The sequence below is a fragment of the Pan paniscus genome, chromosome 19 (assembly GCF_029289425.2).
Source record: "Pan paniscus chromosome 19, NHGRI_mPanPan1-v2.0_pri, whole genome shotgun sequence".
Lineage (NCBI taxonomy): Eukaryota > Metazoa > Chordata > Mammalia > Primates > Hominidae > Pan > Pan paniscus.
The window spans coordinates 10,652,109-11,600,066 of record NC_073268.2 but is presented as its reverse complement, the minus strand read 5'-3'; the positions used below and the strand labels follow the sequence as shown (position 1 = coordinate 11,600,066).

Here is a 947,958-nt window from a genome sequence, read left to right as displayed (position 1 = left end):
CCCAAGGGAGGGATGAGCCCATGGGAGGGATGAGCACATGGGAGGGATGAGCGCATGGGAGGGATGAGCCCAAGGGAGGGATGAGCCCATGGGAGGGATGAGCGCATGGGAGGGATGAGCCCAAGGGAGGGATGAGCCCATGGGAGGGATGAGCGCATGGGAGGGATGAGCCCATGGGAGGGATGAGCCCAAGGGAGGGATGAGCCCATGGGAGGGATGAGCGCATGGGAGGGATGAGCCCAAGGGAGGGATGAGCACATGGGAGGGATGAGCGCATGGGAGGGATGAGCCCATGGGAGGGATGAGCGCTTGGGAGGGATGAGCCCATGGGAGGGATGAGCCCATGGGAGGGATGAGCGCATGGGAGGGATGAGCGCATGGGAGGTGTTAGCACATGGGAGGGATGAGCGCAAGGGAGGGATGAGCACAAGGGAGGGATGAGCGCATGGGAGGGATGAGCGCAAGGGAGGGATGAGCGCATGGGAGGGATGAGCGCATGGGAGGTGTTAGCACATGGGAGGGATGAGCGCAAGGGAGGGATGAGCGCAAGGGAGGGATGAGCGCATGGGAGGGATGAGCGCAAGGGAGGGATGAGGGCATGGGAGGGATGAGCCCATGGGAGGGATGAGGGCATGGGAGGGATGAGCCCATGGGAGGGATGAGCGCATGGGAGGGATGAGCCCATGGGAGGGATGAGCGCATGGGAGGGATGAGCCCATGGGAGGGATGAGCGCATGGGAGGGATGAGCCCATGGGAGGGATGAGCGCATGGGAGGGATGAGCGCAAGGGAGGGATGAGCCCAAGGGAGGGATGAGCGCATGGGAGGGATGAGCCCAAGGGAGGGATGAGCCCATGGGAGGGATGAGCGCATGGGAGGGATGAGCGCATGGGAGGGATGAGCCCAAGGGAGGGATGAGCCCATGGGAGGGATGAGCGCATGGGAGGGATGAGCCCAAGGGAGGGATGAGCGCATGGGAGGGATGAGCGCATGGGAGGGATGAGCCCATGGGAGGGATGAGCGCTTGGGAGGGATGAGCCCATGGGAGGGATGAGCCCATGGGAGGGATGAGCGCATGGGAGGGATGAGCGCATGGGAGGTGTTAGCACTTGGGAGGGATGAGCGCAAGGGAGGGATGAGCGCATGGGAGGGATGAGCGCAAGGGAGGGATGAGCGCATGGGAGGGATGAGCGCATGGGAGGTGTTAGCGCATGGGAGGGATGAGCGCAAGGGAGGGATGAGCGCAAGGGAGGGATGAGCGCATGGGAGGGATGAGCGCATGGGAGGGATGAGGGCATGGGAGGGATGAGCCCATGGGAGGGATGAGCCCATGGGAGGGATGAGCGCAAGGGAGGGATGAGCGCAAGGGAGGGATGAGCGCATGGGAGGGATGAGGGCATGGGAGGGATGAGCCCATGGGAGGGATGAGCCCATGGGAGGGATGAGCGCATGGGAGGGATGAGCGCATGGGAGGGATGAGGGCATGGGAGGGATGAGCCCATGGGAGGGATGAGCCCATGGGAGGGATGAGGGCATGGGAGGGATGAGCGCATGGGAGGTGTTAGCGCATGGGAGGGATGAGCGCAAGGGAGGGATGAGCGCAAGGGAGGGATGAGCGCATGGGAGGGATGAGCGCAAGGGAGGGATGAGCGCATGGGAGGGATGAGCGCATGGGAGGGATGAGGGCATGGGAGGGATGAGCCCATGGGAGGGATGAGCGCATGGGAGGGATGAGCGCATGGGAGGGATGAACGCATGGGAGGGATGAGCACAAGGGAGGGATGAGCGCAAGGGAGGGATGAGCGCAAGGGAGGGATGAGCGCAAGGGAGGGATGAGGGCATGGGAGGGATGAGCGCATGGGAGGGATGAGGGCATGGGAGGGATGAGCGCATGGGAGGGATGAGCCCATGGGAGGGATGAGCCCATGGGAGGGATGAGCGCATGGGAGGGATGAGCGCATGGGAGGGATGAGCGCATGGGAGGTGTTAGCACATGGGAGGGATGAGCGCAAGGGAGGGATGAGCGCAAGGGAGGGATGAGCGCATGGGAGGGATGAGCGCAAGGGAGGGATGAGCCCAAGGGAGGGATGAGCGCATGGGAGGTGTTAGCACATGGGAGGGATGAGCGCAAGGGAGGGATGAGCGCATGGGAGGGATGAGCGCATGGGAGGTGTTAGCACATGGGAGGGATGAGCGCAAGGGTGGGATGAGCGCATGGGAGGGATGAGCGCATGGGAGGGATGAGGGCATGGGAGGGATGAGCCCATGGGAGGGATGAGCCCATGGGAGGGATGAGCGCATGGGAGGGATGAGCGCTTGGGAGGGATGTGCCCATGGGAGGGATGAGCCCATGGGAGGGATGAGCGCATGGGAGGGATGAGCGCATGGGAGGTGTTAGCACATGGGAGGGATGAGCGCAAGGGAGGGATGAGCGCATGGGAGGGATGAGCGCATGGGAGGGATGAGCGCAAGGGAGGGATGAGCGCATGGGAGGGATGAGCGCATGGGAGTGATGAGCGCAAGGGAGGGATGAGCGCAAGGGAGGGATGAGCGCAAGGGAGGGGTGAGGGCATGGGAGGGATGAGCGCATGGGAGGGATGAGGGCATGGGAGGTGTTAGCACATAGGAGGCATCAGAATCAGAGAAGATTCAGTAGATAAAGCTTATGACACACAGCCAGTACTCCCTTACCAAGGACCTGTGATGAAGGACACCTTTATTTAAATGGATGATGATTCACTTTGAGAATGGAAGTGTAAACAGAGAGGCCGGGTGCGGTGGCTCACGCCTGTAATCCCAGCACTTAGGGAGGCCGAGGCGGGTGGATCACCTGAGGTCAGGAGTTGGAGACCAGCCTGGACAACATGGTGAAACCTCGTCTCTACTAAAAATACAAAAAATTAGCTGGGCATCATGGCACAAGACTGTAATCCCAGCTACTCAGGGGGCTGGGGCAGGAGAATCGCTTGAACCCAGGAGGCGGAGGTGGCAGTGAGCCGAGATCACACCACTCCACTCCAGCCTTGGCGACAGAGCGAGACTCCATATCAAATAAATAAATAAATAAATAAATAAATAAATAAATAAGTGTGGATTGGCTCATGATGCTTCCCTGAGTGAGAGGTAGCCACATCCCTTTGGAAGTGGTTGGACCCAGGGGCCATCCCAGGGCTTGGGGATGAGGTCAGTTTGCTTACAGGAAGCTGCTACTTCCTGTTTCTAAGAATACAGATCAAATGGCATTTCCCTTAAGAATCTCCCAGCCACCCAGGAGGGACTTGTCTGCTGAGGCCACGGGCCCTTTCCCAGCCCCTTCGTCGTCCGAGAGGCTGAGTCTCTGGGTTGCTGTGCACTCAGCGCACACCCTGGGCCATAAGCCGCCTCCCACAGCCGCCACAGCTGTGGATGCTACTTGGCACTTGGGGCTGGCCTGGGACCAGGCACTCGGTGACTCCTTCGCTCCTCTCTGGAATTCACCGCAGCTCATACAGAGCTGGGCTCCACTTGGTACCCCTAGAGGGAGGTCCCTGACCCAGCATGCTCCCTGCCAGCAGCGGTGGCCGTCTGCGCTCCTGCCTGCCCGGCACCTCTTCTTCCAATGTCTGCATCTTGACTGTCTTTTGGGGAGCCCTCCTCCCCCGACCTCCTGCAGTGACTTCAGACCACATGACTCCATGTAACCAACTGGAGCATTGCAGGGATTGGTCCAGAAATGGGAACAGAACCCATATCCCGTGAGAGCCCATTAGGAGGCTCAAATCAAAGGATTTTTTTGTTTGTTTGTTTTTGAGACGGAGTTTCACTCTTCAGGCTGGAGTGCAATGGCGTGATCTCGGCTCACTGCAACCTGCACCTCCCCAGTTCAAACAATTCTCCTGCCTCAGCCTCCCAAGTTGCTGAGATTACAGGCATGCACCACCACGCCTGGCTAATTTTGTATTTGTAGTAGAGACGGGGTTTCACCATGTTGGCCAGGCTGGTCTCGAACTTCTGACCTCAGGTGATCTGCCCACCTCAGCCTCCCAAAGTGTGGGGATTACAGGCATGAGCCACTGTGCCCGGCCTCAAATCAAATGCTTTTGATTAAACCATTGGCAAAGAGAATCTCCTGGTGGGGGGGAACTCAAGTGGGATGTTGGGTGTGGCCGCTGGCAGCCATGTTACCATCATGAGGAGAGAATGCTCCTGAAAACAGAGCCACCACAGAGGAAACAGATCTCAGCTCACTGCAGCCTCAACCTCCCAGGCTCAAGTGATCCTTCCACCCCAGCCTTCTGAGTAACTGGGACTACAGGCATGCGCCACCATGCCTGGCTAATTTTTGTCTTTTTTGTAGAGATGGGGGTCTTACTATGTTGCCCAAGCTGGTCTCGAACTCCTGGGCTCAAGCAATCCTCCTGCCTCAGACTCCCAAAGTGCTAGGATTACAGGCAGGAACCACTGCACCCAGCTGAGAGGTGAATTCTTAAAGATGTCACTTGTGAGCCCTTGATCCTGCCTTTCCTGAAGCCATCCATCCCCTGGACTTTTCAGTGAAATGAGCCGACGATTTTCCCCTTGTGCTTCAGCCCATTTGAATCAGGCTTCTGCCCCCTTGCAATGGAAAGAGACCCAGTCGGGTCTTTCATCCACCACGTCAAGCTCAGCCTCTGCTGGACCTGAAGGGGCTTCTTCTTCTCTGGCAGATCCCAGGAGGGTGGTCAGCTTCCTACTGGCCTCCCCGACTCACCCCTCACATAGGCCTTCAGTAAACACAAAGGGCCGAGGGTGAACCAGGAGAGCTGCTGGCGGCCTGTGGGTGGAGGCTGGGTGGAGGCATGGAGGCTGGAAGCAGGGGAGGGGCTGTGGCCCCAGGGGTCCTGGCGTTCCCAGCAGCCCTTGAGGAGGCCAGAGGTGCAGCGGGAGGGTGGGGGGGGGGATTTCTGAGGCCCTAGAGTGAGTGGACTCAAAGGGCTGGTGAGACCCTCCTTGTGCAGCCCCAGCTATATTAATAGGGTCACTAAGGCCAGAGAGGGCAAGGAATGGCCAGGGCTCCGCAGCTGGAAAGGCAGGCTCTGTCTACCCAGGAGGCTCCGTGTGCGGCTGTCTCGGCCACAGCAGCTCCCTGATTCTCTGGAGAAGGTTTCCCCTGGGCAGAAGGGTCCCTCTAAAACAGTGTGAACCACCACAGGCCTCTCGTGAGCCGCCGCGCCCGGCCTGTCTATTTCTTTTATGGAGAGGGAGATCCTTTCCTATCCCGAGCCGCAGCCCGCGGCCGGGGCATCTGGGGTCCAGGTTGCTCCTCCACTGTGGGCGCTGCTTGAACTGGTGCCAGGTCCCGGTGTCACCGTAGGTGAGCAAGGTGTGGCCGCCGCAGCAGCACCCCTGACCCGTGTGGTCCCTATGCTGTGGCTTTTCCCTGGGTGTTTACTGTAGAAAATGTCATCGCACAAGTGTGTGTTGTTTTCACTCGCCCTCACTGGCCTCCTTCCTGAAGCACTCCCTGTCTCTTCAGTGCTGAGTCTTCTCCTCTCTCCTTCTCCCCGCATGTCACCTTGGGAAGCCCCTCAGCCTCCCCGGACCTCATCTCCCACCTGCACAAGGTGGAGGTTGGAGGAGGTGACTCAGAGGCCCTTTCCAGGTCAAACACCCTGGGGTCTACCTTTGTGTCATTCACAGGGGGAGGGGCAGAGCCACACTCTCTCTCCTGACAGCTCTCCAGGGTGACGGATTGGGCGATTCCTCTCTCTGTCTCCCGAGATGTCTGATGCATTGCACACTGGGTCCATTAGCACCTCACACACAGGGCGAGACGGCTCAAGGCCCTCCCATTCCTCATCCGCGCTCTCAGGTGCCTTTCCGTGCATGAGCGCAGAGCTACATCACCGGCGCTTAGGACCCCGGAGCGATGCGTTTTTCACCAACAGGCCCTGGGCTCAGTGCTGAGCGCCTCGGCCCCGCAAAGCCACACAACACCAGGGGAGGCAGAGTCCGGCTTTATTCCCGTTGCTCAGGTAGGCAAACGCAGAGCAGGGCCTGTGCTCCTCACTTCCGCCTCTAAACAGCTCTACCTCCTTGAAACAAAACAAAACAAAACACAAGTATGGAATATTTGCAACCCAGGAAGCTAAAAAGAAAGGCTTAGGGGCCAAGAATGTGTTCCTTTCAGTGAGTTCCATCCTTGACTGTAAGTTCCATTCCTGCCCCATCTCCACTGACATTTTTTTTTTTTTAAACGACAGGTTCTCACTCTGTCACCCAGGCTGGAGTGCGGTGGCGTGATCTTGGCTCCCTGAAACCTCTGCCTCCCGGGTTCAAGCAATTCTCCTGCCTCAGACTCCTGAGTAGCTGGGATTACAGACACCCACCACCACACCCGGCTAATTTTTGTGTTTTTAGTACAGACAGGGTTTCACCATGTTGGCCAGGCTGGTCTTGAACTCCTGACCTCAGGTGATCCGCCTGCCTCGGCCTCCCAAAATGCTGGGATTCCAGGCATAAGCCACGGTACCTGACCTCCACTGACATTTCATATGAACGCTGCCAGCTCCTGAGACGTCCTCTCCCTCCCAAGCCTGTGTTAACTCTGGGCTAGAACATTGAATGAAGTCACAGGAGGGTTCCTTGTAGCAAACGGTGTTTGTTCATAAATGAAGACTAATTAATCACTGAGGCTGTAAGTGAGCTGTGTTTCTCCCTTTTCCTTTCTTTGTTCTCAGTGAGAAACCTCTGGCGTGTGGTCAGCCTCTCCATCTGCCAGCTCTCCTTCAGCTGCTCCATCCAGTGGGGGTAATGAGCATCTCTGGCAATTCTGATTCAAACACGACACCAAGCTCTGTTCCTTCCACCACTCCAGAGTCGCAGCATGAGGCCCGGGAATGCGCAGAATTACCCTTGAAAGCTCCAGGAAGAGGTAAGGGCACGATGCCGGCACCTGCCAGTTGCACCAGCCTCGCTGGGCCTGGGAGGTTTTGGTTTCCCCAGTGGATCCTACACCCAAAGCCGTCTCTACCCTCCGAGGTCCTGAGGGATGAAGGGACAGTGGAACCATGACTCCATCACACCCACCCACGGAGGGAGACGGCAGGTGGAGTCACCCACCCCTCAGACTCTTCTCTTCTCGCTTCTTCTCTACCTACTGAGCATAGAGATAAAGGCAACTATGCTGAGACCTCTCTGTGATGCCACAGCTGGCATTTAGTGAGCATTTCCCATGTGCCAAGCATGGTGCTGAGGGCCTATCGCACTCCGGTGAATTCAGCTGGAAGGAGCAGACCACCCAGAACCCAATTGCTTTGAATAGTAAAGGCTTTTTTTTTTTTTTTTGAGATGGAGTCTCACTCTGTCACCTGGGCTGGAGTACAGTGGCGCGATCTCAGCTCACTGCAACCTCCACCTCCCAGGTTCAAGCGATTCTCCTGCCTCTGCCTCCTGAGTAGCTGGGATTACAGGTGCCTGCCACTATACCCAGCTAATTTTTTGTATTTTTAGTAGAGATGGGGTTTCACCATGTTGGCCAGGCTGGTCTCGAACTCCTCACCTCATGATTCACCTGCCTCTTCCTCCCAAAGTGCTGGGATGACAGGCATGAGCCACCATGCCCAGCCAATAAAGGCTTTTAAGATCATCTCTTGGCCGGGCACAGGAGCTCATGCCTGTAATCACAGCACTTTGGGAGGCTGAGGCAGGAGGACTGCTAGAGGCCAGGAGGTGTAGGTTGCAGTGAGCCAAGATTGTGCCACTGTACTGCAGCCTGGGAGACAGAGCGAGACCCTGTATCAAAATTAGAAAAATAAATAAATAAAAATAAATAAATAAAGATAATCTCTCAGAACAAGAAGTCTGGGAGTTAGTAATCTCGGGCTATTCTGCAGCTCAGCAATGCCCCCATCTTCCTGCTCCGCCGTCCTCATTGTTGGGTTTTACATCCTCAAGATGGAGGCCTCATGGACACAAAACAGCTGCTGCAATTCCAGCATCATAAGCACATCACAGGCAGGGAGTAGGGAAAGCAAAGGCTTCCTCCTCTGTATTTTATTCAGGAAGCTCAGCAGACTTCCTCTTATAACTCATTGGCCAGAGGTGGGTCACATGACCACCCTTAGCTGCCAGGGATGCTGGGAAAGCCAGTATCCAGCAAAGAGAAGGGCATCGCTGTCAATGGCTTACCCCACTCATGATTCATGCACCGGGCCTGGCACTTTTGCTACCTAGAGCAAATTCAGGCTTCCATTAGCAAAAGGGCTGTCATCTCTGTTGGGCAGCCAGCTACCGCTGCCATGTATCTTCTCAAACTCACAAAGCCCACTGAGGTGGGGCCTATTATTCTTTCCATTTTACAGATGATGAAACTGAGACTCACAGATACTTTGTAACTTGCCCAAGATCACACAGCTCATAACTGGCAAGGATCTCATCCCAGATCTGTCCCCATAGAGAGTGCTCTTAGCTACCTACCACACATGACTAGGTACCTGCTGCTTATATACCACCCCAGACTGTGAACCTCTTGAGGGAAGAGAGGTTCTTCCCTCTCTTCATCTTCATCATTATCTTCAGCTTTGCACTTCAGCAGTGCCTTGCAATTGACAGAAGCCCTGCTGAATTGATTTAAACACATAACCATTTGGTTCTGATGCTCACTGTTTTGTAATATGCTTTAAAACCAAGAGTTTAAACTTGCCAACACTGCCTTTAAAAATACGCCTCTTTTCTTTTGCATTGTTTTCCACTTACCCATGCTGGGTTCCTGAAGTCCTGGGCATAATTCCAATGTAAATATCACCAATGATGGAAATTTGGGGAAGGAGAGGAGGGTGAAAGACCAATTGAGGCCCTGGAGTGTGTCAGTTCCTCATTAACAGTGGAACCATGGAAAAATCTTTGTTCCCGCCTGTTGGCTTCTTGCCTCCAGGATCTGGGTGGGTAGTGCCTTTGGCTAGCTTCCTGCTCAGGTCACAGACAGTCTGATCAGAGCGGGAGTGTCCTGGGGAACAGAGGCCCGAAACAGGCTGGGTCCCTGGAAGTGGATGCAAGAAAAAGGTGGGCACTGTGAGAATCAGCAGCCCAGTGGGCCCATGCTGGCCACTGTATGTCCACTTTCTTTTTTTTTTAATTGAAGACGGAGTCTTGCTCTGTCACCAGGCTGGAGTGCAGTGGCATGATCTTGTCTCACTGCAACCTCCGCCTCCTGGGTTCAAGCGATTCTCCTGCCTCAGCCTCCCGAGTAGCTGGGATTACAGGCGCCCACCACCATGACTGGCTAATATTTATTGTATTTTTTAGTAGAGACAAGGGTTCACCATGTTGGCCAGGCTGGTCTCGAACTCCTGACCTCAGGTGATCCGCCCGCCTCGGCCTCCCAAAGTGCTGGGATTACAGGTGTGAGCCACAGTACCCGGCCCCTATGTCTGCCATCTCAGGTGGCACTCATAATGACCCTGTAGGACTGGGACCACTGTGCTTCCCACTTCACAGTGAGAAAACTGAGGTTCAGAGAGGTGGAGCCGCTCCTCTAGGGTCACGCAGTAGAGCTAAGACTGAAGCCAACGGACTTCTCAGGTGGAGTCCTTAACCTAGCCGAGGGTGACTGGCAGGTACCTCGGGGACCTTGGAGAGGGTACTGAGGGCATGTTGGGGGCCAAAGAGGCTCCAGGCCCATCTTCAGGACTGTCTAACTCAGTGCTCGGGAGCAGGGGCTTTGAGTTAGAACTTGCACTGCCTGGCGACCAGGGACAAAAACTCCAGCCCTCTTTCTGTCCAGCACAGAGGTTACGAGCCTGGGCTCTGGGGCCACATGACCTGCAGGAAATCTCTGCTGTCCCATATACTGGTCGTGTGGGCCTTGTTTCATTGGGTGTAATAGCACCACTCTGAGGCTGCTTCTGAGGATGAAGCAATGCACTTAGCCCCATGCCTCCATCAGCCAGGAGGCAGTTTGTGTGAACCACGGTTACTTGACACCCTCACAGTGGAGAGGGCTGCGAGGGCCAAGGGCAGACCCTCTCCTGGTCCCATCCTTCCCTCGGCCCCAGCAGCTGCCTTTGGAAGTGCTGCTTTTGGGGTGGGCTGACCCAGGAGGGCGTGGGCTGATTTGGGTATGCAAATGAGGGGATGTGGGTCCAGGGAATTAAAGACACGTGGACGCCAACTTGCAAATTTGAACATTTTCCTGGAGTCTGGTTTATGCAAGCCAGGGGATGGAGCCTAACTGAAGCTCCCTCCCACCCTGAGCCCCCACTGTGTCCAGACAGCAGCTCGAGGCCCAGCAACTCCCAGCACCCAACAGCCACTCTGGGAATGACCATGCTCACCTGCCCTGCAAATCCCCTGGGTCCACTGGGCCTGCGCTGGGTGTGCCGTAAGTTATGGCTTCAGGGAGGCAGCGTAGAGAGGTAGAGGGCATGCCAAGGTCACCCACAGGCCCAGCTATGGATCCGAGAGCCCCACCTGTGCGTCTGCCGCAGCGGTTGGCTGCAACCCAGGCGTCAGGTGGTTTGGACATAGTGCCCAGCCCTGCCACGCTGGGGATCTGGGTGTCGCTGCCAACTTCCCCCACCTCTCTGGGCTCCCGGGCCCCATCTGAGGACCTGGAAAGAACCCAGAGCGCTTAGGCCTGACCTGGCAGACGCCGGGCCTAGGCTCTGGGCCACAATGACAGGATATCCCCAGGGAGCTGGGCTGGCTGCCCACGCAGGGAACACCAGGGCGGAGACCTGGCGCTGCTGAACGAGAAGACCCAGAAAGGCATCCAGGAGGGAAAGTCGGAACAGCTGAGCCTCAGGGGTCAAGAACAGTCCAGGGTTGTTATGGAAACCAGGACTACAGGCAGTGGGGGCAGGGAACGCTGTGCACCTACAAATAGAGCCTGAGAGCCAAGGCCAGGGCCCCGGTCTCCTGCCGCTTTATCCTCGAGGCCAGGGACCCTGCGACCTCCAGACGCTGTCCCACCCCCACTTCACAGCGACCCTGCATTCAGAGGGGAAGGGGTGTTCCCAGACTCCCACAGCTAGGGTGGTGCCCGGGAGAACCCAGCCCGGCGTGAGGACTTGCCCAGCCACCCTAACCCAGCCCCAGGCCTGGGAGCACCCCCTGAGGTGAAGCAGCAGCCCCACCCCCAAGCCCTTGCACACAGGAGTCAGGCTGGTCCTCCAGGTTCAGGGCCTGACGACTTGCCCTCAGGCACCCCCAAGCCAACAGCCTCTTCCCCATACCAGGGAGCAAGTCCCAGGTCTCAAAACGCCTTTTCCAGTTGTGCCTTAAGGCTTGCAAGCTCGGTGGGGTGTAACAGTTTACAAGGCAAATAGGGATTTTGTGTCTTATGCACTAACAACCCACTTCCAGCTGAGGCCGTGCAGGCAGACTGGTCAGGCTTGGGCTGGGACAGCTGGAGCCCTCTCCCCTGCCAGACACAGCCTCTGGCCTCACTGCCAAGGTGCTGGTAGGTGCAACACAAGACTGGCACTATGTATTTGTGCCGGACATTGTGGCAGGGAAGGAGGTAGCACAGAGCCAGGGAGAGCCTAACCCACTGTGTGGCATCGGCAAATCCCAGCCCCTCTCTGAGACTTAAACCCCTGTCCGTGGCCAGGCACAGTGGCTCACGGCTGTCAACTCAGCACTTTGGGAGGCCGAGGCGGGTGGATCACCTGAGGTCAGGAGTTCGAGACCAGCCTGGCCAACATGGTGAAACCCCATCTCTACTAAAAATACAAAAATTGGCCAGGCGCAGTGGCTCACGCCTGTAATCCCAGAACTTTGGGAGGCCGAGGCGGGTGGATCACAAGGTCAGGAGATTGAGACCATCCTGGCTAACACGGTGAAACCCCATCTCTACTAAAAATACAAAAAATTAGCCGGGCGTGGTGGCAGTCACCTATAGTCCCAGCTACTTGGGAGGCTGAGGCAGGAGAATGGCGTGAACCCGGGAGGCGGAGCTTGCAGTGAGCCGAGATCGCGCCACTGCACTCCAGCGTGGGCGACAGAGTGAGACTCTGTCTCAAAAAAAAAAAAAAAAAATACAAAAATTAGCCAAGCATGGTGGTGGGTGCCTGTAATCCCAGCTATTCAGGAGGTTGAAGCAGGAGAATTGCTTGAACCTAGGAAGCAGAGGTTGCAGTGAGCCGAAATTGCACCACTGCACTCCAGCCCAGGCAACAGAGCAAAACTCCGTCTCAAAAACAAAACAAAACAAAACAACAAAAACACACACACACACAAAAACCCCTGCCCATACAATGGGGTGCCGCCTGATGTATCTCATGAGGAGGATGGCGCACACTTATGGATGTGGGTATGTTCATCCCTTCTTTCACTTTCTAGTATTTGCACCCTGCTTCTTTTTCTTGTCTTATTGCATTGGCTAGAACCGCCTTCCTTTAACCAATCAATGTCTTTGAGAGTCCAGTAAATGCCAGACTGGGTGCCACGAACTGAGATGCAGCGGTGTGTGCCACAGACACCACGGCTTCCACCCTAGGACATCCCCACCCTAGAGAGCAACTTTACAATGACCTTCGTGCACTGGGCTGGACTGTAGAGACCTCACGATGACTCAGATACAGCGCCTATTCTGGACAGACACACAGTGTGGGTGCTGTGGATGACACTTAGGAGCACACAAGCCGATGGCTGCTCAGGAGGCACAGGCCACTGGCTCCTGAGAGATCCAGGGGGACTTCTTGGAGAAGGCAGCATTGAAGCCGGGCTTTGAAGAATGCTGAGGGTTTAGACATGTATAGATGAGAAGAAGAAGTTTCCCAGGATGGGTAACAACAGACATGGAAAAGGGCTGGGAGCAGTACAGAGCAAAACAGGTCAATGGGAGGGACTCTAAAGTGCTGGGAGTGGATGTGGGAGCAGGAGCGTGAGATGAGGCTGGCGAGATGGCCTTCAGGCCAAGCTGCGGAATTGATCTGAACTAGGTGACAGAGGGAGTCACTGAAGGCACGTGAGCAGGAGGGTAGCAGCAGGGCTGCCTGGGGAGGGGTGGGAGCAGCAGAGGGAGAAGGCAGGCCCCGAAGGAGCAGGCCAACCCTCACACGGTTGGCCCCCTCTTCCTGAGGTCCAGGGGTGTCTCCGTCTGCCACTGGGAGGGAGAGGACAGCTTCCTCTCCTTGGTCTGGTTGGGGAGATAACGGGGAGAGGACAGGAAGTTGCCTCAAGGAGCGCAGGAGTGAGCTGCCTGGCCCCGGGTCCCCAGCCCCGCTCTGTGCAGGATGTTCCTGTAGAGGTGGAGGCAAGAGGGCAGGAGGCGGATCCCCTTGGGCCAAAATGCAACAGTGCAGGTGTCCTGGGCTGGCTGGGGGCCCTGGGTGCCTGCTCGGTCCTGCTGACCACACATCCCCACTTCCCTGGGCCCCAGAAGACCAGAGTGTGCTCCACTCCCAGAAACAGGCTCCAGAGTGTTCCCACCTAACTCAGTCATTCAACAAACACCCCCGACACCTCCTGGGAGCAGCATCGAGTTTGGTGAGGTGGCTGCCAGAGAGGGGAGCAAGGCAGACAGTGAACACCCAGAGGACCAGGTGCAGGGTACTCAGCGGGTCGACCAGGAGGGAGTGGGAGGGAGCCCTATTGGCCTCAGGGATTGAGGGGCTTACAGTCCTTTAGGATGAGTAGGAATTAGCCAGCTGAGAGATGGAGAGGTGTTACGAGCAGACAGAAGGGCATGGGCAAAGACCCAGAGCTAGAAATTTCCTACTGTGTGCAGGAGCTGGATGTGTCTCAGTGTGGCCCCTACTGTGTGCAGGGGCTGGATGTGTCTCAGTGTGGACCCCCCTGCTATGTGCAGGGGCTGGATGTGTCTCAGTGTGGACCCCCTACTGTGTGCAGGAGCTGGATGTGGCTCAGTGTGGCCCCTACTGTGCGCAGGGGCTGGATGTGTCTCAGTGTGGACACCCCTACTGTGTGCAGGAGCTGGATGTGTCTCAGTGTGCCCCCTACCTACTGTGTGCAGGAGCTGGATGTGGCTCAGTGTGGCCCCTACTGTGCGCAGGGGCTGGATGTGTCTCAGTGTGGACACCCCTACTGTGTGCAGGAGCTGGATGTGTCTCAGTGTGCCCCCTACCTACTGTGTGCAGGAGCTGGATGTGTCTCAGTGTGGCCTCTACTGTGTGCAGGAGCTGGATGTGTCTCAGTGTGGCCCCTACTGTGTGCAGGGGCTGGATGTGTCTCAGTGTGGACCCCCTACTGTGTGCAGGAGCTGGATATGGCTCAGTATGGCCCCTACTGTGTGCAGGAGCAGGATATGTCTCAGTGAGGACCCCCTACTGTGTGCAGGGGCTGGATGTGTCTCAGTGAGGACCCCCTACTGTGTGCAGGGGCTGGATGTGTCTCAGTGTGCCCCCTACCTACTATGTGCAAGAGTGGGATGTGTCTCAGTGTGGACCCCCTACTGTGTGCAGGGGCTGGATGTGTCTCAGTTTGGACCCCTACTGTATGCAGGAGCTGGATATGTCTCAGTGTGGACCCCCTACTGTATGCAGGGGCTGGATGTGTCTCAGTGTACCCCCTACCTACTATGTGCAAGAGTGGGATGTGTCTCAGTGTGGACCCCCTACTGTGTGCTGGGGCTGGATGTGTCTCAGTATGGACCCCCTACTGTGTGCAGGGGCTGGATGTGTGTCAGTGTGGACCCCCTACTGTGTGCTGGGGCTGGATGTGTCTCAGTATGGACGCCCTACTGTGTGAAGGAGCTGGATGTGTCTCAGTGTGGCCCCCTACCTACTGTGTGCAGAAGCTGGATGTGGCTCAGTGTGCCCCCTACCTACTGTGTGCAGAAGCTGGATGTGTCTCAGTGTGCCCCCTACCTACTGTGTGCAGGAGCTGGATGTGGCTCAGTGTGGCCTCTACTGTGTGCAGGAGCTGGATGTGTCTCAGTGTGGCCCCTACTGTGTGCAGGGGCTGGATGTGTCTCAGTGTGGACCCCCTACTGTGTGCAGGGGCTGGATGTGTCTCAGTGTGCCCCCTACCTACTGTGTGCAGGAGCTGGATGTGGCTCAGTGTGGCCTCTACTGTGTGCAGGAGCTGGATGTGTCTCAGTGTGGCCGCTACAGTGTGCAGGAGCTGGATGTGTCTCAGTGTGGCCCCTACTGTGTGCAGGGGCTGGATGTGTCTCAGTGTGGACCCCCTGCTATGTGCAGGGGCTGGATGTGTCTCAGTGTGGACCCCCTACTCTGTGCAGGAGCTGGATGTGTCTCATTGTGGCCCCTACTGTGTGCAGGGGCTGGATGTGTCTCAGTGTGGACACCCCTACTGTGTGCAGGAGCTGGATGTGTCTCAGTGTGCCCCCTACCTACTGTGTGCAGGAGCTGGATGTGTCTCAGTGTGGCCCCCCTACTGTGTGCAGGGGCTGGATGTGTCTCAGTGTGGACCCCCTACTGTATGCAGGAGCTGGATATGTCTCAGTGTGGACCCCCTACTGTATGCAGGGGCTGGATGTGTCTCAGTGTGCCCCCTACCTACTATGTGCAAGAGCGGGATGTGTCTCAGTGTGGACCCCCTACTGTGTGCAGGGGCTGGATGTGTGTCAGTGTGGACCCCCTACTGTGTGCAGGGGCTGGATGTGTCTCAGTGTGGACCCCCTACTGTGTGCAGGAGCTGGATGTGTCTCAGTGTGGCCCCCCTACTGTGTGCAGGAGCTGGATGTGTCTCAGTGTGGCCCCCTACCTACTGTGTGCAGAAGCTGGATGTGGCTCAGTGTGCCCCCTACCTACTGTATGCAGGAGCTGGATGTGGCTCAGTGTGCCCCCTACCTACTGTGTACAGAAGCTGGATGTGGCTCAGTGTGGCCTCTACTGTGTACAGAAGCTGGATGTGGCTCAGTGTGCCCCCTACTGTGTGCAGGGGCTGGATGTGTCTCAGTGTGGCCCCCCTACTGTGTGCAGGGGCTGGATATGGCTCAGTGTGGGTCTCATGGGAGGCAGGAAGTGGTGAGGGTGGGGTCGGGACCTGGAGGGAAAGTCTTGAGGGCTGGATGGTGGCTGCGAGGGCAGAGCTGATGAGGTGGCAGGGTGGGAGTCTCGAGGCTCCTAGGAGGACCCATCATAGAGCACAGAGAGCGGCTGGAGGAGCCAGGTGTGAGGTGGCTCCAGGCCAGGGGCGTCTAGGCCCAGGAGGATGGATGGGGGTGCATCAGAGACTCACACAGGGGTCCCGAAGCCCAAAAGACGACAACAAAAGAACTTGGGGTGGGGGCAAGACAATGGGGGGTGTCGCCCAACCTGAACAGCTGGGAGCCAAGGTCCTCCCCTGCCCCTCCCCTGAGGGAAGGCTGTCAAATAGGGAGCGGGGGTGGGGGCTTAAAACAGCAGACCCGATGCTCAGATGACATCAGATAAGACGAACAAACAGGTGACTCAGCAGCAGGTCTTTAGCACACCTGGGACACCTGCTCACCAGGCCCAGGTGACCCCAAAGAAGAGGAAGGTGAGGTTCCCAAGCCTGCAAGGCTGTTTGCATTTTGACTCAAACCAATTTACAAACCAAAGTGGGGCAGCAGCAGGGCAACCCCGCCACTGTTTTCTGTTCTCTCTGCGGGAAGACGCTGCCCCCGCCACTTCCCCTTCACCACTGACATGACGGTCAGGGGGCTCAGGCCCAGAGGCGGGCAGGCACCTCCAAGACATCACAGCCAGGTCAAGCTTGCAGAGTCTGTTCCCTGAGCCTGGGACACCGTTCCCTCCCCTGTGCCTTCAGATTTCAGAAGTATCCCTTCCTCCAGAAAGCCTCCCGATCTCCCTGACTGGGTGACATCCGCCCTCCACCGCCTGTCATATTCTCAAGGCAGCTCTGACCACACTGCGATCTGTTGCTGCGTGTGGTTTTCTGGGATGAACGGCTTGCTTCTTTCTCAGGTGTGGCCATGGGGAGAACAAGGACCATCTCTCCAGGGTCTGGTGCCATGCCTGGGGCATGCTGGGTCCTTGAAATTTTTCTTTTTTCTTTTCTCTTTTTTTTTTTAGAGATGGGGTCTTGCTCTGTCACCCAGGGTGGAGTGCACTGGCACAATCATGGTTCACAGCCTTGGCCTCCTGGGCTCAAGCAGTCCTCTCACCTCAGCCTCCTGAGTAGCTGAGACCACAGGCTACCATACCCAGCTAATTTTTAAAATTGTTTTGTAGAGATGGGGGTCTCCTATGTTGCCCAGCGTGGTCTCAAACTCCTGGCCTCAAGCGATCTTCCCACCTTGGCCTCCCAAAGTGCTGGAATTACAGGTGCGGGCCACCACACCCAACTGATAATTTTGTTTTTTTTTTCTTTTGAGATGGAGTTTTGCTCTTGTCACCCAGGCTAGAGTGCAATAGGGTGATCTTGGCTCACTGCAACCTCCTCCTCCCAGGTTCCAGCGATTCTCCTCCCTCAGCCTCCCAAGTAGCTGAGATTACAGGTGCCCGCCACCAAGCCCGACTAATTTTTGTATTTTCAGTAGAGACGGGGTTTCGCCATGTTGGCCAGGATGGCGTCAAACTCCTGACCTCAGGTGATCCGCGTGCCTCGGCCTCCCGAAGTGCTGGGATTACAGGCGTGAGCTACCGTGCCCAACCAAGAAATATTTTTGAATGAATTAAGCTAGGATAACAAGGGGGCAGAGCCCAGGCCTCCTGCCCCTCCCTGCTGCCCCCCAGCCCTCCCAAACTCCAGCCTGGAACTATCTCCTGAACAGTGGCTCAAACTCTTCATTTTTCTGGAGCAAGACCCTTCCTCAGGGCAGGGTTAGAACCCCCTGAGGCCAGGCTGCCCTAAGGTCAGTCCCTGGCTTTTGAGGAGACTGTCCTGGTCCTAGCCCAGCAGAGGACCCAGCAGTCAAAGGACCCAGAGGACCCAGACTCATTTGTGTGTTGAGGAAAGCCATCAACCCACAAAGAGCAGCACATGCCTGGGCCGGGGGTTCCCGCCGAAGCTCTGCCTCAGCCTCCCTGGCTCCATGTCCCTGCTTGAGTCCTTCCCTTTCCCTGGGCCTCAGTTTCCCCTTGTGTACAAGCAGGAGTTAGGCCTTCATCTCTGGGGGCCTCCGCAGGGGTCTCATTCAGAGTCAACCAAGCGTGCAGGGAAGAGAGTGAATACACAGGGTTGGAGAAGCCAGTGAAATGAGTTTCCAAATTTTAGGGAGAGGAGCCGGAAGAGCAATCTAGGCCAGAGGAACTGCATGAACCAAGGGGTGACGCTAGGATGTGCAAGGCCAGTGGATCTGGAAGAGACAGGTTTGCCTTGGCTAGGGGCCCGTGGCTAAAGGGCTTGCTGGGCTGAAGAGTCGAGACTCGATCCTGCCAGTACTAGGGAGCTAAGGCAGGTTCTTGAGGAGAGGAATGAAGTAATGAAAGCACCATCTCGGTGAAGCAATCTTGCTGTACCAGAAGTAAGTCTGGAGACAGGAAGGCCAGGAAGCGGGCTGTTGGAAAGGTATAGCTTGAGAGAGAAGAGGGGCCTGAGTTCAGGCAGTGACAGAAAGGCAGGCTCAAGGGGATGGAGCATGTAGGACATCCTTCTCTGCCCAGCGAAAGCTGCACTGACCTAGTGTTTTGGGACAGACCCCGACAGGCAGGCTGGGGATTGCTTAGGAGCCTGTGCTTTGGAGTCAGATCAGGTTTTAATCCCAGCTGAACGCCCCTGGGCAAGTCCCCGAGGCTCTGTGAGCCTCTCAGGCTTTTATCTGTAAAATGGAAAGAGGACTGGCTACATAATTTGCGGAGCCCAGTGCAAAATGAAAATGAGGACCCTTAGTTTAAAAAACAGAGGGGCCAGGTGCAGTGGCTCCTGTCTGTAATCCCAGCACTTTCTTTGAGAGGCTGAGGTGGGAGGATCCTGGGAGCCCACGAGTTTGAGACTGGCCTAGGCAACAAAGTGAGACCCTGCCTCTACAAAAAAGTTTAAAAAATAATTAGCCAGGCACGGTGGTGCGCACCTACAGGCCCAGCTACTGTGGAGGCTGAAGCGAGAGGATGGCTTGAGCCCAGCATTTGGAAGTTGCAGTGAACCATGATTGCACCACTGCATTCCTGCTGGGCAACAGAGTGAGACCCCATCTCAAAAGAATTTAAAAAATAAAATAAAATGAAAAACAGGGGAAAGAGTCTCATTAAAGGCACTAAAATATAAAACTTTTCCTTTCTCATGCAGTCTCGCTCAACTTGTCATGGTGCTTTTGAAAAATCTACACTTTAATTTTCTTTTTCTTTTTTTTTGAGACAGAGTCTCACTTTGTCGCCCAGGCTGGAGTGCAGTGGCATGATCTCGGCTTATTGCGACCTCCACCTCCCGGATTCAAGCAATTCGCAATTCTCCTGCCTCAGCCTCCCTAGTAGCTGGGACTACAGGCATGCGCCACCACACCAGGCTAATTTTGTATATTTTTGGTAGAGATGGGGTTTCACCATGTTGGCCAGGCTGGTCTCGAACTCCTGACCTGAGGTGATCCACCTGCCTTGGCCTCCCAAAGTTCTGGGATTACAGGCGAGAGTCACGGCACCCAGCCTACAAATTCATTTTCTAAGAAAAGAAGAATTAAAAATTTTAATAATTTGCATGAAATTTTTTCATTTATCTTTACTTTGTGCAATGCCCATTTTAAATGCAAAATGAAGAGCATTTAACTCATATGTGTAATCGCTAAAATGACCAAGTTTTGGCGTGTAGCTTGTACATGCACATACATTTTGTTCTGACCAGAACAGGAAAATGCTGTACAACATGGACTCGGCTGTTTCCATTTCACTTGTCAATATGAATACACTCCTCCAACACCCTCTGCCTTTGCTTTACTGATGAGTAAAGAAGGGCTGAAAAGAAAAGGAACTGTGGGTTGCCTTATCTTTTCCTTTCCTTCTGTGTCATCATGTTGAATGCGAGTGGTTGTTGAACGCAGGGAAGTAATGTGAGTAAGAAATGATATGATAGGGACCCCTGACCTTTCGTGTTTCTCAGAACACTACTGTCCTCTTTCTGCATGAAGCAAATTCGGGTTCAAATGGAAAGCAGGGCCTCTCGGCTGTCAGCACCCCACTTACTCAGTCGCAGACATAACACATTCACCCTAGACTTGATTCGAGTCCACTCAACTCCCACCCACCATGAGTCCACCAGAATTGTGTGCTCACGAGCACAGTGAGCACTTTACGGGAAAGAGATGGCATATTAAACGGGCCTCTTTGGCTCACGGCATGCTCCGTTTTCCCAACGGGCTTCACTTACAAAGCACAAGTTCGAAGAGAAAATTACTATATTAAGAATTTCAAAGGGCCAGGCACGGTGGCTCACTCCTGTAATCCCAGCACTTTGGGAGGCTGAGACAGGCAGATCACCTGAGGTTGGGGGTTCGAAACCAGGCTCACCAACATGGAGAAACCCCGTCTCTACTAAAAATTCAAAAATTAGCCCAGTGTGGTGGCGGGCACCTGTAATCCTAGCTACTCGGGAGGCTGAGGGAGGAGAATCGCTTGAACCCAGGAGGCAGAGGTTGCAGTGAGCCGAGATCACGGCCACTGCACTCCAGCCTGGGCGACAGAGCGAGACTCTGTCTCAAAAAAAAAAAAAAAAAAAAAAAGAATTTCAAGATGGCGGTTGGAGAGCATTAAACCAAGTGGGAGGCCGGGCATGGTGGTGCATTCCCATGGTCCCAGCCACTCAGGAGGCAGAGGCAAGAGGAGCATTTGATTCCAGGAGTTGGAATCCAGCCTGGGCAACATAGCGAGACCCCCATCTCTAAAAACAGCCACAACAAAAATCAAGCAGACGGTCCTTCTGACAACTGGTGACCTGTGCATGTTGCATGTGTGACTGCGCAGGTTGCCTGCCCATGAAGCCAGCTCTGAATGGGGATAATAAAATCCTCCTCCAGGGTTACTGTGAGGGTTAAATGGGAGTAATTTGTGAAACAAGCTTAGCATATGGTGAATGTTCAAGTCAGTGGCTCTAATCACAGATATTTCCCTACATGGCTTAGAGGCCCCTCCCCTGGGGAGGCCTGAAGGAAATCAGGGTGCTGGGGCATGACCCTGACTCCCGCTCCATGGTCCTTTCAGCCATGGCTCTCCCCTTTAATCTCTTCTCCATACCAGCTTCTATGGGGGACTTTTCTAGCAGGCAAACCTGGCCCCATCTCTCCATTGCTTAAAAACCCTTCAGTACAAAACCCGGGACATAACATAGACAATCGAGGTTCTCAGTGTCCTAGCCCTCTCTCTAATCTACCCTCCTGGTCCTTACACTCCTGCTCCTTATGATCCAGCCACACTAAGGGATCAAATCACTATCCCTGACTTATGGCTGAGATTTCTCACCTTCAACTCAGGCTGTTTTTTTCTGCGGGCAGCACCCTCTTCTCCATGTGTCTAAATATTTGCAGAAAAGCTGGGCGTGGTGGCTTACACCTGTAATCCCAGCACTTTGGGAGCCTGAGGCAGCTGGATGAGTAGAGAAGGACTGAAAATAAAAGGAACTGTGGGTTGCCTTATCTTCACCATGCCTGGCCAACACGGTGAAACCCCATCTGTACTAAAAATACAAAAATTAGTGAGACCAGCCTGGCCAACATGGTGAAACCCCGTCTCTACTAAAAATACAAAAATTAGCTGGGCATGGGGGCAGGTGCCTGTAATCCCAACTACTTGGGAGGCTGAGGCAGGAGAATCACTTGAACCCCGAAGGCAGAGGTTGCAGTGAACCAAGATCGTGCCACTGCACTCCAGCCTGGGCGACAGAGCGAGACTCAGTCTCAAAAATAATAAAAAATAAAAATAATAAATAAATAAATAATTCCAGGGAAGACCTCTGTTTCCTCATGCCCACCCGGGCCCCCTCAGGTGAGGCGGGTAGATATACTTCTGCTAGATAGGTGGTATGTTCTGCCACCTTCTGTCTGGTGGAGGAGGTGGCAAAAGCCGTGTCTAGGTGCCAGGCATGGAGTTCTTTGTTCCTGGCAGCTGGGAGGTGGAGAATGTAGACCTGCCCTTTGGACAGCCTGCTGTGACCATGTCACTCTGGCCACCAGCTGTGTGTCTGTCCAGGTACAAAAAGGGAGCATGGCGGGGAGGGACGCGAGCCTGGGGCAGGCAGCTGGAGCGTGAAATGACTGCATGTGATTCTGTGGGAGCTGGGGGGGGCACCCAGAAGTTGTGACGGGGGCAGCCGAGCAGGGGGGCATGCTGACAGGTGTGTGAGCCTGCCAGGTGAGGGCCCCGGTTGCTGGCAACTGTTTGTCCTGCCATGGCGGTTTGAAGGTAGGGTGCGGTGGGCTGGAGAAAAGGAACATAGGCCTGGCTGCCAGAGCAAACAGTCAGGCCTTCTGGCCCTACCTTCTAGCAAATACCAACTCACAGCTGAGGGTGCGGTGGAGTGGGAGAGGCTGGGGTTAAGGTCCCTGGGGCCAGCAGAGGAGAAGTCAGACCTCAAGATGTGTGTGTTGGGTGGAGCAGGGGTTTCCCAGCGGCTTGAACGCCTAGGGCTCCCGATCTCTGGGAAATAGGGCTCTAGTGGGGAGCTGTGAGGCTCTGTCCCCAGTCAAGTCCTGGCTAACATTTTTCCTGGCAACTTAGGGATACAGTTGGGATTTTGTGGACTATAGCAGTGGGGGAGAAAGGAATAGGGTGGAAATATCTGGGGATATCGGACTTGAGATCTAAAATGTCAGGCTGAGCGGGATGCAGTGGCTTATACCTGTAATCCCAACATTTTGGGAGGCCGAAGTGGGTCGATCGCTTGAGTCCAGGAGTTTCAGACCAGCCTGAGCAACACTGGGAAACCCTGTCTCTACAAAAAAAAAAAAAAAAAAAAAAAAAAAAAAAAAACCTGGGCGTGGTGGCTCACGCCTATAATCCCAGCTACTTGGGAGGCTGAGGTGGGAGGATCGCCTGAGCCCGGGAGGCAGAGGTTGCAGTGAGCCGCGATCATGCCACTGCACTCCAGCCTCGGCGACAGAGCCAGATCCTGTCTCAAAAAAATAATAATGGGGCTGGGCGTGGTGGCTCATGCCTGTAATACCAGCACTTTGGGAGGCTGAGGTGGGTGGATCACCTGAGGTCAGGAGTTCAAGACCAGCCTGGCCAACATGGCGAAACCCTGTCTCTACAAAAAAAAAACAAAAAACAAAAAATAGCTGGGTGTGGTGGCGGGCGCCTGTAATCCCAGCTACTCGGGATGCTGAGGCAGGAGAATCTCTTGGACCTGAGAGGTGGAGGTTGCAGTGAGCTGAGATGTCGCCTTGCCACTGCACTCCGCCTGGGCAACAGAGTGAGACTACGACTCCAAGAAATTTAAAAAAAAAGAAAGAAAAAAAAGGAAAATAATAATAATAATAATGAAATCAATAAATAAAATACCAGGCTGGGAGGAGCCACAACCAGAAAACCAGCATTCCTCTAGCTCCACAGCACCAGGCTGAGACGCAGCTGATATCAGGGAATCCATCTGGATCACCCATCAAAAGCCCCAAAGCACCTTTCGGTCCAGCCAGTCCTCAGGGAGTGTCTTTGCTCAGGGAGGCACCGAGAGGCGGAGAGGAGGAGGAGCCCAGTCCTGTCCCAGGAGGAAGAGCACAGAAGCTGGGGGTGTGCATGATCTGGATAGGGGTCAGCAGCTCCAGGCCAGGCTGGAAGTTGAGGCTCTCAGGAGGGGGTGAGGGGCTGTGTTGTTGGGGCAGGGCGCAGGCAGGGCGCAGCTGGAGCTATCTGGGAAAGCTTCCTGGCTGCGGAGGCACAGAAGGGGTTTGGGGTTTGAACAGCCAGCTGTGCGGGCTCAATCCTGGCATCTCTGACCCTGTGCAGCCTTGGTGGATGGCAGAGACTGAGGCTCTAGAAGGCAGAGCCCAGCTCGTGGTGGGAGGCAGATAAGGGCTGGGGTGAGGCTGTCTGGGTCTCTCAAGCTGGAGGGAGCGGCAATCAGGTTGTTCTCTTAGCTCCTCCTTTTGGCGGGGCGAGTGGTTTCTGCCTTCCTGCGACTTCCTCCTCTGACCCGCTGCCACTTCTCCTGGCCCTCCTGGGGCGGGTGGAGCTCGGGATCGCTGAGGCGGAGGCTCATCCATCTCTCCCCTCCCTGGGCCAGGGTCAGTCCCCTGGGAGCCCTGGGCAGAGACCCCCACCCCACCCTCTCGGGCCTCTCTGGAGAGCCCCACCTTTGCTCCCTGGTTACATTTCCTGCTGGGGTGACGGTGTGAGTCTAGGGTAACGAGCCTGGTTTTCTGAACTTTCTTATGCACCGGCTCCTTGTTAAAGGTTCTGGTTATGTGAGGAATAACCCCTCGCCGGTGGGCATTGGAAAAGAATAAAGAAAGCAGAAACACCAAATAAGGAGAACATCCAGCACTTTCCTCTAGAGAAGAACCGCTTATTCAGAGGCTTTCGGGTTCCCTCTGGAGTCACTTCGCAGAATTCGAGCTGGGAAGCAGGACGCCCCGGGCCCAGGAGAGCCCAGAGGAGGCGACGCGCAGCCCACAGCCGGGTGCTGCGCAGACCGCCCCAGCTCTCGGCCAGATCCCACCCCTAGCAGCTCCGCGGACCGGGACTGAGGACCCCCGGGCCACGCGCCCCCGGCTCCCGACAGGCCCAGCACGCGCCCCGCCGGCGGTCTCAGTTTCCCCTCTGCAGAATGGGCGGGGGACCCAGGCGGTGCGCCCCGGGGCGCGGAGGGCGGCCGGAAGGGGTGTGATGGGGGGCGGGCCCCGCGCCGCCCCGCCCCGGGGAGGGAGTCCCGGGCGCAGCATCCTGGCGCGGGCCGGGGCCGCCGCCGCCACTGCCGTCGGGGAAGGTCCCAGCACGGACATGGCCTCGCGCGGCGCCCGCCCGGGCCCGAGTCCCCCTCGCCCCGCTTTGTAGCCCCCCGGCGGAGAGGCGGCCTCGACGGTGCGGACGGCGCAGACGGCCGGGCGGGCGGCATGGAGGCGGCGCACCTGCTCCCGGCCGCCGACGTGCTGCGCCACTTCTCGGTGACAGCCGAGGGCGGCCTGAGCCCGGCGCAGGTGACCGGCGCGCGGGAGCGCTACGGCCCCAACGGTGAGCGCGCGGGCCGGGCCGGGGAGCGGGGGCCGCGCGCGCCGCAGTCTCAGTTTCCCCTCCTGCCTCCCCACCCGGCTCTGGGCGGGCAGGAAGCGAGGGCTCCAGAAACCTCTTCGGATGCTCCTGGGGCACCCGGCGGGGCTGCGCGGCCACCTTCGCCGGCGCGGGGGCTGGGGGCTGGGGGCTGGGAGCGGGTTCCAGCTGGGGAGACCGGACGCCTGGCACCCTCTGCGCGGTCCTCCCGGACTTCCCACCTCCACTCCGGCCCCGTCCACCCTGGAAGCGTTATTCCACCCCATCCTGGACCGTATTCCACCCCAACGCCGCGCCGCTCCCGCTGGCATCGTGCAGGTGCAGCGCAGACACCGGCGGGCGAGGGACGGCCGGAGACTCAGGCTCGGCCTCCCAGCTGGCCTCAGGGTCTCCCCTGAGGGCTCCAGAAAACGCCCAGGAAGGTGCCGCTTATCAGCTAGCAGCCTTGGGGCCCCCACCCCCACCCCAGGTCTTCCTCTTTCTGCAACCCGAAGCGGATGTGGCTGGCGGAGTCGGTGGGGGCTTTGAACTGCTGAGGCGGGAGACCCACCTTCCTGGGGTGGCGGAGTCAAGGCCTCAGGGAACTGCCAGGGAGGCCTTTCCCATCCCTGGGGAGGGAGGGAGGGAGGCTTCACGCCTTGCTGTTCGGGTGGAGGGGTATCATTTCATCCTCACCTCCTTCAAAGGAGTGTGGGATTCTTGCTCCTGCCAAAAGGCACATTGAGTGCCACCGGGTACTGTCCAGATGTGGCCTGGCACCTTGGAGGTCTCATGAGGGTGGAAAATACAGAGGTGCCCTCCCCACATCCCTTCCAGGCAGGACCTGCCACCCCCTTGCTCATGCCCGCAGCATCGGGCAGAGTGTGAGGGATCCCAGGAGAAATACCCTCACCATCTCCAGAGGGCAGCCTGGGTCTGCATCCTTTGGGGACTTGGAGCCTTGCCCTTTTGGGGTTCCCAGCCAGCCAGAGGGGAAGGTATTCTAGCCCTGGGATCCTACTACTCAGGGCTAGCTTGAAAATTAGGAAGAGGTGTCAGAAAAGGACTTTTGGGTTTTGTATTGGTTTATGAAAACCACCTCTTATATAAATATTATCTTTCTGGAGCAGAAATCCTTTTTCAAAAAAATTAGTTGCTATATTTAGTTGAGCTGTGGGAGGAACTGGGGAGATAAATATTATTTAATATCCCCCATTAGTGACTTGGCAGGGAGGTTGTGCTTTGCTGCAGGAGAGCTGGGCAGCATGGGCTGCCTCTGACCCTGGGGTGGGCTGGGGGCGAGGGCCGGCGCAGGCAGGTCTGCGGTCCCACTGCCTCTTTTGTGCTGCTATAGCCTCCAGCTTGGGAATCCTGATTCCCGAGGGAAACTGGAGACGCAGCCCTTGGCCTGTCCCTGGAATCACACAAATACTGCTTCTGTATGACCCTAGCCAAGGTCTGTCTTCATTCTGATATCATGTCTTCATTGGTCCAGCGGAGGAGGAACTGACTGGGAGGGAGGGAGCCCCAGCCTTCCCCACCTGTTATTTGGTTAGATGAGATCCTTGGGGTGCCCTGGCCACCGCACACCTGTGTGAACCAATGGGGAAGGCTGTGGGCTTGGCGTGGTGTGTAGGTCCACAGAGGGTGGATGTGTGTTGGGGTGTGATGGGAAAAGTTGGGGAGGGATATTGCTGGGCTCCCCTGGATCCTCTGGGCATTGATAGTATTAATAATAAAAGCTGATGTTCACTGAGCACTTACTATGTGCCAGGTTCTATTCTCAGCATTTTTCATCTGTTGTCTCATTTCTTCCCCAAAACAACTCCATAAGGGAAGGACTGTTGTCATCCCCATTTTATACAGCAGGAAACGGAGGCACCCAGAGGTTAAACCACTTGCCCGAGGTCACATAGTAGGTGGTGGAGCTGGCACTGGTTACCTGCTCCTCTCTGGGCCTCAGTTTCCCCATCTGTACAAGACAGTCACAGGTTCTGCAGGATGCAGAACGCTGGTGTGGACGCCTGTGCTAGGAGTTTGGGTCAGCCGGCAGTAGCTTTTTCAGCTTTGCCTCCAGCCTCCTCGGGTCCCTAGAGGGCTCTTCTCTCAGATCACTGATTGGGGCTGGGGGCATTCCAGGGCTCTAGAAGTCATTAGGTGAGCGGAGGGGAGCCAGCCGTTCCTTCCTGCCTCAGGCTTGCCATGGCTTGAGGAGGAGGTGCAGATGTCCCTAACACAGCCGCTGGGGTGGGGCTGATGAGGCTTTGAACCCTAGCCCTGCCCTTCATAGCTGTGCGATGCTGGACCAGCCTCTTTGCCTCTCTGTGCCTCGGTTTCTTCACCATAAGCGAGGCTGCCATAGAACCCATCTCCCAGGGTTGTTTGTGAGTCTTTAGTGAGGTCACAGACACCAAGTCATCCTTCCTTGTCACAGAAGAGGCTGGGGCGGGCTCCTGGCCACAAGCTGGGTGGCAGGGTGGGTCAGGCCTGAGGGCAGAAGGGACACCCCAGAGACGTGTGTTCTCCCCACCCCAGGAGTCTGTGCACCTGCAAGGTCGTTATTGTTGGAAACCACAAGGAAGTCATTTGCTTAAGTCCTGAAGCTTGCAAATTCTGCCAGGGGAGGGAGGCAGCGGCTGGGCATCCCACCCCCACCTTCCCACCCTCCTCCCTCACTGCACACAGACACTTCAGAGCTGGGGAGCCTCAGCAGCGCAGTCAGTGAGCACGCTAGCCAGGTACCCCCTCCACTCACACATAAAACCCCATCCGCCCTAACCCCCAACAGGGAGTGAGTGGGGAGGCTCCTGGCCCCAGCACCTCCTGTGAGCCCACCTTTGCAGGTGCCAGAGGTACCCAGAGTTCAGCTTCCTTGGGGGGCTTTTACTTGTACATCTTTTTTATTTTTGAATAAAAATGTGCACAGTGCAACATTCAAGGGGTTCAAAAGGTATACAGTAAATTCTCCGCCCCGTCCCCAGCCACCCATTCCCAGTCCTCCCAATATCTTGTGTCTTCTTCCCAAGACAGTCCATGCATATACACATCTGGAGCTGTGATCTTGTGATCTTTTCCCACACGGAAGCAGGAGGAGGATAAGTGCTCTTTGTCCCTGCTTTGACCTTGACGGTCATTCTTGGAGCCGGTGCCAGGAGGAGCACGGTGGGGCTTCCTAGTGGCTGCGTGGGATTTTGGCGTGCGGCTTTTCTCTGACTTCTGGTGGACGCTTGTGTTGTTGGCAGCCTCTGCTATGACACGCAGTATTGCAGAGTATCCTTGTTGCCACATCATGTCACGCACTTGTGAATATCACTGAAGGACGCATTCCTGGGGGTGGAACTGTGAGGTCTAAGTGGGTGTCTATTTTCAGTGTCGTCAGCTGTCACTAAACTTCTCTGTGCAGTGGTGCCGACTGAGCGGCTCGTTCTCCGCTGCCTCGCCAGCACAGGGTGGGATCAGACGGTTTGATCTGTGCCAGTCAGGTGGAAGAGTCCTCTCGTAGGTTTGCTTGGCATCTTTCTGTTTAAAGTCACATTGGGTGTCTTTTCATATGTTAAGGAGCCACCAAATGGGCTGCCCATCTCCTCTGCTGGACTGGAGCCAAGGCAAGAGACCTGGCTGTGTTGGGCATGTCCTTTCTGTAGCTAAAGTCCCTGGAGACCCCAGTGACCTGAGAGTCGGGCAGATCCCAGGAGGTCTTCTGGGGTGGTCTCTGTTCAAGGGAGCTGGCAGGCCGGGCAGAAGCCTGCCCTCCCGGGCCACGCGCAGCCCATGTGCAGTGAGTGCCTTGGCCCCAGGGCTGCCAGGTGGGATGAGTGGTCCAGATTTAGACTCCTGCCAGCGGCGTCTTGGCTCTGGCCCTATTTGATGCCCTCAAATAAGTTCCAGGCCGTAGCTGGTGCTGAAACTCGGGCGACCCATATGTGTAGCCCACGGAAACCAGGCCAAGAGGAACGGAGTGTGTCAGGAAGAGGGGGCCATCTGAGTGGCCCTGCTTGCTGGGTGGCATTGGGCAGACTTGGCCCTCCCTGGACCTGCTGCTCCTCAGGATAGCAGGGATGGGACCCTGGCATCCCCTAAGGGCCTTGCGGGATCTGAGAGGGTGTGGTTTGCCCGCAGCCCTTTGGAAGCTCAATGTCTTTCAGGCTTCACCCTAGTTTTCACTCCCACTGGCCCCTGCTGGGCAGCCGAAGCCCCCCAGGAGCAGCATCAGGCCTGCCCAGCTGGGCCCCCTCACCCTCTTGCACCCTAAGGCAGGGCCTGTATTTTCCCATAGCACAGTCGGACGAAGAGATGTTGAGCAAACCCTTCATCTCCAGCTCCGGATAAGCCAGGGGTGCTGCAGGCCCCTCTGCAGAGCGGAGAGCTACTTCCAAGGCCCTGCAGTAGCCCCCGCAGAGCAAGGTCAGGTGTCCACTCTAGGTGGACCCCGGAGACACAGGCAGGGCCAGGTGGGCTGGGCGGGCCTTGCCCAGCCAGGGCCTCTTCCTGACTCTGCAAGTGACGATTTAATTGCTCTGTAAATTTACCTTTGAGGAAGACCTGGGTGAGTGCTTGCCTCTCCCGGCTGGAACTGACATTTAGAAGCTGAAATACCAGTTTCCAATGAAGGAAGGAGTAGAGGGGGGATGAGGGGAGCAGGTGGTGTGGAGCCTGGGGGCAGCCCAGGGGCATCGCCTACCCCACTTCTCCCTGGCTCTGGACTGTGGGCTCAGGGCCCTGGCCCACACCACGGAGCAACAGAGTAAACAATGACTGTAAGGACTCAGCATAAACACAGGGATGACTCAGCCCCGCCCCACCCTGGAAGTGTTCCAGTGTGGTGGGGGGACCCTAATACTGACGACTGGTCAGAGAAGGGCACAGCGATGAGGTAGGGGAGGGGCTTTCAGAGAAGGCTTCCTGGAAAGGGGGTTTAGATGAGGAGATAGGATTTTGCTGCGCACAGAAGGAATGGCACAAGCAAAATGCTGGAGGAGGAAGGCCGGGCGTGGCGGCTGGCATCTTGGCATCTCGGCACCTTGGGAGGCCGAGGTGGGTGGATCACTTGAGGTCAGGAGTTCGAAACCAGCCTGGCCAACATGGCGAAACCTCATCTCTACTAAAAAATAAAAATAAAAAATTAGCCAGGCATGGTGGCAGGCGCCTGTAATCCCAGCTATTTGGGAGGCTGAGGCAGGAGAATCGCTTGAACCCAGGAGGCAGAGGTTGCAGTGAACCAAGATCGCACCACCACACTCCAGCCTGGGCAACAGAATGAGACTCCATCTGAAAAAAAAATATATATATATGTATATATTTTATATATATATTATATATATATTATATATATTTTATATATATTATATATATATTTTATATATATATATAAATGAGGAGAAGGTTTTGCAAAACGGGATTATCAACACATCACGCTGGACCCCATAATTTTGTACAATTATGATTTGTCAGTTACAAATACACTAAAAAGCAGGGGTGGCAATCCTGAGGCTTGGCTAACAGAGGGACAGATGTGCATTCGGGATACAGACATGATCCTAGAAGGGCAGGTGGGGACAGATCCAGGAAGGCCCTGAAGCCCGTGCTAAAGTTGGTCTTTATTCTGTAGGCCAAGGACAGCCACCGAAGCTCTGTGAACAGGACAGAGGCAGGGTCAGTCATCCGTCACATATGTTTACTGAGCACCTGCTATGCTCCAGGAGCTGCTCTGGGTGCTGGAGACGCTGCGCTTAACAAAGTCCTGCTGCCCTAGAGCTTATATTCTAGCAAGTGATTCTGGCTGGAGCGTGTTCACTGTGTGCTACGTATTCCAAGTGCTTTATGCATGCCGTTCAATCTTCCAGCATCCCTGTGAGGTACTTACATTTATCACCCTCTTTTTGCAGATGGAGAAACAGACACAGGGGATTAGGTAACTGGCCTGTGGCCACAGAAGTACCGTGAGATAGAGCAGGATTTGAACTTGAGCCCTCTGGACCAGATTCCTTGCTCTAAGCCACGAAGCTTCTCTGATCACCTCCCTCTTTTCCCAGGACTGCAGGCTGACTCCCAGGCCTGCACGCTGGGCCTCCGTGAACACAGGCCCTCTTAGTCTGGCAACATGAGCCTGGCAGGGGTCACCGTGGCGGAGGCTCAGATAAGAATAGTGGCCAGCCCCACTGTGGCTCTCAGAGAGAGCGGCACCTCCTGGTCCTGTCTCTGCCCCCTGCAGCCCAGAGGATGGCACTGAGAGTGGGCAGAGCCAGGGCACTCTCTCATCTAACAGATAGGACATCTGGCACTGCCAGAGGCCCAAGGCCGCCATTTCAAGGGGAACTGTCTCAGCCCCCAACATGCAACCTGGGAGAGAGCAAGGAAGGAGGCAGCATCTTCCAGGAATGCCTGGAGTGGGGGATCTCCCAGCCCTGGGCTCCCTCCATCACCCTGGGGCTCATTCACGCGAGGGGAGAGTTGGGTCCTTCAGGGTTGCCTTTAGAAGTGGACCAGGCCTGAGCAGGCACAGCCTCGTAAACCCCTAAAACACCATCAGTGAGGCCAGCAGGGCCTTTGGGACAGGAGGATTTGGGCTGTGGGCTCTCTACAGAGGGGCACACCGACTGAAGGGATGGGGACATCCAGCCCAACAGTCAGGACATGGGACACCAAGGGTTTTCAGATGAGCTTGGGTGAGCGGTAAAGAGAGTGGAGGAGGGAAGGCAGGACAGCCTAAGGGTTAGCACCGGAGGCCCACAGCAGGGGGTCGAGAACCAGACTGCCTGAGCTCAAAACCCTTCCCTGTCTCCCCCGCTGTGTGACGGTGAACTAGTCACTCAACCTCTCTGTTGTGTACTCTGTAAAATGGGCATAACAATGGCATCCTCCTTCCCAGCTTGTTTGAGGATCATGAGAATAAGGCACACAAGGAGTTAGCAGGGTGTCTGGCACACACCACCAGCTGCTGCTGCTATGACCTCCGCTAAGCACCTCACGTGCTCGGTCCCCAGCGTCTTCCCATTTGTTCTCTGGAGATAATGCGGTAAGGCACCTGGTACATTGCTTGGCAGGTGCTTGGTAAATGTGACTCTTAACAGTAATGATGATGACGATCATCACAGCAGGCCTTCAAGGTGGGTGTGGGTACCCCACCTCCCAAATGAGGCTCAAGGCCCCACAAGGAGCCGGCTGTGTGGGCAGGACCAGAGCTGTGCTCAGCGGCAGGTCAGGCCTCCCCAGGTGGGCGGGGTGAGAGGGGAGCTTTGCGGAGGAAGCCAGGTCAGGGCGGAGGGGGCTATCAGTCAGGTTCAGCTTGGATACTGCAGCAATCGCCTCCGAATCTCTCTTGGCACCTTAAAGGACCAGAGACTCATTTCTCACTCCTGCTGAGTGCTGGCAGCAGGCCGGTCCCCGGGGGCTCTGTGCCTTCCTCATTCTGTGACTCAGGTCGATGGAGCAGACACCATCTCACAGGCTGCTGGCTGCTGTAGGAGAGAGTGTCAAAGAGCTCCAGCCGCTTGGCTGTTTACATTTAAATGCATGAAAATTAAAGTAAAATTCGAAATTAGTCACAGTCCAGGGGCTCGCCAGCTGCATGTGGCTAGTGGCTGCGGTCCTGGCCAGCACAGACGGAGGATACTTCTGCTCTCACAGAACATTCTACTGGACAGTGACCTCCTAGAAAGTCCCCCACCAAAAGTCAATGCTCCAACCTGGCACAAATACACATCCTTCTTCTCAAAACTCACACGGGGGCCGGGAAGTGCCCTCCTACTATGTGCCCACAAGGTGGGGGAGAACCAGAAATATTTGGGGAACAACATAATGAGCACCAAAGACTGGATCCTGGGTCAGGGTGGGTCAGAGAGCAGAAGGGGAGATGATCCAGGTGGACAGGTAGAGAAAAGAGAACTGAGCCGGGCACGGTGGCTCACACTTCTAATCCCAGCACTTTGGGAGGCCGAGGTGGGTGGATCACCTGAGGTCAGGAGTTCGAGACCAGCCTGGCCAACATGGTGAAACCACGCCTCTACTGAAAATACAAAAATTAGCTGGGCGTGGTGGCAGGCACCAGTAATTCCAGCTACCCAGGAGGCTGAGGCAGGAGAATCGCTTGAACCTGGGAGGCGGAGGTTGAAGTGAGCCAAGATCACGCCACTGCGCTCCAGCCTGGGCGACAGAGCAAGACTCCATCTCAAAAAAAATAAAATAAAATAAAATAAGAGAAAGGAGAACTTGAGAGACCAGCCGGGGCAGGCAGGAGGCATCGTGGGGACCTTTGTGGGGAAGTCCAGGACTGGAGCTGGCACGTGTACCCCACGACACGCTTCCCAAACCCAGGCCTCGCCCTTGCCCAGAATAAAGAAAGGTGAGGGTTACAGGCACCCCCCGGGTAGAGCCCAGCACAAGCCCACCCATGCACACCATGAGGTTAGCGCTGTCCTGATTCGAGGCTGGGGCATGGCTGGGGTGACCTCGAAAGCACACTGCTCCATTGGAGAATTGGCCCAGAAACCAGGCCTGGCCCTCCCCCCGCCTTTCCTGTTCGCCTCAGCTAAATAGATCAGAAGGAAAAAGTCTGTTTGATTTTAATCTCGACGCAGGACACTGGAGATTACATTTTCCACGGAAAATGTCAGCCACTGCCGAAAATAGGACTTTGGAGAAAATGCTAGAAAGTGTATTTTTAGGCTATATATTTTCCTCCTGGATTCCTGCAGTCCAGTGGGCTGCTTGATACTCCCCAGGGTTCAGCTGCCAGGTGCAGACCCCAAAGCTTCCAAACAGGTGGTCCAGGGAGAGGGCTCCAGTAGGAAAAAAAAATGCCTGTAGGGCCAAAAACAGGTGGACCAATGCAAGGACCTGTTTCCAGTGTCAGGAAGGAGGAGGTGGAAGAGAGCCAGCCAGGGCCGGGGCCTCAGATTCCGCATGGCTAACGAGCTTCGGGGAGATGCCACAGATGTCCGGAGACTGTCCTTTGCGTGGCAAGGGACAAGAGGAGGCAGGGCTCAGTTAGACTGCGGCCTGGGAAGGGGGAGCTTCTCCAAGCCCACCCTGCAGAGCCCGGCTCCCGCCCCTCTCATCCCCACACAGACCCACTCACTCACTGTGTGGCCTTGCCCAAGCCACACAGCCACCCTGATCCTCCGTGCCCGGGTCTGTGAAGCAGGGCAGGAACTCCCCGCCGCCTGCCTGCCCTTTAGGCTGTAGGAATGATTCAACCACTTCAGGGGCCCGAGGCACCTCTGCCTGATACAAAAGGTGCTTCAGGAAATGTTGGAGATAAAAATCAGCACCTAGGCCTGGGCGGTGGCTCACGCCTGTAATCCCAGCACTTTGGGAGGCCGAGGCGGGCAGATCACAAGGTCAGGAGTTCGAGACCACCCTGGCCAACATAGTGAAACCCCATTTCTACTAAAAATACAAAAATCAGCCGGGCGTGGTGCCGCGTGCCTGTAATCCCAGCTACTCGGGAGGCTAAGGCAGGAGAATCGCTTGAACCCGGGAGGTGGAGGTTGCAGTGAGCCAAGATTGCGCCACTGCACTCTGGCCTGGGCGACAGAGCGAGACTCTCTTAAAAAAAAAAAAAAATCAGCCCCTCAAGTGAGGTGGGTGCTGTTAGAGTTTGGAAACAGTGTTCTTCACCATGTTGTGTGGGGGGCGACTGGGTATGTGGGGCGGGGCTGGGGGGTCTTCACTGAGCTCGATGGAGTGCAGGGCCTGGGGGGGACTGCACCATGGGAGGGATCCTCACTGCGGGGTGCTGGCTGCTGGGGTCCTGTCCAGGGGAGCCCCGCTGTGCGGTGGGGCCCAGCAGGCCGGCCCAGCTGCAGACCTTGTCCAGCTGGTCCCAGGGGAGCAGGGATGTTAGAGGCCGGGTGAGCGGAAGGCGCCTGAGCTGGTGTTCTCCATTTGAGGGAGGGGCTGCCTTGCTGTGGGGGTGGCAGAGACTCAACAGGACTCTGCGGCCGTCTAAGGAAGGGCTATGCGGGGAGCCGTGAGAACAGCCCACTCTCCGTGTGACCTGGGTGGGAGAAGTGTCTGTTTTCTAGGCCTCAGTTTCCCTTCTGTGAATTGGGGCAGGGAGGGGCTGGACTGGAGGGGCTGGAAGGACCCTCTTGGCTCCGTACTCATCCCACGATGAGCCAAGTCACCCTAGATCTTCCTCAGTCTGAGTGGGGGGAAGGTAGAGGGGTGGAAGCATTTGGGCTCAAACCATTTATCCTGTGGCCTCAGAGAGCCCTGGGGATACATCCAGTCCGTGGTGGGGGTCTGGGCGGGCACGGTGGGGAGGCACTGCCAGACTCCCCCGAGGCCCCTGCGTGACCCACTCCTCTCTTGTCTCCTCATGGCTCCCGTGGCTGCCTGGATCCTGCAGAGCTCCCGAGTGAGGAAGGTGAGGCTGGCACCGGCAGGGACCTCTCGGCTGTGGGCAGCATCCCTGGGTCGTTCTCTGTCAGGTCATGACTTCCTTCTCCCCGCTGAGTAAGGCCTTGCTGAGCTCCCCAGGATCACCCACCTGAGCCTCTCAGCGACCTGGGTTCTCCCTCTTCTGAGTGCAGAGAGGGAATGGGCCGGGAGGTCTCCGGGGCCATCCCAGCTCTGAGTGGGCAGGGTCAGTGGTGGGGGCCCAGCCTCACGCATGACCCCCGTTCCCAGGGAAGTCCCTGTGGGAGCTGGTGCTGGAACAGTTTGAGGACCTCCTGGTGCGCATCCTGCTGCTGGCTGCCCTTGTCTCCTTTGTAAGTAGGGCCCTGCCAGCTATCCCGTGGTAGTGGGGAGCCCTGGAGGGAGAGCCAGGCTGGGCAGTGCTCCGAGGTCCTGGAGCCTGGGCCTGTCCTCCATACCCTGGGCCTGCGCCCTGGCCTTCCCTGGCCCTGCCCTGCTCAGACTTCAGCTTCCCTTGCCTGAACCCTCATGGCCCCTACACTGGGTCCCCGGCTCCCACCTGACCCCTCCAATCCATCTTATCCTCTGGCTCTCAGCGAGTTCCCCAACTCACATCTGCCCCCCGCCCCGCCCTGCTGTAGCCTAGGGTTTCTCTGCCTCAGCCCTACTGATAGTTTAGACCAGATCATCCTTTGTCAGGGTTGGGGTGGGGGCTTTCCACTGTAGGATGTTCAGCAGCATACCTGGACTCTACCCACAAGATGCCAGTAGCACCTCCCAGGGATGACCATCAAAAATGTCTTTAGACAGCCGGGCCTGACAGCTCATGATTGAAATCCCAGCACTGTGGGAGGCCAAGGCAATAAAATCGCTTGAGCCCAGGAGTTTGAGACCAGCATGGGCAACATAGGGAGACCCTGTCTCTACAAAAAATACAAAAACATTAGCCGAGTGTGGTGGTGCAGGCCTATAGTCCCAGCCACTCTGGAGGCTGAGGCAGGAGAATTGCTTGGGCCCAGGAGGACGGAGCTGCAGTGAGCCGTGATCACACCACTGCATTCCAGCCTGGGCAACAAAGCAAGACCCTGTCTCAAAAAAATTAAAAATGTCTTCGGACATTGCCAAATGCCCCTGGGGGGCACCTTGCCCCTGGCTGAGTGCTGCTGCCGGAGCCCCTTCCGTGGATCCCATTGTCCCCCACATGGACTTTGGGGTCTGAACCTCTTGCAGCCTCCTCTTGGCTGCTGCTTCTCCTTGCTCTTCCTCCATTCCCACTGATGCTCCCCTGGCTAATGGGCTTTGGATGCGTGCATCAGAATCACCTGGGCTTGGCTGGGCACAGTGGCGCATGACTGTAATCCTAGCACTTTGGCAGGCCGAGGCGGGTGAGCTCAGGAGTTCAGCCTGGGCAACGTGGTAAAACCCCGTCTCTACTAAAATACAAAAAATTAGCCAGGCGTGGTGGTGCACGCCTGTAATCCCATCTACCCGGGAGGCTGAGGCATGAGAATTGCTTGAACCTGGGAGGCAAAGGTTGCAGTGAGCCAAGATCCAGCCACTGCACTCCAGCCTGGGCAACAGAGCAAGACTCTGTCTCAAAAGAATCCATAGGCTTGCTGACACACAGGTGACTGGGCCCCACCCCAGAATTTACGACTCAGGAGGTCTGGGAGGGACCCCAAGATCAACATTTCTTACAAGTTCCCAGCCGCTGCTGCTGCTGGTCTGGGGACCATACTGAGATGCTCTGCTCCAGGCAGACAGTAAGGCCTCGGTGGGCAGCCATCCAACTGCCCCACAGCCTTGAAGGTTGGCCTGGGTGGGGTGGTCACTCCTGTGGGGTGGGCACCCTGTGCCAAGGCCTTCTCGGAGGAGTGGCCCTCTCCAAGCCAAGAGCTCCCCAGTGCTATCTCCCCAAAGCAGGGAAGCAAGCAGGAGATCCGGGGTGCCAAGGAAAAGGAGAGCAGATCTCGGCCCGCAGCAGGGCCTGAGCTCACCAGCTGTGATCCTGCAGGTCCTGGCCTGGTTCGAGGAGGGCGAGGAGACCACGACCGCCTTCATGGAGCCCCTGGTCATCATGCTGATCCTCGTGGCCAACGCCATTGTGGGCGTGTGGCAGGTGGGAGGCACTGGGGGTGGGACCGGGCGGGGGGTTCTCCCAGCCACTAGGAGTGCCCTCCACCTGGTGCTGGCGTCCTGCAGACTCTCCTGCTTCCACCTCCATCCCAGGCCCCAGAGGAGTCACTCCAAGGGGGTGGTCTGCGGGGGGCAGCAGGGACAGACTGCCTGCCGGCCTTCTATTCTGCAGGAACGCAACGCCGAGAGTGCCATCGAGGCCCTGAAGGAGTATGAGCCTGAGATGGGCAAGGTGATCCGCTCGGACCGCAAGGGCGTGCAGAGGATCCGTGCCCGGGACATCGTCCCAGGAGACATTGTAGAAGTGGCAGGTATGCTGGGGCCTCCTCCTTTTATTTTATTTTATTTATTTATTTTATTTATTTATTTATTTATTTATTTATTTATTTATTTTTTGAGACGGAGTCCTGCTCTGTTGCCCAGACTGGAGTGCAGTGGCGCAATCTCGGCTCACTGCAACCTCCTGCCTCCCAGGTTCAAGCAATCCTCCTGTCTCAGCCTTCTGTAGGGGCCTCCTCCTTTTATTATGTGGGCCTGGGAGCCCCATCCCTCTCTGTGCCTCCGTCATTCCAGCTGTATATACAGAGGGAGTGGCTGTCGGATCCCTCCAAAGCCCTTTGGCCAAAACCCCGTTGGACAGATGAGACTGTGGGCCAGAGGGGCAGGGGTCCACCAGAGCGATCACAGCTCAGGCACCCGACGCCCAGCCCCAGCCTTGGGTCCTGGGAACCCTTCTGGCTTTTCCCAGCTGGTGGTGCCCGAAGCCACCCTCAGCCAAGCCATTCTCCCCGCACAGTGGGGGACAAAGTGCCTGCTGACCTCCGCCTCATCGAGATCAAGTCCACCACGCTGCGAGTGGACCAGTCCATCCTGACGGGTGAGGCCCCCCCAGGAGGCCGGGACCTAGTGGGCCAGGACTGAGGGATGGGCGTGTCTTCATGTGGGGCTTCTCATCTCTGATTCCCTGACCAGGTGAATCTGTGTCCGTGACCAAGCACACAGAGGCCATCCCAGACCCCAGAGCTGTGAACCAGGACAAGAAGAACATGCTGTTTTCTGTAAGTCAAATGTCTGGGGCCTTTGCCCAGACAATGATAAAAATAACAACATTAGGATTATGATCACGCCTGTAATCCCAGCACTTTGGGAGGCTGAGGTGGGTGGATCACCTGAGGTCAGGAGTTCGAGACCAGCCTGGCCAACATGGTGAAACCCCGTCTCTACTAAAAATACAAAAAGATCAGCTGGGGGTGGTGGCGTGTGCCTGTAATCCCAGCAACTTGGGAGGCTGAGGCAGGAGAGTCACTTGAACCCGGGAGGCGGAGGTTGCGGTGAGCCAAGATCGCGCCACTGCACTCCAGCCTGGGTGACGAGATCAAAACTCTGTCTCAAAAAAAAAAAAAAAAAATTATTATTTTTTCTGGCCCTGTTGCCCATGCTGGAGTGCAGTGGTACAATCTCGGGTCACTGCAACCCCCGCCCCCCAGGTTCAAGCTACTCTTGTGCCTCAGCTTCCTAAGTAGCTGGGACTACAGGCACCTGCCACCACACCCAGCTAATTTTTGTATTTTTAGTAGCAACAAGGTTTCACCATGTTCACCAGGCTGGTCTCGAACTCCTGACCTCAAGTGATCCGCCCACCTTGGCCTCCCAAAGTGCTAGGATTATAGGCATGAGCCACTGCACCTGGTCCAACATTAAGGTTAATCAGCTAAAGTCCTACGGGGAAGAACCTCATCGATTCTTGACAATACATGCAAATTTATAGTAATAATAATAGCTTGTGTTTACTGGGGACTGTGTGCCTGGCACTGTTCTAAGCTCTTTACACATACTAGTTTATTTAATCCTTAACACCAAATCTTTGAAATAAGTACTCTTGTTATGCTTGTTATCTATATTTTCCAGCAAGGAAAGAAACAAGCACAGAGAGATTAAGTAAGTTTCCCAAGGTCAAACAGCCAATGAGTGGCACAGCTGGGACGAACTCAGACATCCTGGATTTCTGCTGGGAGACCCTGCCTTCCCCTGGAGAAGGGCAGAGCCTCCCTATAATCACTTAATAGAAATGCTCTAGAGGAAGGAGGCCAAAATGGTGGAGGATGGTGGGGGATAGTCCATTCTCCGACAGGAAAACTGACCCACAAGGCATGATGCCCGGTCTACCTGGCTCTTCTCAGGGATAGCGATGGGTTCAGCTTTGGCGGGAGAGACCTGCCTCTGTGGCCTCAGAGAAAGCTAGCAAGTGATACTCACAGCTGCCCCGCAATAGCCTGAGGCCAGCAAGGAGCGTTTAGGGGCACAAGGAAGGGTCAGGCCAGTCAGACAATGGCCCAGGCCACCAAGTTATCAGGGGATAGAAAACTTCCTGGAAGGGAAGAGGGATGAAGAAAGTGAAACTCACCCAGAACTCCTTTTTTTTTTTTTTTTTTTTTTTTTTTTTTGAGACAGAGTCTCACTCTGTCGCCCAGGCTGGAGTGCAGTGGCACAATCTCAGCTCACTGCAACTTCCGCCTCCCGAGTTCAAGCGATTCTCCTGCCTCAGCCTCCCAAGCAGGTGGGATTACAAGCATACACCACCATGCCCAGCTAATTTTTGTATTTTACTAGAGACAGGGTTTCACCATGTTGGCCAGGCTGGTCCCAAACTCCTGACCTCAGGTGATCCGCCTGCCTCGGCCTCCCAAAGTGCTGGGATTACAGGCGTGAGCCACCCCGCCTGGTCCAGAACTCTTCTTGAGAGGGGCCTACCTAGCTGCATAGAAGCCTTGGACAGGATGCCTTGGGGTGGGGAGGGAAGCTCTGAGAGCCGTTGCTCCAGGATCAGCAGCTGTCGCTAAGAAGCTTTGGAGGGGCCGGGCATGGTAGCTCATGCCTGTAATCCCAGCACTTTGGGAGGCCAAAGCAGGAGGATCATTTGAGCTCAGGAGTTTGAGACCAGCCTGAGCAACATAGAGAGACCTCATTTCTACTAAAATTCAAAATTAAACAAAACAATTTTCTAAAGTAATAATAAAAAGAAGCTTTGGAGGAAGGTTGTCTGGCTGGGCCCTGCATGTTGGGGGCTGGAGCTACGTTGCTTAAGACAGAAGAGAGGCTGGGGCCTGCCTTCTCGCCAGCCCCAACAGCATATGCATTTGAAGGGGCACCAAGTTCTTAGCCTCCTCAGAAAAACTATCTTGGGCCTGTGTTGGACCACTTTACAGAAGAGGACACCAAGTCACAAGGCTAGCTGTCCCTTATGCTAGGAATTGGGGATTTTACTGGAGCCTTGGAAATGGATGAGCTGAGGCTCAGGTTTTCTGGATTTTTCAGTAAATATTAATGGACTGTTTATTGGGTTCGTAGTCAGCTATGCTCCTGTGTGGCTATAGTGATTGTTTACGAAATCACATTTTGTGGGGTTGATGGTTGTGCTGCGCTGGTTGATTATATCATCAATATCAGCCCCCGTGCCTCCTCTGTGCCCGACCCCGTGCTAGGCACTGGGGATACGGCGATGAACCCAAACCCTGCCTTCCTAGAGCTGACACTCTCATGGGAAGGCAGCAGGGACCCAGTGCATACATAGCTACAGGAGTCTGGAAGCACTAGCAACAGGGAGAAAAGGAAAGCCGGGTAGAAGGATAAGTGCCTTATTCCGGCCTGAAGGAGTCAGGGGTCCTGGGCCCCTGGTTGGCTGCTGAGCAGCTTTTTCCTTGTCCCTCCCTTGGCCAGGGCACCAATATCACATCGGGCAAAGCGGTGGGTGTGGCCGTGGCCACCGGCCTGCACACGGAGCTGGGCAAGATCCGGAGCCAGATGGCGGCAGTCGAGCCCGAGCGGACGCCGCTGCAGCGCAAGCTGGACGAGTTTGGACGGCAGCTGTCCCACGCCATCTCTGTGATCTGCGTGGCCGTGTGGGTCATCAACATCGGCCACTTCGCCGACCCGGCCCACGGTGGCTCCTGGCTGCGCGGCGCTGTCTACTACTTCAAGATCGCCGTGGCCCTGGCGGTGGCGGCCATCCCCGAGGGCCTCCCGGCTGTCATCACTACATGCCTGGCACTGGGCACGCGGCGCATGGCACGCAAGAACGCCATCGTGCGAAGCCTGCCGTCCGTGGAGACCCTGGGCTGCACCTCAGTCATCTGCTCCGACAAGACGGGCACGCTCACCACCAATCAGATGTCTGTCTGCCGGGTGAGTGACGGCCAGCTTGGTGTTGCTGTGCGTTGCAGAGCAGGCTGGGCTCCCTCTCTGGGTCTCTCCCCCACCTCCTTTTCAGTGAGGGATGGAGGAGAGAATCTGTGGGCTGTCCCTTGGCCCAGAGCAGGTCCAGGTTTTCACAAGATGACAGGGAGGCTATAGCAAAGCATGCCTGGGTAGCCACATGTCACTGAGGCCTGTGTGTCACTGTGGGGCCCTGGCCAGGTTGCTGACAGTCTGTTAACCTCAGTCTCCTCATTGGAAGCCTGGCTGTGTGAGCCCTGCTAGGTAAACGTAAAGGACACAGGAGAGGCTCAAGTTCAGCCTCGGCATAGGAGCCAAGCTGGGCCTGGATCCGTGTTCCATCCTGCCCCATCATGACTCTGTGCAGTCGACACCTGTCACCAGATAAGCCAGCTCCGGTAACCTGGGAAGGGCCAGGGCAGGAATTATTCATTCCCTGCACTTCATCCCGCATCCTGGGCTCACTGCCCACACGGCCAAGGGATTCTGGCTGAGACTTCAGCAGGCCCATGGGGCAGAAGGCTCCTCCTGACCCAGCAGATGGGTGGGTGGGGAGATGGTGAAGGCTATGGGTTCCCCACCCTTCCCAGGTCCCCAGTGCCTCTCTGTCACCCCTGCTTCCACATCTGCCCACTGGGCTTGGAAACCCAGGCTCTGTATTCTGAGACCCTAAGGCCTTCTGGGAGCCCATCAAAGGCTGCTTTAGGGGAGGGGTGCTACCGAGCTTTACTGTCCTGCTAAAAGCCCTCATAGGATTTTATTTAAACAGAGTGTTTCTTGACTAATAGCGATTTTTTTTTTTTGAGGCAGAGTCTCATTCTGTTTGTTGTCTAGGCTGAAGTGCAGTGGCATGATCTGAGCTCACTGCAACCTCTGCCTCCCAGGTTCAAGCAATTCTCCTGCCTCAGCCTCCCAGGTAGCTGGGACTACAGACAGGCATGCACCACCAAACCCAGCTAATTTTTGTATTTTAGTGGAGACGGGGTTTCACCATGTTGGCCAGGCTGGTCTATAACTCCTGACCTCAAGTGATCCACCCGCCTTGGCCTCCCAAAGTGCAGGGATTACAGCCCTCAGCCACTGTGCCCGGCCCTAATAAATTTTTTTTTTTTTTTTTTTTTTGAGATGGAGTCTCACTCTGTTGCCAGGCTGGAGTGCAGTGGCACGATCTTGGCTGCAACCTCCACCTTCTGGGTTCAAGCGATTCTCTTGCTTCAGCCACCCGAGTAGCTAGGACTACAGGCGCGTGCCACCACACCCAGCTAGTTTTTGTAGTTTTAGTAGAGATGGGGTTTCACCATGTTAGCCAGGATGGTCTCAATCAAGCTTGACCTCGTGATCCACCCGCCTCGGCCTCCCAAAGTGCTGGGATTACAGGCGTGAGCCACTGGGCCCAGCTAATAATAAAGAGTTTTAAAGTGCAGTGTGGGGAAGTTGTAGGGGCCTTACGTGCTGGATGCTGGGCTGTGCTTGCTGGGTGACTGCCCCCAGGAGTAGGGAGGAGAGCGGGAAGGAAGGGACACTTATGCGTCTACTGGGCGCTGGGCTGGCCATTTGCTTGAGAATGTGCGGTGAGGCCATGTCCACGAAGCAAGAACTGTCTCCCCAGCAGAGCTGGCTGAACAGACAAAGAAATAGGCACGCTGGGCCAGGTAAGCCTCCTGTTCCTGAGGTGCACAGGTGGGGGCTGAGTGACCCAGCAGGCCCTGTGGCAGGGGCTCACTCTCTGGGGACATCTCTGGGCTAGAGGGGTCTGTGCCCCAGAGAGGCGTGTGGGTTTCCTCCCTTGAAGGCCAGGAACTCATTTCCTTGAAGGCAAAGGAGGGGGCGGTTCCCATGTTACTAGTGGAGAAACTGAGGCTCAGCTACTTGGCCAGGGATCGCACAGTGAGATGGGCAAGGACCCAGGCTTTCTGCCTAGCTTAGGGCTCCCTCAAGCTGGCAACTGCCCCCAGAGCACTGAAGAATCTGCCATAAATCCCTCAGAAGTCCAGGACATTTGGACAAACCGGAGCCGGACACATCTGGCAGAGCAGACGGTCCCTGCCTCAGCCTGGACCCTGCGTTCTATTTCCCTCCTGGTGGGCACGGACGGCCAGGCCGGTTTGGCCCTCCGTCGGGCAGGGGGCCTGCAGGCCCCCCACCCTGGGGTCGACTGGCCGCCCAGGGAGGAGGGAGGCGACCCCGCCCGCCTAAGCACGCCCCTGCGCTCCCCAGATGTTCGTGGTAGCCGAGGCCGATGCGGGCTCCAGCCTTTTGCACGAGTTCACCATCTCGGGTACCACGTATACCCCCGAGGGCGAAGTGTGAGTGCGGGGCCAGGGGACGCGCGGGCGGGCGGCCTGGGGGCGGGGCCACGCGTGGCGGCGCCGAGGTGTGTCCGTGGGAGGCCCCTGGGGGCGGGCCAGGAGGCGGAGCCTCTCCCGGGGCGGGGCCAGGAGGCGGAGCCCCCTCCTGGGGGCGGGGCCAAGAGGCGGACCCCTCTCGGGGGCGGAGCCGAGGTCCTCCTGGTGACTGCCCTGGCTTCGCAGGCGGCAGGGGGATCAGCCTGTGCGCTGCGGCCAGTTCGACGGGCTGGTGGAGCTGGCGACCATCTGCGCCCTGTGCAACGACTCGGCGCTGGACTACAACGAGGTGGGCCCCACCCCCTTTCATGACCTCCCTAGTATCCAGGCGACCAGGACAGACCCTTTTCCCAGCCTCAAAGCTCCCAGGGTGGGCAGCCCTTGCTCCCTGGAAGTGCCACACCCAGGGAGCATGGTTACCCCTGCACACCCCTCTCTGCCGCCCCTCCCTTTCCGCAGACAGGCTTCAGAACCCTCCCCCTGGGGCTCTTGGTCTGTGGGAGACTGCCATGGAAGGGGCTGAAGGGCTGGGGAAACCTATGGGGGGAAGAGATTTGGGGAACAGGACCAAGAAAATGTTTAAAGCAGAAGACACAGCCCACAAAAGGCCCACATTCAGTTAAAGTCTCCTGCGACTTAGGCATTGACTGCCGTTCACGTGGCCGGGGCAGTGGAATGGGGCATGCAGCAGGCGTCTGCCCAAAGGGAGGTCCTTGGCCAGACCCAGTCCGAGGCCAAGCTGAGGGCAGTAGAGCACCAACGAAGAGTTTTGAGCAGGAGAGTGACATGGTCAGATGTGCATTTACAAAGATCACTGAGGCTTCCGTGTGGAGGCCAGACAGACAGTAGAGGACCGAAGCCAGGGAGGCCTATGTGGTCATTCAGGCCAGAGAGATGTGGGCCGAGCCCTGGCTGGAGCCTTGGGGAGAGGGGAGAAGGCATGGGTCAGAGACATTTAGGAGCCAAAAATCCTGGGACTTGGTGACTGGTTAGGTGAAAGAGAGAGGGAGGAAGCCAGGGTGGCTCCTGGTTGTTGTGCTGTCTGGAGCTGTCGCTGGAGTGGCAAATACAGAGAGTGGGAGAGGTGGCCTGAGGGGTCCCCGGGGAACAAGGTTCAGCAGGCAGCTGGACATCTGGGCTTGGGGCTCAGCAAAGCGCCCCAGGGAGAGCAGGTGGGAGGGTGGGATCGGGCCCAGACAGCAGAAACCGGTGAAGGAGGCTGACAGGAAGTGGACAGAGGTGGGAGGGTGTGTGGCGATCAATGCCAGTGTAGGGGGCTGAATGTCAGTGTCAGACACCACCCCGACCCCAGGGCGGCCAGGCTGGGAAGGGCTTACGGGCCGGTGCAAAGGAGGTTACACGGAACTCCAGCAAAGGCAGCTTCAGGGGCAAGGAGTGAGTGAGGCTGGGGATGCGGGCTGGAGGCTGCCTGCCCCTCACTCCCTATCCCCTGGGTTCTTGCCAGGCCAAGGGTGTGTACGAGAAGGTGGGAGAGGCCACGGAGACAGCTCTGACTTGCCTGGTGGAGAAGATGAACGTGTTCGACACCGACCTGCAGGCTCTGTCCCGGGTGGAGCGAGCTGGCGCCTGTAACACGGTGAGCAGGGCTGGGGGCTCAGGCCTCCGGCTGCATGGCTGGGGCTTCTGGGACATCTGGAGAAGGCAGACAGGACACTGAAGTTTTTGTTTTGTTTTTTTTTTTGAGACGGAGTCTCATTCTGTCGCCCAGGCTTTAGTACAATGGTGCAATCCTGGCTCACTGCAACCTCTGCCTCCCGGGTTCAAGTGGTTCTCGTGCCTCGACCTCCCGGTGCGTGCCACCACACCCGGCTAATTTTTGCATTTTTTAGTAGAGACAGGGTTTCACCATGTTGTCCGGGCTAGTCTGAAACTCCTGACCTCAGGTAATCTGCCCGCCTCGGCCTCCCAGAGTGCTGGGATTACAGGCGTGAGCCACCGCTCCTGGCTGACGGTGAAATAAGACTTGGAGAAAAGAGGGGAGAAGGCTGCGTGTGGGCAAAGGTTTGGAGTTGGGCTGCACCCAGCATGGTCAGGAAATGGCATCGTATTGCCATTTCTGGGGCTGGAGAGGGAAATGGAGGTCTTGAATGGCGGGGTCAGAGGAGTGTAGATGTCATCCCACACAGAGCAAGAGGCTCTCTTGGGGCCAAGCAGTTGGTGGGAAGGCAGGCGAGAGTCGCTGGCTCTGTCCTTCATGCCCTGACCTGCCTGGACCCCGCAGGTCATCAAGCAGCTGATGCGGAAGGAGTTCACCCTGGAGTTCTCCCGAGACCGGAAGTCCATGTCCGTGTACTGCACGCCCACCCGCCCTCACCCTACCGGCCAGGGCAGCAAGATGTTTGTGAAGGTGGGGGCCTGCCTGTCTGGCCTGGGCCCCTGCGCGCCCTGGGGAACCTGGTCATCCACGCTCCTCTGTGAGCCCCAGTCCTCCCGTGTGAATGGCAGGGTTGGGTTACAAGTTCTCAGGAGCCCCTTTTGCCTCTAACCGGTGGTGTAGGGGTGGTTGGTGCCACCCTTGGTGCTCTGTGTTTTGGAAACTGAGTCCCAGGGAGGGAAAGGAATCAACTCCCTTGCAGACCACTGTCTACAGCGTCTCCGTTGCTGCTCCCAAAACCGAAGAGAGAAATACAGCTCTAGCTTCACCCTGCAAGGGAAGTTTAAACCCCTTTTGAAATGAAAAGGCTTCTGTACTGGGAGCTCGGGCCACTTGGAAAAGTTAGTGCCTGGGTGACCTTTTAGGAGCAGGAGAAGCCATTGAAGGAGCTTTAGAGGCTGTTCCTAGGCCCGGGGTGAGGTCTGAGGTGAGACCTGAGGCCACTGAGGGGCCTGTCATCCCTGGACCCCCTTCCCAGGGCTATGCCCGCCACACCCTGTGTATGGCTCTATTTCTGGTCCCCAGGCAGGGCTCAGCCTGCCTCCCTGCTGCTGAGGCCCCTACCAAATTGGAACTCGAGTAGCACCAGGGAGGCAGGGCCTGCAGGGGATGCCATTCTCACCCCTGCCTGCAAAACGCTGCAGTGCCCGAGTCTGCTGTGGGCTGGTGGGGGAAGGGCATCGCTAGGTTGGTGGCTGCCCCCACCCCAGCACACTCCCCCCATTCTCTTTAGATTGTCTCACAGGGGGACCCACTTGGTTCTCATTCTGAACTCTCAAAGAATGGATTCTGCTCCCTGCCTTGCGTGTGTACCCTTGGGTGGCCTTTCCCCGTATCTTAGTCTCAGTTTCCTGAGTTTGGGCAGGAAGGAGAGGAGGGGTTCTGACTGATGAGTTGCCTCTTCTCCCTCTCCCCGCCTCGCAGGGGGCTCCTGAGAGTGTGATCGAGCGCTGCAGCTCAGTCCGCGTGGGGAGCCGCACAGCACCCCTGAGCCCCGCCTCCAGGGAGCAGATCCTGGCAAAGATCCGGGATTGGGGCTCAGGCTCAGACACGCTGCGCTGCCTGGCACTGGCCACCCGGGACGCGCCCCCAAGGAAGGAGGACATGGAGCTGGACGACTGCAGCAAGTTTGTGCAGTACGAGGTGGGTGCAAGAGCCGATTCTCCCTGCAGTACGAGGTGGGTGCAGGAGCCGATTCTCCCTGCAGTACGAGGTGGGTGCAGGAGCCGATTCTCCCTGCAGTACGAGGTGGGTGCAGGAGCCGATTCTCCCTGCAGTACGAGGTGGGTGCAGGAGCCGAGTCTCCCTGCAGTACGAGGTGGGTGCAGGAGCCGAGTCTCCCTGCAGTACGAGGTGGGTGCAGGAGCCGATTCTCCCTGCAGTACGAGGTGGGTGCAGGAGCCAAGTCTCCCTGCAGCAGCTGAGCAGGTGGTAGGTCAGGGATGGGCTCAGGCCCCGCTTGAATCTGCCCCCTCCCTACAGATGGACCTGACCTTCGTGGGCTGCGTAGGCATGCTGGACCCGCCGCGACCTGAGGTGGCTGCCTGCATCACACGCTGCTACCAGGCGGGCATCCGCGTGGTCATGATCACGGGGGATAACAAAGGCACTGCCGTGGCCATCTGCCGCAGGCTTGGCATCTTTGGGGACACGGAAGACGTGGCGGGCAAGGCCTACACGGGCCGCGAGTTTGATGACCTCAGCCCCGAGCAGCAGCGCCAGGCCTGCCGCACCGCCCGCTGCTTTGCCCGCGTGGAGCCCGCACACAAGTCCCGCATCGTGGAGAACCTGCAGTCCTTTAACGAGATCACTGCCATGGTGAGGCCACAGCCTGGAGCCCCAGGAGGGGGTGATGAGCGGGGCCACGGGGTGTGAAAAGAGCAAGCCGTGCAACTCTCCCCTCTGCCTCATTCTTATCTTTTCTAACATCTTATTACCAAAAAATTAAAATACAAAAAGAAATTTAAATAACGTTATTCTGGGCCAGGCGCAGTGGCTCACGCCTGTCATCTCAGCACTTTGGGAGGCTGAGGCGGGCGGATCACTTGAGGTCAGGAGTTCGAGACAAGCCTAGCCAATATGAGGAAACCCCGTCTCTACTAAAAGTACAAAAATTAGCGGGGCGTGGTGGTGCATTACTGTAATCCCAGCTACTCGGGAGGCTGAGGCAGGAGAATCACTTGAATCCGGGAGGCAGAGGTTGCAGTGAGCCGAGATCACGCCACTGCCCTCCAGCCTGGGTGACAGAGTGAGACTTCGTCTCAAAATAATAATAATAACAATACTAATTTTATTCTGAACACCTACATATCTATCATCTGGATTCTACAACTAACATTTTATTGTATTTGCTTTATCACATACCTGTCCATGCAGCCATTCTTTGCCCATCCCTAGCCCATCTTTTCTTAGGTGTATTTCAAAGTCAGTTGCAGACATCGGCATACTTCCCCCTCACCTACTTTAGAATACATGTTAACCAGAGAGCAATGTTGTCTGTGGTTCTGTTTTTCCTTTTTGAGGCAAAATTTGCCTTCGATGAAACACACAGATCTTTAGCGTACTATCTGATGAGTTTAGGAACATGCACACACCTGTGTAACTCACAGCCTTATCAAGATAGGAAAATGCCAGGCATGGTGGCTCACGCTTATAATTCCAGCACTTTGGGAGGCCAAGGCAGGAGGACTGCTTGAGCCCAGGAGTTTGAGACCCCATCTCTCCAAAAAAGCAAAAAAACAAAAAAAAAGATATGACACATTACCATTACCATCAACCCATGAAGTTCCCTCACACGCCTTCCCCATCTCTGTCCTTCGTCGCAAAACAGGCGATCACTGTTTTCGTTTTTTTTCCACCGTATATGAGTTTTATCTGCCCTAGATTTTCAAATGAATGGAATCATACAGTATGGACTGTTTTGGTTTGGGGCTTTTTTGAGATCTATCTGCCTTGTCGTATCAGATTATTGCTTTTTTTTTTTTTTTTTAGACAGAGTCTTGCTCTGTCACCCAGGGCTGGAGCGCAGGTGGCACGATCTCGGCTCACTGCAACCTCCGCCTCCCGGGTTCATGCCATTCTCCTGCCTCAGCCTCCTGAGTAGCTGGGACTACAGGCGCGCACCACCATGCCCAGCTAATTTTTTTATTTTTAGTAGAGACAGGGTTTCACCATGTTGGCCAGGATGGTCTCGATCTCTTGACCTTGTGATCTGCCCGCCTCAGCCTCCCAAAGTGCTGGGATTACAAGCATGAGCCACCGCGCCCGGCCTATTGCTTTTTTATTGTTGAGTAGCATTCCACTGTGTGAATATTTCAGTTTATTGAACCATTCCTCTTTGGATGGACATTTAGTTTGGGCCTAGTTTTTGTTCTTAATTGCTGACCTATTCTTCTGACCTCAGCCTCTCCCCTGACCTGGTCTCTGTTTTTAATCTTGACCTCCAGCCTAACCCAGTCCTTTACCTTGACCTTAACCCTGACCCATGGCCCAGCCTTGATCTGCACACCAACCTTGACTACCACTGCAGCCTGGTTCTTGAACTTATCTTTGACCTCTGTGCTGACTTTGTCCCTGACCTTGATGTTGACCCTCATCTTAATCTAATTCTTTTTTTGTTTGTGTGATGAGGTCTCACTCTGTTGCCCAGGCTGGAATGCAGTGGCACAGTCATGGCTCACTGAAGCCTCATCCTCTCGGGCTCAAGAGATCCTCCCACCTCAGCCTCCTGAGGAGCTGGGACTACAGGCATGCACCACCATGTCTGGCTAATTTTTTAATTTTTTGTAGAGAAGAGGTCTCCCTATGTTGCCCAGGCTAGTCTTGAACTCCTGGACTCAAGCAATCCTCCTGCCTTGGCCTCCTAAAGTGCTAGGATTACAAGTGTGGGCCACCACACCCAGCCCGACATAACTATTTACGTTGAGCTTAACCCTGATATGAATTCCAGTCTTGGCCGGGCACAGTGGCTCACGCCTGTAATCCCAGCACTTTGGGAGGTCGAGGCGGGCAGATCACCTGAGGTCAGGAGTTCGAGACCAGCCTAGCCAACATGGCGAAACCCTGTCTCCACTAAAAATACAAAAATTAGCCGGTGCATGCCTATAATCTCAGCTACTCGGGAGGCTGAGGCACAAGAATTGCTTGAACCTGGGAGGAGGAGGTTGCAGTGAGCCGAGATTGTGCCATTGCACTCCAGCCTGGGCGATAGAGTGAGACTCTGTCCCCGACCAAAAAAAAAGAATTCCAGTCTTGACCTGGACCAAGACCTTATTCTCAACGTTGACCTTGACACTGCCCCACCCCCAATGTAATGCTTTATGTTGACCTCAACTTTGATCTGGCCTTCAATTTTTTTAGATGGAGTCTCACTCTGTTGCCCAGGCTGGAGTGCAGCGGTGCAGTCTCGGCTCACTGCAACCTCCGCCTCCCGGGCTCAAGCGACTCCCCTGCCTCAGCCTCCCATGTAGCTGGGATCATAGGCACGCGCCACTGCGCCCAGCTAATTTTTGTATTTTTAGTAGAGACGGGGTTTCATCATATTGCCCAGGCTGGTCTTGAACTCCTGACCTCAGGTCATCCATCCGCCTCGGCCTCCCAAAGTGCTGGGATTACAGGCGTGAGCCACCGCTCCCGGCCTGGCCTTCAATTTGACCTTGATTGCAACTCCAGACTTCATGTCACTTGACTTCACTCCTCATGTGGACCTTGACTTGGCCTCTGCCTTTGCCTTGATCTTCAACTTGACTACAACACCTACCTGGCTCTTTACCCGGGCCATCCCCTTGACTTCATTCCTGACTTGACCTCAGCTTTCTCCCTAACCTCAGTTTCATCTTCTACCCCACATCCAACCTCAATTTCATCCCTACCCTCATTGCTGACCCACCGTCATCCCCATCCCCACCTCACCGTCTTCCCTAACCTCACGCTTGATATTCTCCCCAACTTTGTCCTTGTCTGCATCCCTTGCCTTCTCCTCAGCCTCACCCTCTGCCCAATTTCTAGTTCATTCTTGAACCTACCATTTGTTCTGTCTAACTGTCTGCTTCCTTTGGAACATCCCCTAAGATTGGGGATGGGCTGAGTTGAGAAGAGATGGGAAGGTGGAAGGGAAGTTTCTTAGGCACAGCCCTACCTGACCTGGCCCACAGACTGGCGATGGAGTGAACGACGCACCAGCCCTGAAGAAAGCAGAGATCGGCATCGCCATGGGCTCAGGCACGGCCGTGGCCAAGTCGGCGGCAGAGATGGTGCTGTCAGATGACAACTTTGCCTCCATCGTGGCTGCGGTGGAGGAGGGCCGGGCCATCTACAGCAACATGAAGCAATTCATCCGCTACCTCATCTCCTCCAATGTTGGCGAGGTCGTCTGGTGAGGCCGGGCCCTCCCTCCTCTCAGCCCTCTCAATCCGCTCTGTGCCCCTGAGACGGGGAAAACGCCTGTTCCTCGGATGGGCTGCAGGGATGGAGGGGCCTGTGCCCTGCCCTGGCTGGGGCTTTCCAGGGTCCCACCTTGGAGTGGACAGGGGAGAGCACCTCTTGTCATTCTCCAGAGGCCCTGGTGACCTATGGATCATGGTCACCCCAGCACCCACGGAGGTGCCTGAAGAGTCACCTGTCAGCCCTCCAGCCATGAACTTCCCACTGGCAGATTAGCAAGATGAGAGAAAAGCCCCACCTTTAGGCAGTCGTGTGTGTGTCCGTGTGCGAATGTGTATTTGTGTGCACATGGCCTGAGTGCCTGAGTGAGAGGTGTGTGTAATGTGTATATTTTGCATGTGTGCTCTGGTGCATTTTGAGCGTGAGTACAAGCAGAAGGATTTGTGCCGGCGTGTGACTGTGCACACACTCGTATTCACATGTGAGGATGCCTGTGGGGAATGGTGAGCGTGTGTGTTGCTGGACATGGATGGATTATGCATCTCTGCACCTCAGGGCAGATATGTAGGTGTTTGCTTGTGTTTGCCGGATGGTGTGGCATGTGCTAGGTTTTTGCACATGTCTGATTCTTGGGCATGCCCTCTTCGTGTGCGTGTGTGTGTTTGTGTGTGTGTGTACTTGGCCTCTGCTAGGCCTAAAGAGCAGGTATGTCCAGGATCCAGAGCTGGGACCGGGGAAGGCAGGACTGGCCAGGCCCGAGGCAGAGCTGTGTACACACACCCTTCACATCACAGCTGGCGGAGGGAGGAGGGGCTGCCGTGGAGACAGTGGGTGGGTGAGCTCCCAGCCTTGGGTCTGAGCAAGAGGTGGAGCCTCCATCTGCCGGGGGCTAGGCCTACCGGGGCTAGAGCTCATGACTCTGTTCCAGCATCTTCCTCACGGCAATTCTGGGCCTGCCCGAAGCCCTGATCCCTGTGCAGCTGCTCTGGGTGAACCTGGTGACAGACGGCCTACCTGCCACGGCTCTGGGCTTCAACCCGCCAGACCTGGACATCATGGAGAAGCTGCCCCGGAGCCCCCGAGAAGCCCTCATCAGTGGCTGGCTCTTCTTCCGATACCTGGCTATCGGAGGTGAGTGGGGCCTGAGCCCTCCGTGGAATTCCTAAGCTTCCTAAGAGCCTTGTATCAGGCTTGCAAGCTGCAGACAGTGTGACTCAGCCTGGCTTGTGCCAGTAGAAACTGTATGAGCTCATGTAATGGAAAAGACCAGGCATGGCGGGATCCGGGTCTCAGTATCACTGGCATATTTTGGCACTGCCTCAGCTTCATTCTCAGGCCCACGTCCCTCATGGTGGCAGAATGGCTACTGCAGCCCCAGCCCTCTGCTCACTCCATTACAACCCCAAATTCAGCAGAAGAGAGAGTCTTTTATCATGCTGCTCTCCCGGTAGTATGATAAGAATCTCAGGCCTGGGCTGGGCATGGTGGCTCACACTTGTAACCCCAGCATTGTGGGAGGCCGAGGTGGGCAGATCACTTGAGGTCTGGAGTTTGACCAGCCTGGCCAACATGTGGCTCACACCTGTAACCCCAGCACTTTGGGAGGCCGACGCAGGCAGATCACCTGAGGTCAGGAGTTTGAGACCAGCCTGGCCAACGTGGTGAAACCCCATCTCTACTAAAAATACAAAAATTAGCTGGGCATGATGGCAGGTGCCTGTAATCCCAGCTACTCTGGAGGCTGAGGCAGGAGAATTGCTTGAACCCAGGAGGCAGAGGTTGCTGTGAGCCGAGATGGCACCATTGCACTCCAGCCTGGGCGACAGAGTGAGACTCCGTCTCAAAAAAAAAAAAAAAAAAAAAAAAGTCTCAACAGGCCTGTTCTCATTGGCCCACATAGGGTTCACCTGCTCATCTCCAAGCACTGGGGCCAAGGGTATGGCAGATGCTGATTGACCAGCCAGGGCCCACCACTGGCATCGAGGGGAGGTGCCTGCAAACCACAGGGCTGACAGAGGAAAAGGGTGGCTCCCTGCTGGGAATTCAGGGAATTATTAGGCAGGGGAAACAGACGCCAGAAAACCACCGCCATTCTCTACAGCCGGTCTCCTCCCTTCCCCGCAGTGTACGTAGGCCTGGCGACAGTGGCTGCCGCCACCTGGTGGTTTGTGTATGACGCCGAGGGACCTCACATCAACTTCTACCAGCTGGTGAGCGAGGGCTGGCCAGGGAGCCTGTTGAACTTACAGCTCGAGTTGTTGGAGTTCCAGGGGAGATGGGTCCAGAGCCGCATGGGTGGCCTGCAGTGTCCTTCCCCACTCGCTATACACGAATAAACATCCCCACCTGGGGAGCCGAGCTCAGAGCCCACGGGAAACCCAGAGACACCAGCACGGCCCCCCAAGCCAAAAGGCGCCTCCCCATCCCAGTCAGTTAGCGGGGACCAAGGGGCCTCACTGCCAGATGTATCTTACCTTTGTCAGGGGACCCCTAAAACGTTGAGGCCTCAGAGGAATGAGCCCCTAAATGGTGGGACTTTAGGCAGAGGGTCAAACTGAGGAGATCAAGAATGGAGGGGAGGGCTGGGCACGGTGGCTCACGCCTGTAATCCCAGCACTTTGGGAGGCCGAGGTGGGTGGACCGCCTGAGGTCAGGAGTTCAAGACCAGCCGTCCAACGTGGTGAAACCCCGTCTCTATTAAAAATACAAACATTAGCTGGGCGTGGTGGCGCACGCCTGTAATCCCAGCTACTCAGGAGGCTGAGGCAGTTGAATCACATGAACCTGGGAGGCAGCGGTTGCAGTGTGCCAAGATCATACCACTGCACTCCAGCCTGGGTGACAGAGCAAGACTCCATCTCAAGAAAAAAAAAAAAAAAAGAATCGAGGGGAGGCTGGGCATGGTGGCTGACGCCTGTAATCCTAGTACTTTGGGAGGCCAAAGTACTTGAGCCCAGGAGTTTGAGACCAGCCTGGGCAATACAGTGAGACCCCATCTCTACCAAATAAAAATAAAAATGAACCAGGCACGGTGATGTGTGCCTGTAGCTTCTCAGGAGGCTGAGGTGGGAGGATCAGTTGAGTCCAGGAGGTCACAGCTGAACTGAGCCATGATCACACCACTGCACTTCAGCCTTGGTGACAGAGTAAGACCCTGTCTCTAGAAAAAAAAAGAACACATCCTGCCGCGGTGGCTCACGCCTGTAATCCCAGCACTTTGGGAGGCCGAGGTGGGTGGATCACTTGAGGTCAGGAGTTCAAGACCAGCCTGACCAACATGGTGAAACCCTGTCTCTACTAAAAATACAAAAATTACCCAGGTGTGGTGACGGATGCCTGTTTTCCCAGCTACTCGGGAGGCTGAGGCAGGAGAATCGCTTGAACCCGAGAGGCGGAGGTTGCAGTGAGCCGAGATCGCACCACTGCACTCGAGCCTGGGAGACAGAGCAAGACACAGTCTCAAAAAAAAAAAAAGAAAAGAAAAGAAAACCAAACCAAAGGGGGTCTTGCAGGACACAGGGAATAGGACATAGGCAGGCAGGCAAAGGGAAGGAGTGGGCACAGCAGTGGCCTCACCAGTAGAAATGGGCTCCTCCAGGGCTTCCCCATGTGCCTGTGAGGCAGAAGCTCCAGCCCGACGCACTGTCTTTTTTTGTTTGTTTGAGATGGAGTCTCGCTCTGTCGCCCAGGCTGGAGTGCAGTGGTGCAATCTCGGCTCACTGCACCCTCCACCTCCCGGGTTCAAGTGATTCCCCTGCCTCAGCCTCCCCATTAGCTGGGACTACAGGCGCCCACCACCATGCCCGGCTAATTTTTTGTATTTTAGTAGAGACAGGGTTTCACCATGTTGGCCAGGATGGTCTCGATCTCCTGACCTCATGATCTGCCCGCCTCAGCCTCCCAAAGTGCTGGGATTACAGGCATGAGCCACCGCGCCTGGACCCCAGCGCACCTTCTAATGAATAATTCCGGAGGCCACACCGACACCTATGACCGGGGGAATACTGTGTGTGTGTGGCAGGTGCTTGCTGGTGAAACCCAGAAGGTCTGCACTGGGCAGGGCATTTACAGCAACAGCAACAGACCCATTGAAACATATTTATTTATTTATTTATTTATTTGAGACAGAGTCTCGCTCTGTCACCCAGGCTGGAGTGCAGTGGCGCGATCTCAGCTCACTGCAACCTCCGCCTCCCGGGTTCAAGCGATTCTCCTGCCTCAGCCTCCCGAGTAGCTGGGATTACAGGCACCCGCCATCGTGCCTGGCTAATTTTTGTATTTTTGTAGAGATGGGGTTTCACCATGTTGGCCAGGCTGGTCTCGAACTCCTGACCTCAGGTGATCTGCCCGCCTTGGCCTCCCAAAGTGCTGGGAATACAGGCGTGAGCCACTGTGCCCGGCCGAAACATCCTGACATGATCTTGTTGGTATTTTCTTCTCTGTGTAGACGCATAAGCGTCCTAAGCATTCACATGCCCGAGTGGGAGGTGTGTGTCCCTATGTTTGTGTGTACATATATGGATAGGCCGTTAAGATCTGGCAGGGTGAGGCCCGACAACAGTGGCACAATTGGCAGGAGGATTTGGTCCTCTTGGTCACTGGGTGGGTAGAGTCAGGTTCAAAGTTCTGGAGGTTTTCCCTTCTCTATGATCAGCACCAAATAGAAACGTGTGGCTGCTCACGCCTATAATCCCAGCACTCTGGGAGGCCAAGGCGGGCAGATCACTTGAGCCCAGGAATTTGAGAGCAGCCTGGGCAACATGGCGAAACCCCGTCTCTACAAAAAAGACAAAACTTAGCCAACAGGGACGGCTCAGGCCTGGAGTCTCAGCTACTTGGGAGGCTGCGGTGGGACAATCCCCTAAGCCCAGGAAGTCAAGGCTACAGTGAGCTGAGATCGTGCCACTGCACTCCAGCCTGGGTGATGGGAGTGAGACCTTGTCTCAAAAACAAAACAAGGCCAGGCACAGTGGCTCACGCCTGTAAGCCCAGCACTTTGAGAGGCCGAGGCGGGTGGATCACTTGAGGTCAGGAGATCGAGACCAGCCTGGCCAATATGATGAAACCCCGTCTCTACTACAAATACAAAAATTAGCCAGGTGTGGTGGCGGGTGCCTGTAGTCCCAGCTACTCAGGAGGCTGAGGCAGAAGAATCGCTCAAACTTGGGAGATGGAGGTTGCAGTGAGCCGAGATCACGCCACTGCACTCCAGCCTGGGTGACAGAGTGAGACTCAGTCTCGAAAAAAAAAAAAAAAAAACAAAATAAAAAGAAAACAAGACATGTCCACTTGCCTCAAATGCTGGAGCTTGAGTTTTGGAGAAAACGTCCACTATCGATTTAAGAGATTATCAGATTCTCTATCTCTTTGTTAAAATATCTAGCCAGGCTTATTTCCCTTCCCGCACGAGAGAGGAGAAACCATACTCAGAGTGGCCTTATCTGCATTTGTGCAGTGTGGGAAAACGGATGTATTTATGCGACAGACAGTAGATCAGACAGCCGGGCATTTTACACGTTTTTCTTTGAGGATTATGTTCACAGCACATGGCCCCAATTTCTAATTTAAAAGATCTCCATGGCCGGGCGCGGTGGCTCACGCCTGTAATCCCAGCACTTTGGGAGGCCGAGGCGGGCGGATCACGAGGTCAGGAGTTCTAGACCATCCTGGCTAACACGGTGAAACCCCGTCTCTACTAAAAATACAAAAAATTAGCCGGGCGTGGTGGCGGACGCCTGTAGTCCCAGCTACTCGGGAGGCTGAGGCAGGAGAATGGCGTGAACCCGGGAGGCGGAGCTTGCAGTGAGCCGAGATCGTGCCACTGCACTCCAGCCCGGGTGACAGAGCGAGACTCTGTTTCAAAAAAAAAAAAGATCTCCATGTTCAGATTAGACTCCCAAGAGCAGGATCTATATTTTTGGTGAACTAAGCTGGTTAACGGTTGGAAACATTCACCCTCATCCCCATAATATGGAAGAGAACAAGACAAGTTCCCCCAATACCCTCCGTTCAGCCTCTTAGCAGGATTCTGTGAACAAGGTTTTTGAGCAGAAAGAAAACTCCCCTGAGGCTATAGGGGTTATCGGCCCTGGCTGGTTCATGTTAATTACAGAGAAGCTACCTGTTAAGGCTGCACCTTGGCAATTCATTAGTCTCTGTCAGAAGCACACATCAGATCTGATAGAGTTCAGTTTCAGTGGCAGAAATGGAGTGAGGTATGAGGTGTAAATGGAATTTTTTTTTTTTTTTTTTTTTTGAGACAGAGTTTTGCTCTGTCACCCAGGCTGAAGTGCAGTGACGCGATCTCTGCTCACTACAACCTCCGACCCCCGGGTTCAAGTGATTGTCCTGCCTCAGCCTCCCGAGTAGCTGGGATTACAGGCACGCACCACCACGCAGGCTAATTTTTGTATTTTTAGTAGAGACGGGGTTTCACCATGTTAGCCAGGCTGGTCCCAAACTCCTGACCTCAGGTGATCCACCCGCCTCCGCCTCCCTGGGATGACAGGCGTGAGCTACCACGCCCAGCTGTAAATGGAATCTTAATAACAGTGAACAGGGCCTGCGTAGCCTTCATCTTCTATACCGCAAAGGTGAATTCCACTCCCGCATGGTTTTGTTGGTTGATTTTCACATGCATTTCCCTATTCAGTGATCTCCAGGCTCCCGCTAGCCTCCCCAGGCTAATGCCAGCTGTTCTCCTTCTGAGCCACTGCACTCCTGCTCCAGAACAGTCTGCCTTTCCCACGCTGTGCCCTTGCTTCTCCCTGGCACGGTGCAGCTCTCCTGACCGCCGCCCCGACCCCACACCCCTCCCGGGATCCCCAGCCCACCCCACGGCAGTGTTTTGTGTGCCGGTTGTGCCCAGGCGTGGGCCAAGGGCAGGATGAGGCTTCCCTCCTCCCACCCACCAGCCCCTCGCCTGACCTGCCGCTCTCTCTGACCTGCCACGCTGCCCCCAGAGGAACTTCCTGAAGTGCTCCGAAGACAACCCGCTCTTTGCCGGCATCGACTGTGAGGTGTTCGAGTCACGCTTCCCCACCACCATGGCCTTGTCCGTGCTCGTGACCATTGAAATGTGCAATGCCCTCAACAGGTGGGCTGGGCGCAGGGCCTGGAGCTGGGGCCGAGGAGTGGGGGCTGAGGGCTGGGGGTTCCAGTATCAGTGTCTGAGGGTCAGGGGTCCAGGTGGGCTGGGCGCAGGGCCTGGAGCTGGGGCCGAGGAGTGGGGGCTGAGGGCTGGGGGTTCCAGTATCAGTGTCTGAGGGTCAGGGGTCCAGGTGGGCTGGGCGCAGGGCCTGGAGCTGGGGCTGAGGAGTGGGGGCTGAGGGCTGGGGGTTCCAGTATCAGTGTCTGAGGGTCAGGGGTCCAGGTGGGCTGGGTGCAAGGCCTGGAGCTGGGGCCGAGGAGTGGGGGCTGAGGGCTGGGGGTTCCAGTATCAGTGTCTGAGGGTCAGGGGTCCAGGATTGGGGTCTGCGGGTCAAGGGGTCCAAGATTGGGGTCTGATGTTTGGGGGGTTCAGGATTGGGATCAGAGGTTTAAGGGGGTCCAGGATTGGGGTCCAGAGGTCAAGAGCATCCCAGACTGGGGTCTAGGGGTCAAGAGAGGTCCAGGATTGGGGTCTGGGGTCAAGGGGTTCAGGTTGGGGTCTGATGTTTGGGGGGTTCGGGATTGGGATCAGAGGGTCAAGGGTCCAGGATTGGGTTCCAGGGGTCAGGGGAGTCCAGGACTGAGGTCTGGGAGTTAGAGGGGTCCAGAACAAAGGTCTGGGGCCAAGCAGGGTCCAGGATTAGGGTCTGGGGGTCAGTGGGGGTCCAAGATTGGGATCCAAAGATTTGGGGATCTGGATTGGGGCCTAAGGGTCAAAGGGGCCCAGAGAGGATTCTGAGAGTCCATGGGGACCGGAATTGGGGCCCAGGAGACAAAGAAGGCTGAAACTGGGGTCCAAAGAAATAGGCCAAGATTAGGTCTGAGGGGCAGAGAAAGGGGTCCCAGCCCGGGACAGGCCCTGGCAGGCCGAGCAGGCAACAGCGATGCACCGCTAGAGAAGTGGTGAGGCTCCTCCCATGGGGGTGGGTGCCTGGCAGGGCCTCCTTGCACCCCGGCCTAAGGGGAGCACCCTGTGCCCTGGCAGCGTCTCGGAGAACCAGTCGCTGCTGCGGATGCCGCCCTGGATGAACCCCTGGCTGCTGGCGGCTGTGGCCATGTCCATGGCCCTGCACTTCCTCATCCTGCTCGTGCCGCCCCTGCCTGTGAGTCACCCCGCCTGCCCCACTGCCCTGGTCCCTGGACATCACAGGCCCTGGGCTGGTCGCTGGGCCTCTCTGGCCCCCCTGCAATGGAAACTACCTGGAGGAGAGGGAGGTGAGAGGTCTGGCCAGCCACCACCTCCAGCTGTGGCCCCACCTTCAGGAGCTCCCAGACCTGGGGGACGGAAGAGGGGGAAACCCCTTGCTGAGGGGACTGTGCCCAGGCTGGGGTGGGAGGAAGGACGAGCTTTCCCAGGGCAGAATCCTCCCGCCTCCCAACAGGATGGATGGGACTTGACCCAGTGGGCAAGGGCAGAGGCGGGCCCTTGAGGCAGAGGAAGCTGAGCGGACAAAGATTGGGGGGTACAGCTGAACAGACAAAGATCGGGGGGTGCAGCTGAGTGGACAAAGATCGGGGGTGCATCCAGGGGGTTCTTAGGAGTGCTCATGAAGAGTCCATCAGAGCCCAGGTGGATAAGGCCAGCAGACGGCTGGGGCACGGGACAGCCAGTCCTTCTTTTAACCAAACCTCCCTTCCCCTCCCCGCCAGCTCATTTTCCAGGTGACCCCACTGAGCGGGCGCCAGTGGGTGGTGGTGCTCCAGATATCTCTGCCTGTCATCCTGCTGGATGAGGCCCTCAAGTACCTGTCCCGGAACCACACGCACGGTGAGTGGGAGGCCCCGTCCTGCCTCCAGCCTGCCTCCCCGCCTGCCTCTGCTCCTGGGCTGCAGTGGACGCTGTGGGTGTGGAGTGCAGAGCCTCTCTGTCTGCACATGGGGGAGGCGTTCTCGGATCACCAAGTGGAGGGTGTGAAGGGGCTCTGGTGGCTGGGTCCTAAGGTGTCTGCAGGGTCTTGCACTGCAGGGGACCTGGGCTCACTGGGCCAGCAACGGGAGCACCTCTTGGGCCACACTGCCTCACCGTCTTCACCTGCCACCCCCTACATGGCCAGGGCACTGTGTGCTCTTCTGGGCCTCGGCCTCTGACCCCTCTGCACCCAGCCTGTCTTTATCCAGGCCTTCTCAGGACAGTCTCACAGGCCTGGAGTAGGCAGCCGCTGACCACCTCTTGGACCCCAGACCACACCGGGTTGGCCTCTTTGGTATCACCTTGTGGGTGGGTCAAGGGGAGGGTTGTTTCTGAGCTCACAGCTCTGGGTCTGCCTTAACCCCGGAGTGGAGAGGACAGGATGGCAGGTGTCGGGCTGGAGAGAAGTGGGCTGGGACATGGGGTCCATCCACCTGCCTCTGCCAGGTGGGCTCTGAGAGTGGGTGATTCTGAACTTCCAAGGGCCAGGGACACAGCATCGTCTCGCTGTCAGAGCTGCTCAGAGAGGGAGGAAGCAGGGGTGAGCTCCGGTTCCTGGGAATTTGCGCAGAGGCAGTGGCCGTATGGCTGGACTGCTGTGCAGGGGCCTAGGTTGGGCTGGGCAGTGGCTGAGGCCTGCACTGGGGCAGCTGGGTCATTGTGGGCCACCTCTGGCAGGAATGTGCCCCAGGGGAGTGGGTGGAGGGACTATAAATAGATCACGCGTCTGTCATTCCCCAGGGGCTGAGCAAGGGAGCTGGCCTGTCCAGGGAGTGGCCAGACACATATAGGGGCTCACTCGAGGTGCAGGTGGGCACTCAGCCAAGGCAAGCCTGCTGGGGCCAATGGGTGGGGGTAGGGGGAGCTGAGCAAGGCCATTCTGCCCCTGTCTGGTTCTTTCTAGCCAATGCTCTGTGACAGCCCTGGGGAGACACTGGAAACTCCCATCCATGGGGGCCCAAGGCATCCCTGCACTGGCCGGAGCACCGGGCTGGTCCGCCAGGAAATCCTCCAGCCGCCCTTGACCACACTCACTCACCTGCAGAGCCAGGCCTCTGGGCCGCCCTTGACCACACTCACTCACCTGCAGGGTCAGGCCTCTGGGGACATGACAGCTCAGGTGGCTTGTCTTCCTCGGGAGAGTTCCCAAATGGCCACAACTGCCTAGGAGCTCAGCAGATTTTCTTGAGAAAACTTAAAAGTGAGAAAATTATGCCCATGGCTAAAATGTCTCAGCCAGCACGGAAAAGCCTGTGTCTCAGATGCCTTTCAGCATTGGCTGCTGGATGGTGGAGGATTCCCCAGGCCTAAAGAGCGGGAGGGTCCTATCAGGAGGGGACAGGCTAGGAGGGCTGGGAGGGAGAGATTCCTGCTGGGCCAGGAGTGAGGGGAGTTTCTCCAGGCTTTGAGGTTAAAGCAGTGGTTGGAAAGAACAGGACTGAACCTGGTGGAACAGGGCTGCGTGAGCACAGATGTTGACACTCAGCATGCAGGGCAGAGGGGTGAGGCCTGGCAGGGGCAAGGGCCTTGAGTGCCAAGGTAGAGACCCTGGACATTGTCCTCAGGGCAGTGGGGAAGCACGGGAGGAGTGTAAGCACGGTGCGGACTGTGTCAACCATGGAGGACAGGCAAGAGGGGGTGAGACTAACGGGCCGGGCACAGTGGCTCACACCTGTCATCCCAGCACTTTGGGAGGCCGAGGTGGGCAGATCACCTGAGTCAGGAGTTCGAGACCAGCCTGGCCAACATGGTGAAACCCCCATCTCTACTAAAGGTACAAAAATTAGCTGGGTGTGGTGGCAGGCTGAGGCAGGAGAATCACTTGAACCTGGGAGGTGGAGGTTGCAGTGAGCTGAGATTGAGCTACTGCACTCCAGCCTGGGTGGCAGAGCAAAACTCTGTTCCCCCACTCTCCCCTAAAAAGAGGGGGTGAGACTAACACCAGGAGGTGGGCGAGCGGCATTGAACAGATCTGGGGAGCTGGCCCCAGAAAGCACCTCCACCTCCTTGAGATGTTGACGGTGGTCCCTGTGAAGTTTGGCTTGGAAAGGTGCTGCCTGGCTGCTGGAGGACAGACACAGGCTGGGTACCTGCGGCTCCATCTGAGGGGTGGGGTGGAGGCACCCCGAGGAATGTGCTCGCTGGAAGCCCAGACAACCCTGCCCAGCGCTACTGCAGTCCCTGGGGCCTCCTAAAGCCAGACGGGGGGCGGGGGTGAGAGAGGGACCCTTTGCGCTCCCAAGCCAGCCGGGTGGCCTTTTAGGGAAGTTTTTCTGAAGCCTGATGCTTGTGGCTTCCCCATGATTTATGTCATTTACGAGGGATGTGTCCTGGGGAGAATTCTGGATCCTGGGTCAGCCCTGGGGGCTGGGGGCAGTCCTCTCGCCCCACCTCCTGGCTCTGCCCAGGTGTGGCTGAGCAGTTGTCAGGGGAGGCGTGGGGGCTGGGCTGTGGTGGTTGTATTGGGGACAGATCTGGAAGGTTACAGGCTGGCTTAGACTTTACTCTGAGGACAGTGAGGAACCAGGAAATGGGGTGTTGGGACTGGATTTCGGCTTTTGCTTGATGCTAGGGGCAGAAGGATGATGGGACGGTAAGACTGGGGCTGGGGGCAGGGCGGCAGGCCTTGAGGCCTTGAGGCCTGGTGGGGGAAGGCAGTGGGAGAGATGAGCTCTCGCAATTTGGGTGAAATCAGGCCTGGGTGTGTGTGATGGGCAAGAGAAGCAAGGATGAGCCTGGTGTCTGAACCTTACGATAATGGGTGGTGATTCCCCAAAATGAAAACCAGGAGAGTATGTACTGGAGGGTTTGGGGGTGCTGATGGAACAGTGGAGTGAAGGAGGCATGGGGGACGTTGCGGGGATGGATCCTGGATGCAGCTTGGGGGGTCCGGTGGGGCTGGGGTAGACTGAGGTCTGGAGTAAGGGAGGCCTTGGGAGCCTGGGGCTGTCCTGGGAGAAGTGGAGGATGGAAGGGGCTGGAAGGAAGCTGTCTGGATGTGTGCCCTTACACATACATCTTAACACGCTCTTGGGTTTTTCTTCCAGAAGAAAAGAGCCAGAAGTGAGCGCTGGGAACAGAGTGGAGTCTCCGGTGTGTACCTCAGACTGATGGTGCCCATGTGTTTGCCTCCGCCCCCCACCCCTGACACCACACTCGCCCACTTGCCCACCGGGTCCCGCCGGATAAATGACAGGCCCGAGGTCAGAATGGCCATCCCCGGGCCCCGTCCTGGGGTCTCTGTCCCCACTTCCTTCTGGCCTGGGAGATCTGTAATTCCTGTCTCCTGGACTCTCCTGGGAAGTTCCCCGCTCTGCAGCTCTGGCCCAGGAGCTGCAGGCTGGGAGGGGGCAGCCAAGAAGCCGGAGCTGGCAGCACACCCAGAGATCCGGGGCCCCCCCACCCCCAAATCACGAGTGCAGCTGGAGCTTGCTCCCCCTTGCTCGGAAGCTGGACGTTCACTTGGTGACTGGTGCCTCTGCACTGACGGAGGACTCCTGGGGGTCATTCTTACCGGCTCTGACCTCTCCCTTCATGCCTGGTCTGGGACTGGGTCAGCCCTGGGGGATCAGAAGGGGCCATCTGGGCCCAGCTGTGTACAGCGAGGGCGGGCAGCCCCCTCCACTCCACTCTGCTTCCACAAAGTCGGCTCCCGAGAGCTTGAGGCTGCTTCTGTTTATATGTGCAGGGCCCAGGGGATGAAGGGTCAGAGAGACGGACACAGGGAGCCAGGAGGAGGGCAGAGCTATGTACAGGGCCCAGGGGATGAAGGGTCAGAGAGACGGACACAAGGAGCCGGGAGGAGGGTGGAGCGAGGGTGTCCTTTCCCGGGAGACAAGTCGGGAAAGCCTGGCTGGACTGCCTCAGCCCCGCGCGCCTCCTGGACTCAGGGTTCCCCGTCCTGAGCTCGGGAGACGTTCAGAGTCACACTGCCGCCCGGTCTGCCACGCAGAGGTCCAACTTGCCACCTGCGTCCCTGGTACCTGACATCACCGACATCCTCAGGTTCCTGACCGTGGCGCCCTTCTACCCAGCCCAGTGTGCGGCCGCCGCGCTGTCTGCACAGCTGGGGGCCTCTGAGCCTGGTGGGCTTCCTGGACTCTTGGCCTCACTCCTTGCCCCCTCCCCACGACACCCATGAGCCTAAAGGATGTCACTAAGGATGGCTGATTCCCCAAGGGCACCTGCTCTCCCTCCCTCCCTGCTGGAGGAACACGTCATGTCAGATGAGAGGAAGATGGCCTCTGATGGACAGAATGTTTCTCTTAACTCAGCTTTTGCTACTTTGGCAAAAACTAGCGAGGGGTAGCGGAAACCTGCACCAAGGACTGTCCCTATGTCTTGGCCCCTCCTAGAGCGTGTGCAGACTGATGATTTTATATGTAAATCAAGACTCACATCCCTTTCCTAGTCCCCCACATGCAAAGCCCCTCAGCCTGCCTTGCAGACCAATGGGCTCCATGTTCTGTAGCCCCCTCCCCCACGCCTCCCCCCTCCTCCCTCTCACAGGTTCTGGGCGGCCAGTGAGAGAAACGCAGTGGGGGAGGCGGGGAGTCTGGTGCCTGCAGAGATTCTCTGCTTCTTTCCTGGGGGGAGGTGGGGAGGTCTTAGCAGGAGCGGGCCCTGTACCCACCAGCTGACATGCTGTTTGGTAGAGAAATAAAGGTTGTGTGACTGGGGGAACGGAGGATCCTCAGCGTCTGTTTTCCTGGGGAGTGGTCCCGCCGTCTCCACCTATGGGGCGTCTGCCTGGGGCCCTACCACCTGCCCATACCACCTGCCCACACCCAGTCCAGGAAACACTGAGCAAAGGTCTGGGGTTCACACATCACCAGGATTGCTCCCTTGGCCCCCAAGACAAGGCTCTGGAGAGCCACACTCGAGTGGCAGGTGCAGCGCCCGCAGAGCCTCCCAGCTTAGGATGCTCGCTCCTCACGGGGACAGTGTTGACAATTTGTGCACGAGTTCAAGGCCTTTTGTGCATTTTATTTTATTTTATTTTATTTGTTTATTTATGTATTTATTTGAGACAGCGTCTCGCTCTGCCGCCCAGGCTGGAGTGCAGTGGTGCGATCTAGGTTCACTGCAAGCTCCACCTCCCGAGTAGCTGCCTCAGCTTGAAGGGTAGCTGGGAGGGCATGCGCCACCACAGCCAGATAATTTTTGTATTTTTAGTGGAGATGGGGTTTCACCACGTTGGCCAGGCTGGTCTCAAACTCCTGACCTCAGGTGATCCGCCTGCCTTGCTCGGCCTTCCAAGGTGCCGGGATGACAGGTGTGAGCCACCTCGCCCAGCCCCTTTTATGTATTTTATGATCTGCATGTCACCCCCCGAGGAAACAGGCTGGGAGAGTTCCGTGATTGGGCCTGGGGCAGGGCTGGGCCTGGAGCCTGAGTCTCAGGGGCGCCTTGCATCCCACAGAGGAGCCTCAACCCCAGCTCTTCTGTAGATCCTACAGCTCTCCTGCTCTATCTCCCTCTCCTCCTCAAATCCCAGGATCCCATCCACCTCTGGCCCTTCCAAGCCCAGCTCCAATGCACCTCACACCTACCACCTCCCCAGGGCTTCCCTCAGCTCACAATACCCAGGGACCTCTGCGAGGCTGCCTGGGGTGAGTGGCTCGCACAGGTGGCCCTATCTTCCTGAAAGCCGGGGCTCAGGGAAGGGAGTCGCCATGGCCCTCGTTTCACTAAAACCCATCATGAAGGCTTAGTATCTAATCCTTCACTCAGCTATCCTGGGAAGGAGACGCAGGCCCTGCCCACAGGGCCAGAGGCAGGATTGTCTACATAATTTGCAGGGCCCATTGCAAAATGAAAACCTGGAACCCTTTGACCAAAAATGACAAGAATTACAAAGACAGAAGAACATTCAATATGATGGCCGGATGCGGTGGCTAATGCCTGTAATCCCAGCACTTTGGGAGGCCGAGGCAGGTGAATGACTTGAGGTCAGGAGTTCGAGACCAGCCTGGCCAACATGGCAAAACCCCGCCTCTACTAAAAATACACAAATTAGCCAGGCGTGGTGGCACGCACCTGTAGTCCCAGCTACTCAGAAGGCTGAGGCAGGAGAATCGCTTGAACCCAGGAGGCGGAGGTTGCAGTGAGCCGAGATCACATCATTGCACTCCAGCCTGGGTGACAGAGAGAGACTCTGTCTCAAAAAAAAGAAAAAAAAAAGAACATTAAAATTCACCAAACCGTGTGCTTAAAATGGGTGCATTTTATTGTTTGTGAATTACACTGCAGTACAGTTTGACTTAAAAGGGAAAAGAAGAGGTAGCCACAAAAGAGGTGGGTGGGCACATGGCTGGCATGTGGGTGTGGTGGTGTCAGAACCCTCAGGACTGGGGAGGAGTGCTCAGTGTTTGGGGGCAGGGCCAGCCCCCAGGAGTTCTTAATCCAGGGCAGAGAGAGGCCGGGAATGAGGGAAAATGGCCCCAGCACAGAGCGTTTTTGAGCCTGGGGCCTGGTGCAGGTACTTGGATCACACGTCCATGATGCCAGCTTGACGGTGGAGGCAGCACCCCCACCCCCAACCCAGGAACTCCCAGGTTCCTTAGCAGGGGGCCTGGGGTTGGCGCCGAGCTCACAGCAAGAGCAGGGTAGGCAGAAGGCGCCTCCCTCCACATGGCCCACCCGTAAGACCTCTCATACCACAGGACCTTCCCATACACTTCATCTCCCGGTGTCTTCAGCCAGCCCTGGGAGATGGGCCAGGCAAGGGCTAGGGCTCCATTTATGGATGAGGAGCCCGAGGCCCAGAATGGGCGGGCCATGCCTTCCCCAAGGCCCTCTGACGATCTGAGCATCTAGCTTGCATCATGGGGGCCAGGCAGGGTGTGAGGCTCAGATGGGCTGGGGGTCCTGCGGACAAGGCGGTCGGCTCCAGGCTTCCCAGCCACACTGCCTCCACCCCCGCCCAGGCCGGCCTGAGTCCAGCTCTGTCCAGCCCACAGCACGGAGCCGACAGGCCAGGATGGGGCGGCCAAGGTAAACAGAGGTCTCCTTACCTCACAGCTGGTCACCCAGGAGGGAATTCCGGGGCAAGCCCTGGCACGCTTCTAACTGGCAACTACCAAAACCCTCCTGGGGACCCTGCCCCTCCAGAGACCAGGACTCTGTGCTCCCCAGACCCCACGCTCCAGTCCTCACAGTGGTGGGAGGGGCCCCGGTGGGGCTGCGTTAGGAGAAATGGAGGCACAAAATCAGAGCAGGGAGGAGAAGGGAAGCTGGACATGCACACAAAGGTCCCCGAGTGTCCACAGCGGCTTTACCCAGCATAGGCCTCAGATATCCATGAACAGATGAAGGATAAGCAAGCTGCAGTACCTCCACGCAACCGAGAGGAACCAACCATCGATGCACGCAACTGCCACCTGAAGCCTAAACCGCTGGGCTGAGCAAAGGCGGCCAGACGCGAAGGAGCTCCTCCTGCGTGATTCCACCTGCCTGAGGCTCTGGACAAGACTGCACAAATCTGCAGTGACAGAGCGGGTCAGTGATTGCCTGGGCCTGGGGGTGCTGAGGAAAGATGGACCACAAACGGGAGGCGGCAGTGTTCTAGGCTGACGGATTTGGAGGGGGCTGGTGCATTTGTCAAAACTCATCAAACCACGTGCCTAAAATGGGTGCGTTTTATTGTATGCAAATTACACCCCAAGACAGTTGGATTTAAAGAAAAAAAAAAAGGCTGGGCTCACGCCTGTAATCCCAGCACTTTGGGAGGCCGAGGCGGGTGGATCACGAGGTCATGAGTTCGAGACCATCCTGGCCAACATGGTGAAACCTGGTCTCTACTAAAAATACAAAAATTAGCCAGGTGTGGTGGCGGGTGCCTGTAATCCCAGCTACTCGGGAGGCTGAGGCAGGAGAATCACTTGAACCCAGGAGGCAGAGGTTGCAGTGAGCCGAGATCACGCCACTGCATTCCAGCCTGGATGACAAGAGTGAGACTCCATCTCAAAAAAAAAAAAAAAGAAAGAAAGAAAGAAAAGAAAAGAAAAGAAAAAGAAACAGAAAAAAAGAGGTGAGTGCCAGAGAGGAGGTGGATGTGGCCACCATGCTGGTGTAGAGGTGTCAGCAGGATTGGGAGCTGGCGGTGGGCGGGGGGAGGTCTCCCACCTGAGTGCTCAGCACTGGGTGTTTGAGGGGCAGGGCCTAGCCCAGCCCCCAGGAGTCCTCTTTATTTTTATTTAATTAATGTATTATTTTGAGACAGGCTCTTGCTGTGTCACCCAGGCTGGAGTGCAGTAGCATGATCACGGCTTGCTGCAGCCTCCACCTTTCAGGCTCAGGAAATCCTCCCACCTCAGCCTCCCAAGTAGCTGGGACTATGGGCATACACCACCATGCCCAGCTAATTTTTTTTCTGTTTTGTTTTGTTTTGTTTTTTGAGACTGAGTTTCACTTTATCCCCCACGCTGGAATGCAGTGGCTCGATTTCGGCTCACTACAATCTCCCTGTCCTGGGTTCAAGTAATTCTCCTGCCTCAGCCTCCCTAATAGCTGGGATCACAGGCTCCCGCCACCACACCCAGCTAATTTTTGTCTTTTTAGTAGAGATGGGGTTTCACCATGTTGGCCAGGCCAGTCTTGAACTCCTGACCTCAGGTGGTCTGCCCGCCTCAGCCTCCCAGGCAGCTATGGGCTATAAGCATGCTCCACCATGCCCGCCTAATTTTTTTTTCTGTATATTTTGTAGAGACAGGATTTCACTATGTTGCCCAGGCTGGTCTCGAACTCCTGGGCTCAAGCAATCCTCCTGCCTCAGCCTCCCAAAGTGCGGAGATTACAGACACGAGCCACCAGCCCTGGCCTCCCAGGAGTTCTCTTAATCCAAGGCAGAGAGAGGCCGAGGATGAAGGGAAATGGCCCAGAGGGATGGAGGAGGACCAGGAGGGTGGGGCATTTTAAACACATGGGAGGGGGGCTTCGGCCAGGTCACACCCAGAGTTGGGGGATAGAAGAGGCCTGAGAAGCAGCCCGGGTCCAGGCAATGGGAGACGCCAAACATGGGGGCCCGTGCTGTACTCCCCAGGCCTCCCCGTAGCTGTCGGCCCTCCCCCAACCTCCCCTTGACAGCCTCTGCCAGGCTGGCCCAGGGCCCTGCTCCAGTCAGGGTCTAAGGGCCTGTGTGGCATTAGAGGAATCTCTGGCCCAGATGGCATCAGGGTTTGACTGGGGTATGGTTGCGGCATCCTCGGGCCCCTGAGTGACTAAGGAGACCTGTTGGAACCCGTGTCTGCTCCCTCGAGGGCTCCAGCCGGCCTCCAGCCTCCACACTGCACAGAGCCGCTAAATTTAGCCAGGCCGGGGAGGCTGTCCCGGGGCCGAGTGCTTGGCAGCAGGGCTGTCTCCCTACAAGGCCCGGCCCAGTACCCGAGTCGGCCACCCGGTCTTTGGGCTTATAAGGCAGGACTGGCGGCTCTCAAGTGCTGGAGGCTTCGAGTGGGCCCGGGGCCAAGCCCTCAGACTTTGGGGAGCCTCCTTCCCAGCCACCAGCAGACATGGGAACTACTTACTGTGTGACCATGGGCCAGGGACTCAATCCCCACAGCCTCAGTCTCCTGATCTGTCAGATGTGGGCTCTAGGACCTGCCTCATGGGCCTGTTGTGAGGAAAACCCTGCCAGACTCCAGAGGGTGGAGCTCTGGCCTCTGTCCTGCCCACCTCAGCCCCAAACACCCAGAACAAAGGCAGGTGTCTGTCCCTGAGGACGCTGGGGCAGGGCCCAAGGGTGAGAAATCACAGCCCTTGGATCAGAAAGATGCATTTTAGAGCCAGTGAAAGAGACATTGACCCCGACAGCTGGCTGTCTTGCTCTTGTGGAGTTATCAGCAGCAGGAAAATAAATGTAGGTCCCTGGGGTGCACTGTGGATATGATAAGATCCCCAAATGAGACGGTGCTCCAGGCCAGTCCACTTTCTCAGGGCCAGGGCCAGGGCCTAGGCTGTAACTGAAGCACGTGTGTGTGCTCTGTCGGTCCATCAATCTGTCCAAGCAAGTCTGTCAGTCCATCCGTCAATCTCTCTGTCAGCAAGTGTGGCTCCGAGGAGGAGGAGGAGGAGGAGGAGGAAGACATGGTGGTGCTGTGAGAGGAAGAACTTCCTGATCTTCCTTCCCTCCCTCCCTCTTCCTTCCTCCCTCCCTCTCTCCTTTTTTCCCTCCCTCCTTCTTCTTTCCTCCCTCCTTCCCTCCCTCCTTTCTTTTTTCCTTCCTTCCTCCCTCCCTTCTCCCTCCCTCCCACCCTCCTCCCTTCTTCCTTCCTTCCTTCCCTCCCTCCCTCCCCTTCCCTTCCTTTCTCCTCCCTCCCTTCCTTCTTTCCTCCCTTCCTTCTTTCCTTTACTCCTTCCCTCCCTCCCTTCCTCCCTTCCTTCCTTCCTCCCTCCCTTCCTCCCTTCCTTCCTTCCTCCCTCCCTCCCCTCCCTCCCTTCCCTCCCTCCCTCTCTTCCCTTCCTTCCCTTCCTTCTCCCTCCCTCTCTTCCCTTCCCTCCCTTCCTTCCCTTCCTTCTCCCTCCCTCCTTCCTCCCTCCTTCCTCCCTTCCCTTCCCTTTCCTCCTCCCTCTCTCCCTCCTTTTTTCCCTCCCTCTTCCTCCCTCCCTCCCTCCCTCCTTTTTTCCCTCCCTCCTTCTTCTTTCCTCCCTCCTTCCCTCCCTCCTTTCTTTTTTCCTTCCTTCCTCCCTCCCTCCTTCCTCCCTCCCACCCTCCTCCCTTCTTCCTTCCTTCCTTCCCTCCCTCCCTCCCCTTCCCTTCCTTTCTCCTCCCTCCCTCCCTTCCTTCTTTCCTTTACTCCTTCCCTCCCTCCCTTCCTCCCTCCCTTCCTTCCTTCCTCCCTCCCCTCCCTCCCTTCCCTCCCTCCCTCTCTTCCCTTCCTTCCCTTCCTTCTCCCTCCCTCTCTTCCCTTCCCTCCCTTCCTTCCCTTCCTTCTCCCTCCCTCCCTTCCTCCCTCCTTCCTCCCTCCTTCCTCCCTTCCCTTCCCTTTCCTCCTCCCTCTCTCCCTCCCTTCCCTTCCCTTCCTTTTCCCTCCCTCCCTCCCTTCCTCCCTCCATTCCCTCCCACCCCACCCACTCTCTAGAACACATATCAGGGAGAAGGGTGGCTGAAAAGGGACCCAGAATGGCCCACACAGTCTCAGCACCCACCCCACTCCCCATCACAAGCAGCTATGTCCTGGTGCCTCCCATTCCAATGGCCACAGGGGCAGCTGGGAAAGGAACTGTCTAGGGTCAAGATCAGGCCAAAGGGAGACGTGGCCACCACAGTTCTGGCTCCCAGCATCTCTGGATTTTCTTTAGAAAAGCCCATGACACCCACTGGATTAGCAGAAACTCTGCGAGGGGTGAGGCGGATCTACTTGACAAGGAGAGACTGACCTGGGTGCTGGAAGGGGCCATGGGCAGCCCTCTGTGGGTGACCCCCATTCAGACAGGCTGCCGGGATTCCCAGCCCCAGGGCCTGGCTCCCTGCCCAGAGCACTTCCAGCTCATGGCTCGCCAGCAAGAAGACTCCTTATCAGCCTTAAGGGTGGGGCGGCTCGGACGACAGGGCCGTGGGGGCTCGCCAGGGAGGCCCCTGCTTCCAGCTTGAACCTCCAGTACCACCCCGGGTGAGCTTGGGCAACTCATTTCTCTTCTCTGAGCTTGGTTTCCTCATCTTCAAAACGAGGGGTGGGGCAAGGGAGGCCTCCAGCTCTGAGGAGCTAACGTGGGACCCTCTGCCCACCCCAAACCCCTGTGTTCAGGGCCCGAGCTGGGGGTGGGAAGGGAAGGCAGGGACTGCAGAGGTGCTGTGCCCCAAACTCAATGGTGGCCTCCAGTTCTCTGTCCCGTGTTGCTGAGACCCGTCCCCTGTGAGCCTCGACCTAGAAGGAACAGCCCTTATTACCCCAATTTACAGACGAGGAAGCAGGCTCGGAGAGGCAAGGTGACACCCAGCCCCCACAGCCAAGAAGTGGCAGAGCCAGGGATCTCCGAGGTCAGGCTCTCTCGGCTGGTCTTGGGCCCCCCGTGGCACTGGTGACGGATGTGGTGCTGGCCTTGGCTGGGCACCTGCCACCTCTCTCCCTCTGATGGTGGCCCCGGCAGGACAGACGGTGGGAGAGGAGAGGTGGGGGATAGAGATGCCAGCTCAGCACCGAGGTTGACCGGGCACAGGCCAGGCTGGAACTCAGAGCCTCCTTCCTCTCTGCCCTGCTCACTGCAGACCCCCAGGGACGAAGCAGCCAACCCTGGTGGGGGAGGGTGGAGGGTGATGGATGGGGCTGGGGATGGAGGTCTCATTTTGGCAGTGGAGGGGAGTCGCGGGGAGTCCCCTAATCTGAGGAGACTCCAGCTTCCCCCAGGCCCTGGCCAGAGCTCCATCTTGCCAGGTTTTGGGGGGAGGATAACTTGAGGAGTCGACTGAGAGCTTTATCTTTGCCCCTGTGACGGGTGGCCTGTGGTTTCCTGCCAACAACTCCTGTTTCCGGAGGCCCAACAAGGCCCACGCAGAGCCAGGAGGGGCAGTGGGGCTGGGCCTGGGTGGCCCCACCAGCCCCGCCCCGTCTATCTTTGGGAATTTATTTGTCCATGGGCGAGGCTGGCCTGCAGTCTGTTGCCTTCCAGGGGCCAAGAGCTGCTCTGATCACCCAGGGATTCTCTCTCCAACCCAAGTGCCTCCAGCTGACCTCTGGCTCCTGTCCTCTGGCCCCACCTGCACCGCCCTGCTCTTCCTAAGGGGCCAGGAAGCCCCCAGAAGCTCTACCATCGACGTGGGCGGTGGCACCCGGCTCACCCTGAGAGCAGAGGCCGTGCAGGGGGCTCGGTTCTGAGCCCCAGCCGGCCCACCATGGCACGGCGGTTCCAGGAGGAGCTGGCCGCCTTCCTCTTCGAGTATGACACCCCCCGCATGGTGCTGGTGCGTAACAAGAAGGTGGGCGTTATCTTCCGACTGATCCAGCTGGTGGTCCTGGTCTACGTCATCGGGTGAGTCCGGGCGCCTCCCGCTGCCTGCACCAGCCCCTACCCCGGGCCTGTCCTCCAGACTCTGAGATCCCTTGCATGACACCAGCGAGCCCCTCTTCCTCTCCATCCAGGGGAAGGCCTTCCTGGCAAGCCACTGTGCGAGAATAGAAAATCCTGCCAACTCGCTGTTGAGATGGGGACGAGGCCGGAGGGGAAGCCCTGCCCGGGGGCCTTCGGTGAACAGGAGGCAGAGTCTCTGGGTTCTGAGGAGCCGGCTCAGTGTTATGGTTCCTTTGAGTGGTTAGTGGTGTTCAGGGCCAGGGCCCCACCAACCACAGCCACTGAGTCCTCGACCTCTGACCGCCTGCCAAACCAGGCCGCCACTGACACACAGAGGCCATACCCCACACCCGTCACCCCATATGACAAGTTAGAGAGAGACAGACTCTGCTGCCAGCTTCCCTGCCTGAGCGAGGGACATCCAGGGACGTTTGAGGCCCCCGGAGCAGAGAAACCCTCACATTCTGAATACCTGGTACCTTAATGTTGGCATGTCAGGCGGAGGACAGAGATCGGTTCTGGTCCCAGGGATGACAGTTCCTTTCTGGGCATCTCTGGACCTGTCCCACCGGGCTGGGAGTGCAGAATCAGAGGCAGCGTGGGACGCTCCTGCAGTATGGTTGTCTCGGGAGCCAAGACAGGCCTGGCAGAGGCTGGCACACTTGTGAATGTGCATATGGAGCTCTGTGCCTATGTGTCTGGGTGTGTGTCCCTGGGGCTGGGTGCCCACATGTGGGTACGCTTGTGTGTACATATGGCTGTGCCCATGTCTGCCCTGTGGCCAAGTGTCTGGGTGGCCAATGTGTGTCCCCTGTGTGTGGTGCATCTTGTCCACTCACTGACTCTGCAGAGGTCTCCTGGAGGCCCCAGGGCCACTGGAGGGCGTTCAGCCCCTGCTGGGGTCCTAGGGGTGCCCAGTAGCCCCTGCCTGCCTTTGCCATGTGATTCTGAGAGCTCTGCCCTCCCCATTTTTACCATGGTTCCGAACCAGAACTGCTAAATGGAGTCCAGGGCAGGCTGACCCAGGGCCCAAACAAGGACCACGAAGTCCTAGTCCCCCGGAAACTTCTGGCATCCAAAAGAGCCCTCCTTCTGTCCCACCAGTCCCCAAAACCTCAGAGCTGGCCCGGTGGACCCAGGGCCAGACCCCAGCCTTGGCCTCTCCTCTCTCTTGTTCAGAAACTAATTTGACATCTGTGATGTCTGAGCTTGTGAGGGAAACTGAGGCCCAGAGAGGGGCAGTGGGGTTTCCAGGTCCACAGCAAGTCAGCAGCAAACCCAGGGTTGGAGCTGAGCCCTCCTGAGCCCCAGGCCTCTGCTGTGCCTTCTCCTTCCTCACCATCACAGGGGGCTGTGGATCCTTTCTACTGGGCACTGATGGTGGGATGCCAGGTACAGGACGGGCCGGAAGTCCACCCTTAGCATCACTCCTGACCCTCCCTGGGAGAGGCTGTCTGCGCAGGCCCAGCCTACCCTTGCTGGAAGAGGCTGGGGGAAGGCTGTCCTCTCTCTGCCCCTGCGGCTCCCTAGTTCTGCTTTCAGATCTGCAGGTGTGAGGGGCACCAGGTCCCTCCTCTGTGTGTGTCACAGGCTGTCAGCGTTGGAGGGACCCACCCATTCCCAGCCGTAGCCTATGCCCCAAGCTGCTGCCCAGCCGGGAACCTATATCTCCAGTGACGGGGACCTCACTACCGCCCTCCTGCCTGTCTTCCCTCCCAAGACTGTCTAATCAGTTTCCAAATGGATGTGGCCCTTCTCGGTGTCTGTGGGGCTCAGGACCACAGGGATTAGCCAGGATCTCACAGCTTAGTAAGAGACTAACCAGGATTTGAACCCACCTGCATGGCTCCAAAGTCAGCCTTGATATTCTGGAAAGGCAACCTCCTCAGAGAGAGGGCACTGGCCTGCCCACGTCACACAGCAGAGGGTGGAAGGAAGGCAGGGTCCGTCATCACCAGCAACCCCCAGGGCTGCAGGCCCAGGCTTCCAGCTCCTGCTCAGGCTGTGGCGCCTGCTGTCTCTTGCGCCCTCGTCTGGCCACTGCTCAGTACTGCACTGACCTCTCAGCCAGGAACCCACAGCGGCAAACCCAACCCCTGACCCAGCCTGGACTTGGTCTTGGCATCTCCGGACTCAGCTTCCTAACCGGCCTGTGGGGCACGGGTTGCAGGGGACCCCCCGCAAAGTGCACTCAGCTCAGCACTTTGCTGTTTCCTGAGGAGGGCTTTGCTTTCATGTCTGATCCTGTGGGCACTGCCAGGGGATGGAAAGGAGCATGAGAGAAGAGCGAGGCCCCCGTGTCCCAGACACAGGGCAAAGCCTGGGTGGGGGATGGGTGGACACAGAGACAGACCTGGACAGAGGGACAAACGCCGGAGCACAACTCAGACGAAGGGTGGGAGGTCCCGAGACTCAGAGATGGACAGAGTTACTGAGGCTGAGCAGAGAGGCTGAGAAGCCAAGAACACAGACTCAGGAGGAAAACCGAGGCCGTGGTCTCTGCAAGTCATGCTCCCCCAGGAGATCCCAGGCAACTGCAGGCAGTGAGTGGGCCTGAGACCAGAAGGCTGAGCTGAGCTGACCCTCTCCGATCCAGTTAAGATGGTCTCAGTTAAGGCTGGGTGCAGTGGCTCACGCCTGTCATCCCAACACTTTGGGAGGCCGAGGTGGGAGGATCACCTGAGGTCAGGAGTTTGAGATCAGCCTGGCCAACATGGTGAAACCCCGTCTCTACTAAAAATAGAAAAAATTAGCTGGGTGTGGTGGTGCACGCCTGTAATCCCAGCTACTTGGGAGGCTGAGGCAGCAGAATCGCTTGAACCCTGGAGGCGGAGTGGAGCTGAGATTGCCCCATTGCACTCCAGCCTGGTGACAGAGCGAGACTCTATCTCAAAAAAAAAAAAAAAAAAAAAAGATGGTCTCAGTTAGAGCTCTCCCCGAAGAGCTGATGAGCTCTCTGTCCCTGGTGGTGTACAGGCAGTGGGCTGTTATCTGTGACCCAACAGGCCATGCTGGGGCACACTGGGATGGGGTAAGGAGAGGGGTGGTTTTGCTGCAGCACAGAGGAGCTTCTCCAAGGATTTGTGAATGTTGCTTGGGGAGGAAGCCAGGGAGGCCTTCCTGGAGGAGGTGACACACTGATGGAACCAGCCATAAGCAAAGACCTGGGGGCTGTGGGCTGGGCTGGTCTGCTCTCAGCTTTCTCTCCAATCCCTCTGGGTCTCTTCTCAACTAAGTCCTCACTCATCCCCTGCGCCTCCACACAGACCTCTTGAAATCACATGTTCTGAGATCTCCAAGTGGAGATCAGAGTGCACCAATCAGGGAGAAGGATGGATAGAAGTTATTGGGGGGAGAAACACATCCGGGGACCGTTTCTGTAGCATCTTCTCCATGCCTGGTGCTGTGCCGGGGAACAGAGGTGGGACATGGAATGGAGAGAGGGAGAGGGAGGAACTGAGGGTGAATTAGCCAGACTCCTTTGGTTCCTGTGAGAAAAGTCCAATCAAACAGATTTAAAAGGAAGGGTGGGCCGGGCGCGGTGGCTCACGCCTGTAATCCCAGCACTCTGGGAGGCTAAGGCGGGTGGATCACTTGAGGTCAGGAGTTTGAGACCAGCCTGGCCAACATGGTGAAAACCCATCTCTACTAAAAATACAAAAATTAGCTGGGTGTGGTGGCGCATGCCTGTAATCCCAGCTACTCGGGAGGCTGAAGCAGGAGAATCGATTGAACCTGGGGGGCAGAGATGGCAGTGAGCCGAGATCGCACCACTGCACTCCAGCCTGGGCAACAGAGTGAGACTCCGTCTCAAAAAAAATAATAAAAAAACAAACAAATAAATGAATACATAAATAAAAGGAAGGGTGGGGGGATCCGGTGGTTTATGTAACTGAAAAACCAGTGCGGGTTTCAGGCCCGGCTGGATCCTCCAGGATGAAGACACAGGAGGAGTAAGGTTTAGAGGGGAAAGGGGATGAGGAATTCCCGCGGGTCCAGTCTTGGTTCTCAAAAGAAGCTGCCCATGACCTATCTCCCTTTCCTGGCTCTTCTTTCCTCTGTGGAGGCTTCATTCTCAGGCAAGTTCTCTGTCTTCACACTGGGGAAATGGCCACCAGCAGCTCCAAGCTGACATCTCACCAGTTTAGCCACTCCCGAGGCACAAGAGTGGCTCCTTCTCCAGAGCTCCAGCAAAAGTCTCAGGTTCAATTCTTATTGGCCGGGGTTGGGTCCCGTGCCCACCCCAGAACCAATCAATCATTGCAGTCAAGGAAACGGAATGCCCTGATTGGAGGAGCCTGGTTGCGTGCCCACCCCTTCCAGGCTCTCCTGTCGGGACACAGTGTGAACCAAGGTCTTGGGGCCGGAGAGGAATAGAGAAGGTGTCACTGGGACTAGGCTGAAGGGGCCATAAAAGGAGCCCAAGGGAGAGGCTGTGAAAGGGAGAGCAGGGGCGATGGCGAAGGCCTTTGAACACCAGGCTGTGGCGCCCGGATTTCTTCTGCAGGCAGAAGGGAGCCAAGAAAGGATGTCTAGCAGGGGAGGGCCTGGAGCAGGCAGGGGTGGGCGTGGGGGCCGGAGGCAGGACAGCTGTGAAGAGGCCGCAGGGATGGGAAGGGGGGACGGGGCTGGACCCAAGGCAGAGGCAGTGAGCACGGGTGACAGATGTCGTCACCCCGGCAGGCCTCACGCCTGGGGCGGCCCCTGCTCAGCTTCTGCCCATTGTTGCCGCAGCACGTAACACCTGGCACAGCCAGAGCTTCCGACGTCTCAAGAGAAGTGGGAAGTGAGATTTATGCATGAAAGAAACCGCTTGGTTTTTAGAGATTGGTGACGTATTCAAAAAAAAAAAAAAAGAAAGAAAGAAAGAAAAACAGACCGGGTGCCATGGTGCACGCCTGTAAACCCAGCACTTTGGGAGGCCAAAGTGAGCGGATCACTTGAGCTCAGGGGTCCAAGACCAGCCTGGCCAACACAGCGAGGCCCTGTATCTAAAAAAAAAAAAAAAAATTACCCGGGTGTGGTGGCGCGTGCCTGTAGTCAGTCCCAGCTACTCAGGAGGCTGAGGTGGGAGGATCACCTGAGCCTGGAAAGTTGAGGCTGCAGTGAGCCACGACTGCACCAGTGCACTCCAGCCTGGAGGACAGAGTGACACCCTGTCTCAAAAATAAATAAAGAACAATAAAAATAAAATAATTGAAAACACAAATGGTTGGCCTGAGATTCAATTCCACATTCAGTTAGTCATTCTACACACAGTGTTTATTGAGCTCCTATTATGTGCCAAGCACTCTTCTAGACACTAAAAATACAGAAGTGAACAAAACAAACCAAGATCCTGCACTCAAGGAACTTAACCCAGATGCCCCTCGACTTGTCTACGGGTTGCATGGGGGCCTCAGGGTGGGCCCCAGTTCTGAGCACATTCCCTCCCAGGCCTGGAGTCTGCTCATGCCCCTCCCCAAGGCTGCTGCTCCCTGACAGCACACGCCCCATCTGGTCAACTCCTGCCTGTGGCCCATGGCCATACCCTGTGTCCCACCAGCCACCTGGCCGGTCCTCCCAACCCATGCCAGAGCTGCCCCCGCACCTGTCCCAGCTCCTCCAGTGTCTCAGCCTTCCCACAACCAGCCCTTCTGGGCCCTTACATGAAAGCCGAGGGAGGACCAGAAGGACGGGGGGACCCAATGAATGTGGGGGCATGATGGGGAGGGTGGCTGTGAGGATGCTGCCTGGGTGTTGAGCCTGGGTGATAGGGTGAGGACAACACCATTCTCCATGACGAGGACACAGGGGAACAAGTTCTAAAGGGAGATGAAGAGTTCAGGTTGATCCAGTTGAATTTCTGTCTGTAGAGTGGTTAATGCTTGGCACAAAATAGATTTCGTAGGCTGGGCACAGTGGCTCACGCCTGTAATCCCAGCACTTTGGGAGGCAGAGGTGGGTGGATCACCTGAGGTCAGGGGTTCAGGACCAGCCTGGCCAACATGGTGAAGCCCCGTCTATACTAAAAATACAAAAATTAGCCAGGCGTGTTGGTGTGCGCCTGTAATCCCAGCTCCTCAGGAGGCTGAGGCAGGAAAATCGCTTGAATCCGGGAGGCAGAGGATGCAGTGAGCCTAGATCGCCTCATTGCACTCCAGTCTGGGAGACAGAGCGAGACTCCATCTCAAAAAAAAAAAAAAAAAAAGAATTTATCAGGACATCACCACGTTGTAAATTGAGGAGCATCTGGACTTAGCGTGGTTTGACTTAGGATTTTTTTACTTTATGGTGGGTTTATTGGGGGTATTAAGAGCCTTTTTGACTCAGGATGGGTTCATCAGGTTATAGCCCCATCGTCATTTGAGCAGCATCTGTGTAAGACCCTTGGGTGCGAGATTTTTGTTTGTTTTGTTCACTTTTGTGTTTGTTTTGTTCAACAGTGTTTGGCGCATGAATAGGGGCTGGATAAATACGTGTTTGTTTTTGTTTTTTAGTAGAGACAGGGTGTTACTATGTTGCCCAGGCTGGTCTCTAACTCCTGGCCTCAGGTGATCCTCCCCTCTCAGCCTCCCAAAGTGCTAGAATTGCAGGCCTGAGCCACCACACCTGGCTCATGTTTGTTGAATGATTGAATGTGTGGAATTGAATCTCAGGGGAGAGTGCAGTCTGGAGATAGAATTCTGGGGACACGGCGTGTCTGAGGCAGCTCACTCAGGGAATGGGGGCAGATCAACATTGAAAGAGGAATTTGTGAAGGAGGAACGGAGAACAGTGAAAATGGGAGGTTTTCATTATATGTGCCCACTGAGTGCCAGGCACTGTGCTAATTTCCTTAAGAAGAACTCATAGAGGCCGGGCGCGGTGGCTCCCGCCTGTAATCCCAGCACCTTGGGAGGCTGAGGCGGGCGGATCACGAGGTCAGGAGTTCCAGACCAGCCTGACCAACATGGAGAAACCCTCTCTCTACTAAAAATAAAAAAAATTAGCCGGGCATGGTGGGGCGCGCCCGTAGTCCCAGCTACTCGGGAGGTTGAGGTGGGAGAATTGCTTGAACCCGGGAGGTGGAGGTTGCAGTGAGCCAAGATCGTGCCACCGCACTCCAGCCTGGGCAACAGACTGAGACTCCATCTCAAAAAATAAAGAACTCATAGAAGCTTCCCCCAAACACTTACCTAGATGCTTCCGTCTCCTGGGGCCCAGGCTGAGTTTGTAGCAGAGCCTCACTAAACACTTAATGAATAAGCAGCGCCTTTGAGGTAGGTGGCGTCACCTCTGTTTTATTGAGAAAACCAGGGCTCAGAGAGGTGTAGTCTCTAGCCTGAAGCCACACAGCTGGGGAGCAGCAGGGCTGGCACCTGACCCTCAGCCACTCCACCCTGTGGCCTCTTCCTTGAGAAGGCCATTGGAGAGCCCCAGGATGGGGGATTGCTGATGATGAGGTAGAAAGCATGGTGAGGGTTATTTCTGGAAGGGGAGAGGCTTCTGAAGATGCCTGTGTCTGACATCAGGCCCTCTTGGTTGTCTTCCCAGGGTGGTGACAATAAGGCCAGATCAAGGCATGGCTTTGGAGGAGCGGGCCTGGCACCATAGTCATTCTATTATTATTTTTTGTTTTTTTGAGACGGAGTCTCACTCTTGTCACCTAGGCTGGGGTGCAGAGTGCAATCTTGGCTCACTGCAACCTCCGCCTCTGAGGTTCAAGTGAGTCTCTGCCTCAGCCTCCCAAATAGCGGGATTACAGGTGCCCGCCACCACCATGCCCGGCTAATTTTTGTATTTTTAGTAGAGTTGGGGTTTCACCATGTTGGCCAAGCTGGTCTTGAACTCCTGACCTCAGGTGATCCACCTGCCTTGGCCTCCCAAAGTGCTGAGATTACAGGCATGAGCCACCGCGCCCAGCCCATAGTCATTCTATTATCACCAGAGTTGAGGTCATGAATGCCAGATCTGACTGACCTTTCCCTTCGACCTCAAGACCGGCAGCTCCAAGGTGCATCAGCCCCAGCTTGTGGGCTCCAGGTGGCTCTGTTTCCCCTCTGTGCTCTGCCTCCTGGGAGACACGCCGAAGCCAGTGTTGCTCAGTGGAGGTGGGCTGAGTCCTGGGCTGGGTGCCTCAAGCGTGGGGACACTTGAGACCGCCACTCCTGCAGGCCTCAGCTTCCCTGTCTCTTGGGAAAAGGTAGAAAGTTGGTCTTGGGCAAAGATAGAAACGTTGCTAAGCTGTTGGGGCTGAAGGTGCCGAGAGGGAGGTCAGTGGCCTGTCCTGCAGAGGGGCTCAGGACAAGGAGAAACTCCTCCTCCCCCCTGCATCAGCTCCTTGTGGCTTGGACACAGAACCAGAGGCCCTCCTGGAGGAAGGGGCCCAAGGAGGCCAGTGGGGGGATGGGCGATGCTCTTGCTCTCCCTGATGGGGCTGGAGGCAGCGTGACAGACTCAGGACACTGAGGATCAGAGGCCTTTGTCATGCCTCCACCTGTTGCTATCTGGGACCTGCAGGGGACAGCAGTGACCAAGCTTAGGCTTCGGGAGCATGTGACTTGGCCCCAGTGCCAAGGTGAGAGGGGGCTTAGAGAAGAGGTGGGTGGGCCATGAGAAGAAAGAAGAGGACATTGGTGGGTGGCCTCCCTGGGGCCTGCAGCAGGGAGAGAGGTGACTCTGGGACTAAGAGGCCTGGAGAGTTCTGTTACCAGATCTGAGCCCTGGGGGAAGGAGCAGGGAGTCCATTGCTTTGAGCTCCCCTTGGACAGGTGAGCTCGGGGTAGGGTAAGGAGTGGAGGGGGATGACACATCTGGCCACAGGTGCACTCACAGATTGCCCTGCAAGTATACAGCCACACACCCCATACCCCAACACACACACACACACACACACACACACACACACACACACGTTACCCTGAATCTCCACAAAGAGTCTTTCCTCGAGGAACGGGCCACAGCCTGGAGAGGAGTGTTATCCAGGACTATTTCATTTGCAAGCAACAGAAACCAAATCCAAACTGGCTTAAACAAAGGAAGGACATTTATTGGTTTACGTAACTGAAAAGTCCAGAAGTAGATTTTTGAACTGTGCTTCAGGTATGGCTGAATCCAGGTGCTCAAACAACATTGTCAGGATTCTGCCCCTCTCTATCTCCTGGCCTGGCTTTCCTCTAGGAGAGCTTCATTGTCAGGATTGCTCTCTCCAGAAGGTCGCAAAGATGACTACCATAGTTTTCGTCTTGCAGCCACTCTGCTTTGCCACTCAATAGACAGGATGTTTCTTTCCTGGCAATTCCCAGAAAAGTCCTGGCCTCATTGCTGAAACTCCTCAGGCCATGTGCGTGTCCTTAGACCCGTCACTGTTACTAGGGGGATGGAACAGTGATTGGCAAGCCTTGGTTATCCGCCCAACTCCTGGGGCTAAGAGGGAGGTTAGCCCCATGGAACCTTCCAGACTGAAAGTGGAGAATCCAAAGGAACGGGACAGCTCAATGCTGGGAAGGCAAGGCCAGAATTTCCCAAGAAAACTGGAAGACCTCCCGACTGAGCCACTCCCACGGTGCCTCGACCGAGGGGCTGGATGCTGCAAGCCCTCCAGAGGACCACCTCCCTGCTCCGTTTTCCTCGCTGTCTCCCAGGGGGTCCCAGCATGGCTGGATCATAATAACAACGAATGTCTATACTGCATTTATTCTGTGCCATCCCCCTTCTGAGTGTTTCTACATGTATGAACTCACTCACTTGATCACTACAAGAAGTACCATCGTTGGCCGGGTGCGGTGGCTCATGCCTGTAATCCCAGCACTTTGGGAGCCCGAGGCGGGCGGATCGCTAGGTCAAGAGATCGAGAACATGCTGGCCAACATGGTGAAACCCCATCTCTACTAAAAATACAAAAAATTAGCTGGGTGTGGTGGCGCATGCCTGTAATCCCAGCTACTCAGGAGGCTGAGACAGGAGAATCGCTTGAACCCGGGTGTAGGAGGTTGCAGTGAGCCGAGCTGGCGCCGCTGTACTCCAGTCTGGGTGACAGAGCGAGACTCCGTCTCAAAAAAAAAAGAAGTACCGTTATTATTCCTATTTTATAGATGAGAAAACTGAGGCACAGGGGGATTGAATAGCTTACCCCAAATCCCACAGTAAGTATGGAGCTGGGATTTAGACCCAGGCTGTTAGGCATTGAAGACCATATTCTCAGCCTTCGTGCTCTGCTGAGACCTCTGGAAGGAGGAGCACCCTGGGAAGGATTGGGGTCCAAGAGGCTTGGCCTCCAGGCCCCAGCAAACTCTATTCTTGGAAAAGGATTGGAAAGAGTATTTGAATTAGCAGTTTCTTTCTTTCTTTCTTTCTTTCTTTTTTTTTTTTTTTTTTTTAGACAGAATTTTGCTCTTGTCGCCCAGGCTGGAGTGCAATAGCGCGATCTCGGCTCACTGCAACCTCCGGCTCCTGGGTTCAAGCGATTCTCCTGCCTCAGCCTCCCAGGTAGCTGGGATTACAGGCACCCACCACCATGCCAAGCTAATTTTTGTATTTTTAGTAGAGACAGGTTTCATCATGTTGGCCAAGCTGGTCTCAAATTCCTGACCTCAGGTGATCCACCCGCCTCGGCCTCCCAAAATGCTGGGATGACACGCCCGTCCTGAATTAGCATTTTCATAGTGAAAAGCACCGTGGAACTTCAGGCCCAGGCCAGCAGGGGGAGGCAGGGGAGGCTGTCCTGCCTCTAGCCCAAGACAGGAGCTTTAGGAGCAGATGGTGGCTCAGAAGCACATCTGGGGAGGGCGCGGGAAAGCGTGTGCCACAACCACAACTCCCCCTCTGTCCCCACCCGCACAGGTGGGTGTTTCTCTACGAGAAGGGCTACCAGACCTCGAGCGGCCTCATCAGCAGTGTCTCTGTGAAACTCAAGGGCCTGGCCGTGACCCAGCTCCCTGGCCTCGGCCCCCAGGTCTGGGACGTGGCTGACTACGTCTTCCCAGCCCAGGTGAGCTGGCTCAGGGCTGCACCTTCCCCTCACAGGGCCTGTCTCAGAGTTGGGTGGGACTCTGTCCCACGTCCCTGTGGGACCAGCCCAGCTCCTCTTTCTCTCTGGACCTCTGTGAATGCCGGGCAGAAGCAGCCTGGTGATATCACCCCATGTTGGTGGCAGGGGGTGTGGTGGCTGCTGCATGTCCTGTGGGCTCTAGGGGCCTCTGCTGGGGCAGCGGTGGGGCCCTTGGGGCTCTTCTCCCAGCTCCCAGCCCACCCCACCCTCCCCCTGCCCCTCACTTCTAGGGGGACAACTCCTTCGTGGTCATGACCAATTTCATCGTGACCCCGAAGCAGACTCAAGGCTACTGCGCAGAGGTGAGGACTTCTGCCCGCCAGCCCCCTTCTGGGACTCACAGGGGGAAATGACGTGCAGAGAAAGTCTCCAGGGGCACTGGAGAGGAAGCCAGAGAGGCTTCCTGCAGGGGCCATAGTGATGGAAATTTGGGCGCATATTCACACACAGCAACTGTCAACCCTTGCAGAGCTGAGCCTTCCCGCCCAGCACACGGTGTACCAGGCAGGGTGCCGAGACTTGGTGCCCACCCCCACCGCCCAGCTGACATTGGCAGTGGGCAGCTGGGCATGATCCCGGGGGGCGCCTCGGCAGAGCAGTGTGGGGGGAAATGGGGGAAGGAGGCTGTGAGCAGGCGTCACTCCAGAGAGGTCTGAGACTCTGCCCCACGCTCTCCCTAGGGCCCTGGGGGGTGGGGAGAAGGGCTCTTCTCAGGACCCCACCCAAGGGGCCTGGGGCCAGCAGCTTTCGCCTCCCCCAGCACCCAGAAGGGGGCATATGCAAGGAAGACAGTGGCTGTACCCCTGGGAAGGCCAAGAGGAAGGCCCAAGGTAAGGTCAGCCTCCTCCTGTCCCTCCACAGTCCCCCGGCTGCGGGCCCTGGCGTCCCGCAGGCCCAGCTTGGTGCTGACCTGCCTCTCTTCACATCCCTCCCGCCGAGGCGGCCTCCGGGAGGGACTCCCTCCTGCCGTCTCCCCTCCTCCCCCCGGGCTTGGCCTGCCCGTCCGGGACCCAGCCACGTTTCTGTCCTCGGCTCCTTTGCTTGAGTGGCCCATCACTGGGAGCTCCTAGAGAAGGGGTCTGGGGCGGCCTCCTCTGTCTAGTGCAGGCCCCCAGGGGTTTCCCTCTGGCTCCAGGCATCCGCACGGGCAAGTGTGTGGCCTTCAACGACACTGTGAAGACCTGTGAGATCTTTGGCTGGTGCCCCGTGGAGGTGGATGACGACATCCCGCGGTAACACTCTGACCTTCCAGGGAGCTAAGAACAGGGTCCCAGGCCAGACAGAGGGGGGCCTGGGTCTAGAAGAGATCTTTACCCCTTTTTCTGACCCCGCCCTCACCCCATCCGCGCAGCCCAGGCTGAAGATTCCCCTGGGTCCCGGCCACGCTACACACCCACCCCTCCGCCGGCCCAGGGCTGCAGGCGGGTCCCGGAGGCTCGGCCCACCCCCTGCTATGCCAAGCTCTGTGTGGGACACACAGGGGGCCTCCTGGGGAGGGGCGGTGAGTGCGTGTGGTGTCCTCCAGCCCTGCCCTTCTCCGAGAGGCCGAGAACTTCACTCTTTTCATCAAGAACAGCATCAGCTTTCCACGCTTCAAGGTCAACAGGTGCGTGGGAAATTCGGGCAGAAATGCAGGCAGCTGGCCGGGGCTAGTCCGGCAGCTCTCAGCTGTCTCTGTCTCCCTCCATTCCTGCTGGCGTGGAAGGAATCAAAGGGGCAATGTGGAGCCTGTGAGGGGTCCCCAGGCTTTGGGGCGTGGTGGGCACCCTCCCGGATGACACACAGCTGCTGTCAACACCTTCCACCCCCATAGGCGCAACCTGGTGGAGGAGGTGAATGCTGCCTACATGAAGACCTGCCTCTTTCACAAGACCCTGCACCCCCTGTGCCCAGTCTTCCAGCTTGGCTACGTGGTGCAAGAGTCAGGCCAGAACTTCAGCACCCTGGCTGAGAAGGTATGGGGCATGGTGCCAGGCAGGTGGGGAGGGCTGGGCGGCAGGATCCTGATAAAGGCTTTTTAGGCCCAGTTCATCTTCCCAAGTCTCCTCGGTGAGGGCTGAGTATATGTATGGGTCTGTCCCCTGATACTGGGGCCCCCTGAGTGTCAGATCCATGTCTTCAGCAGGTCCTGGCATGGAACTGGCACGAAGGAGGTGCCCAGAATGAACGGATGTGGGCAGACCTTGTCATCTGGATGTTTGTTGATGCCCTGCTTTAAAAAAAAAAAAAAAAAAAAAACTAGATAAAAGCAGCTTGGTCAGGTGCGGTGGGTCGTGCCTATAATCCCAGCACTTTGTGAGTCAGAGGCGGGTGGATCACTTGAGATCAAGAGTTTGAGATTAGTCTGGCCAACATGGTGAAATCTCCTTCTCTACTAAAAATACAAAAATTAGCCAGGCATGGTGACGCGCACCTGTAATCCCAGCTACTAGGGAGGCTGAGGCAGGAGAATCACTTGAACCCGGGAGGCAGAGGTTGCAGTGAGCTAAGATTGCGCCACTGCACTCCAGCCTGGGCAATGGAGCAAGATTCCATCTCAAAAAAAAAAACAAAAACAAAAACAAAAATTGGCCGGGCACAGTGGCTCACGCCTGTAATCCCAGCACTTTGGGAGGCCACGGTGGGCGGATCACCTGAGGTCAGGAGTTCGAGACCAGCCTGACCAGTATGGTGAAACCCCGTGTCTACTAAAAATACCAAAAAATTAGCCAGGCATCGTGGCATGCGCCTGTAATCCCAGCTACTTGGGAGGCTGAGACCGGAGAATCGCTTGAACCTGGGAGACAGAGGTTGCAGTGAGCTGAGATCACGCCACTGCACTCCAGACTGGGGGACAGAGCAAGACTCTGTCAAAAAAAAAAAAAAAATACAAAAATTATCTGGGTGTGGTGGCAGGCGCCTGTAATCCCAGCTACTCAGGAGGCTGATGCAGGAGAATCGCTTGAACCCGGGAGGCGGAGGTTGCAGTGAGCCGAGATCGCGCCACTGCACTAGTCTAGCCCAGGCGACAGAATGACTCCGTCTCAAAAAAAAAAAAAAAGGCAGCTTGAATCCTATAGCCTATGGCCCTGAGAAATCCTGTGCCCTGGGATCCTCGCAGTCACCTGGGATTCCGAAGAAGCAGTCCCTATGAGCACAGAACTAGCTGACCGGGTTCAAATCCCAGCTCTGCCCCAAACGAGCAGTATGAACTCAGACAAGTCTCTTAACTTCAGTGGGTGTGAGTTTTTGGACCCACCGAGGGGGGGCAATAATGGTGCCAGTCTCGTGGGGTCATCCCAAGGGTCAAGTGAGTTGACGCGGTGTGCCTGGCGTGCCTCGCTGCCTGGTGCGTGGGAAGCCTATACACCTGGCAGCACGTGTCCCTTATTAGTCCTGCCCTTGCAGTTGCCTGTTCAGGAACGAAATCAATCCCTTTTCTGTGATGTTACCAAAATAACCCACTCACGACACATTTGTCTGTCTACAAGGGAGGTCAGCAAACTTTTTTTTCAAGGGCCAGATAGTAACTATTTTCAGCTTTGCCAGCTATATGGGCTCCGTGCCAACTACCCAAGTCAGCTGTGGAAGGGCAAGGGCAGCCACAGACAGTATGTGAACAGTGGACCTGGCCATGATCAGGCCCATGGGCCTCAGTTTCCTGACCCCTGGAGGGGGTTGATGCCGGAGCAACACACATGCAGAATGTTAGACCTCCCTGTTCCTAAAAATCTCCCTGTCAGGGCTGGACGCGGTGGCACACACCTGTAATCCCAGCACTTTGGGAGGCCAAGGCGGGCGGATCACGAGGTCAGGAGATTGAGACCATCCTGGCTAACACGGTGAAACCCCGTCTCTACTAAAAATATAAAAAATTAGCCGGGCGTGGTGGCGGGCACCTGTAATCTCAGCTACTCAGGAGGCTGAGGCAGGAGAATCGCTTGAACCTGGGAGGCAGAGGTTGCAGTGAGCCGAGATCGTGCCACTGCACTCCAGTCTGGGTGACAGAGCAAGACTCCATCTCACAAAAAAGAAAAAAAAAAAATCTCCCTGCCATCTTCAACTGGGAACTTCTCAGTAACTAGGCTCCTGGCAAGTTTCCCAGCTCTCTGTCCCCTTCTCTGACCACCTTCCAGCTCTTCTCCTGTTGCTCAGCCTATCCCCACCTGTCCCATTACTCGCCTCGCCCAGAGGAGCTTCGCTTTCTCCAATGTTTTCTTCCCAATCCAGGTCTTCACAGATTCCTTCTTTAATTAATGCAGTAATTGTCTGCTTGCCTCCCACACTGTGACCTGTGCCAGGAACTCAGGAGTTGGTGATGAATGACACAGATAGCTTCGTCCTCCTGGAGCTTACAGTCTTGGAGGAGATGGGTTAATACATAATCACACTAAATAAACTTATGATTATAAAGCGAGAAATGCTCCCAAAGAAAACACACGAGTGAAACAGAAGGGAATAACAAGGACATATCTGGGTTACAAGAGCAGGGCGAAAATAAATAAATAAATAAATAAGAAATGGTCAGAGAGCTGGAGTGTGGAGGGTAATGGGAGGGAAGGCCAGTGAGGGTGACAGGACCTCTACCCCAAAACAGTTTCTCAGTATCTTTTCTTAAATAAAAAATGTCCAGTTTTTTTTGTTGTTGTTGATTTGTTGAGACAGAGGCTTGCTCTGTTGCCCAGGCTGGAGTGCAGTGGCGTGATCTCGGCTCACTGCTACCTCTGTCTCTCGGGTTCAAACGATTCTCCTGCCTCAGCCTCCCAAGTAGCTGGGATTAAAGGCGCCCGCCACCATGCCCAGCTAATTTTTGTATTTTTTAGTAGAGACGGGGTTTCATCACGTTGGTCAGGCTGGTCTCGAACTCCTGATCTCAAGTGATCTGCCCACCTCAGCCTCCCAAAATGCTAGGATTACAGGTGCGAGCCACCACGCCCGGCTCCAAAATGTTCTGTTCTTGAGAGAGTGCGTGTACCAGCTGTGAGATGGGCTTTGTTTGTTTGTTTGTTTGTTTGTTTTTGTTTTTGAGACAGAGTCTGGCTCTGCACCCAGGCTAGAGTGCAGTGGTGGGATCTCGGCTCACTGCAACCTCCGCCTCCCAGGTTCAAGTGATTCCCCTACCTCAGCCTCCCAAGTAGTTGGTATTACAGGCGTGCGCCACCACACCTGGCTAATTTTTGTATTTTTAGTAGAGATGGGTTTTCACCCTGTTGACCAGACTGGTCTTGAACTCCTGGCCTCAGGTGATCCACCCGCCTCTGCCTCCCAAAGTGCTGGGATTACAGGTGTGAGCCACTGCGCCCGGCTGAGACAGGGGTTTTTGATCCTGAAATCCCAGATCTTAACTACTTGTGTCCCTGGCAGGGTGGAGTGGTTGGCATCACCATCGACTGGCACTGTGACCTGGACTGGCATGTACGGCACTGCAGACCCATCTATGAGTTCCATGGGCTGTACGAAGAGAAAAATCTCTCCCCAGGCTTCAACTTCAGGTGTCTGCCAGGCCCCCAGCAGCACATTCTTCCTTGTGGTCCTGCAGGCTTTTCTACTCCCAGAACACTTCAGGCCTGAGAAAGTGTCCCCAGAGGGGAGCAGAGGGTCCTGGGCAGCTCTCATTCTGCCTGGGTGGCCATGCAGGAAGCCAGCAGGGAGAAAGATATTGAAGCCTCAAATCCCCCGTCCCTGGGTCTCAGACCCCTTCAGGCCCACCTGGCCAGGACTAGCTGGGGAAATTGCTGACATTGGGAGATGGGGCAATGGCTAAGCACAGCAGCCCACACCTGCAATCAAGGCATCTTGGGAGGCTGAGGTGGGATTGCTTTGAGACCAGGAATCTGAGGCTGCAGTGAGTTGTGATTACACTACTGCACTCCAGCCTGGGTGACAGAATGAGACCCCATCTCTTTTTTTTGTTTGTTTGTTTGCTTGAGGCAAAGTCTCTCTCTGTCCCCCAGGCTGGAGTGCAGTGGCGCAATCTCGGCTCACTGCAACCTCCGCCTCCCGGGTTCACGCCATTCTCCTGCCTCAGCCTCCCGAGTAGCTGGAACTACAGGTGCCCGCCACCGCGCCTGGCTAATTTTTTGTGTTTTTGGTAGAGACGGGGTTTCACCGTGTTAGCCAGGATGGTCTTGATCTCCTGACCTCGTGATCCGCCCGCCTCAGCCTCCCAAAGTGCTGGGATTACAGGCGTGAGCCACCGGGCCTGGCCGAGACCCCATCTCTTGCAAACAAACAAAAAAGAGTTGGGGCCAGGCACGGTGGTCACGCCTGTAATCCCAGCACTTTGGGAGGCCAAGGCGGGCAGATCATGAGGTCAAGAGATCGAGACCATCCTGGCTAACACGGTGAAACCCCATCTCTACTAAAACAAAAATTAGCTGGGCGTGGTGGCACACGCCTGTAGTCCCAGCTACTCGGGAGGCTGAGGCAGGAGAATCGCTTGAACCCGGGAGGTGGAGGTTGCAGTGAACCGAGATCGTGCCACTGCACTCCAGCCTGGCGACAGAGCGAGACTCCGTCTCACAAAAAAAAAAAAAAGAAAAAGGAGTTGGGGCAAGAGTTGAGTACAACTTTCCCAGAATGAGGCCTGGGATCCTGCCCGGTGTTGGGGATGGGGCTGTATTCAGAGACCACTAAATCTCCTGTATCCCTGATGCGCTAAGAACTCCAGACCCAAGACAGTCCCCTCCATCACCCTCCTGCCACCTCATCCCTTCCCCAAGGTTTGCCAGGCACTTTGTGGAGAACGGGACCAACTACCGTCACCTCTTCAAGGTGTTTGGGATTCGCTTTGACATCCTGGTGGACGGCAAGGTGAGTGTCCAGTGTGAGGGTGGTGGCAGCTGAGACACATTCTCAGCTCCTGTGAGTACCTTTGGGCGTCTACAGTTATAGACAACCAGAAGTTGGGTGGGTTCATTCAGCAGTTTTACTTCTAATAACAGATGGGCATGGGGCATGTCCAGGGCAGGGCTTTGCAACTTGTGGCCATGCCTCCCCACAGTCTCCTTGCGCTCAGGGAGGCAGAGCCAAGGTCAAAACCCAGGTCTACTGACCAGCAGTTGGTGGCCCATGTAGAGTCCGAGGTGGGGACAGTTCACAGCCGAGGGTGGGGAAGTCCCCTTGTCCCAGGTCCGGCCTTTTCCAGCTGGGCCCCTTCCGACGGTTAGCCCTTCTCTCCCTGGGTCCTGCCACCAGGCCGGGAAGTTTGACATCATCCCTACAATGACCACCATCGGCTCTGGAATTGGCATCTTTGGGGTGGTAAGTGCTGGGGTCACCGGCTCACTGTGCTGGGGTTGGCCCCTCCTCTTCCACAATTCAGTAGCAGCAAGACGTCCCTCACCCTAAAACTTGACCCTAACTGTCTATCATTTTTGAGCCAGCAGCTGCCCATCCCACCACCTACAGTAGATCTAAGAAAACCAAGGCCCAGAGCTGGGGCAGGACAGAGTTGGGGTGGAACCATCTTGGTCCCCTGAGAGTCCTGCAGGGCCTCATCCACCCTCCAGGAAACTGGCCTCCAGTGAGGTCAGATCCAGCCAGGGCCTCACCACCAGGGACTGAGGTGGGATGTGGAGGGCTCTGTACCCACCCCCGGATTCCCACGCTGTCTCCGTGCCCTTCCCTGACCCCAGGCCACAGTTCTCTGTGACCTGCTGCTGCTTCACATCCTGCCTAAGAGGCACTACTACAAGCAGAAGAAGTTCAAGTACGCTGAGGACATGGGGCCAGGGGCGGTAAGAGAACCCCCCGAGCCAGGCCCTTCGAAGGCCTCCGGTGCTTGTGTCTGTGTTGGGGTGGGGGGCGTGGGCAGCTGCTTCCCCAGCACTGACTTGTATCCCCCAACCCTTGCACCATGTACACAGGCTGAGCGTGACCTCGCAGCTACCAGCTCCACCCTGGGCCTGCAGGAGAACATGAGGACATCCTGATGCTCGGGCCCCAACTCCTGACTGGGTGCAGCGTGAGGCTTCAGCCTGGAGCCCTGGTGGGTCCCAGCCAGGGCAGAGGGGCCTCCCCAGGAAGTCTCCTACCCTCTCAGCCAGGCAGAGAGCAGTTTGCCAGAAGCTCAGGGTGCATAGTAGGAGAGACCTGTGCAAATCTGAGCTCTGGCTCTGACCCCACACACCCTGAGGGAGCCCTACCCTAGCCTCAGCCGCTCCTGGTGGGGAATGGCTGGGGCTGGGCAGGACCCTCCCACACACCTGCACCCTAGCTTTGTGCTTCTCTCTCCGGACTCTCATTATCCAACCCGCTGCCTCCATTTCTCTAGATCTGTGCTCTCCAATGTGGCAGTCAGTAACCATAGGTGACTAAATTAAACTAAAATAAAATAGAATGAAACACAAAATTCAATTCCTCAGCTGAACTAGCCACATTTCAACTGCTCAGTAGATACGTGTGGTTAGTGGCTGCCATACTGGACAGCTCGGGGCATTTTCACTGTCAAAGAAAGTTCTATTAGACAGCCCTGCTTGAGCCCTGTTTCTTCCTGGCCTTCGGTTTCCCTGGGGAACTTATCGACAATGCAAGCTCCTGGGCCCACCCCCAGACCTCCTGAACCAAAAGCTCCAGGGCTGGCCGTATGATCTGTGTGGATGGCAAACTCCCCAGGCCATTCTGGGACCTAAGTTTAAGAAGTGCTGTCCTCGAACTTTCTGACTCTAAGCTCCTGAGCGGGAGTCAGACTTAGCCCTGAGCCTGCACTTCCTGTTCAGGTATAGACACTGAACAGGGTCTCAAACACCTTCAGCATGTGTGTTGTGTGCTCACATGCCACACAGTGTCTCATGCACACAACCCAGTGTACACACCACCTACGTGCACACAGCATCCTTCCACACTGTGTATGTGAACAGCTTGGGCCCTGCAAACACAACCATCTACACACATCTACACCCCCAAGCACACACACACATGGTCTGTGCCATGTCACCTCCATAGGGAAAGGCTTCTCTCCAAGTGTGCCAGGCCAGGACAGCCCTCCCAGCCATGAATCCTTACTCAGCTACCTCGGGTTGGGGTGGGAGCCCCAGCCAAATCCTGGGCTCCCTGCCTGTGGCTCAGCCCCAGCTCCCAAGGCCTGCCTGGCTCTGTCTGAACAGAAGGTCTGGGGGAAGCGAGGGGTGGAGTACAATAAAGGGAATGAGGACAAACCTCTGCCGTCCGTGCTTTCTTTCCAGACCTCTCTGAAACACAGTGTGCCCGTCTGTGAAATGTGGGGCTGAGCTGGGCAATCTCTGAGATCCCTCTGGATCTGCCGGTGGGGACCAGTGAGCTGAATCATACGCCCTGAGCCCAGCAGGGTCAGCGCTGGGTGGAGAGGTCAGCTCACCTCTGTCCATGGGTTGCCATCTTGGCACAGCCCTGAACATTGGCACTCTTCCCAACCCTCCACGGCTGGGAGAGGCCTGGCAGTGGCACAAGTAGAGAACCCCGGGAGTGGCCTCGTGAAACAGTGGGGAGGAAGGGGCTGGCTGTGCCAGGAGGGAGATCTGGCGGAATCCCAAAGAGGGGAGGAGGGACTTGACTGAGGCTGTGTGGAGGGCCCTGCTGTGGGCATGACTTCAGGCCTGGATTTACAGCCAGGTAGGATCTCTGGGCAGCATCCCCCACCCAGTCACCATGCTCTGTCTAGACCAGTGCCGTCCCATAGAACCTTCTGGAATGATGGAAATATTCTCTATCTATGCTGTCCAATAGGGTACCCAAAAGCCACAGGTGGCCTCGGTGGAAATATGCAGCCAAGGAAATGAAATTCGTATTTTATTTACTTTTAATTAATTAATCAATATATTTTTTTTTGAGATGGAATTTTGCTCTGTCGCCCAGGCTGGAGTGCAGTGGCACGATCTCGGATCACTGCAGCCTCCAGCCCCTGAGCTCAAGCAATTCTCCTGCCTCAGCCTCCCAAGTAGCTAGGATTACAGGTGCCCGCCACCACGCCTTGCTAAATTTTTTTTGTATTTTTAGTAGAGATGGGGTTTCACCATGTTGGTTGGCCAGGCTGGTCTCAAACTCCTGACCTCAGGTGATCCGCCTGCCTCGGCCTTCCAAAGTGCTGGGATTACAGGCGGGAGCCACCATGACTGCCCAATTTACTTTTAATTAATTTAAATAGTTACATGTGACTAGTGGCTACCAGACTGGACAACACAGGCCAGCCCCTGCCATCTCCCTCAGGGCCTTGGCCTTCTGCCCTCTTCCCCAACCAAGACCTATCATTTAGATTTTATAAGACTGGAACTTCCCCTTCTGCCCCCCCTTCTTTCTCCAGACACACCTGCTTTTGCACTTTCTGCCCCCTTCCCTTCCAAGTGAGCAGAAAAGGGTCCCTCCTCTGTATTCAGCCTCACCACCCAGCCCAGAGGCTGCCCAGCAGAAGCCACCTCCATTCTCCTACCCCTACATCTGTCCCCCTCTTCTGCCTCCTCCTGGCCCAGGTTCCCCAGCAGCTCTGCCCCTCTCCCCTCACTGCAACCCTTCCAGAAAGACCAGTCCACACTTCCCTCTGCAATTGGCCTCCACCCCAACCACTTCTCCTAGGTGCCCTTGCCAAGGTCACTGGCAGTGTCCTGGTTGCCAAGTCTAAGCAGACACTTGGGCCCCATATCCTGCTTGGCCTGACAGCTTCTCACATTGTTGTCCAAGCCTTCCTTGTCGAAAGATTTCCTTCCAGCAGCTCCTAGGACACACCCTTTCCTGACTTCCCAGCCTGTCTGGTGTGCAAGGAAAAGACAGGTTTCAATTGCAGCTCTGCCACAGTTCACTGTGTGTCCTTGGGGGAAGTGGCTTCACTCTCCAAGCCTCCTCTGTGAGTCAAGGATAATAACAACTTTTTTTTTCTTTTAAATAGAGACAGTTTCACAATGTGGACCAGGCTGTTCTCAAACTCCTGGGCTCAAATGATACGCCCCACCTCAGCCTTCCAAAGTGCTGGGATTACCGGCATGAGCTACTGCACCCGGACAATAATAGCTTTTAGTAGGGTTGAGGAAAGACCTGTAAACAGCACCTGGCATACAGTCGAGCTCTGCCCCTCGATCTATCCACCCTCTCAATGGTGGAGTCCACTAGTTGTTCCGGATATCTGTTCTCCCAGTAGCAATTCAGTCCTTGGTTCTTGGTTGGGCATGTGGCTGCCCAGAATGGAAGCTGCATTTCCCAGCTTTCTCTTGCAGCTGGGTCTGGTCATGTTAAGTAAGCTCAAGCAGTGTATGTGAAAGTGCCATGTGGCAACTTCTGGGAACTTTCCTGAAAAGAGAGCTGGTGCAGACCCTCTGCCCTCTTCTTCATCCTTTTCTCCACTCCACTGCCTGGAATGCGTTATGTGATTGCTGGAGCTCTAGCTGCTATCCTGAACCATGAGGTCAAAAGCCACACTCAAGTTGCTGGAATTATTCATTCAACAACATCCATTGAGCACCTGTGCCATGCGACAGGCTGTGTGCTGGACGAATCAGGCACAGTGCTTGCCATCCAGGAGCTCCCAGTCCCAATGAGGAACCAGCAGGTAAACGGATGCCAGGTACAAGGAAGTACCTGGGTGGGGCCACTAACCCATGCTGGAAGTGGGGAGGTCATGGAGAAGGTTTCCAGGCAGAAGTAGGATTGAATTGAACCCTGAAAGACGAGTAGGCGTTAAACAGGCAGGTGGCTGGGAGTAAGGTTATACAGGGCTTGATTAGACCTATTCTCAGGGTGAGCCATAGAAAATGCCTCTCGGTGGACTTGTGTTCCTGAAAACTTGCTCTGGGTGCCAGGTAGAGAAAGGCTAGTAGGAGGTGAGACTGGATGGGGCTGGAGGCCAGGCAGGAGGCTGCTGCAGCAATCAGGGACAAGATGGTGGTAGCCTGAGCTAAGGGAGGGGAAGTGGGGTGGAGAGGAGTGGGCCGATTCCAGGGATAGTTAAGTGGCAGTATGGCAGGGCCTGGAGATGGACTGGTTGGAGCAGGAAACAGGGAGGCAGCAGGTGACTCCCAGGCTCCTGGCTCCACTTCGAGACAGGGACGCAGGAGGTTAGATTTGGGGGAAGGATATGGGGCAAGTGGTGGTGCCAGAGGATTCACATGCGGAGGCGTTAGGGGAAGAGGTGGGGGCAGAGTCCCCAGGAACAGCCACAGCGAAGGTCACCTCACTGTCCTGCTGAGTTCCCTCCACTCCCTCGGCCCTCGCTAGGCCATTCCTGTCGCCGGCTCACCGAGCAAGCACTTCACTCTGTGCTAAGCCCCCTCTCGGCCTCTCTGCCCCCGCCCCGCAGAAGCTACACTCCTGGGCCTGCCATTCAAGGCCTTCCTCCCCGGGCCTCGCCCCTCCCTCGCACGCACCGCGCCTCGCCCGGGAGGGAGGGGCGCTCTGGCTCCTGCAGGCCGGGATGGGGGCGCAAAGGGTTTGGCGGGGAAGCACGGTCCCCTGCAGGCCCAGGAGAAGGGCCCACGCCGCGGCCGGGAGGGACTTCGGGGACCCCAGAACGCCGGGGGCGTGGCGAGGTCGGCCCCGCCGCAGGGGAGGGAGAGCCCCTACCGCACCGCCCACCGCGGTCCCTTAGTCCAGGAGGGGGCGGGAGTCCCGGGCTCCGATTGGGCGGCGCTGGCGGGGCCGTTCGCTCCGACCAATGAGCTCCGGCCGGGCGCGGCGGTGGGCGGGGCAGCGAGCGCTGCCCGGAGCCGCGGCGCCCGCGGGCTGAGCTCGGCGATCTGGGCCCAAGCGAGGCGGTGGGGCGGGGCGGGGCGGGGCGGGGCGGGGCAGGGCGCGCAGCAGGAGCGAGCGGGGCCGCCCGCCGGGCCGCGGAGACTGTCGCCCGGCGCCCAGGTAGGGATCGGCGGGGCGGGGACGCGGGCTAGGAGCAGGAGGACGAACGCCTTAACACCTGCCCCGAGCCTGCAAGGGAGAGGCGGGGGGGTCTGCCAGGCCGCGTCTACGAGGGAGCTGGGATCTGGTCAGGGCGGGGATCCTTCCCCTTCTGTCTGCGGGGCCGGGTCTGCGGGGTGCCTCGCGGAGTCTGCTCGGGTCTGCGCCGGCCGCCGGGACCGCATCGCCGCGGGTGCCCCGCCGTTTGCGTTCTTCCCCGCTTCTGTCTGCGGACCGCATCCATCCCCGGTGCACCGTCCCCCGCGCCCGGCTCCTGGTGGAGGCCGCGTCTGTGCGGAGTGGGCCCGGCCCGGGGCACCCACGTGCGGTTCTCCGCGGAGCGCTCCTCCCACGGCCCTCCGGAGCGTCTTCCTGCAGGAGCCGGGGGCGGGGTGGGAGATGAATGGGGCGGCGGCGGCGCGCGGCTCAGGCTGCGCAGGGTCCTGCCTTGGCTGGGGCGAGAGGGGGCGGCAGAGGCGGGCGCTGCGGCTTCGGGGCCCGGGAGGCGCAGGGCTGGTGGCTGGGGGGGTGTCCACGTGCGCAGGGACCTGCGTGTGCTGTTTGGAGGCGGGTGTGCGTGTGTCACGTGGACGCGGGAGTGTGCCTGTGTCTGCGTGGGGGGTGCAGGACAGGATGGAGTGGTGTGTGAGGGCGGGTCACGCGGACACGGGCGTGTGCCTGTCAGGGGAGGGGGTGTGCTCGTCTTGGCGTTGCAGGGCTGTGCAGAGAAGGCTGTGTCACAGGCCACAGGACCGGGCCTTGGTGGTGTCCGCAGGGCGGGCACAGGAGTGTGGGAGGGGCACACAGCCTGTGCGCGCTGGAGGATCCCAGGGAAGTGGCACTGGCCTCCCCAAGCCCTGCCCTCTTTCCTCCAGTACATACAAATTGACCCCCCACTGCGTCCCAGGCGCACACACTCTGGGGACCCTTCGCCTCTTCCTCGGTCTCCCACCGTCAGTCCTCACAGCAGCCATGGGAGTCGTTTTAAACCTCACCTAACCGAGGCACTCCCCTGCTCACAACCTCCCCCTGGCTTTGGGGGCCTCCTGGGCTCTGTCCACCAAGCTCTCCCCACCCCCAACCAAGCCCGGAGTCCCAGCCAGGAAATGACTCTCCTATATGCACAGGGCAAACTTCCATCCTCGCCTCATCCTGAAATCCTGCTCAGTGCTCAGAAGAGAGCTCAGGTGCCACCTCCTCTAGGAAGCCATCCCTGAGGCCAGCACAATGAGTGAGCGGGCTTTCTCTCCAGATGTAACTCCTCTTGCTATCAGGTGCCTCTTATGTGGGGAAGACTCCACTCCAGCCACGTCAGCCTCCCTGCTGTTCTTCATACTGAGCAAGAACTGTCCCCTCATGGCGTTTGCACCTGCTGGTCCCTGCGCCTGAAATGCTCTTCCCCAGATAGCTACACTGCCTACTGCCCCTTCCTTCCTTCAGGTGTCTGCTCCAATCCTGCTCCCAAAAGGCCGTCCTCAACTACACTATCAGCAGCATCTCCCAGCCCCTTTCTCTTGATCCTTCTTACTCTGCTGTATTTTTCTTCCTAGTATGTACCACTTGACATATCATATCTGAATCACTGGCTTTCTTGTTTGTTGCTTCTTGCCCCCACAAGAAATTAAACTGTATGAGAGCAGAGACTTGATCTTTTTGGTTCACTGCTGTATCTCCCCACACAGGCTTGCACAGAGTCTGGCAGACAGCAGGTGCTCTGTGACTATTTGTGCTTGCATCCCAGGCGTCCATGTCCCTGGCTGCTCCCTAGCCTGTGACCCCCCCCCCCACCTTGCCCCCAGTCTGAGGCCACTTCTGCTCCTCTATACATGACATTCCAAGTTCCTGGAAGGCCAGGTCTGGGAGAACTATAACCACATTTGCATGTTGGAAATCCCTCCAGCAGCTGGTGTGGAGGATGGGGTAGGGTGGGGTGGAGGTGTTAGCCTGGAGTCAGGGAAGACCCACATGGTGGGAAACGAAGCAGTGGGTAGAATCTGGACTTCTAAGGGGTTTGACTTGGTGAGCTCACCCAGCCGGTAGTGGGGAGATCAGGGAGGGCTCTCAGAAGAGGTGATGTCTGAGCTGTCCTCCAGGCAGCAGAGGAGAGGGAGGTGTGTTCCTGGCAGAAGGCACAGCTTGTACTGAGGCCTGGCAGCAGAACAGTGTATGCAATTTGGGAAGCTGTGGTGTGGCTGCAGTGGAGAGTAAGTGTGGGGTTGTGGGGAGCAAGGGTGGGCAACAGGGAAAGGACGAGTGACAAGGAGGGCTCCCGGATTGCTGACCTGGGTCAGGAAAGAATGGGGAGGGTGTGGTACCCGTCTCGCAATGGAGACAGAGGAGGACGAGCAGGTTTGGGGAAGATGCTGAGTTGAATCTGGGGCCTGTTGGATCTGAGCTGCTCGGGAACATGGACGGGGAGGCGGCAGCTAGCTGGAAAGAGTGGGGCTGGAGGCACAGACCTGGTGTGGAGGATGAGGAGGGGCAGAGGATGAGGCCTGGAGACCATCAGCCTCCGTGGGTGGGCCAGGACGATGCGCTGGGGGTAGCTGTGCTGAGTCAGGCAACAGCCCGTATTGGTGCTTGGGGGCTCCCCAGGGATGGTGGGAGCGGGCGTCCTCACAGCAGGAGTCGTCAAGCATGACTTGGCACCAGACGCCTGGGCCTCCCTCAAGGGGACTGAGTCATCCCGGGTGGGGGCGGGAGCTGCGGAGGGCACCCGTTGCCAGGGCCATCCAGATACTCGTCAGGATCATAAACACGGCTCCAGTGAGGCAGCCCAGGGATGTGAGGACCACCTTATGTGTCTGGCCTGGGTGGCTGCCACCTCTGCGGCTTTCCCTTCTGTTCGGTCCTCTGCTGGTCAGGGCTGTCCATCCCCTCGCCTGGACGTAGCCGGTCCCCTGCCTTGGCTTGGCACTGGGGTTCACAGCGGCCTTCCAGGGCTCAGAATGAGGCCTGACCAGGGCCTGAAGCCCTCCCAGGTGGAGCTACTCGAACCCGCGTGGATGGCAGCGGGGTCTGCCTGCTCTGGGGCTCCTTTGAGGGATGCAGCTGGATGGGGCATGTCCTGTGGAAGAAGCCAGGCCAAGTGGGCGTCTGGAGCCAGGGGCCCACATTCCTTGGGAGTGGCCAGACGCTTGGGGGGTGGGGCACAGCCTGGGAGGAGAAACCTGGGTGGGGGATATGTGCCAGGCCATCTTGGAGCTGGGGGCAGAGGTGGGGTTGGACCTTGTACATCAAGGCTCTCTTGGACGCTTCTAGACACAGCCACATCCCAGCCCCACAGTGCCGTGGCACAAACTACTCCTGTGTCCACACCTCATTCTGTTCCTTCCATCACCCTGGGAGTTGGCAGGACGGTGGCCTTCTGCTTGATGCACGTGTTAGGAAACAGAGGCTCCAAGAGGCTCGATGACTTGTCCGAGGCAGCAGATCCCCAGTCTCGGGGGACAGGATTGCAGTAGTTTTTCCCAATGAGGGAGGGCTTGAGTCTGGCTGTTCACGGCCGCAGGACTAAGCCAGTGCCCATGCCCGCAGGAATCCTTTGCTGTACCATGGGCCTGGGTCCCAGCCTGTCTGTCCATCTTTCTGTTTGCCCACATGGCCCTAGTTATCCACCGAATTAAGTTTCTACAGAGTATCTACTAAGGCCTGAGCTTGGGAAGGGCCTTGAGACACCCCCTGTGTGAGCCTCCAGATGGGCCTGGGTTTCCGCCCGGGGCACAGAATCCAGCCCAGCAGGCAGTGCCAGGCTGGTGGGACCAGTGACTATGGGGAAAAGTCCAGATATGAGCTCTGGGATCAGGCTCCCAGGGCCCCCAGGGGCGCGGACCACCCCCCTACCCTGGGCATAGGTACACGGAGACCTGCAGGCACACACGCGCATAAACACACCTGCACACACACACATCACACCGAGGCTTTCATCTCCATGCAGTGCGCTCCTGTGTGGGGACCCACAACACACACACACACACACACACACACACACGCCACCACCCTGGTCCACAGCCTGCGCACACATATTCCCTCCTGTGGGGACACACGCCCTCACACACGCGGCCGGGACGCCAGGCCCTGTCTCCCGGACACGCGGCAGGAACCTCGGGCCTCCCCGGCCGGCCGCCTCCCTCGCAGACGCGCTTAGTCACCTGAATTTGATCCAGGCGGGAGGGAGGGATGGGGAGCCTGACGTCAGCCCTCGCAGCCGCCTTCCGCCCGCCCGCGCATCCATCTGGGCCTCAGCGTGTCCCGAGCAATCACAACAGCGGCCGCACAACAACAACTCACTTTTACGGCCTCCCTAGTGGCGGGCCCTGTTCTGAGTGCCTTACGGGCGTTCCCTCCTCAGCATCTCACCACGTGCGGTGAGGTGAGACCCACTAGAACCCCATCTTGCGGGCGAGGAAAACCCAAGGCACAGAGGCGAAGCCACCTGCTCACGGGCTCCCAGCCAGGAAAGGGTGCAGCCTGGCTGCCTGGCTTCAGAGCCTGGGCGCCAAACCGGGTAACAGGGCTCAGGCTGGAACAGGAAACCTTCTGCCCCGACTTGCTGGGTGACCCTGGGCCCATCCCCACCCGCTGGGCCTCCCTCTACCTATCTAAGAAAAGCAGGGAAAGGTGTTCAAGGGTAAAGGAGGATGGCGTCTTGCTGGAATGGCAACCTTAAGGAAATATGCAAATTTTATGGGCCCGGGCAGCCTGTGGCTTCTGCCTGTGGCGGCTCTGAGTCCCGTAGTCCCTGCCTAGGGCCGAAAAGCAGGAGCTCCTGACTCTGGAGTTCATTCTGTTATATGTGCTGGGGCCTGAGGCTTGCTGGGGTTGCCTCTCTGAGGCTGCTTTCTCATCTGTCTAATGGGGACAGGGCTGTAACGATCACTATGGCAACCACTCATTTATTCAACAAATATTTATCGAGTTCCTATCACATGCCAGGCACTGATGATCTTTTGGAGACAAGGCAGATGAGCGTCCTAATCTCATGAAACTTACATTCGGGAGGGAAAAACAAGGCATGTGGAGTGAGGGGAAGGGGCGGAGGGGTGGGCCACCTGCTGGGAGGAGCCTGGCGGGGCCTGGAGGGTGTTCCCAGCTTTGGCTTCCTCCTTCCTATGCTGTCTGGTTTCCAAGCTCTCCCCGAAGCTCCAGCCCCATTCACTGTCCCTCTCACCTCCTCCAGGGAGGCCTCCCTATGCCACAGCCTCTCACCTCCTCCGGGGAGGCGTCCTTATGCCACAGCCCCACTCCCTGTCCCCTCTCACCTCCTCCAGGGAGGCCTCCCTGTGCCACAGCCCCACTCACTGTCTCCTCTCACCTCCTCCAGGGAGGCCTCCTTGTGCCACAGCCGCACTCACTGTCTCCTGCCCTCTCTTCCAGGGAGGCCTCCCTGATACTCTAGCCTCACTCAGCCTCCTCACCTCCTTCACCTCCTCCAGGGAGGCCTCCTTGATGTTCCAGCCTCACTAACTCCCTCTCACTCCTCTGGGTCCAGCTTCCATGCCTTTTCCTGTTCCTAGTGTGGAGCCTCCTCTCTTCCTTTCTCCATGTCAGCACCAGCCCCACCGCCTCCAGGCTTCCACTCATTCAACACACTGCGTACCGGGCACAGGGGGTCTGGACCTCACCCTTACCCTCAGTCTACCTCCAAACCCTGCTGTGAGCCTGGGAAATATGGGAAGGCAGGGAATCCACAGGACAAGTCGGGAGACTGGGGCTCAGAGTCGGGAAGGAGCTGGTCTAGGGCCCCTGGTGGGTCAGCAGGCAGGACTGGAACCCAGCCCTGGCTCCTCAGTGGCCGGTGGACTCCAGCCAGCCCTGCCTCGCTGACATCTGTCAAAGCAAGGGGATGGGGAACGAGCGGTAGAGCAGGCGCTTCACCATGCGTACTCTGGGTCTCCCTGAGACCCATGTTCTCAGTTGCTGTGTGGGTTCGGAGGAAGTTACCAGCAGACAGGAAGGATGGAGGGTCAGGAGTTCACTCACTTCCTTCTCCTGAGAACATGCAGAGTCCAGCGCAAGCAGGGGGAAGGGCATCAGGTTGGGCATGGCCAGCGCTCTACAAGCCTGGGACAGAGATGGGGGTCTCAGGCTGAGTGTCAGGGTTCAGTCCGGGGTCAGGATGTAGCCCAGGGTCATGGCTGAAGGTGAGGGCTGGGGGTCACCTCCCTGATGTTTCAGCCGCCACACAGTGAGTTTGAGAACATGAGTCTCAGGGGATGTCATGCCCCTGTTTCACCCCTCATTCCCCTCATTCCCATCCCCTTGCTTTTTTTTGAAACCGAGTCTTGCTCCGTCACCCAGGCTGGAGTGTAGTGGCGTGATCTTGGCTCACTGCAACCTCCACCTCCCGAGTTCACACGATTCTCCTGCCTCAGCCTCCCGAGTAGATGGGATTTCAGGTGCACGCCACCATGCCTGGCTAATTTTTGTATTTTTAATAGAGACAGTTTTGCCATGTTAGGCAGGCTAGTCTCGAACTTCTGACCTCAGGTGATCCACCTGCCTCGGCCTCCCAAAGTGCTGGGATTACAGGTGTGAGCCACCATGTGGGGCCCATCCCCTTGTTTTGACAGACATCAATGAGGCAGGGCTGGCTGGAGTCGGGAGCCCCAGGGAAGTCTTCCTGGAAGCGGTGAGAGGGATGGGGGTAGGAGGCTGAAACATCAAGGAGGGCTCCCTGGAGGAGGCAGGTGGGTCTGAAGCATCAGCAAGGCTTCTGAGTTACTAGTGCCTAGCTCAGCTTCCAGGAGGCAGTGTTGGAGTGCTCTGCTATCAAGGGTTGGGACTCATGACTCGCAGGGCTGCATGCTGTGCTGGGGCTGAGCTGACCCTGGGCTCTGCCCCTTCCAGTGCTGCTGGGCCTCCAGGCTTCTGCCCTGTCTGTCCTGATTCCAGAATATCAGATTCTCTCTGCTTCCCTGTGAAGCCAGCAGGCAGAAGTGACTGCCTCTGTTACCGGCAGGGATACTGAGGCCTAGAGGGCTGGCATGCAGCAGAACCGATGTGAATTCATTCAGGTCATAGGGACAGACTTGAGTTTGGGTGTTGGCAATCCTGGTAGAGGGAACAGCCAGGGCAAAGGCACGGAGGTGGGACCCACAGGGCTGTGGCTGCGTTACCTGGTAGCCAGCCTGACACCCAGGAGTGAAGCCTTCTCTGCCTTCTTTTCTCAGGTTCCCAACAAGGCTACGCAGAAGACCCCCCTTGACTGAAGCAATGGAGGGGGGTCCAGCTGTCTGCTGCCAGGATCCTCGGGCAGAGCTGGTAGAACGGGTGGCAGCCATCGATGTGACTCACTTGGAGGAGGCAGATAGTGGCCCAGAGCCTACTAGAAACGGTGTGGACCCTCCACCACGGGCCAGAGCTGCCTCTGTGATCCCTGGCAGTACTTCAAGACTGCTCCCAGCCCGGCCTAGCCTCTCAGCCAGGAAGCTTTCCCTACAGGAGCGGCCAGCAGGAAGCTATCTGGAGGCGCAGGCTGGGCCTTATGCCACGGGGCCTGCCAGCCACATCTCCCCCCGGGCCTGGCGGAGGCCCACCATCGAGTCCCACCACGTGGCCATCTCAGATGCAGAGGTTGGTGGGGCAGAACGAGGGGTTGTTCATGAGCCCCTCAGTAGTCTGCAGTGAAGACTCTTTCCTGCCCCTGTCTGTGCCACATGGCTATCTAGCTTTGGTTTGCATACCCTCAGAGCTGGGGAGATCACTACCTAACAATATAGCTTCTTCCCAACCAGGGGAGCTCCAGCTGAGCCAAAGGCTGCCTTCCCTAAGTCCTGCTATTCCCACTCCCAGCCCAGGCCTAGGAAATAGGTCTCTCCCTGGTCCCCTATGTAGTCTTCTTAGAGATGTGAAGATAGATGCTGTGTCCCCCTTCCCCCCTAACTCTTCTCCAGCTTGCACCCCTTGCCTCTAATTCTGCCTCTTAGAGTCTGCTGTGACTCAGAAGCGGCCAGCCTGCCTCCAGCCTCTGGGCTTCTGCTGGAGTTCTTGCCATTTAGGTCTGAAAGTGAACTCAGGTTCCAAGCAGTCTACAGATGTCAGGGGCTGAGCTTTCTGTGCCTGAACCCAGGCTCTCAGCCTCTGTGCCCAGGGCTCCTCATCTTGTTCTTGGAGTCTAGACCTTCTCATTCAGCTGCTTCTGGAAATAGTTGCTCATGGGTTTCTCATGGATTAGGGTCTTCCAGACTCCAGAATCCAGACAGGAATTAGCGTTTTCCCTTCACCACTGCTTCTGGGGAACAAGGCACAGCCATGGCGTCACCATCCATGTTTTCAAACATGAGCCACGTCTTCTCGTCACATACGGGGGCGATGGCACCACCAACTTCCCCATCCAAACTCAAAAGCTTGGTGAGACCTGGGGGTCCGGGAATGAGGAGCCTATGGCCAGAATTGGACCCTGAACTGGCTCTGAGGTAGGAGCAGTGCTGCCTCTGGACCCAGCTCCACCTGGTGCTCACTCTTCCCCCACAGGACTGCGTGCAGCTGAACCAGTACAAGCTGCAGAGTGAGATTGGCAAGGTAGGAGTGGGCAGGCCGAGAGCAGTGGGGCCTTCGGGATTCTCTGTTTGGCGCTGTTCCTTCTCTCCTGTGGGAGGGAACGGGAGGCAGAGCCAGGCAAGTCCTAGCCTGGAGGTGAGGACAGTTTCGTGCCCTGTGGGAAGTACCCAGGTACCCAGGGGGAGGGTGGAAGATGGCTCCTGATTCCCGACTCTCTGAGTTCTTGACAGTGGACAAGGAGGGACTGAGGGAGGCATGGAGCCATGTGGAGCCAAGCAGGGGCAGTTACCAGGGCGCAGGAGTCCCCTCCCCATCTGCTACAATATTTGCCCGTGAGCCAGCTGGTGGTGGGTAGTGCAGATGGGGTGCAGGAGAGACCAGAGCTGCTCGGCTCCCCACCTCCTGAGCTGGTCCTGGGAGGGGTTGCCCTGTCCAGGTGGGGCTGACTGATGCCTGTCTGCAGGGTGCCTACGGTGTGGTGAGGCTGGCCTACAACGAAAGTGAAGACAGACACTATGTGAGTCTGGGGATACGAGGGAGGTGTTGCCCAAGCCAGGCCCTGGAAGCCTGAGGGGTGGGGCAGGAGTTGTGCTTAGGAGATAGAGGACAGGGCTGCCTGAGAGTGAGCTCCCTGTCCCTAGGGGTATGCAAAGGAATGAGCTTCCTAACCCTGGGGATATGCAAGCAGAGACGGGAGTCCTCTGAGGGGAAAGCTCCAGAAAGGCTTGCTGGGGGAATAAGGGGAAGGGCTAGGCTCAGATATGGCCACCCCCAACCCCGCTTAACACTTACCTGGGCCACACCCTCAGGGCCAGTAGCAGATGTCCAGTGTGCCTCTCCGGACCTCAGTCCACATGTACCAGCCTGTTCTAGCCCCTGGTGGCTGCACACTAGTGACATTTCTGTCCCTCCTTCCTTAGGCAATGAAAGTCCTTTCCAAAAAGAAGTTACTGAAGCAGTATGGCTTTCCACGTATGTATCTTCTGGTCCTGTCCCTGGGAGCTCCTAGCCTGGGAGGCAGAGGAGGAGACCTCGATCCTGAGCTAGTTTTGGCTAGGAATGGGGTAGAGAGGGAGACAGCGTGAGCAGAGGCCTGGGGACAGAATGTGCCCTGTGGGTTGGGACAAGACCATGGGCATGCAAGACTCTTGCTTGAGACTGGTTTGGGGGCCACGGTGAGGCCCAGCCACCTGGAACAGGTGTTTGAGTTCTCTTCCTGGTCACAGGTCGCCCTCCCCCGAGAGGGTCCCAGGCTGCCCAGGGAGGACCAGCCAAGCAGCTGCTGCCCCTGGAGCGGGTGTACCAGGAGATTGCCATCCTGAAGAAGCTGGACCACGTGAATGTGGTCAAACTGATCGAGGTAGGGGGTGGTGGTGAGCAGGTGGGAACCAGCACCTGAGTCTCATGGGAGCCGCTTCTGGTGCTGGGGAGCCGCTAGCACAGACCCAGGGATCTTGCCCAGGGAGCAGATGTGGCTGAGGCCTCTGAGGACAGGGCCAGACTTGGGGTGGGGCTGCAGGAAGGCTTTGGGGGCCCAGCCTGGTCAGGGATGTTCCCAAGTTCCCATGGAGGGTGAGGGGCTGCCCCAGAGGCAAGAAGTGAGCCCCTCATTGCAGCTGGAGGGGAGGAAAGCTGGATGTCATGTGGCGGGCCAGGTTGGGGGTCGGTGACTTCTGAGGCCCCATCAGTCTGGCACCTGTACACTTCCTGCTTCATTGTCTGGGGTGGTTGCATGCATACTAAGGGTTCTGGGGCTGGCAAGGACCAGGAGGCCTGGGACCTCCAACCCCATGCCTCCTCAAGCCCCACCCCCATGTCTGCTCCCTCTGACCAGGTCCTGGATGACCCAGCTGAGGACAACCTCTATTTGGGTGAGTGACCTGGCTCATTCCCACAGCAGCTCACTCAGGGCTGGCCCAAGGGCTCCCTTGGGACATGTATGACCTTCAGGTGGGCGGTGTAAATGCACTGACCTCCTGGGGACAGAAGAAAAACACACGTTCTGAAGCCCCGGATTCCCTTGCCCAGCCCTGCAGAACCAGGCCCAGAATATCCAGTTAGATTCAACAAATATTGCCAAGCCCCACTCCCTGCTTCCCTCTGAGCAGCAAGACAGTGGATCCACGTGGGCTGTGTGCTCAGGTAGATGCAGGAAGCAGGCTGCATGGGTTCCCAGACACTGTAGCTCTGTGCCTCAGTTTTCCCACCTATAAAACAGGGATACTAGTGGTATCTACCTCATAGGGTTCATGTGAAGAGTAAATGAGTAATTATATGTAAAGCACATTCGTTATTATCCTTGTTAATAGTAATGTTATTATTTTAGTTCCTTGTGTCTGGTTCAGGGCTGGGCTTAGAGGAGGCCTCAGAAAATGGGGCAGAAGAAGAACTGGCTTAGGAATTAGAGGCTGAGGCTTTAGTCTCCACTCCCTACCCTACCTGCCTGTCTGCTATGACCTTTAGGAAAATTTCTGCCCCTTCTCTGTGCCTCAGTTTCCCCCTCTGTAAAAGGGCCCCATGCTGATGCTGATGGTTCTCACCTGGCACCTGAGGATCAGATGAGGCAGGTCCATAGCAGACCCCACTCTCATGCATTTATTTGCTCTCATATCCCAGGATCCCCTGTCCTGTCCCTGCCTCGAGTATGCCTGCATGCCTGCCCCCTCTCCTATCCTCCAGAACAGGGAGGGACCTTGGCATCGGCTGCTTTGCCAGCCAGCTACACCTTACCTTCTTGTCTTTTCTTTCAGTGTTTGACCTCCTGAGAAAGGGGTGAGTTCCCCGTCCTGCTCAGGCAGGTCAATTCTCATCCAGGCCTTCCTTCCTTTCCCTCCCTGTGTCCCCAGCCCAGGGGTCAGCTACTCTAGGAGAAGTCAGAGACGGAGGCCCTGCCCTTAGGGGTAAATAAGAGACCAAGAGGACCATTCTTTGAAGGCTGATGGGGGTCAGTGAGGCTGAAATAGTCAGGGAGACCTCTGGAAAAGGGGATGGATTTTGACCCAGGCCTTGAAGAACTAGGAAGATATGGATGGAGGAGGGGGAAGAAAGGAGTGTTTTTTAGGTAAAAGTATATAGAGGTGGGACTCAACTCTTACCGGTATTCAAATCACAGAGGGTTTTTCAGCTTTCCAACAAGTCTGTGAATGGAGTGGGTGGGATTCCATTTGCTCCCATTTGTGAGAGGGAAAGCTGAGGACCAGAGAAGGTACGTGGCTTGCTCAAGGTCACACAGCAAGTCACTGATGGAGCCCAGGCTTCCACATGTCTGCCCTATGCAGCTTTTCAGGGTATTTACAGAGCAGATGACTTGGAGTAACGAGCACGGGGCTGGGTGGTCCGGGACCCTCACTGCCAAGGCTTGAATGCAGGCTGTGGTTTGTCTCTTTGCCTGGGCGGCTCCCTACAGACCAATCTGGGAAGAGGGGCAGGGAGTGGTGTCCCTTTAAGACTTGGAGGCTTTCAAATGTTTTGACCTCTATCCAAAACAAGAAATATATATTTCTATTGCTATCCATATCTGTAACTGAAACCAAAATTTTACAAAGCAGCATATATCTTTACTACATGCAATATATTCTAATATATTCTACTTATTTAGGAAAAAAAAAAGCAGTTGCCACCCACTAAATTGATTTCATGATCCTCTCTTGGGTCTGGATCCACGGTTTGAAACAGTGCTCTAAATGGCATCTTTGCAATTGATTATAGACAATTAAGTACTTAGAAGAAGGAATATCAAGCCAATCAGAAATTAAGAGAAAGCTGATTTGAAATTATGATTGAAATGGGATATGTATGAGTATGTGTGCTTTAAATTTTTTATTATGTAGCAGAAAAAGCTAATATCTTGAGTTGTAGGGACTCATGTGGGCACAGGTTTCCCGGGACGTCCCGACCGCCTGAATGGCCGGGTCCCCTGATTTCGGCTGAATGCCTCTCCCCGCATCCTTCTCCATAGGCCCGTCATGGAAGTGCCCTGTGACAAGCCCTTCTCGGAGGAGCAAGCTCGCCTCTACCTGCGGGACGTCATCCTGGGCCTCGAGTACTGTGAGTGCGGGGCAGCTTGCCCACTGGGGCTGGGGCTAGGGGATCTGGCAGGCGGCAGAGCCCAGGCTGAGCAGGCTCTGAGCAGCTCCTGTCAGTCAGAGCTGGCCTGCCAATCAGCTTCAGTGGGAGGGGGGCATGCACGTGTGGGCGGGGCCAAAGGCCTCTTCGTGGGGTGGGGTGCGCGGTGGACTCCACTGGGCATGTGCCAGATCCTTCGTCGCGTCTGGTCCTGTGGGTCTGAGTCCTGGCTGTTCTGTATCTTTCTTCTGCTGAGTTCTTAGCCTAGCTTAGCGTTGCCACGGGGCTTCAAGAGATGTGGGAAGGAAGGGACTTATGTCCAGCTGCTGGGGAGAGTCTGTCCTGGCATGGGGCCGGGGCATGGTGGCAGGGTGGATTTACCTGTGAGGGGCCCTAGTCTGATAAGAGCTCAGGAGGATGATGTGAGCTTGGCCTCTGTCTCATTTCATTCATTAGCTGCATTCACTTGCCTGGGGGCATAGGGGTGAAAGACCCAGACCCGAGTTCACGGCCTAGTGGGAGGGACAGGAATCTAGGCAGGCAGATAATACAGCGTGGTGCCTGCCAAGGCTGGGGAGCCTAGAGGCTGTAGGAGTGCCGGGGGGCTGGGGAAGTCTCCCTGAAGAGGCTACTTATGATTCGGGTCCTGAGGGATGAGTAGAGTTCCCTGCTCAGGTTTTGAGGGATGGGCGTAGAAGACAATGTGCCTGGCATAGGCATGTACTCTGAGTCTGGGGAGAAGTGGAGTCTGGCTGAAGCCTCCAGTGGGCAGAGGAGGGCCGTGGTTAGTGAAAGATGGTGCTGGAAACACTGTCCGGGCCACAGCATGAGGGCTGGGAATCCCTCCCCTGAGGTCTTTGCTGACTGCATCCTGCCAGCTCTGTGAGGCCCTGAGAGCTTTAAGCATGGGGAGGGGCGTGATGGGATTTGTGCCTGAGAAAGCTCTGTCTGGCAGCTGTGTGGTGGCTGGATTGGAGTGTGTCATCGGAGGGTGAGAGGCAGCCAGCTGGCCAGGGAGGAGGCTGTTTCTGCAGCCCAAGTGACAGATGGTGAGGCCTGGATTAAGGCAGTGGCAGCAGGATGGGGATAGGAAGGAGGTGGGGTGGTCAGCATGGAGTGACTTGCCGGTCTGGGGAGAGGAGAGCCCCTAGACACCTAGGGTCCTGGCCTCGGTTGGGGACCAGGGGAGATGCCCATCTCTAAAATCTTAGCTTGGGCCAGGCGCAGTGGCTCACGCCTGTAATCCCAGCACTTTGGGAGGCCGAGGTGGGTAGATCACCTGAGGTCAGGGGTTTGAGACCAGCCCGGCCAACATGGCAAAAGCCTGTCTCTACTACAAATACAAAAATTAGCCTTGTATGGTGGTGGGCACCTGTAATCCCAGCTACTCGGGAGGCTGAGGCAGGAGAATCGCTTGAACCTGGGAGGTGGAGGTTGCAGTGAGCCGAGATCATGCCATTGCACTCCAGCCTGGGTGACAAGAGTGAAACTCCATCTCAAAATAAATAAATAAATGCATACATACATATATACATACATACATAAAAATAAAAAATAAAATCTTAGCTTGGTTTCTTGGGAGCATATTCTTTCCCTGGGGGAACAGGGTGGGGATCTGGCTGAGGTTTGACCTGCAGTGACAGAAACAGGACTGTCTTTATCCTGCTCGAGCCTCTCCTTTGCCTTCAGATTAAGACTCTCTTTGCACATATGGGGAAACTGAGGCACACAGAGGGGAGGGCTTTGCAGAAAATCCCTACCAAGGGCCTAGAGGCATGGGATGGGAAGGGGACATTTTACCCCGGTACAGTCAGTGGCAGGCACAATCCTGTACCAGCTTGGCTCCACCTCCTTCCTGTTGTGGTCCCTTCTTTCCCCTGAAGTCCTGTTGTCTGCTATCCCCTAGCCTCCACAAAGAAACGAGTTTATCTTACCTGGTTCTTGGGTAAAGCCTCATCAGGACCCAGCTAATCACAGTGAAGGGCTTCCCTGGGGCAGAACGGTTAGCGCCAGGGGCTGGACAGGTGGATGAACAGAGGCACGAGGGCGCTGAAGACCTGCCTTGTGATTCTGGCCCCAAGAAGAGAGAGTTGAGGCTGCCGTGAGAGGACTCGGTGGTCAGGGCGGCCCAGGCCTGGTTCTCAGTTGATGGGGGCAGGTGCAGCGATGCAGATGTTGAGAAGCAGTTGGATCTGGAATAGATGTGAGAAGCTGAGCTCACAGACCTTGCTGATGAGCAGGATGTGGGGTCTCAGAGGAGGAATTGAGGATGATCCTCAAGTTTTTGGCCTTTCACAGAATGGAAAAGAATGGGGAGCAGCAGGGGCATTTTGTTTTGTTTTGTTTTGATGTTGTTGGTGGTAGGCATCGCAGGCAGAGAAATCAAGTTCTGAATTAGACATGTTATTGCACTGTGTTCAGATATACAGAGACATATATCGATGCCTAGCTGCCTAGTTATCTACCAAGATGTCTATTGGAAATCTATGTGGGTAAAGAGCTGGAGTTCAAGGGAGAGGCTACGGTTTGAGATAAGAACATGAGACCACTTTCCATGGTCAAATATCCACCCCCCTGAGCTTCTGTGCCCTGATGGATGTGTCAGATTCCTCGTGTGTGCCTGGCACATAGTAGGCAATCAAGAAAGTGCCACTGATTTTATGGTTATTGTTATATGGCACCCGCTGTCTCTGCCCCCAGCCTCCCTCTCCTCCTCTCCCTTCCCCTCTCTTCTCTCGCCTTCTCTCCTCCCTCCTCTCCAGCATCCTGGGATCCGTTGGTCCAGATGAAGGTATTTGCCAAGGAGGGAGCCCACAGGTCGATGGTCGCGGGATGGGGTCAGTGGGGTCATTGTCTCTCTTGGCTGGGACCTTACCAGTCATGTCAGCTTGAGCCACCCGTCACTTCGTGGTGGTGCTGGGCCCAGAAAGCAGGGCAGGCCTCCAGCCTATTAGGTCATTTCTGATTTGGGATTCGTCCTACTACATGTGGCTGACCTTACACCCCAGCTGTGTCATCCTGCTTGTCCCAAGGCCTGGGGTGCCATCCATCTCTCTGAAACCCCATCAGCCCAGATCCCGAGGGCTGAGATGGTACCTCTGTAGGATAGCAGAGTCCCTACAATCTTACTCTCAGTCCCAGCAGCAGGGACATCTTTGCCTAGCCTGGGTGGGGGATGGAACTGGAGAAAGGTTTTGATTGGCTTTGGGCCTGCAGACGGCACTCACAGGGAAGGGGCAGAGCTAGCCTAGGAAGAACTCTGCTCCCAGCTGGGGGCGGTGGCTCATGCCTGTAATCCCAGCACTTTGGGAGGCCGAGGTGGGTGGATCACCTGAGGTCAGGAGTTCCAGACCAGCCTGACCAACATGGCGAAACCCTGTCTCTACTAAAAATACAAAAAGTAGCCAGGCGTGGTGGCAGACACCTGTAATCCCAACTACTCGGGAGGCTGAGGCAGGAGAATCTCTTGAACCTGGGAGGTGGAGGTTGCAGTGAGCCGAGATCACGCCATTACACTCCAGCCTGGGGGACAGAGTGAGACTCTGTCTCAAAAACAACAACAACAACAACAACAGCAACAACTCTCCTGCCCTAGTTTCCTCTGACCTCCCCACTCAGCAGCAGATCCCTTGTTTGTCATGGAGAGGGTGCTGGACCTGGAGTCCAAAGACTCCTAAGATTCCAGTCCTGGCTTTGCTGCTCACAGCCTGGGCTCAGCGTCTGCACCTGCGTGGAGCAGATGGCCCTGGCGTCCTCATCCCAGGTCGTCACCAGACGAAAGTGTGCATGGGCTGGGATGTCCCGGCTGGCATCCCTGGCTGGGCAAGGACGGGTGTGGGGTCCTGGCCAGCGGTGCCCAGGCCAGCGCTCGGCTCAAGCTCCCCTTCTCTGCAGTGCACTGCCAGAAGATCGTCCACAGGGACATCAAGCCATCCAACCTGCTCCTGGGGGATGATGGGCACGTGAAGATCGCCGACTTTGGCGTCAGCAACCAGTTTGAGGGGAACGACGCTCAGCTGTCCAGCACGGCGGGAACCCCAGCATTCATGGCCCCCGAGGCCATTTCTGATTCCGGCCAGAGCTTCAGTGGGAAGGTGACTCGCAGGCCCTGGGCCAGGCTGGGGTTCAAGTGGGGGGCGTAATAGCTTGCCGCAGTGGCCCAGTTTCTAACCTGAGGGTGCCAGGGTCTTTGTGTCTAGGGAGTGACATATTTGCCTCTTCCTTGGAGCCTGACAAACTCCACAACTTTGGCCTTCTCCTGTTTTCCAGCAAAGTGGTCCCAAATCTCCCTTGCAGATATTTACTGTTGGTTGCTCTCTGCTGGGTTCTGGACCAGACTGTGGAAGAGGCAGAGACAAAGAGAACCCTGTTTCCTGCCCTCTGGATGGTTTCGGGGGAAGTTGGGGGTCCCCGCAGATCTTGGGACATGGCAGGATTTGAACTGGCCCTTGAAGAATGGGGAGGATCTGAGCAGGACCTGGAACCTAGAGAATAAACCAGAGAACAGAAGGGCTCAGGGTGGGGGGCAGAGGGTAAAGGGCCTGGAAGTTTGGGCTTTCTCCTAAGTGACAGGAGCGTAGGCAAAGTTGTCTGAACAAGAGGTTACACGGTCTGGCGCAGTTCCCTGGGCACATGGCTGTTTCACCTGTGGAGTGCCAGCCACCCCACTGCCAGGGAGGCTGTGGGTGAGAGGCATTTGGACACGTGTGAGTATCCAGGAAAGAGGTCAGGAGGCCGGGCACAGTGGCTCATGCCTGTAATCCCAGTGCTTTGGGAGGCCAAGGTGGGTCTCTTAGGGCTAGGAATTTGAGATGAGCCTGGGCAACATAGCAAGACCCCATTTCTACAAAAAAAAAAATAAAAACATTAGACAGGTGTGGTAGTGCACACCTGTAGTCCCAGTTACTTGGGAGGCCGAGGTGGGAGGATCGCTTGAGTCCAGGAGTTGGGGGCTGTAGTGAGCTGTGATGGTGTCTAGCCTGAGTGACTGAGCGACACCTTGTCTCGAAGAAAGAAAGAAAGACGTTGGGGATGTTGATAAAGATTTTTTGAAATGTTTTATTCTGATATAATTCTAAATTTACAGAAAAGTTGGAAGAATAGTACAAAGAAATCCCCTATATCTTCTTACCCAGATTCACCAATTATTGACATTTTGTCCCACTGGCTTTTTCATCATCTTCCTTTTTTTTTGAGCCGGAGTCTCGCTCTGTCGCCCAGGCTGGAGTGCAGTGGCGCGATCTCAGCTCACTGCAAGCTCCACCTCCTGGGTTCACGCCATTCTCCTGCCTCAACCTCCCGAGTAGCTAGGACTACAGGCGCCCACCACCACGCCCAGCTAATTTTTTGTATTTTTTAGTAGAGACAGGGTTTCACCGTGTTAGCCAGGATGGTCTGGATCTCCTGACCTCGTGATCTGCCCACCTCGGCCTCCCAAAGTGCTGGGATTACAGGTGTGAGCCACCACGTCCAGCCAGAAATTAATCATTGATAAGACTTATATATAGGCCGGGCATGGTGGCTCATGCCTGTAATTCCAGCCCTTTGGGAGGCCAAGGTAGGTGGATCACCTGAGGTCAGGAGTTTGAGACCAGCCTGGCCAACGTGGTGAAACCCCGTCTCTACTAAAAAATACAAAAATTAGCCGGGCATGGTGGCAGGCACCTGTAATTCCAGCTACTTGGGAGGCCGAGGCAGGTGGATCACCTGAGGTCAGGAGTTTGAGACCAGCCTGGCCAATGTGGTGAAACCCTGTCTCTACTAAAAAATACAAAAATTAGCCGGGCATGGTGGCAGGCGCCAGTAATTCCAGCTACTTGGGAGGCTGAGGCAGGAGAATCGTTCGAACCCAGGAGGCAGAGGTTGCAGTGAGCTAAGATCGTGCTATTGCACTCTAGCCTGGGCGACAGAGTGAGACTCTGTCTGAAAAAAAAAAAAAAGACATACATAATCCACAGACCTTATTTAAATGTTATCAGTTGTCCTGATACTGTACTTCATAACTTCTTCTTTTTCTGGTCCCGGAATCCAATCCAGGGCCACTTGCCGCGTTCACCTTCTTGTCTGTGGTATCCTTTCATCTGGAAGAGGGCCTTGGCCTGCCGTTGTCTTTCCTGATCTTGACATTTTTGAAGACAACCAGCCTGTTATTTTGTAGAATGTTGTCAGTTTGCATTTGTCTGGTGTTCCCTGATTAGATTCAGATGATGCATCTGGGGCAGGAATATGTAGGTAGAGATCGAGAATCACTCATATAAGCGAGAAAGTGGATACCAGAAGAAGTGGCGTTCCGGAGCAGAAGGTAGAGAGAGCACACATTGGAGTCCAGGGCGCAGGGAGGCCCAGGGGTGTTTGGGAGCCCAGAGGAGTTGTTGCAGTGGCAGTGGATGAGGGCGTGAGAGGACAGGGCCTCTGTGTGGGCAGGGGCTGTTTGCAATATCAGGAAGAAGGTGGATTATGAGGAGAAGGGATGACTCCTTGAAGCCCGAGCTGGTTTAGTGAGCAGAAGTTCCATATATACCATCATTCCTGGGGTGCGTCTGTGGCACGGGAGCGGCCCGTGTGACCCTCTGGATGAAGGAGGTTTTGTACCTGTTGAGTTGGAAACGTACCTGGTTAGAGTCTTTCCCAAGGAAACCCAGAACCCCTGGAGGGTGGAGGCCTTGTTCTGGCCGCCCCTGTGTCCTCAGCACTCAGCACAGGGCCCAGCATCGGGCAAGTACCGCGGAGTGTTTGTCGAGTGAGTACATGACAGAGGAAAGAGGTTCCCTGCAGGCCTCTCCTGCAGCCCGCTGGAGCTGGGTGGGCAGAGGTGGCTGTGCCTGTTGGGGACTGATGTGAGCATGTTTCTTTCCAGGCCTTGGATGTATGGGCCACCGGGGTCACGTTGTACTGCTTTGTCTATGGGAAGGTGAGTGCCAGGGATGCCAGCAGAGCTGGGGCGGGTCCAGTGAGGTGGGCACGGGCGACGGATGCAGGCTCTTCCTTTTTGTCCTTAAGTGGCTTTTGAAAGAGCCCACTTGGCTCAGAGAAGGCTGAGAGAGAAGAGGCTTTTTCTATCTTTCTCTAGTCCCCTGCGGAGCGATTCTTGCGAAGGAGTCGCAGGACAGCAGACACCTGAGGGGAGGTGCCGACGGTGGTGTTGCCACCGCCCCAGCCAGAGTGCTCCCGTCCCTCTGTCCCTTGACGCCATTCACTTATTGAGCCATGTGTTCACTCCCTTGCTCATTTATTCGACAAATTGTCCTTCACCCCTACCCTGGCTGAGGCTGGACCCTGGGGACACCCAATGCTGACGTATCGGTGATCCCTGCCCGCAGGTGTGCCTGCTCTGGTGACCACACTAAGGGGCAGGGGGGACTTTCAGTGAACATGTTCCCAAGCTCCAGGCCCTGGGAGTGGAGGCCTGGCCACAGGTGGCAGTAATGGTGGTGGGTGCACCCAGCCTGGCCTGGCCTGGCCGCGGGTGGCGGTAACGGCGGTGGATGCACCCAGCCTCATTGTTCCCTCAGCAACTCATTCATTCAGTCAACATTTGTTGAACATTTGCAGTGTGAGTTGAGGTCCTTCTCATGTAATGGGAGCCCAGACCTGCCCCCTACCCCTGCCCCCACCAAGGGAAGGGGGTTGATCCCCTGGCACAGGTCGAGGCCCTGGACCCACATCCTTTGTCTGCCTCTCCACCCCACAGTGCCCATTCATCGACGATTTCATCCTGGCCCTCCACAGGAAGATCAAGAATGAGCCCGTGGTGTTTGCTGAGGAGTGAGTTGTCCACCCAGGGGAACAAGGGGGCTACCACCCGCTCCTGGTGTCTGAGTTTTAGCAGAGCTTTTGCCCTTTGAGGACCCCACCCCAGCCTGCAGATATGAAGGTGGCGGTGCTGTTCCCCGGGAGGGACCCCTGAATAGATGGACGGGAGGGACTGTGGAGCCAAGGGTCTCCGCAACGTCACTGTGTGGATGGGAACCCTGAGATCCAGGGTTGGCCAGGGATGACCACAGGCATCATTCACACCACTCCCTCACCGCAGGCCTGCCTGGGGTCAGTGGCGTCAGCCCCACCCAGCCCCTGGACCCAAGGGGAACTTCTCCTTCCCCCACTCGGGGTCAGGGAACTTCAAGATGCCAGTGTGTGCTCCCCATTTCACAGATGGAAAAGAGGATGCTCTGGAGGAGAGCAGTCAGGGGGCAGGGACTCAAGCCACTCTTCCTCCCCACTCTTCCCATTGTGACCGAGGTCTCTGAGCGTAGCAGGGATGTCGGGGAGGCCTCTTGCTCATGCGTGGTTCGCCTCATGACGGCCACCGTGGCAGCCACAGCCTGAGCTCCCAGGCTCCTCTTTTCAGCAGTGGATTTCAGGAGTGAAATGTAGGCCGGGTGCGGTGGCTCACGCCTGTAATCCCAGCACTTTGGGAGGCTGAGGTGGGCAGATCACCTGAGGTTAGGAGTTACAGACCAGCCTGGCCAACATGGTGAAACCCCATCTCTACTAAAAATAGAAAAAAAATTAGCCGGGCGTGGTGGTGGGCGCCTGTAGTCCCAGCTACTCGAGAGGCTGAGGCAGGAGAACGGCGTGAACCCAGGAGGCAGAGGTTGCAGTGAGCTGAGATCGTGCTACTGCACTCCAGCCTGGGCGACAGAGCGAGACTCTGTCTCAAAAAAAAAAAAAAAAAAACCAAAAAACAACAAACAAAAAAAGAAAATGAAACAGGACTTGTACTCAGCGACTCCTGCTCTCTTCTGCTTATTTCCTGTGTGGTCCCCAAGCCCTGCTGAGCCCTCGTCTTCCCTGTCTCTGGGCCTTGTTGCCACTTATACCCCTTGCCTCATTCAGGCCTCAGGCCCCTCCCCACACTTATCTAGCCACCTTCCCCCTGGTCTCGCTGCTGCTGGCCTCCCTCCAGTCCAGCCAACACATTCAGGCGGGGACAGCCCTGATAAAGCACAACAAATCTGCCTGCATCTCCTGCCTGAAGTTTGTCTGAAGCTTCTCAAAGCCACACCCTGGCGCTAGCATTCACACATCTCCGGGTTCTGCCACCCGCTCGTCTGGGGCCGCCTCACTCCCTTTCCCGAGCACCAGCCAGCTGGCTTCTGTCCATTTCCTCCTCGTCCTGTGATTGCCTTCCCTCCCGGCCTCCACAGTTGTACCCCTGGTGCCTCTCTTCCTGCTATACCCCCTGCTGAGGGGTGTCTTTCCCCTCAGCCCAGGAATTTTAAAAGGGATGAAGCATCTAAGACAACAGGGGGAACCGAAGTCAACAGTCCTGAGAGTGGGTTTCTGCTCCCCAGTCTTGGAAGGATGGGCTCCCCAAGACCACTGGTGGCAACGAAACCTGGGGTTTGGCTGGGCGTGGTGACTCACGCCTGTAATCCCAGCACTTTGGGAGGCCAAGGCAGGCGGATCACGAGGTCGGGAGATCAAGATCATCCTGGCTAACACGGTGAAACCCTGTCTCTACTAAAAATACAAAAAATTAGCTGGGCATGGTGGCGGGCACCTGTAGTCCCAGCTACTCAGGAGGCTGAGGCAGGAGAATGGCATGAACCTGGGAGGCGGAGCCTGCAGTGAGCCGAGATCGCGCCACTGCACTCCAGCCTGGGCCACAGAGCGAGACTCCATCTCAAAAAAAAAAGAACCCTGGGGTTTGGGCAGAGAGAGTTGGAGCTGATGTGGCGCTGAGGGGGCTGCTCCCTCCCATCTGAGTCTCCCATCTCTGCCTGCACTCTTCTGGCTGGCACTGTGCCAGCCTGCTAACCTCCCTGGGCCTCAGTTTCCTCCTCTGTCAAATGAGAGAGGATCTTCTCTGGGTGTAGAAAAGGACGAGGTGGTGAGTGGGTCTGAAGGCCCCTGGTGTCCCATAAAGCGACTCTCCTCACCATCTTTGCCACCCAGTGGGGTGTCCAGCACCCATGGAACTCTGTCTGTGCCTCTGTCCTGGAGGGAGACTTGACCTCCTGCTCAGGAAAGGCTCTCCAAGCCCTTGTTGTGAAATTCCCGCCTGCTGTCCGGAACTCAGTCTTCCCATCCGAGGGACGAGGGTTTCGGGAAGAGAGGTGGACAGGAAGGGGTCCTCATCAGCGGTCCCACCCTCCTCTCCTTCCTTCGCCCTCTCCAGGCCAGAAATCAGTGAGGAGCTCAAGGATCTGATCCTGAAGATGTTAGACAAGAATCCCGAGACGAGAATTGGGGTGCCAGACATCAAGGTCGGGGAACTGGGGGTCTTGGGCTGGGCTGGGACACAGAAAACAGGAGTCACTTTCCCTTTCTGGAGGGATCAACACCAGGATGCATGTGTGTTGGGTTTGAGTCTGTGGACTTTGGACCCCTCCAGGTGATTCTGGTAATGGCCTGACCTCTCCCCCCTCTCCCTGCCCTCCCGGCCCCGACAGTTGCACCCTTGGGTGACCAAGAACGGGGAGGAGCCCCTTCCTTCGGAGGAGGAGCACTGCAGCGTGGTGGAGGTGACAGAGGAGGAGGTTAAGAACTCAGTCAGGCTCATCCCCAGCTGGACCACGGTGGTAAGAGAGCTGGGGTAGACGCTCCCTTGTCCTGGAGGGCCTGGGGGACCTGAGCCTTGCTCTGTGCCTGGCTCCTTGGGGGGACAGAGGCCTGCCTGGCCAGCCAGCTGTGATCCTGGGCCACTGGAGCCGCCATTCTGCTGGAGGCCCATGGAGAAGGAGGTCTTGGGGTCGGGAGACCAGGAGGCTTGGTGAGGAGAGTGACTGATTTAAAGAAATAGCGGGCATGGGGCCGGGCGCGGTGGCTCACGCCTGTAATCCCAGCACTTTGGGAGGCCAAGGCGGGCAGATCACGAGGTCAGGAGATCGAGACCATCCTTGAAACCCCGTCTCTACTAAAAATATAGAAAATTAGCCGGGTGTGGTGGCAGGCGCGTGTAGTCCCAGCTACTCGGGAGGCTGAGGCAGGAGAATGGTGTGAACCCGGGAGGTGGAGTTTGCCGTGAGCCGAGATCGCGCCACTGCACTCCAGCCTGGGCCACAGAGTGAGACTGCGTCTCAAAAAAAAAAAAAAAAAGAAAAGAAAAGAAAGAAATACCAGGCGCAGTGGCTCACGCCTGGAATCCCAGCACTTTGGGAGGCCGAGGCGGGTGGATCACGAGGTCAGGAGATCGAGACCATCCTGGCTAATACGGCGAAACCCCATCTCTACTAAAAATACAAAAAAATTAGCCGGGCGCAGTGGTGGGCGCCTGTAGTCCCAGCTACTGGGGAGGCCGAGGCAGGAGAATTGCTTGAACCTGGGAGGTGGAGGTTGTAGTGAGCCAAGATCACGCCATTGCACTCCAGCCTGAGTGACAGAATAAGACTCCATCTCAAAAAAAAAAAAGAAAGAAATAGATGGCCCTTGCTCAGCGGCAGCAGTCACCGTGACTGGAAGAAGCATTTCATTCCATCCAGAGAGTTACTGAGCTTCCGTTCTCCAGGCACTGCACAAGGTGCCGAGGACAAGGCAGGGGAACGGCCTGGGCAGCCTTTGGATTGGAGGAGTGGCCCCAAAGCCCACGTATCAGTTAGGCGGCGCCTGCGTCTCCCCCAGAGCCCGCGTATCAATCAGGCAGTGCCTGTGTCTCCCCCAGATCCTGTGTATCAGTTAGACGGTGCCTGCATCTCCCCCAGTGCCCACGTATCAGTTAGACGGCGCCTGCTTCTCCCCCAGAGCCCACGTATCAGTTAGACGGGCCTGCGTCTCCCCCAGCGCCCGCGTATCAATCAGGCAGTGCCTGCGTCTCCCCCAGATTCTGTGTATCAGTTAGACGGTGCCTGCATCTCCCCCAGTGCCCACGTATCAGTTAGACGGCGCCTGCTTCTCCCCCAGAGCCCACGTATCAGTTAGACGGTGCCTGCATCTCCCCCAGCGCCCGCGTATCAATCAGGCAGTGCCTGCGTCTCCCCCAGATCCTGTGTATCAGTTAGACGGTGCCTGCATCTCCCCCAGTGCCCATGTATCAGTTAGACGGCGCCTGCTTCTCCCCCAGATCCTGTGTATCAGTTAGACGGCGCCTGCTTCTCCCCCAGAGCCCACGTATCAGTTAGACGGGCCTGCGTCTCCCCCAGATCCTGCGTATCCGTTAGACAGTGCCTGTGTCTCCCCCAGTGCCCGCTCACATTTCGGTTTTGCTCCTCTTCCTCTGCTCAGCTTCTGTGTTGGCACTTGGAAGTGATTCACATAGTCCCCCGTGGCCACCTGGGGCCACTGAGAGCCCTGCCCTGCCCCTGCCTGACAGTCAAGTGAGTCAGGGCAAGCACAAGGCCAGGAGGAGAGCCAGGGCCACTGCCGTTGGCGGGGCCTGGCCTTGCACTTTATCCCCCTCTGCAGGGTCCCGGCCCAGCTGGGACCAGCTGGCTCAATCCCTGCCCCCTATGCTTACTTGGCTCTGTGGGGTCCCTGGAACCAGGCAACTCCCACGGGGTCCCCATGACCACTTGCCTGGTCTTAGCCACCATTTCCTCTCTCCCAAACCACTGGAACAACCTCCCACGCTGTCCCTTGCTTCTACTCTCGCTCCCTGTCCCCCTGGTCAATGCTCAACTCAGCACACAGCCTGGTCCCAGTGGCATGAGTGTGTCACCTCCCAGCTCAGAGCCTGCTTCTCACTCGGGCTGCTGTGTCCCTCAGAATCGGGCCTCCAGCCTGTGCCCCACCACCCGCCCTGTTTTTCTGCGGGGCTCGTGCACCGTCCCGCCATCATGCACTCGGCTCTGGCCACGTGCCATGGAAGGGGCTGCCCCAGAGCCTTCAGACTTCGCTTCCCTCTGCCTGGGGAGTCCCACCCCCGATGGCCACGGGACTCGCTCCCTCACTTCCTTCGGCTTTTTACGCCAGGATCCCCTCCTAGAGAGAAGCGAGCCTTCCCTGACCCTGTAGCTTCAGCCTCCCCTGCTTCACACCTCATCGCCATTCCCTTGTTTTATTTTTTCCTTTCCACTTACTGACATACATAATTTACTGATTTTTCTTCTTTACTTATCGCCTGTCTCCCCCAACTAGAATATAAGCTGTATGATGGCTGGGCGCAGTGGCTCACGCCTGTAATCCCAGCACTTTGGGAGGCCAAGGCGGGAGGATCACTTGAGGTCAGGAGTTTGAGACCAGCCTGGCCAACATGCTGAAGCCCCGTCTCTTCTAAAAATACAAAAAATTAGCCGGGTGTGGTGGTGGATGCCTGTAATCCCAGCTATTCAGGAGACTGAGGTGGAAGGATCATTTGAAGCGGGGAGGCAGAGGTTGCTGTGAGCCGAGATTGTGCCACTGCACTCCAGCCCTGGGCAACAAGAGCAAAACTCCGTCTGAAAAAAAAAAAAGGCTATATGGCAATATGAGGGCAAGAATTCTGGCCTCAGTGTGGCCCCAGGGCCTAGAGTAGTGGCCAGTACACAGTAGGCAGCCAGTGGTGACCAGTGTTGACAGGATGGATGGAGACAAGCGAGGGAGTGAAGGGATTGGCAAGTGTGCCGCTGCCTCTCTGCATGCGTGTGAGTCGGCGTGTCTGTGGGCACGGCATGGAACCGTCCTTGTCACGGAGGAGGGACAAAGGCAGACAGCCAGGCTGCGGCAGCTGTTCCCCTCCTGGCAGCCCCACTGGCTGGGCCACCGGCTGCGGCTCAGCCGCTTCCCGGGCCGCCCTGCAGTAGCATCTTGGCATCTTCTCGGCGGCCGGAAGGCGGGAAGGATGGCACAGCATCCCTCCATGGCATTGCTGCCGTAGCGAGAAGGTATCTTCTAATGGACTCCCACTTCCAGCCCTGGCCCTCCCCACTCTTTCAGCCTGGCCTTGTGGACCCTTCATGGGCTGGTCCCGGCCCCCTCCTCATGCACCAGCGGCACCCGGCTCCTCACCATTCCAGGAATATGCCCCCAGCTGCCGGCGCCCTGTGTTCTTGCCCCTGCCATTTCATGCTGTGCTGATTGAGATGGGACCCGCACTGCGGCCCCCTTGGCAGCTGCTCTCGGAATCGGAGCAGAGGCTGCGTGTCTGGGAGCCTGGGACCTGTGCTCCTCACGCTGCCTTGTCCTCCTCAGATCCTGGTGAAGTCCATGCTGAGGAAGCGTTCCTTTGGGAACCCGTTTGAGCCCCAAGCACGGAGGGAAGAGCGATCCATGTCTGCTCCAGGAAACTTACTGGTGTAAGTACTGGTGGGCCGGGGACTGCCGGGCACTCCCTGGAGTTGGGTGGGGAGGTCTGAGGCCCATCCTCCCATTCTCACTGTCGTTGGGCCAAGGCCAGAGCCTGGGGACTTGGCCAGGTCTCGGTGTTGGCCCCATTTGCATCTCTGTCCCCAAGGTTAGTCGGGGCTAGAAGGGACCTTTTGGGCCCAGCTCTTGCTTCATTCCTGGGGCCAGCATCCCTCACACACACACTTCCAGGGATGAGGAGCTCACGCAGCCCCTCCGTGGGACAGGAAGACCCTTCTTCCATGCAGCTTGATGTCACTCTCTCACAGGGTCCAGCCCCTCTGGGGCTTCAAATCTGTGGCCCCTTGGCAGCCTGGCAGAGGTTTGCAGACAGGCTGATGTTCGCTTCCTGTAGGAGGCTGGCGGGCTGTGGAGGAGGGGTGCTGGCCCCTCTGCCTGGCCCTGGGGACTGTTGGCTGCTCTCCCAAGTGGCCCAGGCTGCCTGCAGCCATTGCTGGGGCTCTGCGCCCAGTCAGCACTTTGTGAGTGCTTGTCCAGTGAGTAAGCAGGGACAGGCTGGCCGGTGGACCACGGGAGAGGAACCCGCATTGGCCGAGGGCTCCCTATGGTGAGCCACGCCTGTGGGTTCACCACCTCCTAGGAGGGTCCAGAAAAGCAGCTCCCCAAGCCTGTGCACCTCGTCCTCAGCAGGTCCACCTTCTTCCACTATAATAAAAGCCAGTCTGGGATGCTAATAAGGCCTGTGCTGGAGTTTGTACACAAACCTGCAGAGAGAAAACCGGTGGGGTCCTGAACCACAGCGTGGTCCTGGGACAGCCACTGCCTTCCTCTGGCCCCGGAGGGAAGCTTTGGGGAAGGGGCTGGTGGGAGTTTTTTGCCCCACCCCGGCCTGCTCTGTGTGGAAGGCGCACTCCCCAGAGGGGTGAGTGCCAGGCGCTGTCCGGGTGCCTTGGCTTCACGCTGTCACCAGGCCTGTCCGGGACTACCATGTTGGTTTTCCGTGAGGCCTCCCTCTCATAAGAGGGCCCTTCAGAAGGGTCGGGACCCCTCGTAGTGGACAAGCTGACATCTGCTCCCTGCTGGAGGTCGCTTGCACCCAGGGAGAGCCTCATAATGAGGTGGGGGGCCTGGGAGAGGCCTGGAGGTCCCAACTGCAGCTTTTCTGTCATCTCTTCAGGGAGGTGGTTGCGGTTGGGGGAGGATTCTCTGAGCTCATCCAGGAATGTAGGCCCCTGATGCTGGAATTGTGCTTAGTGTAGGGGGAGAGGGGGCATATATAATTTGACGTCCAAATGGGGACATTTTTGAGAGTGAAAGGGGAAGCCATTAATAATTATGCCAGCACGGCCGGGCGCGGTGTCTCACGCCTGTAATCCCAGCACTTTGGGAGGCCGAGGCGGGTGGATCACAGGGTCAGGAGATCGAGACCATCCTGGCTAACATGGTGAAACCCCGTCTCTACTAAAAATACAAAAAATCAGCTGGGCGTGGTGGTGGGCACCTGGAGTCCCAGCTACTCAGGAGGCTGAGGCAGGAGAATGGTGTGAACCCGGGAGGCAGAGCTTGCAGTGAGCCAAGGTCACGCCACTGCACTCCAGCCTGGGCGACAGAGTGAGACTCCGTCTCAAAAAATAATTATTATTATGCCAGCACGGTGGCTCATGCCTATAATCCCAGCACTTTGGGAGGCCAAGGCAGGATTGCTTGAGGCCAGGAGTTCAAGACCAGCCTGGGCAACATAGCAAGACCCCATCTCTAAAAAAAAAAAAATTAGCTGGGCGTGGTGGTGGGTGCCTGTAGTCCCAGCTACTCAGGAGGCTGAGGTGGGAGGATTGCTTGAGTCTGGGAGGTGGAGGTTGCGGTGAGCTGAGACTGCACCACTGTACTCCAGCCTGGGTGACAGAGCCAGACCCTGTCTCAAAAAAAAAAGAAAAACAAAAAAATAATAATTATGCCAGGACAGCAGGTGGACGGACACCTGGTCCTTCTGACTCAGAGCCTGTGGTCCAGCACCCCCTAGTGGCGGAACAAGCCAGACACAGGATAAGGATACATTTAGTGCCTAGTTTGTACCTGGCAAACAGAGTGACAAGATTGGGCTTAATACTTTCCAGCTATAAAATTCTAGAATTCTGTGACCCAAGTTTAATTTGGGGTAGTGCTTTTTTTAAAAAAAATAGAGATGGAGTCTTGCCATGTTGCCCAGGCTGGACTTAAACTTCTGGCCTCAAGCCATTTGCCCACCTTGGCCTCCGAAAGTGCTAGGTGATTACAGGCATGAGCCACCACACCCAGCCTCCACGTTTAACTTTGAAAGAAGATTTTACCTCATCATCAAGTCCCAATATTTATCCTTGATAGACTGTTTTGGTTTTTTGTTTGTTTGTTTGTTTGTTTTGAGATGGAGTTTCACTCTTGTTGCCCAGGCTGGAGTACAATGGCGCAAACTCAACTCACTGCAATCTCCGCCTCTCACATTCAAGCAGTTCTCTTGCCTCAGCCTCCCAAGTAGCTGGGATTACAGGTGCATGCCACCACCACACCGGCTAATTTTTGTATTTTTATTAGAGACAGGATTTCACCATTTTGGCCAGGCTGGTCTCAAACTCCTGACCTCAGGTAATCTGCCCACCTCAGCCTCCCAAAGTGCTGGGATTACAGGCGTGAGCCACTGTGCCCGGCCATAGAGTTTTTTATACTTTGGGATAATTGTAGAAACTCAGTAGTAGAGTTAAGTGGAGTTGGTCCTTTTTAAAGATATCAAAACCCATTTACTGGTTATTTTAAAAAGAGACATTTTGGGAGGAAAATTAGATATAGAAATCTGTTGAATATGTGACAGAATCCCAAGACTGATAGATGGACTCTGCCCTGTGAACAAGGCAAAGAAAAATGCAAAATGAAAGCCTCTCTACCCAGATCTGCTGGGGGCTGACTGAGGTCAACACAGAAGGCCCTCAGGCCGGGCACGGTGGCTCACGCTTGTAATCCCAACACTTTAGGAGGCTGAGGTGGATGGATCACTTGAGCCCAGGAGTTTGAGACCAGCCTGGGCAACATGGTGAAACCCTGTTTTTATAGAGATAAAAAAATACAAAAATTAGCTGGGCGTGGTGGCATGTGCCTGTAGTCTCAGCTACTCCGGAGGCTGAGGTGGGAGGATCGCTTGAGCCTGGAAGGCAGAGGTTGCAGTGAGCTGAGATTGCACCACTGCACTGCAGCCTGCACAACAGAGCGAGACGCGGTCTCAAAACAACAACAAAACCACACACACAGAGAGAAGGCCCTTGATTAGGCTGATAGTTGGAGGATGTAGGGAAGTCAGCTGGGTCAGACCGTGAGCAGCTCCAGAGGCCGTGCTGGGAGGTTTAGACTTCATCTCTGGTCAATGGGGGGTCACGGAGGCGTTGCGGGCTGAGACTGGGGGCTGGGAGACCGGCAAGGAGCAACTGCCATGATGTAGGGAGGCCAGAGGGAGGCCAAGCTTGGGGCAGTGGGTGAAGGGGGCTTTGAGAGATTGTGGGATTCAGATTCCTGTGTGTGTGTGAGGGAGAGTGTCTCCCTGAGTGCATATGAGGGAGAGTGTCTCCCTGAGTGCATATTCTGACCCTGAGGTCCCTCTGTCCCTGGTGTCCCCTGAACAGGAAAGAAGGGTTTGGCGAAGGGGGCAAGAGCCCAGAGCTCCCCGGCGTCCAGGAAGACGAGGCTGCATCCTGAGCCCCTGCATGCACCCAGGGCCACCCGGCAGCACACTCATCCCGCGCCTCCAGAGGTCCACCGCCCTCATGCAACAGCCGCCCCCGCGGGCAGGGGGCTGGGGACTGCAGCCCCACTCCCGCCCCTCCCCCATCGTGCTGCATGACCTCCACGCACGCACGTCCAGGGACAGACTGGAATGTATGTCATTTGGGGTCTTGGGGGCAGGGCTCCCACGAAGCCATCCTCCTCTTCTTGGCCCTCCTTGGCCTGACCCATTCTGTGGGGAAACCGGGTGCCCATGGAGCCTCAGAAATGCCACCCGGCTGGTTGGCATGGCCCGGGGCAGGAGGCAGAGGCAGGAGACCAAGATGGCAGGTGGAGGCCTGGCTTACCACAACGGAAGAGACCTCCCGCTGGGGCCGGGCAGGCCTGGCTCAGCTGCCACAGGCATATGGTGGAGAGGGGGGTACCCTGCCCACCTTGGGGTGGTGGCACCAGAGCTCTTGTCTACTCAGACGCTGGTATGGGGGCTCGGACCCCTCACTGGGGACAGGGCCAGTGTTGGAGAATTCTGATTCCTTTTTTGTTGTCTTTTACTTTTGTTTTTAACCTGGGGGTTCGGGGAGAGGCCCTGCTTGGGAACATCTCACGAGCTTTCCTACAGCTTCCGTGGTTCCCAGCACAGCCCACGATTATTTGGCAGCCAAGTGGATGGAACTAACTTTCCTGGACTGTGTTTCGCATTCGGCGTTATCTGGAAAGTGGACTGAACGGAATCAAGCTCTGAGCAGAGGCCTGAAGCGGAAGCACCACATCGTCCCTGCCCATCTCACTCTCTCCCTGGATGATGCCCCCAGAGCTGAGGCTGGAGAAGACACCAGGGCTGACTTTGACCGAGGGCCATGGACGCGACAGGCCTGTGGCCTTGCGCATGCTGAAATAACTGGAACCCAGCCTCTCCTCCTACACCGGCCTACCCATCTGGGCCCAAGAGCTGCACTCACACTCCTACAACGAAGGACAAACTGTCCAGGTCGGAGGGATCACAAGACACAGAACCTGGAGGGGTGTGCACGCCGGCAGGTGGCCTCTGCGGCAATTGCCTCACCCTGAGGATATCAGCAGTCAGCCTGCTCAGAGCGGGGGTGCTGGAGCGCGTGCAGACACAGCTCTTCCGGAGCAGCCTTCACCTTCTCTCTGGGATCAGTGTCCGGCTGGCCGACGTGGCATTTGCTGACCGAATGCTCATAGAGGTTGACCCCCACAGGGTCACGCAGGACTCGGACACTGCCCTGGAAACATGGATGGACAAGGGCTTTTGGCCACAGGTGTTGGTGTCCTGTTGGAGGAGGGCTTGTTTGGAGAAGGGAGGCTGGCTGGGGGAGAAACCCGGATCCCGCTGCATCTCCGCGCCTGTGGGTGCATGTCGCGTGCTCATCTGTTGCACACAGCTCACTCGTATGTCCTGCACTGGTACATGCATCTGTAATACAGTTTCTACATCTATTTAAGGCTAGGAGCCGAATATGCCCCATTGTCAGTGGGTCCACGTTTCTCCCCGGCTCCTCTGGGCTAAGGCAGTGTGGCCCGAGGCTTAAAAAGTTACTCGGTACTGTTTTTAAGAACACTTTTATAGAGTTAGTGGAAGGCAAGTTAAGAGCCAATCACTGATCCCCAAGTGTTTCTTGAGCATCTGGTTTGTGGGGACCACGTTGATCGGACCCACCCTTGGAAAGCTCAGGGGTGGGCCCAGGTGGGATTCTCACCCTGTCACTGAGGGTTTTGGTTGGCATCGTTGTTTTTGAATGTAGCACAAGCGATGAGCAAACTCTATAAGAGTGTTTTAAAAATTAACTTCCCAGGAAGTGAGTTAAAAACAATAAAAGCCCTTTCTTGAGTTAAAAAGAAAAAAAAAAAAGGCTTGTGCGTACATTTTCTGCATCTGGATATACGTTCTTTCTCAGCAGCTGGAACAGCTGGCTTTGTTGAATTTTCTGGAAGCGTCTGAGGCACCCTAAGTCCCTGAGCAGGACAGTGGTGAGAGGTGCTCTTGGCGGAGGGAGGGAGAGGGAAGGGCTGGCTCAGGAGGTGACGGGGCTGCAGTCCAGGGTACAGCTGAGGCTCCTGGGCGGGTCCGTGGCCACTCCTTGGGAAGAACTGCCTGTTTTACAGGGGCTCAGGAGGCCAAGGTCTGGTCCGTGTAGGAGCCATAGCTGCTGCTTTTGGGGCAGAGGTCCCTATGGTGTCACAGGAGTGCCTGTGACACCAGCCCAGTGACCTCCCATCCCCGCTTAGCCTTGGACACTGGTACAGACTTTTGGGACCCCACACCTCTGTTCCCATGGTACAGCCCTCCAGGGCAGCGACGAAAAGAGTCATCCTTAAGGTCACACAGCCCTGAGCTTGAATCCAAGCTTTGCTACCTAAAAATTGTGTGACCTTTGGCAGGTCATTGGAGGAGCCTCAGTTCCCTTATTGATTTAATGGGAATGTTCCCGTGGGGTTTTTTGTTTGTTTGTTTGAGATTTTTTGAGACTTGCTCTGTCACCCAGGCTGGAGTGCAATGGCAAGATCTCGGCTCATTGCAACCTCTTCCTCCTGGGTTCAAGCGATTCTCCTGCCTCAGCCTCCCAAGTAGCTGGGACTACAGGTGCCCGCCACCATGCCCCAGCTAATTTTTTGTATTTTTAGTAGAGACGGGGTTTCACTATGTTGGCCAGGCTGGTCTTGAACTCCTGACCTCAGGTGATCTGCCCACCTCGGCCTCCCAAAGTGCTGGAATTACAGGCATGAGCCACCGCACCCACCTCCCATGGAGTTTGAATGCAAAAAATGCAAACGTTTTCGTCTGCTCTCACACCACAACAGTGAACACAGAAGACTTCTGTGACCGGCTGGGCGCGGTGGCTCACGCCTGTAATCCCAGCACTTTGGGAGGCTGAGGAAGGCGGATCATGAGGTCAGGAGATCGAGACCATCCTGGCTGACACGGTGAAACCCCGTCTCTACTAAAAATACAAAAAATTAGCCGGGCACCTGTGGTCCCAGCTACTCAGGAGACTGAGGCAGGAGAATGGCGTGAACCCGGGAGGTGGAGGTTGCAGTGAGCTGAGATTGCGCCACTGCACTCCAGCCTAGGTGACAGAGCAAGACTCCATCTCAAAAAAAAAAAAAAAAGACTTCTGTGACCAACCATGTGGAGTCCCCCCCACCCCCATATCCCTTCTGCAGCAGACCCCAGCCAGGTGTCTTCTAACTCAATTCCGACACTGTCTGCTTGGAAACAGTATCGGATCCCACAGGTTGAGGACACAAGCCTACAAGACAGTCCCTCAGTCAGACACCAGTCATGAGTCCCAGCCTCTGGAGTTTCTGTCCCACCGGCTTCAAGTTGGGGTTCCCACAACCCTCTCTTTGGGTTTGATTAATTTGCTGGAGCGGCTCACAGAACTCACGGAAACACGTTTACCGGTTTATTATAAAGGATTTGGCAAAGGATACAGATGAGGGGAGATGCACAGGGCAAAGGACGGGGGAGGGGTGGAGAGCTTCCATGTCCCCCCAGGATGCCACCCTCCAGGGACCTCCATGTGTTCAGCTCTCTGGAAGCTCCTCAAACCTTGTCCTTTTGGGGTTTTTGTGGAGGTTTCAATACCTAGGTATGATTGATTAAATCATTAGCCATTGGTGATCACCTTAACCTTCAGCCTCTCTCTCCTCCCCAGAGGTAGGGGATGGGCCTGACAGTCCCAACCCCCTAATCCTGCCTGGGTCTTTCTGGTGACCAGACCCCATCCTGAAGCCACCTAGGGGCTGCCAGCCACCAGTCAATTCGTTAGCAAAGAAAAAGCTATCCCTGGCCTGGCGTGGTGGCTCACGCCTGTAATCCCAGCACTTTGGGAGGCCGAGGCGGGGTGGATCACGAGGTCAGGAGATCGAGACCATCCTGGCTAACACGGTGAAACCTTGTCTCTACTAAAAATACAAAAAATTAGCCAGGCACGGTGGCGGGCGCCCGTAGTCCCAGCTACTCGGGAGGCTGAGGCAGGAGAATGGCGTGAACCCGGGAGGCGGAGCTTGCAGTGAGCTGAGATCGTGCCACTGCACTCCGGCCTAGGCGAAAGAGTGAGACTCTGTCTCAAAAAAAAAAAAAGGGAAAAAGCTATCCCTTTGGAGATTCTCAGGATTTCAGGAGTTGCATGCCGGGAAATGGGCTCAAAACCAAATATGTTTCACAGTACTGCAGGGTTCTCGTGACGGTAAATGAAGTCCTTGTGCCAAGCACCTGGTACAGAGCTCAGCACGTGGTAAATTCTCAGCAAACGACACCCTTAAAAGGAAAGGCCTCTCTGCCTCGGGGCTGCCGGACCCAGCCTTGGGGGTCCGGTCTCAGCATGTCCTACGTGACTGGTATTTGCCCAGCTGTGGAGCTTCCCTCTGGGTGAAGCTGCCCTCTGGGTCCATCAGAGCTGCTGAAGACCAGGAGGGAGACCAGGCTACAGGCTGCCCAGTGGGGTGATCAGGTTTTCCATCTGTGAAACAGACCAGAGCTGCTCCTGCCTGCTTCCTGGTGGTCCCACAAAGCTCCCGTGAGGGGCTGTACCATGCCCTCTCCAGGAGGGGTGCTGGTGGTCAGGCTGAAGCTCCCCAGACACCAAGACCAATAAGCCCATCTTGTTCTCATTTCCTCCCCACCACCGGAGCCCCTCAAATGCAGCCTCGCCATCTCTCACCTCCTCACTGGTCTTCTAGCCTTGGTCCTTGGCCCTCTGGTCCATGCCCTCCCTGGTGCCCGAGTGATCTTTCTGAGCACCCACCTGACCATGCCCCTCTCAGAACCTTGCCATGGTCCCCACGGTGCTCAGCCTGGTGCTCAAGGCCCCGTCAGCCTCTCTGGATGCCCTCCCCACTCATGTCCCACCCTCTCACCTTGCTCCCATTCCTCTTCAGGCCCAGCCATTCCGGCGGGACACTGCCTCCCCTCAATCCCTGCCCCTGCTTGTCAAGCTTGACCCCGCCCTCCAGGGCCTGTTCAGCAGCTGGAAAAATCCGTAGGTGGGTTCATTGAAATGGTCACCAGATCGATACAGAATTACAGCACAGGAGGGCACCGGCTAAACTTCTCACTCGGTCCCCACCAGAGTCCAAGAGGGACCGTGCCTAAGGCACTGGAGCTTTCACAAGGATGAGATTCTCCATGCCCTCAGGCGCTCCCGCTCCTTTAAGGCAATCTGTGCCAATATCCATCTATCTCCCTCGGAAACCCACCCCAAAGCTGAGAAAGGGCTCCCCACTGCAGTCTGCCTGCTCCCTCCACCCCAGCCCCATTCAGTTTGAAGGGGTAGTTCTAGAATCTCCTGGGGAGCTTTTAAAAAATCCTCATGCGTGGGTTGACCTTCAGAGATTCTGGTTCAAATGGTCAAGGATGTCGTCTGGGTGTCAGGATTTTTTTAAAAATATATTTTATATTTAAAAAATTATTTTAGGCCGGGTGTGGTGGCTCACGCCTGTAATCCCAGCACTTTGGGAGGCCGAGGCGGGTGGATCACAAGGTCAGGAGATCGAGACCATCCTGGCTAACACAGTGAAACCCCGTCTCTACTAAAAATACAAAAAATTAGCTGGGCGTGGTGGCAGGTGCCTGTAGTCCCAGCTACTGGGAAGGCTGAGGCAGGAGAATGGCTTGAACCTGGGAGGCGGAGCTTGTGGTGAGCCGAGATTGCGCCACTGCACTCCAGTCTAGGCGACAAAGTGAGACTCCATCTCAAAAAAAAAAAAAATTATTTTAGCAGTTTTAGGTTTTTAGAAAAATTGAGCAGAAGATACTGACAGGGCCAGGAGTGGTGGCTCATGCCTGGAATCCCAGCACGTTGGGAGGCCGAGGCAGACGGATCACTCGAGGTCAGGAGTTCGAGACCAGCCTGGCCAAAATGGTGAAACCCTGTCTCTACTAAAAATACAAAAATTAGCGGGGCATGGTGGCAGGCACCTGTAATCCCAGCTACTCAGGAGGCTGAGGCAGGAGAATCGCTTGAACCCAGGAGGCGGAGGTTGCAGTGAGCCAAGATCATGCCATTGTACTCCAGCCTGGGTGACAGAGTGAGACCCTGTGAAAAAAAGAAGGAAGGAAGGAAGAGAGGGAGAGACAGACAGTTCCCATATATCCTCTCAACCTCCACCTCCCGCCCCCCAATTTCTCTTATTATTAACATCTTGCATTGGGGTACATTTGCTTCAATTTATGAACCAATATTGATACATTATTATTAACTAAAGTCCACGGATTACATTAGGACTCACTGAGTTGTATTATTCTATAGGTTTTAACAAATGTATAATGACATGTATTCACCATTACAGTGTCACATAGAATAGTTTTGCTGTGGCCGGGCGAGGTGGCTCACGCCTGTAATCCCAGCACTTTGGGAGGCCGAGGCGGGCAGATCACAAAGTCACAAGTTGGAGACCAGCCTGGCCAATACGGTGAAACCTTGTCTCTACTAAAAATATAAAAATTGGCTGGGCGCGGTGGCTCACACCTGTAATTCCAGCACTTTGAGAGGCCGAGGCGGGTGGATCACGAGGTCAGGAGATCAAGACCATCCTGGGTAACACAGTGAAACCCCATCTCTACTAAAAAAAACAAAAAATTAGCCGGGTGTGGTGGCGGGCGCCTGTAGTCCCAGCTACTCGGGAGGCTGAGGCAGGAGAGTGGTGTGAACCCAGGAGGCGGAGCTTGCAGTGAGCGGAGATCACCCCACTGCACTCCAACCTGGGCGAGAGAGCAAGACTCTGTCTTAAAATATGTATATTAGCTGGGCATGGTGATAGGCGCCTGTATCCCCAGCTACTCCAGAAGCTTAAGGCAGGAGAATCACTTGAACCCGGGAAGCGGAGGCTGCAGTGAGCTGAGATCACACCACTGTACTCCAGCCTGGGTGACAGAGCGAGACTCTGTCTCAAAAAAAAAAAAAAAAAAGTTTTGCTGCGCTAAAAATCCTGTCCTTTACCCATTCATCTCTCCCCCTCCTTTCTCCCTTTGATAACGACTGATCTTTTTACTGTCTCCATAGATTTGCCTTTTCCAGAATATCATATTGTTGGAATCACACAGTATGTAACCTTTTCAGCTCCCCAGGTGATTTTTTTTGTTTGTTTGTTTTTGAGACGGAGTCTCTCTCTGTTACCCAGGCTGGAGTGCAGTGGTGCAGTCTCGGCTCAGTGCAACCTCTGCCTCCCAGGTTCAAGCGATTCTCCTTCCTCAGGCTCCCAAGTAGCTGGGATTACAGGTGCCCGTCACCATGCCCGGCTAATTTTTTTGTATTTTTAGTAGAGATGGGGTTTCACCATGTTGGCCAGGCTGGTCTCGAACTCCTGACCTCGTGATCCGCCTGCCTTGGCCTCCCAAAGCTCTGGGATTACAGGTGTGAGCCACCGACAGCAGGGGTTGACATGAATAGCCCTGGTTTAGAATTTGGTAAAGGGAGGTGGTGGCTCTGGGGCTCTGTGTTACTAAATCTAGTATAGGCAAAAGTCTCATTTCCTTTTGATATGTCCATCTGTCTGTCATCCATCCATCCATCCTTCAATATTTGTCCCGGGCCTTCTGTAACCAGGCTCTGAGCTAGACACTAAGCCAAACCATCACTGTCGCTGCTCTCATGGTTCTCGCATTCTGCTGCAGGAGACAGACACGAATCAAGTTGCCATGCATGTGCTTGGATGATTTTGAAGTGACCGGCGCTTTACAGGAAAGGCCTGTGGTGAGTGGCTCTCTGAGAGTAGTCAGGAAGGCTTCCCAGAGGAAGGAAGATTCCAGCTGTGATCTGAGGTTCAGAAAGAACTCACTAGACCAAGGGAAGGAGGGGGAAGAAAGCTCTGAGCAGGGAGCCTGGCTTGTGCAAGGGCCTGTGGGAGGAGGGAGAATGGTGCTTTCCAAGAACTGAAGTGTTGATGCTGGGAGTGAGGAGAGAGTCGTGAGAGATGAAGCTGGAGAGCGGACAGGGGCTACAGCATGTGTGCTGAAAAGACAGATCACTCAGGCCAGGTGCCGTGGCTCACGCTTGTCACCCAGGCACGGTGGCTCATGCTTGTAATCCGGATGTGGTGGCTCATACTTGTCATCCCAGCACTTTGGGAGGCCAAGACAGGCGGATCACTTGAGCCCAGGAGTTCAAGACTGGCCTGGGCAACAAACTGAGACCCCATCTCTACAAAAAACAAAAATTAGCTGGATGTGGTGGTGCATGCCTGTGGTCTCAGCTACATAGGAGGCTGAGGCAGGAGGATCACTTGAGTCCAGGTGGTTGAGGCTGAGGGAGCCAAGATGGCACCATTGCACTCCAGCCTGGGCAACAGAGCAAGAACCTGTCTCAAAAAAAAAAAAAACAGCAACAAAAAACAAACAACAACAACAATGCAGATTTCTCTGGCTACAATGTAGAAGGATGGGAATAGAAGAACCAGAAAAACAGAGAGGGCAGTGAGGAGGCCGTGGCAGTGTCCACTCAAGGGATGCTAGTAGGATGTGGCCAGGATGAAAAGAAGCAGACGGACATGAGGGATATGCGGGAGACCAGAGTGACAAGACCATGCATGGGCTGGCCGTGCGGGTGGGAGAGGAAGGGGTCAGGGGGGCCCCAAGCTTCCAGCCACGCCCACCTGGATCGACTATGGTGCTGATCAGGGAGGGAGGGAACGCAGGAATGGACCCACCTTGCGACATTGCGAAGATGTCCAGGAGGCAGTTGGACATGCGGATCTGGAGCTCGAGGGAGAGGCGAGAACTGGAAATGGAGACGCGGGGGCCCTCAGCATGTGGACGGCCGTGGAGTTGGAAGCCATGCGTGTGATGAGCTAGTCGAGGGAGTGAGAAGAAAAGGGCCCAGGATTGAGCTCTGGCAGAATGCCACTGTTGCGGAAGTTGAAGAACCTGCAAAGGCCCTAGGGCAGGAGCGGTGGAGAAAAAAGAAAACCTTGAGTGGCATGATCACAGCAGAGCGTGTGTGGTCTCAGGAACTGGGAGTGGCTCTCAGCATCCATGATGCCGAGTGCTCAAGGGAGGTGAGGAGAAGATCGAGAAAGTGAGAGACATGGCCGGGCACGGTGGCCCATGCCTAGAATCCCAGCACTTTGGGAGGCAGAGGGGGGGTGGATCACGAGGTCAGGAGTTTGAGACCAGCCTGGCCAAGAGGGTGAAACCCTGCCTCTACTAAAAATACAAAAATTAGCCAGGCATGGTGGTGGCGCCTATAATCCCAGCTACTTGGGAGGCTGAGGCAGGATAATTGCTTGAACTCGGGAGGCGGAGGTTGCAGTGAGCCGAGATTGCGCCATTTCACTCCAGTCTGGGCGACAGAGCAAGACTCCGTCTTGGGGGTGGGGGGAAGAAAGTGAGGGAGATGGAGAGAGGGAGAATGGAGAAGGTGAGGGAAGATGGTCCTTGCAAGAAGTTAGCTATGGCCGGACGTGGTGGCTCATGCCTGTAATCCCAGCACTTTGGGAGGCTGAGGCGAGTGGATCATCTGTGGTCAGGAGTTCAAGACCAGCCTGGCCAACATGGTGAAACCCTGTCTCTACTAAAAATACAAAAAAATTAGCCAGGCATGGTGGCGGGCACCTGTAATCCCAGCTACTCGGGAGGCTGAGGCAGGAGAATTGCTTGAACCCAGGAGGTGGAGGTTGCAGTGAGCTGAGATCCAGCCTGGGCAACAGAGAGAGACTCCACCTCAAAACAAACAAACAAACAAACAAACAAAAACAAGAATTTAGCTAGGCAGTGGATGGGGCACATAGATACAGTGCCCCCACCAGGGTCAGCTGCCTCATGATCTCTTCTTCAACCACGGAAGCTTTTCCTGAATGACTGATGAGCGTGCGCATGTTGCAAGGACACTCATGAACCGAGGAGTGTGAGGCGTGCAGGTCGCGGGCACCCAGCTTCAAACTGCACTAAAGAACATCCCTGCTTCAATCAGCAGGGCATCAGCTCAGGCCAGTGCACCAGGTTACCAGCCCTCAGGGAGCATCTGATTTCTCCTGAGGAGCTCACATTACCTTTCCACGGCTTTTCCCTGTGCCACTCCAGGGGAAGTAGGATTCCATTATTTTTATTCCCCTCCTTGCTGGGTAAGAGAGGAAGGAATAAGCAGAGGGAGAGGGCCGGGTGTGGTGGTTCACGGCTATAATCCCAGCACTTTGGGAGGCCAAGGCGGGAAGACTTCTTGAGCCCAGGAGTTCAAGACCAGCCTGGGCAACATGGTGAAACCCTGTCTCTACTAAAAATACAAAAATTAGCCGGCCGTGGTGGCGCATGCCTGTAATCCCAGCTACTTGGGAGGCTGAGGCAGGAGAATCGCTTGAGTCCGGAAGGCGGAGCTTGCAGTGAGCTGAGATTGTGCCATTGCACTCCAGCCTAGGCGACAGAGTGAGACTCTGTCTCGATAAATAAATAAATAAATAAATAAATAAATAATGGAGAGGGAGTGACCAATTTCAATGAGAGAAATCACAGAAAAGGAACCCTTTAGAAGAGCCTGTTAATATCCTCCCTGCCCTCTAGCCTACTTCTCCTGAGAGTTGTGTACACTGGCTCAAATCTCCCCACTAATGTGCCTTCCCCTTCATGGACTCTGCTCTCCTCAAAGTCACCAATGGCCAACAAACCTCTAGACCCAAAACAAGTTACATCGTGAACTTATGGCCGAACATGACACTTGATCACTCCCTTCTTAAAACTCTCTCTCCGGTCTGTCCCAGTGTCCCATTCCCCTGATTTTCTCTATTAATTAAAAATTTTTGCCGGGCGCGGTGGCTCGCGCCTGTAATCCCAGCACTTTGGGAGGCTGAGGCAGGTGAATCACAAGGTCAGGAGTTCAAGACCAACCTGGCCAAGATGGTGAAACCCCGTCTCTACTAAAAATACAGAAAGTCGCCAGGCATAGTGGCACGTGCCTGTAATCCCAGCTACTCGGGAGGCTGAGGCAGAGAACTGCTTAAAACCCGGGAGGGGGAGGTTGCAGTGAGCCAAGCTCGTGCCACTGCACTCCAGCCTGGGCAACAGAGTGAGACTCCATCTAAAAATATATATATATCCAGACTTTGGAAATAGAAAAAGGAAAATGCCCCGTTGGTACTGTGCCAGGTGTTATCTGCCTGGGGAACCATCTGATTCTCTACAGATGTATAGCTTTGTCTGACTTCTTATGCACTATTGATTAGGGTATTTTACAACTGAGAGTAGAGGTTTATAGAAAATTCATAACAGGTGGCTGGGTGCAGTGGCTCACGCCTGTAATTCCAGCACTTTGGGAGGCTGAGGCAGGTGGATCACAAGGTCAGGAGATCGAGACCAACCTGGCTAACACGGTGAAACCCCGTCTCTACCAAAAAAAATACAAAAAATTAGCTGGGCATGGTGGCAGGCGCCTGTAGTCCCAGTTACTCGGGAGGCTGAGGCAGGAGAATGGCGTGAACCCAGGAGGCGGAGGTTGCAGTGAGCCGAGATCGTGCCACTGCACTCCAGCCTGGGTGACAGAGCGAGACTCCATCTCAAAAAAAGAAAAAGAAAAAGAAAAAAGAAAATTTGGCCGGGCGCGGTGGCTCATGCCTGTAATCCCAGCACTTTGGGAGGCCGAGGCGGGCGGATCACGAGGTCAGGAGATCGAGACCATCCTGGCTAATACGGTGAAACCCCATCTCTACTAAAAATACAAAAAAGTAGCCAGGCGTGGTGGCGGGCACCTGTAGTCCCAGCTACTTGGGAGGCTGAGGCAGGAGAATGGCGTGAACCCGGGAGGCAGAGCTTGCAGTGAGCCGAGATCACACCACTGCACCCCAGCCTGGGTGACAGAGCGAGACTCCGTCTCAAAAAAAGAAAAAAAATAAAATTTATAACAAGTAAATAATTCTTGTCCAGTAGTAATGCAAATGTTTTCTGTCTGGTGGTAAAGGGAATCCTGGAGGTTATAGTTTCTTGCCTTACAGGACATTAACTTGCCTTGTCAAATTCATCTCAGCATTCCTTTGACTGACCAACCACATATTCATTCAACTTCCCCTTCAAACTATTCTTCATATTTCTACTGGTTTCCTCATTTTCTAATGACTGGGTAACAGCTTTGACATGTGTTCATTTTACATCTGTTTGAGAGTCATGTTTTTTAACTTTTTGAAAATCAGCCCTTACCACCTTCCTAAATGCTCTGTGTCTCCAACTCAGCAGGCTGCATCGTGAACAGGAAAGGGGGTGGGAGATGGTGACGAAGGTGACCACAAAGAGCAAGGCACAGAGGGCTTTCCTGACAACGCGCCTAGGAGCCTTGGTGTTTGCCTGATGTCCCGCCTTGTCCTGGACTCCTCATGTACCTGCTGGCTGGTGTGCCAGGGCACTGGGGCTCTTCTGAATGGCACTGAACTGCAACACTGAATCCTCACCGAATTGCATCCTCAAGCAACAAGGCATCCTCCCCAGCAGGGTGAGGGGCCTGCCCAGCCTTCTCTACTGGCCTCCTGGTGTCCATAGCTGAGGAGGGATTACTTCCTCCTCTCCCATCCCCTAACCCCACAGGCCTAGTAATGGTGGGGGCTGTGACTCTTACCTATAGCTGGCCACCCCAACTACACATTTTGTTTGAAATTAAACACACACACACACACCCCCGTACATATTCTATGTATGCATTCAACCCATTTTTTTTTTTTTTTGGAGACGGAGTCTCGCTCTGTCGCCCAGGCTGGAGTGCAGTGGTATGATCTCGGCTCACTGCAACCTCCACCTCCCGGGTTCAAGTGATTCTCCTGCCTCAGCCTCCCAAGTAGTGCATGCCACCATGCCCGACTAATTTTTTTTTTTTTTAGTAGAGACACGGTTTCACCATGTTAGCCAGGATGATCTCGATCTCCTGACCTCATGATCTGCCCGCCTTGGCCTCCCAAAGTGTTGGGATTACAGGCATGAGCCACCGCGCCCGGCCTCAACCCGATTTTTAAAACTACTTTGTGTCCCATTCATCAAATAAAACTAGTCCTCTAAAGAGCTCTGTCTTGTGTTTATCCTGTGGTTTAGCCCAAATTTAAGAAAAACTGTGATGTACTGCACCCCTTCTGTTGGACCCTGTATCTACATATAAATTATCACATTTAACCCTCACAACTTCCTTTGTAGGTAGGTAATGGTCCATTTTACTGATGAAGGAACTGAGACTCCAAAGTGCTAAGCAGCTTGCCTAAGGTCACACATGGTGGATGGGGCCCGGCCAGCCAGCTTGAAACCCAGGTGTGTCTGATGCTGACCATGCTCTTCCTTGGTTTATCATTATTTGCTCCTCCATGGTCAGAGCTGGTAGGGCCTCAGGGCCTCAGAGACTGTAGGGTCTCACCTGTGCCCTCCTCAGATGGGAAAACAGACCCAAAAACCTGTCCAAGGTTACCCAGGGAGGAAGATGCAAAATCAGGACTCAGGCCGGGCGCGGTGGCTCACGCCTGTAATCCCAAGACTTTGGGAGGCCGAGGCGGGTGGATCGCTTGAGGTTAGGAGTTCGAGACCAGCTTAGTCAACATGGTGAAACCCTGTCTCTACAAAAAAAAAAGAAAGAGGAGAGGGAGGAAGGAAGGAAAAGAGAAAGAAAGAAAAGAAGAAAGAAAGGAAGGAAGAAAGGAATAAAGAAAGAAAGAAATAAGGAAAGAAAGAAAGAAAGAAAATCAGGACTCAGAACAGCAGCTGATCAGTGACACCCTCGGGACGCGTAGACAACCCCTCTCCCCCACCAGGCTCTCGTTAGAAATATCCGCTGGAAACTATGCTCACAGGTCTACAGTGGATGGCACCCTCAGGAGTCAGGAAATCGGCGTCCAAGTTCTGGCCTTTGGGCAGGTCTCTCCCTCTTGGAGTCTCAATTTTTGTGTATGTAACATGGGCCAATTTTGGGGAGACTTTTAAGAGACAAAGACTGGCAAGGCAAGTAACTTTATAAACCTACAGATTGCCCAGAGGTGATATATCAAGGCTCATTGTAAACTCTGGAAGACTTAGATCCAGCTTTTATCCCTTAAATGGCGTCACCTTGGGTCAATTTCTATGCCTCAGTTTCCTCATATATGAAATGGGGGTCATAATAGGATCTACTTCATAGAGTTGTTCTAAGGGTTCGAGCGCTTGGAAGTGTCTGGCCCATAGTGATTGCTCAGTAAAGTTGGCTTTTAGTACAGATTTAGCCTCAAGGCGTAGCTACGTTGTAACCCTTGACTACCCCGGTCTCCTCCAAGCTCCGTAGTTCCCGCAGGCCCCGCCCCCGTCCCCGCTCAGTCCCGCCTTCTCCTCCCCAAGTCCCGCCCGCGCAGCCGGCCCGGTTTTCTCCCGCCACTAGGGGGCGGCGGCGCTAAGGGCGGCCTTCTGGGCCGAAGCCGGCGACGCTCTAGGTAGCTGCGGCGGCTCCTCTGTGGCCAGTGGCAGCGGCGCTCTAGCCGGCGGCCGTGAGGGGCGGGCTCTCAGTGGTGCGGCCGGCAGGCAGCGATGGCGGCCGTACGGGGCCTGCGGGTGTCGGTGAAGGCGGAGGCCCCGGCGGGGCCGGCCCTGGGGCTCCCGTCCCCTGAGGCGGAGTCCGGTGTTGACCGTGGCGAGCCGGAGCCCATGGAGGTGGAGGAGGGCGAGCTGGAAATCGTGCCTGTGCGGCGCTCGCTCAAGGAACTGATCCCGGTACGGGCGGGGGTCGGGGGGTAAGGAAGAGGTCGCGGGGCTAGTGTCTAGCGCCGGAGGGGGCCGGAAGGGGCGGTGGCCGGAGCCCCAGCCGGGGAAGTCAAGGGAGCGGGAGAGGAGGGAGCCAGCGTCCTGGGAACGGGGACGCCGGGCTGGAGGAGGGACGCGGAGCGAGAGAAAGGACGCCGGGGCGCCGGAAATGGGTGTTGAGGGGGCTGGGGGGGGGTGGCGGAGAGCTGGGAGAGAGTTGAGGACCCCCCTCCGCTGCCCCCTCTGAGCCGCGCTGTGCAAGGAGGTGAGTGAGGAGGGGCTGGAAGGATGAGATAAAGGGGGAGCCCTGGGCGGGAACAGAACCAGGGGCAGCCCAGAAGGAGCTGTTGGGTGGCGCCAGCAACCAGGTCTCCTTGTGGGTCTTGCCCCGGAGGAATTTGTATCTGGGAAACATGGCACTCGCTCTTTGTCTTGAGAGGGCTGCACTTGTCAGCAGCAGAAACTCACTGTTTCTGTCGTGACTTCAGGGTCATCTTGCCCCCCCCCGCAGCTCCAGTGGCACCTACACCGTGGCCCCAGCATCTGACTCTTAATGAAAGCAAACTAGCAGACGACCAATAGACATCCTTGGTCCCTCCTTTACCGCGCTGGGGATGGTGAGAGGTGTTTTGCTTGTGACTTGGTGGCTGTATATCCAGTTCTCAGAGCTGGTTTCAGGCCTGGATGACTCCTCTTAATTTCTCACCTAACATGAATTACTTTTGACCACACGTCAACATATTTAGACTGAAGTTATGGAGAAAGGTTAAGGTATGATCGCTAGAGATGGCAAACGTTATGATTATGATTAACAACAGCTAATATAGTAGCATTTACCATTCACTACATTGTGTCACTTAAATATACTGGCCGTGCACGCCTTTAGTGCCAGCTATTCAGGAGTCTAAGTTCCAGACCAGCCTCAGCAATATAGCAAGACCCCTTTGAGGTCCCCCCTTTCCCCTCTCCCCATCTCAAAAACAAAACCAAAATAAATAAATATTACTGCAGTTGTGAAGCAGGTGTTATCATCCCTTTAGTCATTCAGTTCAACATGGTTTTTGTTTTGTTTTGTTTTGAGACGGAGTTCGCTCTTGTTGCCCAGGCTGGAACGCAATGGCGCGATCTCGGCTCACCGCAACTTCCGCCTCCCGGGTTCAAGCCATTCTCCTGCCTCAGCCTCCTGAGTAGCCGAGTACAATGGCCTGATCTCGGCTCACCGCAACCTCCGCCTCCTGGGTTCAAGCGACTCTTCTGCCTCAGCCTCCCAAGTAGTTGAGATTACAGGGATGTGCCACCGTGCCCGGCTGATTTTGTATTTTTAGTAGAGACGGGGTTTCTCCATGTTGGCCAGGCTGGTCTCGAACACCTGACCTCAGGTGATTCGCCCGCCTCTGCCTCCCAAAGTGCTGGGATTACAGGCCTGAGCCATCGCGTCCGGCCAACATGTATTTATTGCATCCTCCGCTATGTACCAAGGCACAGCCCTAGGTGCTTGATCAAGCTCAACCTCCCTCCTGGAGTGTATGTTCCATATAAACTCTAAATGACAAAAAGCCAGTCTTGTGAAGATTGAAAAGGAGTTCCCCCAGCAGGGCCAGTAACAAGCACAGAGGCTCTGGGATGGGTCCAGGATTGTTGGAAAGTTCTGTAGTACTAATGGAAGGGCAGTAAAAGAGGTCAGGAAGGCAGGTAGATACCACGGAGGAAACTGAGACCCAGAGAGGTCAAGAAAACTATACAGTGTCCTGTAATTAGTGACTGTCAGAGCTGAGACTTCAGTCCTCGCTTGGTTTCCAAATCCCATCCCCTTTGCATTGCACTGTGCTGTATTTGCCTCAGGAGTTCTAGGTGAGGCTGGACCTTCTGCGTTGAGGTGGAGGGTTGTGCTCCACCTGGTGGCTGGGCATGAGGAATTCGTTCAGACTGGGTTGGGGAGCTAAGTGACTGTGCCTTATCTTTTGACATTTTCCACAAAAGCCTTTAGATTTTCTTTACATGGATACTTGGAGTTGATGGAATCACTTCAGTTTTTGGACAGGCTCTGATCTTCTTATTGGAGTGGTTGATTGATACCATGGAATCACTGGGATGGGGCTTCTTAATAAAAGGTTGTCAGGGGTGGGGAAGGGTTTTGAAAAGAGTGGCTATTCAAAAAGAACCAGACTGGCCAGGTGTGGTGGCTCATGCCTGTAATCCCAGCACTTTAGGAGGGTGAGACAGACGGATCACCGAGGTCAGGAGTTTGAGACCAGTATGCCAACATGGTGAAACCTCGTCTCTACTAAAAATAAAAAAATTAGCTGGCGGTGGTGGCACATGCCTGTAATCCCAGCTACTCAGGAGGCTGAGACAGGAGAATCGCTTGAACCCAGGAGGTAGAGGTTGCAGTGAGCCGAGTTTGTGCCACTGCACTCCCGCCTAGGCGATAAGAGTGAGACTCCATCTCAAAAAACAAACAGAAAAGCAGAAAGAACCAGACTGGTTGTGATGACTCACACATGTGATCCTAACACTTTGGGAGACTGAGGCAGGAGGACTGCTTAGCCCAGGAGTTGGTGACCAGCCTGGGCAACATAGGGAGACCCTGTCTCTACAAAATAAAAAAAAAATTAGCTGGGCATGGTGGCATATGCCTGAGGGCCCAGCTGAGGGGAGGATGGCATGAGCCTGGGGAGTCGAGGCTGCGGTGAGCTGTGATCATTCTACTGCACTCCGGCCTGGGCAACAGAGCAAGACACTGTCGCCAAAAAAAAAAAAAAAAAAAAAGGAAAAAAGAACCTGCAGATATCAGGCCGACTTTTATTATAGGTTTTTCGTCAATTGCTGTCTGAATTTCTCACCCTTCCCCTTTGTGTTAGGACACGAGCAGAAGATATGAAAACAAGGCTGGCAGCTTCATCACTGGAATTGATGTCACCTCCAAGGTAAGACAGGCTATGATTTATTTATTCAGCTTGATAAGCAAGTGAACTTAATGAATTTGATCCCTAGGACATAACAGTAAATATTTCCTCTTTTATTTTGTTGCTGGATTTAAATTTTTTTTCTAAAAAAATTTGTGTTATTGGCCAGGCACACTGGCTCATGCCTGTAATCCTAGCATTTTGAGAGGCCAAGCAAGTGGATCGTTTAAGCCCAGGAGTTCGAGACCAGCCTGGGCAACATAGTGAGACCCATCTCTACGAAAGATACAAAAATTAGTCGGGTGTGGTAGCACAGGTCTGTAGTCCCAACTACTCAAGAGGCTGAGGTGGGAGGATCGCTGGAGCCTGAGAGGTTGAGGCTGCACTGAGCTGAAATCGTGCCACTGCACTCCAGTGTGGGCAACAAAAAAAAAATTTTGTGTTATACAACGATGTCTTCATGCATCCTGAAACGGTACAGGCAGCATTTGTGTGTTCTTACAGCCATGAAAGGATAAAATCACTCTACTTAGATACCTGTGTTGAACCGTTTCCAAGAAAATGTCCAAGACGGGGGATGCTTTTTTAAATGGTATGTCCATTTCTAAAAAAATGTGTACTGTTTCCACTTGAAATGAAACAAAACATGAAAAGTGCCTGGCAGATGGTAGGCCCCCCATTTTTAGGTGGAGTCTCGCTCCGTTGCCCAGGCTGGAGTGCGGTGGTGGGATCTCGGCTCACTGCAACCTCCACCTCCTGGGTTCCAGCGATTCTTCTGCCTCAGCCTCCTGAGTAGGTAGGACTACAGGCGCCCGCCACCACGCCCGGCTAATTTTTGTAATTTTAGTAGAGACGGGGTTTCATTGTATTGGTCAGGCTGGTCTTGAATTCCTGACTTCAGGTGATCCACCTGCCTCAGCCTCCCGAAGTGCTGGGATTCCAGGTGTAAGCCACCGTGTCGGCATAATAGGCCCTTAATAAGACTATTGCCTTGTATCTGATGATTGCTATTACCAGATTACCACCTTCACTGTAACACCTCATAGTGTCAAGCCTATTATTTTCCTTATATGTAGTCAATACATGTAAGTTGCTTTAATCAGTGATGTTCCATTTTAGACATTTTTTCTGATTTTAATGTTTACAGTTAAGTTTGGAACAGAATTTTGTATTACATTTCTGAATAATAGTATATATTGCTGTATTGAATACATAAAAGCAAAAATAAAAATATATTTCATGCCTTCCTTTTTATAGTGTTTTTTTTTTTTGAGACAGAGTCTCACTCTGTCACCCAGGCTGGAGTTCAGGGGTGCGATCACGGCTCACTGCAACCTCTGCCTCCTAGATTCAATTGATCCCTCTGCCTCAGCCTCCCGAGTAGCTGGGACTACAGGTGGATGCTATCATGCCCAGCTAACCTTTTTATGGTTTATCTGTGTCTCTTGTGTTTCCAATCACTTAAAGGCCCCCCATCCCCGCAAAAAAAAAAAAAAAAAAAAAAAGAGAGAGAATTGGTCATCTTTTAGACAAGAAAAGAGAATAAAGTGAAAATCTTTTCTTACTGTAATTGAAAAAGTAAACTATTCATAATATTACACTGTTTGCCATTATATGACACAGGTATATGGGAAAAGGGTGATAGTCTCAGAGTTAGTACTTTGTTTCTAAAGGAAGGTAAATTGTTGTTTGTACTAGGAAGACTTCAGTGAAGAAAATGAGCGTTAACTATTGGGAAAGAACAGAAGTGTTGCAACTTTACCAATCCCCACAAGCTCTCTGTAGTCAGACCTTCAATTAGTGTGGCAAAGTCAATATACAATTAGTGAAGGGGACTGGGCGCGGTGGCTCACATCTGTAATCCCAGCACTTTGGGAGGCCGAGGCAGGCAGATCACGAGGTCAAGAGATCGAGACCATCCTGGCCAACATGGTGAAACCCCGTCTCTACTAAAAATACAAAAATTAGCTGGGCGTGGTGGTGTGCGCCTGCAGTCCCAGCTACTCAGGAGGCTAAGGCAGGAGAATCTCTTGAACCCGGGAGGCGGAGGTTGCAGTGAGCTGAGATCGTGGCAGCCTGGCGACAGAGTGAGAGTCCATCTCAAAAACAAAAGACAAACAAACAAAACCAATTAGTGAAGGGTTCCTAAGAGCCATCAGAAACCCACAGTTGGACCTGGGTTTATTTTAGCTCTTAGAAGAAACTTACAAAGCTGATTATTTTTTCAGTAAAGTGTCAATGGTTCTTATCACTTAAAGATGAAAACTGGTGATTCCGTGGACACGAGGCTGGAAGAGGAGGGAGAGTTTCTTTGCTTCGATGTTATTTTTAAACAGACTAGCTTTAGGGAGTGGACTGCTCAGGCAGTTATAATGTGGAAGAGCGGGATAGGTGTGATTACCATTGCCCACAGACAATGTGAAATGGTTGTAGGTGGGCTCCTAGAAATAGCACTGGAATCAGATCTGCTTGCTTAATAGCTGAAGTATCTCCAGCAAATCTTTTTGCTTTTTTGTGCCTCCATTTCTGCACCTGGAAAATTGGGATGTTGAAATTGTTTAGTTGTAATTTGTTGGCATAATTGATAATAACAAATGAAGTGTCATATAACTTTATAAACTTTAAAGGACTATTCATTCAGTCAGCAGATACTCACTGACTTCCTACTATGTCCCAGGCACAGTGATAGGCTGTGTTATGTCGGAGATGGTTGCAAATTACAGCGATATTAACGTATCCCCCCAGTCATTGAGTGTGAATATCCAGGTCTCTGCCAAACTTATTCAAGGTGTAGTGTTGCTTATTTCTTCTTTTTTAGTTCAGGTTTGTCACTGATGCATCATGATGCATTTGTGATTTAACTTGCCTTCTCCATATTTTACTACTTTCACTTTTTCTGTACTTTCTAGGAAGCAATTGAAAAGAAAGAGCAGCGAGCCAAGCGCTTCCATTTTCGATCGGAAGTAAATCTTGCCCAAAGAAATGTAGCCTTGGACCGAGACATGATGAAGAAAGGTACAGGGTGTTTTGTGGGAAATTTGTCCACATTTCCCCAGAAATGTGGTGATGGACTTTTCCCTGCCATCACCTCATGCTTCTGGCCTTGCCTTGCGTGTCCACTCCTTATCCAAGCACTCTTGTGAGAAGGGACCTGTGAAGTCTCCATTTCTGAGGTCACCTGTTTAAAGTTCAGATGCTGTCAGCTGGCTCAGATGTTAGAGCTGGGAAATAAGTGATTGTCTTTTCTGAGGAGGCCCAGAAAAAGTTACCAGTTAGTGACAGAGCTGAGATTCGAACCTATGCTTCTAAGGACCCTTACTCATTTTCTGCTTTTATCGTAGAGGTGTTAACTTTTCTTTGCCTTTAAATGTAGTGAAAGTGTATCATAGTGAGACCTTCTTTTCGGGGAGTTAGAGCAATTTTGAGATTGGTGGGGAAAAGCCATTAACACTTTTGTTGATAATCTGAATCTATTGGCCAGGTGTGGTGGCTCATGCCTGTAATCCCAGCACTTTGGGAGGCCAAGGCAGGTGGATCACTTGAGGTCAGGAGTTTGAGACCAACCTGGCCAACATGGTGAAACCCCGTCTCTACTAAAACTACAAAAATCAGCTGGGAGTGATGGCTGGCGCCTGTAATCTCAGCTACTCGGGAGGCTGAGGCGTGAGAATCGCTTGAACCTGGGAGGCAGAGGTTGCCGTGATCCGAGATTGCACCACTGCACTCCAGCCTGGGCGACAGAGCGAGACTCTGTCTTAAAAAAAAAAAATTCTGAATCTATTGATAATCTGAATATCTGACATATGTAAACCACTCAGTAACATCCTGTTGTCAGAGAAAGCTAAACTAATCCTGCCCTGAGTTTTAAGCCTGCGCTTACAGTTGGACTTGTGATTTGATTTGATCTTTGTGTTTTTTTGGGGTATTTTGCTCCCTAGAACTCACCCCGAATTATTGTATATAGTAATCTGCCGCAGTTTTCTAAAGCAATTTATAAATAAAAGGAAAAATTACTACTTTTTTAGTGAGTCTATGTTCTTATTTATTATTCTACTATAATATAAATCCATGAATGCAGAAGGCTTCCCTCTGTGTTATTTGCAAATTTGGGTGTTCATAAAGGGTTTAGTAGGCAGCCTTCTGAATGCATGTTAAAGGCCTGTGCTGTATTGTATGAGCTTCTCTAGCCTTGTTTGGTTGATAAAAGCAAAAACTCTGTAAATATATTGAATGAATGAAAGAATAGCTGCTATTTGTTGTGAACTTGCTTTTTTACCAGACTCTGTTAAGCACATTACATATTTCTTTCTTTTTTGTTGCTCACAACAACTGTATGAGGAATATATTTTTATCCCTATTTTATAAAGAGGAAGCAGGCTCAAAGAAGTTTAATAAATTGCCTAGGGTCATGTAGCTAGTAAAGGTGGAGTCAGGATTCACACCCAGTTTCTTTGACTCTAGAGCCTTGCCCTTAACTCCTTTGCTCTGTTGCTGTGTAATGTAGGATGTGGTGCTATCGACTGATATTGCGTCCCTCCTCAGTCAGTCCTAATGGGCCCAGCAGTGTGGATGCAGAGCTGAACTCTGGAAGCTGCTTCACTCTTTATCCTGCATGACCAGTTCAAGTCAGAAACACACCCTTGCTTCCCTCATGGGCGGGGTTTCTGTTTGAGGAGAAGTCCTGTGAAGGCCAGGTGTGGCTTGACCTTCATGTGCCTGCACAGCCGGGCGCAAGCATCCCTGTGAGTCTCTCTCACAACTCTACCGCGAGGGCGTCATAGCTTTATCACACCTGTCGACCTCTGGTCCCGAGAGCATTCCTTGAGGCGGCTTGCCTCTGATACGGCTCATGCCTTTCATTCTGTGCATTTGCCCTTCCTTGTCCCATGCTTTATCTCTGGTCAGGTGTCACTTCCCCCGTGGAGCATCTCTGCTCACCCACTTGAAGTGTTTTCTCACGTCTGTTGGAGCTCTTTAGGGGGCAAAAGCCTCGTAGAATCTAGTCTCAGTTCCTTTGTGACTGAGGACAAGTTCTTGAGCCTTGTTAGTTTCAGTCTCCTTGTCTGTAAAATGGAAATATGATACTTACCTTAATAGGATCACTTTTGGGGTTAACTTTTAATTTAAAAATTTTTTTTTTTTACGTACAACTCCAGTCTCACGGTTCTAAAGATATTCCTAAAAAAGGCAGTAAGGTCGGCCGTGGGATGTCAGCTGGGGAAGCTTGCTTATTTCAGTCGATTCTTTGTCCAGGAGGCAGCATGGCCTAGGATAGTGTTCCTGAGCCCTGGGGAACCCTGCTGCCCATCTCAGACCACTTTATATTAGTTGGAGTTGGATAGGTCCCAGGGATAGTTACTGGTTTTCTTTTTTTTTTTTGAGACAGAGTCTTGCTCTGTCACCCAGGCTGGAGTGCAGTGGCGCAATCTCGGCTCACTGCAACCTCCACTTCCTGGGTTCAAGCGATTCTTCTGCCCCAGCCTCCCGAGTAGCTGGGACTACAGGTGCATGCCACCACACCCAGCTAATTTTTTGTATTTTTTAGTAGAGACAGGGTTTCAAGCTCCTGACCTCCTGACCTCGTGATCCACCCACCTTGGCCTCCCAAAGTGTTGGGATTACGGGTGTGAGCCACTGCCCAGCATTTTTTTTTTCCTCTCTTTCTGTAGCCCAGGCTGGAGTGCAGTGGCGTGATCTCGGCTCACTGCAACCTCTGCCGCCCGGGTTCAAGCGATTCTCCTGCTTCAGCCTCCTGAGTAGCTAGGATTACAGGCACCTGCCACCATGCCCAGCTAATTTTTGTAGTTTTAGTAGAGATGGGGTTTCACCATCTTGGCCAGGCTGGTCTTGAACTCCTGACCTTGTGATCCACCCGCCTCGGCCTCCCAAAGTGCTGGGATTACAGGCGTGAGCCACTGCGCCCGGCCAATGACAGGAATTCTTATAGGGCTGCTGGGAGACTCTAACAAAATGTTACAGTCCGTAGAGTGGCGCTTGGCACATGGCAGGTGCCCAGTTAATGTGGCTTATTATCATCATCTGGTATTCTCCATCTTCCCAGCCGTCATTTAAGTGACCTAGCTTCTTGGGCAAGTGAGGAAATTGGAATAACCATGTTGACTCCTGCATCCACACTAGGCGTCAAGTTCAAGTTATTTGTTATTAATACCAACAACAATAATAAAAGATAACCTGTGTTAAGTGCTTACTATGTGCCAGTCGCTCTGCTGTGTCATTAACTTATCCTTTCAACAGCCCTGTGAGGAGAAGGTGTTGATTATTTCCATTTCACTGGGGAGAAAATGAAGGTGCTGAGAGGTTGGGAAACTTGCTCATAGTCCCACAGCTATGTAAGTAGCAAGGCTGAGGTTCAAAGACTGATCTGACTGAAACGTGTGTTCCTAACTGCTCTGCCAGCATTCAGACAGTTTGGGCTGTGGCACACTGGACTGTCCTGCATCAAGAGTGACTCGCTACATTTGAACGATTCAGTGTCAAAAAGGTTCAGTCTCTTTATGCCCAAGATTCAAACTTTCATGGTTGGAAGAGACCTCAGAGGTCATCTAGGTTAACCTTGTGCCCAACCCTGCAGGCCTTTTGGCAAACTTCCTACTGGTCTTTTGGTGGCTGCCTGAATGTTTCTTAAGTGACAGTGTGAGAACTATTTATGAGACAGGCAACTTTATTTTTGGGTACTTACTTGTGTTGAGCATTGCCTTCTAGTAATTTGTGTCCGTCAGTTACTGTGTGACTGTGAAGTCCCTTCATACAGTAGCCCTTCGGGTGCTGGAAGCACAGGCTTGCTGCCCATTCGCTCAGCTTTGCTTCATGTGTCGCGACTTTCTGGTCTCCCTTCTCTAAACACTTTGCTGTTTCTGAATGTTCTTCCTGAGGTGAGATATGGGTTCCAGTTATGGTTGGATTCACAGAGAGAACGGCAGGACTGTTCCTCACCGTTGTCTCTGTCTCAGCCATTTCAGTGTTGCACTCATCCTATATGCAGCCAAAGCACTTAGGTCTTTTCCCCAGGAATTGTGCCCATCAGAACAGTCTTTCGCATCATGTACTTGAGGCACTTTTTTTAAAAAATTACTTTTAAATGTAGTCCTATTAAATTACATCTTGTTGATTTCAAACCTCTGCTTTCAGTCTGCTGAGTGCATTTTCATCGTAACTCTACCTTTCAGCTCCTAGCTCTACTCCTCAGCTTCTTGCTCTCCATTGTGTACACGTGGCTTCTGTTTCTTCATCCAGTGGTTGGTGAAGGGTGGGCAGTGTTTTCCAGTATCATAAGTCTTATTCTATTACCATAAGGCCCACAGTTCCTTTTACTGTCATGAGGAACTGGATTACGTGGCTTAATGAACTTGAAATAGAGCACCGTCTATGTATTCTCTGAATTTCTTGATCTGGTAATCCTATCAAAAAAGAAATGAGGTTAGTGTGGCTTTCTTCTTCTTTTTTTTGTTTCATCCACAGTCTTGGAGCTTGCTTCTTATGGAACTGTTGTCATTTCCTGTGGGAAAGATTTGGTTATTTATTTATTTATTTTTTAGAGATGGGGGTCTCACTGTGTTGCCCAGTGTGGTCTTGAACTTCTGGATTCAAGTGATCCTCCCACCTTAGCTTCCCAAAGTACTGGGATTACAGGCATGAGCCACAACGCCTGGCTAATTTTGTATTTTTAGTAGAGATGAGGTTTCTCCATGTTGGTCAGGCTGGTCTTGAACTCCCAACCTCAGGTGATCTGCCCGCCTCGGCCTTCCAAAGTGTTGGGATTACAGGCGTGAGCCACCGCGCCCAGCCTGCTGTCAGCATTTTTGATGAGCCTGTTCACTCTGGACTCTAATCTTTTCTTCATTAGCTCTTTTACAAACAGTTCATGCTCACCAAAGAAAATTTGTAACATAGAACAGGAAGAAAAGTTGCCCACGGTCTACCATCCAAACCCCGTCATTGTCAACAGTCTGTGTGTTTCCTTCTAATCTCTTATGGCAGTGAACTTTTGTTTTTCTCCTTTGTAGTCACACTGCTTTTTTCCATTCCCTGGACAGTCTATGGTCAGCATTTCCATGTTACTGTGTAGCCTGGCATTAGTCGTTCAGATTTGTGCCATTCTCATTGTAATCCATCTCTCTCCTACATGTGTGCCTTGGCCAGTTGTGCTCACCTAAAATTCGCTACCTTCTCTTTTCTAGGGAACCCCAGGAAATCCTTATTAGTGACCGGCAGTGCAATAGTGAACAGAGGCCTAAACGCGGATAAGGTTTATTGAGTCCAAGGGCCTTCTCGGTTCTTGGAATTAAAAGCCATGACTTTGGAAAAGAAACAGCCTAAGGGAAGTAAAGAGATGGTTTCCTAGAATGCAGCAGAAAGCAAGGAGAGTACTGAGTGATAGTAGAGGGAACAGACTGAGGATTAGGGAGAAAACATTAGGGAGACTTATTGATCTGACAAAAAATTTAATTTTAAATGAGACTAGCATAGAAAACAAAGACCAAAAAATGACAAAAATAATTATCAAGAGCATCATAACATTGTTCTAACATTACAACATTAAAAAAACCTATAGGTGAAGAAATACCTTAAAAGCAAACAGGAAAGAGTGTAAGGAACAAAATTTCTGGCCTCAGATGTCTTTTTTTTTTTTTTTTAAATAGAGAAGGTCTCACTGTGTCGCCCAGGCTGGTCTCAAACTCTTGGGCTCAAGCAATCCTCTCATCTCGGCCTCCCAGGGTGCTGGGATTACGGGCATGAGCCACTGCACCCAGCCTCACATGTCTATTTTAATTTAGGGAAAGTCGTACACATCAAAACTTGGGCAATGGATAATCCTGTTCAAAAGAAGCAGGTAAAGATACAAAGAACAAAAAAAGAGAGAGATGCAGGCGCTGGGTGCAGTGGTGCACACCTGTAATCCAACACTTTGGGAGACCAAGACAGACAGATCACTTGAGGTCAGGAATTCAAGACCAGCCTGGGCAACATGGTAAAACCCCATCTCTGCAAAAAATAAAAAAAGTTAGCTGAACATGGTGGTTTTTTCTTTTGAAACAAAGTCTTACTCTGTTGCCCAGGCTGGAGTGCAGTTGTGCGATCATGGCTCATTGCAGCCTCAACCTCCGGGGCTCAGGCGATCATACCACCTCAGCCTCCTGAGTACCTGGGAGTATAGCTGTACACCACCACACTCAGCTAATTTTTAAAATTTTTTGTAGAGATGGGGTCTCCCTGTGTTACCCAGGCTGGCCTCTCGAACTCCTGGACTCAAGCAGTCCTCCCACCTCAGCCTCCCAAAGTGCTGGGATTACACGCATGAGCCACCATGCCCACCTGGATTCATAAATCTTCATGGTGTCTTTATCTTTTTAAATCTGGGATGTCAGGAAAGCACTCAACTGAATTAGTCTGGCCACACTCACATGGGCTCATGTTAAACCCATCTCTTAACTCTTTGAGATTTAAAATTATTATGTGTTTAAAATTATTAAACACATTTTTTTGTTTGTAAAATTTTTTTGTTTTAAATAGAAGTAATAGCATATATCTGCAGAAGAAGGATGGGCTAAAAAATTTTTAAATTTTGTTAATAGCATGTAAAAACATGCTTGGTAGTAATAGACATTAAATCCTTTTTTTATTTTTATTTTTTATTTTATTTTATTTTTTTTTGAGATGGCGTCTCGCTCTGTCACCCAGGCTGGAGTGCAGTCGTGCGATCTCGGCTCACTGCAACCTCCGCCTCCCGGGTTCAAGTGATTCTCCTGCCTCAGCCTCCCGAGTAGCTGGGACTACAGGTGCCTGCCACCACACCTGGCTAATTTTTTTGTATTTTTAGTAGAGACGGGGTTTCACCGTGTTAGCCAGGATGGTCTCGATCTGACCTTGTGATCCGCCCACCTTGGCCTCCCAAAGTGCTGGGATTACAGGCATGAGCCACCGCACCTGGCCATTAAATTCTTTTTTACATTATTATTTTATTTATTTTAATTTTTGTGGGTACATAGTAGGTGGGTATATTTATGGGGTACATGAGATGTTTTGATACAGGCATGTGACATGAAATAAGCGCATCATGGAGAATGGGGTATCCATCCTCTTTTTTTTTTTTTTTTTGCGGCGGAGTCTTGCCCTGTCGCCCAGGCTGCAGTGCAATGGCACAATCTCGGCTCTGCCTCCCAGGTTCGAGTGATTATCCTGCCTCAGCCTCCCAAGTAGCTGGGATTACAGGCACATGCCACCACACATGGCTAATTTTTGTATTTTTAGTAGAGACAGGGTTTCATCATGTTGGCCAGGCTGGTCTCGAACTCCTGACATCAAGTGATCCACCCGCCTTGGCCTCCCAAAATGCTGGGATTACAGGTGTAAGCCACTGTGCCCAGCCCCCTCAAGCTTTTATTGAGTTACAAACAATCCAATTACACTCTTTATGTTATTTTAAAATTTACAATTAAATTATTATTGACTGTAGTCACCCTACTGTGCTGTTAAACAGTAGATCTTATTCTTTCTATTTTCTTATGGACCCATGAACCACCCCCTTGACAGAATTGCTTCAGAGAAGGAAGGGAAAGAAGGGATGTGGAGAGGCACTGTGGGCCCCAGTTTCATATGTAATGTTTTGTGTGCCTGAGATCTTATAACGAATTAAGCATAAAGGTAGGTAGTAGATATATAGATATTTTAAATTTACTTTTTCTTTCCTTTTTTTTTTTGAGACAGAGTCTTGCTCCGTCGCTAGGCTGGAGTGCAGTGGTGCGATTTTGGCTCACTGCAAGCTCCGCCTCCCGGGTTCACGCCATTCTCCTGCCTCAGCCTCCCAAGTAGCTGGGACTACAGGCACCCGCCACCACACCCAGCTAATTTTCTTGTATTTTTAGTAGAGACGGGGTTTCACCATGTTGGCCAGATGGTCTCGACCTCTTGACCTCGTGATCTGCCTGCCTCTGCCTCCCAAAGTGCTGGGATTACAGGCTTGAGCGACCGCGCCTGACCTTAAGTTTATTTATTGATACATTTACAAATTTTGCAATTAAGATTAAAGGAGATAATGTACTTAAAATATGTAGTAAAAAAAGCCGGGTGTGGTGGCTCATGCCTGTAATCCCCGCACTTTGGGAGGCCGAGGCAGGCGGATCACCTGAGGTCGGGAGTTCGAGACCAGCCTGACCACCATGGAGAAACGTCGTCTCTACTAAAAATACAAAATTAGCATGGTGTGGTGGCGCATGCCTGTAATCCCAGCTACTTGGGAGGCTTAGACGGGAGAATAGCTTGAACCTGGGAGGCGGAGGTTGCAGTGAGCCGAGATTGCACCATTGCATTCCAGCCTGGGCAACAAGAGTGAAACTCCATCTCAAAAAAAAAGAAAAAAAAAAAGGTAGTTTAAAAAAGTACGCAATTGGCTGGGCGCCATGGCTCACACCTGTAATCCCAGCACTTTAGGAGGCCAAGGCGGGTGGATCACGAGGGCAAGGGATGGAGACCATGCTGACCAACATGGTGAAACCCCATCTCTTAAAAATACAAAATTAGCCGGGTGTGGTGATGTGCTCCTATAGTCCCAGCTACTGGGGAGGCTGAGGCAGGAGAATGGCTTGAACCCAGAAGGCAGAGGTTGCAGTGAGCCGAGATCGTGCCACTGCACTCCAGCCTGGCGACAGAGCGAGACTCCATCTCAAAAAATAAAAAGTATGCAGTCCTGATAAGGCTAAGTTTCTTTTTTGACCATAGCCTTCAACCTTTCTGCCTCCTCAGAAGTAACAGCAGTTATCAGTGTGACTCATATTGGCCTTTTCTGAGTGTCTGTGTACATAAATATATACCCTTAGTAAATGTATGGTATTGTTTAATGTCATCACCTTGCATGTAATTTTTTACAACTTGTTTTTTCACTCTGTGATATATCTTAGAATCTTTCTGTGGTATATAATTATCTCATTTTTTACCACATAATATTTTATAATGTGGATAAAGCATAATTTATTACCCTGGTAACTACTGGGTTATTAGAAATAGTGCCTTAGCAAACATCTTCGTATGAGCTACTTTGTGAACCCGCATGTATGTGTTTGTTTAGGGTCAATACTGAGGACTAGAATTCCTAGATCCGTAGGGCACGTGCAAAATTACGTTTTTTATAGACCCTTCCATTTGCCCTTTGGAGTGACGATGCCCACCAGCCGGGGAAGTAAGTCTTTCCCCTACTTACTGCCAACATTTCACACTAAAAGATGTAAGATATCTCGATTCAAGTACCAGAGACGCAGGAAAAATAAGATGTAAAATCTGGTCCGTGAAAACTGGTATCTTCTTGTTTTCATGTGCATGTTAATGATTGGTAGTGAGGTCAACCCATCTCCTCATATATTTATTGGCCTTTTGTATTTCCTTTTATGTAAATTGCTTACTCATGTCCTTTGCGCATTTTTATTTTGGGTTGTCTTTTTCTTCTTAATTGACTTGTAGGATCTCTTTAGTTTCATGCTTTGACATAGTCACGGGCAGCATCTCTTCTCTTTCAGAATTGTCTCCACTACTGCGCGTTTCTCTTTAACATACATTTAAAAATTTTAGAATCAGCTGGTTAACTTCAACAAATACTCCTGTTGAGCTTGATAGTGCTCTGATTGCTACAGATTAATGTGGGGAGAGGTATCGTGTATTTTATCAACACCCTTTGTTTAATCTTTCTGAGCCTGATAGGCCTGTTCTGAATTAATGCTGTCGTTGAGTGATAAAAATTAAGATAGTTTACCTTACTGTTATGTCTCGTGCTCTTTTGAAATAATTATAGTTTCTCTCAGCATGTTTCTTTCTAAACTCGTGTTGTCTGAACTATTAGGAAGGAGTGTGGATGGGATGTGCAGTTGCGGACAGGAAAATTCTATCATCTTTTCTGTGTCTTGTCTTTCTAGCAATCCCCAAGGTGAGACTGGAGACAATCTATATTTGCGGAGTAGATGAGATGAGCACCCAAGATGTCTTTTCCTATTTTAAAGAATATCCTCCAGCTCACATCGAATGGTTGGATGATACCTCCTGTAAGTACACCCGAGTTTCCTGTGAATATGCTTTCGTTGATGATTTTTCAAGAGTTCTTGCCGTCAGAGATGGTGAATGGTTCTGGCCCATACTACTTGTTTATGCCTAACTTCTGCTGTTAGTCCAGGAGAGAAAAAATTGTCGAGCAGTGAAACGCAGCATGCCCTTGCCAGTCTGCCAGCTCATACCCCATAGTGTCCCACGTCAGCTGAGAGGTGGTGGCCAGGGCTCTAGGAGGTGGGTTACTGGCCTCTGAATCTGCCGTACTTGATTGAGGCCTCTTTAACACTCACCTTTTCCCAACAAAGGAGAGGATCCAACTGCGTAGACTTGGGGCTGCATTTTCAGAGCCTTGGACTTTGTCATTACTGCCTTCTGTACTGTTACTCAGAAGGCTGACTCTGCCTGTGTCTCTGACCTAGAGATAGACCAGAATAGACACTGGACAGAGTGTCATTCTGAATAGACAGAATGACCTAGAGCTAAACCCTCTACTAGACCTCTCATTTCTGCTTGCCTTGAACTGTGTGTTCTAGAATGTCACCTGCTTGTCCTGACCCATGAGCTTTCCAACTTGTGGGCCAACTGTAATTTTTAACTTGCCTGCTTACTGTAAGTCTGGCCTGACCTCTTGTTACTGCTTTGCTGGCTTCTTGTCTTGACTTACTTCTAGTCTGGCTTTACTTGCTGCCAGCTGGCTGACCCGCTGGGTAGCACCCTAGATGGCAGCCGGTTTTCTTAGCTGCTCTCGTAGGAAGATGTTTTCATTGAAAGACAAACATGACTGAGTGAAACATTTTTCTCCTGTTTTCTTTCTGTTTAACTTACACTATCCAAATCGGGACTTGGCAGACCTTTTTCTGTAAAGGGCTGGGATGCAGATACTTGAGGCTTTGTAGGCTTAACGGTCTCTGTCACATCTGCTCAGCTCTGCTGTGGTAGCATGAAAGCAACTATAAATAATACATAAACTATGAGTCTGGCTGTTTTCCAGTAGAACTTTATTTACAAAAACAGGCGGTAGGCCAGGCACGGTGGCTCACGCCTGTAATCCCAGCACTTTGGGAGGCCAGGGCGGGAGGATCACTTGAGATCAGGAGTTCAAGACCAGCCTGGCCAACGTGGCAAAACCCCGTCTCTACTAAAAATACAAAAATTAGCCTCATGTGGCGATGCACACCTGTAATCCCAGCTATTCAGGAGGCTGAGGCAGGAGAATTGCTTGAATCTGGGAGGCAGAGGCAGCAGTGAGCCAAGATAGTGCCACTATACTCCAGCCTGGGCAACAGAGTGAGACTCCATCTCAAAAAGAAAGAAAAAACAAAAACAAAAGCAGGTGGTAGATGTGTGTAGTTTATTGTACGTTAATTAAACCTAAATAAAGCTGGTACAAATGTAAATAAACAACAGGTGGCGGGCTAGATTTTGCTTGAGGGTTATAGTTTACTATCCCTGATTTAAGTCATTAAAACTGTGACTAAGGTATATTAGAATTGGAGGGACTCTCAGAATTACATAGTTCACCTACCTTGTATTATTTATCAGAACCTGAGAAACAGAGGAAGGAACATATTTGCCTCAGGCCACATGGCACATTAGTAACAGAAGTGAGAGCCTCAGAGCTTCATTTCCCAAACTGAGATATAGGGGACACGTAGTTTTGAGAAATACTCTTTTAAGTTTATTTTCTGTAAGATTTCTCAAAGGTCTTTTCTTGCTAAATTATCTTCCTTAAAGAGGCACATTAAATTAGTTGCTACAAAGCCAACTGGCTGTCATGCCTCCGTTCTACATATCCCAGGGATACCTTCATCATCCACGTTTTCCAATGGGAATGATGAAGGGGGAATTCGTTTAGCATGTCCTGACAAGGAGCAGCAAAGGGCTTCCCTGTAGGGGGCGGTAGTGTAAAGGATAATCCAAACTTACTTGACAGTTATCAAGAACTGCTAATACTTACATATTGAGTGTTTAACTACCTGTGTTCTGTTCCAAGTAGTTTTAATATACACAACTCTTTTTCATGGAATACTTAAGTTATTTTGTGGAACCCAGTTTGGAAACGCAGCTCTAGGCTAATTTCATCAGAGAGATTTTACTACCCTTTTCTTTCTTTTCCCTCCCCTTCCCTTCCATCTTTTCCCTTCCCCCTTCCCCTTTCCCCCTTCCCTTCCCCCTTCCCTTTTCCTTTCCGTTCTGTTCCATTCTGTTCCATTCCTTTTGTTTTTTCTTGACAGAGTCTCGCTCTGTCGCCCAGGCTGGAGTGCAGTGTGGCATCATCTCGGCTCACTGCAAGCTCTGCCTCCCAGGTTCACGCCATTCTGCCTCAGCCTCCGGAGTAGCTGGGACCACAGGTGCCCGCCACCACGCGCGGCTAATTTTTTGTATTTTTAGTAGAGACGGGGTTTCACCGTGTTAGCCAGGATGGTCTCGATCTCCTGACCTCGTGATCCGCCTGGCTCGGCCTCCCAAAGTGCTTTCTCTCTCTCTCTTTTTCTTTCTTTCATCTCTCTCTCTCCTTCCTTCCTTCCTTCTCTTTCTGTCTCTCTTTCTCTTTCTTTCTGTCTTTCTTTTTTATTTATTTTTAACTTTTCATTTCTTTTGAGACAAAGTCTCACCCTGTTACCCAGGCTGGAGTGCAGTGGTGTGACCTTGGCATACTGCAGCCTCAATATCCTAGGCTCAATCCATTCTCCCGCCTCGGCCTCCCAAGTAGCTGGGACTACCGGCTCATGCCACCATGACTTTTGTATTTTTTTGTAGAGACAGGGTGTCACTATGTTGCCCAGGATGATCTCACTCCAAGCGAGTCTCCTGCCTTGGCCTCCCAAAGTACTGGGGTTATAGGCGTGAGTCACGATGCCTGGCCTATATTTCTCTTCATTAGTTGGTTTGTATATTTACTGATGATAATCTGTTGCTAGATGAGGCTGTAGTGATGAATGCGATGCAGAATCTGCTGTCAAGAAGCTTGCCATTTCCATGCTGTGTAATGTCTTATTTTACATTTTATTTTAGGTAATGTAGTTTGGCTGGATGAAATGACAGCCACACGAGCACTTATCAATATGAGCTCCCTGCCTGCACAGGATAAGATCAGAAGCAGGGATGCCAGTGAGGACAAGTCAGCTGAGAAAAGGAAAAAAGGTAACTGAACACAAAGGAGGGAACTGGGGTCTGAAAGTCCTCTTCTTTACACAGTCCTGTTTCTGAGCAGAGCTCTATATAGCATCTCATCACCAAGTGTTTCTGAACTAATCTATGATGCTTGAGATCATCAGGAAATAGGAGAAAATACTGGACTTTTAAAATTATATGAGATAGTTCATCTTGTATCTCATTATATGAAATATTTTATCTTGTTTCATCTTGTCCTTCACATTCCGTTTTAGACAAGCAGGAAGACAGTTCAGATGATGATGAAGCTGAAGAAGGAGAGGTTGAAGATGAGAACTCAAGTGATGTAGAGGTTAGTAATAGGGGAAAGATAGATGTAAAGTTATTGTAAAAAATTGCTCACTGTCTTTTTAACTTAAGCCTTAAAGACTTAGTTAAGTTGTGTTTTTTCTCTAGCTTTCACCATTAGACCTTCTGAGGGTGCACCAGGCTCTTGTCCTTTAAGTTAGTGTGGATATAGCGATTCACCTTGAAATCTTAGAATAGTGCTCATGCTTCTACAAAAAAAGAAAATAGTTTTATTGAGAAATACTTTGAAGTGTTATCTAATTAGTAAAATGAAGAAACAGCAAGTAATGGCATACTTCCTAATGGATTATGTACTGTTGTTAAAAATATTAACATGCATTCATTTAAAAAATATTTACTGAGTACCTATTATATACCATATTCTAAGTGCTAGGGTTATAGCTTCAAGCAAAACAAAGTCCTGGCCCTCTCGGAGCCTGCATTCTAGTGGGGAGTGCAGAGGATACACTGATGCACAGATACCTCATACTGTGTCAGGTGGCAATGAGTGTTGTGAAAAGAGTAGGGGATAGAGAATGATGGAGACTGTTCTTTTAGACAAGGTGGGCAGGGGAAGTCTCTGAGTTAGAAATTCTACAGCGGAACTAGTGCTATAATGCTTGTAAGTATTAAAGGTAGAATGCTTTTCTTAATGGTAGCTTTACTACTGAAGAAATATCAAAAGGACTTTAATTTTTATATTAAAAATACTCTTCTTTCTTAAGTTGGATACGTTGTCTCAGGTAGAAGAGGAGTCTTTGTTAAGAAACGATCTTCGTCCAGCTAACAAACTTGCTAAAGGAAATAGGTTATTCATGAGATTTGCTACAAAAGGTAAATGTAATATTTGGTATTGTTTTATATTTTCAATCAAAATGATTTATTATGGAGTGACATCCTTCTTTTTTGAATAGAAGTTAGATCAAGTAATCTCAAAGTTCCCTTCAAACTATAATATTCTGCGCTTATGAAATAATTGCTTGACACCTGAGTTGGAGTTTCTGACTTTAAAAGTGAATATTAACTATTTGTATGTTTCTGTGACTTCTGGCTAAAGTTATTTTCTGTTGAAACTGGTTTGCCTCATATATTTTCAGCCAGTTACCATCTGAATTATGAAAACTTTCAAATGAAACTTTATTTATTACAGCAACGTCCTCCTGAACATTGCCAGTGTACCATTCGGTTCTAATTCCCTTCTCATAAGATTGTTTACACACGGTGACTTTTGGTGGGCATTTAAAAATGTGTGTGTATGTGTATATATGTATGTGTATGTATGTGTATATATGTATATGTATGTATGTATCGCTTGTATGTGTGTATGCATGTGTATGTATGTATATGTATGTATGTGTATATAAGTATGTGTATGTATGTATATGTGTGTGTATGTGTGTATGTGTGTATGTATGTGTATGTATGTATGCATGTGTATGTATGTATGTGTATATAAGTATGTGTATGTATGTATATGTGTGTGTATGTGTGTGTGTGTGTATCTATGTATGTATGTGTATGTATGTATACACATATACACATATTGGTTTTTTTAATCATTTGAGAGTTAGTTGAAGATAAAAACCCATCACCCCTAAATGTATTCCAAAGAATAAGAACATTGTTTTATACATAGCACACTTAACAAAATCAAGAAATTTAACATTAATACAGTACTGTTACCTAATCCGTAGTCGATATTCAAATTTTGTCAGTTGTTCCAATAATGTCCTTTATATATTCCCCGCCCAGCCCCAGGTCTAGGATCCATCCAGGACTGAGTGTGTAAGTATGTAATGTTTCCTTAGTCCCCCTTAAGCTGAAACTACTTCTATCCTCCCATGTTTTCCAAGAATATAGGTTTACTATTTTATACAATGTCCCTCAGTTTGGGTTTGTCTGATGATTCCTCCTGATCGAATTTGGGTTGTGCATTTGAGACAGGCGTGCCACAGAAGCGATGTCATATCATTTCCAGAGCATCATGTCAGGAGGCCCTGGATACTTACTCGTCCCAGTCCTAGGGACGTTCACTTTATTCACTTGGTTAAGGTAATCATCACTAGGTTTTTCCGCTGTAAAGTTGCTATTCTTCCATTTGTAATTTAAAAATTGGTGGGCTGGCTGGTTACAGTGGCTCGTGCCTGTAATTGCAACACTTTGGGATGCTGAGGCAGAAGGATCACTTGAACCCAGGAGTTCGAGACCAGGCTAGGCAACATAGGAAGACCTCATCCCTATTTTAAAAAATAAAATGATTAAAATAAAAAATTGGTGGGCAGATACTTTGAGATCACGTAAATAGCCTCTTGCTCATCAGAGCTTCATGCAGTAGGTTTAGTATCTGTTGATGCCTTTCTGACTATATCATTTCTTTACTAGTAGACAGGTGCTCTAAGGAAGAGCCTTCTGTTTTTACCTGTTTGTTTATTTACATCAGTTTAGAATCATGGATTCTTTATTCAGTGGGTTATCATCCATGGATATCAGTATTTTATTTTATTTATTTTTTTGTTTGTTTTGAGACGGAGTGTTGCTCTGTCACCAGGCTGGAGTGCAGTGGCGCGATCTTGGCTCACTGTAACCTCTGCCTCCCTGCAACCTCTGCCTCCTGGGTTCAAGCAATTCTCCTGTCTCAGCTTCCCTAGTAGCTGGGACTACAGGTGCATGCCACCATGCCCAGCTAATTTTTGTATTTTTAGTAGAGATGGGGTTCACCATGTTGGCCAGGATGGTCTCGATCTCTTGACCTTGTGATCCGCCCGCCTCAGCCTCCCAAAGTACTGGGATTACAGGCGTGAGCCATCGCGCCCAGCCTAATATCAGTATTTTAATTTACAAATTGTCTTGGATTTGGCCAGTAGAGCCCCTTCAAGCTGTTTTGACGTACTCCATGATTCTTTAAGCACTTTCTTTCTTTATGGCACAACAAAACGTCTTGCTTTTCCAGACTCATTTTGCATCTTACCTGCTCCACATCTGGAATCAGCCATTTCTCCAAGGAGCTGGTGGGCATGGTTTGAGGGGTTCGGGGGTTGGGGGCTATACATACTGGTTTGTGTTGTCACATTTACCTACAGCCCTGGATATATTTACAGTGGTGTTTGTTCTTTACAGTCAGAGTGTCCAAGAACTGTGGAAGGTCTTTGTATTACTACTTTTGACAAAAATTTATGATGACTGACCACCTTTCTTTCCTGTTAACTGACATTTCAACTTGACAAATGTGATCTTTACCACATTTACTCATTTGAGTGGCTGAGTACATTCTACATGTATAGTATTATGCTGTTTTCTTTAAGCCATTTTGAGGAGCACAATAAGCTGGAAAAATGATTTACCAAATATATGGAATTATATGTAGTCTGTTTCCTTAATCCTGATTCTGTGTTGTTGGCACGTGATCCTTCAGAAGTGAATATCATCTTTCATGGGGTGGCAAAAATGCCACTATTTTGAGAAAGTCTTTTTGATTCCTGGGTACCTGTAATGACCTAAAGCTCTTTTATGCCTTTTGGAACCTTGTATCTTGTATTGTTTATTTTTGTTTTCTCCATTAAGTCATCTGGCTCCAAACAGCAGTTTTAACCTCATTCGTCTCTGTATTTTGCTTTATCCCCTCTACACTGCATTGCTGTAGTGGGCACTCAGAGTGTGAATGTTGGTAGTGGATTTTTACTTTTTGTTGGCAAATTGCGCTGATCTGATTCCAGCTATGGAAAACATTAAAAAAAAAATTCAACATTGTCTTTACACTCACAGGAAATCCTAGGTAACTATTGTCATTAATTTTTAGATGACAAAAAGGAACTTGGAGCAGCCAGAAGAAGTCAGTATTACATGAAATATGGGAATCCAAATTATGGAGGCATGAAAGGAATTCTTAGCAATTCATGGTGAGTCCAAAACCTTCAAATGCCATAGTACTTGAGTTTTTCTTAATCCTTCAGTTGGTATTCTGTGGTGAAATGTCTAAACCCTGTGTAAACTGGAAGGAAAACAAGAGGGAAGAATTCAAGGTTCTTAGATGTGGTAAATGATGGGGAATGCTGAGTTGTAGTTACATTTAAAATATCTGTGTTAGTACCCAACATTGTGTCAATGTGTAGTTGAAATGAATTAGCGAGCCCAGACACGGTGGCTCACGCCTGTAATCCCAGCACTTTGGGAGGCCGAGGCCAGCAGATCACCTGAGGTCAGGAGTTCGAGACCAGCCTGGCCAACATGGTGAAACCCCGTCTCTACTAAAAATACAAAAATTAGCCATGCATGGTGGTGGGCGCCTGTAATCCCACCTACACGGGAGGCTGAGGCAGGGGAATTGCTTGAACCCAAGAGGCAAAGGTTGCAGTGAGCTGAGATGGTGCCATTGCACTTCAGCCTGGGAGAGAGATTGAGACTCCATCACAAAAAAAAAAGAAAAGAAAAAGAAATAGTGGATTTCAAGGTCCTTCCTATCAGTTTTTGATTGTGTGCTTGTTTTGGCATTCTTGCAGGAAGCGAAGATATCATTCCCGTCGTATTCAGCGGGACGTGATCAAGAAGAGAGCCCTGATTGGGGATGACGTTGGCTTGACGTCGTATAAACATCGACATTCTGGTAGTTGCCTGCTCAGCTCTTGGGTAGACACATGTTTGGCTCCTGAAATCATATTTTTATTCTTAATGCAATCTTTTAAGGTTCCAAACTTTATCATCCTCTCTTCCTTGCCCTCACCCTCTGCCAACATATAGGAAAGTAAGTCAAGTCACAATTAATTTTAAGTTGCCCAAAGAGGTCAAATGATTTTATAAAAGCTGTTCTATCAAAAAAGGCAAAATATGACATAGGAAAAATTACAACAGAACTTTCCTTAGGATCCTAATTTTTCTACTATTAATATCAACAGCTGCATGAAAACAATTTTTTTTTTTTTTTAAGACGGAGTCTCGCTCTGTCTCTCAGGCTGGAGTGCAATTGCTTGATCTCGGCTCACTGCAACTCTGCCTCCTGGATTCAAGCAATTCTCCTGCCTTAGCCTCCCGAGTAGCTGGGACTACAGGCATGCGCCACCATGCCCAGCTAACTTTTGTATTTTTAGTAGAGATGGGGTTTCACCATGTTGGCCAGACTGGTCTCGAACTCCTGACCTTGTGTTCCACCCACTTTGGCCTCCCAGAGTGCTGGGATTACAGGTGTGAGCTACCGCGCCTAGCCAAAAACAATTTTTGAAATTATTTTATCAGATGAACTGATTGTATTGTTCTTTTTCTGTATTAAAAATAGGCTGCTGTGTTGAGTGCTTTGTGCTTGTTGGTTTGTGCATGTGAATGCCTCAGAAGAGTGGGATATCATGACTTGGGTTTCTTTCTCCTTTTTTTGGTGCTTATTGTAAAAGAACCATTTTACTTATGTTTTATAAAGAATTGTTCTTGTTTTGAGCCTAATCTATGGAATCTTCTACATGCCTAATAGAACTAGTCAAGTCAGCATACAAAATAACATATACACACATTTATCATTGTAATGGGGACAGAAAGGGATGAAGTCTAGATGTTTTATTTAATATGTATATACAAAATTGTATATTTGAGATCTACATGTTAATAATACACATAGGATGGGAACAATGGCTCACACCTATAATCCCAGCACTTTGGGAGGCCAAGGCAGGAGGATCACTTGAAACCAGGAGTTTGAGACCAGCCTGGGCAACATAGTGAGACCTTGTCGTTACAAAAAATTAAAAAATTAGCCAGACCAGGCATGATGGCACATACCTGTGGTCCCAGCTACTTGGGAGGCTGAGATTGCCTGAGCCTGGGAGGTCAAGGCTGCAGTGAGCCAAGATTGTGCCACCGTATTCCAACCTGGGCGACAGAGCAAGACTTTGTCTCAAAATAATAGTAATAATACACATACTTTACTGTTACACAGTTACACTTTTCCAATTTGAGTTACTTTAAAATATTTTCATCATATACTTTTTATATCCATATTAAGGAAATTAAAAAGCAAATTGCCCCTATTTCTAGTACCCTGTATGATGACTGAGTTCATCTTACATTTTTCCCATTTGTTTTCATAATAAATAGTATAACTCTTGGGAACATATACTTTATATTCTACTTCTTTCGTTTATTGTATTTTTCCATTTTCATTATTCATGGTGCTTATGTTCTATAAAGTCACTGTGAACACTGAAGTAGCAAATACTGAATCGTACATAGCCTCTGGCCACATCATTTTTGTCAGTTGATCAATATGTAACCTTGTTTTACATATGTTTCTCTCTTTTTTTTTTTTTGAGACAGAGTCTTGCTCTGTTGCCCAGGCTGGAGTGCAGTGGCGCGATCTCGGCTCACTGCAACCTCCGCCTCCCGGGTTCACGCCATTCTCCTACCTCAGCCTCCCGAGTAGCTGGGACTACAAGCGCACACCACCACACCCGGCTAATTTTTGTTGTATTTTTTAGTAGAGACAGGGTATTACCATGTTAGCCAGGATGGTCTCGATTTCCTGACCTCGTGATCTGCCCACCTCGGCCTCCCAAAGTGCTGGGATTACAGGCGTGAGCCACCGCGCTGGGCCCATATGTTTCTCTTTAAGACACCTTATTTAAGACACATTGTTGATTCGTTAACATTGAGTTCACAGCCAGTAGCCCTATAACTCATGCCTGAATGCCTTACCTGATATGGTATTTTTCCACAAGGCACATCACAGCCCCCTTGCATCTAGGAACACTAGGCAGCACTTCGGCACGACACTCAGGGCCATTTTAAGCAGTGAAATCACTAGCAGCAGGGACAGAAGTGTGAAAAATGTGCCACTCGGTGGACTGAAACAGACGCTTGTTTACAGCATGAGATGAAACAGGAAGGCGGAGTGTTGCTTTGTTTGACCTCCGCTGGGAGTGTGTGTGCCTGGTGACTCAGATTTTTTTGCCACTCTGTGCGTGCCAGCAAATGACCATGGAAGCATTGCATGTGTTCATTTTGGAGTTACAAATAAATTTGGTAAATTTGCAAATAGAAAATCTGTGAATAATAAAGGTCAGTTGTATTTTAAATGACTTTATGGTGTTTGGTTAGGCTGCTACATCTTACTTTACCTAGCCATCCTCCTGTTGCAGTATCAGAGTAATGTCCATTTGGCACTATTATAGATAGTGCTCCAATAAAATGTCAGGGATGGGAACCCCACCTTTTAAAAAGGTCACCGATGTAGAGTAGAAAATCATACTTGTTAATTTTAGTGCTTTTCCTAATGTTTTCTGGTTAAATTTCTTCAGGGCTAGTGAATGTTCCCGAGGAACCCATTGAAGAGGAGGAAGAGGAGGAGGAGGAGGAAGAGGAAGAGGAAGAAGAAGCCCAGGACATGGATGCAGATGACAGAGTGGTGGTAGAGTACCACGAGGAGCTCCCGGCTCTCAAGCAGCCCCGGGAGCGGAGCGCGTCTAGACGGTCCAGTGCCAGCAGCTCAGACTCAGATGAAATGGACTATGATCTAGAACTGAAAATGATTTCCACGCCTTCACCAAAGAAAAGCATGAAAATGACTATGTATGCTGACGAAGTGGAATCTCAGTTGAAAAATATTAGGTAAAAATTTGTTTTATCAAAGCTAGCTTTTAATTTGATTTTAAATACGAATATAACTTCTTAATTCCTCCTAATTTTATAATATCTTTTATCTATTCTGATTTCAGTCCCTTGTAGGAGTTTAATAAACGCATCCAGTATTTCCTCTATACAAGCAGTGATTCTTGTTATAAAAACAAAAGACAACATAGAAAGTGAAAATCATCTGTATTCCCATTCTTTCTCAACAATAACTACTGTTAGCAATTTGGCGAATAACCTTTCAGCTATTTGTGTGTGTGTGTGTGTGTGTGTGTGTGTGTGTATGTGTGTGTATGGCACAGGGAAAAACTGTAGATATATTTGTATAAAAGTATACTTTTTATAAAGATGAGGTTATGCTATTTATAGTTTTGCATTGTGCATTTTTCACTTAATATATTGTAGACATTATTTTTTCAACTGTATATAGTCTGTTGTTTGAAAGTATCATGATTTATTTAACGAATTCCTTTTTGATGGACTTTAGGTTTCTATTTTCTTACAATTGCACTAACTCAATAAATTCCTCAAAGTCCAGTTATTACACAAAACAATATGTGTTTAAAAAGATGGTAAGTATTGCTTTATTTTTTTCCAGAAGGGTTTTTTGTGTGTTTTTATTTTTTTTTGAGACGGAGTCTCGCTCTGTCACCCAGGCTGGAGTGCAGTGGCGCGATCTCGGCTTACTGCAAACTCCGCCTCCCAGGTTCACGCCATTCTCCTGCCTCAGCCTCCCGAGTAGCTGGGACTACAGGCGCCCGCCACTACTCCTGGCTAATTTTTTGTAATTTTAGTAGAGACGGGTTTCAGCACGTTGGCCAGGATGGTCTCAATCTCCTGACCTCGTGATCCACCTGCCTCAGCCTCCCAAAGTGCTGGGATTACAGGCATGAGCCACCATGCCCGGGCTCAAAAGGGTTTTAATCCCAGAAGGGTTTTAATCACTCACATTACCACCTGTTACCTACAAGCTCAGCAGCCTTAGCTATTACCATTCTTTCTAATGTTAGCTAGTTTCATGAACAAAAAAAAAATAGTTATTTTAATGTGCATGTCTTTGATTACTACTAGGGGTGAGCAGATTCTGTGCAGGCAGAATCCACAGTTCTAAGGGTTAGAGTCTAGGGATGCTCTGTGTAACATAGTATGTTTGTGGGGAGGGGAAAAGACCATTCAAGCTGATTGTTTGTATGGCCTTGTTCACCACGTTCTTTTTTTTTTTTTTGAGACGGAGTCTCGCTCTGTCGCCCAGCCTGGAGTGCAGTGGAGCGATAACACGATCTCGGCTCACTGCAAGCTCCGCCTTCTGGGTTCACAGCATTCTCCTGCCTCAGCCTCCCGGGGAGCTGGGAGTACAGGCCACCACGCCCGGCTAATTTTTTGTATTTTTAGTAGAGACGGGGTTTCACTGTGTTAGCCAGGATGGTCTCGATCTCCTGACCGCGTGATCCGCCCGCCTCGGCTTCCCAAAGTGCTGGGATTACAGGCATGAGCCTGTTCACATTCTTATTTTTAGTTTTCAGAGAGCTTTCTGGTAGAGAATGCTGCCGGAATGGTGCTGGCACCTAGCATGGTAGCATATCTCTTTGAAAGAGAAGTCTGCCCTTTAAAGAGCGAGACTGTAGACTATACTGTGTGTTGACTACAGCCACATCACAGCATGTGTGAGTGGAAGCCCCAATCTCTTTGTAGGCCTCTACTTAATGTTTGTCCCAGAAAAGGGTGACTTTTAGTTGTATGCTGTGTAATAGCACATACACATGTGGAAACCACCTTCGAAAACCTGCTCACCAGGACCAGTCTCTTTAGAGCAGGCAGATCATGGTTTCCATAAGCAAATAATTATAAGTTTATGGATTTGTAAGTGAATGTTGGCCATGTAAGACAGGATTTCTTAAATTGTTTCCTCCAAAGTATGAGATTGTTGTTTGGGCCTTGTCTCACAGTTGAAGTTGGTTAACTGTGCCCCATCCTACCCCCTTTTTAAAGGAACTCCATGAGGGCAGATAGTGTATCTTCAAGCAATATCAAAAACCGAATTGGTAACAAATTACCACCTGAGAAATTTGCAGATGTCCGACATCTATTAGATGAGAAACGTCAGCACTCCCGTCCACGGCCACCAGTCAGCAGTACTAAATCAGGTACTGTTCCTCACTTGGATTCCTGGCTGGATTCTGAGCTCCGGAAAGCAGACTGGGGCAGAGAGAGGTTCCTGAGTAAAACATGCGATGTGTGAACTGATTTAGCTGTCCTGGTTCATCATGTCTAAATTGTGGGCTAGGTGTTGGAAATTGAGGAAATGAAAAATAATCAGACTTCTGAAAAACTAGCTTTAAATGTTTTTATTCCAAATAATTACTGTTGTTCCTTGGTATGTCTGGGGGCTTGCTTCCAGGACCCCCTCCCCACCCCCTACAGATACCAAAATCCATTGATGCTTAAGTCCCTTATATAAAGTGACATATTATCTGCATATAACCTACACACATCCTCTCATATACTTTAAGTCATCTCTAGATTATTTACAATACCTAATACAGTATAAATTCTTATCCTGTGTTGTGTAAAATTTGTATTATTTTTTGCTGTACTCTTATGTCTTACTTTTTTTCCACATATATTCTATCAGCAGTTGGTTGAATCTATAGATGTGGAATCCATGGATGAGGAGGGCCAACCATATTTTACTCTGTATGACACTGGTATACTTTATATACAAGAATAATAGAAATTAAGTTCGGTGGTTGTCTGAACAGTTAAGAGTTTGAACTAGATAATTTCTATGTTCAAACACTGATTCAGCAGGTCTTTAGCCGTACCTGCTATGTGCCAGACCCTGGGCTAGGTGCGAGGAATGTGAGAAGCCTTTGGAAGGGACGCAGAGCCGTCATAGATCTACTCGGGAAGTTGTGAAAGACTTCTTAGAGAAAGTAGCGTTAGAGCCAGGCCTTGGAGAGGGTAGGATCTCTGTTGGCAAACCTGATTTTTTTACATGAGAAGTAACCTGATCTTATATCTATTTTAGAAAGACAACTTGAGGGTGGAGTGGGGTGGGGTAGAGAGTTAAAAAAGTAACAGGAGCCTGAACTAGGTCGGTGGAGACAGAATGGATAAAGAACAGGATGGTCTCGTGAAGGAAGACTCAGTGCTAGGAAGTGTTGGAGGAAAGGAGCTCAGGTCTCAGTGACCAGAGACCAGGGTGCTGCTCTCTGAGAGAAGCTAAAGTGAGAGGAGACCTCGGCACAGGGCCTCACCAACGAATGTGTTTCTGTTGTTGCTGTGGTGGTTAGGGGAACTCAAGAGGACAGGCCGATTTCTGGGGGGATTGAGGGAAAAACACATTTGATCCTTTGCCTTTTCCACTCTCTTTATATTTACTGGTTAAATGTAATAAGTTTATTGGGAACTACTTGTATGTTCAAAGATTGTGCCTTCCACTTTCCGGGAGCTCACAGGATTTTTTGTTCGCTGAAACTTTTGTAAATTATTTAGTCTTCTTGATTCTGCTTAAAGAAAAAAAAAAAAAGGTTGTTTCTTCAGAAATATAGTTCTGGAGTAATCAGTTGAGGATTTTTCCTCTGACAGCCCCTATGTCCGAATTTTCCTAGGGAAATCCAGACTGATTACAAAGGAAGAATACTTAGCAGCCTGATTGTCAGCCCCTGTGTCCTCGGGGCAGGGGTTAGCGCCAGATCCTTTAGAGGTGTCAGGCGGCTGGTGCCGAGCATAAAGCACACACACGGTCACTGGTGCACTTTTTCTCTTTTTTCAGATATACGCCAGCGGTTAGGAAAAAGACCACATTCTCCGGAAAAGGCTTTTAGTAGTAACCCCGTCGTTCGGAGAGAGCCCTCTTCTGATGTGCATAGTAGGCTAGGTGTTCCCAGGCAGGATAGTAAAGGCCTCTACGCCGATACTCGGGAGAAGAAATCAGGTTGGTAACACTTAAAACGGATGGGAATGGGGATTCAGTGAGAGCAGAGGACAGTGGGTGTATTGGAGAAATACTTTCTTAGCAGAAGGCAAGAAACAGCCCACGCCAAATATAAGTGATTATTCCTTTTCCATTATAGTTATCGTCAGCATCAGCATCAGCATCATCCCAACAGTAAGGAACGCTTAGAAAATAGAAAAAAATAGCACACTCCTGGCTCTTTCTGTTTGGCACAAATGTTTTTAGTTTCATGTGAGCTATTCTGGTCTTTGCCCACATACAAATCCTACTTTTTTCATACAGCATTTTATCGTAGTTGTTTGCCACATTTTATAATCTTTATAAATAAAACTTTTAGGCCAGGCATAGCGGCTCAACACCTGTAATCCCAGCAATTTGGGAGGCCGAGACGGGGGGATCACTTGAGGTCAGGAGTTCGAGACCAGCCTAACCAACATGGTGAAACCCTGTCTCTACTAAAAACACAAAAATGAGCCGGGCGTGGTGGTGGGCGCCTGCACCACTGCACTTCAGCCTGGGCAACAGCAAGACCTTGTCTCAAAAACAAAAACAAAAACAACTTTGAATTGCCTTATAATGTGGCTGGCCACAAAAGTCTAAACACGTATTTCTCTATTGTTAAATTTTCATAAAATATATTTCAAAAATTAATGGAAGGGATCTGGGAGTGGCCTACTTCTGGCAGAATGGATTGGCCCACAGGGTGGTGTCTCAGCAGGTAAGGGCAGGGGTAGGAGGAAACGGCCTCTCAGGTGATTCTGATGTGTCTGGTGACAGGGAGGGACCTGACCTGTCCCCCCACGGTGAGAATCCCCTGCTGGGTCCAGACCCTTCTGTTTGCGGGCAGGGGCTGCGGCCCGGGAAATGAGATTTTGCCTGCCCAAGGCTGCACTGTGGTGGCAGGCTCCACAGACTGCTGGCGTTTCCTGCACAGCAGGTGTTGGCAGTGCTGCTGCCCCCTCAGTGCTACCCTGGTTCTTAGCGCTGACTGCGAAAGTGAAATGCCATCTCATCCAAACAGGTAATTTATGGACTCGCCTAGGATCTGCACCCAAGACCAAAGAAAAGAATACGAAGAAAGTGGATCACAGGGCGTCTGGCGCTGAGGAAGACGACTCTGAGCTGCAAAGGGCGTGGGGGGCTCTGATTAAGGAGAAAGAGCAGTCTCGCCAAAAGAAGAGCCGGTTAGATAACTTACCATCTCTCCAGATTGAAGTTAGTCGGGAAAGCAGCTCTGGTTCAGAGGCAGAGTCCTGATGCCCCTGGGGCCTATGGCAGCTGCCCTAAAGCCTGACATTCTTGCACAGGGTGGGGCGCGCAGTAGGAACCTCCCCCGCAGGAGCTGGCGCCCTCTCGCTCCTGCTCACACAGTCACCCTCCGCTCTTGCTACTTCGGCAAGACATCTTAAGAATGTGACACATTTTCAAGGGCATCTCTATCTTTCGCTGCAGAGTTGTAGTTCTGGGCCCTCGATTCCTTTCCCACCACCCCACAGGCTTTACCCTTTGAGAAAAAGGCAGCCCTCCAGATTTTGTAGACATTTTTCTTAATATTTTTAACATTGTGTCTTTTAAAAGAAATGTTTTACACAGTTCATCCAAAGAGCAGAGAACTGAACTTCTCACTATTGCCTTGGCCCTGACAGCTGTTACCAGCACCCTTTTCCCAAGAAAAGTCAATTCCCAGGTGCTTATTGGACATCCTTCGAGGGGGAAGAGGAGGGAAGCGGCCAGCTCACCCTTCCGGGACCCTAGTGTGGGGGCGAATCTCACGGACCTGACCTCAGAGGTGCACCAGTGCCGCCCAGGTAGATAAGAGCTGCAGCATTGACTGTGCTTCCGTTCTTCCCTCGGGGATTGCTCATGGCATGGGCCTCTTACTTGCTGTCAGCTTGATGTGAAGATCAAGTTCAGTGCTGTGGGATTTTTAGGAACAAAAAACTGTGACGTCTGGATTTGGGGTTGATTTTTGTGCTAGGGGTGGGATTATGGGTTAATGTTGAAGAATTTTTAAGTCTGTATTATGTTTAAAACATGAATGATTTGAAAGTTTAAATTTTTAATTTTTATATGTGGAAATTCTTCCTGTTGGCTAAAGGGGAAGCTCAAGTGGTGTCGTCTTTTGTGCTGTTAAATATATATTCTATTCTTTGGAAGAAGGCAGAGAGAGGAGTCTTATTATTTTTAAATGCTCCTAGTTGTATAGTCTGTCTGTTGTACATAGAGTTCAGCTTGTGTTTTGGCCCCAGTAGGAAAAAAAATCCATCCATCTGATATGGGGTCCTGTTGTTTATTATCACTCTAGAAGTTATACATTGATATTTATTCTTTCTGTCCCCACGTTGTGGCACCTGAAGACATCTTCAAAATTGGCAGAAAAGATAATAGTTATAAAAATTTTAGTTCATTTATTTTTAAACTCCTTTCAGATTATTTTACCATTAGGAGGAGGTAGATTGTTTCGTCTTCCTGTCTGATTTTTGTTTTGTAGTATTTAATTTTGTATTCCTCTGCAGTTTTAAGAAACAGTGTTTTTCTTCGGTTTGCTGGAACATGGGCGTTAGAGATGGTAATAAACCGTGGTCCTTTTTGCGATGTCACGACTCTTCACCGGCCTGGGCTGTTGTGCACACAGTGCAGCCTGGATCCTGTCGATCTTGTGGCTGAGCTAATGGTCACATTGATAGTTGATTACACTGTGGCACGAATTAATGCAGAACACTGTTATTAATAAAGGAAGTAAAGGGCTGCAAGATTTGAGAGCTGCAACAAAAACTGGATTGTCCCATATTTTGTTGATTAACCTTGCTTTTTCTCCCTCCCTTTAGAGAGATTAGAGGATATAACCATGATATATTTCAGCTTCTTATTAGGATTCTAGGAAAGAGATGGTTCTGGTTACTCTGCCAGTTGAGACTAAAGACATCTGAGATTTCTCAGCTTTTCTTTCCCTGTGAAGCATACGGCTGAGAGCCAGGTTCTTAGGAAGGGTCAGGGTTTGGGGAGTTGGTAGAGTGAGGAGTGCGGGGGCCTGAGAATCGGACACCTGGATGCCAACCCCTGGCTCTGCTCCATGGACCTGGGCCTCAGTTTTCCCGTCTAGCAGTTGAGTGGGCTGTTACCAGAATTCCTGGCTTTGTTGGTGCATCTCAGTGGCGGTTTACTCTTCCCAAGCTGTGACGGCAGTGGGCTCGCCAGCATGAATTTCTGCTGCAGGTGGAGGAGGCGCCAGGGAGACAGCTGAGGGCGCGCATGAGGTGTAGACAGGGGCTTATTCCCATCCCAGCACAGTCTCTGCTTCTGCTGACGGGGCAAAGATGTCTTGTGGTCAGGGTCCCAGCTGGCGTGGCCTCTGCAGGGTTTAGAATATGCTCCTTCACAGACTTTCCTTTTGGTTTTACACCAGCAGCTCAGGTCCATTTGTTCCACGGCCTTTCAGCACTCACCAGTCTCCTGCTACAGATCAGCGAAGACATTCTGGAAGGAGGTGGTGTGCAGTCAAAACTGGGTCTTTGATCTAACCAAGAGAAATACACACTTGAGTAACCTTACAGTTTTCACAGACACACAGAGAGAACCCAGAAAGGCAGCTTGAAAGATTTTTACTTCTCAGAGTTACTGGCCTTATTAGTTTCTCTAACCCTCCTGCCCACTCTCAGTCACTCAGATCTTGCAACATCTTGAGTGTGTCCTGAATGACGAGGCCTTTTCTTTGGAGTTTAAGAGTGAGAATGGATAGTCAGGACAGGCCCGTGGCAGGCAGCTGGGCGTGCTTTTACCCTGGACACTCCCCACACATGTGGGCACAGGGCTGCACACTTTGTGTGTTCCTCTTAGTCTTATGTGTAGGAGATTTTACATACATGTTTGCTTCTTGATGATAATTGCAGATACCTCATTGGTTTCCCACTCTCCTCTCTGGAGAGTTACCAGGTACCCAGGATAATTTGTGGCGTCCTCAGGATGTAGTCTCCTCCTCTGGCCCCCTTGTAGTCTGATCCTGTGAACCCCTCCCCGTTCTTCAGCCACTGCCCTTTCCAGCTGCATTTGTACAGCAGCCTCTTCACTGGTCTCTGCCCTGTCTCCATTCTGCACACTGCAGCGGGATGAACCTTTGTTGTTGTTACCAGCTTAATTTAGATGTAATTTGCATACAGTTCAGCCATTTAAAGTGTACACTTGAGTGGCTTTTAGTATATTTACAGTTATGCCCCAGCACTGTAATCAATTTTAAAACACTTTGATCACCCAAAGAAACCCCGAGTCCATTAGCAATTCTCCCTCTTCCCTCTTCCCTCTTAGCCTCTGGCCACCACTGATCTTCCTTCTCTCTCTGTGGATTTGCCTGTTCTGGATAGTTCATATAAATGGGATCATATACTATGTGTCTATTTGTGACTGGCTTAACATATTTCTGAGGTTCATCCATGTCATAGCATATATCAGTATTTCATTTTTTAAAATTGCCAAATAATAGTCCATTTTATGGGTATGCCACCTTTTTTTTAATCCACATTGGTTAATGGGCATTTGAGTTGTTTCTACTTTAGGGCTATATATATATATTTCTATTTCTATTTCTATTATTTATTTTTGAGACACAGTTTCGCTCTTGTTGTCCAGGCTGGAGTGCAATGGCATGATCTCGGCCCACTGCAACCTCCGCCTCTGGGGTTCAAGCGATTCTCCTGCCTCAGCCTCCAGAGTAGCTGGGATTACAGGCATGTGCCACCACGCTGGCTAATTTTTTTGTATTTTTAGTAGAGACAGGGTTTCACCATGTTGGTCAGGCTGGTCTCGAACTCCTGACCTCAGGTGATCTGCCCACCTCTTCCTCCCAAAGTGCTGGGATTACAGGTGTGAGCCACTGCACCTGGCCCTACTTTTTGGCTATTATGAATAGTGTTGCTACGAACATTCCCGAACAAGTTTTTGCAGGGACAGGTATTTTCATGACTCTTGGGTATATACCTAGGAGTGGAATTGCTGACTCATAATTATCTTTAACCTTTTCAGGAACCACCAGGTGGTTTTTCCAAGCAGCTGTATCATTTTCCATTCCCACCAGCAGTGTGCGAGGGTTCCAGTTTCTCCACATCTCCACCAACACTCATTATTTTCTGGTGTGAAGTGGTATCTCATTGTAGTTTTTTGTTTTTATTTTTTCTTTTTAAAATACATTTTGTACAGATGGGGTTTCGTTATGTTGCCCAGGCCGGTCTAACACTCCTGGCCTCAAGTGATCCTCCTGCCTCGACCTCCCAAAGTGCTGAGATTACAGGCATGAGCCACCACGCCTGGCCCTCATTGTGGTTTTGATTTGTATTTCCCTAATGACTAATGATGTCGGGCACCTTTTCACATGCTTCAGGACGAACTTTCTTAAATATATATCTGATTCTGTTATTCCTCTGCTTGAACGTTTTCCAAAGCTTCACTATTGCCCCGAGAATAAATTCCACACTCCTGATCGCATGAGCCCAGTAATTCAAGGCTGCAGTGAGCTATGATCAAGCCACTGCACTCCAGCCTGGGCAGCAGAGCAAGACCTGTCTCAAAAAATACATACTTACATAAATTCCACCCTTTTTGATAGCATGTTATAAGGCTCACCAAGGTCTGTCCTCTGGCAGTATCCCTGGCCTGTTCTCCCCATCTCCCCTGCCCTCTGCTCACCAGTTCCCTAAATGCATCTTGATCTCACTAGCCCTACAGACTGTGCACAGAGCTGTTTCTACCTCCAGTGACATGCTTCCGCCCAGGCTTCTCCCCCCTTCCGCCTCAATCTTCCCCTCACCAACTTAAGGTCTTAGGGGCCCTTCTAGGAGGCAGTCCCCAACTTCCAGAGCCAGGGTATAGGCTACTTCTATGTGTCCCATGGTACTGCCACAGAAGAGTCTCAGCTCTCTCCAGGATTCAGTTCTAAGGTCAGTGCCTAAGATAAAAATGGAGTGTAATTAAAATTCCTCTTAGAAATCTAAGGAAGGTGCCCTATTGAAGACCAACATCTTGAGGTCCCATGTAGTCATTTCTTGCCCATGTGGGAGCACATTACTGTTTGGTTGAGTACCAGGTGAAGTGATTGGCCTGCAGTTAGGGCTGTGTTGTGCAAAAATCACTTGTTTTGGGGTGTTAGAACCACATTTAGGCGAGAAGATCACTTTTGGGGAGCTTGGGAACTGAGGCAGGCCGCAGGTGCGGCAGAGGCATGAGCTTGCCTGGGCCTGCCCTCTTGTCTATGCTCATGGAGTGAAGGAGGGGCCAGCGGAATGGCCCAAACAACTGATTTGTTTTTCTTTTTTTAAATCTTTTTCAGACAAATACCATTGTGTTTAAGCGAAATATGTGTATAATGCCAAATCACTGTACCCCACAACCCTGCACACCTCTACACTGGACTGTAATTTCTTGTTCCTAGTTTGTCTTGCTAGACTGTAAGCTCCGTGAGAGCAGGGACCGTGTCTGCTTGTTGAGTGGGCTTTCCCCCGTGCCTGCCAGCATGCCTGGCATCTAGCAGGTCTTCTGTAAAGATGGGATGAGTTTGTAAACCCTCCAGCCTCAGGAGTGGCTCCATCCTCTGAGGCTCTGGGGCCCTCTGGCAGGCTAGTCATTTTTCTGCCATGTACGTACAATGCTTTATTTTCATGTTGTATTTTCCTTTCTAGCCAGTAAGCAAGCTCCTAATGAGCAAGTTTCTTTGTGGTGTTATCTCTGTATCCTTTCATCAGGCCAGCCCAGAGTAAGTAGTGCTTCGAAAGTGTTTGGTAAATGAATGAATTATGGTAACCCAGCCCAGCTCTGGCATCACTGTCTGCAGGTTAGTCTAATTCTAGATGAAAGCCCCAGATTCAAAAAAGGGAAGATTATTCAGAAGTGCATATGGTTGTATAAGAAAAAAAAAATCTCATTCAATAGACCTGAGTAAACTTCAAATTTTGATGATCTGGCCATGTCGGAGCTGAAGCTTACCAGCTCTCTAAAGCATATGCTAGGGAATCATGCAGATGGTCCAAAATATTTTTTAGAAAAGCATTCATCTGTCCCGGGATAGAAGTAGAGGAAGCTGGTAGGCAGGCGCTAGACCCTAAAGAAGGACTGCTGAGCCAGTTCTTAAGCGTGTGGTCCTGTCGGTGAGGAAAGTGACAGCAGTTCAGAGCAGGTGAAAAGAGCAGAGCTCATTCCTGCAGTGGCTCTTTTGCCTAAAGCAGCATTCCTCAAACTTCTCACTCGAAGCATTAAGTTACGGTGAGATGCTAACACATGCTTTAGACTTAAGTCAAAATTTACTGTGAAGCCACAGCAAACTATGGCTTCACAGATGAATTAGTTGCTACACAAATAAGTTTGATACATAAGTACAGTAATTGCTTTTAAACCTTATAATAACAAGCAGTGAATTAGAAGTTAAACCATGTTTTTCTTTTACGAACTGGAAGAAGAGAATGCTTTTGATACTGAGAATCGCACACTGTGTCCAGGCAGATTGTTCTTGCATAACCAGACCCACAATAAATATCTACAACTTTTCTTACATGTTTATAAAGTAAATCTTAGAAGAAAAATATTGTAGCCTTTTTTTTTTTTTTTCAGTGAAACTCTATGAACATTTCACAGAACTTTGTTCCTGGGAGTAGTTAGGGAAATGCTGCTTCAAAAAGCCAATTTTAAGTAGTTGTGAGGCATCCGAGTGGAATTTGGCTGCACTATCCATAAAACTTGAGAGTATAGGCGGTATTTCACCTACCAAGGTCAGTACCCTGCCTCAGGATTCTTACTGTTCATTTGAGCAATTCCGGGACCCTCTCTGGATGACCAGGTTCGTAAATAGTTGAGACTTTGTGTTATCTCAAATTGTCACCGTCACCTCTGGGCCAATATAGGTTAGTGAGGTCGAGAGGCCCACATCATTGGCAGAAGAGAATTCTCAGGCCGGGCTTGGTGGCTCACGCCTGTAATCCCAGCACTTTGGGAGGCCGAGGCGGGTGGATCACCTGAGGTCAGGAGTTCAAGAGCAGCCTGGCCAACATGTTGGAACCCCGTCTCTACTAGAAATACAAAAATTAGCTGGGCATGGTGGTGGGCACCTGTAGTCCCAGCTACTTGGGAGGCTGAGACGGGAGAATTACTTGAACCCGGGAGGCAGAGGTTGCAGTGAGGTGAGATCGCGCCACTGCGCTCCAGCCTGGGCGACAGAGTGAGACTCCGTCTCAAAAAAAAAAAAAAAGAAAGAATTCTCACCTTCCTGTCCCTTCCTAGGAGTTTTGTGGTAGTGTTCGATCCTGTGATGTGGCCATCTTCTCCTCAGGGCCTGTGAGAGGCAGGCAGCATCTTTAGCTGAGGTAGAATGCCTGTTGGGGAAAGTCAAATAGGATGGCAGCTGGGGCCGGGGCTCTGGGGACTCCTTCTGCCCCACATACTCAATTGGAAAGACTGAGCAAGTCCCCTCACCTCCCTGGGCCTCAGCTTCCCTGCCTGACAAATGGAGGGCTCAACTGGGGTGAGCTCCAGTTTCCTTCTAGTGCTAATGTGTGTTCAAGGACCCTTGCTCTCCTTTCCAGGGAGCATCAGGGGTGTGGGCTAGACAGCAGGAAAGAAGTAGGGGTTTGTAAACAAGAGATCCAAGCCCCTGGACCCTTGGTCCCAGCACCCAGTGCAGCCCTCGCCCTCCCAGCCCCTTCCTTAGAATGGACAAGAAAATCCACTCCTTGTTCTCTCCCTGTCCCATCACCCCTGCAGTCCCCCACAGATCTGAGGCCGGAGGATGCCAACATGGTGAGCACCCTCTTGCTGTCTTATTCACGTAGGCTTTTCTTGGTGCCTGCACATGGCTCTTGTAAGGCCACCAATCTTGCTGGATTATGACCTCATTTAACCTTAATTACTTCCTAAAAGCCATATGTCCAAGAAGAGCCACACTGGGGGTTAGGGCTTCAACATATGAATTTGGAGGACATTTACAGTTCAGTCCACAGCACCTGGTCATGTGGAGATTCCAGTCTGCATTTGTGGGATGAAATCTCTGCTTTTTTAAAGTTTACACACCACCTAGCTGGGCACGTGGCTCACACCTGTAGTCTCAGCACTTTGGGAGGCCGAGGTGGGGATCACCTGATGTCAGGAGTTCGAGACCAGCCTGGCCAACATGGTGAAACCCCGTCTCTACTAAAAATACAAAAATTAGCCGGGTGTGGTGGCGGGCACCTGTAGTCCCAGCTACTCGGGAGGCTGAGGCAGGAGAATCGCTTGAACCCAGGAGGCAGAGGTTGCAGTAAGCTGAGATTGTGCCACTGCACTCCAGCCTGGATGAAAGAGCAAGACTCCATCTCAAAAACAAAAATAAAGTCTACACACCAAAAGAGCTGAAGGCAGGAGAGTTTGTGGTGGTTCAGAGTCCTGATTCTGGAGGAAACAGACCTGTTTGGAGTCCCAGCTCTGCTCCTTACTAGCTATGTGGCCTCTCAGAGGCAGCATCCTTATCTGAGAAATCGGGTTGACCTTGTAGGTGGCTGAGAGGCTCAGATGAGGGCTCGCATGTGAGGCCTTGGCACTGAGCAGGGCACTCCTACTGAGCGTTCAAAGGTCGTGAGTACCACTGCTCTGCAGCCCTGGGCTCTGGTCTCAGCAATGCCGTCACTCTTTCTGGCTTCCTAAGAGTCAGAAGGCAAGTGGGAGAATAGAACCATTTCCTGTGTCTGAAGGCTGTGCCTCAGTGCTTTTGACTCACTCTGAAGACAGCAGGCAGCCCTTTCTGTTTTTTTTGGAGATGAAGTCTTGCTCTTGTCGCCCAGGCTGGAGTGCAATGGCGCAGTCTCGGCTCACTGCACCCTCCGCCTCCCAGGTTCAAGCAATTCTCCCACCATAGCCTCCCGAAGCTGGGACTACAGGCACACGCTGCCACGCCTGGCTAATTTTTTGTGTTTTTAGTGAAGACAGGGTTTCACCGTGTTGCCCAGGCTGGTCTCAAACTCCTGAACTCAGGCGATCCGCCTACCTCGGCTTCCCAAAGTGCTGGAATTACAGGTGTCAGCTACCACGCCCGACCCACAGGCAGCCCTTTCACCTCACGCCGAGCACGTCTCCTCCATCCATGAACATTTTGCAACTTTTTTTAAAGAGACAGGTTCATACTATGTTGTCTAGATTGGACTCAAACTCCTGGGCTCAAGCTTTCCCAAGTAGCTTGAACCTCTTAAGTAACTGTGACTACAAGTGCACATGGCCACTTTTTCTGAGAGTCTCGCTCTGTCACCCAAGTGGAGTGCAGTGGCATGATCTCCGCCCACTGCGAGCTCCGCCTCCTGGGTTCACGCCATTCTCCTGCCTCACCCTCCTGAGTAGCTGGGACTACAGGCACCCGCCACCACGCCTGGCTAATTTTTTTTGTATTTTTAGTAGAGACCGGGTTTCACCGTGTTAGCCAGGATGGTCTCGATCTCCTGACCTCGTGATCCGCCCGCCTCGGCCTCCCAAAGTGCTGGGATTACAGGCGTGAGCCACCATGCCTGGCCCACCTGCCCATTTTTTAAAAACTTTATTCTTCCTGGTATCAAGGGGAGAAAGAAAAAAATTTTAAAAAATATATAAAACTTTATTTTGAAATAATTTCAAAATCACAGCAGTTTGAAGGGTACAACAAAGAACATTTTGCCACATTTTCTCTTTCATTCGTTCCCTCCTCTTCTCCCTCACCCCTTTTTCTTCCTATCCTCTCTGAACCACGAACCATTTGAGGATTATTTGTATACATCATGCTCGTTTATCCATAAGATGTTTTAGTGAACATTTCCCAAGAACAGGGACAGCCTCTCACATGCCCATGGTACAGTTCTCAAATTCAGGAAATGTGTAATATTCTCTGATCAGCCCAGGAGTTGCTAATTTGTAGTTCCTGTTTCAGATTTGCCAACTGTCCCAATAATGATTTTGAAAGCCATTGTTTTTCTGGTCCAGGATCCAATCCAGGATCAAGCGCTGCCTTTAGTTGTCCTCTCTGCAGCCTCCTTTCGTTTGGAGCAGGTCCTCAGCCTTTCTGTCTTTCATGACATTGATGTTTGTGAAGAGTACAGTCCAGTTTCTGTTGTAGAACGTCCTTGAAGTTGGTCCCGGAATATTTGTTTAAAGTGAGTTGGGAAACCACATTCACATGTCTTTTGGTTATGTGTGCATTTGTCAAACAGCCAGCCTTGTGCTGCGTGCTGTGACGGGGAGCATTACTCAACAGAGCCTGGCCCTGACCTTGGGGATGTAGTTTGGGTTTGTGGGGAAAGCAGCTACCGCCAGGTGGGCTTTACGGACCCCTGTGTGTCTCATGACTAGAGGCACTGACGCTTGGATAAATACATACTGGATGGATGCAGGATGAGTCCGCATTCTAGAAATGTGCAGAGGTACAGAAGTGGCCCTGCTCCCTGTCCAGCACCCAGTCATCAGCTTTCCCTGGCTTCCCGAGGCACCCTGACGTTCACACTCCAAACACAAAGTCTTCTCTCAGGAATCTCGAGTGAGCTGCAGTCTGGGTTCTAGCCCTGCCCTAGCAGGGATCTGCTCAGTGACTGGGCTGCTCTCTTCCTGCTTTAGGCCAATGCGGGGGAGAGGAGACCACTGTGACTCTCCCCAGTGCCCTTGGAGCGCAGAATGAAGTGAGGGGAGGAGGAGGGTCACGAGCCCTGGAGCGCTGGGAAGACAGGCTGTGGGCCGCAGGCCCCGATCCTGCCTGGGACGAGGTTCAACAGAAGTAGGATGGTTTCATCATGACCTGGCAGGAAAACCACCAGACCTGGAATTTTGCTTTTACAACTGTTTAACTTCTGTTTCATACAGGATGAAAACCGGTGAATTGTAATCTCACATAACCGAGCAAGATCTAGTAGTCATAAGCACTTTGTCAGAGCAAAGCAGACAAGGCAAAGTGTTGGAAATGTCATCGGATCTTCACAGAACCTTAGCCAAGCAACCTTTCAATGCGAGAAACAAAATAACATGGATTTTTATCTAGTAATGAAGTCAACACCATTGTCCACCCTGGGTTAACACATTCACATCTCAAAGCGAATGGGGCTGCAGACACTCATGTGAGAGAGCCTTGGAATGTCCTGCCTTTTTACGTTTAATTAAAATTAAATAAAATATACAAAATTCAGTTCATCAGTTGTTCTAGTGGCATTTTAAGGGTTTAGTACCATATGTGGCTCATGAGTACCATCCTGGACAGCGTCGACCTAGAGCAGTTCCATCCCCGCGCAGAGTTCTGTTTGACGGCGCCGCTCTGCACTTCCAGCAGCCTGGGGAGCAGGGGTGCAGGAGAGTTCCTTCTGTGTCACAGACTTGGTCACACAGTACAGATCTCAGATCAGCACTTAAAGACGACTGACAGCTGTCAACGGCGTGTTCTGTGGAATGCTGGGATGCATCACAGGTATGCTGGAAGATGTATAGAATTTTACTTCTGTTATTCTGGTAACTCAGAGTCCTGTTCAGTCAGTTTCCGCGTCAGGATGCTGTCCTGGTTTTAAAGAGAATGAACGCAGCCGAAGTTGAATCGAGGCAGTGATTTCACTCAGTGCGTTGGGTCTTTCCACTCACCTGGCCCTCCAGAACCCCAGGGCCTTGAGTGCATGGGCTGGTACAAGAGCCCAGTTTTTGGCTGGGGAGGCACTTCCTATGGGAGGGGACGCCTGTCTCAATGCTGAGGCAACCACCACCGAGGACCCTGGGCTGGAAGCTGGGCTGAGATGTCTGGTGGTAGGTTCTGAGGCAGGACAGGGGACCGACTCAAATGGATGATACGAACGGCAGGCTGGATTCACGTTGCTCCTGCACCTCCGGCATCTGCTGAGGACACCTAGAACTGTGGCCCTGGCCAAACCTCAGCTCCCTATTCCATGAAAGTGTGGGTCAAAGTGTGGGTGGTAGAGTGGGGCTGACAGTGGCCCCTAAGCTCCTAGGGTCCAGCCCACAACTGAGGAAGCCACACGGCTGGTTGTGTACGAGCCGGAGTGGCTCTGTTTGGTTGAAAGTGCCTGTCTGTGGGTCCTTGCTGGTGTGTGTGCTTCTGTCCCCGCCTCCTGGCCTCCTGGCTGAGGGGAAGCTGAGTGGGCCACGGCCCATGTGTCGCACTCGCCTCGGCTCCCACACAGCTGCCTCTGCTCCAGCAAGGATGTGGCTCTTCCACACTCTGCTCTGCATAGCCAGTAAGTCCTCTCACCCGCTGCTTCGAGGGGCTGCTGTGCCCTCAGCTCCAGCCAGGTGTCTGCAGACTACAGCCTTGACTATCTGTCTCTGATGGGGCTCAGTTAGAGCCAGAGGTTAGAGAGTGGCAGCTCCTCCAGGAAAGGGGTCTTGCTCGGTGGGTCAGAGCCCCAGGCTTGTTGGGAAGGGCGGCTGAGGCTTCGTGTTGCCAGTTCTGTCAGCCAGGGGCTTTGGACTCCAGGGCTCTGCCGTTCTGTTCCTCCTCCAGCCAGCCTCCCCCCGCCACCGAGGCCCTCTCCCCATGGCACCCACTTGGGGCAGGTCCTTGCCTCTGTAGTTTGTTCTCTGAGTGTGGAGGCTCCGCCTGGCAGAGCTCCCTTCTGTTACAGAGCAGGGGTTGGGCTGATGAGGGTGAGGACCCTGTGAGAGAGTGTTGACCAGAGACTGGGGGCAAGTGTCTGTATGGTAGAGGGTGTGAGTGTTGGCAGGGAGCCTGCTTCCTGTGTTGTCAGGCCCAGGGTAAAAACTGGAATGTGGGGTGGGGGGAGGCACTTCTGCTGCCTGGGGGGTCCCATTTTAGCCTTTAACTGTCCCATGGAAGCCTCTGGGCAAGCCAAGCCATGAATCCTTTCGGGGGCCCCCCGTGATGAGACAGCAGGGTCAGGTGAGCCCCTGGAGGCTGCTAAGATCAAGCCGGAGGCCAGGGTGGTCCTGCCTAGTGATCTGAGCAGACTTCTCATGGGTCTCCTGCCCCTGCTCAGGAGGTTGGCTGGAGAATTGGATGGGCATCAAGCTTATGTGGATGAAAGGCTCCTGGTAGCTGAGTTCTCCCTGAAAGATGGGCTGAGGCTGTGCTGGGAGGGGACTTGGGATTAGCATCCCACCTGGGGCCAGATCACCCAGGAAGCAGGCCACAATGTGTAGGGTACCAGCAAGGAACACGTTTTTGGACAGATTTTAATATTTTATATTTCATTTTATTTTATTTTATTTTTTGAGACAGAGTCTTGCTCTGTTGCCCAGGCTAGAGCCCAGGCTGGATCTTGGCTCACCATAACTTCTGCCTCCCAGGTTCAAGCAATTCTCCTGCCTCAGCCTCCCGAGTAGCTGGGATTACAGGCGCCTGCCACCACGCCTGGCTAATTTTTGTATTTTTAGTAGAGACAGGGTCTCACCATATTGGTCAGGCTGGTCTCCTGCCCTCAGGTGATCGACCTGCCTCGGCCTCCCAAAGTGTTGGGACTACAGGCATGAGCCACCTTGCCCGGCCTAATATTTTATATTTCAAAAATATCAGAATAGTCACCATGGAAAGGTCAACAGTTTGTTGAACTTCCTTTTATTTTACAATTTAGACTTCTCTGTTTTTAGTTACATGTGGGGTGTGGAGAGAGTCTCACTCTTTTTATGGCTTGTGGCTTTGATCTCCCATTACCAAGAATATCTGGAGCAGATGCTTAGACTAGACTCTTGTCTACCCTCTCCCAGTACAGAGGAGGTGACTGGGGCACAGAGCGCGCAGTGACTACGCAGGCTTGCAAGCAACTGATAAGAGACACGAGACTCAAGCCCAGGCCTCTGTCCTGCCTCCCAGCTCCAGAATACTCCTGTGGCTCATCTGTCTCCTTTAGCCTCTGAGACACCACCCATCACCTCAGTGCCTTTTCCAGCAGGTGGCATTGATCAAACCTCTTTTGAGGCCTAGGCCCTTCCCAAGCTGATGGGCAGCAGAGAGCGATGATGGAGCAGACTTGCCACGAGACCACTTAGCCCACAGCTCAGCTCAGCCACGGGAAGGGGACGAGAGCAGGGCCCCCCCGCAGCTCCGGTGTGGGTGGCGGAAACGAGGCTGCTGCAGTTCTGCTCCACGCTGTGAGGTCCTGACACTAGGATGGGCCAGTCCAGGAGAGTTTCCTGGAGGAGGTGAGGTGGCGTTGAGTCTTGGGGGCTGAAGAGAGTCTGAGAAAGAAAATGGCCAGGAGATGCTGGGAGGAAGAACTCCCTCAGACTGTGGCTCCAGGCCCAGCACCCTGTACCCCGTGCCGGGTTGGGCCCCCTTAGGCTAGAGAGAATCCAGGACTGGCCTGGCCCTGACCTTCCACTCTCTCCAGGCCAGCCACTCTGGTGATGCCTACTTCTTATTTGTGGCAGCAGACGGAATAATAGCAGTTGTCTAAGGGAGATTTTAGAAGCATTGGGTGCAGACAGACACTGAAACCCTGGAACTGTCCACACCCTGACCACCAGCCCCATCACGCCCTCTTACCCTGTGGCCTGCTGTCCCCAAGTCAGTCTTCACCCCTGACTCATTCTGCAGTCACATCAACTCACTTCTCCATCCTGGGTCTCAGAGGTTGAGTTTCCACCCTTGCGTGAAGAAGCCTGTCCTGTCAGCCTACAACACCTTACAGGGGTGAAGAAGAAGGAACCAGAAGTCCAGGGCCCGCTCTGCTGGTGGCACGCACTCGGGCTGAGGCCTGGGGCTCTGCCGGGGCATCACCCCGGGCCTGTGCGTGATAGAAAACCTCAGTCCTTGGGGAGTGGGAGACTGTAGCATCTGAGGTGGGCTCTGAAGGATGGGGAGGTCCTTGGCAAGTACAGGCTGGGGGTGAGCAGAGGGGCCTTCTGTGCAGGGGGGATAGGAGGGACCAAGCCCTGGGGTGTGAAGAGTCTGGTTTGTAGGAAGATGGAGGCGAAGTGTGAGTGGGAGCAGGAGATTGTCTCCTCTGGTGTTGCTTTCCCTTCCAGCCCCGCCCCAAATCGGGACATGCTGGGCCCTGGAGGTGCGGGCAGAGGCGAGGCCACCCCTATCCTGGCCCCTGTGTGAAGAGAAGGCAGGTTGTGCACACAGTAGCCTCCCCGGCCCCGGCAGGGTGTCACAACACGGGGGTAGGGAAGGGGCACTCCAGGCAGAGGGGCAGCCCAAGCAAAGGTGAAATGCCCCCGGGATGCAGTGTGTGTGGGAGAGCTAGCTGGGGGAGTGTGGGCCGTGTGGGAGCCCCACATCCCTGCCCTTCTCTGGGAGGTCTGCATTCATGTGGCAGGTGTGGTGTAAGTGGAGGAATGCGGGCATCCAGGCCCGAGAGGCCCACGGTGGAGGTGGTGAGGAACGTGGGGACCTGAGTGCCGGCCTGGGGGAGCTTGGAGTTCCTGCTGAGGGCAGTGGGGAGCCACAGAAGGTCTTGACCAGAATGGCGACAGAATTGTATGTTGTGTGTTAGTTGGAATCTGGGGGAGAGGGGAGGCAGAGAGGCCCGTGAGGAGGCTGCTGCCTTGGCCCCATCTGCGGCTGTTGCGGAAGGCAGACGTGGGGAGGAGGACACACTCATGAGAAACGTTTAGTTTCCTGGCCAGGCACGGTGGCTCACGCCTGAAATCCCAGCACTATGGGAGGCCAAGGCGGGCAGAGCACTTGTGATCAGGAGTCCAAGACCATCCTGGCCAACACGGTGAAACCCCGTCTCTACTAAAAATACAAAAATGAGCCAGGCATGGTGGTGCGCACCTGTAATTCCAGCTACTTGGGAGGCTGAGGCAGGAGAATTGCTTGAACCCAGGAGGCGGAGGTTGCAGTGAGCTGAGATCACACTACTGCACTCCAGCCTGGAAGACAGAGAGAGACACCGTCTCAAAAAAAAAAAAAAAAAAAAAAAAGCCAGGCGCAGTGGCTCACGCCTGTAATCCCAGCACTTTAGGAGGCCAAGGTGGGCAGATCATGAGGTCAGGAGATCGAGACCATCCTGGCTAACACGGTGAAACTCCGTCTCTACTAAAAACACAAAAAATTAGCTGGGCATGGTGGCGGGCGCCTGTAGTCCCAGCTACTCGGGAGGCTGAGGCAGGAGAGTGGCGTGAACCCGGGAGGCGGAGGTTGCAGTGAGCCGAGATTGCGCCACTGCACTCCACCCTGGGCGACAGAGCGAGACTCCGTCTCAAAAAAAAAAAAAAAAAGTTTAGTTTCCAGCACACGGTAGTGCTCAAGGCCTGTCGGCCTTTCTTGTTATTAGGGAGATGAAGGGTGAGGGAGAGAGATGGGCTCAGCTGACTGTGAGGTTTGGGGTGGAGTTGATGAGGCTCCGTGTAGAAGATCGAGGTGGGGGGACTGCGGCTGGCTGCAGGTGGCTCTGAGGCACAGTCCTCCCACGAGGCCCCGCTGGGTGTTCTGGGCGGGGTGTCGGGATCCCTGCATCTAGCCCCACTTCTGCAGCTCCTGGTATCAGTGTGGGCAAATCATGCCCCATGGGCCTCGGTTTCCTAAATTGGGAATCGTGGTACTTACTGCACTGTGAGAATGTGAGTTTAAATTGCCCGGTGTGCTGGGGGAGACAGAGGGTTGAGGGGAGACAGTGGTGGCTGACAGGATGGAGGGGGATCTCGGTCTGACTCAGCAGGCCTCCGTGGCTGGGGACAGCTCAGAGAGGTGGTCCTGCGGGTAGTGTGGTGACAGACACTGGTGTAGCTATGTCTGTAAGTCAGACAGCACGGGAGGGGGGATTGGGAGGGAGGGCCAGCCCTCGCCTGTGGTTATAACTCTCTCCAACCTCAGCCTCCACGTGCTGAGCCTCCTGCGTCAGACCTGGGGCCGCGTGTCGCCCCATTTGATCTGCACAGCCCCATGTCCCAGAGGGGAGACGGAAGCGAGGTGCCAAGCCCAGGGTCCTTCAGTGACTCCAAGGCAGTGAGGATTTGAACTCAAGACCATCTACCAAGACAATGCTGTTTTCTGAGTCCTGGTGGGAAATGCAACAGGAGGTGGTTTCCTGATGGAGGCGCAGCTCAAAGGCAAACTGTTGGGCCTGGGGCGAGTCCAGTCCGAGGAAACAAGCTGAGCCAGGCCTGGCAGACCTGGGCACCAGCTGGCTCTCAGGGAAAGCCCAGCAAATACAGCGACCTCCCCCACCACACACACACACGGATGCACACACACACGGATGCACACACACACATGGATGCACACATACACGGATGCACACACGGATGCACACACGGATGCACACACAGGGATGCACACACAGGGATGCACACACAGGGATGCACACATGGATGCACACACACAGGGATGCGCACACAGGTATGCACACACATGGATGCACACGGATGCGCACACTCACACGGATGCACACGCACACGCGCACATGGATGCACATACGGATGCACACACGGATGCACACACGCACACAGATGCACACACACGGATGGAGGCACACACATGGATGCACACGCACACGCGCACACGGATGCACACACATGGATGCACACATGCACACACATGCACACACGCACACACGGATGCACACACATGCTCACACGCACGTACACAGTCTCATGCCACCGTGCCTCTGCGGCAGGCTCTTGCTGACCTAGTTACCAGCCCTGTAAGCAGAGCCTTGCTCCAGCTCAGTGAGCCGCCGCACAGCAGGAGCAGTGCCCAGCTTCTTGAGGCCATTTGTGACCCTGGCCTCTCTCTGTTTACCAACCCCTGAGTGCCTCCAGCTTTTCCTAAAGGCTTTGGAATCGGGCATAAACACAGAATCTGAGCCCCAGACACAAATATTCAATCTTCCGACGGGCCATGCGCAAACCACACCCCTCTCTGAGCCTCAGCACCTAGCGTGGTGCCTGGAAGGCAACAGGTGCTCTGGGGGAGCGGAACCCTCAGTTGAACAAGATCTCTGTTGAACAAAGTGAACACAGGGGTGGGGTGGCGTGAGGAAAGGGAATATCTGGCCCACTCTGACCTTTTTAGAGCACCTTTTTTGGGCCTGGCCCTGCGCTGAGCTGGGCTCTGTGGCTGGGGGTGTTGTGTGTGACTCAGATCACATCACGGTTCAGGGCAGACAAACTGAATCACAGATCACCCTGATCCAGACAGAATTTGGTCACAGCCAGACAGACCACAGGATGCTGAGGGGGCTCAGGGTTTGGTCAGAGCCAGACAGACCACAGGGTGCTGAGGGGGCTCAGGGACCCGGGAGTTACTCTGACTGAGTCTGGATTGGCTCCGGCTGGCTGAGCAGGGCCACAAAAGACGGGCTTTGCAGACAGAGGTGGAGAGTGCTGAGCAGGCCTGCTGGGTGGAGGGAGCCGCTGTGTCGAGGCCTGGAGGCAGGAGTGTGCAGAGGGTGCGCCGGGCAGAGCAGGGGGGTGCCACGGACGCCCAGGAGAGGAGACTGGACTTTGCTCTGCGGCCTCCACTCGTGCCTTTCAGTTATACCGACAGTGAAACGGGGGGAAGAAGGCCCCCCACCCACCCCTCGTAACATGTTGGCAGCTCGCACTTTTTAATTCTCCTATAGGCAGTTTGCTGACGTCCTGTTTTTTCCCCAGAGTGACTGACCAGGAGGCACAGGGCTCAACGTGACGTGGGCCCCGGGGCCGGAGCCCAGACTCCCTGCTGGGCATCCCTTATCTCAGCTCTGGATTCGTGGGGGAGCAGTGGGAACAGTACAGCCTTCTTCCCTGCCTAGGGGTCTTGACCTGGAACCTTTGAGAGTCTATGTAGGCTGTAAGTGGCCACTCTCCCAGCACCTACCGAATGTGGGCCACCATGCCAGGCCCTGAGATAATGTGGCAATCGAGGCAGATGCAGTGTGTGCCCCCTTGGACTCACTGGTGGCAGGGGGCAGTCACTGGCAATAGGGAAACAAGGAAGGCCAAGCACAGTGGCTCACTCCTGTAATCCCAGCACTTAGGGAGGCCAAGACTGGAGGATCACTTGAGCCCAGGAATTTGAGTCCAGCCTGGGCAACATAGCAAGACCCCCATCTCTACAAAAAATTAAAAAAAAAAATTAGAGGCCAGGCACGGTGGCTCACGCCTGTAATTCCAGCACTTTAGGAGGCCGAGGCGGGTAGATCACAAGGTCAGGAGTTCAAGACCAGCCTGACCAACATGGCAAAACCCCGTCTCTACTAAAAATACAAAAATTAGTCCGGTGTGGTGGCAGGTGCCTGTAATCCCAGCTACTTGGGAGGCTTAGGCAGGAGAATCGCTTGAACCCAGGAGGCGGAGGTTGCAATGAGCCGAGATCGTGCCATTGCACTCCAGCCTGGGCGACAATAGCAAGACTCCATCTCAAAAAAAAAAAAAAAAAAAAGGATGAAGAGGAAGCCAGGAGACAGGCTGAGGACAGAGCACTTCAATCAGGCAAGGGGAGGATTTTGTACACATGTGCACTCAGGGGATCAGGAAGGGCTCCAATGCTTCCATCAGATTCTCAAAGGGGGCCAGGTGCAGTGGCTCACACCTGTCATCCCAGCACTTTGGGAGGCCAAGGTGGTGGATCACGAGGCCAGGAGTTCGAGACCATCCTGGCTAACACGGTGAAACCACATCTCTACTAAAAATACAAAAATTAGCCAGGAGTGCTGGCATGTGCCTGTAGTCCCAGCTACTCCAGAGACCTAGTATTTTGAGTCCTGGCCCACACTCGGTAGGTGCTGGGAGAGTGGCCACTTACAGCCTACATAGACTCTCAAAGGTTCCAGATCAAGACCCCTAGGCAGGGAAGAAGGCTGTACTGTTCCCGCTGCTCCCCCACGAATCCAGAGCTGAGATAAGGGATGCCCAGTAGGGAGTCTGGGCTCCGGCCCCGGGGCCCACGTGAGACAGGAGAATCACTTGAACTGAGGAGGTGGGGGTTGCGGTGAGCCAAGATCACACCATTGCAGTCCAGCCTGGGTGACAGAGTGAGACTCCAACTCAAAATGAAGAAAAAAAGGCCGGGCATGATGGCTCACACCTGTAATCCCAGCACTTTGGAGGCTGAGGCAGGTGGATCAGGACGTCAGGAGATGGAGACCAGCCTGGCCAACATGGCGAAACCCCATCTCTACTAAAAATACAAAAAATTAGCTGGGCATGGTGATGGGCACCTGTTTTCCCAGCTACTCAGGAGGCTGAGGCAGGAGAATCGCTTGAACCCGGGAGGCGGAGGTTGCAGTGAGACGAAAATTGTGCCACTGCACTCCAGCCTGGGCGACAGAGTGAGACTCTGTCTAAAAAAAAAAGAAAAAAGAAAAAGATTCTCAAAGGGATCCATTACCCCCAAACAAGAACGTCTGGTCTGGTTATGTTTCCTGTGTTTTCTACTTCGGGGCATTGGCAGGGAGGACACAAATCACAGGTCTGCAAAAGCTGGGGTGCCGGGTTTCTTCATTGTGTTCTCACGAAGGACCCTTAGGGACAGTTTTTTTTCTGATTTGAATAACCGGACTGGTTGTGCTTTGCCTGGAAGTGTTTTGTTTTTTGAATTTTGTGGACACCGCATGGCATTAACTGATCTTTTTCATGTCGATATCACCTTCAAGAAAGCTTCATTCATTCATGTATGCGTTGAATCAACAAATGATTTTATTAAGCCAAAGGATTTTAGGAACACTTCTGTGAGCCAGCGCTGTGTTCAGAGCCAAAAGTGGGGCACGTGATAGAAAGTGCTGGCACTGCATGATCTACATGTTAGCTGTTGGCCTCCTTCCTGGCTTGTTGTATCCCCCTCTTTTTTTAAACCATCATTTTCCTTCTGTCCTTTTTTGCCTGCCCCATTATTTTAAGCGAGTTTTATCTTACCTGTATTATGTATTTTTATGAATCACCACAAATCATTCCAGGCGAGGCAGAGATGTGAAGAAAAAGGAATAAAATATAGATATCAGGCCGGGCGCGGTGGCTCACGCGTGTAATCCCAGCACTTTGGGAGGCCAAGGCGGGCGGATCACCTGAGGAGTTCAATACCAGCCTGGGCAATATGGTGAAACCCCACCTCTACTAAAAATACAAAAATTATCCAGGTGTGGTGGTGCGCGCCTATAATCCCAGCTACTCAGGAGGCCGAGGCAGGAGAATCGCTTGAACCCGGGAGGCAGAGGCTGCAGTGAGCCGAGATCGCGCCACTGCCCTCCAGCCTGGGCAACAGGGCCAGACTCCATCTCAAAAAATAAATACATAAATAAAATTAAATATAGATATCTACTTTGTGCCAGACTCAGGGAAATGGCCTGGAAATGCAGGGATGAGAGATGCAGAGCCTGGCCTCAGAGCCCTCTCCCCAGGCTCCTCCTCCTCCTCAAGTCTGGAAGGTTGATTTTTGGATAATAAAATTTTAAGCATGTACAACACAGGTAAACGAGATAACTATAACAAAGCCAATATGTCCATCAAGCGGATGACACAATGATCAAGATCCTGCCACACAAGCTGAATGTATTTTGTGTTCCCCTTTTCATTTTTGTTGTCAAGGTATTTAAAGCCTGGCTGCTCAAAATGTGACCTGAGGACCAGCAGTGAGGGCATCGTCTGGGAGCTTGTTGGAACAGACTCCCAGCCCCATTCTGATTCATTATCTGCTGAGTCGGAATCTGCATTTTAACAAGATCTCCGATGACTCATTTGCACGCTAATGTTTCAGAAACAGTATTTTAAACCCCAAACATCGTGTCATTTCACTCCCAAAAACATGGACATTTTCATTTCTAAAGAACATGAAGGGCCGGGCGTGGTGGCTCACACCTGTAATCCCAGCACTTTGGGAGGCCGAGGCTGGTGGATCACCTGAGGTCAGGAGTTTGAAATCAGCCTGGCCAACATGGCGAAACCCCATCTCTACTAAAAGTACAAAAATTAGCCAGGCATGTTGGCACACCCCTGTAATCCCAGCTACTCAGGAGGCTGAGGCAGGAGAATCACTTGAATCCGGGAGACAGAGGTTGTAGTGAGCTGAGATCGCACCACTGCACTCCAGCCTGGGCAACAGAGTAAGACTCAGTCTCAAAAATAATAATAAAGAACGTGGACATTTTCTTAAATAGCCACAATGTCCTTACCACCTAACTAAATTAATTCTTTGGTATCATCTAATACCAAATACTTAGTCCATATACAAATCTCTCTGTCTCAAAATGTCTTTTTTTTTTTTTTTTTTTTGAGACGGAGTCTCGCTCTGTCGCCCAGGCTGGAGTGCAGTGGCGCGATCTCTGCTCACCGCAAGCTCTGCCTCCTGGGTTCACGCCATTCTCCTGCCTCAGCCTCCCAAGTAGCTGGGACTACAGGTGCCCACCACCATGCCCGGCTAATTTTTTTGTAGTTTTAGTAGAGACGGGGTTTCACCGTGTTAGCCAGGACGGTCTCGATCTCCTGACCTCGTGATCTGCCTGCCTCGGCCTCCCAAAGTGCTGGGATTACAGGCGTGAGCCACCATGCCCGGCCTCCAAATGTCTTTTTAACAGTTGGTTTGTTCAAAGCAAGATCTAAACAAGGTCCGCACATGACATGTGGTTGCTGTGGCTCTCCGTCTGGAGTGCACCCCCATCCCCATTTTCTGCTTTCATGCCTTTGATTTATGGCAGAGTTTGGTCACGTGTGTTACAGAATATCTACGTTCAGGATTTGTGTGTTTGCTTCCTCTTGGTGTGATTTGTCTTTTTATTCCCCAAACTGCCTGAAAACTGGAAGTTTAACGTCAGGTTTCAGTTCTGTGGCGAGCACACTCTAAGCAGTTGTGAGGATTTTGCCCCACTTCCTGCAGTTATTTCACCTCTTTTTCTTTTTTTTTTTTTGGTGTGTGTGTGTGTGTTTGTTTGTTGAGACGGAGTCTTGCTCTGTCACCAGGCTGGAGTGCAGTGGTGCGATCTCGGCTCACTGCAACCTCCGCCTCCCAGGTTCAAGCGAGTCTCCTGCCTCAGCCTCCCAAGCAGCTAGGACTACAGGCATGTGCCACCACGCCCAGCTAATTTTTGTATTTTTAGTAGAGATAGGGTTTCACTGTGTTGGCTGGGCTGGTCTTGAACTCCTGACCTCAGGTGATCCACCTATGTCGGCCTCCCAAAATGCTGGGATTACAGGCCTGAGCCACTGTGCCTGGCCCTTCTTTTTCTTTTCTTTGCTGAAGTGTTTTAAAGCCTTGGTACTCAGAATGTGGTCTGAAGACCTGCAGTGTGGGTGTCCCTTAGAATCTTGTTGGAAATGCAGTCTTGGGCCCTTAGATCCTTCCTAGAGTGTCACACCAAGAAGGACTTATGCCTGGGAGGCCCACTCCTAGGGATGCTAAGATTGACTAGTGGGCTCAGGTGGTGTCAGCCTAATTGTAAAGTTAGTCTATCAGACTCTCATTTAGAAGTTTTACTTGTTGATGATCCTGGCCTGAATTAATTATTGTATTTCATTAGGGCTCACAAAATAGTTTGGTTCTATTATTCTTCCTACATTTATTAGTAATAATTTATCCATAAAAAAGACGTTTTTCATGCCATTTTTATAAGGGCCAGATGAACAAATGAAAAATAAATTTAAGGCTGGGTGAGGTGGCTCACGCCTGAAATCCCAGCACTTTGAGAGGCCAAGTGGGGGCAGATTACTTGAGATCAGGAGTTCAAGACCAGCCTGGCCAACAGAGTGAAACTCCATCTCTACAAAAAATACAAAATTTATCTGGGTGTGGTGGCACATGCCTGCAATCCCAGCTACAGGGGAGGTTGAGGCAGGAGAATCGCTTGAACCTGGGAGGCAGAGGTTGCAGTGAGCCGAGATTGCACCACTGCACTCCAGCCTGGGTGACAGAGCGAGACTCCGTCTCAAAAAACGAAAAACAAAAAAAAAAAAGAAAGAGAGAAAGACAGAGAGGGAAGGGAGGGAGGGAGGGAGGGGGGAGGGAGGTAGGAAGGGAGGGAGGGAGGGAGAGAGGAAAGAAGGAAGGAAGGAAGGAAGGAAAATGTAAAAGACAAGAAGTACTTTTTCTCATTAACCAGGATGATTTGATGGCCCTGAAATGCACTTCATGTAGGAAAGGCAAGAAAAATGCTTAATACTTTTCCTTTAACAGTCAGTTTTCAGAGTAAAGAGATGGTGCCCTTTTTACTTCCATTGGTAGCAAATTTTCTTTTTCTTTTGTTTTTTTTGGAGACAGTCTTGCTTGGTCACTCAGGCTGGAGTGCTGTGGTGTGATCAAGGCTCACTGCAGCCTCTACTTCCTGGGCTCAAGTGATCCTCCCACCTCAGCCTCCCAAGTAGCTGGGACCACAGGCAGGCTCCACTGTGTGCAGCTAATTTTTTAATTTTTTTGTAGAAACGGAGTCTCACTGTATTGCCCAGGTCGGTCTTGAACTCCCAAGTGTAAGTGATCCTCCCACCTCAGCCTCCCAAAGTGCTGGGATTACAGGCGTGAGTCACCTTGATTTCTTTTGTTTTTATTTTTCTCTCTCTTGTAAATATCATGAACTTATGAAAGTTTTATATATTCAGTGTGTTTCACATACTTGTAATTCTTATTCTAAAAAATATTATTTTAATTATAATTATTTTAAAATAATTTTAATAATTATTTTTAAATAATTATTTTAATAATAATTATTATTTTTAATGTAGACTTTTAAAAAGTACAACATACAGAAAAACGGACAAATTTAGATCAGTAAATGTTCATATTAAGTCACACCCGTATCAAGAAACAGAACAGGCTGGGCACAGTGGCTCACACCTGTAATCTCAGCACTTTGGGAGCCCAAGGTGGGAGGATCACCTGAACCTAGGAGTTCAAGACCAGCTTGAACAACACAGTGAAACCTCGCCTCTACCAAAAAAAAAAAAAAAAAAAAAAAAATTAGTCAGGTCTGGTGGCACAGGCCTATAGTCCCAGCTACTTGAAAGGCTGAGGCAGGAAAACCACTTGAGCCCAGGAAGTTGAGGCTGCAGTGAGCTGTGATCACACCACTGCACTCCAGGCTGGGCAAAAGAGTGACAGCCAGTCTCAAAAAGCAAAAAAGAAAGAAAACATACTATGTACAACCTTGGGGGCTAAAAAATTTTTTTTTGAACTTCATTAAACTTAAGAACATCTGTTTATCAAAAAAAAAAAAATAAGTGAGTGAAAAGGCAAACCACAGAATAAGAAAATAATTGCAACACAAATTGATAAAAGATTAACTTCAGAATATGTAAAGAATTTCTACAAATCCATAAGAAAAAGGCATGTCCACAAACAGAAAAAGGACATTTCACAAAAGAGATTATCAAAATAGTCAGGAATCTTGTAAGGAGACTTCAGACGTCAGAGAAAGGCAAATTAAAACCAGGTGTGGTGGCTCACACCTGTAATCCCAGCACTTTGGGAGGCCGAGACGGGTGGATCACCTGAGGTCAGGAGTTCGAGACCAGCCTGGCCAACATGGTGAAAAGCCCATCTCTACTAAAAATACAAAAATTACCCGGGCGTGGTGGCGGGCATCTGTAATTCCAGGTACTCAGGAGGCTGAGGCAGGAGAATCACTTGAACTCGAGAGGTGGAGATTGCAGTGAGCTGAGATTGCGCCATGGCACTCCAGCCTGGGCGACGGAGCAAAACTCCCTCTCAAAAAAAAAAAAAAAAGAGAAAACCATTTGGCAGTATCCACTAAAGCTGAACATATGCTTAACAGGATCCAGAAGTTCCACGGTTAGACATATGCCCAACAGGAATGTGTTCATATGGTCATGAAGACGTCTGCAAGACACTCATAGCAGGCCAGACACAGTGGCTCACACCTGGAAACCCAGGGCTTTGGTATGCCAGGACGGGAGGATTGCTTAAGGCCGGTGTATGAAATCAGCCTGGGCAACATAGCTAGACCCCACTGCTTTAATTCTTCATCAGATTAAAGAAATTCACAGCCGGGCGTGGTGGCTTACGCCTGTAATCCCAGCACTTTGGGAGGCTGAGGCGGGCGGATCACCTGAGGTCAGGAGTTCAAGACCAGCCTGGCCAACATGGGGAAACCCTGTCTCTAATAAAAATACAAAAATTAGCCGGGTGTGGTGGCACATGCCTGTAATCCCAGCTACTTGGGAGGCTGAGGCAGGAGAATTGCTTGAACCAGGGAGGCGGAGGTTGTAGTGAGCCGAGATCACACCACTGCACTCCAGCCTGGGCGACAGAGTGAGACTCCATCTCAAAAAAAAAAGGAAAAAAAATTCCCTCTGATTCCTGGTTTGCTAGGACTTTTTATCAGAAATTAGTCTTGGATTTTGTCAGATGCCATTTTCTGCATCTATCATAATCATATGATTTTTAATCCTTTATTTCCTGTTGTAAGGAGTAAACTGATTATTTTAAATGTCAAACCACTCTTGCATTTCCGAAATGAACTCTGCTTGTTGTGATGTATCATGCTTTTTTTTTTTTTTTTTTTTGAGATGGAGTCTCGCTCTGTCACCAGGCTGGAGTGTAATGGCGTAATCTTGGCTGACTGCAACCTCCGCCTCCCGGGTTCAAGTGATCCTCCTGCCTCAGCCTCCCGAGTAGCTGGGACTACAGGTGTGCGCCACCACACCCAGCTAATTTTTGCATTTTTAGTAGAGATGGAGTTTCACCATGTTGGCCAGGATGGTCTCAATCTCTTGACCTCGTGATCCACTGGCCTTGGCCTCCCAAAGTGCTGGGATTACAGGCATGAGCCACTGCACCCGGCCGTATTATGCTTTTTATAATTCCCTGGATTTGATTTACTGGAATTTTGTGCAGCATTTTTGTATTTATGTTCGAGAGAGATGGTTCTTTCAATTTTCCTTTCATTTATTGTGCTTGCTGGATTTTAATATCAGTGTTATACTGGCTTCATAAAATGACTGAAAAATGTTTTCTCATTTTCTATTCTCTAAAACAGTTTATATAAACTTGGCATTATTTCTCTTTAAATGTTTGGAAAAATTAGTCAGTGAAGCTATCTGGGCATAGAGATCTCCCTAAGATTTTTAGTCATGGGTAAAATATCTTATTCAGGTGATATATTTCTTTTTTTGTTAGTTTTGGTGCATTTCTATTTCAAGGAATTTGTTCATTTCACCCAGATTGTCAAGTTTACTGGCATAAGGTTGGATATAACATCCTCTTACTTTTTTTTTTGAGATGGAGTCTTGCTCTGTCACCCAGGCTGGAGTGCAGTGGCGCAGTCTCGGCTCACTGCAAGCTCCGCCTCCTGGGTTCACGCCATTCTGCTGCCTCAGCCTCCCGAGTAGCTGGGACTACAGGCGCCCGCCACCACACCCGGCTAATTTTTTGTATTTTTAGTAGAGACGGGGTTTCACCGTGTTAGCCAGGATGGTCTCGATCTCCTGGCCTCGTGATCCGCCCGCCTCGGCCTCCCAAAGTTCTGGGATTACAGGAGTCAGCCACCTCGCCTGGCCCCTCTATTTTTTAAATGTCTTAGGATCTATTATGATGTCCCCCCTTTTTATTTTTTATTCATGTTGGTAATTTGTGTGTTCTCTTTTTTTTTTCTTGTTCAGTATTGCTAGTGATTTATCATTTTAAAAATCTTTAAAAAAAACTTCAGCATCATTAGTTTTCTCTACTGTAAGTTGGTTTGCTGTTTCATTGATACGTGTTCATATCTTTATTCCTTCCCATACTTCCTTTGAATTTGCTATTCCACTGTGATTTTATCGTTCACCCTGGGTTATTTAGAAATGCATTGCTTAATTTTCACGAGGTTCAGATTTTTCTAGTCTTCCTTCCTTCCTTCCTTCCTTCCTTCCTTTCTTCCTTTCTTTCTTCTTTCCCAAGTCTCACTCTGTGCCTAGGCTGGAGTGCAATGGCACGATCTCGGCTCACTGCAACCTCCACCTCCCTGGTTCAAGTGATTCTCCTGTCTCAGCCTCCCAAGTGGTTGGGATTACAGGTGGCTGTCAGCACACCTGCCTGATTTTTGTGTTTTTAGTAGAGATGGGGCTTCACCATGTTGGCCAGGGTGGTTTTGAACTCCTGACCTCAAGTGATCCGCCTGCCTCGGCCTCCCAAAGTGCTGGGGTTGCAGGCATGAGCCACCATGTCTGGCCATCTTTTCTTCCCTTTCTTTCTTTTTTCTTTTTTTTACATGGGGTCTCGTTCTGTCACCCAGGCTGGAGTGCAGTGATACAATCTTGGCTCACTGCAACCTCCACCTCCTGGGCTCAAGCAGTCCTCCCACCTCAGCCTCCTGAGTAGCTGGGACCATAGGTGCATGCCACCATTCCTGGCTAATTTTTTGTATTTTTGGTAGAGATGGAGTTTGGTATTTTTGTTAGATACCGGCCATGTTCCCAGGCTGGTCTTGAACTCCTGAGCTTAAGCAATCTGCCTGCCTCAGTCTTCCAAAGGGCTAGGATGACAGGCACGAGCCACTGTGCTGGACCTCTAGTTTTCTTTTTGTTATTGGTTTAAATTCTAGTATAGTCAGAGAACATATTCTGACTTATTTCAATTCATTGATATTTATTGAGGCTTTAGCTTTGTGATCTAGTATATGGTCAATTTTGGTAAATGTTACACGTGTACTTGAAAATAATGTTTCTGAGGGTGCGGTGGCTCACGCCTGTAATCCCAGCACTTTAGGAGGCTGAGGCGGGTGGATCACGAGGTCAAGAGATTGAGACCATCCTGGCCAACATGGTGACACCCCGTCTCTACTAAAAATACAAAAATTAGGCGGGCATGGTGGTGCGTGCCTGTAGTTCCAGCTACTCGGGAGGCTGAGGCAGGAGAATCGCTAGAACCTGGGAAGCGGAGGTTGCAGTCAGCCAAGATTGCACCACTGCACTCCAGCCTGGTGACAGAGCCAGACTCCGTCTCAAAAAAAAAAGAAAAATGTTTCTTTTTCCATTGTTGGGTACAGAGTTCTGTTTGTCAGGTCAACTTTGCTAATTATGTTGTTCATATCTTCTATATCCTTGCTCAGTTTTTGGTCTGCTATTTTTATTTATTTATTTATTTTTTTTTTTTTTGAGACAGAGTCTTGCTCTGTCGCCCAGGCTGGAGTGCAGTGGCACAGTCTCGGCTCACTGCAAGCTCTGCCTCCCGGGTTCACACTATTCTCCTGCCTCAACCTCCCAAGTAGCTGGGACTACAGGCGCCCACCCCCACGCCCGGCTAATTTTTTGTATTTTTAGTAGAGACGGGGTTTCACCATGTTAGCCAGGATGGTCTCGATCTCCTGACCTCGTGATCCGCCCGCCTCGGCCTCCCAAAGTGCTGGGATTACAGGCGTGAGCCGCCGTGCCCCGCTGGTCTGCTTTTATAGTTGACATAAAAGGCTTGTTAAAGTGTTAAAGTCTCCCACTTTCATTGTAGTGTTTTGTATTTTTCCTTTTAATTCAGTCAATTTTTGCTTTTATATTTTGAAATGATGTTATTGGATAAATACAGATTTAAAATTGTCACGTCTTCCTGGTGAATCAAAAACAACATATTTGTGTGCACATATCTCCTTCCCTTCCTTACACAGAAGCTAGTGTCGTTTATACACTTGTCCTTCATGTAGTGATTTTAATTTCTTCCTGAAATCTACTGCTGAGTAAACAGCCATTAATTGGAAAAAATATTTGCATCAATTTCATTAAAAAAATTGTGATGCACTGCAGCCAACCAAAGATACTCAAATGACTTTTACTGTTAGGAAAATGTATTAATTGACCAATAAAACAAGTTTAGATAAATAAAAACAATACTTTGAATATAAAAATACAGTTTCCGTATAAAATGTATTGTCATGAAGGTTTATTGGCCTCATTAAAAGAAGAAGACAAGATTTGACAGTGGGGGCTAGGCGCGGTGGCTCACGCCTGTAATCCCAGCACTTTGGGAGGCTGAGGCGGGCGGATCTCTTGAGGTCAAGACGAGTACGAGACCAGCCTGGCCAACATGGTGAAACCTCGTCTCTACTAATAATGCAAAAATTAGCTGGGTGTGGTGGCGGGAGCCTGTAATCCCAGCTACTCCGGAGACTGAGGCAGGAGAATTGCTTGAACCCAAGAGCCAGAGGTTGCGGTGAGCCAAGATCGTGCCACCGCACTCGAGCTTGGGCGACAGAGTGAGACTCCATCTCAAAAAAATAAAAATAAAAAATAAAGTCATAGCAAAAGTTACAGAGAAACATCTTGAGCGCAAAATAAATACTGAACCCAAAAGCACTTCCAAACACATGGAAATAGGCTGTGCGCTCATCCGACTTCAGAATCATAGAATCTTCAGCCCTCTCAATCGACATACATAAGAAAAGCAGGCATATGGGATTTATCCAAACATGACATGCAACGTAGATTTGTTCCATATGATATTGTTGGACTAGAAACTGTTACATAGTAAGTAAATGGGTGAGTGTGTCTTCCCGTGAGAGTGCGATGTCAAATGTCATTCCTTATATCATGTTTACTCAGTGTATTTAGAGATGAAAAAGTCACTAAACCAAAAAAAGGAGTGTTGCCAAGAAGTTGTATAGCTTTTCAGGAGTGTTTATGGCAAAAGTCATTAATTGAACAGTAATTGAACAGGTAAGTCTGTAAACTGGACTTCACCTTGCTTTTTTCCCATGTAAATGTAGATTAGAGATGGGAGCAGTGGCTCACACCTGTAATCCCAGCACGTTGAACGGCTGAATCACCTGAGGTCAGGAGTTCGAGACCAGCCTGGCCAACATGGTGTAAACCTATCTCTACTAAAAATACAAAAATTAGCTGGGGGTGGTGGTGTGCACCTATAATCCCGGCTACTTGGGAGGCTGAGGCAGGAGAATCGCTTGATCCTGGGAGGCGAAGGTGTCAGTGAGCTGAGATTGCACCATTGCACTCTAGCTCGGGCGACAAGAGCAAAACTCCATCTCAAAAAAAAAAAAAGTACACACACACACACACTAGAGATTTAAGCAATGGAGTGGCATGGTCAGACCATGCTTTTTTTTTTTTTTTTTTTTTTGGAGGCCGAGTCTTTCTCACTCACCCAGGCTGGAGTGCAATGACGCGATGTCAGTTCACTGCAACCTGTGCCTCCCAGGTTCAAGCGATTCTCCCTTGTCAGCCTCTCCCGAGTAGCTGGGATTATAGGCACCCGCCACCATGCCCGGCTAATTTTTGTATTTTTAGTAGAGACAGGGTTTCACCACATTGGTCAGGCTGGTCTCAAACTCCTGACCTCAGGTGATCCACCCGCCTCAGCCTCCCAAAGTGTTGGGATTACAGGCATGAGCCACCGTGCCCGGCCCAGACCATGCTTTTAAAAAATCTTTCTAGCGTCTGGTGTGGAGAGGATGTATCCAGAAGTACAAGTCTTGAAAGAGGCCAGGAGACTAACATGTCCAAGCAAAAGACGATGAGGTCAGTGGGGCAGAGCTGAGTCCTGACAGAGGCCCAAATGTGCATGTGAATTCTGAGGATGATAAAGGTAGCATTTCCAAACTATGGGGTAAAGGGAGCTACTCAACAAGTAATGATGAGACATTTCAACTGTGGGAAAAAAGTAAAGTTGTATCCCTATTTCACTCCAAATGTAAAAATAAAATCCAGATGGACAAAAGGTTCAAACATAAGAAATTAAAGAAGAGACCGGGCCTTGGCTCACGCCTGTAATCCCAGCACTTTGGGAGGCTGAGGCGGGCGGATCACCTGAGGTCAGGAGTTCAAGACCAGCCTGGCCAACATGGTGAAACCCCGTCTCTACTAAAATACAAAATTAGCCGGGCATGATGGCGGGTGCCTGTAATCCCAGCTATTCGGGAGGCTCAGGAGGCTCAGATGGGAGAATCCCTTGAACCCGGGAGATGGTGGTTGCAGTGAGCCGAGATAGCGCCACTGCACTCCAGCCTGGGCGGCTCAGCGAGACTTTATCTCAAAAAAAAAAAAAAAAAAAGAAAGAAAAAAGAAATGAAAGAAGAAAAAAATATATAGAAGGAAACATGAGTGGATGAAAAGAAATAGCCTGAGTGGAGGAGCATGACCCGAAGCTGAAGTCATAAAGGAAAAACAATATGACAACATCAAAAAACGTAGTTGTGGGGGAAAACAGCATATGCAAGACAAACAGCTGCGTGAGAAGCGGCATCTATAACACATTGCCTGTTTCTCTTGGATAGAGAAAAGCTCTTACAAATAAATAAGAAAGTAATATCGTTTCATGAAAATGAATAATGTACATGAGTAGGCAGTAAACAAACTTATAAAAAGAGACTTGACCTCACTCATAATTTAAAAATAGTTTTGGGGCTGAGCTTGTTGGCTCACGCCTATAATCCCAGCACTTGGGGAGGCTGAGATGGGAGGATTACTGGAGCCCAGGAGTTGGAGACCAGCCTGGGCAACATAGTGAGACACCATCTCTACAAAAAAATTTTTAAAAACTTAGCCAGGCCTGCTGGTGCGCATCTGTGGTCCCAGCTACTTGAGAGACTGAGGCGGGAGGATGGATTGAGCCCTGGAGGTAAAGACTGTAGGGAACCATGATCACGCCACTGCACTCCAGCCAGGGCAACAGAGTGAGATCCTGTCTCAATAAAATAAAAAGTAAAAAATATTTGGGAGGCTGAGGTGGGCGGATCATCTGAAGTTGGGAGTTCAAGACCAGCTTAACCAAAATGGAGAAACTCCGTCTCTACTGAAAATACAAAAATTGGCCGGGTGCGGTGGCTCACGCCTGTAATCCCAGCACTTTGGGAGGCCAAGGTGGGCGGATCAGCTGAGGTCAGGAGTTCGAAACTAGCCTGACCAACATGGAGAAACCCCATCTCTACTAAAAATACAAAATTAGGCCAGGCGCGGTGGCTCACGCCTGTAATCCCAGCACTTTGGGAGGCCGAGGTGGGCGGATCACGAGGTCAGGAGATCGAGACCAACCTGGCTTAACACGGTGAAACCCCCTCTCTACTAAAAATACAAAAAATTAGCCGGGCAGGCACCTGTAGTCCTAGTTACTCAGGAGGCTGAGGCAGGAGAATGGCGTGAACCTGGGAGGCAAAGCTTCCAGTGAGCTGAGATCGCGCCTCTATGCTCCAGCCTAGGTGACAGAGCGAGACTCCGTCTCAAGAAAAAAAAAAAAAAAAATTAGCGACGCCTGGTGGCGCATGCCTGTAATCCCAACTACTCGGGAGGCTGAGGCAGGAGAATAGCTTGAACCCGGGAGGCAGAGGTTGTGGTGAGCCGAGATCGCGCCACTGCACTCCAGCCTGGGTGACAGAGTGCGACTCCATTTCCAAAAAAACTAACAAACAAACAAACAAAACAAAAATTAGCCGGGCATGGTGGCACATGCCTGTAATCCCAGCTACTCGGGAGGCTGAGGCAGGAGAATCGCTTGAACCTGGGAGGCAGAGGTTGTGGTGAGCCGAGATCGCGCCACTGCACTCCAGCCTGGGTGACAGAGTGCGACTCCATTTCCAAAAAAACTAACAAACAAACAAACAAAACAAAAATTAGCCGGGCATGGTGGCACATGCCTGTAATCCCAGCTACTCGGGAGGCTGAGGCAGGAGAATCGCTTGAACCCGGGAGGCAGAGGTTGTGGTGAGCCGAGATCGCGCCACTGCACTCCAGCCTGGGTGACAGAGTGCGACTCCATTTCCAAAAAAACTAACAAACAAACAAACAAAACAAAAATTAGCCGGGCATGGTGGCACATGCCTGTAATCCCAGCTACTCGGGAGGCTGAGGCAGGAGAATCGCTTGAACCTGGGAGGCAGAGGTTGTGGTGAGCCGAGATCGCGCCACTGCACTCCAGCCTGGGCAACAAGAGCAAAACTCCGTCTCAAAAATAATAATAATAATTTGGGAACAAGATGATGATATACTCTTAAAACAAGGATGAAAATGTCTTCACAGTCAGTCCAGGCAACACTGGGGGAGATAAACCTTCTCCCATGCTGTCGTTGGAGTATGAATTGGCAAAACCTCTTTGGGAGGTAATCTATCAATATGTATTTTTCCCCAAAAAATTTTAAATGAAAAATTTCAAATATATAGAAAAGTTGAAAAATTATACGGTGGACAACCACATCACTACACTTAAATTTGACAATTGTCAACACTTTTGAGTGTTTCTTTTATCACGTATATCTATCTACCCATCCAGCAAGCCATCTTATATTTTGATGCATTTTAAAGTAAATTGCACGCTGGATGTGGTGGCTCACACCTGTAATCCCAGCACTTTGGGAGGCCAAGGCAGGTGGATCACTTGAGGTCAGGAGTTCGAAACCAGCTCGGTCAACATTGTGAAACCCTGTCTCTACTAAAAATACAAAAAATTAGCCGGGCATGGTGGCGGGCGCCTGTAATCCCAGCTATGTGGGAGGCTGAGACAGGAGAATCGCTTGAACCCGGGACACAGAAGTTGTAGTGAGCCAAGATTGCACCACTGCACTCCAGCCTGGGCAACAGAGCAAGACCCCATCTCAAAAAAAAAGAGAAATTAATAAAAATAAATTGCTGACTTAAGTATAATTCAATGCTAAACATTTCAGCATACATATCAACAAAATGTGTTTGTGCTTCTTCTTTAAGGTAATATTTACATACAGTGACATGCACAAATTCTAAGTGGACCATTCATTGAGTGTGTTTTGACACATGCACACCTTGGTAATTCAAACACCTATCAAGATATAGAATATTTTCATCATTCCAGAAAGTTCCTTCTAGTCCCTTCCCAGTTAGTCCCATCCTCTCAAGCATTTTTTTTTTTTTTACTATAGATTAGTTTTGCTGGTTCTAGAACCTCATATAAATGGAGTTATACAATATGATTTTTGTTGCCTTAGCTTAACAAATCTGCTGTGCTCTGTTTGAATTCCCTTTCCCTACATCAGGGTCATAAAATTCCTCCAGAAAGAAAGCTGAGGGTAACGACAGGGCTCGTGTTATTTGTCCATGTTTTCTAGAGATCACTGTCCTGCTCTGCCCATTGTCAGATGTCTGAAAACGTTTTATAGGTTTTGTCCAGGATTCTAGTTGTTTATGGTGAAAGAATTAGTCCAGTACCAATGATTTCTTCACGGAAAGGCCAAATAAGGGACACTTTGAGAACCAATATAGTGACAACAGATTATAACCATTGAATAAGATAGAATTCATGAGCCTATTCTGCTGTAAATAAAAAAAAATCACACATAAATGAGAAGAAAGAAGGAAGACGTAAGGCTTCTGTCACTCAGCATAATGATATTTGTTGTTGTTGTTTTGAGACGGAGTCTTGCTCTGTTGCTCAGGCTGGAGTGCAGCGGTGCAATCTCGGCTCACTGCAACCTCTGCCTCCCAGGTTTAAGCAATTCTCCTGCCTCAGCCTTCTGAGTAGCTGGGATTACAGGAACATGCCACCGCGCCCAGCTAATTTTTGCGTTTTTCGTAGAGACAGGGTTTCATCATGTTGGCCAGGCTGGTCTCGAACTCCTGACCTCAAGTGATCCAGCCGCCTCGGCCTCCCAAAGTGCTGGGATTACAGGCATGAGCCACTGGCGGACGGCCAGCATAATGATTTTTGGGATTCATCACGCTGCTGTATCTGTTGTTGACTCCTCTTTACTTCTGAGTAGGATTCTACTGTAGGAATATACCACAGTGGGCTTTTCCAGTCTCCTGTTGATGGACATTTGGGTTGTTTGCAGTTTGGGGCTCTTCCGAATAAAGCTGGTATAAAACATTCTTGTGCAGGCAGTTTTGGGGATACGTTTTCTCGTGGGTCGCTTGAAGGGGGTACATAGAACATACACAGGCCCTCTTCCTGGGGCTCACAGTCTACTGTAACTTCAGTACAAGACGCAGTGACGTGAGTACACGCTGTGTGTCAGGTGCAGAAATGACAGTAAGAGGTGTGAGGAGGTGGGAAGTGCTTCTTTGGGGAGATCTAGGGGCGGCTTCTTGGAGGAGGGGGGCTCGGGTACTGGTACAGCTTGGTTTAGTAGGAGGATCAGAGGCTCTGGGTCAGATACACCTGCGTCTAGTCTTTCTCTCTCACACACACATAAAGATCCCTGGGCAGTCTCACTTTTCTCAGCTGTAAAACGGGGTTCATGACACCACAGGATTTGCTGGAATAACGGGAGTAAAAGGCCTCTTTCATTAAACGCTCCTCTTTTCCCTGCAGGCCTGGCCCTGCTGGCCGCTTTCAATGTGGATGTGGCCCGGCCCTGGCTTACACCCAATGGAGGTGCCCCTTTCGTGCTCAGCTCCCTTCTGCACCAAGACCCCAGCACCAACCAGACCTGGTGAGTAGGGCCGGTGGGCAAGAGGCCTTCAGACTGAGGGGCTTCCAGGGAATCTGAGATGCGCCCCAGAGACGGCCATGGCAGCCCAACCCACCCCACCGTCAGGAGAGGAACTCCTTTCTCTTTCAGAAGGGCATGCAGGAGAAAGAGAGAAGGCGTGAGAGAGGCTGTGGGCATCGGGCTGGTCTGTGGGGTCCACGGAACCCCAGCCTCACGCCTCACTGGGCCTCTCCCTGCTCCATTGCCCAGGGGGAGGGTGGACTTAAAGACAATTTTAGTGGCCGGGCACGGTGGCTCACGCCTGTAATCCCAGCACTTTGGGAGGCCGAGGCGGGCGGATCACGAGGTCAGGAGATTGAGACCATCCTGGCTAACACGGTGAAACCCTGTCTCTACTAAAAAATAGAAAAAATTAGCCAGGCGAGGAGGCGGGCGCCTGTAGTCCCAGCTACTCAGGAGGCTGAGGCAGGAGAATAGCGTGAACCCGGGAGGCGGAGCTTGCAGTGAACCGAGATGGCACCACTGCACTCCAGCCTGGGCGACAGAGCGAGATTCCGTCTCAAAAAAAAAAAAAGACAATTTTAAAATAAAGCATATTAAGGCTCTTTTGTTCCTTATGGAAGTAACACATGTTCAATATAGAACATTTGGAAACAAAAAATAACAAAGAAAAAACTGGGCCTGGCACCGTGGCTCACGCCTGTAATCTCAACACTTTGGGAGGCTGAAGCTGGAGGATTTCTTGAGGCCAGGAGTTCAAGACCACCCTGGGCAACATAGTGAGACCCCCCCCCCCCCAACTCAAAAAAAACCAAAAACTATCTGGGCATGGTGGTGCCCGCCTGTAGTCTCAGCTACTTGGGAGGCTGAGGCAGGAGGACCACTTGGGCCCGGAGGTCGAGGCTGTAGGGAGCCGTGATTGCACCACTGCACTCCGGCCTGTCTCCAGAACAAAAACCCTGAAACTATGAGGCACAAGCGTGTACTGGTAAGAGGCAGGCTGTGGCTCTGGCAGCCAGGGTTCAGTGGCAGCTTCACCGTGGATTTGCCGCATAGCCTGAGCAAGGTGCTCGGGCCTGAGCTTCAGTTTCCCTTCTCTGCAGTCAGGGTGGGGATCTACCTACTTCACAGGATTGTCGCAAAGACTATTTGAGATAATGCATGTAAAGGACTTAGCACAGGTTCTGCTGGGCGCGGTGGCTCACACCTGTAATCCCAGCACTTTGGGAGGCCGAGGCGGGCGGATCATTTGAGGTCAGGAGTTGGAGACCAGCCTGGCCAACATGGTGAAACCCCGTCTCTACTAAAAATACAAAAATTATCTGGGCGTGGTGGTACACGCGCGTAGTCCCAGCTACTCGGGAGGCTGAGGCAGGAGAATTGCTTGAACCTGGGAGGTGGAGGTTGCAGTGAGCCAAGATCGTGCCATTGCACTACAGCCTGGGCGACAGAGCAAGACTCCGTCTCAAAAAAAAAAAAAAAAAAAAAAGGGCTTAGCACAATTTCTGGCCACATTAATGCTCAATAAACATTACTTTACATTTTTTAAATATCATCTATACCCACCTATTAGATAAGCAAAATGTAAAATCTGCCAACATTGCCGGTAAGGTTGCGGTGAAACAGGGACGTGTGGGAGTGTGAATTGCGATCACCACCTTGGAGAGCAATTTTGCCGTATCTGGTAAAGCTGAGGATGTACGTGGCCTCTGACAATTCCACTCCCCGATCCCAGCTCTAGAGAAATTCTCAGACACATATAAAAATGTTTGTGTGCCGGGCACAGTGGCTCACACCTGTAATCCCAGCACTTTGGGAGGCCGAGGCCGGTGGATCACCTGAGGTCAGGAATTCGAGACCTAGGCTGGCCAACCTGGCGAAACCCCGTCTCCACTAAATATACAAAAAAAAAAAAAAAAATTAGCTGGGTGTGGTGGCGGGCGCCTGTAATCCCAGGTTCTTGGGAGGCTGAGGCAGGAGAATTGCTTGAACCCAGGAGGTGGAGGCTGCAGTGAGCCGAGATCGTGCCATTGCACTCCAGCCTGCGTGACGGAGCGAGACTCTGTCTCAGAAAAAGAAAAACAAAAAAAAATGTTTGTGGTAGCATTGTTTGGAATCATGAAAGACTGGCAATATTCCTCTTAGGAAAATGGGAAAAATACTGATATGACTCATACAATGCAATACTAAAAGCAGATCCCCTGAATGAAGCCAGTGCAATGGTTGTTTACCTGGATCAATCTGGAAACATACCGTGAGTTGAAAAAGGCAAGTTGTAGAATTTAATATACAAAGGTTGGCGGGTGCAGTGGCTCACCTGTAATCCCAGCACTTTGGGAGGTCAAGGTGGGTGGATCACATGAGCCCAGGAGTTCGAGACCAGCCTGGGTAACATAGTGAGACCCTGTCTACAAAAAATATAAAAAAATCAGCCAGATATGGTGGCTTAAGCCTGTAGTCCGTCCCAGCTACTTGGGAGGCTGAAGTGAGACACCTGCCTGAGCCCGGGGGCGGGTGGGTCAAGGCTGCAGTGAGCTGCGATTGTGCCACTGCACTTCAGCCTGGGTGACAGAACGAGACCCTGTCTCAAAAAAAAAAAAAAAGCAAGTAAGTAAAATATGCATTCCCTCAGATGGCGATGGTGGCCGCATGCTGATGTAGGAGTGTGTCTGCAGTTAGGAGCAGCTCTGGTGGAAAGGGTCATGAGACCTGAGGCTCATTTCAATTTCCCATGTGTCACCAAAATGACTTTTATTTCTTTACCTATTATTTATTTATTGGAGACAGAGTCTTGCTCTGTCACCCAGGCTGGAGTGCAGTGGTGTAATCTCAGCTCACTGCAACCTCCGCCTCCCGGGTTCAAGTGATCCTCCTGCCTCAGCCTCCTGAGTAGCTGGGATTACAGGCGCCCACCACCACGCCCGGCTAATTTTTTGTATTTTTAGTAGAAACAGGGTTTCGCCACGTTGGCCAGGATGGTCTTGAACTCCTGACCTCAAATGATCTGCCCACTTCGGCCTCCCAAAGTGCTGGGATTACAGGCGTGAGCCACCGCACCTGGCCCCAAAATGACTTCTAGAGCTGTGTTGTTTTAAAGCCAGATCTGGTCAAGGTTTATGTATTACGTATTGCTGTTATGTCTCTGTCATTGATTTCAATCCAAAGCAGTGATTTCTCCCCCATTTTTTTCTGGGTGGTCATAGGGCTTTTCCTGTGCATACTCTCCCACTGAGCGGGCCCAGCCTAGGACGGTTACCTCCTCATCCCACCCCAGCCCACCAGACTGCTTTCAGTGGTCAGGGGTTTCCTTCACACCCAGCACACAGGAGCAAGTGAGCCCAGGGTTCAAACAGGCACTGGGGCAGAGCCAGGTGAGGAGCTCAGGGTTCCTGGCTGGGCAGGGCGGGAGCTTTGCTTGATAGAGGATGGGTGGGCAGTGGTGGCTCCCGAAGCAGCCTCATAGGCCCTGGGACTTGGGCCTTGACCCTGACAGCCAGGCAGACTTGGATCCTGTGATATTGTGAAATGTATATTTGACATTCCAAGACTGAATATATATTTTACAATATAACAAATAAAAATATATTTGGTCTCAAAATAAACATTTGGTCCCATTATCTGGCATACACGCCTAAAATCTCTGGAATCTCCAAAGTAATAAATGTCTTTTTCTTTGTTAATGAGTTGACGGGGGACCGGCAGCCCCCAGATAGCTTCAAAATGGGGGCTGGTCACTGGAGAGAACCAGGCACGATCAGAGGGTTGGGACTTTCAGCCCCACACCCCTCTTCTGGGAGAGAAGGGCTGAAGGTTTAGTTGATCACCAGCGGCCAATGATTCAATCAGTCATGCCTATGTAATGAGGCCTCCATAAAACTCAAAAGGACAGGGTTTGGGGAGCTTCTGGGTAGCAGAACATGTGGAAGTTTCTGGAGGGTGGCCCCCGAGAGGGCATGGAAGCTTTGCCCCTCACCCCCACTTTGCCTTATGCATCTCCTCATCTGTATCCTTTGTAATATCTTTTTTTTTTCTTTTTGAGGCAGAGTCTTGCTCTGCCACCCAGGCTGGAGTGTGGTGGCATGCTCTCGGCTCACTGCAACCACTGGGTTCAAGTGATTCTCCTGCCTCAGCCTCCCTAGTAGCTGAGATTACAGGCGCCCGCCACCATGCCCATCTGAGTTTTGTATTTTTAGTAGAGACGGGGTTTCACCAATGTTGGCCAGGCTGGTCTCGAACTCCTGACCTCGTGATCCGCCCGCCTCAGCCTCCCAAAGTGCTGGGATTACAGGCATGAGCCAAGGCACCTGGCCTGTAATATCCTTTATAATAAACCAGTAAATGTCAGTAAGTGCTTCTCTGAGTTCTCTGAGCCACTCTAGCAAATTAAGCCCAAGGAAAGGGTCACAGAAACCCTGATATATTTGTTTGGTCAAAAGCACAGGTAAAATAACTGGTGGCTTGTGATTGGCCTCGGAAGTTGGGGACAGTCTTGTGGGACTGAGACCTCGACCTGTGAGGTCTGATGCTACCTCCAGGTGGAGCATGTCGGAATTGAGTTGAACGTGAGGACCTTCAGCTGGAGCTGGTTGCCGAAGGACTGCTTGCCCCGTGTGGAGGGAAAACCCCACCCACCTGGGGTCACTGGACTGTTCTGTGTTGTGAGAGCTGCAGGGGAAACAGAGCTCGACGTTTCCTACATCATTAGAGAGTCCTTTCTGGATCCTGGTTTCATCAGTGCAGTCAAAAGTCTGGTCACTGCCAGGTGCGGTGGCTCACGCCTGTAATCCCAGCACTTTGGGAGGCTGAGGCGGGCAGATCACTTGAGGTCAGGAGTTTGAGATCAGCCTGGCCAATAGGCTGAAGCCCCGTCCCTACTAAAAATACAAAAATTATCTGGGCGTGGTGGTGCGCACCTGTAGTCCCAGCTGCTTGGGAGGCTGAGGCAGGAGAATGGCATGAACGCGGGAGGCGGAGCTTGCAGTGAGCCGAGATGGCGCCACTGCACTCCAGCCTGGGCGACAGAACGAGACTCCGTCTCAAAAAAAAAAAAAGTCTGCTCACCATTAGATTTAAGTGGTAAGGATGGGGCCAATTCATTCATTCATTCATTCATTCATTCAGCAAGTATGGATGGAGCACTTACTCAGTGCCAGGCAATATTTGGGGAATAAGAGGGAGACATGGTCACTGCCTTCATGGAGCTCCCGGGCTCATGAGGGAAACACAAGCTAGACGATGACAAGAGTGACAATGACCCCACCGAATAACAGCTCTGTTGGGGGACGTCCGAGGTACGGCGGGGGGCGCATCGAGGCAGGTGTGTTCATCAGCGTTTACTAGGATTTGCAGGATGACTGGGAATTAGCATGAGAAGGAAAGGGAAGGGGATGGCAGGCACAGAGAACAGCTTGATCAGAAGCCTGGAGGCCGGCTGAGTAAGGTCAGGAAACTGAGAAAATCACGTGTGGCTAAAGCTGAGAGTGATGAAAAGTAAGCTGGGAGAGTGTGGCAGTGCCTCGTCACCCAGGCACTGAGGGTTTGGAGGAACTAGAGGGTCTGAAGCCGGGAGGGGTGGTGAGGTTTTCAGGGAGTTCTGTGTTGCACAAAGATGAATTAAAGGTCAAGACTGTGTTTGGTTTGGGTAAAATTTTATCAACATGTGCCATACAGAAGAATGCACACCCGGCTGGGCGCGGGGGCTCACGCCTGTCATCCCAGCACTTTGGGAGGCCAAGGCGGGCGGGTCACCTGAGGTCAGGAGTTCCAGACCAGCCTGGCCAACACGGTGAAACCCCGTCTCTACTAAAAATATAAAAATTAGCCGGGTGTGATGGTGGGTGCTTGTAATCCCAGCCACTTAGGAGAGGCAGGAGAATCGCTTGAACCCGGGAGGCGGAGGTTACAGTGAGCCAAGACCGCAGCATTGCACTCCAGCCTGGGCAACAAGAATGAAACTCTGTCTCTCCAAAAAAAAAAAAAAGAAAGAAAGAAAGAAAGAAAAATGCACACCCCATAAGCATGCAGCTCAGTGAACGTCCACAGAGTGAAGCACGGTGTAAGCAGCATGCAGATCAAGGGCACGTGAGCTGCGGCGCCTAGGCGCCCTCTAAGCCCCGCACTCCCTTCCAGACACATCTGCTGCCAAGAGTAACCCCCAGCTGACTTTCATCTCCGTGGATTAGCCTCGCCTGGTTTTGCATTTAGTATCAACGAGGCATACAGTGTGTGCCCCGCTACGTCGGGCTCCTCTCTCTCCACATAAGGCCTGTGAATTTCATCCATCGTGTTGCCCCAGGCGGTACTTCTTCTGGTTGCCAGGGTTACACTGTGTCGACAGTACTGATGATTGGCATTTGGGCTGTTTTCTTGGGCTGTGATGAATAGCACTGATGTGCACCTCCTTTTGATGGATGAATGTTCTTTTTTTTTTTTTTTTAATCCCTCAGAGTTGATCCCAAAGAATGTACTCATTTTTGGGGAGGGCATATGTGCTCAGGAGTGGGATTGCTGGGTCAGAAGTTATGCAATTGGCTCTGCATTCAGTTTTCCAAACTGTTTGTAGGGTGTGAGCAGGTTTCAGTCAGCGTTTTCTGTAACTGTCTCCTGCCCAGTTCCCTCCCACCAATACCCAGTGACCCCACGCCTCAGCTCCAGGTCCCACCGACATTCACAGCCCCTCCCTCAGAAGCCTAAAGGCCAGGGTGCAGGAGAGAGTTTGGAGCCCGTGTCGCAGAGGGCTCTGAGTCCACCAGGGGCCGGGGGAGGGCCCAGCAGGGCTCCTTGAACAGCAAACCTCCCTGAACACCTGCTGAAGCAGAGAGGGGCTCCCAAGCTTGAACATGCTGGGGAGGAGGATGTGGTGGGAGGCACTTCTGGGTTCCTGCTGCAGAGAGTGGGGCCTGAGACCACGGGCCTGCTGCACGGGGCAGGAAGTGCGCTGGCTGGCCAACTCGGCCTTAGAAAAAGGAAGGGGCTGGGCTCCTGCTTGAGAATGACGTGTGCCTCTCTCTCACATTGTCTCTCTTAAAATGTAAGAGACCAGGGCTGGCAGCATCATGGGTTTTGGTTGCCACAGAAGATATGGGTGGGACAGACAGCAGACATGGAAATAGACCCTGAGGGCTGGGCATGGGGGCTCACACCCGTAATCCCAGCACTTTGGGAGGCTGAGGCCGGCAGATCACTTGAGGTCAGGAGTTCGAGACCAGCCTGGCCACCATGGTGAAACCCCATCTCTACTAAAGATACAAAAAAAAAAAAAAAATTTAGCTGGGCATGGTGGCAGGTGCCTGTAATTCCAGCTACTCAGGAGGCTGAGGCAGGAGAATCACTTGAACCGAGGAGGCAGAGGTTGCAGTGAGCCAAGATAACGCCATTGCACTCCAGCCTGGGCGACAGAGTGAGACTCCATCTCAAAAAAAAGAAAAAAAAAAAAAGAAAGAAAGAAATAGACCCTGAGAACAGGACAGGTTAGAGCTGGGTGAAGGCAAGATGTGAGCTTCAAGTCAGTGACCAGTTAAAAAGATTGTTAAAAATTTAAATACAAAATACTAAATAAGGTCAGGCATGGTGGCTTGTGCCTGTAGTCCCAGCACTTTGGAAGGCCAAGGTGGGCAGATCACCTGAGCTCAGGAGTTCAAGAGCAGCCTGGCCAACATGGTGAAACCCCGTCTCTAATAAAAATACAAAAATTAACCGGGTGTGGTGGTGGTACATGCCTGTAATCCCAGCTACTCAGGAGGCAGAGGCAGAGGCAGGAGAATCACTTGAACCAGGGAGGCGGAGGTTGCAGTGAGCCGAGATCACGCCACTGCACTCCAGCCTGGGAGACAGAGTGAGACTCCATCTCAAAAAGCAAACAAACAACGAAAAACATACTAAAGCAATAAATAAAGGCAGGAGATGGACAAGGGTTGCTGGGCTGTACCCAGCTCAGGGTGTAACAGGGCCCCTGTGGCTGCCAGCTGATGGCCAGTCCTCTGTCAGAGCTGGTGGGTCAATGGTTTGTCAGCCACGTGGTCAACAAACCTGCAAACTCCCGGCAGTGGGGGATAAAAGGTGTGGGAAGCAGAGGCAGCTCAGAGGGCCCCAGGCCATGTCATTGCATGATGGCGGCATGAATGGCAGTCTTGGGATCTGCAGTGCGCACCCTGCACAACTGTTCATGATGGCCTCCTGGGAACGCGCAGTCCAGGTGGGAAGAAAGGGTGGGGGTGGGGGTGGGGTGCTATAGTCAGGGCTGCTGCAGGGCCTGGAGGGGATCAGGCTGCACTTCCTTTGGGAAGGCTTCCTGAGGAGCTGGGGTTTGGGATGATTGCTCTGCAGGAGGAGGCATCGCAGGCAGAGGAAACAGTCCGGGCAGAGGACTGAGGAGGAGAGAGACTGGAGGCGGGTCCAGGCCTGCACCTACCCCACCAAAACGGGGTCTGCGGTGGAGCCCAGTTTTGACCCCACCCTTCATGGGGGAGCAGGGAAGGAGATGCTGGGTCTAGGGCTGAGGTCGGGGCTGGGGAGAGAGGCAGGGTTGCTAAGGAAGCGACCTAATTTGGGGGCTCAGCTGCAGAGCCGGAACAGAGGAGCAGCTCTCTGCTGCACCCAGCCCTCCGCCCCTCAGCCCTGCCCCAGATGAGCCCCCTCAGCTGTTGCCTGGGCTGTTGTTCAATAGTCACTCAACACTTACTGAGCCCTTGTTCTGTGCCAGGCATTGCTCCAGACCCTGGGAATAACACGGTGAAGAAGATAGACAAGATCCTTCGGGAGCCTACTGTCTCGTGGGGAGACAGATAATAGGCACTATCAGATGATGGCAGGTTCTGAGAAGGAAATCAAACAGGGTGATGTGAAGCAGAGTAACTGGGTTGTGAGGCGGGGCTGGGTAGAGAAAGCATTTATGAGGAGGTGACAGGCGAGGCTGGGGAAGGAGAATAAGCCAACCTTGGGGAGAGTGGAAGGTGAGGGCTCTGGGAACAGGAAACAGCATGGTGGAGGGAACAGCGCGGTGGAGGGAACAGAGTGGTGGAGGGAACAGTGCCGTGGAGGGAACAGCTCGGTGGAGGGAACAGCGCCGTGGAGGGCCTGAGGCAGGAAATGCTGGCGCTGGTCACCCAGGAACTGGGGCTGCCACTGATAGAAGGGACATGGTGTAAACTACATGAGTGGGCCAGGTGCTGTGGCTCATACCTGAAACTCACTGTAACTCACTAGGCTCACTCCCAGCAGTTTGGGAGGCCAAGGCAGGAAGATTACCTAAGCCCAGGAGTTCGAGACTAGCCTGGGCAACATGGCAAAACCCCGTCTCTACAAAACATAAGAAAATTTGCCAGGTGTGATGGCACGCATCTGTGGTCCCAGTTACTTGGGAGACTGAGGTGGGAGGATCGCTTGAGCCTGGGAGGTCAAGGCTGCAGTGAACCGTGATCATGCCACTGTACTTCAACTTAGGTGACAGAAGGAGACTCTGTCTTAAAAAAAAAATTACATGAGTAAATTAAAAACCAAATAAATGGGCCAGGCACAGTGGCTCACTTCTATCAATATAGAAGCTTTCTCGTAGTTTTGGAGGCCAGAAGTCTGAAAAGGTGTCAGCAGGGCTGGGTCCCTTCTAGAAGCTCTGGGGGAGAATCTGTTTTCTTGCCTTTTTTGGCTTCTAGAAGCTGCCTGCATTCCTTGGCTCACGGCCTCCTCCTCCTCCTTAAGCTTGCAGCATAGTAAGCTTTGCATCTTTCTCCGACACTTTGGAAGGCCAAGGCAGGAGTGCTTGAGCCCAGGATCAGCAGTGAGACTTCAACTCTATAAAAATTTTAACAAAATCAGCTGGGCATGGTAACTCGTTCCTGTGGGCCCAGCAACTTGTGAGGCTGAGGTAGGAGGATCGCTGAGCCCAGGTCAAGGCTGCAGTGAGCTGTGATCACACTACTGCACTCCAGCCTGGACAACAGAGCAGGACACTACCTAAAAACAAACAAACCCCACAAAATAACAAGAGGCTATTACCATCAACAAGGCAGGACGATGATGGAAGGAGCATTTAGAGAAGAGTTGCTTTCTAGAAATAATTTGGAGAGTCGGGTACGGTGGCTCATGCTTGTAATTCCAGCACTTTGGGAGGCTGAGGTGGGTGGATCACCTGAGGTCAGGATTTCAAGACCAACCTGGCCAACATGGTAACACCCTGTCTCTACTAAAAATACAAAAATTGGCCTGGTGTGGTGGCTCACACCTGTAATCCCAGCAATTTGGGAGGCCGAAGTGAGTGGATCACCTGAGGTCAGCAGTTCAAAACCAGCCTGGCCAACATGGTGAAAACCCCATCTGTACTAAAAATACGAAAATTAGCTGGTCATGGTGGTGGGCGCCTGTAATCACAGCACTTTGGGAGGCCGAGGCAGGAGAATTGCCTGAACCCAGGAGGTGGAGGTTGCAGTGAGCCGAGATCACGCCACTGCACTCCAGCCTGGGCGACAAGAGTGAAACTCCATCTCAAAAAAAGAAAAAAAAAAAAAAAGAAAGAATTTGGAGAGAGAACCTACAGGGTTGGCAGGTGGATTGGATGTAGGGCATGAGTGAAAACACGACGGAAGTGAGGATGCCTCCTGGGTTTTGCCTTGAGAACTTAGTGGTTGCTGGTGCCATTTGCTGTGGCGGGGAAGATGAGAGGAAGCAGGCTTGACAGGAAAGACCACAGGTTCTGTTTGTTTCCTATCGACGCTGTAACAAGTTACCACAAATGTAGTGGCTTACAACAACACAGGTTTATTATTATTATTATTATTATTATTATTATTTTGCACTCTTTCACCCAGGCTAGAGTGCGGTGGTGAGATCTCAGCTCACTGCAACTTCCACCTCCCAGGTTCAAGTGATTCTCCTGCCTCAGCCTCCCGAGTAGCTGGGATTACAGGCTTTCACCACTATGCCCAGCTAATGTTTGTATTTTTAGTAGAGACGGGGTTTCACCCTGTTGGCCAGGCTGGTCTTGAACTCCTGACCTCAGGTGATCCGCCTGCCTCGGCCTCCCAAAGTGCTGGGATGACAGGTGTGAGATACTGAGCCCAGCTGCAAGTTTATTATCTTGTAGTTTTGGAGGTCAGAAGTCTGAAAAGCTGTCAGCAGGGCTGGGTCCCTTCTAGAAGCTCTGGGGGGAGAATCCGTTTTCTTGCCTTTTTAGGCTTCTAGAAGCTGCTTGCATTCCTTGGCTGACGGGCTCCTCCTCCTCCTTAGGCCTGCAGCATAGCAAGCTTCACATCTTTCTCCGACTCTGATTCTCCTGCCTCCCTCCTAGAAGGACCTTTGTGATTACACTGGGGCTTTACAGCCCACCCAGGACAGCCCTGGGGGCTTCTGGGATGGGAGAGGCCTCCTTGGGAGGCTCCCAGCATTCCCTGCAGTCTTGCTGCTTCTCCCCTCTGCCTGCCTCAACGTCCCCCTGAGTCCCTGCGGCTCGCCCATGCCACCGTTTTCGGGGCCTCCCTCATAGAAGGACCCTTGTGATTTCACTGAGCCCACCTAGATAATCCAGGATAACCCCCCCATCTCATGATCCTTAATTTATTTACTCACATCTACAAAGTCCCTTTTGCCATAAAAGGCAACATATTCACAGGTTCTGGGGATTAGGACGTGGCCTTCTTTGGGGGGCCATTATTCTGCCTACGATAGCAGATGGAGAGGTGGGAATTTCAGCCGTTATAGGTGTATTGAAGCCATGGGCTTGGAAGGGATCACTAGGGAGAGTGTGCCGGCAAGGAAGACAGTGACCCAGCCCTCAGATCCTGGTGGCAGATAGAGGTCAGACCGCGAAGGCACCAGCGAAGCCTTGAGGAATGAGGAGAGAGTAGGCAGAAATCTAGAAACAAGTGTTTGAAGGAGATGGTTACTCATGTCTGGGGCTTCTGAGAGGTTGAGGAAGATGAGGACAGAGAGCGGTCCGTTGGATGTGGCATTGTGGGGGCCCCTGGTGACCTTCACAGGAACTGACTCAGAGGGTGGGAAGTCAGCTTGGGGTGGGTTCAGTTGTGGGTGGGCGGATGGACGCACAGGTGCAGACTTTCTTATTATTCTGTAAGCCATGCCGATACGTGAATATATTTCATAATGTATTAAAATGTAGAGTGATAGGAGTTGAGGAAGTGGAGACGGTATCTCATTTCTGCCCCTGCTTCCTGTGCTCTTTAGTCTGTCCCAACCCACTGTAGCCACATCATGACCTTTTTTTTTTTTTTTTTTTGAGACAGAGTCTCGCTCTGTCACTCAGGCTGGAGTTCAGTGGCGTGATCTCGGCTCACTGCAACCTCTGCCTCCCGGGTTCACACCATTCTCCTGCCTCAGCCTCCCGAGTAGCTGGGACTACAGGCACCCGCCACCACGCCCGGCTAATTTTTTGTATTTTTAGTAGAGACGGGGTTTCACCGTGTTAGCCAGGATGGTCTTGATCTCCTGGCCTCGTGATCTGCCTGCCTCGGCCTCCCAAAGGCAGGCAGAGGGGAGCCACCACGCCCGGCCTCATCACGAGCTTTTGAAAGCACAGCTAATCATGTGCTTCCCCTTTATAAAGTCCTCCATGACTTCTACTGCCCTCTGCAGAAAGACCTTGGACTTGGTTCACTGTTACCACCAAGCCCCTCGTCCCCTCCCCACCATCCCCTATGACAACCCCTGGAGCTCACTGTCTGTCTCAGGACAGCCCAGTTCTCCTGGGTAACGTGGATGGTGAGAATGTTGAGGCTGTCCCTGGAATCTGCCGTCTCCCTGGCTGGCCTGGGTGGGGGCAAGAAGTTTGCAGTCAGGAGGCACAGCTCTTGAGGCTGCCTTAATCAGGCTGAGGCAGCCACCCCCAAACCTCCAGTTCTTTTATTTATTTATTTATTTATTTATGAGACGAAGTCACACTCTGTCCCCCAGGCTGGAGTGCAGTGGCGTGATCTCAGCTCACTGCAACCTCTGCCTCCCAGGTTCAAGCAACTCTCCTGCCTCAGCCTCCTGAGTAGCTGGGACTACAGGCACACGCCACCATGCCCGGCTAGTTTTTGTATTTTTAGTAGACACGGGGTTTCACCGTATTGATCAGGCTGGTCTCAAACTCCTGACCCCAGATGATCCACCTGCCTCAGCCTCCCAAAGTGCTGGGATTACAGGCGTGAGCCGCCACGCCCGGCCTCCAAACCTCCAGTTCTGACTGACCCACAGGATAGGGGCACCAGCGTACTCTTCTCAGGAACTAAGGCCAGGCAGGGCAGGCCCCCTGGGTGGCCCACGAGGAAGCCAGCACTGCCCCCCCAACAGAACCAACCCCAACGCTGGTGGTTTTCTGGCCTCCCCATCCCTGTCCCCACAAGAGAGCAGAGTTTTTATTAACCATCAGTATCACCCCTTCTTTGTCAGGGTGGGCAGCAGGCAGAGAGGGGTTGCATTTAACCATTTCCTGCCTGGTGCTGTGTGGAAGCAGAGGTTGGGCAAATGTCTTCCCCATAATCCAGAGTCGGGGCTAGGAATCTGCCGGCCAGACAGGGAGCCTGTGAGCCCAGGCAACTGGAATGGGAAGGGTGCTGGGCAGGCAGGGAGAAGACGAGGAACATCAGCCAGCTCAGCTTTGCAACCTCCCCTCCCACTCAGGCTCCTGGTCACCAGCCCCAGAACCAAGAGGACACCAGGGCCCCTCCATCGATGTTCCCTTGTTCAGGATGAAATCCTTTGCCATCCTGTAGGTAAGTCAGCCCCAACTCCAGGGAATGCTCCCCAGGACCCCCTTTCTAGCAAAATCCCCCTCATCTAAACTCAAACCATTCCAACCCCAGCCCTGCCTCATCCAGCCCGTTCACCCCTAGACTCCAGCATCACCCACAGCAAGATTCCATCCCAATGCCCAGTCCCACCCCAACCCAATCCTAATCCCCAGCCAGCTTTCCTGACGCAGTCCTAGCAACAGAAACGATACCTACAGTGTATTGCATGCCCACCCTGTGCCCGGCAGTCCTCTGAGTCATTCTGTTTTCATCCTCAAAACCACGCCATTTATAAGAGAGGAAGCTACAGTTCAGAGAATGTAGGTCTTTTGGTTGCCAGTATGACAAAGTTCACACTTTTAGTGTTGGTGGCTGATTCGAAACTCTAGCCCTTCCTGATGCAACTCATCACACCTCAGTGCAATTCACCCCCTACCTATTCAGTCTAACTGTGGCCATCCTAGTAACTAGCATGGGGCCTGACATATATTAGGTACTCAATAAATGCCATTTGAATGAATGAATGAATGAATGAACCTGATTCACTCATTAAACTCTATCCATCCTACCCAATCAAACTCAGGTCACAGATTTACTGACAACCTCTTGGCTATACATATATAAATAAATAGAATCCTTGTCTTGTCTGAGGCTGGGCGCCGTGGCTCACACCTGTAATCTTAGCACACTGGGAGGCTGAGGCGGGTAGATCATTTGAGGTCCAGAGTTCGAGACCAGCCCGGCCAATATGGTGAAACCCCATCTCTACCAAAAATACAAAAATCAGCCAGGCGTCGTGGTGCGTGCCTATAATCCCAGCTATTTGGGAGGCTGAGGCAGAAGAATCGCTTGAACCCAGGAGGTGGAGGTTACAGTGAGCTGAGATTGCACCACTGGACTCCAGCCTGGGCAACAGAGCAAGACTGTTTAAAAAAAAAAATCCTGCCGGGCACGGTGGCTCATGCCTGTAATTCCAACACTTTGGGAGGCTGAGGCGGGCCGATCATGGGTCAGAAGATCGAGACCATCCTAGCTAACACAGTGAAATCCCGTCTCTACTAAAAATACAAAAAGAAATTAGCCGGGTGTGGTGGCGGGCGCCTATAGTCCCAGCTACTCAGGAGGCTGAGGCAGGAGAATGGCGTGAACCTGGGAGGCGGAGCTTGCAGTGAGCCGAGATCGCGCCACTGCACTCCGGCCTGGGCAACAGAGCAAGACTCTGTCTCAAAAAAAAAAAAAAAAAAAATCCTTGTCTGAGAGGCACTGAGTTGAACAGACTCAATCTCAGTCCAGCAGGGTTGACTGAGTGATTCCATGACTGAAAAATAAGACAGTATCCTGAGGCTGACAGCGGGGAGGACGAGGAAGGAGCTGCCATTTCTGCCCCTGAGGCTGGGGGCAGTAAGATTCCCCAGGATGGGTCTGTGAGGCTGGCGGGTTCCTCGGTCCACGGTATCTTGCACATTCCTTGGCACTTACATACCCACCAGGCAGTGCTTCTCCACCCACCTGCCCGACCAAACCCACTGAGGAAAAGCAGCAGGCATCCGCTGTTGCTGGACGCCCATCACCACGCTCACAAGGCTGGGCACAGAGCAGACGTCAATGGGCACGTGTTGAAAGGGTCAGCAAATGAGCCCCGGGGATGGGCACTCGGCCCTGAACGTGTCCAGTCCTGACCTTGAAGGCCCCCGCTCTAGCTTTCTAGAGGCTTCTCTGAGTGGCCGACAGTTCCTCATGGGGGCCTGCCCAAGGTGGCTCTGTGCCCTCTGACCTTGGCTTCGGGTCTCTGCCTCCCAGAGTCCCCTCCTCCTCCTCACCTGGGCTTAACTTTTTCAGAGCATGTCCCCATCCCCAAGGGGAGGCACCGGGGAGTGACCGTTGTCCGGAGCCACCACGGTGTTTTGGTGAGTGCAGGAGCGAGAGGAGGGAGGGCCTTAGGGAGGCAGGTGCTAACCCTCGTGGTTGACCCTGGTGTTAAGACCGGTTCTGACTGCCATGCTATTCCCGAGGCTGAGTCTAGCGTCTCCCTGGTGCCAACCCCAGGGCTGACTGTAGCTCTGACCACCTGTGCTGGTACCAGGGCTGACCTAGGTATTCCCTGTGACCCAGCACACTCCTGCAGGTGTCGGCCTCAGCCTTGACGCCAACACTGACTCCTACACCCGGTGAGGGGTGGGCCAGCTCTTCCTGTGCCCCCTGCCTGGTTGAGCCACTGAGTTCTGGAATGGGGGTGAGAATGTGGCTGTGGCTCGGGAATCGGGAGGTGACCTGGTGTTTCCCCACCCTCTCTTCCCTCCTGCAGATATGCATTCAAGTGCTGGTCCGGCGGCCTCACAGCCTCAGCTCAGAACTCACAGGCACCTGTAGCCTCCTGGGCCCTGACCTCCGTCCCCAGGCTCAGGCCAACTTCTTCGACCTTGGTAAGGATTGGACATTCACTGGCCTTGGATAGCTCTAAAGAGATCTCCTTGGTCTCCAAGAAAAGGCACCAGCTCACGGCAGATGCAGTGGGACGCAGGCCCACAGTGGAGCAAGGCAGGGTTGAGGCATCACGTGAAAGGAATCAGGGCAGAACCATGTGTGAGCGTGCTCAGGCGAGGATGGAGCCTTTCTGACTCTGAGCTCTTCCATGTGTGTTTTTAAAGAAAATCTCCTGGATCCAGATGCACGTGTGGACACTGGAGACTGCTACAGCAACAAAGAAGGTGGTGGAGAAGACGATGCGAACACAGCCAGGCGGCGCCGGGCTCTGGAGAAGGAGGAGGAGGAAGACAAGGAGGAGGAGGAAGATGAGGAGGAGGAGGAAGCTGGTGAGAAGAGGCAGATCTGGGTTGCTCTGAGTCTATCAGAGCCAACTCCTAGGCTGGTGGCCTCCAAGGGTGAGGGGTGCCTCAGTCTGAGAGATAGGGAGCAGTGGCTGGACTTTACAGACCTGACCCATACCAGCTCCACCCACTCTTTCTTATAAGTGGGGAAACTGAGGCTCAGAGAGTGGTAGTGATGGGAATGGCTCACACAGCACGCAAAGCCTGACCAGGTTCTAGCTCTCTTTTTGAAAGGGGAGACAAAAGCTTCTCTCTTGGGGCCAGGCGAGGTGGCTCATGCCTGTAATCCCAGCATTTTGGGAGGCTGAAGTGGGCGGATCACTTGAGGTCAGGAGTTCGAGACCAGCCTGGCCAACATGGTGAAACCCCAACTCTACTAGAAAATTCAAAAATTAGCCAGGCATGGTGGTGTGCACTTGTAGTCCCAGCTACTTGGGAGGCTAAGGCAGGAGGATTGCTTGAACCCGGGAGGTGGAGGCTGCAGTAAGCTGAGATCCCACCACTGCCCTCCAGCCTGGGCAACAGAGTGAAGCTCTGTCTCAAAAAAAAAAAACAAAAAACAAAAAACTTCCCTCTTGGGAGCTTCTCCAACTTTTTCCCTGAACTGAGCTGGTTGTCAGGGCTACAATGGGGGTGCATGCCCTACACATGCTGCCCTTACATCTGCCTCACATCCCATGCCCACTCCTGACCTGTTTGTCTTGGCCAGGCACCGAGATTGCCATCGTCCTGGACGGCTCAGGAAGCATTGATCCCCCAGACTTTCAGAGAGCCAAAGACTTCATCTCCAACATGATGAGGAACTTCTATGAAAAGTGTTTTGAGGTGGGCTTCCCTAAGAGCTGGTTAACACTTATCTATTGCTGAGAATCACCCTACCTCAGAACAACAATCACCACATTTGCTCACAATTCTGTGGGTCACATACTTGGGCTGGGCTCAGCTGGATGATTCTTCTGTCCATCTTGCCTGGAGTTACCCTGGAGCTGCAGGTGTCTGGTTGCTTGACTGGGGCTGGATGGCCTAAGATGACCTCACTTACTTGTCTGGACCATGTGTCTTTAGCAGGCCAGCCCAACTTTTTCGTGACAGCAACATTCTAAGAGGGCCAGATCCAATGCATGCAAGTATTTTTCAAGTCTCTAATTACATCACATTTGCTGATGTCTTATTGGCCAAAGCCAGTCACATGACCAATCCCATCGTCAGTATGGAGGGCACTGCACAGGGAGCTGGGGAGAAGTCTGTGATTCACTGGGGGCCTTTACTATCGCACCCTTCTCCATCCCCACTCGCTTAGAGATTTTGCTCTGCCTTAGCATCTCTTTCTGCCCAGGGATAAGGTAGAAGGAGTGGATTTTTCTGCTGCTTCCAGGGGGAGCCATTTCAGGGGCAGAGGTGGCAATTCTTCCAACCTCCTGCCCTCCTGCCCATCCCCTGCAGTGCAACTTTGCCTTGGTGCAGTATGGAGGAGTGATCCAGACTGAGTTTGACCTTCGGGACAGCCAGGATGTGATGGCCTCCCTCGCCAGAGTCCAGAACATCACTCAAGTGGGGAGTGTCACCAAGACTGCCTCAGCCATGCAACACGTCTTGTGAGTGTGGGGGCTGCAGGAATTATTCTGGCCATGCCCAGAGTCTCTGTGGCATCACGCTTGGAGGAAGTGGCTGGCCAGAACCGCAGGAGAAGCGAATTAGGGCTCCAGCCTTTCCCTGGCCGAGAGAGAACGTGAGGGATGATACCTCAAGGCTGTCCTCCAAAAAGTCTTCCAAAGACTTCCTCTTGTGAGATGCAGGAGAGCAGAGTGCTCAGTGGACAGGCTAGCTGGGTTCAAATCTCAGCTCTGGTTTTTTTTTGTTTTTTTTTGAGATGGAGTCTTGCTCTGTCACCCAGGCTGGAGTGCAGTGGCACGATCTCAGCTCACTGCAAGCTCCGCCTCCCAGGTTCACACCATTCTCCTGCCTCAGCCTCCCGAGTAGCTGGGACTACAGGCGGCCGCCACCACGCCCGGTTAATTTTTTATATTTCTAATAGAGGTGCGGTTTCACCGTGTTAGCCAGGATGGTCTCGATCTCCTGACCTCGTGATCCGCCCACCTCGGCCTCCCAAAGTGCTGGGATTACAGGCATGAGCCACCGCACCCGGCCTCAGCTCTGGTTTGTATCTGTGTGACCCCGGGCAAACTGAAGGACCTTGTGACCTGTGCTTCAGTTTCCTCACTTTAAAAATGAGAAAAATAGGCTTAGCGCAGTGGCTCATGCTTGTAATCCCAGCACTTTGGGAGGCCAACACAGGTGGATCACCTGAGGTCAGGAGTTCAAGACCAGCCTGACCAACATGGGAAACCCTGTCTCTACTCAAAATACAAAGTTAGCTGGGTGTGGTGGCAGGTGCCTGTAATCCCAGCTACTCCGGAGGCTGAGGCAGGGAGAATTGCTTGAACTCGGGAGGCAGAGGTTGCAGTGAGCTGAGATCGTGCTATTGCACTCCAGCCTGGGTGACAGAGTGAGACTCCATCTGTCTCAAAAATAATAATAATCAAAAAATAAATAAATAAAATGAGAATAATAATAGTACTCACAGCTTGGAGCAGTGGCTTGTGCCTATAGTTCCAGCTACTCAGGAAGCTGAGGCAGGAGGATTGCTTGAGCCCAGAAGTTCAAGGATGCAGTGAGCCATGATCACACCACTGCACTCCAGCCTGGGTGACAGAGTGAGACGCCGTCTCTAAAAATGAAAGAAAAATAATAGCACTTGCCTGATAGATTTTGTGACGGTTGGATGGCTTAAAATATACAGTGTTTACAACAGTGCCTGGCACATGATAAGTGCCATGTGAGTATTATCTATCGTTTTAATATCATGAGTCTTCCTGTACGCACACAAGAGGAACGGACTGCCAGGCAGCACCTTCCTGCTGGGAGCAGGTGAGAAGCAAGAACACCTGTGTTGCAGCCCTCCCTCTGCCCAGCCTCGCTGCGTGACTTAAGGGGGCATCACCCCCTTCTCTGGGTCTTTCGGGAGGATTGTGAACCCTCCCAATTCTAATACAGGTCAGAGAATTAAGTCTCTCCTGGAGCTCGGTCATCCTTCTGGCAAAGCTCTCTTCTTCATTTACTCTCCCCTGCTTAGAGACAGCATCTTCACCTCAAGCCACGGCTCCAGAAGAAAGGCATCCAAGGTCATGGTGGTGCTCACCGATGGTGGCATATTCGAGGACCCCCTCAACCTTACGACAGTCATCAACTCCCCCAAAATGCAGGGTGTTGAGCGCTTTGCCATTGGGGTAAGAGCCAGGAGCCGGGAGACACCTCCTGAACCTGCACAGCCTGGGGTGGGGAGAAGCCAGGGTTGTCGATGGGGGCTTTTCTGTAAGCAGCTTATCCAGACCCTGTTCTATTTGCAAATGCTCCTCTTCTCTCCATGCTCTGTCATCCCAGAGAGGGCTCATTTCCCCACGGTGGTCACAGCTTACTGGCCAAATAGTGGTGAGAGAGCCACAGGAAACACACCAAGGAGGGTTCCTGGAGGACCGTGGTGCCAAGCTGAGTCCTGCCAGACAAACGGCAGTAGCTGGCCTAGGGCACAGGGGAGGCAGAGAGGGGCCCTGCAGGCAGAGGGAACAGCATGTGCAGAGGTGAGGAGGAGCTTGGTGTATTCAGGAGAACAGGTGTACTTTGGTAAAACTGGAATTTTGCCCAGAGTATGGGTAGAACAGGGAGCAGGGAAAGGAGGAGAAAGGAAGGAAGGAGACAGGTAATGGAGGGCCCCAGAGGCCAGGTGGAGGGGCTCAGCTCTCTCCCTGGGCCTGGGGAATCCGCGCAGCGCTGACTCGCTGACCCAGGCCGTCTGTGCAGGTGGGAGAAGAATTTAAGAGTGCTAGGACTGCGAGGGAACTGAACCTGATCGCCTCGGACCCGGATGAGACCCATGCTTTCAAGGTGACCAACTACATGGCACTGGATGGGCTGCTGAGCAAACTGCGGTACAACATCATCAGCATGGAAGGTGAGGGCTCCGGGACCCAGGCCACCGCAGGAGGCCCCAGCCTATGCTCCAGCCCATGCTCCAGCCCGGCCTCTGTCCCATCTTCATGTGGTTTCTCTGAGCAACTCCCATCATCTCCCTGAGCCTCAGCTCTTCCATGTCTAAAAAGGCAATGGCCGGGTGTGGTGGCTCATGCCTGTAATCCCAACACTTTGGGAGACAGTGGCAGGTGGATTGCTTGAGGCCAGGAGTTTGAGACCCGCCTGGGCAACATGGCAAAACCCCATCTCTACTAAAACAAAAAGTAGCTGGGGCCAGGTGTGGTGGCTCACGCCCATAATCCCAGCACTCTGGGAGGCCAAGACCGGTGGATCACCTGAGGTCTGGAGTTCAAGACCAGCCTGGCCAACATGGTGAAATCCTGTTTCTACTAAAAATACAAAAAAATGTAGCCAAGCGTGGTGGTGCACGCCTGTGATCCCAGCTACTCAGGAGCCCGAGACAGAAGAATCACTCGAACCCAGGAGGCAGAGGTTGCAGTGAGCCAAGATCGCGCCACTGCACTCCAGGATGGGTGACAGAGCGAGGCTCCATCTCAAAAAAAAAAAAAAAAAAAAATTAGCCAGGCGTGGTGGCACATGACCTCTATTCCCAGCTACTTGGGAAGCTAAGGCACCAGGTCACTTGACCTTGGGAGGCACAGGTTGCAGTGAGCTGATATTGAGCCATGGTACTCCAGCCTGAGCAACAGAGTGAGACACTGTCTCAAAGAAGAAAAAAAAAAGGCAACAATATCCCCAGGCCTCCTTGCGTCCCAGAATCTCCATGAAGCTCTGATGAACTGAGCTGGTGGTGGAGAAACAAGGATGACTGGGGCATAGTCCCTTCTCCCAGGAGCTCACAGACGAGGAAACTGAGGCCTAGAAAGAGTGAACTGCCCAGACAGTAGTTGTTCAAGGAGAACCTGGGTCTCTACCCTCAGCCGGGTGCTCTTCCTGTTACACCAAGCATGGTTCCCTCTGGGAGTGAGGCCAAGCTGGACTGTCCCCTGACTCAGTTTCTCCCTTCACCTCGGCCCACAGCAGTCTCACTGGGCTTCTTGGCTTGCAGGCACGGTTGGAGACGCCCTTCACTACCAGCTGGCACAGATTGGCTTCAGTGCTCAGATTCTGGATGAGGTACGTGGCTGACTCAGCACCAGGCAGGCTTGCCCATTGGTGAGGGGCCCAGGACACCTAGGATTCAGGGACTCCTGCCTCCCATCCAGGGCTCTGCCCTACCTGTGGTGATTCCTGTAAAAGAGCGATTTTATTTTATTTATTTATTTATTTATTTATTCTGAGACGGAGTCTTGCTCCCGTCGCCCAGTCTGGAGTGCAGCGGTGCAGTCTCGGCTCACTGCAACCTCCGCCTCCCAGGTTCAAGCGATTCTCCTGCCTTAGCCTCCCGAGTAGCTGGGATTACAGGCGCGTGCCACCACGCCTGGCTAATTTTTGTTTTTTTAGTAGAGACGGGATTTCGCCATGTTGGCCAGGGTGGTCTCCAACTCCTGACCTCAGGTGATCCACCCGTCTCGGCCTCCCAAAGTGCTGGGATTACAGGTCTGAGCCACCGCGCCGGCCTGAAAGAGCCATTTTAGGATAAAGGGAAACATTTCTGCGTGCTCACCTTAATCTGGACCACTGAGATAGACAAAAGGGTGACCATATTGATGACAGGAGGTCGCTTTTTTCTGTGTGCTCAAACATCCAGTTGTTCCCCTGAATACAGACCAGGCAACAGGACTCGGCCTGGGTCAGCTTATCAACCAAGCTGCTTGCTTCTCCCGGAGGAGGGAGTACAAGGGCACGAGGCAGGAGCCCAGTGTTGGCCATCTCACCTTCCCGCCTGCATCTCTGGCCAGGCGGGCACTAGACCACCGAACGCCCCCCTGCTCCCAGCCAGGTTAGCCGCGCTGGCCCGGAGACCCGGGTCCCTCCTGGGTCCCTCCCACTCATCTGGGCCCCATCCCCGTCCCCTTCAGCGGCAGGTGCTGCTCGGCGCCGTCGGGGCCTTTGACTGGTCCGGAGGGGCGCTGCTCTACGACACACGCAGCCGCCGGGGCCGCTTCCTGAACCAGACAGCGGCGGCGGCGGCGGACGCGGAGGCTGCGCAGTACAGCTACCTGGGTGAGGGCGGGGCTACCTGATGAGGGCGGGGCCTGGAGGCTCCCTGGGCGAGGGCGGGGCTTGGAGGCTCCCTGGGCGAGGGTGGGGCCTGAGGGCTACCTGGGCGAGGGCGGGGCCTACCTGGGCGAGGGTGGGGCCTGGGGGCTACCTGGGAGAGGGCGGGGCCTGGAAGTTACCTGGGGAGGGTGGGGCCTGGAGACCACCTGGGTGAGGGCGGGGCCTGGAGGCTCCCTGGGCGAGGGTGGGGCCTGAGGGCTACCTGGGCGAGGGTGGGGCCTGAGGGCTACCTGGGCGACGGCGGGGCCTACCTGGGCGAGGGTGGGGCCTGGGGGCTACCTGGGTGAGGGGGGGGCCTGGAGGCTACCTGGGTGAGGGCGGGGCCTGGAGGTTACCTGGGGAGGGTGGAGCCTGAGGGCTACGTGGGCGAGGGCGGGGCCTACCTGGGCGAGGGTGGAGCCTGGGGGCTACCTGGGTGAGGGCGGGGCCTGGAAGTTACCTGGGGAGGGTGGGGCCTGGAGACCACCTGGGTGAGGGCGGGGCCTAGAGGCCACCTGGGCGAGGGCGGGGCCGAGATGGGGACACCGAGGCTGCGCATTAGGCTGCACTTGAGGTTTCCGGATGGGGGCGGGACCTGGTCAGTCACATGGGCCGAGGGGCGGGTCCTGGTTAGGGACCCTGAGGCTGAGCACTACAGCCTCCTGGATAGGTACAAGGCCTGTCAGGTACACCAGGCACAGCAGCCACCCAGGGGAGGGCGGGGCCTCTCCATTAATAATAGTGGTGCAGTAGCTCACGCCTGTAATCCCAGGAGGCCGAGGCGGGCGGATCACCTGAGGTCTGGAGACCAGCCTGGCCAACATGGCAAAAACCTGTCTCTACTAAAAATACAAAAATTAGCTAGGCGTGGTGGCAGATGCCTGTAGTCCCACGTACTCGGAAGGCTGAGGCACAAGAATCGCTTGAACCCGGGAGGGGGAGGTTGCAATGAGCCAAGACTGTGCCACTGCACTCCAGCGTGGGCGATAGACCGAGACTCTGTCTCAAAAATAAATAAATAAATAAATAAAAATAATAATAGTGGTGGGCGTCCTCTCACCCCTCTTCTCCGTCCTCCTAGGGTGTGTGTGGGAGCGTGGGTAGTGAATGTGTGCGAACGAGTATTTCGAGCAAAGCTGCATACGTGACAGACAGCGTGTGCATCACATATGTGTGATGGGGATGTGTGTGACTGGCAAAGTGAGAGTGCTCGCTGATGCCGATTTTTAACATAGTGAGAAGGACAGTCTCTCCTATTTTGCCCCCCTCCCCAGGCCACTTTGAAGGCCTGACTGGGAAGGTGCCGGGGCCAAGAGAGAGGCCAGGTGGGAGCACACGGTGTGTTCACAGCCACACCACCCTTGCCCCAGGTTACGCTGTGGCCGTGCTGCACAAGACCTGCAGCCTCTCCTACGTCGCGGGGGCTCCACGGTACAAACATCATGGGGCCGTGTTTGAGCTCCAGAAGGAGAGCAGAGAGGCCAGCTTCCTGCCAGTGCTGGAGGGAGAGCAGGTACCTGCTGGGGAAAGCCTCCACCCCTTATGACCGATGGGGAATCTGGAGGCCCCCAAGGGAAAGGGGTGGGTCCCACGGTGCACAGTGGGCCAGGGCCTGGGCTGGGTAAAACTCAGGCTCCTGAGTGGAGCTCGAGGGCTCTGCTTCAGCTCTGCATGTCTGATTGCTAGGCAGTTTCCTCCGCTGTGGGGCCTGGGCTGCTCCTCCACTCTTCTGTTACTCTCAGTGAGCAAACTGATATGTAACGACTCAAATTCGGTGGTCCAGGAAGGACGCGGGCAGGGATGTAGCCTTGCTGAGGGGTAGAGGAGCGGGGCTCCTGGTGAGCTGAGTTCCTCCCGGGCTGTAGATGGGGTCCTATTTTGGCTCTGAGCTGTGCCCTGTGGACATTGACATGGATGGAAGCACGGACTTCTTGCTGGTGGCTGCTCCATTTTACCACGTTCATGGAGAAGAAGGCAGAGTCTACGTGTACCGTCTCAGCGAGCAGGTGGGAGAGTCTCCATCTTCATGAGGTTGCTGAGGCTGTGGCACTCAGCCTGACACAGAGGTGATGGAGGCTGGGAGTGCCCTGGCCCTGCCTGGCACCAGTGGGCAGTGATGGGGAGGTGCTCAGGCTGGATGGCGGCTGGGCGGGGCAGCGGCATCACTCTCCGCACCCACTTTCTTACCCAAGGGTGATTGTTGATGATAATATCTCTAATATCTCTTTTTTTGTGGTTGTTGTTTTTGAGATGGAGTTTTGCTCTTGTTGCCCAGGCTGCAATGCAATGGCAGGATCTTGGCTCACCGCAACCTCTGCCTCCGGGGTTCAAGCAATTCTCCTGCCTCAGCCTACCAAGTAGCTGGGATTACAGGCATGGGCCACACGCCCGGCTAATTTTTTATTTTTGGTAGAGACAGGGTTTCTCCATGTTGGTCAGGCTGGTCTTGAACTCCCGACCTCAGGTGATCCACCCACCTCGGCCTCCCAAAGTGTTGGGATTACAGGCGTAAGCCACCTCGCCCAGCATTTTTTTTTTTTTTTCGAGACTGAGTCTCACTCTGTTGTCCAGGCTGGAGTGCAATGGTGCAATCTCGACTTACTGCAACCTCCACCTCCTGGGTTGATTCTCCTGCCTCAGCCTCCCAAGTAGCTGGGATTACAGGCATGTGCCACCACACCCGGCTAATTTTTGTAATTTTAGTAGAGATGGGGTTCCGCCATGTTAACCAGACTGGTCTCGAACTCCTGACCTCAGGTGATCCACCTACCTTGGCCTCCCAAAGTGATGAGATTATGGGCGTGAGTCACCGCGCCCAGCTGATAACATCTCTTACAGCTGCATGGTTGGCAAAGCCCGTTTAGTCCAGGATCTCACTTGTTTCTCATAGTAACTATGGGAGGTAGCTGCCACTCTCATCTTACGGGTGAGGAAGCTGGGGCTCGGCGAGCCTCAGTGATGCCGAGACTTGCTCAAGTGTACCTGGCATGTGTGTGGCAGAGCCACGAGTGAAACCCAGGCCTCCCATTTGCAGCAATGCACCCCTGCCCATGGAACTAGAGGGGGGCGGGCTCTGACTCCTGAACTTCCAGGTAGGAGGACCCCAGCTTTCCCCTCACTGTGTGGCCTTGGGAAGGTCCCTGGCCAGTGAGCGTGCATCCTGGGTGGCAACGGAGTGGGCACCCATCAGCCCAGCGAGCGTGCATCCTGGATGGCAACGGAGTGGGCACCCACCGGCCCAGCGAGCGTGCATCCTGGATGGCAACGGAGTGGGCACCCACCGGCCCAGCGAGCGTGCATCCTGGGTGGCAACGGAGTGGGCACCCACCGGCCCAGCGAGCGTGCATCCTGGGTGGCAACGGAGTGGGCACCCACCGGCCCAGCGAGCGTGCATCCTGGGTGGCAACGGAGTGGGCACCCACCGGCCCAGCGAGCGTGCATCCTGGGTGGCAACGGAGTGGGCACCCACCGGCCCAGCGAGCGTGCATCCTGGGTGGCAACGGAGTGGGCACCCACCGGCCCAGCGAGCGTGCATCCTGGGTGGCAACGGAGTGGGCACCCACCGGCCCAGCGAGCGTGCATCCTGGGTGGCAACGGAGTGGGCACCCACCGGCCCAGCGAGCGTGCATCCTGGGTGGCAACGGAGTGGGCACCCACCGGCCCAGCGAGCGTGCATCCTGGGTGGCAATGGAGTGGGCACCCACCGGCCCAGCGAGCGTGCATCCTGGGTGGCAATGGAGTGGGCACCCACCGGCCCAGTGAGCGTGCATCCTGGGTGGCAATGGAGTGGGCACCTAGCACCCCTTCTTGAGGGCTGAGCTGTTTGTTTGCTTTACAGGATGGTTCTTTCTCCTTGGCACACATACTGAGTGGGCACCCCGGGTTCACCAATGCCCGCTTTGGCTTTGCCATGGCGGCTATGGGGGATCTCAGTCAGGATAAGCTCACAGATGTGGCCATCGGGGCCCCCCTGGAAGGTTTCGGGGCAGATGATGGTGCCAGCTTCGGCAGTGTGTATATCTACAACGGACACTGGGACGGCCTCTCCGCCAGCCCCTCGCAGGTGACCCATGGGGCCCTCTCCTTCCTCTCCTCTGGGGCTCTGACCTCTCTCAGATATGATGACCCAAGCCCCAAGTCGGCTTCAGTCCTAAGTGCTGGGCAGGTCTCGGGGGTTGGGAATGCCCAGTGAAAGAAAAAAGTCCCCCAGGCTAGGGGGAGCTTCCAGACCAGGGCCTCACCTCAGCCCCTTCAGGTTGGGGGGAGGTTCCAGACCAGGGCTTCACCTCGGCCCCTTCAGGTTCGGGGGAGGTTGTGGCGGTACCTGTCTCCTTCCCTGGCCTATACCCCCTCCTTCCACCCACCTGCCTCGGGTCCCTGCTTCCTCTCTTTCTGTCCCTGGCTCCTGTCTCCCACCCAGCACCTCCGCGCCTTATCTCTCATTCCCCAGGGCTCCCTTGCCAGCCTCTCACACTGCATGTATTACAGGTACTTCCACCCATCTCCAGCTCCTCATGAGCACCTCCACCTGGATGGCCCCCAGGCATCTCACTCCCACACGGCCCATCTGAGAGCACCTGCTTCCCCTAGAACTGATGCTCCTCTGAGACCTCATCCCCCTCCACACCCCACACCAGAAACCTCAGACGGTCCCCAGCACACTCACAGCCTGCACAGCCTGTCAGTTCCCACGTCCTCATGATTCTAGCTGTCTCCCAACTCCAGCCCCTTCTCTCCATCCCTACCCCTGCGGTCCCAGCTCAGGCCTTGCCATCCCACTCCCAGCCCACCCAGCTTCCTCCTCCTCTCCATCTTCCACCCCATGTCTTCAGTGCCATTTCTAAAGTGTTATCCTGATTATGTCACTTCAAAACAACAGAACCTTTGTTGACACCCCCCATCCCCAAGCCCCACATCAAGCCTCCTTGTACCCCAATCCCCTGTGGTCCACCCCGTCCCTGGCCCTGGCTGCTTCTCAGAAGGCCCTGCTCTTTCCCCACGCCTCACTCTTTACCTTACTCTCCCCTGTCAAGTCCCACCTGCCCTTCGAGGCTCCATCCAAATGCCACTTCCTCTGGGAAAACTTGCCCCCTCTTTCCTGGTTCTAGACTGGGGGCTCCCTGGGGCTGGATGGTGCCTGCGATGCTGATCGGGATAGATCACGAAAGGACTCCCCGCCCCATTTCCCTCCCTTCCCTCGCCCCACGCCTTGTGTTTCTGCCTCCACAGCGGATCAGAGCCTCCACGGTGGCCCCAGGACTCCAGTACTTCGGCATGTCCATGGCTGGTGGCTTTGATATTAGTGGCGACGGCCTTGCCGACATCACCGTGGGCACTCTGGGCCAGGCGGTTGTGTTCCGGTAGGGTTCTGTCCTGCTTTCTGGGGTCCCAGGCCCAGCCTCACCCATTTGCCCTGCTCTAAATAGCTCCATGCAGACATTAGACGCTGAGGGAGGGAGCCAGCACCGTGGTTGCGGGCACAGGCTCTGGAGTCTGCCCGTCTGGGTTTGAACCTCAGCTCTCAGCCCTCTCAGTGTGCCTTTGGGCAGGTTATTTAATTCTAAGACCTTACCTAGGAATTATAAGAGCACCTACCTCCCAGAGCTATGAGGATCATGCAAGCGAATATATGCAAAGTATTTAGCACAGTGCTCAGCGATGGCTGTGATTGCAGAGTTTTTTGTTTTTTGTTTTTTTTCTGAGACGGAGTCTTCCTCTTTTGCCCAGGCTGGAGTGCAGTGGTGTAATCTTGGTTCACTCCAACCTCCGCCTCCCAGGTTCAAGCAATTCTTCTGCCTCAGCCTCCTGAGGAGCTGGGATTACAGGTGTCTGCCACCATGCCCGGCTAATTTTTGTATTTTTAGCAGAGACAGGGTTTCACCATGTTGGCCAGGCTGGTCTTGAACTCCTGACCTCGTGATCCACCCACCTTGGCTTCCCAAAGTGCTGGGATTATAGGCATGAGCCACTATGCCTGGCCAAGAATTGCAGAGTTTTTGTGCCTCATCCCTCAGTGAATGATCAAGTCCCGTGGCTGTAAATGAGCTCATGGAGCGCCCGTCTGTCCCGTCCTCTCCAAGCTGCAGACTTGCTGTCTACCCAGCACCTCCCTGGGCTGCTGCTCACAGTCATCCCGAAGTGAACACGTCTAAAAACAGAGCTTTTGCTGGGCGCGGTGGCTCACACCTGTAATTCCAGCACTTTGGGAGGCCGAGGCGGGCGGATCACAAGGTCAGGAGATGGAGACCATCCTGGCTAACACGGTGAAACCTCTTCTCTACTAAAAATACAAAAAATTAGCCGGGCATGGTGGCGGGCGCCTATAGTCCCAGCGACTCGGGAGGCTGAGGCAGGAGAATGGTGAACCAGGGAGGCGGAGCTTGCAGTGAGCGGAGATCGCGCTACTGCACTCCAGCCTGGGCGACAGAGCGAGACTCCGTCTCCAAAAAAAAAAAAGAAAAACAGAGCTTTTATCTCCCCCCACCCTTCATTCCCCCAAATCTATCCTGCCCTCAGGCTTTCTGTCTCAGCAAATGGCATCATCATCCACCCAGCAATTCAGGATGAAAACCTAGGCGTCATCTTTGATGCCTCTTTTCCTTCCTCTCCACCACATCAACAAGTCTTAGTTGGCTATGCCTCCAGACCAGTGCAGGCACTGTCTTCACTCCCTGGACACTGCTGCCGCAGCCTTCCCTGCTTCCAGCCCCTGCGCTCCATTCTCCACACAGCAGCAGCCCTATCCCTTCACTCTGCTGCCTGAAACTCCTCCACGGCTCCTATTTAGAGTAAAATCCCAATTCCTCACCATGGCTTTACAGGGCTCTTCGTGGCCTGGCCCTCCCCGCCCCTCCATTCCCATCTCCTCCTCCCATCCTCTGTCTCACTAATTAGATTCCAGGCATGCTGACCTTTGTGCTCCTCAAACAAACCAAAAGTGTTCCTGCCACAGGCCCTTGGCACTGGCTGTGCTTTCTTCCTGGAGTGCTCTTCCTCAGATCCTCACACAGCTGGCTCTTTCTTGTTAACAAATCTCAACTGAAATGCCTCCTCATCAGCCACGCCATCTGCGACCACCCAGTCTCAGTAGCCCTCGGTCCTTATTACCGTATTTTTGTTGTTGTTGTTGAGATGGAGTCTCGCTCTGTCACCCAGGCTGGAGTGCCGTGGCAGGATGTCGGCTCACTGCAACCTCCGCCTCCCAGGTTCAAGCAATTCTCCTGCCTCAGCCTCCCGAGTAGGTGGGATTACAGGTGCCCGCCACCACACCCAGCTAATTTTTGAATTTTTTAGTAGAGACGATGTTTCACCAAGTTGGCCAGGCTGGTCTCGAACCCCTGACCTCAGGTGATCCACCCGCCTCGGCCTCCCAAGTGCTGGGATTACAGGCGTGAGCCACCGCGCTCGGCCAACAGTATTTTAATTTTTCTCATAGCCTTGCCAATACATAGTATCTCCCTGTTTCTCTCGTTTATTTGCTTGTTGTCTGCTTTCCCACCAAAGCAGAAACTTGTCTCTTTCCCCACTGTACCCTGAGACTCAGGGATCACCTGGATGTGAGCATGTTTGATAGAGAACCATTGAATGCATGAACCAATCAGCCAGGCCCTGACCCAGAGGCCGAGCAGTCACTTCTCCCATCCTCTTTGCTGTCTTGTTTAGCTCCCGGCCTGTGGTTCGCCTGAAGGTCTCCATGGCCTTCACCCCCAGCGCACTGCCCATCGGCTTCAACGGCGTCGTGAATGTCCGTTTATGTTTTGAAATCAGCTCTGTAACCACAGCCTCTGAGTCAGGTAAAAAAATGGTCCAGCTGACCCCTGCCTGGCGTGATGGTCCTTCCTTTTTGGCTTCTGTAAGGGGCAGGGAAAGAGGACTGGGGCAGGGGGTGGGTGGGTGTTGGTCTGAGGTCCTGGTGCTTGAAATCCCTCGATTAGAGCTTAGCTCCTTAGTCTCCAGGTTTGTTAAATGCAAACTGCCTCAAGAAAGGGTGGTCTGAGGTTATGTCCACACTCAGAAGGGGTTTAGAGCTGACACTGTTGGGAAGAGGGACACTGGGGCCCTTCCTCAGGGTTGAAGGGTTGAGTTTCTGAAAAAAAAGACTCAGAAGGCCGGGCGCGGTGGCTCACGCCTGTAATCCCAGCACTTTGGGAGGCCAAGGCGGGCAGATCACGAGGTCAGGAGATCGAGACCATCCTGGCTAACATGGTGAAACACCGTCTCTACTAAAAATACAAAAAATTAGCCAGGCCTGGTGGCAGGTGCCTGTAATCCCAGCTACTCGGGAGGCTGAGGCAGGAGAATAGCATGAACCCAGGAGGCGGAGCTTGCAGTGAGCTGAGATCGCGCCACTGCACTCCACGCTGGGCGACAGAGCGAGACTCCGTCTCAAAAAAAAAAAGAAAGACTCAGAAAAAGGCAGCCATTTCTCCATGCCCACGTGTGTGCGTGTGTGCGGGGGCTTCTGAGACGCACCCTCCTCTTTCTCTCTGACTTGTGTCTTCTCCCCTTCCCTCCTCACTATGTGCCTCTGGCCCAGGTGGGATTGGATCACCTGTTGGAGGCCTGGTTTCTCTTTCCTTACCTGAAACTCATTAGGAGACTGTTCCCAGAAAGGAGGTGGTGGGCATGGCTTTCACAGCCCAGGTATTTACTGCTTACCCAAGAGCTCCCCCCTGGAACGATTCCTCAGCAACAGTCCTCGAGGTTTAATCGCTCAGGAGCAATCTCTGAGATGGTCTCTGCCTCCCACAGTCAGAGCAGTCTCCTGGGGTGGGGTGGCTTTCCCAAAGCAGCAAGCTATTATCCACCTGGGGATTGAAAATGACAGACCTGGCCAGGTGCGGTGGCTCACGCCTGTAATCCCAGCACTTTGGGAGGCCAAGGCGGGCGGATCACAAGGTCAGGAGATCGAGACCATCCTGGCTAACACGGTGAAACCCCGTCTCTACTAAAAATACAAAAATTAGCCAGGTGTGGTGACGGGCGCCTGTAGTCCCAGCACTTTGGGAGGCCGAGGCGGGTGGATCACGAGGTCAGGAGATCGAGACCATCCTGGCTAACATGGTGAAACCCCGTCTCCACTAAACAAAATACAAAAAATTAGCCAGGTGTGGTGGCGGGCGCCTGTAGTCCCAGCTACGGGGGAGGCTGAGGCAGGAGAATGGTGTGAACCCGGGAGGCGGAGCTTGCAGTGAGCCAAGATCGCGCCACTGCACTCCAGCCTGGGTGACAGCGAGACTCTGTCTCAAAAGGAAAAAAAAAAGAAAAAAGAAAAAAAAAAAGAAAATAACAGACCTGTCCCTTCCAGGACACAGAGCTCGGTGGGCTGTGCGATGCTGGGCAAGTGTCTTTCCCTAGCTGAGCTGGTTCTGTTCTGTACAGTAAGAGAGGCGGCCCCGGGATCTCCACGGTGCTTCCAGCTGTGCCGTCCTGGGGTTTTCCTCCGCAGAGTCCCTCTTTCCCTCTCCATTCTCTTTGTTGTCTCTCTTCCTCCTTATTTTCTTCTTCAATCTCGATCCTCTTCCCGAGCCCTCCTTCCCTAAAGAAGGCTGACTCAGTCCTGGGAATGTGCTGCTCCGGGTTTGGGGCGGGAGCACTCAGAGACCCTGGTCAGGTGTCAGAAGACGGTGAGAAAAATATCTTTGAAAAACCGACGCAGGAGTCCAGCCGCAGGGAAGTACCTGCATGGGGACACTGTTCGGGAGGGGCCACAAGGAACCTCAGGCAGGCTGGGGGCCTTCTGTCTGCGGCTGGCTCATCCCCACCTCATCGGGAAGGTCTGGTTTTCATTCCCAGGCCTCCGCGGGGCACTTCTCAACTTCACGCTGGATGTGGATGTGGGGAAGCAGAGGAGACGGCTGCAGTGTTCAGACGTAAGAAGCTGTCTGGGCTGCCTGAGGGAGTGGAGCAGTGGATCCCAGCTTTGTGAGGACCTCCTGCTCATGCCCACAGAGGGAGAGGTAAGTGACGGAGTTTGGATGGGAGTCAGGAGGGGTCTTTGTCATTGAGAAAGGATTTGAGGTGATGCAGTGAAGGGCACATACCCAGACCTACAAATGAGGTGATTAAAATAATCATAACAGGCCAGGCACGGTGGCTCACGCCTGTCATCCCAGCACTTTGGGAGGCCAAGGCGGGTGGATCACTTGAGGTCAGGAGTTCGAGACCAGCCGGGCCAATACGGTGAAACCCTGTCTCCACTAAAAACACAAAAATTAGCCGGGCGTGGTGGCGGGTGCCTGTAATCCCAGCTACTCAGGAGGCTGAGGCAGGAGAATCGCTGGAATCCAGGGGATGGAGGTTGCAGTGAGCCGAAATCATGCCACTGTACTCCAGCCTGGCCAACAAGAGCAAGACTCCATCTAAAAATAATAATAATAATAAATCAAGAACCACATAATGGCACGGAAGATGGAGATGCTGTCATTGCTGACGTTTTTCTTGGTAATAACTCAGGAATGCCAGTGTTCTTGGCATGCGTTATCCGACCTCACCTGATAATAACTAGGACCGAGGGCCTGAATGTCAATTGGCATCAGAAAAAGTGAACAACTAAAAGGAAGAATAAAAAGATAGAAACGACCATCTAGAAAGGTTTACTCCTGGCAAAGGTGCCCAGAGACATGGGGAAAAAAAAGTATGTCAGGACTCAAACCCTGACAGGATCTCGAACTTTGGATCTATATGGATCATTTATTCCAATAAACAAATGCATGAATTCTTCTTCTGAATACACATTTACCCCCAAAGTGATTGTTAATTGGATTAAAGTTTACAGCCTTCCTTAAATAAAGGCTTAATCACATTCTCTACCAGAGAATCATGCTCACTTTCTCCCATGGGCTTGAGGCTCTTATAGGGGCAGAAAGGCTTATTTAAACAAAGAGAGTGGCAAATGGTATGCTAAGCAATCTCCTTATCTTCTCTCTTACCTCTCTAATATGTCCTCCATGTTGCTTTGAGAAAGATCTTGGTCGGCTGGGCACAGTGGCTCACGCCTCTAATCCCAGCACTTTGGGAGGCCGAGGTGGGAGGATCACCTGAAGTCAGGAGTTCGAGACCAGCCTGACCAATGTGGTAAAACCCTGTCTCTACTAAAAAAAAATACAAAAATTAGCCAGGCGTGGTGGCATGCACCTGTAGTCCCAGCTACTTGGGAGACTGAGGCAGGAGAACCTTGAACCTAAGAGGCAGAGGTTGCAGAGAGCCAAGATCGAGCCACTGCACTCCAGCCTGGGCGACAGAGCGAGACTCCATCTCAAAAAAAAAAAAAAAAAAAAAGAGAAAGATCTTGATAAACCCAGGTGTGGCTGTGACTCTTCCCTTCTGTCTGAGCCAGTTCTTTACCCCTTTGTGACTGGGATAAGAACCATAGCAGCTATAGACACAAAACCATAGTAGAACGAAGGAGATTTTTCCCAAAGCACTTGGCAGCTTGCTTGAAGGACGTGTCCCTTCAACCTGGCTTATTTGGAAGATGCTTAGGACTTCTGACTCACCACTTTTATTGTTTATTTCTTCTTATGATGACATCAAAGTAGAAAGTATTCTTGCAAGGTGCAGTGGCTCATATTTGGAAATCCCAGCACTTTGGGAGGCCGAGGTGGGTGAATTGCTTGAGCCCAGGTGGTTGAGGCTGCGGTGAGCCATGATGGTGCTGCTGCCCTCCAGACTGGGTGACAGAGTGAGTGAGACCTTATCTTAAAAAAAAAAAAAGAAAAGAGGCCGGGCGCGGTGGCTTACGCCTATAATCCCAGCACTTTGGGAGGCTGAGGCGGGTGGATCACTTGAGGTCAGGAGTTCGAGACCAGCCTGGCCAACATGGCGAAACCCTGTCTCTACTAAAAATACAAAAATTAGCCAGGCGTGGTGGCACACACCTGCCATCCCAGCTACTCGGGCGGCTGAGGTAGGAGAATCGCTTGAACCCGGGAGGCGGAGGTTGCAGTGAGCCGAGATCACGCCACTGCACTCCAGCCTGGGCAACAGAGCAAGACTCCGTCTCAAAAAAAAAAAAAAAAAGAAAAAAAAAAGCATTATTGTTGTCATCTTCTCCCCCACATCCAACTCTAACCCTGCCTTCCGTGGTGACCCCACAGCTCTGTGAGGAGGACTGCTTCTCCAATGCCAGTGTCAAAGTCAGCTACCAGCTCCAGACCCCTGAGGGACAGACGGACCATCCCCAGCCCATCCTGGACCGCTACACTGAGCCCTTTGCCATCTTCCAGGTGACTCTACCCACAGCCAGTACCCAGCCCTCTTGAGAGCCCATCCCACAGAAACCACCTGCTCCCCTAACTTCCAAGGATGTTGGAGTTGGGGGGGAATGTCTTCAGACGGCATTTGGGCCCCTCGCCGTACTCATGGTGAAACTGAGTCCCTGCGATAGTGTTAATGTGTCCCCGTGAGTGAGGACTCATGGGTAACGCAGGTCTCCATCTGCCCCTGGGGCTTGTTCCTTTATGTCTTTATGTTCACAAAAGCGTTTGCTACATCTTTCATGAGGCACATGCATACATTGCATCCTGCGGACCTCACTTGGCAAGCGGCTCTGATGACGCTGTGATGGGGGTTCCTTGTGGGAGCTAGACTGGAGCTGTTGTGTCTTTCACTGCAGAGAGGATGCCCTTTGGCGCACCTGCCTGTTCATGCCCTGCCAGGGCCTTCAGGCTGAATGGCCCCACCAAACCTATATCCTAGCCTCTCCTCCTGGTGCCCATCAGTGCAGCTTAGACAGGCGGGTAGTGTCATAAGAAACTTTTGTCAGCCGGGCGCCCTGGCTGATGCCTGTAATCCCAACACTTTGGGAGGTTGAGGCAGGTGGATCACCTGAGGTCAGGAGTTCGATACCAGCCTGGCCAAGATGGTGAAACCCTGTCTCTACTAAAAATACAAAAATTGGCCGAGTGTGGTGGCATGCGCCTGTAGTCCCAGCTACTAGGGAGGCTGAGGCAGGAGAATCATTTGAATCCTCTGCCCAGGAGGCAGAGGTTCCAGTGAGCCAAGGCCGTGCCATTGCACTCCAGCCTAGGCAACAGAGTGAGACTCCATCTCAAAAAAATAAAAAATAAATTTTAAAAAATACAAAGATTAGCCCAGTGTGGTGGTGCATGCCTGTAGTTCCAGCTACTCAGGAGGCTGAGGCAGGAGAATTGCTTGACCCCGGGAGACAGTGGTTGCAGTAAACCAAGATTGTGCCACTGCACTCCAGCCTGGGTGACAGAGAAAGACTCTGTCTCAAAAAAAAAAAAAAAACAAACCACAAACCTTCAATATATATTTCCTAAAAACAAAGGCATTGTCTTAACATAGTACAATAATCAAAATCAGGAAATTCACATTGATAAAATACTATTATCTAATTTACAAACTTTATTCAAATTTTGCCAGTTGTCCTATTAATGTCCTTTATAGCAAAGGAAAAAAAAGGTTCTGGTCCAGGATCATTCATAGCGTTCTACAGTTATTTATCTTTAGTCTCCTTTAATCTGGAAGAGTTTCTCACTCAGTCTTTCCTTGTCTTTTAATGACATTAACATTTTTGAAGGGTACAGGCCAGTCCTTTTGTAGAATGTTCCTCAATTTGTCTGATATTTTTTCATAATTAGATTCAGGTTATACATTTTTGTTTTGTTTTTGAGACAGAGTTTCGCCCTTGTTGCCCAGGCTGGAGTACAATGGCATGATCTCGGCTCACTGCAACCTCTGCCTCCCAAGTTCAAGCAATTCTCCTGCCTCAGCCTCCCGAGTAGCTGGGATTACAGGCATGTGTCACCATGCTCGGCTAATTTTTGTACTTTTAGTAGAGACGGGGTTTCACTATGTTGGCCAGGCTGGTCTTGAACACCTGACCTCAGGTGATCCACCCTCCTCGGCCTCCCAAAGTGCTGGGATTACAGACGTGAGCCACCACGCCCAGCCAGGTTATGCATTTTTGTCAGGAATATCACAGAAGTAAAGTGTGTCATTCTCAGTACACCATCTCAGGAGGCACCTAATGTGGACTTGTCCATTCCTAGTGCTGTTTGCCTGTGTCATTAATAAGCACGTCTCATTTTATGGTGAGACGCCTTGCGATTGTATCCTGCTTAACATCTCTTTATGTGTCTTTCCTTAACCAGTGATGACTATTATGCTATGGCAAAGAGATTTTTAAAAAGTTATTCCCCGTATAAAATGGGTGAGGAAAAATCACGTGGTGTTAGGCACATCGGTGTTACCAGAGAGTGCGTTCTAGCTGGGAGTTTAGCTGGCTTAACCCCATTCTCTTTCACTGGGGCTGGGTGGAAGAGATCAGGCTATGTGGCTATATTAAAAATACAACAAAAGGCCGGGCGCGGGGGCTCACGCCTGTAATCCCAGCACTTTGGGAGGCCGAGGCCGGCGGATCAGGAGGTCAGGAGATCGAGACCATCCTGGCTAACACAGTAAAACCCCGTCTCTACTAAAAATACAAAAAAAAAAAATTAGCTGGGCGTGGTGGCGGGCACCTGTAGTCCCAGCTACTCGGGAGTCTGAGGCAGGAGAATGGCGTGAACCCAGGAGGCGGAGCTTGCAGTGAGCCAAGATCATGCCACTGCACTCCAGCCTGGGCGACAGAGCAAGACTCCGTCTCAAAAAAAAAACAAAACAAAAAAACAACAAAAAACCCTGCATGAAACTGTTGACCCACTTAGAGAGAGCGCCACGCTTTGACTTCTGCAAATGGCATCCCCCTTCCGCAGGAAGTAGAAAGTTTCCTTTCAAGCCCTGGGCTCTCATTCCCCCTCTAGGCCGTGGGAACAGACCTGCAGACAGCTGCCCAGGTGGCCTCCGGGAGAGAAGTGCGAAGTGCAGAGGCTCTCCAGCCGAGGAGCTGGCTGCCTTCCTTCATAATACAAAAACAGACCCAGCTACTTTAGAACACTGGAATTTTTAAAAACACGAACTGGAGCTTTTCAACCTCCATGGGGCCTTTTGAAATGTGGCTTTCAGAATTAGTCGGTTATGTGTAGGCAAGGGAAATAGTTAGCTTACAGAGACGACTAGCCAGGCCGGGCGCGGTGGCTCACACCTGTAATCCCAACACTTTGGAAGGCCAAGGTGGGTGGATGACCTGAGGTCAGGAGTTTGAGACCAACCTGGTCAACATGGCGAAACCCTTTCTCTAATAAAAATACAAAATTAGCCAGGCGTGGTGGCACATGCCTGTAATCCCAGCTACTTGGGAGGCTGAGGCAGGAGAATCGCTTGAATCCGGGAGGCAGAGATGGCAGTGAGCCGAGATCGCGCCATTGCACTCCAGCCTGGATGACAGAGCGAGACTCCATCTGAAAACAAACAAACAACCGAAAAAACAGATGACTAGCCATGAGGAAGGAACCTCCAAGGCCTGGACCTTGACGATATTTGGCTAGGCATCCCCCACCCCTGCCCGGGCTGTTCTGCCTATATCCGAAAGGACTAAGGAAGCTTCTCTTCACGTAGGTGTCTGCTCCCTGAATGCTCAAAGTTGTGAGCTGTGTGTTGCTGCTTAATTCGCATGATGTAAATGTCACGGGCACCCCTAACATTCCGTGAAGGTCACCCCACTTTTTACCTTGGTCAAAGGACTGGGTCACAGTGTGCCCATGTTATAGGACAGATCCAGGAATGTCACCCAGGAATGTCACAGTCCCTGCTCTTTGGGGACAATCCCAGCCTGCACCCCTCACCTCCCTGTAACTGCACTTCTCAGGGTGAGCAGGAGGCACAGCCCAAAACGTCCTATAAGGAGAAGAGCCGGAGGCAGGGCTGCTGGGGAAGGCGGAGCCTGGGCTGATCGGGACTCTCTGTCTGGTTACAGCTGCCCTATGAGAAGGCCTGCAAGAATAAGCTGTTTTGTGTCGCAGAATTACAGTTGGCCACCACCGTCTCTCAGTGAGTTGGACGCAGCCGTCAGTTTCCTCGATTAACCTTCTCCCGAACGCTTGCCTGGGCAATTCCTTCATTAGGACACCCTGCACACCCCCTTCCCCTCTCCCCGTGGCCCACAAATGGCTTCTGCACTTATTATCTCGATATGTCCTCAGCTACCCCAGGAGGGAGGCAAGACAGAGATCTGTCTTCCCACTTTCTAGATTAGGAAGCAGACTCAGTCGCCGAGGGCCCTGCATAGGCCATTTGGTGGACTTGAACCTGGGTCTCTTGACATCCCGGACAATGCTATATTCAGAACCCAGCGTTCTTCACAGCCAGGCTGACCTCTACGTCAGTTAGAGGTAACCTCTTTCCCGGCCCACCTCTTGGCCAAATTAACTAATCAATCAAATGTTTCTGGACCATCTACTTTGTGCCAAGCACTCTAGGTGCTGGGGATACTTCTGTGAACACCACAGACAAAAATCCCTGCCCTCCTGGTGCTCTTAGGGGGAGAAGATGGTAAGTAGGTAAATTCCATGTTGATGAGATGAACGTTGAAGACACAGGGAAGGTGGGAGGGAGTGTTGGGTGGCAGCTGATGCTGAAGTTTTCAATGGGGTGGTCACGGAGGGTGACACTTTGGCACACACTGGAGGAAGTAGGGGAACGAGCTATGTGGATGGGTGCCTAAGGGAAGAGCAGCTGCAGGTACCCTGGGTTGGGAGCCTGCCTGGCGGGTGGGGGGCAGGGTGAAGACCTAGTGGCTGCAGTGGAGTGGGGCGGGGTGTAATGAGGGAAGGGGAGGAAGGGGGAAGAGGCCATGGGGCTTCTTAAGCCCTCAGAAGGGCTTTTGCTGTGAGCTGGGAAGTCAGAGGAGTGACACACTCAGGCAGCTTAGCAGGATCCTTCTTGCTGCTGAGCTGAGAGGAGAGTGTAGGAGCAAAGGTGGACGCAGGGGCGGCACTTGCTCCCTTTGTAACCACTCAGGTGAGAGGCGATGTGGGCTGGGCCATGACGGGAGTAACAGTTTAAAGTGACAGCCCCATAGCACGTGCTGACAGAGTGGAGGCGGAGGGAGGAAAGAGGGCCGCAGCCCCAGCATGCGGCACTGCACTGTCCAACACACCAGCCACGCTTAGCTGTGTACGTGTACATGAGTTAAAATTAAACACAATGAAACATTTTGTTCCTGTCACATTAGCCACACTTCAAAGACTCAGTGGCCGCCTGTGGCTGGTGGTGTTGGGCAGCGCAGATACCGCCTGTCTCCATCGCTGCAGACGTTCTATTGGACCACACTGAATTCCAGAATGACAGTGTTGCCAAGCACATGAGTGTGGGTTTACACATGTAGTGGTCTTGGAATGCCCCCCAGGCCGGGCGCGGTGGCTCATGCCTGTAATCCCAGCACTTTGGGAGGCAGAGGTAGGAGGATCATGAGGTCAGGAGTTTGAGACAAGCCTGGTCAACATGGTAAAACCCCGTCTCTACTAAAAATACAAAAATTAGCTGGGCATGGTGGTGGGCGCCTGTAATCCCAGCTACTGGGCAGGCTGAGGCAGGAGAATCGCTCAAATTCGGGAGGCGGAGGGTGCAGTGAGCCGAGATCGCTCCACTGCCCTCCAGCCTGGGCGACAGAGCAAGACTCCAAAAAGGAGGGGGGGGGGGGGCGGTAACAAAACAAAACAAACAAGCGTCCTTGGCGACTAGTGCTGTGTATGTATTGTGATTCTGTTGGCCAGCTGGCTGGAGTTGCCGTATATGGGGAAGAATGTAGTTCCCCAAGTCCTGGTCAGCCCTTTCATAGACATTTGCAGGACCAATTGAAGACTTTCAAATGCTCTGGAATCCAGCCTAACAAGCAGGCACAGCTGTTTCCAGCAGGGAATTAATTACAGCCAAGAACCAACCTCCCAGCCAGCTACTGGGGTCGTAGAGATACAGCACGCACGGCTTGCCCTACATCGCCCCCTAGTGTACATAGCAAGCAAACGCTTCTCTTTCAAAAACGCCAGTGAGCCTGGTCGTCGGTGTCCAGCTGTCTCAGTGGTTTTTGACCTGAGGACATAGATCCCCAAAAGAATCTAATGAAGACTACAGACCCCTCTCCTTAGAAGATCACATGTGCATACATAAATGTTGGCATTCCGGGCCCTCTGAGACAGTCCCTAGGCCTCAGATTAGGCAACGCTGTTAAATATTCTGATGACACTGAGGTCTCACGCCTGAGCTCTAGGATGTGTGTCCAGCTGACATGTCAGCATCTCTGCTTTGTTATCCTATATGCACCTCTTGTCATGTCCCCGATTGAACGCATCTTCTTCCACCCTTGGGTCTTCCTCCCATGTTACCTCCCTCAGTCAATGGCACCACTCAGCCACCTGAGCTAGAAACTCAGAACTTACCCTTAACTCCTCTGTCCCCCCTCCCCTGCCTCTTTTTCGTTTCATTTGCTTTACTGTCTCTGACTTCTTTCCTTCTCCACTACTGTTGTCTTTTTTTTTCTTCTTCTTTTTTTGAGACAGGGTCTCACTCTGTCACCCAGGCAGGAGTGCAGTGGTGCGATCTCGGCTCACTGCAACCTCCGCCTCCCGGCTTCAAGTGCTTCTCCTGCCTCAGCCTCCTGTGTAGCTGGGATCACAGGCGCACGTGACCACACTCAGCTAACTTTTGTATTTTTAGTAGAGACGGGGTTTTACCATGTTGGCCAGGCTGGTCTTGAACTCTTGGCCTCAAGTGATCCACCTGCCTCACCTCCCAAAGTGCTGGGATTACAGGTGTGAGCCACCGTGTCCAGCCATCCACTACTGTTTCCTTATTTCAGGCATGTATCGTCTCTCGGGTGGAGACAGCAGGCTCTGTCTCTGCTTCCTGTCTCTCCCTCCAGTCAATCCAGCCTCTTCTCAGCTGGGATAAAAACCAAACCAAAACCAAACAATGGGAACAAAACACACGTCACATTACTTCCTAGGCCGGGCGTGGTGGCTCACGCCTGTAATCCCAGCACTTTGGGAGGCCATACTTCCTAGATCTGCACATCTCATCTTTGGACATTTCAGATGGAAAACAGTTTTCTCGGTATTGCTAATATGTTTTTCTGTCGATCTCAGCTACTGAGAGTGGTTCTGCGCTCTGGGTCCCTGTGATACCTCAGCATTCTGGAGGACCCTTTCACACATCCCCAGGACCCTCTTTTCCAGGACATGTGGACTCATGTCTTAAACCACAGCCTTTTAATGGGAAGGGTCTGAATGATTTTGTGGGTAGGAAGCTGAGGCCAAGAAACGGGGTGGGACAGTATGTCTTATGCACACTGTTCTCCAGTGCACAGCAGTGCCCCATAAATATTGTGGCATGGATGAATTTGTGTCATAGAGTACCTCACCTAGGGTCACAGTGAATTGGTGGTAGAAAGAGGATTTGGGTACAATTCTCTCAATTCTTTGGACTACTAGACTCCAGGCATTTAATTAGTCTTTTATTTATTTATTTATTTATTTATTTAGAGACAGAGTTTCACTCTTGTTGGCCAGGCTGGAGTGCAATGGCGCGCTCATGGCTCACTGCAACCTCTGCCTCCCAGGTTCAAGCAATTCTCCTGCCTCAGCCTCCTGAATAGCTGGGATTACAAGTGCCTGCACCACACCTGGCTAATTTTTTTTTTTCTTTTTTTGAGATGGAGTCTCATGCTGTCTCCCAGGCTGGAGTATAGTGGCGTGATCTCAGCCCTCTGCAAACTCCCCCTACCGGGTTCAAGCAATTCTCTGCCTCAGCCTCCCGAGTAGCTGGGATTACAGGCACCTGCCACCACACCCGGCTAATTTTTGTATTTTTAGTAGAGACAGGGTTTCACCATCTTGGCCAGGCTGGTCTTGAACTCCTGACCTCAGGTGATCTACCTGCCTCGGCCTCCCAAAGTGCTGGGATGACAGGTAATTAGCCTGTCTTGGCTTCTGTTTCCTCTTCTATAAAATGGAGAGTAGCTGTACTATTTCACAGGGTTACTATGAGGGTTGAGCGTGTGAGACACAGTCCTTGGCACATGGTAAGCACTAAATAAACGGCAGCTATTATCGTCATCTCATGCAACAACTGAGATGGGCATGGCAGTCCAGCTGTTTACTTATGTTGAGATGAAGAATGTCTAAGCTAAACGTATTCCTTAGGCAACTTATCTAAGAAGTTACTTAAGAAGGTGCTATTCTGGGCTGTGTGCGGTGGCTTACACCTGTAATCCCAGCACTGTGGGAGGCCAAGGCAGGTGGATCACTTGAGCCCAGGAGTTCAAGACCTGCCTCCACATGGCGAGACCCTGTCTCTACAAAAAATACAAAAAATTAGCTGCACATTGGCCAGGCTGGGTGGCTCACGCCTGTAATCCCAGCACTTTGGGAGGCCGAGGCAGGCAGATCACCTGAGGTCAGGAGTTTGAGACCAGCCTGACCAACGTGGAGAAACCCTGTCCCTAATAAAAATACAAAATCAGCCAGGCATAGTGGCGCGTGCCTGTAATCCCAGCTACTCAGGAGGCTGAGACAGGAGAATTGCTTGAACCTGGGAGGTGGAGGTTGCAGTGAGCCGAGATCGTGCCATTGCACTCCAGCCTGGGCAACAAGAACGAAACTCCGTCTCAAAAAAGTAAAAATAAGAAAAATATTAGCTGGGCATGGTGGTAAACACCTGTAGTCCCAGCTACTCGGGAGGCTGAGGTGGGAGGATCACTTGAACCCAGGAAGTGGAGGCTGCGGTGAGCTGTGATCATTGCACCACAGCACCACGCTCTAGCCTCGGTGAATGTCCTATTGTATTGCGTTGAGGTTTTTACAGATGAAATAAACTGTAACATTTTTATCTGTACCCTGTGCAGGCAGGAGTTGGTGGTGGGTCTCACAAAGGAGCTGACCCTGAGCATTAACCTAACTAACTCCGGGGAAGATTCCTACATGACAAGCATGGCCTTGAATTACCCCAGAAACCTGCAGTTGAAGAGGATGCAAAAGGTGACTGTGACGGCGGCTGTGGAAACAGGTCCCTCATGCCCCTCCCTCGCTGCATGCCTGCTTTTCCGTGGTGACCCCCTCACTGGCACCCCTGCCTCCAGCCTCCTCCTGGTCCAACCAACAGATGGTTAATAACTAGATAAATCCCCGCCAGTCCGGCTCCATGCCTCCCGAGGCACCATATTCTGCTGCAGTACCACCCTCCCTATGTGCAGCCTTTCTTCACCAGGGTTCTGAGAGAGAAGTGAGTCTAATGCCCTAAGACACTGAGAAAGTAAAAATTAGCTTAGACTGGGAAAGTGAAAATCTGTCCTGCCATTCCCAAGGCTGGATACAGACACAGATACTAGGAAACAATCTGTTTCCCGAGGACACCCTGTGGCTGACAAGTATCACTGCACTGAGAAATTTTATTCTCTAAAATCACAGATCAGAAAACTTTGGGCCGGGAACGGTGGCTCACACCTGTAATCCCAGCACTTTGGGAGGCCGAGACGGGCGGATCACGAGGTCAGGAGATCAAGACCATCCTGGCTAACACAGTGAAACCCCGTCTCTACTAAAAATACAAAAAATTAGCTGGGCGTGGTGGCGGGCGCCTGTAGTCCCAGCTACTCGGGAGGCTGAGGCAGGAGAATGGCGTGAACCCGGGAGGGGGAGCTTGCAGTGAGCAGAGATTGCACCACTGCACTCCAGCCTGGGCCACAGAGCAAGAGTCTGTTTCAAAAAAAAAAAAAAGAAAGAAAACTTTGCTGTTTGAAGTAGTTACGTCAGTAATTATGAACCCCTATCCCTCTTGCCTGGAGAGTGTAAGTCATTTTGACCAAGAGAAGAGTCTGTTTCCACCTGAGGTAGAGAGCTTCAGATACAGTGTCTGTCAACTTTCTACTCCATATTAATGGTTTCCCAGGAAGCGGGCCCTGGGTCTGATTCACAGGCTGGCCTGCTGGTGACTGACTCCTTGACACTCAGTCCTGCTTTACCATCAAAACAGGACTTTATTTACATTGCATCTGAACTCCACCCTTCCCTGGAGTCCTTTAATAACCGCCTTTTCCATTGTTCAGTGATACACACAATAGTGTACTTTTTGGCTGGGTGCAGTGGCCCACGCCTGTAATCCCAGCACTTTGGGAGGCCGAGGCGGGCGGATCACCTGAGGTCAGGAGTTCGAGACCAGCCTGGCCAACATGGCAAAACCCCGTCTCTACTAAAAATACAACAATTAGCCAGGTGTGGTGATGTACACCTGTAATCCCAGCTACTCGGGAGGCTGAGGCACGAGAATCACTTGAACCCGGAGGTGGAGATTGGAGTGAGCTGAGATTGCGCCACTGCACTCCAGCCTGGGCAACAGAGCAGGACTCTGTCTCAAAAACAAACAAACAAACAAACAAACAAAACCAAAGTGTAGTTTTCCTCATTGCAGTGAGTCAATAAATTTGAATTTGTTGGACTGTAGATTTGTCCCCGGTCATCTTAGGCTATTTGGGCTAGGACAGTATCCATTATATGAATGAAGCAATCTCCTAGGCCGGGCACCGTGGCTCATGGCTGTAATCCCATCACTTTGGGAGGCTGAAGTGGGTGGATCACTTGAGGTCAGGAGTTCGAGACCAGCCTGGCTAACATGGTGAAACCCTGTTTCTATTAAAAATACAAAAAATTAGCCGGACGTGGTGGTGGGCACCTATAATCCCAGCTACTTGGGAGACTGAGGCAGGAGAATTGCTGGAACCCGGGAGGTGGAGGTTGCAGTGAGCCGAGATCGCGCCACTTCACTCCAGCCTGGGCGAAAGAGCGAAACTCCATCTCAAAAAAATGAAAACAAGAGCAAAAAACAATCTCCTAGGCATCTAGAGGGGAACTAGGGATGGACCGTCCCTGGGAGAATTAAGAAAACTCACTGCAGTCATCACCTGCCCCTCGGGGGTCCGGGTGGGGAGCCCTGGTGGCTACGTGGCAGTGCTGGTGTGTGCCGGCCTTCCAGCCAGGCTGTGGGTTATATTTGCATCAGTCCATGGCCCAGCTCAAATGCCTCCTTCCCCAGGAAGACCTTACAAATTCCTCCGAGTTGGAATTCATATTTCTCCACTGCTGTTCTCTGCAGCTCCCTCACAGAAGCACCCCTTCGACCTTGTATTTAAATTCCTCGGGGATCTACTGCTGACCCTGCCTGTCCGGCTTGTGAGGAAGACAGGGACCAAGTGGACTTTATTTCTTTAGATCCTGGCAGGGTGTCTGACAGGCAGAAAAATTAGTGAATGTTTGCTGAATTGCTGTGAGGAAACCACGTTTTTGTTTTGTTTTGTTTTGTTTGGCTCTTTAAGAGAATGTCATCTGCTCTGTTAACAGCCTCCCTCTCCAAACATTCAGTGTGATGACCCTCAGCCGGTTGCTTCTGTCCTGATCATGAACTGCAGGATTGGTCACCCCGTCCTCAAGAGGTCATCTGTGAGTTGGTTTGGACTGATTCGCTCTTCTCACCACCCTGCAGTTGGCGTCTTCTGCATCTTAGTCTCATTTGAATCTCTCGGTTCCAGCTTTGCGCTTCGCTTGACTGCAGTGTGTCCTCAGCAGTGCTTACAGTGGCTAAGCTGGCTCTGAAAGTAGGGGTGATGGGGACGAGAGCTTTCCAGTACACAGCCTAGATAAACTGCCTGCTCACCTCCGTGAAGCAGAGTGAAGTCGTGGGTAGTATGGAGGGCGTGTCAGACAAAAAGTTTGTTTGTTTGTTTGTTTTTGAGATGGAGTTTCATTCTGTCACCCAGGCTGGAGTGCAGTGGCACGGTCTCAGCTCACTGCAACCTCCGCCTCCCGGGTTCAAGTGATTCTCCTTCCTCAGCCTCCTGAGTAGCTGGGATTACAGGCGTGCAGCACTACACCCGGCTAATTTTTAAAATATTTTTGGTAGAGATGGGGTTTCACCATGTTGGCCAGGCTGGTCTCAAACTCCTGTCCTCAAGTGATCCACCTGCCTCGACCTCCCAAAGTGCTGGGATGACAGGCATGAGCCACCATGCCCGGCCAAGACGAAAAGTTATTAACCCTGAGCTGTCCCTTGTCATCTCTGTGCTGTGGGAAATCTCTGAAGTGGCTTCTTCACCTGTAAAAGGGGAATGAGGCCGCCTGCCTTGCTTACTCCATATTTGTATTTGAGGCTTAAATGAAATAACGGGGCCGGGCGCTGTGGCTCATGCCTGTAATCCCAGCACTTTGGGAGACCGAGGTGGGTGGATCATTTGAGGTCAGGAGTTCGAGACCAGCCTGGCCAACATGGTGAAACCCCGTCTCTACTAAGAATACAAAAATTAGCTGGGCGTGGTGGTGCGTGCCTGTAATCCCAGCTACTTGGGAGGCTGAGGCAGGAGAATTGCTTGAACCCGGGAGGCAGAGGTTGCAGTGAGCTGAGATCACACCATTGCACTCCATCCTGGGTGACAGAGCGAGACTCCCTCTCAAAAAAAAAAAAAAAAAAAAAAAAGGAAGGGAAAGGAAACATGCTGTGTTAGAAAAATGTGAGGAATGTGAAAATCTGAGGAATCGTCTCCTAGGTCTGTTCCATGAGTAGCTAGCGGTCTGAATTGTGAGTGGCATAGAGAGAATCAACTGACCGTTTTTTCCCCCTTTAAAATAGGCTCATGTTTCAGTCGTTTGGCAGCTAGAGGAGAATGCCTTTCCAAACAGGACAGCAGACATCACTGTGACTGTCACCAAGTAAGTACTGCCTGGGTCACAGCAGAGTCAGGCTATGACCTCGGAAGACATCTCCCTGCCACATGCACGCTGTGAGAGGAACGGCCCCCTTACAGCCCAGGGAGAAAGGAAACCCCAGTGAGCCCACAGAAGGCATCTGTTTCCCTGCAGGGACTCGACTTTCTCTTCTTGTTACCAGAGATAATGAAAATGTTCTTTTGTTCACACACAAAGTAAAACTGTGGTACAGCCTGGTGGAATGAGCCCTGGAGTTCTGGTTCTCGTTCACTCAGCTTTGGAATAGCTTGGGATAGCTCTGTTATCTGCAAGACCTCTATGTTGGGGGGTAAGGTGGGGAACGCTGCTGGGGAGAGTTCTCAAAGGGAGGTGATTCTGCCCACCAGAGGCTGTGCCTGTTTTGATTGCCATGACTTGGGGAGGGGGGTGTTCAGTAGCACATCTGGTGGGTAGAGGCCAGGAATACTGCCAAACATCACGCAGAGCAGTACAGGACAGCCCCCACCACCAAGAACTAACTGGCCCGAAACGTCAACAGTGTGGAGGCTGAGAAGCCCTTTTAAAATCAGTATTCTTCTAAGTGTGGTCTTCTAGAGACAATTCTGAACTCCAATTGCTTATCTCTGAAAGCCTTTTATTTATTTATTTATTTATTTATTTATTTATTTATTTATTTATTTTTTGAGACAGAGTCTCGCTCTGTCGCCCAGGCTGGAGTGCTGTGGCGTGATCTCGGCTCACTGCAACCTCTGCCTCCCGGTTCAAGCAATTCTCTGCCTCAGCCTCCCGAGTAGCTGGGATTACAGGCGCCCGCCACCTCGCCCAGCTAATTTTTGTAGTTTTAGTAGAGATGGGGTTTCACCATCTTGGCCAAGCTGGTCTTGAACTCCTGACCTCGTGATCCACCAGCCTTGGCCTCCCAAAGCACTGGGATTACAGGCATGAGCCACCGCGCCCAGCCTCTGAGAGCCTTTTCTTATCTGACTCCCAGTGACCCTGGGGAGCCAGGTGCAGAAGCACCTGTTCTGCAGTGAGAACACATGGACACAGGGAGGAGAACAGCACACACTGGGGCCTGTGGGAGGGGCAGGGTTGGGGAGAGCTTCAGGAAGAATAGCTAATGCGTGTTGGGCTTAGTAACTAGGTGCTGGGTTGACAGCTGCAGCAAAGCACCATGGCACACGTTCACCTATGTAACAAACCTGCACATCTGCACATGTACCCTGGAACTTAAAAAAATGGCCAGGCGCAGTGGCTCACGCCTGTAATCCCAGCACTTTGGGAGGCCAAGGCAGGCAGATCACTTGAGGTCAGGAGTTTGAGACCAGCCTGGCCAACATGGTGAAACCCCATCTCTACTAAAAATACAAAAATTAACTGGGTATGGTGGCTCACGCCTGTAATTCCAGCTACTCAGGAGGCTGAGGCATGAGAATTGCTTGAACCCGGGGGGCGGAGGTTGCAGTGAGCTGAGACGGCAACACTGCACTCCTGCCTGGGCAACGGAGCGAGGCCCTTTTTAAGAAGCACTTGCTATGTACAAAGCAGGTGTGCTATGAACTAACACTCTTATTCCTAGTTCCAATGAAAGACGGTCTTTGGCCAACGAGACCCACACCCTTCAATTCAGGCATGGCTTCGTTGCAGTTCTGTCCAAGTGAGTACTCCCAAGAGGCCAGCAGCGGTGTGACTCCATCGCCCAGGGGGCAGCTTTGGGCTGTCTCTCTTGTAGATGGAGCTGGTGGTCAGGATGAATGTGGACACTGTCCTGAGAGGAACCTGCTTAGAGCCCAGGCTCTAGGGTGCTAACATTTGGGTCACAGAAACCCCACTGTGGTCATCAAAGGAGGTGTATTGCCAACTAGTCTTGCTACAAAAGGGAATTAATATGACGCTGTGGAGGGAAGAAGGCAGCTGTGGGACTGGGAAGTAAGGAGGGGATGAGTAAGGCCATTTGAGGGATAATTAGAAAATGAACCAGCCCAACGATACAGAATTCAAATATTCCACCTCACCCCAACTGCGCTACGACCACTTTATATTTTGACATTCAGCTTTTACTCCTTTTTTTTTTTTTTAAACTGAGACGAAGTCTCACTCTGTCACCCAGGCTGGAGTGCAGTGGTGCGATCTCGGCTCACTGCAACCTCTGCCGCCCAGGTTCAAGCGATTCTCCTGCCTCAGCCTCCCGAGTAGTTGAGACTACAGGTGGACACCACCAGGCCCAGCTAATTTTTAAAAAATTTTTAGTAGAGACGGGGATTTCACCATGTTGGCCAGGCTGGTCTTGAACTCCTGGCCTCAGGTGATCCGCCTGCCTCGGCCTCCCAAAGTGCTGGGATGATAGGCATGAACCACTGCACCCGGCCTCATTCCTGGTAAAGGTCTGGTGCCCTCTGTCCTAATGTATTCAGTTGAAAGCAGTCGAGCTCATTCAAAAAGAGAAGGCCGGGTGCGGTGGCTCACGCCTGTCATCCCAGCACTTTGGGAGGCCGAGGTGGGTGGATCACCTGAGGTCAGGAGTTCAAGACCAGCCTGGCTAACATGGCAAAACCCCGTCTCTACTAAAAATATGAAAATTAGCCAGGTGTGGTGGCAGGCGCCTGTAATCTCAGCTACTTGGGGGCTGAGGCAGAAGAATCACTTAAACCCAGGAGGAAGAGGTTGCAGTGAGCTGAGATCGCACCACTGCACTCCAGCCTGGGCAACAGAACAAGACTCCATCAAAAAAAAAAAAAAAAAAAGGGATGAGTGTAGTGGCTCATGCCTGTCATCCCAACACTTTCGCAGGCTGAGGTGGAGGGTCACTTGAGCCTGGGAGGTTGAGGCTACACTGAGCCATGATTGTTCCACTGTGCTCTAGCCTGGGCAACAGAGTGAGACCCTGTCTCCAAAAAAGGGAGAAAGACTCCTCAAGGGCTGACGCGTGTCCTCTCAATTGCAGACCATCCATAATGTACGTGAACACAGGCCAGGGGCTTTCTCACCACAAACAATTCCTCTTCCATGTAAGTACTTATTATTGTAAAGCTGTAGATGGCAAAGCAATACCAGCTTTGATTTCCTACTCTGATTTTAATTTGCAGGTACATGGGGAGAACCTCTTTGGAGCAGAATACCAGTTGCAAATTTGCATCCCAACCAAATTACGAGGTCTCCAGGTTGTAGCAGTGAAGAAGCTGACGAGGACTCAGGTATTTAAAGGCAGTTCTTTATCACAGTCACACCTCTTTCCACAGCGACTACAGAGTCTCAAGTATAAAAACTAGAGTTCTAGAAACAGAGTGAAGACAAGTTAACCATGGGAAAAGATTAGGAGTAAATTCCCGAAGTCCTGTTCAGAAGGACTCTCAATCACTCAGCTCTTAAAGCAACCTGTCAGTTTTCCTCCCTTTGAGGAAAAATAAGCAAAAATTGGCCGGGTGCAGTGGCTCACACCTGTAATCCCAGCACTTTGGGAGGCCGAGGCGGGTGGATCACAAGGTCAGGAGATCGAGACCATCCTGGCTAACACGGTGAAACCCCGTCTCTACTAAAAATACAAAAAATTCTCCGGGCGTGGTGGCGGGCGCCTGTAGTCCCAGCTACTTGGGAGGCTGAGGCAGGAGAATGGCGTGAACCCGGAAGGCGGAGCTTGCAGTGAGCTGAGATCCTGCCACTGCACTCCAGCCTGGGAGACAGAGTGAGACTCCATCTCAAAAAAAAAAAAAAAAAAAAAAAAAGCAAAAATTAAAACCTTGTCAGTAGACAGAGACATTTTCCCTTTGAAAATTGATAAATTCTGCTTCTCTGTGTGAGTGATGTAACATGTGACATTTCTTACACTGCCCCCTATAAGTTGCTTACTAGCTTCCCTTCTTCTCCCCTGAGACTCTTTTTTGGTCTCTGCTTTGCCTCAGCCTCTTTGCTTTCAGTTGTCTCATCTGTAGTCTGGTTCCCAAAGCTAGCCTTGATACCTGAAGCAACAGGCTCTGCTCAGTATGAAGCTGAAGCCTGGGCATTTTTTTTTTTTTTTTTTTTTTTGCTCAGACTACATAAGTGTTAAGGCTCAAAAAACGGAAAGGAATTTACAGAAAGGACTCTGCTGACAATTAGAAAGAGGGCTTATAGGTCAGGTGCCATGGCTCACTCCTGTAATCACCCAGCACTTTGGGATGCCGAGGTGGGTGGATCACAAGGTGAGGAGTTCGAGACCAGCCTGGCCAACATGGTGAAACCCCATCTCTACTAAAAAATACAAACAATTAGCCGGGCATGGTGGTGTACGCCTGCAATCCCAGCTACTCGGGAGGCTGAGGTAGGAGAATTGCTTGAACCCGGGAGGCGGAGGTTGCAGTGAGCTGAGATCGCACCACTGCACTCTAGCCTGGGTGACAGAGCAAGACTCTGTCTCAATAAAATTAAAAAAAAAAAAAGAAAGAGGGTTTATAAATATAAACGTTTGTTTTCACACGTAGTTTATTTATTTAAAAAAATAGAGACGGGGTCTTGCTATGTTGACCAGGCTAGATATGAACTCTTGGGCTCAAGCGATCCTCCTGCCTCAGCCTCCCGAGTAGCTGGGACTACAGGCGCACGCCACTGCGCCCGGCTAGTTTACTTCTTTCAGAACATTTGTTATCAGCAAATTTAAACATTTCAACAAATATTTCAGTTTCCATTTGGAAACAAAATTCTTGTTTGAAAAGCTGACAGGAAACCTGTGAGAATGGGAGTTCCACCCTCCTGTGGGGACGGAGGTTGAAACAGCACCAGAGGCTTCAAGACCAGTCTCCTCTCATTTCGGGGCAGTAAGATACATTTAGCTTACTTAAACAGACTGTGCTGGCAGAGCAAGTCAGTGGCAGAGCTGAAGTTCAGCATTGTCCTGTGGAACTCCTGGATTTTTCTCTTAATTTGCTTCATGGCAGGAGTGTTACATTTAGTCTTGAAGGTCATTTGTTTCAGCATCTTGTCTGTCAGGTAATGTAACCAGAGCACATTACTATAAGGGTGATATTCACCCCAACGGTTGTTATTCTCCTTCTTCATGAGCCTGTAGATGTCAAACTGGTAGTCACCGTCACCGGTAAACAGGTCCTCATCCATGGAAACGTCACAGAAAACCACAATCCCATCCCGTTCCAAGCGCGACAGGGTGTAGTCAATGATGCTCACTTGCACCCCACAGCTGGGGATAGTGCTGCTCTTCCCATTGAGGGTGTAGTGGAGTTTTTTGAGGCTGGTTTTCTTTAAGAGCACGTTCCCCCAGTGTAAGTCTCGGTGCTCAAAGCGCAGTGATGCCTCTGCCACTGCGAGGGAGGCTGTGAGCTGGTGTAGAATGCTCTTTGCAGTAGCCAAGGAAGACAACTTGGTTTGCATTTGCTCTAAGTCAATCCCTCCAAACTCAAATTCCAGCACAATGAAGAGCTGGTCGTCTTTAAAAAAATCAGGCCGGTCATTTGCAGAGCCTTTGGTTGAATTATAGTGATCCCAGGCTTTGAGGAGCAAGGGAGGGTAAGATCCCTGGACACAGTGCACTGAGTTCAGCCCGATAAAGCCTTCTGTGCGGTTGCACACTTCACCGGATAAGAGGCTCAACTCTTTGGAGATGATGATCTCTGGCAGGATTTCCTCAAAGGTTTTCTGATGGGATCCATTGACTAAATCTGGTCCTTCAATAGCAATGATTTTTATGGCTACGGGTGTGTGATCAGCAATTGTTTGAAACACTTCGCCAAACACCCCTTCCCCAATCTTCTCACAGCGTTGCAGTTTTTCTGTGGGAAGGCAATGGCTAAAGGGGACAGGACCCTTCTGACTGCATTCCCCATAAACCTTTTCAGCATCAGATGCCTTTTTGTTTGAAATACTTAGAGTGTTTGAGGGGCTTAGCAAATACATAGAGGAGGAGTGCCAAGAGGACGGAGCACCACTTGTTCTGTTCATGACAGGCCGGTTTGAACATTCTGATAGGAGGGATCCAGAGAGAGAAGTGGCAGTGGTATAGATGCTGCAGACCTCTGACACATCAGTCACAATTTTCTTCTTGTGGAAACTGAAGGAAGCCCTGGTTTTGGTCCAAAAGCAGGCATTCTGTAAAGGAGTCAGGTCCTGGGTGGGGAACGAATCTTTTCCCAGCTTTTGGCCCTTTTTAAAGCGGTGGGAATGGAGGAGAGAGGTTTCCGCTGCCTCCTGATGTTTGCTCTTCCGGCTTGATCTAGTTCTCTCCAGCCTGTCTATTCCCCTTGACACAATGCGGCCCTTGGGAACACTGGCCTCCTGATGCTCTCTCCGGACGGCCTCTTGAAGCCCTCTCTCTTGACAAGAGTCCTGGCCTGTGGCCCTCCTCTTGCTTGTGCTTGACAGACCTGGACCCTCTGGTCCATTTCCCACCACCAGTTTCCTTTTACAGCAGGACTCTCTCATATTCTTCCCATCTGCCCGAAACTCAGAATCCTCAGGGGTTCCTGAGTTCATAAGGCCAAAGAGAACTGACCTGAGGCTGGCGCGGGTTTGGTGGACCATCCTGGTGTCCTTGGCTCCTCCTGTCGCTTCCTCCTGGGAGCAGGGGAGAGATGCTCGGTCCAGGGAGACTTCTGGGAGGTGGAGGCCGCTCGGGACGGCTGAGGCTGCAACCAGACAGGCGGAGGTGCCGATCGAGATGACACTGTCCCTTGGCGTTGGGGACCCGGGGCAGGGCGAGGCCAAAGAGCTGAACAGGGAGGCACTGATGCCCAGCTCGTCGCCGTCCCTGGGCTGGCCGCACACGCTGAGGTCCGGGCTGAGGCGGCCGGAGTCGCGGCTGGGGAAGGGCGGAAGTCGGAGCGGGCCGCAGGGTGTGCTGCACTTCTGCGGGGGCCGAGCTCGCAGCCCCAGGCGTCTTGGGGTCACGGTTAGGCTTGGGCGAGCTCGCAGCTTCCAGCGCTTTGGGGTCACGGTCACGCTGGGCCGGTCCTTGGGCACTCGGCCGCCGGGACGCCTCCGCCGCCGCCCCACCGGGCTGCCGGGGAAGTCGGGGTCGTCGGGATCGTCAGGATCGTCGGACTGCGAGGGGTCGCCGATGCTGGCGTCGCTGCTGCCGCTGCTGTTGAAGAAACGCCTCCGGTCCTGCGGCGGGAACCACTGCGCGGCTTCCCGGCCCGGCCGCCGCTGTCTCCTGCCGTCCGCAGCCCCATATGTGCGGAAAAGCCGGCTCCCAGGTCCCGGGAGCGAAGCCGCCATGGCCGGCACCCGCCAAGACGTTCAAACGCAAACATCGCGAGACTTCCGTGCGACGCGGACGCGCCCGCCTGCCGCGGGGTCCTAGCTCCCGGCCCTGCGCATGCGCACCCCGCCAGGGCCGGGGCCGGGACGGGACAGAAACTGGCGGCTTGGTTTGTTCAGCGCGTCGCGGTCATGGCTCTCGTTTCAGGCCTCCACGGTGTGCACCTGGAGTCAGGAGCGCGCTTGTGCGTACAGTTCGGTTCAGGTAAGCGCGGCCGTCCCGAGAGGCCAGGGGAGGGCGGAGGGCCTGAAGCGGGTGACACGAGAGGGCAGGAGACTGTTTTTCCTGGGTTACCCCTGCCGGCCAGTGCCGGGGGCTGCCAGGCCCTCCCTAGCTTCGTCCCTGGGTCTCAATTGCTCCCGCTGGAGCTTTGCTTGGGCCGAGGTGAGCGCTGAAATTGCTCACACCCTCTATTCTGGGACCTTACGATGCTCTGTGTCCGAAGCGTTAAAGATTTCAGACTTTCCGCACGGAAAGGAATTGTGTTCACTAGACCTTGCTTTTCCAGCATGTGGAAGAATGGCATTCAGTGAGCTGTGTCATCGCTTCAGATAAAGAAAATGTCACCGTGGCTGCAGAGATCTCCTTGGATCACTCTGAGGAGGTATTTGAGACTGAAATGCTCCCGATTTGATTATCCAGTTGCTCACAGGCATCGCCCCTAGAAGAGATAATAGCATCTTTGCATAACATGTCCATGTCCAAAATAGGTCTTTTGGTGCAAAAAACCAACCCTCTGTCCCAACCCGTTCCTTAGCTACCCTCAGGAGGGAGATATACTCCAGTTACAGTACAAGGAACTCTAGGGATTACCTGTGACTCCCCTTTCCTACATCCCCACGTCTATTCCAGCAGCAAGCCCTGCCATTTCAGGGCCAAAATATATCCTAAACCCATTCACTTCTCTCCATTTCCACTGCCGTTGTAATTCAAGCTACCCTTTCTTGCCAGGGCTGTTGCAATAACCTTCGGCCTGCCTTTCTTGCCTCTGCTTTTCCCACATTCTTTACAAATAATTCCCACGTAACAGCTATCCGTCTTCTAAGAGCAGACATTAGATTGTGCCACTCCCCTGCTTATTAAAAATAACAAACAAACAAAACTGGTGCTTGAGCACACTTAGACTAAAATCCATACTTTTTTCATGGCCAGAGCAAGGCAGTACTTGATCTGGTCTCTGCTTAATTCTTCAACTTCATCTCCTAGTACTCGCCTTTCTCTCCCACTGCCCCTTTTATAATCGGGTTATTCTGTCCTATTCTTCTAGCTCGCCAGTACAGCATTATTCTGGCCACAAGACTTTGTACTTGCTGTTCCTTTGCTTGACACTGCTCTTCCTCTAGGTCCTCACTTAGGTGGTTTCTTCTTAAATTTAGTTCAGGTGTTCTTTTCTTTTTTTTTCTTTTTTTTTTTTTTTTTTTTAGATGGAGTCTTGCTCTGTCACCCGGGCTGGAGTGCAGTGGCACGATCTCTACTCACTGCAACCTCCGCCTCCCGGGTTCAAGTGATTCTCCTGCCTCAGCCTCCCGAGTAGCTGGGATTACAGGCGCCGGCGACCACGCCCAGCTAATTTTTGTATTTTTAGTAGAGACGGGGTTTCACCATGTTGGCCAGGCTGGTCTCGAACTCCTGACCTCAGGTGATCGCCCGCCTCAGCCTCCCAAAGTGCTGGGATTACAGGCGTGAGCCACCGCACCCGACCTAGGTGTTCTTTTCTTTCTTTCAAGACGGAGTTTTGCTCTTGTTGTGCAATGGCACGATCTCGGCTCACTGCAACCTCCGCCTCCCGGGTTCAAGCAATTCTCCTGCCTCAGCCTCCCAAGTAGCTGGGATTACAGGTATGCGCCACCATACCCGGCTAATTTTGTATTTTTGGTAGAGATGGGGTTTCTCCATGTTGGTCAGGCTGGTCTTGAACTCCTGACCTCAGGTGATCCGCCCTCCTTGGCCTCCCAAAGTGCTGGGATTACAGGCGTGAGCCACCACGCCTGGCTAATTTTGTATTTTTAGTAGAGATGGGGTTTCATCGTGTTGGTCAGGCTGGTCTTGAACTCCTGACCTCAGATGATCTATCCACCTCGGCCTCCCGAAGTGCTGGGATTACAGGCGTGAGCCACCACACCCGGCCACACGTGTTATTTTCTTAGAGAGGCCTTCCCTGATCACTTATTCTAAAGTGGGAACTAGTGATCAAGTGATCAAGTTTAATGTCTTACAGTGATCCAGGTGACATTTGTGAGGTCTCAACTGAAGAAGTAGCAATGGGGGTGGAAAAGAAAGGGACAGATACAAGAAATAATTTTTAAAAAAAGAATTGTGAGTGTGGTGGCTCACATCTGTAATCCCAACACTTTGGGAGGCTGAGGCGGGAGGATTGCTTGAGGCCAGGAGTTCAAGATCAGCCTGGGCAGCATAGTGAAACCCCATTTCTTAAAAATAAATAAATAAATAAATAAATTAGCCAGGCATGGTGGCTCATGCCTGTAGTCCCAGCTACTTGGGAGGCTGAGGCAGGAGTATCGTTTGAGCCCAGGAATTTGAAGCTTCAGTGAGCTATGATTGAGCCACTCCATTCCAGCCCGGGTAACAGTGAGACCTTGTCTCAAAAAAAAAAGAAAAAAAAGGAAAAATCTCTTACGTTAAATAAAATGAATAAGCTGGGTGTGGTGGCTCATGCCTGTAATCTCAGCACTGCGTGAGGCTAAGGTGGGTGGATTGCTTGAGCCCAGGAGTTTGAGACCAGCCTGGGCAGCATGGTAAAACCCTATCTCTACAAAAAATACAAAAATTAGCCCAGTGTGGTGGGGTGCACCTGTGGTCCCAGGTACTCGGGAGACTGAGGTGGGAGGATCACTTGAGCCTGGAAGGTTGAGGCTACAGTGAGCCATGATCATGCCATTGCACTCCAGCGTGGGTGACGGAGCGAGACCCTGTCTCAAAAATAAGTCAGTCAGTCAAGAACTGACTTTGGATGGCACAAGGGAAAAGAAGTTGTAGAAAAGGCCAGGCGCGGCAGCTCACGCCTATAATCCCAGCACTTTGGGAGGCCGAGGTGGGTAGATCATCTGAGGTCAGGAGTTCGAGACAAGCCTGGCCAACATGGCAAAACCCCATCTCTACTAAAAATACAAAAATTAGCCTGGCATGGTGGCACATGCCCATAATTCCAGCTACTCGGGAGGCTAAGGCAGGAGAATCGCTTGAACCTGACGGGGTGGAGGTTGCAGTGAGCCGAGATCGCACCACTTCACTCCAGCCTGGGCGAAAGAGCGAAACTCCATCTCAAAAAAAAAAAAAAAAAGGAAGTTGAAGAATAACTGCAGATGTCTTGTTTGGGTAACTTTATGTAGTGTTGTGTACGTTAGGGCCATTAACTAAGCCCAGGAATACCTTTAAAGGGAAAGGTGGTGAAGGCTGTTCAAACACAGTGAGTTCATGTCTAAAATATGTTTTGTTTCCCTCATTCCTTTCCCCATCTTCTAGTTACTAAAAGATGTAACTGAACTGCAGATCCTTGGTGAAATATCTTTCAACAAATCTCTATATGAGGGACTGAATGCAGAGAACCACAGAACTAAGGTAATTCCTGGCTGGCTTCTGAGTAGTGCCCAAGGAAAATTGTGCCTAACCTTTGAGCACCTCCACAGACATTCTGTTGCCCTCTTCCTGTTTTCAGCCTTAACACTTCTGATCTTGGCTCTGCCATCGCTGCCTTTGTGACCTTTGAGTGAGTCAGCTTCTTATGAAATAAGGCAATTAAGAGGCCTAAGCTGAGGAGTTCTAAGTTGAAATAACTAGGCTGGAATCTGCAGTATATACTTTGATTTGAGAATGGATTGATTAAAAAAAAAAATTTCGCAGCTGGGCGCAGGTGGCTCATGCCTGTAATCCTAGCACTTTGGGAGGCCGAGACAGGTGGATCACTTGAGGTCAGGAGTTCAACACAAGCCTGGCCAACATGGAGAAACCCTGTCTCTACCAAAAATACAAAAATTAGCCGGACATGATGGTGGGTGCTTGTAATCCCACCTACTTGGGAGGCTGAGGCACGAGAATCGCTTGAATCTGGGAGGCAGAGGTTGCAGTGAGCCGAGATCACACCACTCCACTCCAGCCTCAGTGATAGAGCGAGACTCAGTCTCAAAAAATAAATAAATAAATAAATAAATAAATAAATAAATATAAAATGAATTACCTAAGTGAGAAATTGTTTTTTGTATACAGTAACTGTCTTAGTGTGCTGTATCAGTGTTTAGTTATAGTATTAAACAGTACTCAGGAATGCATAAATCTTTTATAAGACTTAGACTAGATACTGGAACTCTTGGAATTCTTTTTGCAAAAGTATGACTAGAAGTCAGACTGATGCCTGTGATTTGTGGACTGAATGCTTTGTGTGTTACCGTGTGTTTTCATTCTTGTTGACCCTTGCCTGGACATGGCTTCAGAGGTGATCTATCTGTGAGCTCTGAGCTCTTTAGTTGGGCATGATTCTCTACTAGAGGGAATGTCAGGAGAGTGATGCTGGATTGCTAAATATAAGGTCCTCTGTTTTCCTCCCTGGAGGAGGAGAAAGGAGCAATTCTCTAGACATGCCAATATAACATTTCCTTTTATTTTTAAGTAGTGTATTTCGTTTTCTTTTCTTTTTTTTTTTTTTTTTTTTTTTTTGAGGAAGAATCTCACTCTGTTGCCCAGGCTGGAGTCTGTTGGTGCCATCTCGGCTCACTGCAACCTCCACCTCCCCAGTTCAAGTGATTCTTCTTCCTCAGCCTCCTGAGTAGCTGGGATTACAGGTGCCCACCACCATGCCCGGCTAATTTATTTATTTTTTAAAATAGAGACAGGATTTCACCATGTTGGCCAGGCTGGTCTCGAACTTCTGACCTCAGGTGATCTGCCCGCCTTGACCTCCCAAAGTGCTGGGATTACAGGCATGAGCCACCATGCCCGACTAAGTAGTGTATTTCTAATACAGAAAATAGAAGGAAATGGAAAATACAGAAAATGGAAGAAATAGAAGTGCCCCATTATTGCACTGCCCAGATTTTAACAAATAAAAGTAATAGCAAGAAAATCCAGGCCATACAGAGAATGGTACCAAATGAAAAATAATGGTTCCTTCATTTCTCCCTTCCCATGCCCCCAGCAGGGAGGAGTTACTATTAAGTTTCTTATGTGCACATTTTAAATTTGTTGTTTCCCCCTCTTACTTACTGATACTTTTATTTCTATAGCATGCATTCCCCAAAATTCCTTTCTTTAAATCCAATATCCTAAGCAAAGTGTTAAGTAGTTCCTGACAATAAGCCCCTGACTTACAGTGACTCTATGAGTATAAACAAACTGTATCCAAATGCATTTCAGCCACAAGAAAGGGAAAATCCAGCTCATGCAGCATAAGGGTATATGCTGTTTATCCAGTGAGGGAGGCCGGCCTGGGGCGACGGCCTGGCTTCTTTGGTCCTTGTACTCTGCCGTGTGGGGGACGCATTCCTTCATGGCCAGCACAAAGTTGCCACATCTCCAAATGCTGTATTTTCACATGGCAGGATACAAAACAGGAAGCAAGAAGTCAGTAGCAAAAGGATGTTGGATTTTTCTTCATGTGCCTTCCCTTTTCAGGGATGAAACAGTTTCCAAAAGCTCCCAGGAGACGTCCTCTTACATGTTATTAGTGAGATCTCAATGTCATGTCAGTCACTGGCAAAGGAGAATAGCTGTGTCATGATCACCTGAGACCAACGATGATTCCTGAATAAAATCCGAAAGGAGAGAGGGGCCCCTGGGCAGGCCAGCATCCGTGTTTGCTGCAAACAGTAGTACCCGGTGCCCTGCTTCTCCCTTAACCTCTACCTGGGCATCTTCGGGGCGCTTTTGGGAATCTGTGGGTTTAGAAGAAGATAAAGGGAGGTGGCTTTGAGAAATAGGGACATTTCTTCTACTCAGATCTGGCCTGTTTCCCGAGTCACTTTGGGACTTCCTTTCACTTCCCAAACCCAGGGTCTTGAGTCCCCCTCCTTCTCCTGTAGAAGAATATTCCAGCCCTCTTTCTGTTCTTCCTCCCTCTTTGTTGCTATGGTACCTCCCTATTCTCAAAGCCTAGGACTTCACTCCTATTTAGTTCAGCTACCTATGAGCTAAACAGGACTGGAAGGTCAACTTTAGGTCAACCAGCATTTATAACTTAATTGGAAGAGGCCTTAAAGGTAAGTTTGTCCAGCCCTTCACCCCGTACAGAACCCTCTCCAAAGCACCCCTGACCTTGGTGCTTAAACATACACGTGAAGGGTTGCTCTGGGCAGGCAGAGAAGTCTTGTTGGCTCTCTGGCCCCACCTAAGTCCTGGGAACTTCCTCTGGCCACAACTTGGAAGGGCCATACCTGGGTCTCAGGAAGCACATCTCCTGAACTTTCTAGCTGAGCCCTGCCAGAAGAGAGATTAGACTCCCGAAATTGGGAGAGCCTTTGGAAAACAAAACCTGAGGATGACTTCTAATAGCTGAGCTCTGCAAGTAGTACACATGGATATAATTTTGCATTTATTATGTCCCTTAGGTAATACACACTTTTTAGTCTGGTGAGGGGAAGACCAGTACTTTTGTCATATTTTATGTGGGGAAAGTGTATTACCAAAGCCTTTAGGGATCTGTGCAAGATCAAAAAGAGCCATCAGAACGGAATTGGAAAGGACTTGGAGATCATTTAAAGGAAGTCATCATTTTAAAGAGCATAGGCACGGGGCTCAGGGACATAGAGCAGTGTAGCGGCGTGACAGCCTCACAGTCCTGTGTTGAGACCGGATTCCGTGGGACCCTCTTTCAAGCTGTCAGAGCATCTTTAACAGAAGGTCGCTATCTCCTAACAGACCTAGCCCTTCTAGATAAGGGGGCAGAATAGTTTCTTACGAAGTATTTGGGTGATTGGATAGTTTTAGATGATCTAAAATGCTGCATCAGGGAATATCTAGCTTTTTGCTTTACTGTCATCAGCTTTGATCAATACACGGGTTGTTGCCAAGTCCTCGTATTTTGCTCCTTAAAATAACATGTAGGATTTTTTCCTCGTTTGCTGCACCTGATTTATTGGGCGATCTCTTTGTCTTGTCTAGATCACTGTCGTCTTCCTGAAAGATGAGAAGTACCATTCTTTGCCTATCATCATTAAAGGCAGCGTTGGTGGACTTCTGGTGTTGATCGTGATTCTGGTCATCCTGTTCAAGGTCAGTTCTACTCATGGCATCACAGTGAGGGAAGACTGGGCTCTAGTTTTGGGCACAGAACTCCCTAGGACAGCCAACCTCTGACTTAGAGCAGCTGCCCTGGCCTCGTGGCCACTTTTTTCTCCTTCAACTGCATACCCCCATTTAGACAAATGAGTAAAACAGTATCTGTCTGAAAAGAGAAAACTCTAATTGAGTAATAAAGAGTGATTTTATATATATTTCTTTGGTACCTCCCTATTCTCAAGGCCCAGAACTTACTACTGTTATGTTCGGTTACCTGTGAGTTCAATAGGGCCTAGAAGGTCAACCCTAGGCCAGCATTTATAACTTACTTGGAAGAGGCCTTAACGGTAAGGCCTTAAAACAGATGTGACTGTGGTTCCCCTATTGAAATCTTTTCCTTGCCTTCCCCTGTCTTAATGTGCAAACTCTTCTACTGCTGTTTAAGATCCTCTCCTCTCTGCCCGCTACCCCTCTCTGCCCTTAAGTGTTTCTTTTTTTTCTTTTTTTTTTTTTGAGACCGAGTTCCGCTCTTTCGCCCAGGCTGGAGTGCGGTGGTGCGATCTCGGCTCACTGCAACCTCCCCGTCCCCCCGCCCTGACCCCGGGTTCAAGAGATTCTCCTGCCTCAGCCTCCTGAATAGCTGGGATTACAGGAATGTGCCACCATGCCTGGCTAATTGTTTTGTATTTTTAGTAGAGACGGGGTTTCACCATATTGGCCAGGCTGGTCTCAAACTCCTGACGTTGTGATCCTCCCGCCTCGGCCTCCCAAAGTTCTGGGATTACAGGCATGAACCACCACTCCCAGCCTCTTTTTTTAAAAATAAAAACCAGGGTCTTTGTCCCCCAAGCTGGAGCTCAGTGGCACAGTTAAGGGCTCACTGCAGCCTCGCACTCCTAGGCTCAGGTGATCCTCCCATCTTAGTCTCCTGAGTAACTGGGACTGTTACTCAGGTGCATGCCACCACACGCAGCTAATTTTTTAATTTTAATTTTGTGGAGGTGAGGTCTCCCTATATTGCCCAGGCTGGTCTCAAACTCCGGGGCTCAAGCGATCTTCTCATCTTGGCCTCCCGAAGTGGTGGGGTTACAGGCATAAGCACCTGGCCTTGCTTTTTTCTCCCAACAAGTCAAACTATTCCCTAAATAGGTTTGTGCCTCTGCGTACGCGTAGGCTGCTTTTCTTGTCAGGAATGCCCTCCGTGACTGCTCACTTCACTCACTGTCTTCCCTGAAAGCGGTCTGGAGACTCCTGAGTCCTCTGTGCTGGCTTCTGTGTGTTTGCTGTGAGCTCCCTTCTGGAAACCCTTCCAAATGGCAGTCATCACACTGTATTGTAATTATCTCTTTTTCCTACTAGATGATGAGCTTGATGTAGGAAGCTGTACTTGGTCTCCTTCTATCTTCAGCATCATAGGCTATACTGAGTATTTTTGCATAAATAAGATTACATCCAGTACACCCAAAATTATCATGCTTTGCAAAATAAGTTAAAAAGGTTGAACTGCTCGGGAGAGCCGGGTTCAGAGGAAGGTGGAGTCAGTTCTGATTGAGGGATGAGCACCAGAGGTCTTGAAGGACTGGACTCTCCAGGAGAGATTCAGAGGAAGGTAGGAGAAGGGAGTAGTAAGTATGAGAAGCAGAGGAATATAGGGGCTATTTAGGCAACAGCCAGAATGCCGGTTTTCTGAAACAGATGGCTATCTTTGGCCTGTAACTGGACTTTTCCTTCCTTTGTTTCAGTGTGGCTTTTTTAAAAGAAAATATCAACAACTGAACTTGGAGAGCATCAGGAAGGCCCAGCTGAAATCAGAGAATCTGCTCGAAGAAGAGAATTAGGACCTGCTATCCACTGGGAGAGGCTATCAGCCAGTCCTGGGACTTGGAGACCCAGCATACTTTGCATTACTTTTTCCTTCAGGATGATCTAGAGCAGCATGGAGCTGTTGGTAGAATATTAGTTTTTAACCATACATTGTCCCAAAAGTGTCTGTGCATTGTGCAAAAAGTAAACTTAGGAAACATTTGGTATTAAATAAATTTACACTTTTCTTTGCAGTAGTGCCTTTAATCTGGAAATACAGTATTACTTAGGATTTGCAGTACATTTTGCCTGATAGGGCAAGTTTTCATTCTTATTTTTAAAAAATGATAGATTGTGGCCGGGCATGATGGCTCACGCCTGTAATCCCAGCACTTTGGGAGGCTGAGGCAGGCAGATCACGAGGTCAAGAGATCGAGACCATCCTGGCCAACATGGTGAAACCCCGTCTCTACTAAAAATACAAAAATTAGCTGGGCGTGGTGGCGGGCTCCTGTAGTCCCAGCTACTCGGGAGGCTGAGGCAGGAAAATCATTTGAACCTGGGAGGCGGAGGTTGCAGTGAGCCGAGATCGTGCCACTGCACTCCAGCCTGGCAACAGAGTAAGATTCCATCTCAAAAAGAAAAAAACAAAATAGGCGGGGTGCGGTGGCTCACGCCTGTAATCCCAGCACTCTGAGAGGCCGAGGCAGGCAGATCACGAGGTCAGGAGATCGAGACCATCCTGGCTAACACAGTGAAACCCCGTCTCTACTAAAAATAAAAAAAATTAGCCGGGCGCGGTGGCGGGTGCCTGTAGTCCCAGCTACTCGGGAGGCTGAGGCAGGAGAATGGCGTGAACCTGGGAGGCGGAGCTTGCAGTGAGCCAAGATCACGCCATTGCACTCCAGCCTGGGCGAAAGAGCAAGACTCTCTCAAAAAAAAAATTATCGATTGTATCCTTTCAGATAATTCTTAAGTATCAATTTTTCAGATTTCCAGAAGAAACTCTTTGGGGTTTTAATTTAAACATGCAGGTTAAGTTTGGGAGCATTGATATCTTTATAGATTGCCTTTCTACTCCGCTTGCTGCGATTTATTTTTTATTTTACTTTTTTTTTGAGACAGAGTTTTGCTCTTACTGCCCAGACTGGTGTGCAATGGTGTGATCTTGGCTCACTGCAACCTCCGCCTCCTGGGTTCAAGCGATTCTCCTGCCTCAGCCTCCTGAGTAACTGGGATTACAGGCATGCGCCACCACGCCCAGCTAATTTTGTATTTTTAGTAGAGATGGGGTTTCTCCATGTTGGTCAGGCTGGTCTCAAACTCCTGACTTCAGGTGATCCACCCGCCTCAGCCTCCCAAAGTGCTGGGATTATAGGCGTGAGCCACTGCGCCTGGCCATGCTGAGATTTTTAAAAACACTCTGCAGCAAGGTTTTATAATTTTCTTCAAAGGGGTCTTAATTTATAAAGACTTACTTCCAGCTGTATTTTTATTTGTTTATTTATTTTGGGGGGGTCTCACTGTGCCGCCCAGGCTGGAGGGCAGTGATGCGGTCATAGGTTGCTGCAGCCTTGAACTTTTGGGTTCAAGCTGTCCTCTGCCTCAGCCTCCTGCGTAGCTGGGACTACAGGTGCAAGCCACTATGGCCGGCTCATTTTTTAATTTTTCTTTTGTAGAGATGGGATCTAGCTATGTTGACCAAGCTGATTTCAAACTCCTGGCTTCAAGTGATCCTCCTGCCTTAGCCTCTGAAAGTGTTGGGGCGTGAGCCACTGTGCCTGACCTGTTATTATGCTTTTGTTGCTACTGTGTGAGAATACCGTTTTTTCCCCCGACTGTTTAGAGTTTGCACTTAGAACAGTTGGTGGTTTTGAATGTTTATCTTATCTGGCCATTTTACTGAACTGTGGTTTTGTTTTTTTGGAGACGGAGTCTCACTCTGTCGCCCACGCTGGAGTGCAGTGGTGTGATCTCTGCTCACTGCAACCTCCGCCTCCCGGGTTCAAGCAATTCTCCTGCCTCACCCTCCCGAGTAGCTGTGACTACAGGGACCCGCCACCATGCCTGGCTAATTTTTGTACTTTTAGTAGAGACGGGGTTTCACCATGTTAGGCTGGTCTCGAACTCCTGACCTCAGGTGATCCACCCACCTCAGGCTACCAAAGTGCTGGGATTACAGGCGTGGGCCACCGTGCCCGGCCAAACTGTTTTTAAATCACTCTTTAGTTGATTCTTTGGGATTTTTCTAAGGAGACAATTCTATTTGCAAATAATGGCAATTTGGAGTCTTTCTGATATTTCTACTTTTGGCTACCCTTACTTCTTTGACTAGGACGTGGAGAGCTCTGAGAAGTAAACCGTGTGCCTGGTTGTAATGGGAGGGCTTTTCTGGCCCTCCTCTGCCTGCCTCACACCTGCCTGTTATCCCAGCCCCGGCTGCTCTGCCTTTGGGTAGTTTCTAGGGCTTGGTTGGAGCAGCCCATTTACCTCTCATGGAGCCCCGTACCTTGCCAGTGTTACATCACTAGGCTGTTGGGCACGATCTGCTTCCCTGTTGATCTGATTCCATCATCTTCATTTCGTTCAGAAATCCGTCTGTGCTGTCGGTCCCTTGATGATATTGTTCTCTGTTTTCCAATGCTGCCACAGGCTTTTCCCCTTCCTTGTAACTCTTGGGTTGTTTCAGTGGAATTTGCCTTTGAGGGAAAACACACAGGTAAGTTTGCTTACTTATTTTCCTGTTGTGCTCAGGAGTTGTGTCCAAGTTTTCAATATTATATGAAAGCCCCTGCTTTTATACTTTTTAAAATTGCAAATAAGACCCCACTTCCATTGTCACTGGGAAGCCTGTATTGACTTACTGAGTCGTGCTGATCCAATTGGCGTTAGAGCAAGGCAGCTGTAATCGGGGGACTACATCAGGAACTACTTAATGAGGAGGAAGACACTTTTAAGTGCGACATGGTTAGATTTTACAAATTCATATGCTATGGCTTGGGCCAAGGTCTGTGGCATACACCTGTAGTCCCAGCTACTCAGGAGGCTGAGGCATGAGAATCGCTTGAACCCAGAAGGCAGAGTTTGCAGTGAGACGAGATCGTGCCACTGCACTCCAGCCTGGGCAACGGAGCGAGACCCTGTCTCAAAAAATAAATAAATAAATAAATAAATAATGAGGCCGGGCGCAGTGGCTCACGCCTGTAATCCCAGCACTTCGGGAGGCGCCGACGTGGGCAGATCACCTGAGGTCGGGAGCTTGAGAGCAGCCTGACCAACATGGAGAAACCCCATCTTCACTAAAAATACAAAATTAGCTGGGCGTGGTGGTGGGTGCCTGTAGTCCCAGCTACTCTGGAGGCTGAGGCAGGAGAATCGCTTGAACCCGGGAGGCAGAGCTTGCAGTGAGCCAAGATCGCGCCACTGCACTCCAGCCTGGGTGACAGAGCGAGACTCCGTCTCAAAAAAAAAAAAAAAAAAAAAAAAAAAAAAGAATGAGTGCTGGGCTCAGCCCTGTGGAGTAACCTTTTCTCGTAATTGAATGAGGTCTAAATAACGTGGCCAATTTAGGTTTTCACACCTGCTTGGTTTCATTGGTTTCATCCCTCCAAAGTTCAGATGGTATCATGAGAGAAACTGGTTATTCGAATCTGCACTCACTATCCTGTACCAGGGCAAAGGAGAACAGAAAGCACATGGGGTACTTTCCCAGCCGGTCTTTCTTCTACAAGCTGCCTTTTAGGTGCTAGGCCTTTCTCATTTCCTTTTCACCCTCTGCCTGGGACAGGAAATGGTAGAGCTTGCATAGATCCAAGAACAGTGAGTCATGCCATGGGGCCACTCTGCTACCCAGAAAAGGACTGAGCTGGGACCCGCTGAACTTTGGATGCAGTTATTGGAGGGAACAGCAGTTTGTTTTTTTTTTTTTTTTTTTTTTGAGACAGGGTCTCGCTCTCGTTCATGCTGGAGTGCAGTGGTGCGATCTCGGCTCATTGCAACCTCCGCCTTCTGGGTTCAATCGATTCTCATGCCTCAGCTTCCTGATTAGCTGGGACTGCAGGTGCATGCCACCACGCCCAACTAACTTTTGTATTTTTAGTAGAGATGGGGTTTCACCATGTCGGCCAGGCTGGTCTTGAACTCCCGACCTCAGGGTGATCTGCTCACCTCGGCTTCCCAAAGTGCTGGGATTCCAGGCGTGAGTCGCCACGCCCGGCCTCCAGCAGTCTTAAATAATCTGCACTACTGCATTATTCTGTGCACATCTCTAATACATTTACAAGGAGGGGTTTTTGGTTAAGATTTTCTGGGTCTTCTAGTCATAATTATATTATAATGGCACCAGAATTTTACCATTACTTGAACTAGGAACAGATTCAGTATATGGAATCAAGGGAAACTTTCATTTTATTAATTAATTAATTTATTTATTTATTTGAGAGAGTCTTGCTCTTTTGCCCAGGCTGGAGTGCAGTAGCATGATCTCGGCTCACTGCAACCTCCACCTCCCAGGTTCAATCGATTCTCATGCCTCAGCTTCCTGAGTAGCTGGGACTGCAGGTGCATGCCACCACACCAAACTAATTTTTGTATTTTTAGTAGAGACTGGGTTTCACCATGTTGACCAGGCTGGTCTTGAACTCCCGACTTCAAGTGATCCGCTCACCTCGGCTTCCCAAAGTGCTGGGATTCCAGGCGTGAGTCGCCACGCCCGGCCTCCTGCTGTCTTAAATAATCTGCACTACTGCATTATTCTGTGCACATCTCTAATACATTTACAAGGAGGGGTATTTGGTTAAGATTTTCTGGGTCTTCTAGTCATAATTATATTATAATGGCACCAGAATTTTACCATTACTTGAACTAGGAACAGATTCAGTATATGGAATCAAGGGAAACTTTCATTTTATTAATTTTTGTTTGTTTTGTTTTGTTTTTGTTTGTTTGTTTTTTGAGACAGAGTCTCGCTCTTTCGCCCAGGCTGGGGTGCAGTAGCATGATCTCGGCTTACTGCAAACTCCGCCTCCTGGGTTCAAGCGATTCTCCTGCCTCAGCCCCCCGAGTAGCTGGAACTACAGGCACCCGCCACCATGCCCAGCTAATTTTTGCATTTTTAGTAGAGACGGGGTTTCACCGTGTTAGGCTGGTCTCGAACTTCTGACCTCGTGATCCACCCACCTCAGCCTCCCAAAGTGCTGGGATTACAGGCGTGAGCCTCCACTGCACCTGGCTATTAAAATTTTTTAACTTTTACTTTTGGAGACTGGGGTCTCACCTTGTTACCCAGGCTGGACTTGAACTCCTGAGCTCAAGTGATCTGCAGTAGCTGGGACTAAGGGCATGTGCCACTGTGCCTGGCTTAGGGAAACTTAATCACTTCAGGAAGCATTGTCGTCCTAATAGCAGAGTTCAGGAGGATGCACCTAAATGGACAATTCCCAACTTCGGTTGACGTGCTTTGTTTTTTTATTAGTGGGAGCAAATTTTGTAAAGTACATGAGTAATAGGTACATTTCTCATAGTGAAATCAGTAAAAAGTGAAAATTTGCCTTTGTCGCAACCTTGCTTCATTCAATGCTCTTCCTTAGAGGCTGAGATGACCTGGTTTAACGTGTATCTTTCCAAACCCATATTCTGAGCCGGGCACTTTGGGAGGCCGAGGTGGGTGGATCACCTGAGGTCAGGAGTTCGAGACCAGCTTGCCCAACATGGTGAAACCCTGTCTCTACTAAAAATGCAAAAATTAGCCTGGCGTTGTGGCAGGCGCCTGTAATCCCACCTCGTTGGGAGGCTGAGGCAGGAGAATCGCTTGAACACGAGAGGGGGAGGTTGCAGTGAGCCAAGATTGTGCCATTGCACTACAGTCTGGGTGACAGAGCAAGACTCTGTCCCAAAAAAAAGAAAAGAAAGAAAACCAAACCATATTCTGTGCATCTCTAAGTATTTATATATATTTATATCTAAGTACAAAGGTTTTTTTTTTTTGAGGGGGGTTGCATAAATAAGATGGTATCTTCTGCCATTTGTGAGCGTTTTCAAGGAATGCATGTCAGAAGCTAAATGCTGCTGCTACATGCTGGGGGTCAGGTGGGGGAATAGAGGGAGGGGCTATCATCTTGGGCTGACATAATCTTTGGGGAATTAATCACAATTTGTAAAGAAGCTCTTTTAGCTTTTTCCAAGAGTGGAATTAAAAACTTTTTGTAATTGCTCTGCAGTGCCGAAGTGCTTCCCAGAAAGACCGGACCACTTTATGTGGTTATCAGCAGCGTGAGCTTGTTCTGGAATCTCCATTTTTACTTAATTTGTTTGCTTAATGGGTATATAATTATAGTTTCAGTTTTACTTTTCTTTGACTGTTGGCAAGGCCATGTATTTTTCCATGAATTAAGATGACTTTTTTTTTTTTTCCTCTATGCTTTTTCTTTCTTGTCCAGTTCAAACAACATGACCCTGGTATTTTCTCATTAGCTTTTTCTGAGCTGCTCCCTGCTTCTGGGGTAGAAGAGGTGCATTTCTACCTCTGAACTTCTGAGCCTTTGGGCAAGTAAGGGTGATTTGACTTTAATAGGATTAGAAAGCCATGTGCTCTCCAAAGTGGGGGAGCTAAGTCTTACAGATGAGGTGGTGGGCATTAGGAAGCAGCCGTCATCATTGGTGGTCTGTCTGAAAAACAGTCTTCCTAAGTACCACCAGGGAGAAGACAGGACCACGGTGCCCTTCTGCTTCTGGGAGAGGCCCTGCCCTTGCCCTCCCTCTGTCCCTGAGGAGGAGATTCCTGGTGTTTTTTTTTTTTTTTTTTTTTTTTGAGACGGAGTCTCACTCTGTCACCCAGGCTGGAGTGCAGTGGCACAATCTCGGCTCACTGCAAGTTCCGCCTCCCGGGTTCACGCCATTCTCCTGCCTCAGCCTCTCAAGTAGCTGGGACTACAGGCGCCCGCCACCACGCCTGACTAATTTTTTGTATTTTTAGTAGAGACAGGGTTTCACCGTGTTAGCCAGGATGGTCTCGATCTCCTGACCTCGTGATCCACCTGCCTCGGCCTCCCAAAGTGCTGGGATTACAGGCGTGAGCCACCGCGTCTGGCCGAGATTCCTGGTTAACCATCTCCTAGGACCCCGCAGCCAGTTGCAGTCCTGGGGGCACAGTAGTCAGGGGGACTGAAGGTGTGGTCTCTGTGGATGCCTCATCTTCTGTCCAGGGCCGAGAGGGGGGCCTGGACTAGTCCTGCCCAGAACTGCCAGACGTTTTTGAGCTCTTGGCTTTGGTTTCTCGGCGTGATCTTTCCTCTCTTTAGAGCTGTGAGATCTGAGGCTAAGGTTGGAGTGCTGGGATGAGTGAGAGAAAACACCACTGGCCCACTTTGGTGCTGCAAACCTTTTTGATTTCTTAGTCTGGCAAAAGGCTGCCAGCCTAAGTGGAATTGGGATACCCAGGCCTGGGGTCTTTTGGCTCCCGGATGAAGAACTGACTGGATTGGCTAGCTGGTTAAGGACACCAGTACCTCTAGGTTAGGGGTTTCTGACTGTTCGGTGGGCTGTAGATCCTTTTGGTGGTCCAGCAACCCCTTGTCAGGTATTTTCCCAAACGTTGCATTACAAAAATGTTCACACATACAGAAAAGTCGAATTCTACAGTGAACACCGGTCTGCCCACCACCTAGTTTCTGCTGTTAGCATTTTCCTCTGCTTGTTTTGCCCCGTTTTCCCAACCGTCTATCAGCTTATTTTTAAACAATAGAAGTTTACAAAAATCAATTATATTGAAATCTAACAATCAGAATGTTTTTAAAAATTTATATAGAGATGTTTGTATATCTTTATTAATGCCTTAAAGCAGCAGGTCTAATAACTACCCTACTTCCAAAGTGGTGATGAGCTTACATTATATTTTGAGATACCTGCGGTAGCTGTAATGTGACAGGAATATACAATTTCTGTTGGTATCAAGATTATAGGTGGGCGCAGTGGCTCACGCCTGTAATCCCAGCACTTTGGGAGGCCGAGGCGGGCGGATCACCAGGTCAGGAGATGGAGACCATCCTGGCTAACACGGTGAAACCCTGTCTCCACTAAAAATACAAAAATTAGCCGGGCGTGGTGGTGGGCACCTGTAGTCCCAGCTACTTGGGAGGCTGAGGCAGGAGAATCACTTGAACCCGGGAGGCAGAGATTGCGGTGAGCCGAGATCACACTGGCTCCTTTCCCCGACCCCCGAAGGCTCTGACGCTCTAGCTTGGCTTGGATCTGGGCCTCCGCATTTTTCGGCATGTGCTCCAGGTGGTGGTGATGTGGGAGCCGCACCCTGTGAGATGCTAATTATGAGATCAGTGTGTGTGTTCATCTGGTTACACTTTGTCAATGGGCTGCACTCAGCACAGACCTGGAGTCTTGGTGATGAGTAAGTTACTTCAGGAGACGAATTTTAACTTACTGCTCTGGTGGAATTACGTCTGTTGAAATCTTCTATGGGCCAGGCACAGTGGCTCACAGCTGTAACCCCAGCACTTTGAGAGCGCAAGGCGGGCAGATCACTTGAACCCAGGAGTTTGAGACAAGCCTGGACAACACGGCGAAACCCTGTCTGTACAAAAAATATAAAAATTACCCAGGGGCCAGGCGTGATGACTCATGCCTGTAATCCCGGCACTTTGGGAGGCTGAGGCAGGCAGATCACGGGGTCAGGAGATCGAGACTGTCCTGGCCAACATGATGAAACCCCGTCTCTACTAAAATACAACAAATTAGCCAGGCGTGGTGGCGCGCGCCTGTAGTCCCAGCTACTCAAGAAGGTGGGGCAGGGGAATCACTTGAACCCGGGAGACAGAGGTCACAGTGAGCTGAGATTGTGCCACTGCACTCCAGCCTGCCGACAGAGTGAGACTCTGTCTTAAAAAAAAAAAAATTATCCAGGTGTAGTATGTACCTGTAGTCTCAGCTACTCAGGAGGCTGAGGTGGGAGGATCACCTCAGCCCAAGGAGGTCAAGGCTGCAGTGAGCCATGATTGTGCCACTGCACGCCAGCCTGGGTGACAGAGTGAGACACCATCTCAAAAAAGAAAAAAGTAATCTTCTATTAATATACACACAAAAATAAAAGTCACTTAGTCACTCTACCCCAGACACTTCAAGTATACAGGCTAATGGGTGATTAGAAATTTCATTCCAAGTATACAGGCTAATGGGTGATTAGAAATTTCATTCATTCGTTCTTTGTTCATCATTCTACAAGCCTCAGTGACTACCTACTTCATGCAGGTCCTGTGGTCAGACTGTTGAAGGCCTTTCCTGCCCGCTTAGCCCCTGCTTGACAGATATGTACCCAACTGTGACAGCGAGGGAGAAGGCAATGAATTCTCTAAATGGTACAGATCCTATCGTGTGGACATTTGGAGGAGGACAGCAATCGAGGAGGCCTTCGTGAAGGAGACAGACACCTGTAAGCTGACCCTCGAAGCCATGAAGAACAGAGGAGAGATCCACCTGGGCAAAGGTAGGGAAGCTGGACACTGAAAACTATGGTAAAGCCCACGAGCCAAGCTGGCTGAGGCTGAGTGTGCAGCGGGGACTGTGTAGCTGGGAAGGCAGGTAGGACTGTGCATTGGATCCGAATCGTGTACAGGGAACTATGGGAAGACACGGGCATTCGTGGTATTTGATACGTGGGTTTCACACTCATTCTTATTGCATTGCCGCAATTCTCACACTCATTCTCATTGCATCACCACAGTCCTGGAACTTGGGAGTGGAGAGGAGCGGATGCGTGTGAGAAAGTTCACACATGCTGTGGGGGAAGCCAGCGCCGGGAACTGGAGTTAGAACAAGATGTGCGTAGCTCTAAGAGGTACCGTGGTAGTTGTCACTGCTTTGTGGATTTGGTTGACTCGAGTTTGATTCTTTATCCTCTCTTTTTTTGAGACAAGAGTTTTGCTCTTGTTGTCCAGGCTGGAGTACAATGGCATGATCTCGGCTCACCGCAACCTCTGCCTCCCAGGTTCAAGTGATTTTCCTGCCTCAGCCTCCCAAGTAGCTGGGATTACAGGCACGCACCATCACACCCAGCTAATTTTGTATTTTTAGTAGAGACAGGTTTTCTCCATGATGGTCAGGCTGGTCTCGAACTCCTGACCTCAGGTGATCCGTCCACCTCGGCCTTCCAAAGTGCCAGGATTACAGGTGTGAGCCACCACACCCGGCCTGAATCTTTATTCTTTTTAGTGCCCAGTGGACTAGCATTTGGCTCTTTACTCTTTCAAGTGTTTACTGTCTCAGTGGAATTTTCCTCAGTTCAAATATTGGGCGCTGAGTACTGAGTACCAACCCATCAATTACGGTGGGTCACACAAGGTGCTGATGGGCACGGAAGTGCCTCCCACAGAGAGGAGTGTCCTGCCTTCTGTTGACTGCATTTAAATGGCGTTAATAATGCATCTGCCATTTAAGTGGATCAGTAATGTCTATTAATGGGATATGTCCGTCATGGAAGGACCTCAGCAAAAGGAAAAGGGCGAGTTGCCTTGGGAGGCTCTTGGTGAAACTCTTCCCATACCACCCCTGCCCACTCTTGTCTCTCTGGGCCACCCAGCTCCTCGGGACTCGGCAGGAAGGCTGGGTCTGCACCTGGTCCCCTTATCTCGGAATGACCTTCTGTGCCCCAGGAGAGACTCAAATCTCCTCCTTCCAGGCCTTCCTGCTCCTTTGAGGTGGGAAATAGAATTCACCATAAGGAAGTAACATCTGAACCTCTACTCCAAGAACCATATGATTTTATGGGATTTGGGTTTTGTGTGGTTTTTTGGGTTTTTTTTGTTTGTTTGCTTTTTTGAGGCAGAGTTTTGCTCTTGTTGCCCAGGCTGGAGTGCAATGGCATCATCTCAGCTCACCACAACCTCTGCCTCCTGGGTTCAAGCAATTCTCCTGCCTCAGCCTCCCGAGTAGCTGGGATTACAGGCATGTGCCACCACGTCCGGCTACTTTTTTGTATTTTTAGTAGAGATGGGGTTTCTCCATGTTGGTCAGGCTGGTCTCGAACTCCTGACCTCAGGTGATCCACCCACCTCGGCCTCCCAAAGTGCTGGGATTACAGGCGTGAGCCACCATGCCCGGCTGGGGTTTTTTAATGTTGTTTATTTTCTGTTTTGTTTCCTTTAATTTTGTGGGGAATGTTTTTTGGGTTTGTTGGAATCTCAGGCTAAGGGGGAGGTGTTATTTCACCCTCACCAGAGCTGGAGGGGAAGAGAGAACCCACGTGTCTTCAGAGGCTGCAGGGGTGACCAAGGGACACCTCCAAGCTGCTGCTGGGAACAGTGATGCTGTTGGCAACTCTCCTAAAGCTGACATTTTTCCTCTCGGAAGCACTTCATCCCATAGGGAAATGAGGAGTTTTCTTTTTCTTTTTTTTAAAGTATCCCTCTGTGTCACCCAGGCTGAAGTGCAGTGCCATGATCTCAGCTCACTGCAGCCTCAATCTCCTGGGCTCAAGCAATCTTCCCACCTCAGCCTCCCAAGGAGCTGGGACCACAGGTACTTGCCACCATGCCCAGCTAATTTTTTAATGTTTTTTGTTTTGTTTTGTTTTTTTTAGGTAGAAACAAGAGTCTCACTTCGTTCTCCACGCTGGTCTCTAACTCCTGGGGTCAAGTGATCCTCTCGCCTCAGCCTCCCAAAGTGTTGGGATTGTAGGTGTGAGCCACTGGGCCTGGCCTCGTTTGTTGTTGAGTTTTTCTGATTGAGGAGTAATTCCCCTGTCTCTAAAGGCTCAGCCCATTGCACCATACATTCTCGCTTTTCATCTATAAAATGTGTAGAAGGAACAGATACTGGTGTGGGGAAAGCTTGGGATCAGAGGCAGGAGGGTCTGGTTTCCCCCAGGTGGGGCCCACAGCACATTTCTTTGGAGGAGGGGAGGGCTCTGTCTGAGGCTCCCTCGTAGCTTTTACTGGATACATTTGGGAGCCCACCAGGGTTTTATCAGAGACTGTCCCAGGTCTCAGAGCAGACCAGGATGTCCCAGAGTGGGTCCAGACCACAATAATAGACTTTAAAATGCTGGCAAGTCTTAGGAGCAAGGGAGATGATGTAAAAAGAAAATGGCAGGCTGGGTACAGTGGCTCACGCATATTGTCCCAATGTGTCTGGAACTGGTTCCTTCCGGTGGGTTCTTGGTCTCGCTGACTTCAAGCATGAAGCCATGGACCCTCGTGGTGAGTGTTACAGTTCTTAAAGATGGTGTGTCTGGAGTTTGTTCCTTCTGATGTTCTGATGTTCAGATGTGTCCAGAGTTTCTTCCTTCCAGTGGGTTCATGGTCTCACTGACTTCAGGAGTGAAGCTGCAGACCTTCTCAGTGAGTGTTACAGCTTATCAAGGTAGTGTGGATCCAAAGAGTGAGCAGCAGCAAGATTTATTGTGAAGAGGGAAAGAACAAAACTTCCACAACATGGAAGAGGACTCCAGCAGGTTGCCACTGCTGGCTTGGGTGGCCAGCTTTTATTCCATTATTTGGCCCCACCCACATCCTGCTGACTGGTCCATTTTATAGAGCGCTGATTGGTCCATTTTACAGAGCGCTGATTGGTCCATTTTACAGAGTGCTGGTTGGTGCATTTACAATCCTTTAGCTAGACATAGAATGCTGATTGGTGCACTTTTACAGAGGGCTGATTGGTGTGTTTACAATCCTTTAGCTAGACACAAAGCACTGATTGGTGCATTTTTACACAGTGCTGATTGGTGCATTTACAATCCTTTAGCTAGACACAGAGTACTGATTGGTGCGTTTTTACAGAGTGCTGATTGGTGCATTTACAATCCTTTACCTAGACAGAAAAGTTCTCCAAGTCTCCACTCGACCCAGGAAGTCCAGCTGGCTTCATCTCTCACCAGCACTTTGGGAGGCCCAGGTGGGTGGATCACTTGAGGCCAGGAGTTCAAGACCAGCCTAACCAACATGGTGAAACCCCGTCTCTACTAAAAATACAAAAAAATTACACACAAAAAAAATACACACCACCAGGCATGGTGGTGTGTGCCTGTAGTCCCAGCTATTTGGGAGGCTGAGGCAGGAGAATCACTTGAGCCGGGGAGGCAGAGGTTGCAGTGAGCTGAGATTGCACCACTGCACTCCAGCCTCGGAGACAGAGCAAGACTCTGTCTCAAAAAAAAAAAAAAAAAAAAAAGAGAAAATGTCCCTTTAGAAGTTCATTTATTTTATTTTATTTTATTTTTTTCCGAGACAGAGTTTCACTCTTGCTTCCCAGGCTGGAGTGTGCAATGGTGTGAACTCTGCTCACCACAACCTCTGCTTCCTGGGTTCAAGTGATTCTCCTGCCTCAGCCTCCCAAGTAGCTGGGATTACAGGCATGCGCCACCATGACGGGCTAATTTTGTATTTTTAGTAGAGACGGGGTTTCTCCATGTTGTTCAGGCTGGTCTCGAACTCCTGACCTCAGGTGATCCGCCCACCTTGGCCTCCCAAAGTGCTGGGATTACAGGCGTGAGCCATCATGCCCAGACTTAGAAGTTCATTTTATAGTTCTCATCACTTCACTGCAGGTACCTTAAATCATCCAACTAGACCAGAGGTGTCCAATCTTTTGACTTCCCTGGGTCACATTGGAAAAAGAGTTGTCTTGGGCCACACGTAAAATACACTCACACTAACAATAGCTGATGAGCTAAAATAAACAAAAAATTGCAAAAAAAAACCTCACAACGTTTTAACAAAGTTTGTGAATTTGTGTTGAGCCGCATTCAAAGCCGTCCTTGTGCCGAGGGTTGGACAAGCTTGAACTAGACAAAGGCTTGTAAATCAGACAACGACGGAACAACAGTCGCTGCTCATCCCGTCCTTTATTTCAGGTGAACAGGAAGGGATTATACTCATTACAGGGAAGCGTGATGTGGACTCCTGTGAGGGAGGAGAAGGAGGGGGGCCGTGGTGAGGCAGTGAGGGGGTTGTGACTGCTCTGAAGACCAGCCATTCGCCCTGGGCCCCTGGCTGGGGTGAGGAGAGTTTCTGGGGAGGCCTCAGGAAGCTTCCAATCATGGTGGAAGACAGAGGAGGAGCTGGCATGTCACAGGATGAGAGGCAGCAGGAGAGAGAGGAGGAGGTACCAGGTTCTTTTAAACAACTAGCTCTCGCGTGAACTACCAGAGTGAGAATTCACTCATTATCCGGGAGATAGCGCCAAGCCATTCATAAAGAAGCCACACCTATGACCCAACACCGCCCACTAGGCCCCCTCCAACATGGGAGGTCACATTTCAACATGCGATTTGGAGGAACACACATCCAAACTGTATCACTCGAAAGCAGCAGGCATTTTTCTCTCAGTTGGAGAATTCATCTTGGTTTTGGAAATGTCCCTGACTCGGAATTTTTTTTTTTTTTTTTTTTGAGCCAGAGTCTCGCTCTGTTGCCCAGGCTGGAGTGCAGTGGCACAGTCTCGGCTGACTGCAAGCTCCGCCTCCCGAGTTCAAGCGATTCTCCTGCCTCAGCCTCCCAAGTAGCTGGGACTATAGGCGCCCGCCACCAGGCCCGGCTAATTTTTGTATTTTTCATAGAGAGGGGGTTTCACCATGTTGGTCAGGCTGGTCTCAAACTTCTGACCTCGTGATCTGCCTGCCTCGGCCTCCTAAAGTGCTGGGATTACAGGCGTGAGCCACACTGCCCGGCCCTGACTTGGACTTTTAATAAGGCAGGTGTAAAAAGCAAAGTCCTCATCTCCCCATTGGGCACAATGGGTGTTTGGCATGTGCTTGTGAGGGTGGTGAGTTGGCCTCAGCCATGCGGAGATAGAATGCAGATACCGGGGGCCACAGCTTGTAAGTGTTTTCCACATTATTTTGACTGTGACCCACAGGAAGAAGTATATTCCACATCACAACGCCATATGTGGACACTTAAAACAAACGTTTCACATAACACCAATACTTCCTTAAATACACTAATTTTCTGTCTTTCTTTCTTTCTTTCTCTCTCTCTCTCTCTTTCTTTCTTTCTTAGATGGAGTGTCACTCTGTCACCCAGGCTGGAGTGCAGTGGCGTGATCTTGGCTCACTGCAAGCTCCACCTCCTGGGTTCAAGCGATTCTCCTGTCTCAGCCTCCTGAGTAGCTGGGACTGTAGGCGCGTGCCACCAGGCCCGGCTAATTTTTGTATTTTTCATAGAGAGGGGGTTTCACCATGTTGGTCAGGCTGGTCTCAAACTTTTGACCTCGTGATCTACCTGCCTCGGCCTCCCAAACTGCTGGGATGACAGGTGTGAGCCACTGCATCTGGCAATATTTTCTATTTATTTGCGATCATTGCTCACTACAGTGTTGAACTCCCAGGCTCAAGAGATCCTCCTACCTCAGCCTCCTGAACAGCTAGGACTACAGGTGGGACTACATCCCACCTGGTCAATTTTTTTTAAGAAGCAGGGTCTCTATCATACAGGCTGGAGTGCAGTGGTGCAATAATGGCTCACTGCAGCCTCAACCCACCTGGGCTCAAGTGATCCTCCTGCCTCAGCCTCCCAAGCAGCTGGGACCACAAGTGTGCACGACCACATCCAGCTAATTTTTTATTTTTTGTATAGAAGGGGTCTCCCTATGTTGCCCAGGCTGGTCTTGAACTCCTGGGCTCAAGCAATCCTCCTGCCTTTGCCTCCCAAGGTGCTGGGATTAAAGGCATGAGCCACTGTGCCTGACTTGGCTAGTTATATATGTATGTGTGTGTGTGTGTGTGTGTGTGTGTGTGTGTCTATATATATAGACAAAATTTTGCTATGTTGCCCAGGCTGGTCTTGAACTCCTGGGCTCAAGCGGTTCTCCTGCTTCAGCCTCCCAAAGTGCTGGGATTACAGGCATGAGTGCCTGTGCCCAACCTATTTTTTTTAATGCTGGTTGTCGCCCAGTAATTTGATGTCATGCCTCACCAGTGGGTCTGGATCTAGTCTCTGAAGCTGTGCAGTAAGGGACCCCGTAAGGATGGGCCTGGTCCTGTCCCCAAGAGCCCTGTCCCCTCTAGATGCCCCTCATGTGGTCTCTAAAGCTTCAGGACAGTTCCGTCAGAAGTTGCAGCCTGGTCTTGGCTGTGCCGTGGGGAGTTCAGGAGGGGCTGCCTGTACTGGAGGGGAAGTCAGAGCAGAGCCCTTCTCTAAAGCCACAGTGGCAGTAAGACAGGACATGGAGGGCAAGTGCCTGGCAGTTCAGCCTCTCCAGTAGCACACAAAGGTTTGATGAATCAAGAACAGCAGAGTGCCTGGGACTGGGGCTAGTGGTAGGCTCTGCTCTGGGGCCTCACTTACTCACCCCTTCCCTAATCACCCTGGAAAAATGAAGGTCCTGGTCTCTAAAGACCCCTTCAAAAAACAAACAGGCCCTGGAACAAAACCTGGAACTCCCTTGGGGAGCGGAGAGACTCAATGTGGCACCATCTATGTGATGCTCATGTTGTCCTGTGCTGGGGTTGATGGGCAAGCTCTTCTCCAGGGCAGACACAATTCAGGCGACTCCTGTGAGACTCTGAAAGTCCACCTCCCCTCTATACCTTACCCTGGAGCAGCACTGTCAGGGTGACGGGCATCTTCTTAGGGGTGATGTCACTCGGTGGCGGCTGCTTTGGTGAGCGTTGGAGCGCTGTGTTAGCAGGGGGCTGAGGAGGAGGCTGGCAGGAGAGCCAAGATGACTTCAGCTCCTAAAATTCTCAGTCATGACTGGGGCAGGGTGGAATCGAAATGCCCTCCCTGTTTAAAAAAAAAAAAAAAAATCAGGGCCAGGTTTGTCCACTCATTCAATAATATGTCTAGAACTATGATGTGGCAGGCACAGGGACATACAGAGATGTCCAAAGGCATGGTCCCTGCTCTCTGGGAGCTTCTGGTCTTAGCAGGGGACACAGTCACTAAGTCAATGAGATCCTATTGGATAGTGACAGGTGCTCTAAGGGAATAAAATGAGATAATGGGATAATGGGATGGGGGCTACTTTGGGTGGGCAATAATAACAGGCCTTTTTGAAGAAATGGCAGTTGAGTTGAAATGGATGAAAAGATGCAAAGATCCACGCTTTCCCAAATGACAGTTTGAGAGCAAAATACAGGTTCCCAGCCCCATCTTAGATTTCGTGAATGAAAATTTGAGGGGCAGGGCCTAGGAATTTGCCTTTTTTTCTTCCACATGATTCCCATGCACTTTGAAACTGGACACCTTCCTTGGGGCTTTTACTTTAGAATCACACTGATGAATTTCAGGGTACCTTCCAGTTCCCCGAGTCTGTGACTTAGGGAAGGGAGCCTCTTTGTGTGTGAAAGCCAGGGGTAGGGAGAGGAGCAGGACTGCTTGTGGTCAGACTGCAGGATGCAGAAAATAAGCGTGCGCAGCTCCTCACCACACCCCGCTCACCCAGGGCCCCGCGTCTTTGGCTGTCAGGAGTTCTAAACCTGCCCCCCGGGAGGCCCTCCCTCATCCCACTCCCACTCCTGTTGAATTCCACATACTGAGAGGGTTGCAGTCATAGCTGCATGGATCAGTTCTATTTCTTGTGCGTTGGGAACCATTCCAAACAGTTGGTACATGCGCACTCTCCAGGCATATTTTTAGGATCCTAGGGTGGGTTGCCTATGTCTCCCCGCCCCCACCCCGTCTGCCCCACACCCCCGCACCATCCGCCCTGAGTGTGGGAGGGAGGTCTTCATGCTGCCGGCACTCGGGACCTGCCTGACCACCGACTCCGCCGGAGTGTGGGCTTTGAAACCTGCAGCAGCTGCCGCAGTAGAAACGCGCATTAGTCACAGCAGACACCAGCAGCCTCAGGTGGGACAAGTCTTGTCTCTTCCAGCCTGTGGGGGGGCCACGGCTCCCCCCCCCCACCCCCTGCCCACGGAGCAAGAATGTGTCTCCCTGGCAGGAGACCTGGCGCGAGGTGAATGGAGAAACCTGTTGTGTCCCCTTCCTTCCTCCCCTGGCCTCAGTTCCCCATCTATTCAATAGGAAGAACCCTTTGGGATTTCTTTGCGAGGAGAGAAAGGGGAATTTTGCTTTAAACGGAGCTCTTCCCGGCCGTGCGCGGTGGCTCACGCCTGTAATCCCAGCACTTTGGGAGGCCGAGGTGGGCGGATCACCTGAGGTCAGGAGTTCAAGACCAGCCTGGCCAACATGGTGAAACCCCGTCTCTACTAAAAATACAAAAATTATCACGCCTGTAGTCCCAGCTACTTGGGAGGCTGAGGCAGGAGAATCGCTTGAACCCGGGAGGCGGAGGTAGCAGTGAGCTGAGATCGCACCACTGCACTCCAGCCTCGGCGACAGAGCGAGGCTCCGTCTCAAAAATAAATAAATAAATAAATTTAAAATAAAATAAAAAGGAGCCCTTCCCCCTTTCACTTCCTCTCCTCCGCGATCGCTGCTTTCAGCTGGGCAACAGCACAGCGCGGTCCTGCGCATCCGGGGGGCTGCACTCCCAGACCGGTGGCTGGGGAGTAGGTTGCAGGGGTGTCACTGTGTCAGGGGAGGAGGAGGAGGAGGAGGAAGAAGAGGTAGCGGCAAGGTCGCGGTCTGAGGTTCCGGTGCTCGCCGCCGCCCAGCTCCCAGCCGAGGCTTTCTCAACCGCGTCAATAAAAGGCCGCCCCGACCCGCCCCCGCGCCCCGCAGCCCTGCTGGACACCCCGGGCTGCAGCTGAGCGGGCGCAGACGGGCCGAGGCGAGCGCCGGGCGCGCAGGGACCGAGGGACCGAGTGCTCCCCATGAGCGCACGTGGGCCGGGCCGTCCGCAAGCCCGGCTGAGAGCGCGCCATGGGGCAGGCGGGCTGCAAGGGGCTCTGCCTGTCGCTGTTCGACTACAAGACCGAGAAGTATGTCATCGCCAAGAACAAGAAGGTGGGCCTGCTGTACCGGCTGCTGCAGGCCTCCATCCTGGCGTACCTGGTCGTGTAAGTTCTCCGCGGACTTTTGGGAAGGCGGGGGAGGGGCAGGGCGGGTGCCAGCCGCCGCGTCCTTCTCCAGGGTCCTGGAATTCGCAGGCGTGCACGCGGTTTTCCCGGTAGCTGGGGGTCTGTGAGCCTGCTTGCGGTGGGGGTCCTCTTTGGGTCCTTGGGTGTAGGAGTAGGGTGTAGAGAGGGGGCTCTCCACTCCCCCACTGGCGCTAGAGGTGATGAGAGGTGGGCAGGGGCCTTCTGGGTTCCTCGATTTATCAGGCTTTCCCTGCAGCTGCTTCTCCCAGAGTCGGGTCCCCACGTGTTAGGGCCATGGGAAGGGGGCAGGGATGCCAGGGGGCTGGGTGGCAGCTGTCGCCCCAGGAGCCTCCCTGGGCCTTGGCCTGGCAGCTGACCCAGGCGCCGGCAGGTTATTTATAATCACAGGGTGTCACTGCCTACTCAGAGCTGGAGAAACTCATCAGCCTGGCATGTTCCTGAGCTCCCTTCCGGTCAACTTGCCCCACCCGCGGCCAGCCTGTCTGGTGTCCAACTGGGGGTCCTGCTCAGAGGCCTCTATCTCTGCACCCAGCTCGGCCATCCCCTTCCCCCATCCTCATGCCACCTGGCAGGAGCTGGCGCCACAAAGCCAAAGGGGCAACTTGTGGAGGCTGCTCTGCCAGGCGCCTTCAGAGCCCTGACCCCGGGGTGGGTGGGGGGTGAGCAGGTGGAGGGGAGAAGCAGCGCTGGACAATGGGGATGCGCCTCATTCCACTCGTTCAGTAAATGCGGTGGAGTTCCTCCTGCTTCCTCCTGGGAGGGCAGCCCTGACGCCTGGCTCTCCCTCGGAGATCCAGCAGTCCGCGTTCTCTGAGCTGCATCCCCAGGCCCCTGGCCGCCTCCCACCTGAGCGGCCTCGTAGGCGCTGTGCTGTTCCTCAGTCAGGCCTGCCTGTCCTCCTCCACTCCCTTAGCATCCACTCAGCCCCTAGATCTGGGCTTTCCAGTAACTCCCTCTCCCTTCCTCCCTGGCCTTCCCACAGTGTAATTATTGGGCTTATTTGGGGGATCATTTGCCTGATGTCGCTGTCAGTCCGGGAATGCCCTGAGGGTGGGGCCCCAGCAGCACTTAACTGCTTAGGGAATAGATGTGAAATGAACGCGTGAATGAATAAATGGAGTTGCTTTTGCTTGAACAATAGAAATTTAATTCTCGCAGTCCTGGATGTGGAAATCTGAGACGAGGGTGGTAGCATGGTTCGGGGTCTCAGGGGGGGCTCTCTCCTTGGCTTGCAGATGGCCACCCTCTCGCTGTGTCCTCACATGGCAGGGAAAGCAGAACATATTTAACTAAGTACAAGTATGAAAATTAGGAAATTGGCGGCCGGGCGCTGTGGCTCATGCCTATAATCCCAGCCCTTTGGGAAGCCGAGGTGGGCGGATCACCTGAGGTCAGGAGTTCGAGACCAGCCTGGCCAACATGGAGAAACCCTGTCTCTACTAAAAATACAAAACAATTAGCCGGGCATGATAGTGGCGCCTGTAATCCCAGCTACTCGGGAGGCTGAGGCAGGAGAATCTGTCTCTATGGATTTGCCTATTCTGGGTATTTTGTATAAATGAAATTGTATAGTATACGGCCTTTTTTTTTTTTTTCTGGCTTCTTTCACTTGGTGTCATGTTTTCAAGGTTCACCCATGTTGTGGCATCTATCAGCCCTCCATTCCTCTTTGTGGCTGATACTATCCTGCCGTGTGGGGCTGCCACATTGTGGTCATGCATTCATCAGCTGATGGACATTTGGGTGGTTTTCACACTGCTGAGTGTGGTGGCTCATGCCTGTAACCCCAGCACTTTGGGAGAGGAGACCGCGGTGGGTGGATCACTTGAGGTCAGGAGTTCAAGGCTAGCCTGACCAACGTGGTAAAACCCCATCTCTACTAAAAATTCAAAAATTGGCTGGGTGTGGTAGCAAGCGCATGTAATCTCAGCTACTCGCACCAGTGCACTCCAGCAGCCTGGGCAGCAGAGCAAGACTCTGTCTCAAAAAAAAAAAAAAAAAGAAGAAGAATGTTTCTGAGAACATTCATGTACAAGTTTTTTGTGAACATGTTTTCAATTTTTTAATTTTTAATTATTATTATTATTTTTTTTTGAGATGGAGTTTCGCTCTTGTTGCCCAGGCTGGAGTGCAATGGCATGATCTCAGCTCACTACAACCTCCGCCTCCTGGGTTCAAGAGATTCTCCTGCCTCAGCCTCTGGATTCACTGGGATTACAGGCATGGGCCACCATGCCTGGCTAATTTTTGTATTTTTTTAGTAGACACGGAGTTTCACCATGTTGGTCAGGCTGGCCTTGAACTCCTGACCTCAGGTGATCCACCCGCCTTGGCCTCCCAAAGTGCTGGGATGACAGGCGGGAGCCACTGTGCCTGGCCATGTTCTCAGTCTCTTGGGAATTTTCTGGCTTATGTGGTAACTCGATCCTTAACCTTTTGAGGAACTGCTAAACTGTTTTCTACCATAACTACCTCATTTTACATCCCTATCAGTGATATACGGCGGTTCTAATTTCTTCACAACCTCATCAACACCTGTTATCTGTAGGGTTTTTAAAAAATGATAGCCATCCTAGTGGAAGTGAAGTGGTGTTTTATTGTGGTTTTGATTTGTATTTCCCTAATGACCAATGGTGTTCAGCATCTTTTCATATGCTTAATTGGGCATTTGTGTATCTCTTTTTTTTTTTTTTTGAGAAATGTCTATTCAAATCCTTTGCTCATTTTTAAATTGGATTATTTGCCTTTTTATTGTTAAATTATAAGAGTTTTTTATATCTTCTGGATACTAAACCCTTACCAGCTACATTATTTCAAATGTTTTCTCCCATTCTGTGGGTTGTCTTTTCACTTTCTTGAGAGTGTCTTTTGATGCATGTACATTTTAAATTTTTATGAAGTCCAACTTACCTATTTTTCTTTTGTTGCTTGTGTTTTTAGTGTCAACAAGTATGGGATTTGTACTCTTATTTCATTATTTTGTTGTTGTTTTTGAGGCTGGGTCTCACCCTGTCACCTGGGCATAATCATGGCTCACTGCAGCCTCGACCTCCCAGGCTCAAGGGATCCTCCCACCTCAGCCTCCCGAGTAGCTGGGACGACAGGCTGGTGTCACCATGCCTAGATTACTTTTTTGTTTTTCATAGAGATGGGGTCTCACTGTGTTGCCCAGGCTGGTCTCAAACTCCTGGGCTCAAGCGATCCTCCTGCCTTGGTCTCCCAAAGTGCTAGGAGTACAGGTGTGAGCCACCGTGCCTGGCCTGTACTCTTATTTTGTAGAATGCCTCTCAGTTTGGGTTTGTTTGAGGTCTCCTCGTGATTGGTTTCAGGTTAGGCACCATCACAACCCCAGAGGGAGGTGCTGTCACCCCATGTTATGTATGGGAAATTGGCTTGCCTGGGGTCACCAAACCAGTATGTGGCTGAGCTGGTTTCAGCCCAGGCTTGTCCACTTGGGGCCTCTGAGTGGACAGTGGTCTTTGCCTCTTTTATTTATTTATTTTTTTTTTTTGAGACAGAATCTCACTCTGTCTCCCAGGCTGGAGTGCAGTGGCGCGATCTCTGCTTACTGCAAGCTCTGCCTCCCGGGTTCACGCCATTCTCCTGCCTCAGCCTCCTGAGTAGCTGGGACTACAGGCGCCCACGACCACGCCTGGCTAATTTTTTGTATTTTTTTTTTTTGAGTAGAGACAGGGTTTCACTGTGTTAGCCAGGATGGTCTCAATCTCCTGACCTTGCGATCTGCCTGCCTCGGATTATAGGCGTGAGCCACCGCGCCCGGCTGGTCTTTGCCTCTTCAGGGCCCCCATCTCTAGGGTTGCTTGTCGCCTCTGCTGCTTGCAGGACTGGGTTTCAGTCAGCAGTGGGAGCTGTGGCCCCTGCCCAGGAGCTGGTGGGACAGGTGGAGCCCTGAGCCTGCTCCACCTCAACTAGGAGTTGCTGTGACTGCTACCCCACCCCGAGGCCTGGGGAAGCTCCCCGAAGGCAGCAGTGTGGCTGATGCCCACGTACCGGCCCCCTTCCCACAGATGGGTGTTCCTGATAAAGAAGGGTTACCAAGACGTCGACACCTCCCTGCAGAGTGCTGTCATCACCAAAGTCAAGGGCGTGGCCTTCACCAACACCTCAGATCTTGGGCAGCGGATCTGGGATGTCGCTGACTATGTCATTCCAGCCCAGGTCTGAGTCCCCACCTAGCACGCGGCCAAGGCTGGCAGGGACTGCCTGGTTCGGGTGGGTCACACGGGAAGCTTCTTGGATACGCAGGGACCCCCATCCATCATCTCTCTTGGCCCAAGACAGCTGCCAGGGCTTGCAGAGAGCAACCCTGTCCAGATCCTACCTCCCATGCCAAACCCCTGCCCTCTTTGACTGTGCCGCGGGTGACTGCTTTTTTCTATCTGAGTCTGTTGAGAACAAATGGGACCCAGAGAACTTTCAGGTCATTGTGAGTCAGGTGGGCTGGCACAGAGAACCCCCCTTCTAAGTCACTGCCTCTGGGAATAGCTCTCCAGCCTGTTCACAGTTGGCCAGGGCCAGGGCAGCCTGAGCCCTGCGCCCACTTCTCCCGGATCCTGGGGCAGTTGGGGTTTGTGAGTCTGGAGGAGATCTATCAATGGACATCTACTTGGGGACTGTGGGGTCCATGAGCAGATGGGCAGAGTATACCAAGTTTGTGGCCCCATTATCCCCAGTGCCCAGGCAGAGGGACCGCCCTCTTTCAGGTAACGCTGGAAAGGTGGGGTGATCCTTAAGGGGCAGGAGGAGATTCCTTAGTGCCTCTCTGGTTCCTTAGGGAGAGAACGTCTTTTTTGTGGTCACCAACCTGATTGTGACCCCCAACCAGCGGCAGAACGTCTGTGCTGAGGTTTGATTTGGCGAGGGGCCCTGGCGTGGGGGTGGGAGAGCCACCGGCAGTGGTTGGGGTCTACTCTCTTCTGAAGCAAGGGTGTCTGTCCTCCAAGGGTCTCGGGAGGCTGTGTGCACCCGGGTGTGGTTCCTGCATTATATGGGGGAGAAGCAGGTTCTCAGAGTGTGTGTGGGCCAGGCCGAAGAAGAACCCCTATTCTATCTCCTGGAGTGGGACCCGGCTCTGAGCTGGGGGAACCCCCCCATCCTGGTGCCCCTTCTCTCCTGGCAGAATGAAGGCATTCCTGATGGCGCGTGCTCCAAGGACAGCGACTGCCACCCTGGGGAGGCGGTTACAGCTGGAAACGGTGAGGGCCTGGAGCGGCCACGGGCTGAAGGAGGACTCGGAGTGGGAGGCTCCTGGCATTGATCCTGTCCCACCCCTGCAGGAGTGAAGACCGGCCGCTGCCTGCGGAGAGAGAACTTGGCCAGGGGCACTTGTGAGATCTTTGCCTGGTGCCCGTTGGAGACAAGCTCCAGGCCGGAGTGAGTGGCTGCAGCCTCAGGACCCTGAGGGGTTTCCCAGCCCCACGCGGTGGGTCCCAGCCTGAGGGTGGAGTCCTGCCCACTCTGGGAGCCTCACGCTGAGGGAGGAGTCAGGCTGTCCCAGCAAGACCCGACGGCCTCCCCAGCATGAGCAAATTAACTGTCCTGGGCAGAGGCTCCAGGGGACCCAAGGAACAGGCCTCACACTGGCCCAGGCCTGGGGGAGGGGCACAGGGGTGGGGCCTCCTGGACAGGCTGTTCTGGGTTGGTTTTCAGGGAGCCATTCCTGAAGGAGGCCGAAGACTTCACCATTTTCATAAAGAACCACATCCGTTTCCCCAAATTCAACTTCTCCAAGTACGTGGGCTTGGCTACTGGGGGCCAGGGGTGGGCCTTGGTCCATGAGGGGCCTTGGCTGGCCCTCCGTGGGTCTCTGCCTGGGTGTGCGTGTGCATGCGTGTGTGTGCGTGTCTGTGTGTGCGCGTGTGTGTGCGTGTGTGTGCGTGTGTGCGTGCATGTGTCTGTGTGCATGTCTGCGTGCGTTTGTGTGTGTGCGTGTGTTTGCGTGTGTGCATGTGTGTGTGCGTGTGTTCGCGTGTGTGCGTGCGTGCACGCGTGTGTGCGTGTGTGTGATGTCTGCATGTGAGTGGGTGATGTCTGCATGTGAATAAACGGTGGGTGGTGCTGGGGTGCCCCTTCCCCTGCTGTAAAGTGGGGTGCTGCTGTGGGGAGCTGTCAGCACTCAGGTTGGTGAGGGACCGAGTGACTCCTGGCCAGGCCCGGAAACATCAAGTCTTACTTCATTTCTCGACTGCCCGTGGCCTCCACCCAGGAGCAATGTGATGGATGTCAAGGACAGAGCTTTCCTGAAATCATGCCACTTTGGCCCCAAGAACCACTACTGCCCCATCTTCCAACTGGGCTCCGTGATCCGCTGGGCTGGGAGCGACTTCCAGGATATAGCCCTGGAGGTGGGTGGGGTGCACGCAGGGAGCCCTCCCTGAGGGCCTGGGGGCGCTGGGCCTGGCTCTGTGACGAGGAGGGTGTGGACGGGGACTCGTGGGGCGAGGGTGGCCCTGCAAAGTCACCTGCCCCCAGGGACTCAGTGTTTTCAGAACTGGCTGTGGCACACAGGCAGGCCGTGGCAGCGGGCGAGGGTGGCCCTGCAAAGTCACCTGCCCCCAGGGACTCAGTGTTTTCAGAACTGGCTGTGGCACACAGGCAGGCTGTGGCAGCGCTCAGACCACGGGCAGTCAGTGAGAGCCAGACCTGGCACCTGCTGTGCGGTTCTGAGTCCTTGGGGCACCAGCCGAAGGTGAGGCAGAGGGAGCCCCTTTGGCACACGCTGGCTGGAGTGTGAAGTGCCTGTCCAGAGAGGCCCACCCTGGGCGGCTCCCTTCTCCCTGAAGAACGAGGGAGGCAGCCCTGGGGCCGGGGCGACGCAGTGTTCTCAGCCGCTCCATGGGGGGACTAAGCCTCCCGGAGGGTGGTCTCGAGGGGCTGACCTCGTGCCTGAGCACCTCCTCCTATTGTCCAGTGCCGGTGAAGGGCTGGCCTGGGATGCTGTCCGTCTCCGGAAAGCTGTGTGTGCTGACCCTCATCTCTCTTTCATCAAGGGTGGTGTGATAGGAATTAATATTGAATGGAACTGTGATCTTGATAAAGCTGCCTCTGAGTGCCACCCTCACTATTCTTTTAGCCGTCTGGACAATAAACTTTCAAAGTCTGTCTCCTCCGGGTACAACTTCAGGTAACCGCTGCCTTGTGCCCACTTGTGACCTGACCATGATCAGTGGCACTCACTCCTCTGGGTGCCAGCACTATTGAGGCCCCTTCCTGGGGGTGGGCGTCAGAGCAGGAGGTGCAGGGACAGATGGCCCAGGAGAGGTGTGGACCCCAGCAGAGCAGCCAGCGACCGAAGCTGGGGGTGCCTCTGGGAGAGGAGAGTGTGTGTTCTTGCCTGTTTCTCTCCGTGAAGCCGAGTCTTGCGGCCTCTGCCGCATCCTTTCCATCCGCGCTTTGGCGACCCAAGGGTTGCTCAGAGTAGGGTGGGGAAGCCCTTGCTCCTCAGGGAATGTCTGGCAGGGATTTCAAAGAGCTGGATGCCTCTTTGTTTTTGGCTCAGTGAGAAGGTCTGCAAGCCGCTCCTGGGGCTGCTGAGAGTCAGGGCCCCGGGAGTCTTTCTAAGTCCCCAGAGCAGCCACATCAGTGCTGCCGAAAGAGGGAAGGCCAGGCAGGCTGAGGCCTCCCCTGGGACCTGTCTCCCTCAGATTTGCCAGATATTACCGAGACGCAGCCGGGGTGGAGTTCCGCACCCTGATGAAAGCCTACGGGATCCGCTTTGACGTGATGGTGAACGGCAAGGTGCGTGTGCCTTCTCCTGTTCTCAGGCTGGGTGGGGGGCGGGGGCTGGGAGGGGGACGTTGGGAGGGTCCCTGGGGGCCTAGCTGTGCGTTCTCCTGTTCTGAGGCTGGGCGGGGGGCGGGGGACGTTGGGAGGGTCCCTGGGGGCCCCGCTGTCCAACCTGCCTCGCTCACTGGCCTTGTCTCTTATCTTCCAGGCAGGGAAGTTCAGCATCATTCCCACCATCATCAACGTGGGCTCTGGGGTGGCGCTCATGGGTGCTGTGAGTACCTCCCCTCCCTCCCCGCTTCCCACCCTCTCCCCGGCGGCCGCACTGGCAGGGAGGGGGAGGCTGCTGTTCAGGAGGACCGTGTCCCAGTGCCCCCAGAAAGAACCAGAGCTGGCAAGATCAGAATAGGCGTGGGAAAAGAGGGCTTTCTGGGATTTCACGCTCTGCCAGCTGTCCCCAGGTAGCAGTGACAGCCCAAGTCTCTTTCCAGAGCCAGGGAGGCATGTGCCGGTAACTCTGCAGCTGGTGGGTGGGTTTAGGTCAGTCCCCAGCTGAGGCGTGGCTGGGATATCCCTGGGATCCCAGGTGAGTCCCTGAACTTCTAAAGTCTCCATTTCTACTTCTGCTAAAAGAGGGCAGGATTAGGCCGGGCGCAGTGACTCACACCTGTAATCCCAGTGCTTTGGGAGGGTGAGGTGGGCGGATCACCTGAGGTTGTGAGTTCGAGACCAGCCTGACCAACATGGAGAAACCCTGCCTCTACTAAAAATACAAAAATTAGCCAGGTGTGGTGGCACATGCTTGTAATCCCAGCTGCTCAGGAGGCTGAGGCAGGAGAATCACTTGAACCTGGGAGGAGGAGGTTGCAGTGAGCCCAGATCGCACAACTGCACCCCAGCCTGGACAACAAGAGCAAAACTCCATCTCCAAAAAAAAAAAAAAAGGGCAGGATTAGGCTGCAAACAGTTTCTTAGCCTGGGTGCTGCTGACTTTTTGGGTGGGAGAATTCTGTGTTGTGGTCTTACGCACATCCTTGGACACGCCCTTAAACATTCCACAATGCACAGAGGGCTGTGCTGGGTGTTGCAGGAGGTTTTTGTTTGTTTTCTATTTCATATTTCACACTTTTCTGGTCGATACTGTATTTTCCCAGACCCTGAGGATGTTGATTTCAGAGACAGGGTTTTGCTCTGTTGCCCAGGCTGGAGGGCAGTGGCATGATCATGGCTCACTGCAGTCTTGAACTCCTGGGCTCAAGCGATCCTCCCACCTCAGCCTCCCCACTAGCCAGGGCTGCAGGTGCACCACCACCTGTGGCTAATTTTTAAATTTTTTGTAGAAATGGGGTCTCACTATGTTGGCCAGGCTGATCTTGAACCCCTGGGCTCAGGCAATCCTCCGGCATTGGCCTCCCCAAGTGCTGGGATTATGGGCGTGAGCCACCGCACCCAGCCCATTGTAGGATGTTTAAGAGCATTCCCAGTTTCTACCCACTAGATGTCAGGGGCACCCTCCCCTGCAGTTGTGATGGAGCAAAATCCCAGCTGGCTGAGAACCACCCGACTGAAAGGCTGAGAGGCAGGGAAGACAGCCCTGTGACTCTTCCTTAGAGGTGGCCCTTCAGTGGGGCCGAGAGCGGCTCACAGGGGAGGAGACACAGGGGCTGAGGGCAGGGAAAGGCATCCTGAGTCTGCACTGCCCCGTGGTCCTTCTGGAGTTTTTGAGAGCCATGGGAGTGGTCAGTGCCCATCCTGGCAGGTCCCTTTCCCAGGTTTCCGGCAGCCTCTTCCCTCATTCCTCTCCCTGTGCACACAAGACAGCCCCACTGGAGGAGTCCATTGGGACCCAGGGGTGACTTTTGTTAAAACCGGGAAAATTGTGTCCTGTACCAGGACCACGTTCCTGGGAGGGGGTCAAGAAAAGTGAGCCCCACATGGATCCCTACCTGCAGACAGTCACTGGGAGGGTCCTGGATGTTTGCGCCTGTTACTTTCTTACAGAAGGCCCACCTTCAGCTATCACTTTTCTTTTTTTTTTTTTTTTTTTTTGAGACGGAGTCTCACTCTGTCGCCCAGGCTGGAGTGCAATGGCATGATCTTGGCTCACTGCAGCCTCTGCCTCCCAGGCTCAAGCAATTCTTCTGCCTCAGCCTCCTGAGTAGCTGGGATTACAGGCATGCGCCACCGCGCCCGGTTAATTTTCGTATTTTTGTAGAGACAGGGTTTCACCATGTTGGCCAGGCTGGTCTCCAACTCCTGACCTCAGGTGATCCGCCCACCTTGGCCTCCCAGTGCTGGGATCACAGGCGTGAGCCACTGCGCCCAGCCCATTCATCACTTTCTTGTGATGTGGGTAAAATCAGAGCACCCTCTGGGGACAGACCTGTGAACTGGAAGTCATGGCGCAGGAAGAGGTGGTGGTCAAGGTTAGGTTTGGGGTTGGTCTCTGGGGAGCAGCGAATTGGTAAGCAACATTTTTGGCATCTAGGGGATGGATGTGCAGCACCCAGGGTCAGGGGACCAAGATTCCTTGTTGGCCCCTCCACCAACCCTTCCCACCTCCACTCTCCTCCATCATTCAGGCCCCAACCCTGCCCTGTGCTGTGGGTGGAGTCTCCCTCTGCTGGAGGAGAGGGGCAATTGCATCGCTCTGGTCCATAGGGCACGTTTTGGGTGTGAGGGGCTGAGCTGGGGTCGTCCACCTCATCATCTTCCTTTTTTGTTTGTTTTTGCTTTTGTTTTTGTCTCTTTTGAGATGGAGTTTTGCTCTTGTTGCCCAGGCTGGAGTGCAATGGTGCGATCTTGGCTCACTGCAACCTCCACCTCCCGAGTTCAGGCGATTTTCCTGCCTCAGCCTCCGGAGTAGCTGGGATTACAGACACCCGCCACCACGCCCAGCTAATTTTTGTATTTTTTAGTAGAGACAGGGTTTCACCATGTTGGCCAGGCTGGTCTCGAACTCCTGGCCTCAGGTGATCCGCCTGACTCGGCTTCCCAAAGTGCTGGGATTACAGGCGTGAGCCACTGCACCTGGCACCCATCATCTTTCTTTGACTAGCACCATAGCGTCCTTGTCGGTTAGAACCCTTCCAACCTATCTCACACTGACTACCACAGGGATCTTTCTAAATGCCAAAATTCGGGCTGTGGTGCCTCCGCCTCACCTAAAGGATGAGGACCAATGCCTCGGAAACATTCTAAGAAGCCTAACAGGCCAGTCCCCATCCCCTTCTCCAGAAGCGCATCTCCCTCTTCCCGCACAGGCCCTGCGGCATTTCCCAGATGTGACAGGCTTGTTCCTCCCTCCATAATGTCCTTCCGCCTCTTTGTCTTGTATAAACTCCTCTTTAGTCCTTAAGGACTGAATAGGGACCCTCCCCAGGCTGAGTCAAGTCCTATCTGGGTCGTCATCGACACACCTGTCTCCTGCACCAGAGGGAGAGTGCCCAGGGGGTCTCTCTTGTCCAGATCCTCTCTGTACTTCGGTGCAGACCCTGGCACGTGCTGGGTGCCCAGCAAATGTGTTGAAGGAACGATTGGATGGGGTCCGGGTGGTGCGGGGTTGGGGAGTGCCTGGCCTGTGGGATCGGGGGAGCTCCAGTCCAGCTTGAGCTCCACCATGGACCAGCTCTGTGGTGTCGGACAAGGGTGCCCCTTGCTGAGCCCGGTTTCCTCATCTGTTAAATGGGGACAGTGATGTCTCCTTTAGGGGCTGTTGCAGGATGGAAGGGGCAAAGTGCCCCAAACGAACAGTGCTCTCAGAGGTCTAGGATTCTGAATCAGGAACCCCTCTTTTGCAGGGTGCTTTCTTCTGCGACCTGGTACTCATCTACCTCATCAAAAAGAGAGAGTTTTACCGTGACAAGAAGTACGAAGAAGTGAGGTCAGTTCTGCTTCCAGGCCGGCGGCCCGAGGGCAGCCCTGTGGAGCACCCGCGTGGCTTTGAGCCTTTGCCCTGATGTGATATTGATGGCTGGGGTGGGAGGCAGGGGCTGGAGGGCCGGGGGAGGAGAAGTGTTCTGAGTACATGCTCTGCAGAACCGGATTCGGCCTCGGCAGCAGTGGGAGGAGAGGGCGCTGTGGGCCACAGGGCGGGAGACGGAGTTCACAGGCTCCGCCTGATTCTGGACAAGTCCCAGGCCTCCCTGGGCCTCGGTTTCTCTATCTGGGAGATGAGAGAGTTGGTTTACGAATCGAATGGTGTCTGCAGCACTTCTGTTTTGGGATTCTTGGACTTGGTGGTCCTGGTGCGCCGGGGCTGAGGGAAGCTGGAGTAGTAAAGGAAAGAAAAGCGGATATTTTCTTCCATGCAGAGGCTGTTTCCGGAGTTTCCTGGGCCCTGGGTTCGGTGGGGTGTGCGTGTTCACAGCGGCAGAGCACAGCGTGGGTGGGGAACCCTGATGACTGTGGGAGGGCGGGCAGGGGAAGGGGCTGTGGCTTCGGCCTTTGGGGAAGGCCTTCTGGAGAAGCAGGGATCAGAATGGGAATTGGGACAGACACCTTAGTACTCCCTCAGCGCCCCCACAGCCTGGGACAGTGGGTGCAGGGTCTGCCTGGGTCATTCGCCTTACTGCACTCCAGCTACGGCCTGAACCCCAGCCCTGGGTTATAGCCCTGCGCCCTGACCCTGGCCACAGGCTGAACCCCAACCACAGTCCTGACTGTGCTGCTGAAGGAAGCAGGGTGGAGGACTCAGGGTGGAGGACGCAGGGTGGAGGGAGCCGGGTGGAGGAAGCAGGGTGGAGGACGCAGGGTGGAGGGAGCCGGGTGGAGGACCCTGGGTGGAGGATGCAGGGTGGAGGATGCAGGGTGGAGGACACTGGGTGGAGGACTCAGGGTGGAGGACACTGGGTGGAGGATGCAGGGTGGAGGACACTGGGTGGAGGACTCAGGGTGGAGGACACTGGGTGGAGGATGCAGGGTGGAGGACACTGGGTGGAGGACTCAGGGTGGAGGACACAGGGTGGAGGATGCAGGGTGGAGGACGCTGGGTGGAGGAAGCCGGGTGGAGGACGCAGGGTGGAGGATGCAGGGTGGAGGATGTAGGGTGGAGGATGCAGGGTGGAGGATGCAGGGTGGAGGACGCAGGGTGGAGGACGCAGGGTGGAGGACGCCGGGTGGAGGACACTGGGTGGAGGACGTAGGGTGGAGGATGCAGGGTGGAGGACGCCGGGTGGAGGACTCAGGGTGGAGGACGCAGGGTGGAGGACGTAGGGTGGAGGACTCAGGGTGGAGGACGCAGGGTGGAGGACGCAGGGTGGAGGATGCCGGGTGGAGGAAGCCGGGTGGAGGAAGCCGGGTGGAGGACGCAGGGTGGAGGACACCGGGTGGAGGACGCAGGGTGGAGGACGCAGGGTGGAGGAAGCCGGGTGGAGGACGCAGGGTGGAGGACGCAGGGTGGAGGACACCGGGTGGAGGACGCAGGGTGGAGGACGCCGGGTGGAGGACGCCGGGTGGAGGACGCCGGGTGGAGGATGCAGGGTGGAGGATGCAGGGTGGAGGACGCCGGGTGGAGGACGCAGGGTGGAGGACGCAGGGTGGAGGACGCAGGGTGGAGGATGCAGGGTGGAGGATGCTGGGTGGAGGAAGCCGGGTGGAGGACACCGGGTGGAGGACGCAGGGTGGAGGACTCAGGGTGGAGGACGCAGGGTGGAGGAAGCCAGGTGGAGGACGCCGGGTGGAGGACGCCGGGTGGAGGACGCAGGGTGGAGGACGCAGGGTGGAGGACTCAGGGTGGAGGACGCCGGGTGGAGGACGCAGGGTGGAGGAAGCCGGGTGGAGGACGCCGGGTGGAGGACTCAGGGTGGAGGACGCAGGGTGGAGGAAGCCGGGTGGAGGACGCCGGGTGGAGGACGCCGGGTGGAGGACGCAGGGTGGAGGAAGCCGGGTGGAGGACGCAGGGTGGAGGACGCAGGGTGGAGGACGCCGGGTGGAGGACTCAGGGTGGAGGACACAGGGTGGAGGAAGCCGGGTGGAGGACGCCGGGTGGAAGACTCAGGGTGGAGGACGCAGGGTGGAGGACGCAGGGTGGAGGACTCAGGGTGGAAGACTCAGGGTGGAGGACGCCGGGTGGAGGACGCAGGGTGGAGGAAGCCGGGTGGAGGACGCCGGGTGGAGGACTCAGGGTGGAGGACGCCGGGTGGAGGAAGCCGGGTGGAGGAAGCCGGGTGGAGGACGCAGGGTGGAGGAAGCCGGGTGGAGGACGCCGGGTGGAGGACGCAGGGTGGAGGACGCCGGGTGGAGGACGCAGGGTGGAGGACGCAGGGTGGAGGAAGCCGGGTGGAGGACGCCGGGTGGAGGTTGCCGGGTGGAGGACTCAGGGTGGAGGACGCCGGGTGGAGGACGCCGGGTGGAGGATGCAGGGTGGAGGACTCAGGGTGGAGGACGCAGGGTGGAGGAAGCCGGGTGGAGGACGCAGGGTGGAGGACGCAGGGTGGAGGAAGCCGGGTGGAGGACGCAGGGTGGAGGACGCAGGGTGGAGGAAGCAGGGTGGAGGACGCCGGGTGGAGGACGCCGGGTGGAGGACGCAGGGTGGAGGACGCTGGGTGGAGGGAGCAGGGTGGAGGACGCCGGGTGGAGGACGCAGGGTGGAGGACGCCGGGTGGAGGATGCAGGGTGGAGGACGCTGGGTGGAGGACGCAGGGTGGAGGACGCAGGGTGGAGGAAGCCGGGTGGAGGATGCAGGGTGGAGGACGCAGGGTGGAGGAAGCCGGGTGGGGGGTGCAGGGTGGAGGACGCTGGGTGGAGGATGCAGGGTGGAGGACGCAGGGTGGAGGACGCAGGGTGGAGGAAGCCGGGTGGAGGATGCAGGGTGGAGGACGCAGGGTGGAGGAAGCCGGGTGGGGGATGCAGGGTGGAGGACGCTGGGTGGAGGATGCAGGGTGGAGGACGCAGGGTGGAGGAAGCTGGGTGGAGGATGCAGGGTGGAGGACGCTGGGTGGAGGACGCAGGGTGGAGGATGCAGGGTGGAGGATGCAGGGTGGAGGACGCAGGGTGGAGGACGCAGGGTGGAGGATGCAGGGTGGAGGACGCTGGGTGGAGGATGCAGGGTGGAGGACGCAGGGTGGAGGACGCAGGGTGGAGGATGCAGGGTGGAGGATGCAGGGTGGAGGACACTGTGTTGAGGACTCAGGGTGGAGGATGTAGGATGGAGGAAGCCGGGTGGCGGCCTGCAGGGCGAGGGATTCTTCAAGGCCCACTCCGCCCGTCTAGGAGGGGAGGCACCCTGCAGGGCCATCCCAGGTGAACAGCTTGTATCTTGTCCAGGGGCCTAGAAGACAGTTCCCAGGAGGCCGAGGACGAGGCATCGGGGCTGGGGCTATCTGAGCAGCTCACATCTGGGCCAGGGCTGCTGGGGATGCCAGAGCAGCAGGAGCTGCAGGAGCCGCCTGAGGCGAAGCGTGGAAGCAGCAGTCAGAAGGGGAACGGATCTGTGTGCCCACAGCTCCTGGAGCCCCACAGGTGAGGCCACTGCTAGGCAGAGAGCCCGACAGCTGGGTCCTGCAGAGAGGGGTCCCCAGTTGGGGCTTCTCATGCCTGGCAGCTCCAGCGGACCCCTCTGCTCTGGTGTGACCTGGCCACAAGGCAGGACATCTAGGAACTGGGGGAGCCTCTGTGGGAAGGGGCTGGTGCTTTACCCCGCAAGGTCCCCCTTAGCTCCCGAGGCCCTGGATGGCCATGGGTGCCTGCTGTGCCGTGCCGGCGCTCAGATGATAACAGCGCGCTGCTCCACAGCACTGGCTCTCTGCCCGGAACCCCTCTGTACTCTCCGTATTTGTTAACTCATGTAAGCAACTGAATCAGATAGACACCGATCTTCCCCATTTTACAAATGAGGAAGCTGAGGCACAGAAAGGCTCAGTAATTTGCTCAAGTCACACAGCCGGTGAATGGCAGCGCTGAGATTTGAATCCTGGCAGTGTCTGTAGGATGAGGTTCTCCTGAGTTACTCTGCCTTTGCCGAACGTCTCTGTGCTCAGATGACCCCCCCTCAGCCCCTCTTCTGTGTGCGATTCTGGGGCTGCCCCGGCCTCAGGAGGTTGCTGGCCATGCTGCCGGGGGGTCCTTGGGCCACGATTCCTGGGGGCGCTGGCTTCTCTGCAGACGAGGCTCAGCCTGCGTGGGGAGGGCGCCTGGCTGGGTGGGGGGCCTGTCTCGGGCCTGCTCTGCGTCTGCCTTGCAGGGTACCTGTGTGGTGAGCAGGTGCCTGGCCCTTTCTGTGCCTTGTTTTCCCTTTTTTCCCCTCCCAGTGGGGGCTGGACACCTCCTGCTGTCAGACTGGGGTTCTGTGACTCTCTTGCAAACCACACCCCAGGTACTCACTGACCTTGGTGGCCTTTCTCCTGGCCCAGCTTTCATTCCTTGCTGACTCAGGAATTGGCAGCGTTCAGCTGGGAGCTGGGCCTGGGCAGGGAAGGAGCAAGAAATAGACTGGGCTGGAGAAGAGTGAGGAGAGAGAGAGGCAGGGGCTGCAGCAGTGGGGCAAGGAGGCTGGAGGCTAGGGGTCCATATGGGGTAGACCCAGAGCCTGGCAGCCCTCCTGTGCTCCCTAAGCTGACTCTTACTTCCTGGGTGCTCACTTGAGCTCCCATTCTGAGCAAGCGGGAAGCCCGACCGCCTGGCTTGTCTTGGCTGAGCCTCGCTGAGGCTTGTGGGAGGCTGTGGACTCACAGGCCCACGCTCCAGCTGCCACCGCAATTGCTGCTGCTCCTTGCCGGGGCAACTCCAGAGGCTTCTGCCTGAGCATCTATGCGTGCTGGGCTTCCGCAGGAACCCTGGCAGGCTGTGCTCTCTCTGAATGCTCTGCCTGCCTGCAGTGCTGCCAAGAGCGTTGCTGCCTCTGGTGAGGCTGGCCCACCCACCGGCTCCCAACAGTCCTCTCTGCCCTGTGCGCCCCCTCCCGCCCACACACAGGTCTGGCCATTTGCAGAATGCACAGGTGAATTTGGAGCAGCTGCAGACAGTGGAGATGTAGCCAGGGCTGCTGGCTACCAGCAGTGTCGCTGAAGACTTTGGGGCCAGAACCACCCGCAGCTCTGAACTGGGTAGAGGAGTCTGTGCCTGCATGAGACAGGGGCTTCCAGGCACGGCCATCTCTCCTGAACTTTGGGATATTGCTGCAAGCTTTTTGCTGAGTGAGGAGGGGAGCCTCCCAATGGTCAGAGGGGCTCGGACCTAGAAGAGGAGTCCCTGGAGCAGGTGTCCAGGGAAAGGGACAGGCCAGTGCCCTGAGCGGAAGTGGAGTGTTTGGATTTTCCCTCAACCTGGCTGCACCTTCACTCATTCATATGAGCTGTAAACACGTATTGACGCATGCTGTGTGCTGGGCCCACCAAGAGGTGCTTAAACGAGATGCTGACCTACCCTCAGGGAGAGGGGCCCGTGTGTAATTCCTCCAAAGCCAACAGAGACATCACAGCCAGGCCCAGCCACTCCAGCTGGCCTTCCTCTAGCCTCTAGCAGGGTTTCCGAAATCCCTGCCGAGAATGATGGTTGCTCAGAGAAAGCTCTTGGACAACACCCAAGGGGACATTTGGGCTTGCCCCAAGGATAAAATTTAAAGGTGGCCATGGAGGCAACCAGGAAAGGACTGGAGCAGTCAGGAGGCAGCTGGCTCTTAGGGGGGAAGCCAGTTCCTGGGGAGTCTAGTTAAGATGGGGAAGGGGAGGCAAGAGGCCTCTGCTCCATCTGACTCCGCCAGCCTCGGGACACCCGGGGAATATGGACCTGCCCAGATGGGAGATACAGTCGCCTTGACCCTGCCGAGCTCCTGCCCTCCCCACCACTCCTCAGAGGCTGGGCCTGAAGTGCTAATGAGATCAAGGATGGCGCCACTCAGCAGGTGTAAACGGGCTGAGTTAGGGAGGCCCTCATTCCCCTCCCTCCGTCCCCACCTGTCTTATGCCACGGCCACACCCACCTACCGCACCCTCAGCTGCTCTCTGCCTCCATCGCTGTAGGGCCTTGCTTTTTATTTATTTATTTTTTTGAAATAGAGTCTCGCTCTGTCACCCAGGCTGGAGTGCAGTGGCGTGATCTTGGCTTACTGGAACCTCCGCCTCCCAGGTTCAGTCGATTCTCCTGTCTCAGCCTCCTAAGTAGCTGGGATTACAGGTGCCCACCACCATGCCCGGCTAATTTTTGTAGTTTTAGCAGAGATGGGGTTTCACCATGTTGGCCAGGCTGGTCTCCAACTCCTGACTTCAGGTGATCCGCCAGCCTTGGCCTCCCAAAGTGCTGGGATTACATGCGTGAGCCACCAAACCCGGTCAAGCCTTGCTATTTAAAGTGGGGTCCAGGGACCGGAGCCTGCTAGAAATGCAGGTCCCAGCTCCCCCGCCCCCCACCCAAATCAGAACCTGCGTTTCAACAAGATTCCAAGGTGATCTGTGTGCACAGTGACATTTAAGAAGCCCTGGTTCTCAGGGGAAAAAGGCCAGCTTTGGTGGATGGAGCCAATTTCTAGGTCAGACTTACACGCATGCTACCTAGAGACCAAGAGGCTTCCTCCCCCACCCTGAAAGCAGCAGTATGCTCAGCTGATTTAAGTTACAATATTTTAACTGGGTAATACTTAACATGATTCGAAGTTTAAAAGGTGCAAAAGGATAGTCAGTGAAAAGCAACCTCCGTCCTCCCTGATCCCCAGAGGCAGCCAGTGTTACTAATGCAGGAGGCTCCCTGATTTTGCCGAGAACTCGTGTGGTTTCTTACACATTCACTCAGGTAATGAACTTCTCCTGACACTGGCGCTTAAGACCCAGTCTCCCCTGTCAAAAATGGACATGAAGTACGTTTCGATGTTGGGCTTGGGAGCTGACTAGCTCTCTTCTCCTACCCCGTTGTATGTGAGTTGTCTCCCCGTAAACCCAAGGTGAGAAACCTGGAGCTCAGCCCTCGCCATTGCCCAAGCCACCTGGCAGAAAAGTCCTCCAGCGCTGCCCTCACTCAACCAGTCCCAGTGCTGTCTGGGCGGCTCCCTGGAAGCATCCTCTTTGGAGGGGTTCTCTCTGCACACAGAAAGGCGGGGGTGGTGAGAGCATCCCTCCACTGAGGCTTTGGAGAGAAGGGGCCTGGCAGGTGTCAGCGAGACTGTTCCTGGGGCCCAGGGACATGGTCTCCAGAACAGGAACCCTCCTAGAGCAAAGCAACTTCCTCGCTTTGGGTTTTCTGGGAAGGGAAGCTGCAACAAGCCTATACTGCTCTCTGATTAGAAAGTAAAGATCCAGGCTGGGCCCAGTGGCTCACACCTGTAATCCCAGCACTTTGGGAGGCCGAGGCGGGTGGATCACGAGGTCAGGAGTTCGAGACCAGCCTGGCCAACATGGCAAAACCCCATCTCTACTAAAAATACAAAAATTAGCCGGGCATGGTGTCCACACGCCTGTAGTCCCAGCTACTCGGGAGGCTGAGGCAGGAGAATCGCTTGAACCTGGGAGGCAGAGGTTGCAGTGAGCTGAGATTGCACCACTGCACTCTGGCCTGGGTGACAGAGTGAGACTCTGTCTCAAAAAAAAAAAAAGAAAGTGAAGATCCACGTGATCCACTTAGGTGTGTCACTTCTTCACTGACGCAAAGCCTTGCATTTTTATAACTTGGTGACTTTGAGGTTTGGGAGGAAGCAAAAAAGGCAGGGGTCATGGCTGCTGATTTTAACCAGACTTCGAAATGGCTGGCAGAAGCCACAGAACCTGAGGATAGTCATACTATGTGTTTCATATTGCAATGAAAATGTCTTCCTAGCCGGGCACGGTGGCTCACGCCTGTAATCCTAGCACTTTGGGAGGCCGAGGCGGGCGGATTGCCTGAGTTCAGGAGTTTGAGAACAGCCTGGGCAACACGGTGAAACCCTGTCTCTACTAAAATACAAAAAATTAGCTGGGCGTGGCAGCGTGCACTTGTAGTCCCAGCTACTTGGGAGGCTGAGGCAGGAGAATTGCTTGAACCCGGGAAATGGAGGTTGCAGTGATCCAAGATCGTGCCACTGCACTCCAGCCTGGGCGACGGAGCGAGACTCCGTCTCCAAAAAAAGGAAAATGCCTTCCTACAGTTAGTCATTCCTTCAGCCAGGAAATATTTATGGAGTCCCTGTGACATGTCAGGTGTTGGACCAGATGCTGCTGAGACAGAGATGAGCAACACAGACACGATCCCTGCCCCCGAGGGTTTCCAGTCTAATGGGGCATTGAACCCTTATCAAATGATCGCACCCGTCATCACAGACGGAATGGGGTGTCGGAGAGGTCAGCGAGGAGTAGCCAGAGAAGGTTTCCCCAAGGAAGTGACCTATGAGTTGAAATCTGAAAGGTTATAGCAGCCTAACTAGGTGAGGGGGAAGCATTCCAGGTAAGAGAAGCACAGGTGTGAAGAGACGCTTTGATATGGGAAGGAGCAACGGAGAACCTGGGTGAAGGCGGCAGACAGGAGCCAGGTTTGGTGAGGCTTTTGTTTAATGAAGTTGACTGTCTTTAGCTGTAAGGTTGCCCCTTTAGACTTTGCTTCCTTAGAGGATTTAACCTCATTGTTTCTTCAAGGCCGGCCAAGCCTACCAGTGATCTCTTGACTGCCCATCAGGGGCCCCATGCTCAGAAGAGCCAGGGATCCCCTGACAGCTTCCAGACAGTGTCACACTCTTCCAGTTTCCTTGCTTTTTGCACAGCCCCCAGCTCCCACCATTTTTCTGCATAATCTTGGTGCAAGAGTGGGAGCTCATTACTCTGATGGAAACTGGCTTTTTTTTTTTTGTATTTTTTTTTTTTTTAATTTTTTGAGACGGAGTCTCGCTTTATCGCCCAGACTGGATGGGAGTGCAGTGGCGCGATCTTGGCTCACTGCAAGCTCCGCCTCCCGGGTTCACGCCATTCTCCTGCCTCAGCCTCCCGAGTAGCTGGGACTACAGGCGCTCGCCACGCCCGGCTAATTTTTTGTATTTTTAGTAGAGACGGGGTTTCACTGTGTTAATCAGGATGGTCTCGATCTCCTGACCTCGTGATCCGCCCACCTCGGCCTCCCAAAGTGCTGCGATTACAGGCATGGGCATGAGCCACCACGCCTGGCCGGAAACTGGCTTTTAAATGGGGAGAAGTGAAGCATGAACTGTAGCTCCTTTCAGACTTGGGAAGGCCCTTCTCCCTGGGCACTGGTTGCCTCACTGGGAAGATGAGAGTGCCAGCCTCTCAAGAGCTCCTTTCTGTTTTGATATTCCAGGAGCACGTGAATTGCCTCTACTTACGTTCAGGCCCTGTCCTAAACCCAGCCGTCCAGCACCCAGTGATCCCATGCCTTTGGGAATCCCAGGATGCTGCCCAACGGGAAATTTATACATTGGGTGCTATCAATGCCACATCACAGGGACCAGCCATGACAGAGCAAAGTGACCTCCACGTCTGATGCTGGGGTCATCAGGACGGACCCATCATGGCTGTCTTTTTGCCCCACCCCCTGCCGTCAGTTCTTCCTTTCTCTGTGGCTGGCTTCCCGCACTAGGGAACGGGTTGTAAATGGGGAACATGACTTCCTTCCGGAGTCCTTGAGCACCTCAGCTAAGGACCGCAGTGCCCTGTAGAGTTCCTAGATTACCTCACTGGGAATAGCATTGTGTGTCTCCAGAAAAGGGCTCCATTTGGTTCCACCCCACTCCCCTCTGCAAGTGCCGCAGCTTCCCTCAGAGCATACTCTCCAGTGGATCCAAGTACTCTCTCTCCTAAAGACACCACCTTCCTGCCAGCTGTTTGCCCTTAGGCCAGTACACAGAATTAAAGTGGGGGAGATGGCAGACACTTTCTGGGACCTGCCCAAGATATGTATTCTCTGACACTCTTATTTGGTCATAAAACAATAAATGGTGTCAATTTCAAACGTGTCCTGATTTTTTTCTCTTCATGTTTACCCATCTTTTTTTTTTTGAGATGGAGTCTCACTCTGTAGCCCAGGCTGGAGTGCAGTGGCACGACCTCGGCTCACTGCAGCTTCTGCCTCCCAGGCTCAAGTGATTCTTCTGCCTCAGCCTCCTGAGTAGCGGGGATTACAGGCGTGCACCACCATGCACGGCTAATTTTTTTTGTATTTTTAGTAGAGACGGGGTTTCACCATGTTGGTCAGGCTGGTCTTGAACTCCTGACCTTGTGATCCGCCCACCTCAGCCTCCCAAAGTACTGGGATTACAGGCAACAGCCACCGCACCTGGCCCATTTTTACCCATATTTTAAAGGAAAATGTAAGAAGGCAAGATCAAAAGAGGCAGACACAAGAAACAATTAGTAAGCAATATATTCCTCATCTTGCAAAGAAATTCAAATTATGGAAATGCTTTAAATGAGCAACTATTAAAATTATAGACTAGGAAGGAACTGATAAAACTGGTACTTTTCATTCAATTAGTGTAATCTAACACAACTTTGGAAGTAACTTGGAACCAAATTTTTATCCTCTGCTGTAGGAACTTATTAATTTTCTCAAAACAATATAAACGCAGACATTCATTGCAGTATTTTTTATAGTAGTGAACATTTCAAACTTACTGCCCAACAATAGGGAAATGGTTAAGTACATCAGCTCGCTTATCCCTCTTCCTTTTTTCTCCTCTCCCACCAGGCTGAGGACTCCCCCTGCTTCTCCCTTACACCAGGAATGAACCTTTCCTTCCCACTCAGAGGAGGTTCTGAGAGGACTGAGGTGGGCAAACCACTGAGGATCTTCAGTGGGGGCAGAGAAAGGGCTCACTGAGATGGGGGGCAACGCTATGGCCTCAGCTTCTCCTTGGCGTCGTGTGCATGTGTTCCTGAAGCCGAAATGGAATTTAACAGGTCTGGGTCCCAGATCCATTTCCATGACTGGCCATGGGCTATCTATGATCTGTCAAAAGGGGACTTGGATTCAAGCTCTCAGATCCCCTTCCAATCTAAAACAGATTCTTTTTTTAAAAAAAAATCCAAATGTGATTACGTCACTTCAGACTAAAAACTTCCAAAGGCTTCCCCCATTTGCTCTGAGGATCAAGGCCAGGGCAAATGGGAGCTCACTGCAGCCTCAACCTCCTGGGCTCAAGTGATCTTGATCTTCCCATTCCAGCCTCCTGAGTAGCTGGACTACAGGCGCATGTCCCCACACCCATTACTGCCCTCCATGATCTGGTCTGGGTCTACCCTGTGGCCTCTTCTCTCACTCTCTAAATACAGTCACATTCCTTCCTGCCCAATGGCCTGGAAACATGCGCTTTCCTGAAGGTAACTCCTTCCCCACACTTGACTATGTTATTCAACTTTTGGGTTTCAGATGTAATGTTATTTCCTCAGAGAAGACTTCCTTGACCTCCATATACCCCAACTTGGGCTAGGTCTGCTATGTCCTCTTCATAGTACTCACCATGATTTAAGTATTTCTGAAGTTAGGTGATGCTGGTTTCCCCAGTTAACCATAAATCCAATGAGCACCATCATGTTCATTACTGTAATTTCTTTTTTTTTTAGACAGGGTCTCGCTGCTGCCCAGGTTGGAGTGTAGTGGCAAAATCGTGGCTCACTGTGGCCTCAACCTCCCGGGCCCAGGTGATCCTGATCCTCCCACCTCAGCCTCCTGAGTAGCTGGGACTACAGGCACATGCCACCACATCTGGCTAATTAAATGTTTTTTTGTAGAGATGGGCATCTCACTATGTTGCCCAGGCTGGTCTTGATCTCCTGGGCTCAAGCCTTGGCCTCCCAAAGTGCTGGGATCACAGCAGGAGCCACTACACTCAGGCAATTACCGTCATTCTAATGCAATATTTATTCCTCAATTAAACAAATGCATTTTATTCTTTTTTTTTTTGAGAGGGAGTTTCGCTCTTGTTGCCCAGGCCGGAGTGCAATGGCATGATCTCGGCTCACTGCAACCTCTGCCTCCCAGGTTCAAGAGATTCTCCTGCCTCAGCCTTCCTAATAGCTGGGATTACAGGCCTGTGCCACCACACCCGGCTAATTTTGTATTTTTAGTAGAGATGGGGTTTCTCCATGTTGGTCAGGCTGGTCTCGAACTCCTGACCTCAGGTGATCCGCCCACCTCGGCCTCCCAAAGTGCTGGGATTACAGGCATGAGCCACCGTGCTCGGCCACAAACGCGTTTTATTCTAAAATAACCCTCCTGACAAGAAAGGATCATGGATTAACACAAGGAGGTGTTTACACCCTAAACCTGCCCAAAGTTCAACTTCAATGTCCAAACAATTTTTTTTTTTTTTTTTTGAGATGGAATCTTGCTGTCACCCAGGCTGGAGTGCAGTGGTATGATCTTGGCTCACTGCAACCTCCACCTCCAGGGTTCAAGCGATTCTCCTACCTCAGCCACCCAAGTAGCTGGGATTACAGGTGCCCACCACCACGCCTGGCTAATTTTTGCATCTTATTTTTAGTAGAGATGGGGTTTCGCCATGTTGGCCAGGCTTGTCTCGAACTCCTGACCTCAGGTGATCCGCCTGCCGTCGGCCTCCCAAAGTGCTGGGATTACAGGCATGAGCCACTGTGCCCAGCCTAAATGTCCAAACAATGTTTAATCTTCCCTAGACATATTCTAAAAAATACAGCTTGACTTTATTTTTTCTTATGGAAAGGACTGTCACTAAATGAAATGGAACTAAAATGACACCATATATACCTGAAAGTAGTGGTTAGTGGGAGGGAACGCTGGCCTGTGAAAGGTACACCCAGCAAACATATCAAGAGCAAATTAAGAGACCTGCATTTGAATCCTGGCTGTGTCTCTTCCTAGCTGTATCTCCTCTGGGAGAAGTATTTAACCTCTCTGAGCCTCAGGTTCCTCACCAGGGAGCTAACAATAACATCTACCCTGTAAGGTTATTGCTAAAATTAAATGAGAGGATCGGTGTAAAGAGTAGAAGTCACAATGCCAGCATATAGGGAACTCTTTTTTTTTTTTTTTTTTCCCTGAGAGACAGACGGAGTCTTGCTCCATCACCCAGGCTGGAATGCAGTGGCACGATCTCGGCTCGCTGCAACCTCTGCCTCCAGGGTTCAAGCGATTCTCTTTCCTCAGCCTCCCGAGTACCTGGCATTGCAGGCGCGCGCCACCACACCCGGCTAATATTTATATTTTTAGTAAAGACGGAGTTTTGCCATGTTGGCCAGGTTGGTCTTGAACTCCTGACCTCAGGTGATCCGCCCACCTCGGCCTCCCAAAGTGCTGGGATTACAGACATAAGCCACCGTGCCCGGCCCAGGGAGCTCTTAATACATATTAACTGTTACTGCTTCTTAGGATGTTAATAAGTTCTTTCCTTATGTAGGCCCTTAGGGCCCGTTTCTGGATGGGCTATGTGTAAATACAAGGACTTAACACAAGGCTATGGCCCATTCCCTGCTCTCCAGGAGTCAAATCTCGGCGATTTTGCATCAGTGGCAGCCTAAGCGTTACAGCAGGAAAGAACTCCACAAAGTGTCTCACGCTTCATTTAATCTGAAGAATATTACAGGCTCTCCGTCTTCAGATATAAATTATTTATAACGTTACAGAACAAGCAGCGAATTCAACCACTTAAGAACTAAGGAAGTCTACACGGTGTTAATTGCTGGCCACAGTCCTCCCGATCTGGTTTTTTAAAAAAGTCCCCCGGGCCCCCATTTCAGTAGACGTGCACCATGCCGTAGAGGAACGTCCAGAACAGGACGTAGGTGAAGAGGCCCCCGATGAGGCCTCCTGTAAAGAGAGGTCTCCGTGATTTGAAATATTTGTTCCACCTCCTTCCCGCCTTGAGAATGAGGAGCAGGGAGAGCAGGACGGAGGCGAGCAGGTAGAAGATGAAGCCGTAGAGGCCGGTGAGGCCGAGGATGCCGGCCGTGGCCCCCGACAGCGCTGACACCGAGGTCCGGCAATAATCCAGGACGGCGGCGTTGCCCCGCACGGCCGCCTCGCTGATGAACGGCGGCCCTTCCCGCTTGGCCACCACCGCGGCCATCGCACCCGCCGGGCCTCGGCCTCTCGCTTTCTCGCGGAACAACGCGGAGCTGCGGAGAAAACCAAGTTACAAGTGGCGCCCGGAGCTCGGTGAGTTGGGTTCACGCCGCCCCCTCCCCCTGGAGCTTCCGAGACCTGGCACCAGTCCTGGGCCTCGGATCTTCCAAAGACGCCGAGGAGATTGAGGGTCCGGGCCGGCCCGGAGGTGGTGGCGCGTCTGCGTTCCCCGGCCACGGTGGCCCAGTTACCTGGAACACGGCGCCGGACACAGTACTTAGCGTTCCCTCAGACGGGCAGTGGAAGAAATGCCCGCGGCGCCATCTTGCTCGGAAGACTGCCGGGAGGTCCCGGGCTGCGCACGCGCCCAGATCCCGCCCCGCCCTCCGCGCCTGCGCCGTGGGCTCCCCGGACACGCTCCACCCTCTGCCCGCTTTTCTGCGCACGCGCCGGGACTTCCGAGAGCGGAGTGGCGCTCCGGCCAGTGATTGGCTGGAGGTTTGTTAACTATTCATGAGGGGGCGGGCCGAGCGGGGCGGCCTTTGTTAAGCAGCGAGGGCGCGGCCGCGGGTACTCTGCTGCCGGCTTCTCGGAGCGGCGCTGGGCGACCAGAGCAGGGTCGAGATGTCCTACATCCCGGGCCAGCCGGTCACCGCCGTGGTGGTGAGTGCGCTTGCGCGGGCTCCTCCTCGTCTTGGCCTGACCCCACCTCGCAGAGCGGGAAACGGACACCCCAAGCAGGTTGACAGAGCATCGAACCCGGGGCTCCTGCGAACCGGCGGCAAGGGCTCGGGTCCCCGCTTTGCCGGAGCGGGCCGCAGTTCCCCCAGCCACGAAACAGGGATGGCCGGGACCCGAGAGCCTTCGAGACCCTGGACAGAGCCCAGACTGCGTGCGCAGGGCGGGGAGGGCCACGGGGAAAGGCCTGGCTGCGGGAGCCTGGAAAAGCGCCCCCTTTCCGGGCCTCCGTGTCCCCAGACGGGGAGCTGCGGGGGGCGGGCGCCGATCCCGACGTCCATGAGTCGCAGCCTCTGGAATGAGGAAATGCTTCCTCCGCTGCAGCCTGCGCCGCCGCCCGGAGGGAGATCTGGGGGTGGGGCTCTCCCGAGCCTGCCGTGGCAGCCCCTGCCCCCTTCCTGTCCAGCCTTGCTCCTCCAACCCACTCGCCGCCTGGTCCAGGGTGGACGCTCGTATAGCTGCGATGAGCGTTTCCTCTTCGAACTTTTCTTGGGTCTCCAACCCTTAAGGCAAAAAAGTCCAGGCCTCCCTCCTGGCACTTGAGTCCTGAGTAGACCCTTCGGGGGCTAGCCTAGGCCCCTGGCCGCCCTCTGGCTTGTTTTAGGTGCTGGGTGCTATTAGACTAGGCAGAGGGAGGAAGGAAGGCTGGGACGTTAGACTCAGACGCCGGTGTCACAGAGGGACACAACCCTTTGACAGAGGTGGGGAGTCCCAGAGAGAAGTGCTCAGCCAGAAAAGACCACCTCAGGAAAGACTCAGGTCTCCTGCCTACCTCCCGACAGCGTTCAGAGAATGAGAAGAAATGCCTGCCCGGTGGGCAGTAGGTCAAGCGAAAGTCCCCACCCTGGAGCCATAGGGACTGGGTGTGTTATCTCAGTTGGGTGTGCTGGAGAAGCTCCAGCAATCAGGTGGGTGGAGGCAGAGAAGCCACTGATAAAGGCGACACGTGAGGCTGAGCTTAGAGCACTGGCTCAGGCCTGGGCCAGGAGGAAACATTGCTGGACCAGCTGACAGCTGTCCTAAGCTTCACCCTCCCTGCACCAGCTTGATTTTTTTTTTTTTTTTTTTTGAGACAGTCTTGCTCTGTCGCCCAGGCTGGAGTACAGTGGCGCGATCTCGGTTCATTGCAACCTCCGCCTCCTGAGTTCAAGCGATTCTCCTGCCTCAGCCTCCCGAGTAGCTGGTATTACAGGCATGCACCAGCATGCCCAGCTAATTTTTGTATTTTTAGTAGAACGGGGTTTCACCATGTTGGCCAGGCTTGTCTTGAACTCCTGACCTCTGGTGATCCACCTGCCTCAGCCTCCCAAAGTGCTGGGATTATAGGCGTGAGGCACCACACCCGGCCCAGCCTGGCTTTTTTAGATCCCTACCTGCCCCAGAGAGAAGGCACCAGGTTTGCTCTTTAGGTAGAAGGGGGGCAGGGACAGGTGAGGAGCTACAGCAAGCCACCTTCTGCGTGACCTCACCCAGCAAATCAGTGACAGCCCTGTCTCCCAACCCAAGGGCCTGTAATCTTCTGACCGTGTCGGCAGAGCAGGCCTGGAGGAGCTCAGTTTGGGGCATGAGGACCCAGGCACAGTAGGCCTCATGCTTCCTGCCCCCCTCCCTCATGCCATAACTGGTCCCAGGGCCTTCCCCAAAACTGCAGGCCCATGCCCCCTAATTCTGGTAACACCAGGAACGTGCCTGGACATGGTGTGTATGGTCTGGCCTCTCCCTCGAGCCTTGGATTGGGGATGGGTTTGGGCAGGCTCACTCCCCAGTCCCCACCCTCTCCCATGTAGAATATTGAGAATGTTAAAGACATTTAGGCCATTCTTCTGAACCCTGGCTCCATAGATCCATCTGCCTTCCGGACACCTGCCCCGCAGCTCCTGGCACTCCAACCCAACCTGCTCCTCCTCCTCCTGGGTCCCCATCTGAGTGATGTGTGTTCAGCCAGGCACGGTGGCTGGGTGCTCCTCTTGACTCCTCTCCTCCATGAGTGGTCCCTAAGTCTGTAGATCTCCATTTTCAGGTAGCTCCATGTCCCCCGGCCTCTGCACCCTGCTTTTGTGAGATGTCCGTTCCTCTACTGATTACCTGAGTGGTCATTCTAGCAGCAAACCTGACCATGCCCTACCCTACTCCATTCCTGAGAACTCCAGTGGGTTCAGGATCAAGGTCAGGCTACCCATCACCCCCTCAAAGCCTGGTGCAAATAATCCTCCCTTTGGGAAACTTCTTTAGGTCTAGTCTAGATTGTGGTCTTCTGCTTTTTTTCTTTTCTCCTTCCTGTTAAAACTTGACTTTGGGAGTGATCTGGTCTGGCTCCCAGCATCTGCTGACTGGACGGTGCTTGCCAAGGGCTTTGAAAAGAACCTGGCACAGTTGGGGACCATAGCCCCAGAGCATGGTGGGAACGCCCCAGAACACTCGTTTCTGCACAAGAGCAGGGTCTGGGGCTTAGGGAGACACCCCTGCTCCCCTTCCAGGACGGGATCTGGCCCCAGCCTTACACTTTCAGCCTCATCTCGCCTCCCAGTTCTGTGTCCTGCACTGGACACTCCAGTCTCACGAACACGTATCCACGGCACCCTGTGCGCTGGTCCCCGTGGCCGGCAAGCCCTTCCTCTCCTTTTTTTTTTTTTTTTTTTTGTAGCCCAGAGATCCTTTATTTTTCTTTGTTTAACACCTATTATGCCATGAATTCATAGGGAATAGGTTCCAGCAGCTGAGGCACCTTCCCGTTGGTTCTCACAAAGTTTGCTTCCCTGGGTGGAGCAGGCTGGCGCTTTAGCTGAACCCAGGTACCTTTCTCTTTGGCTTCTTTCTTTTTCTGATCATTTTCCTTCACGTGTTCCAGGAAGCTATCTCGGCTCTTAGAGTGCTTTATGTGCTCAATACGCACATTAATTCTCTTGGCAAGAATCTTGCCCTTAACTTGTTTGTTTACAACAATGCCAACAGCATGCTGGGTAACATTGTAGACTCTTCCAGTTTTGCCATGGTAACACTTGTGGGGCATTCCTTTTTGAACAGTACCCATTCCCTTGATGTCTACAATATCACCTTACAGATTCGCATATATGTGGCCAAAGGAACATCTCCATGTTTTCTAAAAGGCCTAGAGAACATATATCTGGTGCCTCTCCTCTTTCCCTTTGTGTTCGTCATTTTGGCGAATTACTGGAAGATGGCAGTTCCGGCCGAAAGGAAACACTTTCCTCTCCTTTCTATGCGAGTTTGATCTTTGCTTTTCCAGAGCACCTCCTGTGAGACGGGCTTCCCACCTACAGAAGCCACAGCACCTGGACTCTTGGGCCAGCAGGGGCTTCCACCACATGTTGACCAAGACTAGTGCCTAAGACTAACAGGGGAAGTGGGGACAGGTTGAGGACAGAGGGCTGTGTGGGTGGATCAATGTGGCCAAGTTCTGAGTGCCAGCTCCTCAGCCTCCCAGGCTGATGAGCAGCTGGATTCCTGCAGGGGCCTGGGACCCACCCCCTTGTCATGGCTCTGAGGCTGCTGCTGGGAACACCCACCAGCCTAATTCTCCAACCACCCACTTCTCTCAACTGGCTTTTTTCTTTGCCAGCAAAGAGTTGAAATTCACAAGCTGCGTCAAGGTGAGAACTTAATCCTGGGTTTCAGCATTGGAGGTGGAATCGACCAGGATCCTTCCCAGAATCCCTTCTCTGAAGACAAGACGGACAAGGTGAGGGGGTCTGGGGTCCTGGGACCGCTCCATGGGGCACAGGGGCCTGAGATGGTGGGTCTCTGCTTCCTGGGCCTGCATGGAAGGAACAGACCTCATCTCTCAAACCATGCTCTCTAAGAAGGCATCGGAAGTGACCTAGTGAGAATAAGGACGGGTGGGGTGAGGAAGGGCTGCTCAGACAGAGCCCAGGAGGAGCAGGAGGCGGCCATCAGCAGAGCCGGTGCATGGTGGTGCAGCAACTCTGCCCCGGCTCTCAGAACAGTCCTCACTGACCATATGTGCTGGGAGAGGCTGGGTGCAGGGACAGAGGGACGGCTGAGAATGTGCCATGCTGGCTTCCGCCGTGTGATAAGGAGCCAGTCCAGTGACCACAGGGCTTGACTTGGGCTGCCCCTTTCCAGGGTATTTATGTCACACGGGTGTCTGAAGGAGGCCCTGCTGAAATCGCTGGGCTGCAGATTGGAGACAAGATCATGCAGGTAACAGGTGTCCCAAAGGAGGAAAAACAAGGTTTGGGCAAGCAGGTCTGAAGCACTTGGGGGTGGGGAGCTGCCCCAGCCTCCCAGCTGGGAGAGACTCACTGCAGCCAATTGGGAACCCATGCTGGCATTGCCCCAGAGGACGCTGGCTTTCTCTCCTGTGTGTCTCAGCCACAGTGCTTGGCGTCTCCCAGCCCTGGGATGTTAGGCTGGGGGCCTACTTGAATGACCTGGGCCCCCAAAGCCCTCTGCTTCCAGATCCCAGAGGGCGGGGAGCTGAGGTGGGCCTGTGTTCTCTCCTGGGGCCAGGTGAACGGCTGGGACATGACCATGGTCACACACGACCAGGCCCGCAAGCGGCTCACCAAGCGCTCGGAGGAGGTGGTGCGCCTGCTGGTGACGCGGCAGTCGCTGCAGAAGGCCGTGCAGCAGTCCATGCTGTCCTAGCAGCCACCACCATCTGCGACTCCTGCCTGCCGCCTCTCTGTACAGTAACGCCACTTCCACACTCTGTCCCCATCTGGCTTCTGCTGACCGCTGGGCCCCAGCTCAGAAGGGCTATAGCTGGTCCCAGAGGCCTGGCCTGGCCTTCCTTCCCTTCTCCCATCCCTGGCCTGGGGCCTCTGGGACCAGCTTTCTCTCCTGGACACCGAGGATTGGAAACAAGGGCCTGGAGCTGAGTAGTAGCCAGTCTGCTGTGACCACAGGCTCAGGTCCGACCCTGCTGCCTGGCCACAGCAGTGGCTGGGCAAGTGGGAACCACTATCTCTTGGGAGCCCCCAAAGCTGGGAAATGCTGGAGGGGCCAGGCCTTTCCCGCTTTTGCCTGGCTGCAGGGTTCGGCTCCGCCCCTGCCCCCCAGCCCTCGTGTGTCCACCCCGCAGTGCCTCTGCCCCTCGGGGGACTGGACACACATCCTGCCAGAGGCGCTATGAAACTTTGCCCAGATGAAGCCAGGTGGGCTCCCCGTTCACTCCCACTCTCCCGAGGGGTGCTGGCCTCCCCAGGGTTTGCCTTCTTACGGATTTAGACGAGGTTCGAGGCTCACATATCAGGGCAGCTCTCAGGATTGTCATTTTCCTCTTTGCCTGTGGGTTTAACTTTTGTATTTTTTTAATCACAAGTTTGATACAAAATGTTTTTATCGTACTCTTTGGAGATGCCCATTCTACTTTTGAATTTAGCTTTTACTAATTCGCATCTGGAAGCTCAGCAAGTGCACAAGCCTTACTTTGGTTACCGTGGAAACCACTGCCGCCCCTCCCCGATGTGGTGTGCTCAATAAAAAATGCTGGAATTCACAGGGGGCTTTGCTGAGGCATGGGCTGGGATATCGGGGTGGGGGGTGGCGGTGGGATATTGGGGCCAGAGCTGTGGTTTTAATGATGGCCCCATCCCCCACTGTTCTGGGACAAAGCTCAACTACTCCCAGGCCCACCTGCCTGGAAAGCCCGGGGCTGGTGGAGCCGCAGCAGCTGCACTGTGCCTGACCAGAACCACATCTGTGGGAGTGTCTGGGAGCACTGGGGTGGGACCCTGGGGTGCGTGTGCTTTCTTGGGTGTTATTGTGAAGCCCCTACTTGCTCCCAACCTCCTTTTTGCAACCTAGCCTCAGCTCCCACCTGGGAGGGGCCGTAGGGACACCCAGAGGTGCCTGGGAGAGACCCCTGCCTGTAAGACTCTTAAGGGCACTCCGTGTATCACAGCGAGGGACACAACCCCACGTGTTGCTGGGGGCCGCGATCTGGCCAGATGGGGGTGAGCCAGAGAGCACCTGACTACCTGCGTACCACCTCTGGGAAGGTGTTAGCACTCCTGGACCTACCTAGCACTGCCAAATCAGATTTTAAAAAAAAGTCAATATTTTTTTTTTTTTTTTTTTTTGAGATGGAGTTTCGTTCTTGTTGCCTAGGCTGGAGTGCAATGGCGTGATCTTGGCTCACTGCAACCTCCGCCTCCTGGGTTCAAGTAATTCTCCTGCCTCAGCCAACCAAGTAGCTGGGATTACAGGTGCCCACCACCATGCCCAGCTAATTTTTGTATCTTTAGTAGAGATGGGGTGTTGCAATGTTGGCTAGGCTGGTCTCGAACTCCTGATGTCAGGTGATCCACCTGCCTTGGCCTCCCAAAGTGCTGGGATTACAGGCGTGAGCCACCGCACCCAGCCGGAAAAGTCAATCATTTGAAATCTCTCATTTTTAAAGTAGGGCACCCAGTAACACATTTACTGGGTGTTGCAAGTGAAACAGGTCTGTGGGCCCCGTCAGGCCAAAGTCTGCTCTGCAGAAACAAGACCTGACATTCTTTGACGTTTGTTACAACTAGATAGAGGAAGCGTCTGGAGAATAAGCCCCCGACTGCCCCCGCTCCCAGTGCTGGTGTGCCCTTCAGAACCTCATCCACCCCGGCTCACATCCAGATTGAGTGGCGTGCCCTGGTAACCGTGAAGACACGGAGCCTGGGAGACTGACTTGGCCCTGGGCGGGTAGGCATCTCGCGCTACCCAAGAGGGCTCCCCAGTGAAGTGTGGGGTCAGCACGCAGCGCTCTCGGGTCAGTGACCTTCACAACCTTATGCGCTTCCTTACACGAGGGGAGCAGGGCACCTGGCTCTGAAGGCCAGCACACCTGCCTTCTGTATCGAGCACACAGAGTGCAGAAAGGAAGCGAGTAGGTTTTAATTCAAGATACAGGCCCCTCGCGTTGATCTCGTAGAAGGAAACTCAGTGGACTGACAAGCTCAAGTCATGTATGAGGCACGTCCTGGGACCCCCTCCCTCCTGCCATAGGAAGGATGACAGCTTCGGGCAGAGGGAAGGAGGTTTGAGATCAGGGTTGGGCCCATACAGATTGTGTGAGGTGGTCTCAAGTACAAATACTTATCTGAGGCTCCTGAACAGGCCAGAAATTGATGAGTCTCAAGTAGGTGTCTGGGGAAAGAGACAGAAGGGGCCTCTCCTTGCTCCAGGGGAGCTGGTCGCCGTTTGGCAGGCCTAACAGACCTCTAAGGCACAGACTGGTAGCAGGAGAGAGCTATGTCCTGCACTCCAGATGCTGGGTAAGGAGCAGCTGGATGTGCTCAGATGGGGCTCATCTGAGAAGGTGGAGGTAGGAGAGAGGGCAGAAGAGAGTAAGCCACTTCCAAACGTCCCTCCGAGAAATCTGAAAGGAGTTACTATGCTAATGCGCTGGGCATGAGTCCGATTAAGAACCAATCTGGTGGGCCCCTCATGGCTCAGAAATACTCTGGGTAGGGCCAGCTGTTACTGCAGTCGCGGACGCTGAGTTATGTACAGAGAGTAGGTCAGGAAAGTGGCCTTCAGAGAAAGAGCCCCACGGCCTAACCCCAAAGTCCTAGCCCCTCCACCAGCACCTGAGTTCACTGGCCACGGCACCGGGCTGCTTGGTCTCTGGGAACGCAGCGGTGGCAGCAAAGTGCCCTTGGCTCACCCGGCTGCAAGGTCAGCCCTTCAAGCTGCTTGCAGAAACGCTGGTAGTTTGGGGCAAGGCCTTCGGCTGCAAGCTCGGTGCCCAGTCCTGCCTGAGATGGCTGCCAGAGCCTGTGCGCGCTGCCTGAAGCCTTAAAGGAAAGAGATGGCGGCGTCAAGGCAACGGTGCCACGTGCCTGGCCGGGGAGGCCCAGGAGGGGCCCGGACGAAGGCAGGCTATTGAATGGCCTCTGGCCCCAGGAGCAGAGTGCTCTCCTCTGTCCGCACACTGAGCCAGCCCTGCGTGCCAGGGCCCAACCGCTTCTCCGGCCTTCGCTGGGTGAGGCCTTCCCCAGCAGGGCACGAGGCCAGGGGCTGGGTACACTGGGTCCCTGGGTGCTAGTTCAGCTGGTCATACCCCGGTCTCTTTCTGTACAAACAGAAGTGCTGGATGAAGAAGACGACGTCGAAGACGATGGAGAAGACCCCGAGTCCAAACTTGGTTGGGTCTCCGAAGATCAGCGTCCACTGGTCTGTTAGCAGCCGGGGGACAGAAGCTGGTGTTAGGTTGGCAGCTCCTGAGGCAGCTGGAGCATGTGGGGTGGTGGGCGGTGGGGGTCCCAGAAGACCACAAACCCTCCAGCTATGAAGGCCCCTAGGTGGGTCTCTCCTTGGGGGCTGGATTGGCTTGGATCCCAGGTGGGGGTGGGGCCCTGGCTGGAAGGTCCGGGAAGGCTGGCCCCGCCCGATGCCCCAGCCGCAGGGTGGCCAGCAGCCCGCTGGCTGACTCACCGTTGTTGTAGGACTGGAGAAACATCTGCAGGAGGCTGAAGCTGCCCCCGGTGAAGTCCAGGAGCACGTTGCCAATGCTCCAGCCCTCAGTGCTTTTGTAGTAAAAGTTCATGTAGGCCTGGGCCAGACAGACGGACAGACAGACGGAGGGCGGTGAGGGCTGGGCGGCTGCCTCACGCGCCTCGTGACTGCCCCTCCAAACAAAAGCGGTTCTCATTCCTCCCACTGGGGCCTTGGCTCCAAGGAACACGGTGACCTTTGGGCTATGACAGGCCTCAGCCAAGGAACAGTTTGGGTGGTCCTGGGGGTAGGCGTCTCATCTGCATGTACAGCAAGCAAAGGCCCCCTGCCCCCCACACCTCACAGCTCCAGCAGAGGCGGGGCCGATGCGGCCTTCCCCGTCTCCTCCACATCCCTGGGGCCAAGGCCCTGTGCTACTTTCCCTGTAGCTATGATTCTTCTTCTCACCTCCAGGCAAGGCTGTCCCCAAACTCAGCCTGGACTTGATGTGCTTAGGGACTGGTGGGAGTGGGACTTCTGGTTTGGAATCCTGGCTCCATCACCGGAGCCTGCTGTCTTGGGCAAGTGACAGTTCTCCTAGCCTTGGTTTCCCCGTCTGTGGAGCGGGGTTAACGCCCCACACAGGCCTGGCCGGGGCTTCCTGGGTCTGGGGGGGGCGGGTCTGCGGGGATGCGCCCCAGTCTGACTGCCTGTGCCCCACGTCCTCCCATGCTGCAGAGCCCTGTGGGTCCTCTGACTGCTGTGACCTTTCCTTCCCCCCGTGAGGGAGGTCCTGGCCTCTCTGGTGGCCTCCCAGTGAGCCTCTAGTCAGTCCCTGTCTGTGTCCCGGCTCACCCTCTTCCGTACTTGCTGCTGCCCCTCCAGCAGTTCCAAACGTCTCCAACCTGGGCTTCTGCATCCCCGGTTTCTTGGCCCCAAGCCCTCCCACCCTCAGGGTCTGGGGCCCACTTCCCCAAACCTTCCCCTCCTCGGAATCCCCCCCCAGCTCCCGGGACCTGACCCCAGCTTCCCAGCTTCAACATGCTCAACACTGTTCAACCAGCCGCGTCCCCTCACTGCCTCCCTGTGTCCCGCCCCAGCCTCTGTTCAGGCTGGCCTGGCCCGGAACGCCCGGGCTCCTTGGCCACAGAACTTAGTCCTGCTCAGCCTAAGAGTCCAGTCCTGCCTCCCAGTCAGAACGCTGGCCCTCCTGAGCTCACAGAACACAAGGCTCCCAGGGCTGGGGACACTGGAACAAGGCTTCTCCCTTTGGGAATGGGGTGAGTTAAATGAGGCCCTAGATCCCCGGGTGCAGCAACTTCAGCCCTGACCCTGTCCCAGGCTGTGGGGCAAGATGTGCTGGACCCTGAGTCCCCGGATCTGAAGACCGGCTATGCTCATAGGACGGGCTGAGCTCTGCGCAGGAAGGGGCTCCCTCCTCCCACCTCACCTCTCCAGAGTGTCCTGCTGTGGAAATGGAGGCAGTGGTGAGGGCAGAGCCAAAGGCATCAGGAAAGGCTGGGGTGTGGAGAAGGGGAACCACCCGCACACCTGATGCTTAGGGGAGCGTGGGGTCCAAGGGGCTTCCGCTAGCGATCTCCTGTGATTCCAGCCCGGGGGAAGAGCGGCAGGCTGGCCTCCCCACCGCCCCGCTCCCGCTGGGCTCCCGGGCTCCCTGTGGCTTTCCGTCCTGTTTCCTCACCCCGGCAGGAGCTGCCCCACCGGAGCAGGGCCTGGGCCATGTAGCTCTCACCTCTCCTGCCACCGGCCATGTGAACAGGGCCCCGGAAGTACCTGTGGAAAATACTTGACCAGCGTGACTGCGAGCTTGATGTAGGAGAAGCAGAAGAGAAACTGCAGCCACGTGGTCACTCCCACTGCAGCCACGATCATGGTGACAAATGCGAAGAGCCACGCGAGCACCAGGAAGCCGATGGCAGGCCAGGACACGCGCTGGCCACCGCGCTGGGGGCGAGAGGAGGGCAGAGATGTGGACCCACACAGAGGCCACGCCGGGGCTGAGCACGGACGGCCCCGGATAGGGCGGGCTTAGAGAGGGGCACGGAGGCTGGACCCTGGCCTTGAAGGAGCCCCTGCAAGGTGGGGGCTGCACTGGGGTTGTGGCAGGGGAACATCTGGGCCACAGAAAGCATCACACCTGGGCTGGTGCTGGACATCCCCAGCACCAACCACACCTTCTCATCGCCAGGGCCTCCTGTTCAGGCTGCTTGGACTCTCAAGCTCCGTCTGCTTTGTTCCTACTTGGCAGAACTGGGCGCCTCTCAGCACTCACTTGGGAGACGTGGGCTCCGAACTCTGGTGGCCTGGTGCCTCTCCCAGCCAGGTACTGACTCGTCCCACGACCCGGCGGCAGCCTGAGGATCTCAGGAATCTGTCCCCTCGCCTTGCCTTTCCCTGAACACGGGCGCAATGTGGGCCACCTTCACTCTCGCTTCACACCAAAAGCTAAGAAAGCCTAGAAGGTTCATACGGGTGGGGCCAGACAGCCCCCGGCTGGCCTTACAGTGTGAAGGGAACTCCCTGAGAGAAGGGAAAGCAAAGCTGTCATATCAGGGGTCCCCGGACCCAGCCGTGGTGGGGCCCTGCCCTGCCGACACCCATGGCTTCCAGCAACAAAGCTGAATACAGGTGCCTCCGCCTGCATGCGGGCCCCCTCCTGACTGCTCAGGAGCCTGCCCCTCCTGGCACCCTGAAGCCCAGCTGCACCCGCCTGCTCAGGGTCCCTCTCAAATGCCCCTTGGCCTCTGTGACCTGACCCCTCCAGGAGCCCACCCTGGCCCCTCCCCTCCTCCATAGGAACTTCACTCATCCTTGGAGCCCAACCAAGCGTCTTCCTCCGCCCTCCTCCCTTCTGTGCCCTCCTCCCTCCTCCCTGGCAGGGCTCAGGGCCTTGCGCTCCTCCATGAGCTGTCTGTGCTCCTCTGTGCACGGCTCTCAGCCTGATTCCAGGCACTGCCTCTCCCTGAGTCCCTCACCCCAGACTTGGGGGGCTCTGAGGGCCTGGACTCATGGGTGTCTTCTATGCCCAGCACAGGACCTGGATGAATGAACACACACCCTTCCTTTCCCAGGCTCTGCCGTGTCTTCTGTCAAAGGTGAGGTGGGGTGGCGGGTGTTGGCTGGGGTGGCCTGTGGGGGGCCAGGGCTGGTCTCACCTCATACAGGCAACACTGCACGATGATGATCAGCGTGAGGACAACCGCGTGCAGGCTGAAGAAGACGTCGTTGCTGTTCACGGGGTTCACTCCGTTGGGGTATTTGAGGAGAAACTGCTCCTGTTTGGTGGGTGGGAGAAGCTGGGTGGTGAGGGGCAGCCGGGCCACCACGCCATGTGGGCAGAGATGTAGGGCAGGCAAGGCCGTACCTTGATGTAGGGCACCCAGAGGAGGCCGACGTTGAATACACTGTAGGCCACGAAGCCTGTCAGGTTCAGAGCCACGAAGTCGAAGCTCAGACCAATGACACTGCAGGGGGTGGAGGGACAAGACAGGGCAGGGGGTGAAGACTGGCAGGGGTGGAGGGACAGGGCAGAGGGTGAGGACTGGTGGGGGTGGAGGGGCAGGGCAGGGCGGGGGGTAAGGACTGGCGAGGGGTGGAGGGGGAGGGCAGGGGGTGAGGACTGGCAGGGGTGGAGGGGCAGGGCAGGGGTGAGGACCCCAGGGGGTGAGGACTAGTGGGGGGTGGAGGGGCAGGGCAGTGGGTAAGGACTGGCGGGGGTGGAGGGGCATGGCAGGGGGTGAGGGCTGGCGGGGGTGGAAGGGCATGGCAGGGCCAGGGGTGAGGACTGGCGAGGGGTGGAGGGGCAGGGCAGGGGGTGAGGGCTGGCGGGGGTGGAAGGGCATGGCAGGGCCAGGGACTGGCACCACTGTGGGGAATGGGAGGGACAGGGCTCCCAGGCCACAGGGAAGGAGGACTCGGCCCTTCTCAAGCAGGGTACTGTCCTTAGGTCCCTCCTGCTACCACCACGGATGCCACCTAATCCCTGCCCTCTCAAAGAGCTACTTCCCTCCTCCCTTCCTCCCCTGCCCAAGATCTCCCTGCCCCTCAAGTCCTGGCTCCAGAGGGGAGTCAGGAGGCCCCCGGAAGAAAGCGTCTCCCTCGCGGCTCTCTGCTTGCCATCCCCCAGGAGGCCCACGTGGCCAGGGTGACTGCAGGACAGCTTGTGTCCTTGCAAGTCAAGGTGGGACAGCTTCGTCCCAAAGACCGAGTCTACAGGACTTGACGCCGCAATCCTCCAGGGTCGGATGGACCCAGCGCAGAGGAGATTCACGATGGACTGCCCTCCCTCCCCCGCCCATTCTCCACTAAACTAAGGAGCCCCTTTTCCCTGTTTTCCTGCTTTCCCAGGGTGGGGCTGAGCTGGGCAAGGGATGAAACGCCCAGCACGGGAATCCGACCCCAGCTCTCCGAGCCTTCGCACTGGGACAACTTTCTGGAAAGGGTAAGCAGACAGAAGGGTAGAGGGGACGTCGGAGGCTGCGCTATCGGCAGCCTTGCTGGAACGCCCTGCTCCTAGGGGCCCCGAGAGAGCCTGCACATACGGCCCAGGGGGTTACCTTTTCCGCCTCCAATTCATGATCACCTGAGGGTAGAAGGAGATGGACCAGGCCACAAAGTAGATCCAGCCAATCACCTGGTTTATGATGCTAATGGCACTGCTGCGGATCACAAGAAAGCGTATCCTCGGGCTGGAAAGGAGTTTGGGGACCGGGATGAGCTGAGGCTGGGCTTCCGAAGGAGACTCCCACGTGCCCAGCACGGCCCCCTTCTTGTCACGTGAGGCCCGCACGCCCTGAGGCCAGCCTACCCGGTATGATTGGAGTGATTTCCATGGAGATAAACAGTAACTTGTCCAACATTTTGAGATGTCACTTGAAAAGAGGAATTTGTCACTCCAGGAGGCACCACGACCTGTTAGGAAGACTGAGGTTCAATCCGATGCCATGTACAGTTACTGAGGACCCCGCTGGCATCTAGCTCTATGTAACACGCTAGGGAACGGAGGGACGCATCACCCGCAGCCTCACCTTCCAAGAGCTTACTAAGCAAAAGGAGAGACGCTGCGCCCACCAGCCAACTTGAATCTCCTGTTCGCCATGCTGCCCAGGCTGGTCTCGAACTCCTGAGCTCAAGCAATCTACCCGCCTCAGCCTCCCAAAGTGCTGGGATTATAGACGTGAGCCACCACGCCTGGCCTGAGTGAGACTTTCCTTTTTATTTATTTATTTATTTTTTGAGACGGAGTCTCGCTCTGTCACCCAGGCTGGAGTGTAGTGGAGTGATCTCGGCTCACTGCAACCTCTGCCTCCCGAGTTCAAGCGGTTCTCCTGCCTTAGGCTCCTGAGTCCTGAGTACCTGGGATTACAGGTGTGTGCCACCATGCCCAGCTAATTTTTGAATTTTTAGTAGAGATGGACTTTCACTATGTTGGCCAGGCTGGTCTCGAACTCCTGACCTCAGGTGATCTGCCCACCTCGGCCTCCCAAAGTGCTGGGATTACAGGCATGAGCTACCACACCTGGCCTGGGTGAGACTTTCTGAGCAGAGCTATGGACTTGTCCTCATGCCCTCCCCTGGCTTATCTCTGAGGGAAGGAGGGATGGCTCTCGTCCTCTCACTGGACATGTCACCTTGGGCAAGTTATTCAAGCTCTGATCTCAGTTTGCTCATCTGTAAAACGAGTTAACAAAAGTGTCTACCCTTCAGGGCTGCCATGAATGACAGGATGTTCAGAAAGCTGACAGCACAGAGCCTGGTGCACGGCAAACGGGGCCACTGCTATACTACAATACCATCACTTCCACTTCCATCATCACTGGGCTCCTCCATGTCCACAAAACCATGTGTGCCCTGTGCCAGCCTGGCTGCCAAGTGACAAAGCAGAAGAGGCACATACATGAGGCACTTGGCAAAGAGGGCATTTTCACCCTTGCTGCTCCGCAATATTTGGCAAATGCTCTGCTTCAAGGAAAAGTACCTGGAGGCCTGCCTGCAACATCTGATCTCCCAAGCATGCCTGCTGAGACTTTTTTTTTTTTTTTTCTTCCCCTGAGATGGAGTTTCGCTCTTGTTGCCCAGGCTGGAGTGCGATGGCGCGATCTCAGCTCACTGCAAACTCCTCCTCCTGGGTTCAAGCGATTCTCCCGCCTCAGCCTCCCGAGTAGCTGGAATTATAGGCGTGTGCCACCACGTCTGGCTAATTTTTGTATTTTTAGTAGAGACGGGGTTTCACCATGTTGGTCAGCCTGGTCTCAAACTCCCAACCTCAAGTGATCCACCCACCTTGGCCTCCCAAAGTGCTGGGATTACAGGTGTGAGCCACCGCACCCAGTGCTTCCTGAGACTCTTAAATCCTGCTGCAGTGATGGGGAGCAGGATGATATCCTTACTGAACCCAGCTGTCTCCCCTGGTCCCCAGCTTCTGTGCTCCCTGGATAATACTCCACCCATATTGCAGGTACTGTGAGGATCTGGCTCATTAGATTGCAGTGGTTTCCTATTATTATATATGTTTTGAGATGGAATCTCACTCTGTTGCCAGTCTGGAATGCAGTGGCATGATCTCGGCTCACTGCAACCTCTGCCCCCAGGGTTCAAGTGATTCTCCTGCCTCAGCCTCCCAAGTAGTTGGGATTACAGGTGCCCACAACCATACCCAGCTAATTTTTTGTATTTTTTGTAGAGATGGGGTTTCGCCATGTTGGCCAGGCTGGTCTCGACCTTCTGACCTCAGGTGATCCACCCGCTTCGGCCTCCCAAAGTGGTGGGATTACAGGCGTGAGCCACCGTGCCCGGCCTTCCGAGAGGCAGGTCTTGCTCTGTAGCTCAGGCTGGAGTGCAGTGGTGCGACTATAGCTCACTGATCACTCCAACTCCTGGGCTCAAGCGATCCTCCTGCCTCAGCCTCCTGAGTAGCTGGGACTACAGGCGCTCTACCGCACCCTGCAGTGGCTTCTTAATGAGGACCCTTGAAGCACTGCCTTCTTGTTCTTAGCATCAGAAATCAGGGGCTTTGGCAGGACAACTGAAATGGTATAGCGGCTGCAGCAAAGCCTGGAGTCCAACTTACGGTCCACGTCTCGCAAGGTACATCTTCATAACGTGTGCCACTCCTGGCTCTTTTATTTTCCTGCCACTCACTTTTTCTTATTTTTAACAGATATTCCTTGCAACGTTGCTTGCATATTTGTTAAGTGGCCACTAAATCCCTTCTGGAACTAGGCAGGGAGAAAATCGGTCGATTGACCGATACAAGACAGAATGAAATGATAATTGCTACCTTTCACTGAGTGCTTTCTATGTGCCAGGGACAATACTAGACATTTTTTATTTTTTTAGATGGAGTTTTGCTCATGTCACCCAGGCTGGAGTGCAATGGCGTGATTTCGGCTCGCTGCAACCTCTGCCTCCCGGGTTCAAGTGATTTTCCTGCCTCAGCCTCCTAAGTAGCTGGGATTACAGGTACTTGCCACCATGCTTGGCTAATTTTTGTATTTTTAGTAGAGACTGGGTTTCATCATGTTGGCCAGGCTGGTCTTGAACTCCCAACCTCAGGTGATCTGCCTGCCTCAGCCTCTCGAAGTGCTGGGATTACAGGCATGAGCCACCGTGCCCAGTCAATCCTAGACATTTTATACTTGCTCGTGCTTTTAATCTTCACAAGGCTGTCAAGTAAACATTATTCGCTGTACAGCTGCGAATAAGGAGACGGTGCTATATTGGGGTGAAGTGCCTTACCCAAGGCTCATAGGCCTGGCTCCTAGACCACTCAACTCCCATGTTCTAACCAGAGGCTTCCAGCATCACGGGTAGTAGAGGGGAGTGGTGAGAGGTGGGTGGGGAAGGGCCAGTGAGGCAGGAGCCTGAAAAGGTAGGTTGGTGCCCATCAATGCCATCTCACACCAATGGTGTGACTCTCATTGTTAAAGACTTTTCTTTTCTTTTTTTTTTTTTTTTGAGACAGGGTCTCATTCTGTCACCCAGGCTGGAGTGCAGTGGCGTGATCTCAGCTCACTGCCACCTCTGCCTCCCGGGTTCAAGTGATTCTCCTGCCTCAGCCTCCTGAGTAGCTGGGATTATAGGCACACACCACTACCACCTGGCTAATTTTTGTATTTTTAGTAGAGACGGGGTTTCACCATGTTGGCCAGGCTGGTCTTGAACTCCTGACCTCAGGTGATCCGCTCACCTCGGCCTCCCAAAGTGCTGGGATTACAGATGTCAGCCACCGTGCCCGGCCTCTCACTGTTGAAGACTTTTTAAAAAACTGAACTATGACATATAGGTAGAGAAGTACACACATCACAGCTTGATGAAATGTCTACAGACTGAATGCATCCAGCTCCCAGATGAAGAAATGAAACATTCCCAAGTCCTCGGAACCCCTGCTTGCTTCCTCCAGCCTCCCCTGGCCCCGAGGGTCACTGCTACCCTGACTGACACCATGGATTTGCTGGATCTGTTTGTGCTTCAGGTTCAAGGACTCCTACAGCCAAGGCTTGTTTGGTATCTTTTTTGATTTTAAAAAGAGGACACTTTGGCCAGGCGTGGTGGCTCCTGTAATCCCAGCACTTTGGGAGGCCGAGGTGGGCGGATCGCCTGAGGCCAGGAGTTCAAGACCAGCCTGGCAAACATGGTGAAACCCCATCTCTACTAAAAACACAAAAATTAGCCGGGTGTGGTGGTGTGTGCCTGTAATCCCAGCTACTCGGGAGGCTGGGGCAGGATAATTGATTAAACTTGGGAGGTGGAGGTTGCGGTGAGCTGAGATCGTGCCATTGCACTCCAGCCTGGGCTACAAAGTGAGACTCTGTCTCAATCAATCAATGGCCGGGCCAGTGGCTCACACCTGTAATCCCAGCACTTTAGGAGGCCGTGGTGGGTGGATCACCTCAGGTCAGGAGTTCAAGACCAGCCTAGTCAACATGGTGAAACCCCATCTCTACTAAAAATACAAAAATTAGCTGGGCCTGGTGGTGGGCGCCTATAATCCCAGCTACTTGGGAGGCTGAGGCAGGAGAATCGCTTGAACCCAGTAGGCGGAGGTTGCAGGGAGCTGAGATTGTGCCACTTTACTCCAGCCTGGGCGACAGAGTGAAGCTCTGTCTCTAAACAAATAAATAAAATAAAAAATAAATGAATACATAAAAATAAAAAGATGACACTTTGACTTAGATGTTTGGCCCGAAACGAAGCAATCAGCATCTGTTCCTCCCAGAGTCAGAATTTAATCTGTGGATCAGAGGGCTGTGCTGTTGGAACCCACCGGCTCTGCATGCTGGCCTCACACCCTGGGTGAGAGGGGAGGTGTGGGAAATGGCACTAACAAGGTGCTCACCAGCAGGGAGAGCTCCCTCTCATGCGGGGTCCTCTTAGCTGAACACTCCGAGATCCCCTCTCAGCAATGCTGTTATTTTTAAACATTTTATTTTTATTTTTAATTTTTTAGAGACAGAGTCTTGCTGCAACACTCAGGCTGGAGGGCAGTGGTACAGTCATGGCTCACTGCAGCCTTGAGTTCCTGGGCTCAAGTGATTCTCCTGCCTCAGCCTCCCAAGTAGCTGGGATTACAGGTGCACATCTCTGCAGCCAGAGATGCTATATTTTTCAGATCACAGGTTCCCACATGCTGGAGACTGATCGTGTTTCACTCCTGTTTGCTTCCTAGGGGGCTCAGAGCTGATTTGCAGCCCATCTCGATGTGCCTCATGGCTACTGATCTCATCCCTGCATTCTTCTCCTCCTGCTTCCACCAGCTTTATTAAGGTATCATTGACAAATAAGAAGTGTATATATTTGCAGTATATAACGTGATGCTTTGATGTATGCATACATTGTGAAATGACTAAATCAAGCTAATTAATATCCATCATCTCATATACTTATCTTTTTTTTGTTGTTGTTACGAACGTGAGTGGCTAGGACTAGAGGTGCAAGCCACTGCACCCAGCTGTGGTGGGAACATTTAGGATCTAATCTCTTAGCAGTTTTTAGGCATGCAGTAATACATGATTATTAACTATATCGCCAAGTTGTACAATAGCTCTCCAGAAGTTATGCGCCCTGAGTGACTTGCGTTCATCTTGTTATTTAAACCCTTATTTACCACCTCCTCTGTGGATGCTTTTTATCTAATTGAAAAGCAACTGGCTCAAATTCTCAGTAAGGTGGAAGCAGGGTACACACAAATAGATACATGCATAAACCTACGGGTAATGATCGCTGTTAGATCACACGGCCTCTGGCACTGGTTTTTGGAAATGACACCCAACCAATGGTGTCTCAGAATGAGGCTTCACAAACCTTAATGTGGACTCAAACCATTTGGGGATCTTGCTAGTGTGCTGACTTTGAATCAGTAGGTTTGGGATGGGGCCTGAGACGCTGTGTTCCTAAGGAAGCCCAATTCTCTGGTCCTTGAATGCCCTTTGAGCAGCCAGGCCTTGAAAATTGTAAGAACTTTTTTTTTTTTTTTTTTTGAGAAGGAGTCTCACTCTGTCGCCCAGGCTGGAGTGCAGTGGGGCCATCTAGGCTCACCCCAACCTCCGCCTCCTGGGTTCAAGTGATCCTCCTGCCTCAGCCTCCCAAGTGGCTTGGATTACAGGTGCATGCCACCACGACTGGCTAATTTTTGTATTTACTTTAGTAGAGATGGGGTTTCACCATGTTGACCAGGCTGGTCTCGAACTTCCTACCTCAGGTGACCCGCCCACCTTGGCCTCCCAGAGTGCTGGGATTACAAGCGTGAGCCACCACTCCCGGTAAGAACGTTTACATTCCCAGAACCATTTTTGCCTCAGGTTCCTCACTATCACCTTCTTAATTCCATCTAATGGCATGTGATACTCATCCCCAAAAGAGACCAACAAAGCCAAAATCACAGATTTCTAGGTTGATGGAACAGGGGCCGCCTAGGAGACCTGTTTCCACCAGCTCTTAATTCAAATGTGTTCTGTTACCTAGCATTTCCCTACCCATCCGTTAAGATTGGTTACTTACTTCATCGGGGAGCTCAAGGATAGTAATATTTTTGGAACGAAATGTGATTTCAAAAGTGATCACCAGGGTTGCATTTAATGGTGGCCTGTGGAGGACAAGAGTCTAATTACTGCTGAGAAGCTGGACAGTGAGATCTCAACCAACCCTCTGGATTTCACATCTGGCCTTCAACTCTCAAGCAGTTAGGCTTAGGAAATGCTATGTGCTCCACCCTGATGGGTAGCCAGGTGGAAACCGTGCTCCCGTAGGCCTTCCTGTCTTAATCAGGAGACCAGGTGTCTGTCCCTTCAGGGTAGGGTGAGAACAGAGAAGAAAGCAAAGTGGGTGTGAATGACAAATGAGGCATCTGGAGGCCCAGGACCGTGGCTCCCTGCTCCGGTGGGAAAGGCTTCCCAGAGAGTCGGGTCTGAGTGGGGCCTTGTGTGAGGGCCAGCATTTGACTGAAGGAGGAGAGGGCTCAGGCAGGGAATGAGGAGGGAGCAGTCCGGACTTGGAAAGCTGGGAGAGGCATCTGACGGGAGAAGGCAGATGTGCTGGCTGGAAGCCGTCTTCTGGGCGCTGGCTCTGGGTTTAGAGGCCTGGAGTTAATCTGAAAGGCAGTGGGAAGCCGCTCCAGGGGCCTGGAGAGTTGTGGTAAGAGATGACTTGTAAGATTTGCAGGGGGAGGGTGTGCAGAGACAGAAGGAGCTGGGAGTGGAATGGCAGGCCTGCTAGGGGCCTCGGAACCAAAGCTTTGCTTTCAGGCCAGATCTCGCAGGAGAGGCGAGGAAGGGGGAAAGGCATAAAGAGAGAAGGAGAGGGCTCTAGGTCTTCTTCATCAGGGAATCCTCACGGCTGGGAGGCAAGCGAAGGACAAAGCAGCTAAGAGCAGAGAAGGCAGAGGCAGCCTCCCTGGCACGGACTGGCCTAGCTCGCGACGTTTGTGCCTAAGCCAGCAGGTGGCAGCAAGTGAGACTCCCAGACAAGGCCCAGCATGAGCGGCATTCACCCGACGTGGCCACTCCTGCTTCTGAAAGCAACCTCAGAAGTGCCAACCAGCAGCTCAGCCCCCTGCCCCTTGACCTTCAGGGCTCTCTTCAAATACTTAGTCTTAGAAAGAATCGCTTTGAAATCTGGCCTCAACACCGGTCACATAGGACTCTTCCCATGCGGGGAAAAGACGCACGTCTCTGGGAGAAGCACCCCTTCCTTCTCCTGCCAGGGAAAGTGAGGACTCAGGGTGGGGGTCAGCCTTTGCGATCCCATCCTGCAGCCCGGGGCTAGCACCGTCCCTTTTTCTAGGGCTTGTCTTACAGGTAAGAGGCAAGAATAGCGCATCTGAAATCTGAACAGACTGAGCCAGGGGTCAGCCCTGACCCAGCTGCGGGGCCTGAGCGGAGCTGAGCACAGCGCCGGGCCCGGGAACTTACCGCAGGGTGACGCTGACGCTGGTCGAGCTGCCGTTCTCCAGCTTTACGACAGGAGGAACAGTGAGGCTGACGCTTGACTCTGGAAGGACCCAAATCAATGACATGAGGCACTGGGTCAGAGTTCAGGCCTGTGACAGAAAACTGGGCCGAAACCCTTGACATCTGAACTCCTGAGCTCTGACTCTCTGACAAGCCCTATTCTGTGATGGGACTGCAAACACAGGCCCTGGTTAGCTTCCTTCTCCACCTGCTGCCAGAGACAGAGATGGAGGAAAACAGGCCTGAGCAAGAAACGCCGGAGCGTCCTCCTCCCCCTGCGATGACAGGCTCTGAGAGTCTGCGGCTGAGTTACCCAGAGATTGTTAGAGAACCATGGAACCCAAAAATCATTACAGGGGAATTCCAGCGCGACCTGGGAGTGTAAAAGGCAGCCGTGAACCACCTCTTCAGATGAAAGCACAGGGGTCTCCTCTGTTCATGAAGTCAAAATGGCCCTGAAGAACTGGGCCAGCCCCTTTCCTGCACTCTCAGAGAGACATATGGGCCCAGCTAATGAGTTTCTAACGAGCCCTTTGGGGTCCCTTCCCAACCCAGCTCACCCTGGCACTGGTCCCCTTCCTGGGGCTGACTATCTGCGGGGTACTGGAGGAAGAAGGGTGCATAGTTGTTTCACTCTGAGATTTCTTCTTGGCATTAAGCTGTTAACTCAGAATCAAGTTGACAAACAAGCCCCCCAGATGAGGGAGGAAGCAGGTCTGGGTCTTAGGGTCTTAGAAAACCATCTTGGGGCTGGGCGTGGTGGCTCACGCTAATAAACCTGGTGCTTTGGGAGGCCAAGGCGGGAGGATTGCTTGAGCCCAGGAGCTGGAGATCAGCCTGGGCAACACAGAAAGACTCTGTTTCTACAGAATATTTTCTTAAAAAAAGAAAGAAAACTGGGCAGGCGTGGTGGCTCATGCCTGTAATCCCAGCATTTTGGGAGGCCGAGGCAGGTGGATCACGAGGTCAGAGGATCAAGACCATCCTGGCCAACATGGTGAAACCCTGTCTCTACTAAAAATACAAAAAATTAGCTGGGTGTGGTGGTATGCACCTGTAGTCCCAGCTACTTTGGAGGCTGAGGCAGAGAATTGCTTGAACCTGGAAGGCAGAGGTTGCAGTGAGCTGAGATCGCTACTGCATTCCAGCCTGGGCAACAGAGCGAGACTCCATCTCAAAAAAAAAAAAAAAAAAAGAAAGAAAGAAAACCCTCTTGCAAGGCCAACTAGCCCAGAGCACCGGACTGAGTAAGCTTCTCTTTGTGTGCTTCCTGTATTCTTTGTGCAGCCCCTTCCCAGCCTCTGCTCCCAGGGGTGCTGGAAGGCTCATGCCACACCTGCCATCTCGCCTCCCCTGCCTGATTGCCTTCAGGGTTACACACAGCCTGGGGGTTATGATCATGACTCTAGGCCGGGCGGGGAAGCAGGTGCATGACTGTGATGAGGAGCGTCTTTCAACGGCAGAGGCTGCCAGCATGCCCGGTTCCCCGACCCAGACCCCATCACTCAGACCCCCAGGCCCAGTTCCCCCCACCCAGACCCTGTCACTCAGACCCCTCAAAGGCAGATGAATTGAGATCTGAAATTTTAGATGCTTGGGTTGGAAGGAAACTTTTTTTTTTGAGACAGAGTCTCGCTTTGTTGCCCAGGCTGAAGTGCAGTGGCATGATCTTTGCTCACTGCAACCTCTGCCTCCTGGGTTCAAGTGATTCTCCTGTCTCAGCCTTCCAAGTAGCTGGAATTATAGGCATGCAGCACCACGTCTGGCTAATTTTTGTATTTTTAGTAGAGATGAGGTTTCACCATGTTGGCCAGGCTGGTCTTGAACTCCTGACATCAGGTGATCCGCCTGCCTTGGCCTTCCAAAGCACTGGGATTACAGGTGTAAGCCACCATACCTGGCCCGGAAGGAAACTTAAAGTTACCCAATTTGACCTCTGATTCTCCGCCTCAATACTCCTACCTGGTAGTTTCTCTTCCTCTGTAACCTCATCTCCTCTAAGGAGATCACAGCCTGAAGCTTGCCCTGCCAGGCCAGGCTCTGCTACCCAGAGCCTCTCAGACCCTGAGAGCTGCCTTCTCCATGCTCAGCACATGTGAATGCAGATGGAAGCTCTGTCCCAAGTCCGTAGGTCCTCACAGTCCACAATCTCCAGTCCCCTGCTGGCTGGGCTCCTCAGAACAGGATGTCCCCTGGCCCTTGCAGAGGCCAAGGTGCTCAGAGCGGCAAAAGGCAGTCCCTTCCTTATGTGGAGCCTCAGGGCCTGGAAGCCGCTGTGGCGACTCTGCCTTTCTTTTTCAGGCTCACTGTTCTGAGGTCATTCTGAGGATTTCTTCTGGGCTTGCATAGCTGGGACTTCCTGTACCACCAGTTCAATTCTGCCTAGAGCTGAGGACCATGCCAGATAAGCAAGTCCCACAAGCAGCCACTGCTCAGGACAGGATGCTGAAAGTGATGCTGGGCGGCCAGCCAGACTCTGGATCCCTAGGGCTCTGCCAGAGGTAGTGGAAGTCAAGGTGAGTGGGAGATCTACATGGCTACAGAGCTCCTACAATCTTTGCATATAGGAGGTTGAGGGCCGGGCACAGTGGCTCACACCTGTAATCCTAGCACTTTGGGAGGCCGAGGTAGGTGGATCACCTGAGGTCAGGATTTGGAGACCAGACTGGCCAATATGGCGAAACCCCATCTCTACCAAAAAGACAAAAAATTAGGCCGGGCGCGGTGGCTCAGGCCTGTAATCCCAGCACTTTGGGAGGCCGAGGCAGGTGGATCACGAGGTCAGGAGATAGAGACCATCCTGGCTAACATAGTGAAACCCTGTCTCTACTAAAAATACAAAAAATTAGCTGGGCGTGATGGCAGACGCCTGTAATCCCAGCTACTCGGGAGGCTGAGGCAAGAGAATCACTTGAACCCAGGAAGCGGGGGCTGCAGTGAGCTGAGATTGCACCACTGCTCTCCAGCCTGGGTGACAGAGTGAGACTCCGTCTCAACAAAATAGAATAAAATAAAAAAATAAAATAGGAGTTTGTGAACACTCCAAGAACCAGACCAGAGAATGTTTATTCCCTCCTTCTTTAGCACCACAGAAAACTGAGGTGCTCAGCAACTGAGATATTGGGCTCCAAAGTCACACAGTTCCATCCTGGCTCTGACACTTCCTAGCTGTGTGACCATGGGTAAGGTACTTACCCTCTCTGAGCCTCCATTTCCTTATCTGTACAATGGGGAGAATACCAAGACCTATCTGAATGAGTCATGGTGAAGATACAATGTAGCAATGCCTGTAACATGTTTTCCACAAAGCCCAGATGCTAAATAATTGTTACTATTATTATCATCACATGAGAACTGCAGGATATTTTTAGCCCAAGGCGGGAGGCAGTTAGGAAGCTGGCCCCCCCAGTCTAAAATCTTTACATTGTATCAGATTTACAAAATGAGTCATGACACCATCCTGAGTTCCTCCTAAAGAGAGTGATCATGGCTCACTGCAGCTTTGACCCAGCCAGGCTCAAGCCATCCTCCCACCACTGCCGCCTCTCACCTCAGTAGCTACGAACACAGGCATGTGCCACCACGCCCAGCTAATTAAAAAAAATTTTTTTGGCCGGGTGCGGTGGCTCACACCTATAATCCCAGCACTTTGGGAGGCTGAGGCGGGCAGATCACTTGAGGTCAGGAGTTTGAGACCAACCTGGCCAACATGGTGAAACTCTGTCTCCACTGAAAATACAAAAATTAGCCGATGTGGTGGCGCACGTCTACAAACCCAGCTACTTGGGAGGCTGAGGCACTAGAATCGCTTGAACCCGGGAGGCAGAGGTTGCAGTGAACTGAGATCACGCCACATTGCACTCCAGCCTGTGCAACTGAGTGAGAATCCGTTTAAAAAAAAAATTTTTTTTTTGTAGAGATGGGGTCTCACTATGTCGCTCACGCCGGTGTCAAATTCCTGTGCCCAAGTGATCCTCCCTCTTTGGCCTCCCAAAGTGTTGGGATTACAGGTATGAGCCACCATGCTTGGCCAGGTTTTTAAAATTAATTCTTATAGGCCTCTCTCCCACTCTGCACCTACCCAATACCAGCTACTCTGCTATACACCGAGCTCCCATTTTCTAATTATTACAAAAGTGAGAGGTAGGCATTTTTTGTTTGTTTTTGAGACAGAGTCTTGCTCTGTCGCCCAGGCTGGAGTGCAGTGGCACGATCTCGACTCACTGCAACCTCTGCCTCCCGGGTTCAAGCAATTCTCCTGTCTCAGCCTCCCGAGTAGCTGGGACTATAGGCGCCCGCCACCACGCCCGACTAATTTTTTGTATTTTTGGTAGAGACGAGGTTTCACCATGTTAGCCAGGATAGTCTCGATCTCCTGACCTTGTGATCCACCCTCCTTGGCCTCCCAAAGGGCTGGGATTACAGGCGTGAGCCAACGCGCCAGGCCGAGGTGGGCATTATTATTCCTATTTTACATTTCAGGAAACTGAGCATTCTAAGAGGAAAGGTTTCTTGCCCACACAGCTTGAAAATGGTGAGGGCGAGATTCAAACTTAGGCCTGTCTAGTCCAAAGCCCAGGTTCTTGCCATGAGGCTGCACTGCCTCAAGATTCCACCCAGAGAAGTCAGAGACAGACAAGTCTGAAGGCCAATCATCTCATCTGTGGTCCTTCATAATTACTACCCAAAGCAAAGAGAAGAAAGAAACAGCAAGGGCAGAATGAGGTTGGAGATTCAATTCCAGTGACTTGATTTTATGGTGGCTTCCATTCTTCTTTCCTTTTTTCTTTTTGAGATGGGGAATTGCTCTGTCACCCAGGCTGGAGTGCAGTGGCGTGATCTCAGCTCACTGCAACCTCCTGCCTCCCGGGTTCAAGCGATTCTCCTACCTCAGCCTCCTAAGTAGCTGGGCTTACAGGCGCCCGCCACCATGCCCAGCTAATTTTGTATTTTTAGTAGAGACGGGGTTTCACCATGTTGGCCAGGCTGGTCTCGAACTCCTGACCTCAAGAGATCCACCCACCTTGGCCTCCCAAAGTGCTGGGATTACAGGCGTGAACTACAGCACCTGGCCCATTCTTTTCTAATGGCATTCAGGAAAGGAGGCAAAGTGATCTCATGCAGCAGGGATCCTATGCAGGTCCCAGCTTTGTTACTTTCTAGCTGTGTGACTTTGGGGAAGCCTTCTACCCTCTCTGGGCCTGCTTCCCCTCTGGGTAACTGGAGTGGTGGTAGCTGGATTTTCTGTTTTTCTCCTAGGGGAGCGTGTTAGCATTACTAATGGGGCTTTAAAGAGTATGTATGAGCGACCGGGCACACACACACACACACGCATGTGTGCGCACATGCACGCCCGGGTACACACACACACACAGGCCCAGGCAAACACACGTGCGCGCACACTCCTGGGCACACACACATGCTGCAGCCTCAGTCTTACAAAGTCTGATCCTACAGGGTGGGGACAGGGTTCTGACGTCTGTATTAAGAAACACCAGGTTCCAGGGTCTGAAAGACCTGCCTTTCCCGGAAATTGCTTATCCACAAGGTGTGACTACAAACATTACTGATTGTTTAACAAACCTGGAAGAGATGATCACGTGACCACTGTTTCCTCAGAGATGCAAGAGGCCAGATAACGGCAATGGTGCTAGGCTCTGCGGAAACCTCTGCAGGATTTGTATTGTTTGTCAAGGTTCACTTGAAATAGGAATTTAAGGTATCTGGGCCAGGCACGGTGGCTCATGCCTGTAATCCCAGCACTTTGGGAGGCAGGTGAGCCACGAGGTCAGGAGCTCAAAACCAGCCTGGCCAACATGGTGAAACCCCACCTCTACTAAAAATACAAAAAACTAGCTGGGCGTAGTTGCGGGTGCCTGTAATCCCAGCTACTAGGGAGGCTGAGGCAGGAGAATTGCTTGAACCCGGGAGATGGAGGTTGCAGTGGGCTGAGATCGTGCCACTGCACACCAGCCCCGGCGACAGAGTGAGACTCTGTCTCAAAAAAAAAAAAAAAAAAAAAAAATATATATATATATATATATATATATCTGATTTTTGTATTTGACCCAAGAGGCAAGCTGAGGATCAAATGAATGGGCCCGGCACCTTTGAAGTGCTAAACATGGCTCTTTATGGAAGGAATTCCAGAGATGTTTTGGGCAGTGGGAGAATTGCTAGAAGGGCACGGGCCTCAAAGAGGCCTGCACTGAAGGTCAGTCCTCCTACAAGGACATGTAAACTCCATCCCAGCCTGTGTTCCAACTGACCCCTAGCCCTGCTGGGCTGTTGCACCCTGTTCCTCAGCCCCTCTCTAAGGGACAGGTTTTCTCATCTTACAAGGGGATGCTGGGCAGACTCCTCAGGTGATCTGTGCCTGGCAGAACCGGGTACAACAGGGTGGCCACCTCTTCTGCTTCCCCAGTGTTTCCCAGGACCCAAGACTCTCTCTGTGAGGTCCGCAGGGCAGAGGCATAAGCCATTCTTCTTTTTTTTTCTTTTAAAGTCAGGGTCTCAACTCTGTTGCCCAGGCCGGAGTGCAGTAGTGTGGTCATAACTCACTGTAGCCTTGACCTCCTGGGCTCAGGCGATCTTCCTGCCTCAGCCTCCCAAGTAGCTAGGACTATAGGCACGAGCCACTGCATATGGCTAATTTTTAAAAATTATTTTTTAGTAGACATGGGGTTTCACTACGTTGCCCAGGTTGGTCTCAAACTCCTGGCCTCAAGAGATCTTCCTGCCTCGGCCTCCCAAAGCTCTGGGATTATAGGCGTGAGCCACTGCTCCAGCCTGAGCCAGTCTTTAAGATATTATCCCAGGTTGTTGGGGCTCTACCGTTTGACTTTGAGAATCAGCTGCATAGTCTGACTTTAAGAACCAACTGTTCACTTTGATACAGAAAGGTACAGAGATACCAGGGCAGAAGGCCAATTATATGTGGAACTATCTGGCTCTTTGCCAAACACCTGGATCCCAGACCTGGGTCTGCTCCACCACCCCAGTGGCCACATGGCCAAGAGGCAGACAGAGACATGTGGTCTGAATGATTCTAAACCCTTGGCAACAAACAGATCAGATTACTCCTTCCTCTAGCCACCATTTCCCTCTTTACAAAGTTGACGTGTCATTTCTAAACTTACCACATTTCTCTACGAGCTTCAGGGGAAAAAGGATAAAAATAGTCAGCCAATTCCTTATCATGTTTCTCGATTTCTCAGAACTAGGAAGAAAAACAGCAAGAGAGAAGTTCAGGGGAATGTTGAATCAGCTCAGCTCCCTGTAGACAATCTGCCCTCTGGAGCATGGATGGCTCATAAAGGACCGCCACCTGACAGCTGTGACCTCAGGGCTTTGCATCACAGCCTCAGAGGGACACCCTAGAGAGGACTTATCTTTCTTTCATATACAGGGGAAACGGGCTCCGAGCAGACAAATGGGTTGTGTAAAGTGCCCCCCTGAGGAAGTGAACAAAGACCAGAATTTTTCCCTCTTCAATTGCTTTTTGCAAAAACTTAGTTAGCAGAAAGAAATAATGCAATTTTACTGGCTTGAGATTCTTTTTCTCCAAAAGTTGTTAAAACTGTGGTCAGATATTTGACATTGTGAACCTATAAACCTCAAGGAAATTAATTTCCTTTCCTGTCCTGGGATAAGAGTCTAAGGGCTGATGACACCAACTGACCCTTAAGACTTAAGAAAACATTTTTTTTAAATATACATATTTAAATTTTTTTTTTTTTTTTTGAGACAGTCTTGCTCTGTTGCCCAGGCTGGAGTGCAGTGGTGTGAACTCAGTTCACTGAAACCTCCACCCCCTGGGTTCAAGCAATTCTTGTGCCTCAGCCTCCTGAGTAGCTGGGATTACAGGTGCCCTCCACCATGCCCGGCTAACTTGTATTTTTAGTAGAGATGGGGTTTCGCCATGTTGGCCAGGCTGGTCTCAAACTCCTGACCTCGAGTGATCCGCCCGCCTCAGCCTCCCAAAGTGCTGGGGTTACATGTGTGAGTCACCATGCCTGTCAAGACTTTATTTGACAAGTGTCACCATTCCAGGACTGGCTGGGGTCATTCACAAGGAGGACTCGGGGAGGGATGAGCCCCAGAGCAACTCCTTGGTTTAGTGTGGAAGATGGGGAGCTGCATTCCTGTAAACCCAACACACAGCAGGTGAACAGTGGGTCAAGAGCAGGCAGGCCGGCATGGATTTCTGTAGCTTGGTCTCTGTGCTGCCTCAGTACACAGTCTCGCGGGCCTCCTGCAAACTGTGGGGAGCTCTGGGTAAGGTCTGTGTGGAGACATCCCTGTTCCCACTCTGATTTCAGTTTCCCCAAGGCCTCCAGCATCTCCGGACATCTCCCTTACACACTCCTCAAGAAGTCTCCCTGGCTGCTCCAGCTGTCTGACCTCTGTTGGCCCGTCTCCTCCAGGGTTCTCTCTTTGCCTGCTGCAGGTCTGCCTCATCTGAGACCCTTCTCACCGGCCGGGAATGACCCCGTACCCACTCTCTGGCCTCCTCTAGGGGCCTTGCTCTTGGCGCTGAATCCCTGTGCTCTGTCCCTTGACCTTGGAGGAATTGCCCTCCTGCGTGTATGGAATGACCACAGGCCTCCCTCTCACTCTTGCTGCTCTCCGCTCCTCACACCTGCCCTGTGGCCTCAAGTTCAGGATTCAGTTTGTTGCCCATGACAGAGTCTGGTTTTTCTCCAGAAATTAGATGCAGAATCAGGCCTAACCAGCTTCTCAAACTCACAGACTTGGTCAGCAAACATTCCCAAGCCTCAAAGGCTGAGACCCCTGGAGGAACGATGCCAGCAGAGACAAAACGACATTGAGAGTTAAGTCAATTAAAATGTTAAAAAACATCAGATTAGGCTGAGCGCAGTGGCTCGTGCGTGTAATTCCAGCACTTTGGGAGGCCGAGGCGGTTGGATCACTTGAAGTCAGGAGTTCGAGACCAGCCTGGCCAACATGGTGAATCCCCGTCTCTACTAAAAATACAAAAATTAGCCAGGCATGGTGGCATGTGCCTCTAGTCCCAGCTACTCAGGAGGCTGAGGCAGGAGAATCGCTTGAACCCGGGAGGTGGAGGTTGCAGTGAGCTGAGATTGCACCATTGCACTCCAGCCTGGGTGATAAGAGTGAAACTCCTTCTCAAATTAAAAAAAAAAAAATTTGATAATTACATACAACTAGTGGCTTGTGAAAGCTACAAGATAGAAATGAAGTATCTCCTGACAATGGGCTCTGTCTGGCGTGCCCTTCCTATGTAAGTTCTAACTATTGTCCAGGCCTCATTCAGATGTCACATGTTTCAAGAAGGCTTCTCACCCATTCAGTCCCTTCCCAGGAGCAACCTGGGGCTAGGGGTCTAGTGTGGCAGCTCCTGTCTGCCAGGTATGAGTTGGTCCTGTCCTCTGTTCTACGACCTGGAACTCCCTGGGTCTCCTGCTTTTGGAGAGGGCACACAAATAGTGGCAAGGGCTGTGTGCACTGGAGACAGGCTTGACCTATTTATTACTTATGTGACCTCGTGGTGCCAAACAGGGACGGTGGTAACTACCTCACAGGACTTAAATGAGGAGATGTAAAGCACGCATTGTCAAGTGGGACTAAAATTGGCTGGGGGTAGGCTGGGCGCGGTGGCTCACGCCTGTCATCCCAGCACTTTGGGAGGCCGAGGTGAGCGCATCACCTGAGGTCAGGAGTTCGAGACCAGCCTGGCCAACATGGTGAATCCCCATCTCTACTAAAAATACAAAAATTAGCTGGGCATGGTGGCTCAGGCCTGTAGTCCCAGCTACTCGGAAGGCTGAGGTAGGAGAATCGCTTGAACCCCGGAGGCGGAGGTTGCAGTGAGCCGAGATCGCGCCACTGCACTCCAGCCTGGATGACAGAGGCTGCAGACTCCATCTCAAAAAAAAAAAAAAAAAAAAAAAATTGGCTTGGGGTGGTAGTGAAGAAATCTAGCTATTACAATGGTTTGTGGCCACATAAACAAATACATAGCGTACTAGTAGTATTAAATTTTATGGGAGGGGGTGGGTAGGAATAACGAGGTTGAGAAACAAGGATATAAAGTGGTTACCTCTGTTGCTTAGGGCGCCTAGCGAGCTCTCACAAAACACAGTAATCCTCAATGTTACTGGAAGAGGCAGAGCTCAGGAGTCCTCCCTTCGCCCAGTGTGAAAACCCGGAGGGGAGGATGGGGTCTCGTGCTGCTCAGTCCCCCGGGGCCCCGCACTCCGCACGTCAACCGGCGCTCTCGCAATGGTTCTCTCAGCGTCTCCAAAGCAATCTGCAAATTCCCCAACCCAGACCCAGGCGGCAACTGAGCAGAAGGTAAGGGGCTGGGAACGGCACCCACCCCGGCAGCCCGCTGTCCCTGCCTCGGCTGACCACCGCTCGGGCCCTTCCACCCGGGGGTTGTCCCGTGTCGCGAGGCCAGCACTGGTGGCGGGGAACGGAGCCCGCCGCGGCTGAGGGCGCTGGACCCCCGGCAGGCTGCCTCGCTGACCTGCTGTGCCTCAAGGGGCCCGCCTGGGAAACAGGGGAGGCCGCGCCCGCTCTCACCTGAGCGCCCCCAGGCTCGAGGAACCGCCCTCACGGGACGCATGAGCCTCGCCAGGTGCCGGTCAGGAATGCACCGCGTTCCCCGGCCCGGCTAGACTTTGGGAGAGGCGGGTCCGCTGTCACCTGACCTCCGCCGCCTGACTCGTGGGGCCGGATCTCGGCGAGATGAGCTCTGGGAGTTGTAGTTTCCGCGCGTCTTAGACGGACAGAGCGCAGCTGGGTCGGGCCGGGGCGCAGGGATCGGGGCTCCGGCGTGAGGGAAGATGAGGTCCGCTGCCAGGGACACAGAGGCTCTTGGAGCAGCCAGCGCCTCCCGGCTCCTTTCGTGAGCGAAGCTCAGACCGCCCTCCACTGGGCGGAAATCAGAGCCCGTGGGGCGGGGCCCCCTTTAGGTCCCGCCTTCCGCCGCCTCTCCGCCTATAGCCGGGGCCCGCCGCGAGGGTTGCGTGAAGCTCGCCTTCCCCGGCCAGTGGGAAGACAAGAAGCCTCCATGTTGGGTGTGGCTGAAAGATTGGCAGGCGACTCCCCGCCCCTGCCCCGCCCCCCTGGGCGAAGAGCGCGGACTTGTGGGGCCGCTGGCTGCAGACTGGAGCTACGCGGGTCAGGGAGATGATGGCTGCGCCGCCGATCACCCTCGGCATTGACCTGGGCACCACATCTGTGAAGGCAGCTCTGCTGAGGGCCGCGCCCGACGACCCATCCGGGTTCGCAGTGCTGGCAAGCTGTGCCCGCGCTGCGCGGGCAGAGGCGGCGGTCGAGAGCGCGGTGGCCGGGCCCCAGGTGAGTTGGACCCCCGGGGCCGCGCGGCCTCCAGGAGCCTCCTGACCACCCTCTTCCACCCCAGGAGGCCTCCCTGACAGCCCTTCCCGCAATGAAGTCTCTATTCCAGCTTGTCCCCAGCTTCTCCAGGGGCCCTTCTGCCTGCAGCAGCTGTGCTCATGATCCCTTAGGTCTGGTCCCAGAATCCTTCCCACCTGCTAGGACCGATCCCCCCGCCCCCTCCCCGACTCTCTGGCTTCCTCTGGGGGCCTTGCGCTTGGCGCTGGATCCCTGTGCTCTCTGTCCCCTGACCTTGGAGGAACTGATCTCTTGTGTGTATGGAATGACCACAGGCCTCCCTTTCACTCTTGCTGCTCTCCGCTCCTCACACCTGCCCAGTGACCTCAAGTTCAGGATTCAGTTTGTTGCCCAGGGCAGAGTCTGGGTTTTCCTCCGGAAATCAGATGTCAAATCAGGCCTAACTGGCTCCTGGCTCATTCCACAGAAGCAGAATGCGCACCAAGAAACCTTTGGTCAGCCGGGCGCGGTGGCTCACGCCTGTAATCCCAGCGCTTTGGGAGGCCGAGGCGGGCGGATCACGAGGTCAGAAGATCAAGACCATTCTGGCTAACACGGTGAAACCCCGTCTGTACTAAAAATACAAAAAATTAGCCGGGCGTGGTGGCGGGCGCCTGTAGTCCCAGCTACTCGGGAGGCTGAGGCAGGAGAATGGCGTGAACCCGGGAGGCGGAGCTTGCAGTGAGTCGAGATCGCGCCACTGCACTCCAGCCTGGGTGACAGAGCGAGACTCCGTCTCAAAAAAAAAAAAAAAAAAAAACCAGAAAACAAAAAACAAACAAAAAAAAGTAGCCGGTGGCGCGTGCCTGTGATGCCAGCTACTCAGGAGGCTGAGGCAAGAAAATCGGTTGAACCGCGGAGGCGGAGGTTGCGGTGAGCCGAGATCGTGCCATTGCACTCCAGCCTGGGCAACAAGAGCAAAACTCTGTCTCAGAAAAAAAAAAAAAAAAAAAAGAAACTCTGGTCAGCCAAAGACCCCCAGCCTCAAAGGCCGAGACATCCTGCAGGAAAGACATCTTGAGAGCATATAGACATTTTTTAAAAACTCTTAAAAATTTGTTTTTAAAGAGGGTGAGGTTGATAAGTATCCACTACAATTACTGGCTTGTGAAAGCTACAAGGTAGAAATGGACAATTTCAGGATCGTGGGCTCTGTCGGAGATGTAGGTGGGTTCAGAAAAGATGTTAATCTTCAGAGCTGGATCCCGTTAATTCCCTAAAAAGGAAAAGTGAACTGTGTTCAGTTAATTGAGGATAGAAATTAATAGCAAGGGGCTTTCTGTGTAACCTCACATGACTTTTTCCTGGGTCTCAGCTTGTTCTCTGAGTTGAAATAGGCAGCCTCTAAGGCCCCTTTCAGCCACACACCTTGGTTTTCTGAGCCAAGATCCACTCCCAAGAGCTTTCTTTTCCTTTTTCTTTCTTTCCTTCCTTCTTTCCTTTCTTCCTTCCTTCCCTTCCTTCCCTTCCTTCCCTTCCTTCCTTCCTTCCTTCCTTCCTTCCTTCCTTCCTTCCTTCCTTCCTTCTTTCCTTTCTTTCCTTTCTTTCCTTTCTCTTTCTTACCAAGTCTCGCTCTGTTGCCCAGGCTGGAGTGCAGTGGCGTGATCTGGGCTCACTGCAACCTCCGCCACCCGGATTCAAGCGATTCTCCTGCTTCAGCCTCCCGAGTAGCTGGGACTACAGGTGTGAGCCACCGCGCCCGGCTACTTTTTGTATTTTTAGTAGAGACAGGGTTTCGCCATGTTCGCCAGGCTGGTCTTGAACTCCTGACCTCAAGTGATCCGCCCACTTCAGCCTCCCAAAGTGCTAGGATTACAGTTGTGAGTCACTGCGCCTGGCTGAGCTTTGTTTTTCACAAGCTCTTGCCACATACATGGACTCGGTTGTTTAGGGTTCAGAGCCCATTTGGCTCAGAAGCATTTCTGAGGATAGAGATTTCAGGAGCACTTTGTATCTACATAGAAGCTTTCAAGATTAGTTTGGTTGGGACATTAGGGCATATTAAAAGGATTCTTACTTAAAGGACTATGAATTGGAGGCAAAGTTGGCTCTGACCCTGGTGGGGTGAGCAGGAGAGCTGGCATTAGGGGAGAGTAGGCTCAGAAAGTGCCAGTTTCTCTTGAAATAGAGCACTTTTTTTTTTTTTTTTTTGAGACAGGGTCTCGCTCTGTCACCCAGGCTGGAGTGCAGTGGTGCAATCTCTGCTCACTGAAACCTCTGCCTCCCGGGTTCAAGTGATTTTCGTGCCTCAGTTTCCCGAGTAGCTGGGATTACAGGTGTGCGCCACCATGCTTGGAGAATTTTTTTGTGTTTTTAGTAGAGATGGGGTTTCACCATGTTGGCAAGGCTGGTCTCAAACTCCTGACCTCAACTGATCTGCCTGCCTCGGTTTCCCAAAGTGCTGGGATTATAGGTGTGAGCCGCTGCGCCCAGCATGGCCACTTTTTTTTTTTTTTTTTAATGGATCATTCTTGGGTGTTTCTCGCAGAGGGGGATTTGGCAGGGTCATAGGACAATAGTGGAGGGAAGGTCAGCAGATAAACAAGTGAACAAAGGTCTCTGGTTTTCCTAGGCAGAGGACCCTGCAGCCTTCCGCAGTGTTTGTGTCCCTGGGTACTTGAGATTAGGGAGTGGTGATGACTCTTAACGAGCATGCTGCCTTCAAGCATCTGTTTAACAAAGCACATCTTGCACCACCCTTAATCCATTTAACCCTGAGTGGACACAGCACATGTTTCAGAGAGCACAGGGTTGGGGGTAAGGTCACAGATCAACAGGATCCCAAGGCAGAAGAATTTTTCTTAGTACAGAACAAAATGAAAAGTCTCCCATGTCTACTTCTTTCTACACAGACACGGCAGCCATCCGATTTCTCAATCTTTTCCCCACCTTTCCCCCTTTTCTATTCCACAAAACTGCCATTGTCATCATGGCCCGTTCTCAATGAGCTGTTGGGTACACCACCCAGACGGGGTGGTGGCCGGGCAGAGGGGCTCCTCACTTCCCAGTAGGGGCGGCAGCATGGGCACTTCTTGAAAACTTTTCTGCCCTCCGTCCCCAGCTTTCAGCAGGCTGTTCTGCACTTACAGGCTCACCCAGTGTGCCACACCTATCTAATGAAGTGCTTAGCGGAGGCCAGTCATTAACCCCCCCACGCCACATATGAATCGTGCTCTGGGACAAACAGCACTGCTGTGAGTTAGTCTATATAGCAGGGTTTCTCAACCTTGGTGCTGCTGACATTTTGGGCTGCATAGTTTTTGTTGTGTGAGGGGTGTCCTGCATGTTGTAGAATGTTTAGCAACATCTCTGGCCCACTAGATGCCAGCCATGCTTGCCCCTCTTCCCCAGATGTGACAACCAAAAATGTCTCCATGTTGCCAAATGTTCCCTAGGTGACAAAACCACCCCGAGTAGGAACCAGTGATCTATAGTCATATCTGTGGCCGGGCGCGGTGGCTCTTGCCTGTAATCCCAGCACTTTGGGAGGCCGAGGTGGGTGGATCACTTGAGGTCAGGAGTTCGAGACCAGCCTGGCCAACATGGCGAAACCCTGTCTCTACTACAAAATACAAAAATTAGCCGGGCGTGGTGATGCGTGCTTGTAATCCCAGCTACTTGGGAGGCTGAGGCAGGAGAATCGCTTGAACTCGGGAGGCAGAGGTTGCAGTGAGCCCAGATCATACCACTGCACTCCAGCCTGGGCAACAGAGTAAGACTCTGTCTCCAAAAAAAAAAAAAAAAAAAGTAATATCTGCTGGCTGTGTTCTTTCCTCAAGTTCATACTTTTCACTCATAAGTATTAGCTATACCAGGGTCAAGCTTGGCAGCTGTGCAGACAATCAGTTTTTGGTATTTGCCCATTTAAAATACAAGGTTTTCGAGGGCAGTTCTGTGACCCTTTCACAGTTTATATTTATTTTTCCTCTCTGGGCGTCAGTTTCCTCCGCTGTAAAAAGAGGCCTGAGGAGTAGGATTTAATGAGCTTCTAAGTACTGTGTGCAAGTCTAAAGCTCGAGGATTCGACGTGGATGTAGACCAACTGATATTCTGAGCCAAGGCGTGGGTGCAATGTCTATTCCTGTTACACTGGGGGTCTGTCCAAGAGCTACTCCCTAATCACACCCACCCCTAAAACTGTTTCTAACTGCTGAACCCTGCCTCCTTGTCTTTACCACATCCAGCCTGCTTACTTCTTCCCGTGTCTCCACCCACACAACTCACGCACCCACTCACCCTGGGCCCATTTGAAACAGCAGCTCTGTCCTGGGATGACACACCACCCCATGGCCATGTGGAGTCTCACTGTGTTGCTGAGGCTGGTCTCAAAGTTCTGGGATCAAGTGATCTCCTGCTTCAACCTTCCCAGTAGCTGAGATTATAGGCGTGAGCCACTGCGCCCAGCTGGGAGGACTCTTTAAACTAGCTCTGTCCAGTAGAAATATGACCTGCAGGCCAGGCGTGGTGGCTCACGCCTGTAATCCTAGCACTTTGGGAGGCCGAGGCGGGCGAATCACGAGGTCAAGAGATCGAGACCATCCTAGCCAACATGGTGAAACCCCGTCTCCACTAAAAATACAAAAATTAGCTGGGTATGGTGGCGCGCGCCTATAGTCCCAGGTACTTGGGAGGCTGAGGCAGGAGAATTGCATGAACCTGGGAGGCAGACGATGCAGTGAGCTGAGATCACACCACTGCACTCCAACCTGGTGACAGCGAGATTCCGTCTCAAAAAAAAAGAAATGTAACCTACAAATGGAGCCAGGCGTGGCCTTTTCAATTTTCTAGCAACCCTATTAAAATAAAGGAAACAAGTGAAATTAATTTTAATTGCATATTTTATTTAACCCAGTGTATCCAACACATTATCATTTTGATGTGTGATAATCAAGGCTGGGTGCGGTGGCTCACACCTGTAATCCCAGCACTTTGGGAGGCCGAGGTGGGTGAATCCCTGAGGCCAGGAGTTTGAGACCAGCCTGGCCAACGTGGCGAAACCATGTCTCTACTAAAAATACAAAAATTAGCCCAGCGTGGTGGTGTGAGCCTGTAATCCCAGCTACTCCGGAGGCTAAGGCAGGAGAATCACTTGAACCTGGGAGGCGGAGGTTGCAGTGAGCCAAGATTATGCCACTGCACTCTAGCCTGGGCAACAGAGAGAGACTCTATCGCTAAAAAAAAAAAAAAAAAAAAAGTATTAAATGAGATAGTGTATATTTTTTGTCATACTAAATTGTAGTCCGGTGCGTGTTTTACATTTACATCTCAATTCAGACTAGCCACAAGTGGCTAACGATTTCAGTATTGGACAGTGAGGGTCTAAACAAATGTCTATTCCCAGAACCCTTCTTCCTGCCCCCCACCCCCATGTCCCCACCCTGCTCTTCTTTCCTCCCTCTGGTGATCCTGCGTAGCCACCTGGCTCCTCTGTGCCTCTTGTCTTCCACTTCCTCTTGGCTGTGGCCTCTCTCGCATGTAGAATCCTTGTTGAGCTCTGGGGCTGCTCCCTAGGAAAAGGCTGTGCTTCCCCTGTACTCCTTGCCCCATCCTACCCCTCCTCTCCTCCCTTCTTTCTCTTCTTTGTTCCTGCTTGTTAGGAGCCAAGAGCTGCCCCTGACCAAGGCCGCAGGCTGACAGGGGCAAGTGAGAGGTTTTCCGAGGAGGGGAAGACGCCACTCCCGGGAGGGAAGCAAGACGTCTGAGAACTCAGCCTTCAGATGCCTTTCTAAGACCTTAGCTTTGCTAGTTCCTCAAAGAGCTGACATTTATTGAGAGCTGAGCCACAACTCTCTTCCCCTTCTTCTCTTCTGAACTTTCTGTGGATTCCTCTAGTTGGTTTTTTTGAGATGGAGTCTCACTTTGTCACCCAGGCTGGAGTGCCGTGGCGCGATCTCGGCTCACCGCAACCTCCGCCTCCCAGATTCAACCGATTCTCCTGCCTCAGCCTCCTGAGTAGCTGGGATTACAGGTGCATGCCACCATACCCAGCTAATTTTTTGTATTTTTAGTAGAGACGGGGTTTCATCATGTTGTTTGGCTAGGCTGGTCTCGAACTCCTGACCTCAGGTGATCCACCCACCTTGGCCTCCCAAAGTGCTGGGATTATAGGCTTGAGCCACCAGTGCCTGACCTTATTTCTTCTATTTATAGCACAGAGAATGCTGTTCTCAGCTGAGTCTGACCCCAGTGGAGGGCAGGCCCAGGCAGTTTGCTGCAACTCACCTGCAGCAGTGCCTCAACTGTGAAGTTAGGGAGTGGATGCTGCCCACTGCATTCCTCCTCCAGGACATCCCGGGAGACCTGCGCCCCTCCCCCTGCCTGTGTGTCTGCCCCTGCCCATGTGTTCTCTTTTGCTTCCAGGGGCGGGAGCAGGATGTGAGTAGAATCCTCCAAGCCCTACACGAGTGCCTTGCTGCCCTTCCCCGACCCCAGCTCCGGAGCGTCGTGGGCATCGGGGTGTCGGGCCAGATGCATGGAGTCGTGTTTTGGAAAACAGGCCAAGGTATGCGGGGCTCGGGGATGCTCTCAGGCTAGTAGCAGTCACTTCCAGAACTAGAGCAGTGCTGTGCGGGGCTTTCTGTGAAGGGTCGGGTTATCCTGCAGTGGGAATAGGGTCTTGTTTCTTGGAGTGGACGAACACGTGCTGCCTCCTGCGTGGGTGAGCATTCTGTACCAATGTTAGGTGAACAAGGGAACTGCCCACTCCCACATCATCAGCACGTTATCCACGAACAGGCAGAGGGAACTGCCCACTCCCACATCATCAGCACGTTATCCACGAACAGGCAGAGGGAAGAGAGTGTTTTCTCGGATTCTCCTGAAGGATTCAGCAGAGTGCATTTTCCATAGCTTTCTCTTTACCATGTCAGTGTCTCAGAACATTAGTGCAGACAACCGAGAGACTGGCTGTAGCTGCAGGAGATGACAGGACACGGAGGGCATGCTTTTGAATTGGGGCACATTTGTCGTTGTTTGCATATTTGTGATTTTGAAAATTCCAGGGCATATCTTTTTTTTTTTTTTTTTAAGGTGGAGTTTCACTCTTGTTACCCAGGCTGGAGTGCAATGGTGCAAACTCAGCTCACTGCAACCTCTGCCTCCCGAGTTCAAGTGATCTTCCTGCCTCAGCCTCCAGAGTAGCTGGGACTACAGGTGCCTGCCACCACGCCCAGCTAATTTTTGTATTTTTAGTAGAAACGGGGTTTCACCATGTTGGCCAGGCTGGTCTCGAACTCCTGACCTCAAATGATCCACCCGCTTCAGCCTCCCAAAGTGCTGGGATTACAGGTGTGAGCCACCACGCCCGGCCGGCATATCCTTTTTATGGGCTCAGTTGCTAAGCATTTCTAGTTGGTTGTCTTATGAAGGTCTGCCACAGTGCGGAGGTGGGTAACCTGTTCTATTTGGCCTTGAGGAGGAGAACCTAAGACAGTAAAACCACAATGAGCACTTCACATGCCTGGTGCCTGGCTGAGGACATCAGTTGCATGATCTCGTCGGATATTCCCAACAACGTGGTGACATAGGTTACACTGTTGTCCCCATTGTGTGGATGAGAGGTTGAGGTTCAGAGAGGTTAGAATAATATGCTCAGGGTCATATTTCAGCAAGTGAACCCCACTTTTGAATCCAAGTCTGTCCGAGGAGCTTTTAAAGGCCTGGCAGGGTTGTTTTTGGTGGAGGACCAGAGCTGCAAGGGGACACAGTGGCTCAGTGAGAGACTTCCCAGCAGAATGCCCAAGGATGAGGCTCCTGCAGGAAGTTGGGAGCTCCCTGTTCTGGCAGGCATTAAAAAAACTTTTTAAGGCCGGGCATGGTGGCTCACACCTGTAAATCCCAACACTTTGGGAGGCCGAGGCAGGAGGAGTATTGCTTGGGGCCAAGAGTTCAAGACTAGCCTGGGCAACATAGTGGTACCCCATCTCTACAAAAGATGCAAAAATAAGTTGGGTGTGGTGCGACATGTTTGTAGTCCCAGCTACTTGGGAGGCTGAGGTGAGAGGATCACTGGAGCCCTGGAGGTTGAGGCTGCAGTGAGCTGTGATTGCGCCACTGCACTCCAGCATGGGCTACAGAGCAAGACCCTGTCTCAGAAAGCAACGACAACAACAAATCAAACTTTAAAAGAAATTATATTGGCCAGGCACAATGGCTCACGTCTGTAATCCCAGCACTTTGGGAGGCTGAGGCGGGCAGATCACGAGGTCAGGAATTAGAGACCAGCCTGGCCAACATGGTGAAACCCCATCTCTACTAAAAATACAAAAATTAGCTGGGTGTGGTGGTGTGTGCCTATAATCCCAGCTACTTGGGAGGCTAAGGCAGGAAACTCACTTGAACCCGGGAGGCAGAGGTTGCAGTGAGCCGAGATCGCGCCACTGCACTCCAACCTGGGTGACAGAACAAGACTTCGTCTCAAAAAAAAAAAAGAAAGAATGAAAGATTTAATTTAGACAAACAAACATAGGGAGAATAGTACTGTGAACAGCATATACCCATCACTCAGCTTCAACAAAATCAACATTTTACTACAGATCAACATTTTAAGCAGAAGATGGACGGCTACTTCGGGGGGCTGTAGTTATGAGGATTTCAACATTGGATTCATCCCTTTCTACATGGAGAGTCGGCAATTTAGAGTGCCCTGAAGTGCACGGTGACCCGCCTGTCAGTGGGACTGGCATTTGGTGATGCACCGTTTAATCACTCCCAGGATGGGGCTGGGCAATCGTAGGAGCTGATGCAGGCTCTTCCTCCTCCCCTTCCTCCCTCCTGTCCGCCTATCATCAGGCCCGTTGGGGCCGTGGGAGCTGCTTGGCACCGAGCAGTGGCGGGAGCAGAAGGCGATTAGGGTGTCAAGGCTAACCTCTCAGAGGGAGTCTAGGTTGTAAAAGCTTTTAAAACTCCTTAATTTTGCATTAATGAGAATAAATGTCCTTTTAATACTAAAACCCTTCCCAAAGAGGACAGCAGAGAGCTGATGATTGTGATCCGGTCACATGCCTTCCTTTCTGCCTGTCTCCTGGGCTCTCTAACAACCACACAAACCATCAGCCACATCGTTGGAAAGAGCTGCTTAATATTTTATTGAGCCAGCCCACATGCCTTCTGGGATTGTTTTTCTGTTTCTGGGAAGGAGGAAAGCCACAGTGTGGTGATGGTGATACCTGCTTAGTGAAGTCAAGTGAAATCACATTTGGGATCCAGTCTTGTCGATTTTAATGGCAGCCTTAATTCACTTTGGTTTTCCTACCTACAACCTATAAAGCGCTTTGCTAGGCCCTGGGGGAGAGATAGAAATGAAGGAATGCAGCCTCTACCTTCCAAAACACAGTCAACACAGATGGGCAGGAGTAACTTGAGCAGAGAGCTAAGTGCTTCAGTGAGGGCACCCGGAGCGAGCTAGAGGGGAGGAGACGGAGTGATTAGTGTCTTCTGAAAGGCCTGTGGTTACGCCGGTTTCCAAACTCCATTTTCAGGCTCAGTAAACACAGAAGAGCAACCAGGATCATCAAAGAAAGCTAAAAGGCGAGCAGCAGACAGGGAGAAAATATCTGGTAGTGAATAGTGGACAAAGGACAGGTCAGCACGTGTAAAGAACCAGTAACTAAGAGAGAACAAGCAGCTCTGTGGAAAAACGGGTGAAGGATACCGATAGGTTATTCCTGGAAGAGGAAATACCAATGGCTGATAAACATCTGGAAAGATGTTCAGCATTGTTAGTCATTAGAGCAGTGCGGATGAAAACAACAAAGCATCTTCCACCCATTGGATGGTAAGAAATCAAAATGTTCAGTAATGTCGAGAGTTGGCAAAGGGAGTGGAAAACTGGTATTTTTTTTATTTTTTATTTTTTTTGAGATGGAGTCTTGCTCTTGTCACCCAGGCTGGAGTACAATGGAGCGATCTGGGCTCACTGCAACCTCTGCCTCCCAGATTCAAGTGATTCTCCTGCCTAAATTTCCCCTCCCAAGTAACTGTTACTACAGGCACCCGCCACCATGCCTGGCTATTTTTTTTTTTTTTTTGAGATGGAGTCTTGCTGTGTTGCCCAGGCTGGAGTGCAGTGGCGCAATCTCTGCTCACTGCAAGCTCTGCCTCCCAGGTTCACGCCATTCTCCTGCCTCAGCCTCCGGAGTAGCTGGGACTACTGGTACCCGCCATCACGCCCGGCTAATTTTTTTTTCGGTATTTTTAGCAGAGAAGGGGTTTCACCATGTTGGCCAGGCTGGCCTTGAACTCCTGACCTCAAGTGATCCACCCGCCTCAGCCTCCCAAAGTGCTGGGATTACAGGTGTGAGCCACTGCGCCCTATGAGCTAAGAGGTATTGAGGATACAAACAGAAGCACTAGCATCTAAATCATAGGAGACCAGAAAGGGAAAAATAAAAATGGAGAGGAGGAAATCTTTGTAGAAATAATGGAGAAAAATTTCCTATAATTGACAACATAAGATAGAACACCCCAGCCTGAAAGGGCCCATAGAATGTCAAAGGAGGAGATAAAGACAACCCCCAGCTAGATATATTCTAGTGAACTTTTAAGGATTTCAAAGACAGAATTCCAAAAGCTTGCAGAGCAAAAGATCAGATCCCATATGAAAGAATAAGGATCAGATTGACATTAGATTTTTTTCAACAGCAGCATTCTGTGTGAAAAGACAATGGAGTAGCATTTTTTTGTTTGTTTTGTTTTTCTGAGATGGAGCCTCACTCTGTTGCCCAGGCTGGAGTGCAGTGGTGCGATCTCAGCTCACTGCAACCTCCGCCTACTGGGTTCAAGCGATTCTCCTGCCTCAGCCTCCTGAGTAGCTGGGATTACAGGCACCCGCTACCACACCTGGCTAATTTTTGTATTTTTTGTAGAGATGGGGTTTCGCCATGTTGTCCAGGCTGGTCTCGAACTCCTGACCTCAGGTGATCCACCCACCTTGGCCTCCCGAAGTGCTGGGATTATAGGCGTGAGCCACCGCGCCTGACCAGGAGTAGTATTTTGATGACCTATTGCGGCACAACAAACTACCTCCAACCTAGTGACTGAAAGCAACAAGCATTTATCATCTCTCATGATTTTTTGGGTCAGGGGTTGGGCAGGGCTCAGCCCACTGCTGCTTCTGCATGGTGGTGGTGGAGGTTGCTTGTTAGTGTTCAACTGGTGGACAGTCTGGGGGGTCACGGTGGCTTTACTCAATGCCTGGTACCTTGGTGGGAAGGCTGGAGGCTGGGCTCACCTGGAAACGGTCTGCCGGCTGCTCTTTGCCTGTGGTCTCCTCAGCATGGCGGCCTCGGCGTAGTCGCACTTCTTACCTGAAGGCTGATTCCCCCAGAGAGACTGGTGTAAGAGGCTTGGGCGGGAGCTGCAGTACTTCTTATGACCTAGCCTTGGGAGTCCCAAGATGTGACTGCCTCCACATTCTCCTGGTCAAGCACGTCACCAAGGTGATTCTATATTCAAGGAAAGAGGATTCAGATGCCACCTCTTAATGGGAGGAGTAGTGAAGAATTTACAACAATCGACCACAAAAAGTGCTTTTAAGCATTGAAGGGAAGGAACTTAGAACCAGACTATTATAACTAATCAAACTGGCATTTAAAGATGGGAACATGAGAAATATTTGGTGGCATCCGGGCCTTCAGACACTGCCTGGAAAGACTGACACTGAAATTGGCCTTGGGAGAAATCACTGAATAAGGGCAGAGAAAAATCCAGAGGATGTCACAAGGCACAAATGAAAAAAATCTGACAGTCAGATGTTTTTAAAGTAAATTTGGATGTCTAAAAATCAATCAGGGCCAGGTGCGGTGGCTCATGCCTGTAATCCTAGCACTTTGGGAGGCTGAGGTGGGTGGATTGCCTGAGCTCAGGAGTTCGAGACCAGCCTGGGCAGCATGATGAAACCCTGTCTCTACTGAAAGTCCAAAAAATTAGCTGGGCGTGGTGGCGTGGGCCTGTAGTCTCAGCTACTCAGGAGGCTGAGGCAGGAGAATCGCTTGAACCTGGGAGATGGAGGTTGCAGTGAGCCGGGATTGTGCCACTGCATTCCAGCCTGGGGGACACAATGAGAATCTGTCTCAAAAAATTAAAATAAAATAAAATAAAATAAATAAAAATAAAACGCAATCAGCTAAGAACTAAGGAAAAGAGAAAATTTACTGGTAATCAAGTAGCAGGAAGCCTAGATAATGTCATGATGAGGGTTGGAGGGACAGAGACCAGGGGACTTGAGATTGTGCCAAACATCTTCTGAGATGTGGGGAGATATGATATCAACTTCAAAAAAGAATAAAAACAAACAGAGAAGTGGGGCAAACGGAGGGAGTATGTGACGTGCCCAGGGTCCCACAGTCATTATGTGGTAGAGCCAAGTACTAAAGCCAGTGCTATCAGGACCCACAGGTGCGCCAGGCTTTATCATGGGACGATTCGCACATATTTTGTCACTCACCAGCAGAGTAGTATCAAGGCCGCGCCATGCCTAGTCAGTTGCTCTTTTCTTCATTTTTGGTCATCTCTTTTGTTCCAGGCTGTAAATGGACAGAGGGAGGGGTTACCCCGGTGTTTGAGCCCCGAGCTGTTAGCCACCTGGTCACGTGGCAGGATGGCCGATGTAGCAGCGAATTCCTGGCCTCTCTGCCCCAGCCGAAGTCTCATCTCAGTGTGGCCACGGGCTTCGGCTGTGCAACCATCTTCTGGCTTTTGAAATATCGGTACGGGCAACTGCACTTTGACTCGGGTGCTGGGTTTCCGGGAGAATGAGAATAGGCCGGGGCTGCATCAGCATCACCCCGCCTGCTGGGCTGTGCCGCAGTGAGTGTGTCCTGGCAGGACAGGATGGAGCATGGCCTGGACCTCGATTGGGTCCAGAACCACGTCCTTTTGCAGAGGGCTCTCTATTGATTATCCAGTTCCCACCCAGATGGGGAAAGGAGGGAACAGAGAGGGCAAGTGACTTGCCGAGGGTCACGGGGAGAGTTCGCAGTGTGTTCAGGCCTGCGAGGCTGCTGAGGAGGCTGACGTCTGCTTTTCCAGACTTGACACTTCCTCCTCTCAGGCCCTTCCCCTGGGGCTGACTTAGGCTGGCTTTGCTTGGGGCAGCTGGGAAGTCCTAATCCCAGGGACCCAGCTGGACTTGAGCCATAGTATATGCGGTTGTGGCTGCCACCTGGCATGGCACAGCTGGTCCCTGCTGCTTGCAGCTAGGTGCGGCACATGCTTCCGAGTTCATGTTATACCGTGTTGGTTGTTTTTGGTATGAAAAACAGCCCAGAGTTCCTGAAGTCCTACGACGCAGCCGGTACCATCCACGACTATGTGGTTGCCATGCTGTGTGGCTTGCCAAGACCTCTGATGTCCGACCAGAATGCTGCCAGCTGGGGCTATTTCAACACGCAGAGCCAAAGCTGGAACGTAGAGACGTGAGTATCACATCCTTGCAGGCTGTTCCTTCTGCTCCAATCTGAAGGGCAACCCCAGAGCCAGTGCTTCAGAGGGTGCTTTCCCATCTGGGAGTGGTGGAGGGTTCCCGGAGGCCAGGATCAGGGTCCAGTGCCCCCGGCCTGTCCCAGTCACGGGGCATGGATGGGCCCAGTGTAAGCACAGCCCTGAGCCCTTGGGTAGGGGCCTCAGCCATGCTGTCCTGCTCCTCCACAGCCGCCCAGACCCCAGGTGGGCTCTCCCTTCTCTGTGACCATGAGCCCAGTCTGTAGGTTTCAGAGTACAGCTTTCACTCTTTAATACTTAAACTTAGAGAGCCAGGCACGGTGGCTCATGCCTGTAATCCCAGCACTTTGGGAGGCTGAGGCGGGTGAATCACCTGAGGTCAGGAGTTCGAGACCAGCCTGGGCAACATGGCGAAACCCCATCTCTACTAAAAATACAAAAATTAGCTGGGCGTGGTGGAGTGCGCCTGTAATCCCAGCTACTCTGGAGGCTGAGGCAGGAGAATCACTTGAACCTGGGAGGCGGAGGTTGCGGTGAGCCGAGATTGCACCACGGCACTCCAGCCTGGGGGACAGAGCGAGACTCTTGTCTCAAAAAAAAAAAAGAAAAAAGAAAAAAGAACTAGAGATAGTAGGCTTGAAGGATGCCTTTTAAGTTCTTTTTGAACAATCATTTGCCTTTTCAGGTACAGAAGTCCAGTGCCCTGTAAGTTCACTTCCTTCAGGGCCCAAATTCTGAGCTCTGAAATAAAACAAAAAGCACCTGGTAGTTCAGGTAAAGGACTTTCCAGCATGTTGTGTGAAGTTGACAGCTTCCCATTCACTAACCCTGAGTGACTAACACGTTTGATATTCAGGAGCCTGCTGCATTTGACTTTGGTTTGGGCTGTGCTCACCAACCATAATGGCGCCGAACCTCCGGCTGCCTCCCTTTGCAGAGGTTTTGAGCTCCCTTCAAACACGGGAGGCTGGACTTGATCACGGCTGCCTATGTTGTTTGTTTTCTTTCCTGGAAGGTGAATCCTAAGCTTATGAAAGCCAGTGTACTCTATTGACAAAGCCTAAGCTTATGGTTTTAAAAAAGCCAGAGAAGCTGCCTGTGAGGGCACTGAATTCTATCCCCACTTCGGCCATGTGTGTCCTATAGCACTTTCCCATGCAGAGTTTCCTGGAAACAAACAAACAACAACAAAAAAGGAAAGCAGCTGGGTGTGGTGGTGCAGGCCTGTAATCCCAGCTGCTTGGGAGGCTGAGGTGGGAGAATTGCTTGAGCCTGGGAGGTTGAGGTTACAGTGAGCAGTGATCACACCACTCCACTCCAGCCTGGGTAACAGAGCGAGACCCTGTCTCAAAAAAAGAAAGAAGGAGCCGGGTGTGGTGGCTCACGCCTGTAATCCCAGCACTTTGGGAGGCTGAAGCGGGTGAATGATGTGAGGTCAGGAGTTCGAGACCAGCCTGGCCAAGATGGCGAAACCCCGTCTCTACTAAAAATACAAAAATTAGCTGGGCATGGTGGTGTGCGCCTATAATCCCAGCTACTAGGGAGGCTGAGGCAGGAGAATTGCTTGAACCTGGGAGGTGGAGGTTGCAGTGAGCTGAGATGGTGCCACTGCACTCCAGCCTGGGCAACAGAGCAAGACTCCATCTCAAAAAAATAAATAAGTAAAAAAGAAAGAAAGAAGGAAAGAAGGAAGGAAGGAAGGAAGGGGAAGGGAAGGACAGAGTAGGGGAAAGGGAGGAAGGAAGGGAGGGAAGGAAGGTAGGAAGGGAGGAAAGGAGGGAAGAAAGGAAGGAAGGGAGGGAGGGAAGGAATGGAGAGAAGGAGGAAAGGAAGGGAGGGAAAGAGGGAAGGAGGAAAGAGAAGGGAGGGAGGGAGGAAAGGAATGGAGGGAGGGAGGGAAGGAATGGAGGGAGGGAGGGAAGGAAAGGAAGAAGGGAGGGAGGAATGGAGAGAAGGAAGGGAGGAAGGAAGGAAGGAAGGATCCCTTAAATTCCAGAAACCTAACTGTGGGTCCATGTGGGTGTCCACTTCTGTTTTACAGACTGAGGAGCTCGGGTTTTCCTGTCCACCTGCTCCCAGACATCGCCGAGCCTGGCAGTGTGGCGGGCAGAACTTCCCACATGTGGTTTGAAATCCCAAAGGGGACACAGGTGGGAGTGGCCCTGGGTGATTTACAGGCCTCTGTCTATTCCTGCATGGCCCAGAGGACAGATGCAGGTAAGTTTTTCTTTTGTTCTGTCCTCAGACTTACACTGTCGCCTGCCTCATAAGCACCAGCTCTGTGCGAGTCTGCAGGGCACACAGAGCTTAGCAGTCTTGGCATCCTGCTGGAGATCATTATTCTGTAAAGATGAAAAGCACCCTTGTCCTTGCAGGTAAAATCCTCTATTGAGGGAGCTTACAGGCCAGCAGGGCAAGTTCTGTCCCTGAGCACCAACCATCTGTGCTGACCCCCTCTGGGGCTGGGTGAGAGAAACAGCTCTTTCTAGCTTTCTGGTTTCTATGTGACTCCGGGCCCAAGAAAACAGATGAGCTGATGAGGATTTTGGTTACTGTGTTGGAAGTGATGTCAGATCTGATGAGAAGTGCAGGATAGGCTGGGCGCGGTGGCTCACGCCTGTAATCCCAGCACTTTGGGAGGCCGAGGCAGGCAGATCACGAGGTCAGGAGTTCAAGACCAGCCTGGCCAAGATGGTGAAACCCTGTCTCTACTAAAAATACCAAAATTAGCCAGGTGTGGTGGTGGGTGCCTGTAATCCCAGCTACTCAGGAGGCTGAGGCAGAGAATTGCTTGAACCCGGGAGGCGGAGGTTTCAGTGAGCTGAGATCACATCACTGCACTCCAGCCTGGCGACAGAGCGAGACTCCATCTCAAAACAAAACAAAACGGCCGGGCGCAGTGGCTCATGCCTGTAATCCCAGCACTTTGGGAGGCCGAGGCAGGTGGATCACGAGGTCAGGAGATCGAGACCATCCTGGCTAACACGGTGAAACCCCGTCTGTATTAAAAAAATAGAAAAAATTAGCCAGGCATAGTGATGGGCGCCTGTAGTCCCAGCTACTTGGGAGGCTGAGGCAGGAGAATGTTGTGAACCCGGAAGGCAGAGCTTGCAGTGAGCCGAGATCGTGCCACTGCACTCCAGCCTGGGCGACAGAGCAAGACTCTGTCTCAAAAAAAAAAAAAAGAAGTGCAGAATATTTTCTGTATTCATAGTAAGGGAATCATGGTGAGGTAGAGGCAGCTGTGTCTAGGGCAGGGATTGGCTCTTTTACTCTAAAGGGCAGAAAATATTTTCTGTAAATATTTTCGGCTTTGCGGATCATGCTGTCTCTGTTGTAACTGCTCAGCTGTGCTGTAGGAATTCAAAAGCAGCCATAGACGATATGTAAATGAGCGGGTGTAGCTGTGTTCCAATAAAACATTGTTCATAGACACTGAAATGGGAATGCTACATAATTTTCATGTGTCATGAAAAATTCTTCTTTTAATTTTTTTTCAACCATTTAAAAACATGAGAACGTGGGACGATATGGCGCTTGGCAGCGCTGGGAGGCTGGAGCCCAGGGCTCGTGGCCATGTTGTCAGGTGCTCACAGGTAAGACAGCAGAGGAGAGGAACCAAGCTATACTCAATCTTAAAGCAGCAGGATGGTCAGAATTAAGTGAGAGAGAGATGCCATCTACAAATCATTCTTCTTCCAAATTTTTTTTTTTTTTTGAGATGGAGTCTCACTCTGTCGCCCAGGCTGGAGTGCAGTGGTGCGATCTCGGCTCACTGCAATCTCTGCCTCTGGGGTTCAAGCGATTCTCCTGCCTTATCCTCCCGAGTAGATGGGACTACAGGCGCGCACCACCACGGCTGGTTAATGTTTGCATTTTTAGTAGACACGGGGTTTCACCATGTTGGCCAGGATGGTCTCAATCTCTTCACCTTGTGATCTGCCTGCCTTGGCCTCCCAAAGTGCTGGGATTACAGGTGTGAGCCATCGTGCCCGGCCTCTCCGTCCAAATTTTTAATCAGGCATTTGGCTTTATGTCCCGAGTTGCCCTACAAGCAGAGAAGATGAATCATCACCCAGAATGGTTCAATGTATAAAACAAGGTCCAGATAACTCTCACCTCACGTAACTGTGGTGGACTGATCAAAAGAGATGTGAAGCTGGCCACGTTTATTGAAAAAGCAGCTTCTTCTGTGTGATTTCTTCCAAAATACATGTAAAATCTTACACACATCTTAGCTGCAACGTAGGCTGAAGGCAATTTACGTGAACAAATTGAGTTGTTCTTAAGGCATCATCTCTAGAGGCAGAAAAAAAAAATAACAATTTAAGTTGTGTAAATTTAGTTTGCCTTTATATACTGCGTTTTGTAAAATCAGCGCTTAAATACAAAATGATTAAACTTGAAAAAAAAAAAAGTGAGAACATGCTAGTGGGATTGTGAAAAGGTACGGCCTCTTTGGAAAACAGCTGGTAGTTCCTCAAATGTTAAACGTGGAGTTACCACAGGCCCCAGCAATTCTGCTCCTAGAAATACACCCAGGAGAACTGAAAACAAGTGATATCCACACAAAAACTTGCACACAGATGTTCACACCAGCATTACTTATAATAGCCAAAAAGTATAAACCATCTAAATGTCTGTCAACTAATGAATGAATTTTTTTTTTTTTTTTTTGAGATGGAGTCTTGTTCTCTCACCCAGGCTGGAGTGCAGTGGCACAATCTCAGCTCACTGCAACCTCCGCCTGCTGAGTTCAAGTGATTCTCCTGCCTCAGTCTCCCAAGTAGCTGAGACTACAGGCGTGCGCCACCACACCCAGCTAATTTTTGTATTTTTAGTAGAGACAGGGTTTCACCATGTTGGCCAGGATGGTCTCGATCTCTTGACCTTGTGATCCACCTGCCTCAGCCTCCTAAAGTGCTGGGATTACAGGCGTGAGCCACTGTGCCCAGCCATGAATGAATTTTTATAATGTGGTATATACACATAGCTAAAAAAGGATTGAATGTTGGATAGAAGAAGTACATTTAAATTTTAAAAAGTTTATTTGGCTGGGTGCGGTGGCTCACACCTGTAATCCCCGCACTTTGGGAGGCTGAGGCGGGTGGATCATGAGGTCAGGAGTTCAAGACCAGCCTGGCCAAGATGGTGAAACCCCATCTCTACTAAAAATACAAAAAATTAGCCAGGTGTGGTGGTGGGCACCTGTAATCCCAGCTACTCGGGAGGCTGAGGCAGAGAATTGCTTGAATCCAGGAGGCAGAAGTTGCTATGAGCTGAGATCGTGCCAGTGCACTCCAGCCTGGGCAACAGAGTGAGACTCTGTCTCAAAAAAAAACAAACAAACAAAGAGTTTATTTGAAGATGCAGTGATTTGTGAATCATGGTAGCACCAGACTCCTAGCACTCTGCCAGGAGAGGCAAGAGGGGAAATTTTCATAAAGTATTTGCAGAAGCAAGACAAAGAAAACAATTTTGATAGGGCAGACAAAGCATTTTCTATGCCAAACAGGGATATCTTTCATTATTGCTCTGAGCTCAAGATTTTGACGAAGGCATAAGAATGCTTAAAAAGCAGATCTGGTTAATCTGAGAGCCTGACTTTTATAAACAGTTATCTAATAACTTTTTAATTTTTTTTTGACTTTTATAAACAGTTATCTAATAACTTTTTAATTTTTTTTTGACTTTGGGGTAGGAGGTAAACAAGCAAAAATGTCAGCAGATTCAGCGTAGGGAGAGGAAGGTAGAAAGAAAGAGAGGTCAGAAACTTTTACCTGCCAATCAAAAATATATCCCATTGTTTCTGAGGTGTTTGGAATTGTTTGTTTGTTTGTTTAGGTTAAAACTTCCTTATGTGGCCACCAAAATTCTAAATTATTTTTGGTAAGATTCACTCATTTATCTAGAAAAGCAAATGTTCTGAGATGGAGTCTCAGACTCCCTGAATTTAAGTAAACCCATTATTTTCTGTCTTCCTGGAACCTTTTCTACCGGAGGTCTTTTACTAAACCCAATTTAGTTTCTGTCTGACCCAGTTGGACACCTGAAGCTTCCCTTCAGCACCTGTTCCAGTTTCCGTCATGGCTTCCAAACCCAGTCCAGATTTAAAAATGCCCAAATGACTCAGTGAACTCAACACAAGTTGTGGAGTTCATACGTCCAAGAGGGCTTACTGGAGAAGGCCTCCCAATGTGCAGCAGGAAGCAGTGAGTGCCAAGGCTCAGTGGGTACTTATGCCCATTTGCTTGTTGCTCCCAGAGGTCATCGTGAGGTGGGTGGGTTCAGATCCCACTTACGACACCAGATCTGATTAAAGAAAAACTTGGCTGGGTGCGTTGGCTCACACCTGTAATCCCAGCACTTTGGGAGGCTGAGGCGGGCAGATCACTTGAGGCCAGGAGTTCGAGACCAGCCTGGCCAACATGGTGAAACGCCATCTCTACTAAAAATATAAAAATTAGCTGGGCACAGTGGCGGGCGCCTGTAATCCCAGCACTTTGGGAGGCCGAGGCAGGTGGATCACGAGGTCAGGAGTTCAAGACCAGCCTGGCCAACATGGTGAAACCCCACCTCTAATAAAAATACAAAAAATTAGCTGGGCGTGGTGGCGCATGCCTGTAATCCCAGCTACTCGGGAGGCTGAGGCAGGAGAGTCACTTGAACCTGGGAGGCAGAGGTTGCATGAGCGAAGATCGCGCCATTGCACTCCAGACTGGGTGACAGAGCAAAACTCTGTCTGAAAAACAAAGGCAAAAACAAAAGCAACAACAAAAAAGAATACTTTGGAAATGAGCAAGAGTGGTATTCACTGCCAATGAATGAAACCTCCTCAGAGAATAAAGCCCTTGGTCTGAGGTCTTACCCTGTCATAGTTTTCTTTTGCTGTGTAACAAATTACCCTAATACATAGTAGCCTAAAACAACAGACATTTATTCTTTTGGACAGTTTCTGAGGGTCAGGATTCTGAGTGGGGTGGGATGTCCTGGCTCAAGGTCTCTCGTGAGGTTGCATTCACGCTGGAGCTGCAGTCTTCCAAAGGCTTGATTGAGCCTGGAGGATCTGCCTCTGAGCCCACGCGTGATGCTGTTGGTAGAAGGCCTCAGTTCCCTGGCACGTGAGGTTCTCCACAGGGCTGCTCACGACGTGGCACCTGCCTTCCCCGAGAGCAAGTGATCCACAAGACAGCGTGACCGAGACAGGAGTTGCAGTGCCTTTTATGACTTGGCCTCTGAAGGCACACACTGTCTCTTGTGCTTTATTTTCTTCACTAGAAGTGAGTCACTAAGTCCAGCCCACTCTCACGTGGAGGGGAATCAGGTTCTACCTCTTGAAAGGAGGAGTATCGGCCGGGCACGGTGGCTCACACCTGTAATCCGAACACTTTGGGAGGCTGAGGTGGGTGGATCATGAGGTCAGGAGTTCGAGACCATCCTGGCCAAGATGGTGAAACCCCATCTCTACTAAAAATAAAAAAATTAGCCAGGCGTGGTGGTGGGTACCTGTAATCCCAGCTACTCAAGAGGTTGAGGCAGAGAATTGCTTGAACCTGGGAGGTGGAGGTTGTAGTGAGCCAAGATCGCACCATTGCACTCCAGCCTGGGTGACAGAGCGAGACTCTGTCTCAAAAAAAAAAAAAAAAATTCCTTTGATCAACATCTCTTCAACACCTTGCCCTTCTAACTATCCTGGACATATTTTTAAAACCCCACCCCCTCTCACTGCCAAACTGTGACTTGTGACCTGTGAGTTAACCCGACAGGCCACCCCCTCTCACTGCCAAACTGTGACTTGTGACCTCTGAGTTAGCCCGACAGGCCACCCCCTCTCACTGCCAAACTGTGACTTGTGACCTCTGAGTTAGCCCGACAGGCCACCCCCTCTCACTGCCAAACTGTGACTTGTGACCTCTGAGTTAACCCGACAGGCCACCCCCTCTCACTGCCAAACTGTGACTTGTGACCTCTGAGTTAGCCCGACAGGCCACCCCCTCTCACTGCCAAACTGTGACTTGTGACCTCTGAGTTAGCCCGACAGGCCACCCCCTCTCACTGCCAAACTGTGACTTGTGACCTCTGAGTTAGCCCGACAGGCCACCCCCTCTCACTGCCAAACTGTGACTTGTGACCTCTGAGTTAACCCGACAGGCCACCCCCTCTCACTGCCAAACTGTGACTTGTGACCTCTGAGTTAGCCCGACAGGCCACCCCCTCTCGCTGCCAAACTGTGACTTGTGACCTCTGAGTTAGCCTGACAGGCCTAAGCTCTGCTCTCTTCGGACCCCAGTTCTCAACATCAGCACCTCGGTTCAGCTGGCAGCCTCCATGCCTTCAGGATTCCAGCCTGCACAGACTCCAGACCCTACGGCCCCAGTCGCCTACTTCCCATACTTCGACAGGACCTACCTGGGGGTGGCCGCGTCACTCAACGGGGGCAATGTGCTGGCCACGTTCGTCCACATGCTGGTTCAGTGGATGGCAGATCTAGGTAAGGTGTGGCCCACACAGCGCTGTGTTCTCTGCCTGTCCTTTCTACCCGGCAGGGTCTCGGAGCTTCACGGAGCTTCATGTGCGGTTTCAGCGTCCACATTGAGGTCTCAGACCCTGCCAGGTCCTGGCATATTTCTCCCATCCTTTGGGATCTGAGCTTGCAGCCTCTTTTCTTCTTGTCCTCCAAGCTGCCATCACCTACTCTTTTCTTTGGGTGAGGCACCCTTCCCCCAACCTTGACTATGAACCTTCCTAACAGTCTCCCCAGCTTTCCCCCGCCCTCCCTGCTCCCTCTTTTCTCCTCCTGCTCCTTTCTCTTATCCTTGGGGTAGAATTTATGAAGTTTTCTCTGCTCTCCATGGACAGTTGCTCCTTGACTTACAATGGTGCGTATTTCACTTACAATGCACTTATATCCTGAGAAGCCTGGCCCATAGGAAGTGCGATGCAGGCTTTTCTTCTTCTTCTTCTTCTTTTTTTTTTTTTTTTGAGACGGAGTCTTGCTCTGTCGCCCAGGCTGGAGTGCAGTGGCATGATCTTGGCTCACTGCAATCTCTGCCTCCCAGATTCAAGGGATTCTCCTGCCTCAGCCTTCCGAGTAGCTGGGATTACAGGCATGCGCCACCACGCCTGGCAAATTTTTGTCTTTTTACTAGAGATGGGGTTTTGCCATGTTGGCCAGGCTGGTCTTGAACTCCTGACCTCAGGTGATCCACCCGCCTCGGCCTCCCAAAGTGCTGGGATTATAGGCATGAGCCACTGTGCCTGGCCTGATGTAGGCATTTCTTTTCTTTTCTTTTTTGAGATGGAGTCTCGCTCTGTTGCCCAGGCTGGAGTGCAGTAGTGCGATCTCGGCTCACTGCAATCTCTGCCTCCCAGGTTCACGCCATTCTCCTGCCTCAGTCTCCCAAGTAACTGGGACTACAGGCACCCGCCACCACACCCAGCTAATTTTTTTGTATTTTTAGTAGAGGTGGGGTTTCACCGTGTTAGCCAGGATGGTCTCGATCTCCTGACCTTGTGATCCACCTGCCTCGGCCTCCAAAAGTGCTGGGATTACAGGCGTGAGCCACTGCGCTCGCCCTAATGTAGGCATTTCTTAAAGAAGCACAGTGCGGGGTGGAACCCAGGAGAGTGACTTTGGTTCCCAGCTGTGTCCCTGAGTCATTATTTGGCCTTGGCAAGTCCCTTCCCTTCTGTGTTTTCCCATCTCCAGTGTCTTGTGGTCTTAAGTCCTCGGGTTAGAATTAACTCAACAGCTCATAGCAGCTTTCGCCTCCGTTCGTCCTCACTAAATAGACTGGGGGAGCTGAGGACGCAGACACTCTGCTAGAGGCCAGGCCTCTCTTCCAGGCCTCCAGCTGGTATGCACCTTCCTTCAGGTACCCCAGAGCTTGGGTCATGGCCCAAGTATTTCCCAGAGAGGAAGAAGAGTATGTTTTAACCTTCCCTTACAACCTTTTTTGGCGCTGTGCATGGTGGCACGTGGCTGTAATCCCAGCTACTCAGGAGGCCGAGGCGGGAGGATTGCTTGAGCTCAGAGTTGTTCAAGTCCAGCTTGGGCAACATAGCAAGACCCTGTCTGTAAAAAAAAAAACAGTTTTTTTCCTGAACTTTTACTAAAGAAAGATAAGCACATGATTTAAAAAATAAAATAGTCAGGCGCGGTGGCTCATGCCTGTAATCCCAGCACTTTGGGAGGCTGAGGCGGGCGGATCACCTGAGGTCAGGAGTTTGAGACCAACCTGGCCAATATAGTGAAACCCTGTCTCTACTAAAAATACAAAAGTTAGCCAGGTGTGGTGGCACACGCTTGTAATTCCAGCTACTCGGGAGGCTGAGGCAGGAGAGTCACTTGAACCCGAGATGCAGAGGTTGCAGTGAGCTGAAATAATACCACTGCACCTATGCATTTGCAGAGGTTAAACATTCCCACGGTGTGACTCCTCAGTGACTCTCTAGATTGGTGGGTCTCGGCACTGACCACACCCTGGAAATACTGTGGAGTTTAAAAGCAGCGTTGCATCCTGGTCCCACGGCCAGAAATGCTGATTTATTGGACCTGGGGTGTGGCCCTTGAGCATGATGTTTTATAAAAGTTCCTCAGGTGATTCTGAGGCCTGAAGTGTTAATAAGCACTGCTCTAGAACTGTCTCCTCAGAAAGCCGGGTCTACTGGCCTGGAGTACAGTCTCCTCTGGGAGCTTTTAACAAATGCAGAATGTTAGGGTCAGCCCTAGGCAATCTGAGTCCAAGCTATGTGTTAAAAAGATCCCTGGCCAGGCGTGGTGGCTCACACCTGTAATCCCAGCACTTTGGGAGGCCGAGGTGGGCGGATCACGAAGTCAGGAGTTCCAGACCAGCCTGGCCAATATGGTGAAACACTGTCTCTACTAAAAATACAAAAATTAGCCTGGAGTGGTGGCATGCACCTGTAGTCCCAGCTACTCGGGAGGCTGAGGCAGAAGAATTGCTTGAACCTGGGAGGCAGAGGTTGCAGTGAGCCGAGATCACGCCACTGCACTCCAGCCTGTGTGACAGAGCAAGACTCCGTCTCAAAAAAAAAAAAAAAGATCCCTGAGTGACTCATCTGTATGTTCAGGTTGGAGAAGCCCTAGGCTGGAGAAGCCCTAGGTCTAGGTCGGGGGCTCCCCAGCATGGCTGTGTATAAGCATCAACTGCAAGTGTTTACAAATTCCAGCCCTCAGCCTGCAACCCACACCAGTTAAATCAGAAAGTCTGGAGATGGGGCCCACAGTGCTCTCAAGAAACCCCGATGTTGATAACTTTCTTCTTATCAAGGTGATGTTTGCTTTCCCTCAGGTCATGCGAGGTTATAGATCAAAAGTGATTCTAAGGTCAAAGTGTATCGAAACCAAAGGCTTTTTTTTTTTTTTTTTTTTTAAGCCTGAGTCTCGCACTGTCACCCAGACTGGAGTGCAGTGGCACCATCTCAGCTCACTGCAAGCTCTGCCATCTGGGTTCAAGCGATTCTCATGCCTCAGCATCCCAAGTAGCTGGGACTACAGGCACACACTGCCATACCTGGCTAATTTTTGTATTTTTAGTAGAGACAGGGTTTTATCATGTTGTCCAGGCTGGTCTGGAACTCCTGACTTCAAGTGATCTGCCTGTCTTGACCTCCCAAAGTGCTGGGATTACAGGTGTGAGCCACCGCGCTTGGCCTTTTTTTTTTGTTTGTTTTAAGAATGCAGAGCTGGCCAGGCGTGGTGGCTCATGCCTGTAACCCCAGTACTTTGGAAGGCTGAGGCAGGTAGATCACTTGAGGTCGAGAGCTTGAGACCAGCCTGTCCAATGTAGTAAAACCTTGTCTCTACTAAAAATACCACAGTTAGCCAGGTGTGGTGGTGTGGGCCTGTAATCCCAGCTACCTGGGAGGCTGAGGCAGGAGAATCGCTGGAACCCGGGAGGCAGAGGTTATAGTGAGCCGATAGGATATGTGCCACTGCACTCCAGCCTGGGTGACACAGCGAGTCTCAGAAAAAAACAAAAAAACAAAAAAAACCCCACAGAGCTAACGTGGTGTCAGGGAGAAAAGTCCGATCAGGATTCTGGCTTGACACTGAAAAGCAAGTTGTAGGATGGTCAACTCATCCTTCTTCCTTGGATTTCAGGTGCCCTGTGCACATAACGAGGGTGGCCCATTCAGTGATCGGTCCTGGATCCTGGGATTTCTGATGCTGCTAACGACCCCAATGACATCCATGATGATAGTTTTGTTTGTTTGTTTGTTTTAGATGGAGTCTTGCTTTTGTTGCCCAGGCTGGAGTGCAGTGGTGCAAGCTCCACTTACTGCAACCTCTGCCTCCCAGGTTCAAGTGATTCTCCTGCCTCAGCCTCCTGAGTAGCTGGGATTACAGGTGCCTGCCACCACGCCCGGCTAATTTTTGTACTTTTAGTAGAGACAGGGTTTCACCACGTTGGCCAGGCTGGTCTTGAACTCCTGACCTCAGGTGATCTGCCCGCCTTGGCCTCCCACAGTGCTGGGATTACAGGCGTGAGCCACCACGCCCAGCCAATGATAGTTATTAATCTGTATATGCATTTGGTCCCCTTGGTTAAGAAGCCTGTGTTAGGGGTAGGGCTCACGGCAGCACTTATGAGACCTCACCCTGATGTCTGGCTGGGGTCTGCACTGAGACAGCGGGCGGGGATCCAGGGCAGAGTATAGCTAGCCTGGCTATAGGAGTCCCTGAGCCCAGAACCACCAGCTGCAGTGGGAGGAGAAGCAGCAAGTAGCGCTGTTCCCACCCTGTGGGAATTCTCTGCCATGTCAGCCTGCATTGAGGGGGACGCATGAGCTCACACAGATCTTCTCTGTCTCTGGCAGGCCTGGAGGTTGAAGAATCCACTGTGTATTCACGCATGATTCAGGCAGCTGTGCAGCAGAGAGATACCCACCTGACCATCACCCCGACAGTGCTGGGGGAGAGGCACCTGCCGGACCAGCTGGCCTCAGTGACCAGAATCTCCTCCTCTGACCTCTCCCTGGGGCACGTGACCCGGGCTCTGTGCCGAGGCATTGTTCAGAACCTGCACTCCATGCTTCCGATTCAGCAGCTCCAGGAGTGGGGCGTGGAGAGGGTGATGGGCAGTGGGAGTGCGCTGTCCAGGAACGACGTGCTGAAGCAGGAGGTGCAGAGGGCTTTCCCTTTGCCCATGTCCTTTGGGCAGGATGTGGATGCAGCTGTCGGGGCAGCTCTGGTCATGCTCCGGAGACACCTCAACCAGAAGGAATCTTAGACAGCAAACTCTTTCGCCAAACGACTGCTGTGAATTTTACCTGATTAACATTCCTGACACCATCTGTGGGTCATCCTTTCCCTGGACCGTTCAGTGGACAGCTTTCAAGCAGTGCTTGTTGTGAGGTCCCATCTCGGCCAAGAACTTACCTTCAGAACATACTCTAATAATGCGGCCAGGAGCCGTCAGCCAGATCCCAAATGAGTGCCTTCCGAAATTGACCCACCTGGGAGCTATTTACAAATGTCCATGTGGGAGAGAGAGAGCATGAGAGCACAGTAGCCCAGCCTGCTGGTCAGCAGGCTCATCTGTGGTTCACCTGTAGACAGAGAGCAGATCAATGTGTACTTCAGACACCAGAAAGTCTGGTGGCTTTGGTCCCAAGTGGGAAAAGAGACCTGCCCCATGCCCAGCTTGTGATTATTGTTTTTGGAGACCTGAAGCCCACACTCGGGTCATATGGACTTCTGGAAAAGTTCTTGTCTCCTGGACTGAACCATGTGACCGGAGGCCCCTTTCCTAGTCTTATCCTCCCCTGGCTGCAGATGCTTAGCTGAGCCAGGGATTGACCCAAGCGCCATGCAGCAGGCTGGCTCAGAGGACGATGCGGGGCTGTGTGCCGGCCTTCTTGCTGCATGTACTCAGCCTCAGGAGAGCTTGCTGCACCCGGGCCGCCCAGGTTTTCACAGCACAACTGCCTGGAAGGCAGGTTGCAGAGAAGGAGAGGCGGATGGCATGAGCAGCAAGGGGGACCCATGCTGTGCAGCTCACACCACTCCAGAACCTGACAAGGCACCAGCAGGACCCCTTGCCAGGAGCATGTCTGTGCAGCAGTGTTTTTGCCCCTGCACATTCCAGAAGCCCTCATGGGAAGGGATGCAGCCAGGCAGACTCCTGCCAGATGGGGCAGGTAGTTTATTCAAAGAGAACTCTGTATCCCATAGGCCCAGGCTCTCCTTTCGCTTGGCGTGGGCTTTGCTGGCCCAGTGTGTGCTCCTGGCTCAGCAGAAACATCCATTTGAGTCAGCATCCCTGTAGGGATCCCAGAGCTTTGTAAGCCTTCCTGTGATTGGTAGGGATGGCTGTGGGGTGGCTTCCAGGAGGGGGCCACCATTGCCGCGTCTACTTCCAGACTCCCAAAGGAGCCCAGGCTCAGGCAGGCCTGGCCCAGAGGCACGCCGGCAACCACCAGTTTGGGAAGCAGTCGTATTCTCTCTCTCTCTCTCTCTCTCTCAGTATCCACGACAGGTATGAAACATATTGTCTCTTTATAAATGTCATTTTACAAATTATGTGATTATCTGAAAGCTCTAAGATGAGAGCAAATGCCTGATCATGCTGGCCAAATGTCAGATACTAAAGCCCATTCTTGGCCGGGCACGTTGGCTCCCGCCTGTAATCCCAGCACTTTGGGAAGCCCAAGTGGGTGAATCACCTGAGGTCAGGAGTTCAAGACCAGCCTGGCCAACATGGGGATACCCCGTCTCTACTAAAAATACAAGCCGGGCGTGGTGGCGCATGCCTGTAATCCCAGCTACCCAGGAGGCTGAGGCAGGAAAATCACTTGAACTCGGGAGGCAGAGGTTGCAGTGAGCTGAGATCACGCCATTGCACTCCAGCTTGGGTGACAGAGCAAGACTCTGTCTCATAAATAAATACAAAGCCCATTCTTCCAGAGTCTTGTGCCTTAAATAAAACACACACCTCTCTGCTGTGGGAAGACTGTGCAATGGCACAGCCGCAGAGCTTGGTTTGGGAGGTTGAAGTGCTCTGGGGAGCATTCGTAGATCATCCTCAGAAAAGCCTTGCCCTGGTGTTCTACCAGAAAAACATCTCCCAATCACCCAGGAAAGCTGTCCACAGTAGTCCCCCCTTATCCACGGTGTCACTTTCCATGGGTTCAGTTATCTGCGGTCAACCACAGTCTGACAATATTAAATGGAAAATTCTTCAAACAGTTCCCAAGTTTTCCCTTGTGCGTTGTTCTGAGCAGTGTGATGGAGAGTCTCTGCCGTGCCATCTGGGATGCAAACCGTCCCTGTGTCCCCCACGTCCAGGCCGTAGATGCTCCCCGCCGGTCAGTCACTTAGTCGTCAGATCGCCCGTCCTGGTATCACAGTGCTTCTGTTCAGGTCAGTCTTTTTTTACTTCATTAGGGCCCCAAAGCACCAGAGTAGTGATGCTGGTAGTGATGCTGGCTGTTCAGATATGCCAAAGAGAAACCGTAAGGTGCTTCCTTTAAGTGAAAAGATGGGAAGAAAACAGTCATATGCTGAATCTTCTATCTGTGAAATTCTAAAGAAAAAGAAATTCGTGCTAGTTTTTTTTGCTTTTTTTTTTTTTTTTTTTTTTGAGACATAGTCTCACTGTGTCGCCCAGGCTGGAGTACAGTGGTGCAATCTTGGCTCACTGCAACCTCTGCCTCCCGGGTTCAAGCGATTCTCTTGCCTCACCCTTCTGAGTAGCTGAGATTACAGGCTCCTGCCACCACGCCTGGCTAATTTAGTTTTAGTAGAGATGGAGTTTCATCATGTTGGCCAGGCTGGTCTCGAACTCCTGACCTCAGGTGATCCACTTACCTCGGCCTCCCAAAGTACTAGGATTGCAGGCGGGAGCCACTGACCCCAGCCTCATGCCAGTTTTGCTGTCATACCTCAAACTGCAAAAGTATGGTCACAGTGTGTGATAACTTTTATTAGAGTGTATTGTTAAAACCGTTCTACTTTGGCTGGGTGTGGTGGCTCACACTTGTAATCCCAGCACTTTGGGAGGCCGAGGCGGGTGGATCACCTGACATCAGGAGTTTGAAACCAACCTGGCCAACGTGGTGAAAACTCGTCTCTACTAGAAATACAAAAGTTAGCTGGGCGTGATGGCACGCACCTGTAATCCCAGCTACTCAGGAGGCTGAGGCAGGAGAATCGCTTGAGCTCTGGAAGCAGAGGTTGCAGTGAGCTGAGATCGCACCACTGCACTCCAGCCTGGGTGACAGAGCGAGACTCTGCCTCAAAAAAAAAAAAATTGTTCTACTTTATTGTTGTTGTTAATCTCTTACTGTGCCTAATTTGTAAATTAAATTATATTACAGATATGTATGTGTAGAAAAAACATGGCATATACAGGATCCAATACTAGCCTTGGTTTCAGGCATCTATGCAGGGTCTTGGGACATATCTCCTGTGGATGACAGGGGGCTACTGTATTTTTTTTTTCTTTTAGGCAGAGTCTCCCTCTGTCGCCCAGGCTGTAGTGCAGTGGCGCGATCTCAGCCCACTGCAACCTCCACCTCCTGGGTTCAAGCAATTCTTGTGCCTCAGCCTCCCGAGTAGCTGAGATTACAGGCATGTGCTACCACACCTGGCTACTTTTTGTATTTTTAGTAGAGATGGGGTTTCACCATGTTGGCCTGGTCTTGAACTCCTGACCTCAGGTGATCCACCCGCCTCAGGCTCCCAAAGTGCTGGGATTACAGGCGTTAGCCACCATGCCTAGCCTGCTACTGTAATTTTTCTTTCAGCCAAATGAGTTTAAGATGCCATCATTGCAGCCCTGAGGAAGGCTGCATGAGAGAGAAGAGTAGGCTGAGTTTACCGGAGTCCTCTGTCTTCTGGGAGGAGCCAGGCCGTCTGATCTCAGAGTGGCAGCCTGTCTCGCCTGCCCAGCATGCAGTGGATGGGGTCTGCAGATGTAAGGTTAGGAACGGGATGGACATCCAGCAAGCTCAGGCAGCCCAGCCTTGTGCCTGGTGTGGCCCCGGAACTCTCTGTCCTCTTTCCAGACTCTGCATTCACTCTGCCTCTGAGGACTGAGCCTTGGAGGGTCCCAGTTTGTCAATAAACAGGGCTGCTCCTGCTGCTTCCGTTGCCTGAGGCCTGGAGCCCCCGTCTAGGTGGGGGATGAGTGCAGCTGCCTGAAGTCACAACCACGTGCACAACCCACCCTCCTTCCCAGGAGGTGCCAGTAAGTGGTTTGAGGCCGGCATGCTTCTGAAGAAGTGGTGAGCTGGGCTCCTTTGCTGGCCGTCAGTATCCCGATGCTATGAGCCCACGGCAGGGCTGCACCTTCCCCCCGATCCGCTTCGGCCAGTGGGACGTGCACAGGGAATGCCTGTCACTCCTGGGCAGAGGTCTTTAGGAGCCAGTGAGCTACTTGCCACACACCCTTCCCTTTGCCACAAGTGACTGGCAGTGCCCCAGAGAGTGGTAGCTCTGTCAGCCTGGGTCCCTGAGTGAGGACAGCGTGGTGTAGAGTTCTCACCAACCAGCGAGGGACGTGCAGTGGGACAGAGAAGTAAGCGCCCTTTGGTGTGGTGCCTCACACCTGTAAACCCAGCACTTCGGGAGGCTGAGGTGGGCGGATCACTTGAGGTCAGGAGTTCCGAGACCGGCCTGGCCAACATGGTGAAACCCCGTCTCTACTAAAAATACAAAAAAATTAGCCGGGCATGGTGGTCGGCACCTGTAATCTCAGCTACTTGGGAGGCTGAGGCAGGAGAATCACTTGAGCCTGGAAGGCGGAGGTTGCAGTGAGCTGAGATCGTGCCACTGTACTCCAGTCTGGGAGACAGAGCAAGATTCTGTCTTTAAAATAAATAAATAAATAAATAAAAATAAACCTTTGATGTTTGAAGCCACTGAGATTTGGGGGTTGTCACCACAGCAGAGCAGCCTCAGTAGCCTGCACCTGGGACGTCTCCCATGCACCCAGCACAGACCCAGGCAGCCACATTTTCTGAGCGCCCAGTAGTAGCTGGGTGTTCTCTCAGAGACTGCCCCCCGTTGAATTTCCATCACGAGGCAATGGAAAAATACCAACAGTTGGTTACATAAACAGACCCTAGGAAAAAAAAAAGACACAGACAATGACAGCACCTCTATGCCCAGAGGGAGGAGAAATTCATTCTTTACACAAGTCACATTGAGCTAAACCTCCAAGGGTTTCCATCCATGGTTACTAACGACAGTTAACATTTTTTTTGAGTACCTGCTGTGTACTGGGATCTGATCTAAACTCTACTTGTTTGAATTCATTGAATCTTTTTTTTTTTTTTAAATGGAGTCTCACTCTGTTGCCCAGGCTGGAGTGCAGTGGTGCGACCTCAGCTTACTACAACCTCAGCCTCCCGGGTTCCAGCATTTCTTATGCCTCAGCCTCGCGAGTAGCTGGGATTACAGGTGTACACCACCTCACCTGGCTAATTTTTTGTATTTTTAGTAGAGACGGGGTTTTGCCATGTTGCCTAGGCTGGTCTTGAACTTCTGGCCTCAAGTGATCCACCCACCTCGGCCTCAGAAAGTGCTGGGATTATAGGCATGAGGCACCACGCCAGGCCTCATTTATTTAATCTAGAGGGTGGGTAGTGTTATCCCCATTTCACACATGGAGAGATAGATAAACAAAAAAGTTAAGTAACTTACCTGAGATCACAGTGCTAGGATTCAAACCCCAGGGCGAACCCACTCTCTTTAGCAACTAGGCAGTGGGGTCAGGCTAGGTAAATGTATTTCCATTAAAGTGATCGTCATGTCCAGAGTGTGACAAATTGGTGTAACTTGGTCATAGTGTGAATGGAAGGATGTTTATAGGAGTTGTAGCTGGACGTGTTGGGCAGACTGTGAAGGGTCTTGCTTGCCAGGCTGAGGAGATTGGACTGTCTCCTGTAGACAGTGGGGTTTGGAGGACTGGGGCCTTGGGAGTGTAGCTGACAGTGTGGACGCTGGATTGGAGGAAGGGTGTTCCGGGAGACAGGAGGCTGTAAAACAGCCTGGAGAGATGGTGGGCCAGACCCAGTTCAGGGCAGGGTAGGGGACTCCAGCCCACCAGCCGCTGCTTTTCCCCCGCCACACACTCCCTGCCTCTGGGCCTTGACCCCGTCCACATCATGTGTATGTGGCTTTCATGTTCTCTACTTTTCTCTTCTTTTTTTCTTTTTCTTTTTCTTTTTTTTTTTTTGAGACTTTTTGAGAGTCTTCCTCTGTTGCCCAGGCTGGAGTGCAGTGGTGCGATCTTGGCTCACTGCAACCTCCGCCTCCTGGGTTTAAGCAATTCTCCTGCCTCAGCCTCCTGAGTAGCTGGGATTACAGGTGCCTGCCACCACACCCAGCTAATTTTTGTATTTTTAATAGAGACGGGGTTTCACCATGTTGGCCAGGCTGGTCTCAAACTCCTGACCTCAGGTGATCCGCCTGCCTCAGCCTCCCAAAGTGCTGGGATTACAGGTGTGAGCCACCATGCCTGGCCTATTTTTCTCTTCTTCTGAAGTGGACTGAAAGCTCTTTGAGAGCAGGTGCCTAGGTGTCCTCAGCCCTGTCCTCCTGCACCTTAGCTCATGCCAAGGCCCATGTTTGGAATGTCCTCCTTGTGGGGCAGAATCCTTCTCCTTGTCCAAGGCCCAGCCCAAATGGCATCTGCCCACTGCACAGGGCCTCCCTGGTGACATATATGCCATCGGATTACAACTGCAGGGGAGGCCAAGACCCGGCTCAACATTTGTTGTTGGCATGGCCTGTTGGCCCCGGAGCCCCTGGCCTATGCCTGTTACAGGGTGCCCTGCCCTGCCTAGTGTCAAGAGAGAGCCTGTGCACATCTTCCTTTCCTGTCCATCGTGGGCTTCTTGAGTGCAGAGACCACCCTGTTGACTCTACTGCTCTGCTAGGGGATTTGTATAGCACATGGTGGGCCCTCAGGAGAGAGGGTCTCACCTGGCCTCTCCCCTCAGCCACAGGTAGATGGACAGGCCAAGTCTTTGAAAGTGGGAGAGTCCTGATACAGAGATGCTCACTTGCGTGACTCATCAAACATTAAGCAAACCTTGTTTTTTTCATTAAAAAACAATTAGTCATAACTTCGAGCTAATGGCCGGATACAGCTCAGCAGTCAGCAGATGTGGTCCTCAGGCTGAAATAATGAAGATGAGAGCAGCCATCTCTCATGCCTGCCTAGAGCTTTCCCAGGCTCAGAGCCCATTCACACCCACTATCCTGACTAATCCCAGAAAAGCCTCGTAAAGCAGGTAGGGCAGGTGTTCTTGGCTGTAATTTTGTGGAGGAAGAAGCAGACCCAGAGGTTCAGCTACCAGCCCGAGTCCATACAGCCGGCATCCAGCACACGCGGGCCTCTTCCATCCAACATCCAGGTTCTACCCACCTGCTGACCCTCCATTGGCCCTCGTCTCTCTTGTTCCCAGTCCCTGCCCTGGAACACAGCTCTGCAGAGCGGGGCTCCAGCGTTCTGTGCTGACTGGGTGTCTGACCCCTCCCCAGCTCAGACTTCAAGCTCTAGCCACTTCTGGAGGGTGCTGACCATCTCGCAGACCCCTGCCCTCCACGGAAGCTGGTCTTTTAGACTCTTGGGCACCCGGTGACAGGAACACAGAGACGTAATGCAGGAAGGACGGTATTTTTCTTTTTTTTTTTTAATTTTAATTTTAATTTTTTGAGATGGAGTTTTGCTCTTGTTGCCCAGGCTGGAGTGCAATGGGGTGATCTCGGCTCATGCAACCTCCGCCTCCTGGGTTCAAGTGATTCTCCTGCCTCAGCCTCCCGAACAGCTGGGATTACAGGCATGCACCACCACGCCTGCCTAATTTTGTATTTTTAGTAGAGACGAGGTTTCTCCATGTTGGCCAGGCTGATCTCGAACTCCCGACCTCAGGCGATCCACCCGCCTCGGCCTCCCAAAGTGCTGGGATTACGGGCGTGAGCCACTGAGCCCGGCCGGGGCTCAAATCTTGAGAGGAACCCAGGTGAGTGAAGAAGAGAAATTTGTCTCCGATGGCCAGTGTCAAGAGCTCAGCTTAATGTCAAGAGCTCAGCTTAAGTCAATGTGCCCCCTAGTGGTAACACTAAGAGAAAACGGCCACCATTAGCGATGGTGGCGGTGTTTAGCATCTGTCATTCCAGATTTGGCCCAGCCGCCGGCTGGCGCGTCTGCAGACGCTTTCCTGAGCTGCCTCTCGCTCCCATCAAACCTGAACTTAGGAAACCACCCTCCCTCCCAGAAGTCATTAAAACTTTTCTACTCACAAGGAGTTTTAGTGGGTACATCATTACATAAATGCAAGAACATCCTATTTCAAATGATGACCCAGAAAACCACACCGATGGCAGTGATGGCCAGCCCTGAGGTCTTGTCCCCGCCACCATGTCGAGAGTTTTAGTAGAATCACTCCGTGAAGGTGCTGTTCAGATAAAGCCAAAAACCACGCCAACAAACGTTTCCTGAGTGCTGCTTTGAGCAAGGTGCAGGCTAGGTTCAGAGAGGGGAGGGCAGGCACGAGAGCCGTATTTATCTCACCCTGGAGCCGCTTAAATCTGCAAAGCAAGACACAAGAAAATCATGACCTTAAATGTCTATACAAGATTTAGAAAGCTCCAGACGAGACTAGTAGAGCTGTCACTATCCTTCGGCAGGTGTGTAGCCTGTCTGTGCTTCTTTCCTTATCAGTAAAACGGGGACAAAATTGTACTCACCTCATGAACTCTTAGTGAGGTCTGATGAGATAGTGCATATAAAGTGCTCATGCCAACACCCAGGACGTTGTACGCACTCAACACATATTCACGGCCATTACTGTTGTCATCATTGTGGCCATGAGTACCGCGCCCGTTGCCATAGGAAGCACATTGGTTGAAGTTCCTGTAGGAGTTTAGAAGTGAGCACTTCTGGAGCTGGGCGTGGTAGCTCATGTCTGTAATCCCAGCATATTGGGAGACTGAGGTGGGGGATCACGTGAACTCAGGAGTTTGAGACCAGTCTGGCAAGATGGCGAGACTCTGTTGCTACAAAAAAAAAAAAAAAATTCCGGGCATGGTGGTGCACACCTGTAGTCCCAGTTACTTGGGAGGGTGAGGCAGGAGGATCCTTTGAGTCCAGGAGGTTGAGGCTGCAGTGAGCTATGATTGTGAGTCCCTTGCATTGGGTGACAATGCAAGATACCACCTCTTTAAAAAAAAAAAAAGGTGAGAAATGAGCTCTTTATGCTGGGGCCTTTGGGAGAAGGTGGGATTTGAGCATCCCTAGGGCTCACCTCGCACTTGAAGATGGGTTAAGTGGGGTACTGGGATGGAGGAGGGTGGGGGAAAGGGTGGAGTCAGCATGTTTAGTGTGGCTGGGAAGGGGTGTGCCCAGGTGACAGAAGATGGGTTTTGGTGGGAGAGGAGACTGGGTCTGTGGGCTCAGGGTGCGGGGGTGGGGCGTGGCTCAGCAGTGGGGACCCCTGAGAGGCAAGGGGGCCTGATCAGAATGAGCTTCCAGGACTGTTGATCTGGAGGTGAGGGGTTGTGGGAGGTTGGACCAGGGAAAGGAGGCACTTCTGGTCATTCAGGTGAGAAGAAGGGGCTCCCAGGTAGAGGAGGGATGGACGGAAGCCACAGAAACAGCCCAGGGAGGGCCGAGAAGGAGAGGCTGGAGGTCACAAAGGGCACCGGGTTTGGTGGCCAGAAGGAAGTTGATGCCTTTCCAGGCAGGGACTGCTGCAGGGAGGGGGAGGGGAGTGAATGTGGAGGGAACAGGAGCCCATTGTGGGTTATGCCGGGGGGAGGGGGCTTGTGGGCTTCACCTGCAGATTCAGGGAGGCAGGGATGGAGCTCAGGGAAGAGGGCTGGGTGGACTCTGGATGAAGCAGCCGCTGACTTGGACACATCAGAGAGGTCCTTGGGAGGGGCCAGGCGAAGGTCTCCAAGGACAGTGGTGGAGCTGGAGAAGATAAGGCTGCGGACGGGGTCCTTGGACCCCCAGGTGTGGGGAACGGCAAGAAGAGGAGAGCAGCCAGGGAGTCCCGGCAGAAGTGGCCAGGGCAGGAGGAGGGCCGGGACTTCCCCTGCAGGCCTCTGAGCAGGCACTGTGCCCTGTAGACTCCGGTGATACTGTTAGCACCAAGGGCTCTGTTAACAAAGAGGACAGGACACATTTAGTGATGTGTGCTGTGTTCGCTGGAGATGGTGCTGTCTTTTGTTTTGTTTTGTTTTGTTTTGTTTTGTTTTTTTGAAATGGAGTCTCGCTCTGTAGCCTGGGCTGGAGTACAGTGGTGTGATCTCAGCTCACTGCAACCTCTCCCTCCCAGGTTCAAGTGATTCTCGTGCCTCAGCCTCCAGAGTAGCTGGGACTACAGGCGTGCACCACCATGCCCAGCTAATTTTTTGTATTTTTAGTAGAGACAAGGTTCCACTATGTTGGCTAGGCTGGTCTTGAACTCCTGACCTCAGACAGTCCGCCCACTTCTGCCTCCCAAAGTGCTAGGATTACAGGCTTGAGCCACCATGCCCGGCTCCGTGCTGTCTTTATTGGAGGCAGAAATCACTTTGGAGGCTAAGGCAATGGTTCTGGAGAAGAAGCATGACCCTCCCCTTTCCCAGCCATTGCTCTGTCCCACATTGTTAGAAGGAAATGATCCCAGAGGACTAGAGAGTTGAGAGGTCACCACTGCTGAGTCTTTTATATATGACAGATCCCACTTCTGGGTCTATATGTGCCCAAAAGAATGGAAAGCAGGGACAGGACCAGATATTTGCACGCCTATGTTCATAGCAGCACTAGTCACTATGGCCAAAGGTGGAAGCAAGCCAAGTGTTCATCAGCTGGTGAGTGGATGAGCAAAATGTGGTCCATCCATCCCGCGCCCCAGTGGAATATTACTCAGCCTTAAAAAGGAAGGAGGGCTGGGTGTGATGGCTCATGCCTGTAATCCCAACACGTTGGGAGGCTGAGGCAGGTGAATCACAAGGTCAGGAGATTGAGACCCGCCTGGCCAACATGGTGAAACCCCATTTCTACTAAAAATACAAAAATTAGTTGGGTGTGGTGGCATGCACCTGTAATCCCAACTACTCGGGAGGCTGAGGCAGAAGAATTGATTGAACCAGGGAGGCGGAGGTTGCAGTGAGCTGAGATCACACCATTGCACTGTAGCCTGGGGGACAGAGTGAGACTTTATCTCAAAAAAAGAAAAAAAGGAAGGAAATTCTCTTACAGGCTACTACATGGATGAACCTTGAGGAAATTATGCTAAGTGAAAGAAGCCAGTCACAAAAAGCAAAAAGACAAATACTGTATGATTCCTGACCAGAGGACTCCTAGAATAGTTAAATTCATGAAGACAGGAAGTTGAATGGTGGTCGTTAGGGGGTTGGGGTCGGGAAGGGGAGTTAGCGTTTAATGGGTGCAGGGTTTCAGTTTGGGATGATGAAAAAGTTCTGTGCATGGATGATGCTGATGGTTGTACAATAAGGTGAACGTGTTCAATGCCAGTGAACAGTACAGTTAAAAATGGTTAATATGACGTGGGGCACGGTGGCTCACGCCTGTAATCCCAGCACTTTGGGAGGCCGAGGTGAGTGGATCACGAGGTCAGAAGTTCAAGATCAGCCTGGCCAAGATGGTGAAACCCCGTGTCTACTAAAAATACAAAAATCAGCTGGGTGTGGTGGCTCGTGCCTGTAATCCCAGCTACTCGGGAGCCTGAAGCAGGAGAATTGCTTGAACCTAGAGGCAGAGGCTGCAGTGAGCCGAGATCACACCGGTACACTCCAGCCTGGGAGACAGAATGAGACTCTGTCTCAAAAATTAAAAAAAAAAAAAAATTCATAAAGACAGGAAGTTGAATGGTGGTCGTTAAGGGGTTGGGGTCGGGAAGGGGAGTTAGCGTTTAATGGGTGCAGGGTTCAGTTTGGGATGATGAAAAAGTTCCGTGCATGGACGATGCTGATGGCTGTACAACAGTGTGAATGCACTGAGTGCCACTGAACTGTACTGTTAAACATGGTTAATATGGTCAATTTTGTTATATATATTTTGCCACAATTTATTATAATATATAAATATATATTTTGAGACAGAGTTTCGCTCTTGTTGCCCAGGCTGGAGTGCAATGGTGTGATCTTGGTTCACTGCAACCTCCACCTCCCGGGTTCAAGCGATTCTCCTGCCTCAGTCTCCCGAATAGCTGGGACTACAGGTGCCCACAACCACGCCCAGCTAATTTTGTATTTTTAGTAGAGATGGGGTTTCACCATGTTGGTCAGGCCTGGTCTCAAACTCCTGACCTCAGGTGATCCACCTGCCTCGGCCTCCCAAAGTGCTGGGGTTACAGGCATGAGCCACCGCGCCCGGCCTTTTGCCACAATTTATAAACAAGAATGAATTCTAACGTTCATATTAATTGAAGCTAACATGACACACATAGCATAAACAGGTGTCTAAGCGGCCAGGCGCGGTGGCTCACGCCTATGATCCCAGCACTTCGGGAGGCCGAGGCAGGTGGATCACTTGAGGTCAACAGTTTGAGACCAGGCCTGACCAACATGGTGAAACCCAGCCTCTACTGAAAACACAAAAATTAGCCAGGCGTGGTGGCACGTGCCTGTAATCCCAGCTACTTGGGAGGCTGAGGCCGGAGAATCGCTTGAACCTGGGAGGCAGAGGTTGCAGTGAGCCGAGATTGCGCCATTGTGTTCCAGCCTGGGAGACAGAGCGAGACACCATCTCAAAAAAAAAAAAAAAAAAAAAAAGTGACTAAGCGAGGGGTATGGTGGGGTGTGGCATGGTGGGATGGGCCTGGCTTTTATGCCTAGACCAAGTGCGGCCTGGGCAATTATCTAATTATCGGTTGTCTAATTGCCCAGCGTCACACATTTCTCACCTGTAAAATGGGCATGACAGTCTCTGCCCTCCCACTGCCTGGGGTTGCTGTACGGCCTGCGAGAGCGGGTTTGGGAAAGCTCTTTGTCAACTGTTGTGCGGAATTGGTGGGGTGGCCACACTTCAGTGCCTTGACTCAGGGGTCAGAGCTTTCATGGACCCCAGGCAGGGCTACGAGGGCCTCTCTGGCAGTGGCTGCTTATTCCAGGCTGGACCTGCCCTACGGCTTGTTGGCGTCCCGCAGGCAGCTGCTAGGATGGTTTTTGCAGGGCATTTGGGCCGCAGCCTGGATGCATACCTAGACCTCACTGTTTTTCTCAGCCAGGGTCTGGGAGAGAATGAAACCTATTGTTCCAGTTATCTGCTGTATGTGACTCTCTCCTGTGCGTTTCTCTCTTGTGGGTCTTCTCTCCTGTGCATTTAGGGTGGTATGAAGTGAAGAGAGAAAATAGACACTTGTGGCCGGGCGCGGTGGCTCACGCCTGGAATCCCAGCACTTTGGGAGGCCGAGGCAGGTGGATGACGAGGTCAGGAGTTCAAGACCGGCCTGGCCAACATGGCGAAACCCTGACTTTACTAAAAATACAACAGTTAGCTGGGCGCAATGGCAGGTGCCTGCAATTGCAGCTATTCGGGAGGCTGAGGCAGGATAATCGCTTAAACCTGGGAGGCGGAGGTTGCAGTGAGCTGAGATCGCGCCATTGCACTCCAGCCTGGACGACAGAGTAAGACTCCATCTCAAAAAAAAAAAAAAAAAAGGAAATGACACTGATAGTTATCTGTGTTTTGTGGTTCCCTGAGGAACCCCCAGTTGAGAAGAAAGGCTGGGACCTGGCTGACCCAGAAGCCCCCCTCGACGCCAACCCCTACTCCAGGTTTGGGGACCCAGGAACGAGAGGCCTAAGAGAGTTAGGGACTAGTTCAAGGTTGCTTGGACTCTCAAAACAAGTCCCTAATGCCAGGCCAGTACTGTGGGGCGGGCAGCACGACCCTCCATTCCCTCTTTATTTTGAAAACGGAACAGTTACAGGACGCTAGTTTTGACATCGCTGGCTGTGAATGTCATTTGTGGAGCCGTTTCCCAGACCTCCGGGGGCAGGAGCCACAGGTTTGGGAGGCCGAGCAGCGCCCTCCTTTCCTGAGAGCTGAGGTTGCAGCTCTGGCTGGCTCTGGTAAGTGCTCTGCAGCCCTGGCATGGCTGGAGGAGGGGCAGCGGCTAAGTGGTTTCTGAAAAAGGGCAAAAATGATGGGAAAAGCTTTGGGATCCTCTGGGAATCAGAGCCGCAGCAAAGGCAGCTGCTTGCATCGCTGGAAGCGTTTTTTCCTTGAGTGCCGAAGGGCGTCCACAGCGACTCCTGCTAGTGCAGGGCAGCTGCTGCCAGGGCCGGGCCCGGGACCCCACGGAGGCGGGGAGACCACTCTTCTCCCACACGAGCCCAGCTCTCCCTTCGAGTAGCAACCGCCTTCAAGCTCACAAGCACCCGTGGGCCTGCGGTGTGCCTGCGTCTAGCTGGTGAGTCCCTTTCTTTGTTTGATGGCCAATGCAGACGTTAGCTTTTAGGATGGCATAGTGAGTGGCCAAAAGCCGGGCCCTGTCACTTCCCAGCTGTGCGACTGTGGGCAGGTCCACTCACCTCTCTGTGCCCCAGTTACCTTATCTGAAAACGGGGGGTAGTAACAGTGGCTGCCTCAAAGGTGGTCGTGAGGCTGAAGCGAACTTGTGGTGCCCTCAGCCTGGCTCCTTGGAAGCACCTGGGAGGTGAGAGTGGAGGTTGTTGTTACTGGGGTTTGTTCTTGTTGCTCCTGCACCAGCCGTCCTTGGGGGAGGAGGCTGCAGCTGCTGCTGAGATTGCTGGTGTGTGGCCGGAGGTTTTCAGCGCGTTGCCCTCTCTGTGGAGTGGACGAGCGCAGGGCTGGGAAGCAGGCACACTGAGTCCTTGTGCTGCTGTCCTATCTCTTTGTTCTTCACCCCTGTGTTGGGAAGCCCGCAGCCTACTGCCTCCCTTTGAGAGAAGGGACTATTGAGAATAATCTGGCTGGGTCCTGGGCCAGCATTCTCCCAGCTTCCAGAAAGTCCCCAGTGGCGAGTGGGAGGTGCTCCCAAGAACTTGGATGGATGGATGGATGGATGCTTTGGGCAGAGAGGGGAGCAGGGGAGCCACACCCCAGGTTGTCTCACTTGCACTGGGGAGAGAAGGGATCCTTCCCCCAGAGGGTAGGCAGTATCTGTTCTGGCTTTGGAGTTGAGAAAGACTCAGAGATCATACCAGGTCTCTGTGGGCACAATCGATTCTTTTAGGATTGTCCTTTAGTCCAGATTGATGAGTTTGTGAGTCTTGTGTAAACCAGAATCACCATCTCCATCACACAGCCAACACTCGTTTGCCTAAATCACGGTAGAAGTTCCCCTGATCACTGTAGAATGTTTTGCGGTGACAGGTGCATCACCACGGGCTTAGGTGCAGGGTACACTCCAGGCCTGGCAGTGGAGGGCTGTCCTGACCCTGTTCCCCGGCCCAGCCCAGGGCACATGACCCCTCAGTTCCTGTCCCACCCCGTTCCCTGGAAGAAGCTTGGTTTCCAGTAGGGAATCAGGTGCAGAGTGTGCAGTATAGACTCAGTGTTTGTCGACTGACTGAATGATAGCACAATCCAGGCTGCTTCCTGTTGGCTGGGTTTGGTTGGACTGGGACCCGTCAGAGGAAAAGGCAACGCCGCTGACAAAGAACATTGCCGAAAGGTTCATGGGAGGCTCCGGCTAACAGGTGCTCTCTTGCTGGGCTGCCTAACAAGCAGCCCCTCTTCTTATTCTTAGCTTATTCTTGGAGACCACAGACATCCCTGGGACAGCCAGGCGTGGGTATGGCCTGGGTCTTAGTCACACTGCATTTTGGGGTTCCTGAGCTGCTTGTTTGAGCGAGAGGTGCTTCAGGTTCAGGTCTTATGCCTAGCCCCGAGGGTGAGGGGGCGTATTCTGATTGGCCCCCAGGCCCTGCTGTGGAGTCTGGGTCTGAGTTGAACTGCTGAGAAAGAGCCCCAGACCTCCAGCATCGTGGTGGAGCACTGGAGATGCTCTGGAGCCAGCCTGCCTGGGGTCAAGTCCGGGTTCCATCTCTGACTGTGTGACCTCGGGGACGTGCCATAACTGCTCTGTGCCTCGGTCTCCTCATTGGTGAAGTATTTCCCTCTTAGGGATGTTGTGGGAATGAAGTGGGTGAAGGAATGCGAGTCCTGAGAACCATGTCTGCTTTGTGCACATGCTCAGACGCATCAACAATTCTGCTTCTCATTCGCTTCTGGTGCCTTTTAAGCGCTGCCAGGGCTGTCCGCACTGTGAACAGTCCTTGACGGGGTGTTATCTTCAGAAAGGGAAGACTAGCACCCGGCCCCCCAGACTTCCAAAGCATCATCCATGCAACCATGTTGGCTTTCAATTCCTTGGAGTTAAGGCTGACAGCCATCTGGTTCTAACCCGGCCGCCTGTCTTCCTGTCCCAATGACTTCCTGTTCTTCAGCTGCTCTAGGCTTCCCTGTCTGTCTCCAGGCCCTAGCCCACCTCTGTTCCCTTCCCAGGCTCAGCTCATCCATCACCAACTGCCATGGACCCCTCTTCAGCACCCTGCCCCCTCCTGCAGTCCCTCCGCCCAGCCAGTACCTGGTTTCTGTCTCAGCGGGGAGCTGACTCCTCTCTGTGCCCCCAGCACAGGGCTGGACTCTGAGGAGGAGGACTCAGTAGATGGGTATTGAGTGATGAGATGAGGGAATCGGCTTTCTGTGGCCGGGAACACTCCTGCTGCAGGGGGTCCACCTGATGGGTGAGTCAGAGAAAGACTCAGGCCTGTTGAAAGTGGATCAACAGGCAGGCAGGGAGATGGCCAGCAGCCAGCCATCCGTCCTGTTCACAGCCTGCGGAGTGGTGAGGCTGCCTCTGTGTTTTCATGGATCTGAGATTCAGAACGTAGCTGGTTTACAGCCATGGCCCAGTTGTGTGCTCTGGAGTTTCACTGCCTGAATTTTAACTTGAAAATGTAGGACTTGGGAGTCTCTCTGAGCCATTCTGGCTTGGGAGATTGCCTGATTATATATTTCAAAAAAAAAAAAAAAGAAAATGCAGGACTTGAGAAGCCTCTGATTTCTTCTGTGGCTGTTTTCCGGAATGTAGCCACTGCTGGAACAGTAATCTCCCTAACTTCCTACGGAAATGGGAATTAGAAGGGTCTGATTGCTCTTATTTCCCCATGTGTGCAGCTGCTGCTGCTGCTGCTGCTGCTTTTTTTTCTTTTTTTTTTTTTTGAGACAGAGTTTCACTCTGTTGCCCAGGCTGGAGTTCAGTGGCACAGTCTCAGCTCACTGTAACCTCTACATCCCGGGTTCAAGCGATTCTCCTGCCTCAGCCTCCCGAGTAGCTGGGATTACAGGCGCCCGACACCACGCCCGGCTAATTTTTGTATTTTTTTTAGTAGAGATGGGATTTCACCATGTTGGCCAGGCTGGTCTCGAACTCCTGACCTCAGGTGATCCACCTGCCTTGGCCTCCCAAAGTGCTGGGAATACAGGCGTGAGCCACACGCCCAGGCCAGTACAGCTTCTTCATAAGGAGATGGACCAGGAAAGGTCCCTGCCCAGGAGGAGGTCACAGGGTGCGGGAGAGATAAATCAGTGACAGATAGCAATTGCTGGACCACATGGTAGGCTGTGTGGGACAGGCGGTCAATGGGCTGGGCCACTGTGTGGAGGACAGCGGGGAGCATGAGCAGGGCAGGGATCTGGGGGCTTCATGGAGGAGGGGGCTTCAGTGCTGGATCCTGAGGGGAAGTAGCATCTGAGTGGTGATAGGACTTGTGCAAGGGTAGACGGAGGAAAAAGCCCTTAGGTGGAGACCCGATGGGAATAGAGGCTATGGGAGGGATGTATGGGCCAGCCCTGGGTGCCAGGGAGTGGGGATGCCCAGCCAGAGGGAGGGGAAGCATGGGGATGGGGCAGGATGGGAGTGGAAAATAGCATCAGCTCATGTGTCCGACTACACATGCTGCTGCCAGCAGCCAGCTGATCTCTAGGTGTTTAGGTCTAGAAGACCAGCCAGCTCCAAATCACTTAAAGCCTAAACGTTCCCCGTCTCTACTAAAAATACAAACATTAGCCAGGCGTGGTGACGGGCGCCTGTAATCCCAGCTACTCGGGAGGCTGAGGCAGGAGAATCGCTTGAACCCGGGAGGTGGAGGTTGCAGTGAGCAGAGATTGCCCCATTGCACTCTAGTCTGGGCGACAGGGTGAGACACACACACACACAGACACACACACACACACACACACACACACAAAAGCCTAAACATTCAAGGCCAGGATGCTTGACAGATGTTGATTCATAAAAATGACAAAAAGCACAAAATCCAAAATCTCGTATAAGCTCAGTGGCTGTGGCAGCGAGGTTGAAGAGCGAAGGCAGGCCGGGCACCTGGCTGATGATGTGTGGACCCGTGGCACAGCAGGGCCCCGCAGTGCGGTGTGGGTGTGGGTGTGGGTGGGCCAGTCTCTGCCGCTCACCCTATTCCAGGGACACAGTCTGCTTGGCTCTTCTGGACTGAGCCATCCTCATCACCGAGATCCTCCCTGAATTCAGCCCACGACGGCCACCCCGGCCGTTTTCCTTGTTCTGTGTGGGGAGGGAGGCAGCGCGGTGGTTATCAACCTCACCCTGCAGAGGAGGCCCCTGAGGCCCAGAGACGAGGAGGGATGGATCTAACCCAGAACCGCAGATGTCTCCGAGCCGGGGGCCTGTCCACCCTCTCAGGCCGACGTCAGTGGCCGCAGGACTGCCTGGGCCCTGCTAGGCCTGCTCACCTCTGAGGCCTCTGGGGTGAGAGGTTCAGTCCTGGAAACACTTCAGTTCTAGGGGGCTGGGGGCAGCAGCAAGTTGGGGTTTTGGGGTACCCTGCTTCACAGGGCCCTTGGCAAGGAGGGCAGGTGGGGTCTAAGGACGAGCAGTCCTTACTTTGGGAGTCAACCCGGGCGTGGCGGCTGCTGCAGGTTGCACACTGGGCCACAGAGGATCCAGCAAGGATGAAGAAATGGAGCAGCACAGACTTGGGGGCAGCTGCGGACCCACTCCAAAAGGACACCTGCCCAGACCCCCTGGATGGAGACCCTAACTCCAGGCCACCTCCAGCCAAGCCCCAGCTCTCCACGGCCAAGAGCCGCACCCGGCTCTTTGGGAAGGGTGACTTGGAGGAGGCTTTCCCGGTGGATTGCCCTCACGAGGAAGGTGAGCTGGACTCCTGCCCGACCATCACGGTCAGCCCTGTTATCACCATCCAGAGGCCAGGAGACGGCCCCACCGGTGCCAGGTAAGTCCGCGTCTGGAGCCCCCCTCCCTGCTGGGAGCCCAGCTGGCCATGGAGATGCCACAGGGTGGTCTGGCTTCTGGGCTAAATGTCACAAAGCCAGGGGGCTGGAGAGCCTTAGGGGTGGTCTGGTCCAGCGTCCTTCCTCATGTGACCTCGTGGGATGTGCAGTCACGGGGGCTGGTGTCTGTGCTGGGTCCAGGTGTCCACGCCCGCAATGCCTACCAGCCACAGACACTTGGACTTGAAGTCTAAAAGCTCAAGGGCAGGAGGCTTTTGGAGAGCACAGCACAGCTCCAGTGAGCTGCAAGGCAGGGCAGGGAGGGCCACAGGCTGGCTGACTTCTGGGGAGTGTGAGGCCACCTTTTCCCTTAGAGGGGCTGTCTACACCCCTGCCTCCACCTCCCTCCGTCCCCACCAGGCTCCTGCCTCCCGAGCTCCCGAGCAGGCAGAGAAGCCAGTGGTCTGGGAGTAGGAGGGTGACTTTCTAGATGGTGTCTATAGACAGGGTGGGGACAGAATGGGGACACATGCTCTCCACTGTCCCTGTTACATTGGTTTTCTGGACAGTCACCTAGACTGAGGGGCAGCTTTTATATCATTTTTCCCCTTTTTGGTTTGCCTTGGGATTTAGTCGTGTTCCCTTGACAAGCTCCGAAGGCCTCAGGGCCGAGGGGAGGCCAGGGTATGAGACGAGGGTGTTTTCTGGCCCACAGGCTGCTGTCCCAGGACTCTGTCGCCGCCAGCACCGAGAAGACCCTCAGGCTCTATGATCGCAGGAGTATCTTTGAAGCCGTTGCTCAGAATAACTGCCAGGATCTGGAGAGCCTGCTGCTCTTCCTGCAGAAGAGCAAGAAACACCTCACAGACAACGAGTTCAAAGGTGGCCCCAGCGCTGGGCTCGGGGAGGGCCCCAGCCCTGGCCTGCCCTGACCCTCCCTTTGTCTTTCAGACCCTGAGACAGGGAAGACCTGTCTGCTGAAAGCCATGCTCAACCTGCACGACGGACAAAACAACACCATCCCCCTGCTCCTGGAGATCGCGCGGCAAACGGACAGCCTGAAGGAGTTTGTCAACGCCAGCTACACGGACAGCTACTACAAGGGTGAGGAGGGCGGCGGGGCCGGGCATGGCTCAGCCCGCAGCACCGGGAAGCAGGAGGGCATGGTTGTCCCTGGGCCTCCTTGCTCCTCTGGGATCCTTACTCCCTGTCCCAGCCACTGCGTTGGTGGCTCCTAATCCTAGGGGGTCCCTGCCTCTCCCATCTGCTGGCTTGATTTCTCCTGGTCCTGGGGGTCTCTGCCTCCCCGATCTGATGTCTCCTCTCTTGACCCTGAGAAGTCCCTGCCTCCCCCTGCTGACTGGATGGTCCCTGTCCCTGGAAGTCACAGCCTCTGGCCTTTCTCTCTGCTGCTGTTCCTTGCCCCCGGGGCAATTTTGACTCCTCTGGCTTCCAACCCGTTATTTCCTGTTCCCAGGGGTCTCCTGTCTCAGGACCTTGCTGGGACCCCTTGGGGGACCCTGGCCTGGCCTCCTGCAGTGGGGGGTCCTCCAGGCACTTTCTGCCCAGTTCCTCCTGCAGCAGCTGCTGCCTGCCCAGAGCCCTTCCCCAGCACCTGTCCCGGCAGCCCCACAGGACTGTGACCACGAAGCCAACCGTGCGCATCCTCTGTAGGCCAGACAGCACTGCACATCGCCATCGAGAGACGCAACATGGCCCTGGTGACCCTCCTGGTGGAGAACGGAGCAGACGTCCAGGCTGCGGCCCATGGGGACTTCTTTAAGAAAACCAAAGGGCGGCCTGGATTCTACTTCGGTAGGGAGACAGTGTGGCAGACCCTGATCTTTTTGGCTTTTGCTAAGGGGAGGTTTGGGCAGAGACAGAGGGAGTTTGGAGGCCGGTGGTTCAGGGGCCAGCTGGATCTCACTCCTGAGGCCCACCTGGGCCCTGTGTTCATGCAGGTGAACTGCCCCTGTCCCTGGCCGCGTGCACCAACCAGCTGGGCATCGTGAAGTTCCTGCTGCAGAACTCCTGGCAGACGGCCGACATCAGCGCCAGGGACTCGGTGGGCAACACGGTGCTGCATGCCCTGGTGGAGGTGGCCGATAACACGGCCGACAACACGAAGTTTGTGACGAGCATGTACAATGAGATTCTGATCCTGGGGGCCAAACTGCACCCGACGCTGAAGCTGGAGGAGCTCACCAACAAGAAGGGAATGACGCCGCTGGCTCTGGCAGCTGGGACCGGGAAGATCGGGGTAAGAAGGGGCTTCAGCTCAGGCTGGTGCGGTGCAGGGATGATGGCATGGGAGAGGACTGGCTGACTCACTGCGGGAGCCTGGTGTCGCTATCTGTGTGTGCGGGACTCTGATTCTGTCATACCAGCCTGTAGGGCTGTTAGAATAAGTCTGAGAAATTGGGAGCCACAGGGCAGAACCCTGCAATGGCCAATGTGCCATTTTGGATTTCCAGCTCTAAGTATCAGCAACAAGACATGGGGTGGGGTAGGGTGCTGGGCAATGGAGGAGGGACTGCCCAGGGTGGAACAGAAGAATAGCTGTTGGGCTGGGCACGGTGACTCACTCTTGTAATCCCAGCATTTTGGGAGGCCGACGTGGGTGGATCACCTGAGGTTAGGAGTTCGAGACCAGCCTGACCAACCTGGTGAAACCTCTACTAAATATACAAAAATTAGCCAGGCGTGGTGGCAGGTGCCTACAATTCCAGCTACTCAGGAGGCTGAGGCACAAGCATCACTTGAACTTGGGAGGCGGAGGTGGCAGTGAGCCAAGATTTCGCCACCGCACTCTAGCCTGTGTGACAGAGCAAGACTCTGTCTCAAAAAAAAAAAAAAGGAAAAAGAAAAAAGCTGTTGGTGTTTTTCCATGGCAGGCAGGAGCATGGCAGGCAGGAGCTTTAGGTAACAAGGCTGATGGCTCCAGCTCCCAGCTCCAGCTGGTGGCTCCTGGTGGCAGGCCTCCAGCTCTTGGCCTCAAGTGATCCTCCCACCTCAGCCTCCCAAGTAGCTGGGATTACAGGCATGAGCCACCCCATCTGGCTCTCATTTCTTGCATTCTCTTTCTTTCTTTCTGGCTTGAGGTTATCGAGAATGGACCACCGCTGTCCTTCATGGTGAGATGGTAGAGCTGGGGCCTCGCCGTGAGGGGATTGTGGGCCTGATATGGTGCAGGTAGTATCTGAGGCAGCTGGCTGGTTGACGTTTGTGTGTTTTTTTGTTTTTTTTTTTAGATGAGGTTTCGCTCTTGTTGCCCAGGCTGGAGAGCAGTGGCACAATCTCGGCTCACTGCAACCTCCGCCTCCCAGGTTCAAGTGATTCTCCTGTCTCGGCCTCCCAAGTAGCCGGGATTACAGGAACACGCCACCATGCCCGGCTAATTTTTTTTTTGTATTTTCAGTAAAAACAGGATTTTGCCATGTTGGCCAGGCTGGTCTCAAAATCCTGACCTCAGGTGATCCACCCGCCTCAGCCTCCCAAAGTGCTGGGATTACAGGCGTGAGCCACCCATGCCCGGCCGGCTGGTTGATCTCAATGGTGGTCAGGAGTGGGTGGGGACTCGCCTGGGGCTTAGGTGGGGCCACCAGCTGGGCTGGGAAGCAGAGCTGGTTGTTGAGGTACTGTCTGAGGCTGAGCCTGGGGCTGGCCTCTGACGGGCTCTTGCTCCCCGGGGGCAGGTCTTGGCCTATATTCTCCAGCGGGAGATCCAGGAGCCCGAGTGCAGGCACCTGTCCAGGAAGTTCACCGAGTGGGCCTACGGGCCTGTGCACTCCTCGCTGTACGACCTGTCCTGCATCGACACCTGCGAGAAGAACTCGGTGCTGGAGGTGATCGCCTACAGCAGCAGCGAGACCCCTGTGAGCGGCTGGGGCACAGCCAGGGAGGGCCTCAGGGCCTCTGCACCCCAGCCCCAATCCCAGCCCCTGGTCCAGCTCTAGCTGGCTTCTCAGGAGTGAAAGCCTGCTGCGCCCGGGCCCAGGCCCTGCAGCCTCACGTTCCCCACTCATGCCCACTGAATTTTCCCTAAGCATAGCAACCATACGTGATTATCATCCCATAAAAACAGAAACGTTTCAGAGGAACATGGACAAAAGGACCCTCCTTTTATACTATTTAAAAAATGCACAATTTCATTTTGTTTACATAAATGAGATCAGACTATACATAATGTACAACAACCTTTTTTTTTTTCACTTGATGGTAGGGCGTGTAGATTTTTCTTTTTTTTTTTTTTTTTGAGATTAAGTTTTGCTGTTGTTACCCAGGCTGGAGTGAAATGGTGCCATCCCGGCTCACTGCAACCTCTATCTCCCGGGTTCAAGCGATTCTCCTCGAATCCCAAGTAGCTGAGATTCCAAGCATGCGCCACCAGGCCCTGCTAATTTTTTGTATTTAATAGAGACAGGATTTCTCCATGTTGGTCAGGGTGGTCTCGAACTCTTGACCTCAGGTGATCCGCCCTCCTTGGCTTCCCAAAGTGCTGGGATCACAGGTGTGAACCACTGCGCCAGGCCAAGAACTTATTTTTGTGTAGGTGTGAAGTAGGCATCTTACTTAAATATTTTGGCTCCAAATGAATGTCTTAGTGTTACGTAGTGAGTAATCCATCCTGCCACGCTGTTTGGAAAGGCCACCTTACCTGTCCCTTCTTTCTAAGGTGATGCTCTGAGCTCCTAAGGCAGACTTGGGGGCTGGAGTCTGTGCCATCAGCAGTGAGGGGCTTCCACGACATCTCACAGGTCAGAGGTTGTGTTTACAGGAGCAGAGTCCAAGGCTGGGAAAGGCCTGGTCTGCTCTGCCTCCCCTGGGCTGCCATGCTGAACCTGGGCCTCCAACTCAGAGTGCTGGATACAAGTGTTCCCAGAGGAGAGGTCCAGATAGGAGGTGGCCTCAACAAGGACTGCAGTATTTGACCTGGAGGAGAGGCTCTGGGACCACCACTGACATCTTCATGTCTCTAAAGGCTCTCAGGGACAAGGAGTGTGGACTTGTCCTGGGGACCCTAGGGCAGAGCCAGGACCACTAGTGGAAAGTAGAGAAGACCAAAGAAGAGGTATTCCCTACAGGCAGTGAGTCTCCATAGGCCTCTTGAGGCAGTAAGGAGTTTCCCATTCCCAAAGGCATTCAAGAAGACACTGATCAGGAACCTCTTTGAGGGAGCTTAAGTTTGGGGTGGGGGTTGGACTCGATGGCCTGAGGGAGGCTGGGATGATCTGATTTTGGCTCATCAGTCTCAGGGATACTTGAACTTATTTTTATTTTATTTTATTTTATATTTTGAGACAGAGTCTCGCTCTGTCACCCAGGTTGGAGTGCAATGGCGTGATCTCAGCTCACTGCAACTTCTGCTTCCTGGGGTTCAAGCAGTTCTCCCACCTCAGCCTCCCAAGTAGCTGGGATTACAGGCACCCACCACCATGCCTGGCTAATTTTTGTATTTTTGTAGAGAAGGAGTTTCACCACGTTGGCCAAGCTGGTCTTGAACTCCTGACTAAAAGTGATCCACCTGCCTCGGCCTCCCAGAGTGCTGGGATTACAGGCGTGAGCCACTACACCCAGCCTATTTGAACTTTATCAAAGTCTCTGGATATGAGACATTTGCCCCAAAGCATACTTGTAATGATGGCATGAGGCACTGGGCCCTCCTGGGGCAGGAAGGGCCTCCTAGTTCCCTGCCTTCCTGCCGCCCTGCCTGACCCAGGGCTGGAAAAGTGAGAAGTGAGGACCCAGAGGCTCTTTCCTGCCTGCCCTGAGCCCCTCATGCCCAGGCTCTGCCTAAGCCAACTACTTCCCGTTACTGTGGGCTCTCGGGAGGGAGTTATTAGACACAACGGGCATAGACTATTGGGCAGTGCGGTGGGCCATTAAGTGAGCACTTAAGAGCTTGTCCAGTTTCACCCCATTCACTGCACCTCTGGGGACACTGAGGCCACGAGGGCAGGTCCCTCCGTAAGCCGCGGCAGTGCTGGGACCAGCCTCAGGCTATGGCTGCCGGCTGGCTCAGACCTCCCGTCTCACCTGCTCCGTGGGCTGAGGACTGTGCGGGCCACATGGCTGTGAGGGGCACCACGGGCTGGTGTGGGCGTGCGAGGAGTTCCTGCTGCAGGAGGGAACCTCACTTCTCTCCCCACCCTCTAGAATCGCCACGACATGCTCTTGGTGGAGCCGCTGAACCGACTCCTGCAGGACAAGTGGGACAGATTCGTCAAGCGCATCTTCTACTTCAACTTCCTGGTCTATTGCCTGTACATGATCATCTTCACCATGGCTGCCTACTACAGGCCCGTGGATGGCTTGGTGCGGCCAGAGGCTCAGGCCTCGTGGGCGAGGGTGTGGGTGGTGGGGAAGGGGTGTGGACATTTCGGGAGACCTCCCCGACCCCAGGCCCAGGCTCTGCCCTGGACTCCTTCCCAGCTTGCGGGAGCGATGGATGGAGAACCTGGAGAACCTTGTATCCCTGCGCCCATCTCCCCTGCCTCAGGCTGTACGGGAGACCCGCCCCCTTCCCGCTTCTCAGTCCCTCTCCTTTAGCCTTGAGGTCCTGTGGGGCTGAGTGTGTGGTGACTCAGGTCCCTGATTGCAGACGGGGCGTACTCGGTTAGAAAGCATGCAGGGGCCGGGCATGGTGGCTCACGCCTGTAATCCCAGCACTTTGGGAGGCTGAGGTGGGCAGATCACCTGAGGTCTGGAGTTTGAGACCAGCCTGACCAACATGGTGAAACCCCGTCTCTACTAAAAACACCAAATTAACTGGGTGTGGTGGAGCCTGCCTGTAATCCCAGCTACTCAGGGAGGCTGAGACAGGAGAATCGCTTAAACCTTGGAGGCAGAGGTTGCGATGAGCTGAGATGGCACCACTGCACTCCAGGCTGGTCAACAAGAGTGAAACTCTGTCTCAAAAAAAAAAAAAAGAAAAATCACGCAGGAATTTGGGCTCGGGACAGGGCTCACCCCTGGCCTGGGGGTCCCCAGGGTTGTGGGCTGGTGTCTAAGCCCAGAGCCCGCCATCATCCTGCTTGCCTGCCCTCTTTCATTCACTCACTTGCTCATTATTCATTCCCTGGATTTAGACTTTTGAGCAGCTCTGTGCCAGGCCCTGGGCCATCCATCAAATCAGCCTAAGACCAGCCTTTTTCCTCTGCCAAGAGCCAAGACTTCATCAAACTTCTGGACTTAGTCCTTCGTGTCCGATACCCAGGGCACTTAATTTGCTGCTTTTGTTTCCAGGGCACTTTACAAGTTTACTTACTTACTTAATTTTTTTTTTTTTTGAGACGGAGTCTCGCTCTATCACCCAGGCTGGAGTGCAGTGGCGCAATCTCTGCTCACTGCAACCTCCACCTCCCGGGTTCAAGTGACTCTTCTGCCTCGGCCTCCCGAGTAGCTGGGACTACAGGCGCCCACCAACATGCCAAGCTTATTTTTATATTTTTAGTAGAGATGGGATTTCACCGTATTGGCCAGGCTAGTCTTGAACTCCTGACCTCAAGTGATCGCCTGCCTCGGCCTCCCAAAGTGCTTGGATTACAGGTGTGAGCCACCGTGCCTGGCTGCACATTTACTTTAAAAACTCAACTTCATAATTGCATGAAACCCGATTTCTGTCCACCTATTAAGGCCACATAACGACTTCCTTTTTTTTTTTTTTTTTTTTTGAGACAGAGTCTCTCTCTGTTGCCCAGGCTGGAGTGCAGTGGTGTGATCTCAACCCACTGCAAGCTCTGCCTCCTGGGTTCACGCCATTCTCCTGCCTCAGCCTCCCTCTTTTTTTTTTTTTTTTTTTTTTGAGACAGAGTCTTGCTCTGTTGCCCAGGCTGGAGTGCAGTGGCGCCACCTTGGCTCACCGCAACCTCTGGCTCCGGGGTTCAAGTGATTCTTCTGTCTCCCAAGTAGCTGGGATTACAGCCATGAGCTACCACGCCTGGCTAATTTTGTATTTTTAGTAGAGATGGGGTTTCTCCATGTTGGTCAGGCTGGTCTCGAACTCTCGACCTCAGGTGATCCGCCCGCCTCGGCCTCCCAAAGTGCTGGGATTACAGGCGTGAGCCACTGCACCCGGCCAGTGACTTCTTTTTAAGAGAAAAATGTGCTGGTAAGGCAAGCTGATGAACTAGTGCTTAGGAAATGTGGATGGTGACCCACTCCAGGAAATGGCCACTGAAACACAAGGGTGACACCCACGAGTGTGTGTGGCACAGTCTCTCCCTCCATGGTCAGTGGGAGTCCCTGACACTCGTGGGAGACTGGCCATGGGCTGGGGTGGCAGCGGAATGTGTATGGCGTGGGGTCCATGAGAGTGCTTCCACCTGTCCATCACCCTGCTGTCCATCACTCTGCTCCCAGCCAGGAGGAGCTCTGGGCCTGCCGGGACATTGCCTGGGAGGCGGCACAGCATTGTAAGATGCTCCGCTTGGCACCTGCAGGCTGCCGCTTTGGGGAATCAGGCCCACAGAGGGGCCTCCTTGCGGGCGCTCCCCTAATAACACACTGTCTTTGTGTGTCCTTCCCCTGATGGAGGCTGTGCCTCCTGGGCAGGGACTATGGCTTCATGGACCTGGTCCATGTTTGTTGAATGAACGAATGAGTAAATGGAGTTACCAACTTTTCTGCATCTCACAGCCTCCCTTTAAGATGGAAAAAACTGGAGACTATTTCCGAGTTACTGGAGAGATCCTGTCTGTGTTAGGAGGAGTCTACTTCTTTTTCCGAGGGGTAAGCGTTCCTTCCCACATTGTGAGTTTCCATTATCACCAAAACAAAAAGCCAAGAAGATCCCTCGGCGCTCACTCACTTTTTAATTCATCAGACACATCGTAGCCCTACTTGGGGAGCTGAGAGACGCAGAGGTGAAGATGAGAGCCCTTCAGTCAGTCACTGCGGGGCGGGAGGGTGCTCAGGGCATCTCCACGGGCCCAAGGCAGGCAAGCTTGAAAGTAGACACTCCAGCTACTCCACGGAAGGGAATATTTGATTACAGGGGCAGAGTGGAGGCCTCTTAAGTGATAGGATCATGACTGGTCGTTTTTTAATTAAACCAATCTGTTAAAGCTCTGAGCAGTGAAGGAAATCTCCATGCATACTGGAATCTTTTTTTTTTTTTTTTTTTGAGGTGGAGTTTCGCTTTGTCATCTAGGCTGGAGGCTAGTGGCACGATCTCGGCTCACTGCAACCTCCGCCTCTTGGGTTCAAAAAATTCTCCTGCCTCAGCCTCCTGAGTAGCTGGGATTACAGGCTCCTGCCACCACACCTGGCTAATTTTTTTGTATTTTTAGTAGAGGTGGGGTTTCACCGTGTTGGCCAGGCTGGTCTTGAACTCCTGACCTCAGGTGATCCACCTGCCTCAGCCTCCCAAAGTGCTGGGATTACAGGCGTGAGCCACCACACCAGCAAGGAATTGTTTTATTTTTAACCTGAAACTCAAACATGTGCAATCCTTGGCCATTTTTTTTTTTAATGCAGGAGTAATCTTTTCTTTGAATGTGGGAGTCACTATTTCAGATTTTATATCACCTTTCTTGCAAAAACCATATTTATATAATCTAAGATGTCTAGTTTCAGCTTCTTTAAAGAAGAGTGAGAACTTAGCTGCGTACAAAAAAGTCTGAATGTAGAATTTGAGATGATCATTGGTTTTTGTTTTTGTTTTTTTTGACTCTGGAAACCCTTGTAGTATTTTAATTTTAATTTTTATAAGATGGGGTCTTGCTGTGTCACCCAGGCTGGAGTGCAGTGGCGTGATCATGGCTCACTTCAACCTCTGTCTCCTGGGCTCAAGCAATCCTCCCACCTCAGCCTCTGGAGTAGCTGGAACTACAGGAAGCCATCACCATGCCCAGGCTCCACTGTGATTTTTTTTTTTTTTTTTTTTTTTTTTGAGACGGAGTCTCACTCTTTCGCCCAGGCTGGAGTGCAGTGGCACGATCTCCACTCACTGCAAGCTCCGCCTCCTGGTTCATGCCATTCTCCTGCCTCAGCCTCCCGAGTAGCTGGGACTACAGGCACCCGCCACCATGCCCGGCTAATTTTTTGTATTTTTAGTAGAGACGGGGTTTCACCATGTTAGCCAGGATGGTCTCAATTTCCTGACCTCGTGATCCGCCCACCTTGGCCTCCCAAAGTGCTGGGATTACAGGTGTGAGCCACTGCCCCCGGCCCCATTGTGATTTTTTTTTTCTGAGATGGAGTCTCGCTCAGTTGCCCAGGCTGGAGTGCAGTGGTGTGATCTTGGCTCACTGCAACCTCCACCTCCTGGGTTCAAGTGATTCTCCTGCCTCAGCCTCCCGAGTAGCTGGGACTACAGGTGCGTGCCACCGCGCCCGGCTAATTTTTGTATTTTTAGTAGAGACGGGGTTTCACCATGTTAGCCAGGATGGTCTCGATCTCCTGACCTCGTGATCCGCCCGCCTTGGCCTCCCAAAGTGCTGGGATTATAGGCTTGGGCCACCGCGCCCGGCCTTCTATTGTGATTTTTATCCCCTAGTCTTTTTTGGTGTAAGCTCTATCCAATTTTTTTTTCAGTCACTCACCTTTATGGAATTGTTGTGTCATTGAACTTCGTCTTCACAGAGACAACTGTCTTTCTTTTCACACTCATGGTTTACATTACAGTAAAGTACAGTGCCACAGTAGCAAGTGTGGCTGGAATGGCAAAAGCAGGATTGGCCTGTGGGAGGGAGCAGAAGTGTGGTGGTGTCTTGGACAGGACTCATGGCTGACAGTGGCGGCTTGTTACAAGAATTTTTATTTTAACGCTTACTTAAAATTAAGAAAAAATATGCTCGGCATGTGAAAAATTAAGAAAAAGGTGGCTCACGCTTGTAATCCCAGCTACTTGGGAGGCTGAGGCCAGGAGTTTGAGACCAGCTTGGGCAACATAGTGAGACTCTGATCTCTTAAAAAAAAATTAGGAAAAAGCTCCAATTAGAAAGAAGAAAACAATTTGCCCAATTCAGTACAGCAACTGATAACATTTTAATGATTTTCCTTCCTGTCTGTACTTCTGGGTATAGTTGTAAATCCACCGTGTAATTTTTTTTTTTTTTTTTTTTTTTTTTTTTTTTTTTTTTTTTTTGAGATGGCGTCTCGCTGTCACCCAGGCTGGAGTACAGTGGCGCCATCTTGGCTCACTGCAGCCTCTGCCTCCTGGGTTCAAGCAATTTTCTTGCCTCAGCCTCATGAGTAGCTGGGATTACAGGTGCCCGCCACCACGCGCAGCTAATTGTTTTGTATTTTTAGTAGAGACGGGATTTCACCATGTTGGCCAGGCTGGTCTCGAACTCCTGACCTCAGGTGATCCACCCGCCTTGGCCTCCCAAAGTGCTGGGATGACAGGCGTGAGCCACCACGCCCGGCTTCCACTGTGTATTTTTAACCATCTCTACTGACTGGGCCACCTAGTGTCACCCCATTGGCCTGACCCTTGCTGTTCTGTTCTTTTCACAATCTGTGCTTTCACACATTCGGCCACCCCATCGTGGTGCCATTTAGGAAGCATCTGAGTGCTCACCATTTAGCCACATCGAGCATTGCCTGGGATCTTACTCTCTCTGTTTACCTGCAGATTCAGTATTTCCTGCAGAGGCGGCCGTCGATGAAGACCCTGTTTGTGGACAGCTACAGTGAGATGCTTTTGTAAGTGACACTTTGACTCATTCCCAGTCCAGTCCCCAGGTGACCGCAATCAGTTCTCACTTGAGGTCTCACTCACGCCGGGCCTGGCACATAGTGGGACCTCAGTGAACATGCTGAGGGAATGACGGAAGGCACTGAATACATACTCGGGGGATGAATGAATACTGAGGGCCTGCTCTGTGCCAGGTATGTGCCAGGGGCCAGGGATCGAGAAACTGTGCCGTGACTTACAGTCCAAGTGAGACGGACCCTTGTTCACCTTCCCACTCATTGTCCATCCATCTGCCGTTTGAGGGGTTGGCCCTGGAATACTGGATGAAACAGACATGGCGCCCGCCTTTGGGGAGTTTCCTATCTTTAACGGGGGGTTGTGCGACCTTGGCACTGTTGATATTTTGGACTGGGTAGTGCTTAGTTGTGGTGGTTGGCGGGGGGGGCGGGGGCTGCCCTGTGCATCGTAGAATATATAGCAGCATCACTGGCTTCTACTCGCAGCTGCCTGGAGCTTCCCCATCCTCCAGTCGCCTGGAGCTTCCCCATCCCCCAGTCTTGACAATCAAGAACATATCCAGATATGGCCAAAGGCCCCTCACTTGTTTTGGGGGGTGGTGCCAGAATCACTCCCGGTTGAGAACCACTGCTTTAGGAGGAAGCAGATGAGTGAAAGCACAGTTATAGAACAGTTTGGATGGCCGGGCGCAGTGGCTCACGCCTGTAATCCCAGCACTTTGGGAGGCTGAGGCGGGTGGATCACTTGAGGTCATGAGTTCAAGACCAGACTGGCCAACATGGTGAAACCCCGTCTCTACTAAAAATACAAAAATTAGCCAGGCATGGTGGCACACACCTGTAATCCCAGCTACTCGGGAGGCTGAGGTGGGAGAATTGTTTGTACCCGGGAGACAGAGGTTGCAGTGAGCCCAGATCGCGCCATTGCATTCCAGCCTAGGTAACAGAGCGAGATTCCATCTCTAAATAAATAAATAGAACAATGTGGATGTGGCAGGAAAGCTCCTTCCTTCAGAAAGTAAGCCAGAGCCTCAAGCCCCAGTGTGCACCGAGGGCCTTCCAGAACCTGTCTCCTGGGATCTCGGCTCACAGCCCCCGCCCTGATCTCTTCCTTCCTGGAAGGACAAGGAATAATTTCGAATCCTCTTGCACCTAGCTTGTCCGTACGACTCACAAACCGCATCCTTTCACCCAATTTTTTTTTTGGACAAGTAAAACTAGAATTAGCTTTATTTTACATGATTGTGAAAGGTACACTTTTTCAATTTTAATTTTTTTTAAAGAATTTAGATTTCAGGGTACATGTGCAGGTTTGTTAGGTGGGTATATTGTATGATGCTGAGGTCTAATGATCTGGTCACCCAAGTGGTGAACATAGTACCTGATAGGTAGTTTTTCAACCCTTGTCCCCCTCCCGGCTGCCCCACTTTTGGAATCCTAAGTGTTTATTTTTCCCATCTTTGTGCTTGTGGGTACCCAGTGTTTTGCTCCACTTATAAGTAAGAACATGTGGGAATTGGTTTTCTGTTTCTGTGTTAATTTGCTTAGGATAATGGCCTCCAGCTACATCCATGTTGCTGCAGAGGACATGATTTCATTCTTTTTTATGGCTGCATAGTATTCCATGGTATATACGTACCACTTTTTGATTATCCAGTCTACCATTGATGGGCACCTGGATTGATTCCATGCTTTGCTATTGTGAATAGTGCTTTGATAAACACAGGAGTGCAGGCATCTTTTTGGTAGAATGGGTTCTTTTCCTCTGTTTTCCCCCTAATCTTGAGATACTTATACTTTAGCCCCGAAAGGCAAACTCAAGAGGCAAGGTCTGTAGGTTTACCACACACTGATTTACCTGCCTAAGAGAAGCAGTGTTCTACATAGCATTGTGATTCTCCTGCCTCAGCGTCCCCAGTAGCTGGGATTAGAGGGGTGCACCTTGCCCAGGTAATTTTCATATTTTTAGTAGAGACAGGGTTTCACTGTGTTGGCCAGGCTGGTCTTGAACTCCTGACCTCAAGTGATCTGCCTCCCAAAGTGCTGGGATGACAGGTGTGAGCCATCACGCCTGGCCACTATATATCCTTTTATGTACTTTTTATTTATTTATTTATTTGAGATGGAGTCTCGCTCTGTCTCCCAGGCTGGAGTGCAGTGGCATGATCTCGGCTTACTGCAACCTCCGCCTCCCGGGTTCAGGTGATTCTCCTGCCTCAGCCTCCTGAGTAGCTGGGATTACAGGCATGCACCACCATGCCTGGCTAAATTTTTTTTTGTATTTTTAGTAGAGGTGGGGCTTCACTGTTGGTCAGGCTGGCCTCGAACTCCTGACCTTGTGCTCCGCATGCCTCAGCCTCCCAAAGAGCTGGGATTAAAGGCGTGAGCTACTGCGCCTGGCCTTTAGGTACTATATTTGTATCTGTGCTTTATACATAAAGAGTGAGATTTTGCACAGCTCCTCACCAAGCCAATTTCTGCTCCTTGGGGACGATGCTGCTTCCACGGAGAACGCCTGGGCTGAAGGAGTCAGGACAGCCCAACCCTAGCTCCTATCGCGGCCTGCAGTCTGGACCTCTGAGCAGCCTGTGGCCTTTTGTTCTGGGGGTGCCAGGCCTCCCGGGTTCCCGTAGACGGAGCTTTCTGCCCCTCCACCCTCAGCTTTCTGCAGTCACTGTTCATGCTGGCCACCGTGGTGCTGTACTTCAGCCACCTCAAGGAGTATGTGGCTTCCATGGTGTTCTCCCTGGCCTTGGGCTGGACCAACATGCTCTACTACACCCGTGGTTTCCAGCAGATGGGCATCTACGCCGTCATGATAGAGAAGGTGGGTTCCCTGGGCCCCAGTGGGTCTCCTCAGATCCCGCTTACCTCGTGGGCGTGTGAGATGGGGCCAAGAACTCCGCCCATCCTCTCTGTTGTGCCTGGGATGGGGCTGGTTTAGCCCCCAGCCCATTTTCCAAGAATCAAGCAATCTGGCCCTGACCCAGGTGTGTGTAGGGGGGGCCCCTGAAACCTGACCCCCCCCTGCACACCAGGCTTCCATCTCCTGACCAGAACAAAGGCTATGGGGGAAGGGTGGGTGACTCCCTCATGACCCCTGAGCTGAGAACCAGCAAAGCAAACCGCCCTACACGTTCTCAAGATGCATCCCCACGCCGATGCGGCCCGGCCCTTCCCTCAGCTCCTCCTGGGCCTGGCCTCGGCTCTAATGAGCCTGCTGTCTCCTGCAGATGATCCTGAGAGACCTGTGCCGTTTCATGTTTGTCTATGTCGTCTTCTTGTTCGGGTTTTCCACAGGTAATGAGCTTGGTCAGCGCTGGGGGAGGGCAGGGGTCCTGCTTGGCTGAGCCTTCTGAAGACTGCCAGGAGCTGAATGAGAAGGCACCGGGTAGGCAGGTGCATGTCTGCAGGTGACTGAGAGGGTGGACAGAGGACACACTGAAATGAGCCCCAGGACTTGGCCACGTGTTATATAAAATGCTTTAAGAATTTTCCAGGCTGGAAGTGCTGTGGCTGCCGCATAGCATTTTGGCTCAGTTGTTTTTTCAACTTTTTTTTTTTTTTTTGAGATGGAGTCTCACTCTGTCACCAAGGCTGGAGTGCAGTGGCACGACCTCGGCTCACTGCAACCTCTGCCTCCTGGGTTCAAGCAATTCTACCTCAGCCTCCCGAGTAGCTGGGACTACAGGTGCACACCGCCATGCCCGGCTAATTTTTTTGTATTTTAGTAGAGATGGGGTTTTACCATGTTGCCCAGGCTGGTTGCAAACTCCTGACCTTGTGATCCGCCCGCCTCGGCCTCCCAGAGTGCTGGGATTACAGGTGTGAGCCACCGTGCCCGGCCCTTGAACTTTTAATTTTGACATTATTTCAGACTTCCAGAAAAGTTGCAAGAATAGAACCAATAACTTCTCTACACTGTTGACCCAGATTCCCCCCAAATTACCACATTTTATGTTATCACTTTCTCCACCCCTATACACATGCGCACGCACAAACATGAACACATGTGCCACGTGTGAAAAAGACTGAGAGTAGGTTGTGGATATGATCAGCCTTTTACCATGAAATACTTCAGTGTGTACTTCAGTGTGTATTTCAGCGTGTATTTCAGCGTGTACTTCAGGGTGTATTTCAGCATGTACTTCAGCATGTACTTCAGCATGTACTTCAGTGTGTACTTCAGCGTGTATTTCAGTGTGTATTTCAGTGTGTACTTCAGGGTGTATTTCAGCGTGTACTTCAGCGTGTACTTCAGCATGTACTTCAGCGTGTACTTCAGTGTGTATTTCAGCGTGTACTTCAGCGTGTACTTCAGTGTGTATTTCAGCGTGTATTTCAGTGTGTACTTCAGGGTGTATTTCAGCATGTACTTCAGGGTGTATTTCAGCATGTACTTCAGTGTGTACTTCAGCGTGTACTTCAGTGTGTATTTCAGTGTGTATTTCAGCATGTATTTCAGCGTGTATTTCAGCGTGTACTTCAGCGTGTACTTCAGCGTGTATTTCAGCGTGTATTTCAGCGTGTACTTCAGCGTGTACTTCAGTGTGTACTTCAGCGTGTATTTCAGTGTGTATTTCAGCGTGTACTTCAGGGTGTATTTCAGCGTGTACTTCAGGGTGTATTTCAGCATGTACTTCAGTGTGTACTTCAGCGTGTACTTCAGCGTGTACTTCAGCGTGTACTTCAGCGTGTATTTCAGCGTGTATTTCAGCGTGTACTTCAGTGTGTATTTCAGCGTGTATTTCAGCGTGTACTTCAGTGTGTATTTCAGCGTGTATTTCAGTGTGTATTTCTAAAAGAAGTTATTGTACATAAACACAGTTCAGTGATCACAATCAGGAAGGTAACATTGACCCACACTATTAGCTAACCCATAGCCTTTATTTGCATTTCATCAAGTGTCCTAATAATGTCTTTATCAGAAAATGAGATTCCCAGATCATGCATTACCTTCCATTGTCATGCTTCTTTGGTCTCCTTTAATAATTAATTTATTATTATTATTATTTAAGATGGAGTCTCACTCTGTCCCTGAGGCTGGAGGGCAGTGGCACTGTGTTGGCTCACTGCAACCTCCGTCTCCCACGTTCAAGCAATTCTCCTGCCTCAGCCTCCCAAGTAGCTGGGATTACAGGCGCCCACCACCATGCCCGGCTAGTTTTTATGCATATATATATATATATATATATTTTTTTTTTTTTTTTCATACAGAGTCTCGCTCTGTCGCCCAGGCTGGAGTGCAGTGGTGTGATCTCGGCTCACTGCAGGCTCCGCCTCCCGGGTTCACGCCATTCTCCTGCCTCAGCCTCCCAAGTACCTGGGACTACAAGTGCCTGCTACCATGCCCAGCTAAATTTTTGTATTTTTAGTAAAGACGGGGTTTCACCGTGTTAGCCAGGATGGTCTCGATCTCCTGACCTCGCGATCCGCCTGCCTCGGCCTCCCAAAGTGCTGGGATTACAGGCGTGAGCCACTGCGCCTGGCTAGTTGTTATATTTTTAATAGAGATGGGGTTTTACCATGTTGGCTAGGCTGGTCTCAAACTCCTGACCTGAGGTGATCCACCCACCTTGGCCTCCCAAAGTGCTGGGATTACAGGCATGAGCCACCGTGCCCGGCCATTAATTATTTTTTGAGACAGAGTCTCATGCTGTTGCCCAGGCTGGAGTGCAGTGGCACCATCTCAGCTCACTACAACCTCCACTTCAAGGGTTCAAGTGATTCTTGTGCCTCAGCCTCCCCAGTAGCTGGGATTACAGATGCCCACCACCACACCTGGCTTTTTTTTTTTTTTTTTTTTTTTTGTATTTTTAGTAGAGACGGGGTTTTGTCATGTTGGTCTTGAGCTCCTGACCTCAAGTGATCTGCCCGCCTCGGCTCCCAAAGTGCTAGGATGACAGGGTGAGCCACCACGCCTGACCTTAGTCTCCTTTAATCCAGGGCACTTCCTGCATCATTCCTTGTCATTTGCCACCTCAGAATTTGTAATGAGTAGAGGCCAGTGGTTTTGACAATGTTTCTCAATTTGGGTGTGTCTGATGTTTCCTCACGATTATAGCCAGGCATGCATTTTTGGCCAGAATATCAAGAAGCGATGTGTGTCTTCTGCTGTGTGTTTTATTGGGAGTCGCATGATGTCCGTCTCACTTCTGGTGACGTTAGCTTTGATGACTTGGTTTTGGTGGATCTGCCAGACTTTTCCACTGTAAAGCTACTATATTTACCTTTGTGATGGATACTTTTCAAGGAGATGCTTTGAAACTATGTGACTAGCCTGTTTCTCATCAGACTTTCACCCAGGAGTTCTAGCATCCGTTGATGAGTCTTACCTGAATCACTTCATCCTGTGATGGTGGCCAAATGATGATTTTTTTTTTTTCTTGAGAAGGAGTCTCTGTCTGTTGCCCAGGCTGGCATGCAGTGGTGCCATCTCTGCTCACTGCAACCTCGGCCTCCCAGGTTCAAGCAATTCTCCTGCCTCAGCCTCCCGGGTAGCTGGGATCACAGCTGCCCATCACCACGCCCGGCTAATTTTTATTTTTTTAGTACAGATGGGGTTTTACCATGTTACTCAGGCTGGTCTCAAACTCCTGACCTCAGGTGATCCGCCTGCCTTGGCCTCCCGAAGTGCTGGGATTACAGGCGTGAGCCACCACACCCGGAGAAGATGATCTTCTAACTCCATCATTGCTTCTGCATTTATTACCTGGCATTCTATTATAGAGAAGAGCTAACCATTCCCCATTTCTATGTATTTGTTTGTATCAGAATGGCCTCATGGAGTCTTTTGTTTTCATGGATTCTCACTTTGTTAAATGGGTTATAATCCTTACTATCCTCTTTTATTTTAATACTCAAATTGTCTGAGATTAGTCACTGGAGTCCCTTCCAGCTGGCTCCTGTGCTCTTTTCACATGTCCACATCTTTTTTTTTTTTTTTTTTTTTTTTTTGAGATAGAGTCTCGTTCTGTCGCCCAGACTGGAGTGCAGTGGCGCAATCTGCAACCTCTGCCTCCCGGGTTCAAGCGATTCTCCTGCCTCAGCCTCCCGAGTAGCTAGGATAATCCGAACCCGGGTATTTTTAGTAGAGACGGGGTTTCACCCTGTTGGCCAGGCTGGTCTCAAACTCCTGACCTCAGGTGATCCGCCTGCCTCAGCCTCCCAAAGTGCTGGGATTACAGGCGTGAGCCACCGCACCCGGCCTCCACATCATTTTTTGAGCACTGGACTCTGCTTTGATGCTTATCCGAGTCCCACAGTTACATGGTTTACGTGGTGCCCCTTCCCTGTCCCCACCCTGCCGTTTGCGTTGGAATCCCTGGCTGGGAGGGATGGGCACCTGTGACTAGGAGAGACCTAATAGGTGTGGGCTCTGGCACCTGGATCTGACGGCCCTGCATTTCAGTAGGTACAGGAAGGGACTAGGCCGGGGGGGTTTGTGGATACTGATAGGCAGCAACCACGATGCACAGCTGCTGCAGAGGCTCTCAGGCTCTGGGCCACACTTCCCACAGAAGCAGGCAGCATGTGGGGAGAGGTCATTCTGCTCTGAGCGGCTCAGTGCTCATGGAGCAAAGTGGACCTCTGAGGGATGCAGGCCAACAGGGTGTGATGGACAAAGCAGGTGTGGGGCCAGAGCTGACACGTATGGTTAAGCAGGTTGTGCACTGTACAAAGGTGGCTGTATTCACATTGCACATAGAGACTTATATATTTATTTATTTTTCTAGCAGATGATGATAAAGTTCTTAAAAATATACTATGAAAATTTTTTTGATAGTTTTAAAGAAGGGGTGCTTTAAAAATAACTTGTCACAAAGTTATTTGAGACTGACTGAGCAGGAGGGTGTATGTCAGGGGACTTGGGATATTGGCTTCTGTCCAGTGGCACCCCGCCCTCCCTGTGCCCTGTAGCGGTGGTGACACTGATTGAAGACGGGAAGAACGACTCCCTGCCGTCTGAGTCCACGTCGCACAGGTGGCGGGGGCCTGCCTGCAGGCCCCCCGATAGCTCCTACAACAGCCTGTACTCCACCTGCCTGGAGCTGTTCAAGTTCACCATCGGCATGGGCGACCTGGAGTTCACTGAGAACTATGACTTCAAGGCTGTCTTCATCATCCTGCTGCTGGCCTATGTAATTCTCACCTACATCCTCCTGCTCAACATGCTCATCGCCCTCATGGGCGAGACTGTCAACAAGATCGCACAGGAGAGCAAGAACATCTGGAAGCTGCAGGTGGGTGGGTGGAGTTGGGGGGTGGTGAGTGGCCAGGAGAGTGTGGGCGGCTCTGTCTGCTGTCTTACACAGCTGGCTGCAGGTGGGTGGGGGCGGGGGGCGGTGTGTGGCCAGGAGGGTATGGGCCTCTCTATCCGCTGCCTTACCCAGCTGGGCACATGAGCCCTGCAGGATTTGAGGAGGGAGCAGAAAGCCCGGCCAGGCCCGGGGATCCAGCCTCAGCACCTCCCTCAGTGGACTTCCAGCAAGTTCCCCTGCCCAGCACCTGCTCAGGGGCAGATGAGCTCAGCTGGTGTTTATAGACACCGTGCTTGGCTGTGGTCTGGGTGGGAAGAAGGGGGAGGGCTCAGCCCGACAGGGTGTCCACCTCAGAGGAGCCTGGTGTAAGGTGGGCACCAGAGGCCAGACTCAGGGGAGCAGCTACCATGAGGCAGGGCCCTGACAGCTACATTTCTGAGCCCCGTGGGCCACATCTGCATCCCCAACTACTAATAATAAGTTTCGTTCTTATGAAGAAGCACTTTCTCTGTGATAGGGACTGTACTAAGTGTCTGTCTCACCGGATCTCATTTAATCCTCACAACAGTCCTGTGAAGTGGATTCTATTACTGTTCCTTTTTTTTTTTTTTTTTTCTGAGATGGAGTCTCACTCTGTCACCCAGGCTGGAGTGCATTGGCATGATCTTGGCTGACTGCAACCTCTGCCTCCCGGCTTCAAGCGATTCTTCTGCCTCAGCCTCCCTAGTAGCTGGGATTGCAGGCACCCACCACCACACCCAGCTAATTTTTGTATTTTTAGTAGAGATGGGGTTTCACCATGTTGGCCAGGCTGGTTTTGAACTCCTGACCTCAGGTGATCCGCCTGCCTTGGCCTCCCAAGGTGCTGGGATCACAGGCGTGAGCCACTGTGCCTGGCTATACTGTTCCGTTTTTGAATGAGGCACTGAGGCGTAGTGAAGTTAGGTATCTGTGCTCAAGGCCACATGGCTGGTAAGTGGCAGAGCCAGGACCTGGCCCAGGCAGTCTCACTCGTGGCCCTGCTCTCAGCCCTACCCTATGTTGCCCCTCGTGAGCTCCTCAGGGCAGGGTCTGGGGCCTCCGTATCACTCCCAGGGCTGCCCTGCCCAGGCCCGGCAGGCACCAGTGGCACCTGGACAGGTCTGGGCTGGCTGGGCTGTGCCCCTTGTATACAGTGTACCCCGCCAGGCTACAGAAACAAAGCTAGCGTGGAGGGCACTGGACAACCACCCCGGAGGCAACTGGGCCTGGGAGAGCCCCTGGGGAGCTGGATACTGGCAGCCAGGGTGGCCCCGGGATGCACCCTCTGCCCCTCAGCTCCTCTGCCCTTGGTGTCTTCCTGCAGAGAGCCATCACCATCCTGGACACGGAGAAGAGCTTCCTTAAGTGCATGAGGAAGGCCTTCCGCTCAGGCAAGCTGCTGCAGGTGGGGTACACCCCTGATGGCAAGGACGACTACCGGTGGTGCTTCAGGTAATGCCCAGGCTCCACCTGAATCAGGGCTTGGGAGCTTTGGGGCTCCCCTGTGGACACAGAGCCTGCCTCAGGGCCTCCATGAGGGGCTGGTCATGAGCACAGGGGGCTCTCCCAATGCCAGCTGTAGGGATTGGGGCCGTCCTGAGCTCAGCTGTGGGCGTGCACAGGGGACCATCTTAGATCTCATCTGGTGGGGCCCAGACACTAAATTCTGGAAAATTCGAGGTGTCCAGAAGGGGTCGTCTAGTGAGCAGCGTCAGAGCCTGGCATCCAATATGTAAAGTCCCCCTGGGCCTCACAGTGTGGTCAGAGATCACATCTTTGAGGATGGTGTCCAAAAATCAAGTCCTCTCTGCCCTCCCCGACCCACCACGTCTCCATCCTGATGGGTGGGTTTCTTGGGCTTGGCCTGTGGGCAGAGCCCTCGGCCCGGGAAGCTGGGCACAGCTCTCAGGCTCTCCCGACCCCTTACCCTGCAGGGTGGACGAGGTGAACTGGACCACCTGGAACACCAACGTGGGCATCATCAACGAAGACCCGGGCAACTGTGAGGGCGTCAAGCGCACCCTGAGCTTCTCCCTGCGGTCAAGCAGAGGTGAGCCGTGAGGGCCAGTGCTTGGCGCCTCCTTGGCTGGTGGCCTGACGTTGGGCAGGGGGAGCTTTGCAGGTTCCCCACGCCTTGCCGGGCTCCTCATCCCCCCAGGACCCGGGCGCTGTGGCAGCTCCTGACGTCGGCCATGAGCACATAGTCACGGGCTGACTTGAGCACCTCACTCATGCTGTCACGGCTGACGGCTGATGGCTGACGGCTCACTGGGCCCGTGCAAGCGGCTGTGCCAGCACCTCCAGCCCAGGCACCTGTCCTCAGCGCCCCGGGGGACGCAGCCCAGCCCCGCCCTGCCTCCTTATATGGGCTGCCCTGCCCCCTCAGCCCTGTTCCTCACTCTGCACGTGTGCATGCGACGTCCTAGCTCTGAGAGGCTGTGCGGACACAAACAGGCAGACGGGAACACTTGTCACTCATGGACACATCTGGGCAGGTGGAGAAGAGGGGAGGGTGAGAAGAAGAAAGGGGATGCCTTGAGCAGAAAAACCCCAAGGAGGCCGGGCACAGTGGCTCACGCCTGTCATCCCAGCACTTTGGGAGGCTGAGACCGGCGGATTGCCTGAGGCCAGGAGTTTGAGACCAGCTTGGCCAACATCGTGAAACCCCATCTCTACTAAAAAAAATACAAAAATTAGCCAGGCATGGTGGCAGGCACCTGTAATCCCAGCTACTCGGGAGGCTGAAGCAGGAGAATCGGTTGAACCTGGGAGGCGGAGGTTGCAGTGAGCCGAAATCGCACCACTACACTCCAGCCTGGGCAACAGAACGAGACTCTGTCTCAAAAAAAAGAACAAATAGAAAAACCCTGAGGAAAATTACTACCAGAAAGAAAGCTGTTTAACAGTTACTGGTAAACATTTAATAGAAAACATTAAATAAATGTCTAATTGAGGACGTTTACCTAAAAATGAAAGAGGCATAGTTTATAGTGGACAAATTTTGAGTTATAATTACAACCCTGAACACTTTTTGAATTACTTTGTATTTAATTGTAAAAAATTGTGGTAAAATATCTATCTCCTAAAACTTGCCATTTAAATCCTTTTGAAGTGTACAGTTTAGTGTCATTAAGTACATTTACATTATTGTACAACACTCACCACTATCTATTTCCAGAACTTTTTTTTTTTTTTTTTCCTGAGATGGAGTCTCACTCTGTTGCCCAGGCTGGAGTGCAGTGGCGTGATCTGGGCTCACTGCAACCTCCGCCTCCCGGGTTCAAGCGATTCTCCTGCCTCAGTCTCCCGAGTAGCTGGGATTACAGGTGCGTGCCACCACGCCCGGCTAATTTTTGTATTTTTGTAGTAGAAACGGGTTTTCACCATGTTGGTCAGGCTGGTCTCCTGACCTCAGGTCATCCCAAAGTGCTGGGATGACAGGTGTGAGCCACCATGCCGGGCCTTTTTGCAGAACATTTTAATCGTCCCACACAGAAACTCTGTGCCCTTAAAACAACTCCATGACCCCTCCTCCCTGACCGCTTGTCCCCTGGCCCCTAACCCCTTGGCCCCTATTCTGTTTTCTATCTTTATGAAAGTGGGACAGAGACGTTAAAGGTTGAGTAGTACTGGGGGCCTCAGAGGCCCAGAGACCTTCTTAACACCCTTTAAATACTCTGAGCCACTCTCTGATCACCCTCATGCAGTCACACCATGAACTAGCACAGCTCAGCTCTTAGCAAGGACCTGTGGGGAACTCATCTGCCCCAAAGACTTCTGGGCTTCCACCCCCATGAATCCTTCCTCCTCTTCCCCTGTGCTCTGATCCACAGATTCTAGCTGCTTCCGCTGCCCAGCTTTTGATTTCTTCTTCTTTAACTCAAAGGCAATTCCATGCTCTTCTTAGACTGCAGCTCACCGCGTTGTAGTTGGGGAAATGTCCCTAGGCAGAAAGTTAGGGAGATCACAGGGCTCCCCTTGTGAATTTCACTTCTCTTGGGAATTGCAGTTTTTATTTATTTTATTTTATTTTTGAGATGGAGTCTTGCTGTGTTGCCCAGGCTGGAGTGCAGTGGCACAATCTTGGCTCACTGCAACCTCCGCCTTCTGGGTTCAAGTGATCCTCCCACCTCAGCCTCCTGAGTACCTGGGACTACAGGCACCTGCCACTATACCCGGCTAATTTTTTTTTTATTATACTTTAAGTTCTAGGGTACATGTGCACAACGTGCAGGTTTGTTACATATGTATACATGTGCCATGTTGGTGTGCTGTACCCATTAACTCGTCATTTACATTAGGTATATCTCCTAATGCTATCCCTCCCCCCTCCCCCACCCCACAACAGTCCCCAGAGTGTGATGTTCCCCTTCCTGTGTCCATGTGTTCTCATTGTTCAATTCCCACCTATGAGTGAGAATATGTGGTGTTTGGTTTTTTGTTCTTGCGATAGTTTACTGAGAATGATGGTTTCCAGCTTCACCCATGTCCCTACAAAGGACATGAACTCATCATTTTGTTATGGCTGCATAGTATTCCACGGTGTATATGTGTACACCCGGCTAATTTTTATATTTTTAGTAGAGACAGGGCTTCACCATGTTGGCCAGGCTGGTCTCGAACTCCTGATCTCAGGTGATCTGCGCACCTTGGTCTCCCAAAGTGTTGGGATGACAGGTGCGAGCCACCGTGCCTTGCCTTTTTTTAATGTTTAATTTTAAAAAATCTTTAGCTGCTAAGTTGGTGTTATTTGAGGGACTGCCATTTTTCACTGCCTGATGTCCTGTCTCTGAAAAACATTTGCTGCCTGTATGTTGCCTATTTTGTGATCGTTGACAGCACGATGGCTAGCCCAGTACTAGATACTCCATTATAGCTGGAAGCGAAAATCTATTTTATCAAAGGCTCATTTTTAGAAAACTGCTCGAGGGTTCCATTGGTTTTTCCACAGGCCTCCTGTGATCGTGTGATTTTCCTGTGAGTTTAGTTGGAAGCAATCCCTACATCCCATAATAATGCTTATTGATGATCTCTTTGTCAGTTGTTAACTGGTCTAACTTTGCCAGAGAGCTATTGAAAGATAGCTTTGCGTGTGATTTGAGTAGTTTTTCTTTTCTTTTCTTTTCTTTTTTTTTTTTTTTTTTTTTGAGACGGAGTCTGGCTCTGTCACCCAGGCTGGAGTGCAGTGGCGCAATCTCAGCTCACTGCAAGCTCCACCTCCCGGGTTCACGCCATTCTCCTGCTTCAGCCTCCCGAGTAGCTGGGACTACAGGCACCCGCCACTACTCCCGGCTAATTTTTTGTATTTTTAGTAGAGACGGGGTTTCACCATGTTAGCCAGGATGGTCTCGATCTCCTGACCTCGTGATCCGCCCGCCTCAGCCTCCCAAAGTGCCGGGATTACAGGCGTGAGCCACCGTGCCCGGCCTTGAGTAGTTTTTCAATGTCACTCTTGTTGATTTAGTGACATCCTACATCTTTGACAAGATTTGCTATTTCACTTGGCAGTTGATTTGTATTATGTTTGCATGACAGTGTTGGTGGTTTACAACACTGCACATTCACTGTGATATTTATAAAGACATTGACCCAGTGGCAGGGATATACACACCCATGTTAACTGGGGCAGGGATGGGGGATGGTTGGAGGTTGCCTGATGGCACCTTTATAATTTTTTTTCTTTTTTTTTTTTTTTTGAGACAGAATCTTGTTCTGTCGCCCAGGCTGTCGCCCAGTGGGCCTGGACCCCAAATCCTGCCTCTTTGGCTGGTGCTCGTCACCCAGAGCTGCCCTGGTGTTGAGCCACTCACAGGACAGGCCTCGGCGTTGCTCTGTGGAGACCCTCTCTCCCTCCCGCTGGGGCAGGGAGGAGATGGAGGCCGAGAGGGGCAGGCGATGGGCTCTCCTGAGGCTGCAAGCAAGTCGGGGTGGGATGGAGGAAGAGAATTTAAGGAACAGCGAGAGTGCATGAGGCTCTTTGAGTAGTTGAGGGAGGAGGACACTGTACCGATCCAGGTGCCTCAGGAAGCACTCGCATGCCTGGGCCTCGTTTTTTCTTTCTTTCTTTCTTTCTTCTTTTTTTTTTTTTTTTTTTTTTGAGATGGAGTTTTGCTCTTTTCGCCCAGGCTGGAGTGCAGTGGCACGATCTCGGCTCACTGCAGCCTGTGCCTCCCAGGTTCAAGTGATTCTCCTGCCTCAGCCTCCCAAGTACTGGGATTACAGGCATGTGCCACTATGCCCAGCCAATTTTTTTTTTTTTTTTGTATTTTTAGTAGAGATGGGGTTTCACCATGTTGTCCGGGCTGGTCTTGAACTCCTGACCTCAGGTGATCCACCTGCCTCGGCCTCCCAAAGTGCTGGGATTACAGGCGTGAGCCACCGTGCCCGTCCTGGACCTCCTTGTATCTGGAGACTTGGGAGGCCAAGAAGTGAATGTTTGTTTTGTTGCATCCAAGGTAGTAATAGTGTTTTACCCTTCAGTTTCAGGCAGACACTGGAAGAACTTTGCCCTGGTCCCCCTTTTAAGAGAGGCAAGTGCTCGAGATAGGCAGTCTGCTCAGCCCGAGGAAGTTTATCTGCGACAGTTTTCAGGGTCTCTGAAGCCAGAGGACGCTGAGGTCTTCAAGAGTCCTGCCGCTTCCGGGGAGAAGTGAGGACGTCACGCAGACAGCACTGTCAACACTGGGCCTTAGGAGACCCCGTTGCCACGGGGGGCTGCCGAGGGAACACCAGTGCTCTGTCAGCAGCCTGGCCTGGTCTGTGCCTGCCCAGCATGTTCCCAAATCTGCGCTGGACAAGCTGTGGGAAGCGTTCTTGGAAGCATGGGGAGTGATGTACATCCAACTGTCACTGTCCCCAAGTGAATCTCCTAACAGACTTTCAGGTTTTTACTCACTTTACTAAACAGTGTGGATGGTCAGTCTCTACTGGGACATGTTAGGCCCTTGTTTTCTTTGATTTTATTCTTTTTTTTGAGACAGAATTTCACTCTTCTCGCCCAGGCTGGAATGCAGTGGCACAATTTTGGCTCCCTGCAACCTCCGCCTCCTGGATTCCAGCAATTCTCCTGCCTCGGCTTCCCAAGTAGCTGGGATTACAGGCACGTGCCACCATGTCTGGCTAATTTTTTGTATTTTTTTAGTAGAGATGGGGTTTCGCCATGTTGGCCAGGCTGGTCTCGAACTCCTGACCTCAGGTGATCCGCCCACCTCGGCCTCCCAAAGTGCTGGGATTACAGGTGTGAGCCACCACGCCTGGCTGTTTTCTTTGATTTTATTCTTTGTGTGTGTGTGTGTGTGTGTGTGTGTGTGTGTGTGTGTGTGTGTGAGACAGAGTTTCACTCTTGTTGCCCAGGCTGGAGTGCAGTGGTGTGATCTTGGCTCACTGCAACCTCTGCCTCCCGGGTTCAAGCGATTCTTCTGCTTCAGTCTCCCAAGTAGCTTGGATTACAGGTGAGCACTACCACGCCCGGCTAATTTTTGTATTTTTAATAGAGACGGGGTTTCACCATGTTGGCCAGGCTGGTCTCGAACTCTTGACCTCAGGTGATCTGCCCGCCTTGGCCTCCCAAAGTGCTGGGATTACAGGTGTGAGCCGCTGCGCTCGGCCTTCTTTGATTTTATATTACTAGGAGCAAAAGTAAATGAAGCCCAGGAAAACACCTTTGGGAACAAACTCTTCCTTTGATGGAAAATGCAGAGGCCCTTCCTCTCTGTGCCGTGCTTGCTCCTCTTACCTGCCCGGGTGGTTTGGGGGTGTTGGTGTTTCCTCCCTGGAGAAGATGGGGGAGGCTGTCCCACTCCCAGCTCTGGTAGAATCAAGCTGTTGCAGCAGTGCCTTCTTCATCCTTCCTTACGATGAATCACAGTCTCCAGAAGATCAGCTCAATTGCTGTGCAGGTTAAAACTACAGAACCACATCCCAAAGGTACCTGGTAAGAATGTTTGAAAGATCTTCCATTTCTAGGAACCCCAGTCCTGCTTCTCCGCAATGGCACATGCTTCCACTCCATCCATACTGGCATCCTCAAATAAACAGATACGTATACATATATATTGTGTCAAGTGTAAAGTTTGTGGCAGGAAATGGGCTGGCATAGCTAATTGGCTCTGTGTAGGCTGCTTGTGGATGCGTGTGTGTACACATGGGTGTGTGCGTGTGTGGGTGTGTGCATGCATGCATGTTTGTATGTGTGTGTGTGTACGTGTGTGTGTGCATTCCTATGGTTGCATTCCTGCTATAATGCAGAAGTGAATAGTTGCAACAGAGACCAAATAGTTTGCAAAGCCTAAAATATAAGCTTACCTAAAATATAAAAAGCTTACCTAAAATATAAAAAACATACTATCTGGCCCTTTACAGAAGAGTTTGCTGACTCTTCCTTTGTAGAATAGAGCTTAAGAAACAGATACTCTGAAAGAGAGATCTGTTCCAGACATGGGCAGGTTGTGTTAGTATCTGCGGAGTGTAGAATGAGTTGTTTAGTTGTGGAATTATTGGATGTTGGTTCATGAAAGGATGAACTTTGGCTGAGGCTGGGGCTTGGGCCCTACCGGGAGAGGTGTTTTGGGAGAAAATACTGGGATCCCTCCTCCCTGTTCTCTAGCATCATGTCTGCCTCCACATAGGAGGCGCCACGGAGGAGCCGAGGGCTGCTGCCCCAGGTGCCTGCATGTAACCATGGCAAGTGAGCCTGGAGCCTGGAGGAGGGAGGCCGACAGCCGGGATGTGGGGAGTGTTTATGAAGGTGCTCCACGTGCATCTCCCTTTAAGTCTCCTAACAGCTCGTGAAGAAGCTATTATTAGTTCCCTTTTATAGATGAGAAAATCAAGGTTCCAACAGTGAGTAAGGTTGCACAGCCAGTAAACTCGTTGCCTAGGTTTGACCCCAGGCAGTCTGACTCCAAAGCCTGGCTCTTAACTGCTGTGTCAGGCTGCCTGGCAGAGAATGTGCTGGGGCATGCCAGCCTATCCTGGGCCAGAGGGAGGTGGGAGGGCTTCTCGCTTCCTGCTGTGGGCCTGGGGCTCCGTGCTTTACCTGTAGGCCTTTCTTAGAAAATGTGTGGGTGTCAGACAGCTGCAAACTTCTGCAAATTGGATCAGCTTTTCGTTTTGTTTTGTTTTTGAGACAGAGTCTTGCTCTGTCACCCAGGCTGGAGTGCAGTGGCATGATCTCAGCTCACTGCAACCTCTGCCTTCTGGGTTCAAGGGATTCCCCTGCCTCAGCCTCCTTGGTAGCTGGATAACAGGTGCCTGCCACCACGCCTGGCTAATTTTTGTAGTTTTAGTAGAAATGGGGTTTCACCATGTTGGCGGGGCTGGTCTTGAACTCCTGACCTCAAGTGATCCACCTGCCTTGGTTTCCCAAAGTACTGGGATTACAGGTGTGAGCCACCGTGCCCAGCCTGGATCAGCTTTCGAATTTACTCAGAGCTGGAAGGGATCCTGTGGTTGTACTTTTGCAAAACTAATGATAGAAATTTTTTGTTATTAGATTGGAAACCTGAGATTGTTTAAGGAAGGACATACCTGCAATTCATATGTCTTTCTTTTTTAAAAAATTAATAAGCTTTATTTTAATTTTATTTTTTTGAGACAGGGTCTTGCTCTCTTGCCCAGGTGGGAGCGCAGTGGTGTGGTCATGGCTCAATGCAGCCTCAAACTCTTGAGCTCAAGCGATCCTCCTGCCTTAGCCTCCTGAGTAGCTGGGTCTACAAGCGTGAGCCACCACGCCTGGCAATTTTTTTTTCCCCGTGCAGAGATGTGGTCTTGCTATGTTGCTCAGGCTGGTCTTGAACTCCTGGCCTCAAGCAGTCCTCCCGCCTTGGCCCCACAAAGTACTGGCATTGCGATGCCAGCCACAGGGCTTGGCCAGCTTTATTTTTCGAGCAACTTTAGGTTCACAGCAAAATTGACACAAAAAATATATAGGAAGTTCTCATACACCTGCTGTGCTCACAACCTCCCCAGCTACTGACATCCTGCCCCAGAGTGGTACATTGTTACAATCAGTGAGTTGACATTGATACATCATTATCATCCAAAGTCCAGCTCATGCCTGTAATCCCAGTACTTTGGGAGGCTGAGGCGGGCGGATCACCAGAGGTCAGGAGTTTGAGACCAGCCTGGCTAACACGGTGAAACCCTGTCTCTACTAAAAATACAAAAATTAGCCAGGTGTGGTGACGCACGTCTGTTACCCCAGCTACTCGGGAGGCTGAGGCAGGAGAATCACTTGAACCCGGGAGGCAGAGGTTATGGTGAGCCGAGATCATGTCACTTTACTCCAGTCAGGGCGACAGAGTGACTCCGTCTCAAAAAAAAAAAAAGAAACCAAAATACAAAAAACAAAGTCCACTGGGGTCACTCTTGGGGTTATAGATTCCATGGGTTTTGACAAATGTATGACCTGTGTTTATCATTATAGTATCACACAGAGGAATTTTATTGCCTAAAAATCCTCCATGCTCCACCTATTAATCCGTCCCTCTCTCCAGCTCCTGGCAACACTGACCTTTTTTTTTTTTTTTCCTGAGATGGAGTTTTGCTCTGTCGCCCAGGCTGAAGTGCAGTGGTGCAATCACGGCTCATGGCAGCCTCGACCTCCTGGGCTCAAAGATCCCCCCACCTCAGCCTCCTGAGTAGCTGCGACTATAGGTGAGAGCCACCACGCCTGGCTCATTTTTGTATTTTTTGTAGAGATGGGGTTTCGTCATGTTGCCCAGGCCAGGTCTTGAGCTCCTGGCCTCAAGAAGTCCACCTGCCTTGGCCTCGTCAAATACTGGGATTACAGATGTGAGCCACCGTGCCTGGCCAGCCACTGATCTTTTACTGCCTTTTCCAGCATGTCATGTAGTTGGCATCATCAATACAATACATAGCCTTTTCAGATTGATTTATTGTACTTAGTATTATGCATTAGAGTTTCCTCCATGTCTTTTCGTGGCATGAGAGCTCATTTCTTTTATTGGAGGATAACATTCCATTCTCTTGGATGTAGCACTCTTTTTTTTTTTTTTTTTTTGAGACGGAGTCTTGCTCTGTCGCCCAGCCTGGAGTGCAGCGGTGCGATCTCGGCTCACTGCAAGCTCCGCCTCCCAGGTTCACGCCATTCTCCTGCCTCAGCCTCCCGAGTAGCTGGGACTACAGGTGCCCACCACCACGCCCAGCAAATTTTTTTGTATTTTTTGTAGAGATGGGGTTTCGTCATGTTGCCCAGGCCAGGTCTTGAACTGCTGGCCTCAAGCAATCCACCTGCCTTGGCCTCCCAAAGTGCTGGGATTACAGGTGTGAGCCACCACGCCTGGCCGGATGTACCACTCTTTATCCATTCACCTACTGAAGGACATTTTGGTTGCTTCCAAGTTTTGGCAATTATAAGTAAAGTTGCTATAAATATCTATGGGCAATTTTTGTGTGGGCATAAGTTTTCAGCTTCTTGGAAGAAACACCAAAGAGTGTGATTGCTGGATTGAATGGTGAGAGTATGTTTAGTTTTGTAAGAAACCACTCAAGTGTCTTTCAAAGTGGCTGCACCGTTTTACATTCCCACCAGTGATGGCCGAGAGTTCCTGTTGCTCCATGTCCTCACCAGCATTTGGTGCTGTCAACATTTTGGATTTGGGCCATTCTAAAGAGTATGAAGTGGTCATTTTATCTTTTATCTTTTTTTCTGTTTCTCTGTGTGTGTGTGTGTGTTTAATTTAAACTTAACAGCATTGACCAATGTGTTGTATGCATTTGCACTATAGCATGTTATATTTTTGTTCTGATCATATTCCTTTTCACTTTTCCATTCTTTTTCTTTTTTCTTTTTTTTTTGGAAACGGAGTCTCGCTCTGTTGCCCAGGCTGTACAGTGGTGCAGTCTCGGCTCACTGCAACCTCTGCCTCCTAGGTTCAAGCAATTCTCCTGCCTCAGCCTCCCGAATAGCTGGGACTACAGTGTGCAGCACCTCACCCGGCTAATTTTGTATTTTTAGTAGAGATGAGGTTTCACCGTGTTGTGGCCTCTTCCCTCCTTCCAAGTCCAGGCAGATGCTCCCTCTTTCCCGAATTCATCCCCTACACCCCATCAGAGGGACTTCCTCCCGCCTTGGGGGTCTCAGCCCATTTTGTCCTGATGACCCACATGGTGGGTCATGGTTCCTGCCTGAGCCTGTGTCCCCTGTGGCCCGCGAGGGTGGACACGGCCTTCTCCAGTTCTGAATCCCTCGTTGTCCACCTGCGCCCTTGCCACGGCCTCTCCCGGGGGCTCTCACCATGCGCTGGGTTAAATGGGGTTGAATATAGACCATCTAAGGGGCTGAAGCTGCTGCTTCTGTGTGTTTGGGGTGGGATTAGGATGGGCTCGGGCTTCCTAAGTAGTGACTGTGACTCCACTGGGTGACCTGGCTCCTGCTGCCTCTCATAGCAGAGCGGGGGTCCCCTTCTTCCTTGCTGGGCACAGGGCACACCTCTGGGTGGGAGACAGGGGCCTTTTTCACCAGCTCCCACCTGCCCTCTGAGAAAAGGTATGAACACGAGCAAAACGGAAGCACTGACATTTGGCAGCAGCCGCCTCCCCAGGCGTCTGAGCCGCCAGAGGCAAACCGGGAGGGCGCGGGGCTGGGTCGGGAGAGGGCGAGTGAGCAAGTGGCCAGAGGCCGTGCTCAACCCCAGATCGGGCTTTACCGGTCGAGTTTCAGGCACAGTCATGAGATCTCAGATTGTGAGTGGGAACTTCAGGACCCCCTGACTTCAACGGCAGAAGCGGTCTCCTGCTTCACCCACACCCGCAAGTCTGGTCTGCCCCTTACCGGCCATAGGTCCTGCTCTCCCGTGGCCTAGAAGCCTCACCTGCCTCCTGCCTCCTCCCCAGGCCAGGCAGGTTGTGATGATGAGGGATTGAGAGGCTCACAGCTGGGGATTTCCCTGCGCATCAGGCGCCAGCTCCGGCCGCGTCAGCAGAGACTTCCTGCTCTGTCCCAGCTGTGTCTTGTCCGAATCTCGCCCCGGGGAGCAGGTGTGCAGTTCCTGAGTGACGCGAGACACACACGGCCATCCTGACTCACTCCACCCACTTCACAGCTGCAGCCTGGGCCAGGAGAGAGGGCACCGATTGCTTCTATGATGCCCTGGCCTTGGAGAAGGGCAACCTGGGCAGTTGCTGGGAGAATACATTGAGATGACAAAAGCAATCATAGCTAAGAGCTGACATTGTTTATTGAGTTCTTGCCGTGCCCTGGGCCTTGTTCTGGCCCTTTCTTCTTGTACTTGTTGAAGCCCCACGATAACCTTGCAAAGTGGGTTTATGAAGCACGTTTCACAGATGAGGAGACTGAGGCTCGGAGAAATGACCTGCTAAGGTCATTCAGCCAGGAAGGGGTGAGGCTGACACTAAGGACCATGATGCGTGACTGCTGGTGGACAGCATTAAATGGGGACTTCCGTCCCCGAGAGACCTGATCCCAGGAACCGACTTTTGAGAACAAGTGCCGAGTCTTGGGGCTGGCCGCCCTGAGGTCAACCAGGCTAGGCCTGGGCTGCGGTGTTCCCTCCCAGGGGACAGAGCAGAGCGCTTGACTCTTCACTAGGCCCTCCCACCTCTGTGATCTCTTTGGCTCTTCACGGCTCCCTTGGAAAGTAGGTGTTATCATTCCCATTTCCTAGTTGGGAAAACAGGCCTGAGATGGGCAGTCCCTGCCCAGCATGGAATGCCAGAGAGGGAGGAGTTGGACCCAGAACTTCGACCTTGGCACCTGCGGCCTCCCCTGCCTTTTCTCCGGTGGGGGTGAGGCTGCTGTGTGGGTGTGGGGGTGACTCACACGGGCCACGTGGGTGGGCGGGTGCTGCAGCTGTGGCTGGTGGGCGTGGCCTGCCTGGCGCCGAGGGCAGGTGGCTCAGCCAGTTCTGCCTCTGATGCCTCATTCCAGCCATCCCTCTGCCTGCAATGAGAGCTTCCCGCCGCCTCAGCCACAGTCCCACCCGGGGGCCTTGGGCCCCAGACATGCAGTGATCTCAGGGCAAGGGTTGCCACGACCACCCAGAACCTCACCAGGTGAGTCTTCTGTGCACAAGGCAGCTGGTGATCTCCAAGGCCCCTGGGGAGCCCAGAGCATGGCCCTCAGAGGTCCTCTGGGCCATGTCTGCCCTTGGCCAATAGGCCTTGGGAGGAGGGTTGGAAGGAGCTTGGGCCCCAGCCAGGGGCCCACTCTTGGCTGTAGGGAGGCACTCTTGGCTGCACTCTTGGCTGCACTCTTGGCTGCACTCTTGGCTGTAGGGATGTGTGAGAATATAGGTCCTTACAGACTCAGGAACATTCCCCTGAGGTTTGGGAATCCTGGGGAGGGACATCCAATCTCACCACTGCTGGGGGCAGAGGAGAGGCTCCTGCCTCCCCAGGCTGACCCAGGGAGGTGGCTTTCTGGGGCAGGACTGTGATGGGAGTTCAGGATGGGAGGAGGTGGCCCCACCGTGGGAGACAGACGGGGCCCAGGCATCTCACAGGTGCTGAGTCAGCAGCTGTGGCTCCGCGGCCTGGTCTGTCGCCCGGGAAAGGCCATTTCAATCAGTGTCAGGGATTGGGAGAGAGAGGGAGGGCCAGGGCAACAAGAGAGTCCAGCAGGTGAGAACGTGGGGTTTACGGGGTGACTCAGGGAGCTAATGATAGCTGCTGCGGCCCTAGTCCAGAGTTCCCTGAGCCTCTCCTGCCCCAGAGGCCCAGGGCAGGCCACATTCTCGGGCCCAGAGAAGGGAGAGAGCAACCAGCTCTCAGGGCCACAGAGTCCTTGGGGACCATTCAGCCCACTTCTCAGAAAGGAAACCAGAGGCCCTGGGAGGGGCAAGAGACGCGCCCTTCATCTGTCTCCTTCACGCTCGGTGCATCCCAGCCTTTTAGTCTACCAAAGGCCACGTGGGGATGGGGAAAACCATAGAGGCTGCCCATCCTCCTCAGGCTGTGACTGGACACGGGAGGGCCGGGTGCCCAGGAGTCCCTCTCTGTGGGCTGCTCCACCTGCCTGGCCTCAAGATTGCCTACGCTCCAGGGCCAAAGCTCTCCCTCGCCGATGCCTCCTCCATCCTGAGCCTGCTCCCTTTGAGTTGGAGGGCGGGGGACTCTCTCCAGCCTGATGACACCTGGCTCCGGAAACTTCCTCCAGGAAGCTTTCCTGTTGGGGTAGGATCACCAGTGGCCCCAGCTCCACCCCACCCAGCTGGGTTCTTCTTACAGAAATCCATCTTCCTGCCCCCACCTATGTGTCGCCAGGTGAGTCCCCTGAGGATGATTCAAGCTGAGAGTGGCACCCCCTGACCACACAGTCACCACCTGTCCACACAGCCCTTTCCCTGCCCATGTCATCCCTCTGTGGCCGGCTGGCCCCCTTCCCCGTCCCTATGGCCCCTGCAGCAGCCTCCTCCTGGCCCCTGGCTTCTGGTCTCCCCCACCCCCCAACGCAGCCCGCGCTCTCCTATGTAACCCAGAGCCTCTGCACCCAACTCCCAGCTGCCCCCAGGGGTCAGCCATAGCTCCTTTTTTATGTTTAATAAAAACTTTATTTTATTTTTTTTTCATTTTTTTTGAGACAGAGTCTCGCTCTGTCGCCCAGGCTGGAGTGCAGTGGCACAATCTCGGCTCAATCCAACCTCTGCCTCCTGGGTTCAAGCGATTCTCTTGCCTCAGCCTCCCGACTAGCTGGGACTACAGGCATGTACCACCATGCCCGGCTAATTTTTTGTATTTTAGTAGAGACGGGGTTTCACCATGTTGCCCAGGCTGGTCTTGAACTCCTGAGCTCAGGCAATCTGCCCACCTTGGACCCCCAAAGTGCTGGGATTACAGGTGTGAGCCACTGTGCCTGCCTGAAGCCACAGCTCTTATGCAGTGTTCGAGGACTATACAGGGCCCAGCTTGCCCGCACGGCTTTCGCTGGCAGGGTCCCCATGAGCTCCCCAGGTTCTCTGGCCACAGCAGCTCGCCCCACTCCTGCCACTCCTGACCCTCCCAGCCTCTGCCCTCTGCCCGGCTTGTCCTTCCTCCACACAGCAGCCTGTACGGTCTATCCTGGTCTTGTTGGAAAATGTATCAGTCCCCCTTCCCCAATCCCCACACCCCTCGGAGCTCAGCACGGTGCCCAGCCCACATTGAGCATCAGTAAAGCAGGTCTGGACTGGGGGGTCGGCCTCCTCTGCCTGGGGCAAGGGGACTCAGCTGCTCCCTGCAGGTGAGAGGGGAATCTAATGGACAGGCAGCCATAAGCTGGTTACACGCAGCTTTGGGTGGGCGGGGGAGATGATCGGTGTGTTGGCTGCAGAGACCACCTGGACACTGAGGAATCCAAAACACCTGAGGAGCTTGAGGCTGTGTTACTAGGAGCATAACATCTAGAGCAAAGGAGGTGATAATCTTGCTCTGTGGAGGTCAAAACTCTTGGAGAGCTGCTCATCACAAACTCGGAGAGGGACCTCAGGAAAGCAGAGCTAGTGCTTAGGAGTCTGCCTGGGACTGGTCAGCTGGGGAGGGTGTCATGAGAGAGGACAGGGGCATGGTGGTCTCTACCGGGACACCCTGCTGGACTCTCCACTAGTTCAGGGGTCCACCTGGGGACTGGTCAGCTGGAGAGGGTGTCATGAGAGAGGACAGGGGCATGGTGGTCTCTACCGGGACACCCTGCTGGACTCTCCACTAGTTCAGGGGTCCACCTGGGGACTGGTCGGCTGGGGAGGGTGTCATGAGAGAGGACAGGGGCATGGTGGTCTCTACCGGGACACCCTGCTGGACTCTCCACTAGTTCAGGGGTCCACCTGGGGACTGGTCGGCTGGGGAGGGTGTCATGAGAGAGGACAGGGGCATGGTGGTCTCTACCGGGACACCCTGCTGGACTCTCCACTAGTTCAGGGGTCCACCTGGGGACTGGTCGGCTGGGGAGGGTGTCATGAGAGAGGACAGGGGCATGGTGGTCTCTACCGGGACACCCTGCTGGACTCTCCACTAGTTCAGGGGTCCACCTGGGGACTGGTCGGCTGGGGAGGGTGTCATGAGAGAGGACAGGGGCATGGTGGTCTCTACTGGGACACCCTGCTGGGCTCTCCTAGGACCATAGCATTTGGGGGTGCTAGAGCAGGGAGCTGGGGAAGCTTTGGGGACAGCTTCTCTGTCCTTGAAGAAGGATTGGTGAACTGGGAAGGGAGGAGTGAGCTTCCAGTTCCAGGTAGTGTGAACGGGAGCTGGATGCAGCCACATGGGGGCCCTAAACTCCCTGAAGCTCCCCCCGTCCCCCCGGCCTGAGCATCTGCCCTGTGGTTGTATTCCAGCCATGAAAGCCCACCCCAAGGAGATGGTGCCTCTCATGGGCAAGAGAGTTGCTGCCCCCAGTGGGAACCCTGCCGTCCTGCCAGAGAAGAGGCCGGCGGAGATCACCCCCACAAAGAAGAGGTGGGTTTGGAGAGCTCGGGACACGGACTGCGGCACCGTGAGGGGCACGAGCGGGGGCCTGGCACCCCCCCCCCAGGGAGCCCTTTTCTTGGGGAGACCTGAGACTCTCAGTCTTGCCCGGGGTGGCCCGGTGCCCAGCGAGGTATGACTGGGGGATGGTGCGGTGGGGAGCACGGCACACTCAGGGGGCTGAGCTGGGGTGGTCAGTGTGACTGGCACAATTAGGGAAGCCTCCTTGGAGGGATCAGGGGGTGCTGAGGCAGGAGCAGTCAGGAGGGCTCCTGAGGGAGGTGAGGGATGGCTGGAGCCACCCTTCAGACGAAGAGCAAAATGCTGGCTGGAAGTTCCAGGTGACCCGGAGCCTCTGTTGGGCACGTTTTCCACACACACACCCATGGCTTTCCATCCACTCTGCACCCAGCCGGGTTATTCAAGCTCTTGAACTCCACCTTTGGAATGGGGACACCGGCAATGGCACCAACTATAGGATGACGGTTAATTGGGATCAAGTCAACAAAGTGCTCAGTGCAGCGCCTGGCACGCGGTCAGCGCTCAGCCCGTGTTGGCATTGAGAGTGTTTCTGTGACCTTCACCATCATCATTGTCCTCATCACTCCACGGAGCCCCTGGGAACTGGGCAGGGCTGGGATGATCAGCTTTACTTCTTCGCTGGGGACGTGGAGGAGACCTGGAGCAGAGAAAGGACCTCTCTAGGGTCACCCATCCCGCCCCTCCGCTGCCTCCATTATAGATTCTGCACCCCCAGCTCATTGGGTGCCTCTCAAGCTGTCCCCCAGCCCACTTCACCTGTGCGTCCCTTGAATCCGGGGTGGCCCTGCCTCCTCTGCCTGTATCCCAGGCCCCCTTTGGGCCAGGGCTGAGCTTGGTGCTTCCCCTCTGTTAATTGGAGCTATAATCATTGAGGTGTCCTGTGTACCAGCCCCAGGGTTGGGCTCAGGACAAGGAGTTTGGGACATGGAGAGAAAAATGCCCACGTCTGCTCACAGTCTGGTGAAAGGGGAGTCGAGGAGAGAGTGGGAAGTGACCACAGAGAGGTGAACTAGCCCCGTGGGGCCTGAAGAGTGGCAGGTTATTCTGATCCTGTAGGCAGTCTCAGGGGACTTCCTGGAGGAGGTGGTGCTAGAGAGGATGTGGAGAGGAAGGAAAAAGTGCATCTGGGCAGAGGGACATGAGAGCCATGGCTCAGAGTGGGGCCACTGAGGTGAGGAGTCTGGTGTAGCTGAAATACCGGCCAGTAGAGGAGTCTTTGGGGAGGCGAGTCCCATTGGAGCTGGGTCCTGGGGGTCAGTCAAGGAACTTGGATAATCCTCAGGGCAGTGGGGAGCCATGGAGGGATTTTTTGTGGGAGGGAGGGCATGGTGAGATGTGCCTTCTGGAGAGGTGACTCTGGGGGATCTGCGTGGATGATGGATTAGAGGAGAGGCTGACAGCAGGGAGGCCATGAGGAGGCCTTTGGGAAGCCCAGGTGATAGGTGGTGATGTCTGAGCCTGGGTGGTGAGGGATAAAGAGGAGGGGACAGCACAGACAGGTGTCAGTATCATGGGGTCTGCAGGACCAGCCATGGGAGGTAAAGGAGAAGGAGGAATCCCGGTGGGAGGGCCTGGAGGGATGGCGGGGCCGTCTGACATGGCGCATCAGAGGAGAAGATCCAGGTCAGGAGGAATGAGCCAAATTCAGTTGTGAAATGTTGGGTGAGAGGTGCCTGAGGGACACCCAGGTGGAGGCTCCATCTTGGAAGGCAAGAGGGAAAACTGGTGGAGAAGGAGCCAGACAGGTGTCGTGTGGGGTCATGGGGGCAGCCTGGGTCTGGGTGGGCTTGTCCAGGAAAGGGCAGAGACATCCCTGAGCTAAGCTGGCAAGGACCGCGTCCCTGGCTCTCCTGCCCCTTCCCACCCGCTCTCACTTGTCCAGGGGAGGTTTGGACCTCGGGAGAAAAATGAGGACAGAGTTTTGGGAAAATCCCACGTCCTTTCCTCAGCAGGAACCGTCAGGCTGCCTTCTCTGAGCCCATCCCCCCAATTCACAGATTTAGCTCCAGGCTCAGCTCTGCAAAGCCTCCTCCGCCCAGCCAAGGGCTGAGCTTGGCATGTCTCCTAAATTGCTGTCCACTTCTCTGCCCCAAAGGCCCTCTGAGGACCCTCATGTGAAGGTTTGGGCACCCCCTTCAGAGCTGAGTAGGGGACTTGGGCCCAGAGAGAAACAGAAAAGATAAGAAAAAATTAAAAGGCCGGGCGCGGTGGCTCACGCCTGTAATCCCAGCACTTTGGGAGGCCGAGGCGGGTGGATCATTTGAGGTCAGGAGTTTGAGACCAGCCTGGCCAACATGGTGAAACCCTGTCTCTACTAAAAATACAAAAATTAGCCGGGTGTGGTGGCATGCGCCTGTAGTCCTAGTTACTTGAGAGGCTGAGGCAGGAGAATTGCTTGAACCCAGGAGGTGGAGGTTGCAGTGAGCCAAGATTGTGCCACTGCACTCCAGCCTGGGCGACAGAGCAAAACTCTTGTCTCAAAAAGAAAAGAAAAGAAAAGGCCAGGCGTGGTGGCTCACACCTGTAATCCCAGCACTTTGGGAGGCTGAGGCGGGTGGATCACAAGGTCAGGAGTTTGAGAGTAGCCTGGCCAACATGGTGAAACCCCATTTCTACTAAAAAAAAAATACAAAAATTAGCTGGATGCTGTGGTTAGCTACTTGGGAGGCTAAGGCAGGAGAATTGCTTGAATTTGGGAGGCGGAGGTTGCAGTGAGCCGAGATTGTGCCACTGCACTCTAGCCTGGGTGACATAGCAAGATTCCGTCTCAAAAAAAAAAAAAAAAAAAAAAAAAGAATAAATTACAGGTGAAGAAAGAGGGCAATGCTGACCCCTAAGGAAACAGGCCTAATGGTGGAATCAAAGGCACCAGGGAGTCTGGAGATAGGAGAGACTTTTGGACCTGGGAGTGCTCCTGAACCATCGTGCCATTCCCTGAGAGCAGCTGTCATCTTGGCTTCCTTCGTGGACCCTGGAAAAGGTGTTGCCCAGAGACAGAGATACAGACTGATGGAGGCTGTGGAGGCACTGGCCTTGCAGAGCCCAGAACACTTGGGCATTTCTTGGCACAAAGCAAATGGATGGACAGTCTCCTTCCCAGCCCTGCGCTGTTCAGGGATAGTTCTTTGATTTTAAGGAACAGAAATGCAGTAGAAATGGTATAGAGCTATCTGCTCACCTGGGTCAACCACACCCAGCTGGTGCCCTTTGGTCTGGACAGAAGGAAGGAAGAAACAAACAGCACCTACAGCAGGTCTGGAGCCAGGGTGTCACTGGGCCAAGGCCTTGCCGTGTGCTTATGATGCTGGGTGGGATGTGGTGTGTGCAGTGACCAGTAGGGCGGGCGCAGGACAGACCCTCACGGTCTAGCAGCTGCTCTGCCCCAGGAGTTAGGTCTTTGCCCAACAGTTGGGGTCCTCCCCAGCCCTGCGCTTATCACTGTCTTCTCACATCTGGTGCTCCAGCTGCCAAGAGCTTCCTTCTCCAGACATAGACCTCCCCTTCTCCTGAGGCTTTCTCATGCTGTTCTGCCTTCGGGGCTTTTCCCAAACCAGAGACTGGTGTCAAGATCCAGACCAAATCCCACCCCAACGGAGCACAGAGCCCTCCCTGATCCCTGTCTTCAACTGGAAGGATCTTCTCTTCCTCTGAGCTCCCGTAGCGCAGCCCCTCTCTGAAGAGGTTGACATGGTCATTGGGATGATGTCTTAGCTCTGGTCGAGACCACTGAGCATGGAGTCCCTGGAAGGTTCATCTCTTTCCTTCGGTCTCCCTGAGTTTCTTACACAGAGGATATTAGTAATTTTTGAGTAAGTAGATGAGTCAATAAAAGAGCAGGCAGGAGGCCGGGCGCGGTGGCTCACGCCTGTAATCCCAGCACTTTGGGAGGCCGAGGAGGGTGGATCATGAGGTCAGGAGATCAAGACCATCCTGGCTAACACGGTGAAACCCTGTCTCTACTAAAAATACAAAAAATTAGCCGGGCGTGGTGGCGGGCGCCTGTAGTCCCAGCTACTGGGGAGGCTGAGGCAGGAGAATGGCATGAACCCAGGAGGCAGAGCTTGCAGTGAGCTGAGATCACGCCACTGCACTCCAGCCTGGGCGACAGAGCGAGACTCCATCTCAAAAAAAAAAAAAAAAAAAAAAAAAAGAGCAGGCAGGAAAATGAGAGAAGGAGTGGGTGAGCTGGTGAGCAAGCAGCCGGGTAGCCCAGCACAGCCCTTGGCAGCACGAGGACACTATGGAGCGATGAGGAAATGCTTCTTCCTTTCCCTCGGGCTCTCAGCCTCAGGTCTGAAGTGGATACATACTCTTGTGATATGGCTTTCTGGACCATCTTTGGGCCCCTGTGGACTCTGGGAGAAGGCCTTGAGTAGGTAGGGAGCTAGGGCAGAGACAAAGGGCTGCTCCTTATCTTCTTATGAGAGATTGGGAAGGGGATGAGGCTTAGGAGAGGTAAAGGCTTTAAGCACCTGAGAGCACAGTGGAAGTCACCTGAAGGATGCAACCTCCCAACATTTTGGTTTAAGGTTATGTTGGTTTATCTGCTTATTGGTCCTGTCCACCTATCCTACCCTCCCAATTATTATCCACCCATCCATCCATCCATCATTTATTCACCCATCCGTCATCTATTCATCCATCCATCCATCATTTATTCATCCATCCATCCATCCATCATCTATCCACTCATCTACCTATCATCCATCCATCCATACATCATCTGTCCATCCATCCATCAACTATCCACTCATCTACCCATCCCATCCTCCATCCATCCATCCATCCATCCATACATCTGTCATTTATTCACCCATCAATCATCTATTCATCCATCCATCAATCATTTATTCATCAATCCATCCATCATCCATTCACTCATCTACCCATCATCTATCCATCCATCCATCCACCTATCCATCCATCCATCCACCTATCCATCCATCCATCCTCCATTCATCCATCCTCCATCCATCCATCATCTATCCACTCATCTACCCATTCCACCATCTGTCCATCCATCTATCCATCATCCATCCATCATCCACCCATCCCTCATTCTATCATCTCTCCATTATTCATTCATCCATTTTTTTTTTTTTTTTTTTTTTTTTTTTTGAGACGGAGTCTTGCTCTGTCGCCCAGGCTGGAGTGCAGTGGCGCGGTCTCGGCTCACTGCAAGCTCTGCCTCCCGGGTTCACGCCATTCTCCTGCCTCAGCCTCCCGAGTAGCTGGGACTACAGGCGCCCGCTACCACGCCCGGCTAATTTTTTGTATTTTTAGTAGAGACGGGGTTTCACCGTGTTAGCCAGGATGGTCTCGATCTCCTGACCTCGTGATCTGCCCGCCTCGGCCTCCCAAAGTGCTGGGATTACAGGCGTGAGCCACCGCGCCCGGCCTCATTCATCCATTTATCTGGGCATCTATACAACCAACCATCCTTCCTTCCACTCATTCGTCTTTCACTCATTATCTATCCTCCCACTCATTCACTGATGAAGTCTTCTGAGTGTTAGGACCAGTGTTGGGAATCAAGGATAATTCAACTGTAGTCTCTGCCACTGAGGAATGTACAGCTGTAGGATGGTGTATTGTCCAGAGTGTGGAAAGTCGTGCCCTCATTGTACTATTTCTCGGTCAGTTCTGACCAACTCACTGGAACAGCAGCTCTGGAAGGGATGGAAATTTTGTCCACTTGTTCACTACTGTATCCTCAGCTGCAGAAACAGTGCCTGGCACATTGTAGATGCTCAATAAATATTTGTTGAGTAAATGCAACACTGAGGAATGCAGACAGGTAGGGCGGGATGGGGAGCAGGGGACGGACTGGACCGACATTCTTGGGGAAAAAGCTGTGGGTATAGGGCTTGGAGCTCTGTCTGGAGATAATTTGGCAAATCTCAACCAGGATGTTTTGGGGCTGAACCACTAGCAAATGTGTTTGGAGCTTCTGGGTCAGGCTGTTGTTGCGGAGCGACTACTTTAGGGCGAAAGTTCTGGGGCACTGCAGGGCCGCAGGGAAGTGGCAATCAGACTGGTTGACCTCCGATGCCCACTTCAGCTGGAATTCCGTAAGAGGACGATCCCAGAGCTACCCTGGCTCCAGGGTCCAGGCCTTAGGGATCATCTGGCCCAACCGTCATCCATTCAGGTGAAGATGACTGGCCCAGAGATGGCAAGTGATCATCTGGGGTCATACAGGAGGCAGAGACAGAGCTGGACTAGAACCCAGGCTTTAGGTTCCCAGGCAAGGGTTTAAATCCTCCCTTCGTCTTCCCTTTTGGAAGAAGGGTTTGATTGGGAGCTCAGATCAGAAGGTTCCTTTTGGTGGGCAGGAGACTGGCAGGTGAGGCAGGTGAGACTGGCAGCCAGTACTGCCCTCCACCCCATGTATCCCCATTTCTGGATTAGCGCTGAGCCTTCTACGTTTGTCTGTGCTGGAGGAAAGGGCAGAGATTCCTTGGGAAAGCTCGGGGTCTCTCTCTCCTGCTTGCCCCACCCTAGGAAGTGGCCATGCCAAGCAACCTCCCTTTGTGGCCAACCCCTGGAGCTAGTTTAGCTGGAAGAAGGCTCAGATTGCTAAGGCGAGAGCAAAGAAGCATGGATTGCAGTGTGGACTATGAGCCTGGATGTCGGGAAGCAGGTTCTTTGACCACCTTGACTTTTACCCTGGGGGGTGACCATGGATGAGCTGCTTCTCCATACTGAGCCTCAGTTCTCTCGTCTGCAGAATCGGGCCACAGTCCCTTCCCTGCTACCCTCCCTCCTGAATGTGACACAGCTGAGACTGCCCTTTGGGAGCTCTTCTGTAGTCTTGTGAGGAAGGAAGGGGCATGTTGGTCCCTTCTGGGCCTTAGAATGAAGGAGGCAGCAAAGGTGCTTTAGGAGCCCCGTGTGCCTGGAGAGGCCCTGCTGGTCAGGAGGCCACAGTCCCTGGCCAGGCCACAGAGGCTGCAGTTGTCCTGTAGCAGCTGCAGGGCAGGAGAGTTGCTGCCACCGAGGTCACCCTCAGCCTGATCCTCACGGTCCGGGTTGTCGTCAGCCAGAAGACTCTCCTCTGTGCGTGTGATCGTGGTTTCCAAGAACATGGGTGCCTGTGTTTGTGGGTGTGTCTGAAGGTGGAGCTGAGGGTGTGTCTGGCTGGGAGTCACATCATGGGTGTATGTCTTGCTTCTTATAGGCCAGCGTCTCTCCTTCGCTGGGGCTCAGCCAGGCCGCAGGGCCGGGGGCTTCTGTCTCTCTTCTCCCAGCCCAAGGAGAAAGCTGCCCTTGCCCTGCCCCTCCCCTCCGCTGCCCCCCTCCACCGCCTGAGATGGCTTCCTTCTCCACAGGGAATTCCCAGCCCTGTCCTCTGACCCCTCAAGTCCTCCCTGCTCTAGATCAGCCATTTTTTTTCTAGAGGAGTCTCCCTCTGTCACCCAGCCTGGAGTGCAATGGTGCGATCTTGGCTCACTGCAACCTCCACCTCCCAGGTCCAAGTGATTCTCCTGCCTCAGCCTCCCACGTAGATGGGATTACAGGTGCGTGCCACCACGCCTGGCTACTTTTTGTATTTTTAGTAGACATGGGGTTTCACCATGTTGGCGAGGCTGGTCTCAAACTCCCGACCTCAAGTGACCCTCCTGCCTCTAGCTCTCAAAGTGCTGGGATTACGGACTTGGGCCACTGCACCCAGCCTAGATCAGCCATTTTCAGCCCATTTTCTGCTGTGACAAACAGCACAAGTGCTGATCAATGGGGGCAAGTATAACTCCAGCCATCTCCCTCTCCCTCAAGAGCCAGGAAGGCCCGCGTGGATCTCAGAGTCTAGGGACGGCCCCTCAGAAGGGGTCTGACTTCAGACCTGAGGCCTGAGGGTGGGTAGGTGGTGACGGGAAAACCTAGCTCCCAGTACCATCTTCCCCATCCTTGAGGTGTCCTTTGTACCTGGAGGTGGCTGCAGACAGGGCAACCTGGCTCAAGTGTTAGGCCACCCGCAGTAGAGACCCGGGTTCAGCCATCCAGTATTTCTAGCAAGGAGAGTCACCCAGACCCAGTTTTTTTTTTTTTTTTTTTTTTTTTTTTTTTTTGAGAAGGAGTCCCGCTCTGTTACTCAGGCTGGAGTGCAGTAGCACGATCTGGACTCACCGCAACCTCTGCCTCCCGGGTTCAAGCAATTCTCCTGCCTCAGCCTCCTGAATAGCTGGGATTACAGGCGCACACCACCACGCCCAGCTAATTTTTGTATGTTTAGTAGACACAGGGTTTCGCCGCATTGGCCAGGCTGGTCTCAAACTCCTGAGCTCAACTGATCTGCCCACTTTGACCTCCCAGAGGGCTGGGATTACAGGCATGAGCCACCACACCTGGCCTAGCCCAGCTTTGAATCTGGACTTTGCTACCTATCTGCTGCGCGGCCTTGGGCAAGTTGCTTTATCTACAGATAGAAGCCACATGTCTCCAAGGGGGGCCTTCCTCACCTTGACATTGTAAATTAGCAGCTAATTGACACTACAGGACAAGAGGAGACTAGAAATTGTCCTCCCTCACCCGCCCCCACTGAGACAAATGCATATCTGACTGCTTCCCCTATGCGTCTATGTTTTTGTTGGTTTGTTTGTTTTTTGAGATAGAGTCTCACTCTGTCGCCCAGGCTGGAGTGCAGTGGCATGATCTCGGCTCACTGCAACCTCCACCTCCCGGGTTCAAGCACTTCTCCTGCCTCAGCCTCCCAAGTAGCTGGGACTACAGGCATGCACCACGATGCCTGTCTAATTTTTGCATTTTTTGTAGAGACGGGGTTTCTCCATATTGGTCAGGCTGGTCTCGAACTCCCGACCTCAGATGATCCGCCCACCTAGGCCTTCCAAAGTGCTGGGATTATAGGTGTGAGCCACCGTGCGTCTATGTTTGTCTTCCGTAAAGTGCAGATTTACTGAGCGCAAGATGAATCCATTATTGACTGTTTCCACTACCCACCCCTTTTCACGTGCAACACGTGCTCAGTAAGCAGAATCGAAGCCTCACAAGAACGTGGCCCTGTGCTCCCTGTTTTCTTTCTTTTTTTTTTTGAGATGGAGTCCTGCTCTGTCATGCAGGCTGGAGTGCAGTGGCGCAATCTCGGCTCACTGCAACCTCCGCCTCCCAGGTTCAAGCAATTCTCCTGTCTCAGCCTCCCGAGTAGCTGGGACTACAGGCATGCACCACGATGCCTGTCTAATTTTTGCATTTTTTGTAGAGACGGGGTTTCTCCATATTGGTCAGGCTGGTCTCGAACTCCCGACCTCAGATGATCCGCCCGCCTAGGCCTTCCAAAGTGCTGGGATTATAGGTGTGAGCCACCGTGCGTCTATGTTTGTCTTCCGTAAAGTGCAGATTTACTGAGCGCAAGATGAATCCATTATTGACTGTTTCCACTACCCACCCCTTTTCACATGCAACACGTGCTCAGTAAGCAGAATCGAAGCCTCACAAGAACGTGGCCCTGTGCTCCCTGTTTTCTTTCTTTTTTTTTTTGAGATGGAGTCCTGCTCTGTCATGCAGGCTGGAGTGCAGTGGCGCAATCTCGGCTCACTGCAACCTCCGCCTCCCAGGTTCAAGCAATTCTCCTGTCTCAGCCTCCCGAGTAGCTGGGGTTACAGGTGCTTGCCATCACGCCCAGCTACTTTTTTTTTTTTTTTTTTTTTTTTTTGCATTTTAAGTAGAAACGGAGTTTCACCATGTTGGCCAGGCTGGTCTGAGACTCCTTACCTCAGGTGATCTGCCCGCCTCAGCCTCCCAGGGTGCTGGGATAATAGCCCCTGCACCCGGCCTGCTCCCTCTTTTTTTTTTCTTTCCTCCTTTCTCTCCTGCCCACTTTTCACCTTTAAATATTGAGGCCCTCAGAATCTTGTTCAGAGGAGGAAGTGTGGGCCACAGATCCTACTGGGGCTTGTGTGTCTTTTTCCCGGGTGTGTCCTCAACCTTGGCAAAATAAACCTCTGCATCAATTGGGTTCGCCTCAGTCCTTTTCTTTAGTTTCACACTTGACTCGCAGCTCCCTGGAGACCATCTGTGAAACGTAGGTGATAATGACAGTGTCCATCTCTGAGGGCTCCCGGGAGGGCTGGGCAAGGCCATTTGGGCTCAGAGCTGGCCAGGGTGTGTGCTCAGCATGGGGGCACCCTCTGGGGCCAGGAGGCAGGACACAGGCAGACAGGCTCTGCCTGGCTCGGCCCTAACAGGCTTCCTCCGTGTTCCCTCAGTGCACACTTCTTCCTGGAGATAGAAGGGTTTGAGCCCAACCCCACAGTTGCCAAGACCTCTCCTCCTGTCTTCTCCAAGCCCATGGATTCCAACATCCGGCAGTGGTGAGTATGGGCCCCAGCCCAACCCCCTGCCCTGGGCCCAGCCCTCAGCTCCAGCATGTGGCCAGTGACTTGCCCTGGGTCACGGGGCCAGGCCTGGCTGTGGCATGCTACCACTGTCTATTATAAAACTTTATTATTATTATTTATCTTTTTGAGATGGAATGTCGCTCTGTTGCCCAGGCTGGAGTGCAGTGGCCCAATCTCAGCTCACTGCAGCCTCCACCTCCCAGGTTTAAGCGATTCTCCTGCCTCAGCCTCCCAAGTAGCTGGGATTACAGGCACATGCCACCACGCCTGGCTAGTTGTTGTATTTTTAGTAGAGACAATTTAGTAGAGACAGTTTAGTTTCACCATGTTGGCCAGGCTGGTCTCGAACTCCTGACCTCAAGTGATCCACCTGCCTCGGCCTCCCAAAGTGCTGGGATTACATGCATGAGCCACCTCGCCCGGCCCATTTTAAAACTTTAAAACCCTCTCTGTTCCCCCTGCCAACACCTCCAGCATCTCTGGTAACTGTGATGACATGGACTCCCCCCAGTCTCCTCAGGATGATGTGACAGAGACCCCATCCAATCCCAACAGCCCCAGGTAAGTCTGCCCCTCCCCCTCCTCCCACTGTGCCCACCCAGGCTGGGGGTGCCAGAGAGACAGGATCCGGGGCCCTGCAGGAAGGAGAAAGAATCCACCATTCCTGGGGATTGGGACAAGTGGAGTCATGGGTCCATGGCATGTAGGACGTTTACGGGGAAGGAGTGGAGTATTGAATTCTATAAAACCCATTTGTTATGAAACATTCAAACAGCAGGATGCAGTGGAAAAAGAACTGTAGCACGACACCATTTATGTGAACTAAAAATACATAGCCAGGTGCAGGGCTCATACCTGTCATCCCAGCACTTTGGGAGGCTGAGGCAGGAGGATCACGAGGTCAGGAGTTCAAGACAAGCCTGACCAACATGGTGAAACCCCGTCTCTACTAAAAATACAAAACTTAGCTGGGCATGGTGGTGCATGCCTGTAATCCCAGCACTTTGGGAGGCTGAGGCAGGAGGATCATGAGGTCAGGAGTTCAAGACCAGCCTGACCAACGTGGTGAAACCCCGTCTCTACTAAAAATACAAAACTTAGCCGGGCGTGGTGGCGCATGCCTGTAATCCCAGCTACTGAGGAGGCTGAGGCAGGAGAATTGCTTGCACCCTGGAGGTGGAGGTTGTAGTGAGCTGAGATTGTGTCACTGTACTCCAGCCTGGGTGACAGAGCAAGACTCTGTCTCAAAAAAAAAAAAAAGAAAAAAGAAACAAAAGGAGACATCAACGCGTTACCATGGTTGCTTATCTGGAGTGGGAGGACAGGGAGGGATAGATTTTAAAAGTTCAAACAACATAAAATATGAAATCTTATATTTTCAAGGTAATGTCTATTAATAGGCATAGATCCTTCCTGATCATTACTTCATGCATCCAAATATAGGTATTTTGACAAAATGTGATTGCATATGGATTACAAGGGGAGCCTGATGGGTCCACACAGAGCCCAGGAGTTTGCAGGCATCGTGACAGGCATGGGAGATGTTGGCGGCAGGTGCAGCGCCCCGTAGGCAGCTCTGGCGGGGAAAAGGAGAGATTGAGCTTGAGAGGATGTGTGTGTTGAGTTGGAAACATTTTCTGGCTTCAGTGCACACCTGGCCAAGGAAGAGCAGAGGAGGAAAAAGAGGCGGCTGAAGAAGTGCATCTTTGCAGCCGTGTCTGAGGGCTGCGTGGAGGAGTTGGTAGAGTTGCTGGTGGAGCTGCAGGAGCTTTGCAGGCGGCGCCATGATGAGGATGTGCCTGGTGAGTGTCTGAGCCTGGCAGAGGGTGCAGGGCTGGGGGCCCTGCTTGGCTTCTGGTGCCCATTTTCCCCTCCCCTCACCAACCCATGAGGCTGGAGTGTGAGGGGCCTTGAATTCTGGGAGGGACTTTGAACTGGACTCCGAGGAGAATGGGGAACCACAGAAGGGTTTGGGCAGGTGAGAGTCGGGTCTGACTACTGTGTGGAAGATGGGGGGTGAAGCTGGAGAAGGCCACTGTTCAGGCAGGGCCGGGACCCTGAAGCAGGGCTTGAGAAGGGGAACGGTTCTGAGCAGCTCCTCAGCCAGTAGCATTGGCAGGATTTGAGGACCTGGGGAGTGAGGGACGGGGGGTCCAGCATGGTGCCATTTAGACTTGGGTAGCTTGGTGGCTGGTGGAGCCCTGGGTGTCTCGGGGACCAGTGCAGTATCAGGTTGATGGGGAGGCCATGAGCTTTATTTGCAGGCCACGAGGAGGGGGCAGGCTGGAGACAGATTCCAGGGTGGCAGCAGGGGAGTGGACAGTGGGAAGCCATACAGTGGGCAAAGAGCAAAAGGCCTCAGATACGTCATCCATGGGCCACAGAGAGCAAGGAGCCAGCATAGGAGACGGAGGAGAAACAGCTGGAGAGGGAGGAGAGCGGCCAAGTGTAAGGTCTGGGAGTGGAGATGTGGAGCAGGGGCTTGGGGTCTGCGGCTGCAGCAACCACACCCTCTGGGCTGGGAGGGCCAAGGGCAGCCGGGGCCCTCCTGTAACTCCACCCATGGCCCTGCCTGCAGACTTCCTCATGCACAAGGTGACGGCCTCCGACACGGGGAAGACCTGCCTGATGAAGGCCTTGTTAAACATCAACCCCAACACCAAGGAGATCGTGCGGATCCTGCTTGCCTTTGCTGAAGAGAACGACATCCTGGGCAGGTTCATCAATGCCGAGTACACAGAGGAGGCCTATGAAGGTATCCTGCCTGCAGAGGGGCTGTGCAGACAGGAGTCTCTGAGGGTGGGGTATGGGGCCACAGGGCCACTGCTGGCCAGGCCACGTGGAGGCACTGCTGCCACTGAGGAGCCCCAAGCACGTAGCATGGTACCAGGGATGCTTCAGGCAACCCTCTCTTTCTTCCTTCATTCTGCAAATAATTTTGAGCACTGGTTCCATGCCAGGCATTGTTTTTGGCATGGGCATGCACTGGTGAACAAGACAGGTTAAAGCCACTGTTCTAAGGCCGGGCGCGGTGGCTCACGCCTGGAATCCCAGCACTTTGGGAGGCTGAGGCGGGTGGATCACCTGAGGTCCGGAGTTCAAGACCAGCCTGACCAACATGGTGAAACCCCGTCTCTACTAAAAATACAAAAATTAGCCGGGCGTGGTGGCAGGTGCCTGTAATCCCAGCTACTTGGGAGGCTGAGGCAGGAGAATCACCTGAACCCAGGAGGCGGAGGTTGCAGTGAGCCGAGATCGCCATTGCACTCCAGCCTAGTGACAGAGCGGGACTCCATCTCAAAATAAATAAATAAGTAAAGACAGAAAGAAAAAGAAACAAAGAAAAGAAAGAAAGAAAGTCACTGCTCTAAATAAGAAAATTTTAGATTTAAAATATTACGAAAATAAATGGAGATAGTGTGACAGAAAGTGACTGGGGGAGGGCAACTTTAGAGTGGACAGTCAGAGTGGTCATCTTTGGCCTGAGGCCGACATGATGAGAAGGATCAGGGCGAAAGCCCCAAGATGGGATTGAGCTTGGCATGGTTGAGCAATGAAAAGAAGGCTGGAAGTGAGGCAAGAGAGCCGGGCAGGGGCCACCAAAAGTCAACTGTTATCATCATGATCATCATCATCATTAACTGTACCCATTTGGGTCTCAGTTTTGTGGATTTCTTTGTAAGTGGGCCAGAGAGGATGCTGGGAGAGCAAATTTGGGAGAGTGGCTCCCTCCCAGGAAATCCACAGGGGAAAATCAGTAAGATGTGTCTTTATTTGAGTTTTGGAGTCAGTCAACAGCGCTTTACGGTCTTATGAGGTGCTCGTGGCAAAAGCGATTGGCTCAATTATAATTGGATGCCGTCTTGCTAATATGCTGGGGGCACTAGATGTTTGAGCTTTTTTGTTTTTGTTTTTTGACATGGAGTCTCGCTCTGTTGCCTAGGCTGGAGTGCAGTGGCGCGATCTTGGCTCACTGCAACCTCCGCCTCCCAGGTTCAAGCGATTCTCCTGCCTCAGCCTCCCAAGTAACTGGGATTACAGGCACCTGCCACCATGCGTGGCTAATTTTTTTGGATTTTTGGTGGAGACAGGGTTTCACCATTTTGGCCAGGCTGGTCTCAAACTCCCTACCTCAGGTGATCCACCTGCCTTGGCCTCCCAAAGTGCTGGGATTCCAGGCGTGAGCCACCACGCCCTGCCACATTTTAGCTTTTTCCAGGTGGGAGTTTAGCTTTGGCCTTTAATCCTTCTCATGGGAGAAAGTAATTGTGATTTATTATTTGAACTCTGCAGACTTTCAAAAGCATTTTTGTTATATATAAGAAGAAGTCAAGGATTGTGACAAACTAGAAGGTATGGAGTGGAGGAGAGGAAACCTAGGGAAGACTGCTGCAACTGAGTGCTAAACTGCTCACTGAGCTCCCTGGTAGCCAATGCAAAGAGAGAAACTGGATGAACCATATCACATTCTCAGCCTGTCTCTAAGGAGTTGACAGTAGTCCTGCAGACGGGGAGGTTCAGGCCAGTGCCTCAAGCTTGCTTGTCCTAATTTTCCCTTTTCAGTCCCCTTTGTATCCTCCTTTGTTCTTGTCAGTATTGTAGGACTTACGAACTACCCTTTGCTAGCAACATGTTTCCCTTGAGGGCAGGGATGAAGTCTGTTGCTTACAGTTCATTTCCCAGTACCCTTAGGGTCTCACATAAGAGACGCTTAGTACATATTTTTTGGATGAGTGAATGAAAGAAGGTTGTTAGTGTTTCTGTGAAGACTTTGCTGTCCCGGTCACAGATCCTTACCTCTCCCTGTTCTTAGCCTCCCCTTTCCCTCTCCTTTCATGAATCTGCCTCTTGCTGGGGCGAGGAGGTCTGGGAGGCTGTGGGCACCTCCTCTTTCTCTGAATGTTGGGAGGAGATATTTATTCTCGCCTTCCTGGAAACCAACCCCACCACCGTTCTGACCCATCCGCTGGTGCCTTCCTTCCTCTTAGCATTTCCTCCGCCTGGAGCAGAGGGGCTCCAGGACCAGCAGAGTAGCATTCTTCCACACTCTGGGCAGGACCCAAGGTGACCGCTCTGATTGTCCACTGTAAAGTTTCCCTTCCCCAGTCACTTTCTGTCACCCTATCTTCATTTCTTTTCATAGCATTTTTTTTATATCTAAAATAACCTTATTTAGAGCAATGACTTTGTTTATTTATTTATTTATTTATTTTTTGAGATGGAGTTCCGCTGTGTCACCAGGCTGGAGTGCAGTGGCACAACCTCTGCCTCCCGGGTTCAGGTGATTCTCCTGCCTCAGCCTCCCAAGTAGCTGGGACTATAGGCAACTGCCTCGCCTCTCTGAGCCTCAGTTTCCCCACTGGGCAAGGGCGAATATTTCCTCCCTATGCTGCTAAGAGGAACCAATCACAACTTTATTCATATCATTTTAAAGCATTTTATCAGAGGCCTGCAGAGTTTTACTTTTTTAAGCAATTCTTCAATTAAGACATTTTTATTATAAAAATTTTAAACATAAAGTTAAGATATTAGAATAATAAACCTCTACACATCCATCATCAGATTCAATATAACAGTTTCTTTTTATTATTTTACTTTATTTTATTTTATTATCGTTTTTGAGACAGGGTCTCACTCTGCTGGGCAGGCTGGAGTGCAGTGGCGTGACCACGACTCGCTGCAGCCTTAACCTCCCTGGGCTCAGGTAATTTTCCCACCTCAGCCTCCCGAGTAGCTGGGACTGTAGATGCGTGCCACCCCGCCCAGCTAATTTTTCTATTTGTTGCAGGGATAGGGTTTCACCATGTTGCCCAGGCTTGTCTGTAACTCCTGGGCTCAAGCAATCCTCCCGCCTCTGCCTCTCAGTGATGGGATTATAGGCGTGAGCCACCACACCCAGCCTAACAACATCCACGTCACATGAACAGAGTTTCATTGTAAAGCAGCCCAGCATTTTACGTACTTTTTTTTTTTTTTTAAGTCCTTTACCCATATACTTTGTGGAGTTTTCTAGGCCTTTGACATTTGTGTGTGTATATGTGCACACAGAAAAAGTTTTATTTATTTAACATAAAATAGTATCATACTGTCTGTATTCTACAAGTTGGTTTTTTTGATTAACTATTAACCATATGTCTTGGAGCACTTCTTATGCCAAAATATGAAAGTCTAGCTTCTTTTCTCCAGATTAGTCTGCAATTGCGGCTGCACCTTGGCTAATTTCACCACTCCCCCATTGACAGACAGTCAGGTGTTTCCAGCTGTGTTGTGACAATGTCACAGTGCACGATCTTGTCTATGACCCTGTGCACAGGTGCACATATGTTTCGGAAAATATTTTGAATTGGAATATTTGGGTTCAACCGCACGCATATTTAAAGTTATAATAGTGGCCAGGCGCAGTGGCTCATGCCTGTAATCCCAGCACTTTGGGAGGCCAAGGCAGGTGGATCACTTGAGGTCAGGAGTTCCAGACCAGCCTAGCCAACATGGTGAAAACCCATCTCTACTAAAAATACAAAAACTAGTAGGGCGTGGTGGGGCACGCTTGTAATCCCAGCTACTTGGGAGGCTGGGGCAGGAGGATCACTTGAACCTGGGAGGCGGAGGTTGCAGTGAGCTGAGATCGCGCCACTGCACTCCAGCCTGGGCAACAGAGGGAGACTCCATCTCAAAAAAAAAACTTTTTTTTAAATAAATAAAATAAAGTTATAATAGTTATTGCCAAATTTGTCTCTAAAAGATACTCATTTACTCTCTCCCCACAACGGTGTACAGAAATACTCATTCTCCTACTTATCACTAACACTACTAATTATCCTTTTTTTTGTTGTTGTTCTTTTCCAGTCTGGTGGGTGAAAAGGGTTAACTCTTTAGGTTCTAATTTTCATTTTCCTGACCACCAGTGATTCCAAACATCTTTTACTTTGTTTATTCACTGCGTGTATTTTCTCCTCTGTGAGGTGCTTGTTTATAATCTTTTCTCAGTTTTCTTTTAGGCTGTTTGTCTTTCTATTGATTCATAGGCGCTTGTAATATATTATAGACTTTTAAAAACACAATGCCTTTCTATTTTTTTTTTTTTTGAGACGGGGTCTTGCTTTGTTGCCCAGGCTGGAGTGCAGTGGCATGATCTTGGCTCACTGCAAGCTCCACCTCCCGGGTTCACGCCATTCTCCTGCCTCAGCCTCCCGAGTAGCTGGGACTACAGGCGCTCACCATCACGCCCGGCTAGTTTTTTAGTAGAGACGGGGTTTCACCAGGTTAGCCAGGATGGTCTTGATCTCCTGACCTCGTGATCTGCCCGCCTCAGCCTCCCAAAGTGCTGGGATTACAGGTGTGAGCCACCGGGCCTGGCGTGCCTTTTTTTTTTTTTTTTTTTTTTTTAAAGACAGAGTCTTGCTCTCTAGCCCAGGCTGGAGTACAGTGGCGCGATCTCTGCCTCCTGAGTTCAAGTGATTCTCCTGCTTCAACCTCCTGAGTAGCTGGGACTATAGGTGCCTGCCACCACACTTGGCTAATTTTTTTGTATTTTCAGTAGAGATGGGGTTTCTCCATGTGGGCCAGGCTGGTCTCGAACTCCTGACCTCAAGTAATCCACCCGCCTCGGCTTCCCAAAGTGCTGGGATTACAGGTGTAAGCCACTGCGCCAGGCCCTGAAACACATTGCCTTTTTATATATCTCAAATATTTTCCCCAGCCTATCACTTGTCTTTAACTTTCATTAGGATGCATTCGGAAATACAGAAATCTCCGAGGTAGGGGGATTGCTTGAGCCCAGGAATTCAAGACCAGCCTGGGCAACACAGCAAGATCCTGTCTCTACAAAAAATTTAAAAAATAAGCCAGGAGTGGTGGTGCAGGCCTGTAGTCCACACATGTGTGTGTATATATGTACACAGAAATAGTTTTATTTATTTACTTATCTAACATAAAATAGGACCATTATGTCTGTATTCTACAAGTTGCTTTGTTTGATTAACTGTATGTCTTAGAGCATTTCTTATGCCAAATATGAAAGTCTAGCTTTTGGGGGGCTGAGACAGGAGGATCGTTTGAGCCCAGGAGTTCAAGGTTGCAGTGAGCTATGCTCACGCCACTGCACTCCAGCCTGGGTGACACAGCAAGATCCTATGTCAAACATACAAACAAACAAACAAAAAACCAAAAACCCCCAAAACCAAAAACCTTTATGTAAGCAAATATGTCAGCCTTTTCTTTATGGTTTCTGCCTTTTGGATCCTGCTTAAGAAGGTCTTCCCTACCAAAAGGTTAGCTATAAACAAACTTTCTAATGTGTTTTAAAACTTAGTTCTTTAATCCACCAAGACTATGTTTGTTTATGACACAGCGGCAGCTCTTTGGAAACTGCTGTTTCTGTTGGTGCATTTCGAGACCCTTCCCCCACTCCAGCCTTCTGGTCCCTTCCATCTGGAAGTTCTCTGGTCTCCAGCTGACTTAGTGTCTCTCCCGCTACCCTTCTTTCCTCTTGCTGTGTCATAGCATATCATTCACCCACCGCCAGGGCTGGATACCTAGATCTTACCTGAGACACCCTTCTCCCCAGCCGGGCATCCTGAAGGCTCTTTCTCCAGCGGGTCTTTGGGCTTCCTCCTTTCTCCACCCTTCATGTGCCCTCCAACTCCCCTTAGTCCAGGCCTCATCATTTGTTTTTTTTTTTATTTGTTTTTTGAGATGGAGTTTCACTCTTCTTGCCCAGGCTGGAGTGCAATGGACCAATCTCAGCTCACTGCAACCTCTGCCTCCTGGGTTCAAGCGATAGTCCTGCCTCAGCCTCCCAAGTAACTGGGATTACAGGCATGCGCCCCGACGCCTGGCTAATTTTGTATTTTTAGTACAGACCATGTTTCACCATGTTGGTCAGGCTGGTCTCGAACTCCTGACCTCAGGTGATCCACCTGCTTTGGCCTCCCAGTGTGCTGGGATTACAGGCCTCATCATTTCTTTCACTGGTCTCGGCTGCTTCTAACGCATCCTCCACTTTTGCAACCAGAGAGGTCTGAAAACACCCATGCACCAAGCCCTACATTCTCGTCCTGCCAGTTTCCTAATTCAAGGCCTTCTGTGACTCTGGCCCTCAGCACAAGCTCTGCCCTCTTACCCTGGCTGATGAGCTGGCCCCACCCCGCCTCGCTAAACTTCTGAGGTCCCAGGTTAGAGAGCTCTGGGAAGCCCCCTGACGCTCTCTGGCTGTGAAGGGCCCTTGCTCTGGGTACCGCAGCTCCTGCACGCCTCTGAGTCGTAGCACCTCGTTCTCAGTGACACTGTGGGCTTCTTGAGGAAAATAATCGAAATTGCGTCTTGTGCACCCGCTGACCCCCAGCGCCTGGGGCCGGAGCCCGGAGCAGGCGCTCCACAAACATTTCTTGGGTCCGCGCAGGCATGAAGGAAGCAAAGAATAAAGCTGGGATTCCTGGCAGCTGGTGACACAGACCAGGGCTCTGGTTTCCCCGTGGGTTCGGGGAGGGTATGGAGGCCAGAGCGGGTGGGCAAGAGGCCCCGGTTCCCGGCGCTGAGGCTCCCGCGCGTCCCCGCCCGGTCCGCAGGGCAGACGGCGCTGAACATCGCCATCGAGCGGCGGCAGGGGGACATCGCAGCCGTGCTCATCGCCGCCGGCGCCGACGTCAACGCGCACGCCAAGGGGGCCTTCTTCAACCCCAAGTACCAACACGAAGGCTTCTACTTCGGTGGGTGCCGCCCCCGCCCGGTGCGGAGTCTGGGAGGAGGGAGGAGGGAGACGGGAGAGGAAGGGAGGGAAGGGGGAGGAGGGAAGAAGGGAGGAGGGAGGAAGGAAGAGGGAAGGAGGAAGGAAGTGAGGAGGGAGAGGGAGGAAGGAAGGAGGGAGAGGGAGGAAGGAAGGGGGAAGCAGGAAGGAGGGAGGAGGGAGAGGGAGGAGGGAGGAAGGAAGCAGGAAGGATGAGGGAGGAAGGAAGAGGGAAGCAGGAAGGAGGGAGGAGGGAGAGGGGAGGAAGGATGAAGGGGGGAGGAAGGATGAAGGAGGAAGGAAGGGAGGAGGGAGAGGAAGGAAGGGAGGAGGAGGAAGGAGGGGGAGGGAGGGAGGAGGGAGGAAGGGAGGAGGGAGGAGGGAGAGGGAGGGAGGAGGAGGAAGGAGGGGGGAGGGAGGAGGGAGGCAGGAGACAGAAGGGAGAAGGAGGAGGGAGAGGGAGGAAGGGAGAGGGAGAAAGGGAGGAGGAAGGAGGGCGGAGGGAGAGAAAGGAAGGAAGGAGGGAGGAAGGGAGGGGCCACCCCGCTTTGAGCTCCACCCGCACTGTCCCTGCCTTAAAAGGCTCTGGTGCCCCAGAGGGGCAGGAGGGGAGGAGGCTGGGCATGTCCATCTGAGCAGGACACCAGGGTGGACCAGAGAAGGAGGGGCTGGGAGGAGGTGCTGGGGGAGGAGTCCATGTTCCGGTGGTGTCACCTGGTGGTCTTAGAAGCATTGTCCTGGGCAGCCCTCTGAGGGAACAGAGGCCTGGGAGGGAGGCTGAGGGGGCAGCCCCATTTTACAGGCGAGGAGATGGCTCTGTGAAGGGAAAGGACTTGCCCCAGGGTAGCAGGGCATTGACTTAGGTGTCCTGGCCTCCAGCTCTGACCTCTGTGCCAGGGCCCAGTGCATCTCAGGACTGCAGACAGGGAGTCGAGAGTGAGAGGGCAGAACTCCCCTGCCTCACAAGTCGCAGAGTCCAGAAGCAATTGGGGTTAGGATGCTCTAGGAAAAAAAAAAAAATTGAAATGCATCATTTAGATATAGTGAAAGTCACCCGTGTTAGAGGACAGTTCTGTTCATTTTCACAGTGCGTCGAGTTGGTTCACCACCACTGCAGTCAGAACAGGGAACAAATGGCTCCGTCACACACAAAAACTTCTCTAACTTTGTTGCAGAGGAGACCCCTCCTGCCACCCAGTCTTGCCTGACTGATGATCACCCATCTGTTTTCTCTTCTGGGTGTTATTTTTTTTATTTTTATTTTTTTAATGGAGTCTCACTCTGTTGCCCAGGCTGCTGGAGTGCAGTGGTGCCATCTGGCTCACTGCAGCCTCTGCCTCCTGGGTTCAAGCGATTCTCATGCTGCAGCCTCCTGAGTAGCTGGGACTATCTTCTGGGTGGTTTTTTAATCAGCAGGACTAGCTAGTCTGTGCTCTGGGCAGCCCTGCGTGTCCAGGTGTGGGTGTCCTGGAAAACGGGGTCTTGTCCAGTTCATCGTGTGTCCCCATTGCCCTGCATAGCAGCTGGTTGGACCTGGTGTTGGGAAGCATTTGTTGGGTGGGGCGAGGAGAGGGGAGGCAGCTGAAGACCTGGTGTCCGGGGCTGGTCGTGTCCCAGGCTTGCTGTGTGACCTCATGTGAGTCACTTGCCTTATTTTTTCTTAACAAGCATTTATTGGGCACTTACTGTCTACATCAGGCACTGTTCTAGGTACTTGAAATGTATCGGTGAACAAAATAGAGATCCTTGCCCTCATGGAACTTACATTCTAGACAGGGAGAGACCATCGGTAATAAGCACTATAAATAAGAATTTTATATACTATGATACGAAATGATAAGTGCTCTTAAAAAATACAAAGTAGACCGAGTGCAGTGACTCACATCTGTAATCCCAGCACTTTGGGAGGCCAAGGCAGGTGGATCACGAGGTCAGGAGTTCAAGACCATCCTGGCCAACATGGGGAAACCCCATCACTACTAAAAATACAAAAATTAGCCGGGCGTGGTGGCGGGCGCCTGTAGTCCCAGCTACTCGGGAGGCTGAGGCAGGAGAATAGCTTGAACCCGGGAGGCAGAGGTTGCAGTGAGGCGAGATCGCACCACTGCACTCCAGCCTGGCGATAGAGTAGGACTCCGTCTCAAAAAAAAAAAGTAAAGCAGAGGACAAGGAACCAAGAGTTCTGTCTGGGACAAGAGGAGGGTGGATTTTAATTTTAAATAGAGTGGTTAGGGTGGCTCACTGAAAGGTGACGTTTGAGCAAGGACTTGAAGGAGGTGAGGGAGAAAGTGACTGGGCTATCTACAGGCAGAGGGGACAGCCGAGCGAAGGCCCCCAGGCCACGTGTTGGAGGAGGTGGAAAAAGGCCGTTGTAGCAGGAGGGAGTGAGTGATGGAGAGAGGAGGTCAGAGTATGCAGGGCTTTGTGGGCTGTCATTGGAACCTGTGCTTTCATTCTGGGGGAGGCACTAACAGGTTGGTCTGGCTGCTGTGCTGAGCAGAGTATTAAAGGGCCAGGGTGGAGGCAGGGAGGCCAGTTAGGAGGCTACCGCAGTGATCTAGCTTCACTCTTCCCCGTAGAAGCGGAAGATGGGGAGAGGGCTAGGGAACCTGAGGTGCCCATCCTGCTGAGATAGGATATGGGCCCCGGTCCTGGGGCTTGGGGGACGCTGCTTCCGGCCCATGAGAGAACCAAGCTTCAGTGCGCTCATCCCCCAGGTGAGACGCCCCTGGCCCTGGCAGCATGCACCAACCAGCCCGAGATTGTGCAGCTGCTGATGGAGCACGAGCAGACGGACATCACCTCGCAGGACTCACGAGGCAACAACATCCTTCACGCCCTGGTGACCGTGGCCGAGGACTTCAAGACACAGAACGACTTTGTGAAGCGCATGTACGACATGATACTACTGCGGAGTGGCAACTGGGAGCTGGAGACCACTCGCAACAACGATGGCCTCACGCCGCTGCAGCTGGCCGCCAAGATGGGCAAGGCGGAGGTGGGGCCGTGGGGCGCGGGGAGGCGGGAGGTCGGGAGGTCAGGAGGTACAGCTGCCACTCTCTCAGCCCCGGGGGCCTTACTGGGGATTCACAAACCACAGCCTCAGCCTTGAGAAGGTCCCAGCCTTGGGTCTAGAACTGCAGTGGCGTGGCGGCCCGAGGCAGGTTTGTTCTGAGGGGCCACGCGGAGCTGGTGCGATGCAGCCCACTCTCTAGTCTTCAGTCCCTAATACGCTGCATTTCCATCTCTTGTCCTGGAAGGGCTAGGCTGGGGGAGCCTGAGGCTGAGGTGACACAGTAGCCCCAGCAGTGGGTGGCCCTTGGGGCCTTCTGCCTCTCACGAGGACGGGAGTTCCAGAATGGCTGCTGCGGGCGCAGGGCTAATATGCTGCCATTTCCCAATTGTGGAGAGACCCCAGCCTGTTTGTGCGGTTGGAACTCTGTGCCAGGTCCCCAGCCAAGAGTGTGGCCGCTTTAGGCCCTTCTTGCCTTGTGTGATGTGGCTGAGAAATCGAGGCTTGGCTGGGAGCCTTGGTGAAGACTTGAGCAGGGCTGGACTCAGATCTCTTTCAGGGGCCGGTGTCATGGCTTGGTCTGAGATGTTCTTCTCAGGGGACTGATTCTGGGGTCCAAGCGTGTTCCTCAGCCTCACTGTCTCTACGCTCTGCGAGGAGGCTGTGGCTCCTGGGACGCCATCAGAGGACACTGGGGGGTGGTGGCTGTTGAGTAATCGCAGCTGTGCCAGCCTCAGGGTACCCGCCTCCCTGGTCAGCTGCCCCGAGGGCCTTGGTCCTGTCCCAAGTGGTCAGGGCTGGGGCCCACAAGGGGCCTTTTGATTCTCCTGTGGGGGAGGAGGAGATGGAGAACGGCTTCAACAGAGGAGGAATTGTGTGTCTGCCTCCCCGCAGCTCCTGCCTACCCTCAGGGTCACAGCTTGCTGGGGCTTTGAAGAGTCAGCTTGTGGTTGCAGAAGGAGCCTTCTCCAAGGCCATCTTCCCTGTGTGCCACTGTGGCGGGTGCTGTCCCTGCCACCCCAGCCCAGGGAGGAGGCTTCCTGCGTGGAGCATGGTCTCAGGATCCCCTTATTTTCCAGGGGACAGTGTGCCCGCTGTGGCCGGCCCGGGGGAGGCACCTGTCTCCCGCTTCCTTCCTCTGTTCCGTGTCCTCCAGAAAACTTTTCTGGATGCTGCCCAGCTTGGCCACTGTCCTGGGGCTTTTATAGGCTGGGGTGCGGGGCGGAGAGACCTGGCCTTATCCCTAGAAGCTCTCTGCCTGGGCTCTCATGACAGATGGGATGGGAACCCAGTGGGTCTTGTGAGGCCAGGTCTCTGACACTGTCCTTCCCAACAGTCCCTTCCTCTTGGGTCTTGAGTTGGTGTCCTTGGAAGTCCATGTCTCATCCTGGGGTAACCCAGGGCTCAGCTTTTTGGAAGTAGGAAGCCAGAGACAGCGGCTCTGTGTCCAGCCTGCACTTTGGAGCCAGCCAGGAAGCTTCACAAATACAGACTCCTGGGTCCCACCCTGGATATTTCGATTTCATTGGTTGATGCTGTGGGAATTTTTGGGTTTTTTTTGTTTGTTTGTTTTGTTTTGTTTTGTTTTGTTTTTTTTGAGACTAGAGTCTCACTTCATTGCCCAGGCTGGAGTGCAGTGGCACAATCATGGCTCATGGCAACCTCCACCTCCCAGGTTCAAGCGACTCTCCTGCCTCAGCCTCCTGAGTAGCTGGGGTTACAGGCGCCTGCCACCACACCCAGCTAATTTTTGTATTTTTAGTAGAGACAGGATTCCACCATGTTGGCCAGGCTGGTCTCGAACTCCTGACCTCAAATGATCCACCCGCCTCGGCCTCCCAAAGTGCTGGGATTACAGGCGTGAGCTACTGCACCTGGCCATGCTGTGGGAATTTCTAAGTTTCCCAGCAGCCCTAACATGCAGCAGAGTTTGAGGATCACTGGCCTACCGAAGTCCCACGGGCCTCCCTGTAGGGCGTGGTGTCTCTCGTCACCATCTGCCTGGCCAGAGTGGTGAGCCACAGCTGGAGGAGTCTTGGCTTAGGGTGGGCTGGGGACGCTGAGAACACTTCTGGCTTCTTCTCAAGTCCAGAGCAAATGGAAACTGTTTCTAAAAAATCATCAGTGCCTGGATTTTTCACTGAACCGGGTCCCCAGCTGGCGTGAGGCATTTCAAGCTGATTGTGCAGCTTGCTGCAGCCTGTGAAGAATCTTCACACCTTTTGTCCCTGGTATTCACAGCCCCCAGTGAGATGGGCGGAACAGCAAGCTTTGTGCGCATTCCACAGATAAAGACGGGGCCCAGGGGCCATGGCGCCAGGCGCAGAGGCAGGTCTCTACCCATTCTGGGCGGGTGTATCCCCTGGGCCCAGCCAGCCTCTGGCTGGTCCAGCCCTGTTGGCCTCAAGCCCCTGTTCTGCAGCTGATGGTTGTTCCTCCTCCTGTCCCAGATCCTGAAGTACATCCTCAGTCGTGAGATCAAGGAGAAGCGGCTCCGGAGCCTGTCCAGGAAGTTCACCGACTGGGCGTACGGACCCGTGTCGTCCTCCCTCTACGACCTTACCAACGTGGACACCACCACGGAGAACTCAGTGCTGGAAATCACTGTCTACAACACCAACATCGACGTGGGTCTCCTGCACAGGCGGGGAAGGGCAGGGAGAAGAGGGCTGGACCTCAGGCCAGGGGCTGAGAGGACGCTGGGAAGACCCAGTGCTGCCAGCTCCATCCCTCGGCATCTGCATACCCCACTCTGTTGCCTCAGTGAGCAGAGTCAGGCACAGAAAAGGCGAGGCCTGGGACAGATGCTGGGCCCGACTCTTCCTGATTGACCTTGGACTGTAGACCTGAGTGGTGGTGGCGGGGGCGGTGGGCGGGGGGTCTTCTGGACCGAGTATCCAGGGCTGTTTGGGTGTGGGTGTGGGTGATGGGATGATTGGGGTTGATCCTTTCCATATTGTTTCTCTCCCACCCCCCGTTGGTGTATACGGCCAGGCTTAGAATTCTTTCTTCCCCAAAACCTGGTCCCAAATGAGGGTCAGAGAGTGCACTGAGGAGCAATCAGGGGGCCTTCCTGGAGGAGGCTAGAGGGGAGAGTTCGGTGCAACTGGAGGTGAAGAGAGGAGCAGCTATGAGAGGTGTTCAGCTCTTGGGGGCAGTGAGGCAGCAGGCTGGGTCTTCCTCCTTCATACTTTACCAAGAGTCATGCTTCCCAGAGTCCCCTTGCCTTGGGTCTTCCCAGACCCTCACAGCAGCCTGGTTGGTAGGGCAGGGATTGTTAGCAGTTTTATCGGTGAGGAGTCTGAGGCCCAGAGAGGGTCAGGGGCTGTCCTAAAGTCACACAGCGAAGGAGGAGCAAACTGGGACTGGAACCCCTGCCACCACCTCCTGCCCGCTTCTATCCTCCACTTTCTGCTGTGCATCGGGTCCTCCTGCTGCAAGCCCGGGCTCCTGCGGCCTCTGACTGCTGCCCTGGTACCCTGGGGAGGAGCTTCAGGAGCCGGAAATCACCCTCCCAGCATTTCCAGCCAGACCAGTCCATCGGGCATAATGATGGGCCCCTTCTGCAGCACTGACTCAGAGCTCCCGCAGGCCTTTAGAAAATGGTCCCTCCCTCTCTCCCTCATCTCCATGGTGACTGGTGGCATTCTACCCCTAGAACCGGCACGAGATGCTGACCCTGGAGCCGCTGCACACGCTGCTGCATATGAAGTGGAAGAAGTTTGCCAAGCACATGTTCTTTCTGTCCTTCTGCTTTTATTTCTTCTACAACATCACCCTGACCCTCGTCTCGTACTACCGCCCCCGGGAGGAGGAGGTACGTGGGCCCCTTGGAGGGGGAAAATGGGGCCGTCAGAGCTGGAGGGGCTTGGAGCTGCCCCACGTGCAGATGGGAAAACTGAGGCCCAGAGAGACCAGGAGATTGGGCGGGGTCCCCCAGTTGTCCTTCGCGCTTCCCAGGGAACTGAATATGTCTTCAGTGCTTAGCCTGGGCTAAGCCCCAGGTGCCGGGTCCCAAGGGCAGACCCGTGCTGGGAGGAAAGTTGGAGAATTCGGAGACTCAGGCCCTGCACAGGGTCTCTGTCTATAAATATAGAACTAGCTGGGTGTTTCTGCTGTGAGGGCTGCAGGAAACGGGAGGAGGATAAGCTCTCCCTGCCTGCTGGGCCTCGGTTTCCCATGCGTCACGTGGGGCACAGAGCCTTGGCTTTATTTAACGGTGCTGTGAGGCCATGTTGAGTGCCTGGATATGGACGGGTTCTGGAAAGGCTATTGCAATGGAGTGTGAGGGTTGTTAGCACGGATTGGATGATACTCTTCGTTGTAGAGTTCTGGGTTTCCATCAAGGGTGAGGAGAGTCAGGGTCAGGGAGCTGCTCTTCCTTCTCTTGCCCTGTACAGAGATCAGGTTTCATGCTGGTCTCTGGCCCGGCTTGAGTGTTTCACCTGGGTTTTGGTCCCTCTAGAGTTGGTGCCAGCCCTGTCCTCCTTACTTCCTATACTGACCACCCCTCTTCTTTCCCTGCAGGCCGTCCCGCACCCCTTGGCCCTGACCCACAAGATGGGGTGGCTGCAGCTCCTAGGGAGGATGTTTGTGCTCATCTGGGCCATGTGCATCGCTGTAAAAGAGGTAAGTGGGCCACCCGGCCCTTCCAGACCGCCCCGTGAGGCAGGCAGGTGACAGCCTCCATTCCTCTCTGCTCTGCCATTACTGCTGGGGGGTTCTGGGGAGGCGTTTCCTTCCCAAGCCTTACCTTTCTGAGTTATAACATGGGAAAAAATGGATAAGGCTGGCCTATCGTACCTACTTCATCCATCTACTTCTCTATCCATCTGCCCAACTATCTGCCATTTATCTACCTTCCCAGCCACTCAGTGTCCCTTGTCCTCTTCCACCCCCATCCACCCATCCGATCACCTGCCCTCTTTCATGGACCCAGCCACTCATTCATCCATTCACATGTCCACTCATCCTTACTGACCATCCTTCTATCCTTTATCCGACCATCTTTCCATCTCTCCATCTGTCCATCCGTCCATCCATCCATCCATCCATCCTTCCATCCATCCATCCATCCATCCATCCATCCACCCATCCATCCATCCATCCTTCCATCCATCCAATGAATCAACACATATAATCTGAGCACCTTCTATATATGTGTGGCCCTGGAGGAGGTGACAGGGTTGGGACGAGTTTGCCCTCTTTGAATTCACAGCCTGGTGGGGGACATAGCATGGGCATAAATATCAAGACTTTATGATAGACCGAAAAAGACCCTAAGCTGGGTTCAGATCAGTGTTCAGAGAAAGGGAGGTGACTTTTATCTGGGGACAGGGAATGGTAGAGATGCTTGAAGGCAGAGATGGCACTTACTCTGGTGGGGTAGGATTGGGCACGAGGACGATGAGGACAAGGTCATTACAGGGTGGATATGGGGAACAGCATGAGCAAAGGCTCGGAGGCTGGAACCCTAGGCTGGATGTGGGGAATGGAAGGCGGCTGTAGTGATAGTACCGCTTTGCAGGTTCTGGGGTGAGGATGGGGTAAGGAGTGAGGGAGGTGAGAAGATTTGAGGGAGCGTTCACCTTCACCGTGGAGGTGCCTACGCCCCCCAGGCACAGGTCCCCTTTCAGATCCGCCACCTGGACTCTAGCTGGGCCTTTGCACATTCAACCCTCACTGAGTCTTGGTCCTGGGGAAGCACCCTCTGCTCAGCTCCCCCGCTGAGGGCCATGAAGAAGGTGCACTGTTTCTTTCCTTCCTGGCCTTAGGGCATTGCCATCTTCCTGCTGAGACCCTCGGATCTGCAGTCCATCCTCTCAGATGCCTGGTTCCACTTTGTCTTGTAAGTAGGTCTGGCCCCTTGGTTATCGCCTCACAGGCAGGGTTGACGTCCTGTATGGTGGCTGCCGTGTCCGCCTCTTGAACAAATATCCTACTGTGCCACGGTGTCCCAGTCACTCTGCCATGGTTACACGCCAGGGGTCTCCTCTCTTCCTCCTAGTAGGAGACACGTAAATGCCCATGGAGAAGGTCAGAAAACTTCAGGGCTGTCGGGCCCAGTGGCTCACGCCTGTAATTCCAGCACTCTGGGAGGCTGAGATGGTGGTGATGGCCAACTCTACCCATCACAGAGCCCCATGTGGAAGGCAGCATGGAGTGGAGAAGGCAGGAACAGGCTTAGCAGTCCTGTTTACATTGTTGTTTTTTTTTTTTTAGTTGAGATGGAGTTTTACTCTTGTTGCCCAGGCTGGAGTGCAATGGCGTGACCTCAGCTCACTGCAACCTCCACCTCCCAGGTTCAAGCGATTCTCCTGCCTCAGCCTCCTGAGTAGCTGGGATTACAGACGTGCACCATCACACCTGGCTACTTTTTGTATTTTTAGTAGAGACAGGGTTTCGCCATGTTGGTCAGGCTGGTCTTGAACTCCTGACCTCAAGTGATCTGCCCACCTCAGCCTCGCAGAGTGCTGGGATTCCAGGCGTGAGCTCCTGCGCCGGCCTCTTCTGCTTCTTATTTGTTTTGTTAGTGTGGAGGGAGACATTCTTCATTTCAGTCTAAAATGCAGTTGATGAATTAGATGGTTTTTCTTACAATCGTGCCTGTGTTGTGACTTTGGTTAGCTATTTTATAATTTTGGAAACTGTCTGATGTTATAAGACAGTGTTTTTATCCAGATGTCTGCATGACGGATGTTATGCAGATATCTGCATGTGACTGTGTAGGAGTAGATATTGATTTTGTATGTTTGCGATATATTGTACTTAAAAACATTTTAACTGTGGGCCGGGCATGATGGGTCATGCTTGTAATCCCAGCACTTTGGTGGGCCAAGGTGGGCGTATCGTCTGAGGTCAGAGTTTGAGACCAGTCTGGTGAAACCCCCTCTCTCTACAAAAAATACAAAAATTAGCGTTGTGTGGTGGCATGCACCTGTAATCCCAGCTACTCTGGAGGCTGAGGCAGGAGAATTGCTTGAACCCGGGAGGCGGAGGCTGCAGTGAGCCGAGATCATGCCACTGCACTCCAGCCTGGGCGATAGAGCGACACTACATCTCAAAAAAAAAAATTAATTGTGGTAAAATACACATAGCATAAAAGTTAGCATTGCACCCATTTTTTAAGCGTAGAAATCAATACTGTGACGTACATTCATGTTGTTGGGCAATCAGTCTTTAGAACTGTTTTCGTCCTGTAAAACTCAAACTCCATACCCCTTAAACAACAGCCCCTATTCCTCTCCTTTCCTGGCCCCCTGTAACCACCATTCTTCCGTCTTTCTCTGTGAATTGGACTATTTTAGGTACAGTCATATAGTGGAGTCACCTATCTTATTTCACTTAGCATATATCATACTTTAAAAAGATTTAATGCTGGGCGCGTTGGCTCACGCCTGTAATCCCAACACTTTGGGAGGCCGAGGTGGGTGGATCACCTGAGGTCAGAAGTTCGAGACCAGCCTGGCCAACATGGTGAAACCCCATCTCTACTAAAAATACAAAAATGAGCCTGGTGTGGTGGCGGGTGCCTGTAATCCCAGCTACTAGGGAGGCTGAGGCAGGAGAATCACTTGAGCCTGGGAGGCGGAGGTTGCAGTGAGCAGAGTTCATGCCACTGTACTCCAGCCTAGGTGACAGAGCAAGACCCTGTCTCTGCCCCCCTGACCCCCCCAAAAAACACCACGATTTAAAAAGTAGGGTTTGGGGGACTTTTGCTATGATTGGCTTTTAAGTATAGATATTGGCAGTTTTTGTCATTTTGGTTAAAAATACAATCATTTACCACATCTTTGGTCTACTCCAGTAGTTCTCAAATCGATGCAGGAGTCAGAAATTATGTGGGTGATTTAGATTATTTTTCTTTTCTTTTTTTTTTTTTTGTAGAGACGAGGTCTCACTATGTCACTCAGGCTGGTCCCGAACTCCTGGCCTGAAGCGTTTCTCCTATCTCAGCCTCCCAAAGTGTTGGGATTACAGGCGAGAGCCACTACACCAGGCCCGTGCGGGTAATTTAAAAAATATATGGCCTCCCGGGCAGTACCCTAGAATCTTCTGCGGCCCTGTGGATGTGTGTTTTTTCTTTTTTTAAAGTCCCCACCAGCTGCAATCAGCTTACCACAGGCTGTGAGTGGCATCTGGTGATGTCTGTACAGGCTGAATTCTATGGTAGCCAAATGGATCTGAGGCAGCGTGATTCTGGTCTCTTAGCATCCATCACCCGGGTGACTGTTCAGGGGGTTTAAGGGAGGTTTGGGGGATTTGCATATCTTTGCCCTCATGCTGAGAAGTAAGTAAGGCCCGTGTCTCCTGTGTCTCCTGAACAGTTTTGTCCAAGCTGTGCTTGTGATACTGTCTGTCTTCTTGTACTTGTTTGCCTACAAAGAGTACCTCGCCTGCCTCGTGCTGGCCATGGCCCTGGGCTGGGCGAACATGCTCTACTATACGCGGGGTTTCCAGTCCATGGGCATGTACAGCGTCATGATCCAGAAGGTGCGTTGAGAGCTGCGCCGGCGGGAGGGCCCTCGGAGGATGGCCATTTTTCAGATGGGGAAACTGAGATCTGGAGAGGAAGAGGGGTTTACCAAGGGGCAGGTCACTGCTCTTTCTCCCAAATGCCATGCACTCCCTTTGCTTTCGGCCAGGCTTTAAGTGTCAAGACCTTAAATCCCCCAGGCTTGTGGGGTGCTGGGGAGGGGTACAGTTTGTGGAGGAATGTTCTCACCCCTGGGCAGTGGCGTGCTGGTAAACATTTAACAACTGTTCTGTGTGTGTGTGTGTATGTGTGTGTGTATAGGTGGAATATGTATATTCCATACATATACACATAACACTTATCATACATTTTACTATATAAACGATGTGTATCACACAATTTGCAAATAATGAAAATATACCATACAGTTTATTGTAAATTCCACATAGCCAGTTGAGTCTCAGAATAATTTGTTGCTTTTTTTTTTTTTTTTTTTTGAGACCGAGTCTTGCTCTGCTGCCCAGGCCAGAGTGCGGTGGTGCGATCTCGGCTCCCTGCAACCTCTGCCTCCTGGGTTCAAGCAATTCTCCTGCCTCAGCCTCCAGAGTAGCTGGGATCACAGGCACGCACCACTATGTTGGCTAATTTTTGTATTTTTAGTAGAGACAGGGTTTCAGCATGTTGGCCAGGATTGTCTCGAACTCCGGACCTCAGGTGATCCGCCTGCCTCGGCCTCCCAAAGTGCTGGGATTACAGGCATGAACCACCGCGCCAGGCCTATTTGTTGCTTTTTATTGAATTCTAGTTTTTGTTGTCAACTTTTGGTTGCAATTGACAAAAGAGTGCTATCAGACATGAATGTTGGTTGACAGTTTTCTTTATAAGCAGTGATTAAAGTGAAACAATGAAGATTTATGTTGAACTTTACTTGTTTGTCAATGATGTGAGCAACTTCTTTGCTGAATTGGATACTAGTTTGCAAATACCAGAATAATATTCTGTTGATATTTTTGTGCTATACATAATGTAAAGGCTGCAGACAGAACACATTTTAAAATTTAAACTGGATTAATAGTTTCTCCATCACTGTCTTAAATCATTTAGAGCTAGATATCAACAAAACAATGAGTCAATCGATCTCTGATTTGTGGCATTTACCAATTTTCATGATGTAAATACAGTAGTCCCCCCTTATTCTTGGGGGAGACGTTCTAAGACCCCCCATGAATGCCTGAAACTGCAGATAGTACCAAACATTATATAATATGCCATGTTTTTTCCTATACATATACATCTATGCAAATAATGAAAATATACTATACAATACAGTTTATTGTAAATTCCACTTAGCCAGTTGAGTCTTAGAATAATTTTTGCTTTTTTTTTGTTTGTTTGTGACTGAGTCTCGCTCTGTTGCCCAGGCTGGAGTGCAATAGTGCGATCTCGGCTCACTGCAACCTCTGCCTCCCGGGCTCAAGCAATTCTCCCGTCCCAGCCTCCTGAGTAGCTGGGACTACAGGCATGCACCATGCCCAGCTAATTTTTGTACTTTTAGTAGAGATGGAGTTTCGCCATGTTGGTCAGGCTGGTCTCCAACTCTTGACCTCAGGTGATCTGTCCGCCTTGGCCTCCCAAAGTGCTGGGGGGTGGGCGGGGGTGAATCAACAAATTATTCTAAGACTCAACTGGCTATGTGGAATTTATAAAATTTATTTTATAAATTAGGCATAGTGAGATTAATGGCAATAACTAACAGAACAATGATAACAATATACTGTAATAAAAGTATGTGAATGTTGTCTCTCTCAGAATATTGTATTGTGTGTAATATTTCTGGGTCATAGTTGACCACAGGCAACCAAAACTGCAGAAAGTGAAATCGAAGAGAAGGGCAGACTACTGTTCTCCTCTCAGGGCCAATTTCCAGCTACCAACATTATGTTACTGGACATGGAGTTAGGGAGAAACGTGCAGATCCACATCGCTCTAGAATTCCTGCCATATGGCTATGATAGAGACAAGTAACCTCAAAAGCACACACAATTGTAAATATAGTGAAATAACTGGACGGGGATGAGTTTCGAACATTTATTGTCTTTGTTTTATTTAATTAAATTAATTAATTAATTAATTTTTTGAGACAGAGTCTGGCTCTGCCTCCCAGGCTGGAGTGCAGTGGTGCGATCTAGGCTCACTGCAACCCCTTCCTCCTGGGTTCAAGCAATTCTCCTGCCTCAGCCTCTGGAGTAGCTGCGATCACAGGTGTGTGCCACCATACCCAGCTAATTTTTGTATTTTTAGTAGAGACGAGGTTTCGCCATGTTGGTCAGGCTGGCCTCCAACTCCTGACCTCAGGAGATCCACCCACCTCAGCCTCTCAAAGTGTTGGGATTACAGGCGTGAGTCACTGCACCCTGGCCTGTCTTTGTTTTAAATATAACTTATTTTATTTAACTGTAAGTTTATATGGTTTAATTTTTTGGCAATGCAAATAATAATTTCTTTACCCCCAGCTTTATTGAGGTACAGCTGACATATATAATTGTATAAATTTAAGATGTACAATGTGAGGATTTGATATAGGTATATATTGTGAAATGATTTCCAATTTCCAATTAGTTAACACACCCATCGCCTCACATAGTTGCCATTTCTTTGTGTGTGGTGAGAACATTTATGATCTATTCTCTTAGCAAATTTCTAGTACACAACACGGAATTGTTAACTATAGTCATCATGCTGTCCATTAGATCCTCAGAGCTTATTCATCTTATTCATTGATTTAGTTCTGAATAATGGCTGTGTTTAACAACCAGCTCACAAGCTTCATGAGAGTTTAACGATCAGCTCTTGCGAGCTCTTCTGAGCTGGCTCCGGCATGCCACTGCCCCCAGCAAGTGTGAGGATTCCAGTGTGAGACCCTATGGTGAAAGGTACAGGGTGAATCACAGGGAGAAGAGAACCTGGGGCTGGAGCAGAAACAGAAGGCTTCCTGGAGGAGGCGGGATCCAGTGTTGAGCCTTGGAGCATCAGGAGGATTTGGCTGGGGGAAGGGAGAGTGGCCCAAGTGAAGAGACAGTTAGGGTGGGGGGTGGGAGAGGGTGGGAAGCAGGAAGATCAGGGTGCCGTGAATATGTGCTTGCACCTTACACTTGAATTATGTTTATTTCCTTATAGGTCATTTTGCATGATGTTCTGAAGTTCTTGTTCGTATATATCGTGTTTTTGCTTGGATTTGGAGTAGGTAATTGATTTATAAATAATAGTAACTCCCACATTTATAAACACTTTATACAGATGTCAAAATGGCAAAGTGCATGGCGGCCTCGGCAACAATTAGACCAACTACCAGTGGGGCACTTGCCATGCTTGGCATTTTCCAAGCATTACCTTTATATATATACATATATATTTTATTATACTTTAAGTTCTAGGGTACATGTGCACAACATGCAGGTTTGTTATGTATGTATACATGTGCCATGTTGGTATGCTGCACCCATTAACTCGTCATTTACATTAGGTATATCTCCTAATCAAGCATTACCTTTTTACTTCTCTCAACAACTTGATCAAGTGGGAATCATCACCCCGATCATAAGGTAACTGAGGCTTAGAGACTCCAGGATTCAAACCAGGCCAGCCACTCATAATCCAACTTCACCATGTGGTATATACCTCTGGCTTTCACATTCATTGCTTACGTGGCCCTCACGACTTAAGATAGGTTCTGCAAGTGTTTTCAGCCCCATTTTAACAGATGCGGAAACTAAAGTCCACAGAAACTCAATTGATGGTCTTTGCAAAGTAGGAGCAAATTAATACCCTGAGGTGATTTCCTTTGAATTTCACATCACGTTACTCTCACAGTTTGCTTTAGATATAACTGTGAGAGCCTCTCTGGTCTGCTGGGACCAGGAAGGAGCCCCCTCTTAAAATCTCTCCATTTACAACAGAGGGAACAGCACCATCTGGTTGCATTTCTAACCTCTGCATAGAGAGATATCGTTTTCCCCCACGTACCAGTTGCTTTTTTTTCTTTTCTTCAGTGACCATTGACATTTGAAATTAGGTACCTGTTTCCATCTGTCTGGTACCTTTTCTGGGTCACAATTTGCTTATTTATTTGCTCCTTCACCTGCTTGTTTATTCATCCATCTATTTACTCCTCATTTAATTTGCTCATCCACCTGTCCATCCATCCATCCATCCATCCATCCATCCATCCATCCATCCAATCATTCATCCATCGATCCATCGATCTATCCATCTATCCATCCATTCATCCATCCATCCATCCATCCATCCAATCATTCATCCATCGATCCATCCATTGATCTATCCATCTATCCATCCATCCATCTAATCATCCATCCAATCATCCATCCATCCATCCATCCATCCATCCATCCATCCATCCAGTCATCCATCCATTCATCCATCGATCAATCGGTCCATCCATCCGTCTATCCATCCATCCATCCATCCATCTAATCATTCATCCATCGATCCATCCATTGATCTATCCATCCATCCATCCATCCATCCATCCATCCATCCATCTATCCATCCATCCAATCATCCATCCATCCATCGATCAATCGGTCCATCCATCCATCTAATCATCCATCTAATCATCCATCCATCCATCCATCCATCCAGTCATCCATCCATTCATCCATTTAATCATCCATCCACCCATCGATCAATCGGTCCATCCATCCATCTATCCATCCATCCATCCATCCATCCATCTCATCACCCATCCATCCATCCATCCATCCATCCATCCATCCAATCATCAATCCATCCATCCATCTAATCATCTATCCATCCATCCATCCATCCATCCATCCATCCATCCATCCAGTCATCCGTCCATCCATCCATTCATCCCTCCATCTAATCATCCATCCCTCCATCCATCCCTCCATATCCATCCATCCATCCATCCAACCATTCAGCAGTGAACCTCTACTGTGGTGTGTTGGAAAGAAGGGAAGTGTGAGCCTGGTCTTGCTCACAGGGAACTCACAACAGAGCATTAGGAGGAGACTCAGGATCTTACAGCCTTGAGGGAGGTGACCCAGGTTAGAGGAAGTCAGGAGCTCAAAGACTAGCTGGGGAGCCAGGGACACACACATGGATTATAATTAGTGGCTCTGCAAGGCTGCAAGTGATCAAGGGCAGACTGCGGGGTAAAGGAAGGAGAGAAGACTCTGGGCTTTGTTAGGTGGAAGGGCTTTCTGCAGGAGGCCAGGCCAGAGAAGCCAGCCTGATGAGGCTTTGAGAGGACCTGAAACTGGAGATGGGATTTAATGGCCAGAGAGAAGGAGGCAGCAGGCTTGTCATGTAGGCAAATACACGCAAGCTTGTAGAGTAATTACCAGGCAGAGAGCTGAGGAGAGCACCCTGTTATGTTCCCTTAGCCTTGGCCTCGCTGATCGAGAAGTGTCCCAAAGACAACAAGGACTGCAGCTCCTACGGCAGTTTCAGCGACGCAGTGCTGGAACTCTTCAAGCTCACCATAGGCCTGGGTGACCTGAACATCCAGCAGAACTCCAAGTATCCCATTCTCTTTCTGTTCCTGCTCATCACCTATGTCATCCTCACCTTTGTTCTGCTCCTCAACATGCTCATTGCTCTGATGGGCGAGACTGTGGAGAACGTCTCCAAGGAGAGCGAACGCATCTGGCGCCTGCAGGTGAGCCTAGGCGGAGACCCCAGTGTGGGGGCCTCCACGGGACTCAGTTCAGCACGTGGTCATTGACTACTGTCAGCACCAGTGGGTCTGAGGTGGGGCCTGAGAATCTGCACAAGCTCCTCAGTGTGTGGCCAGGTTTGAGGAGGCCTTAGCCTAGGTTCTTTGAGTGTAGGGTCTAGGGAGTGTGGCTGTGCAACAGAATGTGTAGAAAAACTCAGGCTTATGGGGGTGCTCTGCTCAGGGTTGACAGTGTGATGTGTGGATGTTGAAGTTTGACCTTAGGTTGCATTAAGAGGAGTACAGCATCTAGGACAGTGGAGGTGACAGTTCTGCTCTATTCCATCCTGGCCTGAACACTTCTTACATGCTGAGGAAACCAATGCATAGGATGGGTCCAGAGGTGGTAACCAGGTTTGGGAGAGGACTGGAGACTGCCTCTTAAGAAATGGTGGTTGGCGGCCGGGCATGGTGGCTCACCCCTGTAATCTTAGCACTTTGGAAGGCCGAAGCGGGTGGATCACCTGAGGTCAAGAGTTCGAGCTCAGCTTGGCCAACATGGTGAAACCTCATCGCTACTAAAAGTACAAAAACTAGCCAGGTGTGTTAGTACGCACCTGTAATCCCAGCTACTCGGGAGGATGAGGCAGGAGGATCGCTTGAACCCAGGAGGTGGAGGTTGCAGCGAGTTGAGATCGTGTCATTGCACTGCAGCCTGGGTGACAGAGCAAAAACTCTGTCTCAAAAATAGAAAAAAAAAAAAAAAAAAAAGAAAGGCTCATTGGAAAAAGGTGAGCGTGCCTTTGGATATCTGCAGAGCAACCTATGAAAGAGGGAGCAGATGCCTTCTGTGGTCCTGGAAGGCAGATGTACGTGGGGTTACTACAGGGAGAAAAGCTTTGATGTCACACATGGAAGTTTCTCATTATTAAGGCCCTCCTTTTTTTTTTTTTTTTTTTTTTTTTTGAGACAGGGTCTTGCTCTGTTGCCCAGGCTGGAGTGCAGTGGCACGATTATCAGCTCACTGCAACCTCTGCCTCCCGGGCTCAAGCGATTCTCCCACAGCCTCCCAAGTACCTGGGATTACAGGCACGCGCCACCACACCTGGGTCATTTTTGTATTTTTTGTAGAGATGGGGTTTCACCATGTTGCCTAGGCTGGCCGCTTACTCCTGAGCTCAAAGTGATTCGCCCGCCTCAGCCTCCCAAACTGCTGGGATTACAGGTGTGAGCCACTGCGCCTGTCCAAGGCCCTCTTAATTGGTTTGTTGATACTATTCAAGAGAGACTGGAAAAATTATGGCCAGGAAACTGCAGAGAGATTCCAAGCCTGGGAGGGGGTGGGACAAATGATGTTTGAACGGTCCTCTGCCATGGGATTCCAGGACCCCAGCACTGTCAGATAGGAAGCTCCTGGGCTTTCAGAAATATTATTTATATCATGGAGTTTCGCTCTGTCACCCAGGCTGGAGTGCAGTGGTGGGATCTCAGCTCACTGCAAACTCCAACCTCCAGGTTCAAGTGATTCTCCTGCCTCAGCCTCCCAAGTAGCTGGGATTATAGGCGCCTGACATACGCCTAGCTAATTTTTGTGTTTTTAGTAGAGACGGGGATTTGCCATGTTGGCCAGGCTGGTCTCAAACTCCTGATCTCAGGTGATCCACCCGCCTTGGCCTCCCAAAGTGCTGGGATTACAGGCAAGAGCCATTGCGCTCAGCCCTAATTTTTGTGTTTTTAGTAGAAACAGGGTTTCGCCATGTTGGCCAGGCTGGTCTCAAACTCCTGACCTCAGGTGATCCACCCACCTTGGCCTCCCAAAGTGCTGGGATTATAGGCATGAGCCACTGTGCCCGGCCTGCTTTTTTGTCTTTGAATTCTGTAGATTAGCCAAACCCTTGCGATCTATGCATTAAGCATGAGGTGAGGGTGGAGTGGGCTCCCCGACAGTGTGTGTGCCCTGGTGTGTGCTTGTGAGTGTGGATGCCTACTCCTTAGACTTGCTTATGTCCCCAGAGAGCCAGGACCATCTTGGAGTTTGAGAAAATGTTACCAGAATGGCTGAGGAGCAGATTCCGGATGGGAGAGCTGTGCAAAGTGGCCGAGGATGATTTCCGACTGTGTTTGCGGTAACAAAGGGAGAAGGGCCCTGGGGTGGTGGTCTTTGGGGTGGGTAGAGAGGGGCAGGACGGTGACAGGATGTTAGAGAAACAGTGCCGCCACTTGCTAACCATAACCACAGCTACTGTCTCTTCCAGTGGACTCCTTGGAAGAAGGAATTTGCTTATGGGGTTGCAGGCCCTGAGATGGGGGTTCCCGAGCTTCAGAAGAGAAAGAGAAGGAGACTGCCAACAGTGGCTCCCCTCTCTGCATTTTTCTTTCTTTTTATATTTTTTTTGAGACGGAATTTTGCTGTTGTTGCCCGGGCTGGAGTGCAATGGCACGATCTTAGCTCATTGCAACCTCTGCCTCCCGGGTTCAAGTGATTCTCCTGCCTCAGCCTCCCGAGTAGCTGGGACTACAGGCATGTGCCACCACACCTGGCTAATTTTTGTATTTTTAGTAGAGGCAGAGTTTCACCATGTTGGTCAGGCTGGTCTCGAACTCCTGACCTCAGGTGATCCACCCACCTCGGCCTCCCAAAGTGCTGGGATTACAGGCATGAGCCACCGCACCCAGCCCCTCTCTCTGCTTTTTTGGAGGTGCCTCCATGGTCTCTCTGTGTTCGCTATCTGGTTTAGGGAAGACCTGCCTGCTGGGTACTCCTTTTCCTGCTGTTTACCCTGGTGAGTTCCTGTGACCCCAGGTGACTTGAGGCCCCTTTTGCCCCCGGCAGATGGAAAGTGACGCGGCTACTTGGACAGATCTCTGGCTTTTTGCATTTTTTCTTTAAAGTCCTTACATATCCTATGACCACCTTTTCTTTTTCTTTTCTTTTCTTTTTTTTTAAAAGGAGTTCCAGGCTGGAGTGCAGTGGTGTGATCTCTGCTCACTGCAACCTCCGCCTCCCCGGTTCAAGCGATTCTCCTGCCTCAGCCTCCCCACTAGCTGGGACTGCAGGCATATGCCACCACGCCTGGATAATTTTTGTATTTTTATTAGAGATGAGGTTTCATCATGTTGGCCAGGCTGGTCTTGAATTCCTGGCCTCAAGTGATCCACCCCCGTCGGCCTCCCAAAGTGCTGGGATTACAGGTGTAAGCCACGGTGCCCAGCCCCATGAACACCTTTTCTGATAAGCCCACCTCCTCCTACCCTGACCCAACTGCCTGAGCCTACAGACCACCTTCTTTGAGTATGACCATACCTTAACCCACTTCTCTGACTGAAACCGCACCCCGTGGAAAGCATCATTTCTGACTGCAATCATTACCCTAACAAACAGTTCTGATGTTGCCACCCTCACTCTAGAGATGTTCTCTGGGTGTGAATTGAAGTCACATCAATGCCTATGGTTGTATTCTAACACCTCAGACGCCACCCACTCTTGTTGGGGCGCTGACCCTAACCACAGGCTCTTCGTGCTTCCTCAACCCCTGCTACACTTGGAGTTTAATCTTCACACCCTCGCGGCCCGGGCCCTCCCTCTGTCTGTCCCTGCTTCCCCTTGGGCTGTCACCAGTCAGGCACAGCAGCTGTTGTCTGAAGTTGGACCCTTTACACCTGTCTGGGCAACTTGCAGGATTTCTGAGTTCCCTACAATGGAAGGAGAACTGATTCTCTGAGGCCTGGGGACGTGGAGATGGGGATAGAGTTCAAACTCCAACAACTTTGGTGTGACCCCTCGGGTCAGGGGTGCTCCTGATCTCTAGGACAGACAGAAGGGGAGCTGTGTAGACACCAGGACGTCCCAAACGCAGGGCTATTTGTTTGTACTCAGTGAGGCACTGGTGAAATAGTAAGAATGATGATCACATTTGCAGGATCAATGAGGTGAAGTGGACTGAATGGAAGACGCACGTCTCCTTCCTTAACGAAGACCCGGGGCCTGTAAGACGAACAGGTACTGTCGCTGTGAGGTGACATGGTGTCCGCTCCTGTCTCAGACCATGTAACCTTGGGCAGATCAAGTCTAAGGGTCCTGACTTTCCCCATCTGTCAAATGGGAGGGTTGAATGGAAATGCTTCTTAGGTCTCTTCCAGCTCTGACTTTTAGAACCCTAGTTGGCACAACTTTTAAAATGGTGTAGCCCTAAGCCATAGAAACACATCATGCAGGCCGGGCGCGGTGGCTCGCGACTGTAATCCCAGCAGTTTGGGAGGCCGAGTCGGGTGAATCACCTGAGGTCAGGAGTTTGAGACCAGCCTGGCCAACATGGTGAAACCTTGTCTCTACTAAAGATACAAAAATTAGCCGAACGTGGTGGCAGGTGCCTATAATCCCAGCTACTCGAGAGGCCGAGTCAGGAGAATTGCTTGAACCTGGGAGGTGGAGGTTGCAGTGAGCTGAGATCACACCACTGCACTGCAGCCTGGGTGACAAGAGTGAAACTCCATCTCAAAAAAGAAAAAAAAGAAACACATTATGCAGAGTGATATATTTCTAAAACATATATTTTTTAAAAAAGCAGATTTCAACAAAATCCAAGATTCTTCCAGGAACAACAGCAAAACCACTCTCAATGCATTTGAAGAAATAGAGGAATTCCCGGAAACGTCGGTGTAGAAGCGGAACCCAGAGCTGGTGTGCGCGTGCGCTGTCTGGCGCTGCAGGCGGAGTCACCGACTCTGTGCAGAGAGGCTTTGAGGGATGATGGAGTCCGGCTCTGCTGGCCTAGAAGCAGAGTGCACCCTCGTGCTCAGTGCTCAGTGGGTGTCTGAACTGAGGGGCAGTTGTCAATTTATCTGAGTGGGAAACATCCTGGATTTTGTTACTTGGCAAACAGCTGGTGTAAACCTACAGCCAGCAGCAGTCTGGAGCCTGGGAGCCTCCTGAAGTCCCGGGTGAAGCCTCTGGTTTTACCAATTGCAAGTCGGCTTGGCTGGGAGAGATGGATGGCGGGAAAGGGGCAGCAGTCTTGAGGAGCGGGGAGAGGAGTCTTTCCTCCTGCCAGCTTCCCCCGTCAGCCCACACATTGTACCATCTCTTCTGCTGTGACTGGGTTGCCTGAATTTGTGGGAGACCCTTGATCCCATCCCAGAGTGTGCGGGGGACGGAGGTAAGCCGGATATCCGGGGGGAGGAGGGGAATGCGCTCTGGAAACACCCTTCCGGAACCCTTCGGGGAAAAGGAGACCATCCTTGGAGTGAACGTCCCCCTGACACCCCAAGGTTCAAACTGTCTCAAGCTGAGAGATGTTTTTAGTAGCATAATTAACACAGGGTTTTAACTTGCAATATGGAAAAGACATTTCAGTTGAGAATGAAAATTACTACAATGAAGTTTGTGATTTTAAAAGTGGAGACAGACTGGGGGCTTTGGGGCTGGATGTAAGTATTATATATTTGGCCTCAGGGTGCCCAGAGCAAGACAAAAAGCTTTTCTTCACACACACAAAAGTCTGCATGAGACACGCCGGGCAAGTCCTGCTGGGCCGCCGCGATCTGGGTGAAAGGGCCTGGCTCTTTTCCTCGTCCTGACCTCACAGCAGCGCATGCCTGTGTGCTGGGATCGTGGCTTCCGCTGAAGCAGAAATAGCAGCTGCTCGATCGATATCATCTTGGAACTCAGCAGTTAGTCGCATACCTCAGTATGTCTCCGTGGGGGAATTTAACAAAATGCCTCAACTGCTTTGGTACGAAGTATTTTTTTTTTTTTTATTTTAACTGTGAATTTTGAAGCTGAAGGGGAAGCTTGTGAGAGAAAAGCATTTGCCAAGACTTTGAGCTTATTTTTAGGTCCTCATCCTCTGATGTTCTCTTTCTGAAATGACACGGAGTCAGTCTGGGGGGCAGAGGTGAAGTGGAGACGGAAGGATTTTCCAGGTGACTGGGGCCGAAACCACCAGAAAATCCACTCTGCCGCCATTATCTGGTGAAAGGATTCATGTAAAATGTTCGAGGTGGAATTATAAAAATAGTAACCATAAATGTTAATCTTAAATGGCAGAAATAGAAATTTGGCCTTCAGATAACATGGCGATAGATTAGTTCATCTGGCTTGAGGCAAACTGAAGAGTCCGGGCCTAGCAGTGCACTCTGGGCCAGTTTCTCTGCCCTGGGCCACTCTGTGTGCCAGACTAGCTGGACAGATAGAGACTCTGTGCCCCTGATAGGGCCGGCTGGGGAGAGGTGGGCTGGGGTGTGTGAGGCTTCACAATCCACAGCAGCCCCTGCCCTCACAGCTGACCCAGGGAGTAATCGCGTGCTCTAAGCCACGGTGGTCGGGGCAGGGCATGGGCCTCTGGAGAAGAGAAGATTTGAGGGGAACTGTCCTAGAGGCAGGAGGAGCAGATGTGTTTCAGAATGGGCAGAATTAGGAAATTGAGAAAGATTTTGGCTCAATAGAATCCAGCAACTGCTCCAGATGTTGGAGATGTTTAAGCAGAAGCTGGTTGAGCACTTAATGAGGAATGTTGTTGAAAATGGTCATTGGAAGAAGTTTAAGGTCCCTTTTAGCCTGGAGATTGTACAAATCAGCATTCCACATCTGGAGTTAGCTACCCGCATTAAGCCTGAACAGACATCTTGGTCTGAAAGGAAGTGGTTTGGATTCATGATGCCATGCTCCACATTATGGAGCTGGGAATTCCAGAATTGCTTTGACTCAGATATTAACGGAGAAAGTCATATCCATTAATGGATAAAGCCGTATCTGTTATGGATAAAGCCATATCCAGAGTTGCTTTGACTTGGATGTTAATGGATAAAGCCAATTATTGATTTCTTTCTATTTGCCTAACCTGCCAGCTTTTGTCCAAGTGGGGAATGGAGAGCCATATGGATGTTTGTCATCTCACATGTTTTGGTGATCTGCTGTCTGTGGGTCTGGATGGAATTTGTTGGCAAGACCATTTTCTGTATTGGATATTCTTCCCAACAGTGTCCACCCCAAAAGGCTTTCAGCCAAAATGTCTGAGCCTAGGTAGGTTTACCAAGGGAAGCCATAAGTCAAGAAGCATCAGAGTGAAAAGGAGCACTTCCTTCGTTTTACGCCCGGAGGCTAATGCTCCGAGAGCAATGTGTACTTGGGCAAAGTCATGCAGGAAGGTCATATCAGAGCTGTGGAGGCTGGAGTGTCCTGATTCTTGGACCACAGATGTCTCCCTGAGCCATTATTTATTTATTTTTAAAAAGCACAGTTATTCCATCATTTTGAGTCTTTGCATTTGGCTTATATTGGGGGACAGGACTATTTTCTCAGGTGTCTCATTTGGCAGTCAACATTGTCCCCTATGTTCCCTATGACTAGTTCAAAATTCAAGTGTGCCCACAGGGGTGCACAAAACCACACCCGTGCACACACACACCCTCACTCCCCCCACCTCCCCCCCACACCCCGTTGAACCCGTGGGTCTATCAGGACATCCTAAAACTCCGTGATTGACATTTTAGTAATTTCAGGGGAAAGTGTTTTCCAGGGATGGGGTCTCCCAGGCTCAGATAGTGCCTTTGGCTGCAAATGCTCCTTTAGCTAAACTTTTCCTCAGGAAGAATTCATTATTCTAGACATTATGTGATATATCTGTTAGGAATAAAAGGTGCTTAACCTTCCTCCCTGGGATGTGGGAGAAGGTGCTGGAGGTTGTACTGTGAAGTCTTTAGGCTCTTAGAAGGCTCCAGCCTGAGAGAGCCCAGTATTATTGACATTCCTTTCCTTCCTCAAGGCCTGGTGACCTGTGACCTTTCGCTCTGGGCAGGGCCCAGGTAGAAGCCGTACTTGATTTCTGCATTGATTTACATATTTTTTACTGTGATCTTGGTTCCAAACACAGAATTGTCACCCCATTCTCCTTGAATGTGCCGGATCCTTGTAAATTCTCATTTACCTACTTGTTCTTAGTGTGTATGTGTGTGCGAAACTCTATGTTCAAGAAAGAAATCATACAAAGAGTAAGAACATGTTTGTGCCATTGAAGAAATGGTTTTTTGATTTCTAATAAATATTTATTTTGCCTCGTTATGGCCACGTTTTATCCTTGCGTTAGGTGTGCCAATGTGCAGACTGACTAGAAACCCTAGAGTGTCGTTAACAGGAGTGGGTAAAGGGAAGGCCCATTTTTGGACCTGGAACGTTATCATTGGTTCCGGCTTAGGAACAGAGCCAGCAAGCCATAAGGCATGTCACCTTTGTACGTATTTGCATCTCAAAGCGCATTCACATCAGGTAGCCAATTCGAACCACTCAGCAGCTTTGGAAGCAGTTTGAATAAAAGGAGACTCAGGGGCTTGAAGTGATGTGCCCAGGGATTCACAGCCACATAATGTCAGTGGTTCAGGCCATGAAAGCCCTCAAAGAGTGCTCTATCCACTTCTGCACAGCAAAACACACTACCATCAGAGTGAACAGGCAACCTACAGAATAGGAAAAAATTTTTGCCATCTACCCATCTGACAAAGGTCTAATATCCAGAATTTACAAGTAACTTAAACATATTTACAAGAAAAAAACAACCCCATCAAAAAGTGGGCAAAGGATATGAACAGACACTTCTCAAAAGAAGACATTTACGTGGCCAACAAACATATGAAAAAAAGCTCATCATCACTGGTCATTAGAGAAATGCAAATCAAAACCACAGTGAGATACCATCTCACGCCAGTCAGAATGGCGATTATTAAAAAGTCAGGAAACAATAGATGCTGGAGAGGCTGTGGAGAAATAGGAACACTTTTACACTGTTGGTGGGAATGCAAATTAGTTCAACAATTGAGGAAGACAGTATGGTGATTCCTCAAAGATCCACAACCAGAAATACCATTTGACCCAGCAATCCCATTACTGAGTATACACCCAAAGGAATGTAAATCATTCTACTATAAAGACACATGCACACATATGTTTATTGCAGCACTATTTACAATAGCAAAGACATGGAACCAACCCAAATGCCCATCAATGATAGACTGGATAAAGAAAATGTGTTATATCTACACCTCGGAATACTATACAGCCATAAAAAGGAATGAGATCATGTCTTTTGTAGGAACATGGATGAAGCTGGAAGCCATCATCCTCAGCAAACTAACACAGGAATAGAAAACCAAACACCACATGTTCTCACTCATCAGTGGAGTTGAACATTGAGAACATATGGACACAGAGACGGGAACAACACACACCAGGGCCTGTTGGGGGTAGGGGGTGAGGGGAGGGAACTTAGAGGATGGATCAATAGGTGCAGCAAAGCACCATGGCACACGTATACCTATGTAACAAACCTGCATGTTCTGCACCTGTATCCCCCCCTTTTTTTTTGGAAGAAATAAAACGAGGGCTCTATCCATCATGGCTGTTGGCTGTCAAATTATTTTGAGTGAATAGAAACCCATGGTTCCACCTGGAGAACAGAAGGTATAAATCCCTCCTGTCCACCACACAGGATTTTCATGAGGAGGCAATGAGAGAATAGATAGGAAAGAGCTGACGTTGTTACTATCATTGTTGCCGATCAGCCTAATTCATAGGTATATTCAGTTCTTCATTCCTTTGAGTGATTTCATAAGGATGGCAGTTCTTAACTTGAATGCCAAGTCTTTTTTTTTGTTTTTTTTATTATACTTTAAGCTTTAGGGTACATGTGCACAATGTGCAGGTTAGTTACATATGTATACATGTGCCATGCTGGTGCGCTGCACCCGTTAACTCGTCATTTAGCATTAGGTATTTCTCCTAATGCTATCCCTCCCCCCTCCCCCCACCCCACAACAGTCCCCAGAGTGTGATGTTCCCCTTCCTGTGTCCATGTGTTCTCATTGTTCAATTCCCATCTATGAGTGAGAACATGCGGTGTTTGGTTTTTTGTCCTTGTGATAGTTTACTGAGAATGATGATTTCCAATTTCATCCATGTCCCTACAAAGGACATGAACTCATCATTTTTTTTATGGCTGCATAGTATTCCATGGTGTATATGTGCCACATTTTCTTAATCCAGTCTATCATTGTTGGACATTTGGGTTGGTTCCAAGTCTTTGCTATTGTGAATAGTGCCGCAATAAACATACGTGTGCATGTGTCTTTATAGCAGCATGATTTATAGTCCGTTGGGTATATACCCAGTAATGGGATGGCTGGGTCAAATGGTATTTCTAGTTCTAGATCCCTGAGGAATCGCCACACTGACTTCCACAATGGTTGAACTAGTTTACAGTCCCACCAACAGTGTAAAAGTGTTCCTGTTTCTCCACATCCTCTCCAGCACCTGTTGTTTCCTGACTTTTTAATGATTGCCATTCTAACTGGTGTGAGATGGTATCTCATTGTGGTTTTGATTTGCATTTCTCTGATGGAATGCCAAGTCTTGACTGCTTGTCTTGATGGGTTGTGGAACTTGCAACCAATTTGTTAATAAGTGAAATACTGCATTTGGTGAATTATTTACTTAATTCAGATGATTCCCAGAATAACTTCCTTCACTGGGATGTATCTTGTTGAGTGGCAGCAAGACAGGGATTGTACGTGATTCACATCCTAGCTTAATAGGCGTTAGTCCAAAACTTAGGAATGTGCCATCCATGGGGATGTTTTGGGTGGACGGGTAGAAAAAGGGTGGAAACCCTTGTCATAGGATATATTTCTGGGAAGGAGATGCCTAGGTCAATAGTTTTCAACATTTTTATGGTTCTTGATACTGTGAAAAATTATCTCCCCAAAGGATTCCTTCAATGCGTTCAGCCTTTGAGATTGTATGCTACACTGTTTACAAAGCTCTTCCGATCATGTTGGTTATTGTTTTGTAGGTTTGGTGAGTGTCGTATCCCAGTTTAATAGGTAGGGAAATCGAGACTTGGAGACAGATGGAATGACATGCGAAGTTCACAATCCTTTTTCCTGGCTGGAGGATCCAGGTTCTCTGAAGTTTAGTTAGTCTAGTATCAAGAACTACCATTTTTCTCACTGCACCAGCAACCCCTCTGACAGTAACAGCAAAGTTCTGCAGAAAGGATTCAGTCCAACTCAAAAAATGTATCTCACTTACTATGTGTGAAGATTTAGAACCAATTCAACAAAAATTGAACATGAAGTATGGGCAATGATAGATGATACAAATATAAGTAAGACAGTTTCTTCCATTTAAGATGGTGGTAGGAGGGGAGAAGGACATGAATATTTATAAAGTGCCATGCACTTTACATACATGTCTCATTTAATGTTTATAGCAACCCTTGTTACTGTCCAGCTGTTCCATTTCTTTCATCGGTTTTCTGTTTTATTTTTTAAAACCATCATATTTTGTTATTTCAAAACCATCATACTTCTTAAACCTGTGACCCCACCATTTCCATATCAATAGCTGTAGTTGGTTTTATCCCTTATTTTACAGTGAAAATGGAAGCCATAAGTTGGAAACACCTTCAACTTCTGACCACCAAACCTGTGAATTTATTTGCACCCACATTCCTAAGCTTTGGTTGCCTTCCCCTCCCCACTCCCTCCTCCCCTCCCTCCCTCCCTCCCTTCCTTCCTTCTCTTTTCCTTCTCTCTCTCTTTCTGTCTTTCTGACAGAGTCTTGCCCTGTCACCCAGGCTGGAGTGCAATGGCATGATCTCGGCTCACTGCAACCTCCACCTCCCGGCTTCAAGCAGTTCTCCTGCCTCAGCTTCACAAGTAGCTGGGACTACAAGCACCCACCACCAAGCCCGGGTAATTTTTTGTATTTTTAGTAGAGATGGGGTTTCACCATGTTGGCCAGGCTGGTCTCAAACTCCTGACCTCAGGTGATCCACCTGCCTCGGCCTCCCGAAGCGCTGGGATTACAGGTCCCTGTGCGCGACCCTGCCTTTCACTTAGAGCAAGAAAACTCCTGTCTAGGGACCTCTCTCTATGCTCTCTATGCTCTTGAGCTTTCTTATGTTTCAAGACTGTGAAAGTTATTCTTTCCCTTAATATGTAGTTTCTAAAAATGACGTTTTTCTGTTAAACATTTAGTCTATCTGTAGCTAATGGGGCTTTAGTATTTTTTCCCCTTAATTATACTACATTAATCCCCTACAGACCTCAGTTTTTTGGTTGACTTTGTTTGCTAGTCAAGTTCCTGTTCTTTTCTTGGCAGAATGGGGGAAACTTTAGTGCTGTTTTTGCTTTGATGGGATGTAAGCTTCTGAGCTGTGCCATTGACTTTGTGGTGTGTGCAGGTACCTCCCTGGAGTTTCATATTGTGCAACCCACCAAGCCTGATGGGGCAGCCCTGGGTGAAGTCCTCTCTGAGTGACCCTCTCAGTCATCGGCTTGGTAGGTGTTCAGGAACTACTGTCTGCCAAGTACTAGACTAGGGTTTTTGGTGTGTCTGCTTTGGGAACAGGCATACAAAGGTCTCTACAGGTAGATCACAAGCCTCTTGAAGGCAGTATGTGTGGGAAGTATAGAGATATTAGAAAAGCAGCCGGGCATGGTGGCTCACGCCTGTAATCCCAGCACTTTGGGAGGCCAAGGTGGGCAGATCACCTGAGGTCAGGAGTTCGAGACCAGCCTGACCAATATGATGAAACCCCATCTCTACTAAAAATATAAAAATTAGCCAGGCTTGCTGGCGCATGCCTGTAATCTAAACTACCCAGGAGGCTGAGGCACGAGAATCGCTGGAACCCGGGAGGCAGAGGCTGCAGTGAGCCGAGATCATGCCACTGTACTGCAGCATGGGTGACAGAGTGAGACTCCGTCTCAAAAAAAAACAAAAAACAAAAAACAACAAACAAACAAACAAAAAACCCCTAAGCAGCTATTTCCCTCCAGACTCTGTTTTTGTCGGATATGCAAATACGGGCCTTCAGACGCTCCCTGGTCCTGCTGCCCTGGAACATCCATGACCTATATAGGCCTCTCTCCCTGGTCACCCCCATGGGACTCTCAGGCTTCAGGGTTTCCCCAGCTGCCACTTTTCATTTGCTCCTCCTATTGGAGCACTGCCTGTATGTGGTTCACCATTCCCACCCTCTGTGGTCTCCAGTGGCTATCTTGGGGTCACCCTTGTGAGGGAAGTGACAACCCGCTCTTCCAAAGAAGCCCTTCCAGATAGCTTCACACTCAGCAGAGCAACTCTCATTTATCCAGCAAAACGCACTGAGCTCCTTCTATGTGTGAAGTGCTGTGGGTACGACAAAGAATAAGACAAATGCTATCCCTGCTTTCTTGGAGCTTTTGCAGTTTAATCAGAGACCGACAATAACTTCCCCTGCCCCAGTGTCATAAAGCATTACGGTTGCAATTTGGGTAAGTGCCAGTCTAGTACTGGCAATGAGCTTGTATAACAGAGTGGCCTAACCTAGCCTGAGTCATGTTTAAGAGTAAGCGTCATTTAGCTAATGGAAGTGTGGAGATGGGGAAGGGTTTCAGTAAGTGGGAAAAATGTGGGCAATGGTGGTAGGGAACTTTGTGCATCTGAGGACTGGAGAAGTCTTATGTGGCCAAATTGCTGGGAGCAAGGGGCCAAGTGACATGAAATAAGGCTAGAGGGGTGGGCAGAGGCCAGTGCATGTAGGACTTGGACAGCCGTGGTGAGGCTTTGAGATCTCATAACAAGGGTAAGAAGCCACCAAAGGATTGTAAACAGGGGAATTGTTGAGTGTGAACATTTCCTTGTTTTAGCCTGGTGCGGCGGCTCCTGCCTGTAATCCCGGCACTCTTGGAGGCCGAGGCAGGTGGATCATCTGAGTTCGGGGGTTTGAGACCAGCCTGACCAACATGGAGAAACCCCGTCTCTACTAAAAAAATACAAAATTAGCCGGGCATGGTGGCGCATTCCTATAATCCCAGCTACTCAACAGGCTGAGGCGGTAGAATCGCTTGAACCCAGGAGGCAGAGGTTGCGGTGAGCCGAGATCATGCTATTGCTCTCCAGCTTGGGCAGCAAGAGTGAAACTCCATCTCAAAAAAAAAAAAAAAAAAAAAAAAAAGAAAATTTCCTTTTTTTTTTCCCATGGATTTGCAGACTTAAATGGTTGTTTTTTCCTTCCACTGTCCTTTGGGACATAGTAACAGTCTGGAGGGTGTAAAACGAAGTGTTTCACTTGGGAGTGATGGGGACAGTTCTCAGGAGGTGACTGGGAAGGAAGATAAAAAGAAAGGCAGGGCCATTGGTGGAAGACGAAGATGTTCCAGTAGAGAAGGGATGTTTGAGCATGCTCATTTATTCAACTCACCTCTATTGGTCACTTTCTAGATTGTAGACATCGAAAAAGACACTGCTGATGCCCTCAAGATGGGATAGAAGGAGGGGCAAAGTGGCAACAAAGTCAGGTCGACGAAGACCATGTTGGCTATGAAATGAAAGTTGGGTTGCATTTTGAAGGAGAAAAAGGCATTATTGGCTAGAGCGCAGTCTGAGGTGGGGTGGGAGGTGGAGGACAGTGGGGGAGAATTCTGGGTAGGGGAGTCAGTCTATGTAAAGGCCTAGAGGAATAAACAGCGGGAAGGACACTGGAGTGGAGATGGCCCAAAGGGAGACGAGTGTAGGGAGGCGTCGGGGAGGGAGGGCAGATCAGGAAGGGCCTTTTATGCTAGGAATTTGAACTTCAGTGATTTGTTAAGTATGTATTCTGTGCTAAGCACTGAGCTAAGTGCTTATATGTCTTAGCCCACTTAATCCTCAGAGTAACCCCATGAAAGGGGCACTATTATTATTATCATTCCCATTTTATAAATGAGAAAAATGCAAATGTAGATTGTTGGAAATAATCAAAGTAAAATAAAACTCAAAGTGGCTAAAACCACACAGCAATATGTTATAGATTAAAAACAAACCAACCACACATCTAATTAGAAACTTTAAAGACTGTAAAAGGGAAAATTAGACTTGATAGGAATAATCAACCCTGAAACCGACTGAAACCACAGTGATATAAATTGTACATTGTAAATTTTACAAATAACTAAAATTTGAGGGAAGAATATTCTTGCCAAAATTTACATCTGGAAAAAGCTGACCTAGAAAAATTGGACTCAGAAATAGGACACAATGGAACATTCACAGCAGGAGAAGGAAGCTTGGTAAAACTTATGTACAAAAGCTGATAAATCACATTTTGACTACAGAATTCAGAAGGAAGAGAGTTTATTCCAATGTAAATAATTTTGGTAAAGTACAAAAATAGAAAAAAATGCTGAAAAATTTAGAAAGAATATGGGCTTTCCAGAACACTGAGTATGGAGTAAAACTGGCATAGTGGGGTTCACTTTGGAAGAATGAAAATGTATAAATATATAATATTTATTTATTTATTCATTCATTCATTCATTCCAGATAATGTTAGTATTTTTGGTAAATACATTTGAAACTATGATTATGGATTCATTGGGGGTACAGATCATGGGATAAAAACGCTCTTTATTGGCTGCTGTGGCCTAAGAGGATGGCGGGGAGGGCCCTGGTGGGACTGGAGAGGGAGGGGGCGGCGTCCAGCGGAAGGTCCTTTGAGGAGAAGAATCATGGGAGGCAAGGGATTTGGGCATTTAGGACGTGGCAGGACTTCTTGAAAGACTGTATTTGCAAACCATAGCTGTGGGTCACATTTCTATGTGTGTCCAGTGCCCTGTTGTTGACTTTCACCACCTCTCCTGGCAACAGCTGGAGCCCAAAGACCTCCTCACACCTTGCCTGGGAATAAGGGTGGGCATATTCTTTCAAAATGAGAAGTGACAGCTGTGAAGAATAGGCCTCTTCCAAATTTTCCATGTTGGGAAGAAACATTAGCTCCTCAGGGGGTGCGTGAGGTGTCTGAAGGAGGTTCTCTGCTCCATGAGGTCAGTGCAGAGCAGTGGGCATGCCACAGTAGCAATGCTGTGTGGGTTACTGTTTGTGGACAAAGGGCCATTCAGTTTCTTAATATAGTCATATGTCATCTTTACCATTAAGCCCTTGTTTCTCTTTCATATTTCATCTACAAAACAGCACTTAAAAGTCTCCTCTGGATTTCGCAACGAATGCTGAAGTTTATAGACTGGACGCTTAGTATATTACCATTAACCCAAATATAAAAATTGAAAAAAATAGCAAGCCTACACAACTCGTTTCTACTAGCACTTATACATTACAGGCATACCTCAGAGATATTTCAGCCTTGGCTCCAGATCACCACAATAAAACAAACATTATAACAGATGAGCCACACATATTTTTTGATTTTCCAGTACATGTAAAAGTTATGCTCACACTATATGTAGTATGTTAAATGTGTAATAGCATTATATCTAAAACATGTACATTCCTTCATTAAAAATGCTTTATTGCTAAAAAAGCTAACCATCATTTGAGCTTTCAGCAATTCATGATCTTTTTGCTGGTGGAGGGCCTTGCCTTGATGATGGCTGCCTGATCAGGGTGGTTGGGCACTGAGGGTTGGGATGGCCGTGACAATTTCTTAAAATAAAACAACAAGTTCGCTGCATTGATCGACTCTTCCTTTCGTGAAAGATTTCTCTGTAGCATGAAATGCTGTTTAATAACATTTTATTCACAGTAGAACTCATTTTTTTTTTTTTTTTGAGATGGAGGTTCGCTGTGTCCACCAGGCTGGAGTGCAGTGGCGCAGTCTTGGCTCACTGCAACCTCTGCCTCCTGGGTTCAAGTGATCCTCCTGCCTCAGCCTCCCAAGTAGCTGGGACTACAGGCACGTGCCACCATGCCTGGCTAATATGTTGGTATTTTTAGTAGAGAGGGGTTTCACCATGTTGGCCAGGCTGGTCTCGAACTCCTAACCTCAGGTGATCTGTCTGCCTTGGCCTCCCAAAGTGCTAGGATGACAGGCATGAGCCACTTTTCCCAGCCGAACTCATTTCAAAATAGGAGTCAATCCTCTTAAACCCTGCTGCTGCTTTATCAACTATGTTTATGTAATATTCTAAATCCTTTGTCATTTCAACAGTGTTCACAGCATCTGCAACAAGAGTTGATTGCAGCCAAGAAACCACTTTTTTGCTCATTTATAAGAAGCGACTCCTCATCCATTCAAGTGTGATCATGAGATTGCAGCAATTCAGTTACATCTTCAGGCTCCACTTCTCATTCTCTTGCTGTACATCTGCATGACTTCCTTTACTCAAGTCTCGAACTCCTCAAAGTCATCCAAGAGGGTTGGAATTCACTTTTTCCAAACTCCTGTTAATGTTGATATTTTGATCTCCTCCCACGGATCCTGAATGTTCTTAATGGCATCTGGAATGCTGAATCCTTTCCAGAGGTTTTCTGTTTACTTTGCCCAGCTCCATCAGAGGAATCACTATCTATGGCAGCTATAGCCTTATGAAATGATTTTTTTCTTCCTTTCTTTTTTTTCTTTTTTCTCCCCTCCCCCAGCCTGACATGTATTTCTTAAATAGTTAGATTTGAAAGTCACAATGACGCCTTGATCCGTGGGCTTCGGCTGGATGTCGTGGTAGCAGGCACGAAAACAATGCTAATCTCTTCGCACATCTCCAGCAGAGCTCTTGGGTAACATGGTGTATTGTCAATCAGCAGTAGTATTTTGAAAGGAATTTTTTTTTTCCCAAGCAGTAGGTCTCAACAGCGGACTTAAAATATACAGTAAACCATGCCGCAAACAGATGTGCTGCCAGCGAGGCTTTGTTGTTCCATTTATAGAGCTCAGACACAGCAGGTTTAGCATCAGTCTTCAGAGTCCTAGGATTTTTGGGCCGGGCGTGGTGGCTCATGCCTGTAATCCCAGCACTTTGGGAGGCCGAGGCAGGCGGATCATGAGGTCAGGAGATCGAGACCATCCTGGCTAACACAGTGAAACCCCATCTCTACTAAAAAAATGCAAAAAATTAGCCGGGCGTGGTGGCAGGCACCTGTAATCTCAGCTACTGGGGAGGCTGAGGCAGGAGAATGGCATGAACCTGGGAGGCGGAGCTTGCAGTGAGCCGAGATTGCGCCACTGCACTCCAGCCTGGACGACAGAGCAAGACTCCGTCTCAAAACAAAAAACAAAAAACAAGAGTTTTAGGATTTTTGAAACAGTTAATGAGCTTTGGCTTTAACCGAAAGTCACCAGCTGTGTTAGCTCTTAAGAGAGTCAGGCTGTCCTTTGAAGCTTTGAAGCTAGGCATTCATTTCTCCCCTCTAGCTAGGAAAGTCCTAGATAGCATCTTCTTCCAATAGAAGGCTGTTTCAACTACACTGAAGATCCGTTGTTTAGTGTAGCCATCTTTGTCAATGATTTTAGCTACATCTTCTGGATAACTTGCTACAGCTTCCACATCAGCAACTTGCTGGTTCGCTTTCCACTTGTAGGTTTTGGAGCTGTCTTCTTTCCTTAAACCTTGTGAACCAGCCTCTCCCAGCTTCCTGCAGCTTCCTTACCTCTCTCAGCCTTCACAGAATTGAAGAGAGTTAGGGCCTTGCTCTGGGTCATGCTTTGGCTTAATGTTGTGGCTGGTTTGATCTTCTATCCAGACCACTAAAACTGTCTCCATATCAGCAATAAGGTTGTTTTGCTTTCTTATCATTTGTGTGTGTGCACTGGAGTAGAATTTTTAATTTTCTTCAAGATCCTTTTCTTTGAATTCACAACTTGGCTAACCAGTGCAAGAGGCCTAGCTTTCAGCCTGTCTCAGCTTTTGACATGCCTTCCTTACTAAGCTTAATTTCTAGAAGTATGACCCTTTCTTTCACTTGAACACACAGAGGCTGCTGTAGACTTATTAATTATTGTGTCTCAAGGAACAGGGAGGCCAGAGGACAGGGAGAGAGACAAGGAAATGGCCGGTCAGTAGAGCGTTAGAACTCACACAACATTCACTAAGTTCGCAGTCTCACATGGGCATGATTCATGGTGCCCCAAAACACTTAACAACAGTAACATCAAAGGACACTGGTCACAGATCACCATAGCAGATATAATAAATCATAAAAAAGCTTGAAATATTATCAAAGGGTGACACAGAAACAAGGAGTGAGCACATGCTGTTGGAAACATGGCACTGTTAGACTTTCTAGACACAGGGTTGCCAAAAACCTTCAATTTGGAAAAAAAGTACAGTATCCGTGAAGTGTAGTAAGGCAAAGCACAATAAAACAAATAACTTTATATATATCTATTTCAATTTTATATTCTGAATACAAAGCCTGTTTATTAAGAATGTTGAGCTACCCAAGTATCATGTATAATAAACTATATAGAAATAGGAAACACTTCTTTGAATAAGCTACATACATAAAATATGATATCTTTAAAGATATATTAATTAATTTAAGAAATTTGCTTAGATGCCTACCGAATAAGGCACTGTGCTAGGAGCTATGTATGCAGTTGAATAAGGCACAACCCTACTCTTAAGGAGCTTACAGACTAGCAGAATTTGTAAGACACCGTGTAAGATGTGAGCTGGAAGTGATTTCTAATGTAAAGAGCAGCGAATACTTTTTGCATTGAGCGTTAGTTTAGTTGTCTTTGCAAAAGCTTCTTTCTTTTCATAATATGCGGCCTCATTCACAAACACGGGGTACACGGTACAGTCTCCGCCCAGTGGGATCGTCTTCCCATCAAGAGTTAAAAACATGGGATCCCCAGGATGCAGTGGTTTCCAGTCTTGATCCTCTCAGGAAACAATCAAAATAAATAGATTATATTTGGTTTTTCTCCTCTAAAAATTTATGTCAGACTCTAGACAACTAACAAATTACAGTATTCTGTTGTTGTAAAAGAGATACTTGAGCGAGGCATTGAGATGCAGGCAAGTGATCTGACTGCGCTGACATTGGGTCGTGAATTTTGGCAGTAGTTTTAAGAGTTCCCCTTTGCATTTGTATAATTGAAACGTGTAATTAACATTTGCTTCAGCCAGTGGCTCCTTGCCTGTAATCCCAACACTTGGGGAGGCCGATGTGGGTGGATCGCTTGAGCCTAGGAGTTCAAGACCAGCCTGGGCAACACAGAGATCCTATCTCTAGAAAAAATACGAAAAATTAGCTGGGTGTGGTGGTGCATGCCTGTAGTCCCAGATACTCAGGAGGCTGAGGTGGGAGGATTGCTCAAGCCCCCAGAGGTTGAGGCTACAGTGAGCTACGGTCACACCACTGCACTCCAGCCTGGGCGACAGAGCGAAACCCTGTCTCTAAAAAAAGATAAAAAAAGAGTTTGCTTCAATACCAGGTCTACCTTGAATGTAGCCAAAGAGATTTATAATATTAAAAGGCAGAACTAAATGCATGTCTACCTAAGTGCATAGTCTGCCTGTTGCCAGCTCAAGTTAAATTCTGTTCAGCAAAATTTAGGAAATATCCATTAGGAGTCTTCTGTGTGCAAGACATTCTGCCGTTGGGAAATATAAAAATGAGCCATGTTGTACCTGCATACAAGGAGATTCTGTTCTGACGGGGATTGGTGAGAGAAGGTGGTGCTGGGCTGGGGAGAGTCTGGGACAAGGTGGGTGTATTCCAAATGTGCTCCTACATTAGGGTAACAACTGAGTTATCTGAAGGGTCCCGCACCAGGGATTTGGACCTTTGAGCCCTCAAGCACCACGGCTGTCACACCACAGGAACCCCAGAACAGTTCTTCTCAAACTTTGAGGTGCTTGTAAATCATCTGGGGATTTTGTTAAGATGAAGATTCTGATTCTATAGGTTGGGGGTGGGGGCCTGGGATTCTGCATTTCTAACATTTCCCAGCAGCATCCGCATCACCCAGGAGCTTGTTAGAAAAGCAGGATTTCATTATGCGCAGCAGACCTACCAAATCAAAATCTTCATGTTAACAGGTCCCTGACGTTCACGTGCACGACATTAGCGTTTGGGAAGTGCCGCATCACCGCAGTTTTCTCCATCCTGGTGGCACATTATGATCGCTTGGGATGTTAAATACATATATACAGGTAGAGGGGCTGGCCCATTTCAGATAAATCAAATCAGAATCTGAGAGGAGGGCCTAGGCATCATTATTTTTATATTTTATTTTAAAATTTACCTACAGTGAAATTCGCTCATTTTTGTGTGCAGTTCTATGAGTTCTGACTTGCAGAGCATGGAGTCATATAACCCGCAACCATGCCATCAGGATACGTGCTTCTTTCAGCCACCTCCTCGAATCCCTCATGCTACCCATTTATAGTTCACTGTTTTCTGTGTTTATTGTATTTAGGCCCCAGATGATTTACAGGGTGGCTCGGCTGAGAACTATTTCTCTGAACTGGTGGTTTTTCAGGCAGAGACTTGCCCCAGAATCACTAAAGGAACCTCTTCAACACACGTCTGGCTAGCCCCACCTGTGGAGATTCCGACGTTGTGCAGTGCTATCCAGACCTGAGCCACATGAAAATCACCTGGTGAACTCAATTGATTCCCTCTCTACACCCTGATGAATTAGATCAGAGCCCCTGGGAAGAGGACTCAGAAATCAGCATTTTTTCTTTTTCTTTTTAGACGTAATCTCAGCTCTGTCCAGGCTGGAGTGCAGTGGCACAATCTCAGCTCACTGCAACCTTCACCTCCCGAGTTCAAGCAATTTTCCTGCCTCAGGCTCCTGAGTAGCTGGGATTACAGGCACCCGCCACCACGCCCGGCTAATTTTTTGTATTTTTGGTAGAGATGGGGTTTCACCGGTTAGCCAGGATGGTCTCGATCTCCTGACCGCGTGATCCGCCCGCCTCGGCCTCCCAAAGCGCTGGGATTACAGGTGTGAGCCACTGCTCCTGGCCAGGAATCAGCATTTTTAAAAAGCTCCCCATAATTGTCATGTGGCTCAAGTTTGAGAAGCACTACTTTAGTAGTTTGTGGTGGGTTCTAGGCACTGGGAGGGGGTCCCCTACGTGATTCCAGTTAGCATCCCTTAGTAAGAACTGTCATTCTTAGGACAAAATCTAGACTCATAACCGGGTCCTGAACTGTGTTTTCTCCATGCTCTACCGTCCTCTGCTCACTCCTCCTCTCCAGGGACATGGGTCTTCTTGCTGTTCCTCAGATGCTCCAAGTTTGTTCCAGCCTCAGGCCCTCTCACTTGCCTTCCACATGGCTGGCTTCTCATCTTCTAGGTTCCAACTTCAGTGCCACCGTCTCTGAGATGGCACTTTGTGACCACTCCGTCTAATTGGAACCCTTTGTTATAACCTCTGCTATATTATTTTGTGTATTTCTTTTACAGCACTTATTACAGTTTGAAATGATTTGGTTTACATATTGTTTACTTATTCATGGTCAGTTCTCCTCACCCATTGGGATGGAAGCTCCATGAGGAACCTTCCCTATCTTGAATCTCAAGGCCCAGAATGAGCTTAGTTGTCATTCAAAAATATTTGTTGGCAGAATTAACCAATCAATCCCTCCTGTAGAATACTGAGCCATTCATTATTGTCTGTCAAATCAAAACCATCCTTCCTAACTTTCGAGACCTACCACTAGCCCAGTTTGCTACTAATCTCATTCATCTCACTTCTCCATCTGCCTGGGATTATTTTTGTACTCCTCAAGAGTATCCTAAAACCTGAAAAATCCTGTTTTAGCCTGCCATGACATCATCACCTTGGCCTCTGTTTCTTGTACTTGATATTTTTGTCACCAATAGTGCTTTCTTCCTTTCTCTCCCCCAGTCTTTACCTTTCCTTTAAAACACTGCTTAAGGCTGGGCAAGGTGGCTCATGCCTGTAATCCCACCACTTTGGGAGGCCGAGGCAGGTGGATCATGATGTAAGGAGATTGAGACCATCCTGGCCAACATGGTGAAACCCCATCTCCACTAAAAATACAAAAATTAGCCGGGCGTAGTGACATGAGCCTGTAATCCCAGCTACTCGGGAGGCTGAGGCAGGAGAATTGCTTGAACCCGGGAGGTGGAGCTTGCAGTGAGCTGAGATTGCACCACTGCACTCCAGCCTGGGCGACAGAGCGAGACTCCATCTCAAAAAACAAAAACAAAAACAAACACTGCCTAAGGCTGCTTCTTCAGGTTTCCACCTGGGTCCCATTAAGCCACAAAGCAGGATTTGCTTCACTCGTCTGTATTATTGGGCAGGCCACTTCATTCAGTTGCAAGTCTGGATGACTATTAGAGTCACTAAACAGGGATAGGAACTGGATCAATCAGTGTTTTTCAATCCTGATTATCCAAGCCAAAAAGATCAGAGTATCTCAGAGTGGAGTCCTGCCATTGCTATTATGATGTTTTTTAAAAGCTCTCTAGGTAAAGGTTAGTCAGGGTTGAAAGCCCCGGACTAGATAATCCACCAGTTCTCTTCCATCTCTGAGGTCTGGGAGTGTGCAGGCCACTTGCACTGGGGAATGGATACTTTGGCTTTGGAAATCTGTTCTTCTCTCCTTTTCCCTTTGCCTTTTCCGGATTTAAACCTCCTACATTCTCTCAAGAGCCTCTTTTTTTTTCCTTCTTCACTATGTCATTATTGATAAAACTAGGCAAGGAGTAGATTCTGGGGGTTCTGAGGAGAGTCGGGGAATGGTGGCAGAAGAAAGAGGTTCCAGTCGTTTTTCTCTAACTTATTCTGTCACAGGGAGGTAGCAAGCGATGCGGCCAACTTGAAAGAGCACTAACTCTGGATCTGTCATTGATAGCTACATGGCTGTGGGAAGGATCTAACTTCCGTCCCTGTATTTCCTTATATTAAAATAGACATCATAATTCCCACCCGCTGAATGTGGGTAGGAGTTTCACTTTCTCTAAGTGGCCTTGTCTGACCACTCTTCTCCCACCTCATTATTCTGTCATCTCATCCGGCTATCTTCATTTCTAGACTAAAGTTAGACTTTTGTGTACCTACACTATAAATTCCATTGAGCGTGTAGGCCATACTTACTGGTGTGTCCACACAGCCAGCACAGGTTACACTGAATAAGTATTTATTGAGCGACAGTCTGAACATCTTCCCTATCTACACTCAGTGTCTTTTGAGAGCATCAAATGGGCGAATGTACGCGAAGTGCTGTATGAGCTATAAACTTCTATTCAAAGGTACAGCATTATTATTTTCAACATTTTAAAGAAAGAACAAATGTTACCTGCAGATTAGGATGGATGATAGCAGCAATTTCTCCATTTTCATCCCGGGGATAATCAACTTTCTCTATAATTTTATAGACCTCAATGGCGCAGGGAGGAAATTCTTTTCCTATGACAAAAACAATATGTATCAATGGCAACTAAAAACATCTCTGGGCCGGGTGTGGTGGCTCATGCCTGTCATCCCAGCACTTTGGGAGGCCGAGTTGGGTGGATCACCTGAGGTCAGGAGTTCGAGAACAGCCTGGCCAACACGGTGAAACCCCATCTCCACTAAAAATACCCAGGTTGGGATTATCCTAGTTACTTGGGAGGCTGAGGCAGGAGAATCTCTTGAACCTGGGAGGTGGAGGTTGCAGTAAGCCATTGCACTCCAACCTGGGCAACAAGAGTGAAACTCTGTCTCAAAAAAAAAAAAAAAATCTGGAAAAAGGGAAGTTAACAATGTAAGGAAGAAACAATAACAACAACAGCAACAATAACAAAATGAAGACAGCTATGGGGAGAACAGATAACGTTTAGTTAAGGATGTTCATAAACAGCACTAGGCCAAAAGATGTCCTTGAATGATTCCTATCAGCACTCTGTCCACAAACACGCCGACGGCCAGAGGTAGAAAACAGAACTGAAAAAGCCAGTTTGAGAGAAAAAGAATCTAGGTTTGGGGGTCAGGAGACCTGGGCTCTAATCCCCTGGCTATGCGGCCTTGAACAAGATGCTTAACTTCTTGAGGCTCGCTTTCTTGACCTGTCAAATGAAGGTATTGGATTAGCTTATCTTGGAGGGCCCTTCCAGCTATGATGTTTTATGACTGCATATTTTCAGGAGGAGTTGCAGCAACTGAGGTGACTTCAGTGTCGTGCTCTTTTTCTTTCCTTTTTTTTTTTTTTTTTTTTTTTTTGAGATGGAACCTCGCTCTTTCACCCAGGCTGGAGTGCAGTGGCGTGGTCTTGGCTCACTGCAACCTCCACCTCCCGGGTTCAAGTGATTCTCCTGCCTCAGCCTCCTGAGTAGCTGGGACTATGGGCATGCACCACCACGCCTGGCTAATTTTGTATTTTTAGTAGAGATGGGGTCTCACCATGTTGGCCAGGATGGTCTCGATTTCTTGACCTTGTGATCCGCCCGCCTCAGCCTCCCCAAGTGCTGGGATTACAGGCATGAGCCACCATGCCCAGCCTCTTTTTCTTAACTAAGTACATTAGACACTTGGACAGCTCCTGAGTAATGAGATCTTGTGATGCAGGCAGCCTGCCAGTGGTGGAGACCAACTTCCAAAGATGCAGCAACCTCAACCCAATTCCCAGAAACTTGGAAAAGGAGTAGTTTATGCATATACCAGGCTATCTCTGAGCAAACAGGATGAACGTTTGGTCCAATGTAGGGCCCACAGCGTGTTATGGTCACAACTCAAAGGAAAGCCTTCCTTTGCTTTTAGAGCAGAGTTAGAATGGGTATACCCAGTGATCACTTCTGTATCAGTTAGCTTCTGCTGCATAACATACTACCCCAGAATTTAGTGGCTTCAAACAACCACCTCCTAATTTAGTTCATGATTCTGTGGGTTGGTTGGAAAGTTTCTTCTGTCTACACTGGCTTTGTGGATTTTTTTTATTGTTTTGCTCCTGCCTTTGTGGTAAGCTGACAGCTCACCTGGAGGCTGGATCCTATGGGATGGCCTTACTGTTATGTCTGATGGGCTGTCAGATGGAGTTGCATGACTCTGTCTGTTAGGGTGCCTGAGTTTTCCACCTCAAAGGCTTTCATTATCCAGCAAGCCAATGTGGGCTGTTGTACATAATGGTACACGTACAGGGTTTCCAAGAGCAGGACGAGAGCAAGCTCCAATGTGCAAGTGCTTTTCAAGCCTCTTCTATGGCACAAAACAATTCACATGGGCAAGCCAGCTATTCCAGAAGTGGAAAAATAGACTCTATCTCTGAACAGAAGGATATGAAACATCACACTGCCAGGATGTGGATGCGGGAAAGGGAAGAATTAAAATCTACCACACCTTCCAAGATGAAGATGGGAACTTACCAGATCTCATTTCTTTAAACCAAAAAGTTGGATAGGAAGAAAGTAAAAACTGATAGAACACAAAGGAGTATGTTTTTGCTACTTACAGTTGGAAGGAGTCTTGAAAGCCTAACTTCCATCTATGTTTGAGTATTCTCCGTATTGTTCTGGCCATCTTACAGATGCAGAAGATGACTTCTTACAGCCTCAAAAAGTGTGGCCCGTTTCATTGCTGCTCAGCTTTTTTAATAAGAAATTTCTGTCTCGCCAGGCGCAATGGCGCAGGCCTGTAACCCCAATGCTTTGGGAAGCCGAGGCAGGCAGATTGCTTGAGCTCAGGAGTTCAAGACCAGCCTGGGCGACGTGGCAAAACCCTGTCTCTACAAAAACCACAGAAATTAGCCGGGTGTGGTGGTGCACGCCTGTAGTCCCAGCAACTCAGGAGGCTGGGTGGGAGGATTGCTTGAGCCCAGGAACTTGAGGCTCCATTGAGCTGTGATTGGACCACTGCACTCCAGCCTAGGCAACAGAGTGAGACCCTGTCTCAAAAAAAAAAAAAAAAAAAAAAGAAAACAAAAGAAAAAAATTTCTGTCTCTAGGTAACTTTATCTCATTGATTCTCTTCTGCCCTCTGGGTCACAGAAAATGTGTCGAATTTCTTTCTAATGTAGACTTCTTTCTTTCTTTCTTTCTTTTTTTTTTTTTGAGACAGTCTCACTCTGTCACCGAGGCTGGAGTGCAGTGGCATGAACTCGGCTCACTGCAACCTCTGCCTCCTTGGTTCAAGCGATTCTCATGTCTCAGCCTTCGGAGTAGCTGGAATTATGGGCGCATGCCACCACACCCAGCTAATTTTTGCATTTTTAGTAGAGACAAGGTTTTCCCCATGTTGCCCAGACTGGTCTTGAACTCCTGACCTCAAGTGATCTGCCTGCCTCGGCCTCCCAAAGTGCAAGGATTACAGGCATGAGCCACCGCGCCTGGCCAGGAATTATTCTCATTATGATTTTCAAGCTCTTCAACATTCTCAATGCTCTCCTTGGCTAAATTCCTCTTTATAGATGTTTCTCCTGGATTACGGACTCAGAATTTATTTACAGTTCTCAAGTGTTGTTTATTCAAGGCAGAAAAAAAAAGACCATTACTTCCCTTATTCTGGGATTTTTTTTAAACATAAGAACAAAACTTTGGTCCCTGATGTTGTTAACCTTAAACATTTGGTTTAAACAATTGTTAAAGATTGTCAGGACTTCTTGGATCTGCCTTCTCAACCAGGATGTTTTCCTGCTATCTTCCTGAGACCTGTCACTTAGCTAAGCATGTCGCATATGTCTTTATCCAAGTCACTAACTACAATTCTGAGTAGCACAGAGTCAAGAATGAAGCCCTTCTACACACTTCTTCAGACTTTTCACATGGCGGCTATGATTCATTTGTCAGCATTCTTTGGATAGGAGTGCTCAGTTGAAAATCCACCGAGCTGGATAGTCTAAATTAATCGTGGTTGACAATTTTTGATTTGCCGAATCCTTTGCTTAAATGAAATGTTACACAGAAGAGCTCTGGTTGAAGCAGAGATAAGGGGTTAAGGGGTGGGGTGTTCCAGGAACTACTTTTCTCCACCCTTGTGATAGGATTCTATGGACTATGATCTGAAAACCAACCACATTTTCCACCCAGATTTGTGGCCTTCTATCTGAATGTATCACTTCTTAACATATTGTAGTCCCACACTTCCTATTCAGAGGGTTTATTGTAAATATGTTGTGATCTTCTCAAAACCAGTTCCATTAGACAGTATAGAACCTGCCCTCAGACAAAGATGGTAAAAAGCAAATTTTCAGTTTTCATGATTTTGGAGTCAAAGGATTCCCAAGCACAAAACGAATGTCTGTGATTGCAGTGGGGTGCGCACGATCTGAGGTTGAGGAATTTACTCCCCACAGACACCGAAGTACACACCCCCTCTGTTATTATAATTGCCCATTCCTCAACAACAATTTCAACTCAGTCTGTTGGAATAATTGTTTACATAGAATGCCTCTTTGATTTTAAGCAATTATTTTCCATTTTAAAGTAAGCTTTTTTTATAACTAATAGACTTTTTAGTGCAGTTTTAGATTTACCAAATAAATGAGCAGATAGTACATAGAGCTGTATATACCCACCTTGTCCACCCGTCCCCATTTAATTAATTTTTAATTACAGAAATAATACATAAATACATTATTCTTATTGAATATAATTAAGACAAAATTAGCCTGGGTTTTGCCTCCCGTCCCCAGTAACTATTGTTATCAGTTTGGTGTGTTTTCTTCTAGGACTTTTCCTGTGATGTGTTAACATATATATGTATCCTAGAAGGTGATGATTATTATTGTTATTTTAAAGCCAGTTGGTGTACTGAATGTCTTGGTCTGCAACTTGCTTTCTGCTAATTACCATTGTGTTTGGAAGATTCTTCCATGTTAGTTTATTTAACTCTCCACCAACAGGTGGACATTCATGCTGTTTCCATTCTTTTGCTGTTATAAATGATGCACGATAACAATCTTTGTAAACAACATGTTGCTTGTGCTTGTGTTTCTTTGAGATGTGGAATCGCTGGGTAATAAGATTGGTGTGTTTTAAGAAGTGGATGCTGTAAGATTATCCTCTAAAATGTCTTTACCAACTTATATGTTCACTTATATGTTCACCAGCAGGTAATGAGAGTTTCCCCTTTTCCTACACATTTACCAACGCTTGATATTTGCAGACTTTAATATTTTCCCAACTTAATGGGGGAAGTGACTTCTTATTTTAATTTGCATTTCTCTAATTACTAGTGATGTTGAACGTCTTTTCATATGTTTACTGGGCATTTGTATTTTCTCGTCTTTCTTTTCTTTTTAAAATGGAGATTAACAGGAAATAAGGATTTAATGTGGAGTCTTTATTTGGCAGCTGCTTTTCTTGAATGTGTCTATCCTGGCCATTGGGGAATAGCTGAAGTGAATAAAAATTTTAAAAAGCACTTCATATCTTTAGCATGGCAAATTTGACCCAGGTTCCAATTGTTATTTAAATGTTTGGTGGTTAAGTTTGATAACGTTACCTTCATTATTACTTACCTTCATTGAAATGATGTATAAAATCAAGAGCATGTTTAATCATTTTTCTCATTTGATCCAAGATATCAGCTCTCAGAACCCCTTGAGGCTGAGGACCAACTTCTATACCTAGGTACAGAAGGAGAGATAGTCACATTTATATAAGTATGAAAATATATTATAAAACTAAGCATTTTAATGTATCAAGATTTAGAATTATGTTGTTAAAATTACTAAAAAGGTAAACCATGTAGCATCATGGAAAATATTTGAGACATAATGTTTGGCAAAACGTAAAGCAGAACATTTACATGTTTAAGTTAGATGCATAGTGAATAAAGACTGGGAAAGAACATGGAAAAAATCAGTGGTGTTAGAAATAGGAAACTCTCGTGGTCTTTTTTCTTTAAATTTCCTTCAGTATTGCTAAAATATTTAAAAGTCATAACATAGTAAAAGAGGTGAACAAGTTTATGCTGACAAAATAATAGGTGGACCTGAAGAGAAACTGTTAAGATCTAACATTTAGCTGTGACGGGAGGAAGGACATCTATTTTTATAGATTTCACAGAAATCCAGACTAGATGAATCATGGATTTCAGTCAATATGACAATCTATGTGACCCCTGAGCAATGATTTTGCCCTTAACCTAGCAATCCATCCTAACACAATAGTGCAATGGCTTTATTTATTTATTTATTTTTTCGAGACAGAGTCTCACTCTGTCACCCAGGCTGGTGTACAGTGGTGTGATTTCTGCTCATTGCAACCTCTGCCTCCCAGGTTCAAGCGATTCTTCTGCCTCAGCCTCCCGAGTAGCTGGGATTACAGGCACGGGCCACCATTCCTGGCTTATTTTTGTATTTTTAGTAGAGGCAGGGTTTCACCATGTTGGTCAGGCTGGTCTCAAACTCCTGACCGCAGGTAATCTGCCCTTCTCGGCTTCCCCAAGTGCTGGGATTACAGGCGTGAGCCGTCGTGCTTGGCCTGGTTTTAATTTTATGCAGGAAAAAACTTGTGTTCATTTCTTCTAACTCATATGAAATGATGCCTGTACTATTAGGTCTACTTGGTGTGGCTGTTAAGCATCCATCCTTACATCTACAAAATACTCTTTCTTTAAACTACTTTTGTAGACCCTTCCTTCCTGTTCAAGTCTCCCACAAAGTCATCTCCCCATTCATCACCTTCTCTATTTGGCAAACCATTTACCCCAACTGCACTACCCTCATTCTCTTCCATCCCATTAACATACTGCATTCTTTTACACTCATCTTGTTTTCACCCGCTTCTGTTATTTCCCAATACACAAAATCTTATCTTATTCTCTTGCATCATTTTTTATTTGTTGTGCTTAGGTTTCTTGCATATATGTATGAACATATATTTAAGTATATGGTGTCATAAATGTGGCTAAGGTATGCATCTGTGCATAAATGACTTACACAAATATGTGAAAAAGTGTGTTTGTAGATATGTCTGTAGGAATACTATAGAATACATTGTCGTTTGCCTACCCCAAATCCATTTCACTTTCCTCCTGTTTCTAATAGAATCCTGATATTAGTTGGGCTTCCAATCTTCAAGGTAGGTAAATTTCTCTCCATTTCAAGAGTAAATGTTGAATAGTTTAAATCAATCATAATAATCCCCTAGTCAATGATTTAAGAATGAAGGAATCTTTATTATGCACAAAAGTATCAATACTTGAAGTAAGGAATTAGAGTAAGCTAAATATCCAAATACAGGCAATTAGCTGAAACAAATCAAGGCTTAGCAATAAGAGATACAGATCCTGTTTCTCTGTGACACCAAATAAAAGCTTAAGATTTCCAAACTCTCAAATATCAATCTTAGGCTATGATATTTGTAGGCAGTGCTACTCTTAGCCAGAACAAACATTGCTGATATGTTTGGCCCTTACAAGTTGAGCCAAATCTTTAAAATATTTCAATATGAGGGAGTATTAAGCTCATTGTGAATAATTAGAAATGTTATATGTTCTCCTTCCAACTTTGCTGTTTTATTTGGAATATTTTATGTCATGCACTCACTGGGGAAAAAGCATGTTTAACATTAGAGAGACAATCTTTCTGAGTCAACATTTTATAATACACTAAGAATATTGCTGCATACAAATTTTGCTTTAACTTCTAGTAGGCACCTACAAGGACCACCTTTGTACTCTGTTCTCAAGGAAGAAGAAATGTGACAGGATCATTCTAGGCAAACCTTATCCTAGAAAGAAGCAGTTTGCTGCAGCCACTCTTATGATCCCACACACACACACACACGCACACACACACACAAACACACACACACACACAAATATGGGAAAGCGACTGGACACAGCCCTCTCCTAACTTTCTCAGATTAACCGTGGTCTCATTTGAAACTTAGGAAAGTTATTTGTGTAATTATTATTCATTCAACACCACCCCTGACTCTGCCATAGCCATGTCCTACAATCTAAATATTCTGCTCTGATATGAGATCTTGTATCGAAAAATTAATTTTTGGTTTGGACAATAGGGCCACCAAAGATGGCATATAAAGATCCCTTTATTATGCACAAAAGTATCAATACTTGAATTTCCAGAATAATTTTAGACTTTATTTATATTGTTTGCCAACCTGCTTTTAAATTAAATTACTCCTGGCTAAACCATCTGAGATTTAACAAAAAATATTTTAAGTTGTAATTTTAATTGTAGTATAGTCTGCAGATAATTAATTATGCTCATGAGGTGCTCAGGAAAGAGAATGGACTAGAGAAGAAAGAGGGTGTTTGAGAGGGTGTGTGAGAGTGTGGGGCTGCATGTTGGAAGTTACCAGAAGGTAAAGATGAAGTCAAAGATGAAGTCACAGCCTAGTAACTGGCAGGATAAACAAGTGAATAGATGACAAACAGCTCGTGAAATGTCTATTGCAAAGCAGGTGGTAAGAGGGATGTGGAGAGAGGATTCTTCATGGATCTTCTGCATATCTGCAAGTCTCATGAGCAAGACACGGACTACTTTTGTTCCAGATGATCTTTTCAAGGATGTCTGTATAGTGAACAGCCTTGGAAGTTAGGAATGGGGTCTTCCCTGGAGCAAAGGGCACTCGTGCCTACTGCCCATTATAAAAATGAAGGTTCACAGCCAGGCGCGGTGGCTCACGCCTGTAATCCCAGCACTTTGGGAGGCCGAGGCGGGTGGATCACCTGAGGTCAGAAGTTCGAAACCAGCCTGGCCAACATGATGAAACCCTGTCTCTACTAAAAATGCAAAAAATTTGCTGGGTATGGTGGTGGGCACCTGTAATCCCAGCTACTCAGGAGGCTGAGGCAGGAGAATTGCTTAAACCCAGGAGGCGGAGGTTGCAGTGAGCCGAGATTGTGCCACTGTACTCCAGCCTTGGCAACAAGAGCGAAACTCCGTCTCAAAAAAAAAAAAAAAAAAAAGGTTCCCTCCTAGAATGCAACCACTGGCATGGATAGCTGCCATCTGGCTCTCTCTATGTCACCCTGTGGGAACTGGAGCTTGGGTAATGGTGCAGAAATGCTGACACTCTGCTATTACTACTGTCAATAATCTATTCTTTGTCTCTGTTTTAGGAGTCTTGTGTCTTCTACTGGCATCCACTCAGAGGTGCTAGGCTAATGGTTAGCTTGTAAGTCGGGTAAAATTTCTCAGATCTTTGACAGGTCTTGATAAGGAGAGGGTCAGAAAACAACCTGGAGTAGGTCACTGGTAGCACAAGCACTTTGGAGAAACAGATCCCTTGCCTTTCTGATCCAGTCAAATCTGATCACTCCGGACAAGCTCATGAATGTATGTATTTCCAGTGTTAGATGGCTAGTATTTTTGTTTGTTTGTTTTTTTGAGATGGAGTTTCACTTTTGTTGCCCCGGCTGGAGTGCAATGGCATGATCTCGGCTCACTGCAACCTCCACCTCCGGGGTTCAAGTGATTCTCCTGGTTGGCTAGTATTTTATATATGGTTATAGTTACAGAACCCGCGTGGGAAGGAATGGATAAGTTTGTATGAGTCTGTGTGGGATAGGTGTGATTAAAACTGTGAATGAGGTACAGGCCTGGTGGCTCATGCGTGTAATCCCAGCACTTTGGGAGGCCAAGGTGGGAGGATTGCTTGAATCAGGAGTTTGAGACCTGATGATACTGAGATCCTGTCTCTACAAAAAATAAAAAATTAGCTGAATGTGGTGGCACGTGCCTGTAGTTCAAGCTACTTGGGAGGCTGAGATGGGAGGATTGCCTGAGCCCAGGAGGTCAAGGCTGCAGTGAACTGTGATCGTGCCATTACACTCAGCCTGGGCAACAGAGTGAGACCCTTTTCCAGAAAAAAACAAAACAAAAAACCCTACTGTGAATGATGATCATTTATAAGTTGGAATTGTGTACTTACTGGTAATTTGAGCTAATATTTAGTAAGCATATACTATCAGCCTGCAGAAGGGGATAGGGAACAGAGAGTGCTAAGATAAATGGAGAACACAGTGTATCAAGTATGGCATGTCATCAGTTAGGGGTTTGGGGCCCTTGTATATGATATTCCTTTTTCCTCAAAGTATTGTCTGAGGACAGGAACTGGTCCACCAATTGTCTGCTGCTAGTCCCAGGCGAGATAAGTACAGAAATTAAAGTAAGTGTTTAGAAACTTTTATAGCAATTTGACATTGCTGCAATATTCAAGTATGTGATCGTTTTTCTAGAAATTCATTTTTAAATTACATTTTACAAAAGTATTGCTCTACAGCAGATTGGAAATCAACAATGGCCTTTCATCACAGATAATTTCAAGACACTTGTGTAGAATCCTGTTGACTGCTCTCAATTTTTTTCCTTTCCTCCCCCAAACACATACACACACACATACACAACCTCAAGATGGATCCCACTTTCTTTGGGCCTTCTGTGATCCATCAAGACTGGGTTAGGTCTTTCCTGCTCTTCCAGTCTCCTGTAATTGCCCCTATTTAGCATTTATCACTCGGTGCAGTGATTACCTGGTTACCTGTCTGTCTTCTCATCAGATACTAAGCTGTTTGAGGGGAGACTGTGTGTCTTGCTCATTGTTCTGTCCCCCGCACCTAGCACAGGGTTGGTCTCTGGTAGGCACACTATAAATCTTAGTCAAATGTACACATTTCTGGAGTAATTAATGCTATAGAGGAGGGTCAGGGAAAGTTCTATAGGAGGTGACAGGTGAACTGAATCTTGAGAATGAGAAGAATTGTGCCAGACTAAATAGAAGGGCCAAGCATTACAGCAAAGGGAACATGAACAAAACCAGAAAGCTGCTCAGTGAAATTGGGGAAATTCGGTACAATTAGAGCCTGCCTGGAGCTAAATTGCTTGTTACTTGACAATTATAAGCCTAAGGATATGGAAGGTAGCTGTAAATGTTTTTTTAAAAATAATTTTCTCAGCCAGGCACAGTGGCTCATGCCTGTAATCCCAGCACTTTGGGAGGCTGAGGCAGGTGCATCACCTGAGGTCAGGAGTTTGAGGCCAGCCCTGGCTAACATGGTGAAACCCCGTCTGTACTAAAAATACAAAAATTACAGGGTGGCACATGCCTGTAATCCCAGCTACTAGGGAGCTTGAGGCAGGAGAATCACTTGAACCAGAGAGGTAGAGGTTGCAGTGAGCTGAGATTACACCATTGGACTCCAGCCTGGGTGACAGAGCAAGACTCTGTCTCAAAAATAAAATAAGATAAAAAATAAATTTCTCTGAGTTTCAGCTAGGACATATTTTATTGAGTTATGACAATGGGAACTATGACTTACCCACAGGATACTTGGCTATGGAACGAGTGGTCGCATATTTGAGGGAAGGATGCTCAATCAGATAAACGTAGCAGGGTAGCGGAGCCAAAGAAGTCTGAAAAAAATCGAAAACGTCTTTCTTAGGTAAAAACCGTACGTTTTGTTCTCTTTGCTTCAACAGAGTCAATAATACCTTCAATACGTTTTACTTCATCAACTAAGATTGGTAAGACAGCTTTATGAAATACTTTAAAACCCAATGGTATTATAGCTTTGAAAACATACAAATAAATTATACAATATGAGATTCATATACAATTGAATTATACAATGTCTTTCCAGGTAAAATGTACATTAAATAGTTCTCCAGAACCATGATCAAAAAACATGAAATAAATGTTCTTTCTTAATGGATGTGGTGATTTTTGTTTCATCACTGGTTACACTAACTATTTAGCTTGGTATTGGTCTCTTAAATAATTCTGTTTCTATTCCTGTGGTCCAGCTCTCTACAGATGTTGGGTGATTCCCCCTCCTCCTGCTTATCTGCATGAAAATTGAAGACAGGCCTCTTGGTTTGGATAACAAAGTGTCAGCAATTCTGCTTCCATATCTGGCAACCAAAGCATTCCGCTCTCTCTTCAATAGGCAATGAAGAATTGGGGTGGGGGGAGGGGGGAGGGATAGCATTAGGAGATATACCTAATGCTAAATGACGAGTTAATGGGTGCAGCACACCAACATGGCACATGTATACATATGTAACAAACCTGCACATGGTGCACATGTACCCTAAAACTTAAAGTATAATAATAATAAAATTAAAAAAATTAAAAAAAAAAAGAATCGCTGCATTATGATCTCCTACCAGGACTACTACCCAGTTACTGTCCAAAACTGAAGGGAAACAAAAATAATAATCTTTACTATAGGCCAGGTATGAGGCTAAATGCTTTAAATACTTTATGTCATTTAAGGCTTTGAGTACCCTTATGGGTAAGTGTTGTTTGTTATGACACCAATTTTATAAAATGAAGGAGGCAAGGTTTTGGGAATGGTGTGTTTTGTCTAAGGTTAGTGAAGGAGAAAGTCAGGATCTGAGCACAGGCCACACTCTTTCCTCTCAATCATCCTCGCTCTCAGGAAGGAAGGCTATCTAGTACACAGAAATAAGCATACAGTTCCTTATGTGTGTTTCTGGTTGGTTGCTATTTTCTAGCAAATTTTCTCTGAGATTCCTGAGCCTTAAAATGATTATGAAGTACTGAAAGATTAGACATATTCTGGGGTGTCTAAATCAAATGGGGACGAGGGCAGGACTAAAGGGAGGCAATCTTTTTATCACTGGGCTTTAGTCTACGTTAAAGGACTATTTCTTAAGTTTCCTAAAACCTTGTAATTGAGATCCCATACCATTTAAAGTTTTAATATTAATTTTACTTGGTTTTAACAAATTGACCATACCATTTAAACTTTTAATATTAATTTTACTTGGTTTTAACAAATACCCCACCATCTGGTGGCTGTCTGGATAAAACGTGTAATTTTATAGACACAAGAATCCACAAGTGTTTTATTATTTTATTAATTGTGTTTATTATTTTACTTATTTCCTCTCTTTTTCTCCTTCCTCTCACCACTGCCTCTGTGTTCTGCTAGCACCCTTTCCCCCCAACCACCAAGCCTGGCTGTGGAATAAACCCCATTTCTCTTGCACCTTCCCTCATAACTGTTTTCTGATTGTCTCACATCCATAATTGACTTAAAAGTACAAGTCCTTTGCTAACTTATAAATTAATAACATTAACATTACCTTAATATAATGAAACATCTGAATTAAAAAGTTATTCCTGGAATCCTCAAGAATAAGAGTGCACCCCATGTTAGAGGTGGTGTTGTGAAGGTCAAAAATAATGTCATAGGAATCTTCACTGTCTTTTGGACCAAATAAATGATTTATTTCTTGAGCCCTTCTCACTTCATATGGCAAATCTTCTGACATTTTTTTGCTGTTATAAGCAGAAAGAAAAAGATGAACAACATCTGTGCCTGAGATAATATAAACATATAATAAGAACACAGTGTAAAAAGAACCAGTTGCCAAATCTTTAATATGAAAAATCTGTGTGGTAAGTAAAAACTTACCTGAAATGTTTATATATGAAAACTTACATTCTTTTTCTTCATTTGATTCCATATAACTAATGTTGCATTGGCATGCTTGCGAAGTAATACGTTCATTTATGTGGCTGGTCATGAATAGGACATATCAAACAGAATTTATCATTTGATTTCAATCTTGAACGCAACATATCCATTAATTTAATGAACAGTTTCTTAGTAGTTATGGTACACTGGGTTATTTATTATGGGACTAGACCATCAAATGCATCTTTTTTTCCCCCACTTTAGCTAATTCTAGTGCACAAATATAGTCACTTGGGGCTCACATAATCTAATTAGAGATCATTTTAATTTTTTGAGACAGGATCTTGCTCTGTTGCCCAGGCTGGAGTGCAGTGGCCCAATTATGGATCACTGTACCCTCAAACTCCTGGGCTCAAGCAATCTTCCCATCTCAGCCTCCTGAGTAGCTGCTGAAACTACAGGTGCGTGCCACCATGCCCAGCTAATCTTCTTATCTTTTGTGGAGATACAGTCTTGCTCTGTTGCCCAGGCTGGTCTTGAACTAAAACTGCCTTTGCAAAAATTATAACTGAGACAATTATTACAATGAAAGAGATCTAACCTGACTCCATCTTGCTTCTAATCTCCAAGCTATCCTTGTTCATGCCTGGGTGTAAACTGAACTAACTTTGGGAGGAACTTATAGCTTAACTTTGAAACAAAGATGATAACAGCCCTTTCCCAAAACAAGCCCCCTTCCTACCTGGGGACTAGACTGCCTTTGCAGGACTAACAAATTAGCCACAAGATGAGAAATTATGGTTTAGGAGTCCTGCAGCTGGAGGTCCGCAAGATTCTGAACCTCCTGAAATTGCTCCTGGGGATAACATCACTATTGTAAAACCTAAGATCAGGGCTTGAGATATTTTGTAAACCCTGAGTTGACAGATCAGCTGGCACCACCCAGATGGATAAACTGGCTTATCTGGTCTCATGGTCCCCACGCAGGAACTGATTCAGCGCAAGAGGACAGCTCCAACTCCCTATGATTTTACCTTCGATCTGATCAATCAGCACTCCCGACTCACTGGCCCCCTACCCACCAAATTATCCTTAAAAATTCCAGTCTCTGAATTTTCGGGGAGACTGATTTGAGTAATAATAAAACTCTGGCCTTCTGTACAGCCGGCTCTGTGTGAATTAAACTCTTTATTGCAGTTCCCTTGTCTTGATAAATCAGCTCTGTCTGGGCAGCGGATGAGGAGAACTTGCTGGGTGGTTACAGAAGTCTTGGCCTCAGGCAATCCTCCTGCCTTGGCCTCCCAAAGTGCTGGAATTACAAGCATGAGCAGCCACACCTGGCCTAATTAGAGATTCTTAATTGAGGTCCAGGAAAAACTAGAGGTCCAGGGACAGAGTTTTCAGAGTCTGTAACCTCTCCAAAAAGGCCACAAGTTTGCAGGTACAGATATATGTATTTCTTTTTTGGCACAAGGGCCAGTAGTTTTTCTTCCATTCTCAAATGGGCCTCTACCCTCTCCCCACTTCCCACAATGGTTAAGATACATTTTTTTTCTAGATATAATAATGTTTTTCATTTACTTTTCCTCATTCAACCGTTCAACCACATTTTCCTAAAATTCCATCTATTTGTATTCCTTGGTTATTTTTGCTAGTATCTTCAAGGGACCTACTGTGTACAATGGGCTAATTCCTGCCTGGAATGCGATCAGGAAGGTGGAGTAGTTATTTTGTGACTTTGAAGCAAAAACCATGAGGACAAAGCCGGCATCTTGAGACAGTGCACTGGGAAGGTAGAAGGGACCACGTTGAGTCGGTGCAGCGGGAAGGTGGAAAGGGCCACGTTGAGATGGTGCAGTGGGAAGGTGGAAGGGGCCATGTTGAGACAGTGCTGTGGGAAGGTAGAAGGAGCCTGTGGCATTGATGATATCGTGTGGCCGCTGCATCAGCCCTGGACAGCCTACTTCTGGACTTACTATTTGTGAACAAGAAACCCTTATTTGTTTAAACCACTATTCTTAGGTTCCTATTGTATGCAAACCAAGCCTAATGGATATTTATACATTTTAAAAGTTAATTCATGAAATAACCCCCTGAGGTCGCCCCCGACAATTTTGGTTCTATATCATTCTTCCGCATTTGAGTAAATGGTGCTAGTATCTACCCAGTTGCTCAGAGTCAAGTCTTGAAGTTTTCAAAAAGATGGACACTTTTGAGTTCTCATGCCTGCAGTTGAGCTCCCATTGGAAGAGTCCCAAGGGATGAAGAATAGGGACGAGTGAGATTCTGAAGGGCATTAGCCATACTAAGTGGATTAAATCTATTCTGGATACATTTTTAAAGAATTTTCAGCAGGGGAGAGACATGATAAGATTTGCATATTAGGATGATTCCTAGAGGTATCAGATGGAAAATAGATGGCAGGAAGGGTCAGAGCAAGTCTGGATGCAGAGAGACCCTTTAGGAGGCTATTCTAACTGTCCACAGAGGAAATCAACTAAGGTAGTAAAACTGGAGAGGAAGGCTGGATTTGTGAAGTACTTGCAAGGAACAATTGGGAGGACTTAGTGACCCACTAGACGTGGGAGATGAAGCACTGGGAAGGTTCTAGGGTGATTTTCACAGGGGACTTGGTGGATAATGATGCCACCACTGAGATGAGGAATATAGGAAAATGAATAAATTTAGGAGAGGCAGGATGGGAGAAGTTAATTAGTTTATCTATTTTATAATTTTTCAACCACGCTGGGAACAGTCTAGTCTCTGAACAGTGTTAACAGTAAGGAGCAGAAAGTGAATTTAAGTGAAAAGACTGTGCTCACTGAAATGCATACTACTGGGTGCTCATAAACTCACCCCAGTCCATTTCATACCTATTTGGGAAGTTAATATGCCGACTAAAAGTTATCCTTCAACAAATTCTTACTTGTAATATAGAAGTTAGTTAACAGCTCTCTTAGGTCAATAGATAAGCACGAATTGTGTTGACATAACCTCAGTCATGAAGATAAAGCATTTCTCAAATTAAAATTTATGCTAGTAAAAATATGATTTGATACAAACAGGATGACTGCTGTATAATTGCCCTGAAAAACATCTATTCCATAAAGTGAGGCATGTTTCTATTAAGAGTAGTGTCCATTTTTTGATCTGTGTTGAGACTAAACCTAAGGAGTGATCTAACTCAAATTAGAGTTGATCAGAAAACAAGCACATAGAACGGTGGCTAGTTGTGCCTGTGCATATCTTATATATATATATATATATATATTTTTTTTTTTTTGAGACGGAGTCTCACTCTGTCACCCAGGCTGGAGTGCAGTGGCACCATCTCTGCTCACTGCAAGCTCCGCCTCCCAGGTTCACGCCATTCTCCTGCCTCAGTCTCCCGAATAGCTGGGACTACAGGTGCCCGCCACCACGCCCGGCTAATTTTTTGTATTTTTTTTAGTAGAGACGGGGTTTTACCGTGTTAGCCAGGATGGTCTTGATCTCCTGACCTCATGATCTGCCTGCCTCGGCCTCCCAAAGTGTTGGGATTACAGGTGTGAGCCACTGCGCCCGGCCATGTATCTTATATCTTAGCTAGTAGTCTACCAACTCCTTGAGGGGTAGAAACCAAGTTGTATGGAGTTGTGTACTCCCCCAGTACCTGGCACAGTTTCCTGAGAAAAACAGATGTTTCAGAATATTTTTTAGTAAAAGAAAAAAAGCGGCCCAGCGCGGTGGCTCATGCCTATAATCCCAGCACTTTGGGAGGCTGAGGCAGGCAGATCACCTGAGGCCAGGAGTTTGAGACCAGCCTGGCCAACATGGAGAAACCCCGTCTCTACTAAAAATACAAAAAATTACCCGGACATGGTGGCAAGTGCCTGTAATCCCAGCTACTCGGGAGATTGAGGCAGGAGAATCACTTTAACCCGGAGGTGGAGGCTGCAGTGAGCTGAGATTGCACCATTGCACTCCAGACTGGGCAACAAGAGCGAAACTCCATCTCAAAAAGAGAAAGAAAGAAAGAAGTGGTAAAAAGCAAATATGTGGAGTCATATTATATCCACAGTGGTAGCTATTATGATGTAAACGAAGGCAAAAATAATTAATAAGGACCTAACCTAGCATGTTATGACTGCTTACGTTGTATGCAATATATTACAAATCAGCAAAATATAAGCTCTGAAAATTCAGATGGTGTCTTTAGTTCTCATCTCTGGTATCCCATCTACAACAATCCACCATGGAAGTTAAGTACGTCTGCTACTTCGGATCACAGGGGGGTCTGATGTCTTTATTTTTATTTATTTATTTTTTTTTTTTGAGACGGAGTCTTGCTGTCTCCCAGGCTGGAGTGCAGTGGCACAATCTTGGCTCACTGCGAGCTCCGCCTCCCGGGTTCACGCCATTCTCCTGCCTCAGCCTCCCAAGTAGCTGGGACTACAGGCACCCGCCACTACGCCCGGCTAATTTTTTGTATTTTTAGTAGAGATGGGGTTTCACTGCATTAGCCAGGATGGTCTCGATCTCCTGACCTCGTGATCTGCCTGCCTGGGCCTCCCAAAGTGTCTGATGTCTTCTGACAAAAGATATTTAATCACGCTTTCATTCAACAAATATTACTTGAAACATTACATTTTTTGAACTAGAACTTTATGCATTACCGTAAGCATAGTTGCTTGAAAACGTAGTGAATTTCCTAAAAAGCTAACAATTTTATATGCAAGCATAGTGGCCAAACACTAACTCAATGCAAAGGAGTATTAAATCTGTTTCTTTAAAGGTATGATTTTAAAACAAAACCCTTTTCTATTTATTGTCTCAGTCTGTATACATTTGAAAAGAAAACTTAATAATCTGGTGCTTAAGAAAGTTTATAAAAGAGCATGTGAATGCCCAGTTTAGATAATTGTGCAATTCACAATGCAGTATAATTAAAAGTGAAAGTGATCTTATTCAACATACGACTGCATGTACGGACATGAATTATCATCTGCATATACATGTATGTGTTCTCTTTCACACACCTACCACTTTTCACACAACATACATACATATACAATAGAAAGCATAGTCTTACCCAAGATTTTCAAGGTCAAAAATGCGATTCAGGTCACAGTCAATATATCTGGTACACTTCTTCACTGCTCTGGGGTTAGTAATAAATGGTTTTACCTCCAGCCCTGTTCTCTGAATCTCAGCGCCATTCTCTAGCCAATGCTTAACCAGAAATACTCCGGTTAGCTCATTCCCATGGGTTCCTCCAAAGATAGCAACCTTTTGTATATGTTCTTCAGCAATGTGACAAGAAGTCATTTCACCAAGTAGTTTTTTATCTGATTTCTGCAATTCAGAAGAGAGATCAAAGGAAATTCGATTTTCTTAAGAAAGGTTTAGAAATGTAAATGAGACTTTACCCAAAGGGCAAAGTACAGAATTCCCTTGAGTGGAGTATATTTTAATTTTCTGTTACAAGTTCTGAGCCCCGTTTATGGACACTCCCTTCTTTAGCCCTGCCCTTTACCATATTTGGATTAAAATATGCAAAGATCAACTAGAGATACAGCTGTTTACTTTAACTTCTAACTCCCTCAGATGGTCAGTAGATCTAAATACAGTAATAAATTAGCATTTCATACTAATACAAAAATTCCATTCTTTTCTTCAGCTAGGATGTCATCCAGTGAGGCTTTCACAATTATCTGTAATAATAAAAATAGTTTATACGTTTCTAATTTCACAAAATAAAAAAGTGGCCCACTCAGTATTTCCACGGGCATTTCAAAACATTTCTTCTCTGAAATGAGTTCAAGCACTTTTCATGATCTGAGGGCATTTGAATCTCACCTCTATAAACAGCCAAAGGCTGACCCTCAGAGACCTCCTCTTGAAGCGGCGCCCATTCTTTCAGAATGCTTTTTCACAATCAGAAACAGAAGGGCCAAATCAATGATCACTTGGGACTCGAAAAGCTACCCTGAAACATCCCTTCATTTCTTTCTCATGAAGTTTTTGGTAATTCTGTGTTAACTTACTTATGAATCTTCCTCATTTTTGGCCTAAATACCAAAGGAAAGACAACTGTTAGTAATTTTCAAGTTTTTGTGATGCCTGAAAATGTCTTGGGACACACTGCATGTGCTAACCACATCATGTGAACTTATATAGACACAGCCTTATTCACTGTCAGCGGGGACTCTCCACCGGACTGTGCTACTCAAAAAGGGGTCTTATTAGGGGAAATTTTCCAGAATACTAAGATGATTACATCCCTTTGGAGAAATGACTCTGAGCCAAATCTGATTTGATTTCATGCTCAATCTCCCAGAAAGTCAAATATGTTCAAGTACTGGAAATACCATGTACTAGTAACGCCAGGTTGTTTGATAGAGGGTACAATAAGAGTAATTTGTTACAATTGCAGAGTTTAATTTATAATGTCCTTTCACTCAGTTTATTCATACATTAATTTTATACGATAGGGTGGGTTAGGTGTTGACATCCCCACTGCAGGGGTAAACGAAAGAGAGGTTAAGTAACTCAGTTAAGGTTCTGCAGGGATGTAGGAGAACCTAGGCCTGAGACCCATGTTTCTCATTCCAAGTCTAGTGTTTTTCACAGGACAATAGGGTGCCTCTCTGTTATTTTTGGTCTTCTTCACAGTTCTAGTTTTGCTCTTTCAGAATTCACATAAACAGCCATTACAGTGTGCTCAGGAAACAAACATGCATACAAACCAAATACATGGTGGAAAAATAAAATATGAATGCTTCCTAATATTTAATAAACCCACTGAATGTTCTTCCTTTAAGAGCTTATAATGCAGAGATAGAGAAAGCAAAATAACCACATCAAATCTACGCTTAAAATGACTGTTCTAATAGAAAAAAAAAGCTCCTGTAGGCTTTGACTGTCTGTCCACATCCATGTACACTGAACACTTCAGACGGTGTAGAGATGATGAAAACACACGTAAAAGTAAACAGATGACAGTTGTTTAGTTGCTTTGGTTTTAAGAGCAGTAACTATGGTGAATTATTAACACTCTACTATGCTTGGTTTCTTTTCTGCTGATTTGTAGTTTGTTCTGTCCTTTGCCCTAGTCTCTTTGGAAATGCTGCTTCAGTTATTTACTCGTAGCTGGCACAAATGACTTGCATTTTGAAGCTTGTTTTATGGAATTTTAACAGATCAGCACTTTGAAGCACATTTCACATTCATAAATAAAGTTTCTCTTACATGTCAAAATGAATAACTTTTTTGAGAGTTAATGAATTGCAGCAATTATTTCCCATACTTACCTTGTTTTTTGTGTACAGAGTTTGTCTTCTGTGGAAAGCTTTATTAGGAAAAAGGAGAGCATTTCCTCAGAACTAGAGCAACAGAGGCTTTTCATACTCTTATACCAAGTTAACTTCCGAAAGATTTTTAACTCCCTGTTTCCCAAAGTGTACTTGATTTTTGGGATGACCCAAAAAACCACACTTTTTTATTAGTTCTCAGCGAACTGATAGTATACGAAGTGAAACCCTTTCGAATTGTCACTATCTCATTATTAAGTTGAATATATAATATTCTGAAGTACTTAAAAGAGTAAGCATAACTTCCAGCATTACAAATGTTTTGTGGGATAGAGTTGCCTGATGTATTAATAAAATAATGTAGTTTAAAACAAAAGGAGGCCAGGTGTGGTCTCATGCTTGTAATCCCAGCACTTTGGGAGGCCGAGGTGGGCGGATCACTTAAGGTCAGGAGTTCGAGACCATCCTGGCCAACATGGTGAAACGCCGTCTCTACTAAAAATACAAAATTACCTGGGCGTGGTGGCGGGTGCCTGTAATCCTAGTTACTCAGGAGGCTGAGGCAGGAGAATCACTTGAACCTGGAAGGCGGAGGTTGCAGTGAGCTGAGATTGTGCCATTGCACTCCAACCTGGGGAACAAGAGCGAAACTCCGTCTCAAAAACAAAACAAAACAAAACAAAAGGAGAGCAAAGTTTTACTTCACAGTCATGGCTGTCCAGTAGATCACTGCCAGAAATTTTGTAGGAGACAAATTTAAGGTGGGTTGTTTCCCAGATGGTATGATTGGGGGATAAGAAGGGTTTTTTGTTAAATATTATACATAAGATGTCTCATACATAATGTGATGTTCAGTAGTTATGTAATCAAACTACTTTTACTACTTTAATTTTCTCCTTCCCTGTGACCCATCCTGACCAACTTTCCAGGTGGAAATAAATAAGCAGAACAAGACAAGTATAAAACAGATTAAGTTTATAAACTGCTAGCAAAGATTCTATATTGCTCATGTCTGCAGTCCCTACAGAAGTAATCGGCTTAAGGTGTTTTTTTTTTTTTAAATGAAAAATCTATTTTTGGGGTGGGTGGGTGAGTGTTGTAAATGTATGCACATCCGTTTGTAGATATCAAGTCAAAATCTGCTTCCCTGAAGCTTCTATTCATGTTTTGGGTAACTCCTCTCTGGAACCATGATAAATAACAAGTTTTATTTTTATTGTTCAAGTCTTCTTCTTCCCAAAATAAAAGATGGCCCTATTCCTTGAAAGCTGTTCCTTACTCTGGCATTCAAGGTCTGCTATTATCTGGTCTCAGTCTACATCTAATATTATTTTCTAACACTCTTCTTTACTTGAGCTAGTTTTAAAGCAACTACTAAAATGTCTGTGGTCTTATAGGCCTAGGCCTTTACTAACAATCTTCCTTTCATCTCTAAGCCCTTCCCTATCCCAGTCTTCAAATGGTTAGAAGATACGGTAACAACAAAACATGGTCTTTGAACTCAGACAGCTCTAGAATCCACTACCTGGCCCATAGTAAGTTCCGGATAAATGGCAGCTACTGTTACTCAAATTAAATAAGGGCTAACATTTACTGGGTGCCAGGATTGTCTATTTCATCTTCTAGTATTTTTAGGGCGATTGTTGTTATTGTTCTTTTACTGGTAGGTCCAGAGGGTGTTCAGTAAGTAACTTGCCCAAGGTCACAGGGCCAGGAATCCACAGTCCTCTTTGCCAGGAAGCCTGGAGCTCAACGCCCAGGGTCGCACACCACGCGGCTCCCCCTGCAGAGCGTCTCTGCGGCTCACGGGCGCTTCCCTCCCGCAAGCTCCCGCAGCCCCGGCGCTGCCTCGCTGACGGCTCTCCGCCTTCCATGGCCGCCATCTGAACCTGGGCTTCAGCTCTGTCCCCAGCCTCCTGGGGACTCAGATTCCCTGACCCTCATCCGACCCAGAAATTGAGCCAGACACCTCGGGTGGCCTTCGAGTCCATCTCTGGGCACACTCTGGGTGGCCACCAGCATCTAACAAACGGATGTCTGGACCCTAAGGGCCAGGGGGTGCGGGGAAGTGGGGCACACTTTTTAGACGATGGTGGGGCTGAGGCCGGTTGGGCAGGAGATCTGCCTCTGTCTCTCCAGTCACAGGACAGTCTCCTTTCCTCTCTGGGCAAAACTCTAAGGAGCTGGAGCCATCCCTGCGCCCACAGTGTGAGAACGCCAAGGAAGCGCGTTAACGTCATCGCGCCCGGCCAAGGGCGGCCGGGCAGGCAGCGAAGATGCCATCGCGCCGAGGTGGCGGCCACTGCGCCTGCGCGGTCCACGGCGCCTGCGCACAGCCCGATTCCCGCGCTTTCTTCGCGGGCGGGAAGGGCGGCGGTTGCTGACGGGGCTGCCTGGACGACGGTTGACGGAGGCGAGGGAAACTGAGGGCGAAAGTTGTGTGTCGTGTTGGCAGGAGGGCCTAGAAGGGAAAGACTGTGCGTTGATACCAAACTGCCCCCACTCCGTGGGCGGGTCAGGAGAGGCCTTTGGAAGAGCGTCTCAACTCTGACTGGAGCCTCTTCTCTCCCACCGCGGTCAGGAGCCAAAACAGGCCGCCATTTGAGGCCGTGGTTTTTGTGAGTGTTGTGTGTGGGTGGTGGGGTGTGTGTGTGTGCAGATTGAGCACACTTTTTGCACACCAATGCCACCAACCCCATTACTAACGCCACTTAGGTCCATTTGGGAGCTGGGATTGGGGGTAAATGAGGGTCCCCGCCCTCAGGATCAATGGTCCCGCGGGTGGAATGTTACACTTAAAAATATTGTTGTTGTTTATTCTGTTTGTTTGATCCTGAGAAACATAATAGCCCTCGTAAGCCCCTCTAAATATAGGATGTGAGTTGCGCCGGTAGAGAAAGTGGCAGAATCCCTGTTGTGGCTCCTAGGATGGCGCCAAGAATATTTTCCTTTCCTTTCCTTTCCCTTCCTTCCTTCCTTCCTTTCCCTCCCTCCCTTCCTCCCTCTCTCCATTTTTTTCCTAGAGTCTCGCTCTGTCGCCCAGGCTGGAGTGCAGTGGCGTGATCTCGGCTCACTGCAACCTCCGCCTCCCGGGTTCAAGTGATTCTCCTGTCTCAGCCTCCCAAGTAGCAGAGACTACAGGCACGCACCACCATGCCCGGGTAATTTTTGTATTTTCAGTAGAGACGGGGTTTCACCTTGTTGGTCAGGCTGGTCTTGAACTCCCGACCTCAGGTGACCCACTTGCCTTGGCCTCCCGAAGTGCTGGGATCACAGGCATGAGCCACTGCACCTGGCCACCAGGAATATTTTCTAAAGGGTCCATCTCTTCTACCCAGCTTCAAGCCTAAGATGTGGAAACAAAACAGAGGCAGCACCTGACCTCGTGTTTCCCAAGTTGTTTTTTTTGAGACGGAGTCTCGCTCTGTCGCCCCGGCTGGAGTGCAGAGCGGCACAATCTCCGCTCACTGCAACCTCCGCCTCCCGAGTTCATGCCATTCTCCTGCCTCAGCCTCACGAGTAGCTGGGACCACAGGTGCCCGCCACCACGCCCGGCTAATTTTTTTGTATTTTTTAGTAGAGACGGGGTTTCCCCGTGTTAGCCAGGATGGTCTCGATCTGATCTCGTGATCGGCCCGTCTCGGCCTCCCAAAGTGCTGGGATTACAGGCGTGAGCCACTGCACCCGGCCTGTTTCCCAAGTTTTATTTTTACAAACGATATTTGAAAGTTAACACCTCGGCCTGACTTGCATTATTGCTTAGTTGTGTATGTGTCGGTCTGTCTGTCTCATTGGGTTGTGAATTTGGAACAGAAGTTACCTGGTTTGGGTTTGTATCTTGCCTCTTCTTGCAGTGGGCAAGTGTTCGTTGAATTAGATTGGGGTTGAAATGTGTTAAGGGGCTAAACGTGCAAAATTACAAGAGAAATTCTATTGTAAAAGAAGAAAACTAAGGAAAAACTTGTTTCACTTGTTGAAGTTGTGGAAATGGAGTGGAAACTTGTCATTACAATTATTCTAGATATAAAGGGAGGACTTGGTCTTTCTTTCTTTTTTTTTTTTTTTTTTTGAGATGGAGTCTGGGTCTTGTTGCCCAGGCTGGAGTGCAGTGGCATGATCTCGGCTCACTGCACCCTCGGCCTCTCGGGCTCAAGCGATTCTCCTGCCTCAGCCTCCCGAGTAGCTGGGATTACAGGCGCCCGCCACCACTCCCGGCTAATTTTGTATTTTTAGTAGAGATGGGCTTTTGCCATGTTGGCCAGGCTGGTCTTGAACTCCTGACCTCAGGAAGACTTAGTCTTTGATATTATATAATCCAGGCATTTCAAACTGATGCAAAGGCAGATGACCTGCACAATGCCTTAAAGTGGGGCATGGGGGAAGTTCCCGGTGGCTAAATACTGTGTTTCCTCCTTGGCCTTGGAAGCATGTGTGTTTGCCAACGCTGTGGTCCATTTTCCTCTTTGTAGGTGTGGTTCAGAATTCTCTTTGTGGGTGTGGGATTCTGAAATAAATTACATATACTGTGTGAAAAAATGCACATATGTTTACGAAGCAAGGTTACAGTTGCCCTAGTCATAACTTAATTTGAACAGGGTTGGAAAAGTGGATTATGGTGTAAACTCTTAGAAAGCAAAGGACTCCCTAAAGTGTTTACGTGATCAGGTTTGAGAGTAGTTTAAAACCATAATTTCAGTAATCACTGGGCTGAGGATTGGGTTTTATAGTTGAGACAATATGAGTTATAAGTTTCTTTCTTTGCAGGTCTAGTGGGACAATGTCATATTATAAATTTGGAATGCTGAAGAGAAAATTATAGATTTTGATATTGAAGGAAATGAAGCGAAGCCTAAATGAAAATTCAGCTCGAAGTACAGCAGGTATTGAACAACTTTTTATTTTTAAATTTTCTGTATAGCATATAAAGCTTGTATAGTTTATAGATATAACATTGGAAATACATTTAAAATAGATTGAACAGTTAATCTAGCCTCTTTACTTTTTAGGTCCAAGGAAGTAAAATAACTTACTCAAGACAAAACATTTAGTGGTAGAGGTGGGAATAAGATCAAAGTTTCTTAGATTTATTTTGATATTCTTTCTACAAATTCGATGTGCTTGAGTTATTCTATGCTTTAAAACTGAAAACAAAGAAATAGATCTATTTTTGTTTGTATTTGTGACTTACTTGTTAAAAATACTTCCGGAAGCACTTCTGTCTTTCTAATAGCTTCTCCTATCATTTTTGCTTTCCCAATTTATTAGTATAAAGACAGACGGCAAGGATGATGAGAACCAGGGGAATGATGATGCATAATGAAGATAATAGTAACTATTATTTATGGTGGATTAACTGTATTCAAGACATTAATTATATATATTAATTTATTTAATCTTTACACCAATACCCCGAGATAGGTTATTATAATCATTTCTGTTGTTCAGATGAGAAAACCAAGGCTAAAAGAGGTTAAATAAGTAATCCATGAAGTAGCAGAATCAGAATTTGAACCTAGGAATCTGGCTCTTAGTCCATGCTCTTAATCATTATGCTATCAGTATATGTCATATTGGCACAAAGAGTTTAGGGAAATTGCCCAAGATCATACTCTGAAGTTGTAATTCAAACCTACTTTGAAGTCATAATTCAAGACCTAGGCGGTCTGATTCCAGAGCCCACATAATTCTCCCAGCCTTTCATCAGAGACTGTTCACAGAGTCTGTATTTGCCTGTAGAACAATTGATGATGACCAGTTAGAGAATGGTACAGTGGCAAGAGATCCAAACCGATATTTAGGAATCTTGTCCTATCTAGATTCTTCCACTGACTTGCTCTATAGCAATGCACAAGCTTTTTGAACTTCTTTTCCCTTCGAGTTCCCTAAGTTTCAAAGTTTATATTTTGTGACTTTTGGCCTGAATTGAGATCCTAGATCCGCCGTCTGGAGGAATTGGTAGTAGTATTTATTCTCATTTGGACTGGATATTATTACTCTTTAAGGCATTCTCAAAATGATCCACAAAATATGTAATTACAGATACCTGAGGTGCTTGTTAAAATGCAGAGTTTTGAGTTCCAGGCTAAATCTATTGAAATAAAATCTATGAGAGTGGAGTCTAGGAACCTGCACATTAAGCAGAATTCCAGATAAATCTTAGTCCAATGAAACTTTGAGAACCAAGGCCCAAAAGGGTGTGCCACTATTGTCCAAAGCATGGTTCAGAGTTTGGTTCTTCCTCACCTCTGTTGTACTTCAAAGGTCCCCTGCAGTTGATATGGTAACAGGCAAGCACAGGAGGGGGATAAGGAAAACAAAAAGTGGATTTGGAAAGGTTGGGGGATGAGGGGGGAGATGGGAATTACTTCCATATGGGAGGAATTAAAACTGTTAGGGTAGAATAAGAAAAGTTTTTTGAAGAAACAAATTAGGCTATTCAGGATCTTAAAAAGAATGTAAAAATCAATCTAAGGTTATAGAAATCTATAAGTATATTAGCATATAGAAGTAGATAAATTTAAAGTGTGTATTATTATATACTAGTAATTATTTTACAACTAGATCTGCTTATTTGTCTATTATGTACTAATTTATTGGTACATTCAATTTAGGCTGTTTGCCTGTTCCATTGTTCAATCAGAAAAAGAGGAACAGACAGCCATTAACTTCTAATCCACTTAAAGATGATTCAGGTATCAGTACCCCTTCTGACAATTATGATTTTCCTCCTCTACCTACAGGTAAGAAAATTAATAAGGTAAAAATTTTCAGGAAATACAAAACTAGGATTATAGAAAATTGTAATTTATATTATAATGAAAATAGAAAGTTTATTTTTTCTTCTTTCCATTATCCACATATAGAAATTACATAGCACTTTCTGAACATTCCAGGTCAGGAGTTTAAGTTTCCTTATCTACAAGGGTGGCTTAGCATTTAAATGGAGTATCTTAGATTTGGAGTCTTTGTTCTAATAAAGTAGTAACATATATTGTAAAAAATATTTTTTCTTTCTCAAAATTCACGTGGATATTGTGTTATAGCCTATACATTTGGTGGTAAAGAATGGAAACACTTGAATTGCCTAAGGAGTGGGGATAAGTGTGCATGGGAACACAGGAAAAATGGGAAAAAAAGGATAGATTTTAGGAAGTGCAGATGCCTGGAAATATCTGGTGCCTGGCCGTAGTCTTTTTCTCTTTTTATGGCATTTTTGCCTTCATTCATTTGTTAGCTGTTTATGGTCCAAATGTGATCCCCCCCAATTTATATGTTGAAACTTAATTGCTGGTGTGATAGTATTAAGATGTGGGGCCTTCAGGAGGTAATTAAGTCATGAGGGCAGAGCCCTCATAAATGAGATTAGTGACTTTATAAAAGGTATGAGGGAGCTTTTCCGTCCTTCTGTCATGTGAGGACACAGTAAGAAGCCTTGACTTCCCAGCCTCCAAAACTGAGAAATACATTTATTTATCATATTTATAAATAACCCGTTCTAAAGTATTTTGTTATAGTAGAGTCCAAAGGGACTAAGACACACCTTCATCCAGTTGGCTTCCTTATAGCTTCAACTGGCACATGAGCTAAGTTGCCCTTCCTGTGAGTTTGCATAACCTTTTAGTTCTAGTTCTCAGAGGTCACCGGTAGACTGCCCTCTGGATCTCTTAATTCACATCCTAGAGACAGCTTGTGATTCAGCTCATCTTTTAAGTCAGGCCACTGAAATCCTGGCTTAGGTTGGGGTTAGGCCTCTTACCTCTGAACCAGTTAGCTGAGGTTTGGTGGGTGCTGGGAGGTCTTAATGGTTGTTGTTGACTTTTTACTTTCCTCTGGAAGAGGAATGGGCAGGCAGACATTCTGAAGTATACGTGGTACATGCTGGTTATATACATTTACATTTTGGGGGCACATTTTAAAAATCATTAATAGGATCTTATATAGCTAGAATTTAAAAATATCTCTGATATAGCAATACTTGTATTGTTAATTTCATCCAGTGTGCTCCCATAGACTTTAATATACTTCTAAATCTGTATTTTGTTTAAAGAAAACAAAATATATAAAAGATATATTTGAAGAATTTTAAGTATGAAGTTCATGTGTTTCCAATTTTTGTGTATAAAAATCATAAATTCACATGGATATGCACAACTGGGCATTTATCTGGTCATACTCCACCATTTAAAAAACATTCCGTCATTTAAAATATTTTTATAAGTAGCATGAATGTTGACCTTGAAAAATTGAGCTACTCCATAAGGAAATGTGTGTCCTCCTGAAGTACTTCAAGCTCGGACCAGGGTTACTATTTGTCAGAAATAGTAGTTTTCCTGTATTGGGTAAGAGATAGGACTGCATCAGTGTTTTTTAAAAATGTTTGTCTTGATCCATTAATCAGTCTGAGGTATAATTGATCTTTGAAAAAAGAAATAGAAGAGAATAGAGTAGAATCGAAAATACAGCCATGCACTGCATAACCATGTTTTGGTCAATCACACCACCTGTGTGATGGTGGTGCCATTACAAATATAATGGAGCTGAAACATTTCTATCTCCTGGTGACATAGTAGCTGTCATAATGTCATAGCACAGTTTATTTTTTTTTATAAATGTAGCCTAAATGTATGGTGTGTTTAGTGTACAGTAGTATATACAGTAATGTCCTAGGCCTTTGTATTCACGCACCACTTAATCACTAACTCACCCAGAGCAACTTTCAGTCCTGCAAGCTCCACTTATGGTAAGTGCCCTCTTAGGTGTATTGGTTTTTATCTTTTATATTTTTACTGTACCTTTTCTATGTTTAGATACGTTTAGATACACAAATACTATTATGTTACAATCGCCTATGGTATTGAGTACAGTAACATGTTGCACAAGTTTGTAGCCTAGGAACAATAGGCTGTAACATATAGCCTAGGTGTGTAGCAAGCTGTACTCTCCAGCTTTGTGTAAGTACACTCTATATTGTTTGCACAACAAACTCACCTAACAATGCATTTCTTAGACTGTATCCCTGTCATTAAGTGACACATGACTGTGTCACTGTGTATCACACATATTAAGGATAAGATTTGATGATGAAGTTTTATATTCTTTTTTCTCCTTTCTCTATCTCTTTATCTCTGTCTCACACATATATCATGCATGTATATGTTCTGAGTTATGATGTATTTCTTTCTGTGGGTGAGATTTTAAAAGTTCAGTAAACATTGGATTAGATGAAATTCATGTTACAAAGTTAAAGATACTATACTAGAACTGATTGTAGAAAAGATACAGATTAAATTATCTTTGCTTAAAATACAACGGATAAGAAAGACATCTATAAAAATTAATAAAGCAGGCTGTGACAGGTTTTCCAACAAGTACTGTTGAAGAAATCCATATATTCAAGTGTTTTCTTCTTCAAGTTTTCAAACCCCCCAAATTAAATAAGTATGAAGTTGTCATTTTGAAAAATACTACCTATCTTACTTTTATCTATGTTACTTATGTCTTTTGAGATTGGGCCTGGGAAGCTGTGAATCCAGAGTTGGCTCCTGTAATGAAAACAGTGGACACCGGGTATGTGGAGAAATATAAACCATTGGATGTGTGTCTGTTACTAACTGATGTTGTTCTTCTATGTATATCTTAATTTCTCAATTTGAAAGCAAACTATTAATATTTAACAAGACATATTCCCTTGAAAGGCAAATACCACATTCAGTTTCTCGTCCTCTGAGAAGTCAAGATTCTGTCTTTAACTCTATTCAATCAAATACTGGAAGAAGCCAGGGTGGTTGGAGGTGAGTCTACTTAAAATTTCTTTCTTCTTCTATTCCTTCTCATTTTCCTGTCTTCCTCTTCATTCTTCCCTCCTCCTTCACTTCGTTGTTTCTCAGACAGAATTACATTTAGGAAATTTCTATAAATAACAACTATGGCAGTATTAATTATGTTTTATGAAAGAGCTTAAGAGAACATGCATGTAAAACTTAAAAAATATGTAAATTTCACAGTGATTATGCTTCAAAAGATTCTTAATATGACAATGAAATTTCTGCCAATATTCATTGCTATGAATTTATGATTTTGCTTATGGGTTATTAATGATTTAATTGACAATAGACAGGAATCATATCTTAGTATTGATTATATTTAGGAATTGAGAACCAATTAGAGTGCTCAGTCTTATCCTGTAAGACAGCCGGCTTCAAGGTAAACAGAATGGCAGAAGAAAGAAAAATGGAGGCTGCGATGCATATGCATCTGCAATAGTAGGGGCTCAAGAAATGAAGAAGCTGGTCAAAAAGATGGTGAGGGTTCTTGCCATAAGGACCAAAGCTTAATGTTTAAATAGTATGAAAAAATTGATAGAAAAAGAGCATGGATTTTTCTTGGTTGGATTTTAGTAGCCTTGGATAAATGGCAATATTGAAGGAAATAATTTTGGAAACAAAGTGCTGGGAAAACAACACCAAATCAGTCACTGTTAAGTGCTTCAATATGTTATTTCAATAATCCTTACAACAACCATATGAAGTTAATACTATTCTCATTTTTATTATATAAAGATATCATATTTTTTTAAAAGGGGGAACTTTTTATATAGTTGTTAATAAATACACTGAAATAATATATTTATTTAAAAATTAGTTTTGATTTTATTATTCATGCTAGTTTCCCCAGGACCAGTCCATCAGTTTCTTCATAACAAGGCCTTAAAACTAGGCCTGTTCAGTGGTTTGGGATGGTTCTTAGAGACATTGTTCCAACTGCAGGAGCTAGAAGAAAATCCATTCTGACAAGCATTAGACAGATAATTAGGTAAACAGATTGTAATCTGGACAGGCAGCCAGTATTGGGTATTACAATTTGAATTAACACATGATCTGTCAGACTGTTGGAATACAACAGGAAATCCAGGAGTAGAGAACATTTAAAAATCCATGCAGGCAGTTGGTAATCTGCTGAAGATCTTTTGAACCAGGTAAAGGACTAATCTTCAGGTTTAGAGTCCAGGCTACAGTTGCCAGATTTAGCAAATAAAAATAAAGGATGCCCAGTTAAATTTGAATTTCAGGTAATCAGGAATTTTTTAGTATGTGTCACAGCCAATATTTTGGACATACTTATACCAAAAATTTGTTACTTACTTGAAATGCAAATGTAACTGGCCATCCTGTATTGTTTCTAGCAGCCTAGTCTATACTTTCTTGGGACATGGAGTTTTCAAGAGCAAAGTACACTCTTATTCTTATAGATACTGTGTTATTAGACACATTATCAATATAGATTTCATTCACCAGAATTAGGATATGGACAATTAGTAAGATTAGTAAGGATGAGCTTCTTTGCCAAAGCTCCTACAATTGGCTTTAGACTCTGAAGAGACATTGAGCTTGTACTTTTAGTAGTTAAGACATCTCAGTTGAGGAGTTGAGGTGATATGAGGACTTTTAACATTTTTAATCTTTTTTTTTTTTTTTTTTTTTGAGACTGGATCTTGCCATGTTGCCCAGGCTGGAGTGCAGTGGCATGATCATAGCTCATTGCAACCTTGAATTCCTGGGCTTAAACAATCCTCCTACCTCAGCCTTCTGAGTAGGTGGGACTGACTATAGGTTTGCACCACCATGCCTGGCTAATTTTTACATTTTTAGTGGAGATGAGGCCTTGCTATGTTGCCCAGGCTGGTCTTGAACTCCTGGGCTCAAGTGATTCCCTCACCTCAGCCTCCCAAAGTGCTGGGATTACAGGCATACACTATTGTGCTCGGTGAGATGAAGGCTTTAGAAGCTGAGAACTGAACACAACCTGGCAAACGGGTTCAGATAAATGCATAAATTTTAAGGGAAGTTAGGGATATTATTTTTTTCTAAAATAACTTACTATTCTCATTATGAAAATAATAGAATAATTCTAGAAAAAAGGTAAAAAGAAAGTTATTCATAGTTGCACTGATCCAGAGTTAATCATTAATTTATTTTTGAACAGAAAAAAGCCATTTCACCTTTTTTGAGTCTTATGTCTTTATCCATGGGAAAAAAATTGAACTAGATGATATCTAAGGTTCCTTCAGTGCTCAATATATATTGTGGATAAAACACACAGTTCTGATGTATTTATATAACTTTGTGCTGTCTTGTCTATCACTACCAAGAAAACCCTTGATTAAGGATTTTACAAATACATGAATTTATCTAACGTGCTTGTATGTGGAATACTTAGAATGCCTATTGCTCTGATTCACCCAGAATTGTTTTCTTATTACACATCATGTCTTTCAACCATTCTTGTTACACAGATCTATTATAAAAGTTTAATAATGTAAAATAGTATATAACTTAAGTCAGTAATTCATAAAAGGAGGTGGCAGGCCCCCAATATCCATATAACTAAATTTTTAAACTTTGAGATCTCCTTCAACTTGCTCAGGATGGCCAAAGATATGAGGAATATTTTCTTTTGGACTCTATTTGCCTCTGGAACACTCTCTTGACAGTCTCATCCTTGTTAACAGTTCTGACTGCAGTTGAATATTGTATTTCTATTGTTATCTTAAAACAATTTTAATTAGGGCCAGATGCAGTGGCTCACACCTGTAATCTCGGCACTTTGGGAGGCGGAGGCGGGCGGATCACTTGAGGTCAGGAGTTTGAGACCAGCCTGGCCAACATGGGGAAACCCCGTCTCTACCAAAAAAAATACAAAAATTAGCCAGGCGTGGTGGCGCATGCCTGTAATCCCAGCTACTTGGGAGGCTGAGGCAGTAGAATCATTGGAACCTGGGAGGCGGAGGTTGCAGTGAGCTGAGATCCTGCCACTGCACTCCAGCCTGGGTGACAAAGTGAGATCCTGTTTCAAAAAAAGTATTTTTTTAAAAAAATTATATATATTTAAGGTGTACAACCTGATATTTTAATATGCATATACATAGTGACCTGATTTCAGTCAAGCTAATTAACATATCCATCTCTTCACATAATTACCATTTTTTTCTTGTAGCGAGAACACTTAAGATCTACCTTCTAAGTGATTTTCATCTGTATAACACAGTATTATTAACTATAGTCCTCATGCTCTACATTAGATCTCTAGAATTTACTCATTCTATGTAACTGAAAGTTTGTACCGTTTGACTGACATCACCTTATTTCTCCCACCTCTTCACCCCTGGTAACCACTATTCAACGCTCTGCTTCTGTGAGTTTGATTTGTAAAGATCCCACATATAAGTAAGCACATATAGTATTTTTCTTTCTGTTTCTGACTTATTTCACTTAGCATAACATCCTCTAGGTTCATCCATGTTGTCAAAAATGGCAGGATTTACTTCTTTTTAATGTCTGAATAGTATTCCGTTATCCCTTTATGTTACATTTGTTAGTCCATTTATCTGTCACTTACATTGTTTACGTATCTTGGAATTTTTTTTTTTTTTTTTTTGGCGAAGTTTCGTTCTTGTTGCCCAGGCAATGGCAACAAGACAATGTGAGTACAATGGTGTGATCTTGGCTCACTGCAACCTCTGCCTCCTGGGATCAAGTGATTCTACTGCCTCAGCCTCTCAAGTAGCTGGGATTATAGGCATGTGCCACTATGCCTGGCTAATTTCGTATTTTAGTAGAGATGGGATTTCACCATGTTGGCCAGGCTGGTCTCCAACTCCTGACCTCATGTGATCCACCTGCCTCAGCCTCCCAAAGTGCTGGGATCACAGGTGTGAGCCACTGTGCCTGGCCCTCTTGGCTACTGTGAATAATACTGCAATGAATCTGGAAATGCAGATATCTCTTTGAGATACTAATTTCATTTCCTTTGGATATACATCCAGAAGTGGAATTGTTAGATTATATAGTAGTTCTGTTTTTAATTTTTTGAGGAACTTCCATACTGTTTTTCATAATGGCTGTACCAAGTTACATTTCCACCAAGAGTGTACAAGGATTGCCTTTTTTCTGCACCCTCGCCAACACTTGTTATCTTTTGAATTTTTGATGACAGCTATCCTAACAAGTGTGAATTGATAATATATCATTGTAGTTTTGATTTGCATTTTCCTGATGATTAGTGATGTTGAGCACCTTTTTATATACCTATTGGCCATCTGTGTGTCTTCTTTAGAAAAATGTCTATTTAGGTTCTTTGCCCATCTTTAAATTGTGTTGTTTTTTGTTACTGAGTTCTGTGAATTCCTTAAATATTTTGGATATTAACTACTTATCAGTTATATAGTTTGCCAAAATTTTCTCCCATGCTATAGATTGTCTTTTCACTCTGTTGATTATTTCCTTTACTGTGCAGAAGCTCTTTAGTTTGATGGAGTTCTCAAATATTTACTTTTGCTTTTGTTGACTGTGCTTTTGGTGTCATATTAAAAAAAGTCATTTACAAGACCAATGTCAAGGAGCTTGTTTTCTACGTTTTTTCCTAAGAGTTTTATGGTTTCAGTTCTTATATTTAAGTCTTTAATCTATGTTGAGTTGATTTTTGTATATGGTGTAAGGTAAGGGTCCAATTCCATTATTCTGCATCTGGATATCCAGTTTTTCCAACACTATTTGTGGCAGAGACTTTTTTCCCATTGTGTGTTCTCACTTTTGTTGAAAATCAATTAAATGTAAATGTAAATGTATGGGTTTATTTCTGGGCTCTCTACTGTGTTCTGTTGATCTATGTGCCTGTTTTAATACCAGTACCATACTGTTTTGATTACTGTAGCTTTTAGGTATAACTTGAAATCAGGAAGTGTGATGGCTGCAGCTTTGTTCTTTCTCAAGATTGTTTTGGCTATTCAGAGTCTTTTGTGGTTCCATATGAATTTTAGGATTGTTTTTTCTATTTCTGTGAAAAATATCATTGAAATTTTGATAGGGATTGAATTGAGTCTGTAGATCACTTTGGGTAGTTTGGACATTTAACAATATCAATTCTTGTACATTGATTTTGTATCCTGAGACTTTGCTGAAGTTGCTTATCAGCTTAAGGAGATTTTGGGCTGAGACAATGGGGTTTTCTAGATATACAATCATGTCGTCTGCAAACAGGGACAATTTGACTTCCTCTTTTCCTAATTGAATACCCTTTATTTCCTTCTCCTGCCTAATTGCCCTGGCCAGAACTTCCAACACTATGTTGAATAGGAGTGGTGAGAGAGGGCATCCCTGTCTTGTGCCAGTTTTCAAAGGGAATGCTTCCAGTTTTTGCCCATTCAGTATGATATTGGCTGTAGGTTTGTCATAGATAGCTCTTATTATTTTGAGATACGTCCCATCAATACCTAATTTATTGAGAGTTTTTAGCATGAAGGGTTGTTGAATTTTGTCAAAGGCCTTTTCTGCATCTATTGAGATAATCATGTGGTTTTTGTCTTTGGTTCTGTTTATATGCTGGATTACATTTATTGATTTGCATATATTGAACCAGCCTTGCATCCCAGGGATGAAGCCCACTTGATCATGGTGGATAAGCCTTTTGATATGCTGCTGGATTCGGTTTGCCAGTATTTTATTGAGGATTTTTGCATCAATGTTCATCAAGGATATTGGTCTAAAATTCTCTTTTTTGGTTATGTCTCTGCCCGGCTTTGGTATCAGGATGATGCTGGCCTCATAAAATGAGTTAGGGAGGAATCCCTCTTTTTCTATTGATTGGAATAGTTTCAGAAGGAATGGTACCAGCTCCTCCTTGTACTTCTGGTAGAATTCGGCTGTGAATCCATCTGGTCTTGAACTCTTTTTGGTTGGTAAGCTATTGATTATTGCCACAATTTCAGATCCTGTTATTGGTCTATTCAGAGATTCAACTACTTCCTGGTTTAGTCTTGGGAGACTGTATGTGTCAAGGAATTTATCCATTTCTTCTAGATTTTCTAGTTTATTTGCGTAGAGGTGTTTGTAGTATTCTCTGATGGTAGTTTGTATTTCTGTGGGATTGGTGGTGATATCCCCTTTATCACTTTTTATTGCATCTATTTGATTCTTCTCTCTTTTTTTCTTTATTAGTCTTGGTAGCAGTCTATCAATTTTGTTGATCCTTTCAAAAAACCAGCTCCTGGATTCATTAATTTTTTGAAGGGTTTTTTTGGTCTCTATTTCCTTCAGTTCTGCTCTGATTTTAGTTATTTCTTGCCTTCTGCTAGCTTTTGAATGTGTTTGCTCTTGCTTTTCTAGTTCTTTTAATTGTGAAGCATTCTTATACACCAATAACAGACAAACAGAGAGCCAAATCATGAGTGAACTCCCATTCACAATTGCTTCAAAGAGAATAAAATACCTAGGAATCCAACTTACAAGGGACATGAAGGACCTCTTCAAGGAGAACTACAAACCACTGCTCAATGAAATAAAAGAGGATACAAACAAATGGAAGAACATTCCATGCTCATGGGTAGGAAGAATCAATATCATGAAAATGGCCATACTGCCCAAGGTAATTTATAGATTCAATGCCATCCCCATCAAGCTACCAATGACTTTCTTCACAGAATTGGAAAAAACTACTTTAAAGTTCATATGGAACCAAAAAAGAGCCCGCATCACCAAGTCAATCCTAAGCCAAAAGAACAAAGCTGGAGGCATCACACTACCTGACTTCAAACTATACTACAAGGCTACAGTAACCAAAACAGCATGGTACTGGTACCAAAACAGAGATATAGATCAATGGAACAGAACAGAGCCCTCAGAAATAATGCCGCATATCCACACCTATCTGATCTTTGACAAACCTGAGAAAAACAAGCAATGAGGAAAGGATTCCCTATTTAATAAATGGTGCTGGGAAAACTGGCTAGCCATATGTAGAAAGCCGAAACTGGATCCCTTCCTTACACCTTATACAAAAATTAATTCAAGATGGATTAAAGACTTAAACGTTAGACCTAAAACCATAAAAACCCTAGAAGAAAACCTAGGCATTACCATTCAGGACATAGGCATGGGCAAGGACTTCATGTCCAAAACACCAAAAGCAATGGCAACAAAAGCCAAAATTGACAAACGGGATCTAATTAAACTAAAGAGCTTCTGCACAGGAAAAGAAGCTACCATCAGAGTGAACAGGCAACCTACAAAATGGGAGAAAATTTTCTCAACTTACTCATCTGACAAAGGGCTAATATCCAGAATCTACAATGAACTCAAACAAATTTACAAGAAAAAAACAAACAACCCCATCAAAAAGTGGGCAAAGGATATGAACAGACACTTCTCAAAAGAAGACATTTGTGCAGCCAAAAGACACATGAAAAAATGCTCATCATCACTGGCCATCAGAGAAATGCAAATCAAAACTAGATCTAGAACTAGATCTAGAACTAGATCTAGATCTAGAACTAGAACTAGAACTAGAACTACCCTTTGACCCAGCCATCCCATTACTGGGTATATACCCAAAGGACTATAAATCATGCTGCTATAAAGACACATGCACATGTATGTTTATTGCGGCACTATTCACAATAGCAAAGACTTGGAACCAACCCAAATGTCCAACAATGATAGACTGGATTAAGAAAATGTGGCACATATACACCATGGAATACTATGCAGCCATAAAAAATGATGAGTTATGTCCTTTGTAGGGACATGGATGAAACTGGAAATCATCACTCTCAGTAAACTATCGCAAGGACAAAAAACCAAACACGGCATGTTCTCACTCATAGATGGGAATTGAACAATGAGAACATATGGACACAGGAAGGGGAACATCACACTCTGGGGACTGTTGTGGGGTTGGGGGAGGGGGGAGGGATAGCATTAGGAGATATACCTAATGCTAAATGATGAGTTAATGGGTGCAGCACACCAGCATGGCACATGTATACATATGTAACTAACCTGCACATTGTGCACATGTACCCTAAAACTTAAAGTATAATAATAATAATAATAATAATAATAAATAAATAAATAAATAAATATCAATTCTTCAAATCCATGACACAGGATTTTTCATTTATTTTGTCTTCAGTTTTTTTTTTTAATCAGTGTTTTATATTTTTTAGTGTATAGACCTTTCTCCATCTTGGTCATTTATTCCTAAGTATTTTATTCTTTTTGGTGTTATTGTAAATGGGATCATTCTCTTGGTTTCCTTTTGGGATATCTATTGTTGGTGTAAAGAAATGCTCCTGATTTTTGTATGTTGATTTTGTATCCTGCAACTTTACTGAATTCATTTTTTATTTCTAACAGTTTCTTAATGGAGTTTTTAGGGTTTTCTACATACAAGATCATGTCATCTGCAAACAGAGACATTTACTTCATCCTTTCCAATTTGCACGCCTTTTATTTCCTTTTCTTGGCTAATTGATTGGCTAGGACTTCCAAGACTAGTTGAGTATTCCTTATCTGAAATATTTGGGATCAGAAATGTTTCAGATTTTTTTGGAGTTTGGAATATTTGCAGAATACCTACCAGTTGAGTATCCTAAATTTGATAATTCAAAATCTGAAATGCTTCAGTGAGCATTTCCATTGAGCATCATGTTGTTGCTCAAAAAGTTTCAAATTTTGGAGCATTTTGAGTTTTGGATTTTCAGATTTAGAATGCCCAGCCTGTAACTATGTTTGAATAGAAGTGGTAAGAGTGGGCATCCTTGCGTCGTACTGGATCTTTGAAAAAAAACTTTCAGTTTTCCCCCATTATGATGTTAGCTGTGGGAATTTTGCAAATGACCTTTATTGTGTTGGAGTATGTTCCTTGTATACTTATTTTTTTTAGAGTAAACTGAATGGATGTTGAACTTTGTCAGATGCTTTTTCTGCATCTACTTTTGTCTTTAATTCTGCTACTGTGGAGTATAACGTTGATTGATTTGCATATGTTAAACCAACCTTGCATCCCAGAAATAAATCCCAGTTAATCATGGTGTATAATTTTGTTTAAAAATATTTCAACTTTCACTTTAAGTATAAGGGGTACATGTGCAGATTTGTTTACATGGGAATATTGTGTGATGCTAAGGTTTGAAGTATGGATCCTGTCACCTCACCCATGAAGTGAGCAGAGTACTTGACAGGTAATTTTTTTGATGTGCTGTTGAATTTGCCTTGCTAGTATTTATTGAGGATTTTTGCATCTATGTTCTTTAGTGATATTGGCCTGTAGTTTTCTAGCAGTGTCTTTGTTTGATTTTGATATCAGTGATGCTAGTCTCATAAAATGAATTTGGAAGTGGAATTCCCTCTTGTTTTATGAAAGAATTTCAGAAAGATTGGTATTAATTTGTCTTTGAATGTTTGACAGAAATCACTGTGAAGTCATCTGGTCCTGGGCTTTTCTTTGTTGAGAGGTTTTTGATTACTTCTTTAATCTCCTTATTATTGGTCTGTTTAGGCTTTCTACCTCTTCTTGATTCAATCTTGGTAAGTTGCTTGTTTCTAGGTATTTATCCATTTCTTCTGTGTTATCCAATTTGTTGTCATATAATGTTCATAATAGTCCCTGATGATCTTTTTTATTTCTGAGAAATCCATTGTATGTCTCCTCTTTCATTTATTTAAATCTTCTTTTTTCTTTTTTTTAGTCTATGTAAGGGGCTGTCAACTTTATCTTTTCAAAAAAATAAGCTCTTAGTTTTTCTTTTTTTTTTTTTTTGAGACGGAATCTCACTCTGTTGCCAGGCTGGAGTGCAGTGGCACGATCTCGGCTCACTGCAACCTCCGCTCTTGGGTTCAAGCAATTCTCCTGTCTCAGCCTCCTGAGTAGCTGGGACTACAAGCCTGCCCCACCATGCCCAGCTAATTTTTGTATTTTTAGTAGAGACGGGGTTTCACCATGTTGGCCAGGATGGTCTCGATCTCTTGGCCTTGTGATCCGCCTGCCTCAGCCTCCCAAAGTGCTGGGATTACAGGTGTGAGCCACCTCGCCCAGTCCCAGTTTTGCTTTTTTTTTTTTAATTCTCTATTTTATTTATTTCTACTCTAGTCTTATTATTGCCTTTATATGCTTATTTTAGGCTTAGTTTGTTATTCTTTTTCTAATTCATTTAAGTGTGAAGTTAGGATGCTTATTTGAGATCTTTTTATTTCCACTTAGGCATTCATTGCTATAAACTCCCCTTAGTTTTTGCTTTCCCATAAGTTTTGGTATGTTATGTTTTGTTTCTGTCTCAAGATAATTTTAAGATTTTCTTTTTTAATTCCCTCCTTGATCAATGATTGTTCAAGAGTGTGTTGTTGTATTTGTGAATTTTTTCATTTTCTTTTCTGTTTTTCTTTTTTTTTTTTTTAATTGAGACAGAGTCTCGCTCTGTCACCCAGGCTGGAGTGCAGTGGTGCAATCTCGGCTCACTGCAACCTCCACCTCACGGGTTCAAGTGATTCTTCTGCCTCAGCCTCCCAAGTAGCTGGGACTACAGGTGCATGCCACCACACCCAGCTAATTTTTGTATTTTTAGTAGAGACGGGGTTTCACCATGTTAGGCAGGACGGTCTCGATCTCTTGGCCTTGTGCTGCACCCGCCTCGGCCTCCCAAAGTGCTGGGATTACAGACGTAAGCCACCATGCCTGGCGAATTTTTCCATTTTCTAGCTGTTACTGATTTCTAGTTTTATGCCATTATGGTCAGAAAAGATACTTGGTGTGATTTTGATCTTCTTAAATTTGTTAAGTCTGATTTTGTGACCTAACATGTGAGTTATCCTTGAGAAAGTTCCATCTGTGCTTGAGAAGAATGTGTAGTCTTCTGCTGTTGGTTGGCAAATTCTATATATGTCTTTAGGGTCCTTTTGATCCACAGTGTTGTTCAAGTTCACTGTTTATTGATTTTTCTGTCTGGATGATTTACCTATTATTAAAAGTGGAGTATTGAGCTTTCTTTTTTTTTATTATGTTGCTGTCAATTTTTCCTTTTAGATTTGTCAATATTTGCTTTATATATTTAGGTGCTCCGATATTGGATGTATACATATTCACAATTTTTATATCTTCCTATTGAATTTACCCATTTATCATTATATAATGACTTTCTTTGTCTTTAGAAACAACTTTTAACTTAAAGTCTATTTTGTCTGACATAAACTTAGCCACTGCTGTTTTCTTTTGGTTGCCGTTAGCATGGAATATCTTTTTCCATCCCTTTATTCTCAGCTTTTATGTGTCTTTGAATCTAAACTGAGTTCATTGTAGACAGCATACAGTTGGATCTTTAATCCACTCAACCTCTCCTCATATAGGCGTACCGTATTATGTTGCACTTTGCTTTATTGCACTTCACAGATACTGCATTCTTTACAAGTCGAAGGTTCGTGGTAACCCTGCATTGAGCAAGTCGATTGGTGCCATTTTCCGACAGTATGTGCTCACTTCATGTTTCTATGTCACATTTTGGTACTTCTTGCAATATTTCAAACTTTTTCATCATTATCATATCTGTTATGATGATCTGTGATCAGTGATCTTTGGCATTACTACAAATGTGCTGTTACCAACAGAGAGTTGTAAAGCTGAAATAAATTTTTCTAGACTATGAATAATAAAAGTAATTTCTATAACCATGAGAGTGAGGAAAGACAAAATTGTGTTTCTGTTCTCTTTATTGAAAATAAAATTACAAAACTGTTGCGTGTGATGGTACATACCTGTAGTGCCAGCTACTCTGGAGGTTGAGGCAGGAGAATCACTTGTGCCCATGGGTTTGAGACTGGCCTGAGTCCAAAAAAATTACAAAATTATTGTCGTATGAAGAAGTGATCAGTGTAGGAAAAAATTTCTATAAAGGAGTATCAGGCAGTTAATTTATAATAATTCTAATATTTTTTTCTGGGTATCGTGATGTTTGTGGTGTTTATAACTTAAATTGTTGTAATTGTGCTTTCTTTTCTCATTATTTTGTACTAACTTTGTACCCAATTAACAGTGTTCCCCAAATTATACAAGCTTCAGGCCTCATAAAACTTGGATTTGTTCCTGGTCAGTAGTGTACCTAGACCTCTTTTTGGATTATTTACCTAAGTAGGGGATGGGTTGTATTGGTTGCCCTCTTGTGATACTTGTGGTATTTCCAGGAAAATTACTGAGAATTAAGAATTTGTGGGCTGGGAATGGTGGCTTATGCCTCTAGTCCCAGCACTTTGGGAGGCCAAGGAGGTGGATCACTTGAGCCCAGGAGTTTGTGGCCAGCTTGGGCAACGTGGTGAAACCCTGTCTCTACAAAAAATAACAAAAATTAGCTGGGCATAGTGGCACTCACCTGTAGTTCCAGCTACTCAGGAGGCTGAGGTGGGAGGATCGCTTGAGCCTGGGAGATTGATGCTAGAGTGAGCTGTGTTCTTGCCATTACATTCCAGCCTGGGTAACAGAGCGAGACCCTGTCTCCGAGAGAAAAAAAATAAATTTGTGACTTGGACTAGTTTTGTTTCCTGTGGAACTCCTAACTAGGCCGCTCAGAAATTATGCTTTTGATTTTGGCCTCATTAGCATCTAGCATAATGTTCTGGTCAGCTGATATAACACACTTAATGTTGCTGACAAATGCTGTACCAAATACATTATAGGGCTTTTAAGCTATGCAGTAAAACCACAAAATTTCTAATCAAATATTAATAGCTATCTATCCTGCTTATATGTATTCTTGTGATTTAAAATCATTGCTAAGCCACAGTTTAACTTCTTAAAATTTTACTTTGTAGAAAATTTTAAAATTGAATATATAAAGAAGCAAGTAAATGCCCTCAAAGTCTTACCACTTGGATACAACTACTATCATATGAAGAATGCTATCATTTAAAAATATACTTTGTAGTACTAGACTCTGAGTTGGGAGATCTTCTATTTCCTGGGTTCTAGACTTGTGAGTAATTTCCTGTATGACTTTGGACAAGTTAATTCCTCATTAAGGATCAGTCTTCTCATCTGGAAAGAGAGGTAATACAACATTGTAGGGTTGTTGTGATGTATTTGGAATTTCTCAGTAGTTAGTTATAAAGTGCTAAGTCATAAATTGCCATATAAATGAATTTTTCATTATTAATTTTTTTGTAATTAAGAAACCATATAGAAACAAATGCTTTTTTTTGCACTATTACAGCTACAGAGATGGTAACAAAAATACCCCCTTGAAAACTTGGAATAAAAATGATTTTAAGCCTCAATGTAAACGAACAAACTTAGTGGCAAATGATGGAAAAAATTCTTGTCCAGTGAGTTCGGGAGCTCAACAACAAAAACGATCAAGAATACCTGAACCTCCTAACTTATCTCGCAACAAAGAAACCGAGCTACTCAGACAAACACATTCATCAAAAATATCTGGCTGCACAATGAGAGGGCTAGACAAAAACAGTGCACTACAGACACTTAAGCCCAATTTTCAACAAAATCAATATAGGAAACAAATGTTGGATGATATTCCAGAAGACAACACCCTGAAGGTAAATGTTTAAATACAAATTAATGACTTATTTACATTTTTTAAAATATGAGGTAAATATTTAGAAAACTACAGAGATAAGAGCGCCTGAAATAAATTCCATGACATATGTTACTTGATTAGCATAAATATTCAGTTCCATTGAAGTGGATGAATGTTAGTTTCCAAAATATTTTCTTAGAGGGTATGAATGGCTGCTCCTTTTCCTTTCAAACTTTAGAGTTTTCTACTGGATTCTGACTTTCACTTTACACTCATTTTAAAGATAATGACAGTTTATCCATTGTTTATGAAGTTACCCAGACTCTTCATATGTCATTCTAAGTATTTTTCAACAGAGGTCAGCAAACATTTTCCTTAAAGGGCCAGACAGTATTTTTGACTTTATGGGCCATACTGTCTCTGTTGCAGCTACTCAGCAATACTACTCAACTCTACCACTGTAGCTTGGAAGCAGCCATAAGCAACACATACATGAATGGGCACGGCTCTCCTCCAACAAATGTTTACACAAATAGATAGCAGGTTAGATTTGCACTGCAGGCCATAGTTTTCTTTATGATCAACTTATTATGACCTTTGCTTTATGATCTTGTCCTAGTCTACCTTTGTAGCCTCATATTTCATAGTCTACTAATTGTCCAATGCTCTAGCCACTTCAGACTCGTCACAATTCTCTAAACATAGCATACACTCTGTGCTTTGGTTTATATTCTTCCCTATACCTGTATCTCAACTGTACTTCCTCTCTACGCTCAGTGCTCTAATTGTTCTTTGTAAATGTTATTTATATATTATGTGTGCTGGTTATTCCTCATCTCTGCTCCCTGGCCCCTTGGCCCACTTGATTCTTCACCTGCCCTTCTCTGTTGTGGAAGGCTGAACTGTCCTATGTAGTGCATCATCCTGAGATTGTTTACTTGCTGGCTTTTGCTAGAGGTCAGCCAGTAGGAGTCACTGGTACGACATCACAGGGTGGGAGGAAAGGTTGGGTTTTCTCACTTTCTCCTGTCTTAAATGTTACATCACCAGCAGTGGCTGTGTCACTGCATGATGTAGCCCCTTCATGAGTATAGCTTTCCTGGGCTTGATACTTTTATTTTCTCTTCTTGTCCTTTCAGCCTAGGAATGGTAACAACTTCTTACAGTTGTTAGTTTTTGTTCTGCCCATATGTCTGAAAAAGCAATCTTTTCAAAAAGCCATCGGGGTAAAATTTGTTTTTGCATGTTTTGTTTTTTGTTGGAAATAAGATTAATAAAGCATGTTTCACAGTGGTTCTCAATCTTATGTTTCCTTGTACTCAAGAATTATATGACATAATCACCTTAGTAACAGTGGTTTACTGTGGCCATAATCATCAACAGGAGGCATGTTAGAATCTTCGTTAAGAGGGGGAAGAGGGAAGAAACTACCTGTATTTTGAAAAAAGGTCCCATCATATGTTCTTCACAACCCTCACCCTCACAAAGGAAAGCGTCCCCTTGCCTTTGAAAATTAGTATTTTAACACACTGTATTCTTAGTTGATCTTCAAAAATGCTAAGAACATTTCCATCTCAGGGCTTTTATACTTGCTCTTCCCACTGTCCTCATTCAACAACCCAGTTAAAATAATAACCCCCATCTCTCTCTCTTTCCATTTACCTTGTGTGTTTTTTTCTAAAAAAAAGTACATTTCCTGACATTCTGTTATATGTTTATTTATTTTTTAAATCCTCCACTAGACAATAAAATCTTCGAGGACAGATATCTTGACTGTTTTGTCCATGAATGTTTCCTTCATAGCTATGTTTGGCATGTAGTAGGTGCCCAGCAAACACTTTTGAAACGAATGAATGAATGAATGTGTCTGGCTCCTTCCCTAGAGTCCCCTAGACTGTGAGTGCACTAGGGAAAGGAATGGCGTTACCTATATTTGTCACAGGATCTGGCATATGATGCTTTAAAATAGTCAATGAATGAATGAGTGAATGAATACCTATATAAATAATTCTCCTCTTGATTGTCTCTAAGTGCACCCTGGTTTCTCCATCTGCCATATAGTATTGATGGCCTTATTTTAGGGAAGTAACTATACTAAAATTTTCAGTAGTTCTTTTTACACACTTGTCCATTGTAAGGACTTAGAATTTTTACATAGAAGGTAAACGAGTATGATGAAAAAAACAAATATTTTTCTAATACTATGTTTCTTATTTTTTCAAAAGGAAACCTCATTGTATCAGTTACAGTTTAAGGAAAAAGCTAGTTCTTTAAGAATTATTTCTGCAGTTATTGAAGGTGTGAAGTATTGGCGTGAACACGCACAGAAAACTGTACTTCTTTTTGAAGTATTAGGTAGGTAAAATACTTTAAAAATACTTCAGTAATACTCTCTGGAGGACAGGTTTTAATGTATGATTAGTCCTTTTTCTTCCAAATAAAACAGTCTGATTTTTGCTACTCCCTAAAGTATATTCAAAGAACTGAAGTTTTAATAATAGTCCCTGTGGTAGATAGAATAATGCTCCCTAAAAATGTCTACATTCTAATTACCAGAATAATGCACCCTAAAATGCCTACATTCTAATTACCAAAACTTGTGAATGCTACCTTATATGGCAAAAGAGACTTTGCAGATGTAATTAAGTTAGGGATCTTGAAATGGGAAGATTATCTTATATTATTTGGGTGGGTTCAAGGTAATCACAAGGGTCCCTTATACAAGGAAAGCATTGAAAGATGCTACCTTGCTGGCTTTGAAGATGGAGGAAGGGGCCATGAGCCAAAGAATGCAGGCATCTTTGAGAAGCTGGAAAAATTAAGGAAATAGATTTTACTCTAGAGCCTCCAAAAGGAACACGGCTTTGATGACTCATTATAGACTTCTGACCTCTGTAACTATTAAGATAATGCTTTTGTGTTGTTTTAAGCCAACCACTAAGTTTGCGGTAATTTGTAAGCAGCAATGGGAAACTGATACAGCCTCCTCCTTTTCCTTTTGTCCTGTTTTATTTATATATATATATATGTAAATATAAGTGTGTGTATATATAGATGTAGATTTCTATCAATGCAGTCATTTCACATGTTTAACTTTCACCTAAAAATGATTCCAGTTTCTCTCTTGTTACCGTTAAGGAAAAAGCTTTATTATATAAAGTGACATTGGATTCAATAGAGACTCAGACTTTGAGTAAAGCACGCTGTATTCATTTTCAATTGCTGCGTAACAAAGTAATGGAAACTTAGCAGCTAAAAACCACACCCACTTCTTAACTCAAGTTTTGTAGATCAGAAGTCCATGTGGGCTTGACTGCGTTCTATACTCAGGGTATCACAGTGCTAAAATCAAGGTGTTGGCTGGGCTGGTTTTGTTCAGTTTTCGTTTTTGGCTTTTTGGAGGTTTCCATGCCTCTGGCCTCTGGAACTCCCATATACTTCAGGGATTCTTTATCAAGTCCTACTCATGTTGCTTGAAGCATATCTCTTAGCTGGTTGGCGTGACTGTTACTACTCTGTTGAAGCTTGACTTAGCTCTTATTTTGTTCAGTTCTTACCGGTAGCCACGTAACTGCAATAGCAGATGGTATTGTATTTCATGTCAGTTTTCTGTCAGAGCTAGAATACTGTCAGAGGTAGAACATCTTATTTCAAAGATCTTAACCCCTGTTGGACTTCCCACTAAATTGCTTTTTCCTGTGTGAAAGATGCCTTTGGCTCTCACCTCATTTACAGAATATAAATATTAAAATAACCTGAGCCTATTAAAAGGACATGCTGATTCCATTCATTTCCCCAGGTTCTCTTTGGTGAGTTGTTCAGGTTCACTCCAGAATAATCCTTTTAAGAATATCACAATACTCATTATAAACACCAGTAGACATTCTTATCAAGAAATGAAGGGGGTCCATGCTTTTATATGTGATGGTTAGCTTTCATAGTGCTATAATAATCCTGAGTTCCTAGGCTAGACTCTAAACTTATCAAAGGTAGATACTTCATTTTACTACACTTTAGTGTCTAGCACACTGCACTGTATATAGGAAGTATCTTTCAGTTGCAAGCACCCCCCAGAAAAAAACAACTTTAGTGGATTTTAAATACTCATTTATATTGCTATGTATAATATTGTGTTCCATAGAGAATTATTCATGCAACTGAAAAGTGGCTAGGTTTCTGACTTCAGGCAAAGCTTGATCTAGCTGCTCAAGAGATGGCACAGTGATTTCTCTCCATCCTTCTGGCCAGTCATAATGTTGGCATCATCTTAAGGCTCCACACTATAGTCTCTCCAGAAGCTTCTGACTCTCTCCTTATGGTAGCAAGTTGATTATTAAATTTCTGTAGGCTATACATTCTTATACCACACCGTCATATTCTTAGATTTTTCTTCTGATTGCTCTTTCCTAGAAACTAACAAATGAGTCTTTGCATATAACCATTTCTGACTTGGTAACATGCCTATTGCAGAAACCCTGAACTATGTAGTTGAGTAATAAAATATGCTGATTGGATTAAGTCAGTCACAGTTCACTGGTGGATCTGGGGATGGGGACAAATCCTATCCAAATAATATGGCTAAAAATGGAATTTTCCTGAAGGATAATCTGGGTCTTTTTAGCAGAAATGGAGGCCAGCCTCAAAATAATAAATGCCCACTACCAGTACTCAGTAGATGTTTATTAAATAAATGAATAATGCTGTCACTTCATAATAGTTTCTTGAGATAAACATGAATTACAATTTGCGTTTTATAGGTGAAGAAACAGATTTGAAAGTGGTTAAACAGTTTACTCGAGGAGGGAATAGGGAGATGTAGGTCAAAGGGTACAAACTTGCAATTATGTAGGATGAGTAAGTCTAGAGACTTAATGCACAGAGGAGGTCTATAGTTAATATTATTGTATTGTATATTAAAATTTTGGTAAGAGTAGATTGTAGGTGCTCTTACACACAAAAAGGATAACTATGGAAGGTGTTGGGTATGTTAACTTGCTCACTGTAGAAATGATTTCACTATATATAGGTATATGAAAATGTATGTATATGAAAATATGTTGTATACCTTAAATGTATATAATAAAAATAAATTTAAAACCCAGTTTGCTCAAAGTCACAAAATATTAGTAAGTTGAAGTACCTGGGACCTGAATGCATGTCTCCTGATTCTAATTCAGTGTTTCTTTTTTCATTAAATTATGATGCTTATTTGTTACACATGTGCATTTTATTATTATAATGTCGTAGACTGTTCTGGGGATTTAACCACTCTGTACTACACATTCTAAGGAAAAAGTTTCAGATGGCCATTTATTGTCAATTGTATGAGCTTGGCATATAATCTGTTCCTAAGTTGGAGAGAGTCAGAAGTTTTGTTTTCCTACCTATAAAACTGCCTGAGAAATATCTTCTCTTCTTAAAATGTCTTCTTTATTGCTATATAAATAGAACTATGAGAGGTTGATATGGATAGTTATTTAAACATCAGCTTCTCTTTGTTAAATTTTATTTGCAGTTTACCAACATTCATTTTTTCCCCCCATTTCAATATTGCTTAGCTGTTCTTGATTCAGCTGTTACACCTGGCCCATATTATTCGAAGACTTTTCTTATGAGGGATGGGAAAAATACTCTGCCTTGTGTCTTTTATGAAATCGTGAGTATTTTTGAAGTACTCTTTGCGAAGCCTATGTCAACAGAATATAAACATGCAGGCTATAATTCAGTGGAAATATAAATTCTGTTAACAATTTAGTACTTTTAACACTTTGGTTTTAGTTCTGATATGAAAGTTGTTTATTTATATAATATAGAGAGCCTAATACGTGCTAGGTACTGTGCTGGGTGTGAGGGATATAAAGTGGAATGTAAATGGCAAATGGCTCTTTCTCTCAAAGAGTTTGTAATCCCAGGTAGAATGGTACAGAAATGTTACACTGTGGTATGGTGAATGGCATGGTGGAGCTAGGTATGTGCAGGGTGCTAGAGAAGTAGGTAAGAAGGAAGGGGCAGATCAAGGAAAGATTTTCAAAGAAGGTGGTAACTTATCCTAGATCTTTAAGGACTAATAAGAATCAACTAAGCCAAAATGTGTTGGGGAGGGAAAGAAGGATATAGTCTAAGATGAGGGAGCAGCATATGCAAATACTTGAAGCTAAGAGAGAGCTTCACTTGTTCAGGGAACTGAAAGTAGTTATAATTACCAAAGTGAAGAGTTAGGAACTGATAGGGGTAATGGTAGTGGTTCTGAAATTGGGGGAAAGCATAGTGGGCTGGGATATAAGGAAGAGGCTTGGTGACATAGAAGTGTGGAGATTGCAAAGGAGGCTATAGACCTACACACATTGAGGCTGTGTAAGAGCTACATAAACTTTGTAAAAGTTTGACCTTAATTCTGACATTGGCCTCAATTCTGAAATCAGACTTGGATTCCAGCATTTACTCCAACATTTTCTAGTTTTATGACTTAAGAAAGCTGCTTAAATTACTCGAACTTCAGATTTTTAAAAAAATCTATAAAATGGGGAGACAAATTCCTACTTCGAAAGGTTAAGGGGATTAAATGATGAAACATGAATATACAGTGCATGACACATAGTAGATGATCAATAAATAATTGTCAATTCCTATAATATCTTGAATGTGTATTATTTTTATCTAGTCTGAAGTTTTTAAAAAAAACTTTGTTCTTGCAATATAACATGTACAGAAAAGTATAAAAATCATAACTGTACAGTTCTATGAAGTATCACAAAGTGAATGCCAAACCAGGTTAAGAAACAGAACATTGCCATCACCCCCCAAATCCCTTTGTGCTTCTTCCCATTCACTACCTCTTGTCTTCTACTTACAGGTAACCACTAGCCTGACTTTTAGTGTCATCAATTAATTCTGCCTGTTTTTGAACTTTATAAAAATAGTGTCATACATTATGTATTTTTAAATATGTGATTTCCTTTATTTGACAAAATGTTTGTAAGTTTCATCTATGTTGTTGTGTGTAGCTGTAGCTCACTCATTTATATTGCTATGTATAATACTGTGCTGCATGAATATGCTACAGTTTTCTATTTCACTGTTGGTGGGCATTTGGGTTTCTGGATTTTTTGCTGTTATGCATAATGTTCTATGAACATTCTTATCTATGTCTCTTATGCATTTGCATGTATTTCTGTTTGATATATACTCAGAAGTAAAATTGCTGGGTCATAGAGCATGTGTATATTCAAATATAGTAGTTATTGCCAAAGAATTTTTCAAAGGATTGTGTCAATTTAAGTACTCACAGGCAATGTAGGAGAGTTGTGGTTGCTCTGCATTCTTGCCAACGCTTAGTATTGTCGATCTTTTTTATTATAATAATTCTGGTGAGTAAATTTAGTGTTATCTCATTTCTTTACAATTCTCTAGTGAGTAATGAGGTTGAGTACCTTTTCATATGCTATTTAGATATCTTTTTTGTAAAGTCTGTTCAGGCATCTTGCTGTTTTCTTATTTGTCTTTTTCTTACTGATTCTAGGAATTAAAAAGAAAAACTATTCTGGGAATCAGTTTTCTGTCCATTATGTGCATTGCAAATATTTTCTTATATCCATAGTTTGCTTTTTCCCACTTAATGATGGCTTTTGATAAACAGAAGTTTTTCATTTTCATATAATCCTTTTATCAATCATTAGTCTTTCCCCTTATAATTAGTGCTTTTTGTGACTATTTAATGAAAGCAACTTCAGAATGCTTTAATTTTATTCATAATTGAGAGGATTTGGAGAAGGCTAATCTTTTTCTGATTTACTTGTCTCTAAAGGCATCACACTTTTGGGTCCCAACCTTAAGCTTCAGGTCTGAGTGGGGGTGGTTACTAGAATCTCTTTTCCTTGGACGCCTAAGATTCCATTTTTTTGTTTCCCACCTATATAAGTCTGTGAAATCTCTGCTCAGTTTCTTAGACTCTCAAATGCTTTTCTGTAATTTGCAGACATCTCAGGGAGAAAGCACACCCCAAATCAGGTTTCATCTGAGACTCCCATACTATCCTAGATGGGGGGTGAGGGGGTCTCTGTAATTCCTCACTGTCTTAATATCTCTCTGATGCTTACGAGGAGATTTTTAACAAAACATTTCATCCAGCTATCCTAATTGTCATCTGATGAGCTGTTTTGAGTCACCCAGTCTGCTGCCTACTGAAAGTGGAACTCTGGGAATCTGATAAAAGAGTGGGTAATTTCATGTGTCATTACACTGGGGATTATTCAGTCTTTGAAGAAGCAACAACTTGCTAGCTTGTAAGAGCCCTACCAAGTGAGGGTCTTTCCTCTGTTACAGGGTACCAATATGTGAATAACTATCATTGTCTTGTTAGCAGTGGGGCCCTGACTCACGTGAAGGAATTATAGCATTTTGAGGTGACAGATGTTTAGTTGATCACATAAATATTTAAAAAATTGAAATTCAGATGAAGTAATAACTATTTTTTGATATTTATTTTTTGAAAAACAGGATCGTGAACTTCCGAGACTGATTAGAGGCCGAGTTCATAGATGTGTTGGCAACTATGACCAGAAAAAGAACATTTTCAAATGTGTTTCTGTCAGACCGGCGTCTGTTTCTGAACAAAAAACTTTCCAGGCATTTGTCAAAATTGCAGATGTTGAGATGCAGTATTATATTAATGTGATGAATGAAACTTAAGTAGTGATAAAAGGAAGTTTAGCATAAATTATAGCAGTTTTCTGTTATTGCTTAATTTACCATCTCCATAGTTTTATAGCTACTATTGTATTTCACTTGTTGAATTAAAGTATTTGAATTCTTTTAAATGTGGAAAGAGTTTTTGAAGTATAATTTTAATGTTTTTATTAAAATGATATATTTGCTAAAATTCCACAACCATCCTAGATAAAAATGCTCACTATAACAGGAATAGATGATGCTTATTTAATATGGGATAATAATACATCTGAGTTAGCTCAAAAGCCAGCATTGGGCTTAAGGGGGAAATACTACAGGTATTTGCACTATCAGGAAAAAGACAAGTGTACCCACTGTCAGTACTGTTATTAAGCATTGTTCTGGAACTGCTACTCTGTGCGGTTCATTTAATTACTTCAAATATTTAATGAAAATCTGCTTTGTGCCAGGCATTGTTGCAAACGCTAGAGACAGAGCAGTTCACAAAGTAACAAAAATTAGGGGTGCCAGAAAGGTTGGTGTGCTTTGAACCAGGAGCCCATGTATCATCATGTTTCTCTCATAGCCATGATTCACAAGTCTGGAAATCAAGGAGTGGTAGTAGGGCTGACTTCCTCATTATTAAACCAACTAACATACCCACAGAACTTTTGCTCCCTACCCCCACAATTTTGGGCTCTGTTGATTAACAGATCTTACTTTCTGTCATAGCCTAGGTTACCCAAAAAGTGGAGACTGAGAAAAAGTCTTATTTGTAAGTAGTTTATTTGAGAATTTTACCTCATGTGAAGAAGTAAGGAATAGAGGGGGTGTTAAATAGGGAAGAAGAGAGACCAGTTACTAGGATGACTTATTGAGTTGGCAACCACTAGGAGGGACTAAGGCATATATGCATAAGCTCCCAATACCTGTATTTAAGGGTTGACCAACACGGCAACAACTCCCTTGCACTTTCTGGTTGTGTATGTATGAGCATTGGGCTGGTTTTCCATGATATTCTACTCCATGGAATCAGAGGAACCATATGGCAGGACACAAGAAGCAGATGGAATAGGCCTGAGTAATACTGTCAGACCGAATCTATGTGAAGCTGGTCAAAGTCTGCACAGAATTGGTTATTGCAACCATGGCTGGAATAAGAGAAGATGGCTGAGAGAATTTGAAGTGGTGGACAAGAAGTGTCTGATACAATTCTTAAGGAAGAAGTGTCTGATACAATTCTTAATGTTTTACCAGAAGTGCTTCCATGGTTCTATTCTACTGAAAGTTGAGACTGCCATTTGGCAATTTTGGTTCTTTATGTTTTCGAATCAGTAGGCAAAGAAGGGGTTTACTGTACTGCCTGTGGTACTTCAATCCCAGTTAACAATGGAAAATTGTGTTTCTCTGCATAATGAGGAAAGGGAAGACCATATCTGATATGCAGGGGATTCTTCTGGATGTCACATAGTAAAAGTTAATGGAACACTATTATAGCAACCCAAGAAAAACAATAACACTGAGGATTCAGACTCAAAAGGAATGTGGGTTGAATCTAGCTGAAGTTATGTAAAAGGGAACATGGAATGGGTGTGGAAGAAGGAGTTGTAAATGTCAGTTGTGGTCTTGTGATCAGTTGTAGGGTAAGGAAAAGCTAGTAGGAGGTAATATGACACGTGAAGAGTGGTTGAGATAATGATGGTGTCTGGTTATTAAGGTTTTCCTAGAGAGGTAAGGAGCTAGAAGTAACTCAGAGGGCTGCAAATATGGATTTACTTTTCCATATTTGCCTGAGGAAGAATTGAATGTGATCCGGGAGAGTTCATCTTTTCTCTTATTCCTGTCCTTTATATCTGTATATGGTTGGGTATTGGAAGTCTGATCCTTGTTGGTTACCATTTTTCTCTCTCCTAGGGCCTATTTACAGGGAGTTGGGTTATAGTAAGAGATTCTGCCACCTGGAAATATTTCCAAAGCATATGTCTTTCCGTGGTGGTCCTCTATTCAAAGACCACTGATGGCTTGTTGTTGTCCACAGGATAAAGCCTAAACTCTTAGACTCTTAAGATATTTTAGGACATTTACAGTCTGGTCCCTGCTTGCTTCTGTGACTTCTCCAACCACTTTTCTTCACTTCTCAAGATGTAGGCCCCAACCTCACAGACATGGTCTCCATTCCCTAAGCAGGCAATGATTAAACACTCATCCCTGAGCTTCTCTCCATTCTCATGATCCCCTGATCACCCAAAGTATAGTAAGGTGTGATCAGCAGCTGTAATCAGTCACTGTTGCAGGCCTCTAAGATAATTTGTTCTAGAGACGTCCTGTGTAATTACTTTGTTTTTAATGAGTTCCTCCAGGATCTAGGCTCCTCCAGGATGCATAGTCCCCTAGGGCCAGGGATAGGTAGAAAGAGAGATGTCAGAAGGGTGGGTACAGACACAGGTGATGACTACAAAGGCTGTTGCAACCAATAAAGGGGAGGAGGATTTTGGATCAGGGCCCTGGAGTTAACCTCAGACACAGAGTAAGTTGGGCAGGAGGGTGAATAAGCTGGTAGCTTAGTATCCCTACAACCTGAGGGTCTTGATTTCCCCAGTTGTATGATGTTCTATAGGATAGTTTTTCAGATATAACTTTCCTTTTCTCCACCTCTCTGCTTTTCAAGACTTTTCTACGTTCCAGAAATATTTTGATTTAATGTTCACAACTTAATATCTTTTTATTAATGACAGTGTCCATTAATACTATGCAATGTCCTCTCTCATGATTGTATCATTTCAACATAATGACATCTCTATGAGATAGGCATTTAATACAGAGATTTCAAGCCCTCGGCCATATATTTGAATTACTTAAGGAGCTTACTTAAGGCCCCCTCCAGAGATTCTAATTACATTTATTGGGGGATGGTGCCGTAATCTGTATTTTTAAAATGTATTATATGTCCTTACTTCTCAGTGTGGTCCACAGAACAGCAGAATTGGCATCACCAAATGTGAAATTTTAACTTTCGAAATGTAGAATATTAGGCCCTACACCAGACCTATTGAATCAAAATCAGCATTTAACAAGACCACCAGGTGGTTTGTATGTAAATTAAAGTTTTAGAAGCAGTGACCTTTGTGATTCTTATATTCAGTCCAGACTGAGAACTGTAGATTTACCAGGTGAAGAAGATGAGAGGCATTATTGAGGGAGCAGCTGAAATTTATATTCCCGATCAGTGGCAGCATTCACAAGTGATGTCTCTCTGGTTTGGAATTTCTAATAAGACCCTTGACACCAGAGATTGGTCCCACTCATTTCCCAAGCAGGCAAACTTCTGAGAGAACAGGCATGTGAAACTTCACTTGATGCCATTTCCCTACTACAATACTAGCAGATTATATTCAAATGTGAAAAACTGTTAACGTAGCTAGACTAAACATCACTAGCAGGGTGAAGATCCCGACAGACTCAGCTACATCCCTCTAGGGAAGGAACTTCTCATGTACCCTAACACCCTTCAGCTCTCTTAGCTCAGAGGCATTTTGAGGTATGGATATCTGGAGAGGAAGTACAGCGAGGTCTCAAGGGTGGATATCCTCGTTCCCTTTCTCCCCAAATTATACAAACTTTCAGATACAATTCTTCATGTCCACATAACTGAACCATGTAGACATCAACACCAAAACCAAAATGACAGTGTCAACATGCATAATGGGCTGTCTTTTTAAAATAAAGAGTAGTGTGGTTGGATGGTCTAACATTTCCCATAGGTCTGAAGTTTATCTCAGAATTTTGTAATAAAGTGTCAAAACTAGCACTAAATGGTTAAGGCTAGTGAATTCTTATTCTGGGAGGATTTAATAGGTGTCGTTAAACTAACTACAATGGGCGTTGGCTGCTTTAAAGTTGGAGGGGCCGGGCGCAGCGGCTAATGCCTGTAACCCCAGCACTTTGGGAGGCCGAGGCGGGTGGATCACCTGAGGTCAGGAGTCCAAGACCAGCCTGACCAACATAGAGAAACCCCGTCTCTACTAAAAATACAAAAATTAGCTGGGTGTGGTGGCGTTTGCCTGTGAGCCCAGCTACTCATGAGGCTGAGGCAGGAGAATTGCTTGAACCTGGGGAGACGGAGGTTGCGGTGAGCTGAGATCGCGCCATTGCACTCCATGCTGAGCAACAAGAGTGAAACTCTGTCTCAAAATAAATAAAAAATAAAGTTGGAGGAGTGTATGTCTCAGCCTGAAGGACAGCCAACAAATACTAATGAAACATTGGCCATATCCAGGCACCATCCCAGTTGCTGGCCTTGGTGCAGTCACGAAGGCAGTCATGGCCTTATCTGTATGGAGTTTACAATTTGGTAGGAAACTCAGCTATAAACAAGCAATCAAGGTCATTGAATGCTGCTGGATGAGTACAAGATGCTGTGCAAACTTAGAAGCAGGTCTCACCTGGTCTGAGTGATTGAGCTGAGCTGGTGACATGTAGTAAACCTGCAGGAGAAGCAGGGGTATGCCAAGTAAGAGAAGGCAGAGGGGCCGGGTGTGGTGGCTTACGCCTGTAATCCCAGCACTTTGGGAGGCTGAGGCAGGCGGATCATGAGGTTAGGAGATCGAGACCATCCTGGCTAACATGGTGAAACCCCGTCTCTACTAAAAATACAAAAAAATTAGCCTGGTGTAGTGGCGGGTGCCTGGAGTCCCAGCTACTCGGGAGGCTGAGGCAGGAGAATGGCGTGAAGCTGGGAGGCAGAGCTTGCAGTGAGCCAAGATCGTGCCACTGCACTCCAGCCTGGACGGCTGAGCGAGACTCTGACTCAAAAAAAAAAAAAACAAAAACAAAAAAAACAGAGAGGAGGCAGAGGTAAGATGTTACACAGAAGGAACAGCAAGTGTGAACGTCTGGAGGCAAGAAATTATGACTTCTAAGTCTAGCATTGCTGGAGAATGCTGATGCAAGAGTCATTGTGGGACCAGATGAGGCTGTGGAGGTAGGCATGGGTCAGATAATGAAATATCATTTGCGTCCTTGAAAGGAATTTTGCGTATATGTTAAGAATAATGAGAATCCATAAGGACTCTGAGCAGGAGAATGATGATCAGCTTTTTATCTTAGAATGCCACAGTGTGTGGCCGGGCACGGTGGCTCACGCCTGTAATCCCAGCACTTTGGGAGGCTGAGGCGGGCGGATCACGACGTCAGGAGATCAAGAACATCCTGGCTAACACGGTGAAACCCCGTCTCTACTAAAAATACAAAAAATTAGCCGGGCGCGATGGCGGGTGCCTGTAGTCCCAGCTACTCGGGAGGCTGAGGCAGGAGAATGGCGTGAACCCAGCAGGAGGAGCTTGCAGTGAGCTGAGATTGCGCCACTGCACTCCAGCCTGGGTGACAGAGCGAGACTCCGTCTCAAAAAAAAAAAAAAAAAAAAAAAAAAAAGAACGCCACAGTGTGAATGGGTTGAAGGCTAGTGAGCATAGCAGCAGGGAGATGAAGTAAGAGACTATTCCAATAGTCCAGACAAGAAAAGATGTCAGCCTGTTCCAGATTGTGGCAACTGGGATAAGCAGTGGGTGAATTAGAAATAGAATGAAGTACAGAATCTATATAACTTGCTAGGATTAGATGTTGATCTTAAGAGAAATAAATGAATGAAAGAAAACTCCCAGGTTTCTGACTTGAGCCTGGATTCCTTTTACTGAGATATGAGAGACTGGAGGAGCAGATTGGGAGAGTGGCAGGGTGAGATAACGAGTTTCATCTGGGATCTGTTAAGCTGAGGATGGTCATGATCCATAGGGAGATAATCAGGAAGCAACTGGTAATGCAGTACTAATGATGATAGGTTTACCCAGGAAGTTCAGATGGTAATCAGTGTCACGGGGACAGGTGAACTCTTTCAGGGCTTGATCTGTAGAATTAGAACAGAATTTAGGAAAAATTCCCAGAAAACAGCAACATATAAGATACTGTTAGAGAAGAAGCCATTTACAGTTGTTAAGAAGGAATGGCCAATATGTGTCAGGAAACCAGTGTGATTGCACGGAAGCTAATAGATAAGAGTGTTTTAGAAAGAAAGGAGGAGTCAATCTTGCTACATGTTATGAAAAGTGAGATGGATCAGTGTGAAAAGTAGCGTGGATTTTGTGATGTGGCACATTTCTGATTATAGAAATAATTATAGAAATCTCTGAATATAGAGATTGTTGTTAGGGAAAATGAGGGTGAAATCAGTGATTGAAGAACACCTGTTGACCATGTATCATAGGAATATATTTATTTTTATTCATGGTTTTGAGGGACCCTATTATATTCTCTTAAAGATACTGGAGACAGAGCATGATGGGACAAAATCAAACCAGCATCTCAGACTTCCTGCTCCTGGGCCTGCCCATCCAACCAGAGCAGCAAAACCTGTGCTATGCCCTGTTCTTGGCCATGTATCTCACCACCCTCCTGGGGAACCTCCTCATCATTGTCCTCATTCGACTGGACTCCCATCTCCACACGCCTATGTATTTGTTTCTCAGCAACTTGTCCTTCTCTGACCTCTGCTTCTCTTCCGTGACCATTCCCAAGTTGTTACAGAACATGCAGAACCAGGACCCATCCATCCCCTATGCGGACTGCCTGACCCAAATGTACTTCTTCCTATTATTTGGAGACCTGGAGAGCTTCCTCCTTGTGGCCATGGCCTATGACCGCTATGTGGCCATCTGCTTCCCCCTGCACTACACTGCCATCATGAGCCCCATGCTCTGTCTCTCCCTGGTGGCGCTGTCCTGGGTGCTGACCACCTTCCATGCCATGTTACACACTTTACTCATGGCCAGGTTGTGTTTTTGTGCAGACAATGTGATCCCCCACTTTTTCTGTGATATGTCTGCTCTGCTGAAGTTGGCCTGCTCTGACACTCGAGTTAATGAATGGGTGATATTTATCATGGGAGGGTTCATTGTTGTCATCCCATTCCTACTCATCCTTGGGTCCTATGCAAGAATTGTCTCCTCCATCCTCAAGGTCCCTTCTTTTAAGGGTATCTGCAAGGCCTTCTCTACTTGTGGCTCCCACCTGTCTGTGGTGTCACTGTTCTATGGGACCGTTATTGGTCTCTACTTATGCCCATCAGCTAATAGTTCTACTCTAAAGGACACTGTCATGGCTATGATGTACACTGTGGTGACCCCCATGCTGAACCCCTTCATCTACAGCCTGAGGAACAGAGACATGAAGGGAGCCCTGGAAAGGGTCATTTGTAAAAGGAAAAATCCCTTCCTTCTATGATGGTAATACTTGGGAGTCTTACATAATTTTATCCAATAGATACAAGGACATTAATATTTCAATATTATTTCAGATCTCTTTTTTTCTGCACATGAAACTTTTTGTTTAAATGTAATATTACATAATTTCTAAGTAAGTAAAACAGATGTGGGGGGGATATGTAGTTGAAGTAAGGTGTTCTCAGTAACCTGCTAGGAAGATTTTCCTTTTTGCTAATCCCAGGTGAAGAAAATCTTTAAATTAAAATTTCCGTCTTCATTGTTAAACCACCAGTTTATCATGTGTACTTGAAAAAACCCTGTAGGTCTGCTTTAAATGATATTCTGTCCTCTCATGTCAATAATAAGACCCAAACATCTCAGTCCCCTTCTTTGCTAAACAAAACTACAAATTTTGAATAAATTTTTTTACTCATCTTCCTGAGCAAGTGTTCACATCAGCCTGTCTCCTAACTTTGTTTTCTTTCTTTTTTTTATTTTATTGTTATTATACTTTAAGTTTTAGGGTACATGTGCACAACGTGCAGGTTTGTTACATATGTATACATGTGCCATGTTGGTGTGCTGCACCCATTAACTCGTCATTTACATTAGGTATATCTCCTAAAGCTATCACTCCCCCCTCCCCCCACCCCACAACAGTCCCCAGAGTGTGATGTTCCCCTTCCTGTGTCCATGTGTTCTCATTGTTCAATTCCCACCTATGAGTGAGAATATGCGGTGTTTGGTTTTTTGTTCTTGCGATAGTTTACTGAGAATGATGATTTCCAGTTTCATCCATGTCCCTGCAAAGGACATGAACTCATCATTTTTTATGGCTGCATAGTATTCCATGGTGTATATGTGCCACATTTTCTTAATCCAGTCAATCATTGTTGGACATTTGGGTTGGTTCCAAGTCTTTGCTATTGTGAATAGTGCCGCAATAAACATACATGTGCATGTGTCTTTATAGCAGCATGATTTATAGTCCTTTGGGTATATACCCAGTAATGGGGTGGCTGGGTCAAGTGGTATTTCTAGTTCTAGATCCCTGAGGAATCGCCACACTGACTTCCACAATGGTTGAACTTTTCTTAATTTTTATGTCTGCATGTCTTTTTACCTGACCCAAACCTAAAATGAACTTTCTATTTGCTTAGATACCATAGTTTAGTTTATCTATATCTAAGAACTAAGTCATACCTAAGGCCCTAAAAAGGACTTCTCAAGCATGGGGAAGGGAACCAAAGTCTGCTTAAGAATCTCACTCATTTGTTCACTCATTCATTTATATTAGTTATTTTGAAATGGTTTTAAAAATTGACACATAATAATTGTACATATTTATTGGGTACAGTGTGATATTTTGATACATGTATACAATGTACAATGATCAAACCAGGAAAATCAGCATTTCTATCACCTCAAAATTTATCATTTCTTAGTATTGAGAACATTCAAAATTCTCTCTTCTAGTTATTTGAAAAATGCAATAAATTGTTTACCAGAGTCATCCTACAGCACTATAGAACACTAGAACTTATTCCTCCTATCCTATAATTTTTTATCTATTAACTAACCTCTGTAACCCCACTTCTTCCCCTTCTCAGCCTCTAGCGGCCAATATTCTACTCTATACTTCTATACTGCCAACTTTTTAAGCTTCCACACACGAATGAGAATATGTGGTATTTATTTTTCTGTGCCTGACTTATTTAACAAAATATCCTTCAGGCTCATCCATGTTGCCATGAATGATAAGATTTTATACTTTTTAATGACTGACTAGTATTCCATTGTGTATATATACACCATATTTTCATTATTCATCTGTTGATTGGCCACTTAGGTTGATTCCATATCTTGGCTACCATAAATAGTGCTGGGAGTGAAAATGTCTCTTGGACATACCTATTTTCTTTCTTTTGCATACACACCTAGTAATGGGATTGCTACATCAATTGGTAGTTCTATTTTTAGCTTTTATGAGAACTTCCATACCATGTTCCATAATGGCTGTACTAATTTACATTCCCACCAACAACAATATATAAGAATTATCCTTCTCCACATCTTTGCCAGCATTTGTTATTTTTAGTTTTCCTGATAATACTCACATTAATTGGGGTGAGATGAGGTCTCATTTTGGTTTTGATTTGAATTTCCCTGATAATTAGTGATGTTGGGCATTTTTTCACACACGTTGTTCATTTGTATGTCTTTTTTTGAGAAATGTTTATTCAGATCCTTTGCCCATTTTTTTACTTAGATTATTATTATTATTATTTGCTGTTGAGTTGAATTCCTTGTACATTTTGGATATTAAAACCTTACCAAATGAATAGCTTGCAAAGATTTTCTCCCATTCTACAGGTTTTCTGTTCATTCTGTTGATGGTTTTCTTGCTGTGCAGAAGCTTTTTAGTTTGATATAATCCAATTTGTCTATTTTTTCTTTTGTTGGCTGCGCTTTTGAGGTATTATCCATAAAATATTTGCCCAGAGTAAGTTGCTGAAACATTTTCCCTATGTTGTCTTCTAGTAGTTGCATAGTGTTGGGTATTACATTTAAGTCTTTAATCAATTTTGAGTTAATATTTGTATATGGTGAGAGATAGGGGCCTAGTTTTATTCTTCTGCATGTAGATATTCAGTTTTCACAGCACAATTTATTGAAGAGACTGACTTTCCCAGTGTATGTTCTTGGTGTTTTTGTTGAAAATCGGCTGGCTGTAAATACATGGGTTTATTTCTGGATTCTCTATTGTGTTCCATTGGTCTATCTGTCTGTTATTATACCTGTACCATGCTGTTTTGATTACTATAGTTGTGTAGTGTAGTTTGAAGTCACGTAGTGTGATACAGTGAGTTTTTTTCTTTTTGCTCAGGATTGGTTTGGCTATTTGGGGTGTTCCGTGGTTCCATATAAATTTCAGGATTTTTTTTTCTATTCCATGAAAGAATATCATTTCTATTTGACAGGAATTACATGGAATTGGTAGATTGCTTTGGGTAGTGTGGTCATTTTAACAATATTATTTCTTCCAATCCATGAACATGGAATGCTTTTCCGTTTTTTTTTTTTATCCTCTTCATTTTCTTTCGTATAATTTTCCTTATAGAGATTGGTTAGATTTTTTTCCTAGGTAGTGGGATTGCTTTCTTGATTTATTTTTAGCTACTTTGTTTTTGGTGTATAGGAATGCTACTGATTTTTGTATGTTGATTTTGTATTCTGCAACTTTACTGAATTTGCTTAATTTAATTTAAATCTAAGACATTTTGGTGGGATTCTTAGGCTTTTCTATAGATAGGACTATGTTATCTGCAAAGGACAATTTGACTTCCTTCTTTTTGGTTTAGATGCTATTTTTTCTCTTGTCTAACTGCTCTTGATAGGATTTCCAGTAGCATATTTAATAAGATTGGCAAGAGTACACATCCTTGTCTTATTCCAGTTCTTAGAGAAAAAGCTTTCAGCTTTTCTCCGTTCAACATGGTATTAGCTGTGGGTTTGCCATATTTGGTCTTTATTGTGTTTAGGTACATTTCTTCTATACCTAATTTATTGAGAATTTTTTTCATAAAATGATGTTGAATTTTATCAAATGCTTTTTCTGTGTCTATTGAGATGATCATATGGGTTTTGTCCTTCATTCTGTTAATGTGATGTATCTCATATGTTGATTTCCATATGTTGAGCCATCTTTGCATTCTTGAGATAAATCCACTTGAATCCACTTGAACATAGTGCATAATCTTTTCGATGTGCTGTTGGATTTTGTTTGCTAGTATTTTGTGAAGAATTTTTGCATCTATGTTCATCAGGGATATTGGCCTGTAGTTTTCTATTTTTCTTTTCTCATCTTGTTTTACTATCAGGGTAATGCTATCCTTATAGAATGTGTTTGGAAGAGTTTCCTCCTCTTCTGTTTTTTGAAACAGCTTGAAAAGAAATGGTATTAAGGTGTTTTTTTTTTCTCTAAAGTTTTGAACAATTCAGCAGTGAAACCATTTGATCCTGGACTTTTTTGTTGTTGTTGTTGTTGGCAGATGTTTACTTACAGATTCAATCTTATTACTCATTATTGGTCTGTTCAGGTTTGTTTTTTCTTCTTGGTTCAATCTTTATAGGCTGTTTGTCTTCAGGAATTCATCTGTTTCCTCTAGGTTTTCTAATTTGTTGGTGTATGGTTGTTCATAATATAATATTTTCTAATGATCCTTTGTATTTCTGTGGTATCAATTATAATGTCTCCTTTTTCATTTCTGACTTTATTTATTTGGGTTTTCTCTCTTCTTAATTAGTTTAGCTAATGGTTTGCCAATTTTGTTAAACTTTTCAGAAAAATCAACTTTTCATTTTATTAATATTTCACATTTTTAGTCTCAATTTTATTTCTTTCTGCTTTGATCTTTATTATTATTTCTTTCCTTCTACTACTTTCAGGTTTGATTTGTTCTCACTTTTCTAGTTCCTTGAGGTATATTGCTAGGTTGTTTATTGGAAATATTTCTTATGTAGGAGTTTGTTACCATATATTTCCCTCTTAATACTGCTTTTGCTGTATTCTATAGGTTTTGGAATGTTGTGTTTCTATTTTTATTTTATTTTAAGTTACAGGGCAAATGTGCAGGATGTACAGGTTTGTTACACAGGTAAATGTGTGCCATGGTGATTTGCTGCACCTATCAACCCATCACCTAGGTATTAAGCCCAGCAAGCATTAGCTATTTTTCCTAATGCTCTCCCTCCTACTGCCCCCCCACCCCAACAGGCCCCAGTATGTTGTATCCCTCTCTGTGTCTATGTGTTCACATTGTTCAGCTCTCACTTATAAGTGAGAACATATGGTGTTTTGTTTTCTATTCCTGCATTAGTTTGCTGAGGATAATGGCTTCCGGCCTCATCCATGTCCCTGCAAAGGACATGATCACCAGTGGCTCACGCCTGTAATTTCAGCTTTGGGAGGCCAAGGCGGGCAGATCACCTGAGGTCAGGAGTTTGAGACCAGCCTGGCCAACATGTTGAAACCCCATCTCTACAAAACTACAAAACTTAGCCAGGCATGATGGCGGGTGCCTGTAATCCCAACTACTATGGAGGCTGAGGCAGGAGAATAACTTGAACCCAGGAGGTGGAGGTTGCAGTGAGCTTAGATCGTACCATTGCACTCCAGCCTGGGTGACAGAGTGAGACACTGTCTCAAAAAAAAAAAAACATAAATTAAATAAAGATCTCATTCCTTTTTATGGCTGCATAGTATTCCATGGTGTATATGTACCATATTTTTTTTAATCCAGTGTATTATTGATGGGCTTTTGGGTTGATTTCATGTCTTTGCTATTGTGAATAGTGTTGCAGTGGACATATATGTGCATGTACCTTTATAACAGAATGATTTATATTATTTTGGGTATATACCCAGTAGTGAGATTACTGGGGCAAATGGTATTTCTGGTTCTAGGTCTTTGAGGAATTGCTACACTGTCTTCTACAATGATTGAACTAATTACATTCCCACCAACAGTGTAAAAGTGTTCCTATTTCTCTGCAGCTTCACCAGCATCATTGTTTCTTGACTTTTTAATAATCGCCATTGTGACTGGCATGAGATGGTATCATATTGTGGTTTTGATTTGCATTTCTCTAACGATCAGTGATGTTGAGTTTTTTTGTATGTTTGCTGACTGCATATATGGAGATTGAGGAGAATAACCCTGCACTGCCCAAGGCAACAGCAATGGCCTTCTCTGAGGCAGTGGCCATGCAATGTTTATTCTCCTCAGGACCCACCCCCAACACCCCTGTTTGCTTCTAGACCTATAACTAGACTAAAGTCCCAGCAGGCCCCTAGATGTGAGGTTCAGAGTGTGACCCATGAAGAAGTGTGCTACACTCCAAAAGAACTGCTTGAGTTTTCTAATTTAAATGAGCAGAAATCTAAAGAACAGGCATGGGAATGGATATTAAGGGTGTGGGATAATGGTGAAAGGAACATAAAGTTGTATCTGGCTGAATTTATTGCTTTGGGCCCACTAAGCAGGGATTCTGCATTTAATGTTGCTGCTTGGGGAGTTAAAAAAGATTCTACTAGCTTATTTGCTTGGTTAGCTGAAATATGGATTAAAAGATGGCCCACTGTGAGCGAGCTGGAAATGCCTGATCTTCTTTGGTTTAATGTAGAGGAAGGAATCCAAAGGCTTAGGGAGATAGGGATGCTGGAGTGGATTAGTCACTTTAGACCTACTCATCCCAGCTGGGAGGGCCCAGAAGATATACCCTTGATCAATACTTTGTGAAATAGATTTGTGAGGGCAGCACCTGCATCCTCGAAGAGCTCTATGATTGCTCCTCTCTGTATGTCAGATCTTACAGTGGGAACTGCAGTCACTCAACTATAAAATTTAAATGCAGTGGGAATAATTGGATCCCGAGGTGGCAGGGGCCAAGTGGCAGCACTCAACCATCAAAGACAAGGTGGCTGTAGCCACCATAATGAACAGCAGAGGCAAAACAGCAATCAGAATAGTCTGACTCGTGTAGAGCTCTGGCATTGGCTAATTAATCATGGTGTTCCTAGAAGTGAAATTGACAGGAAGCCTACTGCATTCTTACTTGATTTATATAAGCAAAAAACTTCCAGGTCCAGTGGACAAAATACTAATTTGATATATAAAAACAGAGAATCATGGCCCCTCAATCAGTTTCCAGACTTGAACCAGTTTACAGACCCAGAACCCTTTGAATGAAGGGGAGGTGGGGTCCCCTTGGGGAAGGACCTCACTACACTACTGACAATTCATGCTGTTAATCTTTCTCCCATTCTTCTCCAAGGAGACCTCTAGCCTTTTACCAGGGTAACTGTGCATTGGGGAAAGGGGAATAATCAGATCTTTCAGGGACTACTAGACACTGGTTCTGAGCTGACATTGATTCCAGGGGATCCAAAACGTCATTGTGGTCCTCCAGTTAAAGTAGGGGCTTATGGAGGTCAGGTAATTAATGGAGTTTTAGCTCAGGTCCAACTTACAGTGAGTCCCCGTACTCATCCTGTGGTCGTTTCCCCAGTGCCAGAATGCATAATTGGCATAGACATACGTAGCAGTGTCAGGACCCTCACATTGACTCCTTGACTGGTAGGGTGAGGGCTATTATGGTGGGAAAGGCCAAATGGAAGCCATTAGAGCTGCCTCTACCTAGAAAAATAGTAAATAGAAAACAATATCGCATCCCTGAAGGGATTGCAGAGATTAGTGCAACTATCAAGGATTTGAAGATACAGTGAGATACTCTCACTCTAGTCAGAATGGCTATCATTAAAAAGTCAAAAAATAACAGATGTTGGCGATGTTGTGGAGTAAAAGGAATGCTTATACACTGTTGATGGGAGCATAAATTAGTTCCACCATTGTGGAAGACAGTGTGCCAATTCCTTAAAGACCTAAAAACAGAAATATCACTCAACTCGGCAGTTCCATTACAGGGTATATACTCAATGTAATATAAATAGTTCTATCATAAAGACACATGCACGCTTATGTTCATTGCAACACTATTCACAAACGCAAAGACATGGTATCAGCCTAAATGCTCATCAATGGTAAAATGGATAAAGAAAATATGTTACATATACACCATGAAATACTATGCAGCCATAAAAAAGAATGAGATCATGTCCTTTGCAGGAACATGGATGGAGCTTGGAGGCCGTTATCCTTAGCAAACTAACTCGGAACAGAAAACCAAATACTGCATGTTCTCACTTATAAGTGGGAGCTAAATGATGAGAACACGTGGACACATAGAGGGGAACAACACACACTGGGGCCTATCAGAGAGTGAAGGTTGGGAGGAGGGGGAGGATCAGGAAAAATAACTAATGGGTACTAGGTTTAATATGTGAGTGGCAAAATAATCTGTACAACAAACTCTCATGACACAAGTTTACCTATATAACTTATATTACCTATATATACCTATATAGGTATATATAACCTATATTACCCATATATAACAAACCTGCACATGTACTCATGAACTTAAAAGTTAAAAAAAGCATGCCCTGTAAGGTAAAGGAAATACCAAATATTGAACATGTTGATTATCATTTGTTAATCAGCTCTGATCAGCAATTACTGAGATATTTGGTTGATACAAAGTTTTATCCCTCAATTTGTTGGTAAAATAGGGATGATAGCTCAAACAGTGACTTTAAGGATTAAATGAATTCTCTTATGTAATGTGGATAGAGCATTTACTAGCATCTAGTAAGTACTCAATACATGGCACCTACTTAAATAAATAAATAAAAGTAAAATTAACGAAAAAAAAATTAAAAATTCAAATTAAAATACTGCAATTTCTCAACCTTCAGGTTATAAAAATCGAGAAAAAAATTTTTTAATAACAACCATTGATGGGAGGGATGTGGGTAAACAAACACTACCACAACAGCAAATCCGTAAATTGGCCCAAAAGTTTTAGAAATTAAGATGTGTATGTGTTTGTGCATGTGTATCTTAAAATTTATATTTGTTATTTATATTTTATAATCTGATAAAGTTATTCCTATGAATTAATCCTGGGAAAATAATTACATAAATTTAGAAAAATGCCCCGTAAGGATATTCATCACAATATTATTTGTTATTGCAAAACAATTAGAAACAACCCAAGTTATATCAGTGGAGTTTTGATTAAATAAATTATAGTTTATATGTTTAATGATATACTGTGTCATCATTAAAAGAGATAAAGCAGAATTTTAGTCTTTATCATGTAAAAGATTATATTGTATAACATGTAGGGAGAATCATAAAGCAGATCACAGAACAGTATGTTTCTACAGATGTGAAGTAGGCATATCATATATATAGGAAATCTTTGGAGGATTAAACACCAAGTTCTTTTTTTTTTTTCTTTTTTTGAGATGGCATTTCGCTCTTGTTGCCCAGGCTGGAGTGTAGGCGGGAGTGCAGTGGCGCTATCTCAGCTCACTGCAACTTCTGCCTCCTGGGTTCAAGCAATTCTCCTGCCTCAGCCTCCCAACTAGCTGGGATTACAGGTGCCTGCCATCATGCCCGGCTAATTTTTGTATTTTTAGTAGAGATGGGGTTTCACCATGTTGGCCAGCATGGTCTCGAACTCCTGACCTCAGGTGATCTACCTGCCTTGGCCTCCCAAAGCGCTGGGATAACAGGTGTGAGCCACCATGCCTGGTCATCAAATTCTTAAGAGGAGTTAACTCTGATGAGGTTTTTGGCGAGGTGAAGGAATAATTGGATTTTTATTTCCCACTTGAAAGAATAATATTTTCTGAATGTTTCCACTATCAGGTATAATATTTCTGAAACATTTAAAGATAGGTATATTTATATTTGAGAGCACAAAGAGAGAAACTCCCAAGGAAATACATCTTTCTCACTTGTTCAGGAAACCCCTCGGTGTTGGAGGACAGGTGGAACACAGGAAAGGAGGTGGCAATGCCACACAGGAGGCAGTGCCAGGGCCTGGGATCTTTGGGGGTCATAGACAAGCGTTAGATGCTCACGGCGTAGATGGAGTGGTGGAAATGGTGGTGGTAATGCTCTCAAAATGTTTGTGATGTGTTCAGACCCAGGGAAAAGCTCATTCAGACTATTATGATCAGAGGTCATTAAATGTGAGGAACCGTGGATAGAAAATCTTGTCCCAGTCCCTTATGGTACAGGTGGACACAAGCCCAACCATGGTAAGGAACTTTCTAAGATCACAGAGCAGTGGATGAGTAGGAAAGATGTGATTACAACCCGTGTCCGTGATTTTCATTCACAAGAACTTTGCCCTTAAGGGAAGCTCAAGTTCTTTAACGTTAAAGTGTCTGGACACCCAAGAGCATCAGGTAAGAGACATACTTCTCTCTTCCCATTCTCTCATTGCATCATTTCCTTCATTACTTCCATCCTTCCTTCTCACCACTTTTGCTCATCACCCTGTCCCATCCCTCTCGATATGCTCATTTCATCTTCATTGCTCCGCTCCAATCCTTTCCTACCTCCCACTCTCACGTCTTGTCTTCACATCCTTATCTCAGCCCATCCTTCCAGTCAACCCCAAGAGGAAATCACAGAGAAGCCAAGGTTCAGGTGCACCCATGGACAGTTTTAGGGATGAACAGCAGAGGGACAGTAGTGTTGCTAGGACGCAGTAAACAGTCTTCCTAGAGGGGCTGGAGAGAATCAGGAATTAATGGGCTGAAACCTGGATAGACATCAAGATGAGGAAATGCTCTGGGTTGCAGCAGTATTGATGTATTAATAAAATAAAGTTAGAAGGAGGTGTCACTCCCAGGGACTGCATTTATGGATGTGTATTTTCAGGCTAGAAGGTTTGGGATAGAAAAGTAAGACTTTGGAGGAGAATGTTGTTTTGGGTATTCTACAATAAAATTCTGAGGACCTAGTTGGAACATAAACGCTTACTCTTTCAAAAAGTATCATATGTGTCAGGAAGATGATTTATCAAATAAGACAGAAAGATACCGCAGGGGATGGAGATAGAACATTCCCTTTTTGATCTTAAGGTATATCACGTACGTATTAACATGGTTTTTATTTAGTAGCTCTTTCCTTCTCTAGACCCCACCTGTTTCCTGATCATCCCATGGGATTCCCGTGTGGTATTAAAGCGAGGGAACTGATTTTATGGGAGGTGAAAGGTGAGCAGTAGCATGAAATGATTCCTGGCACTGGGCCCACGGTTCAAAATACCTTTCCACACTCTGATCTGGAGGGAGTCTCACATCCCTCTGGAAGGAAACTTTGCAGGGATATTCTTGGTTACCTAGGCTGGGATGAAGTGGCCCTTTCCTGTAGGACATTGCTGCTCAGGCATAAAGTGCTGCCAAGATTTCAGCTCTACCGAGAAAGCGGGCACAGCCCAAAGCAAGGTAGCAACTTGCCCAGGAGGCCTGGTTGGCAGAAGCTAACTTCACGTCTTCCTGTCTTACTAGCTTTTTTCTATAGAGTGTATCACCATGTGGTATACTATATATGATGCTTATTTATTTATTTAGCCTACCTTTATAGCATGTGATGTGCTTGAGTGCAGAGACTTTTGTCCGTTTTGCTCACCAATGCCCTAGAAGATTGTTTGGATCATAGAAGTAATTTAATAAATATTTGTCGAATGAATAAATGAATGAATTATATAGGGTTTCCTTGTAGGCCAAACACATAACACCACTCCTCAGGCATCAGGAGATAGAAATAATGGTTATAAACAAGGTTTGTTGGTTACTATCTTCTCGGGAAATTTTCCTTGGTCCAGAAAAGGCAGGAAAAGAGGTCATCTCTCAGGTCAGTGATTGCTTCCCCACAAGTAGCTGACACAGAGCGTCCTGAACATCAGTATTTCTGAGGCTGTAGATAAGTGGGTTCAGCATGGGGTTGATCACAGTCATGAAAACCCCAACCCCCTTATCCTTGTCTGAAGATTCCACTGAACCCAGCCTCATGTAGCTGAAGACACCTGTCCCATAGAAGATGCCCACCACAGTGAGGTGGGAGCCACATGTGGAGAAGGCCTTCTTTCTACCCTCAGCAGAGCGGATTTGCAGCACAGCAGCTACCACATGGGCATAGGACACGCTGATGAAGACCAAGGGCGCCACAGCCATGACGGCTGCTGCTACAAAGAGCAGCAGCTCATTGAGTTGGGTGCTGGAGCAGGAGAGCTGGAAGAGCTGTGGGAGGTCACAGTAGAAGTGATTGATCACACTGGGGCCACAGAAGTTGAGGGTAGTTAAGGCAATAGTGTGGGTCAGTGCATTGGTGAAAGCACAAATCCAGGACACAGCCACCAACATCCTCTGTACTCTCTGATTCATGCGGGTGCTGTAAGTGAGGGGCCGGCAGATGGCCAGGAATCGGTCATAGGCCATGGCGGTCAGCAGGAAGCAGTCCATCCCAGCCAGAAGGTGGAAGAAGAAGAGCTGGGAGAGGCAGGCGTCATAGGAAATTGTGGACTTGTGGGACAAGAGACAACCCAACATTGCAGGAACAGTGACAGTGACACATCCGACATCCAGCACTGATACGTTCCCCAGGAAGAAGTACATGGGGGTGTGGAGTTTGGGCTCCACCAAGATGGCTGCCAGGATGCTGAGGTTGCCCCCAGTTGTGACCAGATAGGCAAAGAGGAGGAGCACAAAGATCACAGACTGCATCTCTTCTGTTTGCACTAGGCCCAGTAGAATGAACTCAGCAACAGCTGTCCTGTTGGTCCCAGCTTCTGGCTCCATGAGTTTCTGTAAGGACATGTCCCAGCAGGGGAGGTATCAGTTCACTCAGTTCACATTAACATTTTAAACCATTTATGTTCAAAGCCCCGTGGCGAGTCCCCAGGCCGTCCCTCACTCCTCCAACACCTCAATGCCTTTACCTTGCTCTTGGTTGAGATGCCGAATGCCACCACCACCTTGTCCCTCTCATCCTCTGCTAGCTGAAAAGGTCAGAATACTTGGGAAAATAAGCTAAGATAAAAGATCTAATTTATAACATGAGGATTATAGTTAATAAAGTGTATTGTATTCAAGATTTTTGCTAAATGAGTAGATTACAGTTGCTCTTGCCGGAAGGGGGAAAATGGGTAACTGTGTGAGATGATGGATATGTTAATTTGTTTCACTATACTAATCATTTTACTGTCTACGTGTATCTCGTAACTTCATGTGGTGAACCTTAAATATACGCAATAAAATTTGTTAAAAAAAAGGCAAAAGACTTCCTTTTTGAATATAGTGAGATTAAGATAGAATTTTCCCCGGGCGCAGTGGCTCACGCCTGTAATCCCAGCACTTTGGGAGGCCAAGGCGGGCGGATCACGAGATCAGGAGATTGAGACCATCCTGGCTAACACAGCGAAACCCCATCTCTACTAAAAATACAAAAAAAATTAGCCGGGCTTGGTGGCAGGCGCCTGTAGTCCCAGCTACTCGGGAGGCTGAGGCGGGAGAATGGTGTGAACCCAGGAGGTGGAGCTTGCAGTGAGCCGAGAATTCGCCACTGCACTCCAGCCTGGGCGACAGAGTGAGACTCCGTCTCAAAAAAAAAAAAAAAAAAAAAAAGATAGAATTTTCCCATTTTTCTCTGAGGGATCAACCCAAACTAATAAGCAGATTACATTTTAATAATTTATTTATTTTTAATTGATGAATAATAATTGTGCATATTTATGGGGTACAGTGTGATATTGATTGGCATATGCTTTGTAAAATGATTAAATCAAGGTAATTAACATAGCCATCCCTTCACCAACTCATTTTTGTGGTGAGAATGTTAAAATATATCCTTTTATACAAACTGGATGACATTATGCTAAGTGAAATAAACTAGACACAGAAAGATAAATACTTGACAATTTCACTTACATGTGGAATCTAAAAAGTCAATGTCATAGAATCAGAGACCAATAAGCAGACTTCAAAATAGAAAAATTCATGAGAGTTTCAGAGAAACTAGAAAATATTGAAACTGTTGCCTAGGTTTCAAGGCTTCTGGAAATAGTGAAGATCAAGTGAAGGTATGCCAGGAATCAGAGAGAAGATACTCATGATTCTGAATGTCAGAAAGACCAGCCCAGCACATTTCTTCAATGAGAGGGACCACACTATGAAGTGTCAATTCAACACTCCTTGTTCAATGAATTGCTAGTGTTATTATTGTTACTTAAATCCTTACACTGGACTTTGACTAACAAGTTAATTTAAAATTATTTTTTCTGTGTACATTGTCAGCTACTCCCCTCTAAAACCAAAGTTGTAATCATGCCCTGTGGGTTGGTTGCTGCCAGGTGCAGTTAGGGTTCTACATTGCACAGACACTGGTCTTCTACTTGTCCTTCATTCAGGCATGGTAGATTGACTAATGACTCTAAGGCTATGTCTTCAAATGAAGAAGGCATGTACTTGGAAAGCCATACTGAATTATGTCAAACTCTGAATCAAAAAAATATCAATGTCTTTATTGACTAGAGACAAGTAGGGCTTGAGCTTCCTTAAGAGCAATGTCATACCCTTGTATCTGAAATCAGAAGACGGGAAGGGGTTGGAGTCTGATAACTCTAACAGAAAGGGAAGCATGATGATTGCCTGAACTGGGGCAGTGAAATTCAGGGCCAGGAGCGGTTAAGAAAATCATATCTCAGAAATCAGAGTGCTGTAGTAGTATGGTTGATGTGACTGCTTTGGGGGATGGTCACCAAAATATTCTTTAAAATCCCTTGTTTATAAAAGTGGAAATGGTTGGTGGCGTGGTCTTCTTTGGTCTCAGTTTGGATCTGAGAAGCAGAGGAGGCAGGACTGAATGAGAAGCCACCCAGGCAAGCTGATTGTGTAGTGTTTAGGTGAGACTGTAAAAGCAAGAAAACTGCCTTGTCACCAGTTCCTCAGCTGTGTGTCAGCATTGACATTAGAGAAATCAAGGCAAAAGGTACTCAAAAACAACCGTGAATCAAGACATGCACCTGTCTCCAGCAAAAACCTCTCATGAAAAACTGGCTCAGAAACGTTTCGATTCATTTAGACTTCAAAAGGGAACCAGCATAAGGTCTAGTTAAAGATACTCAAGAAAAAAATGGGGAGGGTAGAGGAGAGAAACTAGGACAAACAAATGCTAGACTACAAACACTCAGAAGAAAAATTGTGGCATAGAGCTACTGAATAACTGAAAAACAAAAAACAAGTGTGAACTTAAAACATGTAATAAACCATTCACCTCTATGTGACAAGAACACAAGACAGAGATACAAGACCTCAGGGAAGAGTTTCAAGATACCAGATGGAAGTGAAATGTGAGATAACAGAACTCAGGTAAAAAATGAGCATGGAGGAACAAACAATTAGACAAAATAAAACTTTCCAGAAATAACTGAAGACCGGCTTCTAGAGACTGAAAAGTCACAACATGTACCAGGAGACAGAAACAGGTCCCATTCTGAGACAGTCCTAGTAAGGTCATTGTAATTAAAAAATAATGAATCCTTTGGGTATATTGGCAGAAATCAAGTCACTTACAATGGAATGAGAAGACGCTTATCTTAAATTTCTCTACAGAAGTATTCAAGACTAGAAGAAAATAGAAAACTTCCTATAAAATCTTCATAGAAGGAAAATGTAACCAAAGAATTTTCTATTAAGACAAACTGTAACTCAAATATACAAGCAACAGCCTAAAGTTTTTGGACACTCAAAAACTCAAAAATAGTTGTTCTATGAGCCCCATAGAATAAACTTCTAGAGGATAAACTTCAGCCAACAAACAGAAGAGGAAGGAAAAAGAAAACAAAAGAACTGGTAATAAGCACTGAATATTTTTTTACTATAAGATGTATATGGGGATTGTGGTTTCAGATTGGGAGATGTACCTAATGCTAGATGACGAGTTAGTGGGTGCAGTGCACCAGCAATGCACATGTATACATATGTAACTAACCTGCACATTGTGCACATGTACCCTAAAACTTAAAGTATAATAATAATAAATAAATAAATTTTTTAAAAAGTATGAACAATGACACTGTAGAAATCTAATAAAGTTAAGAGAAGAAAGAACATGTACAGATGGTGTCTTACAACTGTAAGTCAAAAGATATATTCATGTTATTCAGCAAAAGTATTGAAATGAAAAGGCTTAACCCACTCATGAATTTAGAATAAGAAAACAAAAGAAATTTAAGAAACTCTAAAGGAATTCCATAGTAAAAAATTAGAAAATAGACAAACAAAAGAATGAATACAAATTGAGAACAGGTTGTTTGTGGTAAAATGAAATTGACAAACCTTAACTAAATGATCTAATCATGAGTAAAAGCAAAAAAGTATAAGCATGCAAAATAATAATTGACAGGGAGAAAATAAACATAGCCCAATAGAAAATTGAAAAATTCTAGTAGAGAATAGAATGGTGGTGATTGGAGGCTGGGAAGGGTGAGGGGAAGGAGTGATAAAGATAAATTGGTTAATGGGTACAAAAATACAGTTAAATAAAAGGAACAAGTTCTAGAATTTGATAGCAGAATATGGAGACTATAGTTAACAATAATTTATTGTATATTTCAAAATAGCCAGAAGAATTGGAATGTTCCCAACACACAGACAAATGTTTCAGGTGATGAATATCCAAATTACCCTGATTTGATCCTTACACATTGTTTTATATATATATATATATATATATATATATCACAGTGTACTCCCTAAATATATACAACTATTATATTTCAATAAAAATTGTAAAATTCTATTTTTCTGAACTCCAAGTTATAAAAGTTTTCTATGAAGTTATGATTTATTAAAATAATTCTAGAACAGTTAGAAAATCTAAACAGACTACTATAGAAAAAGTAGAGAAAGAGCTAGCTTCCAATTGCCACTAATGAAAAGCAACATCTCCGTAAAATGCCACAGGGAAGTTTGTAATGACGATCAAACTATTCAAGAATATAAAAGAAGAAAGCTTCCATTTTTTTTTTTTTTTGCGAAGTGTGCATAACTAGCTCAAAAGAAAAGAAAAAAATTTATGTTAAAGTAAAGAAAATATGAAATCATAAAAGATTAACATTTATTTCAGTAATTTTACCAAAATAATTAGCCATAAGTATTTGGGATTTGGTCAGGAATGCCAGGTTAGTTCAAAATGAGGAAATGTATTAATATGTTTTATGATATTAATAGATGTAAAGGGAGATTATGTGATCCTTTCCATAGATGCTAAAAAGGCATTTGATTATATTAAATATTCATTTTGATTTCTGAAATCTTATAATAAAATAGGGATAGTTAGCTATTTACCTAACATGTTAAAATAAAACTAAGTAGGCCAGGTGCAGTGGCTCACATCTGTAATCCCAGCACTTTGGGAGGCTGAGGCAGGTGGATCACTTGAGCTCAAGAGTTTGACAACAGCCTGGCCAGCATGGTGAAACCCCATCTCTATCAAAAATACAAAAATTAGCCAGGCGTGATGGTGCTCGCCTGTAATCCCAGCTACTTGGTATGCGGCTGAAACATGAGAATTGCTTGAACCTAGGAGGTGGAGGTTGTAGTGAGCCAAGATCGTGCCCCTCCACTCCAGCCTGGGTCTCAAATAATAATAATAATAATAATAATAATAATTTAAAAATAAGTAAATAAAAAATAAAATAAAACGAACTAAACTCCAAAGACAGCATCATGTTTAATAGAAAAACATTAAAAGCATTCTCAGTCAAGTCACTAATGAGACAAATAAATTCATTATCAATTATTATTTAACATTGTTCTGGAAGCTTTAGCCAATGCAAGAAATTAAAAGACCATATATTAGAAAGCAATAAAAAAGTTGTTGGTTTTTCTTTTCTTTTTTTTTTTTTTGAGTTGGAGTTTCGCTTTTGTCACCCAGGCTGGAGTGCAGTGGCACGATCTTGGCTCACTGCAACCTCCACCTCCCAGGTTCAAGCAATTCTCCTGCCTCATCCTCCCGAGTAGCTGGGACTACAGGCACCTGCCACCACGTCTGGCTAATTTTTGTATTTTTAGTAGAGATAGGGTTTCACCATGTTGACCAGGCTGGTCTCGAACTCCTGACCTCATGTGATCTGCCCGCCTCGGCCTCCCAAAGTGCTGGGATTACAGGTGTGAGCCACCGAGCCCAGCTGGAAAACTCTTAAAAATATGAAAGTATAGGAAAATTTCAAGATAAAAAGTAAATATAAAAATAATATACGATAATATGTTGTTTTCTTATATATACCATAATAAACTAGAAAAAATAATTTTAAAAAATTCACATTAACAGAAATGACTTTAAAATCAAGCAAATTCTTGTGGTAAGATATTCAATAAGTAAAAGGAAAGACAAAACTGTATACTTAAAATATGATCTCACTGTTACCACATACACATATAATAAACAGAAGGAAATTCTGAGCTACTGCAGTGGTTTTCAAAGAGTGGTAGTAATATAATGGGTTTTAGTGTTTTTCATTGGAGATTTTAAATGTTAACATATTACCTATATTATTTTTATAATGATTATTAATATACTTTTTATGAATGATCGAATTATTCCCACCCTCTCAGTGGTTACGACTTGTAAATTTCAAAGTCCCTTGCCTTGCACGCTGCGGTAGTTGCTATCCACAGAAGAGCCTTGGGTGGGTTCTGGGAGTAGACAGCAGCTCTCCCAGGCTATTTTACTTCCTGTCAACCAAATTCCATTTCTGGTGATGATCTATCTCCTGGCTTGCCAGTAAATGCCTTTTCTCTGACATCCTGAGGTGATTTGGGTCTTTTCTCCAGTTACCAAGAATGTGTCCAGTGGTCTCTGATCGCATTGCTGCCCCAATTGTCAAAGCACTATCAGATGGGTTTTGTGACTCTTAAAATCCTGAGGTCGTTTCAGAGAATTCACACTACCTTCCTGCATCGTATGTTTCTTTGTAAAGATGTTAGGAAATCCACCGGGCATTCATTCCTCTGTGATGCTCTATGAAAGTGTACTGCAGTGAGTCTCAACCTCAGCTGCACAGTAGAAATATGTGGAGCTTTAAAAAAATCCTGGCCGGGCACGGTGGCTCACGCCTGTCATCCCAGCACTTTGGGAGGCTGAGGCGGGCGGATCACGAGGTCAGGAGATCGAGACCATCCTGGCTAACATGGTGAAACCCCGTCTCTACTAAAAATACAAAAAATTAGCCGGGTGTGGTGGTGGGCGCCTGTAGTCCCCGCTACTCGTGTGGCTGAGGCAGGAGAATCGCTTGAACCCGGGAGGTGGAGGTTGCAGTGAGCTGAGATCGCGCTACTGCACTCCGGCCTGGGCGACTCCGTCTGAGACTCTGTCTCAAAAAACAGAGTCAAGATAGTCTGTAAAGACTGACCCGCAGTTTCGTGTGGATAACGTGCATCTCACTGGAGTCTCTACAGCAAGGGGATGTCTCCAATGTGAGGCTGTCTCGATGACCAACCTTCCAAATGAGGTCTCCACTGTGTGTGCTCAGGCCACGGGGAAGCTGCAGAGGGGATGCCACATGGATGAGAATGTGGATGCGGTAATCTCTAAGAGGTCCTTAAAGTTTTTTTTTTTGTTTTTTGTTTTTTTGGTTTTTTTTTTGAGATGGAGTCTTGCTCTATCACCAGGCTGGAGTGCAGTGGCATGATTTTGATGATCTTGGCTCACTGCAACCTCCACCTCCCAGGTTCAAGTGATTCTCCTGCCTCAGCCTCCCGAGTAGCTGGGACTACAGGTGCCTGACACCACGCCTGGCTAATTTTTGTATTTTTAGTAGAGACAGGGTTTCACCATGTTGACCAGGTTGGTCTCGAACTCCTGACCTCATGATCCGCCCACCTCGGCCTCCCAAAGTGCTGGGATTACAGGCGTGAGCCGCCGCATCCAGCCAGGTCCTTAGAATTCTAAGATCAGATGACTTGGGAGTGGGAAGAAATCATCTTCTGGTAGGATTATCTTGATGAAATTGGTAATTGTAAATGCTTTGCAAATTGGCAAATCAGTGGGTAGGTGACAGCTCTGCACATATGTTCTTTTGAGGAAGATATTTTTGCGATAGTTTTCCTCCAAGTCCACTTCCCAAATATTTCAAGACTTGATGCCAGTTGCTGGCTGCTGAACTCATCTTTCTGTGAAACTTTCCCATCTCAAAAGGATCACTCTCTCTCTCACTCCTGCCTGTCTGTTTCTCTCTTTCCCTGTCTTTGCCTCCCTCCTGCTGCTTCTCTCCTAAACTCCCACACATATTATTTCATGCAACTTACTATGCTTTACCTTCCAGTTCAGTCATTGCTCTATAGAACATATCTTTCTTACATCTCTATAAGTAATTCGAGGACAAAACATGTTTGATTCAGTCTTTTCAACAGCAATAACCATCATAATACTTCAATATTTGTGAAATGAATTATCAATTGTTCTAATGTTCGTACAATTTCAGAGAAAGAGAGCATCAGTATAAGCTAGAGTTGTCATGGAAGACTTTCCGGACACATTAATATTTGGGCTAGACTTTCCTGGCTTAGTGTGCTTTAGGGGAGGTACAGGTTAAGTGCAGGGTGCAAGGCTGTGGCAGGGACTCCTCTGTGTAAACAGGACAAGCGGGTCATGGACCAATCCACATCTTCTTTTTACTTAAACCTCCCAAAACAATATGGCCCTTAGGAGGGGCCACACCTTACAGACAAGTGAGTCATGGTCAGGGGTAGAAGAACCACTAAACAGCTGTTGCCAACCCTCAGACAGCTAGAGATACAATTGCTTAAAACCAGGAGGATTCTGGGATGACCTCAGGTCACCCTGAGACACCCAGAGGGTCTGACAGGGTCCCCACGAGGCCCACTGGGGAGCCCTCCTGCACGACCACTCTCGAGGCTCCCCTTACGAGCTGTGACAGCTCCCTGCTCTGGAACTCCAGCCCATCCCTCACGCACCCAACATCACGAGGCTCAAGGACTTCGCTGGAGTGAGGGTTCCCCGCTGCCTGATGCAGTGGGTGCAAGCAGTGAACTGGTCTGAGCAAGTCTCCTCACACTCACGCTAACAGGCAGCAGGCTTCATCTGAGAGAGGAGAGCACGGGAAAAAAACCACAAAAGAACCCAGGACCTCCGGGCTGTAGTCCCAGGTCTTCCCCTAAATGGCTTTCCCTGTCAGGGGCATCCATCGCACCAGGCTTACTAAGCTGATGGTAACAGAAGCCCCTTCTCTATTCTGTAGGAGCAGAGGAAGGACTCAGGAGAACACTCACCCTGGCAAGGGCACGGAAGCCACTGAGGTTTCTTCAGGAAAGAAGGGGAGGAGCTGCGCACACCCCGTTATCCTCCCGGAGAGCGAGTGAGGGGCTAATGTCTGAGAAATGAAAGGAATCGAGCTGCTGTCTTCTCTGTACAGGGCTGTGTTCACTACAGCATTCTCCTCTGGGGCACTCAGAAACTGGCCCTCCTAGGAGAGAGAAGGATGGTGGGAGAGACACGGAAAAGGAGACACCTCAGGCCCTTCATACTCATGGCAACGATGCCTCACCCCTTCTGGTATTTAGACTTTCTCACAAGGAAGGCTTTGCCTCTAGCCCTGGCTTTGTGGGCAGGTTGTTACGGCAGATGATGTCCGCTCTGCTTAATGTGGGTCACTGAGGCCTACAGGACTTGCCCATGTCCTCAAAGTCCCCCAGGAAGGGAGAGGTGCAGCTGGAGACTCTATATGGGCTTTCTAAGGAGACATTTTCTTTTCTTTTCTTTTTTCTTTGAGACGGAGTCTCGCTCTGTCGCCCAGGCTGGAGTGCAAGGTTCACGCCATTCTCCTGCCTCAGCCTCCCAAGTAGCTGGGACTACAGGCACCCGCCTCCACACCCAGCTAATTTTTTGTGTTTTTTTAGTAGAGACGGGGTTTTACCATGTTAGCCAGGATGGTCTCGATCTCCTGACCTCGTGATCCGCCTGCCTCTTCTTTCTCAGATATCAACCAGGGCATTTGAGCAGAGACAAGCCAATTCCTGAACTTGTCTTGGACCTGGGGAGGTAGGAGGAGGCCCCAGAAGGGAGATAAGAGGGAAAAGCTTTCTTCAAAGCCAGTTTCCTGTTGAGCCCTCAGTAGTGAGGCGCTTTCTCTCCTGGGGCCTTGTTAGTGGGGGCCACTGGGACTGTGTCTTGGGGATCCTATAATGATTCTGGAGGTGCTGGGAGATGAGCCCTGTGATGCTAGCAGGACTACTGGGAAGGTGCCTATCAACATGATTTTCCAAGCCAGGCCCTTAGGAACTGAGAGGCCTGGTGAAGGTCATAGATCAATGAACAGAAGCTGTGGGAAGGTGTAGAAGTGTGTTCCTCTGACTCCTCTTCCCACTAACATTCCCTCGCCTAAGAGAGAGGGCTCCTTCTTCTCCCACCAGGGAGTTCTGGTGCAGTAGAAAAAGCAGAATAGACAAACCTGTTCTTCTGATTATTAGTGGTTTGACTCTGCGCAAGCTGCAAAGTCAGTTTTTGAGCCTCAGTTTCCTCATCTGGAAAAAGAGCATATTCTCCCCTACAGAGCACTGCTGTCTGAACATTAAACGAAGTAGGATTCATTAAGCTGCTAACAGAAGTTCAACAATTCAACTACATACAAACTGAGAACATTTGTGAGTGTTTGTTATTTACATGGTAATTTGCTAAGAACCGTACAAGCCTGGAGGGTCTATCAGTCTTCCTAACACTTCTACAAAGTAGATTTTAGCAGACAGATCAGATGTTCTGCTTCACATCTGGAGAACAAAGGAGACAAGATGCTTGTCTTCTGATTTCAGCCATGGTTGCAGGGGATAGTTCCTTGCAGGCTTCCATTGCAAGCTGACAGTGTAGCCTCTTCCCTGGGATCCTCTGATGCCACAAACAGTGGGGGAGCTTACTCTGTCTCAGCACATGTGGAGCTCAGAAGTGCAGAGGGCAATTTCACAATGGGGAATGGAGCCAGGGGATAAATATCCCAGGAGCCGGGCGCAGTGGCTCACGCCTGTGATCCCAGCACTTTGGGAGGCCAGTGCGGGCAGATCACCCGAGGTTGGGAGTTCGAGACCAGCCTGACCAACTTGGAGAAACCCACTCTTTACTAAAAATACGAAATTAGCCAGGCGTGGTGGCGCATGGCTGTAATCCCAGCTACTTGGGAGGCTGAGGCAGGAGAATCGCTTGAACCCAGGAGGCGGAGGTTGCAGTGAGCCAAGATCACACCACTGCACTCCAGCCTGGGGAACAAGAGTGAAATTCCGTCTCAAAAAAAAAGTCCCCTCAGCCCCCATCTTTACACAATTCTGGGAGACATTGTGTATGCTCTGGTTCAATCCAATCTCTAGTGCTCATAGTGGGGACTTGCGTAATATGTTGTTAGTAAGGGACAATTTTTCTTTCTCTGCCTCACCCTCTTCATAAATCAGTCTTGCTCTTGGGGACTAGCTTCCAAATAAATAACTTCACTCTTGCTCCCTGAGATGACTTCCTGCTTAAACCACACACACACGCGTACACATAAACACACACATCTTCTCTCAGGCTCTTCTTTGGTGGGAACCAAACTAAGACAATTGGTTTTGGGAGGGATTCTGGAACTGGAGCATTCACCACTGTTGGAGTAAGTGGGGTTTGTGATAAGCCCTAGCATGTGATAGCATCACAATTACCAAGACTCACTTGTGGTAGTTTGGGATGAGGTACAGGTAGACGGAGAAACACTGTGTCATGTGTTAGCTCCAGCAAGTTAATGTTATAAGAACCATGGTAGTTATTAGAATTAGGATTTTTTTTGAAACAGAGTCTCACTCTATTATCCAGGCTGGAGAGCAGTGGTGCAATCATAGCTCACTTGCAGGCTCAAGCGCTCCTCCTACCTAAGCCTCCTGAAGAGCTGGTGCATGTCACCACACCTGGTTAAAAAAAATTTTAAAAAAATCTATTACAAACCCATACCCACCATCATACTGAATGAGCAAAAGCTGGAAGCTTTTTTTAAATTTTTATTTTTTGTAGAGATGGGATTTTGCTATGTTGCTCAGACTAGTCTTGAACTCCTGGGCTCAAGCAATCCTCCAGCCTCAGCCTCCCAAAATGCTGAGATTGCAGGCATGAGCCACTGTGCCTGGCCTGGAGTTTTAAGAATAGGGATAGCTTTTGTTAACTTCCTTGGAAGCCTGGAAGAAATAGAATGATAGGTCCAGGTTAGTCAACTATCAACTTAGGGTTTATTTTGTAAAAGCCAGAAAATTTCCATGGCAACATTTAATGAAACGTTAATCTTCTACAACCGTAGACACACGGTGTTGAAAATCAGGCCTGGGACTTAATTCTAAGGGTGCAAGAGCTACTAAGGGGGCAGCACATGTAGCTTAGGTAGGTGTCCTATGCTAAATTACAGACCCTGGGAGGGAAAGAGTGAGACCTTGAGTCTTGTTTGAGTGGATGAACATGAGAATTTTGAATCCTCAGACTCCCCGGAATTCACTTGCTGGGGCAGAAGTATCCCTTCCCCTTGCTAGAAATGAGCAACCTCCTTTTGCCTGAAGACCATACAAACACCCTATATGAGGAAGAAGTCTCACAAGATGATTTTTGTTGTCCTCCAGAACTACTTCCATGTCTCCCAGTGCCTCCAAAATAGTTAGGATCAGACAATCACTCAAAACCATGTAACTCCATGGAAATTAAACAACATGATTCTGAACAACTGTTGAATAAATAATGAAATCAAGGCAGAAATCAAGAAGTTGTTTGAAACTAATGAGAACAAAGATACAACACGCCGAGTGCGGTGGCTCACGCCTAAAATCCCAGCACTTTGGTAGGCCGAGGTGGGAGGATCACTAGAGGTCAGGAGTTCGAGACCAGCTTGGCCAACATGAAACCCCATCTCTACTAAAAATACAAAAAAGTAGCCAGGCATGGTGGTGGGCACCTGTAATCCCAGCTACTCAGGAGGCTGAGGCAGGAGAATCACTTGAACCCGGGAGGCAGAGATTGCAGTGAGCTGAGATCGTGCCACTGCACTCTAGGCTGGGCAATAGAGTGAGACTCAGTCTCAAAAAGAAGATATAACATACCAGAATCTCTGGGCCACAGCTAAGGCAGTATTAAGAGGAAAATTCATAGCACTACATGCCGACATCTGAAAGTTAGAAAGATCTCAAATTAACAACCTACCATCACAAATGAAAGAATTAGAGAAGCAAGAAAGAATCAACACCAAAACTGGGAGAAGACAAGAAATTACCAAAATCGGAGTTGAACTGAAGGAAATTGAGACACGAAAAACCATTCAAAAGATCAACAAATACAGGAGTTGATTTTAAAAAAAATGAATAAGATAGGCCACCTGCTAGCCTAATAAAGAAGAAAAGAGAGAAGATCCAAATAAACACAATTAAAAATGATGAAGGGAATATTACCACTGACCCCACAGAAATAAAAATAACCATCAGAAATTTCTTCAAATACCTCTGTACAAACAAACTAGAAAACGTAGAAGAGATTGATAGATTCCTGGACATGTACACTGTCCTGAGACAAACAAGACGAAATTGATGCCCTGAATAGACCAACAATGAGCTCTGAAATTGAGTCAGTAATAAATAGCCTACCAGCCAAAAAAAGCCTTGGACCCGATGGATTCATAGCTGAATTCAACCAGAAGTACAAAGAAGAGCTGGTACTGGTACCATTCCTACTGAAACTATTCCAAAAAATTGAAGATGAGGGACTCCTTCCTAACTTGTTCTATGAGGCTAACATCATCCTGATAACAAAACTTGGCAGAGATACAACAGAAAAAGAAAATTTCAGGCCAATATCCTTGATGAACATTGATGCAAAAATCCTCAACAAAATTCTGGCAAACTGAGTCCGGCAGCACATCAAAAAGCTTATCCACCATGATCAAGTATGCTTCATCCCCGGGATGCAAGTTTGGCTAACCATACATAAATCAGTAAATGTAATTAATCACATAAACAGAACTAAAGACAAAAACTACATGATTATCTCAATAGATGCAGAAAAGGCTTTCAAAAAAATTTAACATCCCTTCATGTTAAAAACTCTCAATAAACTAGGTATTGAAGGAACATACCTAAAAATAATAAGAGCCATCTATTAAAAACCCATAGCCACCATCATACTGAATAGACAAAAGCGGGAAGCATTCCCTTTGAAAAGTGGCAGAAGACAAGGATGCCGTCTCTCACCACTCCTATTCAACATAGTATTGGAAGTTCTGGCCAGGGCAATTAGGCAAGAGAAAGAAGCAAAGGGCATTCAAATAAGAATAGAATAAGTTAAATCATTCCTGTTTTCAGATTACATAATCCTATATCTAGAAAACTCCATAGTCTTGGCCCAAAAGCATCTTAATCTGAAAGATAACTTCAGTAAAGTCTCAGGATACAAAATTAATGTGCAAAAATCATTAGCATTCCTATACACCAACAACAGTCAAGCTGAGAGCCAAATCACGAATGCACGCCCATTCACAATTGCCACAAAAAGAACAATATACCTAGGAATACAGCTAACTAGGGAGGTGAAAGATCTCTACAAGGATAACTACAATACACTCCTCAAAGAAATCAGAGACAACACAAATGGGAAAACATTCCATGCTCATGGATAGGAAGAATCAATATCATTAAAATGCCCATACTGCCTAAAGCAATTTATAGATTCAGTGTTATTCCTATTAAACTACCATCGACATTCTTCATAGCATTAGAGAAAACTGCTTTAAAATTCATACAGAGCCAGAAAAACAGCCTGAATAGCCAAGGCAATCGTAAGCAAAAAGAACAAAGCTGAAGACATCACGCTACCCGACTTCAAACTATATTCAAACTATACTACAGGGCTACAGTAACCAAAACAGCATGGCACTGGTACAAAAACAGACACATGGGCACCAATGGAACAGAATAAAGAACCCAGAAATAAGACCACACACCAAGAACTATCTGATCTTTGACAGATAGAAACCTGACAAAAACAAGCAATGGGGAAAGGATTCCCTATTCAATAAATTGTGCTGGGATAACTGGAGAGCCATATGCAGGAGATTGAAACTGGACCCCTTCCTTATACCATATACAAAAATGAACTCACTGCTCTTTTTAAACATTGTGCTAGGCAGTGAGAAAGGGCAATAAAAAGAACTAAAATGTATACATATTGGAAAGTAAGAAATTAAGCCATTTCTATTCATGTTTATACAGAATCCACAAAATTATCTAAAAAAGGGTTCTAGAACCAGTAATCAAGTTTAGTAAACCCACAGGGTATAAGGTCAACATATTAAAAAGTTTTATTTGTGTATACAAATATATATATAATATTAATATATTAAAATTATATCAAATAGCAATGAACATGTGGAAGTTGAAAAAAATTACATAGCACCGTATTATTAAATATTTAAGTATAAGTCTTACAAAAATGTGTAAGATCTATGACATGAAACCTGCAACACTGGTTATGGAAATCAAAGACTTAAGAAATGGGTAGATACCCAACTTCAAACTATACTACAAGCCTGCAGCAACCAAAACAGCATGGTACTGGTACAAAAACAGACACACAGACCGATAGAACAGAATAGAGAACTCCGAAATAAGACTGCACACCTACAACCACCTGATTTTCAAAAAACTTGGCAAAAACAAGCAATGGGGAAAGGATTCCTTATTTAATAAATGGTGTTGGGAGAACTGGCTAGCCATATTTGGAAAATTGAAACTGGATCCCTTCCTTACACCTTATACAAAAACTAACTCAAGGTGGCTTAAACCCAAAACTATAAAAACCCTAGAAGAAAATCTAGGACATAGGCACAGGCAAAGATTTCATGATGAAAACATCAAAAGCAATGGCAACAAAAGCAAAAAATGACAAATGGGATCTAATTAAACTAAAAAGCTTTTGCACAGCAAAAGAAACTATCATCAGAGCAAACAGACAACCTATAGAATGGGAGAAAACTTTTGCAATCTCTCCTTCTGACAAAAGTCTAATATCTAGCATCTACAGGGAACTTAAACAAATTTACAAGAAAAAAAACCCATTAAAAAGTGGGCAAAGGACATGAACAGACACTTTTTGAAAGAAGACATACATGTGGTAAACAAACGTGAAAAAAGGCTCAACATCGCTGATCATTAGAGAAAGCAAATTAAAACCACATTGAGATACCATCTCATGCCAGTCAGAATGGCAATTATTAAAAAGTCATGAAACAACAGATACTGGCGAGGCTGTGGAGTGAAAGGAATGCTTTTACACTGTTGGTGGGAATGAAATTAGTTCAACCATTGTGGAAGATAGTGTGGCAATTCCTCAAAGACCTAAAAACAGAAATACCATTTAACCCAGCAATCTCATTACTGAGTATATACCCAAGGAATATAAATCATTCTATTATAAAGATACATGAATGCGTATATGTTCACTGCATCACTATTCACAATAGCAAAGACATGGAATCAACCCAAATGCTCATCCATGATAGACTGGATAAAGAAATGTGGTACATATACACCATGGAATATGATGGAATACTATGCAGCCATAAAAAGAAATGAGATCACGTCATTTGCAGGGACATGGATGGAGCTGGAAGCCATTATCCTTAGCAAACTAACGCAGGAACAGAAAACCAAACACCACATGTTCTCACTCATAAGTGGTAGCTGAACAATGAAAACACATGGACACAGGGAGGGGAACAACACACATCGGGGGCTTATTGGGGGTGGGATCAGGGGAGGGAGAGCATCAGGAAAAATAGCTAATGCATGCTGGGCTTAATAACTGGGAGATGGGTTGATATGTGCAGCAAACCACCATGGCACACATTTACCTATGTAACAAACCTGAGCTTCCTGTACACGTACCCCAGAACTTAAAATCAAATAAAAAGAAATGGGTAGATACAACATTTTTACAGACTGGAAAACTCAACACTCTTAAGATGTTGACTCTTCGGCAACTGATCTGGAGAGTTAACAAAATTCTAATAAAAATTCTGACAAATTTTTGTGCATAATTTGACAATCTGATTATAAAATTTATGTGTAAAGACAAATACACCCAAAATCAATTTTGAAAGAGGAGAACAATGTAGAAGGACTAACATTGTCTTGTTTCCAAATTAACTATTAAGTTACAATAATGAGGAAAGTGTAGTATTAGACAAAGGATAGAAATATAGATGAGTATTGAGGGTATATAATACCATAAAGAGTCCAGAAATAGATCTACTCATGTATCATTCACTGATTTTTGACAAAGGTACAGAAGCAATTCAGTGAAGACTAGTCTTCAACAAATGGCGCTGGAAAAATTGGGTTTCCATATGCAGAAGAAATAAAATGGAACCTCAATTTACATTTAACACTCTACAACAAGTTCAAAGTGGATCACAGGCCTTAATATGAGTGTGAGTGCTAAAGATTCACCATGACATCTGTGGGGTCGTGCAAGTCCCAGAGAAGGAGGCAAGGAAGATATGTAGCAGCAAGGAGGTGAGGTGCTTTCAGTTGCACCCACTAAAGCTAGCTGAAGCCATCGCAGAACTGGTTCCTTCAGCTGTGGCTGAAATACCAGATGAGGCTGAGAGAACCTAAAATAATGTGTCATAAGTGTCTCCTATAGATCTCAAGGAATGTGTTCTTCTACCAGGTGATGTAACAATGGCTTCACTGAATTGGAGGTTAAGCCTACCACCCAGTCATTTTTTGGTACTCATGTAAGCCAATATACAAAGAATAGGGTTGTCATTCTGCCTAGTGTGATTGATATTGATTACCAGGGGAAAATTTGGTTGTTCTACACAACTGGAAAAGAGAGGGCCATGTCTAAAATCCTGGAGAATTATTTGGTTGCCACTTAGTATTTCCATGTGCATCAATAAAGGTTAAGAAAAAATATAACAACTTGAGAAAGCAAGGCTTATGGGATGCAGATTTCCTAGGGATGGAAGTTTGCACTGTTACCACTGTGTAGAGAATGTCACCCAGCTGATAATGGCCAAAAGAAAGGGGAACGTAGAACAGGTAGTGGAAGAAAAAAATATAAATGTCCACTGTGGCCTTATGAGCAATTGTAGGGACAGGAAGAACATGGCGTTAGGAGGTAATCTGACATAGATGGAGAGCGGTTGGCACAATGGTGGTGATGGGTGCTATCAAGTTTTCCTAGAGAGATAAGGAGATAAAAGTAACTAAGCGGGTGGGAATTTGGGTTCTTTTTCTGTTTTGGCCTGAGGAAGAATTGAGCATGACCTGAGAGAGCTCATTTTTTCTTCTTTTCATGTCTTTTCTATATATCTGCTTATGATTGAGTCACAGATGTCTGATCCTGGGGTATTTTTATGGAAAGCTGAGTTTCAGTGAGAGACTACCACCTGGATATCTTTACAAAGCATGTATCTTTCATAATGGTTACTCTGCTTAAAGACCATTGCCTTTTTGTGTCAATTTATTGTGTAAATGTTATACGTCTAAGATATTTGAGGCCATTCACAGTCTTTTATGGCCATTCTTTTTCAAGTCCCAAAATGTAGGCTGCAGCCACACAGGGCTACTCTCCATTTCCTAAGCAGGCAGTGATTAAGCATCCATCCATGAGCTCTGTCCTCATGATAGCCCTAAATACAGTCAGGTGCGATCAGTGACTGATTACAGTGACAGATGACATGTACGGTAATTAGTTGCTGCTGCAGGAGTCTGAGCAAATTTATTCTAGAGAGGTCCAGGGTAATTACTGTGTCTTTAATGAGTTACTCTGGAATCTGGATTCCTCTGGGATGCAGGGTCCCTGAGGCTCAGGGATGGGTAGAAGGGGAGATGTGAGAAGGAGTTGTCCAGACACAGGGGACAACTACAGAGACTGTTACTTTACATGTTGTAATGGATAAAAGGGAGCAGAATGTCAGGTCAGGACTGTGGAGTTACCTTCAGATGCTGGGTGAGTTGGGCAGAAGGGTGAATGAGCTGATTCTTGGTGTCCTTCCAGCCTGAGGGTCTTGATTTCCCAGGTGTAGGATGTTCTGCAGGATATTTTTTCAGTCATAATAACTTTCCTCTTTTCTATATCTTTGCCTCCCACGACTTTCCAACATTCCAGAAGTATTTTAACTAATGTTTTCCAGTTACAGTCATTGGTAATGATAGCACTTAGAAATATTTCTTATTGTGCAATATATCCTCACAAGATCCTATCATTTTGGTATAATGACAGCTCTGTGAGGTATGCTTTAATGCAGTCATTCTCAAGCCTTGTTTTGTTTTAGAATTATCTGTGAAGCTTTACAGACAATTTTATGGTTCTCCAGAAGTCAGAACCATAAGCATAGTCTGTCTGTCTATCTATTATCTAAATATCTATCATCTCTAATCTATCTCTCTACCTCTAGCTATCTATCATCTATTGTCGATCATCTATCTGTCATCTATCATCATCTATCTATATCTATCTATCTATCTCTAATCTATCTCTCTACCTGTATCTATTATCTATCTATCATCTATCTATCTATCTATCATCTGTCACCTATCATCATCCACCTATCTCTATCATCTATCATTATCTGTCTATCTATCTATCTATCTATCTATCTATCTATCTATCTATCTATCTGTCTATCTACCTATCTATATCTATCAAGGCAGAGAGATAGAGATAGAGAGAGAGATTCTTTTAAGAAATTGGCTCACAAGATTGTTAGCATGGGTAAGTCTGAAATCCACAGGGTAGGTAAGCAGTCTGGAGACCCAGGGAAGAGTTGATGTTACAGTCTTGAGTCTGAGCAGTCTGAAGGCATCATTCTTTCTTCTTCAGGAGACTGTGGTCTTTTCTCTTAAGGCCTTCAACTAATTCTATGAGGCTTATCACATAATAGGGGGTGTCTGCTTTACTCAAAGTCTACTGATTTAAGCATAAATCATATTACAAAATACCTTTACCACAACATCTAGAACTGGCGTTTGACCAAAACTTGGTACCAGGGCCTAGCCAAGTGATAGACTGGATAAAGAAAATGTGGCACATATACACCATGGAATACTATGCAGCCATAAAAAAGAATGAGTTCATGTCCTTTGCAGGGACGTGGATGAAGCTGGAAATCATTCTTAGCAAACTAACACAGGAACAGAAAACCAAACACCTCATGTTCTCACTCATAAGTGGGAGTTGAACAATGAGAACACATGGACACAGGGAGGGGAACAACACACACCAGGGCCTATTGGAGGGTTGGGGGCAAAGGGAGGGAGACCATTAGGACAAATACCTAATCCGTGTGGGGCTTAAAACCTAGATGTCGGGTTGATGGGTGCAGCAAACCACCATGGCACATGTATACCTATGTAACAAATCTGCACATTCTGCTCATGTATCCCAGAACTTAAAAATAAAAAAAATAAAAATTAACCATCACATGGGATATGAATATCTGAGGACGAACTCAAATGAGGGCTTGAGGTTAGAAATTATCCTTCTTTTTTCTGTTTGTCCCAACATTTATAAAATTATTATCATATTTGTTTTTCTCACACCAATTTCAATGACATGATGTAGATTTGAGCATAAGAATGTTTGGTTTGGGTCATTTGTATTTGTGAAAAGAGTAGTATATCTGAGATACCCTAATATTTTCCACGGGCACAAAATTACATTGGTGAAATCAGCAACAGAGTGTCAAAATGTAGTGTTAAATTGCTAAAGGTAATGAGTTCTTACTCCAGGAGGATTTAGTAGAAGTAGTTATTCTAACTTACTGGCCATTTGCTACCTTTTAAGTTGGAGGAATGCACGTTCCAGCCTGAGAGACAGCCAACAACTATTTAGAAAACATCAGCAATATCTGGGCACCACGCCAATTGCTGCGACTGTCTTCCTGCAGTTATGAAGGCAGACATGGCCTTTCATGCATAGAGTTTACAGTCTGGTAAGGAAGTCAGCTGTCAACAGGTAGTCAAAGGCATGGAGTGCTATTGGATGAGTATGAGATGCTGCGGAAACATAGAAGCAGGTCTCACTTGGTTTACAGAGACACAGGGAAGGTTTAGCTGAGCAAGTTACATGTAATAGACCTGAAGGATAAGTGATAATGAGCCGGATGAAGACGGGGCATGGGGGGATAGGTGCTAGGTAGGAGGAACAGCAAGTATGAAAGGCTGGAGGCAAGAAATTATGACGTATAAGTCCAGCATTGCTGAAAAGAGGATGCAAGAGTCATTTTGGGGCCAGAGGAGGCTGTGGAGGCAGGTGTTGGTCAGGTAATGAAACATCCTTTGTGCTCTTGAAAGGAATTTTGCCTTTATCTTAAGAACAATGATAATCCATGAAATATTTAATCACGAGAGAGGGATGATCAGATTTTCATCTCAGAATGCCACAGTGTAACTGAAGATTGTTGGAAGAGAAGGTTGTTGAAGCACAGGGGCAGGAAGATGAATTGAGAAGCAGTTTCAATAGTCCAGGTAATACAAGAATTCCACCTGGTCTAGAGTTGTGGTAGTTGGGATAAGGAGTGGATGAATTAGAAAGAGAATGAAGTGCAGAATCTGTAGGACTTGCTAGATTGGATATTGACTGTGAGAGAAATGAATTAATGAAATCAAACCTTAGGTTTCTGACTTAAGCCTGGATTCCATTCACCAAACATGAGAGAGCGGAGGAGGATGGAGTTAGAAGAGGAGCAGGGTGAGATCAGAATGTCATTTAGGATCTGTCAAGCCAAAGATGCCTGTGATCCATCCAAGAGATGTTAATCATTGAGACTCAGGATACCAAGTTCTGTATACTAGAGAACGCTACACCTGAACACCTGAGTTTCTTCCTTCCTTCCTTTCTTTCTTTCTTTCTTTCTTTTCTTTCTTTCTTTCTTTCTTTCTTTCTTTCTTTCTTTCTTTCTTTCTTTCTTTCTTTCTCTTTCTTTCTTTCTTTCTTTTTCTTTCTTTCTCTCTCTCTCTCTCTTTCTTTCTTTCTTTCTTTTTCTTTTTTTTTTGACAGAGTCTTACTCTGTCACCCAGGTTGGAGTACAATGGCACAAACTCGGCTCACTGCAGCCTCTGCCTCCCAGGTTCAAGCAATTCTCCTGCCTCAGCCTCCTGAGTAGCTGAATTACAGGCACCCGCCACCACACCAGGCTACTTTTTGTATTTTTAGTAGAGACAAGGTTTCACCATGTTGGCCAGGCTGGTCTCAAACTCCTAGCCTCAGGTGATCCACCCACCTCAGCCTCCCAAAGTGCTGGGATTACAGGTGTGAGCTACTGCGCCCAGCCTACACCTGAGTTTTAAATGGCAATTAAAGCCACTGGAGTAGATGTGTTTTTATTGGCCATTATGCAGAATTATATAAAAAAATGAAGTTTAGAAAAATCCCTGAGGAATATCAACATGTAAGATACTGACAGAGGAGGAGCCAACTGCAGTTACTGATCAGGCAGGTAAGAGAGAACCCAACACATTTTATGTTTCAGAAGTAAATAGATGAGTGTTTTAGAAAGGATGGAATATTGTTACATGTTAAAGATAAATGAAGAGAAAAAAGATAAAGTTAAATAAGTCATTTCTGATTATAGAGATTCTAATTATAGATATTTGTGGTATAGAGATGATAATTATTATAATGTCAGTTAAATAATTTTCGTAGAACACTCAGCAGACCAAGTGTCACAGAAATATCTCCATTTTTAAATTCAGATTTTAAAGGATACTGTTGTTTTTCCATTAAAGATACTGGAGACAGAGCATGATGGGACAAAATCAAACCAGCATCTCAGACTTCCTGCTCCTGGGCCTGCCCATCCAACCAGAGCAGCAAAACCTGTGCTATGCCCTGTTCTTGGCCATGTATCTCACCACCCTCCTGGGGAACCTCCTCATCATTGTCCTCATTCGACTGGACTCCCATCTCCACACGCCTATGTATTTGTTTCTCAGCAACTTGTCCTTCTCTGACCTCTGCTTCTCTTCCGTGACCATTCCCAAGTTGTTACAGAACATGCAGAACCAGGACCCATCCATCCCCTATGCGGACTGCCTGACCCAAATGTACTTCTTCCTATTATTTGGAGACCTGGAGAGCTTCCTCCTTGTGGCCATGGCCTATGACCGCTATGTGGCCATCTGCTTCCCCCTGCACTACACCGCCATCATGAGCCCCATGCTCTGTCTCTCTGTGGTGGCGCTGTCCTGGGTGCTGACCACCTTCCATGCCATGTTACACACTTTACTCATGGCCAGGTTGTGTTTTTGTGCAGACAATGTGATCCCCCACTTTTTCTGTGATATGTCTGCTCTGCTGAAGCTGGCCTGCTCTGACACTCGAGTTAATGAATGGGTGATATTTATCATGGGAGGGCTCATTCTTGTCATCCCATTCCTACTCATCCTTGGGTCCTATGCAAGAATTGTCTCCTCCATCCTCAAGGTCCCTTCTTCTAAGGGTATCTGCAAGGCCTTGTCTACTTGTGGCTCCCACCTCTCTGTGGTGTCACTGTTCTATGGGACCGTTATTGGTCTCTACTTATGCCCATCAGCTAATAGTTCTACTCTAAAGGACACTGTCATGGCTATGATATACACTGTGGTGACCCCCATGCTGAACCCCTTCATCTACAGCCTGAGGAACAGAGACATGAAGGGAGCCCTGAGCAGAGTCATTCATCAGAAGAAAACTTTCTTCTCTCTCTGATGATAACACTTGGAGCTATTACATAGTTTATCCAGTAAAATATTGATATTAATATTGGAATATTATTCTAAATTATTTCCTCACCATCCTTTTGTTGAAATGGCATCGTACATAATTTTTCAATATGTAGTGGAGATGAAGCATAGCTGAGTAGTTGAACTAGGGAAGAGGGTCTTGGTGACCTGGCTAAGACTTCCTGTTTGTCTTCCCAAGGTGATCTTGGAAAAATATAGTTTAAGAACAACTGTTTTAAATGGTCTTCATGCCCCACATTCTTAAATTATCACAGGATTTTGTTATGTTACTCAGAATTTTGCTTTGATTGTAGAATCATTTTTGTTTAATTAAAAATTTTTTTAAATTTTTTGTTTATTTTTATTTTCTATTTCGCACAGGGTCTCACTCTGTTGCCCAGGCTGGAGTGCAGTGGCACAATCGTGGCTCACTGTAACCTCAACCTTCTGGACTCAAGGGATTCTCCTGCCTCAGCCTCCCAAGTAGCTAGGACTACAGGCATGCACCACTACGCCCAGCTAATTTTTAAGATTTTTTTGTAGAGATGAGGTCTCCCTAAGTTTCTCAGGCTGGTCTTGAATTCCCGGCCTCAAGTGATCCTCCCACCTTGGACTTTCAAAGTGCTGGGATTACAGGTGTGAGGCACCATGCCTGGCTTGTGGAATCATTTTATTTTTATTTATTTATTTATTTATTTATGAGACTGAGTCTTGCTCTGTCATCCAGGCTGGAGTGCAATGGCACGATCTTGGCTCACTGCAACCCCCGCCTCCTGGGTTCAAGCAATTCTCCTGCCTCAGCCTCCTGAGTAGCTGGGATTACAGGCAAATGCCACCACGTCGGGCTAATTTTTATATTTTTAGAGATGGGGTTTCACCATGTTGGCCAGGCTGGTCTTGAACTCCTGACCTTGTGATCCGCTCACCTAGGCCTTCCAAAGTGCATGGATAGAATCATTTCTAAATAGTGCTCTATAATCTTAGGTTAGTGCTAAATAAGATCTAAACAGCTTAACCTCCCAGCCGCCCTTTGAGTGTCTCCTACATATTCTCCCTGCACAAATTTTCACATTATTTTACCTCTTCTCCCTCCTCCTAATTTATTTTCACATCTCCATAGACTTTTCTCACCTGGTCTGACCTTCAATACATTTTTCTAACACTTTTACTACAACGGTGTATTTCGTCTTTACCTGGAATTAACTAATACCCTGAGGCCCTAAAATTTGTTTCACCAGGAAAGAAGCTAGTTGCTGGTAAATTTTAAAAAGCTCAGTTTTAAGGAATGTCTATCTTCTGGCCAGGCGTGATGGCTCACACCTGTAATCCCAGCACTTTGGGAGGCCGAGGCAGGTGGATCACAAGGTCAGGAGATCGAGACCATCCTGGCTAACACGGTAAAACCCCGTCTCTACTAAAAATACAAAAAATTAGCCAGGCATGGTGGCGGGCACCTGTAGTCCCAGCTACTCGGGAGGCTGGGGCAGGAGAATGGCATGAACCTGGGAGGCGGAGTTTGCAGTGAGCCGAGATCGTGCCACTGCACTCCAGCCTGGGGGACAGAGCAAGACTCCGTCTCAAAAAAAAAAAAAAAAATAAAATAAATGAAATAAAAAGAATGTCTCCCTTCCGTTTGGTATTTTGGATGTTACAAAAGAACTTCATATTTCTATTTGTATTTTACCCTCATGACAGATCCCAGGAAGTAGAGAAGATGCTAACACTGTGTTACATGCTGAAAAGTACGTAGCTCAGCAACTTTCTACATCACACAGTGTGTCAATTGTTGAGCTTATGTAAAATTCCAGACTATCTGATTCTGCAGTTTATTCTCATTTTCTCTCACTTTAGAAAGAAAGGGAGCAGCCATTCATGGGAGTGTGAATTAGTTCAACCGTTGTTGAAGACAGTGTGGCGATTCCTCAAGGATCTAGAACCAGAAATACCATTTGACCCAGCAATCCCATTATTGGGTATATACCCAAAGGAATATAGATCTTTTTAAAACTCTTAACTCCACTTGTGGCGTAAGTTTCCAACATTGGTCAATTTGTATTCTTTTATTATTATTATTATTATTATTATTATTATTATTAATTTTATTTTTTTTTAAATGAGTCTCGCTCTATTGCCCAGGCTGGAGTGCAATGGCATCATCTCGGGTAACTGCAACCTCCGCCTCCTGGGCTCACACGATTCTCCCACCTCCTGGGTTCATGTGATTCTCCCACCTCAGCTTCCCGAGTAGCTGGGACCACAGGCACCCCCCACTCCTGCCCCACCGCTCCACGCCCAGCTAATTTATATATTTTTAGTAGAGATGGAGTTTCACCATGTTGACCAGGGTGGTCTCGAAGTCCTGACCTCAAGTGATCTGCCCACCTCAGCCTCCCAAAGTGCTGGGATTACAGGCGTGAGCCACTGCGCCCCACTCAGTTTGTATTCTTAGTTGTGCCCTCTAAGTGATGGGATCCAAGCCCATCACTTTCATCCTCCTGTATGTTCTGCCGACCTCCACAGCTCTGTCTGAAGCCCAGCCTTTCTCCAGAACTTCCAACTGTTCTTCTTATCTGCCTAATAGATACCTCCTCTTGAGACTCTATGGGCAGTTCAGTTTCAACACGCACGGCATTAAACTTTTCATGTTCCATCCAAGTCTCCTCTTTGTCATTGATCCCATATTGGTATTTATGATGTCTCCTCCCATCCAGTTACCTGACCAACCACTTCTATATGTGTATATATACCATTTTGAATTTCACCTTTTTCATTTAGTATTTCCTGAAATACTTTATTAATCTCCATATGGTCATTAGGGTAACACCAGTTTCTCAGTGCATAATACATCAGAGGTATTAGAGGCAAGAAAAAAGATTGATCTTTAAATCACTTTCATTTATGCCAGAAAAACCCAATTTAAAAATCAATAAAAAATGGATTTAATTCTTAATAGCAAGGAAAAGTAAGTACAAGAACTAAGGAAGAAACCTTTAAAAATTTAATAAAAGGTATAAAAGATACTACAAGAAATGAACATATATAATGACTCGAAAGGGTACCTCAGTTTTAACAGTTTTTTAAAGATTAATTTTTATGCAATAAAATCAGTCTAATTAAAACTGTACCATTTAATATGTTTTGAAACCTCAGTACTTTTACAAAAGCAACTCTACTCAAATACATTCAATGCAATCCAAATAAAATTCCCAGTGGAATTATTTTTGTGGAGATGGACAAGTTTATCCTCAAGTTCTCTTGAAAGACAAAATAGGTAAAATTTATAAGAAATATTTGAAAAATAGGAACCATAAATTCGTTCTTTTTCTACCAAGTATCAATACATACTTGAAAAAACCCAATAATTAAAACAGTATGTATTTATTCAAGAATTGACAAAAAAGATCAATTGAGTGAAAAGAACATTAAAAATAGTCCTGTGTATGTGAGGATTTATTTTGTAATTAAGAAAATCAATGGGAGAAGGGATACACTACCAGGGAAATTGACATGGAAAAATATTAAATGAAATTTTTACAGTACAAGTAAATTATATTTTAGATGGCTTAAAAAGCTAAACCTAAACTACAATCTATAAAAATACTCTAATATAAAAAATATTTATAATTTATGCAAAACTCAGAGGATTTATTTTGTGATTAAGAAAATCAATGGGAGAAGGGATACACTACCAGGGAAATTGACATGGGAAAATATTAAATGAAATTTTTACAGTACCAGTGAATTATATTTTAGGTGTCTTAAAAAGCTAAACTTAAATTACAATCTATAAAAATACTCTAATATAAAATAATATTTATAATTTATGCAAAACTCAGAAGCTGTATAAAAATGTCGACATATTTGACCAGATAGAAATAGGAAAGTTTTCTGGACAAAAGGTAATGGAAATTTGAAAAAGAAGTAACAGGCTATAACATGTCTAATAAACACGAGATTGAAATTTAAAATATACAAAGAGCTCCTATAATCTAATAAAAATAAAACACAACTGAATAAAAATGTACAAAGAATATTAACAGAAAATTCATAAAGAATAAACAATATAAGAAGACGTTCAGCTTTAGCGTTAACAAGGAAAAAAACTTGAAAAAGGCTGGGTGCGCTGACTCACACCTGTAATCCCAGCACTTTGGGAGGCTGAGATGGGTGGATCACTCGTGGTCAGGAGTTCAAGACAAGCCTGGTCAATATAGTTAAACCCTGTCTCTACTAAAAATACAAAAATTAGCTGGGTGTGGTGGCACGCACCTATAATCCCAGCTACTCAAAAGGCTGAGGCAAGAAAATTGCTCCAACCCAGGAGGTGGAGGTTGCAGTGAGCTGAGATAGTGCCACTGCACTCCAGCCTGGGCATTACAGCGAGACTCTGTCTCAAAAACAAAAACAGAAACAAAACAAAACAAAGCAAAGCAAAACAAAAGAAACAAACAAAAAACCCTTGAAAAACAATAAGGGATTATTGAATGACCACATACTTGGAAAATTTAGCAATGATTGACCTTCTATGGTAATAGCAAGGATGTGGGAATAGGGGATTTTATGTCATGTAACCTCTACCCCAATCCAAATCTAGAATAACTCCATCACTTCATAATTCAATGGGAACCCTTGCAATTAAGCTCTTCCTGCCACTAATCGGATTTTTATCTATCTGATTTATATCATTACAAATTAGATTTGCCTGCTTTGAACTTCACATAAGTGGAATCATTTAGTATGTACTCTTTGTGTCTGGCTACTTCAGCTCTGCATAATGTTTTGTAGATTTCATCATGTAATTGTGTAGATCAGTGACTTTTTTATTACTGAGTAGTATTCCATTGTATAAAGACACCATGATTTGTTCATTCTTTCACTTTTGATAGTTTTGGGGATGTATCCAGTTTTAGACCATGAATTGTTGAAAAATGCTATCCTTTTCCCTATTTAATTATCTGGGTAACTTGTAGAAAGTCAATTGACCATATGTAGTTGGATCTATTTTTTTTAACTTTTAAGTTCAGGGGTACATGTGCAGGTTTGTTACACAGGTAAACTTGTATCATGGGGGTTTGTTGTACAGATGATTTCATCTCCAAGATAGTAAGCCTAGTACCCATTAGTTATTTTTCCTGATCCTCTCCCTCCTCCCATCCTCTACCTTCCAATAGTCCCCAGTGTGTGTTGCTCCTCTCTGTGTGTCCAGGCGTTCTCCTATACACCAACAACAGTCAAGCAGAGAGCCAAGTCAGGAATCCACTCCCATTCACAACTGCCACAAAAAGAATAAAATATCTATGAATACCGCTAACTAGGGAGGCGAATGGTCTCTACAAGGAGAACTACAAACCACTGCTCAGAGAAATCAGAGATGACACAAACGAGTGGAAAAAACTTCCATGTTCATGGATAGGAAGAATAAATATTATTAAAATGGCTATACTGCCCAAAGCAATTTATAGATTCAGTGTTATTCCTACAAACTAAACTAAACATTGACATTCTTCACAGAACTAGAGAAAACGATTTTAAAATTCATGTGGAGTCAAAAAAGAGCCCAAATAGTCAAGGCAATCTTAAGCAAAAAGAGCAAAGCTGGAGGCATCACTTCAGACTATACAACAGGGGTACAGCAACCAAAACAGCGTGGTACTTGTACAAAAACAGACACATAGACCAATGGAAGAGAATACAGAACCCAGAAATAAGATTGCATACCTACAACTATCTGATCTTCAACAAAGCTGACAAAAACAAGCAATGGTGAAAGAATTCCCTATTCAATAAATGGTGCTGGGATAACTGGCTCGCCAAATGTGGAAGATTAAAACTGGACCCCTTCCTTACACCATGTACAAAAATTAACTCAAGATGGTTGGTTCTGTTTCTGGATTCTATTCTACTGATCCATATGTCTCCTTCTTAACTTATTCTTACTAAAATGTTAAAATCATTCTATCTCTGTCATATCATTTTTTCCTGATATATTTTTTATACCTATATTGTCTTTTCCAACCTGGCCTTACCCTAAAACAATCTTTTTATTTCCTTTATTATAGCAGTGAATTTTGGTCTCTGTAATGCCGTTTGCCTTAAATTCAACTTTGTTATTAAAAGATAAAGCATGCTATCTGCATTTATTACCATAACACATATTTTTCTTTATTATTGTTAAATAAAGTTTTACATACCACCCTTTTAATATTATGACTTTTAAATTCTTGAGTTTTTAATTTTGACTAATTCCTTGGTTGGTTGGATTGCATCAAGTCATTTTTAAAGGACTAGTACATCTATGTTATATTTATTGAATTTTCACATATTTTAGATCGTTCTTTTGCATATGTATTTATATACCTGAAGGATGACTTGGCTAATTAAAAAATTTGTGGACATCTGTTTTCTCATCTATAACTCATTTTCCAAAATAGCTGTGAAAAAATCTGAAGTAAGGCTGATATTCTCTCTTTCCTCTACTTCTTATATGGTCATCTTTCCCCCCACTGATGCATGTAGGATTGTTTCTTCGTCAGACTATATTTTTGTATTTGCTGACTTTTATTATAATTTTTTATAGCACAGAAGTTTCCTTTTGATTTTCAAGTCTGCACTTGCATTTCTAAACAGTTTTCTGCTATTATATCTGGAACATCGTTGTTTCTTTTTTTCCCTATTCTGCACTTTAGTAAGACCAAGAATTTTGTAGCAAGTTTGAAGTTTATATGCCACAATCAATATACATGAAATGAGAAATTTGTTTTTAAAAATAAAAGTGGAAAACAAAATTTATAATATTATAATTATGTAAATATTACCACTTCAGAAGCGAGATGTATGATTGAACTCATAGATTTAAAAAAAATCCTACATTATTAAACCTGTGATATTCAAAGCAAAGGTTACAAGCTTAATGTCAAATTAGTTTCCCTTTCTCACACTCCATAAATTTCTCAAATCAGGCCACATTCCATTTGCTCATTTTTGTAGCATATGTCAATTTCTCTCTGTTCCTCCCTCCCTCCCTCTCTTTCTTATTTATACTCTCCCCAACCCTATTTCTTTCTTTTTTATTCTTTTTTAATGGCTGAGCCTCTTGAGATAATGTTCAGACATCAAGACACTTCATCACTATATAATTTAGAGTTCTGAATCTCCTCAAAAGAACATTCTCGTACATAACTACAATGTCGTTGTTATGTACCAGTTGTGTTAACAATACTGTTATTATCTTATTATATAATATGATTACATTAATAATACTGTTATTACTCCCAAGAAAATTTGCATTAATACACACATATTTAACATACAATCTATGTACAGATTCCCCCAATTATAAGGACCTATTTTATAAGAGATCTATTAGCATATAATGCACATACTACACCATTCACCCATTTAAAGCCTGCAATTAAATAGTTTTTGTATATTCACAGATTTGTGCTCTTCAAAAATGGGCCATCAGGAAAATCATGCAGAGTTCCTAAGCAGGCTTACGATCCTAAGGAGCTTATGGCTTCAGAGTTCTAAAACACTTAGAATCTAGGACTTGGGAGGAAATTCCCAGAATATTAGCCAACTCTGAAGCTGTAGACAGTTTGGTGGGGGAGGCAGCAGTGTGCTTTGACTACTCTGTGAATATACAAAACAGGCTTTGTGCATACTCTCTATACATACCAAAACAAATTCTAAAACCTTTTTATTACCCACAAAGAAATCCTGTGCCCATTAATAGCACTCCTCAATTTTCCCCAGCCCTTCTGTCCACTCACTCATGCCTAGGAAATTTCTTTTTTTTTTTTTTTTTAATTTTTAATTTTTTATTTTTTATTGATCATTCTTGGGTGTTTCTCGCAGAGGGGGATTTGGCAGGGTCACAGGACAATAGTGGAGGGAAGGTCAGCAGATAAACAAGTGAACAAAGTTCTCTGGTTTTCCTAGGCAGAGGACCCTGCGGCCTTCCGCAGTGTTTGTGTCCCTGGGTACTTGAGATTAGGGAGTGGTGATGACTCTTAACGAACATGCTGCCTTCAAGCATCTGTTTAACAAAGCACATCTTGCACCGCCCTTAATCCATTCAACCCTGAGTGGATACAGCACATGTTTCAGAGAGCGCAGGGTTGGGGGTAAGGTCACAGATCAACAGGATCCCAAGGCAGAAGAATTTTTCTTAGTACAGAACAAAATGAAAAGTCTCCCATGTCTACCTCTTTCTACACAGACACGGCAACCATCCGATTTCTCAATCTTTTCCCCACCTTTCCCCCCTTTCTATTCCACAAAACCGCCATTGTCTTCATGGCCCGTTCTCAATGAGCTGTTGAGTACACCTCCCAGATGGGGTGGTGGCCAGGCAGAGGGGCTCCTCACTTCCCAGTAGGGGCGGCTGGGCAGAGGCGCCCCTCACCTCCCGGACGGGGCGGCTGGCCGGGCGGGGGGCTGACCCCCCCCCACCTCCCTCCCAGACGGGGCGGCTGGCTGGGCGGGGGGCTGACCCCCCACCTCCCTCCCGGACAGGGCGGCTGGCCGGGCAGAGGGGCTCCTCACTTCCCAGTAGGGGCGGCTGGGCAGAGGCGCCCCTCACCTCCCGGACGGGGCGGCTGGCCGGGCGGGGGGCTGACCCCCCCCCCACCTCCCTCCCGGATGGGGCGGCTGGCCGGGCGGGGGGCTGACCCCCCACCTCCCTCCCGGACAGGGCGGCTGGCCGGGCAGAGGGGCTCCTCACTTCCCAGTAGGGGCGGCTGGGCAGAGGCGCCCCTCACCTCCCGGACGGGGCGGCTGGCCGGGCGGGGGGCTGACCCCCCCCCCACCTCCCTCCCGGATGGGGCGGCTGGCCGGGCGGGGGGCTGACCCCCCCCCACCTCCCTCCCGGACGGGGCGGCTGGCCGGGTGGGGGGCTGACCCCCCCACCTCCCTCCCGGACGGGGCGCCTAGGAAATTTCTAATCTACTTTTATATTTATATGGATTTGCCTATGCTTGACATTTTATGATGTAAATGGAAGTGTATAATAAGTGGTTTCTATGACTACCTTCTTCAATTAGCACAATATTTTCAAGTTCATTCGTACTGTGGTATGTATCAATATGTATCAGCACTTTATTTTATTGCTGAATAATATTTCGTGGTATGGATATGCCACATTTTATTTATCTAATCATCAGCTGATAGCTATTTCTACTTTGGGGCTATTATGAATAATGTTTCTGTGAGCATTCATGTACAAACATTTATTTGAGTACTAATTTTTTTAGGTATATACCTAGGTGTGGAATTGCTAGGTCACATGGTCCTAGTTATTTTAACTAGGTAATTCTATTTTAACTCTTTGAAGATTTGCCAAAATAGCTTTCCATAGCAGCTGTATCATTTTACTTTCCCACTAGCAATGTACCAGGGCTGCAATTTCTCCACATTCTCACCAACACTTGTTACTTGTCATTTAAAAAATTATACCCATGCTAGTGAGTGATTAGCTATTTTAAAAGCTTTCCTTAAATATTTTAATGTCCCTAGTTGTTGGCTAATGATATTGAGAATCTTTTCATGTACTTGGCCATTTGTACATCTTCTTTGGGGAAATGTCTGTTGAAGTCCTTTGCTCATTTAAAAAACCAGGTTGTTTGCTTTTTTGTTGTTAAATTATAACGGTTTTAAAAAATACATTCTACGTGCCAGAAATATGATTTGCAAATATTTTCTTCCATTTGTGGGTTGTCTTTTGACCTTGCTGATGGTGTCCCTTGATGTAAAAAAATGTTAAATTCATCTATTTCTTCTATTGCTTATGCTTTTGGTGTCCTATCCAAGGAACCATTGCCAAATCCAAAGTCATGAAGACTTACCCTTACATTTTCTCCTAAGAGTTTTATAGTTTCAGTCCTTACATTTAAGTCTTTGATTCATTTCAAGTTAATTTTTGTACAGAGTGTGAAGTAAGGGTCCAATTTTATTCTTTTGCATGTGGACATCCAGTTGTCCCAGCATCATTTGTTGAAGAGACTATTCTTTACCTATTGATGATCTTGGCAGCCTTGTAGAAAAATCAATTGACCATAGATACCTGAGTTTATTTTTGGATTCTCAATTCTATTCCACTGACCTGTATGTGTATCCTTATGTCAGTTTTGATTACTATAGCTTTGTAGTATGTTTTGGAATTGGGAAGTGAGCCCTCCAAATTTGCTCTTTTTTTTCAAGATTGTTTTGGTTATTCAAGGTCCCTTGAATTTTCATATGCATTTTTGGATCAGCCTTTTCATTTCTGCAGAAAAGACCATTGAGATTTTGATAGGGATTGCACTGAATCCATAAGTCACTTTGGGTAGTATTGTTATCTTAAGAATATTAAATCTTCCAAGCCATAAACAGGATATTTATTTTTATTCATTTAAGATTTAAATTTCTTTCAGTAATGTTTTATAGTTTTCAGTGTACAAGTTTGCACCTTCTTGGTTATACATATTTTATTCATTTAGATGCTATTTTAAATGGAATTATTTTCTTAATCTCCTTTTCATGTTGTTCATTGCTAGTGTACAAAAATTCAACTGATTTTCTGTGTTGGTCTTGTACTCTACAAATTTGCTGAATTAATTTACTGGCTTTAATAGTTTTTCATTATGTGAGATTTTAAATACACGGGATCATGACCTCTGTGAATAGACATAGTTTTACTTCTACGTTTTCAATTTGGATGTCTGTTAATTTTTTCTTGCCTAATCACTCTAGCTAGAACTTCCAATACTATGTTGAATAACAGTGGTGAAAGTGGGCATCCTTGTCTTGTTCTTGATCTTAAGGGAAATGTTTTCAGTCTTTCATCATTGAGTATGAAGTTAGCTTTGGGTTTTCTGTAGAAGCCCTTCACCATTTTGAAGAAATTCCTCTTCTATTCCTAGAGTGCTATGTGTTTTTATCATGAAAGGGTGTTGGATTTGTCTAATGCTTTTTCTGTATCCGTTGAGATAAACATGAGGTTTTTTTCCCCCTTTGTTTCATTAATATGGTGTATTACATTAATTGATTTTCTTTTTTTTATATTAGTAATGTGTGTCTTCTTTGTTTTTTTTTTATTATACTTTAAGTTCTAGGGTACATGTGCAAAATGTGCAGGTTTGTTACATATGTATACATGTGCCATATTGGTGGAGAAATACCTAATGTAAATGACATTAATTGATTTTCATATTAAGTCACCCTTGCATTCCTGGAATAAATTCCATTTAGTTACAGTATATTATTCTTTTATTATGCTGTTGGATTTGATTTCATAGCACCTTATGACACAGAAATTTCACTTCTGGGAATTGGTAGAAATTGGCTAGAGTTATGTGCAAGGTTTATTAGAGACTATTTATTCCAGGGCAGTTTATTATTAAAGAGTGTGAAATAGACAATGAGTAAACTGGAATACAATAGAATGATGGAAATATATACAGCCAGATGGAACAGTACCAACACAAGTATGCTTGACTCCTTTTCTTCACTCCCTGTGTCTAGACCATCCCCAATTTCTGAATTTTAACTCCTGATTATTTCTAAACCTGTTCCCTTCTATATCTCCATGGCCACTATTGAAATTTAGGCCACTGTCACTTCAACATTCCTCCAGATATCTGCAGAACCCTTCCAACTGGCCCCCTACCTGTGGTCTTGAATGCCTTCAGTCCATTCTTCATACAGCAGCCATGGAGATTTTTCTAAAAATGCAAACTTGATTACATGTCTTATCCACTTAAAATGTCTCAATGATTTCTCATTGCTATCTATGTAAAATGCCAGCATCTTACTTTGACTTACATGGCCCTTCAAGACATGACTGCCTGCTCTCCAGCTTTATCACTGAACTCCCCACTCCATCCTCATTTTCTGCCTTCCTCCCAGCACACCCACTACACCTTAGCCATGCTGAACTTCCTTTGCTCTGAGAAACCTCCAAGCTTTCTCTTACCTCATGGCTTTCTAGATACTTTCATTCCCTTTTCTTGTAAAACTCCTCAAGTTCTGCTTAAACATCATTTTAAAACTGTCTTCCCTGACCCTCTGAATAAGGTTAGTTGTCCTTGATATGTGGTTTCATTGCATCCTTTATTTCTCCTCTGATAACATTTGTGACACTTACTAGTAGCTTGTTTGGTAGTCACCTTTGCCAGCTAGACTGTAAGCTTCCTGAGGCCAGGAACCATACCTACCTTGGCCATCCTTTTTCCCACAGCACATGACTCAGTCCCTAGCACATGTAATTACTTAGCAAATATTTCTCTAAGGAATGCTCTAGTGAACTAATGATAAAGTAATTCCTATATGAATCAATCAACACATTACCCACTATCATGGAGCTTAAAGTCCAGCCAAGGAAAGAAGGTCTGTATATAGGGAAGTAATCATTGGATGACATAAGACAGTGGTGATTAAGTGCTACAATATTTGATTCTGATAACTGTTTTAATTTGCCATATACTGCATAAGATAGAGAAAGGGGATATTAGTGTGGGTCAGAGAAAGCATTCTTGGGAATGTCACATTTGGGGTGAACCCAGAATTCTGTCTCTGGGCATAGCTTATTCAGATATGTGGCTCAGAAAAGTGCAGGGATAAATGGGAAGCAAGTACTGGGTTTGTTGGTTTGTTACTAATAAGTTTTTCTGGGACCCAGGGATCCCAGGGGCCACAAAACTGTAGAAGAAAGGAGTTGGAAGACAATGGCAGGGAGCTGGAATTGAACAATGTGGACACAGGAAACAAGAAGCAGGCTCCAGAGCCACACCCAGATGAGCAGGGGAAGCTGGGAGGGAGTTCATAAGGGGTAGTCATTCTAAAATGCCCCTTTACAGATGTTAGTATTCTGTAGGGCAATGCTTGCAGGATGATTTACAAGTCATCATCTTGTTTTCCACTGTCAACAGTGACTCCTATCTCTAAAGGTAATTGGGTATCACCAGAGCTGTTAATAGCAACTAATTAACTGTACATTTGTAGAGTACTTTATACTTTGCAAATATCAATCATTCAAAACCCAGAATTCTGCAAGGTGTGTAAGAGTCACTGAAGATGGAGTGTAAGGTTGGAAAAGTTAAGCAATTTTCCAGGGTGACAGGCCAGTAGATGATGGAGTTTGACTTCTCTGGGATCCTGAATATTTTGCTTAGGGGCTAGGTACATAGAGTGTAAAAGATCATCCTGGGAGCTCCTTTTCATAAAGTTAGTTTTCCTCCCCTTCCATTGAGCTGTTTTAATACTGATGTCTTTAGGGATAGATTCAACTCATACCTTGAGAGGAAATTCCTGCTGTTTGGGTTCAAATTTGTCCCTCTGGGTCAGTAGCTTCTTCCATCCCATAGTGCTCCTGCACCCCTTCTTTATTAGCACTAAGGTGCCAGGTTCATTGGGTTGGGGATAGATCAGGGCAAGGGTACTTGGAAACATATTACATCTGCATCATAGAATTGAATGATGACAGTAGTAAGTCTCACAAATGCCACAACACACTTTGTCTCACTATATGGTAAGGTTTTTTTTTTTTTAACATGGATTATTTTATTTTTTTTCCTTTCTGTAACATGAGTCAGGTTTTGTTGTATTCCCATTAGACTGATGAGAGAATTCAGACTAAGAGAAGGTAAGTGTGTTGGCCAAAGTTATGAAGCTGCTTGGGGTGGAGTGAAGTAAACTCAGGCCAACTGGCTCCAGGGACTGAGCACTGAAGTACTGCGTATGCCATACAGGAATCCTCCCAATCTCGACTGCTTCCCCTCATATCCCCAGAACGTCTTTTTTAATTCCATTCCCTTTTAACTCTTATTTTCCTGACTAATGTCCCCTGGGTCATGAAGTCTTGAAAGGGAAAGAAGACATGATTTTCCTGGGGTTGGGGTAGTATTAATCTAGGTAACAAGGGAATCAAAGTGGCGGAGCCACTCTTCCAGTAGTTCCAGTGTCAAGAATTGGATCCATAGCTTTGGGAGGGTTTAGTGCCTGTGGATGGCGAGAGAATTTCCACTGCAACTCAGACCTTCCTGCCATTCTGCAGTTTGCACGCCCCCTGTGGGATTAGATGGCCCCCGGGCAGAAGCAGGCATGTAACATGGCTTGGATCAGTTTTGCCTGGTAATCTCCTTTCCCATGTCCAGAGGCAGGTGGCTGAAGGAGCGTGCTAGGCTGGGTGGACCCTGTCCAGAGGCAGGTGGCTGAAGGAGCGTGCTAGGCTGGGTGGACCCTGTCCAGAGGCAGGTGGCTGAAGGAGCGTGCTAGGCTGGGTGGACTGTGTCCAGAGGCAGGTGGCTGAAGGAGTCTGCTAGGTTGGGTGGATAGATGCCTGGGCTTTTCTTTGGAGTACGAGTGCTAGGAGCAGACCAGTGAAAAGGAGGCAGGTGACTAGTGGGTGTGTGGATTTTGCCCACTACCTGCTCTAGGTAAAGCCGGTGGAGAGACAGCTCAGGAGAGCTGCCGAGTGCCCAGGGTTCTGGTGGCCTTTTGATTTGCTCACTCCTCACCACTTCTTTGTCCACCATCCCCTCAGCCTCCAGTGGTGAACTTGCAGGGCCATAGCCCCTGTGAAAGTGGAACACTGTTATAGGAAGATCATATGAGGGGACTTTGATGCTGCATTGGACATGACGACTTGACCTTTGCCAGAGTTTTGTTTCCCTCTGTATCTGGCCCTGTTGGCTTCATCAGGTGCCTGTCTCAGCAAAAGCTCCAGTTTTCCTAACGGGCCAAGCATTCCTGGGATGATGTCTAGGATCAGGTACTAACCAAGCACTTCTGTCTTCATAAATGAGATTCGCTTCTGTCCTCAGAGTCAACGTTTGCCTCCCTTCCACTCTCCAGTGGCCCCATGGCTCAATTTTTCTTTTTCTTTACTTTTTTTTTTTTTTGCTATTAAGATTTTTCTTTTAATATGCCATGAGATATCTTGATATCTGGATTGTGTATTTTCCAAAGTACTCTTCCAGCCACATCTTCCACCCCTTCCAAAAGATTTCACCAGTCTTTCTAATGCAATAGAAGATGCTGGATTATAGTTTTGTCCACCAACTTTTTTTTGAGATGGAGTCTCACTCTGTCACCCAGGCTGGAATGCAGTGGTGCCATCTTGGCTCATTGCAACCTCCGCCTCCTGGGTTCAAGCGATTCTCCTGTCTCAACCTCCCAAGTAGTTGGGACTACAGGCGCATGCCACCACGACCAGCTAATTTTTGTATTTTTAGCAGAGATGGGTTTTCACCATATTGGCCAGGCTGGTCTCAAACTGTCGACCTCAGGTGATCCACCTGCCTCGACCTCCCAAAGTGCTGGGATTACAGGTGTGAGCCACCACACCTGGCCTACCATCTGTTTTTGAAAACAATATTATACTAATGACTTTAATGGTAATACATTCTTATCTCATAAAGAAACACATTTACAAATATCGGAAATGCAGTTTTGAAACATTTGCATTAGTTTTGAACTGAATCAGCATTTGTGGGTTTTTTAAAAAGGCAGCAGTTTGACTCCTGACTTGCTGATAAACATATTCCTGTTGGGGAAGGGAAGGTGACAGGGAGAGTGAATGCTGCATTTCTCCATCGGCCCCAAAAGTGCTGATTTCACAAAGGGATACATCAAAAGCAAGCATGCAGTGGTTGTTTTAAAACGTTTACTGGCCGGGCGTGGTGGCTCACATCTGTAATCCCAGCATTTGGGAGGCTGAGGCGGGTGGATCACGAGGTCAAGAGATCGAGACCATCCTGGCCAACATGGTGAAACCCCATCTCTACTCAAAATACAAAAATTAGCTGGGCGTGGTGGCGCTCACCTGTAGTCCCAGCTACTCAGGAGGCTGAGGCAGGAGAATCACTTGAACCGGGAGGCGGAGGTTGCAGTGAGCCGAGATTGCACCATTGCACTCCAGCCTGGGGACACAGCAAGACTGTGTCTCCAAAAAAACCAAAAACCAAAAAAACTTTTACTGCAACATAACAATGAAGTAAACAGTAATTAGACACCTACCAATTTTCCCCCAAAACAAACAAACAAACAAAAAATGTAAACAGAAAAATAACTGTGCCTATACTCACACAGCTTTTCAAGTCATGTTAGAAGGATCTCACATTCAATGATCAAGAAATTTTAAAATAGCAGTCATTATTTTTGTTCTAAGAAAAGATTCCCTTTCTCTCCTCCCACCCCAAGTAGTTAACATGAAAGAATATGCTTCCTTACACATTAATTTTATACTCATTTTGAAGTGGCAACAATTAACTATCGATAATTTGGCATTTCTGTTTAGAGTTGCTACAATTTATTTTTTAATTTCACAAAGCCATTATCCAGTGTTGCCATGAAACAGAGACTGTAAATTCCAGATAGCTAAGATTCTTTCTGAAACCAATGTTAAGTCAAAGAAATATAAAGCAGGGCATTACACTACGTTTCTGGGTCTGGTACACTAAAAAGACTGAAACCTAGGAAAAATTACCTGCTGTTTTACAGAAGAAATAAAGACCTGCAAAAACTGATTTTTGTTTGTATAATATTTTACACCCTGTGTGGAGTTGTGGCATCTGCTAACTGAAGAGACATGCAGTGTATTTATCCCTGCCCTATATCCTACATCCGTCCTTCCCCACCCTCAACAATCTACCTCCTTATACCAAGTATTGTGGAGATGAGCCCAACTCATCCCAGACAATCCAGTGGACAAGTGAGTGTAACGGACTGGTGTGACGTGTGAGATACAGAAAAGTCCCTTTCAGTCTTCATCAAAGTTCTGCTGTAGAAGAAAATTGGCCGCCAAACTCTCATTCTTCTCACCAGCAAAATGTGCTTGTATCACAAATCCTTCAGGAAATCCTAACGCCCTTAACCTTTCTCTAGCTTCTTTTTCCCGAGGCATTACTGGAATGTAGTTCATGGGACTCTTGCAGGTTCTGCAATTCCTCCACTGCCACTGCCACCTCTTCCTCCTGGAACACCGACTTCTTTGTTTTTAATGAAAGGAATTTAATTTTATTTTTATTTATTTTTTAAACTTTTTATTGTTTTAATCTTTCCATAAGTTATTGGGGTACAGGTGGTACTTGGTTACAAGAGTAAGTTCTTTAGTGGTGATTTGTGAGATTCTGGTGCACTCATCACCCGAGCAGTATACAGTGCACCTTATTTGTAGTCTTTTATCCCTGGCCCCCCCACCCCGACTTTCCCCTGAGTCCCCAAAGTCCATAGTATCATTCTTATGCCTTTGCGTCCTCATAGGTTAGCTCCTACTTATGAGTGAGAACATACGATGTTTGGTTTTCCATTCCTGAGTTATTTCCTTTAGAATAATAGTCTCCAATCGGCCAGGCACGGTGGCTCACGCCTGTAATCCCAGAACTTTGGGAGGCTGAGGCGGGCGGATCACGAGGTCAGGAGATCGAGACCATCCTGGCTAACACAGTGAAACCCCGTCTCTACTAAAAATACAAAAGTTAGCCAGGCGTGGTGGCGGGCGCCTGTAGTCACAGCTACTTGGGAGGCTGAGGCAGGAGAATGGTGTGAACCCGGGAGGTGGAGCTTGCAGTGAGCCGAGATCGCGCCACTGCGCTCCAGCCTGGGCGACAGCGAGACTCCGTCTCGGGAAAAAAAAAAAAAAAAAAAAAAGGAATAATAGTCTCCAATCTCATCCAGGTCACCACAAATACTAATTCATTCCTTTTTACGGCTGTGCAAAATTCCATGATTTTGTAATTGTGAATTGTGCTGCTATAAACATGCGTGTGCAAGTATCTTTTTCGAATAATGACTTCTTTTCCTCTGGGCAAGACACCCAGTAGTGGGGATTGCTGGATCAAATAGTAGTTCTACTTTTAGTTCTTTAAGGACACTCCACACTGTTTTCTGTAGCAGCTGTATTAGTTTACATTCCCACCAGCAGTGTAGAAGTGAACACCAGCTTCTTGAACTGGTTCATTTAACATCTGAATAAAATGCTCCAGGTGTTGGCTAATTTTTGTATTTATTTTTAGTAGAGACGGGGTTTCATCATGTTGGCCAGGCTGGTCTCGAACTCTTGACCTCAAGTGATCTGCCCGCCTCAGCCTCCCAAAGTGCTGAACACCAGCTTCTTGAACTGGTTCGTTTAACATCTGAATACAATGCTCCTGGTGTTGGCTAATTTGCTGCAGTAATTGAGGATTTTCTGGACCTATCTGTTGTAGTCATGATGGAGGCAGGGAAGGATTCTGTTGAATAATTTGTCTCATCTGTTGAAACTGAGGCTGATTCTGTAAAAATTCCAGGGTGTGTCCTGAAACTGAAGCTGATTCTGTAAGAATTCCAGGGGGTGTAGTCGTAGCTGTCATAGTTGCTGCAGCTGCAGCCACTGATGAAGACTGAGGAGGCCTGGTACTAGCTGCTTGAGGGGGGTCAACCATAGCGTGACTTTCTCCATCTTCAGGGATTCGCCATTGGTCTGTCAGGGTTGTGGAATCTGGCTCTCAGGGCTGCAATTACTTGCTCTCCTTCATGCCCATTGACATGATTACAGTTACCATATTCTCCTAAGACTGACCTGTCACAGGTGCACGTGTCGCATCTTCAGAAGGGTTTGATGAAAAGAATCTTCTGATGTCCTGTCAGTTGATGTTGGGCTAGTGGCCACTGGCCTCTCTGCTGGCTTTTCTGCAGCTTTCTCTTGTTTAGTTGCATTAGCAGATGCAGGTTCAGAAGATGCTGTCACTGATGCTGGAGTGATGGATGCAGGTGTGGAACTGGGAAACAAAGCAGGGACAGGGTGGAACCTGAGCCACAGTTGTTGCTGTGGAGGAAGTAATGCATAGAGGAGGAAGCGCTGCACAGTGGAGGAAGTAGTGCACAGCAGAGGAAGTACTGCACAGTGGAGGAAGTAATGCACAGTGGAGGAAGTAATGCATAGTGGGGGAAGTAATGCATAGTGGAGGAAGTACTGCACAGTGGAGGAAGTAATGCATAGTGGAAGAAGTAGTGCACAGCGGAGGAAGTACTGCACAATGGAGGAAGTAATGCATAGTGGCTGAAGTACTGCACAGCAGAGGAAGTAATACACAGCGGAGGAAGTACTGCACAGGGGAGGAACTACTGCACAGTGGAGGACGTAGTGCACAGTGGAAGAAGTACTGCACAGTGGAGAAAGTAATGCATAGTGGAGGAAGTAATGCACAGTGGAGGAAGTAGTGCACAGTGGAGGAAGTACTGCACAGTGGAGGAAGTAATGCACAGTGGAGGAAGTAATGCACAGTGGAGGAAGTAGTGCACAGTGGAGGAAGTACTGCACAGTGGAGGAAGTAATGCACAGTGGAGGAAGTAATGCACAGTGGAGGAAGTAGTGCACAGTGGAGGAAGTAATGCACAGTGGAGGAAGTAGTGCACAGTGGGGGAAGTAGTGCACAGTGGGGGAAGTAGTGCACAGTGGGGGAAGTAATGCATAGTGGGGGAAGTAATGCACAGTGGAGGAAGTAATGCACAGTGGAGGAAGTAGTGCATAGTGGAGGAAGTAATGCACAGTGGAGGAAGTAATGCATAGTGGCTGAAGTACTGCACAGTGGAGGAACTACTGCACAGTGGAGGAAGTGGTGTACAGTGGGGGAAGTGGTGCACAGCAGGGGAAGTAACGCATAGTGGGGGAAGTAATGCACAGTGGGAAGTAATGCATAGTAGCTGAAGTACTGCACAGTGGAGGAAGTAATGCACAGTGGAGGAAGTAATGCATAGTGGCTGAAGTACTGCACAGCAGAGGAAGTACTGCACAGTGGAGGAAGTACTGCACAGTGGAGAATGTAGTGCACAGTGGGGGAAGTAGTGCACAGTCGGGGAAGTAGTGCACAGTGGGGGAAGTAACGCATAGTGGGGGAAGTAATGCACAGTGGGAAGTAATGCACAGTGGAGGAAGTAATGCACAGTGGGGGAAGTGGTGCACAGCGGAGGAAGTAATGCACAGTGGGGTAAGTGGTCACAGTGAGGGAAGTGGTGCACAGTGGAGGAAGTAGTGCACAGTGGAGGAAATAAGTAATGCATAGTGGTGGCAGGTGTGGATTGCTGAGTTTTAGCTGGTGCTGGTGTTGACACTGCTTTGGGTTTTGTCACCATCACCACCACAATGTTTTTCTGATCAATTTTATATTCTCTGAGAGCAGTATCATCACTGAGCATTTTGCCTGTCTAAATTAATTTTAACCTGCTACAGGAAAGGCATCTTTCCCTTTTTTCAGATTCAGTGCTTTCACCGTCTCCTCAGGGTCGATGTCTATCTGGAAGGTCCACTGCTGGAGGGTCTTCAGTGTGACCTGCCTAGTGCCGCTGCCAGCTTGGCTGTGGTACTGCTGGGTGGGGTCTGGGGCCTGGAAGGGCCTCAGGGTCACCCACGCTTCTCGTGCTCTTCGAAGGAAGGTGGTGGGGGTGGGGGCTTGTCACATTCACCCAGCCCAGTGGCCTCTTCTCCAGCCAGGGCCCGGGCCACACCATCTATTTTTGTTTTCTGGATTGGAGGGCATTCTAGCGGTTCTGGGGAAAATGGGCCATTCATTTTCTAGGGAGGCCTCTCCTTTGCTTGTGTTGTGTGAGAGCCAATTACCCTGATTAACTTTTCCTCAGTCTGATTCCCATTGGCTTCATATGATCCAGAGATTTCTCAAAACTTGGCATGCTAATGGCACTTGTTTATTTTCTTTTCTTTTTGAGACAGAGTCTTGCTCTGTCACCCAGGCTGGAGTGCAATGGCACAATCTTGGCTCACTGCAACCTCCACCTCCTAGGTTCAAGTGATTCTTGTGCCTCAGCCTCCCAAGTAGCTGGGATTACAGACACCCGCCACCATGCACAGCTAATTATTGTATTTTTAGTAGAGATGGGGTTTTGCCATGTTGGCCAAGCTGGTCTCGAACTCCTGACCTCAGGTGACCTGCCCCCCTTGGCTTCCCAAAGTGCTTGGAGCCACCACTACAGGCGTGAGCCACCAGCCTACTAGTTTCCATTTTTCAGCCCTGTTACTCCCTTTAAAATGTTTACATTTCATTTTAACTGGATACAGAATAGGCCATGGAGAAGCTGTACCTTAGATCTGCTGGACATCTGTGCTGGCTAACATAGTAGCCACATGTGGCTGTTGAGCACTTGAAAGAGGCTAGTTCAAACGGAGATGTGCTGTGAGCATAAAAAACATACTGGATTTTGAAGATAGCATGAAAAACAGATGTACACTATAGCATTAATAATTTTAAATATTGGTTATTTGTTGAAATATTTTTGATATATTCACTTAAATAAAATGTCATTTTTTAAAAAAAAATTATTATTTTAAATTTCAATAGTTTTTGAGGTATAGGTGGTTTTTGGTTACATGGATAGGTTCTTTAGTGATTTCTGAGATTTTGGTGCACCTGTCACCTGAGCAGTGTACACAATACTCAATATGTAGTTTTTTTATCCGTCGCCCTGTTGGAAATGAAAGCTTGGCGTCACAAAGAACATGAGCACTTGAACAAAGGATTTCTCAGCAAGGCAATTTTACTTCTGCAGAAGGGTGCTGCTCACAAACCAGACTGCCACGAGAGCACACCAAACAAAGGAAAGCAGGGATTCTTATACCTGATGCATTGGGTCCCTACTGCTGTGTCCTGTCTCCATTGGCTGGAGCTGGACCACACAATCTAGACTGATCCCGATTGGATAAAAACTTAAGACTTTCCTAAATAGGTAAAGGTGCAAAGGGGAACAAAGAAGGGAAGGGGGATTGCTTATGGAAAGCTAGGATGACAATAACATTTCCAAATAAGGAACAGGCATAGGCTGCAAGCTGGAGCATGTCTGGGCATGTCCGGGCATGTCTAGGCAGACTGGTGACTAGAACAAACAACTTAGGTCCTGGTTAAAGTACAAGGACATAGGATATACTCATTCCCTTACTATTTACAACAGCTATCTGGGGTATAACAGAAAGTCATCAGTAAAATAAAAGATTCATTGGTATGTAACATAAAAAGCAAGCAACGAAAACTTGAAGGAACTTTTAAGAGGAACTATCATTTTAAACATTTACTGTTCTTTACAAAGAGAAACTGTGAAGAGTAACTAGGAACTTTTTATTCTTAACAAACCCCATCCCATCCTTCACCTTGGAGTCCCTAGAGTCCATTATTATTCTTATGCCTTTGCATCCTCATGGCTTAGCTCCCACTTATAAGTGAGAACATACAATATTTGTTTTTCCATTCCTGAGTTACTTCACTTAGAATAACGGCCTCCAGCTCCAGCCAAGTTTCTGTGAAGGCCATTATTTCATTCTATTCTATGGCTAAGTAATATTCCGTGGTGTATTTATACCACATAAAGTTATTAACATTAATTTCATCTGCTTCTAAAAAGAAAGGAAAAAGACATTTAATATTTTTAGAGATGGTGTCTTGCTATGCTGCCAAGGTTGGAGTTCAGTGGCTATTCACATACATGATCATAGTGAACTACAGCTTTGAACTCTTGGGCTCAAGCAATCCTCTTCCCTCAGTCTCCTGAGCAGCTGGGACTACAGGTGTGTGCCTGGCTTTTTCTGCCTTTTAAAATGTGATTATTGAAAATTTAAAATTACTTATCTGACTCACATTTGTGACTTACATTTTATTACTAGTGGACAATGCTGCTTTTGATTAACATTCTCCATTTTGATTGCTTCCAAAATTATTTTTTCTGATGCATTTTTTTTTCGAATTGAGAGATAAAATTGTATGTATTGATCATGCACGTGATACTTTAAAGGATGTATATGCTGCAGAATGACCAAATCTAGCTAATTAACATATACATTACCTCACATAGTTATCATTTTTTTGTGGTTAGAACACTTTACATCTACTCTCTTAGTATTTTTCAAGAATACAATATATTGTTAACTACAGTCACCATTTTGTATGATAAATCTCTTAAATTTATTCCTCCTAGATAGGAGGAATACTATCTGAAATTCTGCACCTTTTGACCAACATCTCACCAACTCCACCCCCATCAAAATTTTGATAGTTTAAAATTTTCACTATTACGCGTGATGTTGACTCTTTATAATTTTAAAATTATATATTTTGGGAAATTCTCAGAAAAATGCCCTTCTTAGGGCCTGAGACATCCAATTTAAGAATTGTGGTTCTCAAATCAGTCAGAATTGACCAACTATTGTGCTTAAGCAAGGACACCACTGTCTCTAAACCTTTTCCAAGAAATAGGCTTCATATTTATGAGGCAGAAGACTGTGAAGTAATTGCAAATCCCTGTTCAAAGTCTCTGGTTTAGAAATAATGCTTGCTTGGCCAGGCACAGTGGCTCACACCCATAATCCCAGCACTTTGGGAGGTTAAGGCAGGTGGATTTCGAGGTCAAGAGATCGAGACCATCCTGACCAACATGGTGAGACCCCTTCTCTACTAAAAATACAAAAATTAGCTGGGTGTGGTGGCATGTGCCTGTAGTCCCAGCTACTCAGGAGGCTGAGGCAGGAGAATTGCTTGAACCCGGGAAGCAGAGGTTGCAGTGAGCTGAGATCATGCCACTGCACTCCAGCCTGGGCGACAGAGTAAGACTCCATCTCAAAAAAATAAAAAAAGAAAAAAAGAAAAAGAAAAAAGAGTTAATCCTTGCTTGCTGATTTGTCCTATCAGTGTCCTAATCAAGATAAAAGGAAAGGCTGTTTCAATGTCCGTATGACCTGTCCTGAGTGAAGCTGTTAAAAATAGAACAGGCCAGGTGCAGTGGCTCACACTTGTAATTCCTGAGGCCAGGAGTTCGAGACCAGTTTGGCCAACATGGTGAAACCCTGTCTCTACTAAAAATTTAAAAAATTAGCCCAATGTGGTGGCACATGCCTGTAATTCCAGCTACTCATGAGGCTGAGAGAAAAGAATCGCTTGAACCTGAGAGGCGGAGGTTGCAGTGAGCTGAGATTATATCATTGCACTCCAGCCTGGGTGACAGAGCAAGACCCTGTCTCTAAATAAATAAATAAATAAATAGGAGAACAACCTGTTCCATTGCCAGCAGTCATTCAGTGCTGCTATCAGAGACTTAGATGGTAGGTCCAGGGCAAGCAATCCACTGCTGAGTTCAGAGGCACTGAAGCTGTTTGAAGCATTGAAGAATCCTCGCTGGGAGCAGTGTACATTATACCTGGTATTATAGTTGATAAAGAATAAAGGGAGAGCAAAATGCTTTAATAGGATTACCTAGGGGTCCTATAATTTCCATTTTATTGCCATTTAGAGAATTAAAGAATGTTCTCATCCAGAGAGAGGATAAGATACAGCCTTGGCTGACTCTAACACATTTTGTTAAAGAAGTAGCTTTTTATTTTATTCTGAGCTTTGATCAGGAACTGGTATTGATTTTTTAAGAAGCCTTTTTGCCTCTGATGAGGTAATCCTAAATGTTTAAATTGAACATATTAGTGTGATTTCAAATATGAAAAGATGGGATTATTTGTGCTTTAGACATCATTTTGATATCAATTTCACAGCTAGAACTGGTCTATAATTGTATTTGTGTCTTGTATTTTTCTTCTTCAGTAAATTAGTTAGCTATTTTAATTTTACTTAATTTTTGGTTCTGGAATGAATTATATAGAGCCTGGGGATTATTCCATGAGCGTCTGAAAAGGGGAGTATTTGGTCCTTGAAATTTTGAAAAACCCAGAAAGCTTCCTCACCCAAGGATTTTTTTACTGTAATATAATTTAAATATAGTGCACGAATCTTAAGTGTACAGCTTGCTGAATTTGACACCCGTGTGACCACTGTACAGATCAAGATATAGAGGATTTATGTCACTTCAGAAATTTTCCTTGTGCCCCCTCCTTGTGAGTCCCCACCCACATCCAGAGGTAATGACTACTCTGGTTTCTACTGCCAGAGAGAAATTTGCCAGCTCATGAACTTTGAATAGATGGAATCATACAATATTTTTTTTCTGGATTCTTTTACTCATCATAATGTTTTAAAGATTTATCTGTGTCGTGTGAATCATCAGAGTTCAATCTTTTTCACTGCTACATAGTATGCCATTGAAATGATTATGCCACAGTACTTATTCTTTCTGCTGATGAACATTTGGGTTTTTCAGTTTTAGCTACTATGACTGAAGCCTCTGTGAGAATTCTAATACACATCTTTTGTTTTCATTTATTTTGGGTACTTCAGGAGCAAAATTTCTGGGCTGTAGGCTGGGTAAATATTAAAACTTTGGGCACTGCAAACAGTTCGTAGAACAGGTTTATTCTTTTACATTCTTACTAGCAATATATGAGGGTGTTAATTGCTCCACATCCTTGCTAACATTTGATACTATCAATCTTTTGTTTCTAGCTATTCTGATGGGTATGTAGTAGTATCTTATGATTTTAATTTGTATTTCCCTGATGAATAATAATGTTGAAGATGTTTTCATATGCTTGTCGGCTTCAAGACTTTCATTAGAGATAATTTGTTGGCTTATTTTATATTATTAGTCTAAGTTTTCCCTTCTCAAATATTTATTTTAATGGTCTAGTCAGACATTGTATATATTGAGCCAGGTTTTGCAGTTTGTCTTCGCGTAGAAAAGTCTTATTTTGATTTTTAAATTTACTTGAGAAGTTTTAGAAAGATTTAAAAAATCTTCCTTTGTGATTATATTCTTTTTAAAAGTGCTTGCCATGTAACAGTTCCTCACTAAATGTTAGCTTTTTTGTTTTTATTTTTTTTGAGACAGAGTCTCACTCTGTCGCCTAGGCTGGAATGCAGTGGTACAATCTCGGTTCACTGCAACCTCCACCACCTCGCGGGTTGAAGTGATTCTCCTGCCTCAACCTCCCCAGTAGCTGGGATTACAGGCGCCCTTCACCACACTCAGCTAATTTTTGTATTTTTAGTAGAGACAGGGTTTCACCATGTTGGCCAGGCTGCTCTTGAACTTCTGACCTCAGGTGATCCACCTGCCTCGGCCTCCCAAAGTTCTGGGATTACAGGCGTGAGCCACCATGCCCGGCCAGCTTTTATTATTTTTATTGCAAGAATTTCCATTACAACTTTGCAATAGTGAAAAATTAGAAAAACATAAATATTTATTAATAAGCTAGTGATTAAACTGTGGAAGATCCACAGTATAGGATTGTATAGCATGAAGTTAAGAATCAAGGCATTCTGTTTGTGGTAATAAGACAAGATCTTCTAGATGCATTGTTTCATAAAAAAAAGAAACTGAAGAATAATAGATATAAATAGAATGACACTATTTATGTTTCAAAATCAGAATAATATATATAAATAGAATGACACTATTTGTTTCAAAATCAGAGCGAGAGAGCAAGAGTGAAGGTGAGAGCAAGAGATTCAGCTGATAATTGGGATGGCGGTAGAGGTTGATTTGGGTGGTAGTCAAACAGAACTTCAACTCTGAATTTTTACATTAAAAATGGTTGATACAGTATCTAGGAAAAGAATTTAAATTATTTTAAGCCACTTAAAAAATAACTGGATCTTGAAGTTTCTCCAGGAGGAGTCTGCAGGGGCATCCAACAACAAACGCCTCTTTAAGATCCTCCCCTGGGCTGGACGCGGAGGCTCACGCCTGTAATCCCAGCACTTTGGCAGGCCCAGGCAGGGGGATCACTTGAGGCCAGGAGTTCGAGACCAGCCTGGTCAACATAGTGAAACCCTGTCTCTAGTAAAGAAAATACAAAAAAAATTAGCCGGGTGCGGTGGCAGGTGCCTGTAATCCTGGCTACTTGGGAGACTGAGGCAGGAGAATAGCTTGAACCCGGGAGGCGGAAGTTGTAGTGAGCCGAGATGGCACCACTGCACTCAGCGTGGGCGCCAGAGGGAGGCACTATCTCAAAAAAAAAAAAAATTATCCATTGCTTCACAAGCTTCCCGTCCACCCACCGGGTTCCTGCTAGTCACACTCTTTCTTCTCCCTCTTCACAAACTATTTGCCTACCTCCATTTGCTGTCTTTTCATTTACCCAAAATTTAAAAGTAGAATCTATCTCACACATTCAGACAACACACGAATTCAGCCTACTATGTATCCATCACTACAGTAAACACTTTGTCATATTTACTTCGGGTCTAATTTCTTATTTAACAGAAATAAGACAGGGTAGATCGAAATTCATAGTGTTTTAGAAAGCCAAAAAACAAGTTTTTCTTTCTGTAACTGTTATCATGAAAATGCCAGTGAGCCAGATTTGCCCTCACGCCTCTTGGGGTGCAGCCCTCCATCTGAGCCCCCTTTTCAGGGCGCCCTTGACCTCTTTGTGGCGAAGGCTGTTGATGAAAGGGTTCAAGGTCGGCGTGATGACAGCGTAGACCACGCTGGCCAGGCGGTCGTAGCGGGCTGAGTAGGCAGGCAGACGACGGCCGGAAATACACGGAGAGGACAGAGCCAAAGAAAAGCGCCACCGCCACTAGGTGGGCCCCGCAGGTGGAGAAGGCGCGGCGCCGGCCGCCGGCCGAGCGCAAGCCGAGCACCGCGACCAGGATCCGCGCGTAGGAAAAGGAACACGAGGAGCAGCGGGGCCAACACCACGGCCAGGCCCTCGGAGAAGATGGCCGTCTCCGCGGCGGACGTGTCCGAGGTCGTCAAGCTCAGCATCACCGTCATGTCGCAAAAGAAGTGGCGCACGGGAGTGGGGTAAGCGTAGGAGAGCGCGGAGAGGAGCAGCGAGCGCAGCAGCGAGTGCAGGTGCGCCACGGCCCACGACGCACGCACCAGCGCGGCGCAGCGCCATGGCGTCACCAGCGCGCCGTAGCGCAGGGTCCGGCACACCGCCGTCGCGCGGTCGTAGGACATGGCCGCCAGGAGGTAGCGCTCGGTGATGCCCAGAGCCAGGAAGAAGTACATCTCGGCAAAGCACGCCTGGAAGGATATGGCCTGGCCCGGGTGGAGCAGGCCGGCCAGCAGCCTGGGGACCGTGACGGTGGTAAAGCAGACGTCCACGAGGCTCAGGTGACCCAAGAAGTAATACATGGGGGAGCGGAGGGCCCCGTCGGACCTCACCAGCGCCACCATGCTCAGGTTGCTCAGGGCGTTGAGCAGATAGATGCCAAGGCAGAGCAGGAACAGCAGCGGGTGGGCGTCTGTTCCGTCCACCAGGCCGAGGAGGAGGAACACGGGGGCAGATGTGAGGTTGGTCGGAGCCATGGAGTGGACTGACAGGTGGGAATGCCGAGGGGAGGGAGGAGGCAGCCGGCCGAAATTCTAGAACTCCGGGTAGACTTCCTGCATGTTGAGGTTCCAGATATACATTTTAATATATGTTTATAAATATATAAATTTCTGCTTGCTAAATGGATTGAAAATCACGTTGCTCATCCAATAATCTTAATTTTATGAAGAAACGGAATCTCAGAAGAGTGTTCTAGCGTAGTGGGTAACTCTCAAACTTTGGTGTAGGTCAGACCTGCTTTGAATCCTGGCTCTACCACAAAGGTGTTGAGACCTTTCTGAGCCTCAGTTTCTTCTTCTTTAATGAGGAAAATATTAGTGGCTCCCAGTGGAATTGGTTGTTGGATACAGTGAATAAGTTTAAAATACTTCGCACAGTGCCTGGCATATAATAAGCACTCAAAACTCCTCTATCATCTATCTATCCAAACTCCTCTATCTATCTGTCTGTCTGTCTGTCTATCTATCCTCCTCTATCATCTATCCATCTATCTCTACTATCTATGTGATCTATCTATCATCTATGTAATCTATCTAACATCTATTTACTTAATCATAATTATTTGTTTAAACAATTAGGAGCAGAATTCGGACCCAGGCCATTTGAGTACCAGTCTAAATTTCTTCATAAAGCACCTTACTGCATTTACCATTCATTTGTTGACTGCACATTATATGGTTCTTCAGGAATTGACAAGATTTATTTATTTATTTATTTATGTATTTTGAGATGGAGTTTCACTCTTGTTGCCCAGGCTGGAGTTCAATGGCGTGATCTCAGCTCACCGCAACCTCTGCCTCCTGGGTTCAAGCAATTCTCCTGCCTCAGCCTCCCGAGTAGCTGGGATTACAGGCATGCGCCACCACGCCCAGCTAATTTTGTATTTTTTTAGTAGAGACGGGATTTCTCCATGTTGGTCAGGCTGGTCTTGAACTCCCGATCTCAGATGATCCACCCGCCTTGGCCTCCCAAAGTGCTGGGATTACAGGCGTGAGCCACTGTGCCTGGCCAGACAAACTTTTTTTTTTTGGTAAAAAATCATATAGTTAATATTTTAGGCTTGTGGTCCATATGGTCTTGTTGCAACAACTCAGCTCAGAAGTTGCAGTGCAAAAGCAGCCATCAACAAAAAGTAAATGAATGGCCACAGTACTGTTCCAATAAAACTTTATTTGCAAAACAGGTGGTGGTCTGGATTTGGACAATTTGCTGACCTCTGTACTAGATACTGTAGAGAGCAGGAAGATGAATGAGTCTTAGCTTCTGCCCCCAAACAGTTTGACGTGCAGTAGCTTGCAGCATGTTTAATACTTTATTAATTTCATGAACCAAGCAGGAGTAAATTATTCTTCCTAGAGAAATTTGGGAAGAATTCAAAGAAGAGGAGAGACTTGAACTGGGTCTTGGTGAATGAATCAGGTTCACCAAACAGACATGATGTTGTGTGGGACAGGGAGGGCATTCCAGAGTGAATGAAGAGATTGTGTGGGGTTGTTGGCAGAGGAGGCATGGAGTGAAGAGAGTAAGACATCCACACATGACACTGGGAAAGGCTTGTCCTTGCTCTGTCCTCAGTGCACAAAATCAGCTGGAGAAAACACTTCTGAATTTCTCAGTTAACCAGGTGACTTCAGTTATCTCAGAAACAACGCACTCATTTTGTCCCACATTTAATCTCTGCCTTAAAACACCACATTCTTTTCTCCCATTGCTCCAAGGTTTCTAGCAGTGTTCAACCAATCTAGCACACCTACCCTTTGCCAGGAAAGCTCCAGGCTTTGGTGAAATCCTGGAGGATGGACTAAGTCAGGTCTTAGCAGGGAAGCTCCTTGCAGGAAGGAGCTACATCTCACTGTCTTGTGCAGTGATCTGTATATAATATTTATTCAATAAATATTTGTATACAATATTCAATAAATATTTGTTGAATGAAGCTTTTGGAAGAGCAATGAGTGAAAACAGAGGTGAAGGGAGCGTGAAGGAGAGGGTGATGGACAAACTCCAAGGCAAACTGCTGTCACCTTCCTAAGGTAACCGGATATATAACATTTTTTGTATTTTGCTGCTTCTCTGTCATTGTCACCCAGTTGCCGTCCCAGGGAAATCATCTGCTATGCCCCTTCCAACCCCACCCCTTGCCCTGGTATAGAGTAGTAGCATCAGAGAGCCAGGACCTTGGCACCCCTCCAGTCCATTCTCTTCAGTCATAGGATTCTTCTCAACTGACTCCTAACCCTCACTCCCCAAACTCCTCTTAGGCAGGTTGTGTGCTGCAGTGAAAAGAGCACTAGCTTTAGAGCCACCTGGATTTTCATCCTGACTGGCCATGGAAACATGGACCCACTTCATTTCCTCTTCAGTCTCCTCATCTATAATGGGGATATTGAGGCCTCTCTTACACGGTTGATGTCAAGATTAAAGAGGTAACGCACGTACAGAAGTGTAGCAGGGAACGGATGCTAATAGATGTTAGTTCCTTTTTCCTCAGCTTCTGATGGTTTCTCTCTGTTCCCTGATGGCTTCTTGAGATAGGCCAGTCCAGCGCTGGAGGACTGTAGTTGTTTAAGTCTTTTTCTTAATCTCAGCTGAAGTATGCTTTCCTGTAACTTCTACAAATGATTCCAATTTTGGCCTCAGAGCTACACATGCCAAGCCTGCTTTCTCTGCAGCTTTTCACATAGTGGCCAAAGGAACCTATTCCACTATTCTTTTCTTCAACCCAAACACCCCTAGTACCTTAGATCTTTTCTTATAGAGCCATATTTTTAGGTCCTTTGCCATTCTGGTCACTCTCTGCTTTGTCCATGTTAACAGGAGTTGGACACAATGCTCTAGCCATATGATGGCTCAGCCATACAATTCATGCCCCTTTATTGAGTGACTTTATTGGGTCCGGCATTGTGCTGGGTTCCGGGGCTCTAAAGAAAGGCCAGTCGTTGTCCTTGACCTCCAGCTAGGCACAATGTAATAAGCACTACACTAACTGCCTGAACAAAGTGAGGGTGGTTTCCTCTGCTAGATGATTTGGAGAAGATTCCAAAGAATAAGTGGAATTCGAGCTGATTTTGGAAGAATGAGTAGGAGATCACCAGATATACAGATGCTTGGGAGTGGAAAGGGCATTTCAGGCAGGGGAAAGAGAATGTGAAGGTATAAGAAGATGTTTTGTGGGTTGGTTAGAGCTAAAATGTGGCCTCTTCCTCCCTAGTGCTGTAAGGCAGAGTTTGGACGTGGGGTCAGGGAGGAAAATAGGACATGAGGAAAAGAAGATAGCAGAGAAATGTTGGGTTTTCTCACCTGAAGGGCAGCATGCCAGAACTCAGTACTCTCTGCGGAGATTGTTGGCTGGTCTCCCTCCCAGCCAGAGGTACCCAGTCTTGAAGGCAAATGTGTTGTCATCCATCTCAGCCCAGAGACTTCAGTGGGTTTCCTGTGGGCTGAGACAGAAGCTGTATATAGAGAAAACACCACAGCTGTAAGGGCCCTGGGAATTCCTGAGCCATACTTTTCCCACTCTACTTTCCTGCCAGTTTCCCTCTTGCCTACTGGATGCAGGGCTGAGCCGTTTGCACTCATACAAATATCCGGTTGCCTGTTAGATAGAGTGTCGGTGGCTCAGCCACACATCCAGAGCTTTCCAGCATGGCCCCCACCTTCTCACATGCCTTCCCTGTATGCTCCTCCCTACCTGAAATACTCTTCCTACCCTATCCCAGTACCCCGCCCAGCTCCACTCCTCCAGGAAACCCCACCTCCTTTCTTGACTCCCCAGCCCACACGAACACCTCACTCCTGTTTCTTGTATCTCTCATTGGGAACTTGGCCCTCATTTGCTGGTATAAAGTGAGGATTTCTTTTTTGTTTTTTGTTTTGTTTTTGTTTTTTCTGTAATGCTGATCTTCCCTGCTAGATGATGAGCCTTCTGAAGACAAATGTTTGTCTTTCCTCATCTGACCTCAGGCTCGGCACAAGGTTTTGTCCTAACTTTCCTGGCAAAGTCAGGGAAGACTCCACAGAAGAGGTGGCATTTGAGCAGGGCGAGCTTGAAGGACAAGGCATTCAGTGGACACATAGGAGTAGGAGAGAATTCTAGAAAGAATTCCTTTCCACGTACAAAGGAAATACAAGAGAAACTCCAGGAAGCTTCTTAACCTCTTTGAGCTTCATTTTTTTGTCTCCAAAAGTAGGATAAAAATACCATCCTCACAGTTTGCTTATAAACACTTTGCAAATAGTAGGTGCTTCATAAATGTCAGTTTCCTTCCCCATCTCCTGACGACTTCAGGCGATGGGGAGATATGATGACTGAGTTTGTGTCAGCTCCTGTTGAAACACGAGGCACAGGGCTGGGCTCCCTGGATGCTGAGCTGCTGTTGTGGACACATAGCCCTTTCCTCAGGCCCAGGTCAGGCAGGTGTCTGCTTTGAATTGGGCAGGAAGGATTGATTATTTAAGGTCGCAAAATGAGGCAGGGATGCTTAGGATCTAGAATTAAAAAAAAAAAAAACCCTATGTTTGAGGCAGCTCACTGCCTTCAACTCCATGCTAAAATGGTCACTTTTGGAGCACACATTCAGATGCCCCAAGACACGGAAGTGCACAGGGATACACGCTTGCACACAGACACACACGGATGTATCCCGATATGTCCAGGCACACAGACATGCCAGAGACATGCACACCCACCGGGACAGGAATATATGAATATATGGGCACATACAAACACTCAGTCCCTTACACACAGACGTAGACACCTACAGAGATCCATGCACTAGAGAAAAACATAAATCATATATGCCACATATACATGCAACACCCAACAAAGATGCCCTGCCCCCAAACAAATGCCAGAGACATAAAATCTCAATAGATGCTCCCAGACACACTGAGGCACACACGTGAATCTTACACGCAAACATCCACATACCGGTTCCCTCCTTCCTCTCGCTCTCTCTTGCCTCAAGTCCGCCTGCCTCAACAGAGTGGAGAGTGGGCAGTGGTAAACAGGGAAACCGTCAGTGGTCCCCACGCTCTCAGGCCTGGGGGTTTCTATCCAATTCCTTAAATCCAGTCTCTCCTTGGCCAGCCCAGATTCTTCTCTTGATGATGTGCCCAGTAGCTTTCTCTTTAACCACAGTCTTAGTCCTGGATGAGCCCTTTGTATTCCAAGGATCTCTTCTCCTCTACTTCCTTCTGCCAACTTCTTACTCATTTGTCTTCAATAATGTATTCAAACATCTTAACTGTTGTATCTACTCCATGCCAGGCAGGTACTTGAGCACTGGTGGGGGAGGCATTCAGAGATGAGTAAGACAAAGACAAAGAACTCACCATTCTATCCTGGTATCAGGCAGCTGGCAATGATTCCTAGATATCATTCCACCCAACACCCATGTCATAGACAGGGAAAGCAGCACCCGGAGAACTGTGTCTGCAGTCGCTCAGTGATCAGGGGATCAGTCAGAGTCCAGATCCTGGGCTCCGAACCCACCTATGGTTCATCCACTTCCCCGTGCTGCGTGCCACACGTTGGCAGGTCGTTCTCGTGTATTGCTCTCCGTCAGACACTTGATTTACTCCCCTTCCCTTTCTGCCATGATTCTTCTGCTTCCTCCCAGCAAGTCTGCAAGCATTAACGAGCTCTGCCCTCCACAGCTCACCCACAGAGGCTAATCTGCTTCAGGCAAAGGGGGAGTTACAGCAGGTGTGCCCTGGAGAGGAAGATTGGCCTCAGCAGCCAAAGGCAGGAGGAGTGGCCTGCAGGCTGGGAGGAGAGGGGCCACCCACTAATTGATTAGCCTGGAAATTCTGTGGAGAGTTATGGTGGCCTCTGAAACCACTGGCCCCTTGAGGACTCCTGAGTCCTCAGCTAGTGCAGCCTCCCCTCCTCTCTTGTGCTAGAGAACTGAGTAGGAGAGGGGGCATCGAGGTGTGTGGGAACCCAGAACTGAAGTAGATGCCTCTCAGTGTGGTGACTGGCCGTGCTGGTCTGCTGTGCTCAGAGGATGATGCTGTCACTCCCCTGCCCCTTCTATGCAGGATGGCATGTGAGGGATGGGGTGTGTTAGTGACCCTGGCCTCTTCTCCCTGGTTTTTCCCACCCTGAGCTACAACCATCACCCCTAAAGCTGCGACCTCACCATGTGATTCCTCTGCTCGGGGAAGAGCTCTTCCTCCTAATTCCACTGTGAGCAGTGAAGTGGAGCTGCGGGTGCCCTTCCCTGAGCTCCAGGCCTGCCTCAACCTCTGAGGTCCCACCTCACCCAGAACCTGGGGGAGGAGAGGAAGGGCTGGAATTGCCAGCAGATTTGCTCCAGGACAGTAGGTTCAGGGATCGTGGCAGCTGAGCCTCACACCCCATGTGGAGCTGTTCTTTGTGGACTTCAGGGTTGGTGCTCTCTGTTACTCCTTTGCTCAGGTTGGAGTTGTGGGGATCTCAGCCTTGTCCAGCTGGTGTCAGAGCAAAGTGACTTCTGTTCCTTGTTCTGAAGCCTTTTGACTATCGTGTCCTCATTGGCCTTGGCAAAGTAGCCCTCCTGGATCTGGAGGGGCCAACCTAACTTCCCAGGCTGGACCAATTTCTCCTGAGGACAGTCTTGTTCTCTCATCTTTCCTTTCTCCACCTGGGCCATATGCCTTTTAGTTCTTGTGGAACTGATAGTCACGTCCCATGGAATGAACTTCTCTAGCTTGACTATTCATTCACTTGATAATATTTACTCAGCATATGGGGTCCCAGCCTTGTTGATCTCTGAGGAGTGTCAGAGAAGTTGTGGAATGAGTGAGATATTCAAGTCCCCACTAGCTTTTGACCCTAGGTGAGGCATTTCTCCCCTGTGAGTCTCAGCTTTCTCCCTGGTAAATTGAGAGGAGTAAACTGATGATTCTTTCATGTTTGAGGGTATAAAGTTTTGAGGATGCACATTTCATAGTTAACAGGTTGCGGGGAGAAGACTTGGGCACAGCAAGTTACAGTGCTTGGCAATAAGTGCCCTAGGTGCTGAAATGAAACTGCACCTGTGGCTTGAGTGTTCAGGGAGAACTTCCAGGGGGAAGTGGTATTTAAACAAGAAGAAAAGTGGAAGGATTTGGGCATGTGGGAAGTACCTGGGAACCATAGTTTATGCAGAAGTGATAGTAGTGGCCCATCTGGAGCAGCTGCTGCGGGGATGCCAGCTGCAGCAGGGGAGGTGTGGCCAGGGCTGCGTGCTCGGTGGAGCTGGCAGGGGCTGGGAACAGGTGGGAGCCCCACCCCCTACCAAGTTGGTGAGGCAGGAGCCCCACACTCCTAGGCGCAGCTGCAGCTGCCCAGCCGTGGCTCTGGACCCAAGCATCCCTGCACTCTTAGGGGTCCAGGAAGCCCCCTGCCCCCACGGGCTTGAAAGTGCCTGCTCTGCTCTGGCCTCTCCCTACTCCTGGCACCTGCTCCAGGGCAGAGCAAAGTTGTGGCCGAGCCTGGGCATTGTTGCAACCCAGCCAGGTGTGCACACACTCAGGGGGCTGACATGCCAGCCCCCTGCTGCCTCTGCCCCCTCCAGACTTTGGACACCAAAGAGTGTGGGAGGGGAGTCTGGGGAGGGCGGTGTGAGGGCAGCTTGGCATGGGCCTGCAGATGCCTCTCAGTGTGGACAGCCTGGGTACCACAGACAGCATGTTAAAGGCAGACAGGTTCCTAGGTGGGAAGGGGCAGGTCCTGGTGAAACCCCACCTTCAAGCCAGGGATGGCCTGAAGCCTGGGGGCCAGGCTGCCGGTTCCAGGTGAAGTCAGCAGCCTGGTGTGCGAACCTCATTGATGACCATTCAGCCAATCAGATGGTGCTTTCATTTCTCCTTGTTATGTTTTCATTTCTCCTTGTTATGTTTTCATTTCTCCTTGTTATATACCTAGGAACAGAACTGCTAGGTCAAAAGGTGGTTATATGTCTCACTTTCTTAGAAACTGATAAATAGTTTTCCAAAATGGTCAGACTAGTTTATGTCCCCTTTGGAATATTTGAGAGTTCCAATTTCTCGACATTCTTGTCAACACCTGGTATTATCAATTTTTAATTTTAGCCTTTCTACTGGCCCTGTCATACTGGATTATATCATCTTTTTCTTTATCTGTATGGTCTCAGCTATCCTCAGAGTCTTCTTTTCCCCAGAGAAGTGCCTGCAGCCCTCACCTTGGTGTCATCTCCCTGGTCAATGGAACAGCTTGGTAGAGGAGACTCAGCAGCCCCTGTGCTGTACGTAGTAGTCATGGCCATGCCAAACCCATTCATCTAAAGCCCGAGGAACAAACGCCTGAAGGAGTCTTCGGGGATAAATCTCAGGGCCAAAATGGTCTCTTCCACTTACAGTCTCAGTGAGGTAGGCAAAGAATGTGGGCCCATTAAGGAAGAGAGAGAATAAAGCTAATAGAATAAGCAACAATAATAATGATAGCAGCTACCCTTTATTGAACACCTACCAGACATTGCCTTTATTGCTTATATATTGTCATTTAATATTCCTAACAGCTTCATGAAGTAGGGCATTATTATTTTCATTTTATAAATGACCAAACTGAGACTGGGAAATGCTAGGAAAATGGCGGTTAGGAGACGGGACTAACATGCAGCTCCCCCTTGGTTGGACAGAACACCGTGTGGAGACTCACATTGTGAACTTTCTCTACAAGAATCACTACAGGAAGATACAAGCAAAACCAAAAGAATTCACATACCCTTTGAAAGAAGCAGCTTGCCGCTGCAAACTCTGCAAGGCAGCTGAAAAACTGAGTTTTCAATGTGTGAGAGGGAGAAAAGTCTGCCTCCAAACCCACATCCCCACTAGGGAACCTGAAAATCAGATCATGGGAGAGAAGGATTTAACCTTACCTAGAGCTAAAGCAGATTTAAGGAACCAAGCAAAATATAGAAGTAGAAGAAGCAATAGAAAGAGCCCTGTAGGCACCCCTGGTCCCCAGTCCAAGCCCAGGGAAGCCATCCCTGGCCTTATCTCACAGGGATCCTTGGGAAAGGCAGCCAGCAGAATTGGGGAGGGGCCAAAGGGTGAAGGAAGCTTCTAGCTGACCTCTGTAATAAGGCAGGCAGGGAGAGGCAAGACCTGATAGCCCTGCTTGCTTTCTCAGTGGGGAGGCTGGTAGCCTGGGGGAAGATCTCAGCCCTGCTGCCTGGACATAAACTCAGTGCTATTGGTGGGTCATGATGGGAGTGAGACTGGCCTTTCTGGCTGCATGGAAGCTGGGTGACACCTGTCACTGCTGGTTTTCCCCACTTCCCTGGTGATATGTATGATGCAGCAAAGGCAGCCATATTCCCCCTGGGAACATAACTCCAGTGGTCTGAGAACCACCCCTCCATCCCCCACAGTGGCTGCAGCAAGCCCTGCCCAAGGAGAGTCTGTGCTCAGACCCACCTAACTCTGCCTTCCCCTGATGGTTTTTCTCTACCCACCCTGGTAGCCAAAGACAAAAGACGTAAATGGGAGCTGTATGGCCCCAACCATCACCTGAGAAACCCCATTATTTATCCTGGCCAATGTAGGGCAAGCTTATATCCCCCTTCTGCTATCGTAGCTGGTGCTCTCTTGAAAGTGCCACCTCCTGGCTGGGGGCCAACAATCTAAAGCCATTACAGCAACTCATAAGGAACAAACCTGCTCCAAAGAAGGAGAAAACAATATCTAATTCCACTGTTTGCAACACCCTGGTCAACCAGAGATCCTGAGTTTGTCCATGTGACAGCTTAACTGCTAGCATGACCAGCATTTGAGAAAACCAGTGCACTAAACCAAACTACAACCAAGCACTCCCACAGAGTCCATTTCACTCTTTGCCACCTCCACCAGAGCAGGTACTCGTATCCACTGCTGGGAGACCTGAAGACAGATGACATCACAGGACTCTTTGCAGACATTCCCCAGCACCAGCCCAGAGCCCAGTATCCCTGCTGGGTGGCTAGACCCAGAAGACAAATAACAATCACTGCAGTCTCACTCTCAGGAAGTTCCATCTCTAGGGGAAGGGGGAGAGCACCATATCAAGGGATCACCCCATGGGACAAAAGAACCTGAAGAGCAGCCCTTGAGTTCCAGATTTTTCCACTAAAACAGTCTACCCAAATGAGAAAGAACCAGAAAAGTAATTCTGGTAATATAGCAAAACAAGGTTCTATAACACCCCCAAAAGATCACACTAGCTTTCCAGCAATGGACCCAAACCAAGAAGAAATTACTGGGCCAGGCACGGTGGCTCATGCCTGTAATCTCAACATTTTGGGATGCTGAGGAGGGTGGATTACTTGAGGTGAGGAGTTTGAGACCAGCCTGACCATCATGGTGAAACCCCATCTCTACTAAAAATACAAAATGAGCCAGACATGGTGGCATATGCCTGTAGTCCCAGCTACTAGGGAGGCTGAGGCAGGAGAGTCACTTGAACCCAGGAGGCAAAGGTTGCAGTGAATTGAGATCGTGGCACTGCACTTAGGCCTGGGTGACTGAGTGAGACTGTCTCAAAAAGAAAAAAAAAAAAAAAGGAAGAAATCTGTCAAGTCCGGGTGACCAAGTGAGACTATCTCAAAAAGGGGAAAAAAAAAAGAAAAAAAAAAGGAAGAAATCTCTCAAGCCTGGGCAACTGAGTGAGACTGTCTCAAAAAGAAAAAAAAAAAAAAAAAAAGGAAGAAGTCTCTGAATTGCCAGATAAAGAATTCAGAAGGTTGACTATTAAGCTACTCAATGAAGTACCAGAGAAAGATGAACACCAACTTAAGGAAATTAAAAAAAATACAGGATATGAATGAAAAATTCTCTGGAGACCATTATTCTAAGTTAAGTAACTCAGGAATAGAAAACCAAACATTGTATGTTCCCACTCATAAGTGAGAGCTAAGCTATGAAGATGCAAAGGCATAAGAATGATACAATGGACTTTGGGGACTTGGGGGAAAGGGTGGGAGGGGAGTGAGGGATAAAAGACTACAAATTGGTTATATTGTATACTGTTTGAGTGATGAGTGCACCACAATCTCAGAAATCACCACTAAAGAACTTATTCATGAGATGAAACATCACCTGTTCCCAAATAACCTATGGAGCTAAAAAATAAAAATAAATAAAATCTTGAAGGACCATGGGGGAAAATGTCTCCAGAGAAATAGAAACCGTAAAGAAAAGATAATCACAATTTCTGGAAATGAAAGACACACTTAAAGAAATGCAAAATACATTGGGAAGTTTCAACAATAGAATCAAACAGGTGGAAGAAAGAATGTCAGAGCCCGAAGACATGGCTTTCAAATTAACACAATCTGACAAAGACAAAGAAAAAAGAAAAATGAATAAAGCCTCCAATAAATTTGGGATTATGTTAAACAACCAAACATAAGAATAATTGGTGTTCCTGAGAAAGAACTGAAATCTAAAAGTTTGGAAAACTTACTGAAGGGAATAATTGAGGAAACCTCCCCTGGTCTTACTAGACATCTAGATGACCAAATACAAGAAGCTCAAAGAACACCCTGGAAATTCATTGCGAAAAGATCATCACCTGGGCAGATAGTCATCAGGTTATCTAAAGTTAAGGTGAAGGAACAAATCTTAAGAGCTGTGAGGCAAAGGCATCAGGTAAACTATAAAGGAAAACCTATCAGATTAACAGCAGATTTCTCAACAGAAGCCCTACAAGCCAGAAGGGATTGGGGTTCTACTTTTAGCCTCCTTGAACAAAATTATCAGCCAAGAATTTTGTATCCAGCAAAACTAAACTTCATGAACAAAGGGGAGATAAAGTCTTTCTCAGACTGACAAGTGTTAAGAGAATTTGTCACTACCAAACAAGCACTACAAGAAATGCTAAAAGGAGTTCTGGATCTGGTAATAAAACTTTGTAATACCACAAACTGGAACCTCCTTAAAGCATAAATTTCACAGGGCCTATAAAACAATAACACAATAAAAAAGAAACCCAAGGAATTCAGGGAACAATGAGCATGATGAACAGAACACTACCTCGCATCTCAGTATTAACATTGAATGTAAATGGCCTAAGTGCTCCAGTTAAAAGATGCAGAATGGAAGAATGAATAAAAATCCACCAAAAACGTATCTTCTGTCTTCAAGAGGCTCACCTAACGCATAAGGACTCATGGAAACTTAAGGTAAAGGGGTGGAAAAAAATATTCCATGCAAATGGAAACCAAAAGCAAGCAGGAGTAGCTATTTTTATATTAGACAGAACAGACTTTAAAGCAACAGCAGTTAAAAAAGACAAAGAGAGACATTATATAATGATAAAAAGGATTAGTCCAACAGGAAAATATCACAATTCTAACTATATATGTACCTAACACTGGAGCTCCCAAATGTATAAAACAATTACTACTAGAACTAAGAAATGAGATAGATGGCAATACAGTAATAGTAGGGGACTTCAGTACTCTACTGACAGCACTAGACAGGTCATCAAGACAGTCAACAAAGAAACAATGGACTTAAACTATAACCTAGAGCAACTGGACTTAACAGATATTTACAGAACATTCTACCTAACAACTGCAGAATATACATTCTTTTCATCAGCACATAGAACATTCTCCAAGATCGACCACATGATAGGCCACAAAACAAGTCTCAATAAGTTTAAGAAAATGGAAACTATATCAAGTACTCTCTTAGACCACAGTGGAATAAAATTGGAAATTAACTCCAAAAGGAACCCTCAAAACTATACACACGCATGGAAATTATATAAGCTGCTTCTGCATGTTATTTGAGTAAAATCATGATGGAAATTAAAAAAATTATTTCAACTGAATAAGAGTGACACAACCTATGAAAGCTTCTGGGATGTAGCAAAAGTAGTGCTAAGAGGAAAGTTCATAGCATTATATGCCTACATCAAAAAATCCGAAAGAACAAATAGACAATCTAAGTTCACACCTTAAGGAACTAGAGAAACAAGAACAAACGAAACCCAAACCCAGCAGAAGAAAAGAAATAACAAAGATCAGAACAGAATTAAATGAAATCCAAACAAAAAATACAAAAGATAAATGAAACAAAAAGCTGGTTCTTTGACAAGATAAAGAAATTGATAGACCATTCGTGAGATTAACCAAGAAAAGAAGAGAGAAAATCCAAATAAGCTCACTTAGAAACAAAATGGGAGATATTACAACTGATACCACAGAAATACAAAAGATCATTCAAGGCTACTGTGAACACCTTTATGCACACAAACTAGAAAACCTGGAGGAGATGGAGACATTCTGGAAATATACAACCCTCTTAGATTAAACCAGGAAGAAATAGAAACTGAACAGACCAAAAACAAGTAGCAAGATTGAAACAGTAATTAAAAAAATGCCAACAACACAAAAAAGTCCAGGACCAGATGGTTTCACAGCTGAGTTCTATCAGACATCCAAAGAAGAATTGGGCTGGGCACTGTGGCTCACACCTGTAATCTCAGCACTTTGGGAGGCCAAGATGGGCAGATTACTGAGCTCATGAGTTTGAGACCAGCCTGGGCAACATGATGAAACCCATCATCTACAAAAAATACAAAAATTAGCCATGCGTGGTGGCATGCGCCTGTAGTCCCAGCTACTCGGGAGGCTAAGGTGGGAGGATAGCTTGGACCTGTGAAGCAGAGGTTGCAGTGAGCTGAGATTATGCCACTGCACTCCAGCCTGGGTGATAGAGCCAGAGCTTGTCTCAAAAAAAAAAAAAAAAAAAGTACCAATCTAACGGAAACCATTCAAAAAGATAAAGAGGAAATCTTCCCTAAATCATTCTGTGAAGCCAGGATTACCCTAATACTAAAATCAGGAAAGGACATAACAAAATAAGAAAATTACAGACCAATATCCTAGATGAACTTAGATGCAAAAATGCTCAATAAAATACTAGCTAACTGAATCCAACAGCATATCAAAAATATAATATACGAAGATCAAGTGGGTTTCATACCAGGGATGCAAGGATGGTTTAACATACATAAGTCAATAAATGAATACACCATGTAAACAATTAAAAACAAATCTTATGATCATCTCAATAGATGCAGAAAAAGCATTTGACAAAATCCAGCATCCTTTTATGATTAAAGCCCTCAGCAAAATTAGCATAGAAGGACATGGCTTAAGGTAATAAAAGCCGTCTATCACAAACCCACAGCCAACATTATACTGAACGGGAAAAGTTGAAAGCCTTCCCCCTGAGAACTGGAACAAGACAAGGATGCCCACTTTCACCACTTCTATTCAACATAGTACTGAAAGTCCTAGCCAGAGCAATCAGACAAGAGAAAGAAATAAAGGGCATCTGAATTGGTAAAGAGGAAGTCAAGCTGTCGCTGTTCACTGAAGATCTTATTGTATAACTAGAAAACCCTAAAGACTCATCCAAAAAGCTCCTAGATCTGATAAATAAATTAAGTAAACTTTCAGGATACATAATCAATGTCCACAAATCAGTAGCACTGCTATACACCAGCAGCAGCCAAGCTGAGAATCAAATCAAGAACTCAACCCCTTTTACAACTGCTACAAAAAATATATGTATACTTAGAAATATAGCTAACCAAGGAGATGAAAGATCTCTACAAGGAAAACTACAAAACACTGCTGAAAGAAATATAGATGACACAAAGAAACGGAAACATATCCCATGCTCATGAATGGGTAGAATCAATATTGTGAAAATGACCATACCACTAAAAGCAATCTACAAATTCATTGCAATGCTCACCAAAGTACCATCATTATTCTTCACAGAACTAGAAAAAACAATCCTAAAATTCAAAAGGAACCTAAAAAAGAGCCTGCATAGCCAAAGCAAGACTAAGCAAAAAGAACAAATCTGGAGGTATCATGTTACCCAACTTCTAACTATACTACAAGGCTATAGTTTCCAAAACAACATGGTACTGATATAAAAACAGACAGGTAGACCAATGGAACATAAAAGGGAACCCAGAAATAAGCTCAAATATTTACACCCACCTGATCTTTGACAAAGCAACGAAAAGCTAAAAGTGGGGAAAGGACACCCTATTCAACAAATGGTGCTGCCATAATTGGCAAGCTACACGTAGAAGAATGAAACTGGATCCTCATCTCTCACTTAATACAAAAATCTACTCAAGATGGATCAAAGATTTAAGTCTAAGATTTGAAACCATAAAAATTCCAGAAGATAACATTGGAAAAACTCTTCTAGACATTGGCTTAGGGAAAGAATTTATGACCAAGAACCCAAAAGCAAATGCAATAAAAACAAAGATAAATAGATGGTACTTAATTAAACTAAAAAGCTTATGCACCACGAAAGAAATAATCAGCAGAGTAAACAGACAACCCACAGAGTGGGAGAAAATCTTCACAAACTATGCATCTGATAAAGCACTAATATCCAGAATCTATAAGGAACTCAAACAAATCAGCAAGAAAAAAACAATTCCATCAAAAAGTGGGTTAAGGGCATGAATAAACAATTCTCAAAAGATATACAAATGGTCAGCAAACATAGGAAAAAATGCTCAACATCACTAATTATCAGGGAAATGCATATCAAAACCACAATGAAATACCAGCTTACTCCTGCTAGAATGGCCATAATTAAAAACTCAAAAAATAATAGATACTGGTGTGGATGTGGTGAAAAGGGAACACTGTTGGTGGGAGTGTAAACGGGTACAACCACTATGGAAAACAGTATGGAGATTCCTTAAAGAGCTAAAAGTAGAACTGCCATTTGAACCAGCAATCCCACTACTGGGTATCTACCCAGAGGAAAAGAAGTCATTATGTGAAAAAGATACTTGCACATGCATGTTTATAGCAGCACAATTCACAATTGCAAAAATATGGAACCAATCTAAGTGCCCATCAACCAACAGGTGGATAAAGAAAATGTGGCGCATATATATATATATACACACACACACACACATATACATATACACCATGGAATACTACTCAGCCATAAAAAGGAATGAAATAATGGTGTTTGCAGCAACCTGGATGGAGTTGGAGAGCATTATTCTAAGTGAAGTAAGTCAGGAGTGGAAAATCAAACATCGTATGTTCTCACTCATAAGTGGGAGCTAAGCTATGAGGACGCAAAAGCATAAGAATGATATAATGAACTCTGGGGACTTGGGAGGGAAGGGTGGGAGGGGTATGAGGGATAAAAGAGTACACATTGGGTACAGTGTACACTGCTTGGTGATGGGTGGACCAAAATGTCGCAAATCACTACTGAATAACTTCTCCATGTAACCAAAAACCACCTTTTCTTCCCCAAAATCTATTGAAATAAAAACAACTGAGTCTGAGCTATAAATTGCCAAAAGTCACAGAACTTGTAAATGGAAGATCCAGATCAAGTCTGAAGGTGTGGCCCTGATAGGTCATTGCTTCCCAAACTCTATTTTGTGAGCCAGTGGGACTGGCATTCATATTTCCTAGAGCCTTATCAATTATCTGGATAGTGGAAGAATCATGTGGCCCACTAATGTTCAGGACCAGTTGCAGAGGCTGGTTAGCCCACACCAGTCTCAAGGTAATCTCACTCCCTTGGCTTATAATTTGTCTCAGGGCCAGCATATGACCTGGTTCTGGCTAATGAGATGACAAGGAACATTGGCTGGGTGGGATTCCATTGGCAATGAAAGCACAAACACTGTATGCCTCTGGAGGGGTTTACTGGAGAAGAGATTGTCCACAATGGTTCTGCTGAGCTGGCTGCTCTGTTTCACCTGGAATTTCCCTCAGTACAGCACAGAGTACAAAGCCCAGAACACTGACCAGATTACATTTTCTCACAGACTCAAGAATATCTGCCATGAATGTTTTAGGGCATTTGTGTGTGCGTGAAAAACTGAGATGAAACAAATTGGAAAATCATAAATCTCCATAATAGGGGTAAGGTAGAGAGTATCGGATGTTCTTGGGGTTGTTAATCATACTTGTGTTTTTTCTGTTGCTGTTGCCCAGTGAAGCTTTTCACAAGAAACTGTAACAATTTTTAAAAACTCTTTGTGATTTCCAAGCTTTTGTGGCATCCAGGAACTGTGGTATGATAAATGACAAGCTGAATTTTCTGAAATATTTTCAGCCTGTGAGAGATTTCTTTTTAAAATTGCAACTAAAGATTTTCTGTTTCCCCAACATTTTTGCATCAAGCTAAAGGGTCAGTTCCCATGGCAGGGTCCCTGAGATTCTGGGATTAGCTAGGATGGGGCAGGTAGCTGGAACAACACAGATTAATATGAAAATGAGAATATCAGTATAGTGGCCACTCTATGTCCATTCTTCAACGTATAAATCTGCTATTATTTCCTTTTGGGGAACTACTTCACTCCTACATGATCATCGTTTGGACAGTGAATCCAGTTGCTTTCCCTTTGCACATGTTAACTTGAAGAGATGGCTGAATAATCCTTCCATCAGACGTTTTCCGCTAACTAGTCCCTGGTATTTTGACTCTTGAGTGAACATACACAGGACTGAAGAAAGACTAGACATCATTCATTCTAGCAGTGGTGCCCAGGAGAGACATTCAAGGACTTCCTATTCTCAAGAACCTCTGTGGCTTCCTGAGTCCTGTGTGTTCAAAGCTGGCTCTTCAGTCTTCCCTTTGGTGCTGTGATCTTCCTTCCCCAAGCATTTCCAAAAATTTTTCCTTTTTGCATAAGCAAGCTGGTTGATTTCTGTTGCATGCAATTAAAGAAATGATGGCAAAGACACGTTGTATTTTTCAGCTTCCTCTGCAGTTAGGTTGAGGCTGTGAATACAAGTGTTGTGTGTTACTTTTGGTCTGACTCAGCTAGGACCCCATGCAACTCCTCCATCCCTCTCTTCCCTGCTGCAGTAACCTCAAGGTGTTGGGTTCCAAGTTCAAGACGGTGGAGCCTCTGTCAATGTGGGTCCTTGACATGTGGGTATAGATCACTGTGACCATATGAGCACATGGCATGATTGAGAGACAAGCTGTGTTGTGTTAATCCACTGAGATTATGAAGTTAATTTGTTACCTCAGCATAGCCTCCATTATCCCAGCTGAAACAGAGCACTGATTGTAAGGGGCAAAAGGTGACAAACTCAGTGCTGTGGCTTCTGACACACATCCACTCATGAGACCATTTGTCTTTGCCTCAGTTTCTTTATTTCCTCAAACAACAACAAAAAGTAGTTTCCCCTGGAAGTCCTGGGTCACCAGATCAGATTATTTTTTCCTAATTTACTTCTGAGTTTTATGTTTATCTATGTTGTATGCTTTGTGTAAGATCCCATCAGTCTTATTTTCTGGTATACCCCCACATACCTAAGATACAGTCGGGAACTATGAATTTTTGTAGAGTGAATTGTTTTCCAGACTTCTCAAGGTGTTATAAGACTTTCAGTCAATGGCCTGGTGAACTGTAGTGACACCATTTGGAGTTTGTTATGATCAAAGGAGCCATTGTCTTACTCAGCTCAGGGTTTGCTCTGGTCATCATTCGACCATTTCTTAGTTCTCATTGTTGCTGCTAACTTAAAAAAAGCATTCTCTATGTGTAATAATGGAATTATAATAGAATAATGTAACAGTGACCTGTAATTAATTGCTTTTTTTTTTTTTACCTTAGTGCTTATATGTTCTGCTTATTGCTAAGTATTTAAAATGCACATATAATTTCCCCACTGATGGGCACTTTAGTTGATTCCATATCTTGGCTACTGTGAATAATGCTACAATGAACATGGGAGTGTAGACATCACTTTGACATGGTGATTTCACTTCCTTTGGCTATATACCCAGGAGTGAGATTGCTGGATCATATGGTAATTCTGGCTTTTTATTTCTGTTCCAAAATGGCTGTACTGGTTTATATTTCTACCAATAGCATACAAGGGTTCCTTTTTCTCCATATCCTTGCCAATGCTTGTCATCTTTTAACTTTTTGATAATAGCCATTCTAACATGAGTAAGGTGATATCTCATTGTGAACTCACTACAGTAGAGAGTAGAATGGTGGTGACCAGAGGCTGGGTGAGACGTGGACAGGGATGGGGGGCATTGGTCAAAAGGTACAAGATTTCAGTTAGACAGGAGGAATAAGTTCTGGCAATCCATTGACCAGCATGGACCATAATTAATAATAGCATATTGTATGTTTCAAAATAGCTAAAAGAGAATTTTAAATGTTTTCATCACAAAGAAATGATAAATATTGGAAGTGAGATATGCTAACTAGCCTGATTTGATCATTCCATAATGTATACATGTATCAAAACATCATATTATACCCCATAAATAGATAGAATTATTATCTGTCAATTAAAAATACAATAAAACATAATAAAATATACATGTCAGGCTATCTGCTTCCTCTGTCACAATAATTTCAGGACCTTAGCTTTTAAAATTACTGATTCTAACACTTTGTAAATTCTTTTGTTTTCTACACATACATTTATATCATTTATAAGTTATTTTTTAAAAGCTTGTGATATGGTTTGGCTTTGTGTCCCCTCCCAAATCTCATGTCGAATTGGAGGAGAGGCCTGGTGGGAGGTGATTGGATCATGGGAGCAGATTTTCCCCTTGCTGTTCTCATGATATTGAGTGAGTTCTCATGAGATCTGATGGTTTAAAAATGTGTAGCACTTCCTCCTTCACTCTTTCTCTCTCTTTCTCCTGCCACCATGTTAAGAAGGTGCTTGTTTCTGCTTCACCTTCTGTCATGATTGTAAGTTTCCTAAGGCCTCCCAGTCATGCTTTTTGCTAAGCCTGCAGAACTATGAGTCAACCAAACCTCTTCATAAATTACCCAGTCTCAAGTAGTTCTTTATAGCAGTGTGAAAATGAACTGATACAGAAAATTGGTACCAGGGAAGTGGGCATTGCTATAAAGATATCTGAAAATGTGGAAGCAACTTTGGAACTGGGTAATGGGCAGAGGTTGGAATAGTTTGGAGGGCTCAGAAGAAGACAGGAAGATGTGAGACAGTTTAGAACTTCATAGAGACTTGTCGAATGATTGTGACCAAAATGCTGATAGTGATATGGACAGTGAAGTCCAGGCTGAGGTGGTCTCAGATGGTGATGAGGAACTTATTGAAAACTGGAGTAAAGGTTACTCTTGCTATGGTTTAGTGAAGAAACTGGCAGCATGTTGCTCCTGCCCTAGAAATCTGTGGAACTTTGAACTTGAGACAGATCATTTAGAGTATCTGGCAGAAGAAATTTCAAAGCAGCAAAGCATTCAAGATGCGACCTAGCTGTTTCTAAAAGTGTATACTCCTATGCATGAAGAAAGAAATAGAGCATAAAAGTTTGAAAAATTTGCAGCCTGACCGTGAGGTAGAAAAGATAAACCCATTTTCTGGGGAGAAATTCAAGCCATCTGCAGAAATTTGCATATTTAATGGGGAGCCAAGACAATGGGGAAAATGTCTCCAGTGCATTTCAGAGATCTTCTTCACAACCCCTCCTATCACAGGCCCAGAGGCCTAAGAGGGAAAAATGGTGTCATGGGCCAGGTCCAGGCCCCCACTGCTCTGTGCAGCCTTGGGACATGGCACCCTGCATCCCAGCTGCTGCAGCTCCAGCTGTGGCTAAAAGGGGCCAAGGTACAGCTCAGGCCATTGTTTCAGAGAGTGCAAACCCAAGCCTTGGCAGCTTCTCCATAGTGTTGGGCCTGTGGGTGCACAGAAGACAAGAGTTGAGGTTTGGGAACCTCTGCCTAGATTTCCGAGGATGTATGGAAACATCTGGATGTCCAGGCAGAAGTCTGCTGCAGGGGCTCAGCCATCATGGATAACCTCTGCTAGGGGAGTGCTGAGGGGAAATGTGGGGTTGGATCTGCTCCTGAATGACTACTGGGTACATAAGGAAATGAAGGCAGAAATAAAGATGTTCTTTGAAACCAATGAGAACAAAGACACAACATACCAGAATCTGTGGTACACATTTAAAGCAATGTGTAGAGGGAAATTTATAGCACTAAATGCCCACAAGAGAAAGCTGGAAAGATCTAAAATTGACACCCTAACATCACAATGAAAAGAACTAGAGAAGCAAGAGCAAACACATTCAAAAGCTAGCAGAAGGCAAGAAATAACTAAGATCAGAGCAGAACAGAAGGAGATAGAGACACAAAAAACCCTTCAAAACATCAGTGAATCCAGGAGCTGGTTTTTTGAAAAGATGAACAAAATTGATAGACTGCTAGCAAGACTAATAAAGAAGAAAAGAGAGAATAATCAAATAGATGCCATAAAAAATGATAAAGGGGATATCACCACCAATCCCACAGAAATACAAACTACTGTCAGAGAATACTATAAACATCTCTATGCAAATAAACTAGAAAATCTGGAAGAAATGGATAAATTCCTCGACACATACACCCTCCCAAGACTGAACCAGGAAGAAGTTGAATCTCTGAATAGACCAATAACAGGCTCTGAAATTGAGGCAATAATTTATAGCCTACCAACCAAAAAAAGTCCAGGACTAGACGGATTCACAGCCAAATTCTACCAGAGGTACAAGGAAGAGCTGGTACCATTCCTTCTGAAACTATTCCAATCAATAGAAAAAGAGGGAATCCACCCTAACTCATTTTATGAGGCCAGCATCATCCTGATACCAAAGCCTGGCAGAGACACAACAAAAAAAGAGAATTTTAGACCAATATCCCTGATGAACATCGATGCAAAAATCCTCAATAAAATACTGGCAAACCGAATCCAGCAGCACATCAAAAAGCGTATCCACCTCGATCAAGTGGGCTTCATCCCTGGGATGCAAGGCTGGTTCAACATACACAAATCAATAAATGTAATCCAGCATATACACAGAACAAAAAACAAAAACCACATGATTATCTCAATAGATGCAGAAAAGGTCTTTGACAAAATTCAACAACCCTTCATGCTAAAAACTCTCAATAAATTAGGTATTGATGGGATGTATCTCAAAATAATAAGAGCTATCTATGACAAACCCACAGCCAGTATCATACTGAATGGGCAAAAATCTGGAAGCATTCTCTTTGAAAACTGGCACAAGACAGGGATGCCCTCTCTCACCACTCCTATTCAACATAGTGTTGGAAGTTCTGGCCAGGGCAATCAGGCAAGAGAAAGAAATAAAGCACATTCAGTTAGGAAAAGAGGAAGTCAAATTGTCCCTGTTTGCAGATGACATGATTGTATATCTAGAAAACCCCATTGTCTCAGCCCAAAATCTCCTTAAGCTGATAAGCAACTTCAGCAAAGTCTCAGGATACAAAATCAATGTACAAAAATCACAAGCATTCTTATACACCAACAACAGACAGAGAGCCAAATCATGAGTGAACTCCCATTCACAATTGCTTCAAAGAGAATAAAATACCTAGGAATCCAACTTACAAGGGATGTGAAGGACCTCTTCAAGGAGAACTACAAACCACTGCTTAACGAAATAAAAGAGGACACAAACAAATGGAAGAACATTCCATGCTCATGGATAGGAAGAATCAATATTGTGAAAATGGCCATACTGCCCAAGGTAATTTATAGATTCAATGCCATCCCCATCAAGCTACCAATGACTTTCTTCACAGAATTGGAAAAAACTACTTTAAAGTTCATATGGAGCCAAAAAGGAGCCCGGATCGCCAAGTCAATCCTAAGCCAAAAGAACAAAGCTGGAGGCATCACGCTATCTGACTTCAAACTATATACTACAAGGTTACAGTAACCAAAACAGCATGGTACTAGTACCAAAACAGAGATTTAGACCAATGGAACAGAACAGAGCCCTCAGAAACAATACCACGCATCTACAACTATCTGATCTTTGACAAACCTGAGAAAAACAAGCAATGGGGAAAGGATTCCCTATTTAACAAATGGTGCTGGGAAAACTGGCTAGCCTTATGTAGAAAGCTGAAACTGGATCCCTTCTTTACACCTTATACGAAAATTAATTCAAGATGGATTAAAGATTTAAATGTTAGACCTAAAACCATAAAAACCCTAGAAGAAAACCTAGGCAATACCATTCAGGACATAGGCATGGGCATGGACTTCATGTGTAAAACACCAAAAGCAATGGCAACAAAAGCCAAAATGGATAAATGGGATCTAATTAAACTAAAGAGCTTCTGCACAGCCAAAGAAACTACCATCAGGGTGAACAGGCAACCTACAGAATAGGAGAAAATTTTTGCAATCTACTCATCTGACAATGGGCTAATATCCAGAATCCACAAAGAACTCAAACAAATTTACAAGAAAAAACCAAACAACCCCATCAAAAAGTGGGCGAAGGATATGAACAGACACTTCGCAAAAGAAGACATTTATGCAGCCAACAGACACACGAAAAAATGTTCATCATCACTGGCCATCAGAGAAATGCAAATTAAAACCACAATGAGATATCATGTCACACCAGTTAGAATGGCAATCATTAAAAAGTCAGGAAACAACAGGTGCTGGAGAGAATGTGGAGAAATAGGAACACTTTTACACTGTTGGTGGGACTGTAAACTAGTTCAACCATTGTGGAAGACAGTGTGGCAATTCCTCAGGGATCTAAAACTAGAAATACCATTTGATCCAGCCATCCCATTACTGGGTATATACCTGAAGGAATATAAATCATGCTGCTATAAAGACACATGCATACATATGTTTATTGCGGCACTACTCACAATAGCAAAGACTTTGAACCAACCCAAATGTCCAACAATGATAGACTGGATTAAGAAAATGTGGCACATACACACCATGGAATACTATGCAGCCATAAAAAAGGATGAGTTCATGTCCTTTGTAGGGACATGGATGAAGCTGGAAACCATCATTCTCAGCAAACTAGAGAGAAAGGGAAGGTTACCTACAAAGGGAACCCCATTAGGCTAACAGCAGACCTCTCAGCTAAAACCCTACAAGCCAGAAGAGATTGGGGACCTATAATCAACATTCTTAGAGAAAAATAATCTTCAACCAAGAATTTCATATCCAGCCAAACTAAGTTTCCTAAGTGAGGGAGAAATATGTTCCTTTTCAGATAAGCAAATATTGAGGGAATTTATCACCACCAGATCTGCCTTACAAGAGATCTTGAAATGAGCACTAAATATAGAAAGGAAAGACTACTGCCAGCTAATACAAAAGCATACTTAAACACACAGACCAGTGTCACTGTAAAACAACCACACAAAGAAGCCAAGATAATAACCAGCTAACAGCACAATGACAGGATCAAATCCATACGTATCAATACTGACCTTGGAGGTGAATGGGCTAAATGCCCCACTTCAAAGGCACAGAGTGGCAAGCTGGATAAAGCAAGATCCAGTAGTATTCTGCCTTCACGAGACCCATCTCACACAAAACAACACTCGTAGGTTTGAAATAAAAGGATGGAGGAAAATCTACCCAGCAAATAGAAAAAAGGAAGCAGGGGTTGCAATCCTAATTTCAGACAAAACAGATTTAAAACCAACAAATATCAAAAAAGACAAAGAAGGACACTACATAATGGTAAAGGGTTCAATTCAACAAGAAGATCTGAATATCCTAAATATATATGCACACAACACAGGAGTACCCAGGTTTATAAAGCAAGTTTTAAAGACCTACAAGGAGACATAGACTCTTGAACAATAATAATGGGACTCTTCAACACTCCACTGACAGTATTAGACAGATCATCAAGGCAGAAAATAAACAATGATATTTAGGACCTAAACTCAACACTGGAACAAATAGAACTGATAGACCTCTATACAAAACTCTGCACCCCAAAAGAATAGAATATACATTCTTCTTGTTGCCACATGGCACATACTCGAAAATTAACCACATAATTAGACATAAAATAATCCTCAACAAATGTGATAGAACCAAAACCATACCAAACATACTCTCAGACCACAGCACAATAAAAATAGAAGTCAAGATTATTAAAATCACTCAAAGTCATGCAATTACATGGAAATTAAACAACACGCTCCTAAATGACTTTTGAATAAATAATAAAATTAAGGCAGAATTCAAGAACTGTCTTTGAAACTAATGAGAACAAAGATACAACATAGCAGAATTTCTGGGACACAGCTAAAGCAATGTTAAGAGGGAAATTCATAGCACTAAATGCCCACATCAAAAAGTTAAAAAGATATCAAATTAACAACATAACTTCACAAGTCAAAGATTAAAGAAGCAAGAACAAATCAACCCCAAAGCTAGCAGAAGATGAGAAATAACAAAAATCAGAACTGAACTGAGGGGAAATCAAGACACAAGAAAACCATGATTTATTTCTTAATTCTTTAATCAGATTCACCATTGAAACCTTCTAGGTCTGGAATTTTCTTTGTGAGAAAATTTTAAATTGCTAATTTAATTTTTTTAGTGGTTAAATGATATAATTCAGCCCAGAGTGATGGAGTTCCACTGATGTCCTCCTAGGCCAATGAGCCTGCCAGTAGTACAGCTCAGCCTCTTCGAGACCTCCTCTGGATCAGAAAATGCTTCTAGGAAAAATTGGCTCCAAGTCCAGAGGCTTCAGTTATTAAGTGGCCTCTCTGAACCTGACCCCCACTCTGATCTCTGCCAGGCAAGGCCTCACTAGCCTATTAGGTTTCTGATGCTTTTATCAAAAAATTGTTTTTGTGGTAAAACATACATAACATAAAATACACCATTTTTCCCAGCAGTGGCAGCTCACATCTTTAATCCCAGCACTTCTGGAAGGCCAAGGCAGGAGGATTGCTTCAGGCCAGGAGTTTGAGACCAACCTGGGCATCATAGCAAGACCCTGTCTCTCTATAAAAAAAATTAAAAATTATATACACCATTTTAACCATTTTTAAGTGTACAGTTCACTGGCACTGATACATTCACAATGTTCTGCAGCCATCACCAGCATCTATCTCTGGACCTCTTTTTCATCCTCCCCAATTGAAACTCTGTACCCATTAAACAAAAACTCTCCTTCTCCTCTCCTCCCAGCCTCTCGCAACCACCATTCTACCTTGTCTCTTTGAGTTTGACTATTCTAGACACCTCACAAAAATGAAATTATACATTATATGTCTCTTTGTGTGCAGCTTATCCTTTGATGTTCTAAGATGTTCTTAATATTTCATCTGGCTTTTTATATTCATGGGGAGGGTTGGTCTGCATTATGTACTTTGCCTTTACAGGAAACTGAAAGTCTCTGGTTCTTGCACCAAGGATTAGGTGATAGAGCCCCAGATGACACTCATGAGATTCTGGGGCCTTTGAGAAATCAGCTCTCACCTTATCCCTAGCTAAGTGTTTTCAGGCTACTGAGGATGTGATGAAGCCCCATGGTTCCCAAATGCTGCTTCATGGACTAGCTGTATTAGTACCACCTATGCAAACAGGAAAGAATGTACAACTAAGTTTGGGAACTAGTGTGTTATATACATGACTGTAAACAAGATGTGGTGAAACAGTTGCACTCTTGAGCTGTTGTAGCAAGGGGAGAAGGGAAGATGTTCAAATAGGGATTAATTTTCACTTTGGTATTGTGGAAATAAACTGATAAGCTTCCAGTTCTTTGATTCAGGCTTAGTTAAAATTACAGTTGAAATCATGGCCCTTAAGTTTCAATAGTACTTAATGAGAAACTTCTAGTGAAAAAAATTATTGACATGAGAAGTTTTAAACTCAGTACTTAGCCATGTTTTTTATTGTTTAGAAAGATGAGACAGTTGGAGAATGCTTATATATAGTTACTATAAACTTAAGAGCGTATTTATCTTGCATCTTGTCATCATAGAGTCTTTGTCTGTTAAGTGGGACAAAGAATTTTTCAGTTCCAATATTTGCCTCCCAAAGGCTATTGATTGGTGATCTGGATGCTAGGTTTGTCTGCTACTAATTACTACAATTGTTAGAGTATTTATGGTGGAAAATAGTGTCTAATCCTCAAAGTTATCTCATTATTATTATTGGTCTGTTTGTGTTTTGGATTTCTTCATGGTTTGATCTTGGTAGGTTGTATGTGTCTAGATTTTTGAATTTATTTGCATATGGTTGCTAAAATATCCTTCAAGCATGAAGGAAAATAAAGATCTTCTCAGACAAGCAAAAGATGAGAAATTTCATCAACATCAGACCTGTCCTACAAGAAATGCTAAATGGAAGTTTTCCCTCTGAAAGAAAAGGATGTTAATGAGCAAGGAAAAATTATCTGAAGGTACAAAACTGACTGGTAATAGTAAGTGCATGGAAAAACAGAATCTTAAAACACTATAACTGTGGTGTGTAAACTACTCAAATAGAAAGACTAAATGATGAACCAATAAAAAATAATAACTAAAACAACCTTTTAAACACAGTGCAATAAGACATAAAGAGAAACAACAAAAAATTACAAAGTGGGGGATGAAGTTTAGGTGTAGAGTTTTTATTAGTTATTTCTTTTTGTGTGTTTGTTTGATTGTTTATGCACTCAGTGTTAAGCTGTCATCAGTTTAAAATAATGGGTTATGAGACAGTATTTGCTAGCCTCATGGTAATCTCAAATCAAAAAACATACAAGGGATATATAAAAAACAAAAACCAAGAAATTAAATGATATCACCAGAGCAAATAATCTTGACTAAAAACAAAAGACAGGAAGGAAGGAAAGAAGGAAGGAAGGAAGAAAAGACCATAAAGCAACCAGAAAACAAATAACAAAAAGGCAGGAGTAAGTCCCTACTTAATAATAACTTTGAATATAAATGAACTAAACTCTCCAACCAAAAGACAGAGTGGCTGAGTGGATGAATACATGAGACCCAGTGATCTCTTGCTTACAGTAAACACACTTCACCTATAAATATGCACACAGACTGAAAATAATAGATGGAAAAAGATTCCATGCCAATGAAAACCAAAAAAGAGCAGAAGTAGTTATACTTACATTAGACAAAATAGATGTCCAAACAAAAACTGCAAGAGAAAAAGAAGGGCATTATATAATGGTAAAGGGGTCAATTCAGCAACAGGATATAATGATTGCAAATATATATGTACCCAGCACTGTAGTACCCAGATATATAAAGCAAACATTATTAGAGCTAAAGAGAGAGAGAGAGAGAAATGCCAACATGATAATAGTGGGAGACTTCAATACCCCACTTTCAGTGCTGGACAGATCTTCCAGACAGACAATCAACAAAAAATGATAGGACTTAATCTTCACCATGGAACAAATAGACCTAATAGATATTTACAGAACATTTCATCCAAAGGCTGCAGAATACACATTCTTTTCCTCAGCACATGGATCATTCTCAATGATAGTCCATATATTAGGTCACAAAACAAATCATAAAACATTCAAAAAATTGAAATAATATCAAGCATCTTCTCTGACCACAATGGAATAAAAGTAGAAATCAATAATAAGAAGAATTTTGGAAACTATATGAACTATATGGAACTATAATAAGAATAATTTTGGAACTATATGAACACATTAGACATTACACAGTACACTCCTGAATGACCAGTGGGCCATTGAGAAGGAATAAAAATTTATTGAAACAAATGATAATGCAAACACAACATACCAAAACCTATGGGATAGAGCAAAAGCAATACTAAGAGGGAAATTTATAGGTATAAATGCCTACCTCAAAACAGAAGAAAAACTTCAAAGAAATAGCCTAATGATGCATCTTAAAGAATAAGAAAAGCAAGAGCAAACCTACTTACCCCAAAATTAGTAAAAGAAGGGAGGTAATAAAGATCATTGCAGAAATAAGAGAATTTGAAATGAAGGAAATAATAGAAAAGATCAGTGAAACAAAACATTGGTTTTGTGAAAAGATAAACAATATGGCCAAACCTTTAGCCAGACTAAGAAAAAAAGAGAGAAGACCAAATAAATAAAATCGGAGATGAAGAAAGACTCATTGCTACTGATACCACAGAACTTTGAAGGATCATTAGTGACTACTATTAGCAACCATATGCCAATAAATTCAAAAATCTAGACACATACAACCTACCAAGATCAAACCATAAAGAAATCCAAAATACAAATAGACCAATAATAATAATGAGATGAAAGTCATAATAAAAGGTCTCCTATAAATAAAAACCTTTACTTTTCTTTAGGTTGAGGCTACAGTGTACCATGATTATACCACTGCACTGCACACTGGGTGACAGAGCAAAACCTGTCTCAAAAAAGAGAAAAAGAAAAGCACAGGACCCAATGGCTTCACTGCTGAATTCTAGCAAATATTTAAAAACTAATATAAATCCTATTCAAACTGTTCCAAAAAATAGAGGAGGAGGAAATGTTACAAACATTCTTTGAGGCCAGTATTACTCTGATACCAAAAACAGACACAGACACATTAAAAACAACAACAACAACTACAGGCCAGTATCTCTGATGAATACTGGTGCAGAAATCTTCAACAAAATGCTAGCCAATCAAATTTAACAATACATTTAAAAAAATTATTCATCATAACTAAGTGAGATTTATCCCAGGATTGCAAAGATGGTGCAAAATGTGCAAATAAATCAATGTGATACCCTTTCCAGCATCTGATAACCATGGAGCTGGGAATGGTTAATGGGTACCAAAAAAAAAAGGATGAATAAGTACCACTATTTGATAGCACAGTGGGGTGACTATAGTCAATAATAACTTAATGGTATATTTTTAAATAACAATATAATTGGATTGTTTGTAACTTGAAACATAAGTGCTTGAGGTGATGGACACCCTATTTTCCATGATGTGCTTATTTCACTTTGCACGCCTGTATCAAAACAACTCATGTACCCTATAAATATATACCTATCATGTACCCACAAGAAATTTAAAATAATAAAATTTAAAAATCAATGTGATGCATCATATCAACAGAATGCCATATGAACAGTTCAATTCATGCTGAAAAATCATTTGATAAAATCCAACATCCCTTTATGATAAAAACCCTCAAAAACCTGGATATAGAAGGAGAATACCTCAACATAATGAAAGCCATGTATATGACAGATCCACAGCTATGAATAATATCATACTGAATTAGGAAAAACTGAAAGCCTTTCCTCTAAGATCCAGAATACAGCGAGAATGTCCACTTTCACTATTGTTATTCAACATAGTACTGGAAGTCCTAGCTAGAACAGTTAGACAAGAGAAACATATAAAAGGACATCCAAATTGGAAAAGAAGAAGTCAGATTACCCCTGTTGATATGATCTTGTATTTGGGAAAACCTAAAGACTCTACCAATTAGAACTATTGGGCAAAGATTCAGGGAAAGCATTCTCTAATTCACTGTTGCTGAAACATAAATTGTTATGGCATTTTTGGAAAGCAACCTGGCAACACTTATTAAAATTAACCTAGATATACCCTTCAAAAAAAAAAAAAAACTTATAAGCAAATTCAGTAAAGTTGCAGGATACAGCATCAACATAAAAAAAGTAGCATATCTATATGCTAACAGTGAACAATCTGAAAAGGAAATAAAAAATGTAATCCCGTATACAGTAGCCACAAATAAAAATACCTAGGAATTAACCCAAGAAAAAGATCTCTACAATGAAAAACTGTAAAACACTGATAAAAGAAATTGAAGAGGACACCAGAAATGGAAAGATATTGCATGTTTATGGATTGGAAAAATCGATATTGTTAAAATGCCCATACTACCCAAAGTGACCTACAGATTCAATGCAATCCTTATCAAAATACCAATGACATTCTTCACAGAAATAGAAAAAAATCCTAAAATTTATATGAAATCACAAAAGACCCAGATTCGCCAAAGCTATCCTGAAGCAAAAAGAACAAAACTGGAGGAATTATATTACCTTACTTCAAATTATACTACAGAGCTATAGTAACCAAAACAGCATGGTACTGGCATAGAAACAGACATATAAACCAATGGAACATAATAGAGAACTCAGAAACAAACACTCCTACAGTGAACTCATTTTTGACAAAGATGCCAAGATATACACTGGGGAAAAGACAGTCTCTTTAATAAATGGTGTTGGGAAAACTGGATATCCATAGTCAGAAGAATAAAACTAGACCCCTGTCTCTCATCATAAATAAAAATCAAATCAAAATGGATTAAAGACTTAAATCGAAGACCTCAAACTATGAAACTACTAAAACAAAACATTGGGGTAACTCTTCAGGACATTGGTCTGTGCAAAAATGTTTTAAGTAATATTCCACAAGCAGAGGCAACCAAAGCAAAAATGGACAAATGAGATCACATCAAGTTAAAAAGCTTCTACACAGCAGAGGAAGCAATCAACAAAGTGAAGAGACAGCCCACAGAATGGGAGAAAATATTTGCAAACTACCCATCTGGCAAAGGATTAATAACCAGAATATATGAGGAGCTCAGCAACTCTATAGGAAAAAAAATCTAATCCTGATTAAAAAATGGGCAAAAGATTAGAATAGATATTTCTCACAAGAAGACATACAATCCATCTTGAATTGATTTTTATATAAGGTGTGAGGAAGGGATCCAGTTTCAGCTTTCTACATATGGCTAGCCAGTTTTCCCAGCACCATTTATTAAATAGGGAATCCTTTCCCCATTGCTTGGTTTTCTCAGGTTTGTCAAAGATCAGATAGTTGTAGATATGCGGCATTATTTCTGAGGGCTCTGTTCTGTTCCATTGATCTATATCTCTGTTTTGGTACCAGTACCATGCTGTCTTGGTTACTGTAGCCTTGCAGTATAGTTGGAAGTCAGGTAGTGTGATGCCTCCAGCTTTGTTCTTTTGGCTCAGGATTGACTTGGTGATGCGGGCTCTTTTTTGGTTCCATATGAACTTTAAAGTAGTTTTTTCCAATTCTGTGAAGAAAGTCATTGGTAGCTTGATGGGGATGGCATTGAATCTATAAATTACCTTGGGCAGTATGGCCATTTTCATGATATTGATTCTTCCTACCCATGAGCATGGAATGTTCTTCCATTTGTTTGTATCCTCTTTTATTTCCTTGAGCAGTGGTTTGTAGTTCTCCTTGAAGAGGTCCTTCACATCCTTTGTAAGTTGGATTCCTAGGTATTTTATTCTCTTTGAAGCAATTGTGAATGGGAGTTCACTCATGATTTGGCTCTCTGTTTGTCTGTTGTTGGTGTATAAGAATGCTTGTGATTTTTGTACATTGATTTTGTATCCTGAGACTTTGCTGAAGTTGGTTATCAGCTTAAGGAGATTTTGGGCTGAGACAATGGGGTTTTCTTTTTTTTTTTTATGGTGAATTGGAGTTTAATTATCCTTGTGGTATGTTTTAGTTTTTTTTTTTTTTTAATTATACTTTAAGTTCTAGGGTACATGTGCACATTGTGCAGGTTAGTTACATATGTATACATGTGCCATGCTGGTGCGCTGCACCCACTAACTCATCCTCTAGCATTAGGTATATCTCCCAATGCTATCCCTCCCCCCTCCCCCCTCCCCACCACAGTCCCCAGAGTGTGATATCCCCCTTCCTGTGTCCATGTGATCTCATAGTTCAATTCCCACCTATGAGTGAGAATATGCGGTGTTTGGTTTTTTGTTCTTGCGATAGTTTACTGAGAATGATGGTTTCCAATTTCATCCATGTCCCTACAAAGGACATGAACTCATCATTTTTTATGGCTGCATAGTATTCCATGGTGTATATGTGCCACATTTTCTTAATCCAGTCTATCATTGTTGGACATTTGGGTTGGTTCCAAGTCTTTGCTATTGTGAATAATGCCGCAATAAACATACGTGTGCATGTGTCTTTATAGCAGCATGATTTATAGTCATTTGGGTATATACCCAGTAATGGGATGACTGGGTCAAATGGTATTTCTAGTTCTAGATCCCTGAGGAATCGCCACACTGACTTCCACAATGGTTGAACTAGTTTACAGTCCCACCAACAGTGTAAAAGTGTTCCTATTTCTCCACATCCTCTCCAGCACCTGTTGTTTCCTGACTTTTTAATGATTGCCATTCTAACTGGTGTGAGATGATATCTCATAGTGGTTTTGATTTGCATTTCTCTGATGGCCAGTGATGATGAGCATTTTTTCATGTGTTTTTTGGCTGCATAAATGTCTTCTTTTGAGAAGTGTCTGTTCATGTCCTTTGCCCGCTTTTTGATGGGGTTGTTTGCTTTTTTCTTGTAAATTTGTTTGAGTTCATTGTAGATTCTGGATATTAGCCCTTTGTCAGATGAGTAGGTTGTGAAAATTTTCTCCCATGTTGTAGGTTGCCTGTTCACTCTGATGGTAGTTTCTTTTGCTGTGCAGAAGCTCTTTAGTTTAATTAGATCCCATTTATCCATTTTGGCTTTTGTTGCCGTTGCTTTTGGTGTTTTGGACATGAAGTCCTTGCCCACGCCTATGTCCTGAATGGTAATGCCTAGGTTTTCTTCTAGGGTTTTTATGGTTTTAGGTCTAACGTTTAAATCTTTAATCCATCTTGAATTGATTTTTGTATAAGGTGTAAGGAAGGGATCCAGTTTCAGCTTTCTACATATGGCTAGCCAGTTTTCCCAGCACCATTTATTAAATAGGGAATCCTTTCCCCATTGCTTATTTTTCTCAGGTTTGTCAAAGATCAGACAGTTGTAGGTAAGCGGCGTTATTTCTGAGGGCTCTGTTCTGTTCCATTGATCTATATCTCTGTTTTGGTACCAGTACCATGCTGTTTTGGTTACTGTAGCCTTGTAGTATAGGTTGAAGTCAGGTAGTGTGATGCCTCCAGCTTTGTTCTTTTGGCTTAGGATTGACTTGGCGATGCGGGCTCTTTTTTGGTTCCATATGAACTTTAAAGTAGTTTTTTCCAATTCTGTGAAGAAAGTCATTGGTAGCTTGATGGGGATGGCATTGAATCTGTAAATTACCTTGGGCAGTATGGCCATTTTCACGATATTGATTCTTCCTACCCATGAGCATGGAATGTTCTTCCATTTGTTTGTATCCTCTTTTATTTCCTTGAGCAGTGGTTTGTAGTTCTCCTTGAAGAGGTCCTTCACATCCTTTGTAAGTTGGATTCCTAGGTATTTTATTCTCTTTGAAGCAATTGTGAATGGGAGTTCACTCATGATTTGGCTCTCTGTCTGTTGCTGGTGTATAAGAATGCTTGTGATTTTTGTACATTGATTTTGTATCCTGAGACTTTGCTGAAGTTGCTTATCAGCTTAAGGAGATTTTGGGCTGAGACAATGGGGTTTTCTAGATATACAATCATGTCGTCTGCAAACAGGGACAATTTGACTTCCTCTTTTCCTAATTGAATACCCTTTATTTCCTTCTCCTGCCTGATTGCCCTGGCCAGAACTTCCAACACTATGTTGAATAGGAGCGGTGAGAGAGGGCATCCCTGTCTTGTGCCAGTTTTCAAAGGGAATGCTTCCAGTTTTTGCCCATTCAGTATGATATTGGCTGTGGGTTTGTCATAGATAGCTCTTATTATTTTGAAATACGTCCCATTTTAGACCAATATCCTTGATGAACATTGATGCAAAAATCCTCAATAAAATACTGGCAAACCGAATCCAGCAGCACATCAAAAAGCTTATCCACCATGATCAAGTGGGCTTCATCCCTGGGATGCAAGGCTGGTTCAATATACGCAAATCAATAAATGTAATCCAGCATATAAACAGAGCCAAAGACAAAAACCACATGATTATCTCAATAGATGCAGAAAAAGCCTTTGGCAAAATTCAACAACCCTTCATGCTAAAAACTCTCAATAAATTAGACAATGGGGTTTTCTAGATATACAATGATGTTGTCTGCAAACAGGGACAATTTGACTTCCTCTTTTCCTAATTGAATACCCTTTATTTCGTTCTCCTGCCTAATTGCCCTGGCCAGAACTTCCAACACTGTTGAATAGGAGTGGTGAGAGAGGGCATCCCTGTCTTGTGCCAGTTTTCAAAGGGAATGCTTCCAGCTTTTGCCCATTCAGTATGATATTGGCTGTGGGTTTGTCATAGATAGCTCTTATTATTTTGAGATACGTCCCATCAATACCTAAGTTATTGAGAGTTTTTAGCATAAAGGGTTGTTGAATTTTGTCAAAGGCCTTTTCTGCATCTATTGAGATAATCATGTGGTTTTTGTCTTTGGTTCTGTTTATATGCTGGATTACATTTATTGATTGGCATATGTTGAACCAGCCTTGCATTTCAGGGATGAAGCCCACTTGATCATGGTGGATAAGCTTTTTGATGTGCTGCTGGGTTCGGTTTGCCAGTATTTTATTGAGGATTTTTGCATCAATGTTCATCAAGGATATTGGTCTAAAATTCTCTCTTTTGGTTGTGTCTGTGCCCGGCTTTGGTATCAGGATGATGCTGGCCACATAAAATGAGTTAGGGAGGATTCCCTCTTTTTCTATTGATTGGAATAGTTTCAGAAGGAATGGTACCTGTTCCTCCTTGTACCTCTGGTAGAATTTGGCTGTGAATCCATCTGGTGCTGGACTCTTTTTCGTTGGTAAGCTATTGATTATTGCACAATTTCAGCTCCTGTTATTGGTCTATTCAGAGATTCAACTTCTTCCTGGTTTAGTCTTGGGAGAGTATATGTGTCAAGGAATTTATCCATTTCTTCTAGATTTTCTAGTTTATTTGTGTAGAGGTGTTTGTAGTATTCTCTGATGGTAGTTTGTATTTCTGTGGGATCGGTGGTGATATCCCCTTTATCATTTTTTATTGTGTCTATTTGATTCTTCTCTCTTTTTTTCTTTATTAGTCTTGCTAGCGGTCTATCAATTTTGTTGATCCTTTCAAAAAACCTGCTCCTGGATTCGTTAATTTTTTGAAGGGTTTTTCGTGTCTCTATTTCCTTCAGTTCTGCTCTGATTTTAGTTATTTCTTGCCTTCTGCTAGCTTTTGAGAGTGTTTGCTCTTGCTTTTCTAGTTCTTTTAATTGTGATGTTAGGGTGTCAATTTTGGATCTTTCCTGCTTTCTCTTGTGGGCATTTAGTGCTATAAATTTCCCTCTACACACTGCTTTGAATGTGTCCCAGAGATTCTGGTATGTTGTGTCTTTGTTCTCGTTGGTTTCAAAGAACATCTTTATTTCTGCCTTCATTTCGTTACGTACCCAGTAGTCATTCAGGAGCAGGTTGTTCAGTTTCCATGTAGTTGAGTGGTTTTGAGTGAGATTCTTAATCATGAGTTCTAGTTTGATTGCACTGTGGTCTGAGAGATAGTTTGTTATAATTTCTGTTCTTTTACATTTGCTGAGGAGTGCTTTACTTCCAACTATGTGGTCAATTTTGGAATAGGTGTGGTGTGGTGCTGAAAAAAATGTATATTCTGTTGATTTGGGGTGGAAAGTTCTGTAGATGTCTATTAGGTTGGCTTGGTGCAGAGCTGAGTTCAATTCCTGGGTATCCTTGTTGACTTTCTGTCTCGTTGATCTGTCTAATGTTGACAATGGGGTGTTAAAGTCTCCCATTATTTTTGTGTGGGAGTCTAAGTCTCTTTGTAGATCACTCAGGACTTGCTGTATGAATTTGGGTGCTCCTGTATTGAGTGCATATATATTTAGGATAGTTAGCTCTTCTTGTTGAATTGATCCCTTTACCATTATGTAATGGCCTTCTTTGTCTCTTTTGATCTTTGTTGGTTTAAAGTCTGTTTTATCAGAGACTAGGATTGCAACCCCTGCCTTTTTTTGTTTTCCATTTGCTTGGTAGATCTTCCTCCATCCTTTTATTTTGAGCCTATGTGTGTCTCTGCCCGTGAGATGGGTTTCCTGAATACAGCACACTGATGGGTCTTGACTCTTTATCCAATTTGCCAGTCTGTGTCTTTTAATTGGAGCATTTAGTCCATTTACATTTAAAGTTAATATTGTTATGTGTGAATTTGATCCTGTCATTATGATGTTAGCTGGTGATTTTGCTCGTTAGTTGATGCGGTTTCTTCCTAGTCTCGATGGTCTTTACATTTTGGCATGATTTTGCAGCGGCTGGTACTGGTTGTTCCTTTCCATGTTTAGCACTTCCTTCAGGAGCTCTTTTAGGGCAGGTCTGGTGGTGACAAAATCTCTCAGCATTTGCTTGTCTGTAAAGGATTTTATTTCTTCTTCACTTATGAAGCTTAGTTTGGCTGGATATGAAATTCTGGGTTGAAAATTCTTTTCTTTAAGAATGTTGAATATTGGCCCCCACTCTCTTCTGGCTTGTAGAGTTTCTGCCAAGAGATCTGCTGTTAATCTGATGGGCTTCCCTTTGTGGGTAACCCGACCTTTCTCTCTGGCTGCCCTTAACATTTTTTCCTTCATTTCAACTTTGGTGAATCTGACAATTATGTGTCTTGGAGTTGCTCTTCTCGAGGAGTATCTTTGTGGTGTTCTCTGTATTTCCTGAATCTGAATGTTGGCCTGCCTTGCTAGATTGGGGAAGTTCTCCTGGATAATATCCTGCAGAGTGTTTTCCAACTTGGTTCCATTCTCCCCGTCACTTTCAGGTACACCAATCCGATGTAGATTTGGTCTTTTCACATAGTCCCATATTTCTTGGAGGCTTTGCTCATTTCTTTTTATTCTTTTTTCTCTAAACTTCCCTTCTCGCTTCATTTCATTCATTTCATCTTCCATCACTGATACCCTTTGTTCCAGTTGATCGCATCGGCTCCTGAGGCTTCGTTAGATCTAAAACCATGAAAACCCTAGAAGAAAACCTAGGCATTACCATTCAGGACATAGGCATGGGCAAGGACTTCATGTCTAAAACACCAAAAGCAATGGCAACAAAAGCCAAAATGGATAAATGGGATCTAATTAAACTAAAGAGCTTATGCACAGCAAAAGAAACTACCATCAGAGTGAACAGGCAACCTGCAAAATGGGAGAAAATTTTCACAACCTACTCATCTGACAACGGGCTAATATCCAGAATCTACAATGAACTCAAACAAATTTACAAGAAAAAAACAAACAACCCCATCAAAAAGTGGGCAAAGGACGTGAACAGACACTTCTCAAAAGAAGACATTTATGCAGCCAAAAAACACATGAAAAAATGCTCACCATCACTGGCCATCAGAGAAATGCAAATCAAAACCACAATGAGATACCATTTCACACCAGTTAGAATGGCAATCATTAAAAAGTCAGGAAACAATAGGTGCTGGAGAGGATGTGGAGAAATAGGAACACTTTTACACTGTTGGTGGGACTGTAAACTAGTTCAACCATTGTGGAAGTCAGTGTGGCGATTCCTCAGGGATCTAGAACTAGACGTAGCATTTGACCCAGCCATCCCATTACTGGGTATATACCCAAAGGACTATAAATCATCCTGCTATAAAGACACATGCACACGTATGTTTATTGCGGCATTATTCACAGTAATAAAGACTTGGAACCAACCCAGATGTCCAACAATGATAGACTGGATTAAGAAAATGTGGCACATATACACCATGGAATACTATGCAGCCTTAAAAAATGATGAGTTCATGTCCTTTGTAGGGACATGGATGAAGTTGGAAACCATCATTCTCAGTAAACTATTGCAAGAACAAAAAACGAAACACCACATGTTCTCACTCATAGGTGGGAATTGAACTATGAGAACACATGGACACAGGAAGGGGAACATCACACTCTGGGGACTGTTGTGGGGCCGGGGGAGGGGGGAGGGATAGCATTGGGAGATATACCTAATGCTAGAGGATGAGTTAGTGGGTGCAGTGCACCAGCATGGCACATGTATACATATGTAACCTGCATATTGTGCACATGTACCCTAAAACTTAAAGTATAATAATAATAAAAAAAAGATGACATCCAAATGGCAAACAGACATATGAAAAGGTACTCAACATCATTGAGTTGTGGAGAAAAGGGAACCCTTATACACCATTGGTAGAAATGTAAATTAGTACAGCCACTATGGAGAACAGCTTGGAGGTTCCTCAATAAAGTAGAAATAGAGCTATCCTATGATCCAGCAGTTTCGCTGCTACGTATATACCAAAATGAAAGAAAATCAATATATCAAAGAGAGATCTGCTCTCCCATGTTCGTTGCAGCACTGTGCACAATAGCCAAGCTTTGGGAGGCAACCTAAGTGTCCATCAACAGACAAATGGATAAAGAAAATGTGGTGCATATACACAATGGAGTACTATTCAGCCATAAAAAATGAGATTCAGTCATTTGCAAAAACATGGATGGAACTGGAGGTCCTTATATTGAGTGAATAAACCAGGCACAGGAAGTCAAACATCATGTGGTCTCACTTATTTGTGGGATCTAAAAATCAAAACAATTGACCTCATAACCATAGTGAGTAGAAGAGCAGAGGCTGGGAAGGACAGTTGGGGGCTGAGATGGAGAGGTGCGGATGGATAATGGGTACAAAAAAAAAAAACCATGGAAAGAGTGAATAAGAACTAGTATTTGATAGCACAGCAGAGTAACTATAATTAATAATGGTTTGTACATTTTGAAATAACTGAAATAGTATAATTGCTATAATTGGATTGTTTGTGACACAAAGGACAAATGCTGGAGGGGATGGCAAGGCGGCTGATAGGCTGATAGGCAAGGTGGCTGCTACTGCTGTTCCCATTACAGGCTCTTGGAAAACAGGGAACATTCCCTCCAGTTGGCTCAGCATGAGGCCTAGGATTCACTCTGGTTGGATCAACTTGGGTCAGATGCCCTTCCGATTTTTCAGGATGTAATTTGCACACATTGCCTGCCTATATCAAAATATCTCATGTACTTATAAATATGTACACCTACCATGTACCCATAAAAATTGAAAAGGAAATATAGTATATATACCACACGGAATGCTATTCAGCCTTAAAAAGTAAGAAGTCCTGTCATTTGTGACAATATGGATGCACATGGAGGACATTATGTTAAGTGAAATGTCCTGTCCTGGCAATTTTTTTTATTAGCTCTGTGGTGCCTTCAAAAATATATTTTAAAATATTTTGTCTAGCTTTTATAATTGTCCCCAGAGGAAGGTTTAGTACAAAACACCTAGCCTGCTGTTAGAAGAAGCAGAAATCCTTTCATTCATCCTTTGCATGTGAAAACTGACACGCCCCTTCTCCCCCATCCCCACTTTGGAAGCTTGTAGACTCTTCTGTCAGATCTTAGTGATCTGAAATTTCACAGTGATTGTCTTGGGGTGAATTTAGTTTTAATCCATTTTGTTTTGAATGTGGGTACTTTCTTCAATTTTTGGAAAAATTTTAAAAAATATTACTCTGGTGCTTCCTCATCCCCATTTTCTTTGTTCTTTTTCTAGAGAATTTTTATTCTTCAGATGTTAAAACTTTGGGGCCTTTTAAAAAATTCATTTATCTCCTATTATCCATCAATTTTTCTTTTCTCTCTACTTTCTGGGAGACTTTCTCAACTTAAACTACAAGACTTCTATTGATTTTAATGAATTTCTGTGATCACGTTTTTCATTTTCAAGAACTGTTTTTGTGATATTGTTTCTTTTTATGGGCTCTTCTTATTTTATTTCACTTTCTAAGGCTGCTTATTATAATTTTGTTGTTCTTCTGCCCTCTATGTTGTTTCGTTTCTTACTTTGGTCTCTCTCTCTCTCTCTCTTTCCTTTTTTTCTCTTGTTTTTGGTCTTGTACTCTCTCTGATGATTTTGGCTGTCTTCATTATTTAAGAAAAAGGTCCTAAAAACATGATTGGAAGTTCTGTGAAAGGGTGAGGCTTGTGGACCAATAGATGTGTCCGGATTATTTACTTGGTTGACCTCTATTAGTAGATGAATGTCTTTTCTCTTGTATTTGTTCCTCTTAGCTCCCTGAGAGATAAATCCTCTAATAATTTGCCTGTACCGACATCTTTCCTCTGAATTTATTGTCCTACCTACATCAGCATCGTGGTACCTTCCTTCCTTTCTTCATCAGATCCACCTCTCCACCTGTCTTCTGGATCTTATCTTCCCCTGCTTGCCTTTTAAAAAACAATCATTTTATTCTTCTTGGTTTCCTCTGTCTCTTTAGCCCACTTGAGGATGAGGCCAACACAGAGAAAAGCAGTTCTAAGAGATGGAGCAAAAGTGAGTCCTAGAGACTTTGTTTGATCCTCCAGACCTGATAGGCAAGGTAGCTGCTACTGCTCTTCCCATTACAGGCTTTTGGGAGACAGGGAACATTCCCTCCAGTTGGCTCAGCATGAGGCCTAGGATTCACTTTGGTTGGATCAACTTGGGTCAGATGCCCTTCCCTAAAGCTATAACTGGAGGATTTGGTATACTGCTTGACCAGATCTTGGTGTGCAGCCCCACCCAAAGCTCATAAACTGAAGGAGATTTGAAGGCATAGTTCCTCAAAGTGATATTGGAGTGTGGTTATGTAGGTGGTTTGAGGGATTTGGGGAATGGTCAAGGAAAAGGATATGACTATAAGTGGCAGTAGTGCATACAAACTTTATTAAGGGAAGTGGTCAGGTTTGCAGGCAAAGAAATCCCTTTCCTGGAGGAGGGCAAGAGAACTCCCAGAAGAGAAGGGAATCGGAGAGGGACTTTTGTGTCTAGATGATATTATCTAGCTGTATGGTGGGGAATCTCTGGGTCAGAGTCTCCAAGGTACAGTAGTGGCCTGGAGTCTTACAACCACAAGGCTATCTTGTTTGTGGTTGGCAGATGCAGGGTGAATTTTTACAGGACACACAAAGCAGGAAGGCTCTAAATTGCTGAAAATCTTCTTCTTCAGGGTATTTTTATTTAAAAATAATTAGATGTGTAAAAATTTGAATTTGGTGGAAGCAGGCTTTTTAGCTCACAGGTCTCAGCCAGCAGTGAAGAAATAAACCACCTAGGAGTCAATACACAGACATAATCTTTGGCTGATTTATGTAACATGCTGCCTAAAGAAGGGGCAGTGCCACAGAGCCGAATATCCCACTGCATATGCACTGATGTGGCAATACAGCACTCCTGTATATCACTGAGTGGAAAAATCAAAACAAGGTGAATGACACTAAGATGTATTGCAAGCCATGGATTAGAATGAGAAAAAGTTCCTAGACAAAGTAGAATCACAGACCCCTCCTTCTGCTTCTTTGATGACATAGGTTGTCCATGGTGATGGGACAGCATTTCAAGTGTTGGTTGGCATGAATCTAGGTTACTTGAACAAATAATTAGGCAAAGGGGGTGGGGGAGATGGAGTTATCTTCTGCCAAAGCATGTGGGCTACGTCAGGGAGGGGTGGAGGCTGGATGAAAACTAGACTACTGTTAAAAATGGGAGTAGGGTGATATGACACTAAGCAAGCTTTCATTGAATGAACACTCCTGTTCAATACAGTGCTGACAACTCCTGGGTGTACTCCCTCCAAACTTGTTCTTTTCCCCACTTCCCACCCAGAACTACTGAATTACTGAATTTGTGGCTTAGTTTTCTTCATGAAATGCTTTTTAAAGGTGGAAAGAAGTCATGGTTTCTAGTTTCTTTCTGTTTTCTAAAATGGATGCATGGCAGTAAGTGAAAGCAAGACGCAGCACATTAAAATCTCAGCATTCTCCAAAATGAGATATTGGATGGGGCATACTGAGTTTATGTTGGCCAGTGAGTCAATTTCTTATTGTGTTTGCATTAGAATTTCATATAAGTAGGTTCGTTCCAAGATGGATGAATAGAAACAGCTCTGGTCTACAGCTTCCAGCATGATCGACACAGAAGATGGGTGATTTCTGCTTTTCCAGCTGAGGTACCTGGTTCATCTCATTGGAACTGGTTGGACAGTGGGAGCAGCCCACAGAGGGCGAGCCAAAGCAGGGCAGGGCATCGCCTCACCTGGGAAGTGCAAGGGGTCAGGGGATTTCCCTTTCCTAGACAAGGGAAGCCATGACAGACTGTACTGGGAAAATCGGGACACTGCAACCTAGATACTGCACTTTTCCAGAGGTCTTAGCAAATGGCACACCAGGAGATTATATCCCGTGCCTGGCTCAGTGGGTCCCATGCCCACGGAGCCTTGCTCACTGCTAGCGCAGCAGTCCAAGATCGAACTGCAAGGCGGCAAGCCTGGCTGGAGGAGGGGCGTCCACCATTGCTGAGGCTAGAGTAGGTAAACACAGCAGCCAGGAAGCCAACGAGGCCCGCCTGCCTCTGTGCACTCCACCTCTGGGGGCAGGGCATAGCTGAACAAAAGGCAGCAGAAACTTCTGCAGACTTAAACGTCCCTGTCTGACAGCTCTGAAGAGAGCAGTGGTTCTCCCATCATGGTGTTTGAGCTCTGAGAATGGACAGACTGCCTCGTCAAGTGGGTCCCTGACCCCCAGGTAGCCTAACTTGGAGACACCTCCCAGTAGGGCTGACTGACACCTCATACAGCCAGGTGCCCCTCCGAGATGAAGCTTCCAGAGGAAGGATCGGGCAGCAATATTTGCTGTTCTGCAATATTTGCCCTTCTGCAGCCTCCACTGGTGACACCCAGGCAAACAGGGTCTGGAGTGGACTTCCAGCAAACTCTAACAGACCTGCAGCTGAGGGACCTGACAGAAGGAAAACTAACAACAGAAAGGAATAGCATCAACATCAACAAAAAGGACATCCACACCAAAACCCCATCTGTAGGTCACCATCATCAAAGACCAGAGGTAGATAAAACCACAAAGATGGGGAGAAACCAGAGGAGAAAAGCTGAAAATTCTAAAAACCGGAGCTCCTCTTCTCCTCCAAAGGATTGCAGCTCCTCGCCAGCAACAGAACAAAGCTGGACAGAGAATGACTTTGACGAGTTGACAAAAGTAGGCTTCAGAAAGTCGGTAATAACAAACTTCTCTGAGCTAAAGGAGGGTGTTTGAACCCATTGCAAGGAAGCTAAAAACCTTGAAAAAAGATTAGACAAATGGCTAACTAGAATAAACAGTGTAGAGAAGACTTTAAATGACCTGATGGAGCTGAAAACCGTGACACAAGAACTACGTGATGCATGCACAAGCTTCAGTAGCCTATTTGATCAAGTGGAAGAAAGAGTATTAGTGATTGAAGATCAAATTAATGAAATAAAGCAAGAAGAGAAGTTTAGAGAAAAAAGAGTAAAAAGAAACGAACAAAGCCTTCAAGAAATATGGGACTATGTGAAAAGACAAAATCTACATTTGATTGGTGTACCTGAAAGTGATGGGGAAAATGGAATGAAGCTGGAAAACACTCTTCAAGATATTATCCAGGAGAACTTCCCCAACCTAGCAAGGCAGGCCAAAATTCAAATTCAGGAAATACAGAGAACACCACAAAGATACTTCTCCAGAAGAGCAACTCCAAGACACATAATTGTCAGATTCACCAAAGTTGAAATGAAAGAAAAAATGTTAAGGGCAGCCAGAGAGAAAGGTCGGGTTACCCACAAAGGGAAGCTCATCAGACTAACAGCGGATCTCTCAGCAGAAACTCTACAAGCCAGAAGAGAGTGGGGGCCAATATTCAACATTCTTAAAGAAAAGAATTTTCAACCCAGAATTTCATATCCAGCCAAACTAAGCTTCATAAGTGAAGGAGAAATAAAATACTTTACAGACAAGCAAATGCTGAGAGATTTTGTCACCACCAGGCCTGCCTAACAAGAGCTCCTGAAGGAAACACTAAACGTGGAAAGGAAAAACCGGTACTAGCCACTGCAAAAACATGCCAAATTGTAAAGACCATCAATGCTAGGAAGAAACTGCATCAACTAATGGGCAAAATAACCAGCTAACATCATAATGACAGAATCAAATTCACACATAACATTATTAATCTTAAATGTAAATGGTCTAAATGCCCCAATTAAAGGACACAGACTGGCAAATTGGATAAAGAGTCAAGACCCATCAGTGTGCTGTATTCAGGTGACCCATCTCACGTGCAGAGACACACATAGGCTCAAAATAAAGGGATGGAGGAAGATCTACCAAACAAATGGAAAGCAAAAAACAAGCAGGGGTTGCAATCCTAGTCTCTGATAAAACAGACTTTAAACCAACAAAGATCAAAAGAGACAAAGAAGGCCATTACATAATGGTAAAGGGATCAATTCAACAAGAAGAGCTAACTATCCTAAATATATATGCACCCAATACAGGAGCACCCAGATTCATACAGCAAGTCCTGAGAGATCTACAAAGAGACTTAGACTCCCACACAAAAATAATGGGAGACTTTAACACCCCACTGTCAACATTAGACAGATCAACAAGACAGAAGGCTAACAAGGATATCCAGGAATTGAACTCAGCTCTGCACCAAACGGACCTAATAGACATCTACAGAACTCTCCACCCCAAGTCAACAGAATATACATTCTTCTCAGCACCACATTGCACTTATTCCAAAATTGACCACATAGTTGGAAGTAAAGCACTCCTCAGCAAATGTAAAAGGACAGAAATCACAACAAACTGTCTCTCTGACCACAGTGCAATCAAATTAGAATTCAAGATTAAGAAACTCACTCAAAACCACACAAGTACATGGAAACTGAACAACCTGCTCCTGAATGACTACTGGATAAATCATGAAATTAAGGCAGAAATACAGATGTTCTTTGAAACCAACGAGAACAAAGATACAACGTACCAGAATCTCTGGGACACATTTAAAGCAGTGTGTAAAGGGAAATTTATAGCACTAAGTGCCCACAAGAGAAAGCAGGAAAGATCTAAAATTGACACCCTAACATCACAATGAAAAGAACTAGAGAAGCAAGAGCAAACACATTCAAAAGCTAGCAGAAGGCAAGAAATAACTAAGATCAGAGCAGAACTGAAGGAGATAGAGACACAAAAAACCCTTCAAAAAAATCAGTGAATCCAGGAGCTGTTTTTTTGAAAAGATCAATAAAATTGATAGACCGCTAGCAAGACTAATAAGAAGAGAGAAGAATCAAATAGATGTAATAAAAAATAATAAAGGGGATATCACCACTGATCTCACAGAAATACAAACCACCATCAGAGAATACTATAAACACCTCTACGCAAATGAACTACAAAATCTAGAAGAAATGGATAAATTTCTGGACACATACACCTTCCCAAGACTAAACCAGGAAGAAGTTGAATCTCTGAATAGACCAATACCAGGCTCTGAAATTGAGGCAATAATTAATAGCCTACCAACCAAAAAAAGTCCAGGACCAGACAGATTCACAGCTGAATTCTACCAGAAGTACAAAGAGGAGCTGGTACCATTCCTTCTGAAACTATTCCAATCAATAGAAAAAGAGGGAATCCACCCTAACTCATTTTATGAGGCCAGCATCATCCTGATTCCAAAGCCTGGTAGAGACACAACAAAAAAAGAATTTTAGACCAATATCCCTGATGAACATTGATGCAAAAATCCTCAATAAAATACTGGCAAACTGAATCCAGCAGCACATCAAAAAGCTTATCCACCAAGATCAAGTTGGCTTCATCCCTGGGATGCAAGGCTGGTTCAACATATGCAAATCAATAAATGTAATCCATCACATAAACAGAATCAAAGACAAAAACCACATGATTTTCTCAATAGATGCAGAAAAGGCCTTTGACAAAATTCAACATCCTTTCATGCTAAAAACTCTCAATAAGCTAGGTACTGATGGAACGTATCTCAAAATAATAAGAGATAAGAGCTATTTATGACAAACCCACAACCAATATCATTCTGAATGGGCAAAAACTGGAAGTATTCCCTTTGAAAACTGGCACAAGACATGGATGCCCTCTCTCACCACTCCTATGGAACATAGTGTTGAAAGTTCTTTGCTAGGGCAGTCAGGCAGGAGAAAGAAATAAAGTGTATTCAATTGGGAAAAGAGGAAGTAAAAGTCTTCCTGTTTGCAGAGGACATGATTATATATTTAGAAAACCCCTTCATCTTAGCCCAAAATCTCCTTAAGCTGATAAGCAACTTCAGCAAAGTCTCAGGATACAAAATCAATGTGCAAAAATCATAAGCATTCTTATACACCAATAACAGACAAACAGAGAGCCAAATCATAAGTGAACTCCAAATCACAATTGCTACAAAGAGGATAAAATACCTAGGAATCCAACTTACAAAGGTTGTGAAGGACCTCTTCAAGGAGAGCTACAAACCACTGCTCAACAAAATAAAAGAGGACAGAAGCAAATGGAAGAACATTCCATGCTCATGGATAGGAAGAATCAATATTGTGAAAATGGCCATACTGCCCAAGGTAATCTACAGATTCAATGCCCCTATCAGCTACCAATGACTTTCTTCACAGAATTGGAAAAAACTACTTTAAAGTTCATATGGAACCAAAAAAGAGCCTGCATTGCCAAGAGAATCCTAAGCAAAAGGAACAAACCTGGAAGCACCACGCTACCTGACTTCAAACTATACTACACGGCTGCAGTAACCAAAACAGCATGGTACTGGTACCAAAACAAAGATATGGACCAATGGAACACAACAGAGGCCCAGAAATAACACCACACATCTACAACCATCTGATCTTTGATAAACCTGACAAAAACAGGAAATGGGGAAAGGATTCCCTATTTAATAAATGGTGCTGAGAAAACTGGCTAGCCATATGTAGAAAGCTGAAACTGGATCCCTTCCTTACACTTTATACAAAAATTAATTCAAGATGGATTAAAGACTTAAATGTTAGGCCTAATACCATAAAAACCCTAGAAGAAAACCTAGGCAATACCATTCAAGATATAGGCATGGGCTAGGACTTCATGACTGAAACACCAAAAGCAATGGCAACAAAAGCCAAAATAGACAAATGGGATCTAATTAAACTGAAGAGCTTCTGCACAGCAAAAGAAACTACCATCAGAGTGAACAGGCAACCTACAGAATGGGAGAAAATTTTTGCAATCTACCCATCTGACAAAGGGCTAATGTCCAGAATCTACAAAGAACTTAAACAAAGTTACAAGAAAAAAATTAACCCCATCAAAAAGTGGGCAAAGCATATGAACAGACACTTTTCAAAAGAAGACATTTATGCAGCCAACAGCACGTGAAAAAATGCTCATCATCACTGGCCATCAGAGAAATGCAAATCAGAACCACAATGAGATACCATCTCACACCAGTTAGAATGGCGATCACTAAAAAGTTAGGAAACAACAGGTGCTGGAAAGGATGTGGAGAAATAGGAACACTTTTACACTGTTGTTGGGACTGTAAACTAGTTCAACCATTGTGGAAGACAGTATGGCGATTCCTCAAGGATCTAGAACTAGAAATACCATTTGACCCAGCCATCCCATTACTGGGTATATACCCAAAGGACTATAAATCATGCTGCTATAAAGACACATGCACACGTATGTTTATTGTGGCACTATTCACAATAGCAAAGACTTGGAACCAACCCAAATGTCCATCAGTGATAGACTGGATTAAGAAAATGTGGCACATATACACCATGGAATACTATGCAGCCATAAAAAATGATGAGTTCATGTCCTTTGTAAGGACATGGATGAAGCTGGAAACCATCATTCTCAGTAAACTATCGCAAGGACAGAAAACCAAGCACTACATGTTCTCACTCATATGTGAGAACTGAACAATGAGAACACTTGGACACAGGGTGGGGAACATCACACACCGGGGCCTCTCGTGGGGTTGGGGGATGGGGGAGGGATGACATTAGGAGATATACCTAATGTAAATGATGAGTTAATGGGTGCAGCAAACCAACATGGCACATGTATACATATATAACAAACCTGCACGTTGTGCACATGTACCCTAGAACTTAAAGTACAATAATAATTTTAAAAAGTGCACATGAAAAAGTTCTGGAGAACGATAGTAGTGAGGTTGCACAAAAAAGTGAATATACTTAATCCTACTGAACTGTACCCTTAAAATGGTTAAATGATACATTTTATGTTATGCATATTTTACTAAAATAAAAAATGAAGGTTAAATAAAAAGAATTTCATATAAGGAAGTGTGGGCCTTGCTTCCTGGGACCTGAATGTCCATTTTGGGTTTGGAAGCAGAAAGAGGTATGAAATTAGACACAGATATTGGAACCCATGTGCATAGGTCACCTAGGGTGAATCTTTTGTTTTCTGTATAATTATCTTCCATAAGATGGAGAACACAGTCAAAGGGGTGGAAGAACTGGTCTTTCTGAAGAGGAGCTAAATTGGGGTTAGGTAGGAGTGAGGAGGGATGCAGCGTTTGTTTACTCAGAAAACATTAATTGATGGTGATCATGTGTGCTGGGTTCTGAGGAAGTTTTTTTAAAAAATGATACCCAATTTCTTGATTTTGTGGAGAAGTCTGTCTAGTCTAGAGGGGAAAGAGTTAAGAGGACATCTCAGGTATGAGCGCAGCTAAAGTATGGTGTCTGGCAACCCAGACAGTGTAAGATTTGGATACATCTTCAAATTGATATTCTTTATACATTTATTCAAATATTTATTGTAGAGCATGAAGTAGATTTTCAATTAATAATTGCACATCTCTCTTGGTTGGCTACCATGAATGGATTTAGTAGTTACACTGAACATAACATCTAAGTTTATTTGAAATTCTTTTATTTAATGTTTTTTCCACTATTTGTATCTATCATTAGTTACACTTCTTACACATAGAGAAAGTTTATATAAATATAGTTCTAAAATTTTGTCAAAATATGTATGAAAATTATTGTTTTCCTGGCATTCACATCAGCAAAACACTTTCCATTTATCCTGTCTTCAGTTTTCTTTTGTGATTTTTTAAACCAGATAACTTTTCAAGGTACAGATTAAAATGTTTAAAATTTAGACAATAGGGAAAAAATGAATCGTTATCACTGAAAAGCACTGTACTGTGAGTTGTTCAGTTTTAGAATTTTAGCCTACATCACCTGTTGTATTTGGATGACTAGTGAATGCTTGGCTGATGGCAGGGCTGATGACCTGTCATTATTTCCACAGACATGCCACAAAATGTTGAATGAAGATAGGCAGCGTTGGCAAGGAGAGTTTCTGAAACTTCGACTGGAGGGCTCTGCGTGTTCCGGCAGGAATGGTTTGTAAGTTTGCCTTTGCCAGTTATGAAAGGAGTTGCATGAGTAAATCAGAGTGGAAATGTTGCAGTGACATTTTAGCACTTGTTATGTGTTGGCACCTTGTCAGTTGTTTGGCTGATCTGACCCTGAATCCAAATTAGGAGGTGGTAGGAGGTATGCATGGGCACTAAGTAAGAAAAATTGGATTAAGAGAAGCCAGGTGGTGTATTCTTAAACAAACTGGGAAAAAGAATGAAGACAAAGCTGGAATGTGTTCTCTGTCAGACTTTTTCTTCCTGGGGCTTTCTTCATCTATAAAATGAAAATTCTAACATTTGCCTCATGGGACTTTTGTTCTAAGAGTTAAATGAGATAATGTATGTAAAGTGTAGTCTCTGGCTGGTGTCTAAATGACTGGAAATATGTGGGGGTGATTGTTATTGTGTAACAATTTGAGCCATACTGATTTAGGAATATAAAATTGATGGAATGGAAGATGCAGATCAGAAACACATTTTTAAACTTAAAATAATTTAATATATGCATAAATTAAATATCACAAATCAGTAGGGGTGGGGCAGGGAGTGAAATACTCAATACATAGTGTTGAGGTAATTGATTATTCATTGGAAAAATCCCTCTTGGATACATATATTTATAAAATGTATCAAAAGAAAGGCTAGATTAATATTCCAGGCATACAAGCAAAGGAAGAAGGCACAAAGAAATATCAACAGATTTGACTACATAAACATTTTTTAAAATTTATGGAAAAGTTAACCAAGTTAAAAGGCAAAAAACAAACTTGGAGAAATATTTGCAGAAAATATGAAAAGGTTAATATTTTTACCACGTAAAGATCTAAGAAATGCATATGAAAACACTGAGATACTGGTGAATACATAAGCCAAGAACATAAAGGCAATTTACAAACAGACAAATGAAAACATATTTAACAGATAAGAGATAATGGCCTCACTCATAAGCAGAAAAGGCAAAGTAAAGTTATACTTTTGCCTCTCAAATTAGCAATGAATAAAACTAGTTAATACTTGTGATGTTACAGTGAAATGGACACAGTGATTTCTAATGGAGACAAGCTGTAACCTTCCTGTTAAAGAGTTTAGCAATATGTATAAGAACCCTAAAATATTCATCTCATATTAAAATATTCACTTCACAATAGTTAAAAAACTTACTACATATTTAGAAATAGACTTATTAAAAAGGCAGAAACTCTAATTTTTAAAAGCCTATGACACTCTTCTCTAGAAATAACACTTGAATAAATGGATAGATGATTGTATGCCTCTATATGGAAAGATCTAATATTGTAAGGCTGTCAATTCTTCTGAAATCAATCTATAAATTTAACCCAGTTCTGCTTAAAATCCCAATGGTAGAAAAACTCAATCAGCAAAAATAATTCTATAGTCAACCTGGAAGAGAAAACATGTGAGAGCAGTCAAAAACATTTGGGAGGAAAGAGAGTAATGAGGGAAATTTCCAGAATGAGGCATGAATATGTATTGTAAATCTACAGTGATGGAATATTATTCAGCCATATAGAAGAACGAAATTCTGTCATTTGCAGCAACATGATGGAACTGGGGGTCATTATGTTAGGTGAAATTAGCCAAGCAAAGAAAAACAAATGTTGCATGTTCTCACTCATATGTGGAAGCTAATAATAGTGTTTTTCATGACAATAGTAGAATAGTGGTTACCAGAGGCCAGGAATGGTAGGTGGAAGGCAGGGGATGAAGAGAAAACAAAAGAATATACATGTTACCACTGAATTGTACACTTAAAAATAGTAAAGGTGGTATTTCTGCTTCTAGATCTTTGAGGAATCGCCATACTGTCTTCCACAATGGTTGAACTAATTTACACTCCCACTAACAATGTAAAAGCGCTCCTTTTTCTCCGCAACCTCGCCAGCATCTGTTGTTTCTTGACTTTTTAGTAATTGCCATTCTGACTGGTGTGAGGTGATATCTTATTGTGGTTTTGATTTACATTTCTCTAATGATCAGTGATGTTGAGCTTTTTTTCATATGTTTTCGGCGGCATGAATGTCTTCTTTTGAGAAGTGTCTGTTCATGTCCTTTGCCCACTTTTTAATGGGGTTGGTTGTTTTTTTCTTGTAAATTTGTTTAAGTTCCTTGTAGACTCTGGATATTAGACCTTTTTCAGATGGATAGACTGGAAAATTTTTCTCCCATTCTGTAGGTTGTCTGTTCACTCTGATGATAGTTTATCTTGCTGTGCAGAAGCTCTTTAGTTTAATTGCCTCCCTTTTGTCAATTTTTTCTTTTGTTGCAATTGCTTTTGGCATTTTTGTCATAAAATCTTTTATTGGGGGAACATGCCCCCAATATTTCAACGCAGGTTCTTTCTATTTTCCCTAAGTGTCAGCCAGTCTGAGAAATAAAGAGAAAGAGTACAAAGAGAGGAATTTTACAGCTGGGCCTCCGAGGGTGACATCACATATCGGTAGGTCCGTGATGTCCACCTGAGCTGCAAAACTAGCAAGTTTTTATTAAGGATTTCAAAAGGGGAGGGGATGTACGAACAGGGAGTAGGACACAAAGATCACATGTTTCTGAGGCCAATAAAGATCACAAGGCAAAGGGCAAAGCAAAGATCACAAGGCAAAGGCAAAATTAGAATTACTGATGAGGGTCTATGTTCAGCTGTGCACATATTGTTTTGATAAACACCTTAACAGAAAATAGGGTTTGAGAGCAGAGAACTGGTCTGACCAAAATTTACCAGGCTGGAATTTCCCAATCCTAGTAAGCCTGAGGTAGTACTACAGGAGACCAGGGCGTATTTCAGTCCTTATCTCAACTGCATAAGACAGATGCTCCCAGAGCAGCAATTTATAGACCTCCACCCAGGAATGCAATTATTTTGCTAGGGTCTTAATATTTAATATTCCTTGCTAGGAGAAGAATTTAGCAATATCTCTCCTACTTGCACGTCCATTTATAGGCTCTCTGCAAGAAGAAAAATATGGCTCTATTCTGCCCAACCCTGCAGGCAGTCAGACCTTATGGTTGTCTTCCCTTGTTCCTTAAAATCGCTGTTATTCTGTTCTTTTCAAGGTGCACTCATTTCATATTGTTCAAACACACGTTTTACAATCAGTTTGTACAATAGTGGTCCTGAGGTGATGTACATTCTCTGCTTACAAAGATAACAGAGTTAAGAGATTAAAGACAGGCATAAGAAATTATAAGAGTATTATTTGGGAACTGATAAATGTCCATGAAATCTTCACAATTTATGTTCGGAGATTGCAGTAAAGAGAGGCATAAGAGGGGAGGAGCCAAGATGGCCGAATAGGAACAGCTCCGGTCTACAGCTCCCAGCGTGAGCGACGCAGAAGACGGGTGACTTCTGCATTTCCATCTGAGGTACCAGGTTCATCTCACTAGGGAGTGCCAGACAGTGGGCGCAGGTCAGTGGGTGTGCGCACCGTGCGCCAGCTGAAGCAGGGCGAGGCATTGCCTCACTTGGGAAGTGCAAGGGGTCAGGGAGTTCCCTTTCCGAGTCAAAGAAAGGGGTGACGGACGCACCTGGAAAATCGGGTCACTCCCACCTGAATATTGCGCTTTTCAGACCGCGGCGCACCACGAGATTATATCCCACACCTGGCTCGGAGGGTCCTACGCCCACGGAGTCTCGCTGATTGCTAGCACAGCAGTCTGAGATCAAACTGCAAGGTGGCAGCGAGGCTGGGGGAGGGGCGCCCGCCATTGCCCAGGCTTGCTTAGGTAAACAAAGCAGCCAGGAAGCTCGAACTGGGTGGAGCCCACCACAGCTCAAGGAGGCCTGCCTGCCTCTGTAGGCTCCACCTCTGGGGGCAGGGCACAGACAAAGAGTCAGCAGTAACCTCTGCAGACTTAAATGTCCCTGTCTGACAGCTTTGAAGAGAGCAGTGGTTCTCCCAGCACGCAGCTGGAGATCTGAGAACGGGCAGACTGCCACCTCAAGTGGGTCCCTGACCCCTGACCCCCGAGCAGCCTAACTGGGAGGCACCCCCCAGCAGGGGTACACTGACATCTCACACGGCAGGGTATTCCAACAGACTTGCAGCTGAGGGTCCTGTCTGTTAGAAGGAAAACTAACAAACAGAAAGGACATCCACACCAAAAACCCATCTGTACATCACCATCATCAAAGACCAAAAGTAGATAAAACCACAAAGATGGGGAAAAAACAGAACAGAAAAACTGGAAACTCTAAAACGCAGAGTGCCTCTCCTCCTCCAAAGGAATGCAGTTCCTCACCAGCAACGGAACAAAGCTGGATGGAGAATGACTTTGACGAGCTGAGAGAAGAAGGCTTCAGACGATCAAATTACTCTGAGCTACAGGAGGACATTCAAACCAAAGGCAAAGAAGTTGAAAACTTTGAAAAAAATTTAGAAGAATGTATAACTAGAATAACCAATACAGAGAAGTGCTTAAAGGAGCTGATGGAGCTGAAAACCAAGGCTCGAGAACTACATGAAGAATGCAGAAGCCTCAGGAGCCAATGCGATCAACTGGAAGAAAGGGTATCAGCGATGGAAGATGAAATGAATGAAATGAAGCGAGAAGGGAAGTTTAGAGAAAAAAGAATAAAAAGAAATGAGCAAAGCCTCCAAGAAATATGGGACTATGTGAAAAGACCAAATCTACATCGGATTGGTGTACCTGAAAGTGATGGGGAGAATGGAACCAAGTTGGAAAACACTCTGCAGGATGTTATCCAGGAGAACTTCCCCAATCTAGCAAGGCAGGCCAACGTTCAGATTCAGGAAATACAGAGAATGCCACAAAGATACTCCTCGAGAAGAGCAACTCCAAGACACATAATTGTCAGATTCACCAAAGTTGAAATGAAGGAAAAAATGTTAAGGGCAGCCAGAGAGAAAGGTCGGGTTACCCTCAAAGGGAAGCCCATCAGACTAACAGCTGATCTCTCGGCAGAAACCCTACAAGCCAGAAGAGAGTGGGGGCCAATATTCAACATTCTTAAAGAAAAGAATTTTCAACCCAGAATTTCATATCCAGCCAAACTAAGCTTCATAAGTGAAGGAGAAATAAAATCCTTTACAGACAAGCAAATGCTGAGAGATTTTGTCACCACCAGGCCTGCCCTAAAAGAGCTCCTGAAGGAAGTGCTAAACATGGAAAGGAACAACCGGTACCAGCCACTGCAAAAACATGCCAAATTATAAAGACCATCGAGGCTAGGAAGAAACTGCATCAACTAACGGGCAAAATAGCCAGCTGACATCATAATGACAAGATCAAATTCACACATAACGATATTAACTATGAATATAAATGGACTAAATGCTCCAATTAAAAGACACAGACTGGCAAATTGGATAAAGAGTCAAGACCCATCAGTGTGCTGTATTCAGGAAACCCATCTCACTTGCAGAGACACACATAAGCTCAAAATAAAGGGATGGAGGAAGATCTACCAAGCAAATGGAAAACAGAAAAAGGCAGGGGTTGCAATTCTAGTTTCTGATAAAACAGACTTTAAACCAACAAAGATCAAAAGAGACAAAGAAGGCCATTACTTAACGGTAAAGGGATCAATTCAACAAGAAGAGCTAACTATCCTAAATATATATGCACCCAATACAGGAGCACCCAAATTCATAAAGCAAGTCCTTAGTGACCTACAAAGAGACTTAGACTCCCACACAATAATAATGGGAGACTTTAACACCCCACTGTCAACATTAGACAGATCAACGAGACAAAGTTAACAAGGATGTCCAGGAATTGAACTCAGCTCTGCACCAAACGGACCTAATAGACATCTACAGAACTCTCCACCCCAAATCAACAGAATATACAGTCTTTTCAGAAACACACCACACCTATTCGAAAATTGACCACATAGTTGGAAGTAAAGCACTCCTCAGCAAATGTAAAAGAACAGAAATTATAACAAACTGTCTCTCAGACCACAGTGCAATCAAACTAGAACTCAGAATTAAGAAACTCACTCAAAACCACTCAACCATATGGAAACTGAACAACCTGCTCCTGAATGACTACTGGGTACATAACGAAATGAAGGCAGAAATAAAGATGTTCTTTGAAACCAATGGGATCAAACGCACAACATACCAGAATCTCTGGGACACATTCAAAGCAGTGTGTAAAGGGAAATTTATAGCACTAAATGCCCACAAGAGAAAGCAGGAAAGCTCTAAAATTGATGCCCTAACATCACAATTAAAAGAACTAGAAAAGCAAGAGCAAGCACGTTCAAAAGCTAGTGGAAGGCAAGAAATAACTAAAATCAGAGCAGAACTGAAGGAAATAGAGACACAAAAAACCCTTCAAAAAATTAATGAATCCAGGAGTGGTTTTTTGAAAAGATCAACAAAATTGATAGACTGCTACCAAGACTAATAAAGAAGAAAAGAGAGAAGAGTCAGATAGATGAATAAAAATGATAAAGGGGATATATCACCACTGATCCTACAGAAATACAAACTACCATCAGAGAATACTATAAACACCTCTACACAAATAAACTAGAAAATCTAGAAGAAATGGATAAATTTCTCGACACATACATCCTCCCAAGACTAAACCGGGAAGAAGTTGAATAGACCAATAACAGGCTCTGAAATTGAGGCAATAATCAATAGCTTACCAACCAAAAAAAGTCCAGGACCAGATGGACTCACAGCCGAATTCTACCAGAGGTACAAGGAGGAGCTGGTACCATTCATTCTGAAACTATTCCAATCAATAGAAAAAGAGGGAATCCACCCTAATTCATTTGATGAGGCCAGCATCATCCTGATACCAAAGCCTGGCAGAGACACAACCAAAAAAGAGAATTTTAGACCAATATCCTTGATGAACATTGATGCAAAAATCCTCAATAAAATACTGGCAAACCGAATCCAGCAGCATATCAAAAAGCTTATCCACCATGATCAAGTGGGCTTCATCCCTGGGATGCAAGGCTGGTTCAACATATGCCAATCAATAAATGTAATCCAGCATATAAACAGAACCAAAGACAAAAACCACATGATTATCTCAATAGATGCAGAAAAGGCCTTTGACAAAATTCAACACCCCTTCATGCTAAAAACTCTCAATAAATTAGGTATTGATAGGATGTATCTCAAAATAATAAGAGCTATCTATGACAAACCCACAGCCAATATCATACTGAATGGGCAAAAACTGGAAGCATTCCCTTTGAAAGCTGGCACAAGACAGGGATGCCCTCTCTCACCACTCCTATTCAACATAGTGTTGGAAGTTCTGGCCAGGGCAATCAGGCAGGAGAAAGAAATAAAGCATATTCAATTAGGAAAAAAGGAAGTCATATTGTCCCTGTTTGCAGATGACATGATTGTATATCTAGAAAACCCCATTGTCTCAGCCCAAAATCTCCTTAAGCTGATAAGCAACTTCAGCAAAGTCTCAGGATACAAAATCAATGTACAAAAATCACACGCGTTCTTACACACCAACAACAGACAAACAGAGAGCCAAATCATGAGTGAACTCCCATTCACAATTGCTTCAAAGAGAATAAAATACCTAGGAATCCAACTTACAAGGGATGTGAAGGACCTCTTCAAGGAGAACTACAAACCACTGCTCAATGAAATAAAAGAGGATACAAAGAAATGGAAGAACATTCCATGCTCATGGGTAGGAAGAATCAATATCGTGAAAATGGCCATACTGCCCAAGGTAATTTATAGATTCAATGCCATCCCCATCAAGCTACCAATGACTTTCTTCACAGAATTGGAAAAAACTATTTTAAAGTTCATATGGAACCAAAAAAGAGCCCGCATCACCAAGTCAATCCTAAGCCAAAAGAACAAAGCTGGAGGCATCACACTACCTGACTTCCAACTATACTGCAAGGCTACAGTAACCAAAACAGCATGGTACTAGTACCAAAACAAAGATATAGATCAATGGAACAGAACAGAGCCCTCAGAAATAATGCTGCCTATCTACAGCTATCTGATCTTTGACAAACCTGAGAAAAACAAGCAATGGGGAAAGGATTCCCTATTTAATAAATGGTGCTGGGAAAACTGGCTAGCCATATGTAGAAAGCTGAAACTGGATCCCTTCCTTACACCTTATACAAAAATTAATTTAAGATGGCTTGAAGACTTACATGTTAGACCTAAAACCATAAAAACCCTAGAAGAAAACCTAGGCAATACCATTCAGGACATAGGCATGGGCAAGGACTTCATGTCTAAAACACCAAAAGCAATGGCAACAAAAGCCAAAATTGACAAATGGGATCTAATTAAACTAAAGAGCTTCTGCACAGCAAAAGAAACTACCATCAGAGTGAACAGGCAACCTACGGAATGGGAGAAAATTTTTGCAACCTACTCATCTGACAAAGGGCTAATATCCAGAATCTACAATGAACTCAAACAAATTTACAAGAAAAAAACAAACAACCCCATCAAAAAGTGAGTGAAAGATAAGGACAGACACTTCTCAAAAGAAGACATTTATGCAGCCAAAAAACACATGAAAAAATGCTCATCATCACTGGCCATCAGACAAATGCAAATTAAAACCACAATGAGATACCATCTCACACCAGTTAGAATGGCCATCATTAAAAAGTCAGGAAACAACAGGTGCTGGAGAGGATGTGGAGAAATAGGAACACTTTTACACTGTTGGTGGGACTGTAAACTAGTTCAACCATTGTGGAAGTCAGTGTGGCGATTCCTTAAGGATCTAGAACTAGAAATAGCATTTGACCCAGCCATCCCATGACTGGGTATATATACCCAAAGGATTATAAATCATGCTGCTATAAAGACACATGCACACGTATGTTTATTGCGGCAGTATTCACAATAGCAAAGACTTGGAACCAACCCAGATGTCCAACAACAATAGACTGGATTAAGAAAATGTGGCACATATACACCATGGAATACTATGCAGCTGTAAAAAAATGATGAGTTCATGTCCTTTGTAGGGACATGGATGAAACTGGAAACCATCATTCTCAGCAAACTAACACAGGAACAGAAAACCGAACACCTCATGTTATCACTCATAAGTGGGAGTTCAACAGTGAGAACACATGGACATGGAAGGGGAACATCACATACTGGGGACTGTTGTGGGGTGGTGGGATGGGGGAGGGATAGCATTAGGAGATATACCTAATGCTAAATGACGAGTTAATGGGTGCAGCACACCAACATGGCGCATGTATACATATGTAACAAACCTGCATGTTGTGCACATGTACCCTAAAACTTAAAGTATAATAATATTAAAATTTAAAAAAATGAATAAAAAATAAAAATAATATAAATTTAAAAAGCAGCAGCAGCAAGAGAGATATATGTGGCCCCCAATGCCTAAAATATTTACTGCCTAGTCCTTTACAAATAAATCTGCTAATCCCTCAGACTCAATAACCCAACAATATGGAATACACTGAAGTTAGTGTATATTCATATAGATTGTCCTTGCATACAGTAGAATCATAATGTTTGCTAAATAAATGAATTAATTAGTGGAGGGACACTGTTTTTTCAATGATAGTAAAGGCTATGGACTACTTATCATTTATTCACCAGTGTACACCATGATTTGGTGTGTATGTAGCAGGTAAAAGCAATGGAGGTTTAAGACATACTTGAAAATGGAGGGAGTTGTTTTGTTTACATTTAAAGCTATAGGATAGGGTTTATTTTAAAAAAATGCAAAGTAAAACAATAGGAAATAGAGATTCACTGATCACATTGTAAGGATGTTTAAAAATGGCAATACTTAGGGTTGGTTAGGGTTAGGAAAGTGGCCCTCTCGCACTGAATTGGTGGTACAATCTGTCTAGTTGATAGTTTGTCAATATTCATAAAAGTGTTAAAATATACACATACATGTGGCCTATTTAGGGAAATAGCTGTGGAAAAAACACATCAAATTATGGTTCTTAATAGTGAAAAACTGGAAACAACCTAAAGGGTGAAGATAGAGGGTTGATAATGCAGTTGTCAAATGATGTAGCCATTGCAAACACTGAAGCAGATGCATTTATTCACGTGGAACTAAAAAGTAAGCAGGCTGTGCTGGGTAGGAAGAACAGTGGAAGAACAAGGAAGTTCTGGGGTGTGAAGGAGGCTGGAGGAATGCGGTCTCGATAAGCAGACAACAAGCAAATAAAGGGGAGGCTAGCGTTTGCAGGGAGGCTGACTCATGCCCAGGCATTCTCGTTTTGAACTCATCTTCCTGCTAGTCACAACTTGGCTAATGAGTCTTGCTAACGAAAGTACTGAACTCCCCCATCACTAATTGGCCTCTTCCACTCTCTAAGGTCCCAGTTTCTTTCAGACTAAGGACCAAAAAGAAAGTAAATCTCTTTCTGTGCATCCCTTCCCTCTGGCCTTATTAGCAGAGACACAGAAGACAGTCAGGAAATTCCCAGTCTTCCCTCAGCACCTAGGCTGCATTATCCTGAACTCTCATTTGGGAGCTAATTAGGGGATTCTGTTTGTGGAACTTGTAAGCACTTAACTCCCCAATCCTAGCCCTGGCTGTCTCTGTGGGAACCTTTCTTTGAAGACTTGCTGGATAGATATCTCCCGAGACCCTGTTGAACTAGGGAAGTTAGCAAAGTTTATCAGTGAGTTGCTGCTTAACTAAAACGCCAAAATAAACTGAAGTGGTGTGGATCCCAAGAGATTAATCATGCTCTCTCCCAGTGTGGAGAGAGCGGGGGGACACTGTGGCTTCTACAGGCCTGAATTCTTCACTAGTTCATTCATGGAAAGTGAGGGCTAGTGTGGTACAAAGGGCATAGCACTGGCCGGGAGGGGTAGAGTTTTGGGCCTGGGGAGATAAATTCCTACTCTGGCTTTTATTAGAGAGAGGGCACAACTCTAGAAATAGGGTAACTCCTTCAACTCAAAACCCAATGAAATTTTAACATGTTCTACACTATACTTGTTGACTCAGTAATTCTGTACCTCAATTCATTTAGTCCCCAAAATAATCATATGAAGTTCATGGTATGATTCCCATTCCTATTTTATGGGTGGGAAAACTGGGGCCCACAGGGAGGAAATGATCTACCCTGTGTCACACAGCTAGCAAGGAGCAGTGTTAGCCCAGAGCCCCGGCCTCCCAACTTCTCACTCCAATGCTATGTTCACGTGACCAAAGTTAACTTAATGCAGCAAGGTGCGTGAGCTTCCCAGCTTGCTGCCTGCCACACAGAAGATGCTGGATTTGTATTTATTTGTCCTTATATTCTGGCCTGGACAACTACCTGTAAATACCAAATAAAGGTAACCCTTTCAGATCCCTGATATCTTTACCCTCCAAGATTTTACAAACATAGTCTAAAAGAGAGGTTAAATATTTTCTGGCTGATGTTTCAAGACTCTTTCCAAAGCTCACTTCTTTCTGTTTCACTTATTGCTACTTCTCAGGCCTTCACGTCTCTTCCTGGCTCGCTGTTACCACCTCCAATTCTGGCATCTCTCCAGCTGCTGAAGCCCCAGAATGAACTTCTGCTCATCTGATCCACTGTATAAATAGTTTCTGGGTTTATGCACCGGTACTCAACCTTATTGCCTGTCCGTTTAATAGCTCATAGTCTCTTAATCCCTGCAGTCTTTGGCATCCTGTCTGGGCTTGAGTATTTATTATGTAGTAGGTGAGTGAAAAAAGCCTGAGATACTTGGAAGTGACTAATTTTGTAGATAAAGAATCAAAACTTGAACAGATCTGTAGGCTAAAAATAGCAGAGACTGAATTAAAACTTTGATCTCCATATATTCTGTTGAAAGTTCTCTTCATTCAACTGTACTGCCTTTTGCATTTCTGAAACTCATTGCACCCACAGTCATTATCACTCTGTTTAGTTTTGAATTCTTTGATGATTAACTGGATGCAGGGAAGGAGGCAAAGCTACTGGGCCTAACTCTATGGCCTCTGGCAAGTCACCTAACCTGTCATCTGTGAAGCGAGAATAATAAAAGCTGGCCTTCCTATTTTCTAATCCTGGTCCTGGTTGTCACTGTGGGTTACATTCAACTGTGCCACTGAAAAATTCAAATGAGAACACAGATTTTAAAATTGCTTTGTAAATATTGTTATGTGCTAATAAAATAATAAGATAAAATATACTACTGTTATAATTCTGCTGAGTCCTAGTAGAGCTTTTCTCTGGGCTGGACACAGATGGTAGGATGGATGTGGGAGAAGGAGGTATTGTTGGGATGTGTGTGAGATCATCTCCAAGTAGACATATGTAGATGCCCATGATGTGTAAAATGACATCTGCTGAGCTTGACACATGGATCGTGGATGTACTCAACAGTTCACAGATGTGTTGAGAACTCACAATGTCTGAAACATGTTTCTTTGAATATGAGCTATCTCAGTTAGGATGGCTGGGCAAAAATTTTGCTAGAAGTTTCTTTTAGTGTCAGGAATCCATGGACTTATATCTGCATAGATCATACATTCATCCCAACAAAGATTAGTCACCACCTTTGACTGGAATTTCATATAAAGATTCAAAACTGTGCAACAGGGAAGTGGGTGCTGGCGGGACAGGTTGTTGTTGATGGTGCAGGATGAGGGTTGGTGTGGAGTGGAGGGTGATATTTCAATCTTCAGGAACAGGAGATGGAAAGAGGTAAGAAGGTCCACCAGGGCTATTCTCTTAAGGATAAGAGCTGTTTGCTTTGATTCTTCACTTAGATGAAGAGAGATGGACAAGATGACTGCCTCTAAATCTTGATCAAGTGAACAAGGTGGGCTTGTGTTGGATAGATGGGGCAACTCACTAGTTTCCTTAAAGGTGAGGATGACGGGACACTCTGAAGGCTGGAGAGAAAACACTATAGTAGACTCATCTTACTACCACCCCCCCATATTTTCACCATTTAGCACTTTAAAAGTTTTATTTATTTAGTTATTTATTGACAAGTGGGACCTAATTAAAGATCCGCATAGCAAAATAAACCATCAGCAGAATAAACAGACAACCTATGGATTGGGAGAAAATATTCACAAACTGTGCATCTGACAAAGGCCTAATATCCAGAACCTATAGGGAACTTCAACAAATCAACAAGCAAAAATCAAATAATCTCATTAAAAAATAGGCAAAGGACATGAACAGGCACTTCTCAAAAGAAGACATACAAGTGGCCAACAAACCCATGAAAAAGTGCTCAGCATCACTAATCATCAGAGGAATGCAAATCAAAATCACAATGAGACACCACTTCACACCAGTCAGAATGGCTACTATTAAAAAGTCGACAAGCAACAGATGCTGGCAAGGCTGCAGAGAAAAGAGAACGCTTCTACGTTGTTGGTGGAAATGTAACTTTGTGCAGCCCCTGTGGAAAGCAGTCTGGAGATTTCTCAAATAACTTAAAACAGAGCTATTATTTGACCCAGCAGTCCCATTACTGGATACATATCCAAAGGAGAGTAAATCATTCTACCACAAAGACACAAGCACTTATATGTTTACTACTGAGCTATTCACAATAGCAAAGACATGGAATCAACCCAGGTACCCATCAGTGGTGAGCTGGATAAGGAAAATGTGGTACATATACACTATGGAATACTATGCAGCCATAAAAAGGAATGAAATAATGTCCTTTGCCACAACATGGATGCAGCTGGAGGTCATTATCCTAAGCAAATTAATGCAGAAACAGAAAATAAAATACCACATGTTCTAATCATTAACAGGTAAGCATTGAGTACACATGGACATAAATGTGAGAACAAGAGACACTGTGAACTACTAAAAAGAGGAGGGAGAAGGTGTGGATTAAAAAACTGCCTATCGGGTACTGTGTACATGACCAAGGTGATGGAATCTGGACTCCAAATCTCAGCATCATGCAGTATTACCAAGTAACAAATCTGCACATACATCTCCTTATCTAAAGTAAAAGTGGAAATTTAAAAAATATATGTATTTAATTTTTTAAAATTACAGAACTCGGTGAAAAACTTTGCATAATACCAGAGTAAACGGAGTAAAAACCGAAAGTCATTCCCCATTTTCCACTGCCCTCCCCAGTCCTATTCCCTCCACAGAGGGAATCACCGTGTGCAGCTTACGGGTTTTCCTCCAGGATTATCAGCCCATACACATGTTTACATCATCATCACTTTCTCAATTTAGTCATATGTGCTATACAACTTCTCACGTCAATACCTTCACTCTTCTTTTTAAACAAATATATGCTTTTTATTTAAATTATTTACATAAAACATGAATTATTTATATTTGCATAGCAGAGTTAAAAACTCTTTAGAAGATGAATTAAGGAAAGACAAACACTTTGACACAACTTGAGATCGCTCATTTATTATTACACTCCTCTCTGTAATGCTTTCCCATGTCTTTGGATATTATAGGATTTCCCAACCTGTAGTGTTATGCTCAGATTTTGCTAACTAAATGCTCTGTTTATAATTTTTTGCAAGAAGGAGGTACTTCTTTGGTTTTAGTTTCAGGGTTTTTTTGTTTGAGGAGAAATGATATTGCAGTTCATGCACAAAGTCAGGAAACCTTTTCCCTGTTATGTCAAATTCAGTGATTGTCTTTATTTCATCAGAAGAAAATTTATCTTTAAAACATTTTCTCTTTATATCTTTATACTATCCTAATATTGGGACCTTGAGGATATTTTGAAAACATCTAGCAGTTTCACTGACTTCCTATGTGGAAGACCAATTTCTTATCATAGGTCATGCTTTCTGCTATCAAATAACCCACAAGATGGCTTGAACATCAGCTATCTACTCAGCACTCTGTTGTGTGTTTGGAAGACATAATATAAGACATGGATCCCGTCCTTAAGGAGATTATAACCTAGCTGGGAAGAACAAAAGAAGCTGGAGGAATACAGAGAAAATTATGATGCTGTCATGCTGTGTAGGCTACACTCTTTGAAAGGAGATTAAGAACACTGAATACAAACCAAGGGCTTCATGAGCCACCTAAGTGAGCACCCGTGGTTGAAAGATGAAGATTGAGTGGAGAAGCCAGGAAGGAATGATGGAAGACTTTGCCTACCTGAGAAAGGTCTAGATTTGATCAGAAAGACTTGGCAGCCTTTGGCAGATGAAATGACACTGAGCAGATATTGTTCCGGGGGATTAATGGGGCAGTGTAGACAGCACTGAGTTAGGGAGGAGCCCAGGGCTCAGAGACTGTTGGATGGCATGGGTCCCAGCTGGGAGGCAGCTGTCTGCTAGAGGACAATGGTGTAAGAGAGTCCAGCATAATGTTCAGTGGGACCCAGCGGATGGCTGGATGTGGAGAATAACTGTGGATACCTCTGTGTGCTGAGATAATCTAAGGCCCCTTCAGGGTTCCCTGCTGCCCTCCTCAAATAATAAGCATGTCGGACAAGGTCAGTCTTCAACTTCCAACTTCTTGTCCAGGAAGTGCCTGAAGGATTCACAGAATAAATTCTAGAAATGGCCACGATAGTGCATGAAATTGACTATCATTCTATTATTTCTCTCTGGATTGCCGTAATTTCACTCTGTTGTTAAAATCTCAGGTTCCAGTACTTACTCACTGATAAATTGCAAATGATATTCCCCTCTAGTTTCCCCTTCTTATCAGTCTCCTGACCTTTACTAATTATCTGTACATATGAATTAAACAGAATGTCCAACATAAATCAGTGTATTTTGCCATTGAAACTAAAACTTATGGCCAGGTGCAGTGACTCACACCTGTAATCTCAGCACTTTGGGAGACTGAGGCGGGTGGATCACATGAGGTCAGGACTTCAAGACCAGCCTGGCCAATATGGTAAAACCCCGTCTCCAGTAAAAATACAAAAATTAGCCGGGCGTGGTGGCAGGCACCTGTAATCCCAGCTATCGGGAGGCTAAGGCAGGGGAATCACTTGAACCCGCGAGGCAGAGGCTGCAGTGAGCCAAGATCGTGCCACTGCACTCCAGCCTGGGTGACCGAGCGAAACTCCATCTCATAAATAAATAAATCTATCTTACTAGTTATTAATGCTTCTTCTCAGGGAACATATAGTGATACATTCTTGTGTTTCTGGTCAGGGGGCGGGGGCAGGTTGTGGGAATAGGCTTATGCACTGCCATGCACCTGTGTTGTCCCTACTAATAAGTAGTCAGAAAGGGGCTGCAGTTTTGGGAACAGGTGTTTGATGATGTTGCTCTGAAGAAGGTGCTTGCAGGGTGCTCTGACAAGTACCAACACTCTGCTCCTAGCGTATGTCAAGCCCAAATTTAACTTTACAATCCTAGACCTATTTCTTAAAGTAGAGCCTTTTAAAAGTCACACCCAACACTCGAATACAAATATAGTTTTGCTAAAAAGGAGGCCAGACATTTCATTTTTATTAACATTTTATATATGTTTCAATTGAACAATCATTAAATTAAAAAAATACAAAATAGTTTGTCTCCCACTACCTGACCCACATCATATTTTTCTCTTGTCTTCAATTCACTTTGTATCAGTAACTTAGATCTCTCACCTAAGCTTTTGCCTTGCTCCTCAATCCAAGGCAGACCACACTCTACCCTGACCAAGACTATCTACTTTCCTCCCATTTTATGACCCGACGCTGCAGATTTTTCCCGCCCGTACCTAGTCCTTCAGCATAAGAAAGTCAGGGGGGTTGCTCGAGGAGGGAGTTGCATTTTGAACCCCATCTTCTCAAGCTGGGGGCCTCTTCCCTGTCAGCACCCTTTTCAGGGTGCCCTGCACATCAGGGTTCTGGAGGCTGTAAATGACTGCGTTCAGCATGGGACTGAGGATAGTGTTGAGGATCCCAATCCCCTTATCTTTGTCTGAGGCTGAGACTGAGCCCAGACACATGTAACTGAAGAAGCCAGTTCCATAAAAGATTCAGACCACGGTGAGGTGGGAGCCACACGTGGAGAAAGCCTTCTTCCTCCCCTCAGCTGAGCGGATTCGTAATATTGCGGCTGTGACGTGGGCATAGGACACTGAGATAAAGATCATGGGGAGCACTCCTATGAAGGTGGCCCCCACAAGCAGCAGCTGCCCATTGAGGTGGATGCTGGAGCAAGAGAGCTGGAAAAGAGGTGGGAGGTCACAGCAGAAGTGGTTGACCACATTAGGGCCACAGAAGTCAAGCACAGACACAGCCACTGTGTGAGTCAGAGCATTGATGAAGGAGACAGTGCAGCAAATTCCCACCAGGGCACCCTGGACTTCACAGCTCATGCGAGTGCTGTTGGTGAGAAGCTGACAGATAGCCAGGTAGCAGTCATAGGCCGTGGCTATTAAGAGGTGACAGTCCACCCCAGCCAGGAGGTGGAAAAAGAAGAGTTGTGAAATGCAGGCAGCATAGGGAACTCTGCACTGGTGGGCCAGGAGACACGCCAGCATCGGAGGAACAGTGACTGATGCACCCGATGTCCAGCAGAGACAAGTTCCCCAGGAAGTAATACATGGGAGTATGGAGTTTGGGGTCCACAAAGATGGCAGCCAGGATGCTGAGGTTGCCCCCAACTATGATGATGTAGGCAAAGCGGAAGACAGCAAAACGGATGGGCTGCAGTACGTTCCGTTAGGCCAAGAAGGATGAACTCAGTGATGGCTGCCCCATTCCCCCAGGCACCTGGCTCCATAGGCCACTGCTGAGAGCTGCAGTGGGAGCAGAAAGCGCGAATCTGTCACAAAGGAGAGAATGACACATAGAAGGCGCAGATCCATGTCTACAGAATGCTGGAGTGATATGGCATGGACACCTACCAACTGGAATGGATACCAGCCTAGAACTTGGCCAGGCTCCTGGAGGCCCCGTCCATGTCAGACATTAACCCTTAGTTATTGATTCAGGGAAAGATCCAGGATGCTCCAAAGAAGGGTCTGGGCAGAGGGAAATATTCTGAGGATTCGGGACAGTGGTTATTTACCAACATGGTATGGAAATGTTTGAATATGTTTTGTTTTTGTTTTTGTTTTTTTCTGAGATGGAATTTCACTCTTGTCACCCAGGCTGGAGTGCAATGGTGTGATCTCGGCTCACTGCAACCTCCGTCTCCTGGATTCAAGCGATTCTCCTGCCTTAGCCTCCTGAGTAGCTGGGATTACAGGCATGCACCACCACACCCGGCTAATTTTTTTGTATTTTTAGTAGAGACGGGGTTTCACCACGTTGGCCATGCTGGTCTCGAACTCTTGACCTCAGGTGATCCCCCTGCCTTGGCCTCCCAAAGTGATGTTTGAGTATTTTTAGCAGCTATTAAGGTCACACTGGTGTACAGTGACTCTCTGATTAGCTCAATGACTAAGTGAACATACGAGGTTCTAGAAAGCACAGTGTAGGGAGAGAAGCAGCATAAAGAAGAACAGGAGGACAAGATCCCATGAGATCCACACAGACACAAAAGAGATGGAAGAAGGAGAGGTGCAGGGAGCAAATACACAGAAGCCAAAAACCGAAGATGTGAAGGCAATTTAAGAAAATACTAACAATTTTGAAGTGTATACTATGAGTATTGTGTATATAATGTGTATTATATTTATTTTCTCATTTAATTCTCACAAAAATCTGTGGATTAACTACTATTACCTCTATATAATCAAGATGTTGAGGATTATAAAGGTGAACTAAGGAGCCCAAGGTCATACTCTTGACTGAGCTGGGTCTCAAATGCGGGACTCTCTGACTCCCAAGCCCACCCCTTGACACGACATTGCCTCTTAAAGAACTTGGACATGTGTTGTTATGGAGGTTTTATAAATGACATTATATGTGATAAAGAGAAGAATAGTATTTCTAAGACTTTAGGTATTAGCATCACCACAACTATTCAAGGAAGTTAAGATTCCGTCCATTCATCCTTTCATTCAACAATTCTTGGGATTCTGGATCCAAATGTTTAGTGGACTCTGGATATATTTGGGGGCACGAGGTGTGAGAGAAAGAGAAGGTGCAAGGATGATTCCAAGGTTCTTGGCCTGAGCATCCAGGAAGATTTGTTGGTAGTAAATGATACAGGAAAAACGGATGACCTTAGTGTGTGCCTGTGTGTGTGTTTGTGAGGGGGGCATTGGTGGTAGTTTTTCCAAGGGAAAAGGAGAGCGGGAGTTTTTTCCAGGGGAAAAAAAGGGAAATTGAAATCCCAGGGAACAGTTATCTGGCTTCCACCCTATCACACATGGCAGCGGTTATGGTATTCCCACAGGTGCCTGGACAATGGAGGAATGAGCTCATGAAGGCAAACGTCCTTTGGGTGTGGCTGGGACAGGTAGCTCTGGAGAGGCATGTTTGGAGCCACGTTCTTCTGGACTCTTGCATATGCAGGGTCACCCTCTCTCAATGATGTGCTGATGCATCCTGCAAGGCCACATCCTGGCCATCGTCCCGTCTCCCTAAGAAAGTCTTCCTTATGGGGTGGGGCGTGGTGGCTCATGCCTGTAATCCCAGCACTTTGGGAGGCCGAGGCGAGCGGATCATGAGGTCAAGAGATCGAGACCATCCTGGCCAACATGGTGAAGCCCCGTCTCTACTAAAAATGCAAAAATTAGCTGGGCGTGGTGGCATGCACCTGTAGTCCCAGCTACTCGGGAGGCTGAGGCAGGAGAATTGCTTGAACCCAGGATGGTGAGGTTGCATTGAGCTGAGATCATGCCACTGCACTTCAGCCTGGCAACAGAGCGAGACTCTGTCTCAAAAAAAAAAAAAAAAAAAGAAAGTCCTCCTTATGCACTCCAGTGTTTAATTGTTTCCTGTCTCTGATGTCACAGACAATAACCTGAATCATCCTAGTACTTGCGTACGGGGAAAGGGACAGGGAACTGAACCACTAATGGGAGGAATTTGCCCAAAGTCACACTGAGGGCCTCTTAAAATAACACAAGACGAAGAGTGTAGATGATGTCAACAACCTACCACAGGAGACTGCACGGCTCCCAGTACCCCATTCTGTCCTGTTCTACAGAAACTGCTGGCTGTTTGTTGGGCCCAAACTCTGTTGGGCTGATGCTGATCCTTTGCGGGACAGAGACAAGTGCAGTGTCTCACAGGTGGTACCTTCCTTCTAGAGTCTACCTCCCAACTGAAGCTGGGGTTTAAGCCAAGGAGTCTGATGAAAGGCAGCAAAGGGATTCACCAAGAATACCCCGGCCGGACGTGGTGGCTTACGCCTGTCATCCCAGCACTTTGGGAGGCTGAGGCGGGCAGATCACCTGAGGTCAGGAGTTCGAGACCAGCCTGGCCAACATGGTGAAACCCCGTCTCTACTAAAAATACAAAATTTAGCTGGGCATGGTGGCGCATGCCTGTAATTCCAGCTACTCGAGCTGCTGAGGCAGGAGAATCACTTGAACCCAGGAGGCGGAGGTTGCAATGAACCGAGACCGTGCCTTGCACTCCAGACTAGGCAAAAAGAGTGAAACTCCATCTGAAAAAAACAAACAAAAAAAAACCTCCCGCTACCCCTGGGACAAGCATTTGTTGACACAGGTTATTTATTCTGGTGAGAAGGCAGAGGGTATTTGTGAGAAGCCCTTGTCACCTTAGGAAATGTCCTCACAGGTAGTTTTCCCAGTTTAACATTAAGACAAGCTCCATCTGGGTTTGAAATCACAGCAGTGCAGCACAGTGACAGACAACCTTGACTCACAACCTTGCTGTGACCCACGTCTCTCCATCCTGGTCAAATCTGTCCACTTCTCACTTCAATTATTTCCCACCCTGCCTGTCCATACATCTCTCCATCCCGGTCAGATGTGTCCACACTTCACTTCAATTATTCCCCACCCTGCCTGTCCATACGAGGTGCAGTTTACCCCAGGCCCTGTCCCCGAATTCGCTCTAAACAGTTCCTTCTCTCTGTGTAGACACGCACTGTTGTTTTCTGTCTCTTCCTGTCTCTCTATGTCTCTTGGTATATAAGGACAATTCAGCACCATGGAAAGAGCTCTGGAGTTGGAGTTCAGATGTTCGTGTTATTTGTATTATAAACAAGCTTTTCCTATCTATCATTGGGACCTTGGAGAAAGGAAAAAGGAAGGAAGAAAATACGGAAGGAAGGAAGGAACAAACAAATGAAGGGAGGAACAAAGGAAGGAAAAGAAGACACTAAGCTAATGTTTACTTGAATATAAACTTTTTAGCAGCAATGCTACTCCGTTTAACTCTATTATATGTTACTTTATTTAAACTTTACAAAAATTCTTGAAGATGGTTAATTATTTTACAAGTGAGAAAAGTGAAGCTTAAAAAAGTTAGCTTGTTTAAGGTCACATATGTCAGAGTTTGCTCTGAATGGACAGCGTGTTCTTTTTCTGCCAATCCCTGCTGTCTCACAAGGCCTTTGCCATATATATGAATATATACATATGCATATATAGATAATGTGTGTGTGTGTATATATATGTCCTATATTCATTTTCCCTTCTGTGATACGAAGGGCTGTACTGCATTATCTCTAGGTTAACACAGAGGTATAAGATTCTGTAAATACAGATTTCACTGATTTCTCTGCACATATCAACCTAAACAGCCTCCTTGGCTCTCCCCAGACTTTCTTCGTTTCCTTCACTCGTCACCCCCTTCAGTTCCCTTCTCACTTCCCTCTGTTGGCCAGCTGTGTCCTTCATTCTTCCAGTCCCCCTGAGTGGAAAACCTCATTGTATTTCACTGCCACTGAATCCAAGGATCACTTAGTCCTTTACTCTTCTGTTAACAAGGAAAAAGCCATGTGAAGATGACTCATGATCCTCACCCTTCCTTGAGAAGGAAGGAAATTAGGGGTCTGGAGCAGTGGGAGGGCTTGGGGGAGACTTACCTTCCTGTGAGCACTCTGGGTGCCCTAAGTGGGGTTTGTTGTTGAGAGTGGGGTGAGTGCTAGGCTGACCCAAGGTGGCCTGTCTCCAAAAGGCTTATCAAGACAGTGAGGCAGGGGCGAAGACAGTCTGTCTTGGTGCTCTCTGTATTCAGGAGCTAATTAACACCTAGATGCCCTAAAAATTAGCTCCCCCAGGGATTGCATGGGATGCCAGAGGCAGACAACCTCAGTCCTTAAGGGTTTCTTTCATCTGCCTAATATTTTGGACTCTATTGAAAAAAAAAAAACCACACAAGATTCATGACATCATTCCAGCCTCCCAATGTCTCCACAAAATGAGAAAAGATGTAGTCACCATATTGTAGATGGGAAAAATAAGATCCAGAGGGCTTAGGTGACTTGCCAGGGGCAGAGAATGGGTTCATGGTGGAGCTCAGGCTGGGCCCCAGATAATCTGAATCTGGTATTTATTTTTCTCATTTATTTTTCACAGTTTTTTGCTTGTTTGTTTGTTTGTTTTGAGATGGAGTCTCACTTTGTCACCCAGGCTGGAGTGCAGTAGCACAATCTCAGCTCACTGCAAGCTCCGCCTCCTGAATTCACGCCATTCTTCTGCCTCAGCCTTCCGAGTAGCTGGGACTATAGGCGCCTGCCACCACGCCCGGCTAATTTTTTGTATTTTTAGTAGAGACGGGTTTCACCATGTTAGCCAGGATGGTCTTGATCTCCTGACCTCATGATCTGCCTGCCTCGGCCTCCCAAAGTGCTGGGATTACAGGAGTGAGCCACCGCGCCTGGCCCCACACTGTTTTTTTAAAGGCATAATTTTTATTTCTTAAATTTATTAATTTATTTTTTAAAGGCATAATTTTTGAAAGTTTGTTTAAGGTATTATTTTAATTGTAAAGTTTTATGAGTTTGATAAATGTATACAGTCCTGAGTCACAGACTTTTTAGAATTGGGCTTCTTCAGTTAGCATAATCCTTTAGAGAGTCCTGCATGTGGGCTGCAGTTGATGTTCATTTTTTCTCACCGAGTAGTATTCCATTTTTCTCACTGAGTAGTATTCCATTCCACACCCACCTCATTGTATGGGTATATTCTAATTTTTTTAGCTGCTTATTAGTTGATGAACATTTCAGTTGTTTCAAGATTTGTGCCATTGCAAATAAAGATATAATAAATATGTGTACATAATTATTTGTGTGGATATATGTCTTCATTTCTCATTGGAAAATATCTAGAACTGTACTTACTGGTCTCTATGTAAGTGGATGTTTAATTTTACAAGAAACTATCAAACTTTTCTCCATAGTAGATATACCATTTTGCATTTCTGTCGACAATGGATGAGATTTCCAGTTGCTTCACATCCTTATCAAAACTTAATATCATCAGTCTTTTTGGTTTTACCCATTGTGTTACATGTGCAGTAGTGTCTCATTCTGGTTTTAAATTTGTATTTATCTAATGACTAAAGATGTTGAGCATCTTTTCATGAGCTTCTTCATAATCTGTGTGTTCTCTTTGGTGAAGTGTTTGTTCACATATTCCCCCTCCCCTACAAAACACTGGCTATTTTTTCCATTTCTTGTGGAGTTGTAAGAGTTATTTATGCATTCTGGAAATCAGCCCTTTATCAGAAAAGTGTCTTGTTGCCAGTATTATTTTTAGTCCACTACATACTTCAAATTCCTCTGTTGGTAGCCTGCTCTTACTTAGGGGTGTAGATTGCTGTAGAATTTTTCTAACTGATCCTATTCTCCCTCGGCTTTCAACAGGCCTTTACTGCCTGCTCCATAGAGCAGTCTCGATGCTCTGGTCCCTCCCCCAGTAGTAGACTGCTGTTGCTTATTACTTGGTGTGAGGCTTCTGGTGGAGACAGGGAAAGTTTATCAGTTCTTCTCCAGCGTGTCTTAGGAAGGCTTCATGGATGGGGCTTTCCTGCCATTCCTGTCCCTACTCCCTTTGGCCAACAACTCTGCCTTCTTTTTTTTTTTTGAGACAGGGTCTTACTCTGTTGCCTATGGGTACACAGCACAGTCATGGCTTACTGCAGCCTTGGCCTCCCAGGCTCAAGCAATCCTCCCACCTCAGCCTCCCGAGCAGCTGGAACCACAAGTGTTTGCCACCACACCTGGCTAATGTTTAAATTATTTATAGAGAAAAGGTCTCACTATGTTGCTCAGGCTGGTCTTGAAATCCTGTTCTCAAGCAGTCCTACCTCAGCCTCCCAAAGTGTTGGGGATTACAGGTATGAGCCACTATGCCCAGCTACTCTGCCTTCTGTTTACAGGGGATCTCGGATGGAGTTCTTAAGGGGGAGTATCTGCCCCTCTCCAGTGGCAGCAGATCTTGCTTTTGAACAAGGCAGGGTTCTGGACATTAGTGAGTTTACTGCCACTCCCTAGCAGTAGGTGGGTTTACTTCTGCCACATCCCCAGAGGCCACAGATGTTTGCCCTGGGCCTAGAGGAAGAGAGGGTTTTCTGCCTCTCATCAAGTGATGTACACCTTTTGGTTCATGTAAGAGAAGAGTCCAGTTAGCAGGAGGGGTTTCATGTCTGCGTAGTGCTGAATGAGGCTCTCTTAGTTCTCTGGCCCTGCCCCAAATCTTTCCCATGAGCATCTGGAGGAGGTCCATGAAAAACAACGGCTGAGTGAATATGGACCTTCCTGCATGCACCGCTCCCAGGGATTCTAATTGCCCTGCTAGTCCACTGACCTTGAAGAATTCATTAACAATCCAGCCACTTTAATGGCAGCCACCTCGTCCATATTCTGTCAAAGGTGAAACAACTCACGTGTCCTGTCTCTCCTTGGAGGGGCTTGTCAGCTTGCCGCCTTGTGACCTCAGCTTTCCAATTAGATCAAGAGAAGTTATGATTTGGTAGGTTATGCAGCTTTTTTTGTTGTTTGTGTGGGGGTGACATTTCTTGCAGCTTTTTACATCCTAAGTGGAACTCTCATCATTATTTTTTTAAGCTTCTACCTCACTTGTGATATGAGCTAAGCTTCAAACCTTGATCGTCTTGTTTTCTAAATTGCTTCTTCTAAGTGATGACATATTAAATGATAACTTTATCACCTATATTCTGTTAACCTTTAAATACATAAATTCAGACTTTGCTTCTGAAGGCTCTTCAGTTCATTTTCTTGTTGGAGTTCTCCACTTGGCAGCCCACAGGTGCTTCAATCTCTGCATGACTCCTTCATTCTTGCCCCCAGATCCTCTCCTTTTCCGTATGATCTTAGCCTGCTTGGATTGTCATAAAATACCATAGACTGAATGGCTTAAACGATGGAAATTTATTTTCTCATAGTTCTGGATGCTGGAAGTCTCAGATCAGGATGTCAGCATTGCTGGGCTCTGGTGAGGACTCTATTCCTGGCTTGCAGATGGCAGCCTTCTCATCATTTGCTCACATGGCAGAGGGAAAGAAAGAAAAAAGGCAATCTCTCCTGTGTCTCTTCTCATAAGGGCACTAATCCCATCTTAAGGGTGCCCTCATGACCTCATATAAATCTAATTATTTTCCAAAGGCTCCATCTCCAAATATCATCACGTTGGGGGTGAGGACTTCAACACACGAATTTGAGAGGGCACAATTCGGTTCGTGCTATACGTTTTCATTAGTAAAGCCAATCACCACCCAAGTACCCAGTCAGCTGTCTATGTGTGCGTGTGTAATATATAAAACAATGTTAGGTTTTTCATATAATTTTGTATTTTATGTTTTAGTTAATATTATACTTTTTAAAAATTTAAATATTCACTTCCCATTTAACATAATAGTCCATGGTATGAATAGAACAAACTTTAAAATAATCCCACAATTGTTGAAATTTTAGATTTTCTTTTTAAAGATGAGGTCTCCCTATGTTGCTCAGGCTGGCCTTGAACTCTGGAACTCAAATGATCCTCTAGCCTCAGCCTCCCAAGTAGCTGGACAGATACTACAGGTATCTACCACCACACCCAGCTGAAATTTTAGTTTTTATGTCCAATTTTTGGTTTTATGAATAGCCAACTAATGCACATCCCTGAGGCAGTATAACAGAATGGTTAAGAATGTGAGCTCTGGAGTAGATTGCTTTGGTTGGGTTCTCAACTTGCTAGCTGTATACTTGGGACAGATTACTTAACATCTCAAAGTTTCATTATACTTATTTGTAAGGTGTGGAGACTACCTCACAGGGTTATTGTGGGGGTTAAATAAAATAATCTATTAAAAGCTCCTGGTACTGTGCCTGGCACATGGTAAGCTGTTAAGAGATAGCTGTTATAATTAGTAGTAGTAATAGTTATCACAGTAGTGATAATAATAGAAATAGAATACTAGATAAAAGTAGTTTACATCTACTGATCTGTTTCCATTGGTCTGTCTGTTAATTCTTTATCAATAATGTCCTGTGTTAATTTTTGAAACTTTAGGTTACATTTTAATACATCTTCTCTCATTAATACTCATTTTCATGATAGTTTTACCTAGCCTCTTCATTTTGTCAAATCAACTATATTTTTTCAGGTTTATAAAGTGATCCATTTGGATATAGACTGAAGTTGAATCAGATCTGTAAGTTAATTAGAGAAGAACTAAGTTTTACAATATTCAGTTTTTCCGTTCAGGGAGTAGTATGTCTATCCATTTGTTCAGTTGAAAAAGGAGCTGTTTCAGTAAAATCTTGTAGGTTTCCTGATACTGATATCTTGAATTTTGTCTTGCATCTTAATACAGTCAGACTCCCCACCGCCCACCTCCATGCCCACTCTTACTACTCTCCTGAAGCCCCAGCTGCTTTCGCCAACCCTTACTATTGATCCTCTTACCAGATGACCCTATTTCTCACTTCCCAGAGATTAAGAAAGCTGATGGGAATGTTCTCAACTTCCTGCTCCCTGCTCCATGCAAACCTTTTTATATCTGCTTTAGAGAATGTGCTTTAACCAATAATCCTTGTATGTCTTATGCCTTCAACCTCTTTTCTTCTCAGTCTTTTCATGTCTCCCTTAAAAAATCCTTGTTTTATCTTGAAAATCCCTCCAAATTCTCCTTCTTTTTGTTACAAATGGACAGTTTAATCTTAATGTGCTGTGTTTCCCCATCACCTCCAAATTGCTTCTTAACCCGTTGCAATCTTGCTTCGCTCTCATTTCTTTCTGAGGACCAAGGGAGAGCAAGTCCACAGAGGCAGCAGTGGTAACAGGAATATTCTGGATTCATTGGATAATTTTAATTTTCCAAGGTTTTCATACCTCAGGTTCATGAGTATACTATCCAGCATGATCCAGATAACAGTTGTATGTTAATAACTAACATTGGCACAGTACTTTACCATAATAGACTGAATTCTTTGAGGATAGAGACTGGGTTTTTCTCTCTGTACTCCAATGTCCAGCATAGTGCTGAACATTTTGTAGGATTTCAATAAACATTTGTTGGGTGGATGAATACATAAAAAGAACATATATATATATATATATATATTTATTTATTTAAACCTTATATGAGTATTGCACATTAATCCTGGTTTTCAATGTTCAAAAGTTCTATAGGTGAGTCATTATTAAATCTCAGGTTTTATAATGAGCAGTAAAAACTCTATCATTGGAATTGATATATTTTATTATAATTTCCTGTGTATTATAAGTTCCTTGAGGGTAGATATCATGAGTAGGCATTGTTATTAATTGAATGAATCAATTATTAACAAAATGATCATGTGTTAGCACAGGGAATGACTGGGAGATTACGATTACCTGAAACCCAGAACTTAATTATTGTATTCCACCATATTTCCTTCAATAAATACTTCAATGACTGCTTTCTCTTAATAAATATATCAATATATAGAAAATGAAACATTTCTATTATTATTGTTTCTTTTTCTCACATTCCTTTATATCTCACTCTGTCCACAATCTCCTTTTTCTTCGGCATATTAACAATCTTCCTTTTTGTTGGTATTTTCTTACCAGCCTATAAACAGGTAGGTCCTCTCCTCTTCAAGCAAAACTAAAACAAAATCCAGATCTTCCTTATTCTGTTTCTTCATTGGCTACCTTAATACTTCCCTTCTTCCCATCGCAGCTGAACTTGTCCATAGACTTGTCTCCATCTTTGGTCTCCATGTCCTGATTTCCCATCACTCCATCTTCCCTCTGCAGCAACCTCCTACTCCAACCGCTGCTCTCAAGGGCCCTTGGAGAGGTCACACGCTGCATGGAATGACCTCTCCTGAGTCCACTTTGCAAATGCCCACTTATCTTTTAAGACGTGGCTCAATCTCCATCTCTTCCAGGATGCCTTTTCTTAATACTTCATTTCCTTTCCAGAAAAGACTCTTCTCTTTACCTTCACTGAGCATGTAAGCTGTCTAGCATGTGGCACCTGTAACCCTTTGAGCTTCTGTAACTTGACTTATGTGGATCCCTCTAATACCATTAAATCATCTTAGGCCAGAGCTTGTTTTACTCTTCTCTGAATTCCGATACTTAGTATTATTCCTGCTACATTTTAGGTGTTCAATGAATGCTTCTTGAATCAATTAATAATTTGATAGAGGTATACTTTTTTAGAACTAAAGTCCAATTTATTATTGAGTCCAATTTAGTGATAAGTTGTTACCCCTTTTCTCTACCAAGATAATGCTTAAGTATAGAGACCATCTTCCATAAAACAAGCCAATGTTTTATCACATTAGTAATACTTGAGTACCTTTTATGTGCTGATAGAAGTTACCTGTATTATAAGTTTAGGGTTCAGACGCAACTAGAAAATTCTAGGAAAAAATATACATTATTGATAAAACCTTTTTTCAATAGTGTTAAATGTGCCAAAGACTAGAAAATTAAATGTCCAGATGAGGGATGACAAACTCAAATACCTACAATCACCAGGCACATGATGTGGTCAGCTGGAAGGCTTTGGCACACTGGAGAGTACTTGTCCTTTCCAGAGAAGGTCATGGACATGTAGCCCTAGATGATTGTTGACAAGTAAGAATATGGGTCATTGCTAACACATTTCATTTATAAGAAGAGTTGGAAACCAGGGAAGTCCGATGATTGTTATTATATTAAGTATTATAAACTATACCTCTGTGCTCTGGATACAGCCAGGGGTCTATTAGCTAGTGAACTCTGTAAAACACACAAAATGACTCCTTTTCTTTCCTTTTCTAAGCTCAAATGTTTCTAATGATCAGAGGAATACATTCACATGGAATCTTTCCCCAGAGTTCCAAGTGGTGTGTGGGCGTTTCAGGGATTTTCTGCAGCCAGCTGCTGCAGAATGAACAAATAATCGCTGTCCTTAACCGAGGGGCTTTCCTTCTTGGCTGCTAGAATTACGCTGGGTAACTTCTGTATGCTTCCTGGCAAGGGAAATTCAATTTTCTGTTTCACATGATCTTAATGTTTTGTTGTCTTTTTAAAACATTTCTTACACTATAAAACAAGGCTTGAGTAATTGAAGAGATATATCTTGTTTCAGAATGGGAAAGTCAATAATTCAAAGATGTCAGTTTCTTCTAAATATATGCGTTGACACTATTCCAATATTTGTAGACTTTTACAAATGGATTTTAAAAACCAATCGAGAGGGATGATTGTATGAGAGTTAGCAGCTGTAGGAATAGATAAGGCTAGAACATGCCAGTGTAGACGAGGAAGAGCGTAAGAAAGATGTTGACGGCCACATATTAGTGTGTATTGCAGTAGCATAGCGATTTAAAAGCTTAGTGCTGGAAAGGAGTCCAGCAACAGACCCAAGAGTGTAAGAATATTTAGCGTGTGGCAAAGGTGTCATTTCATATCAGTGAGGAAATCACCCATGAATGTGTCATTCAAAATCTATTCAAAAGTAAAAATCAATTCAAAAGTAAAAAAGCTTCTTTCTAAATGTGATACTAAAACCATATACAAAAAACTACATAGAAGAAAAGATTGAATAATTTGACCATGTAGAAAATTAAAACTTATGTACGGTAAAAGAGAGCATCACATTTGCAATATTCATAAAACAAAGAATTAATGTTATTAATAAGAGCACTTTCTTTTTTTAGATGGAGTCTCGCTCTGTTGCCCAGGCTGGAGTGCAATGGCATGATCTCAGCTCACTGCAACCTCCACCTCCTGGGTTCAAGAGATTCTCCTGCCTCAGCCTCCTGAGTAGGTGGGATTGCAGGCGTGCGCCACCTCGCCTGGCTAGTTTTTGTATTTTTTTGTAGAGAAGGGGTTTCTCCATGTTGGCCAGGCTGGTATCGAACTCCTGATCTCAAGTGATCTGCCTGCCTCGGCCTCCCAAAGTGCTGGGATTACAGGTGTGAGCCACTGCACCCAGCCCGAACGCTTTCAAATTTATAAAAAAAACAAATATCTTAGAATTACATATATATATATACACACACACGCACACACACATACACTCTATATATGTAAAATATATTTTTTCAGTACTATTTATATATATTTTTCTCTTTATATATATATATATTTTAACTTTGACAGTGATTAACTTCAAATTAAAGGAGCATTGAGTTGTAACATTTGGCCTATCATATTGGCAAAGATAATATGAAAGTGACAATTTGTTCAACCTTTTCTGAGTGGCAGTTTGGTAATATGTTTTCAAGTGCCTTGGAAAACTTCTTATCTTTTGGTCCAGGAATGCCACTTGTGGGGACTTTTAAAATTAGTAGAATGTGCACAGATGAATGTACAAGGATGCTTATTGTAGCGTTCCATACAACCTGGACTGTTTGAACCAACACAGGTTTACTAATAGAGAGTTATTAAATCTATTTTGTTCCATCCATTCAAAGGAATCTGATACAACTATAGAAAAAGATGAAAAATCATAGAAAAACCATAGAAAAATGTATTACCCATAATTTTCTGTTATGGAAGGATATCGATCTATATTATTAAGTGAAGAAAAGCAGGCTACAGAAATTTAGGTATAGAATAATTATATTTTTGCAAATATATATTATGAATAAAAAATTTAACAATTATATGCTAAATGCCCATAATGATTATCTTTGAACTGATAATTTTTATTCTATTCTTTCTGTACCTTCTAACATTTTAATAAGCACACATTTGTATTGCATTATGGAAAAAGCTGTTAAAAGCTACAAATTGAATAAATGAAGTGTCTTCGGGAGGGCTGGTTTCAGGTTTAAGTCAGAGGCAGCAAAGATCTCCATTCAGTCAGGTAGACTTTTCCATATGAGTCAAACCGCTTTCTCTAATTCTATCACATATAACAAATTGGTAGTAGTGGTGGTCCAGTATGAAAATACTCTACCTCATCTTTATGGTTTTTCTAAACAATGCCTATTCCCTTGGCATTGGGCTTTAAAATGTGTTCTTTATGTTGGTTTATTTGTTGAAATTGGCATCTAGCAATTCCCTCAACCTGTACCAGATGCTCAGGAACAAACTGTAAATTCGTAAAAGGAACAAACCCTCCTAATTCACATTGTCATTTTACTTATTTATTTTCTTTCTTTTTAAACTTTTTTATTACCCATTCCTTTTCTCTACCCCATAGAAACCCTTCCTCCTTGAAGTGATTTACTACTCTTGAGAGGCCATCGTTACAGGTTCAGCTTGCCTACGTTCAAATCCCAGCTCTGACATTCATTATTAGCTGTGTGACTTTGGGCAAGTTACTCAATCTCTCTGAGGTCCAATTTCCTCATCTATAACTTGCAAGTTTGTGTTTACCTCATAAGGTTATGAGGATTAAATGAGCTGATAGATACCAGTCTCTTAGAACAGTGCCCGGCCTGTGGCGATCACTATTATTTTTATTGTACGTTCCTTCCTAAGCCAGTCCTTCAACCCATTTCATTATATCCACACTCCAGTTACACTATCACAATACCTCTTAGAAGCAGTAAGTGAAACCATGACATTCATTAAGGCCAGAGGAAAGGAGCCTCACTTGGGGGATTGTCTCCCCATGAGCACCCTCTGGAGGGCACCCTGCACATCAGGGTTCCTAAGGCTGTAGATGAGTGGGTTCAGCATGGGGCTGATTTCAGTGTTGAGGATGCCATGCCCTTGTGCTTGTCCGAAGACTCCACTGAACCCAGCCTTGTGTAGCTGAAGACGCCCGTCCCATAGAAGATGCCCACCACAGTGAGGTGGGAACTACACGTGGAGAAGGCTTTCTGCCCTCTGCAGAGCGGATTCGCAGGACTGCAGCTGCCACATGGGCATAGGACACACTGATGAGGACCAAGGGGGCCACACCCATGAAAGCTGCTGCTACAAACAGCAACTGCTCATTGAGACGAACACTGGAGCAGGAGAGCTGGCAGAGCTGTGGGAGGTCACAGTAGAAGTGATTGATCACATTGGGGCCACAGAAGTTAAGAGTAGACAGGGCAACAGTTTGGGTCAGTGCATTGGTGAAGGAAAAGACACATGACATGCCCACCAGGGCTTGCTGGGTTCCCCAGCTCATGCGGCTGCTGTAGGTGAGGGGCTGGCAGATGGCCAGATAGCAGTCATAGGCCATGACGGTCAGCAAGAAGCAGTCTGCCCCAGCCAGGAGGTGGAAGAAGAAGAGCTGGGAGAGGCAGGCCTTATAGGGAATGCTTCTGTCGTTGGATATGAAATGCCTCAGCATGGCAGGGACAGTGACACTGACACACCCCACATCTAGCAGGGACAAGTTCCCCAGGAAGAAGTACATGGGGCTGTGGAGTTCGGTTTCCATAAGGATAGCCGCCAGGATGCTGAGGTTGCCTCCAACGGTAGTGACGTAAGCAAGAAGGAAGATGACAAAGAGGATGGGCTGTAGAGCTGGAGTCTCTGTGAGGCCCAGCAGGACAAACTTGGTCACAACCGAATCATTCCCTGAGTTCCCCAGATCCATGGCTGTCTTCCACTAGCAGTGGACTGAGCAGTGTTAGATGGGCCGGTGGTGGCAGAAGGAGGATGAGGTGTTGATAACAATCATCAATGAGATCTTGATAGCAATGTCCAGGACAGGGCCGGGATGGAAGAACGCATGAAATGTAAGGGGAAGGAAGTTGAAGATTTAGATGTGATATGAAAAGACTTGATATCTGACTCTTAATGGGTAACAAGAGTGGCATTGGACAGACTCAAACAGAGATCCATGAATTGATGTAGAAAGGGGAACAAATGTTACATTAGAAAGTTAAAGGGAAAAATTATTTTCCTGAGGCCAAAGTTCTGGGAGGAAACCCCAAGTCTACAGATGGTGGCATGGCCATAGTTGAGGTACACAAGATCCCAGAGGATGAAAGGGAAGCTTCAGGGGAAGCAGGAAAGCATGCTCCCCACAACCTGTGTCCCTGCACCCCCCGCATACACGTGCTGTCATACACGTGCTGTCATACACCATGGCAGTAGTGAGATGCCTGTCGTGGCCCAGACTATTAAAAGATTAACATGCGAGGCCATGAGATTTGGTCTGGACATTTCAGAAAAAAAGCGAAATGAGATGAAAAACAGTGAAACTAAACGAGGAAACATCACCGAGGACATTTCCAGCTCCATAGCTGGTGACTACCAGCCTTTTAGATTTTCCAAGTAGTAATATTACATTGCATTTCTCCGTATAGAGTCTGGGAAATTTGGGCTCAAAAGTACTGACCGTTTACCAAATATGAAGAATGTAAAAAGGGCTTTTGAGTAGGGTGAGTCTCCAGGCTTAGGCTCCCAGGTGGGTTTGGTGGATACCAAGTAGCGCTGTTTCACTGAATATACAGGTGAACTCTCACACAAATAGAGTCTTAGGTAAGCAGATACCCACACCCTGAATTCCCCATGCCTCCAACTCCACCATCACTGAGCTTTTCACTCTTCTGTCTCCTGGTTCTAATTACGCATCATCCAACACACATGCTATTTATCTGATCACCAGATAGGGCCAAAGTCTTTTACAGTGCCATGAACTGCCCACATATATGATCACTTAGGTAATGCTTTTCTTTTTCCCAGCCCTAATCACTGCTAATAAAATACTCGGCCGGGCGTGGTGACTCACACCTGTAATGCTAGCACTTTGGGAGGCCGAGGCGGGTGGATCACCTGAGGTCAGGAGTTTGAGACCAGCCTGGCCAACATGGTGAAACCCCGTCTCTACTAAAAATACAAAAATTAGCTGGGTGTGGTTGCAGGTGCCTGTAATCCCAGCTACTCAGGAGGCTGAGGCAGGAGAATCGCTTGAACCCGGGAAGTGGAGGTTGCAGTGAGCTGAGACGGCGCCACTGTACTCTAGCCTGGGTGACAGAGTGAGACTCAGTCTCAAAAAATAAAATAAAATACTCAGTGATCCACCTCAACCTCTGGCTGAGGGATAGATATTTAAGTCTCTCACATGGAGGCTAACTCATCCAGGGAAGGGGTGGAGTTGGAGACCACCAGGGGGCAAAAGGCATGAGCAGAGGAAGATATTTCCCAATGATTAAATGCGGAGAATGCCGTCCTCAGGTCTCCAGAGGGTCAATTACCATCTAATAGTATGGCCTTTTCTGCATGGACATGCTGTTACCATTACCTCAAACTCAGTCTCTCCAAATCAGAACCATCCTTCTTCAATCTCAGTCTGCTTTGGACTAAGTATTTTGGTAGCAGCATTGCCATCCTCCCCATGAGTAGCGCTTGAAAGCTTAGTCATCACTGATTCTTCCCTCTCTCTAACCCTGCACATTGAAGCACCCAAATCCCTCTGGATCTTTTTGGGTGGAGTGAGAAGCTGTTTCAGAGCCCAGAGGGTGAACTTCATTTGTATGGAGACCAAGCTGTGAGAGTACAGTGAGGAGTCTTGAGATGAAACTCACCCGGCCAAAGAGATGGGCAAAGAGGAGGAGGGACAGTCCCGCCGGCCCAGCAGCCTCTGCAGAGGGGATAGCTTATAAAGGACAGACAGACAAAGGGACAAGCAACTCCGCTGACATCATTTTCATTCTGGGATTTTTCTCCTCCTCATTGTTCCCCTGGAGGCCTCAGAAATTAGCACCTTCCAGGGGGAGCCAGAACCAGGTAAAGACACCTGCCTTTGCCAAAGACATAATGACCTCAAATATTTTTAAAATGTTATGGACTTGTCAAAATGTTTCCAAGTACAGCCTTCTTCAATATGGCAACATTCATTCGTTTATTTAACAAAAATATTTTTGAGCACTGCTGAAATGGCACTCTTGTAATCAACATTTTATAGAGTTAAAATGAACATCTCAAAGACTTAAAATCCTGAAAGTCACCTTGTGTTGGGGATGGTGTTGAGATTTTGGGTTTCTGATTTAATCCAGCCCATCATCTTGGGTGGGGACAGGAGAGGAGAGGAGCAGTGACTTGTGACTTTCTCACCTGGCCTGCAGCATGGGGCTGGGAGGAGGCCAGAGCCTGGGTCAGGATTTCCTCCTGTTTCATCCCTGGATCAGTGTTCTTGCCATCATCTCACAAGGTCACCTCCCATCACAGCTCACGTGAGCCATCCTCAAGCCCAGCTTCTCTTCTAGTCTCAGTCAAGCGCTTTGCCTTTTTCTGGGCTCCCACAGTGCAATCTAGAACCTGTAGCATCCTGGCTCAAAATGTTTTCCAGTCTCATGCCTCCAACACCACAAAGGAAGATAAAGGGTTAGAGAACTTTTAGAACAGGACCATCTACTTTCACTAACATCTGATGGTGGCTTCAGACATCAACTGCAATTTTAGTTCCTTATTCATTAATTAAGCATTCTCACTGACTCTCATTAACAGGTTTGGAAGAAGCTCTTTGCAGGATCACTTGAGGAAACTCATAGTGGCTTAAGCCCGTCATGGGCCAAGGAGGAGTTGTCAGAGAATTAGGACGGATTGGGATTTCTGTTGACAGCTGTCCTTGGAAGAGGCTAAGTTGCAGAGCTCAAATAGAACCCATTATTTCTGCTTTCTCCTGACATACCAGAGGCTGTGTCGTCTCCTTTTCTGACACGCTATTAAGGAAGGAAACTTCCTCCTTGAAGACTCATTGCAGGTCTCCTCTTTTCCAGAAACTGCCTATGAGTCCCTGGGGCCAGGCTAGGAGGCTTTCCTCTGTCTTCCCATAGCAATCCAAAGGCAATATATGCAGGTGATCCTCAGTTTTTATCTCCCTCCCAGACACTAAGTTGTTGACCCTAATGCCTGTGTGTTGGATATTTCTACCTGAACATCCCACAGGAACCCAAGATGTACAAAACCTTTTGTACAAAATGTGCACACACACAAGCACGCGTGCGTGTGTAAATCCAGTTGAACCACATGCCTTATTGTGGAAAAACTTGCAAGTATAAGAGTGACACTCACTTATGTTTGACTCTGTAAACCCAATTTTTGTTCTTAGTCTTTCTCTTACACTAACAATGTCTTTTGAAGATATTAGTGGGTTTTGTTTTCTATTTGATTTTAAATGGAGAAAATAAAAGGGGTTACAGTTTTTTTTTTTTTTTTGAAGAGTAGTAGAGCACAGTGATCCCCTGCACTCGCCCTATTCCACACGGAGAGGGGCTAAGGTTGAGCGTCACTAGACTACACACACCATGGCAAGCTTTTCAGTAGAAAGGGACCCCACCCCCCACAAACACTCTATATATTTGTAGGAATTGGAAGGGGGAGTGGGAGCATCTAGGTAACTGCATTACATCTGGTGCCTCCTGGATGAGGAAGTAACCTTATCAAAATGGGGGTGGCTGGATGCGGTGGCTTGTGCCTTTAATCCCAACACTTTGGGAGGCTGGAGTGGGGGGATTGCTTGAGGCCAGGAGTTATAGATCAGGGGCAACATAATGAAACCCTGTCTCTACAAAAAAAATTAGCTGACTGTGGTGGCACACACATGTAGTCCCAGCTACTTGGGAGGCTAAGGTAGGAGGATTGCTTGAGGCCAGGAGTTCGAGGCTGCGTTGAGCTATGATGGTGCCATAGAATTTCAGCCTGGGTAACAGAGCAAGGCCTGTCTCTAAAAAAACAGGCAAGCAAACAACAACCAAAAAAGGCAGAGCCTCCAGTGGAGCTCAACCACTGTTGGCTTGTTCTTCCACTGAGCTGCTGAACCACCTTCTTGAGTATCCAGAGCTTCTTGTTCCCCAAACCAAATGCTCCTCTTCACCTTGCTTAACAGAGATAGGATCATGCCACTCATTATTTGGAATCTATTAATTGAGCAAAGTACTATTTTTCAGGTAATATGCTAGTAAAGAGGTGACCAAATACAGACATGGTCCCTCCCTACATGGAGCTTATCAGCTCATAAAGAAGGAAGGCATGAACCAAATAATTATTGTCTAATCACTATTCCCATGCATGTGTCCACACACATGTCTAATCATTTTTGGTTTACAAAAGGTATGATATTTAATAGAATTTTATTTTCAACTTTCTTTTACTGTCTTTATATTTGAGCTTCGTGTAATATATTATTCTTCAAAATTTTATGATTTTCTAATATGCTACCGTTTGCATGTGCTAACATTCACTTAACCATTGCATACTTAGTTTTCAATTTTTTGCCATTATGAATAATAATACAACAAAGTATTTGCATCTCTGATTTTTGTCCTGTGTCGTGAGTAATCTCTACCTCCCTAATTTGTGCAAGGATCTCGTCTCTTCCATTGATACTCTGCATTCCCAAGACTAGATTCCTTGTTACCTCATGACAAAAGTAAAAATTACTCAGTTATATTTTATATAAGGGGCAGGGAAACATGTAGTCTTCATATCCCCTGCTTATATTCTTCATATTCCTTGCCTATATCTTTGTTTCAAGGGGAGTTTTGATTGGCTTCAAGGCCTGGTGGATTGGTGGTTAACAGAGGTACTTTAACTCAGTCAACTGTGAAGGAAAAAAACGAAGACATACCTCTCCACCCCTCTAGACGCAGACATCAGTACATGTCCCCCTAAATACTTAAGCATGCATATCATAATACAACTTCAATATGTTTATGTCTGTTGTTTATGCAAACTTAATATGCAGTGAAACACAGAAATGTGAAGTGCACACTTACTGAGTTTTGACAAATGCATACACTTACCAAAATACAGAACATTGCCAGCACCCAAAAATGTTACCCCGTACCTTTCTCCAGTTAAAAAATGACTACTCAAAAACAATTATTGTTCTGATTTTTGCAACACAGATTAATTCTACCTATTCTAAAACTTTATATAAGTGGAATCGTACAGTGCATATGCCTTTATGTAAGGCTTCCTTTACTCAACATAATGGATTTTATAGTCATTCATGTTGTAGCATGTATCAATAGCTTATTTTTTATTGCTGAAAGTATTCCATTGTATGAATATACCTAGTTTGTTTTTAAATGATTGGTAGAATTCTCCTATGAAATCATATGGACCTCAGGCTTTTGAAGGAAGGGAGGACCAAAGCTTTGTCAATATTTCTGTTTTTTGTTCTGTTTAAATTTTCTTTTTCTTCATAAACAGTTTTGGGAAATTGTATTGCCTTAGAAAACTACTCTGGCCATGATGATGAAGTGACAGGGACCAGATTTACTCTCCCATTTTAAACAGCTAAGAAACCAAACAAAATCTATGAAGCAGTGGATACCATGCAGGGCAGGACGGTGAATCCTTAGCTCTAGAGCAGTGTGAGAAATACAGTTGCCTCAGCTTATTGCCAGAAAGAGTGGCCAACCACACCCAGGGCAAGGAGAACCCAAACAGAGCCCAGTGGTCTTCTGAATTGAGGAGACAGAGTTCAGGCTGGCTGTGGCAGCACGAATTGGTGAGGGAAGGTACTGGAAAAGAGGGAGCTTCACAGATAGACAGCTCCAGAGTCCTGCAGGTGGGTCTTCGCCGGTCCTTGGCTGCATTGGAATCTGTGTATGCATGAGAGAAAACTCTAATATCCAGAGAGAAAAACACCATAAGGCAGTAGGAAGGAAAAGTCTCTGAGGCGTAGAGCCAAGAATGGTTCATGTGTCCACCAGCCATCACACAGGTTGTGTAGAGTCCTACAAAGAGTGTTGTCTCAGTCCCCCTAATCAAAGCCAAGCTGCAATACATGTAGAGTCTGCTTTATTTTTGGCTTACTGTTACTTTGGCTTACTGTTATTTTGGTACATATATATATATTATTAGTATAATAATTAGTGTATATATATATATTAGTACCAAAACTTCTAATATATATAATATATATTTTTATATCTATATCTATATATTATATATATATATTTATTTATTTTGAGATGGAGTCTCACTCTATCGCCCAGGCTGGAGTGCAGTGCCATGATCTCGGCTCACTGCAACCTCCGCCTCCCAGGTTCAAGCGATCCTTCTGCCTCAGCTTCCCCAGTAGCTGGGATTACAGGCACCTGGCTAATTTTTTTTTTTTTTTTTTGAGATGAAGTCTTGCTCAGTCGCCAGGCTGGAGTGCAGTGGTGTGATCTTGACTCACTGCAGCCTCTGCCTTCCGTGTTCAAGCGATCCTCCTGCCTCAGCCTCCTGAGTAGCTGGGACTACAGGCATGCACTACCACACTTAGCTAATTTTTGTATTTTTTTTTAGTAGAGACGGGGTTTCACCATGTTGGCCAGGATGATCTCGATCTCTTGGCTTCGTGATCTGTCTACCTCCGCCTCCCAAAGTGCTGGGATTACAGGCATGAGCCACCATGCCCGGCCTGGTTGTAGAAGTTTGAAATATATTTTGGATACTTCAGAACAGCTATATATGCTGAAAATCAAATTTGTAGCTTGCCTTTTCACTTAGAAAATCATTGTCATATGATGAGTAGAGGCTTGAAATTTTAGTGTAGGCAAATTGCTGTCTTATTTTTTAGATAACTAAAGTTCTTTCAACTTATTTAAGAAATATTTACCTCCTAAAATATTATAAAGATGTTCCACAGAATATGTTCAATGTTTTACATTTTTACTCTTCAATATAAGTATCACATCTACCTGAAACTGACCTTCATGCATGGAGTGAGAAAGACATATAATATCATTTTTTTCTTTGTGGTTCCTCAGTTGCTCCAGCACTATTTATTGAAAGATTTGTCCTTTCCTACTGATCTATTGGCCACCATGTCATAGATCAAATTTTCATATATTATTTACAGGTCCTCTAATGTGTTATTTTGGTTGATTTCTCTAATTTTGCTCAAATATAACACTATTTAAATTACTATTCCTTTAAAATATGTTGTGATGAACAGGAGCAGCCTAGTGAGATAGAAAGTTGTACTGTGGGTGGCAGCCGCTTTTAGCCCGAACTGAATACTGGCCTTCCCAGAATGAGCATGACATTGGATGTGGAGCCCTAGGTTCACACAGTGCATGACAGATACCAGGCACTTTGACGACACCAACAGCAAAGCATCTGCAGATGAAATGTGGCCACTAGCCCTTTCCCAGTCGGTCAACATCCTGCAGGTGGAGGCATGTAGGGTTGTACATGTGCAAGAATTTCTTTTGGGTCTCTAATTAGGAACGGAATTAGTGCAACTATATTTAAAGAATAAAGCCCAAATTGTGTTTTCATGTGATGGTACAATTTTATGATCTCACCAGCAGCGTATAAAAATTTTTGTTGCTCCAGTTTCAGCTTTCTACATATGGCTAGCCAGTTTTCCCAGCACCATTTATTAAATAGGGAATGTTTTTGTCAGGTTTGTCAAAGATCAGATGGTTGTAGATGTGTGGTATTATTTCTGAGGGCTGTGTTCTGTTCCATTGGTCTATATCTCTGTTTTGGTACCAGTACCATGCTGTTTTGGTTACTGTAGCCTTGTAGTATAGTTGGAAGTCAGGTAGTGTGATGCCTCCAGCTTTGTTCTTTTGGCTTAGGAATGTCTTGGCAATGTGCACTCTTTTTTGGTTCCATATGAACTTTAAAGCAGTTTTTTCCAATTCTGTGAAGAAAGTCATTGGTAGCTTGATGGGGATGGCATTGAATCTATAAATTACCTTGGGCAGTATGGACATTTTCATGCTATTGATTCTTCCTATCCATGAGCATGGAATGTTCTTCCATTTGTTTGTGTCCTCTTTTATTTCGTTGAGCAGTAGTTTGTAGTTCTTCTTGAAGAGGTCCTTCACATCCCTTGTAAGTTGGATTCCTAGGTATTTTATTCTCTTTGAAGCAATTGTGAATGGGAGTTCACTCATGATTTGGCTCTCTGTTTGTCTGTTACTGGTGTTATTTGGCTCTCTGCTTGTCTGTTATAGGAATGCTTGTGATTTTTGCACATTGATCCCTTCCTTACACCTTATACAAAAATTAATTCAAGATGGATTAAAGACTTACATGTTAGACCTAAAACCATAAAAACCCTAGAAGAAAACCTAGGCAATACCATTCAGGACATAGGCATGCGCAAGGACTTCATGTCTAAAACACCAAAAGCAATGGCAACAAAAGCCAAAATTGACAAATGGGACCTAATTAAACTAAAGAGCTTCTGCACAGCAAACGAAGCTACCATCAGAGTGAACAGGCAACTTACAGAATGGGAGAAAATTTTTGCAATCTGCTCATCTGACAAAGGGCTAATATCCAGAATCTACAAAGAACTTAAAGAAATTTACAAGAAAAAGTCAAACAACCCCATCAAAAAGTGGGTGAAGGATATGAACAGACACTTCTCAAAAGAAGACATTTATGCAGCCAACAGACACATGAAAAAATGCTCATCATCACTGGCCATCAGAGAAATGCAAATCAAAACCACAATGAGATACCATCTCACACCAGTTAGAATGGCGATCATTAAAAAGTCAGGAAACAACAGGTGCTGGAGAGGATATGGAGAAATAGGAACACTTTAACACTGTTGGTGGGACTGTAAACTAGTTCAACCATTGTGGAAGACAGTGTGGCGATTCCTCACGGAACTAGAACTAGAAATACCATTTGACCCAGCCATCCCATTACTGGGTATATACCCAAAGGATTATAAATCATGCTGCTATAAAGACACATGCACACGTATGTTTATTGTGGCACCATTCACAATAGCAAAGACTTGGAACCAACCCAAATGTCCATCAATGATAGACTGGATTAAGAAAATGTGGCACATATACACCATGAAATACTATGCAGCCATAAAAAAGGATGAGTTCATGTCCTTTGTAAGGACATGGATGAAGCTGGAAACCAGCATTCTCAGCAAACTATCACAAGGACAGAAAACCAAACACCGCATGTTCTCACTCATAGGTGGGAATTGAACAATGAGAACACATGGACACAGGAAGGGGAACATCACATTCTGGGGACTGTTGTGGGATGGGGGGAGGGGGGAGGGACAGCATTAGGAGATATACCTAATGTAAATGACGAGTTAATGGGTGCAGCACACGAACACAGCACATGTATACATAGGTAACAAACCTGCACGTTGTGCACATGTACCCTAGAACTTAAAGTATAATAAAAAAAAAAAAAAATTTTGTCGCTCAATATTTTCATCAAAACTTGATATTATGTCGTTTCTTCATTTAGGCCAATAGTACATGTAAAATAGTGTCTCTATTGTGATTTTATTTAATTAATTTATTTATTTATTTATTTATTTTGAGACCGATTCTCACTCTGTTGCCCAGGCTGGAGTGCAGTGGCGTGATCTCAGCTCACTGCAACCTCTGCCTCCCAGGTTCAAGTGATTCTCCTGCCTCAGCCTCCCGAGTAGCTGGGATTACAGGCATGTGCCACCATGCCCAGCTAATTTTTGTATTTTTAGTAGAAATGGGGTTTTGTCATGTTGGCCAGGCTGGTCTCGAACTCCCGACCTCAGGTGATCCCCCCCACCTTGGCCTCCCAAAGTGTGAGGATTACAGGCGTGAGCCACTGCTCCCAGCCTCCATTGTGATTTTAATTTACATTTGCTAGAAGAAGCTGAAAAGGCTGGCACAAAAGTCAGAGTCTTGAGGGCAGAGACAGTCACAGTGATCAGATGATGTCATAACAGTTGTTTTTTGAAGCAGATTTAAAAAAAAAAAAGAGGGAAGGGAAAGTCTTATAGAAAAGTTGTTAAAATCATGCTTTGTGGCTTGAGGTCCAGCTCTGCTACATCCTAGATAGGTAACATTAAGTAAGTTACTAAACTTCCCCAAGCCTCAAATTCCTCCTCTGCAAAGTGGAGCAAATAACAAAGCCATGTCAAAGAGTTGTCCAGAAAATTAAGATAATGCACCAAAATAAAGCAAATATTAATGATTGCCATTTTATTAGTATTAATATTTGTTGATCCCCTACCAAGTGCTTTAACTATTATTTTATTTAATTCTTAGACCAACCCTCTGTGGTTGGAAATATTATTCTGTTTTTACACATGAAGAAATGGAAGGCCAGAGTTGCTGAGCAGCTGGTCCTAAAGTACGCCGTCAGTCACTGGAAAAGCAAGTGTGAGTGTACACCACGTCAGTGTTTTTCTTACCAGGCTGTTCTGGGGAAGTGTGAAGGGCTGGAGGTTTTGCAGCAAAGGAAATGCAAGGTCTCCATCATGGTGGGCACTTCCTGTTTGAACAGGGAGTAGGACATTGAGGGAGGGCTCGGCGACCTCTCCACATTCGCCGTTCATTAACCTCATCACCAAGAGTCTCAACTTCTAAGGTCCTGGCCTAGAGAATTACAGTGGGAAGAGACATCCCTCAGGACCCCTTGGTCCCTCCTAACTGAACTCAGCTCTTCTACCACCAATTCCAGAGTCATGATGGGGTCCCCAAGATGCAATCCCAGTGCCTCCCAGTGCCCCCGATTAACAAGGTCCTGAGGGAGAAAGCACTGCATTCCTGAGGACTCATTAGAAAGCCAAGGTTGGAGAAAGCTTCTCCCTTTTGTCTCCGTTCTTGTGCCTCCTTCTCACCTCCAGGGCAAGCCTGAGAGTCTGCTCTCTCTGCTCAGAACTCTTGTTCCGAGAGGAATCTGGGAGAACAACGCTCTGTCTGGATACTTACTCTAGCCTCAGCACCGCCATTAGATCCACTGTGGCTTTGTGAAGATGAATAAATTCTCTGGACTTCATTGGTGTGGTATGATAAATGGGATTATTAATACTCCCTAATTACCCCCATGAAACTAATATGAGGGGTGCAGTAAGGAGTTGGAGGGGAGGCCTCTTTGAGAAAATCAAAAGCATCACAAAGTCATAAGGCATCATTATTGGGTTCATTAAAAGCTTGGGTTGTTTATTGCTCTGTGGCTCCCTAAACCTCCGAACCTTCCTGGAAGGGCTAATTTCTGAGGTCCCCAGAGGCTGACACACGGCAGTGGATAGATGACTGGATGATCTCATTTCTGGCTCACTCGTTTTCTCATATATGGCCCTTCTTTGCTCTCTGGAGCAAAGGCCTGCACAGTGGTTCACCCGCTTCCTTTCCCTTCAATAGAAACCTTGCTGGCCTCTGTATCCATAACGAGGTGAGGACTCTCCGGGGGCCCCCTTCTGCTCCCTAATAACAGAGGTGGCATTTGAGTTGTTACCAAGGGGTCAAATCTCTTATTTCATGGAGGACCTACTAGAGAAAGAGAGTCTTGTTCGAGATAACATATCAAGTGAGAGAAAGATCTGGGACTCTCCCATGCCAGGGCACGTTGCCAATGCCCATCCTTCCTAGATGAAGCCTGCTTTCTGTTTTTACTGAAGTGAGTAGGAGGGCAGTCAGAGAATCCAACCTTCCTGCCTGGCCCCATTCCTCGGGGAGCAACGTTGAACCAGGTTCCTACAACAGAGGGTTGTATTGAGTCACGATCATCAGATGCATAAAGGACTTAGTTGGAATGTTGGAGCAGGGATCCAGGATCACTCAATAAGGGCAGCCTGAGCCTCAAGCTGGATGCCTGAGAGTGGTAATCCAGGTGAGCCTCTACAGGTGAGGTCATCACTGTGATCCTGTGTAAGACAGGCTTCTTGGAAACATAGACCAGTGTTCATCCTAGACTCTTGTAGGGTTATATGGCATCTCTGTGGGGTGTACTCTTCTAGCCTATTCTTATTTATTCATAGGGTCTACCATTCCTAATTGCCAAATTCTTTTGAGATGTTCTATCAAAAAGACATCTCAGTGAATGGATTGTTTTAACTAATGTCTTAACTATTCCCAAATGAGTCCTCAGAACCACCCCATCTATCTTGACTCTAGAAGAAACTAATAAAAAAGAACAACAACAAAGAAACCCCACGCCATCTAGATAAAGGGAGCAGAGACACCTACAGCAGTACTCCTGTGCCTTTTCCTCACACTTGCACCTCCCTTAAATCGTATCAATCTTTTATCGTGTTGCACAAACTCCAGCTCATCCACAAAGCCTTTCCCAACTCCTACAGCCCAATCTGATGCTCCCTTTTACTGAAATATTGTTGCTCTTACGGTCATACTTTCAAAGTTCGTTTATTTATTTCTTTCAGAAATATTGAACCCTACTGTATGCAAAGTGTGACACAAGGCATTAAGAATGCAAAGCTGAATTTGGCAGAAATCTGTTGGCAAGCCACAATGGAGTAGAGGAGGTGTGCTCTATAGAGAAATGTCCGTGTGAGAGGTTAACAGAGCTAAGAGCCGTAAAGTATACAATTAAAGTGCCGCAGAGTTTAGTGGACAGGAATATGAGATGGGGCAGGACCAGGAAAACCTTTACAGAGGAAGCACATTTTAATTGAGCCAAAGGATTTGAGAACTTAGAATTAGTTAGAGGATGTTCCAGATAAAGTAAATGGTTAGAACAAAGATGGGAAGATACAGAATCAAAGGGTGTAAAACCTTACAACCTGAGTTAAAGTGGATGGGAAAGGGCAAATGAGAGGTAGTTTAATTAATTACTTAATATGTAAGGGAGTTGTTCTGTTCCTATAGATATGTCAATTCACAGAGTGTTTATAGTGAATGATTTCTAAGTCGATGATTAGACTCAGAGGGTGATACAACAGGAATTGTTGATTTAAGAATTTTTAGGAGACACCCTATGCAACATCTCCCAAATCCGACAGCCACCACCTTATGGGGACCTAATTTGGGATTCTAGCTTTGAGGCTTCCACCAGCTCTGCCTGGTGTCCGTAACTGCTGCTCTGCCTTAATTGCAGATATCAAATGAACCTGTGTAGAAAAGGGAATCTCTGCGGGGCCCAGAGGGGGCAGCTACTGGCTGAGGGAGCAGAGAGTGAAAGAAAAGAACCAGATGTTATGCCCCTTCCATAAACGTAATTTGAAAAGCTTTCCTTCTTCAATATCCCAGTACAGTCAAGTAACATTGGAAAAAATGATTCCTTGAAAGTTTAACACAATTTTTCCATTTTTTGGTGGGGATGGCGGAATGTTGGTGGTAGTGTAATGGAATGGAGTCCCTTTTTGAACAACTTTCTCTGTATCTTTTTCCCATAGTAATTAGCTTGTTTCAATTTTTTCAACTTTTCTCGAGCAAGTTTTCACATGATTTTTAATCATATTTTACCAATTATGTCCAATTTTTCAAAAAATATAGATTGCGGTAAAGTGACTTTGTAAGTATTTTTTAATCTTTTAATGTAACTGTGATTATTTTCCTTTATAAATTGTTGTTTTATACAGTTGTATTTTCTTTCTTTTTATTGATTGAATTAATAAAAGTTTTAACAAGTTTATGTACCCCTTTTCCTCCCCATAAAAGATTTCTTGAACTTGTTTATTAGCTCTGTATTTCTTTCTACTCAAGTTTTGCTTTTATTATGACTTTTCTTATGGTTCCTTTTCTAATGTCTTGATTGGATCATTTAATTCTTTCGTTGTTGTGGATATACTCATTTAAGGCTGCGAATTCTTTTCTGAACACTGATTTAATCCATTTTTAAAAATGTGCTGCTGTCATCTCCTTTTTCTTCTCCTGCAGATATTCTTTAGTTTTAGTTTTCATTCTCTGTTTGGTCCAACCGTTTCTTAAGGATTTCTTTAAATATTGGATTTTATTTTTAAAATCATGTTTCTTTCCACTGGGCTGTGATCATATATTATTGTTTGTATTATTTGTTCTTTTGAAGTTTGCTGAATTTCTGGTTTTATATATGCTGTTTCTGGGCAGTGAATGTTTCATGGGCACTTTAAGGAAGTTGTACAATGTCAATTGGTTCTACCTCTTGAAAAATATTGAGGTTTTTATCACCTTTATTCTGCCAACTTAAATTTATATGGACTGAAAGTCACTAAAATCCACTGTTACCCTGTTTCTGACTATTTCTCTTTGAACGTCCTGTGCTTTTTGCTTTACGTATCAATGCTATATACTTAGGACATTCGTTTTCATACCTATTACATCTTCTTGCACCCCTTATAAAATGCTCTTCTTTTCCTCATTTACTGACTTTTTTGAATTCAAACACATTTTATATTAAGATTATGATCCCTGCTTTATTTTCGTTTACATCTGACTGGTATTCCTTTACCTTTCACCCTTTCTAATTAACTTGGTTTTGGCTGTATATTTTGGCATCAGCCTAGAGTTGTATTTTTTAGATCCAACCTGAAATTCTTTTATTTTGCTAGATGAGCTTGGCCCACTCGGCTTTATCATTGTAAGTGTGTTTGGTACTAATTTTGTTCTGTTATGTTATACTGTTTGTTTTTATTGTTTTGAAATAGCCTTTCACTGTAAGGGCTACATTTGTCTTTGTTTTGTATGCATGCTTCCTCTTATATTTTAGGAGATTTTTTTCTAGGGTTACTTTTATAACTGTAACTTTGTGTAGAGTTCCAATACTCTGTTTTTAGTCAGTGTCTACTAATTCCCTGGTATAAGCACAATGAAATTAGTATATTCCTGTTTCTTTTCCCTTTTCTCTCTCTCCTATACCATGTAATTTATTTGATTATGTTATATTAATCTTTCTTTTATGCCGATTTGTGTACTTATACCCCCATTATGTAATTTATCAGGTTTAAATAACATCTTTTAACATTCAGCTATAGAAGATGAGGAAATCAACACATACATCCTCCTATCTCCTTTTTTTGCTAATTATAAACATTTTACCTTTTGAGATTTTAAAAACATTTACATTTTCTTTCATACTTATAATTTTCACAAATGTTTTAGTCTTAGACCTATCGTTAAATACATTTAATATTAACCACCAGTTTATAGACTGCAGAGTTCCTATTTTTCTTTTTGTTGACTGAAGTCTGTTTCTTAAAAAAGCTGCTGTTAAAAAAAACAAACAAAACAAAACTCTGAAGTCTGCTTTTTTCAACAATGGCTAATGTTTGTAACTTTCCTTGAATTCTCAGATTGCCAACTTAACTTTATATATGAATATTATATTTGAATAATAGTCTAGATAGGTTCAACAATTTTGGATCACATTTCTTCCCCCGGAGACTGCAGGCATGTTCTTCATTACATTCCAACTTTGACTGTTACTTTGGAGAAATGATATGCTACCTTAATTTCTTTCCTTTAGAATTGACAGGATTTTGTTTGTCTGTTTTTTGACTAGGCTATCCATTTTTTTAATCATTGATATTCAGTGATACTCCAGTGGTATGTAACAATGCTGGCATTCTGCATGAATGTTTCCTGGGACAAAGTGTACACTTTTGAATTGTAAATTCAAGTGTTTCTGTAATTTTTTAATTAAAATTGAGTTTTAAATAATTGTTCTTTTCCACTTTTTTGATTTCCTCCTTTGGTAACTCGAATGTACATAGATTGGATCTCCTTTGTCTTTTCTCATATCTTTCATTTTCTCTCTTTTCTCATTGCATCTTGTCATCTTTTAAAATACTGTTCCTGCATCTAATTTTTTTCCATGTATTGTTTCTAATATTGGTTTTTTTGGTGTAGTAATTTTACATTTCTTTAACATCTTTTCTTTCTTCTTCCAGCTCATATTTCTTATCTTTCTTGCAATCCCTTCCCTCAGCTCTTATATTTTTACTCTGTTTTCTTATTTTATACCGGAAAATGCCTCCTTAAGTTTTTTTTTAATTTTATTTTTAGAGAGGCCGAAATGTTTGGTAACAATTTTCTTTTTTATTGTTATTATTTTATTTTTTTAAGTTCTGGGGTACATGTGCAGGACATTCAGGTTTGTTACATAGGTAAACATGTGCCATGGTGGTTTGCTGCACCTATCACCCCATCACCTAGGTATTAAGCCCAGCATGCATTAGCTCTTTTCCCTAATGTTCTCGCCCCGGCCACCCTCCCATGACAGGCCCCAGTGTGTGTTGTTTCCCTCTCTGTGTACACGTATTCTCATTGTTCAGCTCCCACTTATAAGTGAGGGCATGCAGTGTTTGGTTTCCTGTTCCTGCATTAGTTTGCTGAGGATAATGGCTTCCAGCTTCATCCACGTCCCTGCAAAGGACATGATCTCATTCTTTTTCGTGGCTGCATAGTATTCCGTGGTGTATATGTACCACATTTTCTTTATCCAGTCTGTCATTGATGGGCATTTGGGTTGATTCCATGTCTTTGTTAGGTAACAGTTTTCATATGTTCAATGGCAACATTCTTTGATGGAGTGAGTTTTATCATCCATTTGTCTTTCTTGTTTATTTACCTCTTTTTTCTTATAGAATCCTTGTTTATATGCTATGCAGGTTTGTTTTAATCCTTAAATGACATGAGTTTTTGCCAAACTAGATATTCACAAGATGCTTGTATCTTGCAAAGCTAAGACATGTTTCAGACTAGCAGGAACCTACCTTGTGATTCAGAATTGGAGGTAAATTATTTTAGCTTTTATTTGTGTGTAATGAATGCAGACAGGTAACTAGAACTGTTAGAACTGATGTATTTTTTTCTATCTTTTGCCTCCAGTTTTATGCTTTATCTATAGCCTGTGTACCTAAGTCTTCATTTAGCCTTTTCTCTGCTTCTTGAGTCCAATTCAGGGTCACAGAGGATTATGGTGCCATACTTTACACCATATACCCATTATTGCAAACAAGAGCTTTGGTTTTGTTTTTTATTGATTGCCCTCCCCTACCCACCCTTTTTTTTTTTTTAAAGAGAATTATACTCATTTAACTCTTCTACAGTCATGGATTTCCTCTCTCTGCTTCTTGTCACTCTCCTATTTGATATTTACTGTTCTTGAATCCATCCAATCTAGTTTATGGATTTGGGTTGTGGACACTTACTAGTTTCTTTGAAGATAGAATCTGTATGTTTATTTTTCTGCTTGTTTTGGAAAGAGATAAGTTCTGAGAAGAGAACATTTTGGATTTACTCGGCCATGTTCAAACCAGAAGTACACTTTTTGCTTATTTTTCCCAAGGGTTTGTCTTTCATGATCTTTACAAATAGGTTCTTGCAGCTGGGGGGCGGGTTGGAGGAGGGAGGTCCAGAGTGGTAATGTTACCTGTGCTTACGCCTGCAAATAAAGTTATTCAGGTAAATGTAGCGACAGAGTAAACAAGTGTAGTGTGGCCTAAGGAGCGCAAAATTCCTTACTTGTACAGAGGGAACGTGGCAGAGGGCTGGGCAAGTAGAAGGGGGTCTGTTTCTTTTTCTTGAGTAAATAAATTATTGGGAGGAGTGATTCTTTTCCTCCCTGGATGTTTCTTTGCAGGAACTCATGCAGCCAGAATCTGGGGCCAATGGAACAGTCATTGCTGAGTTCATCCTGCTGGGCTTGCTGGAGGCGCCAGGGCTGCAGCCAGTTGTCTTTGTGCTCTTCCTCTTTGCCTACCTGGTCACGGTCGGGGGTAACCTCAGCATCCTGGCAGCTGTCTTGGTGGAGCCCAAACTCCACAGCCCCATGTACTTCTTCCTGGGGAACCTATCAGTGTTGGATGTTGGGTGCATCAGCGTCACTGTTCCATCAATGTTGAGTCGTCTCCTGTCCCGCAAGCGTGCAGTTCCCTGTGGGGCCTGCCTTACCCAGCTCTTCTTCTTCCATCTGTTCGTTGGAGTGGACTGCTTCCTGCTGACCGCCATGGCCTATGACCGATTCCTGGCCATCTGCCGGCCCCTCACCTACAGCACCCGCATGAGTCAGACAGTCCAGAGGATGCTGGTGGCTGCATCCTGGGCTTGTGCCTTCACCAACGCACTGACCCACACTGTGGCCATGTCCACGCTCAACTTCTGTGGCCCCAATGAGGTCAATCACTTCTACTGTGACCTCCCACAGCTCTTCCAGCTCTCCTGCTCCAGCACCCAACTCAATGAGCTGCTGCTTTTTGCTGTGGGTTTTATAATGGCAGGTACCCCCATGGCTCTCATTGTCATCTCCTATATCCACGTGGCAGCTGCAGTCCTGCGAATTCGCTCTGTAGAGGGCAGGAAGAAAGCCTTCTCCACGTGTGGCTCCCACCTCACTGTGGTTGCCATATTCTATGGTTCAGGTATCTTTAACTATATGCGACTAGGTTCAACCAAGCTTTCAGACAAGGATAAAGCTGTTGGAATTTTCAACACTGTCATCAATCCCATGCTGAACCCAATCATCTACAGCTTCAGAAACCCTGAAGTGCAGAGTGCCATCTGGAGGATGCTCACAGGGAGGCGGTCACTGGCTTGAGGAGGTCTCAATTGACCCTTTCTCCCTGTGTCTTGTACTAAAGGAAAAGTCTTCTAGAGCCAGAAACTAGGAAGAAAATGGTTCAGACCTGTTTCTGTTTCATGGGCGTAAGAAGGACTTTTTGTAGGGAATAATAGTTTTCATTTCTGAAAGCAGCTCTGTCCAATTATAAGCAATGAGTGTATAGGATCTGCCAAGCCAGCCCCTTAGACAAATTCAGCTTCAGGCACCGTGTTCTCTCCTTTCTGGCTAGAGGTGAAACCTAGGAAGCTGTGAGTGCTGACAGGTTCATGTTCCAGAAGGAATGACTCTTTGGTTGGTTACAGCCTGAGTTGCCAGAAGTACCCCAGAAAACTCCCCCCGAGAAGTCATATTTTTCCCTCAAGTTCAGGTGTGCTTGGTCTGTTTATAAAACATAGGTCTAGAGATTAGGATTGTTTTATTTCTCCCATCAGAACTCTAAAAGCAAAAATAAAAAGAAACAAAAACAAAAAAGTAGCTCTTTCTATTCCCATTAAACAAGGACCCCATAGCATAGACAGGGACAGAGGGGAAGCTGTATGATTATGTATTCTGTAGTAATTCTGGAGCACCTGATACCTGTGTGCAGCTCACAGACTTGTTTCTAAATGCTAAAACTCCATTAATATGTATTATATATCTTATGTTACAAAAATGAATTTTCCTCATCTTTTTCTCCCATGTGTTTCAAATTTTTTGAAAAGATAAGAATTTATAATCTAAGCATTATTTACATATTTCAAAAAATCCAAGACTACTCAATATGAAAATTTCTCCAAAACTCTCACTCTTAGTCTCCAAACCTCCTTGCTGAGATAATCCATAACTATAAATGCAAGTCATATGGTGAGGAGTCACCCTGAATGTCCCTTCTCAGTAGGGGAGTGTGGCTCTGACCCAGAGCATTAGCTCAACTTGCTTGAAGTTAAACCAGCCATGATTTCGCTGTATCTTTTCAGCTTCCCATTTAGGACTCATTGCCCATTCCTGGCAACTCTGCTGTGCCACTGCTGTTTCCAAATGCATTTTCCTAAAACTTTCCTTTGACTGGCACCTGTGACTTGGCTTCTCTATAATATTTTATGGGGGTGAGGGATTGAATAGATGCGGTAAGATAGAGGTAAAGAGAAAAGACACAAAAGAGGGAAGCAAAACAAGATTGGAGGAGGAGAGTTGGTGGGAAAATGAAGCAGAAAGATGAGGAATAGGGAGAACTGGGAGAGAATTGCAAGTGGAGGGGGTTAGGACCAAACGTGGTACACAGAATGGGAAATGAGAAAGAATGGAGGAATTGGATAAGATGCCTTGAGACTATTGAAAGATCAGAGGAAGAAAGCGGGGGCATAAAATAAGTGGGTCACACATGAGAGATGTGGGCTTCCCATTCTATGTTTTCCAGCAATAACCAATTCCAGCACTCCTGATGCCATCATTGTAGTCCATCTTCTCTACTAAGAAGGAAGTGATTGATATTTTAAGTTATGCTAAGTGTACAAAAAAAGTACACCAAGGACTCGTTTTCTCTTTCTCTAAACAGAGGTGCTCCTAGGATGTCAGGAAGAAGGTTTACTAGATGAGAAAACACAGAAGAAAAGAGTGCTGGGTATTTTCTCCAGCTACGTATCTAAAATGTCCTCAAAATTTGTGACGAACTGCTCAACTTAACACTCCCTACCTTTCGAGTCATGCTGGCTGACGGCGTCAATAGACACAGGAAAAAGATGCCTTTTTCTGATTCTTATTGCGTCATCAGACAAACTTCAGGGACACAAAGAGTGAGTCTTCTTCCAGGGTCAAGAAGACCGTTGGGGAAGACCTGGGATGTGGTTCTCATCTCATCCCTTCTCTCATTCACGACGCACTTGACCTTGAATAAGTTGATGAGTTCCTCTGGGTCTGTTCTTGACCAAAAGCACTAGGTTATATTAAGGTTCTTCCACTGCGAGATTTCTCCGAGTCTGTTAGTTTGAATGAATAGAAAGACTGTATCTGTTTACCCTGAGAGAGCTACCACACCTTCCACCATCACTTCTTTTGGTACATTTAACCCCTGCAGCAAAACTGAGCCTGCTGTTTATCTCCAAAGATCTGGTGCCTCTGACATTTCTTCAGCTGGCTCTTTACTTCAAGCCTCAAGGAGAGATTTCTGTCTTGGCCTTGTCACTAGGGTGGAATGGAGCCACTGGGTCCAGCATCATAGAGAATGGCCAAAGGCCTGATTCCCAGGTCCCTGTTCACCCTCCAGGATCACACGGTTTCTTTAACAATTTGGGAGATTCTGTTTCTTTTGGAATTTTTCTCCCCTTTTATATTTCAAACTGGAAATCTCCTTGCCACTTAAAAATTCTATTATCCATGTAATACATCATGTTGTAAATGTACAAACAGTACAGAACATGACCACCCTTCCGCACCATCCGCACAGTAATCTTATCTTTAAAAGTAACTACTGTTAATAGTTTCATGTTTAGCTTTCCAGACAAATGAACACATACAAACACACACTCACACACACAAACACACCCACATTCAAAACCATACTGTGTTGTAATCTGACTTTTCTCTGTCTATATTGCATAGTATAATTCTTACATGTGAGCCTACAAATCTATCTTACCCATTTTAAAGGCTGCATAATATTCCATTTATGTAAAATTATAATCTATTTAACCACACCCCATTGATGTAATTTAGTTCCTGTTTTTGCAACTGCCAATAATACTGAGATTAGTATTCATATATCTATCTGAATATCTGAAATTATTTCCAGTGGCTAAGTTCATGAACGTAGTTTGTGTGTTTGTGTATAAGTACATGTTCACTATCAGAAATACAAATGCAAAGTTAAAGTTTAATAAGTATTCTGCCTTTGTATTTGCCAAAAAATGTACAGCATTTTACATCCAGATTGGCAGTGTATGCGAATGCTTGTTGCTTCACATCTTTGACCTCATTGGATGTTATATATATCTTTTTATATTTGAAAACTAGATGAAATACTGTATTATTTTTAATTTGAATTTCTTTGATTATGGGTGTGGTTGAACACATTTTTATGTACAGTCATGTGTCACTCTACGATGGGGATACATTCTGAGAAATGCATTGTTAGGTGATTGTGTTGTGCGAACATCGCTTATCCCTGTGTAAGAATGTACTTGCACAAACCTAGGTGGTATGGCCTACTGAACACCTAGGCTATATGAAATAGCCCGTTAATAGCCTATTGCTGTGACCACTGCCATGTATGCAGGCTTTGTTGACCAAAACATCATTATACAGCACATAACTGTATTTATTTGTTATTTGTATTTCTTCTTTGCAGATTTCTTTTTCTTTTTTTGTCTTTTTTTTTTTTTTGCCCTTTTGGTGATAGTTTATCTTTTTGTAAATGATTGGTAGAAACCTTTTCTGTTTTAAAATGGTAATTCTTTGCCATATATGTTGCTAACATATTTCCTAATTTCCCATTTGTCTTTAATTTTGTGTAGAGTAACTGCTGCCCAAATTAATTTTATATTTTATGAACTTTATCTTCTTTGTTTTATGTCATGCTTAGGAAAAAGAGCTTTTTCATCTAAATGCTGTATAAATATGTGTCTGATGTTTTTCTAGTATTTTTACATTTCTTTTTAAGTCAAATATTTAATATATTTAGAGCTTATTGTTATGTATGTTCTAATTTTTTCCTAGTAGATAACAATTGTCTCAACACAATAATTTTATTATTATAAAATCTAATATAAGCTCGATTACATATACAGTATATTGATATTACATATATAATAAAAAAACATAAATTCAGCAAAAGTAAAAATATTTTAACTGAGACCAATGCTGCCACCCACGAAGCAAGTTTGCAGTTCAAGCCTCACCAAGAGAATTACCTATCAAACATGGGAAATGACACGTGATAAATAATGTAATTGAGAATCTCCAGCAGAACTGAATATTCGTAATGTCCAGGATACAGTCCAGAATTAATATATGAAGAATCAAGAAAATGCAACACATTCTCCAGAGAAAAGAAAATCCAGCAAGTCCAACTCTGAAATGAACTAGATGTTGACACTAACAGACGAAAATTTTAAATGGCTGTTATAATTACCCCAAGTTAGGTAAAAAATTAAACATGTTTTCAAGGAATGAAAATCTCAGCAGAGATATAGACACAATACTGTGTACACATGGATGCAGAGTGGAAGGATAGACAATGGAAAATCAGAAATGGGAGTGGGTGGGAGGGGGGTGGATGATGAGAATAAATTACTTAATGGGTACAATGTGCATTATTTGAGTGATGGGAACCCTAAACACCCTGACCTGACCACTCTGCACTCTGTGCATGTATCAGAAATGTGGGTGGGTGGGAGGGGGGTGGATGATGAGAAATTACTTAATTAGTACAGTGTACATTATTTGAGTGATGTCCCCATCCCAAGATCTCAAACTTTAAAGTCTCCTTTACCATAAAAAGTAGATTCCAGGATTTAGGTTGGATATCTCTGGGGCCCATTCTTCTACCTACCACAAGATGGATTAAAGACTTAAATGTAAGACCTAAAACTATAAAAACCCTAGAAGAAAATCTAGGCAATACCATTCAGGACATAGGCATGGGCATGGACTTCATGTCTAAAACACCAAAAGCAATGGCAACAAAAGCCAAAACTGACAAATGGGATCTAATGAAAGAGCTTCTGCACAGCAAAAGAAACTATCATCAGAGTGAACAGGCAACCTACAGAATGGGAGAAAATTTTTGCAATCTATCCATCTGACAAAGAGCTAATATCCAGAATCTACAAAGAACTTAAACAAATTTACAAGAAAAAACAACCCCATCAAAAAGTGGGCGAAGGATATGAACAGACACTTCTCAAAAGAAGACATTTATGCAGCCAACAAACATGAAAAAAAGCTCGTCATCGCTGGTCATTAGAGAAATGCAAATCAAAACCACAATGAGATACCATCTCACACCAGTTAGAATGGCTGTCATTAAAAAGTCAGGAAACAACAGATGCTGGAGAAGATGTGGAGAAATAGGAACAATTTTACACTGTTGGTGGGACTGTAAACTAATTCAACTATTGTGGAAGACAGTGTGGCGATTCCTCAAGGATCTAGAACTGGAAATACCATTTGACCCACCAATCCCCTTACTGAGTATATACCCAAAGGATTATAAATCATTCTACTATAAAGACACATGCACACGTATGTTTATTGTGGCACTGTTCACAATATCAAAGACTTGGAACCAACCCAAATGCCCATCAGTGACAGACTGGATAAAGAAAATGTGGCACATATACACCATGGAATACTATGCAGCCATAAAAAAGGATGAGTTCATGTCCTTTGCAGGGACATGGATGAAGCTGGAAACCATCATTCTCAGCAAACTAACACAAGAACAGAAAACCAAACACCACGTGTTCTCACTCATAAGTGGGAGTTGAATAAAGAGAACACATGGATGCAGGGAGGGGAAGACCACACACCGGGGCCTGTTGGGGGGTGGGGGGCAAGGGGAGGGATAGCATTAAGAGAAATACCTAATGTAGATAACAGGTTGATGGGTGCAGCAAACCACCATGGCACATGTATACCTATGTAACAAACCTGCACGTTCTGCACGTGTACCCCAGAACTTAAAGTATATTAAAAAAAGAAAATCTACTTCATAGACTTGTGAAGACTGATAGACTCCAGGCTTGTTATGTTCTTAGCATGTTACCATGTACATGACAAACACTCATAAATGGTTTCTGTTTGTCTGTGTTTGTTTTGTTGTTGTTGTTTGAGATGGATTCTCACTCTATAGCCCAGGCTGCAGTGCAGTGGTGCGATCACGGCTCACTGCAGCCTCCACCTCCTGGGCTCAAGCGATCCTTTCATTTCAGCCTCCAGAGTAGCTGGGACTACAGGCCCGCACCACTGTGCCTGACAAATTTTTGTTATTTTTTGTAGAGATGGGGTTTTACTGTGTTACCCAGGCTGGTTTTGAACTTCTGGGCTCAAGCGATCCCCGCCTCAGCCTCCCAGAGTGCTAAGATTACAAGTTTGAGTCACCACACCCAGCCACAGATACTCATAAATGTTATCAATTCATATGTAGATGAATTGTTGAACCTCTATTAGCAACTTAATGAATGTAATGTTCACAGCAGTGCTCTGTGAGGAAGGATATCTCATTTTACAGATGAGGAAACTGAGGCCCCAAAACTGACTTTGCATTTTGTACAAAGTCAAACCACTAATAATCAGAAGAACAGGTTTGTCTATTCTGTTTTTTCTACTGCACCACAACTCCCTGGTGGGAGAAGAAGGAGCCCTCTCTCTTAGGCGAGGGAATGTTGGCTGAGCGTGTGTTAGTTGGAAGAGGAGTCAGAGGAACACACGCCTACATCTTCCCACAGCTTCTGTTCATTAACCTGCCACCTTCACCAGGCCTCTCAATTCCTCAGGGCCGGACTTAGAAAATCATGTTGATAGGCACCTTCCCAGTAGTCCTGCTAGCATCATAGGGCTCATCTCCCACCACCTCTAGAATCATTATAGGATCCCCAAGACACAGTCCCAGTGGCCCCCACTAACAAGGCCCCAAGAGAGAAAGCACCTCACTACTGAGGGCTCAACAGGAAACTGGCTTTGAAGAAAGCTTTTCCCTCTTATCTCCCTTCTGGGGCCTCCTCCTACCTCCCCAGGTCCAAGACAAGTTCAGGAATTGGCTTGTTTCTGCTCAAATGCCCTGGTTGATATCTGGGAAAGAAAATATCCCCTTAGAAAGCCCATATAGAGTCTCCAGCTGCACCTCTCCCTTCCTGGGGGGCTTTGAGGACATGGGCAAGTCCTGTAGGCCTCAGTGACCCACATTAAGCAGAGCGGACATCATCTGCCGTAACAACCTGCCCACAAAGCCAGGGCTAGAGGCAAAGCCTTCCTTGTGAGAAAGTCTAAATACCAGAAGGGGTGAGGCATCGTTGCCATGAGTATGAAGGGCCTGAGGTGTCTCCTTTTCCGTGTCTCTCCCACCATCCTTCTCTCTCCTAGGAGGGCCAGTTTCTGAGTGCCCCAGAGGAGAATGCTGTAGTGAACACAGCCCTGTACAGAGAAGACAGCAGCTCGATTCCTTTCATTTCTCAGACATTAGCCCCTCACTCGCTCTCCGGGAGGATAACGGGGTGTGCGCAGCTCCTCCCCTTCTTTCCTGAAGAAACCTCAGTGGCTTCCGTGCCCTTGCCAGGGTGAGTGTTCTCCTGAGTCCTTCCTCTGCTCCTACAGAATAGAGAAGGGGCTTCTGTTGCCATCAGCTTAGTAAGCCTGGTGCGATGGATGCCCCTGACAGGGAAAGCCATTTAGGGGAAGACCTGGGACTACAGCCCGGAGGTCCTGGGTTCTTTTGTGGTTTTTTCCCCGTGCTCTCCTCTCTCAGATGAAGCCTGCTGCCTGTTAGCGTGAGTGTGAGGAGACTTACTCAGACCAGTTCACTGCCCGCACCCACTGCATCAGGCAGCGGGGAACCCTCACTCCAGCGAAGTCCTTGAGCCTTGTCATGTTGGGCGCATGAGGGATGGGCTGGAGTTCCAGAGCAGGGAGCTGTCACAGCTCGTAAGGGGAGCCTCGAGAGTGGTCGTGCAGGAGGACTCCCCAGTGGGCCTCGTGGGGACCCTGTCAGACCCTCTGGATGTCTCGGTGACCTGAGGTCATCCCAGAATCCCCCTGGTTTTAAGCAATTGTATCTCTAGCTGTCTGAGGGTTGGCAACGCTGTTTACTTCTTCTACCCCTGACCATGACTCACTTGTCTGTAAGGTGTGGCCCCTCCTAAGGGCCGTATTGTTTTGGGAGGTTTAAGTAAAAAGAAGATGTGGATTGGTCCATGACCTGCTTGTCCTGTTAACACAGAGGAGTCCCTGCCACAGCCTTGCACCCTGCACTTAACCTGTACCTCGCCTAAAGCACACTAGGCCAGGACAAATTCCAGTGTGTCCAGAAAGTCTTCCTTGAGAACTCCAGCTCATACTGATGATATCGTACACATTTTAACCATCCATTTATTTAAGAAATATTGGGTACCGGCCAGGCGCAGTGACTTACCTGTAATCCCAGCACTTTGGGAGGCTGAGGTGGGCGGATCACCTGAGGTCAGGAGTTCGAGACCAGCCTGATCAACATGGAGAAAACCTGTCTCTACTAAAAATACAAAGTTAGCTGGGCATGGTGGCGCATGCCTGTAATCCCAGCTACTCAGAAGGCTGAGGCAGGAGAATTGCTTGAACCCAGGAGGCAGAGGTTGCAGTGAGCCGAGGTGATGCCATTGTACTCCAGCCTGGGCAAAAAGAGCGAAACTCTGTCTCAAAAAAAGAGAAAAAAGAAATATGAAATATTGGGTACCTATGTGTAAAGTGTTATGATGATTATTGCTATTGCAAATGAATCAAACGTATTCTGTCCTCAAGTCACTTACAGAGACAGACTCTATAAAGAAGTGACTCACCTAAAATGTAAACAGTCATAAATTCCAAGAAATGGTGTATATTAATAGTTTAGGGGGTGAGGAGAGAGAGAGAGAGAAAGAGACAGAGAGAAGAGGAGAGCAGAAGAGAGGAAGAAGGAGAGAGAGATTCTTTTTAGATGGAGAAGTTTCAAGGAAGGATTAATTCATCAGTCAGCATTTGAGTCAAGTTGTGAAATATCTGGGCATGTGCCGTTGGAGGGAAACCATTGCAGGTGGGGAAAACAGCATGAGCAAGGAGCTGGAAAATCACAGGGTTGCTGTCCAATGCTTCTGTTAAAATGGACCTGACAGGAAAAAGGGAAGTAGTCAACTATCCTTTAATATAACATATGTAAACAGCTATCACCCTTTGATTTGTTGATTTGCAAAGCATTATCAGTTACCACCTCTGTCGGTGATAATCAGGCCAGAGGATGATTTCTGCCCTCCTCCAAGTCATGTGATGTTAGAACTTTAAGGACCTCTTGGAGATCACCGCATCCACATTCTCACCCATGTGGCATCCCCTCTGCAGCTTCCCCGTGGCCTGAGCACACACAGTGGAGACCTCATTTGGAAGGCTGGTCATCGAGACAGCCTCACATTGGAGACATCCCCTTGCTGTAGAGACTCCAGTGAGATGCGCGTTATCCACACGAAACTGCGGGTCAGTCTTTACAGACTCCCTTGACTCTGTTTTTTGAGACAGAGTCTCAGACGGAGTCGCCCAGGCCGGAGTGCAGTGGCGCGATCTCAGCTCACTGCAACCTCCGCCTCCCGGGTTCAAGCGATTCTCCTGCCTCAGCCTCCGGAGTAGCTGGGACTACAGGTGCCCGCCACCACACCTGGCTAATTTTTTGTATGGAATGGGGTTTCACCGTGTTAGCCAGGATGGTGTCAATCTCCTGACCTCGTGATCCACCCACCTCAGCCTCCCAAAGTGCTGGGATGACAGGTGTGAGCCACCGCACCTGGCTGAGATCACCTTGATTCTAAGCGTAGGTGGAGGAGTCTTTGTGCAAGTGGCTGGATCACCTAAAAGGGCTGGTGACCTTCATGTCCGGTATGGAGAAAAACAATGAAGAGGGAAGCAAGCCATCATCATGCCTCGCAGGCTGCAAATCTGGCAGAGTTCTCTGTCCTGGCTGGGCATTAGAACCACCTGGGAGGCGCTAAGGACACACCCATACCCAGGTACCACCAATTAAACCAATTAAATCAAAATTCTTGGTGAAAGGCCTGAGCATCAGTATTTTCTTCTTAAAGCATCCCAGGTGATTCCGATAAGCATGGGGACTAAGAATCTAATTTAACAGAGTTGGAAATCGAGGCTGGAAATACCACCAAACCTTTGCAAGGTATCTTAAATTTTTGTAACTTTTCTATGTGTCATTTTATAAGTATTTCCTCCTCTCCCTTCAGGGTTATCAGTAAAAGTAAAATGAGAGAAAACAAACAAACAAACAAAACTTTTAATTTGAGGGAGTGGCAAGAAAGAGCTAGTCGTTGGAAGTATCTGCTCAGTTAAATGCTAAGACAGCAGTGATCAGGTGGGTGCTTTAAAAAGTCCTGATGCTGCCGGGCGCGGTGGCTCACGCCTGTAATCCCAGCACTTTGGGAGGCTGAGGCGGGTGGATCACAAGGTCAAGAGGTTGAGACCATCCTGGCCAACATGGTGAAACCCCATCTCTACTAAAAATACAAAAAAATTAGCTGGGCTTGGTGGTGCATGCCTGTAGTCCCAGCTACTGAGGAGGCTGAGGCAGGAGAATCTCTTGAACCCGGGAGGCGGAGGTTGCAGTGAGCCGAGATCGTGCCACTGCACTCCAGCCTGGTGACAGAGGGAGACTCCATCTCAAAAAAAAAAAAAAAAATTCCTGATGCCTGGGTATTATCTTGGGAGATTCTGATTTAATCGGCCTGTGGGTAAATTCTGGACAACAGGAGTTTTGGGGTCTCCCACATAAATCTAATGTGCAGCCAAGGTTGAGACTGGCTGTAAGTCACTTGTTCCATGATTGTGAGTACATTTTCCCTTGACTTCCCTAGTCAGTGCTTACCAGCGGCTGAGGAACTGCTGATAATGCCGGCTTCTTGCTTTTAAAGTCCCACCTAAACACTGCACAGTCAGCCTGCCTGGATGGCTTCTCATTCAGTCCTGCCTCTTCTGCTTTTCAGATCTTAGTGAGACCAGTTAAGACCGTGCCACCAACCCATGCACTCAATTCCCACTTTTATGAACAAAGGATTTAAAAATCATTTTGGTGATCACACCCCTAGGCAGTCATATCAGTCATACTGCTGCTACAGCATTTCTGATTTCTGGAACCTCCTTAATCATTCCTGCCTCTGCATTTCACTGCCCCAGCTCAGGCAATCATCACTGTTCCCCTCCAGCTGCTTCCCATCCTCTGATTCCAGTCTATTCTATGCAAGGGAGTAACATTGCTTTTAAAGAACCTCTGGCCTGGCTTATTCCATGGGCAGTAGAGACATTGATGTTTTTTGATCTGGAGTTGGATATAAAATCTGAAAGATGGGCCGGCGCGGTGCCTCACGCCTGTAATCCCAGCACTTTGGGAGGCCGAGGCGGGCGGATCACCAGGTCAGGAGATCGAGACCATCCTGGCTAACACGGTGAAACCCCGTCTCTACTAAAAATACAAAAAAATTAGCCGGGCGTGGTGGTGGGTGCCTGTAGTTCCAGCTACTCGGGAGGCTGAGGCAGGAGAATGGTGTGAACCCAGGAGGCGGAGCTTGCAGTGAGCCGAGATTGCACCACTGCACTCCAGCCTGAGCAACAGAGCAAGACTCCGTCTCAAAAAAAAAAAAAAAAAAAAAAAAGAAAATCTGAAAAATGACTTCAACGTGGTTTTCCAAGTACATGCCTTCATCATTTCAGGATGTATCATTAGAGCCATTGGTCAATCTACCGTGCCTAAGTCAAGGACAAGGGAAGGACAGTGGCTGTGCAATGCAGAATGTAACTGCACCTGGCAGCAACCAACCCACACGCTATGATCACAACTTTGGTTTTAGAGAGGAATAGCAGATAATACACACAGAAAAACATCATTTTACAGTAAGTCGTTAGTCAAAGTCCATTGTAGGGGCTTAAGTAACAATAACATTAACAATTTATTGAACAAGGAATGTTGAGTTGATACTTCAGAGTGTGGTCCCTCACCTTGGAGAAATGTACTCGGCTGGTCTTTCTGATATCCACAATCATGAATACCTTCTCTGATTCTTGCTACCGCTTTGCTTGACCTTTATTATGTCTAGAAGCCTTTAAACCTAGGTGTTTTTGTTTTGTTTTGTTTGAGATGGAGCCTTGCTCTGTCACCCAGCCTGGAGTACAATGGTGCAGTCTTGGCTCACTGCAACCTCCACCTCTCGGGTTCAAGTGATTCTCCTGCCTCAGCCTACTGAGTAGCTGGGATTACAGGTGCCCCCCACCACACCCAGCTAATTTTTGTAGTAGAGATGTGGTTTCACCATGTTGGACAGGCTGGTCTCAAACTCCTGATCTCAGATGATGCGCCCACCTTGGCCTCCCAAACTGCTGGGATTACAGGCATGAGCCACAATGCCCAGCCTGGGTTATGTTTTTAAATGCATTTTAGTTTCTCTGGATTTCTATTTTGAAACCTGCTTATTAGTTTGGGATGATCCCTCAGAGAGCAATAGGAAAATATCATCTAAATCTAACTATATTCATAGAGGAAGCCTTGTATGTTTTTTAAAACAAAGTTTTTGTCTATATTTAAGGTACAGAACATGATGTTATGAGATACTTGTAGTTAGTAAAATGGATACTATAGTGAAACAAATTAACATATTCATCATCTCACATAGTTACCCATTTCCCCCCTGTGGCGAGGACAGCTGTAATCTACTCAGCAAAAATCCTGAATGCAATACACTTTATTAACTGTAGTTCTCATGTTGTTCCAAGTATTCTGACCTTTTCAGCTAGCAGAGGATGAGAAGGACAAGGTGGTGGTGGCATTGGGCATGTCAACCAAGAGCAAGGTAAAGGCATTGAGGTGATGGAGGAGGTCAACGAGTGAGGGACGGCCTGGGGACTCGCCATGGGGCTTTGAACATAAATGGTTTAAAATATTAATGTTGAATAAGTGAACTGAGTGAACTGATACCTCCCCTGCTGGGACATGTCCTTACAGAAACTCATGGAGCCAGAAGCTGGGACCAATAGGACAGCTGTTGCTGAGTTCATTCTACTGGGCCTAGTGCAAACAGAAGAGATGCAGCCAGTTGTCTTTGTGCTCTTCCTCTTTGCCTATCTGGTCACAATTGGGGGCAACCTCAGCATCCTGGCAGCCATCTTGGTGGAGCCCAAACTCCACGCCCCCATGTACTTCTTCCTGGGGAACCTATCAGTGCTGGATGTCGGATGTGTCACTGTCACTGTTCCTGCAATGTTGGGTCGTCTCTTGTCCCACAAGTCCACAATTTCCTATGACGCCTGCCTCTCCCAGCTCTTCTTCTTCCACCTTCTGGCTGGGATGGACTGCTTCCTGCTGACCGCCATGGCCTATGACCGATTCCTGGCCATCTGCCGGCCCCTCACCTACAGCACCCGCATGAGTCAGACAGTCCAGAGGATGTTGGTGGCTGCGTCCTGGGCTTGTGCTTTCACCAACGCACTGACCCACACTGTGGCCATGTCCACACTCAACTTCTGTGGCCCCAACGAGGTCAATCACTTCTACTGTGACCTCCCACAGCTTTTCCAGCTCTCCTGCTCCAGCACCCAACTCAATGAGCTGCTGCTCTTTGCTGTGGGTTTCATCATGGCAGGCACACCTGTGGTTCTCATCATCACCTCCTACAGCCACGTGGCAGCTGCAGTTCTACGAATCCGTTCAGTGGAGGGCCGGAAGAAGGCCTTCTCCACATGTGGCTCCCACCTCACCGTGGTTTGTCTTTTCTTTGGAACAGGTATCTTCAACTACATGAGACTGGGTTCAGAGGAGGCTTCAGACAAGGATAAAGGGGTTGGAGTTTTCAACACTGTTATCAACCCTATGCTGAACCCTCTTATCTACAGCCTCAGAAACCCTGATGTTCAGGGTGCTCTGTGGCGAATATTTTTGGGGAGGAGATCACTGACCTGAGAGGTAATGGGGTCCCTCCTTTCCTGCCTTTTCTGGACTGAGAAAATTTTCCCATGAAGACAGTAACCAGGAAAAATTCAGCCGCAACTATTTTTCCTATCTCCTGATGCTTGAAGATCGGTGTTAACATATTTGTCCTACTAGGAAACCCTACATAATTTATTCATTCAACAAATACTTAGAGTACCTCTATGATCTGGACAGTCTTCCAAGGCATTGGTGGACAAAATGGACAAAAGTCTCTGCACTCATGCAACTCACATGCTATAAAAGTAGACAAATAAGCATCATATATACCACATGATGATAGTTTCTATAGAGATGAACAAAGATGTTAATATGAAGTCAGGTTCTGCCAAGCAAGCCCTGTGCAAGTTTTACCCTGTTTTTGGCTGTGCCTACTTTCTGGGTAGAGTTAAAGCCTTGTAGTTCTGTGTGCCTGGAAAGCAGCATTCTACAAAGAATGTCCAGTCGGTCAATCACAGCCTAAGTGACCAAGAGTATTTCTGCAATATTTCCTTCTGGTTAGGACATGAGATTCCCTGCAGATCAGAATAGGGGAAAATTTTTTGTTTCTTTGTTTTGTTTTGTTGTTGTTTTGTTAAAAAACTTGTTAAAAAGTTTTTTTAAAAAACCAAAACCATAGGCCTAGTGCGATGGATTATTTCATTCGTTTGCCTTTCGCCTTCATTTTCTTCTCTCCGCTACCACATAAGAATCCTGCTGGATGTTGACCGGGCACGGTGGCTGACACCTGTAATCCCAGCACTTTGGGAGGCCGAGGCGGATGGATCACGAGGTCAGGAGATTGAGACCATCCTGGCTAACATAGTGAAACCCCGTCTCTACTATAAATACAAAAACAAAATTAGCCGGTGTGGTGGTGGGCACCTGTAGTCCCAGCTACTAGGGAGGCTGAGGCAGGAGAATGGCGTGAACCTGGGGGGCGGAGCTTGCAGTGAGCCGAGATAGCGCCACTGCACTCCAGCCTGGGCGACAGAGCAAGACTCCGTCTCAAAAAAAAAAAAAAAAAAAAAGAATCCTGTTGGATGTTTAGGGAGCAGGAAAGGTCTAGAGAGGAAAAGAGCCCACTAAATTAAAACTACATTCATACATATATGATATATCTTAAGGTCATAAAAGGAAGGTTTCATCTCCATTCCCTGCCATGCGTTTTTCTCTCATTTAATGTCACCTTCCTCACACATATGATAAAGTTTTTGAAGGAGTAAATGTTTGTATTACAATCAGGTCCTTAGAATTTTCAATGTAGAATATCCAATGTAACCTTCTTCTCCAAAGTCTTACTTAGCTCTCTCGAAGCTCCTGGCTTAGAAAATACATACCCATAAATGTAGTTCCTGGAAAGGAGGGAGGCATGCATGCCTGTCTTCCTTCCTTCCCAGTGTAAATATATTTATTTTAAAAATTATTCAGAATGTTATACCTAATAGTGGAAACATTCAGACGATATTATTTTGTCAAGTAGGAAATAAAAATCCAAATGTTCCTTCACTGCACCAAAAATCACACTGTTCAGAGTTAACGCCTCTGAAAATTGTTGTGTTTTTTCCTCTAGCGATGTCCTGTATATATGATATGCCCATTTCACATCAGTGGAACCGTACTGTTCTGTGATCTGCTTCCTGTTTTTCCTGCATATTGTGCCATACAATCTTTTACATAATGAAGACTAACATCCTGCTTTATCTGTTTTAATGGTGGCACAGTATATCATTAAACATGTAAGTCACAATTTCTTTCATTAAACCTCTATTTCTATAATTTGGGTTATTTTCAATTGTTTTGCAACAACAACGTTGTGATGAATATTCTTACAGTGCTGTCTTTCCAAATCTCTAGAATTAGTTCCCTGCGATTCATTCTTATGAATAACTTTATCAGATTAAAGGATGTGCAAATACACATTTTGAGATATGCATACACACCTTTCTTAATTTTTGAAACTTTTGCACCAGCTTATAAATTCACTGAATTATGGTAGTGTCTGTTTACTCACATCCCTACTGTCAAGGGCTATTATAAATAGTGTCTTTAATTTTTACAATCTGAAAGTTGAAAAATTATAGTATTTTAATTGAATTTTTTCTAGGTTTATTGGAGTATGATTAAGAAATAAAAAATTGTACCTACGCTATAAAGCATGGTTTGATAAACGTATATATTGTGAAATGATTACCACAATTGAGCTAATTTACATGTTCATCACCTCATATAGTTATGGTTTTGTGTGTGTGATGAGAACATTTAAAATCTATTCCTAGCAGATTTCAAGGGCATAATACATTATTATTAACTATAGTTGTCATGCTGTACAATAGAACTCCAGAACGTACTCCTTCCGCCTAATTGAAACTTTGTGCCCTTTGACCAGCATCCAAGATTATCCTTACTTGTTTTCCTCTATAGGTAAAGTTGGTTTTTCATCCCTTGCCTTCTTTCAAGTTTTTATCTTTTCTTTCATTTTCTAAAGTTTAAATATGGTATTTCTACATGTAGATTATTTGGTATTTATCCTATTTTGTTGTTCGCTGAGTTTCCTAGATCTACGATTTGGTGTCTGTTATTAATGTTGGAAAATTCTCAGACACTATTACTTCAAATATTTATTCTGTCCCTGTTTCTCTCTCTTCTCCTTCTGGTCTTACCATTATGTATAAGTTACATCTTTCCTAATTATCCCACAGTTTTTGGACATTCTCTTTTAGTTTTATCATTTTTTTCTATTTGCTTTTTAGTTTGAGAAGTTCCTATTCACATATCTTCAAGCTCTATTGACATAACTTCAAGTTCACAGATTTTTTTTCCCCTCAGGCATCTCTAGTCTATTGATGAGGCCATTGTCTTAGTCCATCTGGGCTGCTATAACGGAATACATAGAGTGAGTGGCTTATAAACAAGAGAAATTTATTTCTCACAGTTCTGGAGGCTGGGAAGTCCAATATCAAGGTGCTGCCAAAGGACCTGGTATCTAATGAGAGCCCACTTTCTGAGTCATAGGTGGCTGTTTTCTCATTGCATCTGTACATAATGCAAAGGACAAAGGAGCTCTCGGGCTCATTTTGTAAAGCACTAATCCCTTCCATGAGGGCTCTGCTCTCATGACCTAATCGTTTCCCCAAAGCCCCATCCCCAAATACCATCACATTAGAGATTAGATTTCAACACATGAATTTTGACAAACATTTCACTCTATGCACCCGTCAAAGGCATTCTTCATTTTTGTTATGGTGCTTTGGATTTCTAGCATTTCCTTTTGATTCTTAAAGTTTCCATCTCTCTGCTTACATTAACCATCTTACATATTGTACACTTTTCTTCCATTAGATCCCTTTGCATGTTAATCACAGTTATTTTAAATTCCCAATCTGATAATTCCAAAATCTCTGTCATATCTGATTCTGGTTCTCATACTTGCTTTGTCTCTTCAGACTGTGTGTTTTGCCTTTTACCATGTCTTGTAATTTTTGTTGAATGCTGGACATCATGTATGGGTAAAGGGAACTATGGTAAATAGGCCTTTAGTGGGAAGTGTTGTGTTTATATGGCCAGAGTTTAGGCTGTGTTTACTATTTGCTGTAGCCATAGATATCAGTGGGTAAAATTTTCTCTGGTGTCCTTGTGTTTATCTCCCCATTGTCTTTGGGTTTCTGTATATATTTCTTCTTAAATAGGGTTGGAGTCTTGCACTTCTTTCCATTGTAATCCCGTTAGCATATAGGAGCCCTACTGGTGTGGTGGTGAGATGCGGGGGCAAGGAAAGCATTCTATAATCCTGTGATTAGGTCTCGGTCTTACTCAGATCTCATGATGAGTTTGTGCCCCTGCACTGTTATTTCACAAGCACCACTCAGCTTCCTCCTCTCCCTTAAGTGAGACAGGAAGTTTAGAGTTGGGTATTTCCCTTCCTCCATGTTGAAGGTTAGAGGGAGCTGGATATTTTTCTTCCCCCACATTGTCAATTAGGCTCTGGTAAAACCTATAGTTGGGGCAGGCATGGTGGCTTACACCTGTAATCCCAGCACTTTGGGAGGCCAAGGCAGGTGGATCACCTGGGGTCAGTAGTTCAAGACCAGCCCGGCCAACATGGTGAAATCCCATCTCTATTAATAATACAAAAAGTTAGACGGGCATGGTGGTGCATGCCTGTAATCCCAGCTACTCCAGAGGCTGAGGCAGGAGAATCACTTGAACCCAGGAGGCAGAGGTTGCAGTGAGCCGAGATTGCCCCATTGCACTCCATCCTAGGTGATAAGAGCAAAACTCTGTCTCCAAAAACAAAAACAAAAACCTACAATGGGTTAGGCTCTGGTAAAATCATTTCTCTTGAGACCAGCCATTATTAAGGAAATATACTCTGAGCACATTTCAAAATTGCTGTTTTGGGGGTCTGACAGGGGTTGCTTTTCTCCTCCCCCTGTCAGAAGCATAAAAGGATCCTTCTAAAATCTTCACAGTAAGAATCTGGTGGTGTTCCTGGAGGTAAAACTCAGGAAACTGTGAGGGTCCTCTTAAGACTCCCCACACCCCAGCCCAGAGTTTCTAATTCCCAAGCTAGTTCACACCGATTCTCCCGCTTGTCAATCGTGGTCTCAGTGTGTGTACCTGTGCTGGCCCCAGCAGTGGGCTTCTGCTCGTAGGCTTCTGTTCCAGTTAAGCCGTGATTCTTTGTATTCACCTCTCTCCTGTTTTCAGAGCAGCAGCTTTCCCTGTGACTTGAGTTCTTTGAGGAATCTAAGAAGAGTTGTTGCTTTGGAATTTGTTGCGCTTTTTCTTGTGGGAATAGGACTGATGACTTCTAGGCTCTTTACATGTTGGAGTGTAAACCAGGACTCTACATTTTATTTTATTGATAACTGCTGGTGGTGAACATTTATGGTCTTTCCGACTTCTGCTTCTCCCTTTCTGACAGCTGCCAATTTCTGTTTGGCATCCAGGTGGCTCCAGGGAGTGTGGTTCCAGCCAAGGCTCCAGAGTGGGGGTATCAGAATATCTAATGGCCTGGCGACGGTGTGATGGTTCTATATGGGTGTGTGACCTAAGTTACCTTAACAAGATTCTTTACACTAGCATTGCTCAACTCAGTTTCCATGAGAGAATTAAGCCCTACACAAAATGACTCGACTATTTTCTAAATTTCCCCAAAGATACATAGCTGGCAACATTCTAGACGCATAGGACGGAAGTTAGTACATGACAGAGTGTATGTTTTGGGACGTTCAGTTAATTCCCTCAGGGAACTCTGGTAGAAAAGGACAACTCTAGACTCTTGCTCCTCATCAAGCAAAGAAATGACCTTGCCACCAAAAGTCTGAGAGACAAAAAAGAGCTACCAAGTCTGACTTGGGCCAAAACCCAGAAGAGAAAGGAATCCCAAAAACAGACTGCTAATGATTGAACTGCTTCCCCTCAAAACGCATTTGCTGACTCCAACACAGGGACTGAGATAGCAGAGAGTGTAGCTGAGAGGCTAAGAAGTGAGCAGAGTTTTAGCGGCTTATGGGGCTGGAGAGAGAAAACTTGCAGGTAAGGTGCTGCCAAAGGGAAAAGTACAATAAACACTCTCAGCTTTGAAATGGGACTTTTAGCATGCTATACATTCTAGGAGTAAGGCATAATCGGAAATAGGCCAAGCCTCGCAAAGAATGAAACTCAGCTTTAAGCAACTAACTCGATCATGGGTTGGATAAAAGGGATCTACTCCTACCCTTTCTGCCTGCCAGACTCAAAAATAAGTCATTTCTGGAAGAAGAAGCTATCATCCAGAGTAGTGCTATCCAATAGAAATTTCATATGAACCACATACGTAATTTAAATTTTTCAAGAGCCACTTTAATAAAAGTAAAAAGAAACAGGTGAAATTAATGATGTATTTTATTTAATTCAATAATCTAAAATATTACCACTTCAACATGTTAATATTTAAAATTTTTCATCTGTCATGGTTGTAGTGAAAAAAGAAAAATATTTTAAAAATAAAAAATTATAAGTGACAGATTTTACATTTTTATATTTCATAGTCTTTGAAATCTGGTATGTGTTTTTTTTTGTTTGTTTGTTTGTTTTGTTTTGTTTTTTTAGACGGAGTCTTGCTCTGTTGCCAGGCTGGAGCGCAGTGGCGCGATCTCGGTTCACCACAACCTCCGCCTCCCAGGTTCAAGCAATTCTCCTGCCTCAGCCTCCCGAGTAGCTGGGACTACAGGTGCATGCCAGCATGCCCGGCTAATTTTTGTATTTTTAGTAGGTACAGGGTTTCACTACGTTGGCCAGGATGGTCTCGATCTCTTTACCTCGTGATCCACCCGCCTCAGCCTCCCAAAGTGCTGGGATTACAGGAGTGAGCCACCGCGCCTGGCCTGGTACGTGTTTTTTAAACTTACAGCACATCTCAATTAGGATGCCAAATTTGCATCAGAAATACTGGGTCCGGGTTCTCTCATGAGGCTGCCTTAGCGGTATCAGCCAGTGGTGCAGCTGTCTCAAGGCTTGACCAGGGAGGGATAAGCTTCCATGCTCATTCACGTGATCCCTGGTAAGTTTCCACATTTTGCTGGTTGTTGGACTGGGGGCCTCAGTGCCTCACTGTCTGTTGGCTGGAGGCTGCCTTCAGTTCCTTGCTACTAAGGCCTCTCAAAACACGTCTGCTTCCTTCCACAGAGCAATCGAGAAGAGAGCCAGAAAGAGAGGAGATGGAAATCATAGTCTTTTATAACTTAATCTCAGAAGTCATTAGTTTTACTGTATTCTCTTTGTTAGAAGCAAGTCCCTAGATTTCACCCACACCCAAGAGAGGGGACTATATACAGCTATGAATACCGTGAGGCAGCAATCATTGGGAGACATTTTAGAGGCTGCCTGCCCCACAACCCAAATGTCCATCTGTAGGTGAATGGACACTGATAAGTTTTGGCTCTGTGTCCCTACCCAAATCTCATGCTGAATTGTACTCCCCGCGGGTTGGAGTGAAGGAAGAAAATGACAAACACAAAATTCAGCGTCATGGTTACTTCTGAAGGAGAGACATACATAGAGATTCCATGGTACTGGAAATTGAACAATACACAACCAAAAATAAAATGCACAAGAGTGATTAACAAAAAATGCAAATTGTTAACAAATACCAGGAAAAAGATAAACCTTATTACATCAGAGCTATTCAAATGAAAATAATAATGAGAGACAACTATTCCCATAGGATAAAGAAGAATGTATTAAAACAATGGCAATATAGTGTTAGGGAAATGAAGTTAGCGAAAGCAGTAAGAGTGGAGCTGCTTCTCCTGAAGCTGAGAATCTGGGAAGCAAAAGCAGAGGCAGGTATTAAATTATTAAATGCTCACATCTATAATCCCAGAGTGTCCGGAGTTGGTTCCTTCCAGTGGGTTCATGGTCTTGCTAACTTCAAGGATGGAGCTGTGGACCTTCACGATGTGTTACAGCTCTTAAAGATGACATGGACCCAAAGAGTGAGTAGCAGCAAGAAATATTGTGAAGAGCAAAAGAACAAAGCTTCCATAGCATGCAAGGAGACCAGAGTGTGTTGCCGCTGCTGGCTGAGGGGTGGCCAGCTTTTATTCTGTTATTTGTCCCCACCCCTGTTCCGTTTCTGTCCTATCAGAATGCCCTTTTTTTCAATCCTCCCTGTTATTGGCTACTTTTAGGATCCTGCTGATTGGTGCATTTTACAGAGTGCTGATTGGTGCATTTTACAATCCCCTTGCTAGCTACAGAGCACTGATTGGTGCATATTACAATCCTAGCTACAGAGTGCTGATTGGTGCATTTTACAATCCTCTTGCTAGAAAGAAAAGTTCTCCAAGTCCCACTCTACCCAGGAAGTCCAGGGACTTCATCTCTCACCACACTTTGGGAGGCCGAGGCAGGTGGATCACCTGAGGTCAGGAGTTCGAGACCAGCCTGGTCAACATGGTGAAACCCTGTCTCTACTAAAAGTACAAAAATTATGGCCAGGCCCAGTGGCTCACTCCTGTAATCATAGCACTTTGGGAGGCCAAGGCGGGCAGATCATGAGGTCAGGAGATCTAGACTGTCCTGGCCAACATGGAGAAACCCTGTCTCCACTAAAATACAAAAAAATTAGCCAGGCGTTGTGGTGGGCACCTGTAGTCCCAGCTACTTGGGAGGCTGAGGCAGGAGAATTGCTTGAACCCAGGAGGTGGAGGTTGCAGTGAGCTGAGATCATGCCACTGCACTCCAGCCTGGGTGACAGAGCCAGACTCTGTCTCAAAAAAAAAAAAAAAAAAAAGAAAAAGCTTCAGCCCCATCGCTTAGTTTCTCCTGTGGTTTCATGCTTGGTTCATCCGAGCATACTCAGATCACATGACCTAAGGAGCCATGGCCACTGAAAGACAACTCACAACTTGTTACATAAAAGTTGAAGCAGATGGGTCTGGTGCAGCTGCAGTTGGGTTAGATGGAGGCGTCTTTGCTTCACCACAAATCCATAAACTCATTCTGAGCTGGACCTGTGTTCTAATCACTCCGATATCCCCCACAGGCCTTGCTCACGGTGGAGGAAATTTTCTGTCTCCACTTCAATGCCCAAAATTACCCCTCATGTCAACTTCTGGAAGGCTTTTCCTTGGCGAAGTCTTCCCAGAGCCCCATGCATGTCCTTGTTCCTCAGGCTGTAGATGAAAGGGTTAATCATGGCGTCACCACTGCATACATCACTGTGGCTACTGAGTCCTTCATGGAGTAGGTTTGGAGGGGCTGCAGGTACACCATACCCAGAGTCCCATAGAAGAGGGAGACCACAGCCAAATGGGAAGCACAGGTGGAGAAGGCCTTGTATTTCCCAGTGGCTGAGGGTATTTGGAGGATGGCTCTGACAATGCAGGCATAGGATGTGATCATGAAACCTAAGGGGATGAGGAAGATGAAGCAGCCCGTGGCAACCAGTACTGTGTGGTTGACGTGGATGTTGGAACATGCCAGCCTCAGCAGGAAGTACATGTCACAGAAGAGGTAGTGGATCTTTTGAGACCCACAGAAGGTCACCTGGTCATGAGGAGGATATGGATGAGGCCATAGAGGGCAGAGAACACCCAACACAAGGAGAGGAGCAAGATACAGAGCCCAGGGCTCATGGCTGTGACATAGTGGAGGGGACGGCAGATGGCCACATAGCGATCATACGCCATCACGGCCAGGTTGAGGTTGTCCAGGGCCACCAAGGAGACCAGGAAGTAGAGCTGTGTCAGACACCCTGCGTAGGAGATGGCTTTGTTCTGGGACTGGAGGTTCACCAGCATCTTGGGGATTGTGTTGGTGACAAAGAAGAGGCCAGTGAAGGAGAGGTTGGCCAGGAAGAAGTACATGGGGGTATGCAGGCGGGAATCAGAGCTGATGGCCAGGATGATGAGCACATTTCCCACCACCGTGACCAGGTACATGACCAGGAACATCCAAAACAGCATCCGCTGCTGCTCAGGACTCTCTGAGATCCCCAGGAGAAGGAACTGAGAGTTCTCACTCTGGTTGCCTCCATCCATTTCCCCAACTCTCTGCAACATTAACACCAACAAATGTTTACAAGGTGTCCTCAATTTGTAAGATGACAAGAAGATAAGCAAAATCAGCTATTTTCTTAGCATTAAAAATATTTTAGACTAAATTTTATAATCTGTTTAGATAGGCAACAAAGTCATAAGGCACAAAAACAGAACGTGGAAAATCCCTGTGCAACTTAATTATTCCAGCAACTTCTAATCTGGCATACTCAATATTATAGGAATAATATCTATGACTTATTTTAAATCCTATCATCTTACTGTACTCTTGAAATGTTTAAAGATGAGTATGTTATGTTATGACATTGTATAGATTTTTAAAACAGATGTATACATTATAAGAAATAGATATTGTACAACTAGACAAAGGGGAACATATTGGAAAGGAGAGGGAAAAATTATTATTTGCTTATATGATAGTCTATCTGGGAACCCTCAATTGATGAAATGTCACTAGAAATAAAAGGGGATGTCAGTAAAGTTACCAAACACAAAATGAATAGACCCCAAACTAATGGTGCTCCCAGTAAGCCATATAGTGTAGCCATAAAGCCTGTGCCCTCAGAATGCAAATCCGAGTACTACCACCGACTAGCTGTGACATCCCAGGCAGGTTACTTGAGCTCTTCCAGAACTGGGATCCTTCATGTGCAACATGGGGGTGGCAAGGATAAAATTAAGTAATAAAGTATTCAAATATTGCCCATTATTCCATATATTATATCTATGAATTAGGTTAAAATACAATACAAAGCAATCCCATTTCCATTACCTAAGTATTACGATGTTAACAAGAATTGCTCAGGACCTGCAGATTCTCCCAAGAGACATAAGATATACATTTAATAAATAGATAAAATTACCAAAAGTAACGCATAGTCACTTGCATTAACCTGAAGCTCAACCTCTCAAAGTCAAGATCATGGGATTTGGGGGAAACAAAAGCTAACCTAAATTTTACCTAAAAGTAAGCATGAAAATAAGCTAGGAAAAGACTGAAACAGAGTAACGAAGGAAACCCGCTCTGCCAAATATCCAGACTCTAAAGCCTCGTACTGATGCTAGAGTGAGCCGATGAGTAGAACTGGATGGAACTTCAGAAACAGCCAGTACACGTGGATTTAGTGGATTGTTATGGTAGTACTTTTATTTTATTTTATTTTATTTTATTTTATTTTATTTTATTTATTTTATTTTATTTTATTTTTTAAGACCAAGTTTCACTCTTGTCATCAGGTTGGAGTGCAGTGGCGCGATCTCAGCTCACTGCAACCTCCACCTCCCGGATTCAAGCAATTCTCCTGCCTCAGCCTCCCAAGTAGCTGGGATTACAGGTGCTCGCCACCACGGCCGGCTAATTTTTGTATTTTTAGTAGAAACAGGGTTTCACCATGTTGGTCAGGCTGGTCTCAAACTCCTGACCTCGTGATCTGCCTGCCTCGGCCTCCCAAAGTGCTGGGATTACAGGCGTGAGCCACTGCGCCCAGCCTAAAATTTTATTTCAAATGCAATAAAGAGCCTTAAAGGACTTTAAGCAGAAGAGGATATGTTTATTTAGCAACTCTCCTTCTGCTTGCATTTTACCAGGAGTATTTTAATAATCAAGTAGGGCTGCTGCATCTTTAAGCAGATGCTTTTTAAGTTTTTATCACAGTTAACAGCGTTCCCAATATGGAGCCATACTTGTGTTCTTGGTATAAACTATTAAAATTGACTCCCTAATGTTTTATGTGGCTTTTGTAGTTACATTTATAAACAGGATTGGTCCACAGCCTGTTTGTGTGGGGTGGGGGGTCAATCTTACTCACTTTGCATTATCACACCTGCATTTATTTTGCAAAAGAAAATGCAATAACTATGGCAAAAAATACTGCAAGGAAATAGACTTTTTGGAGCTAAGTCACACTGTTATAAGTTATACTGACAGTTATTAAAGAGACTTGAGATCGTACACTTTTTGCTTTTATGCCGGGAATCATTATCACAGTGCTGGACACTGTAGCAAATAGCAGACTTCTTGTATCTGGTCTTCTAGTCTTTCATAAATTTAATTTTATATTTCTTGAAGATCATAACAATATGTTCAAAAACTCATTTTCACACACACACACACTATTATCCTTGAAAACTATTTTTTCGGCATCAATTACTAAGTATTTTTCCACAAAAAAGGAGAAAAACGTACACTCAACAATGTCATTTTGTGACGTGGGAAACTAACAAAAAAGGACATGCTTTTGTTTCAGCATATTCTAATTCTAGAAATTTAATATAATCAGACAATGTAAAAATGTAGGTATTTTCTGAGATGTTTCTCAGAACCTGTTAATAATCGAAAAAAGTGTAGAAATAACATAAACATTCAACATTCGAGATTTTCTTTGAAAGATTACAGAATAAGCAAATCCATAGAGACAGAAGGTAGACTGGTGGCTCCCAGGAGCTGGGGAGAGGGAAACACGAGGAGCGACTGTGAAAGGGTACAGGATTCTTTCGAGAGTGATGAAAATGCTGCAGAATTAGATGTGGTGATAGTTGCAAAAGCACATGAGTATATTAAAACCATTCCGGCCGGGTGCAGTGGCTCATGCCTGTAATCCCAGCACTTTGGGAAGCCAAGGCAGATGGATCACCTGAGGTCAGGAGTTCGAGACCAGCCTGACCAACATGGTGAAACCACGTCTGTACTAAAAATACAAAACATTAGCCTGGCGTGGTGGTGGGCGCCTGTAGTCCCAGCTACTCGGGAGGCTGAGGCAGGAGAATCGCTTGAACCCAGGAGGCGGAGGTTGCAGTGAGCCAAGATCGCGCCACTGCATTCCAGCCTGGAGATTGTGCCACTGCACTCCAGCCTGGGCAACAAGAGTGAAACTTTGTCTCAAACAACAACAACAACAAACAAACAAAAATAATTCCGTTGTACACTTTAAATGGCTGAATTTTATGGCATTACTTACATCTCAGTAAGTCTGTTTTAAAATTACATAATCCATCAAATTAATGGAACACTCTGGAATGATCATAAACAATGATGCTAATATTTTTTTAATTTATATATGGAAAGATGTTTATAGTAATTGTTAAATTAAGAATCCAGTTTATTATTCTTCTATAATAATATAAAAAACATGCGGTTCACCCACACCGGATGCTAGTGCTACTGAGTCTTCAGTGTCACTGTGAGGGTGAAGGCAAGAATATAAAGGGCTCAGCACCCATGCTGCATTGGGTGTGCTTTCGAAATTACAAAGCAGATCACGTATCGCCCCTGTAGTAGCTGAGCTTTCCCACGTCCTCCAGAGCAGGCCAACTTTGTGGCCGGTTCGTCAGTGCTCCAGGCTGCTTTATCCCCAGTGGCCTCTCCTACTCCCTGGCCTTGCACTTCTAGAATGCAAGAAACACTTTTCCTTCCATCCTTAGCCTCACTCTTCCTTTTCACCAAATGCGCTTTCTCCACTCTGATCTTCCATTGTCAGCCTCCCAGTCAAGCACCTCCTCCCGCCCCAGAGGTCACAGTGACAGGTTCTGCGTCATATCTTGGTCTTCATATTCTTTTAGGATGGTCCATCTCATGTTTTTCCTAAGTGTCTGTTTTCCCACGACACTGTGAGCCCCTCCACAGCAGGGAAAACATCATTGTCATTACTGCATCCTCAGGACCTCAGCCAGTGCCAGTCATAGTGTAGGCGTCCATACACAAGGGCTGAACTGAACTGCATAGAATATTCGACACTCCGTGCAATTGAGAACAATAAGTAAGGAATCGTGATGAGCCCAAGAGCCTAAGAAAGTAAGGGACAGTACAGAGAAAAATGCAGTTGTGCGAAAATCCAGCCAGTGTGCCAGCAAAGTGTAGAGCCTGTTCTGCAAATTCAATCGGAAACATTATTAATTTGAAGTAATGAAGAATAAATAAATGCAGATGTGGGAACTGTGAGTAACCCAGAAGGAGCTCCAGGTGAAGGGCAGAGGATGAGGCAGGCCCTGCATTTAGGAAATGAGTGGATTCATTACTCCAATTCCCCAAATCCAGTTCTCAGATATTCAGTGCCACTGGTATGTCAGAAAATTTCGAGTCAGAAGCTTGGATTTGAATCCAAATTTAACACATAACAACTGGTTTTTGAGCAAACCACCACCTTTTACTCAGCATTTGGTCAGACAATGTGTTAAATACTTTGTATAAAGATCTTTAGTTCACACGACAACCTACTTGGTCCTATCGTCCCATTTTATAGATGAGGAACTGAGGCTTGGAAAGTAAGTTTCCTGAAATTGCTTGACTAGTGAGTGATGAAGACCAGATTTGATTCCCCTATTCTGTCGCTCAAGTCCACTCCCTAACCAGCCTGGTGCCTGGAGTTCAGGGCCCTCTGGGACTCTTTCCTGACAGGTGACAGGGAAAGCCAGAGACCCCCAGAGGAATCAATACCACTGCTTTCTAGCCCTCACGGCAAAGGTCTCCGGACCCTGTGCATCAGAATCACCTGTGATGCCTCAACACAGAAAGTCAGTTTTCTGGCCCCCTGTTTTGAATTCTGCTCTGAGAACCAAGTCTTTTTAGGAAGGACCCAGTGATTTGGATCCTACGCTTTGGGAAACACTGCTCTGAGTCCGTAAGAGTCAGTGGTTCTGAACAGTTGTGTGGTCAGATGGCCTTAGAGAGACAAACCCCCTTGCAGCGTGGCTGGGGGAAGAGGGGAGAGAACGCAGGGGCCATATGGAAAAGGGCTCCACGCTTGGTGTCAGGACACTGTGCTTGGTACCTCCTCTGTCGTTTCCTGGCTGCATGACCTCGAGCAGGGCATGCAACATCCCTGAGCCACCTCCTCGCACCCACAAAGACTTTCTTGCGGGTTGTGAGAATCACATGCAACAGGGCGTGTGACAGCACTTTGCAAACAAGCAGTAAAATAATTGCAGGGATTCTTCGATTCCCTTCCAACACTAATACGCGAGATTATACGAAGAGTTTTTAAAGTATGCAAGGATGTTTGTGAGAGGGAAATGGAGAAGAGAGAAAAAGGAAGGAAGGAAGAAAGAAAAAGCAAAGAGAAAGGAAAGAAAGGAAGAGAGAGGAATGAGAGGAAGGAAGGAAGGGAAAGAAAAAGGAAAGAAGGAAGGAAAGAAAGAGAAAGAGGAAGGAAGGAGGAAGAGAGAGAAGGAAGAAAGGAAGGAGGGAGGGAGGCAGGAAGAGGGAAGGAAGGAAGGAATGAAGGAAGGAAAGAGAAAGAAAAGAGAAAAAGAAAAGAAAGAGAAGGAGGGAGGGAGGAAGGAAGGAAGGAAGGAAAAGGAAAGGAAGAAAAAAGAAAAGAAATCAAGCCTGAGGCTGAGCCATCCAGACCTTACCCAGTGTCCGTGCTGCTCTCAGAATTCACAGGTTCTGCTGCCTCCACTTTTCTCCTCCATCCAGTGAACGTTCAGAGTCAGGACATACAGGGCCGTAAGTCTGGTTGTGGGACTCAAGGCTGGAGCAGGGTACAGGTGAAAACAGGAGAACTGGCGCCTGGACCTTTGGTCCCCAGAAGAGAGGAGACACAATGTAAGACCGGGTGCCCCAGCCAGGCTGCGGGACCCGAAAGCTGATGCCTGAGCCTCAGGTCAGGAAGGAAGGGGCCGTGTCAGAACTGTGTCAGGATTATTTATCAGTTTGGGGGAGGCCTCAGGGAGGCAATCCCAAGATGGTGTCTTCAGATAAACCTGGGTAATTGCCTCAATCTCAATATCTATGTGCAAAGGCCTTGGGAAATGAGTCTTCTTTACAAGGAGTAGGCCAGAGTCTCCCTCCTCCCTCACATGGACACCTTCCTGCTCCATCTCCCTTTCCTCTTTCTGGTGGATAGGATGCTCTTGGCTCTCCCAAATCATAGCTCCCAAAGCCCTCCCTCTCTCTGACCAAACCATGGCTCCCTCAGTCCTCCCTCTCTCTGCCTCAGCCCACCCTCTCTCTGCCTCAGCTGGCCCTCTCTCTGCCTCAGCCTGCCTTCTGTCTGACCAAACCATGGCTCCCTCAGCCTACCCTCTCTGCCTCAGCTGGCCCTCTCTCTGCCTCAGCCCACCCTCTCTCTACCTCAGTCCTCCCTCTCTCTGCCTCAGCTGGCCCTCTCTCTGCCTCAGCCCACCCTCTCTCTGCCTCAGCCCACCCTCTCTCTGCCTCAGCCCTCCCTCTCTCTGCCTCAGCTGGCCCTCTCTCTGCCTCAGCCCACCCTCTCTCTGCCTCAGCCCACCCTCTCTCTGCCTCAGCCCTCCCTCTCTCTGCCTCAGCTGGCCCTCTCTCTGCCTCAGCCCACCCTCTCTCTGCCTCAGTCCTCCCTCTCTCTGCCTCAGCTGGCCCTCTCTCTGCCTCAGCCCACCCTCTCTCTGCCTCAGCCCTCCCTCTCTCTGCCTCAGCTGGCCCTCTCTCTGCCTCAGCCCACCCTCTCTCTGCCTCAGTCCTCCCTCTCTCTGCCTCAGCTGGCCCTCTCTCTGCCTCAGCCCACCCTCTCTCTGCCTCAGTCCTCCCTCTCTCTGCCTCAGCTGGCCCTCTCTCTGCCTCAGCCCACCCTCTCTCTGCCTCAGCCCACCCTCTCTCTGACCAAACTCCTAGCTCCGCTGTCTCAGAGCTGAAAGGACTTCAGATTCAAACCAGGCTACGCAGCCTTATATCCTCCACATAAAGTAATTGGATTTTTAGCACCCTGGCCAAACAACACCTCATCTGGCTAACAACTCATCTTGTCTTTGTATCTCCTCTTTATTTTTATTTTAATTTTTGAGACAGGGTCTTGCTCTGTTGCTCAGGCTGGGGTGCAGTGGCACCATCCTCACTGCTCACTACAGCCTCAACCTCCCAGGCTTAAGCGATCCTGACACTTCAGCCTCCCAAGTAGCTGGGACCACAGGTGTGTGCCACCACACCTGGCTAATTTTTTTTATTTCTTTGTAGAGACGAGGTCTCACCATGTTGCCCAAGCTGGTCTCAAACTCCTGGGCTCAAGCAGTTTTTCCACCTTGGCCTCCCAAAGTGCTGGGATTATAGGACTGAACCTAGCCCTGTATTTCCTCTTCTATGGGAAGTTTACTGCCTTCCAACAGATTTCAAGCAACGTGCCTCTGGTCCTCATACTTGGCAGGTGTAAAACATGTCAGTTTGGAGTCCTCCTTCAGGCCAGAGTGACACCATAGGCACTGTGCTGGAGGAGAATATGAATGATTTCAGCACTGTTCCTAGTTCTACTACTAATGGGCCATGATTATCGTTCTAGGCCTAGTTTCCCCTACTTTTCTTTGTTTCTTTTTCTTTTTTTTTCTAGACCGAGTCTCGCTCTATCACCCAGGCTGGAGTGCAGTGGCACGATCTCGGTTCACTGCAACCTCCGCCTCCCGAGTTCAAGTGATTCTCCTGCCTCAGCCTCCCAAGTAGCTGGGACTGCAGGCGCCCGCCACCACGCCCAGCTACTTTTTTGTATTTTTCATAGAGTTTAGTAGGAGTTTCACCATGTTAGCCAGGATGGTCTCAATTTCCTGACCTCGTGATCTGCCTGTCTCAGCCTCTCAAAGTGCTGGGATTACAGGCGTGAGCCACCGCGCCCAGCAGTTTCCCCTACTTTTCAAATCTAACAATAACAAGCCCTCCATGGGGAGATTATGAGGTGGGCAGGGCTGCCTCGGTGCCACCACCCAGCCATCCCACAGAGTCATTTGGAGAAGGTACCCTCTCACCTGCTACTGAAGTCCCTGCATTCAGTCTTCACCCCTGCATCCCCTTTCTGGGAGCAGCCCAGACTCCCGACACCTCTCATCAAAACCAACCTCAGTTCTACTCATACCCAGAGTTTATCTTGCCGTTCATCCTTTTCTTGTGCTGTTCATGTGTTGTTGACGGCAGGCATTGGGCTCAATGCTGCAGATACCACCAGGAACAAGATGAACGTAACTGCCTCCCCTCCTGGAGTCTGCAGACCAGTATGGGAGAAGTCTTCTAAAGTAAACAGACCGGGAAATAAAATCATCACAAACTGATGAATGCCCCCAGGAAACGGGAATCTGAGCTACAGATAATAGGGGAAGAGAAGTGATCGACTTCTTAGATCACTTGGTCAGAAAAGGTATCTGATGTTGGCGTGGATGCAGTGAACAGGGAACACTTGTACACTGCTGGTGGGAATGTAAACTAGCATAGTCACTATGGAAAACAGTGTGGAGAGATTCCTTAAAGAATTAAAAGTAGAACTACCGTTTGATCCAGCAATCCCACTACTGGGCATCTACCCAGAGGAAAAGAAGTCATTATTCGAAAAAGATACTTGCACACACGTTTATAGCAGCACAATTCGCAATTGCAAAATCGTGGAACCAACCCTAATAACCATCGATCAACGAGTGGATAAAGAAACTGTGGTATATATATGATGGAATGCTATGCAGCCATAAAAAGAATGAATTAACAGCATTTGCAGTGACCTGGATGAGACTGTAGACTATTATTCTAAGTGAAGTAACTCAGGAATGAAAAACCAAACATCGTATGTTCTCACTGATATGTAGGAGCTAAGCTATGAGGATGCAAAGGCATAAGAATGATACCGTGGACTTTGGGGACTCGGGGGGAAGAGTAGGGGGTGAGGGATAAAAGACTACAAATAAGGTGCAGTGTATACTGCTCGGGTGATGAGTGCACCAGAATCTCACAAATACCACTAAAGAACTTACTCATGTAACCAAACACCACCTGTACCCCAATAACTTATGGAAAAATAAAAAAATAAACATCTAAACATAGAAAAAAAACAAAAGAAAAGATATCTGAGAAAGAGACATTTAAGCTAAGACCAGAAAACTGAGAGGGTGTCACCTACTCAAAGGACTGAGAAAAGACCTTTCCAGAGAGAGGAAACAGCACCTGCAAGGACATGAAAGTGGGGAATTAGCTTTTTGTGTTCCAGGACTGAGAGAAAGTCAGTGCTAGTGTTTTGTGAGCAAGATGATGACACAAATTAACGTCAGGAGGGAAGGAGGGGCAGATGGAGCTGGTGAGTCTTTCTGTTTTTTATCCTAGTTACAATGAAAGGTTATTGAAGTATTTTGAGCAGGGGAGTGGATTGATTCAAATAGGTTGAAAGACGGTCATTCGGGTTGCTATATGCAGACAAGGCTTGGAGACAGACAGAAGCAAGTTTGGAAGACCAGTGGCTCAGGCAGGAGGGGAGGGCTGCTTGAACTAGGATAGGACCAGGGAAAATAGGAACATACATTAGCTACCTACATCTGGAGGTGAAATCCTGAAGATTCAGTGGTGGACTGGGTCTTGGACATAAAACAGAAGGGAAGATCAAGGATGGCCTCCATTTTCTTCTTAAGGAATTTGGGGAGGTACTTAATGAATTAACACGAGAAAGGGTTTAAGCTCCTGAGAGGCGAGCAGGGAGATGGCAGGCGGGTACTGAGATACGTGAGAGGTTTTGTATGGGGATACAAATTTGGAGACATACAAAATTATCTTGAGCCGTCGAGTCAGATGAGATCATCTACAGAACAGGAGAGGGAAAGGGGAGGTCTAAAGAAGAGGTCTTCATTTCTTTGAATTCTTTTCCAACTTTTTTTTTTTTTTTTTTTTTTAGACAGAGTCTCACTCTGTCGCCCAGGCTGAAGTGCAGTGGCGCGATCTCGGCTCACTGCAAGCTCCACCTCCTGGGTTCACACCATTCTCCTGCCTCAGCCTCCCGAGTAGCTGGGACTACAGGCGTCTGCCACCACGCCCAGCTAATTTTTTGTATTTTTTAGTAGAGATGGGGTTTCACCACATTAGCCAGGATGGTCTAGATCTCCTGACCTCTTGATCCACCCGCCTTGGCCTCCCAAAGTGCTGGGACTACAGGCGTAAGCCACCGCGCTGGGCCTCCTGGAGGTTTTTTTGAAGGGATGTTAGGAAGCCAATAACTACCATTTTACTTTCTTCAATATTTAGCATCTGTTCAATTCTCTATTTCTTGGGCCAATTTTGGCATGTTATGTTTTTCCAGGAAATTGTCAGTTATATATATTAGGCATATAGTGGTTCATAATGCTCATTATTTTTATTTTTTACTTGTTTATTTTTAATTTTTGTGGGTATATAATAGGTGTGTATATTAATGAGGCACACAAGATAACCTGATACAAGCATGCAATGTGGAATAACCGCATCATGGAAAACGAGGTATTCATCCCCTCAAGCATTTATACTTCGTGTTACAAACAATCCAATTATACTCTTTTAGTTATTTTTAAATGTACAATTAAATTATTATGGACTATAGTCACCCTGTTGAGCTATCAAATATTAGATATTATTCATTCTATTTTTTTGTACACATTAATCATTCCCGCTTCTCCCCCATCCTCCCACTCCCCTTCCCACCCTCGGGTAATCATCCTTCTACTTTCTATCTCCATGGGTTTGTTTTTATTTTTAGCTCCCAGAAATAAGTGAGAAAATATGAAGTTTGTCTTTCTGTGCCTGACTTATTTCACTTAACATAATGTCCTGCAGTTCCATCTATGTTGTTTCAAATCTCATTCTTTTTTTAGTGGTAGAATTACTTTTATTCAATTATGATTCTTTTTTATTTTTATTTTTATTATACTTTAAGTTCTGGGATACATGTGCAGAACATGCAGGTTTGTTACGTAGGTATACACGTGCCATGGTGGTTTGCTGCACCCATCAACCCATCATCTACATTAAGTATTTCTCCTAATGCTATCCCTCCCCTAGTCCCCCACCCCACCCTGCGGCAGGCCCTGGTGTGTGATGTTCCCCTCCCAGTGTCCATGTGTTCTCATTGTGCAACTCCCACTTATGAGTGAGAACATGTGGTGTTTGGTTTTCTGTTCTTGCAATCGTTTGCTGAGAATGATGGTTTCCAGCTTCATCCATGTCCCTGCAAAGGATATGAACTCATCCTTTTTTATGGCTGCATAGTATTCCATGGTGTATATGTGCCACATTTTCTTTATCCAGTCTGTCATTGATGGGCATTTGAGTTGGTTCCAAGTCTTTGCTATTGTGAATACTGCCACAATAAACATACATGTGCATGTGTCTTTATAGTAGAATGATTTATAATCCTTTGGGTATATACTCAGTAGTGGGATTGCTGGGTCAAATGGTATTTCTGGTTCTAGATCCTAGAGGAATCGCCACACTGTCTTCCACAATGGTTGAACTAATTTACATTCCCACCAGCAGCGTAAAAGCGTTCCTATTTCTCCACATTTAGGATTTCATTCTTTTTTTATGGTTGCATAGTGCTCCATTGTGTATATATACCACATTTTCTTTATCCAATCATCTGTTGATGGACACTGTGGTTGTTTTCAAATCTTGACAATTGTAAACAATGCTGCAACAAACAGGGGCGTACAGATATCTCTTCAATATACTTATTTCCTTTCTTTTGAGTATATACCTCATAACAGGATTTCTGGATCATATGGTAACTCTAATTTTAGTTGTTTTTTTTTTTTTTTGAAGAACCTCCAAACTGTTCTCCATAGTGCTTGTATTAATGTACATGCACATCAATAGTGGATGAGGGTCCCCTTTTCTTCTCATGCTCACCAACATTTGTTACTGCCTGTCTCTTGGATAAGAGCCATTTTAACTGGGATGAGATGGTATCTCATTGTAGTTTTGATTTGCATTTCTCTGACAATCAATGATATTGAGCACCTTTTCATATGTCTGTTTGCCATTTGTATATCTTCTTTTGAGAAATGTCTATTCAAATATTTTGCCAATTTTTAATTATTAGATTTTTTCCTGTAGGGTTGTTTGAGCTCCTTATACATTCTGATTATTAATCCCTTGTCAGATGAGTAGTTTGCGAATATTTCCTCCCATCCTGTGGGTTTTCTCTTCACTTTGTTGATTATTTCCTTTGCACAGAAGCTTTTTAACCTGATGTGATCCCATTTGTCCATGTTTGCTTTGGTTGCCTCTGCTTCTGGGATATTACTCAAGAAATTGTTGCCCAGACCAAGGTCCTTGAGAGTTTCTCCAATGTTTCCCTGTAGTATTTCAACTCTAGAATTTCTGCTTGATTCTTTTTAATAATTTCAATCTCTTTGTGAAATTTACCTGATAGAATTCTGAATTTCTTCACTGTGTTATCTTGAATTTCTTTTCATTTCCTTAACACAGCTATTTTGAATTATCTGTAAGAAAGATCCAATATCTCTGTTTCTTCAGGATTGGTCCCTGGTGCCTTCAGGTCATTTGGTGAGCTCATGTTTTCCTAGATGGTCTCAGTGTTTTTAGGTGTTCATTGGTGTCTGGGCATTGAAGAATTAGGCATTTATTGCAGTTTTTGCAGTCTGGTCTTGTTTATGCCATCCTTCTTGTCCCTTCCAGTCCCTGTTCCCATTTCCAGGGGGAGCTTCTAAGTGTCTTGAGCGTCCTTCACAACATAGACTATACAAATAGGCACTTATGGATACACTTCTTACTTTTAACTCTCTGCATATTTGCATTGTTTTTGCAGGCAAGCCAATTAGAAGGCCAACTAAAAAAACATATCAATGAGTACTTAGTAATAATATGGGTTAAGTAGGATGAGGTTTTGAATTTTTCTTTTTTCAGTCAAATGGCATCTTAGGTACCACTGCTGGGGGTCCTCAAAATATGCGCTTATCGTCATTCTCTTAAGAGCTGAGATCTGGATTCTGTGTGTGTGTGTGTGTGTGTGTGTGTGAGAGAGAGAGAGAGAGAGAGAGAGAGAGAGAGATTGTTAGGCTACGAAGATGTTTTTGGCTCATAGCTAAGTGGGTTGCTTGCCTGGTGGTGGAGGAATTGCAGGCCAGGCAGTGTGTCCTATGGCCTTGGAATGGACGAGAAAGGCCTGGGCTCCACTGAAAATGACAAGTTGTTTCACTCCACGGTCTCTGCTGCACCAGAGGGTGCGTGTGCCTTCCTTCTTCAGCTGCTGTTAAAGCAAAGCTAGGCTGTGCTTCCGTGGCAGCCCTTTCCTTGTACTGCATTTCACCTTGCGTGTTTGTGTGAGTGTAGAGACTATAATTTGATATGGCTTCTGAAGGCTTACAGTCAGGAAGTGGCAGCCACATCTTGTGTCAGTTGACTGTGGCCTCGGTCCTCTTACTCATCCATCGTTCATTCAACAAGTATTTATCAAGCATTTACTATGTATGAAACAATGGACCCAGATACGGGGAAAACTGGTGAACAAAACCAGAATGTCTAATCGGGTGCATGCTGGCTGGGAAGAGCGAGGGTAGATGCTGAGAGGTTCTGCTTTTGAATGTTTGATACTGTGATTTCCCTTCCAAAAATACACAGTGTCGGCTTCCCTCTCTGCAAGTTTTACCTCCTAAATTCCTCTCTGATCCTTCCTCTGCTTTACGCTTCTGTTACTGCCTCTTCAGGTGCTTCCCCTCACTTTGGCCAATTTAGCAGTCTCCTAACTGATCTCCCTGACTGCACCCTTCAGCCCTGTTTCACATCCATTGTTCAGAATGCCACTTAACACAAAGCTGGGTGTGTCATTTCCATGCCTGAGACTTTTCATGGGCTCTCTATTGTCTATTGCATAAAATCCAAGCTCCTTAACTAGCCATAGGGGGCCCTCAATGACATTGCTCACACGTGTCTGTGGACACATGGAGATGATCTTCAAGAACAGTTCTCCCTTCAAAGACAGACTTGCTGCCCAGCTGTGAGGAGCGTGGTTGGCAGACAGCCTTCAGCTGTCAGCTCCTTTAGGGTTTACCGTAGCTGCAGACAGCCTCCTTCCCCAAGGCAGTCCCTTTTCCTGGATAGCCCACACCTGGTGATTGAGGCAGGGGTATAAAGACTGTCCATTTTAACCTGATATGGGACAGCTCCGACGGCCAACAGTCATTCCAAATCTCCCTGCTGGGTTGGTGCTGTGGTGTGAAAGTGTCCTTTCCAAAAGTCATGTGTTGAAACTTCATAGCCAGTGCGATAGTATTATGAGGTGGGGCCTTTAAGAGGTGATTAGGCCACGAGGCTCCTCCCACGTGAATGGGATTAAGACCCTTTATAAAAGAGGCTTCATGCAGTGTGTGGCTTTCTTGCTCTTTCACCTTCCCCCATGTGAAGGTGCGGTGTTCTTGTCCCCCAAGAGGATGCAGAGACCAGGTCCTCACTAGCTGGCAGCTTGGTTTGGATTTCCCAGCCTCCAGAACTGTGAGAAATAATTTTCTGTTTTTTATAAATTGCCCAGTTTCAGGTATTTTGTTATAGAAGCAGAAAATGTGCTGAGATAATCGGCTTTCTGGGAGGCCAGCCTGCAATTTGACTTCCTCCTCTGCCCAATCAAACTCCTGCCCTTGTTCCTTCACAGGTGCTGCTCCCTAGTAAACACTTTTTACTCCAAACTCTTTCTCATACTTGCTTCTGGAGCCCCTGGCCTGTGACACTGCCTGGATAGCGTCACTGCCGCCGCTCTTATTTATGCCAGACTCCCCATCACTCCCCGCACACACCCTGTTTCAAATCCCTGTGCTTTCATGTGTGCTATTCCCTTTGCCTCAACTTTTCTTCTCAATTTTTTTTTTCTGGTCAACAAAATTTCTATTTTTCCTGTCCCTTCAAACCCAGCTCAGGGAATATCTCCTACCTGGCTCCTTGTTGCTGGGCTTGGCTTGCTTCTTTGTTCTCTCCCTCCTCCCTTTGCTTAGAGAGTACTGCTGTAGTTGGTGGGTACAGTATTGTATACCGAAGTGTATTTGGTACCCAGAAGTGATGGACTCCAGAGCAGAAGGGGACCCAGGACTACCTGACATGGTGGTTGTGACTCTGGAGCAGGAGCTGTGATGAACATGGGAGAGCAGATATGCCTTCAACATACTGACTTCATTTTCTTTGGGTACATACCTAGAATTGGGATTACTGAAACATGGTAGCTTCATTTTAAAAAAGTAATTGTTTTAGAGACAAGGTCTCACTCTTCTGCCCAGGCTGGAGTGCAGTGGCACAGTCATAGCTCACTGCAGCCTTGCCCTCCTGGGCTCAAGAGATCCTCTTGCCTTAACCTCCCCAGGAGCTAGGACTACAGGTGTGTGCCACCATGCCCAGCTAGCTTTTTAAATTTTGTGTTTGTAGAGATGGGGTATCACCATGTTGCCCAGGCTGGTGTCAAACTCCTGGCTGTAAGTGATCCTCGTGCCTCATCCTCCTAAAGTGTTGGGATTACAGGCACGAGCGACTGTGCCCAGGCCACAAGGCTCCTCCCACATGAATGGGATTAAGACCCTTTATAATATTCCATAATTGCTCCATACCATCTTCCATAATTGTTATACTAATTTACATTCCCACCAAGAATGCTTAAAAGTTACCTTTTCTCCACATCCTCCGATACTCATCATTCATCTTTATGGTGAAGGCTGTTCTAACAAGCATGAAATGATACCTCAGGGTGATTTTGATGTACATTTTTCTAGTGATTAGTGATGCTGAGCATATTTTCATGTACCTATTGGCCATTTGTATGTCATCTAAAGAAACATCAGTTCATATATCTATAAAGAACATCATTGCTATTTTGATATGGTTTTTTTGCCTTTGTAGATTGCTTTGAGTAACATGGACATTTTAGTAATGGTAATTCTTTCAATCCATGAACAGGGAATATTTTCTCATTTACTATTCTCTTTTCAACTTTTTCTTCAATGTTTTATAGTTTTTATTTTAGAGATCTTTCATCTCTTTGGTTAAATGTACTCCAAGGGATCTTTGGTTTTGGTAGCTATTGTAAATGGTGTGGTTTCTCCATTTTTTTTTTTTTTCAGATAGTTCACTATTCATGTATAGATGTTTCTGTTTTTATGCCAGTACCATAGTATTTTGATTAAAATTGTTTTATAATATGTTAATATGTTTTGAAATCAGAGAGTGTGATGCCTTCAGCTTTGTTCTTTTGGCTGAAGTTTATTTTTGGCTATTGGGGTCTTTTGTGGTTTTATATGGAATGGTTTGTTTTTGTTTATTAAAAATTTTATTTTAAAAAATTTTCAATATGGAGGGTACATATGCAGGTGTGTTGCATGTGTATATTGCACCCAGCCAGAGAGCATAGTACCAAATAGGTAGTTTTTCAACCCATGCCTCTCTCCCCTCCTCCCCCACCATTAGTCTGCAGTTTCTATTGTTCTCGTGTTTATGTCCATGTGTCTTCAATGTTTAGCTCCCACTTATAAGTGAAAACATGTGGTATTTGGTTTTCTGTTTCTGAGTTAGTTTACTTAGGATTTTGGCCTTCAGCTCCATCCATGTTGTTGGAAAGGATGTGACTTCCTTCTTTTTTATGACTGCATAATATTCCATGGTGTATATAAGCATTTTCTTTATCCAGTCAACGACTGATGGGCACCAAAGTTGAATCCGTGTCTTTGCTGTTGTGAATCGCATTGTGATGGACATATGCATATATATGTCATTATGGTAGAATGATTTATATACCCGGTAATGGAAATGCTGAGTCAAATGGTAGTTCTATTTTAAGTTCTTTGAGAAATCTCCAAACTGCTCTTCACAGTTGCTGAACTAATTTACATTCCCACCATCAGCATATAAGCGTTCCCTCCCTTTTCTCCACAGCCTTGCCAGCATCTGCTTTTTTTGGACTTTTTATTAATAGCCATTTTGACTGGTGTGAGATGGTATCTCATTGTGGTTTTGATTTGCATTTCTCTGGTGATTAGTGATGAGCATTTTTTTTCATATGTTTGTTGTCCAATCCTGTCCCTTCCCTTGAGAAGTGTCTTTTCCTTTGCCCATTTTTTAAATGTGGTTATTTTTTGGTTGTTGATTTAAGTTCCTTACAAATACTGGATATTAGACCTTCGTCAGATGCATAGTTTGCAAATATTTTCTCCCGTTCTGCAGGTTGTCTGTTTACTCTTTTGATAGTTTCTTTGGCTGTGTAGATGATCTTTAAGTAATTAGGTCCCACTTTTCAATAGTTTGACCTATTCTTTTTTTATTTGGAGGCCTTTTATTTCTCTTGCCTGATCGCTCTGGCTAGGCCTTCCGGTACTATATTGAATAGGGTGGTAAGAGTGGGCATCCTTGTTTTGTTCCAGGTCTCAAGGGGAATGGCTCCAGCTTTTGTCCATTCAGTATGATGTTGGCTGTGGGTTTGTCATAGATGGCTCTTATTATTTTGACGTATGTTCCTTGGATGCCTACTCTGTTGAGGAGTTTTATCATGAAGGGATGCTGGATTTTAGCAAAACCTGTTTCTGTTTCTATTGAGATGATCATATAGTTTTTGCTTTTAATTCTGTTTATGTGATAAATCACATTGACTGATTTGTGTATGTTGAACCAGCCTTGCATCCCAGGAAGTAAGGTTGGGCAAGTCCAGATGGTCATTTTACAGGTAATTGCTGACATGCAGTTGCCTCTCAACCTGGGGAAAACTAATGAAAGCAACTGGGTTGTGTGGGAAAGGTCGCTCAGGATTTGAGCCTGAAAGGCCTATGGACAATGTTTCCTACAGCACGATGTTGTCGACTAGTTTCTTCTGGTGTGGCACCTCTATTGGCCAGAATACAGAGCAATTCCCAAGATCTGTGTGCTGGCTACTTTAAGTCCTACCTTCATTCTTTGTTTCTAACTGACCCCAGGTGGTCTCACTCTGCCGGTGCTCTCTCTGTGTCCCCTGGGATGAGACAAGCATGAGCTTGCCTCCTCCTGCAAAGGATCCCAGAATGAAGGGGAAACTGAGTATCCGCTTCCAATTCACTTTTCTTATTGTAGAAACTGTGGGTCTAGAACATTCTCTGTGTGGTGTGGTGCTGACTTTGGGGAGGGTGAAATGGTCAGGGAACAATTTCTGTTACTCTTTGATGATGGCTCTTCTCAGTTGTGTGGCCCAGGGTGGTGTCTCAGCCTCAGTCCCAATTCCTGGAATATTCAAGATGTTTTTCTAAAAATCTGAAGTTCCAGGATACATGTGCATGATGTGCAGATTTGTTACGTAGGTAAACATGTGCCATGGTGTTTTGCTGCACCTGTCAAGCCATCACCGAGGTACTAAGCCCTGCATGCATTAGCTCTTGATCCCGATTCTCTCCCCCCACCACCCCCACTCTGCTAACAGGCCCCAGTGTGTGTTGTTCCCCTCCCCATGTCCTTGTGTTCTTGATTGTGGGTGCTTCTAGTTGGATTTCTGTGTGGCGGAGTGAAACTGGAGAACTCCTATTCTGCCATCTTGCTTATGTCGTTCTCTTCTTGACCAATTTTTAATAAAAAATATATGATTCAGATTTTCTATGTGTTTAGAGGGGAAAGAAGTATTGTTATGGACTGAATGTTTGTGTCCCTGCCAAATCCATATGTCGAAGCTCTACTTCCCCATGTGATAGTATCTTTGGGAGGTAACTGGGTTTAGAGGAGCTCATGATGATGAGCCCCATAATGGGATGAGTGCTCTTACAAGAAGAGGAGGAAACCAGTGCTTTTCCTTTCTCTCCTTGCATACACAAAGAAGAGGTCATGTGAGCTCACAGCAAGATGGTGGCTGCCTACAAGCTAGGAAGAAGTCTTACCAGAACCCAACCATGCTGGCATCCTGATAGTGACTCCTAGCTTCCACAACTGTGAGAAAATAAATCTGTTGTTTAAGCCACCCAGTGTATGGTATTTGTTATAACATCCCTAATTGACTAAGACAAATGTGTTTTCCACATCTAATCATTCATCCAATTTATAAGTCAAACCCAATGGCAAACCAAACCTTCAGATCCTTTAAAAACTAAAAAAGTAACTATGAATAATTTCTTTTTTTCTTTTTCTTTTTTTTTTGCTTGGTAAATCAACTATTTTTATTTTATTATTTTATTTTCCATAAGTCGTTGGGGTACAGGTGTATTTGGTTACATGAGTAAGTTCTTTAGTGGAGATTTATGAGATCCTTGTGCACCCATCATCCAAGCAGTATACACTGCATCATATTTGTTGTCTTTTATCCGTCGCCCCCCTCCCACTCTTCTCCCCAAGTCTCCAAAATCCATTATATCATTTTTATGGCTTTGTGTCCTCATAGCTTAGCTCCCACATATCATTGAGAACATATGATATTTGGTTTTCCATTCTTGAGTTACTTCACTTAGAATAATAGTCTCCAGTCTCATCCAGGTCATTGCAAATGCTATTAATTCATTCCTTTTTATGGCTGAGTAGTATTCCATTATATATATGCCATAGTTTCTTTACCCATTCGTTGATCAATGGGCATTTGGGTTGGTTCCACGATTTTGCATTTGTGAATTGTGTTGCTATAAACATGAGTGTGCAAGTATATTTTTCAAATAATGACTTCTTTTCCTCTGGATAGATACCCAGTAGTGGATTGCTGGATCAAATGGTAGTTCTATTTTTAGTTCTTTAAGGAAACTCCACACTGTTTTCCATGGTGGCTGTACTAGCTTACAATCCCACCAGCAGTGTAGAAGTGTTCCCTGATCACTGCATCCATGCCAACATCTCCTCTTTTTCTATTTTTTGATTATGGACATTCTTGCAGGAGTATGATAATTTTTTGATTATGGCCGTTTTTTGTAGGAGTACAGTGGTATTACATTGTGGTTTTGATTTGCATCTCCCTGATCATTAGTGAAGTTGAGCATTTTTTCAAATGTTTGCTGACAATTAGTTTATCTTCTTCTGAGAATTGTCTGTTCATGTCCTTAGCCCACTTTTTGATGGGATTGTTTGTTTTGTTCTTATTGATTTGTTTGAGTTTGTTGTAAATTCTGGATATTAGTCCTTTGTCAGATGTATACATTATGAAGAGTAAATCAACTATTGACCCTTATTTAGGTAGTGTGGTTTATATTCTGAAAATGACTCACAGATTTTGAAAAAATTACATAAAAATCTTATAATTTTCTTTCCATCACACTTTCTCAGCATTTTTGCCATAACATTTTCTTAAACTAAATGAATTTGAATAACTGCCCTGTGATTTACTTAGGAAAATTGCTTATGTATCTGTTTCCTCATTTGTAAAATAAAAATAACAAAACCTTGTTCATAAGATTGTTTAAAGGACTCAATGGGAAACATTTGAAAGTCCTGTAATCTGGCAGATGTCAGAAATATGATTTCCTTCCTTTCTTGACACCAGTGAGCATAATAGAAAAGTAATAGAAATAATGCTTCAGCTAATTTTGGTTAGAAATAACCATGACTTTTGTCTCTACAGATCCATGAATAGATGAGTTTTAAAGTCTTATTCATTCTTTAAAGTCTTTATTAATTCAATGGCATAATAAAAACCTCACAGATATAAGCTATCTTTTTATATCTCATATTTTGACACCGTATCAAACCCTTTTCCAGGTACCATTTAACTCACTCAATTGAGAAAGATTGCATGCCTAGATTGCTGAAGACTTTTATTCCTTTCACATACAGTTAAAATTGGGAGTAAGTGCTTCGCAATAGTATAGATGATGTAGTGTAAGGTAGAATAGCACTTAACCATGGCAGAAATTCAATTATACTTGTGTCTTATAAGGTATAATTAGGCAAAAATTAGATTCTAATTTTAGTTTATATAATTACTGTGGTAAAAGATGTATTATAATTTTTAAGTACTGAGATTTTTTTCTGGGTTTTTGCATTCTGATTCTCTGTTACAGTTTTTTCTTCCCATAGTGGTTTTCTGTCCTATCCTCACTTTATAAATTTGCAGTATACATTTTTAAATACAATTTCTGCATAGTTCCATTTTCTATGAAAGAGCAAACAGTTCAGCTAGGAAACGGGAACAATATCAGCCTTTAGATAGTGTGGGCGAAACAGAGTCACTTCCCTTTCAGCTCAGCTTTGATTTCAAGTTACTTAAACTCTACCTGAAAATGATTTTATGTCATATACTTGTACAATGTAAACATCATCCAAATTAAAAATGTTAAAGCCTCAATGTCTTCCCTAAGTATTTATGAAAATAAAACAAGAGACTATTTCTGATTCTATTATCAATATTGAGAAGGAATGGTCAGTAAGTATATGACGTTTTATAGTCTTTGATCACGAAAAGAGGAAGGTAATTTGAAAGTGTGTTCTATTTGTAACCTTATCTGCTGGAATTTATGTGTTATCTGTTGGAATTGCCAGCACATATAAGGCTATATGTTTTAAATAACTAATTTGTTAAAGAGCCATTAAAAATATGAGTTTGAAAATAACAAAGGAATTTAATACTACTTAATAAATATTTTAGGGTTGAAAATAAGTGTTACATTTTCTTTAGTGGCATATTTCAAGCATATAATAAAATAATTTTAGACACATATATACCATCCACAAAATTAAAAATATTAATTTGTTACCTGATCATGTCACTTCTTTCTGTAAAAAAGATTTAAAATATTGTAGTTAACACTAAAGCACTATCCCTATTCCTTTCCCTCATTTTGTTCTCCTTTTCAAAGGAATTGATTTCCGAATTTGAGAACAATTTTCAAGTATGTTTGTACTTTAGGAGAACAGTTTTCAAACTTTTGGTTTCAGGATGCATTTACCTGCTTAAAATTTTTGGGACCAAAAGAGCCATGAGCTGTGTTTATATGGGTTTTATCTACTGATATTCTCATATTAGAAAGACATTTAAAATATTTATTTACTAATTTCCTCATAAAACAATAATATTACCATGACATGTTTTTATAGTAGGATTTTAAATAGAAATAACTATATTTTTTTAAAAAATTTATTGAAGAATAGCATGGTTTTACTTTTTTTCCAATCTTTTTAATGTCTGGCTTAACACAAGAGAGCTAGATTCTTGTATCAGCTTCTGCATTTATTTGTAGTGATATGTTATTTTGGTTGACATGTATGAAGAAAATCCAGCCTTATACAGATGTGTAATTGCAAAAGGGAGGATTATGTTAATAACCTTTTCAATTAATATTATTTGATACTACATCAAAACGTGATAAGTGGTAGTTTCTTAAAGGTTAGTAGCAATGCAGAATCTGATAACACATGAATAGACATTTTATCCCCTATGTCATTAAAATCCATTGCCTTCTTTTGCATTTTAAGTTAATCTTTTATTTATGTGTAACTTTTTCACATAATGCATTGGTCATTTGAAAAATACTGGCTCACTGAGTTATACAGATCTTCCAGTGTTGACACATTTCATATATATATGAAATATATATCCATCACCATGATGGACAAATTTTCCAAAGGGGTGATATTGCTTGATAGACCAAATATTTATTACTGGCAACAAATACTGTCAGTTTTTCTTACAGCGACAGGCTCACTTCATTTATTTTGTGGCAACGCCTGCCAAATACCAATTCTGAATAACTATAGTTTATCAGTAATTCTAACAAATAAAAATAATGTTCCATGAAATGGCTGGTTGAGCCGAAATTCAATCATTCAAGTACTTCCTCACAAGACAATCATTGTACTTTGAGATGCAGAAGTGCTCTCTGGTACTAGCCATTATATTATACAAAATATTAAAAAGACATACATGAAAAGATGTGATTTAATAAAAATTTATTGCTTTATCAAGGACAACATTTGTTTAGAATTTTGTCTTTCTCTGCATATATTGACATGTTAATTTTTTCTTTTTGTTTGTCAATATAATAAACACTTATGGATTAAAAAGTATCAAATTATCTTTATATACCTTTGAAATATCCTAATGGGTACTTATGCAGTATTATTATTTTTAAATTCTCTGTTGGATTCAATTTACTAGTATTTTCTTTGAGATACCTGTATTTATATTTTTAAGTGAAATTAGCTCTTGCACTTTTTCTTGTCCTCTTTTTCTGTTTTGATACCAGGTGATAATTATGACATAAAACTATTTGGGAAGTTTTATTTCTTTTTCTATTCTCTGCAAATTTTTTTTTTAAAAAAAACTGGATGATTCGTAACTTCCTAAAAGTTGCTTATAAATGGATTTATATTTGTGATGTGTACATATTCATATATATATGAATATTTAAAATGATTGCTTAAATTCTAGTTATAGGACTATTTAATTTTTCCATTTCTTCTTGAGTCAGCTTTGAAAAGTCACATTTTTTTCAAGGATTTATTTATTTTGTCAAAATGTTCAAAATTATTGGCATGTAGATGTTGATGATATTCCCTCTTCATCACCCTAATCTTGATGTTATCTTTAGTTTTTACCACCATTCTTCCCACTGTAGTCTTTACTCATGTCTTTTCTTTCTTTGCTCAATGTTCCAGGGGTTTGTTCACTTCATTTTATTTTAAAAGAACCTATCTTTGGCTTTTAAAATCCTCTTCATTGTATTTTTGTTTTATATTTTATTGAGTTCGATTCCCAATTTATTTATTAAAATATCTCCTTTCCTCTGTGTTCTCTGGGATCACTAAATTGTTCATTTGTTCCAGAATCCTCCCCTTCTACTGGCCATACTACCACTGCTATTTATGAATATGCATTTATGTTTGAGAGTTTTGTTTTCAGGGGTGGATGGAATTCTTGCATGAAGAGAAGGAAGGTGAGGAACTACAGAAATAAAAGATAGGATGGTCTTTCCAAGGGCAAGGTCTGACTTCCTACAGAGAAAAGGAATGCAGGGAAAAGGCAAGAGAGTGTTGCTTTGAGGCCCCAAAGATAAAATCAACCCAGAGCACAAGAGGAATCTTGTTGGCATTTCTGCACAAACCATATGGGCTGTGTCCAGAGTGACTATATGTCAACATTGAAGTGGTGCATGTTGTACCTGTTAGAACATCAAGAAAGGGGAAGCCTCACCCAGGGCATCTGTGGTAGGGGTAGTGCAAAGTGTCTTCTCTAAAGAGCTTGAAGATAGCAGGCTCCTTAGAGAAGCCAAACCTCTGGGTCATAAGTGAATGGGTGCTAGAAAACATGAGAGCCCTCTCTAAGCTATGACTGTGTATATATAGATAAGCCTAAGACTGTGGGCCTATGATCAAGCAGGTTTAAATATTTGACCCTGTAAAATCCTGGTAGTAGTGTTAGCATGACATTATTTATTGCCAAGGCTGGTGAGGTCTGGGAGGCACTGGGATACACATTGTGTCTTTTCTTCACCACAGGTAGATATGCTCATTCTGAGCTGGAGCTGTACTCTGACTGTTGCATATCCCAAAGCATAATGCCTTATGTGTGGTGAAGGATATTTCCGGTCTCCACTTCAATCCCCTTTCCAAAATTACCTTCATTTAGGCCTCTGAAAGGGTCTCCGTAGGACTCTTCCCAGAGCCCCATGCATGTCTTTGTTCCTCAGGCTGTAGATGAAAGGGTTCATCATAGGTGTCACCACAGCATACATCACTGTGGCTACTGAGTCCTTCATGGAGTAGGTATGGAGGGGCTGCAGGTACACCATAGCAAGCGTCCCATAAAAGAGGGAGACCACACCCAAATGCGAGGCACAGGTAGAGAAGGTTTTGTATTTCTTAGAGGCTGAGGGCATTTGAAGGATGGTTCTGACAATACGTACATAGGATGTGGTCATGAACCCTAAGGGGGTGAGGAAGATGAAGCAGCCAGTGGCAATCAACACTGTGTGAATGATGTGGGTGTTGGAACATGCCAGCCGCAGCAGGATGTACGTGTCACAGAAGAGGTAGTGGATCTCTTGAGGCCCGCAGAAGGTCACCCTGGTCATGAGGAGGGTGAGGAGGAGGCCATAGAGAACAGACAGCCCCCAACACAAGGAGAGGAGCAAGACACAGAGCCCAGGGCTCATGGCTGTGACATAGTGGAGGGGGCAGCAGATGGCCACATAGCGATCATACGCCATCACGGCCAGGATGAGGTTGTCCAGGGTCACCAAGGAGACCAGGAAGTAGAGCTGCGTCAGACACCCTGCATAGGAGATGGCTTTGTTCTGGGACTGGAAGTTCACCAGCATCTTGGGGATTGTGTTGGTGACAAAGAAGAGGTCAGTGAAGGAGAGGTTGGCCAGGAAGAAGTACATGGGGGTGTGCAGGTGGGAATCAGAGCTGATGGCCAGGATGATGAGCACATTTCCCAGCACCGTGACCAAGTACATGGACAGGAACATCCAAAACAGGATCTGCTGCTGCTCAGGACTCTCTGAGATCCCCAGGAGAAGGAACTGTGAGTTCTCACTCTGGTTATCTCCATCCATTCCCCCAACTTTCTGTAACATTAACACCAACAAATGTTTATTAAGTGCCCTCATTTGAATAAGGACACGAAGATAAGCAAAATCAACTCTTTTCTTAGCATTAAAATATCTTGGACTAAATTTTAAAAATAATAAAAGCAACAGGTCATTATAGGCACAAAAATAGAATATGGAAAGTATGCAACTTATTTATTCCAGCAACTTCTAACCTGACATAATGAATATTATAAAAACAATGTCTAAGCCTTATTTTTAATCCTGCCATCTTCCAATAGTCTTGAAGTGTTTAAAGTTTAGTGTGTTATGTTATGATTTTATACAGGGTTTTAAGTGATATTTAATACAGGTATATGCATTACAAGAAAAGATTATTGTCCAATTGGAGTAAGTGGAGAAATAAAATATTGGAAAGGAGAAAGAAGAATTATTATTACTTGTTGATATAATGATCTCTCTGGGAAATCTAAGAAAATGAGTGGAAACATCATTAGAAAAAAAAAGATGTCTGTGATTAGTCAGTGAAGTGACCCATGACAAAATGAACAGGCTCTCAGCTTTCATGGTCCCTGTAAGCCACGTAGTGCACTGCTAAAGACCGTCCTGTGGGAACTCTTTTTTTTTTTTTTTAAATTTTAATTTTAGATTCGGGGGTGCATGTGCAGATTTGTTACAAGGATATATTGAGAGATGCTGACGTTTGGGCATCTATTGATCCCGAACTCTTAAATTCAAGTCAAAGCACTGCCTCTTCTTGGCTGTAATGCCTCAGGCAGGTCACTTGTGTTCTTTAAGACTCAGGTTTTTTAAATGTGAAAAATGGGTTGGGGTGAGGAGAAAATTAAGGAATAAAGTACTTAACACAAAGAGCTGACATGTGGAGAGCACTCAATAAATAGTACCTGTTATTATATATGAATGATAAGAATACTAAGATTAAAATATGAAACACATTATCAGCAAACAATCTATGCATTAAGATATTAATAAGAATCAGGTATGGTCTTCAAATTCTCTATTGAGGCATAAAGTAAAAATTTATTAAATGGACAGATATAACCAAGATTCTAGATAAAAAAGATGAGATGTTGCAAAGGTGCATATTCTGAGTTGTTCTAAAATTTAACCTATTTGAAAGTCAAAATTGTAACAGGGTTTTAAACAAACAAGAGCTAGTTTAAATTTCCTATAAAATAGGAATGAAAATAAGCTAGGAAAATGTTGAAGACAAGGAGACACTTGCTCTATTAAGAACTTTAAAATAGTGGGGGTACTGGTGCTAGAATGAACAGATCAGTAGAACTGTCTAGAAACTTAAGAAACAGCCAAGTTCATGTGGAATGTGACACTTTAATTCACCAGGGAAAGGTTGCATTATGCAATATATGACATTAGGACAACTGTCTACTTATTTTTTGGGAAAACTTACATCAATGTTTTGTATTTTATCAAACATACTAAAACATACCAAACATACTAGTATATTTTATCAAAATATACTAAAGATTAAAAAATTATTTTTTCCTTTTGAAAACTGAATGTATATGGAATAAAACATTAAAAATCTGAAAAGTTATAAAGGAGATAATATAAATTGTATCAAATTCCAGCATGTAGAGTTAGATAACCATGGCTAATGTCTTTTTAGCCGAGACATGAAGGACCACAAAAAGCCAGTCTTGTAACACAATAGGCAAAGAGCTTTGCAGAAAAACAGCCACCCTGAGCAGAGCCCCTGAGCAGGGAAAGGTCGTTCTTGTGTTTAAGGAAGTAAATATAGGCCAGCATGTCTGGGAGCAAAGAGGATATTGGTGAGACAGGATGTTGTGCAATGGCCAGTAATGAACTGTAAAGCAGAAGTGGCTGTGCATATTTAGCAACTATTGTTTTTCTTCATAGTTTATCAACAGTATTTAAAAAATCAGGTATGGCTGTTGCATTTTTAATAAAACACTTTTTCAGTGTCACTCAAGATACATTATGTGAATAGCCTTCTTAATATGGAAGCATACTTGTATGCCCATTATGAACCACTGAATCAATTTGCTAATATTTTATTTAGACTTTTGTAGTCACAATTATTCACGAAGTTTGTCTACGGTCTTTTTTGGTATCTGCCTTTTTAGTACTATTTGGCTTGCATCAGAGTCCATACTAAACTTGTATTCACTTATTTTCAAGTCTAACATTTAAAATTTCCTGCAATTTCTTTAATGGCTTACAAGAGAAATTTTAAAAATATTTTGTCGAATTCTTTTTGTATACATTTATTTATTTAGAGATTGGGTCTCACTCTGTTGCCCAGCCTGGAGTACAGCAGTGTCATCACAGCTCACTGTAGCCTTGAACTCCTGAGCTCAAGCCATCCTCCCACCTCAGCCTCCCGAGTAGCTGGGACCACAGGTGTGTGTCACCATGGCTGGCTGATTTAAATTTTTTCTGTAGAAACAGGGTCTCGCTATGTTGCCCAGGCTGGTCTCCAACTCCTGGCCTCCAGCGATCCTTCTGTCTTGTCTTCCCAAAGTGGTTTGATTATAGTCATGAGCCACTGAGCCTGGCCTTGGAATTCTTTTTCTAAATAAAAATAGCTTCAGCAGGGTGCAGTAACTCATGCCTGTAATCCCAGCACTTTGGGAGGCAGAGGTGTGCATATCATCTGGGCCCAGGAGTTCCAGACCCAGCCTGGCAACATGGCGAAACCCCATCTCTACTAAAAATACAAAATTAACTGGGTGTGGCCGCAGATGCCTGTAGTCCCAGCTACTTGGGAGGCTGAGGTGGGAGGATCACCTGAGCCTGGGAGGCCGAGGCTGCGGTGAGCCATGATTGTGCCACTGCCCTCCAGCCTGGGCAACAGAGCAAGACCCTGTCTCAAAAAAATGGCTCTAAAAAACTATATTGTAATCTATTGATTATAGACAAAAAATTTCCAACGTGAACAATTAAAGCAATACGAAAAAATTTATACAATAAGTAAAAGTCATCCCAAATTCTGTCAGAGCAGCCACTGTTTACACTTTGGTGAAGATACTTTCCATTTGATTCATTCAGTCATCTTTATTCACTCAGCAATGTGATGGGGAACTTCCTCCAAGTCAATATTGTCATTAGCTATTTTTGTTATTGTTGTTGTTCAGGGACCTTATTTTTCAGCCTGCATGATAGTTGTTTTTTTTCGAGATGGAGTCTCTTGCTGTCACCCAGGCCGGACTGCAGTGGCACAATCTCGGCTCATTGCAACCTCTGCCTCCCGGCTTTAAGTGATTCTCCAGCCTCAGCCTCCTGAGTAGCAGGGACTATAGGCGCCCACCACCATGCCCAGCTAATTTTTGTACTTTTAGTGGAGAAGGGGTTTCACCATGTTGGCCAGGCTGGTCTTGAACTCCTGACCTCAAGTGATCCACCTGCTTTGGCCTCCCAAAGTGCTGGGATTACAGGTGTGAGCTGCATGATAGTTTTTAAATCTTAATATTGAAAAAAAAAACACAACCCAGCTACAGGCGTACCTTGGAGATATTGTGAGTTTGATTCCAGATCACCTCAATAGAGCAAATATTGCAATAAAGCGCATCACACAGTGTTGTGGCTTCCCAGTGTATACGTGTTACGTTGACACTATACTGTAGGCTATTAAGTGTGCAGGAGCATTATGTCTAAAAATGTACATTCCTTAACTAAAAATACCTTATTGCTGAGAAATGATAGCAATCACCTGACCCTTCAGCAAGTTATAATCCTTTTGCTGGTGGAAGGTCTCACCTTGATGCTGATGGCTGCTGACTTACCAGTGTGGTGGTTGCTGAAGTTTGGGGTGGCTTTGGCAATTTCTTCAAACAAGAACGATAAAGTTGGCCACATCAGTTGACTCTTCCCTTTAGGAAACATTTCTCTGTAGCATGTGATGCTGCCTGACAACATTTTACCTACAGTAGAACTTCTTTCAAAATTGGAGGCCACCCTCTCAAACTCTGCCACTGCCTTGTCAAGTAAGTTCATGTCTATGCTGTATTCTTTGTTGTCATTTCAACCATGTTCACAGCATCTTCACCAGGAGTGGTGTTCATCTCGAGAAACTGCTTTCTTTGCTCACCCGTAAGAAGCAACTACTCATCGGTCCAAGTTTTATTACGAGATTGTAGCTCTTCAGTCACATCTTCAGGCTCCACTTCTAATTCTGTTCTCTGCTCTTTCCATCACACCTGCAGTTACGGAACTCTTCCTCCCAGCGAAGTCTCGAACTCCTCAAATTCACCCATGAGCATTGGAATCAACTTTTCCCAACTCCTATTAATGTTGATATCTTGACCTCCTCCCATGAATCATGAATTTCTTAATGGCATCTAGAATGGTGAATCCGTTCCATGTTTTCCCTTCCCTTTGCCCAGATCCATCAGAGGAATCACTATCTATGCAGCTGTAGTCTTACAAAATGTGTTTCTTATATAATCATAAGTCTTGAAAGTAAAAATTAGTCCTTGATCCCTGGGCTGCAGATTGGATATTGTGCTAGAGGCATGAAAACAGCATCAACCTTCTTGCACATCTCCATCGGAGTGCTTGGGTGACCATGAACAGTCATATTTTGAAATGAATATTATTTTCTGAGTAGTAAGTGTCAACAGTGGCTTAAGATATTGAGTAAACTGTGGTATAAACAGATGTGCTGTCATTCAGGCTTTGTTGTTGCATTTATAGAGCACAAGCAGAATAGATGCAGCCTAATTCGTAAGGGTCCTAAGAGTTTTGAAATGGTCAATAAGTGTTGTCTTCAACTTAGTCACCAGCTGTATTCGTCCATAACAAGAGAATCAGCCTGTCTTTGAAACTTTGAAGCCAGGCATTGACTTCTCCTCTCTAGCTATGAAAGTCCTAGATGGCATCTTTTTCCAGGAGAAAGCAGATTTGTTTACATTGAAAATCTGTTGTTTAGTGTACTCACCATTATCAGTTATCTCATCTAGATCTTCTGGATAACTCGTTGCAGCTTCTACATCATCACTTTCTGCTTCACCTTGCACTCTTATGTTATGGAGAGGGCTGCTTTCCTTTAACCTTAGGAGCCAACTTTTGCTAGCTTCACATTTTCTTCTGCAGCTTTCTTAGTTGTCTCGGCCTCTGCAGAACTGAAGAGAATTAGGAACTTGCTCCGTATTAGACCTTGGCCTAAGGGAATGTTATTGCGGGTTAGAGCTTCTCTCCAGACGACTAAAACTTTCTCCATATCAGCTAGAAGGCTGTTTCACTCTCTTGTCATTTGTGTGTGCAGTGGAGTAGCACTGTTTAATTTCCTTCAAGAACTTGTCCTTTGCATTGACAATTTGGCTAACTGTTTTGTACAAGAGGTCTAGCGTTTGGCCTATCTCTGCTTTTGCTTGTCTTTTTCAACCAGCTTAATCATTTCTGGCTTTTGATTTAAAGTGAGAGACATGTGACTCTCCTTTCACTTGTACACCTAGAGGCCTTTGTAGGGTTACTAACTGGCCTAATTTCAATATTGATAAGTCTGAGAATAAGGAGGCCCGAGGAAAGGGAGAGAGACGGAGGAATGGCTGATCAGAGATGGAGGAATCGCTGATCAGCAGTCAGAACACACACGACATTTATTGATTCCTTTCAACTTATGTGGGTGTGGTCCATGGCACCCCCAAATAATTGCAAAGGTTATGTCAAGGATCACTGGCCACAGATGAGCATAACAGATGTAATCATAATGACAAAGTTTGAAATGTTGTGAGAATTACCCAAATGTGACACAGATGTGAAATGAGCACATGCTGTTGGAAAAATGGCACTGACAGGCTTGCTTCATGCAGGGTTGTCGCAAACATTAAAAAAACAAACAAAAACCAAACACAAAAAACAAAATGCAGTACTTACAAAGAAAAAGTGCAGTAAAGGCAGGTGCGACATAATGTAGTAGACCTGCATGTGCTGTCTACAGGAGACAGACTTTTTTTTTTTTTCCTTGAGACATTGTCTCACTCTGTTGTCCAGGCTAGAGTGCAGTGGTGCGATCTCGGCTCACTGTAACCTCCGCTTCCTGGATTCAAAGGATTCTCCTGCCTCAGCCTCTCGAGTAGCTGGGATTACAGGTGTGTGCCAAGATGCCTGGCTAATTTCTGTATTTTTACTAGAGACGGGGTTTCACCATGTTGGCCAGGCTGGTCTCGAACTCCTGACCTCAGGTGATCCACCTGCCTCAGCCTCCCAAAGTGCTGGGATTACAGGCGTGAGGCACTGTGCCCGGCCCAGGAGACAAACTTTAGATTCAAAGGTACAAATAGGTTGACTGTAAAAAATGGGAATATATAGATCATGCAAACATCTACCACTGGAAGGTTGCAGTGGTTATATATTAGCCTTTAAATATAAAAATAGATAGAAAAAATAGACTTTCAATGAACAAGTTACTAGACATAAAAAGATCCATTCCGTAATAAGAGATTTAGTTCATCAGAAATATATAATAATTATAGACAGATCGATACCAAAATGTTTGAAGCAAAAGTTGACAGAAACGAGGGGAGAAATACATAATTCAACAATAGTAGTTGAATAACTAAATATCCCGCTTTCAATAATGAACGGAAAAACTAGGTAAAAGATCAGCAAGGAAATAGAGGACTTGAACATTACAAATGAAGTATCCCTAACAGATATCTAAGAAAACTCCACCTCAAAATAGAACAAGATTCTTTTCAGCCGTCCTTGGAATATTCCCCCAGACAGACCATATGCAAGAGCATAAAACAAACCTCAGTGATACTCAACAGATAGAAATAACACAAGGTATGTACTCCAATTACAAAGCAATGAAATTTGCAAAGCAAAGAAAAAAAATGGAGAAAACTCACATATTTGTGATAATTAAACACCATCCTCCAAAATAACCAATGAATCAAAGAAGCAACAGAAACAAAAATGAAAGTGAAGATACAACTTTCCAAAACTTACGGGATTCGGCGAGTGTAGGGAAAACGGTGGATAGGAGGCAGGACTAACTTGCAGTTCCCACTTGGACGGACAGAGCAGCCCGTGGAGACTCCCATCGTGAGCTTTTGCTCTAAGAATGACCGCAGGAACATACCAGGAAAGCCGAGGTAAGGTGTCTACCTCTGCCTGAGCACGAAGCATGCTTTCAGACAAATTTATCGTGTATTTTCCCTACTGTAGCTGAGGCTCCCCATTTCCCCCACAATAGCTCAAGTTTATGGCCAGGCGGTCAAGGCCCAGGATGCTTCAGCCCCAGTGGACTCTCCTGCTTGCCTGACCTCCACTGTCTATTCTAGCAGTGCCTTTGCAGTTTGTATGGTTCTAGAATACACAAAATATTTTGTCTCTGTCCTTCATACTGATTGTTCCTTTTCACCAAATATGCTTTCTTCATTCTGCTCCTCCAGGCTGAATTTTTCTCCTTCAGCTCTTATCAGCCTGGTAAGGCCTGCTCTAGCACCTGCTTAAGCGTCTCCTCCTCGTGACATCTTCTCCCACCCCAGAGGTAACCACTCCAGTTTCTGCACTATTTTTGGTCTCTGCATTCTTTTTAGGATTGACCCTTTGCACATTTTGCTTAACTATCCATTCTCTGCAAGACAGTGAGAGTCTCGAGAGTAGAGACAGTACTCTGTATTCCTGCATCCTCAGGATCTTGCACAATGCCAGGCATAATGTAGAGATCAGTAAAAGAAGGTTGAACTAAACTGTATAAAATATTAGACATTTCATGCATTTGACATAAATGAATGGACAAGAGTCATGAGACCTGGCGCCCATGTATCGATGAAAATGTGGTTGCTTAGCTGATGCCAGGGGAATGTGGAGCGCGTTCTGCAAATTCAATCTTGAACAGGATAAATTTGAAGTAGCAGCTGGGTAAGCAAATGCGGATGTGGGAACTGTGAGCAACCTAGAAGGTTAAAGTAAGTTGGAGCTACAAGCTTTGGTGGAGGTAGGAAGGGGCAGGCAAGCATTTAGCAAATGAATGGTTTTTTTGTTTTGTATTTTTTTTTTTTTTAAGATGGAGTCTCGCTCTGTCTCCCAGGCTGGAGTGTAGTGGCGTGATCTTGGCTTGCTGCAACCTCTGCCTTTCAGGTTCAAGCAATTCTCCTGCCTCAGCCTCCCAAGTAGCTGGGACTACAGGCGTACTCTATCACACCTGGCTAATTTTTGTATTTTTAGTAGAGATGGGGTTTCAACATGTTGGTCAGTTTGGTCTCGAACTCCTGACCTCAGGTGATCCTCCTGCCTTGGCCTCTCAAAGTGCTGGGATTACAGGCGTCAGCCACCGTGCCCAGCCATGAATGGATTTTAAAATCTCAATTTACAGAGTTGAATTCCCTGATATCTAGGGTCAGTGTATACTGAAAGGAAAGTTTGAGTCAGAAATGTGGATTCAAATCCTACCTTAACACATACAATGTTTTTCCGCCCCCCGCCCCAAGCAAATAACTCCCAATTTCTGAGCACTTGGACAGATAATGTGCTCAGTGCCTTATCTATGTTAAGGTCTTTTATTTAGTTCACACACGGAACTATTTGGCTCTATGAGAGATGATTCCACCGAGAATTAGAAGAGCAATAATCTTTTCACAGTTGCTCAGCTTGTAAAAGAATGGGGTCAGTATTTAACCCTCTTTACTGACTCAAAGCTGATGCCCCAACTACTCCACCGCATGTTAAAGGACAGCAATAATGTCTACTTTATGCAACGTTAAGAGCTGAAATCCTGAATGTGGAAGGAGTTCTCTAGCTTGAAAGCTGATTTTAAATGGGAGGTGCTGTTATGGGGATGGCAAAGGGAGTCCTGTTTAACCATTTCCTCAAGCTTCTATCTCCCACCCCACTGCAGCAGGAAACTGTTCTCCACCCTGAACATGATTCTGCCCCTACTCAGGCACCCTGGGATCCCTCAGTCCCCCCTGGGGTCTGCGGGGAGTGGTCCAGGATGTTAGGGTTGGGACGTAATCGTGTCAGGACACTTGGTGCAGCTACATGGGAGAGAGATGGGGGGCATGTTATGATGGGCTTCCCATACAAAGGGATAAGCACTGCCTCGGTCAGAAACCAGGGGGCAGAGAGAGAGAGAGAAATAGGAGCCAGGCTGTCACCCAGAAGACTTAAGTACTGGGCCAGCGAAGGGCACTGGGAAGGAGGTGAACTCCCCGTCACAGAAGGGACTAGAACAGGCTGCACGATGCCATGGGCTGAGCGATCGTTTCAGAGCCAATTGGAGCATTTAGTGGAAGTAAGTGCTGGTTAAGGCCTCTTTTAGCAATAAGGTTCCAAATTACACATTCATGATGGAGTGGTCCTCTGGCATTTCAGTGAAAGTGGGAGTGACCCTGAGCACATGCTCCGGAGACTTTTTGTATCTACTGCTTCCACATCTCTTATCTGTTAGTTGTCTTACGGCTCTAACCACAAACGAGCCCGTTTATTTCCCACACTCCAGAACTTACGTGCAGCCTTGATCCGCAGAGATCTGCGCAAAGTCAGAGCGATTTGACGGCAGAGATGAGCCCATGACCAAAGCTCTGCTTGCCTCTTAGAAAAGCGGTTACAATGAGAAAGAGGGAGCTGATGGGCTCATCCCTGAGATCACCCCATGGCCCCTACGTGACCTGAGCATGAAAAGCAGCACCGTGGTGATTCCCTGCAGGGCCCCAATCCTGAGCACACTCGCCCACCACCTCTGTTTCTGCCATGGAGAGAAACGGCTTCCACCTTCTTAGACCCCAGAAGGAACTACTTCCTTCCCGCCTTCTGGGTGGGACATCTTCCCAACAGGAGAGAAGGTAGGAGGGAGGTGATGGGACTTCAGACAACCAAGGCTGCCCAGAGGACTGGACACCTCTGCTCGCCCGCCCTAAAGCTATCATCTCCCACGCTGCAGTGAGCACTAGGATCACCTGCGATGCTCCAAGACAAAAAGCTGATCTTCCCGCCCCTTCTCTGAAGTGCTGGTTCTGTTCTGAGGACCAAGTTCTTTTTAGCGAGCCCCGAGTGATTCTGATCCTATGCTTTGGGAAACACTGCTCTCAGCCCAGAAGAGTCAGCGGGTTCTGAACGCTCGTGCGGTGTGAAGGCCGTAGAGACACAGACTCCCATGTAGCGCGGCCTGGGGGAGAGGACAGTGAGTGTGCGTGTGTTACAGAAAAGTGCTGCAAGCTTGCTGTTGGGACACTGGCCTTTGTGCCGCCTTTGTTGCTCCCCAGCTGTAGGATTTTGAGTTGGGCAGTCAGTCCCCCAGAACCACCATGCAGGCATTCTTGTAGGTTGTGAGAATCACAGGCAGCAGGGCGTTGCCAGTGAGCCCGTGAAAGCTGCAGAGTGCCAAAAGGATTGGAGGAATTGTTATCTTACCTTAAACACTTAGCAGTTAGATTACGAAGATGTGAGTATGTTTGCTTTTTGCATCCTTTGGCAAAGATTTAACAAAGATTTCTTTTAATGTCCTTTTTTATATTTTCTGCTAAAAGATTTATTGTTTTACTATTCACACTTAGATTCACTATCAATTTAAAACTGATTTTTGTATCAGGTGAGGTATAGGTCAAGATATATTTTTTATCCCACAAATATGAGAGAAAATGGAGGAGAAGATAAGAGGGAAGAGGGAGAAGGAGCATGAGCCTGAGGCGGACGCACCTTACCCACTGCTCTGTGCTGCTCTCGGAGTTCACTTGTTCGGCTGCCTCCACGTTCCTGCTCTACAGGATGAAAATTCAGTAAGGACATAAGAGACTACAATGCATTATTTCCTGAATAGAACTTGCTGACTTGTCCTATTTGCTAAATGTAAAGAGCAGAGAACTTGTTGCCTGCATCTTCAGTCCCTGCAAAAGAGGAGACAGAATTTGAGGCTCTTTATGCCCTGATGAGCCTGGGGGGATTTGAGAACTGATGTCGGAATCCCAGATTCACGATGGAAAGGACTAAACAGGGACTGTATCAGACCTTATCAGTTTTGGAGCGGCCCTGGAGATACAATCCCAAGGTAGCCTCTTGAGATGAACATGGATAATTGCTCCAATGTTATTATCTAGAGGCAAGAACCTTGAGAAATGAGTCTTGTTTACGAGAAGTAAACCAGCCCCTTACTGCGCAGCAATCCTAAAACACACGCTGGGAGTCAGTCAGGGATAAAGCAGCCCTCATACATATTGCAGCCTGGCTTTGACTTATCAGAGGTCTGGAAAATCTGAAGTACTAAACTTCGATTAGGATGATCTAGACTTCTAGGGACCCCAAGTTCTAAGCAAAAGCAATTGAGAAAAAATCCTATTTGGAGGAACAGTGCCCCCTTGAGCTCAAATTACTTCTCTTAATACTTTTTCAAGCACAATATCCAACATACATCTGAAGATAAGACACACAAGGATGAAGGATTCCAATAGCAAGAACCAACAGATGGGAGGCATATAGGGACTCCAGATAATATAATTATTAGACACAGATTAAAAAAGTCATGCTTATGGTGTCTTAGAAAATAAAATGAAACCTGAAAATTTCGTCAGTGACTTTTACAAATGGAACAGTCATAATGAGTAACCAGCACTCAGATGAAAACACATTACTGGCCCTCCAGAAGTCACCTCATTTTCCTCTGTAGTCCCTGTTCCTACGCGGGTAATCAGTATCTTGACTCCTAATAGCATAAATTAGCTTTATTCACTTTTGTACTTTATATTAAATCATACAGTTTGTTCTCTTTTGTATCTGCTTCTTTCACTCAACATTATATATGTGTGATTCAGCCACACTGTTGTATGTGGTTGTATATTATTGCTCATATTTATTGCTGTATAACATTGTATTGTGGGAATGTACCATTTAATAAATCCATTTAACCATTGATAGACATTAGTAGCCAGTTGGGCTTGTTCTGAAAAGGGCAGATGCACGTTTCTGTTGGAAATATATACCTGACTTTGAATTTCTGTAACCTAGGGCAGACTTTTGTGTAGTCAACAGGGCTAAACAGTTTTCCAAACATGTCTCAATCTTAACTTCCCCGCGCAGTGTATGAGGGTTCTGGTTGCTCCAAATTTTTTTTTTATTATTATACTTTTAAGTTTTAGGGTACATGTGTACAATGTGCAGGTTAGTTACATATGTATACGTGTGCCATGCTGGTGTGCTGCACCCATTAACTCGTCATTTAGCATTAGGTATATCTCCTATAAGTTGGTATCTGAAGATATTTTGGTGTGTGTGTAGTGGTTTTGTTTATGGTTATAATTTGTATTTTCATGTTGAGTAATGCGGTTAAGTACTTTCTTACATGGCTGTTTGTCTATCTATCATCTCTCTTTGTCGTCTGTCTACCATGTATCTTCTTGTGTAAATTACCCATTCAAGTATTTTGCTTATTTTTCTATCAGGTTATCTTTTTATGTTGGTTTGTATTTCCTTACATGTTTTGTGAGTCTTCGTAAATGCTTGTATTAGGTTGGGGCAAAAGTGACTGCGGTTTTTGCCATTGCTTTTAATGGCAAAAACTGTAATTATTTTTGCCCCAACCTAATAGATTAAATGTGTCAAGTTTGTGGGTTGGCTTTTATGCAACTAATGGTGGCTTTTGAGAAACAGAAGATTTTAATTTTAATGTAGTCCAATTTATCAATTTTTGTTTCAGAATTATTGCTTTTTGCATCCTTTAAAAGTAATGTTTGCCAATATTCTTTTTTATATTTTCTGCTAAAAGATGTATTGTTTTACCACTCACATTTAGATTTACCATCAATCTAAAACTGGTTTTTATGTCAGATGAGGTATAGGTCAAGATATATTTTTATCCTACAAATATGAATCTCCAGCTGACCCAGTGCCATTTATTGAAAAGACCATCTTTCCATACTGCATTGTTGTGTAAATGGTTTTTTTACATCTTTATTGAGGTATAACTAACAAATAAAAATTATTTAAGGTTTATATAGTGCTGTTTTGATATATGTAATATATATCTATTGTAAATGATCACCACAGTCAAGCTAATTAGCATATCCATCATTTCACACAGTTACTCTTATTTTGGTGTGAGAATACACTAGATCTATTCTTTTTGCAAATTTTGAGTATGTAACATAGTATTATTGGCTATAGACTGGGTGTGGTAGATCAGGCCTGTAATCTTAGCACTTTAGGAGGCTAGGGTGGGAGGATTACTTGAGGCCAGCAGTTGGAGACCAGCCTAGGCAACATAGTGAGACCCCATCTCTAGAGAAATTAATAAATAATTAGGCATGGCCGTGTGTGCCTGTAGTCTTAGCTACTTGGGAGGCTGAGGTGGGAGAATTGCTTTAACCCAGGAGTTGGGGGCTACAGTGAACTATGATCCTGCCACTGCACTCCAGCTTGGGTGACAGAGCAAGACCTTGCCTCTAAAACACCACCACCAACAACAACAAACTGTAGTTACCGTGCTATATATTAGCTCTCCAGAACTTGCTCGTAACTGGAAGTTTTTACCCTTTCACCGATGCTTCCCCAATTCATCCATGCCTGACCTCTGGTAACCACTCTTTTAGTCTGCTTCTGTGAGCTATACTTTTAAAAAAATCTTTAGGCCAGGTGCGGTGGCTTACGCCTGTAATCCCAGCGCTTTGGGGGGCCGAGGCAGGCAGATCATGAGGTCAGGAGTTCAAGACCATCCTGGCTAACACGGTGAAACCCCATCTCTACTAAAATACAAAAAAAAATAGCCGGGTGTAGGTGGTGCACGCCTGTAGTCCCAGCTACTCGGGAGGCTGAGGCAGGAGAATGGCGTAAAACCGGGAGGCGGAGCTTGCAGTTAGACGAGATCGTGCCACTGCACTCCCGCCTCGGAGACAGAGCGAGACTCCATCTCAAAAAAAAAAATTTTTTTTAATTTTTAATTTTTGTGAGTTCATAGTACATGTATATATTTATGGGGTACATGAGACGCTTTGATACAAGCATGCAATGTATCATAATTACATCATGGAAAATGGGGTATCCGTTCCCTCAAGTATTTATCCTTTGTTTTACAAACAATCCAATTATACCCTTTTAGTTATTTTACAACGTACAATTAAATTATTATTGACTATAGTCACCCTGTCCTGGGCCTTATTCATTCTGACGATTTTTTTGTACCCATTAGCCATCTCCCCCCACCACTATCCTTCCCAGCCTCTGGTAAGGATCCTTCTACTCTCTAACTCTGAGCTATACGTCTTCAGATTCCACATATAGGTGAGGTCCTGCAGTTTTTGTCTTTCTTTGTGTGGCTTATTTTGCTTAGTATAATGTTCTCCAGGTTCATCCATATCACAAATAGCAGGATTTCTTATTATGACTAATATATTTGTGTGTGTGTTTGTGTGTGTGTATAAGGTCTATATGTCTGATTTTTATACATTGATTTTATATCCTGCAACTTTATTGAATTTGTTAATTCATTCTAACAGTTTGTGGTGTCTTTATGGGTTTCTACATATAAGATTATAAATAATTTTATTTTGTTCTGATTTGGATTTTTTTTAATCTTCTTTTTTTATTATTGTACTTTAAGTCCTGGGATACAAGTCCAGAATGGGCACATTTGTTACATAGGTATACACGTGCCATGGTGGTTTGCTGCACCCATCAACCCGTTGTCTACATTAGGCATTTCTTCTAATGCTATCCCTCCCCTAGCCCCCGACCCGCTGACAGGCCCCGGTGTGTGATGTTCCCCTCCCTGTGTCCACGTGTTCTCATTGTTCAGCTCCCACTTATGAGTGAGAACATGTGGTGTTTGGCTTTCCGTTCCTGTGTTAGTTGATGTCTTTTTGTTTGTTTGTTTCCTAATTGATCTGGCTAGGACTTCCAGTATTATGTTGAATAGAAGTGCCAACATAGCATCCTTGCTTTCTTCCAAATCTTAGAAGAAAAGCTTTCAGTTATCCTTCACTGAGAATGATGCTCACTGTGGGCTTTTCATATATGGCCTTTATTGTGTTGAGGTAAGTGACTTCTGTACCTAATTAGTTGAGAGTTCATCATGAAATGGTTTTGAATTTTGTCAAATGCCTTCTCTGCATTTATGGATATAATCATGTAGTTTTTATCCTTCATTCTGTTAGTGTGGTATGTTATATTGACTGATTTGTGTATGTCAAATCAACCTTGCATCCAGGGATAAGTCCTACTTGGCTGTGGTGTATGATCCTTTATTGTGCTGTTGAATTTGGTTTGTTTATATTTTACTGAGTATTTTGAATCTATGTTCATAAGAGATATTGGTCTGTGTTTTCCTTTCTTGTGGTGTCTTTGTCTGGCTTGGGTATCAAAGTGATGCTGGTGTCATTAAATGAGTTTGGAAGTGTTTCCTACTATTATTTTTGGAAGAATTTAAGAAGTTTGGGTATTAATTCTTCTTTAGATATTTGGTAGAAATTACCTGCGAAGCCATCCGTTCATGTTTCTTTTATTGTTTGAAAGTTTGTTTTTTAAATTACTGATTCAATCTTCTTATTTGTTATTGGACTGTTCAGGCTTTCTACTTCTTATTCACGTTGAAAGGTTGTGTGTTTCTAGAAATTTATCAGTTTCTTATAGGCTGTCCAATTAATTGGCTTGCAATTGTTTATAATAATTCTTTCTGACCTTTTTTAATTTCCATGGCCATAGATTATAGAAATTTCACCCCTTCTGATTTTGTTTGAGTATTTCTTATGTTAAAAATGAATCTAGCTAAGAGTTTGTTAATTTTTTCACATTTTTTCCCAAAAAACAATGTCTACTTTTGTCTATTTTTGTAATTATTTTCTGTTTCATTTATTTCTGCTCTATTCTTTATTATTTTCTTCCTTCTGCTAACTTTGGGTTTAATTTCTTATTTTTTACTTCCTTAAATGTAAAGTTAGGTTGTTTATTTGAGATCTTTCTTCTTTCATAATGTAAGTTTCTCACTGTCAATTTCCCTCTTAGTACTGCATTTGCTGCAACTTGTAAGTTTTTGTATGTTGTGTTTATTTTGTTTTCCCTGAAATATTTTTTAATTTTTCTTTTTAATTTCTTCTTTGAGTCAATAGTTGTTCAGGAGTGTTTAATTTTCATATAATCTATAATTTTCCTATTGTTTTTGAATTCATTTTTCCTTTTTAATAGCCAGAAATGGCACACAGAATGATTTCAATCTTCTTAAGTTTGTTAACAATTATTTTGTAACCTAGCATGTGATTTTTCTTGGAAAATGTTCCATGTCTGTTTTAGAAGAATGTGTTTTCTGCTGCTGTTGGGTGGAATGTTTTGTACATGTCTGACTCATACATTGGTTTATGGCATTGTTCAGATCTGGTGTTTCCTTATCGATCTTCTGTTCAGATTATAAATCCTTTATGGAAAGTCTTCTATTACTGTACTGCTTTTATGTATCCCTTAAAATCTGTCAATGTTTGCTTTATATAGTTAGGTGCTCTGATGTTTGGTACATGTATATTTATAATTGTTATATATTCCTGTGGAATCAACCATTTTGTCACTATGTAATGACCTTCTTTGTTTCTTGTAACAGCTTTTGAATTAAAGTGCATTTTATCTGATGTAAGTATGGCCACCCTGCACACTTGGTGTATTTGTTTTGACACTGTTGTAAAGAACTACCTGAGACTGGGTAAAGACTAGGTAAGGAAAAGAGCTTTGATTGACTTACAGTTCTGCATGGCTGGGGAGGCCTCAGGAAACTTACAATCATGGCAGAAGGCAAAGGGGAAGCAAGGCACATCTTACATGGCAGCAGGAGAGAGAGAAGGGGAGGGTGAAGTCCCACATTTTTAAACCATCGGATCTCATGAGAACTCACTCATTATCATGAGAACAGCATAGGGAAAATCTGCCTCTGTGATCCAATCACCTCATACCAGTTCCCTCCCCTGACATGTGGGGATTATAATTCCAGGTAAGATTTGGGTGGGACACAGAGCCATATCGTATTATTCCAACCCTGCTCCTCCCAAAATTCATGTTCTTCTCACATTTCAAAACCAATCATGCCTTCCCAATAGTCTCCCAAAGTCTTAACTCATTCAGGCATTCAAAGTTCCAGTCCAAAGTCTCATCTGGGACAAGGCAAGTCCCTTCTGCCTACTACCCTGTAAAATAAAAAACAGGTTAGTTACTTTGATACTTCGAAGATACAATGGGGATATAGGAATTGGGTAAATGCTCCCATTCCAAGAGGGAGAAATTGACCAAAACCAAGGGGCTACAGCCCTCATGCAAGTCCAAAACCCAGCAGGGCAGCCATTAAATCTTAAATCTCCAAAATAATCTCCTTTGACTCCATGTCTCACATCCAGGGCACACTGATGCAAGATGTGGGCTCCCAAGGCCTTGGGCAGCTCCACCGCTGTGGCTCTGCAGGGTACATACAGCCCCTGCAACTTCTTTCATGGGCTGGCATTGAGTGCCTGTGGCTTTTCCAGGCACCTAGTGCAAGCTGTTGGTGGATCTACCATTTTGGGGGCTGGAGGATGGTGGCCCTCTTCTCACAGCTCCACTAGGCAGTTCCCCTATGGGGGGGCTCCAGCCCCACTGCATTGCCCTAGTAGAGGTTCTCCATGAGGGCTCTGCTCTTGCCACAGACTTCTGCCTGGAAATCCAGGCATTTCCATACATCCTCTGGAACCTAGGCTGAGATTCCCAAACCTCAACTCTTGTCTTCTGCATACCTGCAGGCCCAACACCATGTGGAAACCACCAATGCTTGGGACTTGTACCCTCTGAAGCAATGGCCTGAGCTTTACCTTGGCCCCTTTTAGCCATGGCTGGAGCTGCAGTGGCTGGGATGCAGGGTGCCATGTCCCATGGCTGCATTGAGTCTTCTAGTCTTCCATGCCTGTGATTGAAAGGGCTGCTGTGAAGGTCTCTGAAATGCCCTGGAGACATTTTCCCCATTGTCTTGACTATTAACATTTGGCTCCTTGTTACATATGCAAATTTCTGCAGCCAGTTTGAATTTCTCCCCAGAAAATGGGTTTTTCTTTTCTACTGCATGGCCAGGCTGCAAATTTTCCACACTTTTATGTTCTGCTTCTCTTTTAAACATAAGTTCCAATTTCAGATAATCTCTTTGTGAATGCATATGACTATAGGCTTTTAGAAACAGCCAGGTCACATCTTGAATGCTTTGCTGCTTAGAAATGTCGTCCACCAGATAACCTAAATAATCACTCTCAAGTTCAAAGTTCCACGGATCTTTAGGGTGGTGCAAAATGCCTCCAGTGTCTTTGCTAAAGCATAGCAAGAATGACCTTTACTCTAGTTCACAATAAGTTCCTCATCTCCATCTGAGACCACCTCAGCCTGGACTTCATTGTCCATATCACTTTCAGCATTTTGTTCAAAACTATTCAACAAGTCTCTAGGAAGTTCCAAACTTTCCTACATCTTCCTGTCTTCTTCTGAGTCCTCCAAACTGTTCCAACCTCTTCCTGTTACCCAGTTCCAAAGTTGCTTCTACATTTTCAAGTATCTTTATAGAGGTACCCTAATCCACTGATAACGATTTTCTGTATTAGTCCATTCTCACACTGCATAAAAACAACCTGAGACTGGATAATGTATATTAAAAAAAGAGGTTTAATTGACTCCATTTCTGCATAGCCTGGGAAGCATTCAGGAAACTTATAATCATGGCAGAAAGTGAAAGGGAAGCAAGGTACATCTTACTTGGCAGCAGGAGACAGAGAGGGGCAGTGGGACGTGCCACACTACTGAACAATCAGATCTCATGAGAACGAACTCACTATCATGAGGACAACATGAGGAAAATCTGCTACCATGATCCAATCACCTCCCACCAGGTTCCTCCCCTGACACATGAAGGTTACAATTTGAAATGAGATTTGGGTGGAGACACAGAGCCAAACCACATCACTTGGTTACTATTTGCATAGAATGTATTTTTTCTTCCCTTTACTTTCAGTTTCTTTGTGTCCTTAAATTTAAAGTTTGTGTCTTCTAGAAAGCACATAGTTGGATCATGTATTTTAATTCATTTAGCTGCTGTATATATTTTGAATAATGAGTGTAATTTGCTTATACTTGAAGTAATTATTGATAGGCAAACACTTACTGTGGTCAATTTCTGATTGTGTTCTGTCTTTTTTGTCAGTCTTTTGTTTCTCTCTTTCTCAGAGAAACACCTCCCTTCTTTGTTTGTATCTGACCACAGGGAGTTAACCTTGCCATTACCCCGCTATGATCTCTGTGAGGTGAGACTGGAGTGGGCATCCTGACAGGTTCTTGGAATGCTGGGAAAGCTGGTTGTCCACCTCTTGTTGTATTCTTTGTGGTTTGATGATTTTGTAAAATAATGATATACTTTGATCCTTTTCTCTTTGTTTTTAAAAGTTACTTTTATTTATTTATTTTAAGAGGCAGGGTTTCACTCTGTTGCCCAGGCTGGATTGCAGTGGCACGATCCTAGCTTACTGCAGTCTCCAACTCCTTGGCTCAAGTGATCCTCCCACTTCAGCTTCCTGAGTGGCTGAGACTACAGGTTCATGCCACCATGCCCTGTCAGTCTTATTTTTTGATTGTACAATGGCTTTTTCCTTGTGATTACCATGAGGTTTGGATAAAAATTCTTATAACAGTCTGTTTGAAGCTGATAACAACTTATCTACATAGGAAAACTCCACACATTATCTTCACACTTGGACACAGGAAGGGGAACATCACACACCAGGGCCTGTTGTGGGGTGGGGAATAATAATAATAATAATATATTATATATTAGTATAATATATTATAATATATTATAATATATATTATATAAATATATATTATAATATATATTTATATAATATATATTATATAAATATATATTATAATATATAATATATTATAATATATATTATATAAATATATATTATAATATATTATATATTATAATATATTATATATTATAATATATTATATATAAGATATATATTATACATTATATAATATATATTATATATTGTATAATAGAATAATATATAATATATATTATATATATATAATATATATTATTATAATATATAATATATATTATTAATTATATTATATAATAAAATTATATATATTATATATAAGTATATTATATTATATAATAATTATATTATATAATATAATAGATAATAATTATATTATATATTATATTATATATTATATATATATTATATATTATATTATATATTATATATTATATATAATAATATATGATATATTATACAATATATAATAATATATTATATATTATATATTATATAATAATATAGAATATATAATAATGTATAATATATAATATATAATAATATAGAATATATGATAATATAGAATAATATAGAATATAATATATAATATATATAATATATATAATATAATATATTATATAATATATAATAATATATATAATATAATATATTATATAATATATAATAATATATATAATATAATATATTATATAATATATAATAATATATATAATATATAATATAATTATATATAAGATAATAATATATGCGATATATTATATATAATAATAAATAATTCAACAATATTTGGAGAATTCAACATACCACTTTAAATAATGGATAGAACAACTAGACAGAAGATCAACAAGGAAATAAAGACCTGATCAACACTATAAATTAACTGCGCCTAACAGATGTCTATAACACTCTGCCCAACAACAAAAGAAGAAAATTATTTTCAAGTGTCATTGGAACATTCTCTATGATAGACCATATTCTAGGCCATAAAATAAACCCCAATGATATTAAAAGGGTAGAAAAAATACAAAGTATGTTTTCCAGCTACAATGGAATGAAATTAGCAATGAATAGCAGAAAAAATTGAAAAACATGTTTCATTTCCATATGTTACTTCATTTCCATATTGTGGAGGATAATATACTTCCGAGAAGGTTCTTCGAGGAATTTATCCATATCTGCTAAATGTTCTAGTTTCTGCGCATAGAGGTGTTCACAGTAGTCTCGAATGATCTTTTCTATTTCTGTGGGTGTCCATTTTGACTTAAACTTTTTTTAAGAGATGGGGTCTTGCTATGTTGCTCAGGCTGGTCTTGAACTCTTGGTCTCAAGCAGCTCTCCTACCCCAGCCTCCCAAAGTGCGGAGATAACAGGCATGAGCCACCAGGTCAGCGTAAATTCTATTTTCTTAGAATTAAGAATATCTTAAACCCAATTTTATAATTTTTGAAAATAAGAAAGTGATCGCCATTCTAACTGGTGTGAGATGGTATCTCATTGTGGTTTTGATTTGCATTTCTCTGATGGCCAGTTTTGTAATGTAGGTAGTTGTTATATATATAGCATCTAGCAAAAGGCAGTTGGAGCAATAAATGAGATTATGCAAATACAGAGCTTCTACATTTTACATGAGGTGGTGTGATATTAACTGTAAATGGACTGTGAGAAGCTAAGCATGTATATTGAAATCCTACAAGCATGAATGAAAACAGAAGATAAAGGGGAATAACTTAAAAAGCAATAAATAAATAGGAATCATAAAAAGGACCATTACCATGGCTGGAGTGTCCCCTCTACTTGTTAAAGTTCTAGCCATGTTTCCTGCAGGTGCACACATCCTGACTTCCTTAGGTATCTCTCCTCATTATTCTATATTCCCTCTACAGGCCAGCTGTGGAGTCAGAGGAAGAGCATTCAACATGAGGAAAACTGGGCTCAAATACAAGATCTGCATTTTTCTAATTGAAAGACATGGGCTAAATCACTTCATCTTTGAGAGATGTGACTTCTTCATCTGGAAGGAGGGCTATTGCCATCTGTGCCACAGGACTATTTTGAAAATTCAAAGAGACAATAATATATGTGATAGACGAAATGCACACGCCCACATGCATATGTACATTTCATATGTAATGAAATGGCTACTTTCTCTGAACCTACGTGGCACATTAACTTCTTTTGTAGCACTTACCACTTTTCCTTGTTTCATTTTTTTTTCAAAAGCAAGTATTTGAGTGCTCAATAGTGCAGGACAATATACTGTGCTATGTCCCTTGACTGATATAAAAGGGAGAGAGACACATAGTTTGACTTGGAGGGACATCAAGTCTTGACTGTACAAGTGTCTTCCTTCCCCAACTGGAATCCTCATTCTCCATCCTGGCTCCCTTTCTTGAAGTTTAGTGATTCTGCAAGTCTCTTTGTTGAAAACTTGACTTCTCAGCTCCCCTCTGATCCATGTTCTGTTAATTTTGCTCCAAAGCTTTGTGTCTTCATTCTACTATTTAATTCAATACATCCGCAAGAGTCACAGGAACACTAAAAACACACCCAAAATGGAACTTTTTTTTTCTTAAATTGCTGTTTTGTTCACTACTGTCATTAAGGGCATCTTTTTCCTTTTAGTGACTCGAACTCAAAATCTTGTAGACATCTTATTGCTATCATAATAATTCATTCTATGGTTTCTATTTCCACACTACATTTGCATCTGGATCATAGATGCAAAGAAGGATACCTTCTTATATAGTATCTCTCCTCTTTGGTACTTATTATTTCACCATGGGCAATAAACACCTAATTCCATTTGATCTTACTGAGTTTATCCGTAACAGCAAAATTAGTCTTGTATTCATTTTGTATCTTCACTCTCTCTTCCCTAGATTGCTTTAAGAGATGTGTAATTAAACTCCTGATCTCATCACTCTCCCCTCCTCCCTTACTGCTCTCTTATCTATCCATTCTTGATTAAACAGAAGCTCTCTTCATTGTTTCATTCAGAGCTTTTATCTATGTATCTATGTAACTATCAATCAATCATAATTTCATGAACACCCTGGACTCACCACTTAATCTGAATATTAGGACTGTAGTAATAACCTACATCTAACTATGTGATAACCCTAGTTCTATTCCCCCATTTCTCCTTTTGAATTTTCTCTTATCCTGAATCCTGTGGTCATTCTTTCTTTGCTTTTGTTTTTGTTTATTATTATTATTATTTATTAGTGACTGTCTTAGTAAGATTTTAGGAGGAGTTGTATTATCTTTAGATATAGTCTAAACTATGAAGTAAGCACAGAAATATTTCCCCAGGTCAGTTTCTTTTTTTTATTATTATACTTTTAATTCTGGGGTACATGTGCAGAACATGCAGGTTTGTTACATAGGTATACACGTGCCATGGTGGTTTGCTGCATCCATCAGCCTGACATCTACATTAGGTATTTCTCCTAATGCTATCCCTCCTCTTGCCCCCAACCCACTGACAGGCCCTGGTGTGTGATGTGCCCTTCCTTGTGTCCATGTGTTCTCATTGTTTAACTCACACTTCTGAGTGAGAACGTGCAGTGTTTGGTTTTCTTTTCTTGTGTTAGTTTGCTGAGAATGATGGTTTCCAGCTTGATCCATGTCCCTGCAAAGGACATGAACTCATCCTTTTTTATGACTGCGTAGTATTCCATGGTGTATATGTGCCACATTTTCTTTATCCAGTCTATCATTGATGGGCATTTGGGTTGGTTCCAAGTCTTTGCTACTGTGAACAGTGCCACAATAAATATACTTGTGCATGTGTCTTTATAGTAGAATGATTTATAATCCTTTAGGTATATACCCAGTAATGGGATCACTGGATCAAATGGTATTTGTGGTTCTAGATCCTTGAGGAGTCACCACACTGTCTTCCATGATAGTTGAACTAATTTACACTCCCACCAACAGTGTAAAAACCTTCCTATTTCTCCACATCCTCTCCAGCATCTGTTGTTTCCTGACTTTTTAATGATCGCCATTCCAACTGGCATGATATGGTATCTCATTGTGGTTTTGATTTGCATTTCTCTAACGACCAGTGATGTTGAGCTTTTTTTCATATGTTTATTGGCTGCATAAATGTCTTCTTTTGAGAAGTGTCTGTTCATATCCTTCGCCCACTTTTTCATGGGGTGGTTTTTTTCCTGTAAATTTAAGTTCTTTGTAGATTCTAGATATTAGCCCTTTGTCAGATGGATAGATGGCAAAAATTTTCTCCCATTCTGTAAGTTGCCTGTTCACTCTGATGATAGTTTCTTTTACTGTGCAGAAGCTCTTTAGTTTAATTAGATCCCATTTGTCAATTTTGGCTTTTGTTGCCATTGCTTTTGGTGTTTTAAACATGAAGTTTGCCCATGCCTATGTCCTGAATGGTATTGCCTACGTTTTCTTCTAAGGTTTTTATGGTTTTAGGTCTTACGTTTAAGCCTTTAATCCATCTCGAGTTAATTTTTGTATAAGATGTAAGAAAGGGGTCCAGTTTCATTTTTCTGCATATGGCTAGCCAGTTTTCCCAACACCATTTATTAAATAGGGAATCCTTTCCCCATTTCTTGTTTTTGTCAGGTTTGTCAAAGATCAGATGGTTGTAGATGTGTGGTGTTATTTGTGAGGTCTCTGTTCTGTTCCACTGGGCTACATGTCTGTTTTGGTACCAGTACCATGCTGTTTTGGTTACTGTAGCCTTGCAGTATAGTTTGAAGTCAAGTAGCATGATGCCTCTAGCTTTGTTCTTTTTGCTTAGGATTGTCTTGGATATACGGGCTCTTTTTTAGTTCCATACGAAATTTAAAGAAGTGTTTTCTAATTCTGTGAAGAATGTCAGTGGTAGTTTGATGGGAATAGCATTGAATCTATAAATTACTTTGGGCAGTATGGCCATTTTCATGATATTGATTCTTTGTATAAAAGAGGGTGGAATGTTTTTCCATTTGTTTTTGTCCTCTCTTATTTCCTTGAGCAGTGGGTTTTAGTTTTCCTTGAAGAGTTCCTTCACGTCCCTTGTAAGCTGTATTCCTAGGTATTTTATTCCCTTTGTAGCAATTGTGAATGGGAGTTTCTTGAAAGGTTTAAAGGATGAGAAAATAATGTCTGGTTTGATTATCTCTAATTATAATATTACATTTCAGATATTAATATCTTATTCATTCCACTTCCACCAGTATTTATTGGATGCACTTTATCTGACCAAGATTGGGAAGGTACAGTGATGTGTAAAAACAACTCCTGCCCTCAGAGGCTTGCAAGCCTAATAAGGGTGATTATACTTAACAGTCAAATAAAAATGGACACATGAATAGTGATTTATAATCTTGGAAGCATGAGCTATTGTAATCAACACACCATGTGACCCATGTAGGGCACTTATTATTCCTAACATGTAGATGTGAAAGCTGAGGCTCAGATCTTCCCAACATGACTCTGCTCGTCAGGACATATGCCCTATATCCCTGTGCTGCCACTCTGCCAAAAAGAGCAGCAATGAGTTGAAAGTGGTAATTTCAATAATCACTTATAATTAACTTATTAAAATGTTATAAGAGTTCTGAGATTAGGAATTTCAGGCTAGAAAGATCAGAGACTGCCTCTCGTAGGAGGATGACATCAGAACTGGATTTCCAATATACCGTAACTGGTGACTACAGTATCCAATGTAGGCCCTCACATTGGTTACGAGGAGATTCTCTGGTTGAAGAGTTTCCGCAGGGCAGCCTTCATGTCCCGATTTCTCAGAATGTAGATGAAAGGATTTAACATTGGGGTCACTGCCGTGTACATTACAGTGATCACTGCATCTTTTAGGCTATAATTGGTCAAAGGGCGGAAATACATGCCCATGACTGTACCATAATACAAAGAGACAACCGTGAGGTGGGAACCACAGGTGGAGAAGGCCTTGAGCACGCCCTTGGTGGAAGGAACCTGGAAGACTGTGGAGAAGACTCGAATATAGGAGACAATGATGCATAGTAATGGCACAGAGAAAATGCCAACCCCTAGGTACATCATCTTCACGTGAAAGTGGATGTCAGAACAGGATAACTTCAGCAAGGGGGTAATGTCACAGTAGAAGTTGGCCACTTCCTGGTTGCCACAGAAGGACAGACTAGCTGTGAGCAGAGTGTGGGGGAGGGCATTGGCATTTCCAATCACCCAAGACCCAGCAATAAGCCAGATACAAGACCGTGGACTCATAATTGTTATGTAGTGAAGTGGGCGGCTGATGGCCACAGCTCGATCATATGCCATTGCAGCCAAAATATAGCTGTCTGTGTTACCCAAGGCTATCATGAAATACATCTGCGTTAGGCATCCCCCAAAAGAGATGGATTTGCTGCCCAAGAGATGATTGGCCAGCATCTTAGGGATGGTTACCGATGAGAAGAAGATGTCAACCAAGGAGAGGTTGGCAAGGAGAAAATACATGGGGTTGTGAAGGCGAACATCAGAGCAAATGGCTAGGACGATGAGCAGGTTTCCAATCAATGTGATGGGGTAAATGAACAGGAAGAGGATGTAGAAGAAATCTTCCTGTTCCTGCTGACCAGTAACTCCCAGGAGGATGAATTCCAGTGTAGAGGACTGGTTATTTTCCCTCATGGCTTCTTTAACATGAAAGAGGAGAGGAATATCATTATATTAGCATAGTTACTGTGTGTAGTGATAATCCTTCTCCATCACTTCTGACTTAAGTGATGCAGCTGTGTATACACCTGAGTTTATTAAATTATAGAGATATCCAGTATTTTGGGGAAACATCCCTGTAGGTCAGTAGGACTAATTGTCATTCACCCCTTTATAGTCATGTCTAAAAAGTGAGCAATCTCTGAATCAGAAGTGCCCATCCTTCCTGTTCCAAGCACCACCACTAAACGCCTAGAAATTAATCATATAACAAATAATTGTCATGTCCCATGGTCTAGTCACTTTGTTAGACCTCATGGAGAAGTTATAAATATGTGACAAATGCAGTTTATTCATCTATTTATTCAAAATGTGGTCTCTGTTCTCAAGGACCTTACAACTTAGTGGAGAAGCCAAAATCACACACTAATTTTATTACCCATGATAAGGAGAGGACAGCATTTTGAAGTCTTTGACAAAATATTCCAGTGCAAAAGGTCTGCTGGTGGAAGGGCCAGCCCAGAAGTTAGGAATTTTTCCATTGAAAAAACTCAGAGGGATCCCAGAGCCCAGGAGGTAACATGTATCTACACTGCGTCGGAAGATTGTAAATCACAGGGACCAGTGCATTTAGATCCTACTAAAACAGTCTGGAGAATTTTCTCCCCAGGTGTCTCATTTTCAAAGTAAATTTTCACCATTTCCTTTAAAAGAAAGGAAAAAAGAGTTGTTGTTGTTTTTTTCTCTCTTTGGCGAGCCCTCAAGTATATACAATCACAATGCCTTTCTCTCAGCCTTCTCTTCCTGTTCTTAATTATTTCTTTGGGTGACTCAAGCAACTCCTTAGTGGCTTCAACCATTGCTTAGTAAACTGGAGGTTTACATCTGTAGGTGTGAACTTTTCCCTCCGTATTTCCATTTCACTCATACTGCCAACGTGACCAAACTGTACACACTGCACATCCAACCTAAGATGAGGGCAAGATTTTAGGGGAAGGAAAACCATATCTTGTTTATTTTTACCTCCTTCAGATAGACTATTATGGAATATTTTCTTTTTCTTTTCTTTCTTTTTTCTTTTTTTTTTGAGATGGAGTCTCACTTCATCTTGCCCAGGCTGGAGTGCAGTGGTGTGATCTCGGCTCACTGCAACCTCCGCCTTCCGGGTTCAAGTGATTCTCCTGCCTCAGCCTCCTGAGTAGCTGGGATTACAGGCATGTGCCACTACGCCTGGCTAGTTTTTGTTGTTGTTGTTGTTGTTGTTGTTGTTGTATTTTTAGTAGAGATGGAGGTTTCATCACATTGGCCAGGCTGGTCTCAAACTCCTGACCTCAGGTGATCTGCCCGTGTTGGCCTCCCAAAGTACTGGGATTACAGGCGTGAGCCACCATGCCCAGCCAAATATTTTCTATTGTATGTATCAATAAGTTTTCTCTTAATATTTTTTGAGTCAAATCCAGGTATATTTCTTGTACTCCCCATATGTGGGATGCTCACAAGCTTAATGACTCAGTTTCTCTCTCACCTCTACATCTAATCTTGTTGATTCTTCCTTTAAAATAATTATTACATAATTCAGCCTTTCTACTAAATGTCCCAGTGCTTCAGCTCCATCATTCTTTTCTACCTGAAGTATTGTAATGCTAACTCAACTGCTTGACTCCAGGTTTCCTCCTCTTTGATCCATCTTGTACTCTAAGACTTAAATTACAGCGGCAACGATCAGCTGCTTAGTCAAATCCGTGTTGTTCTCTTCTTCTTGGACGTTCAATTAGACTACATTTCCCAGACTCCCTTGCAGTGAGGTGTGCTCATGTGACTGAGTTCTAGCCATTCCACACGTGTCCCAGTTCTGGGCTCCTCCACACCTTCTTACCCTTGTGCCAGTTGGATGCAAATGGAGAGGAGGCTGCACAGGATGATGGAGACACATGATGGAATGAACCTGTATCCCCAGTACTCCACACTCAGGAGAACCTCCCCCAAACAAAAACATTTATTGTAACCATTATGTAGGAGAGAAATAAACCTTTACTTTGTTTAAGCCATTTTACATTTTGTAATCAACTTGTGACAGTTCTCCAGAATATCTGGCATTTACTAATTTTTCTAAAGAGATATTGACTCAAAAATATATTAGATCTGTAATTAATTCAATCCTCACTTCTCAGCATCTCTTGTAGTACATGTTTGAATAATGTGCTAGGTATGAGGGATGTAGGTCTAATCATCTTTATCATTTCTAATTGATACAGGAGGTAGAAAGAAATTATTTAGGCAGATAGTGAAAGTAAAAGAGTCTTTGGCAGAGCTTCCCTTTTAACAAAAAGCAGCCCAATAAATTACTTTTTTTCTAACAAAGAGCAGCCTGAGAAATTGAGCTGCAGACATAGATAGCAAGCCGGAAGCCTGCACAGGGGGAGGCTGGCAGCTGTGCCAATAGGAAAGGGCTACCTGGGGGCCAGACATATCCAACATGGAGGCTCCATCTTCCTTTTTTTGTTATCATGTGTACAATAAGGGAATGGGCAACATGGTGCAGGCCAGACGGAGAACCTACCTGCATAATTGAAGATTAGGGTGGGGGCTACCAGAAATTCGTGCCCTATGCAAATGGCCCATGTAGTCCTAACCAGTTTTTCACACCCTATGCTAATGACACACCTGGTCCAGCCAGTCTTTCCTGCTCCATGTAAATCAGACTCTACCTCCTCACCAGGCGTCTAACCCCCTGCCTCCATTTCACTGCAGATCCGGCAGCCCATTTCTCCAAGAACCCTCTCTCCAGCAGAGAGCTATCCTCTTTCTTTCACCTATTAAACTTCCACTCTTATCCTCACTCTGTGTGTATCCACGTCCTTGATTTCCTTGGCTGTGAGGCAAGGAACCTCGGGTATTACCCCAGACAAGGAGGCCATTTCATAATTATGATGTACTTTCTCATCTCTGCGCCTAAAGAAGTTTGATTTTCTCTCTTGAGATGCCCTCCCCCTTCTTCAAATAGAATCATAATACCTCAAGTGTCAAATCGTTCAGTAAATCTGGAGAGGCAGAGAGCATGGTTAGCTCATATGGTAAGGATATGTGAGTTCAGAGGTGGAGCTCTTGGCATCATGGCAGACTAAGTTGATGTTGACAGTTCCCATTGCTGTTAAAATACATTGAAGTTATAGAAAAATATCAAAGTAAAGAAAAAAAAAACCAAAACACATAACCATACCTAAAAGAAAGAAATAGGAATACCTTAGTATGAGAAACAAGAATAAAACTCAGAACAAGAAACATGAGCCATAGAGGATGCTGTGGTGGCCCCTTGGGGTCTCCATTCAGACATTAGCTAGTTCTTAACGGCTGGGTATAATAAGGTCTTTATGCCCCTTGATACAGGTGTGACCACAGATCCACACGAAGCAGGGAGACTAATTTGAGACTCTGTTAAAAAGCACTTGAAGTGTTGTCCTATTTCTGAAAGGAACACTAGAAAGAATTTTGCCATAAAAGAATTGGAAAGAAAAGAACAAAAAGGTAAGAGTTCAGAGAAAATATTGTCTACAAAGAAAACCCAAGGGAATTGATGTTTCAGCAAGTTTGTTATAAACAAATATTTCAAAAATCAATACTATTCTTGTACTTAAACACTAAATTAGAAAATGGAATTCATTTTTATTTTTTCCCAGAGACCCTTTTTCCAGTGCAAGAAAATATAATTTTAATAAAGATTTATTTTTAAAAATGGCCATAGAAAATTTTAAGGAATCTAGAAATAATTCTAATAAGAGATCCAAAATTGATTTAAAAAATAAACTTTAGTGAAGCACAAAAATATTTAAAAGGTGGTGAGGTAAATTGTTAATGGAAGCCTCGATGTTGTGAAAATGCCAATCCTCTTCCAATTACTCTCTAAATTTAATGCAACCCCAAACCAGATACAAGTTTCTTTTAAACATGAGTTTGACAAACTGATCCAAAAATTCACGTAGGAGACTGGGCACGGTGGCTCACATCTGTAATCCCAGCACTTTGGGAGGCTGAGGCAGGCGGATTACCTGAGGTCAGGCATTTGAGACCAGCCTGGCCAACGTGGAAAAACCCCATCTCTACTAAAAATACAAAAATTAGCCGGGCGTGGTGGTGCACACCTGTAATCCCAGCTACTTGGGAGGCTGAGGCAAGAGAATTGCTTGAAACTGCGGGGGCAGAGGTTGCAGTGAGCCGAGATTGTACCACTGCACTCCAGCCTGGGGGAAGGAGCAAAATTCTGACTCAAAAAAAAAAAATTCATTTAGGAGAATAAAGAGGAGAGATAAGACAATTTGAGGAAAGAAAGTGAGGTACTTTTTGTCTCATTAGGTACAAAAAAGGTTTACTGTGATAATTCAAACATTGGAGTAATAGTGAGTTAGAGACCGACAAAGAAATCAATATTTGGTCTAATCGACTAGGAAGGCCAGACACAGGTTAAGCATTTCTTAGAAAGTGGTGTGTGGCATGAGGTGGTTTAGAAACAGGCAAGGAGAGGATGAACTATTTAGCCCAGAGTCGTTGGACAGTTGGTTATCTATATATGAGAAGTAATACAGAAAAATAATTCCTAAAGGATTAACTGTGAAAAGCAAAATGTCAAAAAATTTAGTGGAAAATAAAGGGAAAATTTGTGTGTGCTATCAAGATAGGAATTGATTTCCTACAAACTCATAAGAAAAGGACCAACAGGCCAGGCGCGGTGGCTCACACCTGTAATCCCAGCACTTTGGGAGGCTGAGGCGGGCAGATCACCTGAGGCCAGGAGTTGGAGACCGGCCTGGATAACATGGTGAAACCCCATCTCTACTAAAAACACAAAAATTAGCCAGGTGTGGTGGTGGGTGCCTGTGATCCCAGCTACTTGGGAGGCTGAGGCACGAGAATCACTTGAACCCAGGAAGCAGAGGTTGCAGTGAGTTGAGATTGCGCCACTGCACTCCAGCCTAAGTGACAAAGCAAGACTCCATCTCAAAAAAATAAAAACAACAACAACAACAACAAAAAAGGACCAACAATACGGCAGAAGATAATGGTCCAAAGACTTGAATAGGCAAGTCATAGGAAACTGGCATGGCCCAATAAGCAAAGACCTTTAACTAAATTAAAAATAAAATTAAATTTAACATCTTTCATCTTGGAGTGTGTAAAGTGTAAAACTCTGACAATTCCAAGTGTTGGGAAAAATGAATACAGTAGTATTATATTACATTCAGAAAATAGTGAGCCCATATCCAGGAAAGTCAAAATTCACACATCTCTGACCCAGCCATTCTGCTTTCTGCTTAGCTTCTAGAGAAACTGTAGCACATGGGTGGAAGAAGACACACATAAGATAATTTCAGCCACTCAGGAAGCTGATGTGGGAGAATTGCTTGAGCCCAGGAATTCAAGACCAGCCTGGGCAATAGTGTGAGACCCCATCTAAAAAAAAAAAATGGAAAAGAAAAAAGAAGACAGGCACATGTGCATTGTCATATGGGAAACTTAGAAATGGTCTACCCACGGAGGCATAGATAAGTAAATTGTGCTATTTTCTTAGTAGTGAATCCTATGCAATAGTTAAAATGAATAAATTCATGGGGTAAATTAGGGAAGAAAAGCAATGTGATGATAAAAAGCAAGTTGCTGGAAGATATATGGCATGTCACAATGTATATGTAAATTTTAACCATAAAATAATACGTTTGTATGTGGTAAAAGTGTAAATTCTGAATAGGAATATACTATCAACAATAGAATAGTGGTTTTTCTCTGGAGTGAAAGGCAGAAAATAAGATTTTGGATGGGAACAAAGAAAATTTCAAGTGTATCTGTAATATCGACTTATTTAGAGACAAGGTCTCACTCTGTTGCCCAGGCTGGAGGGCAGTGGTATGATCATGGCTCACTGCAGCCTTGAACTCCTGATCTCAAGCAATCACCCTGAATCTGCTGCTCAAGTGGGACTACAGGTGTGTGCCACCACTCCCAGCTAATTTTTTAAAAATTGGATTTGTAGATCTCCATGATGTGTTTATTTCACATGGCATGCCTGTATCAAAACATCTCATGTTACCCCATAAAGATATGGTAAATAGAATTGTACTATGTACCCACAAAAAATTTTTTAAAATAATAAAAATAATTTAACAATTATTTTTGTGGAGACAGGGTTTTGCTACGTTGCCCAGGTTGGTCTAAAACTCCTGGCCTGAAGTGATCCTCCCACTTCAGCCTCCCAAAGTATTGAAATTCCCGGCATAAGCCACCACACCTGGCCTGTAATATTTATGTTATATTATTCTAAGTGAAGTAACTCAGGAATGGAAAACCAAACATCGTATGTTCTCACTGATATGTGGGAGCTAAGCTATGAGGATGCAAAGGCATAAGAATGATACAGTGGACTTTGGGGACTCAGGGGGAAGAGTGCGAGGGGGGCGAGGGATAAAAGACAACATATATGGTGCAGTGTATACTGCTTAGGTGATGGGCGCACCAGGATCTCACAAATCACCACTAAAGAACTTACTCATGTAACCAAATACCACCTGTACCCCAGTAACTTAAGGAAAAATAAAATAATTTAAAAAGTTAAAAAGAAACAGTTGGAGCAAATACCTAATGTTCCATTTGTAAAATCTAGATGATGAGCTTCTGTTGTTATTTCACATGTTCTGTGATGATTTGGTCCAGAGGACAGCGAGGGAGCTGGGTGGCTCAAGTTCATGTTTCATTTAAGGTAGGAGATAGAATGTTCCTTGTAAAGAGGTTGAGAATAAATGGAGGTTTATTTATACTGGAAGAGGGACCCAGGGGCCATATATCAGACTAGGGGAAAGAGGTAAAAAGACCCTCTACCACCAAGAAGAGAAGCCAGGAGGTGCCTCAACATGCATGCTGGAGACGTAGCGGGCCTTGAGTTCACTGGGATGACGTCAGGGTCTTGAACATTGTGGCGCCTTTAATACCCACTTTCCTGGAAAGCATCATCCTCTGAGATATCAGCCATGTGAATGGGGTGGTACTGAGAACAATTCTGCAGGGACAGAGGAGGCAAGTGTTTCCCCTTATCTGGGTAGCAGTGTAGACCATCAAGATGCATCTCTCAGTACTTTGAGACTTCCATGATAGTTCAGCTCATCAGTGCTTTGGTAATGAAATACCATGTTTTCTAATGGGCCCGTTAGCATGACCAAGGTGATTTTGTAGGTCTCTAAGACAATGCACTTTTGGCAGGTGCTCTCGCTCTCTCTTACACACACACACACATGCACACACACACTATATTACTATAGGAGGTAGAAAGAGCTAAAGACTGAGGAAAGCAAATCAAAATTATCTTTTTCTGATGCTGTTTTCATGGACAACAGCCCAAGGAGAAACATTATCAGAAGGGGAGGGTCCTCTCCTCCTCCTCCTTCTCTCTCTCTCTCTATCTCTATCTCTCTCTTGTCCATCTGATCCTCAGAACTTGGATAGTGGAGCCAGGCCAAGATTTGAGTTCTAATTTTGCCACTATCTCTGTGTGTGTCTTTGGGCAGTTCAATTTACCGTCTTTTTATGTTTGATAAAATGACATCATAATTCGACTTACCTCTTGGGCAAGTAGCCCACAGTTGCTGGCTATCTACCCTTTCATGTTGCTGTGATACAGTCTCTTCCAATGTCTAAGTCTCTACCTGTGGAGTCAGTTCAGATGCTTTTAAAAAGGGTCCTGGCCCTGTGGCCTTCGCTTCTCCTCCACAGAAAGGAAGTTTGCAGTTAGCTCATCTAGCACCTGCTAACATCCCGTTTAAGGACAGCCATGCTGGAGAAGCAGTGGCAGGATGGGGAACAATCCTCTGTTCCTGAGGTGGAGGACAAAGGAATGGGATGGTTTAGAAGGAGGAGCCCCCAGTTTCCCAACAGGGGAGCAGAAGGGACAAGAGGAGCTACCCCGAAAGGGCTTGAGGACAAGGAGTCGAGTTTCCTCCTCAAGGAAGCAGGCAGGTCACAGCATAGAGAAAAGTGGGCATTAGTCACCCGGTTATCAAGTCTCTGGAAAGGTGATTCCTCCAGGACTTCATCCAAGCCAAAGTTAGAGTAATTGTTGCAGCTTATTTACATACTCCTTCAACTGTGTCCCGAGGGGACACAGTGGCTCACAAGAGTAATCATTTCCGGGAGGACGGATGGACTGGAGGCTTTCCAGAGAGTGTGTCTCCAAGGTCCAAGCCCTGGGGTGAGCTATTCCCACCTCGCTGTTGGAATGTGACCCCCTCTCCTTTGCACAAACGCAGAAGTGCCCCTTGGGAGCTACAAGGATTATGGTGCAGTTAAGCTCCTAGTCTTTCTTGCAGTCTACACCAAAGCCTGTCTGCTGTTTAGAGTGCAAAGAAGAGTTATATTTCATCTTTTCTCTAGAATTTATTCTCAAGGAAGTTTAGGGTGGAAGTTATACTTGTCTACTTGTTTTTAATCTAGCATGCAGATAGTAGGCCTTTTTTTTTTTTTTTTTTTTAGAGTGGAAAGGGCCTAGTGTTATCTGGCCCACTTCACATATGTGTCACCCTTATAGTAGCCCTGACTAATGGTCATTATCCTATGGCTTAGCATCTCCGGTGGCAGAGAGTTTACTGCCTTTCTATAGAGGACCCTGAGAAGATGATGGGTTCTGGCTGGGTTTGAATTCTGGCTCTGCCACTAACTAGTTGTAACTGACCTCAGACATTTATGTATTTAATGCATTTACTCATATATAAAATGGAATAACAACAATAGCAACAACAATATCTTCATTAAGTTGCTATAAGGATCAAATGAATGAATACCTGAAGGCTGTTTTTTGTTTTTTGGTTTTGTTTTTTTTTTGAGATGGAGTCTCGCTCTGTTGCCAGGTTGGAGGGCAGTGGCACGATCTCGGCTCACTGCAACCTCTGTCTCCTGGGTTCAAGTGATTCTCCTGCCTCAGCCTCCTGAGTAGCTGGGACTACAGGTGCCCGCCACCACACCCAGCTAATTTTTTGTATTTTTGTTAGAGATGGGGTTTCACCGTGTTAGCCAGGATGGTCTCCATCTCCTGACCTCGTGATCCGCCCACCTCAGCCTCCCAAAGTGCTGGGATTACAGGCGTGAGTCACTGAGCCCAGCCCCTGATAGCTCTTAAAACAGCCTGGCACATAGTTAGCACTTAGGAAATGTTAACTGTTATTCCTTCCTCTATGCTTTGCTACTTCTATACGACGACCTATAATACTGCCTGCTTTACTACTAGTCATGTGATTGTTGTATTATACAACTCTACAAAATCTATCAGATTCTACACATGGTAGAGGTTGAACCACTGGCAGAATTGCATTTTCCTGCAAACATGTTTCTGCCTGTGCCTTCCTGTTTGCTCTGTCTTTACCTGCCCTATATTGAGACCACATTTCGGTTTCCTGGACATGGACTCTCAGGCACAGATAAGATGACATTCCAGATAGATACTTTCTTCTTAGTAATCACATTTTGCTCCTTGTGCCCTTCTCAGAAGTTCTTACTGATTCCATGCTTTGTTTACTGGGTATGTATTAGGGGCCAAAATTGTACAATGGCATCGAATTATGAAGGAAATGATGCTTTTCCCCCTTCATTTCTTCTAAAAAATGTGATACATGTGCAGAATGTGCAGGTTTCTTACATAGGTATATGTGTGTCATGGTGGTTTGCCTTTTTAAGAACTTTTAAGTTCAGGGGTACATGTGCAGGATGTGCAGGTTTGTTATGTAGGTAAACGTGTATCATGGGGGTTTGTGGTACCGATTATTTCATCACCCAGGTATTAAGCTTAGTATCCATTAGTTATTCTTCCTGATTCTCTCCCTCCTCCCATCCTCCACCATCTGATAGGCCCCAGTGTGTGTGTTGTTTCCCTCTATGTGTCCATCTGTTCTCATCATTTAGCTCCCACTTATAAGCGAGAATATGCAGTATTTGGTTTTCTGTTCTTGTGTTAGTTTGCTAAGGATAATGGCCTCCAAGCTCCATCCATGTCCCTGCAAAGGACATGATCTTGTTCTTTTTATAGCTGCAGAGTATTCCATGGCGTATATGTGCCACATTTTCTTTACCCAGTCTATCATCGATGGGCATTTGGGTTGATTCATGTCTTTGCTGTTGCGAATGGTGCTGCAATGAACATACACATGCATGTATCTTTATAATAGAACAATTTCTGTTTCTTTGGGTGTATACCCAGTAATGGGGATTGCTGGGTTGAATGGTATTTCTGACTTTAGGTTTTTGAAGACTTGTCACACTGTCTTCCACAATGGTTGAACCAATTTACACACCCACCAACCCCTTTCTTACACTTTTTTTTTTTTTAGTCAGCACACGCACATTTATTAAGTTTGCCTTCTTATATGGGCATGATTTGTGGCACACCAAAACAATTACAATAGTAAGATCAAAGATCACTGATCACAGATCATCATAACAGATATAGCAGCAATAAAAAAGGAGAGAATATTGTGATAATTACAAAATGTGATACAGAGACACGTAGTGAGCACATGCGATTGGAAAAATGACACTGATACTCTTGCTTGATGCAGGGTTGCCATAAACCTTCAATTTGTTAGAAAACAGAAACCAAAAACCAAAAACACAATATATGTGAAGAGCAATAAAGTTAAGTACAATAAAACAAAGTATTCCTGTGATTAATGGTAAATATTAAAGGTTGACCCACAAATGTCTTTTTAATCTGCAGCATGTCTGACATTATCCTCTCCTGGTCTGATAAGGAGGAAGCCTGTGGTGTAAGAAGGTTATTGAGAATTTTCTCTCCATTTTTATACCATATACAAATATTAGCTCAAGATGGATTAAAGACTTAAAGGCAAAACCCAAAACTATAAAACCCTGGAAGACAACCTAGGCAATACCATTCAAGACATAGGCATGGGCAAAAATTTCATGACAGAGACACCAAAAGCAATGGCAACAAAAGCAAAAATTGACAAATGGGATCTAATTAAACTAAAGAGCTTCTGCACAGCAAAAGAAACTATCAACGGAGTAAACTTTAAGACAACCTACAGAATGGGAGAAAAATGTTGCAAACTATGCATCCAACAAAGGTCTAATATCCAGCATCTATAAGGAACTTAGACAAGAAGAAAAGAAAAACCAACAACCTCATAAAAAATGGGCAAAGGACATGAACAGACACTTCCCAGAAGACATACATGTGGCCAACGAGCATATGAAAAACTCAACATCACTGATTATTAGAGAAATGCAAATCCAAACCACAATGAGAAATACCATCTCACAGCAGTTAAAATGGCTATTAATAAAAAGTCAAAAATAACAGATGCTGGCAAGGTTGTGGAGAAAAAGAGATCTTTTAAAATCTAAGTATTTATCACTATAAATTTTCCTCTAAGTACTGCTTTCATTGCCTCCTATAAGTTTAGGTATGTTGTATTTTCATTTTTGTTTGTCTCAAGATATTGTCAGTTTTCTTTTTTATTTGACCCATTGGTGGTTCAAATGTGTGCTGTTAAATTTCCACATATTTTTTGATTTTCCAGTTTTCTTTCTGTGATTACTTTGTAGTTTTGTTTCCATTGTGGTTGGCAAATATACTTGGTATGATTTTAATCTCCTTAAAGGTGTTAAGACTTCTTTTGTGACCAAACATGTGATTTATCCTGGTGAACGTCCATGTGTGCTTGAGAGGAGTGTGTATTTTGCTGCAGTTGGGTGGAAAGTTCTGTATATGTCTCACAGTTCATTTGTTCTATAGTGTTATTCAAGTCCGCTGTTCCTGTTGATTTTCTGTCTCATTTCCCTATTCATTATCAAAGTGGGATATTACCGTATCTTACTGTTATATTGTTGCCTATTTCTCCCTTCAGTTCTGTCAGTTTGTTTTATATATTAGGGTACTCCAATGCTAGGTGCATATATATTTAAAATTATTATATTTTCCTGGCGGATTGATCCTTTTATCATTATATAATGTCCTTCTTTCTGTGATAGTTTCGACGTAAAGTCTGTTTCGTCCAATAAAAGACTATATTTTTCCATCTCTTTACTTTAGCTTATATGTCCTTAAATCTAAAGTGAGTTTCTTCTAGACAGAATACACTTGGGTCTTGTTTTATTTTTCTTAATCCTTTCAGACACTATATGTCTTTTGACCAGGGAGTTTAATGCATTTACATTTAAAGTAACTTTTGGTAAGTAAGAACTTACTATTGTTAGTTTTGTTTTTTTTTTCTATTAGTTGTAGTTCTTCTGACTGTCTTTTCCTTTCTTACTGGCTTCCTTTTAAAAAAAAAAGTTTAAAAATGGACAGATAAAACTGTACATATTTATTGTGTATAAGATAATGTTTTGAAATATATACACACATCTTGGAATGACTAAATCTAGCTAATGAAAATATGCATAACATCACAAAGTTATTATTTTGTGGTGAGAACACTTCAAATCTACTTTGTTGGCATTTTTCAATAATACAATATATCGTTAACTGTAGTCATCATGTTGTACAATAGATCTCTTGAACTTATTTCTTGTACTTAACTAAAATTTTGTATCCTTTGACCAACATCTCTCTGACACCTTCTTTTTGTTTTGATGATTTGTTTAGTGTTATGCTTTGATTCCTTTCTCTTTTTCTTTTGTAAAACTTCTATAGGATTTTTTTTTGTGATTTTCTTGGGGTTTATATGTATCTTCTGGTTATGACCATCAATTTTAATCTGATGATTACATACGAAACCTTGCACTTTTTTTCCTCTCTCACATTTTGTTGTTTTCATACCTCACATGTATTCATATTGTGTATCTTTTAATATATTTTATTTATATTCTAATATTTTTCTCTTTTAACTTTTATATTAGTTTTAAAAGTGATTTATCTACAATTACAGTTATGCAGTAATGTCAGTAATGTATATTTGTCTTCATATTTATCTTTACCAATAAGTTTCTTACTTTCTTTTAGAAAATTTTTTGTTTTGTAAATTAAAAAGTTTTTTTAGAGACAGGATCTCACTCTGTCACCCAAGCTGTAGTACAGTGGCATGAGCATAGCTCACTATAGCCTCAAACTCCAGGGCTCAAGTAATCCTCCTGCCTCAGCCTCCTAAGTAACTAGGACTACAGGTATGTGACGCCATGCCTGGCTTTCTTTTTTCACAAATTTTTGGTAGAGATGGGGGTCTTGCTGTGTTGACCAGGGTGATCTCAAATTCCTGGCCTCAAGCAGTTCTCACACCTCAGCCTCCCAAAGCACTGGGATTGTAGCTGTAAGCCACTGCATCCAGTGGACTTTCTTATGCTATGGTGAGGTTTACTGACATTTGGTTCCAACTTGCAGAACTCCCTTCATTGTATCTGGTAATGCAGGTGCAGCGGTGATGAAGTTTTCCATTTTTCGTTTGTCTGGGAAAGTCTTTATCTCCTCTTCATTTTTGCTAAAAACTCACTGATAGTCTTATGAAACTTCCCTTGTGTATGACAAGTTGCTTTTTTATTTCTGCTTTCAAACTTGCCTCTTTGAATTTTGACAGTTTGATTACATTGTCTCTCAGTGTGGATTTTTGTTTTGTTTTGTTTTTGTTGTTGTTGTTGTTGTTTTTTGAGATGGAGTCTCGCTCTGTCGCCCAGGCTACAGTGCAGTGGTGTGATCTTGGTTAACTGCCAGCTCCGCCTCCCGGGTTCACGCCATTCTCCTGCCTCAGCCTCCCGAGTAGCTGGGACTACACCGTGTTAGCCAGGATGGTCTTGATCTCCTGACCTCATGATCCTCCCGCCTCGGCCTCCCAAAGTGCTAGGATTACAGGTGTAAGCCGCCGCGCCCAGCCACTTTGGTACAATTTAGCCTGGTTCTTCTTCTTTTTTTTTTTTTTTTTTTTTTTGGACCGTGTTGGTGTCTGTGCATTAGACAAAGCAGGAACTTCTCACAGTCTTCATGGGCTGCTTTTCATACACTTTGTGTTAAACCATGGGGTATGGAATCTATGGCATCTACCAGCCCACAGCACCCTCTCATTCTTTTTCTGGCAGCTAGATTGTCCCATCAGAGCTCCAAGTCAGGTCAGAGAGACACCAGCCCTCTAAAGAGTCTTCCAGACACATTGGGGCACTGGATACACAAACCAACTTCCTCCCTTTAGTGGCAGAAGCTGGGAGCTACGGGGTCTCTTCCTAATTATATGACACTGTGCTTGGTTAGGGAATTTGTTGGCTGGATGTTCTGAGTCTCTTAGGTGGCTTTTTGGTAAGTCTAGTTTAATATTTGCCTGAGATGTGGGAGCCTTTCAATTAGTTTTGGGATTTCTCACAAGGGAAATTTATCCATGAATTGTTTCTAAATGGATGTATTTGTGGGTGAGGGGAAGGTCTGCAGCTTCCTACTCTGCCACCTTGTTCTCAATTTTAGTTTTTGTTAAGTTTTTCTCATAGTACTCTTGTTCACTATTTCCACTAAAGGCATTTTTTTTTTCTTTTAGTGGCTCAACCTCAAAATCTTAAAGACATACCTTTACTTACTATTATCATAAAAATACTATATCCTATTTTTTCTATTTCCATATTACCACTCTATCTCACCCTTTGTCTATGTCTTCACTGTCTCATCCTAAGATTGTTTTAGGGGCTGCCTAATTTCACTCCTGATCTAACCACTACCTGCTTCTCCCTTATTGCCCTCTTACTAATCATTGATTCAAGACGAACTCTCATCCTCTCGTTATTGCATCATGAAGAGCTTTTATTTAATCAGTCTACCTGTCTATACATCCGTCTGTCTATCATACTACCATGAATACCCAATGACCCATCACCCAACCTGAAAATTATGAGTTTAGTAGCAACCGAAATCTAACCATACGCTATCCCCATTTCCATCCCCTTAGTCTCTCCCCTTGAATTTTCTCTCATCCTGATCCTATGCTCATCATTTTCTTTTGTTTTTAGTGCACTTTAATGGCATTTATGTATATTCCAGGAAAGCACATTTTTAGTTGTTTCAGTTGTTCATAACCATATAAAAAGCATTAATAATAATCTTTTGGGATTTGCATTTTTCAAACTTAATGTCGTGTTGCTGAGATTTAACCAAATTGTAGCATGGCTCTGTGGGTCATTCAGAAAAAGGGATTTCTCTGCTGGCTGGAGTGACCGACCCCAGTTACCAAAGATATTGTGTTGCTGCTACACAATGAGAGGCAGAAGCTCATGATTACAATTATGTCTGGGGTGCTTCTTCTTCTTTCCATACCCAGTAGCAAAGGTGAATATAAACTGCACCAACCAGAAGCATTTAAACAGTCGCTACTACTGCTGAGGCCTCAGATCCCCAGAAGTGAAGATTTGGCTTAGCTGACCAGATAAGGGCCAAGTGCCAGCTCTTTGGTACCTGTGTTCAGAGACCTGAGCATCAAATGTGTGGTCATCCCTCCTTGGAGGGTCTAGGTTTCGGTAACACCACATTTACACTTTTATTTTCCTAGTTCTGCCTGAGGTGTCTTCTTCATGCAGTTGGTAATCTGTGGGTGGCATCAGCATCTGCCTTTTCACTATTTAGTCTCTTTCAGGATACACCTATGTAGCCAATTCTCTGTATCAAATCTTCTTGGTATAAATATACCAAGTGTGATTTCTGTTTCCTGCATGGATCTTAACTGACCTTAACAGACATAACAGCTCTATAAAATACACGAGTGAATACTATGTAGTTTGATTATGTTTATTCGTTATCAGATTGTATTTTAGAAACTAATATGTTTATACATTTTCCTGCTTTCCACCAATATTTTATATGATCAAAATACTAAAAAAGTAAGTGATATGTTAACACAGCTTTTGCCACCAGAGTAGAAGTATAGTAGGGGTGGCTAGACATAAAAGTCCAGTAAAGATTACATTAGAATAGTAATTTGTAGCCTTCAAAGCATGAGCCATTTTGATATACACAAGCTGTGTCAGAAAGTCCGGCAGATATTATTTTTCCAACGTGTAGATGTGCAAGCTGAGACTCAGACTTTTTCAGCTTTACTCTGCTAGTAAATTTCTGCTAGCTGGGACATGAACCTGATATTCCCGGACTGCCACTCTCTCAAAAAAAGCAGGAATTTGTCCAAAGTGATAATTTCAATAAAATATCACATCCGTTACAAGATTTCTGGTAGAGGAATTTCTGGCTCAAAAGAACAAAAGGAGCTTCTTGAAGGGCAATGACATTGGAGCTGGATTTCCAAGTGTATCCCACTTGGTCATTACAGTATCCAGCGTGTAATCTCACAGCGGCTATGAGGAGATTCTCTTGCTGAAGAGTTTCTGTAGGGCTGCCTTCATATCCCAGTTTTTCAGACTATAGATGAAAGGATTTAATGCTGGGTCACTGCCACATACATCACAGTTATCACTGCATCTTTGGGGCTGTAACTGGTCAGAGGGCGGAAATACATGCCCATCGTTGTACCATAATATAAAAAAACAACTGTGAGGTGGGAGCCACAGGTGCAGAAGGCTTTGAATAGACTCTTGGTAGATGGAACTTGGAAGACTGTGGAAAAGACCTGAACATAGGAGACAATGATGCATAGTAATGGCAAAGAGAAAACGCCGACCCCTAGGTACATCATCTTCACATTAAAGTGGACGTCAGAACAGGACAACTTCAGCAAAGGCATAATGTCACAGTAGAAATTGGCTACTTCCTGGTTGCCACAGAAGGACAAACTAGCTGTGAGCAGAGTGTAGGGGAGAGCACTGGTGTTTCCAATCACCCAAGACCCAGCAATAAGCAGGATACAAGACCGTGGACTCATAATTGTTGGGTAATGAGGTGGGCAGCTGATGGCCACAGCTCGATCATATGCCATTGCAGCCAAGGTATAGCTGTCTGCCTTGGCCAAGGCTATCATGAAATACATCTGCATTAGGCATCCCCCAAAGGAGATGAACTTGCTGCCCAAGAGATGGTTGGCCAGCACCTTAGGGATGGTTACGGATGAGAAGATGATGTCAACCAAGGAGAGGTTGGCAAGGAGAAAATACATGGGGTTGTGAAGGCAAATGTCAGCACGGATGGCCAAGATGATGAGCAGATTTCCAGTCAGTGTGATGGGGTAAATGCACAAAAAAATCACCAAGAAGACATTATTCTGTTCTTGCTGACTAGTAACTCCCAGGAGAATAAAATCCAGGTTAAAGGATTGATTTTCTTTCTTCATGGCTTCTTCAGCATGAAAGGGGAGAGGAACCCAGAATTATTAGCGCAGTTAGTGTGTGTTATAGTCTTCCTTATCTACCACTTAAACATTTTTAATTATTTTACAAATTCACCCGCTGTCAAACTTATCCACCACTTTTCATTAGCCATGGCTATACCTGGTTTTTACAATCATAAATATAGCCAGCACTTTTGGGTAAAATCTCTGTTGGTCAATGGGACGAACTCTCATTGACCTCCTGGACACTCATGTCTAAGAAGTTAGCGATCTGTGAAGTAAAGATGGTTGTCCTTCCAAATGTAGCACCACCACCTTAATATCTATAATTTAATCACATAACAAAAACCTAATTTCATGTTTCATGTCTTAGATTTTTTTTTACTTTGTAGAGAAACAATAAATATGTGAAAATACAGTTATTCATCCACTTATTTGTTACACAAGACATAGCATCTGTTCTCAAGGACCTTATAATTGAATAGGAAAGCCAGACTCACACAATAATTTTATTACACATGGTAAGAAAAGGATAGCCTCTTGGAGTCTTTGTGAAAAAAACAAACAAAAAATACTCCAGTGCAAAGGATGTGTCATAGTAGGAATGCAGTGAACAATTTAAAGTTGTTCCTCCAACCAGTCTCGGGGTGAGCCCAGAGCCCAGGAAGTCAGAGGCGTCTACACTGCCATCAGATTCTAAAACAGAAAGACAACTGGCATTAGGTCCTAGAAAAACAAGCTCAGTGAACTTACTCCACAGGTGTTCGATCTTCAAAGATATTCCCTATCTTTTTGACAGCTTTTCTCTCTTTTCAAAGCCCATAACTATACATAATCACAGTGCTGTTTCCATTGGCCTTTGTCTTGGTTCATTTTGTGTTGCTATAACAGAATACTTGAGACTGGGGAATTTATAAGAAAAGAGGTTGAATTGTCTCACGGATCTGTAGGCTGGGACATTCAAGAGCGTGGCCCTGGCTTCTAGCAAGGGCTTTCTTGCTGCATCATAACCTGTCAGAGAAGGTCAACAGGGAAGTGGACACAGGGGAAGAGAGAAAACCCGAGAAGTATACTGGTTTTATCACAACCCACTCTTGTAGGAACATTCCCTTAAGATTAATCCAGTCTTGAGAGAATGAGAACACACTTACTACCATGAGAACAGCACCAGACCACTCATGAGGGATCCACCCCCTTGACTCAAACGCTTCCCACTAGGCTTTACCTCCCAACACCTCCCACACTGGGGATCACATTTCAACATGAGTTTTGGTGAGGACAGACTCAATCCATAGCAGTCTTCTCTTCCTTGTCTTGCTTATTTCTTTTTGTAGTAATCCAAGTCCACAGTGGATTCAACTATTCTTTAGTAAACTGTCATGTCTGTATCTGTGGTCTCGATTTCTTTTTCCCATATTTCCATATTCAGTCATCCTGCTAACATGTCTGACCAAACTCCACACCCCACAGTCTGCACTTAAAACCTAAGTAGTTTGCAAGATGTTCTTTTTTTTTTTTTTTTTTTTTTTTTTTTTGAGACAGAGTCTCACTCTGTTGCCCAGGCTGGAGTGTAGTGGCGAGATCTCAGCTCACTGCAAGCTCTGCCTCCCGGGTTCACGCCATTGTATTTTTAGTAGAGACAGGGTTTCACGTGTTAGCCAGGATGGTCTCGATCTCCTGACCTTGTGATCTGCCCATCTCGGCCTCCCAAAGTGCTGGGATTACAGGTGCAAGATGTTTTTGAAGAGGAAAATCATAACTTGTTTATGTCTTCCAAATTGATTTTTGTAAAATATCATTCATTTTGTGCACCAATTAATTTGCACTCAATTATTGAGTTGAACCCAGGTTTATTTCATGGTTCCCCACATGTGGGATTCTCACAGAAACACTCATCCAGTTTATCTTCTACCTGTGCGTCTGACCTTGTTGAATCTTCATTTGAAAAAATTGTTATATAACTCAACTTTTCTCTTTACTTACCTAAGCTAAATTACCCTTTACTAATTTACCATAGACCATCATCATTTTCAACTGAAATATTGTAGTAGTCCCTTAACTGCTTCGCTACAGTTCCCTCTTCTTTGATCCATCTTGCATTTTGAGATCGTACTAATTGTTGTAGAGACTACAAGCTGCTCACCTAAATCTGCGTTGCTGTCTTCCTCTTGGACACTCTATTAGACTACATTTCCCAGCCTCCCTTGCAATGAGGTGTGGTAAGGTAACTTCATTTTACCAACTGAGTTCTACTCATTGAGCCCCTCCATACCCTTTTTCTCCTTGTCCCAACTGAATGCAAATGGTGAAGAGGCTGAATGTGACGACGGCGTTGCATGGTGAAATGAGCCTATGTCCCTAGCTCTCCATATGCAGCAGAGCCACTCATGACCAAGAGGGCCCACTATGACCATTAGAGAAAAAGAAATTCTTATTTGTTTAAACAATTACTTTTATTTTTTTAAAACACTTTTTTTTTTTTTTTTGAGATGGAATCTTGCTCTGTCACCAGGCTGGAGTGCAGTGGTGCCATCTTGGCTCACTGCAACCTCCACCTCCCAGGTTCAAGTGGTTCTCCTGCCTCAGCCTCCCGAGTAGCTGAGACTACAGGCCTCTGCCACCACACCCATCTAATTTTTGTATTTTTAGTGGAGACAGGGTTTCACCATATTGGCCAGGCTGGTCTTGAACTCCTGACCTTGTGATCCACCTGCCTCAGCCTCCCAAAGTGCTGAGATTACAGGTATGAGCCACTATGCCCAGCCTAAACATTTTCTTATGTATTTGTTACTGTAGCCCAATATATCCTAAGTAACTTAATTTTTTTCTTAAAACACTTTGCTGAATAGTTAATCCGATCTATAATTAATTCAATCATCAATTCCTGGTGTCTCATATAGTATACATGTGAAGTACATGCTAAGCCCTGGGTATGCAGGTCTAATTATCTTATCCCCAAACATGATGTGTTCTTTCATCTTTGCACCTAAAGTCACTTGGCTTTCTGTCTTGAAATGCCCTTTCTCATCTTCACACAGAATCATATACCTCAGGTTTCAAAGGATTCAGTAATTTTGGAGGGCTCAGAGACATTATTAGCTCCTATGATACGGAAGTGTTAAGATTTCAGACAGAGGAGAACTCTGGGCAACATGGCAAAGCAAACTCATGTTGACAGGTCCTGTTTCTATTAAAACATAAACATTCTAGATAAATTATAATTTTTTTGTAAATGTAGCTAAGCCCAAGAGAAAACTCAGAGCAGGGGTTTTAGGCTATAACTGATGCTGTGGTGGTCCTTTTGGGTTTTGAACCAGGAATTTGGCTCTCAGGGATGGAGTCTGTGCTATTATTTCCCTTTTGGTACTGGAGATGCAGTCACCGGTCTGCAGAAGCAGGAAGCTTAACTTGAGTCGTCTGCTTAAAATACTTAAAATACTGTCCTATATTTGAAAGGATCATTGTAAGAAACTTTTGCCCCATGAGAATTGGAAAGGAAATAGAGAAAATTCACAGAAGATGTGGTTGTCTACAAATAAAATCAAAGAGAATCAATAGATACACTAAGAGATTTCAGAAAGCTTGTTAGATATAAATCATTTAAAATAATCAATGCTGTTTTTGTATTTAGGTAAAAATAACTTAGAAAATATAATTTGAAAAAGATCCCCATTCAGAAAGCAACAGAAATTTTAGGGAATCTAGGATGATTCTAACAAAAAAAGCCAAGACTGTTATCAAATATTACAAACCTTTACTTAAGGAGAAAAAAGAATATCTAAAAACGTGGAGATGAAAGCACTGGTGATAGAAAAACTCAATGTGGTAAAAATGTCAATTCTTCCCCAGTTAATCTATAAATTTGGTGCAATCTAATCAACATACCACAGGTTTATTTTAAACATGGAACTTACCAAACTATCCTAAAATTGACGTAGACAAATAAAGAGCCAAGAAGTCTAAGTCCATTTGAGGAAAAGCATGAGAAAAAAATTACTTTTTCAGGTATTAAAATGAATTACTATGTTCTCAGAAATAAGCTCTAGTATTTGATAGTATAGTAGGGAAATTAGAGTTAACAATAATATATTATTTCAAAATAGCTAGACGAGAAGAATATGATGTTCCCAACACAAAGAAATGCCAAATGTTTGAGACGATGGATATCTCAGTTACCCCAATTAGAGCATTACACATGGTATACAGGTATCAAAATATCACATGTACCCCCCCCAAATATATACGACTATTATATATCAATTTAAAAAATGGGAATGAGTTAAAAATGCAAAAAAATAAAGTGTACATATTGCTTAAAAAATGAATTACTGTGGTAGTTGAAGCATTTGAGTAGTTCTGGTGTAGGGACTGAAAATTAAATCTATGTAACAGACTGGAGAGCTCAGAACAGACCAAGCATTGCACCAAGCAATTTATTAGACATTGGTGTATGACATGAGTTGGTTTATAATACTGTAGGCAGAGAAAGGATGGACTGACTTTAGCTAAGAGTGCTGGAACAATGGGATACCCATTTATTTAAAAAATGCAGAAAAATAATTCCCAAGGGATTAATTGTAAGAGCAAAGCTTCCAAATTTTAGAAGAAAATAGAGAAAATATATTTGTGATATAATTTATTTCTTAAACCACATAAAACATGAAAGAGAATATTGTAAAATTTGACTACATTAAAAATGGAAAACATTTGGTAAAAAACATACCATAAGGAGGGGGAAAGATGAGCCATGAACTGAAAGAGGTATTTGCAGAACACATAATTGATAAGGAATTCATATTCAGAATACGTAGGAGTCCTATACACTAATAAGATAATTTTTAAAATTTTTGTAGAGACAGGGTCTCGCTATGTTCCCCAAGCTGATCTTGAACTCCTGGCCTCAAGTGACCCTCCCATCCCAGCCTCTCAAAGAGTTAGGACTACAGGTATGAGCCAGCATGTCTGACCTCATTTTATAAAAAATAATGTGATTGAAGAAAGAAGTTACTGAAAGATATATACTATATCATATAATATGTGTAAATTTTAATGGATAAAATAATACATGTGTATGTAGTCAAAGTATAAATCCTGACTGGGAGCGTACTACCAACTCTAGAATTGCAGTTATGTCTGGAGGTAAAGGGGAAAAATTAGATTTTGGATGGAAAAAAAAGGGAGTCTCAAAAGTATTTGTAGTATTTATTTATTTTTAAAAACTTAGAATAACTAAGACCACATTCTTATATTTGTTAAATCTAGATAATAAATTTTTGTTATATTATTCTCTTTGTTTTGCTGATGTTTTAATCATACTATTATAATAAACACATTTAATAATTTAAGGTAAAGATTTCACATATTTGATAATAATTGGATCAAAAGTGTGTCCATGGCACTGGGAAAAGATTGAGAATAAATGGGGAGAAAAAAATGTATTTACATGCTCAGCCAGGCTTATTAGTAGAGAAATTTGCTTACTGGCCCCAAAATTACATTTAGAAAATGCAAGTGATGGTGTCTGTCTCTTTAAAACGATTCCTTGTTTCCTCATCACCTAACGGATGAGGTCTCAATGCCTTCTTGTGCCTTACAGTCCTGGAAGAGGGGTCTTGATTCAGACCCCAGGAGAGGATTCTTGGATCTCACACAGGATGGAATTCAAGATGAATCGCAGAGTGCAGTCAGAAGCAGTAGTCTCTAGAAAGCTACTCTCTTACAGGGTAGGGCACCCTCAGAAACTAAGCAGAGGAATGCACTGGCTTTGTGACAAGTTTTTATATAGGGATCTTGTTTATGTCAAGACTAAACTAAGCTGTAACAATGTGCGGGTTGGCTGATGGCGTGACAAAATTTATTATTTTATTGATTTAAAGAAAACTATTCTTGATATTCTGCTGTGTGAGTACATCGAAGCATAATTTTCTTTTTTTTCACCATTCACATTTATTAAAATTAAAACTTCCTCATATATTGAGCAAAAGTGTGGGTGTATTCTCATACATTGTGATGAGGGTATAATTAGAGATTCAGACGACGTTCTTCTTAGCCTTCATTTTCAAAAATGTACATGCCCTACAACCCAAAAAGTCTTAAATATATATTGTACAGAACACTAAAAACCGTTCTGAGACATATATAGAGTGATATGGTTTGGCTTACAATTTTCTTGAAAGGATGTCTTGTTATAGGTATTGGGACAGCTGGACTTTTTGCTGTTGTAGGAATGTGTCCTTACAGGTATCTTTAGGCTGTTTTCTCACCTATAAACATCTTATGACCGTGGGTTATGACTGGCAGGGAATGTGCCTTGTTAGTTTCAAGATGGAGCTGTACTTAAAATGGCGTTACTCTGTCTCTCCCAGGCTCCTGCTTCCCTAGCATTATCATTAAGAAAAACTCAAGGACAAAGTGTTCAGTAATAAGGGTAATTTTAAATAGAAATATGTTATATATCTTTTTTTTTTTTTTTTTTTGAGACGGAATCTCACTCTGTCACCAGGCTGGAGTGCAGTGGCATGATCTCAGCTCACTGCAACCTCCGCCTCCCGGGTTCAAGCGATTCTCCTGCCTCAGCCTCCCAAGTAGCTGAGACTACAGGTGCCCGCCACCATGCCCGGCTAATTTTTTGTATTTTTAGTAGAGACAGGGTTTCACCATGTTGGCCAGGATGGTCTTGATCTCTTGACCTCATGATCCGCCCACCTCAGCCTTCCAAAGTGCTGGGATTACAGGCGTGAGCCACCATGTCTGGCCAGAAATGTGTTATATATCTTTATCAGGAGCCGAGGGTACAGGGAAGGGATTAGGAAGAATTCAGTCAGGAAAAGAAATTTGGGGTTAAATTATGAAGGGTTTTGACTAACACAAGGAATTTGTACTGTCTTCATTAGGTCCCTTTGGTTTAATGTAAACATAGGTATGGGGCCCATACATTAGATGCCCGATCAATAGGGCAACATTTTGGAATGACAATCTGGTGCAAGGACAACCAGAAGCCAATAAAATAAAAAAAAAAATTTAAAGACTGTAAGAGAAATAGCACCAGAAAAGGAGAAGAGGTTGATAGAATTAATCACTGTGGGATCTAAAGCAACCCAACACCAGAGGAAAGTTTACTGGGAACATGGGCTGGATGACAGACATCTGCAGGGCTGGATGTTAATGACAGAGCAGGAGCACCCTCATCTCGGACAAACTCCACCACTTTAAGTTTCAGCTCTCTTTCTAGCCTCATGCATTTCAAAGAAATCACTTCTCTTCTGACAACAAGCAGCCAGAAAGAGCAGACAGTGAAACACAGATAAGACAGCTTGGGCACAGAGGGAGGTGGGGGGAAAGTCTGTTGGGTAACTGCCAAACTTCACCCTCATACTATGGGCCCCAGTAAAACAGTGGGCCTTAATAACCACATTCCTTTCCCTTCAGGTGCACTAAGGGAAGCTAAAAGCAGACTCGCGGGGTATCCCTGCAGCTGCAGGAAGATGTATGGGAACAGGCACACAACTCTCCCTCCCAGATAAGCACAACAAGGAGACACAGAAGCAGTCCAAGCCTCTGATAAACTCTCCTGCCCTGAATCCTTAAAATTTCTTAGTCTGTAAGAGAGTGCCTCTAACCTAACTCAGCCAGAAGCCCCCCTCAGGTTTATTTTCCAAAATAAACATCATCCCAGAGGAAAGGATGGGCAAGAGGATTTCCTGGAGAGTATGTCTCCAGGGTCCAAACTATGGGCCAAGCTAGTTCATCCTACTTATTGGAATGCAGACCCCTCTTCTCTGCTGTCTAGCACAAACTTGGAACCATGCCTTGGGAGCTACAAGGACTAGAGTACAATTGAGTGGTTGGTCTTTCTTCTAGCTCATGCTCAATCCTTCCTGGTGTTTAGGATGCAAAGAAGAATTATATTTTCTCTTTTCTCTAGGATTTGACTTGAGAAGGGTTAGAGTAAGAGTCATACTTTTAAAATCAAGCATACTAAAGGTAGGTATTTTAATTTTTTAGTTTCAGAGATGAAAAGGGCCTATATGTCTAGTCCACTTCACGTGCCTGCCACTTTTATAATAGCTTTAATTAACGGTCATGATACTATGACTTAACACCTCCACTGGCAGAGAAGTCACTATGTTTTTGTTTAGGGCAATGATGAACGCTATAAGCCCTGGCTAGTTTTCAATCCTGGCTCTGCGCATATCACCTGAAACTGACCTTGGACAGTTATTAACTTATATACTCATCTGCAAAATAGAAATAATAATAATAACATCCTCATGAAGTTATTATGAGCACCAAATTAATACCTGAAAAGTTTTTAAAACTGAGCCTGGCCCACAGTTAGCACTTAGTAAACATTATCTATTATTTACTAACACCTAAACTAGTTATGTAATTGTTGGACAACTCTCTAAAATCTTCTAGGAGATTCTGCAAACGCTGGATGTTGCAACAACTTTTGTTCAATTGCATTTTCTTCTAGATATGTTTCAGGTCACACTATCCTGTTTGCTCTATTTTTACTTGCCCTGTGTTCAGCTCATGCTGTAGTTTCTAGGACACAGTTTCCAAAAACACAGATATGACATCCCACAATAAATGTTTTCTTCCTAGTAACACCATTTCACTATTGAGGTCCTTCTCAGAATGTCTTACTACTTCCAAGTTTTGTTGACTGGGTACTCATTAGGCATAAGGAGTTGCACACAGGCATAGAAAAGAACTATAAAGAGGCTGGGCGCAGTGGCTCACACCTGTAATCCCAGCACTTTGGGAGGCCAGGGCAGGTGGATCACGAGGTCAGGAGATTGAGACCATCCTGGCTAACATGGTGAAACCCCATCTCTACTAAAAATACAAAAAATTAGCCGGGCGTGGTGGTGGGCGCCTGTAGTCCCTGCTACTCGGGAGGCTGAGGCAGGAGAATAGCGTGAACCCGGGAGGCAGAGCTTGCAGTGAGCCGAAATCACGCCACTGCACTCCAGCCTGGGTGACAGAGCGAGACTTTGTCTCAAAAAGAACCAAAGAACCATAAAGAAAATAATGCTTTAACTTTCAAACATTTGCACATATTTTCTGTGGGCTGTGACTGCAGATTTCATTAACTTATGAAGGAAATCACTATATTCCACTTATCCCCCAAAGAGAAAAACCTGCAGATAAGAGAGAGTACATTTGTTCGTTGGCAAATTCCAGGTTTGGTTAAATCCCTTCTTTTTTACAGACATTTTGTATAAAAGGAATGATCAATGAAAAATATTTGCAGAATAAAAAACAGCAATCAACATTTTAGATACTTGGGACAAAGTTTTATACTTGAACACAATTTAAGAATGAACCAAAATTTTTTAAATTATTTTTCTTCTTCTTAAGACATTAAAACTGAGAGACTGTATAAAAAAAAAAAAGAAACAAACTCAATGAAAATAAAGTTGACCAGAAAACGGCAAACAGAAATAAAAAAGGGACAGAAAAAGATTTTAATTGGCATTTTAGCCAAATTGTCATTTCAGAAAATAAATTAATAACATGTAGAACTGACTTCAGAAGTCTTTCCTTAAAGAAGATTAAAAAGATAAAGAGTTTAAAACAATAAGGAAAGAAAATGAAAGACATTGGAGAAAATGTGGATCTCTCACTTCGGAGTAATAGTTTCATAAAAAGAAAGCAGAACAAATAGAACAAAAGCAACAATTAAAGTTACAGGCCAGGCACGGTGGCTCATGCCTGTAATCCTAGCACTTTGGGAGGCTGAGGCAGGTAGATCACCTGAGGTCAGGAGTTCGAGACCAACCTGGCCAACATGGCAAAACCCTGTCTCTACGAAAAATACTAAAATTATTCTGGCGTGGTGGCACACACCTGTAGTCCCAGCTACTCCAGAAGCTGAGGCAGGAGAATCACTTGAACCCAGAAGGCGGAGGTTGCAGTGAGCCGAGATCACAACCACTGCACTCCAGCCTGGGCTACAGAGCCAGACTCTGTCTCAAAAAAAAAAAAAAAAAAAAAAGTTACAAAAAAGGAAATGTTTTAGAAAATCGAAAACCTCAGATCACAAATGGAAAGCCTCACTGTAGTTTTGAGACTATTAATGAAATTATCCATAGATGTATCTTAGTAATATTTTGGTATTTTAGTGACAGGAAAATTTTTTTTTAGATCCTCAGGGATCTAGAACTAGAAATACCATTTGACCCAGCCGTCCCATTACTGGGTATATATCCAAAGGATTATAAATCCTTTGTGGGGTGGGGGGAGGGGGGAGGGATCGCATTAGGAGATATACCTAATGTAAATGACGAGTTAATGGGTGCAGCACAGCAACATGGCACATGTATACATATGTAACAACATACGTTGTGCACATGTACCCTAAAACTGAAAGTATAATAAGAAAATAATTGAAAGTTTAATGCCAGGGAATAAAGGATTACCTAAAGAGAAATAAAAGGTCAAATTAGCTTTAGACTTCTCCCTACAAAACATCAATGCAAGAAAACACTGAAGAATTATTAGAGTTTTAAGAGGAAAATTTCACAACTCAAAGTATACCCAGCTAGGTTATTTCTATTGTGGATATATTTACAATATGCGGTGAAAATATCCTATTAAAATAAAATCTTATTTGCACAAATTAAATTTTTTTTGGAATAACCTGTATTTTAAATCTTTGAATAATTTAACAAAGACCATGAATCTGAAGACTGGGAAGAAATGCAAGGAGCAAAATGTATTCTTTTCTTAATTTTTATTTTTTATTTTAAGTTCTGGGACACATGTGCAGAATGTGCAGGTTTGTTCCATAGGTATACATGTGCCATGGTGGTTTGCTGTACCTATCAACCCATCATCTAGGTTTTAAACCCCGCATGCATATTAGGTATTTGTCCTAATAGGAGCAAAATATATTCCAATTCTTGTGACTCAGGTTATTGTTTGGTTCTTGAGTTTATAAATAGAGAAAAAAAGTTTAAATATGTTAAGCCTTCTAGTTAACTAGATATCCACTAGTAGAATAAAAAAGTCATTGTATCACATCAGCTGTGGCCTATATGATCACAGGAATAGATACTTGGAATACAGTTTTTTACTTGAACAGAATTTAAGAATTAGCAAAATTTTTTTTTAAAAATTATTTTTCAGCTGGTCATGTTGGCTTATGCCTATAATCCCAGCACTTTGGGAGGCCAAGGCGGGAGGATCATGAGGTCAGGAGTTTGAGACAAGCCTGGCCAACATAGTGAAACCCCATCTCTACTAAAAATATAAAAAATCAGCCAGGTGTGGTGGCGTGCACCTGTAATTCCAGCTACACAGAAGGCTGAGGCGGGAGAATCTCTTGAACAATGGAGGCGGAGGTTGCAGTGAGCCAAGATCACGCCATTGCCCTCCAGCCTGGGTGACAAGAATAAAACTCTGTCTCAAAAAATATATATTTTTTACGTTCTTAAGACATTAAAACTGAGAGACAGTGTAAAAAAGAAACAAACTTAATGAAAATAAAGTCATTGAAAATATGATGTCATAGAGTGAGCAGTAAACTCATATTTTAGTTTAAAGAAGTCTACTGGAGTCAGACATTACATTTATCTTTAAGCAGAAATAGAAAATGGGTGAAATTCCAAGTCTCTAGCAACTAAAAAAACAAAAAACAAACAAAAAAAGCAGGTAGTACGAATAGTTTCAGAAATCAGAGGTGCAAATTTGAAATCATTATTTAGTCAATTAACTAATTAATTGAGGCCATCAGGTTAACATGCCTGAAAGACACAAGATTAAAGATCACATTCCATAAGATATAAAAATAATATTTGAAAATTCAAGTGTCTTGAAAAAAACTTCTATTCGAGGACATATTTATTTTGAACTAAAAACCGAATAGGATGCTTACAGTTGAAAAATTTTATATGAGCCTTTATACTAGAAAAAGAGAGTGAGATAATTTTGTGCCTTCTTTTCAGTTTAAGATCTTGTCAGAGTAGTATCTCTGAACCAGATTTTCAGTTCGGGATGTTGTCAGCCCTCTGCAGCTATAAAGAATTCGCTATCCTTATTTTTATTTTCCATTGTCATTTTTGTTCACAGGGAAAGCATATTGGCTCTCCAGAGAAATGGTAATATATATACACACACATACACACACAAATCTGAAATAGAACCAATTTTATTTACATAATATATAAAATTATATATACTTATGTAAAACACATAGTATAATATATAGAGAAAAGGAACCAATTATATATCTGTTTATTCATTTATTGTAAGGAAGTAACGTGCTGTTCATCTCTGAAGAGTCTGGGTTAGGTAAGAAAGTAAAGACCCAAGCCTCTGGTAAGCGAATATGAAATCTTGATCCTTGTACTGTTTGGAAAGATGACATAAGTGTAAACGTCTCTCCAAGCTGAAGTCAAGATATTCCAAAGACAGTCTGTGGGCATCACCAGATGAAGGGTACAGAAAATAGGTAATATGGGAGTGAAGCCACAGAAGGATCCCCGCAGGCTGGTGTGGCCAGGGCCAGCTTCACAAACAAGGGTTCCTGGAGTGATTCAGAGCCAGCCCCACTGGGCTAAAGGACCAACTGGTGAAAGAAGGGTTTCTCTTCACACAGAGACAATCTCAGGATGAGCCTTTTAGGATGGCTGTGTATTTCATACTTTCATCCCAGCTGGGAGTCTCAGAAAGTTGGGCACTCTAAAAAAAAAACAAGGCCGGGGGGGTTGTGCTTTGACTGAGAAATACTTTTCTAGCAGACTGGTCCTTGACATTCAAGGGTTACAGGTTTGGGTGGGAATGATCTCTTGCTTTGCATCAAGGCAAGCCTACCGTTGACCCATTCCACTGTGTTGCAGACAGTACAGGGTCCTAGACTTCTTGGAATATATGGTCAGTGGCTAGCACTCACCCTGCCACACACGCTCACGAATCCAGGGAAACTAGCTTTTTGTTTACTTCCCTGTGCCTCGGTTTTCTAATTGTAGAATGAAAAGGTTGAATTATACATCTTCCAGTGTTCATGTCTTCATTGACTCCAGCATCCAGTATTCCTTGAATATCTCTTTTGTGCCATGAGTTATTTTAGGTACTGAGGAATCACACGCAGAACAAAACATATAGGGGTCCTGACTTATTGAAGCTTTTATCTGGTGATAGATGTAATCAAATAAATATTGGAAATTCTAGTGGTGTTAAAATAGGGGGATATTAGAAATATCAGAATAGCCAGGAAGGTGCAGAAAGTCCTCTTTGGGGTGTTCATGTCGTGACCTAAGGGATGAATAGAAGTTAAATGAAGAGATAGGGAGTGGATGGTGGTAGAGAAGAGAATGTTTCAGGCAGAAGAAAGAGTATGTGAGAACCTCCAGACACGAAGTCTAGGGGTGGGGTTGAGGGGAGTCTGTTTTCAAGGCACTGATGGAAGGAACTCAGGAGACACACGAGAACACGAGAAGATCTCTGGGACCATCAGTGGGAGAGACCCCAATCAGAATGAACAATAGCTGGCTAGGAGGAACTATTCAGGTGCAAATGTAAGCTCTTGATTGCCATTCTTCTTTCCTAAGCACACCATACCGAAGCATAGCATTTGGAGTCAAAAGAATCACGATCAGATCCAGATTCTGCTACTTATCAGGGTATGACTTTGGGGCAACTCACTCAGTTTCATTTATCTATTTATTTTTCATACATTATAATTGCATATATTTATGGGAAGCATGTGATATTCTGATACATACGTACTATATATAATCAAATCAAGGTATTTGGGATATCCATCATCTCAAACATTTATCATATTTTTATGTTGAGAGCATTCTAGATCTTCTAGGTATTCTGAGATATAGAAAATGTTATTAACTATAGCCACCCTGCTGAGCTATCAAACACCACAACTTATTCCTTCTAACTGTATTTTTGTACCCATTAAGCAAACTCTCTTCATTCCCTCCTTCTCCCTACCTTTTGTAGCCTCTGTTAATCATCATTCTACTCTTTACCTTCATGAGATCAATTTTTTTAGCCCCCATGCATGAGTGAGAACATGCAATATGTGTCTTTCTGAGCTTGGCTTATTTCACTTAATATGATGTCTCTCAGGTTCATCCATGTTGCTGCCAATGACCGAATCTCATTCTTTTTTATGGCTGCATAATATTCCATTGTGTATACCACATTTTCTTTATCCAGTTATCCATTGATGGACACTTCAGGTGATTCCATATCTTGGCTATTGTGAATAATGCTATAACAAGTATAGCAGAGCAGATAGATCTTCTATGTACTTCTATATATTCCTCTCTTTCGGACATATATTCAGCAGTGAGATTGCTGGATCATATGGTAGATTTATTTTTAGTTTTTTGTCACTTAACCTCTTTGAGCCTCAGTTTCCTTATATAGTACAGGTTGATACCAGCGTCTACCTTCAGTGACTCTTGAAGGGATTTAGGAAGTTCTCAGCAGCCTCAGCAGGGAGGCTTTGGCAGGAACATGCTGTGCTCAGTGTTACTTTACAGGGAATGTTCCCATACTTGAGGTGGGTGAGGTTCTTGCTCAGTCTGTACTCTGAGGTCTGACAGAGCCAGTCATCCTGTCCAGTGCCTGAGTCCTTAGTCCTGTGGAGGGAACATGACCCTTAGAGGTCACTGGCATCCTGGTGTTTCTGTCCACCCCCTGAGACCCAAGCCCTCCTATCCTGGCTGTTTATACTGTTGTTCATCCCCCTCCCCCGCACTCTCTCTTCTCCTGTCTTGTGCTGGCTGCACGTAGAGCACAGCCCATTCTGTGTAGCTCCTCTCCCCCTGTACCACCTCTGGATGGACTCACCCCAGACCCTGAGCTTCCATGGAGTCCTCACCACTGACAGGAGTCTGTCACTTTCAGGACAACTTACTTGTAACTCCTCAACGTTTTCCCTTCTTTTTTTTTTTTTTTTTTTATTATACTTTAAGTTTTAGGGTACATGTGCACATTGTGCAGGTTAGTTACATATGTATACATGTGCCGTGCTGGTGCGCTGCACCCACTAATTCGTCATCTAGCATTAGGTATATCTCCCAATGCTATCCCTCCCCCCTCCCCCAACCCCACCACAGTCCCCAGAGTGTGATATTCCCCTTCCTGTGTCCATGTGATCTCATTGTTCAATTCCCACCTATGAGTGAGAATATGCGGTGTTTGGTTTTTTGTTCTTGCAATAGTTTACTGAGAATGATGATTTCCAATTTCATCCATGTCCCTATAAAGGACGTGAACTCATCATTTTTCATGGCTGCATAGTATTCCATGGTGTATATGTGCCACATTTTCTTAATCCAATCTATCATTGTTGGACATTTGGGTTGGTTCCAAGTCTTTGCTATTGTGAATAATGCCGCAGTAAACATACTTGTGCATGTGCCTTTATAGCAGCATGATTTATAGTCCTTTGGGTATATACCCAGTAATGGGATGGCTGGGTCAAATGGTATTTCTAGTTCTAGATCCCTGAGGAATCGCCACACTGACTTCCACAATGGTTGAACTAGTTTACAGTCCCACCAACAGTGTAAAAGTGTTCCTGTTTCTCCACATCCTCTCCAGCACCTGTTGTTTCCTGACTTTTTAATGATTGCCATTCTAACTGGTGTGAGATGGTATCTCATAGTGGTTTTGATTTGCATTTCTCTGATGGCCAGTGATGATGAGCATTTTTTCATGTGTTTTTTGGCTGCATAAATGTCTTCTTTTGAGAAGTGTCTGTTCATGTCCTTCGCCCACTTTTTGATGGGGTTGTTTTTTTCTTGTAAATTTGTTTGAGTTCATTGTAGATTCTGGATATTAGCCCTTTGTCAGATGAGTAGGTTGCGAAAATTTTCTCCCATTTTATAGGTTGCCTGTTCACTCTGATGGTAGTTTCTTTTGCTGTGCAGAAGCTCTTTATTTTAATTAGATCCCATTTGTCAATTTTGTCTTTTGTTGCCATTGCTTTTGGTGTTTTGGACATGAAGTCCTTGGCCATGCCTATGTCCTGAATGGTAATGCCTAGGTTTTCTTCTAGGGTTTTTATGGTTTTAGGTCTAACGTTTAAATCTTTAATCCATCTTGAATTGATTTTTGTATAAGGTGTAAGGAAGGGATCCAGTTTCAGCTTTCTACATATGGCTAGCCAGTTTTCCCAGCACCATTTATTAAATAGGGAATCCTTTCCCCATTGCTTGTTTTTCTCAGGTTTGTCAAAGATCAGATAGTTGTAGGTAAGCGGCGTTATTTCTGAGGGCTCTGTTCTGTTCCATTGATCTATATCTCTGTTTTGGTACCAGTACCATGCTGTTTTGGTTACTGTAGCCTTGTAGTATAGTTTGAAGTCAGGTAGTGTGATGCCTCCAGCTTTGTTCTTTTGGCTTAGGATTGACTTGGCGATGCGGGCTCTTTTTTGGTTCCATATGAACTTTAAAGTAGTTTTTTCCAATTCTGTGAAGAAAGTCATTGGTAGCTTGATGGGGATGGCATTGAATCTGTAAATTACCTTGGGCAGTATGGCCATTTTCACAATATTAATTATTCCTACCCATGAGCATGGAATGTTCTTCCATTTGTTTGTATCCTCTTTTATTTCTTTGAGCAGTGGTTTGTAGTTCTCCTTGAAGAGGTCCTTCACATCCCTTGTAAGTTGGATTCCTAGGTATTGTATTCTCTTTGAAGCAATTGTGAATGGGAGTTCACTCATGATTTGGCTCTCTGTTTGTCCGTTGCTGGTGTATAAGAATGCTTGTGATTTTTGCACATTGATTTTGTATCCTGAGACTTTGCTGAAGTTGCTTATCAGCTTAAGGAGACTTTGGGCTGAGACAGTGGGGTTTTCTAGATATACAATGATGTCGTCTGCAAACAGGGACAATTTGACTTCCTCTTTTCCTAATTGAATACCCTTTATTTCCTTCTCCTGCCTAATTGCCCTGGCCAGAACTTCCAACACTATGTTGAATAGGAGTGGTGAGAGAGGGCATCCCTGTCTTGTGCCAGTTTTCAAAGGGAATGCTTCCAGTTTTTGCCCATTCAGTATGATATTGGCTGTGGGTTTGTCATAGATAGCTCTTATCATTTTGAAATACGTCCCATCAATACCTAATTTATTGAGAGTTTTTAGCATGAAGGGTTGTTGAATTTTGTCAAAGGCTTTTTCTGCATCTATTGAGATAATCATGTGGTTTTTGTCTTTGGTTCTGTTTATATGCTGGATTACATTTATTGATTTGCGTATATTGAACCAGCCTTGCATCCCAGGGATGAAGCCCACTTGATCATGGTGGATAAGCTTTTTGATGTGCTGCTGGATTCGGTTTGCCAGTATTTTATTGAGGATTTTTGCATCAATGTTCATCAAGGATATTGGTCTAAAATTCTCTTTTTTGGTTGTGTCTCTGCCAGGCTTTGGTATCAGAATGATGCTGGCCTCATAAAATGAGTTAGGGAGGATTCCCTCTTTTTCTATTGATTGGAATAGTTTCAGAAGGAATGGTACCAGTTCCTCCTTGTACCTCTGGTAGAATTCGGCTGTGAATCCATCTGGTCCTGGACTCTTTCTGGTTGGTAAGCTATTGATTATTGCCACAATTTCAGCTCCTGTTATTGGTCTATTCAGAGATTCAACTTCTTCCTGGTTTAGTCTTGGGAGAGTGTATGTGTTGAGGAATTTATCCATTTCTTCTAGATTTTCTAGTTTATTTGCGTAGAGGTGTTTATAATATTCTCTGATGGTAGTTTGTATTTCTGTGAGATCGGTGGTGATATCCCCTTTATCATTTTTTATTGTGTCTATTTGATTCTTCTCTCTTTTTTTCTTTATTAGTCTTGCTAGTGGTCTATCAATTTTGTTGATCCTTTCAAAAAACCAGCTCCTGGATTCATTGATTTTTTTGAATGGTTTTTTGTGTCTCTATTTCCTTCAGTTCTGCTCTGATTTTAGTTATTTCTTGCCTTCTGCTAGCTTTTGAGAGTGTTTGCTCTTGCTTTTCTAGTTCTTTTAATTGTGATGTTAGGGTGTCAATTTTGGATCTTTCCTGCTTTCTCTTGTGGGCATTTAGTGCTATAAATTTCCCTCTACACACTGCTTTGAATGTGTCCCAGAGATTCTGGTATGTTGTGTCTTTGTTCTCGTTGGTTTCAAAGAACATCTTTATTTCTGCCTTCATTTTGTTATGTACCCAGTAGTCATTCAGGAGCAGGTTGTTCAGTTTCCATGTAGTTGAGCGGTTTTGAGTGAGATTCTTAATCCTGAGTTCTAGTTTGATTGCACTGTGGTCTGAGAGATTGTTATAATTTCTGTTCTTTTACATTTGCTGAGGAGAGCTTTGCTTCCAAGTATGTGGTCAATTTTGGAATAGGTGTGGTGTGGTGCTGAAAAAAATGTATATTCTGTTGATTTGGGGTGGAGAGTTCTGTAGATGTCTATTAGGTCTGCTTGGTGCAGAGCTGAGTTCAATTCCTGGGTATCCTTGTTGACTTTCTGTCTCATTGATCTGTCTAATGTTGACAGTGGGGTGTTAAAGTCTCCCATTATTAATGTGTGGGAGTCTAAGTCTCTTTGTAGGTCACTCAGGACTTGCTTTATGAATCTGGGTGCTCCTGTATTGGGTGCATATATATTTAGGATAGTTAGCTCTTCTTGTTGAATTGATCCCTTTACCATTATGTAATGGCCTCCTTTGTCTCTTTTGATCTTTGTTGGTTTAAAGTCTGATTTATCAGAGACTAGGATTGCAACCCCTGCCTTTTTTTGTTTTCCATTTGCTTGGTAGATCTTCCTCCATCCTTTTATCTTGAGCCTATGTGTGTCTCTACACGTGAGATGGGTTTCCTGAATACAGCACACTGATGGGTCTTGACTCTTTATCCAGTTTGCCAGTCTGTGTCTTTTAATTGGAGAATTTAGTGCATTTACATTTAAAGTTAATATTGTTATGTGTGAATTTGATCCTGTCATTATGATGTTAGCTGGTGATTTTGCTTGTTAGCTGATGCAGTTTCTTCCTAGTCTTGATGGTCTTTACATTTTGGCATGATTTTGCAGCAGCTGGTACTGGTTGTTCCTTTCCATGTTTAGCACTTCCTTCAGGAGCTCTTTTAGGGCAGGCTTGGTGGTGACAAAATCTCTCAGCATTTGCTTGTCTGTAAAGTATTTAATTTCTCCTTCACTTATGAAGCTTAGTTTGGCTGGATATGAAATTCTGGGTTGAAAATTCTTGTCTTTAAGAATGTTGAATATTGGCCCCCACTCTCTTCTGGCTTGTAGGGTTTCTGCCAAGAGATCCGCTGTTAGTCTGATGGGCTTCCCTTTGAGGGTAACCCGACCTTTCTCTCTGGCTGCCCTTAACATTTTTTCCTTCATTTCAACTTTGGTAAATCTGACAATTACGTGTCTTGGAGTCGCTCTTCTCGAGGAGTATCTTTGTGGTGTTCTCTGTATTTCCTGAATCTGAACGTTGGCCTGCCTTGCTAGATTGGGGAAGTTCTCCTGGATAGTATCCTGCACAGTGTTTTCCAACTTGGTTCCATTCTCCCCATCACTTTCAGGTACACCAATCAGACGTAGATTTGGTCTTTTCACATAGTGCCATATTTCTTGGAGGCTTTGCTCATTTCTTTTTATTCTTTTTTCTCTAAACTTCCCTTCTTGCTTCATTTCATTCATTTCATCTTCCATTGCTGATACCCTTTCTTCCAGTTGATCGCATCGGCTCCTGAGGCTTCTGCATTCTTCACGTAGTTCTGGAGCCTTGGTTTTCAGCTCCATCAGCTCCTTTAAGCACTTCTCTGTATTGGTTATTCTAGTTATACATTCTTCTAAATTTTTTTCAAAGTTTTCAACTTCTTTGCCTTTGGTTTGAATGTCCTCCCGTAGCTCAGAGTAATTTGATCGTCTGAAGCCTTCTTCTCTCAGCTCGTCAAAGTCATTCTCCATCCAGCTTTGTTCCGTTGCTGGTGAGGAACTGCGTTCCTTTGGAGGAGGAGAGGCGCTCTGTGTTTTAGAGTTTCCAGTTTTTCTGTTCTGTTTTTTTCCCCATCTTTGTGGTTTTATCTACTTTTGGTCTTTGATGATGGTGATGTACAGATGGGTTTTTGGTGTGGATGTCCTTTCTGTTTGTTAGTTTTCCTTCTAACAGACAGGACCCTCAGCTGCAGGTCTGTTGGAATACCCTGCCATGTGAGGTGTCAGTGTGCCCCTGCTGGGGGGTGCCTCCCAGTTAGGCTGCTCAGGGGTCAGGGGTCAGGGACCCACTTGAGGAGGCAGTCTGCCCGTTCTCAGATCTCCAGCTGCGTGCTGGGAGAACCACTGCTCTCTTCAAAGCTGTCAGACAGGGACATTTAAGTCTGCAGAGGTTACTGCTGTCTTTTTGTTTGTCTGTGCCCTGCCCCCAGAGGTGGAGCCTACAGAGGCAGACCGGCCTCCTTGAGCTGTGGTAGGCTCCACCCAGTTGGAGCTTCCGGGCTGCTTTGTTTACCTAATCAAGCCTGGGCAATGGCGGGCGCCCCTCCCCCAGCCTCGCTGCCGCCTTGCAGTTTGATCTCAGACTGCTGTGCTAGCAATCAGCAAGACTCCGTGGGCGTAGGACCCTCCGAGCCAGGTGTGGGTTATAGTCTCGTGGTGCGCCGTTTTTTAAGCCGGTCTGAAAAGCGCAATATTCGGGTGGGAGTGACCCGATTTTCCAGGTGCGTCCGTCACCCCTTTCTTTGACTCGGAAAGGGAACTCCCTGACCCCTTGCGCTTCCCAGGTGAGGCAATGCCTCGCCCTGCTTCGGCTCGCGCACGGTGCGCGCACCCACTGGCCTGCGCCCACTGTCTGGCACTCCCTTAGTGAGATGAACCCGGTACCTCAGATGGAAATGCAGAAATCACCCGTCTTCTGCGTCACTCACGCTGGGAGCTGTAGACCGGAGCTGTTCGTATTCGGCCATCTTGGCTCCTCCCCCCGTTTTCCCTTACTTCTAACTCCTCTTCTTGTCCCCTTTGCTAGAAGGATGCGCATTGGAATTAGGGGTGCTGTGGAAGGCAATCGAGTTCATTTTTCTTGTTTTTTTGTTTTGTTGTGTTTTGAGATGGAGTCTCACTCTTGTTGCCCAGGCAGGAATGCAGTGGTGCCATCTCGGCTCACTGCAGCCTCCGCCTCCCAGGTTCAAGGGATTCTCCTGCCTCAGCCTCCCATGTAGCTGGGACTACAGGTGCCCGCTATCATGCTTGGCTAATTTTTGTATTTTTTAGTAGAGGTGGGGTTTCACTATGTTGGCCAGGCTGGTCTCCAACTCCTGACCTCAGGTGTCTGTCTCCCTCAGCCTCCCAAAGTGCTGGAAGAGGCTGTTTTGCCTGTTTAGGGCTTTCAGTGATAGGGAGCCCCCCACAGTAAAGCGACCCACCCCACTTTGGATTGGGTTCCCATTTTACCTTGTGATGCTGTAGCCTGGGCATTTTTTAGTACTAACCAGTTGGGGCTCACTGGACATTCAGGAGCATATTAATTTCCATATATTTGTATATTTTCCAAAAATTTCTCTCATTATTGATTTCTAGTTTTATTCCATTGTGGTCAGAGAAGATACTTGATATTATTTGAGTTTTTTTGAATGTGTTAAGACTTGTTTTGTGGCCTAACATATGGTTTATCCTTGAGAATGATTCATGTGCTAAGGAGAGGAATGTGAATTCAGCAGCCATTGGAGCAAATGTTCTATAAATATCGATTAGATCCATGTAGGTCTATAGCGCAGATTAAGTCTGAAGTTTCTTTGTTGACTTTCTTTCTGGAAGATCTGTCCAATGCTAGTGGGCTGTTGAAGTCTCCAGTATTATTGCATTGGGGTTTATCTCTCTCTTTAGCTGTAATAATGTTGCTTTATATATCTAGGTGCTCCAATGTTGGGTGCATACATGTTTAAAATTGTTATATCCTTTTGCTGAATGGATCCCTTTATCATTATATAATGACCTTCTTTGTCTCTTTTTATAGTTTTTGCTTGAAATTTATTTTGTCTAATATAAATATACCCACTCCTGCTCTTTTTCCACCCCTTTTTTTTCAGTCTCTCTGTACCTTATAGATGAAGCTTGTTTCTTGTAGGCAACAGATCACTGGGTCCTGCTTTTTTTAATTCAGTCAGCCACTCTATGTTTTTGATTAGATAGTTTAGTCCATTTACATTCAGTGTTATTATTGATGAGTAAGGACTTACCACTGCCATTTTATTATTTGTTTTATAGTTGTTGTGTGGTCTTACTTTCCTTTCTATCTTTTCCTTTTTTTTTTTTTTTTTTTTTTTTTTTGAGATGGAGTCTTGCTCTGTCGCCAGGCTAGAGTGCAGTGGCATGATCTCGGCTCACTGCAATCTCTGTTTCCCAGGTTCAAGTGATTCTCCTGCCTTAGCCTCCCAAGTAGCTGGGATTACAGGTGCCCGCCACCATGCCTGGCTAATTTTTGTATTTTTAGTAGAGATGGAGTTTCACCATGTTGGCCAGGATGGTCTCGATCTCCTGACCTCGTGATCCACCCACCTCGGCCTCCCAAAGTGCTGGGATTACAGGCATGAGCCACTGCGCCTGGCCCTCCTTCCTTTTTTTTATTTTAGTGAAGGTGATTTCCTCTGATAGTATGTTTTAATTTCTTGCTTTTTATTTTTTTGTGTATCCATTGTATGTTTTTGGATTTGAGGTTATCATGAGGTTTGCAAATAATGTGTTATAACCTATTATTTTAAACTGATGACAACTTAACATGATTGCATAAACAAACAAGCAAAAAGAAAATGAATAAAAACTTTACACTTTAACTTCATCCCTCCACCTCTCTAATTTTTTGATGTTTCTATTTATATCTTATTGTACTATCTGTGTCTTAAAAAGTTGTTTTGGTAATTATTTTTGATTGGTTCTTCTTTAAGTCTTTCTAATTAAGATCAGAAGAATTTACACACCACAATTAATATTCTATGTACTTACCATTAGCACTGAGTTTTGTGCCTTCAGCTGATTTCTTATTGCTGGTTAACATCTTTGTCTTTCAGATCGGAGACCACCCTTTAGGATTTCTTGTAGAACAGGTCTAGTGTTAATGAAATCCCTCAGCAAGCTGTTTCTCTGGGAAGGTTTTTACTTCTTAGTATTTGAAGGATATTTCCACCAGATACACTCTTCTAGGGTAAACTTTGTTTTTTCCTTCAGCACTTTAAATATGTCATGCTACTCTCTCCTACCCTTTTCTCCACTGAAAAGTCTGCAGCCAGATATATTGGAGCTTCATTGTATGTTATTTTTTTCTTTTCTCTTGCTCCTTTTGGGATCCTTTCTTTATCTTTGATCTTTGGAAGTTTGATTATTAAATAACTTGAGGTAGTCTTTTTTGGGTTAAATCTGCTTGCTGTTCTACAACCTTCTTATATATTGATATCTTTCTCTAGGTTTAGGATATTCTCTGCTATTATCCCTTTGAATAAACTTTCTATCATTATCTCTTTACCTCCTCTTTAAGGCCAATCACTCTTAGAGTTGCCTTTTTGAGACTATTTTCTAGATCCTGTGGGTATGCTTCATTCTTTTTTATTCTTTTTTTTTTTTTTTTTTTGCCTCCTTTGTGTATTTTCAAATACCCTGTCTTCCAGCTTACTATTTCTTTCTCCTGCTTGATCATTTTTTCTATTAAGAGACTCTGCTGTATTCTTTTGCAGGTCAATTGCATTTTTCAGCTTCAGAATTGCTACTTGATTCTTTTTATCCATTTGAATTTCTTTGTTAAATTTATCTGATAGTATTCTGGGTTCCTTCTCAGTGTTATCTTGAATTTCTTTGAGTTTCCTCAAAACAGCTATTTTGAATTCTGTCTCTGAAAGTTCACATATCTCTGTTTCTCCAGGAGTGGTTCCTGGTACCTTATGTAGTTCATTTGGTGAGGCCATGTTTTCCTGGATTGTCTTGATGCTTGTGGAAGTTTTTCAGTGGCTGAGGATTGAAGGATTAGATATTTATTGTAGTCTTGCCAGTCTGGACTTGTTTGTACCTGTCCTCTTGGAAATGCCTTCTAGGTATTTGAAGGGACTTGGGTGTTATGATCTACATTTTTTTTGTCACTGCAGCCATATCTGCATTAGGGTGCACCTCAAGCTCAGTAATGCTGTGGTTTTTGCCAACTTGTAGAGGTACCTACCTCCTTGGTGGTCTTGGATAAGGTCCAGAAGGATTATCTGGAGTACCAGGCAGAAACTTTTGATCTCTTCCCTTACTTTTTCCAAAACAAATGGAATCTCTCTCTCCCCTTCTCTGTGCTGAGCTTCCTGGGGGAGGGGTAACACAAGTATTCCTGTGGCCACCACCACTAGGGCTGTGCTGGGTCAGACCTGAAGACAGCACAGCACTGGGTATCATCCAAGACCCACTGTTACCACTCCTTGGCTACCACTTGTGTTTGCTCAAGGCCCTAGGGCTCTACAATCAGCAGGTGGTAAAGACAACCAGGCTTGTCTTCTTCACTTTGGACTGCCAAGTCACCCAGGCCCTGGGTGAGTCCAGAGATGCCATCTGGGAGCCAGGGCCTATAGTTGGAAGCCTTAGAAATCTACCTGGTGCTCAATTTACTGCATCTGAAGATGACACCCAAACCACAAGACAAAGGCCTTCCCACTCTTCCCCCACCTTTCCTCAGGCAGAGGAGTCTCTCCCCATGTCCACTACCACCACAGGCCCATAAGAAATACTGACAGGTTTATTAGGCTGTTCTTGCATTTCTATAAACTAATACCTGAGATTGGATAATTTAAAAGAAAAGAGGTTTAATTGGCTCATGGTTCTGCAGCCTATACAGGAAGCATAACACTGGCATCTGCCTCTGGGGAGGCCTCAGATAGCTTTTACTCATGGTGGAAGTTTGAGCCACTTTACGTGGTGAGAATGGGAGCAATAGAGAGAGAGGTGGGGAAGGGGGGTGCCTCACACTTAATCATATTTTGCAAGAACTCACTTACTATCACAAGAAAGCACCAAGCTATGGAGAATCTCCCCCCATGACCCAAACACCTCCCATCAGGCCCCATCTGCAACACTGGAAATTATAATTCAACACGTGATTTGGGCAAGGACAAATATCCAAACTATATAATACCATTTCTGGTCCCCCACAAATCTCATGTACTTCTCACATTGCAAAACACAATCATGCTTTCTCAACAGTCCCCCAAAGTCTTAACTTGTTCCAAAAGTTCAATATCTCATCCAAGACAAGGCAAATCCCTTCCACCTGAGTTTATAAAATCAAAAACAAGTTATTTACTTCCAAGATACAATGGGGGTATAGGCATTGGTTAAACATTCTCATTGCAAAAGGGAGAAATTGGCCAAAAGAAAGGAGCTGTAGGTTTCACTCAAGCTTGAAACCCAGCAGGGCAGTCATTAAATCTCAAGGCTCCAAAATAATCTTTGACTCCGTGTCCTACATCCTGGGCACACTGATATGAGGAATGGCCTCCCAAGGCTTTGGGCAGCTCTACCACTGTGGCTTTCCAGGGTTCAGCCCCTGTGGCTTCTCTCATGGCCTGGAGTTGAGTACCTGTGGCTTTTCCAGGTATAGGGTGCAAGCTGCCAGTGGATCTACCATTCTAGGGTCTGTAGGGTGGTGGCCCTTCTTCCACAGCTCCATTAAGCTGTGCCCCAGTGGGCACACTTTGTATGGGTCCTCCAATCCCCCATTTCCTCTCCTTACTGCCCTGTGAGGGCTCTGCCTCTGCAGCAGACTTCTGCCTGGATGTCAGGCTTTCCCGTACATCCTCTGGCATCTAGGTGAAGGCTGCCAAGCCTCCTTCACTCTTGCTGTGCCCCTGCAAGCTTAACACCACATGGAAGCCACTAAGACTTATGGCTTACATTCTCCAAAGTGGCAGCCTGAGCTGTACCTGGGCTCCTTTGAATCACAGCTGGAGCTGGAGTGGCTGGGATATGGGAACAGTGTCCCAAGGCTACACAGGGCAGCAGAACCCTGGGCTTGGCCCAAGAAACCATTCTTCCCTACTAGGCCTCTGGATCCATGATGGGAGGGGCTGCCATGAAGGTCTCTGAAATGCTTTCAAGGAGTTTTTCACATTGTCTTGGATAGTAGCACTTGCCTTCCCTTTAGTTATGCAAGTATCTCTAGCAAGTGGTTGCTCTACAGCCTGCTTGAATTCCTCTCCATAAAAAGCTCTCTTTCTTTGCCACATAGCCAGGCTCCACATTTTTCAAACTTTTACATTCTGCTTCCTGTTTAAATATAAATTCCAACCTTAAGTTATTTCTTTGCTCCTGCATCTGAGTGTGGGCTGTTAGAAGCTGCCAGGCAATTTCTTGAATGTTTTGCTGCTTAGAAATTTCTTCTGCCAAATATCTTGATTCAGAGAAGGACTGTGTGGTAGATAGAGCTCCCTCTCCCCTCTCCCCTCCCCCCTCTCCCCTTTCCCCTCTCCCCTCTCCCCTCTTTCCACGGTCTCCCTCTGATGCCGAGCCGAAGCTGGACGGTACTGCTGCCATCTCAGCTCACTGCAACCTCCCTGCCCGATTCTCCTGCCTCAGCCTGCCGAGTGCCTGCGATTGCAGGCGTGCGCCGCCACGCCTGACTGGTTTTCGTATTTTTTTGGTGGAGACGGGGTTTCGATGTGTCGGCTGGGCTGGTCTCCAGCTCCTAACCGCGAGTGATCCGCCAGCCTCGGCCTCCCGAGGTGCCGGGATTGCAGACGGAGTCTCGTTAACTCAGTGCTCAATGGCGCCCAGGCTGGAGTGCAGTGGCGTGATCTCGGCTCGCTACAACCACCTCCCAGCCGCCTGCCTTGGCCTCCCTAAGTGCCGAGATTGCAGCCTCTGCCTGGCAGCCACCCCGTCTGGGAAGTGAGGAGCGTCTCCGCCTGACTGCCCATCGTCTGGGATGTGAGGAGCCCCTCTGCCTGGCTGCCCAGTCTGGAAAGTGAGGAGCGTCTCTGCCCGGCCGCCATCCCATCTAGGAAGTGAGGAGCGCCTCTTCCCGGCCGCCATCACATCTGGGAAGTGAGGAGCGTCTCTGCCCGGCCGCCCATCGTCTGAGATGTGGGGAGCACCTCTGCCCTGCCGCCCCGTCCGGGATGTGAGGAGTGTCTCTGCCCGGCCGCCCTGTCTGAGAAGTGAGGAGACCCTCTGCCTGGCAACCGCCCTGTCTGAGAAGTGAGGAGCCCCTCCGCCCGGCAGCCACCCCGTCTGAGAAGTGAGGAGCGTCCTCCCTCCTCGTCTGGGAGGGAGGTGGGGGGGTCAGCCCCCCGCCCGGCCAGCCGCCCCGTCCGGGAGGTGAGGGGCTCCTCTGCCCAGCCGCCCCTACCGGGAAGTGAGGAGCCCCTCTGCCCGGCCAGCCGCCTCGTCCGGGAGGGAGGTGGGGGGGTCAGCCCCCCGCCTGGCCAGCCGCCCCGTCCGGGAGGCGAGGGGTGCCTCTGCCCGGCCGCCCCTACTGGGAAGTGAGGAGCCCCTCTGCCCGGCCAGCCGCCCCGTCCGGGAGGGAGGTGGGGGGGTCAGCCCCCCTCCCGGCCAGCCGCCCCATCCGGGAGGGAGGTGGGGGGGTCAGCCCCCCGCCCAGCCAGCCGCCCCGTCCGGGAGGGAGGTGGGGGGATCAGCCCCCCGCCCGGCCAGCCGCCCCGTCCGGGAGGGAGGTGGGGGGATCAGCCCCCTGCCCGGCCAGCCGCCCCGTCCAGGAGGTGGGGGGGGCGCCTCTGCCCGGCGGCCCCTACTGGGAAGTGAGGAGCCCCTCTGCCCGGCCAGCCGCTCTGTCTGGGAGGGAGGTGGGGGGATCAGCCCCCGGCCCGGCCAGCCGCCCCGTCCGGGAGGGAGGTGGGGGGGTTAGCCCCCCGCCTGGCCAGCCGCCCCATCCGGGAGGTGAGGGGCGCCTCTGCCTGGCCGCCCCTTCTGGGAAGTGAGGAGCCCCTCTGCCTGGCCAGCCGCCCCGTCCGGGAGGGAGGTGGGGGGGTCAGCCCCCCGCCCGGCCAGCCACCCCGTCCGGGAGGGAGGTGGGGGGGTCAGCCCCCCGCCCGGCCAGCCGCCCCGTCCGGGAGGGAGGTGGGGGGGTCAGCCCCCCGCCCGGCCAGCCGCCCCGTCCGGGAGGGAGGTGGGGGGGTCAGCCAGCCGCCCTGTCCGGGAGGTGAGGGGCGCCTCTGCCCGGCCGCCCCTACCGGGAAGTGAGGAGCCCCTCTGCCCAGCCAGCCGCCCCCTCCGGGAGGGAGGTGGGGGGGTCAGCCCCCCGCCGGGCCAGCCGCCCCGTCGGGGAAGTGAGGGGCGCCTCTGCCCGGCCGCCCCTACTGGGAAGTGAGGAGCCCCTCTGCCCGGCCAGCCACCCCGTCCGGGAGGGAGGTGGGGGGGGTCAGCCCCCCGCCCCGTCCGGGAGGTGAGGGGCGCTTCTGCCCGGCCGCCCCTACTGGGAAGTGAGGAGCTCCTCTGCCCGGCCACCACCCCATCTGGGAGGTGTACTCAACAGCTCATTGAGAACGGGCCATGAAGACAATGGCGGTTTTGTGGAATAGAAAGGGGGGAAAGGTGGGGAAAAGATTGAGAAATCGGATGGTTGCTGTGTCTGTGTAGAAAGAGGTAGACATGGGAGACTTTTCATTTTGTTCTGTACTAAGAAAAATTCTTCTGCCTTGGGATCCTGTTGATCTGTGACCTTACCCCCAACCCTGTGCTCTCTGAAACATGTGCTGTATCCACTCAGGGTTGAATGGATTAAGGGCGGTGCAAGATGTGCTTTGTTAAACAGATGCTTGAAGGCAGCGTGTTCGTTAAGAGTCATCACCACTCCTTAATCTCAAGTACCCAGGGACACAAACACTGCGGAAGGCCGCAGGGTCCTCTGCCTAGGAAAACCAGAGAACTTTGTTCACTTGTTTATCTGCTGACCTTCCCTCCACTATTGTCCTGTGACCCTGCCAAATCCCCCTCTGCGAGAAACACCCAAGAATGATCAATAAAAAAGAAAAAAAAAAAAAAAAAAAAGAAAAAAAAAGAAATTTCTTCTGCCAAATATCTTAAGTCATCATTCTCAAGTTCGACTTTCCTCAGATCCCTAGAGCATGAACACAATGCACCCCAGCTCTTTGCTAAGGCATAAACTGGGTGACCTTTGCTCCAGTTTCTAGTAAGTTCCTCATTTACATCTGAATCCTCATCAGCCTGGACTTCACTGTCCATATTACCATCAGTATTTTGGTTACAACTATTTAGCCAGTCTTTAAGAAGTTCGAAACTTTTCCACATTTTTCTGTCTTCTTCTGAGCCCTTCAAACTCTTCCATCCTCTGCCCATTACCCAGTTCTAAAGTCACTTCCACATTTTCAGATGTAGCCATTTTCAGGTATCTTTATAGAAATTCCCCTCTTCTCAATACCAATTTTCCATGTTAGGCTGCTCTTGCATTGCTGTAAAGAAATATCCAGGACTGGGTAATTTATAAGAAAAGAGGTTTAATAGGCTTACAGTTCTGCAAGCTGTACATCAGCATCTGCTTCCGGGAAGGCCTCAGGGAACTTTTCCTCTGGCAGAAGGGTGCAGACACTTCACGTGGCAAAAGTGGGAGAGAAAGACAGTTGTTATGGGAGGTGCTACACACGTAAACAACTAGATCTCTCAAGAACTCGCTCATGATCACGAGGCCTGCACCAAACCGTGAGGAATCTGCCTTCCTGACCCAAGCACCTCCCACCAGGCCCTATCTCCAACACTGGAGATTACAATTCAACATGAGATTTGGGCAGGGATAAATATCCAAACTATGTCAGCAGGCTACTGCCGGTGTTCGCTTAAGGCCCCAGGGCTCTTCAATCAGCCTCATGGTGAATGCTGCCAGGCCTGGGACTCACCCTTCAGGGCAAAAGGCTCCCTTTGGGTCCAGGGTATGCCCAGAAATGCCATCCAAGAGCCAAGAACTGGAATCAAGGACTCCAAGAGCCTGCTTGGTGCTCTACCCCACTGTGGCTGAGCTGGTACCTAAGCTGCAAGACAAAGTCCCCTTTATGCTTCCCTCTGCTTTTCTTAACCAGAAGGCATCTCTTTTCATAGACAGTACAGCTGTGAGTGTACTGGGTCTAACTAACCTGAAGCCAGAATATCTGAGTCTCACCCAAGGCTGATGGTGTTTACTTCTTGGTTACTGCTGCTGATTATTTGGGGCCCATGGGCTCTTTAGTCAGCAGGTGATAAATCTTGCCAGGACTGAGTTCTTCCCTTCAAGGCAGCAGGTTCCCTTCTGGCCCAGGGTGTGTCCAGAAATGTCTGGGAATTTGGGCCTGAAATGGGGGCCTTGCAACTGCCCAGTGCCCTGGGCACTGTGGCTGAGCTGGTATCCAAGTTGCAAGACAAAGTCCTCTTATTCTTCACTCTCAAGCAGAAGGGCCTCTTTCAAAGCTGCAAGCTCTGCTGCCTCGGGTTGGTGAGGGGCGGCACAAGCACTCCTTCAGCTGCCCCATCTGCTGTCTCACTAGGTCACGTGCCCTCCCCTCCAAGTCTACTATCTCTGAGCCCAGTACAGCACCAGGACTCACCTAGCAGTTTCAGTCCTTGTGGCCTAGACTGCATTTCAAGTTTTTGCAGGACCCCAGAGTACTTTAGCCTGTGGTGGTGAGCCTTGCTGAAACTTGGGTTCTGACCCAGCTGCTGGGATGGGCAATTTTCCTCTGGCTAGAGTTTGTCTAAATGCGCCCTTCATGGACATTAGCTGAGTTTTACCCAAGGTTGGCAGCACTGACTTTCAATCCAAAGTCCCACACTCACTGCATTCTCTCTCCCCCAAGCACTCAGTCTCTCTCTGCACCATGTAGCCACTGCTGGGGAATGGGAGAAGGGTGACGTCTGTAATTCCAGACTGTCTTTCCTACCCTTTTCAGTGCCTCTTTCAGCAATACGAAGTTCAAAACAGGTGCTGTGATTGCTTGCCTGATTTTGGATCTTATGAAGGTGGTTTTTGTGTGTAGATAGTTGTAAATTTGGTGTTCTTACAAGGAGGATGATCAGTGTAGGTTTCTATTGAGCCATCTTCCTCTGCATCCTCTATACCTATTTTGTTGAGAGTTTTTATCAAGAAAGAATGTTCAATTTTGTTAAATGTTTTTTTCTACTTCTGTTGAGACACTTGTGTCTCTGTGATCATTTATTTCTTTCATTTTAAAATTCATTCTGTTAACACATTTTTATTTTGTTCTCTTAATGTGGTGTATCACATTGATTGATTTGCATCTGTCAATCATTCTTGTATCCTAGGGATACATCCCACTGGATCTTGGTGTATGGGCCATTAAATTGGGTTTGCTAGTATTTTGTCAGGGATTTTGTATCTATGTTCATCAGGGATATTGGCATGTAGCAGCGGTTCCTGCTTTGTCTCCAGAGATGGGGGTGCAATTGCTTGGGCTCTGCCCGGCTGTGTCAGGTGGAGTCAGCATTGGCAAAGACTGTGGAGGTCCTCAGTGGGGAAAGGTGTCCAAAGTGGAGAGAGGTCCTGAAGGATCTCCTACTCTTCTTTTCCCCTCATGAGGGGAAGTTGCTGCTGGCAGGATCCCTCTTGGCACCTGCTTTTCCAGCCTGGGGGATGGAATAATGCCAGAAAAATGTTCATATACAGGTATGCCTCATTTTATTGTATGAAGATATTTCAAATTTACAAATTGAAGGTTTATGGCAACCCTGCCTTGAGCAAGTCTATTGGTGCCATGTTTCCAACAACATGTGCTCACTTCAGGTCTCTGTGTCAAATTAATTCTCTCAATATTTAAAAGTTGTTTGTTATTATATCTGTTATGGTGATTTATGATCATTTACCTTAGATGTTACCCTTGTAATTGGTTTTTGGCTCCACGAACTGCACCCATGTAAGATGGTGAACTTAATTGATAAATGTTGTATGTGTTCTGACTGCCCCACCAACCAGCAATTCCATTGCCTCTGTCCCTCTCCTTGGTTCTCTCTATTCCCTGAGACACAACAATATTGAAATTAGGTCAGTCAGTAACCCTACAATGGCCTTTAAGTGTTGAAGTGAAGGAAGAGTTGCATGCCTTTCACTTTATTTTATTATTATTTTTGAGACAGGATCTCACTATATTGCCCAGGCTGGTCTCAAACTCTTGAGCTTGAGAAACCCTCTTGCCTCAGCCTCACAAATAGCTGGGATTACAGGTGTGCACCACTGTACCCACCTTTCTCACTTTAAACCAAAATCCAGAGATTATTAAGCTTAGTGAGGAAGGTGTGTCTAAAGCAGGGATAGACTGGAAGCTAAGCCTTGCGTCAAACAGCCAAGTTGTGAATGCAAAGGAAAGGTTCTTGAAGAAAGTGAAAGTGCTACCCCAGTGAACTTATGAAAGATAAGGAAGTGAAACCGTCTTATTACTGACGTGGAGAGGGGTTGAGTGGCCTGGATAAGATCAAACCAGCCAAAACATTCCCTTTAGCCAAAGCCTAATCCAGAGCAATACCCTGACTCTCTTCAATTCTATGAAAACTGAGAGAGGGGAGGAAGCTACACAAGAAAAGTTGGAAGCTAGCAGAGGTTGATTCATAAGGTTTAAGAAAATAAGCCATCTCCGATATGGTGAAACCCTGTCTCTACTAAAAATACAGAAATTAGCTGGGTGTGGTGGCGGATGCCTGTAGTCCCAGCTACTTGGGAGGCTGAGACATGAGAATCGCTTGAACCTGGGAGGCAGAGGCTGCAGTGAGCCGAGATCGTGCCACTGCACTCCAGCCTGGGTGACAGAGCAAGACTCCATCAGAAAGAGAAAGAGAGAAATAGAGGAAGAAAGGGAGAGGAAGGAAGGGAAAGAGAGAGAGAGAGGAGGGAAAAGGAAGGGACCATCTCCGTAACACAAGTGTGAGAAGATGCCATCTAGAACTTTTTGAGTGAGAGAGGAGAAATCAAGACCTGGCTTCACAGGTTCAAAGAACAGACTGACTCTTGTTAGGAGCGAATGCAGCTGGTTACTTGAAGTTAAAGCTAATGCTCTTTTACCATTTCAAAAATCCTACAGCCCTTAACGATTATACTAAATGTATTCTGCCTGTGCTCTATCAGTGGAATAACAAAATTCTGGATGACTGCACATCTGTTTACAGCATGGTTTACCGAATATTGTAAGCCACTGTTGAGACCTGCTGCTCAGAAAAAAAAGATTCCTTTCAAAATATCACTGCTCATTGACAATGCACCTGTTCACTCAAGGGCTCTGATGGAGACACACAAGGAGATTAATGTTGTTTTCAAACACAACGTCCATTCTGCAGCTCGTAGATCGGGGAGTCATGTCTCCTTTTTTTTTTTTAAGTCTCAGGAGCTCTCTCCACCTTGGACACCTTTCCCCACTGAGGACCTCCACAGTCTTTGCCAATGCTGACTCCACCTGACAGAGCGGGGCAGAACCCAAGCAATTGTACCCCCTTTGAAGCAAAAGTTTCACTCTTGTTGCCCAGGCTGGAGTGCAATGGTGTGATCTCAGCTCACCACAACCTCCGCCTCCTGGGGTCAAGTGATTCTTCTGCCTCAGCCTCCCTAGTAGCTGGGACCACAGGCATGCACCACCACACCCGGCTAACTTTGCATTTTCAGTGGAGATGGGGGTCTCTCCATGTTGGTCAGGCTGGTCTCGAACTCCCGACCTCAGGTGATCTGCCTGCCTCGGCCTCCCAAAGTGCTGGGATTACAGGCACAAACCACCGCACCTGGCCAAGTCATGTCTATTTTCAAGTCTGTTATATAAGAAACACGTTTTGTAAGGCTGTGGCTGCCATAGACAGTGATTCCACTGATGTACCTGGGCAAAGTAAACTGAAAACCTTCTGGAAAGGATTCACCATTCTGTTTTTGTGTTTTGGTTTTTGTTTTGTTTGAGATGGAGTCTTGCTCTGTCACCCAGGCTGGAGAGCAGTGGTGTGATCTCGGCTCACTGCAACCTCTGCCTCCAGGGTTCAAACTATTCTCCTGCCTCAGCATCCCTAACAGCTGGGATTATAGGCGCCTGCCACCGCTCCCGGCTACTTTTTGTTGTTTTTAGTAGAGACAAGGTTTCACCATCCTCGCCAGGTATGCCTGTGTTTTTCTATGCTGCAGCCACTCTGTTTCTGTGCTACACTGTGCTGCTGAACCTTCTTAAATGTACTGTGGCGCTCTCCCAGAGCTATTTTTGTCCCTGAGAAGTTGTTAAATGTTTGGGACTTCCTGGTTGCCATTTTGCTGACATCACTGCATCAATGCCTAGTTTGAATTTTGTCTGATATTTTCTCATGCGTAGATTCAGGCTATGAAGCTGTGGGCAGGAGCATGACAGAAATGCTATGTCCTTCTGCGTGCGGTCTATGAGAAGGCACATAATTTATCCCAATATTGGTGATGCTGTTGTTGACCACTTGTGAAAGGTGATATATACTAGTCTGTCTACTGAAGAGATACAATTTTTTCTTTGTAATGAATAAATATCCTGGGACAACTGTTATTGTGTCTGCTAAATATGATTTTTTTTTTCTGATTCAATCATGCCTTATACATTAGTTGAAATTATATCCAAGGAAGATTTTTTTTATTATTTGTTTATTCATCTGTTTGTTCATTTATTCATTCATTTATTAATCCATTTGCAGCAGTATGATAAACTTATTTTGATTTTATCTGTGAGTTATAATTCATTCCTATCTTTATATTGTTGCTTGATTTTCCCACTTTGTCACTGGGAACCCTTCGAGTTGGCTTCTGTGTCTTTTGGCATGCTTTCAGCAATTTTGGAACACTTTCCTCCTTTCTGGCAAAACAAATGTTCCAGACTCATCTTTTATTTTCTCTGTCCAGAAGTGGAATTATACGTTTCTCCAAAAAGTCTTTATTTCTCTTAGAAGAGAATGCTATTTCAAAGCTGAGGTCTGGGTAATTAATAGATGTGCTCATTGCTGTTGAGTTGTCATTGCTTCGAGGTCCTTTCAATGGACAGAGCCAAGACATACGCATATACACAAATACACACACCTCCATCTCCTCTCTCTCTCCAGAACTATGCGCTTATAACCACACTTTCAATTCCAGTGCAACATCTCAGGGTTCATTCTAGCCCTTCCCCTTTCTGTATTTGTTTGTTTGTTTTGAGATGGAGTCTCACTCTGTCACCCAGGCTGGAGTACAGTGGCACGATCTCGGCTCACTGCAGCCCCCATCTCCCAGGTTCAAGTGATTCTCCTGCCTCAGCCTCCCAAGTAGCTGGGATTACAGATGCCTGCCACCATGCCTGGCTAATTTTTGTATTTTTAGTAGAGACGGGGTTTCACCGTATTGGTCAGGCTGGTCTCGAACTCCTGACCTCAAATGGTCTACCGCCTCAGCCTCCCAAAGTGCTGGGATGACAGGCGTGAGCCACCATGCCCGGCCAACCCTTTCCGTATTTGTAACTCCCTTCTTCAACATTATGCAACCTGGCTCTTATTATGTTGTCCATATTATATTTATTTATTTGCTAAATCTTAGAATATACATAAAGTATTTCCATACTACTGTAAAAAGAAAATAACAAGAGAATATATTTTTTAAAGTTAGTTTTCTTTATCCTGAACATATATAGTCAAATTGCTATGTTCAAGAGTTGCTTGGATTAGATCTCCTTCCTTTTCTTCAGTGTGGTTTGTTATTAATTTGAAATACAGTTAGATTTATTTGTTTCTAGTTGTATTATTTTTTGGTTTTCTTCTATACTTGATTTTATATACATATCTGTTTGTATAGCTGTATCAACATCTATACCTAGAGCTCAGTCTATCTGCCTATATGGTATGTTTTATGATTTTATAACACATTCCCCTCCCACTCCCACTGTCTTTCAAATGAGCAACATAACCACACTGAAAGGGGGCAGGGAGAATTAATCTAGGTCTTTTTTTTTAAAAGGAGTCTCGCTCTGTTACCCAGGCTGGAGTGCAATGGCGTGATCTCAGCTCACTGCAATCTCTTCCACCTCCCGGGTTCAAGCAGTTCTCCTGCCTCAGCCTCCCGAGTAGCTGGGATTACAGGCGCCCGCCACCATGCCCGGCTAATTTTCGTATTTTTAGAAGAGATGAGGTTTCACCATGTTGGCCAGGCTGGTCTTGAACTCCTGACCTTGTGATCTGCCTGCCTCAGCCTCCCAGAGTGCTGGGATTACAGGCGTGAGCCACCGTGCCCGGCCGGGTTAGTGATTCTAAGACAACTGTAAGTATATTCTAAAATTGAGCTTTTCTTTTCCAGTCTTTTTCTGGAGGAAGAGCAATCAAGTTCGTGGCCACAGAGATGCTGGTGGGATGGACATGGTTCTGGATCTGAGCTCTAATCACAATTGCAGCAGCTGCACCCAGAGGACCAGTGCTGGATCCCCACTCTGGGGAAGGCAATGGCTGTGCACCCTGGAGCTCATGTTCACTGGGGATCTGCAGGTGGAGCCGGAGGTATGTCCACAGCCCGCAGTTTTCTAACATCTGCTGCCCCTTGTTCCCAAACTTCTACTTGCTGGAGGCTCACGAAGCACTGTGTCTTTCTCTTGGCATCTCCCCATTTCCTGACCAAGTTTAGAATGAGCTTCTCATAAAGACTCCAAGAAAAAACCCACGCTGAAATGAGAATGGCCATGGCTTCACAATTTCTCTATGGTCTCGAGAGATGATTCCCTCCAGGCAACACATTTTAATTTTAGCAGAGGCCTTTTGCGACTTAAGAGTATCATTGCAAATATGAAAGGAGATTTTTTTTTGATAGATTGGTTAGCTCTCTAGTTCCACCCAAGAAACAGGCAGATAATAACTTCTCATGGAAGAAATCCCAGTACTGTTGGACCACATCCTTCCCCCTTCCAAGAAACTGCTCCTGAGGGGATACAGAGGGCATGGGAAATGACAAAGCTCCCATTTCCCAAGGGACACCCCAGGGAACTCACACAGAGCCTACCTAGGAAATAAATAAATAGGACAAGTCCCCTATAGCCCAGGGCTGGAGAACCTAGGATTATTCCAGAAGTCGTGGGGTTAATGAACAGAAATCTCCCATCTGCTATCCTGCTGCAGTTGGGGTACAGCAAAGTTCTGCTGCCACAGAAGAAGGGGAACCTGGCCGTGTTCATCGCGCCACAGGGGGACAGCCTCCGAGTTCTCAGGCAGCTTTTTAATGTGTATTTCCAATGATGTAGAGGACAGAAGAGGCAACAGGTCATCGTGATGGTGGCTGACGTGGACACAGGCTGGAAGGTAAGCCTCCCAGCTGGGCTGGGACACAAGTCCCAGGAGAGCCTCTGTTCAACAGAGAAATGGTGCTGAGAGAATATGAAAGTACCTAAGACATGCTCTCCATCTCCAAGAGTCAAAGTCAAGTAGGGAATAAAGACCTAATGATTTGATAACAGAAATACAATGAAATCTTGACACTTGCACTTTTGGGGAGGAAGGACTGTAAAAGTCTAAAAGTCTTTTCATCCCAAAGACAAGAGATTCCCGAGGCAGTTTATGGAGTCACCAAATGAAATCTCGACACTTGCAGCACTTTGGGAGGCCGAGGCAGGTGGATCATGAGGTCAGGAGTTTAAGACCAGCCTGGCCAAGATGATGAAATCCGGTCTCTACAAAAAATACAGAAATTAGCCAGGTGTGGTGGCGGGCGCCTGCAATCCCAGCTACCAGGGAGGCTGAGGCAGGGAATTGCTTGAACCCAGGAGACGGAAGTTGTAGTGAGCCGAGATCGTGCCACTGCACTCCAGCCTGGGCGACAGAGTGAGACTGTGTCTCAAAAAAAAAAAAATCTTGACACTTGCACTTTTTGGGAGGTAGGACTAAGAGAGCAGATACAGCATCTGATTAATGGGCCTGCTGGACAACAGCTGGCCAGAAGGAAAAGCTATTTGGGTCCACATATAAGCTGTGCATGGCCACTCTTCTTTCCAAAGCACACCACACCAGGGCATAACATTTGGAATCAAAAGAGTAATGATCAGATCCAGATTCTGCTACTTATCAGGGTGTGACTTTGGGGTAACTCACTCAGCCTCTTAAGCCTCAGTGTGCTCCTTTCACACAGGATGATAGCAAGGTCTGTCTCCAGTGACTCTAGAGGGAATTTAGGACATTCTTGGGTCACGGCTCCTAGATACAATGCAAGGTTCTGGACTGGATTCCTATTTTAAGAAAGCAGACAAAAAGGATAGTTTTAGGGAAACTGGAAAAATTTGAATATGGCCCAGTAATGGATAATAATAAGAAATCATCATTAATTGAGTTGGTGTGAAAGTGCTATTTAGGGCAGGTAGAAGGTTTTTTTTTTTTTTTTTAAGAGATGTAGGCTGAATATTTAGGGGTGTAATGCCACAATAATTACAATTTACTTTAAAATATTGCAACATAAAAATTTAAATTTAAAAGGTCTACGTAGGGTGCAGATAATATTAATATGAACCCTCCAGAAGTGATCATCTGTTTTGTAGAGTAAAAACTTAAGAATTCCTCAAAAGTTTCACAGGAAAGCAACAAGAGATAAAAATAACGAGAAAAGGCCGGGCGTGGTGGCTCACGCCTGTAATCCCAGCACTTTGGGAGGCCAAGGTGGGCGGATCACGAGGTCAGGAGATCAAGACCATCCTGGCTAACATGGTGAAACCCCGTCTCCACTAAAAAAAAAAAAAAAAAAAAAAAAAAAAGATACAAAAAATTAGCCAGGTGTGCTGCAGTCGCCTGTAGTCCCAGCTACTCCGGAGGCTGAGGCAGGAGAATGGCGTGAACCCGGGAGGCAGAGCTTGCAGTGAGCCAAGATCGCGCCACTGCACTCCAGCCTGGGAGAGAGAGCGAGACTCCATCTCAAACAAAAACAAACAAACAAACAAAAATGTATAAAGACTGGTAGGCTAGATAATGGCTTCTCAAATATGTCCACATCCAAATCTCTGGAACCTGTGTTACTTTACCTGGTATGTGTACTGCCACTGCTGCTGCAACAAATTGTCACAAACTTGGTGGCCTAAAACCACAGAAATGCACTCTCTCTCAGTTCTGGAGGTGCGAAGTCCTAAATCAAGCTGTCAATAGGGCCACACTGCCTCCAGGGCTCCAGGGGAGGATCCTTCCCTGTCTCTCCAAGCTTCAAGTGGCCGCAGGGGATCCTTGGCTCCTGGCTGCATCACCCCACCTTCTGCCTGATAGTTACAGGGAATAGAGAACTAAAATCCAATGCAAAAATTTGAGAAACTCCGGAGGAAAATATTAGAGCCCTTTGTACTAAAATAGAGACTTGCAATTGGAAATCTAAATGGCTCTCAGAATTCTGCAAATAATTATTGAAGAACAATGACTTATACATGTACATATCTTAGAACTTTTAAATTTCAAAGAAAAATATTCACCAACCTCTATTGAGTACGAATCAGTATTTATTGAGAGCTTACTATCCAGGATACTTTCCAAAGTTCTTTACCTGTTTTATTTAACCTTCACAATACAGTAAAAGGAAGAAACTATTTATTATCTCAATTTACAGGTGAGGAAGTTGACATTTAGACAAATTACTTAAAATGTTCACATAAGTGGGCACAGTGGCTTTTGCCTATAGTCCCAGCTATACAAGAGGCTGAGGCAGGAGAATCGCTTGAGCGCAGACGTTTGAGGCTAAAGTGAGCTATGGTTGCACCACTGCACTCCAGCCTGGGTGACAGGGCAAGACCCTATCTCTAAAAGTAATAAACAATCATTTAACAATTATTTAAAGTTCATATAACTTTTAAATGGTAGAATCAAGACTTAAGCCCAATTCTCTCAAACTCGAAAACTTGGACTCTTGGGCTCTTGTGTTTGACCACAGCAAGTTGATTCCTTCTCATTTTCTAGGTGAACTCAAAGCTCTTTACCCTCAAAGCGGATCTCTGGCAAGAGGCAAGAACAGGTAACGTTTCCTTTACTAACAGTATGACATTCACTCATTCAACAAATATTAACTGAGTATAAACTATATGACAGGAACCCTGTAAGTATCTGGGGGTAGAAATTATTGCACATAAAAGCCGGTATGGATGGATAGACACAAGGGATATATATACACACGTATATATGTACATATATGTGTGTATATGTATATATGTGTGTATATGTGTATATATACATATATGCATATATACACATATGCATATATACACACATGCATATACACATGCATGTATACATATATGCATATATACACATATGCATATATACACATGCATATACACACATGCATATATACACATGCATATATACACATGCATATATACACATGCATATATACACACATATGCATATATACACAGATGCATATACACACATATATGCATATATACACATGCATATATACACACATATGCATATATACACATATGCATATATACACACATATGCATATATACACATATGCATATATACACACATATATGCATATATACACATTTGCATATATACACACATATATGCATATATACACATTTGCATATATACACACATATATGTATATACACATTTGCATACACACATATGTATATATACACACGTTATATATACACACATATATACATGTATACACACACACACACACACATATATATATGAGTGCAGGCTATATATTTTTTCTCAGCTTTGGTAACCACAGGCTAAAAATAGAAATTGAAAAAAAAAATCACAGCAGCAACAATGACAACAAAATCTATGAAACAACTTAAGAATAAATGCAACAAGTAAAACATAAAACCTATAGGAAGAAAATTATAACATTTTATGAAGAAAATCAGCAAGATGTAAAAAATGGGAAAATGTTCCAGGCTGTGCAAATGTATCATAAAAATCCTAACTCTCTCCAAACAAAATATAAATACGACACGATTCCAGTTAAATTACTAACAAGTCTTAATTGTTAAGTCTCAGCTCACATGCCTTTAAGTCAGAGTACTTTCTTGACTTCTTTGTGTAGAGAAGCCACCCTCATATACGGGTCATGCTCCGTCATATCCTGTGCTTGTCAATTTAATGGCACTCTGCATATCCTGGCTTGTCAACTTCATGGCACTTGGCATGTTGCAGTTATCTTTGTTAGGTTTACTTGTTCACTGTCTTTTCCTCTATGGAAGTAAGTTCCTTTTCAGCTTGTTCATCACTGTTTCTTCATTGTCTCAAACAGTAGTAGAGGCAGGCTAGAAACACAGTATAGTGTGTTGTAGTAGAGAGATGCATAGCATACATACAGGACACTAATGTATTCTAGACACTGGAGGGGTATTTCATTTGGTTTTGTTGGTGAGAACAGGCTTTCTAGAGGATGTTACACCAGAGCTGAGGCCAAAATGTGCATGCTCAGAACACTACGTGGCTCAGAGTGGTTGGAATAGAGGAGGGGAGGTTAAGGCAGCATTTGTGTAGATAGAGGAAATCACGCATTGTTAAAATCATGTTTTGAAAAACACTTAACATGGGTAAATGCACCATATTTGTTAATGCATTATAATTGTCAATGCATTTAAAATATTTCAGCATGAAAATGTAAATTTTAAAAACCGACATAGGGTACAGATAATATGAATATCAATAGTCCAGAAGCGATCATCTATTTTGTAGAGTAAAAACTTAAGATTTCGTCAAAAGTTTCATGTGAAAGCAAAAACAGATAAAAACAATGAGAAAAAATGAATAAAGACTGGCAGCTTAATAACACAAGTAAATGCATTATAATTGTAAATGTGTATAAATAATATTATATTTTACAGAGGTAAAATACAGTATTAACTGAAAAGAGTTTTAAAAACACATCCTAATTTAAAAACACATATTAATTTAAACACATTAGTATTAAAAAGTGCCTGGACTTCCAGTGTCACAGGGTAAAACGGAAGCTTCTTCAAATTGCAGTAGGTCGCTCTGCTGAGGGGGAGCTCCCCATGGCTGTAGGTCCCTAAGCAGGCAAAACGCCTCCTCAGGATGCTTGCGAGAGGATTCTTGAACTGACAGAAAAGATGAACTAGGTGCTGTGAAACAGCACCTCTAATTCCAATGCTAGTTCTTTTAACAAAAGGGAGAAACGAGGGATTATAGGTAAGAGAATACCTTGAGGAGTTACAGGTAAGTTCTCGTAAGAAAAAGATAGACTCCCATCACTGGTGGGGAAGTAAGGGAAGCTCAGAGTCACAGGTCAGGTTCATCTAGATACAGTGCAGGGGAGAGAAGAGTATGGAATCGGCTGTGCTCTACATGCAGCCAGCAACAGACAGAAGGAGAGAGAGGTGAGTGGGGATGAGGAATTGCGTGAACAGCTGGGAGAGGAGGGCTTGAGTCGCATGGGCTGGACAGAAACACCAGGCTGCCAGTGATCTCTGAAGGCCATGTCCTCTCCACTGGAGCAAAGACTCAGGCACTGGGATGGATGCCTGGCTCTACCAGACCCAAGAATGCAGGCTCAGGGCAAGACCCTCATCCACCCCAGGGAAAGGAGCATTCCTGGTACAGTAAAACTGAGCACAGCATGTTCCTGCCAAAGCCTCCCTGCTGAGACTGGGATGGGTTTGCTGGGAGGAGGATGTTAGAGGGAAGGGAACTTGTCCAACTAGTTATGATTCTTCTTACAGACTTTTAGTCTGTAACAATGGCTTTTCAGCATTTCCATGGGTGATTATGTTTCTCCTGTATTTAACCAGCCTTGCATTCCTGGAATCAATCCCACGTGATGAAGATATAGTGTTTGTTTTTTGTTTTGTTTTGGTTTTGGTTTTTTTGAGAGACAGTTTAGCTCTGTCACCCAGGCTGGAGGGCAGTGGCACCATCTTAGCTCACTGCAACCTCCGCTTCCCTGGTTCAAGTGATTCTCCTGCCTCAGCCTCCCAAGTAGCTGGGATTACAGGCGCCTGCCACCACACCTGGCTAATTTTTGTATTTCTAGTAGAGACGGGGTTTCACCATGTTGGCCAGGCTGGTCTTCAACGCCTGACCTCAGGTGATCTGCCTGCCTCAGCCTCCCAAAGTGCTGGGATTCCAGGTGTGAGCCACCATGCCCAGCCTAGATGTAGTGTTCTTCTAGTGTTTTGTTAGCTTCTGCTTATGTTTTGAGTTTTGCATCAATAGTCACAAGTGAGATTCTTTTGTGGTTTTAATTTTGTGCAATACTTATCAATATTATACGTACTTTATAAAAGTATTTTGGAAGATTTTTCTTCTGTTTCTAGAGTTGGAATAGAAAAAGAGATTTCCGTTTAAATGCCTAGGCAAATCTCCTGTGACACTAAGTCATCCTGGCACTCCTTTAGAGGGTAGGTCCTTGACAGACTAGACTGCATTTTTGCTGTCAATTGTTTTCCACTTTCTCTGAAAAAGGAGTATACACACCCATTCTTTGCCTGGACATGATGTGTGCCAGTTCCAAGCAAAAGCTTTAAGAGCCATTGTGGGTTTCTGTAAGTTCTCTGCTTTTTTCTCCTTTTCTCTAAGAGTGGCATTCTTAGAGCATCCAAAATGGCATATCCCAGGAATGCAAGGCTGGTTAAATACAGGAAGTAAAGGAATGTCCCAAGACAAAGACACATGAAGCAGTGCTAACCAAAAGTGCATACAACTTGCAGGCCATATAAGTGAGCAAATAAATCTTTGCTTTTTTAAGCCACTGGGATTTGAGGGTAGTTTCTATCACAGTATTAACAAGAGAAAAATGATTAATACATTTTTTTCTTTGTGGAATATGATCAGCTTAGACTTTTTATCCCTTCCAGGGTTATTTTTGGTACATTGCATTTTCCAAAGATCATTCACCTAGGGTTACACATTTATTCTTATGGACTTTTGCAAAAAACAGTCTTGTGATTTTAAAAAGTTTCTTTTTCAGTGTGTATGTTCCTTTTCATTACTCACTTTGTCTATTTGTGTTCTCTCTCTCTCCCTACCTCCCCTTGTTTAGGTTAGCAAGTGGCTTATCTCTTTTATTGACTTTTTCAAAGAACTTTTTTTTAACAAAAAATTAACAGCTTTATTGAGATATAGCTCACATACCATATAATTCACCCATTCACAATGTACAGGTCGGTGGCTTTTACAGTTCACTGTCTTTTACTATATTCAGAGTTGTGCAACAATCATTACAGTCAAATTTAGAACATTTTCATCACTCCAAAAAGAAACCCCCACAACTCCTTAATGACCCACACTTGCCCATCTCTCCCAGCAGCCCCTAGGAGACACTCATCTCCTTTCTGTCTCTATGGATTCGCCAATTCTGGGTCTTTCATATAAATAGACTCATACGATATGCAGTCCTCTGTGACTGGCTTCTTTCACTGAGCAGCGTGTTTTCCAGGGTCATCCATGTGGAAGCATGCGTCAGTATGTCATTCCTTGTTGTTGCCCTACTATTCCACTCTACAGCTATGCCACATTTTACATTTTATTTATCCATTCACCAGTTGGTGTTTGGGTTGTTTTGGTTTTTGTGTATCATGAATAGTGCTGCTGTGAACATATGTGTAAAATGTCTGTGTGGATGTTTGTTTTCATTTCTCTTGTGTATACCTAGGGGTGGAATTGCTGGGTCATCATATGGTAATCTGTTTAACCTTGTGAATAATTACCAAACTGTTTTCCAGTGAGGTGCACCCTTTTTTTTCATTCCCACCAGCAGTGTATGAGGGTTCCAATTTCTCTACATCCTTGATAATGCATGTTATTACCTGACTTACTGACTCCAGCCATCCTAGAGGGTGGGAAGTGGTATCTCATTGTTTTTTTTTTTTTTCAGGTGAAACAATTTTATTTCACATTTGTCTTTAAAACCACAAGGATACCATTTTCTTCATATAAAAAGGTAAGTACAGATACCTCTGCTTTCTAGAAAATGATCATGTAGACCGTCACAAAGAAAAATGCATGCTATTATATGGTTTCGGTGAGGTTACTTGGAAAAAACTCACGTCGGAACTGATTTCTAAATCATAGCATTGTTAGTTGTCTTTTGAGTTGTATTTGTTTCTTTCTATATTCCAGATAGAAATTCCTTATCTGCTTATGGAATAGGAAAAAATAAAATTTTCTGTTATGTGAGAAGTGAGCTATTCCATAAGCTGTCTTCTCACTTTCTTAATAGTGTCCTTTGAAGCACAAATGTTCTAAATTTTGATGATGTGCAATTTGTCTGCTTTTCATTTTGTTGTGTGCTTTTGGTGTTATATTTAACAAACTATTGCTTTATCCAAGGTCACAGTGATTTATGCCTGTATTTCCTTTTATGACTTTTATAACTCTAGCTCTTACATAGGTCTTTAATCCATTTTGAGTTAATTTTGTATATTATCTGAGGTAGGGGTTCCAATTCATCCTTTTGCAATAGTTCCAAAACTTTTTATTGAAAAGACCAAAGAACTGTTGTTTTTTTAACTTTGTGTTCTGGTTTCTAACTCAATTTTTGCTTTAAATAGTTTTTCTTCTTCCTTTCAATGTATTTTTGTGAGATGCTTAATTCATACGTTTTATTCTTTATTGTCATTCATATAAGTATTTATGGCAGTACATTTTTTATTATGGTGTTAACAATATTCTATAGATTCTGATATGTGGTATTATTATTGCTAAAAATTCTGGAATTTAGATCTTTATATCTCCTTTGGACCCTAGAGTTATTTAATGAAGATATTTAAATATTTTTTCCAGGTTAAAAGACCATTTTTATTTTTTGGTTTTGTAATGAATTTCTATTTTTATTGCACTTTTGTCAGAGATCATTACTTGAATTATTGCTACTTTTTGGAATTCATTTGAGGTTTTGTCTGTGGCTCTATAAACTGTCTTTAAAAAATGTTCTATACGAACTTGAAAGTAAAGTGTATTCATTACCGTTACTAAAACATACTGATACACACAAATGCACACATATACTCATGCACATATTATTTTGTTTGATTGTTTTTGTTTTTTGAGACAGAGTCTTGCTCTGTCACCCAGGCTGGAGTGCAGTGGTATGATCCCAGCTCACTGCAAGCTCCGCCTTCCGGGTTCATGCCATTCTCCTGCCTCAGCCTCCCGAGTAGTTGGGACTACGGACACCTGCCACCACACCCGGCTAATTTTTTGTATTTTCAGTAGAGGTGGGGTTTCACCGTGTTAGCCATGATGGTCTCAATCTCCTGACCTCGTGATCCGCTCACCTCAGCCTCCCAAAGTACTGGGATTACAAGCGTGAGCTACCGCGCCCGGCCTTGTTTGATATTTTCTATCCTTCCTTTTTAATCACTTGATCTGCCTTGGACTGACAAAACCTTCTCTTTTTATTAATGTGTTTCTGTTTCTTCGTGTATCTTTTAAAGAAAATTTCTGTTTTATGTAGTACCCAGATATTATAGATTTATTATACTCTAAGTTCTGGGATACATGTGCAGAATGTGCAGGTTTGGTATATAGGTATACACATGCCATGGTGGTTTGCTGCACCCATCAACCCATCATCTACATTAGGTATTTCTCTTAATGCTATCCCTCCCCTGGCCCCCCACCCCTCAACAGGCCCTAGTGTGTGATGTTCCCGTCCCTGTGTTCTCACTGTTCAACTCCCACTTATGAGTGAGAACATGTGGTGTTTGGTTTTCTGTTCCTGTGTTAGTTTGCTGAGAATAATGGTTTCCAGCTTCATCCATGTCCCTGCAAAGGACATGAACTCGTCCTTTTTTATGGCTGCATAGTATTCCATGGTGTATATGTGCCACATTGTCTTTATCCAGTCTATCATTGATGGGCATTTGGGTTGGTTCCAAGTCTCTGCTATTGTGAATAGTGCTGCAATAAACATACGTGTGTATGTGTCTTTATAGTAGAATGATTTATAATCCTGTGTGTATGTATCCAGTAATGAGGTTGCTGGGTCAAATGGTATTTCTGGTTCTAGATCCTTGAGGAATCACCACACTGTCTTCCACAATGGTTGAACTAAGCCAAACTAAGCTTCATAAATATTATAGATTTTTAAAAACAATTTTATTTTGATTGTAGGTTTAGTTTTGTCCTCCTGAATTCTGTTTTTTCGATATAAGGATCACATTGTTTTGGTCACATTAACCTATGTCTTTGCCTATCATTTCATTTTCAATCATTCTGAATTACTTTATTTTAGCAATTTCTCTTATATACAGAATAGAGTTGGGTTTTGCTTTGAGAGTCAGTTTGAAGGATTTTTCTTTTAAAAGGTTCATTAAGCTCATTTACATTTATTAACGTAACTGATGTGTTGGTGTGCCATATGACTTTGTTTAGTATGTAGTCTGCCATTCTCTTTCTGATCATAGGAAGTTTTCATAATGCTAATATCATAATATATAATACCTTTAGTCTCTTCTTTCTTTAGACAGTATCTTTTGTTCCTTATTATATACAATGAAATTAACTTGTAAACTTTATTCTCCCGTCTCCTACCTCTTTTTCACCATTCAATATCACTATTTTTTCAAGAATATTCTTTCTTTATCCTCTTAGACAAGCTTAAGCTTCTACTATTTGACTTATTTGCTTTATATGATATTCCTTTTCTCCTAAGAGATAATCAGAAACTTATACTTCCTACTTTCTTCCTTTTTGCACTTATTGGCTAGTTATTTCCATATTATTAGCATATATTGCATTTAGGTATTATCCTGTCACCTTTAGCCCCACATTCTGATCCTAGTTTAGTTCTGCAGTAAATCTATATTCAATGCTTTTCACTTGTATTTTTGCTAAGATTATTCCAACATTTTTCTGATTATATGAACTGCATCTTCTAGTAGAAACCCCAGAAAGAGCCATGGGAACAATAATCCCTGAGTTTCTTTAAGTATAAGGGCTACAAGCAAAGAGTCTGAACATAAAGTAAAGTACAGACTGGTTGCTATAAAACTCCTGGCTTATCTTTATATTTCTGAGTTTCTTGTAAGTGTTTTTTTATTATTTCCTGGTATAAAAAGTTGCTATCAAGACTGATGTCAACCTGATTTTTTTTTGGTTGGGGAAGAGGAACTGGTTACTTGAGGGATTCTTTGTTTATTTTAAAGGTCTAACAATTTTACTAAGATTTTTTTGGAATTTACTATTTTATGTCCATTTTCCAAGATATATGCCTTTTCGATATGTAGATTAAAGTCTTTTATTTCTGGGAAGTTCATTTTAAATTAATTTTTAATCTTCTATTCTGAAATTTACTTTTTTCTTTGAGATTCTGCTTATAATATACTGAATCTTCTTGGTCAGTCTTCTAGACCTATTTAAGTCTTTCACTCCATTCTTTATTTTTGTTTCTTTTGCTTTTCTGATTTCTAGCCTTCAGGTCCTTTATAATGATTTCTGTATTGTTCATTTTTAAAAACTCTTTGTAACTTATTCTTCCTTTATAATGATTTCTGTATTGTTCATTTTTAAAAACTCTTTGTAACTTATTCTTCATCGAGTAAGTAGCTTTTGCTTTAATTTCTTTCCAGATTTCTCTCAGTTCCTATTTCACACCTTCTTGTGGTCAGGCATATTATTTTGTCTGAGTTTACTTATTTCCTCTTTGTAGTATTCTTTCACAATTAGTTCTATGACTTTGAAAATTCTTGAAGACATGTTGTATTGGAATTTTTCTCAATAGAGACAATTTCCTAGTGAGTTCTCTTGTGATAAAAAGCTTGACTTTTCAGGGGTTCCTTTTTTTATATTTCTGTATAGGTCCAGCAATTTAGTCATTAGTTAAGATTCACTTAAGATTCACATTTGAACAATTTGCCTTTTTTCTGTACCAGAGATTTAGCAAGATTAGGGTAACTTGCCCAGATTCTCCATTCAAGGACTCCTTCCTTTGCTACAATGATGAAGGTTGCTTCATCACATGAGGCTTCTGTGTACAAGTGCCTCACCTTTCCTCTTCACCTTTGTTCAGCATGACTTCTTGCCCTGTTTCCTCAGATCTATACATAACTATCCCTCAGGGTTATGCCCTCTGTTTCTAGGCATGATTGTCAGCTAAGGATTTGTAGATTCTGATAGATTCTGATACTCCCCGTTTCTAGGCATGATTGTCAGCTAAGGATTTGTAGATTCTGATACTCCCCATTACTCCCTGCCCTACTCACCTACTTTGCTACTTGGCCTTTACTTTCCACATTGATGGGGCTGATTCATGGTGTTTTCTTCCACTCATTTCCAAGGTTTTTTTTTTTTTAATTGTGGGATGTTTCTGACACTCAGTTTCAATGAAAGTATATGTATCTGAGCTTATATTGCCCCTCCTTGTCACTTTGCATAGTTCTCAGGGGAGACATAAGAAAATCAGGATCTAGACAATCACTGTTTAGTCCCAAATACATAATTCAGATATAAATGGTTCCGTGCACCCTTTTCTTAATGTAGTTCCTTTTGTACCCTTTTTATTCTTTCTTCAGATATGTAGTTGTTGAAAAGGATACCAAAAGCTTATGAAAGTTTTATCTGTGACTTGATCAAATTATGTTTTAGAACTTCTCCCTTTCACAGAGTCCTCAAAGCCATCACCGCCAGTCAACACTTCACTCCATTCAGTCCAAGGGTGTTTATGCAGATAAAAAACACAGAATGCACTGCTTCGCTGGGTAAAGACAGTCAAGATGCATGTACAGAGGGTGAGAAGACTGATAAATGTTTGCAGAATTGAACTGAATTAAATTGACCCAAACTCATGTTTCACTCCGTGTTTTAAAATTCTCAGCCTTTAGAAGAATAAATTCAGGAAAGGAAGGTAAGCCATAAGAAAGTAGAAGAAGAATAAATTCAGGAAAGGAAAGTAGAAAAGTGGAAACTCTAATCACATTTATTTCTGTATATTCAAGACACTACTACAGCTACTGTGTGGACGACATAGCATGTTAAAGAATCTATCATTAATACGGGGGCACAAAAATGTTCAAAAAAGAGATGTGTAGTCAAAATAGGAACAACCTAAGTTTGGTGCAGGAACAACCTTTTTCTTATAGAAGGACCATGAATTAAGTAGTAGGTGGCATTTGTGTGGAAATGTGTAGAATTTTACCAGTCAGAGATGGAGAGAAAAGTCACCCCCACATAGTGGCCGTACTCATTAGGGGACCTTTACTCCCTGTTGCTGATTTCTTTCTTCCTTCCTTTTTCTCATTCTGTGGCCCAGGCTGGCATGAGTGAGGCAATCTTGGCTCACTACCAACCTCCGCCTCCCTGGTTCAAGTGATTCTCCTGACTCAGCCTCCCGAGTAGCTGCGATTACAGGCGCCTGCCACCACACCAGGCTAATTTTTTTGTATTTTTAGTAAAGACGGGGTTTCACCATGTTGCCCAGGTTATTCTCGAACTCCTGCCCTTAAGTGATCTGCCCACCCAGGCCTCCCAAAGTGCTGTATTTCAGGCCTGAGTCAGCTTACCCGGCCTATTGCTGATGTTTCTATCCATATGAAGGCCTCTTCCATCAGAATAGCCCTACCTGCTTCTCCAGTGGTAACCCTGGGTTGAGTTACCTGATTGCTGAGTTTTGGCCTTCAGCTTCTCTTTCAGGACACATTCGGTCCTGTCCTGTTTAAGATTTTGGAGACTAGTAAAGACCCACTATATACAGGTTACTTTTTGAGGTGTCAGTGAAACTCCAAAGAACAAATCATATTCTCTAAATAGTTGATTGTTGAATTGGTTTCCAGAAGAATAGATAATATGAAATTGCATCTTCAGAGAATATTGAGTTTTGGGCTTGATTAATCAGAACAGGTGCAGTCTTGGGGTCTGAGAGTGGTTTGAAAGCAGGTGAATGGCTGGAAAACTTTTATATAAGATTTTAATAGAAGCAGTTATGTCTAGCCCATTAGATCGAAAATTCCCTGAGGTTAAGGGTTTTCACTGTGCCAGGTCCAGAGTCAGTAATTAATTTCTGTAAAATTAATGAATGAAAGCATCTTAACTCCTCTGAGAGTACAACTAAAGAAATTTGGGATGGAAAAGAGTGTAGAAAAACAAACGAGAAATGTATTTTAATTACCTTACGTTGTATCTCACACACTTTCTAGCATAGTGTATTTCAGTAAAAATTTACAGTGCACATAGTAGATGGCCAATAAAAGTACACTTTCTTTCTTTCTTCTTCTTCTTCCTTAAAGCTCAGAGAATAGCATGCTCACCAATCCAAAGTAAAACATTTTTATAGAATTCTAATGGGGCTCACTCAAGATTTTTTTCCTCCGACCTCTGAGCTCCTGGAAGGAGGGAATCAGACTAGCACCTTTGTGTTCCTCCTCTGGGGACTCTCAGACCAGCCACAGCAGCAACACATCTTCTTCCTGCTGTTTCTGTGGATGTACGTGGTCACTGTGGCTGGGAACCTGCTCATTGTCCTGGCCATTGGCACCAACACACACCTCCACACCCCTATGTACTTCTTCCTTGCCAGCTTGTCCTGTGCAGACATCTTTTTCACCTCCACCACTGTGCCCAAGGCCCTGGTGAACATCCAGACCCAGAGCAGGTCCATTTCCTACGCAGGGTGTTTGGCACAGCGCTACTTCTTCTTGACTTTTGGGGACATGGACATCTTTCTCCTGGCTACAATGGCCTATGACCGCTATGTGGCCATTTGCCACCCGCTCCACTATATGATGATCATGAGCCTCCACCGCTGTGCCCTCCTGGTGACAGCCTGCTGGACCCTCACGAGTCTTGTCGCCATGACTCACACCTTCCTCATATTCCGGCTTTCCTTCTGCTCTAAGATCCTTCCTGACTTCTTCTGTGATTTGGGACCGCTGATGAAGGTGTCTTGCTCTGACGCCCAGGTCAATGAGCTTGTGCTCCTTTTCCTAGGGGGAGCAGTCATTTTAATCCCTTTTATGCTCATCCTGGTCTCTCATATCCGCATTGTTTCAGCCATCCTCAGGGCCCCCTCTGCCCAGGGAAGGCGCAAGGCCTTCGCTACCTGCGGCTCTCGCCTCGTTGTTGTTGCTTTGTTCTTTGGGACAGTGATCAGGGCTTATCTGTGCCCCTCATCCTCTTCCTCCAACTCAGTAGAGGAGGATACAGCGGCTGCTGTCATGTACACAGTGGTGACTCCCCTGCTGAACCCCTTTATTTACAGCCTGCGGAACAAGGACATGAAGGCTGCGGTGGTTAGACTTCTCAAGGGCAGGGTCTCCTTCTCACAGGGCCAGCGACTTCTGCTGAGAAACCCAAGGTGTTCTCCATCCCCTCCAGTGAGGGGCTTGACAGAAATTTCTACCTCAAGTGTGTAATTTCTGAATCCCACATATACCTTCTCAGCACTCCCCTCCCTGAATGCGCACTGCAAGTTTGAAGGAAAATCAAGATTTTGCTTCGTGCTTCATCTGTGAAGAGCGCCTTATTTGCTCATTTAACTTATTTTGCTCATTTAACTTATTAATAATTTTTCACAAGGAGGCGTGACTTTTGCAATGCTTTTAATTCTAAAAGCCCGTGTAGCCTGTTATATGCTAGTTTATTAAAACTTAATGAAGTCATGGAAAGTGGGCTAATAACAATATTAGCAATAAAGTCAATATCAGATGGCAAAGAAAGACTTTAAGTGAACAAGTATGTTTTCCTACAAAAATAGGAAATTATACAAATTGTCTCAAGGTTGTGAATCAAAAATATTTGCAGCTATTAAAACAAAGCTCTCTCTTGGGGAGGAGCCAAGATGGCCGAATAGGAACAGCTCCGGTCTACAGCTCCCAGCGTGAGCGACGCGGAAGAGGGTGATTTCTGCATTTCCATCTGAGGTACCGGGTTCATCTCACTAGGGAGTGCCAGACAGTAGGCGCAGGTCAGTGGGTGTGCGTACCGTGCGCGAGCTGAAGCAGGGCGAGGCATTGCCTCACTTGGGAAGTGCAAGGGATCAGGCAGTTCCCTTTCTGAGTCAAAGGGGTGACGGACGGCACCTGGAAAATCGGGTCACTCCCACCCGAATACTGCGCTTTTCCGAGGGGCTTAAAAAACGGCGCACCACGAGATTATATCCCGCACCTGTCTTGGAGGGTCCTACGCCCATGGAGTCTCGCTGATGGCTAGCACAGCAGTCTGAGATCAAACTGCAAGGCGGCAGCGAGGCTGGGGGAGGGGCGCCCACCATTGCCCAGGCTTGCTTAGGTAAACAAAGCAGCCGGGAAGCTCCAACTGGGCAGAGCCCACCACAGCTCAAGGAGGCCTGCCTGCTTCTGTAGGCTCCACCTCTGGGGGCAGGGCACAGACAAACAAAAAGACAGCAGTAACCTCTGCAGACTTAAATGTCCCTGTCTGACAGCTTTGAAGAGAGCAGTGGTTCTCCCAGCATGCAGCTGGAGATCTGAGAACCGGCAGACTGCCTCCTCAAGTGGGTCCCTGACCCCTGAGCAGCCTAACTGGGAGGCACCCCCCAGCAGGGGCACACTGACACCTCACATGGCAGGGTATTCCAACAGACCTGCAGCTGAGGGTCCTGTCTGTTAGAAGGAAAACTAACAAACAGAAAGGACATCCACACCAAAAACCCATCTGTACATCACCATCATCAAAGACCAAAAGTAGATAAAACCACAAAGATGGGGAAAAAACAGAACAGAAAAACTGGAAACTCTAGAAAGCAGAGGGCCTCTCCTCCTCCAAAGGAACGCAGTTCCTCACCAGCAACGGAACAAAGCTGGATGGAGAATGACTTTGACGAGCTGAGAGAAGAAGGCTTCAGACGATCAAATTACTCTGAGCTACAGGAGGACATTCAAACCAAAGGCAAAGAAGTTGAAAACTTTGAAAAAAATTTAGAAGAATGTATAACTAGAATAACCAATACAGAGAAGTGCTTAAAGGAGCTGATGGAGCTGAAAACCAAGGCTCCAGAACTACGTGAAGAATGCAGAAGCCTCAGGAGCCGATGCGATCAACTGGAAGAAAGGGTATCAGCAATGGAAGATGAAATGAATGAAATGAAGCGAGAAGGGAAGTTTAGAGAAAAAAGAATAAAAAGAAATGAGCAAAGCCTCCAAGAAATATGGGACTATGTGAAAAGACCAAATCTACGTCTGATTGGTGTACCTGAAAGTGAGGGGGAGAATGGAACCAAGTTGGAAAACACTCTGCAGGATATTATCCAGGAGAACTTCCCCAATCTAGCAAGGCAGGCCAACGTTCAGACTCAGGAAATACAGAGGACACCACAAAGATACTCCTCGAGAAGAGCAACTCCAAGACACATAATTGTCAGATTCACCAAAGTTGAAATGAAGGAAAAAATGTTAAGGGCAGCCAGAGAGAAAGGTCGGGTTACCGCTCAAAGGGAAGCCCATCAGACTAACAGCAGATCTCTCAGCAGAAACCCTACAAGCCAGAAGAGAGTGGGGGCCAATATTCAACATTCTTAAAGACAAGAATTTTCAACCCAGAATTTCATATCCAGCCAAACTAAGCTTCATAAGTGAAGGAGAAATAAAATACTTTACAGACAAGCAAATGCTGAGAGATTTTGTCACCACCAGGCCTGCCCTAAAAGAGCTCCTGAAGGAAGTGCTAAACATGGAAAGGAACAACTGGTACCAGCTGCTGCAAAATCATGCCAAAATATAAAGACCATCAAGACTAGGAAGAAACTGCATCAACTAACGAGCAAAATCACCAGCTAACATCATAATGACAGGATCAAATTCACACATAACAATATTAACTTTAAATGTAAATGGACTAAATGCTCCAATTAAAAGACACAGACTGGCAAATTGGATAAAGAGTCAAGACCCATCAGTGTGCTGTATTCAGGAAACCCATCTCACAGGCAGAGACACACATAGGCTCAAAATAAAGGGATGGAGGAAGATCTACCAAGCAAATGGAAAACAAAAAAAGGCAGGGGTTGCAATCCTAGTCTCTGATAAAACAGACTTTAAACCAACAAAGATCAAAAGAGACAAAGAAGGCCATTACATAATGGTAAAGGGATCAATTCAACAAGAAGAGCTAACTATCCTAAATATATATGCACCCAATACAGGAGCACCCAGATTCATAAAGCAAGTCCTGAGTGACCTACAAAGAGACTTAGACTCCCACACATTAATAATGGGAGACTTTAACACCCCACTGTCAACATTAGACAGATCAATGAGACAGAAAGTCAACAAGGATACCCAGGAATTGAACTCAGCTCTGCACCAAGCAGACCTAATAGACATCTACAGAACTCTCCACTCCAAATCAACAGAATATACATTTTTTTCAGCACCACACCACACCTATTCCAAAATTGACCACATACTTGGAAGTAAAGCTCTCCTCAGCAAACGTAAAAGAACAGAAATTATAACAAACTATCTCTCAGACCACAGTGCAATCAAACTAGAACTCAGGATTAAGAATCTCACTCAAAACCGCTCAACTACATGGAAACTGAACAACCTGCTCCTGAATGACTACTGGGTACATAACAAAATGAAGGCAGAAATAAAGATGTTCTTTGAAACCAACGAGAACAAAGACACAACATACCAGAATCTCTGGGACGCATTCAAAGCAGTGTGTAGAGGGAAATTTATAGCACTAAATGCCCACAAGAGAAAGCAGGAAAGATCCAAAATTGACACCCTAACATCACAATTAAAAGAACTAGAAAAGCAAGAGCAAACACATTCAAAAGCTAGCAGAAGGCAAGAAATAACTAAAATCAGAGCAGAACTGAAGGAAATAGAGACACAAAAAACCCTTCAAAAAATTAATGAATCCAGGACCTGGTTTTTTGAAAGGATCAACAAAATTGATAGACCACTAGCAAGACTAATAAAGAAAAAAAGAGAGAAGAATCTAATAGACGCAATAAAAAATGATAAAGGGGATATCACCACCGATCCCACAGAAATACAAACTACCATTAGAGAATACTACAAACACCTCTATGCAAATAAACTAGAAAATCTAGAAGAAATGGATAAATTCCTCAACACATACACTCTCCCAAGACTAAACCAGGAAGAAGTTGAATCTCTGAATAGACCCATAACAGGATCTGAAATTGTGGCAATAATCAATAGCTTACCAACCAAAAAGAGTCCAGGACCAGATGGATTGATTCACAGCTGAATTCTACCAGAGGTACAGGGAGGAACTGGTACCATTCCTTCTGAAACTATTCCAATCAATAGAAAAAGAGGGCATCCTCCCTAACTCATTTTATGAGGCCAGCATCATTCTGATACCAAAGCCAGGCAGAGACACAACAAAAAAAGAGAATTTTAGACCAATATGCTTGATGAACATTGATGCAAAAATCCTCAATAAAATACTGGCAAACCGAATCCAGCAGCACATCAAAAAGCTTATCCACCATGATCAAGTGGGCTTCATCCCTGGGATGCAAGGCTGGTTCAATATACGCAAATCAATAAATGTAATCCAGCATATAAACAGAACCAAAGACAAAAACCACATGATTATCTCAATAGATGCAGAAAAGGCCTCTGACAAAATTCAACAACCCTTCATGCTAAAAACTCTCAATAAATTAGGTATTGATGGGACGTATCTCAAAATAATAACAGCTATCTGTGACAAACCCACAGCCAGTATCATACTGAATGGGCGAAAACTGGAAGCATTCCCTTTGAAAACTGGCACAAGACAGGGATGCCCTCTCTCACCACTCCTATTCAACATAGTGTTGGAAGTTCTGGCCAGGGCAATTAGGCAGGAGAAGGAAATAAAGGGTATTCAATTAGGAAAAGAGGAAGTCAAATTGTCCCTGTTTGCAGACGACATGATTGTATATCTAGAAAACCCCATTGTCTCAGCCCAAAATCTCCTTAAGCTGATAAGCAACTTCAGCAAAGTCTCAGGATACAAAATCAATGTGCAAAAATCACAAGCATTCTTATACACCAGCAACAGACAAACAGAGAGCCAAATCATGAGTGAACTCCCATTCACAATTGCTTCAAAGAGAATAAAATACCTAGGAATCCAACTTACAAGGGATGTGAAGGACCTCTTCAAGGAGAACTACAAACCACTGCTCAAGGAAATAAAAGAGGATACAAACAAATGGAAGAACATTCCATGCTCATGGGTAGGAAGAATCAATATCATGAAAATGGCCATACTGCCCAAGGTAATTTACAGATTCAATGCCATCCCCATCAAGCTACCAATGCCTTTCTTCCCAGAATTGGAAAAAACTACTTTAAAGTTCATATGGAACCAAAAAAGAGCCCGCATCCGCCAAGTCAATCCTAAGCCAAAAGAACAAAGCTGGAGGCATCACACTACCTGACTTCAAACTATACTACAAGGCTACAGTAACCAAAACAGCGATATAGATCAATGGAACGGAACAGAGCCCTCAGAAATAATGCCGCATATCTACAGCTATCTGATCTTTGACAAACCTGAGAAAAACAAGCAATAGGGAAAGGATTCCCTATTTAATAAATGGTGCTGGGAAAACTGGCTAGCCATATGTAGAAAGTTGAAACTGGATCCCTTCCTTACACCTTATACAAAAATCAATTCAAGATGGATTAAAGACTTAAATGTTAGACCTAAAACCATAAAAACCCTAGAAGAAAACCTAGGCATTACCATTCAGGACATAGGCATGGGCAAGGACTTCATGCCTAAAACACCAAAAGCAATGGCAACAAAAGACAAAATTGACAAGTGGGATCTAATTAAACTAAAGAGCTTCTGCACAGCAAAAGAAACTACCATCAGAGTGAACAGGCAACCTACAAAATGGGAGAAAATTTTTGCAACCTACTCATCTGACAAAGGGCTAACATCCAGAATCTACAATGAACTCAAACTAATTTACAAGAGAAAAACAAACAACCCCATCAAAAAGTGGGCAAAGGACATGAACAGACACTTCTCAAAAGAAGACATTTATGCAGCCAAAAAACACATGAAAAAATGCTCATCATCACTGGCCATCAGAGAAATGCAAATCAAAACCACAGTGAGGTACCATCTCACACCAGTTAGAATGGCAATCATTAAAAAGTCAGGAAACAACAGGTGCTGGAGAGGATGTGGAGAAATAGGAACACTTTTACACTGTTGGTGGGACTGTAAACTAGTTCAACCATTGTGGAAGTCAGTGTGGCGATTCCTCAGGGATCTAGAACTAGAAATACCATTTGACCCAGCCATCCCATTACTGGGTATATACCCAAAGGACTATAAATCATGCTGCTATAAAGACACATGCACACGTATGTTTATTGCGGCATTATTCACAATAGCAAAGACTTGGAACCAACCCAAATGTCCAACAATGATAGACTGGATTAAGAAAATGTGGTACATATACACCATGGAATGGAATACTATGCAGCCATAAAAAATGATGAGTTCATGTCCTTTGTAGGGACATGGATGAAATTGGAAAACATCATTCTCAGTAAACTATCGCAAGAACAAAAAACCAAACACCGCATATTCTCACTCATAGGTGGGAATTGAACAATGAGATCACATGGACACAGGAAGGGGAATATCACACTTTGGGGACTGTTGTGGGGGGGGGAGGGGGGAGGGATAGCATAGGGAGATATACCTAATGCTAGATGACGAGTTAGTGGGTGCAGTGCACCAGCATGGCACATGTATATATATGTAAGTAACCTGCACAATGTGCACATGTACCCTAAAACTTAAAGTATAATTTAAAAAATAAAAAATAATAATAAATAATAAAACAAAGCTCTCAGCAATATAGGAGTGATCTGTGTTCTCTTAGTAAAAAGATTTACAATTTGTAATGAGAAGATAAATAAATGTAAGTTATATATTATGGTAACTAGTGTGTAGTTCTTTTTTTCTTTTTTTTTTTTTTTTTTTTGAGATGGAGTCTCACTCTTATTGCCCAGGCTGGAGTGCAATGGCACGATCTCGGCTCACTGCAACCTCTGCCTTCCAGGTTCAAGCGATTCTCCTGCCTCAGCCTCCCAAGTAGCTGAGATTATAGGTGCCTGCCACCACGCCCGGCTAATTTTTATATTTTTAGTAGAGACGGGGTTTCACCATGTTGGCCAGACTGGTCTCGAACTGCTGACCTCCAGTGATCCATCCACCTCGGCTTCCCAAAGTGCTGGGATTATAGGTGTGAGCTGCCACGCCCAGCCATGTGTATTTATTTCCAGCTTTCTTCCTTAAGTCGTGGCTGACTGTGAGTGTTGTGTGTGTGTATCTGCCTATAGCCCATGCAGGTCTGGGTCAAAAACTGGGATTCCAGCCATCTTGAGGAATTTGACAAAGAGTGGTGGACCACACATATCTTTGCTTCCTTGTGCTGAGTAGCACACCCCATCTCCCACAAGAGGGGTAAGGCTGTCAGTGGTAGTGACTTGGTCCAGGAGGCAGGGGATGCCTTCAGAAAGGAGGAGATCGTCAAGAGAAACTGAGGAGATGCATGACGTTTGTGTTCAATGCAATCCACGCCTGTGCTACTCAGATCCATGTGCAGTTCCCCATTGTATCCAGCTCTCATCCTATGATACGGAGCCTCTAAGTGTTGTTAAAATGAATTCAGCCTGATTCCTTCCCAAATAGGGTGGGTATATGCCCCATAACTCAGAATTCCCTTTAAGGTGGTTGCCAGTTAGGAGTTGGAAAGATTTCATAAAAGTGTAATCAAAACAAGATACAGTTCATACTACTGTTGGTTGTCCCAGAGCTGTAACTGCAGATAATTAGCTCAATTCTCTACTACGTATTTTAGATTTCCCTCATCTAGGCTATCACTTGGCAGGTCTGTGTTGATGCCTGGTAGAATGAATTAGACCTTCAACAATCAGAGGTTTTAGTTATTCTGCTTTTTTTGTGTTATGATGACTAAAATTCTTGTTAGCATTTATTACTATTTATGGAATTAATATGAAAGTTCATGGCATATCCAAGTAAACCCCCTAAGTTTAAGATGTATTATTTTCAATTGTGTAGTAGCAGCCATAAATCTTCATGGTAATCAATATCAATTATTAGTTTTAAAAAAGTGGCTCATATCTTTTTCTGTTGGTCTACTGCATGAGGAGCACGAAATGGTCGGGGGCAGTTGGTTTTATTTTAGTGGATTAATTAAAGGGAGGTAAGGTTTCCACACTTCACTTGAACTGGTAAAATGATGAAAACAGTAAAATGTGATAAATTATGTATGTGTGTTTAGTGTAATGCCTACAGCAGCCACTAAAAAACTATACAAAGGGATATACTCAAAAACACCAAATGTTAAAGCAACTCACAAGAAGGCAGGAAAAAGAAATCATTAATTATATTACATGTAAATGGTCTAAATGCACCAATTAAAAGACAGAAGTTGGCAGGGTAGATTCAAAATAAACATTACCCAACTCTATGTTGTCCACAAGAAACTCACCTCAAATATTACAGCTTGGGTTGAAAGGAAAAGAATGGAGAAAGACATATAAACATTAATGAAAAGAAAGAGACGTGGCTATATATATTTCATATAAGTGGATTTCAGAGTAAAGGAAATTACCAGTGACAGAGAGGGATATTATAATAAAGGGTTCAATCCACCAGGAAGACATAGCAATCCTGAAAACGTATTCATCATACAATTGAAATGCAAAATATGTGAGAAAAAAACTGAAAACTGAAGGAGACATAGACAAATGTTCACAATTATAGTTGAAGACTTCAAAACCCCTCTCCCAACAATGATAGAATAACTAGACAGAGGATCAGTAAGGATATGGGATAACTCTACAACAGCAGTAACCAACAGTATTTATTTGACATTTATAGACCACCCCCTTCAATAACAGCAGAACTAACATTATTTTCAAGCGCTCCCGAATATATACCATGATAGATCATATACTGGGGTATAAGATAAACTTAACAAATCAGCCTAGAAATCAATAACAAAGATGAGGAAAATCTCCAGACACTCAAAAACTAAACAACACATTTATTAATAATCCATGGGGAAGTTGCAAGTGTAATTTTAAAAAACAACCTTGAGCTGAATTAAAATGAAAATATAACATATCAGAATTTGTGGAACAAAGCTAGAACAATGATAAGAAGAAAATGTATAGCACTGAATACATACATTAGAAAAGAGGAAAGTCTCAAATCAATAATCTAAGTTCCCATTTAAGAAGCCTAGAAAAGAGCAAAATAAATTCAAAGCAAACACAAGGAAGGAAGTAATAATGATAGGATCAAAAATCAATGAAATTGAACATAAAAAACAACAGAGAAAAATCAATGAAGCGAAGACCCGGTTCTTTGTAAAGATCAATAACAAATCTCTAGCAAGATTGACAAAGAAAAAACAGAGAAGACAATATAAGAACTGAAATAAGGTATATCACTACAGACCCTGCAGACATACAAGAGATAAGAGAATACTATTAGGAATTCTACACACATAATTTTGACAATGAAGATAAAATGAACGAATTCCTCAGCAAATACAAACTACCACAGCTCATCCAATGTGAAATAGATCATTTGAGTAGACTTACAGCTATTAAGGTAATTGAAATAATAATTTTATAACACCTCAAAAGAAATATGTAGGTCCAGATGGTTTCACTGGAAAACTCCATCAAATGTTTAAAGAGGAATTAACACAAATTCTACACAATCTCTTCCAAAAATAGAAAAGGAGAGAAGAGATTACCCTGATGCCAAAACCAGATAAAGAGTACAGACATAGAGAACTACAGACCAATACCCTTATGAATATAAATGTAAAAATTCATAATATCAGATAAAATTCAGCAATATATAAAAGAAATTATACACCATGATCAAGTGGGGTTTATTCCAGGTATGCATGGTTGGTTCAATAGTTGAAAGCCAGTCAATCCAATCTAGCATACTAACGGCCTAAAGAATTACATGATCCCACTAATTGATACAGTAAACAGATCTGACAACATTTAACATTCTTTCATAAATTTTTAAAAATAAAACCTGAGAAGGAGAAGAATGAAGAGGAATTTGCTCAACTTGATAAAAAGCATCTACAAAATCCTGTGGCTAACATTATAGTGTAGGTTATGAGGAAAGACTGGGGACAAATCAAAAATGTTGACTGTCATTACTCTTATTCAATAAAGAACTGGAAGTTATGTCCAGTGCAATAAGATAAGGAAATAAAAGGCATACAAACAGAAATAAATGAAATTGTCACCATTTTCAGATGACATGATTCAGAGGACATAGAAAATTCTAAGAAATGTCTTTAAAAAGCTAAAATAAAACAAAAACAAAACCTAAAAAATGCTTATGTGAGTTCAGAAAGGTCACAAAATGCATGATAAACATACAAAAATCAGCTGTATATCTTACAGTAGCAATAAGCATGCAGACACCAAACTTAAAAATACAAAAGCATTTACAATCACTCAGGAAAATAAAACAGATGTAAATCTTAAAACAAAAACACATGTACAGGACTGGTTTTTTTTGTTTTTTTTTGTTTTTTTTTTCTTGAGACAGAGTCTCACTCTGTCACCAGGCTGGAGTGCAATGGCGGGATCTTGGCTCACTGCAACCTCTGCCCCCCCCCCGCCCGGGTTCAAGCGATTCTCCTGCCTCAGCCTCCCAAGTAGCTGGAACTACAGGTGCGCACCACCACCCCCAGCTAATTTTTGACATGTACAGGATTTTTATGTTGAAAACTACAAAACACTGCTGAAAGAAATCAAGAAGACCTAGATAAATGGAGAGACAGAACACGTTCATGAATTGTGAAATTTAACATAGCAAAGTTGCCAATTCTCCTCAAATTGAGATTTAGGTTTAAATTCCTATCCAAATTCCAGCAGGATTTTTTTTGTTTTATATATAAACAAGATTATTCTAAAATGTATAAGAAAATACAGAGGAGAGGGCCAAGATGGCTGACTAGAAACAGCTGCAGTCAGAGGCTTCCTCTGAGAAGAATGAAAATGGCAGCTGAGGTATCCAGGTTCTCTCACTGGGACTGATTAGGTGGTTGGCGTGACCCATGAACAGTGAGGAAAAGCAGGGTGATGCGATGGCCCACCTCGGAGCCACACAGGGCAAGGGGAGCTCCCACCCCCAGCCAAGGGAGGTGGCGAGTGATCATGCTACCCTGCCCAGGGAACCACACTTTTTCCCCGGATGTGTGCAACCCACAGATCAGGAGATCCCCTTCGGAAGCCCATGCCACCAGGTGCTTGGGTCCCAAGCACAGAGCTGTGCAGACTCTCAGCGGCCACTCAGCTGGAGATTGCTTAAGCCTACTGAGTTCCGGGGGGAGGAGGGACTGCCATCATCACTGCAGCTGGTGGCTGCCTGAGAAGACTGAGCTCCCTGCCAGTGTGGTGGCTCACACCTGTAATCCCAGCACTTTGGGAGGCCAAGGCAGGCAGATCAGCAGAGGTCAGGAGTTCGAGACCAGCCTGGCCAACATGGTGAAATTCTGTCTCTACCAAAATACAAAAAAAAAAATTAGCTGGGCAGGATAGTGGGTGCTTGTAATCCCAGCTACTCAGGAGGCTGAGGCAGGAGAATCTGAATCCAGGAGGCGGAGGTTGCAGTGAGCCGAGATCATGCCACTGCACTCCAGCCTGGGTGACACCACGAGACTATGTCTCAAAAAAAAAAACAAAACAAGGCTGAGCTCTGAGGGGAGGGGTGGCAGCCATCACTGCAGCTCCAGTCAGCTGTTTTTACCCTGCCAGTGCCGGGGAAACTGGACAGTTTAGATCCAGGATGAATTTCCTACGGTGCAGTAAAGCGGCTGTGGTGGATCATGGCCAGACTGCCTGTTTAGGCTGGACCCTGACCCATTCCTCCTCATGGCTTGGCTCCCTGCAGGAATTTCAGCAACTCCAGGCAAGGGAGGACTTCACAATGCAATCACAGTATCAACAACAGGAGGACTTGACAATGTAACCAGAAGCACCAATAACCAAACAGACCAAGCAGAGAAAAGAATTTGAGCTTGAAGACTGTCTTGAAATAAGCAGACAAGATTGGAGGAAAAAGAATGAAAAGGAACAAACAAAACGTCCAAGAAATGTGGGACTATTTAAAAAGATTGAACCTACGATTGATACAAGTATCTGAAAGAGATGGGGAGAATGGAAACAAGTTGGAAAACACACTTCAGGTTATTATCCAGGAGAACTTCCCCAAGCTAGCAAGACAGGCCAACATTCAAATTCAGGAAATACAGAGAACATCATAGGATACTTCATGAGAAGATTAACCCCAGGACACACTATCATCAGATTCTCCAAGGTCAAAATGAGGGAAAAAATGTTAACAGCAGCCAGCAAGAAAAGTCAGGTCACCTACAAAGGGAAGCCCATCAGACTAACAGCGGATCTCTCTGCAGAAACCTTAAGCCCGAATAGAGTGGGGGCCAATATTCAACATTCTTAAAATAAAGAGTTTTCAACCCAGAATTTCATATCCAGCCAAACTAAGCTTCATAAGCAAAGGAGAAATAAAATCCTTTACAGACAAGCAAATGCTGAGAGATTTTGTCACCACCAGGCCTGCATTACAAGAGCTCCTGAAGGAAGCACTAAATATGGAAAGGAAAAACCGGTACCAGCCACTGCAAAAACACACCAAAATATAAGGACCAATGACACTATGAAGAAACTGCATCAACCAGTGTGCAAAATAACCAGCTAGCATCATGACAGGATCACATTCACACATAACAATATTAACTTTAAATGTAAATGAGCTAAATGCCCCAATTAAAAGACACAGAGTGGCAAATTGCGTAAAGAGTCAAAACCCATCGGCATGTGCTGTATTCAGGAGACCCATCTAACATGCAAAGACACATATAAGCTCAAAAAAAAAAGGGATAGAGGAAAATTTACCAAGCAAATGGAAAGCAAAACAAGCAGGAGTTGCAATCCTAGTCTCTAACAAAACGGACTTTAAACCAACAAACTTCAAAAAAGACAAAGAAGGGTATTACATAATGGTAAAGGGATGAATGCAACAAGAAGAGCTAACGATCCTAAATATATATGCACCCAATACAGGAGCACTGAGATTCATAAAACAGGTTCTTAGAGACCTTCAAAGACACTTGAAGTCTCCCACTATTATTGTGTGAGAGTCTAACACCCCGCTGTCAATATTAGATAATCAAGACAGAAAATTAACAAGGATATTCAGGACTTGAATTCAGCCCTGGATCAAGTGGACCGAATAGACATCTATGGAACTCTCCACCCCAAATCAACAGAATATACTTTCTTCTCAGTGCCACGGGGCACTTTTTCTAACATCGACCACATAATTGGAAGTAAAACCCTCCTCAGAAATGCAAAAGAAATGAAATCATAACAGTCTGTCAGACCACAGTGCAATCAAATTAGAACTGAGGATTAAGAAACTCACTCAGAACCACACAACTACATAGAAATTGAACAACCTGCTCCTGAATGACTCCTGGGTAAATAACAAAACTAAGGCAGAAATTAAGAAGTTATTTGAAACCAATGAAAACAAAGAGACAATGTACCAGAATCTCTGGGACACAGCCAAAGCAGTGTTAAAAGGGCAATTTATAGCACTAAATGCCCACATCAGAAGGCTGGAAAGATCTCAGACCAACACCCTAACATCACAATTAAAAGAATTAGAGAAGAAAGAGCAAATGAATCCAAAAGCTAGCAGAAGACCAGAAATAACTAAGATCAGAGTGGAACTGAAGGAGGTAGAGACAGGAGAAAACTTTCAAAAAATCAGTGAATCCAGGAGCTGGTTTTTTTTAAAAAAAAAAAGTTAACAAAATACATAGACCACTAGCTAGACAAATAAAGAAAAAGAGAGAGAAGAATCAAATAGACAAAATATAAATGATATAAGGGATATCACCACTCACCCCCTCCCCCAGAAATACAAACTACCATCAAAGAATGCTATAAATACCTCTACACAAATAAACTAGAAAATCTAGAAGAAATGGATAAATTTGTGAATGCATACACCCTCCCAAGACTAAACCAGGAAGAAGTAGAATCCCTGAATAGACCAATAACAACTACTGAAATTGAGGCAGTAATGAATAGCCTACCAACCCAAAACTGCCCAGGACCACCAGATTGTTCCTCTGGTAGAATTCGGCTGTGAATCAAAGAGGAGTTGCTACCATTCCTTCTGAAACTATTCCAAACAATTGAAAAGGAGGGACTCCTCCCTAACTCATTTTATGAGGCCAGCATCATCCTGATACTAAAACCTGGCAGAGACACAACAAAAAAAGAAAACTTCAGGCCAACATCCCTGATGAACATTGATGCAAAAATCCTCAATAAAATACTGGCAAACTGAATCCAGCAGCACATCAAAAAGCTTATCCACCACAATCAAGTCGGCTTCATCCCTGGGATGCAAGTCTGGGTCAACATATGCAAATCAATAAATGTAATCCATCAGATAAACAGAACCAATGACAAAAACCACATGCCTAATAGATGCAGAAAAGGGCTTTGATAAAATTCGACATTGCATCATGTTAAAAACTCTCAATAAACTAGATATTAATGGAATATATCTCAAAATAATAAGAGCCATCTATGACAACCCATAGCCAACATCATACTGAATGGGCAAAAGCTGGAAGCAGTCCCTTTGAAAACTGGCACAAGACAAGGATGCCCTCTCTCGCCACTCCTATTCAACACAGTATTGGAAGTTCTGGCCAGGGCAATCAGGCAAGAGAAAGAAGTAAAGGGTATTCAAATAGGAAGAGAATCTGTTTGCAGACAACATGATTCTATATTTAGAGAACCCCATAGTCTCAGCCCAAAAACTCGTTAAGCTGATAAGCAGCTTCAGCAAAATCTCAGGATACAAAATCAATGTGCAAAAATCACAGGCATTCCTATACACCAACAATAGACAAGCCAAGAGCCAAATCATGAATGAGTTCCCATTCACAATTGCTACAAAGAGAAGAAAATACCTAGGAATACAGCTTACAAGGGACGTGAAGGACCTCTTCAAGGGAAACTAAGAACCACTGTTCAGGGAAATAAGAGAGGACACAAAAAAATGGAAAAACATTCCATCCTCATTTATAGGAAGAATCAATAACATGAAAATGGACATACTGCCCAAAGTAATTTATAGATTCAATGCTATTTCCATCAAACTGCTATTGACATTCTTCACAGAATTAGAAAACACTTCTTTAAATTTCATATGGAACCAACAGAAGAGCCCGTATAGCCAAGACAATCCTAAGCAAAAAAAAAAAAAAAAAAAAAAAAAAAGCTGGAGGCATCATGCTACTTGACTTCAAACTATACTACAAGGCTACAATAACCAAAACAGCATGGTAGCATGGTACTGGTACCAAAACAGACACATAGCCCAATGGAACAGAACAGAGACCTCAGAAATAACACCACACACCTACAACCATCTGATCTTTGACAAACCTGACACAAACAAGCAATGGGGAAAGGATTCCCTATTTAATAAATGGTGTTGGGAAAACTGGCTAGCCATATGCAGAAAAATGAAACTGGACCCCTTCCTTACACCTTATAAAAAATTAACTCAAGATGGATTAGACTTAAACATAAGATCTCAACCCATAAAAACCCTAGAAGGAAACCTAGGCAATATCATCCAGGACATAGGTATGGGCAAAGACTTCATGACTAAAACACCAAAAGCAATGGCAACAAAAGCCAAAATTGACAAGTGGAATCTAAAGAGCTTCTGCACAGCAAAAGAAACTATCATCAGAGTAAACAGGCAACCTACAGAATGGGAGAAAATTTTTGCAATCTATCCATTTGACAAAGGGCTAATATCCAGAATCTACAAAGAATTTAAATTTACAGGAAAAAAACAACCCCATCAAAAAGTGGGCAAAGGATATGAACAGACACTTCTCAAAAGAAGACATTTATGCAGCCAACAAACATATGAAAAAAACCTCATCATCACTGGTCATTAGAGAAATGCAAATCAAAACTACAATGTGATACCGTCTCACACCAGTTAAAATGGCGATCATTAAAAAGTCAGTAAACAACAGATGCTGGAGAGGATGTGGAGAAATAGGAATGCTTTTACACTGTTGGTGGGAGTGTAAATTAGTTCAACCATTGTGGAAGACAGTGTGGCGTCTCCTCAAGGATCTAGAACCGGAAATACCATTTGACCCAGCAATGCCATTACTGGGTATATACCCAAAGGATTATAAATCATTCTACTATAAAGACACATGCACATGTATACTTACTGCGGCACTGTTCACAATAGCAAAGACTTGGAACCAACCCAAATGCCCATCAATGATAGACTGCATAAAGACAATGTGGCACATATACACAATGGAATACTATGCAGCCATAAAAAAGTATGAGTTCCTTTCCTTTGCAGGGACATGGATGAAGCTGGAAACCATTATTCTCAGCAAACTAACACAGGAACAGAAAACCAAACACTGCATGTTCTCACTCATAAGTGGGAGTTGAACAATGAGAACCCATGGACATAGGGAAGGGAACATCACACACTGGGGCCTGTCAGGGGGTGGGGGGCTATTGGAGGGATAGCATTAGGAGAAATACCTAATGTAGATGATGGGTTGATGGGTACAGCAAACTACCATGGCACATGTATACCTATGTAACAAACCTGCATGTTCTGCACATGTACCCCAGAACTTAAAGTATAATAAAAAAAGAAACTGACCTGGGGAAATATTTCTGTGCTTACTTCATAGTTTAAACTAGACTACATCTAAAGATAATACAAATCCTAAAATCTTGCTAAGACAGTCATTAATGAGTAATAAAATAAAATAAAAAAAACAAAAGCAAAGGAAAGAATGACCACAGGGTTGAGGATGAGACAAAATTCAAGAGGGGAGGTGGAGGAATAGAACTAGGGTTATCCCATAGTTAGATGTAGGTTATTACTACAGTCCTAATATTCACATTAAGTGGTGAGTCCAGGGGTGTTTATGAAATTATGATTGATAGTTACATAGATAAAAGCTCTGAATGAAACAATGAAGAGAGCTTCTCTTTAATCAAGAATGGATAGATAAGAGAGCAGTAAGGGAGAAGGGGAGAGTGATGAGACCAGGAGTTTAATTAGACAGCTCTTAAAGCAATCTAGGGAAGAGAGCGTGAAGATACAAAATGAATACAAGACTAATTTTGCTGTTATGGATAAACTCAGTAACATCAAATGAAATTAGGTGTTTATTGCCCATAGTGAAATAATAAGTACCAAAGAGGATAGATACTATATAAGAAGGTATCCTTCTTTGCATCTATGATCTAGATGCAAAGGTAATGTGGAAATAGAAACCACAGAATGAATTATTATGATAGCAATAAGATGTCTACAAGATTTTGAGTTTGAGTCACTAAAAGGAAAAAGATGCCCTTAATGAGAGTAGTGAACAAAAGAGTAATTTAAGAAAAAAATAGTTCCATTTTAGGTATGTTTTTAGTGTTCCTGTGACTCTTGCGGATGTATTGAATTAAATAGTAGAATGAAGACACAAAGCTTTGGAGCAAAATTAACAGAACATGGATCAGGGGGGAGCTGATAAGTTTTCAACAAAGAGGCTTGCAGAATGACTACAAGAAAGGGAGCCAGGCTGGAGAATGAGGATTCTAGTTGGGGAAGGAAGACACTTGTACAGTCAAGACTTGATGTCCCTCCAAGTCAAACTATGTGTCTCTCTCCCTTTTATATCAGTCAAGGGACATAGCACAGTGTATTGTCCTGCACTATTGAGCACTCAAATACTTGCTTTTGAAAAAAATGAAACAAGGAAAAGTGGTAAGTGCTACAAAAGAAGTTAATGTGCCACGTAGGTTCAGAGAAAGTAGCCATTTCATTACATATGAAATGTACATATGCATGTGGGTGTGTGCATTTCGTCTATCACATATATTATTGTCTCTTTGAATTTTCAAAATAGTCCTGTGGCACAGATGGCAATAGCCCTCCTTCCAGATGAAGAAGTCACATCTCTCAAAGATGAAGTGATTTAGCCCATGTCTTTCAATTAGAAAAATGCAGATCTTGTATTTGAGCCCAGTTTTCCTCATGCTAAATGCTCTTCCTCTGACTCCACAGCTGGCCTGTAGAGGGAATATAGGATAATGAGGAGAGATACCTAAGGAAGTCAGGATGTGTGCACCTGTAGGAAACATGGCTAGAACTTTAACAAGCAGAGGGAACACTCCAGCCATGGTAATGGTCCCTTTTGTAATTCCTATTTATTTATTTATTGCTTTTTAAGTTATTCCCCTTTATCTTATGTTTTCATTCGTGGTTGTAGGATTTCGATATACATGCTTAGCGTCTCACAGTCCATTTACAGTTAATATCATACCACCTCATGTAAAATGTAGAAGCCCTGTATTTGCATAATCTCATTTACTGCTCCAACTGCCTTTTGCTAGATGCTATATATATAACAACTACCTACATTACAAAGCAACCAAATCAATGTCATAATTTTTCATTATTGTTTACATTTTTCAAAATGTTGTGGGTACATAGCAGGTGTGTATATTTATGGGGTACATGAGATATTTTGATACAGGCATACAGTGTGTAATAATCACATCAGGGTAAGTGGTGTATCCATCACCTCAAGTATTTATCCGCTGTGTTACAAACAATCCAATTATACTTAGTTATTTTTAATGTATGATTGAATTGACTATAGTGATGGTATTGTGCTATCAAATACTAGATCTTATTCATTCTCTACAAGATAAAAGGGGGTCCTTGCAAATGCTCATCTGGTCAAACTAAGAATACATGAGTTGGATTTGGGCTCCCTTTATGTTCTACCTCTCCAGGTTTTAAGAAAAGAAGTGAAATAGGAAGAAGGACTAACACAGATGACTTTTCCAACTCCAAGACCTGCATTGCTCTCTTCCCAACTTTTGTTCATTCAGCTGCACCCGTAGCCATTCCACTTTGATGAATGGATTGAACATCAAATACCACAGCTAAGCCATGTCACGTGTCTGGAAGACAGAAATATGGATTTCATATATTTCTACTTTCTTCTTAAACAAGCAGCTTATTCCCTTCCTTTTGCCAAAGGTAGAAAAAAAATAAACTAGATTTTTTTAAGCATAAAGTTAGGTGGTTATTCTTTTGTTCAATCCAATGGAATAATATATTTGAACTATTATATTGCTGATTTAAAGGTATATCGTAATTATACCTCTAGAACATACAAGACATTGGCCACTGTCCCAAAGAGATATCAAGAATAACCCATATGCCCAAGTTATCCAAATTCTATGCTTCTTTATTCTCTAGATTCCCTGGATAGATCAACTGGGTTAGGGAGACTCATGGGGCCATTTCTACAGGAGAAAACAGAGACTCCATTTTCTGGGTGTCATTTCACTTTCCACCTGCCCCATGGAGCTGTTGATGCCACATCTGCTAGAATGGTGTTCAGGTTGCTGGCACCTGCCATGCTTAGGGATGTTCAGATTCTTATCTCTGCTCTCTCCAGTCCAGAGAAGATAAAAATAGGGCAAGTGAGCCTGCACCAACATAGTCTAAGCCTTGCTTCTCGGGTTCTCACGTCTGGAAGAAGAAAAGATGGCATAAGCGTATTTTCCTGCACTAACACAGGCGCGTACACACTCTTGCTCACACACAGCATTAAGACATTAGAAGGATGTGGCTCCAAACATACAAGTGTCTCTGCTATTAATGGAATCTTCATCAAAGAGAAGCTGCATTATACTGCATTTTCTTCTGTTTTACACATTTTATGAGCCTATGGTTTGCTTTTGGGGTAAGACTTCCTAATTAATTTATTTTTCAATAAGGAGTACATTCACATATTCAAACTCCAAAATGTGCTAAAAGGTACACATGGTAATCGTTTTTCTCTCCTGTCTCTCATCCAATTCCATACCTCTAACAAGTAATCATTGTTATTGGTTTCCTGTTTATTCTTCCAGAATTTTTAAATAAACATAATAGCTAAAATCGTTCATATGACTTTGGAGCCAACAATAGTTTACACCATCTGGCCCTTTTCATGGTCCTACAGGCCTCTATCTGAACTACCCTGAAAAGCTCCAGAAAACAAAAATCCACTCTTTGCTGGTGAACTTGGAATACCAAAATTCTTCTGAGACTCCAGAGGTGTCGTGGGCCGGTTCCCAGTGCCTTATCCTCTCTTGGACCCAATCACCACAGGGATCCAGCGCTGGATTCCTAATCCCCTTGGGTTTGGGGCATCTCCCAGAATTAATTACCTCCAATTTAACATGTTTTGAAATTGACCCAACCTGTCACTAAATATAGCAGGACCCTAATTCCAGGTGCTGATGAAATTATAAGGACTCATTTCTCATGGTCTCCGTGAATAAGGAAAGTGAACAGACATTAGAGCAAATTTTGAAGTAAGTAGAAAAGGGGCAGGAAGTGATTATCAGGCTCTGTGTGGGGTTCTGTGAATGCATCTTCCCAAGATAGCATGTGCTGGCACGATCCTGATCTTGACCTGGAGCTTTTGTCCCTTACTCTCAGAATGGACAAAGATAAGAGGTTCTCTAATCCTGTGAGACAAAAGGAGGAATTGAAGCAGAGGTAGTGATGTCAAGAGTCATCATTCAACTCACCTACAGGCTGAAGCGGTTTTCCTTTTGGTGCCTTTAAAAGGAGTTTTTGTCACGTTCCTGTCCCCGTCTTCAGGGGGAGAGAAGCAGGGAGAATTCTGACAGTGACAGCCTGGGAACTGGCGAGAATGATCGGGTGAGGACTAGAGGAGCTTCTTTTTTTTTTTTTTTTTTTTTTTTTTTTTTTTTTTTTTGAGACAGAGTCTCACTCTGTCGCCCAGGCCGGAGTGCAATGGCACGATCTCGGCTCACTACAACCTCCGCCTTCCAGGTTCAGGAGATTCTCCTGCCTCAGCCTCCCAAGTAGCTGGAATTACAGGCACCCGCCACCACGCCCAGCTAATTTTTGTATTTTTAGTAGAGATGGGGTTTCACCATGTTGGCCAGGATGGTCTCGATCTCCTGACCTCGTGATCCACCTGCTTCAGCCTCCCAAAGTGCTGGGATTACAAGAGTGAGCCACCGTGTCCGGCCTGGCTTCTTTTTTCTTGCCCCTTCTCCTGCCCTTTCCAGCCTTTGGTGCATTGAGAGCCCGTCTCTCAAAATCAGCCCTGTAACCATAATAATGACATGATGCTGCTTTCATAGCCAAAAAGGCCAAAGATCCAGATCCTCAGGACCTTACAGACAATCAGAGTGATTGTGAAATCGGAGAGCAGGAAGCAACAGAGACCTCTGTCCAAACAATCCCCTGATGAGCCCTTTCTCTGCAGGAGACACGGATGCAGTCACACCCCCACGTCCACACCATATGCACACTCTTGCCCACACAGAACGCTGACGCATTAGAAGGATGAGACTTCAATCATACGGTTCCTCTGCTATTTGTGGAATCTTCGTCAAAGAGAAGCTGCATTAGACTGCATTTTTTTCCATTTTATACATTTTATGAGCTTGTGGCTTGCCTTTGGGGTAAGATTTTCTTAAGTAATTTATTTTTCAGTAAGTAGTACATTCTCATAGTCAGACTTCAAAAAGTGCTGAAAGGTAGATATGAACATCTTTCTCCCCTCCTGCCTTTCATCTACCCAGTTCTGTGCCTGTAGCAAGTAATCACTGTTACTGGTTTCCTGTTTAATTCTTCCAGAAAGTTTTAATGAACATACTAGACAATGTATTGCAAGTTATTTTGGAAGGTGGAGTTAAAGTGTTATTTGTGACCAAAATAAGAATAGGGACTTGAGTTGTGTCCTGATCACTCCGGTCCCCCACCACATCCTTATTCCCTCTGGTTTGTTTTTAACCTTGTAACTTTCACTTCTTTCCTCCTTGAATGTTTCTTTCTTCATCAGTGGGGAGCATAAGTTCTCTACACTTTATTTCCACCTTCAAACTTGAACCTGGGTCCGAAGGCATCCAAACTAAGTTCACCAAAAATTGTAATCCATCTACCACAGAAAAAATGTCTTCTAAAACAGCACACAGCTAATATAAAATATAAGAACGATTTTGAGTTGTTGGAGTTAGGGTTCCTAATAAGCCTAAGAAAATGCCTGCTGACTCCACGTGAAAAGAAAGAAGGACAATGCATGGAAAGGGTTTTCTATGTGGACGAAGGGCTGGCCGTTCACTGGGCACGCGGTGGTCTAATAGTTGAGACCTACAGGTCTAAGAGGAGAAAGTAGGAAATAAGATCTCTGGTCAGTGACGTGGGGACCAAGAGAAAAAATGGAGGGGAAACGGGCTGAGGTTTCCATCTCTGCTGAACTAGAAACAGCCAAGAGCCCCACGATGAAGGAGGGTGAGGATTCTAAGGCCTTTTTAATCTGCGTAAGTCAATGAAAGGTTTGTCCTACATGAGGGAGAGGTGAGAATCAATTCCAGGCCTACAAAAAGCAACAACTGTTAAAGTGAGGGAGCTGCAGGGGTGATCGTGCTCACCAGGGCGTCGGGAGAGCCTTGTAGGTGCACCTGTAAATATGCACTGAGGCTGGCGCGGTGCCTCACACTTGTAATCCCAGCAATTTGGGAGGCCGAGGCAGGTGGATCATTTGAGTCCAGGAGTTCGAGACCAGCCTGGCCAGCGTGGCAAAACCCCATCTCTACTAAAAATAGAAAAATTAGCCAAGTGTGGTGGCATGTGCCTGGAATCCCAGCTACTCGGGAGGCTGGGGCAGGAGAATCGCTTGAACCCAGGAGGCAGAGCCTTTCATTGACTTAGGCAGATTAAAAAGGTGAGACTGCGCCACTGGATGACAGAGTGAGACTCTGTCTTAAAAAAAAAAAAAATGCACTGAGCCCCACGAATCCACCCACTTCACCTAGAGCTCTGTCTTGGGAGGATGAGGAAGGCAGAGGCTAATAAACACATGCCTTGAGTGGTAATGGGGACTCTTGGTAGGGAGTAAGGGAAACATCACCTACTATGACCACATTTTGGCCAAGAACACGCAAGGGGGAGACCTTGGAGATTTCAGCGGCTGGCAGATAAAATGATTAAAGAAGACCACGTGGGCAGGTGAGAAGAACAAGAAGCTTGGGATTAAACAGTGGAGGCTGCATCCAGGCTCTGCCACTTGCTGGATGTGACTTAAGGCTCAAGGGATTCTTCGTTTTTCTATGAATGAAGGAAAGATACCCTTTTCTCATTAATGGAACATAACACTTTTAAGAATATTAATTATTTCCTTAATAAATGCAAAAAGTACCTTCCTACTTTGTTTTTTTACTTGGCATGTGATCTTTTTCTTTAAAAGAAATTTTATTATTATTATTATTATACTTAAAGTTTTAGGGTACATGTGCACAATGTGCAGGTTAGTTACATATGTATACATGTGCCATGTTGGTGTCCTGCACCCATTAACTCGTCATTTAGCATTAGGTATATCTCCTAATGCTATCCCTCCCCCCTCCCCCCTCCGCCCACCCCACAACAGTCCCCAGAGTGTGATGTTCCCCTTCCTGTGTCCATGTGTTCTCATTGTTCAATTCCCATCTATGAGTGAGAACATGCGGTGTTTGGTTTTTTGTCCTTGCAATAGTTTACTGAGAATGATGATTTCCAATTTCATCCATGTCCCTACAAAGGACATGAACTCATCATTTTTTATGGCTGCATAGTATTCCATGGTGTATTTTTAATTTAATTTGATCAAACCAATTATTCCTTTCCTTTCTTGTTTTCTTCACTGTTTTTTACTTAGAAAGTCCACCCTAGTCCTGAGAGTAAATCTTTATTCTGCTGCATTTTCTCCTGGTTGCTTTAGAGTTACATCTGCAGGGAAAATGCTTTAACCATCTGAAACTTATCCAGGTAAGTGCTATTAGGTTGGAATTTAAATTAATTTTCCAGAGACTTAACCAGCTTGTCCCACCATTGTTTGTTCAATCTCTTCTTCCTTTTGATTGGCAGTTCCACTGTTAGTAAAGCAAAGTCTGAGGAATACTGTGCTCTGCTTCTGGGTTTTCTGTTTTTTCCTTTGATGAATTGTATTGAGGAGAGAAGTAACATATGCCACAGTCCCTGGGGCATCCACATACTAGCAGAAGATAGTTCGGTAAGACATAGCCATGTTCAGGCCGGGCACGGTGACTCACGCCTGTAATCCCAGCACTTTGGGAGGCCAAGGTGGGCAGATCACCTGAGGTCAGGAGTTTGAAACTAGCCTGGCCAATGAGGAGAAACCCCATCTTTACTAAAAATACAAAAAAAAAAAAAAAATAGCCGGGTGTGGTGGCGTGTGCCTGTAGTCCCAGCTACTCGGGAGGCTGAAGCAGCAGAATTGCTTGAACCCAGGAGGCGGAGGTTGCAGTGAGCCAAGATTCTGCCACGGCACTCCAGCCTGGGTGACAGAGTGAGACTCCGTCTCAAAAATAAATAAATAAGAAATATCCATGGTCAGAGAGAGAATAAGACATAAGATGCCACTATTGCCTAGTAAGTAGTAATTTTAGTGTATGTAACTAAGGCTTACAAATTCATAGGTTATATTAAACTCTGAAGGTAAAAAAAAAGTGGCACAGGGAAACTGATTCTGTGGGTTAATCACTCGGCTGAAACACTGTTCCATCCCAAGAATTTCACCTAGAAAGAATGCATTTGTTTGGAACACTTATCTCTCTGTAACCGTAGTGTTTCCCTACATATTCCTATGGCCAGGACTCCATTAACTCAAAGCTACCACTGAACCTACTAACAAAAAGGTTGGCTGGGTGTGGTGGCTCATGCCTGTAATCCCAGCACTTTGGGAGGCCGAGGCAGGTGGGTCACCTGAGGTCAGGAGTTCAAGTCCAGCCTGGCCAATGTGATGAAACCCCATCTCTACTAAAAATACCAAAAAAAAAAAAAAAAAAAAAGCCAGGTGTGGTAGCAGTGGCCTGTAATCCCAGCTACTCAGGAGGCTGAGACAGGGGAATCACTTGAACCCAGCAGGTGGAGACTGCAGTGAGCTGAGATCGTGCTACTGCACTCCAGCCTGGGTGACAGAGTGAGACTCCATCTCAAAAATCATAACAATAATAATAAAAGTTCAGGCTAATTCTTATGCCTGATATTACCTCTATAGCAAACCCCCTTTCCATTCTTCCCACTCTTTCCATTCTCTGGGGTTTATGTATTTACATGATAGATTCATTCTGAGCACCTGTGTTGTACCAGCCTCAAGGCTAATGCTAGATTTCAAAGCTGAGCCAATTAGGCACCATCTCTGCCTACTCCCAGTGATGCTCACAGCAGAATGAGGGACACTCATATAAACAGACACTCAGAATCCAAGGTGACACGTGCTGTGATGGGGGAGGCACTGCATTAGGAAGGTCATGAACCTGAGTTTCTGGTAAGAGGATGAGTTGGGAAAGACTTCCCAGAAGAGGTGACATCTAAGGTGAGACCTGAAGCTTAGCTCGTCTGATAAATGGGATAGGAAAAACTATTTCAGCCTGAGAAAGCCTAAAGGTGAGGGAGTATCTGGGCCTTTAAAATAATTGAAACTATGATTAGTGCATAAAGTGTGGAGTGGAGGAGGGAGTTTCATGAGGAACTGGGGATGTCTGTAATAAATGACGGTAAGATCAAGGACATTCAGCCATGTTAAGTTTAGAGTTTATCCTGGGAGTAATGAGGAGTGTATGAAGGATTTTTCAAGTAGAAAGACAAAAGTCGAATTTGATTTTTCGCAAGCCCATTCTCTGTGTATTTAGAACAGCAGGTGGCAGGTGGGCATACCTGGGGGCATGGAGATCAACTGCCCAAATCCAAGTGAGAAATCACAGTGCCCTGAATGACATGAGCTGCAGCTGGGACTGACGGTGACCAGTAAACAGAGAGACGTCAGTAAATTGTAGCCATATTGAGAAGGTAAAATTGCCAGGCTTTGGTGGTGGTTGGATGTAGGCAGGGAGGAAGAAACGTGGGTCAATAATGACGCTCAGGTTTCTGGCCAGACCCGCTGTGTAGATAACAGTGATAATGATTTCCATGTTAGCCATGCTTTTCCCAATTCCAAAACCCCTTCCCAGGAGTTGTCTTTTTAATTATTGGTACAATGGGCTCATTTGACCTGTAAAATCTTAGGTTGTATAAATGTCATAGTTTCTACATGAACACTACCAGAGCAAAGCCAGCAAGCCCCTCCAGCCCAGCCCCAAAATACACATATTGGCTTAATGCTTATGGAATAAATTTAAAAGCCTCTCATTGCATTACAAACAAATCTGTGGTTTCTCATAGCACCAAGCACAGGAATTTGCAAATATTTAGTCGAACCCTATGAAATGGCCATTTTTGCAGGTCCCAAAGAGTCAAATAGTGGAGATTTCCTATGATCCAACCTCACACTAGAAGATCAACACTGGAATATTGCATAATTTTCAGAGTTCACAATCCAGGGCTTACCAACGTCACCCAATTAACCCAACTTTCTTCCTACAGACAAATGGAGGGGAAAAATCTGACCAGCATCTCAGAATTTTTCCTCCTGGGGTTCTCTGAGCAGCTGGAGGAGCAGAAGGCCCTCTATGGGTCCTTCCTGTTCATGTACTTGGTCATGGTGGCAGGCAACCTCCTCATCATTCTAGTCATCATTACTGACACTCAACTCCATACCCCCATGTACTTCTTTCTAGCCAACCTCTCCCTTGCAGATGCCTGCTTTGTGTCCACCACAGTCCCTAAGATGCTGGCAAACATACAGATCCAGAGTCAGGCCATCTCCTACTCAGGGTGTCTACTACAGTTGTATTTTTTCATGTTGTTTGTGATGCTGGAGGCATTCCTCCTGGCGGTCATGGCCTATGACCACTACGTGGCCATATGCCACCCACTTCATTACATTCTGATCATGAGCCCTGGGCTCTGCGTCTTCCTCGTGTCTGCATCCTGGATCATGAATGCCCTCTACTCCCTTCTACACATACTTCTGATGAACAGCCTGTCCTTCTGCGCAAACCATGAGATCCCACACTTCTTCTGTGACATCGATCCCCTCCTGAGTCTGTCCTGCGCAGACCCCTTCACCAATGAGCTGGTGATCTTCATCACTGGGGGTCTCACAGGACTCATTTGTGTGCTTTGCCTGATTATCTCTTACACGAACGTTTTCTCGACCATCCTGAAGATCCCATCAGCTCAGGGGAAGCGGAAAGCCTTTTCCACCTGCAGCTCTCATCTCTCCGTGGTCTCTCTCTTCTTTGGGACTTCTTTTTGTGTTTATTTCAGTCCTCCCTCAACCCGCTCGGCCCAGAAGGACACAGTTGCATCAGTGATGTACACAGTGGTAACTCCAATGTTGAATCCCTTTATCTATAGTTTGAGGAACCAAGAAATAAAGTCTTCCCTGAGAAAGTTAATCTGGGTTCGGAAAATTCATTCCCCTTAGTGGTAGTGACTTGACATCCAATATGGGGGTCTCCATGCACCTGCGTTCACCACAGTAAGCAGTGAAGAATGAAAGATGGAGAGAATCTAGAGACCTCTGTTCCAGTACCTATGATCTGAACCTGAAATATTCATGTCTAAGCTACAGGACTGCATCATAACCCATCATCAGGCCAATGTCACAGGTGAAGTTCTTACAATTATGTTCTAAAACCACAGCCATCCAGATGTATAATATAATGTCATGCCTTATTATATTTACTATAGTTAATAATATTGATGATTTAATAATGTTATTAGTTAATGCTTTTTAAACAACATGGGACAGCTCCTGACTGAAATAAGGGAATATCTGGCTGGGCTGTTGTATAGGGCCAAGAATAAAATTCAGGGAAGGATGACCTTCCCCCAGCATCACTGTGATCCTGATCACTCGGATCCCCACCCACAGTGTTTCTGCCACAGGCACTGCCCGTATCTGTGACGCTCCCATGCTCAGTGATGAGGAACTGGGTCTAGGAAGGGCTTGATGGAGATGGCATCTTCAGACAGACTCACTGCAGTGTCTTACCAGGCCTCCAAGACCCATAATCCTCCTGCCCCCTTAGACTTCATGTGAAAACCTCAGGTTCCTCTTCAGGGCAATTTTTTCCACACACATTTCGTCTCTGCAGCCCCAATGCTTACCACGTGGCGTAATGCCTGGTACCATTGATAGATGCTGAATCCCACTGAAATGGTTACAACTTAAAGTTAGGGGAAGAGAATGATTTTTATGGACACTTTATGCTCTCCTGCCTGAATGATTAAAGCCTCCTCCTAGTTGGTCTTCAGTCCTCAGTCTACCCGCCTTCCATCAACTCTGTACACCATAATCAGATTAATCTTCATAGGGTACCATTATATCACTAAGAGAAATGTCCTGTGGCTTGAAACTGCCTGCAGAATCAACTTCCAGCTGTTTACCGTAGCATGCGAGCCCAGTGCCACCAGTTCATAACTGATGTCCACAGTTAACCACACTCTTCCGTATTTCTCCCAAGGTCAACTCAGGCCAACGGTTTCAGAATACATTGATTATTGTGCATGGTTGCCAAAAACGACTTGGAAAGCTTTGTCAGTAGACGTTGTGGCAAGACTCTGTACAGTACGTTACAGCCACAACCAATACGTTTCTATAGGAAAATAAAATGTCACCACTGGGTGCTGTTTTTCATTCTTGTTGTCTGTTTACCTTCAGGTATCTGACTGCAGGCTGCTGTGCCATAGATGGTAATTGCTGTAGATAATAGCAATTCTAGCTCACCAGCTCCCTATTTATCTTATCTGAAGCCCAGACACGATCGTCTGATAATAAAAGGTAGTAGAGCAAAGTGGTAAGCAGCGTGGACGCTGTGGAATCAAGTTCAAACCCCGGCTTTGCCACGGTTAAGCTGTGTGATCCTAGGAAATTATTTAATGTTTGGAAAAAAAAAACCTACCTCATTGTGTTGTAAGTTTAAATATGATAATATATGTAAAGCATTCTCTGTGATAATTAAATGAAATGTGCATAAATACACATACAGGGTTAACTCCTAGTACACAGTGTATTTTCAATCGGTGTCAGCCATTGAGGTAGAAGCTCTGAAGCAGGTTCACTGTGCACCGGTTACCAACTTGTCCGAGTCGAGTGAAACAGAACACCCACACAGACAACAAGTGACATCAAGCAGGTTTATTATTCACAGATAGGCAGCAAGGAACAACAGACGCCTAGGATTCACCTCGAGCTGGTCCCCCAAGGCTCAGAAAAGCTGCACAGGGGGAATGAGTCTCACCTGCAGGTACTCCACTTACACTACAGCTGAGAGACCCTATAATGCAGCCCACCTTGGGCCTTACACCCTGGAGGTCACAGGATCCACTTGGCTAAACGGCTGAAGAACATTTCTTTTTTTTTTTTATTTTTTTTATTTTTTATTTTTTTGCTTTTGCTTTAAGTTCTGGGATACAAGTGCAGAACGTGCAGGTTTGTTACATAGGTACACACGTGCCATGGTGGTTTGCCGCACCTGTCAACCTGTCATCTAGGCTTTAACCCCCTCATGCATTAGGTATTTGTCCTAATGCGCTCCCTCCCCTTTCCCCCTATCCCCCACGACAAGTCCCGGTGTGTGATGTTCCCCTCCCTGTGCCAATGTGTTCTCATTGTTCAACTTCCACTTATGAGTGAGAACATGTGGTGTTTGGTTTTCTATAACATCCTATTTCTAGGGCAAGTGGATCAGAACCTGGGCTGTTACATCCAGCTCTTACCTATCTCAGGATGTCACATGCTACAGTTATTCTGGAAAACTATAAGCAAGAAAAGCGGGAAACCTGGTTCATTCAAGGCCACCCAGAGAACTGTCCTGCATTAGCCCTTCTTAAAATGAAAGCTGAGCAGCGGCAGATAAAGCGAATCCACTCCTCGGAACTGCGGATAAGGAATGACTTATTGCCCGCCCTGTGAACCGGGAAGGGACACTGCTGAAATTACACTTTTGGGGACGTTGTGGCATTTAATGAGGAATTACCTACCTACAGAGATCCATTTGCAAGAAAGATTGCAACCTACCTTTCAAATAATGCATACTAGGTACTTAACAGTAAAACTCTGCCTACTTAATTTAAAATACAAAAGTTTTTACATCATCCCATATTCTCTCCTAATTCATTGACAGACATGCACCTTTCACTGTTTAAATTAACATGCATCCATACTTTTAGTTCTACCTTTTTAACTTAAATTATTTGTTACTCTTTTATATGTATTTTTGGTACAAGAATGTCCATGTAACAACACAGTTTACATGTTTGTCATATAGTATTTGAGGTGTGCCTATATACTTTTTTTTTTTTTTTTTGAGACAGTCTCACTCTGTCACCCAGGCTGGGGTGCGGTGGTGTGATGCTGGCTCACTGCAACCTCCACCTCCTGGGTTCAAGCAATTCTCCTGTCTCAGCCTCCCAAATAGCTGATACTATAAGTGCACACCACGACGCCCGGCTAAATTTTTGTTGTTGTTGTATTTTTAGTAGAGATGGGGTTTCACCATGTTGGACAGGCTGGTCTTGGTACTCTTGACCTCAGGTTATACACCTGTCTTGGCCTCCCAAAGTGCTGGGATTATAGGCGTGAGCCACCATGCCTAGACACTCTTACACCATAGTTTGATCAAAGATTACTCTACTGTCAAGTTTATGGATTAAATCAAATTTTTGAATATATAAATATGATTTTTATAAGCATATTTTTGTGTGATTTACTCTCCTAGCCTACCTTCTTTAAAAATATATCCAGCAATAATTACAGATAGTTTTAAAGCTAATTTTCTTTAATTTCCTTAATTTGCCAAATTGCTATGAAAATGTAAAAGATCATCTAGAAAGAAAATCAATAAGGAAACACTGGACTTTAATTACACTTTAAACCAAATGCACCTAACAAACATGTACAGAACATTTAATCCAACATCGACGGAATCCATGTACTTCTCAAGTGCACACAGACCATTCTCCAAGATAGATTATCTTGTATGTTAGACTACAAAAAAGTCTTAACAAAATGAAGACTATTGAAGTCAATCAGGTATCTTTTCTGATCACAATAGTATGAAACCAGAAATCAGTAACAGGAGAAATCCTAAAAAATTCACAAATATGTAGAAACTGAATAACATACTCCTAAAAAACCAACGGGTCACTGAAGAAGTCGAAAAGGAAATAGAGACAAATGAAAATGGGACTACAACATACAAAAACTTAGGAGTACTTTTCTGCATCGTATAAGCAGGAATTGTATAGTAACAAATGTTTATATCAATTAACAAAACTCAAATAATCTAGCAGACTAAGCTCAAGTTAGCCAAAGAGAGGAAATAAAGATCAGAGCAGAAATAAAATGGAGACGAGAAACAATGAAAAACAATGAAACTAAAAGTTGTTTTATTGAGTAAACAAAGCCAACAAAGCGTTTCCTAGACTAACTAGGAAAAAAGAAAGAAGACTCAAATAAAATGAGAAATGAAAGTGGAGACATTACAAATGATACCACAGAAATACAAAGGATCATAAGAAACTAGTATGAAAAATTATACACAAACAAAATGGATAATCTAGAAGTGGACAAATTTATAGACACACACAACCTACCAAGACTGAATAATGTATCATGAAGAAACAAATTCTGAACAAGACCAATAACAAGTAAGGAGATTGAGTCAGTAATAAAAAGTCTCCCATCAAAAAGAAGCCCAGGACTCGATGGCAACACCACTGAATTCTACCAAACATTTCAAGAACTAATACCAATCCTTCTCAAACTCTTCCAAAAAATCAAAGTGGAGGCAATGCTTTAAAACTTATTTTACCAAGCCAGCATTACCCTGCTCCAAAACCAGACAAGGACAATACAAGAAAAGAAAATTACAAGCCAATATCTCAGATGAACGTAGATGCAAAAATTCTCAACCTAATACCAGTAAACCAAATTAAACAACACATTAAAAAATTATTCACCTTGATCAAGTAGGATTTACCCCCGAGTAGCAAGGATGGCTCAACATATGCAAATCAATAAGTGAGATAAGCATTAACAGAATGAGGGTCAAAAACCATATAATCTTAAGAAAAGTCATTTGACAAAACTCAACACCCTTTTGTGGTTAAAAAAAAAAAACTTCTCAAAACTTTAGGTATAGAGGGAATGTACCTCAACACAATAGAAGCGATAATCACCCCTCCATATTTGCAGATTCCATATTCATGGATTCAACCAACCATGGGTCAAAAATACAGTATCTGTGGGATATGGAACCCACATATAAAAAGGGCTGGCTTTTTGTATCCACAGGTTCCACAGACAAACTGCAGGACTTGAGCATCCATAGGTTTGGGGATGTGCAGGGGGTCATGGAATCAATTCCCCAAGTAAACTGAGGGATGACTGTCTGTGATAAACCCACAGCTAACATCATATTCAACAGTGAAAAGTTGAAAGCTTTTCCTCTAAGATCAGGGACAAAACAAGGATGCCCACCCTCAACACTTCTTTTCAACGCAGTACTGGAAATTCTATCCAGAGCAATTAGGCAAGAGAAAGAAAGAAAAAGCATCCTAATATGAAAAGAAGTAAAATTGTTTCTGTTTGCTGACAATGTGATCTTATGTATAGAGGACCCTAAAGACTCCACCAGAAAACTATTATAACTGATAAAGAAATTCAATAAACTTGCAGGATTCAAAATTAACATACAAAAATCAGTAATGTTTCCATACACGAATAATAATATGACAATGAAATTAAGAAAGTGATCTGATTTACAACAGCAACAAAAATAAATAAAGTATTTAGGCATAAATTTAACTAAAGACCTGTATGATGAAAACTACTAAATACTGTTGAATGAAATTGAAGAAAACACAAATAAATAGATATTCTGTGTTCTTGGATTAGAATTATTATGAAATGCCCAAATTGATCTACAGATTTCATGCAATCCTTATCAAAATTACAATGTCATTTTTCACAATAGAAAATAATTCTAAAATTCATATGGAACCACAAAAGACCCCAAATAACCAAAACAATATTGAGCAAAAAGAACAAAGCTGGAGGCATCACACTCTCTGATTTCAAAATATATAATAAAACAATTATCAGAACAGCATGGTACAGGCATAAAAATGAGCACATCAGCCAATGGAACAGGATAGAAAGTGCAGATATAAACTCATACATTTATGGCTAACTGATTTTTTACAATGGTGTCAAGAACACACTATGGGAAAAGATGGTCTATTCAATAAATGGTGCTGAGGATACTGGGTATCTACATGCAGAAGAATGAAATTCGACCCTTATTTTAACTATAAACAAAAATCAACACAAAATTGATTAAAGTCTTCAATATAAGACCTAAAACTGTAAAACTACTAGAAGAAAACATAGGGGAAAATCTCCATTATTTTGGTCTGGGCAATGATTTTTTTAATATGTCCTCTAAGGCACAGGCAACAAAAGCAAAAATAGACAAACAGGATTGAATCATACTGTAAAGCTTCTCCAGGAAATAATACTAATAATTAAAACCTAGATGATGGGTTGATAGGTGCAGCAAACCACCATAGCACATGTATACTTATGTAACAAATCTGCAGGTTCTGCACATGTATCCCAGGACTTAAATTTTTTTTAAAAGTTACACAATGAAATTTTTTAAAGATTAAACATTAAAAAGCAAAATATAATTATGTTTAAGTTTGAAATTTCATTTAAAATATAAAAGTAAATGGAAAAAATTACAAACCTAAAATTATTTTTCAAATGCTTTTTCTAAATTGGCAAAAATTATGTATTGAAAGCAGAATAAAATTAATATAAAATTTTTACTGAAATTAAATAAGGAATATTTCTTGGTTTTATTATAAATTTTTACAAAAATAAAAATATTTTCATATGTAGCATTCAAAGTTCATTCAGTTGCCAGTATAAAGAATCAGAATAACATTTCAAACATGTTACATTAACCTACCTGTATGAAAATGTGTAAGTAGGCCAGGCACAGTGGCTCACACCTGTAATCCCGGCACTTTGGGAGGCCGAGGCAGGTGGATCACCTGAGGTCAGGAGTTTGAGACCAGCCTGGCCAACATGGTGAAACCCTGTCCCTACTAAAAATACAAAAATTAGATGGGCGTGGTGGCGGGTGCCTGTAATCCCAGCTATTCAGGAGGCTGAGGCAGGAGAATCCCTTGAACCTGGGAGGCAGAAGTTGCAGTGAGCCAAGATCACGCCACTGCACCCCAGCCTGCGCAACAAAGAGCGAAACTCCTTCTCAAAAAAAAAATGTATAATATAAAATTTTAAACTTGTAATATTTAAATTAAATATAACCATCATTCTCAGCAAACTATCACAAAGATAAAAAACCAAACACCGCATGTTGTCACTCATAGGTGGGAATTGAACAATGAGAACACTTGGACACAGGAAGGGGAACATCACACACCGGGGCCTGTTGTGGGGTGGGGGGAGGGATAGCATTAGGAGATACACCTAATATAAATGACGAGTTAATGGGTGCAGCACACCAACATGGCACATGTATACATATGTAACAAACCTGCACATTGTGCACATGTACCCTAGAACTTAAAGTATAATAAATATATATATAATATATAAATAAAAAAATAAATATAACAATGTTATTGCAAAGATTTGATCCATGTTCACAGTGCATTCAACAACTCTTATCTATTATTAAACAAAAGAGATCTAAATATCCCTCCTACTTAGTGGACACAAGCCTCAGTTCTCTACCAATCTGTGAAGAAACAAAGGACTTCATATTGGCATCGAAGTGCAGAAGAAAAACATTTTGTTCCCAATGAAAGAATGACAAACTACAAATATATAATGATTATTTTTTAATTAGACTTTGTTCAATATCAAGTTTGAAATATCATCTTCAATAGCATATATGTTTGTGTTATGATAGAGGCATAATCCACATATTAATAAAATAACAATTTTTGATCATGTTTCTGCAACTGATTTTTCTCAAATCTGGCTGGCTTTACAATGATCTACGTGACCTGCTTGGCCCCATGAAAACGTGGTTTTACAAACTCTGCTCTCCACTTTCTGGTTGTATCTGAAGAAAATCATAATTCAAGCTCACAATGAGAACTATGAGGAAGATATGAAGGAAATGGTCATGATTAAATGAGAAGTGATTGGAACCGAATGAAACAGGAGTAGGACTCTACAGCCCCAAGACACAGTAGAGTATAGTCATGATCTCTAAACGTAAACTCCCTGGGTTCAAATCTTAACTGTATCACTGACGTTTTGTGTGATATTGGATGGCAAATTATTATTATTTTTTTTTAAGACAAAGTCTCACTCTGTTGCCCATGTTGGAGTGCAGTGGCACAATCTTGGCTCACTGTAACCTCTGTCTCCCAGGTTCAAGCGATTCTCCTGCCTTAGCCTCCCAAGTAGCCGGGATTACAGGTGCGTGCCACCATGCCCAGCTAATTTTTGTATTTTTAGTAGAGACGGGATTTCGCTATGTTGGCCAGGCCTGTCTTGAACTCCTGACCTCAGGTGACCCACCCACTGCAGCCTCCCAAAGTGCTAGGATTACAGGCGTAAGCCACCGTGCCCAGCCTCTGTCTCTTTATTCATAAAATTGGGATAATCATGGGACCAACTTCATAGTGTTGGTATGTGAGTAGGTTGTGAAAGTGCCTTACACAGAGAAAGCCACCCAATAAGGGTTTACTATTTATTATCTCTTTTACAGACAGGTTGTTCTGCGAGGTCTGGAAAATTACATAAAAATTAAAGGATAGAATGATGTGAGGATATGTATGCAGAGAAGAAAATAAATGCTTTTATTCAACAGCAAAGAGTAAGGTATTGGAAGCACAGAACTCTAGGAGTACATGTGCTCCATAAGACAGAAAATGTTGGGGTTTTTCTTTTCTCCATTTGAGAATGTCATTGAAAATTCTTGAGCAGGATAAACACAAAGATTACAGTGATATTTAAGAAGTTAACTCCCAAGGCCTGGCGTGGTGGCTCACACCTGTAATCCTAGCACTTTGGGAGGCCAAGGCGGGTGGATCCCTTGAGGTCAGGGGTTTGAGACCAGCCTGGCCAACATGTGAAACCCCGTCTCTACAAAAATACAAAAATAAGCCGGGTGTGATGGCGTGCACCTGTACTCCAGCTCCTTAGGCGGCTGAGGTGGGAAAATTGTTTGAACCCTGAAGTGGAGGTTGCAGTGAGCCGAGATCATGCCACTGTACTCCAGCCTGGGGGACAGAGTGAGACTCCATCTCAATAAAGGAAAAAAATAAAGTTAATTCCCAACTAATATGGATAATAGGTGTTGGCACAAAGATATTTAACGTTTATTTTCAAGCTTCAATTCCACCTGGGAAGGAAGGAAGAAGCATACTTAGCACCTGGCTTCCTACCCCCAACTTCACTCCAAACACAGGTCTGTTGGCATATTTTTCCTATTAGCCTTTAGCATAGAGTTTTGTTTAAACTAAAGGTTTAGTGGTCTTAAAAAATCTTTAAGCCACTGATTTAGAGTGATATCTCATTATCAACTTTACTACACCTACTAAATTCAATAATGGTAAAATGCCAACTATTACTATTTTAAAGACAAAGAAATTTTCTTTGTGCTGAAGACTCTGGCCAGGGTTCCCCCTCATGTCTCTGTTCCTCAGGCTGTAGATGAAGGGGTTCAGCATGTGGGTCACCCCAGTATACATCACAGCCATGACAGTGTCCTTCACAGTGTTATGATTCGTCGATGGGCACAAGTAGAGACCAATAATTGTCCCATAGAAGAGAGACACCACAGAGAGGTGGGGGCCACAGGTGGAGAAAGCCTTCTGGATGCCCCCAGTGGAAGGGACCCTGAGGATGGTGGAGACGATTCTTGCATAGGACATGATGAGGAGTAGGAATGGGATGACAAGGATGAGCCCGCCCATGAAAAACATCACCCACCCATTGACTTGCGTGTTGGAGCAGGCCAGCTTCAACAAGGTAGATGTATCACGGAAAAAGTGAGGAATCACATTCTCAGCACAAAAGGACAGCCTGTTCATGAGCAAGGTGTGCAACGTGGCATGGGCAGTGGTCAACAGCCAGGAGAGTGTCAGCAGAGCAAGGCAACACTTGGGGCTCATGATAGTGGTGTAGTGCAGAGGAAAGCAAATAACCACATAGCAGTGATAAGCCATGACCACAAGGAGGAAGCTCTCCAGAACTCCATAAAACAGATCAAAGTACATCTGAGCCAGGCAGTCCGCAAAGGGGATGGATGGGTTTTGGCTCTGCACGTTCTGCAGCAATTTGGGCATTGTGACCGAGGAAAAGCAGAGGTCAGAGAAGGACAAGTTGCTGAGAAACAAATACATAGGCATGTGGAGATGGGAGTCCAGTCGAATAAGGACAATGATGAGGAGGTTCCCCAGGAGGGTGGTAAGATACATGGCCAAGAACAAGGCATAGAACAGATTCTGCTGCTCAGGTTGGATGGGAAGGCCCAGGAGCAGGAACTCTGAGATCATGGCTTGGTTCTCTTCTTCATCATTCTGTGACTCTGTTATCCTTAAGAAGAATATAATGCACCTTAACACCTACAGGTAACCAATAAACATATCTCTATAATGTGTGGCCTATGTGCAGAGACCATGAATGAGAATTTAGGCACAGGTAGCAGACTGGCCTCTGAACCCCATCATCTATTGAAATTTCCCAGTCGAAGCCACTGATGACTCTAAATCCCCATCTCTAAATCCAATAACCTATCACATTTAACACTAATGATCACTTCCTACTCCATGATACCCTCCCCTCACTTGGCCAGGTGACACTCTCCCTCCCTACCTTGCAATCCTTCACACTCTTCTCAGACAACTGCTCCTGTTCCATTATCTTTGAATATTGGTGCTTCTCAGAGTACTGTCCTTACACATTTCCCAAATATGCCAGTGAGTCCCAAATGTACTTCTTCAACCCACACCATTCCTCTGAGCTACAGACCTGGATGTTCAGCTCCCTGAAGACCATCTTATTTGCATGTTTCATGGCCACCTCAAGCTTCATCTTTCTGATACTAAGTCTGCTGTCTTCCCTGACCCACGTGTGTTCCACTCCAGTATTCTCTTGCTGCCTGTGCCATCTACATGGTCCCCAAGCCAGAAACCTGACAGTCATCCTTGACTCTTGCCTACCCTTCAGTTCCCTCATTCAATTACCACATCTTATCAATTCCACCTTCTAAACATCCCTCCTTATGCTCAATGTTTGCACCCGACAGCCACCTTTCAGGTCCGCTACTTTTCTCACCTGCACCACCGAGGCAGACATGGTCTCCAAACATATATTTTTGCTCTCTTTAAATCTATTGACTTGAGGCCGGGCATGGTGGCTCATGCCTGCAATCCCAGCACTTTGGGAGGCTGAGGCGAGTGGATCGCCTGAGGTCAGGAGTTCGAGACCAGCCTGACCAATATGGTGAAACCCCCATCTCTAATAAAAATACAAAAAAATTAGCCGGGCGTGGTGGCAGGCACCTGTAATCCCAGCTACTCAGGAGGCTGAGGCAGGAGAATCACTTGAACCTGGGAGGCGGAGGTTGCAGTGAGCCGAGATCTTGCCACTGCACTCCAGCCTGGGTGACAGAGCGAGACTCCATCTCAAAAAAATAAAAACAAAAAATAAAAATAAATAAATCTATTGACTTTATCCTGAATCATCCTTTTCATAACTCAACCTGCTCAGGTCACCATCTAATTAAAGAGTTTCTCATTTCTGTTAAGATAATGTCCAAAATAGCTAATATGAACCATAAGACCCTGTTTTACCAGGTGAATTCTCTCCTGCTTACCTCTCTCTCTCTACTCCAGGAACAACACTGGATTTCTCCTAGTATCTCAAAAGCATCTGCTCTCACCCACCGTGACATATCACAGTACCACTGCCTTGAACGTGCTGTCTCAACCCCATTCCATCTCTTCTCCTGGAAACTCATCCTTTAGATCATTAAATATGGGAGGACTTGCTCTTTGCTAGACTTTAATAATTGAGAAAATATCTATCTTGTTCACTGATGAACCCCAACATCTACAGCAATGTGTGCCACAAAATATGTATATATATATTTGTGCTACCTAAGAGACTACTGGATTATTTCAACAGAAACCAAAACTACTGGAGGTTAGAACATCTGCTGCCACCAGGCCTTTCCAAATCAAGAATTCCTTCTTATAAATCCTTTGTTTTGATTTCTACGTAACTGCACTGTAGGCTTGCCAGCTTCATTCCAAAATATTACCCCATCCTCAGCTACCCTGTAACATGGCTTAATGCCAATCTACCCAGACAAGGCTACGATTTTCTTTCCTTGTGATTCAGCCTACCCAATATCAAGATATTGATGTGGGCAGAAATGAGACTGATGTGAAAGTTTAAAGATCATGAGAAGGCCAGGTGCGGTGACTCACACCTGTAATCCCAGCATTTTGGGAGGCCGAGGTCGGTGGATCACCTGAGGTCAGGAGTTCGAGACCAGCCTGACCAATATGATGAAAGCCCGTCTCTACTAAAAATACAAAAATTAGCCAGGCGTGGTGGAGGGTGCCTGTAATCCCAGCTACTCAGGAGGCTGAGGCAGGAGAATCACTTATACCTGGGAGGTGGAGGTTGCAGTGAGCCGAGATCGTGCCATTGCACTCCAGCCTGGGCAACAAGAGTGAGACTCTGTATCCAAAAAAAAAAAAAAAAATCATGGGGAAAGGATTAAGGACATTTCCAATCTCTCCGACCTGGCTCCTGGTCTCCTCCAGATGCCTCTCTCACAGTGCAGTCCTGGGGAGTTTTCGGAACTTCTACAAACCCTGAAGATACAGAAGGGACCTCTCACTACAGGGTGTTTAACAGGATCGTGGGGTTTAACCCGGCCAGATTAATGTGTACAGAAAAAATGAAAGATGTGGTGCTGTGTTTTACTGATGAGAAGAATCTATCTTTGATTCTCTGGGAATTCCCATCCTGGGAACTAAGTTGGTACCATCTCTTTTTAAAATGTGTGATTACGGAGCCCAAATCAGTCAGATATCACAAATGCTGCCACTGAGGAGATGAGGCATGTGGGCTTTGCCCGCTCTTTTCATTTCTCTGCATCTTAATTTCTTCAGCTGTAAAATAGCAATACTGACTTAACCCTGCTGAAGGCACAAAGCAGTGATAAAGTTGAAATCTTTTATGAAAATTCCTTCTTTACGTGACTCCACTATGTAATACGGTTGACCCTTGAACAACACAGGGATTAAAGGCACCAACCCCTGTGCAGTCAAAAATACACAAAGACATTTTGACTGCCCCAAAACTTAACTATTACTAGCCTACCGCTGACCAGAATCCTTACAGATAACATAAACAGTCAATTAACACACACTTAGTATGTTATATTCTTACAATAAAGTAAGCTAGAGAAAAGATGTTACTAAGAAAATCATAAGGAAGAGAAAACATATTTACTAATCATTAAGTAGAAATGGATCATCATAAAGCTCCTCATCCCTGTTGTCTTCATGTTGAGTAGGCTGAGGACAAGGGGTTGGTCTTGCCACCCACGGTGGGTTTAGTCTTGCTACTCAGGGTGGCAGAGGCAGAAGAAAATCTAAGTGGACCTACGCAGTTCAAAACCTGTGTTGTTCATGGGGACAACTGTATTTATGAATACTATTTTAAATAAAGAAATTGAATCTGGTAAACAGCAATCAAGGTATTTCTAGAATGTTAAACAGTAATTTGGATTTTACAGTACCTAAAGAACAGTCCCACATAGTCATACCATAGAACCCTAGTAATCAGGACCCGAAGGTCGAAAGGACCCAGAGGGACACAGCTTCCAGCCTAACTTACCAGGAATGTCTGAAAGGAATCCCGAGGCCTTGACCTGGGAGCCTTCGCTCTTTTATGCACGTTAGATACATGGAGATACAGCCTCTGTCGTCATCATCTAAGTCCACCCCGTCCCTTCACACATCTCCCAGTCTATGTTTTCCAGGTTCTAGAGACAGTAGGTCCCATTGGACCCCAGGCCCTGGTGAAACTTATTAACAAACAAAGTAATTGCCCATGATCCCCTGGGACAAATCTCCTAGGAGGTCTAGAGCAGGCACTACTTTATAGCTGCCCATTCTGGGGTAGGAGAACAGGCAGAAGAGGAAGCAAGATCATCCCCAAGTCCCACCAGGAATGCTGCTCAGACCACAGCAGTCCACAGGATCTCTTCCTTGTCTGAATATTTCTTTATTTTATTTTATTTTTTGAGATGAAGTCTGGCTCTGTTGCCCAGGCTGGAGTGCAGCAGCATGATCTCAACCCACTTCAACCTCCGCCTCCCGGGTTCAAGTGATTCTCCTGCCTCAGCCTCCCAGGTCGCTGGGATTACAGGTGCCCACCACTGCTAATTTTTGTATTTGTAGTAGAGACAGGGTTTCACCATGTTGGCCAGGGTGGTCTTGAACTGCTGACCTCAGGTGATCCCTCCGCCTCGGCCTTCCAAAGTGCTGGGATTACAGGTGTAAGCCACTGTGCCCAGCCTGAATATTTCATTATTTTAATTCCTAAAATATTTGCTTTCCAAAATATAATGAATTGCTCTGTATTGTCCACTTATTACTTCAAAAATGTTATCCTAAAAATGAAGAAAGAAACGTTCTTTATTGATCAACTAATTCAATCATCTGGCCCCATCATTTATCTCTGCTACATTTAGGAAAACCCATTTTGAGTTATGTCCACACATCCCTCATCACTGAATGTTGAAATCTAACCCCAGTCTCTAAACACAATACAATTGCTACCTCTACACAATTACTTCCTAATTTCTCCCAGCCACATATGACAACTTTATCTTGGATCTTTACGGGTTAAGAGGGCGTAAAAAGATAAATGGGGAGAAAGTGGAGTTCTGAGAAAAGTAACCACATTTGCAAAGACTCAAGAGGTCAAGACAACATGGCATACTCAAGAAACTAAAGGACGTTCTGTGTCCGGACGCGTATCATGTGAAGCAGAGAACTGAAGGGGAGAAAGGGAACCAGGCAATGTCCTGCTCCTCAAGGCCTTGTGAGATGCGGTCAGCAGCACCACCCTCATCCCAAGGGGAAAGTCTCTGACTGGTTTCAGGCAGGGCAATTAGATGCTTAGATTTAATTGGTAGAAATGTAAATCTGATTAAAGTGAGGAGACTAGACTAGCATTAATCAATCAGAAAGGCAGATTAATCATTTACAAGGTTATTTCAGTAACTCAAGTGAGAGATGATGGTAACCTGCATTAAGGGAGTGGAAACAGGGCCTCAATTACACATACTGGAGAAATAGGGACACCTATAAATATTCTTCACTAATCTTCATTTCAACATGAGAATAAAATAAAACTTTAATTCATCTGGTGAAGTAAATAAGGGGGAGCTATCAAGGGATAATAGTTGCCAAAGAATACCTTCTTGTACAAGTAGTGTGATTTATACCCTCTGTTGTCCACCAAATGTTGTAACCAAACTAAGATTTCCTGACATTTTTTTGAGACAGAGCCTCACTTGGTCACCCAGGCTGTAGTGCAAAGGTGTGATCTCTGCTGACTTCAACTTCTGCCTCCCAGATTCAAGCAACTCTCATGCCTCAGCCTCTGAAGTAGCTGAGACTACAGGCACATGTCACCACGCCCAGCTAGTTTTTGTATTTTTAGTACAGACGGGGTTTCACCATGTTGGCCAGGCTGGTCTCAAACACCTGACCTCAAGTGATCCTCCCACCTCAGCCTCCCATAGTGCTGGCATTATAGGCATAAGCCACAATGCCAGAGACACAAGTCTCTTCAAAAATAAAAGAGGCAGACCTCTGCTTGCACACAGGATATAGTAGGTTCTAGCAAGCTAAAATGATCCTCCTGCAACAATTAAAATTTTAAAAGGTAAAATCATAATTTTAAAAGGTAAAATCATAATTTAAAGGTATCAAAGAGTTGCAGAAGCAACAAAAACTACATAACCTAAAGTTTCAGAGAGAGGGTGACCATTCTAAGATGAGGTTACTCCAACTAGCTATTTTTTCCCTTGGGAAAAGTAGTTGCTGAATCTGGGCACAGACTGAGGTAGAAGATCTGTGCCGGGGAAATGAAAGCGTTAAAGCATGTAGCGCTCATGCAAGACCAGAATAACAGTTTTGAAGCATGAGGGGCCTCAAACCCCTGTACTATTCTCCCCATGAGACATTTGCTGACTCTGATAAGAATGCTTGAAATCTAGGCAGACACTACTAAAAGACGGAAAAGAATCTCCTGCCGACTTTCAGGACTGAGGAAGCAAACACAGTTAGAAGAGGCCTTTTTCGAACACGTATCTGGTCTCTCCCTCAAGATATTTGCCAAACGTTGAATTTGCATGGAGGCAAAGTCCAAAGAACTAAGCTAAAAACCTCTGAAGAAAATTTCTCACTACTTTTCAGGGCTAAGGACATCAAGATGCATGAAAATCCCAATAAGGAAACAACCTAGGAACAGGAGTAAACTTAACCTTCCTAAAGTTACAACCTAATCCTAAGCCCAAACCAATTCCTGATCGAATTGAGGTGATGAACCCACTCACCGTATCTGCATTAAAGAGGAAAAGAAGAATCATCTCTGGTAGAGGTAACAACACTTGAAGCCACTGTAACCCTAGTATCCATGACTCCCAGCACATACTATTGAAGCCACTGTAACCCTAGTATCCATGACTCCCAGCACATACTAAAAAAATTACTACACACAGGCAAGAGGCAAAATTACATGCCTAATAATTAAGACCAAAAAATAAAGATTGAAAGATGACTCTGAGCTTAGAGGTGGCAGACAAGGAATTTAAGATAACAATTAGTATGTGAAATAGATAAAAAGATGAATAATTTTACTAGCAAATAGCATAAAGAGCACAATGGACATTCTGGAAGTGAACACTACAGTATCTGAAATTAAGAACTCAGTGGATGATTTTAACAAGTTGGACATAGCAAGATACAGAATCAATAAACTAGAATACAAGTCAATATAAAATACCTAAACTGAAGTGCAAAAAAAATTAAAGGAAGAAACCCCAGATGCAGCCATAAGAGATAAATGGAACATGGCACAGAAGGCCTATCACTGGAGTCCCAGAAGGACAGGAGAAAGAGAATGGAACAGGGTCATATGTTTGAGGAAGATAATTAACCAAGAATTTTTCAAACAGATAAAAGACATAACACTACAGGTTGAAGGAGCTCAGCAAATCTCAAGCAGTATAAATCGAAAGAAAACCAAACATAGGCATATTGGAGAAAACTACTGAAACCAAATATAAAGAAAAACCCTAAAAGCTGTTGGGGAACAGGACAGGGTCTCAATACCTTCAAACAGCATGTCTTAATCCATTCAGGCTGCTATAACAAAATAGTATAGAGTGAGTGACATACATAGCAGAAATTTATTTCTCACAGTTCTGTCTGGAGGCTGGGAAGTTCAAGATCCATTTGCCAGAAGATTCAGTGTCTGGTGAGTACCGACTTCCTGATTCACAGATAGCCATCTTTTTGCTGCGTCTTTACATGTCAGAAGGGGACAAGGGAGCTCTCTGGAGTCTCTTTTAAAAGGACACAAATTCCAGCCAGGCGCAGTGGCTCATGCCTGTAATCCTAGCACTTTGGGAGGCTGAGGCAGGTGGATCACTTGAGGCCAGGAGTTCAAGACCAGCCTGGCCAACATAGTGAAACCCCGTCTCTACTAAAAATACAAAAATTAGCTGGGCATGCTGGCACACACCTATAATTCCGGCTACCCAGGAGGCTTATGCAGGAAAATTGCTTGAACCCGGGAGGTGGAGGTTGCAATGAGTTGAGATCACGCCATTCACTACACTCCAGCCTGGGCTGTGTCAAAAAAAGAAAAAAAGGAAATAAGAAGAAGAACAAGCAAACCATATAGCAATCCTATTAGAAGATATAATAATTGATAGGCAAACTGACAAATGGAAGAGATTAAGATTCCAGAAACAGATTCATATATATAGTCACCAGACTGATGATAAAGATTTCCACTGTGATGGAGCAGGGAAAGGACGGCTTTTCTCCAAATGGCAGTGGATCCGTTGAATATCCACACTTCAGGAAGAAAAATGTACGTTGATCTCTACCTCACCGAATATAAATATCAATTCCACATTGATCACAGATCTAAATGTGAAAGGTAAAAGCAAATCTTCCTGATGAAATCATAGAGAACATGACAAAAATTTAGCAAAGATTTCTTAAGATACAGACAGCACTAATTATTTAAAAATTGATAAATTAAAACATTAAAACTCTTCTATTTCTCTAACGGCACCATTAATTGAACAAAAGCCAACCTACAAAGGTGGGTAAGATAGTCTTGTTACAAACATCTGACAAAAGACTCATATCCAGAAAATATGAAGAATTACAAATCAACATTTAACAAAAAACAGATAACCCAAAGAAAAAAATGAGAAGAACGCTTGAGTAGGTGATTTACAAAGACAATATACTTTTGGATAATAACTCTATGAAAAGTGCTTAACTTCATTAGTCATCAGAGAAATGTAAATGGAAATCAGCAATTCTGCTGTTGGACATATATTCAAAAGAAAAGAAATCAATGTATCGAGGAGATATCTACACTTCCACGTTTACTGCATCACTATTCACAATGGCCAAAATATGGAATCAACCCAAATGCCCATCAAAGGATGAATGAAGAAAGAAAATATGGCATATATACGCAGTGGAATATTATCCAGCCAAAAAAAAAATGAAATCCTGTCCTTTGCAGCAACATAGATGAAACTAGAAGTCATTATGTTCGGTGAAATAAGTCAAGCACAGAAACACAAATATTATATGTTCTCACTCAACATGTGAAAGTTTAAAAAGTGGATCCCATGATGATAAATGAGCAGACTGGTGGTCACCAGAGGCCAGGAAGAGTAAGGGGAGGGGGAGGAAGAAAGGTTGATTAATAGGTACAAAAGTACAGTTTGATAGAAGCAGTAAGACTGAATATAGTTTACAATCATCTATTGTATATTTTAAAATAGTAAAAGGGGAATAATTCAGATGTTTCTAGCATAAAAAAGACAACTATTTAAGGTGATATATATCCCAATTACACCAATTTGATCTTGATAAATTTTATGAAGATATTAAATTATCACATGTACCTCTATTATGTATCTGTTTTAAAAAAAAATTCAACCATGGCGAGATACCACTATACTCACCACAACAGCTAAAATGAAAAGGACGAAAAATACCAAATCATGTTAAGGTATTGAGCAACTAGAACTCTCATACACTGCTGGCAGTAGGGAAAATTGATACAAGTCCAGTACTTTGGAAAAGTGTTTAGCACTGACTACAAAAACTATACATAGGCCTGCCATGTGATTTATAAATTCCACTCTTAAGTATATATGCCTAAGAGATATGCGTAGCTACACGACTCAGGCCAAAAACCAGAAACTACTAAAGCCCAAAATGGATGTTTAGTGGTCTCTTCACACAATAGAATACCATACAGCAATGAGCATGAACAACCTACAACCACATACAACTGTGTGGATGAATCTCACATATACAATGAGTGAAAAACGCCAACACAAAAGAGTACAAACTATATACTTCCATTTAAATAAAGTAAGAAAATAGATAAAGCTAACTTAATGATATTAGCAGTTAGGATAGTGAGTACCTGTGCAGGAACAGTGACTAGAAAGGAATATATGGTCATTTCTGGAGGGTCAGTAATGTGTTTTTCATCTGAGTGCTGGTTACTCATGACTGGCCTGTTTGTAAACATTCCTGATAAAATTTTCAGGCTTCATTTTATTTCCTAAAATAATGTAGCATCATTATTTTTCCATCTATGTCTAATAACTATATTATCTAGAGTCCCTATATGCCTCCCCTGTGTTGGTTCTTGCTATTGGAATCTTCCTTGTGTCTTTTTATCTTTGGGTTTATGTTGGATATTGTGCTTGAAAAATTATTAACAGAAATAATTCTGTTATTTCAGCTCTAAGGTGACATTATGTTCCTCTAAATAGGATTTCTTTCTTGCTTTTGCTTAGTACTTTGGGTCATAGACATCTGGAATCATTCTAGTTGAAGTTTAGTACCTTAAATTTGCCAGACCTCTCCCTACTCAAAGCCAACAGGCGATACATGTAGAGTCTGCTTTATTTTTGGCTTACTGTTACTTTGGCTTACTGTTATATGTATTTTATCTTTTATTATTTTTTTTTCAGATGGAGTCTCACTCTCTTGCCCAGGCTGGAGTGCAGTGGTGCCATCTCGGCTCACTGCAACCTCCACCTCCCAGGTTGAAGCGATCCTCCTGCCTCAGTCTCCCAAGCAGCTGGGACAACAGGTAAGTGCCAGCATGCCCAACTAATTTTTGTATTTTTAGTAGAGATGGGGGTTTCACCATGTTGGCCAAGATGGTCATGACCTCAGGTGATCTGCCTGCCTCAGCCTCCCAAATGCTGGGATTTCAGGTGTGAGCCACCACACCCAGCCTTCCTAGGGTATATTTTAGGATTACTGCACAATAAGGAGCTGGTTTACTTCTTGTAAACAAGACTCATTTCCCAAGACCCTCACCTCTAGAGAATAACATCAGAGCAATTATCCATGTTCATCTCAAGAGACTCTCTGGGGATTGCATCCCCAAGTTCTCTCCAAAATGGATAAGCAGACCTGATGTGCTCCCTGTTCATCCCGTTTCTTCATGAATCTAGGATCCAAGATTCAGTTCTCATATCCCACAAATCTCACTGGGGCATCAATAGCCTGAAATCCTGTCTCCTTTTTTACAGAAGCTGAAGACCCAGGCAACAAGTGCTCTGCTCTGTACCTTTAGCCAATAGGATGAGTCTCCAAGACCTATTCAGAAAATAATGCTTCATAAAAGACTTCAGGTATTTTATGACCTGAATGTGTTTTCATCCTGTAGAGCAGGAACGTGGAGGAAGCTGAACCAGTGAACTCTGAGAGCAGCACAGAGCAGTGGGTAAGGTCTGTACATCTCAGCCTCATGCTCTTTCTCCCTCTTCTCTCTTATCTTCTCTCTTCTCCATTTTCTCTGTCACACAAACATACTCACACACTTTGGGAACTCATGTAATCTCACCTCTTAGTCTTCAAAGGTAATAGAACAATCCCTTGAATCTTAGAAGCACTCTACAGTTTTCAAGGTACTTTCACATTCTCTGTTGCATGTAATTCTCACAGCCTGCGAGAATGACTACCTAGGTGAGAAGAGGGGATTTAGGCAGGTCGTGGGCCCTACTCAAGGTCATACAGCTAGGAAGTAACAGAAGAGGTACAAAGCCCAGTGTTTCCACTGCAAGCTTGGACCCCTTTTCCATATTGTCCCTACAGTGTCCCCCCTCACACCCCAGCAACACAACAGAGGGGTCTGTGTCTCTGTGACCATCTGACCACACCAGTGTTCAGAACCCACTGACTCTTACAAACTCAGAGCAGTGTTTCCCAAAGTATAGCATCAGAACTACTGCATGCTTGCTAAAAAGAACTTGGTTCTCAGAAACAGGACTTCAAGAGAGACTTCAGGACTTCAAGAGAGAGAGTCAGAAAGTCAGCTTTTTGTTATGAAGCATCACAGGTGATCGTGATGCACATGAGTGCAGGAGATGCTTGCCCTGTGGGTTACAAAGCAGAGGTATCTGGCCGGATGCAATGGCTCACGCCGGTAATCCCAGATACTCAGGAGGCTGAGGCAGGAGAATGGCTTGAACCTGGGAGGTGGAGATTGCCGTCAGCCGAGATCGTGCCACTGCACTCCAACCTGGGCAACAGAGTGAGACTCCGTCTCAAAAAAAAGAAAGGAAAAGAAAGAAAAAAAAGGGAAGCAAGCAAGCAGAGGGATCAATTTCTCAATTTCTCTGGGAGTTCTCTGGCCTTCCTCAGTCTTGTCACCTGCCCTCTACCCTCCCTCCCATCAGCAGATGTCCCACAGAGCACTGAATGGTAAGAACAAGACTGCAGAAGGAAGTCATTTGTGATGTGGGAAGCCTATAATACCGTGTGCCCTCATCTTCCGTCTCCCCTGCAGTTGCACCATGAGGCCTGACACCAGGAGTCCCACCCCTGACATCCTGGACCATTCCGGACAGACAGAGTGGGGTCCGGCTGCTCCTGTCTGAGCGGGCAGCAGAACCAGGATAGAGGCAAGACTGGGAACCCTGTTGCTCTTTGTACTGAGAGAGTGGGTTCCCTACTAGAAAGGGGTGGGAAATAGAAGTTGGAGGAATGAAGAATCGGAGTCCCTTTGCCACCCCCATCACAGGCCCCTTCCATGGACAATTAGGCTTGAAGTTTGGAGAGCTGCTTCCACATACAGCATTTCAGCTCTTTCTCCTGACCCCGGGGGAGGTGGGCATTATTGCTGTCCTCCATCCCATGGTAGAATAGTTAGATTGTGAAATCTGGAGGCAGAACAGGGGCTCAAATCCCAATGTGTCAGTTCTGATTGAGTGAATGTGAGAAACTCATTAACCTAAATCTCAGTCACCTCATCTATAAAGCAGGATAACAGAAACAAATAGCTCGTTGTTACAATGATATATGTCGTTGTAAATAAAAGATGTATATACATAGCACCGTATGTATTTATGTATGTATGTGTGTGTCTAATGAAATTGCAGTTTGTTCAAAAAATGCTTGAATTTGTTACACTGGGGTTTGAACCCAAACTTCAGACTCAAAATCTCCTTCCACTATGCCACCTACCGTGGACATCTGGGAGTTTAACTTGCTACATTGAGGTAAGGAATTCACTCATCCGATGAATGCTAGGACTGCCCTATACCCTCACCCCACCCCAAATCTGGCACTCCAAATTACTTTAATAGTCGAAATTACTCACAGTTCCCTCATCTCCATTTGCTTATTCTGCTGTGACTTCAAATTAACCATGTTTCAGATTGAATTTGCAGAACAAGCTCCATACTTCCCTGGCACACTGGCTGATTTTCCAAAACATTGCAATAATATGTACAGTAATAATTAGTATGTACAGTAATAACTACATATTTTGGGGGTACATGTGATATTTTGGTACATGAATATAAGTGTAATCATCAAATCAGGGTATTTAGGACATTCATCACCTCAGACATTTATCATTTCATTGTGTTGGGAGCATTCTCTTTGTAGCAATTGTGAATGGAGGTTCATTCATGATTTGGCTCTCTGCTTGTCTATTGTTGGTGTAAAGGAATGCTTATAATTTTTGCACATTGATTTTGTAACCTGAGATTTTGCTGAAGTTGCTTATCACTTAAGAAGTTTTGGGGTGGAAATGATGGGGTTTTCTAAATATAGAATCATGTCATCAGCAAACAGACAATTCGACTTCCTCTCTTCCTGTTTGAATCCCCTTAATTTCTTTCTCTTGCCTGATTGCCCTGGCCAGAAATTCCAATACTATGTTGAGCAGGAGTGGTAAGACAGGGCATCCTTGCCTTGTACCAGTTTTCAAAGGGAATGCTTGCAGCTTTTGCTCATTCAATATGATATTGGCTGTGGGTTTGTCATAAATAGCTCTTATTTTGAGATACGTTCCATCAATACCTAGTTTATTGAGAGTTTTTAACATGAAGGGATGTTGAATTTTATCAAAATGCTTTTCTGCCTCTATTGAGATAATCATATGGTTGTTGTCTTTTGTTTTCTTTATGTAATGGATTATGTTTATTGATTTATATATGTTGAACCAGCCTTGCATCCCAGGGATGAAGCCAACTTAATCGTGGTGGATAAGCTTTTTGATGTGCTACTGGATTCGGTTTGACAGTATTTTATTGAGGATTTTTGCATTGATGTTCTTCAGGGATATTGGCCTGAAGGTTTCTTTTTTTGTTATGTCTCTGTGAGGTTTTGGCATCAGGATGATGCTGGCTTCATAAAATGAGTTAAGGAGGAATATCTCCTTTTCAATTGTTTGGAATAGTTTCAGAAGGAGTGGTACCAGCTCCTCTTTGTACTTCTGGTAGAATTTGGCTATGAATCCATGTGAACCTGGGCTTTTTTGGTTGGTAGGCTATTAATTACTGCCTCAATTTCAGAACTTGTTATTGGTCTATTCAGGGATTTGACTTCTTCTTGGTTTAGCCTTGGGAGGGTGTATATGTCCAGGAGTTTATTCATTTCTTCTAGATTTTCTAGTTTATTTGTGTAGGGATATTTATAGTATTCTCTGATAGTAGTTTGTGTTTCTGTGGATAAGTGGTGATATCCCCTTTATCACTTTTTATTGTGTCTATTTGATTCTTCTCTCTTTTCTTCTTTGTTAGTCCAGCTAGCAGTCTATCCATTTTGTTAATTTTTTCAAAAAACCAGCTTTTGTATTTATTGATTTTTTGAAGGGTTTTTTTGTGTCTCTATCTCCTTCAGTTCTGCTCTGATCTTACTTATTGACTTCTGCTAGCTTTTGGATTCACTTGCTCTTGATTCTCTAGCTCTTTTAATAGTGATGTTAGGGTGTTGATTTGAGATCTTTCTAGCTTTCTGATGTGGGCATTTAGTGCTATAAATTTCCCTCTTAACACTGCTTTAGCTGTGTCCCAGAGATTCTGGTACATTGTCTCTTTGTTCTCATTGGTTTCAAACTACTTCTTGATATCTGCCTTAATTTCATTATTTACCGAGAAGTTATTCAGGAGTAGGTTGTTCAATTTCCATGTAATTGTGTGGTTTTGAATGAGTTTCTCAATCCTGAGTTCTAATTTGATGGCACTGTGGTCTGAGAGACTGTTAGGATTTCAGTTCTTTTGCATTTGCTGAGGAGGGTTTTACTTCCAATTATGTGGTCAAGTTTAGAATAAGTGCCATGTGGCACCGAGACAAATTTTGTTGATTGGGGGTGGAGAGTTCTGTAGATGTCTATTAGCTCCACCTGATCCAAAGCTGAGTTCAAGTCCTGCATATCTTTGTTAATTTTCAGTCTCATTGATCTAATATTCACAGTGGGGTGTTAAAGTCTCCCACTTTAAAGACGCATAGACACATAAAGTCTATGAGTCTTTGTAGGTCTCTAGGAACTTCTTTTATGAATCTGGGTGCTCCTGTATTGGGTGCATATGTATTTAGGATAGTTAGCTCTTCTTGTTGCATTGATCTCTATACCATTATGTAATGCCCTTGTCTTTTTTTATCTTTGTTGGTTTAAGGTCTGTTTTGTCAGAGACTAGGATTGCAACGCCTGCTTTATTTTTTATTTTATTGCTTTCCATCTGCTTGGTAAATTTTCCTCTATCCCTTTATTTTGAGCCTATGCGTTTCTTTGTACGTGAGATGGGTCTCCTGAATACAGCACTCTGATGGGTCTTGACTCTTTATCCAAATTGGCCACCTGTGTCTTTTAATTGGGGCATTTAGCCCATTTACATTTAAAGTTAATATTGTTATGTGTGAATGTGATCCTGTCATGATGCTAGCTGGTTATTTTGCACACCGGTTGATGCAGTTTCTTCATAGTGTCATTGGTCTTTATATTTTGCTGGTGTGTTTGCAGTCGCTGGTACCGGTTTTTCCTTTCCATATTTAGTGCTTCCTTCAGGAGCTCTTGCAAAGCAGGCCTGGTCGTGATGAAATCCCTGAGCATTTGCTTGTCTGGAAAGGATTTTATTTCTCCTTCACTTATGAAGCTTAGTTTGGCAGGATATGAAATTCTGGGTTGAAAATTTTTTTCTTTCAGAATGTTGAATATTGGCCCCCACTCTCTTCTATCTTGTAGGGTTTCTGCAGAGAGCTCCACTGTTAGTCTGATGGTAACCTTTGTAGGTGACCTGACCTTTCTCTCTGGCTGCCCTTAACATTTTTTCCTTCACTTTGACCTTGGAGAACCTGATGATTATGTGTCTTGGGGTTGATCTTCTCATGGAGTATCTTAGTGGTGTTCTCTGTATTTTCTGAATTTGCATGTTGGCCTGTCTTGCTAGGTTGGGGAAGTTCTCCTGGATAATATCCTGAAGTGTGTTTTCCAGCTTGTTTCCATTCTCCGTGTCTCCTTCAGGTACTCCAATCAGTCATAGGTTCAGTCTTTTTACGTGGTCCCATATTTCTTGGAGGCTTTCTTCATTCCTTTTCATTCTTTTTTCTCTAATCTTGTCTGCATCCCTTATTTCAGCAAGGTGGTCTTTAAACTCTGATATCCTTTCTTCCACTTGGTCGGTTCAGCTGTTGATACTTGTACATGCTTCATGAAGTTCTCATGCTGTGTTTTTCAGCTCCATCAGGTCATTTATGTTCGTCTCTAAACTGGTTATTCTAGTTAGCAGCTCCTGTAACCTTTTATCAAGGTTCTTAGCTTCTTTGCATTGGGTTAGAACATGCTCCTTTAGCTCGGAGGAGTTTGTTATTACCCATCTTCTGAAGCCTATTTCTGTCAATTCATCCATCTCATCATCCAGTTCTGCTTCCTGGCTGGCGAGGTATTGCAACTATCTGGAGAAGCAGCAGCACTCTGGCCTTTTGTGTTTTCAGCATATGTTGTTGTTGTTGTTGTTGTTCTTTCTCATCTTCATGAGTTTGTCTAGTTTGGATCTTTGAGGCTGCCGCCCCTTGGATGGGGTTTTTGTGAGGACTTTTTTGCTGTTGTTGATGCTGCTGTTGTTGCTTTCTGTTTGTTTTTCTTTCAATGCTCAGGTCCCTCTTCTTTAGTAGGCCTGGGGGCTCATTACAGGCCCTATTCATCTGGTTCGCTGCTGTGCCTGGAGGTATCACTCAAGGAGGTGGAGAACAGGAAACATGGGTGCCTGCTCCTCCTTGTGGGATCTCTGACCTCAAGGGGCACCAACATGATATGAGTAGGTTCACTCCTGTATAGGGTGTCTGACATCCCCTGTTGGAGGGTCTCACCCAGTTGGGTGGCACAGGGAAAAAGATCCGTTTAACAAAGCACTTTGTCCCTTGGTGAAGGGGGTGTGCTTCACTAGGGGAAACCCACTCATCTGGGCCACCTGGATTCCTCAGAACTACCAGGAGGAAAGGCTAAGTCTGCTGATCCACAGAGATTGCGGCCACCTCTCCTGCTAGGGGCTCAGGCCCAGGGAGATCAGGGTACTGTCCCTGAGCCCCTGGCTGAAGTTGTACTTCCTGCATTGAGGCCCCACCCAGTGAGCAAGAATGGGTCAGGGTCAGGCCTGAAGAGGTGCTTTGGCCACAGTCGACCATAGGGGTGTGTTGGGCTGTGGTAGACACCTTTTGGGACCAAGTCAACCAGTCTCCCAGGCTCCGGCAGGGGAAAAGTGTGGGCTGGAGCTATAGAGATGGCTGCCACCCTTCCCCCACCCAGGGAGCTTAGTGTGCTAGGCAGTTATCAGTCCCAATGTTGGGTGCTGCCCCTCCTGCAAGGAGCTCAAACAGCTTAGACAGCAGGCAGCTGCAGCTATGGTGCTAGTTGCCTCTCCCTCAAGGAACTTGGCAGGCTTAAGCAGATTCTAGCTGAGAGGCTGTTGAGAATCTGCACAGCTCTGGGGTTGGTACCCTAGGCACCAGTGGTATGGGTTCACCAGTGGAATCTTCTGATTTGTGCATTGCAGAGTTCCGTGGAAAAAGCATGATTTCCCTGGCTGGGGAGCATGCTCACTCACCACCTCCCTTGGCTTGGGGGTGGGGACTTGTATTTAGAGCTTTCTCAGCATACGATCATACCATTGGCAAACAGCACTAATTTGACTCTTTTCCAATTTGGATGCCCTTTATTTCTTTCTCTTGTCTTATTGCTCTGGCTAGGACTTCTAGTACTATGTTGAATAGAAGTAATGAAAGTGGGCATCTTTGTCTTGTTCCATTTCTCAGTGGGAATGCTTTCAAGTTTTTTTAAAGTCCATTGTAAAATGGACACCGCAGAAATAGAAAAGATCATTCGAGACTACTGTGAACACCTCTACGCACACAAACTAGAACATTTAGCAGATATGGATAAATTCCTGGAAGAACCTTCTTGGAAGTATATTATCCTCCACAATATGGAAATGAAGTAACATATGGAAATGAAACATGTTTTTCCATTTTTTCTGCTATTCATTGCTAATTTTATTCTACTGCAGTGGGAAAACATACTTTGCATTTTTTCTAGCCTTTTAATGTCATTGGGGTTTATTCTATGGCCTAGAATATGGTCTATCATAGAGAATGTTCCAATGACACTTGAAAATAATTTTCTTCTTTTGTTGTTGGGCAGAGTGTTACATAGACATCTGTTAGGTGCAGTTAATTTATAGTGTGATCAAGTCTTTATTTCCTTATTGATCTTCTGTCTAGTTGTTCTATCCATTACTTAAAGTGGTATGTTGAATTTTCCAAATACTGTTGTTGAATTACACATTTCTGTCTTCATTTCTATCAGTTCCCTTCATGTATTTGGGTGCATATATGTTTATAATTGTTATATCTTCTTCATAGATTGACCCACTTGTCATTATAAAATGTCTCACTTTATCTCTAGTCAGACTTTTTGACTTAAACTCTCTTTAAAGAGATGGGGTCTTGCTATGTTGCTCAGGCTGGTCTTGAACTCTTGGCCTCAAGCAGTTCTCCTACCTCAGCCTCCCAAAGTAATGAGATTAACAGGCATGGGCCACCAGGTCAGCATAAACTCTATTTTAATCTTTAAAGCCATTTTACATTTTAAGGCTAAAGTATAGCCATTCCGTTTTTCTTGTGGTTCCTGATTGCATGGTATCTTTTCCCATCCTCTTACTTTCAACCTTGCTGTATCTTTGAATCAAGTAGGTTTTCTGTAGAATGCATATAAATGAATCATGTTTTTATCCACTCTGACAGTCTCTGCCTTTTGATTGAATTGTTCTATGCATTCACACTTAATGTTATGATTGATATAGTTAGATTTATGTCTCCCATTTTACTTTGTGTTTTCTATGTGTCCCATGTCCTTTTTTCCTCTATTTTCCTTTACCACTTCCTTTTCCATTAAGTTAATATTTTCTCATGTTGCATTTTAATTTCTTTAATAATTTTTTCACTCTATTTTTGAAGGTAATTTTTAGTGGTTGCTCTAAAGTCTACCACATACATCTTATCAGAATCAGCTTCAGATTTATACCAACTTAAGTCCAATGATATATAGAAAATGATTTCTATATAATTCTACTATTTTCTTCCTTTTGTAGTATTATTGTTACAGATGTAACATCTATTAATCCTGATAATCCATTGTTATAATTACTACTATACCTTCCGTAGTCATTTCCTTAGTCCAACTTTGCCTCCACCCAGCTCCTTTATGCTGTAATCGACAAACATGTTATACATATATTTCTATATGCTATGGCCTCAATGATACATCATATACATATTATCTTACATAAATGGTGTTTAAATAAGTTATAAGAAAAAACAAGAAAATATGAATTTATACTGTCATACTTAATAGATATATGTAAAATATTACATAGATATATAGAGATTATATCAATATATATTTACATATTTACATACATTTATAATATCACATTTTCATACTTTATCACTGTTCTTTCCTTTTTGTGCATGTGGATTCAAATTATCATCTGAGGTAACTTACTTTCAACCTAAAGAAATTTCTTTAGTAGTTTTTATAAGATAGGTCTGCTAGCACAAATTTTCTGTGTTTTTGTTCACCTGAGATAATCTTTATTTGGCCTTCATTCTTTTAAAGATAGTTTTGCTGAATATTAGACTCTTACTTGATGGGTTTTTTCTTCAACCATTTTGAATATGTTATCCAACTGTCTTGGAGCCTCCTTTGTCTCTGTTGAGAAGTCTGTTGTTCATATTATTAGGCTTCCTTTGTAAGTAAAAAATCTTTTTTACTTGCTGATTTCAAGATTTTCTCCTTGTCTCTGCCTTTCAGCCTTTTTACTATGATGTGTCTATTTGTGAATCTCTTTGTATTTATTCTGCCTAAAGTTTGTTGAGTTTCCTATATGTGTAGTTTTTTAAACAAATTTACTACGTTTTCAGCCATTCTTTCTTTGAATTTTTTTTCTGATTTTTCTCTCTCCTCTCCTTCAGCACTTGCATTCCATGTGTGCTGGTATGCTTAATGGTGCTCCACACTTTTCTGATTTCTTCATTTTTTCTCTTCCTCTATTTTTCAGCTTAATTGATATCAATCTATCTTAAAGAATGCTATTTTTTCTGCTAGTTCAAAACTACTATTCAGCCTGACTAATAAAATCTTCATTTCAGTTATTGTACATTTTGACTGCAGGATTTCCATTTGGCTCTCTTTTATCCATTCTTTTTATTGATATTCCCCATTTGTCATGACATTCTCACTGTACCTTCCTTTACTTCCCTAATCATGCTTTCTCTTAGTTTTGTGAAAATATTTTCAATGGCTACTTTGAGGTCTTTTCAAAGAAGGCTGACATCACATTGTGCTCACAGGTAGTTTCTGTTGCCTGATTTTTTCCTCACCTGTGGATCATACTTTGTTTCTTTTCATGGTTCATAAATGTTGTTGGAATATGGACATTTTAGATAATTTATTGTAACAATTCAGGGTACTAGTCTCCCCTAATGGGGCTGGTTATTGGTATTTACCTATTTGCTTAGTTCCCACAGTCACTGAGAACTGTCAGTAGTATTGGAAGAGATCTTACTCTTTCCCTGACCGCATTCAGCTGTTTTATATATACTACATTTTTTATATTTTTACATATACATGTTTCTTTTTTCTTTTTTGATTTTTTAAACATTTTATTCCATACACATTAGGCTTTCGAAGAAAAAAAAGGCACACTGTAGTATTTTAATCTTTAGTATGTTTTAAATGTGTTCGATAAGATACAAAATATTGTTCGAACTAGTCCTCCAAAATCAATTACACAGTTATCTCAATGTGCCATTTCTTGAATAATGCAGACTTTACTTGCTAATATAGAGTGTACCCATGCAGAATTTACCGGCTAATATACAGTGCACCCAAATTAATCTGCCAAATTCCATGTTTTTGTGTCTATCTGTGAAGTTTCTACTGATCTGTTCATTCCAACATTACTATCATATTGCTTTAGAATTCTTAATATTTGATGTGCAAGCATCACCCTGTTATTCTTTTATTCAATGTTTTTCTAGCTTATCTACATGCTTATATTTAGATGAAATTTAGACCAGTTTCATTTCTCAAAAACCCTGTTATAATTTTGATATCCAGTAAACTTTCAATTAATTCAAAAGAGTATATAGCTTGGTGACACTTCTCTTCATATTAGAAACCTTGATATGTTTATCAATTTATTTAATTTTTACTTTACCCCTCACTGGAGAATTTGAAGGTTTTGCCTGATTCTTGTTAACATCCCAGTGCCATGATTTATTTGTTGACAGTGGGGATGAGATAGTTTTTCATTATAACATTTTTCCTGATTCTTGTTAAATATAACAATAATAGGCAACATTTCTGAGTGCTAATTGCATACCAACTCCTTGTGTTAAGCACTTTATTACTTAATTTTGCCCCACCCCATAACTCATGTTTCGCATGAAGAAACTGAGTCTTAAAGAACTCTGGAACCCTACCTGAGGTTTCACAGCAAGTAAGTGGCAGTGCTTACTATCTTACTAGCAGGGAAAGACTTGATTTCAAGTATTCTAAACTCTATTTCTAGTAGTCTTTCGGTTGATAGTCCCACTTTTTTCAGATAGATCATCATATCAACAAATAATAATTGTTCCTACTCCTTTCAAATACTTTTATTTTCTTCCTTTTATTTTTGAACTACTTATACTGCATATATCTATATTAATTATTTTAACACATATACATATCATAACACACTAATCACTAAACACTTCAAGAATAGTGTAAGATGACAGGATTGAAAATAAGAATTACACATTATTCCTTTAACATTGAGTTTCCCAGCTTTGAAGTAGCTGAAATAATTACATCGCATAAAAACTTTGTTATATTTTTCACTTTCTTATTTTCAAAAATTATAAAATTGGGTGTAAGACATTCTTAATTCTAAGAAAATGTTGATTTTGCTTATCTTCATGTTTTTATTCAATTAAGGACTTTTGGTAAACATTTGCTGGTGTTAATGTTAAAAGAGAGTTGGGGAAATGGATGGAGGCAACCAGAGTGAAGGTTCAGAGTTCCTTCTCCTGGGGATCTCAGAGAGTCCTGAGCAGCAGCGGATGCTGTTTTGGATGTTCCTGGTCATGTACCTGGTCACGGTGCTGGGAAATGTGCTCATCATCCTGGCCATCAGCTCTGATTCCCGCCTGCACACCCCCATGTACTTCTTCCTGGCCAACCTCTCCTTCACTGACCTCTTCTTTGTCACCAACACAATCCCCAAGATGCTGGTGAACCTCCAGTCCCAGAACAAAGTCATCTCCTATGCAGGGTGTCTGATGCAGCTCTACTTCCTGGTCTCCTTGGTGGCCCTGGACAACCTCATCCTGGCTGTGATGGCATATGACCGCTATGTGGCCATCTGCTGCCCCCTCCACTACACCACAGCCATGAGCCCTAAGCTCTGTATCTTACTCCTTTCCTTGTGTTGGGTCCTATCTGTCCTCTATGGCCTCATACACACCCTCCTCATGACCAGAGTGACCTTCTGTGGGTCACGAAAAATCCACTACATCTTCTGTGAGATGTATGTATTGCTGAGGATGGCATGTTCCAACATTCAGATTAATCACACAGTGCTGATTGCCACAGGCTGCTTCATCTTCCTCATTCCCTTTGGATTCGTGATCATTTCCTATGTGCTGATTATCAGAGCCATCCTCAGAATACCCTCAGTCTCTAAGAAATACAAAGCCTTCTCCACCTGTGCCTCCCATTTGGGTGCAGTCTCCCTTTTCTATGGGACACTTTGTATGGTATACCTAAAGCCCCTCCATACCTACTCTGTGAAGGACTCAGTAGCCACAGTGATGTATGCTGTGGTGACACCCATGATGAATCCCTTCATCTACAGCCTGAGGAACAAGGACATGCATGGGGCTCTGGGAAGACTCCTAGATAAACACTTTAAGAGGCTGACATGAGGGCAATTTGGAAAGACAGCATTAAAGTGGAGACTAGGAATATCCTTCACCCTATGTAAGGGATTGTCCTGTGTGTTATACAGCAGTGATTGGGACATGGCTCCAGCTCAGAGACAGCATATAGATATGTGGTGATAAAAAAGACATATTTGTAACCTGGTGTCCCCCAGGTCTCATCAGCCTTGGCCGTAAATAAGGTCACACTAACACCAACACTAGAATGTTGCAGGGTCAAATTCTTCAATGTACTTGACTACAGGGCCACATTCTTGGCCTTATCTGACTATATCCAGTTTAAACCTAGAAGTGTCTCTCATCTAGCACACATCCAAAGTACAGAAAGTAAATAGTAGCTGATAAGAAAGTTAGTCACTTGGCTGTGGTGGTTTGAAAGAGATTGCAATCATACATATTTGTATCAGCTGAGCCAGCACGTGATATAGACCTTGACAGGTGGTGTTCAATTCATTTGACATTCATGCAGTCATTCATCAACTCATTCTATTCATAATGACAGTCTACAGAGGCCTCAAACTGGGTTACAAATGTGAGGTCACAGTCTACTGGGGGAAGTACATAAATTTACATTAAACATAAATGGACCTAACTCATCAATTAAAAAGTAATGTTCAACATACTGATTAAAAAATAAAATATAGATAGATGTATTTAAAGAGACACAATGAAAGCACAGGAATATATAAAGCTTGAAATTAAAAAGAGACACAGACATATTTGGAAAATACTAAATATTTTAAGTGAAATATTGCTGCAATGACATCAGGTAAAAGATATTTCAAAACAGAGGTGAAAGGAGTGATGTCAACAAGATGGTGGAATAGACAGTTATATCTCTCATCCACCAACATACAGACTAATTTATCAACCATCCACAGATGAAAATACCTTTGTGAGAGCTCCAGAATCCAAGTGAAAGTTTATAGCACCCTGGTAGTACACAGAAGTAGAAAAAACACCGTATTGAACACTGTAGAAAAAACTCTGTCACATTACCTGAATCACCCCTCACCCAAGCCAGCACAGAGTAGCACAAAGAGAGATCCCCTCATCTGATGAGTTCTTCCATAAGTAAAAAAGAAAATAAAACATATGTACAACTTCCCCTGCCTTTCAGGATGCTAACCAAGAGGACCACTTCTGTCATGCCTCACCAAGAATACTGAGGCAATTCACATGGCCAGACCCCTCTGAGTAGCTAAGAACAAGAAAAAAAAAAAAAAAAAGAAAATGGTTGGGAGCTCTTAATAGTCAGTGTGTGTATTTTAACAACTGGGGCCTTGCACCCTACAGTGGGCCTGTGCATGGTGCCCAGAAGCTGGCCCATCCACCCACATCCCCAAACACTAGGCCTGCCTGCCCATAGACCCTGCCAACTGGCCAGCCCAGAATATCTGGCTAAGCTGACTGGTGAAAAACAGTTCCTATCAAATTGGACTTTCCCTATCAAAACCAGCCTGTAAAGACTAAAGGAGATGACTGCTTCTTCAAATGTGCAAACACAAATGTGAAGCTACAGGAAACACAAGGAATCAAGGAAACTTAGCAAAGCCAAAGGAACAGAATAAAGCTTCAGAAACCGTCAAAGAAATGGAGAAGTATGAACTGCCTGACGAAGAATTCAAGTGATCATTTGAAGAAACATGGTGACCCACACAAAAACACAGGTAAACTACTAAACAAAATCAGGAAATCAATACATAAATAAAATGTAAATTTCAACAAACAGAAACCACAAAAAAGAAACAGTAATTCTGGAGCTGAATAATACAATGACTAAACTTTAAAAAACTCAAAAGAGCTTCAGCAGCAGATATGAAGAAACAGAAGAAAGAATTCACTACTCAAAAACAGGTCATTTGAAAGTACTAGTAAGAGAAACAAATGGAAAAAGAGTGAAGAAAGCCTGTGGGACATATGGGACCCATCAAACAAATACACACATTATGGAAGTATCAGAAGGAAAAGTGAAAGAAAAGGAGGCAGAAAACTTATTTTTCTAAAAATGGCTATTCACAGCAGCCACCACAGGCAGGAAGACAAGAAACCTGAAAGTGCTGCTTGCTTTCTCAACAGGGAGACTTGCAGCCTGGAACAAGTTTTCAGCCCTGCTCACCAGCTACCTGGAAATAAACTCAGCACTGTTAGGGGTAGGGCACATTGGGAGTGAGATGGCCACTTGGACAGCATGGGAGCTGGGTGAGGCCTATCACTGCTGGCTTTCTACCACTTCCCTGTCAACCTGTATGACACAGCAGAGGCAGCCATAATCCCCATGGGAACATAACTTCATTGGCCTGTTAACCACACCCCCATCCCTCACCGTGGCCACAGCAAGCCCCACCCAAGGAGAGTCAGAGCTCAGACATGCCTAACCCTGCCCCAACCCAATGGTCTTTCTCTACGCACCCTGGTAGCCGAAGACAAAGGGCATAATCTCTTGGGAGCTCTATGGTCCCACTCACCACCTGAGAAACTGGAATACTTATCCAGGCCACCTTAGGGCAAGTTTGTATCCCCCCTATGCTACCACAGCTGGTACACTCTTGAAAGGACCACCTCTTGGCTGGAGGCCAACTAGTACACTAAACAAAACTTCAACCAAGGACCATAGACTCCTAGATAAACACTTGGACCATGAGAGTTCACTTTACTCCACTGCTACCTCCACTGGACCAGGCGCTGGTACCCATGCCTTAGGGACTGAAGACAGATCACATCACAGACTCTTCACAGACACCCCCCAGTACCAGCTCAGAGCCCAGTAGCTCTGTTGGATGGCTAGACCAGCAGAGAAATAACAATCATTGCAGTTTGGCTCTCAGGAAGCCCCATCCCCAGGAGATGGCATAGAGCCCCATATCAAGGGGGGATCCCATGGACAAAAACAATCTGATAAGTAGCCCTTGAGCCCCAGATCTTCCTTCTGACATAGTCTACCCAAATGAGAAGGAACCAGAAAAACAAATCTGGTAATATGACAAAACAAGGTTCTTTAACACCCCTGAAATATCACACTAGCTCACCAGCAATGGATCCAAGCCAAGAAGAAATCTCTGAATTGCCAGAAAAAGAATTCAGAAAGTTGAGTATTAAGCTAATCAAGGAGGTGCCCGAGAAAGGTGAAGTTCAACTTAAATTTAAAAAAAAAAAAATTAAGGGTGGAGACCACCCTTCATATTGTCTTATGCCCAATTTCTGCCTCCAAAGAAAGAAGTAAAAACTAAAAGGCAGAAATGAAATCTAAAGGCAGACAGCCTGTCACCACGCCCTGGGCCTGGTAGTTAAAGATCGACCCCTGACCTAACTGGTTATGTTATCTATAGATTACAGACATTGTATGGAAAAGCATTGTAAAAATCCCTGTCCTGTCCTGTTTCGTTCTGATTACCGGTGCATGCAGCCCCCAGTCATGTACCCCCTGCTTGCTCAATTGATCATGACCCTCTCACGCAGACCCCCTTAGAGTTGTGAGCCCTTAAAAGGGACAGGAATTGCTCACTCGGGGAGCTCAGCTCTTGAGACAGGAGTCTTGCCAATGCTCCCGGCCAAATAAACCCCTTCCTTCTTTAACTTGGCTTCTGAGGAGTTTGGTCTGCAGCTCTTCCTGCTAAAAAAGATACAGGATATGAAGGATATGAAAGCAAAAATCTTCAGTGAAATAGATAGCGTAAATAAAAAACAATCACAATTTCTGGAAATGAAAGGCATATTTAGAGAGATGTAAAATGCACTGGAAAGTCCCAGCAATAGAAACAAACAAGTAGCAGAAAGAACTTCAGAGTTCAAAGACAAGGCTTTCAAAAGCCCAACCCATCAAAGACAAAGAAAACAGAATTTTAAAAAATGAACAAAGCCTCCAAGAAGATTGTGTTTATGTAAAATGGCCAAACCTAAGAATAACTGGTGTTCCCAAGGAGGAAGAGGAATCTGAAAGTTTTGAAAACATATTTGAGGGAATAATTGAGGAAAGCTTCCCTGGCCTTGTGAGACATTTAGACATCCAAATGCAAGAAGCTGAAAGAACACCTGGGAAATTCATCACAAAAAGATCATCACCTAGGCACACAGACATCAGGTTATCCAAAGTCAAGATGAAGGGAAGAATCTTAAGAGCTGTGAGGCAAAAGCATCAGGTAACATATAAAGAAAAACCTATCAGGTTAATGGCAGATTTCTCAGCAGAAACCCTACAAGCTAGAAGGGATTAGGGTCCTATCTTTAGCCTCCTTAAACAAAACAATTACCAGCCAAGAATTTTGTATCCCATGAAACTAAGCTTCATAAATGAAGGAGAGATACAGTCTTTTTCAGACAAACAAATGCTGAGAGAATTCGGCACTACCAAGCCAGCACTACAAGAACTTGTAAAAGGAGCTCTAAATCTTGAATCAAACCCTTGACATACACCAAAATAGAACCTCCTTCAGGCATGAATCTCACAGGACCTATAAAACAATAACAAAATGGAAAAATAAAACAAGCTATTCAGGCCACCAATTAGCATGACAAATAGAATAGTAGCTCATATCTCAATAGTAATGTTGAATGTAAATGGCCTAAACACTCCACTTAAAAGATACAGAATGGTAGAATGGATAAGAATTCACCAACCTAGTACCTGCTGTCCCCAAGAGACTCAACTAACACATAAGGACTCACATAAACTTAAGGCAAAGGGGTAGAAAAAGACATTCCATACAAATGGTCACCAAAGCAAGCAGGAGTAGCTATTCTTAGACGAAACAGACATTAAACCAACAACAGTTAAAAAAGACAAAGATGGACACTACATAATGATAACAGGACTAGTACAAAAGGAAAACATCACAATCCTAAATATATATGCACCTAACACTGGAGCTGCCAAATTTATAAAACATTTACTACTAGACCTAAGAAATGAGATAGACAACAGCACAATAATAGTGGGGGATTCAATACTCCAGTGTTAGCACTAGACATATCATCAAGACAGAAAGTCAACAAAGAAACGATGGACTTAAACTATATCCTAGAACAAATGAACTTAACAGATATTTATAGAACATTCTACCCAACAATTGCAGAATATGCATTCTACTTATCAGCACACGAAACATTCTCGAAGATAGACCATATCATGGGCCACAAAACAAGTCTCAATCAATTTAAGAAAATTGAAATTATATCAAGTACTCTCTCAGACCACACTGGAATAAAATTGGAAATCAACTCCTAAAGGAACCCACAAAACCATCCAAATACATGGAAATTAGATAACCTGCTCCTGAATGATTGTTGGGTCAACAACGAAATCAACAGGAAAACTTCAAAATTCTTTGAACTGAATGATAATAGGGACACAACCTATCAAAATCTCTGGAATACAGCAAAAGTAGTACTAAGAGAAAAGTTCACAGTATTATTACATTAAGAATTCTAAAAGAGCACAAATAGACAACCTAAGGTCACACCTCACGGAACTAGAGAAACAAGAACAAACCAAACCCAAACCCAGCAGACAAAGAGAAATAACAAAGATCAGAGGAGAACTGAAGGAAATTGAAAAATAAAAATAAAAATCATAAATGAAACAAGAAGCTGGTTCTTTGACAAGGTAAAAAAAAAAACTGATAGACCATTGGCAAGATTAACAAAGAAAATAAGAGAAAATTCAAATAAGCTCAATTAGAAAAACGTGGGAGATATTACAACTGATACCACAGAAATACAAAACATCATTGAAGGCTACTATGAATACCTTCATGCACACAAGCTGAAAAACCTACAGGAGATGGATAAATTCCTGAAAATATACAACCCCCCTAGATTAAACTAGGAAGATATAGAAACTCTGAACAGACCAATAAGCAGCGATATTGAAATGATAATGAAAAAAATGACAACAAAATAAAGTCCAGGACCAGATAGATTCACAGTTGAATTGGTACCAATCCTACTGACACTATTACACAGGATAGAGAAAGAGGGAATTCTCCCTAAATCATTCTATGAAGCCAGTATCACTCTAATACCAAAACAAGGAAAGGACATCACAAAAAAAGAAAACTACAGACTAATATCTCTGATAAACATAGGTGCAAAAATCCTCAACAAAATACTAGCCAACAGTCTAATGGCTTGTCAAAAAGATAATCCACCATGATCAAGGGGCTTTTATACCAAGGATGCAGAGATGGCTTAACATACACAAGTTAATAAATGTGATGTACTACATAAGCAGAATTTAAAATAAAAAGCACATGATCATCTCAATAGATGCAGAAAAAGCATTTGACAAAACATCCAACATCCCGTTATGATTAAAACCCTCAGCAAAACTGGCATAGAAGGGACATAACTTAAGGTAATAAAAGCCACCCATGACAAACCCATAGCCAATATTATACTGAACAGAGAAAAGCTGAAAGCATTTCCCCTTGAGAACTGGAACAAGACAAGGATGCTCACTGTCACCATTTCTATTCTACATCGTACTAGAAGTCTTAGAGCAGTCAGACAAGAGAAAGAAGTAAAGGTCATCCAAATCAGTAAAGAGGAAGTCAGACTGTCGCTGTTCACCAATGATAAAATCGTATAAATAGGAAACCCTGCAGACTCATCCAAAAAGTTTCTATAACTGATAAATGAATTCAGTAAAGTTTCAGGATATAAAATTAATATACAAAAATGAGTAGCACTACTATACATCAGTAGTGACCAAGCTGAGAAATCAAGAACTCAACTCCTTTTACAATACCTGGAAAAAATTAAAATACTTAGGAGTACACCTAATCCAGGAAGTGAAAGACCTCTACAAGGAAAACTGCAAAACACTGTTGAAAGAAATCATAGAAGGCACAAATGGAAACACATCCCATGCTCACAGATGGATAGAATCAATACTGTGAAAATGACCATACTGCCAAAAGTAATCTACAAATTCAATGCAATTCCCATCAAAATACCACCATTATTTTTCACACAACTAGAAAAAACTATCCTAAAATTCGTATAGAACCAAAAAAGAGCCCACATAGCCAAAGCAAGACTAAGCAAAAAGAACAAATCTGGAGGCATTACATTACCCGACTTCAATCTATACTAGAAGGCCATAGTCCCCAGAACAGTATGGTACTGGTAAGAAAATAGGCACATAGACCAAGGAAACAGAATAGAGAACCCAGAAATATGCCCAAATACTTACAGCCAACTGGTCTTTGACAAAGCAAACAAAAGCATAAAGTGGAAAAAGGAAGCCCTATTCAACAAATGATGCTGGGATCATTGGCTAGCCACATATAGGAGAATGAAACTGGATCCTCATCTCTCATCTCTTACCAAAATCAACTCAAGAACTTAATCAAATCAAGGACTTAAATACAAGACCTGAAACCATAAAAAATCTAGAAGACGACATTGGAAAAAGCCTTCTAGACATTGGCTTAGGCAAAGACTTCATGACCAACAACCCAAAACCAAATGCAACAAAAACAAGGATAAACAGATGTGACTTAAACTAAAAGCTTCTGCAACAGCAAAAGAAATAATCAATAGAGTAAACTGACCACCCACAGAGTGGGAGAAAATCTTGTAAACTATGCATCTGACAAAGGACTAATATCCAGAATCTATGGGGAACTCAAACAAATCAACAAGAAAAAAAGAATAATAATAATCCCTTCAAAAAGTGGGCTAAGGACATGAACAGAAAATTCTCAAAAGAGGATATACAAATGGCCAACAAACATATGAAAAAATGCTTAACATCACTAATTATAAGGGAAATGCAAATTAAAACCACAATATAATACCACCTTACTCCTGCAAGAATGGCCTTGATCAAAACATCAAAAAATAATAGATGTTGGCATGGATGTGGTAAAAGGGAAATACTTTCACATTGCTGGTGGGAATGTAAACTAGTACAACCACTATGAAAACAGTGTGGATATTCCTTAAAGAACTAAAAGTATGTCTGCCATTTGATCCCCTAATCCCATTACTGCGTATCTACCCAGAGGAAAAGCAGTCATATACAAAAAAGATACTTGAACCCACGTTTATAACAGCACAACTCGCAGTTGCAAAACATGCAACCAGTCCAAATGCCCATCAGTCAATGAGTGGATAAAGAAAATGTCCATATGTCCAAATATATATATATTTATAAATACACACACACACACACACACACACCCCTTGGAATACTACTCAGACATAAAAAGGAATGAAATAGTGACATTTACAACAAGGTAGATGGAACTGGAGACTATTATTCTAAGTGAAGTAACTCAGGAATGGAAAACCAGACATGGTATGTTCTCACTCATAAGTGGGAGCTAAGCAATGAGGACATAAACGCATAAAAATGATACAATGGCCTTTGGGGACTCAGGGAAAGGGTGGAAGGAGGTGAGGACTACACATTGGGTAGAGTGTACACTGCTCAGGTGATGGATGCACCAAAATCTCACAAATCACCACTAAGGAACATCCTTGTAACCAAATACCACTTGTTCCCCAAAAACCTATTGAAATAAAAAATAGGGCATAAAAAGCAATGGCTATGATAATGATGTCAGCAAAATGTCAGAATAAAATGTCCTAGCCTTCCCTCCCTGCAACAGAAAGTTCTACTAGCAGCTATCCACAGACAAGTATACCTCAGTGAAAACCGCCAAACCTTGAGAATAAGCCTGAAATACTTGTGTGTATCACAGAAACAAATAAGAACTGCATTTGAAGAGCAAGAGAAATTGACTCACTTCAACCACATTGTCCCTTGCCCTCCCTCAACATGGCACAGTGCCATAAACAGAGAATTTCCCTGGGCCCACAGTTTCTACAGTGGGAAAAGGGAGCTGAAGATGGACATCTAGCTTCCCTAGCATTCTGAGACATCTCTCAGGATGCCCACTCCAGTGTCACCTCACAGAGATCACAGGGGGTAATGACATGGCTCACTGCCTGTGGTCAGATAGAAACAAAGAATGGAGGTATTGCTTACAGCAACTAGTGCTTACATTTTGATGGTGCTCTGTGCTGTGGCCTGCAGAGGCATCCAATCAAAGGTACCAGCTCAGCTCATCCTCAAAGCCCACCTCAAGACCCCATCCAGCGAGGGAGAAATGAAACACGGCAACTGTTGGCAAAGTACAAAGCCTGACTTACACCACCCAGAAATTCAAACAGCTCTCAAGTCAGCCTCAAAGCTTATCCAAGACCCCACCCAGGGAGGGTGTTGCCCAATACAATGCCTTTCAGTAAACAATGGGCTAAACTTAGACCACCCAAAAATTTAAATAGCAGTTCACATCAGCCTCAAAACCCACTCCAGGGCTTCACCCTGACAGGGAGCCAAGCCTCAGCCATACATCTCTCTGATCATAGCAGCTGATCCTGATCATCCCAAGCAGTAATTCTGACTAACCTTGGGGTCCAACCTGCAGCCTGACCCAATTGCAGAACTCAAATAGAGGTCCTGCCTGGCCAGTGAACACACCCTGTGTTTCAGCCCAATCAGAAGCAATTGCAGCACCCAGCCAGAAGTTCTGCCTGATTCCAAAGCCATGCCTGTGGTCTAATGGAAAATGGAGCCTAGCCAGTAGTCCCATTCCAACCTCAGAGCAAAGGCCTTGGCCCCACAAATGAGAGAACCTGATGGCAGGCTCTGTCTATTCCATGTCATTACCAGCTGGCCCATCCAAAATCACAGGCTAGACTTAAGAGTGAAGGTCTATCCCAAGAATACCTGTAAAATCTGGAAGAGCTGACTGTTTCCTCAATGTGCAGACACCAACAAAAGACACAAGGATTATGAAGAATCAGGGAATCATGACACCTCCAAAAGAAAAAAAAACTAATAAAGATATAACAATAAATCCTGCAGAAATGAAGATCCATGAAATGATTCACAATAAATTCAGAATTGTCCTCTTAAAGAAGTTCGGTGAACTACAAGAATATACAAATAGAAAATTAAATTCATTTGGAAAATAATTAAGAATACAAATAACTACAAAAAAATATAAAAATATGTAAATTCTGAAATCAAGGAGACATATGTGGAAGTGTGAAGATAATGTGTGGAGTTTTTCTATGTGGATAAGTTGTTATCAGCTTCAAACAGACTGTTATAAGAATTCTATCCAAACCTCAGGGTAACCACAAGGAAAAAGCCATTGTACAATAAAAAAATAAGATTGACAGGGCATTGTGGCATGTGCCTGTAGTCTCAGCCACTCAGGAAGCTGAAGTGGGAGTATCCCTTCAGCCTAGGAGTTGGAGACCACAGTAAGCTAGGATCGTGCCACTGCAATCCAGCCTGGGCAACAGAGTGAAACCCTGTCTCTTAAAATTAATAAATAAAAGTAACTTAAAAATAAAGAGAAAAGGATAAAATTATATCACTATTTTAAAAAATCATCAGATCACAAAAAATACAATAAGAGATGGGCATCAGTCTTTCCCAGCATTCCAAGATACCTATCAGGATGCCCACTCCAGTCTCACCTCACAGAGATCACAGGGGGATAATGGCATGACTGACTCACTGTGGTCAGATAGAAACCAAGAAGGGAGGTATTTCTTTGAGAAAGAGAACCAAAGACTGACAAAAAAGGCAGAACACAATCACAAATTGACCATAGTAAGTGTCTGCCTATCAGTAATTACTTCAATAATTACTTCAAGTATAAGCAAATTACACTCATTGTTCAAAATATATACAGCAGCTGAATGAATTAAAATACATGATCCAACTATGTGCTTTCTACAAGACACAAGCTTTAAATTTAAGGACACACAGAAACTGAAAGTTAAGGGAAGAAGAAAAATACATTCCATGCAAATAATAACCAAGTGATGTGGTTTGGCTCTGTGTCTCCACCCAAATCTCACTTCAAATTGTAACCCTCAGGTGTCAGGGGAGGAACCTGGTGGGAGGTGATTGGACCATGGCAGCAGATTTTCCTCATGTTATTCTCATGATAGTGAGTGAGTTCTCCTGAGATCTGATGGTTTAAAAGTGTGGCACGTCCCCCTGCCCCTCTCTCTCCCCTGCAGCCATGTAAGATGTACCTTGCTTCCCTTTCACTTTCTGCCATGATTGTAAGTTTCTTGAATGCTTCCCCAGCTATGCAGAAATGTGAGTCAATTAAACCTCTTTTTTTATATACATTATCCAGTGTCAGATAGTTTTTATAGCAGTGTGAAAATGGACTAATACAGAAAATTGGTATCAGCGGAGTAGGGTAACTCTGTAAAGATACCTGAAAGTGTAGAAGCAACTTTGGAACTGGGTAAGGAGCAGAGGTTGGAACAGTTTAGAACACTCAGAAGAAGACAGGAAGATGTAGGAAAGTTTGGAACTTCCTAGAGACTTGTTGAATAGTTTTGGACAAAATGTTCAAAGTGATAATGGACATTGAAGTCCAGGCTGAGGTGGTCTCAGATGGAGATGAGAAACTTATTGTGAACTAGAGTAAAGGTCATTCTAGCTATGCTTTAGCAAAGACACTGGAGGCATTTTGCACCACCCTAAAGATCTGTGGAACTTTATACTTGAGACTGATTATTTAGGTTACCCAATGGACGACATTTCTAAGCAGCAAAGCATTCAAGATGTGACCTGGCTGTTTCTAAAAGCATATAGTCATATGCACTCACAAAGACATTATCTGAAATTGGAACTTATGTTTAAAAGAGAAGCAGAACATTAAAGTGTGGGAAATTTGCAGCCTGGCCATGCAGTAGGAAAGAAAAACCCATGTTCTGGGGAGAAATTCAAACTGGCTGCAGAAATTGCATAAGTAACAAGGAGCCAAATGTTAATAGTCAAGACAATGGGGAAAATGTCTCCAGGGCATTTCAGAGACCTTCACAGCAGCCCCTTCAATCACAGGCATGGAAGACTAGAAGGCTCAGTGCAGCCATGGGACATGGCACCCTGCATCCCAGCCACTCCAGCTCCAGCCATGGCTAAAAGGGGCCAAGGTAAAGCTCAGGCCATTGCTTCAGAGGGTGCAAGTCCTAAACATTGGTGGTTTCCACATGGTGTTGGCTCTGCAGGTATGCAGAAGACAAGAGTTGAGGTTTGGGAATCTCAGCCTAGGTTCCAGAGGATGTATGGAAATGCCTGGATTTCCAGGCAGAAGTCTGTGGCAAGAGCAGAGCCCTCATGGAGAACCTCTACTAGGGCACTGCAGTGGGGCTGGAGCTCCCCATAGGGGAACTGCCTAGTGGAGCTGTGAGAAGAGGGCCACCATCCTCCAGCCCCCAAAATGGTAGATCCACCAACAGCTTGCACTAGGTGCCTGGAAAAGCCACAGGCACTCAATGCCAGCCCATGAAAGCAGTTGCAGGGGCTGTACCCTGCAGAGCCACAGGGGTGGAGCTGCCCAAGGCCTTGGGAGCCCACCTCTTGCATCAGTGTGCCCTGGATGTAAGACATGGAGTCAAAGGAGATTATTTTGGAGATTTAAGATTTAATGGCTGCCCTGCTGGGTTTTGGACTTGCATGAGGGCTGTAGCCCCTTGGTTTTGGTCAATTTCTCCCTCTTGGAATGGGAGCATTTACCCAATTCCTATATCACCATTGTATCTTTGAAGTATCAACGTAATTAACCTGTTTTTTATTTTACAGGGTAGTGGGCAGAAGGGACTTGCCTTGTCCCAGATGAGAATTTGGACTGAAAATGTTGAATGCCTGAATGAGTTAAGACTGTTGGGAAGGCATGACTGGTTTTGAAATGTGAGAAAAACATGAATTTTGGGAGGGGCCAGGGTTGGAATAATATGATATGGCTCTGTGTCCCACCCAAATCTTATCTGGAATTGTAATCCCCACATGTCAGCGGAGGGAACTGGTATGAGGTGATTGGATCATGGGGGCAGATTTTCCCTATGCTGTTCTCATGATAATGAGTGAGTTCTCATGAGATCCGATGGTTTAACAGTGTGGCACTTCACCCTCCCCTTCTCTCTCTCCTGCTGCCATGTAAGATGTGCCTTGCTTCCCCTTTGCCTTCCACCATGATTGTAAGTTTCCTGAAGCCTCCCCAGCCATGCAGAACTATGAGTCAATCAAAGCTCTTTGCCTTACCTAGTCTTTACCCAGTCTCAGGTAGTTCTTTACAACAGTGTCAAAACAGACAAATACACCAAGTGTCCAGGGTGGCTATACTTACATCAGATAAAATGGACTTTAATTCAAAAGCTGTTACAAGAGACAAAGAAGGTCATTATATAATGACAAAATGGTTGATTCCACAGGAATATATAACAATTATAAATATACATGTACCAAACATCAGAGCACCTAACTATATAAAGCAAACATTGACAGATTTTAAGGGATACATAAAAGCAATAAAATAATAGTAGGAGACTTTGATATCCCACTTTCCATAAAGGATTTATAATCTGAACAGAAAATCAAAAAAGAAACACCAGATCTGAACAATGCCATAAACCAACGTATGAGTCAGACATATACAAAACATTCCACCCAACAGCAGCAGCAAACACATTCTTCTAAAACAGACATGGAACATTTTCCAAGAAAAATCACATGCTAGGTTACAAAATAATTGTTAACAAACTTAAGAAGATTGAAATCATTCTGTGTGCCATTTCTGGCTATTAAAAAAATGAAAAATGATTTCAATACCAATAGGAAAATTCTAGATTATGTGAAAATTAAACACTCCTGAACAACTATTGACTCAAAGAAGAAATTAAAAAGAAAATTAAAAAATATTTCAGGGAAAACAATGAAAATAAACACAACATACAAAAACTTACAAGTTGCAGCAAATGCAGTACTAAGAGGGAAATTGACAGTGAGAAACTTACATTATGAAAGAAGAAAGATCTCAAATAAACAACCTAACTTTACATTTAAGGAAGTAAAAAATAAGACATTAAACCCAAAGTTAGCAGAAGGAAGAAAATAATAAAGAATAGAGCAGAAATAAATGAAACAGAAAATAATATCAAAAACAGACAAAAGTAGACATTGTTTATTGGGAAAAAATGTGAAAAAATTAACAAACTCTTAGCTAGAATCATTTTTAAAATAAGAAATACTCAAACAAAATCAGAAGGGGTGAAATTTCTATTATCTATGGCCATGGAAATTAAAAGTCAGAAAGGATTATTATAAACAATTGCAAGCCAATTAATTGGACCTATAAGAAACTGATAAATTTCTAGAAACACACAACCTTTCAACCTGAAGAAGTAGAAAGCCTGAACAGTCCAATAACAAATAAGAAGATTGAATCAGTAATTTAAAAAACAAACTTTCCAGCAATAAAAGAAACATGAATGGATGGCTTCGCAGGTAATTTCTACCAAATATCTAAAGAAGAATTAATACCCAAACTTTTTAAATTCTTCCAAAAATAATAGTAGGAAACACTTCCAAACTCATTTAATGACACCAGCATCACTCTGATACCCAAGCCAGACAAAGACACCACAAGAAAGGAAAACACAGACCAGTATCTCTTATGAACATAGATTCAAAATACTCAGTAAAATATAAACAAACCAAATTCAACAGCACAATACATAGCCAAGTAGGATTTATCCCTGGATGCAAGGTTGATTTGACATACACAAATCAGTCAATATAACATACCACACTAACAGAATGAAGGATAAGAACTACATGATTATATCCATAAATGCAGAGAAGGCATTTGACAAAATTCAAAACCATTTCATGATGAAGACTCTCAACTAATTAAGTATAGAAGTCATTTACCTCAACACAATAAAGGCCATATATGAAAAGCCCACAGTGAGCATCATACTCAATGAAGAATAACTGAAAGCTTTTCTTCTAAGATTTGGAAGAAAGCAAGGATGCTATGTTGGCACTTCTATACAACATAATACTGGAAGTCCTAGCCAGATCAATTAGGAAACAAACAAACAAAAAGACATCAACTAACACAGGAACGGAAAGCCAAACACCACATGTTCTCACTTATAAGTGGGAGTTGAACAATGAGAACATGTGGACACAGGGAGGGGAACATCACACACCGGGGCCGGTCAGGGGGTTGGGGGCTAGGAAAGGGATAGCATTAGAAGAAATACCTAATGTAGATGACGGATTGATGGGTGCAGCAAACCACCATGGCACATGTATACCTATGTAACAAATGTGCCCGTTCTGCACTTGTATCCCAGGACTTAAAGTATAATAATAAAAAAAGAAGACAAAAAAAATCCAAATCAGAACAAAATAAAATTATTTATAATCTTATATGTAGAAACCCATAAAGACACCACAAAATAAACTATTAGAATGAATTAACAAATTCAGTAAAGTTGCAGGATATAAAATCAATGTACAAAAATCAGAGACATATAGACCTTATACACACACACACACACACAAATATATATATATATTACTCAGTCATAAAAAGAAGTAAATCCTATTTGTGATATGGATGAACCTGGAGAACATTACACTAAGCAAAATAAGCCACACAAAGAAAGACAAAAACTGCAGGATCTCACTATATGTGGAATCTGAAGACGTATAGCTCAGAGTTAGAGAGTAGAAGGATCCTTACCAGAGGCTGGGAAGGATAGTGGTGGGGGGAGATGGCTAATGGGTACAAAAAATCGTCAGAATGAATAAGGCCCAGGACAGAGTGACTATAGTCAATAATAATTTAATTATATATTGTAAAATAACTAAAAGAGTATAACTGGATTGTTTGTAACACAAAGGATAAATACTTGAGTAGATGGATACCCCATCTTCCATGATGTGATTATGATATACTGCATGCCTGTATCAAAGCATCTCATGTACCTCATATATACACATACCTACTATGAACTCACAAAAATTAAAAGTTAAAGTTTTTTTTAAAGTATAGCTCACAAAAGCAGACTAAAAGAGTGGTTGCCAGAGGTCAGGAGACGGAGGAATTGAGGAAGCATTGGTGAAAGGTAACAAACTTTCAGTTATGAGCAAGTTCTGGAGAGCTAATATATAGCACGGTAACTATAGTTTGTTGTTGGTGGTGGTGGTGGTGTCTTAGAGGCAAGGTCTTGCTCTGTCACCCAAGCTGGAGTACAGTGGCAGGATCATAGTTCACTGTAGCCCCCAACTCCTGGGTTAAAGCAATTCTCCCACCTCAGCCTCCCAAGTAGCTAAGACTATAGGCACACACTGCCAGGCCTGACTAATTATTTATTAATTTCTCTAGAGATGGGGTCTCACTATGTTGCCTAGGCTGGTCTCAAACTGCTGGCCTCAAGTAATCCTCCCGCCCTAGCCTCCTAAAGTGCTAAGAATACAGGCCTGAGCCACCATACCCAGTCTATAGCCAATAATACTATGTTACATAGTCAAAATTTGCAAAAGAATAGATCTAGTGTATTCTCACACCAAAATAAGAGTAACTGTGTGAAATGATGGATATGCTAATTAGCTTGATTGTGGTGATCGTTTACAATAGATATATATTACATATATCAAAACAGCACTATATAAACCTTAAATAATTTTTATTTGTTAAGTATACCTCAATAAAGATGTGAAAAAACCATTTACACAGCAACGCCGTACGGAAAGGATGGTCTTTTCAATAAATGGCACTGGATCAGTTGGAGATTCATATTTGTGGAATAAAAATATATCTTGACCTATACCACACCTGATATAAAAATCAGTTTTAGATTGATAGTAAATCTAAATGTGAGTGGTAAAACAATACATCTTTTAGCAGAAAATATAAAAAGAACATTGGCAAATATTACCTTTAAAGGATGCAAAAAGCAATAATTCTGAAATGAAAATTGATGAATTGGACTACGTTAAAATTAAAATCTTCTGTTTCTCAAAAGCCACCATTAGTTGCATAAAAGCCAACCCACAAACTTGACACAGATAGTCTATTAGGTTGGGGCAAATGTGATTGCGGGTTTGCCATTAAAAGCAATGGCAAAAACCGCAATCGCTTTTGCCCCAACCTAATACAAGCATTTGCGAAGACTCACAAAGCATGTAAGGAAATACAAACCAACATAAAAAGATAACATAATAGAAAAATAAGCAAAATACTTGAATGGGTACTTTACACAAGAAGATACGTGGTAGGTAGATAGACAACAAAGAGAGATGATAGATAGACAGACACAGATAAACAGCCATATAAGAAAGTACTTGACCGCATTACTCAACATGAAAATACAAATTATAACCATAAACAAAACCACTACACACACACCAAAATATCTTCAGATACCAACTTATGTTAAAATTTGGAGCAACCAGAACCCCCATACACTGCACGGGGAAATTAAAATGGAGACACATGTTTGGAAAACTGTTTAGCCCTGTTGACTACACAAAAGTCTGCCCTAGGTTACAGAAATTCAAAGCCAGGTATATATTTCCAACAGAAACGTGCATCTGCCCTTTTCAGAACACGCCCACTGGCTACTAATGTCTATCAATGGTTAAATGGATTTATTAAATGGTACATTCACACAATACAATGTTATACAGCAATAAATATGAGCAATAATATACAACCACATACAACAGTGTGGCTGAATCACACATATATAATGTTGAGTGAAAGAAGCAGATACAAAAGAGAACAAACTGTATGATTTAATATAAAGTACAAAAATGAATAAAGCTAATTTATGCTATTAGGAGTCAAGATACTGATTACCCGCGTAGGAACAGGGACTACAGAGGAAAATGAGGTGACTTCTGGAGGGCCAGTAATGTGTTTTCATCTGAGTGCTGGTTACTCATTATGACTGTTCCATTTGTAAAAGTCACTGACGAAATTTTCAGGTTTCATTTTATTTTCTAAGACACCATAAGCATGACTTTTTTAATCTGTGTCTAATAATTATATTATCTGGAGTCCCTATATGCCTCCCATCTGTTGGTTCTTGCTGTTGGAATCCTTCACCCTTGTGTGTCTTATCTTCAGATGTATGTTGGATATTGTGCTTGAAAAAGTATTAAGAGAAGTAATTTGAGCTCAAGGGGGCACTGTTCCTCCGAATAGGATTTTTTCTCAATTGCTTTTGCTTAGAACTTGGGGTCCCTAGAAGTCTAGATCATCCTAATCGAAGTTTAGTACTTCAGATTTTCCAGACCTCTGATAAGTCAAAGCCAGGCTGCAATATGTATGAGGGCTGCTTTATCCCTGACTGACTCCCAGCGTGTGTTTTAGGATTGCTGCGCAGTAAGGAGCTGGTTTACTTCTCGTAAACAAGACTCATTTCTCAAGGTTCTTGCCTCTAGATAATAACATTGGAGCAATTATCCATGTTCATCTCAAGAGGCTACCTTGGGATTGTATCTCCAGGGCCGCTCCAAAACTGATAAGGTCTGATACAGTCCCTGTTTAGTCCTTTCCATCGTGAATCTGGGATTCCGACATCAGTTCTCAAATCCCCCCAGGCTCATCAGGGCATAAAGAGCCTCAAATTCTGTCTCCTCTTTTGCAGGGACTGAAGATGCAGGCAACAAGTTCTCTGCTCTTTACATTTAGCAAATAGGACAAGTCAGCAAGTTCTATTCAGGAAATAATGCATTGTAGTCTCTTATGTCCTTACTGAATTTTCATCCTGTAGAGCAGGAACGTGGAGGCAGCCGAACAAGTGAACTCCGAGAGCAGCACAGAGCAGTGGGTAAGGTGCGTCCGCCTCAGGCTCATGCTCCTTCTCCCTCTTCCCTCTTATCTTCTCCTCCATTTTCTCTCATATTTGTGGGATAAAAAATATATCTTGACCTATACCTCACCTGATACAAAAATCAGTTTTAAATTGATAGTGAATCTAAGTGTGAATAGTAAAACAATAAATCTTTTAGCAGAAAATATAAAAAAGGACATTAAAAGAAATCTTTGTTAAATCTTTGCCAAAGGATGCAAAAAGCAAACATACTCACATCTTCGTAATCTAACTGCTAAGTGTTTACGGTAAGATAACAATTCCTCCAATCCTTTTGGCACTCTGCAGCTTTCACGGGCTCACTGGCAACGCCCTGCTGCCTGTGATTCTCACAACCTACAAGAATGCCTGCATGGTGGTTCTGGGGGACCGACTGCCCAACTCAAAATCCTACAGCTGGGGAGCAACAAAGGCGGCACAAAGGCCAGTGTCCCAACAGCAAGCTTGCAGCACTTTTCTGTAACACACGCACACTCACTGTCCTCTCCCCCAGGCCGCGCTACATGGGAGTCTGTGTCTCTACGGCCTTCACACCGCACGAGCGTTCAGAACCCGCTGACTCTTCTGGGCTGAGAGCAGTGTTTCCCAAAGCATAGGATCAGAATCACTCGGGGCTCGCTAAAAAGAACTTGGTCCTCAGAACAGAACCAGCACTTCAGAGAAGGGGCGGGAAGATCAGCTTTTTGTCTTGGAGCATCGCAGGTGATCCTAGTGCTCACTGCAGCGTGGGAGATGATAGCTTTAGGGCGGGCGAGCAGAGGTGTCCAGTCCTCTGGGCAGCCTTGGTTGTCTGAAGTCCCATCACCTCCCTCCTACCTTCTCTCCTGTTGGGAAGATGTCCCACCCAGAAGGCGGGAAGGAAGTAGTTCCTTCTGGGGTCTAAGAAGGTGGAAGCCGTTTCTCTCCATGGCAGAAACAGAGGTGGTGGGCGAGTGTGCTCAGGATTGGGGCCCTGCAGGGAATCACCACGGTGCTGCTTTTCATGCTCAGGTCACGTAGGGGCCATGGGGTGATCTCAGGGATGAGCCCATCAGCTCCCTCTTTCTCATTGTAACCGCTTTTCTAAGAGGCAAGCAGAGCTTTGGTCATGGGCTCATCTCTGCCGTCAAATCGCTCTGACTTTGCGCAGATCTCTGCGGATCAAGGCTGCACGTAAGTTCTGGAGTGTGGGAAATAAACGGGCTCGTTTGTGGTTAGAGCCGTAAGACAACTAACAGATAAGAGATGTGGAAGCAGTAGATACAAAAAGTCTCCGGAGCATGTGCTCAGGGTCACTCCCACTTTCACTGAAATGCCAGAGGACCACTCCATCATGAATGTGTAATTTGGAACCTTATTGCTAAAAGAGGCCTTAACCAGCACTTACTTCCACTAAATGCTCCAATTGGCTCTGAAACGATCGCTCAGCCCATGGCATCGTGCAGCCTGTTCTAGTCCCTTCTGTGACGGGGAGTTCACCTCCTTCCCAGTGCCCTTCGCTGGCCCAGTACTTAAGTCTTCTGGGTGAAAGCCTGGCTCCTATTTCTCTCTCTCTCTCTTTGCCCCCTGGTTTCTGACCGAGGCAGTGCTTATCCCTTTGTATGGGAAGCCCATCATAACATGCCCCCCATCTGTCTCCCATGTAGCTGCACCAAGTGTCCGGACACGATTACGTCCCAACCCTGACGTCCTGGACCACTCCCTGCAGACCCCAGGGGGGACTGAGGGATCCCAGGGTGCCTGAGTAGGGGCAGAATCATGTTCAGGGTGGAGAGCAGTTTCCTGCTGGAGTGGGGTGGGAGATAGAAGCTTGAGGAAATGGTTAAACAGGACTCCCTTTGCCATCCCCATAACAGCACCTCCCATTTAAAATCAGCTTTCAAGCTAGAGAACTCCTTCCACATTCAGGATTTCAGCTCTTAACTTTGCGTAAAGTACACATCATTACTCTCCTTTAACATGCGGTCGAGTAGTTGGGGCATCAGCTTTGAGTCAGTAAAGAGGGTTAAATACTGACCCCATTCTTTTACAAGCTGAGCAACTGTGAAAAGATTATTGCTCTTCTAATTCTCGGTGGAATCATCTCTCATAGAGCCAAATAGTTCCGTGTGTGAACTAAATAAAAGACCTTAACATAGATAAGGCACTAAGCACATTATCTGTCCAAGTGCTCAGAAATGGGGAGTTATTTGCTTGGGGCGGGGGGCGGAAAAACATTGTATGTGTTAAGGTAGGATTTGAATCCACATTTCTGACTCAAACTTTCCTTTCAGTATACCACTGACCCTAGATATCAGGGAATTCAACTCTGTAAATTGAGATTTTAAAATCCATTCATGGCTGGGCACGGTGGCTGACGCCTGTAATCCCAGCACTTTGAGAGGCCAAGGCAGGAGGATCACCTGAGGTCAGGAGTTCGAGACCAAACTTACCAACATGTTGAAACCCCATCTCTACTAAAAATACAAAAATTAGCCAGGTGTGATAGTGTGCGCCTGTAGTCCCAGCTACTCGGGAGGCTGAGGCAGGAGAATTGCTTGAACCTGAAAGGCAGAGGTTGCAGCAAGCCAAGATCACGCCACTGCACTCCAGCCTGGGAGACAGAGCGAGACTCCATCTTAAAAAAAAAATACAAAACAAAAAAACCATTCATTTGCTAAATGCTTGCCTGCCCCATCCTACCTCCACCAAAGCTTGTAGCTCCAACTTACTTTAACCTTCTAGGTTGCTCACAGTTCCCACATCCGCATTTGCTTACCCAGCTGCTACTTCAAATTTATCCTGTTCAAGACTGAATTTGCAGAACGCGCTCCACATTGCCCTGGCATCAGCTAGTTCCCTAAGCAACCACATTTTCATCGATACATAGGCGCCAGGTCTCATGACTCTTGTCCATTCATTTATGTCAAATGCATGAAATGTCTAATATTTTATACAGTTTAGTTCAACCTTCTTTTACTGATCTCTACATTATGCCTGGCATTGTGCAAGATCCTGAGGATGCAGGAATACAGAGTACTGTCTCTACTCTCGAGACTCTCACTGTCTTGCAGTGAATGGATAGTTAAGCAAAATGTGGAAAGGGTCAATCCTAAAAAGAATGCAGAGACCAAAAATAGTGCAGAAACTGGAGTGGTTACCTCTGGGGTGGGAGAAGATGTCACGAGGAGGAGACGCTTAAGCAGGTGCTAGAGCAGGTCTTACCAGGCTGATAAGAGCTGAAGGAGAAAAATTCAGCCTGGAGGAGCAGAATGAAGAAAGCATATTTGGTGAAAAGGAACAATCAGTATGAAGGACAGAGACAAAATATTCTGTGTATTCTAGAACCATACAAACTGCAAAGGCACTACTAGAATAGAGAGTGGAGGTCAGGCAAGCAGGAGAGTCCACTGGGGCTGAAGCATCCTGGGCCTTGACCGCCTGGCCATAAACTTGAGCTATTCTTGGGGAAATGGGGAGCCTCAGGTACCGTAGGGAAAACACACGATAAATTTGTCCGAAAGCATGCTTCGTGCTCAGGCAGAGGTGAGCACTCTACCTCGGTTTTCCTGGTATGTTCCTGCGGTTGTTCTTGGAGCAAAAGCTCACGATGGGAGTCTCCACAGGCTGCTCTGTCCGTCCAAGTGGGAGCTGCAAGTTAGTCCTGCCTCCTATCCACCGTTTTCCCTACACTCGCTGAATCCCATAAGTTTTGGAAAGTTGTATCTTCACTTTCATTTTTGTTTCTGTTGCTTCTTTGATTCATTGGTTATTTTGGAGGATGGTGTTTAATTATCACAAATATGTGAGTTTTCTCCATTTTTTTCTTTCCTTTGCAAATTTCATTCCTTTGTAATTGGAGTACATACTTTGTGTTATTTCTATCTGTTGAGTATCATTGAGGTTTGTTTTATGCCCTTGCATATGGTCTGTCTGGGGGAATATTCCAAGGACGGCTGAAAAGAATCTTGTTCTATTTTGAGGTGGAGTTTTCTTAGATATCTGTTAGGGATACTTCATTTGTAATGTTCAAGTCCTCTATTTCCTTGCTGATCTTTTACCTAGTTTTTCCATTCATTATTGAAAGTGGGGTATTTGGTTATTCAACTACTATTGTTGAATT

The 947,958-nt window shown here is 46.8% G+C and overlaps 31 protein-coding genes and 2 pseudogenes across 60 annotated transcripts; 18 read left to right on the top strand and 15 right to left on the bottom strand.

Annotated features, from left to right (window-relative positions):
* Nucleotides 1–24,659: 24,659 nt before the first annotated feature.
* ATP2A3 (ATPase sarcoplasmic/endoplasmic reticulum Ca2+ transporting 3) lies at nt 24,660–65,549 on the top strand. Of its 4 annotated transcripts, XM_055101090.2 has the most exons (22): nt 24,660–24,961; nt 35,328–35,345; nt 35,609–35,691; nt 37,353–37,457; nt 37,647–37,785; nt 38,271–38,351; nt 38,447–38,532; nt 41,192–41,656; nt 43,904–43,992; nt 44,218–44,320; nt 45,497–45,628; nt 46,274–46,399; nt 47,351–47,569; nt 47,909–48,244; nt 51,580–51,800; nt 52,737–52,939; nt 53,933–54,018; nt 58,771–58,904; nt 59,943–60,060; nt 60,608–60,725; nt 61,076–61,148; nt 63,914–65,549. In XM_055101090.2, exons 1-22 carry the CDS (start codon nt 24,844–24,846, stop codon nt 63,975–63,977), a joined length of 3,117 nt encoding a protein of 1,038 aa, XP_054957065.2. In that variant the 5' UTR covers nt 24,660–24,843; the 3' UTR covers nt 63,978–65,549. The 4 variants fall into 4 exon arrangements, with proteins under 4 accessions (XP_054957065.2, XP_054957064.1, XP_054957062.1 ...); XM_055101089.2 differs by lacking the exon at nt 61,076–61,148 and having other exon boundaries at nt 63,917–65,549; XM_055101087.2 differs by lacking the exon at nt 61,076–61,148.
* Nucleotides 65,550–73,093: 7,544 nt separating this feature from the next.
* Nucleotides 73,094–95,560, top strand: P2RX1 (purinergic receptor P2X 1). The gene is made up of 12 exons (XM_003810222.6): nt 73,094–73,835; nt 84,678–84,825; nt 85,116–85,187; nt 85,646–85,715; nt 86,021–86,117; nt 86,411–86,491; nt 86,699–86,840; nt 90,229–90,356; nt 91,587–91,677; nt 92,062–92,127; nt 92,502–92,603; nt 92,733–95,560. Exons 1-12 carry the CDS (start codon nt 73,699–73,701, stop codon nt 92,796–92,798), a joined length of 1,200 nt encoding a protein of 399 aa, XP_003810270.1. The 5' UTR covers nt 73,094–73,698; the 3' UTR covers nt 92,799–95,560.
* Nucleotides 95,561–97,521: 1,961 nt separating this feature from the next.
* Nucleotides 97,522–129,648, top strand: CAMKK1 (calcium/calmodulin dependent protein kinase kinase 1). 2 transcript variants are annotated; one of them, XM_034941308.3, is made up of 16 exons: nt 97,522–97,677; nt 104,889–105,291; nt 106,192–106,239; nt 106,682–106,735; nt 107,139–107,190; nt 107,445–107,578; nt 108,053–108,089; nt 108,969–108,990; nt 110,177–110,265; nt 114,178–114,377; nt 117,140–117,193; nt 117,974–118,047; nt 120,404–120,491; nt 120,678–120,806; nt 124,330–124,433; nt 128,088–129,648. In XM_034941308.3, the coding sequence occupies exons 2-16, from the start codon at nt 104,932–104,934 to the stop codon at nt 128,158–128,160; spliced, it is 1,518 nt and encodes a 505-aa protein (XP_034797199.1). In that variant the 5' UTR covers nt 97,522–97,677; nt 104,889–104,931; the 3' UTR covers nt 128,161–129,648. The 2 variants fall into 2 exon arrangements, with proteins under 2 accessions (XP_034797199.1, XP_003810269.1); XM_003810221.7 differs by lacking the exon at nt 97,522–97,677 and adding an exon at nt 99,796–99,920.
* A 12,932-nt stretch (nt 129,649–142,580) lies between these two features.
* Nucleotides 142,581–185,992, top strand: NCBP3 (nuclear cap binding subunit 3). Of its 3 annotated transcripts, none has more exons than XR_008621561.2 (15): nt 142,581–142,837; nt 145,729–145,794; nt 148,683–148,788; nt 158,694–158,819; nt 161,839–161,967; nt 162,213–162,289; nt 163,011–163,119; nt 166,082–166,181; nt 166,782–166,885; nt 169,560–169,869; nt 171,880–172,034; nt 173,666–173,827; nt 174,870–175,032; nt 175,495–175,656; nt 185,669–185,992. XR_008621561.2 is itself a non-coding variant. In XM_008962590.4 (14 exons), the coding sequence occupies exons 1-14, from the start codon at nt 142,655–142,657 to the stop codon at nt 175,601–175,603; spliced, it is 1,899 nt and encodes a 632-aa protein (XP_008960838.1). In that variant the 5' UTR covers nt 142,611–142,654; the 3' UTR covers nt 175,604–185,992. The 3 variants fall into 3 exon arrangements, 1 of the variants encoding a protein (XP_008960838.1); XR_008621560.2 differs by having other exon boundaries at nt 142,625–142,837; nt 175,495–184,968; XM_008962590.4 differs by having other exon boundaries at nt 142,611–142,837; nt 175,495–185,992.
* A 3,730-nt stretch (nt 185,993–189,722) lies between these two features.
* Nucleotides 189,723–274,863, top strand: ITGAE (integrin subunit alpha E). Its single transcript, XM_055101598.2, has 31 exons — nt 189,723–189,819; nt 210,879–210,999; nt 224,611–224,702; nt 226,560–226,627; nt 227,026–227,143; nt 227,369–227,533; nt 228,258–228,373; nt 228,992–229,143; nt 230,682–230,835; nt 231,407–231,557; nt 232,647–232,714; nt 233,560–233,704; nt 235,111–235,253; nt 235,606–235,746; nt 237,579–237,803; nt 238,970–239,100; nt 241,403–241,533; nt 243,536–243,699; nt 245,839–245,967; nt 249,564–249,637; nt 254,487–254,619; nt 256,975–257,073; nt 258,257–258,336; nt 259,913–259,990; nt 261,278–261,341; nt 261,420–261,527; nt 265,727–265,783; nt 266,088–266,183; nt 269,063–269,158; nt 272,690–272,800; nt 274,549–274,863. The coding sequence occupies exons 1-31, from the start codon at nt 189,723–189,725 to the stop codon at nt 274,642–274,644; spliced, it is 3,603 nt and encodes a 1,200-aa protein (XP_054957573.2). The 3' UTR covers nt 274,645–274,863.
* On the bottom strand, nt 262,774–265,780 carry HASPIN (histone H3 associated protein kinase). Its single transcript, XM_003810227.5, has one exon. The coding sequence runs from the start codon at nt 265,534–265,536 to the stop codon at nt 263,140–263,142; it is 2,397 nt and encodes a 798-aa protein (XP_003810275.1). The 5' UTR covers nt 265,537–265,780; the 3' UTR covers nt 262,774–263,139.
* Nucleotides 274,864–292,182: 17,319 nt separating the features above from the next.
* Nucleotides 292,183–318,251, top strand: P2RX5 (purinergic receptor P2X 5). Of its 7 annotated transcripts, none has more exons than XM_034941297.3 (13): nt 292,186–293,522; nt 297,593–297,743; nt 298,360–298,431; nt 298,705–298,780; nt 298,862–298,958; nt 299,235–299,315; nt 299,791–299,929; nt 300,575–300,708; nt 301,229–301,322; nt 301,519–301,584; nt 305,111–305,193; nt 308,577–308,771; nt 315,903–318,251. In XM_034941297.3, the coding sequence occupies exons 1-13, from the start codon at nt 293,386–293,388 to the stop codon at nt 315,940–315,942; spliced, it is 1,365 nt and encodes a 454-aa protein (XP_034797188.1). In that variant the 5' UTR covers nt 292,186–293,385; the 3' UTR covers nt 315,943–318,251. The 7 variants fall into 7 exon arrangements, with proteins under 7 accessions (XP_014197432.2, XP_034797188.1, XP_034797189.1 ...); XM_034941298.3 differs by lacking the exon at nt 315,903–318,251 and adding an exon at nt 312,036–315,167 and having other exon boundaries at nt 292,187–293,522; XM_014341944.4 differs by lacking the exon at nt 315,903–318,251 and adding an exon at nt 310,224–315,167 and having other exon boundaries at nt 292,191–293,522.
* A 484-nt stretch (nt 318,252–318,735) lies between these two features.
* EMC6 (ER membrane protein complex subunit 6) lies at nt 318,736–319,664 on the bottom strand. Of its 2 annotated transcripts, none has more exons than XM_003810230.4 (2): nt 319,505–319,664; nt 318,736–319,306 (listed from the first exon to the last, which is right to left on the bottom strand). In XM_003810230.4, the coding sequence occupies exon 2, from the start codon at nt 319,255–319,257 to the stop codon at nt 318,925–318,927; it is 333 nt and encodes a 110-aa protein (XP_003810278.1). In that variant the 5' UTR covers nt 319,258–319,306; nt 319,505–319,664; the 3' UTR covers nt 318,736–318,924. The 2 variants fall into 2 exon arrangements, with proteins under 2 accessions (XP_003810278.1, XP_003810279.1); XM_003810231.5 differs by having other exon boundaries at nt 319,392–319,600.
* A 33-nt stretch (nt 319,665–319,697) lies between these two features.
* On the top strand, nt 319,698–325,473 carry TAX1BP3 (Tax1 binding protein 3). The gene is made up of 4 exons (XM_003810228.5): nt 319,698–319,916; nt 323,572–323,691; nt 324,096–324,173; nt 324,483–325,473. The coding sequence occupies exons 1-4, from the start codon at nt 319,878–319,880 to the stop codon at nt 324,618–324,620; spliced, it is 375 nt and encodes a 124-aa protein (XP_003810276.1). The 5' UTR covers nt 319,698–319,877; the 3' UTR covers nt 324,621–325,473.
* LOC134729486 (large ribosomal subunit protein eL21-like) lies at nt 322,657–323,546 on the bottom strand (annotated as a pseudogene).
* A 1,352-nt stretch (nt 325,474–326,825) lies between the features above and the next one.
* On the bottom strand, nt 326,826–351,763 carry CTNS (cystinosin, lysosomal cystine transporter). 2 transcript variants are annotated; one of them, XM_008962592.7, is made up of 12 exons: nt 351,428–351,763; nt 347,998–348,077; nt 340,820–340,898; nt 339,411–339,495; nt 333,220–333,323; nt 332,969–333,100; nt 331,777–331,876; nt 331,568–331,687; nt 330,186–330,356; nt 328,392–328,509; nt 328,018–328,132; nt 326,826–327,751 (listed from the first exon to the last, which is right to left on the bottom strand). In XM_008962592.7, the coding sequence occupies exons 2-12, from the start codon at nt 348,056–348,058 to the stop codon at nt 327,634–327,636; spliced, it is 1,203 nt and encodes a 400-aa protein (XP_008960840.1). In that variant the 5' UTR covers nt 348,059–348,077; nt 351,428–351,763; the 3' UTR covers nt 326,826–327,633. The 2 variants fall into 2 exon arrangements, with proteins under 2 accessions (XP_008960840.1, XP_063454932.1); XM_063598862.1 differs by lacking the exon at nt 351,428–351,763 and adding an exon at nt 350,943–351,080.
* Nucleotides 351,760–380,635, top strand: SHPK (sedoheptulokinase). Its single transcript, XM_003810234.6, has 7 exons — nt 351,760–352,207; nt 358,625–358,766; nt 364,788–364,971; nt 365,527–365,679; nt 367,746–367,921; nt 373,995–374,195; nt 378,548–380,635. The coding sequence occupies exons 1-7, from the start codon at nt 352,037–352,039 to the stop codon at nt 378,958–378,960; spliced, it is 1,440 nt and encodes a 479-aa protein (XP_003810282.1). The 5' UTR covers nt 351,760–352,036; the 3' UTR covers nt 378,961–380,635.
* Nucleotides 380,636–397,656: 17,021 nt separating this feature from the next.
* Nucleotides 397,657–425,930, top strand: TRPV1 (transient receptor potential cation channel subfamily V member 1). 2 transcript variants are annotated; one of them, XR_008621657.2, is made up of 16 exons: nt 397,657–397,940; nt 398,654–398,820; nt 398,890–399,042; nt 399,613–399,753; nt 399,900–400,198; nt 401,634–401,813; nt 404,095–404,253; nt 406,576–406,668; nt 409,517–409,587; nt 412,258–412,423; nt 412,830–412,896; nt 417,517–417,839; nt 419,203–419,330; nt 419,813–419,928; nt 424,359–424,761; nt 425,232–425,930. XR_008621657.2 is itself a non-coding variant. In XM_055101402.2 (15 exons), the coding sequence occupies exons 1-15, from the start codon at nt 397,657–397,659 to the stop codon at nt 424,529–424,531; spliced, it is 2,520 nt and encodes an 839-aa protein (XP_054957377.2). In that variant the 3' UTR covers nt 424,532–425,930. The 2 variants fall into 2 exon arrangements, 1 of the variants encoding a protein (XP_054957377.2); XM_055101402.2 differs by having other exon boundaries at nt 424,359–425,930.
* A 16,824-nt stretch (nt 425,931–442,754) lies between these two features.
* TRPV3 (transient receptor potential cation channel subfamily V member 3) lies at nt 442,755–480,669 on the top strand. 3 transcript variants are annotated; one of them, XM_034941277.3, is made up of 17 exons: nt 442,755–443,743; nt 445,565–445,669; nt 446,171–446,257; nt 447,344–447,498; nt 448,275–448,451; nt 455,263–455,403; nt 458,138–458,418; nt 460,884–461,060; nt 462,092–462,250; nt 462,961–463,062; nt 464,208–464,281; nt 466,761–466,926; nt 470,087–470,153; nt 472,339–472,613; nt 474,624–474,736; nt 476,531–476,610; nt 477,176–480,669. In XM_034941277.3, the coding sequence occupies exons 1-17, from the start codon at nt 443,673–443,675 to the stop codon at nt 477,271–477,273; spliced, it is 2,328 nt and encodes a 775-aa protein (XP_034797168.2). In that variant the 5' UTR covers nt 442,755–443,672; the 3' UTR covers nt 477,274–480,669. The 3 variants fall into 3 exon arrangements, with proteins under 3 accessions (XP_034797168.2, XP_034797169.2, XP_054957340.1); XM_034941278.3 differs by having other exon boundaries at nt 442,759–443,743; nt 477,179–480,669; XM_055101365.2 differs by lacking the exons at nt 442,755–443,743; nt 445,565–445,669; nt 446,171–446,257 and having other exon boundaries at nt 446,569–447,498.
* SPATA22 (spermatogenesis associated 22) lies at nt 476,685–888,233 on the top strand. Of its 11 annotated transcripts, none has more exons than XM_034941280.3 (13): nt 478,205–478,342; nt 521,741–521,856; nt 523,588–523,716; nt 526,483–526,543; nt 526,672–526,767; nt 540,003–540,345; nt 542,552–542,681; nt 545,885–545,982; nt 669,590–669,683; nt 849,265–849,461; nt 852,873–852,927; nt 857,779–857,844; nt 883,826–888,233. In XM_034941280.3, exons 2-12 carry the CDS (start codon nt 521,814–521,816, stop codon nt 857,808–857,810), a joined length of 1,278 nt encoding a protein of 425 aa, XP_034797171.2. In that variant the 5' UTR covers nt 478,205–478,342; nt 521,741–521,813; the 3' UTR covers nt 857,811–857,844; nt 883,826–888,233. The 11 variants fall into 11 exon arrangements, 10 of the variants coding, with proteins under 10 accessions (XP_034797175.1, XP_034797176.1, XP_054957342.1 ...); XM_055101368.2 differs by lacking the exon at nt 883,826–888,233 and adding an exon at nt 862,509–862,702; XM_055101367.2 differs by lacking the exons at nt 478,205–478,342; nt 852,873–852,927; nt 857,779–857,844; nt 883,826–888,233 and adding exons at nt 477,629–477,766; nt 850,074–852,853.
* ASPA (aspartoacylase) lies at nt 487,742–515,206 on the bottom strand. 2 transcript variants are annotated; one of them, XM_003810237.5, is made up of 6 exons: nt 514,756–515,206; nt 509,350–509,545; nt 507,558–507,651; nt 501,781–501,888; nt 496,648–496,757; nt 487,742–492,239 (listed from the first exon to the last, which is right to left on the bottom strand). In XM_003810237.5, exons 1-6 carry the CDS (start codon nt 514,989–514,991, stop codon nt 492,042–492,044), a joined length of 942 nt encoding a protein of 313 aa, XP_003810285.1. In that variant the 5' UTR covers nt 514,992–515,206; the 3' UTR covers nt 487,742–492,041. The 2 variants fall into 2 exon arrangements, with proteins under 2 accessions (XP_003810285.1, XP_034797183.1); XM_034941292.3 differs by having other exon boundaries at nt 487,742–492,232; nt 514,756–515,162.
* Nucleotides 551,967–557,040, top strand: LOC129394413 (olfactory receptor 1E2). Its single transcript, XM_055101374.2, has one exon. It carries the CDS (start codon nt 555,324–555,326, stop codon nt 556,266–556,268), a length of 945 nt encoding a protein of 314 aa, XP_054957349.1. The 5' UTR covers nt 551,967–555,323; the 3' UTR covers nt 556,269–557,040.
* On the bottom strand, nt 562,716–569,810 carry LOC100973249 (olfactory receptor 3A3). The gene has a single exon (XM_034941288.3). The coding sequence runs from the start codon at nt 568,548–568,550 to the stop codon at nt 567,585–567,587; it is 966 nt and encodes a 321-aa protein (XP_034797179.3). The 5' UTR covers nt 568,551–569,810; the 3' UTR covers nt 562,716–567,584.
* LOC100988646 (olfactory receptor 1E1) lies at nt 590,446–597,778 on the top strand. Its single transcript, XM_055101373.2, has one exon. The coding sequence runs from the start codon at nt 590,545–590,547 to the stop codon at nt 591,487–591,489; it is 945 nt and encodes a 314-aa protein (XP_054957348.1). The 5' UTR covers nt 590,446–590,544; the 3' UTR covers nt 591,490–597,778.
* On the bottom strand, nt 606,932–611,672 carry LOC100988968 (UV excision repair protein RAD23 homolog B-like; annotated as a pseudogene).
* Nucleotides 618,606–619,676, bottom strand: LOC129394412 (olfactory receptor 1L6). Its single transcript, XM_055101372.2, is given in 3 exon segments — nt 618,606–618,867; nt 618,869–618,976; nt 618,978–619,676. Coding segments are annotated over 3 exon segments (948 nt in total). The 5' UTR covers nt 619,662–619,676; the 3' UTR covers nt 618,606–618,711.
* On the bottom strand, nt 686,416–697,659 carry LOC134729476 (olfactory receptor 3A10-like). The gene is given in 3 exon segments (XM_063598831.1): nt 686,416–687,130; nt 687,132–687,280; nt 697,591–697,659. Coding segments are annotated over 3 exon segments (933 nt in total).
* LOC134729439 (putative olfactory receptor 3A4) lies at nt 701,479–702,481 on the bottom strand. Its single transcript, XM_063598631.1, is given in 3 exon segments — nt 701,479–701,597; nt 701,600–701,713; nt 701,716–702,481. Coding segments are annotated over 3 exon segments (939 nt in total). The 5' UTR covers nt 702,422–702,481.
* Nucleotides 717,664–725,249, top strand: LOC100973595 (olfactory receptor 3A1). Its single transcript, XM_034941290.3, has one exon. The coding sequence runs from the start codon at nt 720,067–720,069 to the stop codon at nt 721,012–721,014; it is 948 nt and encodes a 315-aa protein (XP_034797181.3). The 5' UTR covers nt 717,664–720,066; the 3' UTR covers nt 721,015–725,249.
* On the top strand, nt 728,314–735,325 carry LOC100974278 (olfactory receptor 3A2). The gene has a single exon (XM_014341923.5). The coding sequence runs from the start codon at nt 733,715–733,717 to the stop codon at nt 734,678–734,680; it is 966 nt and encodes a 321-aa protein (XP_014197409.3). The 5' UTR covers nt 728,314–733,714; the 3' UTR covers nt 734,681–735,325.
* LOC129394411 (olfactory receptor 1D2-like) lies at nt 736,443–744,553 on the bottom strand. Its single transcript, XM_055101371.2, is given in 3 exon segments — nt 736,443–743,371; nt 743,374–743,721; nt 743,724–744,553. Coding segments are annotated over 3 exon segments (957 nt in total). The 5' UTR covers nt 744,238–744,553; the 3' UTR covers nt 736,443–743,276.
* LOC100974833 (olfactory receptor 1D5) lies at nt 768,442–769,395 on the bottom strand. The gene has a single exon (XM_008962604.4). It carries the CDS (start codon nt 769,378–769,380, stop codon nt 768,442–768,444), a length of 939 nt encoding a protein of 312 aa, XP_008960852.3. The 5' UTR covers nt 769,381–769,395.
* LOC100990999 (olfactory receptor 1A1) lies at nt 792,212–811,255 on the bottom strand. Of its 2 annotated transcripts, XM_057300244.2 has the most exons (4): nt 803,401–811,255; nt 802,425–802,842; nt 798,816–798,948; nt 792,212–795,781 (listed from the first exon to the last, which is right to left on the bottom strand). In XM_057300244.2, the coding sequence occupies exon 4, from the start codon at nt 795,774–795,776 to the stop codon at nt 794,847–794,849; it is 930 nt and encodes a 309-aa protein (XP_057156227.2). In that variant the 5' UTR covers nt 795,777–795,781; nt 798,816–798,948; nt 802,425–802,842; nt 803,401–811,255; the 3' UTR covers nt 792,212–794,846. The 2 variants fall into 2 exon arrangements, with proteins under 2 accessions (XP_057156227.2, XP_057156228.2); XM_057300245.2 differs by lacking the exons at nt 798,816–798,948; nt 802,425–802,842.
* On the bottom strand, nt 811,931–815,831 carry LOC100991332 (olfactory receptor 1A2). The gene has a single exon (XM_063599241.1). The coding sequence runs from the start codon at nt 813,026–813,028 to the stop codon at nt 812,180–812,182; it is 849 nt and encodes a 282-aa protein (XP_063455311.1). The 5' UTR covers nt 813,029–815,831; the 3' UTR covers nt 811,931–812,179.
* On the top strand, nt 862,876–866,955 carry LOC112437567 (olfactory receptor 1P1). The gene has a single exon (XM_024926095.4). It carries the CDS (start codon nt 864,182–864,184, stop codon nt 865,250–865,252), a length of 1,071 nt encoding a protein of 356 aa, XP_024781863.2. The 5' UTR covers nt 862,876–864,181; the 3' UTR covers nt 865,253–866,955.
* A 652-nt stretch (nt 888,234–888,885) lies between the features above and the next one.
* On the top strand, nt 888,886–898,400 carry LOC100992016 (olfactory receptor 1G1). The gene has a single exon (XM_034941287.3). It carries the CDS (start codon nt 891,382–891,384, stop codon nt 892,435–892,437), a length of 1,056 nt encoding a protein of 351 aa, XP_034797178.3. The 5' UTR covers nt 888,886–891,381; the 3' UTR covers nt 892,438–898,400.
* Nucleotides 898,401–901,553: 3,153 nt separating this feature from the next.
* On the bottom strand, nt 901,554–903,928 carry LOC100994685 (olfactory receptor 1E3). The gene has a single exon (XM_024926216.4). It carries the CDS (start codon nt 902,562–902,564, stop codon nt 901,554–901,556), a length of 1,011 nt encoding a protein of 336 aa, XP_024781984.1. The 5' UTR covers nt 902,565–903,928.
* A 17,670-nt stretch (nt 903,929–921,598) lies between these two features.
* LOC100992356 (olfactory receptor 1D2) lies at nt 921,599–942,551 on the top strand. Its single transcript, XM_034941293.3, has one exon. The coding sequence runs from the start codon at nt 924,204–924,206 to the stop codon at nt 925,140–925,142; it is 939 nt and encodes a 312-aa protein (XP_034797184.1). The 5' UTR covers nt 921,599–924,203; the 3' UTR covers nt 925,143–942,551.
* The last annotated feature ends 5,407 nt before the right edge of the window (nt 942,552–947,958 follow it).

What these genes read in the sequence shown, in the direction of transcription:
- ATP2A3 (XM_055101090.2), top strand. Translation starts at nt 24,844, where the DNA reads ATGGAGGCGGCGCACCTGCTCCCGGCCGCCGACGTGCTGCGCCACTTC. An exon ending in AGAAGAACATGCTGTTTTCT is followed by an intron (nt 38,533 to 41,191) that starts GTAAGTCAAATG and finishes TCCCTTGGCCAG; the next exon opens with GGCACCAATATCACATCGGG. An exon ending in ATCAGATGTCTGTCTGCCGG is followed by an intron (nt 41,657 to 43,903) that starts GTGAGTGACGGC and finishes TGCGCTCCCCAG; the next exon opens with ATGTTCGTGGTAGCCGAGGC.
- P2RX1 (XM_003810222.6), top strand. Translation starts at nt 73,699, where the DNA reads ATGGCACGGCGGTTCCAGGAGGAGCTGGCCGCCTTCCTCTTCGAGTAT. An exon ending in GGCCAAGAGGAAGGCCCAAG is followed by an intron (nt 85,716 to 86,020) that starts GTAAGGTCAGCC and finishes CTCTGGCTCCAG; the next exon opens with GCATCCGCACGGGCAAGTGT. An exon ending in TCAGCACCCTGGCTGAGAAG is followed by an intron (nt 86,841 to 90,228) that starts GTATGGGGCATG and finishes TGTCCCTGGCAG; the next exon opens with GGTGGAGTGGTTGGCATCAC.
- CAMKK1 (XM_003810221.7), top strand. Translation starts at nt 99,883, where the DNA reads ATGCAATTTGGGAAGCTGTGGTGTGGCTGCAGTGGAGA. An exon ending in ACTGCTTTGTCTATGGGAAG is followed by an intron (nt 117,194 to 117,973) that starts GTGAGTGCCAGG and finishes TCCACCCCACAG; the next exon opens with TGCCCATTCATCGACGATTT. An exon ending in GCTCCAGGAAACTTACTGGT is followed by an intron (nt 124,434 to 128,087) that starts GTAAGTACTGGT and finishes TCCCCTGAACAG; the next exon opens with GAAAGAAGGGTTTGGCGAAG.
- NCBP3 (XM_008962590.4), top strand. Translation starts at nt 142,655, where the DNA reads ATGGCGGCCGTACGGGGCCTGCGGGTGTCGGTGAAGGCGGAGGCCCCG. An exon ending in GGAATTCTTAGCAATTCATG is followed by an intron (nt 166,182 to 166,781) that starts GTGAGTCCAAAA and finishes GCATTCTTGCAG; the next exon opens with GAAGCGAAGATATCATTCCC. An exon ending in GTATAAACATCGACATTCTG is followed by an intron (nt 166,886 to 169,559) that starts GTAGTTGCCTGC and finishes AAATTTCTTCAG; the next exon opens with GGCTAGTGAATGTTCCCGAG.
- ITGAE (XM_055101598.2), top strand. Translation starts at nt 189,723, where the DNA reads ATGGAGGCGAAGTGTGAGTGGGAGCAGGAGATTGTCTCCTCTGGTGTT. An exon ending in TGAGGAGGAGGAGGAAGCTG is followed by an intron (nt 227,534 to 228,257) that starts GTGAGAAGAGGC and finishes TGTCTTGGCCAG; the next exon opens with GCACCGAGATTGCCATCGTC. An exon ending in CAGTGCTGGAGGGAGAGCAG is followed by an intron (nt 235,254 to 235,605) that starts GTACCTGCTGGG and finishes CCCGGGCTGTAG; the next exon opens with ATGGGGTCCTATTTTGGCTC.
- HASPIN (XM_003810227.5), bottom strand. Translation starts at nt 265,536, where the DNA reads ATGGCGGCTTCGCTCCCGGGACCTGGGAGCCGGCTTTTCCGCACATAT.
- P2RX5 (XM_014341944.4), top strand. Translation starts at nt 293,386, where the DNA reads ATGGGGCAGGCGGGCTGCAAGGGGCTCTGCCTGTCGCTGTTCGACTAC. An exon ending in GGCAGAACGTCTGTGCTGAG is followed by an intron (nt 298,432 to 298,704) that starts GTTTGATTTGGC and finishes CTCTCCTGGCAG; the next exon opens with AATGAAGGCATTCCTGATGG. An exon ending in CCCAAATTCAACTTCTCCAA is followed by an intron (nt 299,316 to 299,790) that starts GTACGTGGGCTT and finishes GCCTCCACCCAG; the next exon opens with GAGCAATGTGATGGATGTCA.
- EMC6 (XM_003810230.4), bottom strand. Translation starts at nt 319,257, where the DNA reads ATGGCCGCGGTGGTGGCCAAGCGGGAAGGGCCGCCGTTCATCAGCGAG.
- TAX1BP3 (XM_003810228.5), top strand. Translation starts at nt 319,878, where the DNA reads ATGTCCTACATCCCGGGCCAGCCGGTCACCGCCGTGGTG. An exon ending in AGCCGGTCACCGCCGTGGTG is followed by an intron (nt 319,917 to 323,571) that starts GTGAGTGCGCTT and finishes TTTCTTTGCCAG; the next exon opens with CAAAGAGTTGAAATTCACAA. An exon ending in TTGGAGACAAGATCATGCAG is followed by an intron (nt 324,174 to 324,482) that starts GTAACAGGTGTC and finishes TCCTGGGGCCAG; the next exon opens with GTGAACGGCTGGGACATGAC.
- CTNS (XM_008962592.7), bottom strand. Translation starts at nt 348,058, where the DNA reads ATGATAAGGAATTGGCTGACTATTTTTATCCTTTTTCCCCTGAAGCTC. An exon ending in AATCACTCCAATCATACCGG is followed by an intron (nt 333,101 to 333,219) that starts GTAGGCTGGCCT and finishes ACTCCTTTCCAG; the next exon opens with CCCGAGGATACGCTTTCTTG. An exon ending in TGGTCAAGTATTTTCCACAG is followed by an intron (nt 328,510 to 330,185) that starts GTACTTCCGGGG and finishes TGTCTGGCCCAG; the next exon opens with GCCTACATGAACTTTTACTA.
- SHPK (XM_003810234.6), top strand. Translation starts at nt 352,037, where the DNA reads ATGATGGCTGCGCCGCCGATCACCCTCGGCATTGACCTGGGCACCACA. An exon ending in GTTTTGGAAAACAGGCCAAG is followed by an intron (nt 358,767 to 364,787) that starts GTATGCGGGGCT and finishes CTTTTGTTCCAG; the next exon opens with GCTGTAAATGGACAGAGGGA. An exon ending in GGCCCAGAGGACAGATGCAG is followed by an intron (nt 367,922 to 373,994) that starts GTAAGTTTTTCT and finishes TTCGGACCCCAG; the next exon opens with TTCTCAACATCAGCACCTCG.
- TRPV1 (XM_055101402.2), top strand. Translation starts at nt 397,657, where the DNA reads ATGAAGAAATGGAGCAGCACAGACTTGGGGGCAGCTGCGGACCCACTC. An exon ending in ACGCCGTCATGATAGAGAAG is followed by an intron (nt 412,424 to 412,829) that starts GTGGGTTCCCTG and finishes TGTCTCCTGCAG; the next exon opens with ATGATCCTGAGAGACCTGTG. An exon ending in CTTGTTCGGGTTTTCCACAG is followed by an intron (nt 412,897 to 417,516) that starts GTAATGAGCTTG and finishes TGTGCCCTGTAG; the next exon opens with CGGTGGTGACACTGATTGAA.
- TRPV3 (XM_034941277.3), top strand. Translation starts at nt 443,673, where the DNA reads ATGAGCCACCACACCTGGCCTAGCCCAGCTTTGAATCTGGACTTTGCT. An exon ending in GATTCCAACATCCGGCAGTG is followed by an intron (nt 445,670 to 446,170) that starts GTGAGTATGGGC and finishes CAACACCTCCAG; the next exon opens with CATCTCTGGTAACTGTGATG. An exon ending in GGGGCCTGTAAGACGAACAG is followed by an intron (nt 476,611 to 477,175) that starts GTACTGTCGCTG and finishes TTTTTAAAAAAG; the next exon opens with CAGATTTCAACAAAATCCAA.
- ASPA (XM_003810237.5), bottom strand. Translation starts at nt 514,991, where the DNA reads ATGACTTCTTGTCACATTGCTGAAGAACATATACAAAAGGTTGCTATC. An exon ending in AGATGTTTCATTATATTAAG is followed by an intron (nt 507,652 to 509,349) that starts GTAATGTTAATG and finishes GATTTTTTTCAG; the next exon opens with ACTTCTTTGGCTCCGCTACC. An exon ending in TATACATCATTTCAATGAAG is followed by an intron (nt 496,758 to 501,780) that starts GTAAGTAATAAT and finishes TTTTTGTCATAG; the next exon opens with GAAAAGAATTTCCTCCCTGC.
- SPATA22 (XM_055101367.2), top strand. Translation starts at nt 521,814, where the DNA reads ATGAAGCGAAGCCTAAATGAAAATTCAGCTCGAAGTACAGCAG. An exon ending in TTCAGCTCGAAGTACAGCAG is followed by an intron (nt 521,857 to 523,587) that starts GTATTGAACAAC and finishes CATTCAATTTAG; the next exon opens with GCTGTTTGCCTGTTCCATTG. An exon ending in TTTTCCTCCTCTACCTACAG is followed by an intron (nt 523,717 to 526,482) that starts GTAAGAAAATTA and finishes ATGTCTTTTGAG; the next exon opens with ATTGGGCCTGGGAAGCTGTG.
- LOC129394413 (XM_055101374.2), top strand. Translation starts at nt 555,324, where the DNA reads ATGATGGGACAAAATCAAACCAGCATCTCAGACTTCCTGCTCCTGGGC.
- LOC100973249 (XM_034941288.3), bottom strand. Translation starts at nt 568,550, where the DNA reads ATGTCCTTACAGAAACTCATGGAGCCAGAAGCTGGGACCAACAGGACA.
- LOC100988646 (XM_055101373.2), top strand. Translation starts at nt 590,545, where the DNA reads ATGATGGGACAAAATCAAACCAGCATCTCAGACTTCCTGCTCCTGGGC.
- LOC100973595 (XM_034941290.3), top strand. Translation starts at nt 720,067, where the DNA reads ATGCAGCCAGAATCTGGGGCCAATGGAACAGTCATTGCTGAGTTCATC.
- LOC100974278 (XM_014341923.5), top strand. Translation starts at nt 733,715, where the DNA reads ATGTCCTTACAGAAACTCATGGAGCCAGAAGCTGGGACCAATAGGACA.
- LOC100974833 (XM_008962604.4), bottom strand. Translation starts at nt 769,380, where the DNA reads ATGGATGGAGATAACCAGAGTGAGAACTCACAGTTCCTTCTCCTGGGG.
- LOC100990999 (XM_057300244.2), bottom strand. Translation starts at nt 795,776, where the DNA reads ATGAGGGAAAATAACCAGTCCTCTACACTGGAATTCATCCTCCTGGGA.
- LOC100991332 (XM_063599241.1), bottom strand. Translation starts at nt 813,028, where the DNA reads ATGAAGAAAGAAAATCAATCCTTTAACCTGGATTTTATTCTCCTGGGA.
- LOC112437567 (XM_024926095.4), top strand. Translation starts at nt 864,182, where the DNA reads ATGGGGCTCACTCAAGATTTTTTTCCTCCGACCTCTGAGCTCCTGGAA.
- LOC100992016 (XM_034941287.3), top strand. Translation starts at nt 891,382, where the DNA reads ATGATCCAACCTCACACTAGAAGATCAACACTGGAATATTGCATAATT.
- LOC100994685 (XM_024926216.4), bottom strand. Translation starts at nt 902,564, where the DNA reads ATGATCTCAGAGTTCCTGCTCCTGGGCCTTCCCATCCAACCTGAGCAG.
- LOC100992356 (XM_034941293.3), top strand. Translation starts at nt 924,204, where the DNA reads ATGGATGGAGGCAACCAGAGTGAAGGTTCAGAGTTCCTTCTCCTGGGG.